Genomic DNA, 1,153,433 nt, shown 5'->3' with positions numbered 1-1,153,433 from the left:
CAATGAGATCAGATGCTTGCATAAAAAGTTGACAGCAGCAAATAAACCCTTTAATACTTGGGCATGACAGGTCCAGTGTGCCACAGCTGGGTATAAAGACCAACACGCAGCCTTAAGAGTATAAAATAACCAATACAAGGCCCTTATCCTGGATGGGCCCAACTTTAGTGGCAGAATCAGGGCCTAGCTGGAGGCCTGAGTGTTGAAAAAGGTTAGGAAAAAAGGGTTCCTCACAGCTAGAGTCCAGCAAGGACAGAGTTAGTAAAGTGAAAACACATGACTTGGACTGGGATTCTTTGGTGCCAGGCTAGGCCCAGGGCAAAAGACTTATCCCAAGTTCAAATAATTCAAAAATAGGGCTTATTTGAGCCAGTGTTAAGACAAACAAAGCCAATTGCTGGAGTCCCCAGATCACACTCCTTTTATGGTGACTTTTAGATTCAATAACAGCTTAGTTCAGTCGCACATCCTGCATGGTTCAACTATCTGGCAACCTCTGCATTCAGGACAGGCAGTCATGGCAATCTATTTACCGACTGCTAGAACAGACCTAGCTCCTTCTCTCACCCTCCAGCCACAGCTTGCACACTCTGCAGCACAGAGAGTTGAGAACAAAGACGCAAGCTGCCTCTCCACATCCCAGCATGTTCTCTTCAGAGAGGAAATATGAATACACAAAACTCTGTATGTAATTACTGTATTAGAGGTCAATCCAAAGCCCATTGAAATCACTGGGAGTCTTTCCACAGAGTTCAGTAGAGTTTATATTAGCCTCTTATAGAGGAAATGCCTGTTACGTAAGCAAGCCAGAATAAAACAACCTAAAGAGAAGCGGGTCAGAAGTGGAAATCTTCATATCTGACAAATATCAAGGGGTAGTCGTGTTATTCTGTATCCACAAAAACAACAAGGAATCCAGTGGCATCTTAAAGACTAACAGATTTATTTGGGCATAAGCTTTCGTGGGTAAAAAAAACCACGGCATCTGAAGAAGTGGGCTTTTTTACCCACAAAAGCTTATGCCCAAATAAATCTGTTAGTCTTTAAGGTGCCACCGGACTCCTTGTTGTCCTCATATCTGTGTAGCAAACAGGAATTTCTTCATGGGTACTGACAGCCTGGTCCCATTTTTAAGCACATTTATTAATATAAATGAAAACATTAGTACCTGCATTGATATATTATGTGTCACTGCTTGTAAGTGCTCAAATTTAAACACTGAAAAAAAACAAAAAATAGTTTAAAACCCAGTTTAATTTGAGAGCAGGGCAGCTATTGATCTGCTTTTCAAAGTGAGAGGAAGCAAACAACCCACCAAAAATTAACTATTTCAAAAAATCTCATTAAATGGTTTCACTGTTTGCACTGATTATTATGTAGCGGCAATAAATCTGTATGCCTATAAATCTGACTGAATTAGGTTTTCAGGCCTTTATTCCAGATAATTTCTTCTACCTATGTGGACTTTCCCAGGAAATGAGATTTAATGAGTCATAGTCCTCACTGATAATCACAGGAGAGCTCATTAGCTTTTTGTCAGATTTGTATCTACTATCTGCCCTCAATATGCCTGTGACTTATTTGAGTTAAATATGACATTACAGAGAGGGTATGTATGCACTGATGAAGCAACAGAGTGGATTTGAGACACCAGAGATACATATTTCCACTTACATTTACAGCCCATTGAGATCTGAGAGGAGAAAACCCCTCTGCTATTGATGGCATCATTGTCTGGATGACACACATCATTAGAAACAAATAAGAATAACATTTAGATTTCCTAGGCTCAGGCAGACTGCTCAGCAGAAAACGGGTCCAAAATAGTTCCTGATTCATGGCTATGGTCACTAGAATACATTCATGCTCTAGAGTAGAAAGCTACAGTTTACTAACACTTTGCAGATGCTTTGGGGGCACTGAGATCGCCTAACCACTGAGACAGGCCTACTATCCTACTCTATTGAGGATCTGACCCCACATTCATCACTGTGGCATTGAGTGCCCTCCAGTAGTGCATTATGGGCTTGGCTCTGAATTGATCTGTGTACCTGCAAAGGTGAGTAAAGAGCCCCTTAACTCCCCATCCTTCTGCAGCCACAGTGTTGCGGAGGAGCAGCTACTAATGGGCTGTCCCATGCAGGCAGGTGGGAATCAGATAGGCAGAACTTTTTTTCTGCCATCCCCACAATGCACCAGCCAGTACAGCTGAGCTGATGCATTTGGGAGAGTAAGTTGTGTCAATGCTTTTCCTGGCATACCTCACCTCTCCCAGGAAGCAAGGACTAAATTGTGACTCGAAGTTTTCACGCTGTCTCCTACATAAGAATGGCCATACTGGGTCACATCAAAGATCCATTTAGGCCTGTATCTGGTCTTGCGACAGTGGTCAATGCCAGGTACTTCAGAGGGAATGAACAGAACAGGTAATCATCAAGTGATCCACCCCAGCATGGCAAACAGAGGCTAGGGACACCATCCCTGCCCATCTGGCTAATAGTCATTGATAGATCTATCCTCCATGAATTTATCTCCCATGTCTTCTGGGGCAGCACAGTTATGTACTGCCTTTTACACTGGGAAGACTGTAAGGTGCCAGTCGAGCCCTGAATGTTGTGACTAGCATCTGCCAGGTGTCCTTTCCTTCTGTCTCTCTGTTATTCCACATCTTATCTTACCGGAAGATGAAAACTTTTACTCCGTTAACAGAATAATAAGGACCTTCACAAACTCCCATAACTTGCCAGTGTATGCCATTCATAGATTCATAGACTCTAAGACTGGAAGGGACCTCGAGAGGTCATCGAGTCCAGTCCTCTGCCCTCATGGCAGGACCAAATACTGTCTAGACCATCCCTGATAGACATTTATCTAACCGACTCTTAAATATCTCCAGAGATGGAGATTCCACAACTTCCCTAGGCAATCTATTCCAGTGTTTAACTACCCTGACAGTTAGGAACTTTTTCCTAATGTCCAACCTAAATCTCCCTTGCTGCAGTTTAAGCCCATTGCTTCTTGTTCTATCATTAGAGGCTAAGGTGAACACCTTTTCTCCTTCCTCCTGATGACACCCTTTTAGATATGTGAAAACTGCTATCATGTCCCCTCTCAGTCTTCTCTTTTCCAAACTAAATAAACCCAATTCTTTCAGCCTTCCTTCACAGGTCATGTTCTCAAGACCTTTAATCATTCTTGTTGCTCTTCTCTGGACCCTCTCCAATTTCTCCACATCTTTCCTGAAATGCGGTGCCCAGAACTGGACACTATACTCCAGTTGAGGCCTAACCAGCGCAGTGTAGAGCGGAAGAATGACTTCTCGTGTCTTGTTTAGAACACACCTGTTAATGCATCCCAGAATCACGTTTGCTTTTTTTGCAACAGTATCACACTGTTGACTCATATTGAGCTTGTGGTCCACTATGACCCCTAGATCTCTTTCTGCCATTCTCCTTCCTAGACAGTCTCTTCCCATTCTGTATGTGTGAAACTGATTGTTCCTTCCTAAGTGGAGCACTTTGCATTTATCTTTATTGAACTTCATCCTGTTTACCTCAGACCATTTCTCCAATTTGTCCAGATCATTTTGAATTTTGACCCTGTCCTCCAAAGCAGTTGCAATCCCTCCCAGTTTGGTATCATCTGCAAACTTAATAAGCGTACTTTCTATGCCAACATCTAAGTCGTTGATGAAGATATTGAACAGAGCCGGTCCCAGAACAGACCCCTGAGGAACCCCACTTGTTATACTTTTCCAGCAGGATTGGAAGCCATTAATAACTACTCTCTGAGTACAGTTATCCAGCCAGTTATACATCTGCCTTATAGTAGCCCCATCTAAATTGTATTTGCCTAGTTTATTGATAAGGATATCATGCGAGACCGTATCAAATGCCGTACTAAAGTCTAGGTATACCGCATCCACCGCTTCTCCCTTATCCACAAGACTCGTTATCCTATCAAAGAAAGCTATCAGATTGGTTTGACACGATTTGTTCTTTACAAATCCATGCTGGCTATTCACTATCACCTTACCACCTTCCAAGTGTTTGCAGATGATTTCTTTAATTACTTCCTCCATTATCTTCCCCAGCACAGAAGTTAAATTAACTGGCCTGTAGTTTCCTGGATTGTTTTTATTTCCCTTTTTATAGATGGGCACTTTATTTGCCCTTTTCCAGTCTTCTGGAATCTCTCCCGTCTCCTATGACTTTCCAAAGATAATAGCTAGAGGTTCAGATACCTCCTCTATTAACTCCTTGAGTATTCTAGGATGCATTTCATCAGGCCCTGGTGACTTGCAGGCATCTAACTTTTCTAAGTGATTTTTAACTTGCTCTTTTTTTTTTTTTTTTTTTCAATTCCTCCTCTGTTAGCCTGCAACATGGCTACCTCAATAGTAAGGTGCCAAATCCAGGAGGAAAGGAGAGGTTACTGCTATTAACTGAACATTAGCGTGTGCTGAGGCAGAAAATGTGCTGTGCTGTACATTGTGTTAGCCAGTCCCTTTTCTCGGTACTCTAGGGAAAGATCCTTCCCCCACTGCTTCTGCTTCCCTATGCATGGGGCATGATTTCACCCAATTAATGTAAATAGCTGAATATATTTCCAAAATTAAATCCAGTCATATTGTTTCCACAGTTTGTTGCTGTAAAAAGCAGTGATTCTATATTAAGCGTGAGAAGGGAAATGGCAGGATTTGTTATTTTCCCTACTAACTGCAGCTTGGATATAAATACCTTAGGGGCATTAAAAATTGCTTTCTTCGGTCTATCCTCCCAACCAGCCTGGAGACCCAAGGACTCATCCAGCGTGGTGGGTTTTTGGAGACATCTTGGAGCTGGACATTAAAAAGTTGGTATCCTGCAGCTTGTACAGCTTTACTTTATTTCTGCAGCCACCAGGGGAGTGGGGGAAGGGAAAAGGAGAAAAGATACATTATTTGGTACATTACACATGATTTTATTCTCTGCAAAAAATTATATGTGCAATTTGTTTATAAATGCAAATTAAATACCTTTCCACTTGGCAAGTGGAGAATTCTCCAGCATTTGGCAGCAAGGCAGCTTGTACTCTGCCATCTATTTCTGAAGATACTGGATGCAGATTTCTGAAAAAAGCTTTTCTGAGTATGAAGGTATTCCCAGTAGAGACAGGCCTAAGAGGTGGTGTCCAGAATATGATCAGGTTCAGGCATGAGGCCTATTAGGGGGTTCAGGCTTGAGTGGGGATTTGACAGTGCCAGAATATTGCAGGCTTCTCTTGAAAGATTTCAACCCTGCTTTGTGCAAGGTCAGCTGGTTCCAGATTTCCACTCTCTTGGGCCCAATCTTTGTGAGAAAAGCCATCTCAGCCAAATCTGAATTGAAATACAAACAAAACAGGCCTCCTCTAATTTGGGATCTGACGAGGTACCACACCCATTCATGCAGATTTGGATCCAGGAGTCTCCATTTAAACATTGCTCAATTTCAGAGTGACTCACATCCCAGCACTAGCTGCTCCTTTTAGTTTAAAATCTACATCATACCATGACATAGCAGGGAAGGAGAGGTGGCACTGATAGGTGGGGCCCATCAGCAGGCAGGAGGTGCTGGGGGGAGGGGAAGGGTCAGATAAGGGGGCTGAGGACCCACAATTTTTTACCCATGGGTGCTCCAACCCCAGAGCACCCCCAGAGTTGGCACCTATGCTCTCAAATGAGCTTATACAGGAAAACGATTCTAGACAAACACCCTATCACCCGAGGGTGAACACTTTTCACAAAGTGATCACTATATCGGTGACCTATCATCCTCAACGGAAATCTGCACAACACATTCAAAAGACAAGCCCAGGAGCTTAAATCATAACTTCGCTAGACACTAAAAATCATGGACTGAAGAGACACTGGATTTATGGTTTATTACAACAATCTATAACCCACTAACACACACACACCCCTCCAGCTACTTCCCGCCACCCTCCTTTCCTCCTTGTGACTGCAGGGGTGTTAACGGGCCACTTCACCTTGAATGGTCCCTTGAAATATATGTTAACGACTTATGCTAAACAATCTGTTCCATGTTGTATTTAGCTGTGACACTCTGATTAAGATTACCAGACCTGAAGAAGAGCTCTGTGTAAACTGAAAAGCTTGTCTCTCTTTCATCAATAGGAGTTGGTCCCAAACAAGATATTACCTCTCCCACTTTGTCTCTAATATCCTGGGACCAACAGGACTACAACAACATTGTGTACAACAATCTCAAGGATGCTGTGCACCTTTGGGAGCCACAGTTCTATTTACTGAGAGAGAAATTGAAGCCGGGCCTAGCAAGAATTGAGAAATATTTTTATGTTGCTTTTGCTGTTTCTAAATGCATTACATTTCTAACAGAGACAAAGCAGAATTTGACACTTTTTATAACCAAGAGCCCCTTTTGGTAAGTTATCAATAGGGCAAGCTATATATATTTTTAAAAAGTGTATAAAGCTATGCACTTAAATAATGGGCACTCCTCTCTCCTCTGCCCTCACGCCATGTTTTTTGTTGTTGTTGTTTTGGGTTTTTTCTTTTGCTTGTTTGTTTGTTTTTAGGTATAATTCAGGACAACTGATACACCAAAGACTAGCACAGTGGTGCTGTTCAAGGTCCCGATGTGTCCAGTCCCCACTAGGGTAACTTTATAGCAGGGAAATGAGTTACCATCTAATCTGTATTTTAAAGGGGAGAAAGGGTATGAGGATGGAGTAGCCTTATATCCCAGATAAACATTTATATAAAATCCAGAAGATCCTTTATATTCTGGATTTTAATTTTGCTGTGTTCTCCATATTTACAATATATAGGACAACAACCCATGAAACTTGCATTTACTGGCCTTTTAACTGCAGATATGTTCAAAAGAAAGACTCATAGACTCATAGACTCCAGGATTGGAAGGGACCTCGAGAGGTCATCGAGTCCAGTCCCCTGCCCTCATGGCAGGACCAAATATTGTCTAGACCATCCCTAATAGACATTTATCTAACCTACTCTTAAATATCTCCAGAGATGGAGATTCCTCAACTTCCCTAGGCAATCTATTCCAGTGTTTAACTACCCTGACAGTTAGGAACTTTTTCCTAATGTCCAACCTAAATCTCCCTTGCTGCAGTTTAAGCCCATTGCTTCTTGTTCTATCATTAGAGGCTAAGGTGAACACGTTTTCTCCCTCCTCCTGATGACACCCTTTTAGATACCTGAAAACTGCTATCATGTCCCCTCTCAGTCTTCTCTTTTCCAAACTAAACAAACCCAATTCCTTCAGCCTTCCTTCATAGGTCATGTTCTCAAGACCTTTAATCATTCTTGTTGCTCTTCTCTGGACCCTCTCCAATTTCTCCACATCTTTCTTGAAATGCGGTGCCCAGAACTGGACACAATACTCCAGCTGAGGCCTGACCAGCGCAGAGTAAAGCGGAAGAATGACTTCTCGTGTCTTGTTTAGAACACACCTGTTAATGCATCCCAGAATCACGTTTGCTTTTTTTGCAACAGTATCACACTGTTGACTCATATTAAGCTTGTGGTCTACTATGACCCCTAGATCTCTTTCTGCCATACTCCTTCCTAGGCAGTCTCTTCCCATTCTGTATGTGTGAAACTGATTGTTCCTTCCTAAGTGGAGCACTTTGCATTTATCTTTATTGAACTTCATCCTGTTTACCTCAGACCATTTCTCCAATTTGTCCAGATCATTTTGAATTTTGACCCTGTCCTCCAAAGCAGTTGCAATCCCTCCCAGTTTGGTATCATCCGCAAACTTAATAAGCGTACTTTCTATGCCAACATCTAAATCGTTGATGAAGATATTGAACAGAACCGGTCCCAAAACAGACCCCTGCGGAACTCCACTTGTTATACCTTTCCAGCAGGATTGGAAGCCATTAATAACTACTCTCTGAGTACGGTTATCCAGCCAGTTATGCACCCACCTTATAGTAGCCCCATCTAAATTGTACTTTCCTAGTTTATCTATAAGAATATCATGCGAGACTGTATCAAATGTCTTACTAAAGTCTAGGTATATCACATCCACCGCTTCTTCCTTATCCACAAGGCTCATTATCCTATCAAAGACACAATGCTTCATAGCACCTTTCATCTTTCAAGACTCCCAAAGGGCTTATATTAAATATTTTATATAGTTATACTACATGTATACATAAAAAAATGTATTCTACACACAAACGTACTTTACATACCCTATACACATGCATGCTGAAATGCTGCTACCCTAGGAGAAGGTGGAGTGGGCAGCAAACCAACCAGTAATATTAGTTCAGATTCAAACACTAACTGGCTTGACCTCATTCACAAGGGATTGATTTGGGTGGCAGTCGACCTACAAGGAGGCTATGTCCCTTTGGGATTTTCCATAACAATGATTATCGTTTTGTATTCCCTTTCCAGGAGCGTTAGAGTAATATCCAACGAATTACTGGGGAGAGCCTGTTATGCTCAAATTCTATGGTTATTTATAGCATTCAAAATGTGTATTGATTTGTTACATAAGTCAATCCAGTCAGAGAACAGAAACAGTATTATATACCAAACCAAACACAGAACATTGTTCAAATATCAAATATTTGAACGAGTTGTTTGCAAGAAGCTATTCAAAGAGGAAACCATTTTTAAAATAAAAAAGGCAAATTTCAAATCAATTTTAGAATTTCACTAACAGTTTATAAACAGAAAGGTGATAATATAATTAAGTCTTCAGATATATTTTACTGTGCTATCAACCCCTGTGTTTTATTATGTTGGTGTTAGTTCTTTAATTTATTGATAGATCTACTGAGACAAAGGAATGACTTCAGTGGAGTTACAGAGGGATAAGTTTGGCCCATAACATTTTAATTTATTTATTTCAGCGCCTTCCCTAATGCTCCAGACTGAAGATATACCAAACTGTTTTCCATCAGCTCAGATGAAAGCATATGGGATCCAGACTCCATTGTGTAATGTTTCAGATCTTAGCCATTTATTTCCCCAACATATTTTTGATTACCTGTTTATTCTCTAAGAAGGGTAGGCCTGCCAATACAATGCCAGATCATCAAGTAGTATCAAACACTGCAGTATCAAGAAGTACACATGGCCAGTAGGAAGAAGTAAGGAGAAGGGTAAGATACTAGAACTCGCATCTTTCTCATCTGAGGCCTGATTGTCAGATCTAGCCTTGGATTTTGCCCACTCACATTTGCCTGTGCAATTTATTGCACCTACCTACATGAGCACACACTCATTTTGTGCTCACCAAAACAAACATAACCCATATTTGAGCACTCTCAACCATCAGTTGAGCTAGCTTTGTATTAGCAAAATTGGTGCATAACAAATCACACCAGCAAAACTGGGTGAGGAATATTTGAGTATGAAAAACCAGCAGCTGCCTTAAAAGAGGATAAAATTCCCTGGTGGTCTGAAAATCTAAGGTTCTCATACAAACTCCTTTACGGTGACATCCGAGCATCTCCCAATCTTTAAGGAATTTATCTTCACAACACCCCTGTGAATAGGGAAAACCTATTACATCACTGGACAGATAGGGAATAGAGACACCAGCACTCTATCCAGTGGAACATCCTTTTTTCCTAAAAGGCTCACCTAGCCTTTGAAATGAAATTGAATATGAAAAAACATTTTCCCTACAGAACTTGCATGCATAACGATCAGGTCATTTGAGCTGAGTGCAACCCCACTCCCTTTGCCTTCATCAATACCTTAAAGACATTAATGGCTTACAGTACGACCTTGCATTCCTAGAACTACAGTGGAACCAAAGAGCTTAAAAAAATAATACTATCCAAACCCCAATATGTCTCAGACCTCATGGCTATTGGAACTGAATCTAATTTCTCTGAAGCTGGGAACCCTTTGGATCAAAATGTAAATAACGTTTAGTTAGATATACACCCATATTTGGCTTCTCCAAGGAACATGCCCAGGCAGCAGTGTGGATTGATGGTTGGAGCAACAGACAAATCAACTAGATTCTGCCATGCATTCATTGTGTAGCCTTGGACAAGTCACAATCTCTGTCTCCCAGTTTCCCTACCGGGGGAAATACTATCTCTGAGAGGGACTAAGATCATCAGATGAAAAGTCTACTATTATTGTTACATACTGTGAGGAGATGACAGAACTAAACTGTGTTTGGGGGGGGGGTGGGAGGCAGTCCTATAGATCCCTCCTTGTCTACCTCTTTGTGTCTCCCTTCTCCCAAAAACACCTCAGATCCCAGCGACTTTTCTTCTGACAAAGAAGTTTGCAGCCCAATAAAAGCACCTTTTACTTAGCCAGCAGAGGGTGCTAGAGGGTGACATGAGATCTTTTCTCCCCAGGCTATGAGCTCCTTGACCCACAGCCTCCAGTTATGATCTCCACATGTTGTGCTGTCACTACACTTCTAGGCAACCCACAAAATTCTTTCTAATCTTCAGCCCCATTTACACATCTTTGTGTTGCTCACCTTTCTACTGCCCTGTCACCTCCACAGTAATAGAAGTGGAAGTCAACAGACTTGTGATGCCTCTTTCAAAGTAAGTTCATAGTATTAGTTTAAGACCTGTTGAACTAAGGATACAAGAGAAGCACCAGCCTCATTCACTACCACTTCAGGGTTCCAGTGTCAGTCATTAATCACCTGAACTGCACTTTCTGGGTTTATGATTTTGACAAAACCCCTCCATCTGAATTATGGCCTTGTATGCAGCAGTAGGCCATGTATTATACTATATATAATTTTTAAATACAAAGACAAACAGCATGAAATAATTAGAATCTATGACTTAAAAGTCTAGCCGTCTTACGGCATACGCAAACATAATGCTCTTCACTTTAACCTATGGGTTCCACTTCATATGTGGTGTATTTTTCATACATCAAGCTTTTTATAAATGTGCTATATAAAGCACCAGAGCTACTTTGCCAGCAAAATATAGGGAAAACAAATATGTCAGGGTAATGATGCCAGGACTCTTCCTTATTGAAAAAAAGCAGTTTATTAATACCTTATTGCTACAAGCTAGGTCTTATTATCATCTTGGGTCATTTAGAATCTTATTAGGTATTCTAATGGTGGATGAATAATCCTGTGATAAATTCTTTGCCATGTCCTTCACAGTTGTCATAGCAGGATCATAAACAGCATTTATAACAATCTAGCCTAGAGGAAAAGGCTTACAAAGGTCTGTTTAGCATGCAGAAAATATTCAGATTGGCCATGTCTGGTTAAACTTGAAGCCCCCAGGAGAGATACCAAAGTTAAATGTAGCATGGGCTTCTCTGAAGATTAGTTTAAAGAAAGGTATTGGGTCAGGTACGTGAGGACTAATGCCAGTCATGTTGCCACAAACAGAGTCTCTTACAAATGCAGTAGCCAGTGTGGAGAAAATGTAGTTACAAGCTTGTTCCTTAGGTGAGCCAATAATTAAGCAGCACAGCTCATATTATTCACAACTGTATGGTTTGCAGTTCAATAATGTATTTCAAAAACTGTTACATGAAAGGAAATGTGCACACAAATGGTGGTGATATCCATGTAATAAATTGCAAAGCCACTTGATTACTTACATATATCATAAACTTTGGAAGCCTCACCTGCATTCTAGCTGCTTAACTCCCTCCTTCAAGTTTACTAACATTCTAACCTCATTTCTAGTTATGATGGGTCACATGGGATCAAATCTTAAACTATCTTTGATTCAGGACTGAATGCTTCTGTAATGTTAGCATTGGAGATGGATTAGTGGATAAAGTGAGGAGATCATAAGTGCATGAAAAATACAATTTCGTAACGACTTTAAAATGGCTAGTAAACATTGCATGTGATTTTCTCTATCTACATATGCATATGCACACACACACACACACACCCCTTCTAGCACCATATAATAAATTACTCATGCATGTTGTTTCTTTTGTTTTTAGAGATATTACCAGTTCTGGCACTAGTCCCTATTTCTTAAGGGCAGAGAATTTATCTGAAACCAGCAGACTCTTTCCAAACAAAAGAAGAAACTTATACTGCAAACACCTGTATAAATGCTTAAAAGGTCAAACAAAATTTATTTTATTGGAAATGCTAGGCATACATTCAGGTAGTTGTATTAAAACTACGATGGCCTACTGGAGGGGATGCTTTGGGCTGTATGTATAGATACACATTTCCTGAGGCAAGTCATTTTCTTGCATTTGCACAAGCACAGGGATTGTGAAAAGTACCAAACTAAATTTGCTTTGCTGAAATTGATTCATATTTTCTTCCCACATATGTCAGTTTCATGAAATAAACTAGTTCTGCAGGTCCATTCTCCATGAACCTCCAAGCAATTGAGTTCTGCTGACATAAATGCTCCCAGAAATTTTAAATTTGCATGCATGAGTATTCAATGCTGAAAATGCAAAGGACACTCATCCAGCCAACAAATGGAAACTATATCGTCATGAGAGTAGTCTGAATCCAAACCAACCAACGCAGTCACTGATCCTGAAGACGCTTATGCATGGGCTCAATTTTACTAGCAGGAGTAGCCCCACTGATATCAAGGAGACTACATGTGGCAGTCAAGGTAAACATGTGCATGAGGTTTGGAGGATCAATCAAGGCCATAGCCTGAATATCAAATATTCACAGTCAATTATTTGTGATCAGGTCTCAGGTTTGAGGTTGCTGGTTTTTTAAACTGCTGAATACTTGTGCACAACAAATAAATGTGGGAATGGCAGGGCCGGCTCCAGGCACCAGCGAAGGAAGCACGTGCCTGGGCCGGCACATGCTAAGGGGCGGCATAGTCCGGGTGGCTTTTTTTTTTTTTTTTTTTTGCTTGGGGCAGCAAAAATGGTAGAGCCTGCCCTGGGGAATGGCCATCTACCCTGACATACTGGATGAGCAGAAAGAGAAACTACATTAGCCTCAACCAATTAAGCTCCCTTAAATGCTGTGTTATGCCCCTTTCCTCTAACCTTTGATCAGCTGTTTGTGAATTCTTTTGGCCAGGCCTGTGCCTCCTTTTATGTTTCTACAGTGCCCAGCACATGGGTGCACTACTGGGTACAATAAATAGGAATAATTATTATAATTATGGACATTAGAAGGATCACTGACAATATTAAGCTTTGAATTATGCTATTCAGACACAAATAGGAGAAAAAAGATCATCTTTTCTAATTCAGAATGGAGAAATAAGAAAAAATGACACACAAAAGTGTTTAAAATTCAAAAGGAAATGGGGTTTCAAAAACTTTTCAAGTAGCTGAGTTAGTTTGTTTCAAATGGGTTCTTGACCTGTTTTGTGGAAAAAGAATGGTTCTCCTCTAGCAATAACACACCATAAATGCTTATTACCAGACTACAGAGACACACCTGAGCCACAATCATCGCAACAAACTGTCATATCATGCAGCAAACAGTGACTAGCATATTGGAGCACCCAACCAGCTCAACAGAAGTGTCACTGATTTTTTTTTAAATCAGATGCAGTTCTGTCCTGAGACTTCTCTAAAAAACACCTTTATCCTATATGTAGGGAGCAACAGATTTAAATAACACGCTCCTGCATTTTCCACTAGTGATCAGCCTATGATGTTGCTGTCAGCAATCTACCCATGAAAGACAAGATTTTGAAAATCACCATTTACAAGAAACAAAATATCATCCCTATTTCTGTAGCAAAACCCCGTCTGAATTTACTGAACAGCTGTAAAAAGAAGGAGTACTACATCTGAAAATGTCTCTTGTTTCAGGAGGATACTCCTCAGACCAATACTTTCAAACTGTACTGAAACAGACTGAAAAAGGAGAAATATTAGTGCTGTTAAGATCTCAAGTTATGTTCCTCCAACGCTGGCTTGCCTAATACAGTCACCTAGGTGTATTAATTTATAGAAAGCTCTCTGCTATTAATACACTTTAAATCCCAGCCTATGTGGTTCTTATTCCTGTGAGTTAGTTTTGTACTAAAAACTGGAATATAAATGCAGAAAATATCTGCTCTGCAAGTTAGAGTTTTCTTAATTCAAAAAATGAGAAAACATGTTCTTGCCTTAAATTAAGATTGCTTCAGTGCTATCAGATCACATTTAGCAAGGTACTTCAGGCTGAAGCAGAAGTCAGCATTATGAGGTCAGCCCTGTATGAGACATTATCTCAAATTAATCAGACATACAAGATGAAAACCTTCCCCCTCAACGTCAATGAGATTTTTGCCATTGACTTCAATGGGGCCAGGATTTTACACATGGGTCTCAGTCCGACCTAATGTAAATCAACCGTTTCACACCAATGTAACCCATTGGCTTCATTGGTAATTCCTGATTTACACCTGTCCGCAATCAGACACAGCCCAGTCACACCACATGTGGTTCATATAAAGCATTTTTACAATGTTTTTCAACATAGATTAGAATGAAGTGATTACTATAGATATGCCTTGAGCTAAAAACTTTATATGACTAATGTCATCATATTGTTACTGCATTGTACCCAGCACAATCCAGGGTTACTGGCCTTTAAACTCCTAATTCACACACTTTTTGGATTTGTTTTTATACCAGTTGATGAACTTTTTCTTTCAGCACTTAGAGATGTTCAGATTTGTTCTGCAAAATACTTATCTGGGGACACACTGAAGGTGCTCAACAGCTTTCAGGATCAGGCACTAATATCTCTTGATTCCAGGGTCAAAGATCATATCTGAAATCTTGTTGTAAACCTGGGAAATTACTTTTCAAACATTTCAGCTTTTACTGCCTGAGTTCCAATGAGGAGGAGCTCACCTCCTACTATTCATTCAGAATTCTCTACATTGTTTAGGAAAGGACACACATGTATCATTCATTATCACAAGAAAGGTAGGAACCAAAGTATACCTATCAAAGAAAGTAGCTAAATAATGTCTTTATACAAGTTAATACAACATTGTCCATTAGCAACAATGAATCAAATTAGTGGCTCCCCAGATGGGATGATTTAATACTAGTAAATTATGGTAGTGCCCAAGGGTAAGAGTGAGATGTGACAAACTCTATGTCTCTTACACCAATGATGTGGAGGGCTGAGTCTGCCTTCAATCATTCTGCTGAAAGCAAACCGAGTAACAAACAGTAGGGGAATCCTAACAGTCACTTTCCTCTTTGCTGTGTGTGAATATTGAGGATCTCATGGCACTGACAGAGTGTCTTTGCTCCAATGTTCTTGACCAAAATTTACACTGACTCCCCATGGTTGGGCAGCATACTGTGCAGCTTCAACCTGGATACTGAACTGGCCCCCAGATTATTTGGGGGGTGAGGTCTGCATAGGGTTTGTGAATTCTTTTTTAATTTGTTAATTATTTTTAGGATGGGAGATACTAACATACAAAATAATGAAAATCATGCACATCAATAATGCCAAAGGTAACAGTTTTACAAATGTTTCCAGCTGTGACTTTGTTCCTCCAATGTACATTAGACAAGGTCAGTGGATTTGTCTGCAGTGGATTTGTCATGCCCCAAGATTCAATTGCATAAAACATATAAGAAACATTGCAAATAGAAATAACTCCCAGTCATTCCAAAGAAGCTCACTTGAAACTCCGAATGCAATATGTCACTCATTTTCTTCAGCCATGTATTTCAAGTACTGAGTTTTTTATTTTTTTTCACAAAACATTTCAAATTAGAATATACAGTATTAAGTATTGAACACATTTTATTAATCTTCTACTGCAACCAAGATGTCCAATTGCCAGACATGCAGCTTTTACATTTTACTAGGCATTTGTAAATACACTAAAATGGGGATGGGCACACTATGGCCCGTGGGCTGGATCTGGCCCATGAACTGCTTTAAGCTGGCCTGCAAGCCACACCACGTGGCTCAGCCCTGCACCAGCCGGGGGCACTGGGCCAGGGGCCACACCACGTGGCTCCCAGAAGCCACGGCATGGCCTTGCTCCAGATTCTACATGCTCCAATGGGAGATGCAGGGGCTGTGCCTGCGAATGGAGAAGAGTGCAGAACCGCCTGGCCACACCTCCACATAGGAGCCGGAGAAGGGACATGCCGCTACTTCCGGAAGCCATTTGAAGTAAGTGCCGCTTGGAGCCTGCACCCCCTGAGCCTCTCCCCATCCCCCACCCTCCTGCCCCAGCCCTGATCCCCCTCCTGCTCTCCAAATCCCTGGATCCCAGCCTGGAACACCTTCCTGTACCCCAAACCTCTCATCCCAACCCCAGAGCCTGTACCCCCAGCCAGAACCTGTCTCTCTTCCCACACCCCTACCCCAGCCCTGATCCCCCTGGTCATAGCCCAGAGCACCCTCCTACACCCCAAACTCCTCATCCCCAGCCCACACCCCAACCCCAATTTTGTGAGCATCCATGGCCTGCCATACAATTTCTATTCCTTGATATGGCCTTCGGGCCAAAAATTTGCTCAGCCCTGCACTAAAGCAATTGTCCTTTTGTATTAATACCACTCAGCTATAAGTAAATGATCTGGTCAATGGTTTGCCCACTGGAAAGATCAATTGCTTCCACAATTCCCAATGAGTGATTGTTATATTCCCTCACTGTCTGATTTTACAGTGCTCAATTAGAGCTCAAATGTCTAATTCACAGAAGAGTTCGGCGTAAACTTGAAAGCTTGTCGCTTGCAACAACAGAAGTTGATCCAGTAAAAGATATTTCCTCACCACCTTGTCTCTGTAATTCACAAGAAATAGATAGAGCCCACCATTGTTGACTTTGGAGGACTATGACTTCACATTCCATTATCTGCCATTAACTCTACCTGTACACCACAGTTAGATCAAATGCATGTGTGACTGAGGCAGGGTGGCACATAAAATGCAAATACTGCCTGGGATGAAATTCCTCTGTTGTATCTTCATTTCTAAAAGTGTGGCCTCTACTAGAATATACAAACAACAGTAAGGACGAGTCAATTATATTTGTATCCATTTATATTTTTTGCTACAGCAATAATCTACTGATTACATTGCTGCGATGCAACTGCACCTGGAATTACTGCATTCATGCCTGGGCAGCCAAGTACCAGTAATTATTTCATCATGACAAATCTCCACACCTAGGTTCTGCAATTTACTGTGTGCGCATAGACTCCTGCACCCACAGGAAGGCCCACTAATGTTAATTGCACTTGCTTTTAACAGGTATTAACTTCACTGTAAATGATGAAACACAAGCCTTCCTGGATATTTCCCTTTATAACACCACCACACACAGTAAGCAATATTGATACTCCAGCCTCAAGAAAAGAGATGGAAGAAAGAGCTGAATAACAGGCTTTCTGACCAACAGCTACTGGATCCCATTGAGAATATGAATATTTCACCAATACAGATTACATGTTATTCAGATCAGCTTTAGCACCTTTAGCTAAACAGCTGCAAATATCTTGATCATGAAATGCAACAGCATTACTCTGCTATGCAAATCAATTTTTATTTCTTGTGTAGGATTAGACCACACAACTGCCCAAAGCTACAGAAATAAATACAGTTTGGTGCTATCTAAGGTAGAAATCTGCTGAGAAAGGTGTTTGAAACTGGCAATGGATGCATGCTCTGCAAATACTTTTTCTGCATAGATGTATGATGCACCAGAGACCAGATCTTATCATAAAAACTACAGTAGCAGATGCTACTGAGATAATATAAGTAACGACATGGACATTCTACAAAAGTCAATGAGAAAAATATCTTCTCAGGTATACATGTATGTTGTTAATCATAATTAAGGCAGATAGGACAGCTTCTTGGCAACAGATACTGAGGTCCCTTTCCTGGCACACAAATCCTGCAGGAATGTTCTCTCTTTCATTTTTATTCTTTACAGCAGTGTTTCCCAAACTTGGGATGCCGCTTGTGTAAGGAAAGCCCCTGGCAGGCCAGGCCGGTTGTTTACCTGCCACGTCCGCAGGTCTGGCTGATCGCGGCTCCCACTGGCTGCGGTTTGCTGCTCCAGGCCAATGGGGACTGCCCCAGGGCCAGGCACTCGGGCAGTCCGCTCCACGGGGGGGTGGGAGGAGGACTGCGGGGGCAGAAGCTGTGAGAAGCAGGAGAGCAGGGAGAGAGGCTCACCTGCAGCCTCGGAGGAGCAGGCAGAGGTATGGGTGGTGGCAAGTGCCACGAATGCAGGCCAGAGGATGCAGGAGGAGCACAGGGCAGCCGCAGAACCAGCCGGAGAGAAGAGGCACTTTGAAGGGGACACTGCCGCTTTTCTCGGGCTGCCGGCTGCATGGCTGCCCTCTGCTCCTTCCGAGTCCTCCAGCCTGCATTTGTGGCACTCCCTCTGCCTGGAGAGCAGTGGCTGGGCACAGCCACAGTGGGGAGGGGGCGTCCAGGGATGGGGCTGGCTGCCGGAACTGGCACAGAGCCAGGGAGGGGCAGCCAAGGGAGGCAAGCAGAGATGAGCACGCGGAGACAGCAGTGTGCTCAGGTGGCCACCGATGGAACTGTGCCCCCCACCACCACCTTCAGGTGGGTGTTCAGCCCATGTGGGTCTCTGCCCGCTTCTCCGGGCCAGCCAGTGCAGGGCCACCTCAAATTCTTTAAAATCACATGCAAAGATGGAAGCAAAATCCTTAGCAGAAAAGTTTGAAAAGTACAATATTGCTGTTTTTACTCTTTTGTGGAACTATTTACTTCAAAGAATTAATGCCGTCAGCAAATGGCTGCAAAAATTTGATACAAATTTGTTGAATGCTGCACAATTTGTTAGCCTGAGTTATAAGTTTTGTCATGGAAGTTCGAAATGACTATAGCTCGGTGGAAGCAGAGGCACTAACATTAACAATAAATATAGATTTCTCTGATATATCTGATGAGAAGCATAAAAAATGAAGTTATTTTTTGATGAAACTAGAGACAATGAAATCAATTTAAAAGGGAAAGAGAAGATAGTGGTTGAAACAGCCAGTGTTACTTGTGATACAATAATAGTACATTTGCAGAGTAGAGATGAATCTCTAAAGAAAACTGTTGATTTATTTTGTGTGGTTTTTGACAGAAGTATGGATGAAAATGCTAAAAGCCACTACAGTAAGAAATTAAGTGAATCCTACTGAGAGGACAGACATAAACCTTTTTGAAGATGAAGTGAAACATTTCATTCATTTTATCAAAAATGATGAGGTCTGTGTTTTGAGATCAACAGTTGATTTGTATAGACTTGTATGTGACAGTTTGCAGGCAACCTTTCCAAATGTAGAAATGATTCTGAAAATATTTTTAATACCACCTGTCCCAAATGCTTCTGGTGAACGTTCTTTTTCTGTACTGAAACAAGTAAAAAATTATCTGCGAAATACGATGAGCCAGGAACATTTGACAAATTCAGCAATATTGACAAATGAAAGTGCCTTTTTACAAAATATTACTTATGACGACTTAACTGATGATTTTGTAAAGAAAAAGTGTAGAAAAAAGCTATCTGAATCAATATTTGTTTTCAAAATGAATAAGTTTCTTCAGAGGAAGTTAACTTTTATTTTTCCATTCATGCATCATCTATACTTTTTATTTTTGTACATTTTTCACGTTAGCGTAATGCAAATACAAGCTTTCATCTAGACCAGAAATTCTCAAACTGTGATGCGAGAACTCCATTCAGGTGGACTGAGGAAAGGTTGTCATTTTTTTTCTATAAAGCACTCTTAGTCAAAGCACTTTACATTAGTTTGCTAATGGTAAAAACAATATTTGGAAAGATCATTAAGTGGTCCACTGAGACCCTCAACAGTTTTCAAGTGGTCTGTGGGAAAAAAAGTTAGGCTACAAAAACAATCAAGGTACCTCACTTTATTTTCATTTACTTCCTACTACTTATAATATAGGAGGAGGAGGAAATAAAAAAGAATGAAAAACGGAGAGCAGGGGAAATAAGAGAGAATGTTCTTTTTCTTGGTTTCTTGGCTGGGTCCTGGGGGGCCAGGAACAAAAATGAAGCTGAGCATAGGGCCCCACTAACTCTAAATCTGCCACTGCCTGTAAATATTTCTATAAAATACAATTAAGCAATTTAATGTATGAAAAATACCAATTAACTGTAACAGATTTTAACTTTTAAGCACATTAAAAAAATTGGGAAGCAAACTCAGATACTATGGTTATGGGGATCATGATAGATTAGACAGTTTTTTCAGTTGTTTTACACTTATTTTCTCCATAGTGGTTATGCAGAGTCAGGCATGTTGCCACAAGTGAAATGAGACTCCTTCAACACCTGTGACTTTACAGAGTCAGCGAGGAATAGGCAAAATTTTAGTAAGACGGAAGAAAGGCAAAGAAAAAATAAAAGTGGGTTTGTGAATATCTCTATGCTGTCAAGATGGGAAAAATCTCCAGGATCAAAACATCCCAGGGGTTATGTTTGCTAGGGGTAAGATGATAAAGTGTATGCACCACTAGGTGAGCATTCTTGAAAGTATATCAATGAACTAACAGCACCTTTGTCTACAAATCTCCATCTTCCATTTTTCCTGCAGAAATTTTGCCTTTTTTGTTGAAGTATTTGAAGCCAACTCTTCACAGATAACTAGCAGAAAAATAACTCAGTGCCTCATTTGGCTTCCACCATCATCCTACCAATCTCATCTGAGAACTTATATTCTTTCCCCGTCTTCCAAGCCTGTTAATTACTTTCTCTTACTATTTAACTCTATATCTGTTATTAAATTCTGAAAGGCAATTTTAAGTATATATTTAAAGATGTCATACAAAAGAAAGGTGTATTGCATTTATTCTTTTTTTCAGGTTAGTCAAGTTTTTAGCTAAAACTTAATGCATATGTGAAATGCAACAATATGTCTGGAGAAGGGTTCATGAAATTCCAATGCACTATGGCAGCAATAAATAAATAAGAAAGCCAAAGCTACTTTCAGTTAATTACTACATCAACCCTAATTACTACATTCAAATCTGAATTCACAAGACAAAAACTGCTGATCAGGGAATGACAAAATATTTGAAGAACTATGTAAATACAGATCCACATATACTGATATAGAGTTTAGCTGAGCGGTGACTAAGTTGGGGCATGTTAACAGTCTGAAAATGATGTAATGACCAAAGACAAAAAGGAAATGCAGTGTAGTATACAGGGATAGAACTGCCAGTAGAGAGACCAAGTTATAAAAGAGGAAATTAAGGTGGAACACCAGCAAAAGCTCCTGCCAATGAGATGTACCATGGGGTGGAATTGTCTCATTAGGGAGGCGTGTGGAAGCTACATCATGGGAAAATATAAAAATAGAGGGGAAAATACATTCACAGTGTGCTGCGGGGACACTTCTGCACTGGCAGAGAGATGGACTGGTCTTTTTCCGTGACCAACCACTACAGTACAAGTCTAGAAATGTGTTTTAAAGCATCCCCTCTGCTGACTTTTGATTCTGTTGTTTATTCCTGGCTGTATCTCATGTTAGTGAGATCCCATAGGGTTTAGCAATTAGCAGGAGGAAAGCAGTATGATAATCAGAAGAAATTAATGGTTTAAAAACATAATCTCACGTTTCCCCTGAGACCTGTTCCATGCAACTGGATACTTAAAAAAAAACCCGAACAGGTAATTGATTCTTATTAAGAGAATTATCTGCCACAGAATGCTATTCACATAGAAGGGACTTTAAATTAAGATGCTCTCAGGGCCAGCTAGAACCAGTCCCTGATAGTGTATCCAAGGGAGAGGGGCTTCTGAACCTCTCCTCCACTTCCCTTTCGCTCCTACACAGAGGACTGAACATAAGGGGAGTCTTTGTGAGCAAGGACCCAACCTTTGCAAAGTGGGCAGGGAGTGATAAGGAAGTGGCAATGCTATTTCTTCCTCAGTCTCTGCCTGCAATAGTCAGCAAGTTAGCCAGCTACAGACGGGAGCACACACTGCACTCTCTTGAAAATCCTCCATAACTAACACAACAGCTTGTTCAAAAATACTATCAGCAGCCTTTGTTCGTCAGGAGCTGCATTACATATAACTAAATTAAACGATAAGGGTACTTATGTTCTGGAATAGGCCTCCAGAGTTTTTAAGAACAGGTTGGACAAACACCCATCAGGGATTGTCTAGGTATACTTGGTCCTGCCTCAATGCAGGGGGCTGGACTTGACCTCTGAAGGTCCCTAGCAGCCGTAGATTTCCGTGGTTCTAAAAGTGCAGAACACACCTTTCTTTTATAATCTTTTGAAAAGACAGATGCAGATCTTTTAACGTCAGAAGGCACCATTAGAACTTCAAGTCCAACTGCCTGCATAATGCAGGCCATAGAATTCCGCCCAGTTACCCATGTACTGAACCAAATGACTTGTGTTTGTCCAAAGCATATCTTCCCAAAAAGCATCCAGTCTTTATCTGGACACATCAAGAGATGGAGAATCTACCCCTTCCTGGGCAATGTTTAGTGACTTGAAGGCAAAGCAAACTTTAAAATAAACATTAATTTCTTGGAAATCTGTTCCCATATTGACAAGTGTGGGAAAGATGGAGATTGTGAATAGATCCCTTAGGAACAAATATCTTCAAAACTTTCCCCCCTTTTTTCCAATTTAAAAAATTAGACAAATTTTTACTAGCCCTATCCAGGATATTACAAGAGGGACTGAATGGGCCAAAGACCACCCCTTGTGAAAGCAAATGCTATTTTAGGACCCCTAATCTCAAGACAGAATTTGGTCTATGTTCCTTTTTCCAGCATGTTCAGCCACCAGTATGCCTACTGGTAGCTAATATCTGGGACTTTGCAGGTCAGTTTTCCCGTGGAAGAGAATTCAGTGATGTAAAGGTATACTCTAAGTGTAATTACACACATACTCCAGTCCTGAAGCAGAAAGGGTCAAACAACCTTCAGCGTCTTTCTGTTAGAAATCTAATCCCCATCACCAGTAACCGGTTCGCACAGAACAATTCTGCCTAAAGAATTGACTAATTAGAGATCAAGGCAGACAGCAAACTCCTGCTGCTCACACATCTCCCTCTCAAAGGACAAATGCCTCTATAAAGAACCTTGCTTAACAAAATTTAACAACAACATTTCATGTCTTCTCAATATTGAATATGTTAGCACACTAGTAAAAGAACATGGAACACTATGTGTAACAGCGCCACCTAGTGCTGCTTGCCATGACTATACTATACATTTGAATGTGCAGGTCTTTCTTTTTCTTCCCTTCCCCCAACCATATAAATAAGAGGGTCGGGGAGGAAACCTCGGTTCTACAGTTGAGAATTTAAATTAAAACTCAACAAGTTCATAACAGAAGGTTCCCATCACAACATTAATGTTGCCATGCTACAGTCAAAATACTAAGGTACAACTTTGAAGAGCAGGAAGAGTATCTGAAAGTCATACAAAAGGCTGAGTTAATATTAGTCTTGGAATCTTATCTTTCTAATTTCTTGACTTCTGTGATTGAGGTTTGGAAGAAGGGTTGTGTATTTAGCCATGCAACTTCTACTAAAATGAATGGGCTAAATTCCCTCCACTGTTTTGAAAATCCCCACCTGTTTGTTTTGTTTACAATCTTATCATGAACACTGCCTTATCCCTTAGAGTACTGAAAAGCAGTATGTCCCTTTCTAGAGCTTCCTTATTTTTGCTTCTCAACCATATGGGATTCCCCTACCACTTTCCCATTCCCTCCCACTCCAAGTGCTAGAATATGGCCCCAGACTCCATCAGCCATAAGCCCTGCCTCCCTACTCAGATAGGCTTCTGGCTCCATACTCCATCTCCCTTTTTCTTTCTGGTTCCTAGACAGAGCAAGACAGTAGGATTTGGCATCGGGGTAAACAGGTCATGTCACAAGCTGTGGCCAGAAAGAGAAGGGAGTGTGCATTCTGGTATGGAGGAAGCAGGCCACCTCAGGAGGGTGGGCTAGGAGAGGTGAGGTGGATAGATAGTGAAAGCCAATTTCAACTTGCTCAGCCTAAGAGTCCCAACCTACTCTGCCTTTGAGCGGGTAGAAAACTTCCCTATTCACAGTGAAGAGGGAACCAACGGGACATCTTCCAGTGGGAGACCAGGACTGGCTAGAACTGCTTCAGGAGACCATCACAGCCATTCCATGCTTAGGGCAATGGTGGGAGAGGGCAAGAGAGTCCGAGCATAACAGGGCCAGAACTTGAACTAGGTTTCCCTGGAGAACGATTTTGCCTCACACTGTGTTTCTTCCATATATTTTCTGTGTCTTATGGAGCTGGCAGCCCTACAATCATGGAAAGTCTTCTCATTTCATCCCTGATCCTGAAAGCAACTACATACTTAACATCAGGAACACACACAGTCCCATAGGCTTCAGTAAGACTACTCCATTGCTTAGAGAGTTAGGCACATGCTTAAGTGCTTTGCAGGATCAAGCCCTCAAATAAAAATGCTTAATTTCTGCTATCAGTCAAAGAACAGGCACCTGCTCAATCACAGAAATATTGTATTAATATCAAATGAGGTCAGAGCAGTCTTTCCCCCTCATACAACGCCTTGCTGTCCTACTGTTTTTGTCATTCCTACAGTACCAATGCTATTAGGATGTATTTTGTCATACGATAAATTGCATGCTTAAAATGGCTCCTGAGGTCTCAAAGTCCACACTTAACCATTTCATATTCATAATGGTAAACATCAATATATCTACATCAAGAAAAACTACCATTGCATACAATTTAACAAGTAGCAAGCCTCTTATTAATAAGTTAGCTGTATTCTGGTAGCATACCCATGGCATTTTCTCTTTTAAACCTAACAATACTTGGTACAAAAATTATGGGTGGACGTGCAGGTTTAACATTTTTGCAGACTCTACTACACAAACCAATGTTATTAGGACCATCAGAGAAATGTACCTAATATTCACAAACGAGTTTTCATTAATAGCTCCTCTTTAACACTTCGAAACACTGACCATCCAAGACCACGTAAAGCACATATTGGTTTTACCCACAAATACTTTGGATTCGTTGATATTTTGCAACTCCTGACCTCACAACCTTACCTCCCAGTGGGAAAAGCCACTGATTCAACCATTATTTTTTCCCTCAACAAAGCTGCTCAACATGGAATTCAACATGCTTGAAAATAAACCTGCCATATTCCAAAATGCAAACTGTCAAATGTTCTGACATCTTTTGTATTCAGGTAGAAAGCCCTTTTAAAAGTTGTTCAGCACTGGATCCTTGTAATGTTGTTCACTTACATTCTGTTATTAAGAAGTTATCTATGGAACTTTAGTTATCGGATGCAAATTGTCACAGTTTGTATGATTTTGGCAGTGAACAGTATATTCAATAAAGGATAAATTACTCATATGCCAGGAAGGAAATAAATTACGGTAGATTATGGAGAACCAGTCACTTTAGGAGGATCTTGCAGGTGCTACTATTCTTGCAGAAAGCATTTAGAAACCAGAAGCATAAATGGACACAAAACTACAGTGATATTGGAAACAAAGATGACCATGTGGTCCATACATGAAGGAGATAAAGAATGGAACAGGCACAGATAGGGAAATGTGTTCAGCTGTTTGTTGTATGGAGTCCAATTTTTTAATCTTTGAATTATAAAGATCATTATGTTTTAAAATACTCCTATTTCATACAGTATGCTCTATTTGTTAGACATCCCAGACTAATGCTGTTCAAATAACACTTTGTTTAAAAAGAGTTAAAGGCTAAAAGTGCATTTCCACTGCAGCCAGCTAACACTTAAAATCAATATTACCTTTACTTTACAAAAGCAAAGTACAGATCTACACATTTTAGAAAAGGTAAGCATTGGAGAGTATTGAAGTAAATGGCTTAAGTTACATCCATTTCCTCACTTCCATATAAACTGCCATCTCTATCTCCTCACCCCCACTTCTCCTTACTAAAGGCAACACGAAAAGCTCTGGAATTAGTGGACCAAGTCATTTAGCCCTGGTCTACACTATGAGTTTAGGTCAAATTTAGCAGCATTAGATCAATTTAAACCTGCACCCATCCGCATGACAAAGTCATTTTTGTCTACTTAAAGGGTTCTTAAAATCTATTTCTGCACTCCTCCCCGATGAGAGGATTAGCACTGAAATCAACCCTGCTGGGTCAAATTTGGAGTAGTGTGCATGCAATTCGACGGTACTGGCCTACGGGAGCGATCCCAGAGTGCTCTATTGTGACTGCTCTGGACAGAACTCTCAACTCAGATGCACTGGCCTGGTGGACAGGAAAAGCCCCGTGAGCTATTGAATTTCATTTCCTGTTTAGCCAGTGTGGTGAGCTGATCAGCACAGGTGATCATGGAGTCCCAGAATCGAAAAAGAGCTCAAGCATGGACAGAACGGGAGGTACTGCATCTGATCACTGTATGGGGAGATGAATCCATGCTATCCAAACTCCATTCCAAAAGACAAAATGCTGGAATGTTTGAAAAAATCTAAGAGCATGAAGGACAGAGGTTATAACAGGGACTCGCAGCAGTACAGCATGAAGCCTACCAGAGAGGCAAACGGCTGCTCCAGGTCAGAGCCCCAGAGATGCCATTCTAGGGGGTGCCCCTACAGCTACCATACCCTGTGCTTCCCTCCTCCCTCACTCCTCCCGGGCTACATTGGCAGTTATCCCCTCATTTATGTGATGAATTCATAAAGAATGCATGAATTTGAAACAATGATTTTATTGCCTCTGCAAGCAGAGATCAAAAGGGGGAGGGGGAGGGCGGTTGGCTTACAGGAAAGTAGAGTGAATGGGTTTTCATCAAAGAGAAACAAACAGAACTTTCACACCGTAGCCTGGCCAGTCGTGAAACTGGTTTTCAAAGCTTCTGTGTTGCACAGCGTGGCCTGCTGTACTCTTCTAACCGCCCCGGTGTCTGGCTGTGCATAATCAGCAGCGAGGCGATTTGCCTCAGCCTCCCACCCCACCATAAACGTCTCCCCCTTACTCTCACAGATATTGTGCAGCACACAGCAAGCAGTAATAACGATGGGACTATTGGTTTCGCTGAGGTCTAACCAAGTCAGTAAACTGCGCCAACGGGCTTTTAAACGTCTAAAGGCATATTCTACCACCATTCTGCACTTGCTTAGCCCACAGTTGAACTGCTCCTTACTACTGTCCAGGCTTCATGAGCCATGGGAGCAAGGGGTAGGTTGGGGTAGGTGTGACTGTGTGGTGCTGCCAACTGGGAGAGCAGCCTGAGGCAGAAGCCTCCAGCTGGCATGATATTCCAGGCATGACTGAATCGCCATTAGATGAAATTAAAGAAAAGAACGACCTGGAGTCATTCCTATTTTTGTCCAGGCACCCCCAACCTACCTCACCGAGGATGGCCAGGAGCACCCATGTCTGCCCAGATGCCCCTGACCAACCTGAGGTCATCCAGAAGCACCCACAGGATGACGACGGCTAGCAGTCGTATTGTACCTCTGCCGTCTGCAAGGCAAGGCAAGGGGATGCTGCTGTGTAGCAATGCAATACCGCGTCTGCCAGCAGCACCCAGGAGACATACGGTGAAAGTGATCTGAGTGGGCTCCATGCTTGCCGTGGTACGTCAGCTGCATGGGTAACCCAGGAAAAAAGTCAAGAAATGATTTTTTGCCATTGCTTTCACAGAGGGAGGGAGGCCTGGCGACATGTACCCAGAACCATCCGCAAAAATGTTTTTGCCCCATCAGGCATTGGCTGCTCAACCCAGAATTCCAATGGGCAGTGGAGACTGCGAGAACTGTGGAATAGTACCACCGTGCAATGCTCCAAAAGTCGACGCTAGCTCTGTACTGTGGATGCACACCGCCAACTTAATACACTTAGTGGGGGGACACACAATCGACTGTATCAAATCGATTTCTAAAAAATCCACTTCTATTAAATCGACCTAATTTTGTAGTGTAGACATACCCTTAGGGCACAAGTAAAGTTAGGAAACACTTTAGAGTCAACAACCAAGACATTTTTAAAACATCATGGACAAGATTTTCAAAACTGAGTAGTGGCTTTGAGTATGGAACTTGAGATACCCTAACAGGATTTTATTTTCAAGGAGCAGGAGCTCAGTACTTCCTGAAAAATCAGGCCACTAAGTTGTCAAGTTGGGTTTGTTAAACTGTATCAACTGAAAATCCTCAGTAACTTTTAAAAATATTGGCCCATAAGTTTAAAATTCCTTCCCTGTTTCCCCCCTCCCCCCAAAACTTTAAAGAAAAATGCTATCACGAGAAGAGAGGTGACACATGGAACTTCAGAGGGACTGGAGGCTTAGCTAGGATGTATGTGTATGGAAAATTAGATTTACAATAGAGTCACCTTCAGCCATAGCTGCAGAGCACACACCATTGCTTCAAAAAGCCAATATTACTCAACCACACAGGACAGTGTTTCCCAAACTTGGGACGCTGGTTGTGTAGGATACTGGCCGCCACTTCCAGTAGCTCCCATTGGCCTGGAGCAGCGAACCGCGGCCAGTGGGAGCCGTGATCAAACGAACCTGTGGACACAGCTGGTAAGCAAATTGGCCCAGCCCACCAGGGGCTTTCCCTACACAAGCAGCATCCCAAGTTTGGGAAATATTGACATAGGATATTAGCTTTAGGCAGTTTGATATTTATTGCTAACGCTCCTATTTGGATCTTTCCAAACGGTACCAAGTGTAAGCAGCAATTTCAAGGGATTAGAGACACATCACTGAACATTGCCTTTGCCCAATGTCTTCTATATCAGATGTTATCTAGTTTGGGTTTTTAAAGTGAATATGGTATTTAATTAGCAATTTTCTAATCTGCTGCAATTGTGAAATACTGATTAATCTAAATGATCACATAATTATAACAAAATCAGATGCACTGCTGATTGAATACAGGCACAATCTGAAGACAGTGATAGACTTTTTAAAAGATGTTGCTCTTGCAATAATGATGCTGAATTGGAAAACATTCTTAATGTTAATTTTAAAACTGGCTTTAATGTATAAATATAAATATGAACACATACTTCTTTAGAAAAACATAAGAATATTTTAGACAAATGATTCTATTAGTTCTTCTTCCTCGATAGTGTCTCATGCATGAGGGAAAACCAGTTCATTGCAGGATTTTTCACTAATAAGTATTTTGTTTAGTTCACTTAGTTTTCATATAACTCAAACACTGTGGCTCTTTCACCTCCTCCTGAAATTGCTGGGTTTTTTCCGACCTTGGTAAAGGAAATTTGTTTCTTACAATGCAGTTTTGCTAACTCGCAAGCCTTCAAAAATCATAAGACAGACTCACAAAAATGAGAAGATTAGCTTTAAAATCCTGGGATTTAAAAGAAAGAAGTGTGTGTGTGTCGGGGTGGGGAGAAGTGGGTGGAATTGCCTTCTGGTTTTTGAAGCAGTAGAATTCACCTTTCTAAGCTTTTCTCCTCCAATCATGAAAGTTCGAAATTTACCTTCTTTTTTTAAAAGTTGAGATTTTTACTTGCTCACATGAATCAAGGAGCTAGGGCTTTAACAAACACACCAAATAACTCATAACACAAACATAAGAGTTGGCAGCACTGTAACGTCAATTTTCGAAGAGAAATTAATGTTTTGTATTTTAAAATCAATATTAATCCTGTAATGGGGGGTAGGGAAGAGGCTACTCTGGCACACTGGCCTGGCATCACAGGTAAGCCCCTGCCTCAGTCTCACTTGTGGTATGAGCAAGCCCAAGCAGGCCTTTCTAGTATTAAAAAAGCACTTTCGTCAGAAGGTCTGGTTTATTTAACAGAAAAGAACATAAAAACAAAAACTTCTGTCTGCTACTATACCTGAAACTCTCCAGCCCTGGGTTAATCACTCTTATATTCTGCCCTCTAACCACAACACATGCAGGCTGAACTCCCTCCCTGGAGTTTGAGCTTCTGATAGTCTTTCGCCAGACACCATTCTTCCCCTGACAACAGGTAGCTCTCTGGTGAGCAAGCCCCTAGTAGCTTCACATGAAGCCCCACACCCCCTTTGTTCCCCTGAGCTGCTCTGATCCCTGGCCTGGGAGCACTTTTATCTTGGGGACTGTTTCTCTCTCTAAACCTCTGTTCCCAAGAAGGCACCACTAGGAGTAGCTTCCTACACAGCTCCCCTGAGGAATCTCTCCCCTCAGAATCTTCCTTGAGTTTGGCTTCCTAAGTCCTCAGAAGCTTTTGTTAGGCCCATGTGTTCCTTACCTAATTAATTGCCACCCACCTTCTTAGGCAATTAACTATCCACTGCTGTCTCTGGGTTGGCTCATTCTCCTTCGCAGAGCCTGCAGCCCCTGCCTGACTTCAGCTGTGGCCAGCCCCTATGACAAGTCCACTTGGGTCTACACATTAGAAACAAGTATTTCATTAGCAAATCTTTTCTTTAAAAATTACTTTGAGATCAAGTTTAACCTCTAAAGATTAACCTGAGAAGCAGAAATGATCGAACAGACTGATCAACTAAGCAGGTGTTTTAAAAACATAGGTATGAGCTCAGAATTTTTAAAATTGAGCTAGAAAGCATATAGCACTCAAAGAAATGTCCATGGATAGTAGTGCTAGTAAAAAACAACTATGCCATGTTTTGGTTCCAAGTTACACTGAACGTTTCATTCTCCCTTCCCCAATCCCTATATTTTTACTCAGGCTGCGTGTAAGATGAGTAAATAAATTCCCGCTACCTACATTTTCATGTTGATTTAATTGGATATGGTATTCCTCTCCACTTCTATCCCTAAAATGCTGAAAGGGTTATTGGCACTATGATGATGATTGCCACATTCCAGCTACAGGTGACTGAATTGAGATGAGCAAGAGAAAGCAATGCCAGTTATAAATACATGAATAGTTGAGTTACAATGTCCATTCTAACCTCCCTTTTGAGTTGCTCATTAGTTGTAGGCCTTTGGGGCTTACATATTGCATGCTTTGTCTTAACACAGGAGTTTTTAGTTTGTTTTTTTGTTTGCTTGGGGGAGTTTTGTTTTGTTTTGTTTTCTGATTAACTTAGGTTAAAAAAAAAAGCATATCTCCCATGTTGGTATTAGCAGTTTTGTAGTTACTTAAAAAAATGACTGAAGCCATTTCAGATTTAGCTTTTTTTATAGGTCTGATTGGATCTGATTGGAAAATTTCAGCTAAGTCATTTTTACATGATGGCTGTTTAAAGTCAGCAGTTATATGCATGGTCATTAGATGTTTCCTATTCATTTTTTGAAACATAGAACAGTTTATCACACTGCCAAAACCACCACAATTATAAGAACTCAGCTAGACAAATACCACTAGTTATTGGATTTACAAGAGATGCAGGCCATATATCTCCATAGCAAGGAATTTACACAGCAAGTTAAGAATGGCTAAGAAGTTACTGAATACTAAGACCTAAAGAAAAGAGTTCTTAAGAGAGAAATATCGCTGGATTCTCTCCTCCAATAAATTGCTGGTCATAGCATTCAAAATCAAAAACTGACGTTCTAAATCACACCAGCACCTTCCTTCTTCCTGAGTCTCTGACTTCTCATTTAGAGTTCCTTGTGATCAGATATAGGATTTGAATCCTGATTTCAGTGGATTACACTGAACATTTTCTTTGATTATGTAAAATCATTGTTATCTGAATTCAAACTATTAAAATGTACTATATTAATTTTACTAATCTTTAATAGTTATTATTTGAATTAAGTCTCTAAAGAGGATGGGTGTGTGTGTAAACAGCAAAATGACAATGATTGGTCAAAAATGAAAGCAGACTGCTTAGTCTAATTAGTTCATTAGTTATCTGCATATAACACACATTTTATTTAAAATTGTTTATCTAGAAAAACAAGATTGCCACTGGAAACAAGAAATCCCTTAGCTTTCTTCTTTCCACTGGCAATCTGCTAACAGCAGCAAATTACATTCAAATTACACATCAACTAGTATTAGTATTAATTGTAAACCAACCTTAGTTCACTTAATTGTGGGCATAATGAAGTATTACAATTAGCCATAATATATTATTTAAATAAGAAATATCCATATTATTTAGAGCAGATGCCAATTATAGCCATGCTGCAAAGATGCATTTCAACTAGAAATTCTGTTTTAGCAATGCCAAAGGTCTCTGTTACTATAGTAAAATGCCTGTGGATACAAGTGAGCACAGCTCCTTTGGAGGGCCTGGGCCAAATTCTGCAACCCCACTAATTTCAAAGGGACTGTATGGGACACGGGAGAGGATTATTGTAGCCAAAATCACAGACTTCTGAAGAATAGAGTTTATAATGCAGTTTATAATACATAAATAAATTAGAGACATCATTATTGATTCAGGCCTGGCATAAACTGGCACAATGTCATTGGGTCCAAATTCAGTGCTGACTCTCATCCCATGCTCAGTGATTCACAAGCATAAGTACTTAGCTACTCAAGTCAGGGGCTTTGTTTCATATCTAGTTAACAACCATCATTTCGTTGAGCTTTACTTTCCTGAAGGATATGGTAGAATGGACAGCTTGGTTTAGCATGCAGTTGGGCAGCAAGGAATTCTAGGGTAATATCCTGGCCCCACTGGTTTCACTTGGGTTTCTATTTCCAGCTCTGCCAACAACTCAATGCCTGGTCTTGGGCAAGACACAAATGATTGATTTTTAAAGGTCAAGAACACCTAGACATTGACTTTAATGGGAGATGAAGATGCTCAGCACTTTTGAAAATCAGGCTCCTAGTGTCTCTGCACTAGTTTCCCTAGAGGCATAAGAATATTCACTGAGAAGTCTGGCTTTAAACACATGTGTAAAGGATTGTAGTTCATGCATTTGCTATAGTTCAGTTTAGTTTGTGGTAGAACAGTTGTCCCCACTGAGCTGAATCAGACAATGAAGTAACTGGCTGCTCTTATAAAGCAACATAGGCTAATCAATAAGAATTAACATTGTATTGTAGAAAACTGACCCTGGAGCTGCCAAAATCCAAGTTTTCAGACACTTCATTGCTTGACATTTCGTATATCAGTCTTTACTATTAAAAGATAAATGTAACTAATGTCAAGTGGTGAAAGGGTGTGAAAACTTTGATAGATTTTAGGGTCCCCAACTTTAAAAGCACTGAGTGTCCTCGATTCCCGTTAACCTCCTTGCTAGATATACTGAGTGCTTAGTAATTTTTCCCCCTAAAATTGTTAAAGCCGTCCAATGAATGCTTTCTAACAACAATGCTTAGCACTGCTATAGTGGTTTTTATCTTCAAAGTACTTACAAGCATTAGCCAGCTCCTAATGACACACTCTAGTAATGCAAAGTAAGGAAAAGATTTTGATTAGAGTGAGGAAAAGTTGAAGGGAAGAAACTGCAAGCTGAAATGTGCTGGGAGTGTGCTCAAGTTTCAGCCACGGGCTCACAGTGATAGAACTTTTCTTGCTGTACATTAAGATAATTTCAGCACACTACAATTATGTGCCTAATTAAAATTAAGAAATTAGAACACAGTTAAAAGGAATAATATTTTGCTCACAGCTAATTTCATTAAAGTATTAATGAACAGGACTCATTTTATGGCTAGAGGGCAACTACTTTCTGCAAAGTACTTCCATGGTAGCTAATTTATTCATGCATGAAAAACAATCCAATGAGAAATGTGCGAGCCAGGAACTGCTGGTCCTAATTAAAATATTTAAAACACCATGTCTATTCTGTTCCATCTAGCCAAATACCTAAGCTAGGAGTCAGCATGATGCCAATTAACATGGAACAAGCAAACACACAACACCCACAGATTCTGATTAAAGTGCATATTATTGTACCATACAATATATTGTTCTACACATATATGTAAATGTTTAATTAACCCATGTCTAAATCTGCAATATTCAGGAATCGATACTTTAATCCCTAAACAAGTGGCAATCTGACTGCATGGTGCATTCACTTTTATTTATCACAGTGCTTTATTAGGGAAAAAAAATTGGAGCCATCCTGCAATACACTTGTTAAAGTGTTTCTGAAGGAGGGGAACTGGGGGATGAGGGGGAAAGCAGGAAAAAGATTTTCACTTTCACTCTTCAGTCAGTGACAAGATTGCTGGGTGCCAAAGGCTTGTAAAAGGAACGCAGTGTTGGGTTAACCTCAGGTAATACAATATTTTTTATTAATAATTGGAAGGAGAACCTGGGACTAAACCCATTTGTCAGTCTTGGACAGCAGCAACAAAAACAAAATAGAAATGCTTCCTTTATCAGCCAAAGAGCTGTTTGGAGTGGAAGACCTCAAGGGATGGCTCCCAATAGAGAACAACACTGAAAAGGCTCAGAGGAAAGTTGGAGGCTTGTAAACTCAGTACAAAGCAGGATCAGGAAAAAAAAAAACCCTCTAAACTTTAGTTCACATACAGATGAGAAAAACTGGAGTTCAAGGAGACTTGAAAAAGCTGAGATTTTCCTCAGTTTGCACCAACACAGGTCTTTCTTTTGGAAAAGTTGCCTTTTTTAAATTTCATCTTCAAGCAATCCATGAAAAATCTAGTTCCCTACAGAAGTTTTTCTCCATTCTTCCCCCATAGTTTCATTACCAAGTGCAGCGGAGGAAGGAAATTGCCTGCCCCTTGGTTTTTGGCTGAGTGGGCAGGCTTTTTTCCACCCTCCTTAACTGAATACAGCTTATAATATGATGGCTGAAATGTCAAAATTTAAAGGACCTAAGACTTGCCAGAAATCCCACTGGAACAAGTTTCATGAAAATTTCCCATTAACAAACCATGGAGATCAGTTAGCACTCTGTACTCATTCAAATTAACATGTGATCAAGCCTCACGTAGTGGTCACAGAGAGGCAAGTTTGTAAGAAATGAGTGTGCTTTTTTTCTGGCTCCTTTGAATTCCCCTGTGTTCATTGCCCTGGACTCAGTCAATGCTTTTGGCACCTTCTTCACACTCATCTGATTCCAGAGAAGATACTGAAAGCTCTTATCCTCCTGAGAGCTGGGGAAGCAGAGATATATGGCCAGAAGAAACAGACATAAAGAGCTCAGAGAGACAGACTGGGGGATTTGAAAGTCAGATGAAGGAGCTGAAAACCTAGGACAGGGGAAACTTGAGTGGCTGTAAGGAGCTCCTAGGAAGAGGTATCAGCCAGGGGAAATGAAAGACACTGGCAAAGGGAGCAGAGAAACGTGTCTGGAGGGGAAGAGAACAAACGGAAGATCTGGGAGACAGCGCAGAAGAACAGAAACTTGCAGCAGAGGAAAGATAGTGCAGACACACATATGCCAGGGGAGCTGGGGGACATGTGGAGGAGCTAAGAGATACAGATGAGGCTGTCAGCAGAACTCTAAGTAGGAAAACACTGATGGTTATATTCAGAGAGATGGGGCTAGGGGAGCTGAGAGAACTAGATAATGGAAACTGAGCTGCTCAGTCAAAGAAGTTCAAAGAACGTGGTGACACCAAAATAAGTTATTATTACTAAGGATAGTGATAATTCAGGGTCAAAGTTCAGGGCAACTGTACCTGTATTTCCCTCAAGAGCATCCACTCTAGGGTCCCAGCTCCTCAGCTATCACATCTCTTGGGCAGAGGACCCATGTCACTCTCCCTCCTGACTGGGCTTTGTCAGGCTGCCTGCCTACACAGGGATATCTCCAGGACGCCAGACTGCCTCACACGCCAGCATCTGCACTTTGCTTTCTCTTCTAAGGCTATAAAGACCTGGAATTGCCACCCGGTCACCAGTTACCACACAGCTCTTTATAAACAAGCACATTTATTCTTAAGGTGAAAGCATTATAGAGAAAACATAGAAAAACAATAAAAGTACCTATGTGCACACTAAAATCTTACCAGAACTCACTCATCAGTCTTACAGGGCCTCAGTAGACCAAAGCCCTTCCAGCCCTTCCAAGGAAGGACTGGGGGTGGGCCCTGGGACAGCAGGTCCTGTCTGTTTGCTGGATAAGAAAGAAGTCCCTATCACACACAGTGCTGGTAGGGTTTGGTTCTGATGTGCAGAATTTGAATTCTAAGAATTTGAATGTTTCTCTAAACCATTCAGAACACATGTGTGTGCAAAAATGGAATAGGAAATATGAATACAGATTTTCCAGTCAGACGAAAAGGAAATGACAGAACTTTTAATGGAGGAAGCCTAATAAAGATGGAGCAGAATAATATTCAGTAAAGTATTGAGAAAAAGAATTGTCTTATGGGACTAAACAGGGACTCAGGAGATCCAAGTTCAATTTCTGGCTCCACCACAGAACAAGTCACTTAACATCTCTCTCTCTGCCTCAATTCTCCATCTATAAAGTGAGGATTATAATACTTCCTTACTTGAAACCCTTTGACTGTCTTGTCCATTGAAACTATGATCTTTTCAAAGTAGGGACTCTCTCTCTACAATTGCATGGTACCCACCCAGTTGGATCTCAATCCAGTTGATACAAATATTAACAATAATACATTTAGGGACACAATAAGAGGACATTAATTAGGGAGGTCGAAGTCGCTTGTGAAGATTTCACCGTAAATTAAGAATAGCCTTTTTCACAGCAGTTTTGCATTTTCACTTCCAAATATAGTGTCCTACCAAAATAAAAATTAATGGGCAAAATAATTAAATTTTACTGAACCATATCATATTGGGGATTTACCTATTTCTTCTATGACAATTCACCCATCATTAAGCCAGATTGGACTTCAATTTTAAATGTTCAACAGGACTTAAATATCAATATTTTGAACTGATATGAAGCATGGATTTCAACCTTCCCTCTAAACTTGAGAGGCACATGTGTTGCAAGAGGAACTTACAATTAAATCTGGGCAAAACTTTTGTCCAGTTAAAAATGCAGATTCAGATAGACCAAAACATTTCACAAATTTGTGTCAATTTTGACAAACTGTTTTGGTCGGGAAAAAAAGGAAAGAATTCCCCAAAAGTCAAAATGTTTTACTTCAATATGTTTTGGACTTCAATTAGAAATTACTTTTTGTTTTAAAACTACATTTTAATCTCATTTAAAAACATTTTTGAAAGGAAAAAAAATCTCAAAAATTTAAATGAAATGTTTTGTTTCGGGTCAACAAAACATTTCATTCAACCCAAAACAAATTTTTTTCAACATTGTGATTTGCCAAAAATGTATAAACATTTTGTTTTTGAGATGACCCAAAATAATTTTCCCCCAGTTTTTCAGAATTTCCAGCAAACTGAAATATCCATTATTTGCCAACCCTACTTACAATGCTTATAGTCAGAAAAATATGTGGGGAAGCACAAAAGGAAGACACGTACAAGCAACTGCTTCTTTCTCCCCCCAGTATATCCTGATTTATTACATGGTTTACCTCTCGCCATACTAACTAGATTAGCAACTTGTTGCAAGAAACACAATTCTGCTTAGTTAATATTTTCTGGAAGCAAAATATTTCTATATAACCTTGTAAGGTCTTCACCCCTCTGCACATGCAAACTTAAAGTTACACAAGTTAGACACTGGTCTATTCTATCAATATACTCAGTGAGCCAGATTTTGTGTTCCACTCAAACCTCTTTCCCCTGCTCCAGTTGCACAAATGGGTCATATGGTCCCAGGATGACCTTTTAATATGGAGATATACCTATCTCATAGAACTAAAAGGGATCCAGAAAGGTAATTGAGTCCAGCCCCCTGCCTTTACTAACAGGACCAACTACTGATTTGCCCTACATCCCTAAGTGGTCCCCTCAAGGATTGAACTCATAAGCCTGGGTCTAGTAGGCCAATGCTCAAACCACTGAGCTATCCCTCTCCCTAAGAAGTCAGAGACCTGAGAATTCAGAGAGATAAAAAGATGACTGAAAACCAACTTAGTTTCTCCCATATTCCCACATCCCATTCCTGCATTGACCAGAGCTTGGGAGAAATGGAGAATCTGGCCTAGTACATTTTTTAGGAACATAGTATAGACCTTTCCAGCAAATGTCATTATTATATGTTCATTTGCCAGGTGATGCTATCTTCTACCTTGGATATTTCTAGTGTTAAATTGTGGGGGAAATGAATAGGTTTCCAAGTTATTTACCCTGCTGTCTGTGAGCTCTCATTTCTCTAGTATGGCAAATTGGGGTTTAGCACAGGCTAACAGGGGGAGGAGGATTCTTTCACTGATCAGTAAAACATTTGGGATTCCTTGAAATTTAAGATACAATTATTCCTTAAATTATTCTGCTGCCTGTTTCTTTATACTTCAAGGAAACTACTTAAAAATATCTTGTGCCCACAGTGATTATTGAGGGGCACATCCTGCAAACTGCCCTGCACTGGTACAGGAGCCCACCCACCCATTCAGAGCAGCTTGCAAGATCAAGACCTAACAGGTCTTTTGCTTGTTTGTTCTTCTCTATGATCCCTTTGCTTATTGTTTTGTCCATTTATCTCTGATGAAGGATGGATAGAAGGGAAAGCATCGATGGATCAGATATAAAAACTCAGGACAATTTTTAATTCATCTTCATCAATCTCTGAAAGCCACTAACACTAATTACTATAGGACAGAGATATCTGAACTTCTCGAAGACGACTTGTACTAATCCACAGCTTGAGCATCCTTCCTGCAAGCAGCAGCTCACAAAGGGCTGTTACTCTCTGTGGAGCTCTCAATGAGCCAATGGGAGTTCTGCCCATCAGCCACGGGATAGGAAAAAGGGCAAAGACTTCTACTTTAAGACTTTGAGTGGAACTTGAGCGGCATCCTCAGGTCCTCTGCATGAGGATGAATTTCACCCAAAGAAATTATAGGATCATCAAAAAGGGAACAAACAGACAAAATCCTCTTAAGAAAATGTCTCTTCAGACTGTTGTTTTTTGTTTGATAATTTAAATGGCGTTGCAAAACAGAACCTGCATGAGAGGCCTGAATTTCTGCATTGAGGGAGGAGAGAGAGATTTAGCTCTTTTTCTAACTAAGCATCTTGGGTAAATTTCAACATTTTCATGTACCAGGAGCAAAAGAGCAGACTTCAAAGAAGAAGCCACATTTTTATGCATCTTTAGCCAGACAAACATTAGTCCTTCCCCTTAATGGAAGCAGCTATTTTAAAGAATGTTAACTGGCTGCTTTCTAAATATGCAGATATTCTGTTGTCAGACATCCACAAAGTAATGAACAGGTTCTTAATATTTAATAAACCTTGTATGCTGTCCCCAGGCAGGGAGCACAGACTGTTGATAGCCAGCTACTAAATCGCCATTAAGATACAGAATGTCTCTTTAAAATGTGCTTAACAAACAGGTTATATCACCTACCATGGAATGTGAGTTATGTGAGCTGTAAAAGTGGAATATCCCCTCCCTGAGCAAAGCTGGATACACAGCAAGAGAAGTTAGTGTGTCCAGCACTCAATCCAAAGCCTAAAATAAAACCTCTGCCCTGTGACAGATGCTTTTCCCTTGTGCTGTTAGAACTATATAATATGGTGCGTGGTAATGGGAGAGCGGTCCACAGGACTCACCGTAATCAAAGGAGGCTATAGAGAAGTCGTTTATAATATGACTTCATGGGAACCTTGTTTGTTGTCTCTTGTGTACAATGAAAGTCCTAATATATTGCAATAATGATGTTCACTAATTGGATCTAGAAGCCATTAATACAGAACAATAATATTTGTGCACTTTGGTACTGGATTTTTATCTCATAAAAGCAAAAATTAATGCTAATGCAATCAGATGAAAATCGGAAAATCTTTAATGTAATTAGGGCCAGATATTGCCTTTCCTGTGCTGGCACACCAGGAGTCTGAGAGGACATAAGAAGCCTCCATCCCTCCATGCATGCAGGAGAGCAGGCTCTCTAGCCTAGATTTCCTGGAGAAAGAAGAATTTTGGGAAGGGTGACTGGACATCACACCTGCCTATACACTTTCATGACCAAGAACTATTAGTCTGTCAACTAGGAGCCATGCCCAACCAACTAGTGTGTCTACTAGCTGCAACATCATTGACTAAACAGCAAAAGGCACAATTCTGACACACAAGCATCTTTAAAATGCACTTACTTCCAATCTGGGACCTGCTGCTCTCCAGAACTGTTATGATGTGACCTGAACAGAACTCTTCTAGGCTGGTCACTTGCGTTGATCTTATCCCTTGCATGCAGCTCACCTTGGCTGGCACAAATCTGCCACTGAAATAAAAGAGAAATGGAGCAACATAGAAGCATTAACATTCATAAACTTTCCATTTAATTTCTATGGATAAAAAAAACCTGTGCACTAGAAGTTAATATGGAGGGTCAAATTAGTTCAGCTGAACTCCAAGTAAGCTGGCAGAAGAATTTGGCCCAGTGTTTATTGGAAATGCATAGATATGAATACAACAGACAATGTGTTTTTAATAGAAAATCGAGCACTAGTCTTTGAAACTAGTCTTAGCTTGCTCTTTATAAGAACTTTATCGGTTGAAATGTGGCTTTTTTTAAGTTATACTTCTTGATGTCTAATTGGCTTAATGCCTGAAGAAAAGGAACAAATGTGATTAGAGATGAGTGAATAGTCTTTTAAAATCAGGATCCTCTCTGAAACTTAAAAACAAACTGGATCCAAAAAGCTCAGATTGGTTCTTGTGATGCGTGGGAGCCTCCATAGAGTTAACTGGGACATAGTTAATGATTTTAAAGTTACACGATCAAAAGACATACCAAGACATGTCCCTGCTGGAATGTGAATGGATACAACGGGAATGTGTAATGGCTACATATGATTTTATTCAGATATTTCTGCAGGTGAATAATCCATTTTTCTCCTTCTCTGCAGTGCCCTGTGGTCATCCTTTAACTCCATTAACCATATTAGAAATGGAGGAATGTTTTGAAAGGCCTGTACCTCCATAAGCATTTCAGAATCAAAAGAACTATCACAGGGAAAATATCTTTTAAGAAGGCTCATTATATAGAGTAACTAAAACTAGATGCAGTATTTGTCATCAAAGAGATACCTTAGTGTGGTGCTGATGAGAATTTTACATGCATGATTGTTCTACTGAAAAGCCATAGAAAGCCTGAATGGTGTTGTCTGCTCTAGAGTCTAGAATGTCCCTTGTTGCAGCAGCTACTCATAATGGAGATATAGCCAAAGGGTCAAGCTTTTATACTAGCAAGGGGTCTGACACATCGGATTTTAGCCCTGTGGTCTTCTGGGAAATGTAGTTTACCACATAGGTAGCCATTTTTTCCTGATCTGTGTGTTTCTAATTGGTTAAATTAAAGAATGTGAGTTTAAGAATTATTATTTTTTAAAGCTTAAATAGGGCTGATGAGTAAATACTGGTAAAGGGTTGTTTATTTTTGGTAAATGAAGAAGCATCTTCTAATTCTTCTAGGTGAGAGGTTATGAATGATAATCTCATTTTATAAAGTAATTTGAGCTGGATGAATCAGGACGGAGGGTCTTTGAGACACTGCTGGAAGGAACATGGAGTCATTTGCAGTGAAGTTCGTAGTGAAAGCCTTTACTTGGGTTGCAGTTGGTTATGTTTATAGTTTGCTAAATGTCTTGTTTTAATCATTTTAAAATAAAGAGCTTTTTGTCTTTCTGAGATATGTCTTCCCCTCCTAGTGTACTGCAAGTCTGCCTGCCTACAAAATGAAACTTCACAATAACAAAAAGCACATAGATTGGCTGAAGCCTTTTCTAGCATTTTCAGCTAGATATGCTATATAGAAGCTTTTTTTTCCAGCTAGGCATACCCTATGAACAGATTGATTTTTGCACAATCTCTGGAGTAATGTACCTGCTCAGATTGCTTCAGGGAGTTAAAAGAACCATTTGTGCAGTCAGGTGCCATTCAGCATGAGTAAATGTATCAGAATCTGGCCCTTAACTGCTAGGCCACCCAGCAATAAAAAAGAATAACTGACTTGGTATTTTCGGAGTAATGTACTACGCTGTTATGCAGTAAACACAGGTTTGTTTGGCAGTGTAGCATTCCCAGGGGCACAAAGCTCTTCAACATTCACATTCAGTCCTTGAGTGGGAAAAGATCATCTTCCATTGTTCAAGAGTAGCCCATCTGGCTAATTGAGTAGCACTGTCTCCAAAGGCCATCCCTTATCCCTTTTGGAAGGACATTTATATACCCTTTTCTCATATAGTAAGGCTGGTAGTAGCATGCTATGCAAAAGAATAGATTACACCTTTCAACACTGGAAAATAAACACTGAACATACATCAAAATATTTTCTTTGTAAATCAGAAACTTTGACACCTCAAATCTTGAGTTTAAAAGACTTCCAGTCTGAGCAGATAGTGTAATTAAAATAAATAAGCAAAGACTGTGTGTAGAATGAAACTTAACGCGTTGGAAGTGTAGGTAAACTAACATGATTATGACTAATTTTAAAAGATTGGATTGTACCCACATCAACTTTTTGAATCTTTCTTGATTTAATAGTGATTTTTCCAAGGTATATTCATGTGTAAATTCCAGGCACAAGTTACATCTTTGTTTTATAGTTAATTTTTGTTCTAACATATTGTAGCAAAAAAAAAAAACCTTTCACACTCAAAAAAACTGGTCCAGTTAGCTTTGAAGTTGTCTTTCCTAATGATGGAGTTCCACGCCACTATGCTTATACCCACAGCTATCTCAATACGCATGGATACAGTTAGGCAGCATCTAAGAAGAAGGGTCTTTAAGGCAAAGAAAATAAACCCTAAACACCCAGAACTGAATAATGAATGAAAAGTTTTGAAGCTCCCATGCAAACAGACTGGCTTGCTGCCTAAGGAAAAGCAGAATTTTGAATAAAGATGCCAGTGGTGCAGCATACAGGAGCTATCATTTAAAGGCCCTATATAGCACACATTACACAAGAAAACTCCTCCTGAAGTCATGTTGCTTAAGTCAATAGGTGTTTTCCTGAGTAAGGAGCACTGAATATGGCCCCAACGAGGCAGAGAGTTAGTATTCGGAAGGATCAGGGGCATGTCACGAAAAGACGGAAATGCTGTGTACTGCAGCCAGCAGCTTGTAGTGCAAATGAGAGGTGAGGTTATCAAGCAAGTTGCTTTGGTTTCACTAGTCCACATAAAATGTCCATCAAGGAAAAGCCACTAGTAGTTGAGAGAAAGTAGATGGGCTCATGTGAACGAGCTGAAAAGGGTAAGGAGAAAAATATTGTGTTCTTTGCCTGAGGCTGAGGGATAGATTTAAGCTGAGGAAAGGGAGGAAGGAAGAGAGACTGCTCTATCTACTGGCAAAGGGAACATTTTCCCTTGCGAGTCAGGGGTTAGAGAAAAATGGAATCTATTTCTAGTGGAAGTTACATGCACTCGATGTTAGAAAAGTTTGGCTTGCTTCTGGCAATCTGCTCCAGAGAGGGCATTGTCACTATTTGCAGTATCCGTAGCATGCAACTTCAGGGTGCTTGTGACAGATTAAAAGGAATTATGTCTTTTTTTAAGGCAGCCCAGAAAAAAAAAAAAAAGACTGATATGCTTCTAAGTACAGAAGAGAGGAGAGGTGTCCTCAAAATACAGGCAAATACAGACAATGTTGGACTTGGTGAGTAAAGGCTGCCAGGGAAAGGAGAGACAGGCCACTCAAAGTGGTCTGGGTAGTTGTGATTTCAGCTGGGTGAGATTTTTCAGCAGAAAGTCTTTTCAGTGAAAAATCAGATTCAGCAACATTGAAGCATTATGTGAATTCATGTGGGTTTAGTTGAACTGTTGATGTAAAGAAGTCTGAAGAGTTGAAACAAATTGTTTCAACAATTTTTTGGATTTTTTTTATTCAAATAACTTTTTGGTTCAAAATTTCTTTCAATTTTATAAATAATTTTAAAATGTTAAAAACACTCAGTTTAAATTTTGTTTGATACACAATTAATTTTTTTCAACTTTTCAATTCACCAACAATTTTTAAAAATAGAAGTTTTGGTTTGACCCCAAATCCATTTTTTCCCCACTTTTTTGGAGTTGCTAAGGGAAATAAAAAATCCATTATTCACACAGCTCTCCTTGTGACCCGCTGTCACTCAAATGGTAGGATCCGGGGCTACAGGATTCGTATCTCTACCCCTCAGATAATGCAGTTGGAAGCATCACCATCAGACTCTGGTTCTCTGCTGCATCCAGATGTCTCTGAGGTTCACCTGAAACACGTCCCCTCCTCTTTTTTGCTGCCTGAGTTTCTCTTGGAGCGTATCCCTTACTGCATAGCCTGGTAGCTTGCTAAATTCAAGATCAAGACAATCAAAAAGTAACCAGGGCTGCCTCATGGGGTCATCCCACATGATAGATTTGTAATTTAAATTCTCTTGGGCTGACAGATCTGTGCCTGGTCAGCCACTGCTACAAGAGTCCTGGGGACCTCCAAGTTCTGGACACTACCCTGGAAATTTGCTTGTAGCTCTCTAGGCCAGCCTGAGTCTGGATTCAGAGGGGCCAGGTTCTGCTCCCATTTTCTCTGCTGTTAAAACTGTTGTTGTAAAATTTACACTAGTGTAAATGGAATTGGTGTCAGACCAAGTGATTGCGCTTTGATGCATCCTCTGCATAGTGGAACACTTCCCTTGCAGCATAAGGGATTTGATGGGGATTACAATAGGATAGTTAAACTTGGATACATAGAACCTAATATCCATGTCTCACTATATACCATATAGGGAAATGAAGTGGTGAAAGAGACTCCCTGAGCTTGGTTACTGCTAGAATTTTACTTCATGACTCCCTCTTTCTAGAGAGCCACTTCCAACTCTTTTGTACTTTGGGTGGAGAGAATGAGCCATGTCTGCCACAATGAGTCAACAGAGCATCAGCAGTTTTATTTCCATGTCTGTGGATGATGCCTAGTGCCACAGAGCTCTGATTTCAGCTGGGCCTTGTATGTGCTACTGTAACACAAATAATAAAAATCATAATAACATGGGACATGCTGATCTCTTAATTCAGGTTTCTGTAGTTGAAACTAGTCTATTTACAAATTCAGGCCCTTTAAAACTTAAAACATTTCGTCATCTGCCACTCTGCTCAGGATTCAATAGCTTAAAAAGCTTTAAAGAATTTAACATCTATTTTATCCAATCTTTCAGCTTAGTGTGCATCAGCATCCAACTCTGAATGAAGCACATAACATTTCATTCTCATAAAGCTACCTAATAAGAGGGAGTCTCATTTTTCTTCCTTAATGCAATAGCTAATAAGCACTTTCACTTGCTGAACATTCAGGGTCTGATCCAAATCTCACTGAAGTCAGTGGGAGTCTTGCAATTGATTTCACTGGGCTTTACAACAGATCCTCTGAGAGGATGGTATTTTAGAACTTCAAAGAATTGCAAATGCTGATTGGCTGCTGTTGTGCCAGTCAATGATTCATTTGGTTACCTTGAGATTTCTACCCATTGCTAGGTTAGTAAGAAATTAACTAACTGCCCCCATATATAATCACTAAAAACACATAGACACGTGCTCTAAATAACCCAAAGATGTCCTGAATGTTAGTCTAAATAGTAAACACAACAGAAAAACATGTCATTAGAAGAGCCTGCTATCCTTCACCAGCCACATGTGCTGCGCTTCTTTAGTAAATTGGACTAACTTGAAAAAAAAATCAAAAACAAAACTGCTGCTAGGATTTTAAGTAGAAAACAGCTTTTTCCTTTGGATATCACAAAAACCATTATAGACAACCTTCTCCCTCTGAACAAAAAGACTTTACATATGTACTGTAACTCTTTTCCTTGTAGGTTTGAAATTACACACAGTAGTGCCAAAGGTAAGTCATTTCTAGACATTTATACATTTCTTGGGTTTGGTTTGGTTTTGTTTTTCCCTTTTCTCCCTCTTGTGGAATACGGTTGTGGCCCACAGCAATCACTTTAGATTTTTTAGACACGTCCGGCTAGAGGTAGATGACACAAGTAATCCACTTATCTTCCTTTTCCATCACCAATAAAAGTGACAGCCTGCCTAATTAAGCCTAATAAAGCAGCAGCCAAGAGAGTGGCACAGCAGTGATCTAAAGAGAAATGGCATTGACCCATAGATACAGGTGCCGCCTTGAGGCAGTACCGGTATTGCTTTATCTCCAACACATTACAGCTAGCTTATACTATATTCAAATGCAAGTAGCATGTTTTTCTCCTCAATTCTTAGATCAAGAACAAAAAAAAATCTCATCTAATCAAAAAAGGCACTGACAATTTTTCAGCCTCACATTAAAGCAAAGAGTCATTCAGAACAGTGCACTCCAAATTCTATTTTATAATATCACTTTAAGCTATTTCTTTGAATCACAGACATTTCTTTGTTAAAAAGGAAAATCAAAAATTCATCAGAAGAAGTTCTTGGGTTTCTTCTTCCTCCCTCCCCCTGCTTTTTCCCCCCAAACAGGGCTGTAGCATTGGTTTTTGAGCTGGAACCAACGATTGTAGAAGTTAGGGGTCCTTAAGCAATTATTAGCGATGAGAGTTTGACACGCTTGAGAGTTGTCAACAACTGACTTTAAACAAAGTGGAAGGAAAGGGAAATAAATGGTGCTCTCAGCAAAATTAACACACAGCCCTGCAAATTAAAGATGTAGTGTGTATTTTAAACAATTGAAAAAAATCATGAACTTTCCATGAAATGGCATTTTCAGTATATCTTTGCAAAAATTATCAGATTGTCAAAAGGCATCAAAGCAAATCAGGTCCATAGCCATGCATGATACTTCCACATTTGCAAACAAATGTGTGTGTCTTGCTTTATTCTCATTCTCTGTAGCTATTATTCACTCCTATTAGCCTAAGAGGGGTTCAAATTGTCTTAGACAGTTTTTGGAGAAATGGTCTGAGGTAAACAGGATGAAGTTCAATAAAGATAAATGCAAAGTGCTCCACTTAGGAAGGAACAATCAGTTTCACACATACAGAATGGGAAGAGACTGTCTAGGAAGGAGTATGGCAGAAAGAGATCTAGGGGTCATAGTAGACCACAAGCTTAATATGAGTCAACAGTGTGATACTGTTGCAAAAAAAAGCAAACGTGATTCTGGGATGCATTAACAGGTGTGTTCTAAACAAGACACGAGAAGTCATTCTTCCGCTTTACTCTGCGCTGGTCAGGCCTCAGTTGGAGTATTGTGTCCAGTTCTGGGCACCGCATTTCAAGAAAGATGTGGAGAAATTGGAGAAGGTCCAGAGAAGAGCAACAAGAATGATTAAAGGTCTTGAGAACATGACCTATGAAGGAAGGCTGAAGGAATTGGGTTTGTTTAGTTTGGAAAAGAGAAGACTGAGAGGGGACATGATAGCAGTTTTCAGGTATCTAAAAGGGTGTCATCAGGAGGAGGGAGAAAACTTGTTCACCTTAGCCTCCAATGATAGAACAAGAAGCAATGGGCTTAAACTGCAGCAAGGGAGATTTAGGTTGGACATTAGGAAAAAGTTTCTAACTGTCAGGGTAGTTAAACACTGGAATAGATTGCCTAGGGAAGTTGTGGAATCTCCATCTCTGGAGATATTTAAGAGTAGGTTAGATAAATGTCTATTAGGGATGGTCTAGACAATATTTGGTCCTGCCATGAGGGCAGGGGACTGGACTCGATGACCTCTCGAGGTCCCTTCCAGTCCTAGAGTCTATGAATCTATGAATCTATAAGGTTATAGTCCTTCTAGAAGGTTGTATAATACAAACAAAACGGCAAATACATATAACTACATGATTGGCAAAGTCAGATTTCCCCACCTTCTCTTACATGAAAAGACTATTTCAGTTACCTAGAATTTCTCAGCTTGATAGCGCACTATTTTCCCCTGCTTTCTGAGGACCCAAGCCTGCTTTGAAGCCCAGAATATTCAGAGTGCAAAAATGATCCTGTTACTCTCACTCTGTCCCCTCCCACTCCTGGCTACACCTCTCCACCAATAGGATGACAGTTTAGGAATATCTACATCAGCCCTGCTCCACCCATGAGCGCAAACTAAGCACATGCTTAACTTTACTACTGGGAGTAGTCCCACAGGATTGGTGCTTTAGATCTCAACCAAATAATGAGTTCTGTACACATTGATTTTGGCAGGGCTCTGGAAAGACCCAGGGATTTCCCTACAGAGAGCTCACTGCAGGACCAGGACATCGTTTTGTTTTCTGCCTAGATTACCCCTTCATCTTTTGTTTTCAGTGGTCTACTTTGTACCAGTACTTCCACCTTATTACCCATTTTATATTGCTCATTTGTGTTATTCTGTAAAACTCTGTAGCCCCTGTTTCTCTCTGCCTCCTCTCCTTTGTACTGACCCCATAGCATAAATGGTTCCTCTGAGGAGCGCAGAGAAGAGCTCCACCCTACTGCAGCCATTGATCTAGAGGCATCTGCTGGCTCAGCAGTGCTAACTCAGTATAAACTGGTAATAAACTGAAATAAAACCCTTAACTCTTAATGAAGTGAAATAATGTAATTTACTGAAAATGCTTGGCCCTTTTTATTATGATTATTTGAAAGTAACAGATGGAAGTCATCTTGGGAACATAAAAGGCAAGAACATAAAAGACATTTCTCTGCAGCACTTTGGTCAAAGCTAACACACTGTCCTGGGAAGCTACAAAAGTTTGCTTACCTGCCATAGCACCCTATTTATTTATAACACACTTTCCAGTTCATGGAAACGGAACCTTAACAGCATATGTTTTATAATTGTTTGCTGATGGGTCTTCTAAGGCATCTTTAATGAGTTTAAAGCATTGAGAATGGAAATCTTATTTATCCCTGAGACCCAAGTTTCATCAGCCAGTGGGATCTTGCAGCCATGACACCATCTCTTGAAAGTAGGGTGACCAGACAGCAAGTGTGAAAAATCAGGACAACGGGTGGGAGGTAATAAGAACCTATATAAGAAAAAGACCCCAAAATCGGGACTGTCCCTATAAAATCGGGACATCTAGTCACCCTACTTGAAAGATATCATGACTGCAAGGATACAATGCAAGAAGTCACTGCCCAGCCATGAGTCCACTATGAACATTACTAACCTAATTTTTCAATGTGCTGCACTTCCCATTCACTTTCAGTGGAATTTGGGGGTGTTCAGCTCTGTTGACAATCAGGCCACAGCTGGTGCATGAACCAGCAGCACCTCACTGTCAAAATGACATTCCCAGTGCAAATTACAAGCCACAGAGTTACCAAACTAAGCTTTAAACTTCCATTAGGGAGGCAAGTCCCACAGTACCTCTCACTCTTGGAGTACAAGCAAGGCACAGCTCATCGCTGTCACTCAGAGAGCTACATCACTCATTTTAGACTCAAACTTAGCCCCATCTCACACTAAGGTGCTATTAACTCACTATTTACTCCCATAACTCGTTCATGTAATAAATGAAAAATCTTGGAAACAAGGTCATGAAAAGATTGATACATAGAAAGAGCAAGAATTCCCCAATCAACTCACATTTCCTATTTCTTCATTTGGGGTCTAATTCAAAGCCCACAGAAGCCATCCTCCCATTGACTTCCATGGGCTTTGGATCAGATCCTGAGGCCCCAATGCAGCAAACCACTAAAGCATGTGCTTAACTTAAAGCAAGTGACTAGTCCAATTGACTTTGAAGAGACTAATCTCATGCTTAATGTAAGCACATGCTTAAACCTTTTACTGGACTGGGGGCCTGGTTTGTACACAACTATATATATATATATATATATATATATATATATATATATATATATATATAGCATACAGCAGTGGGAGGTTAAGAACTCCAGATACTAAAGTACCAAAGAATAATATCCATCTGTACTTCTGTACGGTCACCTCTCCTCTCTCTCCTTCCCTAAATCCAGGTCAATGTCAGCTATCCTCAGGTAGGTGACATTGACAAGAGATTGCCAAACACCAGTTTCAATGAGGTGTTACTTAAAAAGTATCTTAAAAATACCATGGAATAGCTGCCAAAATATGACTTACACCCAAGGAAATAAACATTTACTATACACACACAGACACACACACACACGTGCTGGAATAGTAGAGGTCACCTCCAAAAAATGTAAAGTCACATCTTTTTGAATCTATCATGTGTCAGCATTTCCCTTTCTTTGTAGAAGATCAGGAGAGTTTTCTACAGAGCCAGATCTAATGCAGACTGGCAGATGAAGGGTTAAACAATGATGGTGAGGAAGAAAAGTTAGATATCGTTGTAAACACTTCGCACACTTTTCATATGGCCTTAGCAATTAGTATATAGTTCTTCACCTCAATGAATAGTCACATGCGGGAAAAAAAAAACTCATCAGTGCTCCATAAGTAAATAGAAAATGCTAACCTTAGCATATTCAAAGGAGCATTTTAGCATGCAGCCATTAAGTTATCTCGTGGTTATTTATTTCTTCTGCTTGTTATTAGCTCTGTGAAGAATATTATTCTAATTATGTCAGCCCAATCAGCAGTATTGCATGTCCAGGCTCATTTCCATTAGTTTGAGCTTTGTCTTTCACACTGTGATACTAATTCAATGAGACATCAAACATTTAAATCGACCCAGGATGTCGAGGTCAGGCAGTTTTGCCCTTCCACTCTATTAGCACTCGAGTGTAATTGTGTTTGTCACTCCCCGCATGACTAATAGTATCAGGGTGACTATCAGAGCACAAATGAGCAATGCACTAATACATTATTTTGCTCTATAATATCAATATGTGTTTATTCAGTGGTTGTGTTAGCCAAGTTGAAATGTTCACTTTAATATAGTAACCATAAACCGTTCACTTAAACAGATGCAGTCACTCATAAAAGTACTTTACAGCAATAGAATCTTGTCCAAGTGAGACAAATGAAAAAGTTGCTTTAAAATAAGCTTTGAGAACTAAACTTCAAGCCCTAAATTTGATCCAAAGCATCTAAAAATCATAAAAGATAAATATTGTATGTATATATATAGAGAGAGAGGTAAAGCGAGATCCTTTAAACCATTTAAAAAGAGTTTGCTTCTTTAAGGCTAACTGTTTGGTAAATTTAAGCCAGCAGGACTTATGACAGCATCACTACATGCCCCAGCAAAAAAGAGAGAATATAGGTACATTCAGAGGGCCTCATTCTCTTTTCACTTACAGCAGTCAAGGACCCCAATTCAAGAATGTACTTAAGCATGTGCTTAACTTTAAGCATGTGCATAGTCCACAGGTGGAACTGCTCATGTGCTTAAAGCTAGGCAAATGCTTAAGTACTTTGCTGAATTTGGTGCTCTAATCAGGAAATGCTTAAATGGATAGCCAAAATGTCTCTCCCCAGAAATGATACAGCATCAGACTCTGAAATGCTGCATTGTTGTTCCACCACACGGATTGAGAATCATTAACCCTAAAAATGTTGCGTGCTTATAACTCTAATTTGAGAACAGCCATATTTCAATAGCCCAGTGTCAATGGAAGTGAAGCAAGCAGCACAACATCAGTTTGAAAAGCAAGATACTCAGGCAGCGTGTAACCTCGCACTGAGCACTTGTTGGCAATGCCAAATAGAGTTGTGTAGTTGTGCCTAGCCAGTGAAACTGAAGATGGCACAGAATTAATGTGGCCGAGAGCTGCTCAGTGAAAAAGGCCTAAGACTTCTACATATCCATGCCCTCAGTGTGCCTCAACTATGATTTAGAGGAACCATTTCTAGAGAGAGGAGGGCACCAGAATTGATTCTTCAGTCCTATTCACTCCATGCCCTTAGATATCCTGGTGCAGGGGAGTTTATAAGCATTTAGACAGATGAAGTTGATAGCACAGAGGTTGAATTCTTGTTCCAAGCCTCTCCTCACAAAGACAGTCCCTTCAGGTCATGGTAAATGTGTAGGTGGTGATGGGGCAGCTTTTATGATGGGGATACGTAGAAGCATCCCCTCATTTCACACAAAACACTAGTTCAGCTGGCAATGGTGTCATTCACTGCTAACCTGCTGCTACAGAAAATGTAAAAGAACATATAATTTTGAAATTTGCTGGGAGATTTTATTTCAAATTCCATTGACTTCACTGGGGCCAGGATTTCACCCACAGTATCAAACCATACCCACTCTCACATTTTTTAGTACTACAGAAATTGACTATGAGGCTGATTTTGGCAATTCTGAAGAGCCAGAGTCAGAAATTTAATTCTTAAGCAGCATTAAGTAATAAGCTCCTTCCAGTTATTTTTGCAAAAGTGTGATTCACTTCCCAACAACATGCAATTAGTCTCAAATATGCTACAAAAATTCCACAGCAAAATATTCAGCTTTTTTCCTTTGTTAAAACGATGCACTGAAAAAAAGCATTGATCAGCGTGCAGAGATACAGGGAAACATCCTCAGTAAACTTAGGCACCAGCCAAATGTGACACCACATCCATTGCACATGTGGAAACATAACATGTGTCAGCCGAGCACTTAAGCACATGCTTAATTTTACACTTATATTTAAGTCCCATTGAAGTCAAGCTTAAAGTTAAGCATGTGCTTAAAGTTGCTGATTCAGGACCCTAAATTGGTTAGATGCTGTAAAGCTAAAGATTAAATCTGAATCCCTGGCACAGAGCCAAATTATGATTCCAAGTTTCAAGGGAAACTAAAGCTCTTCAACATCTATAGACTTACCAGCTCCTGCTCTAATTTTCCTGTTTACTGGCATATTTTCCAGCTTCACGTATAAACAACATATGTACTTGCAAGTGCAGTTAAGGATGCCAAACCAAAAATGAGTCTCGTGACACTTAGGGTGATTTCTTTATTTTATTAGCAAGCGGTTTGCCTATCCCAGTAACTGACCCAAATGTTCCCCTGAAATTCAGATTGAGCAGAACTTCAACTGTTAACATTTAGATAAGCTTGACACGGTCAAAATCTTTTTCTTGTGGCATGGTTCTGCACTTCCTAATTCCCAACAAAATCGAAAAGCAAGCTCTGAGAGCTCTAATCTGATAGCTCTAGAACAGAGGTTCAGAAACAGATCCAAGCTTTGGCAGCTCAACCTGAACTTCACATCTGGAGGTTCGCACATCATTTAATGTTAGTGATCTGTGCTCTGCTTAAATTCTCAGCTTGCGATGAAACCTCAGCAGGCTGAGTTTGGCATCTCGCCCAATCTAACATATATCTGCTTCAAATCATAAACTTCCTAAACTAATGCTTGCCTATGCTCAGATATGCCTTAAGTAGGGAGGCTGCAGGGGAGGGAAGTGGAAGTAAAACTCTTCAACCTTTGCAGATATGTTCAGCAAATTCAACCAATGTGTGTTAATTGAAAATTTTATCTCTATACATTCAGATTATATTAAAGAGACACATGTAAGTAAATTTTAAAAGTTTTTATTTTGACCCTCCCTTGTGTGAACCAATTCAATTTTATTTATTGTTTCAAACGGAATCCATATGTTTGTGCAGCAGCATTGTTGAGATCAGCACACTCCTCGGATTTATTACATTTTTACTCCCGCTGTTAATTTGCATTGACAGAACACTAAATATTTTAGACCTTGTTACACTGGTGGTGGTATGTAGTATGTTTAGCTACATGCCGCAGTGAAAAGCAGCTACCTCAGCATTTCTCAAATGTGGCCACCAGAGACTTTTCTTGAGGCCACTGCCTCCTGGTCAGCCCTCCTCTCTCCCCTTCCTGATTTGGGGTGGGGAGGGGAGAGAGAGAAGTAGCAGCTCCTCCCCTAGGGAGACACATAAGCTGGAGGAACAGGCAGCCAGTAAGGTCCTCAGCTTCCTGGGGGTGGCGGGCTTCAACCCTAGGTCTTTGGGCTCCAGCCACGGGTCCTGTCCCCTGGGCATAGGGCTTTGGGCTCTATTTCCTGGCTGCAGTGTGGTAGGCTTTGGCCTTGAGCTCACCCCTGGTCCTCACTGCCTCCCCTAGGGCCCCATTACCCCTGGCCCTCACTACCTCTGTAACCTCTCCCCCTCCAGGGCTGAGTAATGGTTGTTAATATCACTTTTCACAGCAGACCCAGTGGCTAACACGTCTAAATAAAAAAAAAAGCAACCAAAAAGAAAAAAAAAAAGAACATGCAAAGCACCTTATTTGTGTTTCTATTCTGTTTACGTCCAGTAAAGAATAAAGACAACTGTACATTACTTTTATTGAGTCTGCAAAAAAAAAATCCTACATAAATAAATCATGATTTGGACATGTATATGGTGCATATTTGTCTTTCCTAAAGTTAATTATTTTAGGAAAAATTGTCAGAGTGGCTACAAGCAAGAGTTGGCAGCTGCACTCTGAGGCCACCAAAAATGTGTTGAGAGAACCCCTGAACTAGATGGAGCAGTGAAAAGATCTGGCAGTGGGGAGGCAGCAGGACACTCCACTGCTAAAAATAGCAGTGTGGACATAGAAGGCACTGCTTGGGCATGTAGAGAGCATGGAAGGGTATAAACCCTAAGATTTTAATGCGTCTTTATTCTACTCATCTAACAAGTGCCTCACCATCTACACTGCTGTTCAAACCCACACTAAGCAGGGGATGCACTGTATGTACACCACATGCTACCATAAGTGTAGACATAATTTAGATATTAAGTACAAGATGATGTAGTCCAGCGATTAGCAAGTGGAAATGGAACCCCAGAGCCCTCATGCTTTAATCTCTCCTTCGTCATTGACTTGCAGTGTGGTCTTGGGTGAGTGACATAAGAATATCTTTGTATCCCATTGAACACGATAGGAATATACATGGATGTTGAACATGATGGAACCTGTGAAGCACCAAGTATTATTAAAGAGAAGCTATTTTGTCTAAAGCATTATCTACCTATGTCAGAGGGGTGGGTTAAAATGGATCTATGCCTTCATGTTTGCAGGCAAGGATTTAAAAACCACTTGAAAAACAATTTTCTTTTTCAGAAAAACTGTCTTTGGAAATAAAATTCAGATTTTCCATCAGAAATTTGACATTTTTGGTCAGTTTTAAAGGGCGTATGTAGGTGCTTGTGTGCACAGAGTATAAGGAATTAGGGTCTGGAGCTTTTATATTTTAACTTAAAATCTTGTCAAAAATTTCTGTAAGAAAAATTATATCCGCTAGAGCTGCTCACGAATTTTCTATGAAAATGTTTATTTTTGACATGGATTGAGGGGGAAGAGAATCTGTTTTCTGCCCAGCTGTAATCTCTCTCTCTCTCTCTCACACACACACACACAGTGTAAATGTATTATTTTGCATACTTTGTTTGCCTACCTAGTTGTGGTAATTAAACCCATGTGTACTAAAGTTATTCTCATGTGATCAATCCTTTCATTTGACAGATCAAAAGATTAAGCAAATACTTGGTTTCCGCATATGCCATGCAATACAAAACTGCTGCCATGTAGTTGTAGCATCTTTGCTTTCCCTTGTAAACACGCTGCTGTTATAAATGATTTTATTTTTGCTATATGGAACAATTCTTTCCCCCAGTTTCCATTTCCAGTCACACACGCTCTGGATCAGCACCAGCTCTGGGGAGGCAGCACACTGAGGCACCTAAGGGCAGGCATGCCACCCTCCCTTCAGCAACCTTCTAGCTCATTAAGGGTGGTAGGTGCTGCAGCTGAGGGCCCAGGGGACAAGAGTGAGGTGGTTAAACTGGCAAGGCCATATAGATGAAGAGCACTGCCCATCATCTGCTTTACTCCAAGGGGAAACAAATCAAATTCTTTGCATTCACTCTGCTGATTATGTATGCAATAGAACTGTACTTAGAAAGGAATCACTGCAATTGGAAAGAATTTCTTCACTAGAGAATCCTCTGCAGATTGTATTGCACAGGCACTGGCGGCTAGAGATATCTTTCTTCAGCTGTACAGTCAGAGAGAAGGGCAGTACAGGGCAGAAGAATTGGGGGGGGAATGGAGATACGTAGTAGAGATTCAAAATAAAACTCCCCATGGGTATCCCAGGTTCAATGGCTACATCTCTATGGTTTCTGCAAACCTCACATGTTGGGGAAGCACCAGGAGGACTATACATGAAAGGAACCCTCCTTGGTTTCTTGTCACTCATCCCTACAATTTCACTGTTAAGAGTACAAGCTCACATAGAAAAAAGTAGTTTGGACATTTGAGGATGAAAGGAGCTATGGTACTGGTTAGAGAGACAAGTTGGAAGAAATATCCTTTATGGACCAACTTCTGTTGGTGAAAGAGATGCTCTTGAGGTACACAGAGCTGAAGAAGATCCCTGTGTAGCTCAAAAGCTTGTCTCTTTCACTAACAGAAGTTGGTCCAAAGAAAATACTACCTTGTCTCTATCACCCTGGGACCAACATGGCTACAACACCACCACACACATACTGTAATTGTCAGAAATTCCCTGTGTGCAGTAAATATATGCATATGTGATTATAATATTGCAATATATTCTGCAGCCAGTGTGGAATGAAGCAAAACCAAACACAAATCCACAACATTTTTAAAACTTTCAATAGAAGTGAAGCAAAAAACCCACAGCACTAGTTTGAAAGGCAAGGTACCCAGGCAGCATGTCACCTCACACTGAACACTGGGCAATGCCAAACAGAGTTTTGTAGTTGTGCCTAGCCAGTGAAACCGGAAGATGGCACAGAATTAACAGGGCAGAGAGCTGGTTAGAGAAGAAGGCTTAAGAGTTCTACATATCCATGTCCGCAGTGTGCTGCAACCATGATCTGGAGAGACCATTTCTAGAAAAGAAAGGATACCAGAACAGATTCTCCATTCCTATTGATTCCATGGCCTCAGATAGTATGTATATTACAAGTACCTAGATATGTAAAGTAGATAGACCTTTCTGATAGACAGCATAAGATTGAACTCTTGTTCCAGGCTGCTCCTCACAAAAGCAGTCTCTTCAGATCATGGTAGAGGTGTAGTGGAAGGTGGTGATGGGGCAGGGCCGGTGCACCCCATTAGGTGACCTAGGCAGTCGCCTAGGATGCTAGCATTTGTGGGGCGGCATTTTGGGTCCTTCGGAGGTGACTGCATCTTCAGCCACCCCGGTGGTCATCAGCATTTAGGCGGAGGGACCTGGAGTAGGGAGGCACGGGGAGGGCCGCCTGCAGCAAGTAAGAGGGGGGCACAGCGTGCAGGGGAAATCGCTCCCCACCCCAGCTCACCTCTGCTCCGTCCTCTCCCCTGAGCACACCGCCCTGCTCTGCTTCTCTCCCTCCCAGGCTTACAGCACCAAACGGCTGATTGGCGCCACAAGCCTGGGAGGCGGGAGAAATGGTGCTTGGCGATGGCATGCTCGAGGAGGAGGCAGAGCAGAGGTGAGCTGGGGCGGGGAGCTGCCACACGGCTCCCCGGGACGTGGGGAGCTGCCGCAGGAGGCAGCACTTCAGGGCGGAGGGGGGGGCGGGGAGCTGCCACGGAGTGGGGGGCAGAGAGCTGCCACAGGGCTCGGGGGGGGGCACAAGGAGGAAGTTTCACTTAGGGCGCAAAACATCCTTACACCCTCCCTGGATGGGAGTCGTTTTTATGACGGTGATATCTTGGAGCATCCCCTCATTTCACACTGGACACTACTAGTTCAGCTGGCAATGGTATCATTCACTGCTGACCTGCTGCATGCAGAAAGGTAGAAAGAACATCTATTTTGAAATTTGCTGGAAAATTTTATTGAACGTTTTGACAAAAGGAACAATTCTGCCCTTTTCCCCAGCGTACGGAATAGAAAAAAAATTAACCTTCCACTGCAATTTTTGCACAAATGAAAAGCCAAGCAAACAGTACAGCCATCAGCAAGTTGGAGGGAATTGACACAAACAGCATATTTTAGTCATTTATATGCATTTTAAAAATGTTTTAACTCCCAACTCTGTAGTCTGCAATAGGTCTTTAACATCTCCCAAGTATAACAGGACATTTAGTTCCCAAAAGGTTGTCAGCAGGGTTGTTTCTGTCACAGTGGTGAAGTGTCTGTTTGTCTTCTAGAAGTGATGCTTCCTGCTTGCGGTAGTGCTGCCCAAATCCCTTTCAGGGTTTCTAATGGCTTTTTGAACATGATAAACTCAAGCATAAAAGCAACTCTACACTCTCCTAGGTCTTTATTTATCCAGGTATTTCTTTAGCATTCCTTTCCCCATTTCCCCCGATCTACAGGAGGGTGTGGCAAATACACAAGAAAAAAAACATGCAACTACAAATTTAAAAAGTTACTGGTAAGAAGGAGAAATTCTATATTAAATCCTGAGGAGTAGCCCCGCTAGACCAGCTCTATTTGTTTTGTGTAATCTCTCAGTAGCAGCTATTTGTCCTAGAAGTCAAGAAATTCATACTTGTGTTCCAGAACACTTTTGAGCCAGTTGCCTTAAATCAGAGAACTAGTGCCATGGAATGAAATCATTGCCCCTTTAAGTCAAAAAGAGTTTTGTCATTGATTTGAATGGGGCCAGGATTTTACCCATTGTCTTTAAGGGAACAACTCACATGACTAAGGGCAGCAGTTTCCATTCAATTATTTTCTTGTACATAGGTTTTTATATCACCCTCTAGTATCTGCACAGCTTCCATGAGTACTTTAATCAACATGACAAACATCTGTCCCGTGTAGCTCATTCTATGTGTGGTGAGTGACCTCATTGTGTTTCTGTCCCTAAGCCCCTTTCCCATTGGTGTCTTCACTGCAAGTAAACACCCACTGCTGGCTCCCTTCAGCCGACTCACCCTCCCAAAGCTAGAGCTGTGGGGTTGACGTTCAGGCTCAGGCTGGAGCTGCAGCCCGAGCCCCAGTCAGCTGACACAAGCCAGCAGGGCGTGTTTAATTGCAGCATAGATATACCCTATGTGTGAAGGTCCCCAAAATGCCTGGAGGTTGTACTGATGTATGTCTGAATCTGTCAGTACATTTCACTCTACAGACAAATAAGCCCTGTGATTTTGGCTAGGGTATATTTTCCCCCATTCACCTACCTCTGAAGTCAACTCCAGCTTTTAGTTCTTCAGTTTCATGTCCCTGTTGGCTTTGAGTTTTCAAAGCCTAGAATACACCCCATGAAGAGTGAACTGCAACAGCCACAGTTCGCAATAAATGTTTCCACATTGTTATTAATTTCAGGTTTAACTTCCAATTACTCTGGTTAGTTGTTTCCCACAAAGGAAAAAACGAAACAAAAGTCACGAAAGAACAAGGTCAGCTCAAAATAGCATTTAACTACAAGTTCTTCTAAAATACATGTATGGGGTATGTATACATGCATACAGGGATATTTTCATAGAATATTTCTAGAAGTACCATGTTCAAGAATGATACATTTGAGAATTAAAGCTTTTCTAAGAAGCCAAGGGTGTTAGGCACCCAAATCTTACTGGATTCGAATGAGATTTGAGATCCTAATTCCTAGAAGGCTTTTCTTCACCACCATGCTAGCTCAAGATTTAAGTCACATGTTGTCCTCTGGTTCTTACACAAAAATCTCTAGCTCAAGTTAACTGATACTTTAAATTGGAGCTAGCTGGCCCCTCTAGGTATGTCTAGGACCCTGCAGGGTGGCAGGTTCCCAGAACGCAGGCTCTAGCCTTCACAGCAATGAAACAGCCCAAGCCCTACAAGCCATAGTCAGCTGGCATAGGTGTTTCTTTGCTGTGTAGCCATATCCTCAGAGGTCTGGGTTCAAGCCTGACTGCTGCTGAGCTCAAACTAATAATGCACTAGGGCCTCAGCTACTCTATGCAGCTCATTCAGTTGCTCTGTGCTGATCAAATGTTGTTTTGCAACGTGACCAGCTTCACTTGAGCTTGGTGAATTTGAGAGGAGTCAACTTGAGCTAACACAAGTTGTCAGGCTCCTTTGAGGACCCCCAACTTGCATAAATATGGGAGCAGGTACAAGTTGCGAAAACGCCCACCCTTCCAGTCAACTGCAAGATAGCCCTGTATGTGGACGCACATATAGTTTTGACATGAAGCTGGAGGACTGTTTCGCTAGCCAGGGAATGGAAATAAAGCATCAGGAATTAAAGCCCTTTCTCAAAAGAAAGAAGCAAATCAACTGAAAACACTTGGAAATGATTCCCAAAGTATTTCTCTGTTTTAAGTGGAGAAGAGAGGCCATATCATTCCCCTGCTTTTTATACTCTACCCCAGCAGCCATGTAACAGACAAGGAAGGACTTGCTAGCTAGCCATTTACTGACTGCAATGGTCTTACTGGTCATGGACATCTTCTTGTTAAATAATTTGCCTGTTCTTTATGTTTGTACTTGTCCAAAATCAAGCAACACCGCTCCCGTCCTTACACTCCTCCCCCAAGACTGAATCACAGGAAAGCTCCATAAGTTAAATATGGCAAAACGGGGTGGGTGGGAAGAGAACCAGAAGATCTCAAACTTCTAGAATTCCATCACTGTATTTTTAGAACTGCACATCTTTTGGGCTGTTCAGTGGATCATAGTTAATTAAAGATTAATAGAGAGCAGTTGTCCATGGAAAGGTCAATGTGATGCAGAATAGTTCTGGGTATTTTGCAAAATGGCTCAGTTTAAAAACCAAAACAAAGAGCACAAGGAAATAAAGAGAACATCAGCCCCAAATTATCTTTGATTAATTTTTCAAAGCTTACTCTCATAGTTCAGACACAGCCAGACTTTCCCTGATTGTTTTCTAATACAGAATGGAATTTGTCACAGAAAAAGCTATTATAATATGGTTTGCAATTCAAGGTGGCTCCCCCGCCCAAGTAACCATTTATTCTGCCTGCTTGAAGTGAGACACAGGTGCGACATCTCAAGGGAAGGACTTGCCTTTATTTAGCAGACAAAACGAAGCAGTCACGTCACATTTGCAGCCCTGGCCCTGACTTGAGTTTGTGCGAGATATGTTGTTCCTTTGTTTGCTGCTGACAAGCATAAAGAGCCACTTTCACTGCCAATAATAATGGTTAATTTATCACATAGAGCAGTGGCTGACCTTGTGCGTCCCAGACCCTCCATCACCTTCACACCTGCTCAAGCTAATTGTTAGAGCCAAGTGTAAATGAAAATCAACTGGGCTAATAATGAATGGAGTCCATTACTCGCAACACCACGTTGCTTTACAAAGGTTTATCAAGCAACGATATACCCAGTCCCTTAGTCACAGTTCCCTGTTTTATAAATCAGGAGGATCATGCAAACACTTCAAGCCAGTAAATGAAAACAAGCTAATAGGATAGAAGGCCAATATTTGGCCCTGATTTTATAGCACCCTAGCAAGCCAAATCATGCCTTAGCTTTAGGAAGTACAAATTTAAATAAACACCTTAACAAAAAGAAGTGTTTCTAGAATCCTGGGAAGGGGAAGCAAACTTCATCTTCAGCCATGTGACATGCCACTGTTCAGTCCTAAACTCAAGGGAGAAGAGGAGTTAATAGAAATACTAGCTCTTATATAATGCTTTTCATTAGCAGACCCCAAAACACTTAATGTACATGCAAACCTTTATAATATGCAAAACTAACTCAAAAGCCAGAGTTAGTTCAGACCAGAGAATTTCCCCAGAAAAAAGCCAAACAACATGCAACATTTCGTGAGCCAAATTTTCAGCTGGTGTAAGCTGGCATTGAAGTCAATGTCTCAGAGCAGAAACCCAAAATGCAGTGAGTTGGTTTGGATTTTAGGAGTATCAATGCACCTGCATCTCACATTATTTCCCAAAAGAAAGTTCCATGTAGTTCAAAAGCTCGTCTCTCTCACCAACAGACGTTGGTCCAATAAGAGATATTACCTCGTCCACCTTGTCTCCCCATTATTTCCATGCGTCACCCTGGCCCTGATTAGACAAAGCAAGATCTTGAAGGATCAGTTACTAGGCTAAGGGATTCTGTCACATAACCTAACAAGAGAATGCCGAAAGCGTAGCAAAGGATCAGAAATTGAGGACAGAGAGATTTACAGGAGACACTGTCAATCTCACAAACTCTCTTACATAAAGGAGAATCCCCAAGTTGCCAATTAAATGTCTCTGAGGGGCTGTTTTGCATTTTTGCTCCCTTTTCTGGGGAGGGGTTAACTGTAATTATGGTGCACCAGCCAGTGTATTAATACATGTATGTTTTTATCATGCAAGGAGCGCTAACAGGTTGCTTCCAGGTTCATAAAGGGTTTGCTTGCACTGATCTACAATATCAGCCCCAAAAGCACCAAACAGCAGTAGCACACAACCACAACCAAAACACTGAATGCCCACATAAGTAAATATTTGCTTGTTTTGAGGGGTGATGCCTCAAAGCAAACTGAAGCAGAATAAGAACCTGGAAATGTGGCATTTGGATACAGCACTTTCTAGATCAGCTGGAACAGTGAAGCTTCTTGAATTATATATAGGTAAGCTAGCATTTGGGGAAACATGGTGTGCTTTCTGATAAACAGTGGCTAGACTCTCCATGCTGATTTAACTGTCCTGCAGCTTGGCTGGCTGCCTGTGAACTTGGCTCTACATTATCCTGCAAGTGATGTAGCTATTCACACCAGTGCATATGCTACCATTCTGACTGGACAGAGCTTTACAGCCTCAGTGCAAATGACTACAAAAGGCCCAGGCAAACAGAGGTCAGGCCCAACATGTGCAGCCTACACCCGCCCCACCCCCACAGAATTTGGGCCAAGCTTACAGACTTTCCTGGTACTTATTCTTCACATCAAAGGGGTGCACTAACAGCCTAGCCAGTGAGAGCATTGCTCGGTTGTTCCCAACTGGAAATCACTTTTCCATACACACACCTAGGAAAAATAGGTTTGCTAGCCCAAATTGTTTAAGAACATAAGAACAGCCCTTTGGGTCAGACCAAAGCTCCATCTAGCCCAGTATCCTGTCTTCCCACAGTGGCCAATGCCAGGTGCCCCAGAGGGAATGAACAGAACAGATAATCATCAAGTGAGCCATTCCCTGTCGCGCATTCCCAGCTTCTGGCAAACAGAGGCTAGGGACACCCTCCCTGCCCATCCTGTCTAATAGCCATTGAGGGACCTATCCTCCATGAACTTATCTAGTTCTTTTCTGAACCCTGTTATAGTCTTGGCCTTCACAACATCCTCTGGCAAAGAGTTCTACAGGTTGACTGTGCGTTGTGTGAAGAAATACCTTTTTGTTTGTTTTAAACCTGCTGCCTATTCATTTCATTGGGTGACCCCTAGTTTGTGTGTTGTGAGAAGGAGTACATAACATTTCCTTATTCATTTTCTCCACACCAGCCATGATTTTATAGACCTCTATCATATCCCCCCTTAATCACCACTTTCGCAAGCTGAAAAGTGCCAGTCTTATTAATCTCTCCTCATATGGAAACCGTTCCATACCCCTAATCCTTCTTGTTGCCCTTTTCTGAACCTTTTCTAAGTCCAAAATATCTTTTTTGAGATGCGGCGACCACATGCACACGTGGTATTCAAGATGTAGGCATACCATGGATTTATATAGAGGCAGTATATTTTGTCTTATTATCTATCCCTTTCTTAATGATTCCCAACATGCTTTTTGCTTTTTTGACTGCCACTGCAAATTGAGTGGATGATTTCAGAGAACTATCCACAATGACTTCAAGATCTTTTTCTTGAGTGGTAACAGCTAATTTAGACCCCATCATTTTATATGTATAGTTGGGATTATGCTTTGCAATGTGCACTACTTTGCATTTATCAACATTGAATTTCATCTGCCATTTTGTTGCTCAGTTACCCACTTTTGAGAGATCCTTTTGTAGCTCTTCGCAGTCTGCTTAGGACTTAACTCTCGAGTAGTTTTGTATCATCTGCAAATTTTGCCACTTCAGTGTTTACTCCTTTTTCCAGATCATTTATGAATATGTTGACTAGGCCCTAGCCCAGTACAGAGCCCTGGAGACACCACTATTTACCTCTTTCCATTCTGAAAATTCCCAAAATGAAACTTAAGGCATTATGAACATTAACAACCCAAAATATCTATTCCCATAGAGTTTGTCCAAATTCTCTGCTGATGTCAATGGGTGCAATCTGAAGGTTCAGTGGAGCCAAAAGACCATGTAACACAATCTTTTTTTTAAAGCAGTGACTTGTCTTAGGTAGCTGTCAAACATTCAGTTAAACACTTGAGAAACATATGTATACAAGCCACAGCTGACCTGCAGTACAGGCCATGTGCAATGTTCATGCTCATTTGGGTTGGAAGGGAGTAGCGGGGGGCCATGTAGTCCATTCTGTGCATTTTAGGAACATTTAATTTGTCACAGCACTTGAATATTAATAAATGGATGTCTAGTCTAACAGATCTCCCGCAGGTGCTCTCCTACAACCTACATAGGTAGGGTGTTCTCCCCCTAATTTTATAACTTGTGTAAACCTACATTGAACTGACATTTTGTGTTAGACATGTAAGTCCCATTACTTCTGTTCAGTCTTCACTGACTAATGCAAATAATTTACTTAAGAAGTGGTATGGAAAAAAGATCCCTCCTATCACCAGTTGCAAGCAAACTCGGTCCTCGGAGACAGGGCACAGGGCTCCACTGACTCAGTGACTTGACCTACAGACTTTACTACAATTAGGAAAATGTGAAATCAAGAAACAAAGCAAACTCAGTATAGGCAGTTAAAAAAAAAAAAAGTCCCTTATACCATGCTTGGCATAGTGCTTAGTGTAATCACTGACTTCTTGACTGATAACCAAACTGAAAAACCTTTCAAGAAAAGCACCATACTTTCCCTGCCTCCCAAACCCAAGATGCAGGCTGATAAACAAAGAGCTGTAGGCTATGTCATCATCCCCAGTCCCTCCTCCTCAGCTCAATTAGAACAATATATGTGTTTTTTCTTTTCAGTCCTCTTCCTTTTATCTCGACTGCTCCTCATATTTTTCTGTGGTTTCTCTTTCACACTCTGGCAGGGGTACAGAAGGCTGTTGAGACTAATGCTTCGTTCATGCCCAGAAGGTCATTTATGGGGTAATTTCTTTAGATGCCATACTCCCTGCCAATTTTGTCCTGGCTACAGGATCAGTTAGAGGATGCTCCATTCTGTGCAAGGATTGGGGTACATTTACTGATACCTGGACACCTCCTGTATGTCAGCACAAGTCCATCTCTAGCATTCAGTAACCTAAAGAAAGAAAAACGCACCAGTACTATGGTATGGGAGTAAGGGACTACATTCATCATACTAACTCAGTAACAAAGACCTTTACTATAGTCTGGAAGTGGGATAGTTCTGAAGATAAAAAAAGCTACAAATATCATCTGATTTGTAATTGATAAAACAGCAGTGATATTTTATATACAGAGGCCTATATCACCCACGCTAATAAGCTATTCTAAACTTTAGAAGGACTAATCCAGCTGAAAAGGATAGATTCCCTGTCCAGCATTTTATTGCTTGGTTAGGATACCAAAATTAAGTTCAAGCTGACAAAAGAGAAAAGGACTAAAATAAAAAAAAGAATTAACTCAGAAAAATCAAGGGTCCAATTTGCAAACAAATAAGTATTAATAAAACATTGAGATGAATATTTCCAAAACAATTAAAGCAACTAAACCAACTTAGAACAAGGTGCTATGAAAGCACTACGCTTGTATGAAGGTGCTCGTTAAAAGAACAACATATAGTGAGATATAAGGGAAGTGAAATGAGCAGGTAAGTTACTGAGATGTGTTCATTAATAATTAAGGTATTTAATAAATCCAGTAAAGGGAGGCAGCAAAAAGTGGTTGATATAATCAGGATACTCTACACCTCCATTAGGAAGGCAGCATTTTAGAACATTTACAAGCACTAACATGAGCTAGTGTTCCCAGCCTTTACAATTTGTGAGATGAACTCAGCCTTTCACAGACAGAATAAATTATGCTAATAGAAGTAAAACTTTCTAAAAAAAGGCACCCAAATCTAAAAGACCTGCCAGCACTACTGTCATCGATGGAGCGATAACTAGTAAAAGAGCAGATATCAAAGGCTGTCTTTTCTTTCCCCTTCATGCTCTGTTCTGTTTGAGCCCATGGTGGTCACAGTTCCTTTAACAATATTTATAATGAAGGAACAACGTTGGAGATGTCAACCTTGATTATTCAGAAAGGCTCCTCCTGCCCAGCTCTCCCTTTAGGCTAACTGTAAAAGTACCTGATTCCCAATTCTCAAACACAAAAGTGCACAGAGCTTGAAAGCAGAGCTGACTAATAAAGTTTGCATATCCCTAAGAACAAGAGCACACAATGAAGAAGAAAAGGAATGCCAAGATTAAACAAAAACAGTAAGCTTGGATGGGAAATAATAAAAATTTTAAGAGGCAAGAACTCAGATTTAAAAAAAAAACAAAAAAACTCCTGTTCATTTACATTTCAGTGCATCCCGAGAAGCATCCATTTTATCTCCTAGCTGCTGCAACAAGGTATAATGTTCACCCAGGAAACTAATTAGTTTTTGAAGCTGGGCTGACTGGAAGAGGTCTTCAGAGCTGTGAATCCGAGCGCACTGAGCTTGAACTCACGCTGCATCTAGAACAAAGGAGAAGGCTGGCCCGGTGAAAAGGTTTCTGGTTTAGTGCTTTACTTTGGGGCCTTTTTTTTTTCAAGTGTACATAAAGTACCTTCAAACAAACAAAAAGCTGGACTAACAGGATTTGCGATGCTGTAGCTCCTCCATGCATCTCAAAGTGCTTGACAAATGCTACTTAGGGCTAGAATTGTCACAGCCATCACTCACCCAACCACAGGAGTGAAAGTGAGTTAGGCTTCGCTTCTTCCGCTGCTCAGTCCTTGGCAGGGTCTTTGGAAAATGGGCACCAGCAACCTGGACATGGGCAGTCTGACCTTGCGGGCAGCATGGAGTTCAGGAACCAGAGGTCAACGGGTAGGTCTGGAGTCAGGAGTCAGACAGGAACCACAACTCAAAGCCATGGGTCAGAACTGAGTTGGAAGCCAAAAGGAGACATAGCCTAGGGTCGGCAGTCGGTTACAACGGTTCAGGGACTGGTATGAGGCAGAGGGCAGGAGCCAGGAACAGGGTAGAGTCAAAACCAGGAGCCAGGGACGAGGCTGGGAGACAAGTGGCACATGGCAGAGTGTGTAGCAGCAGCAAGCCAGGATCCACCTTGTTGAAGACAGCTTAGTGACTCTTTCTGGTTTAAGTAGTGTACCCAGCCCAATCAGGACTCCAGAGCTCTTCCCACCAGGTCCTTGTGTGCAATACCACTAGTAGATCAAAAGATCTCAATTCTCCAGTCACTCGTAGAGCTGTCAGGAGTTGTTGTGGCTACAGCAGAGAACCTGCAGGCCCTGGCTCAGGATCTGCAGACCATCACAACCCTGTTCTCATTGTGACTCTGGCTGCAACAGAGAAAACGAGCACTGGCTGAGGAGGGGGCAAAAAGGAGCAGCAGAAGAAAGTGGGCCTCCACTGGTGAGAGTAGCTGGCTAGCCATAGAGAGGGAGTGAGGGGAAGTCACAATTTGTTCCCTATACTAGTCTGTATTTGGGGCAGATTGCAACATTCAAGTCTATCCCTTAAGCTTCCCAACACCTGTCTACATTAGAGAGTGAGTGAGTCACTTGATTCACTTCCTGGGGAGAAACCAGAGTGCTGTTTGATAGCACACAGCGAGGGCAAGAAGTGATGACGACAGTATCCAACTGAAGCTGCTAAGAGAATTTAGAGAGGCAGCATTACCTAGGTATGTTGTCACCTGTACGGGGGTTTGACCTATATACTGAAGTTAATACCCCTAAACTTGCAAACATTGCTAAGGAGCCCTTGTCTTTAAGCCTTTAAATCTCCTTATTGATGTTTTCTAGATACAATGGTCCAAAGGTTCATAAGTGTGAGGTCCCAGATGTGCAGACACTATGCATGTGCACAAGTCTGTGTTGCAGCTACAACAGGTAGCAGGCATCCTTCATGACCACAAGTGATCAGCATCTGGGTTTATATTTCAGCCGGAGAGAATGTATTCAGTCAAACTCAACTACACCACTCAAGGATCCATGGTTTATTTACAACTGTTAGTTAAAGAAGAGTTGTGTAAGGAGTGAGGAGGAATGAAATTAATTTGACTCTACCTTTCATACCAATGAACCTTGTTTTATGGCCTCTGTCACAGAATAAGATGTCACATCATGTGGCTAATTAGTGCCTCATCATTACTCTAGGAATGATACCCTTTCTAGCATTTGTAAGAATATTCTTTAGCATTTTTTCTGTTATAGAGATTAATTTAGGTAAAAAACCTCTAGAAAATCTACTATATTAGAAAGTACCCTCTCAAGAGAACTGCTAACCAACCCGTTACCAGGCCAGAGCCTTTCCCCAGATATAACTTCTTTGCAGAACTTTGATGTGGAGAAGGGCCCATAAACCAGTATGGGGAAAATCTCCAAGTGGTAGAGAGCAAGCATAGCCAGAACTTTCTGACCTCCTCTCAACATAGGAGGCTGTTGAGGCATATACAGGGGAAGCCTATGCTACAAACTTTTGCTGATACAAGTTACATCTGCATAAAGCCACCATAGTTAGTGTTTCACTGGTGCACATATGCATACTTGGTTCCTCACATACTCATCAGGAGTCAGTCTGAGGCTGTGCACCATGGGTAGCTATCCCAAGGTGCTACTCACCACCATTCACCACCACTGTCTTCTGGGAAGTTTGGCAATGCATGGCGGGGCAGAAGCTACATCCAGAGAAAGGGTCAAGCTCCCAGCAAGCACTGTTCTCCATTCCATAACATTAGCTATGTCCCATAATTTTCACACCTTTTTTTAAAAAAAATCCCACAAGCCCACACAGTCCTTCTTGCTCTCTGCCATCTCTAACAGAAGCATGGAGCCTACACAGCTCTGCACTATTGTCATGAATGTGTCCTGTGCTTGCAACATGATCCTCCAGTATTTGCAGAGCCATAAGAACCACCAAATCAGCATGGAATCTGAGGATTTCTTGGAAGACAGAGCGCTGTAGGACATAGCAAAAACCAATTCAAGGTTGTTGGTGGCCTTAACAGAGAAGCTGCAGAAGGTGGAGTGCTGATTCTGGGCCTGAGAAATGAGCACTGATGGTGGGATCCTACCATAATGCAGGCTTGGGATGACTAGCAGTGGCTGCAGAACCTTCAGATGTGCAAGACCACACTTCTGGATCTGTGTGCCAAGCTCACTCCAGACCTTCAGTGCAAGGACACCACAATGAGAGCTGCACCAACAGTGGAGAAGTGAACTGCGATTGTACTACTGAAATTTGCAGTGCTGGATTCGTAACCGTCAGTTAGATATCATTTCAGAGTTAGAAAATCCACTGTGGGGGCAACTGTCATGCAAGTATGCAGAGCCATTAACCATCTTGAGTGCAGGAGTCTGAACTAGATGACCTCTCAAGGTCCCTTCCAGTTCTATGATTCTATCTCCTACTATGCAGCACTAGGACTCAATGTACAGGGCATAGTGGATGGATTTGTGGCAAAGGAGTTCTTGAACTGCAATAGGGAAAAAGACGGCATGTATATCCCTATTTAAGCACAAGACCACCTTGCCACAGATTGCATCAGCAGAAAAGGCTACTTTTCTGTGATTATGCAAGCATTAATGGATCACCAGGGATGCTTCATCAACAATGTTGGCTGGTCAGGGAAGGTGCATGTCTTTAAGAATGCAGACTGTTCAGAAAGCTATGAACAGGGACTCTTTCCCAACTGGTTGATTACACTGGCATTGTTGAAATCCCAATAGCAATCCTATGGGACCCAGCTGTTGGCCCTGGAGCTCATGAATCTGTGCACTGGCTAGCTCAACAGCATCGAGAAAAGATTCAGCTATCAGCTCAGCCAGTGCAGAGTGACAGTTGAATGAGCTTTTGTTAGATTGAAGGGATATAGGCATTTTTTTACTCACAAGATTGGCTCTCAGTGGAAAAATCCCAATGGTTATAGCTACCGGCTGTGTCCTGCATAATATCCATGAAGCACAGAGGGAAAGTTGCCATCAGGTTGGAGGGCAGAAGCAAACCAGCTGTCTGCTGAGTTTTAACAGCCAGACACAAAGGTTACTAGGAGAACTCAACATGGCACTCTGTGGCTCTGGGAGGCTTTGAAAGAGCACTTCAACAGCAAGCCACAGGAGATGTACTGTGCTCTGCATGGCCCTGCTGTTCTGGAGCCTGTTTGGAATAGGCTGGTGCTTGGTGTACATCTATGAAGATAAAACTGCCAATGCATCAATTCATTTTATGGTTCTTGCTGTATGATGATTACACTATCACTGACCCTGTGAGTCACTGAGACACTTGTTACTGTACAGTGTGACAGGAACTGGGTGCTTTTAGAACTACTAGGCATTCTGCACCATATGTTGGGAACTAATAAATGTTATTTTCCAGATCTTGAATTTTATTCAGTAACAAAATCTGTGCAAAGAAAAATTTGTGAAGTTGAAAGGTACATTAAAACCTTTAATATTAATGAAACTGAGCTTAAGGGAAAATATTCATGCCCATTTTAGTTGCACATAAAGCAACCGTGACTCTCGATTACATGTATGTGAAGCTATGGCTGCCCTTAATGTACTCCAACGTGCCGTAGTTTGTTGCCACATGGAATATTGGGGGTGTGGGTAGGGAGATGGTATAATGGAGTTCTCCATGGACTGCAAAAAGAGGTGAGCTCATGATTTTTGAACCTGTAGGTCCACAAGAGTCTGCAGCATTTGTTTGCACTGCTGGAGAAGCAGCATTATGTCCTGCTGCATCTCCCTCTTTCCTGCTGGGACTCCTGTCTGCTCTCTCCTTCATACAGTCTGTAATATTCACCTTCCAGACCCTCTGCTCAGTCTGGTGCAGCACAACCTTGCAATATCTCTCTGAACATGTCATCCGAAGTCCTCTTCTTTCTATTCCTTTTCTGGCTTAGGTGTTCTACAAGTGTGGAGAGGGTACCTCTCCAGGCCACAATGGCAGCAGCTGCAGATGAAACAAAGGTACCCTACTCAATATAGTCACAAGAAACTGAAAGGAGTGAGGGAATTGCTAAGTTACATGAAACAGTAAGCATAGGGCAATGGGACTGAATACTGACACTGTATTCCACAAGTAGTGACCATTTTAGCAGATCTCACTCTGGAAGGTGACCAAGGCACAGAGTACAACTGCTGCTGGCATCCCAAAGTCACCCAGGCCTATATGATGCTAATCTGTTTACTGCAACGGTGCCTGCTCAAGTTATCACCAACTAGGGTGAGAAAGTGTCCTGCCTCATGGGAAGAAATGAGACAGCCCTCCCTAGAAACTTTCAGGAGAGAATTGCAGAGTACCTCTATGAAACATTCATTGACATCTTTCAGCAGGATTCAAGGAACATCCCTGGGTATGTAAACTGCTCATAATGCCCCTCCCTCTAACTCTGCAGAGGAATGAAAAGCAAATAACTACCACTTCTAGTAGAGTAATTTAATGAACAGTTGACAGTTGTGTCCTACTAAGTTGGGATAGTGCCGTCAGTACATCATTGAAATGAGAAATACAATTACACACTTACCTGTGGTTCCTTCCCCTACATTGGGCTCACAGGTGCTCAACTGCCAGAACTGACTAGACTGTGACAGAGACTCAAACCGGACCCGGCTTACAGAATAGCTGGTCACATGTCCCTCATCCTCCTCCTCTTCTCTGTTCAGGACAAAAGCCTGTGACTCTGGCTCCTTGGAAGTATCCACAGTGGTCTGCAGGATGGGTGCAGGGTCTCTGCCAAATATGGTATGCAGCTCTTTGTAAAAGCAATAGGTTTGCAGCTCAGCACTGGATTGAATTGGCCTCCTGATATGCCTGCCACAGTTCCTTCAGTTTCTTGTGGCACTGCTGCTGATCCTGGTCATACCCCTGCTCTTGCAACCCCTGTGCAATCTGCTCATAGGATGTCCACATTTCTCTGGCTAGATCATAGCTGTACGTGCACTGCCTTGTCTTCTCCACACAGGCCCAGGAGATCCAATATCTCCAGTCTACTCCAAGCCAGAGCGCATCTGGATGTGTAGCCTGTGTGGTCAGCTGGGCAGTAGCACACAATAATGGAGATCTGCTAGGCATGCTCCCCAAGCTGAACAATCAGGAAAAGGCATTTCAAAAATGTGTGGGTTTTTACATTGGGTGGGGGAAGTGGTCTGGTCTCCGAGTCCTGGGCAGTGGAGTTCACAATTGTGACTACAGCAGTCAGTGGAACGTTGTGAGACAGCTGCTGGAGGACTGTTAGAGTTCAGATAGGTAACATGCTGTCTACACCTGTGCTGCATCAACCATGGCTCACCATCACCCGGGAAAGTGGTGTTACTGTAAACAGAACTTAGTATTGGGGGTAGACAAATGTGCAGACACAAGTACAAGTAGGTTGACACAAGGTGGCTTATATAAACTTAACTTTGTAGTGTAAAGCAGGCCATAGACACAAGGGAACCATGATCCAGTGATCCTTGTTTTGTTCACTATGTTACTATGGAGCAACTGGCTACTCTATTCAATGAGAAAACTTCATTTTCACACTGCATCTTCTGTACATATAAACACATAGAACTAGTTCAGAAAAGTCCTCCAGAATATACAAATGTTCCCCAACTGCAGACCAGAAAATATTTCAAACATTGGCCACAGTTCTGTGCATTTCAGAGCATACAGGCAGCTGGATGTTTTTATAAGTGTCAGCAAAAGAGGCAGCAACCAAAAACAAGAACAAAAACAAAAAAACCCACCAAAACAAAACTCAGTTAAAGCTTAGGGGCTGTGCAGGAGAGTGAAGATGTTGGTGCAGGGGCGGCTCCAGGCCCCAGCATGCCAAGCGCATGCTTGGGGTGGCAAGCCGCAGGGGGCGCCAGGCAGGCTGCCTTCAGCGGCTTGCCTGTGGGAGGTCCGCTCGTCCCGCGGCTTCGGTGGACCTCCTGCAGGCATGGCTGCAGGAGGTCCGCCGAAGTCGTGGGACCAGCGGACCCTCCGCAGGCAAGCCGCCGATTGCAGCCTACCTGCCATGTTTGGGGCGGCAAAATGCCTAGAGCCACCCCTGTGTCAGTGCCAGGGAAGCAAGAGAGAACATTGGTACAAACAAATTCCCTTTGTTCAGGCATTGGATACTGGTCACTCTTCCTTCCTAATTAAAGGTGCTACCTCTTCCCAGGTCCATGCCTTCCACCAGGTCATGTCACAATAGAAGCGATGGGAAAGTGGGAGTGGCCAGGAGTGACATGCCATGAAGTTGGCACCTATGCTTCTGGCTGTCTTTTTTGGAGAGTACAGGATGAGTCAAACTTTACTAGTGTATCTTGGCTCAGCACAGTCAGTCTTCCTTCGCTTATTCACCATCAAGTGAACCTGGAGAAACTGAACTGGAAGGAGGAATCAACACTGTCCATAGGACACAGCAGTTCCTTTCCATGGAAATTACTGTGCTGCCACAGCTGAACTACAACTTTACTGTAGATCAGATAGGAAGAGGAGCCAGGCTCTTGGGCCAGGTGTATACTACAGACCTATATTGGTTTAACTGTCATTCAGGGGTGTGAAAAATCCACAGTCCTGAATGATGATCTACTGACCTAACCCACTGTCCCCACCCCTGCCTACCCCGTGTAGACAGCACTATGTCATTGGGACAGCTTCTTCCATCAACGCTGCTACCGCCTCACAGGGAGGTGGATAAAGTAGGCTGACGGGAGAGTAACATGAATACAAACTCAAGGAGTTTAAACACACGTAGGGATTAGACACTGTGTGCATTCAAAGACATAATATGCTCTTAGAGGCCTCCTGAAGTAGTCAAGGAGAGCCATTCTCATGCATTTATCGAGGATCTGGTCCATTTAACTGAGTTTAAGTTCCAGTATATACATCTCCACTAGCACTTCTGTCAGTGTAACTTGTGTCGGTCGGGTGGGAGGGAGGTGTAAAAAAACAACCCCCCCCCAAACCAACAAAAGTTACATTGAAAGAAGCACCAGTGTGAACAACAGTAGGTTGGTGGGAGACACTCTCCTGCCAACGTATCTACTGCAGCTTCTTAGGGGTGGTTTAATTATGCCAATGGGACAGCTCTCTCCTGTCAGCATAGAGTGGCTACATGGGAGGTCTTACAATGGCACAACTGTACCGATGCAAGTTCTCTAGCATAGACATGGCCTTGAATTCATTACTCTGCTAGACAAACCTGAATTTAAGATACTGGATTTATGGCTCATTCAAAACCCACTAGCCCTCCTTTGCCCTATGAATGTAGAGGTGTTAACTGCCCTCTTCACCTTGAATCATCTCTCTTGCATTGTGTGTTTACACCTTGGCTATTCCATCTTGTATTTAGGAGACATTCTGAGTACCTTCCCCAGACCTGAAGAAGAGCTTTGTGCAAGCTCAGAAGCTTGTCTCTTTCACTGACAAACTTAGTCGAATAAATAATATTACTTCATCAACCTTGTCTCTAATATTGTGGGACCAACATAGTTACAACACTGAACATCTATACCATGGGTTTGCTAAAGAAAACACATCAATGTTAGGGCAGTTGCTGAATTTATGGCAAGTTCTAGACTCCAGCCCAAATTCAAACATGGTGAAAGCAATATGTAATTTAACTTAATGAGTTGGACCCATTTACTTTGGGTATGAATTTGGTGATCTAGTGCAAAATTGGGAGGAGAAGAGATGCCACAACTGAGAAACATTTTTCTCTTTGCCTTCTTCCATATCCCAATCTCCCAGTAGTCCATTTCCCTGTAAGCATTCTGAAGGCAACCAGTGCCCCCCACAAAATCTCTGATCATTTGTTTCTGACTCAGCTACTGAGAAACATCACTTGCCCAGAGTGTCTTGCTGAGGCTTAGACTTCCTTGCAAGATGGCATCTTCCAACTAACATGAACTTGGATATGCCATTACCACCGGCTATGAGACCTATATCATAGCTGAAAATCTGGTGCACTTTATCAAAATCATCATAAGTGCATAAGCCAAGCATGCGACAAGCTTCAAAGTGGAAGTTTAGTGGAGAAAAGATACTTTTGATATCCTTATTAAAATCCTGATTTTCCTGACAAATCACTTTGAGATGGGGGTATCAGCTTTTTAACATCTGCAGTGATGTGTGCTCATGTATCTGACTGGAGGAGCCAGCCCTCAGTTTCTAAGCCAGGCATTCAATTTAGATTTAATAAGACAGTAATTGCACATTAAATACTCATTGATTACCTAAAATGTATTTATTGAGATATAACAGCTATGTAACAGATCTCTCTCATATGCTCTTAGATATGCACATATTGTTACAAAGCTGTTAAAAGGCAATAAATGTTTATCTAAAAAATTAGCATTCAGCTAACATAAAATACACAACCTATTAAATCTAATTAAATGCATGCTGAAGACAATTAGAGCTCCTGTATGCTTGCCTGGATTTTCTGGGGAACAGAATGTTTTACATGTTGGTATTGAGTTTGAAATGGTCAGTAACTCCATTCTGGGCAAATTCTGCAAGCCTAATGACTTCCTTTCTCCCATCATCCCCCTGCTCCCCCGCAAAAATCTGCTTTTTCCAGTCCAAACACATCCAGGCTGGAAATTTGGTTTTGATGTGAGAATTGATTTTAGATAAAAAAAAATTGAAATGTGAAACATCAAGGCATTTGCTTTTGTAAATAAAGCCTTTTCTGAGTGATGAAGGAATTTTTTTAAAAACCCACAAACACCTTACATTTGCAGACCGTTGTCTGAAATTAAACCAATTTCCTTAAATCAGCAGAATCAAAAAATCTCATTTAAAATTTCAGATTCATTTTATGTCTATTTCATAATACTGTTCCAGAGCAAGCACAATTGATAGAATGATGTGTATGTATGTGTATATGGTGCAATGGTTCTCTCTTTCTGTAATGGCAAAGGTTGAAATGTGTCATTCACTGCAGAGCTGAACTAAATCTTAACAACGTGGGAAAGTTAACGTAACGGACCTGATCCTGCAAATACTAAAGCACATGAGTAGAGTCACTCATATGGATGAGTGGTTGCAAGACCAGGCACTAAATAGATGGTCTAAAACAGGTTGTTTCATAAAAATTTGAAGACTAGAAATTACTCTGCATGTTGTCCATAGGTTGACTTCTTTAGGGGGCGGGAAGGAGGAGTGACATATGGACATGTATTGTACTTGGATAACATCTGTAGTTATGTTAAATACAGCTTGTGATGGCACAGACTGGATTCAAACAAACTAAATATTGCACTGACAAAGGAGCTACAGATGCTCAGCAATTCTGGAAAAAAAAAAAAAAAAAAAGTCACTTTATATTTAGGCACCTAAAATCAGATATAGGAGTTCCAACTTCAGGCATCCAAGCTTGGAATTGGCCCAATACAATCAAACGAAACCCAGAGCAGTCTGTCTTCTGGTTTGGATTTTAATTTTAGGGGGGAAAAATCTGAACCTAGATTTTGATTACCAGTGTCAGATACTACTACGGAATTAATTTAGACCCTAATCTCACTGCTCCCCAAACGCTGAAGCTTTTGAATTCACTCCGGGACTTGGAAATTGGGCCCATAAGGGACCTCTCACCATGCTTCTGTACAACTCCCTTCTGGTAGAGTGTCAATTAGGTAATAGAGCAGGTCAAAATGTTTCTGATAGAACAGTTTTCCCCATCAGAAAATGCTGATTGCACTAAATTTAAACATTTCACAGAAATATATCATTTCTGTTAAAAAAAATTTCACTGGAAATTTGAAACAATATTTCATCAAAACCAAAATGTTTCACTTAATCATCATTTCAATATTATATTCAAATCAAAATGAGATTTGGGATTTTTCATTAAGATTGATATTTTTAGTCCCAATTTGGAACTAAGCCACATTTCAAGTCCTTGGAATTTCCCAAGGGACAGAAATTCCAAAATTTTGACCAACTGTAGTCATAGTAGTGGCGTGAGTTGCTGAAAGTCGGACTAAGTGAACTCTGCCAGTCTTTTAATGGCTATTTATTATAAACAGCCACAGAATTAAAAATACTGTGACTGCTAGTAATAATTCTTTGCATTTTTGTAGCAATGCTCATTAAACCTTGCAAAAACTTTGAGGTAAGTAAAACATAACCATTTTATAGATGGGAGAACAGGCACAGAAAGGTTAAATAACTTGTTCAAGAATCTAGGTCAATAGGTCAAGGAAATGCTTCCTGACTCTCAGGCATTTGCTCTAGTTACTGGCTCACATGACTGCGACAGCACAGTGAAAAATAACCTTGGCTGTTATTTAACTGACTGACTATTAGAGAACATAGAACTTGTCTACACTACCCGCTGGATCGGCAGGCAGGGATCAATTTATCCCGTCTAATCTAGATGGGATAAATAGCCCCCCTCCTCTCTCCCGTTGACTCCTGTATTCCAGCACCACGAGAAGCGCAAGCAGAGTTGACAGGGGAACAGCAGCAGTTGACTCACTGCAGTGAAGACACCACAGTAAGTTTATCTAAGTACGTCAACTTCATCCCGTTATTCACATAGCCAAAGTTGTGTAATTTAGATCGATCCTCCCCTCTCCCCGTTGTAGACCAGGGCCTAGTTTTTTAAGCTAACGTTAGAGTGACCATTTCATAGCTGCATGATGCATCCCTCACAACTAGCTGGAGGGCATTACTTTCCTCACTTGCCTAGATTGGTTTGGAGTAATTTTCTGACCATTGTTCTCAATCCCAACCTTAGCAACAGCAGCAAGAACTGACACGGTGATGGAATGAAACTCCTAGGGCTTCTTCTCCTGCACATTGGCAGTCCCTCCAGCTATTGCTGAGGCACAGTAGTGTGCCAGTGTAAGAAAACCTGCACTTCTGCTGCCAATTTGGCGATTAAGCAAAGCACTGCTATCAAACAGCATCTCACATAAGAGCTAATTCACTTTTCAATATAAAGTAGATTAAAAAAGCCTATTGCTTAATAATGCACAAACCTCACTGAGAAGCAGAATATTTTTTAGTAAATGGCTGTTTATTAAGCACAAGTCCATTTGGGCTTTCAGAGTAAGGGAAGTAAAAAGAGTGAAGGTTATAAAGTAAAACAAAATGTAGCTGGAATGTAGGTGCAGCTAATCATGTAAATTCTGTTTGAAGCCTCACTTGTCTGTTCTATTATGGATTCCATAGGCAGCTACTAATTTAGTGCAGCTGTTGCACTTCTAGTACATTAAAAATTCTTTCTGCTGAACTTTTGTAGAGGCTTTTGCATGATAAGTGCCAGTCTTTTCCAATTTCACAGTCACCAAGCTACAGTATTGCCATTCATATTTGTACTCTAAACTATATCATGTAAAAAAAATAGTAGCAATTTAAAACTTTTGGTAGCACTGACTTTCATTGCTAACTACTCTTACACTGGTCTACAATTTTTGAGAAGTCGTCTGCTTCAGAGATAAAATGTGATATTTATTATGGATTTTGATGTGCTGAATTCAAATATGACAATTAAAACAACTGATTGGTTACTGTTTCTAAGATATTTAAGTTTTTACATTTTATGTCTATGTATATTGTGTAGATAGTAGAGTTTTAATCATAAATTGTAAACCTAGGTCTTTTCATGTGTTTATGGTTGCTTTACATGATAATATTTCACCTGTCCTGTTTATGTAACACTTTAAAAATCAGCAAAAGGGTTATATAAATAAAATTTACTATGAAACAAAAGGCAAAAAAACTATTATTATGTACATATTTTAGTCCTATTCAGTGTCTACTCGGCGCTTCTTGGCTTGTCTCTTGTATTCATTAAATGGAGCATCTCTTGTCACTGTCCAGCAATAGTCTGCAAGCATTGATGGGCTCCATTTGCCCTGATAGCGTTTCTCCATTGTTGCAATGTCCTGGTGAAATCGCTTACCGTGCTCGTCGCTCACTGCCCCGCAGTTCGGTGGAAAAAAATCTAGATGAGAGTGCAAAAAATGTATCTTTAGTGACACGTTGCAACCAAGGCTTTTGTGTGCCTTGAGGTGGTTTTCCACCAACAACCTGTAGTTGTCTGCCTTCTTGTTTCCAAGAAAATTTATTGCCACTAACTGGTAGGCTTTCCGTGCCGTCTTTTCCTTGCCACGCAGTGCATGGTCAAATGCATCATCTCGAAGAAGTTCACGAATCTGAGGACCAACAAAGACACCTTCCTTTATCTTAGCTTCACTTAACCTTGGAAATTTTCCACAGAGGTACTTGAAAGCTGCTTGTGTTTTGTCAATGGCCTTGACAAAGTTCTTCATCAGACCCAGCTTGATGTGTAAGGGTGGTAACAAAATCTTCCTTGATTCAACAAGTGGTGGATGCTGAACACTTTTCCTCCCAGGCTCCAATGACTGTCGGAGTGGCCAATCTTTCTTGATGTAGTGGGACTCTCTTGCACGACTATCCCATTCGCACAGAACACAGCAGTACTTTGTGTATCCAGTCTGCAGGCCAAGCAAGAGAGCAACAATCTTCAAATCACCACAAAGCTGCCACTGATGTTGGTCATAGTTTATGCATCTCAAAAGTTGTTTCATGTTGTCATAGGTTTCCTTCATATGGACTGGATGACCAACTGGAATTGATGGCAAAACATTGCCATTATGCAGCAAAACAGCTTTAAGACTCGTCTTCGATGAATCAATGAACAGTCTCCACTCATCTGGATCGTGAATGATGTTGAGGGCTGCCATCACACCATGGATGTTGTTGCAGGCTACAAGATCACCTTCCACAAAGAAGAATGGGATAAGATCCTTTTGACGGTCACGGAACATGGAAACCCTAACATCACCTGCCAGGAGATTCCACTGCTGTAGTCTGGAGCCCAACAGCTCTGCCTTACTCATGTTCCAAATCCCTGACAAGGTCATTCAGTTCACTTTGTGTTATGAGGTGTAGTTCAGAGGAGGAGGATGGGAGAAAATGTGGATCCTGTGACACTGATGGTTCAGGACCAGAAGTTTCATCCTCATCCTCTTCCTCTTCTGACTCAAGTGAGAATGATTCTGGTGCATCAGGAACTGGCAGTCCTTCTCCGTGGGGTACTGGGCGTATAGCTGATGGAATGTTTGGATAATGCACAGTCCACTTTTTCTTCTTTGACACACCTTTCCCAACTGGAGGCACCATGCAGAAGTAACAATTGCTGGTATGATCTGTTGGCTCTCTCTAAATCATTGGCACTGCAAAAGGCAGAGATTTCCTTTTCCTGTTCAACCACTAGCGAAGATTTGTTGCACAAGTGTTGCAGCATATGTGTGGGGCCCACCTCTTGTCCTGATCTCCAATTTTGCAGCCAAAATAAAGGTGATAGGCTTTCTTAACCATAGTGGTTATACTGTGCTTTTGTGATGCAAAAGTCACTTCATCACAAACATAGCAGAAGTTATCTGCACCATTCACACAAGTACGAGGCATCTCTGCTCACTTTGGCTAAACAGAAATGTGTCCCTTTGCAAAATCAAATACTGACAAATAAGAGAGCACCACACTGTATGATTTCTAGAGCTGATATAGGGCAATTTGTTCAGCAGAGTGATGTAAGCTTCGTTATGATTGCATCATCCATGACTTCTAGGAATAACATGATGCAATTCATATCATGTATGACGTAATACCAGCTTCAGACTGCATCATTCATTGTTTTGCCTAAAAAGCAAGTACTGTCCAAACCCAGTCACAGATTTATTCATAGATCCAGTCAAAGATGTATTTTAGTCATTTCTGGTTTAAATTGAGATCCCTTCCCTTTATAACTCACTTATCCTCCGCCATTCCCAAGTCAAGGGTTGTATATATTGACCCAATAGCATATCTTGAAAACTAGAGCCAATCAACAATTTTAAGCATCATTTTTGTTCTTAGTGACCCAGAATTAGTAAAGTTGGACTACATTTATTTCAGAAGCATTTTGGCTGTAGAGCAGTGTTATCAGCACAGGGTGAAATTTCCATAAGATGAGAGATGTCGAATACCTCTCAACAACCAGTTTTGAAAATTTGTTCTATATATAAGAGAGAGAGCGTGTGCACGTGCATGCTGTCCAATATTGTATGTCACACCATTGTCTTAGCCAAACAGAACTGAAGACCATAAAAAAAATGATCAAATGCTTCTTCAAAATGCTCATGTTCCATTGTTTTCAACCATATGCTTTAAGCAAATTAAGATACATACCTCAATTTCCAGCTAAGGAGAGTTTCAAAAGAATCACTGTCCTCAAAAGGATTAACCCCACTAACTGAGCATTTAAAATTTTTAATAGCAAACCAATCTTAAGTGCCTGACCAAGAACTGTACTGATTAAGCCTCTCCATTCCCAAACATTCATTTTACTTCCCCCATTTCTACCATCTATGTTGACCGTATAGCTTTAGATTCCCTTTAACATATTCAGTTTAGTAACAGGCAAATCAGTCAGGATCTGGCCCACTCAGTTTTATTTCACCTGAATAGTGACATATTACAAACAAATCCAATAATTGTGGGTAGTGGAGAGAATATATTTGGCAGATAAACTTCTTACTTTCCATTTTAATTTGACTAGGAGAAAATACTAAAAGACACGTATCAAAATAATTGCACTAAGCAATTTATTTGGGTTGAAGCATAACTTCTTTCCCCCGCCTCTCTTTCATTCTCACTTTTTGCCTAGAGCAAACTCTTTTTTGCTTTATATTGTCAACTAGGAACAGAGTTCCTGAGGAGACAAACAGGGGGTAAAGAAGACAAATCTGTCTCCTTTGTGTGAAAGCTGTAGGCCAGAGTTATCAACTCCTCAGCTATTCAAGGCAGATTTGCATATCCAAGGCCACCCGAGGCAGAAAAGGCATTTGGAGTCTGATTTTTCCACAAGAACACATCAGGGAGTGAAGCAAAATAAGGAAACGCCAAAAAGGATCCAAGTAACCACTCAAAAACTTTGAGGGGAAAAAATATTCCATTCAAGGACCTCTTTCCTGAGAGACACATTTTATACACAATGGAATTTCCAAATATCCTTATTAAAGAAACTTCACGGACAGTAGCTTGGCATGCAAGAACTTCAAGACCACAGAGTAGGAGGTTAGCATCCATTCTCTCTTTGCAGTGTCTCTCTATAGCAGGAGTCGGCAACCTTGCAGAAGTGGTGTGCCGAGTCTTCATTTATTCACTTTAATTTAAGGTTTCGCGTGCCAGTAATACATTTTAACGTTTTTAGAAGGTCTCTTTCTATACATTTAATATATAACTAAACTATTGCTGTATGTAAAGTAAATAAGGTTTTTAAAATGTTTAAGAAGCTTCATTTAAAATTAAATTAAAATGCAGAGCCCCCCGGACTGTTGGCCAGGATCCGGGCAGTGTGAGTGCCACTGAAAATCAGCTTGCATGCTGCATTTGGCATGCATGCCATAGGTTGCCTACCCCTGGTCTATATCTCAATACAACGAGCTTTTCAGAAGGCAAGGATCAGTGAAGGTTTTATAGCCATAGTGCAAAAAAAAAAAATAAATAAAATAAAATAAAATAAAAAAAAATAGTAGTTTGCTTTATTAAAGTATCTGCTCCTTGATGGTAGGGGAACTCTGTGCATATAGGCAGACATACAATATGGTGCCTACATTAGGCATTTATTACTCAGTTATTCCAGGGATTAATCACATTGCTGATATCATGCAATCAAATAATGTGATTGGAAGATTTATTTAAATCAAAATTAATCCCTGGAGTAACTGCATTGACTTCTTTGGTGCTGTACTAGCAAGGAGTCCCCCCTGCCTCCCCCTTGAGTATTCAGGCTATAATGATAATAGTAAAAATATTGGACAGGAGAAACCCAACAATATTGCCAAGAGAATTTACAGTAGCTGGCTACTCAAGCTCAGCAGATCCCCCAGCAACATAGGCAAATTTTTCCATTTGCCTTAACCCAAGTAAATAACTGTTTATAATCCAGACTTCCCTCACAACAAGGAGGGTCTTATATCATAAATTGTTCCTTGGAAGTCAAAATATTTACAAAACAACATACTATTCTAAGATGTCAGAATCTGGCTCATAATACAGAGCACCACATAGGACCATATTCTCATTCCTTTGAACAGCACCTTACTTAAAATATTCCCATTTACTTCAAAACAGGAGAACAGAGCTGGAAATTGGCCCTTAGGGTATGTCTACACAGCAATTAGACACCTGCTGCCTGCCCATGCCATGCAACCCTGCATCCGGAGGCTCTGACTGCGGGGGTGTTTCATTGCTGTGTAGACTTCTGGGCTCAGGTTGGAGCCCAGGCTCTGGGACCCTCCCATCTCGTGGGTGTCTAGTTGCTGTGCAGATGAGACTCAGGTCTAATGAATTCTATCTACAGCTATGCCCAGTCACAAAACACCACCTCAAATCTATTACTCCATGAAATAGATACTGAAGAAATGTTAGTGGCTAAGAGTAAAACTGAGCCAAAATTCATTCCTCAACAAGCAATAAGAGACCAGACACCAACAGCTTTTTAACAATTTTTTTAAAACCAGATGGTTCTAAATGATATCAATTTTCCTCAACATTTAGCAGTATCAGAAATTAAACACTTTATAGAACCGTTAGGCCTAGTCTCACGCCTGTTGCTATTCATGTTTGTTAGTGAAATCATATTCCATTAATTTACACATTTAGAGGGTGGCAGGCATTAAATTTAACAAAATTCCCCAAACTAGAAGTCGAATTCTGTTTTCCACGTGGATCTCTTAGCTATGCCTGCCTGCCTGCTGCTGCCGTCACCACTTTCTTTTAGGCTTAGAAACTTGGCAAACCAATTTCAAGTTTAAAAGTATAGTCCTTTACTCAGAGGGTTGGCTGCCTTCTGAAACCTAGAGCACGTTTCTCCTCTTGTTTAGAAGAGTGATGTGGAAGATCAGATGAGGACTGAGCATGTCTAAGAGGAGGAGAAATAGCAGCAGAATAGTGTAGAAGCTTTGACTAGCTCAGATATGTTGGTATCTATGAGGAGATACTTCTTACCATGAATGCTGCTTTATGCACTGCATGTTTGGCAACAACAGGACAGGACTCCATGTTTCTAAAAATTAAACTAGCTCTTGAGAAATATTTACAGAGGTACTGCAATTACAGCTTGCATTCCAGCCACATGCACAGAGACTGGATTCCTGCTGCTTCCTCGCACCAAGTTCCATGCAGGTGGTTACAAATGCAGCATAAAAAACCCAATTCCCATGCTTACTAGGAGTGTGGGATAGAGATTATCTCAAGTGTGTGCCATTTTGCAATCCTGTACAACAAGACTGCAAACTCTCATCATCATAATGTGAGAGAAGGTAGGTGAGGTAATATCTTTTATTGGAGGGAGAGATGAGATTTTTGAGCTATACTTATAATTAGGAAGGAAAAACAACAATTTGAAGAATAGTTAACTCAAGACTCAAAAAGTAATAGCAAAAAATAGTAAAAAAATTTAAGTATATCAGAAACAGAAAGCCTGCTAAACCACCAGTGGGGCCACTGGACAATTGAAATGCTAAAGGAGGACTCAAGGATAAGGTCATTGTGGAGAAAGTAAATGAATTCTTTGCATCAGTTTTCATGGCTGAGGATGTGAGGGAGATTCCCAAACCTAAGCCATTCTTTTTAGGTGATAAATCTGAGGAACTGTCTCAGTTTGAGGTATCAGAGGAGGCAAACTGGTTGAAATTATAGCAAAGAACACAATCAGACAGATTAACATGATTTTCTGGGGAAGAGCCAACATGGTTTTTGTAAGGGAAATCACGCCTCAGTCTACTAGAATTCTTTGAGGAGGGTGACGGCAACAAAATGGCAGACGAAATTCAATATTGATAAATGCAAAGTAATTCACAGTGGAAATGCTCAACTATACATATAAAATGGGGTCTCAATTAGCTGTTACCACACAAGAAAGCTCTTGGAATCATTGTGGGTAGTTCTCTGATTGCAGTGGCAATCAAAAAAAAAAGCTAAACATGTTGGGAATTCTTAAAAAGGGGATAGATACCAAGATAGAAATTATCATATAACCTCTCTAAAAATCCCCGATATGCCCACATCTTGAGGTCAGGGTGACTATTTATATATATATATATATATATATATAGAGAGAGAGAGAGAGAGAGAGAGAGAGAGAGAGAGAGAGAGAGAGAGAGAGAGAGAGGTTCAGGAAGGGACAACAAAAATTATTAGAGGTATGGAACAGCTGCCAGAAGCTGGGAATGGCTGACAGAGGATGGATCACTGATCTGTTCTGTTCCTTCCCTCTGGGGCACTTGGCATTGGCTACTGTCAGATGACAGGATCCTGGGCTAGATGGACCTTTGGCCGGACCCTGTAGACATACTTCATCATCCAGAAAACTCAAGACCTTATTCCCACTCTACCCCATTTGTAATATCCAGAAAGCCATAATATCTGGAAGATTCATTTATTTCAGACACTGCAGAACTCTCCCTCTTCAACAAATCAGTCAACAAAAGCAATTAAATATCACTCAGATGAACCTTGAGATCAAGCTCTTTTTGAGGGACAGTGGAAGCAAGGAGCTATATACAACAACACTTGCTCTACAGATATTTAGCATTTGTTTAGAATAAAGAATACATCACAGTGCCAGATGGTAATATACCATGGGTGGCTGGTGAACCAGTTGTTGGGGGAAGCTAGCCTCCAGCCCCAGAGTGGGTCTCTGGTCCCAGCCCTAGTGCATTCCTGAGTCCTGCTGGCACACTGGCCAACCCCCACCCAAGCCCCAGCCCCAGCCAGCCTGGGCTAGGGAAGAGCAGGAAGGGACTGCAGGAAGGGACTTGAGGCAGACTGTGGGCAGGGCCATGCCAGGCAGTTTGGGGAGGCACAGCCTCCCCTGACCTATGATACCTGCTGCTCATGGTAATATTCGAGGTCCCTCCCAATTCTATGAGGTAGATATATCTCCATATATTAAGTGCCACACGCTGTACACCTTGGAGGTACATAAGACTGTCACAAAATAGATAATATTTAGAGGCAATTTAGCTTGGTTACAAGCACCTAGTTCTTGATAAAAATTGAAACAAACTAGAATTTGCAAGTGTAATAAGATGATCTCACTTATTGTGTCACTTTCCACTCTAAAGCATTCGAAGTTCTGTCAATTATATAGCCCAGAACCACTATATAGCCCAGTACCTCAACAGCAAACCATAGTTCAGAATAGAAAATCTTGGAGCTTAAACAAACAAAAAACAAACAAACAAACAAAAATAACACTGAAAACCCTAGACTTTGGACCCCAAAAGATGACTGCTTGATCTGCTAAATATATTATTCTTGTGGCTTCTCCAAACCAAATTGAGAGAGGCATCTGTTTTTTTCTCCAAAGGGAGACACAGTTACCCACCCTTGATAGCCAGAGGCAAAATGCAATGATTAAAGCAATTAGTGGCCTAGCACTTGCAGGAAACTATACAAAACATCAAACAACCTTGTGATGTTCAACAATCCCATTCTCAAAACAAAAGTTAAGTAATATGAACTTGCAATCAGTTATGAAGTACAGGTAAGATGCTTAAATTCTGTTTTCAAAAGTCACTTTTGAAAACAGAACTTCAAGCTCCTAAATTATTTGAAATACTTTTGAAAATTTCCCCTTACGCTACACTAGTCTACCCCTCACTGCATTAGCAAGGCAATAATAAAGAAACCTATTCAACAGACAGTAACTTTCCAGCTATACAGAGCTCTTCTTCAGGTCTGGAAGAGGTACTCTGTGTCTCAGCTAAATACAAGATTTAACAAACAGTTTAGCATCACAAGTATGCCTTGTGAGGTATCATTTGAGAAGTCATGACATGTTGAACATTACTATCCTGTTGAATTATGAGAGTTACTGTTGTATCCGAAGTTATACTATGTATGTTACTGAAATAAACAGAGTCTGGGAGGGGCCCACAGATGGTCTTTCAGTGGCAAAGGAGCAACTAACACCCCCAAGACAGATTTACATTAGGACTAAGGGCCATGTTTGAGACAATATCTTTCCATGCCCATGGATTTGGGGGGGGGGGGGGGCGGGAGATGACTTAACATGGAAAAGTGATAACACAAGAACACCACATCACCTGTGTCTGAACACTTCTCAAAGCAATCACTCTGTATCTGACCTATTAATCCTCATCCTCAAAGAAAACCTGCACAACACTTTCAAAAAAAAGCCTGGGAGCTTAAATTCATAACTTTGCTAGACACTAAAAATCAGGGACTGATCAGAAACACTGGATTTATGGCTGATTACAACAATCTGTATATCACTAACCTGCCTTTTTGTCCTACGAGGAGAGGGGCATTAAGGACCACTTCACCTTGAATAGTCCCTTCGAATAAGGACCAACTACCTGTGTTAAACAACCATCTGTTGAAACTTGTGACACTCCAAGTACCTTTCCCAGACCTGAAGAGGAAATCTGTGTTGCTCCAAAACTTCTCACCAACAGAAGTTGGTTCAATAAAAATTATTACCTCACCCATCTTGTCCAACATCCTGGGACCGACATGGCTACACCACCACATACAAATTGCTTGACACAAGTGATCACTTCTCTTTTGGATGAAAAAATAAACAAACCTACCTTTCCCCCTGTGCCTTATATTAAACACTTTTCCTTAGTGAAGGCCTACATTTTCAACCAGTTGGTGTCTGAGCCATTGCAAAAAAAAAAAAAAAAATCTTTTAAATACAACACAATGGGCTCCTGAATGAATTAGTACCTTCAATAAGAAGCCAATTAATCCATTATATTATACAGTGAGGCACTGCTAGAGTTTTGTGGACAGATTCCTCAGCAGGTAAGCTGATATAGCTCCAGAGCCACACTGATTTACATCAACTGAGAATCTGACCCAATAATTAATTGCCTGGATAGCTTTTTAGTAACATTTATCATCTATACAGCAATTTACTAGAACAATACTGGAGGGAAGGGGTCTACCTCATGTGCATCTGTATTCTCAAAAATTTGAACAGTTGACAGTCATTAAATACAATTTTTAAAATTAGCTTTAAATCTTTTAGTTCCCAAGTTAATGCAAACCTGCAGCAGCATCCCCTATTCCTCCTTCACAATACAAATATTTTTCCAGTAGTTTGCCTCAACTGCAGTAGTTGAATTTGGCAAAGGTGCTGAATCAGTTTGTAGGCATGCATGAAATCAAGATCAGTCAACTGTGGAGTTACTTCAAATATTAAAGTGTGTAGCCAAAGACTGACTTTTTGTTTAATTCGTGTCTTTTCTAAGCACAAATGGATTAGCAGCAGATTTGAGGTAATTAATTATAATTATTAACTTCCAAGGGCAATAAGGCATAATAGACTCATTAACAGAAATGTTTCCATTTGGACTATGCTGGGTTCTCTGTTCTAACATATTAGAAACACATTTGTTAAAATGGCTAGGGTCAGATACGTTCCCTCACATCAAACAGTGGCTTTCTCGTCAAAGTAGCTCCATTGACTAAAGAAAATCCACCTGGACTCTTTTAGGCATTTTCAACCTGTAATGGACAAATTCCCTTCCTTCTGGGACAAACACCATGGTCTTCATTTGAGCATGAGTCAATGGGAGTTTTAATTAAGGACCACAGAAATTTGGCCTTACAAATACTTATTGCTGTTGTCTTGACTTCCAAACAAAAGACCACCACCACCTAGTCTAACACCCACCTCAACAGCGTGATACAAATTGTAATTTTGCAATAGTTTAAGAGCCACAATTATTTTTTTCAAATTATTGTCTATTTGATGTTCCTCTAAGTACAGGAATATTTTACAACCTCAATTCATTACCAAGACACAAGTTCAATAACACTCATGAACCGAATATGTGGAGAACTCAATGCAGCCATTAATATACCCAATATATTGAAAGCTCCACACTGCTTTAATAAAATTCTGCACATACCAGCACACTTTTAGTCTAACCCAGCCCAGGCACACCAAAGCTGCCTTACTGTGCATGCTAAAGAGAGAATGCCAATCACCACTTTGAAAACAACATCCTAACTATATCAACCAGTTTTTAAAAAAAATTATTTAAAGGAAGTGAAACTCAGGGTGCATTTTTTTAAAAAAGTAGCTGTGAAAATGAGGAATTAAGCTAATTTAAAAGGAATGCTTATTTATTTTATGGCCCTATGTGCACTCTGAAGGTTCAGTTTCTGACACAAGAGAAATTAAATAACTTTCCAGCTTGTCTATCTGGCTTAAGGACCATGTAAGATCACAAATAAGAGTGATAGGGATTTCTAACAATTAAGCAATTATACTCGGGGGCGGAAGGGGAGAGGTGAGGTGAAACAAACAGTTACTTTTTCACACCTTCTGGGCTGCAGTGTCTATCCACAAAAGAGGAATATTACAAACTTAGCTCAGAACTCTCATGTTTCTGATTTTAAGTCTGAACCTTTCACATGATTTCAGCAGAGTGTGTATGTCTTAATGCTCTGCTGTCAGAACGGTGCAGAGCCTCTATGTACTGAAACCCATTTTTACAATCAAGTAGGAGAGCACAGAGAGATATAATGGATTAATTAACAAGGTTTGTGGATGTTGGCTACTATTCACTCTTCGCAGTTACATGCCACCTAGCGTCCTAAGACATTACAACTCATTTATTAATAAGTGGTTAAAATACACCTTTCAGATCACTTCATTTAAATATGTATTTCTTTTTATACTATATGCACGTAGGTTGTATACAGTGTATAGACACTATCATATTGTCTGAGGTACCTCTGCTACAGTCACTTCTTTGCATAACTAAATTTCCCCTCACCAAGTAGCAGACTAAGTGCCGAATTTAGCAGATTGGCAATTCACATTGCATCATATACACACTTGGTTGCAATCCTGTTTCAGCAATCCTTCAGTTTTCACTTTTGGACAGTGATGGACAAGTTTCACTGGATCCCACTGAGAGGAAAAAAATATATGTTCTTTACAGAGCTTGTCATTCTCAAATGAGCCGGGGGTCACTTATTTGGGATATTCTGGCTCAACTTTAGTGCAATAGGATCAGGAGGCAATGTATACAGTAAATTGCATTTTTTCTTATGGAATGAAAGGTCCCAATACAGCAGCGCATCTCTTTAACGTTAAGCACATGCTTAAGTCCAACCCTCTTCTGCAAAGCATTATTACATGCTTAAATAAAAGAATTAGGTATTATATTAACTTTAAGCATGTTCGGGGCTTTGCTGAAGTGTGGCCTTAATATATGGCCAACTTATTTTTTCTTTAAACAAGTGTTTGAACCATCCAATTTAGCAAAGCAAGTAAGACTAATGGAGTAAAAACACATCTTCTGCTGCAAAACTATTTTAGGATGAATAAATCTTCTATAGTGATGATACTAATGATTAAAAGCAAAAATGTGTCCCTCCATTTCATCAGGTAAATTAAGAAAGCAGAGACAAATATGGAAGCAGCTACTCAAAACAGGACAGAAAAGGTCAGTCTGACACCTGAACACCTTCATCACAAAGTACCTTTCAAAACAAATTCATGTGAATACATTTCAAAATCAAATGGAGTTTCAAGAAGCCACATAGAAAAGTCTCCTCTTCTACCCAGTTCACATTTGTCACAGAATGACAGAAGGTAAATGTTCCAGTTACTTTCTTTTGGAGGAGGGGGGGAAAACCACCATGGAAATGTGTCCATTCGTCCCAAAATGGAATTTTCTGCAAAACATTCCATTAAAAAAAATTTTCCATTTGTTTAATTTTTTTTTTTTTTTTTAAACAGAAACTTTAAAGGAACCAATTCAGCCAGCTCCTTATGTGGAGACTTTTTTTGAATTGTTTTTGGTATTGCCCCATGGGATGTTTGATTAGTCACATGGTGGGGGCAGAAAAGAGCTGAAAGGTTCCATTTAAAATTTTTTCCAGAAATTAAAAACTGAAACAATTAAAAAATCCACAGAAAATTTTGAAAAACAACTCATAGCATCTTTTCACCCTAGTACTTTACAATTTCCCATGTAAAGTGTGCAGCTAGCATTAATAAAGCGTGTGCCTTTGTATCAGGCTTGTTGCCTGAAGAACCAGAATGACTTTAGTCAGCTGCACCTCAGAGCAGTTTTACTGAGTTTCTAGCTAAAACTAGGCTTTCCTCCAGTTAAATGACAATCATTTGTTTTACTTTGATAGATCCTACTAAATAATGGTGTCATCAATAAACATCTGGCTTCTTCCAAGCAGATTAGGAATCCAATGAGGAAAGTGTGTTTATAATTCTAATTTGAAACGCAGCACATTAATATGCTGATTCTCATAATGTTTGCCTTAACCTGTTTGGAGAAATTATGACTACAAATATCTTGTACACAACACCTCTAAACTACCAGCTTGTTTAAACAACATAAGAGCCGATGCAGCCTCATACAGATGATTAGAACCACTTCAGAGGCAATCATGATTAGCGCTTTGGCTCGAAGCCATGTTTTACACATAAACAAAGCATCTGTTTCTGAGTTCTTGTCCCAAGCTAATAGACCCACCTCCACTATTACTAATAAGCACATTCAAGAGGGCCAGATGGCCTAGCTGAAAGAGCCCTGGTTTTTCCTGAGCAAAGCATACTGGAGCGATAGAGCCAACAATGGCTCCAAATCATATTTCCTTGGGCTCTAGGTGCCAATAAGACAAGGTGTAAACTGGCTCCACAAAAGAAGAATGTAAATGCTGGGACCATCCATTATTCAGAATTGGCAGCAAGCCAGCTAGGGTTCCTCCTGACCATCCCTTCTCAGCAGGGGCGGCTCTAGCTTTTTTGCCACCCCAAGCATGGGAGTCAGGCAGCTTCGGTGGCACACCTAAGGGAGGTCCCTGGTCCCGCGGATTCGACAGTGCACCTGTGAGAGGTCCCCAGTCCCGTCGATTAGGCGTACCCACTGCCAAATTGCCACCGACTCTGCGGGACTGGGGGACCTCCCACAGGCAAGCCACCAAAGGCTGCCTGACTGCTGCCCTCGCAGGGACCGGCAGGGTGCTCCCCCCGCACGCCATGGCTTGCCGCCCCAGGCACGTGCTTGGAGCGCTGATGTCTGGAGCCACCACTGCTTCTCGTAGGTACAGTGAAAACAGATGAAGTGCAGCGTGCTCCTGCAGGAGTCAGTGTATTGCAATGTAGATTGCTTCTATGCCTTGCAGGGTTCTGCAGACTCCGCAAATCCCTGCCTGCAGCCAAGCAGTACTGTTCAGATGACTTCAATATGTTGTACATATTTGACAATCAAGTGGTTTTTACATATTTAATAAAGCACAGGGCTGTTGGAATAATCTGCATAGTGGGGGTGCTGAGAGCCATTGAACTAAACTGTACACCTGGTATATGCTGGAAACCACTTCAAACCAGGAGGTGTGGTAGCACTCCTAGTTCCAGCACCTATGAATTAAAGCATCATATTTAGCTAGTGGAACAGGCCTTGAAAATGATCTTGGGCTCCCAACAGCAACTGAAAATGAGAGCCACATACAGTAGCACTTGCATGGCTCTCCACTAACATCTCCTTCCTTCTGTGACCCACATTCAAGTTTGACCAATGGTCATTTCTAAGTAGATTAGACTGAAGAGCACCACCTGCTGAAAAGCTCAGGACTGAGTTGACCCAGGAGAACTAGTGCAGAGAAATCTCTTCACAACTCTTTTGAAAGAGACAGTCAGGTTGTAGTTAATGACAGGGAGAGTTCACCGTTTGGGTTCCTTGCACCATATAACTGGGTATTTAGAGACCTTCCTTTCCCCTCCCACCATAATGTACAGTGTGCTGTGTACCACCCAGCTGACAGAGGTGTCTGGGTTTCAGCAATGTGCATGAACAGAGGGTTGTTAATTATATAATTATAAAGGACAGTTAACTATAAATTGAGTTTCATTGTAACAAGCAATTCACTTATTCAAAGATGAGACCCTCCCACCCCCACACACACTGCTGTCATGCTTCACCTTGGGAGTAATAGCAAACTTCTTTATTCCTCTGACCATACTGCAGCTGTGGCAAGCCCACCTGCCCTGTGCCACCACCGAGCTGCAGCCAGAGATTCTTCTGTACTTCTTCTCCCTAGGGAGTGGTGACTTTGGCCTGATCTACACTACAGAGTTGGTCAACATAAGGCAGTTTACATGGACTTAACTCAGTAAGCGTCCACGCTAAAATGTAGCTCCCACTGACATAACTCACCCACTACAACAATTGAGAGCATGGCTACACTTGCAGATGTAGAGCACTGAGTTAAACCAGCCTTTGAAGAGCACAGTAGGGAAAGAGCTGCAGTCTGTCCACACTGACAGCTGCAAGCACACTGGCATGGCCACATTTGCGGCACTTGTAGCGGCATTGGGAGCGGTGCATTATGGGCAGCTATCCCACAGAGCACCTCTTCCCATTCTGGTGCTGTGGGAAGGGGGCAGGGCATTCTGGGTCCTGTCCCAATGCCCCCTAACGCATTAGTTCACATCCCAGAAATCCCTCTGCTTCTGTGCACATTTGGTGCCATCCTTCAACGTTTTTTGCGCTGCACGCTCTGTCTTCCCTTTTGGTCTGCAGGAATGGAGCCCAAAGTGCTGAGGAATATGCTGACAAGTCTCACCAGCATGTCACATTTGGCAGTTGAGTTACTCCTTAAGATCCAAACTGACAGTGAGGACTGCAACAATTATATTGACTCGAGCAACTCATATGACACAAGATTTTTTGAGACATTCATGGACATGCTCACCACCTCGGAATGCTGCTTTTAGGCTCGAGAAACAAGCACTGAGTGGTGGGATCACATCACCATGCAAGTCTGGGATGACAAGCAGTGACAGCAGAAATTTTGGATGAGAAAAGCCACTTTCATGGGACTGCGTGATCAGCTTGCCCCCACCCTGCGACGCAAGGACATGAGATTGAGAGCTGCCCTGACAGTGGAGAAGCGGGTGGCTATTGCAATCTGGAAGCTGACAATTCTAGACAGTTACCAATCAGTTGCTAACCAGTTTGGAGTGGGAAAGTCAACCGTTGGAATCGTGTTGATGCAAGTTTGCAGGGCCATTAATCGTATCCTGCTCAGAACCACCAGGACTCTGGGTAACATGGATGGCTTTGCACAAATGGATTTCCCTGACTGTGGAGGGATGATAGATCGGACACATATTCCTATTCTGGTACCAGCCCACCTAGCCTCTGAGTACATTAATCGGAAGGGGTATTTCTCTATAGTTCTCCAGGCACTTGTAGATCACGGTGGGCATTTCATTGACATTAATGCAGGCTGGCTCAGAAAGGTGCATGACGCATGCATCTTTTGGAACACTGGTTTGTTGAGGAAGCTGCAAGCCGGGACTTTTTTCCCCAGACTAGAAGATCACGGTAGGTGAAGTTGAAATGCCCATTGTGATCCTTGAAGAGCCCACCTACTCTTTAATGCTATGGCTCATGAAACCCTACACAAGGAGCCTTGACAGCAGCAAGGAGCAGTGCAACAGGCTGAGTTGGTGCAGAATGACTGTTGAGTGTGCATTTGGCTGTTTGAAGGGCCACTGGTGCTCGCTGTATGGGAAGCTGGACCTGGCCGATGACAGCAGCCCTGTGTTTATATCCACATGTTGTACCCTCCATAACATTAGTGAAGGGAAGGGTGAAAGCTTCACTCAGACATAGACCTCGGAGGTTCAACACCTGGAAGCTGAATTTGAACAACCAGAGAGCAGAGCTATTAGAGGGGCTCAGTGTGGGGCTACAAGTATTAGGGATGTCTTATGGGAGCAATCTGAGGCTGAAAGCCAACAATAATGTCTGGTGCTCTACATGGGAATGAAGTGCAGTGGTTCCACTGTTAGTAGGAATCTCTTTGCTACATTTAATTGCAGTGCCTGTTGCATTCCTGGCCTAAGGTATCTTTTACTTTATGCAATAAAAATGTTCTCAAAGTCAAAAAATCCATATATTGAAACGAAACAACAACTGCTTTGGAAACAGCAAGGGAAAGGGGGTGGGACGGGGAACAGTACAGTTACAGATTTGCTTATGTTCTGTTATACTCAGCCTTCGTGTCTGGAGTGCTGTGCAATGAGTGCTGCACTTCAGGATAGCTATACTGCATGGTGATGGGGGTTGAGTACAGTGGGTAAGGGTCATTGTTTTCAGGGCTGGGTGGTGAAGCTACAGGTGTTTAAGGCAGCCGGTAGCAATAAGAACCTGGATGTTGGGGAAAGGGGGTTGGAGATGACATGGAGGCACAAGGGAAAGAGTTTTGTAACAAGGGCTGTGGTGGGCTGTAGTACTCCGCCTGAATGGCTATGAGCGCCTGGATTGAATCCATTTGGTGCTCCATGATCTTTAGCAGCCGATCTGTGCTTTGCTGCTAGAGCTCCATGCTTTTGTGCTGGCGATGCACATTCTGTTGACAGATCCTCCTTTCACTCTCCCTCCACTCCTGTGCTTTTAGCTTCTCATTAAGTGACTGCTGCATTACTTCATGCAGCATGTCTTTGCCTCTATACTACCTCTTCCCGAGTCTTTGCAGCCTCTCAGCCAGTGATAACATGGATGGCTGAGATCAAGGTTGCATCTGTAAAGGCAAAGTCAACACTTAACAGAGGCAGTATTGTTCACACCAGACAGAGCAATGATTCCCTTGTATTTAAGGAGGGCAAGCACAGTCTACAAAACAGCCCAATTTGCCAATCCCAAAGTGAGTACGCATAACCCATGGGAGCCCCACAATGGTGAGTATGCACAAGGTCCAGGGGAATGATTGTTTCAGGGCTGTACTGTCCTCTGGGTTTCTGTGGCTTGAGGAGAGCTAACAGCTGCAGGGGGTCCCTATACTGAACACTGTCCCCACATTTTCCAAAGGAGTTCATCCTGGAAGATATCTTGCTGCTGAGGGTGACCTGGGAAGCAAGGGAAGGTCTTCTGCTACAACGTGGCTTCCACCTTGGCCCATATGCAGCTTGCCTGTGTGCAGCAATGGTCCCCACCACCCCTCACGGCATAATGGTGGGGACATGTTAGCCTGACTGGGACAAGGACCCCAGTGGCTCTCCTAAGAAACCTGCACAAGCGCATTGCCCAAGTTCTGGCTGAGACCTTTGAAGAGATCACTGAGGCTGATTACCATGATGCGAGAGCACATCAACACCCTATTCCGCATCTAGGCATGCACACAGCCCTAACTCTCCTTGCCCCAACAGACCACACTGAACAATCTTCTTCCCAAAATAAAAGCCACTGTAGTGTTCCCCCCCCCCCCAAGTACTGGCCACCGTGACTGGCTACCTTCCTCCTGGCTTGAGAGCAGCTCCTGGCTACATGCATCTAGAAATTCTGGGGTGTCTTCCTCTGCCTCAGCACCCTTGGTCCTGCTTTGCTTCTCCTCCCTCCTTGTTAAACTGGGCTCTGAAGTGTCTATGGTGGTACTCTGAGTGGAGGTGGGGCCACCGCAAGTATCCTGTCCAGCTCTTTGTAGAAACGGTCACAGGGACTGCACTAGAGTGACTGTTTGCCTCACAGGCTTTGCAGTAGGCATTCTGCAGCTCCTTCACTTTAACCCTGTACTGCAGTGCATCCTGGTCATGGCCCCTTTCCATCATGTCCCTTGATATCTGCCTCAAGTCTTATGGCTAGAGCGCAGCTGGGACTGGACAGCTTCCTCCTCCCAGACACTGAGGTCCAGCACCTCACCATTGCTCCATATTGGGGATTGCCTGGAGCATGGTCACCTGGAAAAGTTTGCTGAGAGCACTCCATGCCTGGCTGAGCAAACAGGAAGGGGATTTTCAAAATTCCCTAGAGCATTTGAAGGGTGGCTCTGATGGTCGGTCACCTGAGGGTAGGGCAGTAGAGTTCAGACTAATGACCAGAGTGTCTAGAACAGGCATTGTGGGACACTCCTGGAGGCTGATCAGAGTGCATTAACAGACCAGGGCATCCACACTGGTGCTGCAGCACTCCAGCAGGGGTGCATCAACTGTTATTCCACTCACTGAGGTGGAGTCAGAGTGCTCTACATGCTTTGCCAGTGTGGACGAGTTGTGAGTTAGAGCACACTGAGCTGCTTTAATATGCTTTAACTCGCAAGCGTAGCCATGCCCTTAGTAACTCCACCTCAGAGAGGTGTAGCAATGTAGTTAGGTCAATGCAGTGTCAGTGTAGACACTGCACTGCTTACATTGACTGTTGCTGCCTTTCAGAACCTATCCCACAATGCTACACACTAGCAGTTAAATTGGTGCAAGTATTCCTGGTGAGGACACACAAAAGCTATTTAGTTACCACAGTGGCTGTATCTTAGGTCAACTGGTGAGGAGAAACTAAGGGCAAGTATCCACTAAGTGGGAGAAGGTGATAACAGCACTTCACACCTCTCTGGGGCAAAGCACTCTCCATAAGCAGAGTGACAAATGAAGGAGAAAACCCACTGAAATGCACTGAAGCAACTCAGGACTTCACTCCCCTTCATTATAAGCAGATTTCACTGTAGCTTTAATAGTACTCCAAGATCTCATGGGATGAAAGGAAAAATATGTAAAATATTCTTACTATTTCCCTCTGCTGCCAATCCAATGATCATTAAAAGCATCACACTTGGGATATTCATTGGCTTTAAATTTAAGTCATGAAGTGCAGACACTTCACAGCATAGAACAGCAGAGATACTCCATCTGTGGGAGTGCACTGTCCACTGGAATGACTCAAACATGAAAACAAAGATCCTGTCGTAACATATTTAATCCAATGAAGGTGTTTGGAATCCAGTCTATTAACAGAGCCATGTTGTAGCAGAATGGTCTATCAGCTTTTAATCACTTGAAGGATTCTATCAGTCAAAGGTTATGGAACCAGCTGCCGCAGCACAGAAGCCAGCAAACAGAGCTGTAAACAGGGGAGTCTGAGTGGGAGTTAACAGGGGGAGTTTAGGGGAAGACTAAAAGAGGCAGGCAGAGGAACACAGGCTACTGAAGGGAGTGTGCAGTGTTCTAGCAGTGTCTTGGTGCTTGCTGGGGGTTTGTTTTCTGTGGGGGGGAGGGGTGGTTTGATTTGTGTTTCCCAGATTTACAGGATTTAGGTGGGAAGCCTATGACAGATACAGAGGCAGCAGTTGTTGTGACCCAAGCAGTGGAAGTCACAAAGAAGATGACTGGATGTGGAAGCTGCAGCATGTACGTGATCCTGGAGGGGGTACCTGAAAAGAATTTTGTCTGCATGAAATGCTGCCTGATAGAACCGATGGAAGAAAAGATCCGAGGACTGGAGATGCAGGTGGAAACTCTGGTCAAGTTTAGAAGGAGGTTCGAGCAGATGGAGCAAAGACATGAGACCAAAGAGGAAAGCTCAGACTTGCAGATGGAAGCAGGACCAAAGAATTCTGAGGGGTGACTGCTGGGTGAGGAAAGTGGACAGTGGAAGCATGTGACTAAGAGAACCAGGCAGAGGAAAAGACGGGCTAGTGAAGGAGCAACAGAGCTCAGGAACAGGTTTGCAGAGTTGGAAAATGAAGTGGCACAGCAGGTGGTCGCTGAAGGTGAGAGGGCAAGGAAAAAGAGAAGAGAAGCTAGCCCTATAAGGAAAGGGGAAGAGTCAATGGAGATGAACCAAACATGAGCCCCAGGAGGATACGAGATGGGTTGCAGAGGATTGCAAGGGTGAATAGGAAGCAAGAGGACTTGCAGCCAGAGGGAACAGGGGATAGACAGGAGAATAGCACTGTCACCAGGAAAAGGCAGTTCTATGTGATTGGGGACTCCTTACTGAGAATAGACAGGCCTGTAACCAGAGCTGTTCCAGAGAACAGAAGGGTGTGCTGTCTTTTGGGTGCTACGATACGGGATGTGGACCCCAACAGGAGCAGGAAAGAATCTGCTGATTGTCCTTCATGTGGGAACGAGTGATACGGCTAGATTCTTGCTGGAACGTATTAAAGGAGACTATGCCAGGCTGGGGAAGACACTTAAGGAAATCGAGGCTCAGGTGATCTTCAGTGGGATTCTGCCTGTTCCTAGAAGAGGGCAACAGAGGTGCGACAAGATTATGGTGATCAGATGGCTCAGGCAGTGGTGCTGTAAGGAGGGCTTTGGGATGTATGGCCACTGAGGGGCATTAGTGGACAGAGGACTGTTCTCTCAGGATGGACAGAGGACTGTTCTCTCGGGATGGACTTCACCTGAGTAGGGAGGGAAATAGACTTCTAGGATGGAAGCTGGCACAACTGATTAAGAGAGCTTTAAACTAGGAATTGGGGGGAGATGTCCAGGTAATCGCCATGCCAAATTTTAACATTGAGAGGAAAGAAAACAAAGCAAGAAAGGATACTATTGTGGGCAGGAGAATGGACATACACAGAGGAAGGGTAGTGTAGATATCATTCTAATAGATGATACTGGTGGTAGAATGTCTGGGCCTAATCAGGTAAAGAATGTGAGTGAAGCCAAACAGCAAGAATTAAGATGTTTGTACACCAATGCGAGGAGCCTAGGTAACAAAATGGAGGAACTAGAGTTACTGGGCAGGAAGCAAAACCGGATATTCTAGAGATAAACATGGTGGAATAGTAGCCATGACTGGAATACAGGTATTGAAGGTGTGGCAGAGCTCTGACCTTGCCCCTGGGGGTCCCACGCATCTAGGCGGTTTATGCTAGCCTCAGTGGCTTATGTGGCCCTCCACGTAGCCCTTCTCTCTCTCTAGGCCCATGGTTACAGTCTACTGAGCCCTTTTCATCAGAGGCCAGCAAAGAGGTTGGTGAGAGAACTCCCACAATCTCTGTTGTCCCTGGGGGCTTATTTCAGAACAGTTTATCCTCCTGTCCTGACAGGGGCCTAACTTCCCCTCCCAGGAGATGTTCCTGTAGTGGGGGGGGGGGTGGAACCCGGGCCTGCCCTCGACGCCAGGTTTCAGCCCAGGGACCCTAATGGTAGCAACTGTTGGCAGCCGACCTTTCACTGCCAGAGTTGCTATATTTCCCTGGGCCACTTCCCCACAGCTCTCATGCTTCTCCCTTCTTTACCCCTTACCTTAAGGTTCCCTTTCCGATGGTTTGAGGGTGTCATTAACCAGCCCTTCAGCCGCCCTTCCTCTCCTCTGCCTGATGGAGTGAGCCCTTAGAGTCAGGTTTTCTCATTAGCCTGGAGCAGCCCCAGCTCTGGTCAGTCAGGGAACAGAAAACTGTTAATCCAGTGGCCAGTATATCTGCTTTCTGCTGTACCCAACTGGCCTGGGTCTATCACAAAGGGTATGTGCTGTTTAGGAAAGAGAAATAAAGGCAATGGTGGTAGAGTAGCCTTGTATACCAATGATGAGCTAGACTAAAAAAATAAGAAGGGAAGGAATTGATAAGACAGTCTGGGCAAAACTCACATTGGGGAAGAAAGCTATTAGAGCCTCTCCTGAGGTACTGCTTGGAGTGTGCTATAGGTCACCAGGATCCAATCTGGATATGGACAGAAATCTCTTTAATATTTTTAATTAAGTAAATACTAATGGGAATTGTGTGATCGTGGGAGACTAACTTCCCAGATATAGACTGGAGGACAAGTGCTAGTAATATCATCGCATCTAGGAAAGTCTGAGCCCTAGCTGATGGATTCCTTCACCAAGTAGCTGCTGAACCAACAAGAGGGGATGCCATTTTAGATTTGGTTTTGGTGAGTAGTGAGGACCTCACAGAAGAAATGGTTGTAGGGGACAACCTTGGTTCAAGCGATCGTGAGCTAATTCAGTTTAAACTAACTGGAAGGATAAACAAAAACAGATCTGTGACTAGGGTTTTTTTATTTCAAAAGGGCTAACTTTTTAAAGAATTAAGGAAATTAGTTAGGGAAGTGGATTGGACTGAAGAACCTGGGGATCTAAAGGTGGAGGAAGCCTGGAATTACTACAAGTCAAAGTTGCAGAAACTATCAGAAGCCTGCATCCCCAGAAAAGAGGAAGAATTCATAAGCAGGAGTTGTAGACCAAGTATCTCAGAGAGGTGATTAAGAAAAAGCAGAAAGCCTACAAGGAGTGGAAGATGGGAGTGATCAGCAAGGAAAGCTACCTTATTGAGGTCAGAATATGTAGGGATAAAGTTAGAAAGGCCAAAAGCCATGTAGAGTTGGACCTTGCAGAGGGAATTTAGAACCTTTTACTATTGGTTTTTAGGCATATAAATAAGAGAAGAAGGAAGAAGTGGGACTGCTAAACACTGAGGATGGAGTGGAGGTTAAGGATAATCTAGGCATGGCCCAATATCTAAACAAATACTTTGCCTCTGTCTTTAATGAGGCTAGGGATAATGATCTTAGGGATAATGGTAGGATCACAAATAGGAATGAGGATATGGAGGTAGATATTACCACATCCAAGGTAGAAGCCAAACTCGAACAACTTAATGCGACAAAAATCAGGGGCCCCAATAATCTTCATCCAAGAATATTAAAGGAACTGGCACATGAAATTACAAGCCCATTAGCAAGAATTTTTAATGAATCTATAAACTTGGGGATTGTACCGTATGACTGGAGAATTGCTAACACTGTTCCTGTCTTTAAGAAAGGGGGGGGGAAAAACGTGATCCGGGCAACTACAGGCATGTCAATTTGACATCTGTAGTATGCAAGGTCTTGAAAAAAATTCTGAAGGAAAAAGTAGTCAAGGACATTGTCAATGGTAATTGGGACAAAATACAACATAGTTTTACAAAAGGTAGATCATGCCAAACCAACCTGATCTCCTTCTCAAAGAAGGAGAAAGATTTTTTAGACCAAGGAAATGCAGTGGATCTAACTTAACTCGATTTTCAGCAAGGCATTTGATATGGTTCCACATGGGGAATTATTAGGTAAATTGGAAAAGATGAGGATCAATATAAAAATTGAAAGGTGGATAAGGAACTGGTTAAAGGGGAGACTACAACAGGTCATACTGAAAGGTGAATTGTCAGGCTGGAGGGAGGTTACTAGTGGAGTTCCCCAGGGATCGGTTTTGGGACGAATCTTTTTATTATTGACCTTGGCACAAAAAGTGGGAATGTACTAATCAAGTTTAGGGATGACACAAAGCTGGGAGGTATTGCCAATACAGTCAAGGACTGGGATATCCTACAGGAAGATCTGGATGACCTTGTAAACTGGAGTAATAGTAATAGGATGAAATTTAGGGATGGGTCATGCATTTAGGGATTAACAACATAACTATTGTTATAAGCTGGGGAGGCATCAGTTGGAAGTAACAGAGGAGGAGAAGGACCTCAGAGTATTGGTTGATCACAGGATGACTATGAGCTGTCAGTGTGATATGGCCATTAAAAAAGCTAATGTGGTCTTGGGATGCATCAGGTGAGGTATTTCCAGTAGAGATAAGGAGGTGTTAGTACCATTATATAAGGCACTGGTGAGACCTCATCTGGAATACTGTGTGCAGTTCTGGTCTCCCATGTTTAAGAAGGATGACTTCAAACTGGAACAGGTGCAGAGAAGGGTTACTAGGATAATCTGAGGAATGGAAAACCTGTCATATGAAAGGAGACTCAAAGAGCTTGGCTTGTTTAGCCTAACCAAAAGAAAGCTGAAGAGAGATAGGATTGCTCCCTATAAACATATCAGAGAAATAAATACCAGAGAGAGAGAGGAATTATTTAAGCTCAGTACCAATGTGGACACAAGAATAAATGGATATAAACTGGCCATCAGGAAGTTTAGATTTGTAATTAGACAAAGGTTTCTAACCATCAGAGGAGTGAAGTTCTGGAACAGCCTTCCAAGGGGAGAAGTGGGGGCAAAAGACATATCTGGCTTCAAGACTAAGCTTGATAAGTTTATGGAGGGGATGGTATAATGGGATAGCCTGATTTTAGCAATTAATTAGTCTTTGACTAGTAGCAGTAAATATGCCCAATGGCTTGTGATGGGATGTTAGATGGGGTGGGATCTGAGTTACTACAGAGAATTCTCTTTCTGGGTGTCTGGCTGGTGCCCACAAGCTCAGGGTTTAACTGATCATCATATTTGGGGTGAGGAAGGAATTTTCCTCCAGGGCAGATTGGCAAAAGCCCTGGGTTTTTTTGCCTTCCTCTGCAGCATGGGGCACAGGTCACTTGTTGGAAGGTTCTCTGCACCTTAAAGTCTTTAAACCATGACTTGAGGACTTCAGTGGCTCAGACACAGGTTTGATACAGGAGTGGGTTGGTGAGATTCTGTGGCCTGCATCGTGCAGGAGGTCAGACTTGATGATCATAATGGTCCCTTCTTACCTTAATCTATGATTCTACAATATAGGGCTTGAAGAGTCCTCAAGAGGTCATCTAATCCAACCCCCCTCCACTAAGGCAGCACCAAGAATACCTGGACCATTCCTGGAAGGCATTTGTTTACCCTGCTCTTAAAAACCTCCAGTGACAGGGATTCCACTAGTTTCCTTAGTAACCTATTCCAGAGCTTACCTACCCTAATAGTAAGAAAGATTCTCCTAATATCTAATGTAAATTTCCCTTACTGCACTTGAAGCCATTACTTGTTATCCTACCATCAGTGGACAGAGATCAATTGATCACCATCCTCTAATAGCCCTTAACATAGTTGAAGACTTATCTGCCCCCACCCCCAGTCTTCCTCCCTCCCATAAGACTAAACATACCTAGAGGTTTTTTGTTTTAACCTAACCTATGAGGAAAAGTTAGGTTTTTGAAGCTGTTTATCATTGCTGCTGTTCTCCTCTGGTCTCTCCCCAATTTGTACACATCTTTCTTAAGGTATGGTACCCAGAACTGGACACAGTACTCCAGCTGAAGTGTCACCAGTGCTGAGTAGAATGGGATAATTACCTTCTATCACAAATGATACTCCTATTAATATACCCCAGAACAGTATTAGCCGTTTCACAACTGCACCACATGGTTGGTTCATATTCAATTTATGATCCACTATAACCCCAGATTCTAGGCAATTATTCCCCATTTTGTAGTTGCATATTTGAGTTTTCCCTCATAAGTGCAATGCTTTGCACTTATCTTTACTGAATTTCATCCTGCTGATTTCAAAATGGAAAATTATCTGAATTCTAATTCTGTCCTCCAAAGTTCTTGCAACCTCTCCCAGCTTAGTGTCAGCTGCAAGTTTTAGTGAATTTAGTTGTTAGTGAAAATGTTGACTAGTACTGGACTGAGGACCAATCCCTGCAGGACCCCAGTAGATATACCTGCCTTATTTGACAAGCAACCTTTGATAACTACTTTGTACACAGTCTTTCAACCACTTGCGTACACAACTTAGTCATTCCATCTACATCACATTCCCTTGTTTGCTTATGATAGAAAACTTGGATCACAAACTGCTTTCTGCATCCTTATTCATAAAAATGGACCATATTATATATACTTCAACAGCAACAGACATGGCTGATTTGTATCTTCTCCATTTTGTGCTTTTATGGTTAAAAATACTAATAAAGAGTGCAGGAGTGGGAGCAGACGGTGCTTAAAAATGACCTGAATCACCACCAATTTGCCCTCAACTCCACCAGTTGCATAAAAATAGTTGTGCTTTTGATGAGCAATGCAGTTTTCTTGATCTTTGTCAGCCTTATGTGTTTTTAATTATACAAACATCATCACACACTAGTAGGGCAGGGTGAATTCTGGAAAAAACGTGCCCAGGAATGCTAATTAGAATCAAATCCATGGGCAGAAGACTGGCCTCCAAACAGACTGCTGGACAGCTGGGGGTTAAACAAACATCTAACAATAAATATGCATCATTTGAAGCATTTCAGTCTCAGATTAGACAAATAGGATTACTCAGGTGCTCCAAGTTACACATATGTTTAAGTGCTTTGCTGGTAGGGACCTATCTGAACTTACTGTTTATGGAATGTACAAGATTTGACTTCCCTGACCAAGGTTGCCAACCATATTTTACCAAAGAGCCCTCAGACAGACATCAGTTCCCCTTTGAATAAATCTGAACACTGGCATGCTAAATTATTGTCACACACCGCCTGTCATAGTTCAAGATCTTTTGCCTGCATATTCCACTCCTGGTAAAATGCTAATACCCAGTTTACTTAACACTGTCCCTGTGCCTTGAATTAGCTCAAACATAGCTCTGGAATCCCTTGTGAGCAATTGTCCCATTTGCACATGTCAAGCGTCCATTCTATTCAATTCTCTCCCAACTGCTTAATTTCTGCACCAGAAGTATCCCCTATACTCTTCTTGATCTAAACAGCTGACTTGATACCCCTGAACAAAAGGGGCCTGGTGTTCTGGTGAGTTCCCATGGGCCAGACTACCACAAAGAGGGGCTTGTTCAATATACACAGGAGGAAAAAAAAGGAAGAAATAGGAGGCAGGCACTCTGATCTTCATGACCCACTGATCATTTTATCAGTTTGCAGAAGCATAAAATCTATCCCCTAACCTAACAAAGTACTATTTTATTTCCCTTTACTCCATTTTTCTCTATGGCCAATAAAAGATGAAGCATCACTAAAGGTTATGTTCTCATTAATATTTTCACTAAATGACAATAAATTTTAAGTTAACCCAATCAGTGTTTGCAGCAGAAGCGTCTGCTACCATGACATTTGTTTGACTTTCTTTCTGAAGATGTATCACCACCCTTGGTGCCACAAAACCCATCTGGAAACTTTTATACTGAATACGAAGTAGTTTAATTACCCTCTGAATGTTTTAATGGCAAATCTATACACTAGCACAATGCAGAGTGCTTCAGTATCTCCTTCAGCAATGAATGGGCCTGGGGAGCTCAAAAAAGTCTTCCTTTTCTGCTTTTTAAAGCCTGATCCAAAGCCCATTGAAATCTATGACAGTCTTTCCACAGACTTCATATTAGGGCCTTACAGAATTTAACTTTCCTGGTTTTTTTGTTCTGCGCAAGTGAAAAGAGCAATGCAACCTGGAGAACCATACACAGTACCTGCAACCTAGTTAAATGCAAGATATTACAGTTCTTACTGAAGAATGTGAGGAATAGAGCTTGGGTCATATTTTCAGATGGAGCACATAAGATGCTGGCACACATGATGCTGTAGAAACCAACTGAAAGTCTGACCTATTATGTCTATCTAAATTAAAATGACAGACAAATAACCTCATCTTTGCCTAAAAGCATCTTGTCTCCCTCAACCCTTGTTGGAGCTCACACTTCCATCTTGGTTCAATAGTATGGTGCAACCTTTCAGTGGAACTCTACGCCTATTAGGATACTTCTCCCCGACTTTGTCAAGTAATGCCCATTTTGTGTGAGTTAATACTGCTTGGTGTATGCCAGTCATGCCCGCTTCACACCTGATGTTATGAAGCAATGCAGCATAAATGATGTTTGTCTTGACAATCTTCAATGTGTGCAACATCAACATAACAGTGCAAACTTCCCCATAATGCCCTGCTCTGGAGGGGTGACCATTGGGGCAGAGTGGGAAATATAGCTTACAGGTTCATTCAATTCCTGGCCTCTCTAGTGAGACCACCACCAACAGGGTCACACTCAGTGCAATTTGTGTTGTTGCTTTTAAATACATGGTTCCAAATTCTCAAAACCATATTGAAAGCCCAGCTGTGCAAGTTAGGGAGGGGCAGACGTACATACATGCATAGTAGGCACACATTCAAGCATTTAAGTCCTTTTCACTGAGAATTGGACTGAGGCTGTAAAACTAATCACAGAAACAGTTTGAGTCAAAAGATGACTGACAGTCATTCCTGTTACTACAGACCTTGGCTGGAGCTCAACCTATGACCTGAGAATGAAAGGGTATATAGGCCATTATAATAAATTAGCACCACAACTGGAATCAGTTTGATTTGTAAAACACTTACTCTGAGATTGCTAGAAGCTTCACAAAGACAAACATTATCTCAATTTTTTGCATGGAGCAACTGAGACAGACAGGATAAGTAACTCACCCAAGTCACACAGCAAGCCCTAGAACAAAGTGGGAAATAGACTCCAAGAACCCAGATTCTCAGACACTAATAAGACCTTGCTACCTCCAAATTGATGAGTTAACATTGATTATTAGTGTCTAAAATGGTCTTAATACTAAAACATGTAGTCTTGGTTAAACTGGAAGATGTATCCTGTTAGAAAGTGTGTTAACATGTACTTTTGCCTACAGTAAAAAATGAGTACAGTTCTGCTTTACAATGTATTAGCTGATTTCCTGTAGGGCTGACCAGCTGACAGTTTAGGCACAACTTGTCCTGTTATACAATTGATGCTAAATCATGTTGAACAGCACATTAGTTAACATGCTTTCTAACATGATGCATTTCCCCTGTGTAGATATGAATGAGCGTGTTATGCCTACATGTAAGAAGGGCGGGAGAAAATCAAATGCTCAATTACAAAATGGGAAATAAATGGCAAGATGGTGGTAGTGCACTGAAAGGGATCTGGGGGTTTAGTATGATCACAAATTGAATATGAGCCAACAATGTTGGAAGAAGGCTAATATTCTGCATAATGACCCTCAAGATTCCTTACAGTCCTACATTTCTATGCCAAAGTGCACATAGGACAGTTAATATCTCAGTACATTTAGGATCAAACGCAAACTTGCAAGACCTAAAATACCCAATAAAAAGAGGAGCGCCATGAACCAACCAAAGAGAGTTGCATTCTGTTGTACAAAAGCTGATTCTTGTTCAGACAGTAAAGTTCACAAGAACTGGAGGTTAATTTGCCCATTATAGGAAAGAAATAGAGAAAGGATGCATGTGGCAGAAATATTGCCAAAATAAATACTTGGTTATACACACTTGGAAGGGATGAGAGATACAAAATAGTATTTCTCAGTGCTGGGAATGAATGTTGCTCAGATCCAGTGATTTCATCTAACTCCCTTCTGCACTGTTCATTCCACACTCTTATGCCAGAAAAAGCCAAAAGAGATATTTTAGATTACATCACATCTTTTCCAAATCACCAAACATGCAGTTATAAAACCAGAGGTAGGAGGAAAGCTTTTATTTCTGTTTAAGCATCCAGAAAAATATTAGGAACAGTTAAGGTGCTTTCTAAAATGTATGATTCATACCAGTTGTAGGAAGGGCTCTAACCTGCCAAGCATGAACTAAACCAAAAGTGACTCACTAATATAACTACTGTTTGAATGGGACAATATTGTTCAAATTAAGAGCTCTTGTTCTGTCCTCTAACTCATACTGCAGTTATAGTTTTTATTGTGTTTTTTCTGTGCATTAGCATTTGCTCTAGATCTTTGTGAGCACAAGCTCCGTTCTGTAAGTGTTTTTAAATTGCGAGTCCAATCCTGCAAACACTTGCGGGAGCTGTGCTTAGCATGAAGAGTACACCCATTAACATCAATGGGATTACAAGTAGTAGAAAATTACATTGCCAGACCCTCACTACCCAGACCCTGCCTACCCAACACACAAATTTGCACTGCTTTAGATCAACTGCTGTAAACCCCTGTGTGGTTTAACTGAAATCTGTTCCTAATTTACTTTGGTTTAACTGGATACTAGTTTGCCTCTTGCTTTGGTTGAACTAGATCAGTTTAAAAATCCCACTTTGAGTTAAACCGGTACTACTCTCTGTATTGACAAGCTGTATTTTATGCAGCACCCAAATGCTTATGGCTTAACATATAAAACAATGCCCAGGCTAAAAATATTCTTATCCACACCTTCATGGGCTTCATTTGTTTATTAAACCACACAAAAATAATCTGCTCTTTCCAATATTAGAAACTCATCTGTATTGGTGAATGTTCCATTGTTTGTGATTTTAGCTCCCTTTTAATCTGATTTCTAGCTCCGAAAGTTGAGAGAGGCATCACAGCAGGTCATTCAGCTAACTCAAGGTTGGCTTCATGGCTTTGACCTGAACTAATCCAGAATACACTAAATACAGGTTTGGACTGATTTTTATAAAAAGGCATTCAGGCTAAATCTCACAAGCTCTACTCTGTCACCTGTATGCATGAGACACAGCAAATGGGACGCTCCAATGCAGCTATAATTTGTCAGTCCATCCATTAGTTTATTGTAGTTCATTATTTTGAGCCTTTTGGCGCCTTTCCAGTTCCTGTAACATGTTTTTTTTGTTTTAAAGCAAAAACACTGCATCAGTATCACCACTACTTATAGAAAAAGCAGCTTTATCCTGAAGTGACTACTCTTCTGATTCCTCTCTGTACATCCTAGTCTTTTGAGCACAAAACAATAAAGAGACCAAATCCCACCTTATATATATATATATATATATATATAGACTGACTCTAATATATTATATATATATATATATATATATATATATATATATATATATATATATATATATATATATATATAGACTGACTCTAATATATTATATATATATATATATATATATATATATATATATATATACAGACTGACTCTAATATATTATATATATATATATATATATATATATATATATATATATATATATATATATATATATATATATATATATATATATATATACATACACACACACACAATCACTTGTCACCCAGGCAGGTCTTGAACCGATAAGCCAACACAGTCTGCTTGTTAAAATAAATTAGTCTAGGAAAGAGGAGGAACAGCTTCCCCTCTTCCCACTTAAAATCTTTTAAGATTCAAGCTTTTAGTGTAACCAGAAAATATCAACCAACTGGTGGTGTTTTTTGCTTTAAAAAAAAAAACCAACCAACCCCACAGATCTAATATTAACTTAAGCTGTTATACTGTCCCCCTGCACCTCCCCCACTCCTTTCCAGAAAGGGTATTCTTGAACGCAGAGGATATTAAACCAGCATTTCATTTTGTGATTAAGAATATATTCACAAACTATAGATTTCCAAATGTCCTGAGAGCAATCTTCTAGTAATCTGTCAATTGTAATAGACACTGTCTGGAACAACTAAGCAATTTTTTAAATTTAAAAAAAAAAAGAACCAAACTACCTCTCCCTTCCTCCCCCAAGGGAATACGCTGTGTTCCACTGGGGACAGACAGTTCAGAATTAGCTTTACAATAAAAAATCCTCTAACTCACATAGGAGCATTTATTCTTCTAGCACAGATATTTTTAAGATTATACCATTATATAGTATACTAAAACAGGTAGCTGTTGCATTACTGATTTACTTAGAGATACAGAAGTAGAGATACTTGAATTGATAAGCTTATTAGATTTATCCCAGTAAGATAAAAGTGTACTGAGTCACATTTTGTAATAACTATGAAAAGCCAATGAAAGTAATATCAAGTTTATATTTTCTGAAAATAAATATGATCTCTGCATATACACTAATATTTTACAAGCACTCTTTTTTTTCCCCCTTCAGACTACCTTAAAAAAAACAGGAGAACAATTCATTCACAGGTTAGAAGGTACCACACCAAAACAGATCGTTTGCAAAAAACAAAAGCAAACAAAAAGTAGATATTCAGGGGACAGTTTTATCTCTATATTCAAAATATTGGTTTGAAGTCTAGCCCTCTTAATACTATGTTTAAGAGCAAACTATTACCTAAAAATGCGTACGTATAAAATAGTATGTTCCTAGAACTTGGCTTTCTGGCAAGATTGAGACAGCCATTACACAGGAAACCACACAGTACACTTAACCTACCTGTACTTTTGATCAACCTTTTTGAGCTGTGAAATGTGAGTTTTCCATTAAGAAATAAGTACAATTATCTTTAAAAAGCCACAATGAAAAGTTGCAGCTCTTCATTAAGACACTAACCTATATAACCTGGGCATAAACAAGTCACTCCACCTAATTAAATGGATTCTCTCTCTCTCTACTAAAAATGTTTAAAAAGAGTTTCCTGAGTGTAAACAAGTCACTGAGTGGGCATGTTAACAGCCATGAATAATTGGAACTAGAGTGACCAGACAGCAAGTGTGAAAAATCAGGTTGGTGGTGAGGGGGTAATAGAAGCCTATAAGAAAAAACCCAAAGTCAGGGATTGTCCCTATAAAAATCGGGGGCATCTTCTTTAGCAAATTCACTTTAATAGCACATGTGCACATATATTATTCTAATTATTTTATTATCAGTAAAGACTGCAGAAGTGCAAAGGATGTTCAACTGTTAGCAATTAAACCCTCAACTGCTAATATGAATACAGCAGAAGAAGTGAAGATGTATTTAATTTCTCACTGAGAAAGCAAGAATGAGAATCCTTTAGAAAGAACCTGTTTCCATCAGCAAGCCTCAAATAATTGTTAGGACCAAAAACATTGCCTCCAAAGACTGCTTGTTGCAGGAGAAGTCCCTTTGTAGCTAGGACCATTATTAACTTGCTTTTTAAAGGGATGTTTCTAAAACCCTCTTGTTTTTGAGCAACACAAAAATGTTTAGAATGAAAGGACTTGTTTAGAATGAGCCTCCAAACCGTATAATTTACACTAGAGTTAGAAAGATCAATCATCAGTATCTGGGGTAATTATTCCCACTAAACATGGTTTTAATTTTACATTCCGGGAAAAGTATTAAGTTGAAACAGTATTTTTCTTTTTACATTAAGCTTTAGAAAAGGTTAGTCAAGAGTCTGAACATGTAAATGTTTGTGGAGACCAGAGTTCACCGTTTATTTATATTTCTTTAAGACAGAGGAAGCTTCAAGCTTTCTCTGAGCGCCCTCTTGTGAGCAACTGCTTAAAATGCATCTCTAACAACAATTTTGGATCAAGTTGTTTGCGTGTCATGCCCCTAAGGGTCTTGACAACACCAAGCTGTGGTTCCAAGAGTATTATTTGAATGCAAATATTTGTCCCTAGAGGGGAACAGGTCAGTTTTTGGGGCTCCTGTATATAAATTGGAAAAAATAGTTCCTAGCTGACATTTCTCCAGAGCAGCTCATCAGTGCCCACTACACTCAGCAAAAATCAAACCTGAAGACTTAAGGGCAAGCAGTGGAAAGCAGCTCCTGCCTACACAGTGCAGAAAAAGCCTTCTCCTTCACAGCAAGGCATAATTTAAGCCATTTGGAGACTTGATAGCAAGAAAGGTCTACTTCTGTTTAATGTAAGAAGTAGATGTTGATTTAGGTCAAATGTGCAGTGTAAGCACCAGGACGCAGAAATCCAGGTCTGCTTCTTGACTAAGCTGTGCATGTCTTGTCTTCTTACCAAGCCACTCTAGCCCTCTATGCCTCAACCCAATATTACAAATGGGAAACTATCACCTTTGCCTTACCAGGGAATTGTGATTGTGATTTACTTACTACCTGAGGCCCAGATCTTCAAAAGTATTTAGGCACCTGGCCCTTAAGCTCACAAGTACAAGAACGGGAGCTCTGTAAACACCTAGACAGACAGAGCCATGAGCCACAAAAAAGCATAATTATTGTGATGGGGCACCACTCACGATGCTCGTGCCTCCTACTGGTCATCTTGGGGATCAGTGTCACAGGCCAGCAGTGTCTCACCCACTGTCACTTCTGCTCCTGGACCCACATCACTCCAAGGATTTTGGCATCCTCTTCATGACACAGCCCTCCAGCTGTGCCACAGCCTGCTTGCCCCTCTTCCAGAGGCCAGTACTGCGGTCCAACAGGCCAGCCGCTTTCTCAGTGGCAAAGAGTGGGGGAACACCACCCAGAACCCATCCCAGGGACTCTGTAGGTGGCAGCTGTGTGCTACATCCCCTCCGACATCTCAGTACATTTCCCTAAGCCATAGCCATTCTTCCCCCTTACCTCAGAATGCCAGTCTTAGCAGCCAGCCAGGAGCTCTCTTTAACATCCCCAGTCCCTGCTAGTAGCACTGCCCTGCCCAAGGTGTTGGTGCACCGTCCTTCTTACTAGTAGCCTGATTTTCCCTCCTCAAGTTTCAGGTAGCTACTGATCCTGCTCTGTCCTGCAGCTCTTCTTATATGGATCTGCTAGGCCCTGACAGGCCCCCCTCCTATTGGCTGCTTTTCAGGCAGCCTCCCTAAGACTCTGTTAACCCTTACAGGTCAGTTTGGGGCAAATGCCCCATCACATTTATGTCAAATAGCGGTGACACACCATTGTGATTGGACACCAATAAAATAAAAACTTACAAGTATTTTAGCACTCTTAACCTAACAGCACCCTGACTAAGACTTAGAAGAAAAATAAGAGTGAAAAACACTTGCCTCAGCACTGGGTACCTCACCAGAGAAAGTGGACGTTAACAGCAGTGGGCGATTGCAGTAGAACACTGAAATCAAAGACAGAATGCCTATTGAATACAGGGACGCTAGACTAGCCCCTAAGACTGTAGAGTTACCAACTAACCCATATTTCTCATGATAATATGCGATAATCTAAGCAGCAAACCTAACATGTTGTTGTTGAATTTGTTTTTTGGGGGCGGGCTGGCTGGCATGCTCCCGCTCCCACTCTCGTGCGTGCTTGCTTGCTTGCTTGCTTGCTTGCTCGCTCGCTCGCTCGCTCTCTCTCTCACAAGTAGCCTCTAATGACTCCAGCCTGTACCTAACCCCAGCCAGCTCTTTTATATAGTTTCCCCAATTTGGCCTGAGTGCCTGATTGGGCCATCAATCTCCTGTGTTACTCCACTCTGTCCACCTGCAGGATATCTGACTTCACTGGACCTCCTCACCTGAGAAAGGTGTATTAGCCCATGTCTATACTGCCCTGTTCTCTTTCAACCATTTGCTCAAGCGGCTAATGGTTTGTCTACACTGCCCTGCAATTGGGACTACCGGGGTGGGAATAGCAGTGCACACGAAAATGCTGTGCTGTAACACCCTTAGGTGCAAACTGAAAGGGTCCTACTCCATATTTTATTAACGTAATCATGTTTGATGAGAACTATTTTAAAGCAAACAAGGACCCTTTTAGTTGATGCCTGCAATATCCACATGGGGGCGTTACAGCGCAGTGCTTTGCCACGCCCTGCTATTCACACTCCTGTAGACCAGTGTAGACAAGCATTTGGTCACCTGAGCAATGGCTTGAAAGAGTAAGGCCTGATGGCCAGATTTTCAAAGGTACTTAGGCACCTAAAGATACAGATAAATCTCATTGGGTGCCTAGCTGCATCTCCAGTTGACTAAATATCTTTGAAAATTGGCCTGACTGTTTATCTGTGAAAGAAACACAGTGAGAAAAAACTGCTATCATGGATAAATCCTGGCCCCACCGACATCAATGGGAGTTTTCCTAGGATTTCAACCAATATGCTTAAATTTTACTTATAGAGCAGTGTCTTTACCTAGATGGGACTTAAGAACAACTGCCAGTGTTAAGGAAGGGCTGTATCAGCAACGTGCAATGCTGTAGTCTGGTCCCACTTGTGCCTCTAGAGCCGTGGTTCCCAAACTGGGGTTCATGAACCCTTGGGAGTTGGCAAAAAATATCAGGGTGGTTCTTGGAAAAAATTCTGTAATGGTGGACAGAGCCATCCCTAGGGACCCCAGGAGTGGGGGGCCAGCAGCCCAAGCTCCGTGGGGGCTGGCAGCCCGAGGCCCACGACCTCCTGGCAGAACAAGTTTAAGCTTTGTTGTAGTTTTGTGTTGTTTGCCTGGACTGCTTAAGACCCAAATGCTTGTTGGAGGAACGCTTTAATTGAGTTGGCTTCTTAAATACCTTCATGCTGTTTCATGTCTGGTACTCCTTGATGAAACATGTAGGAGGCTTAATCAAAGTGATATGAGCTACAAAAGCGAGATCTTGGAAGAGATGCCATTTTCATAATATAATAAAATTAATAATGTAATGATAAATAATAAATAGTGTGTCATAAAAAAACAAATTCTTTCCAAGATGACTGCCTCTATAATTTATGCTCCGGTAAGGGAGCAAATCCCTGGAAATAGTCATTTTTTAGGCGGGGTTTCATGAGATTTGATATTTTCGTGAAAGGGGTTCTCGAGTTGTTAATGTTTGGGAGCCACTGCTTTAGAGCCATGTTGCCTGCACAGCTACATATCATCATCATTATTACTAGTAAACATGTTATAGTCGCACCCACAGGCCTGGCAGGACTTGCACACTGTTGTGCTCAGCCCTGTACCAGCACACAAGATGCCATTAGCTCTGCCCCAAGGATGTTGTAGTCAAAAAGCACTCTGTTGTGTAACAAGCTCTTGAGTACACTATATGCTGTGAGTAGGACAGCATGTGTTTACCTCAGCTTTAAGAGCAAGAGGAATAGTTTAAGACAATGGAACGGGCTACTGATGGTTGAACCTGCCTGCGAAAGCCTTTATACACTCACAGAGCTCTGCCCATGTGGCTCGCTCTCTGAGGAGCCCTACCATGTTTCAGTTTGTAACCCTGCCTATTCCATGGGACCTGTAGGTTGGTTGGTAGATTTGCTGCCCACCAATTTCATTCAGGAGCTTTGGGTCTGGCTTTGTGGACAAAGCACATAACACAAGACTCTCGAGGTGAATATGATCATTGTGACATAATGCATTGTATCATGGTCACAATACACTCGTTTTTCCTGCCCTACATTTCAAATCCATTCATCCGTCCTCTAATATGGCTGGGGAAGGGGAAGGGGCAGGATGGTTGACCTGTGGGGTTTTAGGGAAATTGGTATTTTAATTGGAGAGGAAGGCTAGTCCCCCCCCCCCCGCCCTCACCACAGTTAAGGCCCTAACCTTGGACTTAAGAAAGCCAGGTTCAGTTTTCTATTCCCTACAGACTTCCCGTGGGACCTTGGGCTTAGCCCCTCCGTGCCTCAATCCCCCTTCAATAAAATGGGGAAACTAGCACTCCCCTACCTTACAGGGGTAGCGACAGGATAAACACATTGACGACTGTGACATGCTCAGCTATCATAGTACGAGGGGCTGGTAAGGTCTGTGGCTAGCTAGAGGGGTGGATGGCCTTCAGAGAAAGGTACAGGGCAGAATGAAGAGCACTAGAGATTTCCTCAACTCCATTTAACCCACTTGCTCTTGGAGGACCTCAGTTTCCCCACTCAAACACCCCCCAGAAGATGTTACCTCATTGTGCTGCAGTTTGGGCTGTTGAACTGCAAAGAACTATTAGTTGCTAAGCTAGTGTTTTGGGTTCTCTGTGGCCTTTGTGAACCATTGGGAGGGGAACTACAGCGTGAATGCCCTGCTGACTAACTTCTGAAGGCCATGATAACCAGGCCTTGTCTATGCTTGGGATGGCACAGGATTTGCAAGGATGTATTTTAAATGTCTCTTCCAAGCAAAGTGGATGGCAAATGTTGTAGTGGCCAGTTTTAATAAAATAGGGCTCGAAACTATACTGCTTAAAAAATTGCAATTCCACTTATACATGTGTTTTAGGTACCGGACTTGAAGAGTGTGAAATTTTTAGTGTATTGCAGCATCGCCCAGCCTACAACGCTAACTCTCAAATCTCACAGAGGCCTAATCTTGTCATAAGTCCATTAGGGACAGAGACCCACTCTGCATTGCATGGATCAGATGTAGGATGAGGAACAGCTTTTGCAAATTTGTCACCAATGTTGGAGTCTCACCAAGGAACTATTGTGGAGGTATGAACAGCATGATTTAAAACAAACATTTTAGGTTTGTACTTATACCAGCACTTAAAAGGAAGCTAAAATATTTTTATATATTTAATTAAAGCTTTTTTATACTACAGTCTGATTGTGCTTGGACTTTTTTTTTTCCCTCAGTCAAACACTGAGAAAGGTGCTTTAGGAAAAGAAAACCTGCATTAAACTAAAGATGCTTGAGGCAGTTGGTTCTTGGCCTTTTTGAAATGGGCGGGGGTCTTGTTTTCATGACTGCTTTTATTTCTGCTCCATGTTCAGACAAAATGACACTGGCCTTCTAAGTCACATAGGTTTATTTAACTTTGCTTCTCATTAACCACTTAAATGGAATTTCCAGAGAGGGGAATTTTGAATATCCTCTTGCAGTGAAGCAGAACGTGTTAGCCATCAAATTCTAGTTGCTCATTCCATTGACTGGAAAAATGTCTGCCATGTGATTTCTTTTAGAGGACCACATTTGAGAAGGCAGAGTTTATAGAGCTGACTTATCTAATTATATTAAGTTAATGAATTGCTGTCTCAGCAAGTAGTTTTAATGTACAAATCTAGAAGGAAAGGTGTTTTTGTAAACAAGTGTCAATGACAATGCTCCATCAAGCACTAAATTGGAAGTGCTCCTGAAAAACTATTACATTTGTGCATGTGAATGCCGAGATTGCAGCTGAATTTTGGTAGTTGCAGTGTTTCCACACCAAATCATCAGCTCTGTGTAAAGCTAACTGTATGGCAGCAAGAAAAAAACGCTTCATGCTTTAACAGCAACGTGAACCGGGCTACTGTTTCTGGTGCATCGTCGCCTTTCAGAATGGTTGATTTAAAAAAAATAAATCTTAAATTATCTCCCGGAAGTAGAACAGCCTTTGCAATAAGGCTACAGGTCAGGTAACATCTGAGGGACACAGGAGAGCCTAAGTCCTCCCTTAGCAGCTATTACAACTATTTATGTATTACACCCCTCTCCCCGCCCCAGGCGCACACGCAAATATACACACAAGGCTTGGGGCCTCTCTGCTGAGCACTGTGTAATTGTATATAACAGCATCCAAACAGTATACAAGGTTAAGCCCTGAGCCTGCACTGAGATACATACTGGGGTTCCCCTCCCTATAGAGCTCCCTGTGGCCACAAGGGGCCCAGTGCATCATTGCAGAGTTGGAGCCCATTGCCTACACAGATTTGTATCTGTATAACAGGGTAGGTAAGAGCTGTGATTTTTTACCGATATAGTTACAGTGGTACGGCTCCCTAGCACAGATGTAGTTATCCTGGTATAAAGGACAAATGACTCCAGCTGGTAGGAAGAGAAGCATCCAAAGCAAGGAATCGAGCCCTGGAGAGGGAGGGATAAAATGAGGCCCGAAATGTGTCATGAAAACCTTAAAACAGTGCTAGAAAATAGCTTTTCTGAACCCAAAGTGTTTCTGTTTTTAAAGTCTGCTATCATAGGCCCTTCCAAGGCTGGAAGAGTGCTGCGCCTCCCACTGGGAAGATGGAAATAGACCCTTTCTAATGATAAGCGGGAGGGCAGGCCAGGGCCCCAGCTCCTTTTAGGCATTAGCTCAGGTCTGTCATATTCAAGGTGCCAGGCAGCTGTGCTTTGGCCCCCTCATGTCACAGCAGCATTCCCTGCAAACCATGCGGCTGTGCAGCAACCGCCACATACTGCACATCACAATGTGCTGCTCAGAACTTCCCTTGTGCCCCAGGACAGAGACTGTGAGTGCTACAGGGCTGGGCTGGTGACTCAGGCCCCGCCTGGCTGCTGGGCATGGAGGCAAGAGAAGGAGCTGGAGAGGCTGGAGCAGCCACTGCTGCGCCTGTGTTTGGGGGCTGAGAGCAGCTACCCCTGGCAAGGTAGCTGTGAAGCATCAGGACCCCTGTTCCCAGTCTGGAGCCAGCTGTGCCCCCAGTCTCAGTAGCAACCCTTGCTTTCCATGCAGAGCTCTATCCCTAATCCCCCACATTCCCCCCTTCCCCAGTCCTTGATACCCCCATTCTCCTGCTCCCCAAGCAGTGACCGACAGCCCCTCCAAGGCTTCCACTGACCCCTCAACTTTCCCCCTTGTCCATGTGAGCATGATGGCTGCTTTACAGAGTGGTTCCCTGTGGTGGAAATGTTTGCCCTCCCCTGCCCCCCGCCATTGGGGCAGTTGTTCTGTGGGGGGCCACATGACTGTTCATTCTGTTTCTGGGCTCAGTCCCACTTGGGGTGAGGGGATGATGCCCAGATGTCAGGAGCAGGACAGCCAGTGACCCCAATCCCAAAGGGCCCCCTCAGTGACACCACCCCTCTCCCCGAATTACAACTGTGCATCCTGCCAAATGATTTGCTTTGCATTCCTGGAGTTAGGCCCTCTCTACGCCTCTCATTTAGCTGTGACCCCAACCTCAGATCCTTACATTGATGCCCTGATTCTGACACAAGTAGTCTTTGCTCCCTGTTCAGAAAATCTGGTCCAGAATCTCCCTCAGGACTGGAAACCCATCGCACTTATTGACAATTGGGTTGCAACATTGACAGTTTAGAAAATGTTAGAACTGATATAAAGCAGAGCCTGCTGGATGGGGGAAGTGAGTTACAAACGTTTATGAAAACAGAGAGAGGAAATTTAGCTATTAATTAATTACAAGTCAGATTTGATAAAATGTAGATACTAACATGATTTGGTTTCTGATGCCTACTCATTCGGCAGTTTACACTACTAGATTTAATTTTACCACTTGAAGTGTGTCAAAGGGGACCAGAAGGAAGGCCAGAAAGAGCCTCCAGATCAAGAATACCCAGGAAATTAACCATTGACTGTAGCTCTGCCTGCAATCCAGTATGGGACAGTTTTCTTCCTAAATGAATTAAGAATAATCTGAAAAATAGGGCATGCTCCTCTTTAATATTAGACATGGACGTGTTAAAGAGAAAAAGAAAAATGCCAAGATAAGAATTACTCACTGAATGCTCCCAGCTCAAGAGGGGCATTTGAAACCGAATGAAAAACACCCTCAGTTCTCATTCCTACATGGTCTGACCCTCTGCAGATTGTTGGATCCTCCTCTGAAATATTTTCTAGAACCCCCTCGCCCGCCCCCCCCCCCCAATACTTCATGGTATAAAGTGCCTGGTTTTAGATCAACATCATCATGAGACACTGACTGCCTCTGGTCTAGCAATGAATATTGCTCATCCAGGGTAACATGGAGAAGATTCCACAGAGCAAATAAAACAGGTAAAGAACAATGGTTGTTGACATACCAACCTATGCTATGAAACAATGCACCCAAGAGAAAGACCTGTTTTCTTAAAGTAAAAATTCAGTTTTATTTGTATTTTAACAGAAACTTTATAATAAGAAGGCCGAGTCTTTCACAAACACATTTCAACTCTTTATCCTTGGAATGGTCATTTCTCTGACCTTTTGCTTATAAGAACTTTGGTAAAGCCAAGCAATGCACTGTCATCTAGAGAAGTACAAGAAAGCAAACAATACCATCAGTCTCGCAAATACAGAGGCAAATTCAAGTTAGCTAGGCAAATCGAGGATTACAAGATTTCGAGGATTACAGGAAGATGAAGAGCAGAAAAGCATATCTGTGGACATGGATTTCTTTGGTCACAGTTTTCAATCCTCTCCTCCACACAGGTTCAGCAGCGCCCTCTGGTAGTCACCCTTTGTATCTTGCTGCAAAATGAGGGATGAAAAATTAAAATGAAACTTTATGAAGCAATGAAGGTTACATGATGTCCCAGGGTGACTGCACTCTACCATGGCCTTGCAGGACAAAGTTCAAGTAGGAGTCTATGGGTACGTCTACGCTACAGGATTATTCCGATTTTACATAAACCGGTTTTATAAAACAGATTGTATAAAGTCGAGTGCACGCGTCCACACTAAGCACATTAATTCGGCGGTGTGCGTCCATGGTCCGAGGCTAGCGTCTATTTCCGGAGCGTTGCACTGTGGGTAGCTATTCCATAGCTATCCCATAGTTCCTGCAGTCTCCCCTGCCCCTTAGAATTCTGGGTTGAGAGCCCAGTGGCTGATGGGGCAAAAATCACTGTCGCGGGTGGTTCTGGGTAAATGTCGTCAGTCATTCCTTCCTCAGGGAAAGCAACAGCAGACAATCATTTCGCGTCCTTTTTCCCTGGATTGCCCTGGCAGACGCCATACCACGGCAACCATGGAGCCCGTTCAGCTTTTTTTTTTTTTTTCCCCCCCCTCTTTACAGTCACCATATGTGTACTGGATGCCGTGGACAAAGGCGATACTCCAGTGCTACACAGCAGCATTCATTTGCTTTTGCATGATAGCAGAGATGGTTACCAGTTGTTCTGTACCATCTGCTGCCAGTGTAATTTGGCAATGAGATGACAGTTATCTGTCTTTCTGTACTGTCCGCTGCTATCATGGGTGCCCCTGGCTGAGATCGGCCGGGGGCGCAAAAGCAAAACTGGGAATGACTCCCCGAGTCAATCCCTCCTTTATAGTTTCTAAAAAGAGACTCAGTCCTGCCTAGAATATGGGGCAAATGTACTAGAGAAGCAGTGTAGCAGAGAGTACAGCTGCTCTGTGTCAGATCCCGCAGAAATGATGAGCTACATGCCATTCACGGGGGGTGCCCCTGCAACAACCCCACCCGTTGCTTCCCTTCTCCCCCAACCTTCCTGGGCTACCGTGGCAGTGTCCCCCCCATTTGTGTCATGAAGTAATAAAGAATGCAGAAATAAGAAACAGTGACTTGTTAGTGAGATAAAATGAGGGGGAGGCAGCCTCCCGGTGCTATGACAGTCCAGGCAGGACATTAAGCAGGGTGGGGGAGAGGAGCCCAGCATGCCACTGCTATGATAGTCCAGGCAGTACAGAATCTTTTCTTTTCACATGAAAGGGAGGGGGCTGATTGAAGCTCAGCCCCCAGTTGCTATGATGAAGACAGTTACCAGTCGTTCTGTACCATCTACTGGGAATGACAGGGAGTCATTCCTATTTTCATCCAGGTGGCCCCGGCCAGCCTCACCTGAAGCCAGCCAGGAGCTGGTAAGTTGATAAGAAGGATGGTTACCAGTCCTACTGCACCATCTGCCACCAGGGAGGGGAGAGGAGCAGATACTTCTCTTCACTGCTGCAGCATCGTGTCTACCAGCAGCATTCAGTAGACATAGGGTGACACTGAAAGAAGTCAAGAAATGATTTCTTTCCCTTTTCTTTCACGTGGGGCGGGGGGCAGTAAATTGACGAGCTATTCCCTGAACCATGCCGGACAATGTGTTTGAACCTACAGGCATTGGGAGCTCAGCCAAGAAATGCAAATACTTTTCGGAGACTGCTGGGGACTGTGGGATAGCTGGAGTCCTCAGTACCCCCTCCCTCCCTCCCTCCCTCCCTGAGCGTCCATTTGAGTCTCTGGCTTCCCGTTACGCTTGTCACGCAGCACTGTGTAGCCTGTAGATTTTTTTTTCAAACGCTTTGGCATTTCGTCTTCTGTAACGGAGCTTTGATAGAACAGATTTGTCTCCCCATACAGCAATCAGATTCAGTATCTCCCGTACGGTCCATGCTGGAGCTCTTTTTGGATTTGGGACTGTATTGCCACCCATGCTGATTAGAGCTCCACGCTGGGCAAACAGGAAATGAAAATCAAAATTTTGCGGGGCTTTTCCTGTTTACCTGGCCACTGCATCCGAGCTGAGATTGCTGTCCAGAGTGGTCACAGTGGTGCACTGTGGGATTCTGCCCGGAGGCCAATACCGTCGATTTGCAGCCACACTAACCGTAATCCGATATGGTAATGCCGATTTTAGCGCTACTCCTCTCATCGGGGAGGAGTACAGAAACTGATTTAAAGAGCCCTTTATATCGATAGAAAGGGCCTTGTAGTGTGGACGGGTACAGCGTTAAATCTGTTTAACGCTGCTAAAATCGGTTTAAACGCGTAGCGTAGACCAGGTCTATTTGTAGGCTGAAGTTTTCTATAGTGTTTGGCATGTACTATGATAAAAGTGGGACTTGGTATAAAATTAACAACCTAAGGGCAGAGCGCAAAGGGACATGGTTCAATTCTGTCCTATGGTTACCATCTATTGGCTATTCACTAACCTCTTCTGATCACTGCCAACCTGGAGTAGATTTGAATCAGTAATCTCCTGGCAGAAAGGCTTCTTTATCAAACCCTCATCTACCCATCCACTCTCCAATTTGGTTCAATTAAGCAAAATACAAAAAACATTTCTACCATTCTAAGTCAAAGGATGTGGAATTGCACCGCTTTTCCCTTTTCCTGAACACTGGATAGAGCCCTGGTCTTATTTGGAATACAATCAATAAGAAAACAATGCAGCATTCATGAAAGGGGCCTGGTCTACACAAGAAAATTAGGTAATTTAAACTAAGTCAGTCAGAGGTGTGAAAAATCCATGGCCCCTCAGCAGCACAGTTAAGCCAACCTAATTCCCAGTGTAAACAGTGCTAGGTCCATGGAAGAATTCTTCCATCAATTTAGTTACTGTCTCTCAGTGAGGTGGAATCCATCCATCCTGTCAGAGCAGGCAGTCTCTACTCTGAAGCGCTCCAGTGGCACAGCTGAGCAACCGCAGCATTTTAAGCATAGACAATCCCATAGACTAACACACTGTAAGAGCTTTCGGACAGGAACTGATCTTTACTATGCATATGCAGAGTAAGAATCAGTTCCTGTCCTAACATTCTTACAGTCTAAATAGACCAGATGGATAGTGTTACCTCCTTTTTTCCGATCCTCTAGCTTCATGGGGAGCAGAGGCACAGAAAAAGTAAGTGACTTGCCTGAGGCAACCCAGTAAAACTATTGCAGAGCTGGTGCAGTCTAACAATATTTTGGGCCCTATTGTACAGTGACCTGCGAGTTTTAGCAGACTGTGTTCCATTGCTAGGGCATTTGGCCAGAATACACAGCCATAACAGAACGCTAGAGTTTAGTATCTAAGTGGTGGTTAGAATCCTTGTGTGAACCAGTTTAATATCCATCTAGTCCCTAATGGAATACATTGCATCTCACTCCCCAATATAACAATATGGCCTTTTCTTAGGAGATTCAGTGTAAATGAAAGATGTTTGCTCTCTCTGCCAGTAAAGAGGGACAGGGAAACTCCCCCTGTATATGAACCAAGAGCATAAGATGTAGTCAGCAACATCGCTGCTCGCTCTGTAGTGAAAACTGGATGGGCACTGAACAACAACATGTAAAGGACTATCTGGCCCCAAACTGTCTCTGGGGTGGCTCCACAGCTGGGATCACCATTGCCTACTCTGAGAGGGTACTTCCTCTTTTGGAAAAGAGCACCCACATACTTATTTCAGCTTTATGCTGCCCCCAGGACTAACTCTTTCCCAGGGCCAGAGTCTCAGAGAATGCTGTAGGAGAGTGCACTAATAGTGCAGGAGTGGGTGGTGCATGGGTGGATGGTGCGTAGCATAAGTCATCTCAGAAGGTGCCACTTCACCCAGAACGGACATCTTGTTTCAGCATTCCATTAAGGGTAAAAGAATGGGCCTGTTGGACTCAGGATTCTGATTTCAATTCACCCCATTGCCAGGCACCACTCATACAAATATTGGGTGGGGGAAGGAAGTTGAGACTCCTACATGGTGACGTGTGTGTCCATAACATGATGACAGGTGTGCGTGTCCATAATATATCTGGTGATCAGAGGCACGAGCCGCTGCTGCCAGTCAGTAACCAGGGAAACAAAGTTCCCAGTTCTCCATCTAATATTTATGAAGGGAAAGAATAGCTAGAGACTTATCTTCCCCCACTCCTCATGGGCCACAGACAGCTGTTACTCTAGCTCTAGGCCTACAGTAACTTCCACAGACAGCACAGCCTGGAATCAGGCAGGAATTTACATGATCTCTTCTTCCTTGGGCAGCTCCAGAGCAAGCCTGTCTGTGGCTTTTTTTTCCCTCTGTTTGGCTTTCTGGGAAGACCCAGCTTTACCCCAGGGATGTGGACATTTTCCCCCAGCCTGGTGCACAGTCAGCATATGCAGCCTAAAATCTGCATATAATTTTGCTGGCTAGACTATCTGAGTGTACAGCACCTAAAAACTAAGGGTGGGATTTTTCAGAAGCGCTCGGCATTGATCTAATTGCTCCCACTGAAGCCAGTGATAAAATTCCCAATGACTTCAGTGGGTGCAATTAGACCAATGCTGAGTGCTTCTGAATCCCATACAATGATTATAACAAGGAGCCTTGTGATTTACCTGGATGAAATAATAGAGCGATTTTCCATATTTCCTCTTGAATTCACTCTTAATTTTCAGCATATCAACTTCCGAGCGGGAGACCATAATCCTGATCAGGATCTTATCACGGGTTCCTTTGCCCTAAAAGCAGATTTACATTAAGAGCTGGAGTACGGTGAAGTGAAAAAACAAGAGAACCAGTGTCTTGTAAGGAGGGAGAGAATCTACTGATGAGCTGTACATTGCTGCAGGAAAAGATCACAACCAATTACCTCTTTCTGCATTCACAACACCCTCCTAAAAATCTGAGGATCAAGCTTATTTTCCAAACAATACTGTCCTCCATTTGGTCAATATATTACTGTGCATTTTCCATTACAGCAGAAGCAGTACATTTATATCTTTAGACACCAGCATTGGGACACCAGGAGCTGGTGCAGGAACTGGCACTGTAGCAGGGGACTGGCTTTGCTCTCTATTCATTCTAGTCTACAGTTTCTTACCCCACCCTCATCACCTTATCTAAGCACGTTCCAGTAATGCATTATACCATATGGCTAACATTTGTCCCATGTGGTTTCTCATTTTCTCCCCACGGGGAGAACACTGCATGCAATCTAGTGCTCTGTTTTAATAGGGTTTTATTTCTGGGGTGTGGGTGTGTGTTTAATTCCCAGTTTCTTTGTTCAGTGAAGGCTAATTAACTGTTACTCTAGAACTTGCAAAAGCACTCTCCTTCAGTGTCACCTCCCCAAAATGACGACAGTGACTGTATTTCAGTGGAGCAATTTTAAAAAATATTTAGTCTCCAAAGGGCATCCCCCCAAACATTATAACAATTTTAAGTTACAGCTGAGTCAGTCTGAATCCTAACCATTTGATGCTGTTCCATGGAACCCATTTAAAGCACATGGGTCTGCGTCCTAAGGTTAAACTATCAGTTCAAAGAGACTCATCACTAATGTCTTTTGCATCTGGAAAGTTTCACTCCTACTTGCTTAATAATTCTCTTTCTAGATCAGAGTTTTTATAGTCTTCTTATATAAAACAATCTTCCTCTTCTATCAATCAACCTTGTTTCATCCTTTGGCACCTTCTCTACAGTGCGGTGACCGAACCAGGACACAAAGGTGATCTAACATGTAACGGGGCTCTAAAACAATTTCTTGTGACTTGTGTTCACTGCCCGCATTTTAACATCCCAGAATTCTGGTAACCGCTGGGTTGTAGTCATGCACTTTCCAAAATTTCATTACACCACTCCTATGCTCACTTTCTCTTGCTATGTATTCTGTGCATGGTGTCTCTTCTGACTCCTACCTACCTATGGGCCAGATACATTTCTCATTCACTTCAGTGGGAGTTGGACGGGGCTATAGCTTGTACTTAATTTGAGTGTCAAGCTTTGTTCTGTTTGTTCATCTGCACTCCTAGCTATCTAAGTAACTCCAGCTTTTGTCACTTTTCTCTACATTAATCGCTGCTTAACCCATAAACTCCAGACTAAGTTTATTCTGGAAAAGGTGAACACTAATATTTCTTCAAGGTATACATTCCTGGCCTAAGGGAAAATATCACATGAGAGATGAGCGTGGAAAAACTAACTGATGTTCACCACTACTCTACGCTTTGATGACAACAGAAGATTTGAAATAACATTTGTTGTGGGTTCTACTTTTGCAAGCAGATGCCATTAGTCTATTATTTTTTGCATTGAATACATCTGCTGACATGAATGGACAAGATGCATTAGATTAGTTTCTCCATGCATATAATTCTTAAGGCATTCTTTTGAAGAAGGCCAGCCATGATGCCATCAGTTGGCGTTCCAGTGCCATCTAAACAATCATAGATGTAATGAAGACTAAAGATTAAAATGGAATTAGACTATGAAGAGGAGCAAAAGAATTCAGTACTAAGAAACAAGGCCTTCTTTAGTCTACCGTACCTTCATCGAGTCGTACAATCGGTCAGCAAAATACAACTGCTTGTTCTGAATACACTGGACTGCAAAGTGAAGAACATATTATTGGTTAAATATCCTGCAGACACTCAGATCTGCAAACTAAAAAGGCTTAGACTCCTCCTTTATAGATCTGATAGTTGAACTAGGAGAGGGTTTTCAGAAAGATATGGCTTCCCCCTCCCACAAAACCAAACCAACCAACAAAACCTCAGAGACAAATGATTTGTGTCTGAAACATTTGTTACCTAGAAGTTAATATGTTTAAGTCTAAGTAACTGTACCAAGGAAGGTTTGCAATGTAACCCCAGCTCCCTAAAATCAAATAAAGTATTTGCTCTCCTCAAACTGCTATCACATCTCACTATGGTGTCCCCCCAAGATTCAATCTTTGACCCACACTCTACTTGTCTAACACATTCTGGTCGCACTCTCTCTGAAAATGTTTATGCAGATGACACCCAAATAGATTTTGGCTTTTCTTCATTTCTTGTCTTAAACAAGAGCCTGGCTCTACCATAGTTTCTATCAACTCAGTGTATCTGAAACAAATATCCCACTGCCATAACTTCCTTCCACCAAAATGCCACCACCCTCAATCTCATTCCACACTCCAAACATCACATTCACCTTTACACTCTTGTTCATTTCATAGAATACAGTCCCAAATCAACCTCCATTTTCTAGTCTCCAAAATCCATGGACTGGTTTCACCACAACACACACATCCCCCCTTCCAGCCACCCACCCTCTCCAATGTTTTTCAACCCTCTAGGTTTCCAAAGAACAAACCCCAAGCAAATATTTATTGCATCAGATTGGAGCTGTAATACCCCTTTTTTACAAAGAACTGAAGGAACAATTCAGTCTCCAATGAAGATTATAAACTGGAGATGAACTAACAGCAGCTCATCCACTTTAAACAGCTGGGTTCTGCCTCATCTCAGCAAGTAGATTGTGAGAGCCTTGGAAAGGTTACACTGAAAGCCACTCTTAATAATCTTAAAGATGGTTTACTTACCAAGATTAAGGAAGGCAACTTCCAGGTCTCCCTTGACCTCCTTCTTGATGCTCTCCAACATATCATAAGGGCTATAGCTCTTGTACCTCTCAAACACTATAATAAGGAAGAAAACAATTAAAAGAACAGAAGTGTACCTGAGTTGGGGAGCAGAAAGACTGTGTGCACAAAAAACTGCACAGTGCAACTAGAGAAGGGCCAGGGGACATTAAGAAGTTTGACCACCAATATCTAGATACTATGCTACCTCCTTTTCATAACCGTGAATGAACAGATACATTTCAGGAAGTTCTCAATTAATCGATGATTTGGGAAAATGTCACCATGTATTAGCTCGGTTTTCTCACTAGGATATATGAAAATCACTGTGACAGACCGTCCATCAGATAGATATTGGTCCAATCTGCATCTACTTAGCACTGTCGAATTTAGGACCTCAGAAATAAAAGAACCTCTCAAAAGGAGTTTCCTGGATGGTGGTTACGTAAACACCAGAGGCCACTCTTGGGAGCCACTGACATAAGCTTTACACGTGTGATGTTTACATACAGCAATTGTGTGCCTAAATGTAGGCCTTTGCGCAAGACTGCAGGAGTGAATTTAGAGACCAATTTTGAAAGTGTAGCTTCTAAGATCTGCTGCTGGGTGTGTATGCATGTTCGAACAGGGACATAAAATGTATTTACTCTAGAGATACAAATGCATTTCTTTTTAAATAGTCATGGCTCAGCAGATAAACTTTTCACAAACATCTCCCTGCTTCCTGGGTTCTTAAGCTTGATTAAATCATTATTGCAACCAAGCAATGACCAACTCCTTCTAACTCCCTGCTATGGAATTCTTCTTCTTTCAACAGTACCTTTCTGGAGGTGGGGAATGCTCCTTTCAGTCATAATATTAATCCACTTAGGAACATCAGTTCCCTTCCTCTTCACACCAGCATCATAGAGGTCCTGTGATTAGAATAAAAAGTGCTATTTTAGCTACCAGGGGTAAAATGAAGGAGCCACTATCCTACTAGAGCCAAATCAGAGGGGAAGGTTAAGAGTAGACACATACTTTACTTAACCACTTAAGGGAATGCATACAGAAGGAATGGACTTACAGACCTGATTTTCAACTAATACAGGTTTTACTTTACTATAATTCCATTGACATCAGTGAAGTTACTCTTGACCTCCCATAGAACAGTCAGGTCCTGGGTATAATGGTGACAGGTGAATGGGACGTTTATATAAAACTGTCAATAAATGTAATTCATTAAAAGAAAGATTTCTCCAGATTCTCTCTCGGAATCATCTGGGCATCATCATTTTTGAATCTCAGCAGAGGACCACTGCCCTATTATGAAACTCCACTAGGAAGTCTCTTTTTGTCAACGTATCCATGGAAGCAATAAGACAGCTGTGTATGGGTGTCGGTGGGAAAGGAAGACCCTACATGGAAATGGCTGAGCTCTCACGATCATGAGTAGTGCATGCTGAAACCAATATTATGTCCATAATATACTAGGGAATACACGCACCTCTCTCTATGTGAAAAAGTAAGCAACATTTTTATATCGTTTATTCAGAGTTGTCCAAGATTTATTTTAAAGACATAGTACGCTTTGGGGAGTTACCACTCATCACTAGCACTTACCCTAGCATCTAAGTCAATCAGCTCATAATCAATCACAGAAGTGTCCTCAGACCTTTTACCCTTCAAACAAGAAGAACAAACATTTAGCAAATGTATCCAAATTGAAACAGTGCAAGCTGCTATTTACATTTTTTCGCTTGGTTCATGTCAGCCAACATTTGTCAAATGAGCATTACAACATGTCCCATCTCCATTACAAAGAGCAGTTATGTAGTTACTTTCTTGCCAAATTGCACTGTCATTCAGCATCTGCATCACATTCGTTCAAATTGTCAGTTATGCAGTGATGATGCACATGAATCCAAACTTGCTATCAGTCAGGAGCTTGGATTTCTGATACAGCTAGTCACAATCAATGTACATGACCTTTCACAACTGGTGAGTGGACTGAGAAACATGACAGAATAAGGAAAACTAGACAGAGAAAAAACACATACTGACTCAGAATATCTTACCTTTGCCAGGGAAACCATCAGCTTGCGGAAGTCACCAGAGGTGTCAGACACAATGTCCTTTTCCAGTTCTGTCTTGTACACTAGAACACAGCAAATATTCTTCTATTTACTGCTGACCCACAAACATTACTCCACACCTTATCAAGGTCAACTGGAGGGCTGATACCTGCAAGTTACTTTAGATACTGTATTAGGAAGACATATACGAATAACCGGCTAGTCTATTAAAACACAGCAAGAGGTTGTACAAAGGGTGGCATTGTGGGATCCCTGGTGCCATCCAGGCTTGTTTTGTCAGCACTTATTATTTAAATACAACCACACCACACCGAGGTTCTTGAGTAAGTGTTTTATTACAGCAGATTCAGATCATCAATCATGGATTTTTTAGACTGCTTGCAGCTAAGAGACAATTTTATGCAAAATAGTCATAGTTTAAATAAATACAAGAGTGCTGTCTGTGTTTCTGGCTGGCACTAAAGCATTTTATTTATTATTAGAGTAGCAATTTTCTGCATTTCTATAAGGCTACTACTTTCCTTCTGGAGCTCTAGAGGTATCTATGCCTGGATCCCTCTATTTTACCATATACGTGGCTTCATCCAATTCGTCACTATATTATTTTCATCTTATGCCATTAACACACAGCTGTCTTTGTTAATACTTTATTGATTCAGCCACTGCTACTTTATAGAATTGTTTGCAGCTATCAAAGAACAAATATATGACAATTTTCTCCAATTAAAACTAAATAAGACACTTGTTGCTACCCATGAACACATTGGACATCTTTGTTACTGTTTGTGATGAATGTGACTTGAAACATGAAAGGGTCATAAGAAATCTTAAGGAATACTAAGGAATGTAAGTTGGATACTAAACTTGCATTCAAATCACTTAAATCTGGTTACCCTCAACTGAGAAATGCAGCTAGGAATGAATAATATCCTTCAGCAAAGTTAGGGGGGAGAATCCATGCTTTTACCAAGTCTTATCCAGATTTCGTTGTATGCCTTTTTTTTGGCAGCTCTATCAATTAAGGTGATAAAAAGGCTTCTTCGATAGATTCCAAAATCAGCTGCTCGACATGGACCGAAACGATGACTAAGATTTTGCTCTCACTTACTCCGATTCTGCTTTCCTTACAATAAAAGTAGAAAACAGATTGCGGCTGTTTTCACATGAGAGAAATGATTGGTGGATACTTGTTCACCACAAGGCCTGCAGTTAATTCCAAGGCACCAAACCTTGAGAGACAAATTTCTTTCTCCATGGAAAATGCTTCTGGGATTCAAGTTAATTTCAAGGCAAAAAGCTTAAGTGAAAACAACATTTGGAAGCCATAATTCCAGCTAGCCATCATGGCACCTTAATTCGTGCACAGTTGGTTATTAGAAAGGGCAGGCAGTGGGTGAAATCCTGGGCTCCATTGACACCTGTGGGTCCATAAATCAGAAGGTCTTAGATGAGGTATTTATGGTAGGCAGTTTGTCCAGGTCATGTTTAATTACACTGAAAACTTCATCAGTTATGCCAGCATAAATACCTCTGCCCGTTGTATTTGACCAAAACACTAGAGATAATGAGAATCTCCAGGAAAGCCAAACTTTCCCCTCACTCATCCAAAAAGAGAAAATGGAAGGGCCCAAGTTCACTGTGTTGAAAACACTAACACATACTTACTTTCCCTGTAGACTTTGTTAATCTCACAAAGCTCCTGGTTTGTCCTGGAGCAGATGATCTCAATGAGAGTATCTTCATCAGTCCCCAAACCCTGAAACACAGGTAACTTTTCACTTGACACTAAAAATGAGCAGACTGCTAGAATGGTACAGAGGCTGGTTTTAGCAATAGGCTACATACTACAATTAGTAGCTCTTCAATTTTGTATTTGAGTTCCTTCAAATCTCTGGGGTGAATGCCATCTGGTCCTGGTGACTTCTTATCATTTAATTGAGCAATGTGTTCTAAAACCTTGTCTACTTCTCTGCAATGGCCTTGTCTTTCTAGAGTGCTCCTTTAACATCTTGGTCATCTAGTGACTTCCTGCTTCTGATGAACTTAAAATAATTCTTACCATCAATTTCTGCATCTTTAGCAAGTTGCTTCTCAAATTCTTTCTTGCCCTGCCTTATTATATTTTTTACACTGAACCTGCTGGACTTTGTGCACCTTTCTACTATCCTCATTAGGATAAGACATCCACAATTTTACAGGATGTCTTTTTGCCTCTAACAGCTTCTGTTACTTAGATGACATGCTTTTGATCCTCTTACTGCCTTTTCTGAGTCGGGGTATACCTCCAGCCTGAGCCACGCAGAAGAGTCAAAGGCTATCTATCTACAGGTCAAAACCCCAGGAAGAGACTCCTCATATTGCATTATTTTACATCTAAAATATGGAGTAAACTATGAAGAAACCCACCATTCTGTAAGCATGTCTTTAATAATAGAAAAAACAAGAAATATCTAATACCAAACAATTTACAAAAAGGCCCACACAACAGAAACAGGAAAATCTCCTCACTAGGTTTGTCCTAATAAATATCTGGAGAAGGAGTAGAGATTAACAACAAAAATACTTATTATATTTTTGTTTTGCTTTCAGATATATCGATGTTCATATAAACATTCTCTTTTTTTGGGGGTGTAGAATTGTGATAATACTGTAGTTACCACAAACTAATCCTCAACATTAGTCTTTTTCTGGAATAAAACAGGCTATACATATTAACAAGACCTTCCCCCCCATTTCAAACTCTCAAGATCTTTAGAAAAAGTACCCTTAATGCTGAAACTCCAGGAGACTGTGTGGGGCAAATCTTCAGCCAGCTTAACAAATCATCTTAATTTTTGGTTGCATCCTATTTACGGGTTAAAAAAACAAACCCAAAACCTGTATGTGCCAGCACAAATAAATGAGTTTGAGGCCCATCTGCCTGATCTGTGCATGTACATGCCTGTTTACATGGGCAAATGTGGATTTCATCCATACAAAAAAAGAGTTGCACTTGCATTTTAAGGCTAATTTAAAGCCAGAATTGAACATTTGGCCCTGTGCATGGCAATTTGTTGGTACGCCTTGTTTTTAAGATAGTGATATCCGAAGCTAAACATATCCAAAGGAGCTTATTAGACCAAGACTGCTGAAAGCCCTTCTAATGTATTGGAGTATATCTGATCCCAATGCATACAAATGTAAACACAAATTTCCGGTGCCAACCCTCTGCCTCTTCATACATTAGGTATTCTCAAAGTAGGATGAGATCAAGCTTTCCACACTGGTTTCATCACCCTACCCGTTCTGGGGTTTTGGCTATAGAAAACCAGAAGTCACTAAAGAAGCTCACATTTGTTAATGGCTTGGTGAAATCTATTTATAGAACACACCACTATCATCTGCGCTGAGACAGGCATACACAGTCATGAGCTACTCCAGACAGCACGACAGTTGCATCTGTTCCAGAGAACGAGACAGAAAAGCACATCAAAATGTGCAAAGGGTAGAAACTTTGTATGTTTAGAACGTCACCTATTTGTTCAAAGTATTAGGTCATTAATGCTTCTTCAATGTTTTTGTGGTGTTTATATTGTTACTGTTGCTATCTATTTTTATTGTCTAAACATGGGAGTCAGTTAGACTCTGACACCTGTGTAATATGTGGTTTATTTTAGAATGCATTTGATCATGGGGACACTTAGCCCCTCAACACAAGCACTGTGCAGTGTGCTGCTGAATCTAGGAGAGTTTTAACTTGTTCATAGTTCACTGGCTACAACTGTGTCCATTTTAATTGCATCCCATGTGGGGTTTTTTTCTTCCCAATTTTGACATATGAGGGGTCTCCAAGACCCCAATACAGAAATAGCTGAGTGATTTTTGGTCCAATATGAGGATTAAGACCAAAAATTGCTCTCACCCTCTCTTCTTTTGTGGTCATTTTTCTCTGTGCTAGTTATTATGGGGGATTTTATGTATTTTATTTCCCCATAAATATTTTTCAATGAACATCATAATGATTTTTTATGAATAAATTCTGTGGGGATTTCTTCTTTTCTCATCTAAGATTCTCCTTGGATTTGGCTTATTAAGCAAGCTTCAAATAAAAAAATTTAATGAGTCAAGCCAAATTAAAGCTCATACATGAATGGCAGCATTTAACAACCACCGCTGAAAACTCTAACAGCAGGCTCAGGATATCAAGTTTTGGATCAGGGGAAGAGCTGGACATATGAGTTTATGAAGAGGACACAAGTACTCAGTCACCAACTCAAAGTATAACAACTACACAATGCTACAAGCAGTGGTTCTGGTGACAGCTTCACAGCCTGATCTTCCGGCTACAAATATAGTACTGGGACAGTGACTGTCCATAATTAGAGACATATAAATAATCAGAAGATAGAATGAAAACCAAGCGTCTATATCGGGGTAAGCAACCTATGGCACGGGTGCCAAAGGCGGCACGCAAACTGATTTTCAGTGGCACTCACACTGCCTGGGTCCTGGCCACCAGTCCAGGGGGCTCTGCATTTTAATTTACTTTTAGATGAAGCTTCTTAAACGTTCTGAAACCTTATTTACTTTACATACAACAATAGTTTAGTTATATATTATAGACTTATAGAAAGAGACCTTCTAAAAAGTTTAAAATGTATTACTGGCACACAAAACCTTAAATTAAAGTGAATAAACAAAGACTCGGCACACCACTGCTGACCCCTGGTCTATATATATGATGTAGAATAAAATACAGACCCGTATCTGTTTCAGCCAGCAGAGGGCAGCATTTGATTGTCCAAAAGAACCAACTTTTGACTGATTAATTAAATGGTTTTGTTATTACCTGTATCTGACATTTTTCTCTGAGTGAGGATGTCTTAACTAGTTCAGTCTCTTGCTTCCAACTTTAATATAAATTGTTCACACAATTTTTTTTAATTAGTGAAAAAAATAAATTAAAAAACCCCCAAATTTACCTAACCAAGAATATCAAAAATTTAAGTGAGAAGGTGGGTGAGGTAATATATCTTTTGATGGAACAACTTCTGTTGGTGAGAGAGACAAGCTTTCAAGCCACACAGAGCTCTTCTTCAGGTCTAGTAAATGAACTCCCAGCAAGAGTCACTCTACCTTGAATGGTCCCTTGCAACCATAGGCACCGACTCCGTGGGTGCTCCAGCCCTGGAGCACCCACGGGGAAAAATTGGTGGGTGCAGCTCCCCGCAGTCCCCCAGTTCACCTCTGCTCCATCTTCACTTCCTCCCCTGAGTGCACCGCTGCTCCACTTCTCCCTACTCCCTCCCAGGCTTGCCGGGGAGGAGGGGAAATGCGGCGTGCCTGGGGATTTGTGGAAGGGGTTAGAATGGGGGCGGGGAAGGGGTGGAGTTGGGGCGGGGGGGGGCAACAACACCCACCCGTGCCAGGTAAAGTTGGCGCCTATTCTCTCAATAGGTTCTAACTACTTATGCTAAACAATCTGCACTACCTTGCATTTTTTGCTGTGATGCTGGCAGTTCCTTTCCTGGACCTGAAGAAGAGCTCTGTGTAGCTCGAAAGCTTGTCTCTTTCACCTACAGAAGTTGTTCAATAAAAGACATTATCTGACTCACCTTTTTTCTCTAATATCCTAGTGCCGAAACGGCTACAAGTACATTGCATACAAAAATTTAAGTTACATTTAGAAATATGAAAGCCAAAACATGAGTTTTCTTGTACGATTTTAAGAGCAAATCCTGGCACTGGTAGGTGTTCACAATTTTTTTTGCATGTGCACAAAGTTAGAGTCAGTTTTCAAAGTCGTCCTTTCAGAGGCTCCTGGAGTGCTTAAGAAATATGACTTATGTGTCCCTGTATTCAGATTCTATGGAGGGAAAGGACTACGTATGAGACACTCTCTCACTATCAGTGATGTGACCCAGTAATTGGAAATGATTTATGTTCTATCACAGGAGTTTTTGACTTTCGCTAACAACTTCTCTATTTTGTTTTAATACTGTAAACACTTTAAAAAAATGTAGAAATGCAATCAGGAAAGTAGTTTGCTTTCCAAATGTTCTTGTACAGGTGCCTATTCAAAGCAGCTGATCAGTTATGTCCTTAGCTGCATGTTCATTCTTCAAAGGTATTTTAAAAATATAAGTGACAAACATTGAGATGAAAAATCTCACCTGGCCCAAGAATTTAACTAGTGGATACCGATTCTGAGTGCCTTATATTGGACACCTGAAAACTGTAGCACTTAAAAATACGTGGCCATTTTTTAAAATCATGGCCTTAGGTGGCAATTCCAAAGGATGATGACAGACTTGGAGCAACTTTAATTTCAGCGCTCATTTACCTTCATGGCAGCTTTCAATTCAGAAGCATCATACTGAGCCGGTGTCTTCAACAGGCCCAAAATCACTGCCTCCAGATGACCTGAGAGAGCTGACTTCAGTGCTGCAGGAAGTTCCTTTACAAAAATAAAAGGAGAAAATGATTAAAGCTCATTTTTGACCTCCAGACAATTCTGCCTTCAGTGATTGTGAATCTCCAAGATTGTTACTGCTTTTCCTGGAGAATGGACAAGGAAACAGAAGACAGGGTCTTTATTCAGTGAAGTCTAGAGAAGAAAAATGGGGCAAGTGGAGTTTCCTTCACCTCCCTAAAGGAAATTATCACCAATCTGCACCAATCCTCACTGCTAGAGAGAATAATAAATAGATGTGTCCATTTCCTAGGATGTGGTGAAACTCCAGGAGCTACAGCTTAGAGTTCACATTATCTTATAGTTTTCAGGTCTTATTTTAAATTACATAGATTAATTGCACTGCCATGCAGTTAAGAAACTCCAAATCCTTATCATCAGTTTTGGACCCAAGTCAGTCAGTAACCTCCCTAATTTGGAGTTCTCAAAAGGACACAGTTGAGTTCATTGCAGCTGTTAGATGTCTCATATGAACAAGTTTTGGTAAAAAGGAAACAAAAGAAAGGCCATTATGACCTCAACCAAGTTCTGCAGAAGCTCAGCTCAGACAGCAAGAAAGAGCCTTTTTAATCCATTCCAGCAGAGTATGATCGATTCCAATTAATTGTGCGTGCTGTCTAATCTTTGCATTTCAGTGTAAAGGCTAAAAAGCATACAACCCAATGCAATGGGATTAGAAAAAACAGTTTAATTCAAAGGAGTTTAGGAGCGTTAATTTCTTTCTCCTCCTCTCAGCTTTCCAACTTTGGGCTTGTCTACATGGCACTGGCAAAGCAAACTAGAAGGGAGTGATTTATAGAATGTTCTAATTTCCCCACGTAGACACTCCTGGTGCACGCTAAAAGGCACCTAGTTTGTGTTGATGGGAATCCAGTTCCAAATAGGATTATGCTGACACAAATGAGCACTATTAGAGGACACCAGCAGGTGTTAACACAGGGCAGCTAGAAAACACCCTTCCAGTTTGCTTTGCTGCACCATATACACATGCCCTTAGTTTCCTTTAAACAAATTTCTGCTTCAGTGTTGGAAGCAACAAATCAGGCACAATTTCAGGGTAACACTGACACGTGAAGCGCACATCAACACTCCTATGGGGACCAGAGTTAAGTGCATTAATGTTTCGTTTTATAGCTCTTCTCTAAAAGAGAGAACGCATCTAAAAATCTTCCAGCCATTTTACGCAGAGCTTCAAAGCAGTGCGCCAAGTGCAATGATGCCATAACCCTGCACATGCCGTCATTACCAGAATAAGTGGTCGCAAGCACCACGGCTAGGTATATGAAGTGCTGAGGACTAAGTCTATCATAAGTGAAGCTCCCTAGCCGGATGTAGAGAGAAGTATCAGTAATGTTCTCTGATGCTTACAGTAAGTGATCCCTTAGCTCTGGGAGCTTCATTCAATGCTACTGGCATTTCCTGACCAGTTGGGCTCAGGAAAACAGAGCTTTTAGCTGACCACAAGAATCTGCTGTGAACCCAGAAAGTCTCTTTTCCAGCAAAAACTGTGTGTTATGCACACTGTAGGTGCCAGTTTAAGTGAGTTTCCAGGGTCTGTCTTTGAGAGATCTCTAGCTAGCTGTTCATCATAGATCCTTTAGGAGAATAGGACAAGCGTTCATTCACTTGAGCCAAAGATAGATTAATATAGCCCTGGTTTGGGATAAAATGCTAATGGAAGGGCTGGAAATTACCCTGCCTACATCCTTATTTCTAACTGCAGTGATGGAATTGTAGGGAGACAGTAGTAAGATCAGCTAGCAGCAGCATAATTCCCACATATCCAGCAGGGGATCCTTCCTGCCATTCTCTGCCACCGCTAGAAGTGAACCCAAAGGGAAACAGCAGGAAGCAAACACTTGCCAAGCTGCTCATTATTAAATCTCACACTTACAACCAGCAAAATTTTCCAAATTATTAGACTATGGCAGCACAATCCCAAACGACTGTTGGCGAACGGAATCCCTATACAGTTACAAGGGGCAGGGGCTGCAGAGCTCTGTGCAAAGACATACACAGACAAGGCCCTAGGCAGCTTTGGATAACTTCCAGAACACATCTGGAAAGGGAGGCTTTAGCAGCTACATGGGCAAGGGATGCTGGTCCCCAAGAGAAAGAGGGTCCAAACAGGGTTTGAGTTTTCATGAATGGGAAAGGAGGTGGGCTCATGAGACACACCCTTTAAAACAGAGATCCATACGATTAACAGAAGTTTGAGGACCTCTGCTGTAAGCAACAGGACACAGCATGCATAATGTACCAACACCACCTTAGGAGGGACTCTACTTTAGCAATATAAGTGGTCTCCAAGGAAATCCACATAAGAATATCCCGAGAGAGCACTGGGCAGGGGGAGCCCTGAATCATCAGACAGGATGCATGGATTCACATGCTGTTTCCTGCTCTCCTAACACTGACTCATTTGTTTTCACAGTTGCATTGGAAGGTCTGTTTTCTTAGTTTCCATTGTTTCCACAGGCCACTTTACCTTTGGCACCTATGCAATCCCATCTTTTAACTGGAATGTTTAACATGCTTGTGGGCTGGGAAAGGGTGAAAAATAAATGAAGGGAATCGACATCTGGATAAAAATTCTGAAGATCGTCTAAATCAGGAATGCACAAAAGTTTGTGAATTTTGAAAACGTAGCTTTGGATTTGTATTTGGTTTCAGCTGAGATTTCAGGGCTTCAATCTGGTGTCTGACAAATCTGAAAGAGATACAGCTGTCAGAACCCAATGGGAATCTATACATGTTTTTCCTTCTTTTATGTGGTCACAAAACTTCAATTAAAGTAAGATTTTAAAACTTGTTCAAGAGAACATCTCTCAGCTCCCTGCAAGCAAGGCTCATTTTACAGACAGCGATACATATTTTATAGGATCCTTTTCATCAACAGCTTGGTACACTGAATAGTCTTGTCAGGATAACAGCTGGTGATAATTTAGCCAGTGAGCTGACTTCGTTCAGTACCTGCACGATTCACTGCATAACTAATTGCAGTCGCCATTTAGACGGACTTTGTGAATGAAAGCTGGAAGAGTTTCCTTCCGCTAAGCAACGTGAACATGCATAATCTTTCCTCAGTTCCTCTCCCTTTCACTGCGTCCCAAAATGTCAGGAATCACTTGAACAAAAAGACTTTCACACACCCAAGCACATATACTGCTACACACACAATGGACACTGCTCAGAATGACATTGCAACATAGGTTCAGAGTAGCAGCCGTGTTAGTCTGTATCTGCAAAAAGAACAGGAGTACTTGTGTCACCTTAGAGACTAACAAATTTATTTCAGCATAAGCTTTCGTGGGCTACAGCTCACTTCTTCAGATACATCTGAAGAAGTGAGCTGTAGCCCACAAAAGCTTATGCTGAAATAAATTTGTTAGTCTCTAAGGTGACACAAGTACTCCTGTTCTTATTGCAACATAGGAGAACCAGTGGCGTAGCCAGGTGGAGGGAACAGGAGGAGTAATATCAAAAAAAGGTACCACTCGCTGCGGCGCTTTTACTTATTCAGCAGCACTTTTACTGATGGGGCGGCGCTCTGGATATTCAGCAGCACCTCGGTGGTGGGACCTTCACTCGCTCTGCGGGTCTTTGGCGGCATTTCGGCAGTGGGTCCTTCAGTGCCGCCGAAGACACAAGGAGCTAGTGAAGGGACCGCAGCTGAAGTGTCAGCAAAGACCAGGGTGAGAAAAAATTAAAATGGCGCCACTTGTGCTCAGTGGGAGAGTGGCCGCTGCCCCGCTCCCACCCTAGCTACGTTACTGAGGAGAACATGATTGGCTGTGTTAAAACACTGGGCTTGATGTTTTGGAGGTGCAAAGAACCCCATCTCCAGGGGATTTCAGTTACAGGTGTGCATGCATAGCAACCCTGGAAATCTGGCAGCAGAGGCAAAGCTTTTGCTTCCAACAGTGTCATAACCTGCCTGCAATTAGGTTGGCTTTAGAGCGATGGTAGCATATCCCCATCAGCAGCACTCCTGGTACTCTGGAATACCTACAGGAGTAATGCATCAACCGTCACCAGCTATTTCTCAAACTATCTTGATCCAAGTTCAGCCATGGTAAAAGCAAGTGGTTCTCCCAGTGAAATCAATTACAGTATGATCACTTCAAACCTAACTACAAATGTGAAGAATCGTACCAATCATAAACCAGTCTTGATGCTCTCGGTACCTTTTTAGTTTTTCTCTGATAGGCGAAGGCGATATCCTGTCTCTGTTCATTGCTGCGGTTTGTCAAAATGTTGATGATGGTGAGTTCATCCACACCTACAAAGATATAAGGCAAAGGATTACTGAGAAATCCCATCTTGCACTTGTCTCTTGGTTATTAAAATAGTATGATTTGCTAGAAATGTAGTGTATGCAACCCACAATGGGCTTCATTACTATCAAAAACATCCTGCACTCATAATAAATGCAGCCGATGACAGCACCAGTTTTCAAAACAAGTGCACATATAACACGTGCAAATCTATCTGTGCATGGACTTAGAAATGTGGGTGCACTCAAGACTGCACCTGTTTGAAAAACTAGACCTGGAACGCAAAACTGATGTGCTACTTCTATCTCCTGCTTGCCTGAATGTGTGTCACTCAGTCTCCTGCTAGAAAGTCATGTCAGACTATTTCCTGTAAAAGTGATGTGAAATGCAATTAATTACAGCCTGCTCATATAGTTTCAATTCAGCAATTTCAATTAGTCTTCTTAATAAACCAGTTATTTTTCCAGTTCACCCCGGGCACTTCACAAATATTCCAAACACAGTGATTAGAAAAAAGGCCACCACCTTCCCTTTTTTTCAGCAGCCCAGAGGCTCAAAAGGCTACAGCCTCTGTATGTTTACACTGCAATGTAAGCCCAGGGTCAAACTCGGGCTCAAGCCTAACTCCCCTTCCGTTTAAACACAAATCACACTAATCCAGGATTTGGACCCAGGACCCTAAAGGGGTGCAGAGTCTGAGCTCAAGTCAAGCTGGGACCCAGAGTGCAAGCCTATTGTTCTGCAGTGTAGGTGGGAAGGGCCCCAGAGCTCTGGTTCAAGACCACACCCAAAAGTCTACACTTCAATTAAACAGCACCATAGCCTGAGCCCAGCGAGCATGAGTCAGCTGACACAAGCCAGGCATGGTGTCTTAATTGCAGGGTAGACATACCCTGCAAGTCTACCAAAAGTATCCCACAATCCTATAGGCTGATTTTCTTTTGTCCTTTGGACAGTCAAGTTTTCCGACACTGCACCACAAACAGCAAGAGCAGGCACATTTTGGGAAGGTGCTAGGAAGTCTGGGATGTGGATGGTTGGACTTGGGCACGCATCATGCATTATGCTGGAGTTCCAAGTTGGGATCCAGGATTCAACAATTCCTAACCTGGGGTTACAAATGAGCATAAACACTCAAGCCCCGGGTCTGCTCAGTTCTACTACCCTGGGGTTTACACTGCAGTGTAGATTTGGATACTAATATCTAAATTGTATTCTTAAACGTATTCACCTAAATTTGGGTTATTGCTGCTATGTACTGTATGTATCATAGGACTTTTAAAAACCAACTTTGTATTTGTGGATACTCTAGAACTATACCGAAATGTACAGACACTCTTTTCTCAACACGTGTATTGTATCATTTTAACATTTGCTTTAGTAACATTTTCATACCCTTTGATAGCTACTGGATGGTGCTATATACACACATTGCTTCCTGACGCAGGCTAACTTTTTGCATTAGACTAGAGGATAGATGCTCAGTTATCCAGTCTATCTTTTGTAGCAGTTGAGCTACAAAACAGTGACGTTTTAGTAACATTTGAAATGAACGTTTCCACATCAGTGTGTGTACAATACAGAGGAGAATTTGGATTCATTAACAGCTAGGCTTCACATACAGGGCTGGATTCACTGCCTGCCAACAGAACCTACATTGGAGGCACCTGGCTTGACCAGCCAACACTCCATGGTCTGCTAGTCAACCCACAGTGTTAGCATGGAGCCTGACCTTCCCAAAGGGCTCTCACCTCTCTGCCTTGCAAAGAGACTCTCTTATACATCCCAGTCCAAAACCCAATGAAATGAATTGCCACAGTTCTCTCTGACTTCAATGGGCTTAGGATCAGGTCCATAGCCCTTCCCCTAAACATCTGAAAAAGGAGGAGGAAACTGAACTGCAGTTAACCCATTCACCATGCTTTTATGTTGCCAATCAATAGGGATTTTAATAATTGATTATTAATGTATTCAAATAGATGCATGGGGGCTTCCTTGCATTAACTCTTTGAATACTTCACTCAAACAGAAAAATCAGTATTTACATTACAGCCACTAAGCACTAACTTTGTCCCAACTAATTTTTTTGGTGGATCTCTTCATGTAAAAACGAAGGTCTTTGCATGTAGAGTGACCCAACCTCTACAGGACAAAAGAAACAATTGTTCAAAAAACATTAGCCACCAGTCATTGGGAATAGAAAGAAACACCATCACACCACCATTAACAAAAAGTACTGGAGCTTCCAGGGAACAACGGATTAATGAGATTTGCATGGAAAAAAAGAGAGTTGGTGTAGTCAAATTTTTGATGCTGAGTGGATTTGAACTGATCTGCAGAGGTTAGGTTAGTTCCAAGCATTCTGATCCGAATATGGTAAGCGGTCAGATTTTCACAAGGCCTGGGGTAAAGATATATTGTTAAGTGAAACCTTGTTTTCAATTCAGAATCTTGCATCTCTAACTTAATTTTCACACTCCACCTCCCTTTAATAAGAACATCTGATTTACAGAGGAGAAATGATACCTATTGCAACCTGGATTGGATTGTATGAAGCAGAAAATATTTACCAGTCCACCCCTAAAATGTTCAACACCCATTTAATTGTGTCCCTAATACTACAGTTCAGCTGCAAGTCAGTCCCCAGATAAACTGTCCATTTATACCAGATGTACAGTACTGATTAAGCATAGCTGCCTCTCAAAGAAAGACAGAAGTAGAATGTTACAGTCGTAGGAAATATCCAGATATCAAATTCTTCCAACCAGAACATAGCAGCATAGTATATACATGTCCACACAGCCAGAAAGGGAGTCAAAAAGGTGCTCACAGTGTTATGTTCCAACAACAAGCTAAAGTTTTCATTTGATTGAGTTCCAGTGGCTGATTATTTGATCCTAGTCATGGATGTAATGATGCCTTTTGTAGCTGTACTGTCTGATTGAGAGGCTGGGGCTTAGAAGAGGCAAATCTATATACAGAGAATCCAATTTTTAAACCTAAGTGTCTAAAATTGGGTCACAGTTCTGCATTTGGACACTCAAATCGGAACTTTGATATGTAAAATAGATATTTATTGGGAGTTGTGTGTCAATTTGTGAGCCCACATTCAGAATCGGGTTGCTCTCACTCAGATGCTAGGTTTGAAAAATAGAACCAAAGTCTTTACTATGCTCAGTTTTCCAAAACCGTATTATAAATAGCTTCCTACATAACTGTGGACATTGTGGTGCATGCAATGGTGTCTGTAATACAAACAGGAGACTATAGAACAGAACTGTAGTTACATACAGAACACACCCACTCTCAGGAAAACCTAGCTGGTAACAATCATTCTCTGAGTGTTCTGTCAGAATTATTGACCCAGTAAATACCCACTGAGGTGCAGCATCTGACACAGAGGGAAAGCCTGAGAAAATAAAATTATACAAATGCTGCTAGCTACAAAAGACAATTAAGGGGAACTTCTACAAGCCAAAACAAACAGGACACTTTCCTTACATTGGCTTTTCTCCTGCTTCCATTGTTTTACTTCTTAAAATTACACTGAAAAAAAAAAACCCACAACATTCCTTGGGAATCCTGCACACAACTTGTTTCCTCATAGCAGCGCTGTAGCTTAGTAATACTACAACATCCTCGCCTGAGAGCGGAACGCAGCGACTGTATCTTTCAGGATTCCCAAGGAGTCAGATTCTTGTGAAAAATGGGTAGCAAGAGACAGTTTCCAAACTTTACACACTACTCCATTCACTTCCAGTCTAGCTTGAAGGATGACAAAGATAAGGCCCATCACTGCTAAACTGTCGTCTCTGACTACAGTTACCCCACCACCCAACTCCCTTGGATCTCCATTCTGCGCCAGTGGGAGAAGGAAGGCTGCCTTTTCATTTCCGATTCCTGAAATCACTGAGCTCAGTGAAGTGTCCACATTGAAAGTTCACGATGTGTCAACTCTCATTAGATTAAAATTACAGGTCCAGAATGCCAAGGTGGGTGAGGTAATGGCTCAAAAGCTGGCTTCTCTCACCAGCAGCAGTTGGTCCAATAAAAGATCTTATCTCCCCAACCTTGCCTCTCTAATATCCTGGGACCGACATAGCTACAGTTACACTGCATAGTTCCAGAATTCATTTAACTGATGACCTAACAGAGGAGCTCTTTGACTGACCGAGATGCAAGCACTGCAATCTACACCACCACTTACCCTGCTTGGTGCAGTAATTCAAACTGATCAACTCTGTGTTTATTCTAAGCCTAACAAGTCCCAGTAAAAGGAGATCTGTTCACTGTTCAGCCCTGATCCTACAATGAAATCCACAAGCTGCATTCCTTACTCACATGCGAAGAAACTCTTGCCTCAACAGGGCTCTGAGAGAGAGAGTGACGATGGTTCATGGTTGCGGATCCTAGGCTGCTTTCTTCCCTTCTACTTTTAAGTACACATCCAGGGACAAAAATCCCTGGGAAGTTATCCCTTTGAGGCTTAACTTCCAAGTGAGGCAAGGCAGGGCACACTTCCAGCAGCCTGCCTTTAAGGTGAGGTTAACAACCTGGTCAGCATCAAGTCTGATATATGTAGACAGTCTTGGACAAGCTCTTTTCAGCTCCTTAGAAGAGAGACAATGTGGCCACTTCATCTTGTGCTGCAGACCTGAACACTCAGGCTCCCTCTCTCTCTCTTTTTCCTGACTCCATTTTTTCGCCAGGAAAAGAACAAAGTCTGTAACTGATCCAAGTGACAAGATACCAGGCTTGCTAAACCAGTGCAATCATTTTCAGATTCTATTATGAGCTAATAGCCCAGGCAGATAAAAATCAGCTCTTTTCCTCTTACTCACACAGGCTTTGTCTACATCGGGAAAAATGAGTTGCAGTAAAAAGTGTGCTAACGCGTTTTAACTATGGTTGTGAAGAACCTCTTGGCATGTTGTAGAGACAAATATATACTAACCGAGGGTTTGGCTACACTTGCAGGTGTGCAGCGCTGGGAGTTACAGCTGTCTTCGTACAGCTGTGCAGGGAAGGTGCTGGAGTGTGGCCACACTGACAGCTACCAGCGCTGCAGTGTGGCCCATTTGCAGCGGTGTTGGGAGTGGTGCATTATGGGCAGCTATCCCACAGAGCACCTCGTCCCATTTTGGCGCCGTGGGTTGTGGGAAGGGGACGGGTCATTCTGCTTCCTGTCCCAATGCCCCGTGATGCATTGCTTCACATCCCAGCGCTCCCTGTTTTTCCGTCCACGTTTGGCGCCATCGTGACTCTCTCAACAGTTTCTGTGCAGCACAATTTCTGTGGGAAATGGAGCCCGAACTGCAGAGGAGTATGCTGATGAGTCTCGCCAGCATATCACATTTGGCAGTTGAGCTATTCCTTAAGATCCAAAGTGATGAGGAGTCCGATGATGATAGCGAGTCGCCTGATGCGTATGACACGAAATTGCTTCTGGCATTCACGGAAATGCTCAGCACTGTGGAATGCCGCTTTTGGGCTCGGGAAACAAGCACTGAGTGGTGGGATCACATTGTCCTGGAAGTCTGGGATGACGAGAAGTGGCTGCAGAACTTTCGGATGAGAAAAGCCAATTTCATGGGACTGTGTGAGGAGCTCACCCCCACCCTGTGGCGCAAGGACACGAGATTGAGAGCTGCCCTGCCAGTGGAGAAGCGGGTGGCTATTGCAATCTGGAAGCTGGCAACTCCAGACAGCTACCCATCGGTCAGGAAACAGTTTGGAGTGGGAAAGTCGACCGTTGGAATCGTGTTGATGCAAGTTTGCAGGGCCATTAATCACATCCTGCTAAGAAGAACCGTGACTCTGGGGAACGTGCAGGACATTGTGGATGGCTTTGCACAAATGGGTTTCCCTAACTGTGGAGGGGCGATAGATGGGACGCATATTCCTATTCTGGCACCACCCCACCTAGCATCCGAGCACGTTAATCTGAAGGGGTATTTCTCTATGGTTCTCCAGGCGCTTGTAGATCACTGTGGGCGTTTCATTGACATTAACACAGGCTGCCCTGGAAAGGTGCATGATGCACGCATCTTTCGGAACACTGGCTTGTTCAGGAAGCTGCAGGCAGGGACTTTTTTCCCAGACCACAAGATCACAGTAGGGGACGTCGAAATGCCCATTGTGATCCTTGGAGATCCCGCTTACCCGTTAATGCCTTGGCTCATGAAACCATATATAGGGAAGCTTGACAGGAGCAAGGACCGGTTCAACTACAGGCTGAGCCGGTGATGAATGACTGTGGAGTGTGCTTCTGGCCGTTCTCTGTATGGGAAGCTAGACTTGGGGGAAAGCAGCAGCCGTGCGGTTATATCCGCGTGCTGTACCCTCCATAATATTTGTGAAGGGAAGGGTGAAAGATTCAGTCAGGCATGGACCTCTGAGGTTCAACGCCTGGAGGCTGAATTTGCACTGCCAGAAAGCAGGGCTACTAGAGAGGCCTAGCACAGGGTTGCAAGGATTAGGGATGCCTTGAGGGAGGAATTTGACGCTGAAAACCAACAGTAATGTTTGGTGCCTTGCACAGGAGTAAAGTGCAGTCGTAACAATGTTAGTAGGAATCTGTTTCCTAAGCTGATTTGCAGTGCCTGTTTCTTTCCTGGGCTAAGGTATCTTTGACTTTCTGCAATAATAAAGACTGTTTTCAAAGCCAAGAATTCATTTACTGAAAAGAAAATAACTTTACTGACAGACACACAACATTCTGGGAACCTAAAAGGGCAGGGGGGTGGGGTGGGGAACTGTACAGTCATAGGTTTGAATATGTCCTGTCTGGAATGCTGTGCAATGACTGCTGCACTTCAGGATGTCTATACTGCATGGTGATGGGGGTTGAGTGCAGAGGCTAAGGGTCGTAGTTCTCAGGGCTGGTTGGTGAATGTACAGGTGTTGAAGGCAGCTGGTGGTGGTAAGAACCTGGATGCTCAAGAAGGGGGTTTTGAGCTAACATTGGGGCACAAGGGAAAGAGCTTTGGGACGGGGCAAGGGGGCGGTGCGATAGTGCTCTGCCTGCATGGCTACGAGTGCCTGGATAGAGTCCACTTGGCGTGCCAGGATGCTTATCAGCTGCTTTGTGCTTTTCTTCCTGGCCGCTGTGTTTTTCTGGCGGATCCTGCTTTCCCTTACCCTCCAGCCCTGCACTTTTTGATTTTCTGTGACAGAGTGATCCATAACTGCTTGCAGCATGTCTTCTTTGCTTTTTCGCGGCTTCTTCCGGAGGTTTTGGAGTCTTTCAGCTGTTGATAACACGGATAGCTGAGATCTCAAGGTTGCTTGTGGAAAGGCAAAGAAGGCAACACTTAACAGAGGCAGTATTGTTTATATCAGACAGTTATTCCCACACAGTGACGGAGTTTACAGTCTTCACAATAGCATAATTTTCCCATACCAAAGAGAGCACACAACCCACAGGAGCCCCGAAATGGTGAATAAGGGGGACTGATTGCTTCAGGGCTGTACTGTCCTCAGGGTTTCTGTGCATTGGGGAAAGCAAACAGCTGCAGGGGGCACCTACACTGAACACTCTCCCAACATTTTCCACAGGAGTTGATCCTGGAAGATATCTCGCTGCTGCAGGTCACCTGGGAAGAGCGGGAGGGCCTTCTACGGAAATGCGGATTCCGCCCTGGCCTCCATGCAGCTTGCCTGTGTCTTGCAATGGTCTCCCCAACCCCTCGCGGCACAGTGGCAGACACGTTAGCAGACCACAGTGGCTCTCCCAATAAACTTGCACAAGCACACTGCCCATGCTCTGGCTGAAACTTTTGAAGAGACTACTGAAACCGATTACTGCGACGTGACAGACCACATCAATGGGCTATTCCACATCTAGGCATGCATGCATGCAGCCCTAACCCTCCCTCCTCTCCTGAAAAATTTCCATCCTGAAAATAAAAGCCGCTTACCGGGAACCTGCTCCTCTGTTTGTCCTCCACCAAGTACTGGCTGCTGCTGCGACTGGCTACCTTCCTCCTGGCTTGAGAAGAGCTCCTGGCTGCAAGCCTGCAAGGACTCAGGGGTGTCTCCCCCAACCCCAGTACCCTCACTCTCGGTTTCCTCCTCCCCGGCCCCACTCTGCTCTGAAGTGTCCATCGTGGTCCTCGGATTGGCGGTGGGGTCACCCCCAAGTATCGCATCCAGCTCTTTGTAAAAATAGCAGGTCGTGGGGGCAGCGCCGGAGTGGTGGTTTCCCTCACAGGCTTTGCAATAGGCACTCCTCAGCTCCTTCATTTTAACCCTGCACTGCAGCGCGTCCTGGTCATGGCCCCTTCCAGCATGGCCCTTGATATCTGCCCATAGGTATCGTAATTCCTACGGCTGGAGCGCAGCTGGGACTGCACAGCTTCCTCCCCCCAAACACTGATGAGGTCCAGCAACTCGGCATTGCTCCATGTTGGGGCTCGTTTGGCGTGTGGAGGCATGGTCACCTGGAAAAATTCACTGATTGCACTCCCCACCTGGCTGAGCAAACAGGAAGGGGATTTTTTAAATTCCCGGGGCATTTAAAGGGCAGGTCACCTGAGGCCAGAGCAGTAGAGTGCGAACTGATGAGCAGAGTGGCTGAACAGGCATTCTGGGATACCTCCGAATATCTCTGGAGGCCAACAACAGTGCTTTTGGTGGCCACACTGGCGGAGCAGCGCTGCATCACCAGCGCTGCAGTCGTTATTTCCCCAGGCCAAGGTGGAGTACAGCCAGCACTGCAGGCAGGGAGGTACAGCGCTGTATGTGCCTTGCAAGTGTGGACGGTGAGTGAGTTGCAGCACTGTAAAGCCACCACCAGCGCTGCAACTCTCCAGTGTAGCCAAGCCCTGAGTTACCCACAATGTGTTTTTAAACATGACTATTTCCTAACGCAACTCACTGCCCCAGTGCAGGAAAAGCCCCCTCTCCCCCAACCTCTGCTAGGCCAGGAGTCACTGTCACAGGGTAGCTGGTCCCTATGGACAGGTTAAGCCTAGCTCCCCTGGAACCAGAACAGAGCAGTCCAATCCAGCCAACTAAAGAGGGCTGAGCTACACCTGGGCCTATAAAGGGCTGCTAATGGACAACTGGGAGATTGCACCCTGGGGAGGGAAAGTGACACCACAGTGGAGCAAGGGACCAGGGAAGCAGCCCTGGGGCTGATGCTACAGGTAAGGAGCAGAGCTAACCAACAGGGAAGCTGCCTGGAGCAGGTATGCCAGAGACCCCCAGGCTAAGGAGTGAGTTAAAAGACTGTTGTTCTGTGTGTCTGCTAACCTCAATTAAGAAAAAAAGCTTCCTTGCAAGACTGGGCATAGCAACATATGCTTTGGAACTGGGGAGAAGCCAAGCCCAGCCCGGTTACAGTCACACACCATGTCAGCTTCTGCTCGGCCAGTGATTCACTGCAGCACTCAGCCAACCTCTAAAACTGTTTGATGAAACACAGCTTCAATCCTAGCATTTGAAACTGGAAAAATAAAGTCTGCAAACATAAGAAAAGTGACAGAACAAAAGCCACAAATATTCACGTTAAAGTTTCCTGTTCACAGGCTCTGGGGATGGAAACACAAGTCTATTCATTGCTCTGGCATTTCATGGAAAATGCATGCTTGCACTTCAGTGCAGAGAAATATGAAGCTAATAACGGCTCTGAACAGGATACTGACTCACATTTGCTAACACAGGGTGGGGCAGAAGGGCTGATCTCACTTTGCTGCTCACTAAAGCTCTGGAAGTTAAAGCTTGTTTCCTTCAATCTTCATTAAAAGCAAACTTATTTTTGCTGAGCATATTTTGCTTGTATTTTTCTACTCGTGAGTAACATGCAGAGTTGATGATGTTACTTCTGATATTGAACTTTTTTTCCTAGCGTGACAACTCCTTCCAGGCTCAGAAAACAGACATTTTCAACTTGAAAATTTTAACTTTTTATGACCAAAAAAATACTCTTTTCACCTACTGATAATTTTTCTGTCATATAAGTGGGCCTGCTGCTGCCATTGTGACTTCAGCATTGCAGCTTAATCAGCAAGAAAGGAGGAAGTAAAAACCTCAGCTGTGTAAATGAACAGATTGACTTATATTTGCCCCCCCCCCCCCCGCTTCTTTCTGGCTTTTAAAAGGGCCACTTATGAATGAGCTTGTCTTGATAAGCATCTAGGTACCAGAAAAGCCAGCAGATACTTGGGATTGTCTCTTAGCAAAAAGTTGTGGGGCACTTACAGCAGGAGGCAGCTTAAGTGCATCAATTTATTTATCATGAATCTCAGTTTTGCCTCTAATTTTCAAGGACAGCCTGGATGAAGTGGCGGGGGACTGTATCTCTGCAGTCTTTGAATACGGGACTTTGTCCAGGCTTACCAGTTTTGACAGCAATCCTTCAACTTTTCAGTACTTCAAATCAAAAAAGGGCACTGGGCTTTGTACAGCTACCCAACCCACAGCTGACTCCACGCTAGCAATAACAGTGCTGAGAAGGGATGATTTTTCAGAGAACTGTGCACCCACATAGCCATACAGGGAAAACAAATAAATAGTCTACCCCAGTCAGGGAAATTGCACTCCCAGTAACCAACTTGTTTAAACAGCCATTGCCACCATGGTTTCAGCTCTCGTTTGGGTAGGTACAAAGATCAATTTGTTAACTCTGGTTGGATCGGGGGGGCAAACAGATAGAGATGGAACTAAATAAATACAAAGGTAGCCAAATGGCTTTAAAAGCTAGCAATGCACCACAGATAGCAACAAGGTGGGGCCCAGTTTGTGTGATTTCCTAACTAACAGCTATAAAAGAATGAGAAATTTTACGTTTATAGGAGGATAAGGGGAAACAGGAATGATATTCATAATTGTTAAGGGTAATGTGAACCGAGAAAGCTAATATGTTAATGAAAGAAGCCAGGGATGCTGTTTTGGCATTAAACCTAAAATACAATTCATTCAGATTTGCAGCTAAGCTGGTGCTAACTCTGAGCCTCCAGTGTGTTACTTCATGACAATCAGATGACTCTACCATACATAGTGCATGGGAAGCATTACTATTGTGACTGTAACTTTAGGTACCTAAATATATTTTTGTAAATCTGGCTCCCAGGCTCCTTGAACTGTTTTGGGACTATCTGATTTGAATGGTGAGGTATATATATATGGCCAGGATTTCTCCTGTTGTATTTTGCTTTGTAGGGTTCTCTCTGAGGTATATTACAGCACTGCATCTCTTTGCTGCTACTATTAACACTCAGAAGTATATTTGTTCGAAGCAGTTTTGTAGATATCAGGGAGTGTCTCCCACAACACGCTAGGCTGAATTTTCATAAATCCATATCAATGGAGATTCCCTTTAAGCTTTTATTCTCACACATTAAGAATACCATTAACATGCACAGGCATGCAGAACTATCCACATACAGAATACAATCTTCTGGAAAAATCTAGGTATTAGGGGACACAGTCACTCCTGTGGTTTCTGGAAAAGATGAATGTGTGAAAGTGCTCACAGAATAAGCATTCAATACAAAGAACTGTAAGATATCTGCTCATCCAATAAAAGAACAAATATATCATGTTACTTAGGTTACAAGTCCGTCATAGTTTGAATTTTAAACATCAAAACCAACTGCCCACAAGTATGCCAAAGAACAAGAATTATTCAGCAACATTATTTTCAAAAAACAAACAGTCAGTTACTATGCTCCATTCTCAAAAGGAAAAAAGGCAAAATTTGTGTTGTGAATTTATTAATTTTTCACCCAACTCCATTACCTGTTCTGAATTGTAAGTATGCATAGATACAACACATTTTCATGAATTAAACAGGTATATGTGCATTATATATACACACACACACACGCAAATAGTAAGCATACTTTGCTAATTAAAAGGAATATGGACATTCAGTGCAAGTTATATGTTTTTCTCTAACCTGACTTTCTGAATGCACATCTAGGTTTGGATACCTGTATTATCCAATGTAACATGTGCAGCCATGCATCAGCAGACAGGGGTACTTGGCCAATTTTCTACGAAGCTCTATGCCAACACCTACATTGCACATGGTAAGGTCCCAAATTATTTCCTCAGTCCTTTCCCAAGAAAATGAATACTGTAAAAAAATTGAAGCCTGGCCTCTGTAATAAACATGTCCTATTCCCATGTGTAATAAGCCAGAGGTCATCGGTTTACTGGCATTTATTCTAACTCTGGGCTTGTGTTGCAGTTATTTACAAGCCATTTTATGTAATCTGGATTCATGCTTTTCTATTTTAGATGGTTTTTTCTTCTCTAGGTTTTTGGACTTGCATGATAAACTATTCACAGTTGTGCTGTGCACTCTGTGCATTTAATCCAAGGCCAAATCAGATATTTAGAGCAACAAACTCTTACATGCTCAGTCATATTTTTGCATGGATTTGCTCAGTTTCCAGGGGATACATGCCAGCGTTTCTACCAGAAGGTAAATCCCAGATTTACATATACTGGCCTAAAAGCCGAGTTGTTAATCAGAAAGATGAAATGCTTGTGCTATGCTATTTCTGTAATCTACAGAAGGTGCATGCATTCTATACATTAAACAACACATGCTTTTGATTTAGGTGGAAGACAGAGGTAGGATAAATTACCACCAAATTAGAGAACTATGGCCGTGTGATTCATGCTGCTTGGATTTTTAGGCAACAACTGGACTAGTTGTAGTCAGTTTTCAGATTAGTTGACAGTGGTTTACTGTTGCATTCTAATTCCTTAACAAAAGAACACTGAGAAAAAAAAAGAAAAAAAGGACTACAGTGCCAAAACCACACCCAGATGTTTCCTAACAGAATTTGTCAAGCTCTGAGGGAGGCACTCTCAATAGTATTGCTATGAAATAATTACAAGGTAAAAGGGCATCCCAAGAATTATAAAAGTATCACAACGTTCTCACAACAGTACAGTTGCCCAGACGCTGGGATCAAAAAGAAAGGTGTGGGTTTAGCTGCAACGAATCCTCTTCTGTATGCTCTCAAGCCAGAAACCATGACGGGCAATCTCCACTTTAACTTTCCAAGCTTTATTGAACTGGACAATGTGAGTGGTTACCTACATAATCCAGTTGTTTGCTTAACTATTTATAGTCTATTATGAAAGCTGCAGCTTTCTGCTCATCTTAAAACAATCCAAATAGAATATATAGACTTATTCTCTTTTAATTCCATAATCCATTTATACAGCATTTTATACATTCAAAGCACTATACAAACAATAATTACTGAGATACATAAATATCAGTGATATTTGGTGGAAACAAGTTCGTATAGGTGCCTGCAGGTTTATCAGTGTATAAATATTGATCAGTCTTTCTTATTAAAGATCTGGAAAATCCCACAAATCTTTTCCATTGTTTGTTTGCAGAAGTAATTCCTAATCTTGTCATTACACTGGTTTTTCTATTAGGTCATTTCTTGTCTGGCAGACAGACATACCATGGCAAACAAACATATGTTTAGAGAGTTGGCAAATGGAAATTCTACTGGTCTTCTACAGTAACAAAAGCCCAAGCTCCATATTCAAGGAATCAAACTACAAAGAAATGAAACTTTAATAGGGTTTTCAGAATTCTTGTGCTTTATCTCCCTTAGGCATGTTCTCTTTGGGTAGTTGTCCTTACAATGAAACAGTCAACATCAAAACCAGAGAGTCTCCATTTACAAGTCCACACATTACTACCTTGAGCGACTTCTGGATAACAGATATAAGCCCAATCCTGCACATAACTTATGTATGAGTATGTTTCCTTATTATTTATGTATCTGCAGGATCAGGCACTACTTTTGGTACAGTTAAGCAGGTGTGTTCCCCAGATCGTCAAAACAAATTCAGCAAATCGATTATTCTAGTTCAAAGAAAGTGAACAAACATTAGCCTAGCTTTTCTTGACAAGACAAGCCCTTCCATTTCCCAGGATATTTAATGGAAATGACAATAGTTAACAGCTTGATATGCTAGAGTAAATGTCTTTATCCAGAAGGCTTCATAGTACTTTTGAAATGTTAAAAATTGCCCTATAATCAGCACTGCAAAATACTGTTGATTAAAGCTACACAAAACTACACACATACACAGCAGGGCCACGTACCCTTCGTCAGCCCTCTCTTGCAAGAAGCTTTGTTTGTTTTAAAAACAAATGTGAATTTCAGATTTAAAAAAATCCACTCCTACTTTGGTAGGATGAGCTCTTAGAGAAAGGGAAATTATTATTTCTCCCTGCGTGGTGGCATCTGGTGGCAGTTTTTTTTATGATAGTTAATTACAAAATAACCCTTGTAACTTTTTTAAAAAGTTTCCCTCGCATAGAAATGTCATGCTGTGAGGAACAGGCAATGGTTTAATCCCAGGATTCGTTACGTTTCCTGGACACAGTGCGGAGGAATAAAAAGAGGACTTTGTTCAGATTCATGAAACTCAGCATTTCCTTCAGATGATAAATGGCTCAGCTTTTATTAATGCCTCTCTGTTCTGGCTTCTTGGCAAAACCTCAGCAATTCCAGCCACACCCAACCCTGTTTTCTGATCCTGAGCGGAGGAGACTCTTTAACCACACCCTTTCTTTGTTATGAAGGAGGATGAGACCAAGTTGCTACTGCCCTACATGTCCAGACTATAGGTACAATGGAATATTTTTACCACCAGTTTGGGATGACAGGGTGGAGTTGTGTCCACAAGGCAGTTCTTTCCCCACAACAAAAATACCATGCTGCCTAGCTGCATTTGTATCTGCATTCTGTGAAAACCTGGGCAACCACTCCACAGGGCCTCAGCAGGGATACAGCGCCTGCAAGACACTGAGAGGCACCAACAGCAGAGGTGGTCGGAAAAAGGGTTTTTCTCCGTGGGAAACGTTGAGTTTTTGGTGAAAAGCTGAAAAATTATTTAAGCCAAAAACTGAAATATTTCAACATTGAAATGCCACTGCAACACGAGTTGCAGTTCAGGTGCATCATGCTCCCCATTCTCCTTTGTAAACAGGGATCTCCAGTGGGACTACTTCTCCCATAATGCACCAGTCTCCCCACAGTATTCAGATGGCCACTTTACATTGTGGGAGATGAAGTGCAGCTGGGGAGCTTGGTCCATAGAGAACACTGGCACAAAGCACCCAAACTACAACTCCCATGAGACACTACAGATCAAAATATTTTGGTTTCCAGGCCTTTTCTGTTTGTTTAGACACGGATTCTAATTTTTCTGCAAAAAGTAGACACTTGTTACAACCAATATAAAAAAGAACTCCAAAAAACCCAGACCTATTGAAAATCCAATTTTCCATTAAAAACAGTTTCCATGGAAAAATTTCAACCAGCCCTAACCAGCAGCCTTGAATGCGGTCTTGCACAGAGAGCAGGGAAGATGGAAAACCTGTCAAACTGGTTACACAGGCACCGTTAGGACACAGCAAAAACCAGTAATCAATTACTGGAAGACAATCTTACTGCAGTGGGCTCTCTAATCAAGGGGATGCATGGCTACCTACCATAGTTACTAACCAAGGCCCTGATCCTGCAATCTGTTTAGTTTGTGCATACCACCGCACCCATCAGCAGCGAACTGTAAGACTGGGGTACAACTATTACCCTCGTGGCCATGGTCAGAGCTAACCAAACAAACTTGTTACTAACTTAGGTAGAAGTTGGAGGAGGAGCACAGGCAGGGCCTATGATACAGTAATATTTCAGCATCTTGCCCATTTGCTATTTACCGCTCTGATTAGGCATCAGGGCCGTCCTTAGGCATAGGCAACATAGGCAGCTGCGTAGGGCACCTGAAAATTTGGGGCACCACTGGGTCTTAGTGTCCACCCTCTTGTTTTCCTATCCCTGTTTTGACCCTTCCTGCAGGCTCCCACAGATGGCTGCTCTAGCCTGGTGAGTCTTCCTTGGGAGGGAATCTAGTAGTTAAAAGTGAAAAAACCTCCAGCCTGCCAGACCTATTAGCACAACATTGAAACTGTTAAAGAGACATTTAAGGGGTAATAAAGCCATTTAACAGGCATTTGCCAACCCCAAGGTATATACTGACAGGTTTCAGAGTGGTAGCCCTGTGAGTCTGTATCAGCAAAAACAAGGACGAGTCCTTGTGTCACCTCAAACACTAACAAATTATTTGGGCATAAGCTTTTGTGGACTAGAACCCATTTCATCAGATGTCCACGAAAGCTTATGCCCAAATAAATTTTTATGCTGTCAGTTTCTGACTTTACTGACAAAAACAGTTGTGCATTAATGTAATATTTACACAGAACATGTCAGTCTACAGGACCTTAGTTTAAAATTTGCTTTTAAAATATTTCATTAGTAAGCTGGTGAAGATTATAAAATCACATTTCTAAAAAATGCTTGCATAGAGTTTTAGATGCACAATCATCTTTAGCCTTAAATCTGTGGATCTTCACACACAGTTTTTAAAATAAATCCTTCAAAAGACCTCCCTTATCTAAAATATACATTTTAATTACTATAGTTAAAAAAAAAAAAAAAGAGTGCTTCCAAGTCTTCCTGTCCTTTCTGTCCATCCCTTCACCACATCTCCCCTCACTCCCCACTGAAGAGAGCCCTTAAAGGGACAACAGTCCTTCCCTTCCAGATAGCTGGACAAAGAGTTCCCTTTCTTTACTTCTGACTATCCGACAAACTAGTTTTAAAAGAACCCTCCAGCAAAATCAGTACCTTAGTAAGACAAAATCCTTGTTAAACTAAAATCTTTGGAAACATTTTTTTAAAGTTGGTGAAATTTCATAACCATGTCTCTTGTTATGGAGATCACACAAAGTAAATTACTGTTCCCTTTTTCTAAAAGCAATGAACATCGTTATGAACACACTAAATCTCTCTGATTAATTTAAAAGAATGTCTTTGTTTCAGTGAGTTAAATATGTAGTAATTTGGAATGCTGGCTTAAGATTTGAGTACATTTAAAATATAAATTCAACTTAGAAATACTGATGAAGAAAATGTAAAACAGAAGAGTTGCATCATGTATTCCATTATATGTAATGTTGTATTCAGCAGGACAGCTGACTCACCCTTACTATGAAGTTTTTGCAAATAAATCTCTGAGAAAACTTCAGGGCATATCAAAAAACCTGTGACTGACATTTTTTATTCCCAAATTTTAGTGCTTTTAATTAGGTACTTTCTTCATGTCCATTCTGCATGAGGGAGAGTGCATGGAAGTCTCTGCGGGGAACTGTGACTCTCCGCCACCATGAGGCAGGCTGGGCATCTCATTATCCTTTGCTGTCAAGTCCCTCTTCCCCCTCCCCCACCAGGCTGTGAGCTTGGGCTGCCATCCGGCATAGGGGCACCAGTTAATAATGCTGCCTAGGGCCCCATAAATCCTAAGGACGGCCCTGTTAGTCTAACTTTGATAAAAGGTGACCATGCCTATCTGAATGGGAAAAGTCCAGTTCAGAGATTTAATTATATGCAGGGATGTGGTAACCACATAAAAGGCCATTTTCAATGCTGTAATATTTTGTAGAGGCAGTGGACACGGCACCAGACGGAGTCACAAGAACAGGGTTCCATTCCCAGCTCTGTCAGAGATCTGCTATGTGACTCTTTAATTTCTATTGTAAATTCTTTGGGGGCAGGGGCTGTCTCCCACAGTTGTACAGCCCCTAGCATGACTGGGCCCTACAATGAGTGGGACCACCAGGTGCTAACTGAATGCAAATAATGAATCATCAAATTATGCAACAATAAAATGATGTTCTTGTTTCCATTGTGGCATATCACTTTCCAGTTGGATCCCTTTACTTTTATACCCAACATTTCAAAATATATTAGACCATTTTTCCATGGAAAAAAAATGATGAATTCCTTATCCTAGAAGGCAAAAGATTTAAAATGCACTGTTTAATTGGTTTAATCATTTTTTTCAAAGTTCAGATTAAACCTTGGGAAGGAAATGCAGATTTTTATAGACTAGCCCAAACTTCCTTTGCTAAAAACATTCAGATTTAATTACAAAACGTCATTCTCTTTCTAAGACTGTTCTGCTGGCAGTCTTAAGTCTTTCCCTGCCAAGATTTCAATAGCACAAGTCATTAAGAAGAACACCCAAAATAAATGCCCTGGATTAAGGACAGTAAGTGGTAGGTCAAGAAACCCAGCACCTATTGATATTTTATCAGTTCTATCATTTGCAAGTATAATGGCAGAGAGAGAGAGAGAGAGAGACTCATTTCCCCTACCTTTGGTCTTGATGGCTGCTTCAATGGCTGCAGCATCTCTGTCAGCATCAAAGTTGGCATATGCCTTGACAGTGGCATATGCACTCGGAGGCAGAGAATGCTGAGATAGAAAAAAAAAGCAAAATTAAAGTCTTATACTTAGCTTGTGGTTAATGTATTATTCCCAAAAGGAAAAGTATCATTGGGTCATATTTCCCCACCCCCCAAATATGCATACGAGGACATCCTATTAATATAACGAATTCAGCTAAGAGCCACTGCATTTGACCTTCTAAATGTATTACTGTTCCACGAATCCGCCCACAGCCGTGCATCTGGCATTAGAAAAAGCACACGCAAATGGGCATAACATCACTGGGGGTGGAAATCACACTGTAATTCTGAGGACAATTCACCCATTAACGTTAAAATGTTAAAACCTTAACAAATTTTGCTGGCTACAATTCAAAGAAATTCATTCCATAAAGTCAGTATGGAAAAGATTTTTAAAAAAAGTTGAATCAAAATGACAAAAACCTGGAAAATTCAAATTTACAGTTGATATGAATCAAAGGCAGACTATCACTCATAATACTATGGTGGAGGAAGGAATCAGAATTAGAAGTGAATAAGTATGTACAGTGGACCAAATTCTGTGCTCCACACAGCTGATGGATTTTACAGGATCAAAAAATCTCTCATTATTTTCCGGGTATATTGCAACTTGAAAGCACCCCAGTAATCACACAGGGAGCTCTGAAATGCCTGAGGTCTGATTTCTTCCCAAATTCACCAGCAGGGAGCTCACATAATAGACAAAGGTTTTCAACACTTAAGACACTTACTTCCTTTGTACCTTCAAACTCTTTAAGGCAGTGGCTCTCAACCTTTACAGACCACTGTACCCCTTTCAAGTGTCTGGTTTGTCTTGCGTACCCCAAGTTTCACCTCACATAAAAAACTACTTGCTTACAAAACTGGACATAAAAATATAAAAGCCGTACAGTATTACTGATAAATTGCTTACTTTCTCACGCTCTCATTTTTACCATATAATTATAAAATAAATCATCTTGATTATAAATATATGCTATATGCTGAAATGTACAATAGAGCAGTATAAACACATCATTGTATGATATTTGTACCGACTTCACTGGTGCTTTTTACACAGCCTGTTGTAAAACTAGGTAAATATCTAGATGAGTTGATGAACCCCCTGTTGAGAACCACTGCTTTAAGGTCAAATTGTTAAAGAAGGGCATGTATACAAGGCATCACTGAAGTTGTCCACAGACACGATATCTGCATAACTATCTACCCAGGATAAAAAGCCACTGGTATACACACTGTGCCCTCCTTTGAAAATCTGAGCTACATTGCAGAGACAGGGAAGCAAAAACATTATGGAAAAGAAACACCCATTTTTGTCCCTACTATTAACAGCCCTTTCAATCAAAGCAGCCAGAATTTGGCCCAGAGCCACACCACAGGATGCATGATTTCCCAGAATCTATACATTTAACTGCAAACAACAGTCAATGGAAAAACTTAATGCACTCCTGGAGAAATCTGTGCGCCTGAAAGATTTCTACCACAAAGCCCATGTTACACAATACAAATTTGAATGTTTCAGCTGATTAACTTGGCATAGTTGGACAACCTGGTACAGCTAACCTGTGAGAGTTAGATTTGAAAAAGCAAGGTGAGATGGCACTTTGGTATCTCATTCCCTCCCTATGCATTGTGTGAGTCACTGGAACTGAGTATTATGCTGACAAATGGTATCTGCAATGGAGAAAAAAATAGGGCCCATTTAAGTTTCAGGACTGTTTCTTCCTGAATTGCTCAGGCACTCAAAGTCATATGCTGCCCTTGGATATGCAAGTAGTTCCCATTGGCTTTCCATTGAGTTTAACAGGTGTCTTGCTTGCGCATCCAATGGTAGAATTTCAGCCCTACAGTGTAGGCACATGGGCAGTTTGAGTAAGACCAAAGCAGAGAATGAAATAATGCTTTTCACTTATACAGTGCCTTTCAGCTGTGGCTCCCCAAATGCTTCACAAAGGTAGTGCATTACAAAGTGGAAAATGAGGTTAAGGCCAACATTTCAGAAGCAATTAATGATACTGAGTGCCTCAGTTTTTGGGTGCCCAGGTTGAGAAATCTTCAAGGAGCCTAATTCTCAGAGGGGAAGGGTGCTCAAAAATCAGGGTCTCTTAAGATAGCTGACACTGGAAACCCAAAATCAAAAGTAACTTTTGAAAACTGTGGCCTAAACAACTTGCTCAAAGCCACATTGAGTCAGTGGCAGAGTCATGACGAGAATCCAGGTTTCTTGATTCCCAGTGCTCTCCCCAAACCACAAGACAATGCTGCCTCTGAAAACTTTGTGGTAGGACACAGACTCTACCAGCAGTCATGCACTTAACTTCAGCTCAGCTTCCTCCTTCCAGAGCATATATAGGATAAGACTGAGATACTGCAGGGCTGGAGAAAGCAGCTGAATCAAGTTCCACAGGAGAAACCAGGACCATCCTTAAGAACAGCTGCTTGAGAAATGGGCATTATTATGCCTTTGAACAAGGGGGCCTCCTCACAGAAGGCTTGTCTATGCAGGGAGTTATTCTATGATTCTAAATAGCTATTCCTGATTAACTCCATACGTGGATGCTCTTATTCCAGAATACAAGTGTCTTATTCTAAATTAGTTTTGTGGATTAAACTAATTTGGAATAAGGCACACTTAGTCTGGAGTAAGTTTCCACACAGAATTAGTCAGGAACAGTTAATTCACTTTGAAGTCACATTTCCCTTATTCTGGATTAACTTTCATGTACAAAAAAAAAAAAAAAAAAAAAACCTTTTCTCCCTACTGGTCTGAGGCAAAAGGCACAAATATCACTGTCTGGACCATGTCAGACCAATCTGTTCAGTTCCTTTTGGTGCAACTGGTGCCCTCTGCACACCCCAAGAGGCAAATATCCCTTTGGGGAAATGAGTGCAGGAAAGACTTGTTTTGGTTTGTTAGTGTGAGCTAACTGGCTGAATTGCTCTACCCGGCTGACCAGTGCAAATAATTAAAATTCAACAATTTATTCAACTGTTCTAGCCTCTTGTAGTGCTTGTGGAATATTTGAGAGCAGCATAAAGTCCTCATGAACCAAACACCTCTTGATGCCAACTGGCAGAGGGCATAGAAGTTGCACAGAGTTTTACAGGGATCCTCTGGGTCAGTTAAATACTCAATAAGTCACCAAAGGTGGCACGTGAGGTCTCAGAGACAGTAGTTCACTAGTTATCCTAATCACTGTGAAACATCTGTATGGATAACTTAAGAAGTTATGTAGCTACACAGGAAATTATGTCCTTGAAGCCTTGAAATTAGAGGTAGGTCACCAGGAGGTGACCCGCCTTCAACAGGTTCTGTTCTGGCAGCGGGCAGTAGATGTTATCTTTCGGTTTGGTTATCGTGGCTCACAATAAGTCTATTTACGTACTGAGCCAACAGATAATCAAGATTGTGAAATCGACAAGCGATTGTGAAATCTGTACAAAGGAGCACAGAGCAAGAGGGTGTCTGGCTGATGAATAAAGATCAAAGGACTGTTTTGGTATATGGGGGGTTGCAAAGAGAGACACCCAGGAGCCTTCACGTAGGAGACAAGCTGGCAGCACACAGTCTCATGAAAAAAATTGGAAGGATTTTGGGGTGACCCTTGATCTATAAGAAATGAAAATATTCATTATGTCTAGGTTCTAGAATGCAGCCAATGAATTTTACATGTTTCCATTACTTCTGCTTGAGATCATTTGAATTTTTTTTCTTTGTTAAATAAGCTGCTGCTTGTTTTCACTATAAAGTGCAGTGTGTTAAGCGGAGCAGTGATCCGAGTAAGTGATCTCAGTGAAACTGGAGTGTGCTGCTTCTTTGGGAGCAGCAAATCTGTGAATATTGTGAGTAGCCAGTGGACCAGGGGCTGGACACTCAATGGAGATGCTCAGAGGGCTTGGGGGTTGGAACATCCTATCCATAACCTGCAGACAGACAGCAGAGCCTGTGTAGGGAGGGGAGCATTGTGTTGACCAAGACCGGTGGAGTCAGGACTGACCCAGAGCAAGCACAGACAAGGCTCTCACACTAAGGGCAGATGGTAGCAAGGTGCCTCACAACCCCAAGAAGTGTCACAGTATTCATTACTTGAAATTACCTGATTTGGAGGGGCCGGGGGGGGGGGGGTCTGGTTGAGGGTTAATTTTAATGTTTGGTTTGACTTGACAATTCTTTGCTACTATTTAGGATTTCAGTTGTATTGGTTAGATGTGAATGGCCAAAGGACTTTTTTTATGAGTCAACTGAATATTTTTGCAGTATTAACCCAGTTCTACTGCTTACTTGCATTAGGAGCAAGAGCCAAAAATAGGCAAAAAAGTTTGATGTTACCCAATACAGCGCTGCAGGTACCAGCCATGAAAATGTACCCAGCCAGAAGAAGGTAGTCAGAACTGCAGAGCTGGGATTCACTTCCTCCCTGATTGCAATCACAGGCAACCACAAATTCATGGCACAATAGTCTGCTATTACATTGTGATAATATCATCATGTACCATTGCAACATCATGAAGCACACAGAGCCACCTGTGGCTTTCTGGGACTACTCCACTAATACACTAAGAAAAATGCAGACATGGGGTAAGCTAACATCCATGGCCTCATGCTAGAGCTGGCAGAATATTGTCCCAACTCTTGTACTGGGGGGCAGGGGAACTGTTTTGTTTTGTACAGAAAATGACTTTGGGGGAGAGAATGGAGATTTTTTTGGTGGGGGGAGAAATCTGGTGTTTTGACCAAAGAACCCACCAAAATTGAACATTTTTCTAATCTTCAACTTTCAGTAACCAAAAACTGAAAGTCAAATTTTTTTTTGGTTTTTCAACAAAAAGCTGAGCATTTCCATTTTCATCAAAAAATTATGCAGGAAAAAAAGCATTCCCAGACCAGCTCTAACTCACACCACTTATATACGAACTCTGGAATTGTCCCAGTCTTAGTCTTTTTCTCTTTCTTCTCCACCTCTCTTGTTGTTTGGATGGCATAAACTATTGGGGCGTTTCTCTCCCCTTCCTGCTTCTAATGCTCTCGTCCATCTGGAGAGGCAGGGAGGAGTCACATCAACTCGTATGTCTGCACAGTGTTCCCTGCGTTTAACATGTCAAGCAGCACCAGGACCACAACATCAGCTTTGCAGAAGCCTTAATTAAATCCAGGGACTCCTCAAGAGATGTGGGTGGTGCCCTATGGGTCACATATGTCTCTAGCACCAGAGATGGAGTATCACTGACCTAGCTTTTAGTCTGGGTCCGTTCAAGTATGTGGAGTCTTATAGCCACACCTTACAATCAGTACAGTTCAGTCCCAACCCTAACAAAGGCATCCTGGAAAAGAAACAAGACAGGTATTTAAGAGAAAGCTATACGAAATCTCTTTTCTAGCTCCTCAGTGATACTTACATCTCCCTCAAGGCTGAGCTTGCCTAGAATTTCATGAACCGTGGACATCTTGAAAGGAAACTGGAGAGGGGGAAAAAGAGAAAGACTTTATAAACATTTTTTTTTTAACCAACATGCTACAGCACATTAAACTAGCCCTGTTATACCATCACACTGAAGTTCGGACAATCCAGCAAGACAGGGGTGGCCAACCTGAGCCTGAGAAAAGGCCAGAATTTACCAATGTACATTGCCAAAGAGCCACACTAATAGGTCAGCAGTCCCTCATTAAACACCCCCCTCCCCATTCCCTGCACCTCCCCCTCCCTCCCAATCAGCTGTTCCCAGGCATGCAGGAGACGGGGGGAGGGGCAGGAGAGAGGGCAGGGCTCAGGGGAGGGGTGGAGTGAGGGCAGGGCCTGGGGCAGAGCCAGGGGTTGAGCAGTGAGCACTCCCTAGCACATTGGGAAGTTGGCACCTGCAGCTCCACCCTCCTATACCCTCCAGAGCCACAGGTTGGCCACCCCTGTAGCAAGAGCTGAAGTAACAAGTAAGGGAGTATCTCAAGAGTGTACAATAAATAGCACACATCACACCTGGATAGGAACAGGCCTTCGCTCTCCTATATGGCAGACTATTTTTACTCTAATCACTTTTGCTGATGTCCACTTTTAAATCCACTTTTAAATTTCAGTCATTAAGTTTCAGGAATGCAGTGATGTTGCCTAAATTCCTCCCCTCAAAAAGAATTCTCCTCCTCATGATGATTTAGGACGACCATCCCAGTCAAACACTACTACTACCCAGGCAAAAAAAACAGACTTGTCAGGTCTCCTCCAGTAAGTCAAAGAAAACTCCTACAAAAAAAAAAAACCACCACCCAAAAAAACAAAAAACCCTCAAACACATTTCAAAATCAATACCACTCATCAACTGAGGGCCATTTCCTAAAAATCAGATCTGAGTCATGACTCTAATTAATGACGGCTTTCCTAGAATACCATCACACTAAGGATATTAATGATTTTTTGAACATAGAGACACTGATCAACTTAATTTTTTTTAGTATCAACCAATTTCTTTTAGAGAAACTGTACCCTCGGCCCAGACAACTGCCAAAAAGCAATTAAACACAACTGCTTTAGGCAAATGATCTGCAACTCAGAGGCTGAATTCCTCAAATCACAAGTCTTGAAATGGCCTCTGTGAACAAAGGTATTTGTATTTTACAGAAGCAGCTGATGTAATTTGATCTGGAACACTTGAGCCAGAACACTTGCCTAACTTTGCTACTTTAGTGGCTTAACAGTTCCTAATATTGCTACTAAAAAATAAAAATTACAAGCCACGGACACAAATAGTGATGATCAGCATGAGTATCTGATCACAAATACTAAGGACCCCAACAAAATACAGACCCCAAAAGGAACAATGCAATGGAGTAGGATAATCTGCATAATTGTGGGGCATAGCTTCCGTGGCCAAAAAAAGCTTATCCATTTCACAGCATAGAAGGAAGTTGTTGCCTTGGCTGAGCAATACTTGGTGATGGAAACTAAGCATGCTGAAATTTTCCAACTTCCAAAGACTATTCGTTTTTAAGCACCTAATATGATCATACTTCTAGATGTATGAAAAATAAGCCTAATGTGCATAGATCCTATAAACTACAAAAATGAACATTTCAATTGGACAAGCTGATGCCATTATACCATTTCTCCCTGACAAGTTTAGTTTCTTTGCCTGGGCAGTAGTATTGTTTGACTGGGAGGGTCCTAAATCATCATGAGTAAGAGGAGGAGGAGGAGGAGAATATTTTTGAGGGGTGTAAACGGGAGGAGTTTGGGCAACATCACTGCATTCCTGAAATTCTGGCAGGAAGGTAGGCACTCCCAAATTCCACTAGCAAGGAGAGAAATGTAGCCATGTGTGTCACCTTCTGATGGTGCCACTGAAATAAGCATTAACTATTTCATCAGTTAAAATTGAAAGTTGCCTTCTAAGGACTCCAGCACCAAGAAATCTAGTGGAAATGTCAAACAGGGAAAAGGAACTAGCTAGATTAGACAGAGGCATTTCTGCTAATAGGCGAGAAACAGGCCCCTGCTAATATCACTAATCTTAGGCATTACGCTATGTTAAGGTGTTGGAAACTAGACATTCTCGTGTTTAGACCAATAGCATTGCCTGTACATCACCCACATGCACAAATTTACCACATATAGGATCAGAATATTTGTCCTCAGTACACCGGACCAAGAAACTGAACGAGAGTAGGTTCAACTCACTCTGAATTCCTCCCTCCCTTCCTCTTGGGTCCTCGGCAATGCTCCTCCTGCTGCCAGTTTTCCCCTTCCCATTACCTCACTCCCCTAATCCATCTCCCAGCTCCCAGACATCCTACCCTGCCCACGTCCTTTCAGTCAGTCTTCCAACTGCCAGCCCCGCACTCAGGAGTCTGATGGGGAGTCAATAGCTCAGAGGCAGTTCAGCTGAGAAGGTCCAGGGGTTCCAAACGGGAGAGATACGCGGTGGGACTCCCTCTAGAAGAATTCTCATCCATTTCCAAATTGCTGGAAACTCTCCCTCATCCTTGAGCTAGTACATCCCAACCCCTTACAATACAGTACCCAGTTTCCAAGTGTTACTCTCTTGAAAGCAGATGAGAGTTCTAAGAGTCGATACCAAACAAAGAACAACCTTCTCTGTCACGCAGGGTCATCAAAAGATGGGATGAGCAGATACAATCAGTCAGTGCTGCTAAAGAACATGATGATCTTGCCAGGAAAACATTCAAAAGAAAATAAGCATTGGTGCCTAGATATCTTTGCAGTACTGTATGTTATTGCTGAAAAAGGGGGCCCAGTGTAATAAGTTACATAAGGTAAGAAATAAGGTTTTACATTTTTTTTTAATACAAAAATAAAACCTACCTCTGCCCATATCCCCCCCAAGCGCCCTATTTTTAGCCACAGTATTATATTTGGCTAAGACGACATCATGAATGTTTATTTTTCTTCAGCCCCCCTACTTGCCAAATGCTTTTTCTTCTACCTTGCTTGAGGGGTCACATAGAATCTTAAGGTTGGAAGGGACCTCAGGAGGTCATCTAGTCCAATCCCATGCTCAAAGCAGGACCAATCCCCAGAGTTCAAGACAGATCTGAAAAGAACTGCCCCAGCTGTTCTACAGCTGTCCCGGCTAGATTTGCTTATTGTGATGGTTACAATTTTGTAACCGTAAAGAATGATTTTCCCTTCCTTCCAAACTTGTCTTATTTCCCATCAATGTCTTTGATAAAAACAATACCAAATGGAATGCTGTACAATATGTACTCCAGGTATCAGTCCTTTTTTAATTAGAAAATGTATTAATTGTTATAACAGTAAATAGTAGGAACGCTGTTGTATTGTTTCACTTAACATAGCTACTGTAATCTCATCCATATCTAACCTGTCCTAGCTTGTTTTAAGCGTCTGTAAAGCTTGTATGCTTTTAAGCACCCAGAACAGTAAGAATCCTTAAATCGTCTGGAGCAATCTAGGTGAGAAAAGAACAGAATTTTAACTCCACTCATTTGCCTATGGAATAATTAAGATATGGTATCTAAGGGAGGAAGTTTGGGATAACATCAACTGCATTGAAATAATCAGTCTTAGGACAGAAATCCAGAACAATCTAAAAAGAGGAAAGAGAGAGAAAGCCTTAAGGTCTTGCACAAGCCTTAATCATGGGAATTGTGATAAGGCAGTTACATTATGAAAGCCAAAAGTACTTGTTATTTCTTAATAAAAGTAAATGTTACAAACAAGGCAATCTTTGTACTGACAGTCAATTTTAGAGCATCTTCGAGACATGTGACTAAGAAATCCTTTGGTCTTGCATGCCACAAAAAATTAAAAAGCTTCACTGGAAGCTGAAGTGAATGCATTTGCAGTATAGTCTTCCACACAGCAACAGTTGCCAGGCAGCTTTTTGCAAGCCTGCCATTTCTAAATCAAATAAAAACCACATTGAATCAGGCTTGTTGGAACACAAAACTTGAACCAAGTCCAGTAACTGAGCTAACTCACCCTCCCTCTTGTACAGATGAAAATGGTATGTTCATGGAGTTACCAAATAATGCTATAACAACCAAAAGCCAATCAAAAGAAAACTGGTAGCATAATGGGGATTTCTGTAAATTCAAGGTTGCAGAGAAAGATCTTCAATTACAGAATAAATGTGCAGATAGTCACAAATTCCTTCATTAGAATTTTGGCCCCATGTCTGTCAAGATACTCTCGCAGTCCTCAAGTAAACTCCCTTGTTACTGGTGAAGTTCTGACTAATACGGTTTGGATTTGGATGTATTTAAAATAAAAACCACATGCACGGTCTTGCTCTTTTAACTGGAAGGAATCTGGGCCTCTATTTCCAAACCTTTAAGGCAAGACTTCATACTTGTAGACAAGCCGAAGCAATTTGTTTTTCTTCAGAAGGCTATCGTGATCCTGAATCACAATTTTCTTTATTTTAATAATACACAGAGAAGTGAGAGCTCTCAGTTATTCTTTGCTGAGAGAAGACACAGTTCAGATACTTGCAGGTCAATTGCCCACACTGTTGTTGCTCTGTGTCTGATCCCCCACCCACATAACAACCATCAGGCAATTTGGTGACAGTGCTATAGCAGCTAATGTTGATTTAGACACAGCCTAAGATCTCTTGGTTTCTGAGCACAATTCAGATGTGTCATGAAAGAAAACATGCATAGGTTCCAGGAAAAAATAAAAAAGCCAGATGTTAACTAAACAAGCAGCAATCATCATGTGAGGAGACAGCTAACCTATTGTCCTAGCCTGAAAAGGTGCACCACTTTCATGGATGACAAGGAAGGGTGTTCCCAGACTTATGGAGCAGAGAAATAGAGAATAGAAGCTCTTACAATCAAGAGCCCGTTTGGTTTAAGTCTTCCAACCAAGACAGGGTGTGGCAACAGAGGAGCTTTGCTCCAGGGGCTAGGGGAAAAGTGTGGAGGAGGAAGAAAAGTACCACAAAAAAGTAAAGGAATAGAATGTCTTTGAACTGAATAGAACAAGGACCGAAAGTCATTTATTTGAACACAACGTAACTGGAAATACAGCAAGTCAGGCTGTGTCCCCAAGCTACAGCCCAGAGTTTAGGAGGGCAAATGAAGCCCCCGTCTGGAAAAGAAAATTTTTCATATGCCACGTGAAAAACATTATTTTGATCTATTAACAACACACAATATTCTAAGACTCACTCTCTTCCAGCGGTCAATACTACATAATCCAGAGGCTATAGACGTTCCATTTCAGGAATATGCCAAGTGCCTATACCATATATGAGTACTTAACCAACAGTAAAGCTAGGACTTCTCTAGATCTATATTTAAAATAGAATATTCCTGAGATTCTGCAGGAAAACCTATTAAAAACATTCCATAAAAGAGCAACTAAAAACATACACTCACTGGGGCTGTTCAGTACCACCAAACCAAGCAACAGAAGTAACACAAATCCTGCAACATCAACCCAAGAAGGAAATCTCTGTCCTACCACAAACCTACCCTGAGAGCCCACTTAACTTAGTAAATGGACGAGCAGGCAGTGTCCACATATAGGAGTAAGTGCATCTTTCAACGGAACTCTCTCTGTGGCATAGAACATTAGCCTTGAGTAATTCTGTTACCTCATTCAGTCTTCATTTATTTCCATGTACAAAAGTGCTCTTTATTCAGAGTCCTAATGCATATGGGTTCCAATACTTTTATGAATAGTGAATCCTAAACTGTACTGTAACTGTCCAGTAATGAGCCAGATCTATATGTGGCCTCCCTGAAAGCACCCCAGTATTCCTCCAGTTATATTCCTTGCGCACCCACAGCAGGGGTAGTGCAAAACCTACCCACAAGGCCCAAAGAGCAGCACCACCTCAGCAATTTTGCTAATGGGGGGGGAATGGGGCATAAATCAGAACTGCACCCCAGCCACACTACAGTGCTCCATGGCAGACAGCACATATATCTGTGTGGTGGGGGGAAGAAGGTATAAGAGGAGAAGTGAGGCTCAGCTATGGAGAGTCGTTATCTAAAGCTACCCATATAGGAAGAGTGGAGGGGCAGAAACTGCTAGAAGCTGCAATAGCACTGCTCCACCACGCCCTGAGAAAGCAAGAGTGATTATTCCATTTTCTGTAACCCAGAGCCCCACAAGTGGGCCAATTTACTCAGGTTATGCAGCAGGGTCACACTTTATTCTGTTGTGTCTAACATTAGCTTAGTTATACCTAAATCAAACTTGCATTTAAACTGAAAGTTAAAAGCTCAGCTGACTGTCTAAAATAAACTCTGTAAAGCTTCTGGTCAAAAAGTGATGCTTGCCTATGGCAAAACCATTCATTCATTCAAAGAGCCTTAATATACTTTAACAGGGGAAGAAAAGAGAGTTAGTTCTTAAGTGACTTCTTAATAGTTTGGGACCAGCTCCTCCTAGTAAGGGTTATTAATCCAACTTCCTTTTCCTCCACCCCAGAAAAAGATAATGTTGAGATATCAATATGGTAGTTTCATACTAACAAGTTTAAAAACAGGACTTGATCTGATCATCTGAAACCACATGAGTGTGCAACAGAACACTGAGAAGCACCTTAAAAAAGGGGGGGAGGGAAAAGAACAGTGCAGCAAAAATTTTAAAAAGAAAAAAGGAGCAAAGCAGAGAGGAGGAAGAGACACTCCACCCGCTGGAGGCCACACCCAACGTTGCAGTCTGGCTAATTCTCTGATTAACAGCCATGACATCTAACAGTCTAGCAGAGATTCTGGTATTTGCAGCATAAGCAATTGTGTTAATTACTTTATTACAGGTGCTAGTTACTGCCTCCTAAGGCTGTTTTATGCGGCCCCTCTCTCCCCGTCCCTGGAATTCCTTGCCAGCTACAGTTACCTTAAAGCTCCTCCTGGCTCCCTTAAAATAAGTTTCATCTTACACATCAGAAGCAGAGGCGGGATGTGTCCCTAGCAGAGGAAACGGCTGTACTTTTCCTAGCCCTACACTGCCCAGCTCCCCTGCAGATACTAGGCAGGGAAACTTTCTTGCTCCGAGAGCTTTGCTCAGCGAGTCTGTTTCAAATACCAAACCTTTCAGGAACAACGTCTGCAAAAGGAGCCGCCTCGTTCAGCTGCAGTCCCCCGGGGAGTTTTTCTTAACTACCCCCCCCCGCACCTAGTGAATGCCCAGGCGGTGCACCCCCCGCAGGGACTAGCATTGGCAGCCAAGCTGGGGGAAGGGAGCACTTACCTGGGGCAAAGCACAGGCTGCGCCGGGCTCCTCAGGACTCAGAGAGGGAGGACGGTGGCAGCTTGGGTGGGGATTTTGTAGAGCCACATCTACAGTCTGGCCTAGTCCCACCCCCTGGCACTCCCCAGCCTCTCCCCCGCCCCTCACCCAGCCTGCGGCAGCCTGACGAGAGGCGCCCCACCCACCCCCGGCTGCCTCTGACTCATCTGCCTTTTGACTCACGCTGGCTGGGCACAGCAGGGTTTAGCAACCTCCAGCGGGGAGGGGGAGGGGGAGGGGGAGAGCTGCCCGCAGACAGGGTGGGCATTGCACAGCACCAGCATCGAGCCCTCGCCTCCGCTCCTACTGCCCCAGCCCGCTGGTTGGTTTGGGCTGCAGAGGAGTTACGGGCAATCGGCGCGCTTTGTTCCTGAGCTGAATATCGCTAGTGTGCTGGTTGCACAGCCGCCCATCTCTCCAAGCGCACTGCAGCCTCTCCCAGGAAGGCGCGTCTCCAACGCAAGTCAGGGCACGCGGGCAGTGTCACCCCTAGATCTCAACCACCGCCCAGTACCCTCAGCTGGTGCCTGCTGTGTGAAGCACTGAGGGGGAAATGGTCCCCCTCCACCCTCAAGGAGTTCACAGGGTGACCAGGCTATTCTTTATAATACCCAGCTCTTAGAGAGTGCTTTCCACCCATAGCTTACAAAGTACTTTATAAAGAATGTCAGACTAGGTATACCCATTTTACATATGAGGAAACTGAGGCACAAATTGGCGCTGACTTGCCCAAGATCACCAGCTCAGCTGGGACTAGAACCCAGGTCCCAATAGTCCCACTCAAGTGCTCTAGACCATGAAGTTGCTAACAGATAATTTAGCTATAGGAGTAACACTTAGTGTGCATTGTTACTAGCTTTGCCTGTTACTTTGGGGTAGGCTCATTTATTAGGGTTACTCTTAGCGGGGTCGGGTTCTGTACTTCTATCAATGTGCTGCTTGTGGTTCACTCATACGAGCTCTCCTTCTCCCTGCTGCGGGTTCCCTCCCCATGGAGCTATCCTGTGGGACCTAAGTTCCACAGGGCTGGGTTCTTCCAGCCCCACAATCAGACAAACACACAATAACGGCACATCTGAGAGGACCGGGTGGGTACTGCACCCTGGTTCCCCAAGAACACAGAGCTGCTAGGTAACAGCATGATGAGGCCCATTATGCAAGTGATTAAGTTCTATTCTCAAAGTCTTTTAGGCCATGTCTACACTAGCACTTGTGGATAAAACTTCTGTAGGTGACAGGTGTGAAAAAAAACCCACACCCCTGACGGACAAAAGTTTCTTCAACAAAAGCGCCAATGTGGGCAGCACTATGTTGGCAGGAGAGCATCTCCCAATCAAATCGCTACAGCCACTCATTGGACTGGTTTAATTATACTGTTAGGAGAGCTCTTTTCCACCAGCACAGAGCAACACCACAGCAGACCTTACAGCAGTGCTGCTGTAAGGTCCGTAGTGTAGACATAGGCTTACAATCATCCAGTTAAAGTTTGGTGCATTCACACCAAAATACAGTTCTGCAAAGTCTTTTTAAAGAGGCATTGAGAGAGACAGAGGTCATTTGGCAGACAAGGAAGGAAAGGAGTGTGAAATGGCATAGGATTTTGTTACTAATGTTATATAAATTTTATAATAAATGTATGACTCTAATGAAAGTTCATTAGCTTAAGCTTCAGCAAGGCAGTTGTCAGAGGAATGATGTTGAATCACTGAGCATTATTAGAATTATGCTTTGTTACCTGTTCCGGAACTGGCATTCTTCGAGATTTGTTGCTCATGTCGAGGTTGGGGCCAGTGCCGACTCCATGAGAAGGGCCCAAAGTCTAATGTCTCTTTCCTTTTTAGTTCTAGGTTTAAAGGACCTGCAGATCTTACAGTGGTCACTAATGCGGGATTCACCCAAGCAGCGGAGACAGTTGGCATGCGGGTCACTTCTGGGCATTGAATGCCTGCAAGAGTCATATGATTTAAACCCTGGGGCACAGGGCATGCCCTGGCCCCAACGCTAACTAACTGAACTGAAACTTGTTGAACTAACGAATACACGTACCACTAACAATGAACAACGAGTTCTGGGACGAGCTGCAGCAAAGTGAAGCTGGAGCAAGTAGTTCCGATGCACCCTCACTGGTGGCAAGAAGGAACTGAGAGTGGGGGGAGTGAGCGGCTCCCCTTATAGCGCACTATAGAGGCGCCACTCCAGGGGTTGCAGCAGCGCTCCACCAGTACGGGTACTGCTAAAGGAAAAACTTCCAGCACTGGTGCACATGGCGAGCACGCACACCTACTGTGGAATACACATGAGCAAGCACTCGAAGAAGAACTTTTCTGTGCCAGTTTTATTATCACCCAGTACTGAATATTTAGCTATACAGGTAACTTCCCCAGGTGCTTAGACCTTGTCTATACTATGCAATGAAGTCGACCTATGCTAGGTTGACATACCACTGCAGTAGTTACTGCATTTTTTCATGTCCACACTATCCTCCTCCTGCCCATGGTGCGTGTCCTCATCAGGAGCGCTTGCACCCACTTAAGTGGGGCAGTGTGGGAAGCTGACAGCCTGGACTAGCAGCATCTGGCAGAGGGGCTCACAAGTGTGAGATCTGCATGGAGCTGACAGACGATGTTAGTAATCCTAACCACATTGACCTAAGCACTACACCTCTCGTGGAAGTGGAGTTATTAGTTAAGTGTAGTGAGGGACTTACATCGGTGGGAACAATGCTGTAGTGTAGACACTTAGAGTTAGGTCAACATCAGTTGCCTTACATTGACCAAACTCTGTAGTGTAAATCTGACCTTAGAAAACTCACTGACAGTTTGGTAAAATAATTTATAGATCAAACATACACCACAAGTCCTTAGAATAATAGCAATTTTATATTGCAATACATATTAGGAGGTTTAACAGGGTTAAGCATCTATGCAAAAGCTAGCCAACCTGCCTATAAATGGATTCAGGCGCCCTCAAGATAATCTCTCTCCCTTATCTATTTTCAATCACTCCCAAAGATACCAGAAGAGGGAGAGAGATTATCCTGAGGGAGCCTGAATCCATTTATAGGCAGGTTGGCTAGCTTCTGCATAGATGCTTAACCCTGTTAAACCTCATACATACTGTATGTGTTGCATGTGGGTTTCACAAATGTAATAGATTACCAGGACACACACTATGCATACCATATTCCTGTGTTTGCTGAGCCATCAGTGAAGTTATTGGCCAGGAGGGCCAAATTTATTCCTGTAACTGAAGGACCACTTATCTTCATCTTTTATTGCAGGTTGTTGCCAGTTACATTATTAACCCTACTCTCTAGAATCCTGTCCCCTTTTCAATGGCTCAGTACTCTTAAAAATCTCAAATAAGGCAAGTGCAGAGTGTCTTATTACCCATTGCAAGTATTAGGATCTCTATATGAGCCAGTTTCCAAAAGAAACCTTCTTCTGAAGAAGTGAATTGTTATCTAGGACATCCAGATTAACTACAACATAAAAACATTTTGAAGAGATCCTTTGCTAATTCCCTTTCCAGAATGTAAATCAGCATGTGATTGTTTTTACATTAGTTACATATCCATGATTTGATCTCAGAAACAATCACATTACTTCAGTAAAAGAGCTTCTGTAGTCTTCAGTTTAAGACAGTCTTTAAGATTCCATGGCCTCTATAAGACCAAAGTAAATGAAACTCAGGGAATGCTGGAGAGAGCCCAAATGTGAGATGCAGCAAAGAAAGCAGAAGAAAGCAGCTATGTAATTAGAATAATACAGAATTGAATATTATATTAAATGTATTGCCAGACCTGCAGCTGGTGTAAATTGGTGTAGGTTCACCAAAAAATTGATATCAAAGGGTCCTGAACACTGATGCTGCAGAGACAGTTAGCTTAAAACATGCACTGGCTCAAGTGAGGTGATCCAAGTGCAGAAGGAATAGCCAACAAGTGGGATCAAGACAGACTACCACAAGCAGCCAAACGAATGGAGTAATGTTTGTTCAACGAGAGTTAGGCTCAGGGGCGGCTCCAGGCCCCAGCATGCCAAGCGCGTGCTTGGGGCGGCATGCCGTGGGGGTCACTCTGCCGGTCGCCGGCATGCCTGCAGAAGTTCCGCTGGTCCCGCGGCTCCGGTGGACCTCCCGCAGGCGTGCCTGCAGAGGGTCTGCTGGTCCCGCATCTTTGGTGGAGCCGCGGGACCAGCGGACCCACCACAGGCACGCCTGCAGGAGGTCCACCAGAGCCGCGGGACCGGCGACTGGCAGAGCGCCCCCCGCGACATGCCACCCTGCTTGGGATGATGAAATGTCTAGAGCCGCCCCTGGTTAGGCTAAGTGCCTATGTGACTTCTGAAAATAGGATTTAGGAGCTTAACGCTCTTATGGTGCTTTTGAACGTTTTACCCAAAGCCTAGAAGTTGGTACTGTGGCAGTGATTCCCAGGAACTTAGGCAGGCTGCGTAGCAACTCCCCAGGACAGATTGCCTCCTGGAGCTTTGCTGGATCAGAGAAGCTGTGCACCTTCCCCGATGCCAGGCATAGTCTACAAGGACCAGGAGAGGAGGTGTTTTTAGTTTTCATGTTGTTTAGTTTCATGATCTCTTTAATAAAAGGCAACACTTAGGTCAAATTTTGAGTCCCATTTCACCACAACCACCATGCCTGCAAACAATGATCTCTCCACTTGTGCAGTTCAGCTTCCTGGATGCCAATACAGAAATCAAACAGAGAGCACTTTCTGCTCTCGGGCTCTCCAGAGCCCTGAAGATGGAAAAACAGCTGTATTTTGTGCTAGTTTCTGATTCTCTCTCTTCTTTCGGTTGCCCTGAGTTCAGCTCTTCTTGCACTGTACAGTGGGTGTCCTTATTGTCTGTTTACCCTGTCACCACAGACCTCACTCAGTCCTCTCTTCACTTCCAACCTTCCCAACTCACCTATTGTTTTAATTTGCTTGATATTACTATTTGACTTCTGCTTTGATCCACTGCCAGCTCTCACAGAAATACCTTTAGTGTTTCCTTTTTCTATTTCTTCACCTGTTCTTGATCACATTATCAGAAGCCCCTATCTTTTTAAACTTAACCTATTAACCTTTACTTCTTGGCACTTTTCTCCTCTGTCCCAACTGTCTTTGTCTCCCTTGCAACATATGTTTTTTTTCTAATCTTCATCACCCCGTTTGTATATTCCAGATATTTATCCTCCTCTCTCCCTCTCCTCAAACACAAACTTATTTACACACACACACATGGATTAGGGCCTTTATCACAGCTCTAGTTTAGCTGTGGCCAATGCTGTATGTAATAAGTCACCCCACCCCACCCGCTGTGGTTAAGTTGGCCTCTGCTTTTTTCCACCCTGGGTGTTTCTGTTCAGTTTGCAGAACTAAGAAGACACAAATTGAGCCTATCATATTCACATCTTTAAGAGAAAGTGAAGCTGTCCCCTTCGAATGATGTTTAAGGGAAATCTGCTCAGCAAACGAACAGAGTTCAAGCCAAACTGATGTATAACCCAGGGGGAAGACCAGCCTTTAGACCCAGAGAAAAATACAAATTTGCCACTCTCTTAAATTGACCATAGGCAACACATGAAGTTAAATATAAATAGCAACTCAGGTGCTCAGGACAGTAAACATACATACACAACCACTGTGAAAGAACAGACCTTCTCTGAAGGATCCTGCTTCAGTAGATATTAATCATTCTCTGTGAACATGCAAAGTGTTAACCTCTTCTGTCAGAATGTAGGAGTTTCAGTAGTAAGGTCTGCAATGATTTACACACTAGAAGTCTTATAGAATTGTAACCCTGCTGCATGTTTGGATAGTACATTGTACATCAAAGCCATCTTTTATCTAACTCAAAACAGCAGAGCCAGACATCATGTTAGGTGCTCCACCGAACAAGCTAGTCAATGGGAGGACTTCTTTTCTGTGCAATGTAATTCCTGTGCATAAGTCATGCTCTGCTCAGAATTCAATTTACTTAAAATGCTCTCTTTTAAAGGGCTTTAATTATCCCTGGGAAAGATCTTGTCTGTAAGATAGATCTCACATACTCTCATATTTTAAGGAATTCATCATTATAGTAAGAAATACATTGCAAGTGGAGTTAGGTTTGTATCATAGAAATAGAACTCCGGTTATATCTGAGCACATGGGAGGCAGTGTCCTCTAGTGGACAGGACACTGGACTGGGAGTTAGGAGACTTTGGGGCTGTTTCTGGCTCTGCTACTGATTTGCTGTGTGACCTTAGGCAAGTCACTTCATCTCTCAGTGCCTCTCTCCCTTTCCCACTTTTTGTCTGTCTTTTCTATTTAGACCATAAATTCTTCAGAGACTGCCTATTACTATATGTTTGTACAGCACAACAGGGCCTGAATATCAGTTGGGGCTTCACGATCCAATGGCTGAAGTTGAAACTCAAAAAATTCAGATGGGAAATAAGACATCATTTGTCAAAGTGAGAGCAATTAACCACAGGAACAAGAATCATGAAGGATTCTCCATCAGAAGCAATTTTTAAATTAAGATTGGAATTTAAAAAAATCCTCTAATTCAAAAGGAATTATTTTTGGGAAATTGTATGGTCTGTGTTATAAATCAGACTACATGATCACAATGGTCACTTTTGGCCTCGAAATCTATGAAATGATAAATAATAACAGCTGAATCCCTCAAGCTCCTGCAACTTGAGTGTGTGTAGAGGCTGCCTTTTGGGATTGTCTAATGTAACTTTAACCAAACAAAATCACATTGTAGCAGAACTTCATTGTTCTGAAATTTGACTCTAGCTGTTATTTGAATTCAGCGTTGTGGTTTTACTTTGTTTTCCTAACTGGTTGAGGTTAAAGATAATCCAGTACATCAGAAACACTTCTAACACTACTACATTTTATATTTCCACAACACCTATGTAAACTATGCTAGACACTTACTTACACCACAGCTACCGTTGAAGGGGATGCATGCTGTATAAAATTAAAGCACTGCACAGTTCCATGGGCACTGGCCAGCTTTGCACTGCCATCTGCCCACCTCTGGCTGATGAACCTAATGAGAGAAATGAAATAGTCAGCTGGTGGCTGGGAAGTCCGCTAAAAAGTAGAGAAGCACAAGAAAAGAGCCATTTGCCAGAGATCTTGGCTGATCAGCACTCTACCCCTTTCATCCATACCATGGCTCTTGGCCTGCTGTGCTGCCTTTGATCTTTAAGGCAGCACTACAGATCCACCTGATATTGCTCAGTGGTAGGATGTGCATTTGCCTTTTGTTGCAAAGTATGTTAACTCATGGAGCCTGAGAGTTCTCCAGAAGTGAAGGTGATCAAAGGCATAAATTATTCCATCAAGGCAGTGGAATAAATTACACCCAACAAATTGCTTCAAGATTCACCTGTTTTGTATGATACATTAGGACCAATTTTCCTTAGTTAAGTCCACCCACTTTGGCCAGATGTTGTCTGAGATACAGCTTCTCAAACATTGATGAGATACAGAACTCAAATTCTGTATGTATTTAGTGCCTCTCACTGGAGGATCTCAAAGTGCTTTACAAACACTTCTTTGGATCTTGGGCGCCAACATTTTTGGTAGTTAGTAAAAGACCTCTTCCTCTTCCCTCCGACTCTCTGCTGGTGTGTTCTTAGCTTTCTCCTTATCTCCCAGTGCACCCTTATCCCTGGGCATGTCTTCTGCTACCTCCTCTATGGTGACTACTTGCAGTTATACTTCTCTGTTCTGTTCATTGTCATCTTTCTGATTGTATCTTGTGACAGATTTTCCTGGATATCCCACCAAGTGGAACTCAGCTGAACTTCATCTTTCTTCCCAAAGCCTTTCTACTCCCTCTCTTGTCTATCATCACTGGAAATTCCCCCATGATCCCCATCCTTTGAGTTCACAATCCATGTGTATGTTTGGCTCTTTTCCCCCCAGAAAGGTCCTTCCAGATACAGAGTAATGTCTAGGGGGGTGGAATCTGATTTAAGGGAAGGGAATGGTCTGCCCACTTCCTAGGAACACCTGCCAACGGTGCCAAAGAAGCATGCATGGTAGGACTATAATTACAGGTGCAGTTTCAATGAGGAAAAAACTCTATTAAATATAGACACCGGCTAATAAAGTAAAGCTGTTTCAAGGCAACTTTGTTCACCCTGCATTGCTAAATTTGCCATTCCTGGTCAGGCTTCACTCATTATGGCTAAATCCTACTGGGCTGATTGTCCAGTGCTAACAGACACAGTGTGGGATTAGCATTTTTACACACGCAGTGTAGGATATACACTATGAATGAACCCCAACCAAACAGGGCAGGTACCGCACTACAATTTGCTACCTATGTTACTGCCCTTCATTTATTACAAATATTTAAAGACAAGCTTTCGAGTTTTCTGAGCACACTGAACTGAGTTCAGTTGATTTCTAAATTGAAACACCAATGCCCAGCTATTTGGTCTTTCATTATGTAACACAGACCTACTAGTCTAGTGCTACAGAGATTAGAGGCTGCCTACATACACATGCAGACAGAAATAAAAACACACTTGATAAATACCAAGAACTAATAGTGTGAATGAACTAACTGTCTACACAGAATGAATGAAACAGTCACAGGATACACAAACAAGCAGTCCTATTGTGTGTAACCATGTTTCAATTAACTTCCTGAATACAGGAGGATTTCCTGACACTGTCTTCTAAAGCAAAATATCTGGCTGCCTTCAGGGGGCTGGTCCAGTCCGTTACACCACTTTAAGTATAAAAAGAAAATCAGACACTGAAAGGGGGAAAATCTACTAAGCAGCTTCAGCATGTCATTGGAATGCAGAGACTAGTTATTCTGCCTGAATCTGAATATTTTTACTGACTTGTGTCCCAAAGACAAAAAGGACATTTTTTCAAAGATCTTCCACCATTGCTGAGACTGATTCAGCTCTGGTATTATCACTGCTAGGCATTCACTGTGCTGCCACACAGTAAAAGTTCCCTAACTGCACTTGAAACTACTCCAGTTTCAAAATGGGACAGATCAAAGCCAACTAGGGAACTTTTTCTGTGCAGCTGCAGGGCCCACACAGACACTTAGTGTGTCTAGTGCAGGTTAGTGCAAGGTAGATTTACACCCCAGCTTGTCGCAAACGAAGTGTTCATATACACAAGCCCTTAGTGTAGATGGACTACTGCTTCTTCCTGTGTTTTAAGCACCATCACAATTAGGTTGTGAGCAGGATTAAATGACAGAGTACTTAAAATGTTGGCAGCAGCCAGCTGGCTGGCTCCACTAGCGTTCCCCTGGGTTGCTGACACCAGTGTTAGCAACAGTGGGAAATTAGGAAAAAAATGTTCCCAGTGCAAACCAGGCCTTTGGCAGCAGCAGCAATTGTGGTGCAAACAGCACGTATAGCTACTCCACAACTTGCTGTTCCTGGGGAATGGCTTAGGAGCAACACTAGAAGATAGAAGCTTCAGAAAACTTTTAAGAGATTTTCTCCTTAAAAAGTTGTCTTAGAAAATCAGCTCTGTTTTTGTACTACTGCTTACGTGCAAGTAGGGTGGCCAGATAGCAAGTGTGAAAAATCGGGACGGGGGGTGGAGAGTAATAGGTGCCTATATAAGAAAAAGCCCCCAAAATCGGGACTGTCCCTATAAAATTGGGACATCTGGTCACCCTACCTGCAACCTACTCTTCCATTTTAGCGATTCACAATATAGCCAATTTTATAGTTTGGATAAACAGCGGGTTCCTGCCAAAGGGTGGGAAGGTTGTAACACCTACTGATTTGGAGCAATGGTCCTGTCATGGCCAAGGAATGTAGTTAAGTATTAGGTTCAAACTCATTTTAAACAATACATAGACAAGACATTCTTTCCCAGTGAAATGCATGAAACAACTATATATCAGTACCTATATACTATAGCAACTGTCCTGTATCAGTACTTAAGATTGACAGATCTACCTCTAACATGCCCCTTCAAAAAACAAAACCAAACAAAACATGCACACACACACACACACATACATATAGCACAGAGATTAAAAGATCAACACCGCCAAGCAACACTATAGTATTACAAGAAGGAAACCTCTTTGGTTTAACATTTTTTCACTTTGCTTTTCAGACAAAGAGATAGGTTTCTTTTTGGTTTCAAGATCTAGAGGATATCACTCAAGAAAAGTAATTGCAAATCAAGCATTGTTGAGGCAATGCAGTGATAACCAGAGCCTAAACTGATGTTGATGAAATACATTCTGTTGAAGCTCTTCAGATACAAAGATTGTTGAACCTTTTCTGTGATCTCTCTCACATACACAAACAGGCACGTGCACACTCTGCCAAAAAAACTAAATTACAGAAGGACTTTGTTGCTTTTACTTTCCCAATATATTACTGAAGAGGTTGAAACAAATATAATCAACTTGTCCCACTTTTTTCCCAAACATTTTTGTATACACAAGGAAATCCATATATTTTCAAAGGTATAAGCGCCACATTAGACAAAACATATGCATCTCGCCACCTATACCATGTATACCCTTTTCCTGTTCTGTGGTCCACCAAAACTGAATAAAAGTGATGCTCAGGTTTTTTATTTATATTGTGGTCATGCCTAGGAGTCCAAATTGTGGACCACATGGAACAGAAAGATGGTCCTTGTCCCAAAGAGCTTAAAATTAACAATTGGACAAATAAATATTCCTTTAGCAAATACTGTCACCAAAGGAGTAACTACTTAAACAAGTGTATTCAAATCAGATTTTAATTTAACGAATTCAAAGAGTACATTATCCCACTAAGTGTCTTCTGTGCCCTTTATCAAAAAAGGTCATTACACTCTCACGTCTCATATTTTCTATACTTTTTCCTCCCTCAATAGAAATTTTAGAAGTTCTTTTCCCTTGGCATCTTCCAAAATCAGGTTCCATATGGATTCAAACCCCTCCACTTCATTGCTGGTTTTGTATATTGCTACTTTAAAAGTTGTTTTATCCAACTATTATGGTTATAAAGCAAGCTGAAACTTGGCCCCTTTCAGTCCTTTTTTGGGTAGTGAGAAATGCCATGTTAACCAATATTCCCTGATAGTAGAGTAGCTGAATAACTGATGTCAGTATAACTGCTTCACTCAGGGATGTAGAAAATCCATATCCCCTCAGCGACGCAATACCAACTTAGGACAGTCTGCACCAGCGGTTATGTCAACAGGAGGGCTTCTCCCATCAACTTAGCTACCATCTCTTGAGAAGGTGGAGTATCTATGGCGATGGGAGAAGCTCTCTCATTGGCATAGGTAGTTTCTTCACTAAGTGCTACAGTGGTGCCACTGCAGCCCTGCAAGTGTAGACAGGCCCTTAGATGGCAGAGTAGACATTAGATATTTATAATGTCTTTCCAAAGGAGCCTAACAGAGTTTGGTGCCCAACTCTCACCAAAACACAATGGGAGTTGAGAGTGTAACTGCCTTAGGCCCTTTTGAAACTATAACCCCTCAGTTTCATCCTCAATAGGTGACAAAGTAACTAATAAATATATCACTAAACCAGACTACATACAATCAGACAGGCCTAAAACACTTGCCACAAATCTTCGTTTCCTATTTACTATCTCTGATGCCTAGGTCAGGGATTCTCAACCTCTCTTTCTGACCCCCCGACCCCCATGCTATAAAAACTCCAAAGCCCACCTGTACCACAAAGTTTTTCTGCATATAAAAGGCAGGGCCAGCATTGGGAGGTAGCAAGCAAGATCAAAGCTGAAGCAAGGTATAGCTAATTTGGTGTCTAAGAAGATAGGACATTCAGTGAAGGAGGGTGTCAAACCACTGTAGTAGTCATTAGCAACGTTTCTGTCAAACAGAGTGAGCCTGCACTCTTGGAGCAGAGGTGCAGTTTTGAGCTCTAGCCCAAGAGATTTCTGCCAGATAGTGGGCCAGATAAATATACAAATCGTCTGTAACCTAAGTGCAGGGTTGGCATGAATGACTGCATGGTTATATAGCCTGTGTATAATATTTAACATACACTGCTAGCTTGCTATAACGCCACTCAGTATAACACGACTTTGGATATAATGCGGTAAAGCAATGCTCGGGTGAGATGGGGCAGGGCTGCGCACTCTGGCGAATCAAAGCAAGTTCAATATAACACGGTTTCACCTATAACGCGGTAAGAGGTAGAGGTGTATTTCATTAGTGTCTTCTCTTTTATAAACCTCTAAGACATGCTTTTATCTGAGCTGGAATGTTTTTGACTGTTGTATCTGGGGGACTGGCTGGTGTTCCTAAAAGGAACTGATTTCTGACCTCTTAAGGGAGGCAGGGAAAGGTGCAAGTGATACCAGATCTACAGTGTGGACATGGAGTGACAGCTGTCATCTTTCCTCTGAAGCTGTCCCAAAGGAAGACTTGAGGATACTTTTGTGGGCAAACAGGGTTAAGGGACCAGCAGTTCCAAGGCATGGCTGCAGAGATAGAAGCTATCAAACCAATAGGGATGTGATTACATACTTAAAAGTCAAAGTCTTTATCTTGTCAGGCTGTGGAGTTGGCATGGAGGGGAATCTTTCATGTTTACATCTGTTCTTTGGATTCACAGATGATATGAGACATGACATGGGGTTTATATCTTAATTGGTGAAGAGAGACAGACCAACTTTGTTTTTACACACAGACACACACTTAGTACTTGTGAAACATGCCAAAGTGACAGTTCTCATCAATGACTGGCTTCTTTCTTTCTCCTGACTCCCTCCTTCCCTTTCTCTCTGGTCTGCATGGCTCTGGGACTATCCCTGCAAAGCTGTTGGCTGAGAAATACAGAGACACAGGGGCATAGTGACTGCTTATTAAAAATCTTTGTTATAGCTTCCTCTAAATGCTTTACTGTAGTTCATCGAGATTTCAATACAATCACTGACTTTCAGCAATGTGTTGCTTGGGATCATGTCAAGAGCGGAAGGAAGGCTGGTTTCAGGCATGTATCACTGGAGCAGGAGGAGAGAGTATTTCTAGGAAGTGGGAGTAGAGAGAATCACTGCAAAAATTTACCAACCTTGGATTCTGGTTCCTGCAGTGGTTCTAGGTCTGTCAGGTAGAAGTGCAAAATCAGATGCACCTCTTTCTCCAGCATGTACATACCAACACCACTCAGACATGCTAGCTTACCTATTGTGTGCTCTCCTTCAGGAACATGCTTTATATTTGGTCAACAGGGGGGTTATGGCACAATGCACATGTAACCATGTACAATGGCAAGTGTAGACAGCCTCAGATTTACACTAAGGTAATTCATGTTCCTTTTGTGTAGCTACCAGAATAGACCTGTATACGATGCACACCCATGGTACTGGGTACATTATATATAAAAGAATCTGAATTAAATAGGTGTTTGTATGGTCCAGTGATTCTCAATGGGGATATTCTGCATTCTTTGTGCATAAGGAGATATGGTGGAGGTTATTTTCGGTGCTCTTTTTAATGTTTGAATTCAAACTGCTATCTAAACTACATTCCAGTAAAAGCTCATCAGGCGCCATCTGAGAACACACATTATGGACAGAGCTAGTTGAAAAACCACTTGACTCTGTGGGAAACATTTTCACAATTCATTCCTATATTTTGTCCTTGAAAGAACAACTCTACTTGCTCAGAAGTTTGGTAGGTGGAGCTCTGCAGGTACTGACATGTTCACTGGTTAGGAAGACGTTTATGTAGTTCACAGAGACATGAGATAAACAAACCTTCAAGTCTACAAAGGAGCCATGAATTCATAAATATATAAAATAGAAAGTGATTTATTCTGCTGCTAGAACAATTATTCTAAAACTAATTTTCAGCCATTAAATTTATTTCTGAAGTGTTTATTTATCATCTTATCCTGTTGATGGTTTTAAATGGGTTCTGGTAAATTGCATTAGGAATATTGATCATAGAGGAAATTTGGCAGCAATCCTCATTAGCAGCTGCACTTAAGTATTTGCATTAAATTCAAAAGGCCGTGTTCTCTACCTTCCATGTAAATATATGCCAAAGGGGAGAATTTACTAGGGAAAATCCAGGATAGCAGAGGGGGACTAGTTATGCTGCATGATCCCACTAAAAACACAGGATGGGGATATTGTAGAAGGCCAGGGAGGCATGCACAGCTGACGTGCCTCTTCACTTTGTGGCCTTCTCACCAACATCAGCAGCACATCAGAGTCAAACTGCCATGCTGTCACTGGTTTCTAACTAGTGCTTGTAGTCCTGAGAGTCCTCAATGAGTTGCATTAGCTGTGTAAGGAACAATTAATGACAGCTTACTTGGCCGAACTTCCATGATCTGTGATACTGCTTTTTCAGAGGAATATTCCACCATTCCTCCCACACCTGCTACTTTTAGTTATACACACTCCATTGACTGCATGAGCCTCGTCATGCACACTGGTTGGTGCAGAGGGATTGATTACATCATCATGGAGGTGTGCAGCATTGTCAGCTCCCACAATTTTATGAAGAGTCTCATGATATTTGGTGTATTTCTAAAAGCCACACGCCTGGAATCCTATGATTATGTGAGAATCTCAGCTTTCATTTTTAAAGAAGATTCTAGTCCTCATAGTTGTAGAGAAAAGCCTGAAAACATGACCCTAAATGCTCAGAACTCAAAAGGTGAAAAAGAACCTAGACTCCTCCCTCTTTCCCTCCCCCACTCTGATGATTTTTCAACATTTTAGATCAGTATAATACTGGGTATGGGATATTACCACAGCCTTCCTAAGCCCCTTTCTGCACAACTACTACTACTATGGCAGCACCTAAGGGAATGCAGAAATAAAAGGTGCACACTTCAATTTGGAGACCTAGACAGGTTGTATCATGCTTCTAGCTAATTACACCATCTCATTACAGAAAAATCTCACCTGTATGTGGGAGACTATATAGGCTGATGCTCTGGCACAAGTTTTATTAAAACTGAGATTTAATCATACGGTTCCTGGAATAAACAGCCTTTTTGAATATATCTATAGAGCTGCAGCTGGACCCATGCCATCATCCAAGGGAGTGGGGCTGGTTGATTTGGACATATTCCTGGGAAAGAAAATTAGCGTACTGATTCTTTTTACTTCCACGAAGAAGAGTATTACTCAACTGAAGATTAAGGAGCCTCCCTCCATTATGTTCTGACAATATTAAGTACTGAGAGGTACATCTCTAGAACAGGCTATTTGTCAAAAAGGTGTTGTGAGGAGAGTTGGCTGAATAATGGCTTTTTTTGGTTTGCTAGCAATTCTAAAAAATTGGAAAAAAGTTTCACTTCAGGTCAACCAGAATTCTCCCTCCCTCCCCCCACAAATTTTTTGGCAAATCGAGAAGGCATAAAATATTTCGAGTCAGATTGAACAACACATTTCATGAATGACTGACTATGAATGGGCAATGATTGGCAATGAATAGTCATTGGGCTAGGGAAAAGAGTGAGAGTAACTCTGTAGCCTGGTGATTAGGGTACTCACCAAGCATGTAGAACATCCAGTTGAAGTCCCGACTATAATTACTATTTAATTATATACACCAAGTGGAACAGCTTCTACAAGAGAGATTAAGAAAGCCCCATTCCAGAATATCCCATAGCCCAGTGACAGGGCAACCTCCTGCAACATGGGAGACTCAAATCCAAGCCCTTCTCCACGTGAATTGAAGCTGTCTCCCCCACATCCAAGAAGAGTACCCTAACTATTGGCTAAAAGTTACAAAGAAGGCACCACCACCACTGGTTCATTTCAACACCAACATTTTGATTTTTTGGTTCAGTAGAAACTATTCAGTGTACTGGACACCAATCTGCAAACAGTTTTGGGTCAAATGAAATTGCATTTTTCAACAGAAACTATTTGCCGAGCAAATTCCACCCTGCTCTAATTGTGAGCTAATTTACTATATATGAGGAACCTGGGACAAGTTGTTAGATTCTTTAATGAAAAATGTGCCCTTCCCCTTTTCCTCTGGTGATGCTATTTCACAGGCTTTACTACCAATCTACATTTTAAAAACACCCTGTATTTTTTAATAAAAAACAAATCAATCAATGCTCACACATAAATATGAACAGTTCTTGAGTTACGGTTGTCATATACTTTTATTTTTAATTATCTCTAGTATTATACTTCATACAAAACTCCCACTTTGTCTTCAAGGCACTTTTTCCTACACTAATATACTGACCAGCTCCTTAAAGAGGAAAATGATTAGAAGTGAGTAGCTCCATGGGCTTAGCCAGGACCAATCCCATTTAATTATTTTTAAATGGTGTGGAAGACAGAGTTCGAGTTTGCTGATGACATGAAATTGTTTCCATTAGTTTAAACAAAACAAAACAAAAACCACAAGAGGGCTCAGTCCAGGAGTCAAGATGAGCTCTGCTTGGCACAGGATCTATGAAGGTAGTGAGGGAAAGGCAAAGGTAGCTGCAAGCTACCTTTAGGCCCTGCCTGTTCTGGGGCCAACTAGGGGCTGGTTTGCAACTTAGGGTATGTCTACATACAGGATTATTCCGATATTAAATAAACCGGTTTTGGAAAACAGATTGTATAAAGTCGAGTGCACGTGGCCACACAAAGCACAATAATTCGGTGGTGTGCGTCCATGTACCAAGGCTAGTGTTTATTTCTGGAGCATTGCACTGTGGGTAGCTATCCCATAGCTATCCCATATTTCCCACAGTCGCCCCCGCCCATTGGAATTCTGGGTTGAGATTCCAATGCATGATAGTGCAAAAACAGTGTCGCGGGTGATTCTGGGTAAATGTCGTCACTCATTCCTTCCTCCGTGAAAGCAACGGCAGACAATCATTTCGCGCCCTTTTTCCCTGGGTTGCCTTGGCAGACACCATAGCATGACAACCATGGAGCCTGTTTTGCCTTTTGTCACTGTCAACGTATGTGTACTGGATGCCGCTGACAGAGACGGTACTGCAGCGCTACACAGCAGCATTCGCCTTTGCAAGGTAGCAGAGACGGTTACCAGTTGTTCTGTACTGTCTGCTGTGCCATTGTAAATTGGCGATGAGATGACAGTTATCAGTTGTTCTGTACCATCTGCTGCTGTCATGGGTGCTCCTGGCTGACCTTTGCTGAGATCAGCCAGGGGCGCAAAGACAAAAATGGGAATGACTCCCCGGGTCATTCTCTCCTTCATGTTGTATCTAAAAATAGAGTCAGTCCTGCCTAGAATATGGGGCAAGTGTGCTAGAAAAGCAGTGTATCAGAGAACCAGAGAGCACAGCCACTCCATGTCACGTCCCACAGAAATGATGAGCTGCATGCCATTCTAGGAGGTGTTCCTGCAACAACCCCACCCGTTACTTCCCTCCTCCCCCAACCCTTCTGGACTACCATTGCAGGGTCCCCCCATCTGTGTGATGAAGTAATAAAGAATGCAGGAATAAGAAACACTGACTTTTTAGTGAGAGAAAATGAGGGGGAGGCAGCCTCCAGCTGCTATGATAGTCCAGGCAGAACATTAAACTGTGGAGGGAAGAGGAGCGCAGCATCCCGCTGCTGTGATAGTCCAGGCAGTACAGAACCTTTTCTTTAGACATGGGCGGGGGGGCTGATGGAGTTCAGCCCCCAGTTGCTATGATGAGGATGCTTACCAGCCATTCTGTACCATCTTCCGGGAATAAGCGGGAGTCATTCCTATTTTTACCCAGGCGCCCCCGGCTGACCTCACTTGAGGCCAGCCAGGAGCACTCTCAGGCTGATGACAAGGACGGCTACCAGTCCTACTGCGCTGTACCGTCTGCCACCGGGGAAGGGAGGGGAGAGGATGCTGCTGTTCATTGCCCCAGCACCATGTCTACCAGCAGCATGCAGTAGACATACGGTGACCTTGAAAAAAGTCAAGAAATGATTTTTTTCCCTTTTCTTTCACGGGGGCAGGAGAGGGAGTAAATTGACGAGATATACCCTAAACCACCCCGGACAATGTGTTTGACTCTACAGGCATTGGGAGCTCAGCCAAGAATGCAAATGCTTTTCGGGGACTGTGGGATAGCTGGAGTCCTCAGTCCCCCCTCCCTTCCTCTATGAGCGTCCATTTGATTCTTTGACTTTCCGTTACACTTGTCACACAGCACTGTGCTGTGAACTCTCTACCATAACCTGGAGATTTTTTTCAAATGCTTTGGCACTTCGTCTTCTGCAACGGAGCTCTGATAGAACAGATTTGTCTCCCCATACAGCGATCAGATCCAGTATCTCCTGTACGATCCATGCTGGAGCTCTTTTTGGATTTGGGACTGCATCGTCACCCGTGCTGATCAGAGCTCCACGCTGGGCAAACAGGAAATGCAATTCAAAAGTTCACAGGGCTTTTCCTGTCTACCTGGCCAGTGCATCCGAGTTCAGATTGCTTTCCAGAGCGGTCACAGTGGTGCACTGTGGGATACCGCCCAGAGGCCAATACCGTCAATTTGCGACCACACTAACCCTAATCCGATATGGTAATATCGATTTCAGCGCTACTCCTCTCGTCGGGGAGGAGTACAGAAACCAGTTTAAAGAGCCCTTTATATCGATATAAAGGGCCTCGTTGTGAGGACGAGCGCAGCGTTAAATCGGTTTAACGCTGCTAAAATCGGTATAAACGTGTAGTGTAGACCAGGCCTTAGAAACAGTCTCATGGCTTCTCTAAACTATGCCTATCTGCAATGGTCCTCCCAAGGGTCAATCTGACAATTGGGAATTGCTGGAATACTGAGGCACTCCTGCAACCGTTTCCTCCATGGACCCCCTCTACGCTGGGCGCTACAAGTAGTAGAAGATCTGTCGTACAAGGGTAATACATCCTTAGTTGACCATTTATGCTGGCTTTAAGTCTGTTTTGTGCCTTCACATTTGAAATGTAACTTGGCTAAGTATATAGTAATCCACATTTGCAAAAATAATCTAGCAATTCTGGTACAGGTTAGTGGCTCTGAATTTTCATGGGGAAAAAAATTGAGGCTCATTGTGGACAGGCGGAAAAATACATTTTAGCAACAGTTTAAAAACAGTACCAAACACTATGCTAGTGGGCATTAAGCAAGAAGAAATACGAGGACATATCTAGCAATAGCATGTTCTTATGAGATATACTGTGTTCAATATCGCTTAGAAAAGATATAGGTCATTTAGCAACTCCTCAAAGGGACATTTTAGAGCAGGGGTGGGCAAACTTTTTGGCCAGAGGGCCACATCTGGGTATGGAAATTGTATAACGGACCATGAATGCTCACAAAATTGGGGGTTGGGGTGCGGGAGGGGGTGAGGGCTCTGGGGTGGGGCCAGAAATGAGGAGTTCAGGGTGTGGGACAGGGCTCCGGGCTGGGGCAGTCGATTGGGTTCAGGGGCCGGGGGGAGTGAAGGCTCTGGCTGGGGGTGTGGGCGAGGGGTTAGGGGTGCAGGAGGGTGCTCTGGGCCAGGACCAAGGAGTTCAGAGGGTGGGAAGGGGATCAGGGCTGGGGTAGGGGCGTGGGCTCAGGGGTGCAGGCTCCAGGGGGCACTTACCTCAAGCACCTCCTGGAAGCAGCAGCATGTCCCCCCTTCAGCTCCTATGTGGAGGCGCGGCCAGGTGGCTCTGAATGCTGCCCCGTCCGCAGATGCCACCCCTGCAGCTCCCATTGACCATAGTTTCTGGCCAATGGGAGCTGTGGGGCAGCACTTGAGATGGGGCAGCACGTGGAGCCCCCTGGCTGCCCCTACGCATAGGAGCCGGAGCAGGGACATACCACTACTTCCAGGAGCCATGCAGAGCCACGGCATGTGTGGAACATGGCAAGCCCCCGCTACTCAGCTGGAGTGCCAGAGTGGGACAAGCCCCAGACCCTGCTCCCTAACAGCAGCGGCGCAAGGGCCAGATTAAAATGTCTGATGGGCCAGATGCAGCCCCTGGGCTGTAGTTTGCCCACTCCTGCTTTAGAGGGATATTACAGATATAGTGAGACTTCCAGAGGATGAGAGACTGTAAAAGATACATTCATTTAGATAGGAGAAAAGCTAGAGGAGACTAAAGTTGAGAATAGTATTAAATATGCTGAAGGATTGCGTCTGAACTGATGGTTTTCTTCTTTTGATAACAAAGGGTTACTTCAACTGGATGGCAAATAAATTGAGAACAAAAGGAAATACCTCTTCAAACAGTGCATCATTAACTAGTGGCCTTTACTGTGTGGGAGATTCCCAAACTGTGACCTCTGGGGAGCTTTCTGGTCATATGGTGCTGGCTCTCCTCCTTGCTTCCAGCTGCTAAACTGCATTAAAAGACAGTGGAAAAATATTTAAATACTTTCCTAATTTTTTTTTGCACATAAACAATTTCTGTCATTGCCATGGAGATATTTTGCAATTGCCAAGAGGAAGGGAGGAGTCCCAGACAATCATCATATATAGGAAAGAAGGAGGTCCATAAATCTCTCCACCAATATGTGGTACATGCTGCGATAATGTTTGAGATTGCTTGCTACTGCAGGAGTTGAAGAGGGGTAATTGCATTTTATGAACAATAGCCATTAGGGTTATGCATGCTAAGAAAGGGGACTAATAAAATCGTACGCTTCCAGATGTAAACTGATAGCCCATCCCTCACCAAGCAATGCACAACTGGCCAGCTATGTTACAGGGCATTTTCATCTTGTTCGGCAGCACCAAGTAATAGCCATTAGTGAAGGGAAACTACTAGATTTGAAAGCCCAGTGGTCTGATCCAGCATGGCAAAACCTATGTGCTTACACAATGTGAAAACTTAACCTCATAAATTGGAGGAGGAGGAGTTGGAGGAGAAAAAAATCTTTTATTGTAAAAAGAAACTGAAGAGGACGATCTTACCTATTCATATGACCTTTCCCACACTAATCAATGGCCAAATAGCTCACCACGTCTGTTTAAAAGATAGAAAACTTCTTTTCTCCAGCTGACCTTGACCTATAACAGGGGTCGGCAACCTTTTGGACGTGGTGTGCTGAATCTTCATTTATTCACTCTAATTTAAGGTTTCGTGTGCCAAATTTTAACGTTTTTAGAAGGTCTCTTTCTATAAGTCTAATATATATAACTGAACTCTTGTTGTATGTAAAAGTAAATAAGGTTTTTAAAATGTTTAACAAGCTTCATTTAAAATTAAATTAAAATGCAGAGGCCCCCAGACTGGTGGCCAGGACCTGGGCAGTGTGAGTGCCACTGAAAATCAGCTCGCGTGCTGAAGGTGGCACTGGTGCCATAGGTCTACTACCTTATAGGTCAGGGGTAAGCAAAGTCCTGAGGTGGCCAAGGCAAAATGATACCTTGATGATTTATTGTTTCCATCTGCCCTAGTGAGGGGCTGGTTAAAAGTCTACCACCCATGAACTAAACAGGTGCCAGATCACTGAAAAATCAACTGAAGTTATCCAAAGCCCATTGAGAGAGAGCCAAACTGATGGAGATACCCAGGTGATGAATTCTGTTCTAAGAATTTACATTGACAGGGAGCAGTAACCAATTGAAAATCCACAAGTTGGAGTAATCTGAATTTTCTCTCACATATCCATAATCTATTCTGGGCACAAAGTGGCAGGTGTGTAAGACCCTTTCAAAATTTGGCCCTAAAGGTTGTGACTAATGTTCATAAAGCAAGTCAGTAGTAAAAACCAAGACTTAGGCCACAGGAGTACTTACTTTCCTTCACCACTAGCAAATCCTCTCTCTAACCAGTAAACTGCTTCTCACAACATTCTATTCTGGATTAGGATTTGGAACATGTTTAAGAGTTGGTACTATCTTCATAGAATCAACAAAAACTCTTCTCTTCATTCAACTTGCCTCCCTATCATGGTTTGGTTACTACCATGAAATCAGCTCACAGCCCACAGCAGTAGCTGAGTACACAGTTCCATAACCAGTGCGGTTTTGGGTTGATTTAAATCTTTTTTACAAACACTTACTTTCCTTAAGAAAGTCTGCTAAACACTTTCTCTAAAACGTTAAATTGAAATCAGAAACTAGAGCTGAAGCCAGAAACTCACTTAGGCTTTCAGTTCCTGTTATGTTTGCACTTTGATTAATCTAGCCTTATCTTGAGTTATTTTTGTATAAAATTTCCTGTAATTAGAGAAATAATTACATTATTTCTGAGCAATCTATTGTGTAGTCCTCATCAACAAGGAATTTTGTGCACATAGGATAAAGTGTTGTTCCAATGGACAGAACTTCACTGATGCAATAGTGGAGGAAATGGAGCTGAATCTTTACCACAGCCATGACAGAGAATTTTAAAATACCTTTTTGTTAAAGAAATGAATCCATTCTAGATTTTCACTGTCCTCCTTTCTTGTTACATCTTTCTCTGGTCAATGATAAACCACAGAAATCTTTACTGTGGATTCTTGAGGGCCAGACCATTTATGGTTGTGGACAGTAGACTGTATTAATGCCCTTAAACAGTGGCTTTCAACCTGCGGTCTGCAGATGCCTGGGGGTCTGCAGACTGTGTCTAAGGTGTCTGCGAAAGGTCGTCATTACCATAGAACAGTAGTTTTCAACCTATGTCTAAGATACCCAAAGAGGTCTGCATCTGCATTTGAAGTTTTTTTTAGAGGTCTGCAAATAACAAAAGCTTGAAAACCACTGCCCTACCAGGCTGCCAATGCTGCTATCCAAAGAAAGGATGATTTTGCTCCCCGAACAGTTTTCGAATATTATTTGCCTCACAATAATTCCTAGATAATCCAGTTGGGGTTGGGATTCCAAAAGGATCCAATGGACTCCTAGGGAAAATTACAAAACAGGGTTTTTGCAGCCCTGACCTGAACGAGGTCACTATAGGTGATCAAGGTGGCATTCACATTGCTTTCTGTGTCAGTGCAGATCAAGATAGATTGAAAAGTGAATCTACCTGCATTGTAGCCCAAGACTACAAGTGCATTACCCAAGGCTGTCTCCAGAGTCAACTGTCCTGCGCCAATGCACCAAATCTCTCTTCTGCCTATATGCTGAAGTCCCCCAAGATTATTAGTTTTGGCAACTCCAGGATCAAACATGACAGCAGCTTTCCTCCCTGGTGGGAAGCTTGTCGTGCCATTAGTTGAAGCATTGATACACTAGTTTAATCCCAAATTTCACCTACTACATTGGCCACTCAAAGATCTGTATCTCGGGGAAGAGGCATTCCACACATTTAATGCAACTTGCTAAAAGCCTGTGTGTTCCTTGGTTCTGTTCACACCAACACCTAATTCATCCTAATCAGAGAGGGCAAACTAAACAGATCCAGTTGATCAGGAAGTCTGTAGAGTCCAAGTTTTATCTGAATCTGAAATTTTAAATGCAACAGTACATACAAATGATATAATGGGTATTCATTTAACCTTTAGATTCCTGTCCATTTTAATTGCACAATAACTGGGATTGCACATAATATATTATGAGACTTAAAAGGTTAAGCCTTTCAGACACCCAGATATTAGGGAAAACTCAGCATGAAGTTAACAAGCCTGTGTCCAAAGTTCAAATTCCTTGGTTGTTATAGTAAAATTTTTACTTTTATGCTGAAAACTAATGCTTTGGATCCCCACCCTCAGTTATCTGGCACATGACTCATAAGCAAAACACTTCTCCATGAGAGGTCACAAAATGGATTTATGATTTTGAATCAGAATCTAATATTCATTATTTAGGAAACCACTGAATCAAATATGTTTCTCCTTGTTAACATATTGCATCTAAAAGCAACAACTAAAGCAATGTCTGGGGAATTAACAGAAGGCAAATAAATATATAAATAAAATATAACAATATTGGTAAATTACAAAATATTTGACGTATCAGAGGGGTAGCCATGTTAGTCTGGATCTGTAAAAAGGGACAAAGAGTCCCGTGGCACCTTATAGGCTAACAGAAGTATTGGAGCATAAGCATTTGTGGGTGAATACCCACTTCAGGAGCATAAGCTTTCATGGGTATAGTGGGTATTCACCCATGGAAGCTTATGCTCTAATACTTCTGTTAGTCTATAAAGCAGCCACAGGACTCTCTCTCGCTTTTTTACAATCAGCACCCCTTTAAAACCTGTTTTTTTAACATGTCACTAAGATCTAAAAATAAAATATATAACTCACTAAAACTAAAGATTTTATTCATCTTTACAGGATATTAAAATATATTTGTATACATTTGAGTAGAAGAACTTTGAACATAAAGGTGCAGTTAACTTACATAACATACAGACAAAACATTTTGAACAAACTCATTGCTAAGGCCTTGATCCTGCATGTGAGTACTTTGTGTACATGACCAGCTTCAACGAACACAATCAAAGCCTATAAAAGAGCTCAGTCATTTAAATAAAAAAAAAAAGTGTACATTCCTTACCCTGAGTATTCAGGAGTAGCTGAACGCCTTTCAGGATGAAACTCATACTAATTAGTTATAGGCAGCAATCGAAAAACCCTTCACACATTGAAAATTATGATTGCTAAATAATATGCTGTTTTGAACTGTGGCCTGCAATTTGCCTATTTCATAAAAGTTTGAGGGCACTATGATATATAGTAGTCAGAGTGTATAAAACTTTCCTTTGACAATAATGAACGTTTATAAATTATTTAAATAAACTATGTATATTGACAATCAATTTGTGGTGCATTGGAATTAGTAACCTAATTTTTTAGCATTTTACAAAACAGCAATTTTACTGAAATTCACTGAAACAGAAAACATGTAGTCACACCTATAAACACTAGACAAGAATTTTTCTTGCTGAATCTTTGTCTGAACTCACTCCCTTCAGCTTGGTTCCCAAATTACAAGTGAACAGCTGAGCCACAGCAAATGTCTGGCTTGTCTCTGTAATAATAACTAAAGCCCTCACCTGCAACTTGTTGTATATGAGCAAAACTTTCTGTGCTTACATGGAGCCCTACTGACTTCGACAAGGGTCTGCCTGCGAAAAGACACAGGACTGAGGCTGCAGTCATTCAGTACTACATTAACAACATACTGGCTCTTAAGGATTTGAAGTTTTGGAAATAATTTAATGCCAAAAACAAATCTTGAGAAAACACGGAAGTCAATTTTAACTTTCTTATACTGTGGTGTACCGTAATGCTCACTAGGACACTATGCCAACAGGTATATCAATAATGGAATTCGAAAGACACAAAACTTCTGCAAACATAACAAATGTTGCTCATCAAAAGCCGTTAACTACACAACCCTAGAAGGAGCATGCCTTACTCTCAGGGGTAATATTTCCTTTTCAAACTGGGCACAACACACCCTGCTTTTTTAATAACATTAACTAATTAAATTGAAACTGCTGATGCTGTGTCTTACATTTAAAACCAGTTCACAATTCAAACAATATTAACAATAGACATCTGCAACAAACTGGAAAAAGAATCAAGACAGTTGGAAAAAGAATACTTTTTTCATCTTTATGTAATATTGAGTATTGGTGTTAATGTTTCTTTTCTCAAATTATAGTTTTATTATAAAAACAAAACTCATTATGATAGCTACTTCTGTCCAGAGGTCTTAATTATAGACACTTGACTTTTCTTCTCATGTGCTAACTTAAAATAAGATGTTCACATCTGAGTTGCATTCAGTGAGTTAAGAAAGGGTTACGGGATCGTAGCATTTCACAATGTTCCTCAACATGGCTGTGCAGCTCTCCTCTGCCAGGGCATTCTGGCTTCTCTGAAGAATTAAGAAAAATAAGCTCTTTGTTTGGCTTTTGCTTTTTCCAATCCACGTTTTCTCACTGTGGCTAAGCTATTCCTGCTTTGCTTGAGTTTGCTTTTATTTCATTTCTTTTTCCACTTTTTCATCTTATTTGCTTGTTTGGCATTATTTTTCTTCAGTTTCTTTGCAGCCACACCTTCATTTCTAACAGGCTTAGCTGGCAAGGGATTGCTTTTTGTTTCCATGGATACTGGCTTTTCATTGTTGGGTGTGTCTGTGTGTGCTTTTGCCCAATTCATCTAGAAGCATTGAGGAGAAAAAAAAAAAAAAAGTATTAGCTTCTTCAATCTGCATTAAACTTTAAACCTAAGTATCTAGAAGCTTATATTCAGAAAATTGCCAGCTACATCTAGCCCACAGAGCAGTCCTTAAAATTATGTTACATTTATATAATAGATTAATATAAGGAACCCCTTGAAAAAAATACAGGTGCAAACTAAGCTACCAGAAATACTGTTTGGATATTCTTTGCTTGTTAAAATGTCACAGCATTTGTACAAAATATTAGCATGAACAGTTTGGCTTTGTTAGTGGAAATTCTCAGTTTGCGAAATGCATCGTTTACTCACTGCAGTATAGGTTGGGACTCTGACAAATTCCATCAGAGGCTTCTCCAGACCTAGATAATCAGTTTAATATAAGTTTAACACTGTGTTACACTAAATCAGTTTACTTGTGATTTAATTTTAGAAGACATGGTCATTTTCCCAGTCTGATAAATTCTTTGGTAAAATTCATTTCTAACAAACTTATTACAATGTATATCTTCATGCTAACTTAGTCTGTGAAGTAACGGAAAACACACACTGTGTGAAGTTGTTCATTTTTACTAAAAAGAAATAAGCCACTCAAATACAATTATGTTTATGTCTGAGACACCATAATCATATTTTCTTAAATAAAAGGTAAATCATATGCCTTCAGACAAGGAGTGACATATGGCTCTTATTTTAAAAATAGCCTTGTATAAAAATAAAGGTAGCTATTTCCATGATTATTTCACTGTTTAAGAGGACATAGCATAGGAATGAGAATTTGATTAACGTCCTTTACCTCAGACTCATCTAAAAAAGCCACCTAAATTGTGATTAGAATTTCTTCAAAGTCAATGGAGTTATGTGGGACCGGAAGCAGGCAACAAGCTATTATATCTGCAATACGTTGATGAGAATTTGGCTCTCTTGATCTTACACACTTCGGGCACTAGGTTGGGGGATTTTTTTTCTTTGTGGAACAGGGATACTGTTGTTTCTGCAAATGCTCTTTAAAAACAAAAAACAGAGTATATATCCAGAGGCTCTCCCTTCCCAAACGAAGCAAATCAGGGTATCAGTGAAATCAAGATGGGAAGAGGAGCAGTTACATAAACTTTTGTTTTAAAAACAAATCCCTCCTGCGACAGTTTGAGGAAAAAAATGCGACCAAAAAGGACAGCACAAAAATCCACCTCCAGTGCCAAAATTAGGAGGGAGTCTTTGCTGCAAACATGTTAGTCTCTATTTAGTTGTGCTTGCAGAATGTTGCTACGCCAGCTACAGATGCTCCTAGTGAAGAACCTGGCTCACCCCTTACACTGTCAGAAAGTATTGTTAGTGCACACAAGTTCAGAGAGCAAAGCTTCACTTCAGAACTTTACCACCAAACTGTGAAAGAGCCATGTTTTAAAAATCCATGTCAATCGTGATGGCGTACCTGGAAGAACAGCTAACTCTAGTTACTCATTAAATAAACAGGGCTAGTTCCAGGTAAGTGAATTTGTTATTCCTGCAGTGTATTCTGTGCTCTTGAGGGCTGTTGTAAGAATTTTTTAACTAAGTATTTCAAGCCCACAGATGACAGACTAGTAAGCTATCTGTAACCTATGGAGCAAATTTGCTTATTTCAAATCAGCCAACACATTTATTTGCATTTAGTGTGGTTACTTACCTTCTGTTTTCTCATAGTTTCTTGGGGTCTAGGTGGAAAAGTGCATGGGACTCTTCCGTGATTAATGTGATAGGGTAAAGGAAGGTTGGGATCTAATGGTACCCATGGAACAGAGAGGGTAGAAGGTATATTAGGCAGACTGCAGTGAGCTTTATGTAAATTATATGATGCTCTGGTCACTTTCCCAAGACAGCTCTGGTAGATTGCAACTGATGAATCTCCTGAAGTATGAGTCAATAAGTAAGAGCCCTCCTGCAGACTAAAGCACAGTCACATCACAAATCAAAATTCAAGACTTACTAAAAGGTAGAGTAAATAAAACAAAAAGTATTTTTGCTTCTTAGTCCAACCATTGAATCTATTCATAATCAGAGATGATAAAAACAGTAAATGGCTTCTGCTGGATAAAGACTTGTTAAAAAAGAAAGGAGAACATAGCTGACACAGTGGGGCATCAAAATATCTAATATTTACATTAAATATATTAACACATCTAAATAACATATGATCTGCAACCTGTTTATAAACTAAGGAATTAAAAAATGTAAAGATGAAAATGCTAATTTATCTTCCATTTGTGTACTATTATCATTAATTATTTAGGCCCTGATTCAGCTAGGCACTTAAAACACATGCTAAAATCCATCCCTATTCAGCAAAGCACATAAATCATTAGAAAGCACAATGATGAAAGTATAATCATGAATACATACACTGGAACCTTTTTTAATCCACGTAGGATTATGTAAATTTATAGAAAGTAAAGGCTCTACCAATTCCCCATGTCATGTCATAAAACTGGACCCAAAAACCATGAAGCTCAAAATTTAGAATGTAAAGATGCTTCACATTCATAAAGCCAGTTTCTCGCCATGCATGTAACAAATTTCATATGTCCGAAGTAGCTAACAGCCTGAGAAAATTTTAGCAGTTAAACAGAGCAAAATAAAGTAGAGAACAAAACTGCAGAGAACCTGTGAAGACATATGGAGAAAAACTGTACAACTATAAGTAAGGACAAGTGAAGCCCTGGAGGGGGATAAAAAACAACTATCAGTTCCAGCACAAGGAAAAGGTTACCAAAGCAAAGCGTAAATGTTGCTCTTGAAGCACCAATAATGTTAAAACCCAATCCTGCAAACCTCAGTGAAGTGAGAAGTGCCAGTGAGACTTACTATCTGAGGAAGGTCTACTCTGAGTAAGGGGGCTTGTAGGATCCAACTCTTATTTTGGACCCTATCTTTTGTACATAAAAAGTAACCCTAAATGCTTTACAGTTTATTTATAACTGTATTATCGAAGTTAAAATAGAAAGTACAGCAGAAGGGTAGACAATCACATTACAAAAGAAAAAAATGATCTTTGGAGCCTCTGGGTGCTACTGCAACATAAATATTTAACAACAGTAAAAATTACTTACTCAATCACTTTCTTCAAGATATGTCGAAGTATATTTAATGGATTTGCAGGCCTGTGGATAGAAAATTCACAGAAGGTAAATTTATAAAGCCAAGATTTTCAAAAGTGACAAGTGATTTTGGGAACCCAATTTGAGACACCCTGAAGGGATCTGATTTTCAGTAAGCAATGTTTTGATAATCAGGTCCTTTTAAGATGACTCAAGTTGCTCATCCAATAAACAGAGGCACCCAAAGTCATTAGTTGTGACTGGAAATCTTGGCCATCATACTAAACAAAGTATTTGAGAGTCCTAGTCTAAATTTTAAACTAAAGCAAAAGGATGAAATCATGGTTCCACTTACACTCAGTGGGAGCTTTGCCACTTACAGATTAAGAACTATCAAAAGAAATGACTTGGAAAAGTCAATTTTGTTAATTCTGAAGCTGTTTCATCTTGGTTTTTTTTAAATTATGACAATGAACTTTACTTACTTAAATAATCCAAATTTTTCTCTTAACCGTTTTGGAGAAATCTCTTCAAGCATAATGAGCTTTGACGTAAAGGCATCAATATGTCCTGAAAAAATATATTAATTGAATCTCTTCAGTAAAGAAATAGCACGAGAGAACAAATCTGGTAAGAAAAGACTTTATTAAATGTGCGTGCAGAAGCCAACTCCAATTTAAAAGAGAATGTTACAAATTTTGCTTATCTGAAAGTCAATTGAGTAAAAAGCATTTCTAATCATTAATGCACTCTGTATAAGTATTTGAAAATGAAACACTATATTTCTGTAATTTTTCTCTGAATATAGATATCCATGCTCAGATCTGTGCTTCCAAACTATGCTGGACAGAAAACAAAATCTAAAAATCTGGACCAGTTAAACAATCTCAGAAGCAGGTGGGCTGCACTTATTAACCAGCCATATCCCATATCCTGCCTCTAAAATCCTGATGGCATTCTCACTGACTGTGACCATGCTCATTTTTGTGATGGTGTTTTGGGTATTCTAAAATTATTATTTTTATTATCATAGTGGCTAGGAGCCCCAGTCATGGACCAGGACCTCATTGTACCAGGGGCCGTATAATTAAACAAAAAGACAGTTCCAGTCCCACTTACCATCTAAGCATAAGACAGATAGAAACAGACAGACCAACAAGGGAGTACAAGACAATATTGGTCAGTACAATAAGCAATAATTACAGGGAAACGGCAGCCTAACCCTTGTCAAGTTTTTTGTAGACCTCACAACAAAGTAGAGTTTTAAGGAAGGATTTGAGAGAGGATACTAAGTTATTTTTGCAGATGTTTACAGAGAGTTTCTCCCACGCACCATGGCTTGACTTGTCTGTTTTAAACGAAAACTGTTTTGTGATGAGAATGATTATGTTTCAGCACTTTACATACTATATGGGCTTTTCTTTTTGGGTTATATCTATGTTTGCTTTTATTCTGAATTCCTCATTGTGTTATCCAAAAACCTGGGTTCCTGCTTCCCTTTTCTATCTGGATTTTTCTTATCTGAAAAATTGAAATTTGCAAATCTGAGTGTGCCATTTGTGACAACAATCTTGCTAAAAGACCATTTTGACACAGACATAAACAAGCGATTCAAACTTCCCAGCTTGTCAAATTTTAAACAAGAGCAGGTCAGGAGAATGGTGAGGGTTGGTTAGGTGAATCAGATCCACTGTCCCAAGACATATTGAGAGCGCTCCCTCTTGGAAAACGCCCCCTCATTCTAGCTTCCATGGGGGAAATCAGAATTTCATTGTTGGAAAATACAAAAAAGTTTATTGCAAACAGAAAAAACATGAATAGCAAGAGAAAATATTATATATTTTGTGGACTTCACAAGCTCTTTACAAATCTGCACTTGTAGAACCCAGGAATTTTAAAACAACCATTATATTCAAATTGCTCATCCCAGTTATTTTACATTCAATGCCAACCATTAGGTAATCCATTATTTGGAGTTGTGGAAGATTAAATAGACGTCATTATTTTTAATGGATTAGAAACTGTAAAAGGACAACTGGCACAGAGCTGCTCTCATTTGACTCCGGAAAATACTAGCCTAGTCTTTTTTATTAGCTTTTATCTAGGTACTTATGAAGGCCTGAAAATACCTAATACACATAAAGGAATGACAAGAAGGGAGACAACTCAATTTTTTTTTACCTGTTTAATCGGATGAGAAACAACAGCTCCCATTTTAAACCAAGGGAGCTGATCTCAACTTTAGTTACTGTGCTCACAGCAAGCATGAGTGTCTCTCTTTGTAAACACATGATACAGAGATAGTTTCCTTTGTGGCAGACCTGGAGCAACTGCACAGCAGTGTGTGTCTATGCAGCCACTGCAGTGTACCCCTGGAACAGACTGCACAGATTCAACTGACCTCACTCTGGCCTCACTCAAGGTTCCCCTTCACGCAGAGAGGTGAGTTGAAATCCCTCATTCTATGCCATTGATCCATCAATCCCACTCCCCAAAGTACAGAGTCCTGGGGGGGAGGGGTGGGGTCAAGGAACACAGAAGGCTTTGCATAGGCCTTCAACCTAAGCCAAAGCAAATTTGCAAGTGACGTAAATATTTAAAGGTAAACAAAGTAATCAGCCTACATCATATCAGAATCTCAATAGCACCTTACTCATTTTAAGTGCTTATTAACGTTTACATAACTATAAAGCAATAATGTTAACGTTGCCAAGGCATTATGGTTTAGATTTGCATTGAACATAAAGTGCAGATACACTCATCTTTTTCAAGCTGAAACTTAAATTATTTCTCAGCCAACATTATGAAACTGGGCACATTTCATTATGGGAAGAGGCTATGAACACGTATACAGTAGGTTCCAAGGGAATCAGTACTCCACATATCAATATATTATACGTACACACAAAGCTCTAGCTTAAAGTCATCAAAGCCAGCAGATAAACCTATACATTTAGGCTGGACACACAAGCTGCAACAATCAGTCTTTATTATTCCATTTTGTTTGTTTAAAAAAGTTATGTTAACCGCATTGTGGTTGTCCTGGGATACCACTGCACAAAGAGGAAAACTATTGTATCATTTGCGCTGCTTCTCCTCCACAGGTTAGAGAAGGTGAGAATCAACAGCCAACATGCTGGCTTCACTGCCCTCTCAGACCCCACAAAGCTAGAATCCTGCCCAACTTCCATGGAAGAGCTTCTGTGTAGAAAGACAGAAGAGGGAAGCATGCTACAGAAAGGGAACTCCCTTATTTCATGGAAGTAGGCATACTGATATCTTTTATTTTCTGGTATCACTCCCAGGAAGAGGATGGTTGCCAGTACCATGCTAGCAGTTTATCATATATTTTAAATTACAAAGTATCTTAAGGAGGGTATTAGTATCATTATGACTGGCAGTTATGTTTCAGAGCAAAAACTATTTTTACCTCAATGCTACTAGAAATGTAATCCGATAGACAGAATTTTACTAACGGTCTTCCAATACACTTTTAGTCACAGCAAAAACAATCCAAAAGTGCAAAACTCTAGGTTTATTTCCCACAGTGAAGCAGATGAATATAGAAAGTGATTAATGTTCTTTTGCAGGAAGGTTAAATGGATTCTGTCAATTTATGTCTCTGTGTGTCTACCTACTATTACAACTGCCATCTAGAATTACTATAGATGAAAGATTAGCGAGAGAATATTTTCTTTCCTTTTGTTTACTTGATGAATATGACAACACTCTATGTACAATCAGTTTAACTGTTTCCCCTGCCTAGGCACTGATCCTTTAAATCCTTAGGATGGTTTTAAAAAGGTCTATGGAAGTGAAGGGTCCAACATTCCAACTGACTTTCAATGGGAGTTTAGCACCTAACTCTCTTAGGCCTCTTTGAAAATACCCAAGCCTATATGCATAAATTTACTCAGAAGCATAGTCCACAGAAACTACTTGTGTGAGTAGAATCATGCCCATAAGTCATTTATTTTCCCATTTGTGGGGTTTCTTCACACAGCAATAGAGAGAGAGGAAAAAACAAATTAAAATAGGAAAATGTGGTAGTAAAACCCATTAAAATCGAATAGAAATTCAGAAGTAAAGGTTACTTTTTAAAAAATGACTAGATTTCACTCTATACTTTTAAGATTAGGATAAAAAGGGAAGTTTGTATGTAAAGGTTAGGATAAAAATAACTCAGCAGCTCTAAGAGACAAATACAAAATCTTTTGCTATGAAGCTGTTATGTGTGTGGGGAGGGGAAGTGGGGGAGGAGAGAACCACCTAAAAGGGATAAACTCGGAGAACAACTGGAACCACAGGCCACAAAAGTTGCTATAGAAACTAACAAAATAAGACAAGTTTTTTCTACAACAGGAAAATGAAGTAGTCCTAACTGCAGAACATTCATTCTCTGTACAAACAGGATTTCTCTGACCACAAGCTGAGTGCCAAACTCATTAAAAAATACATTTTTGAACAGAGTAGACATCACATCTGCTGTAAATTACCCTATTTATTAGCTAGCAGCAAGTTACCAATATAAAGATGACCCATAAATCTTAGTTAGGGATTCTAGTTATGTTAATGTGAGCCACACTACATATATGTAAGACCTGGTTATTACAGATTTGACAAAAGTTTTGTTAAAACACAGGCAAGCTTCTCCCTGCAACTCTGGGGAAGGAAGAGGCACAGCTCTACTTCCCTGCCTCTCTATAGCTCTGGAGGTCAGAGATGCCCAGGGCCGGGGGGGTCTGCCTCCCTACACCCAGAGTGTTTGGCTCAGAGGAAGAGGACCCAGGGTACCAGGGCCTCTGTCTCTCCAGCAGCCAGATTGGAATGGCTCTTGTCAATTTCACCCTGTGGGTGGCTGGGAAAGCAAAAAATTCCATTTTGGTTCTCCTGAAACAGAGGTTTTCTTTAAAACACTTTCCATGGAAAATGTGAAGTTTTTGATGCTTTTGAGAAAGTTTCTTGCTAAAGTGGGACAAAACATTAAAATATTTGCAGAAAGGGATTTTTTTTCAGCCAGCTCTACATATATGTAGTATTTCCTGTTAGTTTTTGTTAAGTGTTTGGTTCAATATGTTTCTATTCACAGGATATGCCCCATGGCCATGTTAACCTTGTTGTAGGAAGTTTAAGTTTTGCATTTCTGATTTCAGAATTTTAATTGTACAATCATGAACAAAGCATTAGACATTTTTTCCTCTGTAAGAAGTATGTTTGTGGTTCCTGAAGAGACAAGAGTTTTGAGAAAGCCACACCTCTATAAAATTAAGTCCTAGGTATTCCCAGGCTGTCACCCTGGCTTTAGCCTCCTCCTATTTTCTAAGTTCCAAACTACATCTACTATATCTCCCATTGTGGAAAAATACAAATCTTCAAGCTCTCTTTTTACTGATGCATTCCTCCCATTCCATTCCATTCCATGCCATTTCAATCAGAAGTGGCTCCTCCTCTTCTTTTTCACATGTTAGAGGACAGAGAATATTGAGGCCCCTTCTAGTCAGGCTTGTTTCTAATCACAAGGCATATTGGGAAATAAGACCACAGGCATCAGAAAGACATGGGTGGGGACTAGCACACTCTTAGTTGAACATTTTTTCATCTGAAGTAGAAGCAATCGCTTGGCGGAAAATGCTTTGTTATTCTAGGTAAGGTAATTCAATGTTCAAGTCCGCTGGGGAAAATTACAGATAAAACTAGAAGTTTTTGTCTACTATATGATTTGATACTCTCTCCTTCATGTTAGGAGCTTTTGCTTAAAGATAACTAGACAAGTGAAATCCTAATATTCTACATTCAGTGCAATCTCTTAAAAATGTTTAGTGTTTCACAATTTTAAAACAGAAATAGTAGAGAAAGGTTACATAATGTTTGTACAGAATGCAGCAAAACCACAAACCAGAAAATTATTCTCAGTTCCTTATATTTTTGAAACTGTACAGTATTGTCAATTTTTGTAATTACCTGTATGAAAACGTTTGCACATGAAGTGTTAAAAGTGGAACAAGCAGTTTCAGAAAAAAGCAAGAATTGCTCATGCAAGTTTTTTTAAACTTTGACATATTAAAATTAAATATGTGAGTCACAATGTCTGGGATAGAGCGAGGTCAAAGGGGAAATTCTGTCTACTATGACACAGTCTCACTCACAAAGGCTAAAGCTTAGAAGAGGAAGACGGATTCAATGACACAACTTATTCAAAATTCCCTTGCCTTATATTTCATTCTTTTATTCATCATCAAGGGGTTGAACACACAGGAAGTACTGCTCATCTCACTTTAAAAAGAAATTAAAATTGTGGCACTTTACCTTTTCCCTCACTATAACATCAAACCAAATGACTTAATATTGTCTTAGCCAGACATCTAATCTCTCATTGCAATATGTAAATACTGTTTTGTTAACAAGTATCTTTAACGTTATTGTTGACATTGCAACACGTAATAGCAAAGTAATAAACTAAGAGGCCATAAGTGAATAAATCAGTAACCAAATGAAGAAAAACATCATTCTTGTGATTAAAATCACAGGTACAATTACATTTGTATGTTTGAGTACTGGACAAGAATATATACAAACTTACCAATATAAAATGAGCATTTAGAATGCAACAAGCTCTCTGTCCACAACCGACATATTTCACTTTCTGTAAGAGCTTCTACTCCATAATAGGCTTGATATTCTACTTTTGGCAATATGTAAACTGGAGTATGCTGTAAGTAAAAATAATATCAGCCAAAAGGCCATTAATTATCTACAAGTTATTACAGCCCCTTAATTACTTTTTAGTATTTGACAACCATCACAGTTCACTCACTCAAGAAACAACAGAAATAATTACACAGGATTTTTGGTACAATAGAACATTTTACATGAAACACTCTAAATTTAAACAAATCTTATATTAAAGAAATGTGAAAAATATAAGAAACAGAAAAATGAATCTAAGCAAGCATTTATGTATAAGCAAACTACAATCTAATAATTAGATACAGTTATTACGTCTCTACGATCTGCTGCCACCTCCAGGAAATCAAGAAAAAGTAGACAGTTGTTCTATTTCTGAATTAATCTATTAGAGGGAAAGGAAAATGCCATCCATATTGAATACCAAAACCACATTTAAAATCCAAAAATATAATTTCCATTTTAACACTAATATTTTGTGTTTAAAATACATGGAATATCAGTTTTCCTTTTATCTATAATGAATGGAAATAAAGCTTTCCCCCCACCCTAAAATTCTTTCAGAAGTTTAGAGTTTGTACACACAGCTTTAAATTTCAGCAAATGGAAGTACAACTATTAATAAATAACAAAGCTCATACTTATGACTGTGAATGAAAGCAGAAGCCCTGAAGAGCTGACAAAATGAGGTGTTAGAAGTCTTTAATTTACATGTTGGCCTTTCCACGGAAGACTCCTCCACTATTCAAAGTAATTATGAATTTTTAAGATTTGAAATTCAGTGCCAATACTAAAATCCAGTAAATCCCCAAATCAACACTTACACTTCAAAAATTACCTTTTTTGGGGGAAATGCGTTAAAACCTCTGTTAACATAAATCTCCCCCGAACACTATTGTCCCTCAAAGTTTGAGCGAAAATGTGCAATACCCTAGCTACAAACAAAAAATTGTCATCATCAGGATTTAAGCAACGTACTAGGTAGTTACTTACAAGCATTTACAAGAAATGAGTTAGTATCTAAACAGCAATAACTCCTCCAAATAACGTACTGATCAGTGAACTTTGGGGAACAATCAAATCATAATGGAGACTGAATTCTGCATTAACAGAGAGAGGCAACGTGCTCACATATTCCAAGAGTCTCACAAGTTGTATGTGTTTTCAGGCATGAGGTAACATGCCAAGTTCATTAAATGAAAGACTAGATCTACTCAAAGCACAGGAATCCCCTGATAATTTCAGAGTAAGTTTTTGATTCCCAGCTAGGCAAAGTCTGCACTGGAATATTAGGAATTCCCATGCTACTGAGACAGACTTTTGTTTCTCAAGTGCAACAATCTGCTGTGAAACATTTCATAGCAGCTTTTTTAACAGAATGAAGTGGGTCTATGGGCCTTCTGGAAACAGAGATAGGATCTTCTGGCCCACCTGCAAACCAGAATCCTCCTACCATCCCTCTTTGTGTTCTGGGAAACTCTATAGCCTCCTCCAGTCTTTCTAGCAGTTTGGGACCATTGCTCCCAAACCATCATGACTACCTTTACCTTTGATTAGCAAAGTATAGGAAAAAAAAAGATGCGATAAAGCATTGTAGGAGTGACATGAGAAAATTCCACTTAAAAGTTTTCTCCCTACTTCATTTCATTCAATATCACCTATTACAGGGGTCCCCAACACGGTGCCCGTGGGCGCCATGGTGCCTGCTGGGGCATCCATGTGCGCCTGCCTACTGGCCGCCAGACAAGCAGCCACCGAAATGCCACCGAGAAGTGGCAACGTCAAGAAGCGCTACTGCCGAAATCCCGCCGAATTTCAGCGGTATTTCGGTGGTGACGCCTCTTGATGACACTCCTTCGTGGCGGCATTTCGGCAGTTGCTTGTCCAGCGGCCACAGTCCTCGGAGGGTAGTCGTCTTGCAAGGTAATTATTTCCATTTTACAAGTGTGGCAACTGAGCGTCCAGTTGAGATTAACTGACTTGTTCAAGGTCACACAAAGTGTGAGACAATGAGCAATAGAGCGGTGATCTCCTAACTTCTGATCCTATGCTTAAGTTACAAACTTGCCTTTTACGTACCATTCCCTCCTCAAAGCCTCCTTGCTCCAGCCAGTACAGTGCTTGTACTTAGGGTTGACAGGCATCCTATTTTCGACTGGAACGCCCAGTCAAAAAGCAACCCTGGCGGCTCCAGTCAGCACTTCCGACTGGGCTGTTAAAAGTCTGGTCAGTGGCACAGCAGGCACCCAGGGCTAAGGTAGGCTCCCTCCCTACCCTGGCTCCGTGCGGCTCCCAGAAGCAGCTGTCAAGTCCCTGTGACCCCTAGGCACATGGTCGGCCAGCGAGGCTCTACGCGCACAGCCCTGTGAGCCGGCTCTGCAACTCCCACTGGCCGGGAACTGAGACCAATGGGAACTACCGGGGCAGCGCCTGTGAGCACGGGGGCAGCCGTGCAGAGTCTCCCTGGCTGCCCATGCACTATGGGGCTGCAGGGATCTAGTGGCCACTTTCAGGAGCAGTGATAAGCCCTGAGCCTGCTCCTGCACCCCAACTTCCTCATCCCGAGCCCCACCCCAGAGCCCACAGCCCCCAGAGCTGGAGCCCTTAACCCCCCCTGCACCTCAACCCCGTGCCCAGCCCAGAGCCCTCTTCCACAACCTGAACCCCTCATTTCTGGCCACACCCAGAGCCAGCATCCATAGCCCAGAGCCTATACCCCATCCCCTGCATCCCAATCCCCTGACCCACCCCAAACCCCTCATACCTGGCCCCACCCCAGAGCCCACACCCCCAGCCGGAGCCCTCACCCCCCTGCCCCAGCCTAGTGAAAGTGAGGCAGGGAGGGGGGATGGCGTGAGCAGGGGCAGGGCCTCAGGGAAGGGGTGTTCAGTTTTGTGCACTAGAAAGTTGGCAATTCTACTCTTACTCCATATTTGGGAGTATGAGGTCGATAAATTTGCAATCACACCAACAAAACAACAACATTCAAAAGTCAAACATGCAGTTAGCCTAACATCAATAAAAACTGAAAAGACTCTAGGTTCATAAATCTCAAGAAACCACTGTGTCCTAAATATGAACATCTGAAAGATCAGAAATGGACAGATAACACGAAGAGCAAAATAAAGTACTTATGGTCATGAAGAACCTCAGAATTACAGGCCTGATCCTGCAAATACTTAAGCACATACATAGTTTTATTCAAGTGAATAGCCAATTGCCTTTAACTTCACAGGAGTCATTGTTTGTAGGATGGGGACTCTCTTTTCCAACAGGCCATTACCTTGCGTGCTGTAATGAGACCAAATTCCCATTGTGGGAGTGTCACCACAGTTAAGTAGTGAAGGATCAGACCCAAAAATACTTAACTGCATGAACTAAATGGGGCTACACAAGTCAAAAGTAATCCTTGCCTCTCTCCCTAAAGAAAATAATTGCTCAATGGATAGAAATTGGACAGTTACAGAAATGAACAAAATATGAAAGGATGTATTAGTAATGACTGGATGAGATATGTTAAAGGAATAAGTGTGTGTAAACAATACTGCAGTGCTTGAGGCAATGCCTTTATCTCCTTAGTGAACTTTAAATAGAAGTTTTATTAATGGAACAAGTTTCAGTCAAGCACATATGTAAAGGTGCCAAAAGCAGGATATTTACCTTTCTGATTTGTCTTTTATTACAGGATCGTCGCTCTGTCCTTACTTTTTGTACACTGCAACGCACGAGTAACAGCAGGTCATCCAAACTGAACAATTTATATACAAGATTGCCATCCTGAGGAGCTGTGTATTCTGACCGGTCTTCAACAAGCATCTTAAGTTCAGTTGGGAGCAATCCTTTTGAAAATAAATAGAACAGAAAACAACAGTCTTTACAAGGAAGTAATTAGATTTTTCCCCCCCTCAGAGTAGAATAAAACATTTATTGTATTTTATCTTTTAGTAAGAGATTTGCAAAACTGTCTTATCAAATCAGAGGGGTCACTTGCTATATATTACTAGATAAACCAACCCTAGAAAATTTCATGCACAAATCCTGTGTAACTACTACAAGTATACTAAACATTTGCATATATTTTACCCTAGTTACAGCTATTCTTATGCAGACCGAACATTAGGCTGCTGTTTTTATACAAATGTAGGATCAGAATCTGACCTCTGTTGCACCAGTGGACACCTGGAATAACTCCACTGAAGAAAAAAGTATTTACTCTGAATCTACACTGCAGTAACATGGCAGATTCTGTCCCAAATACTATCGTCTGTGGAATCAGAAGAGGTTAGTGAATGTGAATTTAATTCTGTGATTTACTAGGATTTAGAGAGAAAAGATTTAGAATACTGTACACAGCTACAATCATAGTAGGTAGGAGACCAAACCCATGGCTGAGGACAAGGGCTACAGGCTTAAAAAGACTAAAAGACCTAAAAAAAGTGCTAGGGTTGCATGGGTACAGGAACTCTTATTGTCAGAAGCTCATTGTCAGTGTGGTTTAAAATGCATCTACTTGAATTCTAAAATGCTGAATTGCAATTAATAAAACTGGATGTCTTTCTTGGACCTATACAGATTTAGAATAATACATAATTTTTGATGGGTTCAAAACGGAGCAACTATGGTGTTTGGGCAGCTGCCATCTCTCAATGTAGGTCTTCTAGATTAACTGCTTTCTTTTCCATCAGTGCATATGACCTGTAGTCCTTTGCGTCTATTTCTTTTTAGGTTTCATATCCAGAATAAAGACATTTTTGGGCTTCTGAAACCAGCAGCCACTAAACTAGTGTATAATTTTGTGAAACATCAAGTACGTGGCAAGATGTTTTTGGATTTGATTTTTAACCTATTTATGCTTCAAACTAAGGAAACTGACTTTCAAATGTCTCCCTCGCCAACAGAAGTCGGTCCAATAAAAGCTATTACTTCACCCACTGTGACATTCTGTACCTTGGGGGAAAACATCCAGCACCCCCATGTTCATCCTTGTAAAATGACTGTGTGGTATCCAATGCAAAGTTTGGGTGTCTTCAGAAGGCTCATGATGCACTGAGCATTGCTGTTATAGTAATATTATGGGTTGTAATTTCATGTATATAGTTATGATGCTGAAAATGTGTCCTCATGGCTTAAGGCAAGCCCAGGCAAAAACTCCCCAAGAGCAGAGGGCCAGTTCATAGGAACAAAGGATACTGGCCTAGGCAATAACAAAGGATCTGTTGGACTCTCTTCCTTTGGTCAGTTTGGGACTGTGATGAGGTAATGCTAATCTGACCCTGAAGGGAGGTGGGGGGGGGCCAAAGCCAAGAGGGAAGAAAGAACATGATAAAAGGAAGAGATGTTTGCCGTGCTCTTCCTCTCTCTTTCACCTCTATCTACAGACATCACCACCAAGTGACTGAAGTGCTGATCAAAGGGGAGAGCCTGGCTGAAAGGCAACCAGCCAGCCTGTGGTGAGAAGCATCAAAGTTTGTAAGGGCACTGAAAGTGCTGAGATCAGCTTACAATGCGTTTTGGTTTTATTACATTTGACCAAATCCGACTTGTTATGTTTTGACTTATAATTACTTAAAATCTATCTTTATAGTTAATAAATCTGCTTGTTTATACGACCTGAAGCAGTGCCTTTGGTTTGAAGCGTGTCAGAGACTTCCCTTGGGATAACAAGCCTAGAATATATCAATTTCTTTGCTAAATTGACAAACTCATATAAGCTTGCAGTATCCAGCAGGAGTAACTCGACACTGCAAGGTGGAGGTTCCTAGGGTTGTGTCTGGGACCGGAGATATTGGCTAGTGTCATTTGATTACACAAGTCAAGGAGCAGCTTACATGTCAGAGGATGTGTGTGAACAGCCCAGGAGCGGGGCTTCTCACAGCAGAGCATGGTAAGGCTGGCTCTCAGAGTCAAGGATTGGAGTGACCTAGCAGATCACCACGTCCAGATAACACAAGGGGAACGTCACACCCACCTTTTCTAGTACTCACACGGCTACAACTACACTGCATATTTCAAATGCTGACATCTTGCATACATCCAGGCCAGATAGTCAGCCCATCCACTGGTGGCACAAAAGGGCCCCAAAAAAAAAAAAAAAAAAAATCCATGTATGATGCCTCCTAAGAATTACCTCCATGTAGTAGCGCTAGATGCTTAACTGACCCCAAAACTGAGGAGCTGTGAGATAGTATACAAACTTTTATCTCTGGGCCAAGTGTAGCCTGCATGAACTATCACATCCAGTACTTCGAAATTAAGTTTAAACCTATACCTGTACATTTTAAAGAGCTTTTAAAAGAACCTTTGTTAAAGGGCCCATGAGCCTGTTCAGGACCCAAAACTTAAATTTTAGGTAGTTAAGTAAAACTTCATTCAGCATCTTTTTAATGATGCCTTTAATAGAATTTAAAAAACAAAAAAAAGAAATATAAACATTTCTGGGGTTAATCATCAATCATCTATCTGAAGGAGGAGTAACAAATAGGAAAGATGGAAATATGTGCCAATCTTAGAATAAAGCAAAAACTGATATAATACTGTAAAAAAAATTAAGCCTATATCAACATTAAAGTTATATATACACAGTATATACATCCAAAGATAGATATTTCAAAATCACTTATTCCTAGTACATGATCTGTCCTGTAACTGAAAAGAATCATAAATTAAACAATAATCTGCGCGCCTGCTCCAGGCCTGCTGCCAAAAAGGATACAGAAATGTACTGAGGTTTGTCAGAATTACCGTATAATTGTGAATCACCTCAAATGGTTTACTGAACACTTTATGACTGCCATTCTTTCATTTGACAGCACAAGCACGCTAACTTCTCCAGCAGCATTGGTTTGCTGGCGTAGCTAGAGAAATCAAAGTTCTAAGTGCCAAACACCTGAATTCGATATTTTTACTGTGTGAAAGCCAAGATAGCAAGAGAACAAATTTGTACACCTCTGTTTGAGGGCAGGTGTGAACAAGTGAAGATGTAATTCCCAGGTTGAGAAGATATACCATCCACTCTGATTGAGATGGCGTGCTAAAATCAGAAGAGTAGCTGTAGTGGCATGAGGGCTAGCTGCCCTCAGTTTGTACCCAGCATCTCTGATGTTGCAGCTACACTTCTATTTTTTAATACCCTAGGCTGATCAGAGGTAGCATGGGTATGGCTCCTTGATCTGGGAATTACATCCTGAGCTGGAAGGGTAAATATATCCTTAGAGAGATGAAGAAAATTTGGATTAAAAAAAAAAATGGTCTCAATGAAACTATCTTTTAAACCCTCGTTCCAGTTTAACTGAAAGTTTCCCCAGGTTTCCTTCCTTTTACTATTTTCAGCACCACTCAGAGAACTAACTTTCAACCACTGACTCCCTCTATCCCTTGCTTCTTAGTTATGGGGTTTCCCCTTTCATTCAGTATTACTCAGCTGATCCTGGCTTGCTGGCACAATGGCCAGGAGCATTAACACCACAAGTAAAAAGAGAAAAACTATGTCCTATTGTCTACAAGTTGTACAATACCCATCTCGTTCTTTGATCACAAATACCCAAACTTCACCCTCCATTGATTTTCACCACAAAAGGATTAGACAACTTCTTTGGGATTCAAAAGCAAAAGGATTAGACAACTTCTTTGGGACTCAAAAGCAGCACTTGATACTGTAAAGCGAACCTCCTTCCACCATTTGGCATTATGGAGCATAAAAGAGGAAACACCACTCTGGAAGTACCTGTGATCTGCTGATGGTTGTTAAGCCAGGCCACAGAAGAGGTGCCCTACCTGAAGAAACGGGGTGCAGGGACTGAGAGCTGAGACCAGAGGACGGACAGACAAATAGTTGCCAAAGAAGGCAGAGAACTAAGCCCTACTGGGAGAAAGACTCTTTTGGTTTATACTGGGACTTTGGACTCTGCTACCCTAAAAGGGGTTTGAACTTTTGGAGTGAGCTGGCCAGAAGGCTGAGTCACATAAACCACCGAACTGGACTCTAAACTCTGTCAGGAAAACTGAGACAGAGAGGCTACAGCACTGTGTTCTGCCACAAAAATGCACATGGGGCAGTGATGCAATGACAGGGAGTAATTCTCATTTGCACAAATGGTAATCGGGTCCTAGATTTTTAGTGAAGATATAAATGAGATAGAGAATAAATGTATTTCAATAAATTTGACAAATAATATGGCCATTTTAATGAACCATGTGTGACAATACACAATATTTGAAGTCCCCCCCTAGTGCTTGAAAAGCTGTTGGCCTGAAAGCTTAGATATGTAACTTTTTTTTTACTGGCTCAATAGTAAAATAAATCAAATAAAATTTTACCGTCTTTATAGATTTTCCATCAAGGATCAATACAGCTACAAAGATTTTCTGCACATTTTCTGCATTTAAGCAGAGCATCCAAGATTTTCGTTCCCTCTCACACACAACACAGTGCTATTCCAAGCTTCATCACCGCTCCTCCACCCTCAAAAATTAGCATATTTGCTACCATTAGTGCTTTCAACAGGACTGAATTAAGGCTTCAGTGGCTGCCTTATCAAATTCTCCTTCTAATTTTGAATACACTAAAAGCAACACTTACCCTTTGGAGCTCCCTGAAAATGTGAAGTCCATGTAAATTTAGGTAAGCTGCTTGTGTTTGCAGCAGGTTCCATGCTGGAAGCTACAGTGGGTTTTGAAGGTGGTGGCACAAGGTTTGGTGTAGGATTAGAACTTTTATCACAATTCACCAGTGGCTGCTCAGGAGCTTTTGGGAAAGGTGGCTTAAGGAGTTCAGTTTGCATTTTCAAAATTTGTCCAAGAGGGTCAAATTCTTTAGACAGCCTTTTAAAAGGTTTTTTGGAAGCAGTTTTTTCCTGGTCTGGGCTCTCTGAAGAGATAGCCAAGCTACTTGATGAAGTGTGTATCGGGGAGGGTGATTTAGGTACATCTGCTACAAGATCTGGATTAGAACTAAACACAGCTGCTTTGCAATGTTCGCCATTTTTACATTCTGCGTCAATGATTAAACGTTCTTCATCAGTATCACTATTGGAAAAAGAAATGGGAGTCTCATTTACTTCTGTAACTTCAGATTCTCTCCTGAAACTATCAGTTTTAGCCAAAGTATTTAACTTTGTACAATTGTCCAATACTTTGTTTGTGGTCGTACCATGTTGCTCATCATTTAACTCAACTTCATCTGAATTAAGGCCTTTAAATGAGGAATTTTCTTCAGAATCAGTCCACACAACATCACCATTTGATGATGGCAGCTGTGTCTTGTTCACATTCTGCACATTTCTACATGCTGAAAATCCCTGTTCATTAACTTTGCTTGTTCCCTCTTCAGCACCACCGCTTACAGTAGATACCAACTGTTTCTCTATTTTTAGCTTGTCTGATAGAGTTTTACATACATTAGCAGGAGTATTTTCCATTTTGGACGTCTTTAAGGGCTTAGATGTTGCTCCAAAGGTCTCCAATTCTGTGACATCATTGTCAAAGTCTAGATCCATGTGGTCCAGACTCAGAGTTCTCCTTAACTGACAAGCATCAGGAGGCATCTTCATATAAACAAAGAAAAATTAATCAACAATCAAGTGCATCACACCAAAGTAAAACAAATTGCTAAATCCAATGCAACAGAGATGCACAAAATGTTGTACCCACTAGACATTGTTTTGAAGACGGAAAGAATAATATTTTAGTAATTTATGTATAAAACACCTCTAAACCTAAGAGTCACAAGAGCCTTTCAAAATATGCGTAAAGGGAACAAACAATATGAAAACTGCCACCTGTGGAAGCCATACAAACAAATATATTTAAAGAGGGCACACATCAGTAATCAGACTAAACTAGATAGAAGCATTTAAGAAGAGAGAGAGACATTAAAAAAACCTCCATAATTCAGTGATGATAATGGCGAGAACCTTGTTTTCCCCCAATATCACTGTAGAACACAAAGATCAAGGAAATAAGATAGCATATTTTTGAAAAGACAGACAGCTACATACGTTCCACTGAAATATATTTTCCTCAAATGGATTGTCCATCAACACAGCAGAGACTGGAACAATAGATTTTTTGGACATCACAGAGTCCAGCGGGGTTTCATGAAAAATTTGGTTTCTCTCTCTCACTGTCATCTCTTTTTTTGGGAGTGGCGAGTCAATATAAATCACTTTGACTGGTTTGGCACCTTTTAAGAGGAGGAAAGGGTTTATGTTTCCCATACTCTAAAGAAAAATCATTAAGTAATTTAAATATTAAACTTCGTCCCTCTGACTTGTATTGAAAAGCATTTTACATTCCTTTCTATTAATTATTCATTGGGGAACACATACATCTAAGAAAAGTGAAATTTATCAGGATTCCATGGCAGCAATATGAAATATGTTGACAGTTTACTTCAGTTTCACATATTATTTAAAGTGCAGCTCTATCCTGAAAAGTTAATTTGTAAAATTAGCATTTTGGAGTTTCACATTCATTATATCTCACAATTCCCATATCAAATATATTCAGTTTGCAAATAAAAAATAAAAAAAAAAAAAGTGTTTTCTCCAACTGCCAGCCCCACAAACTGATCTAGGGCTCTGAGTGTCAAGCCTGTTTTTTTCCATTTCACGTCTCATTAGCAGCAAGGAATGTTCAGCAACCTAACACACATATATATACATATACATATACATGTGGAGATATACCTATCACATAGAACTGGAAGATAACCTGAAAGGTCACTGAGTCCAGCCCCCTGCCTTCACTAGCAGGACCAAGTACTGACTTTGCCCCACCAATGTCAAACCACTGAGCTATCCCTCCCCTAGTAATGCCGTCCTGTTTTTAGACTTTGCCTTAAGTGCAACATTCATATCATAGACTCCAATCTCTTCAGATTATGTTGATACTTTTGAAAACGTAGTTAATTTTACAAGGAAAAAAATAAGTGAAATTAATCTTTACAAAATCATTTGAAGGTAGGACACACACTTTAAACAAAAAAAGTATACTGAAGAGTTTGGTTATTTCAGAGAATAAGACCACCCTTTTAATAACATCACACATGATCGGGAGCCTTTTATGTGATAAAGTGTTAATTTAGCATTCTGCAGATTTAAGTGAAAACCATCAAATAGGTATGCATTGAGTCAAACAGTTACAGACAAGACAATTATGCTTCACAAACAAATACATGAAATTTGCAAACATTTGTATTCACTCCTTCCAATCCCCTCTTGCCAGCTCCTTCCCTGGTATGGAATTCCCACTATCATGGCTTGTTTATATGAACACTTATTACATAGCAAGTTGAGATGTGAATCTACCCTGCACCAGCTCACTGCACACTAAAGCTATGTACACGCTGCAGCTTAAATCAGTATACGTTATTTACATCCCTGAGAAACATAAACCACCTCTCTGAGCAACGTAAGTTATACTGACCTAAGTGCCAGGAGAAAGTTTCTCCCACTGACACAGCTACTTCCCCTCGTGGGGGCTGGAGTAATTTAAATTCATAGCAGAGCTCTCTCCCATCGGCTTAGAGTGTCTGCACTAGCAGCGCAGCTACATCAGTGCAGCCATGTCACTGTAGGCGCTGTAGTGAAGCCATAGTCTAAGTATCCACAGGGTGTTGCGAACAAAACCTTCTGTAGCGCACTTTGATCTATCCCACTTTGATCTGGGAGTAGATTAAAGCACACCAAGGAACCTTTTTTAGTGCACAGCACCTGGGTCCACATGAACACAATGCACAGTAGACTGCTGTGGGATAGGTTGACACCCAGCTTGCTGCAAGCTAAGTAAAAGCCCTTGGTTAGCAACTGTAATGGGAGGTGGGACAAAGTATTGCCTTGCTCACCTGACTCTCAATTATTCGCCTTGGGTATTCAATAAATACTGAAGAAAACACATTTTTTTTTATTCATACCAAATTTTGAGATTCCATATCACCATCAATTCACAATCCACTGACTTATTAAGATAACATTTTAACTTCTTTAACAAACTGGAGGAAACAAAGTGAAAAAATGGTCAGAAGGTAGTAGACGTAGAAAAATGGGGAAGTCTATATTTAAACTCCTGCCAGATGCATCTGGCAACAAAAATATTTGAATTTGCATGACTTAATTGATTTAGACAAGGACTGTCAATTAATTGCAGTTAACTCATGATTAACAACAAAATTAATCGCGATTAATCGCAGTTTTGAAATTTATTAAATATTTTGGATGTTCTTCTACATTTTCATTTATATTGTATTCTGTGTTGTAACTGAAATCAAAGTGTATAATATTTTTATTATAAATATTTGCACTGTAAAAATGATAAAAAATAGTATTTTTCAACTCACCTTATACAAATACTGTAGTGCAATCTCTGTCCTGAAAGTGCAACTTACAAATGTAAATTTTTTTTTATTACATAACTGCACTCAAAAACAAAACAATGTAACACTTCAGAGCCTATGGAAAACAAAAGCCTACAGAAACAGAAGCCTATTCAAAAACAAAACAATGTAAAACTTCAGGAAGTCTATTCAGCCCCGCTTCTTGTTCAGCCCTCTTCTTATTTACGATGTTACCAGAAAGTGAGAACCGGCATTTGCATTGCACTTCTGTAGCCGGCACTGCAAGGTATTTACATGCCAGGTATGCTAAACATTTGTATGCGCCTTCATGCTTTGACCACCATTCCAAAAGACATGCTTCCATGCAGATGATGCTCATTTAAAAAAAAAAAAATGCATTAACTAAACTTGTGACTGAACTCCTTGGGGGGACAATTGTATATCCCCTGCTATGCTTTCCTCGCATTCTGCCATATATTTCATGTTATGGCAGTCTCGGATGGTGACCCAGCACGTTGTTCATTTTAAGAACCCTTTCACTGCAAAGTTGACAAAATGCAAAGCAGATACCAATGTGAAATTTCTAAAGATAGCTACAGCACTCAACCCTGCGTTTAAGAATCTGAAGTGCCTTCCAAAACCTGAGAGGGACGAGGTGTGGTGCATGCTTTCAGAAGTTTTAAAAGAGCAACACTCTTGATGCAGAAACTACAGAACCTGAACCACCAAAAAAGAAAATCAACCTTCTGCTGCGGGCATCTGAATCAGATAAAGAAAATGAACATGTGTCTGTCCGCACTGCTTTGGACTGTTATCGAGCAGAACCCATGGACGCATGTGCTCTGGAATGGTGATTGGAGCATGAAGGGACATATGAATTTTTAGCACATTGAGCACATAAATATCTTGCGACGCCAGCTACAACAGAGATATGAGAATGCCTGTTCTCGCTTTCAGGTGACACTGTAAACAAGCAGTGGGCAGCATTATCTCCTGCAAATGCAAACAAACTTGTTTGTCTGAGCGACTGGCTGAACTAGAAGTAGGACTGAATGGACTTCAGGCTCTAAAATTTTAAATTGTTTTAGTTTTGAATGCAGTTTTTTTTTTGGTTCATAATTCCACATTTGTAAGTTTTAAACACTGAGATTGGTCATGACAATAGGATCAATTGACTTGGGCTACCTCTAACAGAGTGAGTATAATTGATTTAGGCCCAAACTTTTAAAAGTATTTAGGCATTTAGTGCACACAGCATTGCAACACTTAACTGATTCAAGCCTAAGGTATGTCTACATTACAAAATTAAGTGAACCTAAGTCACCGCAGTAATTAAATTGCTTTTGCATGTCCATACTACACTCCTTGTGTCAGTGATGCACATGCTCACCAGCAGCACTTGCACCAATTTAACTGTCAGCATGGAGCATTGCAGGAAGGATTCTGAAAGGCAAAAACAGTCAACGTAAGCAACGCAGTGTCTACACTGACACTGCATCGACCTTACTACATTGACCTAAGCGCTACACCTCTCCTGGGGGTAGAGTTATTAAGCCACTGTAGTGGGCGAATTACACAGGGGCTACATTTTACTGTGGATGCTTACAGAGCTAGGTCGATGTAAGCTGCCTTATGTCAACCTAACTCTGTAGTATCGACCAGGGCTCGATCTCATTTACAAAAAGGTTTTAAACACTTGGAAGTCAAAAAGAGCTTAAATCCCCTTTGAAAATGAGATTCAGGCTCCTAAATCAGTTAGAAAAGCTACTAGAAACCTCCGTTGTGAACAGCCTAGTAATTTTCTATGGGCTGATCAAGTCTAGGACCTAAGTTCATCCCTCTCTCTGCTTTTGTTGATTTTATTTTGTATTCATTTTTTCCTTTGCTTTTCTTTATTTTCTGATCCTAGTCATGAATGCTATACCAATTGACTTGAGGCCAAGGAATTTCTCAGATTTTACCAATGAACCTTAGGTCATAGACTTAGTTTTGCCTTAACATTCTGATGGCAGTGCCGCTGGTTCCTGTCACCAAGAAAAAGGGGAAACTACACCTAGCTATGAGATTGTGCCTCTAATCCACCCTTTCCAATCCGAGTTTACATGGACTAGACTCTGTATGCCTAAGGAAAGAGCCACAGCCCCATCATGAAACTGTCTAAAATGAATACTCCCATCTACCACCAGACCAGAAAGAGAGCACTATTTTCTTATTTTTACATTCTCTGGTCTTCTTTTTGCTGGTCGGTATGTGTTTACGCAAACTGATTTGACAAAACTTAAAAAGCCTGAATGCTCTCTATAAAACATAATTACCATTTCCTCATTGAGAAACAAAGCTGTTTTTTTAACTTGTAAATTTTTCCTGCACACTTAGATTAATTAAGTAGTATGATTACTGAGAAGTTAGATCTGAGACATTAAAAAGAATCATAAGCTATAAAGATAGTGGTGGGCTGCAAAAGAAACACCTAAGTAATTTTATAACAACGACAACAGAAAGCACATATTATTTGACTAATAATTCATAGAGTTACAGGGAATCAATGTATAAGCATAAGTATGCATAAATAGGGAAAGACTATTTGGACAATTAGGATTTTCAAATTCTCTTATCTGTGTACCTCTGGAAAAGAACTATAAAAAACACAAACCCTGTGAACAAAAACATACTGTACCTTCAGCAGTGATCATTTTAACAGAAACTGGTATTTCCCACTGTTCCTTATAGTTTAGTCCATGATTATTCAACAAAGTAAATAATGACTGACTATTTAAAACTATTTGTGGACAATATTTTAAAGCAAGTTTTTCAGCATTTGGATCCAAACTAATGTCCTGAAACAAATTAATAAAAAAAGAAATTAACAGTGACATTTTAAACATTAACAAGCAAAAAAAATTAATTTCAATATCCAGGGTTTTTTTAAATTACTGAATAAAAAAATATTTGAAAACAAATATTCAAATACAACATCAATGTTCAAGTTCAGAATCAAAGAAACTTTAAGGCAAGACCCTAAAAGTGTTCTCTGAATTCTATACACACATCTTGTAGCACAAAAAATTACCAGGAAAAAAGGAAACAAAGAAAATCAACAAACAGCTGCATGATGCTTAAAAAAATAAAAATAAAAAACCCAAACAAAAAACAAACATAAAAACCCCACACAGATTTCTCTCTCTCATACAAACACACAATTAGTACTTTGAGTCAGATAAATCAAAAAAAAAAAAAAAAAAGCATATAACACAACACATTGAAGAGTCAATTTCAACTAACGGAGCATCACTACTTCTTGTTCATTAGACTATCATAGGATGCTTTTGTATCCTCAACATTTAGAAAAATATCAACACCTCATGGGCCCAGAAATAGCATTAACAGTTCCCACACAAAAAAAAAAAGCATGGTGAAGTTAAATATGCAGGCACACACCAGTGATCTGAGTAAATATTACCTTTCACGAATGTTAAACACATAATCCAAATATGATAAACGCAAGAAATATAGAATTAAGATTATGACACTTGCCAGGAATTATGCTTATGGATCTACACTAGCATGAGGAACTTGGAAGCATGGGGTGATGAGATGATGAGAGCTGGAAAGATCAGAAATGGCAATTTGGGGAACGCAAGAGCAGTTCAGGACAGTACAAGAACGTGGGGGAGAAGGAGGAACCACTAGCTATTTCTTCCTTTCTTTCAAGGTTCTTGCCAGTGAACTATATGTAGTTCACAGTAGCCAGACTACCCTTTGATGAACCACGGGACATGTTAATGGTTTCTTCCTGACTTCTCCTCTTGCACCTCTGAGACATTTTCAAGCCCTAACCCTCCAAAATCTCTGGGTCTCTTGAATGGCCAATGCACAACCTGTGAACATAGCTCCTATATTAGTGTACAACAAGTTATGTAGAATAATTTATTTTTTTTAAAAGAGCCACATCACACGGCATCTGTGATAGGAGACAACTGCTTCTTATCACTTTGTTTATGTAAGGCTACTAGCAATAATTTAAGATATCTTGTCAGGAAATAATCTAGCATATAGCCTAATAAACTATTTAACTCAAAGTCTGAGTTCATATTTTGTGACAAATAAATTCTCATGAGAAAAAAAATCCTTTGTAAACTCATTTTTTTTGTATAATCAAACTCTTTTTATGACATACATATTGATATTTTAATACAAAAAAGATAATTTTTAATTAATACAAAAACAGATCTTTAACCAGAGTACTGCAAACAATAGCTCTATCTAAATTCATTAGAGGTTATAGATAGCCAACATGTCGGCTATCTAAGGGCCTCATCCAATGTCTCTGAAACGAATGGAATTTACTGCAGTGAGCATCGGATTAGGCTGTTAGTGCTATTTCAAACTTTAAAAATAGTAGGATGATTGTTGTAACAGAAACGCCACATTGATCGTGCACCACTAAAAACAATGATATGAATACATTATTACATACATTATAACAATAGCTACTCACATTGTGCAGAGCAGAAGCTTTCTGTTCTGGAGTTGCAACAGATGCTGCAGTTTTATAATCTACAGATAGCTGTAGTTGCGTATGCATGGCAGGTGACAATACTTTAACAAATCTTGCCTTTCCCTTGAATACAATAAAGCAGTATCAGACATTTATTGGCATCAGTGTTGGGATTTTATATTAGATTTTTTTAGAATGAAAATATTGTTTAGATAAATTCCCTCTAAAAATTTATGATTCTCATATTTTAGAAATATTCATATAGAACAGTTACCTTCCAGTCTCCAAGATAATGTACTTATTACCTAAGCCAGAGGTGGGCAAACTACGGCCTGCGGGGCCAGCCTGCCCAGCCCCAGCCCCTGCCCTGCTGTCTCCCTTCCCCCGCAGCCTCAGCTCCGTGCCGGCAGTGTGGCTGGCTCCGGCTGGGCGGCGTGGCTCAGGGGCAGATTTGCCAATGAACACAGGGTGCCCTGGCACGGGCCCCCCAACAACAGGGGGACCAGGGCTGGGCACTTGGGCAGCTCAGCACCGGCACAAACTCCATGGAGGGGAGGGACTGCACTGTGGGGGCAGGGGAGCAGGCGGGAGGCGAGGGTGGCGGAAGCGCAGGGAACGCGGATGGAGGACTCAGGAGGAGCACCGGGAGGCCGCGCAGCTGGCTGGAGAGAAGCTGCACTTTGAAGGGGAAACCGCCGCTTCTGTCCAGCTGTGTGGCTGCCCCTGCTCCTCCTGAATCCTCTGCCCATGTTCGCAGGGCCACATTATAGAAGGGGCTGGGGGTGGAGGGGGGGAGTGGAGTCCCAGGGGGGCAGTTAGGGGCAGTCAGGAGACAGGGAGAAGGGGTTGGATAGGGGGTGGGGGTCCTAGGAGGGGGCGGTCAGAGGACAAGGAGCAGGAGGGTTGGATGAGTTGGAGGTTCTGAGGGGGGCAGTCAGGGGGTGAGAAGTGGGAGGAGGCAAATAGGTGTCGGGGGGCAGGCTGTTTGAGGAGGTACAGCCTTCCCTACTGGGCCCTCCATACCGTTTCACAACCCCAATGTGGCCCCTGGGCCAAAAAGTTTGCCCATCCCTGACCTAAGCAATGTGTCTTGCAAGTTGTAACCTATAGTCCAAGCATGGAAGAATGATCTCAATCAACGTAGCATTACATAATGTAATGCATGTTTAATTCAAGTTATCAGAAAATTTTATGAGAGAGAGAGAGAGAGGTGTTACCAATGCAAGCAGATTTTTCTCCAGCTTCAAGGTCAACTCTGTGCTAAATTTGCCTCCCATGATACCGGTGATTTCATGGAGACTGTAAAATTCAGGGTACTTCTTCACATGTCCAATACAAGCACTCAGAAATTGCTAAAGAAAAAAAAAAAAAAAGAAAAAAGGATGTTACATAGCCTATGTATCAACACCATAACAGTTTCAAAAAAATTAGAATGCTGCTGCAAAAGTTACATCTGCCTGTATTTTCAGCTATGAGAAAGAACATTTATTTCATCCATTTCTGCGAAGGGATTTGTTAAAAATATTTCTTTATTCTTCTTTAGAATTCAGTTTAACAGATTGTGACAAAAGGAAAAAGTAAAAAATGAGGTTGGTAGGAGGCTACTTGTTGTTTTTCTTAAAGCACTGCCACAGAAAGGAGATGGATAGGTGCTCAAATAATAATGTGATGGAGGAAAGAACAGATAACAGAGAGAGAGAGAGGGAATATCTTGTGGTTAAGAGACAGGAATGGAAGTTGCAAGATGTAGATTTATTCTTGGATCTGGCACTGAGTCACTGTGTGATCCTTGGCAAATCACTGGGTCCAGATTTTTAAAAATTAGTCTTCAAAAATATCCACAAATTGTGGGCACAAATGCAATTAAGGTCACCTGGAAGTCTAAGTATTTGATTATGCCCACAAATCAGGAACTGAAACTACTAAATCACCTTAACTGCACTTACCCATTTGCAGCTACAAAAACAGGAGGAGTTTGTATAAGGACCACATTTTCAAGCTGGTCTTAGATTTCACAGGCCTCAGTTTCTTCAACTGTAAAATGCGCGAGACTACATTATACCATCATACCATTCTTTATAAAGGTAGCAGAAAATAAGCTGCTACCAGATAATGGGACATGATTTTCTGCACGGGGCATGTGTGTGAAAGAAAGCTTTGCGACTGCTGAAAGTAGATAAGTAAGCCATTATAATGGTAAAACATGGAAACATGCCAAACTTGGAAGAATTACATTCCAAAATTCGGAAGGAACTAGTAAGGGAATATGAAAGCCTTTGGCTAAGTTATATGCTGGTTTTAAGACTAGAGGCAGTATTAAAAGAACTAATTTAGTTTTCCATATTTAGTGAGGGATCAAGGGAGGATAGAGAAAAATTAAACATCTGCAGGCCTAGTTCCCTAGAGGAAAGGCACTGGAAACATCTATAAGTGTGAAAATTATTAAAGGCAGAGAACAGTATGGGTTTATTTAAGAAAGGATTGTTCAGAATACTGATCTAGACAATCTAAATTAATCAATTGGCAGAATCGAGTAGAAGAAAGTATATTCCGTAATTTATCATAAAAGCCTTTGGTACCTTACTACATTATAGATTACTCTGATCCAGAAAGCTCAGAAGTATTGTAGAACCAAAGACTACTGGTACAGATGAAATGTTTTAGGGAAATGAAACAGGTCTTGATAATAAAAATGGGATGGAGAAACTTATTCAGTTATTATTTGTATTGTGGTAGCACCTACATGCCCCAGTCATGTACCAGGGCCTCAGAATGCTAGGCACTGTACAAACACAAAACAAAAAAGTATAGAATACAAGTGTGCTTAATTGTTTTGGGTTTTTTTTGTGGATGTTGTTTTTCCACTGTATAAAATACCATGAGTTTATAATTTCAAAAGTGGCTAAAAGTTCCTATGATCTTATTTTGGAGGTTCTGCAGAGGATGAGGCAGGAACAAACAACAGCAGGGAAACAGATTAAGGTGCTCCTCCTATCTCCCATATCTTCCCCAATTTTAAAATCCTTTAAAAATAAATCTAATGTGGTTTTTTTCTTCTTTAACAAGCCAGCTAAGTCACCTGTAGGTATTTGAGATCCACAGGTAACATTTGTTGCTCTGTTATACTGGAATTAGCACAGAGAAGGAAAAGCTCTTAGAAAACTTTTGGAGTTTTGGATAGAATGCAAATAAATATTTATTTCTACTAATACAAGAAGTCTATGGAGCTGTAATAATCACTGTTGATACAGTATATCTGACAGCATAAGGGGTATTTAAAAGTATCATTTTTATTCAGATACCAATCTGTAAATACATGTTTAGGTCTATCAGTTTGCACTGAACTAGTTAAGGCTTTCTCTCAGCAAATAAGCAACTTTCTTTGTAGGCTCAGCCTTCTAGCTGGACTCTTGAAACACCGTTAATCATTCTTTTTTCATGGTATCTATTTTATGTAGGCTTCAGGTGAAAGATGCAAGGGTAAAGAGTAGGGGAATGTCCCCTGTGGAAACACATTCATTTGCACATGAACCCTGAATGCGGAGACAAATTACACTAGTTTCACATCATGTACTCAGGGACCTAAGTAATTCATTACTTGCACCTACTAAAAATTATTCCATTCTCTGTCCACAATGGCTGCTTCAAAGATGACTGGAGGCAAGTAATTTTGTTAAATATAAATCACAGAATAAAAGACATGAAGGAACGAAGCTACATTTTGTGACCAGGTGTAGGGTCCACTGTTTAAAAAAAAAAAGGACATAAACTGCTACAATAGACAATATGTAACAAGGTATATACCAAATGAAGGCTAATCTCAATTTTAAACAAATCCATGTTTTATTCCTTATTGTTTCTTTTGTGAAACAAAGCTATAATGTAGAACGGGATTCTAATCATTGTGTCTACCCAAACTATTTCTCAACTACACAACAAATCTGTCTTGTGTACTAGAAACTGCAAAACAAGAAAATGTTAAGGTGAAATAAGATCAGCCTCATTACTAAATTTAGTTGAAGTAACTACTCACTAACAAATATTATAATTATTATGTATGGACCGACAGTGCTCTGTGCTATAAGACAGAAAGTAAAACATTTTCCATCCGGAAAAGTTTACCAATCTAACACAATAATAGGCTATTTCATGTCAAGGTAAGTCACTACCAGAAATATACACCATTATCAAAATATTTTATTCTATAGTACTTTCTCCACTTCATCTCTAATAAACAACAACTTTTAATTAAAATTTATATTTGCCAATTTCATATTCACCCCCCTCCCCATTCTGCTCCCACTGCAAATTAGTGCAGGAATAAGGCAGAAATTCAGCTCTTGTCCTTCACATTCTTACGATGCTCTTATTTTTGCCATTCACTATTTAACAGTTCTAAAGGAATACATACCACTGTAACAGAAAATACCTGGGAACTAACAGAGGACTGCCTTCACCCTAGTTCACTATGACATATGACATCAGACAGATAACACTGCCTTTACTTTTCTATGATAGTGATTTTGAGTGAGTCCAAGAAGGTATAGCAAGGTCTTATCTCATACTCTGAGGGAATTCTGTGGCAAAAAACTAAAATTTTGTGCACAATATTTTGAAGTTCTGCAAATTTTATTTGTCAATAAATAAATGTGGCTCCAGCATGGCAGTAGGGAGCACAGGCCACTGGCTGCATTGAGGTGGGAAGATCACCCTGAAGCTCCCACCTCCTCCTGTACAGGGACTCAGCAGTGAAGCTGCACTTGACCCTGACAAAGTGCAAGGGCTGGGCCTGCCCCAGAAACACCTTGGGGCCCTGAGAAGCTGTGCCAGACACACCAGGTGTGGCTGGGCAGGCTCAGCCCAACAGGATCCAAGTGTGGAAGGGCTTAGTGTGGGGGGATCCAGGTGTGGAGCAAGAGGTTTCTGTGTGGGGCAATCTGGATACGGGACACTCAGTGGGAGATCTGGATGCACAGGGGCTGGTTAGAGGGGAGTGTGGTTCCGGGTGCAGAGGTAATGGAGCTCTTCAGGGGATGCACATGATGGCGATTGGGGCTCAGGATGGGGGTCTATGTGAGGGGAGATGGGGCTTGGCAGGTGTGTGTGTGTGGGGATCCGGGTGCAGGTGGCTGGGGCTCAGTGGGGTGGGGGTCTGGGTGTGGGGGGCTTATCAGAGAGGGGTCCAGGTTTAACGAGATAGGGCTTGTTAGGGTGAGAGTTTGATGGGCCTGCTTAACGGGGGAGCCCCAGCTGCTGCCAAAGGGACACTGCATGCTTCATTGATGGCAAACTACACTTTATTTATATTCAATTACCTCAGTTTACTGAATTTATACTGTGCATGTCTGATCATCCCTGGCTAGTATGTTATCTCCTCCCCACCAATATTTTCATCTATTTATTCAATGAATGAACGGATACACAAACATTTCTGTTACCTCAGTATAAAGCAGTGCATCCTCAGAGATGGTATCATAATCCTGAATACAACTCTTGGCTGCGTTTTGTGCAAATTTCAAAAATTCTGCAATTTCACTGTTCAGAAATTCTTTCATTTGCTGTAACAAGGAGACAAAAAAAAAAGTCCCATTTTGAAGATAGCAAGAAAAAAACAAAAAATAACCCCCCCCCCCCCCAACTGAACTGGAACTGTAAACGTAAATGTAAACCATTATTATAAAGGATGGATTTACACATCTCACTGCATATTTACAAAGCATCCAGTAGGTTATTTACATCACACAAGAAGTGACATGTCTAGAAAGGCAATGCAGGTATCTTGGTGAAGAACTGAAGACATTATAGCCCAGATCTCACTAGATATTCTACACTGGTAGATCCTTGTACACCTCCACTGAAGTCACACAAAAGAAGCTTACAGGATTGGAGCCGATTTCCTTAAGAAAAGAAGCTTCCTCTCTGCAACAAATATTAGTTTAACCAAGGAGAGAGAAGCATGGACGCTGTCAGAGCAAGTTAACATGAGCCCTGTCTACATTAGCACCTACACTGCTACTAACAATAGCACACTAGGCCTGTTGCTGGAAAAAATGGGTACTCATTTTTCTAATGTAGATATATCCACTGTCACAACATAAGAGAATGGAATTGCCATAAACAAGGAATCGCAGGACCATCTATGTAACAGAGCAATAGCCACAGCCAATGAATCAGTTAATGCCACTTATAGGACTCAAACCTAACGATGCATCCATCCAGCATGAAAAGGAAATACAGTAGCTCATTGTCTAAAACATTTTTGCTAAGAACTAAAAGACTGAATATTTGTGCATTTCTACTCCAGTGAGAAGACTACTTGCTATGTCAAGTAATGAAGGTCAACATGAAGGTCTCCAATGGTGTTAATGAGTGAATCTTGTATTATGGGATGCAGCCTAAAATATAATCAGCATACAGAATCATAGAAATGTGGGGTTGGAAAGAGCCTCGAGAGGCACGACCAAGAACATCTAGACCACTGCGGTGGGGTGTGTCTTACCTGAAAAACCTTCAATGATGGGCATTCCAATGATGGGGATTCCACCTCCCTTAGAAGCGCTTAACTATCTTTATGGTTAGAATGTTTTTCCTAGTCTCTAATCTAAATCCCCCTTGCTACAGACAAAACCCATCATTTCTTGTCCTACCTTCAGTGGACATGGAGAACAATTGATCACCATCCTCTTTATAACAGTCCTTAACATATTTGAAGACTTATGAGGCCTGGAGCCAGGCTGGAACTCCTTTGTGTCCTCCCCCCAGCCCTCTGCTAGCATTGCTTTGCCTGAGGTCCTGTAGCTCCCTCAGCCAGACGCACCATCCACGCTCCTCCAGCTCTAGCAAGGAATTGATCTTGCTCTGGCCCTGCAGCTCTCCTTATACTAGATTTCTGGGCCCTGATTGGCTGCTTCTCACACAGCTGCTCTAAGCAGCTTGAGGGACTTCTTTACTGTCCTTTTCTGGGGCGGGATGTGGCGGGGCCACCGGACCTAATCAACTCGTCACAGAAGGACACAGCCATCATGATGTTTCTAACTTCTAATACAGTTAAAACATTTGTCCATGACATTATGAAACTCTACATGTGTCCTCCGCTTAGTACTTATTTTACGGTCAATTCATCACTTTAATTCTTCTATAACTACCAGCATAGCAACTGACTCAGGAAAGCAGGAGGCATCAAGGCAACTATTCAACTATATTTTTAGAATAACATGACATCAACTATCCTAAAAAAGCCTCAGTAAAACAACAATGTACATGTTTAGTTACCTTTAAAAAAAATCAAATGTCATTGTTGTGGAGATAAAACATGTCGGAATTGGAAATGTTTAAGGACTTATAATTATTACAATTAAATTTTTATCTACAAATGATTTTTAGAAAATTTTCCTTGGATTATTACAGCAAGGAATATTAGGAGAAAAGACAATTTTAACACTTACCAAATACTGGGAATATTCTCTTTGATGTGTTGCAATTAACTGGTAGGATAAAGGGTTTTTTGAAAACTTAGTCATTAGATATAAATATGTTTTCTGCTCCTTCTCAGTTAGACTAGAGACATAAGGATAGGGGATTCTGGGCTCTGGAAAAGGATTATCAGCAGCTGCAGGCTTAACTTCCTCCTCAACTGCAGGCTTAACTTCCTCCTCAGCTGGAGCTGCAACCTGTGTGTTAAATGTTTTCGCATCTTCTACAGAGTTTACTGATGCCTCTACATTTTCTTCTTTATGTCTGAAAGAAAAGTAGTAAGTGAAAAAACTTACAATTTATACTTTTCACATGAAGACTTGTATTTTGCCCAATGACTGGAAATCTTAGCCTTCCGTGACCGTCAACATCAATTTTCTCAAATACATCATAATTAAAGCTACATTTTATTCATGGGTACTTTTAGTAAAAGTTGAGGACAGGTCATGGGCAGTAAACAAAAATTCATGGCCCCTGACCTGTCCATGACTGTTACTAAAAATACCAGTGAATAAAATTTGTGGAGGGATGGTGCCCGGGGACCCCACGGGTGCTGAGGGAGGGAGGCCTAGCTGCATGCAGGAGGAGAGGGGACGGGCAGCGGCGTACAGCCCGAGACCACCACCACTGGTGCTGGGGAGGAGAGGAGGGGGTGGGCAGCCCAGGACCCCTGCTGGTGCTGGTGGGGCCAGCAGGCTCTCTATCTGGCTCCATGCCCTCCTCCCCAGCAGCAGCAGAGTTTGGGTGTGGGAGGGGGTGAAGCGGGCTCTGGGCGGCACTTACCCAGGGGTATTCTGGGAACCATGGCAAATGGGAGCTGCAGGGGTGGTGCCTGCAGGCGGAGCTGCCGGGCCACATCTCCACTTAGTAGGTGAGTGAGGGGGATGTCACCCAGAGCCCAGCTCACCCCTTCCCGTGCCCCAACCTCCTGTCCCCTCCCACTGCTGGGATGGGGGTAGGGGCTCAGTGGCCCAAGACTGCCTCAGCAGCTATCAGCGAACCTGGCACAGATGCTGCCCCTGAGCCAGGTGAACTAGCCACTGCAGAAGACACAGAATCTGTGACTTCCATAACCTCGGTGACAAACTCACAGGCTTAATCATAATTAATAGAACAATGGTGTTATAACACCATACCCCCATCTGTATTTTATTATTCTGTGTTTTTAGACAGTCAAATCCTAGGACTGATAGGAGTTTCGCCTATGACTTCAAAAGAAGAAAAATGTGATCATTATTTGTACTGGATCAACTCCACTTTTCCAGGAAACATCACGTATAATAACTTGTTACACTGGATTTCTAGATGAGCTGTCATAACTATTAAGGGAAGGGAACAGCCCTCCTGTGTACAATACTATAAAATCCCTCATGGCCGGAGACACCAAAATCCTTTTACCTGTAAAGAGTTAAGAAGCTCAGGAAACCTGGCTGACACCTGACCCAAAGGACCAATAAGGGGACAAGATACTTTCAAATCTGGGTGGGGGAAAGTCTTTTGTTTGTGCTCTTTGTTTTGGGGGCTGTTTGCTCTTGAGACTAAGAGGGACCAGACACTAATCCATGCTCTTCAAATCTTTCTTAACCAGTCTCTCTTATTTCAAACTTGTAAGTAACAGACAGGCCAGGCGTGTTAGTCTTATTTTTGTTTTCTCAACTTGTAAATGTTCCTTTTTGCTGAGAAGATTTTACCTCTGTTTGCTGTAACTTTGAACCTAAGGCTAGAGGGGGTTCCTCTGGGCTATATGAATCTGATTACTCTGTAAAGTATTTTCCATCCTGATTTTATAGAGATGATTTTTACACTTCTTTCTTTAAATAAAAGCTTTCTTTTTAAGAACCTGATTGATTTTTCCTTGTGTTAAGATCCAAGGGGATTGGATCTGGACTCACCAGGAACTGGTGGAGGAAAGGAGGGGGGATGGTTAAATTCTCCTTGTGTTAAGATCCAAGGGGTTGGATCGGTGTTCACCAGGAACTTGGTGAAAAAGCCTCTCAAGGCTACACAGGGAGGGGAAGGTTTTGGGGGGAAAGGGGGTATATTCCAGACATTGAGGAATCTGGATGGTGGCAGCGAAACCAGATCTAAACTGGTAGTTAAGCTTAGAAGTGTTTATGCAGGTCCCCACATCTATACCCTAAAGTTCAGAGTGGAAGAGGAACCTTGACATAAACCAATCACAAAACACAGGTCCTCTTTGTTCTGGAAAGGTCTTCACTATGAATGAGGCCTCATTTCCTCATCTGCAGCCTGCTACTTATGTATACAATGTTGTTATAGCCGTGTTGGTCACAGATATTATAGACACAAGATGCGTGAGGTATTATCATTTATTGGACCACCTTCCGTTAGTCAGAGAGACAAGCTCTCTAGCTTAGGCCATGTCTATACTACAAAATTACGCTGAATTAACTTACGTCGGCATATAGCCACCACAGCTATTAAACTGCTTGTGTTTTTGTAAGCTTAACTCCTTGTGTTGGCAGTTTGCATTCTTGCCAAGAGCATTTGTATCAATTGTACTGTCATTTTGGGGCATTGTGAGACAGCTCCTGAAGGCCCATAACAGTCGATGTAAGCAACTCAGCGTCTACACTGACACTGCATCAACCTAATTATATCGACTGAGACTCTATGGGTTTATCTAAACTGACACATTTTGTTGCTAAAAACTGCCTTTTGGAGACTAAACAGCAATAGTTTACACACTGCAATGGGCCTTTTATTGAAAAAAATGCCCTATTTTGGCGACAAAAACCTTCACCCTTACAATAGACTTTTGTCTTTCCCCCTCCCTTTATTGTTGACAAACAGCTAGTGTAGACACCACACCTTTTTTTTCAAATTTTACTGGCTTCCAGAAAGTGTCCCACAACTCCCATGCTGCCGCTCTGGTCATTGGTTTTAACTCTGCTGCCCTGCAGGCTACCCACCCCTCCCCCTTGCAAGCCCTGGGAATTTTAAAACTCATTTCCTGCTTGCTGGCTTCCCAAGTGAGCTTTTCAGATAAGCATAGCTGACCATCGCACCAAACGCGCTCCTGCTTGGACCAGCACTGAGATCTTGGATCTGATCAGTATATGGGAAGAAGAGTCTGTTCAGTCGCAGCTGCGACTGACCCGTAGGAATCGGGACACATATGGGCAAATTTCTTGAGGTTTGTGCAAAAAGAGCTATGATTGGGTCACGCAGAGCGAAGATAAAGGAGCTGAGGCAGGCGTATCATAAGGCACAGGAGGCAAACCGTTGCTCCGGTGGTGCACCTAAGACCTGCCGCTTCTATAAGGAGCTGAATTGCCCATAGCTAGGGTGACCAGACAGCAAGAGTGAAAAACTGGGACAGGGTGGGGGATAATAGGAGTCTATGTAAGAAAAAGACCCAAAAATAGGGATTGTCTCTATAAAATTGGGACACCTGGTCATCCTACCGATAGCCCCGTGGATACTTCGGAGGCAGCAGAAAGAGGGGGTAACCTGGAGGCTGAAATTCTGGATGAAGAAGTGAAGCTAGAAGAGGATGTGGAGCTCCCAGCAGGGTCGCCCGGTGGGGCAGGCAGCCAGGAACTTTTCTCCACTCCAGAAGTGCTCTATGTGCAGCAGGAAGCAGATGAGATGCCGGGTAAGTTGCTGTGGCTTGTGTAGGGAATCGAAAAGTGAAAGTTAAGTAGTGTTTTATGCGATCTGGACACTGCCCTGTGTAGCTAATCTGCATGGCCAAGCAGGATATTGATGGACATTGAGACCTGCAGCACAATGACACAGACCAGGGAAGGCAAAGAGTGTTGGGAAGCCAATGCAGCATTTGTTAGGCAAGCAACAGAGCAGATGATAAAAATTATGGAGGATCAGACAGAGATGCTCAAGTCTTTGATACAGCTGCAGACTGAGCAGATCTGTGGTCGACCTAAACTGCAGCACGTGTACAATGCTTTGTACAACCTCTATGCCCATATTCCTTTTCACTTTACAGCACTCGAGTTTCCCCATCACTCCACCCTCTCTCACAACTTGCATGATGATAGTTGGAGCTACACACAGTTGTGAGATTTAACCTTTTTTAACAATAAATAAAGGCTAAGGTATTTAATGGCACAGAATTTTTATTCTGTGTTCTACAAAAGCGTACAGCAATCAATTCACTCTGGGGAACAGGCTTCTAAAGCATTTTGTTGCATGGAACTTGAGCCCCAAAATTGTAAATGGATACATCAGGGAAGCAACTCCAAAGCAGATGTGTTAGTGCCCCATTGTCAAAGCGATTCCTTGAAGCCTCTTATGAAATTAATAGCAGCCCTGTGAGCTCCTCTGACAGCCCTAGCATCTGACTGTTCAAACACTGCAGTCAAGCACTCGGCCTCAGTGCTCCACACCTGAGCAAATATTTCACCCTTAGATTCACACAGATTATGCAAAGTGCAGCATGCGGCTATGACCATAGGAATAGTATCCTCCGTAAGGTCTAGCCTGCCATTTAAACACCTTTAGCAAGCCTTCAAATGGCTAAAGGTACATTTGACTACCATGGGGCACCTGCTTAGCCTGTTGTTAAAACGCTCCTTGCTGCTGTCCAGGTGCCCTGTGTAAGGTTTCATGAGCCAGGGCTGTAAGAGGTAAGTCAGGTCTCCTAGGATTACTATGGGCATTTCCACATCCCCCACTGTGACCCTGTTGTCTGGAAAGGAAGTCTCTGCCTGCAGCTTTCTGTACAGACCAATGCTCCTGAAGATGCATGTGTCATGCACCTTTCCAGACCAGCCTGCATTTATGTCCATGAAACCCCCGTGGTGATCCACAAGCACCTGCAACACCATGGAGAAGTATCCTTCTTATGGATGTATTCAGAGGCAAGGTGGTCTGGCGGTAAAATTGGAGTGTGTATGCCATCAATCGCCCTGCTAGAGTTAGGGAAACCCATCACTGCAAAGCCATTCACTATTTCATGTACATTTCCCAGAGTCATAGTCCTCCACAGCAGGATGTAATTTACTGCTCTGGACACTTGGGAGTAATACAGCCCCAACAGTGGACTTCCCCACTCCAAATTGATTTGCAACTGACCGGTAACAGTCTGGATTCACCATCTTTCACACAGTGATTGCAACACGCTTCTCTATTGAAAGGGGAGCTCTCATTCTGGTGTTCTTGTTCTGCAGGTCAAGCGCCAGCTCAGCACATAGCTCCATGAACGTTGCTTTACGCATCCTAAAGTACTGTACCCACTGGTCATCATCCCACACCTGCATGACAATGCGATCCTACCAATCACTGTTTGTTTCCCTAACCCCAAAAGCAACAGTCTACTGTATGCAGCTGCTCTGTGAATGCCAAAAGCACTGATAAGTTGCTGCTGGCCCCATCACACTCAGGTCCCTGCGAGTCATCCTCTCTCAGTAACTTTGTGAGTAACTCTGCTGCCATGCGCAACGTCCTCACAACAGTTAACAGCGCGTAGGAGCAAAGTGCGGGATTCATCATCTCTCACTGCAGATGCTGGCACGCACTAACTGTTGGAAAAACGGTGCAAAAGAAAAGCCAGAATGACATGAAAGGAAGCCAGAAACCACTGGAGGGCTAGGACACAAACTGGTGCATGATAGGACATTCTGCACGTGCCAGGATGCGCTGCGCTCCACTTCTGCCTTCCCACAACACCTAGTGACAGATGGTGTCAACAGGCACTATGGGATACATACCCACAGTGCATTGTTCATGCTGTCAACAATGATGCCCCGAATGCGGACACAATCTGTTGACAGAGGGAGCAAATGTAGACTCACTTTAGCGACTTTGTTTTTATCAATTTTTTCGTATTGGCATTAGTTTCATCGACAAAACTTGTCAGTGTAGATAAGCCCTACATTGCTCCGGGAGGTGGTGTTATTAAGTCGACGTAGAGTGGCACTTATGCTAGTGGGACCCAAATTTAAGTGAAGACACTTCCACAGCTAGGTTGATGCACGGCATAAGTAATTAACACCTATTTCAAAAGGCCATTCAAAGTGAAATGGCTCATTAAAACCTCTCTAGCCACAGGAGAAAAAAAAAGCTGCGGGGAGGGGGGATTAGTAGGTTATAGATTGTTATAAGCCATAAATCCAGTGTGTCTATTCACTCCATGATTATTAGTGTCTAGAAACATTATGAATGTAAGCCCCCAGGTTTGTCTTTTAAGGTGTTGTGCAGGCTAACTCTGAGGATGCAAACTGACAGATCATATATAGAGTGATCACTTTGTGAAAAGCATTCACCCACAGGTGATACGATGTTTTTGTCTTTTATCCTTTTTCTGTGCGAGTTCATTCAAGCGCATGGTGATTGTCTTGTTTCACGCATATAACTGTTATTGGGACATTTAGTGCACTGAATGAGGTACACCACATATTATAGGCATATGTAGGACCCATAGATCTTGAAAGGTATGTTGTGAGAGGTGCTGATTATCTACAGTAGTGATACTCAGACCGAGGCTCAGGAGCTGCAAGTGGCTCTTTAATGTGTCTCCTGTGGCTCTTTGCAGCAGATATTAAAATATTGATTTAATTATTAACCTATCTAAGTTATTAACCAATTGTAGAATACTTTGTCAGCCATTTTACTGTGAGAATTATAGATATAACAGTGAATAAAACAATGAATTCACACTACTGTGGCTCTTTTGGGTAATACAGACTGCTAATTTGGCTCCTGAACCACAGAGATCTGAGTATCATTGGTCTGCATGTTTTGCATCTGTTGTTCTGGCAGGGTCCGATGCCACTTTGAGTCTGTTACTTATGTCTGTTAAACTGCGTGTGTCATAAACACATAAGAAAAGTTAATAGCACAGAAGTACTTTATATCTCTTTGACTGTGAAGGTTAACAAGTTCAGTAAGCCTGGCTGTCACCTGACCAGAGGACCAATCAGAGGACAGGATACTTTCAAATCTTGAGGGAGGGAAGTTTTTGTGCTGTGCTGTTAGTTTTGGTTGTTGTTCACTCTGGGGGCTCCGACGGAACAGATGTGCAACACGGTTTCTCTCCAATCTCTCCAATACAGGCTCTTATAAGTTCAGACTAGTGAGTACTAGTTAAATAAAGCGAGTCAGGCTTATGGTTGTTTTCTTTATCTGCAAATGTGTATTTGGTTGGAAGGAGTTCAAATTGGTATTTTGCTGAAAAGATTTTAACTTGTACTTGTATATTTAGGCTGGGAGAGTATTCCCAGTGTCTATAGCTGAAAGACCCTGTACCTATTCCATTTTTTTAAATTTACAAAGATAATTTTTACTGTTTTTTTTCTTTCTTTAATTAAAAGCTTTTCTTGTTTAAGAACCTGATTGTTTTTTTATTCTGGTGAGACCCCAGGGGACTGGGTCTGGATTCACCAGGGAGTTGGTGGAGAGAAAGGAGGGAAGAGGGAGAGAGAGGCTGATTTCTCTCTGTGTCAGGATTACTTTCTCTCAGGAAGAATCTGGGAGGGGGAAAGAGAAGGAGGGAGGAAGGTGAATTGTCCTCTCTGTTTTGTGATTCAAGGAGTTTGAATCACACAGTGATCTTCCAGGGTAACCCAGGGAGGGGAAGCCTGGGAGAGGCAACAGTGAGGGAAAGGGTTTACTTTCCTTGTGTTAAGATCCAGAGGGACTGGGTCTTGGGGGTCCCCGGGCAAGGTTTTGGGGGGACCAGAGTGTACCAGGCACTGGAATTCCTGGTTGGTGGCAGCACTACAGGTTCTAAGCTGGGATTGAGCTTAGAGGAATTCATGCTGGTACCCCATCTTTTGGACGCTAAGGTTCAGAGTGGGGAATTGTACCATGACAGCGTGTCAACAACTTATAATCAGCTAGGCCTCACTTACTCTTGAACCAACGTTATGATAGTAAAATAGAAGTACTCGACACTGAAGCCTCTTTTAAAATGGAAGACATATGATTTTAACAGCAGGGAAAGTCCAGATTGCAGAGAAGATTTTTCCCAAGAATGAAGCACACTACTGAGGGCTCTATTTATAATATTAAACAGTACTGGAATCAGTTACTAAAGCAAGATAACACTGGCTGGACACAAGAAGGAGAGGCATAGAGGAGGAAATGGTCCTAGCAACAGGAAGCAAGGTATGTAATAAGATTGGTTTTTAAAACAATTTCAGTATAAGAAGGCTTACTTAACCCTTATGTATTTACAATACCTATGCTTAAAAATGAGCATATTTTAGGTTAACAAAATGAACAGTAACTGCTGATCTTGGAAAAACATATTTTAGTGATTTGATTTCAGCACTAGAAAACGTCAAGAGCTATTCATACCTAACCGTACCACGTCTGCAACTCTTAATAATACTTCACAGCTGTCTCACTGAATATAAGAATATGTCCATCCTTGTGGCACAAACTGGCAAATTTAATTAAGCTGCAGCAGCGACAAGATGCTGACTCAGATTTGCCAATGTAGGAATGTCAAAAAATTCTAGCAGTTTAAATTGGCTACATTCAGCACAGAATTAAATGGCAGCACTTCAAGATTATTTCACTGTGCAGTGCTGTCAAAATCTTCATTAGGGTGCATACCAACATAATCCAACAGGGCCTTTCCATTCATATTTGCAGTTATACTTCATTTGAGCTGATGGTTTAAAATTTCCCCCTTCATTTTATGCAATCCACCCTCTTCTCAGCTACAGCTTCCATGGGGAGAGAATAGAAGAGTGGCATCTCAGTTAAATATTATCAGGGGTCCCTATATAGAAATTCACAAATTTCTGGAGTATCTGGAAAAGAACAGAATATTTCCCATTTGGAATGCGTTATTTCTCCAAAGTTCAAACTCCCCTGATCATAGCAATTCTATAAGTCTCATCTCTGTCTCTTCCTCTAATACTTCTCCACACACTCCTTCCTCCACCCCACACCACCGAATTTGTCTTGGTAGTCATTTTAATAAAATTAAAAATTGGATTTAGGCAAAAAAGAAATTAGGGAACCACCTGGCTCAAAAGACTGCTTACTGCATACAGAGTACCCTATATACTCGTTCATTAGCCCGTTAGTTTATAAGCCGACCCCACAAGATGGATAGGTAAAAATGGCAAAAACTGTATGTCCCTTTCATAAGCCGACCCTATATTCCAGGCAAATTTTGGCTGCCGGCCTGTCAGGGTAAACCGCTAATGGGCCTGGACATTTTGTTTACTTGGAGCGTTTGCAGGCATGGAGCCCCTCAGCTACAGTGGCCCCAGTTCTCCGTTCCCAGCCAATGGGAGCTGCGGGAAGTATCGGCCAGCATGTCCCTCGGACTGCTCTGCTTCCTGCAGCTCCCATTGGCTGGGAACTGCAAACTGCAGCCACTGGGAGCTCAAGGGCTCCGTGCCTGCAGACACTCCAGGTAAACAAAACATCCTGACCTGCCAATGGCTTACCCTGACAGGCCGGGAGCCAGTTTACCGACCCCTGCTATATTTTAAAAACTGGCGTCACAAGAAACACTCAAAAGTTTTCCTAGAATTATTTTAATGTAGTCTAACGAAAAACCTATTATACTAATAACTGAACAAATGTGTATTCACCCTCAAAATTACAGTCAATGTTTTAAATATCCATTTACTGATTTTAAAGTCTCATATTGTTCTAAGGTACTTATTTAAAAAGGCTTAAAATCCTTCAAAGTCCGAATAAGTCTCTGATTCATTAAATTCTGCTTCAGTCGCAGCTGCACTTCTCTGTCATTAGAGTTGGCAGTGTCATCTTCAGACTCAGATTCCTTCTCATCATCAGCCTCTGTTGTGTCATCATTAAATATGGCATCGTCTTCCGACCCATCGAGTGCATTGCTGATACAGCATTTCTGAAATGATTTTTCTATGCTTTCTGAGGGAATGGACTCCCACGTGTCCTTGATGCACTGGGCGACCAGACTGATTTCAGGCTTCATAAGATTCCCACCTTTTGTCAACTAACCATGCCTGAGCACATCCATTAAGACCACATTTTGAATAGCCTGTCTTTAAAGAATTTGTTCAGGTAGACATCAAGCAGTTGTAGAACAGAAGTTAAGCCTCCTGGTATTACAGCTGAAGTTGTTTTCATTTTTTTGGCCACATTTTTCACCTCATCCGTCTTGTGTGCCCTGAACATGTCCCAAACAGCATAGCAGGTTTCTTGAAAAGTGCTCCTGGTCTCTTATTCTACACTTTTTCCAGCCATTCAATAGTTCCACTTTCACCCATCCATCCCTTTTCGTGTGCACATACAATGACAACAGCAGGAAATTTCATGTTTTTAGGCAAGGTTTTTCTTTTAAAAAAAACAACAGGAGGGAGCTTTGATCCATTGGCCAAACATGATAAAACCATCATAAAATGGATTTTTTCATGGCCAGTGGTTTAATTAAAACTGTTTTTTCACTAACACCAGTTTCTGTTCTGTTGCTTCAGAGATAGAATGTCATTGGTGTTTCGTCCATACTTCCTATTTGTGACAGCTCAAATGCATATTCCTTTCGATGTTTTATAATAAGCCTTTGGAAAGATTCAATTTTTTCTTCCACATCTCTCGGCAGCTTTTGCGCTGTCTTTGTTTGCTGATGAAGACAGAGACCATGACATTTCATGAAGCAAGTACACCAACCTGCTGATGCAACAAACACTGACAGCTTTCCTGAGTTGTATTTGTCATCTTTCGACACTTGCAGAGCATGCAGATGAATTCCAGTTCTAATGACAACGTACCCATTCTGTAGACATTCATGGAGCCCCTCAGCTACAGTGGCCCCAGTTCTCCGTTCCCAGCCAATGGGAGCTGCGGAAAGTATCGGCCAGCATGTCCCTCGGACTGCTCTGCTTCCTGCAGCTCCCATTGGCTGGGAACTGCAAACTGCAATCACTGAGATCTTTTTCCAGCTCAAGAAACGAAGCGCACCTTGTTGGACATTTTTTCTTGCTTCTTGGCATGTCTTTTAGTGTTGTTTTATTTTTTCGCCATTCTCTTACTTGCTTCTCATTGATACAGAAGTCATGAGCAATGGCACAATTATTCTTTGCTTCTGCATATTCAACGAGTTTGAACGCTGCGTGATAAGCATACCATTTTCTTCTGATTTCACCATTCATTTTAAATACTAGTATGAAAATCTTAAAAAATAATAATTTAGTTATAGATTTTATAGGACTTTATATAGGAATGTCATCTGCTTTATCACTGACAAATTACTATTGTTCTTTGTTTATTTCAAAGCAGCCCTGTAGATGTGGCGATAACAGGCTATTTAAATTTTATTATTGATTCCACCCAAACTGCGCATTATATTTTTAGATTGGCTTGAGACTTACGAGGTCCAATGGTAGAAATGCCTGAAGAGATCAAATTACACAGTAACGGACTGACACCAGTGCCATAATACTATCGTTCATTGTATTTTTCTGACTGACTTGTAGAGTGCAGCATTTTGTGAAATGCATGGGTCAAAAGTCATGCTGATCTGTAGCACTGCTCTTTTAGCACTCATTTCAAGCCAATCTAGTCCACTTAACAAAGCTTTTGCAACTTTAAAAGGCTGCAGTATTGACATCAATAAATTATTTTACAATCAATATAAGTACGCGCTATAAAAATAATTATAATATAGTCCTCTAGTAGAACAATACTAGGAAAATTGAACTTTAGGGAAGCAAGTGTTTTTAAGTGCTTTGTTTACATGGACATGAACTAAGAAAATTGTATAATCGATATCCATACGTTTTATTTATATTAAAACTTACTTTATCTCAATTATAACATAATACACAAGTAAAAAAAAAAAAAAGATTTTAGCACATTTTAAAGAAGCGAATCCAGAATTTACCTTCCATCATCAGCGATCTCCAAAGGGCTTGGCAAATTTTGGCTCCTGGCCCATCAGGGTAAGCCGCTGGTGGGTTGGAATGTTTTGTTTACCTGGAGCATTCACAGGCATGGAGTCCCTCAGCTCCTGGTGGCCACAGTTTGCCGTTCCCAGACAATGGGAACTGTAGAAAGTGGTGCAGGCTGAGGGACGTGCTGGCTGCCACTTCCTGCGGTTCCCATTGGCTGGGAACGGTGAACGGCGGCCACTGGGAGCTGAGGGGTTCCGTGCCTGCGAATGCTCCAGGTAAACAAAACAACAGTGTATTAGATATTCAATACAATAACTCAGTAGTGCTTAAAATTGTCAAATTTTGGTGTAGAACCATTGCTAAGCCAACCCCCGCTCTTTGATGCTTCACTTCTTTACCAAAAACTTCAGCTTATGAACGAGTATATATGGTATTTCACTGGCACTCAGTGCTGAATTTCATCAAGGTCTTGGGAAACGCAAGTTACTTCCTACAGGACGGTTCTATCTGCCTATGTGACAGGCAGCATCAGTCCAAGTCCTACTGGGCAGAGCCACAGCACAATGTAGCGTCAGGTCAAGGATTGACTAGGACAACTATACTCCACAAAAGTCACTACAGGAAGGGAAACCTGATCTCAGGTCTTGACATATACATGTAAACGAAGGAACTGATTTACAAATGGTTGGTTTACTATCTATTGAGCTGAAATATATTTAAACTATACATATTCCTGTAATTATTTGGTTTCTGAAACACATTCAGTTGGTTTAAAAAATACATTACTTATTCTATAAAAAATATAAAAAAGTGTCAGAAGAGAGAGAAATGGAATAAAAGGAAGTGTGTATACTCAGTTTATTGAAAAGAGGGTAGATTGTCACATTGCCTTAACATACTAAACACCTCTCAAAACACTGATCTCAAATCTGTGTTCTCTTAATTTGGAATCCAGTGCTCTGATATATAGCCTGAAAACTCCCTTAAGCCTTACAAATGCTAGTCCTACTTTCAACAAGTATTAGCAAAATAACAAGAAGAAACAGAAGTGGAATTAATAGCATGTGTGCCAATATCATTGCTGCTTTTTATTGCAACCCATTTTTCTGCTAAATGTAGTTTGTTTAGCCTAGCTGCTCTTTAAGATAGTGACCTTGCCTATAAAGCACCTAGCATATTGCTGGATCTTATGTAAATAGGCATAAGAATGGCCATACTGGGTCAGACCTACGGTCCATTTTGCCCAGTATCCTGTCTTCCGACAGTGCCCAATGCCAGCTGCCTCAGAGGAAATGAACAGAACAGGTAATCATCAAGTGATCCATCTCCTGTTGTCCACTCCCAGCTTCTGGCAAACAGAGGCTAGGGACACCATCCCTGCCCATCCTGGTTAATAGTCACTGATGGACCTATCCTCCATGCATTTATCTAGTTCTTTTCTGAACCCTGTTATAGTCTTGGCCTTCACAACGTCCTCTGGCAAAATACTTCCTTTTGTTTATTTTAAACCTGCTGCCTATTAATTTCATTTGGTGACCCCCCGTTCTCGTGTTGTGAGGAGTAAGTAACACTTCCTTATTTACTTTCTCCACACCAGTCATGATTTTATAGACCTCTCTCATATCCCACCTCTTAGTCATCTCTTTTGCAAGCTGAAAAGTCCCAGTTTTATTTATATCTCCTCATACAGCAGCCGTTCCATACCCCTAATCATTTTTGTTGCCCTTTTCTGAACCTTTTCGAAGTCCAAAATATCTTTTTTTTTAAGATGGGGCAACCACATCGGCACGCAGTGTTCAAGATGTGGGTGTACCATGGATTTATATAGAGGCAATAGGATATTTTCTTATTAATGATTCCCAACATTCTGTTCGCTTTTTTTGATTTCCACTGCACACTGAGTGCGTGTCTCAGAGAACTATCCACAATAAATCCAAGATCTCTTTCTTAAGCAGTAACAGCTAATTTAGACCCCCATCATTTTATATGTATAGTTGGGATTATGTTTCCCAATGTTCACTACTCTGCATTTAGCAACATCTCTGCATTTAGCAACATTTCATCTGCCATTTTGTTGCCCAGTCACCCAGTTTTGAGAGGTTTTTTCGTAGCTCTTCGCAGTCTACTTGGGACTTAACTATTTTGAGTAGTTTTATATCATCTGCAAATTTTGCCACCACACTGTTTACCCCTTTTTCCAGATCATTTATGGATATGTTGAATAGGACCAGTACAGATCGCTGGGGAACACCACTATTTACTTCTCCCCATTCTGAAAAATGACCATTTATTCCTACCCTTTGTTTCCTATCTTTTAACCAGTTACCAGTCCATGAGAGGACGTTCCCTCTTAGGTCATGACAGTTTACTTTGCCGAAGAGCCTTTGATGAGGGACCTAGTCAAAGGTTTTCTGAAAATCTAACTACACTAAATCCACTGAATCCCCCTCCCTTACCCACATGCTTGTTGAACCCCTCAAAGAATTATTTGAGACATGAATAGACAGAAGACATAGAAATGGATTTAAAAGACATGAACACATGGGATTTTAACTCAGACAACATCACCAGTGTTCTCCAAATGAGATAAAGATGGAGAGTCAGGGATTGGGACACAGCCAGCCTCACCAAATATATCATGCTAGAGGAAGCAGGATCTTTGGAAGTTGCCAGGGAAAGGAGTTTTGCTTAAGTTTTTCTTCTTTGGTATCAGTGAGGAAGCAGAGTATCAGACCACTACCCAAGGCCCCAGGAGGTCTCCTGCTTTATGAGGTCCCAAGAAAGAGGACAGAGACCAGTGCATACCTGTCAAACCAATGTTGGGTAACAAAGTTTTTTTTTCCTTGCTGTTTTGTTTTTCAATTGAAATAAGAGGAAAAAAAGCATGTTTTGAAAGGAAGCAGGGAGAATACTCACAACAGCTGAAAGAAAATACATACTTGTTTGACAAAATCCACAGTTCAGAGAGGGTTGGAGACAAGGAATATTTTTCATAAATGTCTCGTGAGAAAAATACTTCCACGCCATTTTTTGGTGAAACATTCCTGTTTTTTTAAAAAAAAGAGACAACATGTACTTGCAATTCAATCACACAAAACACAACACTGACTATATGGTTACTGACACCAACTTGCGGACAATATCTGAGTGACAAAACTCAGAATTTGAAAAATGATTCTCTGACTCAGTAAGAAATAAGGTATATAATTCTATGTGAAAAGGGGGAGAATGTTATTTATAATGTTCACACTCTCCTCCTCCTCAGACAGATATAGCTAACCCAATGCTTCATTTCAACATTAAAATGAATGTGCTCCTCACTATTCAAAAGAAAGTTTACAGATAGGATGGGGTAAATTTCTAGAGCTGGTAAGAGAAAATTTATGGAGCCATATTTTGTTGGAATATTGTGATTCAAATCGAAATACTTCACTATGTTGGGTCAATTTTGCTGGAAAATAATACAGAAATTTTTTTTTGACAATGCTGAATCTTCCTGCACTGTTAAATAGCCACTGCAAGCAGCATCTCAGAGGAACCCAGTCCCCACAGCATACCCACTGGTGACAGTCATTGCTGTGTGTCCCCACACTGTACATTTATAAAGTACTTTAGGATTCTTCTGAATAAAAGTAATGCAAATAATTATAATTTCTTCCTCTCTCCTCAACTACCTGCTAAATAACCATACTGAACCAAGGGTAATTACAATCCACCTACTTAACATATGCCTGGTAATCTCAACCAGATAGGCAATTTTTTTCAATTTTTGTCCTAAACTTCTTGTCCTACTGTGTAGTGTTGGTCAGACACATTAAACACATCCTATTTTTCATCTCAGTGGTGGATGTATTTCATTAGTGGGTGACTTCTTCATGAAACATAAAATTTGTCTTCTCTAAAATAAGCATTTGTAGGTATGGGCCTTGGTCTTACAAAAGCTTATGAATATGCTCACAGTTAAGCACTTGCACAAGTCTTTGCAGTATCACGGCTGTAAAATGTTAGCTCGTTAGGGAAAGAATCTCATTTTATTTATCTGCAAATAAACCTGGCACAGCTATATGTTGTATTAATAAATGACAATTTAAAACGTTATATTAAATTACTATAGAGGCATTAGTATTGCAGCATTAGTTCAATTAACTGCTGACCAAACCCCTTCCCTATGTGAAAGATGAGGGTGGAATGAAGGACAGAAAGACGAAGATATTATTTTTAATGTGACCCCGGATGTGTCCAGCACTATCACAGATCAGGGATGATGTAGGTATTGCTTGAAGCAGAGCCTCTGAACTGACTAGGTCCCAGTCCCATCCCTTGCTAGATTGCACTGCTGTGTCCAGACTCCCCCGCCCCAGGTTTCCCACCGCTGCCTCCGAGGGAGAGTGATCGTACAGACAGGGTGCTGGCGCTTTGATTACCGCATTGCCTGCTCCGCACTGGCGCTTTTCAGTTGTTCATAGTTTCATTTTTATCTGTTGGCGATTGCTGGGACAACAACGAGGCAGGGCACCAGACCTTACTTCGTTCTTAGCCAGCGGGGCCGGGGGTCAGAGCACGCGGTGGTTCCAGCCATCGTCTCTGCCCCGTTCACACCAGCGGGCCAAGTGCGGGGGGGGGGGGGGGCGGCGAGCCCCCGGGCCAATAGGGAAGGCGATGGGGAGGCAGCGAGTGGGGAATCTCCCAGGCTACAGCGACGGCGCGTTGGTTACACGAGCGCAGCAGCAAGAGGCTGGGAGACACCGGGTGGCTCGCGGAGGCTCTGAGCTACGGTGCGGCGGCCTGTCAGAGGGGCCCGCCCCCCAACGCGCGCGCACGCTGGGGACAGTGCACACAGCACCGCGCCGGGGGAGACCTGACCTCAGCAGGGCCTGAGCCCCGCAGCCACATACTCACCAGGTGAGCCGCCTCCCGCCGGCCTCCATCTTGGCCGCGCTACTCCCCTCCTCCCGGCAACGGCAAACTTCCCATTCCACGGCCCCAGCCACCCCCTCCCGGCCTCCCTCAGTGCGCTACCCAATCAGCACCTCGGAACGCGCACAGCCCTGGCTCACGTGGGTGAGGCACCCAACCAGAGGAGCAACTGCGGCTTCCTAAGCGGCCATCTTTGGTGTGGGCAGAGCGGGTGGTGCCTACATTGTGGGCCCGGGCAGAACGTCCCACCCGCTTCCCTAAGGGGACGCCGCGGGGCGGGGATTCGCGGGAGGGAGTTCCCGCCCCAGGAGACAGAGCAGGGGCGGATCTCAGGTGGACTCCGGCCCAAACTTGCTTAGTAGCAGCGTGGTCAGGTCTGGGCTTCTTATTTATTTAAAAGGCGCTTTGATCGCCAGAGAGTTGCAGGCTTCGGGCTTGTTTTGTTTGGAGGTTGCTTATTTGGGCTTTTTTGTACGGGGTGATTTCAAAGCACAGTTAAGTTTAAAACGGGTGTAAGCTGTAGGCGTGGGTTTGGGTCCCTGCATAGGCATTTACGCGCCCCCCCCCCGCAATTAGGAAAACACCCCCAACTTAGTTAACTTTTCGGCCCGCCCACTTAACACAACCACAATTTTTTGTCCCACACTTGGGATGCGCTTCTACCATTCAACACAGAACGGTACCATGTGGCGGCAAGAGACCCTGGCGGATGGAGAGAGGGCGGATGACCTTTTCTAATAACATGAGTACACCCGCATTAATTATTTTAATATTTGTAATGCATAACTTAATGTATGCAACAAAATTAGAACTACTAAAATGGAATTTGTATAACATCCCCACCACCTTCCCTCTGAAATGTGTCGGGCTTGTTTTTAAAGATAGTGCCACTTTTTGTTCTCATGAGATTTGGCAACCTCTTGTCGTATATCGTCTGTCTCCCCCCCCCCCCCCCAGCCGCTGAGGGGAGACCTACCTCCACCCCATCCCCCTTCAAGGAGGGGCTGGGCTGGGCTGTGTGCTTTAGCTGTCCTGGGTGGCCACCTGGATCTCAGGGCAAAGGGCGCCTCTGGGCATCCGGCGCAGCCTGGAGGAGGGGGAGTGCAAGCAGGGGAGAGGATGTACATGGCAGGCCCACCAACAGCAATTCTGGGCCCCACGGCTGAACAGTCAATGGGCCCCCTTGCACGCAGTCTGCCTGACATTTGGGCAGTGGTGCGTCTGTGCTGGCTGGTGCCCAGCGAGCTGCCGCCTGCGCTGCTGGGTGCGTTCTTCTAGCAAGGTCAGGGCTTCCATATGCCCACCCAGTAAGGTTGCCAACTGTCTAAATGAGTGACCCCAAAGACCATTGCCCTACCCCTGCTTGCCCCTTCCCTGAGACTATGCCCCTGTCCCACCCCTCCTCTGAGTCCCTGCCCCCTGCTCACTCTATCCCCCCTCCCTCTGTCACTGTCCCCCACCCTCACTCACTTTCACCAGGTTGGGGCAGAGGATTGAGTGCAGGAGGGGGTGAAGGGTCGGGCTCCAGGAGGACGTTTGGGTGCAGGGGCAGGCTCTGGAAGGGAGTTTGGGTGCGGGAGGGTTTGAGGGGTTGGGTCTAGGAGGCAGTTTGGGTGCGGGCTCTAGGCTGGGGCAGGGAGTTGGGGTACAGGAGAAGGTTAGGAGGGTAGCACTTTACTTGGGCAGTTCCCAAAAATGACTGGCACACCCCTATGGCAGTGTCTCCTAGGTGGGGAGCCCAGGGGATATCTGGGCGCTGCTGCCCGCAGGCACTGCCCCTGCAGCTCCCATTGATTGCAGTTCCCAGCCAATGGGAGCTGCGGAGTTGGCGCTCGGAGTGGGGCCAGTGCACAGATACCACCCCCCCCAGGGGCTGCAGAGACATGCTGACTGGGTCCGTGAGCGGCAGGCAGAGCAAGGACGGGCAGGCTTCCTGCCTTAGCCTCACTGCCAGCGGCAGCTGGGGGTCTCTTTAAATTGCCCAGGCCTCTGGTTGGTTGCTTCCTGCGCCGTCCCCCCTACCCCCCATTGGCAGGCCTGAAAGGAGGGATGCGGCAAGCAGGGTGGGCTGAGGGAGAAGGGGGAATGGAGTGGAGGAGAGGAGGGACTCACCAGGCAAAGGTGAGAGGGGGCAGACCAGGGATTGGAAGAGGCGGAGTGCAGGCTTAGCCTCCCCTGGCATATTGTACCCACTGCATATGATCCTCTTTCTTCCCTTGACTTCCTTTCAGAGATGGCGGAAGCTTCCTAACAGTAGGGGGCAACTGGCAACCAAACTGTGGCCCCACCCCTCCTTGCTGCCCCTTTCCCCAAGGCCCCACTCCTGCACCGTCTCTTCCTCCCAAGAAACTCCCTCCTACCCTCTGGTTGTTCCTTATGGCCAGTAAAAAGTGGGAGGCCCATGACCCTCTGACCTCCACTGTTCTGGCACCCTTGCTCCCTTTCCTACAAGCACTCCCTGATGCCACAACCTTTTAATTTTCTTCAGAGCCAGCTCAGCAGCCCCACCAGTAAGAAATCAGCAAGGAATCACTCACTATGCATAGAGAAGAGTGCATCTCTATCCTAATATTGCAGCTCTTAGGCTTTGAATACAGAAAGAATTTTCTGAAAACTTAGAGGTACATTCATTATAGGTAGGTGTTTAAATTAATTTTAAAATAGGTCCTTTAAGAAATTTACCATTCTGTGTCTGCCTATTTCTTTGTTAATAATAGAATAATGCAACTTTCAACTTCCTATGTAGTTAAAACTCTGCAATCTTGTGCATAAGCTAAATTTCAACTTCTTAAAGTTGTCATTTTTTTCTATTATCCTTCATATCTTAAAGTTTCCTCTTCAGTACAAGCTGAGCAATAACATTCTTCTATACTTGCAGGGGTTCTAAACTACTTTCTTTCAGAGGTTCCCCCCCACCCCCACCCATCTGGAGGGAGAATCAGCGTTCTGGTGGGTGCGGTGGCCCTCAGGCATAGGCATAGTTTGACTTCTATTTTGTTGGGGCAGGGCTGGGCAGGGCTTAGGCCAGCTCCGCATGGTGGGGTCCAGTGAGGGAGCACCACCTAAATCTCACTGACTCACCTCAGCAGGCCACCCAGCCTGTGTGGGTTCAGGGGAGAGGTGCAATCAAAAATTATAACTCAAAGGAGAGGGCTCAGCTCAAAAAGTCTGAAAACTGCTCAGGGTGCAGGCAGGTGGTAGTTCGGAGCTGGGTGCAGGCAGGGGTGGAGCTCAGGGTGCAAGGAGAAGGTAGCTTCAGGCTGTGTGCAGGCCGGCAGGGTTTCTCAAATGCCAGGAGGTTTCCCTGCAGTCACGACAGCTTCCTGAGCCGTGATGCAGGAGGCTGCAAAGCATCTGCCCCTCCCTCCCTGATCCTCCTGGTTATGCAGCCCTGCACAGCCCCTGGAGACAGGTGAGGCACAATGCTACAGGAGCACAGTGAGTTCTCTTGTGGGTGTGGGGCTGGAAGGTGGTGGCAATAAGGCTTGGGCTTCAGTCCTGGGGTGGTTGGGAGGTGCGCTCCAGCGGGGGGACTTAAGGAATCTGGCTGCACGGACCAGGGCTCCAGCCATGGAGCTTCAGGCACCAACACCTGGCTCCGGCTGCAGGGTTTAAGGAGCTAACCCCTGGCCATGTGGCGGCAGGCTCCCATCCCCATGGCATAGGCCTCAGGCCCCAACCCTGGCAGCAGCTGCTGGTCCTGGGCACCGACCACCAACCCGGCAGCAGCCACCAGCCCTGGGCACCAATCCCCAGTCCTAGCCGACAACCCTAGGTGCTGATTTGTACTCCCAGCAGTGTGGCAGGTGCTGACACCGCGTGTGCAGCAGCAGGCACCGATCGCTGGGCACACAGCAGCAGGTGCTGGTTTCAGCCTCGTGGCAGTGGGCACTGACCCCACAGCTACACAGCAGCAGGTACCAATTCCCAGTTCCAGCCGTACAGCTGTGGGGCTCACCAGCCACCCTCCTCTCTCTTGGCCCCGCATCCATACACCCCTCCCCATCACCCTGGACCTCACTACCTCCCCAGCCAAAATCCATCCCACCATGTCCCTTACTGCCTCCACCTACGATTGCTTCCCCTCCCATCCGGGGCTTAATTTGTCCTGGGACTTGCTGAGAAAAGTGATATTAGACATGCAAATATCACTTTTAACAGCCTTCCAAATTGCTATTAAGTGTCCTGTGAAAAGTGATTGATATTAACAAATATACAAATGTCACTTTTCACAGTAATATTTTTATTGAGTCTGCAAAAAATCCCCTACATGAATAAATTAGTGATATGGCTGTGTATATGTACCATTTATTTGTTTTTCTTAAAGTTAGTCAAGTATTTTAAGAAAAAGTGTAAGTGCCGCCACCAGCAAGAGTTGGTGGTGGTCGCATTCTGAGGCCACCAAAAAATTTGTTGTGAGAACCCCTGAACTAGGGGCTCTCTGCAGCAGGGGTGTAGCTCAGGGTGCAGGGAGAGGGGTTGCGTGTGGGAAGGGGCATAGCTCAGGGTGCTGGGAGAGGGGTAGCCAGGGGCTGTGTGTGGGGCAGGGGTAGCACAGGGTCCAGGCAGGGGTGTAGCTCGGGGTGTAGGGAGGGTGGTCAGGAAGCCCCCCTCCCTCGTGGTTGCTACTCCCCAAGGGCTCTGCCAGCCCCGGAGTCGAGTCTATCCGCCCAGGTGGCTCTTATTGGGTGTGAGCAGTCAAAGGGGGCTGGGAGCTGAGGAGCAGCTCCAGCCCTGGGCACCAGGAGACTGGGAGTGCCACAGCTGCCTGCTCCATGGAACCAACCAGAGCAGCAGCCACCCTGACCTGACCTGGCCAGAGGCATGTGGCCTCAGGGGAGAGGGCAGGAGGGGTACGTGTGTGGAGCTGCCCTGGGACTGCCATGCTCTGCTTAAGGCACTGAAGGCCCCTCCATGCCCCACCCAACTCTGCCCATGGGCTTGCAACTTCTGCTCTGCAGGGCACTGGGGCTCAGGGATCACGGCCCCCCTGAAATCAGCTGTGGGCCCCCAGGGGGCTGCAGATCCCCAGTTGAGAACTGCTGTTTTATAGTGAATTCCATGAAGAATTGCCCTTTTTAAGAATGGCTACCATCTTTCCATTATTAACAGATGTGCAATTACAGGCTGCCCTTTGCAAAAATGTTCTTTTCAAAATGACCACCACTTCCCATCGTCCCCAGTGGGAATGAGTGCCCCCATAAAACACTGAGATCCTCTGACAGCACCGTGTAACCATCAGCACTTGTCTGTACATACAGAACAAGATCACGCAGAAGACTGGGATACCACCAGACTAATGCAGAGGTCAGGGGTACAACTCAGAGGAAAGGAAAAGTATGTGATTCCAGATAAAGTCTGCCCCTGCTCTTACTAATAGCACTAGCTAGAGTAAGTAAACGTCTCAACTGCCAAAGCTTCCCCTACAAAGCTCTGTTAATATACATATTCTACTGGAACCAGCCTGTTATTTCAGTCTTGAGCCTGGTTGGAGGAAAGATAACCAGCTACTCCATGTTTCAACTCTGTGCAACTTTATCTTGACCTTCTTGGCCCAGATCTTCAAAAGTGTTTGAACTCCAAGCTTCCATCCATTTCAGTAGAAGTTAGAAGCCTCAGTGCTGTGAGGATATAGGCCTTGGTAGTATTCATTAGCACAGTCTATAATTCCAGGATCACATACTATTTTTTCTATAGGACCCGTCTCATTCAGTGCACAGAATGGACCTGCTCTGTGGATGAACCAGGGTTATGTAGTGAAGCAGGTTGTTGTCTGAGAGACTCATGCATCATTTGTTGCAGAAATGAAGGTTTGTAATAAATGAGGATTGCACACACAAAAAATGGTTAAAGTGATTAAATGCTGCTCTGGAAAGTTATTTTATCGTTGCCTCTGCCACAGAGTTCCTTGGTGATGCTGGGCAAGCCACTTAAACCAAATTTTTCACAGGTGGTCACAAATGCCTCAATTTTTTGGTGCCTGGTGTGATATCCTGGGTTCTGATTTGCAGAAGTGCTGAGCACTCACAGCTGCAACTGAAGTCTTGGGAGCTGAACTCTGAACATATGAAGTGTGATATGCTAAGTACTTTGAAAAATCAGGTTCTAAATATCTCAGATTAGGCACTCAAAGTTAGTAGATATTTCTGACCTTGATCTCTCTGTGCCTCAGTCAGTTCCACATGTGTAAAAGGGGGATATAATACCCTCTCATCTCACAGAAGTGTTGTGAAATAAATACACACACACACATTTTTGAAGCACTCAGATACTATAGAAAAGCCTATGAGGAAATTAATAATTCTGTCTTCAGAGCAGGGTTTGGATAGTGTGCAGTAAAAAAAGGCATGGGCCACACATTAAACAAGGAGAAAACTAAATATTGAATAGCATCCATCCTCTGTACTGAATGCGGTTGGGATCCTATGGGAAAAAATAGCATGAGATCATGTAATTAGAGACAGTATCATAATGGATACACACAAGAGGGCTGAATGAAACTTGCAGAGGCAACAGTAATCCTGGCATTTCCAACAATTCAGTGCTTAAATTTAATAATGTTCTTTTAAGGTAGTTTTTTGTATGCAGTGACTTCTCCACAATGCAATATCTATATACCTGAACTGGACAGACTACCTCTTCTTTACATGCCAGTACTGTTCTAGGATAGCTTGGATTCCAATCCTCACAAGTGTTTACTCTCACGCTAACATCTTTGATGTTGTTATTGTTGAGTCTATATGTATCAAATAATTTACAGGGTAAAGACGTGCACCTGGATTCTTTACTATGCCTGTCAGTGTCAAAGGGCTGAATACTAACACATTTTATAGAGGTTTGCTTGTTCAACGAAATCCACCATGACACATCTAGAGCTTGGTCAACTTTGTACCTCTGTACAGCCACCAAGGAATAAATTTAACACGTAACACAATGCAGAAAATGAATATGATCCTAATGTCAAAAAATAATAAGACAAGTGTTTGCATTAGAAGCTGAAACTTTTATTACAGGCTAACAGTACATAAAGCACATCTGAAATTGATGTGTTCAATGCACTTAATAAAGGTAATGTAATATTAAAGGTACAAGTTTCTAAGTACAATATAACAACATTCATATCAGAATGAAAATTGGAGTATTTAAAAGACAACATTAAATCTCTTATTTTTACAGTCGTATTTACAGAATGAATCAAAATACTTTTTTTCAGGACTCCGAGTAAAATAAACTGTTGAATATAAGCAGACTATTGTAAGAGTGAGTTTAAAAGTAGATTCCAGAAAGTGAAAAGTTAGGTGATAATGGGTAAAGATCATTAGCAAAGTTTTAGTACAATACCATTTTAACATGTCTCTTGATGGCTTATACTTTTATTGTGTCTAGAAAAGGAATTTTTACATACTGTACACATTTACATGTACAGTATAATTTCATTTAAACTTGCATGTATTTACAGAAAACTGAGTGTATTACTCAATGAGGTTTGTGAAGTCCATGTGCTTAATCATCAAACCAACACACATTTGTAATCAGCACTTATTGTGGTCTCTTTACTTTAAACATTTAGTTACCGGAGAAAATATAACCAGAGGGTTTTGCATAATTTATATAACAAGTAAACCTAAACAATCAGGGAGAACGTTTTCCTAGCATAAAGTTTATGATGTATATGTTAGTAGATAAAAAATTAAGAGATCCTCCATTGATTGCTGTTTGGAAGTATCAAAAGGTGATGTGAATCAACAAGGGATTTAGAAATAAAATCATCATGGCTTGTATTTAAATAAGACTAACTCGGAAGAGGTTTTAAAAGTAATTATCCTGATAGTGTTTGCAATTAAACTTTCTACTTATGAAAATATACCCATGATGCAGTAACGTTTGTATTTATTTTCATGACAATAGTATGTAACTGTAAAAAAAGAAAAAATACTTTCCTTGGATTGAGGGTACAAAAGCAGTGCATGGAAGCCAAGAATCATGGCTTTAAAATTCACTACCTTCCGTTATCAAAAAGTGTAGTAAACAGAAACATTATCTTTAATAAATTGCTCAAAATCTTTGCTAAAGATCTTATAAATTCAGTAATATTACAGAAAAATTCTAATAAATATTTAAAAAGGTTAATTACCTCAGATATTTGATATCCATCAATTTTTAAGAATTTAAATGACAGTATTCGTGGGAGGAGAGAGCTGAAGCGAAGAGTAGATTTCTAGATAAATAAAGGTATGTATAAAAATTAAGAAAATATCAAGTTCTATGAGTGACTGCATTCCACAAACTCCATTTCTGTATTAACTTTAGGTGTCAAAGTCCATCCCTGAACATGCATGTGTGGTTTTAATGAGAATCACATATGCATATATAAGGTCAGAATTTGGACATCGATGTTTCATGAAAGATTTACAGAACATTCCCATAATTGACAATAACTGGAATTAGGCATGATCATGTTACTTCTGGAATGGTGAGTGCCCTCAAATCCTGTTAGATTTAGGGGGTAAAAGGCATCCAGCACATAGCAGATTTAGGTCTATATATCTCACATGGACTAACTGGAAAAGAGATCCCTCAACAAGCCAAATAACTACCTACTTCAACCCTAAAACTAGACAGCATTTTATGCCGGGGAACTGGCTACATATTTTTCATATGCTGTGATATACAGTGAAAGCATTTTAGCAACACAATGGATAATAAACAGGACATAGCACATTTATCATAATATGAACATAGAAAAATATTTGATATCAAATATCATTGTTGAAGTAATTTTATCCTCATTAAATATACTACAGAATAATTTATATGATACTATGTATTTAAAGAGAAAAAACATGTCCCAAATCTAGTACTCTGATACAGGTACTCGTTGGGCATATGTAGATTTTATATATATATATATATATATATATATATATATATATATATATATATATACACATACATACACACACACACATACACACGCATATATATATATATATGTTATACTCAGTGAAATTAACAAGACCCAAGGTGGTATTGTCTAGGAATAAAAGGGGTTTGTTTTTTGTTCACAAAAGTAACTTATCTAGCACCACACATCAGAAAAAAACACAAAAATAGCACACTCTAGTTCTAAACAGCTATGTCTAAAATAGATTATATAGTAAAACAGATATTATACAGCATAATGTGGTATTTGATAAACAGATAAATATTTGCACTGTGTAGGCTGTTTATAGCATAAACTTTATCTATACAGAATGAAAGCAAAAAAGTTAACTGTATAGAGGTGAGCAGAACAACATTAAATATTATGACTCAAAAGCAGAGACAAAGATAAAGTTGAAAGAACAGAGCAAGAGAAAATGTTTACAGGCCATTACAAGTCCTTAAATTAGTAGTAAAATAAGGAATCAGTTGCTCAAGTTTAAGAAAGCAGTAAACAAGAATTGCATTTACATGCAGATGTCAAAAATTTGTATTTCTTTTTAAATCTATGCACAAAAAGTCATTTGTTTTTATTGCTTGACATTCAATTATGGCTAGAGTATTTTTAACCTTTTTTTTGTACTTTGGAAACAAGAATATTGTTAAAGGTGCCATAAAAATGGACAACATTTAAATCAGTTAGCAAATAAACCTCCTAACACTGCAGTTCTTTATACATTTTAAAAAGCCTTGTCTGGGGTTTGTCATATGTTAAATATATTTAAACTGGGAAAATACACTGTAGCTTGAAGCCTCCCATTGGCCCAAACATCCAATACAAAAACACATCTCCATAAAAGGAGCAGGCAGACAATACAGTTACATATAAAGAAGCAGCCAGCTAATGTCCTAATAGTCAAAATATTTACCACTGTTCTATAAATTGTTTCAAAATTAAACACAAAAAATTAGGAAAAATTTGGATTTAGAAAGATATTTACAGTACATATGCCTTTCATGAAATAAAATTCACTGTATTGCTTATGAATTCTCTACATTTAGGTATATAATTAAAGAGATTGCAAGTGCTTGTAAAATTTATGCATTTATATTAAGATAGTTTAGGGGAAAATCAGTATATTAAGCAGATACAAACACGGAAAGCATGCGGATATTGCCTAAAAATAAAGTCTGATGTCATATATGTTATGCCAAACAACTTTCTTGTGAAGCGCAGCTCCAAAAGATAATGAGATTATGAGGAAATATATCGAAGTGAATATTGTGGCCGCAAAATCTAAATGTAAAGAATGTATACTGATTGCCTGCATAGTCAGAATATTTCATACATTTTTATTTTCACAATGTAAAGGGGCTAAACATTTAATGTGCATCATGTTTTATTTCATATGTGGATAGAGGATACTTATTGCTCCAGAAGGTTATTGCTATATTCTACCTCTAATAAAGGCAAAAAAAACCCTCTGTCACTGGCAATTCCACATATGGAATATAAAGGTAGAATACAGCTTTTATTGTGTTGTTAAAATTCCTTTAAATACCTGAATAAAGTTCAAAGAATGGAGTAGATACTAGTAAGTATCCTTTTATTAAACATTACATATTTGTCTTAACAGCATTATATTGGGCTGCTATGGTACACAGTAATGGGAGCTGAGCAAATACTACAACCATTTTTCTCTAAATGGTTATTTCAATTTTTAAAATTAGTTTTTTCTATTGCATTTGGCTTCCTTGTATGTTTGCTTTCCCCGAATATTCCACCAAATCATTTAAGTGGCAGGAATATTCAAGCAAATGTCACAATTCTAAGGGGTGCACTCTTCCAATTAGGGAAAATAAGTATACTGTGTGTCCCAGGTGTCACAATCAAAACCAGCCAGCACAGCTAAAATTTCAAATATTGATTATTCAAAGAAAACTCTCTATCACTAATTATTTTAGATTATACAGTAATTTTTTCCTACAACTAATATTGATAAAATCCATTATCTGCCTGTGGGAGACTCAAATACAGAGCGAAACTCTAGAATAAATGATTCATTACAAACAATGTGCCCAGTTTTACTAGTAACCTGGTTTCTATATCATTTTAAGGTCCCTAACGCTGAAGGCTAGGGAAGGTCTAGGCCAATCATTAGTAGAGCTGGACAAATTTTTTTTGACCCAAACTTTTTTCTGGAGAAATATGCGGACTTGTTTTGTGAACGCATGTTGATTTGGTTGCATTGTTTGCTTTGGATATATATATATATTTAAATCCAATATATATATATATATATATATATATATATATATTTAAATCCAAATGTTTTGACATTTCTGAAAAAAAAAAGTCTCAGTTGAAAATCACTTTTGAAATTTGTTTTAATTTTATTTTAAAATATTCAAACATTTTAAAACATTGAAATTGTAACAATTTTTAAAACCTTTTGATTTGCCAAAAATGTCAAAATTGCTAATGAATCAAAAAATCCATTGTTTACCCTGTTATCATCAGAGGTCCAGGAACATACATGCACCAATGTCTGGAGCACCGAAATAGAGAGAAAATTTATCTTGTAAACGGTACACATTGAACAGAATGTTGTGAATGATTTGCAAATATGAACAGAAGGATGTCAACCATTTCAATAAATATTTTTAGACTTCTATCTTACTCTTTACATGTTTAGGATCAGCAGTAGAAATTCTCTTCTAACAAAAATAAGAGAGAATGAGAACTGATCAAGAGACCAACCTTATTAGGCAATTTCCTGTCTTAAAACTAAACTTGCATACATTAGAAAATCAACTGCATAAGCTTGTAGAGTGGTTATTAAGTCAGATTTCACTAGATTTATTTCTTTACATAAATGTAGAATTGGGATTCGTGTTATATTAGCAAAGGAAAAATGAAAACTCCCAAGAAAATGGAGAAATTATGCTTTTTAAAAGAACAATTTAAATCACATAGGTAAGATTTTAAGAAATCACTCTTCTTGCCATGGTTAAAGAGTCTCAAAATCTTGCCCATTGTATTTATAATTGCTTACCTTAATGATCTTCTACTTCCTTTTATTTTAGGTATAAAAGAAAGCAAAGCAAAACAAAGCAACTTCATCAATACTGCAGGGCTTCCAGAACCCAATATAGACATATTTGAAAAATCTTACACTAAATCCATAGTTTTGGCACTGACAGATTAGACTTTTCTGTTTCTGGCTACTACTGCAATTACTGTAAGACTCAGATGTGGAAATGCAAAGATGTAGGTAGCTACAATGCTTCATTAAATGACATATTTTTGGTTTACAGTGAAGCACATAGAGCAACAGCAGGGAAGGTCTAATAACTTGTTCTCCTGGTATGCTTCTGGTTTTAATGGTATTCTGTGCTATGTGACTCAGTGTAAAGATTGAATAATCATAGCATTTCCATTTATAGTGCATATGAAAACCGAGTTCTCTTTGATAATTATAACTTAAACATCCAAGATTCATTTTTTGTTACAAAACACTGAAGTTCAACGTGACATAAACACTCCCATGATTAAAAAATGGTAACCAGTGGGTCCTGAAATGAAATGTGAATAATGATTTGTTTTCCAAGAATGTTTGAAAATCATACCGAATTTTGTAAAGTTCTATTCCTTCCTTTCTTTAATTGTTCATTAAATAAGACTGATGAGCAATGGGCTGGAAACTCAAATGAGGCACACATGGAGAGTTTAGACATATAAGAGTTCTACACAGTTCACTTGTGCCTTGGAGGGATGATGATATATTTTTCAAAAAGCAATTTGTCCCAGTAGTACTGGCCACCCTGTTGAAGAGTTTTAATTGATCCCTGAGCACATTAGTTTCTGACTCTTAAACCCAACTCTGAAATAATAGGGCTTCTATTGTTGATAACAAGATGGATTGTCATTCACAGTTAAGTCAATCATAAGGTGCTTATTTATTTACCCTTTTCATCACCAATCAGCACAAAGAACTGTCAGAAAATAACTTATTTCTCTTTTTAAATAAAAGAAGGGCACAAAATGATTGAACAATTAATTTTTATGACAGTGGCTTTAGGATTATTATCTGGCTGCCCCTTGACAACAAACAAGTGATTCAATCGACATTCCTTAGGAAAAAAAAAGTAAAAAAAATCCTGTACAAATATGTATTTTTCCCTGAGGGATAAAGGTTACACCCGGAAGTGCTCTATGTACATATTGCACTATAGAGGAGTGAAGAACATGTGCAAAAAAGCAACAATGATCAAAGCTTACTAATCAATCCTTGTAATCATGATTCTGCCATGTCGTCTCGCATTTTGGAATGTCGTAACACAAATAGCTATATTCCTTTCATTAAAAACTTTAAAAAAAAGAGGAGGAAAAAAAACAAACCCCCCACACCTCTACTATGGCACATTCAATGAAATAAAAAGTTTTCCAAAGACAAATAGACAAATTCCATCAACAAAGTAATACAAAGTTCGTTCATTTGTTTTTTGTTTTTGTTTTTTAGAAAAATTACATTACTTTCTTTCATTGTTTCACATTACAAAATCTTTTTTTTTTAATCTTTACACAAATCACATTTTATTGCAGGAATATTTCAAGTGCCATCAAATATTTATAGAAGGGTTAAAAAAATAGAAGTCTCTCTAAAGTGGTCCAGACAAGGCTTTGTATAGAATAAATCTTTTTTCCACCTTCTATTTTTGAGTTAAGTATTTTGAATACATTTTTTTATTCCACTGACACTGAACAGCCTAGAAGCAGACGCACACACATTCATGCATGCGTGCACACACGCACACACACACACACACTCAGACCTTGGTATCCATACTATGATACATAAGCTTTATAAAGAAAAACCAAACTTAAAAACAGCATCTCACATCACCTCATCCAATAGTTATTAAAAAGATGAACAGCATCAGTCACAAAAGTACACCAGAGTGGTCCAACTGATGCTGTACAGTAGTACCTCTTCTATAAGAAAGCTTGAGAATGTTTCTGTGCCTTAGAACAGAAAACTGGATAGATGCCAACAACCTAAGACAATTTCTTTACAAATTATAAGGAACAGCTCACTTAAGAGGAATAATTATTCCAATATCTTCAGCTATTCTCTGTAATTTCACATTTTTTTTTTGTGGTAGTGAGTTGGGAAGACTCTGAAAGTTTCATACATCTGACATTCATTCACGGAGCATGAATGTGTATTTCAGCTTGATATACTTCTGAACTTCTGGTCTTGGGCCCTACTCTCAGATGTTGTTAACAGACATAAGTCATCTGCCAATGTCCTGTTCCTATACTGTCGATTCATTATGACTAGCTATATTTTTAGAATCATTCAACATCCCCTCACAAAAAGGCTCTTTGACAGCCGTAGTCTTTGTAAGTACATCTACCGCCCTGTTATCCTCAGAAAAAAAATCTGCCCTCACTAAAGGCCTGATTTTACAAGGTGTTGAGCACTCAGCAGCTCCCATTAAAGACAGTGAGAGCTATGAAAATCAGACCACAAGTTATGCGGCTTTCAGTTTGGCCTCTACTTGGCTTCTGGTATAAACATAATTGCTCCTGCAATTTTGTGTTCCCAATGAGTTGCATTGAATAGCCAGATGTCAAACATACCATCTGTTTGCACTCACAGACCAGGTAAAGTACTGTTTACCAGAAAAAAAAGAAAAAGGTAATGACTGAGAAAAAGGCCCAAAATATTTAGCATGGTTACCTCACTTACTGTCAAAAACAGGGTTTGTCTCACTCTCTGGAAAAGGTCAAGTCTTACATAGCAATCCATTAACTGACACTGGAATTAAGTTTAGTTGATCTTTAAGAGGCGAGCACCTGAGGCTGGTCACATTCAGAAATCTTTTGTTAGTAAAACGTCTGCTTTAAAACTAAATCCACAAATACAAAGAGAAGAATGGAAATGCCACATCAGACTGGTTATTCCAATAAAGTAAACAATGATTCCAGAAAACACAAACTAATAAGAACTGAGAAAGATATTTGACTGTTTTTAGCAGGGAGATTTTTCTGGGTCATTTTAAAGATTAGGGGCTCAATCCAAAGCTCCTTGCATTGACTGTAAGGGGCTCTGGATCGAATCCTGGATGGTGAATGACCCTTGTGGGGGGCATGCAGGAGGGAATGAAGGGTGTACTCCTCCATGCTCTTTCACAATGCCCACTCATAATTCCAGCCTTTGCATTAATGAAAGTACAGGGACTTCTCCCTAAGTCTCCATGGGCACATCACTGTCAAGCAGGTGTAGAGGAGGTGACGCATTGGCCCATCTCTGTCAGCTAGCAGAGCAGGGCAGGGACACTAGGGAGCAGACTGTGCCATCAGAGGCACAATCCATTAGAGTAGTGTTTCCCAAACTTGGGACACTGCTTGTGCAGGGAAGCCCCTGGTGGGCCGGGCTGGTTTGTTTACCTGCTGCGTCCACAGGTCTGGCTGATCACAGCTCTGGGCCAGTGGGAGCTGCTGGGCCAGTGGGAGCCACGATCGGCCAGACTGCGGATGTGGCAGGTAAACAAACCGGTTTGGCCGATGTACATAGCAGAGTGGCATTGCTGGCATACGATGGTGTATATTACATTGGTGGACGTGAAGGTGAATGAACCGGTGATGGTGTGGATGATCTGGACAGTCTCTATGGAAAAGGATAAATGGATACAAATCAGATATTAGGAATGGCAATATACAAAAACCTGTAGAACACTTCAATTTCCCTGAACACACAATAGCAGATTTAAAGGTAGCCATCCTGCAGCAAAAAAACTTCAGGACCAGACTTCAAAGAGAAACTGCTGAGCTTCAGTTCATCTGCAAATTTGACACCATCAGCTCAGGATTAAACAAAGACTGCGAATGGCTCGCCAACTACAAAAGCAGTTTCTCCTCCCTTGGTGTTCATAACTCAACTGCTAGAAGAGGGCCTCATCCTCCCTGATTGAACTAACCTCATTATCCCTAGCCTGATTCTTGCTTGCATATTTATACTTGCCTCTGGAAATTTCCACTACATGCATCTGACGAAGTGGGTATTCACCCACGAAAGCTCATGCTCCAACACGTCTGTTAGTCTATAAGGTGTCACAGGACTCTTTGCTGCTATTATAGATCCAGACTAAGATGGCTACCCCTCTGATACTTTGCTGAAAAGGCCCTCATTAACCTCAATGAACAGAGAAGCATAAAACCTTATGGATTTTAATAAAACAACAACAGGCAATGCTATTTTAAAATGCACTCTATAAAAATGAATTTGAAAGACAAAAAACTTAATTTGATTAACATTCAAGTTGGCAGTGTCCCTTTAAAACAATGTGTTGAAATGACTGCCATTAATTGTTAAAGCGCAGAGGCTCCAATTTGTCCAGCTAAATATACCATTACTGCCATTTTGGTTTTAAAGAAAAAAAAAGGATTAAGTAGGTTTACCTGGGAAGTTATTTAGGTATTTTATATAAATATCTCTATACATGCATACTTTACCACACAGATTAGTCACACACCAAAATCTTTTATTTAAATCAGTCTCCCTATCTCCTGCCTACACTAAAAAGAAAAAAAAGTGATCATAGGAAAAGGAGCAGGGGCTGGATGGATAGTGTAAAACAATTACAACGTGATCTTATACTCACACCAACCTTAGAAAATAAAGTTAATCATATTTTGGAGCACCTCGTAAGGTCTTTGGGGCATAAGCTGCCCTTTATTATATCTTTGTACAGTGCCTAGCAGAATATGTGATAACATATTGGAGTAGCACCTCAGGGCTAACAATAACTTTAAGAAACTGTCTGTAAGGGAAAATGCAAAGTTTCACTTTATTCCCAGGTAGCCCCAATTCCACAACCTCGTTGCTTCCAATTCAAAGGGGGTGGTTCCAGCTTTGCAGTGACTGTTAAATTCCATTTCAGGCAAGCCACAGCTGCATAACACTTCTAACATGGGCGTAGACAACCGGGGACTAAACATTTAGGGATTGCATTAATAAAGAAAGAAAACTGAATTTTGAACAGATTGTACATTTCGCTTTATAATAATTGTATAAATTTAGTCCAAAATGACTCATTAAAGTGATATTCAATGGGTATATTATGATATTTTACCTCTGGCTTCCCATATAAAACAGAAATGGTCTACACTACTGTCAAGCTTCATCTAATCTCAGAAGTACCATGGGAATGACACTGAGGCAGAAATGGGCTTTCCACTGGCTAACTGAGGGCAGAGTTAGCCAAAGGAGAATTCCTGGATTAACATTCTGGTTCAATTGAGCTGGAAGATCAGGTTGCAATCCTAAAACTACTCTTCCAAATAAATATGGGGAGGGCTCCCTTCTCGTTCAAGCTAGATAACTTATCCTTAATGTTTAATATGGCTCTCTCATTCAGAATTAGTTTACTATTTAAAATCTGACTTTTCTCCTCCTTTGGGACAAAATTCTGCCATCCGTATTCAGGCAAAACTCCTTGTAAAAGGAATGGTAATTTGCATAAGTAAAGACTGCAAACTTTGGCCCCTTATTAGTATAATGCATGGATCATAATAATTTTTGGAATTACACAACATAGGTTTATCATCTTACTGCTCATTCTATAGTCCACTCTCATGATTTCCAGGCTTTATGTAGAATATAAAATGCCTGCTTTCTATCAAAAGTATTGTGCCTTTATTTGATAAGCCTTAGAGAGTGCTTCTTTCCAAATAAACCTAGCTGTTTCTAGAGCCATACATATGTGCTCTAAAAGCAAAGGACTTCTCTGTTGTGCTGTGCTGGATAAAACTGGATCTTGGAAAACAGCCTGCTGAAGTCAGTAACAAAATTCTCAGTGATGTCAATGGGACTAGGCTTTTGCTTTAAGTGCATTGTTTACCATGTGGAGTTTAGAAGTATGTAACAGTGTATATAACACACACAAATTGTTTTGTGTGTACATTACACTCTGGTCAACATGGGTTGTTCAAACATGGGTTCATAGAGTTGGGCATCCATACCCATTTATACATCACAATTAATGGCCCGATTTTCAAGGGTGCTTCACACTTGCAGCTGTGATTGACCTACAGATGCTCAGCAAATATTTGGCTGTGGGTGCTTGGCACTTTTGAAAATCAGGGTTTTTAATTTCAGAGTCTAAATATGGATTGAGATGTGCAATTTTAAACACCCAGATTTGAAACTTTTGGGCTGTATATAAAAATAAAAGCACCCTTTAAAAAGCAGCTGAAAAGCTAATTTGATTTTAGAAAATTTTCATCATTTTCAGACTCTAAAAATCAATGTAATCTTTTCAGGATGTGACCAGCCTCTCTTGAAAAGTAATGTTGAAAACAGCAGCATAAATACCTTCCAATGTATCAGTACCTTCCAAACCTTTTCAGTTAAACTTGAATTTCTGGTGCACATGCAACACGACAATGAACACGCTAGCATTTAATTTAAAGAAAAAGGTGCAAAATGAAAGTGCCTTATCAATTCAACAAGAAAAGCTATACCAATAACTACTTTTTATATTAATTAAAACAATATATAAACAATATCTCTTTTGCTATATATAGTCTTCATGCCCATTTACCCTGTAATATATTATAATGCTATTGTTGCTATTGCTATGGACCCTTTTCGTGCCATTCTGCCTACTGGCAATCAATGGTAGATAAAAAATTCGTCCTTCATGAAACAATGAGCAAGTTGTGCAAACTGATGCTGAAACCTCTGCAGTACACACCAGTCGCTGGACTCTGCTGTGATCAACAAATTGATTGTTCTGTTGAAAGTCTGTGGGCAGTGAACTACAAGGAAAAAGAAACCTTCTGAGTTTAGTACCCTCATTCTGTGTAAACAGAGGTCAAAGATTGAGAAGTCGAGACAGAAAAAGGGTCCATATTTGTAGGCATAATGGAAATCATATGCATGAGAAAAACAAGTTCAACTTTGTTTCATTGTTTCCCATTCTTTGCCTGACCTCGACCGCCAAAAGATGTGCAGTGTGTTGGCTCCCTAGGTCTGTGCAGGGCCATATAAAGTGTCTTGGTTTTCTTTTTTTTTTCTTTATTTTTAATGTTTGTACTTCAGACATTCTAGAAGTGCTTAGGTGATATATTTACCCATCAATTTGCATTGCTGGCTCAAATTCTGAAGTGAATAACTCCTTGTACAATGGAGGAAAATGAAGTCGTACAATGTCTGGGTATATTGCTTTAAATGCCATAAGTTTTTCTGTATGTCGTCCACACAGTGCTCTTAAAGTAGACACTTTGCATATTAACTGGAAAAAAAACACACAAGAAAAATACAGTCATACACAAAACAGGATCAACAACTTCTAGTTTACCTTGACTGTTTTCCTTAAAGATGAATTTTAGCAGCTTAAAGATGCACTTACTTGTTTGATTCAAAGAGAGGAAAGAACTAAACAGCAGGGATTTGGGGGGACCTAACTCCATTTCTGTAGTAGGGCTGAAATAGTAACCTGTGTGGCAGAAACATTCACTGGAGTAGTTGGGGGAATAGAGAGGGAAGGTATAAAGAGAGGAGACACTTGACGGCTTTTCATGAAGCTCAAAGTTAAAATTACATTTCTCTAACCCCTCTAGTTCTTTCTGCCCTCTACCTCAACCTGTTCTTTCCCCCTCTGGGTTCTGTTAGGAAGTGGTTGAAACTAGGCAGGCTGGATTTTGAACAAGCAAGTCTAGAAAAGGAGAGGGATGCAAAGGACCAATGAGAGCTGTTAGTCAGACAGTAATTATGCTGCTGCTACCAGTGTAGAATGCTTTCATGTTCAGAGGATAAGGCACAGTTTTTGGTGCTCACCTTTGTTAGAATTCCATCTTCTCGGTGATTCTTCTGCAGGACGTGCTGAAGTGCTAGCTGAATCTTCTGTTGGAGTTTTTCGATTTTTACCTTTTCCTGAAGCCATGAACGATCTAAGTGTAAAGGAAGTGAATATTTCTAGTATTGCACGCTGGCATCACAATATGCAAAGAAATGTTTTTAGAGCCTATGCCACATTCACCTTTCCTGTTGCCAACCTCCCTTCCATTCCAATGGAGTTTTATACAGGAAGTATAAGAGGATCTCAGCAAGCTTGAACCATATTCGTTAATGTGTCACATGCTAATAAGACTGTATTACGTAATAAACAAAATTAAGCTAGCAATATTTTCATCCGGGAGACGACGAGATTATGTAATGAATGACTAACCAAAGGATCTTTCTTTTTGACGCATAGAAAACAATAGAAACAAATAGTTTTAAGAAAAACATATTTAAAAGAAATCATTCCTGTGCACTTCTTGGCAAACAAGGAGCATTACAGACATTACCAAGGTGGCAGAACCAAACAATTCTGTGGTTCTTGCACTAAGAAAACACAACACTAAACACTCTTGAGCTGCCAAATGGCATGATAATGTAGCTACCATTCTGCAAATCAGGGGACACCTGCCACCCTTATTCACATGGTAATACCCTGCTCCTCGAGGAGATCCATTAGTTTCAATGGGATTACTCACAGAGACATGTACTACTCAACACAGACTAAGGGCAACAAAATATGGGCATATATTAGGATGAATCGTTTGAGCAAAATTACCCTAGCACCCACCTTTAAATATATTTGTTAAAGTAAAATCCAGAGTAGGAAATGATTAGGGAAGGGGCATACAAGAAAGTGATGACATTACAGACCCTACCAGATTATCATTCAGGCATACTCCATAATAAAAGAATCACTAGATTCCATCAAACAAATGTAGAGTGATATTTTACATCTTACCTGCAGACATTAAAACAAATGCAGAAAACAAAGCAATCTCATCTTCTGTCAGGTGCATAGAACATAAGCTCTTTCCAAATTCAAACACAAAACTAATGAAGTCTTCACAACCTGCCAAATGGAAGGTACGTATCATTCAGGATTTCTGATGAGACTGCCTCAAGTGATGGGACAGTTATTTTATTCTGAGGGAGGAGGCTAATGGATGTGAAATACCTACAAGACCAAGGCTCATCTCTTTAAAGAAGTATGGATTGGTGACAGTTGTATCATAAAGTTGAAGCTAGTAGCCTATTATGGGCCATTTTTATACACCTCCAACTTCCCCCAATCTTCCTGAAGTTTTGTATCTTTTTCTGGTGAACTACCACTACACTTTCCAAATATCTAAAAATTTTGGGGCTGACTTGATCTCCAAATGACTTCGCCTAAAAATTTAAAATTGGTTTTGTTTCATTGATGAAGGAAGTGCCTTTGGTATTTTTGGGAGGGGGTGCAGGAAAATGCATAAGGAGCTGTTTTAAAGTGTATCAAGAGCAACTGTACTATATATGTTCATAAAAATAAAATGACCTCCATCTGACTCCAGCTACTGGGTAGTGCCAGAGGGTGAGGCAGAAAAAGGAGGAAGGAAGAGAGAGGAGACCTGGGGGGAAATAGGGTGGGACAGCAGTATGGAAAATGCATGGATATAATGGGTTGGGGACCTAGCGGACATGAACCTGATTTAGAGTTTTTTGACACTCATGGAGAGCAAATTTAAAAGGTTAAGGTTGAAAGTATATTTCAGTGGAGTCCAGCTAGAAGCCCACATACAATATTACTATCTGAACTGCTCATGTCCATACTTTGTACCTTTGGGTGTTTTAAACAGGTGCAGAATATCTGTAAAATGATACTGCCAGTTCTTCACTGCCATATTATCCTTCACCACTCTATGTTATCTTAGCCAATTTACATCGCATATACAAACTTAATAGTATCTTCCAGATAAAATTGGCAAAAATATACACAAAAGGTCAAAATGGCAAATGACTGGGAAATTGAAAAAAATGCACTTTTTATTCAAGTGATCTACTGTCAATAATCTCCCAGCAATGTTATTTTCATCTTTGTGTATATATGTTCTTGAAAGATTAAAAAGAAGACCGGCAGCTTTGGAAGGATAACATTGTGGTGTCCAAATTCACCCAAGAACTTTCTTTTCTGTATAGTTAGAATGTAGCAAATACTACTCGTTATCAAATCTGGGTGCCTGAACTGGACGCATATTCAAATTAGTAGTGACCTGTTTAAAACAGGTATCTGGGTGCCTGATCTGAACACCAAGGGCCCAATTCTGCATTCTGTTACATGATTTCAATTTTCATTGAACTAAACTGGTCCCAAATTTAGTCAGCCAACTTTAAGAAGTGGACCCATACATAGTACCTTACATAATAAGCAATCCAAGACTATCTCGATTTTGAGTTACCTTTAAACTTTTCCCTTTGTATACCTAACACAGTGTTTAAATCCCAGTCTATTTTTTGTATATGGTCCGCTTTCAGTTTCTAACCTCTTTTCTGCTTGTTTTTAAACAGAGTATTTGAGATTTTCTTACCTAGTGACTTGAAAACATCTGGGCTAGCGTACTTGCCGTCAAAGTATACTGTGTTGTTTTGGGAGTCAAAGGCACGGCACATTCTGATAAACACAACCTCTAAAGATCCTAGATGCAAACAATACACAGATTTGATTATTTTAATAGGGATTTCAGTTACAAAGAGCAAAATGGAAGAACCTTTAAAAAAAGGATTTTAAAATGTAATATAGACTGCATTCAATATAGGTCCAGTACTGTGGTGGTTCTGCAGTTATAACTGAGAATGGTTTGATTTACCATGAGCATTAAAGGAAAACTCTAAATCAGAATAAATCCAGTGTACCTCCACTGAAGTCCAGGCAATTAAATTGGATTTACACTGGTGAACATATAAGAACTTCTCCATTTATTTGTAAACCACATCATTTATATAATATTTTCCCTATAACAAAGTCTGAACTTTTACCTGGAAAAGAGCTATTCACTGTTATCAAAACAAATCAGAAATCTATGTGCTCGTCCCAGTCATTTGTACCCACTCAATACTTCCACTGTTTCTAACGGAAGCTCCACACAGATACATACACACACTTCCATCGAGAACATCTAAGATGAACACATGAATCCAAGGAAAGAGCTATAAACCTTGTTACGTTGTACTGAAAGAAACACAAGGAAATATCTGAAGTCAAAACTGGCTTCAATCATTTTACTTACATAGCATTTCCCTAGGTTAAAGGCTAGTTAGAAGCAGGCCTCAGAATTCACCAACATACCTGCTTTTAAAAGCACGATTTGATCATTTTGACACAGTTCCATAAAGCCATCAATGCGTTTGGCAAACTCCACGACATACTGTATAGCTTCTGTTATTTTGACTGCACATAACTGCCACATTACCTCCCTCTGCTGTTGAAGAGAAAGGGATAAATCACTATTCAAGCTTGTGTAAGCTCTTTTTCATAAAGGAAAATGAAATTGAAAAGCAAAGCAGGGCCCCCAAACCTCACCAGCGTTCATGAGTATAATTTAGGAGGTGGAGAGAGTAAACGAGCCTCTTAGAGGCATATGTATACGTGCAGCACTCATTTACTGTTGGCCGTGAGATCTAGGCTGGGACTTCTTGTCTCAAGCGACAAATTCTCTCCTCAGATGCCTGGGTACTGCTTCCAGTGATTTACACTGGATTTGTATGCATGCAACAGAAGGCAGAACTGGACCCAACAGACGTAACTAAGCTCTCAAAAACAATTCCATGCTTCTTACCAAGTACTTTGTTTCCTATTGAATTTAAATCAAATAACAAGGGGATCTTAGAAAATATATAATCACATATTATTTATGGTATTGGTAACCAGTCATTTGCACCACATGCATCTCAATAATTTAGAATGAAACTACGTATGTAGTGTAAAAATTGGGACTTTTTCATACAATAAATATTCTGCAGAGAACACAAGAAATATTTATCTAAACATAAGTGGGTTTAATAGTACTTCCCAAGAACTGTTTCACTAGTAAGTGCTTTGTGACAGATGGAAGGTGCTATGGAAACACAAACACTAATTACACATCACAAAACCCCTTGGAGGAGGACAGCATTGTGCTACCCACTGTACAGGTACACCAAGGCACTGTGAAATTAAGTGACTTGCCCACAGTTGCAGAGTGACTCAAAGGCAAAACTGTAAACAGAAACCAGGAATCCTTACACCCAGTTCTAGGATTTTAATCTCCAAATTGAAATGCACTCTCTTAAATAACAATTAACCCTCTGCATTACATATTAAGCAGCCAGTGCAATTTAGGGACCAGATTACAGCATGGCCCTATATTGTCATGCAGGAATGAAAACAGGAATAAGACATTTGCACATTCCATTCCCTGGTGCAGCTTCCTTGCACTGTGGCTGGAAGTGCAGAGCATTGGGTAATCCTTCCCTTCCCACACCCATCCAACGGTGGGCAGAGCCTCTGCGGTACTTCCCAAAACTCTGGCCAGTGCAGCTGAGCTGGCAGAAGGGCTGAGTCCTTTACCAAGAGTAAAAGTTTCTTTAGCCATATAAATAAAAAGAAAACAAGGGGGAAAAAGTGGGACCACTAAGCACTGAGGATGGGGTAGAGATTAAAGAATTTAGATTTGGCCCAACACCTAAATTAATGCTTTACCTTAGTTTTTAATATGGGTAATGGAGTAGCTCGGGGCAGTGGCAGGGTGGCTAATGGGAACAAGGATTTGGAAGTAGAATCTACCACATGTGAGATGGCGGGCAAACTCAAACAGCTTAATGGGACCATATTGAGTAGCTCAGATAATCTCCATCTAAGATTATTAAAGGAACTGGCACATGAAATTGCAAGCCGAATAACAAGGAATTTTAATCAGTTTGTAAACTTGGGAGCAATACCCTATGACTGGAGAATTGCAAATACAGTACCTATATTTGAGAGAGGAAAAAAAAAAGTGATCTGGGAAACTGTGGGCCAGTTAGTTTGACCTCAATTATATGCAAGGTCTTGGAACAAATTTTGAAAGAGAGAGTAGTTAAGGACATACAGGTAAATAGTAATTAGGATAAAATACAACATGGGTTTACAAAAGGTAGATTGTGCCAGACCAATCTGATCTCTTTCTTTGAGAAGATAACTGATTTACGATACTAAGGAAATGCAACAGATCGAATCTACCTGGATTTCAGTAAAGCATTTGATACAGTTCCACATGGAAATTATTAAACGGGAGAAGATGGAGATTAATAAAAGAATCAAAAGGTGGATAAGGAACTGATTAAAGGGGAGACTACAATGGGTCATGCTGAAAGATGAACTGTCAGGCTAGAAAGAGGTTACTAGTGGAGTTCCTCAGGGATTGGTCTTGGGACTGATAGTATTTAACATTTTCATAAATGATCTTGGCAAAAAAAAGCAGAAATGAGCTAATAAAATTTGCAGATGACACAAAGTTGGGAGGTATTGCCAATATGGAGGAGGATCAGAATATCATACAAGATGATTTGGGTGACCTAGAAAACAGAAGTAATAGAAATGGGATGAAATTTAATAGTGTGAAGTGCAAGGTCATTTACTCAGGGACTAACAACAACAATTTTTGCTGTAAGCTAAGGATGCATCAGCTGGAAGCGACAGAGGAGGAAAACGACCAATACAGCAAGTCTATCACAGTATGATTATCAGATGTGATTATGAAAAAGGCTAATGCGATCCTAGGATGCATCAGGCAAGGTATTTCCAGTAGAGATAGGGAACTGTTATTACCATTATACAAGGCACTAGTGAGACCTCATCTAGAATACTAAGTCCAGTTGTGGTCTCCCATGTTTAAAAAAGATGAATTCAAACTGGAACAGATGCAGAGAAGGACTACAGGATGCTCAGAAGAATGAAGAATCAAACTTATGGGAGGAGATTTCAGGAGCTTGCAGGAGGTCAGACTAGGTGATCATGATGGTGCCTTCTGGCTGCACAGTCTATGAGTATTATACTACTGGTTAGGCCTAGAAGTAGAATGATTGTCCCCAAGCTCATGGGAGCGCAGGTACTGCTCCCTCCCTGCATCCATGGGAGCTCCTATCCCTCTCAAAGGGGCAGGGGGTTGGCCATGACTCCCTCTCCACATGGAGCTGTACAGGGTTTGTGCAGTCTGTGCACCCACCATGCAGGCAGAGACGGGGTTTGTCCCCAAGTGCAAGGAGCAGGAATGGAAGTATGACTCAGAAAGCCAGTGTCAGGAATGAGGACCTGCAGCAGAGCTAATCTTGAGCCCCCTCATCAGTACAGCTGGCCTGCAGCAGGCTGCTTGATTAGCCACGCAACCTGATTGACTGTTGAGGCTGGCTTCTAAGCCAGCAGCAGCAGCTCCTCACTGGCTTCGCAATTCTCATGCCCACAACTGTGCCTGCTCCTGTGTTACGTGGTTCCTGCTGCTCCTGTCTTGCACCTAGTCTTGCCTGAGACTCCAGTGATTTGACCCTTGGCTCTGGCTTCTGACTACTGGCTCCAGCTTGACCCTGGCTACTGACTACAGTTCTGACCCCAAACACTAGGCCTGCCACCTTCTCTAACAACTAGACTAGACTGTCCTCATTCCAGTTGGCTGATAGCCAGTTTCTTCCCAAGGTTTCTACCAGGGCAGCACAACTGTACATCTCCCCTTACACAAGGCAGGGACCAAATGCACAAACAAAAAATACATTTAAAAAAATACACATAAAATGCACAAATACTCCAAAACACATACACTAAAAGAGAATCCGGGAAAGCAGCAATGTTGAAATGGACCCAAGGGTAATATCAAATTGCACATCAGTTTGCATGCAGGCTATTGATTGAGCCTGACCAGCTAACCTTTTATCCGAACCTCAGCTTTATTAACAGTATTGCCAACTTTCAAGATTTTAACAGTAGTCTCATGATACTTGATACATTTCTTAAAGAACTAGCTCCTGGAGTCAGGCCATTCTAAGAGAATCTCAGATCTCATTTAAAAAAAAGAAAAAGTTTCCACCCCTCCAAGTTGTGGAGAAAAGCTTGAAAACATGAACATGAAACATTCAAAAACCAGAAGAAAAATACCAAGACCCAAATCTTATGATTTTTAAATTAAATTCATGATTTTTTTGGGACCTGATTCCTGATGTTTGAGCTCTTGAGATTTGAAATACAGCATTAAGATACTAGGCCATTTATTGATACAGCTTGATGTCAACATAAGAAAGACAACACAGCCCACCTGTCCTCATACACATGTTCAGCAGTATGACATGGGTGACAAGAACCTGGGGTTTCTGAGTCTGGCCCTTCTAGTTTCTATTTAATCTTAAGGATTTTTGGTGCCTGAGTACACCACCAATTAAGCAACAGAAATGTAAACAGGACCTAGCTGTAGGGAGCACTCATTTCACTAATCCAGAGACTCATTTTACCATTTAGGAGTGGCACTCACCGGCTCTGTCTTCCTAACCCTTGTTCTTTAAGCACAGGTAACCAGGAGTATGTGCCACACCTGTAAAAACTCCACATGCGAGATCCAGAAAAATCACTACCCACTTGTGACTTGTCATTCCAGTTTATTATTAGTGACAAGTTAAAGGTGCAGGGTACATACTTCTCTCCTGCATACAAACCAACCAAAATTTCCTACTGGAAATAAAAAAAAAAACTGAAAAAGCTGAATTTAGCAGTTACCAGAATGTTATAAGATTAACAGCTTTAAAAAACATGAGAAGGCCTAAATATGTTATTTTATTTTGGCATTTTATTATACCTTGTTCTGGTAGTTCTCAATTTCTTCCTGCAGAAAAGTCTGCCATGTTATCTGCTGCAGCTCTTCTCTCAAGTACTGGCAAGTTTCCATGTGTGACTTTGAAATATTCTGTGCAAGATGTTCTAAAAGGGAGAGCAAGAAGTGGCATGCATTAAAAGAGCAAAGCTATCCCTGTGTGATTTCTGTACAGCAGAAGAGTGAACTGCAGAAATTACAATTAGAAACTTTAGTTATTATGAAAAGAACCTTAATCTATTTTCTGATATTTCCAATAGCTCCTTGGATTGTCCTTTTGAAAAATACTTTAAGACGTTTACAAAAAGATACAATTAAAGAAAAAAAAATCCTGGTCCCTAAGGGTATGTCTATACTGGAGCTGGGAGCAGTGTGGATGTTGTGGCAGGGAAGCAGCTCAAGCTAGCCACTGGAGCTTGGACCCAGGGCGTTGGGCAGACTTGGGACACAGGTGACCACCCTAAGCCCCAGCCCTTGCTGCACCATCCACACTTCTATTTTTAGTGCACTAGCTCAAGCATAGCTAGTGCGAGTCTGTTTACCTGGGCTGGGAGGCATGCTCCCTGCTGCAGCATAGACATACTGTAAGGGGCTAGTTATACTACATCTGGAGGTGTGACTGCAGCACATGTAGATATACCCAAGCTAGCTTTAATCTAGTTAGTCCAGACACCAATAACAGTTGAACCATAGCAGCATGGACTTTAGTGTGGGCTAGCCACCTGAGTAAGTTGCTGCTGTGCCTTAACTGCTATTGGTATCCAAACTAGCTAGATTAAATCACCCCTGAATTAAATTTAATTAAAATACTCCTGCAGTGTATACATACCTAATAGCTCTAAGAGTGTTCCCCTAGGGGTTGGAGACCATCCAGTAGAGGGCAGTGTACGCCCATTTACGCATGTTACTGGTTCACAAGTGCAGCTATAGGAAATTTTCAATAATGAACAAAAACTGGTAGATTTGCTCTGTTATTAGTTCATCACCAACTTAAAGCTTAGTTAAGATGTCTGGGTGAACCTGGGCTGAAGTAGGCATATTGAGATTTGAGAGAAGCAGCTCCTCTTTCCAGGAGCAATGACTGCCAAATAGGTTTTAAGGGAGGAAAACCCATCTGAAACTATGTAAAGGTAAAGCTCTGTGGAAACTTGTGAAAGCCTTGTGATCAGCAAATTCACAGTTTCACCTTGCTCTCGATGTAATGTACTGTACTAGCTGGTGGTCTTGATGTTTTTACTGAGACGGAAACCTGCCAGGGAACTGGGCAAAAACCTAAACTCCTTACTAGGAGCCACAGAAGAGTCAATGGGCCCATCAGTTTAGGGTGGAGGCACTTTAGTGGAGGTGGGGTGATGACAGCCCTGCTGGTGCTGTAAGCTGCTTCATGAATAAACAGCATTTCTCACCAGGGCTGTCAAACCAGCATCTTTCTCCAGAACTAAATCCATGAACATCTGAAATAAGAGAAATGTTTCCTCTAAAAAGGAATGTAAGGTATAGAGGACCCATCCTGTGAGATATCAGCTGGGACACTGTAACATAGAGGCTGCCGCCTTGGCAACTTTCTTTTGCTAGGCATGATTTTTTAAAAAGAAATCTTGGTAGAGTATACACTTTTTAGGGAACCAAGATAAAAAATTATACAAATGACATCTCAAATTTTCCTTAGTTTTAAAGTAGTAGTGTAGCCATTTCAACGTGAAGGAGGTTTACATACAGTATATTCATTCTAGAGGCCATCCTTCTTTTGCCAATATGCTTTGTTAAAACACATCTGAATGGTTTATCAATAACTGATTTGTACAGATTTGGGAGGAGGTTTTTCAAAGGCAGATGCCTAAAAAAATTGCTCTTAGACTTGCAACCTATCTCCCTGCCCACTCCTATTTAAGCACATAGAAACAGATCTATCAGAGAGCAAAATCCTGGTCCCCCTACTTGCACAGTTCTGCAATCAGTGCTTAATCTGGCTAAACCACCATGAACCTCTGGCCCTAAAATGATCTGAATGGTCATCCGGAACTCCCCTTTTAAGGCCCCTTGAGTCAGCTTTTCTGTGAAAGATGTGTTTCTTTGTTTGAAAAATTCTTTAATAAACTCACACCACAAAACAGGTTGTTTCACATCATGCTAAATGGACTAACTGAAGCCCTTTCTCAAGAGCAAGAAAATTCAATAAAGGTTTAAATTACAACCTTCAGTAAAAGCTGATCATATGCAACATCTAAATTATACAACATAGGGTATAAAGTAGTTGCCACCACAGCTTTCATATGCTCCAGCAACAATTTCATACATATATACTCTTAAAAACAACATTTGAACCTAGTCACAACATCTGACAGCTCGGGGAGGGGGATGTATTTGCAAGATACACTGGGCTAGATTTGATAGAGGGACTAAGCACAAATCTAGGCCTCAGTTCAGGAAAGTATTTAATCACGTGCTTACATACTTTCCTGAACAAGGACCCTAGATTGGAAAATACTTAAATATGGTTATTACAGTGTTTCCCCCTGTCCATGTTGGCCAGCCAAACCATATTACAAACCAGTTTAAAAGATAAGTAACGTATTAAATCACCACTTTAAGCCAGGCTCCAAACTCAGCATCTCACACAGGATGAGCTAGCCTTCAATCCCCTTGCCTTTGTCAGATTATCCTTTAATAATCACCCATGAAAACATACACACAAAACCATTCGACTGAGACAAAGCTGCTGGCATAGTCTTTATTTTCAGATTTCTTCTTCCCGTTTTTACTTATCTAATTCTCAAATTATTTGAATTGAAACAGGGACATAATCCTCTGGTTGTAATGTCACAACAAACTGCACTGCAGAGAACTGGATTCCACAAGCAGAGGAGGAGGACTTCAAACAGGAGTAACAAAAAACCTGTTTTCATGCAAGATGTCCCTATTAAGAAAAATAGGGAGGGGGAAATCAAACTTGTGTTATGCTGATTTGTCAAAGAATATGATATTTTCCAAATAGATTGTTTTACTTTTAGTGATGTTGTAAATGAGTATTTAGCATGAATGTTACAGAAATAAACAAAACAGGTATTTTAAAACCTCTGGTTGTTCAATTAAGCACACTGGGATTTAAAAACCACAATGCTGGCAAACCACCTTACAGAGCCCTTCCTAACACAAGTCACTAAAGTACTTTTATGGAGTTCAGTACTCAAGAAGACATTCAGGGAGAAAAATGTAGGGCAGAACATGCTAAGTAAAGCTGTCACTATAAGGGCTCTAGGGAAATTAACAGAACTTCCTAGTATTCATTCCCTAATGAATTTGGGACCAGATTCTCCTCTACTTCATACTGGAGTCACCTGAGTAAACTGGGTCTAAAAAGCCATCAAATTAGAATAGCATTCTGGACCCATATGTCACAGGTGCAAATGACTCCAAAATAGTAGAGAATCAGGCCTATTCATTTTATGCTGGAAAACAGAGTAGAGATGGGGAAAATATTAGTCTGATAATTTAGAAAAATGATGCTGTTCTTCATCAAATAAATGACTCAAGGAATATTATTTGCACAGTTCTAAATATAATTTTAACTAACTGCCAGCATTCATGGTTCACCCTACCTCCAACAGGATTCTAAACCAGGGGATACCACCCAAATCCCATAAGCAAGAAGCCAGTGGGATTTGCTGGTCTGATTCTGTATGGTGCTGAGTGCCATCAACTGCCAGCTGAAGTTCAAGGTGCTGAGCGCTTCATGGAACACTTCTTACAGCTTTCCCAAAACAGCAAGGCTGTGTGTAATTTTAGAGCAGCATTCACAGAAGGCTAATGTGTTACTCTGAATCCAAAGGGTATTATTAAAGCAATTACAATGGAAACTTTTCTCTCTTATTACCTAATTCTGCCATGGACACAGTTGGCGAGGTCTCCCCATTTGTAAAAGAACAATAAGGGAAGAAGCCCGATGCTGGTGTGTAGTCACATATTGGTTCTGGTTTGATTCCATTAATATCAAGACCCGACTGATCTGGAGAAGGTTGTATGTCTAAGTAGAAGCTGCTAACTGCAGAGTCTGCTTTGCTACCTTCAGGGGTATGCCCATCAATGTAATTACTGAGGTCATCATGTAGCTCTGTTAGCCCGTTGGTGGTGATACTGTATGTTGGTGTCAGTGGTTCTGCCTCTCCAGGTTGCTGTTGGTGATCTCGCTGTTGCTGCTGCATTCGATGTTTCTGCACCTCTGCGTACAAGCTGTCCCTCTGTTTTTTTGACATTCGACCGAACTTTACAGCTGAAATATATACACAAAACACACTTTATTTCAATACATCACCACTGCACCATAACCATCCTAAGCACTTAGATCCCAGTTATGAACACATTACGAAAACCTAGATCTGTGCAAATATCTCCAGGTACCTACAGGAAACTCACAACTTAGCTACCACACTTCCTGCTACACCTTATATTCTTTAAATGGCAATTTTAATAAAACATTTAATTTAACCATTTGCTTTTATTGTTATTTTGGTAATTCATTAGCTCTCCAACTGTATAGATAATAGATCATATTCATTCCAGGTTCACCTCCACAGATGTCAGAGTTACAACATCAAGGCAATCAAATCTCATCACTGTTGGATGACAATTAAAAATGAAATTTGGTGGTATGAAACCAATAGCACAATTCCTATTGCATGTACACATATAAGTGTAGCCAACATATAATTAGGTATACGCTGGTGGGCTCTGTCCAGAAGAGGCTCAAATAATGAGTTTTTTAGAAATCAGGACTGAGGCACATGGAAAAACTATAGAGCCAGCTTGACAACAGACATTTATTAGTGTTCCAAGTTTGTCAGTGTGATAAACAAAGACATTTACTCAATGATTTATAGTAAATAAATCCACAAGATAAGTATGCTTCATGAAAAGATTTATTCATGACTTGTGAACTTGCCATTAAAATCAGAAGCAAAAGACTTGTGTTGGCTTGGCATCGGTAGTTTTGCATATGACAGCAATTCCTAAGAACATGCTACACATTTTCTGGGACCTATATCCCAGTTATAAAGGTTTCATGTTTTTGGGAAGAAGACTATCAGCACGTGTGTTTCTGCAGCCGGCCAAACAACTCCAAGAAACCTAGCCACTTATGAGATGAACCATTCGAGATTTTAAATAACAGTCAGGCATTTAATTCCACATGAAAAGTAAGTCAAAGGGAGTAGGGTGCCATTTATTATGTGCACAGAGCAGCGCATTGTTTTCAGAAATTTGGGATTATGGATGTGGGACACTGCTGATAATATTAACTGAGAAAAGACTGAGCTAGATCCTCAGCTGGTCAATGTGGCTGCAGCTCCAATGAAATCAATGGAGATGCACGCATTTACATCAGTTGCGAATCTAGTCTTGTATTCTGTAATGTCCTTAAAATGCGTTACGTGAAATATTGCCTGTCCACTTTATTGCATATATGTTGTTATAGATGGTGGGTTTAGTATGGAGAGCACTTAACATTTTGTCTTAGGAAGACATTGACAGTCATGTTTAAAGGAAGTTATAAGGTTTCTCTGTCTCTTTGTTAAGAAAAAATATTTTAAGTATTTTCATTCTACAACTTTACTCTTCCATTTTCACAGATTGTACATATGCAAATATTTGACTCATTCGTGAATTGTAAATAATTCAGGTCTACATTGATCTAATGATTAGGATCTTACTTGGAACAGTAAGAATCTGGGTGTAATAAACACACAGAGCAAATGTTAGGACAGTTAGACTAAAAATGGCATCTTCATGGGGTGACCAGGAAAAAGCAACTATAGCAAATGAGGATAAAAAAAAAATCAAGTAACTGTTTAGCTCTCTGATAGCACTGACAGATTTTCATTATAGAATACAGTATATAAAAGGCACTGGGTATTCTCAGGCATAAATATAGCATTCAGTAATTTTAAAGTTCTATATTAGGATTTGTTTGAGCAGGCATCGTACTAAATATTATTTTACACATGCCAACCCTGGACTAGCAGCGCTTACCATCTCGAGACATCCCCACAGCAAGGCATTTTTGCAATCGACAGTGTTGGCAACGGTTTCTACTTGTTCGGTCAATCAAACAGTTCTTCTGACGAGGACAGGAGTATGTGGCATTGCTTTGCTGACTCCTCCTGAAAAAGCCCTGCGATAGAATTGCAAAATAGAAGTCACTGGATTCATAGGACACCATAGGCAAGATTCTGAATGGTATTCACACTTAATAGAAAATTGCATTTAGGAGAAACCCATTCATTAAATTAAAGAGCTAACTTTTTTCCCCTGAGAAAAAAAATTCTTTTCTAAACAAAAACCTTTAAATAAAAAAATAATCTGAGGCAAGAAGCATTTACACATTTCTTCTTTATTTTCAAAGATACTCTAATATATTTTTGTAACACAAATGTAACAATCCTTTTTGATTAAGAGAAAGCATTTCAAGATCAGATTTCCTGGCCAGCCAGTGTCCTAGCAGAGGTGTTTTTCACTGCCATGGAAAAATCTAGGTGCCATTCTCTGTTTTTCCTGGCTCAGCAGGGACAGCACATTCAAACCACCGGCACAAGGAGTGCAATGCAGCATCCTACAGCTACCTCCCTGGCAGATTAAGCCCTTGTTCTGACATCCCATTCTGTCCTTTTTGGATGGGAGGATGACAGACCTTGATGGGTATCATAGGGGTGTGTGTGTGTGTGTGTGGCCGAGTGCGTATGTATGCATGGGCAAGTGTGTGTGTCTAATGCAGGGGAAAAAATGGAAGTAGATGGTCAGAGCTTCCCTCAGTCAGGAATGTTATCAACTCATTATGGGGAGGGGGAAGAGGTGGATTTTCTAGTTTGTTGCTAAAGTAAGTTCTTTCACTCAGTGAGGTGTTTCCTGTTCTCTTGAACTCTCTGTAATGGACGGTCACCAGGGTCACATCCGCAAGAAAATGTTAAAAACAGTGAGAGGCTGGGAAGTGGTTACAACATAGTCCTGGTTATCAGGGCTTTTTGGTTCAATTCCCCACTCTGTCATTGGATCACCTTGAGATCCTGGCCAGTTCACTTCATCTCTCTGTCTCAGACTCCCCACTCATAAATGTGCATGCATGGGAGTGTGTAATACCTACTTCACAAGGGTTCTGAGGTGGTGCCGTCATCATAAAGAGGCACTTCAGATATGCTAACTCAGTATTTTAGTTTCATGTTACCACATAATGGACTAATGAACAGTGTTGCAGAGAAAATAATCCCTCAGAAAGGCTAGGCATCCTTTAATTATTGTTGGATCTTGACCAATGTTTTATTTATTTGAAGCCCAAATCTTAAAGTGCCTTGGCACATGCATCTGATGTTTAAGCAAGTGAGACAAACAGAATGGAGCAATTCTGCACGACAAGGAAGCAACTTCCCAGCCCGTCTCTTGCAGACAAGAACATGACCCTAAGTAAATGCACAATGCAAAATCACATGAACCAAACCTATGGAGAGGTGAGGACAGAGTCCTACATCAGCTATTCCCCTTATATCTAAGAGTAGCTGACTACAGATGCCCTCATACTGAAAAAAAAGTGGGAACGGAAGGTTCCTTCCCTCAGCCCTGTAGTATTGTAGTACTGTTTCTAATCAGTCATGCCTCTCTTTAGTCTGACCTTTGTTGTTTCTTCAAGACTGAGCTTTAAGTGAATGTCGTGTTTGTGAACAGTAGAGATGGATGACATTTTCCAGCCAAAACTTTTTTTTGTTGTTTTTTTTTCTGGGCAGATTTAGCTGGCCAAAACATTTTACAAATTTGTGTCAATTTTGGTGAATTGTTTCAGCCAAAAAAAATTGTTTTTTGGGGTGTGGGGAATGTTATAACAGTTCATTTTAACATTTCCAAAATGAAGTGTTTTGATTTTTCGGATTAAATGTACAATGGGATTTATATAACATAATTAAACATTTATTGGAGCAGGGACTGGAACCGAGGTGTCCCTCTCCCAGGTGCCTTAATCACTAGGCTATGGAGTCATTTTCACTCTCTGTCTCTAGGCCCAAATAACATTTAAGTATTTTTACAAAGTGGAACTGCTTCAATAGGAGAGAATGAAAGAGAGATTCACCTCAGAACAGCCCATTGGTGAGGCACTCATGTGGGAATGGGGTTGGGCAGAGACCAGTCCCTTCCCTTCATTTCTGTTCCTTTTATCTATATATATGGTTTAAAAATGCCTGGAAACTAAACAGAAGTTTGACCAGAAGAATTTGTTTTTGACCGGAAGACATTTTTTTTTCTAATTTCCAATTCACAGAAAATTCGGAACAATTTTGGTTTTTGGTTGACCCAAAGTTGGTTTTTTTTGTGAATTTTCAGAACTGACAGGAAACCAAAAAATCAGTTATTCATACAGTTGTAATGAATAGTGCTGGACCGATGTTACTGGAAACTGCTCTGAAGCCCTTCCATTATCTGAAGGATAGTTGAAGCCCAGGGCCCTGACAGTGCAAGTTTCCAAATACCATCCTGACAACATGACTGAACTCTCACTGGAGTGATAAAGAAGATAGCTCAGTTTCCATGCTCACTGGTATTGTTAGTAACACTTCTAGTAAGGGTGCAGGTAGATATCCACTAGAAAACGGGACCAGGACTCCCTGGGCTGGATATCAACTTTACGGGTGACAGAGATGAAAGGTTCCCCATCTCCCACTATCAGATCCCTAAACCAGCCAGTTCCCCGTACTGCCCATTCTCATAAGTCCATTAATGTTTGTCCTGGTACATGAACTGTGCTATGTCTTCATCTCCTACTGCCAGCCACTGGGATCCTGCAAGGCAACTTGATCAATAACTCAACAAGAGTGGCCATTCAACCATGGCCGAATTAACATACGAACAAACTAGGCACATGCCTGGGGCCCAAATTAGTAGGGAGCAGGGTCCAAACTGAGAGGTGCAGTGACCCCATCAGCCAGGTCGAAATACCACTCACTCAAATTTGGCCCGGCTACTCCTCCGTCATGGCAAATGGGTGGCCAGAGCAAACATGAGTTGGAAGTGGGGCAGCCAGCATTGCTCCTCCTTGTCACTTTGTGGGGGGCCAGCTCCTGCACCAGGGCTCCTCGCTTAGGAAGAACTGTAGAGGGGCAGCAGAGAGTCCGGGGTTGGATGGGGCAGACCCAAAGGAGTTAAATAGGGGAGTGTCTGTGCAGCAGAAGCCAGTCACAAATTGATCTGGATAGGAGAGAGTTAACTACGCAACATCCCTGCTGCAGGAGCCCCATATACTTGTGTTAACGGATCACTAGTGCAGCTGTGCTGGTCAGGATAGGGTTAATACAAATGCATACCTACTGCTGGACCATCTAGTTTAGCTGTCCACTAGAGAGACCCACAACTGTGTTTTCCTAGGGCCCAGTGATGGGTTAATCTGGCCCTGCATGCAACTGGAAGAACGATAGCTTTCTTTCGGGTAAGTCCTTAATTTGGGCAAGCGGACAATTTGTTGTGGGTGGCTACACTGCCAGTTAGCCTTTTTATATAGAGAAGGTCTGTAGATGGCTACTGAGGATCGGTTTCAAGCAGAGGGTTATTTTTTAGTATTGTAACTGAGAAACTACTAGGCTTTTTGCTCTTTCTAGATTTGTTCTAGAGACATATCTGCCCAGTACATTTTTGTGTACAATTTATCAACTAAGTTACAGCTTGCAACTAGATTTCAACAGTGCAGCACTGTCTAAAGAACCATGCCATCTACAACTGGGACCTTTAAAAGCATTTCCTGTTTACACCTGATGAATGCAGTGTAATGCTTTTAAAGATCAACTGTGCTACACTATGTGTGTCTGCTGAAAACAACAACAGCATTCAAAGTACAGCAAAGTCCAAGTTACAGCTTTCAGAAATAGATCCGAACTTCCCCAGAGCTCAGGAATGTTCCGATCAGGGGTTTTGGTTGTAATTAATGATGGACAAACAAACAAACAAAAAGAGCCAAATTTGACCTGAGTGGGGTTTTGATTTTTGTTTAAAGATGACCAAAGTCTAGTTATATATTTTTGCCAATTATCTTAGAACTCTTTAACCCTTTGGACTCACATTATTAGAAATGTATGTGTCAAACCCTAACATCAAAGAGCTATTACAAGCAATTATAGTTCTTTGGAATTTTCTTTGAAAACACAACACAATGATATACATTGCTCATGTACAATCTGCACTGTCTTGTCAAAGGCGCTGCGCTAGTCATGATTTTCCTGCAGGGAAAGCAGAGGTATGGGGGAAAAATAGAATATACAGTTGCAATTCTGATGGAGGCCAGTTAGAAGCCATATGCTCTCAGAATTACTGTTACTATCATTTATGTGGTGGCGCCTAAACGCCATAGCCAAGTTAGGTCCTGTGATGGAGAGTATAATCTCCATCCTGTCACAGCCACTGAAGGGTCAAGAGACAGAGTGGAACCTCACTGGTGGATTATCAACAGTTGGGATAAGAGCCTGCAGACCAGGCAGAAGAAGGCTGGCAGTGAGCCTGAGGGGTCTGTATCTGTTACAAACTGGCAGGAAATGGTGCAAGGAGCCAGAACCAGGGGAAGAGCAGTGAGTCTGAGGAAGCAGACCTTAGCTGCTTACTACAGGGTCCCTGGGCTGGAACCCAGAGGAGAGGAGAAAGAGGGCCTGGGTTCCCATACCTGCCTGCAGGTAAAGGGATGTAAAAGCCCTCTTGATTCAAGGGAGAAAGGACTACTGAGCCCAGAGTGAGGCTGAAGACCCAGTCTCAGGCCATTAGACTCTGTTTGCTGGACTCTCCACTTCACTAGAAAGGGTGTGAACTATAAGTGACCTGGCTGGAGGGCTGAGTTGTGAGAAGGGTCAAACAACCACAGTCTTGGAAGGGGCTGTCAACAAGGGGCTCCAAGGTCAAAGTGGCTGCTGCACCATGCTTGGTCATGAGGGGGTGCACCTAGCTGGTGACTGACCCCTCTACACGCCCCATTGTGCAAGGCATTGCACAAAGATACAAAATAAGTGACAAATCCTGATCCTAAAAGCTCACAGTGGTGTCACTGAGACCACAATTTGGTTCAAGGTTTGCTGGTACTACATTGTTTGCACCAACAGTGAAATGATGGCCTTGCTGAAGTCAATATAAAACTCCCATCAACTTCAAATGATGCCAGGATCTCATCCTAAAGTCTCTTTTTGCATACATAGATTAAAATAGTTCTAGCAGAACAGAGAGGAGCAGAATTGAACGTTAGTTTCATCTCTGCCTTTCAAATTCCTGTTTATACACAGCACACTGTATGTTTTTTCATAGAGTGCCAAAAAATCAAGTTTGGGGGAAAAAAAAGGATAGGGGAACTTTTCATCTGCTTGTCAGCTTGGATACAAGCTTGTTAAAAAAGGAACTTTGAAATGTAAATAGCAGTTTTCACCAAACCTATTAATAGTTTCAATAACTTTACTATTTAATGGCTGGGTATTATAGACATGTTGGTTTAGATTCCTTCTTTTTGTGCTTCCCTGATGTCACAAATCTCACTTTACAGGTTCCCTTTCCAACTAGGCACAGGCTGAAATGCTGATCTCATGTTTTGGTCTTTTGACAATTTTCATTTAATGAATTGATTCCTACAGTTCATTAGCTTACCCTCTTCCACTTCTGTATACACATATGTCTTAATTAGCTGCTCATTGGCTGTTTAATTACAAGAAAACAGCTGACAGCTGCCTTGCTGCATACTAATGACAGACATTTTGGAATGATTATACACAATTCTGTGACAACTAAGACTTCTTCATAATCCCATGATTTATGGCTAATACTTAGAGACATCCATGTATCATTAAGTTTGCAATATTCTCAGCAATTAACAATTTGGGGGAAAAATCCTTTCTGATTTTAAATCAAACTCTCTTCAAATTTCTTTTAAAAACATAACACAAGAGATAATTGTTACATGAAAAGGATGAAAATATTCCAACTGTACTTGTAACCATTTTATGACACCTAAATTATTTTTTAGTTTTCAAGGGGAAAGATTTTTGTGTAAGTATTTGTTAATACAGATTAAGGGTTTAACAGCTCTGGAAAAAAACCAAAACTGGTAATAATTACATTCAAGACAGGTTTTCCTATAGTGTCTTTATCAGTTTATACAAAGCTCCTGATAAACCCAGTTTGTAATATGATTAGTTCCATCCATAACAGCTCACCAGCTTTCATTGGAAACTGGTTTAGGCAGAACAGTATTTAAAAAAAAAAAAAAACAACAAACAGGATTTAAAGGCAAATATAGCCAAAGTCAATGTGACCCTCAGAGTTAAGTAAAAAACAAACAAAAAAAGATTTTATAATTGGGGAACTTAGAACTAGTTGGATTCATACATAAATTGAAGTCCATGTGAAAAGAAAAACTAAAGTATTCTCCTTCAAAAGCAACAATAGGAATACTCCAGTTGTATTTTTTAACGGAACAAGACTCTCTCACAGCTTTGAAGAGTGCCAAGAAAGTGATGGCTGAGTGCCTTAAAACTTCTGAAAGTACAAGAAATGCCCTCAAGTGCCCTGTGTGAAAGGTGTTATGAAACTGAATGTATGCATTCAACTAAGGAGAGTGGCCACACCTATATTAACTGGCAAATCAGGCATGAGCTTGTCACCACTGAGAGAAGAACCTGAAACTAATTGTATCCACAGTTCTAAAGGCATAATTCAGAACTAGGCATGGCAGATCTCAATTTTTATTTTTTCATAATTTCAGTGGATATCAAACTTTATTTCTAAGCATTTTTCAATTTACATTTTCACAGCTGTGAGAAATAATGTGTGTGTTTGTCTGTCAGACAAATATTTAATGACAGATGTTAAATTAAAAAGTTTAAAGCTTTATAACTGTTAAAACACAAATTGTCAACATCTCATATCAAAATATACAAAGTATTTATCCTTATATCAAACTCTAAATTCTCAGGCATCTTTTTAATCTTATTTTGCCTATGTGTAAATTTGGATTATTATCTATGTAAATATTTTTTCAATTTATACATCCAATGAAATTGACGTTTACTGATATTTACCGATGATAATCTAATCTTTCTAATCGTATTCATATTCAAATTTTTTTCCCCCAAATATCAAAATATTTCACTATAAAGTCCCTACAAACTATTTAGGAATTAAATTTAGAATATTAAGTAGTACCTGAAAATAGTTTCTCTGTTTAGAGACAAAGCTGGAGATGATGCACTCCATCACTCTTCCTCTTCTAAAGATGATACCCAACAGATTTTCAAGGATTGTATTTATTAATCACAAATGAAAATTCAGTTCTGTCTATCTAATACTGCTCAACAAATCAAACAAACAATGACAATTGAAAGTATTACAGAGAGGGGTACCTTCTTCTCTTCATCCTCAAACATGTTTTGTATATTAACTCTCACAAAGGACATTAGCAATAAACAGATGAGGAAATTCATTTTTTGGTAGTTTAAAAAAAAAAAAAAAAAAAAAAAAGGAGGGTGTTTTTTTTCAAAGAGGCATTTAAGCCCAAGTAAGAGGCAAGAGGCTTGCAAATGTTCAGTGAGGTTTTTATTTCTTTGTAAAACACAAATAAATATTAAATTTAAATCACTAGATTAAGGTAGAACAGCTAAAATCACAAGAAGTTAGGAAATGAAAGAATTCTGAGCAGTATTAACTTGGCTTCATTAAAAATGCCAAAGGATATAATAAAAAGAAGTGAAACCTGAACAGAAAAAACTACTAAGTATTATGAAATGCACTGCATAGGGGAATTAGGCCAAGTTAACATTGCTATTGGAATCTTAACTTTTGCTCTTCCTAGCTTTTTTGTGGTTTCAAATGTGAAATCTTAATGCTTCCTTAGTGTAGATGTTTGCGTTTAATTTCCTTTTATTTTTTAAGTTAGAAAATAAAATAAATTTCCTGTGTTTAATAATGTTAGCATTTAAGCAATCCCATTTTGGCTTTGAAGTTCCTACCACACTGGGGTGAAAAGAGTGAGAGAGAAGAAACCATCTAATTTTGCTGCTGCTGTTGGAGATCATTTTCCACAAGACTGGCTTGAGAGGGTAGCAGCCCTTCTGTTCACTTAATTATCATTTAGGGCCTTGATTCTGCAATCTGATGCACATGGATGGATTTTTGCACCCATGCGGAACCTCACTGACTTCACTGGGATTTTGAACTAGTACAAGAGTCTACCCGAGAATCACACCGCAGGACTGGGACCACTACCTTAATAGCTGCACCATCAAAAGCAGTGTGTGAAACAACTCAAACTTAGGGTATTTTTTAAAATCAAAGGTTAGATTATGTGAAGAGTAGTATAAGAACATATAAAATTGCAGTGATTACAGCCACAAAAAAGCTGGAATACACACTGTGGGGTAATAGCACCTAACTGTTTTACACTGAGAGAAGCCAATATACACCAAGTTGTCCCCCACCCAAAATAGCTCTCTTCAGTGAGACTTTGTTGCTTCTACTGTGGAAGGGTGTAACACAAACATAATCCTTCTTTACCTTTACATCTGCCACAGCACAGGATTTTAAACACTTTTAAAGCCATGATCATTTACACTCTGAACACAGTCATCCCCACCAAGGTTAGGAAGATTTGAACTCCATGGGTGCCATTCTTTTTTAAGAAGAGAAATATATGAACACACACAGAGTGTCAGATATCCAGCAGACACAATATTTCCTTTTAACCCCAAAACCACGAATGAGTGAAGGACATGAATGAGGTAAGCAGGATATTATTCACCTGCTTTAAGTGTGTGTAGGCTTAGTTGTCCTGGCTGTACATACTTATCATCCTATGGTCCTGACGCTCCAAGAACAGGATAACATCCCTCATTTGGGGGAGGGCTTTTGTTTTCCACGCCATTATTTTAGCTGACCTGGCTGGATTCTCAAAGGCAGATTACGTTTTGCATTCTTCACTGCATAGGAGACCAGGGGAAACCATATGTCTGACTCATATGGGACTCCATTGACACGCCTTACTGTCAGGCTGGCATCTGTCACTATTCTGATTGTTGGAGGTTCAGACAGGCACCTCCTTGTCCTTTGATAAGTGAGGGATTTACATTAGTGAAGGAAGAGCCATTCTGATAGAGGGATTCTCAATGGATGAACTTATGTCTGCTCAGGTGAGTTCCAATGATTGATCAGGGGATCTTGCAAAGGAGGAGAAGCAGAATTGCCCAGAGTACTGTTTCATGTAGATGGCCATGTACCTACTAGCTGAAAGCACTGGTAAAGTGACAACTGCCAGCTTTGCCAAAAGCTCCTCTTGTGGAGGTTTGCCCAAGAACTCCTAGGTGAACGAACTTCCCAGACTCGACTGAGGAGCAATTCTGGTCATTGACAATATTGTGAGTCTTGAAGATCCGGACAGTTCTGTTTTATATTTCTTCTCAGACCGTCTTCTTCACCAAAGTATCTGAGGACCTTCTCACAGGGCATTAGGCAATGTGCCTACTATATTATGTGTGGCTTGTTTGCTTTCATCCTCTTCCCAATGGGATATTGGATTGTGTGTGCAGTGTGGTGCTTTTTTCATACATACACCCTGCTACATGTTTATGTTAGAGAAAGCAGGTCAAAGAAATTTGCACCTTGTACTTGGAAGGTGGTGAGGTTTGTGATCATCCTTAATTCCTGTGGGAATTTGTTCCCAAGTCTGCAACCAGCCCCCAAGGAAACTGTCTCCTGAACGCTAGCTTTATCCTTACAGCAGAAAGTTCCATTGAGCCAGAGGAGTGGAGTGGCTGACCATAATTTTTATCCTGGAGCTTTAGGTGACCTTTTAGATATCCTGTGCCCAGACCATTGACAGCCTTGAAAATAAGGACAGAGACTTTGTGCTTGACTTGATATTCTATGGAAAGCCAAGGTAGAGTGTCAAAGGGCTGCCACTTTACATGAATAAGACTTTGATAAGAAGCCATAGATGTAGTGGTAAAATGAGATGCCCTGTGTCTCAAAGTGAATGTCTGGATAACCACGCACTCTGGGACAACTTGAGATGTACAATTACTCTAATTGGTTGTGGCTTTCTTGACTTCGTCTCTCAGGTAGCATTGGGGACATAGGTACACCAGAGCACAGAGACAGACCTTCATAAGGTTGATCAATCACATGAAGGGGTTTTCTCTTGCATTAGAATAGCTAGTGTCTTCATTCAGGGAAAAAAACCTTAACTATTGCTGTACTCCATCTGGACAGGACAAATACTGAGCTAAGCTAACTGTTGTTTGTTTTTAGTCTCCCTCCCTCCAAAAAAAAATAAAAAATAAAAAAAATAACCTTGCTTTTTCATTGAAAATGGAATAATGGACTCTTGGGTGATGACATGTTCCATGGAACTGTCCAGCACTACTTGCCAATTACTGCTGTCCCGAGGAGGGAGAAAAGACAAGAGGGTGTGAGAGGGAGCATTTTGGGATTCTATGCCTAGTCTCTGCTCTCTTAGAAAGCCCATTTGTCTGAAGCACTACCAACTCGGGAGAAGAAAACATTCGCCAGTCTTCCAAGGGGGTAGTGATTATGAGCCAATAGAACTTCACAGTATGGAGGGGAAGCCATCTCAAGGATAATACGTCAGTCTGCTGATATTCCTGTGATGACACAGATTTTGTATTATCTAAAGAAATGAAGCAGACATTGAGGTCCAAGGACAGTTTGAAAGATTTGTCCAGCTGAACTTAGTATGGTTCCTCTACAGCCCTGTTGATGGGATCTTTTCTTCTATGTCCTGGAATCCACTGGTATCCAGAATCTCCAACAGAGAGTCAGGCATTAGGCAAATGGCTTTCCCCTTCTTCCTATGCTCAAGTATAGAGGGTCTTGGGCTAGAGGGAGCTGAGGGTCAGGGTCTATGGTTGTTAGGGTGTAGTCAATAAAATTCATGAGCCTCAACTCTTCGTACAGGAAATGGAGACCAGATAAAAGGATGAACTTAGAAATGGACCCTCTTCAGCTGATGACCTGGATGAATGCTTGGAGTGATTAACAGATCTCCCAAGAGATTAAACTCATTGTGGCTCTTTCTAGTGTTTCTTCCCTTTTTGGGTATGGTATTTTGGAGGTGGGAGGAATCTCTTATCCTCTCCCTGCCCGCATCTCAAGATGGAACTGCAGAGCTGCGATATCTGGCTGAGAACCTAGGAATACTGCAGATTGTCCATACTAATGTGAAGTACATTGACTTTCTTTTAGAATTTCTCTTTGAACTCCTGCAAGACCTTAGATTTTGAGAGATGTGGCTGGAGACTGGGTGGCAAGCTGAATGCAAGCTGTGTAAAGACATTAGAATGAACTGAGCTAATTGATGCTCTAAATTTCTAGGCCTGGATGATGGGATGGGGAGGGTCTTGCACTAACATGAAGATATGAAACACAAAGTCACTTTCGCAGGGCTGCTGGTGTGCATGGCTGTCCCTATCAAAAATAAAGACTCTGATTTGAATAGAGTAGAGAAATCACCTGGGTTTTCACACTGCACATCAGAGTTGCCCTTTGGATGAAAATGACTGGCTGATTCCTAAGGTAAGTGATGAAGAGAGGCAATGATAACTGTGACACAGTGAGGCAGTATTCAGGCATCATGGCTTTGGCCTTCCCCAATATCGTATATCCAGGACAAAGTGCGCCTGTCAAAGCAGCAGTCTTGGGCAAGGTATGCGACCCTTCCTTTCTCTCTTATGAAGCTGGCCCTTGAATCCTGAAGCTGCTCAGTGCTGGACAGAAGCTTCATCAGGATAAAATGGATGAAGATATTTAGCAGAGCTCATCACTGAGGAATGCCGAGCTTCCATTATGATCCCCTTCCAGGAATCTCTCCTTACCAGCGCTGCTGCTAGACGGAAGGCTGAGTCAGAGCAAAAAAGCTAAAATCCTGTCTGGAAGAGCACAGGATGAATCTCTGTCTAGCACAAAAACAGGAGCCTAATCTCTAAAGGTAGTTGCAGTTACATGTGCCCAGCAAGGGAAGCAGGCAAGCAGCTTGGGAATGAAATGGCAAGAGTAATCTCTTATCCTCTGAAATGTGGGTTAAAAGTGGAAAACCCATTAGTACTCGAGTCACAGCAGAAGGTACTCGCATGAGACAACGATGCCTGCAGCAGGGATGTACGCAATGTGTCAGGACCAGGTCATGCGCGTGCACGTGTGTGTGTATAGTTGCAGTATAGCCAGACAGGTGTCAACATTAATGCTGAATGAATTTAATCTTCATTGAAAGAAACAGACACCGAATAGAGGGTTAACACTGCTACTGAAATCTTATTTTAGTGGAGTTATTGAAGATTCAACTTCAGGAGAAAAAAAAAATCCAAGCCTAAACCTCACATGGCAATGACTTGCACCACAGTGAAAATTTTTTTTTGCCAGCAGGAAGGTTTTTATATCTTTAATATAAAAAATACACCCCATACAATTTTTTCATCTCATGCTGTTTTCGATGCAGGATAAAATATACGTATAAGTCAGTGCCATAAATTACAAACACACATTTACAAAGGAAAACTTAAAAGCCTGAGATCTCAACTAGCACCCTTTGACTAGGTTTCTTTGCAACTTTCCAAAAAAAATCAAGAAAACCATAAATTCTGTCTAAGTGAATCCATAAAACAGATTCATTGTGGCCTGCTGGAAAGGACTCTTCTTTCTACTCCTATTCATTCAGTGTCAGTTTGATAATGAAGGAATCTGTCGCATCCGTAGCACAACAGGAAGTCCTGGGATTTTGGAAGCTCTCCCAAGGGCTTGGAAAAAATTCACCTAGGAGCCAAAGCTTATGCTTAAATTGTATTTTAAAACTTGTTCCCCAGTTTTTTATTAGTTTTATCAATCAAACATAATCAACTTCACAGCAAAACAAAATGTGATATTTATAAAATGAAAGAATCAAACTCAAATGGATAAACACAGATGTTTTAAGACTTAATTTTTTTCCCAAAGCTTACCTTGCAGCCTTCACATGTAATGACACCATAATGGATTCCTGATGATTTGTCTCCACAGATCTTGCATGGAATAATTTCAATTTGAGCTGCAACAGAAGCACACAACCAGTTAATTACATTTTCTTTTAAACACCTTATAAAAGCGTTCCCTGATCAGCATTTGTACAGTGAAAACTAATAACCTACTAAACATTATACTGCATTAACTATTCATTGCTGAACTGTGAGGGTCCCCCTAGAGTCTTGGACTAAATTATGGTTGCTCGTTATATAATAGCTTTCAGGTTATTAAAATGGGTCATTTGAGAAGGTGTTTAAGAACCCACAAGGCTAGGATCAGCATTTCAAAACCAAAAAGAACTGGGGAGTTCACATTTTGGCTGAAGAACTAAATACTAAAAGGTTTCCTCCAATGTCATTTCCTCGGAACTGTTACAAAAGGTATAAAGTTTGTCCTGGCTGAAAATCCATGATACGAATGTAATACTTTACACACAAGTGTTACGGTTACTAGTCTACGCTACTGACCAGTTTTATACACAGATAAATATGGGAAATACTGGTAGCATTTTAAATGAAGAATCTCAAATTCACAAAAAAAATTAGATTGAATGTTTATTATTAATAATTAACACCCTGAGACTGAGGAAGGGAGGAAAATATGGCAGTACTCTAGGTGCACTGGAGTATATCTTCTCTTCTGTCTTTGTATTTCTCTCCCTTTCTTGAGAAAGGACCACAGATGAACTCTATGAAAGCACTGCTTCTTTACTGAACTAACAGCAATTAGAATTAAGTTTCTCATGCTATGAAGCTCTTTCAGGGATGGAATTTAACTCCACATTTGTAAAGTGCTATGTAAATTTACAGTTCTTTACAAGTTTTACGTTTTATTATTTGTGCTATCCTGCAGAGAGGCCTAAACCAAGACCAGAGCCTAATTATGCTAGACACTGCAAGAGACAGCCCTTGCCCCAAATTCTGACAGTTTAAGACCAGACAGACAAAGGAAGCATTATTCTCTTTTATGAATGGGAAACTAAGTAACAAATTAAGGCTCTGATTCAGCAAAACACCTAAGTATGTTATCAATAGAACCGGTAGAAAGTTTTTTTCTGTGGAAAAATGTGGATTTGTTAAAAACAAAATTTTTCTGCAAGAAATTTCATTTGACAAATTCCAAAAGTTCCAAAAGTTTTTCAGAACAAAAAATTTAGGGAAACAAATTCCAAATTTTTTCAGAAGTTTTCTTTTCAAAATTGTAGGGGCTCCTACACACGTTTTGACTGTTTTCCAACTGGCAAAAGTGAGACAAGTTAAAGTGTTGATCGCAGAGAGAAGGAAAAGTGAAAGGGTCACTTTTAAAAGTGGTTTCTTTCTCCCCACACACTTACTATTTCTCAACTGTATAGTGACTTGAAAGAGTTGTAAACAAAAATGTAGGAAAACGTTCTCACCTCCAACTCCTTTGCAGGGGTTTAGAATTTCCTGCGGAAAAACAGAATCTCTGGATGGGAAATTTTTTATGTGGGTGGGTGGGGGGAACCAGTTTTCCTGGCAGTGGCAGTGATTAGTTTTGTGCATATACTCCTGCGGCATTGATTCCTGCTTTGCTGAGTAGATACGGATTTAAGCACATGCTTAATTGTTTTGTTGAATTGGAGCCTATGTGCTCAATCTTGCAAAGCACTAAGCACTTTGGCTCTAATTCTGCAAAGTTCTTATGCATGTGCTTTACTTCAAGCACATAAATAGTCCCATTTACATCATTGGGACTACTCGCATGGTCAAAGTTGCTAGATTGACACTTCTGTGACTTGTTCAAGGCTGCACAAGGTGACAAGTTCCCAGCAGAATCAGGAACTGACCCCAGAACTCCAGAGTCCCAGTCCAGTGCCTTAGCCAAAAAAAGCTTCTTCCTCTCTACATAATAAATATTTAACAATAATGAAAAATCCTTCCCTGTATCTGAGTTAGATGTTTTCTACTTTGCAGACTGTGCAGGATTTCCTTTCCCCACATATTCAAATAGGGTGTTAAGCTATGTTAAGTATATAAACTGAACTAACCTGCTTCTGAAGGCTGCGATTTGTGCTACACATGATTGCTAATGCTGTTTTATAAGTATATTGATTAAATTAGGAGTCATACATATTCATTGACACAAACAAGGAAGGTTCATGTAATGTGCTGTTTAAGGAAACAAAATCTGAGCACAAACTGAATTAACAAGGAACAATTTTACTATAATAATATTCTAATCCCCCTGCATTTTTAGCTTCATTACCTAAATAATTTGCTCTGTCATGCACCCTGAGTAATTCAACTCAGCTGCTAATTTCTCTCCTCCAAACATCTGCAGTTTCAATAAACCAAAAGCTAGTGGCAGCACAGCTCCACAAATTTCGTCAATATGTTACATTTAGTTAAGCAACCATCTGACTGTTCAGATACATTAAGCTATTTAAAACCTCATTCATTCTAGGGCTATGTAAATGGCTATAGCAGCTTTGTTAGAACACATGCTATTTGTTTTGACAGAAACTTACTGGGCCAAATTCTACTTAGGTACAGAGGTACAACTCCACTGAAGTCAATGGGTGTGGTTAATGGGTGGAATTAAGAGAATCAAAGCATTAATTAAAAACAAAATATGAGGAAGAAAGGCTCCAGTGCCCAGCTTAAACTCCTTGTGCCTGAACATTGCTGGGACACTGTCAGAAGGCCACTAAGAGTATGAAAGTATGCAGATGGATAAACAGTATACGGGTAAAATTTTTAGAAGGATGGAGTCCTGGCCTCCTCTTCTTTCTGGCACAATTTGGGCCCACAAAATTAACTGCTGGTGAAAATTTAAGTCCTTCTGCCTCTAATAGCCTGATTTGAGTGTGCCACAGGGCAACTATGCTCTTTCATTCAGGTTCTTGTACCATGCCCATCATCTTGTGGTGTATTGATCTATATTACACCACAAGATGCAACATACAGATTTAAGTAGCTCAAGCTTTGTTATTGAATTAAGAAACTTGATAGAGTAACTGCAAGCTATATGAAAAATATTCTGATTCCATAAGGTGCATAATTACTGCTTTTTAAATAAGTTTTTGTTGTTGTGGTGGTGGTGGTCTTTTAACTGATCTGTTCAGTTGACTAATTGCTGGAAAATTTTAAGTTGCCAGAGCATCTGCTAAACATTACAAATGGCTGGACCAATTTTTCTTCTACAAATAATACTTTCAATAATTAAAAAAAACTGTGTAAAAGCAGATTCTCTTATAAGATAAAATAGTACAACCTTCTAGAACAGTCACAAACACACAGGGAAAACAAGCAGTTATCTTAATTCAAAATTAAGTGGAAAGCATTTGGTAGAGGGGGTACAAAGTTCGTCCCTTTCCTCATCCTTATAGTCCATAACTGAGCCAAAAATGGGTTGACTTGATCTTCAGACACATGGAATTGTGCGGGCAACAAAAAGCAGTTAATAACTACTGAACAAGGTGTTGTGGGAGAACTCATTTGCATAGAATTTGCTACCTCTCAATAAGCTGTTTAACTGTAAATGATCTTCATTTTGCTCCTACCTCTCCTCATTTTCTTGGGTTTACCTAGACTTGAGCTAATATCTTCCCTCTTGCACCAATGCTACTTTGGTATGTCAAGCTTATAATATCAAACATCTGACATCATGCATACACGTGAAAGACACCTTGACTTTTATCCTTATGTTCAGACACACTTCCATTGGACTTCAAGTCATTTATTGATTTTATGAATGCAACTGCTGCCACTGAGAAAGGATAAAAACATTATATCTTTTAAAGCCCCTGTACAGGTGCCTGTTCGCTTTGAAGGCACAGTTAGTTACACACACTTAACTGGACACCGTGGCTGAATATAAGGACTTCTGTATTATGCAGCAGACACCTGTTATAAACTAAACAGCAGCGCCTCTGCCATCCACAGTTGGCTGCTGCCATAAAGAGAAAAAAGTGCAATCTAATTTGCATCTGAAAACTAGATGTTCTTCCCAAATGCTTGCTGAGGGCATGACAGGTAGAGCTGGCTCTTGCATTGAACAGTAGTCACATTATGAAGCCACCACATTGCAGGCTGGAATACAACAGCAATCAACTAAGTGACAAGTCTATACCTAATGAAGGATTAGGACTGTCACATCCAGAGAATGTGTATGACACTGCTGGGCACATTAGCAGAGATGTGCAAGAAGAGCCAACAATGAAAATGCTTAAAGACACACAGGCAAACAGCTTAAAGCATTAACCAGGCATGTTTTAAAAGTCTCCCCCAACTAGCTGCTTATGATGAAGTTTTAGGCAATGTTTTTCTATTGGAAAGTCACAAAGATGGTTATTGCTCAAGAGTATTTGAAGTCAATAACAATTTCTTGAAGTGCATTCAAACATTTGTTTTGGAAAGACCAAGAATGGCATGAATTAAACAGATAAGAAAAGATGGTTCACATTTTGGTTTTCCCAACAGCAGCATGCAAGCAGAAAACACAGCTATTTATAAAGATGCAATGGACAAGATCCTCAGTTGATGTAAATCAACCTAGCGCCATTTTAGTTAATGGAATCATGACAGTGTACACCAGCTGGAGATCTGGCCTGTTATCAAAGCATCTAGTCTTGAATCAAGCCTTCATTGCTGGACTGTTTACTTTAACTTCACTGTCTTGCTGGACACAAAATACAGTACATTTGTTTTTTTCTACTTTCCATTCATCATGATCTTGTGAAGGACTGCAGGAGGGGGGTATATATACATGCAGGGGCAGCTCTATGTATTTTGCCGCCCCAAGCACGGCAGTCAGGTGGCTTTAGGTGGCATGCCTGCGGGAGGTCCGCCAATCCCGCGCCTTTGGCGTACCCGCCAAATTGCAGCCGAAGCCGCGGGACCGGTGGACCTCCTACAGGCATGCCGCCAAAAGCCACCTGACTACCACCCTCACAGTGACTGGCAGGCCACCCCCCATGGCTTGCCGCCCCAGGCACGCACTTGGTGTGCTGGTTCCTGGAGCCGCGCGCGTGCGTGTAAAAGTGTTCCATCGGTTATTTGAAAGCAATTTCCTTGGAAAAATCTCTTCACTAGTTGTAAAGCGTGCTTAAAAAAAAAAATCACAGCTTTGTGAAATGCATGAAATTATAGAAGACTGGACATTTAAGAACAATTAATTCTTTAGATTAATCTTTTAGTGTATATTTTAATAACATAGCATGATAGTATTTAAGGATAGTCATCTTGTAACATTTTTTGAGGATAAGACAACATACCAGGCATAACAAAAAACTCAATTACTAGCTGTGATCACAGATTCTGGCCCTCTCCCCGACGGAGAAGATGATGCAGTCACCAACCACAGCATGCAGCATAATCATTACTTCACTGCAGTTACAAAATAGATGAACTAAAATTACTGCAAATGGGAGAGGGGGAAAAGAGCAGAGAAAGGAGAAGGGAAGAGGCCCTCCCATGCAAGGCCTGGTGCGTGCCAAAGCCAAGGTATTTTAAGACTGGTTTGACTATTTCAACAAGGTAAGAAAAGGCTTCCAAGTTTAATAAAATGGCAGGATCATCCTGTAACCAGTTGCCTTCTCACACAAAACTGAGCTGGGAGACTTTCTCCAGTGCCTGAATAGCACACATTTGTGAATCAAACATGTTCAACAATTCTGTCCCTTTCTTTTACTTTTAAATTAACTGTATGGGCCATTCAAGGCATGAATGGGAGTGGACAGAAACGGGATTCTATTCTAAATACCATTTCAGTAAAACAGGTCTTCATAATCAGAAAAAATACACTGTACAGCCTCATTTAAGAAATGGCAACAATGTGCTTATCCTAAATCAGAGTTAACATTGGCTAGGACAGCGGTTCAGGAGATGGGCATTCTATTTCTGATTTCAGCTTTGTCCTGCTGTGTTAATTTGGACATCAGTCTGTGCCTCCATTTCCCTTCCTGTATAATAGAAATGATAATTCTCTACCCCAAACAAATATCTTGAGCTTTAGTCTTTACAGTTAAATTCTATACATGGTTGTCATGGGGGTGTGACTGCCCTGTGGTGCCTGCTACATGTGGCACTGCAGGTACTCCCTCCCTCAAGTTTCCTCCTCCTGCCCCAGGGTTTTCTCTCTCTCCCAGGGTTCGCATTGCTCAGCCATCGAGCAGCGTCACTGAGTTCTATCCCCCTTTCAGGATAATAATCCAAACAAAAATCCCAAACAGAAGGCTTTTCTGAGCTTTGCAGTTTCTCTGGCGCCTACCCTCTTCCCAGTCCCTTTTGGGTTACCTTTCATTCTCTCTAGCCCTGCTTAAATAGGACACCCCAGCTCCCCTCATCAGAGCTGGGTTGTAAGTTAGCCAGCTTCTTTCTCAGCTGGCCCCTTTCCCCAATTAGTACTCAGAGTACACAGGACAGCCTTTTTCTGCTAGAGTCTGCCCTGCCATGAGGGAGGAAGCAGCATTTATGTTCATCCTTCCCCTTCTCCCAGCTCATCCCCATTGTTTGGGTGAATGGACAGTTTCCCCTGCTCGCTCTGCAAGGCTCTGGATCTCGAGCCCTTAAAGTCACAGTGATGGGATTTCCTCCAAAGAACCACTTACTTCCCAGACCACTTCCTCTCTATCAATACCTCCTAGGTATACATGTCAGACCTTTCAGAATGTTAAAGGGCAACATCTCACCACAAAGATGGGCTGACCACTAGGCACCACTACCCTTAAGGGGGCAGGCTATCCCATCACACTGGTGCATAGCCAGATAAACTGAGAGGTGCACTAGGGAGCTTTATTGGGCTCCAGTAGGGAATGAATTCTCGCCCCAGGCTATTTGCCCATTTCATGCTTCTAAGGTGCTTTGAGATGATCGGATCAAACATACCATGGACAGCACAACACTGCTGCAAGATGTCTGAATGCTAGAATTTCAGCTACCGTGTTAGCTATTTTTTTTTACATTTAATAAACAAGATTTGGGAACATAATTATATAGCCATAAAATACTGCCATTGACACAGCAATATCAAATATTTAGATACATAAATGCCCCAATTTACATGTAATGAAAAATGTTTGTTTTTTTTAAAAAGTAAACCCAAGTTCAGCTTATTGTAACAGCACTTGAGAATGGTGAACAGCAGCTTCTCTGAACAAAGTTTCTGTTCTGAGTTGCTACTGCCTTTATTCACTAAACAGCCAGCAAATGAAGTTGACCCAGGCTGGATGATGTTACAGGATTCTAGGGTTCACAGAATTGTTGTCATACTTAATTTCTTTTTGGAGATAACCACTAACTTTGGTCACTTGTGAAGATGAGCACATATAGCAGGGATACTTGTATGGTCCTATTGTCATATACTGTACACTATGGTGTTTTACTGCTAAAAGAGGCCAATCCATATTTTCTGTCAAAAAAAATAATCTGGTAGGCCTATGCTCCTGTGCTCTGAGGATTGGTACCCTGAAGACTTCTTATCTTGAGGCAGTGTGTGTCTCCTTATGTCTTTTATCTAGCTGGAGGATTGTGAAGTTTTCATACTTTATTTTTCTCATGCATTCAAAGAAGTAATGTGTACTGAATGGGGTCTCTTTTGCTAGTAACAATGGAAAGGGATAGGAAAGCCAGATTTGGCACCCACAGTGTAAATCTGGAATAATGCCATTTGACCAGCTCTTTGGACAATGGTAAGTATTTATTTCAATTAAAACCAGAAAATATAGAAATTTCTTTCTTCATTTTGAAGAAAGGCTCTCCCTCCACATCCAAAAAATAAACAAAAAAAATGTCCATACTTTCATAGATTAACCCAGAGCAGAATTTATCTCATGTTTTAGGCTGTATTTTCTACCATTAGCTGGTGAAATTCTCATTTCATTATATCCATATCACTTTCCCCAACCTTCTTATTTCAACAAACACATTTATTTACGGGAACATTTTTAAATTCTATGTTTTCCCACCACCTAAAAGAGAAAGCAGAATTTACCTAGTACTTTTAAAAATTTAAGCAAACATTTAACAACTCTGCCAGAAATATCACATCTCACTAAACTGATCTTTATTTTAATGATTTTTTTTTACATGTGGCAAGCATGCTTCTAAATCATTATATAACTATACTTAAGAAGCAACTGTTGTAGCCTCCATCCAAAAGGTGTACAATCGTGCATATGCAGGATTATGAAGTTAAATGGAGTTGACAGTTGAATTATGCTAGGTTTGCATCATAGGGTGTCTTACACCAGCATTTCATAGTGTGGTGGGAAGGGTACTTAAGAGACAAATATTAGACATTTTTAACTATACAAAACATTAAATGTGGCTACTTTTTCTTCAAAAGAGCTACGTACATTTGTGTTATCTGTTTGCAAAATTAAACCTCAGTTCAATAGCCTTATTACTATCCGCACTAGCAAAAATCAAATTACACCTACTGTTACTAGAAAAAAGCAGGTCGGAAAGCTAATCAGCTTGCAATATTGTGTCAACATTATTAACAAGTTCAGCTAAATTAATTAATGCTAACAAGGTGACAGTTAGGCTCCTGAATTGTTAAAAAGGACACTTGTCAGTATTAATGAGGCTAAAATATGATCCTCATTGTCGGTAGTTCCACCTTTTGCATCCTTTGTACATGCATACTTTTATAGTTAATAACACTGCAGAATACTGTTTAAAAAGCTGAGTGTGTTTAACAAACTGTTGCATTCCTATTCCTCTATCATAACATGTATGCATTAATTTGTTTACACGTACCATTAGGCTAAATTATATACCAGTTTAGTGGTAATTTCCAGAATCCAAAAGGTAAAATTAAAGGTCAAGGTAGTGTCCCTTTAAATAGAACACTTTATCATGACTTGGCTTTCTCCAGTGTCTTTGTGAGGGCATAGAGACTTCGTTGGGGGTTTTGCCTCAGAGAGAATGGCAGGATGTGTTCCTTGGAGCACTGAGAAGTGCTACTTTGAGTGATTATGTTACAAGCTTGTCAACCACAGATGGCATATAAGCCACTTCCCCACAAGAGAATAGAGCTTTGATGAAAAACCACTCTAAAATCTGAATTTACCTTTTATAAGTAAAGTGAGCAGAGAAACCATTTCACCAAGACAAGGAGTTCTTCCAAACTGAAGTGACTACATCTGCATTTAAAAAATATTTTTCCTTTATTTTGGCTGCATGGGAACGATGTCATTAAGAAGATTTCCTTTGATGTTGCATGCCAAGCGGCAAAATTAGTTTCTCATACGAAGATATTCTCTGTCTAGTTTAAATTTTCATATTAAAGTGATTCATCTAATAGATGTACAGTAACAACCAAACATAGGCTCAAAGTCTCAAGAATAGTCAAAAAGTTTCCACTCACTATCACTCAACTTCTCTCCCTCTAAACAGATCTTCCTGAGTCCATTTGTGGTAAAAAGTTCTGGGCATTTATTCTGTACACTGGGCTTCCTGTAATACTTGGCTATTAAGAGCACATAAATGTTAAAAATAATCAACAAATTAGGATCATCAGAGCTGTCTATTCACCCAAGTCTACGCACCATCTCCTTATATTAATCCCTTTATCAGACCCAGTGAATTATTTTAACTACTAATAAATATTAAAAAGTGTGTTTTTCATTAGCAACATCTCTAGTGCATCTATGCTGCTTTGCCTTTTCATAGGAAACGTAGTCAAGTCTCTTAATTAAATAACGAGACAACTATTTCAGAGGATGCCAAATCCATAGCTATTGCAATCAATTACCTACTTAGTTTCTAGTGGCAAGCACCAAAAATGTGGATTATAATAGATGTTTTCTCCATCTGAAGGGAAAGAAAAATGTATCTATAAAATTCTGTTGACATCTATAAGCAACAGGATAATTTGCAGCTCTTGTGCATTTCTTAACCTGTAGATGTCACTGCAGTCAATGCATATTGGACAGTGGGAAGAAAAGCTTAAACCTCATGCCAAACCTGCAGAAAAAAACGTAGAAATTGGGCTTGTTTTTGGCTTAATTGGCTTGTGAGTTACTTGCTGGCTAGTTTATGGCTTGTAGTTTGTTGCTCCTTTTTTTTTTTTTTTTTTTTTTTAAATCGGCTCCTGGCAAACAGGGGCTGGGGGGGAGGAAAGAGAGTCATGGGTGCACAGCGGGCCCACCACAGTCCCAGACTGCACACCAGGGGGATCTAGTCACATACAGTGTTGAGGGTCTTAGGGATTGGCTTGTTATGAAATGGGATTAGCTTGATTTCTGGCTTATTGTGAAAGTTGGGGTGCTTATTTACCGCGTGAAAGTTGGTAACTGCGGTGACCAGGGCCGGCTCTAGGTTTTTTGCCACCCCAAGCAAAAAATTTTTTGGCTGCCCCCCACCCCAGCACGGGGCTCTCATCCCCCCACAACAGTGCCCTCCCCCCCCAGCTCTGGACTCCCCCCCACCAGTGCTGACTCTGCCTGCTCCCCCCTCGCCTCCAGCTGGTCTGGCACTGGCAGGGTCGGGGTAAGCAGCACGACTTCTGGACTGCGTCTCAGCCCAGGGCCTTCCAGCCAGGGCTCCCCCCTCCAGGTCCAGCCGGGACCCAGGAGGGCAGAGCCGCGGGACCACCTTGGCAGGGTGCTGAGGAGGAGGGGCAGGTAGCCCCAGAGGGAGTGGAGCCCCGGAGAGCAGGACTGCTGGCCGCAAGTCCTGGGCGACGTGGGCCGCTTTGCCCAGCCCCAGTTGCAGCACTAGGGGGAGGAGGGGAGACAGCCACCCTGCGGCATCTGCAGGTGGCTCCGTGTGCCCCGCGAGGCAGCCCCCAGCCTGAGTGTCCCCTACTCGGAGCTTGCTCGGCCCAGCCACAAGGAGCAGGTGCTGCTCCCCTGTGGCATGAACTGTAGTGGCCCCAGGGCACCCCCCATGCACAACGCGCTGCTGCTGCCAGGGCCGACTCTAAGCTTTCACGGCCGGAAACAAAAAAAAAAAAAAAAAAAAATGGCCGAGATGCCACCCTTGAAAATGTGCCACCCCAAGCACGTGCTTGATTTGCTGGTGCCTAGAGCCGGCCCTGGTGGTCCTTTTCTGAGAGACATTTGGTTATGGACTATCTCTAGTTTCATTCAGTAATGGGAACTCAAATCCAACTCCTCCTGTTAGGTCCAACACCTTTCAAAATGAATATTACTTTTAACCCCATAGAGGGCTGCTTTCTTCCTTCACAGGATGAGCTCTTTGATTGTTCGAGCAATATCGCCCCCAGAGACTGAAATATTGATGTGATGGATAATGTCCTCATCATCTTCCCTAGTGGTCATACTCTGCCTCTGAATAGCTTCTGTGCAGCTCCCTGACTATTCACCCTTCACTGCCCCCATACAGTATGACTCCTGCAGGAGCTCTGCTCCGAGGGTGATGCTGATGCAAAGCCTAGGTTAAATACTGTAGATATTTGTGCCCAGTAAAAGAAGAATGCTTGGGAGCAGCAACTCCTCAGCCCCCCAGCCTCAGCCCTGCTGAGCCTACTTCCATGGGGAACATTCACACGGGGGTTTAAGAGAGACTGGAATGGTGGAAAGAACAATCTAGGACTTGGCTAGAGCACGTGACCCAAGATCATTCTATTAAAGATAATATGTATGACTGTAAATTCCATCTACCATGTATGGTATTTCAATTTCACATTTGAAAACATTTCACATATTCTTAACTCTTGCAGCACTTTCTCCTTTCTATATTCTAGGATGACCATTACAAGACATTTTCTTCTATAGTCTGAACTAAATGCAGTTCCCCCTGCACCCACACACACACCCTGGCTGCCCCCCAAGCCTTCCCTATAGTATGTTTACACAATGCTAAGTTAGATCATTAAAATCAAAACGTCAGGAAACGCAAAATGTCATATTCCAGCAGCAATGTTAACTCTGCAACATTGTACATCTTAAATATTTCAGCAAATACGTTTTGTGATGCATAAAGAATGGGATGGAGAATAATTCAAAAAATACAACACCATTATATAAAGCAAGTGTACACCCACCCCTAGAATAATATGACCAGATCTGGTCACCCCATTTCAGAAAGAAAATTGCAGAATTTATGGGGGTTCAGCTTTGGTGACAAGAATGACTAAGAAAGGAATGGAAAAGCTCATATGACAAGAGACTGAAAAGCCTGAGGACTGTTTACTTTGTAGAGGAGGTGAATAAGGGACATGACAGACATATCCAAAACAATGAATGAGACCAAGGTGGTTTATTAGGAACTTCTATTCACCCCGTCTCACTGCACAAGAGCAAGGGCACAGTCAATGAAACTGAAAGGTGGTAAATTCAAAAGTGATAACAACAAAATACTTCTGTTAGCAGTACCTTCAAGGCCTCATTGCAAACACATAGTAAGAAACAATCCCTCCTCAAGAGCTAACAATCCAAATAGACAATACACAGAAAGAGGAAAGAGAGGCATAGATAGGTGAAATGACTAGCCCAATGTCACATTGCAGGTCAGCACAGCTGGGAATAGAACCCTGCTCCACTGACACTAAGATCAGTGCCAAAGCATAATTAAATCAGTGGACTTCATTGTCACGAGAGGCCATTGCGGGTTTAGCAGAATTTCAAAAGAGATCAGACATTTAGATGAGTAATAAGAATGTCTAGAATTATTATAGTAAAATATTAAAAACAAACAAGAGTTTTGGAAGATATAAAACCTCAATGCTTCAAGACACAAGCCAGGCTCTACTTATTGGGTAAGTTGTCCCATAACTAGCTATTGTAGGTTTCTTGCATCTTTCTCTGATGTATCCACTACTGGCACTACCAGTAACGAGATACTAGCCTAGATGGACTTTCATATAGTCTGCCAATTCCTAATAGATAAATATTAATCTATATACCCAAAACATGCTTATGAAAAGTATAAGAAAATAGTTTCTCTCTTCTTAATAATGGTAGCATTTAAGTAGCTCCACCTGGACTTTGAAGTTTATACTCCACCTTGCTGAACAGGATAGCAGAGGGGACAGTTTCTTTGCTACTGATCCTCTCGGTTGGCCATATAGCAAAGCAATCACAAAGAAAACTGACGGCAAAGATACAAAAAGTAAGGTCTGGTTCTCCATTGTGTTACTCCAGTTTCATTCTGGTGTGACTCCATTAATATAAATGGAGTTACATTAGTATAAAACTGCAGTGACACAATGGGCAATTGGGTCATTCATCTTTATAAATAAGAGCTTAAAATTTGCAAAATGTTGTAAAATGTATAAAAAGGAGCTGAACCACCTGAAGCAGTGGATTCCATTATTTTAATTCATACTCGCAGTTCTCTCTCCTTTTGGATATTAATACAATGGATTTTTGTTCACTGAATATTTCAGTGAGACATTTCAATTTGCCACATTTAAATTTTCCCAGCAATACCCTGAAAGCAGCAGTTCATGGATCTAGGAAATTAGCAGGCAGAAGGTGCAAAGTGATGTCCAAGTGGATGGGAGTTCCGTAGGCTGTGTTTAAAAAAACCGCTCAGATATCCACTGGGCATGCTCAGATGTGAGTTTTCCATCACTTGTAGGTTACAGCTCATTTCAGAATGCTTTCTTAAAACCATGCACTTGCACAGCTGCCCATTAGAATAATGTCCATGCCAAGTTGCAAAATTCAGATGTTTCTGCTGTGGTTCTCCTCCCCCTACTCTACCATATCTTCAAAATGGCTATGTTCAAAGCTGAGAAATCATCTTCTGTGAGAGACCAAGCATGGAAAATTCCATCTCCTCCCCCTCCTAAAAAACAGAATGGTTTAGAAAATTATAAGCCTGTGAAAAAGAGGAGATTCTAATGGAAACTGTTCTGCAACCATAATTAGAGTAGGTGCTACAATCTACCAGTATCCATCATAAGTTCTTGTTTTGCACACCCACTTTACAACATTTAATTTCCTGTCTGTGAATGATAAAACCACCTCAGAGTGTGGATAAAACAGATCTGGTAGCTATTCAATATTAGTTATACTGATTATTTGAATTTGAAAAAAAAAAGCTATACATTTCCAAGGTATTTTCACATATGAATATTTTATGTTGCATCAAAATGTATCTAAGGTCAAATTCTACAGCAGCAGCAGCATGCTAATATACCACAAACTTATGAGATCCTCACTATCACAGATCCTTAGTCACAGGACATCTGTATTACGGATATAGATAAACTAAAGTTAAGTTTAACATATTTAACACTAACAAAAAATCTTCAAAATGACAGTGATGTTATAATCTGCTTTAGATACAGAGGTGACAAGATTAATGATTACATAAGTGTATCTCAGAGCCCAGGAACAATAATCAGCTCTACTGGTTTTATTTGTGTACACAGGCTATTAGAGTCAGCTGACGCTCCAAAATCCAATTTAAAGTTGATAAAACCCTTTTATGTATTTATTTGAGGTTGGAAGAAAATGGACGTACTAATTCCATTCCCTTACCCATTTTGCCTTAAGCCAAATCTTACTTTAACAAACATGAAAAATTAAGCCTTGAAATAATGGTTGTAGCAATCAACATTGTTGAAAGAACAATACCAATAAAAACTGAATGTTTTAAAAGGGAAATTTTAGAATGAGTGTAAAACAAAATTAGTGTCTTTCCCAGAGAGACAACTGTATTGAGTCTGAGGTTTTTAAAGATATCAGTCTCCAAATGACTGGTCACTTTCAGCTATGAACCTGCAAGATAATAAATAATGGGGCTCTGTCTCCAACACAATTATTCACACAACCAGCCCTCCTTATTCAGATAAGTAGTACTACGTGCATTACCAGACACTGCTCTCTATGTCTCAACAGCTTCTGGTACAGGAAATAGGAGTTTTCATTACAATTAATAGTCCACAATTGCAAATAGTCTTATGTCCACAAAAGTTCTACAAAATTCAAAATATTCACTTTTAATTCTAACCAATATAGGATTGAAAACTAAGATTAGAAAAGTGGCTATGAGGAGTGTATACCCTCCCCTTCTGCTGGGCAACATGACAAGAAGAATGGGGGATATGGGCCTAGGTTTTTGTCTGGTTTTAAGCAGACAGTCCTGTTTTTAAATGGTTTGTCCCCTGCCTGGTCCTGAGACAAAACCAGATGTGGTTTTGGTGGTATCACAGATGGGGCATGCGATTTTGAAGATGTGCTACTCTACCCCCATGTGGCATGACTTCTGGTGGGGGCAGGGTCACCCCATTTTCAGAAGCACTGGAATGTCCAATATTCTGGGGATGCATGAATGGCCACCTTATATGTGCCTGCCCTCCCAATCCTACCACACAGGCCCATCTAGCCCCTCTGATGCCAATAGTAAAAGCTGGACACCGAGCAGCTCTGACGGGTATAGCCAGCCAGCCACGTGCACAGTTGGTAAATGGGCACTCTTCACATCATGTTTCCCTCTCAGGGGAGCAGTTGAGCACAAAATTCCCTCTGGAAGGCAACAAGGCAGCCACAGATTCCTAAGGTATTTGGGGAGCAAATGACAGGGTTTACAGGTGAGGGAATCTGCAGGATATGATCCTGTTTGCATGGATCTGGGACTTCTGCTGGAACTGGTAGCTACATGTTTTGGGCATCCCACCAGCCCACTCTGCCTCTACTATTAGGGAGAGCCTGCAGTGTCCCAAGGATCAAGGATCTCTAGAAACAATGGGCCCTATTCAGCACTATGGCATTCCAGGTTCACTCCAGTTTAGCTCCCTTGATGTGAATGGAATTCTGAGAGAACAGCAGTGAATCAAGCCAAAGGTGTTCATTTGTGAGAATTCTTATATAAGGTAATACCTCATTTAACGTTGTAGTTATGATCCTGAAAAATACGACTTTATGCAAAACTATGTTAAGCGAATCCAATCTCCCCATACAATTAATGTAAATAGTGGGGGTTAGGTTCCAGGGACATTTTTTTCACCAGAAAAAAAAGACATTATATAACATATATAGTATAAGTTTTAAACAATTTTAAACAAACAGTTTAATACTGTACACAGCAATGAATGATTGTAAAGCTTGGTTGAGGTCCTAGAGTAAGAGTGTGGAATAGTCCCCAGGGAATGCCTTCCTGCTAAATAATGTACTAGCACTCGGATGAGCACTCAAGGGTTAATACGCTGTTGTTAATATAGCCTCGCACTCTACAAGGCAGCATGAACTGAGGCAGAAGTGAGGAAACACAATAGATGCACGGCAGTCACTGAGAACACTTCCCTGCAAAAACTGACCATGATGATGAGCCCACGCTATTCATCTGGAGCGTACCACTCCCTCCCCCTGACAGCACATGCAAGGCTGCACAGGTGCTGACTTTCTGAAGTGCTGGGGGGTGCTTGCATGAGTGAAAGAGAGATGTGCATTGCTCTTTTAAATACACTGACCCCACTTCAAGTACGTTGCCCTTTCAAGCAGATCAGCCAGTTCAGACAGGAAGCAACAGCTTCGAGCAAGCTCCCCCGCCCTACGTTCTGTCCCTGCACCCAGTCCCCTCCTCTGCTTTGTGGAGAGGGGGTTTGGATCGGGGGGGGGGGGGGAGGCAGGAGCAGGGGGATATCCTGATACAGCACCCCTCTCTCCCCCTCCCCCAGCAAGCAGGAAGCTCCTGGGAGCAGCTCCAAGGCAGAGGCCAGGTCAGGAGCAGCACAGCAATGAGGGGAAGGACAGCTGAACTGATGCTTGGCAGCTGCTGAGCCACATCCCTTACAAGGAATTTATGGGTGCTGATGAGGGGGGCTGCTGCCCCCCCACCCCAGTTCTAATCCCCACAAGGAGGGGCTGCTCTTCCAGAGGATCCTGCAAGCAATGGACAAAGCAGGCAGCTGCCAAACAACATTATAAGGGAGCATTGCACAACTTTAAACGAGCATGTTCTCTAATTGATCAGCAATGTAATAACGTTAACCGGGACGACTTTAAGTGAGGAATTACTGTAGAAAGGGCCCATATATTGATGCAACAAGATGCTAATTCTGGTGTTCTTGTTTGTGCCGCAGCAGATCTGTAGTATGCTCTCCTCTTCTCTGTTGTAACTCCATTAGTATAAGAGCCTCAGAATATAGGACTGCTATGGACTAAGTGCAAAAGTTTTTCCTTTATGGTTGTGAAGAGATTTTCTAGTGTTCCCTAAGGTAAAGTCAATTAAGTGATAACTCCATCTGTGCTGAGAGTATTCAAAGCACTAATATCTCCTCACTGATAAGTCTACAACTTTGCCTGCCTATTTATCACCAGCATTTAGAAATTATTGCTGTGAATGGTCCAGTGCCTTCACTCATTATCTTTGCGATCCTACCTCTTTCTAACAAAAAGGCAGGAAGCACAATGCATAATAGCGCTACCAGTATGACCTCAGCATGGATTAAAATGACAGCAAGCAATTAAATATCAGCTGATCTATTGCCTAGTTGATGCTAATATGTTTTGATGCTTTCAAAATTACTTCAGTTTTTCATCCCACCTGTAGCTTGAGGGGGACTAGTATGTCACTGAGGACTTGTCTACACTGGGAAATGACACCGTGCTGCAAAGTGTGTACCCCTGCTTGGAGTTTGCAGTTCCTGAACTCTGGACTTAGCCTCTGTGGCTCCTTCCCTATAGACTACAACTACTCAAGCCACTGGTGCCATTTCCCAACATCTCTGGAGCCAGGGGTGGGATAGAATGGACAAGAAACTCCTGTTGAAGCCTACAGGGAGGCTTATGCATGGGATTCTATGAACAAATAGTATGCTGGATCAATGATGAGTCAAGGTGCTCAGCCCCCTCAGTGGGAGGGGACAGCCTGACTCAGAGGCAGGATCTGGATTCATTTTCAATTATGAGCTTTGAGTGGGGGGGGACTGGAGTGGAAAGAGAAGCAGAGCCCAGGGAGTCTGATTAACTCTCCTTCCCCACAAAGGGAGTCTGAACTGCTGCATGGCTCAGGCAGTTCTAGCCCTGCAGAGACCAGCATCCAGAGTGTCAGAGATCTGACCCAGAGTCAGTCTAACCCTCACCCCCACCCAAAGAACTCTGGACCAGGGAGCCAGGAAAGGACCCTGCCCAACCCAGGGACAAAGACATTGTAGAAGTGCCCCATTTTTGTTTTTGTTTAAGCTGGCCAACATTCACCGTGCTACAGCAGTTGTCCCCAGACTCATCCTCAGTTCACAATCTGCCTGGGAAGGTGCTAGGAAGGAAGCTGGGGGTTGGGAAAAGTTGTGAGTGTTGTGAAGTGGGGAACTGGTTGATTTATTAATGTTTAGTACTTATTAGTTAACGCTAACTCTTTCCTTTCCCAGCTCCTATTTTCCTGCTCCAAATAAAGCCCCCCTTTGCTGTATTGTTACTTTGGGGAGTGTCATTTCTTTGCTGGGGTTTGTGTTGATGTACTGTATTGTGTTGTGCACTGAGTTTTATACTCCTTGCCAGCAGTGGTACCTTTATCCATTTCCCCCAAGGACAGCACCCCTGTTGTCTCAGGCACAGTGAGGAATCACCTTAGGTAGAAGCATCAGGCATCAGAAAAGAACCCAGGTCTCATCCTGCATGAGGAGAGAGGAGAAGCCACTCCATGTAGCAAGCGTCAGGGAGGAGGCTTGAGCCTCACTTTCAGGTAGGGGTTACATGTGTTAACTAACATGATTTAGCACTCCGGATAGACAAGGGTTATCATGCCAGCTGGTTGTTGCACTTTAGGATTATAATGTGTTATTTTGCCAATGACAACAAGCACTGATTGCTCTTCTCAGATGGAGGACTCCATTCAAAAAGCTCATCTCAATATTGGAGATTTACTTTGCGTGACTCCCACTGGCCACATACATTAAATGTGCCACACCCTAAAACATTAACGCAGCAAAGTGGAAAACACTGGAAGTGAGGCAGAAAGTGAAACACTGAAACTTGAGAATGTGCTACTTTTCTTAAAGCATCACAAATTGGAAGTGTTAATAATTGATTGTTCATATTTTCAGTAGACCATACGATGATTTCCTAAAAGGAATTCTGAACCTTAAACACTAAGAAGACCCAACTACTTTATGTTTTAAAACAAAGCAAATTCCAGTGCAAGGAGAGGCGTATCTAGTGGGAACAATGAAGAAAACAACCAGCCTTCTAACTCACAAAACTCAATAAATTGTATCTATTCAAAAACCTTGTGAGTTCCTAAGATAATTTTTTTTTCAAGTAAATTATTGTTTACCAGCCAGATGTCACTAAGCCCATTCTGTAGGTAAATGCTTTAGGAATTGAGTTCAGCTATTGCTTCATGTGATCAAAACCAAATTAAAAAAAACAACCTGATACAAATCCATTTGGGTAGAAGTGGATGTTTACTACCTGCATTTGGTTTGTGTTTGCTATAACAAATGACAACTGATAAAAAGGCAGTAGAGACAAATACAAAACAGTGGTGCACTACTATAATCCTCCTTTCCATTCAAATACATCAAAGCACTTTACAGTCATTAATTAGCTAAACCTCACTTGGCCAAGGAGGTAAATAATATTATTGTCATTTTACAGATGGGGAAGCTGAGTCACAAAGTAGTTAAGTGACTTGAAGAAGGTCACACAGTGAGTCAGTCAGAGCCAGAATAAGATCGAGATCTCCTGATTTCCCCATCCTGTTCTTTACCAATGAGACTATATCTTTGTAGGTAAATGTATTCACTATTCTCTTGCTACTTGTTGATGCTTATTTTCCAGCTTGTATTCTACCTTTGCCAGAAGATGAGAGGAGAATAAACATCAATAAACAATTCAAAATTGTTTGTTTAGAAATGACTTAAACACAGTTGCTACATTATTCTTGATAAAGGACCAAAACGTTTAACTAGTACTCCCACATGCTTAGTCTCAAAAATATTTACAGTGCAACTCTGATTACCCTGAGCTATCAGGGGACAAGTGAAACCTACAGATAATTGGGGGGGAGGGATGCCAGCAGGCTTTCAAGCATAGTGCAGAAACAAACCTAACAGATGGATTATTGGCGAAGTTCAGGCCCAAAGATTCCTATATTCCTCAATGCAGCATCCAGAAGAAAAGTAGACTTGTAGTAACCAGGCATGCCAAATCCTAGACTAGTAAAAAACACTTTGAGAAGTTGAGAGTTATTGTCTTGCTCAATTTGCCAGTTGATTCTCCAAAGAGACAGAGTGCTGTCGCATGTTAATAACCAAATAGTTTATTTGAAATAACATGCATGATAATGACCCATTGAAAGCTTCAATGGTTAAGTGAATCAATCTCTTTCAAATCATGATTTCCCTGAATGATATAGGGAAAATATAGAAAAACAGATACACCTCTACCCCAATATAATGCGACCCGATATAAAATGAACTTGGATATAATGTGGTAAGGCAGTGCTCCGGGGGGTGGGGCTGCGCACTCCGGCGGATCAAAGCAAGTTCAATATAACGCGGTTTCACCTATAACACGGTGAGATTTTTTGGCTCCTGAGGTCAGCATTATATTGGGGTAGAAGTGTACTTCACAAACCTTGGTGTATGTGGAAAATCCATCAAGGAAGGAGAAAAAATGTTTTAGAGGTTGTTAGTAACTACAGAAAAGTTATAGCAGTGTAAATTTGGACTAGCTCCAGTGAAGATAGTGGAATTACTCTGAATTTACACTGCTCAAATAGATACAAATCTGGTCCGAGACACTGGCATATTGAATAGAAACAAATATGAATCTGTGCTCGCTTACTTAGAGAGGAATAGACAAGTACAGAGGTGCTAAGAAAATAAAACCACACCAAGACGACCCTATTTGCATGATTTCCTCACCAATGGTAGCAAAGCACAGTGGGAATTGAAACCCTCAGCTAAAAGAAACAGCTGTACTGATTTTTTTCCCCTTTATTTGCCTGGCTATATATTAATGGATGTAATTATCTTTGACAATGCCATGAGTTTAATTTTCAGAACAGAACTATTACCATTGCCTCTTTTCTTTAATAATGCCTATACTACAACCAGATAGCTGCTTCACATCCTTAGCTGGTGTAGATCAACATAGCTACATTGAATTTAATGGAGGTATAATGATCTACACCAGTGGAGGCTTTAGCCCCTAGTGTCCAATTAAATTTCAATTATATACCAATTTAAATAAAAGTACCATAGAACATTTGCTGTATAATAAAAGAAAAGGGTACATTCTGCTGTCCAGACTCCAGAAAGCCAAACATTTGCAGTGGCATGGTGAGAGTTATGTATTCCTGCTTCAAAGAGCAAAATGAAATTTCGGTATAAATTTCTGCTCACAATAACACTTAAAAACCTGTAATTATTTAAACTGTACTACTTTAGGAAGCCTGTAATTATTCTGTAAGATCTTGCCAATGTCTAATCTATTTCATAATTGCCAACACTGGCTTCAAAGAAATTAGTGACTATGTTAAAATCGGTTTCATATTAAGTTACTATTGAAGCAAAGTAATTGCAGCTACGCTACATGGCTATAGTCTGCATCTACGGGGTAGAAGGGAAAAAAATCAAAATGACTAATGTCCAAATCTTAACCCTCAAGGCAAAAAAAACAGGGGTTGCTAGCAAGACCTATGAGATGATTGAACTTGGGTACCTCTGAAGCTAGGCTGGGTCCCAGAAGCTGTGCAGTATGGGTGGCAGTAGCATTGGAAATAGGCCACTCACTGCTCCCTTTCCCAACATGGACTATGTAGCTACATAGTACATCTGTCCATGTTCTTGAACTTCCCAAAGAGGCCTTGTGTGTTTCTTCCACAACTGTGGAGCTCTATCACAAAGACCAGAAGAGTCTCAGGGTCTCTGCTGCTTTTGTCCCACCCCAAATCTTTACAGCTTTTAAACTATTTTTGGCCATGTCACGTGGAAGTTACTTGAGGTGGAAGGAATACTCCCACTGCTTGAAAAATTCTACCTGCCAGAGACTGAAAAACATGTTTCCTTTTCTCTTAAAGTGGTTTCTTAAATCAGGAAAACATTTTGCTTATCTTGTAGAGGAAGATATTTGCATTTCCCCTTTCATCCTTCTTCCTGCCTTATTCATAAGAAGCAGAGTTGTTAACAAGTCCGGAATCCCTGCTTACATTTCTTGGTTTATAATTTAATCAGTCTGAGGCCCACATTCTACACTTTGTCTTTAAGTCCTACTCACCTGAAACTGCCATTCAAGTCAAGGAGCAGGGTTCAATATGGCCCTCTGTTTGGTGCTAAAATAGAGATCAGTGTAACAATCAGGAAACTGCCTGTTTTAAACACTACCTTTTAAAGAAAGCTATCAGAAGAACAAAGGGTTTCTCCCGCTGCCCAAGACATTTTTATATAAAAGCCACAGCAAGTTAATATTTGTCATCATGTCCTACTGCAGGTAGGTACCCTAGGGACATGGGGGAAAATCACTCCTAAACCTCAGCCCAGTAAACACTTTCACATGCTTATCTTTAGCCATGGGAGCATTCTCCTTGATATCAGTGAGACTACCCAAACGCAGAAGTTAGGTGCATGTGTAAGAGCTTGTCAACATGAGAAGTTATACCGGTATCAGATGTTATTTTAAAATAATGGTACCCTTCCCATGTTGATACTCTAAGGCCTGGTCTGCACTTAAAAAGTTAGGTCAACATAGGTTCGGTGTTCAAGGATGTAAAAAATTCACAACCCTGAATGCTGTAGTTAAATTGACCTAAACCCTACTGTAAATGCAGCCAGGTCAACAAACTCTCCGTCAATCTAGCTACTACCATGTTGGGAGGTGGATTATATAGACAGACAGAAAACCTTATTCTAGTAGTATATTTGGGCCTTTTTCTGATTTAGCTTATGTCACTTTGGAAGTGGTATAAAATAAACTGAAGAAAGAAACTCTTATTCTGGAATGAGAATGTCCACACAGGGAGTTACAGCAGCTTAACAATACTGGGGTAATTATACTGGTAAAACTGTCCATGCAGACAAGCTGTAAGTGTTTGCCGGATCAGGGCTGTAGTGTTCCCACAGTTTCCTTGAGCTCCGCAGGTCTTAGCTGCCCATCACAGTGCTTGGCCATTCCTTGTGCAGATTTTTTGAATATAGCTAAGAATTCAATCTGTGCAATCCAGACTCCAAACAGTGAGAGACCCAGAAGCAGGGCAGGGTTACTGTAAGGTTTAATCTTGACTTTTTTTACATTCCTGAGAAGGGCGTTGGGAGGGAATGTACAACTCGTATTCCGATAAATTAAACAGTGTGGGGGAGATGGGGAAAAAGATAAGTGATTCAAATGGTAAATGTGGCTTTTTGTTTGGGATAACAAGAACTGAAGAGAAGGAGGAGGATGGAAGGATGTCTAGTGGCTAAGCTACTGGTTAAGATGAGGCCTAAGTAAGTAATGGGTAATAGGGAGGGGCAGAAGAGTCAACATGTTGTTTTTGCTGGATTACTTTCTTACATAATGAACCAGAGTAAGTGCTAGTTACTTGACAGTAAGGGACAAAGAGTCCACTGTTAATTTATTTTGTGGGTGGACATCCATGTAATGAAATAGCTATGGCCCAATTTCCAGTCACAAACCTCCTGTCATGAGGAATTGCAACTAGGTGCCCTGTGTGTGTGCAAAAGTAACTGCATTGCGGAAAGGTATTTGAACAAATAATTAATTTCGCTTTATAACACTTAACGAACAGATTGTCCCCCTCTGTATCTCTAACCTGAAAGGTAGAGCCTTGCAAATCCCCGGGTATCTGCTTTATATCCGTGAACCATTTCTGTGGATAGCAACGTGGATGCGGATGCAAATTTTGTATCCACGCAGGGTTCTGATGGTAAGAGCCGAGCGGGCAGCTATGAGGAACCATGGCACAGATCATCCGCCTGCCCTGGGCGAGGGGCTTGGGGGGGGAAGGGATACTGGGCTGGGGGCTCCAAGTCCCCGTCCCCCCACCAGCTAGAGCTGGGTCCAGGAGAACTGCATTGGCAGCCGTGGGGAGACTGGGCCTCTCCACCTGCCCTGGCCAAGGGGCTGGGACACTGTGTGGGAGGCCTGAGCAGCCCCCGGGCAGCTCCACTTGTCTCCCTCCTTCTCCCAGCCAGGCCAGCATGGAGCCCAGCCGGGGAGTCGTGGTGGATCTTGCACCTACAGGCAATGTGGGCGGCAGGGGGATGGGACTGAGAGCAGTCCCCAACTGTGTCCCCGTCCCCCCAGGCTCCCTACCCAGCTGAGGGGAGGTGGAGGATCCACGACTCTTTGCGGGCTCCCCACAGCTGCCTGCGGCTCTCCCCGACCAGGCTCTATCAGGGGAGATGCCTTGGAGCCTCAGCCCAGCCCCCAGTGTAGTGCCCTGCAAATCCGCGGATGCAGATATCATCAGATAATTTTTGCAGATGGCGGATCGGATGCAGATACTCATTTGTGTATACGTGCAGGGTTCTACTGATAGGACACTTGTGCACAGGGACCTGCTGCTGGCTACATGACAGAAAATACTACACCCCTTTCCATAATCAGAGTGAAGGAAACTCCACAAACATCTGAGGAGTGGGCGAGGGCCAGATGAGACATGCCTCACCCCTAACAATTAGTGTGATGATTTTAGTGTGAGGAAGTTTATAGATTCATAGATTTGAGGCCAGGATGGACCATTAAACTAGTCTGTTGCTTTAACCACGTCATCCCTCTCTTTGAATCCCTCCACTGGCTCCCTGGTCTCTATCACATGAAACTTAGTTGCCTGTATTCAGTTTCAAGGTCGTGCACAGTCACTCCCCACCCTACGTAACTGCTCTCATTTGCTCTCGAACTGCCAGTGCTGCCTTCTGATCGGCCCATGATGTCAGCCCCCTCTGCCTATTTGTTAAATTTTCAAACAAAGCACTTCGGTGCTTTCTCCCATGCTGCCCCATATATTTGTCCCATAAATTTTCACACAAACCCATGTCATTCCTTCAAATCACTACTCAAAACTCTCTTTTGCCATGAGGCGTGCAAAAACCTTAACAGTTAGGCTACTGGTGTGCTTACATCGCTGCCTATCATGCCAACCAATATTGTCCAACTGTTTCCTTGTAGTTCCCAATCTGTCTATACCCATCTGTTGTCTCTTGTTCTACACTTGGGCCTTATCCACACTAAATGGAAAAGTTGATCTAAGTTACGCAATTTGAGTTACGTGACTAGCTTAACTCATATCGACGTAGCTTAGATCTACTTATCGCGGGGTCCACACTATGCGATATTGACTGGAGATACTCTCCCATTGACTCCCTTTACTCTTCTTGATCAGATGGAGTACAGGAGTCGATGGGAGAGCGATCGGCGGTCGATTTAGCGGGTCTTCACTAGACCAACTAAATTGACTGCTGATGCATCAATCACTGCAGTGTTGATCCTCCGGTAAGTGTAGTCAATCCCTTACATTGTCAGTTCTTTGGGGCAGTGTCTTTTTGTTCTGTGTTGTACATCACCTATCACAATGGGGTTCTGATCTATGACTAAGGCTTGAAAGTTAATAGCATGTTATTAAAACATTTGTGCTTGGTTGCAGCATTCTATGCTTTGTTTCTGTTAAGGAAATGTACAAATAATATAAACTGCATAAACAGAACATATTGGAATCTTCTTTTCTTTCCTCTGCAGATGGGGAAGTAAATATTATTCTGTATATTGCACTGATGGCTAAAAGTTAATAGAAAATTAAAAACTATAAGCCCATAGGGATTTGCACTTGAGATCACTGAAATACAAGGCAGGCAAGAACTTCATACAGCTATGCAGTCTTTGGTTAAATCAGTGGGACTATATAGGTACTAATGGGCTTCTAAAGCAGATCCTTATAGTTCCTACAGACAGAAGGGCAAGTACAGTTTACAAGCTATTTCAAGACTCAATTTTTTTGTGCTGCCTCTGTTTTTGGTTTGGCTTTTATTTTTAATTAAAATAAAAGAAGGACAGTCTTGTGGTTAAGGCAGTGAAATAGGACTCTCAGTTCTAGCTTGGATCACTGGCTTTGCCACAGGCTTCCTGGGTGGCCGTGGCCACGTTACTTATTCTGACCCTCCATCCCCTATCTCTCAAATAAAGGTAATACTCTCAGTGGTGTTGTGCAGACACATGAATGCATGTAAGTGAATTGCTTATATAATCCAGTAACAATTGGCACATGTGCGCACACACCAACATCACCACGACTGGATCAAGCACAGAGTAGGGAGCCAAGAGATCCTGAGTTCTAGTCTTACCTCTGCCATTCACTGTCTTTAATATACTTTGCAATTCTATAGCACTTAGAAAACCAGGCTTGCCACTGGCCTGCTTGGGCAAGACACTTCCTCCCTGTGTCTCAGTTTCCTCATCTTTACAATGGGAATACGATACTGACCTCCTTTGTAAATCACTTTGAAATCTAAAGATGAAAAGAGCTTTACAGGATAGGTATTACATTATTAATTATTATTATTATATAATAGTTATATAACTATCCTCATTTTTCAGATGGGAAATTGAGGTTCAGTAGTTAAGTGACTTGCCTAAGGTCACACAATATGTCAGTTAAAAAAAAGTGTCTCAACTCTTACACCTAATTCATAAGGCATTCAAACCATTCCTGAGCCTCAAATCCATAAAACAGAAATCACTAGCATTCTTTTGCATCTCCTTTAAAATCAATATGGAGCCAGCCTAAAATGCTTGGGGAATATAGGTCAAATTTACATTTTGCAGAAGTAAGCTTTTACAAGACCAACAAAAATAGTTCCTTGAAATATTTTTTTTAAAAATTAAATACTCTATTTAAAATAATCACCACATTCTCCTACAAAGCTAATGATAGCATGGCATAAACACCAATCTGGAAAGTTTTGTTGAAATATTATGCTGGTGTGTGAAAATCAGAAAGTGACTGTAAACAGAAACAAAAATATGTTTCAAAAAAAAAAAAAAAAGTGCCTATACTAACTGACTTGGTAAAGACAAATAAAAACCCCCACCCTCTCCACCCCAACAACTGAATAGTGAAAAAACAAACTAAATAATTGGGAGAATTGCTTTTTAAAATTTATATTATAAGCAAGAACAAAAGTTTAAATACATGATTTAACTTAAAAGAACACTGTCCTTTTAAGTGTCAACTAATATTCAAACAAAAATCAAAGGGTATAAACAAATAAAGGATAATTACTAAGTCTGTGGCCACAATATTCAAAGTGACTATATAACTTGAAAGTTAATAGCATGTTATTAAAACATTTGTGCTTGGTTGCAGCACTCTATGCTTTGTTTCTGTTAAGGAAATGTACAAATATTTCCAAGTAAAGACTAGTTCTACAAAACATACTAGCTTAATTGTTATGGAAACAAAATATTCATTTCCATCTTTAATTGTAAAAGACACAAACTGAGACTGACAAATGGTTACAGCAAAGCAGGTCTGCACAACTCGTAAAATGGCGAGGGCCATATTACTCCAAAGAAAAAACAGTTGAGGGCAGAAACCCCCACGGCCTCGCCGAAACACTCTCACCCCGAAGCGCCACCCAGCCCCACCGAACCCCTCCCCACATATTACTGCACACAGTAGTATCAAGAATTAAAATACTGAAAATGGATGCCCCCCTCCAGCCACTGACTCGTGGCTTGCATCCTGCCCCCTTTACCCCCAAGTATAAAGGCTCGCTGCAACTGCTCGCCCGCCCGGCTCATCATCCCCCCATGAAATAAGGGGAGGGAAAAGGGGGGCAGTGTGAAGGGATTGGATGTGACTGTCCAACACATAAACACAGGGGCCGCAGGGAGGGGCAGTGTGATAGGAACCGGGGAGGGGGAAGGTCCCTGGACCAGGGAAAGGGGCAGCAGTCGGAGAAGGGCAGGCGCAACACACACACACACACACACCTCTCCCCCAGTGATTTCCGGGCTGCCCAGACAGTTCAACCCCCTCCACCGCCCAATCACTATAGAGGCCACCCTGGGACCAACCAGTGCAGTAGCTGTCCTGCTCCCAACCGAAGAGGGGGTTTGAGAGGGGTCTCGACCCAGCCTCCCTCCTTCCCCCCGAGCTGCGGTTTGAGCCCAGGCTGGGTGCCCCTCCCCTTCCTCAGCACTTACCGTCTCTGCCTTGTGCCCAGCATTTCCCACCTCAGTGGGCCCTGGAAGTGAAGCACCCGCTGTACGCCAGGCGGAGGGAGTGGGACACGGAGACATGCGCTTCTGGCTTTTATGGCGGTTCGAGCACGGCACGTGCGGGGCTGTGAGGCGTCCCCCGCCCCCAGGCAGGGGGCATACCAGCAGCCCCAACCTGCCGCTTGCCTGTGGTCTGCACAGTGAGCCCACGTGGGCCACATGTTGTGCAGGCCTGCAGTAAAGCAACAAACTCACTTTCCCCATTTCATATATTGTACTATAAACATTATCATTTCATTGTCCTGCAAATTGCTGAACAATAAGGACGTGTCCTTAGAGGAGATGTGGAACTGCACATTTTTATACTTCTCAATCAAAGCTCAGGAGACTATGCCCTCTTTTTCTTTTGTGTTTGCACAGAGAGGATAGTAAATCAGCCTACAATAAGTAGTGAAAAGATGATGGAGAAGCTTCTCCTGAAAATGTTAATGAAACCCTGAAAAGAAACATCTACAGAATTTTTATACTTCCAAGTTTGTTTAAAAACCAATAGATTTCTTGTGTATATAATCAAAGGCACTTTTGCTTATTTCAGGGAAATAGCACCCTATTACATTTCTACAAACGTGTATTCACCTGCACTCTGAGATGATGTCAGATGAGGGATGGAGGATCCCTCACACCAATAATTTGAATTCCCTTTTCCATATGCAAGAACCTCAGCTCCAATAATTAAAAATTATGAAACAACAGCATGAGTGGAAGTCTGGTAAAGTACAGGAAAATACTTGGGGAAAGTACAGTCTGATGTAAAGGGACTCAGTGGCACTAAATTTCAATGGCGCTCTAGCCTGATTACCTCCAGAACGAAGTTGGTCCGTCCAATTTAATATTTTATCTTTAAATGTGAAAGACATAAATAATTATAAACCAGAAAGAGAGATGTTAGATTTCTCTTACATGTCAGGGGTAATATTCCTCGATGAAAGACACTGGATAAAAGCCACTTCTAAAGTAAACATTACAAATTTGTGGTACCCATCTCAAAAGCACCCACTCTTTTTTTCTTGCAGTGGTCTAACCCTGAATTTCTAAAGGTGGCAGGTGCATCACATATCTCAGGCTCTAGTAGGTCCCCTTTCAAAGGGCAACTCTCAAATCATTCAGATTATTTTAAGAACATAACGGCCATACTGGGTGAGACCAAAGGTCCATCTAGCTCAGTATCCTGTCTTCCGACAGTGGCCAATGCCAGGTTCCCCAGAGGGAATTAACAGAACAAGTAACCACCAAGTGATCCATCCCGTCACCCATTCCCAGCTTCTGGAAAACAGAGGCTAGGGACGCCATCCCTGCCCATCCATGAACTTATCTAGTTCTTTTTTGCTCTGGAATCACTGAGATTAGGGGTGTGGAAATTCCCGACTATCCAAACTTGCATAACTTATGTGGAGGAAGCACAGAGGATTCAAATAAGCCATATGAAGGGAGGAGGCCTTTCTCCATGTAGCCATGTGTTCAATCAGATAGAAGTACTCTGTTACTGGACCTCCTTCTAGAAAGGGAGGGATTTTCACACTTCTAGTATGAGGTGTCCTTTTGCTCTCCCATGACTTTATCTTAAAGATATGGCAAGTTTCTAATTCTTGGACAAATGTGGCAATATTTTCCAAACTATAAATAACCTTATTTGACTATTTAGTATGCAAAGAGTTCTGACTGAGAGCCTGTTAAGTCAGTGTAAAGGCTCCCATTGATTTCAAAGGGATTTGACTCAAGCTTTAGCCGCAAACAGTATATCTTAACTTTTTCCCAGTGGTGCATGTATAAACATGATTTGAAAATATCATGGCTTCTTGATATTAGTATTAAAAATAAAACTGTGTAAAAACTAAATCTCGCTAAGCTTGTAGCCATTATTCCTACTACAACTACCATTTATGTTCTCTTGTCCCACTTTTCTTCAAAGTATTGCCAGCACATAGGAATTCAAAAATCACGCGTAATGCACCAAAAGTCATGAGACTGGCTTAAAAAATCATGAGTTTTTAAAAATAAGTTAGAGGGATGTAACTTATTTCCTGTTTTATGAGCTTCTTCAGTTACATTGTCAAATTTTTCTCTGCTACCACAAGGGCTAGGAACGTTATTTAAACAAAAGCTGAGGTTCTGACACATTTCATATGATCCCAGAAGTTGGGGCTTGAAGGAAGAAGGTTCAAGCTTTCCACAGAGTGCTTAGTACAACAGCAAGAAAGAAGACATGTTTCTGCCAGCAGAGATTATCCTCCCCATGGTTAAGTGGCATATGAAGTTAGATATGACTTCTTTGTGATAAAATTATGAGAGTTGGCAGAACAGTACTGTTGTCAGGAGTTACCAATTCAATTTTCTGTGACATCTGAGATAAGTCTATCTAACTGGCCAATTTCATGGTAATACTCAGCAGATTTTGGTAGGATATACTTTAACCCCCCCCCCCCCACAAAACTTAGAAAATTGTTTTGCCGATTTATATAGTAATGTCAAATCAGAGCAAGATCCTCCATGCATCAGAACCACAGCCATAAGTGCTCCATGCTTGTACCCCACTAACTATTCTATCTGCGTAGCATTTAGGGAAGAGTGAGTTGGTGAAAGCAGGAATGCACCAAACTACACAATCCAAAGATTCAGAATGGCATATCACTTTCTTAAATTTGTGTCTGCCCATGTTTCCCATACCCTCACCCATATTAGTATACAATGAAGCAGATAACACAATAAAAGGTTATCAGATCATGACCACAATATAAAGGAAGCCAATCTTATACCAAAATGAAAACTTCTCCTTATTACGAATGTTCCAGCCTCGGAAGCACTGAGTGATATCAAGCTGTCCAGTTGATTTAAGCACAGGGAGGATAATCTATGTTGGGAGATACATTTCTTTTTGATTTCTGCACTATACAGAGCATTTCATGGAATATTTCAACTTTTTCCAAAAGAGGAACTGGGATAGATCTGTGAACTCTCAAATTCTCCAAACTGGCTGGCCCTTTAAGGGGAGTTGGGCCCAGTCTCACTTGTAACTAATCTGCTACCCACCAGGTGAGAAGGATCAGATGATTATAAAAAGCTAACGAGTGGTTCAGTTGGGGTGGAGAGTGATAGCAAGTAGGTTGGCTTTCAGGAAAGTGGGAACCTGTAGAGAAACGATAGGCCCTGGTTCAGGGGGTAAAAAGCTGGGTTTAATCTCTGGAGCTTGTGTTGAACTATTTTATTGTAAAGAAATAAAGCTGAAGCCCTGAGAAAGAGTACCTGGACCAGACTTTGGGGTCCGTGTCAGTCCCACCTGGACTAGGGAGCCAGGCCAACAGCCTTCAGCTTTGCTTTGAGAACTGCAGAATTGTTTCCCAAGGGTTATTTTGTTATCATATTCAACCTTTCTTGGCTACTGAATTAAAACAATAGCCAACATTATTAGCACCACCCTCATCCCAGACTACAGAATATTTTAAGGATTACATTAACGTTTTTGTATGATTTCTTGGGCAACGGGGAAGAGGAAACAGTAGGTAGGTCCTACTCACATATATCCTTAGTTTTGCTATTATTATCATGGTAGTACCTAGGAGCCCTAGGCCCTACCGTGATAGGTGCTGTACAAAACAAAGCAAAAAGGAAATCCTTCACCCAAGGAGCTATAATGGAAATTATATCTTCTTGTGTATTTTTGGCTGTTCCCTGTCATTTTGTGGTTTGTCCAATCTCAATATATAATGTGTGACTTCATTGTAATTTTGTTTTTTTTAATACTGCAAGGCATTAGGGGAACTGTAGCTGTGATTTGTAAAGCAATTTGTTAGTGTGTGTGTGTGTGTAGCAGACTTTCACCTCATGCTAGTTGGCATATGACATAGGTCAGTGGTTTGAGCATTGGCCTGCTAAACCCAAGATTGTGAGTTCAATCCTTGAGGGGGCCACTAAAGGATCTGGGTCAAAATCAGTACTTGGTTCTGCTAGTGAAGGCAGGGGGCTGGACTTGATGATCTTTTGGGGTACCTTCCAGTTCTATGAGACAGGTATATCTCCATATATTATTATTTATTTAGTTAATTTTGATAATTCTTCATTTAAGTGATCTGTGAGCAAAGCAGATTTCTGATTGACCCTGTGCTTAAATCTATGTTGCTTCATTTTTAAAAGCAGTTTTTGATTCAGTCGTCAAACTGAGTATCTAAATTTTGATCAGATTATTTTGTAGGTACCTAGGGATCTCATCTTTAAAAAATAATGAGGATATTGCAGCAGCTGTGCTCTTTCATGGTAGAATATTTTCACATCTCTTTTCTTCAGCATCCAGAAGCTGAGAGCAACAATCTTTCTGCAAATTAACGGTTTATGCAGGAACAAATTTAAGAGCTTATTGAGTGTGCCAATGAATGTTGATGGTGTCCCCTGCAAAAAGTGCCAAAAGGTAGTAATAAAAAAGAAAAGTTTTAAAAAACCATGTGGCTCTATGGACCAAATGTGAATTTTGGTACACTGGAAAAGACAATTAAAGCCCATCTGGAGATATGGTTTCTTCCAGCTGTCATAACCTTCTGTAGAGCTTACAGTTATTATATAACACTATTAAAGTAACAAAGACCTCTATAAGAACTGAGTTAGAATGGTGATGTCTAGATAGATGTCCTATACAGCTATCTTTCATTCTCTTTGTTAAATATGGTAGCAGGATGAAGATGAAAAACATAGCTGGCTATGAAGGGTACATGATGATCAGGATCTAACAAAGAACATGAGATGTATAGATTGGGTTGTTACTCCTACTGACGCTAAAAATGGAATTAAGCAGTGGGACTGGCAGTGTGCTTTGAACAGAGGCTGACTGTAAGAAGAGCACAAAAAGGTGAATTACAACTGAAGAATGTTAATATGAATGGGGAGGAAGCAAAAGTGATTGAAAAAGAAGCCCTGTGAATCTACACACCAAAGGAAAGGGAACTGCACAACATTTAGGAAAAATTACAATTACATATATCACAAACATATGCCAGAAAACACATTAATCTCAATATGAAATGGGATTATATCGATCCTAGTTGAAAAACAACAACAATTGGCCCTGTCTTCATGCCCTTGGCTAAGCAACGAGCATTGTTTTAACATCTTGTAAGTCCTGAAAATATACAAAGGAATCACGTTAACAGTAGTGCAGTAAAGGGCTCAGTACTACTACAAATCACTTGCTCATGTGAGTAGCCTTTTGTAAGAAGCCATCAGTGATATCAATCAGCCAACTGAAAAAGTGATTTTCAGAGGAGCTGAGCACCTGCATCTCCTACAGCCTGCAATTGGTTTGGAGAGTGCTCAGCATGCTTAAAAAGCAGGACCTCAATCTATTTTGTTCCCAATATCATCTAAAACAGATGTTTCAAACTGTGGTACAGTGGCAGTCTACACAGAACTGTCAAATCATAGGGTGATGGGGCCCCTTCCCTCAAGCTACAAACTGCATTACCAGCCAGCTAAAAAGAAGATTATTTTCCTGTTACCATATAAACAACTGCTGTAATTTGCGCACATATCATATGCAGTAGCAGGAGGAAGGGGACATGGCCCACTGTTTCAAGGAGAAGATCTGAGACACTCTCTCAAAATTTAGTTTCACACTTTTCTGTAGTGCAGAGACCGTGATACATAATTTAATTGGTATCTCTTTCAACTGGAGTTTTTGTTACATCCAACTTTTAGTTGTTGATCATTAGTGCATTAATACTTTATGTTTAGCTTCTTAGAATTTATGTATTAATAGATTTTTGGGAGCAGGTGTCAAAGCATTTGTTTCTCTTTCTTGCACTGAGCTGCTTGGATGGAGCGCACCACTTATCCCCATTAAAAACACATCTGAAAAAGTTTACCTTGATGTTTACCAATCTGACAAGAATTAGTGGATTGGTTATAAAATGTTCTTGTTTTTGTGTACTCTGTAGTATGATTACTGCATCATCAGAGATTCTATTGCAAAACCAAAACATTGATATAATAAAGGCAAAAAAGCACTAAGTGTGTTAATCCTTTTTTAAAAAGTTGGTTGTCTTTGCAGTGTATCAATGCATAATCAAGTTTCCATTAATACCACTGATAGAAAACCACTCACTGTTCATAGCTCAAGAGATACAAAAACCTCCCCACAAAAGTTCTGTTGTCATTTTTATTCAAAGTCATTTGATGTCTCTTTTGTTTAATTGTGTACAGCTAATCTTAAAAAAAGATTACGAAATGGAATTAGCTCAACACTGTCTGGCCATCAGTATTTATATCTATCCAGTTATAAATCATAACGCAGATGCATATTGTGAAGTTTCTGTACAGAAAATTCAAATGGTGGACTTCTCTATAACCTGTACTAAAACTGTGCCATTAGTACAGTCAACATTAATTCTTATTTTAACAGGCTTGGATAAACACATGAATTCTAACTCAGCTATTTTGTCTCAACCATCATCACTTTGAAAAGGACTACAAGCTTTGAATTTTAAAGCACAGGGTAACACCAATCGGAATAGACAGACAAGTATCAAAGAGGAGAGATTCTTGCCTCCTTTCAAGGTATACTTTTTGTAAGATCATCAACTGATTTGCAGCCCTTGGAAAACAAAAATCCGCTCTCTCCTAGATAAAAGTCAATACAGCTTCTTAACCCATCATATTGTCACAGCGTCATAATAAACTCACTGTATCAATTTATAACAAGAAGGGAAAACTCAAGACTGCAAAACCATTATAGAATATCTGTCAATCTACCATCCCTAACAGATCCCTACACAGGCAAATTCTTTTAAAATAAAACCGAAGATATTTTTAAAAGCCTTCATTACATCAAGATGTTTTTGTCAGAAAAAGATAGGCAAGCAAGAACATACATATATTTGCCTATAGCTAATGATGTTTTATGTAGGAATGCAACCCCACAGAGAGAGTCTAGGCTGCATACTATATCTAGAATTAATTTTAGGTGGGTTCAGGAACCTAGTGAAAAGAATAAATATTTATATTCACAACCACACATACACAGAGCCTATGCGCACAGCAAAGTAATACAGCTTTGTTTTGTTCCTGAATTCTGACTGGGCTGTGCTTCTTATAACAATGAATAAACTCAGGTTCTATAAGGTTTTATTGAAAGTTGATTACTTTACTCCTTTGAGCTCCACTTTTCGTGGCAAAGGGAAGCAAAAATCACTTTTGTAAATCACTTCACTGTGGTGAAGAGATGATGTCCCTCAACAGTGGACATCAAATGAAGTTGCACCCTTTCATTGTTTATACTGAGTCGATTTACATAAAGATGAAATTCACTTAGCAGCACAGCGTCTGAAGAAGGCCCACAACTCAGTCAGACCAATGTGTTTCTGCTAGTGAAAAGTGGACAGTTGATCAGGAAGTTAAAGATGAGGGATTCTACATTCCCTTCCCTCAGTAGATCTGGACCCTCTGTTAGCTCAGTATAGGCCAACTTGGAGGGGGACTGGATGTGGGTGAGAGGATGGGGATGGGCAGGACTATTAGAAGCTGCTCAGGGGTCAGAGCTCCTGTACTTGTTCAGAGTCTAGCACAAGTCAGACAGAAATGGTGCAGACTTGTCCTGTACCCATGGGTTAGGGTGGATTTCTGTCCCCTCATGGTTTCCTGCACAAAGCTTGTTTATGCTAGCTTTGTGTCGGGGGTGGTATGGACTTTCATCAATAAATGAACACAGCACAGATGGATAGCACACTCCCACTCTAGATGGTGGCAGAACAGCTATTCAAAGCCTCACAGTGGAGACATATCGTACAAACAGGAGGTCTCTCTCTCTCATCTAAGACTATTTATGCAACAAACTGTGTTTTACAACATTACCATTCATGTCACCTAACAGCTAACAATATCTAGGTCTAGAGGTTGCTGATAAATTTCATAACCATTGTAATTCACCACCTTTGTCATTAAAAATGCAATGATTTCCAGTCAACAATGCTTCAAAATGCTTTAAAATATTTCAAGCTAGTTATTTAACTTGACTGTCACAATTATTTACAAGTATGTGGACTTTATTTAGTACTTGAGCTAACACATATTAGTCATTTCCTTTGTGCAGCAGATATTTTTCCATTTAACATGAAGCCCTTTTAATTTCTAAAGTATATTTATAATATATTGCACTGGATGTTTCCTGAAAATAAATGAAAACCTTGAAGCTAGTTTTCTTGATGGGAGATGCCTTTAAATCCAGCAGTTTATGATAAACTGTCTTCGATTATGTAAAAGCAGCAAAGAGTCCTGTGGCACCTTATAGACTAACAGACATTTTGGAGCATGAGCTTTCATGGGTGAATACCCACTTCGATGCATCCGACAAAGTGGGTATTCACCCACGAAAGCTCATGCTCCAAAATGTCTGTTAGTCTATAAGGTGCCACAGGACTCTTTGCTGCTTTTACAGATCCAGACTAACATGGCTACCCCTCTGATACTTGTCTTTGATTATGTTGTTCTTATTCCTGTTTTCAGCATAAAAGGACATAGCCTAAAATGGTGTAAACATGTATAGCTCTACAGATGGCCCTAAATTCTTTACTAGCTTCTGTCCAAAAAGGGAACAATCAGTTTATTATATTATCAGAGTTGTGGCACATATTACATACCATCCTTTTATGAAGAAGAACCATCTTTGGTTCCATGATTAAGGATATATCTACACTTCAACCTATGCTCAAAGCCTTGTCTACCTGCAACTTTACAGCGCTGCAACTTTCTCTCTCAAGGGTGTGAAAAATCAACCCCCGAGCGCTGCAAGTTTCAGAGCTGTAAAGTGGCAGTGTACACAGTGCACCACACTCCCAGCACCGGTAGCTACTCCTCTTGTGAAGGTAGGTTTTTTACAGTGCTGGAGGAACTAAAGTTTCTCATGTAGGAAGTGAATCTAGATATTATAGGGATAACAGAAACATAGTGGAACAGTAGTCATGACTGGAGTACAGGTATTGAAGGGTATGTGCTGTTTAGGAAAGACAAAAATAAAGGCTAAGGTGGTAGAGTAGCCTTGTATATCAATGATGAGGTAGACTATGAAGAAATAAGAAGTGATGGAATGGATAAGACAGTCTGTCTGGACAAAAATCACATTGGGGAAGAAAGCTACTAGAGCCGACCCTGAGATAGTGCTTGGGGTGTGCTATAGGCCACCAGGATATGATTTGGATATGGACAGAGTCCTCTTTAATGTTTTTAATGAAGTAACTACTAATGGGAATTGTGTGATCACGGGAGACTTTAACTTCCCAGATATAGACTGGAGGACAAGTGCTAGTAATAATAATAGGGCTCAGATTTTCCTAGATGTGATAGCTGATGGATTCCTTCACCAAGTAGTTGCTGAACCAATAAGAGGGGATGCCATTTTAGATTTGGTTTTGGTGAGTAGCGAGGACCTCATAGAAGAAATGGTTGTAGGGAACAACCTTGGTTTGAGTGATCATGAGCTAATTCAGTCCAAACTAAATGGAAGGATAAACAAAAATAGATCTGTGACTAGGGTTTTTGATTTCAAAAGGACTAACTTAAAAAAATTAAGGAAATTAGTTAGGGAAGTGGATTGGACTGAAGAACTTGTGGATCTAAAGGCAGAGGAGGCCTGGAATTATTTCAAGTCAAAGTTGCAGAAACTATCAAAAGACTGCATCCCAAGAAAGGGAAAAAATTCATAGGCTTGAGTTGAAGACCAAGCTGGATGAGCAAGCATCTCGGAGAGGTGATTAAGAAAAAGCAGAAAGCCTACAAGGAGTGGAAGATGGGAGGGATCAGCAAGGAAAGCTACCTTATTGAAGTCAGGATATGTAGGGATAAAGTGAGAAAGGCCAGAAGCCATGTAGAGTTGGACCTTGCAAAGGGAATTAAAATCAATAGTAAAAGGTTCTATTGCCATATAAATAAGAAGAAAACAAAGAAAGAAGAAGTGGGACAGTTAATCCCTGAGGATGGAGTGGAGGTTAAGGATAATCTAGGCATAGTTCAATAGCTAAACAAATACTCTGCCTCAGTCTTTAATGAGGCTAATGAGGAGTTTAGGGATAATGGCAGGATGAAAATGGAAATGAGGATATGAAGGTAGATATTACCACATCCGAGGTAGAAGCCAAACTCGAACAGTTTAATGGGACTAAATTGGGGGCCCCAGATAATCTTCATCCAAGATTATTAAAGGAACTGGCACATGAAATTGCAAGCCCATTAGCAAGAATTTTTAATTAATCTATAAACTCTGGGGTTGTACCATATGACTGAAGAACTGCTAACATAGTTCCTATTTTTAAGAAAGGAAAAAAAAAAAAGTGCTCCAGGTAACTACAGGCCTGTCAGTTTGACATCTGTAGTATGCAAGGTCTTGAAAAAAAATTTGAAGGAAAAAGTAGTTAAGGACATTGAGGTCAATGGTAATTGGGACAAAATACAAAATGCTTTTACAAAAGGTAGATCGTGCCAAATCAACCTGATCTCCTCCTTTGAGAAGGTAACAGATTTTTTAGACAAAGGAAACACAGTGGATCTAATTTACCTCAATTTCAGTAAGGCATTTGATACGGTTCCACATGGGGAATTATTAGCTAAATTGGAAAAGATGTGGATTAGTATGAAAATTGAAAGGTGGATAAGGAACTGGTTAAAGGGGAGACTACAGTGGGTCATACTGAAAGTTGAACTGTCAGGCTGGAGGGAGGTTACTAGTGGAGTTCCTCAAAGATTGGTTCTGGGACCAATCTTCTTTATTACTGACCTTGGCAAAATATGGGAATGTGCTAATAAAGTCTGCAGATGACACAAACCTGGGAGGTATTGCTAAGATGGAGAAGGACCGGGATATCACACAGGAAGATCTGGATGACTTTGTAAACTGGAGTAATAGTAATAGGATGAAATTTAATAGTGAATAGTGTAAGGTCACCCATTTAGGGATTAACAACAAGAATTTTTGTTATAAGCTGGGAACGCTTCAGTTGGAAATAACAGAGGAGGAGAAGGACCTCGGAGTATTGGTTGATCATAGGATGACTACGAGCAACCAATGTGATATGGCTGTGAAAAAAGCTAATGCGGTCTTGGGATGCATCAGGTGAGGTATTTCCACTAGAGATAAGGAGATGTTAGTACCATTATAAAAGGCACTGGTGAGACCTAATCCGGAATACTGTGTGCAGTTCTGGTCACCCATGTTTAAGAAGGATGAATTCAAACTGGAACAGGTACAGAGACGGGCTACTAGGATGATCCGAGGAATGGAAAACCTGTCATATGAAAGGAGACTCAAAGAGCTTGGCTTGTTTAGCCTAACCAAAAGAAGACTGAAGGGAGATATGATTGCTCTCTATAAATATATCAGAGGGATAAATACCAGGGAGGGAGAGGAACTATTTAAGCTCAGTTCCAATGTGGACATAAGGACAAATGGATATAAACTGGCCATCAGGAAGTTTAGACTTGAAATTAGACAAAGGTTTCTAACCATCAGAGGAGGGAAGTTCTGGAACAGCCTTCCAAGGGGAGCAGTGGGGGAAAAAGACATATCTGGCTTCAAGACTAAGCTTGATAAGTTTATGGGGGGGACGGTATTATGGAATAGCCTAATTTTGGCAATTAATTGATCTTTGACTATTTGCAGTAAATATGCCCAATGGCCTGTGATGGGATGTTAAATGATGTAGGATCTGAGTTACTACAGAGAATTCTTTCCTAGATGTCTGGCTGGTGAATCTTACCCACATGCTCAGGGTTTAGCTGATCGCCATATTTGGGGTAGGGAAGGAATTTTCCTCCAGGGCAGATTGGCAGAGGCCCTTTTCTCCTTCCTCTGCTGCGTGGGGCACAGGTCACTTGCTGGAGGATTCTCTTCACTTTGAAGTCTTTAAACCACGATTTGAGGACTCCAGTAGCTCAGACATAGGTTAGGGGTTTGATACAGGAATGGGTGGGTGAGATTCTGTGGCCTGCGTTTTGCAGGAGGTCAGACTAAATGATCTTAATGGTCCCTTCTGACCCTAGGATTCTATGAAAGTCCTAAGAGATACCATAAACAGTAAAGCTAAGCTTGCCTGCAATTGTTTCATTGTTCACAATATTGTTCCTAAACTCCAGTCTGAATCTTGATGTTTCCCCTGGCATCAGTTCTCTTATAGAGAATTTTATGTCCTTTCACCAGATGCAAATGCTGGTTCCCCCTGAGATGCCTTACTGTTGTTATTTCCAAGCCTTGATGTCTTCACACAATTCCCAACAGTTCTCAGGCTTTTACATGTTTACTGATGCACTTTTATTACTGCACTAGCATATCATTTAATTTCATGGTAGTATTTTTACTCAGGTTTCCCTAGGGTTTTTAAGCAAACTCTTTGTACTTCTTAATGACTGCATGAAATCTGTTAAGTATGTTTAGCTCTAGAAGAAAAACATTAGATCCAAGAACACCTAAACTTGGGATTTCAGATTTGGATCCAGACCTAAATTTTAGGGTTCAGACTTATCTCTGTAGTCCAACCAAAACTCTTAATTGACAAGGGGAAAAAAAAGAAACGAGAACCATTTCAGGTGCAGTGATGTAGTTTTTAGGAGGTCCCACTGAAGCTGATGGCAAAGCTTCCATTGACTATAATATGAAAACAAAACCAGATATTTAAAACGGTTCACACTAGTCAAGCAATGGAGTTTTCATGCAAAAAAACTCCTCTTTGTTCTGAAATTGGACATGTGTTTTTCTATGCATAATATTAGGTCTCCTAAAGCTAGAAAGTCAGGCACTTCTTTATTAATATAAAGTCTGAACTTCTTTTAAAATATGATAGATACCAGAAGTCTGAGTCAGCAAAAATTACATCCAGCTTCCATGCTGCAGAACCTCAGAAAAAGAAAAAGTCGGCTTGTGTGGGCTTTTGCGGTGTGGAAACTGGACATATTTTTGGCTGAATTGTGCCTAATATTAGCTGGAATTATAACTAAGAATGCATATAGAAAGCTACTTTTAAATAAAAGCTGCTATTATTTTATATGAAGGAGACATTTTGCAGTAACTTTCGTTCATGTACTTTATGTACTTTTTTTGCCTAATTTTCCCCCATTTATTGCCAATGTCATAATTTAGGTCCCAATCCTGGAGAAATATATGCTTGAGTAAACTTGCTCATGTGAGTTGTAACATTGAAATCCTGTGAGTTAATTTACTCATACCCATATAAGCTGACAGGACTGGACTCTTTGGTTGAGTTCTTCATTCTTACTTTATTCATCTTTATTTTTTTCATAATTCAGAAATAAAGATGTATCAGGGATATTTTCATGTTATAAAAGGAGCTCTCTGTACTTTCCCATGGGGACCTGGGTGTAAAGCTATCTGTATCTCTATACAGTTTCTTTTGTCCTGTATTTGCTCTTTGATGTGAAAGTCTGCCACAAAGTAAGCAGTGATCTCTCTGATGTTGAACTTTTAGACTTTATTGTAACTACATGTTTACAAGAAGAGCTGACAGTCATTTTCACTTCTCAGTATTCACATTTCACTATGGCACCTACTTTACAAGCCAGAGTTTTAGGGAAAGTATTATATTACCACGGTGCACTTCAGAGCTGCCGTTGTGCTGTCTGTGTCAGGGTTTTCACTTTAAAGCACATTTTAAAGGGTTTTACCTCAACCATTACAAAAATAATTCTTTGGAGACATTCACAAGGTCTGTACATTAGAATGGCCTTTACATTCGTTTGTTTTAACTTTAACAAAGCTAAATACTGTCATTTGAGGGGGGAAATAGAAGTAAAAAAAAATTTTGAAAAGCCAAACTAACCAGTTTTAAAGTGATATTTGTTAAGTGATTAATCCAATTTTATGGCTTAATCATTCAGGTTGTGGAGGAGGGATAGGAAAGTAAGATGAAATAAGTTACGTTAGAGATATCACTATGGATATCTCCAGCAGCGAGACTTCCACAGCACAAAAACATTCGCCAGTTTAGTAATAAAAACTACTAGTCACGGCCTTGACCATCTCATGCACCAGAGAAACCAACAAGAGAGTGGAAGTGGGTTAGGTAACTCCTCACTGGTGATGTCATGGAGTTTCAAAAAAACATCCTTTTAGGTGGAAGCTGTAGGAGGCAAGGGGGTGTGTGTGTGTGTGTGTGTGTGTGTGTGTGTGTGTGTGTGTGTGTGTGTGTGTGTGTGTGTGTGTGTGTGTGTGTGTGTGTGTGTGTGTGTGTGTGTGTGTGGTTATTTTCTGCCCATGGAATTTGGGGGCCAGCGGAGAAGGGCACAATGGAGGATTGGCCCCCTTCACATAGCTCTTCTCCCATTTCTCACTGCTGTGAGCCACCACAATGCAACACCATGACATCTGTTGCCACTGGACCATAGAAAACTGCCCTCTACAACCCCAAGCTCCCTGCAGTGCATCTGGAAATTCTCAGGAAGGAAGATGTTGTGCCAGACATGTCAATCTCCACTTCTATTGCCCCTGGGGGAAAGCCTCCCAGTCAGAGGCTGCTCAGCTCTTTGATAACAGAGGGCCCATATTTCCGTCTCATTTATTAGATCACGATCCCCAAATGGAAGATTTATAGCTGTTTATATAACTTGTTTTTTAATAACCTGTTGATGCAATAATCTACCCAGCAATTATAAATGTGCATCGTATTCTCATGTTTTAGCCAAATGTATCTGTTAACACAGCAATGCACTCGCAGTACAAGAAAAACTATCCAGAGTCTGGTACAGTGCATCTTATGTAAGTATAAATTATTGGGACTGTTCCTTTGAACAAAAACCAAAGATAAATGTAATCCCAGCTACTCCAGAGCTTCTCCCACAATTTTGTCCTCTTTGTGCAGGAGAGCCATTATAGTGCGGTTTGGAAGACATTTTCTCCAGATTCCTCAGTACTTCAGGCTGCTGTTTTAAACTCAGTATCAAAGTATAGCTTCTATTTCATTCACATTCTCCAACATTCACTATTAATATAACATTTAACATATAAATGTTTCCAAAGTAAATATGAAGGGCCCAATTCAATGAGAGGAAAAAATGTATTTCTAGGCAAAGGATGCCAAGAAGAAAAGGTTTAATGGAGTGCAGAAGCTTGGTGTATTAATTGCTGAACGATCACAACACATCAGCTAGAAATTTTGTTTTACACAATAACTTCTCTGTGGCAAATCAAATACAGACAAGTGTAGATTCATTTAACTGAGGGGAAAACGCATCTGTTAATAAGCAACACTAACATTTAAAGGTAACATAGAATGCCAACAGGTCACAGTGCTTCTTTTAACCCAGTAAAGCAATTCACACTGCTCTAATGAAAGTCAGAATAAAAGCACATGAATCTCTCTGCACTAATTAATTCTTGTGATGATGACAAACAACACACCTTTGTCTGGCCATCCATTCCCTATCTGGAGTTTGTACTTCAGGCAAAGTGCAGACTGGAGCATCATGTGCTTAGAGAGGACTCATCCTCCATTGGGAATAGTGGGGACTGAATGCAGTTCACATCACCTCCTCTGGTAGGTTCGAGGGTTGAGGGGTGGGAAGAGGTTAAGGACGAGAACCAAATCAAATGTCGCCTCATGTCTACAAGTTCCAGGGCTATCTGAGCATTAAGCGTATAGTATAAACTCTTTAAGGCAAGGATTGCCTTCTAGTTGTGTCTGCATATGCTGCCTAGCACAAGGGGACCTTGATCCCCAATTGGATGCCTCTATATTCTAATGCAATACGAACAACAACAACAAATGATATTTGGATTAGGGAAAAATAATTGATATGTCAAACTCTGATTTCAGGGATTTGGTGGGAGGGGTAGGAATTTTGATGCCTCAACCCCATGCCTGTGTGCATGTGCGTGCGTGTGCACACACACCTCCTTCATATCCTTCCCATGCTCACCATCTCTTAACACTTTGTGGAAGCAAAGAGGGGAGGTGGGATGCCTACAGTCCAGCTGATTTAACTTAACTCTGTGAACACTCTTATTTTAGTTTAAGAATGTCTTATTTTGATTTAGCTTAAAACGAGTTTAACAGACATTAGCTAAACCAAAATAAGCCTGGTTTTAAACTGCAGAAAGCAAACCCATCTAGCCTTTGGCACCAGTTTAACAAAATCCATCCATCTCTGTGTAGAGGAACCCTAATTCCCTGAGGCCTACCGCTTAGTCTCCAGGGTAGAAGAGGAGACAGAGGTGACACTGCAGAATTTAACACCCTGTACCATGGCCTCTATAGGTAGGGCCCTACCAAATTCACAGTCCAATGTGGTCAATTCACAAGATTTTAAAAATCGTAAATTTCATGATTTCAGCTATTTAAATCTGAAATTTCATGGTGGTGTTATCATAGAATATCAGGGTTGGAAGGGACCTCAGGAGGTCCTGACCAAAAAAGGAGTTGTGGGGGGATCACAAAGGTTATTGTGAGTGGGTAGGTGGGGGTTATTGCTACCCTTACTTCTGTGCTGCTGCTGGCGGTGGTGCTGAGAAGCTGGAGAGTGGCAGTTGCTGGCCAGGAGCCCACCTCTGAAGACAGAGTTCCCACCACCATCAGCACAGAAGTACGGACAACATGGTATGGTATTGCCACCCTTACTTCTGTGCTGCTGCCTGCAGAGCTGGGCCCTCAGTTAGCAGCCGCTACTCTCCGGCTGCCTAGCTCTGGAGGAAGCAGTGCAGAAGTAAGGATGGCATGTTATGGTATGGTACTGCCACCCTTACTTCTCCACTATTGCTGGCGGGGCGCCACCTTCAGAGCTGAGTGCCTGGCCAATAGCCGCTGCTCTCTGGCCACTCAGCTCTGAAGGCAGCGCAGAAGGGTGACAATACCACAGCCCCGCTAAAATAACTTTGTGACCCCTCTGCAACTCTCTTTTGGGTCAGAACCCCCAATTTGAGAGACTCTGGTCTCCCCCATGAAATCCATATAGTATAGGGTAAAAGTACCCAAAAGACCAGATTTCACAGTCTGTGACACATTTTTCATGGCTATGAATTTGGTAGGGCCCTATCTGTAGGGATAAGAAGCAGCAGCCATGGCAATAGCCTGGCACTCAGCTGCTTCGTTCCCAGGATTTGTTTGATTTGTTTTAAGTTAAATGGGCTTTTTTATTATTATTGTTTTACAAATTACATAAATACGCTGAAGGAAAAGGACACCAAACAAGAAGCACATTACATAAGAATATACGTTTATAAGGCATTCAGATAACCCAAGGACCTTTCCCTTATTTTTAGTCATGGTTCAGCAGCTATTTTCCAGATACTGTACTATGCATGAATGAAAGACTCCATGAGATCTTGTTTCATAGATACAGCTCCATTATGGTGTCACTTAAATTTGAGAGGATTCATTCTACTGATCAATGTGCAACACTGGGGCAGTTGTAATCAGCGAATCTCTGTGACAAGCACCAATTTGAATATATGTCAAGATTAAACGAAGATTGATTTGTTTTTGTATTTGAGAATGATCCGTTTCTTCCAAAATTTAAATATAAAGGCTAATTGGAGCAGTTTTATGAAGACCTTCGTTCCATGTTTCAATGGCAATAAACTGCACTGTATTTCTGAGAACACAAACATTACACAATAATTACATGGCAGACACCATATATTATAACCATGCTGGATATATTACTTGCATTGTTCAATAGTGAAGAGGTTGGACGTATTTACATTTAAGCAGTTTTAATTAAGTTAGAAATCAACATTCTTGAAATGAGGGCTGGATTATTATACCTCTCTTGGCACTGATTTTAGACTAGCTGGCTATGTACATAGCATGACAAAAAGCACAAAGGCTATAGTCACACAACCAGAAGGACTAGTAGTTCCTGTGCTACTATTATGCAACACAGAAGAGAGCCGAAGTCATGGTGTGAAATCCTGACTCCCTTGAAGTCAATGGCAAAAGGACCATTGACTTTAACAGGGCCAGGATTTTACCCCTGCTGTACACTAATGGGAATCAGCAATGGGTGCAGCTGACCATTGTATATACAAACCATGACAAACTGTGTCCACCAACAACTGTTGTCAGCAACGAGAAATTTTGTTAGGTTTGACCAGAATGCAGGTAGAACACTGGCCTGGCTTACCAAAGGGTGATGGAAGCATGCTGCAGAGCCCCTACATACTAATACCATGTGGTGGATGCTCAAGCAGTTTTTGGAGAGAGCTGAAAGTTCTGAAACTGGGATGCAGCTCCACTATGCCTAGTGACCCAGTGGACATGCATGTGTAGATGTTAATATTTTTTCCTCAGAGCACAGACTTCAACTTTATGCCTTCATCTCCCATATAATGGGTTTAGAGTGCAAATGTAGCATGGTGATCTGTTTGGAAGGGCTAACTTACAATCCAGAAATGTCCTGAGATTTGGGGATGTGGACCTTGAGTTTACTGTGTATCCATTAGTTCCACATGGTACGGAGACAGTTTTCCATGGCACCATTAAGGAAAGGCATGAAAAGCTCCATTAGTTTCACTGGGTTTTTGAAGAGTGAGGGCAAATAGCCCTGTTTTTAAAAATGGAAACAGAGGTCCAGACACCTGGCCCGATGTGTGCATACAGGCCCAGATCCTCAAAGGTATTAATTTCCCTGGGGGTCAAGTGCCTAAATACCTTTGAGGATCTGGGCCACAATCCCTGTCCTTGAGTTCAGCGAGTGCAAGGACTGCTCAAGGCTAATGCCACTAGTTACACTAGTCTCCCTGAAAGAAAGTGGAGAGGGGTGGGGCTATGGCTCCATAACTCATTGCACTACCCAATGGAGTTGGTCCAAACTGATTGCTGTACTCTGTAGAGAGGCACAGCAAGAATTGCTCACACCCTTGGTCCCCAACAGCCCTTGTGACTTGCATCTGCCTCACATCCAATGCCTGAAGAAGCTCCTGATGAGGGTGCGCCTTAAAAGGCACCATCTAGCCCTAGTATCTAAATCCAAGGCTTAGATTTTAGGGACAACAGCAGTAACTATACAGAGCACCTCAAACTAATTTTTGCTGATCTTTCTGTAGCACAAAATAGATAGTCCCCAGCAGGAAGAAAACAAAACAGACTATAGCATTTATTAACATCAGTTAAGGACCCCTTTCAAACACGGCATAGTAGAAGAGAACACCAGCCCCCTTGCTAGATATCCTAAGAAGATGTTTTACTTATCTTTTTAGTCCTGTGTTTAAGCAGAGGCTGGCATGCAATACATTCACCTTTTAGTCTGATAACATGACTCTTCATGGTGAATTGTACCTAAGGAAGTCTGCCCCAACATGAGGGCCATGTAACATCTCACTTGACACTATTTGGAGCCCAAATATATCCAAATGGACAGTTTCTAATTGTTTTAAAATTAAAAAATTAAAACCAGAACTTAAAAAGGCAACAGTTCAGCACCATCAGTATGTGCAGGTCCCTTAGTCCTTAGATATCAGACCTCAAAGAAAAGCCAAATCATGAAAGGAGAAAATTAGGCACTTGCTTGATCTCTGGAATTATCAGCTGTAACTGCAAATTACAACTAGAAGATAAATAGGAGAAAGGTGAATATTTAAGTTCTGCTCTCCCTGCAAATGAACATGAGCGAAAGAAATTTTTTTTTAAATGCAACTAGACTGACTGCTCTTGTAATAATTTAACTAATTCTTTCCAGGAGCTTGCCTGGCACATGGGATTATTTCGCAGCCTACAAAAGCTTCTGTTGTGAGAATGCAAAGGAAAAACATACTGCATCCCAAGTGTCTCTAACACTAGATAGGTAATTTACAAAGTCACAGAAGAACAGAGCTGCATTTACCTACTGGAGAAAGAGACAAAGAGTAGCCACATTCTTCTTAATGCAGTTTGATTTCTTTTTTATTTTATGAAAAAAATCCAATTTTTTAAACAAACACATCCATATGGAAAACGAAAAATAAGAATTCTCGCTGTTAGTAACAATGAAACACTTGACATTACATTAACACACTTGTTATATATTCAATTAACATACAACAATGAACATTTCCAATACTATATTGCTGGTAATATACCCCACACTCCCAGAGAGAGGATTTAAAACTTCAAAGGTGAATTTTTCAAATAATACATAAAGCCTGAGAAATATGATTCTATATGGAAGTCTTGCATGGGGGGAGGAGGGGAGAATGAGAAAAGAAAACTGATATTGTAAATGTATTTAGGCTACTACTGCAATACAAATAAAATAATAATACAAACAGATATTTACCTATCTACCCGAAGGCCACGCAACAAAGCTAAACTGCAGTCTCTTTGTGACCAGTTCCCTGCACTACATGCTGCAGTAGCAGTTCCTCATCAACTCCATACCAGGCCACTGGATTTACTACATGAGCTTGCCTCCAAGTTGTCCTCTGTGCTGGCATACTGAGCTGGCATGTAGACCACCTCCAAGATGCTTTAGTGCATGGCCCCTGCATTCCCACCTCCCTGCCCATGTTGAATGACATCATTCATTGATGTTTGTGCAGCATGGAGGTTCTTGCACAGATTCCCCATAAATAGGCTAAATTTCATTCTGAACGTTCAGAATAATCCCCAAATCATTATTTTTAAAATGGCGTATTGTCAGCCAGTTTAAACAGGCTAATGTTTTTATCATTCAATATCATTCAAGAGACTGACCCTGCAAGAAAATCAGCGCCTGCAATTGCCGTTGACTTCAACAGGAGCCTAGGATGCTCTGCACCTTGTGGGATCAGTTCTCAAGTGAGATTTGTACGGTGCAAGATGCCTTCTATGAATTTTATACAAAATCAGGACAATACAGATTTCACCATCACTAGCTTTTATTGGAAAACTCCTATAGTCTTTCAGAGAGCCCGAAAATGAAATGTAAAGGCCAAACCTCAAGATCAGTCTGGCATTGCCAACATAATATAACAAGTATGTTGACTGAGGTAAATGAAGATCCATCAGAACAGCTATATTCATTAATATTCCAAGAAAATATAGATAAAACTCTCAGCTGCCAATTCCATGGGCCTGATCCTGCCACCACTCCACATGTGGCACTCCTGCTGATGTCAACAGGAGTTCTGTATTAGAGTGCTCGCTAGAGCAGGCTTTGACTTTGCATCAGCAGTAAAGTTGCATAGCAAGTTAAAACAGGCGTAAAAATCTAAAATTAACTCGCACATAGTAGTTTATTAGCAAAGAACCCATCCTCCTTCAAGAAAGGTCTCATAGTCAGTAGGTTAATATCAACAAATGTGATCGAGAGCTTCTCAAGAGGTCAGACTCGATAGCTTCAGCAAAGCTCAACCACAATGATCAGTTCAGCTAGCCTGTTGGGTCCAATCTTGTGAAACAAAGGGTATTGTAGTCAGCAGAAGCAAAGGAAGATCAGGGAACACTAAGATCCTGTCAACAAATATACACAGATTGTTTTGCTGTCAAAGCACAAAAACAAAACAAAACAAAAACATCGGCACTAATAAGGAAACCCACGGGTCTTCAATAAATGTATTTATTTAAATGGATAATACTTTAAAATCACTTACAGTACACGCACTCAAAGATATATCCTATATATAAAGACACCAAAAATCAGAGCCATATCTTTCCATGGTTAAACCATAAACTCTTAACACTTATTTGATTTCTAACAATATTACAACCGACTTAACCCAGGAGTTTTTGCTTGTTTGTTTTAAATTCTGCTTTGTATTTTTTCTGCCTGAACAGTAAAAGTCTGTACCAATAATTTATATGAAGTGCTTCAGTGTTTTGTTACTAATAAATACATGTCCAATACAAGGAAGTTGGAAAAATTATACACCTGACGTCCCACATAACTTTAGGATCTTCTATTTGTGAATCTCCAACCCAAACCTAGTAAAATACTTCTAGGGTCATTTTTACTGAAGCTATACTAATCTGTCCAGCATGCAGAACCCTACTATGTAGGGGCCTGATGCTACTACCAGCTAAGCACTTTCACTGGCGTACTAGCACTCTAAACTCCCATTAACACTGGGCCTGATTCACCACCGCCCTGCACCGTAGATAGTCATTTTCATTTGTACAAAGTTATCCCAAAGTGGCTGTAAAAGCCAAATTCAGCACAGGTGGCTAGGACTCATTCCTAATTATGACATTTTGTCAATGAGAGTTTTTAATCTGGTGCAGCGTATTTGCTCCTGGTAAAGTCAACGGCAAAATGCTAATGTGCATAGGATCAGGAACAACAAATATTCAGATTCACCCAAGGATTAATCTACTTAGGAAAAGCATGTCTTATTTCTTTTTTTAAACAGAGGTATAAGACAAACACTTAAAACTGCACTCTTTCCTTAAATAAAAAAATATAGTCTGAATATATTCATACAACACAAGATTTGCTTAATTAACTTTTACAAGTTTGTGGAGATGCATAAACAAGTAAAAAAAAAAATCAGTCAATCCACAAAATATTTCCTCTAACATCATGGACAGAAATGTTTCACAACTATTTATTTCCAAAAATAGAAAGCTTTCCCCTCAAGCTGAAACCAGAAAGTTACATTTCATATAGGGCAACCTATCTTAATGACATAATCCATCCCCTTTTCATTGGCTGTGCCTTGGCTTACCACTTCTTTGAATGTACCAGTGCAGCGATCAACATGCTGACAGTTAACCATATTCTTTAATTCTTTCAAATCCCTATACACACACACACACACACACACACACACACACACACACACACACTAGAAATCTCTGTATATTTCAGAATGAAATAAATTATGTTTGACAGAGCATTTGTTTTGCATGAAAAATACAATCACATACAATTCTTCTCATATGAAGTCAATTTGAGTAATTGAAATTGAAGAACAGAGGGAAGAATTTAATATGTTTCTGCGTTACTTTTAAAAAAATCTGGTATGGAAATTTGTAACATTTCACATTCTCCCACAAACCATCATTTTCTTCACCTTAACTTCACAGCAACTATAAATGATCACATACCTCCAAAGTGCTATTACAGCATCAGGAATAAATAAAATATTCTAATCACCTAGACTTATTCTGTTTCTCCCGTGTGCATTTGAGCTCATACAAAAACTGTATTCCCAGTGCTTCTGGTCTACTTCTCTTAAAGCACAATACTGTGGATCTATTATTTCATGGCAGCCAGAGGTCACCCAAGACAAATGTGTAGGCAAGAGCTATGGGCTTTGGAAGGAAAAAAAATGATGATTTTGATGAATCTATTTGTCACTGTTAATGTGGAACACTACTTTGGTAATAGCAACACAGAAGCAAAATACCTCTGTACTCTGAAACCTTCAATACCAAAAGAAAGTAATATTAAAATACACTTCCTATTACTGAAGCTTAGCCAACAAACCATACAAAAGTCACCAGTGGAAAAACTGTTAAAGTAATGAATACACTTATTGACAGATAAAAGATTAGTGTGAACTTTCAGTTAAGCTTACCAGAGAAATAATATGTCTCACATTACAGAAAGAGCAAACATCAACCCAAATAGTTATGAACTAAAACCATTTTATAACCATATTCTGTAAGCACAAAAGCTAAGCTTTAACAGTTTTGCATATATATGGAAAACGGCTTAATGAAGCCCAAAAACCAGGGAAGTAGATAACTTTGGAGTTCAGATGCTGAGTTTTTCAAAATCATCTTACTGTCATCTTGCAATGTTCCATTATGTTTCTTCCAAAAGCATTCTTAAGTGATTTATATCCTAAAGATATATTCCTCAGCATACATTCAGTTTTTCCTATTTGGTTACATGTTTGCAGAGGGATACGTAAAAACAGTATTTTGTCAGTACAACTTGTAGAGTTTTGAAGAGTTGTTATAATTCCCTATAAATCACTCTCAAATTATGCTGTTTTTGTCACAGAAACAAATATTTTGGATCAACCTGGTTACAGTCTATTGTCAACCTAATTTAGAGATGCTAATGATTAATGGATAGTACTATCTTTCTATTCATCTAGTCTTCTCTGTTAAAAAGAGAGTCAGAAGCTTAGCAGCTGTAAATTATCATGCTTCCATTGCACACTAGTGTCTTTCACTTAGTGCATTTGCAAAGTAAAAGACACAACCAAACATACATTTCAGTCTCTAGCAGGATCATCATTAAATATTCAATTTCAAATAGTTCATTTTAAAATGAGATCTGTATACAAAAAAAGGCTTAGTATTTTTAATTGTGAAACTCAATTAATAAATTACAAAGACTGGATTACAAAGAAACAAGGTCCTAGTTAAATAGAACTGTTACAATGTTTAGATATGTGCTTTTTTATTGTTTTCTTGATTTAAAAATATGCTGCAGTACACAGTTTATCTGTGGATCCCATTATATTAGAAAACACCACAAATTATTTTAAAACATACCTTTAAACTTTTGATTTCTCATCAAAAAACTTCCTCTGACTCTCCCCAATCCTTCATTGTCCCTCAGGAAGGACTGGGATTTGAAAGCAGAGAAAGTGTCAGATTTTCAAGCATCATTTCATAATGCTCACTTTTCCTTTCAAACCAAAACCTCATTAAAAATGTACATTTTTTTGAGCCTGTCATTTTTAGCCACACAAACTGTCCACAGGACACCACACTCTCTCTTCCTTTCTATCAGAAGTATGTTTTACTGTAAATTTTAGAGGCAGATTTTATTAGGATTATGCAGCACGTCTCTGCTTTATGCAATCCCAACCATGTTAATCATAACCTCTCCCTCTGCAAATCATGTGGACAGATAAAAGTTGGAGGATAAGAGAGAGTTTATGTAAAAGAATAAAGTACAGTTCTCTAAGCACACAGCTGGTCTGGGCAAAACCAAAAAGGGAACCTTTCCGCACGTGCCTGGTCACTTTCACTACTTGATTAGCTCTAACTCAAACCAAAAGCAAACACCAAAAGAAGCGGTAGATGACACACTCCAGTGTGAGCTACTTCAGCTCTAAGGATTAATAAGAAATAGCCGCCGCTCTGCAATAGCTGGCCCAGATGGGTCCCCCTCGCCAAGAAAAGTAACTGCCGAGCCAGCCCAGAAGCAGGGCAGGCGCTCGGGGATAGATCCGCCGCTGCAGCCCGGAATCTGCAGACTGCCCTGGGGAGGGGGGGTTCCGCAGCGATCGCAAGCGCGTTCCGCCAAGCTGAACCTCTCAGCAAGGTCTGGTGCGCGGTCCTGGGGGGTCAGAGGGGCACGGCGAAGCAGCACCAGCTCCCCAGGACAGTCACCCCTGAGGAGCCAGCCACGGGACCGCCGCGCCGAGCCGAGCAGCGCTCTCCGAGCACGGGACTAGCCCCACCAACTCCCCCGCAGCCGGGAAGGGGACCAAGTCACAAGCAACTCGAGCACCTGAGAGCTGCCCGTGGCACTCCCCGCCCCGATCCCTCAGCACGCCCGCTGGCCGGCCAGCCCCGTGCGCCCAGCTCCCCGGCGGGGCGAGCGCCCATCCCCGCGCGGCGCGGCGCGGCGCCTACCTTTCATCGCGGCGATCACAAAACACATCATTTGTCAGGGCGACGCGGCGGGGAGCAGAGCACCGAGGATGGGCTGGGTGCGCGCTGGCCGGGCCCCTCTCCTTGTACCACCGCCTCAGCAGCATCTGCCGCCTGCCAGCTGACAGCCCGCCACCGCCACCGCCACCGCCACCGCCTCCTTCCCCGGGCCCATAGGAGTCTCCATGTGACCCGCTGACATCGAGCCACCCTCCCTCTCTCCTTGTTTACACCGCTCGCCTCCGCCCCGCCCCGCCGGGACTGAGCGGCAGCGCCGCCGGCCAGTCACAAGCAGAGAGGCGGCAGCACCGCCTCCTCGGGACGGGGCCCGCTGGGCAGCCGCGGCGGCTCGCTCCATCTCCAACGGGCGCCGCGCGCCCAGCCCCCTCCCCCTGCCCGAAAACACCCGGAGCACGAGCGCTCCGGGCTCTCCCACTTCAGCAGCCGGCGGGCAGCGAGCGAGTCGCGCGCCTGCACAGCCCGCTCGCCCCGTGCACGCCAGCAGCAGGGAGCCCTGCCCTGGGCTAAAAGAAGCCGCTCGCGCCAACCCACCACTGACCGGCCACGGGGCAGAGCTGGACTCTGCGTCTGCCACCAATGGGATTGGGGCTGCTTTGCGGGAGGCGCCTAGGAGAAGGGCTGTGGCGAGCGCCCTTTCAGGCCAGGTTACATTGCACTGAATGCGCTAAAACAGCGAGCGGGCCAGTGGTACCTTAAAAATTAACAGGTTTATTTTTAAGTTCTTCAGCTGCAGGGCACCTGCATCTGTAACTTTCACTCCATGCAGCTGAAGAATGGTTTATTTTTACTCATGAAAGCTTATGCCCAAATAAGTTTGTTAGTCTTTAAGGTGGCACCCCCCCCCCGCCTCCTTGTTTTTCTGGATACAGACTACCAAGGCTACGCCTCTGATACTTGAATATGCTAGTGTCTCCTGCAAATAGCTTCCAAACGAACCACTTTGGCATTATCCTGAATGCAGATCATCAACGCAGGGCCAGTGCAGAGGATTTTCAGACCTCTAACCCTCTCTCCCCTTTGTGAAACTTAAGTGCTGTAGTGTTAAAGCAAGACACTGCTGGAGGGAAAATGGCCTCTCTTTCCCGGACCTGGCCTTATTGGAAATTAAAAGCAGCAATTATTAGATTGTGATTCAATGAAGGGTAGATGTTCTCAAATATAGGGGCTGTGTTTTCAGTTGTGGCCAGCACATACATAATTAAAAAACATCACATCTGAGTACCTGGTAGTGTACTTCCAAGCAAAATGCAGCTTGCACTGCTTTTCCCTTGATCTCTGTTCCTGTTTACACTTTTCCAAAGGATTGTATTTTGAACTGAAAAATAACATCTTATATTAAGAATAGGTCACAGCGTGACAAAACTAAATATTTATTAGTTATTGATTTAGAAGTTGATCTAACTGAACTTTTCCATTTTAAGTATATTCTATGATGGGTTCAATATTCCCTCAGAATTTACTGTAAAATGGATGAAGCATAATTCTATCATTGGATGTTTTCAATATTCTGGATAGCAATAGCTGTCACCATACTGTCTATCTGTTCGCATTAAATTTAAATTTTGCAGCTTTGATATGTACACTCTAGACACACACAAATTCAACTTACTCAAGTACACTCTGAGGAAAATTGTATTAGTAAGAACGTTGATTTTGCCTAATCTTGCCCTAGTAATGGGAGCAGAGAAATTCTCAAAATAAGAGTAAAGCAGTGCATAGATACACTATAACAGGGGTAGGCAAACTACAGCCCACGGGCCTAAGCCGACCCGTGAACTCCCTCTGGGGAATGGGGTCTATGGCTTGCCCCGCTTTGGTGCTCCAGCTGAGGTGCTGCGTCAGGGGCTGCACTGTGCGGCTTAGCCTCACTCCGGCTGGAGAGTCGGAGTGCTGAGTTGAGGGCCGCTCTGGCGCTCCAGCCAGGGCACAGGGTCGGGAGCCACTCCACACGGCTTCCAGAAGTCAAGGCATGGACCTGCTCTGGCTCCTACATGCTCCAATAGCTCCCCGCAGCACTCCAATGAGAGCTGCAGGGGCGGTGCGTGTGCATAGGGCAGCGTGCTGAGCCACCTGGCTGCGCCTCCGTGTAGGAGCTGGAGAAGGGACATGGCACGGCATCCAGGAGCCACTTGAGGTAAGCGCTGCTTAGAGCCTGCACCCCTGAGCCTCTCCTCAAGCCCCAATCCCCTGCACCAGCTCTGATCCCCCTCCCACTCTCCAAATCCCTCGATCCCAGCCTGGAGCACCCTCCTGCACCCCAAACCTCTCATCCCCAGCCTCACCTCAGAGCCCGCACTCCCAGCCGGAACCTGCATCCCTTCCTGCACCCCTGATGCAACCCTGATCCCCTTGCCGCCCTCCAAACCCCTCAGTCACAGCCCAGAGCACTCTCCTACACTCCAAACCCCTCAGACACAGCCCAGAGCACCCTCTGATGCTCCAAACTCCTCAGCTCCACCCCCACCCCAGAGCCTACACCCCCAACCAGAGTCCTCACCCCCTCCCACACCCCAACCCCAATTTTGTGAGCATTCATACAATTTCATTCATACAATGCATACAATTTCTATTCCCAGATGTGGCCTTCAGGCCAAAAAGTTTTCCCACCCCTGCACTATAATGTATATAACAGAAGAACAATGACAATAATGAAGCTATCTGCAGTGGTGTTGTAGCTGTGTGGGTCCCAGGATATTAGAGAGACAAGGTGGATGAGGTAATATCTTTTATTGGACCACATTCTGTTGGTGAGAGAGACAAGCTTTCCTGCTACATAGAGTGCTTGTCTCTCTCATCAACAGAAGTTGGTCCAGTAAAAGGTATTACTTCACTCACCTTGTCTCTTTAATAATGAAGCTAGCACATAAGCTTAAAAAATTACATAAAGACCGATGAGGGGCAAAGGGAACATCTAAATGTTTGAAATAAAGACCTACATTTGAGAGAACATTTAAGAGATGAAGGTATACGCATCATACTTTAGTAAATGTCCCATAATGGATTATTATATATTTTTTTAAAAGGCACAATACATTATGGTATTCTTTACATGTGATTATAAGCCACTCAGGTATACCTAGCCATTTATCAATTTGGCCATTCAAGACACATTAATGCAGTGTTTTGAGTTTTTATATCTTCGTTGTTTAAAAAAATCATAACTAGAAGAACTAGACTGATACAGTGATGCTAGAATTAGGTTTCCTATCTTTGGCATACATCATTTGATCCATTTTGACATCCTTACTTTCATTAAGTAGAGCCTTACTTTTCAACAAGCAGAATAAGGTACTACTCAATGAGCAAGGATGGAAGAATAGCACCCCAAATTATGTTGTTCTTCATAGTACTTCACCTATAAAACACATGTTTAATTCATAATACACAGAACAGAAATCATACAAGACATGTTGGACTGGATCAAGTTCTGTTACTATGTTTATAATTTTTCAGATGCTGGAAAATGTTTCTTTTACATTTGGGTCAGTTGTTTGACGCACCCACACTTTGAAATTTTGATGTACTAGGATAACTTTAAGTGTAGAAAGAAAGAATGATGTCTTAATGTATTGTAATGTAGAGTTAGACAAACATTTCATTCTGACACAACAAGTAATGTCAGACCTAGGCTTGAAAAATGTCTAGTCCATTAGTACCAGTCTGGTTGTCAAATATTTAATCTTAAGGTATATAACCTTACATTATTACTGATCTGTATTTATTTCCAGTCCAACTGAAATGAAACTGATAATCTGCAATGACATCTGATGTACTAAATGGCTCCAGTAATAAATAGTCAACACAAATTTTGATTCCTACATTTTACGATATTTGCTTCATATATTTACAGAAGGTTAGCCATTAGTCATTTTAAATGATGAATATAATACCTGTCTTTATATCTTAAAGCTTTAGAATGTCAGTACCACACACCTGAGGGAAAAATACTTTTTTCCCCCTGCATTCTATACTTCCATATGAAATTCCCATCTAAAACCATCTTCAAAATTCTGTTTTTCTAGCCTACATAGTCAGTGTTTAACCTACACACATATCCAATTACCTTTGTGTCTTCCAGATGCCTCATTCTGATCATCCAATCCAAAACTGACTTCTGTTTTTTAACCAAGAGTATTACAGTAATTGTACAGAGCATTACATGAATTTAGTCAATATATGAATAGCAAGAGAAATACCTTAGTTGCTGTCATTTTTCATATCCTGTTCTCACAGTGACAGTCTTATAACAGTTAACTCAGCATTACAGTTTACTTGACCAGAATGTATTCTCACTTTTTCATATAAGCAATTTCTCAAACCTGAATCAATTAAGTAATATGAAGAACACTTTTCAGGTATTAGAAACTTACGTTACGCTTGGATTATGTATTACTTGATGAATCTTAATAAATATTAAGATTAAAATATTATAAATATCCATACATTTGTCAGACAGGAGAAATGACACATATGATTAGATGTAATTCATTTGTTTATGGATCCAATGACCACATGAAGGTATTGAGACCACATTAATGATCCTGTATATGGTTTACACAAAAGACTGGGAGGAGAGGATGGAGGAGATAAGGAGGGTGACTGTGGATCAGGACTCGTGGGCTCTATTCTCATCCCTCCCACTTACGGTGTACACGTGTACAGGTCACTTGGAACTCAGCTGTTGTTCTTTGGGTGGCGTGTAGCTTTATTAATTAGGTCAAGCACAGGAGTGACTCTTCCTCAACCACTGCTGGTACCCTAAAGATGTATATATTCATCAGCACATGCCTTCAAGAGAAGTAACATGACCCCCTTCTTTGAAGCTAACCACTTTTGGGGTGGTGTGTGCTGTAAAGGGAGCAAGGAAGGAGGATAACTGAGTCTGGACCTTCCACAGTAGATACCCATTTACAAACTGACCTTCTCTTGTGCACCTGAGCAGTGGCCAGCCACAACCTGGCCTTTAACTTTCCTGTGCCTCACTTTATCCATATGTGAGCTAGGTATAATATCTACCACACAGGAGTGTCAAGAAGTTAATATTTGTAAACCATTGGGAGACCATTTACTAAATTCTATAGCATAGCTATCTATATTACAGTATGTAAATCCTCTTGTAATCAAATTACTGCATGCTGCCTCTGTTACATTTAGATGAGAACCTTGTTTATTCCAGAATGTAGTATAAACAGCATTAAATAAAATGGCCCCAGATCTATGTATTTTTGGATGTCAGCAGAGAAAAAATGTATGGACTGTGTTTAACACTCACCTAGAGCTGACTTTTTCTTATGAAAAGTTTTTTATTGAAAAAATAGCCTGAAGCTTTCATCACAAATTGGTGACCTGAATTTTATTTTTTCTTTTTCTTTGATGTTTTCATGTATTTTTATTAATGATTAACAAAATTATTAGTTTATTGAAAACCCAGTTTTTAGTAAGAAAAAGAGGTCTTCAGTAAATTAAAAACTTCAGTGATTTCAAAACAGATTGATAAAAATAATTAAAAAAATTTTTCATAAAAGTATCCAAAAATTGGGCAAAAATGAGCTTCTTTCTACTAGTGAATTGGAAACAATTTGAAATTGCAAACTTTTACAAACCTGGTTTCCCCATTTTTAAGCAGTTCTAAACCTAACCACTTTTGGCCAAAATTCTGGGGAAGGGCTATAAGCAGTTTCTGGAGATAAACACTGGCAGAATACTGGTAGATTAAGAGTTTAGTACAGAGAATTCTGGCAACCACTATAATGTATAACTAATCTCAAACACCGGAAATCCACATTCTTATGTTTTTTACTCCTCACACAGCAATGATTATATGGAAAACAAACAAACCACAGTCCCACTGGAGTCCAAATAAACATGTTTATTACATATACACACATAGAATACCTTGCTACATAGCTGGTCTCAGTTGTTAGCCCCCTAGTGGTGCTCACTATTTAAAGGGATGCTATCCAATTCCTATACACCAGCAGTTCTCAACCAGGCGTCCGAGGTCCCCTGGTGGGCTGCGAGCAGGTTCCAGGGGGTCCGCCAAGCAGGGCTGGCATTAGACTCACTGGGGCCCAGGGCAGAAAACAAAAAGCCCCCCCCCCCTCCCTGAGCCCCACCACCCAGGGCCTGAAGCCAAAGCCTGAGCAGCTTAGTTATGTGGGCCCCCCTGTGGCTTGGTACTCTGGGCAATTGCTACCCCCTAATGCCAACTCTGTGTTTTTTATATGCAGAGAAACAATTGTTGTGGCACTGGTGGGCTGTGGAGTTTTTACAGCTTGTTGGGGGGGTAGGGGGGGTTCAGAAAGAAAAAGGTTGAGAACCCCTGCTATACACTATATACATGGAGGGAGAATGACAGTCCCTATATCTCAAGATTAATTTCTCTGCAGCTTTTGCTAACATTTTAACTCAACTGATTTATTTGCAGCACTACAAGCAGTTAATCAGTGAAGCTGAATATAGCACTGGTCATCCCAGTTCAGGTACCTCTTTTGCTGTTATTTATAATGGACACTAGTACTCCTAAACTGCCATACTACCTTACTTCCGACACAGCATGTCCCAGAGTTCTTATTGGTGCAGTGTGCTTTCATACCACTCCCAGTGTGAAACTGGCTATATGTCACAATCAAGCCATTTTGTGAACTCCCCCACTATTTTTATTGAGGTACATTGTTATTCACTTCCTTTCTTGAATTATTTCATTGTCGCTGTGCTCTGTTAAACAGCTGCTATAGTTCTGCAGTTGGTGAAATAAAATAAAGACATACACAGAGTTTGCAAATGCGTTGGAATGCTTCTAGATGAAATGTAAGTCTACAAAGTCATTATCATTATAATCAGTTAGATATGATGTTGGCAGTGAAAGGTTTGAAAGATCTAGTCAAATTTATCGTCACCCAAACTCCTCCAACCTTGAAAACCACTGAAAGGACATCACACGTTTGCTGTGTCTCCAAATGTAAGATGTCTTCCTAATCACTTTAATTCCAAAGTATAGTTTGAGGTTAAGATTATGACTGATCAGTGGTCACTGAATGCATATCAGACCATGAAATTAGAGAGAGATTACCAACAAATGTATCAAGCTGCATTTGATAAGATATATTAAAGCCCTAAGCTGGGGTTAAGATGCAACTAGTATTGGTCACTCTGCTGCACTGCAGAGTCCTTGCTTGAGCTCACAGTGTTTCTCTGCTATGGTTCTGAAGTCAACCACATTTTAAATATTATCTTGTAGATTGCTCACCCTTACCAGCAACTGAATCACCTCCTTTCACTCACAATTACACACCATCTCAACAATCACATGACCTGTGCTGCTTGTGGAGAATAGGAGAGGTGTAAGGCTACTGTTGGAGTTGATTGTTGATTTCTCCATAAGAAATGGCAAGGTCCTGGCTTCCCTCAAAGAAACAACTGTTAGGCCCTTTTTCCTGGAGTCACCTGTTGATCCAGACTGTCTCTCGAAAAAAGCACTCTGCCTCAAAGATCACTCTTTGAAGGAAAATTGAGTAGATTGTAGTGAAGCAATTCCAGAACTTCCTGGAATTTTCAAGTCCTTTTTACTCTAGTTACCTTGGTTTGAGGCATGGCTATAGTATGGAAACAACTCTGATAATGTTGGTTGATTACCTATCAACCATCTTCCCGATGATGGATGAAAATAAGTATCCATACTGAAAAGACATCAGCATGTCTATAATGTATCTGGACTCCTAGCACGAGTTTCTGGAGTTGTTTGAATGCCTCTGTTCCCTTCTTTCTGAGAGATCCCAGAGTAGTACTGGAGAACTGTACTCTCTAGCATAGGGTACAGCACAGGGTTCTGTGTGGTTATCCCTTTTTCTCAACACATGTATTGGAATGAAGAGGGTGAGAGAGGAAGTGACATCTGGTTACAGTGTCTTCAGAACACCAGTGGCATTCAGGTCTATATTTACAGACCTGCCTGTGCTACGTGTAACAGAGAATGAGATCTGGATGAGCATTCATTAGACAAGACTGAGATAACGTACATAGAGCGGGGAAGCATTGGTAGAAATTATACCAGTAGTCTCACTTGATGGAGCCTGCCTGCCATTTTATTCCATGGGTCACAGACAATGGCGTTACTGGTCCCTAGCTGTTTCCGTAGAAGCAGTTGCTCAGCATGCTTTTTATCATCTGTCCTTGGCAAAGAGATTACATCTTATGGTTGAATGTGCTCCTCAGTATAGCTTGGCACTTCATGGTTAGGTTACATAGTGGTACATCTTCAGACATCTAGTTTGAAATCCAGAAGCCCAATGATTAAGAAGCATTTCTCTCCAAGAGCACATCATTGCAGTGCTCTATCATCTGCACTGGCTAGCGACTGAAGTTTAAGGAGTTGGTTTTGACCTGCAAAGCCAAGAAGGTTCAAGTCTTGGCAGCTTGAGAGACCACTTCTTTCCTCATATGGTAATACAGGAGTTGCAATTACCTGAGATGCTGGATGTAACATTTCGTTTCAGTGGGAGAGGGCTAATAGCAAAACATATCCTTACCTTTAGTTATGGTACCAGCCACATGTTTTTCCATAGATGAAAGGGAATGCTGCGGGTGCTGGGAAGTGGGACGGAGCAGAGGGCATCTGCTTTGAAACTGGGATTTTTTAATATATCTGTCTTCAACATTGTTTGATATATTTCAAAATTGTATCTTCAGTTCAATGGGCCTAGAGAATTACATAGGTGCAGCTGGAAAGAACTCTGAATAAAAACAAGGAAGGACCTGACTGTGCAGTTTTTCTTTGCCCACAATGAGTAGCACTTACTCTCATCTGTCTCACTGAGACTACTCAGGTGAGTAAAGGCTACAGAATCTACCCCTAAATACACAATATTTGCCCTCTCACTTCTTTCCAGTTTGGGCAAATTTAATCTAAACTCTATGCCACTGTTTTGATTTCCTCAAGTCATGCCTTATCCATCCAGCCATTATATGTGACAAAAACTCTCCTCATTTTCGAGGCTTCATTTGGACAAATCAGCTTTCTCTGCTGTTAGTGCTCTGAGAACAAATATGGAAATTATTTTGCTTTCATTGGAAAATAGCTGTTTCTGTCCAGTCAAGCAAACTAATCAATTATTCTGCGTTATGAAATACTCTTTTTATAACTATTGACATTTCAGTCAGTTGTGCCACATGTCAATAGTGGTTTTACTGCTCACATTTAAACTACAGCTTATCGGACAGGATTCATCTAAGTTGACATTGTCTGATGAGCAGCATATTCTTGCTCCCATGAGCATATACATTATTTATACAGCATTGCATTGAAGAATATTTGTGCTAAGATGAAAACAATTAAGGCATATTTTCATGTTCTGATACAAAACATACGTTTAATACCAAATGTGCTCTCTAAAATAATTGAAGTTCAATTTAATGCTGCTCTCCAGCATTATTTTTCAAACCACTTAACATGAGGTTCTAAGCTTCTCTGACTCCCATTCTTCAAGCACAATACTTACAACTGGACACATCTTAGGCACTGCGTAACTCATTCCCTTCAGTTCCTCCCACAGATTAATTCTGATCTCTAAAATGTTAATGAATGTTGGTAAAGGCTAGAAGTGCCTTAATGACATACAGTTATATCACCGTTCATATCTTCCATCCTTTACCTCTGTTGGTAACAAGCAAACTGTTTTTCATGGATCAAATACTACCGCTGTAATAACACGTCATGCCCAGCCCTGGAGTCTTCATTCAAGATGCCCTCCTATACCAGACCAGATTTTGTAATTTACAGAAGAAAGCTTATTACTGTACATTGCTCTTAGTGAAAAATAAAAAATAAATGATAAGCAGATGAAGGTCTTGTATGAAACACTTTCCAAGTGACAGCTAATTATAACTTTTAAAGCATCAAGGATATAATAAACTTTAATGATTTTATTTTTTAAAAAGCCCCCAAATATTGAATGAAACAAACAAAAGGCTATCTGGCTACATACAATGACAAATAAGCTGCACAAACAATGATACTGTTACTGGGCATGAAATTTATACAGATCATTCCCTTCAATAATTATGATTATCAGACATGATAAAGTGACATCGTTGAAGGATATTAGTCTTTAGTGGATGCAAAATAACAAGATGATTCACTGACAAAGGAAGCTAATTATTAGAGAATACTGTTTACCAAGTTCTGAAGAGAATACCTGCATAGTATAACCTTTTTCAGAAAGAAAGAAAGAAAGAAAGAAAGAAAGAAAGAAAAAGAAAGAAAGAAAGAAAGAAAGATGCTAAGTTGATGCATTTGATTAGAAAGTGGCGCATATAAGGCAGACCACCTACAGTGAATGATACATTGCTTCATATAAAACCCAACCAAAATTTATATTAAGTTAGCTAGAGACAGCAATTTTTATTTTATATATTTAGAAAAAAGCCATGAAACTACTCATAAATGTCTCATTTCTTATCTTAATAATTTGGAATGAACTACTGTTGCTTGCTTGATAAGAATCATTCCTAACTCAGGATTTAAAACTCATTAGCATACCTTTATCTGACAGAGTGGAAGTCGCCAAGTATTTTTCACATAGGCACATCATTTCTGATTATTTCAATTCAATTTTAAATGATCTTTGACAGGGATACTGAAAGGCTTGTCAGAGAATAGAGAAACCTTATGACATTCCTTCCCCATATCCCTTTCCAGAACATGAAAGAGGAGGGGCAGTTAATAGAATCAAGGCTAATTTAAGACACAGTTAATCTTCACTTTAAAGCTGTTATAACTTGTGGGGCTGAGAGGAGATTACCTCTAACACAGCAGCAGCAGTACTGTGGCTCACAACTGTATTCAGATTGTAACACACACCCCAGTATTAAACACAAATACCTTGGTTTCAAAGCAAATGTACTGCAAGGATGTACTTTGCAGACTACTGCTTGTGGATGCGCTTGGATTTCAAGACATTTTTAAAATGTCCAAATATTATTTAAAATTATACTCAGTCTTTTAAATCATTCTGTTAATTATTCATAGATAGATTCTAGGGTCAGAAGGGACCAATGTGATCATCTAGTCCGATCCCCTGCACAAAGCAGGCCACAGAACCCTACCCATCCACTTCTATAACAAACCCCTAACCTATGCCTGAGTTATTGAAGTCTTCAAATTGTGGTTTGAAGACCTCAAGCTGCAGAGAATCCACCAGCAAGTGACCCATGCCCCACGCTGTAGGGGAAGGCGAAAAACCTCCAGGGCCTCTGCCAATCTGCCCTGGAGGAAAATTCCTTCCCGACCCCAAATATGGCGATCAGCTAAACCCTGAGCATGTGGGCAAGACTCACCAGCCAGCACTCAGAAAAAAATTCTCTGCAGTAACTCACATCCCATCCCATCCAACATCCCATCACCAACCACTGGGCATACTTATCTGGCGATAATCAAAGATCAATTGCCAAAATTAGGCTCTCCCATCATACCATCCCTTCCATAAACTTATGAAGCTTAATCTTAAAGCCAGATATGTCTTTTGCCCCCACTACTCCCCTTGGAAGGCTGTTCCAGAACTTCACTCCTCTAATGGTTAGAAACCTTCGTCTAATTTCAAGTCTAAACTTCCTAGTGTCCAGTTTATACCCATTCGTTCTTGTATCTACATTGGTACTAAGCTTAAATAATTCCTCTCCCTCCCTAATATTAATCCCTCTGATATATTTATAAAGAGTAAGCATATCCCCCCTCAGCCTTCTTTTGGCTAGACTAAACAAGCCAAGCTCTTTGAGTCTCCTTTCATATGACAGGTTTTCCATTCCTTGGATCATCCTAGTAGCCCGTCTCTGAACCTGTTCCAGTTTGAATTCATCCTTCTTAAACATGGGAGACCAGAACTGCACACAGTATTCCAGGTGGGGTCTCACCAGCGCCTTATATAACGGTACTAACACCTCCTTATCTTTGCTGGAAATACCTTGCCTGATGCATCCTAAAACCGCATTAGCTTTTTTAACGGCCATATCATATTGGCGGCTCATAGTCATTAATTGAAGAGTATTGAATGATTTTCATATTATAATAAAAATAGTAATCAAGGTAGCATTTTTTACTGCATTTAGTTAAAGAACTTATTTGTCTGACCCCTAGCATGTGCAATTCTACCTGATAAATGAACAATGTATGCTTGATTTTCAGTTAAGTGCATCAGAGGACACTGCACACAGTTACCTGATTTGGACATGTTAACCACATGACACCATCACGCTTGTCTCTCCCTCGGGGTCTGATCCAAAGCCCCTGGAAGTCAAAAGAAGCACTCCCATTGAATTCTATGGAATTTGGATCAGGCCCTGGGTGTGGTGTTGAATAAAGGTTTGATTAACATCAACTGCATGGCTGCTTACTCAGAAGAGGCAAATCCATGAGTAAGTTATGCAGATCATCCAAGCGAGTGCCCATAAAAAGTTTATATCGCTGCATACATATATTGTTTTATACTGCATATTTTTCAGAAAAAAATGTTTTGTGAATATTTTAGAGGTTTGTTGTTGTTTTTTTTAAACTGGTACTATGTTTTATATCTCTTAGCCTGTAAAGCTAAGTTGCTTTATTAACATGATTCCAACTGTATGGGTCTGAAGAGGAAGAGAAAAAAAAAGGACAAATATTGAAAATCTCTAAAATTCAGAAAAAATATATACATAACATTGTTGTAATTATAAGAGTCTATGTTTTACAATCTACCAGGTGACCAAAGGAGTTATCCTATTATAAAGGCAGGATTTCCCATTCCACAGTGTCATAAAGCATGTATTTGTAGCCTTTATGGTTCCATTCATTACTGGATGTTAAACCACGCATGGGAATGGTACATACATGATGGTACAATCTATGCGATAAATTGTGGAATCATGGTATAAACTGCATTTTTCATGCACTTTTAACAGTTCTACTTTCTCTTTGGCCAACAATTGAACTCTTACTAACATTAAAATCTCTGAACAGTTTTTGAATGACCACCAGTTTGGTAAAATCCACCAGATTAAAAAACACTTCCTCACAAAGTCACATTATTTTTAGGTATAGAATGAGCAACATTCAGTCCTGGACCAGAGACAGCACACACAGTTTCCACTTACAATGTTAAATACATGTTCACCTAACTTGTTCCTTTTTTCTTTCATACTTGCTTTCCATCACTTATACATCAACACTATTTTTAATCCCTGCCACTCCTCCTATGTACGTGACATATTTCAGCCTCAAAGGTGAAAGTTTCAGAAAGCTGACTGAGTGAAAACAAAAGGTTTCGATTACAACTGATTTGTAGCCTTAGCTATCACATGCCATCACAGATGCTATAAAAGTGTGCTTGTATATATCCTGTATTAAACACAAAATGGTTAAACATAAAACTAATCATTGAAATCAATAACACTACTCCCATGTTTAAGGCAAACAGGATTTGGTTCAGTATGTTGGCTCACCTGCACTCCTGAGGATTACATATAAAAGAACTGAGTGTTTTGAAATATGTCAGAAAGCTGAATAATTCTCAGGAGAAACAGTAAGTAGTGCATATAAAACAATGAAAAACAAGATTATATGACAAAATGCTTGAGAAAACCACTACCAAACAAGACAGAAGACATGCCAATAAAAAGTGAATTAGCAGAAAAGGCTTCCGAAGATAAAGATATGTTAAATTTCCTTGTTAAATGATGACAGCAAGAAGAACCTCAACAATTCACTGATCAAAGACAAAGTGGTAGACTATCCGCCGTTGAGGAAGAGCTAGAGAAGGGATGGAAATGAACTCTTCTGCAGATGACTGAATGGCTAGAATGTGTTGAATGAATAGATAACACCATTTCTGAACAAATACCTGAGATGAAAGTGGAAGCTGGATCACTTACAATTGAAGAACTGAAAAAAGCCATCGAAGGAGGTGGAGAATAACTAAAGTCCAGAGGTAGTGATGAGATCAACACCAAAATGCTAAACTGTTCTAAGGACAAAGCTTTTGAAGCACTACTGAAGATATGCAGTACAATCGGAAAAGAACAGGAATTGCAATCAAATAGGACCAGAAACGGCACTGTGAAACTGCAAAAGAAGGGCAACCTAGCTCAATGTGGAAACTGGAGAGGACTCACCCTATTGCACCCAGCAAAGTCTTTTTTCAACATTTTTCTTAATCATGCTAAAGATCACATAGAGGAGACACATGGAGAAAAACCAAAGGGGATTCTGACAGAAGCAATTGGTTAGAGATCGCATCATCCCACAGAATGTTACTGAACAATGCAAAGTGCTAAAAGCCTTTCTCAGTCTCAGCTTTGTGTGTAAGGAGAGAATATTTGATAAAAACTATCAAGACATCTTGGGTCTTCTGAACATCTCTGTTAGATTTGCTAAACTGTACTATGACAAACTGTACAGTGAAAACAGGCATAAAATAAATGGGTGTCATCAAAATCATGGCACTTTATACTTAAGACCAAGCAACACTACAGAAGCACAGAAAAGAGCATTTGGCAGCTGAGTCAGCCATTTGCTAAAACTAGGCAAATATCCGCAGTTCCCTTCACTATAAGGGTATTTGTCAATAGATCTGTAGTCAAGTCACTCCTCTGAGAACTCTGGTTCTGCCTGATTTACAGTGAAATCTGGATTGTGAGTAAACACCATTGCAGTTCATCTCCATACACAAGCATATTCAGTCAAAAGGCCAACATGGATTAAGAAGACTATGTGTTTTTATGATGATTGAAGGGAATATAGTGAGAATATGGCTAGTTATCCTGCAGAGTCATTGTATGTTACATTCTAGAATGATGACTGAATTAATCATGGTCTAAATCCTCCCTTTCATCTGTGCAGACAAGGGAACTGGCAGATCTTAGCCTGGGGGCTGAGGCATGTACTGCATCTCCTGTACTGCATTTACTGCTCCTAGTCTCCATGGTAAGTTCTCCATGATGCTGTTGATCTATACAAGGGAACTGGTGCCTTAAGCCAGGGCCTCCTTAAAAACTGATGCTCTTGGTACCAGGGCCACCCAGAGGATTCAGGGGGCCTGAGGTCTTCGGTGGCAATTTGGCGGCGGGGGGTCCCTCCGCTCCGGGACCCGCCGCCGAAGTGCCCCAAAGACCCGCAGCGGGGGTCCCTCACTGCCGAATTACTGCTGAAGCAGGACCCGCCGCCGAAGTGCTGGGTCTTTGGCGGTAATTCGGAAGTGGGAGGTCCTTTCGCCCCGGAGCCCCTGCCGCTGAATTGCCGATGATGACCTGGAGCGGAAGAAGCTCCAGGGGCTGGGCCCTGCGAGAGTTTTCTGGGGTCCCCGGAGTGAGTGAAGGACCCCGCTCCAGAGGCCCCAAAAAACTCTCGTGGGGGCCTGGGGCAAATTGCCCCACTTCCCCGCCCCCCCGCCGGGCGGCCCTGCTTGGTATTACCTCATTGGAGGTGGAGAGGGAAGAACTTAACCTATGGGTGTGTGTCTCGGCAGTGAGGCTCCAGAGGGACCAGGTGGAAGTATAAAAGCTCAGGCCCTTTTTATGGATGGCGCAGGCCTCCTGTGGCTTCTCTGAGATTTCTTAAAGATCTTTGCAGAGGGTGGAGGGGAAAGGAGAGAAACAATGCGACTTGGGCATGGATCCCCTGGTTGTTCCACAAGGGTACAAACAACCACACAATGAAGGAATAATCTGGTTTAAACTCTGAGGAGAACCTCGAGACATTTCCAGTGCCCTGTGTGGGGTTTTCCCCAAATATTGATCTAGACCAGGGATAGCAACAGCAACCAAAGGATCTGTGCAAAACCTTCTGGTACCTTTGGGAGGGAACCTTGCAGTGATGATGCATCCCCACCATAGCAGTGCCCCTTAGAACAGGGTTTCCCACACTGTGGGCTGCGGCAAATAAATACCATTGCCAAATACAATGGGGTTTCTGGCAATCCCTTATGGATCACATACGCTTTCTACACATTTTCAAGATGCAGTAGGGGAAAAATCAAATCTTAAAATTACAAATTTGAAAGGAAAAATTCATTTTCCTGAAGAAAGCATTATGGCCCCAGTCCTGCACTAAGCGCAGAGCAGAAGGAGCTAGCCTGCAGGGAGCTACTTGCAGAATCTGGGCCTTCGACCTCCTCTACATTCAGATTGCAGCCAATGTGTCACTGTCTGAAACTAACTAAAACTGAGATGGTGTCTGCACTAGGTGTTTCCACTATGTGGCTGTACCTGGACAGCTGTACAGGAACCTAAAACCTCATTGTAGACTAGGCCTCGGTTTGCATATGCTGCAATAGTGGTATTTTTTTAAAGGTAAGTCTGAGTGTCTCCTTGGTTTGGGCATAAAATCTTGCCCCATCACAACTGAACTCTCAATGGATCTAGAAGAATCCACAGATAATGCAATTCTGCCCACTGAAGTACATGGAGATGCACACATGTGACAAAGACAACATTTGGAGGAATGTGTTTGTAGAGTTCTCATCTCAAGTGAAAACACTCAGATAGTTTGTTTCACCCCCACCCTGAAAAGAATCAAATGTTTCTTTTTGGTTAGCCAGAGAGTCAGACTGTTTCACACCCAGCCACTTAGGTCCTTTAATTTCCATCTTCTCAAGAATGAACTGAAGAGCAAGTTAGAGAAGCCTGTGCTTGGCATTAGCTGGTCCTCACCATAATAATAATAATTGGAGATATACCAATCTCCTAGAACTGGAAGGGACCTTGAAAGGTCATCAAGTCCAGCCCCCTGCCTTCACTAGCAGGGCTGAGTACTGATTTTGCCCCAGATCCCCAAGTGGCCCCCTCAAGGATTGAACTCACAACTCTGGGTTTAGCAGGCCAATGCTCAAACCACTGAGCTCTCATATAAAAATTCTCTTTCATGTAACACAATACTGGATAAGCAGCAATCCTCTGCCCTGTCATGTTACAGCTGCTCACTGCTAGTGTATCCGACAGATTCTTGACATGATCCAAAATACAGCAAAGATATACAAACAAAGTTAAAGGACAAAAGTAACATGAGCAGCTGAATGCTCTCTGCTCTGCATGATGAAAAATCTCACCAGAAATAGAACTAAATTGTTCCTCAAGATGATGGAAATGAAGAAACAAACAGGAAAGTACCAGCAAGGACAGCAAGCACCCCAGCTACTAACTAGTGACGTGCAAGGTGCATGCAAATGCCAGAATGAGGGGAATCGTATCCCTCTATACCCCTACAGTACCAGATTAGGTATCAACAAAACACTAAACTGAGCAAGGATATTTAAGAGAGTCACAGTCTCTTTTGCATCTTAAAAGAGGTTATTTAGTAGATTCCAGATTATTTTTCTCTATCACAAGGAATTATGTAGTATTTATGTTTCTATTCATTTATGCTGCAATACACCCTCTTCAGTTTCATACATGTACTTTTTTTTTAAACTCTTAAGTTGTAAAATAAAGATGGAGGCAGGAGAGTTTAAGAGTAGAGGGCTGAACCATATCTAAATCTCATCTAAATGAAATGGTTAATCAAGTTCACCTGATGGGTGTCCTCTAATGTCACTGTCAAAATAAGTGTGTGACGTTGCATCATTAACATCACCTGATTTCTTCAAATGAATTAATATCTCCTACACTGATCAACCACCACTGATATTTTCAAAGTGGGATGACTGGTGCTTGGCATTTGTTTTTCCCCATATCCAAAGACTAAGCATATACTATGCGTCTGGATGACTTGTGTTTAGATTAGGAACACAGTGTGTGTGTTTGTCCCTTCTGTACAGGCTGCAGCAACACTGATGATAAAAATGGGTGGCGTCTCTTTAACCAGGCAGATTTTAGAAATTTAAAGGTGTGGTGCACAGAAAACAAGGACATTAGTTGCCTAATTACAGACAAAAAGCTTTGGAAAAGTGCAAAGAGCTGTGAAAATTTATTATGGAAAAAATTACCCATTTTTGACCAGCTCCTAGTCAATATGGATGGGAAAGTGCCTTGAGAAATATGGACAGCCATTTGCTGTTCGAGGCAGAATGTTTGGTTTGAATACGAGCAGGATATATAGTAGAGGAAGTAACACTTGAGATCAGAAAATCAATAGTGGAAGCCTGCAGAGTGTTCAGAAGGTAACAAGTGGTCTGCAATGAGATATTGTGGTTCTGAGTAGAATTCAGATAGGCCTGAGGTTGCAAGTTATTCAACAGTGAGTTAATAGGAAAGCTCCTTTATAAAACAAAGGACTACAGAGAATTTAATTGAACTACATCATCTTTGAAAGGCACTTGTTGTGGAAACCAAGTTTTGTGAAAAGACACAGGAAAGACGGGAAACTACAGATACACTATGTCTGAGCCAACTGTCTACCTGAGGAAATCAGTTTTAAATGCTGGTGATGGGAGGTAGATAATCTTTGTTCAACAGAGGCATTATTTGGTGTCCTCTCCAGAGGACAATAGTTTTATGGTTATAAAGAACAAGCTGTTAAACTCCTCCTCTATACTGCACTCCACCAGCTTAAGAATATTTCATCGGAGATGATTTTTAAAAGGGTTTGCTAGTTTTAAAGGAATTTTCAGCCATGAACAGGAATAGTAAACTCTGCTTGCTGATCATTTGCTTAACTGATCTATCCATATAGAGCAGGGTTGGAAGCTACATCCTAGATAGGAAAGTTACATCCCTCGGAGAAAGTCTGGGTCAGCCAATGGTCAAGGTAAGCAGAAACTCTGTTGACAAGGGGTACAAGGAACCTGCAGTGAGACCAGGCAAAAGTACTGAGGCAAAAGGTCTCTGATTGATCTTTGGGGACCCAGAGGCCTATGGCTGAAATCCCCAGCATCTTCTGCAGAAAGGAGGCCCTCCCTTCCAAAATAAGAGGGTGGCATCTCCATTGACCCATCAAAATAAACTATAGAAGGGCAAACGGGGCCTTAATTACTGGGCATCCCAAACTCCAGCTCCTAACGCTGAAATTTTGCAGATGCGTTTTTCCGTCTAAGATATAGTTGGATGTGCCAGTCAGGTAGGTGTGCAATCATTTTAAGCAGCTTATACAAAAAGGCAACTTGCATAAGAATATTTGAGCTTACAGTGCTGAAGGTGCACTTTTAAAAAATGTGTCTAGTCCATTCAACATGTACTGGTTTAAAATTCACTTTTATATACAACTAATCCACAAGTAATTTTACATTTGGTTTTAAGTACACAGTATCTCTTTGTTAGATCAAACTTTTTGCTTACAAAAAAAATCCAGTCCTTCATTAGGATTGTACATTTTGAAAACATTCTCCTCAATCCTCTGTTTCTGCCAGGCTTGCGCTGCACTAATGATCCAAAAGCAGAAGAAAATCCATGGAAAAGTTTTGTTGCTTCACAAAATCTTGTCAACAGTTTCAAGTTTGCCGAGCTATAGATTTCCATATTACATGTCCACACCCAAATGGTGCACAGTTTGAAAGGGAGTGGATTGAAGAGAACTAGATGTTCCTACTTCAAACTACACCTATTATCTAACAAACTAGTACAAACATTTCCCATAACATCATCATGCAGGAGCCTCAAAAGCTGCTTGTTTGGCATCCTTATTGCACTTCATTAAAATAATAACTGGCATGTACCTGACTTGTTTATATGAATGATTTGGGAAAGGAAACAGAGCGATCTTTCTTCCTAATTGTGTAGCCAGAAACGACTCAGGCCATGTCTACATCTAAAGTTTTGCAGCGCTGGTTGTTACAGCTGTATTAGTACAGCTGTATAGGGCCAGCGCTGCAGAGTGGCCACACTTACAGCAACCAGCGCTGCAAGTGGTGTTAGATGTGGCCACACTGCAGCGCTGTTGGGCGGCTTCAAGGGGGGTTCCGGGAACGCGAGAGCAAACCGGGAAAGGAGACCAGCTTCGCCGCGGTTTGCTCTCTCGTTCCCGGAGCCACCCAGCAAACCGCAGGGAAGGAGACCTGCTTGCTCTGGGCTCTGGGAACGAGAGAGCAAACCGGGACAGGAGACCCGCTTCGCCGCGGTTTGCTCTCTCGTTCCCGGAGCCCCGAGCAAGCAGGTCTCCTTCCCTGCGGTTTGCTGGGTGGCTCCGGGAACGAGAGAGCAAACCGCGGCGAAGCGGGTCTCCTTTCCCGGTTTGCTCTCTCGTTCCCGGAGCCCAGAGCAAGCAGGACTCCTTCCCTGCGGTTTGCTGGGTGGCTCCGGGAACGAGAGAGCAAACCGCGGCGAAGCGGGTCTCCTTTCCCGGTTTGCTCTCGCGTTCCCGGAGCCACCCAGCAAACCGCAGGGAAGGAGACCTGCTTGCTCTGGGCTCTGGGAACGAGAGAGCAAACCGGGAAAGGAGACCCGCTTCGCCGCGGTTTGCTCTCTCGTTCCCGGAGCCACCCAGCAAACCGCAGGGAAGGAGACCTGCTTGCTCTGGGCTCCGGGAACGCGAGAGCAAACCGGGAAAGGAGACCCGCTTCGCCGCGGTTTGCTCTCGCGTTCCCGGAGCCACCCAGCAAACCGCAGGGAAGGAGACCTGCTTGCTCGGGGCTCCGGGAACGAGAGAGCAAACCGGGAAAGGAGACCCGCTTCGCCGCGGTTTGCTCTCGCGTTCCCGGAGCCACCCAGCAAACCGCAGGGAAGGAGTCCTGCTTGCTCTGGGCTCCGGGAACGAGAGAGCAAACCGGGAAAGGAGACCCGCTTCGCCGCGGTTTGCTCTCTCGTTCCCGGAGCCACCCAGCAAACCGCAGGGAAGGAGACCTGCTTGCTCGGGGCTCCGGGAACGAGAGAGCAAACCGGGAAAGGAGACCCGCTTCGCCGCGGTTTGCTCTCTCGTTCCCGGAGCCACCCAGCAAACCGCAGGGAAGGAGACCTGCTTGCTCTGGGCTCCGGGAACGAGAGAGCAAACCGGGAAAGGAGACCAGCTTGATTACCAGAGGCTTCCTCCTTCCACGGAGGTCAAGAAAAGCGCTGGTAAGTGTCTACATTGGATTACCAGCGCTGGATCACCAGCGCTGGATCCTCTACACCCGAGACAAAACGGGAGTACGGCCAGCGCTGCAAACAGGGAGTTGCAGCGCTGGTGGTGCCCTGCAGATGTGTACACCTTCAAAGTTGCAGCGCTGTAACTCCCTCACCAGCGCTGCAACTTTCTGATGTAGACAAGCCCTCAGAGTGCAACTGGTTGAATAATCTTCTCTGCCCCTGTGTATTTTAGAACCACACAGTCTGTTTACTTGAATGCCACGAACTAGAGAGTCTGTCCTGCTAACCCTGTACAATCAATATAGCCGGATTGTCATCTACATCAAACAGAACTGCCAGCTAAATTCAGATTCTGAAATCTGTTACTGGCGAAGTTTGCTGTTTGCAGTTAGAAAAATCATTGCTTGGCTTTTAACGTGAGCAAATGTGATGTGGAAATTAGGAAGAAGAAATGCTGTGTTTTGAGTTCCTCCTCAGTTTTACAGCGAATAGTGGCACTTTCAGTAAATTTAATATTTCTTTGCCATTTTAATATGAGAAGAGAAAGTAAAAGTAATTTTGTGAAAGTTACCTTTTGCGCTACCATTTTGAACCTGGTATTATTGCAAGCCAAGCATGCAAAACTGTTCCAGTGCTCAGAAGCCACTTCCTTTATCATATACACTGCGCTGTACTCTGCACTGAGAAGCAGTCATTTCAATTTGCATCCGAGTCAAGCTACCTTGCAGGACCATATCTGCATACTCAACTCTTCAGCTGAGCTCCCAACTACCTGGTTTGAACACAAACAATTATGTGCCAGTTTTGGTACTCAAAGGTCAGAATCAGCCAGAGCATTTGGAGGTGGGGGTAGGAGGTACCTTTCGAACAAAGCCACCAAAAAGAGCAAAAAACTTTCAAAAGGATTTTATAAGCTACACAGTGTGACACACATGCAAAGAACATTGTTAAAATTACTCCATTTCATTTGCTGTCCCAGAAGGGAGTGAAATGAAACAGGAAAATATTTCAATGCACGAAAAGGCTAGTAGGGGCACCTTCTTATTTTGACTCTTGTGGCATTTCCTTGAGTCAGAGGTGACCACTGCAGGCAATAATATAGCACATCCATGATTACTCAGTTCTTTTTAAATTTCCCATATACCGAGCGACTATTGCAGAAGGCTTACCGTAGATTCAGTATTTCTCCTTTTATAAATAACGCACAGCTTGCTGAATTGCTTCCACAAAATGGTAGTGCAGTAATCTGTGGTAACGTGGTAAAACAGGTAAATATGCATTATGTTTTGGCTGGCTTATAGCTACATTTCGATGGCTACATTTAGTGCAGCTGGCACGATTCAATCTATGCGTGTTTATTGGGTATAACATTACTACATTTATATAAACTAATGTATCCAAATATATTTTGGGGAGGGTAAGAAGTTAAGGGTGTGGTGACTAAGTCAGGATCCCAAATATTAGGTTTCCATTTGGTATTGGTTTCCCAAGATATCTAATTTCACTTGCAGCGCTGTATGTCTGGGGTTTCTAAGTGTCTAACTGATGGAAAATATTATGTCTGTGTTTAAATCCAATTCCTGAAAGCCATTCACTTTATATGGTTATAAGCATTTTAGGTGGGTATGCCAGATGACACATTTTGGTATTGCCATACCAAAAAAATTATGCTAGATTTTCCATAAAGGGAGTAAATTCCTGTGGTTACTTGATCTTGGCTTTTTAAATATCAGCAATATGTCCAACAATACATCCTTTGAGTACTAATCACAAAACTGAGACTCCAAATATGTGACTAATTCCTTACAGGTCTATAAGGATAATAATTAACCCTTGGGAAAAAGATTTAGTGTTAAAATATAAGCCTTGCAGGAATTGGGAGAAAGAAACATATAAATAACAGGAAGTAGCTACAAGTTCAGACTTTGGAAGGAAGATGGATCACTTTGTAGGAAGACAGATCACTTGTTAAACAATGAATCAAAGCGCTAGGAGGAAAGAGTCATTTAGCCAGGAGGAGAAATGGATGAAGATACCATTCTTCCTTCAATCATAATGGGCCAGATTCACTCCTGATCTAATTCTACTGTAATCAGTTGATTTGCAGCAGGAATAAATTTGGCTCTATGGTTCTAATCCAGCAGTTCCCAAATTGTGATCCCACAGATTACTGGTTGGTAGTCCAAGGACAGCTGACTGCTCACATGGTTCTGGCTCTCCTCATTTCCAGCAGAGACTAGCAGGACAGATGTGAGGGGATATAAGATGATAAGCGAAACTAGACAGGGGTATCCATCCCTCTCCCAAGAAGTACAAGTCTCTTAATAGTTTAAATACACAAATGCTTTCTCAGTGTTACTCTTCCATTATTCGAGCTGTCATAGGGATGTTGCCTGATGGCAAATGGTCCACGAGACAATTTTTCTACTAAAAATATAGTCCACATTATGGGATTTCCTGTTCTAATCCATAAGAGGCATAGAGGGGAGAAATTATAGTGAATATGGAAGTAAACAACCACCAGATGTAGTAGATACATTTGGGAAGTAATACTGATGAAAGACGTTAAAGCAGACAAAGAAACAGAAGAGTTGATGCTGCATGTTCAGATGTGGATACAAAATTCCCCCTTTGGGTGCATTTGGCCCAAAGTAGTGGTCTAGCCCATTACATGGTTGGGGGCTAGTTGTAAGTTCAGATCCTGGCTACCCAGAGGTTGGGGTGTTCAAACCAGAGGTTTTGGTCCAGGCCCATCCCTACTAAAAACCAGGTGAAAGAACAAAACTTCAGCCAAAGAGTTCCAGTTGCTATTCAGTTCGCTTAGTGGCAACAAGAATACCACAAATCCAAACGCAAACACACCTATTGCTAAGTGGGAAAAAATTACCTGCGGTTTTCCCCACAAAGAATCTCTTAAAATAACATTCCTGATTCTGGTTCAATATTCACAATGCTCAAGAGATCCACTTTTTACTCTGAGATTGTAATAAGGTGATCTTTCATGTTCAAATAGCTATCCTGTATATACATTATATTAATGATACAGATATGAGTATCTATATATTATAACTGGTATTACTGATTTGAAACCTTGAGGGTAAGATTCCCCAGTGTGACTTATTCCTGTTAATATTAGTGGAGTTTACACTTCAGTGGGAGAATAGAATCTCTAGTGTTTAACCAGCTTTGGTACTTATATTGAAAGATCATGAGAATTAGTACCTTAGGGAATTCAAGACTCATTAACAAAGTGTTTGACTGAGAGTTCAAGAATGCTTATTCTAGTAAATGATAACTACATGAAAGGGTAATCTTCCACGTACAGCATGGGATGGACAGAATTAAATTAAACCTATGTAAATAAAGCTCCTATGCTCATAAGTACAAAAAGGACGATTCATGGCCACAAAAAGATTAACTCTCCCAGGGAGAGATTAAATCAATACATTTAAACTTTATATTCCACAGGACTATCACTGCCAAATCACCTTATTTTGGCAAGGATACTTGTGTAAACAACCATCAATTAAATTACAAATCTGGACAATAAATCTAGTTGAATTCCTTCTGGGAATGACACTTGTAGATGTAAATCAAATAGCAGGACAGGGAAAGACCTTAACGGTGATCCCTATAAATTCAAGGTTTATCACCGTTCCTGCACATCCATAAGCCTTGGAAAATTAACTCCATATGGACCAATAGTGTGTTACATTCAAAATGAGAGCATTTAAGGGACATGCCAAAGAGTTTAAGACCAACTGTGTGGGGCAGAGGGTGAAATTTTGCTTTGTTATATTTGTAGTTCAATATCCAACTCACCAAAACTTTCTTTGGCCTTGAAGTAGTTGATTCCTATTTTAATTCTAGGGGGAATTCTGCGCCACTGCTTGTGCACAGAATTCATGTTCCCCACAGATTTCTTTAAAAAAAAGAACAGGAGTACTTATGGCACCCTAGAGACTAACAAATTTATTTGAGCATAAGCTTTCATGGGCTCAAATAAATTTGTTAGTCTCTAAGGTGCCACAAGTACTCCTATTTTTTTTGCAGATACAGACTAACACGGCTACTACTCTGAAACAGATTTCTTTGTTTCCCTGCAGAAAAATGACTTTCTGACAGTGAAGCAAAGGGGAAACTGCAAAAGCAGTCACACACCACTCCCTAGCTGCACAGGTACATTGTCTCAGACACCTGGAACAGCTGGCAGAGAGGTAAATCACCTCAGGGCTGGGGACACCCCAGCCAGTGGCTCCTACCCTGACCCAGGATCAGCTACTAGTCCCGGCTGGGCTAGAGGCAGGAGAGGACAGGACTTCCTCTTCCCCTGAAAGGAGTGGCTGGGGCTGTGTCAGACTCACCCCCAGAAACCTCCCTCAGCTGCAGGAAGCTCAGCATCCTCCTCTGCTTCCTGCCCCCATCATTCCTCAGCGGCGGGGGAAGAGTTCACTGTACGGGGAGCTGCTCTTCAATCTGCCCAATTCGTGTGCATCTGGACCTCTCATACCAGACACCTCCCCCCATACACCCAGAACCCCCTTAACACTCCATACCCAAACCCCATCCCACTGAACTTCAATCCCTGCATCTGGAGCCCCCTGGCACCCAGACCCCCTGCCTCTGGACCCCTAGTCCTGCACCCAGACCACCCCCACTGAGCTTCCTGCACTCATCCCCCCACCTGATAAACCCCACACCCCTGCACCACCCTGAGCCCCCACATCTAGACCCCCATGCCACTGACCCCCAACTAGCTGCACCCAGCGCCCCACCCCACCAAGTCCCACTCCCCCAGCACCCAGACCTCCCTGCTGAGACTCCCACATCCAGACTCCTCTGCTGACCCCCAACCACTTTCACCTAAAAGCCCCTGAAGAGTCCCATTGCCCCTGCACCTGGAACTCCCCCAACGAGCCCCGTCCACACTTGGATCCTACCTGATTGAGCCTGCCTGACCCACACCTGGTGCAGAAAGGCTGAGCCCCAGAGTGTTTATGGGGCAGGCTCAGGCCTTGCGCTGTGTCAGGGTTGGGTGCAGCCTCACCACTGAGTCCGTGTCACAGGGATGGGAGGCTGTAGGGTGATTTCCCATCTTCATATAGACAGTGGCCTGTGCTCCCCACTGCCATGCTGGAGCCTCTGCATTTACTGACAAATAAAACTTGCAGAATTTTAAAATACTGTGCACAGAATTTTTAGTTTTTTGGCACAGAATGTCCTCAGGAGAATTTTATATAGCATTTGAAGTGTGCTAGGCCGTTTAAAAACACATCCCTGCCCTGAAGATCTTCCAGCGTAAGTTTAGCTACGACACAGTAAGAGAGGTAACAAGCAATGGAGTAGGGAGAATAAGACGTTCATAAGCTTGCTTGTGCTTGTAGTTGAATGGTCCTACACGTAAATGCTTTCTACAGTACATTTATGGGCTATGATGTTCTGCAGAAACCAAGAGTATCCTCTTCCCTCTTATTTCTGCTGCCAGTCCTGTGACCTACAGTGACAAAGCTGGCAGAGAGGACATTTGGGGGCCATTGTATCAAGAGTGGAGATAAAAAGATTAGAGCATTCTACCAAACTATTAATGGGTCACTCTGATGAACTGCCCGTTTCCTCTAGGCTACCTGGCAGTTTGTTGGTTCTTTCCACCAGCCTCCAAGAATGGATCATCAAGACTGGTCCTCTGCCCTTTTGCACTATCTGTGCCCCACCTTCAAAGTGCTTAAGTCAATGGTTGGTCCATGGTAGAAGAGTGATATCCAACTCTTAGCTCTTGATTGCAACAGCAGCCTTAGGAGTGTGCCCAGCTGAAAGTGTGGAGCCTACATCCCACTCAGGATAATTCTAATTGGGGAAAAGAACTGTACAGTAGTACTTTTGTAGAATTCCTAGTCATTCACGCCTGTGGTTTCCAAGTGCCTCATCTCTACTATGTCTTGTTTACTTTGTGCACGCTTCAGGCCAGAACAGGATGTTTCTTGTGTCTGATGCAGCACCAGACTCATTGTCAGCACATAAAGGAAGAGTTCTCATCGTACATGGTACGTTTAACTTCACAATGCGATTATAAATCCTTTAATTCTTATTCTGGGGGTGATATCTCTGAGTTGGGACATAGGGCCCAATGCTTGTCTTCGCCTAGGTAAAAAGAGTGACAGTGGGAAGAGATGGGATGCGAACTCAAGAGAAGGAGCAGCCTCTGTGCTACAAGCTCTTCTGTTCCCTAAACCATATCTTGCACTGGATTTCCCATAAGCCCCTCTTCACAGGGTCAAGGCTCAGCAGCTCATGTAGGGGGATGGCAATAGGTGGAGCTTTGTGGATGCAACATTAACTCCCATTTCATGCCTGTCTTTCACTCAAGGAGAGAGGGTAACGTGTAGCCACAGCAGAATGGGTCATAAAGAGTCAATGCTTCCAAAAGATGTGGGAGAGCATGGCCCATTAGTACAGTGGATATGAGGCCCTTTTGTGGGTTTATTTTTACATATTTGGAGTTTGGACCTGACAGAATCTCTTCACAGTCTTCGGCAACTACATTTAACTATTACTCATATGGAATTATAGTTTGTGATTTTTTTTCTTTTTTCCCCAAATATCCCAGTAGGTGGGATTCACAAAACATGTCCTCCCACTGGCCAACTGTGGACATGGGCACATGGCATCAGTCCATTTTTTCATGCAAAATACCAACTTGTATATGAAAACACAGGGTGTGTTCAGAATGAGGAGGAGTGCATTCAATCTTCAGACCTTACCGATCAAACAATCTTTGACAACTTGCCCTTTAGTTCCTCACACAGGGGCAGCTGCTTTTATACCTCCATTTCATAGTTGGTGAACATAAGACAAATGGAAACAGATATTCCTTTGCCAAAGTTGGAGAAAGGGCTATGGTCAAACGTGCTCTCATCAGCTTTTTGGCAGGGATTCTGGAGCTATTCCTTGCCTGTACTTGCTAGTGTACATTATGTTCCTATCACATCTCTGGCTGGAAGCTCTTCAGGTTGTGACATCTGCCATTTCAAGTGTTAAATACACTTTTAAAAGATTAAGGTGGAGTTTTTCATAGAAGTCAAAGAGAAATATGCACCCAAATCCCACTGGAATTCAGTGAGAGTGGGACACTATAGATTCCCTTGATAATTCCAGCTTACATCATTTTGGCTGAGATTCAAGAAAGTCACTACATGAAGTCAAATCTTGTTCTGAGTCCCTGATAATGATCTCTCACTAACTCACTCTTTGCCATATCTATGTGATTAATGCTTTGGTTAGCAAGCGCAGAACCCTTCAGACACCATTTCCTTCCTATGTGTCAAGCAGGTTAACGAAACACACAACGTATTTCATGGCCCTCAGCTTGCTTTTTAATAGTTCCTGTCACCTAGTCATTTGTCTCTCCCGCTATGACTTTGCAGAACACTGATCGCTTGATGACTTAGTGCCTGCTTCAGTAATGCAGCTGCACGGTCACCCCAAAATTGCAATTTCAGAGCTGTTGCTAGGCAAGGGAGATATTTTATTTGTATGTTTCTCTTGAAAATCCCAACTTGGACAATAATGTGACATATTAACTTATTTTTAGTATCAGGGCCATTAAACTTGATGGTGACAGGTGCACATTTCTGATGCTTATCCTGAGACTTGTTTAGAATAGTTGTTCAATGCAGGAGGGGATAGTGGAGATGGAAGACATAAGACAATTTCCTTGGTTCTCAGAGTTCTTTAGGCTGCTGTTAAGGACAACGCCTGTCCTGATCCCCAATGGTATGGTGCGGTGTGACCCCTGGCACCGGACCTGGTGCAGTTCTGTTGAGGAAGGAGGGAACGAGGCACAGGGAAAAAGGAGGAGTCAGAGGATGCAGAGGAGCAGTGACTACTCTCTCCACAGAATCCTCTTCCAACGGGAAGCTGCACAACAGCACACAGAGAAGGCAAAGATGCTTAGAGCTGGGCTGTGGGTGCGGATCCTCCAGCTTTCCTCCTCAAAGCAGTCTAAGAAAAGGGATGTCTATTACACCAATACATAATAATAATACAAGCCTAATTTCTCAAAGTGGTTACTGGTCTTGATCACCAAAGTCTTTAATACACAAAGGTCTCTTTTCAAGCAGGTGAGTCACTCCAAGCCCCTGCCCGTGTATGTTCACAAGTCTTCCCTCATCCACAGTCCTTTAGAGCAGTGGTTCTCAACCACAGGTCCAGGGCCCAGCGGAGGGGCCACGAGCAGGTTTCAGGGGGTCTGCCAAGCAGGGCAGACATTAGACTTGCTGGGGCCCAGGGCAGAAAGCCAAAGCCCCACCTCCTGGGGCTGAAGGTCGGGGCTCCAAGCCCTGCCACCCAGGGCTGAAGCCGAAGCCTAAGCAACTTAGATTCTCAGGGCCCCGTGTGGCATAAGGCCCCGGGCAATTGCCCTGCTTGCTACCCCGTAAAGTTGGCCTGCTTTTATATGCCAAAAAACAGTTGTTGTGGCACAGATGGGCCGTGGAATTTTTATAGCAGGTTGGGGAGGCCTCAGAAAGAAAAAAGTTGAGAACTCCGGCTTCAGACAGCATGTTCTCCTCTCTGGCAATATCCTCTGAAAAATAAGAAGCACACAAGCCTGTAGTAGAAGGGATTTGAGACTTCTCAACATGCTGGCTTCTTTACCCCCCACTTTTAGTAAAGTAGGATTGCACCAAGAGCCCATATTCCTGGTAAGGTGATGGATCCTATGGAATGATGGACTCCTGTTTGGACAGCCACACAATCAGTTTCAGTGATTTTGTTTCAGGTAACAATGGGTTAATTGGGTCAACAATTATAATCTTACTGTAGAATGAACCTTCTTAGCCCCTCCATTTGTGTTTATCCCTTTTCTTTGTCTCTTTTCATTGTCAGCACTCCAGGTGATGCTTCTTAATGACCCTTTAACGAGTTAATGGGGAGACGGAAGTAGGGGGTTGGGAAAATCTATTGCAACACTAAACAGGACCTATATGATCCTACTACAAATGAGTACTAAACTAAGACCAACCCTTTCTGTAATGGGCTTTTAGTAGCTAAACAGAGGATGTCAAATCAATTTGTGGGATGATCTGGAACTATCAGAGGAAAATGTCAGAATACTGTGTAAATTAAGTCCTGGCAACTATTTTCACTATTACTAGTGCCCTGATACTCTCTGTAAATTTTGGATTAACTTCCCATTTGCCTGTAGCTGGACTTTTTAAACATTTTATTCAGAAATTCCATTGACTTTTTAAGATTTTGAGGAAAGCCTTTTGAAAGATATTCATTTTCACATGCCTCCAGTGCTAGCCTTCTAAAGCGATCTTAAGCATAACAGAAGCTTTTAGAGTACTTATATCTTGTCTACACAAACAATAAGATTACAGCAAACTAAGGTGTGAATCTACCTTTCACTAGCCTGCCACATTCCTACCATCCATATGTACCCTGCTGATGCATGTTAACAAGCCCTTAGGTTCATGGAAAACATCCTTTGTAAGTTTCTACAAGCTCATTTTCTCCCTCAAAAATTGTGCACCTGAGTTGACTTTGGAGAAATCCTTGCACACAAAAAGACTAGTTTCCTTAAGAGGTGAGGTCTTAGGTACGGACCATTGGGAGTACACATAGAAACTACCATGTACAGTAGTGTGCATAACGTGCTTTAGCCTTATCTACCTTAAAATACATTTAAAAAAGATTCCTATTGTTGCAGCTACACTAGAGTTAGCCAGGTTGGGAGCCATTCCCATGGCCGCAGCAGCAGAACATGTCTATCGGATTTGCTCTGACTAGGTTTCATTGACAAGATGCTCAAAACAGCTGTGAAGCCTTGTACTAGGGTCGCAACATGGATAACACCTGCACAGTTATAATGGGTTTAGTTTCAGAATATTTGCCTAGCCTACATAAGGTCAGATCTTGTGGCCACTTCATGCATAAAGTTTCCACAGAAAAAAAGCATTTTCGTAAACTAAACCACAGCTATAAAGTCATGTATTTCCTATGCATGGACACCCGGATAGCATCTACTACAGAGATAGTGTCATGCAGTGCACAGATACTCAAGTAGGAGTCAGACCAAGCTTTTTTCCCACATCAGCCACTGACGTGCTGTGTGATCTTAAGTGAGTAATCTAGCCTTGCAGTGCCTCAACTTCCCCTCTGTACAATGGGGATACAATTTCACTGCCTCCATATAACACTCTCAGAGACCTAGAGATGAACAAGGGTACAAAAATGAAAACAGCATTAACTACAGCACGTTAGTGTGTCTTCTTGAAGTGTAGAAAGTGTAGCTAGGCCCTGGTTTTTATAGCAGAGTTCTCAGAGAAAAAATCGTATCACATTCTTTGAAGAAATCATGCTAGAAACCTATTAGTAGCAACTATGGATGGCTTTCCTGGCCTGGTTTAAATTATAACACGGACAGGGTCTTCAAGATTAACTGAACAGAGAGGTCAACTTGTGGGATAGTGGTTTAGAACAAGCAAACTGGCTTATGATTTTAACTTTGGGCTTCTTTGAAAACATAAACCTGTTCCATGAAGCACACAGGGACTTATTTTGGAGCCACTAATATTCAAATAACTGAGGCACATTCTAAAACACCTTTAGAAATGGCTCAGTGCACCTGGTAATACGGCAGACAAAACTCTGGTTCAGGAGAGATCTTAAGTTCCCTGGTGCATTTGAGCCAGAGAAGGATGAGACTCTGCTAATCACCTCTCTTGCCATATGAAAGAAATGTTCAAAGAACCAAGTCCAGAATAGTGAGTCAGTGGCTAGTTTCAGAAGTGGATGGTCTAAGTCTGAGGCTATGTCTACACTACCATTTATGTCAGTACTAACTTACGTCACTCAGGGGTTTGAATAAGCCACGTCTTGAGCGACATAAGTTACACTACCTAAGCACTGGTGTGAACAGCGCTGTGTCAGCAGGAGAGCTTCTCCAGCCAACATAGCTGCAGCTGCTTGTTGGGGGTAGATTAATTAAGTTGAAAGGAGAGCTCTCTGCCGTTGGCTTAGAGTGGCTACACTAGCCTGAGATACCACTTGCAAACAATTAAAGCAAGCACTCATTTACAATGTGGTCCATAGCTTGTGACTGGCATCCATCATACTGGGTGTTGTCTCTCATCTTCCAGTGATGTAAAAGATGATGGCCTCTGCCACATGATGTTCTGAAATGATTCAATATGGACCATTGTTTCCAGGGCAGGTTGAAGCTTGAAAGTTCTTTTTGCGGGGTTGATAATCAGGCGTTTGGGTTGGGACATTAGCATTAGCCCAGAATTTTTTCCAGTGTGCCTCCGGACTGAATGAAGATGCTTTAAGAGTTTAGCCTGATCTCAGAAAAAGGCTTGGAAGATTTCAGGCCTGCGTTTGGAAGGTCTGAGAGTTCTCATGAACTGCTAAATTCAAGCGGGCCACAGTTTGATTGTACTCACCAGCTGTATGTCTCTGGAGTTTGGATGTGGGATATGTGTGTCAGAGTGGGCAACCACTGAGGGGACTCTGGGGTCAGTGGTTTTAGAAGGCAAGCAGCAGGCAGATGTATTGCCCTTAGAGACTACTCATAATTCACTGAGTATCATCAGCACAAGTTAATGTTGTCTGATTAATCATCTTTCAGATTCTGCAACTTTGCGACTAATTGTTCTGCTGTGCCTGATGATCTACAGAACAATGTGCTCCCACAAATTAGAGTGTTGGGGGGAAAGAAAAGCAAAATGAGCACATGCTGTTTGCTCTCCTGTATGCAGACATCAGCTGGGTGGAGAGAGACTTCATGAAGCAGAATCAGTGTACACAGGAGATAGTATGCACAGATACCTGCGCAATGGAAACACAACACAACACACTCAGAGATGGATAAATCTCCAAGTACAACAACTTAGGTATGAAACAATAGGTTCAGTGTAGATAGGCAATGGTTACAATGAAGCTGGAAGGAAAGTAGGATCTCATGGGAAAGTTAACTCACACTAAAGAGGTAGCAAGTATCAGAGAGGTAGCCATGTTAGTCTGGACCTGTAAAAAGCAACAAAGATAGGATTCTTTGTTGCTTTTTACTTAAGAGGTAATTGATTTAGCCAGTAGGTCACAAGAAGTTGACTGCTGGAGTGTGAAATAAAACTGGTACTTTCATTATACATGGAAACACTGTGTTGATTGTCAGGAAAATATTGTCGTCGCTTTGCTGAGAGGTTCTACTGGTTATATCACTGCAACACAATGTAAAATGAGAGGCTCATTGGCATTGTGCACCAGCTGTTGATGTAGGGGACGGAGAGAGAAGGATCCTGGATTCTAAAGTCATCTTTGCCATCCATGTGACCTTGGACCATCAAATTCTCTGATTTTATGTGAAGTAAAATTACTCTTCCTACTTTTTTAACATTTAACATCTTCACTTTTGGATTAAATTAATGTACTGTTAAGGAAAGGAAACATGAAAGTCAAACATAGAGCAGATATCTTCAAGTAAGCATGTAAAACCCAGATGAAAAGACAGCTATATTCCATGTAGCTAGAACTCTGAGAAACATCATATTTCTGTACTTGAGTTTCCCCCTCACTTGACCCTTGAGTAACTAGACAAAAACTCTTGTGCAGGTCACAATATTCAATAGCTAACAAAATTGCTTATGAGGTTTACTCAAAGCTCTTGAAGGACTGATTGAAAGCTTCTCCAAGACACATTTTTAAAATGTACTTTGTTTTGTACTTTCAGTGTCAGATTGTTATGAATCTGGGTTTTGCTAAGGTAGTTGCAGTAAATTTGGGGTATCAAAGACACATGGTATTTATGAATTCAAGGGCAGTTGACAATCAAATTAGAGAAGTCAGATCTTAGCTCCTGAAATCACAGAAGATAAGAGGAATCAAAATTCCCTGAGATGTCTCTAGGCTCCTGGCTCACAACTGGTAGACAGTCTTAATTAAAGACTAACAGAAACCAACACAGTCTCATAAAGTGAACCTTTGCAACAAGTATATAGTGTGGTGAAGGAATATAATGCTTAGGACTGAAATGTGTACGTGAGAAAATCATGTAATGTCCCAAAATTTCAATGGCCATCCTATATCCTGAAGGAGAATGCTTTTTCTATGATACACCAACAACATTAAAATATTCTTGTTTCACAAGTATGCCAATATCCAACTTACGGTAAAATTAATCGGCCTTGTGGAAATATCTATTTCTGCTATATTTTGGAGCAAGTTTGGTGTTCCTGAACCTGATATCATATACAACAGAAATACAAAGAAAACATAGCAAAGGAGAAAGGATGAAATAACTTGAAATAACAAATCTTGTTCTGGTAAAGTGGTATGCAAAGTGCGTCCTATATGTACCTCTTACCAAGAGTCTTTAATGACAGGTTAATTCTGAATGAGGCAATATCAATATGATTATGCAGTTACTCCTCAGAGACTAATGCCCAGCATAGCACACTAAAGGATTGTTGGACATCTATATAAACTATGTCCTTGTTGGCTCCTTTTGTGCAGATGTCATGACATCCCCCAGGCTGTTCCATATTTTCACACTGAAAATATGATCAGTTTACTGTGTGGGGGAGGAGAGGGAAGGGAGAGACCAGTTTGCTTCTTGCAGGACTATCACTTATTCTGGGCATCAGCTACTATTGACACATAAACTGAGTGGTGGTCTTGTGAGCTAGCTCTATGTGGTCAGATCATATGTAGGTGTTGGAAAAAGCAAGGAGACTCGAGGGAGAAAAAGACAGATGGTGTACAACCATTATTCCCCTATTCAGAGAACTCCACCATCTGGACTTCAGGGCGTTTCCGTCTGGTACCTTTTAGGTTTATCCATCGCTGATACTAAAGAGTACATTTGAAATGTGCCGTAAGGAGTTAGTGGCACAGCTCCCATCAATGTTAAATGAGAAACACGTTGCTAGATCCCCACAATACTTACTCCCAGCCCTTTAGCCAAGAGTAAGAATCTAGGTTTTCACTCTATTATTCTGTTAGACCAAGAGAATCAGCAGCTTTCAGGGGGAAAGAAGTATTTCACTATTATGTCACCAGTTCAGTTCAGTTCAGTTCAGGTGAGCTTGCCATCCTGGTTCATTATCAAATAATGTATCAGCAGCAAAGAGTCCTGTAGCACCTTATAGACTAACAGAAGTATTGGAGCATGAGCTTTCGTGGGTGAATATTCACTTCGTTGGATGCATGATGTATTGTTAGTCATGCCTTAAAATTTAGTGATGTTCAATACTGACACATGACTCATTCCCTTCCCAAGTTAAACCCAAACACCAATGCTTAAGATCCCAAATACAAACAATTGCAAGAAAGCGCCACCGGTGGAGCCTGTTGCATGGTATCCATGGGTATATCTACAGTATATAGTAGTACCATGAAATGAAAAATGGCTGCTAGGCAATGTCTACAAACATTCACTACCCCATCAGACTTTCAAACACCAATTTCAGTCACCTAAATCTGAAACTGACAAATTTACTATCTGCTTTGTGTTTATGTGTGTAACGATAAATAACCAGCATGTGCCCTGAGGGCTAGGATTTCATGGAACATTAAGCTTGTCAGCAAGGTGGATGTCTATCATTAACTACGGTTTGAGCTGCCGGGAGATGAATACAAAGACAGAAGTTAAACTTCCAGGAAGTTGTGTTTAAACATGGTGCTCATGGAAGGAAGTGTAAGGCTCAGATCCTGCAGCTTGTTCCATGTGGGTGGAGCTCTGGGCTCACACAGAGCCCCACTGGAGTCGTTAGGGGGTCCTGAGGAAACCAGGGTCCACTTGCATGTAGCCACATGGGCTTCAGATCAGACTCCACTTGGAACTAGTTGCCCAAATGAGGCCCATCAGCCCTGACCAGGTGCTGAGCAAGTTCTTCATACAAAGCACCCAGTGCACATGAGCTGTGATCTATGTGATTGCAATCCTATGCTTTCCCCCCCCCCCAGCTATGCTAAATTCTCATTGGTTTTGTGAGTAGGACAAACATAAAGACAGGAAGGTACCACAGACTCTTCATCTGAAGACTTAAAGATTCTATTTAAGCCCAGCTCACCAGGGATGAAAAAAAACCTATTGATTTGAGCCATTGTATTATGGAGAGAAGTGGTGCATAAAATGTCTTAGATAAGAAATATATCAGGGTTGTTTGTACGCTCTCTAAGTGAAAATATAGCTCAGTCAATCTAACCATGTGCATACATAATTCCACACACAAACAGTAAATGCTTGTACAGGCTAATAGCTAGAGCTTTAATTTATAATGCCATGTTCAAGTGGCCATGACTGCATATGCAATCACAATATATATATATGTGCAATTTATGCATAAACATTTCTGCATGCATTTTAAATACATCCTGTGACCATGTAATCACACTAGTAACATCAGCACTATTAAACACAGCAATTTAAAAAAAGAGAAGCCAATTTTAGTTTCTTATTTTCAAAGTAAATATTCTCTTTCTTTGCCTTCTCTGGCACCAAAAAAGTCAGTATTGTGGTAAAATGTTATCTCTGAACTTGTAAAAAGCAATACATTGGATAATGAACAATATTAATGCAAAACATATGACTTTGCTTTATTTTTGTTTGGTACAAATATTTCCCTTTTTATAGCAGTGAAGATGAAATTCTCTTTGTTATTTCTCTTGCATGGTCTTTGTTGTATATGAATCTTTTACTTTTATTACTCTCTAATAGTCTGATACTCAAAATACCCGCTGGTGAACTTATGGCAAGCTTTGATATTATCGTCATTTCCCCATAACAAGGCCCAGTTATTGATAACCACAGTTCATTCAGCATGCTCTACCCTACTGACACAGCACTTTGTTGCTAAGCATGTTACCCAGTAGGCTTTCTATTCTAGCAGACACAAACCACTTTGAAAGTAATTTTTCAGCTTGTTACAATCTGATCCAAGAACCTGCAGTTACAATTCCCCAATGGTTAGGCAATGCCAAAACCCTTGCTACAATCCTTAAGATCAGTCAGCTCCAGTAGCCTACAGTGTGTTGAGTCATGTAGAGCCATTTTCTCCTCAGTTTCCTTTTTTTTTTTAAAGCGATTTTTGTAATGCATGAGCTGAGTGATGAAGTCAAATGTGCACAGACAGCTCAAGCTCCACCAGGAAGCACTGATATTTATAGCCAGCCCTTAGTAAGCACAAATGAATTCTTTGTCTTGACACTGAAGCCATTTCCTTATTGTCTTTTAATGTTTGAGGATATTCAGATTAAGAGCTCCTGTTATCTTAATAGAAACCTCGTAAACAAACACTCTTAAATTTCTCACAGTCTGCTGATTGACAAAAGCCTTATTTCTCTTCGTTTGAGTGTGGGACTTCAGACCTTTTCCTATCTGAATACACATGATATGGTAGTTTAAGATTACTTCATGAAATGCTCCAATCAGTTCATTTGCCAATTTCAAGATGACTGTCATGAAAACATAAAATGTTTGCCAATTAATAAGCTTGTGTTTTTATAGAAATACAATGTGTTGTACATGTTTGTTTCCATGACACACATGACTGGAATTAAACAGCTTCTCTGTATAACAAGCATACTCGCCAGCAAAATACATAGTAGGAGTGGAGAAATTCTGCCTTTTACATTTGTGGTGAATCTACTGAGGGTATAAACAGGACTATCTTTACTTTAAAGAAAATTGGGATAAGGATACTTTTGGAAAGTACTTTTATTTAAAAGCATTTAAAGACAGAAGGGTTGTATGTTATAATGGAAAATATTTAGAGAAAATGCACTATAGAGTGGTGCAATATAAAAGTTGGATCAACACACATTTAGAAGTCTATTTATATTATATACAAATGGCAAACAATCCCTACTGCACGAGGTTTTGTTTTTTCCCCTATTCACGAGAATTCCTGTAATAAATGGTTAAAAAAAAAAGTTAATCAGTGACTGAAGCAGAGTATGCTAACATGTTCAGGGGTAATTTGTGCTGCCAGATGAGAAGTTAAGGGTAGTAGCTTGCTACGGTGCATGATCCTGCTCTCACTGAAGTTCTGGCGATGACTCCACTGGGCTCAAGACTGGGCCTATAGTCTTCCTCTTCTCCATGTGCCAATCAACATGTCTTTGTCCAGCACTTACAAGTATCTTCTTTCTCTAGTTGTAAAATTCTTGCGAGGAAGAACAAAAGTGGATTTCTTGGCACAACTATGGAAATGGGATAGGGGAAAAGTTATATAAAAATTATATAAAAATCAGAGTATTAGGATTATGAAAAGTATCTGATATAAATCTACTGTAGCTACTGTTCTAGGAAGATTCCTTCAACAGTGTTCTTACGGTGCTATTCCGTAAGATGCTGAGTGCTTTGGCCCTGATCCAGCAAAGCACTTAAGCACATGCTTAACTTTAAGCATGCAAGTTAAGCATGGTCTACGTTGTACTTGAAGTTAAGCATGAGCTTAAGTGCTTTGCTGGATCAGGGCCAGAGCACTCAACACCTTGTAGGATGGAGCCTTTACTCTGCTACCTCTCCATTTTTGTTGCGATTTCTTGGGGCATGCAATGATCCCCAGCTGAACCTATTGCTTCTCTCTCTACCTACTGTATGATCAGTGCAAATACAAAGGATCTGCACAAAATATCTATGCAGATAAATTGTAAATAAGCTGCAATTCTTCCTTTTTTGGACGATTTTTTCCCTTTGTCTTTATCACCCTATAGCTCTAAGTTAGGGTAACAAAAGTTGCCAGGAAAAATAAATAAATTATGAAGACTGATATGAACAAAAGATATGGCAAGCATATTTCTTGATAAAAATCAACCAAAGAGGTTGCCCATTTAATTGCTTTAAATCTAAATGACAACAGAAGCTAAAAGTATGGAAGACTAGCTTGTGCTAGAACTATTAAAATAGTCAATTAAAAATGTCTTCTGGATTAATCACACAGCTACGAAACAACTATTATTAAGTGTTATTTTTGAGTACGCTACTTAAAATTCGTATTTTGGATTAAGCTGGTTTTTTGCTTTGGACAAACTAATTTTGCACCCTGAAAATGTATTGACCCTATAATAGATGTGTATTTAATGACAGTTGCTGAAGAAGAAGCTGGAGGGATGGGAGTCCAGACCAAAAAAGAAAAAAAGTTTTTTAGTGCGTGTTGAAACTTTACATCTATTTGCCAATGTCAAATTAATACTCAGTAATTCAGCGTATAACTGCTGTTTGCTAAACCCAAAGCCAAATCGTGCAAATAACTAAACCAATCCATTTCTCCTAATTCTAATGTACAAACATCACCTATATTGTACTGTAGGGACAGCAGGATGGACTAGATGAACTAGTAGATTAGCTCTTTACTAACCTAATATGATATCTAACATTCTGAGAAAGAAATCTTAATCCTGACACTTTCTCAGGCTGTCTAATGATGGGTTCAGATGACTAATTTTAGAAACCTAAGTTTGAAATTTTTAGCTCAAATCTGTAGCATGATTTATTTGCTGTAAGACTTTTCACACTGCCGGATTTTAGCTTTGGATGCACACTGCAAATGGCAGATTCCGTATTCAGGCAAATCTTGCTATGCAGAAAATTTAGGGGAAGCACAAAGCAAAGGCTGCTTAACAGTAAGCACAATACTTCTAACTCCTATTATTATTAACTCTAAAACATGACTTCTATGGAGGCTTAATCCAAAATCCATTTAAGTCAAATCTATCCACAGATTTCAATAGTCTTTGGATCAGGCCCTAAGTGAAGGAGGAATTGAAGAATCATGCAAACTATATATAGTTTCTCTATTACTATTTTGCAAATAAGTAAATTAAACAGGTGGCTTCTTCTCCTTAAAGGAAAATGCCTCGATCAACCTGTTTCATCCCTGACACAAATTTTACATTAGGCAACCTGGAACCCAGAAAATGTACTAGACAAGTGGATTCCATAATGGCCTTTAATTCAAGGTCAGCAACGTAGATTATGTTTCCTGTTCAGTCTGAGGGTATGTCTACACTGCAGAAAGAGGGGTCTTCCTAACTCAGGTTAGCTAACTCAGGTTAAAATAACAGTGAAGTCTTTTAACTCAGGTTAGCAGCTTTAGTTCAACTCCAGGCTCCACTATAGGCATTAACATAAGCTGCTAATGAGAGCTAATAGCAGAGTTATTGCTATTTTCAACTGTTCGCTAACTCAGTTTAAGAACACACCTTTTATTTGAAGACATACCCTGAGAAATCTCTCATTTCTGGTACATATGCAGGCATGTTGCAAACTACTTTGGTTATTCATGTTTTCTACTGTGCATCAAATTGAAAAAAATGAAGCTAGAGTTATGCATTTGGAGCACAAAGGGAAGCACTGCACCAGTGACATCAATGGGACTTGATTATGGTCTTCAACAGGCACTGGATCAGACTCTTTTCTCTAGTGTTTAATATTATACAGATGGGAGAAGCAATACGTAACTGAGAGAACAGGCAAGTAGTCCAATAGCCTTTCCCTCTTCATCACGGTGGGACAGTGGAGGTGCTGTGCCTGTTATATATGCCCACAGGATAAGGAACCATGTTAATTTCCTTGAGAGGCATTTAGAAGCATGTGTTTTCCTAGACAGCTGCTTACTGGCAGTAATGCATAGCAAAGTTACATTATGGACATTCATATGACTTTCACACTGAAATCATGGGTACAATAACGGAAATGTTTTTTCTATGAAAAATTAAGAAGCAGATTCATTTTGCTTGCTGAGACTGCTGCATTAAAAAGGAACTGTATTACTTCACCATCCACCTGGATTAAAGTAGTGGATGAATCAAGCTACAGCTAGTGGTATAGATGCTCATATAAACTGGCAGTGCTTCACTGAAATTAAAGTATCTGGCCCAGTGAATTTTAAAAAATTAAGAGCCATATTCAGTTTAGACACCAATGTCCCAAATGACATTCCGTTCATCAGAGCTTGTTATATCTGATATGGCCTACCACTGATTCTGCTGTTTGCTATTCTCTTTTAAACACTTCCATAGCACCTCCCATCTGATAATCTCAAAACACTTTAAATATTTCAGTCTTGTAACTTGTGGTAGATAATTATCCCCATTTATACTTGGGGAAACTGAGGAAGAGAGGTTAAGTGGCTTGCCCAACGTCGTTATGCAAGTTTATGCCTTACTGGGAATAGAATCCAGATTTCCTGACCAACACTCATAGAAATCAGAGATGAGAAAAGATAGTTTTATTTGTGGGTACGTGGACTGGATGAACTGTACTTTAATGATCACCCTGGATTCCTTATTATGCTAATAGAGGCAAAATTCTATTAGTCTTTTGTGCAGGGCCAAATTAGATTTCTTGTATAAACCTCCATCTAAACAGATGCAAATCTTAACAATGTGTATTGAAGAGAATTAAGGGAGTGAGTCCTTAACAAAAGAGTAAAGCCAGACTGTAGCCCCTGAAGGAGGCATATAATTCACAATGCTCTAACAAACTCCTGAAGGGTGAGCTTCCAAAGGTTTAGAAGACTCTTTATGATTCAACATGCACTCAAAAATCTGACCATATCACGCCTGTAGAATTTGGCTGCAAACCTCCTGAGTACTAGAAAACTTGCAAGAGTTTGTGCTTTTGCTTCTGGTACTGACTGGAACAAGAGTGCAGAGACACAAAACTGAAAAATAATTAAAAACAAAAACCAAGCTAACTGAAAAATGTGCATTGAGGATAAAGGGGGGAGAGTTAAACCTCAAAAGCTGAGCATTATTTTGAGCTGGTTAGCCCATTTCTAATAAAAAGGGGCAGTTCGGATTTAGTTTGGCTATATATTACATACATTGTGGCTTTTGTAGGCCAAACTCTTTGCACACACCAGGGGCTCCTTGAATCCCTCCATTTGAGTAAGAAAAGCAGCTGATCTGTAAAACACAAGCTGAACTCCCAATTTAAATTACCTTGTACAATCTGCTATCCTGTCAAGGGACAACAGCAGATTAACATGGGATGAGGAGAATGTTTGCTGACAGATGATGTTGTCCGGTGTAAGCTGCTAAATTTGTTTCCCTAATATTCTTTTAGTTAATATACTATGTTTCTCATCAGGGCATTCAAGCCCACCCTTGTCTTTTAACGGCAATTAGGATTATATCTTCCCCGGTGCCCGTTTTCATTCAATTTAAATGGAAGCAAAGCTGGAGTAAGTATGGTAGGCTACATGAATTTCCATCTGTAAGCTGGCAAAAGAGGGAGGGCAATGGAAAAGGGGGCCAGAGGAAGAGATATGTTAAGAGTTGGAACAGGAAGCTTCTCTTATCTGTGAGAGTTGTTTCAACAGTCAGCTAATATCATACCTTCATATCTGTAAAGTAGCAATAACAAAGATAAGGAATCAGCTTCTTCAGATAAACACTTGGCGAGAAGGTTGGTCACTCACTATATCTAGAAGGAAATCTCTGAATGGCTTCAGTCAACATTCTGGTTCTCTGAAACCTGAGAACCCCAGAGTGTTCCCCTGCCTTCAGTGAGCACAGTGCATGCAGAGATTAAAGGAGGTCTGATTTGAATTTCCAGAAAACTGCTAGATTAGCACCATTGTTGTGTGTAGCCTTTTGAAGTCAGTGGTAAACACCTTTCAGAGAGGGGAGGAAGTGTGCTTTGAGGGTGTGTCCATTCCGCTGTTCAGTTGGATAAATTGTTACAAGTATCTGCAAAAACTTGCTGCAGCTGATTGTAGATGTTTCCTTCCCAACATGAAACTAGCACTCTAGATGCCTGCCAGAGAGCAAAAAAGTCTCAATATCTATTTTTTATCCCAGCTGCAACAATTATTCTTTTTTTGTATGGTTCAGTGTAGTTAATGGAAAAATGTGCAAAACTTCCAGTCTCCCCCATCTGAAAAAATATAGAAGTTAATATATGATTTACACATTGCACATCTTTATTCCATTGCTTATGCATTCTGGAGTTACTCATTCAGGGTAACAGGTGACAGTCTGTATCTTTATGTCCACCCTTATTTAAGGACCATAAATAAGTTTTGTACAAACTTTGCCTTGCGAGGTATCATCTGAAAACTCAGGATTTACTGATTTTTATTGTTCTGGTAAAATATGTGTAGCAATATTGTATGTAAAGTTATAAGATTCTACTATCTGATGTTACTAAGACATACCCAGTATTTCAAATCTGGGAAAGCAGCCACAAACCAGTCCCTCAGAGACAAAAGGCCTCAGCCAAGTGTCAACCAAATCAAGCGGAATATCACATCTTTAAGCAGCCATTCTTTGGCAGAAAAAAGGGTGTGAGCAAGAAATTTACACCTGGGCAAAGAAAGAGCTGGAGATTCCCACCCCCACATATTTTCTGTCTCCTGAACCCCAGCTGGAGATGATTCTCAAAGAAAAGGAAAAGGTATAAGAATGGGGAACAAATGCCCCAGGATCTCTCTTCCTTCATCTCTACTGATGGATCAAGAACACTTGAAGGACAAAGGAAGCATCACTGGGCTGGAGAGAGATCCTGGCAGAAAGGAATTCAGCCTGTAAGAATGTTAAAAAATGAGTTGGGAGAGACTTTTGCTTTGAATTCACCTAGCTTGGTAAATTAGAAGTTAATTGTGTTGAATCTTTTATTTCTTTGTAACCGATTCCCATTTATGCCTCATTACTTATAACCACTTAAAATTTATCTTTCTATAGTTAATAAATTTGCTTTATTGTTTTATTGAGACCAGTGCATTTGGACAGAATTATGGGAAACTCAATTTGAGACAATAAGATTTGTGCATATCATTTTCTAATAACACTGCTCTACAGCCAAAATGCTTCTGAAATAAATGTAGTCCAACTTTACTAATTCTGGGTCACTGAGAACAAAAATGATGCTTAAAATTGTTGATTGGCTCTAGTTTTCAAGATATGCTATTGGGTCAGTATATACGACCCTTGACTTGGGAATGGCGGAGGATAAGTGAGTTATGAAGGGAAGGGATTTCAATTTAAACCAGAAATGACTAAAATACATCTTTGACTGGATCTATGAATAAATCTATGATTGGGTTTGGACAGTACTTGCTTTTTAGACAAAACAATGAATGATGCAATCTGAAGCTGGTATTATGTCATACATGATATGAATTGCATCATGTTATTCCTAGAAGTCATGGATGATGCAATCATAACGAAGCTTACATCACTCTGCTGAACAAATTGCCCTACATCAGCTCTAGAAATCATATAGTGTCGTGCTCTCTTATTTGTCAGTGTTTGATTTTGCAAAGGGACACATTTCTGTTTAGCCAAAGTGAGCAGAGATGCCTCGTACTTGTGTGAACAGTGCAAATAACTTCTACTATGTTTGTGGTGAAGTGACTTTTGCATCACAAAAGCGCAGTCTAACCACTATGGTTAAGAAAGCCTATCACCTTTATTTTGGCTGCAAAATTGGAGATCAGGGCAAGAGGTGGGCCCCACACATATGCTGCAACACTTGTGCAACAAATCTTCGCTAGTGGTTGAACAGGAAAAGGAAATCTCTGCCTTTTGCAGTGCCAATGATTTGGAGAGAGCCAACAGATCATACCAGCAATTGTTACTTCTGCATGGTGCCTCCGCTTGGGAAAGGTGTGTCAAAGAAGAAAAAGTGGACTGTGCATTATCCAAACATTCCATCAGCTATACGCCCAGTACCCCACGGAGAAGGACTGCCGGTTCCTGATGCACTAGAATCATTCTCACTTGAGTCAGACGAGGAAGAGGAAGAGGATGAAACTTCTGGTCCTGAACCATCAATGTCACAGGACCCACATTTTCTCCCATCCTCCTCCTCTGAACCACACCTCATAACACAAGGTGAACTGAATGACCTTGTCAGGGATTTGGAACTACCCAAGAGTAAGGCAGAGCTGTTGGGCTCCAGACTACAGCAGTGGAATCTCCTGGCAGGCTATCAGGGCAAATAGAGCCCATCAATGCTTGCAGACTATTGCTGGACAGTGACAAGAGATGCTCCATTTAATGAATACAAGAGACAAGCCAGGAAGCGCTGAGTAGACGCTGAATAGGACTAAACGATGTACATAATAGTTTTTTGCCTTTTGTTTCATAATAAATTTTATTTATATAACCCTTTTGCTGATTTTTAAAGTGTTACATAAACAGGACAGGTGAAATATTATCATGTAAAGCAACCATAAACACATGAAAAGACCTAGGTTTACAATTTATGATTAAAACTCTACTATCTACACAATATACATAGACATAAAATGTAAAAACTTAAATATCTTAGGAACAGTAGCCAATCAGTTGTTTTAATTGTCATATTTGAATTCAGCACATCAAAATACATAATAAATATCACATTTTATCTCTGAAGCAGACGACTTCTCAAAAATTGTAGACCAGTGTATTAAATGATGGACTTTATACAAGCTTGTGTTGTCCAGGAGAGGGCTGGGCAGTACTAGATGCATATTTCTGGGAGAAAGCCTGGGACTAGGAATTTGCTGGTGCTGCTTTGCAGTGTAATTCAAGAATGGCGGGCCATAGCTGAGAGTAATTTACATGCAGGAGACTGTGTCTGAGCAGACCAGGAGTGATTGATCTCACAGCAAAGCAGTGTAAAAGAGAATTGAGGGAACACAGACTGTACCCTTGGTAATGTCACAGGATCCTATCTTACTCCTACTGAAAGTCAAGAGTTTTACCATTGACTTCAATGGGAGCCAGAGGCTCATGATATGCAGTGTTCCAAAATCCCCGATACAACCCCTTTACCCTCACACATCTGGTTTTGGTAGGAAGGGGAGCATATTGCTCTTAAAGGTTAAACCAAAAGTCCAGAACCAGACACCAATGCACTTCATGAAGATGAGGTGACCATCTGGGTTCCAGGCCAAATTGGACCTATGGTTTAGGTTCAGGAAAATAAAAAAATCTTGTGAGCTGCTTTTGTGAGGTTTTTTACTTATAATAGGAAGAAATTAGGTGTTGAGGGGTCTTCTGACATTTGTGACCAGAAAATAAGACTCACTCCTGTTCTGGATTCAACCTGGAACAAAAGCTTCAAGGGTTGGTGTTTTACTATGGATTTGAATGTAATGAAATTCAATCATGTTTGTATCAGAAAATCCAATTTTGTAAAATACCCATGTTAATTATACACAGTATATAATACAATGGAATTTCTTATAGATTCGTACAAACAGTGAGATAATTCATGTAGTCTTCAGATATTGTCTTACATCTCACCAAGGCTTAAAACCAATGCAATTTTGTTTATTTGCAATACAGGAACAGCTGATGCATAGTGCAGGAATGGATGTTTTAATACTTAAAAAATGAAGAGAAAATAGCTAAAAAATAAAGTTATAACAAAATCATACCGCACGCACATAGAGATCAGCTGATCTTCAGAAGGAATCTTATTTCACTATTGTGACTCTATTCTAGAAATCAGATGAATATGTTATTGATCACCTGCAAAACAACTATATTTTAACTGTGTTTTGCAATTGACCCAAATGGATTTATTATAGCACTGCAGAAAAATGAGACTTTATTTTGTGTGTTTAGCACTTAGTTGTCATATCATGAGAACGGCTGTTTTTGTTCTCCCTCTGCTTTAATGTTAAAACACTGCTATTAACGTGTCACAGGAAATTAAAGCAATCATCTATAATAAAGTAGCACTGATGGCCATACTTTCTAATAGCAACCAGTATACCTGTGCCCAGAATTTTGCATGCAGTTAGCACATATGAGCATGCAGTTTGGATGAGTAGGTGCCCATCTTCCCAAGTTACATGTTAAATCACTGATGCAAATATAGAAGCCTGTTAGAGGCCCTGTTAGACTTAGCCCAAAGCATCTGTCACTAATTTTTGATCTATTATTCCTGTCACTTGCCATTGAGAGGCATTCATTGCACCCTTACTGACTGCAGTCTGTAACGGGGCAACACTTTTAAGGGGCTTGCCAAGTTGCCTCAACCAAGAACTCCAGGATATGTACCATTTTCTCCCCAAATGCCTCTCACAAGAGATGAGAAGAACGTACCACAGAGACAGTTTACCTCAAAACCAAAACACTAAAATGGTCTAAAAGCAATAGAGAAAATCAGATTAACACAAAGAAAGTCTGTAAAACACATGGCTTAGACTCAGCAGGAGCTCTGCAGGCACATCTTGAATCAGTTGTATGGAATAACAGCCTTAGGTTTTCAGAGACTATTTTCTCCTGTCTTCCTCCTGACTCTTTTAGATGTTCAGCGTACCAAAGACTTGATTCTTTCATAGTTTCCATATCTGACTCTCATTCCTGTTATTACTTTGCTGGATTTTTTGTGCTGGGTTTATCATTATACACTCCTTTTTATCACCACCCTCCATTGTGTTTCTGGGGGTCTGTCCCCAGATTCCATCAGGATTGTATAGAGTTTGGTGGCTAAACTGTTTCAGTCCCTGTTTTCCTGTTCCTCCTTTGCATTTTCCTACCCAAATACACCCGCCTTGGTCTCCAGGGTTGCCTTCCTTTTGTGCTGGCATTAATAACCTTGCATTTGACATGCTAATTGTCTTAGTGGGTGATGTAATCATGACCAGCAAAGATTGCTTTTAAAGACAAGGATTTCACATGATTATATCATTTGCTCTCAATGTTAATTCTAGTCTATGTTTGATAGGAATCATAAAACAGTTTAACCGATCTGTCAAAGTGATGCCCTCTAGATTAGCTTAACAGAGAACGTGTGCCCTGGTTAGAACAAAGTTTTATGCGATTTCAGGTTAATATTTCCAGAGAATGGCTGCAACAGCTTCCAATAGGAGGGTTAGACATCAACATACATTGAAAAAACAACCTGTCAGGTTCAATAGCTGCCTCAGAGAGGGGAGGGCGCAAGTGTGATGAGTCATCCCTGAACCGCCCTGAACCTGATGAATCATCCATGAGCCAGAAAGTGTGTTGAGTTTTCAGAGGTAACTGCCTGCAGGTCTTGTGATCGGCCCCTCTCTATTCAATCAGGGTTCAGCCAATTCATGGTGAGGATCCACCCAGGTAAACCCAAGGCAGGTATGTAGAGGGCTAAGTGCAGCAGTCTCTCCAGTCTGCTGAACATCACTGTCATTGCTTAGTAGTTGTGATAGACTGCTCATGTTCCAGCTGGTCTTTGCTCCTGCTCTTGCACCAGCCCATGCCTGTTTCCATGCTAGCCAGCCCCAGCTCCAGCTTGGACACGCTCCTGCCTCAGCCAACCTCTCAGCAATTCTGACAGTAAGTCTAACGACATACCACTATATGAACACAGCCATTGGTTTCAGAATCCAGATAATAAAATGCACTCTCTTTTGTTCAGAGACCAATCTGGGAGCAGTCTCTCTGACCCACCTTGTTTGAGAGTCATTATAGTTGAACTTTCATAATCATCCCTGCTCCATCAGTGCATAAGGCAGAAATCAAGTGGCTCTTCTCATCCCTATCCTGTGCTAGTTTTTCCAGAAGTTTTGTACGATTAACTTTACTGCAGCAAAATAACCCTCCGCAAACAACATAAAGGCAAGTGTTGGAAAAGCCTTTCCTCCCCATTGGGAGTAAATGTGCAGCTGTCTTACAAAGAGCGGCTCTGTGCAGGAACATAAAATTAGAGACAGGCTGTTCTCATCCCTTCCACAGAGGGAACCAGCAACTCCCACTAACTCCAGTGGCTGCAGCTCATATTCTGTAGGAGAAGAATCAGCCTAAGGGTCTTTGAACAAGTAGATTTCTGGATCCAAACTTTTTGTCTGGCCCATAATTTTATAATGGGACCAAATCCCTTGTGCACTTGGCTGTGAGGCGCACATAACAGCTCAGACTCATCCCTACACAAATGTGAAAAAGGAGGCCATGGGAATGCTTTGGGCGACTCCAGTCAGTTTTACATCTGCACTTGAATTCTGTTCCTGCAGCAGTGAAGTCAATGGGAGTTTTGCCATTTACTTGAATGGGACTGGACCATGCTCAAGGAGAACACGAGCATTTTGAGACCATACTGATATGGCTGCGTTCAGTGTTGTGGCATTTCTCTGCCTGTGAAGTTAAAGCTATCCAGTGTACTTGGGACTATTCAGAACCACGGCATGCCATGTTGTACTCTGCTCAACCTCTCTCAGCTAGTTACGAAGGCAGCAAGCCACAAACACTAACGCTTCCTATTAGTTTTTGCAGTAGTCACCTTGCAAAGTAACAAGGATGCCAAAAACAGATTTGGAGAACTTCACGCTGTCTGTTTACTAGCAAACCCTTCAAGCTGGAGATGGTATTTCAACCCCCGTGACTGCCTGCCACTTGTAAACTCAGGTGTTTTCAGAGCTTGATTAGAATTTTAAAGCATATAGAATAGCATCTATGCTGAACTCTGAATTCAACCCTCCCTTCCTCCCAATGCAAGCACTTTTTTTCTCTAACCACAATGCTGCAATTGTGTGCGACTGCTACTAGTACCAAGTTGGAGACATTCATTTCTAACAACAGCATGAAGTCTAAAGCTAGGAGACACTCTCTCTTTTTTTTTTTTTTTTTAAAGTTACCTCCTTGCTGGTGTTTTGGGGGCTGATCCAAGCCTGTTCACATCAATGGGAGTTTTTCCAGTGGCTTCAATGGAATTTGGATCAGGCCTGCAGTTTCTTTGCAGAGTGCAGAGCACAGGATATAAGTGATGTCCAGGCTCTACTTCAATGTGTTTCACATAAAGCAGTCTTCCCTAGGAATTACTGAAACAAAAGGAATAAGGGGCCAACAGTGTCACTGCGGTATTCTGAGAGATTACTCTGGCAGAGAGATACTACACAGCCACAGTATTGTGCAATGAATGAATGGCCCCTAACTTCTTACAATAGAAACAGTGCTGCTTTTTGGGCAATTGACTGTAGAATGGAAGGGATTCCTAAAGCATTTACTACCAAAGGCTGAAGACAGTGTAAAATTAATTCTGTTACTTGTCTTCTGAACATCTTCCTGAACAATGGCTTCCAACAGCTTAGGCGTTCATAGCCAGAAGTCACCAGCTATTTTCTATTGGTCTTTAAAACAGCAGCACCAAATCCATCCTTTCAATAATAAGACAATATTGAAGAAAGGTCTACACCCATATCATACATTTCACACAACAGTACAGTGAAATAAATGAAGTGTGAAACAGAAATGGATCTTATTAATTTATAATCTCCATTAGCGTATATTAGAGTTGAGGAGTGGGTCAGAATTTACCTATGGATAAAATGCTGCACAATTTAGGAGTTTCATTTCACCTACTTTTCTTGCCTGAATTTCCATATGTAGCCAAACTGTACCTCTAAGGGACATACTAATACTAATAATTCCTCTGCTAGAAGCTGATTAGAGTCCTGACTTGCCAAATTTCATCTGCATCCCAGTTTGTTAGTAGCTACTCAGCTTACTCTAGTGCAGGGGTAGGCAACCTATGGCACGCGTGCCGAAGGCGGCACTTGAGCTGATTTTCAGTGGCACTAACACTGCCCAGGTCCTGGCCTCCGGTCTGGGGGACTCTGCATTTTAACTTAATTTTAAATGAAGCTTCTTAAACATTTTTAAAACCTTATTTACTTTACATACAACAATAATTTAGTTATAAATTATAGGCTATTATAGAAAGAGACCTTCTAAAAACGTTAAAATGTATTATCGGCACCCGAAACCTTAAATTAGAGTGAATAAATGAAGACTCGGCACACCACTTCTGAAAGGTTGCCGATCCCTGCTCTAGTCTATCTGGTGCTCTGCAAACAAGACAAACAAGATCCCTGTTACAGAATCCACCAGAGATCCCTGTTATCAGAAAGCACAGTAAGAGGGGGTAGCAAACCAATGTTCAGAGCCAGAAGTCACACGTGGCTAGATGCTGCTCTATATACCAGCAGAACTGCTGGAGAAGTAAGAAGCGGTTGCACTTTAGCTGGAGTCCCAGGTAGGAATTATAGCAGACTCAGCCAGAATCTCTTAAGCCATGCATACGGCTTGCCTGATGCACCACTCTTGCAGAAACTACAAAGTACTTTTAATGTCTGAGCTCAGCCAACTTTGCCTGGTGGTGAGGTGGAGTCTAACCAGGAGCCTACTCTCATTCAAACACATAGCAGATGTGTAGAGAATAGAAGATACCAGGGTCCCAACACACATCTGAACCTCTTGCTATCCTTGATGAAAGCCACACATCCAAGCCCAGTTGCTGTCATTGTGCTCCCAGCCTCATGCTCACCAAAAAACTTAATCAATCATTTAAATATCCTCATATTCCACGTCCTTAGCTGGCGGGAGGAATCCTCTGTTAATCAAACGGCTCAGTTCATGCATGAAGGAGTGTGCTTCACTATTTCTGCCCCAGTATTCAGTGCTTTACCCATCTATGGAGACAAGAAGGCTTAGCTTTTACACACACACTCTCTTTCGCAACAAACCAACCCCTGACAGGCTACTGTATCTGGGAGAGAATAAAACTGATTGATTACGAGTCAGTGCACTAAAACCAAACATTGCCCTATGACAGCTTCAAAAACAAATTAAACTTACATAACCAGCTGGTGAAGAACAGGTGTCCCCTGGCTCCCACAAGAAATCAATGTCTAGAAAAAAGTTTTTAACCAGGAGAAAAGCCCTAGATAGTTGTCTCTAGGATTCTTCAGCAGGGCAAACAGTGCTTCAAGGACAAACTGGAAAGTAGCTGCTATTTGAGGCAACTTCATTATAAAACCATTTTTAATAAGCATTCTTAACAAAGAGAGGGAGCTTGCTGGCAGAAAAGCCTCCAAGGGCTCTTAAGGCTGCCCAGTTAAGTTATTAGGAAGTTACACACAGGGGACCAAACAGCTTTTTTATTGGCCCCAGGGGACAGGGTTTAGTTTGTCACCTGTTCTCCAGAGGCATAGTCACTAATAGCAGATACTGTTAACCATCAATTTTCTGCCTGTTCCCACTTTGTGAGGGAAAGTGTATTTTTACTTACTCTGGTTGGCACACAAAAGCACAGTGTAAAGTAAGCAAAAGTATTATTTATGTACTAGGTATTCATAAGTCTGAGCAGTAAAGATCAATCCTTTGTTCTCTTTTCCCCTTTAGCACAATTACATAATTACTACATTTAAAGAAACAATCATAAGCCAGGGAAGTCCACCAATGTTGTGAGCAGAATGAGGACAGTATGCTAACATGTATAGCATAAGAGAGACACATGGAAGAAGAAAGAGGACTAGTGTAGATAAATTACCTGAAATTTTTGAATTAAACAGAACTGGAAACCTCAGTCTGCTTGCAAAAGTTTGGTGACTATGATTTAAGATTATTCGAACATCTAGATAGCTGATGAGCCTACTGCAAAGCTGTCCTCCCTCACTCTCTGACAAGCGATGCCTTCTTTTTAACATCCTCTGAGGCCTGAAGATATTAAGGACCCAATTCAGGAAAGCATCCCTTAAACACATGCTTGAAGTTAACTATGTGCTTAAATCCTACTGAAGTCAATGCTTAAGTGCTTTTCTGAGTCAGAGCCTAATGTAAAACTGGTGTAGGAGTAATGCCAGAACTTATTGTGGGGACGGTACAGGTAAAGCACAGAGAGGTGGCGTCTATGGGGCTAGGAAGGAGCTGGATGGGGAACTCCATTAACCAAACCTGCAGGGGTTGATTCACTTCCATCTTTGTTAACCAAACTCCTTGTTTGGTTTGTGAATGCCTTTGTTAACCAAATCCTGTGAGACTCACATTGTCTTCACCTGATTTAGCTATTGAACAGGAGCTCATGCTCTTTCAAATTGGTACTCAGTGTTTTGAAAATATTCCACAACTGCCACTGGAAAACTAAGTGCTTGTCTACATTTGGAAACCGTTATTCCAGAATAACTATTTCCTAACAAGACCCCATGTGGATACTCCTGTATCCACATGAGGTCTTATATTGAAATAGTTATTCTAGAATTATTCTGCAACAGATATTCCAGTACATTGCCAAGTGTGGACAAGCTCTGTCTGAACCAATACAAGACAAGCTATTTCACTGAGTAAGCATCACCAACCATGAAAAATTATGTGGTAGTATGGAGACATCTCAGCAAGTATGTGCACTGTGACCACTTAAGTAATTTTCACTGAATATGGTAAGAACTACATTCAAGTTGCTAGAGGTGAAACACTACCATATTCACTTATTACACTTACATGGCTCGACTTGAGTCAAAAGGTAGCATTACAAAATGCGGTACACAGGCCTCTTTTTCTCCAAATTTTCAAGTTTTATTTTTTAAAAGGGGTCTTTAGCTATTATAGTTGTAAGGAAAGTTTTGAAAATGAAATCTCAGTGTAACGGATGCAGTGATGATTGTTTGAGTTTCCAAAGAGCCTGAAACTATAGTTCTGGGAAATGTGAACTGCCCAGTTCATCTCAGTGGGTGTTAGCTATTATTATTGTCATCTAAGTGAATGTGGGCATTTAGAGTGTTTCTTTACTCATAGCATAGAAGAGGGGTGGGCAAACATTTTGGCCCGAGGGCCACATCTGGGTATAGAAATTATATGGTGGGCCATGAATGCTCGCGAAATTGGGGTTGGGGTGAGGGAGAGGGTGAGGGGTCTGGCTGGGGTGCAGGCTCTGGGGTGCAGGCTGAGGATGAGGGGTTTGAGGTGTAGGAGGATGCACCAGGCTGGAGCACCGGAGCGGGGCAAGCCCCAGACTCCGCTCCCCAGCAGGCACTCAAGGGCCGGATTAAAACGGCTAGTGGGCCAGATGTGGCCCGCGGGTTGTAGTTTGCCCACCCCTGGCACAGAATAAGGGAGAGGAGGAGCATTTTATGAAGAATAGCACAATCTACTCTATGGGACCTGCCACTTTGGTGGCAATGGGATTGGGAATGGGGGAGGTTTCAGCAAATACCATCATCTTTTTCCCTAACCAAGAAAAATTAAAGTCCAGGGAGCCTAGCAGAGGCCAGCAGGGCATACAAGCCCCAAGGAAGAGGAGCCAAACCCAAGAGGCTGAGACAGTATGGATCATCCTGTTTTGAACATCTACTCAATCTCCTGAAAGCAATTCCTCAGTTTCTTGTGTGGACATAGCTTATTCTGTGGGCAAAGCTTGGAAGAAACCACTCTCTTGTAGGGTTTCAAGTATCGTAACTCACAAATTCCCAAAGGATATAATATAAAGATGACATTACAGAAGCTGCCAGAGAGAAACAGTGCATTTTTACTTGGTGAGATATAACCACAGACCATTAGTGACAGGTTGTACTAGCAAGAGTTAAATCTCTCAGGTTTTATTCAGCTAGTTAAATAGATGGGAGACATAAGGCTCTTCAACAGTATTTACTCCAACCCAACACAATGGATGATATCCAAACAGAGCTAATCTTCTGTTCAACATGGCTATGTTCCATATAACCAGCCAAAACTTTCTGGCATGTTTACTAGAATAAGTGACATTACAACACACGACTAACTGGGTCAGAAGGTCATTAGAACTCTTCTTCTAAAATCAGTGCCGGGCTTTTAGCCAATCAGCACACACAAATACCTTTGAACTTGGAGGAACTTAGTTTGATAGAACTGTGAACTTTTGCTGGATTGCTAAATAGTATCACATACAGCACCCATGTCATGTGCTGCTTGTAAGAATGCTTTTGGATTTTCCTGAGAGAAATCCTAATCTATTTAACTTGTCTTATTTTTGTTAAATTTATGCTCATGGTGATGAGCATGCTGTGGATAAATAGATTAAATATACAAACACAATAATTTGGCGTAAGTCAATACACAAAATGCTTGTCACAGAAGATTGTCATTTCATTTGCATATTACTAGGCTCCATAACAGCTCAGATTTGCTTTGTGATTCTTATATCTGGGTACCCACGTGAAACTACACTTGTCTGACACTATTCCACAATTGGACATTTTAATCTCTAAGCTGCTTTCTGTGCAATGATAGGAAAAAAGACAAATTTACTGTGCATTATGACAAACTGTTAACGATGCATAGTCTGAATCAATTCCTGATTTAAGAGAATTAGTCACAGTAACATTTAGTTCTCAAGGAGCTTCAATCAAAGTTGAAGGAATCTGCAAATGGTGACTACACTACAACTATTGTATATTACTCATTTTATTCCAATCCTTGCCTAATGGATAAGCTCATCTTTCCATTGCTCAGACACCTTGCTTGTTATGCGTCAGAAAAGTGCATAGAAACATCTGCTAGGTACCAATATGCAAAGTAAGAACCACACTTTGCCAATTCTCTTTAAATTACAGACAAGTAGATCTTTCTTCGTGTGTATGATGCCAAAGAATAGGGCCTCTAATATCTGCTTGAGCTTGTTCATAGGGCATGTGTGTGATTGGTAACAGCATATACATAATAGAACACAAACAAAGCTTTGCTTTTCTGCAAGCTATGAATCAGAATATCTTTCACTGTTACTGATAGAAAACAACACTTTGCCATCATCAGTCAGCACTGTCAACAGTGACTTAGCATAAATCCTCCAGTACAACAAATTAGGTTTCCAAAACCAGACTGTTTTCCATAATAGGCCTCAGATGCACAATCCATTAAAGCATAAGCGAGGACAAATCCTTATTAGTCTGACATGGAACAAGAAAGTCTTTCCTACAATCTTCAGGTCTCTGGCTAATGTATAATTTTGTGTATATATGGCACTACAGAGTGAAAATGGAGAAGTGGCGTTCCTGACAGCAGGTCAGTCAAAGGCACTACTGTATATAAAATATATAGTCTGGTGGTTTCAGCTTATTTCCAGGTGGACTGGGAGTCCATGTCACAAGCCACCACGTACAGTAAGCACAATCACTAGCCTCTGCACAAGAGAGGCCCAGGACTGAGCTAGCATAAATTCTGAATTACTTACCACCTCTAGAGAGGGTGGTCCCTCCAGGCCAGGGTTGAGCTCATGGGCAAGGCTGTGCAAGGAAGCTGTCTGTACAATGCCTGGCCTGCGGATATACAGAGGACTTCAGTCTCCTGTACTGTCAATCTCAGTCAGCGTGAGCTCAAATATTCACCAAAAGCTAAGGGCCAAATTTTTCCCTCAGATGCCCATGTGTAGTTCCCATTTGTATCAATGGGAACCACATATTCATACATCCAATGGGAGAATCTGACCCTAAAAATGAGTCTTTAGTACTAAACCCGCCTATGCAGAGGATCATCATTGTGCTCTAAATAAGTTTGCGACATTTAACATTTCAAGCAATGTGACATCAGAATGTCTTGTATTAACAAACCGTAGACTATAAATCTATTCTTAAATTTGATAAGATTGTTTAGCGGTACATGATTTTAAAGTGTGTTTTTTCTTAGCATGGATATTTTAAAATGATGAATGAAGTAGGAGTGAAATTAATGTAAGATATTTTATGAAACTGGTTTCGCCCTATGAAGCTGTGGTAAACACACCTCTAAGTCTTGTCTTTGTTAAAATACATCCTAACAAGTCTTGCATTGCAGCGTGTATGATACTTATACGAGGCATTCATCAAATTCTATCTCCATTAATTTTTCCTCCTTCTATGGATACGTGAAATGGTGGGCAAGTGCAATCACTTCACTCTACCTGACTTCCATGACCTAATGATTTCGGAACGTTGCAGTGTATAATATCACTCCCCAGTAACAAATAGTAACATTTCCTCAGCTCTGAGTTTTTGGCTCACTGTGGAGTAAGAATGTGATCTGATCCCAAAAGTAGCTGTCTGTGACGAGGCGGACTCGGAGTAAATATGTATTCAGTCAGTGCACACGTCCACATCAGTTCCCACAATGCCATTTACTATGGCTGTGTATTTGGATGGCTAACAGAAAAATGTCTCCTTTCCAACCAGAATTCTCCTTAAGCACAAGCACATCATCTCACTTATAGACTAGTGGACGGAAAGGGGGAGGAGATTTAAAATAAAAATAGGTTTTCATTTGAAGCATATCTCATATGTAACAGGCACACAAATGAAGGGAGATCAGAAGGTAACTGTCCACTCCCTTGGCTTCAGGATAAACTACTTACCAGCTGACTAGAAAGGCACATACATCAGAACCCAGAGCTTTGCCTTGCCTCTTCAAACCCCTTCCCTTCCCTCCCTTTGCCCCACAACACACACACACGGCATACTCATTTTGATGAAATTTCATCCCTGGGCTGAACCACTCTGTCTTGGGAAGCACACTAGAGTTTGTAAAGTGGAACTTCCCCAGATCAGACAACCAGTTAATAGTCTGAGAGGCACATCAGTCAGACTACCATAAATTCCATTTGTAAGAGAAGACCAAATCAAAAGATATTACTTACATGTATGGGTCTTCTTTGTTACGGAAATACCTGGAGGGAAGAAATGATACCATTGTTAGGAAAGTCACCATTGTGTAAACTCTTTTGATACATATTTCATTGTTAAACTCTTTTATCACAGACATATGGCTGCCTCTATAGAAGAGGGTTGAATGTCACATTGATTTCAACATTAGATTCAGGAGTATCTCCCTTCTTTGTGTGCATGTTTTAAAGTTATTTTGTATCCTCATCCTCCTCCTCATAAATGAAGGCTCAGCTACGTATCCACTGAGATTTTGTTGACCAAAAGCCTATTCAAGTTAAAACTGTCTTGAGACATGTGGCTGTTCTAAAAGGCACAATACTACATTCAGAGGGCCCCCACCATCTATTTCCCATGGTAAAGAATTTTCCCACACTCAGACCAACCGACGCACATCAGCCTACCTGGACAGAAAAGATCTGAACAAGACAGCAATTCATTTGCTATGGTCATTAAGTTCAAGTTGTCTTTTCACTGCACGCTGAAGATCATGCTCATTAAAACCAAATAAACAGCATTATGAATATGGGCATTATTGGTTGCTATTCTAAGCTGGAAGCAAAATAGATAAAACCTGTTAAATATATTGTTGAAGTAATAAAGATGTTTTTATGCCAAAGAGGCTTGTGTTGATAGTCAGCAGGGATAGTCCGACTCCAGTGAAATTTGAGACATTTTAAAAAATGCAACAAAACAAATGGAACTAGGCAAGATACATAATACCAAATAAAGATAACATTAACTCTGTTAAATGTCATCGGAATTCATGCTTGAATATAAACAATGTTGTCTCCACTTTAGTAGATAACTGGTGCTATACTCTGAGCTCTCATTATTTAAGCTTCACTCTCCTTTGAGGGCATTCTGTGAGAGGGGAAAGAGGCTACTGGAAGTAATACAAGTATTTGAAATATTTAGTTCATGATTAAGACCTGTAATGAAATCTTGGATTGGCTTTGCTTGCAATGTATGAAAGTAAGGCAGTTCTCTATCTCCTTGACCCTCAAAACAAATTTATACAGAAGAAGTAAGCTTTTATTTTAGCCCTCTTACTTTGTTATGGAACTTCTCAGCGGGACAAAATGGATTCTAAAAATCTACAAAAAAACAGATGATGATGTATGTAAATTTATACTTGACTTCTAAAGATGACATTTTCAAATTGTCTCTATTTTGACACACAATTAAATCAATATTGCCAACCCTAAGCATTCAAGAATCATGAGGCACAGGCCTCCTAAGGTGACCAGAAGCAAGTGTGAAAAATCCGGATGGGGGTGAGGGAAATAGGAGTCTATATAAGAAAGAGACCCAAAAATCAGGACTGTCTCTATAAAATTGGGACATCTGGTCACCCTAAGGCCTCCTAAAAAAAAATAATCACAAGATTGACTTAAAATCACAAGCATTTAAAAAAAAAGTTTTAAATTACCTGCTGGTTATTCAGCCTTTAGGTTTCACATTTTCAAGATTTTCTCCATAACCACAATGTGTCGAAACTAATTTAAGGGAAAGCTGAGATTTTCACAATACCACGACTCCAGACTTTAACTACAAATATCACAGAAGTTGGCAAAACTGATGACGAGACCTAACTCAGAAGTGCTGAACACTGCAGCCAATGGGAATTCTCAGTGATCAGCATCTATTCAGGTGCCTAAACTTGATTATTTATTTCTAGTGTGGCAACACACAAATATCCCTCTCAGGACAAAGCCCTGAACATCCTAGCTACTGGACAAAACTCATAAGAAGCATGGTCCTTGCCCCCAAAGACCTTGTAATATAATCTGAGCAACAAGCATGGCAAACAACAGACTTGAAGTAGAGAAGAAAGGCAAGCGTAACAATAATAAGGTCATGTGATTACTTAGGTAGCTATTGCACAGCTATAGACAGACTTGAAAGGATTAGATTTTTATTGGTAAATGTAGATTACACCGTACACACAGAAACATTTCCCTCGATGATTACTGAAAGTTACAGATGGGCCAAATAAGAAAAATGCAGTTTGAGAACTTATTAGAGTTTGATTTAAGGATATTTACTTTATATATTTTGACATTTGATAGTCACAATTTCAGAGTAGTTGCACTAGAATGCTCCCAGCTATGGTCTATTGCAGGAGTTCCCAGTCAGGTCTCAGGTCCTCAGCCATCTCCTGTCGCTGAGCCCTGTTTTTAGTTCCTGGAAGAGCTGTGGCCCAGAGTGATACACAAATGTAATACAGCATGTTCCCTCAAATATACTGCACGCAGTTATATTATCTGTCACAGGGATGTTGACATTTGTTTTAGCATCTATCAAGCTTTAACTTTTTGAATCTTAACGTCTACTGTCATTGCATAATTATTGTTGGCCCCCCTCCCATAATTTCCCACAACTGTGAAAATTTAAAGAAATACAAATCGAGGGAAAATAACCATCAAAATCATCTGTCAAAATTATAAAAAAAAATTGAATTCTGCCAAACCAACTTATAAGGTTCAAAGTAATCCTACAGCTTTATATTTAATAAATAAAAGTCAAATTTCCTTAACTGTGTCACAACTTCACCATCATTGGCATGACTGATAACATGCATGCAGTGCACCAAAAGTGGGTGTGAAGGAGGAGAGAGTAAAGATGGGGGGTGCTTCATATATAAGGGACAGAATGGAAAAAGTGCTGAGGGATCCACCACTGATTTTCATAATTGAGGAGGGGGAAGTGGAAGCAATACATTGAGATAAGCAGAGAAGTAGAGAGGAGCACAGCTGGGAAGGTTCTTGAAGGTGGAGTGAAGAAGCTTGAACATAATTCATTTGATAAAAGTGGAAGGATTCAAAGAATGGGATGACACAGTCAGAGTGAACCAAAATATTATTAACAGGTACATCTTAAAATGATCAGTGTGGGCAACATTTTTCAGAAAGGCCAGAGAGAAGGAGGTTGCAGAAGTCAGGACATCTTGGAGAAGATACCAGACAGGGATTGGAAGGACGGAGATCAGTCAGGAAAGGAAAGGTACACTGATGTGTCATCAGCATAGAGATGCTACTTGAGGCTATGAGTGTGTATGAGAAAAGAGGAGGGGGCCAAGGCACCCAATGTGATTGTGGCCTAACCATCTAAATCACATTACATAAATCTGTAGATACTTTGCAGCACCCACTTCTATATCTGGATCTTTTTAAAGGCCTTATTTACTTGAATTTGAAATTGCAGCCCTCATCAAGAACACATTTTTCCCCCAAGAGAGAAAGTCTTTGTTATTTTCCATTTTCTTGCTTGATCTACAGAATAGCACACACGGCTCCTTGCAGAAGTCATCACTATGAACTTTCCTAACATTTCCTCAGTAGAAACCCTCATCTCTGCCATAGCCTATTTGACTAGGCCCTACAGTCTTAGGGGTATTCTACTGCATCACAAACGCAGAGGAAAAAAAGAGACTTCAATTTGAACACGATTTGCAACTCTCTCTCAGAACTCTAGTGCTAATAAATTGATACATCAGTGCTCTTTCAGCATTATGAGAGCTATATGTGTACTCTTTTCAGAAAATAATGCTTTCGGTAAAATCACTTTGAACAGAAAGTGCTTATGCTGTCACTTCTGATTACTCACAGCCTCATCACAATAGGGTTTGCCACAGCACAAAACAGACTTATCCTTATTTGCTGACCAAGGGACTACTTTCTCCTAATGCATGAAGCACTGATGGAAATATCAATGTTTATATCTTTCTATTTAAATTTTTTAAACAGGTGTGGCATATTTATCTAATCAAATGTATCTGTAATAATTAACGATTAGCAGCCAGTAAGGCTTAAGATCATTTACACACACATTTTTAGATCTGTTTAAAAACATACATCATCTTGATTGCTGTCAATGATAGTGTCTTCTGCAGCATTACACTGGCATGAGCTGTGTATAAACCAAAGGTATTACTTTTAATTGAGGCTTTACTGAAACCAATTTTGGTCCAAATGAAATCAGTGTGAGTTTTGCCATTGATTTCAACAAGACTAGATTAAAATTAACTAGGAATCTTAATTATATTTTTAAATAAATATTTTTTAAATTTGTAAATGTAAAGATTCCTCCCACATAAATAATTACACATGAAGAAATGTTGAACAGCAAAGGTACTGGGTCATCCAACCAGTTAATCTGATAGGATACATTATAACCAGTGCTTTAACAACAAATATGCTGTGCATTTCTAGGTCATTGTAGCATATCTTGTCTAGTATTACAAAAGGAAAACAAAGGCATAATGATTCTAACCACCTAAGTATAATAATCTCCTAGAAATAGACAATTAAAAGTGTGTTATGAAGGGAAATGTACAAATAACTGAAGAATCTGTCGATATGAGGCATAAACTAGGCACGGTCATGAATTTTACATCGTTCACCGCTAATGCTAACTCTATTAATGTCGAGATTTCTATTTCTATTCTATTGGCCATATCTCACTAGTTTTACAGAAGTAGTTAATTCCACTGAAATCAATGGGATCAGGGTCAAGGTCAGGGTTAGGGTTAGGGTTAGGGGTAAGGGTTGGGGTTGGGGTTAGTGTTAGGGTTAGTGTTAGCGTTAAGGGTTAGGGGTTAGCGGTTAGGGTTAGGGTTTAGGGTTAGGGTTAGGGGTAGGGTTTAGGGTTTAGCGGTTAGGGTTAGGGTTTAGCGTTTAGGGTTTAGAGTTGGGGTTAGGGTTAGGGTTAGGGTTAGGGGTTAGGTTTAGGATTAGGGTTAGGGTTAGGGTTTTGGGTTCGGGTTAGGGTTAGGGTTAGGTTTGGGGTTGGGGTTAGGGGTTAGGGTTAGGGTGGGGGATCTAACTCTGCAAAGTCTAATGCATATAATCAACTTTACTCACTGATTAGTCCCATTCAGTTTAATGGGATTACTTGTGTGCCTAAATAGTTGCAGGATTGGACCCTAAATTTGTACAATGGAATGGAAAATGGAATACAATGGAAAAATGCATATGGTAAAATGGAAATGGCATGGATGATCCACAACTCAGCACAGGACCAAACTCCAAGATATGTCTAAAATAAAGCACTAGGTGTTATTTTTGTAAACAACTGGGGATATACACAATCCTTTGACCCCAGTTAAAAATGTTATTTAAGAAAAACTCAAATTTTAAAATCAGATTATTGCCAATTTTTCATTCAAATTTTAAAATAAAAAACAAACAGCTTCAGTATTGCTAATACAGAAAAATTTTCTGGTTTCAACCGCCCAAGCTTCAAAGTAAAGCAAAGGAAATGCCACGAAAATACCACAGTATATCATTGACATGGTTATCAGTGAGTGAAAGTTTCAATATTACCTTATCACAGTGTTTATCACTTCAGCAGTGTGTCTGGACATTCCCAATCAATGCCAAATCCTAGCCAAGTTGCTATGCAATTCTCTACGTGGCAACAAGCAATTTCATTTTGTTTTAAGTGAAAACAATTTATATGAGACTCGTTTTCCCACTCCCACTATTTATACACATCACTTGCCATTATGGGTGATATTTACAAAAACAGGTCTCTGTATGGAATGAACTTGTGGAAGAATACCTAGCAACAAGGATAGGATATCATTTTGCAAGCAGTTAGCCATATGACCTTCACTAGCCAACTTCATATAGAGATAAAAATTTCTTTTGAGAATAAAAAAAATAAAAAATAAAAAAATAAAATAAAAATAAAATAAAATAAAAAAAACATTTTATACATCATAAAACCATTTTATACATTATAAAACCAAAACATTTTATACATCATAAACTATTTCTTAGAGTTGCCCACCCAAATAATGTCTAAAGAAGCATAATGAAACATTGCTTAGTCTGTGAACTCGGATCATTACTGCTATTGTACAATTGTCAACTTTCCATATTTCAAGGGGAAAATTCTGTACTTTGATCTACAGAATGATAAGTAAAATGTCCCATCTGGCAGAATTCATTATTCTCTAAAACATCCAAGGGAATATTTGCTTGAGTGCAGTAGTTACATATAGTTTTCTTAACCCTCTGAGAAAACTGTTCTAAAAAATTTGTCTTTAGAAAGGCCTGCATCAATGGCAGACCATGTAACTGAGCTTCGGAATGCTTCAATCAGGATAATGTTTCATTTTCTTTATTTAATATTACTTTCAACTGACTTTATAATACTAGCTCATCTCTTTGAGCCAACGTTAGTTGTTTATCAATGGCACGATTACAAAAAATCAGGAAGTCAGCATTGTAACTTTGGGAAATTCTGGAACTTAATGTTTTTATGGCACATTATAAACCTGTCATTATGGAATTAAAAACATTAAAACTTTTTAACTCTAGGCTTCCCGCCTGATGTACTGTGTAAAATCAAAAAGAAAATGTATTACAATCTTCCGGATCCTACTGTGTTTCTATCCATCACTCCACTTCTCTTTTACTTTATCATTGTTAGAAGCTAGCAATTAAGGTGGTAGATTATACATAACACTTGAGTGCTTGCAGAGAACCTAGCAAAGCAGAATAATAGACTGGAATGTACTCAGACAGGAATACATTCCTTTAGAATGTTTAACAATGGTTTATATAAAGTACATAGGGCTCTCTGGCTCAAAGAAGTCACACAATCTTTCTTGGCACTGTTTTTATGATGGTCAAGGTAAAAGTAAAATGCACATATGTATTGTAAATGCAGGCTGAGTGAGTCTGACCAAACAAAATGATGTTACAAAACAATGTCCTTGTCCAGGACAAAAGAGCTGTTAATGATAATCAGTGCATATTACTGAAAGTGCTCCAAGTACTTTTGTTTCAAAAATTTTTAATGGACACTAATGCTTACAGTTCACTCAAAAGAGAAATAAATTATGTGCTAGGGTTGCAAGGACAACATACACTAGACATCAAACCATCAGGAATATAAGAACAATCAAGCATTCTATAATTACATAAAAGCTTTTTTAAAAAAAATCAGTTTAGAAATTATGGATTAAACAAAGACTGTGAATGGCTTGCCAACTACAAAACCAGTTTCTCCTCCCTTGGTTTTCATACCTCAACTGCTAGAACAGGGCCTCATCCTCCCTGATTGAACTAACCTCATTATCTCTAGCTTGCCTGCATATATATACCTGCCCCTGGACATTTCTACTACATGCATCTGACGATGTGGGTATTCACCCATGAAAGCTCATGCTCTAAAACGTCTGTTAGTCTATCAGGTGCCACAGGATTCTTTGCTGCTTTTACAGATCCAGACTAACACGGCTACCCCTCTGATACTAGACTCGTAAGTGTTTAATTCACTTTTGACTTTATTTATTTTAAAGCAAGTTTCTAACCCTCAGAGTTAGAGAGAACTGCTTGCAAATGTGAACCAAGTGTAATCGTTGCAGTGATGTCAGCAGACAACCTGGAACAATTCCCACCCAAGCAGAGAGAGCCTAGCAGTTGAGGTAAGGACCGGGATCCCCCATCCTGCTGCCCCTGCCTCTCCGGAAGAGGAGAAGGGACTCCTGCTGCCAATCCTGGTGGAGAAAGAAGGGAGTTCCATGCTACTGCCATGCCTCCCTTGCAACAGAGGAAAACACCCTGTCACAATTACCCTAGGGTGTGGTCAACGTCACAATATAAAGGCAGGGCCAGAGGCATGAAGGGAGCCATTTATCTAGGACCCCCGCTTGCTTTACTCCAGTCCTGATTCTCCCATGTCTATAGTCAGTTCTGTCAACTATCTTGTTTCTATCAATGGAGCTCTGTTGTGGTTATTAAAATTCCAACTATATTTGGAATACAGATCACCTGTGTGCCCAGACAAGATTCACCAGACACATTGCTTAAACTCTGTTCCTCAGCTTCCCCATATGTAAAATGAGGATAGTATGAGACCTACAGATGGGAAAACACTGAGTATTTAAAAAGTAGGTTGAGTATCATCCCCATTTTATGGTGAGGTTAATGAGGTTAATGGCCTGATTTAAGCAAGTGTTAAGCACCTGGCAATACCATCTGACTTCCAGTCAAGTCACTCCTGGTTCTGATACTGACGTGCTATGTGATCTAGGCACATCATTTAATAACTTCATTTTTCATAAAGGCTGAGCACCTACAACCTCAAAGTGACTTCACCTCTGAAAAAGGTAATAAAACTATTATTGTTCCTCCAAAAACCCAAAATATGCATCAAAAAAGAACAAACGTCGTCGTTACAAAGGCTATTCTCTCACTTTGTAGAAACCCTAACCCTGCTAGAATGTTTGCTGATACTTGCTCTCAACATTCCCATCTCATAAATTCTTACTGTCCCACCTCAGATGCCAAAATTCCACAGGGCAAAAGTCTGACTCTAGAGATAAATATCACTATCCACCCTTAAATGTTTGGTACTAGGATAATGCGATTATTACACACACGCACTTAGGGATAACCAAAACAGTTTACAGCTGACGCCCAGAAGAGTTGGCACACAACGTTTTCCCCAGTATATAACACTGGACAACTGGCCAGCTACATTTTTTTAAAAACTCTTCCCATAAAGCATCAGCTATCAGCCACTGCCAGTGGCCACTGGCCAGATCCTATGCAGAAAATCTTCTGCTTGTATTGATCATGAAAGCAACATTTCATACTTTTTCATTGCAGTGGAACCCTGATTTTTGAAAAAAGCAATTTTTGCTAGATCTTAACTGAGTTAACTCCTAGTTAACTGAAGGTCAGTTATATCCCCTTGAGTTACGGAGTCAAGCTTTACTCCCGCAGAGCTCCTCTGGAGTGGATTAAACTCTTTGGTTCCCCTTTTATGAGATAAGCCCCAATTTTAAGGAAGTTTCTGGTCAGGCACTTGTTTTCTTGGACTTGCCTTATCTCAAGGAGGGTCTTTCAGACCTTTAAGTGTTTTCTTTTTCTTCCATAAATAAGTAATGAAATAGATAAGAAAAAACAAGACAGACAAAATATATTAAAAAAATCTCTACATTTTTGTATGGCAACCATCAGCGTAGTATATATTTCTATACAGCTGACCTAAACTTATTTTCCCTATTTTTACCTAGTGTATTAAAAGTAAAATACAATTTAGAACTGTATCTAAAAAAAGAACATAGATCCAGCAGGAAGCTTCATAGGAAAACTTTGAATTAGTTTTGTTTTAATGACTAGTAATTACACAATTGACTGACTGAGCAAACCATGAAGTGAGGATTTAAAAATAGTCCTACAGTGCAACACAATTATGGGGAGCGAACTCAGTTTAATGTACAGCATTCTATAAATCCACACCCCCTCCCTCCACTATTGTTCTTAAGATAAGCTACAAACCATAAAGAAATCGTACAGCTCTTAAAAACTGACAGAGGCCTTCTTATTATATATTTTATCCTAACTGTGAGTCTTAGTATAAGCCATCATTTTATATAGTTTTAATTATCACAGTAAAATATTGCCACAAGCGACAGACACTCTCTCTATAAGCCCTGTACCTTTTCCTTGCAGTGACATTCAAAGCACAGAGTCTCCTTCATTTAAAGGAGCTGTCCTATCACCTCACTAATGGGAACAATTCATTTAACCTGCACTAGATATACAGCCAAGGAGCTCTGTAATGTGTGCAGCTTCCTGAGGGGAATCATTCCTTATGGTTGGCCCTTCCTGATTCATTTGACTTGAGTTCCACTTTCTTTCCACTACGTCTGATTTTAGACAAAAAGGACATTCCAGAAAATGTGAATTGTTTAACTATTAGCAAAATTTTAGCAAGCTCACTGTTTGATATCACTACAAGCAGCTTGATACTATGAAGCAATGGGAGCTTCTTGATTTCAGGCATATTTGTTGTATTTTGGACATCCTCTAGCCTGTATTACTCCTCTAATGACACCGTGGGAGTTGTTTCTTTTTGTATCTTGGATCATAAAAGGTTAACTTTTCCTGATCGTTCCCCTGATCTTCTGCATAAAACAAAAATGCCAGCATATATTTATTAAAAGTTACATTTAGAAGCAATACCTTATTTAATCATGCAGTCTAAAGCAGCCTTCCATCTCTGCACTGCCTTGTTAATGTACACAGCAGTGCCAACCCCAAGCATTCAAAAGTTATGAGACAGGTTGTGATGGGGTGTATAAACCCCACACAGATGAGGAAGGTGCCACAGAGGCCGTGGTGGTAGGGCTGGCCCTGCCCTTCTGATCCTGTCAATCTCGTGTGATAGGGAGAAGGCATTTAAAAGGGAGGAAGCTGCAATCAGTGGGAAAGAAAGAGGGAGGCACAGGATGCCCTAAGCAGCAGACCGCAGGAGTACCTCCTGAAGCCATGGAGAGTACGGTGGACTTCCAGGGTAAAACAGACATGTTGGTGCTGGATCACTGGCATATCAGTTTGACTTCAAGTATCTGGGATCCTTCCTAATGAAAGGCACTAAATATGTATCATGTTGATGTAAAATATCATTTCTCTAGAGCAGTGTTTCCCAGACTTGCGACGCTGCTTATGTAGGGAAAGCCTCTGGCGGGCTGAGATGGTTTGTTTACCTGCCGTGTCCACAGGTCCAGCCGATCGTGGCTCCCACTGGTCGCGGTTCGCTGCTCCAGGCCAATGAGAGCTGCTGGAAGCAGCGTGGGCTGAGGGATGTACTGGCCACCACTTCCAGCAGCTCCCATTGGCCTGGAGCAGCGAACCGCGGCCAGTGGGAGCCGCAATCGCCCCGCCCTCCGGACTGGCTCGGTCCACCAGAGGCTTTCCCTACACAAGCGGCGTCCAAAGGTTTGGGAAACACTGCTCTAGATTCATAAAAACATGCAACATTAATTTATTTAGTCCAATGCATTATGTACATTACAAAAAATACTTTAACCAATCAGAAGAACTGAAGTTTGCTTTAATGCTAGAGAAAGTCCCAAATCAAAACCACAGAACACTTCAGGACTGTGGGGAAGTTCAGCTCCGGATCTATGCAATTAACCTCAGTCTTTATAAGAGGCTGAATCAAAAATTGGATCAAAAAACATGGTCAACTTTTCGTGTTGAATCAAACTCTGCAGCTGGGCTCATTTGTATTAAAAAACTAAGCACTCTCTCTGGATTTAGTTGAATATGCCCATATCCTTGGATTTCTTTAAATTTAATTCTAGGGGTCATGGAGATCGTAATGGTATTGAGTAAAGGACACACCTTTCATTATCCTACAAAAATAACAGCATTACAGTTGTTTCCCAAAACAGTCAGAATGCTGAACAGACAGAGGATTTCTCTCAGTTCAAATAAGGAAATTTGCTCATTTAAAAGAAAAACATTGGTAGGTTGTCTGAAACAGCTTATGTATGGGAAGTCTAATTTGTACACTGACCATTAAATTGGATTATCAAATATAATTTACTAATGAATTAAAGGGAGACTAATTCTCTTGCATGACATAATACAAATGCTACCTATTCCGTCCTTTGATGCCAGTGGTTTCAAATACTGAACCACTGCTGGCAAAAGGGAGTCCTCCTGGAAATCCAGCATTAAGGCATTAGTATGTTTTTTAAAGGAATCCCCATCAAAATGGTATTTCAGCTTCTGTAGCATTCAAACTACTGGGCAAAATTGGGATAACGGGCAAACATTATAAAATGTTTGAATGAATCCAGTATTCCTTTACTGGCCACAAAGTTCTGTATAAAAATGGAAAATAGCACTGAGCATTTTGATTCAAAAGTAGGAGAGGAAGCATTGACTATAAACATGAAATTGGATTTGGCATAGAGTTCAGAATAATGATTAAAACATTCTTTGAACTAACCTCTGAATTATCTACTAGTTTGGAAATACAGCAAATTGGTAGATGCTGTGAGATAACCTGTATCTGTGGAATACCATACTATGTCTCTGTACATTTGTTGTACTGTATGTTGCTAACCTTCTGTTTACTAATAATGAATGGCAAGGTGCTTCAGGATCACAGTTAAGATGGTAATGGACAAGATCCACTTTTATGATCAATGTTTGAACTGAAAATAAGGGTTATTTCTATGTAGCCTTTATTTGAGTTTCTTGTGGTACTGTTGATTTAATCCTGGAGTGCTGTGTTTTTACTGCGTGGAGGTATGGAGATGATTGTTATCCTTTGTATAGCTTTGGAAACACTGCTGAATCACCAGGGTTTTCCTATACTATGGTGCAAAAGGGTGGCTTGCCTGTGCGTTGGAGAGCCTGGGGCTAAAACAATCCTAATTACAAGACAAGTCACACTTGGGTTGAACCAGGTGGTCCCAGGGTAAAAAGCTGCAGGGATGGGGCTCTTGCAATGAGCAGTCTGCAGAGTGAAGCTGCAGTGGGGATATGCAGCGGTTCCTGAGGAAGGCACAGATCCTCAGGAAGCAGGGGTGGTGCTCAGCTAAAGCCAAGGTAGAAGATTGTCTTTGTGTTTGTTTGAGAACATCGTTAATTAAATTTTTAAAAAAAGACCCTAAGAAGGGCTGTGACTAGGGCCTGGTCTACACTACGCGTTTAAACCGAATTTAGCAGCATTAAACTGATTTAACCCTGCACCCGTCCACACGAGGCCCTTTATATCGATATAAAGGGCTCTTTAAACCGATTTCTGTACTCCTCCCCGACGAGAGGAGTAGCGCTGAAATCAGTATTGCCATGTCGGATTAGGGTTAGTGTGGCAGCAAATCGATGGTATTGGCCTCCGGGCGGTATCCCACAGTGCACCATTGTAACCGCTCTGGAAAGCAATCTGAACTTGGATGCACTGGCCAGGTAGACAGGAAAAGCCCCGTGAACTTTTGAATTTCATTTCCTGTTTGCCCAGCATGGAGCTCTGATCTGCACTCCCCCTTTCATGTCTAAAGAAAAGATTCTGTACTGCCTGGACTATCATAGCAGCGGGAGGCTGGGCTCCTCTCCCCCGCCACCCTTTAATGTCCTGCCAGGACTATCATAGCAGCTGGAGGCTTCCTCCCCCTCATTTTATCTCACTAAAAACTCAGTGTTTCTTATTCCTGCATTCTATATTACTTCATCACACAAATGGGGGGACACTGCCACAGTAGCCCAGGAGGGTTGGGGGAGGAGGGAAGCAACAGGTGGGGTTGTTGCAGGGGCATCCCCTAGAATGGCATGCAGCTCATCATTTCTGCGGGATCTCTGGGGCTCTGACCCGGAGCAGCTGTGCTCTCTGGTTCTCTAGTACACTTGCCCCATATTCTAGGCAGGACTGACTCTATTTTTAGACAAAACATAAAGAAGGGAATGACCCGGGGAGTCATTCCCATTTTTGTCCATGCGCCCTCAGCCGACCTCAGCGAGGCTAGCCAGGAGCACCCATGACAGCAGCAGACGGTATGGAACGACTCATAACCGTCATCTCATTGCCAATTTACAATGGCATGGCAGATGGTGCAATAGGGATGGTAACCGTCTCTGTTACCTTGCAAAGGCAAATGAATGCTGCTTTGTAGCACTGCAGTACCGCGTCTGTCAGCAGCATCTAGTACACATACGGTGACAGTGACAAAAGGCAAAATGGGCTCCATGCTTGCCATGCTATGGCGTCTGCCAGGGCAATCCAGGGAAAAAGGGCGTGAAATGATTGTCTGCCGTTGCTTTCACGGAGGAAGAATTGAATGACGACATTTACCCAGAATCACCTGCGACACTGTTTTTGCACTGGGATCTCAACCCAGAATTCCAATGGGCAGGGGAGACTGCGGAAACTATGGGATAGCTACAGGATAGCTAACCACAGTGCAACGCTCCGGAAATCGACGCTAGCCTCGGTACATGGACACACATCGCCGGATTAATGTGCTTAGTGTGGCCGCGTGCACTCGACTTTATACAATCTGTTTTACAAAACAGGTTTATGTAAAATCAGAATAATCCCGTAGTGTAGACATACCCTGAAAGAGAGACTGTGGAGTTTGTTGCAAGATGCCTGGTGAAGGGGAAAATAAGCCAGACACAGCAGAGGCACCCTGGCCACGAGGGGGTGCTCAGGTGGTGGCTGGCCCTATTCATTGAGCCCGAACCAACACACACACTGCATTGTGGTACAGGGCAGGGTTCCAACTTCAAATCTCAGAGCTGTCCAATCCCTAGAATAAACTAACCAAAGCCCCTCAGCTCAAAACTCTTGAACTTTCAGGGGGTTTAGAATTCACTCTGAAATTTTGCAGCCAGAGCCTGGCCCATGTTTAGTATTTCTTGACCTATGTCCATAAAAACTGCTACTTATTGAGATGAAGATACTTCCCAAGTTTGACATGCTATTTTCATCTAAGGTTTAATAGAAAGAAATTAGGTTTGTAACATGAGAAACTCTCAGATTTCTGTCACATACGTATCGTTTAGTTAGTGACATATTAACATAGCTAAGAATAGATAAATTAGAAAACAACAGATTTTAAAGAACCAAACTGTTCTCCCATTTGACTTCTATTGACAAGATAAATCTTACCAGGTATTTAATTTTGTTCTCATTAAGTTGTGAGGTTAAGGACTTTACGGTTCAGTCCATGAAAGCAATGTCAGGTATTCACCTTGAGAAATTATCTTGGCAGAATTACATTCAGGCATTAAGCCCATTGTAAAATACAGTACTAGGATGTGTTGTAGAGTTGCATATCAAAGAGACAATTGCATTGCTAGCTGAATTCCAGTTTGGCTTCAGTGAATATTGTCTTCAATTAACCCTGGTGCACACGATTTGCACACAGGCACAGAAGGATTCCCCATTCTCTGCAAGACCGTTCATAAGGGAAGACTTCACATAGATGGAAAACTTCACATAAGTTTTGCACAGAAAATCTTTCATCTGCACAGTAGCTAAAGGGCAGAAGAAAACATATTTTTACAGCTGAGAGAATGGGATAACTGTCTTCATAATTTAATCATGGTAATGCCTTGGAGAACTGCAACTTTCTCCCAAATTCTGGTTGTTGCTGCCCTCCAAAACCAATATTCAAGCCGTTTCTAAGCTTATAATACATACCTTGTTTTCTTCATTGCATGCTTCTCCTTGTCAATATAGATAAATAAGCATTCTGACATCACTGAAAAAGGGGGTAAGCTATTAAAAATAAACACTTGTTTCATCAACAGACATCTTGGATTTGAACCCTGGGCCTATGTCCAGGAGATAACTCTTGTTGTAATTTTCTAACATCAGGCGTCTCAATTTGGGACATTCCCAGAAAATACAAAGAATGACTCCCAATATCACCAGCATTCCCTCCTCCACCATTTTGCTTTGCATTTTGCATAATTTGTTTTGTAAAATGATGATGGGAAAATATCCTGATTTACTGGATTTAAAAAAAAAAAGTTGAACCATTATGACCGCCACTAGTCCATATTTAATCAATATGGGTACAAAATAATATCAGTGGCCACTGTGAAAGCATGCTCAATAAGAATAAAATTTAAGAAATTACCTATGGAAATTAGTCTAAAATTTTAGGATTTTATTCTTTATTAAAATCTTTCTATAATTTTTTTAAACCATCCAATAGTATTTAATAGATAATTACAGCCCACTGACTTCAGTATGGTTATAGCATCAATGAGTTTGGCCCAGAATGTTTCAAATGGAAACAGCACTGGACATCAACTTCTTATTACAACTGGGGGACTATTTTAAGCATAATAAAAAGATAATCAATATTCTTTAGCAAGGAATATTTTCTCTTTGCCCAATGGTTCTATTATAGATTCTGAAGAATGGTCTTTTTTCAAGAAGTATTTATGATCTGGAAAGTCAATTTCTTGTGTGTTGTTTGATTTATCCCAGCCCCATACTTTATCAGCAATGTGCTTGTAAATTTGACTTTCTTTATTCTTCTGAGATTGACTGTCTCAAAAATGGCACCTTTTTAGTAGGCTCTCTCCATGGTAACTTTTTGACTTTTATTGACTAGTTCCCTTTTATTTCAAAATATACTGAGGTTGAATTTCAACTTCTCATTGCTTTGCTCTCCTGGGGAAGAGAAGCAGATTCTATTATGTCTTGATCAGCTGCGGATGAATGGGGGGAAATAAGGAGGGGGAAGGAACTATGCTGAGGATTTATGCAAAAACTGAGAGTTGAATATAGCACAAACAGCACTTCAACACTTCAGACTCCTCTAGTGCAGAGCTCCCTGGAGAGTTCAGTTTAAATCACTAAACTTATTTCAGGAAAGGGGAAAACACCCTAGAGAAAACTCTGTCAACTCCAGCAAAATTAATATACTGGTTACCACCGATGTGAACTACATTTCATGACAGGAGTTTGACAAATCTGTAATTCCCACTAAGCCATCTTGTGAGCACTGCACTTGTTGCTATTGTTTCTGAACAACCGTTTAACGCAACTTTTTTTGAACACAACAGGGGTGATACAAATTGGGAAGTGCAATGCCATTTCTAATCTATAAAGCAAGGCTGCTATGACCAATCTGAGAGCCTGTCATCCAAAAAGAGTATTCTTTTTTCATTGTAAAATGTTTATATACTAGGAAAAAATCACGTTTATTGCTTAATGGATCATCCGAGCGTCTTTCAACACAAATGCATGACATAATGGAAACTGATCTTAAGCACAACCCTAGAGAGAATTACAGTTGAATTTTATAGTACGTTAGGTCCAACTTTGCAGGTCTGACCCAGGCAAAACTCCTGCTAAAATCAATCTGATGTGTCTCCAGCTGTGAACTGGAATTCTCTTACAGGCAACATACACCGACAATATGGGTTAAATTCATCTTTGAGCTAACTCTGCTCAAGCCAAGGAGTTACACAAGGGGTGACTTTGGCACAAAATGTTAATACACGTCTCCTCTCCATACTAGTTTTTTATATTTTGCATTTCTCCTTATGGTGAAATGTCAGGGCAGATCTTTTACTTTCATGTGCCTTTGTATGCCAGTTACATTGCAGTGTTAAGTCTGCTACATTGTTATCGTGGCTGGGAATTCATGGTACAGTCAAAAAGTCTTCAGATCCCTGTGCACAATGAAACTAGTCAAAAAGACTAACTCCTTTGCTCAGATGATTATCTTCTAGTGCTTAAATCCAGCATGTAAAAAATTACAGTGGGCTGAAAAATACTGCAAGGTGATAATGAAATGCTGTAGTCCTTAAGTACCTTTTTGACCTTTTATAATAAAAAGGTTTCCGAAATATCTGAACTACAGTAAATAATGAAATCAAATGTGAACTTAAGAGTGAGTGGTTTTCCTTTTTACGCCAGCTATAGAAAGGGACATTTGCTGTCTCAGAAAAATCGATATCTACAAACAGAATAAGCAGCAAAGAATCCTGTGGCACCTTAAAGACTAACAGACGTTTTGGAGCATGAGCTTTCGTGGGTGAATACCCACTTCGTCAGATGCATGTAGTGGAAATTTCCAGGGGCAGGTATATATATGCAAGCAAGCTAGAGATAACGAGGTTAGTTCAATTAGGGAGGATGAAGCCCTGTTCTAGCAGTTGAGGTGTGAAAACCAAGGGAGGAGAAACTGGTTTTATAGTTGGCAAGCCATTCACAGTCTTTGTTTAATCCTGAGCTGATGGTGTCAAATTTGCAGATGAACTTAAGCTCAGCAGCTTCTCTTTGAAGTCTGGTCCTGAAGTTTTTTTGCTGCAGGATGGCCACCTTAAGGTCTGCTATAGTGTGGCCAGGGAGGTTGAAATTTTCTCCTACAGGTTTTTGCATATTGCCATTCCTAATATCTGATTTGTGTCCATTTATCCTTTTCTGTAGAGACTGTCCAGTTTGGCCGATGTACATAGCAGAGGGGCATATGCCAGCAATGCCCCTCTGCATATTTGACACCATCAGCTCAGGATTAAACAAAGGCTGTGAATGGCTTGCCAACTACAAAGCCAGTTTCTCCTCCCTTGGTTTTCACACCTCAACTACTAGAACAGGGCCTCATCCTTCCTGACTGAACTAACCTCATTATCTCTAGCTTGCCTGCATATATGTACCAGCCCCTGAAAATTTCCACTACATGCATCTGACGAAGTGGGTATTCACCCACGAAAGCTCATGCTCCAAAACGTCTGTTAGTCTATAAGATGCCACAGGATTCTTTGCTGCTTTTACAGATCCAGACTAACACGGCTACCCCTCTGATACAGACAGAATGAATCAATATCCAAAAAGGTTAATATTTATATTTTCAAAATATAGAGCCTTTTGTATTACTCTGAGTTCTTCGTTGGTGGGGTGAGGAGGTTTGTTTGTTTTCATTATTTAGACTGAATTTGCCACCATCATACATATGTCCTTTTCTCTTAGACTGCAGTATAGCTCCAGTGATCCTGCAACCTCAATCCCAGGTAAAAATACCATTAACAATCCTGAGTATACAGGCTCAGACACAGTTGCACTGACCCATTGGCACTTTACCAATAAGAATCCATTAGGAAGATCAAAAAGTCTGTCATAAAAGCTCTATTTTTAGTAGTGAAATATCTGCATGGGGGATGGGAGAAGTGTTATTTTAAATCAAGTGAAAGTTTGCTGTCCTAAAAATACTACACGTAAAAGGTGGGAACAGAAAGGGCTGCAATGCACACCTGAAGAGTGGAGCTATGGGCTTGTGCATCTGTCACTCCAGTCCACCAGTAGATTTATAAACCTATTAATGGCAATTGGGTGGTTATTACTGACGATAATACATGGTAATACATTTGTGTAACAAATAAAATATGTCTTATCCTCTGCTGTTGGTATGCGCACAAGTTTCACGATGAAATCAATTGGCTCATGGTATGTGCTTCTGAAGCCAGACTATGGCCCAGGGGCTTTGAATTAAATTGCTGAGTTAGTCTTTCAATAGAGCCCACTTATGCTTTTAGCTTTTTAACTTTTTTAAACTTGAAGACTTTCAGCAGAATCTTTTAAATAAATATTTACTTTAAATATGGGGAATATGCAGAGCAGCTTGGCACAGAAATAGGCTACTTTTGGTACTAACATGAAGGAAATAGCCAAAATCCAACACTCTTTTCCAGCTGACTCTGCCGTCTTTTCCTTCTGTCTACTGAACCCTTGGGAGCTTAGCTGTGTTATATATCTTTTTTCTTACACACTGGACTATCGGAAGAGATCAGTGCACCACAACCTCACCAGGCAGATATGGTCTACACAGCATGGTTGAACCTGCCAGATTTAAGTTTTGTGGTTTAAATGTCAATGGTGTATAATTCAAGAATAAGAACTCAGGAGATCTAAGTTCAATTCCTTGTTCAGCCAGAGATTTCCTGGATGACCTTTGGCAAGTCATTTAATCTTTTTTGCCTCAACTTCCTATCTGTAAAATGGGAATAATATACTCTGCTCCTCTGATCCTGTATCTTGTCTATTTAGACTGTAAGCTATTTAGAACAGGGACTGTCTCTCACTAAGTGTTTGTACCGATTTCAGTTGCAGCCCATAGGTACTACTGCTATATTGCTATTAATACCCTATTTGGGCCAACTTTAGTATCTCAGAGTCATCACTAAGGCAAACAACCAATTATATAGCATCTGAGAAATGTGGTTAAAGGAGATTTTCCAATTCATGGCTGCACTTTATACGACCTTCCCTTGCCCCCAGAAGAAGCCGGGATCAAGCTCCAATCACCTTTCACTGGCAAAGTGGCTAAGGGAACATTTACTTCTTTCCTTGAACTTTCTGATCCCTGTAGACAGCATTCCCCTAAGGAACTCAGAGAGAGCTTTTGCATATGCTTGGGAGCAATAAGAAGGCAATGTAGCTGTGAAGAGACATGAATATCTCCAAATAATCCCACACTAGTTATTTTCAGGGCTCCAGGGAAATTAAACAAGAGGTGGGAGGAAGAAATAACCTGGCTCCTTCACATACATATCTCAAATTTACAACACTAGTGATTGGAGCCCAAGAGCAGAATTTTGAGCATTACTCTGTAAATTCATTTTAACGGCATCATATCCAGGACTATCCATCTGACTTGGCGGTGGAGGGGAGGTGATTTGAGTGTGGGAGGACAAGGCCAGAGATGGGGGAGGAGAGATTTGATGTTTGAGGCATTTCGATTTAAGGGTGCTCTTCACTGACAAGGTATCTTATCTGAGAAAGGGCTTTGCTCAGCTGCTGTAAAAACCCTCCATATTTACTCAAACTCAGCACATTCCCAGCAGAATCAATTGGCTCAACAAACTCTAAACTTCTCTGTACTATCTTACAAAAAGGTATTTCCATATAAAAACTTACTCCAGGCAAACACAGAGTGTAGGATGACTTGTTCTGGGGCCAATTTTAAAAAAAGCAAAACAAAAACTTTTTAATATGTAAATTTAGTGCTGGCAAAAGTTGCTGGATTGACAAGGGTTCTCTTTAATACACCAAGCCTCAGCAGTGCAAGCTTCCTTGCATTGTTCATTAGTTTCATCTCATAGTATGACAGACCCCCTCAAATAGAGAGACAGAAGGAGTTCAGTCTTCAGGCCCATTCATTCAAGGGATTTAAGCAAATACTTCAACTGAAGTATGTGCTTATGGTGATAAAATGTTCTCAACTTGAGCCTCAATACTTGACTTCTACTGAAGCTGCCAACATAGGTGCCAGTTAGTGCCAAGGAAAACTGGTGAAAAGGTAAACAAAGCTGTTGGGAGATGCTGGAACTACAGGTGAAAGAATTGGTAGGACAATGATGCTGATTTCAGAAGCTTTTTTTTTTTTTGTGCTCAGGTAACTCAAAAATTGTGCTTTAAAAAACTTGGCAGGCTAATAATCAATATTTGAAGTATTTGGTGGAAAACAAATACGACCAAGATATTAGTTTAGAAAATGATTTTACAAGAATTTTATAAGGATTTGTAGTCATTATTTTTTGCACAGCAGATGGAGATTTAGAAGTCCCTAGGCAGCAGCATTGGCTCCCTTGGAATTATTTTTAAAAAGACAGAGAACCCAAAGAAGCCCTGTGTTAAAAAAAAAAATTGTGTTTCAGTTTCAATCCACTAATGCCTCAATCCTGCCTAGTGATCCGTAGAGGTGGAGAGCTGCTCCCAGGCAGATTGCAATGCAGGATTAAGGTCTAGGTCAGGAAATTCAATGGGTAGGATAAAACTCCATTCTTAACATGACATGATTCTCTCCTAAGGCAGGAGATGTAGAATAGTGGAGAATCTTACAAGGATCTTGGCTATTACAACCAACTTTTAGAATTATTTCTTCTCCCTAACTTGGTTTTAATCTGATTTGGCACTGAGTGATGAGAGTTTTTTCTGAATTGCTCCCAAGGAGGGTAAAATAGCGGAGGAGTTCCAAATGGCTGCAGGGCCTACTCCTAAACTCCTTATGCAAGCAAAGTCCCATTAAATTCAACAGGACCACATAAGAGTTGCAGTATTGTCCCCTGAGCTGTTTGGTACTAATGACATAGTTTGGAATATGCTTTGAACAATCAACTCACATGGTTTATAGAGCTAAGTTTTAAGCATGGTAGAACCTGGCTATAGCAGACATTTCTAAGCAAATAGTTTAAGTTCTTACTAATTAAAACATGTAGTAATCTGTTTAAGAGAGATAAGGTAGGTGAGATAATATCTTTTATTGGAATAACATCTGTCCAACTACAACCTATACTCGATGGGGACATCATGCTGAAAGAAATATTTCCTGAACCCCCATTTCTGGCCTTCAAACAACCCCCCAACCTGTTACATTTAGCTGTGACACTCCAAGTACCTTTCCCAGACCTGATGAAGAGCTCTGTGTGGTTCAAAAGCTTCTCTCTCTCAACAATAAAAGATATTACCACATCTACCTTGTCTCTCTAATATCCTGGGACCGACACAGCTGCAACCCACTATGTACAACAGTGTTGTGTACACTGGCAATTTACAGCACTGTAACTTTCTCACTCAGCGGTGTGAAACCCCACCCCCACCCCGAGGGCAGCAAGTTTAAGCGCTGTAAAGCGCCAGTTTAGACAGTGCACTAGCACTGGTAGCTACGCCCCTCATGGAGGTGGTTTTTTAGAGCACTGGGAGAGCTCTCTCCCAATGCTCTGTCGTGACCACACAAGCCACGTTAAAGTGCTGCCCTTAAGAGATAGTGAGGCTAATGTGTTCCCCCCTCCCGCCATACACACTATGCCTAAGCAATGGCTTTACCAATGCTCATTTACAGTTAGGTTATGGGGAAGCCATTTGTATACAAAAACAAAAAGAAGAAAATTCTTGGAGACTGTAGCCTCCCACATAACATGAAACACATCCTGAAACTGCCTTTCCGAGAGACCTTGCTTTAAATGTGAACTCAACACAATGGAGAAAAGTCCACTGTGTTACATCAGTGCAACCCAGTGACTTATTGTGTGGTATCCGGTCATGATCCACGTACTCATTCTTTGTCGGTAGACAATATATCTGGTTTTCCGTGGCAGGCTCAGAGTTGGAGAAAGTTAATGAAAGTCATCATAAAAATGTTTTGTTGTCTTTCTGCTCCTCACTTCTGCTGTAAATAAGAAGGCTTGAGAAGCTGCAGCTCAGGTTTTAAACACTGTGGAAAACTGTCTCTTCAGTGATGCTGCATGGATGCTACTGCCAGCAGTGCTTGACTCAAAAGGTAAGGAAAGGTTGCACAAAGGAAAGCTGAAGAGGAAAAAAGTAACGTTTGGGTATTTTCCACATTCAGAATAAATCAGATGTTTAAGTAAAGGCACTAGAGAAATTTTCTAAACAGCTCCTCAGTTGTTCCCATAAAGAAACCCTATGCACTGGACCCAGCATGGTTCCTAGCCCACCGCGTTTATATGTACAAACAGGGAATTTTCATGCACGATAGCGTGTGTGAATTTTTGATTGCAGATTTTCCCAAGTGAGTGGGCAATTTTGAAGGCACACTCAAGGCCGAAATTTTGAAAATGTGACCCTTTTTGCTCATCACTGAGGAAGGATGGTATTTTTGCTAAGACAGTGAACTGGGATTTGGGAGATCTGGCTCTACCATAGACTTCTTGTGTGTCCTTGGGGCAAGTCACTCTGTTCCCCATCTGTAAAAGAGGGATCATGGTGCTCTGCCTCACAAGGATTCTCAGGATAAATGCCCTTATGTTTATGAGATGCTCTACGACAGGGATCGAGTTTATGTGAGTATCCTGATAGATTCCTAACCCGCATCCATCACAGTTTAGCACTTAGTTACCTGTCATATATGAATGACAGCCTTGCCAGTCAGCATATTAAAGTTTAAATCAATAATTGTTATTCAACTTTTCTTCCATTTTCGAATCAAGCAGACAGCAATCTGTAAATATAATGAAGAAATGGCAATTCAGCCAAGTGGAATTCAGAGACACTTTAATTCACAAAGCTCTGTGAGGATCCCTTTGATTTAAATTCACCTGAGCCTCTATGCCCCACCTCCTTCTTACCTCAACTGCTGCATTTGGCAGGGGTCACAAAAGGGGCCTGTTTTAGACAAGTGGAAAATGAGCACCATTCATTAACTAACATCATAAAGGAATTGTATAAATATTTACTAGGCAGAAGGAATACAAGGCTTAAGAGCTGGCCAGTGCTTTTCACAAATCAATGAAAGGGAGTCTCTAATTAATGAAACCAAAGCTGTAGGATTTACTAGGCACTTAAGACCAGTTCTGGAAGCTGAACGAAAATATCTTACTTCAGAGACTGCCCACTGGACTCTTGATCTGAGCTGACTGCTTGCAAAGTGAGAAAAGGATTAAGGTGAATGGATCACTGCCAAGTTAAATAATTCCACAGGGGGAATAAAGTCCCATAAGTTACTGTTGTTGAATATGTTCCTACAGATTCCTTAGTCACTAGAAAGATATATAAAGTGTTACTTTTTTTTCCAGGAGGAAAAGGATGCCCTTCTGTACTGACTACAGCAGGATTATAACCACATGCACTTACTGAATACAAGTAATAACTAAATAAAAAGCAATAATTAATGACCAAGGCAATGTACATTCCATTAAGTGGAAGCAGCTGTCATAAACATTTTAATTTAAAGAGCTGCTGGTTGGGGAATTATACCACTGTAAAAAGCTTCTTCCTTCTGCTGCTCCACAGAACTGGTACATATCAAGCCTTTAAATTTTTAAACATGGCTTTCATGTTCTTTAGAGCACAAAAACCTTTGAAAAGTTAGCTTGTTAGGAGATTCACCTTACAGAATCCTACCTTTAGGTCTAGCTGGGGTGCTTCAGTGCTTTGAATAGAGATCTTTCTGGTGAATCAGGGGTTTTAATGTTCTTATTGTTTAAGCAGTACAATAGCTTTCTCTATCTGATTTAGTGGGACATTCTCCCTCATTATATATAGAATATATACAAATCTTGCTGTTAAAATGTCATATTACCTGCCAAAACCATACAGAATCCAAGATCATACTAGCTTTCTCTTCCCACAAAAAAGGGTATGTCACCATAGTTACTGCCCCCCAAAAACCCAGAAATCTTAGCGCCAGGCCATCCTTTGCATTCAGGCTTGGCAAGAAAAATGCCAGGAGAGAGTAAAAACAGCATATTATTAGGCTATATCAGGATATTATCTAAGGAACTAAACAAGCCTTATACATGTCCAAACTCCCATAAAAAAGACAGCCCTCTGTTTTCTGTCCCCATCATGGGGGATAGCTCAGTGGCTTGATCCTTGACCTGCTAAACCTAAGGTTGTGAGCTCAATCCTGGAGGGAGCCATTTAAGGATCTGGGGCAAAAATCTGACTGGGGATTAGTCCTGCTTTGAGCAAGGGGTTGGACAAGATGACTTCCTGAGGTCCTTTCCAACCCTGATATTCTATGAACTATCTCAAGAAGAACAGATCCTTGCACTATTATCCTGTCTAGTAAGCCAAATCACTTTACTTGCTGCACTATATTGAACATGTGTGGTTTTTTATTGTCTCCTCTTGCCAGTAAATACTGACTAATAGCTGTCATTTTGTAATTTCCCAGCTTAGCTGGTTACTATTTTAAACAACCTTCCTTATCTTTACAAAGTATCGTTTTGGGGAAAACTGTCTTTTATATTATATTTTCTCCGTTTCATGTCTGGTTAACATCTCCTCAGGCCCTAACCATGTCATGGTCTGACAGTGGGCTAGGAACCATGTTGAAAACTGCTGCAGATTTTTATAACACTCTGATAATATGGCTATAAGAAAAATTATCTGTCCACATTGCCAAGCAAAACATGACAACATTTTACTACCTGACTCCCAAATTCCTGACTGAACCATGACAGGAAGCACTGGCTATAGCATGCCTATCACAGAAAAGCCTCCCCCTCCCCCAGTGGCAAACACCCTACAAAGTCCTTGCCAGCGAGAACACAAAGAATTTCAGGAGAGGTTTGTTCTCTAAGTGGACACATGGCTTCGATGGCTATTTTCAATCCCTGCATGTATGCGCTTGTTCCTTTGGGACACAGAGCAATATTTACAGTTGCCAACTTTCTATTTTCAGAAAACCGAACACCCTTACCCTACCCCTACTGAGGCCCGGCCCAGTGGAGAGCTGGAGCCGGTTCGCACAAACCGGTTGTTAAATTTAGAAGCCGTTTTAGAACCGGTTGTTAAAGGGGTGGGCAATTGGGAGAGGGAGGTTCTTCTGTCATTACACTGAGCTCCCAGCGGGGGAGGCTCCCCCAGCCCCTCCCCTGCCTTCCCCCTTCTCGCAGAGCCTCAGCATGCCGCATTGCCAGTGCCAGCGCTCGGGACTGCTCCTGGGCAGCTCTTCAGCTCCTGCCGCTTTGAGCAGCATGGTAAGGGGGTGGGGCTGCGAGCTCCAGTGGGCTGTGCAGCATCCAAACATGCTGCCCTGAGCAGCATGGTAAGGGGGCCAGGCCGAGGCTGGGAGGAGGGGTTGGATAAGGGGCAGGGAGTGGTCGGGGGGGGAGGTTTGGGGGGGCAGTCAGGGGACAGGGAATGGAGGGGTTGGGTAGGCGTGGGAGTTTGGGGGTCTGCTGGGGTGGTGGTGGATGGGGTCAGGGCAGCCAGGGGACAGGGAGTGGGACGAGTTGGGGTAAGGGCTGGGGTCCTGGGGGGCAGTTAGGGTGGGGGGTCTTGGGAGGGGGTGGTCAGGGGACAAGGAGCAGGGGTGGTTGATGGGTTGCAGGTTCTGAGGGGGGCAGTCAGGGGCAGGATGTGTGGGGGGGAACAGGCTGTTTTGGGAGGCACATGGGGATTGTACTCACCGGCAGGGCCGGCTTTAGGCCTATTCCACCAATTCCCCCGAATCGGGCCCCGCGCCTAAGAGGGCCTCGCGCCCAGTGAGAATCTCTTCCCTGGCTAGAGGCACCTTTTTTATTTTTACTCACCTGGCGGCACTCCGGGTCTTCGGCGGCACTTTGGCGGTGGGTCCTTCAGTGCTGCCAAAGACCTGAAGCGAGTGAAGGACCCGCTGCCGAAGTGCCGCCGAAGACCTGGAGTGAGTGAAGGACCCGTCGCTGAAGTGCCGCTGAAGAACTGATAGGGAATCGGTTCTTAAGATTTTGGCAGCTCATCACTGGCCCCGCTGCTGACCTGTTCCTTCTCCCAGACCCCGACTCCGCTCACTCCATCCCCCCCTCCCTCCGTCGCTCACTCTCCCCCACCCTTGCTCGCTCACTCACTCATTTTCACCGGGCTAGGGCAGGGTGAGGGCTCCAGCTGGGGGTTGGGGCTCTGGGTGGGGCTGGAGATGACAGCTTTGGGATGCAGGAGGGGGATCTGGGCTGGGGATTGGGGCTGAGGGGTTTGGAGTGTGGGAGGGGGCTCCAGGCTGGGGCAGGGGGTTGGGGTGTGGGAAGGGTATGAGCTCTAGGCTGGAGGTGCAGTCTCTGGAGTGGGGCCAGAAATGAGGGATTCAGGGTGTGGGACGGGGCTCTGGTCTGGGACAGGGAGTTGGGCTGCAGGAGGGGGTGAGGGCTCCAGCTGGGGGTTTGGGCTGTGGGGTGGGGTCGGAAATGATGGGTTTGGGTTGCAGGAGGGGGCTCTGAGCTGGGGGCAAAGGGTTCAGAGTGCAGGAGGGGGCTCAGAGCTGGGGGTGTGGGAGGGGATTCAGGATCTGGGGCGGGGCTGGAGATGAGGGGTTTGGGCTGCAGGAGGGGGCTCCAGGCTGGGGGTTGGGGCCAAGGAGTTCGGCATATGGGAAGGGGCTCCAGGCTGGGGCAGAGGTGTGGGAGAGGGTACGAGCTCTGTGCTGGGGGTGCAGGTTCCGGAATGTGGCCGGGGATAGGGGTTCAGGGTGCAGGAAGGGGCTCTGGGCTGAGACAGGGGGTTGGGCTGTGAGAGAAGCTCTGCAGTGGGGCCAGGGATGAGGGGTTTGGAGTGTAGGAGGAGGCTCTGGGATGGAGCAGGGGGGTGGGATGCAGGAGGGGGTTTGGGGTGTGCGCTTTGGGTGGCGCTTACCTCAGGCAGCTCCCAGGAAGCTGCCAGCATTTCCCTCTGTCTCCTAGGCAGAGGTGCAGCCATGAGGGCTCTGCATGCTGCCCCTGCCTCCAGGTGCTGCCCCCGCAGCTCCTATTGGCTGGGGTTTCCAGCCAATGGGCGCTGCATAGCCAGCAGTGAGGGGTGGAGCAGTGCACGGAGCCCGCGTGGCCACCCCTAAGATTAGCAGCCAGAGGGAGATGCTGGCAGCTTTCTGGGAGCCACACAGAGCCGGGCAGGCACCTTGTCTGCCCTGCTGTGGGCGGCCCACCAGACTTTTAACGGCCTGGTCAGCGGTGATGACCGGAGTTGCCGGGGTCCCTTTTCAACCAGACATTCTGGTCAGAAACCAGACATCTACACAACCCTAGTGATATTAAACATGTGCTCTGAAATTCACCCAGCTGCATAAGAACCTTAGAAGGCCCCTCTGTCCCTACCCCACACCACAATGCAGCTGAACTGCTGCAGTAACAGCAAATAAGTGGCTATAGCATAAGCACACATGGAGACTTTGCATCCACCTCTGCAGATCTCATGCACACTGGGCAGTGTCTTTGTCTTCAGGATTTTGCTTAATTTTTGGCTATAAACCTCCTCATAGCAGGGCAGAGAAGTGTTGGACCATATGAGTAGCTGTGAATCTGCTCCATTCAACTGCTTCCCAAACCTTGCATTGTTCCACTCCATATAGTTTGTTTACAAACCTTCAAGCTCTCCAACTACAATACAGGAGACATATCTGAGGCCAAAGACAATACATTAGTTTCCCTATTTAAAGGGAAGAATCAGTACAGACCTCTAGATAGGGTTGCCAAGTTTGGTTGGACATATTCCTGGAGGTTTCATCACATGACATAATCTTTAATTAAAGATTAATCTTTACTTCCTGGAGACTCCGCCACAACCCTGGAGGGTTGGCAACCCTAAGTTATCAGTAACTAAACAACATTGTATAATCACTTGCCTTTCCTGTTAAGCCATCATTATACTCATTTTTACCTTTATAGATGTTTAAATGGTATAAAGACAGCTGTAAATGGTTTATTTGTGTTCTTCCAATATGTCTTTTAAAAAGAACATCTAGAGCCCAATTACTTCTTGGGGCTGACTTTGACAGAATGGTAGAACCTCATTTGTGAATATCAGGTCTTAGAACCCTCTGTGGAGGTGCAGAGCTATTATGTGGATCCATGCTGACAAGCAAGCCAGGTGGATCTCAGTTCCAGCTCAGCAGCATAAAAGCCTTAAGATTCTTAGGCACCTGGAGGTAGAAACAGGAAACCTCCCACCCTAGCAGTTCACGCTAAAGTGTTACTGCATAAGGATTCTATTATTTAAGTTTAAAGGTAAGTAGACAAGGTTTCACACAGTAACCATATTGTATGTATTGGGAAACATGAAGACCCTATCTGTCCACCGACAACTTAGGAAATTTGCTTCATGTTTTAGTTGGCAGAGTTTAACAGGAACAAAGACCTGAAAATAATGGAAAGATTGTCTCTTTCCTTGTTGGTGCTAATAAAAATGCAGAATCTAAGAAGTGCTTTTGTTTCCACATTTCTTTTTCTGCTTTTTTTGCTGCAGGTGTTTTTTTGTAAGTAGGAAAAATGGCAATCATTCATTTTAGAAGCAAGAGAGAATACGAATAAGTGACTAGGGAGTTCTAGTCCCAAGAAACACAAGTCTGCAAGCTCAGCACATGCAGCTGGTGCCAGCGTATTCCAGTGACAACATGCAATTTTTCCTTCTTCCTTTCAGTTTTAAAAAAAATTAATACAAAGGGACCAAAATGTGTTATGACATTCTGAGGCACAAGACTGAGGTGGTGGGGGAGGCTGAGGTGGAGAGGAAGACAAGAGTGGCCGGAGCCTGGACTCTGGCTAAATTCAGATCCAGAATTTCACAGCTCAGACCCAGTTTTAGCTGTGAAATGTTAACAAAGGCAGCACCGTATGCCCTTCCTTCCTTTGCCAAACTAATCGTTTCCAGCACTCCCCAGATCTCTGCTCTGATGTGTCGAGTCCTGGATAACTTTTTCCAGCAATCAGAAATGTTTCTTTGCCCCTCTCCCCCTAACTTATCCATCTAGGTTTTGAGAACCTGTGAAAGTCATAGCTCTCCCCTCCCCACATGCAATATTTTTCGTCTAAAATACTCAGAGGCAAATATTTTAAGGATATTTTCAGTGAGGCAGCCAATAACATGCTGTGCATTAGTGACACCACTCACAGTAGTGAGTCAAGATACCCTGTCAGACATAAAAGGGGTGAGATGAAGAGCAGAAATGAAGCAATTTTATTCCCCCAAAATAGTGTTTATTATACCAGCAAACTGATCTCTAAATGAGTTTCCAAAATACAACCAAGTGTGCTTTTTTTCCACACAGGATAGCCCTTCCCACAATCCACCTGTATGTTCTTCCTCGAGTTTCCCTTTCCTTGTAACCCTTGCTCAACAACTCCGTCCTTAACAATATTCTTCGAAGAACTAACTGTACAGTAGAAGGGCCTGCATTACAAAGGACACAAGACACTCCCCTTCCCAGCATGCTTTGTTAAAAGGAGATTGACAGGCAAGCTGCCTTTTCCCCACTTTCTGCGTGGAGCATGCTTGCTATGCACCATGCTCTGAGTCTCTTCCCCAGGAAAAGGCTCATACATTAGGATCCGTTTCTGGGGTCTCTTTCCCTGCTGAAATAAGTATGCTAACACAGGGGTAAAAAGAGAGTACTAATCTATTCTTGTCTCTGAGTCCTGTCTCTGGGAGAGAACAGAGAGAATAAGACCAGTTTGTTAAAAATCATGGCCTATTTTTTGTCCATACCTCTTCCCTAATTTCCAGTGACATGGCTTGTCACCAATATCTACCTGTTGTTTTTTTCTCTACTTAACAATATTATTACTCTTGCAAATTTCACTATCACTGAGGGGCCAATAGAGCGCTTCACAACATACAAGAAAGACCAAGTAAGTAGTGTCCATGCGTCTTACCTGTTTCTAGAACAAAGAATAATTTATAACCTTTGTCAGACAGGATAATTCCAGTAAACAAGTACGTACAGATGCTCCATTCCATGCTAACATTCATTCACTTCTAGGGGCAGAAGGAGGCAAACATTCTCTATTCTATTCAGGTTCTTAAACCTCCAATATTTGCTTCCTATCACTATTAATTAGATTTTTATTATAACTAACTTATTGTATATCACATTTTAAGGGGACACTATTTAATCAGCTAGCCCTCAAATTAGACCTACTTTTGATATGGTATAACGCAAACAAGAAAGTCCTTTTACTCCTAAACACTTAAACTATTTCATTTTAATTCCTCTACTTTGTCAACTAGTATTTTTAAAAGCCACCATTTTAGCATCATCAAACTAAAATGCAATCTGTGCCCTATCAGTTTGATTTTGGCCTGCTGGTCATTAATGCCAACCACCTAAGTGGTTCTGCTGGTCCACGTACATCCGCACTGATGTACGGAAGCTGACTATGCACACAGACTGGATCAAAATGCTTCAGCAGAAGAATGCTTAATTATTTCATCTGAGTTTGGAATGCACTGAGGACTGACATAATTCAGTTCACTTGCATTACTGACAACGCAAGAAACCACTGACCTTTCTATTAAATATTCAAATGCTAATTAACCTGAGGGAAAAAATTAATGATATTAAGTGTCATCTGCAATCTTTAGCCCTTCAAAGAGAATTAAGTGAAAAAATGTGCATGTTTCTTTTGTCTAGTGGCCTGAATGAAGGAAGGGGACATTGTCTGATAAATGTAGCCTTGTCTATTCTTCAGACTAGCCCCAATTCAGTAAACTTACTGCAAACCCCAAGTATAGATAAGCAAAGTTGTGATTAGCACCTCTCCAGCTTTCCTGGATTCAAGCAGGGGTAAGCTTAATCAGACCATATTGTACCTTCCTGGTGTTTACACTTAAGGTGTTGTTTCACCAGTTGCTAGCCTCCAATGGCCGAACCAAAGTGCAGACAAAGCCCTACTTTACTTGCAAATCTGAAGCTGAAAGTGAATTATGCTAAGCTTGGAAAAACCAGATAACGTGAAAGTAACTCAAAGATCCTGTCTGAAATGGATATAAGTTAATAAACAGTGATGAATCAATGTCCTCTTCATTTTAATGAAATGAATCATCAGGCAAGGTTGAATTAATAGCAGCATGTAGCACAAATTAAGGAAAAGGGATGTACAGCGTTTGAGATGTCATCACAAGATAGCTGTATGCAAAACAGACAGAATTAACAGAATACACCTCCAATACACCTCCATAACTCAGGTTTCCCAGGGATGAGCGTATTCGTTGACTACAACAGTAAGTTCAAGGTTGTATTGTGTCATGAGCGGAATACAGAAAATAGATACGTTGGGCTTTTAGGCGCCAGAGAGACAGACAAACACAATGCTGGATACATTTGAGAGAAGAACAAAAATGGTAGGGAAATAAACTTTATGTCTAGAATTTTCAAACAAGATTTATGGAGTTTGGTTACCCAGTCCCCCTATGGGAGTACATAGGAGTGAAGTGATTAAGACTCTTGGAAAAAATCACAGCCTATATTCCTAAGGGACACTACATAATAAAAGGAATATTCTTTAAGCTTATAAAGAAATGTAATTGATAATGGACATTTAAACTCACATTTCTCATTTTACCACCTAATGATCGTAGCAAGGACCTTCAGAATGCCTGGAATATATTGAGTTCTAAGGCGCAATAGATCTCATCTTGCCAAGTAAAAATACATTTGATGTTCTCTGTTCTCTCTCAGCTCATTCTTATGCAGACTAATGCCTGACAGATGCTTAGAGATTGCTTCAGGGATAGGCAAAAAGATCCACTGTACGAAAATGCTGGGATATTAAAGATGGTTTCTGCTGTCAGTGGAGCCGCAAAAGCCATAACTCCCTTCTGTTTATTCAGAAAAAAGTAGTCAGTCTCTCATCCTTTGGTAAGCAAGAGGTTAACAGTCTGTTTTCTAAAAAAAACCAACCCTCTAACGCTAAAATGTTATTTCTATTGCATTACATTTAGGAGCCCTCAGGGTCACAGGGTAGATAATCAAAAAGGACAAGGAGAAAATTAAAAAAGAGAGCAAGGCAATCAAAAAGAGCATTGAGGAGGACCATAATCCTCCATAGGAAGAATACTAATTATACTACTGCATCATCTTATAATTAACCCTGATCTAGAGTTCTTTTTTAGCAGTAATAACTTTCACACGTACAATCATTTTGATTGCTAATTGTTCCCAGCATTTCTTGAACAGCTATTTTAGTTTGTGTCACTTCTTTTTACACAGCTAACTCTCATTTATAAGAAATAGGACAAAATATTTAGTGTCTTGGATAATTCTTTTACACAGTTAACTCTCATTTATAAGAAATAAGACAAAATATTTAGTGTCTTGGATAATTCTGTCATCAGACATTCCAATAAGTGTGCTGGCTTCGTTTTATGTTTGAGCTGTGGGTAGAACACATTCTCCTCCTTTCTCAAATAGTCCTCTCTCTCTAGTGGTGAAATTAATCGCTGGTGTATATCTCAGGTAGCACCCTCTCAGACCAGCAGCTGAAATTGGCCATAGGTCTTTTTAACAACTTCCATCTGCACTTTCATATTTACTTTAATAAATGTGGAATATTATTATAGCAAGCACACTGAATTCCACACATACTTTCCTTCCATAACAGATCCCTACTTGGGCTCATATTGTTCCTGGACAACTGGGCACATGTTGGTATGCTATTTCTAAAGAGTTACAAACAAAACCAAGTTTCTGCCAGATTACATAATACGGGTGGGGTCCAAAGAAAAGGCCTTGGTGACGGCTGCTCCATCATGAACGAAATCAATATTCCCCACAAACTAATTTGAGATATAGTGAGACTATGGAAATGCACAGATGATTTTACACCAGATACGTGGAGTGAGACATACAGGGAGCAGAAATATATTATCACTCTGGATTAATGGAGAGGATAGAAAGAGGGCTAGAACAAGCAATTTCAATTCCTTATGAAATTTGCCTTCAGAGCGAGGTATTTACAGCATTCACATTACTTTCAGTGCTTGTTTTCATTCAGCATTGGCTGCATTCTGTTCCTGTAAATTCACTCCAATTACAAAAGACTGTCTGTTCCCCATCTGTATTTGGATTCTTGATTAAGTAAACCATGGCAAACATTATCTCCCGCTGAATTTTTTGTTCAGAAGAGACACCAGAGTAATCCCTCTCTTCCCCTTGCTCCCCTCAAATACCCCTAAACTATTTTGTTCTTTGGCTCTAAATGTTCAATTAATTCCCAGACAATTAATGTAAGGAGGACTTCATTCCAACTAGGCTGAGTCACACTAGGAAAAAAGGTGTGTTGAATAATACATTAAGTAGTGAAGACAAGGCCAGAGAGTTTTGAGCTATATGTTAAAGGCACATCAGCTTCTCAGAAATCTAGTGAGTATGCTTCTGTCAGCAGCAACTGCTAGCCCAGAGGTGGGTAAATTACAGCCCACGGGCCACATCCAGCCTGTGGAACCTTCCCGCCTGGCCTTTGAGCTCCTGGCCAGGGAGGCTAGTCCCTGGCCCCTACCCTGCTGTCCCCCCTTCCCCACAGCCTCAGCTCACCGGGCCGCCAGCGCTCTGGGCGGCTGGGCTGCGAGCTCCTTCCGGGTAGCACGGCTGTGAGAGCCACCACCCTGCCCCAGTGCTCTAGGCTGTGCGGTGGCGCAGCTGGCTCTGCGTGGCACAGCTGCCAGTCCTGGTGCTCTGAAAGGTATGGTAAGGGGGCGGGAGTGGGGGGGGGGTTGGCTAAGGGGCAGGGGGTCCCGGGGGCAGTCAGGGGACAGAGAGCAGGGGGCAGTTAGATGAGGCAGAGTTTCTGAGGGGGTGGTGGTCAGGGGATGGGGAAAAGGAGGCGGTTGGATAGGCATGGGAGTCCCGCGGGGCCTGTTGGGGGGGCGGGGGTGTGGATAGGGGTCAGGGGACAGGGAGCAGGGAAGGTTGGATAGGGCGTGAGGTCCCGGGGGGTGGTTGGGGGTGGGGGGTCCTGGGAGGGGGCAGTCTGGGGACAAGGAGAGCGGGGGGAGCTTGGATGGGTAAGGGTTCTGAGGGGGCCAGTCAGGGGGTGGGAAATGGGAGGGGGCGCATGGGAGCGGGGGGCAGGCTGTTTGGGGAGGCACAGCCTTCCCTACCTGGCCCTCCATACAGTTTTGGAATCCCGATGTGGCCCTCAGGCCAAAAAGTTTGCCTATTCCTGTGCTAGCCGGACAAACACATTGCTTTAGTAAAGCAGCACTGTAGGCCACACATGCTCCTAGTGATACTTTCCTCCTGTCCCTGGCCAGGTTTACTCATCAAAATGTTATCCCCAGAACTGACGGTTTAAGCCTGTTTAGATGGCACATTACTGAATACTCTTTTATCCTGCTCTAAATTCACTGCTAAAACAGACTTCAGCATTATGTCGATTAACATGATTTCTGGCAACTGTGTAAAGGCACAGCAACATTTTTCAGTATAGACCTCGCCTCTGGAAAGGTCTCTCAGATATGAGGGAAATCCTGCCCTTATCAGCCAAAATATTTGGGTAAGAGTGTAAGCTTGAACTGAGCTTTACAAAGGGGCTCTGGGAGTTAGGTACTCATCTTCCATTTCAAACCGAAGGCAGTAAACTACCTAACTGCTTTAGGCCCATTTGAAAATCTCAGCCCCAGTTTTCATTGTACAATGGAAACCTTAATCTGACTGCACATCCTTAATATAAACATATATTACTGTAATGTATACAGTATTATCGTCGCTTCACAGCTAAAAGGCATGTAATTGTGAATATAATCATTGGATCATTTGATTTCATGGTGGCAGAGCTTAACTTAGATCTCTTAAGCTCAATAATAATTAAACTTCTACACAAGTTACACCATCAGGCAGCTAAAGTTGGGGATATTCTTGCAGTAATTACTATTAAAGGTATCACTTCCCCACATCTTATTCCAACCACTTACTGCTTCAGAAGTGATTTCATCGTGGGAAACTGCCACACCTGTCAGGTTTTTCTCTTTGCCTGTTATTTTAAGAGGCAGGCAGCAGTGAAGTGAAAGGAGCTCAGTGGCTTTGTTAAGGACCTGTCATTCCTAATATTTGCCCACCCTCTCATCATTATTGAATAAACAATAGTAAGCAGCTAATAATCAGAAACAAAATCAAAAGCACAAAAATTGCCAACTCCAAATGACCTTTGGTCAGCTTTGAACTTTGAACTACACATGTCCCCAACCCCATACCCAACCAAGCTGTGCCTTCACAGCATGCAGCTAATGAGGTTGAAAGTTTTCCTTATTAAAAGCTGAACAGTTACATTGTCACTTTGCATGGTGTTCTTGCCCTGGATCCTCAAGGTGGAGCTTGGTTAAGCAGCTGAATGCTTTGAGTTCAGAATATAAACAACAGAGAGCTTTCTGCAACTATGGCTTTTTATTATCCATCACCAAGAGCCTGCCATGGGAGTCTTGTGCTACAATTGGTACAACACAGTGTCACCCTGACAAAAATGAGAGGATTTCAGTTGCCTTGAAACATTACATTGATCAAGGTAACACAAATAGCAGGAAACAGCAGTAGCCGTCACCAAACGTTTGCTATTTATTTTTCCCCTTCAGACCCACCAAAAAGGAACTCCACTATAAAGGGCAGTTATCAATTCCACTTAGAAAATTTGTAAAACCAAAAGGCAAACTATATTTGGGAAGCGGCTAGTAGTTGACAATGTTAAAACATTGACATGTATAAAGTGGAGAAACAAAAGTGAAGAGTAATATAGTGCAACACTTTTATGTGTACGTATGTATTACTGCTGACTAGATTAAGCTTTCCCTTTCAGAAAAGAACCGAGGGATCCTAAATTGTGTGTGCTTGCCCTTGCAACCTAAATAACTTTATTTTAACAGAGGTCTGCTGGGTGAGGTATTATCTTTTACTGGGCCAACTTCTGTTGATTAAAACATTGACTCATAAGTGGAGGAACAAGAGTGAAGGGTGATACAGTGCAACATTTTTATGTATATGCATTTATTACTGCTTGCTATATTCAGTTAGATTCCAGCATATACCACAGTAGCCTCATTTTTCTAGAAGTGACTTACTCCAGGAGCCAGCAAAGGGACATTTTTAAAGGGTTTACTCCTGCTGAAGAAGCTGCTCATAACTTAATACCTTATTCCTGAGGGACTCAAAGGTGCAGAGACTTGATTATGCCTTTCCCTTCTTTATTAGAGATATACTAAGCCAATCAGGGAACAGAAACAATTCCTCGTGGCTAAGGTAACCTGTCACAACAGCAATATTGAATAAATGCTGAAAACTTAATCTGCAAAATTTTTTCCATGAGACAATCAAATACTTTCAAATAATAAGTGAATTCATGAAAGTCAAAGTCTGTTCATGGCCAGGAAAACAGGTGAATTCTGTCAAATCACATGGGAATTTTGTTTAAAAACAAAACAAAACACCAGAATATCCCTCCAAATATGAATTTTTCTTGCAAAAACTTCCATTTTCAAAAAATGGCTTTTTTCTTTTCATGAAAGAATTTGTTCGAAAAATTTAACCAGCTTGAATTTTCTGCTCCAAAGTTTCCATCTTGCACTGTTTTGAGGGGCTGGGGGAATGAAACAGGCTGAGATCTTTCTAGTTCTCCAAATTCAGGAATTCATTCCCTCAAATTCATTGAGGGAACGGTGGTACAGATAATGCTGCCAGGAATCTAAGATGCCATGAAGAGGCCACTTAGGAGACAGAATGAGAGAGGAGGCAAAAGATTTTCAGCCCTCTCCCCTACCCCCCAAACTCCAGCTTAAACACACCAGGCAGGGCCGGCCCACAACATTTTGGCACCTGAGGCGGGGAGCTCAAATGATGCCCTCGTGCCCCCTCCCTTGGGCCAAAACTTTGAAATGTCTCAATTCTGCCTTCTTCCTGTTCTACTCCTCTCATGGTACTGCTCTGCTACCTACCCCAATAAAGGAGAACTAACAACTTAAAATGCTTTGTTCAAAAATTTTAAACAACACTTAACTTTCAAACTCCTGAACAGCAAATGTAACTTTTCTTATCTGCACAGTAAACACTGGCATTTTTATCTGTTTGAAAAATCAAAGTGGTGCTTTCCATGCCTTCTTGGTTGCAAAGATTTGAACTGCTTTCTGTTGAAGGTCCGCAGTCTGGGCCAGCTCATGCTCTACTGAGATGGTTGCAAGGCTGACCAGTCTCTCCTGTGTCATTGTGGAGTGTAGATGTGTTTTTGCCAGTGGAGAATGCAGCTTGGAGAAGCTGCATTCTCCACTGGAAACTGTTACAGGAAGTGTTAGACGTTTGCACAGAGCAACAAAAGTATTTGGAAAGAGGGTGGTTATCTTATTTGTGCACATATATTCCAAAACAGCCTTTGGAGTTGATCCTGCTGAACTGTATCTTGAAAGGGCTTTCAGTTCATCACCTAAATCACTCGCATTAATATCGCGCATGTCATCATATGTCAACACTGTCTCTAGTGCCCTGCATTGCTGATTTAGGTCTTCTTCAGGTATAGCGAGGAGTTTTGGAATATCATACAACATCCCAAATATACTGCTGTGTTCCTTGAGCTGCATGGAACTTTCTTCAACTGATTGCATTGCACAATCTGGCAACTGGTTAAAGAATTCAACTTTGAATTGTTGTTTCGGGTCTCTTATGGGATTATCTCGAGCCTCATAATCAAAATGTCTTCTTCTTTGGTGATTCTTGTATTCTTGAATGGGTGGGAAAATAGCTTCAGTGTAAAGTTCCTCTGCCAACTTCTGTGCACTCTTCAGAATATTTTGAAATCCCCCATCTGACCAGTAAGACTGTAGGTATGACTTTGCTTTGTCCAGTTGTTCCATTGCTCCAGATATATCAAGGTCAACACCTTGGAGTTTCTTGCTTACAACATTTATTCAAACAGTATATCATGCCACAACACTAAGCCACAAAGAAATTTGAAGTTATGTATGTTTCTGGTGATTCCATTTCCCTCTGCCACTGTTCTCCCACGAACAGTTCCTGCCATACCATTATCCTCCATCAACTATGGCATCATCTATCTTCCCAATTTGGTGTTTGATAGATTTTATCACCTTCACTCGACTTTCCCATCATGCAGCACTCAGTGGTTTCAGTGTCAGAGAGGATGTTCCCAGATGCTGCTTCAAAATTTGCCATCAATGAGTTGATGCAGAGAAAAATACATAGATGCTTTGAATTACATTTAAAAATTCAGCAGCCTCACTAGAAGTTGACGCTGCATCGCTGATCACCAAGTTCAATGAATGAGAACTGCATGGGACAAAAAAAGCTCGAGGGTTTAACTCTTGGACCTGTGTCTGCACTCCTCTGTTCTTTCCTCTCATGTTGGCACCATTATCGTAGTCCTGACCTCTCATGTCAGCTATCGCAATTCCCGTATCTTCCAGCTTTTTAAAAAAGCAGACTTGTCATACCAGCTCCTGTAGTATCATCAATGTCAATAAATTCTAGAAAATGCTCTCTGACAGTTACCATTGCAGGGACATTTTCACTAGGTTCTGTTGTTGTTACAAAATGCACCATTAAAGTCATTTGTTCCGTATGGCTGATGTCAGGTGTGCAGTCCAGACTAACAGAGTAATATCTTGCTGACTTCAGATCTGCCGCAATCTTCTGTTCAACTTTTGTTGCCAGTAACTGTATGATCTCATTTGGAATTGTTTTACCAAGGTAGTGGTATGTGTACATTTCTTGGATGGTGACTCTTCTTAGATGCTCCTGGAGTACAGCATCAAACTCAGCCATCAGCCCCACAATTTTGAGGAAGTTTCCATTGTTTGGCACATATAGCTGATCTGAAGTTTAGGTTTTGGGTAGCAAGCATTCTCACAATGGCAATGAGCCTTTTCAGAACATTTTGCCAGTAAAGAGACTCTGATGCAATCTTCTCTCGATGCTGTCAAGTATCAGAAGGGTAGCCATGTTAGTCTGGATCTGTAAAAAGAACAAAGAGTCTTGTGGCACCTTAAAGACTAACAGATGTATTGGAGCATAAGCTTTCTTGGGTAAATACCCACTTCGTCAGACGCATGCTTTGATGCTGATCATCTATGGTGGCCTTTAACCTTAGTCTCATCTCAAGCTTTTTCCACCTACGGAATGCTTTCTGGTGATTTGCTGCCTTCTCCTGGCATGACAGATTTCTAACCAGATTTTTCCAGTCCTTTGTTCCTGTAGAACCCAATGTGGCTGGAACATTAGACTTGAAGAGTTTGCAACAAAAATAGTATGCAGCATTCTGGGTTTTTTGAGTACATAAGCCATGGCCTCTCCACTTTGTCACCATTGGGGATTTCACGCCAGTAATGTGTTGGATGGAAACTTCTGTTTTCATTGTCTTTGGGGAACATGAAGTTTTTCACTTGCTGTGGCCTATACAGTACAAGGAAGTCCCTCAGGCTACAGCTCAAGTGGGTCCACAGATCATCTGGACTTAAGGAACTAAACTCAGCAGCAGCTGTTCCTTGCGCCTCCACCACACTCTTCTCTGATCTATACTTTTCTTCAGGAATGTGCATGGTTACATCCATTTGAGTTGGAGATACGGATGCTGCAGTAGTTGCCAGGTCACCTGCACTGACTAATTGGAACATCAGGTATCTTCTCACTAGTCACATCTTCACTGGGGCCAGAATGCTCACCGTGAACATTTGTGTCTATGTATCTCAGGAGAGCTCCTTCCTGCTTAGACAGAAAAGCTTCCTTTGCTTTCTTTCTTTTTCTGAATGATGCCCCAGAGGGGCATTTTCTTCTTTCACTCATGACTGCTGTTCTGTGCCAGCTATAGTTGCTCTCAACACTTGGTTGAAGGGGTCAAATAAGCATGCTGGTAGCAGGGCCTGAGTGAGGGAAAATATCGGCATCTCAAGGGCCTAACTGGCTCCTACTACTTCAGTTGACTGCCTGTTCTCCTCAAGTGGGTTCACGGAAGCAGCAGGAAATAGGAAGCTCCCTGAGAAGCTGGTATTAATCAGTCCAGGCTCCTGGGGGTGCTAGAGAGGTACATAAGAGGCTCCTTCTCCTATCTCTCCCTGCAGCTCCTGCTGCTTTCTGTTATTCCCTCTCACCTTCTCTCCTGCCTGCCTGTCATGTCTCTTATGCCCTCCTTCCTCCAGCACAGCACTCCACCATTTCTGTGTATCTAGAGCAGAGAGAATACATATGCAGCAGCAGACACAATTTTCTACACTCTGGATCCTAGTGGTGCCCCCCACAGTCTGGCACCTGAGGTGGCCACCTCAGTTTGCCTCATGGTAAGGCCAGCCCTGACACCAGGGCAAGCTATGGCCAACTTCTCTCAAACAGGCTTTAGTTAACAGATAGCATCACAAACATCTCCGCTGGGCTCATACAGATCGACTTGGAATTGCACATGGTTGACGAGTCAATGTTTCCTATGTCAGAGTTCCCCACTTGAACATTTTCAGTCATCTCATTGGTTACCTAATCTGATGAGCAGATGACGGCATTACCTATTCTACTGAAAGGAACCAAGAGATAGGATCATTGCAGATACAATCTGCAGACAGTTTCTTGCCATGTAATTCTTTGCTTAAAGTTGCTCATTTCAAGAATATTTCCTCAAATGGCTATATTCCCAACCCAAAGGTATGTTCTTCTGTTCCCCTTTATGATACCTTTGCATTTCAACTCTTTCCAGTGTTTGGGTGAAAAGTAACGATCACCTCCAATTTCACCACAAAATGCTTATGTGATTGCCCTCTCTTTCCAGTGATTCTTTTCTTCTGTGCTGAGATTAGCTAGGTTTTTCTGCAGGTAGGTACAAGTTATACCCAGCTGTTAATTGATCATTCAGCCAAAACATAGACCTGAAAGTGAAACTCTGCCTGAGGAGAAAGGTTACGATAGAAAATAAAATGAATCAACTACTGTATCCCACAGACCTTTTTCAGTAGGGGAATATTTGGGACTATGTAAGTGCTCCCTTGTTTAGAATCTATTTTTAAACTGCCATCAAACATTCAAACAAGGGTCACTAAACTCTCTCTCTTTGTGTAACGTTAAATTCTTAGATTCCCAGAGGAGACGGCAAACCACAACAACATGCAGACTATCAATTCAAAAGAAAAATCACCTTACACAAAAGTAGACTAATAAAGCAAAATTGCTCCAGGGGCATGTAAAGTGAAAACTGATATAGTACATGAACTTTGAGTGTCCATTTAAAATGCAAAAACTCCAGCACACTCAAGGCTCGAAGTATTGTCTGGAAAAGCCATTCATAGCCTTGATGTGAACCGGAGCCTGAGAAATCATTAAAGGCACCAGTAACAATACTGTGAAAGCTTTGTCAAAAGCAGTGTAGCCTCTGTGAAATGGCTCTCTGGAGTGAACTGGAGTAAATAACAGTAATTGCTTTGTTAGACTGCACGCCAGGAATAAAGGTCTTTACATTTATGCAATGTAAGAATCAAAATCATGGTGGGAAGACTCTTTTTCAGCATACAGTTTGTAATGAAATAATTCTGGTAGTTCTGCTGGCCAGAAGCTTCCCCAGGCCTTTGATATGGTAATGTCCTACAATGTACAGTAGAAACCTGGTAAATGAAGGCTCTTGTTGCACAAAAAAATTATATTCTTTGAACAGATCCATTTATTTTCCCTAACTGCTTTGCTCTCAAGTGAGCTCCATGGTCTCATCTTTGCTTGGTGCTGCCTCAAGCTGTACAGTACCTCTGTCAGAAGAAGGCTACGACTGATGTAAGGCTCCTGCCATTGTAATGGGTTGTTACAAGAGTAGAATCTGATTAACTTGCCTCTTACCAAGGCTTCCTAGTCCCAGATGGACTCACAAGACACTTCAGTTTCATTCACAAGCAAGCTGTTTTGTTTTTCTAGTTCATATAACGCACAACATCCGCCCTCTCTGTTCTCTGCTATCCTCTACAATGGGGGCTAATTACAATATGATGGGGGCTAATTTAGCTACAACGAGTCAGGAAGAAGATCTTGGAGTCATCGTGAATAGTTCTCTGAAGATGTCCACGCAGTGTGCAGAGGCGGTCAAAAAAGCAAACAGGATGTTAGGAATCATTAAAAAGGGGATAGAGAATAAGACTGAGAATATATTATTGCCCTTCTATAAATCCATGGTACGCCCACATCTCGAATACTGCATACAGATGTGGTCTCCTCACCTCAAAAAAGATATACTGGCACTGGAAAAGGTTCAGAAAAGTGCTACTAAAATGATTAGGAGTTTGGAGAGGGTCCCATATGAGGAGAGATTAAAGAGGCTAGGACTCTTCAGCTTGGAAAAGAGGAGACTAAGGGGGCATATGATAGAGGTATATAAAATCATGAGTGGTGTGGAGACAGTGGATAAGGAAAAGTTATTTACTTATTCCCATAATACAAGAACTAGGGGTCATCAAATGTAATTAATAGGCAGCAGGTTTAAAACAAATAAAAGGAAGTTCTTCTTCACGCAGCGCACAGTCAACTTGTGGAACTCCTTACCTGAGGAGGTTGTGAAGGCTAGGACTATAACAGCGTTTAAAAGAGAACTGGATAAATTCATGGTGGTTACGTCCATTAATGGCTATTAGCCACGATGGGTAAGGAATGGTGTCCCTAGCCTCTCTTTGTCAGAGGATGGAGATGCATGGCAGGAGAGTGATCACTTGATCATTGCCTGTTAAGTTCACTCCCTCTGGGGCACCTGGCATTGGCCACTGTCGGTGGACAGATACTGGGCTAGATGGACCTTTGGTCTGATCCGGTACGGCCGTTCTTACGTTCTTATGTTCTCCACCAACCACTCCTGCCTTCATCTTCTGATCACTGGGCTCCCATGCCCTGGGAGCCCAGTGATCAGAAGATGTCTTGCACTGTCCAGCACGTTACTGAACGACCCAAGCTCATATGAAGTCTGTCATTTCATCAGCGGAAAATGACATGCACCAGCTTGTTATCCCAAACAGAGTTTCCAACACACTTCAATCCACACATACTGGTTAGATGAACAATAAACCAAGATTGTTAACTACCAAAAACTAAAACTAGGCCCAGTCCATGAAAGGGGCACTCCCAGGAGAGACTGTATAAAGGCTGGAACATGAAACACCTTTGTAAACCTGAGACAGCTGCCTTGGGGACAATGACAGGGAGAATCCCCCAAAGTGACTCCTTTGTTTCTGCTCTTCTCTGGCCTCCGATTGGGAGGCCAGGGTTCTTCACTCTAACTGCAGCAGGAAAAACGACCACAATCTTCACTCTGCTGTGCTCGGCTTCTTGCAAAAATGTCCTTACACACAAGGCTGCAATGCAGGTGTTTTGCAGGTCAGCTCACTCTTAAAGTTCCCAGTATGGATTTGCTTTTTGTTGCCAATTCATTTCATTATGGGAACTAAGCAACCATCAGACAATAATGATTTTTTGGTCACTACTGACCTAGGCCAGATCAAAGGCAAGTACATTGATAATCCTTCAGTCATGCTACTTGGGGGTATTACATCGCCCAGTTTATCCACTAAAGAAGCAAACAAGCTCATCACTGTAATATACAGTTGGCTCCTGAAAACTCATGCAGAGAGGAAGCACTCAACTCTTATTATATGTGCTTCCATTTTTCTTTTGCTCAGTTTGGTCCACCTCCAATCCCAACAAGGAAAACTAGAATAACCTGAAACAGAGAGCTGGCAAGCAAGATCACTGGAATTTTTATTTTTCAGAACCAGCCAGTATGACTTAAAAATTGCTTTAATAGTCTATGCCCAGACTTTGCCTTCAATTACCTGGGCAACTCCACTGACTTTAATGATGCTTGCATTTGGCCGTTGGTACATGAAGACAATACGTTGTTCCCAGACAGTCTCGGGATTTTACCTAGCCTCTGGGGAATTTGCTTTTCTGAGGCCTGCTCCTTCTGTCAGTACCACATGGAGAACTCCCATTTAACTCAACCCACAGGATGATCAGACATGAAAATTCCAGCATAGTCATAGTCCTGATAGGAAAGTGCTTCCCACTGGGCTTACCTACCACACACACCCATGTTTGAAAACTTTTGTGGAGCACTGATCAAAAATAGTTCCCACCTAAACCTATTGGGAGTAAAGTTGTTTGCAGATGTGGCCAGGTGCAAAGTGTGTTCAAAATCACCTTGGGAAATCATGAGCAAGTCTCTGCCCCTACTGTGGCCTGCTCAGCTCTCTTCAATCACACTGGAAATATATGTTGCTTCCAATTGTTTCCTCTCTCCTGCTGTGTTAATGACTGAAACTGAAAACCTGCCCTAGCTCCCTGATGCATCAGGCAGAGGGAAGGTTTCTGCTTTCATGGTCCTCAGCGCAGGAAAAGCTGAGAATAGCTGGTGGTGGCAAAAAAGGGTTTTCATGTTTCTTAACAGTACCTCAGTCTCTAAGTGAGTGGAGATCTCATTACAAGACATAACCAAATAAATGCTAGCTATTGTTAATAACTGTCCATTGAGATTCTATAACTGTTCTCCGTCTAATGGCTATGCAAGTATTAATTTTTCAGCCAATTTTCCCCAATATTGTAGCAACAACTGTGTCTGCTTTCTGCGAAGTGCATTAGTTGTTCTGAATAAATCACAGTTAACCTGCTGCACTTTTTCCACTTGCAAGAGTTGCCTGATGTTGATTTAGAAGTGTTCTGCCACATTTAAACAACTCCATGGTTTGGCATCTCCTCTTCTGAGCAGTTTAAAGCCACTCATTTCCTGTGTACCATCGATATTCAGCCAGGAAGAATGAATAGTATGAGAAAAATGTGTAACTTCAGTTTAAAGTCTCTTCCTGAAAATATCTCAAACTTCAAAAAATAATTCTAATGTATCCCCTATGTATGACATAGGTTGTCTTTTTTTTAAATCACACTTAAAAATATATTCCATATCTCTTTGCTGATTTTTCATGCACATCCCCCTAAAACCAACTTTGAATAATTGCCATAAATAAAACTCAGTCATCACAGCACAGCTGGTAAACTGCAGGCTGCCAGCAAATATGGCAATGATGAATGATATGCACTAATGCAGGGTTTTTTTATTTCTCTTATAAGTACTTTAAGTGACTGTAATTCTGGTGGGAGGTGTCCAACTGGCAGACCCAGACACTGAAGTCTTTGATCCCATGTGCCTTGATCCTCATCTGGTGGCATCACCTCTAGGTCTGAGAGGACAGTTCTGTATTCCTGGCTCATATAGGGCCTGATCTTGCTCCTGATGAAATCCGTGATTAAAATCTCAATTTACTTCCATGGAAGCAGGATTGGGCCCACAATTCATGGGCAAACTGTAAAGACTGAACAAAGACATTAATTAGTGGCAATTGTGTTGGGGGACGATTTGATGATGCAGAGAGGGATAATGGAGCACAAGGTTGAGTTAACGAGCGGCAAGCATGGTGAACAAGGCTGGAAAAGCTGGGAAGCATTTCCTTCTACAGCTACAAGCGGCAGACGTAGAAATAAAATATGAACATAAGAATATTAGCTGTACACGGATAAATTAGCCTTTTTACGTTACCTATCAGCTGATCCATAATAGCCTCTTGCAGGTGTAAGTCACTGGTGAGCATGTGTTACAAGCCCCTTTGTGCTACGCTACAGAGGATATGAATTGTTACAGCTCCCAGCTACCAGTGTTGAGCTCAAGCTGTAGGAACTCATGCTTTTAGCTCTAGAGGTCCCCAGTTCAATAGCCAGTGTGTTGGTCAAGAGGGCAGCTATCGCAACAGCATATCCTGAGGGGCATTTTATACAACACAGCATTTCTCAAAAGATGCTTGCTTCCTAGGAGGCTGGAACACAGCAAGAGCACCCTAACCTGCCATAGTAAGGGTCACATGGCCAATCGTCAGCATGGTGCATCTGCTTCCATGCGCCTGGCCTCTGCGGGTTGTTACATAGAAAGGGCCATGGCCCACCTCCTCCTCAGACCCTCTGGGGAATGTGGTTCCTTGGATGCACTGAGGGAGCAATCCCTGCACTTCCCAGATAGAGGGAGGCCATTACGAAAGGCCCTTACATGGGGAGCAGAAGTGGTTCCTTAAACCCACTCCCCAGGCACCCATAGAAGGACCAGACACAATCGGACCCTATATGCCCAGTACAATAACAGTAACTACCATGCATTCAAATTCATCATATGAAAACTTATGTTTAATGGCTTTAGTTCCACAATGCTTCATCTCCTTAGAGGCACAGCCATTTACATCGTAAGTGGTATTTTGCTCATTGTAAATCTATGGTGAGGATATTCATTCTAAAATTACTCCTCATTCTAAAGTACAGTAAATGTATTGCTGGTAGCAGGATACCAGCAAAGGGACATTGTGCTAAGCAGCAGCAGCTACCTATTTCTTTCAGCAACAGAATACTAATGTAAGAGGCATCCCTTTCATTCTTTTTCTTTTTTAAACACATCTAGGTAGCCAGGCCTCAGCAGTCACTTTCTGGAGCAACAACAGAAACAGGCTTTTGTTCTAGTGCTTTTCCTTTCATTTTATAATTGATATATATTTCCCAGAAAAGTCATAAATGATTTAATCATCATCCATATTACATCGAGCCCTTGTTAAAATTTAAAACATTTCAAATAGGCAACACTCTAGTCTTCGTTTGCAAGAATCTCACCATGGAAGCAGCATGCCTAGTGCTCGGAGAGCAGGGTTGGGGGTAGCATCTCCTAGGTTCTGTTCTTGTCTCTGACCCTGACTCCCCAGGGATACATATTAGTAATAAAAATATTCCCACCTCCAAGGTACCACATAGGGTGGTGCTGATCATGCGGAGCGATTCCAGGGGAGACCACAGCAGCCCGCTCTATTCTTCAGGAGCTGCAAAGATTCTGGTGTATCTCGGGGGGAGGGGGGTCATTTCTGGTGGACTACTCCTCCATTCCAGCTAGATGGGACTCTAATGGAATGCTCCTGCTGGACACTGTTCCCGTGGCAGTGCTATGTAGGAGACATGTTCGATCTCCCAGCTCCTGCAACACTTGGATCTCTTCTCACAGACTAGAAGGATTTATAAAGCACCTACCACTGCATTCTTTACACAATGCTTAAAAATACAGCAAGAGTTACCCACAAGTAGTTAGTTCAATGATGTGTTCAGCTCTAGGCATAATGCAGCTCTCTGGCTGGATCTCAGTGGCTTCCTCTTTCAATCCCCAGTTGTAGACCAGCCTCTTTTCATCATCCAGGTAACTAACCACCTCATTTTAACTCAGACACAATCAATGCCATCGGTATAGAGAGTCATGCTGCAATTTCAGTTCCAGTATTCACAGTGCTGAGTGGTATTAGCTGCTGCTCCATTCTTTTTAAAAACGTAACTATGTTGCACTGAGTTTTGGACCGTCAACATTTTTTCAGAGGCAATAGAAGAACATCAACTGAGGAAGCATCCTGGAGGCCAGTCACAATGAATATATAGCTCTGCTGAGGCCATAACAAAGGCTCTGTTGTGCTGCACACACAGTTCAGTTTGCAAGCTTAACTGTAATGAGTTGCTCTGTACATGGAAAAGTGTTGGCACAGAGGAAATTGATAACAACATTACAGGGCCTTGGGAATGGCAATTGCTGTTCAGCACATACATGCATTTCCATCCGCGAGGTGCCAAGTTGTCCTGATTTGACATAGTTTCTCTCTCCCCTGAATATCACTGAATCCTCCCCTTGTCCTGTTTGTGAAATTCCCAGGTATTTATTTGTCACTTTTTCCACCTTGGAACTTTTAAGATAGCTAAGCTGGTAATATAAAGGTCAATAGCAGCAACACATTGATGCTGCGGGGGACATTTTCTCAGAAGTAAGCCAGGTCTCTCTCACAAGCTCATAGAGTCTGATGCCATGTGACATTTTCTTTGTTTTGCTAACACTCTTGTTTTTGTGTCTTGATTCTGTGACAACTTTTGTGGAATATGTTTTATTTCTTAACTCTGTACTTTCTGCTTATCTGCAATATCTCACCACTTCCTCCATTGCAAATTCTTGTGGAGGATTATTTAGCTGGATTTCAACCATTTCCTGCGTTCTCCAGCAACATTCATCCTGTACTATGGGGCCTTGCTGAGTGAGGCACCAGAAAGTCCCTTTTTAGTTTTACTTTCACAAATTAGGCTGCATGCTTACAAGTAGTCGCGAGCTCTGAGGAACTGTGGTGCTATTGTGGGGATATGACTGAATGGGGCAAGAGCAGGTAGAATAGCAACAGCAATTTGCTCTTTGGAAGGATCCTTTGAGGAACAAATCTACTGTGTCGCAGAAGGTTCCGGTGAAATACTGGTCTTGTTATGTCTCTCACCTGCACTCAGATGGCCCATGCAGTGCATTGCTTTTCACTGTAGGGCATTTTTTAGGATGAGGTGTAATAATGTTGAGCAAAAAGAGGAAGAACACGTGTATGCTGCTGTGCAGATCTACGCTGGGAATGAGGAAAAAGAGGTTCAGTGTGTCAGCACTGACAGTACAGAACGTTTCCAATCAAACCTTCAGATTAACTGTTTTCTCTGTTTAGTTTGCCAGGCAGGTTATGCTAAAGGAGCAGCTGCTTTCCAATATCTCTGCCAGGCCATGTCCCCAAATTCCTGTGCATCTCCAATTTTGCTACAAATTTTCAGAAGCATGAGGTAGGGCTGGGACTAAAGAGAGGGACCATCGCTGCATTTTTTTGTGCACCAAAAACTCTCCTATTTTGAGGATGTACAAAAAATGCTGGTCCAGCCTTGAGTAGTGCTGTTCCCCTCGGTGCAGCCTGACCATCTCTACATCACATGCTTCTGCTAGAGACCGCATGGGGAGGGCACCAATTTGGGGTGAGGAGCATTGGAGAAAGAGAAATCTGCCAATGAGGGGTAGCATTTCTTACATCATACTCATGAGCAGGAAAAAAATGCTGATTGTGCCCAGTGATCTTTCTTCCTGGATCTGATACTTGAGGATTAATTTCAATACTATTGCCAAGGTACTAGATAAAGAGGGTAGTAAGGGTGGGGAAAGAACTACAGAGAAATCTCTTAATGAGTCCCTGGCAACAGCACAAATCCAAAAGGAATTGGAGTAGTTAACAACAAAGGCCCCTTTGTGTATTTTCTCCCTCTTACACATTTGTTTATTTGCTGCCCAGAGACTGCACAACCAGAGACACGGTGGAGTTGGAGAGTTAGCTTTGCGTCTTGCACTGGATTTTCACAGATGCAGATAAACACATAAAGGGCAGGATTCTGCAATGTACTGGGCCCCCAGGATCCCACTGATTTTAGTCGGGACATGAGTGTTCCGTATCTTGCAGGATCTGGCCCAAAATGCAGATTGATGGAGAAGGAAATAACATGGATAGAACTGTTCATTCCCAGTAAGCTCAAGCTTGCGAACTATTACTCAAATTGCCACATTGGCTGTGAGTAAGGACTATCTGCAGGAGCAAGTGTCAGCAGGATTGGGCCCCAGAAGTGCTTCAGCCGAGTTCCTAACTGAACAATCTATTTTAGTGGCCACCTTTTGCTCTCCAGAATGTTCCTTTCTGTTATTTCTGTCGGCTCCCAACCCTGTGATGTGATTAGAGTGGATGATTACGCTTACATAACAGCATTAAATTAATTTGCAGCACAGCACAACAGCAGAGGAAATTGTTTGAGTTCTCAAATCTCACCCTCCCCAGTTTATTTTAGTGACATCAAGGGATTACGGCAAAGTGGGTCAGTAGAGCACTGCTGGGAAAACAACCAAAACATCAGACCTGACCTTGTAAACTAAAGTGAGAGACAGCAAATAAAGAAAAGAGTTTGTACCAGGTTCTATTAAAAGCTACCAGGATGAATCAGCCTCCGAAACACACATTTCCATCTGAAACTGCCGAGGTGATGGCAGGGCGAAACAAATGGTACAAAGTCTTTCAGTGGAACAGAGTTCCTTTTTCCTGCTGTGCTGAGTGAGGCAAGGACTTGGAGCACAGACATCATCTGAGGTTTTAGTTTTATTTTTAAGTACAGGAGGCCTCAAATTTTCCTCTCAGCAGCGCTGCCATAAAGACTCACGTAATGGTTTTCACTCTTTTTAACAAAGATGAGATGGGCACCCTTCAAACACTGGTGTAAAGAACATCTTGTGTAGGGCTGGGTGCATGTGTGGTATATTTTAATTCCCAATCAGTATGTTAAATAACTTCAGATTTTTGATTTTTTGTACATATGCTTGTAAACTCAACTTCACACATGAGGATTCTCAGAAGGGATAACCTCACAGGAGAACAGTCAAATAACTTCTTGAGAACTCAGGACACCATTTGGTATGTATCAAAACATGAAACCTATAATCATCTTGTTTATATTGGTATTTTTGTCATTTAACAGATTGTGAAAGCAACAAATTGTCCCTATGTATTAAGCTGATCAGCTGGCTGCAGTGAGCTGGTCATTGCTGAATGTTTGTATACCAAAGGAAGTGACTAAATATTGACTATTTGGTTGGAAAACAGAGAGATGCTTCTTAAAAGGAAACTTGCAGGCACTGTTTGGATAGTGTTAAATTTGGGCCAACTCATTTTGAAATTTGTAATTACTCCTTTCATTACCCATTGGTCCTTCTCTACCTGCAAACAATGGTTCCTCCTCCCTCCCCCCAAGTTTTTGAATGGATCTGGAATTTATATAACACTATTAATTTAACAACTTCAGCTTTATAGCACCTCGACATGCCAAAACAGCATTCTTTGTGCCCTGTCAGCTTCATCAGCTGAGGTCAGCACAATGCTGGGAGTAGTGTGTGTTTGGATGCTACTGCTGTGGATTGCACAGAAAGAATGATACTGTGTGTGTTTGGGAGGACTCTGAAACACGTGTCATTCAAAAAAGAAATCTAGGTATTTAGGATTTGGTAGACGCAAATTATAACATGACAGGTCATATACTTTTTCCCCCTATGTAACATGCCCTATAAACAATTTGGATGCATTTTCATACATTACATTAGCTTTCACTCTTTGGAGTCAAATTCAGCCCTGGCTTAAGTGGTGCAACCTCCAGTGAATTCAACTCCCATTATACAAAGGAGTTTGGAAGTCAACTGGTATTGCACCTGATTAATGTAGGACTGTATTTGGTCCATTGTGTTGAGTCAACGCATGTCAATGGATCCAACACCCATCAATGGACCTAACACCTACTTCCCCCGCCCCCCACCCACAGACACACAAAAAGCAAATCAAAATGCCTGATAGCAACTCTCTATACAAGAATCTTGTCAGAGGATCGTGAAGATCATCCAAAACGTATACTGTTCTGATGTTTTCCCCCCTGAAGTATTATAAAAGAACCCAACCATAATGTACTGAACTCAGGCTAAAAGTATAGGCTACAAACCTACTTTTCCTGTTCTACTGGTTTGTTTTTCTTCTGCATAACCGTCACAATCCTGTGATGAAATGCATGTGTATTCACATCAGATAAATTGTAATTTGTTGTGTGTGTTGCCTTTTACCACACTTGTAATTTCTACACAACTAAGACAATTTGGTGGTATGAATCAGACTTTACAAATAAGAAGAAACATGTTACTCTGCTGATGTCATCCTACAATCATAAAATGTGTTTGTCTTTCATGACACTGGACTACAATAGTCTAATCTGTGGCCACCTTTATCATAGGTATTGTGGATACATACACAAAGAGATATTGCAAAAATGCTATGTGCAGGATGAAATATCAAGCACTGAAAATCCTGGACACGAATGTTAAGGTTATTCCTACAATGTTGCACATACCACATACTTCATTCTATACATTAATAACAAACAACAGTAGATTAAGTTTTATATTTAGGAAGAAAAATAATAGGTTACATGATTTACATTAATATTGTGACATTATCATTGGAGATTTCCTCAATTTTGAATGCTTGATATTTTAACTTTTAATATTTTATTAATACTAGTTTTTCCCTATAATTTTCTTTTGGTGGGTGTGGAGGTTTGGGGCTTGGGAGGAGGGTTTAGCGATAGAGTAAATTAAAATATTTGGTTTGGGGATCTTAGACTGTTAATTGCCCTAGCATAATTTAACATTCCTTTATTCTGGTTCTGTGCTAAGGTCTCCACTGCAACTTATAAATTCCATAGGCTCCTGGTTCTAGCAGCTGTCAGTGTTCACATCTTTCATACCAAGGCGCTACATAGAATGGCCTATGGCCAAGATTTTCAAAAGTGACTAGTGATTCTTTCAGTGCTTAAATTTCTGGGTTCCCAACTAGAGCCAACGTAAAGTGGTCTGATTTTCATAAGGGAAGGTGCTCACCAGTTAGGGTGACCAGATAGTAAGTATGAAAAATAGGATGGGGTGGGGGGCTAATAGGCACCTATATAAGACAAAGCCCCAAATATTGGGACTGTCCCTATAAAATCGGGACATCTGGTCACCCTATCACCAGTCTGTAAATCAGTCCTCTTCAAGGTGTCATTGCTTAGACATCGCATCACTGAGACATCCCAAATTACTAAATCTTTTAGAAAATCTTGGCCTAGACTTTACAGATTCCTTCATATACAACTGTTTGGCCTGCCAATCTTCCAGGATCCTCTAACTTTGCCTGCAAAGTGTGTAAGATTCTTGCCACATGTCTGTGCTAGTCTTACAGACTGCAGTATTTTATTACTTAAACTTGAAGAAGAGATTATAGTGCAGTCTTTTCATCTTCAGGCTCATTAACATTATCACTAGAGCCCCCTTGAGTTAAAGTGAGTCAAAGGTCAATGCTGGAGCTACCACTGTACCAATTAATACAGTACTAAACGGAAACAAAAACAAAACCCGGAATCAATAGCGGCTGCTATTCCCACAAGTATTTAATGAGCAAGCTCTGTTTTTAGGAGCATTAAATATTGGTCTTTCAGACTGGAGATTGCATTTAGTATGCACCTTTAGGTCCGAAGCAAAAAAAGCCTCATTATGCTTAATCAGACCATTCCACGGACTGTCCCTGCTCTCAATTAAACCACTTTAGCGTATCCCTAGAAAAGTGACATCCATATGGTACTATGGATGGCAAGTTGTCTGTCTGCAACTCAATTTATTTAGTGTGCTGCCCCTTTAAAGAATGGGGCACTTGGGATGTATGCATGGGGACGTGGCATGTAACTGACCAGGAGACTTTAACTGTACTAGAGTGAAAGCTCCAGGACATCTTTAAAAGATGAAAACTAGGAAATGTAGAGGTCAAAACACCAAATGGCAAATAAAAAGACCCATTTTTTTCTTTTACACTCTCACAATTTTTTTTTTTTAGGTGGGAGGGAGCCTGGCATTCATGATTTTTTAAACCTTGGGTTTGGCAATACTGGGTAGCAGACTACAGCTGCCTATACTGTGATCACCTTTATTCACTGGTGCCCCTTCAATCTTAAAGAGCTTTTTTGATTTATTTTTGTGTGTCTGTGTGATGCAAATGCCTGCAAGACAATCTGTTGGTAAATAGCCTTAGAAACACAAACAACAGGAAACAAGACAAAGAGACCATTTTTGCCTGGTTAGCTGTTTTGCTAGCCTATGGATTGAAGAACATTGGCATAATCCCTATGGGGATGAATTAGGGATAGGTAAAGATCTTCTGGCCCAATCTACTATCATTTCTCCCACCCCTTATCAACATTCCCACTGTTTTGCATAATTGAGGATTAGCCAAAATTGTGCTTCCATCCTTTAAGGGGAAAAATAGATTATCTTGGGAAATGCTTGCAGCATTGTATGCATGGATGGGCAGAATTGAAATGCCACAGTTTTCCACAAGGTATCTTGGCACAGCATTTTCATTAGGGTTGCACACATAGCTTTAACTCCTTCCATACTCCTTTGATTTGCATTTAACCTTCAAAGCAGGGGTTGGCAACCTTGCAGAAGTGGTGTGCCAAATCTTCATTTATTCACTCTAATTTAAGGTTTCGCGTGCCAGTAATACATTTTAATGTTTTTAGAAGGTCTCGTTCTATAAGTCTATAATATATAACTAAACTATTGTTGTATGTACAGTAAATAAGGTTTTTAAAATGTTTAAGAAGCTTCATTTAAAATTAAATTAAAATGCAGAGCCCCCCGGACCAGTGGCCAGGACCCAGGCAGTGTGAGTGCCACTGAAAATCAGCTCACATGCCATCTTTGGCACACGTGCCATAGGTTGCCTTCCCCTGCTTCAAAGGCTTAGTAGCAACTATTGCAAACATGTCCACAATGCATTTCTTTCCTTTCTGAATAAGATGAAGGAGTCAGAACTGTTGAGTTCTGTCCCTACTTCTGTCTTGAATTGCTGTGACAAAGTCACTTGTATTTGGGCCTCAGATTCCCTACCTGTATAAGAGTGGTGATAATACTTTTCATGCCGCAGCTGAAGATGCTGTGACGCACGGTCCAATTTATGTGTGTAAAGTACTCTGAGATCCTCAGAGAAGGTGTTGCACAAATGTCTTGTCAGCATTTGAAGGTATTTCATGGAGCACAGTAGCATGACAGTGATATCATACTGCAGATCCCAGCTCACACAAAAACGAGCATTGTTACAGCACAGGACTAAAAGAGGCAGAGATTTTACAAACCTGAAATCAGGAACTCAGTTCTGAATTCTGTATACTCCCACTGATTACAACTGGAATGACGAATTGGGGACTAAAGCAAAAAAATGATCCCAAAACCATTCAGAAAGACAGTCCTACAATATTTTACTGCATCCTAATCTGCATAGTGATATTTTGTAATAATACTTTAAAAAGAGAAAGCAAGAGAGTGTCATTTTAAACTAGTTTTAAAGTAATTGCTCAACAACTTGCTGGGTCACAGGGCTTGATACTGTACATGCACCTCAGACCAGTCTCCCAGCGCCTTCAATGGGTGTTTGCTTGCATAGTGCAGCAGTGGTCCCTTAATGTGCATACACATATTGCCACTGCAAGGTTCAGTTTATTTATTTATTTCCTCAGACAGTGGGAGCCAAATGAACCTAATGAATGATATTTCATCTGAAGCTTTTGCTGTTTATAATAATACACCTTGCTTTATTCTGTAGTCTCTGCAATTTCTCTAACAGCTGACCCAAGATTATGTCTCCAAGAGGGACAATATTGGTGTGTTGTAAACTGCTGCTGTTTCTTCTCTCACCATTAATGAGTTTAGAAAAGGACATTCAAGATGCAGTTTTGCCAATTAGAGCTGCTGCCACCTGATTCTTGAAGGACAGAGCTATGCCTAATTGTATGCTCAGATACTTTAAGTAGTTGTTCTCTGCTTCTTGTGCTGCAAGTCTCTTAACCTTCAGAGGCAGAGTCATACAATTGGTAACAGCAACAAACAACAGAAAATCTACATCCGCAATGGCTAAAGCAGCTAGTTCCAGACTGCAAAGGATTTTGACCATCGAATTTCCTGTCCCAAGTCTTTGAACAATAGTGCAAAAAATCTACATACCTCATCAAACCCTCTACCCAATAAACACCATAGCAGTCTTCCAAGTAATTGCACATGGGGCAGTGAAAGTGGGAGGCAGAAGGATTTCAAGATCAGGGTTTGAAGATTAAAGAAAATGTTATGTATGGGACAGGGAGAAACAAAAATAAGATGTTTTTCTATGGTGCTGCCTAGATTTGTAAATGAAATCAAGTTGTGTTTTCCTTTCAAAATGTAACTCCCCTAAGCAAATACTAGCAGACTGATTCTAACTTTTCCCGTGTAGAGGGTGGGAGCTCTGGATAGGCAGCCATGAGACCAACATTTGGGACATTCTGCTAGTGGATGCCAGCAGCATGTTTCAATAAAGACCATTCAAATATGCACTGAGAGTATGCTACTACCCCTCTCCCAGTATCTTGCCCTCTATGTTTGTTCCCTAACTGGTGGGACACTAGGCATACCCCTAACCCACTGACCAAACTCCCTTGGGACTTAGTATACCTGTCTAGTTAATAACCAGATAAAATATTTACATCACTTACTGTGAAGAGATGCCACTCTGCTGCTTGCATAGGGTGGGAAGGGAGAAGTGGAGGAATAAGCTGCCTACACTGGACCCTGCCTTAGATGTATCAGTTTAAGCATACAGTGTCAGGCAAATGATAACCTCCTGGAGGTGGGGTGTCAAGGAACCCAGAACCATTCCAGTTTCATTAAATATGTGAGAACAACAAGGAGCACATAAATAAGAACATATAAGAACGTAAAAACGGCCATACTGGATCAGACCAAAGGTCCATCTAGCTCAGTATCCTGTCTTCCGATAGTGGCCAATGCCAGGTGCACCAGAGGGAATGAATAGAACAGGTAATCATCAAGTGAGCCATTCCCTGTCACCCATTCCCAGCTTCTGGCAAATAGAGGCTAGGGATTCCCTCCCTGCCCATTCTGGCTAATAAACATTGATGGACCTATCCTCCATGAATTTCTTTAGTTCTTTTTTGACCCCTGTTATAGTCTTGGCCTTCACAAGGCCAAGGAGTTCCACAGGTTGACTGCACGTTGTGTGAAAAAATACTTCTTTTTGTTTGTTATAAACCTGCTGCCCATTAATTTCATTTGGTGGCCCCTAGTACTTGTGTTATGAGGAGTAAATAACACTTCCTTATTTACTTTTTCCACACCAGTCATGATTTTATAGACCTCTATCACATCCTCCTTTAGTCGTCTCTTTTCCAAGCTGAAAAGTCCCACCCTTAGTAATGGGCTATGAACAGGCTATTGAAGTGAAACAGCACCTGGAACAACTAGCCCATGCCCCGAATGCTGGCACTGACCACTCCTTCATTAGTTAGCATTGGACCTTCCTTTTCAACCAGAGTCCCAGTCTCTCTTTCTCATCTAGTCGAATGGCTTCACATCCTTTCACCTCAGAATCCCAATTTCCTACCTGTGTTTTCCCAGCTCTTGAGCTTTTTAATTTTCTGCTGCCTACCTACTGGCAGTGGTGCTGCTATACAACCAGCAGGCTTTGTCTGCTAGTCCCAGCGTGACAGGCATGTTATTAATAAGGGGTAGCTGGTGTCTCTCATTACACTTCCAATAAGTGAAAGCACTTCAGAACTCATTTAGCTTTTTCTCGCTGGGGAAGGCATGCTACACCACCAAGAAGTTCACTTTTCTACTGCCTTTAGCAATAAATAAAGGAATTCTCTTTTTTTGCTTTAACATTAATAAGGTGAGAGAATAGAGAATTTCCCAAAGAAATTAAGGAATGCATAAGATAGATGCAAGTACAGAGGATCCCTGTGAGCAAGTATGGAATCCACCTCAGAGAGAGTGTATACGCCAAAAGAACCCCAACCAGATATGCAGGGCCAGAAAGAACTCCACAGGCAAACTAGCAATAAAAAAGCCTGTGCCTAGTGCAGAGGGTTAAGCAGGTCTCTGGACCATTTAAACTTTCTTCCTTGTTTATGAAAGTTATGTGGCAACAAATGTAACATTTCTCTGGAACTAAAGAGCCTGGAAATAATCTTGCTCCCCAGGCTGAAAGGGTCAGCTAGACTCAGAAATGTACAGCAAGAATAGAAATCTAATTAGAGACCATACTTCACAGGCTAAAAGGAATCAAACTCACAAAGCTTTTATTTGAAAAATATTTTTACAAGACTTCCCTTGAATTACTAAAATTTATTTACTGATACTGCACTCACTCTACAAAGCTCTGATATCGCTTTTTACCTGCCATAAACTACTGCATCTCAACTTCCATCCCCATTACATTTGCTAGCATTAACTTTTGTTACAACCCCTTCTTTTTATTTTATGCTTAATTGACAGCAATGCTATTAAAACAAGGGTGACCCATTTTATTTTGTGTCCAATGACATAGCACCTTCCACAAAGATTTAAAAAAGCCAAAAGACTAAGATAGTGTGTCATGCCCAGGGCCAGATTACACCTTATGCACCCCTAGGCACAGCATCTTCAGCATTCCTCCCTCCCCCCGCTCCTCCCCACTACAGCTGACCTTTCTCTTGCATACAGTTTTAGAGAGGCAAGGAGCCCCTAGAATGCCATGAGCATACTGTGCCTAATTGGAAATCCAGCCCTGGTCATGCCCTGGATGTTAGTGGGCAATATGCACATGCACAAAGAGAAGGTGATAGACCACAGGATCAAAGTCCCCAGGAATGAAGATCAAGGGAGACACCTATTACCACATGCATCTAGAGGTTTTCCAGCAATGTACTAGAATTGTCACCTAATCACATTACTTGCACAGACTAGGATCAATACCAATTCTCATTTAAGGGCCAAAACATGTTTTCCTTATTTATGAGAGGAGACTCATTTAAATTCATGGGTGTTCTGTTTTCTTTTTACATTATATCTGAGTAAATTTCACACTCAGAAAAGATAGGGACTAAAAGCATAAAGGACTACTAGCATACAAGCAATAAGCATCACAGACTAGCCTGGGCAGCCGTTATGCAAGTTCTCAATGCAGTTATGCCAATGCACCTCAAAGATGGGCAGTCATTGCGTGTGTGGGCACAAAATGGAATTAGGAGATCAGCAAACACATTTACACACCTGACTTCATCCAGTATTTGAACTACTGCTAGATATAACTTTGCTACAAGCCCAACTATTTTCCGACTGATATTTTGCTTAACGTTTATTTTAGCTTATGCGGCTGGGACAGCTTTTTCCATTTCTCATATTGTGCACTAAGCACCGAACACAAAATTAAACCCAGTGGTAATTCAGGTCAGAATTTCTCCCATGAGTGGTAGAAGCCAGCTTAAGTTTCCATAGTTTAACACCTCTCCCATCCCCCGCCCACCTCACCCTCCAAAAAAAACCCAAAACACTTTAGCAGAACAATCATCAACAAAGCCCCCTTGAAAGATTGTGAAATAATCTGGGTAGCAAATATACAGGCCAAATGAGTGTATACAATGGATACAGCTAGTTATTGTTATCTGTGAAGAAATCACTTCCTATGGCTCCCTAGTACATAACTGTTGCTAGGGAGAATTATTAGCATATGGACTGCAGTGGGGATCTTAGCTACATTGTTTACTCATCTGTGACATTTAACTTAATAAATTGTTCCAGAATTAGCTATCTTTGGCTTGATCAGCGCAGTTTATAAAGCAAAACAAAACAAAACAAAAAAAAAACCCTGGATACTAAAACTTTGAGTGCAAGCTACACTATAATGTCTCTCTATCATTTCAAAGGGCTTCCTACTGTCATACTGAAATGCCCAGATATGTAGACTGCTGTGAAATATGTAGGCGCTGCCTGCTGACTGATTTTCAGATGACGAGGAAGCATTTGAAAGCATCAAAGTTTCCTGTGTGGATATGTGTACATTAATCCCCTGCCTTTGTGATATCTAGACTTTTTATTGCAACTCATTGTTTAATGCATTGCAAGACTCTGCTCTTCACACATGGAACCCTAGTTCAGAATGTCCCCGTTCCCATCAGGTGTCTTACTGATTCTAACTTTCAGACTCTTAACACAATGGCTGCTGAGAGAAAACAGCATCTGAAGGCAAAATTTACACCTCTCTTTCAATTTGTCATCTTCCCTATCATTCCTTCCCTGTGTTGTACAAGAACTGAAGTGCTAGAGGTTCCCCTGCTATCAATTCTATTTAGTGGGAGGAAAGGATGGAAAAGGAAGGGGAGGTCTTTGGATACAATGCCTGTTCTTTGACACTCCTCACTGGTTAGTCCATCCTTAGTTCTGATTAATGAAGGAGACAAATAAAGTTCCTGGGTCTATTATTTTTAAATAAAACCACACTGCTCTTAATGAGGACAGAGAGGCAGGAAAATCTGGGCTTAGTTTGATGATGATTACAGGTGCTCAGGTGATGAAGGTCACTGAAGTACCTAGACATAAGTTTTATGTCTTAGACCATGTAAAAAGCAACAGAGAGTCCTGTGGCACCTTATAGACTAACAGATGTATTGGAGCATAAGTTTAAGCTGGCATTATTCCATTTAACATCTTCGGCTTCATCCTTCAGGCCCCAGTAAAGTAAGTATTTTGACACATGCCTAACTAGAAGCATGAGTACAGTTCCATTGGTTTCAGCTGGATTACTCATGTGCATTTAGTTAAGTATGTGCTTAAGAACCTTGCTGACCTGAGTCCTCAGGGGACAGAGGGGAGGCACTGGTGTGCGGAGAAGGTGCACAGGTACCAACCACAGAGTGTTTAACGATGTGCTGTACCCATTCCCGCTGCAGCACCAACAGGTGCGTCTGCAGCAGTATGCTACACCCTCATCAAGCATCCAGAAAGGGAAGCTTGCCTTGGACAACGAATACTTATAGAGAGCAGGAGCACATCAGTCCTGCGCTGCTTCACCACTAACCCCTGTCAACAGTGAGCAGATCCATGCTGAAGTGAGCATCCCTCATATATTAAACAAGCTCAAAAAAAAAAAAGAAGTTAAATAAAAATTCTGCATTTGCTAGTGTAAATAATGGGCTAAGACTGAGAACACTATTTCATAAGTAACAAAACGTGAGCTTGATTTCATGAGACCTTGCAGTTCTAATTTTGCTCCAAGAGCACTGACAGTAGGAATGGGCACTTGCTTACATTGCATTGGGTTCAATCATAACAAATATACTTAGCAATCTGATTTTGCTGTTCATTTGGTATCCTCTTCAGGCCTTTCAGTTTGAGCATTTTACAAAATCAATCACGGCCTTGTTTATTCTAGGACTGTTCCCAACTCTTCTTTAGCTCTCTTCTGGTCCTTCCATACAGTAAGTACATTAATTTACCACAAACACTACTCGTCAAATTTCCCCCATTCTCATTTCCATTTTCCTGCATTTTTCTTGCTCCTTTCATTTTTTTCCCTGTGTGTGCTGATTCCCTAGTTCTCCTACTAAATTATGCTCTATTATTTCCATAGCCTGAAGAATTCACAGCTGAAGCATTATTTCTAACCTTTGTTTGTATTCCTAGCATGTGCTATAATCTGTTTTGAGTTTTATTTGCAGACAAGATGCTGACATAGCACCAATTTTCTTTTCCTATTTTGATTGGATAGAAGCGTAGTTTACTACTGGCATTGGGGTAAGAACACTCTTAGCTATCTCTCTCACACACACACTTTCAGATGAACTTATTTTTTACCACATTGTTTGTTATTAATTCTGTAAGTCTTTGGGTATGTCTACACCGCAGATAGCAGCAAGCCTCTCAGCCTAGGGAGACAGACTCGCGCTAGCCTGAGCCCTGCTAAAATTAGCAGTGTGGACATTGCAGCTTAGGCTGCAGGTTCAGGCTCTCAAGCCCACCAAAACCCTTATGCTTAAGAGCCTGAGCAGGAACGTTCACACTGCTAATTTTAGCATGCCAGTTTGAAACCCCCCTTGCACGAATCTGTCTACCTTGGATGGGAATCTTTGCTAGCTGCTTTATTGACATACCCCATGCTACCAGCGACTTGGGGTGGAGGCATCAATATATTCATGTCAAATATTCTTTTTTCCTATTTTAACTTGGCCACTCATTCCTGAGACCCCATACACAGCTGACCTACATCAGAAGGTTCTGTAAATTCAGGGCACCAGACTGCAAAAGTCTTTCAAAAGCTGTATTTATCCCTTGAGGTGCCTAGGTGCTACAGTAATAACAATAAATAAAAATAGAGACCGTTGTGTGCCTCCCTCCCACCTGTACTATTAATTTCTACATTGCCATATAATACTAGATTGCTTGGTTGGGTTCCTTTCTCTCTCAAGCAACCACCATCTTCTATAGGGTAAGTTACACAGTTAGCTACTACAGTGATGAGCATCCTTCTAGAAACCTCACCAGGAGACAATTCTGCACCAAGGGTTTCAGATCTATGTATTAGAAACAACCAAAATCTAAACCCCTAGATCCAAATTCCTCTGAATTTTAGGGGAAGTCCACAATTCAAACCTGACCTCATTTTTGCAACAGGCCCTTAATGGCTGAACGAACCCTGGAGATCAGGGTACTCACATTTTTTCCCAGATCTTAACTTTCTGGGTTGGACTTTTCCAAATCTCCAATTTTTATGACAACTTTGTGCTTAATTTTGCCCCAAATGAGAACACACAATAGCAAGCTTGACTAGAGAACATACTTTTTATTTTTTTATTGTATGTACATAGATTGCAAAAAATTAAAATCCGAGGCAAAAACGTTAATTCAGTATCTTAGAAAAATAGCACATAAGGCATTGTTACTATTAACTGTAAATTGCTTCATGCAAATTGAGCATTAAAGAAACAACCATTTTAAAGTTAAGTAACAATTAACAACAGAAAAACCTGAGTAGCTATAGGGTTTAACCCACAGCAAGAATAGAAAGTGATATAAAATGTATCATTTTCAGAACTAACCTAGGTATACAGGTAAGCCAATCTTACCTTCTCAAGCTAAGGAGATATAGTCAAGGGAGCTGCCTGCCATCCTTCCTCAAAAGACAAAAGGATGTGTTACAAAGCAGGAGACCGTATTACTTTAAAAGAGGAAACAGGCTGGGTTTTCTGGCTCCCAGATTCTTTTCAGCAGAGCCTGAGAGGTTTCTCGATGACAAATCAGGGTTGCAGGTGCCCTTAAAGTGAGTCAGCATCTCCATAACAAATATGTTCCAAACTTTAAGGGATAAATCACTTAGCGAGACTGGTCTGGGGATTACCAGTTAGCTGTTACTGCCTGTCTGGTTGCTATTAGTTGGGTGAGGTTCAAGAAATTCAACAGTCTTGCTCTACAGATTGAACCCTGAGCAGTTATTTGCACCTGCCATAGTGATGGAAAGCTTATTAGTTCAATATATCACTAAGTGTCCTTCCAACAGGGGTAAATCCTGGGCCATGTCCGCAACATGTTGAAGGAGTACATCTTTTTAAATACACAGGCACTGAATCTTGTGACATGAAGCTTGTTACCTCTCATAGGATCTGCTAGAAAGTTCTCAAGGAGTAGAGAACAGATAAGGCTCCATCATTCAAAGAACAGTAACTCACTAACTAAAGCCTCATGTAAGGCTTTAAACAGGTATTGGCTAGGGTTTACCTTAGAATTCACTTTCTTATTGACGTGACATAACACTCCTTCAGTTTGGAGGTGCCTGATTCTCACCTTTATACACAATCTGCAAAAGCAAATCCTCAAAAGAAAGACCTCCAGTTCTTGGATCTGGCAGGACTTGAACTGGGGAAGTTATGCTGCTATTACACCTCTTTTTCCACTTCCCATCACAGGTTGCCCTCTGATGCAAGTTAGAGGATCCATATGTGTGCTTTAACTTAGGACTGGTAACAGTCACCATGAAGGCCACACAAGCTGGGGATTGCCAGAGAATAGCTAGCAATGGGTATGCTCCCTACAACGGGGGCCTGTGCTGGCTCTATGCCACCAAGAATTCCCCCATACTGGGAGAATCCTCAGTTGTCCAGCTGTAGCAGTGGTATTGCCCCTCTACGCTGTCTGAGTGGTGTAAAGGGTATGTGTCAGGGCAAACGGTCCAGTGCAAAGCGTCTTGAAACCTTTAACACAATTTGTAGAATCTTAATTTATTTTCTTTACCGACTCATAAAAATATGTATTCCTGATATACCGCATTACCAATCTTCCACCTGCTCATGGACATGTATAGATTGAGCAGAAGAATTTGTATCACAAGGTATGCATGGCAGTGGCTCCAATTAGACATTACTTAACATGTACTGTGATTGTGTGTTAACTACAGTTTACACTAGCACATTAAGAAGTGTAGTTGGTTACTGTGTATATAATAGTTGCCTTTGTAAGTCTTTGGATCTCAGCTATATTAACTAATTATATATAACTAATTATATAACTAATGTGATAGACCCAGGCCAGTTGGGTATAGCAGAATAGCAGAAGGCAGATATATTGGCCGCTGGGTTAACAGTTTTCTGTTCCCTGACTGACCAGAGCAGGGGCTGCTCCAGGCTGATGAGAACACCTGACTCTAATTAACCTGCAAAGAGTCAGGTGAGGCCATTCAGTTAATGTGACTACCTGACTCTAATTAAGGCCCTGTTGATACTATAAAAAGGGCTCACTTCAGTCAGACAGTGAGGAGCCAGGGAGCCAGAGGTGAGGAAATGCGGCTGAAGGACTGATTACACTGCTCTACAGCCAAAATGCTTCTGAAATAAATGTAGTCCAACTTTACTAATTCTGGGTCACTGAGAACGAAAATGATGCTTAAAATTGTTGATTGGCTCTAGTTTTCAAGATATGCTATTGGGTCACTGTATATGACCCTTGACTTGGGTATGGCGGAGGATACGTGAGTTATAAAGGGAAGGGATCTCAATTTAAACCAGAAATGACTAAAATACATCTTTGACTGGATCTATGAATAAATCTATGATTGGGTTTGGACAGTACTTGCTTTTTACGCAAAACAATGAATGATGCAATCTAAAGCTGGTATTACGTCATACATGATATGAATTGCATCATGTTATTCCTAGAAGTCATAGATGATGCAATCACAATGAAGCTTACATCACTCTGATGAACAAATTGCCCTATATCAGCTCTAGAAATCATACAGTGTCGTGTTCTCTTATTTGTCAGTGTTTGATTTTGCAAAGGGACACATTTCTGTTTAGCCAAAGTGAGCAGAGATGCCTCATACTTGTGTGAACAGTGCAGATAACTTCTGCTGTTTGTGGTGAAGTGACTTTTGCATCACAAAAGCGCAGTCTAACCACTATGGTTAAGAAAGCCTATCACCTTTATTTTGGCTGCAAAATTGGAGATCAGGACAAGAGGTGGGCCCCACACATATGCTGCAACACTTGTGCAACAAATCTTCGCTAGTGGTTGAACAGGAAAAGGAAATCTTCTGCCTTTTGCAGTGCTAATGATTTAGAGGTGTGTCAAAGAAGAAAAAGTGGACTGTGCATTATCCAAACATTCCATCAGCTATACGCCCAGTACCCCACAGAGAAGGACTGCCGGTTCCTGATGCACTAGAATCATTCTCACTTGAGTCAGACGAGGAAGAGGAAGAGGATGAAACTTCTGGTCCTGAACCATCAATGTCACAGGACCCACATTTTCTCCCATCCTCCTCCTCTGAACCACACCTCATAACATAAGGTGAACTGAATGACCCGTCAGGGATTTGGAACTACTCAAGAGTAAGGCAGAGCTGTTGGGCTCCAGACTACAGCAGTGGAATCTCCTGGCAGGCTATCAGGGCAAATGGAGCCCATCAATGCTTGCAGACTATTGCTGGACAGTGACAAGAGATGCTCCATTTAATGAATACAAGAGACAAGCCAGGAAGCGCTGAATAGACGCTTAATAGGATTAAACGATTTACATAATAGTTTTTTGCCTTTTGTTTCATAATAAATTTTATTTATATAACCCTTTTGCTGATTTTTAAAGTGTTACATAAACAGGACAGGTGAAATATCATGTAAAGCAACCATAAACACATGAAAAGACCTAGGTTTACAATTTATGATTAAAACTCTACTATCTACACAATATACATAGACATAAAATGTAAAAACTTAAATATCTTAGGAACAGTAGCCAATCAGTTGTTTTAATTGTCATATTTGAATTCAGCACATCAAAATACATAATAAATATCACATTTTATCTCTGAAGCAGATGACTTCTCAAAAATTGTAGACCAGCGTTACTGAAGATGCCCTCAGACCATCGTTAAAGGAGCTTTAAGGTAAGAGTGAAGAAGGGAGAAGCAGGAGAGCTGTGGGGAAGTGGCCCAGGGAAATTCAGCAACTCTGGCAGTGAAAGGTTGGCTGCCAACAACTGCTACCATTAGGGTCCCTGGGCCAGAACCCGGACTAGAGGGCGGGCCCGGGTTCCCCCCAACCCACCACTACAAGAACATCTCCTTGGAGGGGAAGTCAGGCCCCTGTCAGGACAGGAGGCTGAACAGAGACTGTGAGAGTTCTCTCACCAACCTCCTTGCAAGCCTATGATGAAAAGGGCTCAGTAGACTGTTACCCTGGCCCTAGAGAGAGAAGGGCTACGTGGAGGGTCACAGTGAGCCACTGAGGCTAGCATAAACCGCCTAGAAGTGCAGGACCCACGGGAGCAAGGTCAGAGCTCTGCCACACTAATTATATCTAATTATATATAATTAGATATAAATAGTATCGCCAACTCTTACAATTTTGTTGCAAATCTCATAGTTGATTTTTTTTAATGGTCCTCATGAATTTAAATTCTACCTTCAGCTTACAAGGTTTTGCTCTTATCCAAAATGGCCACTGTCTCACACTGCTTTTAATAGGACTAAAACCACAGGCTCTCTTCAGAAAAACTGATAGCATGTCCCTTTAAAATTCATAGATGAAAGTGAGGATCCAGTGGCGCTGAAGCCAGGTTGCCCTGAAGGAAGTTGGTGGCCATTTAACAGCCAGGCAGGGGAAAGGATAATGTTGAAGTGACAAGAATGAAATGGGGGGGAGGGGCCAGGTATAATGTTGGGAAACAGGGCAAGAAGCTAAGTTAGAGTAATGTGGGGAGCAGGGGGCATACTGAGGAGGCTGCAGAGGAATGGGGCAGCGGGAAGCTGACTGTGGTGAGGCTGTCAAACCTTAGTCCCAGATTTGGACCTTAGCGTCCAAAATATGGGGGTTAGCATGAAAACCTCCAAGCTTAGTTACCAGCTTGGACCTGGTACTTGCTGCCACCACCCAAAAAATTAGAGTGTTTTGGGGCACTCTGGTCCCCCTGTAAAACCTTCCCTGGGGACCCCAAGACCCAAATCCCTTGAGTCTCACAACAAAAGGAAATAATCCTTTTTCCCTTCCCCCCTCCAGGTGCTCCTGGAGAGATACACAGACACAAGCTCTGTGAATCCAAACAGAGTGACTCCCCCTCTCCGTTCCCAGTCCTGGAAACAAAAGCACTTTCCTCTTCACCCAGAGGGAATGCAAAATCAGGCTAGCAAATCCAACACACACAGATCTCCCCCTGACTTCTTCCTCCCACCAATTCCCTGGTGAGTACAGACTCAATTTCCCTGAAATTTCCCAGAAAAGAAAACTCCAACAGGTCTTAAAAGAAAGCTTTATATAAAAAAGAAAGAAAAAATACATACAAATGGTCTCTCTGTATTAAGGTGACAAAATACAGGGTCAATTGCTTAAAAGAATATTGAATAAACAGCCTTATTAAAAAAAAAATACAAATCAAAGCACTCCAGCACTTATATTCATGCAAATACCAAAGAAAAGAAACCATATAACTTACTATCTGATCTCTTTGTCCTTACACTTAGAAACAGAAGATTAGAAAACAGAAACTACTTCTCCAAAGCTCAGAGAAAGCAGGCAGACAGACAAAGACTCAGACACAAACTTCCCTCCACCCAGAGTTGAAAAAATCTGGTTTCCTGATTGGTCCTCTGGTCAGGTGCTTCAGGTGAAAGAGACATTAACCCTTAGCTATCTGTTTATGACAGAGGCAGAGATGGAGAATGTGATGGATTGGAGGACAAGGAAAAGGTGAGAAACATGGGGGACAAGTGAATGTAAGGGGCCAGACTATGAGAAAGTAAGCAGGGACAATGGGAGTGGGGTAGCTGCCTATCTGCCTAACTAGGGAGGAGAATACAGAGGGCTAGAATGATAGATTCTTATATCCCTGGGATAAGAGAGTGTGAGTGGAAAGAATACTCTTCAGTGGTTGACCCGGAGGGCTTCCATTTGTTTGTGTATATTTAAGGCTGAATTGAATGGTATTACCATATCACTAAGAAGCCCCAGTCATGGACCAGGCCCCTCTGTGCTAGGTGCCATGCAAACACAGAATACAATGCTGGAAAAGTTGAGGGGATGTGTGACTCCCCCCTAAAAGGTGAAAAAAGCCCAGAAAACTAGTGAAAATCAATGTGAATGAATTTTAGGGATTCTAGCTCAGGGGTTGGCAACCTTTCAGAAGTGGTATGCCGAGTCTTCATTTATTCACTCTAATTTAAGGTTTCACGTGCCAGTAATACATTTTAACGTTTTTAAAAGGTCTCTCTCTCTAAGTCTATAATATATAACTAAACTATTGTTGTAGATAAAGTAAACAAAGATTTAAAAAAACATTTAAGAAGCTTCATTTAAAACTAAATTAAAATGCAGACCTGGTGGTGGCCAGGACCTGGGACGTGTGAGTGCCACTGAAAATCAGCTTGCGTGCTGCCTTCGGCACGCGTGCCATAGGTTGTCTACCCCTGTTCTAACTATTAGCTTTTGAATGTTTGGGGTCGGCAGTACTGTTGGAGGTTCAGCTTGGATTCGGAGCATCCCAAAATGTCAATGCTTCTTTGAACTGCTTTCACCAGTAGATTCTTTTTTGGATTTCTGGGTCTTAAACTATCTCTGTACTTTCAGTTCTGCTCCAGATAAAAATCATGAAGTGCAATGGCAGCAAAAATTAAACCAACTTAATCATGCCTCAAAAAAGTTTTGAGTTAGTTCAGTTTGAGTTTTTGGTAGCAGCTCAAGTGAAATCAGATCAACAGGTTTATGCATTTTCTTGTTTATGAGTACTAGAGCCTATCCTATACTTGGACTCTTCTTAATGCACACTTCAGTTTAAATGGATATTTCTTTACTTGAGTGCACTGATGTCTTTTGATATATGTCACATTAAGACTCAAAATTCTCATGCTACTAGTCACCATTTTTTTCTAATTTTTTCCACTCTTTATAGATTTTCTAATTCCATTGTAACAGAAACATTTACTCATGTTGATGGGCTTTCAGTGTTTTTCCAGTTTACTTGAACACCCAGGAGCTCCCCCAGTACTAACCACAGTCAGGAAGTCCTGTTTAATCTGATTAAACTAAGTCAGCTATCACCTGACTTCTCTTCTCTCTTTTTATGTGGCTTAGTTTTCTACTCGTTGGCTCCTCCTTCCTTTCTGACTCACTCCTGGCTCTTCTTCTCATTACAATCCCACTGATGCTTATTCTCAGCAACTTCAATTTCTACATCCAATCAATTAGCGGCTCACATCCTTCTTGGAGCTTGAACATTGAATCAATGCTTCCACACAACAAAATAGTCACTCACTGGACATCACCTTCAGTATACATTGATCACTTTTTGAGCACTCAGTTTCCACATTCTCCATCTCACATGTTCAGTATGGACCAGCTGCAGTTGACACTTCCATGACCTAAAACAATTGATGTCCATGACCCCTCTAAGAACATAAGAATGGACACACTGGGTCAGACCAATGGTCCATCTAGCCTGGTACCTTGTCTTCCAAAGTGGCTGGTGCTAGATGCTTCAGAAAAGAGCTATTTATCACCACTCGTCCAGTCCCAGCTTCTGGCATTCAGAGGTTTAGGGACACCCAGAGCATGGGGTTGTCCCCCTTACCATTTTGTCTAATAGACATTGATGGACCTATCCTCCATGAATTTATCTAATTCTTTTCTGAACCAAGTTATACTTTTGGACTTCACAACATCCTCTGGCAATGAGTTCCACAGGTTGGCTGTGTGCTGTGTGAAGAAGTCCTCCATTATGTTAATTTTAAACCTGGTGCCTATTAATTCCATTAGGTGACCACTGGTTCCTGTGTTATATAAAGGAGTAAATAACGCATCCTTATTCCCACTTATCCCATGACTGCTTACTTTGCTTAAGAGCCTTCAGTGAGGGACCTTATCAAAGGCTTTCTGAAAATCCAAGTATACTATATCCACTGGATCACTCTTTTCCACATGCTTGTTGACACCCTCAAAGAATTCTAATATATTAGTGAGGCATGAATTCCCTTTACAAAAGCAATTTTGACTCTCCCCCATGTTCATGTTTTTGTCTGATAATTCTGTTCTTTATTATAGTTTCAACCAATTTTCCTGGTTGAAACTATAGCCTCTGTCCCGCTGAGGCCACTTCACTCCCCTCTGCTTACTCATTTCTTGACTCTCTCCCACCATAAGTCTGCCCCTCCAACTCCAATCCTTACTCTACCCCAAAATCTACTTCCTATGCTTTTTCTCCCTGGCCTCTGAATACCTCTGGAGAATGTTGGGCAATAATGTTGACATCCTCTACTACAAATATGTTCTCTCCTCCTTCACCTCTGCCATTTTCCTTGCCAAATAAGTTTCCTCAGTCTCATGTCCACTATCATTTCTCATTGTCTGTTTGAAGCTAGTCACATAAACATCAGAGTGCTTCCTCCTTTCCTCCTTTATCCAATACCCTCCATGAACTGATTCCAAAGGCCATTACCTTACCCTCAAGATGCACCTCAGCCATGATGCTTGTAAAAATCAGCCAGCTTGAGGAGCACATGCAGATAGTTTGCACTCATTGAAATATTTATTACTGTCAGAGGAAGAAAATTGCATATTATGAAAAAAATTAATTTGACTGTATTCTCTCTCTCTGTCTGACATTTAGTTTCTCAGAGCGTATAATCTTTGAGGCATGGCTCTTATCTTCATATGTCTTTGTACATAGCCTAGCACAATGAGGCGCTGATTCTGATAGGGAGACTTTGGCTGCTACTGCAAAATAAACAAGTAATTATGATGATGATGGTTATCATCATCATCTCAGCTGTGAGAGAAAATTGCTCATTGATAACAGGAAACTCTCCAACCTCTCCATGTCCAATAAGATATTCCAAATTGTAGTGGAAGAACTTGAGACCAGATTAGTTTTTTTTCCAGACCATGTCATTACACGTTGATTATTATTTTATTTAGCTCTACAAATATATAAAACTTGTTCGGGTGTGACATTAGGAAGAATTGGAAAAATATAACCAACGTAAAATCATTCTCCGCTGATCTTCCAATTTGTAGAGGAAAAAACAAACCCCCCTAACACTTATGTCAACATAGGAATGGACCAATGGATCAGAGTGAAAATATTCCCAAGAGGAAAGCAATTAATGAACAGTATGCTGTTTCAAACTCATGTAGGCTTTGATTTAATAAACACAAATAGATGAATGTGCTCATGGGATGTCATCTCTTTTAGGCTTGAAACTACTGACACAGAAGAATTGTCATACTTCAATGCATTCAGTGGTACTCCCTAGACTTTCAAAGCTTGCTTATTATGGCAACAATTAAATATAAAAAGCCCAAATTTGATTTTGTGACTAAGTCTTGCTCCCTTGATTCTGTGAGATTCTTTTGCCTCAGAAAGTGGATTGGGGAAGTTACTGTATCCTGGATATATATGTGCTCGATATGAAGTAAGCCAGTTTGGCTAAAAAGAAGATTGAACCTGACCAGGAACCTTTTGGAAGGTTCAAAATAATAAGGTTAAGTTTGGTTCCCATCCTGCAACTGACTTCAGGCAGATGGACCCATGCTGAGCCCACTGAAGTAAACTCCTGCATGGAGCTCACTTCAAGGTCAGGGTTTTGGTCTGTTCATTTATTTTATTGAATTTATTACATTTTCATGCAACTTGAACATACAAGAGAGCTATTCTTGCAGTATTTCCAATCCAGGCAGCAACAGAATTCGCATCCATTCTCATGAGCAGAAAATAGAGGGTTAGAAATTTCAGATTTTTTTAAAATCCATATCTGAGCCAAAAGAAATCCAACATACAGAGGTTTGTTTATTGCTAATCTGTGGCCTTGCTAGCCTGTCTCCTAGGGTATAACAACCTTGGTGTGCACACTTTTCTTTTAAACATCTTCAGCCTGCAGAGTAGACAAGGGAAAGGGAGAGTAGTGAAACTAGCTAGCTGCATCAAAATCCAGAGACTTACCTCTACCAGTGGCTTCTCTAAAGCATTTTGGAGTAGCAGGAATCAAATTGCAATCTCATGTGCACAACAGGACATATAAATATACCAATAATCTCTACCAGCAATGCACATATTTTATTAGAATGGCTTAAAAAGTATCACAACAGTACAAATGGATTAATGCAGCCAAACAAAAGCACACCTGGAGTGTTGCATTACTCTCATACATCCTTGAATATGGAGCCCAGAAAAATAAATTGACTTGAGTTTAATCCAATAGTCAATACAAGATTCTGTTGTGTAGAGTATTGACTTAAAACTCAAGTATAGCCTCAAGCAAGAGAAGTCCAACACAAACATACCATGCGGCAAAGCTGTATTGATGGACATCACCAGCATTTGTTCCTTCAATAAGAAACAATTATCAAGAATTGAATGTTGTGGGAACAAGGGTAATCCAGAGATCAATACAGTTAATAAGAGCAGACCTATATTTTTCAAGGATTTTTGATCTGTTTTATAGCTTAGCTAACACAAGTTTGTTAATTTCGGTGTGTGATGAAGTTTCTGTAACAAAGAGGATTATGCTATTCTACATGGAACTTTTCCCAAGGAAGTGTTGTTTTCCAAATTCACACAGAAAACCTACACTGCCCTAACCACACAGAAGTGTCTCTTCATCGACTCTTCTTTTATCACTCACTATGGGCTCGATCTTGCAGCCTTTATTCAGGTAAAATTTCCTTTGGACTTTGCTGGCAACACTGCCTGAGCAAGAAATGTAGGACAGGTCTCTGATTTAGCAGAGTTGAATCTGACTTTGTAATGCAGTTTATGCAGATACCTGGTGGCAGACAAAGGCCTGCATTTTTCCATTGTACTATGAGTGACATCAGGATAAATTAGCAGAGATGGAAATTAAAATCATATTAAGTGTAATGCTTTAGACACAAACTTCTGCCCCACAAAATTCACAGCAGACTAGCAGAACCATCTCCATGTTTTGTCTCCCCTGGGATTTTGTGGAGGCAGAATCATGTGGAAGAGGGTAGGACTTTCCAAAGCTACACAGTATTGCTTTCCCCTGATGGAGTGTAGGGGTGCATCTTTGCGCCATGCCTTGGAGTCTGTAGTCTACACCTTTGCAAACTTGGATGTCATCTTCTCCATTGCACTGCAACAGACTACTGATTTTACCTTGGCCCTGTCAGAGCATTCAACATATGTAATATCGTAGGACATTAGCAGTTTCACAGCTTGCAGTGCATTCGTTTAAAAGAAGAAATGGCAAAGGGGATCAGAAGCTCACCTGATGGGACACAGATGCTAAAACCTATCAGACACATTTCTTGTCTCAAGAGGATCTGGCGTGTTACACTAGCTTAGCTCTGCTGAGACAGGAGTGGTAAATCTCCTTGCTTACCACAAGCTGCTGCAATCAGCCACAGAAGGCAAGAGGAGTCGATAGTGGGCACCAGTAAGTGCAATTTAGAGAAGAAGAGAAAGATTAAAAGGTCAACAAATTAGGTAACCTTTCAGCATAAAACCTCTTGGCTGATACCACTAATCCACAAGCTGCTTAGAAGGATGAAGCTGGTAGTCACTTTGGGTAAAGCTGCACAAGATTTCTTACAAAAACATCTTAAGAAATAGAGGCCTCGCTGCCCTTCAAATGACAGCATGCTTTCCTAAAGAACATGGTGCCACTCATCACTGCCCTAAAGAAGAGAATGCCTATTCTGTTCCTGTGCATTGAATTAACCTCACTTCTGCACATGTTATGGGTCCCATCCTCCACTTGGGCACGTGGCACAGGACTGGACTCAATGGTAGACATCTTTCCTTCCACTTCAGAGATCAGAGCAGGGGAGTCTGGACAAGGTAGTCTATTTCCTGGATAAGGAAATCCTTCTACTCTCAAATTCCTAGTGTTTAATGCTATATGACAGAGGTTGCCAAACTGTGGCTTGCGAGTCACATGTGGCTCTTTTACTGTTAACGTGCAGCTCGCAGAGCCCACCCCCATTCTCCACCTACCAAAGTGGGAGTCGGGGGGGAGGGGAGGGCAGGACCTCTGCCTTGCAGTGGGGTGGTGGAGTCGAGACTTCTGCCCAGTGGAAAGGGATGTCTCGGGGTTTCTGCCCAGCAGGGTGGGAGCCCGGGGGTTCAGCAGGAGCGGGGCTGCAACCCTGAGCCACGTCAGGTGCCTCCCGTGGGGCTGAAGCCCTGAGCTCCCGCATGTTTGCTCCATCTTTCAAACTTCTGAAGCCTGTTGTATGCAGCTCGGAGGGTCAGTAAATTTGGCCACCCCTGCTATATGATATACACATCCTCATCATGCTTCTAGACACGTGCATGGTCCCCTGGGTGCAACAGTGTATACCTAAGAGTGCCCAAGCAAACACCCTCCGATGGTAAAAAGGTTGCATATTCACAGTCACTAAAAATTTTAACCAACCCTGAGAAGTACCTTTATTTGAGGGTAAAAAAAAATTATGTTGTTGAAAATGCATCATTTTTGCCTGAATCCAGGTGGGAAGTAAGAAGCACAACAGAACCTCACCAAGCGGATCTTTGTTCCACAACACTTCTAGTATGACCAGAAGCAGGAGGCACTGAAAATTTTCTGAAAAAGCCTATTCTTGTGAGATTTACAGCTCAGCTTTGCAGGTTCAAATCCTCTGGGTCAATATCCAAATATTTGGAGCTTTTTCCAGATTGAATCATATATCCTAAGTTTGTACCTTACCCTTAACGCCCTACCAAATTCACGGCCATGAAAAAAATGTCACGGACCGTGAAATCTGGTCTCCCCCCGTGAAATCTGGTCTTGTGTGCTTTTGCCCTACGCTGTACAGATTTCCTGGGGAGACCAGTGTTTCTCAAATTGAGGTCCTGACCCCAAAAGGAGTTGCAGGGGGCACAAGGTTATTTGAGGGGGCTGCGGTATTGCCACCTTATTTCTGTGCTGCCTTCAGAGCTGGGTGGCTGGAGAGTGGCGACTGTTGACCAGGCACCAGTTCTGAAGGCAGCGCCCCGCCAGCAACAGCACACAGGTAAGGGTGGCAGTACCATGCCACCCTTATTTCTGATTGCTGCTGGGGGTGGCTCTGCCTTCAGATAGGGTGACATCCTGATATTTGGGTGGTTGTCCCACGTCCCGACCGATCTTTGGTTGGGACGCAATTTGTCCTGATATTTTCTTCATCTCATCTGGTCACCCTCCCTTCAGAGCTGGGCTCCTGGCCAGCTGCAGCCGCTCTCCAGCTGCCCAGCCCTGAAGGCAGCCATCGCCAGCAGCAATGCAGAAGTAAGGATAGCAGTACTGCAATCCCCCCTACAATAGCTCTCTGTCTCCCGACTTATTTTTGGGTTATGACCTCTAGAATTACAACACTATAAAATTTCAGATTTAAATAGCTAAAATCATTACATTCATTATTTTTAAAATTCTATGACCGTGAAATTGACCAAAATGGACTGTGAATTTGGTAGGGCCCTACTTATCCTGCAAGGTCTGAGTGTGTCCCGGGTGTTCCTAAACCCACAGGGAAATTTTTAGGAGTTGAAGATGCTCAGCTGTTCACAGGATCAGGTCCCTTCAGACCACCCAGCACTTGTTAGGATTAGAACTCACACCCAAAGAATCTCAGCCACTTTCAAATACAAAACTCACATGGTCTGATTTTTCCACTGCTTGGCACCATATATAGTAATTTCTACCTGAGTAAAATGAATAGTAAATGCTATCAGGTGGCTAGCATTACACATTCACTTTGTGCTGGGATAAAGAATTATCATAAGGTGCAAGACAGCAGAGATGCAGGACACATTCAAGATGACCAGATTTCATCTCTGAATTTTCCTGATATTTAACTCACTTTACAGAAAATTGTGAACATAAAACAGACAAAAAAGGCAGTAACATAATAGTGGTATTTCTATATGTAATTGTTATATGCTTGAGTGAATCCCATCTCTTACACAGAAGTAAAACTGTCACATATTAATTTTGGTATTGCTGTGAGTCTGAGTCATGACTCCAACTTCTGTGGCTGGATTACCGAATATCTGAACTTCTTTTTCTTTAAAATGAGCAAAGTCTTTCATTTGGACTCTATTAGATGTTTGTTATTTTCTTTCTGGGTTTGATTTCATCTGTTACAGTTGCCTAGTACCATGCTATAACTTGGCTTTTAAGCCCATATGAATTAATTCAAGTCCCTGAGCGTAAGCTTCCTACTGGAAAAAAAAGAACTTTCCAACATGGCACATGGGACATACTCATCCATTTATCCTTCACCTATATGCATTAAAACATCTTGTTTTTCCTGTTAACTGAAACATTTTCTATTTAGACTGGCATCATCCTGTAGTTTAGGCCTAATATTTAAGTTATGTATATTAAAATGGTGGTGTTTTAAGAAACCTCACGTGACTAGAAATGTGAAACAGGAAAATATAATTGTGCCATAATGTTACACATAGACAAAGCAAGGTACAGAGAAGTTAAGTGCCCCACCCAAGAACATCTGTGAGCGAAACAGGACTAGAACCAGATCTCCAGGCTTGTAAGTCCTCTGCTTCAGAAGGATACTTGCCACTGCCTCCAAGAAGATGTCACAAGTAAGATGAGGAAAATACTGCTATCTTCAGGATAAATTTTCCTTTAAGTAGAATTGTTAACATCTTTATTTGCTGGATCTCAGATTTTTCTTAAAGAAAAAAATGCATCTATGTCTTAGTTACAACCACCATGTTTCTTTTAGAAACGATATAAAGATTAATCGTGTTAGTTAATATCAAATACCATATTAGCCAATAAAAGTGCATGGTTATTAAAATGCCATTTAAATCCAGACTGTTCATCTCTGTGCCACAGTCCTGCCTGCTCAACTCCATTTTCTGCTCAAAACAATGAGGTTGAATGAGGCTGAACTGAACAACTTTGGAGTTTAAGGTTTAGGGCTTTGAAAAAAACCCACACTGCAATTTAGTCACTATGTGGCCACATACTGTTGACTATTTATTGTTAGAAGAGAGTCTGCTGCTTCCATGAGATGAATACTGAGTACAGTAACCCCAAGTTATAGTGGCAAGGGCTAAATGCAGTCTGGCAAAGCAGGGCCATTCATTTTACTGATCAGATGCTGTACTCTGCTCAGCATGTTTACCAATACTCCAAACGGCATGAAGTCAGTAACCGACAGCTTAGAGCATTAAATGTAGCTGCTCTGTAACACTAAGCCATCTATTTATCCTCTAGCTGTGCTTCTTCAAGCAGTTAGCACCACTGCAAGTATCCTGAGGAGAATTCACACTTTGCTACAGTTCAATAAGCTGAACTCTGATGCTACCGGTAAGTTGGCTGCAGTGTCAAGTCACAGCTATATAACCAACTGAGCTGAATGCCTCCCCATACGGGGAGGGAGAGCACACAAAGGAAAAACGAAGGCGCAGGAACCTATGTTTCAAAGGCATTATTAACGTAATGCTAAAAAAGAAGGTTTCTCATAAATTGTGATTTTGTAAAGGTTTGTTTCTCATTTTCAATCCTGCAGAGCAACCCTTTTTGAATCTGTTAGAAACCTTGTGAAACAAGTTCTCAGCTACTTGCCTACAGTAGGCCATACTCTACAAATGTACAATAGAGCACAATTCTCTGCAGTCACTCAACTGAACGTGATGATTAGGAGTGCACAAACTGAAATATTGTCTTGCCCAGCCCAAATCAGACACCTAACTTACTGAAGAAAGCCCTGAACGTAGGGTTGCCAGGTGTCCAGTTGTCGATCGGAACGCATGGTCAAAAAGAGACCCTGGCAGCTCCCGTCTGCACCGCTGACCGGGCCATTAAAAATCCGGTCAGCAGTGCTGCGGTGCTAAGGTAGGCTAGTCCCTACCTGTCCTGGCACTGCGCTGCACCCCGGAAACGGCCAGCAGGTCCGGCTCCAAGGTGGGGGAACCACGGGGCTCCGCGCACTGCCACCACTCCAAGCACTGGCTCTGTACTCCCCTTGGCCGGTTCCCAGCTAATGGGAGCTGGGGGAGGGGGGAGTCGGTGCCTGCGGGGGAGAGCAGCACACGGAGCTTCCTGGTCTCCCCACTTAGGCACTGGACCTGCTGACCGCTTCTGGAGCACAATAAAGTGCAGTGCAAGGACAGGCAGGGAGCCTGCCTTAACCCTGCTACACCACTGACCAGGAACCACCAGAGGTAAGCCGCACCCTAACTCTGAGCCCAACCCCCTGCCCCAGCCCTGAGCACCCCCCAAACCAGGAGCCCCCTCCTGTATCCCTAACCTCTCCTCTCCAGCCCCACCCCAGAGCCCACACCCCCAGCGCAGAGTCCATATCCCCTCCTGCACCCCAACCCTCTGCCTCAACCTACAGCCCCCTCCTGCACTCGGAACTCCTCAACCCCAGCCTGGAGCCCTATCTTGCACCCTAAACCCTTCATCCTCAATACCATCCCAGAGCGCCCCCCCGGCCACAGCCGTCACCCGATCCCGCACTCCAGCTCCCTGACTCAGCCTGGAGCTCCCTCCTGCACGCCGAACCCCTCGTTTCTGGCCCCACCCCATAGCCCACACCCCCAGTTAGAGCCCTCACCCCCCGCACCTCAACCCCATGCCCCAGCCCAGTGAAAGTGAGTGAGGGTTGGGGACAGCGAGCCACTGAGGGAGGGAGAATGTAGTGAGTGGGGGTAGGGCCTCAGGGCAGAGGTGGAGCCTCAGGGAAGGGGCAGGGCTAGGGTGTTCAGTTTTGTATGCGATTAGAAAGTTGGCAACCCTACCAGAATAGTATAGAGCAATTGTCATTCGGAGTCTGTGACACAGGGGAGTGAAATAAATTGAACGAAGGCTCTGAAGATTTGTGTTACACTAGTAGCTTCACCAGTGATTTCAAGAGGGGTAAGAAATAAAACATCACTGACATCTCTCTTGTGAAGATTCAGACCAAGCAAGCTTTGCCCTGAGATACCCACTAATGTAGACTTTATAATCCTGAGCTAGTGTAAATGAGCCTAACTCCACTGACTTCAGCATAAATGAGACTGAATCCACTGTGCCCTATGGATCCTTTAGCCCACAACCATTTTTTGTAGTTTAATCTCTGACCTCTCTGCTAAGGGCTTGTCTCCACAGAGACACTCAGGAAAGTTAATTCAAATTAATGTATAAAATGAATTAGTTCAGCGGTTCTCAAACTGTGGGTCAGGACCCCAAAGTGGGTTGTGACTCCCTTTTAATGGTGTTGCCAGGGCTGGCATTAGACTTGCTGGGACCTGGGGCTGAAGCCCAAGCAACACTGCCTGAGGGCTATAGCCCTGGGCGGCAGGGCTCACGTTACAGGCCTTCTGCCAGGGGCTGAAACCCTTGGGGTTCACTTTTGGCCCACCTGCACAGGGTGATGGGGCTTGGGCTTTGTCATCCCCTCTCCCCCGCACCTGAGCCTGTGGGTCATGTAAAATGGGGTCACAGTGCAATGAAGTTTGAGAACCCCTGCATTGGTTAAACCACATTAAGAGTGTCCAAACAGGATTTTATTTAAAATTTAAGTTGCTGTAATTCAGTTTCCAAAGTGAACTAAACTAAACCAAATTAAGGTCACTTTAATCTTTAATCTGAATAACAGCATCCACAAAGGAGTTTAATATGGGTTAACTAATCCACTTTAAAATTTACACATTTAGTTATTTTGGGTGAGTTTTCCTGAGTGCCATGTGTAGACAAGCCCTGGAACTGCCATAAGTGGTGGAGTTTTGGATCACAGTCACCCAAGAATGAGTGTCCTGTCTCCCAAGAATGGGACTAAAACAAGCAGTTTATTATTTCACACCATTGAACAACAGTTACACTGTAACAAATTTCTGTCACTACTCATCTGGGATGCAGTGTGATTCATTTTGACATCTGTAAAAGTCTGGCTGCCCATTAACAGCTTTGTACACTGCATTTCGTAGAAAAGCAAAGCAAAGAAAAGGAAAAAGAAAAGAAAAAGAGTATTAGCAGTTCTATTCCACCACTGAACAGCTCTGTTTCTTGCACCCATAACTGATTGAATACTTATTTCTTCCTTTTGGAACACTTGCACATTTCATGGAACTTGGTCGGGGACAAGATTTGAGGTTCTTCTCTCAGAAAGGTATCTGAGCAGCAACCAGATGGCCCTGTTTGGATAATCAGGATGGTGAAGTCTAGTATGTTGTAGAGAACAGCGTCAGGGTAATGGGCTCTGCAGAACACTGCCGGAAGTCAACAGACATTCGTTTCTGTAGTTTTGGACACTGCAAGGATGTATACGGTTTAGAATAAAGGCAAAGTCCTCCATCCACCAATGACTTGGAACACAGTGAGATGATCAAGTAAGATAAACAGTAACTTTAATATTAAGTAGTTTAATTGAAGGAGAATCGGTTCTTCCTGCTAATTAGGAGGTAGTCAAAGCCTTCAGTGTCATGATTCTATTTTATTTCAGAGTGATCTAATCTACAAATCCATGAAAATTTTCATAGGGACAAGATTAACCATTTAAAATAAAATTAAAGCCAGTCCAAATTTTTAATCCAAGTCAGTAATTAAATCTCAACTCTGAGGTTAAAAAAAAATCTGGTAATTTATTTTCCCCAGATTTGCAAGTGTTTGCGTTGTCTGGTCAAAACCGGAAACAGAAGCATTTAAAATACCATGCAAAGGCTATTTTCATGTTACATTAAGGATCATCTGTATTTTCAGGCGCCTATTCAAACTGAACTTCCGGACAGTTTGAGGCCCTAATAACCCATCACTCATTTCAGTTGCAAAACAAGCAAATCATGAAAAGGAATAAATACGCAAGAAACAATGGATCTGGCAATAGGCAGTGTTGGAAAGGAGAAAATACAGCTTGCTACAGTTGATGGGGGCTGATATTTAGTCCCCAATAAGGAAAGTTTCAAAATAGAAGATGGAGTCAAGGGATCCAGGTTTGATTTCTCATTAGTTTAGAATCTAGAGACAAATATAAGCAATCCTGACCTCCTTCCAATACGCACAAATTCTAACTTACCCTGCATAGAAGGTGCAGCACACATGGGAATTAACTATAAAGAATACAATATAATGTACCTTATAAAGAATGTGATCCCACAAAGTGCTTGAGCATCTTCAATTTCCATTGGGGTGAATGGGAACTGAGGGCACTCAGCACATTACAGGATGAAGCCCATATAACAAAGCACATATGTTACAGAATCAGCATTCAGATTCCATTCATTCTGTAGGGTAACTTTATGCATGGCTAGTGCATTAGTTAACATCACCTTTGTCCCCTTTGTACATCTATTTGTGTGGTGGATTTTTTTTTTTTTTTTTGTCTGCATGGACCCAAGAATTTTCAGTAAACAGTTTGCCTTTAGCTGCATGCACATGAGAAATAAACATCAATGTGCATCTCTCTAAAGGATCTATATAGTTGCTGTGACACAAATTATGACACATTCAGGGAAAAGAGCGTAGGTTTTGAAACCAATACAATCTTTCTGCTTCCTTTATCAAGCCTCTGTTGAAAACAGGGTGGGGAATTTCAGGGAAATGTACTAAATATTTTAAATCAATGAATAAGTAAATGTAGTAGGGATTTGGATTTTATCTGCAAACTGCTGAAGCACGAAGAGGTCAAAGCAATGGATGCAAGTGTTGAGACAATCCTCCCCTCCCTCTTATGCACATACACACAGTTTAGAATGAAAGGAACAGCAAAACAGTACTGTATGGAGAACACTATATGATCTTACATCATGTGGATGTTGCTTGGTAATACATAGAGTCCCTGGACCACTTACGCAGACAGCCTGAGTCGAGAAACTTAAGTTCTCTGAATTGTGCCTGCAAGTTGCAGTGAGTGTATCGCCCATGGATAGAGCAATTAATGGCAGATGTCAAATCAGCAGCATGCTGAGCTTTGTAGCTTAAGTAATTACCATCTTCAGGGGTTCTGCCACCCTATTTCACAGTTACCCACACCATCAGTGGCTGAATGTTTTGGTATCCCAAATATTTCGTCTCCCTAAGTGACTTTCTGTTCTGCCTGTAGCAAGTTCAGCCAGTCTTTCAAACATGATTTATGGGACATCCATGGGGACACCTGAAGCTTTCAGGGTTGGGCCTGCAGGGTGTGAAGTAATCTACCTGAAGAGTAAAAGTCTGAGTACAGACATCAAAGTCTACAGTCTTCAATTATGCATTAATTCTAGGTAATTATTCATAGTTTATGAAAAAAGCCCTGGACTTTACTGCATAAAGCCTGCCGGGCCTGCTGTGTCTTGTTTGGGCATTAGACTTCAGAAAGCTGGATGAAAGTCTTCTAACTCTCACTTATCCACAACACCCAAATAGAGTTAGTGAGTGATTCTGTTTCAGATAGGCCTTCTTCACATGAACAACATTCTGCTATATCCCTTTTCATCTGTACATATATTTATCCATATGTGAAAAGGGTACGAGCACTTACTTCAGAGCAGAACTGAGGGTGAATGTTTATGGAGCAAGCATATTGAGTTCCTACTGTCAAAGCAAATTATTGTTATTATAGAATAAAATACAGGATACTACACGATTGCTACAAGACAGGCCAGCCAGGAAGACTAAATAAATGTCTTAAACAACTTTCACTAGAATAACTGTTCTGAACAAAATGTTTTGCGGCTTTATTTTACTTGGCTTACTGATCATTTAACTGCTTCCAAATACTGAACTTTAGACGTGGTGATGTTTAATGACAATAAGACACTGCAGACCTTGTGTTAATTCTGACTAATGCACTTCCCAAGCACGCTGGAAGCACTTGGCTTGCCTTGTACCTTACACTATACACCCAAAGCATGCATTCATCAGCACTACTGCTCAGTCTGTCATGTCTTATTGCTTAACTAGTGCACCATTCTCAGTGTGTTTGCTCTGAGCCTGCCTCAGTCCATTTACATTACACCACCCACCCAAACCCTCAGTTTTGAGGTTCACCCAGCTCTTGATGATTAGGACCCTGTATGTTTAATAACATTTCACTCTGCCAGTCTAATTAACTCCCTCACTGTATCTGCAGTTAGATAAAATGCTCATTTCACACCACATTAATTTTTATCAGTTGAACATTAAGTAACACAAAGCTATCTCTGCTTGGTTTAATTTACATACTGACAGAGCTACAAAGCATTACTGCTGTGACTGCAAAGCAAATAAGTAGAACTGTCATCAAACATGGTTCCTTCAAAAAGAAATATTGATTTGCAAGAGTGGCAGTCCAAAGAAAATTTAAAAAAAAGAAAAGAAAAGAAAGGAAAGGGCGGGAGGGGGAAAGGAAAGAGACAATGAGAAATTATTTCTCCCATCTCAGCCCCAGAATAGTCTTGCGTGTTGTAACCAATAGCCCCTTACATGCCATAGCTGGAAAGGAATGCTAAGATTAAAGCTGGAGCTTTGATTGGCTAAAGGGAGTCAGGGGCTATGGTAATATTTCTCATCACTGAGTTTAAAAGAAAAAAGAAAAAGAAAAAGAATGACAGCGTGTCAGAGAGTACATCAGAAAAGTTCTCCCCCCTCACTGCTTTGCAGCAGGGAGACCTATCTGGTTGAATTTAATTCAGCAGCAATGCTGAGAGTGTTCTCTCTTTGCGGATTGGTGGTCAGAAAGCAAATCTGAAGAGCAGGGTGGTGTGCGAGATACTGGGATTCCAGTATCTGAATAAATACACTGGAGGAAAATTCAGTGGACTCAATCAGAGCGTGGTGAAAATCTGAAGTCTTCCAGCTCTATTAAGTTGTGTTTTATGACCCCACAGTTCCCAGAGCATCAGCTGTCCCACTCCTATCAATCTAAATAAGTATAGCCATCAAAATCAGGTGTTCCCAGCTTTTTAAAGTAATTGTACCAGTTTAATCAGATAAAGACTTTGGCTGCAAAAGCACTAACCCCTGCCTTCCAGTCAACTGTCCAGGACCAACCCAATGCTAAAACCAGTTGGACTGCACACAAATTCAGTGCACCAGCATAAATCAGTCCAAATTTGCTCAAGAGGTTCGTGAATGGTGGCCAACCCTGGTGCGAACTTGAAGTGTCCATCTAAACCAAAAACGAAGCGAGTTTAATATGATTGTGTTGCAACATTTTCTACATCCCCATAATCCAGGAGTACCACAGGTAAACTGATGCTTTCCCTCCTCAAAGTCACCCCTACATTAGAATGTAGTAACTACATTAGAAACAGACTAGAACACCCCGTGTGTTCAATATAGTATTTTTAATTCTCTATTTCAGTTTCCTTGTGTCTGAATGGTTTTTTAAAAAACAAATTGATGTTTTTTTCAAGTTCCTCAGACATTCTAAACTTTTAACAATTGCTTTACTGAGCGATATAGGATTTCGTTCCCAGAAGTGCATGAGGTCACGGGCACAAGCAACTCCCTGTGTAAGTAAGCTGAGAGGCCCTGGAGGATGACTACATTGTTAATATTCAATGTTTCTTTCCTTTTTTTCCCCTGGAGGTGCTTTAGTAAGACTTGAAAGGTTTTCCAGTGATTTGCTAAAGAGATAGGATTTAGGCCCAGTTAAATTGCGTGGCTTGCCTGCTTCTCTGTCCGGAAAAATTGCTACTGGTGCTTTTATAGTTAAAATGCTCTGTGACATTTGAAATGTCCCCCTTCCTGCACCACTGCCTTCTGCGCTTCCCTGCCCACTAGATCCAAGTGTGCAAAAGAGGGAATCTACACTTTACTGGTCAGTCATGGAATTGCTCCCTGAGGAATCTGGCAGTTGCTGTGAAGTATCGGTTGCTGTGGAGGACTCCCCTTTCTGAGGAGAGTCCTCAGCCATAGTTGTTAACCCAATAACACCAACGTTCACCTTGAAAGACAAGTGAAAAATCATTTCAAACCAGGACACAGCATTTAAGCTGTTCCTCTTTTCTGTAATGCAATTCATTATTGTATTTAAGCAGTCATTGAGCATAACTACATTTGGAAACAAGTCAATTTAAAATGTCACATTAATTATTTACAAATACTGAAATGAAGATTTGACTGAAATATAACTTAGTTCAGTGCCTAACATTGCCTTCCTAATGAACATAACAGGGAAATGCTGAATAGTTTTCTGCTTACTCTACCACAATCTTCCCTTCTCTTCCTTTCACCGCTACACATACAAACCAAAACCTCCGATCTAAACATCCCTAAATATTGGAGGTATTGTAAATCACAATTAAAACTGGATCCAAACCCTGCCTCTTACCAGTCCTACTGAATTGCCTGATTTATCTTTACCGAAGTCCTTCAGCATATGTTACAGTGAGTGTTTCAAGGCTGATTGACTTTATTTTGGGCTCCCCTTTGAAATACAAGAAGGAAAATAACCCTAAAAACAATCCTAACTAAAATCAGTGAGTGTTCTGTAGTAACTATCATACATAGACTATTAACTTTTGATGACATCCTCATCAGGCAGCTATCAGAGAGTATTCTAAGCTATTAAGCCATCAGGCGTTCAAAGGATAACATGACTTCTAACTCAAGGTAACTGAATGGAAAAAACGGCTGGTACTAATTAGAGCTATATGGTGAACTAATTTGCATCCCTATTCTCACTGGTTTTGCAAAAAAAGGATGGATAACTGGCTCTTGCCTCACATCTTTTGATTCTTTCCCACACAAAATGGGCGGTTTTGCCAGGTGAAAAAGCCATTTTGCTGCACACACAAAAGGCATCACGTCCTACTGGGACAACTTTGGTCTGTGGCAAAGGAAAATTGCTCTTTTTTAGCAAACATTTTGGTGGTAGCAAGCATGGAAATCTGTCCCTTGATTGAATCTGAGAGTTCTTGTGTACACACAAACATGCCAGTGTTGCTCTTATAGAGTCTCATAGATGCATCTCAGTCATTTCACACACATCCCATACAGTAAAAGTGCAAGGGAGAAGTTTGTTCATTGTGGAGAGGGACAGATCAAGCCCTTCACGCCACTTTAACCCCACCTTGGGGCCGTGTGGAGCACCAATTAGTGGTGTGGTTGTGCAGAATTGTGTCCACACCCCTCACATGCTGTGAAAAGAATATCCATATCCTACACTGCAGGGACAATGACAGAGGCCAGGAAGCAGAATGACCAAAGAATCCTCATTTGCCTGGTTCTGCTGCTCCAATATACAGTGGAAGTTGTGTGGAGTGGTTGTGGCCTGCCATCTCCCGTTTAACTCAGGGTGGCTATGCTGTGGCCTCAAGCTCTGACTCTGTGTTGGGGTGTATTTTACCTCCCAGTTCTCTCACATTTCAGCTGCATGGACACCAATTATTCTAGCTTTTTGCAAGTGAAGCTTCACTAGCAATGCCGCATAAATATCAAGAAACCCTCCAAGACAAGACTCAAATTCCTTTGAAGGTTCAGTACCTTTCCTCCCCTCAGCACCAAACACAGAACTGGTTCAACTACATTAGAAACAGACTAGAAGGGACTCCCATCCTTTGAATCAGATCTAGCCTTATGGCTCGAAAACGCTCTCTAATGTGAATGCTAATTTTCATCTGTCCCTTGACTTTGTCTCAGGAGTAGGTATAAGCCCATGCCATGGCGCTCAGATCTGGATTTAGATTCTACTCCAACCATCCCCAAAGTTTGGGGAAGGGGTGATTCAGATTCAGTACCCACTTCAGGATCACCTCTACATAGCACTGTAAGTGGCAAGCTAAATTAAACCTGTTCTCATGTGACTTCCCAGTTTTATTGACTTAAGGGAATCTGACTTTTTCAGATGGAGTTTGGAAAGAATCTGAATTTTTGGGTGTTTCTTTGAATAAATCCTCCAAGGAGGTTCACCCATTTCAGAACGTCATTCACTAGTCCCTTCCTTCCCCTGATGGGTGATTTCTCTTCAGCCAGTTGAAACCTGTGAGAACCTCACTTATCTGTCATTGAATTTCTCAGCTACCGATTGGCACAGTCCCCCCAACCCCCTTTTCCCCCTCTGAGCTCTGGTTTTGCTAGCCCTTCATCTGGCGTCTGTCTTTTTATGACTGAAATAGGTAGTTTATTGCTATGCAGGCTTCAAGAGTGAAACGTCACTGGCTGAGAGGGAGCAAGTATTGATCTTGACAGTTAGGATGCTGCTTCTTTTCTCTAAAATGACTTTTTTGACAGCACCAGAAAGCTTTGCCTGCTTTCAAGCTCTGAGATGTGACAGGGGCTCAGTGTGCAGGATGAGACAGACTATGCCAGGTCCGTGTTTTTGTCTACACGAGCTTATGGTCTCTTTGAATTTATAAACTAGCTGAGTAAAAGATGCTGTGGGGAAAATAAAGTATCTCAGCCTCTTGCCACAGTTAAGCTTTCCCTGGCCAGCCCCTGATCTAGTTGGGGAAAATATATAAACTGTATGCATTTGTTAAGCCTTATGTTCTGTGCTTAATTGAGAAATGATTCTTGGTAAGTCCTGCAGAGCTCTTGCACATGAATGGGAAAAAATCATATCTCACAGCAACTAATTACGTATTCTTTTCTTTTAAAACCAGGAAGAGTGAAAGAGAAACACTCATGAGATGAGACTGAATGAGTTATGTAAGGTTTTCACACATTCCACATAAAGCATTAACCCTTCGTGCTCAGAAGCCAGACTGCTTAGATTTGGAAATACTTACGTTGTATATAAAAGAAACATGTCTTTTTAATTTCTCTCTCACACAGTGTATAAACATTTCCATATCTGTGTTTAGCAAAGAGGAGCCTCCTCTTTCCTCCCTCATTCTTTCAATACTCAAACAACTGCCATGCAACACATGCTCGTCTCAAGTAAAGCAGTTTACAGTGTTTATAAACTGGCTCAGCTGAAGGTGTCATTGCTGACAAGCAAATTGACCCTTCTGTGTGGTACACTGAAAGCTTTACAACACACATTAGACATTTTAAATCATTAACATTTGCCATGTCATGACTAGAAATGTCATTGCTTCTGAAATCTACCCCAACAGAATGATCTGTTTCATGGATTTGGTTTGGACTTCCATGAGGAGTCCACATCCTTCGAAAGGTTTTGTCCAATGTAACTAGCAGCAAGTTTCTAGCCTCTCTGAAAAGAGATTACACTTTGGGAGATTGTGTATTGCATGTTGGTCTCACCACATATGTTTATATAACTTTTTGTGGGTGTTTACCTACAGAATCAGCAATAGCTACATAACAACACAAATACCACATAGCTAATCCCAATCATAATTGATACTCTCACTCCAAGTACAGTGTAACCTTCCTTTTTACTTGCAGTGGGGTGGGAGGAGCATTCTGGGTTCTCAGTCCCCTATGACCTTCCTGCCATAGGTCTCTTCTTTACAGTGTCCCTTAAGTAGTACCTACCATCCTTAAGGACAAAAATGACGGGACAGAGCTCGCATATGAGTATTTAATCTTAACATTTATAATCTTCTAAACAAGTCAGTGTTCTGTGATGTGAGACACTGCTTCCATCGAAGAGGAGTAAACTGCACATTGACCTACTACCAGGCTCGTCCCTTAGTCCTGACACTTCTTTTCTTTTAGAAAATAAGTGGCACGTTGAGGCACCCAAAATTATGAGGAACTTCTGAAAACTTAAGCCAAAGCCAATATATGCCCAGAATGACATCCTGAAGTGGCCTGATTTTTCAGGCAGTACCAAACACCCAACCTCTAAAAATCAGGGCCCCTTAAAGCAACTCAAGCAAAGTCCCAAAATCACTATTTTCTGAAAAAGTAGTTTGCAACATGACAGCGTGCCCCTTTCCCTTCCTGACTGTGGAAGCGTACAGCTAGGACGATGTTTTCTATATCACAAATCTGGTCAAAGATAAACATACGAAGAGTAGTGCTGGAAAGCCTGTAATTGTCACAGACGTTGATGTTACAGATCACACAGTAGCAGGATAACTAATGATGGATAAAGGATTAAAAGCCAGAGACACCCAGAAGTTTGGATATTAACCTTAACTATTTCAGCCACAAGGAACTGCAAAATTGAATTCAGAAATCAGAAACCAGCTTCTTGATGACAGGGGTTTTTGTTTTTGTTTTTTTAAAGAATTCCAGAAAAACTAGAAAGGAAGAAAATATGCTACAAGCTACCAGGTTTCGAGGTTCAGAGAGGAACAGCTTCCCCTCCTGTGAAGAATTAATGTGACTGGGTGTCAGGACACAGGAGGGTGCATATTTGCAAGCTCAGCCTTCTTGAAGAACAGAAATTGCAGGTACCCTAACAATTGCCTAGGGGCATAAAATTCACCCGGAACTTCCAGTGAAAGCTCTGGTTTGCTAAATTTATTAAATTTCTCTGCAGCATGTTGAAAAGCTTATGTGTAAAAACCTTATCAGTTTCCAGACATTCATCAGTGCAGTCATACTGAATGAGATACATTCTGACAACTCCAGAGAAACATGAGTGTTCTTCAGAAACTGAGTTGCTTTAATTTATTACATTCTGGCACTCAGCTACTATGATAAATATGGTATAAACACATAGAACGGACACCAATACATTGAATAGGTAGATAGAGCAGATTAGTTAGATGTAAAGGAAAAAACCTCTTTATTCTATAAGGTCTAGAAGAATATATTACCTCTTCCCCTTGAGTAACTCATTTCAATCTCCTCCTTCCAAATGCAAAATATTTCTTCTAGTTCTTAAATTTCAGTCATTCCAGGCGGCAAGAAAACTGCCTCATCCGTGGATTGAGGAAGATTACATAGGTTACTCATTCTATAGCTATTAAAAGCATTCTATACATGTCCTCTGCTAGCTACATTATAAGCAATAAAAAATAGAGACATCACTCTGTCCAAGGGGTTTAGCGGAAAGAATCATAGAACTGGAAAGGACCATGAGAGGTAATCTAGTCTAGTCCCCTGCACTCGTGGCAGGACTAATTATCTAGATCATTCCTGACAGGTGTTTGTCTAACTTGCTCTTAAAAATCTCCAGTGATGGAGATTTCACAACCTCCCTGGGCAATTTATTCCAGTGCTTAACCACTCTGACAGTTAGGAATTTTTTCCTCATGTCCCATGTAAACCACCCTTACTGCAATTTAAGCCCATTGCTTCTGGTCCTATTTTCAGAGGTTAAGAAAAACAATTTTTATTCCTCCTCCTTATAACAACCTTTTACATACTTGAAAACTGTGATGTTCCCTCTCAGTCTTCTCTTTTCCAGACTAAACAAACCCAATTTTTTCAATCTTTCCTCATAGGTCACGTTTTCTAGACCTTTAATCATTTTTGTTGCTCTTTTCTGGACTCTCTCCAATTTGTCCACATCCTTCCTGAAATGTGGCGCCCAGAACTGGACACAATGCTTCAGTTGAGGCCTAATCAGTGTGGAGGAGAATGTAATATCAGTTCAAAAGAGACATTCTTTTTTTCTAAAAACGAAGCAAGGCATTAAGAAAGAAAACAACTTTAGCTGCTTAAATATTTCTGAATACAAATTGAACCCCCGGGCTCTAAAATACTCTAATACAGTCTCCAAAAGTCCCCGCCCCCCAACATACTGGAAAATAGCTCAGAATATCATGCCAAATGTAAAAATGAAAAACAAAGGATATTTGGACTGTATCTGAATTACAGATGCCTTAAAAACCTAATGGCATAAAGATGTGAAACAGACTGACCTCAAATGCCCCTATTCCCAGCTTGTTTGAAGGACTCAACTTAATTTCTTTTTTCCTTTTCTAACCTGGCTGGTTGGAAAAGATAGTAAGTATGGTACGAGCACTTAAAAAAAATCATCTCAGAACCTCATATTCCTTTTGTCCACTTAACAAATGGCATGTGTTTCAAACATACACATGCTTAAAAACGCCAGGCAGCTGCCATGCATGACTACTCAGGGTTTCTAGAGAAAGTTGACCAATAACCACCCACAAATCAATATCTTCTTTGGAACACGACAAACTGATGAGACTGGTCTCTCTCTCCCCTCCCCCCCCCCGCCCCCCGGAATCGTTCAAATTCTGAGTACAGTACTATTCACCTGCAGTTGATAACACCGTATTTGTGTTTCTATAACCCTTCCAGAAAGAAGCTGCAAAGATGATTTTGTTGGATAGATATTGGCATCATTTCCAGAGAAGACAGGAAATCTGTCAAGGTTTCATTCCTTGTTTTCTTCAACAGAAACTTGCTATGTGAGAGGGCACACAGAGTGACGATAGAAAAAGATTTTCTGTGGTGTAATTCAGTTTTACTTTTACAGGAAAAAGGAGCAGCCCACAACTCTCTGGAGCTCTCAGGTGTTACATTTATCAAACACCCTTGATTTCCCCCAGCCTGTCGCTTTTAACAATGGTGTTTTTATTTTGATTAACGGCAGGGTTATCGCTGGAGTCAGTGGAGAACCAAGGCAATTGGGCCTTAATGTTTTTATCAACAAATTCAAGAGCTTATCTTTAGAACTGTATCATTTTAATCTCTCTCTGTCTCTCTGTCCATCCCACAGGAGGCCAATACATTTTCCTCATGAATACAGGAATCTGCACTGCTGGTGATTTATCATTTTTATTAGGAATTGGGCCCAAGCCACCGAGCTCTCATGCAGATCCAAATTTCCCTTAAGCCCCTCTCTAATTGCTATGTAGTACCTTAAAGGACTTGTCACTTCAACTTGGGCCTGGAAGAAGGACCCCTTTCTACCTGTAACTAAAATTATTTGAGGACAAAAGAAAAAATAAATCCCGGGAGTGAAAAATGGAAGGGAAGTCATGTGCTGCTCACACCTGCTTCCTCACTAAGCCTAGGGTGACCAGACAGCAAATGTGAAAAATAGGAACCTATATAAGAAAAAAACCCAAAAATCGGGACTGTCCCCATAAAATTGGGACATCTGGTCACCCTAACTAAGCCCTTCACTCTGGTCTCCTGTATTTCCCCAACCAGTGCTGGACTGAGGCTGGAGTTGTATAGGGAATGTACTACACAAACTGATCAAGGATAATGCAGGGCATTGTGCTTTAAAAACCAGTCTTGGTCACTTGGAATGTGTTTTGTCATATTGAGATGTCCCCTTGCTTCGTTCAGTCTTGCCAAAAGTTGCCTATGGGCTGCCTTGCACTTATTTCACATCACTAAAATTGGGCCCAAACCAATACCCAAGAGCCAAACACTTCTTGCATTCTGGGCAAGTCCAGAACTGGACTCAAATTTTGCAGCTTGCATACACCCCTTAACTAAGGAAGTTGTAAAACTGACCCAATTTCTTTCGGGATTCTGGCCTTGCTAAGCCCCTTCCTATGTGTGTATTTGGGAGAGAGGGAGAATGGGACAATTTGCAGTAAAGCAACTGTTTCTGACCAAAAAATATATATGCTGGATTTACTTAGGGGCGCAAAAATTGTCACACAGTTCAAGTTGTGACCTCTTCCAAAACTATGAATCATTACTTCAGCATAATCCTCTGCCTAATATGCAAGTGAGGCTATCCAACTCATGAGAGTCTGTTCTGCTGATTTCCCCTGACACAGTAATTAAACTCTTCCTCCGGCAGCCAAAGGAACACCCGCCTCCACATGGATTACTTCATTATACACAGTAACTTTGACAACAACCCAAATAAAGATACCTCATCTGAATGAGGAACAGTGGTTCCAGTTGAAACTGGACACCCGTTTCCCACCCCTTGCAGCATCCATGATCATGGTGTATAGAGCAAAAGCAGAAAGGTACTCTTTAAAAAAACATACACTCTCTTATGAGCAAAATATAATACAGATGATAATGAGCATCGTGATACTATTGTGATGGTAGGAGAAAACATAAACCATAATCCCCTTCAGTAATGGGAGTGAGAAGCACCACAACTCCTCTCCTTTCACTTGTGAACAGGATTCCATCCCTCCAGTACAGATTTGAATATTTAGCTCGATAGCTCATCTCCAAAGAACCCCGGCTGCAGCCAATGCATCTTTAATAAGCATTTTAGTCAGTGAACTGCTGTTTTGAACATTTCCCTTTTCTTAGAAAAGTCAAAACTGTCAGGAGCCTAAATCGCCTGTTCTTGATTTTTTCAGTAAGAAACAAAATGTAAAAAATTAAAAAAGGGGGGGGGCACAACAGAGAAGAAAACATGTATATTGCAGCTGGAACATGTATTATGATTACACAGTATTATGATTTATATTACATGCAAAACCCCAACAGCAACCCTGTACAAAGTACATTATTCAGGTTACAAATTCAAGCACTGAAAAGTTAGGCAATGCCAGAATTAAGGATGTCTGGGCAACCTTAATGCAGTCCAGCATGCACATGGGTTATGAGACAGTCTTTAAATGACATACAATTTTTCCCACAGTCCTCCCTTGTTTTAACTATGTGTGTGTGTGTGAGAGAGATATTTCCTAGGTTTAAACAAAATAAAAACTAGAACCCCCCCCCCCCCAAACCCTCAGAAATCCCATCATGTAACATCCTATTGACACCCGCATGGTTCATCAGCAGAGTTGGAACCTTTAGATCCACCACACAACCCTTTGCCTTTTGCACTAATGGAGTATTTGACAGCAGTAGAAGGTAGTCACTCTCTAAGTGGAAGCAGCACTAAAAGGGGATGGGACACTTTGCCAGTGGGTTTCACAAATATTTGCTGACAGCAGAGAAATGGTGAAAATCAAGAAACTTGGTTTCCATTCCAGGCTCTGGAGAGTAGTGTGCTCTAGTGGGTACACACACTTCTGCCCAATTCCTCAAGCCTGATAGCTAATGCCTGTCTCCTCCAACACATCACTGTCCAAGTTCTGTCTCTTTCCCACCCCAGGCTCCCCACTGCGGTCCCATTTTCTTCACCTACCCAATCCCAGTCTCCACTCGGCAGGGTTCTCATCCCAGTCTCCTTGTCCAGCAACTCCCAGTTATCCCCACCCCACTTTCCAGTTTCCCTCTTCCACCTGCCAATATCCAGTCCTAGTCCCTCCCCTGCCTTCCCAACTCCTTATCCCAATCGACTGCATCTGCCCTAACAAAAGGCTCTTGTCATCTCTGCATTTGAATCAGACAGCTTCCTCCTTCATACTGCCTGGACATCTGCATGGGAGGCCCTGATAGCACAGAGGAGACCGGAACCCTGCTTTCAGTTCTGTAACCAAGCCCCTGCCCAGAGCTGCAATTGCTGGAAAAGTCCTGCTCAGCTCCTAGTTTGAGCATGCTCAGTGCGAATGGAATATTAGGAGAATTTAGCTGCTAAAACCTAAGAAGCCTCTACTGAGGAAGTACTAATTGTGATTTTTATAACGCAGCCAAATTTGGGCAGATTTTCATAGGGATGGCAAAAGGCACCTCCCTCACACAAAGGCCTCCCTCCCCCTGCCAAATTTCTAGTCCCTGCTCCAAACATGGGTGTACTAGAGTTTTTCATAGAAATTTTTTAGTGTGGGCAAAACACCATAATTTCCCTAGCCTCATTCTCAGAAATGGCTGAACTGTTTTGGCTGAAAATTTCCAAATAATTCAGCCGGAGGCAATCCCCCAGCATTCAAGATTTCAGCCCAAACAGTTATAATTTGGTAAAGCTGTAAGCAACTGGAAACAGAGTCTTACAATGGAAAATGTTGAGCAACCTTATTAATAATGGGTGGTGCTAACAGCCCAGTCTATAATACTGATGATTAGGATAGTGACTTAAGACAGGCTACAGTAGGAGTACTGTTGTTATTGTCTAGTACCCAAAGAGGGGGGAAACTCTGGGATATTGCCCTGACAATACAAAGCATTAAAACTTCACGATTACTGTGTTTTAGAATAAATCTAATCACTGACATTACAAACAAGTCATTTTTGTACAATTTAATGAAGAAATGTAGAACTAAATATAGGGAATCCATATTGTTCTTCACTTTAATAAAAGACTGTAAATTATATCTAGTTTTCATGAAGTTTTGCATGGAGATAGCTCTGGGTATTCAACAAGAAACAAGTTTGTTTGTGAACTGGATAGCTTTCATATTAAATTTAGTTAGTTTTTTTTTAATTCTCTGCAGTGATGAGGAAAGACAATTGAGACCAGTAGCTAATGGGAAATTCTAATGGAAAAGGTCATGCATGCAACTTAGCAGATAGCTAAACTAGTCTTGACAACTGGCTTTACTTTCCCATTCTAAAGGGATCACTTTTTTAGCATGGTTTGTTTAAATAAGTACCATGTTTATAATGAGAAGCTCAGATAACCTCTTTACATATGGAGCGATGTAAAGTGCTCCTCAGCACTCTTTTGGGATGGCAGCATATACTGTGGTCACCATGACTGTGTGGCTGTGTTACACACACACGTAGATATCGGTCTAAAACAGAGAACAAGGATTTGGCTTGCATTTCTGTAATGATAAGGGGACTCTGCTCTTTTGAAGTTAGACTTCTTGCCTTGTTCCTCTACTATTCTTTTTGTTTAGTCGGTTGGTCTCTGTAGGAGTCGTCTATCTGTTACATCTAGACTGTGTAGGAGGGAAATGACTAGCAGGCTTTATGACACAATTTGCATTCCCCTTTAGCTGACTTGGGGGCAGGTCACATTTGGGGGAGGGGTAACTTTCTGCAAAGTGACTACTTGTCTTTCCAAGCAGTTTGCCTCCTGCAAAGGACAGAGGTGCCAGATTTTGGTTAGCCTGTTCATCTATCTTCCACAGCTACAGCTTCAAGTGTCTTCTTGGGATTGTATTTACTGCCATGGGTCTGATGAAAAAAAACTAATTATAGATATAAATGCATTTGAAACAAAGGATGGGGCATTCATGACAGATTAGTTAGGGACTGAGTCTTGTCTTCATTTCTCTGGTGGTGCAATGTTTTATATATTTATATGCACACACTTTCCTTATCTTTATTCAAGCCCCTCATGACATCAATTAATGGTTAGTGAACACTACAGCCCTCCCCATGGCCAAGTCCTGCAGTGCAGATCATTATCTTATGCCTAAAAATACTGGTGGTTTCACACTTCATTTTTCTACCTCTAGATTTCCCCTCCCTTGGGGGCATTCGCTTAAAAAAAATGACTCTCCAGCACAGAGCATCCCTATACTCCATCCTTGTGATTTATGCTGCTACATGAACTATGGTCCTTGAAAGAAATATCATCCCAGCTGTAATGAGGCCGAAGGTTTAGTTAACTAATAAATCCTTCAGGAATTTACTCTGGATCTTGATGAACTTTTTGTTAAATTGGGCTGTATGTGCAGAAGTTTCCTCTAATATAATGTGTTCCAAACATGTATCCTCTATGGACTTGAACAACGTACACGGCTACTACTTGACAACGAATAAGTTATACGTAAAGAGTAACAGTGTGATAGTAAAAAGTTCATGGGACTTTCTGGAGAACTACTTTCTCCTTCTCTATACAAAGTCAAAAGAAAAGCATGATAGTGATTTAATCAGAACATGCAAATGAGGTCAAGTTTCTTGAAGGGTTGTGGGATTTCCCCAGAGAAATTTATAAAATATCCTGGCACAGAGATTTTTTTTTTGAGTCACTGACTTTATTTTTGGTGGGTTTATACCATTGTGTCAGTTTGCACTCTCTGCTGAGCACAAATGCTCCCAACTGGTAGGTACAGAGTTTAATTTCATTTTGAATGCCTTAGAGTATATTAAACTTTAGGAAATAATGTAGTTACTGTTTCTTATGTTTAGACATTATTATTATTGTACTAGGTGCTGTATCCAGAGAAATATTTTTCACACAAACAATGAAGTCAAATGATAGTGATGACAAATCTTAAAATCATGGTCAAAACAGCTGCTTTTTCCATTATTAGTTAAACTCTGCTTTCTTTCCTTTATTTCCATCCAAGTGAAAACTGACTTTGCCTCTAGATTGAGGGTGGGGTAAGAACTGTTGCTATTTACAGACTCTCGCAGAGAAGAGAAACCAGAGTTTCAGTACTATAACCTGGACTAAGCTCCCTTTGTGTGCATTTGTACCTCAGATCCACCTAGAAGTTACTGTTCTTTTTACTTTAAAATTGATTTTTAAAAACAGCAATGTTAAAATGTCTGTGAATTAAATTGTGATATTTTCACATATTTTAACAATTACTAGCAATATTCAGTGTAACTGAACTGCAGAATTTTAAGTGCAAAACATTACTCCAAAAATATTATCAGAAAATTAAAAAAACAAACCGTCTGTTTCATTACAAACATCAACATTTTGTCCAGAAGCCTTTGGCAAGGTTTTGGTGAAAGACTGCTGAAAAAATACATTCACTAATGTGAATGTATCTTCTTGGATGACTAAAGATATTTAAACATGGCAGACATGGTGGATCAAATTGATCTGAAGTCAGTGAAGTACATCTATGAATGACTTTGGCCCCATGTTTCTTCCTTGCATGTGGGCAGCAATAGAGTTTCATTATATTATTGAGACAAAGTGGGTGAGGTGATATCTTTTATTGGTCCAACTTCTATTGGGGAGAGAGACAAGCTGTTGAGTTTACACAGAGCTCTTCTTTAGGTCTGGGAAATCTACTCCGAGTATCACAGGTAAATACAAAGTGGAACAGATTGTTTAGCATAAATAGTTAACACATATTTCAAGGAACCATTCAAGGTGAAGCAGCCTGTAAACACTACTCCAGTCATAGGGGGAAAATGGGGAGGGGGAAAAAAAGGGCCCTCTGACTGGTGGGATGTTAACAGGCCATATCACCTTGAGTGGTCCCTTGAAATATGTTAACTACTTACGCTAAACAATCTGTTCCACTTGATATTTAGCTGTGATACTCTCAGTATGTTTCCCAAATTAGAAGAACTCCGTGTAAGCTTGAAAGTTTGTCTCTCTCAAAAACATAAATTAGTCCAATAAAAGATATTACCACATCCACCTTGTCTATAAACCTGTTATCAACACGGCTACAACAACACTGCATACATTATATTACTGAGTAATTCTGCAGCCTTAAAAATACTGGTGAACTTTGCAAAATTTGGACTCCTGATCATACCTATTATGTAAGGACCCAACAGTTATGTGCTGTTAATCTTCCATTTGGGCCAGACTTCTAAAAAGTAAAGGTTCATTTATACACATTTTTGTGAATGTGTCTTTGCACGCTCCTTTACTGCCAAGGGATGCTTCTTTGCTCATGCTGAGTAAATCAGGGGAATTCCATATACGTCAGTGGAGCAACACCAGTGTACACGAGTAGAGACTGAAACCTTTAATGCTGGCATGCTGTTGCCGTCATGATGTACGTAAAAGAAATACACACAAAACATACAGCGATCATGATTGTCTTTTTTTAAATATGTCCCTTAAAGTCATATCAGATCTAAGTGAGACATGACACATTTCTGTAAAAATCTATTATGGGGGTTAAAACGTTACTTATTAAATTTCTAGCATTTTTTTTCCAATTTTTAACAGCACAGACCAGATGAAATTATTTTGCTAACTAGGTAAAATCACAAACGATAATTTTGAAAATGTTCAAGGCTTCTGTTCTTACTTAATAAATAGCAAAACTAGTTGTTAACTAATTTCTTCCATGCTGTTCATATAGTATATCTTCATATGTATTTCACACTACTTTGTGGAATATACCTATCTTGCAGAGTGCATCTGTGAGAATTATATATAATAATGTTTCATGGTAATCAGCATAACAAAACCCTTAAATTCCACCCTCCACTACAAATCTAAAGAAATGGAATTTATCTTGCTCCGTCAGCCAGTCTCCAACCCTGCTAATGCACAAACACTTATGAACCAGAAATGTAGGGTTCAAAATTGTGCTACTCAAATAATGTCTGACAGGCAGAAATAACTGCAGAACACTGATCATGACACGACATCTACCTGGAGATTTGTTTAATTTTTTGCCCTAACCTCTCAAGGAGGAACCCTAGGAAAGGAATTCCCTCTAGAGTAGACTCATCTTATATTGTGAGGCTAACAAGTGCAAACTCTCAATTTCAGTGGTTTGATTTACATCCCAGCTTTACCAGGGACACTGGCATGTTAGCTCCTGCTATTCAGATTCTAGGTCTGATGATACCTGCACCAGCTTGATGTGCTAAACGACACTTCTTGTACGCATTATATTTAAATGAAGAAAGAAATTGGCTTATATTTTTAGCAGCTCCTGCACTAAAACTCATTTGACAAAAGCGCCAAAGGGACAGTTAACAGGGAGTATGACTCTTCCCCCCCACCGCCACCCCCATTGGAGGAAGACAAGGGTATAATTTATCTGAAACTGACTGGAACTTTCCTGGCTTGGGGACCTAATTTTACTTGATACCTTTTAAAGGGACACTATCATCTTTTTCTTCCCATTATATTTCAACAATAGATATTACTCTTCTTCCTCTAAATATAAGTTATTTGAACTCATATAACACTATTGATCAAAAAGATCTGAAAGGCGTCTCTACATATTAATTAAAACTTGCAGCACTTTTCAGCTACCCTAAATGAGCCTAACTATAACTATTATGTTCATTTTACAGATGGACAAACTGAGGCACCAAGATTAACTTGCACAGTATCACATAGCAGGCCAGTGACTGAGCAAAAAGCACAGTCCATGAGTTCTGCTCCCAGTCCTCTTCTCTAGTCACAATGTCATGCTAATAAAACAACAGGTCAGAGCCTTGCTGCACTTCCATAAATACTGAATAACTACACTGACTTCATTGAGTCACTCCAGACTTACACAGGAATACATGTGATCAGCATCTGGCACCAAATGTTTAATCAGACGGTGGATGTCAGTTTTCAGCTCAGTGTGATTTCTTACAGCTGAATCATTAATCCAGTTTAAAACAGTAGTGCTGAGTGACTAGTAACGGTACATATCTGCAGGGGGATGATTTGGTTCTCATACAGTGGGCCTGCTTCTGCTCTTACATTTGAATCACTCCTGATTTAAACCAGGATAAGAGAGAACAGGATCAGTCCTAGGCTATAAAACATTTAGGGCTTATTTCTGCATGGGACTGGCCTTGATCCAGCCAAAAAAGTGAAGAATGTGAGTAGTCCCATTGACTTCAATGGAACTACTCACATGCTTAGAATTAAGCAAGTGCTTAAGTGCATTGTGGGACCGGGGTCCTTACGCTGTACGTGCAAATATTTACTGTAAAGACAAAGTTCTGTGACTGCTAGAAAGAATTACTATCAGTGTTAGTGCAGTGACGCTTGTGACTGTAGGTGAACTGTATTCTATGGAAGGTCTCATCATAAGCTTCAGTCTATATATAATAATGAGAATAAGTAGAGGAAGTTGCATAAAGGATAAAACCATAATGCTATTTCTGCCCTAAATCTACAAGTATAGATTAACAAAAAACAGTCATCTGAAATGAACGGCCACTAAAGCAAAATACTTCCAACACTGAAAATATTGAATTATGAAATTCAATTATGATAAAAAACCTTTAGATTAAATTAATTATCCCACTGGAACAATATTTTTTCTGGGCATCAAACTACATTAAGATTAAAGAATAATGGATGAAACAGCCATTAAAATAACAAAGCTGCTAAAACTGTATAGATCAAATTTTATTCTCAGCTATAGCATCGCAAATCTGAAATCATACCCTAGACTTCGGTGGAGAGGCTCTAGATATATATTAGTGCAGCTGAGAATCCAGCCCAGGCTATAAGACACACAGAGCTCAGTCCTGGAAGTTATTGAGTATTCGGTCTATATGTGTTATGAAGATTTAAAGCCACATTGCACAAGTGCATAACTGAGAATGGAAGGAGAGCACAAGTAGCCCTTCTCATCCCTTGTACCATGAATTGGATATGGCAACAATATGGTTGGAGAGTCCAGAGCCTGTGCACGGTGATCTCAGTGGACATTCCAGTAGACTCCTTCAGAATCCTTGAAATGGTCTCTGCTGAGTTTATTGGGAGGGACGCCCAGTAGCCCCAGGAGCCAATAAACCAAAAGATCCCTTGCTCTTTTCCAAAACCTTATTGGTCCACTGGAACCAGTTTAACTTTTTTCATATGGAATTTCCAATAGGACATCTGTGGCTGTACTGGCTTTCTTAAAAGGTACAAGGAGACATGGGACAGGCATGGAATTCTAGCTCAACCCCCATTCTCTGCACCAACTGGGGACAGACAGGGAGGACGTGCTATATACTCTTCCAAGATGGAGGAGCTGCCACTGCAGCATGTGGTCCCTGGTAGTAACCAAGAACAACTCTGGCTGAGTCAACTAGAACCCTTCCTGGGGACTCCCTCTGCAGAACAACCCCTCCAAGTCCCTTTCCTGCACAGTCCCGATCAAGGCAGCCTAGAGCCTCAAATGAGAATGGGATTTACACCATGTTCAAGTTGAAAACAGAGATGTTTCCTGACTTTCTACTTTTCAGCTGTCTTCTTAATCAACCATGCGATGTACTGATCCATAGTTTAATCTATATGTTGTTTTTTACTGTGATTATTGTACAAAACAATAAAGTACAATCCCTGTCTCAAAGAGCGTACAATCTAAGAAGAGATCTCTGAGATTTGAGAAGAAAATGCTGAACTGCAGCAGCATAATTAACTTCACCTCCTTAGCAGGATTTTGCTATCATTTTAACATTAGAGAATGCTGCTAACCCATGGGCAGCACACTGATTCTAAGAATGAAGATAATGATCTTTGCTCTGTCACACCACACGAGAGAAAAGAACCCACCCACCTGCCTGTGTAACACCACCAAAAGTTCAAAGAAAATCAAAGACAGTTTAACACCAAAAATAATAGGGGGGAGAGGAGGGGAAAAAAATGTAGAGACTTACCAAAGGTGACGTGGTTCATTATGATCTTTGTCTCTGCAAACAATAAGGGGAAAATTTATTTCCCAACTTGTTACCCACTGCAACATTGCAGCCGAAATAAGGTTTGAAAGAATTTATTCATTCTGCCACCCCACGCAGGTGGCTGAGCCCTCCTCTAGCTGCCGTGTAACTGAGGTGTGGCCACTTGTCATTAAAGAAAATAATCAGCACATTGTTGCTGTTTTTATGTTTTAGAGGTGTCTGGGATTATAAACCAACAGCTACAAACAGGAAAAAGAGAAGAAAAACAAGAAAAAAAAAACCCCAAAAAGCCCAAAACAAAACACCCACAGGCACACTAGGAAATAGGCAAACACCTTCTTAGTTAGCTAGTAACATTGCTAGCTGCTGCCCTGGGCAGAGCATAGCACCTGTTTGTGGCAGACTTTGGGTTGTAGAACACCAGGGGCAGGTGGACGCATTCATAAATCAGTTAGAATGATCTTTCTGGAGGTAATACCTGGGAATCTGGAGAGAAAAACAAGGATTTCCTTGATGCCTCCAGATATTTGCTCCCAAAATGAAGGGTGGAGTAGTTTCCACTACTTGAAATGGAAGTGGGCTAGAGCTGCTATTGTCCTTGAAGTTTACATCTTGTCAGCAAAGTTGGGACAAAGTTTTAACCCCTTCTGGGTTGCTGAGCTCCCTTTCTTCCATTCCACTCATTTTGCTCCTCTGCCTGCCATGACTGATCCAGTAAAATCTTTTGCCCATCGTCATCCTCTGTGGCAGTGGTTCCCAAACTTGTTCCGCCGCTTGTGCAGGGAAAGCCCGTGGCGGGCCGGACCGGTTTGTTTACCTGCCCCGCCTGCAGGTTCGGACAATTGTGGCTCCCACTGGCCACAGTTCGCTGCTCCAGGCCAATGGGAGCTGCTAGAAGTGGCAGCCAGTACGTCCCTCAGCCTGTGCTGTTTTCAGCAGCTCTCATTGGCCTAGAACAGCGAACCGCGACCAGTGGGAGCCGCGATCGGCTGAACCTGCAGGCGGGGCAGGTAAACAAACCGGCCCGGCCCTCCAGGGGCTTTCCCTGCAAAAGCGGCGGAACAAGTTTGGGAACCACTGCCCTATGGTGTTGCCAACTTTCACAGTTTATTTGTGAGTCTCCCATTACTTCTTGTTTTTCTTAAAGCCCAACTTCTGGAATTATATTGTGTCTGTCTGGGCTTTTATTTAAAAAACAGTAAGTTTCTAGCCCTTGTGGTGGCAAAGAGACACTTTCAAATGTAAACCCCAAAGGCTCAATACCCAGAAGGCCAAATAAAAAAGACCAAACATTCATTATTACTTAAAAATCTCATGATTTTCGGGCTCTGACACATGATTTTTGAATACTTGGGTGGGCAACAATCTTTCCTCACTCAATTTTTATTTTGTCTTGTTGCGCTGTATCAGGTTCTTAGATTGGAAGTAGTAGCAGTCTCTTCCAACTTTTTACACTGTCCAACTACTAAAGGGTGACATTCAAGGCCAAGCAATTGACATACTGTAGCTCCAGCTGGCTACTGACAGATGGTATATAGACATTGCCACTAGAGGGCTCACAAATGATTTAAAGGAATACTACTAAATTCCTATACACTCATTCCCCACCTAGTTAGCTGGGTTGGGATTATGTATTAGTACACAGTATAGCTCTTTGGAAACAATTATCCTGTAAGAAAATGGCAACCACTGTAATGGCTACTTTGTATATAGACCAGAGACTGAGGTACCTGCACTTGAAGGCAATGGGACAAAGGATTCAACACTTATCAGTTGCAACGAGACTTGGCACTCATGAGGAGCACTGTATTGTACAACTGAGTGCTACCTCTACCAACACAGAATCCTTCAAGAATGCACTGAAATTATGTTACCATACAATAAAAAGCTTGAGAGCATTCAACTCCAATACATCTGAGTCTGATCTGAAACAAAGCACTCCGCTACCTCAAAGCACATTCAAAACTGGGGACAATAATTCAGCAATTGTGGATTGCCAACATGAGAATCCTGCATAAAAAAAAATGTCGCTGTATAAATGTGACTGAAGTGAATATGTTTACTTAGTTATTTTGGTATGGCTAATCTATGTTAATGTTAAGGTCTAGAGTTGAGTCTTGGGGTATAATTAAATAAGGCAGATGCAACAAATTTTGGCTCAGATATCTGTCTGATTGTTGCCTTTTCTTGGGTTGCAAGGTGCTGCTCTCTCCCTGCAACCTGCTAAGGCGTGGCACTCACCAGACACAGGGTAACACTCACGATTTCTTTAACGACATTTTAATGTTCACAAATTAACCACAAACATTCATGTTCATGTCTCAAAACGGGAATGGAAACTTACACTGACTTTTGGGTTATTTTCGTAACAGAGTTTGCATACTTTGATATGAACAATGTGATGTGACTGACACAGGAAGATTTTTTTTCTACGCGCAGATATCTACAATCATTTGGATAACACATTGTATCCTTTTTAAAAAACGGAATCAGCATTAAAATGTCATAGGTAGTGGGGAAACCTATGACTCAGGAGATGGGAATTGGGGTATGGTGCCTTTCAACTCTGGTTTACCGGGTCAAATACATGGCTATCAAATTGACAGGATCTGACAAGTGGTAGGTGGCACATGAGTAAGATGGTCTCAGTCCACTTCCCAATGGAAAACCATCACAGATGCCATCACAGCTGCATTAATTCCCTTGTGGAAATGTTCAATGCAATTTTACAGGGATGAAATCAAAACGGTGCTTCATATGTTACTCTGAAAACTTTAGAATTTAATTAAATATCCTTTCTACAATTTTTTAAAATAAATCATTCTACAGAATTCTGTAAGGATACAGAGATTGTGTATTAAATTAATTGGGGGGGTTCAGAAAACAAAGAAAAATTATCATTTTTTTATTAAATTCCATGGGGTTTTGCCTTAAGGGTTGACAGCACGGTTGGTAGACTCATAAGAGAAGTCACCTATTGAATGGGCCTGGAGAATGAATCCCCATCTGACCTGTGAGTGGTCCCTTCAGGTGAAGGTGAGTCACACTAAGGAAGCATGAAGAATCCTGCCCTGCCAGTGTCCACACTGTACTTTTTCTGTAGATAAAGAGAGGTTTCTAGAGCTGTCAGTCCATGAATACAAAACACACACACACAAGTGAAGGTGTAGGTAGAAAAGCAGCTACAGTGCTCACAAACTTCTGCAAAATTTTATTTGCTTCTATGTAATTAAAGTCCCTGTATGCTTCAGAAGAGGTCTTGTGTTTCTTCTCTCTTTCTCTAACAGCATTAAGGGAAAAGGTTAGTTTGTGAGTCGGGCACTGGACAGGGAGACCTAGCACTTTAGAGACCTTGGTTCAATTCCCAGACTACTTGTTTGACCTTGGCAAAGTCAGTTAATCAATTTGTGCCTCACTTTCCCATCTGTTAAATAGAGATAACAATATGTCCCTTTGCCTGTTTAGTGCAGTGGTTCCCAAACTTGTTCCACTGCTTGTGCAGGGAAAGCCCCGGCAGGCTGGGCTGGTTTACGTGCCCCGTCCGCAGGTTCACTGCACCCACCGGCTGCGGTTTGCGGCTCCAGGCCAATGGGAGCTGCTGGAAGCCAGTATGTCCCTCAGCCCACACCGCTTCCAGCAGCTCTCATTGGCTGGAGCAGCAAACCGTGGCCAGTGGGAGCAGCGATCGGCCGAACCTGCGGACGGGGCACATAAACCGGCCCGGCCTGCCGGGGGCTTTCCCTGCACAAGCAGCAGAATAAGTTTGAGAACCACAGGTTTAGTGTATTTTAATTGTGAGCTCTTTGAGGCAGAGCCTAACTCTGTGTTTGTGAAAAGCCTAACACTACAGGGCCTCTAGGCACTACTGTAGTACAAACGAATGAGACAAGAAATACATCAGATGGAATTTACAATGATTTTACCATTCAGAGCCAAACTGCTTCAGAGATTGTGGTTAATTTTTGAGCTGCCACTTGTGCCTATGGGCTTGACTCCCACTGACTTTCGTTACTGCCAATGAGAACTTCACTGCTGACGCTGCACTGAGAATGGAAAAGTTAGAAAGGACAGGAGCACGCATCTTACCGTTTCTTTAGGAGAGGTGGCAGGGTATAGAAAATTGAGCACAGGTGGGGTGTTTGGAACTCCTGAGGGCTTCATCATGGCTTTGCCATTGTCTCCTTGTGTGGCCCATGTCACGTTGTTAATGGATTCTGAGCTTCATTTTCCCCATACGTAAAACATATGTATGTAACAGTTACCCTGCAGTCCCTCTCAGAGGTGGTGTGAGGATTAATTAACGGTTGCACAGCGCTTTTGCTGTTAGTTACATTGATCCATCCACACTGACTCCAGTGGGGCTGGATGGGTGTGACAGAGCTAGTTTTGGCCCATAATGTGATATAAAAATGGTAGTACTTGTTATAATGACAGACGTGCATAATGTTGAAGAGTTGCTAGAAAGAGGCCTTAGCATCCTCAGATCCCAGACAAGGCTTTGGAATTTTCCAAGACTGCCATGCATTTTAACCACCAACCTGCCTCCTTTAACTTCTGAGCTACTGGTGATTACAAAGACAATTCCTGCCTCTGAATGACATATGAGATGCACAGTGTGAGGGTTAGGTCTGACTGTCTAGATTATTAAATAGAAGAGGTGGCGGTAACATGGTCTGAAAGAAACTTGCACAGTCAGAGAACAAAAATAATCCAGCACCAGCTTGTCAGATCGTTGATTTAAATCAAAGGAACATTTTAAAGTAATTATTATATGTATATGAAAATATATTACATATTTAAAGAAAAATCTATTTTTCCCCCCCTGTACAGGGCCACCCGGGGGGGGCAAGAGGGGCAATTTGCCCCAGGCCCTGGCCCTGGCCCCCGCAGGAGCCCTCACGAGAGTTTTTCGGGGCCTCTGGAGCGGGGTCCTTCACTCGCTCTGGGGGCCCTGGAAAACTCTCGCGGGGCCCGGGCCCCCGGAGCTTCTTTCGCTCCAGGTTGTCGGCGTTAATTCGGCGGTGGGGGGGTCCTTCCACTCCAAGACCCGCCACCGAAATGCCCCAAAGACTCGCAGCGGGGGGTCCTTCCGGCACTTTGGCGGCGGGTCCCGGGGCGGGTCTTCAGCAGCAATTTGGCGGTGGGGGTCCTGAATTCTCTGGGTGGCCCTACCCCTGTAAAGAAGATACCAAAAACTTTGACCTCTAGACTTTCTTTTTATCAGTGCAGAAATTTCAGAGTGTAGCAGCAGATTTTTTTAGCTGCTGGATTCAAATCCAAAAGCAAAATATAAAGCCCTCTTTCAAGTGTAATTTAGAACCTAGTTCACCCCTGCTATGAAACCCTCCCACTACTAACCAAATGTCATTAGTCATAATGACACTAATCAAAAAATGGCTGTCCAAAGTGTTATTTGATTAGTCTTTATGAAAGATTGCTCATGATCCTCAATCAACCCTCCAGCATAATCATATTGGCATTACCTGCTTCCATTTAATGGAGGACTAAAAATACTACTTTAAGAGTAGCAAAGGAGAAAAAACGCAACATTTCGGAGAGGTTGAAAGCTGTTCTGCAGGACTCAGCAAGACATACAAGATCAGCATGCTGCACCACTATCACGTGATGATGTGGGTAAACCCATGCACAAATTACAGCCTGACAATGCTCAGTTAAAATCTAACCACATTTATATTTGTTTGAAAGAGATGAGATAATAAAATAAAGATTGCTGGAATCCTATTATTGTTACAAGTCAAGATACAGCTTTTACGCAGGGATGATTCTCTCTGATAAGCTCAAATATCTGGCTAACCTTTATCGAACCGTTTGTGGCTGAGAGTCTAACCAGATAGTGTCTAAGTGCAGCTGCAGGACCCATGCAGGCTGAGGAAATAATACTGCGACACCTACAACCATAATCACTTGTGGGCAGCAGAGAGCAACTCACCTCAGCCAAAATTTTTCAAATTAAAAAAAAAAGAAAATTGTGGCTCAAGACTACACTGCTCTCAGAACTGTCGCTTTAGATCAGCATCAAGAAGAAGATCATGTTTGTTGCCTGAACTGATTTTCGAATTACATGTTTCTTCCCCCCCAAGAGGGTCAGATTTTCCAAAGAGCTCAGCTCCCATTTCAGCACCAAAACAAGTAGCCAGATTTCCAGAAGCACTCAGCCTGGTGGGCACTCAGCTCTTCGGAAAATCTGACTGTAAGGATCACAACAGCAACTGCTGGGCACTTTTCCAAATCTAGCCCCGATGATGGGTGCCGAGGACTTGAAAATCAAAACATAACATTTTTGAAAAACCTGGCCCATGCTGTAGCTCTCTCTTCTTCTTCCAACTCCTCTTACGTGTAAAATCAAGGTTTCCTGTGGTAAACTCTTTACAGTGGTTGTTACGAAAAACACCATCAGCAGCAATTCTGAACTTCAGTACAAGCACTAGCATTAGCAACACCTCACTATAACATCTAAAGGGTCCAACTGGAGCAGGATTATAGTTGTGGGTTGTGTGAGGTCTTAAATAGATGACACCCAAAATATGTAGTTGATTAGGATGGCATAAAGGGAATTGGGCTGCATATCATTTCCTTTGAGTGTGGAAGGAGAAGGTAAGATATATTTATAATTAAAAAGATGTAAAATGGGCTTATGTAGATGGGCTGAGGAAACCACATTTAGATTCAGATTAGGTTTAGGCTAGAATTTGGTCTGAGGACAAAGAGCTAGATTTAGATTTGACCATAGCTCAACTGTGCTTATGCTGTCAAACTATCACAAGCTGTTATTGTTAAACTTAGGCCCAAATTGGTGGAAATAACTTCTGTTATTCAACTTGGGTTGAAACCTTTGAGAGTGACTATTCTACTGAGATTTCAATTAATCCCTACCAGACTCAGGCTAAAGCTACACTAGAAACTTTTGTTGGCACAGATATACCAGCAAGACTTTTCTAGTGTAGAGCTAGCCTCAAAATAGCTGTGTCCCATAGACACTTCTAGGATGTCTATGCCAAGATTGTAAGTGAGTGCACAGATCCAGGGATTTGCCTGATTACAGGACCACTACTAATTTTAACCATGTTGCAGATGGATCAAGGAATAACAGTATTTTAACTGGAATGCCTAATTCAGTTATAGTGTAAACTAGGCCTAAAAGTGTATATCCCGGGGTATTTTTTTCCTGGCTAGATCTCTCCTTTCATACTTTCATATGAAGCCCAAGGATAACACCATTATGTAAACACAAAAACAACAAAGATAAAAAAGACCGCTTCCTCTGAAGCAGCAAAAAGCGGCCTTTTTTTCTTTTTTGCCACAAAGCATCCAAGCACATTTCATTCACTCTGTTCCTGAATTAGTGGGTGTGAAGATGTGGTACAAACAATGGAAGTAGCAGAGTGCTATTGTCACACTTGTTGTTAAGCCAGGGGTACTTATATTATGTGGATGGAGCTTCCCTGCAAGCTTCGCTACTTGAATCCTCAGGAACAAAAGCGAATAATCCATGACATGGTTCCATGGCAAATAAGAAGAATTTGGACTTGTGAAGTAAATTGAAATAAAAGTACATTTCCTCCCTAATGGAAAGGCAGCCCTTCTCCTGGGCCAAAGTTTGTCTGGGATGCTGCAGTAGAGGGCTCATTATAGTTAAACTTTTTATTGTCAAATTGTCACTATAAAAGGAAGTTACAACAGAGTGCTTTCTTACATTGTCAACAGAAAGTCCCCCATATAGACAGGCAAGAGCTAGCAATTAACATCAAAGGGGAACTTTTTGAAAGGGCACACTCCAGAAGGACAATAATAATTGACACCAAATTCTGTACAAACTTACATTAAAACTTTTCTAACTTCATACTAGGTCACACTCAAAAGGCCTGGAGTGTCAGATCAGTTTGGACTAACAGGTGAAAATTGTAGATGCTCAGAATCTTTTGAGCCTGGGTTGGGTATCTGAGAACAGTCTTGAAAGGACTGGACGTGCTCCTTACTTCTGCCTGGGAAACACAGTCAGAGGAACCTTTATCACATTCCTTTAAACACTTCCACTTTCAGTCTCAGCCACAACCAGGAAATACAAAGATAGCCAAGACAAAAGATGTTTTAAAAAAGTAAAATTAATCAGACTCTTTGCGTTTTCCAAAAAGGTGTGGGTCTGTCTGAATTTTTTGAGAATTCTCAGACCCAATCCTATTTCAACAACAAGCAGGCAGAGCGGGCCTTATGCTCTAGTAGGCAGATTGGTGGAATTCTCTGCTCCATCACTGGTCGGCTGTGTAATGCTGGGCAAACGACTTCACCTCTATGCCTCTCTTTCCCCTTCCACCCTTTGTCCATCTTCTATTTAGATTGTAAACTCTTAATGGAAGGGACTGTCTTTCACTATGTATTTGTACAATATGTGGCACAATGAGGCTCCAAGCTGGCCCCAGTTGGGGCCTCTAGGATCTACTGTAATTACTTCTGGGAGAATTCTGTGCCAAAAAATTAAAAATTCCACACACAATATTTTAAAATTCTGCAAAATTGCATATTCTATTTGTCAAAATAACACAATATAATCACACCAGATTCAATTATTTTGGTAATTTATAACAAAATACCTGTCAGCTACTATGTCTGTAACAATATAGACAACAAAAAACATTCCCCCAGGAACAGAGAGTAAAAGGAACTTCTACACAACCCAATTCCTGTTGTCTGTTATGCTTTTGTTGGACGCTTCAGTCTGGATATGTCAGATGTGCCAGCTGGGCATATCTTGGAGGAAAACTCTGCCCCTCTGGTCTCAGATACTCACACCAACTCCTCCCCAGAGTCCAGCCATGGGGCACCCCCAGCCCAGACTCCCACACTCCCTACCCAGCAGAGCCCAGCTGCAGGATGCCCCCCAGCCCAGATACCCACACTTCCTCCCCCTTCTTTCAGGACGTGCTAGGAACTGCAGCTGCCTGGAACCCTCCTGCTGTCCCTCCCACTCAGCAGTGTCCTGTATTTGCAAGAAGGAGAGCTGGGCTCCGCAGGGTCCAGTGGCCCCTAGTGGTAGCCAACAGCACTGCAGCACCAATTCTGCAGGGAAAAATGAAATTCTGTGCAGAACATTAATTCTGAGCAAATAATAATAAATATATAGTATTGATAAAAGCTGGATTAAAGTGCTCAGACTCAACCACAATGACCACAGAACACCTAAATAGACACAGTAGGTCAATAACACTCCGCTAGACAGATTTGCTTGATGGGTGGAACATCGTGCAGAAGTAAATCCTGTGACTCACACACACACACACACACACACACACAAGTATGGGGATAATCTTCCTTTATTAGCCGATCAGCAGCAGTCTGCTCCACACTTTTACAGCTCTTGCACTAACCTAATTTCCAGAATAGCTGTGGTTCACAAGTTACAGTACAGGTTAACCTTAGGGGAGACGCCTTTAGAAGAGGAGTTTTCTCCACTCATTCCCAATAAAGTCCTGCAATGAGCTCACTGTAGGCAAAATCCTGCATTTGGACAGAGCCCCACTGGCCTTGACAGACCTATGCATGGGCCATTGCAGCATCAGGGCCTAACATAATAGTGTTCCATCTTGCTGGCAATCTCCGACACTTCATTCAAGAAAGGAGTGGCATAGAAGAGACATTTCTAAATTCTGCTGAAAATCTTCTGGTCACTAATTGTCAGAAGTACCATATCACCAGTTGGGGGAGATTTGTTTAGTCACAAGGGAGTCCGAAACACCAGTAGGCTGATCCAGAAAACAGGTTACAGCAGAAATACAGTGGGGACATTAATAGTCGCATTGAAAATAGACTCCGGGAGGCCAACAGAGGTGGTCAGGAAAACAGCACCATCTAAAAGCCTTTCCTGGCCTAACAGCATTGCACAGGGCCCAAAACAGAGTGCAATTTGACATCTTTTTGGGAATGGGAATAAAAGATCTTCTTCTAGCTAGGGTGCCATGAAGAATCTTCAGAAAAGTAGATTTAATTTTAAGAACATTAGGTTTGCCACCCTGGAACAAGCCAACAACTGGGGCTGCTGTGTACTATGATAATACAAATTAATAAATAAATAATAATAAATAATAACATTAACTATGGTATTAGGTATCTGACAGTGGCATGCACCAGATGCCTCAGAGGAACATCACTCCCTCCCCACAGCCATAAACGCATGGTCAGTTGCACTACTCTATCACAGATGCACTTGGTATTCTTACTGATCCCAGATGGCAATCACACGAGAAGGCATGAAGCATGATAAAAATCAAAAAAATCAATAAAAGCCTGTTCATTTTTTTTTAATCAATGATGTTTACCCAAACCCCAACTCCGGATCTGAACACCTCTGGAGTTTTTTGCGGGATGGGAGGAGGGTGAGGGTGTTGCCTCTCAGTAATCTATGATTTTAAAAATTCAAAGAACCACCAAATTTAGATAACACAAGACAGAAAAGGATTAGATCCTCCAAAGCAGAGCTCCTTGATGGAAGACTTATTAGATCTTAAACTCACCTCACATTTCATCTGAGCCGTCATCTCTGTAAAACTCTAAGAAACTTGCATAATGAGTTGGGCCATTCAAGAATGGCCCATTTGTTAAAGCCAGTATTCACGATTAAACTAAGCCTTAATTCTTTATATCTACAGCAAGGGCAATTAGTGCAGATATGCAGCATGGTCTTGTGAGCGAGCTCATTTATAACTGCGGTGCCACCAGACATTTGCACATTACTAACAGCCACCAGAATTCAGGGGTGAAGCTGATTCACACCGTACATACTTTCAATTAAAAAAAAAAGTGGCTAAGAATAAAAAGCCAAAATCATGTCACAGAAAATGAACTATCACCCGCCCACTTTGGACTGAAAGGTCACCATGCCACAACCTTGGCCATTATCTCCAGTTTTAAAGGTCAGAATGATTGCTTAGCTTTATGTACAGGGTTTGTAGCTTTTAGCCGACCTCTTAAATGACTGAAGCGGTGACACCTAAAGTAGTTAGGGAGCTCTCAGTAGAACAACAAAAATGTTAAAACACAGAGTGACCCTGACCTTTTCACTTGATCTCCTTCGTTTCCATAAAGCAAAGTCACAAGATATAAAACAAGAAGTTTTCACATTCTACAACAGACTACATGGTTGCTGACTTAATTGGGCAAGTTACAACCTACACCATCTTCCAGCAAAAAACTAAGCCAGGAGCTGAGTGAGAAAGTAATGAAGAAGAGCTCATATCTAGGATGAAAAAACCAGCTCATGACAAGAGAAACTGGTAAGACAATTAAGGGCACTAACCATTCATGTCCTCGCCTGGTAATGTCGCTCGGGAGTATTTGTGCCAGCGGGCAGGGATCTGCAGTTGCCTCTGCAGTGTGTTCTGTTCCAGGAAATGACTCTGTTTTAATGTGAACCCATTCGTTGCATTACAGAGCTCTCCCCCTCTATGAAGGTTCTACTGGGAATCAAGCACACACAGAAATGGATGCAATGAACTTAAATGGAGCTGGGAGTGGAGCTGAGAAAGATTTGTACAACAAGATCTGAAAGTAGGCTAGATTTCTTGCTTTCATGCTTCATCACAAACCTGAAACAAAGGCAAGGTTCACCAAGGTGCACCAACCTGAATGAAGCAGAGTTGAGCTCTTAATGACCTTGGGTCAATCTACGGAAATTGTACAAAGCTAAGTGGGGGTCTGCATACATGAAGCCATCCAAAATCAACAGCTTGGGATATGTTTGAGTTTTTAAGGTCATTTGAATCCCAAATCAAAAATTCACATAAAGAAAAGCTGAGAAATGATTTCCAGGCAGCCCTGAAAATCAAAATCTTTGCACAGTGTTTGCCAACAGTAATCTGAAAGCAGATAGATCTCTAGCTCTCATACTCGCAACCCCACCAACATACATTTCAAATTCACTTGCACAGTATCCATACACAATACACAACATGTAAGTAACATCACTGATAATCTGTGGAGCTGCAGTAGGTTGTCCTTGTAAATTAGATACACAGCTTTGCTGTGCTCTTAATCTCCAAACACTCACTCTCCTAAAAGCAATCCATAGCATCAACAATAATACGCATAACTGGGAATTACAAATATGTGGGGAGGCCATAGACCATCTATTGGAATCCCATGCTAGACAGACTTCTGGAGAGAAGTTGAGCACTGATACAGTCACCTTAATAACCAAAGCAAAATTGTATTTCACTTTGGCAGACACGAACAGGATTTAATATAGAATCTAGCTGTGGCGTGAACTACTTCTTGCTTGCTCATGTGTGCTTGGTTCTTCCGTTACATGTGGCAGTGAATTCTTCAGTGGAGTGCTACTGGGTACTGCTATTTTATAGCATCATCGCTTTGGACATAGTACAGTTTGTGGCATAGGCCACAGTTCATCAGAGCATTTATGCACTTAAAATGTTCCCATGTGCGTTGCTGAATAGTGATAGGCTGTTGAATCGGGGCCACAGAAAGGGTAAGACAGCTGCATGTTCCTCCTTTCGCATCTTGGCACACATTCACTTTAAGCCAAAATTCACTATAACCAGAACTGGAGCCCATGAGGACTTGCACTCTCAGCTTCACTATGGTGAAATGCACTAGAATCAGATTCTCTGGTGTATGGTGTATGATGGGTTATATCCACAGAGTTCTGCGTACCTAAGTTTATTTCTACACACTCATTGGCTATCATAATATTTATGCCTGAAATGATGATATTTTTGTGAAGTAATGTTTATGCATTCCATAGTTGTAATATAAATAAAATAAATACAAGGCTTTATTTCTCTTCTGCGGTGTTTTGGATTGGAGAACTGCAGTCCTAGGAGTGCAGATGAGGAAGGAATGAGGTTCTTCAATTCAAAACACAGATGAAATGCTGCATTCTGCTAATGACCTGAAAATTAAAACCAACATTTATACAAAGCTAGAAGAATTTTCCCTGCAACATCTTTCCCATCTATGGTATTTCTCAACATATTCTATATTGAACAGTTTTCACTGCATATTTCTTTGTATACACTCAACTTGCCACATGGCACGCCTAGAACTTGTGTGATTAAGGAAACTTTATTCTCCTAGGTTTATATTTGCAGCCACCCTCAAGCAACCCTTCTCTATTTTGAAACAAGACCAATTATGGCTGTCCAAACTAGCCTATCCTCTCAACCCCCTTTCCGTGGTTCACCGAAAAAATCTGCATTAGGACCCTGATTTTGGACAGAGTAGCTGAGCACCCAACTGCCACAATACTGTGGGCACTATGGTTGTTTTGCACAGAGTGAATTATATGCACAAAAGTGGGGGTGTAAAATTCATCCAGGGCTGGAATATTTAAACTTGTCAACACAAGAGGGTAAACAAAAACACCCCAACCCAACCCCAACCAACCAAAAACACATGAGTGTATAGTGTCAAGTTTGGGCTCTATTTGTACAGTTGTCTTCCTATGTGTAATGGTCTTTCTGAGGTAGATCACTGCTGCAAATAGTTACGCTTTAAGATGTCTGGAACTGGTACAACAGGATATACTGAGAATGGTGAAATCTGTGAGACACCTGTTTTCACATTCCTTCCTGCTCCCTGGAGCAAGATGTATCAAAGGAAAACAACAGTGCTTTATGAGCTCCTGCCTTCCCTTTCATGTTGTATGAGAAGATAAAGAAGAGCTCCCCACAGCCAATTATTATTGCACAGGCTCAGCGACTATATTAACACATGTACATATATTTTATTAGAGATATGCTGCAAATGAAAAGTCCAAGAATTTGAGAGATTAGGAGATGACTAACAGAAACCCGTGCAACAATGTTACGAAATCCAACCACATTTTATTTGTTCACTTCTGTGTGTTTGTTTCCAATAAACAAGTTAATTAGGAATCTTGTTTGCATGTGCACTATTACGATATATGCATTTTAACATGTGACATCATTCTAATCAATCAACTCTAATGATTTGAATACTAAAGTGTACTATATACGCTTATACATGTCATATTTTTGTACATCACTATCACTTTCATAAGATGACACAAGTCAACTCTTAGTGGTGTCTCAACTAGAAGATACCTGTAACTTGATGTCTCATACGTATTAGTACTGTTAACATAGCTTCTGGGAAACAGTAAAATGTTACCGAACACATCACATGTGCCTATGCATGGTTTTTCATGGAATGAGTAACAATCAGGTGTGAAACATGAATGACACCTAAGATCCATGGCCAAGTGTGAGGCTAAGCCATTTTCAAGCTTGAGATAAATATTCATTCATTTACCCATTCATTCATTCGATTCATCTATAGCATGGAATGTTTTACAGCATATTTATACTATAATAAATTTAAGAGGGTGCATAAGCATGTCTACGTTATTTAATGACTTGCTTATTTGGTGTGGAAGAAATGTCTTTTTTAAACATACCATAGACAGACACAAAGCCATCAGCCAGAGCAACGTCTGCTACGCCCTTTAAAAGGCTGAAGCGTGTGTTCCCCCACTGCACCAGCCCAACTTGACCAGCTAATGTGTAGTGGGTGGGTTATAGCCCTGCATTCTCTCCTCTCTCCCCACTTTGTAGGAGCTTAGCTCCACCATCAGCACTGGACACAATCAATCATTGTACTCCTTGTGGGGCAACGAGTCTGGTCATGGTTTCTTGTCCTCTCTCCTGACCCAGTGCAAGCTTAATCACAATCAAGCCCATAGTGTTCAGAAAAGTTAATTTTTAATGATATTTTTCTTTTGCTTTAAAAAATAATAAATCAGGATCTCATGCAGTTAAGCACATTCTGGGGATCTTATTAGTCTTATCAGAAGGTGATATTGGTGCTTCAACCTTAGTCATGTATTGCAGGTTTCCTGGCATTTCAGCACGAGTTGTAGCAGTTTTAAAGAGACCTCAACTGCAGACCCCACCACACTCAGTCACTCAGTCTGAAGAATTTTCAAAGCTTCTGTAAGTGATTTATTTTACTCTGTAATACCCTGATTCCCGGACAGTTTATCCACTCAGTAACTGCATTTTATGGCCTTGTAAACCAGGCATGCCTTCTATTATCCCTTAGTTTGAGTCCTTTTGGAATTGTTTCATCACACACACACAGACACACACACTTTGACCAAAACAGTGATAACATTATATTCAGTTTGTTTATAGCATAACAAGAAATGCACAGCCTGCTTTAACATTTGTCCAGACACGTCTGACTGTGCAAAATCCACAACTACTTCTTTACCTCCAGTTCTTGCCCTGCCTTTTACCCACTGAAAAGGGATCCTGTACTGAGAAGTTCCTCCATAATGCTAAATTTGAGAATGACAGTTTTATAACAGAGAAGACAAAAGCAAATTTGATGGCTGTTCCAACTGAGCTAATAACCATTAAGCCAAGGCCAAATAGCTTCTGAACTGGCAATGTCTATAGCCCCGGTTTCTTCATCTAAAAAAAGCTGAGAGGACACTCCCCATGCAGTACATGCTTAATCTACAATTGGTGTGAATAAAGACTAGCATTTCTTCAAAATCCTGCACTCCGATATAACTTAATGTGATACCGAAATCATGTCTAAATGGCAAGGATGGCTGCCAAAAACATTTTAATTCTGAGCACTACCAAAAATCATGTTCCTATATGACTGGCTGTAATCCACATCACCTTGAACCACTCTTAGAATCTTTTCAAGGACAGGGAAATAAACAAGGACTATCCATTCTGCAAAAAGGTTTACTATATGTCTCGGTGCTGACTTCTTGTAGGATCTGTTTCCAATAGAAACATCGGTATTATGTTGGCATGAAAACATACTGCAGTGCAGCCAAATACCAAACAGACTTGGCCTCTGAATATAGGTTCTGAAATTGAAAACAGGTGATACTGTCCAACGAACAATTTATTCAATACAAGACACTGAAATGTGATGACAACCAGAGTAAAATGCATTTGCACTTAAGACCCGAAAACACAAATGTATAGCAAGCACTGTACAGATAGAAGCTGGTAGTAAAGTGATTTTGAAGGGAATTGCTCTCAAGTGCATTAGAACAGATTTGATCCTGCATAACATAACATAAAACAAAGCACTAGCAGTAACTATCCAAGGAGATTGTGACATTTTGGGGTTCAAACCAAACAAGAAAGAGGCTGTCTCACCACCTGCCCTGCAACTCTGGGTGTCTTAAAGGCTACATTGCAGTGGTTCGCATCCCTGACACCAACAGCCAGTAGACAAGCATGCAGGTCACATCCTGGCCTCTCCCGGCCTCTTTGCAGGGTGACTTCAACACTCTCCCAGTCTCTAATTTCCCCCAAACCACCTAGTCTGTAGCGCCCAGTCCTCCTGACTGTAGCACTCAAGGAACCTTATTAAGTTTGTTGCTCCTTTAAAGAGTAATACACTGCAGCTCATTAATTTAACTGGGATTTGACAAACACTCTTATTTCAATCACAGCATTGAACTGGTTTATAGTACAAGTAAAACAAGTTATTTACTCAAAAAAGAGAGAGGTTTTTAAGTGAGTTCAAGTATAAGGGATAAAGGTAGAAACGGTAAAAAACAAACAAAAGTAAAAATATTCTTCTTAGAGTAACATTTAATTTTAGCAAGTTACAATCTTTGCCTAAGCAGGTTTCTCACCTACTTTCAGTTCCCAGAGACTTCAATCCCCTTGGCTGAAGGACCCAACAGTCTGTGATTTCAAGAGCTCTTTGGACACAACCCATATATCTATCACATAAGATTTTAGTTTTCCAATGATATAGTACGTGCCACCTTTTGGTATATATCATGACAACTGTGTGTATGTGTCAGGTCTGACATGAGCTGCTGACTCAAAGTAGTAAACCACCAAATGGGTCTGTGTGTCACAGAAATCTCACCTTTTCCCTTCTTTCACAAAACACACCAGGAAACCCCATTTCTATATATACCACGTTGTTACTCTGATCCCTCTTTGAGTCATATCCTGGTGACCTGGTTCAGTGACATTTTCCCCCCAAATAATGGTCAACGTAATTTGTCAAACTGCAACCTCCCATATTTGCATAGGGTTGTGTGAAAGAATCAGGTGAGGCTCTGTGTGTGATGATATCCAATGTAATCCTATGTCAATAATGGGACATCAGAAGCCAAAACAAGAAGAAGAAAAGCCTGTGTATTATGGCTCGTCTATTGCACGCTCATCTGAAGGTTTTTGGGCTATGCTCAGAGACTCAGAGGGAAGAGAAAAGATAATAACTAGTGCAATAAACATGAACAAAGCAGGATGCTCTAATGTTACTGCCATTTGATGGCTACGCCTACATGTGAATTAATGTCATCCACACTTGTAACACCAAGAGCCCGTTTCTCCACTGCCTTCGCTCTGTGTAGTCATTTACACATGCAGGAAGAGGGTGTGAAATTTTACCCATCAGATTCTCTATTCACTAACACTGGTGGTAGTATTTCACACCTGCTTTACACAGCTGTAAATGATTACAGCGGGTCAAGGTGGTGGGGAATGAGGAACTGTAAGCAGCATGCACTGTAATTATGGTTTATGAATCACATATGGGTGATAAAATATGACATGAGCCTCAGTGACTCTGGCACAAATATCCTGGGTAAGTTAAAATCCTTACTAGGCAATAATGGCATGATCCTCCAGCAGAGAAATTATCCTCTGTACCAGCTACACAGGAACCTCACAATGCTCTACCATTACCCTGGGCTGACACACAAGAATGGGAAAGCAATCATCCCCAGATAGGGTGACCAGACAGCAAGTGTGAAAAATCGGGACGGGGGTGGGGGGCAATAGGAGCCTATATAAGAGAAAGACCCCAAAATCGGGACATCTGGTCACTCTATGTCCAGATCACCTAGGAGCCTGACAATCTAGGCGGAGGACTCATTGGGAAGACAACGTGGCTCCTGTCAGAGAAGGAAAGAGTTGCAGCCAGCAAGCCTGGCTGTTTGCTAAGAAGAAGGGTACAATGGGCGCCCTCTTCCAGCAATGGGACAGCCAACCCAATTGTTCTCCCACTAGGAAGTTCCAGGATCCCATTCCCCACCCCCATCGGGGAGTGCAGAACATGATGAGTGCACGGTTTGGCTCTAGAACGGACATTTTGGGTGGGTGCAGAAAAAGGGTAGAGTGCGAAAGAGGAAGCAATGTCAAAGCTGTACAGAAACGGGAAGCTTATTTTGAGGTTGCACTTAGGAGAGCTATACTATCTTGTCACACCACTGCTTAATGTAGGAGAACTGCAGAACACTGGGCAGCCCTAAGCTCTTTGGGCTGGTGAAATGGCACAGAGTCATAATCACTACATAGTCTATGCTCTTCTGATTTTGGGCTTGTACATACTACGACTTTTATCGTTATAACATATGTCACTCAGGGGTGTGAACAAGACACCCCCTCCTCCAGCGATGTAAGTTATACTGACCTAAGCACCAGTGTGGACAGCACTACGTCGGCAGTGCCAACATAGCCTCTGCCTCTCCTGGAGGTGGAGTTATTATGCCGATGGGAGAACTCTCTCCCCTTGGCATAGAATTTTTTCACCATATGTGTGTCAGCGGCATCAGGGCAGCTGAACCGATGTAGTGGTTCTAGTGTAGACTAGCCCTAAGCATCTGATTTCACAGGTGAGCAGAAGAACATGGCCGATAAGATTCACCCTGCACACTACAATGTAAGATAAAATCACTACACCAATGCAAATTGTGAGTGGAGCAGGGGTTGGGGAGAATGAGCCTCCAGGATATGTAATACAGTTTGAGAGCTGGGCATAATTTATATTCCCGCTAGTTTAGGTAATCCCAACTGTGTAACTAGTCTGCTGGGTGACCTTAGGCAAGTCACTGCACCTCTGTGCCTTGGTTTCCCCACGTGTGAACAGGAATAATGATACTGACATTCTTTGTAAAGCACTTGGTAAAGCAATTACCATCTACTGAAGAAAAGCGCTAGATAAGGGCTAGATATTATTCTTGTTCTATCACTTTGTCCTCCCCTTAGCACAGTGGTCACTAACTGGTCAATTGCGATCGACTGGTTGATCTTGGGGAGACTCTCAGTCGATTGCCATCTCTGGTGGTGCAGCGAGGCTGCTGGTAAGGTGGCCTCTCTGCCTGCCCCAGCCCCACACTGCTCCCGGAAGCGGCCGGCACAGCCCTGCGGCCCTGGAGGAAGAGAGAGCTACTCCTGCCTGCAAGCACCACCCCCGCAGGTCCTATTGGCTGGGAAAGGGGAACTGTAGCCAATGGAAACTGCGGGGGCAATGCCTGCAGAGAGGGGTAGCATGCAGAGCCGCGTTGGTCCCTTCCGGGAGCGGCATGGGGCAAGGGCTGCCTGAGGTAAGTGCTGCCCCATTCAACGGGCAGGTTCTGAATGGCTCTGCAGCATTAAGACCAGCCCGGCTATGCTGGACCAGCATTTCTCTTCCACCACCCAACCTCCAGCCTCCCAGAGCCAGCCTCCCATACCCACTCCTGCACCCCAATCCCCTGCCACAGCTCTGAGCCCCCTCCCAGAGCCAGCCCCCCAATACTGCCTCCTGCACCCCAAGCCCCTGCCCCAGCCCTGAGCCCCCTCCCAGAGCCAGCACCTCATACCCACTCGTGCACCCCAACCCCCTGTGTGAGCCCTGACCCCCTCCTGCACCCAAACTTCCTCCAAGAGCTTGCACTCTCACCCACTCATGCACCCCAACCCCCTGCCCCAGGCTCAGACTGGAGCCCCCTCCCACACTGCGAACCCCTCAGACCCTGCCCAGAGCTGGCTCCCACTCCAGAACCCAAAACCCCTGCCCCAGCCCAGTGAAAGTGAGTGAAGGTGGGACAGAGCGAGCGACTGGGGGATGGGGGGGGATGGAGTGAGCGGAGTGGGGCTTCAGGGAAGGGATGGAGCCTTGTGGAAAGAGAGGGGTAGATCTCGTGGTGCCCTTAAATTCAAAAAGTGATTTTGGGCGTAAAAAGGTTGGAGATCACTGCCTTAGCAGATCTGCCTCAGCCTTACACCTGAAGGAGGCAGAATTTCTAGCAGCTGTATTAGTTAGGGACAGTGTCAGGAGGGAGAAGTCCCAAGAAACATGGAAGAGAAGAAAGAGCTTGTTACATGAGCTATAGCATATTTGAACGGCGAAATATTTTAACAGAAGAATGAATCTAGATGGGAATGTGATGACGTGAAATGAAATATTTCATACTGTGTTTTCTAAAAAAGCTTGTACTGTCTGTATCAATACAGTCAAATAATCAAATACATCTTTAGATTCACTGCATAAATAACTTCAGGAAAGAACTTCTTCCCTGCAGGGTGCAGTTCAGAGAGCTACAACCAACAACATGTGCACTTCAATGCATTCAGACCACTAGTTTTAGACACCTGCCTCCAAGAAGATTATAATGCAGGCCTCTTGGGGGCAGCCACAAGAAAATTGCTTTTGCCAATATGTAATCCAATCCCCATCCGCACAGACAGCAAATGCAGTGCTATAATGAAGGCAATACATTACAGAGGAACTCTAACGCAAAAAGGCTCTATACAGCAGAGAACTTGGAAAATATGACTCCTTGACTGAATTTGTTCAGAAGCTATAGCATTCTCTTTGGTCTATGATTGAATTACTGCACAGAGCAGTTAATCCAACATTTCTAAATGTACATCTGGTATAAAACATCCAGCTCTTTTCTTTAGAATTTCTCTGTCTCAAAAGGACCAACAAATAAGTTCTGCGCAAAATGACGCTGCTGCATTATTAGTCCATTTAAGGATTGAAAGACATATTTAAATGTTGTCCCAGGGGCTGAGAAAGCAAAGGGTGAGCCTATTTCAGTCTAGAATAAAGTATTTTAATTTATTTGTAGTATTTTATTTTTAAAATTTTCAAAATGAAATTGTCTGGCCTTCTGCCCTGGGCGCGCCCCCCCCCCCCCCCGCCAGTAACAAATCTCACAAATAAATCTGAAACAGATTATCCTGTTCTATTCATGGTCTTATTCCATGCCCATCTCCGTGGCTCTGAGTGCATGCTCTTCCCCCTGCCGCCAGCCCCCATGCTCTTCTTGAAAGCCTGCAGGAACAGAGAGAGCTTGCAATTCCATGGTACTCAGCAGAGTGACTCTGTCAGACCCAGAGAGGAAGGAGCTCCAGAGAGAAGGGCTCTCCTCTGAAAAATTCCTGCCATCAGTCACCCTTCAGGAAGCTGCACTTGAGTGCCTCAGCTGATCTCAACTTTGGTGGTACCATATGAGAAGAGAAGCCATTGCGTAGGTAGCCAGAAATCATCCAATTCAGGTAATTACAGATTAAAACCAAATACCCTGAACAGAATCCAGAACTAAAACTATCTTGCATGGTTAGAACAACAGATATGGACCTTAGTAATAAACTATTGAACTGTTAGCTACATAGATAAAGATTTCAGGGATGAAAGGAGGGAAATGGGACAAGGCCCCTAGACCCCTGACAACACATAGTCTTGGATGCGCCTAGAATTCCATAAATGCTTTTTCTGCACAGGAATCCGACAACTACTTTTCCATTACCTAGTTTACATGCTGCAGAGAAATCATTCTGATGCTGTGTTCCCACTCTGTTGGAAAAACACAGCTGTACACTGTAATGCTCAGTCACCATTCACAGTTACATTCCTGCTTTATTATATTAAGCTTTTCTCTATTCATGCCCCTTATTTGTGCTGCCACTGCCTCCCACCAGGTGAGAGGGAGAGTTGCTGTGAAAGGTCACTGTTACCATGTAGTGGCTATAATGACTATATCCCATAAAAGTAAAGCAATTGACCTATGCACTCAGTAATACATTAGTGGACCCTGTGTAATAGATTCTGTCCAGTTAACCCAGACTCCTTCATACAAACTCTCTTTGATATGCAGTACACCACTCTATTACCATTCTCATAAAGACCTAAACCCCACAGTAACCATTTTCATAGCACATAGACTTTTTTCTCTACAATAATTTCTAAATATTTCTAGTATGCAGGCCTGGCACACTTGTGTAAAGCTATGATGATCTATTCTGTTAATAACCCCCAGGGTAAACAGCACTCAAGTATCCTTGACATGATGGACGGTAATACTGTCAAAGGAGTCATTAGTGTCTCTCCAAAAATCCATTCTAGAATAAAGTCTTTAGTTGCTGATCTGCACACAAGACTACAAATGTGTAACAACAAAGAGACGTAGATGTAAATGACTGGCAATCTATCCAGTGGAGTCCATTAGGAAAATCATAACACATACTTGGAAAAAATGCTCCCTAGCTGTTCATTTAGAAGACTGTCAAAATATTTATACAATAGACCATAACAGAGGTCTCCTCTCCATGTGGGTGTGTGAATCCCTTTCATGTTAATGATGCTCTTAGAGCACATGGACAGGGGATATACACTCATAGCTCATAAATAGGTGTTTTCAAATTCTGTGGCTTTCATATACACACAGATTTTCTTTTCCTTATCAATGCTAAGCAAAACCAAGGAAATTCATACAAAATCCACATTAATATTGTGCTAAAGGTCCATGAAATTAGGATTCAAAGTTGAAGTCTGTCCTTAATCAAGGTTGGTACGCCAAAGTGATTTAGCTGTTGTGGTCTTCTACCAGCTACATTCAAACAGTGAGTGATCCCCAATACCCTACTGATGACACACTTAGGCACATCAGGATGAATTAAGGTTTGCATGTCTATCTGCCTTAACACTGACTTTCCATGACTTTTGGTAGTTAAGTCAAACACTTAACTTTTTTCTTATTTTTTTTCATTATGGGAAAATACCTTTAAGATGATAAAGGAGCAGAGAAAATTACTGTCTGAGCTACTGAAAGTGACCATTAAAGCAAAACAATTATTCTATTATAAATTAATAATGCATTTCATTTGTAATCTATTATTGAGTCTTGAAGAATAGTTTGTGCTCAAATGGACTAAAATTCTCTCTAGAACCCATTTATTGTATAAGATAAATTTAAGGGTAGTGTCACATTTTGAAAAATGTTATTTTATTGGCTGCAATTTTTCATGGTACCTGTGGGGACTGGATGACAGCTCAACACTGCAATTGTCCTTCATGTTGATATCCTTTTTTATTTGAAACTGTCCTGGGAATATACTAAATGTGATTTATTTTTCCCTGAACCGGTAAAGGGTTTCAGACACGTGAAAATGGATTCATGGCTAGTAGGGGAGAAATGGGGGACGAGTCCAGCAACTGACTTATTTAGTGGAAACTAATACCCAGTGGAGAACATATAATCTCTCCACATTACAACCACATAAGACTTTTGATGGAATCTTCCCCTCTGTGTTCCTAGTCAAAAAACCAACCACCTACAATTAGCAGCAATCAGCATCTGCTTTGCAGTGTTCTCAGGAGCCAATTGGTACTCTGTATGTCATTGTGAAGCTAATTTTTCAAATGAAATAACCCTGCCATGCTTAATTTTACTAATGGGCACTAGTCAGCGTTCTCAACTAATGGCCTATGAAACTTCAGTTTCAACAAATGAGGCTAGTTTTAATTTGTGTTTGTTACCACTCATAGTCAAATTCTGCTTAGCTACACCAAGGTGACTCTGGATTTATCCTACCAACTTTATCAGGTTACTCTGGATTTAACTAGTACAATCAAGATCAGAAAATAGCTCCTCAGCCACAGTAGGCAGGTAGGAAAGAAAACATGTCACATTTGAGCTTGGAAACAATTACATTATTTTTATACACTCCTGAAACCAGGGCATTAGTGAAAAAATGTAGATAGATCCTTAATTTACATAGGCTAAGCATTAGCCCCATTTGATGATATTCCTTCCTTTGACTTGGTTAATTGCTCACATCACAGTATGGAGAGTTTCCTTATGCTTTTGGAATGCACAGCATACACGTCAAAAAACTATTGCTTGTATGCACGACAGTACAGTGCCCATGAGCAAGGTTGTGTATTCTCTTTTGCACTCTGACTCCGCAATTTGTTTCACAAGGGCAGACTGCTGTGCTCTGGATGGATGCAGCAGTCCGCCTTCCCGCAACCAACTGCAGGATCAGGGCCTCCATCAACAAAGGGCAACTTTTGAGAAGTCTCCTTAGGTTTGTTTGTTTGCAGTTAATGCACTAAATTTATATGAGCAAAATCTTCCTTTCGAAGTATGAAAAGTAAAATGGGTTTCAAGATAATTTTCTTATTTTGAGGGTGATCTTTAATATTGCACCAACAGTAGATGGAGATTGAATTTACTAGGCAGGCAAGGTATAAAATCTACTTTATACCTTTCAGTCAGCCACAGTTACTATTAACTGGATTATTCTTAAGCCAGTGAAGCATCCCCAGCCACACTTCCTTTTTACATTTATTTTAAATTCTTGTTCTGTAAATTGACCCTGGTGATACAGAGGTTTGAAATACTGCTCTCAGATAAGTATTTCCCATAATATGATGTGTATGATGTAAAATGAAGCAGATTTATTGAGCAGCAGATAGGCTTCAGTTTGAAATAGTAAAATCCCACACTCACCCATGCAAGTTTCAGTTGTCATGAGCAGTTAAAGATCTATGCATTCCACCTCAGAGGTTGCTGCACTTTAGTAGTAGGTGAAACCATCCCTACGATATTCATACATATGAAGCTTCAGAGCAGTTGGGAGACTTAACTTGTTAATGTTTGTTAAACAATTTGGGTGAAATCCTGGCCCAGCTGGGTTCCTTGGCTGAGAGGCACTATGGAAGTGCAAAGAATGAATAAATTACTAGTCAGAGAGTTCCCCAAATTTGAGAACGCATCATAGTCGTTGTGATCCATAGAAGTGTAAAACTAGAAAGGACCCCGAGAGATCAATCTAGTCCAGTGCCCTGCACTCAAGGCAGGGCTGCGTAATAACTAGACCATTCCTAGCAGGTGTATGTCTAACTTATTCTTAAAAACCTCCAACAATGGAGAGTCTCTAGGCAATTTATTCCAATGCTTTACTGCCCTGACTGTTAGGATGTTTTTCCTAATATCCAATCTAAACCTCCCTTGCTGCTATTTAAGCTCATTGTCTCGTCCTATCCTCGGAGGTTAAAGAGAACAATTTGTCTCCCTCCTCTTTGTAACAACCTCTTATGTACTTGAAAATGGTTATGTCATCTTGTCCTGCCCCTGCCTTCTCTCCTCTAGATTAATCAAGCCTATTTTTGTCAATCTTTCTTCGTAGGTCATGTTTTCTAGACCTTTAATCATTTTTGCTGCTCTTCCCTGGACTTTCTTCAATTTGTCCACATCTTTCTTGAAATGTGGTGTCCAGAACTGGACACAATATTCCAGCTGAGACCATGTCAGCGCAAAGTAGATGGGAAGAACTACTTCTAGTGTCTTACTTACAACACTCCTGCTAATACATCCTGCAATGAGGTTTGCTTTTTTTGCAACAGTGTTACACTGTTGACTCATATTTACCTTGTGATCCATTATAACCAGCAGTACTCCTTCCGAGACAGTCATTTCCCATTTTGGATGTGTGCAACTGATCCTTCCTAAGGGGAGTACGTTGCATTTGTCCTTATTGAATTTCATTCTGTTTACGTCAGACCATTTCTCCAGTCTGTCCAGATCATTTTGAATTTTAATCCAAAGCACTCGCAATCCCTCCCATCTTGGTATCATCCACAGACTTTATAAATGTATTCCCTATGCCATTATCTAAATTATTGATGAAGATATTGAACAAAACCAGACCCAGAACCCTTCAGGGCCCCACTTGATATGCCTTTCAGCTTGACTGAACCACTGATTACTCTCTGGGAAAGATTTTCCAACCAGTTATGCACTTACATTATAGTAGATCCATCTAGGTTGTATTTTTCTAGTTTGTTTATGAGATCATGTGAGACAGTATCAAAAAGCCTTATTACAGTCAAGAATATCACACACCACTTGCCCCCATCCATTAGGGTTGTTACCCTGTCAAAGAAATCTATGAGGTTGGTGCGACATGATTTGTTCTTGACAAAGCCATGCTGACTGTTACTTATCACCTTATTATCTTCTAGGCGCTTGCAAACTGATTGCTTGATTAATTGTTCCATTATTTTTCCAGGTACTGAAGTTAAGCTGATTGGTGTGTAATTCCCTCTGTTGTCCTTGTTCCCCTTTGTATAGATTAGCACTATATTTGCCCTCTTCCAGTCCTCTGAAATCTCTCCCCCTCTTCTATCAGTTTTTGAAGATAATCACTAATGACTCAGATATCTCCTAGTCAGCTCCTTGAGTATCCTAGGATGTATTTCATCAGGACCTGCCAATTAAAAGACCTCTAACTCGTCGAAGTCATTTTTAACTTGTTCCTTCCTTATTTTAGCCTCAGATCCTACCTCATTTTCACTGGCATTCACTACGTTAGATGTCCAATCACTATTAACCTTTTTCGTGAAAACAAACAAAAGGTTATTTAGTACTTCTGCCATTTCCACATTTTCTTTTATTGTCTTTCCCCTTCATTAACAGGCCTACCCTGTCCTTGGTCTTCCTCTTGCATGAATAATTTCACTAGATTTCTATTAGCATAACACACTGTGAGCATTTTCTGTTAAGTTCATGTGTGGCCTGTTATGAACAGATTATTTGCATTTATTTGTGCAGCATCAAATCTGAAAAATACTATACCATGCACAGTGAGAAAAGGAGGAAGAAACGTACAACGACAAGGATAGACTATTTGTTGGTTATCTAGCTTTGGGATAACTTTCGTGAACTAATAGCCTGCTTGTAGCATACTCTGACAGTTGTTTGTTCAACTTTGTTACTTTGGTTCATCTCCGTAATACAACATTCTCCACACCTAGATGCCATTCTGAAAATACAATTCAGATGCTGAAAGCTCATGTTCAGTGGCTGTCAACTTCATGCTAAATTGTTCAATTATGCTTCGTAACATTTTAAAAGTATTTTGATTATGTTGTCTTTCGAAAAGAGTGTCTCATTTGTGAAGGGGAAAACATATTTTGATTGTAACTATCAAGAAATTATTTTCCCTTGGCAACACACTTAGGATATGCCTACAGTGCAATTAGGGGGATGACTGTGGCTCTCTATTCTATATAGGTTTTTATACTGTGCTCATCAACACTGTACCTGAGTGCTTTCAAGTAGTGCATTAAGCACCATGACTACATATATATCACATGCTGTTTGGTCTCTTATCTTCTCCTCGGAGGGAGCAGCATGTAGAGTGGGGGGTTTTAAATATACCCCTAGCTATGGGTTTATATTAGGAAAGGCAAGGTCAAAGAAAGGCACCTCGCCCTTAGAGCAGAAAGCGGTGAGGATTGTGCTATCAGTAGTTCCTGGAAGAGTTCATTTCACAATCTTGGACCACTCCCAGAAAAAGCTTGTCTCCCACCCCGTAAAGCTTTACTCTCATTGTTGGGCATTCCATTAGAATCTGGTTGCTTCAGAGGGAATGACAGAGGATGGATCACTTGATAATTGCCCTGCCCTGAACAGAACAGGGCAATTATCAAGTGATCCATCCTCTGTCATTCAGTCCCAATTTCATTGTGCCAGAGGATCCAAGCTATCAGTCATGGTCTTCCTCACAGAGGTTCAAATGGTCTTTTAGGTATCCTGGGCTTCATGTAGGCATACCTGCACTAGCTTTAGTATAGCTAGCATGGCTAAAATAGCAGTGAAGACATAGTGGCACAGAACCCGGCATGTACTAGAAATGTGAGTACATGCCAATGGTTACAGGAGGCTTTGTACAGCCTGTGCTGAAGCCCACATCCTAGCAGCTTCACTGCTATTTTTTAGCGTGCTATCTAGAATTAAAACAAGCGAGAGTATGCACACCTGAGCCGCAGCCACACCTCTGATTGCAGTGTAGACATACAGTTAGGTGCCGACTTCAGCCACTGAAATGATGTAATACATTGGAAAAATTTCCTAAGACACAAAGAACAAATTTATTTTTTTACTTTTTTAAAAAGTTTGTTACTGTTGTTGTTCTTTAATCTAAATCCCTAATACAGCGAACCCAAACTATTTGATAAAATAGCAGAACCCGGTGGATATTTAACTCAGTCTTGCAAAGTTCTACTCATCCACAGTTATGTGGCCAAATCCAAGAAGCTGTGCACTTCAGTTACATTCTGAAGTACTGACAGTCTGCACCTAAAGTGTGGGCAAGTAGGTTTTTTGCACCTGGGATTGTGAATCTTCACAAGATTCAGATCATCCCCTGACGTTATACAGGCTACATATACTAGGACAGAGCCATAAGCAAACAATATTTATTTTGTTAATCAAAATATTCAGAAGAACTGTCCTCAAATATAGCAGTATGTACACAGAAATGTCCTGCTCTGCTTGGCCACCTTCAAAATTAGACTAAGGTCATTAAGTGATTAGACAAGGGAAATGATAACCATGCAACCACTCCTTGCACCTTGACTCTGTAATAAAATACAAAACTAGCCATTTCTTCTCAAATTAACTCCACAGAAGCAGTCACTTGCTGCACTTCCAGCAACCCAAAGTATTTTGAACAAAACAGCAACAGAAGAACTAGGAAGCTTTGGTACAAAAATGATACTTTAAAAATAACAAAGAGATAAGGAACTGCAGGGGTATTTCCAAGTCCCAAAGTGGCAAGGGTCTCATGTATAAGATAGGTAATAATTTACCTATGCAACTAACTACTCCCGAGTGGTTATATTACAGTGCTAAGGACATTCCCAGAAACTCAGATTCGACAGCTGAGCAGTGGAAATGCTGACTGAGTCGCTTGGTTATGATGCTCCCACAAGCTGCGATTTCTAAAGGCAAAAAAAAACAGGGAAGGTGTAACATGGCACTCTGCTTAATACCTTTAAATGTTGGTTCTGTCCAGTTTTCTGAAGCACGGGGCTATTGTAGGAAATAAAGTTTTAAGAATTGAAGAGATCAGAGTTTGAAACAACATTGTTCAAGGCCACTGAAGTGGATTTCAGGGAGTTTGCTGCTAAGCTTTTGAGTTCCGCTCTCAAGAGCAATGTGCTCTAAATACATGACCTGCATTGAACCACTGCCCTAGCAAGCTGTAGCTATTATTCACTTCACAATGCAAAGTCTATAGTACCAGAAGGCTTGTTCTACATGATATATTAACTGCTTTATGAACACTGCTTGCTTTAAGAGACTATGGCCACATAAGCTATGAACAATACCATTTATCAAGTAAACCTCACAAAGGGGTTTTTCAAGTCCTCTACCTCTATTTCACCCAGATACATTCCTTAAACAGAAAGGGAAGGAAAAAAAGGTCTGGTCTGAGACACAACCCTAGGGTGTTCTTTGCATAAGAGAACTTCTTCTCTTGACTCCCACTCCATCCCCACCAGTGCCTAATTAAAGCCCCAGCCCAATGTTGTCAGCCTCCATACATCCTGCGTAATCAAGAGCTTATGGACTAACTCGATGCACGGGCAGGTAATTTGTGGTAAAGCGAGAAACGAATCTCTTAACAAATGTAATGTTACAGCTGTTCTCAAATGCCTTTGCCTTGATCCCAAGCAACCTTACAGCTGCAGTATGAACTAATTGTCTGCTCCATTAGAGATTAAGGATAGATTTTGTGGTTTCTTAAGAAAAGCTATGAGTGACATACAATATAATTAGCTACATCATTTTTTTCCACACTTTTTTTTTTTTTTTTACACTCATGAGACACTAATGGTCCATCCATTTTCCATCTGATGACTGGGCATAGGAGGCCATCTTCTAATGGAAGGGTATTAAACATTAATCGTCTAACAACTACAAAAGAAAAGGTGCAGTTTTGACACATTGGTTTTCTGTACAGTCAGTCTTATGACAGACTACGCAGCTGAGCTACACTCCAGCAATGAGATGACAGAGCTCTATTAAGACAGTATCAGATAGGAGGAAACATATAAAAAGCTGACCACCACCACTACATGGGGGGAATCAACTTAAAAAGAGGGTGAAAATTATAAAAAGTGCATTAGCTGAGGTTGGAGGCATCCATACATGTGCACTTGGAGAACAGATTATTACTTTCACCTCATATAGGAGAAAATACACTTGAGCTCAAAATCTATTAAAGTGATAGTAAATAAAAGAGAAAGAATCTGAATCTAAACAGCTGATAACTTGTTCTGAATTAAAGGAACACCGTGATCTGTTCCAGTCAGGTTAAGACAATTTCTGTAACACATAGGACTATATTAGGTTAAAATAAAGAGTGACAAATGACATAATACCAAGATTGAATTTGGTCACTTGTTATAAATGAACCTATAGATGGTGGAGTTTGAAAGCATCTTCTGGATTATTTACTCCAAGCACCTAGCATTCTTACTGTTATTTTTTTCTACCACAAATTAAAATGATATATTTTCTGTCCAAAATGACTTCAGTAAAACAACCAGAAAGGACAAAAGAAAATCTCCATAAATATAGCACAGAGTTACATCAGCATAAGAAGCCACAGAAATTTCCAGAACAAAATGGCTGCTGATATGCGACTGTTGCCAACTCTTACAATTTTATCACAAGTCTCAAAATATTTGGTGTTTTACTTCAAGCACCAGCTTCTGGAGTTAGGTAATTAAGTGAGAATCTCAGCTTTCATTTAAAAAAATTAAGATTCTAGCCTGCATGATTGTGGAGAAAAGCTTGAATATGTGACATAAGTGCACTCTCAAATCTCAAAACCCAGAAAGCAAATAAAATTCATATTTTATATAAAATCTCTTTTTGGGGGGAGGGGCTGACTCATGATTTTTGAACTCTTGAGATTGGTGAGACTGGAATTTTTAGAAGCAGAAAGGTTCATTACACTAAAAGCCAAAGCCTAACTTTAGGCAACATACATCACTTACTAGCTAGAATTCCAGCACACAAAGAATAAGTGCTATTTATTTTCACACTCCAGTTATAAAAGAAAAATTTTAAATACTAATATTATAAAACAATAACATGGGGAATCTGATAAACTTCTAAATAGCAAGGAAAGTTAGAGTCACAGTATGTGACACCATCATCCTTTACTCATTGTAACTTGATGTGGCAGAGCCCAGGATATGTAAGATAAGGGGGTTAATATATTTAGAGATTCACAGGATGCATTACAGCTAAAACTTCCATTATTTCAAACACTTGAAACAGTATTTCAGTTATGTCAACACATTGACATCATCATTCAGGTATGTAGGAGATGTATTTCCTCATTAATAATAATTTTTAATGGCCAAATATTACAATGTAATGACTGTGGTGTGTTAACAATGTATACATATTTAATTAGAAGACCATCAGTATCAATATACATATCCATGGATATAAATGTTTTCACACAACCGAAGTTGAGATGTTCAAAGAAGAGAAGTCCTAGATATAGCCTAGAGTCCTGTATGTTTTGTGACCGGTATATTAATTATGCAGAGGGGTGTGGTGGGGCGGCTGCCTCACCCCCATGTGAGAGGGGGCTAGAGTGTGCCAGAGTGACTGTGCAGGCCAGCAGCCAATCAGGAAAGGGCTTACTGAGAGCCAATCAGGGCCAAGATTGGAGACAGCCAATCAGGGCTTAACGTGGCCCTATATAGGGGCTTCCCAGGCGAGCAGCAGGCAATCTGTCCCAGACTATCCAGAGCAGGAGACCAGCACCTCGGACAGAGCAGTGCTGGGCAGGCTCAGGGGGAGCATAGTAGGGCTCCGGCCCAATACTTACCAGACTGCAGGCCCTGATAGAAAGGGCCTAGAGGGTGTGAGGGGCCAGAGGGGAAGTGGCCCAGGAACAGTTGGACAAGAGGAGAGAAGGAGGGCAGGGAGGTTGCCAATAAAGGGTCCCTGGGTTGGGACCCAGAGTAATGGGTGGGCCTGGGTCCCCTCTTCCCCTTTGTACTGCACCTGGCCATGCAGTAGGGTGGCTAAAACAAACTGCAACCGGCCCTTAGGACAAGGGGCTAGACTTTGGTGGTTGTGGTTGGCCACTGAGGCCAGTGCAAGGACTGTTGCTAACCCCCTCCCGCCCCCTGAAGGGGGTGAGGATGGACTAGGGGGCACTGCCAGGGGGCAGTGGTCTGAAGAGGATGCCACTGAGCGGGGAGCAACATGGGTCCAGACACCAGCGAGGAACAGAGATGATGGACGGGACACCACCAGCAGATGGCACTCCCCATGAACTGAGCTAATTCCCGCAGGTAACCAGCAGGAGGTGTTGCAGTGGTGAGTCCCAACCCCATCACAAGGGGGAGGAAATGTAACTATGAAACCTGTTGTAGGCTCCTATTATTAAAGCACAGATATGAAGTTAAATATTATACTTTAAGACTCTTTCAGACGAGGATCTTCAAAAGGTTTGGAGTTCAGTCTTGCTTCAGATAAGCACGCAAAATTTGGATGCTTATGGCTCATCTCATATTTGAGCTTGCAAAACTGGTTTGGAATTTCTCCAAGAGCACGGCTCTCTCCTGAGATTTCCCATACTTCCAGTCCTGTTTCTGGTTGTTCATACCATGAGCAGAGTATTACTTGTGATATTTCAACACTTCTGGAAATGGAAGAAACTCTTATCTGAACTAGTGAGAACCTCCAGAAATTTTTGTATTAAGTTTTATCCTTAAAAAGCAGGAAAAGTTTTGGCTCTACATAGGAATGGATATTCAAAACAACAGCAATTAAAAAAACCCAAACACACGATCTTACCCAGTGCCAACACCATTCCTTATTTCTAGAGTCAAATGCAGCCAGAGGTTTGAACTTTTTTGATTTCCTTACCTACTTTTCCTGCTATTTTTCTTCCTGGAACCTGCAGCATTTCTGCCTTGTGACAGAGAATGAATGCACAAAATGTGAAGACCCATGACTAATGGTCTGACTGCAAGCAGGGACAGCTGGAAATCTGCTGGGAAACAATATTCTCATCAGATTTGCAGTCAGATCTTGTAGACTGAAGTAGACTGGGATAACTACCCAAAATGAATCTGGAAGCATTTTCTGGTTTATCCCTCACTAGAGGCTTCTTGTCAGTCAGGCACTAAAATGCAAGAGACTCTTCCCTTCCTTAGAGTATGTTGCTGAAGGCTACAGTAGCCCAAACAAGTTTCTGAGACTGCAACTATGTCATCTCAAATCTCTATTTTCCCTAATAACCTCTGATGGCTCTTTTTTCTGGACAAGGGCATCTTTTCATACAGGTTGGCTGTATTCCAGAAAGAGGAATCAGTTTCTCAATATGAGGGGACAATAAGGCACGGAAGACAAAGTTTATCAAAGAAATGTTATATTTCTACCTCAGTAATCCATAAACTAGGGATATATCAGCATTTCACTTTCTAGATTATGAGTAATATCCTCAAGTTTTGCAGGTAAGCCATATTTACAAGGTCAGACTTATGTTAGCAAGTACTGTGCACTGAAGAATTAATTCATCAAAAAAATACTTGGGTCTGAGTTCAGTCTACAAGTCATTATGTTTGCAGGTTTATTCTGGAATGTACAATATAATAGCCAAAGAACAAAAGTGAATGCACAAAAGTTCTGTGGTCTCTACTTTTTAAAGTAAATCAGAAGTACTGTGCAAGAACAAATGAAAATAATGCATCTCTTGAGCAAGAGGTAAGTTTACTTGGGTGTATCATGCCAACCTACAGTCTTCCACATAGTACATAAGGAAAGAGTACTAAGCACTCTTTCCGATATTCAAGATAGACAAGTTCATTCTCTATTTGCAGATAAGTCTCACATGCCAGGAACCTAATATACATATAGTATCTTTCAACTTAAACATCAATCTTTCTGAGCCAAATGTCAGGTCTCTCTCAAAAAAATTTCATGTTTACCTTTTATGTATCACATGCTGACCCGCCAAGTGCACTTTCAACAATATTTAGAGTCTCATTTTGGACAATATAGAGTAAAGTACACTTCTTTCCCTTAAGTTTTCACATTCCACATTGTTTTTCTTTATGTTTCGATCTGTGGCAGCCAGGAGAGGAAGGTATAAAAATAAATCAGTTGCAATATGATGTACACCATATGCACAGCCTTCCCAAATTCTAGTCTTCCCCCAATATACAGTGACAGTACATGGCACCTGTTGCCAAAGGGCCTTTGGCAATGGTAAAAGAGGTGAAAAGATCTGTCCCAAAGCAAGATTTAAACGGGACCACAGCTTTTAAGTACAGCAAACCCTTTGACAGGTTATACTTCTCAATGTCTCTCTTCTGTTCTTATTTGTTTAACTTATGGCTCTCTCTAAAAAGCAGGATACTTTAGTTTCTATAGTGCTGGCAAGAAACAGTGATTCTGAAGGAGTCAGTGATTCCTTTTAATGACATTATGCGCTTCCAAAGTCCCATATTTCTCTACTTCTTACGGCTAATCATTAAGCATCATAACACTTGTTCCCTCAAGATGATGCTCTCCCAATGATTCATCAAATGGATGTGATTCTTATTTACACTAAGGTTCCTTTACACTGCTCCAGTAGTGTAAAGAGCCCTTAAAATCAATGTGAAGTACAGTTATAACCACTTTCAAGCCTCTTCACACTCCCAGAGGTGCATAAATAGGCCACTGGGTAAATGAGAAATCAGGTCCAAATGTGTTTGGGCTAGAAATACTGGACCTGATTCTTATTTACATAAAAGCCCTATATGCCGATCTGGCATTATAAAGGGGCCTTAAAGTGAGTGCAGGCTGCCAAGCACCCAAAGGAGTGTTAGTGCAAATGAGACTAAAGCCCTCTCATGCTAAATGAGTGAATCAGTCTGTGCGGAATGTTGGACATGACATTCATATACCCCCAAATGAGATGTCCCGCATTACATTTTGATTCAGGGAAACTGGACAAGTTTTGTGGAAACCCTGAGAAAGTTCGTAGATTTTTGCTTGAAAATAGGATTGGGAGATGGCCCAGAAGTAAAGAATATATTGGTGATACGATCTTGCTATTTTCATGTGGCTCAACTAGTGAAAAGGGTAATAGCTAGAATACCAGTGAGTTTTCCTATTCAAAAGAATTCTTCAAAGAGGACCCAGTTCCCTGGTCTTCCAGTAGAGAGAGAATGTCAGCTAAGAATTCCATTGATTTAGAAGAGTTTTGCAGCAGCTGAACTCCAGTTTTTTTTCCTGGGATAATCAAACCTTTTGGGGATTAAACCCTCCAAACCTTGTAGTTTGCATGGTTTTGATCTGAGTGGAGAGTAACAGATTACTCTCACTGCAGTCAAAGTTACAGTGTATGTAAAAAAAAAAAATCTGCATAAAGTTTTACGCAAAGGCCCTTACTCCTGAGTTAAAACACAAATCTTTATTCTTACATTTAGATTAAAAAAAATGATTCTGCAATAATACTACTTCATGCTTTTTAGTAACGTTGTCCAGTGCTGCCTCTACAGGGGGACCGCAGTAAAAAGATTATATTGTCTTTCATACAAAGAACCTCCAAAAAAGTTTTTGAGTAAAAAGATACAGTTAAATGTTACAAAATAATAGCAGGTGAAGAGAGAAATTGATATTTGAAGGGAAGTGAGAAGAGAGGCATTTGTAGGTGAGGTATATGAGACTAGATGGTGTGTTAATATGCAGAGGGAGCCTGAAGTCAGCTGTTTCAGATGGCAGGAGCTGTGGAGTGGAAGTCTCCCTTCAATAGTGCTGAGAGTGTTTAAAGGGACAAGAGAGCCAGACAGTGCTAGGTGAATGGAATAGAAGGAACAAAAAAGGGATTTAAAACAAGGAGAGTTTAAGTTGCTGAAAGTCTCGACTGTGTAACACCTGTTCTGTGGCCACTTCTCCCTTCACTTCATTACAATTGATCTCCCATCTCACAGAAAAACAGTATTCCATCTGAAGAAGGTGTTCTCAAGTGCCCACTTACACACAGACTGGGTGGGAAGTCCAAGCACACAGGTGATCATGCAAATCTGGGGTGTGCTTCACTGGAGGCCCACTGGAAATTTACTCAAATGCTCTGATCCTGCAAACATACGTGAGGAACTTTACAATTTGAGCAGCCCCATTGAACACGCACACGTAGATGGTTGCATGTTCACGCTTCATTTAGCCACTCAAACATTGCAGGATCAAGAGCTTTACTGATTTTGCATTCTGCTTAGGAAACGGTATGGATGTAGGACCATGAGACAGAGAGAAAAATTCTGTCTAATATATGCATTAAAATATTTCTTTATTCTTTTCTCTGATCCTATATCCACAGTCTCTACCAAGCAGAATGGGGGAATCAATAAAATTCATGTTGAAATATATATGGCACCCACTTGCCCTAGTTTAGCTTGGATAGCATGACAGTGTTCTTTTGTTCCTCACCAGAAAAACATTGATATAGTTCAACCAAATATGTTTAATCCACAAACATGAAAGAACAGAGGCCATGAGAAATGATTTTTTTCCCAGAGTTTGGAGAGACTTCAAAGAAATTAAAAAGTAATTAGAATGCTATAAATGGTTCATACATCTTCTCACCTTAGAGAAATTTGTCCTTCCTGGTTTTGATTCTTTATTCCTCCACTGGAAAGACAGTTTATATGTTATTCATTCCTCTTTAGTTGTCATATAATCAGTCTTTATTGATTTGCTAGGTTAAAAAAAAACCTCTTAAATTTATTTAGATGCTTACATACCGCAATGATCGACACACTTAAAATGCAGACAGATGTGGTTTTACTTAAATGTAATCAAAGGGATTAGATACATATTTAAGAGGCAGTAACACATTAAGAACTAGTATGCAAAATCTGTCTTTTCTCCCTCTTTTTTTTTCACTTGAAAAATGCTGCCAAAATAAATTAAAAAACAGCTATATTGTGTTGGGGGGGAAGTGTAAAATAATATCAAGAAATTGCTGGACTTTGCAAACTGAGATGAAAAATAAGACTGGAAAGGTAACCTTTACTCATCTTGTGGTATTTTAGGTAAAGAAGTTAAACTAATGAAATCAAGAACTACTGGTGAAGAATAGCACATCATGTAACAGATGACCACAAGGGTGCTTCAGACAAATTAATTACAGTATTAGAAATGTCACCAAACTCCTCAGAATCTCATTTTGTCACCATCATGCTGTGAACACCTGTGACTTGCTGACAGCACATTTATTTGCGGTGTGGGATATTTGCAAGTTTAAAACTAACTTCTCAACACAGTTTTCCCAACCATATGTATACCTATAAATAAGACAAGGAAGAGCAAGCCCCATATCAACTGCACTTGTATGATAAATAAAGGGGGGGATAGCTCCCTTTGATGGACACCCAGCCTGCCAGTTAATCCCTCTTGATAGCTGTTCTCTGCTTGCTTTACCTGGAAAGGGTTAAGAAGCCCACAGGTAAAAGAAAAGGAGTGGGCACCTGACCAAGAGAGCCAATGGGAAGGTAGAACTTTTTAAAACTGGGCAAAAAACTTTCCCTTTGTCTGTTGTTCTCTGGGCTGCAGGAACACAGAGCAGCAATGCTATACTGTGTAAGGTTTGAACCAGGAATGAAAATTCATTGTCCATACCTAAAAGAAATTATTTGGATAGGTAATGTTTAGTTAAACACAATCAGGTTTATTTTTTATTTTGGCTTGTGGATCTCCTCTGTGCTAACTACTGATGCTTTTGTTTGCTTGTAACCTTTAAGCTGAACCCCCAAGAAAGCTAGTTTGGATGCTTAATTTTTGGAATTGCGCTTTTAAAATCTAGCAAATGTCTATGTTCCAGATGTATTTTCTTTCTTTTTGTTTTAATAAAAATTTACTTTTTTTAAGAACAGGATTGGATTTTTGGTGACCTAAGAGGTTTGTGCATGTTGTTTGATTAGCTGATAGAAAATGAAGGAGAGTAGCTGTGGCTTTCTCAGCTCTTCCCGGGGGGGGGGGGGGGGAGGCGCAAAGGGGGGGTGAGGGACAGCGGGGATGAAAGAGCTTGAGGGTACCCCACAGGGAGGAATTCCCAAGTGCTCCTTCATAGGTCCAAAGGTGTGTGTGTTTGTTGTGTGTTTTTTTGTTTTGTTTTGTTTTTGTTTGAATCTGGATGGTGGCAGCATTTACCAAGCCACGGTCAGAGACAAGCTGTAACCTTGGGAGTTTAATGCAAGCCTGAAGTGGCAAGTATTAGTTTTTAAAATCTTTGCGGGCCCCTACTTCCTGACTTTGAGGTGCTAGAGGGGGAATTCAGCCTTGACAACTTGTTAATGGACTTATAAACACCAGAGGCATCAAAGGCAAAAGTCACTAGGGAAGAAGATGATTTCAGAGGCATGATTCTGGACTGCACATGGAAAAAGGAACTCTCTCGAATGTATGCTCAAATTCAAATAGAACTTCTTTCAAATAGGGGCCAACCCCCTTAGCCTCCCAAGATTATCTCTTCTGATCCAGCTCCTTTATGCTGTCCAGGAGCCAGATTCTGGCAGTAACTAGGCATCTGAGAATGTCACCACAAGCCTGGAAAGAGGCGGGGGCCTGGGGAAAAGAGATCTGTGAGCTGGTGGCTTCTGTGTCAACAGTCCCCTCCATCCTGGCATGAAGGAGGGAACTGAGGCAGAGTTCTGCTCCTGATTGTAGCTGGCACATGGTCCGGGACTGCTTTGTCTTACCTCAGGGTTGGAGGTGGTGCAGTCCAACCTACAGAATCAGCCACAAGTGACCCTCTCACCCCACATCTTAGGCTGAGTGGATCTTCACCACAAGAGAGAATCAAGCCCAAAGTGACTTCAGGAATGAGATATAAAAGAGAAAAGCTGACGAGTTACATTTTTCAAAAGGGCCTAACTGGCTTAGAAGCCTAAGTTCCATTTTCAAAAAAGCTGCTTCAGCATTTAGGATCCTAAGAGTAAAATTTTCAAAAGTATTTTTCAATAAGCCTTGAACTCCTAAGTGCTCAAATCACTTCTGAAAATGGGTCTTTGATACAATTTTCCTCATGGTCAATATGTGCTACCACCCGACAATTTATTCTTTCATATGCCATATTGCTTTTCCTGGCCCTATGCTTCCTTGAGACTCATGCAACACCCCAAATTCACACTATTTCCTGCCACACAACATGTACTTAAAGATGAAATGTGCTAACATTCAAATCTAAAGCTCAGTTCGACCTCTGATGCCTGTTGGTGACTTCTGCAGAAGCCAATGAGACACATCTCAGGACAGAATGCTACTGCATGTTTCCATTTATCATTACTTTTCTTTTTACAGATAATTCCATGGGAAGGCCACCAGTTTGAATGTTGTGTCTAAGTTTAGTTTGCATTTCAGATAACTCTTCTGTTCCATTAGCTCACACAATATTTGCCACTTTGATCTTGATTACAGGGTGAAAAACAACAAGCAATTTTTGTTGCATAAACAATTACCTGTGATGGTGAAAGAATTATTTAGAAAACAAATCTTTAGTAGTTACATAAACAGCAATGTCACAATCTGTAGCAACAGTAAGACTTCCTTAAGGTCCCTCTATCCATTTGGCATGTTTACTAAGTGCTATGGCACACATATTGGAAGGAAAATAAATTAAAAATACAAAGCTTTCTGATCTGTCATTGGAAATGGTATACTCTCAGACACTATATCTAAACATGAAAGCAAACATAAAACTGAAATACCCACCCCTGCTGTTCCTCCTGATTGGTTGGACTATTGAAAAACTGTGTTAACATTTAAGAAAAGCAGTGAGTGCAGTGATAAACGTTTGCTCTGAATTGGCTTTCAGAACATGCAAAATACAATGAGGATGACGAAGAAAGTGCAATTCTATTACCCTTACAATAAGATAGCATCCTTTGCAGCAGTACCCAGAGAGGGAATTAGAAAGATGGACTTAAAGAACCATTTTTGCTAGCAAGGCTTTAGGAAATAGCTATACAATACTAAGAGCTCTGAACTCTAAGGATTCAAGATAGATATCAGCTTAGTCTCAGAAGACAGACGATCGCCATCAAGGACTAACATATGATTTAGACTTTGTATATGGACCAGTGCCTTATGATGGAGCTGCACAATGAGTTCATGTTCCACAGATGCAGAGTCAAGGAGCCAGGAGCCAAGTATCAAGGATGTATAACTTCAAGGCTCTGCTGTGACAAATAATAATCCTCAGTATAGTTTTTCTGATTACATGGAAAAATATATCCCACAGTTCAGAAGTGTAGGTTTTGGGAGCAGTATTAGTGATTGTTAATTACAGTTTTCTTTCTCTAAATTCTATTTCTCTATTTCCTTTTAGGCCATCTTTGGCTGTGTAAGGTTCATAAACATGCTCTGATCCTGCAAGTAGCTCTGTGGGGCTCTGCATAGGCATAGGGATCTACCTGCATGGAGCTCCTTGTAGGGGCACAATTAACATCATTTTTTTCTGGTCATTTCCCACTAGGTTCCCCTGCCCCCCATACATAATTGCATGTTTCACTCAAACCCCCAGAAGAGAGAGTGTTTATTCTCCTCACCTGGCCACAGTCATTAGAACTACCTTTTCCCTAGCAGATTAAACAACTACATGCAGTTTCCTCTTAAAATTAAAGTTAACAAGTCTAGACTAGCTAGCACCACACACAGGCACCAAGGCTAAATAGGAACCTACTATGTTCTTCACATCCACAACTTATTTCAGTGCAACTGCTGCTAACTCATCTCTTCTTTCTATATTTCACTCTAGCTCTTGTCAAAACAGCTGAAAGGATGATATATGCACTGCCAAAGTGGTGCTCTGTGGCACTCATCATTAAAAATGAACATCTTCAAGCCAGGAGGTGGGGCATATTTCCATTATCATTATCACCTCCTAGGCTGTGAGATAATATAAATCAATAAATAGCAAAGCAGGTTCTTATTGTCTCTTTTCAGACCTTTCTATCAGAGGTGAAAAATAAATCCTTAAACTGCTGTATGAAAACTAATCCTTGTTCTAACAGCTTAGGCAGTTCCCTTCAGTCACAAAGTATATTACTCGTTGACTCCTGCAGCTATGCTGCTGTAGTGCTATAATCTAGACATTTACTACAGTGATGGAAGGGGTGTGTCCGTCATTACAGTAAATTAATCCCCTCAAGAGTCTGTAGCTAGGTAGATGGAAGAATTCTTCCATCGACAGAGGGGATTAGATCGACTTAATTGCATCACACAGGTGTGACATTTTTCACAGGCCTAAGTGATGTAGCTAGGTTGGTCTAAGTTTTACGTTCAGACAAGGCCTGTATGTAATGTTCCTTCTGGTGTTACAGTTTTATCCTCCACCTAAGGATCGCTCCATCCCACAGAGTAAGATTTTATATATAAACATCTAAAGGGTCTGGATTCTCATCAGTTTGAGAGAGACCTTTTAGATGCTTAATTGAACTGAACTTGAGCTCTGAATCTTTTGAGGTTCACCCATCCTAATTTAAAGAAACAACTTTGGAGCAACAAAAACACCCACGGCATCAAGATCGCAGAAAAGCTCTATTACCCAGAACTTTTGTGAGAGATCTTCCTTAAGAGCACTGAGTAAGAATCATTTGTCAGGATGAGAAAGATGAACACCTTACCCATTGAGTTCCCTGCAAGTTCAGGGACAGGAATGGAGGGAACCTGTTGCATCATCTTCTGCAGTTCTAGTTAAGAAGATCAGCATTTATTGACTGAGGGGAATAATCGCTTCCCTTGATCTGCTGGCAATGCTCCTACTAATGCAACCCTGTCATAAACAGATAGCTAAGGGTTAATGTCTCTTTCACCTGAAGCACCTGACCAGAGGACCAATCAGGAAACCGGATTTTTTCAACTTTGGGTGGAGGGACTTGAGTGTCTGAGTCTTTGTGTCAGTCTTCCTGCTTTCTCTGAGCTTTGGAGAAGTAATTTCTACTTTCTAGTCTTCTGTTTCTAAGTGTAAGGACAAAGAGATCAGATAGTAAGTTCTATGGTTTCTTTTCTTTGGTATTTGCATGAATATAAGTGCTGGAGGGCTTTGATTTGTATTCTTTTTGAATAAGGCGGTTTATTCAATATTCTTTTAAGCAATTGACCCTGTGTTGTATCATCTTAATACAGAGAGAACATTTATATGTATTTTTCTTTCTTTTTATATAAAGCTTTCTTTTAAGACCTGTTGGAGTTTTTCTTTACTTCAGGGAAATTGAGTCTGTACTCACCAGGGAATTGGTGGGAGGAAGAAATCAAGGGGAGATCTGTGTGTTGGATTGCTAGCCTGATTTTGCATTCCCTCTGGGGGAATAGGAAAGTACTTTTTGTTTCCAGGATTGGGAACAGAGAGGGGGAGTCTCTCTGTGTAGTTTCACAGAGCTTGTGTCTGTGTATCTCTCCAGGAGCACCTGGAGGGGGGAAGGGAAAAAGGATTATTTCCCTTTGTTGTGAGACTCAAGGGAATTGGGTCTTGGGGTCCCAGGGAAGGTTTTTCAGGGGGACCAGAGTGCCCCAAAACACTCTAATTTTTTGGGTGGTGGCAGCAGGTACCAGGTCCAAGCTGGTAACTAAGCTTGGAGGTTTTCATGCTAACCCCCATATTTTGGACGCTAAGGTCCAAATCTGGGACTAAGGTTATGACATGAGTAGCAGCGGTGGGATATAGACAGAATCCAGAAGCCAGTAGGAATATTATATTTTTCTTTTCTCTGCTAAGGGCTTTTTAGCAGAGAGAGAAGCAGTTGGTTTTAAAAGGGAACCAGAGAGAATTTTTTTTTCTGCTCTCTCTGGCAGTTTGTGGCTTGCATGTTAAGCGAGAAGCCATTAAGAGACTGTTGAGGGTCTTTTGTCATGCAATAGCCCTCCCATTAGGAGGCAAGTACCAGCACTTATATGCATGCAAATAAAGTGGTTTTTCTGGTTTCCCTTCATTGAACATTAGCTAGAGAGAGAAAGGGAAAAAAAGCACTGTTGCTAGGCAGACTCCAGGAGGCAACAGAACCTGCAGTTCAGAAGATAAACACCGGAGGGCACCCCAACACAAGAAAACAGGAACCATGACTTCTAAGGCAAAAATTGAGGCCGAAGAACAAATCAAAGAAGCTGAACACAGGCGAGAGATGGAGATGAAAGAAAAGGAAGAAAGCATGAAACTGGCAGCCTTCCAAAGAGAACAGGCAGCCCAAGAGGCAGCACACAAAAGAAAACTAGAAGAAGAAGAGGTAGCCTACCGAAGGAAACAAGCAGAAGAAGAGTTGGCCCACAGAAGGAAGCAAGAAGAAGAGGAGGCGGCCCACCACCGAGAAATAGAAAAACAACAAAAAGAAATGGAAAAACAACAAAAAGAGAATGAAGAGAAGGAAAAACAGAGAAAACATGAACTGGAGTTGGCAAAAGCTGGGCTGCATGTGCCAGCCAACCCTAACAACCCGGCGCCAATTATTGCTCCACAGCACAGGAAATTTCCCACCTACAAGGCAGGTGATGACACCGAGGCCTTCTTGGAAAATTTTGAAAGAGCCTGTCTTGGGTACAACATCCCCGAAGACCAGTACATGGTAGAATTGAGGTCACAGCTCAGTGGACCTTTAGCAGAGGTGGCAGCTGAAATGCTTAAGCTGCAAATGAATGACTATAAACTTTTTCAAACCAAGGCCAGATACCGAATGGGGATAACCCCAGATCATGCCCGTCGGCGCTTCAGAACCCAAAAGTGGAAACCAGAGGTGTCATTTCCCAAACACGCCTACTACATTGCAAAAAACTATGAGGCCTGGATAACAGGAAACAACATTCAAACCTTGGAAGAACTGAACCTCCTCATACAAATGGAGCAGTTCTTGGATGGTGTTCCTGAAGACATCACACGGTACATACAAGATGGAAATCCCAAAGATATCGCTGAGGCGGGGGAGATTGGAGCCAAATGGATGGAACTGGCAGAAAGCAAGAAAGCTACTGTCAAGGGGAACGATTACCCCAGGGGGCACACAGACCATAAACCCTACAACCGAGGACAGCCAAAGACCCCACATACCACCCAAGTAAAGCCACAGATACCCTACCCTTCAACCTCACCAGTCTCCAGTAACTCACCTCGGCCCAGTGACCCATCAGATGGAAGATGCTTTAAGTGTAATGAACTGGGACATATCAAGGCCAACTGTCCCAAGAACACCATGCGAGTGCAATTCATTACACCACCATCACACCAAAGATCCCCAGGCCCGGATGCCTCTCAAATACCCTTGGAGCGAAGGGAAAATTTGAGAGTGGGCGGAAAGAAGGTTACTGCGTGGACAGACACGGGGGCACAAGTGTCAGCTATCCACCAATCCTTCGTTGACCCCAAATTCATCAACCCAAAGGCCAAAGTTACAATTTACCCCTTCATGTCACAAGCTGTAGACTTGCCTACAGCTGAACTGCCAAGGACTTTTATACAAGGAAATTCTTTCTGGTGGACACCGGGAAGAATGGCAGCCGCAAAAACAGTTGGTGGTTCCAACTAAGTACCAGGGGAAGCTCTTAAGCTTAGCCCATGATCATCCCAGTGGGCATGCTGGGGTGAGCAGAACCAAGGACCGGTTGGGGAAGTCCTTCCACTGGGAGGGGATGGGCAAGGATGTTGCCAAGTATGTCCGGTCTTGTGAGGTATGCCAAAGAGTGGGAAAGCCTCAAAACCAGGTCAAGGCCCCTCTCCAGCCACTCCCCATAATTGAGGTCCCATTTCAGCGAGTAGCTGTGAATATTCTGGGCCCTTTCCCAAAAAAGACGCCCAGAGGAAAGCAGTACGTACTGACTTTAGTGGACTTTGCTACCCGATGGCCAGAAGCAGTCGCTCTAGGCAACACCAGGGCTAACACTGTGTGCCTGGCCCTAACAGACATCTTTGCCAGGGTAGGTTGGCCCTCTGACATCCTTACAGATTCAGGGTCTAATTTCCTGGCAGGGACCATGGAAAAACTGTGGGAAACTCATGGGGTGAATCACTTGGTTGCCACCCCGTACCACCATCAAACCAATGGCCTGGTGGAAAGGTTCAATGGAACTTTGGAGGCCATGATACGTAAATTCATCAACGAATTCTCCAATAATTGGGACCTAGTGTTGCAGCAGTTGCTGTTTGCCTACAGGGCTGTACCACATCCCAGTTTAGGGTTTTCACCATTTGAACTTGTGTATGGTCACGAGGTTAAGGGGCCATTACAGTTGGTGAAGCAGCAATGGGAGGGGTTTACGCCTTCTCCAGGAACTAACATTCTGGACTTTGTAAGCAACCTACAAAGCACCCTCCGACACTCTTTAGCCCTTGCTAGAGAGAACCTAAAGAATGCTCAGGAAGAGCAAAAGGCCTGGTATGACAGACATGCCAGAGAACGTTCCTTCAAGGTAGGAGACCAGGTTATGGTCTTGAAGGCGCAACAGGCCCATAAGATGGAAGCATCATGGGAAGGGCCATTCACGGTCCAAGAGCGCCTGGGAGCTGTAAACTACCTCATAGCATTTCCCAATTCCTCACTAAAGCCTAAAGTGTACCATGTTAATTCTCTCAAGCCTTTCTATTCCAGAGACTTACAGGTTTGTCAGTTTACAGTCCAGGGAGATGATGCTGAGTGGCCTGACGGTGTCTACTACGACGGGAAAAAAGACGGTGGCGTGGAAGAGGTGAACCTCTCAACCACCCTGGAACGTCTGCAGCGGCGACAAATCAAGGAGCTGTGCACTAGCTTCGCCCCATTGTTCTCAGCCACCCCAGGACGGACTGAACGGGCATACCACTCCATTGATACAGGTAATGCTCACCCAATCAGAACCCCACCCTACCGAGTGTCTCCTCATGCCCAAGCTGCTATAGAACGGGAGATCCAGAACATGCTACACATGGGTATAATCCGCTCATCTACCAGTGCATGGGCATCTCCAGTGGTTCTGGTACCCAAACCAGATGGGGAAATACGCTTTTGCGTGGACTACCGTAAGCTAAATGCTGTAACTCGTCCGGACAACTATCCAATGCCACGTACCGATGAGCTATTGGAAAAGTTGGGACGTGCCCAGTTCATCTCTACAATAGACTTAACCAAGGGGTACTGGCAAGTACCGCTAGATGAACCTGCCAAGGAGAGGTCAGCATTCGTCACCCATGCAGGGGTGTATGAATTCAATGTCCTTCCTTTCGGCCTTCGAAATGCACCCGCCACCTTCCAGAGGCTGGTAGATGGTCTACTAGCTGGACTGGGACAATTTGCAGTTGCCTACCTCGATGATGTGGCCATTTTTTCAGACTCCTGGCCCGAACACCTACTACACCTGGAAAAGGTCTTTGAGCGCATCAGGCAGGCAGGACTCACTGTTAAGGCCAAAAAGTGTCAAATAGGCCAAAACAGAGTGACTTACCTGGGGCACCAGGTGGGTCGAGGAACCATAAACCCCCTACAGGCCAAGGTGGATGCTATCCAAAAGTGGCCTGTCCCACGGTCCAAGAAGCAGGTCCAATCCTTCTTAGGCTTGGCCGGATACTACAGGCGATTTGTACCCCACTACAGCCAAATCGCTGCCCCACTGACCGACCTGACCAAAAAGACCCAGCCAAATGCAGTTAAGTGGACTGATGAGTGTCAAAAGGCCTTTACCCAACTTAAGGCAACGCTCATGTCTGACCCTGTGCTCAGGGCCCCAGATTTTGACAAGCCATTCCTAGTAACCACAGATGCATCTGAGCGTGGTATAGGAGCAGTGCTCATGCAGGAAGCAACAGATCACAACTTCCATCCTGTCGTGTTTCTCAGCAAGAAACTGTCTGAGAGGGAAAGTCACTGGTCAGTCAGTGAAAAGGAATGCTATGCCATTGTGTACGCCCTGGAAAAGCTACGCCCATATGTTTGGGGACGGCGGTTCCAACTACAAACTGACCATGCTGCACTAAAGTGGCTTCATACTGCCAAGGGGAACAACAAAAAACTTCTTCGTTGGAGTTTAGCTCTCCAAGATTTTGATTTTGAAATTCAACACATCACAGGAGCTTCTAATAAAGTTGCTGATGCACTCTCCCGTGAGAGTTTCCCAGAATTCAGTAGTTAAAAAGTGTTCTTAAAATTTAGAAGTCTGTTAGTTATATACTTAGGAGTATATGTAAAGGTGTATGTGTTGTATTAATCTGTTTATTTTCAAGTTCTAGAAGGAAATCGCCGCCAGTGAGCTTCCCCACTGTCTGCAATTTGGGGGGCATGTCATAAACAGATAGCTAAGGGTTAATGTCTCTTTCACCTGAAGCACCTGACCAGAGGACCAATCAGGAAACCGGATTTTTTCAACTTTGGGTGGAGGGACTTGAGTGTCTGAGTCTTTGTGTCAGTCTTCCTGCTTTCTCTGAGCTTTGGAGAAGTAATTTCTACTTTCTAGTCTTCTGTTTCTAAGTGTAAGGACAAAGAGATCAGATAGTAAGTTCTATGGTTTCTTTTCTTTGGTATTTGCATGAATATAAGTGCTGGAGGGCTTTGATTTGTATTCTTTTTGAATAAGGCGGTTTATTCAATATTCTTTTAAGCAATTGACCCTGTGTTGTATCATCTTAATACAGAGAGAACATTTGTATGTATTTTTCTTTCTTTTTATATAAAGCTTTCTTTTAAGACCTGTTGGAGTTTTTCTTTACTTCAGGGAAATTGAGTCTGTACTCACCAGGGAATTGGTGGGAGGAAGAAATCAAGGGGAGATCTGTGTGTTGGATTGCTAGCCTGATTTTGCATTCCCTCTGGGGGAATAGGAAAGTACTTTTTGTTTCCAGGATTGGGAACAGAGAGGGGGAGTCTCTCTGTGTAGTTTCACAGAGCTTGTGTCTGTGTATCTCTCCAGGAGCACCTGGAGGGGGGAAGGGAAAAAGGATTATTTCCCTTTGTTGTGAGACTCAAGGGAATTGGGTCTTGGGGTCCCAGGGAAGGTTTTTTAGGGGGACCAGAGTGCCCCAAAACACTCTAATTTTTTGGGTGGTGGCAGCAGGTACCAGGTCCAAGCTGGTAACTAAGCTTGGAGGTTTTCATGCTAACCCCCATATTTTGGACGCTAAGGTCCAAATTTGGGACTAAGGTTATGACAAACCCAATATGCCTTTAGCCTTCTTGGCAACAAGGGCACACTACTGACTCATGTCCAGGTTGGTGAGGCAAGACTTGCCCTTGGTGAATTCATGTTGACTGTTCCTGATCACTTTCCTCTCCTCTCCTCCAAGTACTTCAAAATTATTTCCTTGATTATTCTCTTCTATTCAGAACTGGTGAGGCCATATCTGGAGTATTGTGTCCATTTTGGGGCCCCCCACTACAAAAATGATGTGGACAAATTGGAGAGAGTCCAGCGGAGGACAACAAAAATTATCAGGGGGCTGGGGCACAAGATTTACAAGGAGAGGCTGAGGGAACTGGGCTTGTGTAGTCTGCAGAAGAGTGAAGGGAGATTTGATAGCAGACTTCAACTGCCTGAAGGAGGGTTCCAAAGAGGATGGAGCTAGGCTGTTCTCAGTGGTGGCAGATGACAGAACAAGGAGCAATGGTCTCAAGTTGCAGTGGGGGAGGTATAGTGTTTCCTAATATCCAACCTAGTTCACTAGGAGGGTGGTGAGGCCCTGGAATGAATTACCTCGGGAGGTGATGGAATCTCCATCCTTAGAGGTTTTTAAGGCCTGGCTTGACAAATCCCTGGTTGGGATGATTTAGTTGGTGTTGGTCCTGCTTTGAGCAGGGGATAGGACTAGATGACCTCCTGAGGTCTCTTCCAACCCTAATCGTCTATGATTCTATGACTGTGCCCCTGTTTAGCAGCAAGGAAGTAGCATCCCTTGGAAAAGAAGAGTAAACCCCATGTAACTCCTCAAGTGCTTTCCATGGACGTGACGTAACTCTTTGGAAGTAAACGTGCTGTGTTTGGGTTTCCAGGTAAAAAAATATTGGCTTTTGTACCACTAGATTTTTCTGTACAGACTTATATACTTTTTGGTTGCTGCACAGTCTAGAATTCCCTCACTCTCAGTGTTCATTTTATAAGCTGATCACACGTGCAGTCCAAACACAGACCCTCTTGAACGGAGCTGGGCTACTCTCAGCAGAGACACCCCAACCAGCCTCACACAGGCATCTGCTGTGGATCCTGGTCACCATCATCTACATTTATCCTTTATTTCACCTCCACTATGTTTATTACTACATTTGAGATTTTGAAAAGAGAAGTCACATTGTTCAATTTTCAAATCGTTCTTTTGCAGAAAGGAAGAAAAAATCAACCCAGGGACATTTCCGAAACATTGGCATGGTACCTTTAATGTCAATATCCACGCTGAAATTAGGGCCTTTCAGCCACCGGTGCAAAAGGGAAGGTAGAGAAAATAGCGTGATGCCGATAAAGCAGGCATGTATCACAAGGTTCATCCCAGAACATAAAAAAATGTCTGTCTGTTTGCACTGCACTTTCTAAACATAAAGTAGGCTTAGTTTCCACAGTCTGCTAAGGCGGCCACATGACACACTAAATGAAATCCAGACTCCCAGTACCCTGAGGGCAAGAAAGAGAACTGAAGATCCAGGAAAATCCGAATGTTCCTGCATTTTCACAGTAAACAATTCTGATTGGATTCTCCTATTTCTGTGCATACATGAACTTCATTAATAAACGTGCATTAAAAAGGCGCTGGAGGACAAATCAGTAATTGCTCTTTTATAGCAAATCAGAAGTTACTGAGAAAATCTTCTATAAAGGCTCTGTCAAAACAAGTCACTTAAGGATTAGTGGGAGCTAAATCCTCTGGCAGAGAGATTTTTCTCAACAGCAGTAAATGGGTTTTAGTATCTGAAAAATCTTAGAATATATACTATTCTCCCACTCCGAAGGGCCATCTCAATAACACTGCACCCTTTAGAAGCACAGATTCTTTTTCTCCCCCTTTTTGTTTTTTGTATAAGCTCTGCTATTTGTGGCAAATGAAGCAGCTGGCAACTCTTTCAAATGACTGATTATTTTTTTAAACTGTTGTTTCTATACTGCAGGACAGCATCTTTTGGTACCACAGCCTAGCATGAATTGAAGACAATTAACAAGATTTGAGCTAGTCTAAGGGCATGTCTACACTACAAAATTAGGTGGATTTTATAGAAGTCGATCTTTAGCAACCAATTTTATAAGGTCGACCGTGAATGTCCCCACTAAGAGCATTAGGTCAGCAGAGTGCATCCTCAATACCATGGCTAGCATCGACTCACGGAATGGTGCACGTGGGTAGCTATCCCACAGTCCCTGCTGCCCACTGGAATAATGGGTTAAGCTCCCGATGCCTGATGGGACAAAAACATTGTAGCTGGTGGTTTTGGGCACGTCGTCAGTCTCTCCTCCCTCCCTCCTTGAAAGCAACGACAAACAATCATTTCGCGCCTTTTTCTTGGGTGATCCATGCAGATGTCATACCACGGCAAGCCTGGAGCCCGCTCAGCTGCACACTGCTGTTGTGAGCATTGCAAATACCTCGCGCATTATCCTGCAGTATCTGCAGAGCCTAGCTAGTAGCCACCAGCACAAGGAAGATTGTGAAAAGAACATGAACACACATGTTCCTGAAAGCACGGAATATGGTAATTGGAATATCATGGCAGCATTGGGGCATGTTGATACAGTGGAATGCAGATTCTGGGCCTTGCAAACAAGCACAGAATGGTGAGACTGCACAGTGTTGCAGGTATGGAATGATTCCCAGTGGCTGTGAAACTTTCGCATGCATAAGGCCACTTACATGGAACTGTGTGAGTTGCTTTCCCCTGTCCTGAAGCACAGGAATACCAAGATGAGACCTGCCCTGACAGTTGAGAAGTGAGTGGTGGCAGCCTTGTGGAAACTTGCAATGCCTGACTTCTACCGGTCAGTAGGGAATCAATTCAGAGTGGGCAAATCTACCCTGGGGGCAGCTGTGATCCAAATCTGCTAAGAAGGGTAGTGACTATGGGAAATGTGCAGGTCAGAGTGGATGGCTTTGCTGCAATGGGGTTCTCTAACTGTGCTGCGGTGATAGACAGAACGCATATCCCTATCTTGGCACTGGACACCTTGCCAAAGAGTACACAAACTGCAAGGGTGTTGCAAGCACCAGTGGATCACAAGGGCTGTTTCACTGACATCAACATGGAATGGTCGGGAAAGGTGCATGACGCTCGCATCTTTCGGAACCCCAGGCTGTTCGGAAAGCTGCAGTAAGGGACTTTCTTCCCAGGCCAGAAAATTACTGTTGGGGATGTTGAAATGCCAATAGTTATCCTTGGGGACCCAGCCTATCCCTTGTTCCCATGACTCATGAAGCCATACACAGGCAGCCCGGACAGCAGTAAGGAGCAATTCAACTGTAGGCTGAGCAAGTGCGTAATGGTGGTAGAATGTGCCTTTGGATGTTTAAAAGGGCACTGGTGCAGTTTGCTGAATAGGTTAGACCTCAGTGAAACCAATATTCCCATTGTTATTGCTGCTTGCTGTGTGCTCCATAATATCTGAGAGAGTAAGGGGGAGACAGTTATGGTGGGGTGGAAGGTAGAGGCAGATCGTCTGGTGGCCAATTTTGAACAGCCAGACACCACGGCAATTAGAAGTGCACACCAAGGTGTGCTGCGCATCAGAAAGGCTTTGAAAAACAGTTTCATGACTGATCAGGCTACGGTGTGACAAATGTGTGTGTTTGTCCTTGATGCAAAGCCACCCCCTTTGGCGAACGTACTTCCCTGTAAGCCAATCCCCTCCCTCCCCTTCAACCACAGCTGGCAGAGGAAATAAAGTCCCCATTCTTCTGAATCCATGTATTCTTTATTTATTAAAAAAAGCTTGATCACTGACAATGCTGACTAGTAAAAGGGAAGCCCAGGTGTACAAAGGGTTTGATAACGGGGTGGGGTGGGGGAGGAGGGAAGGACAAGGCCACATTGCTTATTGTAGCTAAATTACAAGTCAAAGCTGTTTGAATGACAGACTTCTGTTGCTTGGGCCATCCCCTGGAGTTGAGTGGCAGGGTGCCCAGAGCCTCCTCGCCCACGTTCTTGGGCGTCTGGGTGAGGAGGATGTGGAACTTGGTGAGGAGGGCAGGCGGTTACATAATAGATGCAGTGCAGGTCTGTAATCTAGTTGCCTTTCCTGCAGCTCCACTAGTCACCTCATCATGTCCGTTTGCTTCCCCATTAGCCTCAGCATCTCCTCCTGCGTGTTCCGATCACACACACTGAATGCTTTCCTGGCCTCTGCCATCGAATGCCTTCTTGCATTCAACTGTGCCCTATCAGTGCGGGAGGACTACATGGGCTCTGAAAACATGTAATCACTAGTGCGTTTTTTCCGTCTTCTAATCTGCGATAACCTCAGGGATGGAGTTGTTGTGGGGGGAAAAAAGAGAGGGTAGACTTCAAAGAAGATATATGTCTGAGAACAAAAGGGAGACTCTTTCACAGTGAATCAAGCACTTCACAGCAGAAAGCACGTGTTTTAGGTACAAGGTCACATTTTACCTTTTATATTGAGCACCTGCTGGTATGGTGACACATCACACATGGCTGGGCAACAGAATTCAGTTTGCAGGCCGCCATGGTAAGCCAAAGGGTATGTGGGGTTGGCTTCTTCCGCCTTCATATCGTGTGGGAATGTTTTCTAACTGCAATGCCCTTCTTTCCCATAGCAACCAATGCCGGCTGGGTTTGCTGTTTAAAAGGAGGGGCTGCAGATGCCATTTAAAAGGAGGGGCTGCAGTTTTGGGGAGGATGTGCAGCAGACCTTCCCCCCCAGCATGGCTATTCTCCAGGATGATCCCTTTTAGCCAAGCGCAAACACTCCAGCATGCCCGGGGTCACCAAACAGAAGGGATTACTGTTCCATTACAAACCTTGCCCTACTTCAGCCAGGTGACCATGAATGATATCACTCTCCTGAGGCTGACACAGAAAGATAAAGACCGAATGTTACATGAATGTGACCAAAACCCAGGACCATTCACTGCTGTGCTTTGTGCTGCAATGATTCCAGACCACTTGCTATGGCTTGGCGTGCTAAAGTGTCCTACCGTGGAGGACAAAATAAGGCAGCCCTCCCCAGAAACCTTCTGCAAAGGCTTTCAGAGTACCTCCAGGAGAGCTTCATGGAGATGTCCCTGGAAGATTCCTGCTACATCCCCAGACACGTAAACAGACTTTTCCATGTATGCCAATTGTTCAGGGCAAATCAAACATTAAACACAATTGCTTTTAACCCCTGCAGTTTCATTACAAATGTGCACTCACCAGAGGTGCCTTCTCTGCCTTCAGGGTACGGGAACAATAGGCGCTGGGAGGGTGTTGGCTCCAGGGTGAGGAAAAGGTCCTGGCTGCCGGGGAGAACGGATTATCTGCTTGCTTGTTGCGCATTCTCCTCCTCCTCCTCCTCCTCCTCCTCCTCTTCCACAAGATCCTCATCTGTGTTGCATAAGGCTGCCACCTTGCAGGTGTCCACGGAGAGTGTTGGGGTACTGGTAGGGTCCCCTCCTAGAATGGCATGCAGCTGATCATAGAAGCGTCATGTCTGGGGCTCTGATCCGTTTGCCTCCTTTGTCTTTTGGTAGGCTTTTCTGAGCTCCTTAATTTTCATGCGGCACTGCTGTGCATCCCTCTCCACCATTCCCTGTGCGATTTTGGCATATATATCAGCATTTCTTCTGCTGGATTGGAGTTCTGCCAGCACAGATTCTTCTCCTCATACAGCAATCAGATCCAGTGTCTCCCATTTGCTCCATGCTGGAGCTCGTTTGCGATTCTCGGACTGTATGGTCACCTGTTCTGCTGAGCTCACCAAGCTGACCAAACAGGAAATTAAATTCAAAAGTTCCAGGTGCTTTTCCTGTGTACCTGGATAGTGCATCAGAGTTGTAAGTTCTTTCTATAGCAGTTACATTGGATCACTCTGGGATAGCTCCCAGAGGCCAATGCTATAGAATTGCACAGCACTGAGTCTATACTACCCCAAATTCGACCCAGGAAGGTCGATTTTAGCGCTACTCCCCTCATCAGGGAGGTGTACAGCAGTCAATTTTAAGAGCCTTTTAGGTCGGTTGTGTAGACGCATTCATTATAAAATTGACCTAACGCAGCTAAATTCAACCTAACCTTGTAGCATAGACCAGGCCTAATATAATAGTCTCAATACGATAGCACACCCTGTGCCTGGAAAAACACAATTCAAGTTAAATGTCAGTGTTCTCTTTAGGGATACAGCCTATAGAGTCCTATTTGCTTGACATACAAGTCAATGCTTTTGCTTTCAGTCTCTAGGAAATTTTGTAGGCGATTGGTTTTAAATAGTCAGAATCCTGACACATGTCAAAGCCTTTAAAACTCAGAGTTTTAAGAATTAATATTTAACATGCTGTCAATGAGGAGCCATCACATTTATTGTCTTAAAATCATTTGGACAAGTCTTTCATTTTGACTTGTCACTTGAATTTATATCACTAGCAGAATGCAGTGTCTGTCTCTGCACACTGAGCTACTGTGAAGGAAATAACTTTGCAGTCAATAAGCATTTAGAAACAATTCAGTATTTTCTCCACACACAGAGGATGGCCCAGTGAGATGTGCCAGCATGATCACATTCACAGCTATTTCTTGGATTGTAACAATATGCTTGCATTTCCCAAACATTCTCCCTACTGGAGTTTGCAAACTGTTGTATATTGGACACTTTGCACTAATCAACAGCAAGATAAACTTACATGTTTAGTTTATGAATGGATGCCCCCTTATTTGCCAATGTTTATGTTTTTCAACCATCTGAACAATTTCCAGCGCCCACTTTTCTTTTCATCACAACGATTCCTTTCTAAAGCTGGATATATGAAATCTTTTGGGTCTGCACATTATGCAAAACCACAACCATTAATCAACAACGGTTTGGTTTATATGTCAGAAGCACAGCCATTAAAAACAGACACATTTACTGAACCACAGCATTTTTATTTATGAAAATATTTGTGACATTCCCTATATGCAGATGGAAAATACATCTGATGTAAATTTAACCACTGAGCATTATAAGTATCCATTTGTTATTGGCATCCAGTGTACACTAGAGCATTACAATGCTGTATCAGTTGCCTGTACAGCACATCGCTATATAAAGAAACTGTGTAGCTACCTGTCCTATTAATTCATTTTTGCACTAATCTTTAAATTTACCTGTAAACAGATTTATACCCTTGTTCAGCAAATCACACAAGCACGAGTAGTGCCACTGATTTTACTGGGATTACTCATGTGCTTAAAGTGAAGCACTTGAGGAGCTATTTTGCCCTAAAATTCTAACACGAAAATAAAGTTATTTAAAAAAAATGAAAGGCCACTTCCTTTCATTAATGACTCAGAATTCTAAAAGGTCCCAAATCCCAACTCTTATTCAATGGCTCTCCAAAGTAGAGCTCAGCGAGTAAATCATTTATCTAACAAATTTAGCTTTTTGTTGTTCATGGAAGATTGTGAGTGCCTGAAATTTATAATCCTAGTTATTCAAATTTTCCTTTTTGCAATTTTAAAAAACCCAACCAACCAACAATGGACAGATCGCAAACAGCTCACTGAGTTAAGTACTCGTAATTAAAGCTGTGCTGCTTAGCTGTACTAGACTGGTAAGTCACATGGTATTATTTCCATTCTTTGATCCAATGAACAAAGATGCAAGCACTTCTGCAGCAAATGCTCATGGGAGCAATTCTAAAATTTGGTTACCCTGAATGAGTGAATTCAAAGCTTTATATGTTGTATTGTGCTTTGGCAGCTCACAAATGCGGCTTCTGACTCTTAGTACTGTAGCAACAGTGAGCAAACTCAAGGCAAATGCTGTCTCCTGAGAATGTCTTGTTCCTGGAGTTACAGTCACAATAGCTCACAGCAAGAGCACTTCCATTCATCTCAGTGAAAAGCAGAATGAGGGATTCTTTCAGATCCACAGTATCTAGAGCAGGGGTGGGCAAACTTTTTGGTGAGTGCCACATCTGGGTATAGAAATTGTATGGCAGGCCATGAATGCTCATAAAATTGGGGATGGGGTGTGGGAGGGAGTGAGGACTCTGAGGTGGGGCGGGGGATGAGGGGTTTGGGGTGTAGGAGGGTGCTCCAGGCTGGAACTGAGGGGTTCAGAGGGCAGGACGGGGGTCAAAGCTGGGGCATGGGGGGGTGAGAGCTCTGGCTGTGGGTGCAGGCTCTGGGGTGGGGCTGGGGATGAGGGGTTTGCAGTACAGGAGGGGAATCAGGGCTGGGGCAGGGACTTGGGGCATGTGGGGCGGGGGGGGGGTGGCTCAGAGGTGCAGGCTCCGGGTGGCGCTTACCTCAAGCAGCTGCCAGAAGCAGTGACATGTCCTCCCTCCGGGAGCTCCTACACGGAGGAGCAGCCAGACAGCTCTGCTGGCACTGCCTCTGCCACTCCCATTGGCCACAGGGGGGACATGCTGCTGCTTCTGGGAGCCACAAGGAGCGGCCCCCCGACCCAGCTCCCCAGCTGGAGCATCGGAGCAGGGCAAGCCCCAGACTCCGCTCCCCAGGAGGAACTTGAGGGCTGGATTAAAATGGCTGGCAGGCCGGATCAGGCCCATGGGCAGTTGTTTGCCCACCTCTGTTCTAGAGGATCAGTCTTGCTGACTATTAAATATGCATTACAGAATCACTCAAACATTACGCTGGTGTCCTCCATCATATCACAGTAATGTGAAAATTATTTCTGTTGTCTGCCAGATTGTGTTAACTTCAACAATCTGGATATTATTTACATTCTAATAATTCTACAGCATTTGCAACCCTTTTTGTAGAGTCGTTAAAATGGAGATAGCCACTTCCCCTGAAACCTCAATTGTCTCCCGAAATCATGCACTTAACACCCGTTGAACCTGCAGCACCAGAATTGTGGAGAGTTTATGCAAATGATGCTATGTTCTATTTTGCATGTTTACAAATGGACATTCTCTTACATACAAAATGTCCCAAATACCAAAACTCACACCGGAGTTGTGATGTGGAACAATCTCCAGAACCAAGCGACAGCAGGCTAGAGCACTGCCCAGCGTTACTCAGCTAGTCATAGCTCCAAGTCTATGGCCTTGGGTGAGTTGGAGCACTCTAATCATAAAGATCCTGTGTAGTTTTAGGCTAGGAGCTGTTTGGGGCTGCTAAAAACAGGGACGTGCTAGCCCAATCAGGAAAGGTAACAGGTTGGAATTTACCACAAGGTGGCAAAGCCTTTGCTCATTAGAACAGCTTTATACAGAGAAAGCACTGGGTACGTTTGTGAATGACAGCTGCTCTGCACCCATTCCCACAGGCACTTCTGATATCCCTGTACTCTTTCACATATCCCATAATGCACTTGTGCAGATGAAAGCAGGTCTGAGGCATGGTTAGGTGGTCACAAACACATTTGGAAAGCTTGCAACCACCCTTCTTTTCTTTACGGGAGGGAATAACTGCAACATTTGTTTGTTGTAACTTGGCTTCACAAGATGAAAAAGGTCAAGAGCCAAAGGTCTGGGGCAAAGGATGGAGCAACTCTGTTATTTTAATAAATACACAACTGCAAGAATGAGACAGATGATAGGCCTATTAGTTTATCTAGAACTCCTACACATGACTTGTTCTGTCAGCAAAATTAAGCATGTTGGTTGGCATTTTCACAGCTTTAACAAATCTGCTCAAATTCAGCAGTGTAGATTAGAACTGGTTATTTTTATTTATAGACATATTTTTCTGTATCCAGGCACTGCACTTCTACAGGATTGTAGGAAGTAAACATACAAATTATCGCTCAGATGGAATTCCCTTGTTGGCGCTGCATTGGCAAAAAATGATAATTATTTATATCTCACATCTATTTTTTGGGTATATAAAATGCTTTCATACAAATGTCAGTGAAACACTGATAAATATTTTAGAAGCATGCCATAAATATGGAAGCAAATCTACAAGTGATTCATTTCTTCTAAAAAGTTCTTTTTGCCATAGTCTAATCCTTTTACTATGATATCATCAAAACAGGCTGTAAAGATTTTGCAGTTGGCTCTCTTGTTTGGTATCTTTCCTATATGAAAAATTCTACCATTCCTCTACTTAAAATTTATTTTCACACTTGCAACATTATGCAGTTATTGAGAGAGGGAAGCTCTACTTTTAAAATAAATAATAATCAATACATACTGGGCTAGCTAATTCCTGTCAGTAGCTGAAATCATACTGCTGTGATCCCTAGACTTTGAAAATTTTCCCATAGATGCTACAAAATGAACCAGTAAATTCTGAGCTGATGAATTATAAGAATCCTTCTATTCAAATGTAATCAACAGAAACCCAAAACTGTCAACTGCAACATTACAGTTTCATTGTAGCTGTAGTGCTGAATGCCAAACCTCAAATGGGGCCCAACTGAAGAAGTTCCCCAGCTGTCTTTTATTTGCATAATACATTTGAAGTGTCATATTCTGCTCCATCCTAAGAAATTCCTCTCTTCAGGCTTCTGTAAACTAAAGGAGATCAACTTAAAGAACAGAACAGGTTAAAGAGCTTTATTGCATATATTGTTAACCAGTTAAAAGTTCTATCCTTCAGACTTTTCCTTGGAAAACCTGTTAATAAAGACCTTAATCCAGTGGGCAAATGAGTCCCCAAGCTCAACGTTCAGGATTCACAGAAGCCCTCCAGACTTTGTGATGTCTCAGGATCTTTCCACTACTCCGATTCCCAGCATGGCAAAGCAGACAAGTTTATAACCCCAAGGTGAGCATTAATTTACCCACAATGTCCAGAAGGTTTGAATGATAGGATGCTGCAGACAGTGGCCATCTCAGCTGCTTCACATCCCCAGCCGGCCCCCTCCCTTACTGCAGAAGCCAGTCCATACAGTGGGGGAAGGATATTGCACAGTGCTGCAGCTCTACTAGGTTTTGTCCGTTCTGTCTATATACACTGAGATGGAACTGAGGATATGGCCTGGAAATACAGCAGTTATTTGCTATTATCTGTACACTGCAGTCTCTCAGACATGTGTGCAGTAATTTAGTGACTGCCGACATCTTCACCACGGCTGCCAACATGTAAGTGTGTGCTATAAAATATACTGGATTGGGAGAGAAATCCTCCAGAATTAGCGTGGAATTACATTTGTGAGTTTTAAGAAAGATCAATTTATGGTCTTGAGCAGGTTAGCTAAATCCATTCAATAATCAAACGGCTAACATCACAGGAAAAGTATAGTGCATTATTACTTTGAGCTACTTCATCCCTCCTCAGCCAGGGTGCACCACTGTACCTCAGTGTCATAAACAGATAGCTACGGGTTAATGTCTCTTTCACCTGAAAAAAAAAGTAACCTGAAGCACCTGACCAGAGGACCAATCAGGAAACAGGATTTTTTTCAACTCTGGGTGGAGGGAAGTTTGTGTCTGAGTTCTTTGTCTTCTGCCTGAATCTCTCTCAGCTAGAGAAGGATTTTTCTATTTCCTGCTTTTCTAATCTTCTGTTTCCCAGTTGTAAGTACAAAGAGATCAAATAGTGAGTTATATGGTTTTTTTTCTTTTGTATTTACATGTCTATAGTTGCTGGAGTGCTTTAAATTGTATTCTTTTGAATAAGGCTGTTTATTCATATTTCTTTTAAGCAATTGACCCTGTATTTGTCACCTTAATACAGAGAGACCATTTGTATGTATTTTTCTTTCTTTTTTATATAAAGCTTTCTTTTAAGACCTGTTGGAGTTTTTCTTTAGTGAGGAACTCCAGGGAATTGGGTCTGCAGCTCACCAGGGAATTGGTGGGAGGAAGAAGTCAGGGGAAAACCTGTGTGTGTTAGATGTACTAGCCTGACTTTGCATTCACTCTGGGTGAGGGGGGAAGAGAGATTAACTCTCGGTAATTCTGTTCTCCAGGCTGGGAATGGGGAGGGTGGAATCCCTCTGTTTAGATTCACGAAGGTTGCTTCTGTGTATCTCTCCAGGAACACCTGGAGGAGCGGGGGAGGGAAAAGGTTTATTTCCCTTTGTTGTGAGACTCAAGGGATTTGGGTCTTGGGGTCCCCAGGGAAGGTTTTTGGGGGGACCAGAGTGCCCCAAAACACTCTAATTTTTTGGGTGGTGGCAGCAGTACCAGGTCCAAGCTGGTAACTAAGCTTGGAGGTTTTCATGCTAACCCCCATATTTTGGACGCTAAGGTCCAAATCTGGGACTAGGTTACTGACATGAGTGGCAGCGTTGGGATAGACAGAATCCAGAAGCCAGTAGGAATATTATATTTTTCTTTTCTCTGCTAGGGGCTTTTTAGCAGAGAGAAACAGTTTGGTTTTAAAAGGGAACCAGAGAGAATTTTTTTTCTCTGCTCTCTCTGGCAGTTGTGGCTTGCATATTAAGCAAGGAACCATTAAGCTGTGACAAACAGGTCTTGTGTGAGACAATAGCACTCCCATTGAGAGTCATTACCAGCACTATATACATGCAAATAAAGTGGTTTTTCTGGTTTACTTTACATTGAGAAAAATTAGCTAGGAAGAAAGGGAAAAAGGCACTGTTGCTAGGCAGACCCCAGGAGGCAACAGAGCCTGCAGTTCAGAAAATAAACACCGGAGGGCACCCCAACACAAGAAAACAGGAACCATGCCTAACAAGACAAAAATGGGGGCCGAAAAACAAATCAAAGAAGCTGAACACAGGCGACAACTGGAAAAAAAAATACAGGAACTAGAAATAAAACAAAAAGAGATGGAGCTAAGGGAAAGAGAAAAAGAGGCTACCCACAGGAGAGAGTTGGAACTCCTGAGAGAAACCCACCGACAGGCCATGGAATTAGAAAAGGCTAAGCAAAACACAGCCAACCCTAGCAACCCTGCGCCAATGATTGTTCCATATCACAGGAAATTTCCCACCTACAAGGCAGGTGATGACACCGAGGCCTTCTTGGAAAATTTTGAAAGAGCCTGTCTTGGGTATAGCATTCCTGAAGACCAGTACATGGTAGAACTGAGGCCACAGCTCAGTGGACCTTTAGCAGAGGTGGCAGCTGAAATGCCTAAGCAGCAAATGAACGACTATAAACTTTTTCAAACCAAGGCCAGATACAGAATGGGGATAACCCCGGATCATGCCCGTCGGCGTTTCAGAACCCAAAAGTGGAAACCAGATGTGTCATTTCCCAAACACGCCTACTACGTTGGGAAAAATTATGAGGCCTGGATATCAGGACACAATGTTAAAACCTTGGAAGAACTGCACCTCCTCATACAAATGGAGCAGTTCTTGGATGGTGTTCCTGAGGACACCACACGGTACATACAAGATGGAAAACCCAAAAATCTCGCTGAGGCGGGGGAGATTGGAGCCAGATGGATGGAAGTGGCAGAAAGCAAGAAAGCTACGGTCAAGGGGAACGAATACCCCAGGGGGCACGAATACCCCAGGGGGCACACTGACCATAAACCCTACAACCGAGGGCAGCCAAAAACCCCACCTACAACCCAAGTAAAGCCACAGACACAGTATTCTTCCACCTCACCAGTCTCCAGTAACTCACCTCGGCCCAGTGACCCATCAGATGGAAGATGCTTTAAGTGTAATGAACTGGGACATATCAAGGCCAACTGTCCAAAGAACGCCATCCGAGTGCAATTCATTACACCACCATCACCCAAAAGATCCCCAGGCCCGGATGCCTCTCAAATACCCTTGGAGCGAAGGGAAAATTTGAGAGTGGGCGGAAAGAAGGTTACTGCGTGGAGACACGGGGGCACAAGTGTCAGCTATCCACCAATCCTTCGTAGACCCCAAATTCATCAACCCAAAGGCCAAAGTGACAATTTACCCCTTCATGTCACAAGCTGTAGACTTGCCTACAGCTCAACTGCCTGTCCAGTACAAAGGCTGGTCAGGAATGTGGACTTTTGCAGTCTACGACAATTATCCTATCCCCATGCTACTGGGGGAAGACTTGGCCAACCAGGTGAAGCGGGCCAAGCGAGTGGGAATGGTTACACGTAGCCAAATCAGGCAAGCTTCCAGACCCATTCCTGTTCCTGAGCCGTCCACAGAGGCCCCGTCTGTGTTACCAGAGACCCAGACAGAGGTAGTGGACCCGGATTCCATGCCAACCACTGAAACAGCCACAGCACCTCCAGTCCCAGGCCCGGAACTGGAACAGCAACCAGCACCAGCAATTGCAACCACATCTTCAAACTCAACGCCAGAGGGCGCCAGCGAGCCAAAACTGGCAGAAGCAATACCCAAAAGGCTCAGCCAGAGCCTGAAATACCCTCAGGTGCACCAGCGGAGAGCGGTTCACCAGCAACGGAAACCACCCCATCACCTACATCGCTTCCAGAGGGACCAAGCCCAAGTCCACAGTCTGAGGAAGAACTGGTGACCCCAGCCTCAAGGGAACAGTTCCAGACTGAGCAGGAAGCAGATGAGAGCCTTCAGAAAGCTTGGGCGGCGGCATGGAGCACCCCACCGCCTCTCAGCTCTTCTAATCAATCCTGGTTTGTTATAGACCAAGGACTTTTATACAAGGAGATTCTTTCTGGTGGACACCGGGAAGAATGGCAGCCACAAAAACAGTTGGTGGTTCCAACTAAGTACCGGGGAAGCTCTTAAGCTTAGCCCGTGATCATCCCAGTGGCCATGCTGAGGTGAACAGAACCAAGGACCGGTTGGGGAAGTCCTTCCACTGGGAGGGGATGGGCAAGGACGTTGCCAAGTATGTTCGGTCTTGTGAGGTATGCCAAAGAGTGGGAAAACCCCAAGACCAGGTCAAGGCCCCTCTCCAGCCACTCCCCATAATTGAGGTCCCATTTCAGCGAGTAGCTGTGGATATTCTGGGTCCTTTCCCAAAAAAGACACCCAGAGGAAAGCAGTACGTACTGACTTTAGTGGACTTTGCTACCCGATGGCCGGAAGCAGTAGCTCTAGGCAACACCAGGGCTAACACTGTGTGCCTGGCCCTAACAGACATCTTTGCCAGGGTAGGTTGGCCCTCCGACATCCTTACAGATTCAGGATCCAATTTCCTGGCAGGGACCATGGAAAAACTGTGGGAAACTCATGGGGTGAATCACTTGGTTGCCACCCCGTACCACCATCAAACCAATGGCCTGGTGGAAAGGTTTAATGGAACTTTGGGGGCCATGATACGAAAATTCGTCAACGAATTCTCCAATAATTGGGACCTAGTGTTGCAGCAGTTGCTGTTTGCCTACAGGGCTGTACCACATCCCAGTTTAGGGTTTTCACCGTTTGAACTTGTGTAGGGTCACGAGGTTAAGGGGCCATTACAGTTGGTGAATCAGCAATGGGAGGGGTTTACGCCTTCTCCAGGAATTAACATTCTGGACTTTGTAAGCAACCTACAAAGCACCCTCCGACACTCCTTAGCCCTTGCTAAAGAGAACCTAAAGGATGCTCAGGAAGAGCAGAAGGCCTGGTATGACAGACATGCCAGAGAACGTTCCTTCAAGGTAGGAGACCAGGTTATGGTCTTGAAGGCGCAACAGGCCCATAAGATGGAAGCATCATGGGAAGGGCCATTCACGGTCCAAGAGCGCCTGGGAACTGTAAACTACCTCATAGCATTTCCCAATTCCTCACTAAAGCCCAGAGTGTACCATGTTAATTCTCTCAAGCCTTTCTATTCCAGAGACTTACAGGTTTGTCAGTTTACAGTCCAGGGAGATGATGCTGAGTGGCCTGACGGTGTCTACTACGACGGGAAAAAAAGACGGTGGCGTGGAAGAGGTGAACCTCTCAACCACCCTGGAACGTCTGCAGCGGCGACAAATCAAGGAGCTGTGCACTAGCTTCGCCCCATTGTTCTCAGACACCCCAGGACGGACTGAACGGGCATACCACTCCATTGCTCACCCAATCAGAACCCCACCCTACCGGGTGTCTCCTCATGCCCAAGCTGCTATAGAACGGGAGATCCAGAACATACTACAGATGGGTATAATCCGCTCATCTACCAGTGCATGGGCATCTCCAGTGGTTCTGGTACCCAAACCAGATGGGGAAATACGCTTTTGCCTGGACTACCGTAAGCTAAATGCGGTAACTCGTCCGGACAACTATCCAATGCCACGCACCGATGAGCTATTGAAGAAGTTGGGACGTGCTCAATTCATCTCTACAATAGACTTAACCAAGGGGTACTGGCAAGTAGCACTAGATGAACCTGCCAAGGAGAGGTCAGCATTCCTCACCCATGCGGGGGTGTATGAATTCAATGTCCTTTCTTTCAGCCTTCGAAATGCACCCGCCACCTTCCAGAGGCTGGTAGATGGTCTACTAGCAGGACTGGGAAAATTTGCAGTTGCCTACCTCGATGATGTCGCCATTTTTTCAGACTCCTGGCCCAAACACCTATTACACCTGGAAAAGGTCTTTGAGCGCATCAGGCAGGCAGGACTAACTGTTAAGGCCAAAAAGTGTCAAATAGGCCAAAACAGAGTGACTTACCTGGGGCACCAGGTGGGTCGAGGAACCATAAACCCCCTACAGGCCAAGGTGGATGCTATCCAAAAGTGGCCTGTCCCAAGGTCAAAGAAACAGGTCCAATCCTTCTTAGGCTTGGCCGGATACTACAGGCGATTTGTACCACACTACAGCCAAATCGCTGCCTCACTGACCGACCTGACCAAAAAGACCCAGCCAAATGCAGTTAACTGGACTGATGAGTGTCAAAAGGCCTTTACCCAGCTTAAGGCGACGCTCATGTCTGACCCTGTGCTCAGGGCCCCGGACTTTGACAAGCCATTCCTAGTAACCACGGATGCATCTGAGCGTGGTATAGGAGCAGTGCTCATGCAGGAAGCAACAGATCACAACTTCCATCCTGTCGTGTTTCTCAGCAAAAAACTGTCTGAGAGGGAAAGTCACTGGTCAGTCAGCAAAAAAAAATGCTATGCCATTGTGTACGCCCTGAAAAAGCTACGCCCATATGTTTGGGGACGGCGGTTCCAGCTACAAACTGACCATGCTGCGCTAAAGTGGCTTCATACTGCCAAGGGGAACAACAAGAAACTTCTTCGTTGCAGTTTAGCTCTCCAAGATTTTGATTTTTAAATTCAGCACATCTCAGGAGCTTCTAACAAAGTAGCTGATGCACTCTCCCGTGAGAGTTTCCCAGAATCTAGTAGTTAAAAACTGTTCTTAAAATGTAGAAGTCTGTTAGTTATATACTTAGTGGTATATGTAAAGGTGCATGTGTTGTAGTAATCTGTTTATTTTAAAGTTCTAGAAGGAAATCGCCGCCAGTGAGCTTCCCCACTGTCTGCAATTTGGGGGGCGTGTCATAAACAGATAGATTTTCATGCTAACCCCCATATTTTGGACGCTAAGGTCCAAATCTGGGACTAGGTTACTGACACTCAGTTACCCCTCCTTCTTAGCCACGGTAATACTCATACACTACGCAATATATGATTCAATTAACAGTCCCCCTTATGGGGTCTAATTTATTAAGCCATGAAAGAGAACAAACAGTTGGCTTGACCTACCCAAAGAACAGCCAGTTCCTTCCCTGGTTAGCAGGACTTCGCAGATGAGTCCACATACCCTCGCAGTGCTCATCAGCCCTTCCAACCCCTCAGAGTCTCACGGTTCTTTCTACTCACCTCCTTCTGCTCCAATGCCTTCCAGCAACTGACTTCCTACAGAGAGTGGGAGGGAGCCCTCCCCTTCCTTTCAGCTGTATCCACCCCCTCCTGAGTGCCTCTGCAATCAATGCAGATGGCCCTTCCTGGAAAAAATGGGTTAACAATTTCCCTGCTAGCCCAGAGACAGAGTCTACATGCTCTGTCACACATCTCCATCACAAAAAAAGACAAAGTAATATGAGGATCTCAATTCTGTGATTTAAACCACTTATACATAAGCTGTTATGCTGAGCCAGAATGCTGATAAAAGAGATTCCTAATGTAATACAAAGCTAGGTTTCTTCCTTTCTTGTTAGCGCACAAGCAATATGACATTATGCAAAAGTTTAACAACAAACATCAGTGGGGTAGCCGTGTTAGTCTGGATCTGTAAAAAGCAACAGAGAGTCCTGTGGCCCCTTAAAGACTAACAGATGTATTGGAGCATAAGCTTTTGTGGGTGAATACGTCTGATGAAGTGGGTATTCACCCACGAAAGCTTATGCTCCAATACATCTGTTAGTCCTTAAGGTGCCAAAGGACTCTTTGTGCTTTTAACAACAAATTGATTGATATTTAGCAAACTATATTTAGTGCTTGAAAATGCCTTGGTTATTATCAAGCCACAGAGAATATTGGCCAAGAAGTCAGGCAGCTGTGGTAGAGATATACCTTCCAAGACCTATCTGAACTATGAACGCCCCTCATTAATATTTTCTGAGCTACTAGTAATTCCTTCGATATTCAAAAAATACTCTAAAGGTGATATACTGTGATACTGAAACCAATGAGGCCATATGTTGATACTGATAAACTCTCCAGAATAAATCAGAGACTGTAGATATATTTCTAAATCATCACTAAACCAACAGACATTTCAGAACATTTGGTAACAGGTGATGAACACACACCAAAAATCTTTGATGTATTCAGTGGAACAAGCTTTTAGAAGAATGTCCCCTCTGACTCAGCTTGGAAATGCAGCACACAGTGAAAAGTCAGTGAATTAACTAACCACTTTCTAGCTGTAGCTTTGCCCAACTCAGCTGTCATTAGCACACACGAGCCTTGCACTTAACAGCTGTTTCACAAACCTTTCAACCTCTCTTGGAAGGTATGTCTTTACTGCAGAGTGAGCCCACGAGATTGGCACCTGGACCTGAGAATCTGGGTTAGCCTATCCGAGCTATAAGTCCTATCTGATTTACTTTATCATTGTTACAAATACTTCTGGGGGCAGATCCCATAGCTACAGTAAGCTGAGCCACTCCCCTTTGTGAATCTGTGTGGGAGAATTTGTCTGTCCTTCTGGCACATGGGGTAAACTGAGAAAGCACTGAAGGACAATCAGCACTGGCATGATTTAGCTTGCACCCTCCCTGCAGTGGGTGAGTGAAAATGAAAGTGGAACCCATGCTCCAGCCTATACCCCAAGCAGGGCCAGCTAGCTTGGGTGACCAGATGTCCTGATTTTATAGGGACAGGCCGATATTTGGGGCTTTTTTTTTTTTTATATATAGGCTCCTCTTACCCCTCACCTTCTATCCTGATTTTTCACACTTGCTATCTGGTCACTCTACAGCTAGCCCAGGTTGAAAGCACCACTGAACTCAGATGAGAGCATTTTGTGTGTGGACAGGACAGGGATTGGGGCAACACCTAAGTAATAGCTGGGCTAACTCTACAGCGAAGACATACCCTGAGATACCAGATGTTATAAGTGGAAATTCATCATGAACAATCTCACTCGAAAAAAATGTATGTGTTAGAGCTGGGGTTTGCCATCTATTGCACCAAGCAATCTCTTATTAACAAAAATAAGATCATTAAACACCTCCATCCTGTGTCCAGAGATCATTAGCCAATTCTGAAACATGAAGGTTATATGCCATATTTACCTGGTCTAACTGAACAATAATGCCGCACCTTGCTTGGGTACACATTGTGTAGTGTGTTTATAAAGCTTTTCTCAATGGAAGAATCTAGAACATTACCAGGGTCTGTGAACCTAATTATGCTGGTCCCCACCTCAACACATTCAGGATTCTTTCGGTTAAATAAACATAATTGGCTCTTCCATCTGTTTTTAAAACACAAAGGACTATTAGAAGTATAGCACCATAGAGACACCTCTGTCAATCTTTAACTATTAGGAAAACACTATGATTGCTGGTCAAAAAACACTCTCTCATAAAACACCGTAAATTAGTGCAAAAAAGTCTCATACAGAAGTATAGCACATACATTGTCACAATGCCACACTCAGATAACAGTTGTTTCCTATAAAGGTGATATACAAATCTACTTGTCTCGCTCATCAACAGAAGTTGGTCCAATAACAGAGATGACCTCACCTGCTCTATCGATTCAAATCTATTTGACATTTTTTCAAAGCTCACATCTGAACAGCTGTATTCCTGTGTGGCCTTCAGATGCAGAACTGATTTGCAAAGGGAAAAAATAAAGTCAGTTTCTTAACTGCTTGCAGTCATATCACCCAGAATACTAATAAAAGTTCAATATTCATGGCAAAGTATTATATATATTATATGTACGTCTGTGGAGCAATATGGATTTTTTTTTGCAGACATAATCTGTTATACTCCAATGGACAGCGTCTGTCATTTGAGCTATGGAGACTAATTGGAAGAGTACTGAAGTGTCACTGCTTATATTTCTGACCTGATTTACCAGGATCCTTGCATTAAGATTTATCCTAAGATTTGAATATTTCATCTTACCAACTTTCTTCAAATTGCCTAGGTATTTCTCTGCCTTTTGTGATATTTAGGTTCAATGTTATAGTGAAATTTAGGAAAATAATGAGAAACTTGTCCCCTCATTAGTGCCACTGGAAGTTGATGGTGTAACTTAGTGTTGCAAATATGAAAAGAATCGATAGTCTGTCTTGGTAACTGTTGGAATGAGAGAGGGTTTCAATTTGTTTTCCAAAGAATACAATAGCAGTATCAGATTGTGGATGTCCTATGCAGCTGTTTGCATAAAATCATGATACAGCTAATACACTGTCTATTAAATCTGTATAGGTAAAATGTTGGGAAACCAGTCAGATGAGACATATCCCTGGGCACAGAAAATAATAGTACCTCAGAGAGTAACACAGACTGAGCAGTGAAATCAAAAGCTTTATTTTCAGATAGCTACATGGAACTAAATAATCTCTAGAACATATAGGCTTCGAAATAGTTCTCTGAATGCTTCTGAAAAAGCAGAAATTGATTCTAACAGTGAGACCTTAGAAATGGAGCAGTTTAACTAGGAACCCATGTAGGCAGAACTTGAAAATTTGTAATCAGTGATCACAGACATGTTTAGGCAGGAGTACCGTAATTTAATCTGTTTGGATTAGATACTCCAAACTGGTATATGGTCTGGTACTCAACTGATTTCAAAGCTGGAACCTGGGGGAAAAAAATTTAAACTACCATCAATGGCAGCAACAGTCTGGTCTGGTTTAAGATAGTTGGCATTCAAGATGCTAGCAACTTTTAAAGCAACCCTCTCAAATGAGGACTCTGGCATGTGAACAGAGCCACCCTGACATTATATGCAGTTAATAAATATAGCTGGTAATAAAATTTAAATTTTTTTTATGGATAACAGACATTTTTCAGAATAATTTTCCTTTTTTTTTTTTTTAGTAACTTTAACAGAAACTAAGTATGGTTTTGATGGTCAATAAAGTTTTCTGTAGTAGCAGACAACAGAATCTGCAATAGCACTGACTAACAACAAAGTGCTGCTTGACAATCAACCCAAAGAATTATGCCAGGTTTTTCAGTAAATTGCATATGCCCGATTCAATCCTAGACCACGCTGAGATTAAAAAAGCACCTGGCCAGACTCAACATCTGTCTGATTGCTAGACTATATACATTCATTATAATAACAATGGTCAAGAACCCTCAGAAAAATGTTCTGAAATATTTCAGTTGTCTAAAGGACACTTGTTTAAAAATATTTCCAACTTCATCTCCTGCAAATTCCTTACTGCTTTTGGAAAATGTCCATCATTTTGTTATAAAACATAAAAATATGGTAGGAACCAAGAGAAGTCCTACAGTGTGGATAAATCTAAAACAAAGAGGAAAACAGGAGTCAGGAAATAAACAGCAGGAAAACTATTAATTCTTCTGTGATTGTTTCATTTTCAGCATTGGAATTTCCGGTATTCTGTCTTTTACTACAAATACAAGTTTTTATGATCCACTCAAGACACATCAACTTGAAATGGAGGCTAAGGCACACAAATAACAATCAGAGGGGTAGCCGTGTTAGTCTGGATCTGTAAAAGCAGCAAAGAATCCTGTGGTACCTTATAGACTAACATGCTCCAAAAAGTCTGTTAGTCTATAAGGTGCCACAGGATTCTTTGCTGCTTTTACAAATAACAATGAACTTATATGGTGCTGCTTTTACAAATAACAATGAACTTGTATGGTGAGATGGGCAGTTCTTTAAGTATGGTCTATGGACCAACAACGACCTATGGAAAGTTGGAATCCTGTGGCACCTTATAGACTAACATGCTCCAAAACGTCTGTTAGTCTTTAAGGTGCCACAGGATTCTTTGCTGCTTTTACAAATAACCATAAACTTATATGGTGAGATGGGAAGTTCTTTAAGTATGGTCTATGGACCAACAATGACCTATGGAAAGTTGGCAGGTCATTTGTTGTGCTGGCACTCATTTCCAGCTGCTAACGAATGTTGAATGAAGTTATACATCCATTATGATGAAGGTTATAAATGCACAGAGCCCCAGCATGCACCTAACTGATAATGAAGGGACTATTGTGAATGCTAGGAAACCAGAAGAACTTCAGCTGGAACCAACTGCTATTCCTATAATGGTTTTCCTTTCAAAGGGTCTCTCCTGGAGACACAAGGGGAAGAACCTCTGACTAGAATTTGCACCTGAGTTTGTACACCTGTTTGGAAATCCTTCATCTTGCCTAGGGTCCACCTAGCTCATGTTGGGATAGACCTGAGAGACTGGCTAATGTAGGCTGGCCCAAAACTTGATAATTACTTTAACTTGGAGTTGAGCAAGCCCATTTGTAAGAGGTGCAGCTGGTCGAGTAGGGTAATTGAAAAATGGCTCTTAAAGGGATAGTACCCATGAGGTATACAGCCACAACTGTGTACTTTCTTAACGTTACTTTTACAAGTAAGTAGCTGCTGCACTTTCCACATGGATGTTATTCAACTACCATTGGGAAATGAGGTGGGTTCATGAGAAAATTTTCTTATTGACATGTGGTCCACAAAATAAAAAAGCGTGAGGACCTCTGGGCTAGAAAAATCATATATGGGATTAGGTAATTAAGGTACTTAGATATTATTAAAAAATAAAATATAGCAGAGAATCATGCATGAAACAAGCATCCCAAACATACTGACTAAGTCTGCTACCACTGTGGTTTTAAAAACAGGTTCAGTTGCACAATAAAATCAGTATTCAACATATTCTCATCACAGCAAGCCACTGGTTTCAGAGCAGAATCCAAAGAATTTTAAACAAAATACAAGAAGCTCCTGCAAACTAGCCAATAAAGCAATACAACAACTTTTTTTTATTTTGCTACCTGCTGGGACTTAGTGACACTACCTTCCACATTTTGCAAAAAATAAAGAGTGTACAGCCAAGGAAAAATGTAATGCATTTTCCTTCCAATTTACCACCCTGGCTAACCCCTCATACCTGGTTAACGTAATGATTGCTTTCATACGGCAAAGCCATTTTCTGTAATAGCTTTGTTTGTAGGTATGGTTACAAGAAGTTTAACAACATTTTTGGAATATAAGTCTATCATGTTTCAGTAGTTCTTTATCCACTGAGGGCTGATCCCCCCACTCATCACACAGTAAGATTAATAGCAACATTACATTTCTGGCTGATGTAAAGTGTGCTCCCACTTTTGCAGTTTGATTACATTCTGGAGTGCTTCAGTCCCAGTCTAGACACGCTATCAAAATTACTTACTAGTGCTAGTGCACCATTATCTAGCCTTCAGGTTCATCTTTCTTCTGCTGTTTGTCATATTGACAGATAAAAGACCAAATGAGAAAGATTAATGTTTCTCTCATTTTGTCAATCAGAAAATAATTACATCAGGGGCGTCCTGTGAAAGGCACTGTTAAATCTTTGAGGGCAGGTTTTCTTTTGTTTGTGACATGCACCTCCTGTATCCCTGATTTCCCTTCCCTCCTTTCCTCTATTCTCCCCTCTCCCAGCAACAAAAATCAGACGTAAAAGGAAAAGCTTACACCTGTACTTAGGGAGTAGAAAAATGGTATCTCCAATTATTTTTTCCCACTAACCCTTTTTACCCCTGAACGATCATATTGGTCCTCAGCAAAACTGCAAAACAATGGGGCCTTTCTTTAATACCTTTGATTAAAAATCAGTGATAAAAAAAACACCTCAGGCGCTATTCCACAATTGCAATGCCATACACACAAGCACAGTTGCTGGCAATGGTAAAGCACATGATTCAATACAATACTGAATGGACAGGTTTAAAACAACAAGTGAGTAACTCTTCCAGAAGCAAGTATAAGAAAAGAAATAAATGTACCATTAGAAAGTCTAAACGAGGCATCTGAAAGAGACACACTTTCTCTCACATAACTAGCTAGCTTGGCTGGCCACTTGAAAATCTCATATTACTACTAAGTAACCAACCATGTAATTCTAATTTGTTATCACAGAGCAGGTACTGTACATGCTTATTTAGGGCATCCGCATGACAGGGTAATTTGTAGTTATGTAATTTCATGGTAATTATAGTTGGAATTACCATGTACAAACTGGGCATTTCTGATGTAATTACCAACAAATGGCTACTACAGACTCGAATGCTATTGACACAATTAGAGGTACCCTTACAAAACAAAGTATCATATAAGGCTGTCTTTTTTTCCTTGCTCTCACTTTCCCTCCTTTTCAGTCAGGGAGTGGAAAATCTCAGGAAGCTGGAGGTTTAGGACAAAATTTTCCGATGTAGGTGGCTGACACTGAACGCCTAAATCTATACTTAGGCACCTAAATTAAGTGACTTCATTAGAGATGCTGACCTCCCCCCAGCAGCCACTGCTATTGATGAGAACACAAGTTTGGAAAGGCTGGCCCTATGGGAGGATTTTGTTTAGTTTTGTTTTTACTTTAATTGATAGATTCCAGCAAAAGTTAAATGAGGAAGCTAGAGTACCATCTTAGATTTTCCATTTAAATTACACACACATTTACTTGGATGATTAGGAACACCCTTAGAATCAAGCCCCATATTTAGTACAAATTAAAGAGATGCCAAAAGCAAAAGGCAGAGCACTTGACTGTTAGTTTCTATTGTTGAGGAAGATCATGATCACTATTTGAGAAGACCTAACTACTGAGATAACTTGCAACAGCCTGAGCACACCCCAGTCACACTGTTACATATGAAGTTGCAGCAAAATAAAGACACAGGTGAAAGAAATATATAATTTTTATTTCTTTATTTGTTTTATTTTATTTTATTTATTGCTTATTCAGGAAACCAGAGTACAGCCGGAGCTGGAGCAGAAATGTAAAGAGTTTACAATACTGAAGTTAATTGATATTTCTATTAGAAATAAAAAATATCTTTAGAAAGGTTTAAAATAACTATTTAAATGAACTACCACATTTTCCTGATAAAATTTAGATACTCTGGGAAGTAGAATAAAGAACAATAAGGTCTAAACATATTTGCAATAGGCTTTTGGTTATAAGTGATTACTTTTACTTTATACAGAGCAAATTTTGCTAGAAGTTTACTGAGAGCAATGCCATAAAACCAGAATATTTCCGCAGTCTCCAAGCTGAGAGTTCTACTCTCTATTTACTCTTTTATTATCAGTTCATAGTGTCTGTTACAGCTGTCCCCCTGCTGCATTCCTTTTTCCCCTCTCCTTTCTGTTTATCCTGTGTGGCCGCCCCTCCCGGCCATTGTGCTAACTAAAGTCACAGCCCTATTCATAGGAATGGCTTGTACAGACTAACTGGAGCCATTGCTCTGCCTAGGGAGGGGGCTTCTTGCTTCTTTGTTTGTCTCCTTTGTTCAGACCCGGGCCTGGTGTGGGGGGCGCTGCCCAGAAATGCAAGACCTGAAGTGGCCAACTAATTAAGCATATGAGTCATACCTGTGGCTCAGAACACGCCCAGGCATGCCTATGCTTACCTGCAGCCTTTCCCTGCCTTCTCTCTTCCCCTGCATCAAGAGGAGCCAATCAAAAGTACTGGTGGGAAACTGCTTGAGTTTGCCTTTAAAGCATTTTCTGATCAGACCTCGGAGAAGGTCCTTGCTTTGCCACCTGGTCTGATCAGCTAGGGGTCTTTGGGGGGCCCTCTCCCCGCTCTCATTTGGTTTTGAGCGTACCCCCGTTTTTAAACTCCCCTCCCACGAACAACGAATTTGTGCCTGGAGATCTCCTGATTATTGTAAGCGAATCAAGTCCTCTCTCCATCCTCCGATGCTACTGCTGCTCCTGCCTCTGTGCTTGCTGCTGTCCTGGGGATTGGTAAGAACTCCCTCTTGCAGACTCCCCCTGTCCTAGCTGCTGGCCTTGTTTCCCCAGCAGACAGACCGAAGCTAACTCCTTGGTCTGTATCTGTAATCTGTTTCTTGCTCCACAACGACTTTGCTGCTAAAAATAAGCCTGTGCCGCTGCTAAGCTGTGCCTTCCTGGATGGTATCCTGGGCTGCCGGCTTGCAGCCACCCCACTGCTGCAGCCACCCCCTCGTCCCCCCCCCGGGGCTGTACCCTAGGCACACACCACTATGCCCTCTGGAACTGCTCCCCCTCCCAATCAAAGAACCAGCATAGTGTAAGGTGCACCTATTAGAATCAGGTTCTTAGTCTAGATAAATTGTAATTTCATTTTGCATAGCTGTGGTTAAGTTAGGTTTAAAAAAGAATTGTTGCATTGTGTTCTGTTACTTGCTAATTTGTGTAGTCTTGGTTAAGTTAGATCATAAATAAGATTTTGCTGTGTTCTGTATAATTGTGGTTAAGTCTGTCTTCCCGCTGCCCTAAGCCCGCCCCCAAGCTTGCCCATGTCTCCCCCCAAGCTCCCCAATCACTCGTTGCAGTCTCTCTGCTGTTTAAACTTGCAGCCTGTCTGCTCTCTGTGTCTCCCTGAGTTTAAATCTCCCTCCGCAGCGCCTCTGCCTTTGGTCTCTGCTCCACCACGTGCTCCTCTTCCCCCATCCCCAACCTGATTCCTTTACCACTGCCTTTCTCTCTCTCTCTTTTAATCCCTTCCCCAACGTGTTCACCCCGCTCCTACTGCTGCCAAACCTCAATTGTATTATTGAAGTCTAGCATAAAACCCCATTGGTTACCCTTTTTCTCTCTGACACATCTCACATTTTACATTTACACCACTGACACATTTTTACCTAGAGTTATTGGTTATTTAACACATTTTACCCATAACTGTTAGTTGGTTATATGCTGCTGTGACACACCCTTTACATAGAAATTGTTAGCTACCTGTTACATTTATACTTCAGTGTTAATTGGTTACCAACTGTATTGTACCCCACTATTGAAACCCCCTATACTATTTACTAAAAGAAACCCCTCCCCAACTATCTTAACAAACCCCGTACCCCTCACTATTGAATTTTCCCTGTTTTTGCATTTTCTTAATAAAGTTTATTTTGCACCCCACCAGTGCAGTAGTTGTCCCCCAAGATCCCCTACCTGCTGGCAGGGTCACATAGAAAATAAATGAGAGGGGAAAAAAAGAAAGGGGTCTAATTCTCCTTCAAATGTGGAGTCTGTCTCTCTCGTTCATGTTACCAGGAGTTACAAAAATCCTCTGAGAGAAGTATACACTCTACAGTGACTGTAAAGTCTAACTGTAACTGGGGACAAGATGATACAGGGCACCGATAATGGAATACAAACCCTTTCACCTCTGAGTGACTCTATAAAGATTCAGGTGTGCTTGACTCCATAGTCACATCATGCCACGGTTCAATCATGGCTCTGTACCCTGTGTGATTTTATGGCACCTAAAGATTACAGTAAATTGTTTCAAGCAACAGCGGTAATTGTACAATATTCACAGCTCCCCAAATAGCATCCCTTAAGACTAGTAAAAGAGACATGGTAACATTTGCTGATCATAGTATAGGGTCATGAAACCCTCAATCCAATGCAATGGCATCCAAGGGACAGCACACCCACTACCTGGAGTGAAACTAAAGACCAGGTCTTACATAGGCTGGCAGAGAGGTGAGTGGGGAGTATAACAAGGATGTGAACTGCAGGCTCCTCCACTGGGGATGTGCACATCCTGCATCTGCTATTGCAGCCCTAGGACTGGAACAGCTCCAAAATGGGCACTGCCACAGGACTGGATTTTCTTTCCATAGCCCTGCACAAAAGTGACTTGCTCAGGCTTTGATTAAGGGGAAGACAGACTTTATTATCCCTACTAAAGAACAACAAACCAAAGCATCAAGAAGTCAAATGACTTGACAAAGAACACTGAACAAGTTACCAGCGAAGTCAGGAATAGAACTCAGGTCTCCTGACTCCCAGCCCCGTTCCTCCATACCATGCTGCTAACTAGACATTTCATTCTAATGTGATTTAAGAAACTACTGAATCCACAACTGCAATAAGTGAAAAGAAACCCAGACAGCATGTTTATGAAGAGTACTGCAGGTGTGGGGCTCTGATCATATAGTGTGAGAAATTCTCATCCAGAGACTCTCGGATACCACCCCATCAACAGACTGACACAAATGATCACAGCATCATAGGAAGAACTTACATCCTCCCAGACTGCTACCTCAGCATGCCTTTCTTGGATCCCCCATAATTGCACAGAATCCTATGAGTCAACTAACATCCTTTCTTGGCGCATGCTTTGTTATAACATCACTGTTCAATGTCAGCTCAGCACCAAATCTGTAATGGGCTCTATAATTCCTTCCCAGAGTCAGGACCTGCTGCCTGGCCTTTCCTAAAGCCTCTCCCCTGTTATGGTTTCTATTTCTGCTTCCTGCAAGTACCTTCTGCATGGCTGGTGCAGAGATAAACTCAACAGATTTTTCCCTTATCTTGCGTTTCTCTTCTTGGTTTAGACTGGCTCCTTCTTAGAAGTGCCACCTCTGCCTTGCTGTCACATGATTCTTGGTCACCAGACCCAGCTGGCCACAGAACTCTGAATGGGGCTCTGGGACACACTCTTACACTCAGCATCTCTGAATTATGTATGTATATCCAGTGAGAGAATAGCCTTGTCTGTCTGTGAGGAAATGTCCAATTTCTTTTGCTCTGATGTCACAACTATAACTCTTCACCCATTCTGATGTCAAAATCCCATCTCCTGGCAACAAGGGTGTTGCTGGAGCAGCAGAAAGAGCAAAGGAGAAGGAAGAAAGATGAGAGGGAGATGAGCGCTAGCTATATCCATCTGGGAGACAGGCCACACCTTTATTGACATTCCAATTTCACTGCTCAGTAACAAACAGGGCAATTCATAGGCACATGAGGAGCTCAAGTGGGAGAGGTGAGAAACATACACACTCATGGAACACTTCAGAAGTACACAGGAGAATCCATGGGAGCCCTGGACTTGCTTGCCCCAGCTCTGGACTTTTGCTGCTGTGACACCCCTTTCATTTCTCTCTCTCTAACAGTTTCCAGAGTAGACACAAACACGCATTTTCCTTCTCCTTCCCTCCCTCCCCCTTTTTTGTTCTTTGCTTTGAGCACCAACCCACTGGAAAAAGCATTGTACAGTGCCCCTGCTGCGCCTACAAGTCTCCTTTTCGGTTCAATTAATGAGCCATAAATAACCCGATGAAGGTGTCAACAAAGAGTGTAATTTATCATTACTTGTCAGAGGGGTGATTCTTGTGAGGAGAATGCTCATTCACAGCCTGGTGGAACATGTTAAGATTTATTCCTTGCTTGGTACCGCCTCTCTCCCCCCTGCTCGCCAAAATTTATCTTGTGCTGGAACCCGCACAGGTGTGCTGCTTTGACAAATATGCTGTGAAGTCTTGTATTCATCACAAGCAGGTCTTTGTTGGGAAGGAGGCAGCAAGAAATAAATTTGTTTTAGAAAGAAGGTACTTGTGATTCAGTGTGCTCAGGGGTATAGGGAAAGGCAGACAGGCTCATTATTTTTAACCTCCCTGTGTCTGCAAGAGGAGAAAATGAAGTAATGCAGTTGATGTGATATTACAGTCCCTGACTTCATTACTTACTGCATGGTTAAACAACCATCTCGATAATTATTACTGATACACTCTTACTTAGCCCCCATTTTATGCACCTATTCTCACAGTTACATCCAAAGGGTTGTGCCAAATGAAGGCTACTACTGATTTTTATAGGAGGGATTCTTCTCTTGGACAAATCTCTTAATATAAATTAAATTCCAGCTGCTTTACAGAACAAACAAAATCTTAGTTTTTCATGACAAGGGCTTGTCTCCCTCTGTTCTGTCTGAAGTAGCTCAAGTTGTGGGCTGAGACACTGTCATTTGTGTCACCGCTTTGCAAATGATTCACATTTGTATGAGATAAGTGTCATGATAAAAGATTCTAAATGTTGGTGTCACAAAAACCTCAGTCATATTTTTACTGTTGATATCACAACAGCCTTTAAATTGGAAGAGTAACATAGAAGAAGACAAAAGAATACCATCTTCATCCCACAGATTGCCAGAAATTGGCTTCAAAGAAAAACTCAGGGTTCACAGCCATTCATCAAGTTGACACTTTGTCACCGTGGCTGATATCCTGTGTTCCAGAATATAAGCACTCTTATTTTAATAATAGTCTCTAGCCTTTATGGTTGCCGAGATAGTTTTCACTGAGTATACATTTTTGAAAGTTAACACGATAATGTCAGTCTGAGTCTGCAAAGAGCCTTAAACAATAGCACCAGTCATCTTAATGGAGAGCAGACAAAGTGTAAATACAATCTTGTTCTCTGCAGCCCAAAGCACACAAGGAGAGTGATATCACAGTGATCTGCACAGTCTTCTGTGATTGATGTCTCAAGTGGCCAGGGCTTGGGAGACTTCCATTGCTTCCCCCATCCAAACTCAACCTCTTCCAAGACTAATGTAAATAGAAAGGAGCATAAACACTGCAAAATTAAGAGTAAAAATGTAGTAAGAAAAGCCAAAAAGGAGTTTGAAGAATGGCTAACCAAAAACTCAAAAGGTAATAACAAAATGTTTTTTAAGTACATCAGAAGCAGGAAGCCTGCTAAACAACCAGGCTGGATGATTGAGATACAAAAGGAGTGCTTAAAGATGATAAGGTCATTGCGGAGAAACTAAATGGATTCTTTGCTTCAGTCTTCACAGCTGAGGATGTTAGGAAGATTCCCAAACCTGAGCCGGCTTTTGTAGGTGACAAATCTGAGGAACTGTCACAGATTGAAGTGTCACTAGAGGAGGTTTTGGAATTAATTGATAACATTAACAAGTCACCTGGACCAAATGGCATTCACCCAAAAGTTCTGAAAGAACTCAAATGTGAAGTTGCGGAATTATTAACTATGGTTTGTAACCTGTCCTTTAAATTGGCTTCTGTACCCAATGACTGGAAGATAGCTAATGTAACACCAATATTTAAAAAGGGCTCTAGAGATGATCCTGGCAATTACAGACCGGTAAATCTAACATCAGTACTGAGCAAAATTAGTTGAAACAATAGTAAAGGATAAAATTCTCAGACACATAAAAGAACATAAATTGTTGGGCAAAAGTCAACATGGTTTCTGTAAAGGGAATTCGTGTCTTACTAATCGATTAGAGTTCTTTGAAGGGGTCAACAAACATGTGGACAAGGGGTATCCAGTGGATATAGTGTACTCAGATTTCCAGAAAGCCTTTGACAAGGTCCCTCACCAAAGGCTCTTACGTAAATTAAGTTGTCATGGGATAAAAAGGAAGGTCCTTTCATGGATTGAGAACTGGTTAAAAGACAGGGAACAAAGGGTAGGAATAAATGGTAAATTCTCAGAATGGAGAGGGGTAACTAGTGGTGTTCCCCAAGGGTCAGTCCTAGGACCAATCCTATTCAACTTATTCATAAATGATCTGGAAAAAGGGGTAAAAAGTGAGATGGCAAAGTTTGCAGATGATACTAAACTGCTCAAGATAGTTAAGACCAAAGCAGACTGTGAAGAACTTCAAAGAGATCTCATGAAACTAAGTGATTGGGCAACAAAATGGCAAATGAAATTTAATGTGGATAAATGTAAAGTAATGCACATTGGAAAAAATAACTTCAACTATACATACAATATGATGGGGGCTAATTTAGCTACAATAAATCAGGAAAAAGATCTTGGAGTCATCGTGGATAGTTCTCTGAAGACGTCCATGCAGTGTGCAGAGGCTGTCAAAAAAGCAAACAGGATGTTAGGAATCATTAAAAAGGAGATAGAGGATAAGACGGAGAATATATTATTGCCCTTATATAAATTGATGGTACGTCCACATCTTGAATACTGCATACAGATGTGGTCTCCTCATCTCAAAAAAGATATACTGGCACTAGAAAAGTTTCAGAGAAAGGCAACTAAAATAATTAGGGGTTTGGAACGGGTCCCATATGAGGAGAGATTAAAGAGGCTAGGACTTTTCAGCTTGGAAAAGGGGAGACTAAGGGGGGGGATATGATAGAGGTATATAAAACCATGAGTGACATGGAGAAAGTTGATAAGACAAAGTTATTTACTTATTCTCATAATACAAGAACTAGGGGCCACCAAATGAAATTAATGGTCAGCAGGTTTAAAACAGAAAAAAGGAAGTTCTTCTTCACATAGCGCACAGTCAACTTGTGGAATTCCTTGCCTGAGGAGGCTGTGAAGGCTAGGACTATAATAGCACTTAAAAGGGAACTGGATAAATTCATGGAGGTTAGGTCCATTAATGGCTATTAGTCAGGATGGGTAAGGAATGGTGTCCCTAGCCTCTGTTTGTCAGAGGGTGGAGATGGATGGCAGGAGAGAGATCACTTGATCATTACCTGTTAGGTTCACTCCCTCTGGGGCACCTGGTATTGGTAGGTAGATGGACCTTTGGTCTGACCCAGTATGGCTGTTCTTATGTTCTTATAATTCATATTAGGCCACTGCAATTATCTTTGGACTCTTAAGGTAACACCACTAAACAATTAATTGAATAAAAATTAGTTTTCATAAGCTAAACCATGCAAACCATAAAACCTAGTTAGGGGGTCAAATTCTGCTTTTAGTTACACTAGTGCAAAAATGCAAAATGATTCCATTGCCAATAGTAGAATGACTCCAGAATTTCACCAGTGCAGTTGAGATTAAACCATGGTCCATTATCAATTCATATTTCCCCAAATAATAGTAAAGTTATAACAGTATTTTAGAGAAAGGCCTGAACCAAAACCACACATCCAAACACCTGCAGATCTTTGTGCCAGTAAAAGGGAGGGAAAGCCCACCCTTGACTTGGATTTGAATTTTGCGACTGGGTCTTCTGGCTATAAAGGACTGAACCAATAGCGAAGATTCAATACTTCCAAACACTATGAGGTTTGAAATTCAGATCTGGATCCACATTTTAAGGCTTGGGCCAAGTTCTATTCATATAGGGACTCGCACAACTCTGCTGGTTTTAAAGTAAGTCGGAGACCAATTACTAGCAAATGGGCCACTCAAGTTCAGCTGAAATGCACTGATAGTTTCATGCGTATGACGCAAAAACCAAAGTAAAACTCTGATTCCTAGAACATTACAACAAAGGACTTGACTCTGACATGAAAGGATCATATGGTAGAAAAGGACAAAGATTTTTCTACCTGTTCATTGCTTCAAAGATCTATTTTGAGCCACATGAGTTTTTGCTAAGGAAAGAGAAATCTATTAAGACATGCTCAACAGTATTCACATTCCATGATGTTCTCCTATCAACATAGCTAAATATTTGATCTCTAGGGACTACATTGTTAAGGATGGAACAAAGAGGGTTAAATTCAGTTTTACTGAATAAATTACATTACTAGTTGTTAAAACGGAAAGGTAAGTAAATTAAAAATTACAGAGTTTCTATGTGCACAGAATGCTGTCACTTCACAACTGGTGAACTGGGTGATTATTCTGCTAGGAATGTCTTACAGCAGTAAGACATAAGAAAGCTCTGACAAGATCAGCACAGCTCCTACTAACATGGACAGAAGTAAGCGGTTTTGGTTCTCCTGGTATAGCAACTGCCTCTGCATAGGGGGGAACCCTCATGCAAGTCTCCAGCGTGCATGGTGACTAAATGCTCCATGAGTTGGCAGACACAGAAATAGATGATGTTGAGCAGTATTTCTCAAGGTTTTCAGGTTGGTGACCTTTTCTTTGAAGTCAAAAATTTTCACGACCCCCTTAAGTTCCTTTAAACTCAATGTAAGTTCATCTCTCAAGGGTCAGTGTAATAATGGTGAGAATCTGAGATTTTTAACTGTAACTTGAAGCTTTTGAAAGGGGAGTCAGAGTGAAACCTGTAGACTGAAATCCTCTATCCAAAGAACAGGTATAGTTTCAGTAACGAACATCTGCTCTCTCAAGTTATGAGAATACATCAGTTTCCATGGACATTGGTCTCTTCTGAAACTACCAGTGCAGGGTTCCTATTGTAGTGGGGTTTTGTCATGTGGGTATATCACTAGTGAGTCTTGCTCACATCCTCAGGGTTTAGCTGATCGCCATATTTGGGGTTGGGAAGGAATTTTCCTCCAGAGCAGATTGGCAGAAGCCCTAGGGGGGTTTCGCTTTCCTCCGCAGCATGAGGCATGGGTCACTTGCTGGAAGGTTCTCTGCACCTTGAAGTCTTTAATCCATGATTTGAGGACTTCAATGGCTCAGACACAGGTTTGATACAGGAGTGGGTGGGTGAGATTCTGTGGCCTGCATTGTGCAGGAGTCAGACTAGATGACCATAATGGTCCCTTCTGACCTTGGAGTCTGTGATTCTATGATTTGCTAAAAAAAAAGACTAAAAAATTGAGACGTAACAAAGATAAGTATAAGAAGGGTATGAAATTCATTTGCATGTGTTTCAAAAAGTTGACAGAATGGAATGGAATGAATGGAAAAAGGTGTGTGGGAGTGGGCAAGTGAGATTTTCTTCGCTTTGGATTGTAACAGTTTCAAAGCCTCACAAATCCCTGATTTGCCTGTTGTGACCCCTGTGAGGGCTGCAACCCACTCACTGAGAAACACTGAAACAGAGGATGCAAAAGTTAGACCTGTTACTGGGCAGAAATAGTATTTGCAGTCTAATCTTTAGAAAGACAGTCTACTTTTGTGAGTCGTTAGCTAGTATCCCTTTACAGCCATCTATTTCTTTGGTATACATTTTATAAAAACCCAGTTTACACCTATATGAATGGTGCTCTCCTAAGAAAAGCAGGGACTATTTATCCAATAGCATGCAGACAGGAAGAGGGGCTCTGGGCGTATATAAAACAATGAGTTCTAAGGCTCAGCTCTCAAAAATATCTATATGCTGCATATCTAAGAACTCATCCATCCCTGGAATACAGGGACATCAGATGCACACCTCTTCTTACACACCAAATCAAAGTCAGCAGATCTATCAACCTTGAAAATGTCCCTATAAGAAGATATAAGGTTAGGACTAGGACTAGATTAACCCGGTCATAACTACAGGCTCTAAAATGAGCTCTTGCACTCTCTACCCCTCATAATTCTTTATTGTCCTCTTTATTTATTTTTCTAGTTTACAAAAACACACACGAAGAACCTCTCCTCATCAAAATTGTCACTTTGCCCTAGACACCACAGACCTAATATTTAATACAGTCCGAATAAGAACTTGTGTCTTTCAAGTGGTTTAAGCTGAGCTGATGCCAGTGCAATGGTTTTCAGATAAAGGTAGAACAAGCACGCTCTGCATGCTTCGTGCAGACTATAAAAACACATACACAAAGTCACAGACAGCTTATGGTTTTACACTTTCAGGCAATGTTCATGTCACTTTTCTTCTGAAGTTAAGGAAGGCACATTTGAAACTTGCAACTGACAGCCTCCCTGCTAAAGAAATACCTAATTAGCATAACAGCAACACACTAAACACATTAGCTGCTGTAGGTCATAATGGCCTCTCGTTGGCACAGATCCAATCAAAGATTTTTGCTTTGCTTTGTTCTAAAAGGCTGCATTGATCTGTTATAACAAGTCTCCGCTTGTTAACTAGCATCCTACAGGCAGCTACTGCAAAAGCTGCTCCATGCTGAAAATACCTTTCCTAACAGACATCTACAATGTTTGGATGCAGCCTGTGAAACTTACATAATGGTGCCATTTAAGGATCAGCTAGTGGAGAAAGTTTCTAGAGAGAGATTGATCTGCTGTTACAAAGCCAAGAGCTTGCCCTCTTCCAGTGGTTCGGTGAAGAAAAAGAACTCAGTGAGAGGGGAAAAATGAGTGGACATAGACAGAGAATCTATGTAGTTAGCAGCAGTTTGTTATAACTGAAATGAGGAATACTAGTATCTTGAATGATACAGAAAAAAATCATTTTATTTCTATATGGTAGTACAGCAAGTGAGAAAGGTAAGCAGATCATTCCCTGGATGTACAGAAATCCCATTAATATTAATGGCAACTACATACACATACACACCCTGCCACAACAAAGAGGAGTAAATAACCCCAGTGAATAACCCCACAAGAATTTCATTTTTCACAAATATTCCACTACAGGAACCTGATCCACTACAATAGAAGCAATTAATCATAAGTATTCATTTATATCATCAACATAAGAATAAATCTTATTGAACATACATAGTTCATGTTAAAGGGATTATGTAAGATCTATTAGTATAAGAGTGATATTTACCATAGCTAATATCACTGTGGTGTCCATCTAGTAATAAGGTTAATGATAAAGTCAACATACTCACTATATTTTAATATAACTTTAGTTGCAGTAATTATTTGATGGTCCATTATTATTGTTCATATAGTTTCTAAATATATCATGCACAGTCCCTTCCATTGCATGTGAAATTCTGGCTAAACTGCTTCTTCTTCAACGCTTGGCCAAACAGTCAGCCATAGCGATCATTCACCATTTGGTCCAGTCCTGTGTGGCTGCAATGGCTTAATGGCCCAACTTCGGAACAAGCTTGATGAATCCATGTAATAGGGGGTCTGCCTCTGGGCCACCTACACCTCTCGGTTGGTGGAATTTTATCCCAGATGTTACAAGCTACTTGTAGAAAAATGTTCACTGGAATGCCTTGTGGCATTTTCACGACATGTCTGAAAAGCATGACGCCATCTGCAGACAATAGCCCAGTAGTCTGTAGACGGGAGTGACCATAAATATCTGGATTATAATTAAGTCATTCCACTTTATGCCCAATATACGATGCTGGCATTTTGTGTGGAAAGCCTCCAGCTTTGCCAGTCTGAGTGACATAATGTCCACGTTTCACAACTGTACAACAGTACAGAGAGGATACAGCTCGAATAGATCCTGAAATTGGTTATCATGCTGAGATTATGTTAATTCCATAGTCGCTGTAAACAACCCATGGCAGATGCTGCAATATCAATCTGATGGAGACCCTGCATGTGAGAGCTGGAGAAACTGGTGAGTATAGAACCCATATAGCAAAAGCTGAAAACTGCTTCGACAGTTTCATTATTCAAAGAGACTGGAGTCACAGGTGGACTTGGTGCTAGGTTTTGCAGCTTTGTCTTTGACCATGAAACATGGAGGCCAATCTTAGCCAACTTCTCCATTTGCTGGAGTGCCTCATGAAACTTGTTGGGGCTCAATACTAGAAGAACAACGTCATCAGCATAATCAAGGTCTGTGAGTGAGAGATAACTGATCTTAATGCCAACGGACCTGACGGAATGCTCCATTATGAAATCCATTGCCTGACAAAAGAGTGCAGGGGCCAAGACACAGCCCCGGTCTGACACTAAATACAGATTTAAAAGGTGCTGACATCCAAGTGTTATTGAAATCCAAGTCCCCAGATGTACATGGACAGTGGTTCCATTATGCAGCTTGCTAATCCAGTCCACCTGAGTGACTGGAAAACTTATGCCCTTTAAGTTCCATAGCGCAACTCAAACAACTGAATCAAATGCAGCCTTAAGATCAACATACACCATGTGCAGGGGCATCTTGAACTCATGGTGTATCTCCGACAACAAACGGAGGGCCAAAATGACATCTAATGTGGACCTGTAAAGCCTGACTGTTGGGGGCAACATTTCTAATGTAGAAGGGGCTCCAAATGTGCTAGACACAGAACATGCACAAACACTTTCCCTGGCATGGACAACAAGCTCTTACGTTCACTGTGCAGTCCCTTATAAAGTGAGATCACAATATCGTCCTTCTAGGAAACTGGCAAGGTTCCAGTTCTCCATACCAGACAAAAGATGGCCAGAAGTGATACCACTACAGGGTCAATAGCACATTTTAGCAGCTCTGGGGGGATGCCATCAGTGCTGACTGTGCATTCATTTTTCAGTTTGCACTTCATCCAACATTGGTGCATCAGTACAATGAGTTTGAAACCACAGTGGCTGCCAAATCATCTAGCTATGAAGAAGCAGCAGCTGAAGAGTGGATCTAGCCAGAGTGAGAGGATGTTGTCATTCAGTTTACATGGACAGCCTTGGCCGTCATTCAGGATGCCATTCGTAGTGACTATCTCTTGCCTGCTGAAACTGTGGATCACGTAGAATGCTGGTTTTAAGTCTCCCCGGCTAAGCCAAATTCAATATCATCCACCACTTGGTTATAATATGCCTCAGGATTGCAGAGTGCTGAACTTTTGCTTCAGCTGATTATGAGAGCACTTATCACCTTGCTGGCAGGTTGTGGCCTTCAATTTAATGGTCTGGAAGGCCTCCTCTGCTAGCCATGGTTGGCTTGCTGGGTGCCAATAGCCGATCATCTGCTCAGCAGATTGGTGGAGGATGGAGGTGAAGACAGACTAAGCTACCTCATCATCATCTGGCAGGTCAGCTAGAGCCAAGAATCTATTGCTGACGTTGATATAAAACCTGCTGGATAAACTCGGCACACAGAGAAGTGCATCAGTGTCAAACTTCTTCATCATCGCAGACGGCGTACTTATTCATCAGAGTGTCAATGCCACCCCTAGGTGGTGATCTTTGTTCGTGGCACATTGTGCACCACAGTTTATAGGAGATGAAGAAACACCTGTCACATGTGGTGATATGGTCCAACTCCTTTGGAGTGACACCGTCATGAGAGATCCATGACATCCGGTGTATGCGTTACCGCTTGAACCATGACCTGGGAATGGAAAGATTCTGAGAGGGGCAGAATGTGAGCAACCGACAAGAATTTTCGTTGGATATACCTGAATGTAACGGCCAATAAGCTGGTCAAGCCCAATTCACATGGAGCCAGTAACTACATTTAGGTCATCCAGGAGCACGAGATTATCATATGGAGGGACGATGCTTACTAGAGATTCCAATTGATCGTAGAAATGATCTTTGACTGCATCAACAAATTCCTCTGCTGGCACATAGGCTACTATGACAGTGAAGTGACCACGCCGATGTTTAAGACATGCAATAAGTAATCAAGAAGACACAGGCATTCAGATTGTCAAGGAGGACTTGGCCTCACCTCACAGTAACACTACCCTTTGTAAGTTGTTTGGGCCACCGGAATACAGAAGTAATGAATCTTCCACCTTGTGGCATCAGTGATCTTCCATCTCATGGAGTCAGTCCTGTAATTAATATACCAAGATAGTCCATGTCGCATGAGACAGCAACCTGATGACCATACCTGTGAAGAGTTGGAACGTTCCAAGTTGCAATGTTGATGGATTGGTGGAGATCCCAGCTACGACTGTATACACTGTCATGGTTTACTGCAGATATGCCTGCTGACATTAGAGGACACATGGTGCCAGGGGGGCTTTTGCACAAGCCAATCACATTTGTGCCAAGGGAAGACGGCAACAGCAGGGCATCTACAGCTAAGAGCAGAGCAGGAGATTTAATCCTGGTGCTGAGTACTAAATTGTTCGTGTTGATCAAAAGCAAGAGCAAACGATTGTCCCAAAGAATACCTCCGCCCACTGGGATGAGATGGAAACAGAGTAACACAAACCTTTTCCTGGCCCGCCCCATTGTGTCTTTCTCAGCTACTTCCTTCACCTCAGGTAGCTAGGTGCAGCTGCTGCCCTGCATCTTTGCCTCCTGTGTTAGCCATCATTTACAGAGTTCTCTTTGGACTTGTCCACCTTGCATAATGCCCAAGACGATATTTCAGACCAGCCTTCATGCTGATGGCATAGCTCCAATAAACAATCCCCTTTTCAGATTTTACACCCCTCCACCACGATGAGGTACAGGTCAGGGGGGCTAATCTTCTGCACACATTAAATATTATGAGTCAGGCTCTTTTGTGCCAGAGCTCTGGTTGGCACAGAGTAGTGTACATCAGAGAGCTGGTTCCATCCACCTGACTCTGGGTTGAGCCTAGCCCTGGCAATACTTATAGATAGCTCCATGCTGTGGAAGATGTAGGGCAGATGGCACAGGGCTTGGCAATTACAGTTACTGGAACAGAGAGTTCCACTCCAATAAAGGAGCTAAAGCACTTTGTTTGCTTCACATGAGCAGCACAAAGGGGCTATCACTCAACGGGGGATCTGTCTCTCTTTCTCTACACACACACCCCATATGCATGTATTTATAGCATCACACGTATACAGTGCATACACTTCATATCTCATCAGTGTTCTAAGGGGTAAAATCTTGTACAGCTAGGACCTTTTCCCCCAAAACATGGTATCTCTCGTCTCAACAAGAGATAATGGGAGAGCATGCTTAACAGACCCAGGGCTCAGTTATCAAAGTGCTTTGCCCAGCTGTGGAACTGGGAGGTAAAAGTAGTTCTAAAACACTTCTTCTACCTCTCCTGTTCCTGGATCTGGCTGGAGACCAAATTAACCCTGGATAGAAGTCAGAGCCGCCAAAGGACTGCTCTAACATAAGTCTCCATGGAGGACTGCTGAAGTACAGTGTACTCCCTATCCTGTACTCCCAGAATCATAGAAAGGCAGGGCTGGAAGGGGCCTCAAGAGGACATCTATGCCATCTCCCCAAACTTGAGACAGGAGCAAGCAAACCTAGGTCATCCCTGACAGGTGTCTGTCTAATCTGTTCTTAAAAACCTCCACTGATGGGGATTTCACCACCACCGCCCTCCCCCCTAATCTAATCTAAATCTCTGTTACTGCAGATTAAGCTGATTATTTCTTGTTCTTATTTCAGTAGATATGGAGTAAAATTGATCATTGTCCTCTTTATAACAGCCCTTAACATATTTTAAGACTTACTGAGTTCTGCCTGCAGTCTTCTTTTCCCTCATGACTAAACATACCCAATTTCTGTAACCTTTCCTCAAAGGTCAGGTTGTCTAAACCTTTTATCATTTCTGTTGCTCTCTTCTGGATTCTCTCCAACTTTTCCACATCTTTCCTTAAGTGTGGTGCCCAGAACTGGACACAATACTCCAGCTGAGGCCTCACCAGTGCTAAGTAGAGCAGAACATTTACCTTCTGTGTTTTAGATACAACATTCCTGTTAATACACTCCAGAATTCTAATTAGTCTTTTTGGACTTCTGCATAACATTGTTGGCTCATATTCAATTTGTGATCCACTATAGCTCAAAATTCTTTTCTGCAGTTAACCTAGCCAGTTATTCCCAGTTTCATACTTATGCATTTGAGTTTTCCTTCCTAAATGTGGTACTTTGTAGTTGTCTTTATTGAATTTAATCTTGTTGATTTCAGACCAATTCTGCAATTTGTCAAGGTCATTTTGAATTTTAATGCTGTTCTCCAAAGCACTTGTGATCCCTGCCAGTTTGGTGTCATCTGCAAATTTCCACTCCATTGTCCAAGTCATTAACGATTATGCTGAATAGCACTGGACTCAAAAGAGACCTGTGGGGGTTCTCACTAGGTATGTCCTTCCAGTTTGACCCATTGATAAATGTTCTTTGTGTATGGTCTTTCAACCAGTTATGCAACCCCTGTATAATAATTTCATCTAGACCACATATCCCAAATTTGCTTCTGAGAATATCACATAGGACTGTGTCAATAGCATACTAATATCAAGCTATATCACATCACTACCTTCCCTCTATCCACTAAACCAGTAACACTCCCAAACCCTGCCTCCCCTAAGTCCAACCCTCCTTTACATGGTGGAATGGTGGAAATGGGACAAGTAGGGGACTGCCCTGTAGAGGGTTAAGTATGGTGGCAAGTTTTGCTCTCCAGGCTCCTACGGTAGCCATGAAGATCTAGAGAGATTCAATCCAAAACACTCTGGCTAATGAGGCTCTGACTGTGTGCATCAGGCTTGTTAGCCTGGGTAATTGGGCAACTGGTCTAAAAGATGGTTACTCTCAAAATAAATCAGCTGACAGCAAGTCCTTCAGTTGTCTCGATTCACTTTGCCACTGGAAATGGTCTTGTTGACCAAGAGAGCGTGTGAGCTGATGTACAACTGCTCATCCACTTTAAACAAAATTCTCACACAGCTTTCAACATTCTAACAAGTCCTGAAGTGATGGGGGGACAGCAAAAGTGACAGGCGATGGACTATGCTGGAACTCTCAGTTGTGAACCTGCATGCTGGCAGGTCAAGATTTTGGTTGCTCTGCTTTGACCTGAGGTGCACTGTAGTCCAGCAGCATCTTAGTCAATGGACTCACACAAAGTCCCACTTGCACAAATAATGATTGTCAAAGTTGTCCTCAAAATCGAGGCAACCAGCAATATCACAATCCTGTCAAAGAAGGCAATTAGTGCTCCCACCCCAACCTGCCATGACTCCTGTACACGTAGGAGGCTGGTGCAGAGCTAGCTAAGTCAGTTTTATGCTAGCAGAGAACTTCTGCATTCCCATTTCAGGTGATACAAAGGCACCTTTGCTGGGCCAAGGATCTGTCCCTCAGGCTCCACAAATTCAGATTCTGGTTCTCAGTGGACTCCTCTAACATCTGTACATTGTCTATCTGTATTAGAAAATACTATTTAGCCTTTCTATCAGCTGCCTTTTTGTCGACCACAGGCTGTCTCTTAGAACACATTTGCTTGACAAAATTTATTAATCTAGAATTACTTTAAATGCAGGAAAGATATGCTAAGCACCTGCTGTCACAGACGAACATACACTAAGTTTCTGAAAGGAACTTCACAACAAATTTGGTTAGCATAAGCAGATTTGGATCAGTTTTGTAAACGTTTGCCTCAGACAAGAAAATTTCTGTTAGCAAGAGTTTGGAACAAGCAATCACATTTGGAAGAAAATGTGTGTATAGCTAATTGTGCAAAGGCTAAGACTACCTCCTACACACATCACCATCATCTTCATTTTGAACTCACTGCATTTGAACTGATCTGCTGACACTAACACAGCAGGGACAAATGCATTTACTTGTAAAACAAAGCAGGGCCTGTTCGGAGGTGGATACAACAATCAATCCAGTTCCCACAGAGGCAGTAAGTGTTCATTTACCATTAGGTGACCTGTAGCAATAATATATTATGTCTTTTGCCAGCAGGAGCCTAGCCAGCTGCAGTACACCGTGATTTTGTCAGCAATCAGTCACAAACGTCCTTTACAACCTTTTGTTCGCTGCTCATTAAGGTGAATTATAACAGTGGGATAGAAGATTTTTCCAGTGAGCATCCTTTAGCTCTAAGAGTTAACACACTCCATGTTGCTCCAAGTCAGCTGTTTCTGTTTAACTCAGAGACTGCCCCATGTATTTCACTTCCTGTACTTCCAGTCCCAATACAACTTAGTGCACACTTTTTCTGAGCAGGAAGGAAACCCTCTCAGCTCTGTTTAAAATAAACATTAGTGCCTGCATTGTGTATAGCCCTGTCATCATGTCCACAAAGGCCTCCAGAGAATAATAGTACACTGAGTGGGCCTGCACATTAGCTTTGTGAAAGCACTTTGTACTTGTGTATTCTAGTTGCACTGAGAATAGGGGTCATTCTGGAAGTCACTAAACTGACACTGAGAGATGAGGTATTTTCAGCAAACTCACAGGGCTGGTCTACACTGGGAGGGGGAAGAATCAATCTAAGATACGCAACTTCAGCTATGTGAATCGCATAGCTGAAGTCGAAGTATCTTAGATCGAGTTACCTATCGTCCACACGGCGCGGGATCGACGTCCGCAGCTTCCCATGTCAACTCCACTACCGCCGCTCGCGTTGGTGGAGTTCCGGAGTTGACAGGAGCATGTTCGGGGATTGATATATCGTGTCTAGATGAGACGCAATATATCGATCCCTGAGAAATCGATTGCTACCCGCCGATACGGACGGTAGTGAAGATGTACCCACATTCTTCTTTACAACTTTTGTGAGCCCAATTTCCTGTGCACTATGTTGACAGCACCACCTGATATTATTTATACATATTTATAATAAATAATCTAACAACTTCATCTCCATTTGGTTACCAACAGAATTACTATATTGGAATGTGCTACATGCTCTTATAGTCACGTTCACTTTTCACTGTAACAATAACCCTATCAATATCTGGCAACATGGAACTCTAAATAAATACATGCACAAAGCAGGCAGGAAACAATGGTTTGTTTTATATCTCCTGACAACTCCTTCTAGAGAATTAAGCATGGGAATGAATGCAGTCTTCTAGTTTCTACCTATTATAAATTACAGCTATATACTTGGACAGAGCTATTGCTCCCTGCAACACAAACACTGTTCCTCCATGACAACCAAGATCCAGAAAACATCAGGACAGCTGGAGCTTACACAAAGTTGATGTAACTAAGGGTATGTCTACACTGGCAAGTTTCTGTGCCACAAGTTATACCACGTTTATTAAAACGCTAGACTTAAACCACTGTTGTGTGTCCACATAGTGCTCCTTGTAATGCTGGAGCGCATCCACATTAGTAGCTCTTGCAATGGCAAAAACAGCAGTGTGTTGTGGTAGCTATCCCACTGCGCAGCTGGCCGCAGGGTGCTTTGGGAAGGGTTTGCAATGCCTCATGGGGCAGGCACAGCATTACATGATGCAGGTTTCCCAGTTCCATTGTTCCATGGGCATCCTACTACACTGCCACCTGCTTTTCAACTGAAGTGGGGAAGTGGGGGAGAGAGACAGTTTGTTTTGAGGGACAGAGTGTGCGTCAGCACACTGTCTTGTAAGTTCAGACAGCGGCAGGAAACAACCAGTCCTGAGGTACGGGGAAACCGCGACATCAGCCCCAGTCTTCCTCCCTGGGTGCTCTCTCTCTCTCTCTCTCTCTCTCTCTCACACACACACACACACACACACACACACAGGGCCAGTGCAACCATTTAGGCGACCTAGATGGTCGCCTAGAATGCTAGGATTTGGGGGGGGGGCACCATTTTCTTCGGCAGCGACTGTGGCAGCCAGATCTTCGGCTGCCCCGGTCGCCACCAGCATTTAGGTGGAGGGAGCTGGGGCAGGGGAGCGCGGGGAGGGCCACCTGCAGCAAGTAATGGGGGGCATGGCACGCAGGGGAACTCCCCGCCCCAGCTCACCGCTGCCCCGAGCACACCGTGGCTGCTTCACTTCTCCCGCCTCCCAGGCTTGTGGCGCCTAAGCTGATTGGCGCCGCAAGCCTGGGAGGCAGGAGAAGTGAAGCGGCCATGGCGTGCTCAAGTAGGAGGCGGGGCAGAGGTGAGCTGCTTCACTTCTCCTGCCTCCCAGGCTTGCAGCGCCAAACAGCTTAGGCGGCGCAAGCCTGGGAGGCAGGAGAAGTGAAGCAGAGACAGTGTGCTCGGGGTGGAGATGGAGCAGGGGTGAGCTGGGGTGGGGGGGGCAGTGCCTCAGGGCGGGGGCGCGGGGGGGGGAGGGCGCAAGGTGGAAGTTTCACCTAGGGCGCAAAACATCCTTGAACTGGCCCTGCTCTCTCTCTCTCACACACGCACGCACGCACGCACACATGCCTCTGTGTTCAACAGCACGAGCATTCCACATTAATGGTTTGCTTTGTGTCTCAGGGCAGATCAGCACAGCACGTTAAGGGCTGTCAGAAACTGCTTTGAAAGTGGAAGGGCACATGCCTCCCGGCAGCTGAGTTCAAAACAATGAGCAGAGTGGTCACTTGAGGCATTATGGGACTGCTCCAGAGGCCACTTACAGCGCAGAAAGCAATAGAGCGCTGAACCCTCTGTGCAAATAGCCTTTTGACTCTCGTCAAGGTGGTTTTTTTTTGCAGTGCTGTAGCTGAGGAGTTTCTGTGCACAAAGTGGCTTGGCAGTGTGTACACATCTCCACTTCGAGCGCAAAAACCTGCTATACTGTGCAGAAACTTGCCAGTGTAGACAAGCCCTAAGATACCTAGAAAGCAATGACAAGCAGGCTCTATAAAAACAAAATGATGATTATTCTAACAGAGCTCTGACAAAGTACTAAAATGGTGATGTCGAACAAAAATTAGATTAAGCAATTTATAGCCAATTCTCACCATCACCCCATCTTTCACTGAATATCAAAATAAATTAATAAAGATTTCACTCTTTGAAACTGATTTTAACATTTAAACTGATTTCCTTAAAAGCCCTGTCTACATAAGCAAATGTTACCCTGCTATCTCACCCACACACTTTTGAAATGGATTAGACTGAATTCAACAGTGTCCCTTTAAGAACCATATACCGTTACAGCACAATTTTACTATTACTATAGTGGAGACACCTTTAGAAATCTATAATTGAAATCTTTACAAATTACTGCTTTTTCAGATCAGACGTCTGAGTACATAAGTTACTTTAGTCCAAAGCAATCTTTACCCCAATGCCCTCATATTTCAATTTAAAAAAAAAAAAACAACAATAATAAGAGGACCAAAAATGTCACTATGACTAACAAGCAGAGTAAAACAGGCTGTGAGAGGCAAAAAGGCACCCTTTAAAAACTGGAAGTGAAATCTACTGAGGAAATAGAGAAGAGCATAAACTCTGGCCAGTCACACGTAAAAGTATAATAAGGCAGGCCAAGAAAGAATTTGAAGAGCAACTAGCTAAGGACAGAAAAACTGACAGCAATTTTTTGCAGGTACATCAGAAGCAGGAAACCTGCCAAAGAAGTCAGTGGTGGTGCTGGATGATCTAGGTGCTAAAGGAGCGCTCAAGGAAGACCAGATCAATGCGGAGAAACTAAGTGAATTCTTTGCATTGTTTTTCACTGCAGAGAATACGGGGAAGTTCCCCAGACCCAAGCCATTCTTTTCAGGTGATAAATCTGAGGAATTGTCCCAGATTGAGGTGTCAACAGAGGTGGTTTTGGAATTAACAGTAATATGTCACCAGGACCCAGATGGTATTCACTGTCTGATGGCATCTGAGTTCTGAAAGAGGTATAATCCCTTATTTAAGAGGAAACGTACATGAGTTACAAGCCAATCCTGCAAATACTTTCACAAGTGCTTAACTTTACATGTTGGAATAGTCTCCAGTGGGACTACTCATGTATGTGAAGCTAAGCTTGTAGAATCAGGGCTACAGTTCCTAGCTAGTAGAGTCTGCATGGATTGTACAGACAACGTGTCTCCAAGAAAGGAGAAAGAGATGTTAGCATCATATGCAGTGGTGGTTTTCTATTGGCTTTGGCTCAAGAAACACTCACTCACCTTACAGTACCTCACATTAAAGTAAACAATGTATTGTGGTTGCCGCAGAAGACATTAGGAACAGGCTGGTTGTCCTCCTTCTAAGTCACTGCAGCCAGAGGCAATACTTAGTAGGAAAGAAACAGGCTTGGTAACTATTTCAGGTATCAAAACAAACAAACCTGTCAACCACAGACAATCCAAACTAAAACAAAGAGAGCTGCTGCTGTATTTTGGAAACAAATTAGTAATTAACATTATGGTCTTCCAACCACATTCAAGGCCAATTGTTAGCTAACTATATTTTCTCATCTTATTATAGGAAATATCTCAAGCGTTATCTGCTATAAAGCTTATTCGTTAGCTGCTTCTTCCTTTCTCTATCTTGCAGTGTTGGTAGCTCTGCAAATTTCAACTCCAGTGGATCTCACCACAAAGACTAGCTTCTCACTAAAATAATTGTTAAAAGTAACAACAGTGAAAAAGTAATTTCCATACTTCTGCAAAACATGTAAATATACAGCAGACAGGACATCTCTCTAGGAGATATGAAATTTATTTTTCAGCTGAGAAGTGTTAACACCACAAGTGAGTCATACAATTCACTTCTCTCAAGCAAGTTAAATTCCATAGCCCATACTCCAGCTCATCATTTATTCTGTTATGATCATGGGCAAGTGAGGGTGGGGTAGGAAATGTATTTTTACTGCTTCAGTTTGAGGTCAGCTCCATTTAATAGCTGAATGCAGCATACTACTTTGCCGATGTCACAAAGCTCTCAGAAAGCTGATGTGCTATATGTTGAGAACCGCCATGAGAAAGCGTCCCAGGATTTCATGACTATAAAGTAGCCTGTAATGATTGTTGTTTATACGCAGAATTCTACTCTGCTCCATCTGTGGTAAAAATAAACCAGAATTCAGCTAATTCTTAAAAGCATGGAAAACGGAAATGCAATACTGAACACTGCTTTTATTATCTCCTCCCTCCACCAAATTCATTTATATTATGCATATAAGAATAGAATATACTATGATTATGAGGGGGCTCTGAGTTCGGTGCCCTTTGACTTCATGAAGTTTTAAGTTACCATCCCATGCCTCATAATGACACAGAAAAAGATTGTAAATTAGGCGGTGGATTTGTTACAATGTTTCCCTACTTCACAAGGGTCTTGCAAAGACTAAGGGTATGTCTACACTACTGCGGTAAGTCAACCTACACTACGCAACTCCACCTACATGAACAACATAGCTGGAGTTGATGTACCTTAGGTTGAGTCACCGCAGGGTCTACACCACGGTGAATCGACAGGAGAGTTTCTCCTGTCACCTTACTATTCTTGTCTGGGGCAGAGTACAGGGGTCGACTGGAGAGCGATCTGCAGTCGATTTGGTGGGTCTTCACTAGACTCGCTAAATTGACCGCTGGTGGATCAATCTCAGAGTGTCGATCCCAGCTGTAGTGTAGACATAGCCTAAGTATGGCGCATGTGAGGTGATTTACAGATGGAAAGTACAATAGCAGGTAACATTTTCAAAGGCTTGTCACATTAAAGCTCCTAAATTGCTCAGGAGCATAAGGCCTGGTCTACAAACATAGATCAACCTAGCTACATTGCTTAGGACTGTGAAAAAATGTTGTGCCCTGTGCAATTTAGTTATGTTGACCTAATCCCCAATGTAGATAAAACTAGGTAGACAGAAGAATGCTGTCAGCCTAGCTACTGCCTTTCAGAGAAATGGATTATCTAAATCAACAGCAACGCCTCAGCTGTGCTGCTGTACCCACTGTAGTGTAGACATATCCTAAGTCCCAGTGAAAAGCAGTGAAACTGAGGGCATATCTACACAAAGTGAACTTAAACAAAAGTTGGATAGGAGGATGCTGCCATCTTGAATAAATTATCATTAAAACAATAAACAGGTTTTAATTTATTATGACTTTAAAAACTAATCAAAATGATTGCACTAAAAAAAGCATTGACTATAACAGGTGGAAAGAGAGATCTGGGTGAAACTATTAAGCTGCTGTTAGATCTCCAAGATATTTCCAAGGATTCTTCAGCTTGGTCTAGTCCTTTTTATTTATTCCAGCAAAAAATAAGCTTTCAGACATTCTGTCCCAAATGTACAAAGATTCAGATTAAAACAGAAAGAGATCAGAACAAAGGTTGACAAAGCTTTTAAGGAAAGCAGCTGAATTTTGAAAACAGAGATTTAATCAAAAAGAACATGGAAATTACTGGCACTGCACGACAGTTTAGAAGCAAGATTTTTTTTTTGCCCCCATCTGACTTTTTCCTCCCCTTCTTAAAAGAAAATGATTTCACCCGCTGTAAGTGGGAAATAAAAGTAAACGACACATTTCACTCGCTGTTTATTTCCAGAATTAAAACATTCTCAAATGTAATTATTCCTACTATGCTGTGACAAACTGTGGCCCAGAGATCCACATACAAAGGGAGGGTTTCAGCCATCTTCATAGCAACATCTCCCCCCGTGCTAAGAGTTCCATAGGGCTCTCTGTGGGGCTGGCAGACAAAGGAAGGGAGGGCCACATGGGTTGTGGGGGAAACTGTCCCCACAGCAAGTGACTGGATACACACTGTGTCCCTCCTCGCGTGCTGTGGAAACTCTCTGGTAAGATAATACAGGGTGGCATTATCTTTTCCTGAGAGCCCCCTCGGTGATGGCAATTGTTAGCCAAGGGGATCCTGCTAGTGAGGCTCCATTAGAGTAAAGGAGAGGGAAGGCAACTCCACAAAGTCTGCCCATTCTCAATTTTTTTCTTTCCTAGTTGTTATATGCCGCCAGCAAAATCTCTCTTTTGCTTTCAGTACATTTATAAAACAGTTAAGTTTCTAAACACTGTTGTTTAAAAAAAAAAAAAAAAGAGTTTCCAAATGAAAAGTTTCAGCCCTGAAACAAAATGTTCATGAGTCAATTATACACTCCCTTTATAAATGAAGCACTGGCTATATCAGCAAGAATAGCACCACAAATAGGAAAGAGAATATTAATGAAGTAGACTATGTTATTTAAGGTCTGATTCAGTGCAGGATGGGAATGGTGAGAAATGATACTTTTACTAGTGGGAAATATCCTTGAAAATGTGACATCTGCATAGGCTGAAGGAAAGTGGAAAGAAAAAGTATAACTCAAATATTTTAATCCTTCAGTATACTCTGTCTACGTGGCAAGGAGAGCTGTGCAGCTCGGCAATCACTAATTTGATGGCATAACAAAATATGAATTACATAAACAGCAGGAAAACTCAAGACACCTTTTATGCTTTTTGTCCTGAACATAAAATTATTAATTGATACTTTTTCCATTCATACACATACCTATAGGTCTGTTTATAAAGACAATCAATTATGTTCAGATATAAGCTGCTGCAGTTTTTACCACAACTGTGCTTGAAATCTGTTATTTACAGGTTTTTTGTATTTATTTATTTTGTAATAAAATCTGCAACCGTCACTGTTCAAGTGATTAAAATCCCAGTACACCCACCACAAACGCAAAAATCTGGCACTTCCTTCATTGGCTGGAGAAAGAGCTGGCAAAGCTAAAGCTTAAGCCAACCTTTTAAGATTTTTCTGATTCCACCTGCTCATTTCTCTCTCTCTCTCTCTCTCTCTCTCAATCTTGGAGTAAAAGAAGATTAGTGCAGATGAATGAAAATATTCTTCCACTTCAGCATTTGCTGTCACTACAGAGCACTAAGCAGGTTCTCATATGGTTTCACTGGAAAGATGGAAAGTCCCGCACTTCTCTTAAATATAATCACCTTGCCACAAAGGGAGGGGAAAAAAAACACCTCTGGCTGCTTATTTTGGCCTAGGTTCCTTATGATTTATCCAGCATGAGGAACTGTAAACACAGTAACCTCTCAAATTGATGCTTTGCCTTATATTAAAGTTCAGCTGGCTTCTGCTGCAGCACACTACACCAATCAGTTTCTGGCTCCTCATACCTAGCAAGTAAATTGACCTAGACTGAGGAAAGCCAAAAATATGCAGACAAAGTAATCCGCCTAGCTGAGCACTCAGGCACACAGCTGGATTAATGGCCGGGAGTGGGTGACACTAGCAGCAGGGAAGCCAGGTATCAGTTTGTCCTCTTAGCTCTATCAGCAGATGTCACAATCTGTAAGAGTGGAACAATACTAGATGGGAAACAGAGAGGAGACAAAATAAAAAACAGAGTTAGCCATCTCTTTAAGGCCAGCTTTAGGATCTGATTCATTATTTTGTTACTCCAGTTTTATGCCTATGTAACTCCAGAGAGTTATGGCAATATAGAACTGGAGTAATTCCATAGTGAATCAGGCCCTTTCAAACCCAGTTCTGCACAAATGTAACTCTCTGAAGTTAAACAGGACTTCATATATATCAGCCCTGAATTTAGTCCATACAGTCCCAGTTTTGGAAGTGGGTGCCTAAACTGAGCAAGGCATTGCGGTCTAATGGCTAGAGCACTGGACTAGGATTCAAGAGCCTGAATTCAATTCCTGGCTCTGCCACTAGATTGCAGGGTGGCCGCATCACCTCTCTGTGCCTCAGCTTTTCCATTTGGAAAACGGGATAACAATACTGACCTCCTTTGCAAAGCACTTGGAGATCTGCTAATGAAAATTATTATTAAACATTACACACAAGTCCTATATTTAGGCACTCAAATTAGCATTTACATGGGTAAATGCCTATTTAACATGGTTAAATGCAAGTTGTGCAGGTCCTGTGCAGAGCAGAATTTAGTCCAGCACTTTTTCCATTACTGCAAAACAGCACAAGAGCAAATACATATGAAATGGGAGCTCATGCAAACATCACATTGAGCCTCACAGGGTTGACTTCAGAGAAGACTCTATTGCAAGCTGCTTGTCAATGTGTTCGCTTTTCTAATAAATAGTCAAATTACAACAGGGCCCATCCATAAGCGATCATGTATCATTATACAATATAATAAACAGAGAAGAACATGCATCTTAAGAACTGGATGTATCTCAGTTAAATGCCATAAAATCACCCTGCTTGCTTCCTGAAGGAAAAATAAAAATAACTAGCCAGGTTTTCATAGAGCACCATTCACTAGAGACTTTAGCAGCTGATCAGTCAAGCATGACAAGCTGTATCCAGGCTATTTCCACTTTAAGGAGACTTCCTTTGAAAAATAACCATTTAGATTAAGAAATGTTTTCCTAATTTTTTAATAAGTTTTATATGTGCCATGTTTCATATCCCTCCACGTGGAAAGCAAAGATTTCCTTAATTCTCATGAGCCTAGCTGATTACAAAGCAGAATGACAGGGAGAGAGAAATTGTAACAAACTCATTGTAGAAACCTCTAACTCTGATCTAAAATAGCTTTCCCATTCATAATCATGTCATTTTATTTCTAATATTCCAATATGCCCACCAATGTGACATTGTGCTGGACCCTTTGCCCTTTGGAGGCATTCAGCACACTGCAGAATTAGGCCCTTAACATGATAACAAAATAACCTGTAGAATCTCATGACTTTTCTTTATTGGCAACAGAGCTAGTTAAACCTGTGGCTTTTTCTGGCATCTCTCTCCTCCCCTAGCGTCATGTCATGACATGAGTCAGGTTTAGTTTTAGTTTAGACTACACGCATCTAACGAAGTGGGTATTCACCCACAAAAGCTTATGCTCCAATACGTCTGTTAGTCTATAAGGTGCCACAGGACTCTGTCACTTTTTACAGGTTGAGTTTTGTTAAACTGTATGGCTTTTACATATAGAACAAGAACCAAAACTTGTTCCAGGTTCCCCTGCCCTTTCTATTCACACGACAAAGCTGCATTAGTAAAGTCATCCTGGAGAGCAATCTGAAATAATATTAAACTGAAATGAACTTGAGGTTCTCAATTCAGCAAGAAACTGTGGTCAGACACCTCAAAAATCACCCTCAAGCTACAGAATGTCAGGAGATTCATCCGTTACTGTATAATACTATCTGTACTGACACGTCAGGGCTGAAGTTCACCATCACTCCAAACTTTAGAGAAGATTCACATACCGCTATGAATAACACTATTCCTGGGGAAATTCTGCACCACTGCAGCAGAAAAATGCCTCCCTCCCTCCACCTCCCTGCAGATTTTCTTTGCTTTCTTGCAGAAAATGGTTTCTGCAGGGAAGCAAAGAGAAGTTGCACCAGTGCTCACTCACTCCTCCCCAGCAGCTAGACCAGGAGTGGCCAACCTGAGCCTGAGAAGGAGTCAGAATTTACCAATGTGCATTGCCAAAGAGCCATAGTAACACATCAGCAGCCCCCTGTCTGCTCCTCACCACCCTCAGTGTTTCCCACCCACCAGCATCATCACCAATCAGCACCTAACCCTCCATCCCTGTGCCACACGCCTGCTGTGATCAGCTGTTTTGTGGTGTGCAGGAGGCTCGGAGAGGGGCAAGGGTGCAGCAGACTCAGGGAAAGGGGTGGGGGCTTTGGGGGAAGGAGTGGAGTGGGGCCAGGGCCTGAGGCAGAGCCAGGGGTTGAGCAGTGAGCACCCGGCAGCACATTGGAAAGTTGGCACCTATACAAGGAGCTGCATATTAACCTCTGAAGAGCTGCATGTGGCTCCAGAGCCACAGCTTGGCCACCCCTGAGGCAGACACATCTGTTCGGGCATCCCGGGAGAGGTAAATCACTGGGGGAAGGGGAGTCTGGGGGTGCCTGGGCCACCCAAGGACAGTGCAAGGAGGAGGAGGAGAATGGAGACGGAGTTCCCTCTTCTCCCCTGCACAGAGCAGCCAGGGCTGGGTCAGATCAACCTCCAGAAACTTGCCTTGACTGCAGGAAGCTCTGCACCGAGGGGGGAGGAACTTGGCTGGGGGTGGGGTGGGGGGGTTCTGGGTGCAGAGGGTTCTGGATGCACAGGGGTTGGGCTGATGAGGGGAGCAACTGCCTGTGCAGTGACCCCTCCCCCCACCTGTGCACCCAGCACTGCCACCCACTGAGCCTCCCCATCAGGAACCTCCTGCACCAAGAATCCACCGAACTCCCCGAACCTTCATAGCGCCAAGCCTCACCCCCTGCATCAGCAGCTCCCCTACACCCAGAAAACCCCACTGAGCCCCCCACACACCGAACCTCCGTCCCCCAAGCCTAGCCCCCTGTATCAGGAGCCCCCCAAACCCACACCCTGCTGAGCCTCACCGCTGTATCGAGAGCCCCCCACAGCCAGACCACCATCCCACTGAGCTTCAACCAGCTGTACCCTGAACCCCCACCCCACCAAGGTCCACTCCTCCATGGAGCCTTAATCACCTTCACCTGGACTCCTCTGCAGAGTTCCATTCCCCCTGCATCCAGATTCCCCACAGAGTTGCCCACACCCAGACTGAACCACACAGAATCCTGGTACTCTTAAGGGAATTCTGCACCAAAAAATTAAAAAATGTAAAATTTTGCAAAATTCTTCATATGTTGCCCAAATAACACAGAAACACAATAACAATATAATCATACCATTTTCAATTATTTTGGTAATTTATTTCAAAATATTTGTCAACAAATAATTTCCTCATGAGTAATAACACTGACGGGGAAAGTTTCAAAGCAGTGCTCGGGAAGTTGTGCAAAGATCCCTTTAACAAATAGCAGGAATTATCTATATAGCTTCCACAGTTCTCTTAGAAAAGGTGCTGATTCTCTCAGCCTTCAGCCCTGAGGACTAGGCTCCATTGATACTTATCTCTCACCTTCTGCTAAAACTGTTCACTTAAAAACTTGTTTAAAAAATAAAGAATGAACTCTAACAGACTGGGAGGCATGGCCTCACTTTAACATTATTCTACTTACAATTGAGGCTCTTCCTGTAATCCCTGAAGCCAGAATAAGGAGGGAGTATATGCATATGGAATGGAATTTTATAAGAGTAGACTCTCTTCATTAACAGAAGGAAGGTATCCTTAATAGTTTGGATTCTGATATAAACTGCAAGCTCAGCTGTATTTGTTGGGATTGTTTGGATTTCTCCACATTCTATGTAGACAATATCCACTAATTTTATCAATTAGGATCCAGCTATGGCAAATTAGCTCTTCAATCACCAAATTACATATGCCAACAATCTCTCCCAGAACTGCTAACTCTAAAATAAACGTTTCTATGTGTTTCACAGCAGAGTCACTGGATCATTTTTGTTATAACTGTTAAGCTCCCAATGTCCATTTTTCTAATCCCTAACTTCAAAAATCGAGTAGTAGATTCAAAGAAGCCAACTGCTCAACAAATCTACTCCAGTTAGTTACATTCAAGTTTGAAAACGGACAGAGCATTTACCATTAGATGAGAGAGATTAATCCACAAAGTGATAACATCTGTGTCAATTTTAGGAGGTCCTGTTGGATATATGTTAATCTCCAAGCACTTTATACAGAACTCCAAATTATATCATGTGTCAAAAATTTTCCAGGCAATGATGAGAGATTCAAAAAAATCCCAAATTTTGTATTCAGAAGTCCCACAAAAACCTTTTGGTGCTGGCATTTATTCAGTTAGCAGATTGACTGCTGAATCATAAAAGCAACATGGCTGAGACATATTGTACTTAAAGGGATTAATCAATCAGCATTCTGCCTTGTTTTTGTTACACCTCTGATTTTGGTCATTTGGACATGCCCCATCTGACCTAGGTGGACTGTGAAGCCTAACTAGATTCAGTGAGCTGTGAAGGTTGTAGTTTGTGCTATAGCCGAGTCCTGTTGAAGCTCAGTTATAATCTCTCATGAGGATGTCATATCTTTCAACTATGATTTTCAGAAGCTTTTGAGAGACAAACTCCAGTATTTGGCATTTTTAAGGTCAGCATGGGTCATTCCAAAAGGAGAGACTATATAATATTTCCTATGTTCATAAAGCAAAAAAGGTGCCAGTTTCTGGTATGAGACTGTAACTTATGAAATATATTTAGTAAATAGCCTGATTAAGCATTACAAAAATCTAGCTAAATGAGAGACCAGAAATGTCAATATTGACACTTGAGATTTTACCTATTTTGCAAAACTTTCCAAATATGCAATATGCTAAACCAAAATTTCCAAAACTGATACTCTTATTATTTTTCGTTTAAATAAAAGATACTCTTAGACCAACATATTAAGATAGATTAATTACAATGCAATTTCTATGGCCGCATATCATATTCACCTTGAAAACACATGATGAATATCATTACAGTTACTAAGGACTTTTATACACTAATTAGACATTACAGCGCTAACATTATATATATATATATATATATATATATATATATATATATATATATATACACACACACACACAAGCACTGTGCACATATGTATACATTATAGAAAAAAGAGAGTCCTAGATTATTAGCAGCAGGAAGTTTTACTTTTTGATGACTGCTTGCTTAGGTTTTGGAAAAATAACACTGGCTGCACTAAGTTTATTAACTTAGTATTTTTCTAAATTCCCAAGAAATCCTAAACCATTGTTGCTGTCAGTTGAACAACTGCCATATTCTACCCAGATGTATTCTGCCACAGTGTAAGTGGTAGGTTAAGTGAGATTTGTTTTGTTCTTAAGAAATACAGATGAGCCCAACTTACAAATTTTGGATCCAGATTTCAAACCTCTTAATTTCCAATGAATTGCACCTCTGGGGTTTTTAGAATGAAATTAGATGATAGAAATGGAAAGTTCTTCTTTGTTTGAAGTTTTAAACATTTTTAGTGCATGGTGTCTCAGTTGACCAAAGAGTTTAAATCCTTTTTATTTATCTGTCTAAATGTGTACATTTAAGTTAAGGCTAGACTTTTTTGGTTGGAAATTTCAAATATATTGTTTCCAAAAAGTTGTTATTTTTATGAAAGTTTGTCACTTACTGTATTATAAAATATTTCTCTGTCTGCAATCTGCTTCTATTTTTGGAAGTAAAATCCACCTCTTTAAACCTGAAAGGTTGTCAGCTACATATCCGAACATTTCAAAAGATGTTTTTGGTTTGAAAGTGCCCAATAAGCCTTCACTGCTTCCTAGGGTTAAAATAAACAGTTGGTAAATCAGTCACAGAAATGTAGGTGGAGAGCAGAGCAGGGAAAATTCAAACACTCTTTCGCAAAGACTTTCTGGCGAGCGCAGCTAAGCCATTAAAAGTTCCCTTCTCAGCTATTATTCCTTGAGATTCTGACCACAGAAAGGCAGGATTATATAGTCTGTCGTTGCATATTATTTGGCAGCACCTATTTCTGGAAATGACGGGAAAGACAGAAATATGCACTACTCTCACCCAATATCAGAAATATTTATTTCCCACATATTTCAGGAAGACAATCCATGAGCTAGAATGTTGACTTGAACCACTGAACTACAGTATGGCTCTACTCTGCAGATCCATTTTCAAAGTCAGCTGAAAGAAAGTTACCTGATAAATGTGATAGCCTCCAAGAGACTTCAAGGTCACCCATCTAATGCTACATTTACTGGCACATGGTTTCATACTGTTTTATGTATTCATACTTTTATTCAATAATACTAATTCATAAACACATACTATTCATACTATTTAATAAAGATACTATAATAACAATACTATTAATCAATTTTAGTATTTATAGGACTTGACATCTTCAGTGGCTCTGCAAATATAAATGAATCCTAACAAACACCCTCTGAGGTAAGTAAGGAGTTCTTATACATTCAACCATTTATTCATTCTATGAGGTAAACTTTATGTTTCCCATTGTTTATAATATACAGCAGCTTCCTTAGTTACCTTGGTATTGCAGAAGTCCCTATATTTTCATTGAGCAGTTGCTTTAAAACCATACAGCGTTCATCCTGTGTTATGACTGGCTAGTAAGTCAATCTTTAATAGCCAATAAATGAGCAATTTTCCACTCCTGCAGTGTGCTAGCAACAAGTTAGGAAAACAAAACGGAAAATGCAACATAAACTAGACTGTCAAATATGTTTTTAAGAGCTAGAATCATTTCTTCAACACTGGATCACTACTGGGTAACAAATGGTGATTTAGAAAACTAACAGTGTTCAGTTACACCTTGGTTATTAACCAGAAACATGGCTTATTTACAAATATTATTATCCAGAGAAATTAACTGCTTCACTGCAAGAGGTCTGAATATTTTTTTTAAACTTCTGTGTTTCCATCACTGATCTCCTGTATGTTTGCAGTCAGTTCAAATTTTAGGTTTAAAAAAAAATGCAGCAGGAACACCTCATTAACTGCTTAACCACTTGAAACCAAAATCATAAAAATTTCCCATTACTCAATAGCAAAACTTAATGGAAAATTGTTGACTAGCCACCGATGCTTCCAACAATACTGAGCTGTACTTCACAGCTCATAATTCTCTTGGGCTGAGACATTAATTTTCCCAGCATTCTTTTTTTTCCCCTCCACTAACAATTTTACATCTGTAAGTCCCTTAAAAAAAAAAGTGAAATATTCTGTTAAAATAACTGTCAAAGAAAATATTATGTGAATTGTGATTCCTCAGTAATCTACTGGCACAACATATTTTTAATAGTTTTTCATACCTATTAACACTGATGGCACATGTTTTATTTGTGCTTCATAAAAGAAATCTGTGCCACGTGTCTATTGCTTATTGGTAAAATATCCAGAAAAAGCTCTATTTGCAGATACAATTGCTGTGACTAACTAAATAAAATAGCCATTAGGAGCCTAAATGAAAGGTGTGGCGGGGGGGCTTGCACCATACCCTATCCTGCTCATGCAGAAATAGCTAAGATATGAATTGCAGTGATGGAGAGAATAAACAAAAAACAGAACTCTCTACAATTGCTCTTGTTTATAGCTTGATCCCCTTACATTATCAATAAACCTCCAAGTTGTTGGTACCAATATTTACAGTGCTTTCCACAGGAGGGAACTCTTATTATCAACTCTTCTCATTGTAACACTATTTTCTAAAGATCATTCAGTGTGATGTTAAAATGAGGGCTTGATTGTAGATGAGAGTGACACTTGAGCTACATTACCAGCAACAAATAATATGTGCATGATAAAACCTACTTTGCAAACACTCACAGGCCTATGAACTACCTTTCTTCTACAAATGATTAGTTGTCCTAGCAATTTTTACAATTGAAGAGTTGTTTATCTAGACAAACATGGTCGGCACTGCCGTTTTGTCTGTTGTACCACTAGATAACTGGTTAACAGTGGGTCAGGGGTTTCAGTGCTTTAAAGAAAAGAGTTTCTTTTCAAAAGATTACCACATTAATCTGAGCACATGTTTAGAAAGTAGGTGGGATCCTACAGAGCCCTCTCCTTTACCCTCTAAGCCAAAAGGTGTACTTCTCCTTTCTGGAGTGGTTGATACAAGTTTGGAAAAACTTTAATAGCTTCTTTTCATATTATCACAATTTGAACAGAACCTGTGTGGGTTTGGAATTTTCTTCCCTAGATACAAATATGTGAGTCACTGAATTTGTTCCTTGCAACGTCCATTAACTTTCCCGTCTTTTCATAAGAATGGCCATACTGGATCAGACCAAAGATCCATCTAGCTCAGTATCCTGTCTTCCGAGAGTGACCAATGCCAGGTGCCCCAGAGGGAATGAACGGAACAGATAATCATCAAGTGATCCATTCCCTGTCACTCATTCCCACCTTCTGGCAGACAGAGGCTAGAGACACCTTCCCTGCCCATCCTGGCTAATAGCCATTGGGGGACCTATCCTCCATGAATTAATCTAGTTCTTTTTTGAACCATGTTATAGTCTTGGCCTTCACAACATCCTCTGGCAAAGAGTTCCACAGGTTGACTGTGCGTTGTGTGAATACTTCCTTTTGTTTGTTTTAAACCTGCTGCCTATTAATTTCATTTGGTGACCCCGAGTTCTCGTGTTAGGAAGTTCTTGGAAGAACACTTCCTTATTTACTTTCTCCACACCAGTCATGATTTTATAGACCTCTATCATATCCCCCCTTAGTCCTCTCTTTTCAAAGCTGCAAAGTCCCAGTCTTATTAATCTCTCCTCAGACAGAAAGTTCCATATACCCCTAATAATTTTTATTGCCCTTTTCTGAACCTTTTCCAATTCCAATATATCTTTTTTGATATGGGGCAACCACATCTGCATGAAGTATTCAAGATGTGGGCGTCCCATGGATTTATATAGAGGCAATATGATATTTTCTGTCTTATTATCTATTCCTTTCTTAATGACTCCCGACGTCCTGTTCACTTTTTTGACTGCGGCTGCACTGAGTAGATGTTTTTAGAGAACTATCCACAATGACGCCAAGATCTCTTTCTTGAGTGGTAACAGCTAATTTAGACCCTATTGTTTTACATGTATAGTTGGGATTATGTTTTCCAATGCATTACTTTGCATTTATCAGCACTGAACTTTATCTGCCATTTTGTTGCCCAGTCACCCAGTTTTGAGAGATCCTTTTGTAGCTCTTCACAGTCTGCCTGGGATTTAACTATCTTGAGTAGTTTTGTATCATCTGCAAATTTTGACACCTCACTGTTCACTCCTTTTTCCGGGTCATTTATGAATATGTTAAATAGAACTGGTCCCAGTACAGACCCCTGGGGAACACCACTATTTACCTCGCTCCATTCTGAAAACTGACCATTTAAGGTGGTACAGCTGATATATATACAAAGGTATATATACAAAGGTTTTGTGAGATACATTTATTGATACTACAAATTCAGATACACTCAAGAAGGCAGATTTTATTTTTATGATCTGCACTACCTTGCTTCAGAATTTGTGTGCTGAAGAAAAAAAAAATCTGCTCCTATGCTTAAAATATCCAAAACAGCATCAATGAAACCAACTTAAAACGTCAATGGATATTTCAACGCCATCTGAGATTTGACCTTGTACTCATGGGTGAAAGCATTCAACAATCCAAGCAGAGGTGGGTTAGGTCACTATATCAGATAAATAAGCAATTAAGAATAACTCCTCTCCTAATTGTAGGAAGAGTGTAACATTTACATCTTCAAATCACTGTATATGCAAACAAACTAATTAATCCTTATATTAACCAGAAAAATTGTTGCACTCCTCTGGCCAGCTGTAGATGAAAATAACTCTTCCTGGTTACTGCTGCTGTTAACACCAGCTGGAGAACCAAAAAATACCTGAGCATGTCAACTCTGAATTTGCAGGCACACACCTTTCAAAGGGGTAGATAAAATTCTCACCATATCTTCTCATTGCTTCCCTCAGTGTGTCAGCATAATCCCCATTTTAGCCACAGGTTTTTTTAGCCATCTAACCAATAGCTCTCATTTGTGCCCCACTAGAAAAGGCATTAAGCAGCAGTAGATGGGTTGGATAAAAGAGAGATATACAGCTGGGTGGTATCAATGTACTGAAAGCATTGTGACCTGTAATGTCTCACCACTAGCAATCCCAACAGCCCACATTTACATTGGACGGGAGGGAAAACAAGACAGAGTTGTGTGGCACCACACACCACTTGAAGACAAGCAGAGGCCGAGTGGCCTAGTAGATAGAGCACTGGACTGGGACTTAGGAGACCTGAATTCTATTCCTAGGTCTGCCACGGGCCTGCTGAGTAACCCAGGCAACTCACTTCCCCTCTATGTCTTCCCATCTATAAAAAGGAGGATAGTAATGCTGGCCTCCTCTGTCCAGTGCTTTGAGATCTACTGATGAAAAGTCATAGCTAGATATTTTATTAATTATTATTATTGCTCCAAACAATTTTCCAAGAAAGAATGTCAACCACTCAAGAGCATCGCCATGCACTCACACTTAAGCCCATGCATAAGTCAACTGCACCTCCCAACTACTAGCAATGTATAGATAAAAACACACCGTAGCTAGCAGCTGGTGCAGCTTCAGTATTCTTTGACTCACCACAAATTATCTCATTCCCACTTGGCTGTAATTCCAGGTGATCCCAGCACTTGCTTCTCAGCTTTTCTGTTGCTGCAGTATTGTTATTCCTGGAACAACTTCTTCTGGTAGTGGCCTTTACAGGAGTGATTTCAGGAGAAGGAGGAAGAATGGCACTCCAGAAAACTTTAGGTAATACAGACTTCAAAAAGTTCCCAACAGGCAGCAATGCACCAGCTATCTTGGGGTCTTTTCTGCCATATATGGGTATGGTATTGAAATCATGCAGCAGCTTATAACACCATTGTGCTGGGTGTTTATCCCACAAAAGGCCTGAGTGGGTAAAAAGAGATCATCAGTGCTGTGACAGGTTGCACCTGGAAGGGAGTCAGAGCTGAAAAGCTGATTGATGATGAAACCCAGCGGGGCAGGGGCAGACTAAGGTGGCATACAACCAGGAAGTGGACCTCAGGAAGGAACTGTGCAGTGACTCCCTAAAGAAGAGAAGAATTTGCAAGAGACAAGGAGGTCGTCAAGGGAGACAGTAAGCAGAGGAGGCTGCACTGGTAATACAGAGGGGGGCCAGATATAGGGAAGGGATATGATAAGCAAGCCAGGGAAACAGCAATGGCGTCTGGGATTGCGTAGTCCGCTGTTGCTAGATATAAGGTCCCTGAGGTGGATGGAAGCCGAAGCAATGGCCGGGCCCAGGATCCCCTACCAGTCACTGAGGACGTGGCACAGTTTGGGCAGTAGATCAGAAGACTGCCTGAGAAAGTGAGTCCAAAGAGATACTGACACCCTAGAAGGGGAAAACTATAGTGACCTGACCAAAAGGCCAAGCCGTGAAGAGGGAACACCCTGAGTTATGCTGAGGGAGTAACCTGATTCCACAGAGAAGGAGCAAGACCACGGGTAACTGACCGAAGTAGGGGTGTCAGACTGGTCAAGAATTAATCCTCCAATGTGGCCACGGGTCGATGAGTAGTAAACCCTATGACAATCACCTTGGGGAGGATGAAGCCTTTTCAGTGCTGTAAAGGCATCATGTTATCAAGGTTGTGTTATCTGAGAGCAAAGGGCCAATGATTTATCTTCACCAAGGGCTACAGTAAGAGACATACAATCAGGTTGGACTATCTGTCTGCAAGGAAATATACTGAAAACATTCCCAGAGTTCCAAATAACAAAGGACAAGTTGATATAAACAGAGTTTTAAAAAAAAATCAAGAGGAGACTGGTGCAGAGAGGAGAAATGAATAAGAATGACGACTTGTAAAACTTCTGGTTCTGTACTTCCCTCTTTGTAGAGGCACAGCTGAGCCAATGCAGCTGGCTCCTTGACAAATGTGAAAAAATAAGCCAGTTTGAGCTAGTTGTTAGCAGTCAGAGCACAGTGTCTCAGATAAATGAGTGTCTGCCTCAGGTATGGCAGCAGGTCTTCCTGAACCATTCCTGAGAGAGTTGCCAGCACTGCAGCAACCCTCAGCCATCAAAAGCAGTATGAGAGCTCTCTTCGATCTCCCATCCCTAACTTTGGTAAAAGGTGACCTTGAAAGAGGCTTTTCTTTCCAAGATCCTCCCCTCTTCCTCCTATTCCATCCTTTCCCCTACCTGATAGCTACATGTTTTCTAGTAACAATCAGATATTCCCTTCAGCACATTGCTCAAGGTGATCTACGCGGGATATCACCCATTTAACTATGTCAGCCTATCTATACCTCTGAGCAGTATTTTGACACTGCTATGTACTCCTGCCAAGAGTCCCACTTTGGTTTTCAGGATCTCCATCTACTGGCCTGTCCTCAGCTGCTGCCTCTTTGCCATGGGAAGAAGAGACTGAGCAGCATTTTCATGGCCGTTCTCCTACCCAGATGTATTTTTAATGCTCCACCTGCTGAGGTTGCTCCATTCCTTATGTTGTTTCCCATATGTGACAGAAAGAGATATCTGGAGACAGAAAGTGGCAACCATCAGAAACCTTACTCACTAGCCATAAACAGCTTCTTGAGGCTCTCATGGGTAAAGCAGGAGAGGAGGAGCATGGGGTGACCCTACTCAAGGGTAGAGGGAGACCTCATAAGGCGAAGGGAAAAGGGGTCCTAGGTTTAGAGGGGAATAAAAGTGGAAAGCTTAGTAAACAGATGGGTCAAAGAAGAGAAAAAATGATATGACCCACAAAGGCTATAGGGAATGTGCAGACCTGCCACTTCCTCTCTAAAAGATACAGGAGAGAGATGTGGGTTTGCCAGTGACTTCTGTCATACCAGATGGGGGTATGTGGGAGGGTCACGGGGGCTGACAGGTGATCTCTACATATCAGTAAGCATCCATGCTTTAAGATCCTTCTTGAAACTGCTTCCCAGCACCAAACATTTAAAGGTTCTCCTGTGGCTTTATATAGAGGACTTTGAGAATGTCTCATCATTGTAACAAATATCACATTTCGATGCAACATCACAGTATGCTTTATATGGCAAAAATGGAGGATTTGGGGGGGTTGTTGGCTGGTTTGAGGCTAGTGAAAAAGTAGAACTTTCAAGGCAACTTGAAAACCACATTAATTTTGAGTCCATAATTAAGATATTTATATAAACAATAACTTAAAATTCACCAGCCTCTCTCTCTATATATAGCCTGCCAATGGCCCCCATACTGATTGCTTATTAAGAGAATTGTCCTAAGAAAAGAGTTTCATTGATGTTAAGACCGACAGGCCCAATCTGTGCTGGGCTCTACCTAGATGAACATATAGGAAGAGTTCATCCAAGAGTCAAAAACTTGAACCAGTTCAACTGAAACTGTTTTAAAAACTGACTTAGTTGAACCAGTGCAAATGCCTGGGTGGACAGCTCTTATATCAGTTTAAAACTGGTTATATTGGTTTAGCATGTGAATTTATTAATGCAAGTGCAACCAATATTAACCAAGTACAAGTCACTACAGGCTTCAGCTCTCTAGAGACAGCCAAAGGTTTGAAAAGACCCCCCGTTTAAAATGAGATTTCTGAAGAGGTTTTTCTTTTCTAAATATACAGTTGCTGCTTTTCCATTTGCTGGTTGCTTCCAAGACGACTTCTGCAAATCTCCTGCTTCTGGGGCAGGATTTGGCTTGTGGCCATGGATTTCACACTTGGCTTCATGAGCAAAATCTAAACAGGTCTAGAATGCTAAGAAAGTTTGGTGCAGCTGTGTGCAGATGGACTTTTTTCTTTTTCGTAAGAAATAATAAAAAAAAAATCCTAACATTTTGAACCACTTAGAGGCTGGAAAAGCAACTTCCTGCAAAATGTTTAATGTTTCAAGCAGTTTACCAGCTGGAATAGCAACCTTTCTGGTGTTAACGATTAACAGTTTGAGCCACTCAACAGATGGAAAATTACAGAATATATTTAACATGTTGAGGTTCTTCACTGGGTAGAAAAATAACTTATAAAATACATTAGTCATCTGGAACCATTCACAGGTGGAAGGAAGTTTGTTTTTTTTAATAAGACCTAAAAAAATGGTATTGATATTATGAAACTAAAGTGTAGCTAATGTTAAATAAATTCTCATCTAACAGACTAAGGGGAATATTAGAAGTTAGCTAGTCACTGAGCAGTTTCATTTCACAGGGGTTTGTGCCAGCATCTTTGGTTTTGATCCACATGGGGACATGCCCTGCAAGTTTCCCTTTGTCAAGCCCATATCTCAAAGTTAATTGTAGACTAAACCACAAGAGTTTTCAACCGGTCAAAGGGAGAAATTTAATGAGTTAGTTGGTGGTGAGACACAATCAAAGCCCCAGAAATAAATACTCACAAACTTCAGGGAACTCTACATCCACAAATGGCCTCTATCATTTTGAATTCACAACAAAATGCAAAACACAGTGAATTTCAATTAGAACTCAAAGCCATACTTCCCCCAGTTCTGCACAAGACTAAAGGCTAAGAATCTCCGAAAGACATAAACATGAATGCCATCATGTGACGGAACACACCCCTGGCACGTCTGGAGCGGAGGGGCAGGGCCCCAGAGTGTTTCTGGGCTGGGTTGCCAACTTTCTACTCGCACAAAACCGAACACCCTTGCCCTGCCCTTCCTCTGAAGTCCTGTCCTCTGCTTACTCCATCCCCCACCCTCTGTCCCTCGCTCTCCCCACCCTCACTCACTCACACATTTTCACCGAGCTGGAGCAGGGGGTTGGGGTGCAGGAGAGGGTGAAGGCTCGGGCTGGGGGTGCAGCCTCTGGGGTCAGGCCAGAAATGAGAAGTGCAGGTGTGGGAGGGGGCTCTGGGCTGAGGCTGGGTTGGGATGCAGGTGGTGGTGAGGGCTCCAACTGGGGGTGTGGGCTTTGGGGTGGGGCCAGGGATGAGGGGTTTGGGGTGCAGGAGGGCTCCGGGAGGTAGGGTGGAGCTGAGGGATTTGGAATATGGATTGGGGTTCTGGGCTGAGGCAGGGTTTGGAGTGTGGGAGGGGGTACGTGCTCTGAACTGGGGATGTGGGTTCCAGGGTGGGACCAGAAATTAGGAGTTCAGGCTGCAGGAGGGGGTTCTGGGCTGGGGGCGAGGGGTTCAGAGTGTAGGAGGGGGCTCCAAGCTGGGGTAGGGGTTGAGGGCTCCGGTGGGGGGTGTTGGCTCTGGTGTGGGGCTGGGGATGAGGGATTTGGGGTAAAAAAGAGGGCTCCAGGCTGGGACAGGGGGTTGGGGTGCAGAGGGCTGAGGGCTCCAACTGGAGGTTCAGACTCTGGGGTTGCACCAGGGATGAGGGGCTTGGGGACGCTCGCAGAAGTAGCGGCATATTCCTCTTCTGGCTCCCATACAGAGGCATGGTCAGGCAGCTCTGCACGCTGCTCCATCCTCAAGTGCCACCCCTGCAGCTCCCATTGGCCATGGTTCCCGGCCAATGGGAGCTGTGGGGGAAGCATCTCTGGATGGGGCAGTGAACAGAGCCCCCTGTCTGTCCTTAGGTGATCTCCCACCTCTGTGCAGCCAGTGACCTGTACTCCCCACTGCCATGCTGAAGCCTCCACATTTATTTACTGACAAATAAAACTTGCAGAATTTTAAAATATTGTATGCAGAATTTTTAACTTTTGGTGCAGAATTCCCTCAGGTGTATAAAATATGTGTTGCAACGTTGTATGTGAAATTATAAGATTCCCCTGTATGTAACACATGTTCCAAACCCCACAGCAACTGTCCAGGCAAAGTCAGGTGTGACCCAAACAAAGGAAGGAATATGTGCTTGCCTTAATTTGCATTTAAGCAGTACACAGAGTCATCAAGCAGGGAGGGAAAACAAAAGAAGTTCAAACAGGTGGAAAAACCCAGCAGGGAATATCCTTCCATACAGACTCTGTCTCCTGCATCTCAACTGGAAATGTTTTTCAAGAGAGAGACTGAAACTATAAAAAGGAGGGATAAATATCCCAAAGCACCCCCTCTCACCCTGCTGCCCATCACATTCACTGCAGCTGAAGATACAAAGGAAGCAGCCACTGGACTCTGTGGCAGGGGTCCAGACCTAAGGAGTTTGGTCAGTAAGGCTGCTGAAAGTATGTGGTGAGAACACTTTGCTTTGAATCTAACATAGTTTAAGTTAGGCCCTAGGAAGCATTTTATCTTTATTTTTCTTGTAACTAGTTCTGACTTTTATGCCTCATTACTAAGGCTAAGATTTTGTCAAGGATATTTTTAGTAAAAGTCAGAGACGGGTCATGGGCAATAAAGAAAAATTCACGGAAGTCCGTGACCTGTCCCTGACTTTTACTAAAAATATCCATGATAAAAGGAAGAGCCTGGACAGCTGCGAGTGGACTGGTAGCTCCAGGGTCCCCCTCCACTGGCAGCTCCGAACTCCAAGGGTTCCTCCTGCCTCCATGGAGACCGGGAGCTCCAGGGGTCCCTGGGCTGCCCAGGGTGGTGGGGAGCGGCAGGTGTCCCCCCTGCTGCCCACGGTGGCTGTGGGCTGCAGGAGGGGAGAACTTGCAGCTCCCAGCCAGGGCTGGCTGAAGTCATGGAGGTCTTTGGAAGTCACAAAATACGTGACCTCCATGAGTGAATTGCAGCCTTACTTATTACATGTACTCACTTAAAATCTCTCTCTTTGTAGTTAATAAACTTTTTTAATTGTTTTGTCTAATTCAGAATGTTCAAGTTAAAGTGTCTGGGTAACAAGCTGTATGCATATTATTCCCTTAAAGGAATAACACTCAATATATTTGTGCTGTCCAGCAGAGGACTGGACAGTACAGAATATATGTTTGTGGGGTGGGGGGGAGATTGGGACTGGAAGGATGTTGGGGTCACCCTGTGGTAGTCTTAAAGGCTAGTAAGAGCCAAGCTGCGGCTGGCTGGCTGCAGTGCACACACAGACAAAGTTGGAAGTGGCTTTTACATGCTGGTGGCTGTTTGTGAGCAGTCCAGGTTGGAACCTACAGCAGCAAGGCATGATAAAGGGCATTCTGTAGGGGTGACACAGCTACTCATTGGTCTGGACTGTACCCTGGTATGTTACCCATGAAAATGCTCCAGAACATAATGGGCTAAAATACAGGACGGCATGAACTGAAGCCAAGAAAGAGTCCAACATAACACATCTGTAGCGACATACATCTGATGCAAACAACATGGTCATCAATAGAGATTGATCCTACGATGATCAACACCAAAAACTCAGGGCTCTATCACTTTAACTCAAGGAAAATTCCTTTAATGTGAGAAAGTAGCAAGTTCCTTTCTAAGGAGACATGATCATACAAACTAGCCCACTGTCTTATCCGGGCAGTAAGGGAGGTTATGGATAATGAATGGGTGTTAAGGAGTCATAGAAGTAACACAAGGTGCAACTAGAAAAACATTCCAGAAAGCTTATGCCTCAATACATCTGTTAGTCTATAAGGTGACACAGAACTCTGTCGCTTTTTACAGATCCAGACTAACACGGCTACCCCTCTGATTTTTAAAAAAGTTAGACAAGAATTTTTGGGAGTACGAAGGGAACTGGCAAAGGGGAGATGGGTAGTTTACAGGACACATATGTTGAACAGATAGGTGTGGACATTGCTAGATAGGACCATGGCCTAATCCCATCCCAAAACATTACTGTGTTTCCATGAACATTTTGACATTGCTAAATACGGCACATAGCCTAATCTCTTCCCAAAGCAGTTCTGTGTTAACATGAACAAATGGCAAATGAGTTCAATATGCAGACGACCTGAGCCACAACCACTTAGTCACCACACTCTTTGCAAAGCAGCAAGAGAGAAATCAATACATGTTACGCAAGCTACCGAATGCCTTTAGGATTTGCATGTGCGCGTATGCACAAAGCAAGAAATCCATATGGGAAGTAATTTCTTACTGATAAAACTGTTGGCTTTTGAGTCACAGCCACCTCACTTTATAACCATTTCTGTCTCCAAATGAAAATACTATGAAGCAAGTTACATATGTTAGACAGACGCATAGTCTGAACCATTAAAGCCACAAACCAACAGTTAGGAGACAAGTTATAAGGGGAAATAATGCAATCTCAGTGGTATTGCAGCCACGTGGCAAGCTTTATTTTGTTTAATTCAACAATCAACTCATTATATTATTAACTCAATTCAATAGAAACAGCAGGGGGAATCCTGCTAATTTACTCTTGAGCATTGTAGGGGTCTCTGAATGTGCGAAAACAATGAAATACAGGAGGAATTAGAGGGTTGGTATCATAAGAGGGAGGAAAGTTTTCATTTCCATATAATGCTTACCCTGAATTAACAATTGGTAAGCCTGCTGCTTATGTGAAATATGGCTAAGTCCTATACAGAAGTTGCCATTAGAAAGTCAACATTTGAAAACACTTATCACACGTATAAGTATCTCTAACACCCTGGGTTCTCCTGTTCTAAGGGTAGGAAGTAACTGCAGTCTTACATATCATTGTATAGTCAATAACAGCTCATAAATGCTGACTGTCCAACGGTGAGCACTGTATACTCCTTATTAGGTGGTAGAGGTTTTTATTAATGACGAAGTCTTCTGACTTCAACCCAGGAAGCTGATATGGTACCAGTAAGTCCTGTAGATACGCCAGCATCTATGACTTCCCTAACTTTCAGACTGGAAGAGCACAATAGGCTGTTGGCTCTATTATTGAATACAGACATCTTCAACACAGGCAAAAAAATGTGACTGTGAATGGTTAAAACACCACAGAGAACATCTGTATACTTTCAGTGCTAATTTGAGCATTCAAATATCAGATGTTTATGTTTCACTTAGATAACAAATTTGATAACTGAACTTTGTTTTGCTTTCTAATGCTCATACTCTAGCTACATTTTGCATAAGAACATAGAAAAATCAAAGTGCATAAGAGAAAAACGTTCCCAACATTTATAGGAGTTTTATTTATAATTCTAATAATAATTGAAAAAAACAGCTGGACAAAGATGACATAGATCCCCAAAGCAAGATCACGAAGATGCTTTTCAACTCTGAAAACTGCATTAAATCTGGAGTGCCTGGGAGAAACTCTGATAACTGCCATGCCTGCAACAAAATGGTCTGTCTCTCAAAATGAGAATGAACACAAAGTCAGTTGACTAAACTCAAAGTGTCAGATTTCAAAATAAAAAAAATCAAGCAACAGTTGACATCAGTACACTGATCCACTCTAAGTTGCAGCTTTGTGAATGGTCTCAATTGTTTAACAGAGGAGAAAATTCAAGTTAGCTGTGGTAATAGCCATTAGCAAAGTGAAGAGACACGAAGAGCTCTAATTGTTGCATCTTGAGTTTTCCATTAATCTTTTTATCAGTGTCATAACTGCACTAGACATTTGTATGCATAGCTGTGCATGTTCATCCTACACCATTAGACTGTGCTTCTCCACAGGCCTGTGGGGTTGGGAAAGAAGCTCAGCAAAAGCAAACACTGACCATTCTCAGAAGAGATTAGTTTCCTTCTGTGCATCACTGTGCATAATCATTCCAATTAACTTCAAACAATATAAAATGGCAAACTTACATAGCAACCTTTATTCTTGTTGATCTTAAAGGCCATGCAAACATCACCTAATTAAGCTTCAACACTAGCACAGGGAGAGACAGGTATTACTCACACATTTTTACAAATGCAGAAACTGCAAGGTATCAAATGCAGAGAGAGGTTCAGGACTTTTTCATGGTCACACAGCAAACCTGTGACACAGCTGTTATTAAAAACCAGGAATCCTGACTCTAACTGCTAGATAGCACTCCCTTGGCAGCAAACAATGCCTATCTTGTCTTCTATTTGCTGGAAAAGACATTTCTTAAATAAATGCCTCCAAGGCAACAGTACAGAACTAAGGATATTTCTCAACATTAAGAAGACAGCCCTCATCTTCACAGGCAGCTGATGTATGAAGTCATTCCCTCAGACTGGCTTTACAAGAAGTGCTCCCATTGCTGGGCTTATGCCATGAAAGCCAGGGAAAACATCAACCACTCTTTTGAAGAACCTGGCCCTAGCTCCCAGGGTTGACTGAAAATTGCAGCAGCACAGAATGGCGTCCAGCAGCCAGTCAGAGGTCTCTCCTTTTTTCCTGGTAGTGGTGCTGTCTCTTCCTGATTATCGAAGGCTGCTCCTCAAACCCTAGCCTCCATAGTTTCTGCAGGCTGCTCCTTAGGCCTGGGCCCCAGTCTCCACCTCGGGAGAAGTGATTAGAGTGAAGTGGCGTTGCTACTTAGGTCTGGTCTACACTGGGGGGATCAATCTAAGTTATGCAACTTCAGCTACGTAAATACATAGCTGAAGTCAACGTACTCAGATCTACTCACAGCAGTGTCTTCATTGTGGTGAATCTACTGCTGACGCACCCCCGTCGACTCCACCTGTGCCTCTCACTCTGGTGGAGTACCAGAGTCGACAGGAGAACGTTCAGCGGTCGATTTTTTGCATCTTCACTAGACGCGATAAATCGACCCCTGTTGGATCGATCGCTGCGCGTCGATCCTAAGGGTAATGTAGACAAGCCCTCAGTGTGTGCACATGAGGTAGAGTGAGTGCATGTGTGCATAAGGGTGGCATGAAGCGTTCAGGTGAGAAGTGAAAGCAGACAGGTAGGGGTAAGTGCTGGGGAGAGGGGAGGAATGGACAGACAAGATGATCCAATGGTTGGGGCACAAGCCTAGGACTTGAGAGAACTGGCTTCAATTTCCTGCTGAACCACAGACTTCCAGTGTGACCCTGGACAAATCACTTTGCCTCTCTGTGTCTTCTGTTCCCCATCTGTAAAATGGGATAGTAGCTCTTCTCTATCTCACAGTGGTGTTGTGATGATAGCTACATGAAAGACTGAGGCACTCCGATATTATGGTGAGGGGGAGTCCTACAAGCCCCTTTGCTATTTAGAAGAGTGGATTCAGAAAGGGCAGAGAAAAGGGGAAAAGGATAAGAAAGAAGGAATAAGCAAAGGGAAAATGATAACATAAAAACCATAAAGAAGGAGGCGACAAGGGTGTTCATAGGAAGAAACAAGGTAGCACCTGGAAACAACAAGGAGTAAACATTGATGTGTTTTTGCACATTTTTTTAATAGTGATAAAAACAGAACATGAGAAATATTATTTCCCTGTAAATTAATGGTATTCCCACACCTTGAACAGTGAGTTCAGTCCAGGCCTAAAAATACAGTCGAAAGAAAACAGATTCTAGGCAGGCATCTAACATGGTTATAGCCACAGGAATCTTTCCATATGATTGCAAAGACTGGGATTCTTTTGTTTATAGAGGAGATGAACAAGAGGGTATAAAACAGAGGTATACGAAACAATGAATGGTAAATCATGTGGTCCTGTTTTCCTCTCTCACAAAGGGAAAGAAAAAGGAACATTCAATGGAACAGAAAGAGAACAGATTTAAAACCGGCGGAAGGAAATATATTTTTACATAACACATAATTAACATGTGGAACTCATTGCCATAAGGTATCATTGAGGGCTAGAGCGTTAAGAGGACTCAAAAATAGGAGATATTGACATGGATAATAAGAACATCCACTCTTACTCGAGACAGAATACAATGGATAAGGGGCATGTATAACCCTTCATGCTTAAGGGCATAAACCAGTCACTAAATGCCAGAGTTTGGCAAGTAACTTCCTATGGTCAATTATTCCATAATTATCAACTACATGGTTTTGGGGTTTGTTTTGTTTTGTTTTGTTTGCATCTTTCTCTAAAGCATTTGCTATTGGCTGCCCCAGAGACTGATCACTGGACTAGATGGACTACTGGCCCAGTTTGGTGTGGTAATTTCTATGTTCCAATAATATAAAGAAGGGCGCAATTGTTGGTTAATAAGAAAGATAGACGCATTTTCCTGCTTTTGACAAGAATGGTTTTACTGTGCGCCTTCTGGATGTTTATGTTTCTGCAACTTCTACTCCCACCCAATATTTTCACCAGATACCCTTGCTTTATTGAGCTGTACTCCTGTTTGGTTAAAGGTTAGTAGGACGTCCTTTCTAAGAGAACTTAAAAGATATAAGATACAAAATATGAGATATCATATCTTCCTATGTTACAGAACTCCAGTAAAATCCTTATCTTGCAGGACCTCTGCTCACAGGTATCACAAAGCATGGCGGAAGAGAGTTTTCTACTTTAAAAACCTTCTCAGCCAGGGACTTTGCAGCACAGAAGAATTCCATTTTTTCTATTTTTGACATTTTCTTCCATGATTTAAATTACTTGTTATGCTCCTGCTCTCTTATTGACAGTGCTTCTTGACAGGGGAAAGATTAATTTACCTTTAAAATATGGAAGATATAAAAACACCCACTAACAATGAGAAATAATGTATCAAGAAGAATTTCCACTCTTTTGGGGCATACATGATTTTTTTATTTTGTTTTTTAGAGTAAACCTGTGACCTTTTCTCCTCCTCAAGGGCATTTATGCTTCAACCAGGTCTGGGGTCCCAACAAATGTGTCAATGACCATGACAGCTGGTAGTGAAAGGTGCAACATGCAAGTGAAAGGTGCAAGGATTCACCAGAGGCCTTAAAAGCCAACTCCCAAATATGCTCTTCTATCAGCTATTGTTTAACAATCCTGATGCCCCAAAAGCCCCCGCAAAAACAAAGTAAATTAGCTGCCTTGCCATAAACTCTGTGCCACTGAGCTTGGACAACATCACACAAAAATCCCTCACCTTCTAGAAAATGAGAAAAAGTAGATTAGATCCAGGATAATGGCTCTCATGGTTTAGTGAGGTTGAGGTTTTAACCTAATCTCAGTGAGACTAACAGAATGCAAAACTCATGAGCAGAAATAGATATTTAAAATAACTCTGTCGTCTGTACACACCTTTGGCTTAGCTGCACTGATTTCTCTGGCCTTCTACCAGGGCCAAATTTGGCCCCTAACCATCCTCATTACATAGAAGAAATCCCATTGAAGAGAATCATTGTTCACTGTTTACCTATTAATAATCAAGAAAAGCAAAATTCCTTTATAGCCATGTCCTTTACCCCATGGTTTTCAGGTAGGGTGACCGAACGCCCTGATTTTAAAGGGACAGTCCCCATTTTTTAGTCTTTTTCTTATATAGGCTCCTATTGCCCCCCACCCCCTGTCCTGATTTTTCACATTTGTTGACTGGTCACCCTATTTTCAGGCAGACTATCAAAAGACAGCCAATAACCCTGTTGCCAGTTTGGGTTTCAGGTTTGCTTTGCTACCCATGCTTAAAAACCTGGACAGCAAAGGCTACATCAGGCTGTGACGAAGAGTCCACGTTTCCTAGTTGATACTTTGCATCTCCTGGAGAAAGTAACAGAAATAAAGCCATGCAGATTAACAAACTGATTCACTGCAGGAAACTGCTAATTCGTGTCCAAATGAAATTTAACAGTTATCTCCATTTTAACTAACTAAAGTGTACAGCAAAATGCAAGGTATTTTGAGATGCTTCCTCAAAGATCAATAAATGTAATAAACCTACAGATCTATCTCATTTCCTAAATTCAGCTTTAGAAGTCATTTCCTCTTGCGGTTAAATTTTAGAACAATTAACTTTTCAAATTTAATTAAAAAAAACCCCTAAGGACATCACAATTCAGAGCACTAAGTGGCTAAAAAAACCTCAGTAAAACACATTTAATTGTCTTATAAAATACACTGCTTAACTTACAATGTACAGGCTGGAAAGTCAGGGGCAGCTCCAGGGTTTTTGCCGTCCGAAGCAGCAAAAAAAAAAAAAAATACTGTGGATACTGGTCCACAACTGAGGACTTGTCTACACTTACTAGGGGATCGATGAGCAGTTATCGATGCATCGGCGGTCGATTTAGCGGATCTAGTGAAGACACGCTACATTGACTGCAGATTGCTCTCCCGTCAACTCCTATACTCCACTGGATCGAGACGAGTAAGGGGAATCGACGGGAGAACATCTTCCGTTGACATCATGTAGTGTGGACCCCACAGTAAGTAGATCTAAGCTAAGTCAATTTGAGTTGCACTATTCACGTAACTCAAATTGCATAGTTTGGATCAAATTTCCCCTGTAGTGTGGACAAGACCTAAGCTCCTAGGCACTACTGCAGTATAAACAGTAAATAATAATAATAAGGAATTACAGGCCCATTATTGTCGCATTTGGGGACAGATGGAGAAGAGCTCTCCCCTTTCTCTCTTCCCCCCTAACTGTCATAAGCAGCCGCACAATCCCTACTGCCGATCTGTTCCTTTTAAAGGGCTGTTTCTTCTGCCTGTGCCACAGCACTGAGGAATCAATTTCTTTGGCCTTCCAGGTCATACATGGTCAAGAAGGCTGCTGCAATTTTGAGCTGAAAGAGCTCCTAGTGAAAGACAGTGTGTGCATGAGTATGTGTTTTATGTTATTTACAGAACAGGAGATGTAATTAGTCACCAAGGCCGTGATTCAGCAAAGCACCCATCCACATGCTTAACTTCACCCCTATTCAATCAAGTACTTAAATATGTTCTTAAAGTTAAGCTTGTGCTGAAGTACTTTCCTGAATCAGGACCCCAAAAGTAAACAGTGTGAGATTAAGAAAAGGTCACCAAGAACATATTTAATAAAGCATCAACATCAAAACAAATTCTAATCATCAATTACAAACAGAGCATTCTGAAGGCTGGTCTACACTTGAGGGTGGTGGGGGATCGATCTAGGATACGCAACTTCAGCTACGTCAATAGCGTAGCTGAAGTTGAAGTATCTCAGATCCATTTACCTCTCGTCCTCATGGTGCGGGATCGATGTCTGCGGCTCCCACGTTGACTCCGCTACCGCCATTTGCGCTGGTGAAGTTCCGGAGTCAACGGGAGCGCGTTCGGGGATCGATATATCGTGTCTAGATGAGAAGCGATATATCAATCCCGGAGAAATCGATCGCTACCCGCCAATACGGCAGGTAGTCTAGACGTATCCTGAGATGGATTCATAGCTTTCTGTTGTTTTCCAATCACATCTATTTATTATAAGAGTTTTATTAATCTGAAAGATTCTCGTTAGTAAAAATAATTTTATGCTCCATTTTCTGCATTATTCTCATGCTTTAGTTTTTTGGTACTTAAGACAAGTGCAGAATCCAGACGCTACCATCCAGCTTGTTAAACCCCACATAATAGGATATAAGCAGCACAGTTATTACATCATCAAGAGAACTAGTGCATCTATCTGTAAATATTAACGCAGAAGTTTTACCTGGTCAAAGAACTCTCCAAATTGGAGACACTTAAGAGTTCATGAATTTCAAAACTGAGCTTATACTTTAGCAAGTACAGAAATACAGAATTCATTTCAGGCATTTTTAAACAATTCACACAACTTAAAAATGCACTTGAACAGAAAGACAAAGTGGGTGAAGTAATATGTTATCTTGAAAGTGTGTCTCTCTCACCAACAGAAGCTAGACCAATAAAGTATTTTACCTCACCCACCTTTCCTGTCTTAAACGGAAAAGCTGCTACGGTATAAAATGACTTCTGTCTAGCAAAAGACTCCTGGCTTCAATGTCAACCTCTGTCGCATACTACTTAGACATGTGCACTCCTGACAACAGTCACTTAACTGCTGCGTTACGCAGTTTACGTAACTGCACAATGCATATAATAGCAATAGTCACCTACCACTGAGGGATCTTTGACAAAATTAATGTTTTGGAAAAAGCTCCTTGATATTCTTGGATGAAAAGTGGCTATACAAGAATATGTTTACTATTATGAACCAGGAAGCCAACTGCTTACCCACAATGAAGTGATTTTTACAACAGCAAAATCAAAGCTCTTTTCAATCAAACTGATCCCTTGGCAGAAAGGAAATATTCTGTATTGAAACAAACTCAGAACCTGAGTTCAACTGCACGGCTGTGTACTAGTTTAGCCTTCACAGGCTACAATGTCAGTTGTAGAGTTCATGTAATTGTTCTATGATCTTCAGAGAGGCAGAGTGGTCTAGAGGAAAGAGCTTTAGAGTAGGAGTCAAGGCCCTGCGTTCTAATCTTCCCCCTACCATTGACTTGCCCTGAGCAACTCTCTAGGTCTCTGCATCTCTTCTCTATCTGTAAAGTGGGGATAATCTTTATTTACCTTCATATTTTTCATAGGACATTTAACATTAGTATTTCAATAACACTGACAATCCAATGTACTTTGAAAATATAAAGGTTATTATTATTAATTATTATTATTATTGAAGTCGCACCATTCTGTGCATATAAATCAGCCAAAGTCTTGTCTGCACTAGAAAGTTTTGCCACTTTCACTACAGAGAGGCAAACCCCATGCCCTACTATGGTGATCACTGTTATAAAAATGCTTATAACAGTGTAGTTTACTCCAATTCAGGACATGTAATACACGGTACTGGTATAAGGCACCTTTATAGCAGTGTAACTACAGCCACATTAAGGCTTATACCAGTATAACTATACCAGCAAAAAAAATTACAACCTCCAACTCTTAGTTTTACCTGTATCACTTTCAAGTATAGACCAGGCCTAAATGTGCTAATGGAACTATATTTGGCAGGTATGTTCTCCCACTACTGGAACTGTGTCCTCGTTGGAACTGTCTCCCACTAATGGATCGGGAACAGATGGCTGCTTTAGGCTTCAGTCCAACAAAGCACTTTAACATGTGCCTAACTTTAAATATATGAGTGGTCTTAATGATGTCATGGCACAGGCCTTAAATTATTAGGCATTTCAGGCTACCTTGTCACCCAGCTGGAACAAGGTGGGATTATCTGTTACCATCCTGAAGATGCATCTTCAAGAGCACCCTGCCTTATACGACTTGAACCTGCTCCCATTTAAGTGAATGGAATCAGTTCGATTAACTTTAACGGCACAGGATGAAGTCCATACGCATCACACTGCAAACCTCCAAGTAAACCTCAGACCCTGTCTGTTTGTGACAGCTGTATATGGAACAAATATATAGAAAAAAAGGAAATATCAAAGCAGGAAAATGGAGAACGGCCCTATTATCCATCAGCAGATCAGTGGGAAATTGTATACGTTTTATTCATTAGTCTTAATTTTTCCTATTACTTAACAGCAGAGACATAAATTAATATTTTACTCTACTGGTCTATGTAACTCATCTGGAGTACGGAAGTCACTTTCTAGTTCCAGTCAGTGATAGAATTAGATCTGAAGTCTGTCTAAAAAGAATCTGCCTGTGTGAGATCTTTACTAGCCTAATCACTAGCTGAGTTCAAGCTATTTTCATGCCTTTTTTATGAGTCTGAGGAAGTTGACATCATCCTAATCATAAAATAAAAAATGTTGATCCCTTAAGCAAAAAAGCAGACATGGTTTTGCAGGGTAAAATACGGGCACTTCTGCCCCAGTGCTCTTTAAATAGACTATTCAAGATGTAAATCTGCATCTCTTGGATTGCATGGCTTTGCATAAACCCAGAAATACAATGATTATTTGTCCTGTTAGGTAATTTGTTCTGTTTCTTTTTCTGACTTCTTGATATTTATACAATTTTCTCTTGATTTGAGGTAAATAAAAAAAAAGTACAACCAAAGAAATATTCTGTACTTAAATTTTCCCATTTCTGTCAATTAGCAGCTCCATATTATGGAAAAAAGTACTGTAACAAAACTATGGTTTTTTTGTATGTATAAAGAAAAACAAAATCACACCCACAAAGAGCAAACACCACGCAAAACCCTCACACAGGCATGTTTCTTGTAGAAGTTTAGATCTTACAACCAAACCAAAATGCTGAACCAAAGCCCCAACAAAGAATTCCTTTGGAGTTTAAATCCAGATAGAATTTTGTGACCGACACCTATACCTGGAGCAGAATGAACACCTTCACATTTGGGGAAAGTTTTGATCTGGCTCCAAACCTTTTGGCTTGTGCCCATCTCCACTCAGTTTGGTGTGGAAGTATAAGCCTTTAAGCTGTTCTTACTGCTTTGTTAGATTAACAATGATTGTCATGAAATATCCTAACGAATTTACAGCACTAAAACCCTCCAAATGTCTGAAGACAGAACACCACATGCATTGTGAGTGACATATATTTTCTATGCTTATTCACAATATTGGCCATCAAGGGTACTCATTTAAAATGATTATTGCATACAGCATGGCTAACTTTTTAATGTAAATTGCATGCAAATATATGCTATTCTATCTTTAATGCAGATGTAGCAGAAAGTATTAAGATGTAGAGGGCCTAATTAGATCCTACAACAAAAACTATACATAAAACTTGACTCCAAAGTCTCAGCAAAACAAATTTAAGCTAGAAATCCCAGTATACATTTTTAAGAAGAAAAAATCTAATTCTTTCCCCTCTGATTTCTGCCAAACTGAGGAATGCATAGTACTAAAAATGAATATCTTGTTTAATTATTTTTCCTGCAAAACATAGTACCTTCCTTTATATTAAGACCAGAATATGAATAACTGCAAAGCTGTTTTATTCTCTTCAGTCCCTTTAGGTTTTAAATGATGAGAGATTGCCACATCATAATACGTGGCAATACCTGAAAGCTGGAAACAGGGACAGATCATTTAACTTCAGTGAAATGTGCTGGACCAGGTGAGGTTTGGACTGGGTGGAAAAGTAGAGCAAGAAATATAAGGCTTGGCCTTTCTCAGTAAGGGCCTGGTGAGGTCACTGCAAGTTTGGCCACTGAGTTCATAAAGCAGGGCTGGATTGTAAAAGAGATGGCGATCCTCACTTGTGAGGTGCTAAGCACCTCCTCCAAGGTGCTGAGTGCCGTCAATTCTCACTAATCTCAATGAGAAGTAAGGATGCTCAGCAGTTTGGGCGGGGGTGGGGGGGAGGAGAGGATAAGCACTTATCACAGCTGGGTTCTTTGTATGTGCTAAGTATACTTCAGTGGGAGCTTTACCAGAATCCATGCTGATTAGTAACAGGTTGTAATAACCAGACAGAGGCTGTTTACACATTAGTAGCATTAGTATATGTGTTTGCATCCCTGATCATATCCACAGTTCTTGTTCTCCTTCCTTCTCTTTTATTCAGAGGGTTCACAATTAGTGATCACAATTAATTTGCTTGAAAGCTTTATATTCATGGTAATTGGTGAGCCAAAGATTATGCAAATATCGAAGTGGAATGAAGAGAAACATCCACTCACTCCCTCTTCTCTCGAGGAAAGAGGATTGAAGCTCCCAGTCTCCAGTGCTTTAGAGTCTGCAGGAGGAAAAATGAAGGCCCTACCAGTTATGCTCAAGGGAGGGACATGAATCCACCCCATCTGCACTCGTGCTCTTTGCCATCCCAGTGATGTCTGGATGATGCTGAGCCTCGGGCACTTCTAACTAAATGCTCCTCTGTCATAAACAGATAGCTAAGGGTTAATGTCTCTTTCACCTGAAGCACCTGACCAGAGGACCAATCAGGAAACCGGATTTTTTCAACTTTGGGTGGAGGGAATAGAGTGTCTGAGTCTTTGTCTGTCTGCCTGCTTTCTCTGAGCTTTGGAGAAGCAGTTTCTACTTTCTAATCTTCTGTTTCTAAGTGTAAGGACAAAGAGATCAGATAGTAAGTTATATGGTTTCTTTTCTTTGGTATTTGTATGAATATAAGTGCTGGAGTGCTTTGATTTGTATTCTTTTTGAATAAGGCTGTTTATTCAATATTCTTTTAAGCAATTGACCCTGTATTGTATCATCTTAATACAGAGAGACCATTTGTATGTATTTTTCTTTCTTTTTATATAAAGCTTTCTTTTATGACCTGTTGGAGTTTTTCTTTACTTCAGGGAAATTGAGTCTGTACTCACCAGGGAATTGGTGGGAGGAAGAAATCGGGGAGATCTGTGTGTTGGATTTGCTAGCCTGATTTTGCATTCCCTCTGGGGGAATAGGAAAGTACTATTTGTTTCCAGGATTGGGAACAGAGAGGGGGAGTCACTCTGTGTAGTTTCACAGAGCTTGTGTCTGTGTATCTCTCCAGGAGCACCTGGAGGGGGAAAGGGAAAAAGGATTATTTCCCTTTGTTGTGAGACTCAAGGGATTTGGGTCTTGGGGTCCCAGGGAAGGTTTTTCAGGGGGACCAGAGTGCCCCAAAACACTCTAATTTTTTGGGTGGTGGCAGCAGGTACCAGGTCCAAGCTGGTAACTAAGCTTGGAGGTTTTCATGCTAACCCCCATATTTTGGACGCTAAGGTCCAAATCTGGGACTAAGGTTATGACATGGTGAAAGCGGTGGGATATAGACAGAATCCAGAAGCCAGTAGGAATATTATATTTTTCTTTTCTCTGCTAAGGGCTTTTTAGCAGAGAGAAACAGTTTGGTTTTAAAAGGGAACCAGAGAGAATTTTTTTTTTCTGCTCTCTCTGGCAGTTTGTGGCTTGCATGTTAAGCGAGAAGCCATTAAGAGACTGTTAAGGGTCTTTTGTCACACAATAGCCCTCACATTAGGAGGCAAGTACCAGCACTATATGCATGCAAATAAAGTGGGTTTTCTGGTTTCCTTTCATTGAACATTAGCTAGAGAGAGAAAGGGAAAAAAAGCATTGTTGCTAGGCAGACTTCAGGAGGCAACAGAGAGCCTGCAGTTCAGAAGATAAACACCGGAGGGCACCCCAACACAAGAAAACAGGAATCATGACTTCTAAGGCAAAAATTGAGGCCGAAGAACAAATCAAAGAAGCTGAACACAGGCGAGAGATGGAGATGAAAGAAAAGGAAGAAAGCATCAAACTGGCAGCCTTCCAAAGAGAACAGGCAGCCCAAGAGGCAGCACACAAAAGAAAACTAGAAGAAGAAGAGGTGGCCTACCGAAGGAAACAAGCAGAAGAAGAGTTGGCCCACCGCCGAGAAATGGAAAAGCACCAAAAAGAAATGGAAAAGCACCAAAAAGAAATGGAAAAAACAACAAAAAGAGAATGAAGAGAAGGAAAAACAGAGAAAACATGAACTGGAGTTGGCAAAAGCTGGGCTGCATGTGCCAGCCAACCCTAACAACCCGGCGCCAATTATTGCTCCACAGCACAGGAAATTTCCCACCTACAAGGCAGGTGATGACACCGAGGCCTTCTTGGAAAATTTTGAAAGAGCCTGTCTTGGGTACAACATCCCCGAAGACCAGTACATGGTAGAATTGAGGTCACAGCTCAGTGGACCTTTAGCAGAGGTGGCAGCTGAAATGCCTAAGCAGCAAATGAATGACTATAAACTTTTTCAAACCAAGGCCAGATACAGAATGGGGATAACCCCAGATCATGCCCGTCGGCGCTTCAGAACCCAAAAGTGGAAACCAGAGGTGTCATTTCCCAAACACGCCTACTACATTGCAAAAAACTATGAGGCCTGGATAACAGGAAACAACATTCAAACCTTGGAAGAACTGCACCTCCTCATACAAATGGAGCAGTTCTTGGATGGTGTTCCTGAAGACATCACACGGTACATACAAGATGGAAATCCCAAAGATATCGCTGAGGCGGGGGAGATTGGAGCCAAATGGATGGAACTGGCAGAAAGCAAGAAAGCTACTGTCAAGGGGAACGATTACCCCAGGGGGCACACAGACCATAAACCCTACAACCGAGGACAGCCAAAGACCCCACATACCACCCAAGTAAAGCCTCAGACACTCTACCCTTCCACCTCACCAGTCTCCAGTAACTCACCTCGGCCCAGTGACCCATCAGATGGAAGATGCTTTAAGTGTAATGAACTGGGACATATCAAGGCCAACTGTCCCAAGAACACCATGCGAGTGCAATTCATTACACCACCATCACACCAAAGATCCCCAGGCCCGGATGCCTCTCAAATACCCTTGGAGCGAAGGGAAAATTTGAGAGTGGGCGGAAAGAAGGTTACTGCGTGGAGAGACACGGGGGCACAAGTGTCAGCTATCCACCAATCCTTCGTTGACCCCAAATTCATCAACCCAAAAGCCAAAGTTACAATTTACCCCTTCATGTCACAAGCTGTAGACTTGCCTACAGCTCAACTGCCTGTCCAGTACAAAGGCTGGTCAGGAATGTGGACTTTTGCAGTCTATGACAATTATCCTATCCCCATGCTACTGGGGGAAGACTTGGCCAACCAGGTGAGGCGGGCCAAGAGAGTGGGAATGGTTACACGTAGCCAAACCAGGCAAGCTTCCAGACCCATTCCTGTTCCTGAACCGTCCACAGACACCCCGTCTGGGTTACCAGAGACCCAGACAGAGGTAGTGGACCCAAATTCCACGCCAACCACTGAAACAGCCACAGCACCTCCAGTCCCAGACCCGGAACTGGAACAGCAACCAGCACCAGCAAGTGCAACCACATCTTCAAACTCAACGCCAGAGGGCGCCAGCGAGCCAGAACTGGCAGAAGCCAAAGACAGCCATACCCAAAAGGCTCAGCCAGAGCCTGAAATACCCTCAGGTGCACCAGCGGAGAGCGGTTCACCAGCAACGAAAACAAACCCATCACCTACATCGCTTCCAGAGGGACCAAGTCCACAGTCTGAGGAAGAACTGATGACCCCAGCCTCAAGGGAACAGTTCCAGACTGAGCAGGAAGCAGATGACAGCCTTCAGAAAGCTTGGGCGGCGGCACGGAGCACCCCACCGCCTCTCAGCTCTTCTAATCGATCCCGGTTTGTTATAGACCAAGGACTTTTATACAAGGAAATTCTTTCTGGTGGACACCGGGAAGAATGGCAGCCGCAAAAACAGTTGGTGGTTCCAACTAAGTACCGGGGGAAGCTCTTAAGCTTAGCTCATGATCATCCCAGTGGCCATGCTGGGGTGAACAGAACCAAGGACCGGTTGGGGAAGTCCTTCCACTGGAGGGGATGGGCAAGGACGTTGCCAAGTATGTCCGGTCTTGTGAGGTATGCCAAACAGTGGGAAAGCCTCAAGACCGGGTCAAGGCCCCTCTCCAGCCACTCCCCATAATTGAGGTCCCATTTCAGCAAGTAGCTGTGGATATTCTGGGCCCTTTCCCAAAAAAGACGCCCAGAGGAAAGCAGTACGTACTGACTTTAGTGGACTTTGCTACCCAATGGCCAGAAGCAGTAGCTCTAGGCAACACCAGGGCTAACACTGTGTGCCTGGCCCTAACAGACATCTTTGCCAGGGTAGGTTGGCCCTCCGACATCCTTACAGATTCAGGGTCTAATTTCCTGGCAGGGACCATGGAAAAACTGTGGGAAACTCATGGGGTGAATCACTTGGTTGCCACCCCGTACCACCATCAAACCAATGGCCTGGTGGAAAGGTTCAATGGAACTTTGGGGGCCATGATACGAAAATTCATCAACGAATTCTCCAATAATTGGGACCTAGTGTTGCAGCAGTTGCTGTTTGCCTACAGGGCTGTACCACATCCCAGTTTAGGGTTTTCACCATTTGAACTTGTGTATGGTCACGAGGTTAAGGGGCCATTACAGTTGGTGAAGCAGCAATGGGAGGGGTTTACGCCTTCTCCAGGAACTAACATTCTGGACTTTGTAAGCAACCTACAAAGCACCCTCCGACACTCTTTAGCCCTTGCTAGAGAGAACCTAAAGGATGCTCAAGAAGAGCAAAAGGCCTGGTATGACAGACATGCCAGAGAACGGTCCTTCAAGGTAGGAGACCAGGTTATGGTCTTGAAGGCGCAACAGGCCCATAAGATGAAAGCATCATGGGAAGGGCCATTCACGGTCCAAGAGCGCCTGGGAGCTGTAAACTACCTCATAGCATTTCCCAATTCCTCACTAAAGCCTAAAGTGTACCATGTTAATTCTCTCAAGCCTTTCTATTCCAGAGACTTACAGGTTTGTCAGTTTACAGTCCAGGGAGATGATGCTGAGTGGCCTGACGGTGTCTACTACGACGGGAAAAAAGACGGTGGCGTGGAAGAGGTGAACCTCTCAACCACCCTAGAACGTCTGCAGCGGCAACAAATCAAGGAGCTGTGCACTAGCTTCGCCCCATTGTTCTCAGCCACCCCAGGACGGACTGAACGGGCATACCACTCCATTGATACAGGTAATGCTCACCCAATCAGAACCCCACCCTACCGGGTGTCTCCTCATGCCCAAGTTGCTATAGAACGGGAGATCCAGAACATGCTACAAATGGGTATAATCCGCCCATCTACCAGTGCATGGGCATCTCCAGTGGTTCTGGTACCCAAACCAGATGGGGAAATACGCTTTTGCGTGGACTACCGTAAGCTAAATGCTGTAACTCGTCCGGACAACTATCCAATGCCACGTACCGATGAGCTATTGGAAAAGTTGGGACGTGCCCAGTTCATCTCTACAATAGACTTAACCAAGGGGTACTGGCAAGTACTGCTAGATGAACCTGCCAAGGAGAGGTCAGCATTCGTCACCCATGCGGGGGTGTATGAATTCAATGTCCTTCCTTTCGGCCTTCGAAATGCACCCGCCACCTTCCAGAGGCTGGTAGATGGTCTACTAGCTGGACTGGGAGAATTTGCAGTTGCCTACCTCGATGATGTGGCCATTTTTTCAGACTCCTGGCCCGAACACCTACTACACCTGGAAAAGGTCTTTGAGCGCATCAGGCAGGCAGGACTAACTGTTAAGGCCAAAAAGTGTCAAATAGGCCAAAACAGAGTGACTTACCTGGGGCACCAGGTGGGTCGAGGAACCATAAACCCCCTACAGGCCAAGGTGGATGCTATCCAAAAGTGGCCTGTCCCACGGTCCAAAAAGCAGGTCCAATCCTTCTTAGGCTTGGCCGGATACTACAGGCGATTTGTACCACACTACAGCCAAATCGCTGCCCCACTGACCGACCTGACCAAAAAGACCCAGCCAAATGCCGTTAAGTGGACTGATGAGTGTCAAAAGGCCTTTACCCAGCTTAAGGCGATGCTCATGTCTGACCCTGTGCTCAGGGCCCCGGATTTTGACAAACCATTCCTAGTAACCACAGATGCATCTGAGCGTGGTATAGGAGCAGTGCTCATGCAGAAAGCAACAGATCACAACTTCCATCCTGTCGTGTTTCTCAGCAAGAAACTGTCTGAGAGGGAAAGTCACTGGTCAGTCAGTGAAAAGGAATGCTATGCCATTGTGTACGCCCTGGAAAAGCTACGCCCATATGTTTGGGGACGGCGGTTCCAACTACAAACTGACCATGCTGCACTAAAGTGGCTTCATACTGCCAAGGGGAACAACAAGAAACTTCTTCGTTGGAGTTTAGCTCTCCAAGATTTTAATTTTGAAATTCAACACATCACAGGAGCTTCTAATAAAGTTGCTGATGCACTCTCCCGTGAGAGTTTCCCAGAATTCAGTAGTTAAAAAGTGTTCTTAAAATGTAGAAGTCTGTTAGTTATATACTTAGTAGTATATGTAAAGGTGCATGTGTTGTATTAATCTGTTTATTTTAAAGTTCTAGAAGGAAATCGCCGCCAGTGAGCTTCCCCACTGTCTGCAATTTGGGGGGCGTGTCATAAACAGATAGCTAAGGGTTAATGTCTCTTTCACCTGAAGCACCTGACCAGAGGACCAATCAGGAAACCGGATTTTTTCAACTTTGGGTGGAGGGAATAGAGTGTCTGAGTCTTTGTCTGTCTGCCTGCTTTCTCTGAGCTTTGGAGAAGCAGTTTCTACTTTCTAATCTTCTGTTTCTAAGTGTAAGGACAAAGAGATCAGATAGTAAGTTATATGGTTTCTTTTCTTTGGTATTTGTATGAATATAAGTGCTGGAGTGCTTTGATTTGTATTCTTTTTGAATAAGGCTGTTTATTCAATATTCTTTTAAGCAATTGACCCTGTATTGTATCATCTTAATACAGAGAGACCATTTGTATGTATTTTTCTTTCTTTTTATATAAAGCTTTCTTTTATGACCTGTTGGAGTTTTTCTTTACTTCAGGGAAATTGAGTCTGTACTCACCAGGGAATTGGTGGGAGGAAGAAATCGGGGAGATCTGTGTGTTGGATTTGCTAGCCTGATTTTGCATTCCCTCTGGGGGAATAGGAAAGTACTATTTGTTTCCAGGATTGGGAACAGAGAGGGGGAGTCACTCTGTGTAGTTTCACAGAGCTTGTGTCTGTGTATCTCTCCAGGAGCACCTGGAGGGGGAAAGGGAAAAAGGATTATTTCCCTTTGTTGTGAGACTCAAGGGATTTGGGTCTTGGGGTCCCAGGGAAGGTTTTTCAGGGGGACCAGAGTGCCCCAAAACACTCTAATTTTTTGGGTGGTGGCAGCAGGTACCAGGTCCAAGCTGGTAACTAAGCTTGGAGGTTTTCATGCTAACCCCCATATTTTGGACGCTAAGGTCCAAATCTGGGACTAAGGTTATGACATCCTCCCCATTCCCCATCTCCACACACGTATCTGAAGCTGTCTTCTAGATGGGCTGGCCTGGAGGCCTTTTCCTTTCCTGACCAGCAGCTGACTTCAAATACCACCTTTCCTACATTATGGCACACATCTGGGATAATCTGGGTATTCAACTGATATTTGTGCTCTTCTGAAAATTAACACTCTGGCTACGTCTTTACTACCCGCCGTATCGGCGGGTAGCAATCAATTTCTCGGGGATCGATATATCGCGTCTCATCTAGACATGATATATCGATCCCCAAACGCACTCCTGTTGACTCCGGAACACCACCAACGCGAACGGTGGTAGCGGAGTCGACAGGGGGAGCCGCGGACGTCAATCCTGCGCCGTGAGGACAAGAGGTAATTTGATCTAAGATACTTCGACTTCAGCTACGTTATTCACACAACTGAAGTTGCATATCTTAGATCGATCCCCTCCCCTAGTGCAGACCAGCCCTCAGGTCCCATTGTCTTTGGTGACTGCCCAATTTCTCTGATCACACTGTACAATTTACAAATTATTTTAAATTTCTTGTTCCCTCTTCATCTTAGCCTATAGTTCCCATATATCTATTTTGCTGCTACTATGAGAAAAAAAATGGAGTCACCATATAAGCCCAGACCAAGCCAGTTCTAACATCCTGCATACCCTGTGCAGGATATTTTAAAAAATGCCTTTCATTTCTCTGGCTGATTAGCAGCTCCACAGAGGCGAACACAGAGTTTACATCTCCAAGAAATGGTGGAAGAGACTTGTTCAGCATGTGTGAACATCCATCTTTCAAAAACAGAGTGCATGAAAAAAATTATTGACCACATTTCAGATTTTATCTTTAAAAACCTTAGAAATATATCATAGACAACGTGTTTCACTAGCTATCAGGTCAAAGGCGGCACATTCATCCATCATGTGTACCACTGCTCTGGACAAAAGAATGCCTGTGAAGTGGACCACTACAATGCCAAGGGACAGCTAGAGATGAAATTATAAAGCACAGATTACTTCCGTTTATTAGGCTGGAGAATTAATATAGGAAATACATGAGTTCAGTAGAGGCAGAAAAGAGATCTTCAGAAAACCAGCACCTTTCACTAAACACATCATAGAAACACTGGTTCTCAGTTGCCTTTGTGCACATCATTTGCCATTCCTGCATTCTTTAAGGCACCAAAGCAATGTTCATAGCCTTGTATTTGAATTAACCAGGCCCAGAGGATAAAACTTTCAAATTAAACACATTCCTACATGATTTTGGGCTCATTGTGTATGCACCAAGGAAACATAACATCCTAAAAATAATACATGTACAGAAAGAATCAAATTTTCTAGACACATTAAAGTGGAATATGAATTATGACAGAACTCATAGGAATAGACATCTGATTACATGCAAAATGGAGCTTTTGTAAATAACATCATTCTTTGTAAGCTACCACAATTATTATCAGCCATTTAATTTTTCTCCCTAGCAACACATCCATCATTGTTAAAATTGTCCAGTTTTGCTTCTCCCTCCTGAATCATGAGGCTCCAGATTTTATAAAGTTAAAGGAAGCGGCTACATAGATTACGAATCCAACAGCTAGAGTTCAAAAGCTTTTAAGTCTCCAAATATATGCAGCCTTCTAGGTTCGCTGTATCCTACTAGAAAACTGCAATAATTAGAATTTCAATAATATTATATACTGTATTTTTTTAGACTTTATGCAAGATTTAATTGATGTCAACACTGAATGCTTGTATGTGAGGATCTGAAGAATGAAGAAATTAACCATCCCAAAAGATTCAATCTTCCTATCCTTACACAAAAAATTATATGGTATTATTCAGGAATAACTCAGAAAACTTCAGTAACTCTAGCATAAGTTCTAATATTTAGGAATATTAATGTAAAATCTCAAGTATTTTTTTGGGGGGGTTGCCTTTTAGATACAGCTGTATAAGGTCCCTAAGCTTCAAATAGCTAACTATAACAGAATATTTAAGGGCTTTGTACATTAAGCCCAACCATAAATTCAAAATCCTTGACTGGCATTAGCTATTTAGCCCTAAGCTAATTAGATATGTTTTTTCAGTAAAACCACAGTCTTTCAGTTGGCCTTCAGCTTAATTTTACTGATAAAAAAATGAACAGAAGTCATTCTGCTTTGCTACCTTTCCATTCCTACAAGCTAGCTGAACTGCTGAAGAAAAACTATGATTTGAACCAAATGAACTGTGCAGTTCAGAAAGGGCCATTCCCTCCTCCCCCCACACCCAACACCTTTATTTATTATTTTAGCTTATCACTGAACTTCTGGGCTTGGGCCTGGAAAGGAGGTGGAATTTGGGATGATCTTGTGGTATACATACTGGACTCAAGGAGACAGGAATTCTGTTCCTGCTCTGCTACAGATTCCTCTTTGAATTAGGGCAAGTCACTTATGCCAACATTTTTTTTTAAATTTGGGTGTTTTAAAGTAAGTTTTAAGTGACAGAACAAGGAATAATGGTCTTAAGTTGCAGTGAGGGAGGTCTAGTTGGATATTAGGAAAAACGTTTTCACTAGGAGGGTTGTGAAGCACTGGAATGAGTTACCTAGGGAGGTGTGGAATCTCCTTCCTTAGAGGTTTTTAAGGTCAGGCTTGACCAAGCCCTGACTGGGATGATTTAGTTGGGGATTGGTCCTGTTTTGAGCAGGGGGTTGGACTAGATGACCTCCTGTGGTCTCTTCCAACCCTGATATTCTATGATTCTAAGTTAGGCACCTAAATAAATGGTTTGATTTTCTGAGGGGTTGAGCATGCACACTTTATGTGAACACACAGTGAAATCATCATGAGCGCTGGGTGCCCACACCACTGAAAATCAAGCCACCTAACTTGGCACCTAAATTTGAAAATATATCATCAGTCTCCTTCTTAGTTTCCAACTAAAAGAATGGGAACAAATTATAATTTCCCACTTTAAAGGCATGTTAAGAATATTCGATTCATGTATACGAAATGGTCATATACTAAAGTCAGATTATAAATAATGTCACAAAATACTGTGAGAAAGCCTGTTCAAATCAAATTTAGCTACTATTTTGCAGACCAAAGTGTTCCAGACAATTGTCAAGGTTTGGGAGGCTGTGTCCAAACCAAATTCAAGCTCAACATTTTTCATTAAAAAGGAAGGTTAGAAACAGAGTGAGAAAGGCCAAGATTATCAATCTCAAGAGCTGGTGCTTTGAACAAGGTCCTCATAACAGACCATGCTTACTGCATCGGAGACTCAGCTAAAACCATGTTCTATCAAGGCTGAAGTTGGTGTAATTGGGCCCAATCTTGCTCAAAATGTAATTATCAAGAGTTTTGCCAATGACTTCAATCCATGCCGCATCAAGCTCAGACTCTCATCCCATTGCTGACGTTAGGAGCATAAATGCCATTCTGCATTTCAATGTTATTAATTAGTTCACTGATGATCAAAAGCTCAAAGGAAAGAAGAGGGCATTATGAAGAGTTTATGAAAGTACTTTTTTTTTTTTTTTACCCAAATGAATCCATGGGGATGGACCCCATAATCAAGAACACATGAAGACAGTTAAAAGAAATACCAGAATTTATGCTAAATCCTGCATAGTCTATGCCTATCATAACCTCTGTTTATGACAATGCCCACTATAGTTTTTCATGCGTGACAAAAGTCTCTAATTTCAATTAATGACCAGCATTTTTGTATTTCTCCCAAGCACTATTCTTTCCAGCTGTTTTCAACTTTGGTATCAGATCTGATTTAGCTATTGTAGAAAGAAGCATTTCTCCACAGAGAGTTGCAGAAGGAAAATGATTTTCTAGCTGATCACATGGAAAGCCTTTACCTTAAGCAATGTCCTTTTTGTGCCGTGGGAAAAGGACATCACTTCAGGTAAGATACATGCTGTCAGGCTTAGCACACTCCATATCCAGGAAGAACAGTTTAGTTAATAGGGAAGTTAACAAAACAATCATTTGTAACTGTACAAAATTCAGAAGAGAATCCATACAGTGCCTTGCACATCACCTATAACCAATTGTGCCAACCCTTTACAGATAATTACACAAACTAGCCAAAAATGTCATAAAAAATCTAAAGCAAAGACTGTGGCATCAGATACAACACCCAAAGCTCCAAATATACAGAGGGAAGTTTCTAGCTTGGCAATTCTGACTGTGCAGAACAGGCTAATAAGAGTATTTAATATGCCTTGCATCTTGCAAACCTTGGAATAACAATAAATATTGCATTCCCCAAAAGGACCCCATGCCCTTGAAGTCAAGACCATACACCATTTATAAAATCACTACCTAGTACAGCATTGTCTACAACAGGCACTCAGCCATGCCCTCTTGAACAAACTGAAGGAACGCAAACCTCTGTTACAGCAGTTGCCTAACATATTAAATCCTGTTCTACACACAGCTGCATTTGGGTGATTGCTATATAAACAGTCTTCCCATTTCCTTGACACCAGGATTTAGAAATAGGTTTTAATGAAAGAAAACAGTGGTAGGAGTCTCCTCGAGTCTTGTAGTAAACAACTAAATAATCTAAGAATAATACCTAGCTCTTATCTAGCTCTTTTCATTAGCAGATCTCAAAGTGCTTCAAAGAGGAGGTAAGTGAATCATCTCCATTTTATAATTGGGGAAACTGAGGCATAGAGAAGCAAAACGACTTGCCCAGCAGGGGGCAGAAAAAAGTTATCCTGAGCCCCATTCCATGGGGCTATCCACTAGAACACATTGCCTATTTCCCCATGAAAAAAAATCATTACTCAAACAAATATCCAAGTACAGTATTCATGAAGACTTCAGCACATTAACCGAGCCTTGCACTAAAGCCATTGAGACCTGAACTTACTTAAAGCCTGAAATACAAGGCAGTGAACTCCTCCAATCCCTATTAAGGTCCTTAATCTGGAGATACTCAGTGTTTTGCAGAACTGGGCCTTTAAATAGCTAGTCACACAGTACAGCAAACTGATTGACTGATACGCTCCAGAAGATGGGTGGAGCTGCCCACACTAGTACAAAGCCAGAAATAATTGTTAACTGATTTTTAAACCAGTTTTAATCTGGATTGTTATGTACAGATCATAATGTGTCTTTTCTATAGGAAAACCTTCTATAATACAGTATATTGCAATACTGTACAAGTAGCATACACCAAGTGCTATATATTTCATTTCCCCTTTAAATGCATTGCTTTGACTTTTTATGGGATCATGCATGGTTTTAAACACCATGTAGCATTTCATCAGCAAAACCAGCATTAATAGCTTATACTTTTAGTCAAAAAGATTTAACAGAATATATATTCACTGTCTTCCTGGCTTTTAGTGAAAAACAATACTAGAAAGAGATGTGAAATGTGCACTCTAATAAGTAATATTGTTAATGGTCACTTTTTAAACCAGAGGGGCAACAGTTATCACACTCCAGTCAATACACTGACGAAGTGGGTATTCACCCATGAAAGCTCATGCTCCAAAACATCTGTTAGTCTATAAGGTGCACAGGATTCTTTGCTGCTTTTACAGATCCAGACTAACACGGCTAACCCTCTGATACCAGTCAATACCTGTGATCTACTTACATGTACGTACTATAGATAGATAGGATAGAGATTGCATGTGTACCAGAGTGTGTATTTATACACATGCATATACACATAACTCACAGCGAAGGAAATGTTGAGTACATTCAATTTTTCTTAGTAAAACAGATTTTTAAAATTTCTCATGCCTTGGCTGAGTAACCGGATCATCAACAAAGTGGAGCAGTTCAAAGCCCAACTTCAGATTACTGCAATGTAATTTAGGACAGAATTTAGCCCCATGTATACAGAAGTCTGCATATCCGCCCCGTAATCAGAATATAGGGTGGTTAATAAAGATGTGCCAAAGAAACATAGTTCAGATCTAAATGCAAAATTCCCTAACCCCACAAGAGTGCTCAGATCTAGGGTTTGGTTTAGGGCGATCTCTGTTTTTTTAATCACATGGATTTGCAAATATTCTGTAATGAAGTCAACTGTTGATAAGAACTTCAGATGGCAGAGTGCCCTGTAAAGAATGGTGCTGAACAACAAGTTAGTCAGGAAAAAATAAAGTAGTTAAGCCAACGCTTATAAATTTGTTTCTGGAGATTTCACTTCCAGGCAAAGTATAAAAGATAAACCCAGAAAGTAATATCCAGATCTGAAGTCAGCTTGGGACAGTTGAAAATATTGTTTTCACAACAGCTAATTTTTCCCCACTTCCATCTGTCATAGAGAATGTGCATGCATACTTTACTGCATTTATTTCTCATTTAATGACCATTGTTCTGGTCTGTCAGAGTAGCTACAAGCTTCCAAATCTGTAGGCAAATATTCTGACAATGTCATATGTCTCTTTTTTTGAGAGAGAGAAAGAATAAAAAGGATTTTCACTTTTCGAATAACTTCACTGGAGTTCTTAATTAAAATGCTACAAAGAACCAAATGGCAGATTGAATGTAATTTTCCTGGCAAAATATAGCACGTTTCAGATAGCTTGCTAGCTGTTAATCCACTGCCATCACAGGTACTTACAGACATTATAAAGAATACAACATGCATATCACATAGAAGACAGAGATATTGCTATATCAAGGAGCAGAGTGATACAAGCAAAATGTTGAGATGAGCTGTTAAATTTTTTTTAATAGATTAGCTAGGCCCAAGCAACAAAATTAATTCTGTAGTTAAAACCTCTAACAACTGGTGGTGTTTGGAGCTGGGATTTTAGTTTGGCCCAGCAAGACAAGGAACTCCTATAAAATCTGAATCTGGGTTAAGATACTAAACCCCAGCTCTAACTCCAAATGTCCAAGCATTGAACCCACTGTTTTGGATTGGGACCATCTCTATAGAAGTAGAACTAAACAACCTCCAAATCCAGTCTTCAGCTCCAGTAAATGCATGCAGCACCACTGACACCAACTGGGCTACACTGACTTCCGCCACATAAGGAACTAGACTCCAGAAAGTCAATACAAAAAGCCAAGAGCACTAATTTAGTTGGGAAAGGAAGTTTCTGGATTCTCCCACTTAACATCTTATTTTATCTTTTAGTGACGGAAATGTGAATCATCAACTGAAATTTATGTGGCCTTCGATGATAGAAATTATGGCCAAAAATGTTACAAGAACTTGATGACTCAGCAAGTTTTCATGGCTCACGTGCTCTGTTTCAACTGCTCTGTTGCTCCTTCACCAATTCACAACTTAATACCTGCCTGTGTATATCCCTTACACTTGGGACTAACCTTCCAATAAATGTATCCTAACTCCTCTTTGAATACACTCCTGAAGTCACACCTGTAGCATTCCAGCTGCAAGATCCTACCTTGCACACACTATTGCTTTATTCTGTACAGCACCTACTCGCACCTTTAGATTGTATGCTTCCAAGGCAGAGGCTATGTTTTTGCAACTTAATGCCATGGCCATCCATAGAGAACTGATATATTATGATATATATGGAAGATAGTGATAATTGTCAGTACTTGCTGCAATAAATTCATTGCAATTAAAAGCATTTAGCATTTCTGACCTCCTACAAAGCAGGAAAGCACACAGGTGAACTGTCGGACTGGAAGGAGGTCACCAGTGGAGTCCCTCAAGGATCGGTTTTGGGACCGATCTTATTTAACCTTTTTATTACTGACCTTGGCACAAAGAGCGGGAATGTGCTAATAAAGTTCGCGGATGACACGAAGCTGGGGGGTATTGCTAACACGGAGAAGGACAGGGATACTATTCAGGAAGATCTGAACCACCTTGTAAACTGGAGTAATAGAAATAGGATGAAATACAATAGTGAAAAGTGCAAGGTCATGCATTTAGGAATTAATAATAAGAATTTTGGATATACGTTGGGGGCGCATCAGTTGGAAGCGACGGAGGAAGAGAAGGACCTTGGGGTACTGGTTGATAGCAGGATGACTATGAGTCGCCAATGTGATACGGCTGTTAAAAAAGCAAATGCGATTTTGGGATGCATCAGGCGGGGTATTTCCTGCAAGGATAAGGAGGTGTTAGTACCATTGTATACGGCGTTGGTGAGACCCCATCTGGAATACTGTGTGCAGTTCTGGTGTCCCATGTTCAAGAAGGATGAATTCAAACTGGAACAGGTTCAGAGACGGGCTACGAGGATGATCCGAGGAATGGAAAAACTGCCTTATGAAAGGAGACTCAAAGAGCTTGGCTTGTTTAGCCTGGCCAAAAGAAGGCTGAGGGGGGATATGCTCGCCCTATATAAATATATCAAGGGGGTTAACGTTAGGGAGGGAGAGGAATTATTTAAGTTTAGTACTAATGTAGCCACGAGGACGAATGGGTATAAACTGGATATTAGGAAGTTTAGACTTGAAATTAGACGAAGGTTTCTGACCATTAGGGGAGTGAAGTTCTGGAATAGCCTTCCGAGGGAAGTAGTAGGGGCAAAAGACTTTCCTGGCTTTAAGACAAAGCTTGATAAGTATATGGAGGGGATGTTATGATAGGATCGTTAATTTGGGCAATTGATCTTGAATTACCACCAGACAGGTCTGCTCAATGGTCTGCGGGGAGATGTTGCATGCGATGGGTACTGAGTTGCTGCGGAGAACTCCTTCTTGGGTGCTGGCTGGTGACTCTTGCCCACATGCTCAGGGTTTAGCTGATCGCCATATTTGGGGTCGGGAAGGAATTTTCCTCCAGGGCGGATTGGCAGGTGCCCTGGAGGTTTTTCGCCTTCCCCTGCAGCGTGGGGCACGGGTCGCTTGCTGGTGGTGTCTCTGCAGCTTGAGGTCTTCAAACCATTTTTGAGGATTTCAATAACTCGGTCCTGGGATAGGGGTTGTATAAAATTGGATGGGTGGGGTTCTGTGGCCTGCCTTGTGCAGGAGGTCAGACTAGATGATCAGATTGGTCCCTTCTGACCTATGAGTCTATGAGTCTATGAGTCTATGAGTTTTTAAACAGAAAAGTTAGCCTTGCATTTTGATATTCAAATATAGCTTGGATCACATTCTGGACAAAGAACCGGGTCAGATCTTTCTTTATATAGACTATTTGTCTATCTGTCATCAACGTACAGATCGTTTTACAACTTGTACTCCCACAACCTCTTTTATAACTGTCATAGGGTACAGTAATGCCTACTTAAAGGAAAGAAATATGTTAACACACTATCAGTTATACGGCTGCGAGCTTAGAGCAAGCCAGATGCCTTTACAGCAAGACTAACTTTTTAAACAAAAAATTTAAAGAAAAAACACTGAGATAATGTGATGTCTTCTGTCAAAAAGATGACCAGCTTCAGGAATGGATTTTAATTCCTTGGTCTCTGAGGCTGAACTTATTGATATAACACCGTAAGTCTGCAAGGACCACGGACGAGGTACTGGCGATTTAATAAAAAGCTATTTTTTTTTATTCATATGACAGCTGCTCAGAGGAAACATGCTCATCCTTTTTTATTTTAGGTGAGCAGAGTTAACTTGTGGGGAACAGGCACTCAAAGATCTTTACTGTATTGAAATTATATATTAAAATCTCTATTGGCTTGTAAATTCACTTACTGCTTTATTCCTTTTTCAGAGGAAAATGGCAGTTATTAATTGAAGGGAAGATTGCCCAGATACTAGAATACTGCATTTGCAGTGTGGGAGTCTCCTTATAAAAATGCACTCAAGAACTTTGGGCCTCATTTTACTCTTCTGTGAGATGGGTATAATGATCTTCTGTACCTTACAGGAACGGTTGTGAGGCATAATCAACTAATAATTGTCAAGCACTTTGAAATCGTTGGTAGAAAGTTAAATAGATAAAAGTTCAAATATATTACTGTAACTTGACAAATTAGACACATTGACTTCTAGCAGGTCACTTACACTCATGGAAAAGTCCAAGAGAATTAATTAAACAATAATTAATAATAATATATGGAAATATACCTATTTCATAGAACTGAAAGGGACCCTGAAAGGACATCAAGTCCAGTCCCCTGCCTTCATTAGCAGGACCAAGTACTGACTTTGCCCCAGATCCCTAAGTGGCCCTCTCAAGGACTGAACTCACAACCCTGGGTTTAGTAGGCCAATGCTCAAAACCACTGAGCTATCCCTCCCCCCACTGATTAAACTGATTAAAAATGATAATCTATATTGTTTTAAACGTTCTATTGAATTTAACATATGACAGAACCATAGAAGATTAAAAACATATAGAAGACGACATCCTTTGTATTAAACTCTATTTGCTTTTTGACTAAATATTAAGTTAGCTTATTAAATTTCCATATGCCCTCTTCATTTCAACACTATTAAATTCTACTCAAACTTTTTAGTCACGAATCAGACTTTGTGAAACTCTACATTTTAAATTAAATGCTTGGCACTAAAGAATAAAGCAGAATGAACTTAAAAATAATAAGTATCTTTTTTCTCACCTAACCAATTTTTAATAACATCTCCAGACCAGCACAGGAAGTAGGTATCGATCACAGTGCACAATCCAGCTACAGTTACCTGCTACAGCAGGTTGCCATCTCCATGGTAACGCTATGATAGAACCAATCTGAATTCAATTTCAAGAGTAACGAGAACAGATAATTTTGCACTCAATCAATCACTGTCAGCAGCTGTTATCAGCCAATCAGTCATTATGTCAGTCAGTTACATTTTCAACAAACTTCTTCCATGGAATGGTCAGGTCAGAAGAGAACATTTTGACATCTAGAAACAAGATTTACTCAACTTCTCTTGCAGGTCTAAGATTTAAAGGTGCAGCATTCACACTGTCGGCAGTACAAAAGAGTGAAGATAAAGAATCTGGATGAGGAGCCACAACAGCAGTTACTAACCCCTCAGAAAGAAAAGCACTCATAGTTCCTGACACTGCAGCTTATTACAATCTAAAGACTTCAGAAACTATGCAAATGCAGAAATATAACATATAATATCATAGCTTTTAAGGTTCAGGAAACCTTGCTAAATTCCACTAGCCCACTCTGAGGTAGAGTCATTTTTGGCCAGTGAGCAAAGAATTTTTGGGTTTTCTTTCCTCCATATCCCCATTATAAAAGGGACAGGTGAATTGACTGTGGCAGCACAGATGACTTCTTGTCTGCTCTCAGCCTTCTCATCCCAGTTCCTTCTTACTTTCTTCCACTGATATGGTTGTTGCCAATCTCCTCCACATTTGACACTTTTGCCCCTCGTTCCCCTCGCAAGGTCCACCCTGCCAACCCTCTGCTCTGGCTTACCCCTGAAATCTGTTTCCTCCACTCATGCTCTCCCACCGTGGAACATCTTCAGCAGAAATCCCATGACCAGGCTGACTTCCTCCACTATAAATTCATGTTCTCTTCTTTCAGGTCTGCCATCTTCCTAGCTAGAGAACTCTACTTCTCTAATTTAACTGAATCCTGTGCCCATAATCCCTCCACCTTTTTGCCAGCCTTGATTCACTCAAACCCTCCCCTCCTCCACTTCTCTCTCTGCACAGAAATGTGTTTATTTCTTCCAAGAGAAAATTGACAAAATATGACATGACCTTCCCCTTGCCTTACCTTCTCTTCTCCCCCATCACAGACTACAGTCGTTTAGTCTTTGTTCTTCTAACCGCTTAATTTGCCCCAGTGACTCCATCCCATTCCATCTTCTTTGTGCCGAATCTCATTCTTTCCCTTACTCTTCTCCTTACCACCCCATTCTCTCTTCTTGGCTCTTTCACCTCACTATACAAGCATGCTTTAGTCCTTCCCATTTTAAAAAACAATCTCTGCCTCTCAAACTACCACCCACTTTCCCTTCTCCCTGTCATTTCTATGGTCATTCAACACTGTTTAAACTCATACTCTGGAGTTCCTCTCTTCCAATTTCCTCCTAGACCTCATCCACCCCTTGCACTCCACTGAAATCACTCTCACCAATGTCTCTAGTAACCTCTTCCTGGCCAAAAACTCAGAACCAGTATTCCATCCTCATCCCCATTGGCCAGTCAGCTGCCTACGACTCTGTCGACCATGTTCCTCCACTTGACATTTTGTCTTCCTCTGGCTTCCATGCCTCATCCACAAATACAAGTGCAACTACCATCTCTACGCTGATGACTCATATATCTACCTGTGTACTCCAAACCCGTCTCCTTGTGATCAAGGTAAAATTCCAGCTTCTGTCTCTGACATCTCCCAGTGGATGTCTAGCTGCCAGTTCCAGCTCAACATGGTTTTTCATCTTAGTCCCTCTCTGCTACTTTCTTTCTTGACCACTATGACCACAACTACCATCCCTGCTTGCCACTGAGACCTGTAACCAGGGTCTCATCTTCAACTCAGACCTCCCTCCAGGTCCTCACATGTAGCCTATGTTTAAATCTTGCAGATTTTTTCTGCATATCTTTTCTTAAGATATGGTCTTTCCTATCCATCTACACTGCTTGGCCTCTCTGGACTCAATATCAGAAGTTTAAAGTACATAACCTCAAATTGTATTTTCTAGGAAGCTGTTATCCTTAAATACCTTCTTATTCTTCCTCACTTGGCATGATACCCTTATTTTAACCTAAATTATCCTAATTCTATATTAATACATTTTTTCTGAGCTCAACCAGGAACCCAGATTCAAATACCCCCAAACACTGGGAATGTTTAGATCTGGATCCAAATTCTGCAGCAGGGGCTCATCTCTAAACAACAATGCTGATGAGCTGGCAGAGGTTTATAAAGTATGTGGAGTCACTTACTTTTTATGGTGAGTTTTTCTGGCTATGTTTCACTCTCAGTGCTTGCAAGAAACTTACCTAAAAGCACAAACTTGAACGCTGTCTATCCAAAGGCATTGGTTAGTGTGAGCAGAGATTTAGCCATCAACAGAACGACTGAAGAAGTTCTTTAGTGTTAGAAAGCGCAATTTTCAAATATGCAAGATGTGAATGTTAGCTGTAGATTTGCCAACCCAAAACTGCACAAGTGCACAGGTCGGCAGGATGTCTGTGAGCAAGGACTGGCCTGACACCCAAGGCCTGTGAAAGTGTGGGATCATTGTCCAGGATTGGTTGAAGATCCCTGATGATGCGCTGGAGGGGTTTTAGCTGGGGACTGTATGTGATGACCAGTGGAGTCCTGTTGGTTTCTTTCTTGAGTTTGTCTTGCAGTAGGAGGCTTCTGGGTACACGTCTGGCTCTGTTGATCTGTTTCCTTATTTTCGCGTGCGGGTATTGCAGTTTTGAGAATGCTTGGTGGAGATTTTGTAGGTGTTGGTCTCTGTCTGAGGGGTTAGAGCAGATGTAGTTGTACCTCAGTGCTTGGCTGTAGACAATGGATCGTATGGTGTACCCGGGATGGAAGCTGGAGGCATGAAGGTAGGCATAGCGGTCGGTAGGTTTTTGGTATAGGGTGGTGTTAATGTGACCATCACTTATTTGCACCATGGTGTCTAGGAAGTGGACCTCCAGTGTAGATTGGTCCAGGTTGAGGTTGATGGTGAAGCTGTTGAAATTGTGGTGGAATTTTTCCAGAGTCTCCTTCCTATGGGTCCAGATGATGAAGATGTCATCAACGTTGCATAGGCAGAGAAGGGGCGTGAGTGGACGAGAGCTGAGAAAGTGTTGTTCCAGGTCAGCCACAAAAATGTTGGCATATTGTGGTCCCACACTTTCACAGGCCTTGGGGGGCAGGCCAGTCCTTGCCCACAGACAACCTGCCAACCTGAAGCATATTCTCACCAGCAACTGCACACTGCACCATAGTAACTCTAACTCAGGAACCAATCCATGCAACAAACCTCGATGCCAACTCTGCCCACATATCTACATCAGCGACACCATCACAGGACCTAACCAGATCAGCCACACCATCACCGGTTCATTCACCTGCAGGTCCACCAATGTAATATACGCCATCATATGCCAGCAATGCCCCTCTGCTATGTATGTTGACCAAAATGGACAGTCTCTACGGAAAAGGATAAATGGACACAAATCAGATATTAGGAATGGCAATATACAAAAACCTGTAGGAGAACACTTCAACCTCCCTGGCCACACTATAGCAGATCTTAAGGTGGCCATCCTGCAGCAAAAAAACTTCAGGACCAGCCTTCAAAGAGAAACTGCTGAGCTTCAGTTCATCTGCAAATTTGACACCATCAGCTCAGAATTAAACAAAGACTGTGAATGGCTTGCCAACTACAAAACCAGTTTCTCCTCCCTTGGTTTTCACACCTCAGCTGCTAGAAGAGGGCCTCATCCTCCCTGATTGAGCTAACCTCGTTATCTCTAGCCTGCTTCTTGCTTGCATGCCCCTGGAAATTTCCACTACATGCATCTGACGAAGTGGGTATTCACCCACAAAAGCTCATGCTCCAAAATGTCTGTCAGTCTATAAGATGCCACAGGACCCTTTGCTGCTTTTATAGATCCAGACTAACATGGCTACCCCTCTGATACTTGACACCAATATTAGAGCATCCCTATCATTGTTTTCCAATAATGAAGCCAGACAATCTGTGTTTCAACTGAAAATTTTAAAGATGCTTTTGAGAGGTTCTTTATTTTTAGGCTTCGGGGTAAGGCTGGTCATTTTCAGATGGATTCTGATCAAATCAACTGAGATACAGAAGCCAACAGCTAGCAAGCTTTGCTGCAGCGAGAGACGGGAAAGGAAGTGCTGCAAGCAGTCTTAAATAATTTATTTCTCAAAACTTGTTTTGTACAGAAGTATGTGTGTAATTGGTCATCCACAGGAAATTAATTTCTATCTCTCTCACTGTCTGGCAAGAGATGGTGATAGCTCAGTAATTGGGGACAGAGGCATATAACAGAGCCATTACTGTTTTTCTTCCCTTCTATTCTCCTGTCTCACGTAACCTTTTTCTGACCTGTTTATCGAATTAGTTGTTAAACATTTTCTCTCCCCCCGCATTGCGTTGATAGATTTTTAAAGGAATTCTGAATGAAGGGTTTCAAAGATATCTCACAGAAAGATTTCACTTAGTGAAGATTACACATGCTCAAAATATTATACTCTGAAGGTTTGATGGCTAGAAGACATTTTTCATAATTCTTGTTAACAAACTATGAGGGAAATAAAGTGAGCTCACTAGTGTAAACCTTCTAGGTGCCTCTCAGAGCTCACACACCAAAGTGATAGGCAACTGTTGTGAGCTAGAAAAGAAAAAATGGTGACATACCTTTTTTGTAACTGTTGTTCTTTGAGATGTGTTACTCATGTCCATTCCATTCCAGATGTTTGCGTGCCCAGGTGCACAATTGTTGAGATTTTTGCCTTAGCGGTATCCATAGGGTCGACTGTGGCGCACCCTTGAGTGCCGCGTTCATGCATCACTTTATCAGGTGCCACCAACCCTACGCCCTTTCAGCTCCCTCTTGCCGGCAACTCCGACAGAGGGGCAGGAGGGGGGGGGGATAATGGAATGAACATGAGCAACACATCTCGAAAAACAACAGTTATGAAAAAGGTAGGTCACCATTTTTTCTTCTTCGAGTCCTTGCTCATGTTGATTCCAATCTAGGTGACTAGCAAGCAGAGTCCTCAGAGGTGGGCTTGGAATTCACAGTCTTGCAGCTTGTAACACTGCTCTACCGAAGCCAGCATCATCCCTGGCCTGCTGGAAAAGCACATAATGGGACATGAACATGTGGACAGATGACCAGCTGGCTACCCTACAGATGCTCTGGATCGGCACATGAGCTAGGAAAGCTGTCGAAGAGGCTTGCACCCTGGTTGAATGGGAGGTTATGATCGCCCAGAGTGGCATCTTTGCCTGACCATACCAGAGAATGCAGACAACGATTCAAGAAGAAATTCTTTGAGCAGACACTGGATGACCTTTCATCCTGTCAGCCAGTGCAATGAACAATTGCATCGATTTGCGGAATGGCTTTGTCCTTTCAATGCTGAAGCCTAGTGCCCTTCTGACACCTAGGGAATGCACCAACGCGCTTCCTCCAACTTATGCAGCTTTGGAAGAAAGACAGGTAAATAAATGTCTCGGCCCGTATGAAACTGTAAAACCACCTTGGGCAGGAAGGCCGGGTGTGGCCACAGCAGGGCCTTGTCCTTGTAAAAGACTGTTCCAAGGTAAGTGCCCTAATCTCAGAGACCCTACGGGCTGAAACTATTGAGACCAAAAATGCAACCTTCCAGGAAAGGAGGAGGAGAGAGCAGGAAGCCAGAGGCTTGAAGGCTGGGTGGAGGTGGAGGTGTCCTGTGAGTCGGGACAACACAAGATTCAAGTCCCATGGAGGGACAGGGTCCATGACATGCGGGTAGAGGCGCTTGAGGCCCTTGATGAACCTGGCCGTCATGTCTTGGGTGAAAACTGACCTGCCCTCAGGCAGCAGATGGAAAGCCAAAACAGCAGCCAAATGGACTTTAATAGATGAAAGGGACAGGTCTTGGAGATTGAGATGCAGAAGGAAGTCCAGGATCAACTGCAACAAGGCCTGCTCGGGCCGAATACCTTTATCCAAGGACCAACCTGTGAATCCCTTCCCAGGCCATCTAGAGATTGCCTCTCGCTACTGCTCTGCCTTCCTCCACTAACATGCTCCTGTGGAAGGGCCTCCTTTAACTTGCTAATGGCGTCCCACAGGTTGAAGATGTACCTGCCTAGACACCCGAAATTACAAGCTAGCTGTCAAATTTTTTTTTCATATCAAACAAATCTCGCCTCTTGGCATCTTTATTTTTTGGTGTGCCACCCGGATTGCCCTGCCTACCCTTCTCGTTGACAGCAGATATGACCAAGGACCCTGCTGGAGGGTGAGTATGTAGGTATTCAAATCCCTTTGCAGGGACATAGTACTTCTTTTCCACCTTCTTGGAGCTAGGCAGAATGGAAGAAGGGGTCTGTCATACTGGCTGAGCAATTTTAAGAACCCCTAGGTGGAAGGGCTGCAGTGGTGGAGGATATAACATTAAAGAGGTCGTCAGACTCCTTTGCTAGCTCCTCGACCTCCAACCTCAGATTGGCAGCCACCTTTTTGAGGAGGGCCTGGTGCTCCTTGAAGTTCTTGGGGGGGGAGGGGGGTTACTCATTTGGGATGGACATGCCACCACTTTGTCCGGAGATGACAACGATGACTGCACTGCAGGGGGAGGAACAGCTTCCCCTCCTTATGTGGGGATGACTCCTTGGGTGTCAGAGCCTGCTGTGTTGCCCTCCTGTCAGATTCAGCACTGTGCTCCAATTCCAACGCTGGCAGTGGCTTGTCCAATGCGGCCAGGGAAGAATGGTGGGAACACGGGACCAGCATAAGAGGTATGCCCCATGGGTTCCAGTACTGACACGAAGCAGGCAACTGTCTCTGATGCCATACCGCCACTGCAGAAGCCACACCTTTCCTTAGTGAGGGGTTGAACTCCCTCTCCAACGCAGACCATGGCCCTTCCGGTGACCAGGGTAGAGCTGTAGAGGCCTGAGTCTGCCGACTGACCCTCGTTGGCAACTGGTAAGGAGAAGGCGAGCATCAGGGCCTGCCCGAAGAGCAGTACCAGGGAGTTGGAGTCCCGTGCCATGACCAGGAATGATCCTGCACCCAAGTGGATCAATGCCAGGGAGACTGCCTAGGCAAAGGTGACCTGCACCGTGGCAATCTCTAGAGGGAGACCCAATGGTACTATGAGTACGGGGATCGGCACCTTAATGCAGGTGTCCCGTGCCTCGGAGGTGGGGATTGTGGCATTAGAAACATTACAAAAATAAAAACATCTAGTCTTCCCAAACCGCTCTGAGTTGCATGACATCTAGGAGTAACTTTCAGGGTTAAGAAAGAAAACTTTGGTGAATGACAGAATGTGAATGGATGCATGAAGAGATGGTGGTTGTGGACAGCTAATTGGCACCTGTAGTGGAGTGGACCCCCACTCCTGCCCTGAAGGGTTAAAAACAGCCCTGGGAAGGGGCTGTGGCTGGAGAAAGCAGCTTTTAGGCTGGGCTGATTGGGGGAAGTGGCTGCAGCTGGGGCCACGCCCAAAACAGACTCAGCTGGCCCTATAAAGGCAGAGAAGCCAGGGGCAGACAGAGAGTCTCTCTCTAGCTGTAGAGGGAGATGGGCCTGGCTGCAGGGAGCTGGACACAGGGTACTTGAGTGAAACAGGGCTGGGGAAAGGCAGAGGGGCCAGGGAGCTCCAGCCTGGAAAGCCCCAGGCTGCGGCCTACCATAAGGCCAACAGGTACTGGGGGTTGCAGAGGGTAACCCAGGGGTAGGACAAGACAGCAGGTCCAAACCCCTTTGCCTATGATGAGTGGCTGATACTGCAGTCTGCGCCACTGAACGGGGGCTAGATGGAGACTGGGCAGTAGCCAAAACTGAGGATAGTGGGTTGGGGGTTCCCCAGGGAGGGGAGACCCAGATTGGTTGGGTACTGCCAGGGGGCAGCACCCCAAGTAAAAAGGGCACTGGGGTCCAGGGAGGGACATGGGGGCCAGAGGACAGGCGGATCACCGGAGCTGGAATGAGCTAATTCCTGTAAGTAACCAGCAGGAGGCACTGCAGAGGGGAGTCGGCTCCTCTACAGCACCCTTTCCTCTGAGTCACATTTAGCTGAACTTTAGCAAATCTCACAAGTTCATTATAAGTCAAAGCAAAACCAATTGGGCTCAGGACATGTGCTAATGCTGAATTTTTGTACTTGCTTGTGTGTAATTCTGCCTCTTAAATGAGAATCATCAGGGGGAACACAGAACTGCTTTTGTACATTTTCACTCCAAGGATTCCTCCAGCTGGGTTTTGCAATGTGCTACATGGCATGGCCCACTAATTTTTAATGTAAGAAGTGGAAGCAGATGGCTCACCTAAACCTGACCACTTCAGTTCAGAGAGGAAAGAAGAAAGGCTGCTTCATCTGGAATAACCTCCCTTTTTCCCTCACCCACTCAGGGATGCTGTAACAAAACGCAGGGGATGATTAGTTGCACTTGGAGTTGTCCTTTTTCGAACTGCACTCTGGCAAGACTGAACTGACAATCCAAGTGTCTCTCTTGTCCAGCAGGATCATTTTTAAAGAATGTTTAACACTTGGATTGTCTGGTGAGCACTGCAAAATTAATTCCTCTGTCTGTTTCTTAATTTTCCATGAGAGCAGGAGAGACAAGGTGGGTGAGGTGATGTCTTTTCCTGGACCAACTTCTGTTGGTGAGAGAGACAACCTTTCGTGCCAAAACAGAGCTCTTCCTCAGGCCACTGTAATTTTTCATTCTGATTGTGGAAGGTACTAAGCTTCAATGTGGGAATCATGCTGCCAGAATTGCACCTCCTTAGAGACGACAACAAGACCTGTGGTTAGTACTGGAAACTGAAATTAGAAGTCCTGGTCTATATTTCTGAGCTCCCACTGACTTGGTACATGGCCTTGGCAAGCTACTTTGCATGATCAGATAGGGAAAACTGGACAGAACACTGGTAAGACAGAGGCAGCTTTCAAGACATGTTAAAAGGGACCACTACGTGGTCAATATACCACCAGTGGAAGCACCAACACAAAAAAAATCTATTATTCTAGACATATGCTTGAACATTCAACTACAGAGAGAGCAGGAAGACACCCAACAAAGTAAGAGGTTCTCCATACTGCATGGGGAAGAGCTGGTCTGAAGACCATTTTCCCTACGGATGTCTTTATTTCCACATATCGATTTCAGCAAACCTCTGCCTGCACAAACCTCCTGTGCATCACAGCCAAGGAACCCAACCTGTTTCTAATTAGCAGCAAAGAATCCTGTGGCACCTTATAGACTAACAGACGTTTTGGACCATGAGCTTTCGTGGGTGAATACCCACTTCCTCAGATGCATGTTTCTAATTAGAGTGCCTGACAGGCAGGGCCAGTGCAAACATTTAGGTGACCTAGGCGCTCGCCTAGGGCACTAAGATTTGGGGAGTGGTATTTTCTTCGGCAGCAACCGCGGGGGCCGGATCTTCGGCTGCCCTGGTCGCCACTGGCACTTAGGCGGAGAGAGCTGGGGCAGGGGAGCAGTGGGAGGGCCGCTTTCAGCAAGTAAGCGGGGGGGCGGCACAGAGGGGAACTCCCTACCCCAGCTCACCCCTGCCCCGCCTCCTCCCCCACCACGCCGTGGCTGCTTCACTTCTCCCGCCTCCCAGGCTTGCGGCACCTAAGCTGATTGGCGTCGCAAGCCTAGGAGGTGGAAGCAGTGAAGCAGCGATGGTGTGCTCGGGGTGGAGGTGGAGCAGGGGTGAGCTGGGCCGGGGGGGAGGGTGCCTCAGGACGGAGGGTGGGGGATGGGGAGCTGCCACAGGGGGGGCGCCTCAGGGCGGAGGGTGGGAGCTGCCATGGGGGGGTGTGCCTCAAGGTGGAGGGGGGGTGTTGCCATGGGGGGGGCGCCTCAGGGCGGAAGGTGGGAGCTGCCATGGGGGGGTGTGCCTCAGGGTGGAGGGGGGATGTTGCCATGGGGGGGCGCCTCAGGGCGGAGGGTGGGAGCTGCCACGGGGGGGTGTGCCTCAGGGTGGAGGGGGATGTTGCCATGGGGGGGCGCCTCAGGGCAGGGGCTCGGGGATGGGGGAGGGCGCAAGGTGAAAGTTTCACCGAAGGTACGAAACATCCTTGCATTGGCCCTGCTGACAGGAGGGAACTGCTGGCATGCGCAGCGCTCAGCATTTCATCAGTTCTGTACTATGGGTGGCTGTAATGTCAGTCCCAGCATGAGCCATAAAAATCCCCTTCAACAACTAAACCTCTTCTACATGGGAAGCCCACAGAAGCCCTAGAACCTATGATTAGTGTGAGGTCTGGTCTTCATATTCATGACTTAGTTAGAGATGGGCCAGAACCTCACAATCTGATTCGGAGCCAATGCTCACTGAATTCAGAAGTGCTCAGATTTGGAGTTTCCACTCGGACAGTCTCTAGTTTAGTTAAGAAACAGCTCTCTGGACACAGAATATTAACGATTAGCTAGGAAGACCAGATGGCCTGAAACTTTGTTATAACTTTGTTATAGTTGCCACTCTCCCAGTATAATTAATGCCATTTTAATTATTTTATAAAATTCATAAGTAATACATGTATGTGTAGAAAGTGTGCAGTTACATGAATTAAACTTCCAGTCCATTACTAGTTGTGGATAGAAAGATCTCCAGTGTCAGAGCCATCAGTATGAGACCTTTCATGGTCATTAGATTCACACATTTCCATTTATTTCTTAAGTGATTTACAAAATCTACATAAAATATACTTCTGTGCCAATATGCCAGTATAAAACTGTATTCCTATGGACGTAAATCTCACAAAGAAATAGAAAAATATTGTACACAATGTAACACAGAAATATTAATTGTAAGCTCAAATATTGATCTCAGATCATTTTAAATTTCTCTGACGGACCTCCAAGTTGATTAGTAATACATTCTAAGAACATTAATATATTCAGATCCCTAACCTATTCTGACATCAAAGGTACACATTCTGTTGTCCAGCATCTCATTACAAATGTTCTCGCTACTGACAATGTTATTCCCATCCGTTTGCTTTTATGTCTCTTTAATGTAAGAACTTTGAAACTATTTTAAAAAGCAGATATCTGGATTAAAGAGACCAAAACCATCCAGAAAACCTCTCATATGCTCTATATTTTGACAAAAACGTAAATATATTTCTTCATTCCCAATGACAGGCAAAGAACCTTTATTGGATGCTTAGCACCCAGTTCTGAAGAAGAATTAGATAATAAAAGCCAATGAAGTTAACTAAATTTCATTTAGTTAGTTAGTTAGTTAGTTAACTTCACTGGCTTTTATTTCAAAAAGTTTGTTGTAACATTCATATTCCTTGTCAGCACGAGGCTGCCATCACCCATCTTGGGTTCAATCACCCTTATTAAGTATTGTTATTAATCATAACTATTACAATAGTGCAGAGGGTTTGACCAAGATCAAGCCCGCACTGTGCCCCGACCTTTGGACAAAATGTGCCAGTGGATTATAAAAAAAGTAAAGCAGTGACTGGTGCAGCTCAAACTAATGATGGCTCCCAGAGCAGAGTACACTTGCCAAGACAGCTAGACTATGAATACGCAGGTGTTAGCCACTCACACATGGAAAGCGCAGGCTCTCTTCTTTCCAAAGGCTGTAAAAAGTCTCAGCAAATTAATGCCCCAATCCTGAAAACACACATATGTTTAACTTTACACACTAGTAATCCCATTAACTTGCATAAAGATAAGCACAAACAAATATTTCTATGATCAGGGCCTAAGTCTCAGCACAAGACTAGAATGCACAGTTCTTAATTCCATAGCCCATGTCTAGCTCATTAGGGTGCAATGCGTCCTTACTAAGTCCCTGAACTTCCCTGAGTGTTGGTTACATCACTCAGAAGAAAAAAAAAAGACTACTAATAATGACCTGCACATATCTACTGCTTTCTCATCTGTAGATCTGAAAGCACTAAACAAAGAACAGTGAGAATTAGGATATTACAATTGTGAATTCAACCAACTTTCACGTGCTGTATTGGCTAAGCTATGTATCTACTACATTGTATAGCAGGACTGTGTGTCCAGCTGTCAGATGATTCCTATGTAAGCTCTGGCAAGTTTTCAGCTCTGTTCCTCTGTTACCCATCTAGAGAATGCCAAGCCAAAGGAGCACTTTGATGAAGCATGCTGAAAGGAAGAGTCATTGTATCTCATCCTGAAATTTTCTTTCACTTTTGAAAGGTAGTTGAGATTGGCTCTGAATTCCATAATGAAAATATTCTCCCTCATCAATTTTCCCCCTTTGTTATTATAGTTGACTGCGAATCATGTCTAGTTTTCAAATAGTGGCACTCTCTTAAATATCTTACTATCACAATCCTTGAAAACTGCCTCTTGCATCATCCAGTGTTGAAAGCTACCCATGGCCTCTACCCACTCCAGCAAAGCACTTATGTACATGCTTAAATTTAAGTATGTGACTGAAGTTCTATTTCCTCATGTGAATTGATTTTGTTCGACTGATTGAGGAATACAAAGAAATGTTAGACACTGCAAATATTTCAAAAAGGAGATCAAGAAGAATTTGCTCAAATTTAATGGAGACTTTCAGAAAATGTTCCAGTTGTAAGTGAGCCTCGAACACTATGTATTTGAAAGCATGAGGATTTCTTTCCCCTCTTTTCAGAGTTATAAGGGGGAATCAGTTCAGCCTTATAATGAGACTGTGGCTGCAACTTTAAATATGAAGAAGAGGTTATTCTCTCTCCATCATGTACCTTCACACATGGGTCGAACTGAGCTTGGAATCCCACCCCTTCACCTCCAACAATATGGGCTCTACCACTTCCTCATAATTAGCCAGTCAGATCCTGGAAACAGCTTTATAAGTATTTCCCTTGATGGAAGGCATTGTGCACATAAAACCAGTTCATCAGCTCAAAGGGATACTTTCAATTGGATGTAGGTCCTTAGCTTAGTTTCTTTCTTTCTTTCTTTAATATCAACAAAAGAGTTGCAAGTTTGTTTGTTATAGTATCGAAGAAAGGGATATAAACATTCTCTACAGTGTTGTAACTCAAACTCACAAGCATTGTAAGGCGCACAGAACCAAAATGTGAAAGTGATTGAAATGAAGCTGACCCACTCTATTGTTCCTCTCAAGGTGAAAAAAAGTCAACTTCAAAAGGTGAAAAGTAAGTTTTTAAAATTCTTTCAGTTTCTATAATGTCAGGTATTGAAAGGCTGATTTGTTTAAAATATTTCAGTTTTATCTTTAATGTGCCCCTTTAACAAACAGATGTGTTAAATGCATGACTTGTGCAAGATTTCATTTTTGTCACTACTCACTTGAAAGTTTGTCACTCACTTGTGAACAAATACTGCAAAACCTTTATCATAAACTCAAGGCCAAAACTGTGTTCTTATTCACGAATATGGGAGATGAGTGCACATATCTGAAAAGTGAACTTGTTTGCACTCTTTCAGACAACTAACTTCTTGCTATGGTGCAAAAATACTTGCAATATGGATCATGTTTCAGAGAAAATATTTAAACAGTAGAAATACCTCATTTTATTCAAGTCTATATTTCTAAGTAAAGTACTGTTTTAGGATTAAAATATTACATTTAAATAAAAATCAAGTAAATGTAATCTAGATCCATACACATTTCACATACCATATATTATATACTGTATTTTTACCACTCTCCAGGTTTCAGAAAAGTGGATTTCCTGCCACAATCAATCTTCACATGAAGAAATTTTTCAATACTATTTTCATTATAAGTAAATTATCACTAAGGCCCCAATCTAAGAAAACAATTCATAGCCAGCTCGAAATGTACAAGACTTCCCCTAATACTTCTAAAGAAAGAATAAACCTAACTTTTGGTAGAAAGACCTTTTCAAGAAATCGTTGGAGAATGCTTTTTCAAGTGTGCAAGAAAAGGAAAGAAAAATATTTATTCCTCAGCACTTTCTCTGCATTAGCTTGTGAGGTATTAACAGAAATATGTTGAGGTCAAAAAGCTAGAACTTTCGTATGACTGCATACACTACAATGGAAAAAAGCAAGTAGGCTAGAGTCAGTCCAGTGATTCTCTGTTAAGAGAGTTTTATAAAGGACCAGAATATACTATCTTTTGATCAGAAATTATTTCAGACTACAATCAAAGACAAACAATTGTTACAAGTGCTGTTTAACACGGGTGGTACACCAGGGTGGTTATGCCACCTAGTGATATTTGTTATGTACTGTTCTCATCCCAAAATGAAAACTCATAAGACTGCAGTGCTGAACCTGATGTTTAGCATACCTGACGAACATTTAGAATTTAGAAGTTCTTAGCCCTTGAGCAGTGGCAGTATTTACTATTAACAGCAGGAATCATCCATGCTGATCCTATGGGGAAATTATCTTATGGAAGAAAAGTTTTTAGGAGACACTGGGAAATAAGCTTTTGGAAAAAAGAAAGATTGAAGCTCAAGAAAGGTGTCAGCAAAAGACAATTCTCAAAAGATTTTCTTTACATATTGTACAGCCACATGCATAATCTACTAAACAAACAGCACCAAGAATCTGCTACAACTCCCCAACGGGGGGAATCTTCGCAACAGTCGGAATAGCCTTTGAGCTTCAAATAAATCAAAAGCAGATATGGAGGGCAAATCACAGTCACGCAAACAAACAAGAAGGCAGGATCAAGCTAACACCACTAGGGCAGTTGCTCTGCTTATTTCACAAAGGGGGATGTTTCTCCATAAATAAGTCACCTATTTATGACTTGGTTTATTCTCTTTACACTCTGCAGAGATTCTGTCTCTAACACAACACACTAGGTAGTCATTTTTTTCTCCGTGTGTATCAAAAATAGCCTCATTACAAAGGATCCTAATGAGCTTTACAAGGAGCTACAGAGTAAAAACTATACTAGAGATGTATCCAAAATAAATATGCAGGATTTTAGATATGGGTCTGAATTTTCAGGGCTGGGCTCTAAGTAACCAAATGAACCAAAATCCCACATATAAATACCCTGAACTATACAAAATCTGGATTCTAACTTTGTAACTGAGGCACATGTCTAAATCATTTCTGAAGAGGAATTACTTCAAACGGCACTGAGGTGGTACACAATAGCTGTTTAACAGGGCACAGAGCCATGACTTGACAGTGTGAAGACAGGAAGGGAAGACTGACTTTTCCCACACTTGGACCTTAATGTGAGGTTTTCAGGCAAGCAGAAGGACACTACACAACTTAGAATACCAGTATCAACAATCCAAACACTTGTGAGAAGTGCTATAGTTTTCGAGGGGTAAGTGGGAGGAGGTGAGGGTTAGTAGCCAGAACTGGTTAGGGCTTTGTTTTTAATTATTTAAAAGAAACCCATCCAGCACTACTGTGCCTCCAAGCAACATATTGGAGCATTCATTAATGATTCACAAGACGAGAATGCCACTTGTTGATTCATTAGCATTACACTTCCTGCAGAAACTTGGTATTCCCTGGAGGACCTGCATCAAAATACTGACCCATCTGATGAGAGCTCAGTATAAATGGTGGTATGATGGCAAGGAAAAGGCAAAAAAAAAGTTGGCAGTACAGAACCTTTTCATGGGTGGTCTAAATAGAAGGTTTGTTGCTTTTCCAAATGCTCAGAATCTCTCCTACTCACTCTCTAAACACTCGTGAGCCTCTTGCAGGACGGGCACAGGACCAATAGGACTTAATTTTCTCCTCAGCAGAAATTACAATAGCATTAGGCTACTGCTCTGCCAAGAGCTTCACTGAGCAATCTATCAGAGGGGTAGCCGTGTTAGTCTGGATCTGTAAAAGCAGCAAAGAATCCTGTGGCACCTTATAGACTAACAGACGTTTTGGAGCATGAGCTTTTGTGGGTGAATACCCACTTCGTCAGCATCTGATGAAGTGGGTATTCACCCACGAAAGCTCATGCTCCAAAACGTCTGTTAGTCTAAAAGGTGCCACAGGATTCTTTGCTGCTTTTACTGAGCAATCTGCAAATAATTCAAAAGCAAGATGGCTAGTTAGGCATGATGTTGTCAGTCCTAAATTACAGAAGAGTACATGCAATAATATTACTGTTTGTACTGCTATCAACGAAGTTTATATCAGTGCAATTAACACTGTTCGTACTATGAGACTGAAAAGATCAGCCATTACTACATATGTCATAATAAATGTGACAGACTGGACCATTAATTTTCAGAATTAGAACTTGCAGGTATTTTATTAACTGTAAGACGAAGAGTAAAATAGCAAAGATATGCTACTGTACATATTTTTATATCTTCCCACAAAACCTACATAAGTTTTATTAGACAGAAGTGGTAAAAATGATTTTTAAATTGATGAGTTTCATCATCTATTGTGCACAACAACTGCTATCATTTGCACAATAAAATTTGCTCTTTTGCACAATAAAATTTGCTCTTTTGCTGATTTATTTCAAATCCTTTTTTAGACTGGTTATTTTAAAATAGCATTAGAGAGTATTCACAGTGCACCTACCTCCTGGGATGCCATTATATTTTCCAGATACATCTAGGCAAAACTCCCCATTTCAGCAGCTGAATGGACCAAACAGAATAGACCCCTTTCTTCAACTGATTTCAGTGGAATGTAGTAGGCTAAGTTGGGAATGTAGGTGACCAACAGTGGAGGAGATCACACAGTGTACCAGATTAAGCCACAGGAAAACCCAGGAGCCAAATTTTCAAAAAGGTGTGTGACTTAGGCAGTTAGGGTATGTCTACACTGTAGTGTAAACCCAGGGTTTGAACTCAGGCTCAAGCCTAACCCTCATTCCATTTACACACAAGTTGTACTAACCCAGGGCTCAGACCCAGGATCTCAGGACCCCATGAGAGTGGAGGGTCCAAGCATCAGTCAAGCTGGAATCCAGAGTTCAAGCCCTACTGCTTCGCAGCATAGATGCACCCCACTGGATTTGTGCATTGGAATCTGCCAAAAATATTCCATAATCCTACAGACCGACTTTCATTGTCTTCTGGACAGTCAAGTTTTCACACAATGAATGATGAATAAAGGACGAAAACAGCCACATTTCGGGAGGGTGCTAAGAAGTCTGGGATTTTGTTGGCTAGATTTGGGTTTGTGTATTTCACTGTGGACTTTGGAGCCCTGGGTTTGAGACTAGGTTAGAAAATTCTTAACCTATGGTTGACAATCAGTGCAGACACTCAAGCCCTGGGTTCTCTAACCCAGAGTCCTCTGATTCAAGTTCCACTAACCCTACACTTACATTGTGGTATAGACATACCCTTAGAAGCCTAAATCCAAATGACTTGCAATGGAATTTAGGCTCTTAGGTTGCTTTTGAAAATGGGACTTATGCTACTAAGTCACTTATACATCTGGGAATTTTGGCACAAAGCTTTTCTAATTCATCCCAGTAAAAATCTGTTTTTTTCCTCTTGTTCTGCCTGAAATGCAGCCTGATTTCAAGCTGACCAAAACCACCCAGTTGTTCATTCTGTCCTCCAGCTTCATACCCCAATTAAATTACAAGTTGTCTCAACTATGTACCTTCTGTTTTCATATGCTTAAGGTTCACATGGGAAAACACAACAGCCTGGTGATTGAGACACTCAATATATTAAAGATAAAGGAAATATGGTGGATTCACAAAAACACAGCTTGATGAATCAGGTAACCCTTGCCCCTGATGTGATATAACTGTGATGGCACCCATCGGAATCACTTGATTCTTTGCTGCTCTGTTACAGAATGGTTTTGTACAGAAAAGTGCAAGAGACCAAGAGATCAAGTTCACAAAGTATATACCCAGATTTGGGGTTTTTTCTGTTTTGGGGGGCGGGGGACAGGAAGGACCCTATCCATTTGTAAGTGCCTTAAACTGCACTTTTTATTTTAATATAGGAAAATATATAAATACATTTACCCTTTTAGAAAGAGTTAAAATAAAACATGATGCAACTTCAAAGCATTACCTGCATCTTGCACGGGATATGCACATTATGCTTTACACATTCATTCAGAGCGCTCCTTTAAGTATACTATTATACTGTCTGATTGACAGAAAATGTATTTTTGCAACAAAAAGTGCTTTAAAATTAAATTTGCTTTTGTAATTTATGATGTTTTGCATTTCCAGTGCATATATTTTTTGAAAAGACATTGTTCCTCAGCAAAATGTATTGTATTCCACTTGCCCATGAAAACTATAGAGTGGTTTGTGTATGAAGATGTAGCATTTCTTCACAACAAGTCTACTCAGATTCAGTTTAATGGGAAGGAAACTGGAATAGCAGAAATGTTAACGTTATTCCCCATATTTGTAATAACTTTGTACAAGTCAACACTTAAAAGCAGGATAGATTTTTAAAACTGTCTGTCTTTTTTAAGATCTAGCCCACATTCTCCTCTCCTTTTAAATCTATCCTGCCTTTCTTTCACACTGGTGGATTTGTCTTTTTTTTTTTTTTTTTCTGATGACCACGATGGTCTGTGCACCAGTGTCTTCATTATGAGTTTCTTAGTACACCAATTCTCCAATCTAAACATTCCAAAGGTCACTCCTTTTAAAAATAATCATCTAATGGAGAAAGTTTTTCTCCTACTCCCTCATAACCTGGCTGGTTCTCAAAGTGCTTCATGAAGAGCCATTAATGGTCCATAAACTATATAAAAAAAAAAAGGGTGGTGTTAATTTGTGCAATATCCTCTGGCTTTCACAGCAGAAAACAATACTTTTTTGTCCTGGTCCTATATGATGGTTAAAAAAGAAAACAAACTAAGTGCTGAACAGTGCAGTAGGGATTTATAATACGTTCGTTTGTAATCCAGACATCATATTCAGTCAGTGAGTGAAGCAGACAGGGGGGTTGTGGGAAAATCGAGGCCAAGCCAAACTCTGTAGCAAAAGGAGAGACCAAGCTGAAGAAGCAAAAGATGTACCAGGACACTTTACTGTAAGTGATTGTTTCAGTCCTACTGTAACAAAGTTCTGTTCAGCCTCATAAATGAGTGTTCCTGCAAATGCCCTCTGAGCCTCCCCTCAGTATAGAATGCAAGATAGGGGGGCGGAGGGGGGGGTGGCATGAGGCAGTGGTGACAAGGGTACGCGGTTCCATGCACTTAAGAGTGCAGGTGTGCAGCAGTGACAAGCGAGTGTGATGGTGGGTGGCGTGCTCCTGAGTTCGGCTGTGGGAGTTGTGATGTCGCTATGTGCATTCCTCGGGCAGGTGACACTGGTGGGGGTAGTATAGGACCGTCACCATGTTGATGAGGTAATGGCAGTGGTAGTGAGTGTTCACGTGTTGATGGGGAGTGTGTGGCAATAGGGTAGCATGCGCCATTGGTCAGTCATGCATGCTGGCCATACTGGTGGGGGTGATGTAGGGTAGTGTTTGTGAGTGCCTCTATTGGGTAGGACAGAAGATGCAGGTGTTGGTGGCCTGGACTTTTGAGAGTATTGTGTGCATGCCTCGGGATTGTCATGTGTGTCTGTGTATACGCAGTGGAAACTTACAACTAACCCCTCCTCTCTTTCTTCCAATAATTTTCTGGGTGCATCCTTGAATAGGCATCAAATTTAATGGAATAAAACTCAACAGGAGTTGAAATTAACCTTTTAGTGAATCTTTCACATTTAATGTGAAATAACAGAGCAGGTTGTTATATGACATTTTTGGAGGTAAAAACATCAAAGGCAGCCCTGACACAGTCTGATCTATCTTTGAACACCCAAGGGTCCCTGAAACTGCCAAGTCTCTGTAGACTACAGAGAGAGAGAAAAAAGAAAAAGAATGAGATCTGAGATATTCCACTATTTAAAGCAAAGTCATTTTAACTAGGATTTAATTCAATCTTTTACACTTCGTTACTGCTGGGGGGCGGGGGAGGGTTAGTACACAAGTGAAAAGGGAAATTCTGGATAAAAGGCAAAAGAATATTATTTCTCACTGTCAGGCCATAATACATTAAAATGTAACTGGTACCATTTAGTCTCTCTCTTCAGCTTCAAAGCCTTAGACATACCTTTAGTTAGAGTTATGCAATAAACAAAAAATAAAAGTAAAAAATAAAGATACCCTCCTCTGAAGAGGAGGAGACTACAGTGCAATAATGTGATTCAAAAGTCTCTCCTTGGCAGCCTAACAACGTGGAATATTCTCGATCCATTCTCAGAAATGACCATTTCTGTACCTTTATTTTGTTTCCTTAACTGTCACTGGCTTAAGATGGAAGGTGCATTAATGCAAGAAAGCTTCAGATAAAGATACGAGTCTGGATACAAATCCAGCTTCCACAAAGTTCAGGGCAGATCCATTTTGATGTTCTGATTTAGGTTCATCTCTACTTTGGTTGCAAACATTTTGCATAGTTGCAGTTATGATGCTTGCACCATGCAAATCAGACACAGGACATCACTATCTCACTTGTAGTAAAAATTTCCAAACACAGTTAGGTAATTTTCATCTATGTATAATTTTTGTAAGTCAGTGGTCTCTTTACTGCACTGGATTGTCAATTACTAATTAATATTTTCCCCTAGATACCACATTTAATGCTAAATAGTACAATACAGTTGTAAAATCAAGAACAGATGTTAGTTTTCTGTTCCCTTTTTCCCCCCACTGTCCCTTTGCTTTCCTGTTATTCAGTTTATCTTCCTGATTTTTATTTCTTTAACTACATGACCTTTTTCAAAGGATGCCCTGCTTTGTAAGACCAGAATGGACCGAAGACAGATTTCCAGACAGATGGGAGTTTTCAAGCTAACCAATTGTTCTGCCTTTTACCAAATCAGAAACATCAAATCAAACTGGAGACTGACTGCATGCAATTTCATAAAGGCATTTAAAAAGCTATGTTTTCTGTATGTGATGATTTAATGTTATCAAACTTGGTAACTTCACAAGGACAATGTTGTCATTAAATATTATCGTGACAAAACACTGCCATGCAACATACAACAGAATCTGGCCAAACACAAGTAAAACAAACCTACTTCAACTACATGTGCACAAGATCACTGCAGAAGGTCAAGCAAAATGGTTCAGACAGGTTTAATTACAGGGATCACTATAAATATTTCAATATTTCCTTCCCCTCAATACTCTCAATGTCATCTTCTGAAATAATTACTACCCTCTGTACTGAAATCTCCACTGAAAGTTAGTAAACTCAGTTTCCAGTAGCAGCTTGACACTTAGTATAATAAATATGTCTGAGAAAATGAGAGAGGTCAGTCCAGGGTCATCAACTCTGATTGTCTCTCAACAATCAAGTAACAAGCCCCCACCCTAGCAATGAATTCTCTGCACAGGAACTGGAATTCCCCAGCTAGAGCACATGCCTGGAGATCTGCAAGTTTTCCTGCTGGTTACCTGACCAAAGTGGTAAGAGACAATAAATAAGGAAGGCATGAGCAGCACATGAACCACTGCCTGCGGAAGGCTAGCTCCCAGCCCCGCCCCTTCCTCCCAAGCCCTGCCCCTTCTGTGCCCCCCACGGAAGCCCAGAGGGCCCCGGCTACTGGCCCCAGCCCCGGAGCACCCCCAGCCTTCCCCACTCAGCCCCAGAGTGTCAGGAGGGCAGGTGGCGCAGCCCCAGCTCCCCAGCCCCGGAGCGCCAGGAGGGTGGGTGGCACAGGCATGGCCTGAGCTGGGGCCACAGAGACTAATGGAGCCATGCCAAGCAGGAAGCGAGGTGGGGCTGGGGTGGAGCGTGGGCAGGGCCATGCCTGGCTGTTTGGGGAGGCAGAGTTTCCCCTAGCCTATGATACCTGCTGCCCATAAAGGAAAGGGGTTCTCTGTGGAAATGGGACAAATTACCACCATCATGCCAGAAGACTAGGCCCCCATGGAGGAAAGGAATGAAGGACTAACTATGGACACTGATCAAACCCAGGACTCTCAGGTGCGGTGAGATTAGACTCACAAGGGTGCATTCAGGACTGTTTGTTGTTTTCCAAACACTCCATAGCTGTTTAAAAGTAAAATGTCTGTGGGTAAGAAATTTCTTTGCTAAGCCGCTAATTCTTTGCTTGCCAGCCTGCCACATAGTCCCTGAAGGGGTTAATTGAGATGCTCTGTGTGCCCACAGAAATGTGGGACTCTCAGGGAATGTATGTAAGCAACTGAGGGCTCAGGAGGACTGAGGCATGTGTTCTGGGTTTTCCAGTGGCCAGACTGCAGAGCCCCACATTCCCAGAAAGAGGGGCAGACATGGGATCAGGATCAGGGTGCATGCCTTTGAGACCCAGATTGTTAAGAACAGTTACCTGGCTCTGCCCTGACCCAGTTGGCTTAGGAGCAGGTGGGATCAGTGATTCGGTCTGCCCACAACAGACTGTTGTCCTTCCAGAGGGGAACGGGGCCCAGCCGTGACACTAGGGTTTTACTACTGCTTTGTTTTCCCTGGCCAAATATACCAATATAGCTTTCCTCAAGAGACACTGTGTTTGTAACATATACAGATTAGTAATATTTACGATCTGCTACTAAATACATGGGGGGGAGGTGGAAAACATGCTAGGGGAGGGGACACGTTACATTTGCTGCTACCTTCAAGTTATGCATAGCTTCCTTCACACAGAATAATCCAGGTTCTACCACATCTGAACTTCCTTCATGAAATAAAATCTTAAATAGCCTGCCAGGAATCTCCACAGGGGGCAACTTCTCACCTTCTCAAATCCAGAGCATGAGAAATTAAATGAAACTTTTGAAAAAGGAAATAATTTTTAACTGGTCTCTCTTCTGAATCCACTCAAATCTATTTGAACTTGGCTTAGAAAAAGATCCATGAGCTCTCACATTATCAGGAAAAATTATATATTTCTCAAGTTTCTTTTGCAGCCACTAACAATAGACACAGAGGACGCAAGAGGGGGGCTCAGAAGCTAGCCAGAGATGCAAGTGCTTAAAGGAAGTAGCTAATTCTTACCCCCCTTCCTCCCACCAATAATGATTCCCCTACCTTGAGCTTCATTTATCTGGATCAAAAAGCACCAACTTGTGTCGGCAGTTATGGGGTGTGGTTTCATCTACCATATAAAAAGATTTAAACCACTCTGCATAGGAAGAACATGATTGTTTGTACATTGAAAACCTCTGCATCAAACAGAACATCTCCTCCCAATTTTTGTTTTTCAGGGTTATAAGACAAGAGGAGGAAGGAAAATGTTAAACTCCATGGTGAGATCGTTAAAACGCAGACACAAAAAAGATAAATGTTCTCCATCTTGTCATGTTAAAATCTTAGGCCATGTCTACACTACGGGGACTATACCAGCATAACTTGTCTCTGTAGCTATGCCGGCATAACCCCATAATGCACATGCCACCTGTACCAATAAAATTACACTAGCTACATTGACCAAAGCATTCTTCTGTCAATACAGTTGTGTTCTACACTGGGGATTGGCTCGGCATAGGTGTGTTGGTCACGGCTGTGGATTTTTCACATCCCTGACCAACACAGATGTGTCAACCTAACTTTTAAGTGTAAATCAAGCCTTTGGATATGTCTACACTAGAAACGCTACAGTGGCAGATCCATGGCACTGCTGCTGCGCTACTGCAGTATGTAGTATAGACACTTACTACAGCAACAGAAAGCATTCTTTCAGCACTATCCATATTTGTCACAGCCCTGAGCAATGTAGTAAGTCTGTATCTAACTCAGTAGTGTAGACAAGCCCTTAGTTTCCACATCAGCAGGAGAACCACCCCCTTTTGGAAAAAAGCAAGTGCTAATGGCTTGTACATTACAGACCATTGATCTATAAGCACTGAGGGTGAAACTCACAACTCTCAACAGAAAGAGCTAAAGATGCCATGCCGTAACCGTACACAGAGTCATTAAGGGGTGTTGTGTGGTGACTTAGGGTCCTTGCTGAACTTCCTTTGCATGGAAAAGCAGCTGCACAAAAGGAGGGTAGGTTCACCTTCCAGGGCATGTGGCCTCTGTGAGCAGCCTTGGACTAGGAGTTTTCCAGGTGAAATGTGAAAGGGCTGAGGGAGGAAGATGTCACAGAGTTCATTAAGCAGTCAGATTTATGTGAAGCCCGAGGGGGAGACAAAACAGCTGCTTCTGAAGACAGAGCAGTGGTGCCTGATCCTTCAAATCATGTACAGTTTATTACCACTGTGGTTCAAGGGAACAAGTCTTGTGTACATTTTGTAAATAAAAAAACTACACTTAAAAAAAACATGTGACATCTCCAGTTTCTGTTCCAAATTGGATACTGACAGGCAAGGCCCTGCATTCCGCTATTGCTCAGAAAAAGTAACAGCCACCCCTGCTCACTCCATTGCTTACTCTCCCCCACCCTCACTCACTTTCACTGGGCTGTGGGTTGGGGTACTGGAGGGGGTGAGAGCTCTGCCTGGGACTGTGGGCTCTGGGGTGGGGCTGGGGATGAGGGGTTTGGGGTGCAAGAGGTGTCTCAGGGCTGGGGCAGGGGGTTGGGATGCAGGAGGGGGTGCAGGCTCCGGGAGAGAGTTTGGTTGTGGGAGCGGCTCACGGCTGGGGCAGTGTGGGTGAGGGTGAGGGTGCAGGCTCTGGGAGGGAGTTAGGACATGGGAGGGGGTTGGGGTGCGAGTTCTGCCCAGGTGGTGCTTACCTCAGGTGGCTTCCGAAGCGGCCGGCATGTCCAGCTCTTAGGTGAAGGGGCCAGGAGGCCCTGTGTGCTGCCCATGCCTGCAGGCACTGCCTCTGCAGCTCTCACTGGCTGTGACGTGGAGCCAGACATGCCGGGCACTTCCAGGAGCCGCACAGAGGCAGGGCAGGAAGGGAGCCTGCCTTAGTCCCACTGCACCGCCAACCAAACTTTTAGCAGCTCGGTCAGCAGTGCTGACCGGAGCTGCCAGGGTCCCTTTTCGACTGGCCCTTCTAGTTGAAAACCAGATGCCAGGCAATCCCACTTCCAATGTTGCTGAGGGTATTTAGAACTCTGCAAGATTAGGCTCTTCCTCTGACTATTTTAAGGTTTGCGAGTTCTTACTGCTGGTTTTGATTTCAAGTCACTTCACCCTCGCCTGGCTTCACTTAGGTGAGCATGCCACATCCCCTTGGACTATAGGAGAAAAGGGACTTGCAGCAGGAGAAAATCTTGTAAAGCCAAAGAAGATATCCACTACTGAGGATGCAGTAGAGGAAGGACTATGTTGTCAGTCTCTGCTCCCATGGGCACCTGCATCACCTGTGGGAAACATCTGCCTCAAAACACATGGCTGCCTATGCCTCCTGTAAAGTAACCAGGGCAACTAGCTGTTCAGTGTCCCATATATGACCCTCCAGTGCAGACCATGTTGAGCAAGAGCAACACCAAAGGGTTGTGAGACTGCTGATTTCGGTCCCCACCTGCTTCCACTCATAGGGAAGGTCCAGCACCTGCTGTCTTCCTTTGGCAAACTCTGGGCTCGAACACCAGGGGAATTCAGTTCCACGTCTCGCCTGAAAGCTGCACTAACTAGGCAGAGCCCGAGAGCACAGAATGCACCAGGTCAGCACAGAGCCCAAATAATGCTGGGAAACGGGAGCAGAAGACTTTGTGGCCTAGTAGTGAGAGCACTGCCAACTCCCAGAATAACAGTTTGCTAAAGATAAATGCAGTGTTAGCGGCATAAGCAATAACAGCATCATTAGGAACGCTTTCCTCTCTAAAACACCACTATTTCATGGTGTGCAGTTTAGTTGTACCTGTGTTGGTCCCCAATACTAGAGACATAAGGGGGGTGAGGTAATATCTTTTAGGTTGGTCCAATGAAAGATATTACCTCACCCGCCTTGTTTCTCTAATAATTCATCATGCACACAAGGGGAGCTAATGACTTTTCTGATATTAGGGATCAAAAATTCCTGAGATTCCTAATAACGGTTTCTGGTATTTTTTTCTGGTTTTTTTTTTTTTTTTTTAAACACTAATGCAGGGGGTGGAGGGGAAGACATGAAAAAGCCTTTCCTTACATATTAAAAGGTGCCACAATATTTAGTCTAAACATTGTAAATGAACGGATACTTATAACTCTTTCACACAGTACTTTTAAATCCACTTTAAAAAAATGCACTAATTTTTAAAAAGGTCAACTAATATCAAGCTGCTGCATTCACTAAGTTCTTTAATACGTGAGGTGAATAATGAAATGCCTCTTTACAAAAGAATTAGGATTGCTTCCTTCTAATGCTCTTTTTTTTTTTTTTTTTTTAACCATTACTGTTTTTAGATCGCTTTACAAACTGTATAGCCCCAGGCTAAGTTGCATTAGGTAACCCAAGATGGCTAAACCTCTTTATTTATGCAATGGGTAAGACGCTTGAACACATAACTTGGTATCATTTTCTTTGCAGTTAAAAGACTGTCATTTCATCACCTTCTAATTATTGAAATTATACCTCTACCACTTTCAAATGCAAGAGTCCTTAAAAGGCACACGTATGATATTTGTGTAGGGTGGTGTGGTAACACAACCTCAATAATCATGAGCCTGGTTATTGATAACACACAAGTCAGTACAGGAACATTTCCCCTCACAACTAAACAGATGCAGATGTCATGCAAAAACTGTACGTGAATTTATGTATCTACATGCAAATCTTATGCAAATCCATGCCATCTACAAAGATACAGGTAGTATATGTTAGCCGTGACAGCTCATTGTAAACTATAGGGACATGCTGCTTTACAAGAAGTGATATAAATGATTGAAGTGAGGTGCATGACAACACAAAACATCTTTCTTAATATGCAAAAGGTTCCATCTAGATTATTTTGAAATGCTAATATATTGTGATTAAAAATGCCTTCAAAATAAATAAATAAAAGTAAATCTATCTCCAGTTTACTATCTCCAAATACCATTCCAGATGCCTCCATACACTCTTACGTTTAAAATACCAAGAATTTTCACTAATCTGTATACAGCCATTATAGCCATTATAGCTGTTCTCAGCCTATAATTCATAAAAATCTATTTAAAGTAAAAGATCAATTTTATTCTATTTAAACTAAACACAATTTTTTAAGAATGAAACCTATTTAAAATTAAATTTAAAATTAAATTTGAAACTGGCAACCTATGTTATGGCCTAAACTTACTATACTCTATCAAAATAATTTAAATTTGATAAAAAACTAATATTAAGCAGTGCATGTGTGCTGCCAAGTTCTAAATACAGTCAAACCTGGTAGAAGTCACTGATTAAAGCATATGTAACCAGAGTTGTTGAAGTGCTAAACTAGCTTTTCACAGCAGTAGCCTCTTCTCAAGGTGCAAAGAGACTATTTTCTTCATTTCAGTTCATCCAGATAGTTCAGTTAAATGACTAGCTCACTCAAAAGTTAAGAAACCAATTGGGAGTTGAAAAAGCAGGAAAGATTGTTCTACTCTTCCAATCTGTGAATAAAAACTAGATGTGCGAGGATAAGATCTACTGGTTCAAAAAGCTTCATGACCAGAAACAAACCAGAAGCAAAACAATTCACTAACTACAGATAATATGTCCTTTGTTTACAAAATCAGTTAGTTTTAAACACAACATGTTTTGAGAAACTTTTTTTCTTTTGTATCCAGAACATTTAAGTTAGTTTTATTTAATAAAAAAAATTAAAATGCTGGTTTGTACACTTTAATTGAATTTTCATCCTAATAGAGCCTGACAAAAATTACAAGTAAAAAATTAACTAATTAACATTTAATAGTAAAATGAGAAATGCACCATGCACCATTTTCAAACATAATAAAAATGTAACCTGCAAATCAACATGTTTTAATGGTCACCAATCAACAAAAATCAACCTCTCTTTAGGAACGTAACCAAAGCACAAATGCAAAACACAATTTAAATTCATGGTTGACATCAAGTTTTCCTTCTTGCTGATTCAAATCATGATTAAAACCAGTGATTTAAATCACTTGGATTTAAATAACTCCACTCTGTCTCTGCCCATCTCCTCCTATTATTATTAGCACTGTGACGGTGCCCAAAGGCCCTTACTCAGAATCAAATTGCCATTATATTAGATGATATAAAAATACATAGTAAGATGCAGTTGCAGCCCCAAAGAGTATACACTGCAAGGTTCTGGTCCGGCGGATGATGTGAATGGAAAGCTTTCTGGCTTTCATTTTCTTTAATGATTTTGGTTTCGACACTTTTGACCGTCGAACTTGAGACACTTTGAATAGAGCCTAATTGTCAGAAAGCTCTGAGGACCTGCCTTCTGAAAATCAAATCCCTTTGAGGATGTCTCATGTTGGACAACCCAAACCACTAGCCTCTATTGAAAATTTGGCCTACTATGCCTGCAAGGAGCCCCATTCACTCCTATGAGGCTCCATCAGAGCAGGAGGGTCCTCTGACTTTGAGACTAGTGTCTAAAGACGGAAGACTGACCAAGAGGTCAGGAATATAACATACAAACAAAGGCATCACATTTGTGGTTGGCAAATGTCTTGAGAGCTGGTTTTGGTTGTATTTGTTTGCTTGATCTATCAGACTTCTCAAAGCTTCAACGGCAGAGAGTTGTGGAGATGCCTAAGGTTATAGTTGCAGAAAATACTACAGAATGCTGTGCATTATCATAAATAATTTAAACTACGTATGTTAAAATAAATTAACCCAAGTATATGGTGATGCATTATTCTTGCCTTTGAATTATTGTTCATTGACTTAATTCTTAATTTGCCAGGTAACAGTAATTCACAATGGGTCGAATGCTCCAGGTGTAACTGATGGCTATATGTGGTGTCAGGAAGGAATTTTCCCCCAGGTCAGACTGGCAGTGACCTTTGGGGTTTTCAGCTTCCCTTGCAGCGTGTGGGTACAGATTGCTTGACAGGATTATTGGGATATATTTCAATCAATTCTTTGCCATTGCGGTGCACCTCAGTCCCTTGCCATGGCACACAGACATAGTCTAGACTCCTTTGTGCTGTAATATTTTGGTGTAATTTCAGTTGCTGGCATTAGTGTGTGGGTCTTGGTGGTGGCCTGTGATATGCAGGAGGTCAGCCTAGACCATCTGGTGGTCCCTTCCCGCCTTAAACTCTATGCCTCTGATTCATTGAGAAAAAACAAGGATCTGCTGTGTGAAGAGAATGAGAGCATATATTTCTTCATCTATTCAAAGGACTGAGTACTTTCAGCAGGTACTTTTGCTGGGACTACTTTTTACTCAGCATGCCAGAGAATGCAATATGAGACCAAGTGTATGATAAACTTTACTTTCAGCTGTATTTAACTAGTAATATCAATATGGTCAAGCTAGACACTTGACAACATTGTATTATAGACCACTCTAAGATTCTGCTTTTTGGGGTTGGGGACTAGGGGGGGAGTTAACCACGAAAATAGCCAGTAATGAAATTCATTGGGCTACAAAAGAAAAACAGTAGGACATTTGTTAAAATACTATAAACAAAGATTATAAACCACTTAGCAAAGTGAGAAGATATTCATTTGGCCACATAATAGAGTAGAATGGAATCTCCTGCCACTTAATGTTTGCCTGCATTCTATTTCTGCATGTCCAGAACTCCAATTCTATGGATGACTTGGTATGAAAGAGCGGTATACATAAGGCACAACAGAAGGGGGATATGTTAAGAAACTACAGGAACCATTTATGTATCATCTCAATGAGGATGAAAAAGTATGAAGAGCATGATGTATGTTCTTGTTACATTTAGTTTTGTTTAATCATAAGAAGTGCTAACAACTTTCCTTCCAGTTTAGCATAGGATTAATCTTCAACTCATCTTCCCTCCCAACTTTCTGCTTTTGGGGAAGTGCAATGATGATACTGAATTGAATCCTGGTATGGCTAAGGGGTAGGAAGAGAAAGTGTATGTACAGGATTTGTCAAAATATTTTGGAATATAGTTTGTGTAAAATCTATAAGTCCACAGGCTGAGTTGCTAGTACAGTTATGTATTAAGTTATGTGCACAAATACTTGATGTGCATTTATGTCTTCAACGGTTGTCTATACCTAGGTACAAAAAAACTCATTCTAAATATTAAAAACAAAAAAAGAAAGGATAAATTTATAGGACTTTCACTGTAGCCTGTTGCAGACGTTTGATTGTGATGTTAGCAAACCACCCTGTCATGCATTTTCAATATACTACAATATTAATAGTCATTTCACTTCCTGCTTAGTCAGCAAAGACTTTTAAAAACTGTTAGTAAGAGACTGAGATCCTTGGGGCAGGAACTATTGATACAGTCCAGGCAGACAAAAGAGGAAGAGAAGGCAGGCATTATCAACCCATTTCACAGATGGGGAACTGAGGCAAAGAGAGGTGAACTGACTTGCTCAAAATCACCCAAGAAGCCCATGGTTGGACCAGGAATTGAACCCAAGCCTCCTGAGTCCCAGTGTCTAATCCAAAGACCATCCTTCCTCCTCAGCACTGGTGTTTTTTAGAGAGAGACATTCTTACAGAATGTTCTTAAAGAATGCAGGTGAAAATGAAAATGACATAAGTCAATGTACAATTATGTACATTTCTTGGTCTGTGGTCCACAGATTTGCATATTTCTGTATACACTGTAAAAAAAATACTAATGTGGTATTATTCTTATCACACGCATCATTCTGAGACCCTAAAAATACCATTTATGTAGACCAATGGTACTTAAGTTTTCCTCCTGGGATGCACAATAGATTGTACGTTCCCATAAATTAATATTTATACATATATACACACACAGACATTTATACAAACTCAGTTTTCCTACTGTAAGTTTTAAATATTGTTTATTTTCCACAGAAGGCTGTTTTTAGTAGCTGGCTAAAGGTTCCTATTCTCAGGGAGAGTTTCATAAGGTTGGAGTAATGGTGCAGAATCTACGTAGGGATGCTAATTTATCAGTCATTACATTATTTACTGAGAAATGCTGTACTATACTCAGCTTACCAAGTTTCAGTATTATATATGGAGGTGCTCTTTGCTACTTTAATAATGTAGCTGTGCTAAATCCTGTCAGAAGAAAATAGGTTTTGGAAATTTTTAATTTAAGTTTTATATTAGAACGATCTGCTATTGGAGGCGGTACATAAATACATAGAGAGGACACACGTCCTTTCTCTAGAGGTTTCTGACTTTGTCTCGGTGAAATAATGAAAGAAATCACCATCACTGCAGCCATTAATGAAATCATGAGCATATTAGAATAGTTATAGCTCCCGCCTCACCCTACCACCCAAATCCCAGTTCTCCAGACTCCAACATACAAAGAAAGCTGCTGCCAGCCTTACTGCATGTACAAAGCTGCAAAGCCATATCTATCCATCCTCAAAGACCACTAAATCCCCATTCATTTCAGGAACTAGTTAAAAAACTGCTAGAATTCCTTGTTTTAAAAATGTCTAGAGGCTTGTATTAACCTACCTCACACACCTTGCTTCCCTCAATTTGCTCCCCTCTGCTTTCTCACACAGCTTTCTGGCGCCACACAGGATATGGCCTCTGTTGGTGCAAGTGCCTTCACTCCTGCAGTTCTTGCAACATGACATAGCTTTCGTTTACTGCTCTGCTTCATCAACTCTCTAACTCACTTCACATCTTAACTAAAGACTGGCTTGCTCCCTTGGAAAACCCAGGACTGGAAGAATGGGTTGGATTGCACATCTGGGGTTAATATCACCTATGTGTGGCGTGGAGCAAGAAAGAGGGGTTAAAAATAAAGAGTCCTAAAAATGAAAACAGCTGAAGTGATTAAAGACTTTCACCCTCAAAAGTGTATCAACCCCTAATACCCTAGAACACATGGTCTGTTCTTTCTACTAGTCACACAACTCTCAAGCAACAAGACTGACACCTGACAGAATCATGTCTGCTTCTGCTTCAGAGAATCAGACATTAGACTGGTTGGTAAAGAGGTAACAGCAAAGCCTTGAATGAAGCAATAAAATACCCTATACAGTACGTTTCCTTCCATTTCTTTCATTATCCACCTTTAATTAAAAAAAAATTAGAAAAAGGTTACTTAGCCACTTTTGAAATACAAAAATACCTGCCTCCAACACTCAGAGATCTAATTGTATTCCTTCCAACAAAGCAACCAGTTAACTGCAGTAAAACAAAACAAAGATTAAAATGATAAAGGTGGATGTCAGAAAACATTCCCAGAATCATATATTTTTAAAGGCATGCTGGGAAGAGAGAAGGGAAACCAAAGCAGAGAAAAATGCCAGAAAAGAAAATAAATTTATTTAGCAAAGTCACAATGAAAAAGGGGAGATGAGAGAGAGGAAAAAGGATGTAGCGTCCAGGGAGGGAAGAAGGGGCGAGTGGAAACAGCTGGAATTGTTCAGCTGTGTCAACATTCGGCTGTTTCACAGATTGACTAGCAAAGTGTCATCTGAAACCAATTACATTCCCAAAACCCTATGGACCCAGTTCATAACATTGATTAATCCACATTGTGAAAATGTCCCCAAGCAAAACTAGAACAGCTGTCAGACCTTGGAGCTCAGAAACCGCATTTGACTTAAAAAGCAACTTTTATACCAATTTTTGTAATGTACAGGAGAAGACCTTCTTAAGTGTTAAAAAAAAAAACAACCCAACAACAAAAACTGAATTGGTAGGAAAAATCTGTTCAACATTAGACCCAGGACAACACATATCGCCAAGGATTGAACACCTGCTTGAGAACCAATAATACCTTAAAGATTACCTTTCTTCCCCTAGGGACTGCTATTTTGTTTGTGAAGAAAATAAAACTTTTTTGTCCCCATTTCAGGTGCACGGAATACCCCCTTCAGGCACACCAATGGTGTTATTCAGAAATGATCAATTGTTCTTACAAGGCAAAATAATTTACCTAATTGTAGTAACTTATTCATTTATGAGCAAAGTGTCAGGTCAGGATGATGCACATACCAGCAGAACCATCACCCTCAACTCCATCCCTTGAATGCTGAGCTGTGCACCATTCCCAAAGCACTTTGCAGAACATCCAACAAAAGCCTGCCTGTTCCCTTGCACAGCAGAAGCACACCATCTCTGCCGCTTAGGGCTCCTTCTCAGCCCCAAAGGCAACATAAAAATTTGCACTTTATATTTTGAGAGAGAGAGATCAAAGTGGGCACATTCTGATTAAATCTTTCTGGACTACAGAAACAAACTAGAACAAACAGGAATGCAATGTGGTGCCTGGGTGTAATTAAGGTGAGGATAACCAAAGAGAAAGTGGGAGGGACAATTGTTTTTGTCTTTTATAACTCTGCAAAGTACAAGACAGGTAAAGAAAAAGGAAAATCTATTTCATTACTGTATTAATCAAAGCACAAATTATAATTTAGTTTTTATGTGGAGATATAGTCTATTGTTCACTCACAAATAAAAGCTGTTCTAAAATAGTTTTAATGAATATGAAGGCTCTTTCAGCTACTCCAGGGAAGGCTCTTTCAGCTACTCCTGGCTGTGGTTCGCCACTCCAGGCCAATGGGGACTGTGGGAAGCAGTGCTGGATGAGGGATGTGCTGGCCGCGATCGGCCAAACCTGCAGAAGCAGCAAGTAAACAAACCAGTCCGGCTCACCGGGGTGCTTACCCTGGCGGGCCACGTGCCAAAGATTGCTGATACCTGAGCTACTCTCAGAGACCTTGGACTTCAGCTGCAATAGTCCTCCTGCAGTTCCATCACCAGAAATTACTGTCAGTATGTAACACCAGAAGAAATTTTGTGCCTTGCTTTTATTTTTGTTACTAAATGTTGGAACTAGAATTAGTAAGAGTGACATATGAGCAATGGAACATAAGTCAACACAAGCAGCATAGTTCAATCACATTGCCATACTCTGTACTGTTCCAAGATACTGTTGAAGTGACAATTCACTATTCCCAATGAAACATCTTGTATTGATGTAACTCACTTACTATGCATCTTTTGGACAACAAGACAGCTCATAGATTTAACAAGGGATGCACAAGAAGATCTTTGCTTTGCCGCACAGCTCTCTACTAGAACTTAAAGGAATACACTCAACATAACTTATCAGATTCCTTACCATAAAGAGACAGTTACCTATACAGCGTGGAAGGGTTTGAGGGGTGGAAATCAAACATACTAGAATTCAAATCTTATTTACCTTTCATTTGGTCCCCTCCCTCACTCCCCGTTTCTTTCCTTTTTGCTACTGGAGATGTTAATTATCATAATTTATTATTTTAAACATTGGCTCCCTGACCCATTTTGAACATTAATATTTTATTGAATTTTCACAAATAGACCAAAAAATCCCTCCCCGCAAAAGAGGAGGTTACTCACCCTGTGCAATAACTGACATTCTTCGAGATGAGTGTCCCTCTGGGTGCTCCACTCCAGGTGCTGGTGCGTACCTGCGCCTTCGCTTGGAGATTTTTACAGCAGTACTTGTACCGGTTGTGCACGTGCAGAGCCTGACCCCCCACTCTGAGTGTACCTTAATAGTACACGTGAGTGAACAGTCTCCTCAGTTCCTTCTCTACAACGGAGGCCACCCGAACTCTGAAGTAGAGGGGAGGAGGGTGCTGAGTGAGCACCCACAGGGACACTCATCTCAAAGAATGACAGTTACTGCACAGGCTGAGTAACAACTTCTTCTTCTTCTAGAGAGAGAGAGATGTCCCTGTGGGTGCTCAGCTCCAGGTGACTGAAAAGCAGTGTATCTCAAGGAGGTAGGGACTTCGGATTTGGTAGGAATGCAGTAGATAATACAGCTCTGCCTAATCGTGTATCAGAGAGAAGGCCTTGAGTAAGTGCACAGTGCTTAACAAATGTGTGTTCAGAAGTTCAAGTGGCTGCTTTACAGAATCAGCCAGAGGAACTTTGCATAGAAAAGCCATGGGGGTAGCCACAGATCTAGTGGAGTGAGTTCTGATGCCTGCTGGAAGCGTAACTTTCTTTATTTGAAAACACACTCAGAAATCCAGTTTGAAAGTCTCTGGGTAGAAATAAGTGTCCCTTTGGAGCCCTCTGCAATGGAGACAAAGATCTAGAAGAGTTCCTAAGGGCTTGGTTCTATCCAAATAGAAGGACAACGCCCTGCGTACTTCTAACGTATGCATTGTGGATTCAAAAGAGTTTGTACGTGGTTTAGGAAAGAGGGTTGGTAGGTGTATCGGCTTATTGATGTGGAATGATGAATGCACCTTTGGAAGAAATTTGGGGTGTAGTTGGAGGATAACCTTGTCCTTTAAAAATAGTGTATAAGGTGGGTCTGCCATGAGAGCTGCTATTTCTCCTGCACATCTGGCAGAGGTGATTGCCACTAAGAATGCTGTTTTCATATAGAGGTTTAAGAGGGAGCAAGTGGCTAGGGGCTCGAATGGTTGTTGAGTTAAGCAGGATAATACTAAGTGAAGGTCCCACGGAGGAGTAGGAGGTTTAATGTCTGGGTATAGGGATTGGAGTCTGAGAAAACGTTTGGTGATTGGAGCAAAGACAGAGGTATCATTGATCTTGTCAGGAAAAGTTGTAATACCAGCTAAGTGGACTTTGATGGAGCTGAAAGAAAGGCCTAATAAGTAGTCAAGTATGGGCAGAAGAGGTGCAGAAGTAGGAGGAAGATGTTTAGTTGAACACCATGTGTGAATCACTTACAGTTCTGGAGACATGTGGTGCGAGTAGATTGTGTTCTGTTATATAGGAGCACTCTTTGAACTTGTTCAGAGCATGCTAGTTCATTTTGGGAGAACTGTGTAGGAACCAAGCTTTGAGGTGAAGCACAGGCAGGTTGGGGTTAAGAAATCGGCTGTGTTGCTGCGATGGGAGGTTCAGAGTGAGGGGCAACAAAATCGGTGGGCGAATTGACAGTCTGGTGAGGGATGGAAACCATGGTTGTCTAGGACATGACGGGGCAATCAGAATTACTGTGGCATGATCTGTTCGTATCTTTGTCAGAACTCTGTGGAGAACTGGAGAGGGACGAGGAGGGTGGTAAGCAAGGGAGAGGAAAGAGATGGAATAGCCAACTGTGACGACCTCTAAAGCCCACTTGTCGGTGGTAATATTTCGCCATTGATGGGAGAATGGGAATAGGCGATGACCAAAAATAAGGGCAGGTGGTGTAAGCGCTGAAGTGGGAATATTGTTTTCTATACCTTCGACCAAGGCTTCAGATTTGCTTATTGGTCAGAGGGGGTTGAGACGCTGCCGAGGAGTTGGGACAGCAGCATTGGTATCTGGGGCCTGGTCTACACTACGGGGTTAGGTCGAATATAGCTGTGTTAGGTCGATTTTAAAATGAATGCGTCCACACAACCAACCTCGACTTCTGTACTCCTCCCCTGATGAGGGGATTAGTGCTAAAATCGACCTTGCTGGGTCAATTTTGGGGTAGCGTGGACACAAATCGATAGTACTGGCCTCTGGAGCTATCCCAGAGTGCTCCAATGTGACCGCTCTGGATAGCACTTTGAACTCCGATGCACTAGTCAGGTATACAGGAAAAGCTCCTGGAACTTTTGAATTTAATTTCCTGTTTGGTCAGCATGGTGAACTCAGCAGCACTCAGCAGCACAGGTGACCATGCAGTCCCTCCAGAATCATAGAGCGTAGAATGTTTCTACACTCCCCCTATCATCTCCTTCCCTGAGGTTATCGCAGATTAGAAGGCAAAAAAAACGCACTTGTGATGACATATTTTCTGAGCTCATGCAGTCCTCCCGCACTGATAGGGCACAGCTTAATGCATGGAAGCATTCAGTGGCAGAGGCTAGGAAAGAATTATGCGAGAGCAAAGAGCGGAGGCAGAACGCGATGCTGAGGAAAGCCAGTAAGAGCACAGACCGCTGCTGCATTCACTGTATAACCGCCTACCCTCCTCCCCATGTTCCATAGCCTCCTCACCTAGACGCCCAAGAACACAGTGGAGTGGCTCCGGGCACCCAGCCACTCCACTCCAGAGGATGGCCTAAGCAACAGAAGGCTGTCATTCAAACAGTTTGATTTTTAGTGTGGCTACAATAAGCAATGTGGCCATGTCCTTCCCTCCTCCCCCACCTCACCTGGGCTACCTGGTCCGTTATCTCATTTTTTTTAATTAATAAAGAAAGAATGCATGGTTTCAAAAGAATAGTTACTTTATTTCGAAGGGAGGAGGGTGGTTGGCTTACAGGGAATTACAATCAACAAAGGGGGTGAGTTTGCATCAAGGAGAAACACACACAACTGTCACACCATAGCCTGGCCAGTCATGAAACTGGTTTTCAAAGCCTCTCTGATGCACAGCGTGCCTTGCTGTGCTCTTCTAATCGCCCTGGTGTCTGGCTGCTCAAAACTGGACGCCAGGCAATTTGTCTCAACCTCCCCCGCCCCCACCCACCATACACGTCTCCCCTTACTCTCCCAGAATTCCAATGGGCGGCGAAGACTGCGGGAACTGTAAGAGAGCTACCCACAGTGCGCCACTCTGTAAGCTGATGCTAGCCACGGACATACACAATCGACTGTATATAATCAATTTCTAAAAATCGACTTCTATAAAATCCAGTTAATTTCGTAGTGTAGACATACCCTGGGTCTCTGACGTTGCTCTTGTTGCTGTTGCTCGTGAGATCTATGGAATTATAGACTCATAGACTCATAGGTCAGAAGGGACCAATCTGATCATCTAGTCTGACCTCCTGCACAAGGCAGGCCACAGAACCCCACCCATTCAATTTTATAACAACCCCTATCCCAGGACTGAGTTATTGAAATCCTCAAAAATGGTTTGAAGACCTCAAGCTGCAGAGAAACCACCAGCAAGCAACCCGTGCCCCACGCTGCAGGGGAAGGCGAAAAACCTCCAGGGCACCTGCCAATCCGCCCTGGAGGAAAATTCATTCCCGACCCCAAATATGGCGATCAGCTAAACCCTGAGCATGTGGGCAAGAGTCACCAGCCAGCACCCAAGAAGGAATTCTCTGCAGCAACTCAGTACCCATCCCATCCAACATCTCCCCGCAGACCACTGAGCAAACCTGTCTGGTGGTAATTCAAGATCAATTGCCCAAATTAACGATCCTATCATAACATCCCCTCCATATACTTATCAAGCTTTGTCTTAAAGCCAGGAAAGTCTTTTGCCCCCACTACTTCCCTCGGAAGGCTGTTCCAGAACTTCACTCCCCTAATGGTCAGAAACCTTCGTCTAATTTCAAGTCTAAACTTCCTAATATCCAGTTTATACCCATTCGTCCTCGTGCCTACATTAGTACTAAACTTAAATAATTCCTCTCCCTCCCTAACATTAACCCCCTTGATATATTTATATAGAGCGAGCATATCCCCCCTCAGCCTTCTTTTGGCCAGGCTAAACAAGCCAAGCTCTTTGAGTCTCCTTTCATAAGGCAGTTTTTCCATTCCTCGGATCATCCTCGTAGCCCGCCTCTGAACCTGTTCCAGTTTGAATTCATCCTTCTTGAACATGGGACACCAGAACTGCACACAGTTTTCCAGATGGGGTCTCACCAACGCCTTATATAACGGTACTAACACATCCTTATCCTTGCAGGAAATACCCCGCCTGATGCATCCCAAAATCGCATTTGCTTTTTTAACAGCCGTATCACATTGGCGACTCATAGTCATCCTGCTATCAACCAGTACCCCAAGGTCCTTCTCCTCCTCCGTCGCTTCCAACTGATGCTCCCCCAACGTATATCCAAAATTCTTATTATTAATTCCTAAATGCATGACCTTGCACTTTTCACTATTGTATTTCATCCTATTTCTATTACTCCAGTTTACAAGGTGGTTCAGATCTTCCTGAATAATATCCCTGTCCTTCTCTGTGTTAGCAATACCCCCCCAGCTTCGTGTCATCCGCAAACTTTATTAGCACATTCCCGCTCTTTGTGCCAAGGTCAGTAATAAAAAGGTTAAATAAGATCGGTCCCAAAACCGATCCTTGAGGGACTCCACTAGTGACCTCCTTCCAGCCTGACAGTTCACCTTTCAATACGACTCTCTGGAGTCTCCCCTTTAACCAGTTCCTTATCCACCTTACAACTTTCATATTCATTCCCATCTTTTCCAATTTAACTAACAGCTCCCCGTGCGGAACCGTGTCGAACGCCTTACTGAAATCTAGGTAAATTATATCTACCGCATTTCCTTTATCTAAGTAATCCGTCACCTTCTCAAAGAAGGAGATCAGATTGGTTTGACACGATCTACCTTTAGTAAATCCGTGTTGCAATTCGTCCCAATTACCATTGACCTCTATGTCCTTAACTACTTTCTCCCTTAAAATTTTTTCCAAGACCTTACATACTACAGACGTCAAGCTAACAGGCCTATAATTACCCGGATCACTCTTATTCCCTTTCTTAAAAATAGGAACTACATTAGCAATCCTCCAGTCATATGGCACAACCCCCGAGTTCGTCGATTGCTTAAAAATTCTCGCTAACGGGCTCGCAATTTCACGCGCCAGTTCCTTTAATATCCTCGGATGGAGATTGTCCAGGCCCTCCGACTTTGTCCCATCGAGCTGTTCAAGTACAGCCTCTACCTCGGTTGCGGTAATATCCACTTCCATATCCACATTCCCGTTTATCATCCCTCCATCATCGCAAGGTTCCTCACCAGTCTTATTAAAAACTGAGGCAAAGTACTTGTTTAGATGTTGGGCCATGCCTAGGTTATCCTTAACCTCCATTCCATCCTCAGTGTATAGCGGCCCCACTTCTTCTTTCTTTGTTTTCTTCTTATTTATGTGGCTGTAGAACCTTTTACTATTGGTTTTGATTCCCTTTGCAAGTTCCAGTTCAATGCAGCTTTTAGCCTTCCTCACTTTATCCCTACATGTTCTGACCTCACCAAGGTAGCTTTCCTTACTGATCCTGCCTTTCTTCCACTCCCTGTAAGCTTTCTGCTTTTGTCTAATCCCGTCTCTGAGTTGCTTGCTCATCCAGTTTGGCCTACAACTCCTGCCCATGGTTTTTTTCCCCTTTCTCGGGATGCAGGCTTCCGACAGTCTCTGCAGCTGTGACTTAAAGTAATTCCAGGCCTCCTCCGCATTTAAATCCACTAATTCCTCTGTCCAATCCACTTCCCTAACTAATTTCCTTAACTCTTTAAAATTAGCCCTCGAGAAGTCAAAAACCGTAATCCCAGATCTACATTTGTTTATCCTTCCATCTAGTTTGAACTGAATCAGCTCATGATCACTCGAACCAAGGTTGTCCCCTACCACCATTTCTTCTATGAGGTCCTCAGTGCTCACCAACACCAAATCTAAAATGGCATCCCCTCTCGTAGGTGCTTCAACTACTTGATGAAGACATCCAGAAAAATCTGACCCCTATTATTCTTGCAAGAACTCATCCTCCAGTCTATATCCGGGAAGTTGAAGTCCCCCATAATCACACATTTCCCCTTTGTGTTTACTTCATTAAAGACATTAAAGAGGTCTCTATCCATATCCCAATCAGATCCCGGCGGTCTGTAGCACACCCCAAGCACTATCTCAGGGGAAGCTCTAGTTGCTTTTTTACCCAGTGTGATTTTTGCCCAGACAGACTCTGTCTTATCCATTCCATCGCTTCTTATTTCGCTACAGCTAATTTCATCATTGATGTACAAGGCTACTCTACCACCTTTGCCTTTCTTCCTGTCTTTTCTAAACAGCACATAGCCTTCAATACCCGTGCTCCAGTCATGAGTACTATTCCACCAGGTTTCGGTAATCCCTATAATATCCGGTTTCACTTCCTGCACTAGTAACTCCAGTTCCTCCATCTTGTTACCTGGGAATTGCTGGGTGTATGTGGGGCATGGTCGCTGGTAAGGCTGATCTCTATATTGTCGCCTTCTGGTCTTATGGGTTTGAATTCCTAGAGACCAGAGAGTTGCCCTGGAGTCCTTAATGGAGTGGAGAACGTCATTTGTGGTGGAGGCAAACAATTTGTCACTGATGAAGGGGAGATCCTCAATGGTGCTCTGGACCTCCCGGGGAAAGGAAGAGTATAAGAGCCATGACCCTCAGTGCATCACGACTGCTGTGGCAGTGGACCGTGCTGCAGTATTGGCCACATCAAGGGCAGCTTGAAGAGCAGTGTGGGAGATGATTTGTCCATTGGAAACTACGGCTGTAAATTGTTGTTTCTTTCTTCTGGAATATGATCAATAAAGTCCGTGAATTTATTGTAATTTTTGTGGGCGTACTTTTCTAGAACAGCTGTATAATTAGCAATGATAAACTGCAACGTGGAAGAAGAGTATACCTTATATCTGAGCAGCTCTAATTAGCAATGCAAAACTGCAACATGGAAGAAGTGTATATGTTACGTCTGAGCAGATCTAATTGCTTACAGTCCTTGTTAGAAGGGGTGGAGAGGGGAAACTGGTGTTTGTTCTTTTGGTTAACTGCATCTACTACCAGAGAGTTTGGCGCTGGGTGAGTAAACAGGAATTCTGAGCCCTTGGAAGGTATAAAGTACTTTTGGACCCCTCTCTAGCCCACAACCAGGTCCTTCCCACTCCACCAGTGAAGTGAGCCTCCACCTACCTAGCTCCCAGACCTTTCATCAGGGCCAGCTGGCCCCTAACTGGGTGTGACCACACTTGTGGCTGCCTATCGAAAGCTACTGTATGAAGCAACAGTTCTGTAGATGGCCCCAGTGACAATGAACTGTCAGACAAGGGTGATCTTATTCAGAAAAAAATAATGCTTAGATCCGTTATATAAAGGGAAAGACGTGTTTGGGTACAATGAAAGACTGTGGCATACGTAGTAGGAAGAGGTCCTGAAACATAAGCCCTTGTATTAGAGGCCTGGTATGAGGCATGAGGCCTGGGCTCTAATAGCGGTCAAAGGTTTGCTAATATAAAGCAAAGTCAGGCTGTGAGCTAGGCAGGGCCTGCTCATAGAAACTGGCAAGAATAGGGCTGATATTGCAGAAACACATGTTCCTAAGAAGTGCTAGGTACAGGCCATGCATGCATACATATTCCAGAAGGATGGTACCAGAACATCTTGATACCAACACATTCTCCAAAGATAACAGGAACACGCTGATGGATAGAGATGTTTTGATTGAACCAACAGATATGAGGTAAATGGGCAGTGATTAGCTATGTCTGAAGGGGCAGTAACTAACCACATCAGGGAGTGGCACCTAACTACGTCAGAGGGGCAGTACATAACTTGTTTGTTTTGGAGTATAAAGAGGCATCTCAGAAGGAGTGTCTTTGTCTGGCCTTGGGTGGTGGAGGAACAGACAGTCCCACCATTCACTGTGCTGGTCCACTGTAACAGGCATACATGTAGTAGTGATCCTGTAGAGTTTGTGGGATAATAGGACCGTGCCTCATCAACAATAAACCTGGACAGGCGCCTTTGTACCTTAATAGATCTTGTGGTCATTGCGCAGTTTGCTTGAGGTCTGCCATACCAGCTGCCTGCGCAGAGCTGGGACAGAAAGCTGAAAGAACACACACATGCAGCCAAACATCTAACAGCATATACTGAAACTTCCCAAGTCACTCAGTTTATAAGGTTTATCTTTTTCCATCTAAAAAATCTCTCTTGATTTCTTTTTATTACATGCAGAGCTGTACAAGTATTACTTTCTCATTACATTTCAAATAGCCATGGCATATAGATCTTTTATTCTAAATCATCCTTTGAAGACAAAACAAAGGCAGCAGGGGGCAACTGCCACAAGCCTTACACCAGGGAAACGACATGAGTAATTCGAAACAGTTGTCTCCAAACTGCTGGCCTCTGTCCACTTCTACCACACTTCAGCCACTAGCCTTCATCAAGCTCCAGGAATTTTCATACACGCCAAATTGCAAAGAAACAGCCAGCTTCAAACAGGCCTCATTAAATGATTGCATTTATTTTATTTTATGCCCTCCCTTCCCCTACAGAGCAACAGAGAAGGAGTAAGCTTGAACGCAGGAAGCAACTGTTGGCCAAGCTTCTGCCCTATTCCCCAAATCCATTTTAATTGATACCAAAAGTGGCACTAGAGTTCCCTAACAAAATTTGAAATGGCTCACAGCCAGCATACAGACTAGACCAATGTTTTTTAGACAGTAAGAAATGAACAGGCTGGCAATGGTCAAACAGAGGTGAGAGCTAAAGAGGAGGCATTAACACCATCGATTTGTTTTTTATTCTATTTGCTGTTTAGGAATAATTCCATACCTTACTACAAGGACTCAGATGCAGAAATTACTCATTAAGGATTTAGCAGAGTGAAAATTTTGCTCATGTTAAATTTTTTTTAATAGCAAAGCTACCTTTGTACTGAAGCAGGGAATGTGCTATCTCCAGCCTCAACATATATAAGTTCTACAGTTACCTTTCAGAGCAGTGCCTGTGAATTTAGCCTTGCAATATCATTGAAGGTCAGTGAGAGCCACACTTCTGTGCAAGGCTCAGTAACCATATGACTGATTTGGGGTTGGAGCTTTGGGGAAAGAACTCTCAGACCCAACATGCACCTTGGTGCAAATTGCACATTGCCATGTCACACTTCTTCCAAGGACCACTGCTGGAAACTTTTTAGGCGCTGCTCATCCATCTTTAAATAGGATATTGCAGCCACCTTCCACCACGGCAACCACTGCCTTGCAGCCTTTCTGTTACTGAATGTCCTTTACCATGGTTTATGTGCTTCTATCACAGCTTTTTATTTACCTAGTGCCTGAAAGATAATACTGATTGATTGATGAAACGTTGTGGATGGAGGAGCAAAGGGGGGAAACACACTGATCACTGTGTGTGCAGAATTTAAACTAAAACCATGATAGATATACACTCTAGGGCTTCTGGAATTCTGTAAGCTTTGCTACACTGGAGGCTACATATCATCATTAGCCCCACAGCTCTGGAATCCTGTGTAATCAGTAAAATTTTCTGCAGCATCTTTTTGTCAATATGAAAGAAAATAGTCTGAACACTTCCCAGAACCTTGGGAGACAGGCACCAAGGAAGATAGTAAAAGACGTAAGCTATTTCATGCAATTCCTTTATTCATTCAGCACCAAGCTATACTATGCATATATTTCGCCACTCTGGCCTCTCTCTTGGTCTTAGTGGGATGGAACAAGCCATTTCACATGAAGACGTAAGGAATTGTAGAAATCCTCAAGCAACCCTGAAGTGCCAACATGAAACCACACTCCTAAGTAGAGCAAGATCTATTTGTTTGTTGAGCTTTCAAACCAGGCTGGCTTCCTAGTTTACATTTCAACACAAGCCAACTTTGATACATATATAGGTTTTCTAGAGCAAGTGTTATTAAACACAGAACTCACATGAGGACTCCAGATTTTGCAATGGTTGGAAAAATCTGTTCATCTCATTTTAGATTTAATAGCACCAGAAAACAGCAATGCCATTCACCCACCCAATTTCTCTTCACCTTGGGCTCATACAGATAGCTGTCATTTGTTAACCCATTAGTACCAGGACTTGGGATTTCTCAGTGTCAAAAGTTAATTTCCAAACATCCTTAACACAGAGAAATGCCAAACTTAAGGGCTCATTTGGACTCATGTAACACTGAAATAGACAGTCACATTTAACTACAGTTTTTGCCCCTTATGCTAAGCTGCTTTCAAGGGGGGAAATTTTCAGGGAAATGAGGGGAAAAAATGATCCTTGAAGAAGTTTCTAAAAGCTCTGAAGGTTAAAAAAAATACCCTAGTCATATTGTTTGCTATAAAGTCAACACATAAATGCTGTTATTTTCAGCACTGATGGAAAAATGTACTTCTGGCAACACTTCTAACGACTACACTTGTAATACAAAGATACTGCCCATAGTACACAGACCTTTTATTTTAATCTAATAAACTCTTGAATAAGTCCTGCAAGAGGAAGGAATCTATTAATGTCTACAAGCCCATGTGAAATGCCTTCAAAATAGCAGAATTCACTTTGCACCCACTATCACTCTGCTGTAAAATATTCTCTTACTATTTTTCTTTTTTTTTTTAATGCTCATCCTTTCGCATCTCTTTCGAATCTCTCTCATCCTCATCTGACTGATTTGGGTCTTTTTTTTAAACCAAGTTTTAGTTATATAATATACATATTTGAAGTGAAATCCTGGCTCCATCCATGTCAAGGCTACAGCCTCATTGACTCCAGTTGAGCCAAAATTTCATTCTTGATATCTAATAAATCAATCAGCTTTGTGCCTTACTCTGTCACTGGGGTAGACACCTGAGATCATTGTACAACTTGCACATTATTGATATATTCTCATGCCATATATATACCCATACACTATAACAGACCATGCCAGCACCCGATTTTACACTATCGCACCACACCTTGCTATGCAGCCACTGCCAGCTGTTTCAGAGCACAAATCTCCCCCACTACACCACTATATCTGTGACTGCTTCCAAGCATGTTATTGCATGGAATGGGTTGATAAGAATGATGAGTCATTGCACACAAAAGCAATGTATACGGTATGCTTTTCTGGGGAAAGAGATTGAGACATTCGCCAATATTTGTTCACTAATCCCACATTATGTCACCAAGGCAGAGCAAATTTGAACTATGCCTTTCATTCTTGCTTAAATGGAGATAGCATTATACTGCCAACTTATCATACAACTAAAGGAAGGCTGACTGTATATATTACGTGCTGTAAACATTTTGTTCACCAGTGTGAGGAATGGAACTACTAGAAGAAGTGTGGACTGTTCTTGGGGACAGATGTTCATAGCAGAACAGTTATATTTCAATGAGTTTACAGCTTTGTGAAATATATTTTAGCATCTGACCTTTCTGAAATGTACACTACCTATTCAGTGGCTGGCAGCCTTGGGGTGTGATTCTTGCTTGTGCTGGTAAGTACGAGTTCTGGGTTCAAATTCCAGGGAAGCCCTCCAGGTGGAAATAAAAATCTACAGGGTTGATGCGGGAATTACTGAGTGAAATTTTATGGCTGGCGTTATGCATGAAGTCAGACTAGATAATCATAATGTTCCCTTCTGGCCTTAAAACCTAAAGTATATTAATCTATTCAGAGATTAAAGCACTTTCTCATCCACAGACAACGTTCCTTTTTTGCATTGTCTGTCTTCTGCCAGTAGTTTTAACAATGTGTTTATGGGATTTTTTTCTTCTTCCTGGCTGGCTGAATTATCCCCAAGCCTCTCTAAATCCTCAGCAGCAATTCCCAGCGATTGCACTGACATGATGATAATGGTGGAACAGCGGCTCCCCAGCTGCTAAATTCAGACAGAGATCCTCTGGGGCACTACCTTTTTAAAAATGTATTTATTATTGAAGCCATTCCGCTATACAGGGAGGCCAGTCGGATTTTACAGCAGGCAAGGAAGGATTTTAAAAGACAGAGGTAGTAGGCAAAACGTTCCTTTCTCCCATTCTGCTTTGCCATCCCACCAGCACTTAATTTGTAACAAAAGAGGTGCTGGGACTCATGCAATTCTTTTACATTTATAACGGATGCAGCAAGCCCAGAGGTGCCAGGGCTATGAACTATTAAGCCTAGAGATGCCAGGGCTCAGCCCTGGCAAGCCTTGGCACAAATTAAGCTCTGTATCCCACATACTTAATAGAAATCTGTTTCAGCAGCCCTGTGCACTGATGCCACCAATCACATCACTGAACAATCAGTGCCAGAAGCAAGAATTTCTTGTTCATTCCTCAACAGGTACTGGTTCTGGGAAGTGCCAGTACAGCATTGGCTGGGACGAGCAAAGTAACTTTTAGTGTCACTTTTTTATTGTCATACATTATGCTAGATTTCCTTTTTTCAAAATTAAAGAATTTTACCTTATTATTTTTAATCTATGATCTTGATTCTCAACTCTTCTACATTGGATTTACATAGATAAACTGTGACATCTAGTCGAGATACTTGCATACAAACTTGACAAAGCTGTGAAAAGCCAAATGATATAAATCAACAAATAAGCAACTGTTTAGAGATGCACAAGAGATCTCTTCTTTTGGCAGCAATCATTCCACAGGTGGCAAAGTTCTCAAGGTAATTCAGGTCCATGTAATGTAAAAAGGAAGAAAATATTGCAGCATATGAATATTGCAGAAAGCACTGGTACATTAGCAATAATCCTAACTGAAGTACAAAAATATTTCCTGCACCCCTTTCACGGAACAATTGAAAAAAGTCGCAAATTTTTCATGTGCGTTTTTTTCACAAGATATGTCTGCTGTTTTGCAATCCCTTTACAGAGCTGGTAAACAAAATTTAAAATGTAAATATAGTCAGAAAAAGTTATTCAAATTTTAAAAACTAAGCCCGGTTCTAATAGTAACGTTATACCTACTTCGATGATGCAGGGTGAGATTTTTCAAAGGTGGCTAAATGATTCACAATCACAAATCTCACTGACGTTCAATGGGACTTGAGTTCCCAACATCATTATCTTTGAAAATGCTACTTGTAAATAGGTGGGGGTTTTAACTGAAAGTCTAACATAATATAGGAAAAAATCCTGAATCTTGTGACATTAACAAATAGAAGAGCATGTAGGTCACAAAGAGATGTTACATATTGTAGCTAACTAATTTATTGAATATATTTTTCAGATTCAGTGTGAATGGGGTTGCAGAGCTCTTGCCCATAGCTGAGATTTAATTTATTTATATCACTGTTCAGTCGTATCCCCGTATTTAAGTCTGAAAAAGTGAACTCACTTTTTGGCACTGAAGAAATGCAAAAACAAAAACAAAAAACAGCCAACCAGAAACGTCAGAACATTTTTTTAACATCCTATAAAATATCCAAATTCACATAAGCTTTTTAACCAGGAACAAAACTAACAGCAACAGTAGGCTGGTGTTACTATAATACAACAGTTCAAACCATTCACTTTGTGATCACTCCTAAATACAACATATAGTAGAAGAGCAAAATATTATTCAACATAGACAGAAGAGCTTGTTCACCAGGTTTTACTCCTGGGGGAATTCTGCACCAAAATATTAAAAATTCTGCACCAAAAAATTAAAAAAAGTCTGTGCACAATATTTAAAAATTCTGCATATTTTATTTGTCAAAATAAGGCAATGTAATTACACTGGTTTCAGTTATTTTGATAATTTATTTAAACTACAACACAATGGATGGAGAATGGGAGTGGGGAGCATTGGAGGAAATCCCCAACCCCCCCTTTGTCTGATAAAGGTTTGACCGTTTACTTCTAGTTATTATTCAACAAATTTATGCAGCCATATGCTCAGTGTTACATCATAGGCAACTGAAGAGCAAGTGAGGGCTGGGAAATCAAATTCACAATTTATTTTGGCTACTGGCCATCTCCAGAAAGGTAACATACAGTTCATGGAGCACATTTTGATAAGAATTTTTTTCAGTCCAAAACTTTAGACCAGTTCTAATCACTAAAGCACCATAAGCATTTATAAGGCCATACTGTCCTTTACACCACTCTGGCCATGTAAAGGAGCCTATTTACACCTGTTTTATATCCTGGGGGAATTCACAAAGACAATGGGAACAATTCACTAAGCAGGAAGGCTGCTACATTCTGCTCTGCTTGAGGGGACAGAGCCTGCCCCAAACCTACCTCCTCAGAAATACCTCAAAGCCCTGCCCCTCCACACCAAATGTGCCATAATAGCAAGCAAGAGGGACACAGTATCTCTCTCTCTCTCTCTCTCTCTCTCTCTCTCTCTCTCTCTCTCTCTCTCTCTCTCTCACACACACACACACACACAAATGCCCAGCCCCTCCCTGCGGTGATTTATGTTTCTACTGGCTGCTTCAAGCACCTGAACTGACGGGGAGGAGCACATGACTGCTTTTGTGGCTTCCCTTTGCTTCCCCATCAAAAGTCATTTTTCTGCAGGGAAGCAAAGAAATCTGCGGGGAACATGAATTCTGCACATGCAGAGTGATGTAGAATTCCCCCAGGAGTAAACAGGTTTATAAATCAGCTGCCTGCTTGAAAACTAGGGGCCTGAATCTTACTGCAGAATTAGCTTGGGTAATCAGCACCAGCCTAGCTCTGAGCACCAGCCTAGCTCAGATGTGAGCAGTCACACTGCAAAACCATAGTCAAGTTAGTGTGTTTTTATTGGTATTGCACTCCTCCGTGTGTGTCACTAGGACTTCAGAGGGCCTATCCCATGATTCTTTGTGCTGTCATAAGTTGCAATATTATGAATTCTTTCCAAGTGAATTGTGGGAGAACTTTTTTCTGGGGGAATTGTGGGAGGACACTGGAGGACTATCAGCACTCGAGAGATTTAGTCTGTATCTTCACTGGAAAGAGGGAGGGTCACCAGCCTAAATGAAAACAGAACCAGAGCTCTAACCCGAAACCCTAAGTAGCCTGGGTTGAAAGCACCACCCATTTCAGGTAGGATGTTTGTGTGTGTGGACAGGAGAGGGGTTAGAAGGAATACCCAGGTAAGAGCCCACACTTTCTCTGAAGTCAAGAAAGACCATCACACATAAGGCAACTGTATATTGCTCTAGCCATGTGAAGGGACTTGAAATTAACTTTAATGTACTCCCATTTTAAGGCTCATTTACACTGCTGCAGCAGTATAAAGGGACCTGAGTGTGAGAGTAGGGCCCAGACATTTATGTCAAAACACCTGTTTTGCTCATCAATGCTTTTCTGGTAACCTGGTAGCTATTTCACTTATTAGCTCTTTAACAATGCTTTTGGTAAACAAATCATGCCAAATACTCTCACCTTAGAATGATCACAGTTGCTTGTCACATGTGCTGTATGCTACTTGGCAAGGGGAAAAATATGTTTCTCCAAGAGAACTGCTGTATGTCTGATTGCTACCACGGGGACAGGACAAAATAAAAGAACTTCAGTGTGATTAGAGAATATATCTGGGCAGCCTCAGGCTGTGCTTCTGTCACTTCCTTACAGGAGGGACTACCCAAACAACAAAATATTAGATTCAGAAAAAAACTATGTTATCTGTCTGGACACACACACAGAGGCATAAACAGACATGTAAATGCACAATTGTCACCTGATGGGGGCGTAACTTACATAATGATAAAATTAGGACAAAAGAATAATTGTCACAAGTAGGTCCAAGTAATGCAGTTTTTTGTTTATCTTGATCTATTTAAATAATGAGCATCTAAACAAAATTTACTCATATCCAGCAGTGCCAGTTGGGAGATGCCCACTTCACCAGTCAAGATGTGCATCAAACAAGTTGCCTGAGAACCACTACTGTACCTGGAAAAAAAATCATTTTGAAATATTTTTTTGTTTTTTTTTTTAGAGAAGTGTCTAATGGTTAAATGACATAATGCCCTAATGCTCTTAGAGACTTGGACTTCAAGAGCCAACCCAATCACAAAGCAGGTTCTGCTCAAATGAATACTGACACACTATGGTACACTACTGAGATTTTCTGCGGGACGCTTCTTCAATATGAGAGAGGGAAAGAATGCTTTTCTGCTATGGGAGTTCCCATTTAATATTTCAATATTCTGTCACTAAGAGGAAGGCCATTCTATTGGTAAGCTCACGTAATTTCTCTGGGTCGTGTAGCCACCATCCTTTATTCTTCAGGGAGTTTCTCTCTGTGTCTGTACAACTGAACATAAAATATCATTTTGTCTCAGACAAATGCATTTGTGTTTGGAGCCTTATTTGGGGCTGTACGTGGCTGGCACTCCAGAGTGAGCAAAGTAGCCTTGCCTCTAAAGGAACGCAGTGAATGGAGTGCATACTAGGTCACAGACAAGAAGGCAGCTGCTGCCTTCTTCCCCAAACACTGCTACAGGAAGGCTTGCAAGGACCACTATGGTCATTGTGAACACCAAGACTCCAGCCCTGTGCACACTTAGGCACATGAGTAACATTACGCATGCAAGAAGTTCCATTGAGCTCAATGGAGCTATTCCCATGCAGGCTTGCAGGCTGGCAAACGGCCATGACACTATTGTAGTAATAATTATATGGCATTAGTAGCTGAGTGGTGGCTATGGAAACAGATAGCACAAGCTTTAAGCTGGAAGAGATAGCTACATAGGAAAGAAAGCAGGACAGAGGGCTGGAGATCAATAAAATGAAACAGCCGAGCTGGGCCAAAAGGTCTCTCTCTGTTCCTGAAGTGTCTTATGTTCTATTAATACTATCTCTTTGACACTGTTTCTCTTCCTTTGGTCCTTTATTCCTAATTGCTATGTTAGAGTCACTGGATTTGTGTTGCAGTTGTAAGTGATAACCAACCGACTGCTACAAGTTTATTTATTAATGACCTAATAACAGCAACAACTAATGACTCCCCCTTCCTGTCAAAAGGTAGCTATAAACATATCCCCATTGTTCTGTACTTAAAAAAAAATATTCTCTGGGGAGCTGAAAGAAATAAATTCTCTGGAGAGCTCAGACCAACAGAAATGCATTGTCTGGAATGCGAAAAAAATGCAGCTTAATAAATCATCATCTGAAGTTGCCATGGCAATGGTAAATGTATAGTCACCTATATTGTTTAGCTCTATACATCCATTCCTGCAGGACTAGGATAATGCTGACTCTCAACACTATTAAACCAAACCTGAAATTCCTATTTAACATGAGGGCTAACAACTCTACCCAAGTGTTAGGACAGAGTGTGCAGCTCATCATAATCAGACTCAGAACCTGCAGGGCTATTTGAGGTGAAGGAACATTTTCTTCATGCAAGTCAGCTATACGACATCCTCTCTGTGTGCTTTTTGCAGAATTTGCTTTCTGCTTCAGACACCTCTTTAAAGCAAATGGACAGAGAGCTGTGCTTGCTTTATAAAAGTGCAAACTGGACAGTGGTCAAGTGAAGATTCCAATCCCGCCTGTAATGCCATATAGTAAATTATTATAGCTATAGGTAAATATGCATACACACACACTACAAAGATATAACTACATGTATCGATACAGATTTCTTTTTGAGTCAGAGAAGAGAGAGAATATGAAGCAAAAGAAAGGATGGTGCTTGGTTCCATTATCCAACTGGTTTAGTAGATCTCCCACAATCTTCCTTGAGCAAGTTGCTTAATACTGCTGTATCTCAGTTTCCCCACCTGCAAAATGGGGATAACGCTTCCCTTGCTCACCAGAAAAAAATTATTCCTTAGTGGCGGGGGGGGGGGGGAGATTTGAGCTCCTAAGGCTGAGGGCACTATAAAAGAGAAGAATGTATTAGCTTTAAAAACTCGCTAGTCCCAAGAGGAGTTTGAGAGCATAGAGTTAATGGCAATCCTCAGCGCTAAAGAACACAATCAGTGTTTATAAAACAAAGACAAAGCATTTCCACTTTTCACAAGGAAAGAAATTGCCTAGTCATACTTCAAGTGCCATAATAAGACAGATGTGTAAACCGACAGCCAAGAGATAAACAAAACTGACAGCAGCACAAACTGCAGTTACTTACTAGATATGAACAGCTGAAATGCCAGGGGAATAGGAAAGGCCATTGGCTTTCCAGTGAAGGGGAAGAGCAGCAAAGCTGAAGGGGGATTTCAATTTTCTGAAAATGAATCGCGTTTTCCAGACAGTGGCTAGAAATGTTAATTGTTCCAACTCCAAAACGATACCTGTCACTTATGCACACAGTGGGAAAATATGGCTTTTCCCAGGCATGATGTACCTTAAACCTGTCTGATTCCCTAATGGGGTAACATTTCTAAATGGGCTAGTTCTTCCAAAGGGAATTTTTAATCAATAATGATCAATGATATTTCTGCATTTGCCAAATACCCACACAACGGAATATTATGCACCATTATTTCTAAATATTTTCTATTTTAACTTCCTATTTCATTTTTAAAAACGCACAGTGCTCAGGAAAGGTGCCACAATGACAATGCTAAACGGTGAAGCCCACTTCTTATTCACTCAGGACATATAGCATGAGTAATGGCAGTTCCCTTTTACCTTTCCAATAACATGCTTCAACTCTGATTTAGAGGAACCACAATTAGGAATGGAAAGGGCAGTCCATTCTACATACCTTTGGATCATCTGCTAGGACAACCAACTAGGGTACTGAGTATTCCCCAGTTATGGCACTTGTAATGCCAACACCTGTCCACTAAGAACTGAACAAAAATAAGGAGCTCATTTCACACAGGGTCTGAACAGCTATTCATGAATTATGAATTTTCATGCATAACATAACTGGGAAAGATTCAACATTGCACCTTAGAGAGAGCAGACAATGCATCAAACTACCAAGTATCTGACCCATTCAGTTCCCCTATCGCTTATCTTTTTATAATGAAAATTTGCAGGTAACTAGCCCATAATGGAAATACTTGCTTTCAGTATTTTTAAATGCCTAGTCAAAACCATCCCAAATGGGTGACTGATTTGCATACACTGACTATGCAACCATAATTCCAAAGGTAAAGCAAAATCCCTGTGGAACATAATATGAAAACATACTGTACATATTTTTTGTTAATTTTTGTGCAACAGCTCCAAAATGAGCATTAAGCATGATGCATACAATTCAGTTAGCCCTTCTGGTCTTTACTGCAGTCCCTCAAGGGTCTGCTACTCTAAATGCTGTAAATGTATATTAAAACAATAAGATATAAAATTAGTCTTAACCTATTTTTTTCCTTTGTAGCTCTTATATGAAATACCTAGTATCGCACTTAAGAGTTCAGTAAGTATGAAGAGTTTTCAGCAGTAGATATTCGGCCCGCAGTATTTTGTTCTTATCATTGCTTACAAAAGGGGTTGCCACTAAAATCTTCAGTTTTGTCTTTGCACATGGACAGCATTACCATGCTACTCTGGATCTACTTGACAGTAATATTACTGTCTCGTAAAAGCAATTGGGATGATTTTAATAGTGGCGTACACAAATTAACTTTTAAATGTACAGGGAAAGCGTTGGTAGATGGAGGGTTCACTGGTATTACGACACACTGGCATGTGGGGAGCCCATCTTACAATACTGAACAATGTTTCTCACTCTCATGTTGGAAAGGTCATTTACCTGAAGTTTATAAACAGCACCCATACCTTGGCAGGCGCCTCGGTGGAGACTGCAACTCTAGCAGGTCATTTCCCATTGCTACTGTGCCAATCCCCGCATCTCACCGAAGTGATAGGATGCAGAATTCTAGAGAAAGCCTAATTCCTGCTGTCAACCAGATTGTAACATCCCAGGAACCTTTTCTCTCTGTACAGCTAGATCTGTACTCTGTTAGAAGAGAGCAATCCTGGATAGAGAGTAAGAGCAGAGGGGGAGGAATGAAATATGGCATTTCACAAAGCCACAGGTAAAAAGTTCAAGCCACAGGGTGCTGAAACAATTTGTACAGTGGGGGTGCTGAGAGCCACTGAATCAAACTATAAACCCTGTAGATGCTGGAAACTACTTCAAGCCGGGGATGCGGCAGCATCCTTAGTTCCAGCACCTATGCCTAAAGCTCCCATTGGTCAGGAACTGGACTGTGTTTCCTAACAGGCTTTCCTCCTGCTTGAGTGGTAAAACCACAGGAGGAAGCCAGATGGCAATTGTGCAGCCAGAGGAGATTTGGGTGTGAGCCTCTAAGATCAGGAATTTGCACAAGGTAATCAGAGACTAAACAAAATGTTAGATTTTCATTATTAACCTTTCAACTCTGGTTTCCCTCCTTTATGGCATATAATTCATATGCCTGAGGTATGCACCAGAGTTCAAAGCTCAACAGTAAACATTTAAAGCTTTGAACAACTACTTGCTGGGGACAGGTGGATATTAAACAGCATCAGGTAAGTCTTATGATTCAGTGGCCCATCAATTTATTTGATCAGATAACTAAAGGATTGTTGATGCTTGATGGAACCGACACTGAATACAGCCTTGGCAGCCTAACATTGCAAGTCTGAGCTCCAGATGGAAATATAAATTCATAATAGGTTTAGGGCAGACATCCAAAGTGCTGTCACACCAAGGTTGCATCACAGTGGAAGCAATTTGCAACCTCACTGGAAATATGGTGTAAGGAATCAAAGTGATCCTTTGAGGACAAAAGCAAGACCAATATTTTGTCATGTCTACACAAAGCAGTCCACAGCATAATATTAAATATGCAAAAACGTTAAATTCAGGACAGTTGCCTGTGAAACCTCGTAATGCTATCACTTCCTGACCCCTTTTCTTTCTCTCTATAGAAACCAACATACCAAAAGCCATTTAAATCTCCTTCCTGTGCACACATCGTTTTCCTTTAGAGTCAGTTTCTCAGCAAACTCCTAAATGTACAGGTCAAAAAAGAGCCTCTTGAATAAAGAATAAAATAAAACATTAAGACTTCTCTTTGCCAATGAGTGAAATGTTGCAAAACATGGCCTTCTAAAAGTAGATTCCTAACTCTCTGCAAAGCAAACAGGTATGGACACAAAATAAGCACACTGAAATGCTGAGTTAAAACCAACTGAAAATTTAACCTTGAGTGTGTTTCTAGAATAGAGATTGTTCAGGAAAGCAGGACTCACATATGTTAGTCACTGGAGCTTTCTAGATAATGGCAAAAAGAAACAGGTCACCAAAAGTAACAGAGTTAAAGGATTATATTCTGAGAGGAAATTTTCTGTATTCCTGAACAAGAGTCTTTCCAAGATCTTTGAAGTAACATACAATAAATGTTTTAAATTATAGTTCTATATATCTCAAACTAGATATATCCAAGTCTTAACACTCTGTGGAACAGATTATATTCCCCAATGTGGACTTTTTTTTTTTGTTAGGTACAGGAGCATTTCCTTGTCAACAAGGTGGCTCTGATACGGAGTACTGTATCTTCAGGAAGTAGTTACACTTTCCTATTATTCTTAGTCCCTTTCTTCACCAACCTACACTCAGATTCTCATGACCCTTTTGTATGTTCTCCACTATGTTGTGTTGCACAGATGCAGAACATTACAACTCAAAGGGCAGATACACAGTCATAACCATGACTTGCCGACTGCAAGGATTATTACAAGACAGAGTAAATTAAAAGGATAGAAAAGGATTTTCTTAATTTTGAAGCATGTGTGTTTGGAAGGGAATCCCACACCATGTGCAAGACAGGGCCCTATACCATGTGAAATTACTATGTCCTCCCCAACCAGGAAGCATTCAAATCTCACATGATAGCTCATAAGTAAGAAATCCTAACTCGAGTGAGTAGTTTTTCCTGGTGAAATGTCTTCCTAACCCACCAGTAATGTTATATTGGTGAAAAATAAAAACAAAAACCAACACCCTTCTGCACAGTTTTCTTTTTTTTAATTTAGAAAAATATATAAAAAACAAAACTTTAAAGGTGTATTTATGACATGCCCCTGGCGTACTGAGACTGTCCTCTCAGTCATAGTACGCCTTTCAGATATTTCCATCCATTAGGCTGTTCTCTTACCACAAGGAGTGCCAGCCCCCACATAATATATTAAACTATTTTATGTTGCTTAATTTACATCGTGTACTGGAAACAGTGCACCTCCTATGCTGCCCCATTCACCAGAGATATCACCTACTGTAGCCTCATCTTTTCAAAGGGCAACAAGCCACATTCTGCTATTGTACAGAAACTGCAGCAGAGGTCAGCAGAGAAAGGATTAATTAATATAACAGAGCAATTTGAAGTAACACAGGTACTAGCAGCGCTCAGTCTTGCAGTGTTATCAGACAGTGTGGTGAAATGTGTGTGATTTATTCCATTCTCTTCCTTTTCATCTCAGAAAACTGTCAGCATTGTTGTACCAACAACATACTGTTACAGTGGCATTGTGAATAGCTCTTGGATAGCAAACAAGAAATATTAAGTGAGCTTTGCCAATTACTTACCGTATGTTTTGCTCACATGCTGACTTTTTCCCTTTGAATGCTATTGTTGGAATGTCTACCCTTTTAAAAATAATAAGCTCCACTTAAGAGCAATTGTTATTTTAATTGCGAATTGGGATCGTAAATCTTTTGTTTAAAAGGCAATTGTATGTTCTGCTGAACTCTTTTGAATGTGCTGGGCTTTAATTCCCTTGCAGGCAACTTCGGTTATAATGAAATTTTTCACTTGCAAATTAGATTTGCTTGTAGCAGGAAACAAAAAGCCATCATCAGAGAAACAGTAAAAAGGGGCTTATCCTTACCTAGAATGAACAATTAGTTGCAGTGGCTGCCATTAGGAAAGCCTGTTTTTTTGGCTGGATATGTTGCTTTATGATCTCAGGGCAGGTCTACATTACCACTTAAGTCGATCTAACTTCTGTCACTCAGAGGTGTGAAAACACACACACACACACCCCAGGCGACGCAAGTTACAGTGCTATCCACACTGGCACTATGTCAGCTGGAGATTACGTGGGTGGTAGATCATCTCCGCCTCTCGCAGAGGTGGAGGAATTATGCTGTTGGGAGTGTGCTCTCCTATTGGCATAGAGCATCTTCACCAGACGCGCTATATCAACGCAGCTGCATCGGTGTTTCTAGCGTAGACCTGCCCTCAGCCTGAATTGAGAAACATGGACTGGCTATGCCTAAACATTATCTACTTGGACATAGTGATTTAAAACAAAAATAAATCTAGAAATTGACATAACTGACCTTCTAAAAAGAAACCACTCCAAGGTTCCCCCTCCAGTCCTTTGCTAAATAAGCTAGTACAATACGTACATTATTGCATCAGTGAACTAACAAAGTCATTGCCTCAGAGAACGCCGTTCTCCATCCTGAAATCAGTTAGGAAATATGGCATTAAAGTGTAAAACAGCCATCTCCTCCCCAAAAAACACACCAAAGCCTCTTGCATACCTGCTCCTCTGATCTCCTCTTCTAGCTGAGCGGGATGCTCTTTTGAGATAACTTGATAAAATAACCACCACTAGCACAGTGCATGTCTTACAATGAGGTCGAGAAAAAGAAATCACAAGCAAATATAATTGGGGGGTAATTTGTTCTTTAACCAATGAGTGCTTAGTTTCTATTTATACAGGGGAAGGGCCCCAGCTGATGTAAATCAGTGTAATTCCATTAGGTTCTGTGGAGCTAGGCTGATTTACTCTAGCAGAGGAGCTAGCTCACAGTGCCTTATATCACTTGACTTCACCTGAAAGTGCAGGACACAGGTTACTACTGGATATAACTTGTCACACAGCAGTGGGGATGGGAAATGTGGACCAAAGACATGTGAGTAAACTCCTGCTCCTTGGCACTCCAACTCAGCAACTGCTTAAGCACACGCCCAACTCTTTGTGAGTAAAGATCCTTTTGCAACCAATGAAACTATTCACCTGGCTGCAGTGGGGCATGTACATAAGCAGCTTGCTAAATGGGGTGTTGAAGAGTTCCATAGGATCTGTAACGAAGGGAGCAAACCGGATTTGCTCCTTCAATATCTCATTGGAACAAAATTCAAACTCTTTCTTCCTTCCCTCTCTCCCTCCTGCCCTCCAATCCCCCATCTCCTTCAGTTCCACATCCTTTCCTCTGTCTCTTTCCATGTAAATCATGGCTACTGTCAGCAATACATCCAATATCTCATTTACATGAGCAACTCAAGACCAATCAATTTATCTTCACCACTCGCCCACAAGTTAGCAAAGAATTTTCATTCTCATGTTACTTTAAAAAAATGCCAGGGAACTGAGACACAGACAGATTAAACAACTTGCCCAAGGTCACAAAATAAGTCTGTTGCAGAGCCAGGACCTCCTAAGTCCCAGCCCAATGCTTTCATCACCAGACCATCCTTCCGTCTATGTTACACACACATATTTCTTTACTGAGAATCTTGGATCTAATTTAAACTTGAAGTTATGTTTTCTCTGACCTGGCATCTTGTATAAAGTTCCTAGACTTCGTATTTTCTTGAGGCCATAATAATTCTGGCATTGTACAATCAAGTTGTTATTTCAATAACCAAAGCACATGTGAGAGGGAAGTACTGTATTTTTAGGCTTGCTGAAGGAGGCATTGTTCATTTTTATCCTTTCACTGGGTGATCTTTATCTCTGGCTGCCTTTGGGATTTCTTCTTTTCTTATTCTTTTCCCCCCGTTAGAAGAACACCAAAGGCATTTTTATAAAGCTCACCCTAACAAATCCCTATCTCTAGGAACAAGCCACAACTAATTTGGGAAAGTCAGCAGATGGGAGCAGACATGCAGAGGATAATGAACAGACATGAGGAGAACGATCCCCACATTCAAGCAGAAATAGATAAGTAACTGAAAACAGATTCATTTAATGACACTGGCATTAGGCTCAGCCGAAGCTTGAGCCTTTGGATCTTGACACACTGTACAAAGAGGAAGTTCTTCCTCTGGAAAAGAAGAAAATGTCATTTAGGCTTTTTTAGGGGACATAGTTTGACGGCACCTGCTCAGAGCTCATTTCTTTTGACAATGGCAGCAAAGAGGAATATAGGGCTTTGCTCCACTCCAGCTACCCTCTTAAAATCTTACACTGTGGTTTCGTTGTTTTTAATCAGCTCCAAAAGCAATATCTAGACGTTTGACCACAAATGGGGGCGGGGGAAGGAAGGGTACAGAAGGGCCTTCAACCCTTTGATCTGGCAGAGGCTAGTTCTGGTTTGTGAGCTGCAAGATTTTTGGAATTGTCCTCCTGGAGCTGTGACCCAAAACTATGGGCAAAATGCAGATGAAGACGTTGGACTACGACTCTGAACCAGCATGTTTTTCAAGCTTAAAAAGAAGTTTAAAATATCTTGTTTCGTTTCTGTCTGCCTTCTGTGGCATAATATAGTTAGGATTATATCCTGACAAATGGGCAGCCAATTGGAGTGGAGTGTAGGAACTTAGAATTTGCTAGTCTGTATCAGACCATTGATTTATAAGTTCTGTATTCTGCCTTCAGCAGTGTACCACGCTAGAGTCAGAGGAAAATCACCTACACTCCATGATCCACTTTACCAAGTGTGCAGTGCTGTCTCTGTGTGAATGTGTTGGGGCAGTGACGGAGTCGAATAATCTCCCCTCCACCCCCCTTGTTCTGGTGAGCAATTTAAACCTTTGGGGTTTAGCCAAATCCTCAGTAGTGGTTCATTTAATCCTCTAATACTATTGCCAGTTTAGGACTTTTACCTCACAGAGCACTTGCTAAAGGAGCACTGATTACAATATTCAAACACTGTTTTTCACTGTTATTTTTTGTCAAATACCCCAAATGGTAAAAGGTGTCTAGAGAAGAGAAGCAAGTATTCCTACTGGAATTCAGACTGGAATAAAGTAGGGTCTTCCCACAGGACACAGAGTTTGCAAGTCAAGGCTACCTGTCTACAAACTCTTTGATGAAGCTGACTGATAATGTTTATCAGTTGTGGGAGCTGCAGACTGATCTTTCAGTTCCAAACAGCTCTCTGGACATTATGCTTGTGCCTTTTTTCACACACCACCCCTGAATTACATTTAGTTTGCAAAATAAAAAAAATAAAGAAAGATTGGCTTAAACTGAAAGGCTCTGTTCCAAATAGACTCTAACTGGGGATCTTTGTATCCAAGCTCCTAGGGCTCTACGGTAATATAAATAAATAAATAAAATATTTATAGTGGATTGAACAAATCTGCTGGATCCACAACATCACCCTGAACTTGAGGGAAGTTGGGATGTGAATCTAAAATTTGTGCCCATCTCTGTAAAAATCCAGCCACTCCTGAAACCTGGCAAAGTAAATTTTAACTAGTTTTTTTGCCAGGGAGTTGCTGGATAAGACATAGGAGTGTGCCTTACAATTAAGTTTCTTTCCCACAGGTAAAAAGGAGGCTCTGGGACAACTCGACAAGATGAACCTTGGCAACAGTAATGCTGGAGCTAGCCAATGTAAATCCTTCCAAATGGCACAAAAACGGTGAGATGTAATCTTTCATTCCTTTCCCCACTGAGCATGTAACTATCCTCCTCAAAAAGAAAATCAAAGCCCTACCTCAAGCTGTGCCCTGCATCATCTGCTGTTCAGTAACATTGGGCCCATTACAGGGGAACCTTGGCTCACTTGCTTTGAGCTCCTTACTCAGCCTATCTCCCTTAACGCCATTTACCCTTTAATTTCAAGGCTACCTTCCCTGCATGGTGAAGTCTGACAGCTTCAGTATATGCCAAAAATCATTGCGTTCCATTAGTTTCTTTCTTATTACAGGGATTTTCAGTTTATCACATGGATTTCATGTCTCTATGTGGCAATACACACACACGGGATTGTTGTGGAGACTAGTGTGAAAGATAAAAAGAGTGACCAGTCTCTCCTGTGCTCTTAGCACCCAGAAAAAGGTCAATTTGATACAAAGATTGAGAACAGAAGATAGTAGCAGAACTGCCAAGAGAAGCAGTGGTAGACTAGGGTAGGAATGTTAGGTGGTGCAGACATCATCTATAGTTAAAGCTCTCTGAAAGCAAAAGAAAAGAGATCTTAAAACTTTGTCAAACATAACATTTTTCCCAGATCTGGATCTTAGCGTCCAAAATATGGGTGTTAGCAGGAAAACCTCCAAGCTTAGTTACCAGCTTGGACCTGGTAAAGCTGCCACCAGCCAGGGATCTATACAGTGCCTGGCGCACTGTGGTCTCTCCAAAACCTTCCCTGGGGGACCCCCAGACTCAGATTCCTTGAGTCTTACAACAAAGGGGAATAAACCATTTCCCTTCCTCCCCTCCAGGTGTTCCCTCCCTGGGTTCCTGGAGAGATATACAGAAGCAAGCTCCGTGAATCTAAACAGAGGGACTCCACCCTCCCTGTTTCCAGTCCTGGAAAACACAAGTACTTCCCCACTCGCCCAAAGGGTATGCAAAGTCAGGCTTAGTAAATCTAACACAAAGAGATTTTCCCCCTGACTTCTTCCTCCCACCAATTCCCTGGTGAGCTGCAGACTCAATTCCCTGGAGTCCCCACTAAAGAAAAACTCCAACAGCTCTTAAAAAGAAAGCTTTATATAAAAAGAAAGAAAAATACATAAAAATGGTCTCTCTGTATTAAGGTGACAAATACAGGGTCATTTGCTTAAAAGAAAAAAAATGAATAAACAGCCTTATCCAAAATGAATACAATTTAACACATTCCAGCAACTACACACATGTAAATACAAAAGAAAAACAATATAAACCTTATGGTCTTACTATCTTGTACTTACAACTTGGAAACAGAAGATTAGGAAGCCAGGAGATAGAAAAATCACTCTCATAGCCGAGAGGGTCAGACACAAGACAAAGGACAAAGAACGCACACCCAAAACTTCCCTCCACCCAGATTTGAAAAAGTCTTGTTTCCTGATTGGTCCTTTGGTCAGGTGTTTCAGGTTACTCCTTTCCAGGTGAAAGAACATTAACCCTTAGCTATCTGTTTATGACACTGCTAAGAGAAGCAGTGGTAGACTAGGGTAGGAATGTTAGGTGGTGCAGACATCATCTATAGTTAAAGCTCCCTAAAAACAAAAGAAAAGAGATCTTAAAACTTTGTCAAACAACCATTCAGACTGACATTTTTCACACTGGATGTCTGCCTCAGGCTGATTTCTGTTTTGATTAGGTTAGATTTTTTTTTTTTTTTGGAGCGGGGCGCACAGAAGCGAGAAGGGAAGAGTTTCAGCTAAATTGGTTCTGCCGTTTCAGAAACAAAAACTGCAGTTCACACATGTGGAATGGAGGTTTGTTAGAGTCTGGCAAAAAGTACTGATAAAACTGTTAAACCTCACCATCATGTATCAGATACACACGGACACACACACAAAATGATCCCACTCCACTAGTAATTTTCTTGGCAGCACTCAAATCATCTTTTGTTTTCTTTCCTTACATCATGTTGACTTTTTCCCAGTCCTTTCTTTATTTTGTTTTTTTAAAATCCTTCATAGCAATTAGTATCCCCAACAATTCCTTGTTGTTGGTATGAAACATCTTTACATCTATCCCTGGAGGGCCACCCCTCCTGCATCTGTAACAGATTTCTTGAAATCCAAAGGTTCCATAATTAAAGTGAGAAATACTTTATGTATAGGGTGCATGACATATAGAGTTATAGTGACAGAGCTCTTGGATATGTTTTGTTTTAGTTTTAATCTTTAATATTGAACAATACTTCCATCTAGGAAGAAGAATGTGATGAGACTGCTAAATGCACTGCTAATTTCCTCCAATTTAGAGACTTGTCGACACTTTAAACATTCTGCATATGTTTGCTGAAAACTATCCTGAATGACTCTCTAGAAGTACAATACTAGGTGCAGTGCATCATGTAGTGCATCATATTTCAATTTCCTTCACATTTATAAAATACTGGCTCCAGACACCTCGAAAACCTGAGCCCAGAAATCACTGGGACACAAACAAAGGACTCTGCGAACATTGCAACTCCAAATCATTTGCATGCAAGAGGAGATTAAATTCCTTTCATTTAAACTTGCTGAATTTGCCTTGCAACCTCCCTGAAACACCACTTTGCAAGTACAGTGTGTTTTATGAATCTAAAAAAGGGACATCAAACTCTCTTAGATCTTAACAAATTTGATGGAAAAGGTGATTTTTTTCTCTGTTTTTTCTGTTGAATACTATGCTAATTTGCTTCAATTTCTTTTTTAAACTAAGCCCAATTATATTCAACCATGCTCTCCTTTTTTTTTTTTTAAAGCTTATTTCTGCCTAGGAGTAACAAGGAAATATGTACATTTCAAATCACTGCTTTGAAGATTTAGCAGCAGGCAATGAATCCCAGACATTCTACCTTCTTTTCTGTTTACCTGTCAACTTTCTATGCCTCCTCATTTCAAAACCTACACTCCCTTGTCACGGTCAGCAATGCAAAAAATATCCTTCTGTTCTCTGAGTCAGACTGAAGAACTTCATGCTATGCAGACAGATCACCAAGGGAACCAAGAAAATTAACAAACCCACTTAGGTGATTTCTTCTATGATTAGCCCCACAGCCTGTAAGCACCGTCAGTTTGCATCCAATATCAACTCTGACAAGCATAGAGAAAACTTCTAACATCTCCAATTTACTTAAATAAATTACCCTTATAATGAGCAAAAATAGTTTTGCCTAAGCCAAAACAGTCTACCTGCAGTTGTGAGGTGAAGGGGTAACAACTGATCTGCTGGGTTAGCTAGAGACAGAATGACCTTTCTTTTATTCTTCATATTTATTTATTTATTTATTGAAAGAAAAGGATGTTTGTCGCTCTGACTCTCAAAAAGGAGCAAAGCTTCCATTCAAAGTCCATTTTCCATGCAGCTGGGTCTAGCCAGCCTGTTATTAAACCATGGCCAGGTCCAAGAAAGAATTCCAGTACTTCTCTTGATGCAAGGTCAGGTTAAATGGAAATAGCCCATATTTATAATCCATTACTTCTGGCAAGACAAACCCAACATGAGATCCAAACCTGAGGTGAAATCCTGGCCCCACTGAAATCAATGGGCGTTCTGCCATCAACTTCAATGGAGTGCTCTATATAGGGAAAAAAGGTGTGTTCTTACCTCAAGGTAACTAACACCTGATAAATTTCTAATGAAGGCAGATCACAGCTTTCACCCATTATTAGGTTGACCTGCTAATATGTGTGAAAGCTATAAACTGCCTTGTCTACCACATGTTAGTTAATGTAAGGTAAGAACAGGCCTTTTTTCCTAGTGACGACATGACGAAATGGGCCAAGATTTCTACCCCAGTTTTTTTATGAAAACGAAACCTTGATTTATATTACAATGGACCTAGAGTCCCCATCTAAGATCAGACTCTCATTGTGCTAGCTTCTACACAAACAGTCCCTGCCATGACAAGTTTATAATCTAATAACAATGCAAAAGGTGGGAAGGGAAACAAAGGCGCAGAGATGTGAAGTGACTGGCCTAAGGTCATACAGCAGGTCACCAGCTGAACCCAGGTGTGCTGACTCACAGACATGCTTCCAGAATGCAATTATGAAATTCAGATTAAACTATTTATCCTTCATCCTGTCTTAGTACCAAAAAAGACAAAGTATCTGTCTAACAACTGCTTCGTTTTATTTACTATTATACACACAAACAAATCAAAACACATTGAAAGAATGTTAAGGTTCAAAGTCAAGGATTCAGATGTTAGGAAATGCCAAAATTATGGGAGGAAGGAAGAGATACTTCACTTGAAAACCTTCACACCTGTTTTTTTCCCCAGTTATTTTTGGTGATCAAGCTCAAAGAGCAAAAACCTAAGAGGGGCTGAGCATCTGCAGCTCTAGTAGAAGTCAGTGGGAGCTGAGAGTGCATAGCTCCTTTGAAATCCAGAATTTCTGTTCTCTCGTTGCTCATTTTGACTACTGCTTCTATTTATAAGTTCTAGCACTTTTGATAAGTTCATTTGCGGGAACACAAACATTGGGCTTTAACTAATAACTCTGATTCCATCAACATAATAATAAATGCATGAAACCTTTATGAGAATTTCCACCCAATTCAGCACACCACCACACAGCCATCTTTAATGGAAGACACTAGTAAGTGGATGCATTCTATCTCAAAGTTTCAAGATTTAACTTAGGTTTCAAGGTGTTTGCAAACAGTCTAGCCTGTTTTCCCAAAAGAAAAATGCAATATATGTTTACATACTGAGGGATCTAACAAGGGCTTGAGGGCATTCAAGGAAAATTTACCTGTTACCTGTTAAAGCATTCCATTGCAAAGAAAAAATGGCACTTTACAACAAGGCAATAGAGTATCTTATGACCAGGCTAATCTACATCCATCATACATAGGCACATTTCTGGGTTGTTCTAAGACTATGGGCAATCATAAAAAGATTCAAAACACTTCATGAAACTCTATCGAATTTTAAACAATGGTTAGAGGTTTGTGTGCATTACCTGCCATCTGGTTTGTGCTTTGCCTGCCTTCATAATCAATGTAGGTCAGTCGCTGGAAATGGCAAAAGATGTGATCATCCCATGCCTTCTTTTTTATGTAAACAGACTACTTAAAACATATATTTAATATAATAAGGTTCCGTAAGGGCTTGCCTACACTTGGAAACTGACTGGAATACCTATTCTGGAATGAGTGTCCACAGAAGAGTTATTTCAGAACAGCTGTTACCCTTTAAATTCATACCCTAATTTGCCCTAATTGTGCATGTCAAACCACGTGGTTTGCTATAGGAGAAAGTTATTCTGAACTAATATTCAGGAGACCACGTTTACTGGCAATAGACTCATTACCACTAAGCCACAGGGTTGCTAACCTTCCCAGTTTTGCCGGGAGTCTCCCAGAATCAGGCTCTGTCTCCTGGAGGCTACTGAAGCCAAACTGGGAGATTTTAGATGCTAAAAGTCCAACGGCACAGCGGAGCTAAGGCAAACTCCCTGCCTGCCCTGGCTCCACGCTGATCCTGGAAGTGACCAACACGTCCCTGTTTCCCCGGGGGGGAGGGAGGGCAGGGGGTTTCTGCGCACTGCCCCCGCCCTGAGTGCTGACTCCACAGCTTCCATTGGCCAGGAACTGTGCTCAAAGGCAGGGCATGGAGACCCCCTGCCCTCCCCTCCCCGCCAAGAAGCTGCTACCAAAGGGTTGGGCCAGTTGCTTTTGGGAGCCACCCAAGGTAAGCGCCACCCAGCTGGAGCCCACACCCCTCAACACTCACACACTCCAACACCCTGCCCCAGCCCAGAGCCCTCACCCCACAAACAAACTCCCTCCCAAAGCCCACACTCCTCACCCCCTCCTGCACCCAAACTCCCTCCCAAAGCCTGCACCCAGCCCTGTACTCCAACCGTCTGCCCCAGATTGATGAAAGTGAGTGAGGGTGGGAGAGAGCAAGAGATGGAGGGAGGAGTGATGGAGTGAGTTGGGGCAGGACCTCAGAGAAGGTGCAGGGCAACGGTGTTTGGGTTTGTGCAACTAGACAGTTGGCAGCCCTTCAAACTTCTTTCTTGTTTCACCACTGGCATTCTCAGAGGCCTGATCTACACTACCATGTTAGGTTAATGAAAGTGCCCTGTGTCGACCTAGTTACACATGCTTCTACACAGTTTTTTTTCCCATCGATGTATGTGCCCCGTTACAGCGACACAGTAACCCCAAGTTCCCGAATGGCACTGAACCATGGTCAATGTGCTGCAGTCGATGCAGTGCAAATGTAGAGGCTCCATTATTTATATCAACCCTCACAGTCCTCCAGCAGCCGTCCCACAATGACCGCTCTGGTCATAATTGTAAATACCACTGCCCAGGGGTCATAGAGGCCAAAAAATCTGCCCTCCCCACCCCACTTTAAAACCCTGCACATATTTCAAATGCTTTTCCTGATTGACCAGCTTGGCAAGCACCTAGCAGCTCTCCGCTGTTGAACTTTGAACTACCATGCCAGCTCTGTGCTCCAGATGCGCTCTGGCCTGGAGTAAACAGAAGATATCTCCTGGGCCTGTTGACGAGAGACAGTGCAGGCACAGCTATGGACTAGCCATAGAAATGTGCACACCTATGAGCTGATTGCTTGGGGGATATAGGAGAAGGGGTACGTCAGGGATCAGCAGCAGGGCTGTGTGAAGGTGAAAGTACTGCAGCAGGCATATTAGGAGGACAGGGAGGCCAACCGTCAATCCAGGGCTGAGCCACAGACCTGCTGCTTTTATAAAGAGATTCACGACATGCTCGGTGGACCACTGTGGATACAGCGAGGACAAGGAGGAGGAAAAGGAGGAGAATGAGGAGCACGTGACTGGCAAGTCCAACTATGCCACCAGCTAGGACCTGTTTGAGACTCCACTGCAGACCAGTCAATCCCAGCAGTCAAGTACTGCCAAGCCCAATGCAGGGGAAAGAACTGCAGGTAAATGTGTCAATGTACTTCCCATTACAATGATGGCATCTCCACTTTTGCGGGACAGCACTGTTAACTTTTCATTTACTTGTATTAGAATAGGTAGCAGTACAAAGAGAGGTGGAGTTGTTATCTGCTGTTCATTTCCCTATAGGTTGAGGAGCAGTGAAACTTTCATGGAAGTACTCTGCAATCCTCTCCTAAACGTTTCTCACATTCGCAGCCCTATTTCTTCCTCCATGGGAGGACGTTTTCCCATGCCAGTCTGTGAGAACTTTAGCAGGCACCATTGCAGTACACAGACTAGTGGCATACAGGCTTGGGCAGCTTCAGGACACCAGCAGCAGCTGTGCTCTCTGTGCCTTTGCTACCTTCAGGAGCGAGATATCAGCTAAAATCACCACCGCCTGTGGAAAATAGTGCCAGTCAGGCAAGCCAGTGCTGCATCAGACCATAAGCAATGGGTCCAGAGGGTGAACATTGCAGACAGCCTTGAGAAGGAAAGAGTGGAGAGGAGAAAGAAGAAGGAAAAGGACAGGGAAATGCACCAGGACATAATGGGGCTTCTACAGCAGCAAAAACAGACGCTGCAGACTCCTGTGCACCTATGGGTTCAACAATCCCGGTGTGATGGGTTCTCGGCCAGAGTGCCACTTGGAACTGGGGTACACTGAGCCCACCTGACCCACCAGCCTGGTTCCCCTTTACACTGTGCTGCTATGACAAGTTGCCATGCTCTCCAAGCTTGCTTTTTCACCAGCATACACACAGGCAGGGACACATCCAGCTGCAGCTATACACACAGATGCTGAGATCAGCTCTGCATGGGAAGACTCAGGTAAGGAATTGCCCAGTACTCAAGTGCACACCCCTCTAAAGAGTAAATCCAAAATTGTACCCTCTTGCACTGCACAGAGAACTATACAGGGTTAGCTCATGAAATTCACCCCTCCCTCAGTGTGAAGAGGGATATGCACAGCTTTCTGCCCCAAAGTTATAATTGCCACACACACTGGTTTTAGACAAAACAAAATAAGTTTATTAACTACAAAGATAGATTTTAAGTGATTATAAGGGACAACAAACAGATCAAAGCAGATTAGCCAGAAAATAAAACAAATACGCAATCTAAGCTTTAAGATACTAAAGAAACTGGTTACAAGTAGTAATATCTCATCCTAAATGTTTTAGGCAGATTGCAGAGATTCTTGAAGGCCAGCTGCACTTGGCTGCAGCTTAAAACTTCAGATATTCCATTCACACGCTAGACAACTTTCCAGTCTGGGCTCAGTTCTTCTCTACTCCTTCAGTCTTTTTCTTAGATGTTTACAGCAGTCATCTTGGGCGAGGATTCAGTGAAGAACCAACCCTGATTATGTCACTCCCGTACCTTAAACAGGTTTTATATATGGCAGGAAACTTTTGTCTTTCAGTGTGATTCTCACCCCCGGTCAGTGGAAAAGTACTAATATTATCACAGAGTTCAGTACCAGCTGACTTGATCACATGACCATGCAACCATAATGCAAAGCCTGTTTGCACTGTCCCCAAGAAGGCTTGCCTAGGAAGGCTTTCCCAGTAAAAGATTAGCATCTTCTAAGACCTATTCTTCTTCCAACTGGCCCTTTCCAGCCAGCAATCTAGACTGATTGCATTCTGTGTAGTGTTTGTTCCCCAGGTGTAAAGCCTTCGTAATAGGTGCATAGACAATACTCCTAACTTCAGATACAAAAATGATACATACCTACAAATAAGATAATCATATTCAGTGAATCATAACCTTTCCAATGATATCTCACATGCCTTATCTTGCACAAAATACATCATAATTATGCCATACACATATCATAATATTACTATGAACAATACAGGGTGTAACACAACATCCCTTTGCAGCCCACGGAGAACTCCATTTCAGCACTTCCCTGCACCTCTCTTCAACATGTGACATCAGGGGCCGGATCCCTACACCTACCACTCAACAGTGGGGAACAGTAAGGACAACCACAGCTTCACATACACTCATCTGGGAGAGCCACAGTTGCTGTATGCATAACCAAAATGGACATGAATGTTCACTCCCCTTGTTACGCTCTGTTGTATTAATTTATTAAGTTTTTAAATGTATCTGCTTTTAAAATTGCATAGATTTGTTTTGCACTGGTTGTGTTACTCAACAAAATTATATTTTTTGGAAAGTAATTCATCTTCATTAGTTCACAACATATGCTGCAGAATGACTAGCAATATTGGAAGCACCCACTTACTTGTTATTGTACAGTGTGACAAAACTCACACACACAGTCACACAGTGTAACTAACATAAATATACAACATCCAACACATAGTTCCTAACAGGCTGCCAAATTCCAGAGCAAGGCAGAGCACAGTCCACCCACAACACATTATCATGAATCATAGTTAAAATGCTCTTTCAAAGCCTCAAAACTCGTGCTGAACTCTTCTAATAGCCATTGTTTCTGGCTGTTCACTCAAACTCTGCAGGCAGCTGCTCCTCCTCCGACCTCCAACCCAGCTGTGACTCTTCCCCCATTGCTTCACAGAGATTATGCAGGACAAAGCAATAACTATCACCACTGGGATTTTTTTTTGCTGAGATCCAATCTTGTGAGTAAACCCATGCCAGTGTCCCTTCAACCTACCAAATGTGCATTCAGCTGTCATTCTGCACCTGCTGAGCCAGCAGTTGAATCTTTCCTGGGTGCTGTCAAGGTGGCTGGTGTTCAGCTTCATAGCCAAAGGAGCAAGAGTAGGTGGGTCCCCCAGGATCACAAGTGGCATTTCAACCTCATCAGTATTAAGTCACCGGTCGAGTAAGAAAGTAAGTATCTGCTTTCACCTTCTGAATAGTCCTGTTTTCTTAAAGATATGAGCATCATGCACCTTCTCTCCCCATCCAACATTGATGTCCGTGAAGCACCTCCAGTGATCTACCACATTTGTATAACCATTGAAAAGTAGCCCTTTCCATTGGCATACTCTGGATCAAGGTGGACTGGTGCCAAAATAGGAATGTGTGCACCATCTATTGATCCCCCACAATTCAGGAACCCCTTTGCTGCAAATCCTTCCACTATGTTCTGCATATGACCGAGAGTCACAGTACTGCGTAGCAGGAGATGATTAATGGTCCTGAACACTTGCATGACGACTCCCACAGCACTTTGTCCAACTCTAAAAAATTATTTCCCACTGACCGACAGCAATCCAGCATTGCAAGTTTAGACAGTATGATTACCACTAGCTTCTCCACTGACAGCACTGATCTCATTCTGGTGTCCCTGCACTGGAGGGATGGGGCAAGCTCAGTGCACAGATCCAGGAATGTGGCTTACATATCTGTAAGTTCTACAGACACTGCTCGTCATCACAAACCTGAATTATGATGTGATCCCACCAGTCAGTGCTCATTTCTAAGGCCCAGAAGAAGCACTCTGTGAATGCCAACAACAACTTGGAACTGGTTTTCACTATTTCCCACAGAAATCTGGATTCCAAGAAATTATCATATTCCCCACTGATCCACTTCTCTTTGTGGATCTGCAAATACCGTGGGATCATACATCTTGTGCTTGCAACAGTCATGACAATAGTGCAGAACTGTACAAGGTTCAATGCTTCTGCCAGAGATGACAGACAGCGAGGAGGGCCATGCGAGTGGGGTTTTTTTTAAAGGCCATGAGAATTATGGGACATAGATGACATTATGGGATGGAGAAAGTTGCATGATGTGAACTTGACCCTCTGTTCCCAGTCCCCATTGCATGACTCGTTTCTGCCCCACAATGCATTGCCAAAACTTCCAAAAAGACAGTGTGCTGGACGGTAGTGAGTTGCACACTAGAATACTTATCCATGGTGTACCACACTGTGCATCAACACGAGTACTCCAGGTGAGCACATGGCTCCTTGCATTGGTGCTACAAGAATGCATGCACAAGAGCAATATACTAACTGTGGTAGCTTTATGCCTACATAACTTGCATTGGCCAAAGTTTGTAGTTTAGACATGGCCTTACCCAATGCTAGAGACAGCAACTCACTCAGGACTGTGTAAACTCTCCTAGGGAGATGAGAGAATTAGGACAAGTGTCAACATCACTATACAGGCACAGCCTTTAAGCATAGTGAGTATGGAGGCCCCAACTGAACATAATTTTTTTTAATAAAACAAACACACAAACCAATCAGAAAGCTACTTCATAGAAAGGTGGTAAATTATTTATCAACAAATACTTATGGTTTTTTAAATTCATTTAGCAAGTGAATACCTGACTAATTTACTAAAATGAATATTTCTTTCACCTTGTGTACTAGGGTCCCAATTCAGCAGAGCACTTAACTGTACGTTTGACTAAGCATTTTCTCAAGTCAGTGGACATATGTACATGCTTAAAGTGCTTTGCTGAATCAGGTCATTAGGGCCTAATCCAAAGCCAAATGAAGTCAATATAAGGCATCCATTAGCTTCAATGGGCATTGGATCTAGTCCCAGAACATCTCCTCATCATCAGAAAACATACTGGTACCAATTTCAATATATGTCAAAATTTAAAAAGACAATGCTTATCGCCACTTCATTTATGCACACTAACATGTTAAATCAACAAACTTATTGGAGAGAAACTGACATACCAAAAAGCTACTAGTGGTATCATTAGAGTTTTGTCTTTTTCATTTTTCCTCTCAAAATTTTAACTTTGGGTATTTGACAATGGACAGCATGAAAATGATTTCCCTAGCTTATGATCCATAACTTATGCAGGTTATCATAATGTGAATAATTAAATGATGCTTTGCATAGTTTTATTCCTATGGGCTATAAACGAAAAAAGCATTGGCAGTGTCCTGTCATTGCAAATGGTCCCGGGGTTTCTGACGTCTCACTTTGATTCATGTTAATGAGGAAAAGAACACTCAGACAAAATCTGCTCTTGGCACAGCATACAGGAAAAAAGTTCACAGAATCCCAAAGAGACAAAAAGAGAGAAAGGGGAAAACAGCAGGCAAATCTCTAATGAATAAAGTAATAGCATTTCAAAGATCTCTACAAGCAGTTAAGTAGGGGTGGGTGAAGAGACAAAATAAAAGACTATGTAAATGGCCTCATAACATTTGAAAAGGACCCAAACCTTTACTAAAATCCCCCCCCCCCACCTTTATTTTTGTGTTTCTATCCTCTTTCTGTTTCAGCTTCAGGCAGAATCGATAACACAGAGAAAAGGTTAAAAAAGCTGTTCTCAGTCCAGCTGCAATCTTTAGAGACATTTGACAGTATCTTTGGATAAGAAAAGTTAAGATATTAATCTCCGTGTTATGGCTTGGAATCCACTGAACTTTAGGCAGAGAAAATGGCAAACCTTTTCAGGCTCAGCCATCACTACTACTAAGTAATGTAATGAATCAGATTGATTAATTGGATTCCCGGTAGACTTTCTAAACATTTGTCTCCGATTCCTAGATAAATACACATATATGCCACAAGCTTGTTAGGTGGATGATAAATGGACAGGAAAAAAAACAGTGTACATATAGCTTTTCTTAGTTGGAATTAGTTGATAAAGCATTTCAAAGAGCTTTGGAATTCTTCTGTCATAATCATGTTATTTTTGCCCTAAACGTTTTCTCCAGAATATGTTGAGTTCCTTGATGAAAACATTGAACTTGGAAACTGCTCAACTTAATCCTATATAGTTCATCAGCAAACTTATCAAGGGTCTAGCAGTCACTCACTAATTTTACAGATATCTTACTCTGAAAAGGTAAATAAATTTTACTAGTTAATCTAAAAAACATTAAAGGGGCAGGCAGGGGATGGAGGGGAATTAGACACACCCAGTCAAGATGGGATCCCTGCAAGCATCTCTATAAAAATATTACCATGCTCTTCCCTTTTCTTGATGTTTTCTCCTTTCTGCTTCCATGCACTGTCAAAAACGTCCACCTCTATCAGGCAAATTCTGCTTACTGTGCATGGTAGTGACTAAAAACCATAGCCCCAGTGTGGATAAATGCACCAGACAGGAGAACCTCTGTGCCCACTTGTAGCTGTCTGCAGGATTGGAGCCCATCCCTATATCTGTTAAAGAACTCTGGGATGCTGGGGATCAAAGGCACAATTATAAATGCAAGTTATGAATATAATGGCAGCCTTGACCAAAATCTAGGGACAGTTTAACGATGCCAGAGTCATAGATACTGTATGTTAGAACCAAAAAGAACATCTGTAGCGTGTCCGTCTGGAATAGGATTTGATCATTAGCTTCCACTGTGGCATTCATTACGCATGAGGACATCATCTCTGTTTCAGGGAGATCTATTTCATTACCATCAGTGCAGCTATGGTATATTTTCTATAAATACATACATTAAACGCCACTCCCAGGAACATATGCAGTGTTGTAGCTTCGTCGGTCCCAGGGCATTAGAGAGGCAATATTAGAGAAGTGGGTGAGGAAATATCTTTTATTGGACCAACTTCTGTTGGTGAGAGAGACGAGTTTTTGAGCTTATACAGAGCTTTCTCACCAAGAGAAGTTGGTTCAATAAAAGATATTACCTCACCCGCCTTGTCATTCCCAGGAAAGCACATTTTTACCTCTAAAAGCAAGAGATTTAACGCCAACAATATCAAATATGGTTGGTTCACTGTCAGGGGAGTTCTGATAATTAGAACAAGATAGGGAAGAGATTTAATTGCCTTTCCCATTCTGTATCTTCTCTCACTTTGTGACACTCCCTTTCCCTTGTCCCAGCTTCATACACAATTTACAGGTGAAAAATAATGGCAAAGGTTTTAAATGATAACTCTAACCCAATTACATATTAATTACATTTCCGTTACAAATTTAAACTCCCCCCCTTTAACAGAGACAGAAAAAAAGGCAGATGGTAACCGACAATTCAGTAGGGAAAAAAGGCTAGATTTTCACATTAGCGTTGTTTCCATTACTGAAAAAGTATAAATTAATATGGAATTTAACAGAAAACTCCACAGCAATCAATATTTGGTGTCATGCAAATTGTGTGTGCATGCTATATTTACAATTAGCAGAGTATTTATTGCTTTCAGATTAAAAAAATAAGAATCAACATTGACCCCAGTGAGTTGCTAGAAACAAGTTATTTGCATTAGTGTCTCAGGAGCTATTTTTCTGCTGACATGCATTCTTAGACAGCATATGAGGTCCTAGTAAGGTATGCCTACAGCCCAGCATGCTGTCACAGAGCCCTGGAGGGCTATACACAGGCTCTCTCATTATGACTACAGCGGTCCTAATGAAAAGTCAGATTTGTCAAGAGACACCAGGGTTAATAACTATTTCATATACTAGGGGAAATCTTTGATCTAACATACCAGGGTTTGGCAAAAGCTGGGAAAAAAATGTGACCCCTGTATTTTACACCAAAGGAAGGAAGGACTTCTACTAAGCGACAATATATTTGGTTCATAATCACAGAAACAGATGACAAAAACCACATGAGCCTGTTAACATGTTAACATCAGTGGGAAACAGGGGATGAGGCGGCTGTTGCTGCAACCCAGAGATTCATCAGTAGGACCATGTGGTTCCACCCAGAGAGAGGAGCAGGTAGCAAAACATGGGTGCACTCAAGAAGGATTACAAATAGGGTCTAAAGTTTAGCTCGCCCTGTAACAGGTATTATTCCTTTATGAACATGTAATCAAAAGATAATCCTTTTTCTTTCATATTCTACGTGAACTAAATCTTACACTACATTTTACTCATTTGTGTGTGGCACTTAATAGCTAAGTGCTGAGCAATGATTACAAAGGCAGCCACAACAAACTCAACAAGTACCAGCAATCATTTACAAACAAATCAGAAAACAGACAAATTATCAACTAATGAGAAACGGCTTACAAAGAATAGTCCTAAAGCAGGTGCAACAGTGGGCCACCAATATTACACTGAAGACCCTGTCAGCCTAAAGCACACAGGGGATTTCACCCAAATAACCATGGCAACCCACAAAATGCTGATTTGGCCAAGACATCATTTTGAGTGTTGGTGTGCAAAAAGTCTTTCTGAAGTGGGAATACTTCAAAAAAAAATCATTTGTGTTCTCTGACAGAAATTAAGTATTCATAGAATATCAGGGCTGTAAGGGACCTCAGGAGATCATCTAGTCCAACCCCCTGCTCAAAGCAGGACTAATCCCCAGACAGATTTTTACCCCAGTTCCCTAAATAGCACCCTCAAGGATTGAACCCGCAACCCTGGGTTTAGCAGGCCAATGCTCAAACCACTGAGCTATCCCTCCTCCATTCTGAGCATCAAAACTTGGTGATGTTTATTTTTCTTCTCTGAAACTCTAGCCTTTCCAAACATGGTCCATTTTCCCCTGATCAGTGCTAGCCTCCAACTGCCTGCTCACCACATCAACATAGCAAGTGTCTCTTTTAATGAAAGCAGCTACACACTTTTAGATGCCTCAGACTTGTTGTGTATAAAGTGCTGCTCAATTGAAATTAATTGCATATTAAATGAATAACAGTTTGCATATTTTCCCTCTGATTTTTTTCTGCCCTTTGATGGAAGCACTACTGGGAAGGGGGTGGGTACTGAATTCTGACCTACAAGATAATGAGACACACAGTACGGAGTGGTTGGAATGCCCATTGATTAATCATCTAACTCTTCATTTAAGGGTGTGACTTTTCCCAAGCAGTAACATTACCCTTGGAAATCACAGTAATTCATCTCCTAGTGCAATGCCAAAATATTTCAGCTTCAAAGACTAAAAACACTCCTTGGACTCTCATTTGAAGAAAGACATTGTACTGTAAAATGTGTTAAAATAGCGGGAACTCTGTATCTCACAATGAAATGTTACGGACACAGCATTCTAGTACAGCAGGAATAATTTTCAGAAAAGCAGCCAGGCTTCAGGACAGAAACCTCATGCTACAGTACAAATTTAGGGTAAAATCATAGCATCATAGGACTAGAAGGGACCACAAGAGGTCATCTCGTCCAGTCCCCTGCACTCATGGCAGCACTAAGTATTATTTAGACTATTCCAGACAGGTGTTTGTCTAACCTGCTCTTAAAAATCTCCAGTGATGGAGATTCCATAACCTGCCTAGGCAATTTATTCCAGAGCTTAACTACCCTGACAGTTAGGAAGTTTTTCCTAATGTCCAACCTAAACCTCCCTTGCTGCAATTTAAGCCCATTGCTTCTTGTCCTACCCTCAGAGGTTAAGAAGAACAATTCTTCTCTCTCCTCCTTGTAACAACCTTTTATTTACTTGGAAACTGTTATGTCCCCTCTCAGTCTTCTCTTTTCCAAACTAAACAAACCCAATTTTTTCAATCTTCTCTTATAGGGAAGGTTTTCTAGACCTTTAATTATTTATGTTGCTTTTTTTCTTGACTTTCTCCAATTTTTCCACATCTTTCCTGAAATGTGGCACCCAGAACTGGACACAATACTCCAGCTGAGGCCTAATCAGCACAGAGCAGAAAGGAAACATTACTTCTCATGTCTTGCTTCCAACACTCCTGCTAATACAATCCTGCAATCCTCACTGAAGCTGAGGAGAGATTTGACTGACCAAGGTCCAAGTACTGTAGGAATTGGCCCATGGGATAAGTTAATGAGGATGTTGCTTGAATAAGGAATGCAGAGTTTAAGAAATGGAATTTTATCCTGTGCTGGTGTCATGTTCTGTCCTGCTGATATTACGCTGACTGGGGCCCAAAAGGACACACATTCAGGTGGTGCTGGGGGAGAAATATACCTTTAAATCAATTAAATGTTATTACCCAAGTTGGGGGTGTCTAGGTCTTCCTTAGACACACCTTCATGGTCTCTTAAATTTTCTGTATGTCAAGCCTGGTTGCGCTTTTTCTTGTTTGCATGAACAAAGAAAGTGATGAATGTCACTCTTATGAAACAGATTCTCATTCGAACAGACAGCAGTATTGATGATGTGGTCATAACCACCAAGAATTTCAAGAGATCTTCTCTCTCCTTAACCTCATCCAATTGTATTCTATGCATATGTATTCTACATAAATAATATTTTACTTGGAGTCTGAGACATCTCAACACTGTGCAATTACTCCTTCAGTACCGGTGAGTTGGAACACTAAGGCCCTTACACTAGCTAGCTAACAGAGTACTGCATGACCCAAGAAATGGAATTCTTGCCTCTTATGAAATAGAACAGCATTTAACAGACACAGAGTTCTCTTCTAGTTCCAAATTACCCAGTAGAAATGAGAGGAAAGGACACGAGAAGGGAGGAAAAAAACCTGTATCCATTATTTTGTGCTCCTTTTATATTCCCTCTTTATAGTCAATTCCTTTCTGACCAGAGATTGCCTACATTGAAATGAGAAATTACCATGGTTCTTGTCCAATATTAGAGCCTCTAAACCAGGAGTTTTCAGCCTTTTTCATAACACTATCCTTTTTTTTATCCCAGAACCCTCATCCCATTTAGCTGTGACTTCTCTCCTATTCAGGAACATGGAAAGGTCAGGATGGTCATGACCCAACTTCTATTTATGAAATCCCCATGATTAGTCAACTGAGTCTCTACTTTTGACTGTCTCTCATTACAATCCAGGAGTACGTCCATCAATATATTTAACATCTCAGCAGAGGGATTATACCATTTTGTAACCCAAAAAGAGACACCTATATTTTGTTTTCTCCTACTTGAGTTTGAATAGACATGGCAAACCCTGCTGCATAGACACTGCCACTCAGTCCATATGCTGAAGAGACAACATCCACTCTGAACTGTGACCAAGAGTAAATTTCTCTCATTTTCTTGATAGCAACTTCTGACGGGATCAATTCCCGTGGTTTCTTCTGCAGACAAGACACTGTGAAATACCTCTTCTCTTTTCCTCAAAGTTCTCTTTCAAGTTAAAACCAGGAGGGTTGAAAGAATGTCTGGTGTCAAGAAAAGGCAGGGAAAGAGTGTATTTGATTTGGGACACACATCCTTACTATCCACCATTTGTTCAGCTTCTTCCTCCTTAGTAATCTACTGTTCATGAAACAATTGTCTACAACCCTGCTATTTCAGTTCCAGTTTATGATTTTCACCAGGGCCTTGGCCTCCATTTACCCTGACTACTGGCCTGTTGACTCCTGAAGAATGGTGAGGGTTTCACAAGTTTGGCCAGTCACTCTGTACTTCACCAGTTTCATCTCATTCATGAAATCTGACAAATGATGAAATTTTAACTGATCTGTTTCCTTTTTGTTAGTCACTTCATAGGAGTCCAAGACTACTTGGAAAAATCTTTCCACCATTTGTAAGGAGAGACGAAAGCCAGATAACTACTCATAGACTCATAGGTCAGAAGGGACCAATCTGATCATCTAGTCTGACCTCCTGCACAAGGCAGGCCACAGAACCCCACCCATCCAATTTTATAACCACCCCTATCCCAGGACCGAGTTATTGAAATCCTCAAAAATGGTTTGAAGACCTCAAGCTGCAGAGAAACCACCAGCAAGCGACTCGTGCCCCACGCTGCAGGGGAAGGCGAAAAACCTCCAGGGCACCTGCCAATCCGCCCTGGAGGAAAATTCCTTCCCGACCCCAAATATGGCGATCAGCTAAACCCTGAGCATGTGGGCAAGAGTCATCAGCTAGCACCCAAGAAGGAATTCTCTGCAGCAACTCAGTACCCATCGCATCCAACATCTCCCCGCAGACCATTGAGCAGACCTGTCTGGTGGTAATTCAAGATCAATTGCCCAAATTAACGATCCTATCATAACATCCCCTCCATATACTTATCAAGCTTTGTCTTAAAGCCAGGAAAGTCTTTTGCCCCTACTACTTCCCTTGGAAGGCTATTCCAGAACTTCACTCCCCTAATGGTCAGAAACCTTCGTCTAATTTCAAGTCTAAACTTCCTAATATCCAGTTTATACCCATTCGTCCTCGTGTCTACATTAGTACTAAACTTAAATAATTCCTCTCCCTCCCTAATGTTAACCCCCTTGATATATTTATATAGAGCGAGCATATCCCCCCTCAGCCTTCTTTTGTCCAGGCTAAACAAGCCAAGCTCTTTGAGTCTCCTTTCATAAGGCAGTTTTTCCATTCCTCGGATCATCCTTGTAGCCCGTCTCTGAACCTGTTCCAGTTTGAATTCATCCTTCTTGAACATGGGACACCAGAACTGCACACAGTATTCCAGATGGGGTCTCACCAACGCCTTATATAACGGTACTAACACATCCTTATCCTTGCAGGAAATACCCCGCCTGATGCATCCCAAAATCGCATTTGCTTTTTTAACAGCCGTATCACACTGGCGACTCATAGTCATCCTGCTATCAACCAGTACCCCAAGGTCCTTCTCCTCCTCCGTTGCTTCCAACTGATGCGCCCCCAACGTATATCCAAAATTCTTATTATTAATTCCTAAATGCATGACCCTGCACTTTTCACTATTGTATTTCATCCTATTTCTATTACTCCAGTTTACAAGGTGGTTCAGATCTTCCTGAATAGTATCCCTGTCCTTCTTCGTGTTAGCAATACCCCCCAGCTTGGTGTCATCCGCAAACTTTATTAGCACATTCCCGCTCTTTGTGCCAAGGTCAGTAATAAAAAGGTTAAATACGATCGGTCCGAAAACCGATCCTTGAGGGACTCCACTGGTGACCTCCTTCCAGCCCGACAGTTCGCCTTTCAATACGACCCTCTGGAGTCTCCCCTTTAACCAGTTCCTTATCCAGCTTACAACTTTCATATTCACTCCCATCTTTTCCAATTTAACTAACAGCTCCCTGTGCGGAACCGTGTCGAACGCCTTACTGAAATCTAGGTAAATTATATCTACCGCATTCCCTTTATCTAAGTAATCCGTCACCTTCTCAAAGAAGGAGATCAGATTGGTTTGGCACGATCTACCTTTAGTAAATCCGTGTTGCAATTCGTCACAATTACCATTGACTTCTATGTCCTTAACTACTTTCTCCCTTAAAATTTTTTCCAAGCCTTACATACTACAGATGTCAAGCTAACAGGCCTATAATTACCCGGATCACTCTTATTCCCTTTCTTAAAAATAGGAACTACATTAGCAATCCTCCAGTCATATGGCACAACCCCCGAGTTTATCGATTGCTTACTCTCACCAACATTCTCCTGCCGCGCGCACACACACTTTTCTTTTGAAATATAGTATCACTGAAATCAGATATTGAAAAAAAGTCAGTAGACAATGGACAAGGAAAGTTTAAATTAAAGTTTGTGGTCATTGTAAGAAACAGAAAACAAGATGTACAGGATGTTATTCACACTGTGTGAGAAATATAGAACTCTTCTTACTGAAGAAAGTGTATTATTACAAAAAATAATAGCAACTGCTAACCAGCTTACAATGGTGCTTCCATTGGCTTTTTAGGCTAACATGATGTTCCTCCATCGCTGTAAGCATTTACTTTTTCCTAGCCTTACCATATAGTGATACTTTAATCACAGTGAATTCTATTTACATTCCCAGAAACTACTCATATTCAGGATTTCCTCAACATGCTTTGATGCAGCTTTATAATATATTCCATATTATCTTGTATTAAGTTTTTTTTAATTATTTTTTTAACTATTTTAAAAAAAAACTAATAAAAAACCAAGGCATCAGATAGATTTAAGCACTCAAAATTCTCTGCACACTGTAAAACCCAACAATGACAATTTGGATGCTTCTATATAGCCTTTAACATGAGCAGGGAAAGTAAACAGTCCAGACTAACAAAAGCAAGAGAGTCCAAACAAGATGAATACTAAAATACCTGACATAGATAAATGCAGATCATTAACATACTGTATACAGAACTGTATGTTCTCCAGAGTAACCAATTAATAGAAAAAAATAGATCTGGCTTTGCAACCTTCACATTTTTAAAAGCAATTTTACTTGACTTTGCTTATTTGGGAGAAAACCAGAGGACAGAGTTACTACTTTTAGCTGGTCAGACAGTGTCTGGCAAACAGTGTGCATCAGTATACTGTGAAGGATGAGCAGAAAGACCATGCCTCAGAGTGGGGTATCTACTACTGCATTAACTTAGACCTTCAGATGTTCATTCTGATGTGCCCTGCCATAAAAGTAAGCAATAAGTCCTGAAGCCAAGACTCCAAAGAAAATGTATGAAAGTTACATAGTTACAACCCCTGAGGAAGTTTGGCATTTTTCTTTATTTAACCTTTTCATTTTAATATACAGGTATAAGAATATCCAGGGGTGGGAGAAATATGAACTCAATTTTTTTTAAAAAAGTCGCAATGTGTGCATTTGAGGATGGTATTATGCAAATCCTCTAACTACTACGGAATGTCAATGCTCAATGGGAGACTGCCGCCTTCAGTAAGTGGCCAAAAAAGTGTATCAATTTTATTACCTTGGAACATATACACATGATGAAACATCAAAGTAATGCTGAAGTAACATTTTTAATTTTTAAAAAGTCCTTGACAAAAGATTAAGGCAGCATTTTCAAACAGCAAGGTTCAATCAAATCTGCTTTTAAAACACTTGTACAACAGAAACTGGCCACAAGAACTAAAGTGTTTCATTTGGCACTTCTCTGGATAACAGTCTCAACCTTATTGGAAGTGTGAGCATTGGCTAATATCTACCTTGATTCATCATTTGCTTTTTCATAGCCAAATTCCAAGATCTTTATTTTTAAGCCCTCAATTCCCCAGTTGGGCTGGAAATATATAACACATACGTATGTCACATAAAGTCAGTGGCTCAGTGTAGACTTCAGAATACTTTGGAAACCAGAACTCAGTGTAGCTACAAGTGTATGGAACCATGCTACTCAGAATCAAATCCTTTCGTGAAATACCAAGTTGTCTAATTTTTACTATGAACTTTCTCATTGTGTTGAAAAACCTGAGATCTACAGTGACATATCCTGAGGAATTACACGAAGGGCCCAGTCATTTCCCCAGGGACTTCAAATGGGAAAATGGTCATGCCCTAAAATGAACTACTGTATATTTTTCCATCGCTCCTGCGAAACTGCATTTGCTTCCAAATATCAGATTGTCTGTCTATACATACATGTAAGAAAAAGAAATGTGATTTAATGTTGTCTGTGGAATGTACAAACACAGGGTAGCAAACAGTCCCTGCCCCAAAAATCTCACTATCTAAACAGAAAAGACAGACACGGGGCAGAGGAAAGCGATAACACATACACCAGTGAGGCCATAGCACAGCAAAATTCAAAAGGTATTAGATTTTCGCAGTTCTGTTACACAAGATTACACAAACCTGGAAGGGAGACAAAACCTCATGCTTCAGGGCATGTGCCAACCTTTAAGTGAGGGAAAAAAATTTCACCTCTGGTCAAGCGATTCCATTACTGACCCATGTTGGGTTTTCTTGCTCTTCCTTCTGAAAAAGCTGCTACTGGTTATGGTCAGGATAAAATGGGACTGAATGGACCACTGGTCTGCTCCAATATTGTAATTCCCATGTTCCTATGGGACAGTTCATGAAAATATAGCTGAAGGGGTATCCATCCCTTGCATGGTGAGCATTACAAAAGTATGAATAAAACTGATTCATTCTAAGGCACCTCTGCTCATGTTTCATGCTGAATCAGCAGAATCTTTCTGTTCTTTTAAAGGTGCTATATATTCCAGTATGTCTTCAATTTATCTTGCTTCTTTTTTCCAGGCTCTTGCATTGCAGCAAGAGCACAGAACAATGAAGTCACACTGCTGACCTACCCTTTAAAGTGACCTTAGCTTTTCCACTCCTCTGTATTCAGCCAAGCTGAAGAGATGAATAGCTTATTTAATTTCTGTCATCTTTAACTCTGAAAACCAGAGTCTATTTTGGTTCCATTTCACATTTTTCTCCCCTTGCCTTGCTTTCTCTCTTCCTGCTTTTTCATCTCTTCCTGCTATTCCCTTCACCTTCACCTCTCTTATATTTAAAAAAAAATCCGCTCTTTCCCCTAATTTGCACCTTAACCCACATCCCTTACGTAACATCTAGCCCAGCCCAATTCTTTAACAGTTTCTTCAATACTTCTTCTCCCAGCTTGGTTAAATAAGGGACAGTTTGAGACCACTGCGAAAGTTACACTTTTCCTGCAATGCTATCCATCATTGGCACTAGAGGCATGTTTAAACACAGTTACTGCTAGCACTGTTTCAACCCTAGCATGAACAGTGCTTTTATCATGACAATGATGGCTGAGTATCTCAGGAGAGGGTAATGGGGGAAACTGACTATCTTTTCCCTCTTACTTGAGTGTTCACCAAGTTCCCCAGTCTCAGTTACCAAAGAGCATGAAAGCCTCACTTCTGACAGAAGCAAAATGCTTCTCGTGCTCTGTCGAAGCTGGATTAGCCATAAGAGTGACAATTTTCAAAAACTGGTGCCTAATGTTAGGCTCCTAATCCATATTTAGGCTCCAGAATGCGTGGCCTGATTTTCATAAGTGATAAGCACCCGGAATCTTTAATAAAGACGAGTATTAATTAGAGATGGGCCAAAGCACCTAAATTTAGATCCATACCTGAACTCTACCCAAATTTGGGGTGTGTGGATCCAGAGTTTTGATCCTTAACAATGATGGAGATAACCTTCAATAAGTCTGATATGTTTACTCAGAAGGATCTAAATGAAAACAATAATAAATTAATTAACCAGACTACAGAGTTCTGGATAAAGCAATATATTAACACACAACAGACCAAAATCCTGCATCCACCCAAGGTAACCCAGCTGGATGCTGAGAAACTCCTCATGAGGGAAGCAGGGGAAAAGATCTCTCCTCACGGAGGCATGCTCTGCAGCAAGTAACTCCATCCAGCCTAATGGCAGGAGCTGCCTCCATAAAGGGCAAAGAGAGAATAGAGGAGTCCCAGCATCATGGATCCTCTAGTTCCCCTCACCGAAGCTCAACCTCAAACCTCAATAGCATATTGACACACAGACCCCCACAAGGTTAGAATCAATTGGGCGGGGGGGGAGGGGAGAGCGGAGAGAGCACACAGCGCCTCATGCAGCAGGACACATCAGTTCCACAGCAAGACTGCCCCTGCACAAGCAGAGACAGGTTGTATCCCTTGGCTCACTGTCTCAGTGTACTTTCCTGTGTTCTGTATAAATTACTCAGCAAGACGTAGAATTTCATTTACATCACTGCCCCTGTGGCACTAGCAAACAAAAAAAAATCAGATGACCACTAAAATCCAATTATAAAAATATTACAGCTTTAGACACCTACCCAGGAAAAGTATGGCAAGGGGCATTCTCCATACAGCAATAACATCAGAGTCTCAGACCTGGTTTCACAGGTATTCTGACTGTGCCCTCCAACCTCAAATCTGCACTCAGCAAGGCCTCCCAGGGTGGCTCTAGGTACCAGATCTGGTCCTCATGACTAAGTAGATTTAGTATGACTTTTACCAGCCAATTTACTTCAGAAAATGACAAGTGAAGAATATTAAATCTTCGTCATTCAGATGATTAAACAAATGAAACACTGAGTGTGTCACTGATGAAACAGGGATCTACTAAGGATTACAGGCATAGGGTTTTGTCTGATGTGTAGAATATCTCTATAAATGAAAAGAGATACTCCATGTTGTACATTGTACAAGACAGTATGTTCTGGAGTGATAACTGCTAAGGGGATTATCAGGACAGTACTGTATACAAAATCTTCCAAATTCAAACAACCAGCTTCATTTTAATAATTCAAAAATCTTTACAGACGTTAGGAGAAAAACAAGTATATATGATTAAGTTTCTGGAAATAATCAATAGGGAAGTAAATTTTATTTTATTTTAATCTGATTTAACATTGCAGGCCTTTGACATTTTACAAATTATTTCATTATTTGTTCATTAAGCTCTGTTGTCTTCTTTAATACCACTACCGCCGCTTTGTGCCTACATAGTACTTTCTATCATAGGATCTCAAAGCACGTTACAAACATTAATTAACTGATAAAACAGGGATAGAGGAATTAAGTGATTTCTCCATGGTAACACAGTATATCTGTAACTGACGTGGATACGGAACCCTAATTTCCTACCTCCCACACCTATACATTAACCACTAAACTCCATGCTTCCGCTTGTGTATCAATGTAATTAGGTTGCCAGGTCCAATCCCCAAGATCTATCTAGAATAAGAGTTTTTTTTAATTATTTTTTGAAATTGGGAAAATCTTCACAGATCCATTTATTGAATCCTAATTTTATTTTTAAACATTCGAGCATAAGATACCATCCCACTCTCCAAAGGAAGAATCATTCCTACAAAACCAGGATGTTGATTAAATGATCAACAACAACGGGGAAAATTCAAGTGATGATGCTACAAGAAACGCACTGACCTTCAGAGTACCTTGCCATAAGGCAAGTAGCTTTAAAATTAGTTTTGGCTTCATGATTAGTACATATACCAATAGACAGTAAAGGATATAAGCATGAAGAATATTTGGAGCACAGAGCAACTCATTTGTGATGCTAACGAATGGGGGAGAAAAGCTAACGAGGCTATCAGGCACAATTCACATTCACAGGATTTTTTTAAATCACTTAGCATTATGAATTAAAATGAGTTAAAAGGATACAATGAATAATCTGAGAATTCATACGTCTCTAACACTAAATGGCTTTCCAGCTGGGCATAAAATCAGAACATACATTTGGCACTTTTACAAACCTTCATGGAAATAATGCGAGTCTATTTTTTCCTCCGGCTCTCAGACAATCCCCCCACCTGAAGAAACTCCTTCAGAAGGATGAAGTGACAATTTATCTCCTTGGTGAAGAAATGGGAGAGATAGGGATAAAAGAACTCATAAGGAACACGTTAAAGTGAACAAAACTCTTTTTCATGGGAGTAACCAATTTGAAAATAAAAACAAACAACAATGAATCTACAAAGCACTGAACAAATATTAATTACTCCTAAAATTTCCATTAGGGACCTAAGTATTTCTACACCCATTTTTATTCTATTGACTCTATGCAAGGTGTCTGATCCTATAAAATCCATATTTCCAAATGAAAACAGTAGTTCACTGAACATACATCCATTTTCACTCCAGATAATTTCTCCAAGGATAAAATTCATTCTAGTACAGAAGAACTGTACAAGGGCCTCAGTCCCTATGTTAAAGACTGAATTGATGAGGAAGGCCTTACATAAAACTTCTGTACTGGATGCAGGAATGAATTTCAACACAAAATATTATAGTATGTTGTATTTACACCTACAAATCACAGGGGTTTCTTGTTAATGTTTTGTATCAGACCCAAATGAAAGAAATCCATTGTTTTTACAATATTTCCACCATCCTGATTTTAAGTCATGGAGGAATAGTTCTCAAAGGATTCTGAGTTCTTCAAATTTAAAAAATTTAAAAAATAGGCCCATTCCATTTTTGGATCTAAGCTAGGTCCACAACTGCACAAGATGCTCAGATAAGGCGATCAGGGTTGCAGGACCCTTTCTGGCATTGTAAGTACACCTGGTTTATAACATGCGCACATATATGAGGTGGAGGGGAAAACTTAGCTACACCACCCTACCGGGATTTGTTCTGAGCACTTCTGAAAGTTAGGTAGGCACCTACACATGGATTTTAGGGTAAAATTTTCAAAAGCCTTCAAGTCACTTGGGAGACAAAGCAATATATTGTCCTTGTATCTGCTGTCTATGCTGGCCCAGGGTCATCAAAAGTATAATGGGCAGATGTAGGTCTTGAAAGTAACAGCTCCCAAAACCAAAGGGTAGACCTTGAAAATAATGCAAAATGCTCTTGTACTGCAAATGATGGAGACCGAATAGACAATCTTCAAGAAAGGAATAACTGACCTGCTTTTTCCTCCGGTGGATGACATAATGCAACCTCTATCATGGCTCTGCTCTATACACTGCAGTTTATAAAAATAAATACTAACTATTCATGCTTGTCCGTGGTCTATGCACTATTGATAGCTCTCATGATGGTGATACTCTGTATTTAAAATTGGTTATTGATCTTACTTTGTAAGGAAAAAATCCTCTCACCTTTTGAGAAAACACAGCATCAGTAATTATATCACAAAAAAAAAGAAGAGAAATAAAATAAAATAAAATAAAATAAAATAAAATAAAAACCTCAAAACTATCTGTGATTTACAAGCTGCATTTAATGCTAATGATTCTTACCCGATAAGCACATAGAATTTACTGTCAATAATTTAGGTACTTTTGCCCTCATTGATGATTTGATTCTGTTAGAACATCTGTGATTCCAGTTTAACCACCAAAATAGATTTCATACACTTGCCCATATTAGACAAAATACTTGTTTGTGTTTTTCTCCTGTAAGATATTGCTTCAAAGAGCTTTCAAAATGGACCTTTAAATCCTCAGGATTTTGCTAATTTCAGGACAATGGGATCGGCTATACTTTGCAACCTCCTGTTATAGATGCAATTTGCCGGTCAACATGAGCAGAGACAGCAACATCCAATTAGGGAGTATCAAAGCTAATAGTTAGATTTGCAGAGAATTTTCAAAGATCCCTATCTTTGAACAAAATTTATTAGGGCTCCATCAGCCATTTGAGCAGTTTTAATGAAGCTGAGGCTCAACTAAGTCTGCAGTTATTTTACTCTGACTTACTTTGAAGAATATTAATTTTTGAAGCTTTAACATCCTGTAATTAAAAAGAATTCTTAACACATATTTCAATATAAAATAGGCTGTAATTTAAATTATTATAAGTTTTACTTCCCAAGTTCGTCTTGATATTTGGCCAAATGCTGTTAACCAATAGGCACTCTTTCATCTATTGCTACTCGCTTCTTTAAGAGGGTTAAAGATTGTTTCAGCTTCCTATTCAAAACTACAGCAATACAGTTGAAAAATGCCTGGTTTTGGCAGACAGTCTCTCTGCCTGCAGTGCCTGCTGCATGCTAACATTTACCTACAGCAGTGCACGTCTATTCAAATGCTAAAGTGCAAGCCCATTCCAAACATGCAAGTTATATGAAGAGAGTAAACACTTATTCTCATTGAGCCTCAAAGCAAAATGACACTCCATTTGAGCATTTAAATATTTTCTTAAATCCATACTCCTGCTCACACGAACAATTTACATTCTATTAAGTCAGCATAGCAATAGTCTTATATAAAAATACCCATGATGTGAATTGATGACGATTAAGCAATAGGTAGCGATACATGACTTCTAATGTAAATGTAAGATCATTAAATCCTCTGAACAGTAAACAAGAATCTTAATAACTGAAGTTATTGTGCCAATACCATCTAAGAACAGGATAAAAATGATCACATACTTAATGGACATCAGTTGATATGAAATAATGGATTTTGAATATGTTTCACAACAAACTGGTGAATTCTTAGCCTGGCTAAATTTCACATATTTTGTTCATACTAAGCTACTCTAAATACCTCAGGTCACACATGCTCATTCAAGGAACATACTTCTTACCATGTAACCTTGCATCATTTCAGCATGCAAAAGCCTCAGAAGGCAACATTCCAATGAAATCAGTGACACAGAAGTATATAATTTATGTTTTTAAATGGAATAACTTGTGGTTTTTATTTCACTTTAAAAAGTCATCTAGGTTCATGATGCAATCTTCATTAATCTCAAAAGGGGTGGACAGAATCAGAGGACTGATATAGGTTGCCTCATAAATGGCAAATTGTCTACGGTCAAGAAAACAAAAAGAGCTTCATAACATCACCACAAAGTATCTGCAAATTTCTGTTTTTAAGGTCTTTGTTGTGGTGTTGTACTCTGCAGATCCAGGGCATTACTACTATTAATTTGTACTGCAGCAACACTTAGATGCTTCAGTCGGGATTGAAGCAAATCATGCCAGATACTGTACAAATATACTAGAGAAAGTAGAGAGTTACATTTTGCACACCTGTATACACAAAATACTGGTCTTCCATCATAACATTTACTAGAGATTTTTTAAAAAGCCCCTTTAGCAAAACCTGCAAAGAGGGACTCCTTCCTGAAAGAGACGCTCTGAAACAATTCTTGGTGAGAATGACTTTCATGTATTGCTACAGTCTATAAAAGCATTACAATCAACTAAAGAGTTAATTTCAGGAGCCATCTTAATCTATTACATTTTGCTCTACCTGCAAATCACTGCCACCACTGTATCTTGGTTTATATCTGTGATAACCCAAAAATCATTCAGGCTGCCTTAATAGAGGCAGTCTAAAAAGATCATCCCACATGTTTTTTTTTTCCCAAGTTCCTACATGTCCTTTCCCTTTTCTTTTCTAACGGCAAACCAATAAAACTACACTAGGGTTTGGCTGGTTTCATGGCAGCAGCAGCTGTGCGCAACTTACTGGGAAACATGTAACCATCCTGGACATCATCTCACAACGACCCAGTACTTGAATCTCAAGCACACTGAGGCTCTGATATGTCCACCCGACAGAAAAAGCCAAGAGCCTCACCCTTCCTCGTCACCCATTTCTTACCAGCCTAGGACCTGCAGGGGTATTGGCTCAGGGTGGGCAGCAGCACAACTCTGCTTTCCTGATTACTGAATTCTTTTGTAGGGCAGGATGGGAAATAAATGAGGGAAAGGACTGGTGGACAGAAAGAAACTTAAGATAAAACAACACAAAAACATTTCAGGGAAGATGTTTGCTGCTTCCCTGTTATTATTATTTTCAGCTCTCCTAACCCGTGGGGAAATGTTTTGGGCAAAATGAGATAGCTATACATGAAATGCAAGCTTCTGATGTAGACAAGAAATCTTTTATTCCCCCCAGAATATTTGGCTTGACACTTCAAAGGCTTATTTCTCACATTACAGTGATTCGTCTATAAATATATCTATCTACATGCACACAGAGACTGCAACAAATCTGTGGCCGCACAGGACTTCACAGTCATTATTTATACCAAACATCATGGCCTATAGACCCCACAATCAACAACAGGGAAAAAACTCTAGACCGTCCTCTCCAAAAAACACAGGCCCACTCAAATGAGCTAATGGAGAATGTTAGATGTAGTCACGTGAGGTATTATTACATGGGCCAGACATTATTAGACAATATGGTTAAAGGGACTTGGGCAGGTCTGACATTCCATTTTCCACATAGGGATGCCAACTGCATAATCGCACAAACCTAAACACCCTTGCCACATCCCGTTCCCCGAGGCCACTCTCCTCCCTCACCCCTCCTCTGAGGCCCCATCCCCTGCTCACTCCATCCCCCTCCCTCCGTCACTCGCTCTCCCCACCCTCACTCACTTTCACCAGGCTGAGTGAGGGCTTAGGGTTGGGTGCGGTAGGAGGGTGAGGAGTGCACGCTCCAGCTGGGCGCTACCTGAGGCGGCTCCCAGAAGCAACCGGCATGTCTGTCTCTGAGGCTCAGGAGCGGCCAGGCAGCAATGCGTGCTGCCCCTGCCTGCAGGCACCGCCCTCACAGCTCCCATTGGCCATGGTTCCCAGCCAATGGGAGCTGTGGAGTCAGCGCTCGGGACAGGGGGCAGCGTCCAGAGACCCCCGGCCGCCCCTATGCCTAGGACCCAGAGGGATGTGCTGGTCGCTTCCCAAAGCTGTGCGGAGCCAGGGCAGGTAGGGAGTTTGCCTTAGCCCCACTGCACCACCAGACTTTTAGCAGCCTATTAAAATCTCCCAGACTGGTTGCAGTAGCCTCCAGGAGATCAAGGCTGACTCCAGGAGACTGCAGGCCAATCCAGGAGAGCTGGCAACCTATGTCTCCAGAGGACAGTGGTACAAAATACATTAGGCAGTATGCTGCATACACACAAACTGTCCTTCACATATGTCTGATCCAACAACAAGGGTAAATACAACAGACAGGCAGGCAGGCAAACTAAGAAGGTATAAAACAGAGATAATTTTGATATTTTCTAAAGAATATATTTCCAGCATTTCCCATCACACCCTCGATATTTTCATTGGTTTCTTATTTTCTCAGGGGTTATGGCTTATTAGCGTCTGCTGCCAGTTTATGCCTGAATTACACTATTTAATCTCCTATAATGAATAATAAATGAAAGGAGGCACTACTGAAAATTGTGACAACCTGCTTGTCAATAAAAGCTGTTTTTCACAGAGAGAAACCTTCTGCTCAGAACACGAAGCTGTACCTACCTTCATACACAATATATTCTATTTACTGCACATCTATCTGTTTTTAATCACATCAGAGAAATGTAAATTCTATGAGTAAATCCTTTCATCTTGAAAGCCAAGAGATGTATCAAAAAGTTATAACCAGTTTCCAAATATTATAGCCACATTTTCAGCTTCCTCGCAAAGATGTATTTATAGCATAAAGGAGGGGGAGTAGTGCAGACTTTCTGAACCAACATTTACAAAAACACCATACCTACAGTACCACCATCTGAAGTATATACATTTGCATGATTATGTTAAAATCTTTGATTATTTTGAAAAGGGCCTTTTAATAGCCTGGGCTCAAATTTCAGGTTTTGGTAAGAAAACTATTGTGTGGGGGGTGGGGAGCTGTTTTATCATACTCACTAAGAGTATAAATATTTTCAATATTATTTTTAACAACTGAATGAAAAACTATTTTAGGTACTGGAAATGCAAATTCAGTGGTATTGTGCTAGTGCACAGAAACCACCATTTACAAACAGAAATGAAATGAACCCATCTACTTTAACTTCCCAGGCAGAAGGTGATAAAAACATTGAATAAAGTTTTAAAATATGCCAGTATAATAATTTAAAACACATTGAAAAGGATATTTTAATATGATTATTATAAGTTGTCAATAAATTAGGCTCTAATCCTGCAGTGAGTTTTGCATCTACCTAAGGTACTCATATGGCCAGCATTAGCATAGTATCTGAGCGCTTCACAGTCTTCAACGCATTTGTGCTCAGAACACCCCGTAAGATAGAGACATGAGATCACTCCATTTTAAGCACAACCACAAGTAAGATCACAATTACAGATGTACACAAATTTACTATTTTCAGTTGCATTGTGTCTTTGTCGATTTTAAAACAAAACATGAACAAAAACAAAGCCCTGACTGTTAATGGCACTCCCCCCCTACTACAATCCTTACTATGTCATCTCATTTACTTCTCATTTCCAAGTTGGCCTTTTCTCCAAGTACAAAATAGATTCCTCCATTGTTATACGACAATCTTCAGCCTGTTCATTTTACATACTCTTTCATTTTTCTAAATATGAACAAGGCTTAATATTGCGTCCCTGAGGCAATCACTGAGCATCTGGGGATGTGTTTTACAGACTGCCCCCCCAGTCTTTCCCTGCACACGTCCAGCCACATTTATCATCTCTTCTGGCAGCTCTTTGCTCCTGAGTGATATCTGTTAGCTCTTCCATCTTCATCTTTCAACTCAACCAGACATGTCTGTTAGCTCTATTATGATTGATTAAATCTTGACAATTAATAAAACATGACACACGTAATGTTCTGTTACTTAAGCACTGGGAATTCCAGGAAAGGGACTGTTTTTAAATGAGATTTTGTAAGTAAAATTTCAGCAGACGCCAAAGGACCTTACATTCAGCCACATTAAGATCTTTACTCACTCCAGCTAAGCCAGTAAGATTCCCTGGCACCACAGGGATAGCACTCCATAAATTCTTCCAACAGACAGTAACCATTTTAGACCTACAACCCTCTGCATATCGCCACAGAGGCAAAACTCAATAGGCACAGTTGTAGGGAGTACCAGAAGGATAACAGCAAAATACTAGGTTGCCAGGAGGAGACAGGTCTCCTTCACCTCCCTGCAATGGTGACCTCCAAGAATGTATGGGAGCAACAGCCTCTACTCCAGCCCAGGGACAGCTGTGGAAGAACGGCAGAGCTGTCATGAACCTGTCTGCCTTTTAAGCTTTTGCTATGTCCCCATCGCTGTAGTCTCTGAGTGCCTCTCTCCACACACACACACACACTTTTGCAGTAAGGATGCGCCATTCTTCCCATTAAGTGAAGTTAAGTGATTTGCCCCAGTTCACACAGGCATCCTGCAGAAAAGCAAGACGACTCCAATCGTTGGAGTCCCAAAAAGACCAGCCTCGTAGTCAAAAAGGCCATCCTCTCATCTCTGGAGATGGAGTGGATATGGGTGGGAGTAGGATAGAGTAGGATAGAGATGGAGTGGATATGGGTGGGAGTAGGATAGTTGTACTTCTCCAACTCCACACAGCCATTTACTTGGGCTTTAAATGAAGGAGGTGAATTTTCTGGGTGCATAGTGATCAAAAAAGCTTTTGGTTTTGATCTGAGGACAGGTGGATTTGCAGGGGGCATTTTTTATCGTAAGTGACCCAAAAGAGAACATACTGCTAACAAGGCTAAAGTCACAGATTTTCCCAGGGTCCAGATGAGAGACTAAATTGCTGGAGTTTCACTGTCGGTTTATCACGTCATCCAGACCCCTCAGATGAAATTACTTTTGTTCTTCACTCCAGACCATCTGTTAGCCCTCTGTAGAAAGGATGTATGCACACTGATGTTCGTTAGTGTACAACAGAAATGCCCTCTTCCTGCACAATATCACCAATTAATTGCTGTTACTTTAAACTCTAAGGGAGTAACGTGGAGACTATCACCACAAAGGCACACACACATGCAGAAAACACTTGCATCTATAATTTAGGAAAATGGATGCAGTTCAGCAACAGTTAAAGATTCATCTCTTATGCTTTTTGTGCATTTACATAATTGATTCATCAGATAATGCACTCTGCTTCCTTATTTAATAAACATGTTAATGATTTCAGACAATTACTCAGAACTGCCTACAAGTGTCTGTCTACGACATCCAACAAAAATAATTAAAATGAAAATACACACCAAAAGGCACATCCTTCATCTTACATTACACAAGATATGAAGTCAATATGTCACACTGTCACCAGTCACTTGCTACCTGCTGTTATACATTTCTTCAAACTCTAATGTATTAGCTGGGGCACTGGCTAGACACCCATGTGGGTTAAACAGGGAGCTAGAGAATAAAACTGGTGTTCTGTCAAAGGAGAGAGGCTGTGAAACAGAAGGAAAGGAGGAGGGGAAGCAGAGAACACAGACTAGATATAAAAGATTAGAGAAGACATCTCTGTCATGAAGTCTTCTGGGGGCTATAGGGAAAAAAATATGGAAAAACCAATCCTGTTCTATTTTTTCCTCCACAGCTTGGAGAAGGCCCAGTAGACAAACATATCACTTTGAATCTACACCAACACCAACACACATTTCAGCCACTCTTTTGTTTGTTTTGAAAGCTGTAGAGAGCCTTCTGATCACAGGGCTGGGATTCACAGTCACACATTCCAAATGTCCAGATGATTTCAGCCATGGTGAATTGTGAGTTGTCACCAGGAGGGGTGGAAGAGATCTTGGTGTTGCACCTGCACAGAGCAAATGCCACAGGGAAGGCATTTTCAGTCATCCAGGTTAAGTGCTCTTCTTTCCTACCCTTCCATTTCAAGTCGCAGTGAGTATGTATAAAGAGCCCTTTGGAAGCAGTCTAGGATGACTAGAAGCAGCATGGGGGAGAGACAGGGCTGGCCTTACCATGAGGCAAACTGAGGCAGCTGCCTCAGGTGCCAGACTTGGGGGGGGGGGGTGCCACTAGAACCCAGAGTGTAGAAAATTGTGTCTGCTGCTGGTGCATATGTATTCTCTCTGCTCTAGATGCACAGAGATGGTGGAGTGCTGTGCTGGAGGAAGTAGGGCACAAGAGACATAACAGGCAGGCAGGAGAAAAGGTGAGAGGGAATGACACAGAGCAGCAGGAGCTGCAGGGAGAGAGAGGAGGAGCCTCTTATGTACCTCTCTAGAATCCCCAGGAGCCTGGGCTGATTAACACAAGCTTCTCAGGGAGCTTCCTGATTCCTGGTGCTTCCTTGAACCCCTGGAGGAGAACAGGCAGTCAACTGAAGCAGTAGAAGCCAGTTAGGCCCTTAAGACGCTGATATCTTCCCTCACTCAGGCCCTGCTACCAGCCTGCTTATTTGACCCCTTCAAATGAGTGTTGAGAGCGACTACAGCTGGCACAGAACAGCAGTCATGAGTGAAAGAAGAAAACGCCCCTCTGGGGCAGCATTCGGAAAAAGCAAGAAAGAAAAGGAAGCTTTTCTATCTAAGCAGGAAGGAGCTCTCCTGAGATACATAGACAAATGTTCACAGTGAGCCTTCCGGTCCCAGTGAGGATGTGAGCGGTGAGGAGATGCCTGATCTTCCAGTTAGTCAGAGTGCAGGTGACCTGGCAGCTACAGCAGCATCCATATCTCCATCTCAAATGGATGTAGCCATGCACATTCTTGAAGAAAAGTGTAGATCAGAGAAGCGTGTGGTGGAGGCGCAAGAAACAGCTCCTGCTGAGTTTAGTTCCTTAAGTCTAGATGATCCAGGACTGTAGACCCACTTGAGCAGTAGCCTGAGGGACTTCCTTGTACCGCATGGGCCACAGCAAGTGAAAAACTTCATGTTCCCCACAGACAATGAAAATAGAAGTTTGCACCCAACACACTACTGGCGTGAAATCCCCAGTGGTGACAAAGTGGAGAGGCCATGGTTTATGTACTCAAAAACCCAGAATGCTGCATACTGTTTTTGTTGCAAACTCTTCCAGCCTAACGTTCCAGCCACATTGGGTTCTACAGGAACAAAAGACTGGAAAAATCTGGCATGCCATGAGAAGGCAGCAAATCATCAGAGAGAATTCCATAGGTAGAAAGAGCTTGAGATGAGACTAAGGTTAAAGGCCACCATAGATGATCAGCATCAAGAGAAGATTGTATCAGAGTCTCTTTACTGGCAAAACGTTCTGAAAAGGCTCATTGCCATTGTGAAAGCTTGCTACCCACAACTTAGCACTGCGTGGCACTTCAGATCAGCTGTATGTACCAAACAATGGAAACGTCCTTACAATTGTGGAGCTGAGTTTGAAGTTGTACTCCAGGAGCATCTAAGAAGAGTCACCACCCAAGAAATGCACACACACCACTACCTTGGAAAAACAATTCCAAATGAGATCATACAGTTACTGGCAACAAAAGTCAAACAGAAGATTGTGGCAGATCTGAAGTCAGCAAGATATTACTCTGTTAGTCTGGACTGCACACCTGACATCAGCCATACAGAACAAATTACTTTAATGGTGCGTTTTGTAACAACAACAGAACCTAGTGTAAATGTCCCTGCAATGGTGACTGTCAGAGAGCATTTTCTAGAATTTATTGACATTGATGATACTACAAGAGCTGGTATGACAAATGTGCTTTTTAAAAAGCTGGAAGATACGGGAATTGTGATAGCTCAAATGAGAGGTCAGGACTACAATAATGGTGTCAACATGAGAGGAAAGAACAGAGGAGTGCAGATACAGATCCGAGAGTTAAACCCTCGAGCTTTTTTTGTTCCATGCAGCAGGGCTGCCCAGAGGATTCAGTGGGCCTGGGGCAAAGCAATTTCGGGGGCCCCTTCCATTAAAAAAAGGTGCAGAACTATAGCATACTATATTCTCGTGGGGGACACTGAAGGGCCTGGGGCAAATTGCCCCAACTTGCCCCCTCCTCCCCCGGGGCCCTGCCATGCAGTTCTCATTCATTCAGCTTGGTGGTCAGTGATGCAGCATCAGCTGCTAGTGAGGCTGCTGAATTTTTTAATGTAATTCAAAGCATCTATGTATTTTTCTCTCCATCAACTCATCGATGGCAAATTTTGAAGCAACATCTGGGAACGTCCTCTCTGACACTGAAACAACTGAGAGCCACACAATGGGAAAGTTGAGTGGAGGCGATAAAGCCTATCAGACACCAAATTGGGAAGACAGATGATGCCATAGTTGCCCTTATGGAGGATAATGCTATGACAGGAAATGTTTGTGGGAGAACAGTGGCAGAGGGAAGTGGAATTACCAGAAACATACATAACTTCAAATTTCTGTGTGGCTTAGTGTTGTGGCATGACATACTGTTTGAAATAAACATTGTAAGCATGAGACTCCAAGGTGCTGACCTTGATGTATCTGGAGCAATGGAATAACTGTACAAAGCAAAGTCATACCTACAGTCTAACTGGTCAGATGAGGGATTTCAAAATGTTCTGAAGAGTGCACAGAAGTTGGCAGAGGAACTTCACACTGAAGTTATTTTCCCACCCATTCAAGAATACAAGAGTCACCAAAGAAGAAGACATTTTGATTATGAGGCACGGGATAATCCCATAAGAGACCTCAAACAACAATTCAAAGTTGAATTATTTAACCAGATGCTAGATTGTTCAATGCAGTCAGCTGAAGAATGTTTCATGCAGCTCAAGCTCACACCAGTATATTTGGGATGTTGTATGATATTCCAAAACTCCTCGCTATACCTGAAGAAGACCTACACAAGCAATGCAGGGCACTAGAGACAGTGCTGATATGCATATTGATGCGAGTGATTTAGGTGATGAACTGAAGGCCCTTTCAAGATACATTTCAGCAGGATCAATTCCAAAGGCTTGTCTGGAATATATGTGCACAAATAAGATGACCACTCTCTTTCCAAATATTTTTGTTGGTCTGCTCATACTTCTAACACTTCCTGTAACAGTTGCCAGTGGAAAACGCACTTTCTCCAAGCTGAAGTTAATTAAAAAAACATCTACGCTCTACAATGACACAGGAGAGGCTGGTCGGCCTTGCAACCATCTCAACAGAGCATGAGCTGGCCCAGACTGCGGACCTTCAGCAGAAAGCAGTTCAAATCTTTGCAACCAAGAAGGCACGGAAAGCACCACTTTAATTATTCAAACAGATAAAAATGCCATTGTTTACTATGCAGACAAGAAAAGTTACATTTGCTGTTCAGGCGTTTGAAAATTAAGTGCTTTGAACAAAGCATTTTAAGTTGTTAGTTTTCCTTTATTGATGTAGGTAGCAGAGCAGTACCATGAGAGAAGAAGAACAGGAAGAAGGCAGAATTGAGACATTTCAAAGTTTTGGCCCAAGCGAGGGGACCTGGGGGCCTCATTTGAGCTCCCTGCCTCAGGTGCCAAAATGTTGTGGGCCAGCCCTGGGGAGAGAAGCCACCAACTAGTTTAATAGCTGGTATCACAATTACAACATAAAATCTAATACACTGCGCTCAGAGTAAATTCCAGCAAAAGGGGCTGTGGGTTTGATCTGCTACTTGGCTAAAATGTGTGATACAGCAAACGTCAATTAGATTTTGGAAAACTGGTTAACACCATGTGCTGCATAAGGACAGCAATGAAGCTGGCCTGTTGGCTTAACTGCAATTTTTCTGCTGAAAAGAGACCCAAAACGTTGCTACTTGCCACCCTTCCCAGAAGGAGGTTAAACGGCTGCAGTAATAGTTTACATCCAAAAGGGGAAAATAAAGGGGAAATTGTCAGCACCCTTTATCTGTAGTTTTTAATCCTAACAGGTATTTTAAAATAGCTATTCACCCCATGTGTTGATGTGGCAATTTGGGGAGAGGAAGGGGGGAATCAATAGCAAAATATTATATGCCACCACCATTAGCTCAAGCCAGGCAAGGTTAATGGAAGAGCGTCAGCAAGATGTTTCACTGAGTCTAAAGTAAAGAACTAGAATATACACATTACTGTGAACTAAACTAGAAACAGCACATTATGAAGAGAATGTAAAAAGCCTGAGAGAAATGGATTGGTTTCATTCTGCCATTATAAAAACTTTGCAGCTGTAGTTTGCAAGTCATCGGCATCACCATGGTATTCCTTACCCAATCTATATCAAGAACAGGGAGTACCATAGCAAAATTAATCAGACAAAAGCCATAATTGTAAACATTGTCCTATGTGTAAATATATAATACATATGTACATGTATGATACATTATATTATCTCTATGCTATAAAATATTATAATATCATGGACATTATACCAACCTTACCACGTTGTCAGAGTATACTAGCCAAACAAAACATATGCTCATCCATTCTTCATCATGACAACTGATCATGAAAACTCCAATATTTTATTTCTCTGACTAAATTCCTTGCTCTGGGCAAACAGGCAAGTAGAGTTTTGCAGTACTGACCCAGACATACATTGTATTGTATGGATGATGTGTCAGCAGTGCAAAATTCTACAAACTCCTGAAGAATAATTTTTGACAGATGAGTTCTGGATTACACACACACACACTTATACATTTCTTTCAGTTTTAAGGTTTTGACCAGTTCTGTTGGGATTTGGCATTTGACACAGAAGAAATCTCTTTCAAACTAGTAAAATCTTTCAAATTGGTGGAAGCACTGTGCAACCAGTACGGATGGAATCTGGTTGGGCAAGCAAAATATCAGTGTCTTCAGTATCTGTCGTTATGGCAAACTAAACAGATAATTTTGTGAGGCTAGTAAAACATTCACGACATTTGTATGTTTTAAAGGTGTTCTGTTAAACTAAAAAGATCTTCAATTTAAACAAACTCTCTACTTTTGGATTTTTATTTGCATTCTATTTCCAAATTATTTAGTAATTGACAGTATTGCTGTTTATAGCCTCTCATACTTACTACATGCAGCAACAGTGCACATTAAAGGTTCAAGGTCATTTCTTCACTCTCCTCCTCCTCTGAAAAGCAGCATTCAGCCCCCACCTCAACTGCTTATCATTAGCTATTAAGAACATTCATTCTAACTGCTTTGATTGCAATTCCCAACCACATCTCTGTAGCTCACCCCAGTCTAAGAAAGATACATACAAGACATGCGCTGAAATACAAATTAAATGTTTCTATCAGGCTATAAACTTGTACTCTGTAGGATACCTGAAAAATAACAGAGGGAGAAAAGCCATAATTAAGATAATTAATTCAGGCCAGAACAGCAGTGAATAATTAACACTTCACACTAAGATCTGTTTGTAAATCTTCTCCAAAATTGTGTTAATCTAAAACCAAACTGTAACTGAATCACAAGCTTTGGCATATGATTGGCCAAATCCAAGACATATGATCTGGGATTTTCTCCGCATGCACAAAACTTTCTCCCCTACCAATTCATGTATACATTTTTTTTTGAAAAGAAGAGTAAACTGTGAAGACACTAGATTAAAAAGAAGTCTCATTTCATTTTACTACAGATCACCCACAAGCCCATTTAGTGCAATTCTGTTGTACCTATCATTCAGCAACCAAAGCAATATTCTGCAAGAAACCACTGGGCCACTCATACTACTTAGATGTCCTTGGATATTGTTTACTATTTTCTTCTTAGTATCCTGTGATGCAGCATTTCAGGATCCTATCAACTCTAATGGGAACAATGAAGTCAAACCTGAAATTTACTCACCTGGTACTGCATTCATGTAATGTTAAAACCACTTCACATATAATATTGCTACTCAGTTTTCTTTATGTGGAATCTAACATATGGCTTTCTTTTCAATAGCCTGTCCCTGGAAACAATAACTAACACACTCCAAAATAAAAAAAATACTAAAACCAGTTTAATATCCCAAATCGGGGAAAAATAGGTATAGTTTTAAAAGGCAAGAGTCTGTCACTGCAAACTTTCACTCATATTATAGGCCCACAGATGTTAAGTCTTCTATCTCCCCCTTCACAGTCCAAGAAGTCCTAAGTTTATGTGAGAAACCATTGAATACTCATATTAATAAGGACGTGCAGGCCCAGGTTCCTAAGTGGTTCACTGGGTGTACAAAGGATGCCAAATAGGGCCTTCATTTTGTAATCTTTTTTAAAAACATACATAATTGAAAGTTTTCTTTAGCCCTCTTCCCTGCACACAACGAAAAGAGGAAAACCCACACAAAACTCCAAACCTGAACATTACAATTACTGCCAGCTTTATACTTCATACATGGCCTAATTTTGTTTAGCTTCCTCATGCAGAACTTCTGTTGACTTCAATGGGAATTTAGTGTGATCAGAATGCACAGCACTTGGCCTACATAGGTACATGAAATTCCTCTGGTACTTAGTTATTTTACACACTTCCTGCTGCCATGGACCTTGTGAATTCTCCACAACTTCAATTAAAAAAAAAAATAAAGTCATTTTAAAGAGGAGTTACTCCTTCAGCAAGCTGACATGACCCAAGTTCAATTTTCTTCTGTGTTTCTTCCACCATTTGGTGATATCACTGTTATCTAAAGCAGTGTAAGGACCATAGCCAATGGAAGGGATAGCATCAGCCATTATAGGGAAATACTGAAACCAGAACTCAGGTCTTAGAAGCAATAGCTAAACCAAAAAGTCAAAGCAAGGACCATTGACAGACAGCACATGAACAGTTCCAAACTGCAATGAACAAGTGTTTCATCCAAACCACAGAATAACACAAAATGACCCAATGATTTTTTTCTATTTGGAAAAAAAAAAGAAAAAGAAAAAAAAAGCACTGGAGACCAGCAAACAGGTAGGAAGCAAACTTTTGCAGAACAGCAAGACAGACTGTGGGTTGATCAACAGCAATTACCATGAATTATCCCTTCATGTTGTTCCAGGCTCTGTTTTCTTCTATAAGGGCATCTTAAATAAAGACTTGTGTCTATTTTTGCATTGTCTGTTTTACTAGCAGTTCTGCTGCAGACACCCTTATGTCAGAAAGGAGTGGAGAGGGAAGGATGAAGCAATAATAGGGCTCAGATTTTCCTTGATGCACTAGCTGATGGATTCCTTCACCAAATAGTTGCTGAACCAACAAGAGGAGATGCCATTTTAGATTTGGTTTTGGTGAGTAGTGAGGCCCTCATAGAAATGGTTGTAGGGGACAACCTTCGTTCAAGCGATCATGAGCTAATTCAGTTCAAACTAAATCGAAGGATAAATAAAAATAGATCGGTGACTAGGGTTTTTGATTTCAAGAGAGCTAACTTTAAAAAATTAAGGAAATTAGTTAGGACTGAAGAACTTGTAGATCTAAAGGCTGAGGAGGCCTGGAATTACTTCAAGTCAAAGTTGCAGAAACTATAAGAAGCCTGCATCCCAAGAAAGGGGGAAAAAATCATAGGCAGAAGTTGTAGACCAAGCTGGATAAGCAAGCATCTCAGAGAGGTGATTAAGAAAAAGCAGAAAGCTTACAAGGAGTGGGAGATGGGAGTGATCAGCAAGGAAAGCTAACTTATTGAGGTCAGAACATTGCAAAGGGAATTAAAACCAATAGTAAAAGGTTCTATAACCAGATAAATGAGAAGAAAACAAAGAAAGAAGAAGTGGGACAGCTAAACACTGAGGATGGAGTTAAGGATAATCTAGGCATGGCCCAATATCTAAACAAATACTTTGCCTCAGTTTTTAATGAGGCTAATGAGGACCTTAGGTATAATGGTAGGATGACAAATGGGAATGAGGATATGGAGGCAGATCGGGATTCTCAAACTGGGGGTCAGGACCCCTCAGGGGGTGGCGAGGCTATTACATGGGGGGTCGCGAGCTGACAGCTTCCACCTCAAACCCTGCTTTGCCTCCAGCATTTATAATGATGTTAAATACATTAATAAGTGTTTTTAATTGATGGGGGGGGAGTCGCCTTCAGAGGCTTGCTGTGTGAAAGGAGTCACCAGTACAAAAGTTTGAGAAACCACATCCGAGGTAGAAGCCAAACTCAAAAAGCTTAATGAGACTAAACCTGGGGGCCCAGATATTTTCATCCAAGACCATTAGAGAAACTGGCACATGAAATTACAAGCCCAGTAGCAAGAATTTTTAATGAATCGGGAAACTCAGGGATTGTACTGTATGACTGGAGAATTGCTAACATAGTTCCTATTTTTAAGATAGGAAAAAAAAGTGATCCAGGTAACTACAGGCCTGTTAGTTTGACATCTGTAGTATGCAAGCTCTTGGAAAAAATTTTGAAGGGGAAAGCAGTTAAGGACATAGAGATCATGGTAACTGAGACAAAATACAGCATGGTTTTACAAAAGGTAAATCGTGCCAAAACAACCTGATCTCCTCCTTTGAGAAGGTAAAAGATCTTTTAGACAAAGGAAATGCAGTGGATCTAATTTACCTCGATTTCAGTAAGGCATTTGATACGGTTCCACATGGGGAATTATTAGCTAAATTGGAAAAGATGGAGATCAATATGAAAACTGAAAGATGGCTAAGGAACTGGTTAAAGGGGAGACTGCAACAGGTCATACTGAAAGGTGAACTGTCAGGCTGGAGAGAGGTTGCTAGTGGAGTGCCTCAGGGATCGGTTTTGCAACCAATCTTTTTATTGTTGACTTTGGCACAAAAAGTGGGAATGTGCTAATAAAGTTTGCGGATGACACAAAGCTGGGAGGTATTGCCAATACAGAGAAGGACTGGGATATCATACAGGAAGATCTGGATGACCTTGTAAACTGGAGTAATAGTAATAGGATGAAATTTAATAGTGAAAAGTGCAAGGTCATGCATTTAGGGATTAATAACAAGAATTTTTTTTATAAACTGGGGATGCATCAGTTGGAAGTAAGAGAGGAGGAGAAGGACCTTGGAGTATTGGTTGATCACAGGATGACTATGAGCTGCCAATGTGATATGACCGTGAAAAAAGCTAATGTGGTCTTGGGATGCATCAGGCGAGGTATTTTCACTAGAGATAAGGAAGTGATAGTACCGTTATACAAGACACTGGTGAGACCTCATCTGGAATACTGTGTGCAGTTCTGATCTCCCATGTTTAAAGAGGATGAATTCAAACTAGAACAGGTGCAGAGAAGGGCTACTAGGATGATCCGAGGAATGGAAAACCTGTCTTATGAAAGGAAACTCAAAGAGCTTGGCTTGTTTAACCTAACCAAAAGAAGGCTGAGGGGAGATATGATTGCTTTCTACAAATACATCAGAGGAATAAATACCATGGAGGGAGAGGAATTATTTAAGCTCAGTACCAATGTGGACACAAGAACAAATGGATATAAACTGGCCATCGGGAATTTTAGACTTGAAATTAGATGAAGGTTTCTAACCATCAGAGGAGGGAAGTTCTGGAACAGCCTTCCAATAGGAGCAGTGGGGGAAAAGACATATCTGGCGTCAAGACTAAGCTTGTTAAGTTTATGGAGGGGATGGTATGATGGGATAGCCTAATTTTAGCAATTAATTGATTTTTGACTATTAGTGGTAAATATGCCGAATGGCCTGTGATGGGATCTGAGTTACTACAGGGAATTCTTTCCTGGGTGTCTGGCTGGTGAGTCTTGCTCACATGCTCAGGGTTTAGCTGACTGCCATATTTGGGGTCGGGAAGGAATTTTCCTTCAGACAGATTGGCAGAGGCCCGGGGGGGAGGGGGGGGTTTGCCTTCCTCTGCAGTGTGGGGCAAGAGTCACTTGCTGAAGGATTCTCTGCACCATGAAATCTTTAAACCATGATTTGAGGACATCAATAGCTCAGACATAGGTTAGGAGTGGGTGGGTAAGATTCTGTGGCCTGTGTTGTGCATGAGGTCAGACTAGACGATCATAATGGTTCCTTCTGACCTTAAAGTCTGAGTCTAACTGTCTGAAATGGGCCACTCTCATTACCACTTCAAAAGTTATTTTTCCTCTCTTGGTATCCTGCTGTCAATGAATTGTCCCAATAGACTGACCTCACATTTGGTAAGGCAACTCACATCTTTTCATGTATTTATACCTGTGCCTGTATTTTTCACTCTATGCATCTGATGAAGTGGGTTCTAGCTCACGAAAGCTTATGCTCAAATAAATTTGTTAGTCTCTAAGGTGCCATAAAGACTCCTTGTTGTTTTTACTAAGGTTTTACTGTTAGTGTATTAGAATAAGAGGAGCAATGTACATGAAGACTGAAAGCTCAATGTTGAGCAAAGGGCTTAAGTTTTTAAGATGTGTTCCTCTCCCTCACACCCTCAGAGGCCACTCCTCCTTGCTCCTTACTGGGCCAAAACCTCAGCTGGAATAAAGTGGGGTAGCTCCATCAAAGTCAACAGAGCTAAACTTAATTACACCAGCTGATCATCTGGTCCAAAGTCTCCTCAAGCATTATTTCTATGCCACTCATAGTACCTAGAACAGCTTTCCTTCCCCAGGTACACTAAAAATATCTTGCCACGCCTCTCAATTAGCTCACTGATCTCTGCTCTGGGCCTATCTGCTCCTAAGAGTAAAAATAGTGACCTTGCTAAAAACGAAAATTCAAAACAAAAAAGTGAACATTGGATCTGCTCTCATGAGAGCTGCATTGTATCCTCCTCCTCCCTTCCCCTCTCCTCAGTATAGTTTTCAACTGTTCCCCTTGAGTTGTCTTCCTGGTTATCTATTTCATTTAAACTATAAGCTCTTTGAAGCAGGAGCCTGAATTCTGGTGGGTTGGAAAAACACCACTATACACTTAGGGGACACTATTAAAACAGCTATTAATAACTGGCTCAGTTTGCAGGACAAAAGTGAGGGCTCACTTGTGATGGAGGTATCAGTTCACAAGGCACATTGGTCCTGTCAGCTACCATTGGAGTGACATGTAGGTCAGGTAACCATTGCCTTTGGGTTTCAGTAGCATTTGCGAGTGATTGGAAGAGGTTTATTTTGTTTAAGAAACTGAACTTCTGCAGCGGAAAGTAATCTGCCTTTGTAAGCTGAAGTGTTCCACTTGTGCAATTCAAATGTTAGGCTTATTTCACATGTTAAATTATACAGAGCCTAATGTTAAATTATATATGTAGGAAGAGTTCACGTAAGTGAGGTAAAGCCTTCTCTGGTCTTTCCACTTTTCTCTTGCCTAAAAGAAAAGCCACCACTTGCAGTCAGCAGAATGGAAGGAGTGTTAAAGGTAAACATTGGGTTAAATTCTGCTCTTGGGGCTCCAACAAATGCTTAATTCTTCTGGGCCTATCTAAACTGAAGGTGAACTCTGGATTATCTGGCCTCCATCCCTTCACCAGTAAGGTTATCTCCAACAAACGTGAAGCGTACTCTCTCCCACACATTCCAAAGACTCAAGCATCACTTCTGAGGCTGACAGGATGCTGCTGTTTTCCTTGCTTCAGAGGATCAATACAGTGGGTGTTTACCTTGTAGTACAGTAACTCCTCACTTAAAGTCATCCCGGTTAACATTGTTACGTTGCTGATCAATTAGGGAACATGCTCGTTTAAAGTTGTGCAATGCTCCCTTCTAACGTCGTTTGGCAGCTGCCTGCTTTGTCCACTGCTTGAAGGAAGAGCAGCTAGCTGGTGGGTGCTTGGAACCAGGGTGGACAAACAGCCCCCCCCCCCATCAGCTCCCCCTATCAGCTCCTCGCTCCCCTGTGTCTGTCTCTGTCTGCTATGCTGTCTTCCCTCCCTCCTGTTCGTGCTGCCTTGATAACAGGCTACATTAACAACAAGGTGTTAACCCTTGAGGGTTCAGCCGAGATTTAGTTCATCATTTAGCAGATAGGCATTCCCTGGGAAATAACCCTCCCTCTTCCACCCTCTAACTTCACCACCTCAAACAAGCTTCACAATCATCATAGCTGTGAACAGGATTGAATTGTTTGTTTAAAACGCATACTGTGTGTATATCTATATAATATATAGTTCTTGGTCTAGTAAAAAAAAATTCCCTGGAACCTAACACCCTCTATTTACATTCATTCTTATGGGGATCTTGGATTTGCTTAACATCGTTTCGCTTAAAGTTGCATTTTTCAGGAACATAACTACAACGTTATGCAAGGAGTTACTGTACTGGTGTAGAGGGGCGGCTCCCCCACTCCAGTGGAGAAAGGGTTAAAGTCGGCCGCGGGAGAAGGTTGCAGCTGAGAGCTGCTGAGCTGGACTCACTGGGGAAGCAGCCACAGCTGGGCCATGCACCAATCAGGCCACAGCTGGCCTGTATAAAAAGGCTGTGAGCCAGAGGCCCAAGAGGAGTCTCTCTCTAGGCTGGGAGAGAGCAGGGCCTGGCTGCCTGCAGAAAGGGTACTGAAAGTGAAGCAGGGCTGGGGAGAGCCAGAGGAACAGGGGAGCTCCAGGCTGGCAACTCCCCAGGCTGCAGGGCCTGGTCCTAGGCCCATATAGGTACTGGGAGGCAGAGCAAGACAGCAGGTCTGAACCCCCTTGCCTGTGATGAGTGGCTTTTACACTGTAGTCTACCTAAGGGAGCAGGGGCTTGGTGATGACTGGCAGTAGCCCAGACTGAGGCAAGATGGGGATTAGAGGGTTGGGGTTCCCAGAGAGGGGAGACCCATAGAGACTGGTGGGGGTATTGCCAGGGGGAAGCCTCAGAGTAAAGGGGCACCGGGGTCCAGGAGGGACACAGGGTCAGCAACAAGTGGGACACCGGCCTGCAAAGGGCACCCAAGCTGGAAGAAAGCTAATTCCCTGCGAAGACCAGCAGGAGGCACCGCAGGGGTGAGTCCCGCACCTTTACAACTGGTTTTTGACACAACAAATGTGCCAAAGTTAGAAGATACCAAGGGGGCGGAGGGGAAGTCAGACAGGATAGATGAAGAGTGTTGCAAAGGATGTCTTCTAACTCACTGCAACCTATCATAGCTACTGCTCCTAATATTAGCTAATGCATTTAATCCAGGCATCATTTATCCCCTCTCTGTCACTGTCACCCAAGATGGGAAGGAAATCTTCCATATGGGAAAGGTATAACATGAGGACACAACATAATAATTCATTACCAAGCTGGCAGAATGCCAAAAATGTGGTAATTAACAGATCTGGAAGCAATTTATTATGGGTACACACAGTATTACTCTCAACTACTCATTACAGTTACTATACAGAAATCATTAGCAAGTACTATAGTGACGAACAATTTAACTGCCCACTCTTTCTCCCTTCCTGTAGAAGAGCCATTATCTTTCTTGGATTTTTTATGGGTGCAGTGGTGATCCAAAGCAGGGTGCCAGAAGAAACAACCGATCCAAGAGATACAACTGACAATAGTGTCTGGCAATTTTTCCACTGAGGTTTAGAAGCAAACCATTATTTCTTTTCTGATCTGTACCTGATGTAATTCTTTTTCAGTACAATACATCTCAAGAGAACACTCATCTAGTGCCCATACGCTGAAAAGCCCTTAAAACTGTATTAGCTATAAATACAGCTTACCATATGTGTGCACATATGCTTGGGTGTGAACTGTGGCCATAAGATGGGCACTGAATCATTTTCATTGGTTTTATGTAATTTCCCTAACTTTTCAGTTGTGGCTCATAAATGTGTGTGGAAGTGTTTGTATGTATGTCAGTTTTGTAAATGCAAATGGCTCTTTGCATACATATACTGGAAAGCTAGCATCCAATCACATGATCTGAAGACAGCATTGCACATGCATGCAATGCTGTGAATGCAAAATTAGAGGCTTGTTTTAGGCCAGCTGAAAAAAAAAAAAAAGATCCAAAAGGTGTGAAATTTAGATAAAATGTAAATACATTCATATTTGATTTTATTTAGGAAGCTCTAATGTAACTATCAGTTGATGTAATTTTGTTGGTGCTCAGAATCTAAAGCAACAAACAGTTTCAAAGGGCTTTGTTTTCCTCCTTTCTCTACTCCTTATACAGCAATAAAGTTGCATAGCTTGTTTGAGTTTCAAAGGTTTCATTAACTCATCTTCAGGCCACTCCTTACAGTTGCTATGGTAGGAAGGCGTTTGCAGAGAGGCAGGTCTCACACTAAATTCAGAAGGTGGCAAGATGTTATGTTGACCTGTGTGATGGAAGACAATTTCATAGTTGAGCCTCAGCAGCCGAGAAAGCCCTCTTCCTTTGCCCCTGTGAGCTTCATCCTGGGCACAAACAGCTCCAGCACCCTAATAAAGCACAGCGGTTGTGGTAGGTTGTGCAGAAAGAATCACCAAAATAAATGGGGCCCAGCATATTGAGTATAATTATCAGGATCTTGATTACAATCTGGTATCCAAAAGGGCGGGTCATGTCACACAAATAACTATTCAGTGACGTGTTTTTATAACCCTGGGTAATGTAGCCACTGGGCTGCTAAAGGGTGAACGACCTGGAACTTTCTCATCACCTCCCTTTCCATCCCTAGATGAAGTTCAAAGAAGCAGCTGAGCCTGGTTATGATGAACAGATGGATCGACATGGCCACGTTCACAGCTGAAAGGCACAGGCACTGCTTCCTGGACAGCTGAAGAGGATGAAAAGGCATTACTATGCACCATCACTGTAGAGGTAGGCAGGAGCAGAGTGGGATCCTGTAAAACTCAGGCTGTATACCACCATCCAGGCCATGAGAAAGGAGACACCTTCCAGGGAGAGAGGAGTTATAGCTTTGGGTAGTTCTTCAAAGTGCTTCTCCTGTCCCACCAACATGAACTCTGTCTTGCTAGGATTAGATTTTCCATCCAGGGGTTAACCTCACCCTAGCACTGCGATAGCGGGATGATGGTGCTGTCTGCATTGTTAGCTAACAACATCTGGGTTGCTTCTTCAGCTGGAAAGAAACAAAATTCAGAATCTTTTCTTCAACAACAATAATGATCAGGAATTAGCAATAATACCGTAACGGCTGAAGATGTGTTTTGAAACCAAGTCAGGGCTCCAAACAAAGATGCCAGAACCACAAGAGATGGCAAGAGTCCTCATTCAGAAGACAGATTTACAACATGGACAGCAGCTCCCCCATCCCATTCCCATGCGCTTAACTTGATGGGTAAGTCTTCCAGAGAACAGTCCCTTAGTAACCTGATCAAGCTGGGTATCCTCTTCTCTCCCCTTCTCCAAGGATTCTTCCTTCTCTCAGCTATTGATGATCTCCATTTCCATCTACCTGGGGTTTGGGCATCCCAGGGCACTGACCTTTTCTGTTCCTTCCAGCTAGGGAGGTGGAGTCTGCTTCTCCATCTCCTTTTGCCCCTGCACAAGGGTTAGGGATACAGACAGAAGGGCTAAGAGTAGTTCTATAATCTCTAGGAGGGCACTATTATTTTCATGTCATAGCCTCAAAGCAAATCATTCTTCTCACTATTCTGAATCCCCCCTTGTCCTTTTTCCAAAGTTTGATTTTCCCTCCTCCTTGTAGCAGCCACATACAATGGAACTGAAAATCTAAACCCCAGAAAACTGCTTTCATGTTTTAAACGTTACTTTAAACTCTGACTGGTTTTTCCATCAGAAAACCCTCTCAGAAATGCTCTTTGTCACATGCTAATTTCATTGCAAATACCTGATCTGAATGCTGAGTAATTAGCAAATTAGGTGACCTGTGAGAAGCTGGTCTTTCTTAATATGCATATAAAAGCTTGTCACAGAGGGTATCTTCAACTCAAGAAACTCTACAGTCTGAAACTCTAATGTAGTGTTCAGTAATACTAGATAATATCACCCTTTTTCTTTTTGAAGGGAATAATGATCACATTAATTAAATCTCTTCTCTCTCTACTGGCTATGGGAAAAGCAGAAGATAGTCATTCTCAGATTTTATATTATATATATAAATAGATCTTAGATTATATATATATAGCATCGACCATGTACATTTTCACACATTTATATGAAGTTTATCCTTCTTAGTTTTCTTTTAAAATATTAATAGAATATAAACATGGAGCTGCCATAGTTAAGTTTGATTCTTTTTTATGCTGAGACATTGTAATAATGAAACAGCTCCTTGTTCAATGCTCTCATCATTGATGCTTAAGTTATATGCAATGAAAGGGAAGGTCTCTAGAATTGCAAAGAGTGTCCATTTGACCGATAAAGGCATTTTGCACGCATTCCCTCAGTTAAATAAATTATAAGCCTTAACTTAGCAAATTTTTATTTTCTTTGCCCCACACCACCCAATAAAAAAAAATGCAGTTACATTTGTATGTACTAAATACAAAGCATCTCGAGTTTATTGCATAACCATGAAATTTATTCAGTTGTGTCAAATGCACCGTTTTAAAAGTTACATATCTACTATATTGCCTAGAATATAGGCAAAAAGCAGACATGTTTTGAAACAGCATTAAAAGATCAGGGTTTTGTTTTTTTTTTGAATGTATGCATTTAATGTGCATGAAAGATACTTAACAAGTAGGAGCCTATAAGTGCTTAAATCTTTACCTAACCCAGGGATTCATGATTCCATGGGGCAAGAACACTTTCCAGGCAACAGGTCAGATATTTAACATGGGATACATTTAAAAAAGCTAATATTTTAAAACCACTGAACCTATGAAATAGTTGTTTGGTATGCCCAGAAATGTGTCTCCTTGAAACAGCAAGTCCTCTCTGCACTATATTATATTGAACATTACATTACTAGTTAAACCAAGGCTCATATCAAATAAAGCTCTTTGGAAGGTGTTCCATGGTAACTACAGACACTCCCCGACTTACGCAAGCGTTCCATTCTGGAACGCCTTGCATAACTCAAATTTGCATACGTTGGAAACATATACCCAACCATTATGCAAAAAACAAAAACAAAAATACCCAACTATTTCTAGCTTATAGAACTTTTTCCGTAAGTGCGGATTTGCGTAATTCGGGTTTGCGTAACCCGGGAGGTGGCTGTATTATGCACTGGCTTAAGCTGTGCTCATTTGAATTGCTGTTCTTTATTTCTTTTTTTAAAAAAAGGGGAATTGTTCCTAAAGGGATAGATCATGTCAGGTGTGCAGAGCCCAGAGACAGAGTGCAACACGAGGCCGCAGCATCCCAGAGGAAGCATGTAGAATCAGTCTGTAGAGCACCTCCTTGAACTTCCCAGCACACAAAGGGAGTATGAATTCTACTACATACCTTCATGGGGTACAGTCTGCTCCCACATGCAAGCTGGTGCCAGGGGAGTAGGAACTGAACAGTCCCTGATTTCCCCTAAGCACAGGGACTGCATTTCTGCTTGGCTTTTACAAGGGCTAACATGCACAAGGTAAAAGGGAAATTCCTCAAGCTCAGCGGTCCCCAACGTGGCGCCCGCGGGGGCATCTAAATGCGCCCACATCCTGGCCAGCGGTCAAGCATCTGCCGAAATGCCGACAAGCGACATCATCAAGAGGCGTCGCCACCGAAATTCAGCGGCATTTGGGTGGATGCTCAACGGCCGCCACGGTCCTTCGTCTGGCGCCCGCCAGACAAAAAGGTTGGGGACTGCTGCTCAAGCTCTTCCTGGCCACATCGCACACTTGCATAAGAGCCAAACAGACTCTGACTCAGTGCAACCTATCCACATTGCATTGTGTAATATGAGAAAAGCACAGAATCCACAGTGCAGGCATGGACTTCACCCTCAAAGTTCCAAGTGTAGAAGTGGGAATCCTCCCATCTTCTCCCCTTGGCATTGAGAGTGGTCGCTCCAGCATCAACTACAGAAAGAGTAATATGCAGCACAGAAGTCCCAGGTACACTTTATTTCCCCCACCTGCACACATGCACACAGAGTCCCACTGTAGACTAAAGAGGAAAGGATGCTTTTTATCATAATGTTTAAAGAAGAGAAGTGGCTCATTGGGTTTGAAGACTATGGTGTGGAGACAGTGGCAGACGCCACAGAAGGAGCAATATAGAAGACAGACCAAATTATGGGGATTAGTAAGTGGCTAAAACTACAGCAGCAGAATGACCAGGTGGGGAAAGTGGATACAAGCTCTGCTCCAGCTGGGAAGTATTGCTCATGTAAACATTCCAGGTGAACACGGTCCAAGAAGCTGAAGTCTGAATTTCCACTGAACTAAAGCCTGCATCTACCCAGTGAGACACAACCCATCTCTTGCCAAACAGACACAAGTACTGCGGGAATGGTGCGACTCTGAGCATTTACAGCCCACTATTCAAAGGCAATAAAACTGTTCCTATTTTTTGCCTCTTCTAATGCTTCAGCAAGAGGAGCATCTATGTATCTTACGTAGTTCTATGCTTGCTATTGCCATAGTCTGCAAGCACATCAGAATCTTCAACATGTTTATCCTTACAATACCCTTGGGAGGGAGGGCAGTGGTATTACTCACATTTACAGATGGGGATGTACTGAATAACTTTTCCCGTAACAGAACAGCAGCCTGGGAGATGAGCACTGAAGTCTCTCTTTCTCATCATCTTCCTCTTCTCATTTATGAGACTCAGGTTTTGAGCTGTAAAATACTGTTTCAGTAATGATGCAGTGGCAACAGCACCCTAGACACAATTAGAGTTACTCCTTTAATTTCATCCCCAATGAGAAACTGGAGAGAGTTTAGCAAAAAATGGCAGCAAAGGAAAATGTTGCCGCAATGTGTCCTAATGGAAGGAGAAAGTGTGATGTCCAAATATCCCTAGTGTTAGACAAAGGACAATGGGATTTGTACACTCTCAGTGGTTTCACGAGTTACAATTCTGAGGACCGCCAGTGTGTAAATGGGTGTGAAAGACATGCACAAAGTTACTGCACAGGCAGCGCCTTAGAACATTTTCAGTCCCTTTATACACAAGTTAAGAGCTCAGCAAACAATGAGTAAAGAGGGATGGGGTGTTGGAAGATGTTTCAGTCTTACAAATTTGTTTGCTTTTATACCTGGGTTCAAGGCAGAATCTTAATGCCACTTACATGGATAAACTATATTGTAGGAGACATATACAGACATGATCTTTACCTAAAGATCTAGCAGCAGATCAAGATTAAATGTTTTATCACACATCAACATCGAGTGCTGAACTTAAAAAATTGCTTCTCCCCTCTGCAAATGTTACGTTTAAGTGGATTGCTCAAACAAAGCACATAAAAGTCCCAAGTAATTCCTGGTTAAAAATAAAACAAATCAGTAAGCCAATAATCACAGACCTCAAAATGACCAGACACAGACAAATATTCTAAAATAGGAAGTCGGAAAGATACATTGGCTTCATATTGAATCAGTAAGCCAAGAAAATTACTTTATAATCAATATGCGACTTCCACAGAGAAAGTTTCAGATCTGGAGTGCCGAGATCAGATTCTAGCATCCCCTTAAATGATAGCACAAGGGCTTGTCTACACTGGCACTTTATAGCGCTGCAACTTTCTTGCTTAGGGGTGTGAAAAAACACACCCCAGCGCTAGTAGCTATTCCCCTCGTGGAGGTGGTAGCTCTCTCCCAGAACTATGCCGCACTTTAACGTTGCTAGTGAAAACGTGCCCTTAGGGAACTCCTACTCTGAGAGTTGAATAGTCAACTCTTGACATGACAAAATAAGAACAAGAACAGTTATGAGCACATGGCATTTTTATCAAATCATCACTATCTCTTTAAAACTTTTACTGCATCAAAAATCTCTCCCTGGTAACACTTAAATAACTCTACAGTACCTCCTCTGGGGAGAGGAAAGGAATGCATTCAAGGAACGCCAACAAAGCCCTTTCCATTCAGACATGGCAGCTGCCATCAACCAATTGTAAAAGAGTTCCTAGAACACCACTCTGGATCACATCAACAGGACTACACCATTGCAGTGGGGGTATTTAGAGATAACCCTGCCTGACTGAAACATGAACATATTAGCATATCTTGGTTGGCTGCAGATGAGGATTTTAAGCTTTGCGCAGGGGAATATTTACAGTCTGTAGCATCTTATGAGAACAATGCAGACTAAAGGATGAAGGATAGGAATGAAAAGATGTGACAGGAACCACAGTAACTTAGTCCAAATTTCTGACAAGGAAACTGAATATTCAGCGTTTGGGGCTTATCTTAAAAAGATACATTATTTTTATACTCTGCGTGTTCTGTACAATACTATGCCATATACAAGATGACAAAAACAATATCTACGTATTCCATTACCCCTTTGCGGCAGGTGTGTAAGGATCCGCTGTTACCAAGTATCAGGAAAACAAATGACCAATTATAAAAACTGCATTTAAAGTGGCTTTATGAAAGCAACTCGCTTCCTGGAATCTTAAGACACCATTTGTGCACTTTTGTGCAAACTTAAACTGCAAACAGAAAAGTGTCATTCATAAAGGCTCTAAATGAGGCTTTACAATCTAGTTAAAAGGACGCTACATTAAATTAAGTCAGCACATGTTGTCACTGACTTTTCTGAGAGTGGGTAAGGCCCATTGCTTAGAGAATATAAACCATTACTTCAAAATGACCCTGATGCATCCTCACAAGGTCCAATCTGCTCACACCTGCTATTTTTAAACTTAATCTCTGCCTCAACATATTGCAGTGGGAAAAAATGTAAACATGCAAGCCAATTTGTCAGTGTATAAATACATTTTATTGTCACTTGTTAGTTCAATGTTCCACCCTTGTTGAGAACTTGTGTCTCAGATTCACTCTGATGTGAACAAACACTAACTCAAGGCAGGTCTACACTTAAAACACTGCTATTACGTTGATGGAAGAAGCCATCCCATTGACACAGCACTGTCTACACCAGGGGTTAGGTCGACATAACCGCTTCACTCAGGGGTATGCATTTTTCACACCCTGAGGAATGTATTCACACCGCCGGGTGTTTGTAGTGTAGACCAGGCCTCAGTGGGTGAAGTCTTGACTCTGCTGAAGTCAGTGGCAAAACTCCTGCTGACTTTAGTAGGTTCAGTATTTCACCCAATGAGATTGGTTATATTTTTCAACTGGAATTCACTATCCTCTGTTTATTCCTGCCTGAGGTTATGGCTGGCACAGTGATAGGGATCTTTATAGTTTATCTATTGGACAGAGCCTGTACACTCATTTAAGTGACATCCAGATGCTCAGGTGTTTCACTTCCATGCAGGACTATGGAAAGTCCTGTATTCAGGAATGATTACTTAACATGGCTGCATGTTTCTAAATATTCCTCATGACCACACTTTAACTCAAATTGAGGAAGGAGTAAGTAAAATTGCAGTTTCTATTTCTGTTTGAAACAAGAATTCATATTAGTTGGCTCTGAAACCATTCCCATCATCTAATAGATCAGAGTGATCAACGTGTCTTACAAAAATTCTGCCAAAATGTCCAGTCTTCCTATTTGACACTATTATTAAATTGACCTCAGCCTACTCTATCCTAACTGGCTTGCCAGACTATTTCCACCTGTCTTGGTCTTTGATAAGATGCCTCCATTCAGTGTGATCCTGTTTTTATGTTCCCAGCCGCTTCGTTAGCTAAATGGATAAATTGAAGGGCTTGAGGGTTTTTGTTGGTTTGACTATCTGAACACCCTATTTTAAGAGCTTTTTATCCTCAGACCTGCTCTGTGGATCTCAAACAGCACTGCAGAATAACACATCACTAGATAACAGAGTTATCCTTACTGTTCAGGGTTTGCAGCCAAAGGCCATAATTCTGCAGTAATGTTAATGTATGCTTAAAGTTAACAACAGGGAATGGGGTCCTTAGATAAACAAAGCTAAGGCAAAACAAAGAAAAACAGTTCAGAAATGGGAGGATGCAGAGAGGTTATCGTGGAAAAGGAAATTATATGAAGTATTCCTGAAAGAATCAGGTTGTAGGATAAAATAGAGTTATTTTCCATACATGTACTGATATAGTTTATACAGAAAACTAAACATATGATCAAACCTCGCATTTTTGGTTAATGTAGATGAATACTTGCTTTTAGACCTGATTTGTATTTGTTAAACATGCATATTGTTATGAATATTAGATAAGAGATCAAATGCCAATCAATCATCATACAGATTCGTTATGTTTTGTACTGCCCTAATGAACCAAGAGCCAAAACACAAAGCATACTGAAAACACCATACAGCTGGTATTAAAGTTAGCATTTGCGAGTGACCACACAGTAGTATCTGAGATGAGTAGAGTTTCCCCATTCTGAGAATACAAGAGCTCCATGTAACTGTAATACGGGTTGGCATATGCTGACTTTACCGGCTATTGTCCCTATAATTAACAAGCTAGCATTGATCCTGAAAGGTCTTGAAAATTATTTTAACCTAATAAAAATCCAGAGTTACACTAACGTGCTGGAACAATTCCACTGTTGACATTGCTGTTGATCAGTAAGACATACATGTTGAACCCTAGTCTAGAGGACAATTGCATTATACCCAATATACCGCTAGAGCCAATGCTGAAGAACTAGAAGTATTGCATGCAAACCATGTGCTAATGGGGATAAAGGTCATCAGATGAAGTGTAAAACAAAAAAGATCCCAGCCTTATGTTTCCAATCTGATTGTTAAAAATCCTTTTTTGACAATTAAGAGGAAGTATAATCCAGTGTCCTCAAGCTCACATATACATCCCCTGTGTCCTGGTCCATACCTCGTCTATCACAATATATTCACAGACTTGCTGTGTCTTGCTCTGATATTTACAGAAACATACTGCATGAGAGGTTACTGTCAGCAGTCAGAAATCATGTGTGCAGATTAGTCCATACTACATTCATATGATGCACTTCTGAGAATAACATTATAAATATCACTCTGTCCTAGGGTGATTGGCCCCTGTAAATGAGGTAAATCCAGCTCCCCTGGGCCAGAGCGGGTGCTCCCCTTTTTGATCAAATTAGGAAAAGTAGCTGCTGGGGTCTGTAAAGTTTCAGAGATCCAGTGGGTTGATGTCCCTGAAGGAAGCCAGAAGGAGGAGTCCCAATGAGTCAGAACAGACAAGAGTTGCCAGAAACCCGGGGCCTAGAGGTGGTCCTGGAAAGAAGCAGATGGTGGTCCCTGGGGAAAGGCTGATGGCTGGACAGCAGCAAGAGGGGTTTTCTGGCTGGCATCCCCAAGCCACATAGCCAGGGTCAGAAGGCTGTAGTAGGGTAGTAGCAGAGGAGCTTACCCATTGACATGGCCAGCACCAGAGAGCCGGACCCTGGGGAGCCATGAGAGGGCCAGAGGGAATGAGGGATGCTCTTCTGGCTAAAATGCTCCCAGCAGAGAGGCTCGGGGCAGGGGTATGGTTTCCTGCTGGGAACAGAGGGGCTGCTCTCCAGCTGGAACGGCTGGTCTGATTGTCCTTGTGCAGGACAGGAGAGGTCCATGCTGCGGAGCTGGGGCAGGGTGAGGGAGACTGGGGCTGCATGCTGTACATATTGTTTGAGGGAAATCTCAACTAGAGTTGTGGGACTTTTGTAATAAATGAACCTCACAAGGGCTATATTTATACGTGGAGAAAATCTGGGAACTATTCTGGGGACTCTAGAGCAAGGAAAATGCAGCAGACATCCTTGTAAAGCTGAGAGCTACTGCCGGAGGGCACCCCAGGTAGGGCAGCCTTATCACTCTCTCTCACACACATACACTCTAAAATCTTGATTCAATTAATTTTGTGTAAGGGTAGCACGAACAAGCTTGCCCGTAATAACAGTTTAGAACCATTCAGTTCTGCTTAAGCAATTTCAAGACCAATAAATCCAACCATACAGCAATACTGCAACTACTAAGATGACTGAGTTTCAAAGGAACCCTTTTCATATCTATATGTACGACTCCAGACTATAACAACAAGGCCATAAATATGCAGAAACAGTCACGCTGTATGACTTCAAAAAAAAAAAAAAAAAGGAACAAGAAATTTTCAATTCTAGCTGTTTTCAACAAGAAAAATTAGCAAATACCAGAGAAAATACAGTAATTATTTGACAAATATAAAAAGAAAGCCCAAATTCCCACTAGCCCTAGGTCCACGTGAGATCTATGACCTTATTGCAAACTTCAGAAAAATTACATTTCCAGTGGCATATGGCATGACTTTCAACTTCTAATAATATAGACTACTCAAACATTCAGAATTAGCAATTTATATTATATCTTTTTATAATCCACATTTACCTTTCAAATGGTTTATTTTGGGACAAAACCAAAGCTAGAGATATGATCCTGTGCAGTTTTTATTTGCTATGGAGTCTGTAGATATGTACCTACTTGATTTATAATCCTGTTACTCAATATTTTTTCTTGCACAATTTATTTAGACAATATAGATGCACCATATATTTTAATCGTCATCTAATGTAACAGGAGCAAGAAGTGTTTTATCTTTGACGAATGAATCCTACTACGTACCGTAGGCAGAAAGAGATTCTTACAGATAAAATGTACGTGTAGAAATCAAAGTCCACACTGCTCCTTCATCAACCATTGAGTGAACTGCAAAAAATATGAGTTGGATTTTGATTTTTTCCTCTCTCAATGCTATTATTCAATGTAAGTTTAAATTGCAAATGAGTCTCAATACTGAATAATACTTTTAAGCCTCAAAAAAGGCCAAAAGAAAGTCACTGTAAATCTGCAAGAACTGATACTGTTTCACCAAGAAGTATCAAACTTTAACAGGCATATCTCAAGAAGAAAGCTCTGTTTTAATTACTTATTTTCTTTTAATTTTCAAATTAAAATTACAATAAAAATAAAACTAGCATGGTGTTTTTGAACTATACTCCAGTTACGTGTACAGAACGCGTGACATGCTGGACACACACACTAGTGTATCAATTTAATTTTCTATTCTATTTCACCTTTTGGCTCAGTGGAACAGCTGTCTTTAAAATGAGTACCTGATAAGGAAACAAATATGAAAGGATTCACTGCACTACTGTATAGAAAACAATTTTTGTTTGTCTTCTTCACCTGAATAGCCCCAGTGGGACTATTAGAAATAAAGCAAGCAGGATCTGGCCCTATACTTTTTCCTCTGGTGCACAAAAGCAATTTTTCCAAATTCTGTATCTTTTGACAGCCTCGTGAGGACGGCACCATAAAACGTTATCATTTCTAACTACTAATCATGTACAAGTTTATATGCTTTACACCACCATTCTCAAGTAACAGGATTTTAAGAATTTAACTGTATCAAAATTCCCACTCAAAATTCTGGTTAGAGACATGCATGATATCTGTCTCCCGGGATCCTAATAAGACATGGCATTAGAGTGCTATGCCCACAAAGACATCGTCATTCAGCTGTACTGTTAAACTCAGGCTTTTCTACTTTATGAGATACACACTAAGAGGAGTGCACACCCTGTATGTCAAGATGCATCTAGGACAGTTTTACTACAAAAAGTGCCACTCCATATTCACCGAGTTAAATGGTTAAGAAAAGAACAAACTCCCAAGCCAGAAAATACTCCACCTCGCCGATTCTGATATAATACAGAAGGCTTATAATGGCTTTGAAAATTTGATTTAAAAAAAAATGAAAAACCACACCACACCACTCCACCCAGTACATTCAGATTTGTATCTTTTCAGAGCAATTTATGAAACAATGTCATTAAAAATACAGTATAGCAAGCAGAGACTGGCCACAGCCACGACATTCAGACCCAAATATTAACTACCAAAGGTTTGGATCCAGTGTGCCCAGCTCTATTACTAAGGTGAACAAAGCATCCTGAACTCAGCACGGAACCAGAGAAAAGGGCCAAGTAGTTAAGAATCAGAGGCAGTGAGAAATAAATGTCCAAAACCAGCAGTTGAGCAGTGTGAGGATGCAAGTTAGAAAGGCAATGAAGAAAGGAATTAGATAGGTCTGAGAAATCATTGCCAAGTCTAAGAGTGCTGCAAATGTGCCCCATAGCCAATCAGACTTTGTCACCTAGTTTTAAATGACATGTTCATGGCTGCTAAAAAATGCATTTTCATTAGCTAAGCAGAGGAAAAATTGGTATGTTACGGATAAATGCTGGCAGAGAAGCGGATTAAGTAGGTCACTAAGTGCCAAGTCCAAAGAACGCTGTTAGAACCATAAAAACAGACCAGGGCCATTCAAATTCAGTAAATTAAGAGATAGCATATTAATAGTTATACCTTTGAAAATACAGTACTCTCGTAATTGTGATGAGTGTACTCATTTAGGTTTAAATGAGTATTAATTAATATTAGCAGCGTCTCCTCCTCCTTACCACTCTTGAGGCTATCATCCTCTACGCTGTTGTGCTCTCACTCTTCCATCACAAACCACCCAAAAAGTCACTTTCCTCCATTGACTGAGTACGCTAGTCCTGAATCATCCTGTACTAGAAACACCACAGAAAAAATGATCTGCATTATTTGACATCATATGTTAAAGATTGAAACTATTATTTAAATATTAAGAGCCACTGTACTTAAGACCTAGGGCTTGTCTATATGGCGCCGCAGTCCAGACTCTGGGGGTGTGTGAATTGTAGAGCGCTCTGCGGTGTTGCACTGTAAGTACCCAGTGCAGACCCAGCTAGTGCAAACTAAGAGGTGTCTAGTTTGCACTAACATATTCCCATTCCAAACAGGACTACGTTAGCACAAACTAGGTATGCTTTACTTCACATCAGCTGGGCCTATACAGGGTAATTACTGGGCAACACTTCAAAAGACACTCTACAGTTCACACCCCCACAGTTTGGACTGCAGAGCCGTGTAGACAAGCCCTTAAATTCTACTGCAACACGGTACAATGTAATACAGAATTAAAGCATTTGCTTTGCCAGCTTGATCTAGCTGAGGATTTTAGTGGAAGTTATTACCAATCCTCTAAAGAGAAGCCCAAAATGAAGCTAGTGATGTCAATACTGTAATCATACTGAGTAATTCATCTGTATGCTGATGATTTTGCACAGAGAGGGGTAATGTGCATTTCTTATAAATATTTGTCTCTCACACACACATAAATGTTAACCTCCAACTCTTTTTGAAATAGGGTCTTTAAATGGCTGGCATTGTACTGATACATTTTTTTAAATACATTTATAATTTTGGAATTAAGCACTTTGACAGAAAGAGAGAGACTCAGATAATCCAGTGGCACCTTATAGACTAACAGACGTTTTGGAGCATGAGCTTTCGTGGGTGAATACCCACTTCGTCAGATGAATCACCCACGAAAGCTCATGCTCCAAAACGTCTGTTAGTCTATAAGGTGCCACAGGATTCTTTGCTGCTTTTACAGATCCAGACTAACGCGGCTACCCCTCTGATATCAGATAATCCAACACATTATAAAATTAATCCAATTTCAATATGGGCAAAATCAAGCCTCACTGCAAAAGCCCTAAGTTCAACTGATGCTCTGGTTCCCAGAGCTCCTTTGGCTTCATGAGTCCAGTTCTGGTTCCTGTAATCCAGTCTACTGAATTTCCCTGGATGTTCCTTAAATGACTGGTTCACTTTGCCACCTGTAGTTCCTTCACGGCTGTCCTTCCAGTCCCTACAGCACAATTAATTCCCTGTTATCAATCTTCCCAGAACTGATCTCAGACAACCAGTTTCTCCATTTGTTTGCTGGATGACTTGTGACACTAGTGGTAATTCACCAGTCACACAGCTGTGTCTTTCATTTATTTAAACACTATATTGCTATTGGATACAATACCTTTAAAGTATTTTTTTAACTAATGGACTGTTTGATCACTACCTGGAAAAACCTGAACTAGCCCAGATCATAAAGGCTCCCTGGTGGAAAAGGCAGCCCAGTTTAACTATTCCTATGGAAAAAATGACTACTTGTTTAATTTAGAAATGAAAAAAAAAAGTCCATGTAGAACTGGAATCCCCAAGAGGAAAAACAGAAGACATAAGAATAAATCTGAAGCAAAATATTGATCACACACACTGAAAATATAGGGTGAAATACTGTTTTTCCTACACTTGTGACAATCAGGGTCCAAATGCTACAAGGGAAAAACAGGGAGCTTGCATTCCAAAGAATAAGCAATTGTATATAATGTTATTGTGCAAAGAAATATGTCAAGTAAGGTCTTATATTAAATTGAGAACATTACAGGCTTTCAGAATCATTATTAGATATATATAGAGGCTCTGGGTATGTGGGTGTGTATGCACATAGGTACACACATCATCTCCACCTCACAACATGACAGGGAGTGATCAGACATGATAATGCAGCTCCCAAGATAGGTCTGTACAGAAAAGCCAGACTCAAGTAATGATCAGTTGTACAACGCAGGAAAAGGAAATGATGGACCGAAAAAGTTAATGGAAAGACATTGAAACAACTGGGGATTTCCCCACTTCGAATATCTGTAGTGACTGAAGGGGAAAAAAAACAGCAAACCCCTTAAAATGGAAAGTGTTTGAAGCCAAAGGCAACCTGAAACCGAGAGACAGTCTCTAGGAGAGAAGCTGTCCATGAAACAGTGGATCCCCCGTTTAGCTAGGGTGTACTCTGCAAAACTGTTCAAAAGTAATAAGTAACTTGTTTTAGAAAATGGATTTTATCTAATATGACAGTGTAAAGCCTGAGGTTGAACCTTTATATTTATTTACTGCATAGCCTGTATGTTTGCTCTCCCTTACTATTTCATCTGTGAGTTTTCTATTAAATAAACTATTTGTTTATTTTTACCACAAGCAGGTCTCTACTGTATAAACTATGTGGGGAGCATGCGTGCCACAGTGAACTGATAACTGAGGGGCTAGCTTCAAGCCTCCGGGGCTGACGGACCAGAGAGGAATGGTACTTAAGAACTAGGAAGGACAGATTTGAGGAGACTTGGGACTTGCAAGGGCCATTGGTGTCACCCTGAAAGGAGTAACTAGACTGGTGGAAGCCAGGGTGAGACTCTGTGTTGCTGGCAGGCTACTAGTGTCAGGCATCTGAGCCACAGTAGCACAGCATTAAGGCATCCCAAGGTTACAAGGCAGGCAGTGACAGATCCCCTTAGTGGTCTGGGTAATGCCCAAAGCATCCCACTTGTGCATTCTCTCTCACTTCAGAGACCAATGCGAGATATGTTACCCTGTTAGAGAGAAAGAAACTTTTCCTCTTCGATGTCCTTATTCCTGACTAAACTGAGGGAGATGGCAATACATGAAAGCTTCTTGAGTAAGAAGGGAGCTGAAGTATCAGTTATTAGTCCAGCCACTCTCTTATTTATGCTGGGAAAAGCTATATTTTCTGGGACCATGAGGCTGCCAACTGGCTGCTCCGCTGAAAAAGATTAAGGCACAAAGTCAAGGAGGAGTACTGGAGGAGTGAGACTAGGGAAGAAATATAGCTGGGATTTAGGGACTCATTTTCTTTTGACAGCATGATATAGAACTTAACACAGCAGTTACTTTTCCAGGACCATTAGAATGTCTGTGTGGATCGCTGCTGTCCTTTCACTCATTTAGTATTTGAGCCTTACAAGTTTATTAGGCAACAAAACCAGGAGGCAAATTTTGCTTACAGTTACACTGGTAAAAATCCAAAATAACATTACTAGAGTCAATGTAATTACTCCTGATCTGCGTTGGTATAAAAGATTAGAATTTGATTGTAACTGCCTCACATCTGTTACCATGCCAATGACAATAAGGACAGAGAAAGCTTTATAGAATGATTGCTTTTTTCCATTTATATGCCAATGTTTTCCCTCCTGATGACAGAGCCGTTACTGTTAAACTAAAGCACTCCTTGCCTTTATGTTCTAGAACCTGAACCATGTTAGTTACACCCTCTGCAGCTGTATCATTGGGAATGATGAGAGACGTGAGGCAAAGTGAACACGTCTTAGATAATATATTCCTGTATATTAATCGTAGGCCTCCCCAAATTTACCAAAACTTCACACGTGCACATTACCCACTTAAGTTATCAAATGTTCTCACTGTTGTCATCCTTTTCCACCCCCCATCTCAGCATCTGTCACCTCTTCCAGTTTTCTTTGCTTAACTTACACAGAAATTTCCTGCTGATAGACAATCCATCTTTGTCGGTGAAGCACCATGCACATTTATGTCACATACGTAACATAAGAATGGCCGTACTGGGTCAGACCAAAGGTCCATCTAGCCCAGTATCCTGTCTACCGACAGTGGCCAATGCCAGGTGCCCCAGAGGGAGTGAACCCAACAAGCAATGATCAAATGATCTCTCTCCTGCCATCCATCTCCACCCTCTGACAAACAGAGGCTAGGGACACCATTCCTTACCCATCCTGGCTAATATCCATTAACGGACTTAACCTCCATGAATTTATCCAGTTCTCTTTTAAACGCTGTTATAATCCTAGCCTTCACAATCTCCTCAGGGAAGGAGTTCCACAAGTTGACTCTGCACTGTGTGAAGAAGAAATTTCTTTTATTTGTTTTAAACCTGCTGCCCGTTAATTTCATTTGGTGACCCCTAGTTCTTGGATTATGGGAACAAGTAAATAACTACTTTTCCTTATTTACTTTCTCTACATCACTCATGATTTTATATACCTCTATCCCATATCCCCCCTTAGTCTCCTTTTTTCCAAGCTGAAAAGCCCTAGCCTCTTTAATCTCTCCTCATATGGGATCCATTCCAAACCCCTAATCATTTTAATTGCCCTTCTCTGAACCTTTTCCAATGCCAGTATATCTTCTTTTGAGATGAGGAGACCACATCTGTAAGCAGTATTCAAGACGTGGGCGTACATTTGATTTATACAAGGGCAATAAGTTACTCTCCGTCTTATTTTCTATCCTCTTTTTAATGACTCCTAACATCTGTTTGCTTTTTTGACTGCCTCTGCACACTGCGTGGACGTCTTCAGAAAACTATCCACAATGACTCCAAGATCTTTTTCCTGATTCGTTGTAGCTAAATTAGCCCCCATCATATTGTATGTATAGTTGGAGTTATTTCTTCCAATGCGCATTACTTTACATTTATCCATATTAAATTTCATTTGCCATTTTGTTGCCCATTTACTTAGTTTTGTGAGATCTTTTTGAAGTTCTTCACAGTCTGCTTCGGTCTTAACTATCTTGAGCAGTTTAGTATCATCTGCAAATTTTGCCACGTCACTTTTTACCCCTTTCTCCAGATCATTTATGAATAAGTTGAATAGGACTGGTCCTAGGACTGACCCTTGGGGGACACCACTAGTTACCCCTCTCCATTCCGAGAATTTACCGTTTATTCCTACCCTTTGTTCCCTGTCTTTTAACCAGTTCTCAGTCCATGAAAGGACCTTCCTTTTTATCCCATGACAATTTAATTTACATAAGAGCCTTTGGTGAGGGACCCTGTGTCACAGAGTCCCCAGGCGATGCTCTGGAACTGCTCCCCGCAAAGCCAGTCAGGACTTTGGGGAGCCTCCTGTCCCTTGGAGCAGACTGTCTTCAGGGAAAGGTGGTCACATGGCTTCACCTTCCTGGGTCTGACCTTGGAGCATTCAGCATATGCCCCTCCGTGAGCTTCCCACAGCAAGTCTGCCCAGGTGGGGTCCTGGGGAAGCGAGAGAGTCCTGTATACACCCCCACTTCACAGTCAGACGTGACTCTTAGCCAGGCAGTAAAACAGAGGTTTATTAGATGACAGGAACATGGTCTAAAACAGAGCTTGTAGGTACAGAGATCAGGACCCCTCAGCCAGGTCCATTCTGGGGCCCAGCAAGCCAGACAACCCCATCTACACTCACGTCCCGGCCCCAGCCAGCTCCCAATGGAAACCCCCTCCAGCCCCTCCTTCTCTGCTGAGTTCCTCTCCCAGGCCAGGAGGTCACTTGACCTCTTTGTTCTCCCACACCTTTAGCATCCCCCTGCTGGGGGGAAGGGCCCGGGCCATTAGTTGCCAGGAGACAGAGTGTCAGCCAGAAACTGAGGCACTCACACAGTATTCAGAAGAAACATTAAGAACAGTCCCACTTAGTCACACCTTGTCAAAGGCTTTCTGGATATCTAAGTACACTACATCTACTGGATCCCCCTTCTCCACGTTTGTTGACCCCTTCAAAGAACTCTAATAGATTAGTGAAACATGATTTCCCTTTACAGAAACCATGTTGACTTTTGCCCAGCAATTTATGTTCTTCTATCTGTCTGACAATTTTATTCTTTACTATTGTTTCAACTAATTTGCCCGGTACTGACGTTAGACTTACTGGTCTGTAATTGCTGGGATCACCTCTAGAGCCTTTTTAAATACAACACATTATTAATAATGAAATTCAACAAAGACAAATGTAAAGTGCTACACTTAGGGAAGAAAAACCAAATGCACAAATACAGAATGGAGGATAAGTGGCTTGGCAGCAGTACTGCTGAGAAGCATCTGGGAGTTACGGTGGATCACATCATCAAAATGAGTCAACAGTGCGATGCTGTTACAAAAAAAAAAAAGGCAAATGCAATTTTAGATTGCGTTAACAGAGGCATAGTATGCAAATCATGGAACATGACAGTACCGCTGGCTAGGCTTCAGCTGGAGTATTCTGTGCAGTTTTGGTCACCAATGTATAGAAGGATGTAGAAAAACTGGAAAGGATCCAGAGGTGAGCGACAAAGATGATCAAAGGAATGGAATGCAAGCCATATGAGCAAAGACTGAAGGAACTGGGTATGTTTAGTTTGGAAAAGAGATTAAGGGGGGACATGATAGCAGTCTTCAAATACTTGAAAGGCTGCCATAAAAAAGATGGAGGAAAGTTGTTCTCTTGCCACAGAGGGCAAATCAAGAGTCAATGGGTTCAAAAGACAGCATAGCAGATTTAGATTAAATCTCAGGAAAAACTTCCTAACCATAAGAACAGTGGGACAATGGAATAGACTACCTAGGGAGGTCATGAAAGCTCCTTCACTGGAGGTTTTCAAAAGAAGGCTGGATAGCCATCTATCTTGGAACGTTTAGACACAACAAATCCTGCATCTTGTCAGGGGGTTAGATTCGATGACCCTTGCGGTTCCTTCTAGCCCTATGGTTCTTTGATTCTATGATAAATGAGAAGTCTCTTATGTTGACAGTAAACTGGTGGGAAAGAAAACCAAGGAGCTCATGTATTCTGTATGTGAAGGGATATTAACATCAGTACAGTATGACCCCTACTATGGATTCTCTTCAGTACTTCCAACATGCCTGTAACCTTTCCCCTCTGTAACCTTCCCCTTAAAAATAAATTCATTTTAAAAATCATCACCCACCACAATTGCTAAATTCAGCAGAAAGACCAAGGACTGAACAGACAAGGAAGCTTGAGGCCTGCATACACATAGAAGCTTTAGGGCCAGAATAGCTCAGAAAATTCAAAGTGGTTGTTTTGTGCGCACGCACACACACACACACACATCCCCCACACACAGAGAAAGCGCTATGTTTTTCATCAAAATTTCTTTGACAGAAATTCTCTGGCCAGCTCCATTTAAAACTGTATTCCCTCTAGCACTGGTCCTTCAAGATTAAGCACACTGGTGGGAGCGATGTCAGGAAAACATCACAGCTGCCAATGCTGGACCTGATAGAGGCCTTGAGCCTTCGGAGCTGTCAGCCAGTACCACATACACGTTTTTAAAAAAGATCAGCATGGATACAAACATATCTGCAATGACATCCCAGATTGCCAATGCCACTATGGTCTGCCTTTCTGCCATAAGAAAAAGGACAGCAGAGAAGAGGGATCTGAAGATGAAAAGAATGGTTAGGATAAACAGGTATGTTTTGTGAGTCATATTCAGCTTTTATCCCATCCTGATGCTATTATGGTGGGGAAATGAGAAAAGAAACCATAGTTCCTCCCATCTCACACACATTTCCTATCTCAGGGCTATGGAGAGGTGATCCTATCTGGTGTGCCTATAGACGACTTATCTGCTATCTTTGAAATGGCAGGGAATTTGAAAGGCACGTTGTCCAATTAGAAGTGTGGAGAAATATTCATCCCGTCCCTGACTAAGATGAAGCACTTCTTTCAAAAGCTGTAGTGGCACAGTGCCAGCTTTAGGGAGTCCAACCATTCTGTGCAGAGCCAACAGTTATTAATTAGTTTTATTAGTGGCAGGTCCTTAATGTGAAGTGACAGGGAAAGAGAGACTATCCTGTCAATACCAAAATATAAATTGTCCAGATTTTGGTTGTTCTGTTTCACAACACGTACAGGCGGCCAGTCAGGAAAGAGCGAGGAAAAGTGAACACAGCCAAATGTCTGTCTACAGTGTTCCTGTATATTAATGGCATGCTGAAAAGACTAAGTTACCTCAGGTGGCTCTCTGGGGAACTGCTCAAGAATTTTAATTATGAGGGAGGGAGCATCATGAAAAATAATGCTCCCTACATGCTAGCATTTAACATAGTCTGAGCTACAGCAGTCACGTCCCATGAGAACAAAAATAGACATGATTGGGGGACAAAGCCTGTTCACATTTCTCACTTTAATGGGGTTGCTTGCATGAATGAAGTGAGCAGGATTTGGCCTCAAAGCTGGAATCAACATCAAGTGACCACCTTAAAATAATGTTCTGAGAAAGAACCATATTTATTTTTGTGCACAATAATAATGGTGAAAGCAAGGGAATTAAATTGCATCCTTCAGGAAACAGAAGTTATCATGACTGTTATTCTCACATACAGTCTTGTTCAGTTGATCAGAATCTTAGCATCAAATATTGTCTATTGCCAGCAAATCCTATTTTCCTCTGAACTATAGCTTTTAAAAGGAAGGAGAGAGAGAATAAAGGTGAGTTGTGCCCATTATTCAAGGTATGCATGCAATGCCCCATATTCTATGGTATGTCTTAAGTAGGATAAAAATGACCACATTTTATAACCCTAGCACAGACAGGGCAAGATGTATTTTAACAGGTTAGATGGTTGAAAGGTTCACTTCAACCAGCTAAAATATGGTAGAATACAACTTGCCCTGTCTAAAAGAAGGTTTTCTAATGATTTAGTTAAAACATGTTAGCTAACATGTTTAATAAACCCCTTTTTGTCTTTGTTTAGGCACACTAAGAGATCAAAGAGTAACGTACATACTCATGCTGAAAGAATTAATTCCTGTTGAAGTAATGTATCAGTATAATCAGAAGATATGCAATACTATTATCATCATTATTTATTATTTGTATCCGAATAGTGCAGAGACGTCCCAACCACATCCAGAGATTGCGCTAGCCATAGTAAGTGACAGTCCCTGTCCTAAAGAGCGTACAGGCTAAACAAAAGAAGATAGACAAAGGATGAGAAGGGAAACCAGTGCATGGATGTGAAGTGCCTCACACAAAGTGCCATAATAATTTAGTGGCAGAGCTAGGAACAGAACTTAGATCTCCTAACTGCAAGTCTGGTGTCCTACTCACTAGGCCACACTGCATGCTCTCCCACACTAGAATACCACAAAGTTCTATGACTCCATTACAGCATTCTGCCCTGCCCCCTCAACTCAAAACACAATACAAAAAATACTGCATGCTACATACACCTCAAGCAGTTCTGGTATCAATGCCCTTGTTTGAAACTGGCAGGTAAGATGGAAGAGGATAACTGCTTCATTCCCCCCCCCCCACCCAAAAAGAAGGGAAAAATTATGTCAGTAGACAAAGACCTTGCACGGTTCCTACAATCATGCCATTGGGGAATTGTTAAAAGGAGAATGAGAGAGATCTACAGAGACTGGGTCCATACCTAAACTCCTAAAATACACAGTTATGTCTCCTTTGCAATACAACTGTCCAGTCAGAACAACATTCTACAGTCCATCCTGTATAATTCAGTTATCACGTGGTTATCTCAGAGTAACAGTGCACCTGCAATAAAGGACCTGGAAAAATATTAATCTGGTAGAAAGCTTTAAAGCAGCAATGTTAAAAAGACAGCCAAGGCTATCCTCTCAAGTTCTGAAGTAAATAATTTCCCAGTGGAGAAGGACCCCTATGGATGTAACTCAAAAAGAACCGTATGATCCAATGGTAATATTTTTAATTAAGTCAGCTTTATCAGATCAGCAGGCATGAGGAGATACCCTAAAGAAAACTAACCTTAAAATGGGGAAAAGTGAGAAAGAGAAAGGACTATATTTGTTTTCAGACATCCACAAAATTCAAGGAAACTTCAATACACAAATCAAAGAGCCTGTACCATTATTTCAGCTATAACAACATGAGAGTTATACAGGTAACTTCACATTCTGATAACTCATAAGGATAACATAAGGATAGTCACCTTGTCAAAAAATAAAAAACACAACAACAACAACAACAACAACAACAACAAACAACCCAAAACAACCCTCCCAATGCTAGCTCTACTTGCTCAGCTAGAAGACAGTGAAGAAAAACTGCATCAACCCCCGGCACCACATTTTAGAACTCGAACATTTGGCTACACACAATTCCATTCTCAGTAACAAAAAATAAATGCATTTATTTAGGAGGAAGTGGTTTCACAAGCATAAATAGAAGTTTGTTGTCAATGGAAGTTGTGTGTCTTTTTGTGCCTCAGAAAAATCTCCCTTAAGTGCCTCCATGGCGCTGTGTTACACAGGACACAAAGAGAATCATGGTCTTGGGAAGTTTATAATCTAAACCCCAACACATACATGACTCCCTGGAACAATCAAAAGTGGTGTTATCTTTGAGAATCACATCTCTCTCATACCCTCAAAGAGGGAGCAAGCCCATGACTTATTTCCCCCTTTTGTTTTCCTGCCCTCTTTTAGGAGCAAAATCATGTGATCAATTGATTCTGCTCTTGATGCATTTTGGACTTGAATCTATATTGTTCTACTATTTGAGATGTTTCATTTTAAAGTCCAAATTGCTCATTACAAATTTGCTCCTGCAGCACTGGATCTGTACATTTATTAGGTAGAGTTGAATGAAGTTGGACAGACATGAATGAACAAAAACCTCACTCCAAAGTTAAACAAAACTTTTTATTAGATTCATATCGTTTGGATTGCTTTTTTCCTTTCCACTACATTCTCCCGAGTCCAAGTTCTGGCTATGACTGGAACTAGTAATAATGAAATGTCACTAAAAGGACTGCTTACATCGAATTTCATGCTGGAGCACAAGTAATGGTATGAAGCAATGGAAATCTCAGTAAAATAAAAAAATCAAAGACAGAATCTAAAGAGTCTGTTAATCCCTTAATTGCTGTATGTGTGCAATGTCTATTAATATGAATGAGAGGGTAAACGTGTGCTCACTGAGAACAGACAATAAAAGGGAAGCTTACTTATTCTAAGTAGAGTTCTTGGAAATGTGCAGTCCCTATGTGTATTCCATGGTGGGTACATATGCACCCCAGACCCCTTGGGACTGGAGGATTCTTGCAAGCAGTGTCTGTTGGTCCATGCCTGTGACCCTGCTCTCCTCATGCTCTGCCCTGAGGATATGAGGGGCAGAGTGGACCAACCTTCCCTTTGGTTCTTTCTCTACTGCAAATTGAGACCATAATCCAAGCAGAGGGGAATGAGGGCGGCTAGCAAAACAGAGATGGCCCACACATCTTGAAGAACTCCAGTTGCAATAAGGAAAGTAACGCCCCTTTCGTCTTTGAGTGCTGCTCATGGGATTCCCATGGTGGGTGACTGACTAGCAGTACTCAGAACGGAGGAGGGTGTAAGGATACAGGAAGTATATCTACTTGTAAAACTGCTGTCCCAAATGATGGGTTAATGGAGGAGTCTGGGACGAAAGCCTAATGTCTCAAGAATGTGAGAATGGAACTCCAAGTAGATACCCTGCAAATATGAAGCAGGAATACCTCTTGAAAGGCCCCTTGCGCCCTTGTAAATGCAGTCCTTTCCTAGTGTGGGGGAGGAAACTGTGTCAATGGATAGACGAGGATACAGCCAGAAGTCCATTTCGAGGTACTCAGATGAAATAACTTGACCTTGGACTAGTTCTGCTATAGTAACAAACAGTCTACGTGATTTTCTAATTAGTTTAGTTCTTTGCAAGTAAAATGCCAATGTTCACTGCACGCCGAGTGAATGAAGTCTCCTCAGCTTGCAAGAAACATTAGGCTTCAGAATAAATATAGGTAAGTGAACTGACAGTTTTACATGAAAATCTGAAACTAGCTTAGGAGTGAGTTGTGGGTGTAGACATGGCGAGACTTCATTTTTTATGGGAATATTGCTAATGGCGGATTAGCCATGAGGAACCTGAGTTCACCTATCCTTCCAGCCAAGGTGACGTCCACAGGTAAGTACAAGGGCTGTGAACCATGTGTTTTTTTTCCAGGGATGATACTATCAAAGCCAACGTAACCATATGGAATTTTAGTTTGCAAATAAAAACATAAGAACATAAGAATGACCGTACCGGGTCAGACCAAAGGTCCATCTAGCCCAGTATCTGTCTACCGACGGTGGCCATTGCCAGGTGCCCCAGAGGGAGTGAAGCTAACAGGCAATGATCAAGTGATCTCTCTCCTGCCATCCATCTCCATCCTCTGACAAACAGAGGCTAGGGACACCATTCTTTACCCTTCCTGGCTAATAGCCATTTATGGACTTAGCCATCATGAATTTATCCAATTCCTTTTTAAACATTGTTATAGTCCCAGCCTTCACAGAGTCATCGCAGGTCAAGAATGCGTCTCCATCTTCCCTTCTTGGGAATCAGGAAATATTTTCAATAGAACCCTTTTCCTTCATGTTGGAGAGGCACCCGCTCTATTATTCCCCATTGGAGGAGAGATTCTGTCTCCTGGAGAAGGATCGCCTCATGAAAATAGTCCTGGAAGAGGGACTGGGAAGAGCTTTGAAGGAAGTAGGAAGAGAAACTTGATGGCATAACCTGAATAGATGATATTCAGCACCCACTTGTCCATTGTTATTGTACTCCAGTTGCGGGAAAAAGAGTACTAGACAGTCAACAAAGGACACACGAGGATTGGATGGTACCAACAGCAGTTCACAACTCCCGAACATTGCCTTTAAAGAGAAAGCAAAGAGCAGACACTGACCTGTTTAAGCAGTCTAGCTTGCTGGGAGTATCGCAGTGTAGGCAGCGAACTGTGCAGCAGTAAAGATTCCCCAGTCAGTAGAGAGCGAGATGCAGGACTCTGCCCATCAGAAGTCATGGCTAAGGATGCAGAAGTCTAGAGTGGATGCCTTCGGTGGACCACAAGGACAGAATACAGGTTCAGTGCCCTGAACTGTGACAGTTTCATATTAGTGTTCCCATAAATACAAGTAAAACCAAGACAACAAAAGTCCTGGATGAACACATTTCTCAAACAGTTACAAGTATATCTTCATTGCATTCACCCAAAAAGTGGTGCATATATTTTCTGCATTCACTGATCCCTAAATAAAAAGCCTATATGTAAAGGAGAGATGTATAATGGCTATTAGCTCATAAGTCAGCATGTAACATGTTCAGGGTAATTATGTCAATGTATGCTATCCAAGACCAATGCATGTCTATTTAACTCAATATTACTTTGTAAGTCTTGTGCACATGATTAGTTACCAAATCAATGTTAATAATGCCTGAACATTTGACTTTCAGTCATTAATTCCTGTTATTTATGCTTATCAACACAGGTAAATTGCATTTAAACAAAACAGTGAGACAAAGTTCTGGACATTTCAAGGAAGTTTTTCTGAGGTGTCAATTTGCCTGAAGTGCTCTCATTGCTTTATTCACAGCACCCAACATTGCTTTTGTATTCAAAGACATGCATAAATCTGAGTAGCCAATGACCATTTCTTAAATATTAGCATGCTCTTATTCCTCCCATGTCTGTGTTATGCTATCAGGCTTATGGAAAACTCCAATAACCTTACAACTTGGCTTTAAGTTCCCTCTCCTCATCCTCCTGAGATTTCCTCTCATGTCACTCAAGACCTATCCCCTAGTGATCGTAGCATGGGACATCTTGCCTAAGACAGTCTGCCTGCAATTTTGCACTGGGCCCGACACAGTTGTGCTCAGCGCTCTCTCACGCTCTGTGGCTTTCCTTACGAAGTTAGCCTAACAGTACACCGTGCACTAGAGCATGAGAGATTCTAATGGAGCACTGCCAGGCCCCACTGCAGACCACGGGCACATTGCCAGAGACTAGAGACATCATTCACAGGGGATCATCTAAGGTACAGTCCTTCAGCCTGCAAGCTCCTAATAGAATGGACAGTCTTTATTTTTGTTTCTTGTACAAGTGCCAAGCACAATGTTGGGACAAAACAAATAAAACCACCACCACCAAAGAAGAGTTCAAGGCATCACTGGGGTGAGAAGGGCAACTATGGATGCAGGAATGGAGAAGGGGAAGCCTTAGGGAAGAGAAGACAAACCAACCTCAAGCTGCATGAATCCAAAACCCAACTCAGTACAGCCCTAGAACATTTCATCAACACCAGGAGTGCAAGGGAGGGTTTGTCATCTGATTAAACTAACAAAAATTTGGAGCAAACACTCCCACATGGAATTGAAAAGTGTGCGCTCACAAACAGAACTGACCAGTGCATAATCTCAGTAGGGTTCAAAAATTTGAGCCATAACCTATTAATAATAGGATACTCGATAGATTATATGACCACCAGGACTTCTGAGCACCCAGATGTAACTTCTCGAAGCTGTAGTCCAGGTGTGGTCTTCCCAGTGCTATTTAGAAACTTCTCCACATGAACAGTGTTAAGAGTAGTCCCACAACAGTATACAAAAGCTGAAGTGCATTTTTTAACTCTTGCAGCACCATAAAGGATCAGGTAATGGTATTAAGGGTGTATGGGGGAAGAGACATTTTTTCACCTGACAGAATAAATTAACAAAATTATGTATCACTGATCTGCTAATTTAACAATTAAAATCTTAAATAAGTCACTGGACAGCACAAAATGCAAGATAATGGGCATAATTTTGACAATGTAAAAGGAAAATTAAAAGGCACATTATCCTATCACCTATGTAAATACCTTGAAAACAGACAGCTTTTTCATGGGCCGTTTTAACAGTGTATTTGGATTAGTGCAACGTGAAACACAGCAACTGCTGTTATGTAACTAAACCCTGAGTATACAGTTGTCATTCTGGGTAAATTTAACTTTGCAGGTTTAGGACTGAGATCTGTTGCTAGAGAAGGCCACGTGAAATAATAGAAATTTAAAGACATATCACCCTGTTTGTGTTGGGGGATGGCAGAGGTTCCACGGAAAGAATCAGATAGGTCACTCAGACATCGTGTTCTGTAAGGCAACATTCTGCTTGTCACAGAAACATGGTCGCATTAGCCATTCTAATAGCAAGTTTGAGAACAATGAATCCTGACAAGAGCACGGTTGTTCATTTATGAAGCTGGCCACGTTTCCCTCCACCTGCATTCAAACAGCAGGCGTTGGCAATATAGATACTTATGGGGTTTAATACAGTTATGAGCCAAAGTGTAAGCACTTGTATAGAGAATATGTCATAACAGGGAGCTTTATAATGAGAACAGAGTATATTATTAGCATTGTTATGAAACTGCTTTAGCACTTGCAACTAGCACATCCCAATGACAGAGTTATGGCTAATCTCTGTGAATCTGTTTTCTTTATTTTACCTATTACCAGACAAAATACTAGGTTACCTTTATCTGAAGTTGGCTAGTTAGCACTCACGTGCACACATGTAGCCCAAACAGTAACATTACGTTAAAAAAATAAAAGTCAAAAATGTGTAAGTATGAGGATGAACCTTAAAGGAAAGGAAAGTACATATACAAAAATCCACAGCTGAAATAGTCTTAAACATACATGCACCTGATTCTCGCATCATTTTAAGGCCTTTTTATGCTGCTCTAGCAGGGTAATAGGGCCTTAGTGTAAGTGCAGAAACACGTGATTACAATTCTATCTTAGATGACCAGCTAAGGTGTCCCACAGACATACCTGAGGGCACTTTTCCATCCTTCTCTTTTATCCGGCATTCCAGATCACCAGGTGTGAAGAACTGGGAATGTTCTTAATGTTTTCTCTGAATACTGTGTTGGTGCCTCAGTGTCCCCATGGCAGTTCTTAAGTATCTGGCAGAGCAAGGGCCAGTGCACCTAAATGCCTGGCACTCTGTCTCCTAGCAACCGATGGCCTAGGCCCCTCCCCTGCAAAGGTGCCAACTGAAGGTGTTGGAGACAAAAGGATCAGGTGACCTCCTTGCCCGGGAAAGGAGCTGAGCAGAGAGGAGGGGCTGGAGGGGTTGTTAGTTTGGAGTTGGCTGGGGACGAGGAGTGAAGTGCAGACGTGGGGGGTCTGGCTCACTGCCCCCCAGAATGGACCCAGCCGAGGGGTCCGGATCGCTGTACCTACAAGCTCTGTGTTAGACCCTGTTCCTGTCATCGAATAAATCTCTGTGTTACTGGCTGGCTGAGAGTCACATCTGACTGCGAAGTGGGGGTGCAGGACCCTGTGGCTTCCCCAGAACCCCGCCTGGGTGGGCTTGCTGTGGGAAGCGCACGGAGGGGCAGAGGATGCTGAATGCTCCAAGGAGAGACCCAGGAGGTGAAGACGTGTGAGCTTCTTGCCCTGAACAAGTCCGCTCCAAGGGAGAGGAGGCTCCCCAAAGTACTGACTGGCTTGGTGGGGAGCAGTTCCAGAGCATCGCTCGGAGACTCCGTGACACCAGGGTCCCTTGGACACTTCAGTCTATGAAACACTGCAGTGTTCCACTAACACATGGCATTCCCTTTTTCAAGAGCAGTAATGAGTCTTATCTTTAATACAATGTTCTCATATGTGCAGTTTAGAATAGAAAATACCATGGTATCTTTACATTAATCTGTTCCAAAGGAAAAGTATTTCAAAGTAACTGTGCTTAAAAAAAAAAAAAAATCAACCTAAAGCCTCCTGATCAAGGCATTATGAAAGGATGTACCAAGTATCCATCTACGTATGATTTAGTATATTTTAAAGACAGCCATCTGTGGATGTCCCTTTGCCTATCAGAACGATGTTGCACTCTTGAGGCAGGTACGACAGCTTTTCTGGGAGTTGCCACTGGCATTGTGATTTTATACAACCCGAAAGAAATATCACTATTTTTCTTCCAGAAAATAAAATGGAAAAAATCCGAACTTTTACCAAATGAAATGCAAAATACATGCTATGTGATGCAAATATATTTATTACTCAAACAGGTGTATATATATTGCCCAAAATGAATAACCTGCAATTCCATAAATAAAACATAAGTAGACAATAATCAAGTCCTGAAGCTAATAATTAGATAGATTTATTAGAGTGTACTAGGATCTAAAGACAGAGACATGAGCGGTAAGCCTAGATGCTCTTTTCAGCAATTAACCTATAATGAAGTTTCAGTCAAACCAATCCCAATGTGTTAAAAACATGTTTGTTTCATGGAGAGCTAGCTGGACAATAATGCAGGTTTTCTAAAATTTTTATTAATTAAAAGTATTTCTTCCTTGTTTTCATTTCTAACATTTTACTACAGGGGTAGGCAACTTATGACACGGGTGCCGAAGGCAGCACACGAGCTGATTTTCAGTGGCACTCAGACTGCCTGAGTCCTGGCCACCGGTCTGGGGGTTCTGCATTTTAATTTAATTTTAAATCAAGCTTCTCAAACATTTTAAAAGCCTTATTTACTTTACATACAACAGTAGTTTAGTTATATATTGTAGACTTATAGAAAGAGACCTTCTAAAAATGTTAACGTATTACCGGCACGCGAAACCTTAAATTAGAGTGAATAAATGAAGATTCAGCACATCACTTCTGAAAGGTTGCCGATCCCTGTTTTACTACAATGAATTGTGATTCAGTCTCCTCTGGAAAATTTGGGAAAGAAATATGGACCTCTAATGCAAATACTAGAAAAAAAGAAAGGAACTCAGGATTATGTTCAAATCGGGCACATTTAACTTCTTCAGCCTGTGCTGGGCTCAAATGATTTTCTGCTTTTTATTTTTAAAATGACCACAAATCCTGACCACTTAACTCACGTCAGTTCTTATATTTTAAAGAGTAGCATTACCCTTTTTTTCCATTTTGTCACTCCATATCTACCCCTCTTCCAATTTTAGGCATGTTGAATCAGACATTTATATACTGATGATCCATAAGCTAGGCATCCCTTGCCCCAGTTACCCAGGATTTCATATTCTTCTCTTTCCCTCTCAGCTTTTCTGATGTTCTCATCACTTCTTCTTAACCTTTCAGAGTAGTTAACATTTTCATTTACTGACTGATAGTAAATCTTAATGGCTCTAGTATAAAAATTATGTTCATATAAATGTATCTACTGACAAGTTCAAAAACTGTAAAAAACTGACAGAATTTACGGACTGGGCTTTATTCTGGGAGGAGTCTTTTTCCCCTGAACCCTGATTTGAGACCACTCTCCACCACTCAGGATGAGGCCTGCAAGTCACTTGGCATTCACTGGTCTTGATGGAGTCCATCTTAGCCAGGGAGACTGAAGTTTTAAATATATTCCTCCTAACTATTAGAGACATTAAATTTCCTTTATACAATCTACTGTATCTATTGTACAATTCTATTTTTTTCTGGGTCTATTGTAGAGAGAGCATGAGAGAAACAGGAAAATGTAATTCCATGAGACAAGAATTCTCAAAGCTGTTACACAGTAAATCAGGGAGCTGGCATCAGGCTGACAAGTAGGATGTATCCAAAGAGGAACACTCAAGGTCTCATTCCTTGGTTCATACATAAGTAATAACACATAAGCTGTACAGTTATATACTGGAGAGCTGCATGCCTGTGGTACGTTGTGAGGCATGAGCTGGAAACAAGTGCTCTGACCTCCCATGTTGGGCAGGTATTTTATTGAAGAATGTTACTGCATTTATAAAATCTTTCCTGGTACATTTATATAAACATGTATTAAAGGATCCTCTGATTTGCATGGCTACACTGGATTCTCTCAGTCAAATCCTATACCAGCCAGACAAACTCCTCCATTTATAAAAATATGTAGTCCTGCAAGCAAATCTGTTTATTGGCCACCATTCTAGATCATCGCTAAAGCCTATGGAGAGTTAATAGTCATAAATGTGGCATGAGCAGCATTCCCAGGGCATACAAAATGTGTATTAGAGGATCTTCCCCATCTGATATCAGCAGCATGAACCCATCCCCTTTTCCCTTGAAGAAATGACATAGCCTTTAAAAAATAAAGTGGCTTTTGCCTTTTCTCAACTGAAGTTTCCAGGCAGAGCTGTGGGAGCAAGAGCTTGCTTTTTTATTACACTAACTCAGCTGCTGTCCATGCTCAGTCAGTGTACAACACTAATGGGGAAACTATGGTTTGAATAAGCATCCACTAGTATAAATGCTTATTCAACCTTATAAGAGTAATTCCAGGCACACCCCACTTCAACATCCAGTGACAGTGGATTCCACGCACAAGCCAAGACCCCCGCACCCCATTTTGAGACTTCTCTCCTGCAGCCTTTAGTTCTCTCACTTCCCCTAATTTCCCACTCAGCAAGATGACCTTGGCCTTTCCTATGACAACCTGGAGACAACAGGATCTTCAGAGGACAGCAGCTCATCTTCAGTTCAAAGCCAAACAGCTAGCTTTCCCCCTTGCTCAACAGCAGCACTTGGCCTACCACTTTATCTGCTAAGTTTCCACTGTTATTTCTCCTGGAGCAAAATCTGGTGCAGAGAACTCAAGACATGAACAGAAACAGATCCCAGCAGTAAGGCTGATCTGATCTGAGAGGGAGGATGTAGGGACTGGACAGTAAAAACCACAAACTCTGGGGGCTGACTTACTGTTAAGAATCATCACCTGGAAAACAAAATTCAGGGTAGGGGAAGACCTGGATTTTAGCTGCATACATCATAGTTTTTGGCTATAAGTGCTAGGGAATAAAATTAATTAATTTGGAATCAAGTGAAAATTCACAGACAAAGGACTTAGGTTAAGGACTGTCTGACATAACAGCAATAAAATGATATTATTATTATTGTTATCATCATTAATAGCTCATCTTTATGAACTTGCACCCCCAGGCATTTGTGCACCCTAACAAAAAATAAACTCCACAAGATAATTAAATTAATCCTGATGTAACTTACTTTAAAGGGCTCAAGAGCAAGTGCAAAAAAATACAACAGACCACCAGCATTCCATACTAGTATGTAACAAATGAAACCAAGAAAGAAAGGTAACACAAACCCAGGCTTGTTTTATTTTTAGGTGCCTCCTAACATTTTCTTTTCGCATACCAGTGTGCCTTTTTGGCTGGCTGAACTAGTTACTGAAAGCACCTGACAGTTTCAGCTGACTCAAGGAACACAGTTAAGCTTTATCAGTGCTGCATAGTTATTTGCATCAACTCAGAGTCTGTTCTTTTGACAGTTGTCTCATTTAATTGAGTAAAAAAAGCTGTCAGTCTAAAGCAACTGAGCCCAAGGTAAACTCACTTTGAACTAACCATCTGCCAGAGCATCTCCCAGGACAGTCAACACTTAAGGATAAGTTGAATCCAGTTATCTGGATCCCTAATTAAATCATTCCTGAATTAAATCTTCAATGGCCCTACAATTCAACACGTACATTGAAACTACACAGCACAATCTCATTCCTCTGAAATTGGGGAGGCGGAAAGAGACAGATAAATTTCTCACTTTGATAGCAATGAAATAAAAACATTTTCATGGTAAATTAAATCCATACTGCAAGCCTCAAAACTAGAATACATTTTGAAGTGATTCTTCTGCTTTAGATACAGTTTTTCACTGAGAGTGTTATATTGTGGCATAACAGAAGAATGCAGTGCAAATACTCTACAACAGGAGAAAGCAGATAATGCTGCCCTGGTTGAAGCTTTAGTTTCAGTTCTCAGCACCACTGCAGATTTAGTCAGGTAATTTACCAATTAGAGTGGAGGTGTAGGATGCCATGTGATTGCTGGAAAATTCACAGACTTGTATTCTATCTATAGCGGTGAAAATGAAAGAATTAAAGCTACTTTGCAGAACTAAACTGGTAGATAGATGTACGTGTAACTCTGTAGCCAACCCCTCAGTTACAGACGCAGCATCACACTCAGCAATGACTGTCATCACTGGTGCTATGAAAGGGGGCAGGGAAATATAAATAATCCTTAGATCCAAAGGTGGGAAGAAAAAAATTCTTAAGATTTCCATATTAATAAGAATATGCAACCAGCTCAGAATGAATTTTGTATCCACATTACACCCCATCAACCTCATCATCTTAAATCAAAGGCAGGTGAAACAACTCAAGACTTTGGGGTTTTCTTAAATGTACCATGAAGTTACATGTATCTAGTTATCTTTAAGCTTCTCTAAAAGTCAGGTGTGACCATTTATGGGGCTGCAGCTAAGCTTAGGCAAATTAAAGATTAATTTAGCCCAGCAAGACAGACAAATTAGCTCTTTTCATCTTTAATCCAGGTTACAAGAATTACATGGTTACATGGAAAACAAAAGCTGAAATTCAGGTTAGGAAAAGGTAGTAGAAAAACAAACTGATAAGGAGGTTGCTTAAGAGTCTTCATTTGCAGAAGGAAGTGGAAGGCAAGGGAAATAAACTTGTAACATAATATAGGGCTCTCTTCTCCATCTTTTTGTTCCCTCTCCCCTTCATCCTTAGCATCCACATTTACCTAAGTAAACTCTTTGGCAGCTAGCTCAAGTCGTAAATCATAGAAAATTAATTCCACAATTGCAGTTTCTTCAGTATGTTCTCAAGTCCTTGAAATACACATGGAACTAATCCACATAAAGCAGTCTCTCTTTCAAAGCTACCACTTTTTCCTTGTTTTAAAACAAAGGTGCCAAGTAAATTTAGCAGTCTCAGCTTTACAATTTGCCGGGGCACCTGGTCATGATCTACCAATCTTTAAAGTCGATCGACCCTTGAGCATTTCCAGTGCAAAACTATTCATTCTTAGGAGGAACAGAAATAGGGAGAGACAAAAGTGGAAAGGTTTTGGTGCTTTAAAGGAAAAAATGGAAATTTAAAACAGAATAATTATTCTAATTACACAGAAATCACAAACTGTTAAAATATAGTAAATACACCTCTACCTCGATATAACGCAACCCGATAGAACACGAATTCTGGTGGATCAAAGCAAGTTCGATATAACACGGTTTCACCTATAATGCAGTAAGATTTTTTGGCTCCCGAGAACAGAGTTATATCGAAGTAGAAGTGTATAAATATTAATCCCTATGATTTGTTTTTACATTATATGATGATTTGGAGTCCTCGGTACCACTTCTGAATTGCGGAAGATTCCATGAAATTGTACCATTAAATTAGTGTGTCATGGGAAGACTACATGTACGTGGACCCACCCTCAATTAGCAGGATTGTGTCATGTCTCTGCCAGGCCGGAGACAATGGTGAGCAGTCAACTCACAGTGATCCTCTACTCAAAGTAAAATACCTTGGTCAGTGACTTTGCTCTAGTTCGGAGAGCAAAAGAAGCAGATAACCCCAGCAGGAGTCTATAAATGAGAGAACTGGAGGAGAGAGCTGTTTTGCGCCAGATTAGGATGAGGGAAGCTGCTGCAGTGGCAGGGTAGGCAAGGCGACAGAGGACCCTGCAGGCCTCACGGAACACAGATGATCCCCCAAGGACTGCCAAGGGAGGGGTGAACTAATGACAGATGCTGTAGTTAGGATGTTTTGCTGTTTTCTCTGATCTGTACTCTCCTGTATATTATATGAATAAGGATAAAAGAGCGTAAAGTTGTTATACTGTACCAAGTACGTGTGTGTTAACTCCTTCACAATTGCTGTATGCTCCTGAGATGTTAAACTGTAAACCAGAAGCTTCATGCGTCTTAGCTGGAGTTCTGGAAGAGGGGTATGTTTAAGTACTGAGGAGTCTAAAGGGTCAATGCTGCTCCCCAGGGGGCTTAGGTGGTAGGACACTAGGTTCAAACACACAGAGGGTCTGCACCCTGAGAGTGTGCCTAGGGACCCCAAGATTGGGGCAGTGGCTGGACTCGGTTCAGGCTCCAGGAATTTAACACACCTCAGGGGATCCAAAACACAGGGCTTGGATTCCCCAAGCAGCAGTCCTAGCGGGTGACAGGAAGGGCGCTCACTAGCATCTGTGACACAACATATGGGAATAAAGGGCCAGATTTTGTCCTCAGATGTGCATGCATGGACTCCAATGGCAGCTGTACAAGTGTACCTTAATTATGGGTCCTGAAAACCACCATTAGGAATTTAAGTTCTCTCTCTCTCTCTCTCACACACACACAACTGGAAACATCCTTCCATTTTGTTAAATCCAAAATATTTCCCAATATAGAGACATTCTTTGAATGAATTGTGGCACAGGAAGGGGGCTGGTGTCTCAGTTTATATCCGTAATTTCTTTTATGATCTAAACCAGTTTTTAACCTAAGGCTCCTGAGAAAAGTGTGCCCAGTGCACCCTCCCAGACTCTGATGCCATGATTTAATAGTGGATAATTGTGAGATTGATGTAACTGCGAGTACTGTATCAAACCTGTAAGGAATGTCTGCCACTTATGAGAAAGGAAGGACTCTGTCTGCATTACCAAGAACTTGGTCTTGTGTCACTAAGAGCAAATCAGGAGCACCTAACTTGACTGGAGCGTTGACAATGCCTAGCACTTTTGGAAATTCTACCATTTATTTGGGGACACATACAAGGATCTGGGAGCCTACCTTACAATGCTAATTTTTATAGCAACACAGGTATACGCAGATGGCGCTATGCAAAACAAAGACAGATTCCCTGCTCAGACGAGTGTACAACTCAAAATAAGATAAAAACTAAAGAATGAGACAACATATGATAGGAATAGTAAAGTAACAACACAATTTTTTTTACTAGTATTAGTATCATCATTAACACAAAAGATGGATCAGTTTCAAGATACAGTGTTCAGAGAGAGTGCAGGTTCAGTTTGCACAAGCATTGGCAAATACCAGCACATACACAAAATGTATCTGAATTATCCAAACACCTTATATCTGCAAAACCTGGGCTGGAAATAACTTGACAACTCACTTTCTTGATATATGGCACTTACACTTCCTGTCTTCTGAATCCGAAAAATGCAAAAGATGTGAGAAGAGAGTGAAAAAATAAATTTTTTTTTGTAAATCTGAGGCCTGGTCTACACTACGCGTTTAAACCGATTTTAGCAGCGTTAAACCGATTTAACGCTGTACCCATCCACACTACGAGGCCCTTTATATCGATATAAAGGGCTCTTTAAATCGGTTTCTGTACTCCTCCCCAACGAGAGGAGTAGCGCTAAAATCGGTATTATCATATTGGATTAGGGTTAGTGTGGCCGCAAATTGACGGTATGGGCCTCCGGGCGGTATCCCACAGTGCACCACTGTGACCGCTCTGGAAAGCAAGCACTCTGAACTCGGATGCAGTGGCCAGGTAAACAAGAAAAGCCCCGCGAACTTTCGAATTTCATTTCCTGTTTGCCCAGCGTGAAGCTGTGATCAGCACAAGTGGCAGTCCCAAATCCAAAAAGAGCTCCAGCATGGACCGTACAGGAGATCCTGGATCTGATCGCTGTCTGGGGAGAGAAATCTGTTCTATCAGAGCTCCGTTACAGAAGATGAAATGCCAAAGCATTTGAAAAAAATCTCCAGGCTACACCGTGCTGCGTGACAAGCATAACGGAAAGCCAAAGAATCAAATGGACGCTCATGGAGGGAGGGAAGGGGTACTGAGAACTCCAGCTATCCCATAGTCCACAGCAGTCTCCGAAAAATATTTACATTCTTGGCTGAGCTCCCAATGCCTGTAGGTTCAAACACATTGTCCGGCGTGGTTCAGAGTATAGCTCGACAATTTACTCTCTCCCCCCGCACATGAAAGAAAAGGGAAATAAATCATTTCTTGACTTCTTTCAATGTCACCCTATGTCTACTGAATGCTGCTGGTAGACGCGATGCTGCAGCAGTGAAGAGCAGTATCCACTCCTCTCCCCTCCCCGGTGGCAGATGGTGCAGTAGGACTGCTAGCCGTCCTTGTCATCAGCCCGTGAGTGCTCCTGGCTGGCCTCAGGTGAGGCTGGCCGGGGGCGCCTGGGTAAAAATAGGAGTGATTCCCGGTCATTCCCAGTAGATGGTACAGAATGGCTGGTAACTGTCCTCATCATAGCGACTGAGCTCCATCAGCCCCCTCCCTTTCCTGTGTAAAGAAAAGATTCTGTACTGCCTGCACTATCATAGCAGCAGGATGCTGGGCTCCTCTCCCTCGTACCGCTTAATGTCCTGCCTGGACTGTCATAGCAGCGGGATGCTGCCTCCCCCTCATTTTATCTCACTAACAAGTCACTATTTCTTATTCCCGCATTTTTTATAACTTCATGACACAAATGGGGGGGGACACTGCCACAGTAGCCCAGGAAGGTTGGAGGAGGAGGGAAGCAAGGGGTGGGGTTGTTGCAGGGGCACCCCCAGTCAATGGCATGCAGCTCATCATTTCTGCGGGATCTGACACGGAGTAGCTGTGCTCTCTGATACACTGGTTCTCTAGTACACTTGCCCCATATTCTAGGCAGGACTGACTCTATTTTTAGAAACTATAAAGGAGGGATTGACTAGGGGAGTCATTCCCAGTTTTGCCTTTGCGCCCCCAGCCGACCTCAGCCGGGGCACCCATGATAGCAGCAGACAGTACAGAACGACAGATAACCGTCATCTTACTGCCAATTTACAATGGCAGCAGACAGTACAGAACGACTGATAACCGTCTCTGCTATCATGCAAAAGCAAACGAATGCTGCTGTGTAGCGCTGCAGTAACGCCTCTGTTAGCGGCATCCAGTACACATACGGTGACAGTAAAAAAAAAGCTGAACGGGCTCCATGGTTGCTGTGCTATGGCGTCTGCCAAGGCAATCCGGGGAAAAAGGGCGCGAAATGATTGTCTGCCGTTGTTTTCCAGGAGGAAGGAATGCGTGACGACATTTACCCAGAACCACCCGCGACAATGATTTTTGCCCCATCAGGCACTGGGATCTCAACCCAGAATTCCAAGGGGCGAGGGAGACTGCGGGAACTATTGGATAGCTACAGAATAGCTACCCACAGTGCAACGCTCCGGAAATCAACGCTAGCCTCGGTACATGGACGCACACCGCCAAATTAATGTGCTTAGTGTGGCCGCGTTCACTCGACTTTATACAATCTGTTTTACAAAACCGGTTTATGTAAAATCGGAATAATCCCATAGTGTAGGCGTACCCTTAGTACAAGTTTGATTTGGTTTCAATTTAACTTACAGTGAAGGTTTGTGAGTTGGGGAGAGGAGCCGCCCAGATGAGTTCACCCATCCTGAATGTTCAACTATGAACTGACATCACTGTTAGGTGATCTAAATTGTATTCTATAATCTGGATGGGAGAGCATCAAGCATGCATATCTGAAAAATAGTCTCATTACAGCACCCTATGAAAGTTATACTGTGGAAAGTGAAGCACTACAGGGCATAGTTTATTAGCTTCTAGTACTCTTTCCCATGGATACCCTTAGAAAGAGAATCCTGATGAAAGTGGCTAATACAATAATAGTTTCCTTACAAGCCAACAGGTAAATGATTACGACTTCAAGACTGCTATGGAAGAGATAGGGATCAGTGCTACTGTAAACCCAGACTTTCTGAGCAGATTAGGTGACAGAATAAACCATCTTCAAGGAGGCTGGATTTATTTTATTGTGCTTGTGACTCTTAATAAAATATTGCAGTCCAGAATCATGGACATATGGCTCATAGTATCTACAGTCAAAATTAAACACTTGAGCAATCTCAAAACCTGTAGAGTACATAAAACTCACTCATCTGATTTCCATGCATCAGAAGTCTCCCAGGACAGGTCCTCCCATCTCCGACTCTTTCTCAGCCCATTTTTTGAGTCCCTTTAATTAGCTCCTTAATTGGCTGTCACACAAACACCGCTCTCAGACTGCCATCCCTCAGACTAGAGGGGAACACTTACTGACTCTACAGGATTTCTCCTTCATCTACCTAAGATTCGGAAAGACTCTTTCTACTTTCTTGCCAGTAGTATTGACTTCATAGACTTTATACTTCTCAATATAATTTACAAGGATGATGGGGCAATTATCTGGTGTAAAAAACAAAGTATCTGCCCCAGGATGGTTTCCATATTGAGTTCTAAAGGACTTGTATGTCCATATCAGATTACATCTTCAGCAACTAACTCTGGTTATTAACATTCCTTTTCTAACAGTGCTGAGTGGTCTTCAATTCAGTCCTGATAACTAAGATGCTAAGAAGAGAGTCTATATTCAGTGACCTTTTGTTACTTTAATAACAAATATTCTGACATCTAAAATAAAATAGAGTCAGATGCCACATGCACAGCAAGTGTGCTAGAAATAAGATTTCTTTAAAGTAACCTGGCAATACATTACAGGGTCAAGATTTATGATCCTGTAATGTGCTAAGGATTGTAGAGAAGCACAGCTTTTGCTATTAAGGAGCTCATTTGAAAGCAATTGTTGATTTTGCACTTTAGGAATCAAGAGGTCTGTCTGTGTTACGTTCTATTATTTGTATTTCATGTCTATTTTATAATGTAATACATCTTGTATATCCAGTGCCACCATTTAAAGAAAGGATCTGGTACCACTTTTACTTTTTACGATTGTCAAAATAAAATGACAAACAAGCGCAAAATCATGAAATATTCATGGAGCTTCTCAGACTCATTGCCGTGTTCATTATCATGACTCCCAAGTACAGGATGTTCAAGCCAGACTTCATATGCACCGGGCTAAATTCCACTCTCAGTTTCACCTATGAAATGCCATTGGGCCATAAAATTTAATCCAAAATTGCCTTTTAGAATTATTCTGCATCCAGTACTTACTTTTATGGGGTGTAAAATACAATCTAAGGGATTCTACTACAAAAAACAGCCCTCTTTCCCCTCATATTGTGAGTCTGGAAAATAGAAAAAAAGCCAATAGGTCAGATCCCTAGCAAAAAAACCCTAATTGTATGGCCAAGGCATCTTCAAGAATAATTCCAGTAATAACTCCTGTTATTCAAGTATAGATTGGAGCTGAGGTTGTTTTTCCAAGGAACAGCAGATAATACCTCTATACTATTCAGAATTGGTATTGCATACAGCCATTCTATAATCATAGCCTGCTTTTAACAATCAGCCAAAGTTACTTGTCAAATGCATGTGCCACAAGCACACAGTTGGAGCCTAATTTTGTCTACCCAGAAGGAAGCTAGTTAGGACAGCAGGGAGCAAAGCTAAATTTTGTTATACTATCAAGAAGTTTACTCGTGCTGAAAAACATCCTTCCCTGTAAATTGGGGAACAAGATGTTTAAGGAACAAATAAATGAGAAGCACCTGAAGGTGAGAAAACTGAAATATGAACAGCTAGGAAGAGACAAAACAGGGAAGAGAAACACTATTCCAACACAAGATGCAGATGAACCCTATAGTCTTTGTTAGTGCACAGTGAAAGGAAATGCTTCGTCTATTACACTTTCAAATGTATTAAACAGAACATGCAACAAATTAGTAAAATAAAGATCCACTAGACTAATATTTGGCTTAGTGGCATCACCAGCACTTATCCTGCTAGTGCAAAAAAAAAAACACTTACCAAAAAACCTGCACAGCTGTTTGTCTTTCAGAAGCAGCACTACAGTACATCAATTTAACAATTTGTCAATGTACTTGCATCTGCTCTAGTTGTTTGCCACATCAATTTTCTGAAGCAAAACCTGTTTCCATTAATTGGTCATTACAACATGTTGAACCCAATGGTCCATCATTTGTTATAATTTTATCAATTAAAAAAAACAGCCTGGGAGATGATCTTTGCTAATAGGATACCACATCCCTTGCATTTGTTATTTTCTAAAGCTTTCCTTACTGTTATTAAATTATTTAATAAAAAGACTCTTGTTATATGCCTGAGTCCTGCATTGAATGGAATCTCTATACATGGGCTGTTTATTGGCTAATAAATGAAGCATAGTTCTATAATTTGATACCTCTATCTTCCTTTCCAAAACCCAGCCCTTTACATTTTGAAAATAAACTTGGGTACAGATTTTCAAGAGTACTCAGCATCTAGCAGCGCTCATTCAGAACAATGATAGTACCAGTGTGCATACCAGTCAAGAAGATCTTTACTTTCCTAATACTTCCTTGCCCCCTCTTCCAGAAATAGAAATATTTCGCTTAAAACTTTACTTTGAAAACAATGGGAATTGCTGAGCTCTTGGAAAAATCTAGCTGAGAATGTTCTGTTACTAGTTTGCAACAAAATATTTTATATCTTTTATTTAGATGTTAAGAAAATTATTTCACGCACTTTCTAAATGCTTATTTACTATTATTTTAGGACTGATAAGGGTTAAGATTCTGATCTCCTCCCCTTTATCCCACGCTCATCATTCCAAAAAAAGAAAAAGAGAAATCAATGGTTTCACTGAAGATTTAACACATACTACCTGACAATAGTTTGCATTAGCAAGACCCAGACAGAAAAGCAGCAGAAGCATTTTAAGTCTTTTGGGAAGCAATGCATGTCCTTTTGACTCTAGTTCAAAAGACCAAGGTGTTTTACAATACACACAAAGTGAGAAAATAAGTTTCAAGAAACTTTTCTTTTCCAAAAGAAGGGAATTTTAATTCAGAGAGTAGTCGGAATGAGAGAGAAGCTAGAGAAAATATACAGTCAAAAGGATATGTGTTGGTTCTCATGAGACCTTTGAGAACTCTTTAATCTATCAGCCAAATCCGTTGGCTAGAAGTGCACATCAACAAAATTCAAACTGGAAATAAAATGCAAATTTTAATAGTGAGGTATTAATCATTGGACCAGTTTACCCAGGCATGTGGTCAATTCTCCATCACTTGGAGTCTTTAAATTAAGATTGAATGTCTTTCTGCAAGAAAGGATTTATTCAAACTCATGTTGTTTGGCATGATGGAATAATTACTGGGTAAAATACAGGTGGTAACATTTGATCATATTAATGTCCTTATTTGGCTTCAAAATCTTTAAAATACTTAGGTACAAGATGCAGTTCCTATTTCTCCCACTTCCTCAATGCAAACAAACCTCCTGTCCATCCAAATATCATACCAAAATGTGATCTCAGCCATAATTTGTTAATAATAAATTAAGCTCAGAAGCAGGGTAGGAAAAAGAAAGTGTAGAATTCTAATGTCCCCATTCCCAGACTCATCTATTCACAAGCATGATTCACTGCCTGGGTTCTACCAGCAGAACCTAGGCTGTGGATCTTAGTGGCAGAAAGTTGACTTGGAAGAGCTGGTCCAAGTAAATCTGACCCACCTACCCCAACGCCCCCAGAAAACCAACCCATTCATTGGGGTCCAAAGATTCATTATCTGATCCAAGCTCTTATGCCATGAGAGGCCAAGTCTGACAATGGGTTGAAGAAAACACTATAGGCAATATGTTTGTAGTTTGTAGAGGGAGGGGGATGGTTTGGGAAGAGTGGAGGAGTTTTCAGGAGGGAAACTTGTGACATGCCTGAACCAGGGCCTGTAGCAGACATCCTGATTCAACAGTGTGTTCGCATTGAACAGAGCTCCCAGTAATCATGAAGCCACACACACTGCGTAGGACAGAACACTGTAAGAAAGAGTGATGTTCATTGCTCTACCATTGATGGGGCTCAGTGTCCCTAGCATTCTTCTAAAGCGGCAGCAGTTTGATCAGACTGTCTGAGTCTACCAAGTGGGGACTTGTAACCCTGCAAATGAGGGTTCAGATAAAGTAGGACCATGGCACCTGCAGCTTCCTACAAGAAATGTACCTACAGACAAATAAAATGCTGTAAGTGAGTAGGCTCAATCCCATCACCTGCCATTAGCAATTTAATTCATTGCTGCTGAGCAACCTTGATAGTGCTGCTATGAATTTTTCTAAATGCTTCTCCTGCCCCTTCGTATACATTAACTCTGTGGAAGCCCACTATCCAGAGGACTGAATATGTTGTTCCAGCAAGTGCTCTGCACTCTCTACAGTACCTACAATCACAGTTTCTTCACAGCGAAGTTTAAACAAATTCTAAGGAACATGCACTTTGTCATTTGGAATATTCATGAGCCAGGTCCACTAACGACGCATAACCTGAATTTATGATCATGTCTATATCCTTCTAAGGGCTCTCTTTATTCCTCCGTGTGATCACGATTTCTTTACGTAGGTAAAACACTAAGATGCCATTTGTTAAGGCAGTACCTTAAATACAGTGTGTGTTCCACAACATGTTTTTATGAACTAACTATTGTGAGCAGAGACATTTATGCTTAAAACAAAACATTGAAAAATGAAAGCCTTGTAAAAAACAAACACCAGTCAAAAGTTTTAAGAGATAAGTTTAGGCCTTTCTAAGGCCAACAAAAGTTGGAAAACTACTCAGAAGACCCCACATGGTGATGTTATAAACACACATATAATACACACACACACAAATATATATTGTTTTTATTTCCCACATCCGGGGGGAGGAGGGAAAGGAGGAGAGCAGAAGATGAGTGACAACAAAGGGTATGTCTACACTACGGGATTATTCCGATTTTACAGAAACCAGTTTTTTAAAACAGATTGTATAAAGTCGAGTGCATGCGGCCACACTAAGCACATTAATTCGGCGGTGTGCCTCCACGTACCGAGGATAGCGTTGATTTCCAGAGCGTTGCACTGTGGATAGCTATCCCGTAGCTATTCCATAGTTCCCGCAGTCTCCACCGCCCATTGAAATTCTGGGTTGAGATCCCAATGCATGATGGGGCAAAAACAGTGTCATGGGTGATTCTGGGTAAATGTCATCACTCAATCCTTCTTCCGTGAAAACAATGGCAGACAATCATTTCGCGCCCTTTTTCCCTGGATTGCCCTGGCAGATGCCATAGCATGGCAACCATAGAGCCTGTTTTGCCTTATGTCACTGTTACCGTATGTGTATTGGATGCTACTGACAGATGCGATACTGCAGTGCTACACAGCAGCATTCATTTGCCTTTGCCAGGTAGCAGAGATGTTTACCATCCCTATTGTACCGTCCACCATTGTAAATTGGCGATGAGATGATGGTTATCAGTCATTTTGCACCATTTGCAATTGGAAATTGGCGATGACGGTTATCAATCATTTTGTACCATCTGCTGCTGTCATGGGTGCTCCTGGATGGCCTCGCTGAGGTCGGCCGGGGGTGAATGGACAAAAACGTGAATGACTCTCTGGGTCATTCTCTTCTTTATGTTTTGTCTAAAAATAGAGTCAGTCCTGCCTAGAATATGAGGCAAGTGTACTAGAGTACCAGAGAGCACAGCTGCTCCGGGTCAGAGCCCCAGAGATCCTGCAGAAATGATGAGCTGCATGTCATTCTAGGAGGTGCCCCTGCAACAACCCCACCCGATGCTTCCCTCCTCCCCCAACCCTCCTGGGCTACCGTGGCAGTGTCCCCCCATTTGTGTGATGAAGTAATATAGAATGCAAGAATAAGAACACTGACTTTTTAGTGAGATAAAATGACGAGGAGGCAGCCTCCAGCTGCTATGATACTCCAGGCAGGACGTTAAAGGGTGGGGGGGAAAGGGGCGCAGCCTTCAGCTGCTATGATAGTCCAGGGAGTACAGAATCTTCTCTAGACATGAAAGGGGGGGGCTGATGGAGCTCAGCCTCCAGCTGCTATGATGAGGACGGTTACCAAGCCTTCTGTACCGTCTGCCGGGAATGACCAGGAGTCATTCCCATTTTTACCCAGGTGCCCCCAGCCGACCTCACCGAGGCCAGCCAGGAGCACTCACGGACTGATGATGATAATGGATACCAGTCATTTTGCACTGTCTGCCATCAGGAAGGGGATGCTGGTGTTCAGCGCTGCAGCACCCCGTCTACCAGCAGCATGCAGTAGACATAGGGTGACATTGAAAAAAGGCAAGAAACGATTTTTTCCCTTTTCTTTCGGGGGGGAGGGAAGGGTGTAAAATTGACGACATACACCCTGAAACACCCGGGAAACTGTTTTTGACCTTTCAGGCATTGAGAGCTCAGCCAAGAATGCAAATGCTTTTTGGAGACTGCGGGGACTGTGGGATAGCTGGAGTCCTCAGTACCCCCTTCCTCCCTCTGTGAGTGTCTATTTGATTCTTTGGCTTTCCGTTACGCTTGTCACGCAGCACTGTGCTGAGTCCCTGCTGTGGACTCTGTCTATCATAGCCTGGAGATTTTTTTAAATGTTTTGGCATTTCGTCTTCTGTAACGGAGAAAACAGATTTGTCTCCCCAGACAGCGATCAGATCCAGAATCTCCCGTACGGTCCATGCTGTAGCTCTTTTTGGATTTGGGACTGCATCGCCACCCGTGCTGATCAGAGCTCCAGGCTGGGCAAACAGGAAATGAAATTCAAAAGTTCGTGGGGCTTTTCCTGTCTACCTGGCCACTGCATCCAAGTTCTGATTGCTTTCCAGAGCAGTCACAATGGTGCACTGTGGGATACCGCCTGGAGGCCAAAACCGTCGAATTGCAGCCACACTAACCCTAATCCGACATGGCAATACCGATTTCAGTGCTACTCCTCTCGGCAGGGATGAGTAAAGAAATCGGTTTAAAGAACCCTTTATATTGAGAAAGGGCTTCGTTGTGTGGACGGGTGCAGGGTTAATTCGGTTTAACGCTGCTAAATTCGGTTTAAACGCGTAGTGTAGACCAGGCCAAAGTTATCCCCTAGTTAAGAACTGAGGTTAGGAAATGTGCAACCTTAACTCTAACATGCTATCATTACTCTGTCCCCTACTGTGCGTAATACAATAGTATTGGTCTCATAATTAAAACTATTGCTCTAAGGCAATACAAAATTCATAGTATCTTAAATACCTGCATAGTGACTTCATTTCCTGCTCTCCCTCTCAGTACCTGCAGAAATTTCATTATAGCTTTAGACCATTTTTGTACCGAATACTGTACACAGAGAGTAGCAGCTAAAATATAAATGTCTAAGACACTAAAGATCCTTTGAAACACTAACAATAAGATTAGACTACGTAGATTAATATAAAATATCACTGAAAGTAAGATTCTATTCTACCCACACCCATAAGAAAAGGGGTAGCTCATGGGGCAGATCTATTAAAGTAACAGACTAGTTGGAGTAACATAAATACACCCCTACCTCGATATAATGCTGTCCTCAGGAACCAAAAAATCTTACCACATTATAGGTGAAACTGCGTTATATCGAACTTGATTTGATCTGCCAGAGCGCGCAGCTCCGCCCTCCCCCCCCGGAGCGCTGCTTTACTGCGTTATATCCAAATTTGTGTTATATCGGGTGGCGTTCTAATGGGGTAGAGGTGTATTGGATTCAGTCTATAGTTCAGCAGAACCATCTCTTTTAAAATGGTTTCTGTTCAGAGCTCTCTTAAAAACAACAACAAAACATAGCTAGTACTAGTCTCCACTGTACCACTGACCACCTTTCCGGGAGGAGGGCAAAATGAGTATGGCCTAATGGAAGAGGATGGATCTGGCCTTAACTTACTGAGAAGGTTCTGAAGAGCTACCTGAACTGCTGCCAAAAAAAGCAAAATCTGAAAAAAACAAAAAAAAGTTATCCAACAAATATCACCCAATCCTAAACCTCTCTCTTTGCTTTAAAAAGCACCAGAGAATGAAATAAAAACCTCTTTGAAGGAACTTTGGGGACTTATCTCAGTTTTTAGGTTACAAAAAGCATTTGCTCATAAAGCCGCCTTACAGCACCCTACCGTTAGATCACAAAAAAATATTTTCCTAATATTTGCATTGCTCCTGGACCATAAAAACAGTCTTTCATTTTAAACTACTTAACACGCTGTGGGAAAGGGCCTCTAATTTCCCAGCACTGTGATAGGACAAATAATTCATATAACACGTTAGCACAATATCTACAGTGAAAGCATTTAGTCAGAGCTCATTGGAAACAATGGGGTGCTGGAGCAAAGCTGTAAAAGCAAGTATTTGAGACCTCTTCATGCATTAAAGCACATTCTATTACACTTCAGAGAAAAGACAAGGTCATCATTTACAAAAAGAGAATTGTGCAAAGGCAATGGATCAATTGAATTTTTTTTAAATAGATGCCTCAGCTTCTCCAATCCCCTCTTCTTCCCCAGTCAATCCAGTGCCATCTCCATTCCTCAGTTCTCAAACTTTTTATTTCTGAGCCCTGCCCCGCCTTGCTATGAAAACTCCATGGCCCAGCTGTGCCACAACAACTATTTTTTCCTGCATATAAAAGCCAGGGCCGGTGTTAGGGGGTAAGTAAGAAGGGCAATTGTCCAGGGCCCCACGCTGCATAGGGGGTGCAGTGAAGCTAACTTGCTCAGGCTTTGGCTTCAGCCCAGGTAGTGGGGCTCGGGGGCTTGGGCTGCAGTCCCCCAATGTCTGATTTGTGTCCATTTATTCTTATACGTAGAGACTGTCTGGTTTGGCCAATGTACATGGCAGAGGGGCATTGCTGGCACATGATGGAATATATCACATTAGTAGATGTGCAGGTGAATGGGTCCTCTCATGGTATCGCTAGAGTAGATATGGGGACAGAGTAGGCAACGGGGTTTGTTACAGAGATTGGTTCCTGCATTAGTGTTTCTGTGGTGTGTGTAGTTGCTGGTGAGTATTTGCTTCAGGTTGAGGGGCTGTCTATAAGCGAGCACTGGCCTGCCTCAGACATCAGGAATGGTAACATACAAAAGTCAGTAGGAGAACACTTCAATCTCCCTGGACATTCTGTAACAGATTTAAAAGTAGCCATACTTCAATAACAACAAAAAACATTAAAAAACAGACTTCAAAGAGAAACCACAGAGCTACAATTCATTTGCAAATTTTACACCATTAATTTGGGCTTGAATAGGGACTGGGAGCAGCTGGCTCACTACAGAAGCAATTTTTCCTCTCTTGGTATTGACACCTTCTCATCAATTATTGGGAATGGACCATATCCACCCTGATTGAATTGGCCTGTCAACGTTGGTTCTCCACTTGTAAGGTAACTCCCTTCTCTTCGTGTGTCAGTAGACAATGCCTGCATCTGTAAGTTTCATTCCATGCATCTGAAGAAGTGGGTTTTTAACCCACGAAAGCTTATGCCCAAATAAATCTGTTAGTCTTTAAAGTGCCACTGGACTCCTCGTTGTTCTTCCAGTCTGAATAGTTGGTTGTCAAGGGCCCAATAGAGTAATGGGCCATTAGGGAAAACAATAGGCCTTAGGAAAAGCTTTTCACTTGCCTGGTGAGCCTTCCTGTGGACAGTTTGGCCAGCTTGTAAACAAAGGCTGCTATGACTCTCCAAGGGCACATGACCAGCCCACATGACTCTGGACTCCATTTTGAGGGTATGTGTTTTTCCACAAGCTGGTCTGGGAACTGAGTTTGGAACAAAGGGTTCCCGCCATGTGCTAATGCTATATTAGGCAGGGAGTGACATCACTGATTGTGCTTCACTCCCTCCATAACTGAGCACCTAGGAGAAGCTCCAAAAGAAAAGGACTTGGAACAGGGATGGGAATACTGCAAAGCAAGTGCATCTTGTACCTTGAGAATCTGCAAGCCTGTCTGTATCATGAGCAGGGCTGTCCATTAATCGCAGTTAACTCACATTCATTTTTTTTTAAAAAGCCATTTTTTTCAGTTAATCGCCATTAACCACACTGTTAAACAATAGAATACCAATTGAAATTTATTAAATAGTTTAATGTTTTTCTACATTTTCATATATATTGTATTCTGTTTTGTAATTGAAATCAAAGTGTATAATTTTTATTACAAATATTTGCCACTGTAAAAATGATAAACAAAAGAAATAGTATTTTTCAATTCACCGCATACAAGTATTGTAGTGCACTTTCACAATAAAGAGATTGCAACTTACAAATGTAGATTTTTTGTTACATAACTGCACTCAAAAACAAAACAATGCAAAACTTTAGAGCCTACAAGTCCACTCAATCCTACTTCTCGTTCAGCCAATTGCTAAGACAAACAAGTTTCTTTACATTTATGGGAGATAATGCTGCCCACTTCTTATTTACGTCACTAGAAAGTGAAAAGAGGCATTCGCATGGGACTTCTGTAGTCGGCATTGCAAGGTATTTACATGCCACATATGGTAGAACATTCGTATGCCCCTTCATGCTTCGGTCAACAGTCCAGAAGACATGCCTCCATGCTGATGACACTTGTTAAAAAAATAATGCGTTAATTAAATTTGTGACTGAACTCCTTGGGGCAGAATTGTATCTCTACGGCTTTATTTTACCCACATTCTGCCATATATTTCATGTTATAGCAGTCTCGGATGATGACCCATCACATGTTGCTCATTTTAAGAACACTTTCACTTCAGATTTGACAAAACGCAAAGAAGGTATCAATGTGAGATTACTAATGATAACTGCAGCACTCAACCCAAGGTTTAAGAATCTGAAGTACCTTCCAAAATCCGAGAGGGATGAGGTGTGGTGCATACTTTCAGAAGTCTTGAAAGAGTAACACTCCTACGTGGAAACTACAGAACCTGAACCATAAAAAAGAAAATTAACCTTCTGCTGGTGGTATCTGACTCCATAATGAAAATGAACCTGTGTTGGTCCGCACTGCTTTGGATTGTTATTGAGCAGAACCAGTCATCAGCATGGACACATGTCCCCTGGAATGGTGGTTGAAGTATGAAGAGACATATGAATCTTTAGAGCATCTGACATGTAAATATCTTGTTATAATACTGCCTCCCTAATAGTACTGTGCCTCTGGTGCTGGAGATAGAAGACATCCCCTCCTTTAGGAGTACTGTTATACAATAAATAAGGATTGTGTTATGGTACACGATGTAGCACCTGAATTGTGCTTGTGTAACACTATTTATGGTATTTACCTATTGGCCAGGGGATGCCTTCTGTCTCCAGCACCAGACGCACAGTACTATTAAGGAGGCAATATTATGGCATGATAACAGTAGGTCCTGCAAAGTAATTACAAACCCATGAAATAAAATACAAGTCACTTGTTTTCCAAACACTTGTTCATGTTACTAAGAAGCTTGATATTTCCCCAAAATTACTTTACAGTGTGATTCTTAACTAGTAGCAGACCTCAGCCTCTATTCTGCAAACATCAATGGACATGCTTAACTTTACACGTTGTGAGTGGTGCCACTGACTTCAGTGGGGCAGCTCACCATGCATGAAGTTAAGCATGTGCTTAAGCATTTTCAGGATTGGAGCCCTAGTTAGGAATGTAAAACACTCCCAATCTAGAAGCCAAGATTTGTCTTCATGTTGGTACTGCATGACCAATTACTGACCAGAAGTCAGATCTCCTGCATGCTGATTTTCCATGGAATTATGGTTAATACAAATAAGGAAAAATACTCCGATTTCAATATGAAATAAAATGCCCCCACAGACACAGTAATAAAAATCAAGAGGACGTTTAACAGGACATTTTCAAATATTTTTTAAAATTATCCACTGCTTATAAACAGGCTCTTAGAAGTATTGAAATAACATCTCTTTTGCTGTTTGTTTTGTACTTTCCTAATGGTCAGCCTATTACTTGGAAAAAGAGAGAGAGAGAGAGAGAGAGAATATGTATTTAACAGAATTTGAAATTACTGTGCGTTTTTTTCATTTACAATTTTTCTGTATATCGGCACCAGAGAACAGCCATGGAAATAGTTGCTACATCTGTTTTTAGCGAGATCCAACATAAATTATATTTATTGTCTCAGCACATTGTGGTTCAACATCAGATGTTAAAAATCTAGAGTACATTCATTACTGGATTAGAAATTTTAAAAAGATCACTTTTTGGTCCTACATTACTTTCAAGACCAACTATCTGCAACTTCCACACTGCAAGTGACTAACAAAACTCTTTATCTAAAATTATGCACATAAAATATTATGCATGGAGAGAAGACTTTCTGGTACACCCCATTTTCTTTGGGATTTGTTTCATTTTATTTTTTAATATACACAGGATTTAGAGTATTTTTGTGCTGACAGATTTATGACTTCAAGAAAAGTATTAACAGAAGTTGTATATTAGCTTGTCTTAGCAAATTCCAAGTCTTCTTTCAAAAGTATAGTTAAAACCATTTTTACTATCAGTAGTACTTGGCAATCACTGGTGCACAACAGACAGACTATTTTGCCAAGTAAAGTCTACACTAGTCTGTTATTTCGGAATTAGCTGAGTTAATTTAAAAAAAAAAATGATTCCTTCCACATGACCAAATTGGCCTTTTCGATTTAAAGGGCTCTTTAAATCGATTTCTGTACTCCACCTCAGCAAGTGGAATAGCGCTTATATTGAGATTGTAATCCCAGGTTAAAGGTATTGTGGACGCAATTCAACATATTGGCCTCCAGGAACTACCCCAGAATGCTCCCTTGTGACCGCTCTGGATGACACACTCAACTCCGATGCACTAGCCAAGTGGGCAGAAAAAGCCCTGGGAACTTCTGAATTTCATTTCCTGTTTGGTCACCATTAGCACAGGTGACCGTCAGCACAGTCCACCATCACAGGCAACCATACAGAGTCCACCATCACAAGAGATCACACAGTCCCAGATTCACAAACGAGCTCCAGCATGGTTTGAATGGGAGGTACTGGATCTCATCGCACGTTGGGGAGACGAGTCTGTTATGGCAGAACTACATTCCAAAAAAAGGAACGCAAATACGTATGCTAAAGTCTCCAGGGCCATGATGGAAAGAGGCTACTCCAGGGACACAGAACTGTCATACAAAAATCAGGTAAGCATACCAAAAAGCCAGGGAGGCAAATGGGCGCTCTGGGTCACAGCCCCATACATTCCGCTTCAACCGTGAGCTCCACGCAATTAGGAGGGGTGACGCCACCACTACCCCACCACTGTCTGTGGACACCTGCAAGGGGGGAGTTGCACGGAGCGAGGAGGAAGAGTCATTGGAGGATGAAGAGGAGGAGGAGGAGGAGGAGAGTGCACAGGCGGCAAGTGGAGAATCCGTTTCCCCTACTAGCTAGGAACTATGCTTAATGCTGGAGCCAATAGCCTCTCCCCACTCCCAATGCAGGCTCCTGGACCGTGACCCCGGAAAAGGTACTTCTGGTGAGTGAGAGCCTGATCAGAGCCACGTGGTAGGGAGCGGGGGGGAAACCTAGCCGTGCTGGGCTGTTCACATATAGTTTAAAGGGCTCATCCCTGCTCAGAGCCTCATCGGAGCCACGCAGTAGGTGTGGGGGGGTTGGGTGTTGTGTGAAGTGATCATCCCAGAGAGCCCACAGGCCCTCCTTTGTGGCAAACCCACCAACCATTGCTTGCTATGGGAAAGGGATTCCAGCAGTTTGAAAACATTGAAATGAATGTAGAGGAAGCAGAACCCCGCATGCCCCTAGGCTGCTTGCAAGCTGAATTCTGTTGCCCGGCTGTGTGTGATGGTTTACTCACACCAAAGTGTCCCCTTTGTTCTCTGAAATGTATATTTTAAAATACTACCCTCCCTTTTTCTCCTCCCGTAGGTGCAAATGTTTCAACGCAGCCCCTATCTACCCCTTTCCAGAGGCTGGTCCAGATTAGAAGGCGGAAAAAAAAAAACTTGGGAAGACACGTTCGCCGAGCTCATGCAGTCCTCCCGCACTGATAGGGCCAAGCTGAATGCATGGAGGCAAACAATTGCGGAGTCCTGTAAAGCATTACAGGAACACAAACAGAGGAGGTACACGAGCAGTAAGAGCAGGCAGGACGCTATGGTCAAGCTCATGGGGGACTAACTGACATGCTCCACTGTATGGTGGATCTAATGTGGGAAAGGCAGCAAGACCACAGACTGCCGCTGCAGCCCTGTATAATCAAACTCCCTCTTCCTCAAGTTCCATAGCCTCCTCACCCAGACGCCCAAAACACAACGGGGGAGGCTACGGGGACCCACACACTGAACCCCAGAGGATCGCCCAAGCACCAGAAAGCTGGCATATGCTATCTTTTGATTTGATTTCTCAACTTGTCCTTCCCTCCTCCTTCACCCCCCTAACCCAACCACCCCTCACCCCAGTCTGTCTTCAGATTTCTCTCAATGTGTTGTGCAACAAATAATAAAGAACATTTTTTAAACAATTTAGACTCTATTTCCTTTCATATATATAGGAGGCAGGTAACTTCAAGAGAAACAAACATAACTGTCACACCGTACCCTCGTCAGTCATGAAACTGGCTTTCAAAGCTTCTCTGATGCGCAGCGCGCCCTGCTGCGTTCTTCTAATTGCCCTGTTGTCTGGCTGTGCAAAACTGGCCGCCAGGCGAGTTGCCTCAACCTCCCACCCTGCCATAAACGTCTCCCCCTTACTCTCACAGAGATTGTGGAGCACACAACAAGCAGCAATTACAATTGGAATACTGGTTGTGCTGAGATCTAACCGAGTCAGTAAACTGTGCCAGAGCACTTTCAAAAGTCCAAAAGCACATTCTACCACCATTCTGCACTTGCTCAGCCTGTAGTTGAACTGCTCATTACTACTGTCCAGGGTGCCTGTGTACGGCTTCATGAGCCATGGCATTAAGGGGTAGGCTGGGACCTCGAGAATAACTATAGCCATTTCAACATCCCCAATGGTAATTTTCTGGTCTGGGAAGTCCCTTCCTGCAGCTGTTCAAACAGACCAGGGTTCCTGAAGATGCGAGCATCATGCACCTTTCCCAGCCATCCCAAGTCGATGTCGGTGAAACGTCCCTTGTGATCCACCAGTGATTGCAGCACCAAGGAAAAGTACCTCTTGTGGTTTATGTACTGGCCACCCCGGTGTGCCAGGGCCAAGGTAGGGTTATGCGTTCCGTCTAATGCCCCGCCACAATTAGGGAACCGCAGCACACAAAAGCCATCCACAATTGTCTGCACTTTTCCCAGAGTCACTACCCTTGATAGCAACTGGTCAATGATTGCTTTGGCAGTAAATGGTTGTCTTCTGTAGCTTTCACAGAGTTGGGAAGCTCGTTAGAGCTGCAAGAGCGGGAGAGCAGAGTTTGCGGTGGAAACATGAGCAGAGTTTGCAGCGGAAGCCGTGCAGCTCTGTTCACGATGGCCGAAAAATGACGGGGACTTGTTGCCTTCTGTAGCTTCCACGGGAGCCCAGGATAGACAACATGGAAAAAGCGGTGGAAGCTGTGCGGCTCTGTTCATGGTAGCCGAAAAAAGGCGGGAAATGGTTAGATGAAAGAGTAGATAGAAAGATGAGAGGACATGCGAGGTGGATTCATAGTACCAGGAGACAGGCAGTGCACCGTGCTGCACAGTCTGCTGGTAGTATGGTGTCTGCTGTAGCTTTCACGGAGGGAGGAGCGAATGACGGCACATACCCAGAAACACCCACGAGAATGTTTTTGCCCCATCATGCACTGGGAGCTTAACCCACAATTCCAGTAGGTGGCAGAGACTGCGGGAACTGTGGGATAGCTACCACAGTGCACTGCTCCAACATTCGATGCTAGCCTCAGTACTGTGGACGCACTCCGCCGAATTCACTTTAGTGGGGACACACAACACTGAACGTATAAAATCGCTTCAGAAAATTTGAATAAAATAAGTTCAAATTAATTGTGTACTGTAGACGTACTCTCAGTTTGTAAGTTCCATACGAATAGCCACTATTTTCCATTCATAGATGGTTAAAAAGTAAAAAATCTCAATTTAAAATACTCTCACACTCATATGACGGGGGGAGAGGGGCAAAAATCCTACAACTTGTGTTTCACAAGCCTTGGCCTTGATTTTATTCTTGACTGTATATCACAGACCTTGTACCAGTGTCAAAGCAGTCAAGTAAAACTCTATTAATATATAATTTCATTTTCCCCCATCATGTCTACAATTGTATGTGTGTTTCAGCAGCCTGTTTATACCTTACTGCACAGGTACACAGACAAACTGCCCTCTAAATGCTGCCAAATCTTAATTTCCAGTGGGTAGGTAGGTGACAGCTCAGATTCCAAAAGTTGTACTCAAGCATATCCCGTATACCCCACTGCATATCAAGGTTTACTTTTTTCCCATTGGTTTCACACACACTTTTTTTTTTTCCAGGCAAATTTTTTTTTTATGGCAACTGGTAAGTTGTAATGTATTTCATTAAGCATTTAATGCATAGTGAGATCTAAAATATCTAAAAGCATGCATCTATTAGCGATTCCCACTGTGTGCAATGATGTCTACTCTGGGAAGCTATGACGCTAGGGGCAACAGATCAGACAGTGTGCATGTACTACCTTCAAAAGCTAGCTCCACATGATCAGATATACATACATTATTCTTTACACAGACACTCTCTTCCAATGAGAATACTGCTGTATACTACAAATTCTGGCTCTCTCTGGGAAAAACAAATTAGAGAAAATGGGTGCTTGCTGCTCAAACCCATTTTAGTATAACATTATGTTTAACTTACAGTTTAACTATATTTCCCTTATTGCTACATATTAGTTGCCTCCAACATATTTGAGTAGGCATGGAATTAAAGTGCATAAACATACAGTCAATTAAACTATCCTACACATGTACAAAATAAAACATTTTAAAAACAGCAGCACTGTAGTTTTTCACTCCTGGATCACATCATCTGCCTCATTAATCTCATATACCTGTGTGCGGTAAATGCATGGTACAACTACAAACTAAGATCAATAAAACCTTTAACAAGATTTAATTTGATTCTACAAGGGAGGTTATCATAATCCAACTCTGCTTTCTCACCTTCTGCTAGCAATTTCTCTCAGCTCCGGTTCAGCCACTAACTTTGTTCTCCATTGCACCATCTATTCATGCTGCTATAATACCAGCTCAAACACTGTTTGTAATAGCACAGCAATTTCTCAGAAGTTGCCAGTTTCATAGTGTGCTGCTTTAGAAGTATATGGAAATTGTTAGATTAAATTACAAATGAAAAACTCTGCAGTGGGGCACCATTACTGGATCATTTATGCACATTTGGTTGAGCGTGAATTTTAATTGTTGTCCCTTAACTGCAGAAGCTTCTGTTTATGTGATTATTTGGGGGGAAGGGGACTTATGTGAGAAGAGGAAATTAAGTAGGTTGGGTAACAGCCACAGAGTTTCCCCATACCCCAAAAAGAAAAAAAATCACATTGCTTTATCATCAACACATGCTTCATGACAAGCTTCTTAAAGCCTCTGGTAATATCAGGGCATTTGGTACCATGCTTTGTAACACATTATTAAAGAAAGTAACTTTGTATAGACATCTGTTTAATAAAATCAATGAAAGCAAGACCTGCAGACATACCACTTCCAGCTTCAGTTTTGTCAGATCTCAAAACCCAGTGAGGTTGGAGTTGCTCAGTGAATGAATGCAGACACATCCAAAGAAGCTTATAGAACTAGTAGTCATGATTTAGTAGACAGCACTCTTCCATCTGAGACAGCACGATTACTGACGTTAGAGTGTACTGTGCTGCTGGAAGTTCTGTCTCTCTGGAGAGATAGAACAACATACACAGTCACAGAAGATTGCTAAGACTTCTTCCACAGGAATACAGCTGTTCATCCCAGTGTCTTGACTGGGTAACTATATTCTATCTATCTACACTCCTTCAGTGTTCCAGCCAGAGATGGTAGTCTTCACTTCCTGTCCTATCTGTGCTATTGTACAGCTGTCAAATTCCACACAAGAAGCGACTGGATTTCAACAACAATTGTTGAGGTTGTTCCTGATAGCAGCACAGTGTTTAAAGTACCTGAGGATCCTTCCAAAGGAAAGATGCTATTAGGGCAGGAATAACTAGGAGATTTAAACTGGCACACACAAACAGCAATTTCATATAGAACACGTAATTTACATATGTAACTCCTATTGACATGCACCACTACCTACTGTTATGCTTTTATCAGCACAGACCAATAACAGGTATGCTGAAGTGCTCAACTGAAGTTTGTAGACAGAGAGAGCAGTGCTCCATGTGGAAGTTCAGATCTCACAAAAGTTCATGCCAACCTCCTCTTCACTTTCAGTTAGGGAGAGTGGACAACCAGTATTAAAACAAACCCAAAAAATAAAAATGTGAAATTTGATCAGAATTTGCAAGTTTCACCCATTTCACCGATCAAAACTTTGTGAAACTGAACTTGCCATTGGCCGATTTTCACTCAAAATTGGTCCCATGCTAACTTGAAAAATTCATTAACTTTCTGAAGACGTAGGGCTAAGTTTTGAATTTATGCAGTTTTGGGGAAAATGAAGGTTTCACAGAGCTTGGTTAGGGAAACTGTTCCATTCCGACATAACTCACAAAGCCCTCTTCTAATGACTTTTTTTCTTGTCCATGGATCAAGTAATTCTGCCATGACACTGCATCAGATATTGCAATACAACACCATCATGAGTAGAGACACCTGCGTCACTGCAAGCTAGGTTTCTAGAACAGAATTCAGCCATATCTGGCAGTCCTGTCATGCATCCTTGCAATCCAGCTGGATCCTCATATATCCACTGGACTGAAGGGATGGCCTGCAATTGCTCCTCACTGCCAGCAGCAGCAGTTCCCCTAGATCCAAATAGAGGAAGAGGAGGAGACAGCAGCAAAAGGTGGCAATGGCAGCAGCTGGCAAGGACAGAAGGCAAAGGAAGGACAGAATAGTGGCCCAAGATTCTTCCACCCAGATACTCTCTTCAGATAGACAGACACCTGCAACTACCCACATCCCTTGTGGGTGTGGGACACTGGATCCAAAGCTGTCACCTGCACACGCCCATCCCAGATACATCAGCAACCTTATCACCTTTCAGGCACCCTAGCAACCCTAGCTCCCCACCTATCACACACTCCCACTGCCATGTTCATGCACTAATGCCACGACTTCCCCCCATCCCATGCACCCTGCCCCAGTCAGTGACTTCTGTTACTCATGAGAAATGTCACAAATGGAGCTACACACGACTTGGCAGCTATCAGGTTGACAGGCGTGGTTTCTCTCCTGAGTTTGAATTTCTTGTAGGTGACAAAAGGAAATCTCACTTATTTATTGTCCAATTGGAAGGAGTTGGGGGGGGGAAAGAGGGAGAGGGTTAGAGTTAGATGGACTGATGCCTGAGTAAATATTTTTAAAAGACATAAATGATGATTAAGGAAGAGGAATGGAATATCATGCAGTGAGAAAAATTGAGGTTCAAATGTAAAATATGAGGACAAATGGGATGAAAGATATGCTAAACAAAGTATCAGGAAAACATGACACAGTGTTGAAGAGTTTCCCAAGGTAAGTGGTGAAAGCCCCATCATTTGAGAAATTTAAAACTCAACCTCTAAAACACGACTGCACCACAGTGAACAGCAGAAATGTAACATATTAAAGTATTTTCAACACATCCAAAATTTACTCAATCTCATTCTATGCTACTCAAAAAAATTGAAGCCGAAGAATGTTCACACCCCAAACAGGTAGCAAAAATTACACACAATGTTTTCTAACTAAGGAATATTATGAATTATCTAAATTTACCCCCTTTTTTTTGGTGAAATATACAGTAAATCTGTCTGAACTTGCCAAAATAAATCACTTAAAAATATAAAGTGATTTTAAGAATTTTGTTTCAAAAAGAGAGAGTGTTTCCCTTTTTTTTCCCATTTCAATTATATTTCAAAATGCAATACACCTATGGTTTTTAAACCCAGTCCTTCATACAGTCAGCACCAAGCCTAAAGTAAAGAAAAATGTATTTAAAAAAAAACCAAGAAGTACTTTAGAACAATTATTTCATAATTATTTTCAACAAATACTTTTATTCTATTATATAGGCTATGCTTAAGGCAGTTACCCAAATTTGTTGAGAACAGTCAAAATTAACAAACAATATTAAAGCTGAAACTTTTAAATTAATTATGCATACTGAACTTGGTGGTGCCAGTCTCTTTCTCAAACATCTTAAATTTATCCTTTATCAACATATTTTAATGAATTTTAATATTTTTTCCCCAGAGTACTTTCACTTCCTAGTTTTTTGGACCCATTATCTTACAAACTTAAATAACTCAAGATACTCAGTCTTAAGTATTGATAATGAAATCATTTTAAGGTTAATTTTAGACATTATAAAACCTTAGGGCTAGACTCTTCTCTTCACTGCAGTTGGGTAAATCTGGAATAAATCCATTAACCTCAATGGAGCTACTCCATATTTCACCAAGGCCAAATTTCCTTACAGTAGGAAACAAACAGTAGAAGAAAATCAGACAACTTTCAACAGCCAAAACTGTCCTACCATTGAAACATAGTTCTATAACCTGAGCTATAAAAGTTATATTGCCAATTAATCTCCATTACCAAATGTGTTCTTTACTGGTTTATAAGCCACTGAGATTCTTTTCAAGTCAATAAAATAAAAGACTAAGTTATGGTTTTATTGCAACAATGGAATGGGACTGTTCCTGAGAAAACAATGCAAAATTGGTATTATTGTTCGTCTGCTACAAAGGTTTAAAACTAAATGATTGCGGTTTTCTTTCAGATGCTTCATAGTACATCTCACTTACCCAACAGGCAAATCTATAGTCCTAAATCAGAAGTAGTCCTAAATCAGAACAACACTCGCTGTGAGAAAAGTGTTCTGCAAATTAAAAGAGAGTACCCAAAACTTGAAAATGCAAAGATCACACACTAAACTGACAAATTTTGTTACATCACAAATATTCTGTTTAGAACATCTGAAACATTTGCGAAGTGTGCAACTGCCGATGGAGCTGCAGAATAAAGGGCTGACACCCACTATTCACTGATGTTATAATCAACTTACAGCACAGTGCAAAAAATTAAATAAAATAAAAATCAGGATATCATTAGTCTCAAGTGGTGACAAAGACCCAAGTCCCAACAAGGGATTGGGAAATGCAAACAGACACTCAATATTCATCAGTAAGGGTTCAGGAAACTGCCTCCTATGTGCGTATAGCTTTCTGTTCACAGAAGTACAGCAATCATCACCATCAAACATTTAATACAATGTCCTCCAACAACATGAATGCTGCCTTTCAAATGTTCAACTTTCCTAACAAGATACCTGAAAAACGCATTGGGGGACATGAATAGGAAATTGAACTAAATTATTTCTGTCAACAGAGGGGAAACTTCTTTTTCCCCCACTTATTGACAGTGCAAAAAAACCAGAGTAACAGCCCAGAAAAGAAAAAATAAATATTTTGCTTTCTAGTCCTAGGTCTCATAGACAGACAGGGGAGAAACTGCAAGACAGCATAACACAAGTCCCTCAGCAGCCCTTGGAAAACTACAGCAGTTGATTGACATGCTATAGATGACAAAAGGTGAGAAAAAAGCCTAGAGAACAAGACCTTGGCTCCTGAAATTAGGACAACTGATATTTCAGATTTAAAAATGGAAATGCAACATTTAAGCTTTGATGGGATAACAGAAAGCTCAGTCCAACATTCGTTATTTTTTCATATATGTTCATTTTTAGAAGGAGGTAATAACACTGAGAATCTTAGACTGTAGTGTGTGGAGTGCTTCCTGATGATCCACAAACAGCAGGCTGATCACATGATTCTGGCTTCTCATTTCCAGATGCTCAATAATTTATATATTATATATATCTAAAAATACTCTCCTAATATTACTTTATACGTAAGCAACGGCTGTAGTTGCCTTAGGAATATTCTATGACTGCAGATGAAAGCGGAAGTGGTATATGCAATTGTGACTAGGGTGTGCAAAGTAGTCAATGAAGTCAGTGCATGCTATGAAGACATCTGAGAACACCTGTACAAACACATATGGATTAGGGTTTAACCTAATGGAAAACTGGAAATCTACTGCCATTAGGTTAAAATAAACAAACAACTAGAGTAGGTGACAACAATATCTTTATTTGGAAATATCCGGCTTTTTATCTGACTGTTGGTCACTTTTTTCAATCTAATGTGTCATTATTCTTTCAAACTACTCAATAACATTACTCAATACCACCAGTCCACAGGTGATCTCTCTCTCTCTCAGTCTCACACACACTTATATAATACTGCTTGTTATAATAAACACCAACCCATTAGAACAAAAGTAAAAATACCAACCCATTAGCAAAAGTAAAAATAAAATAAAGCTATTTAGGGATCTGTCAAGCCAGATATGTAAGTGGTATCAACAGATACCATATTTCAAACGTTACAGTAATTAAAGCTGCAGTTAAGAATTTAACCTCTCGCCATCTTTTTTTTCCTGAGTTTCATCGACTACCCTTTTCTTCAAGTCTTTATTTTCTTGAATTCACTGTTAAGAACAGCTAGTTTAGCTGCACAGCCCTGAGTACAGGTTTGCAACAGTAGCAGCTACTAAAATAGATGATTCAGAAGAAATATTTCCAGTGTCTTAACGTTATTGATTTAAAAATCAAGGAATGCTTTTCTGGGTACCAATTCTGCAAACTGACCTGCATATGTCTCTGGATCTGCCTTCATGGAGCACATTGTGAGATAACAACAATCAGTTGATGTGCTCAACATGTACACGAACACATGATTTGGAATTTACCTGTGTTACAGGGCTATTTTTTTACCTGAACTCATATATGTGCTATTCATGCATTGCGAGGTCACCCCAATGTCAAGATTTCCACATAATATATTTTACCTTTATCTGAAAAAAGCATAAAATCAACCTCAGGCATCTTTAACTAACTAAATAAATAAATCACAAGTCAGGTGGCTCAATTTCACCCAATGTCTCCATCTAGGTCCTGCTTTTAAACAGGCTAAAAATGTTAATTACAATTATCTGGTATTTTCTTGCAAAGTCACAGACCTTCACCTTTTAAATATCAGAAAGGCATAATCACCTAGCGGATAGGTCACCTTATTTTCAATACTGTAATTTATGCAACATTAATCCTGAATGCCAGCTTCAATTTTCTTACTGTCTGCAATCTAGGAGCAGATTTGTATTTCCTACCAACTCCATTACATCATCCCTAAACTCAAAACAGTTTCCTTCTTTAAATCAGTCCAATCCATACGCCCACCCCTACAAGGCACAAACAATTACTGTCCCTAAAAAGCATACCCTCTCAGATATTAAAGACTCTAAAGACAATTTCCAGGGGCTTTTGGTATTGCACTGCTGCATGGATGCCTCCATCACTGACCTTCGTTTTTTCATTCAGATTGTTACATAACCTAGTGCTTGCGTGCAGTGTGTGTGTTTAACCCCCACTCCCTTACTGAATGCTACACAAGGGGGAGGAGGGACATATGGGTCAGCAGGTTAGCGGTAGCAAAGCCTAAACGATTCAGAATCACGAGCGGATCACCCTCATCGTCAGAAATACTGCCGTCTCCCCTTTTGATACATACATACCTTACTAGTAGTCCATTACATAATTTAAGGTCTAAAAGTTACAACATCGCAAAACTAATCTGAAGGTTGCCATCCCCCTCTCCCCACCCCTTCCCCCCAAAAGTCATCCTGTGCCAGCAATGACAATTAAAGCAGATTGAAGCATACAGACTGGAAGCAACTGGGGAGGGGAAGGTTGTGTAACAACCACAAACTACGGCCGCTTTGAAAACATTCCGAAAACTCCTTAGCATTATGAAGGAAATTTTCTCTAGTGGTTCTGATTAACCTTGTTACATAACCGGCTTGCATTCCAAATCCACTGTCTCAAGCTCTAAATATATTCTTTGCAGCCAAAAGCTTTCTGCACACAATAACCTTCCCCATCTTCCCGTCTGCTCCAAAGCCAGCTCTTCCTCGCCACCTCCCCTCTCCCGTGTATTTGCATAACTGCGCGGTCATTATTCGGAAATTGCCTCTAATTAAATGTTTCAGCGTGTGTCATCTTGCTGGCTTGTACTGTACTCGGATTCCCTGAGTGGGAAGCTGCCTGGAAAAGGGGGCGTGGCCAAAATGGGGAAAATACTGTAAAACACAAGCCAACACATGATCAGCCATATTCCAAACAACAACAAAAATCACACACTCCGGGAGGAATCGGTTTTCCCCCCGCACCACCTGAAAATGTTCCCAGACTCCCTGCAATCAGCCGGCAGCTGGCATAGGACCGCGGAGCCATGCAAGGACTGTGTGCGCCAGGCTGGCTGTCATTTCTTGAACAGATCAGTATATGTATTTTTATTGAGTTTCCACCCATCACCCAACGATCCTACCGAGTCAGTTCCCCGTGGATGACAGCGGCGATTTATAAGTTATTGACAGCGGGAATTAAAGCAGCATTTTGTCCCTCTCGCTCTTTTTTTTCTTCTTCACAAACCCTAAATATATTTAAAACCCATCGACTTTAATTAACCGCTCCTGTGCAATGGGGAAAGGGGGGCAGCGGGTCTCTCCCTCCCTCTACAGTAGCGAACAGTTAGCATACAATGCTGTCGAAAGACAGTTACTTTCAGTAAAAGTGGACAGGTAATGCTATATACAATGCCGAACTTAAACTGGCCAGCACACGTTTCTCGCTGCCCGTCCTATTAAACATGCGGTTTGTATCAGGAGAATGCTTAGGTCATCATTAAACCAGCAATTAAAGGCTCTTTAAAATTTGTTTGCAATATCCCGTGACTGGGGGTGGAGGGGAGGAAAATCCATAAGATCAGGAAGATCCTTCTCTGCAAAGTTGTGCACCTTCAAGAAACGCGAGGAGACCATCAACTTTTGGGAGGGATTTTTTTTTAAACACACCGAAGAAGCAAATTAAAAAGAATACAGCATGCAAAAGAGTGGAGCAGTAAATCGCAGATCGGCAACCTCCTAATTAATCAGTGAGATCACATAAAACTCCCCCATTCCAACAACAAACCTCAGCACATCAGAGAAGAAACTGTCAAAAGGAGAGAGAGAAGGAAAGGTTGGGGGAGAAGGACACTGCAGCTTTAAAAGTTTGTTTCCTTGAATTCTAATGATCCTGCAGGGGGGTTGTTTTGTGTTTTAATTATGTAATTTCAGGGCCATAGTTCCCATTTGAGTTTTGCAGGCGATAAACGGGGAAACGGGAAAGCACCGAGCAGCTCTCGCTCTCTCTCTTTCAATATTTTTCCTCCAGTCTGTCCCTCCTCCCGCAGCAATTAAAAGGAGCTGTAAAAGTTTGCCAGATTGCATGGAGAGGGGAGTTGCTTTTCTGTGCCCGGCTCCCAATAAATCCCCTGGTTTATGCCCGGTGGTTTAATTGCTACATTTCCCCTTCTCTCCTACCCCCTCTCTCTATTCCCACCCTCCCTATCCCAGCGCTCCCCCCTTCCCCAAGTCTCCCTACCTCTGCTGCCGCTGCTGCTGGAGTAGCTCTGCCTGCGGACTGGAGCCGGCGCTTCGCTTTTCCGGGCAGGCTCCAGGTTGACCGGGGTGTCCCTGGCGCCGGCGGCCGGCTCGGAGACGCTGCTGCCCGGCTCGGTGGTGACTGGATCGGGGGCTGCCGGAGCGGACTCCATGTTTTTCCCGCTGTGGATGGCTTGGAGATGGCGAGCTCCTGCACTCCCTCTATCTTCTGTTTGCAGCGCGACTCTATGGTCGGCGGCGGCGGCAGCGGGGAGAGCGCGAGTCGGAGCCGGATGGGAGGCGAGCGCGCCGGGCTGTGACCACAGGCAGCGCTAGCGAGAGCCCCGCGTCCCCCCGCCTTCGCCGCCACGCGCGGCGCGGGCTGCCCAGCGCCGACACCGGGGCGGGGGGCCCTCGCTGCACCGCCCGCGGGGACACGCCCAGGCCACGGCACCCGGCCTGTGGGTCAGGGAGCGGGCTGCTCCGCTTGGTACCACGCGTGTCCCGCCCCCACGGGGCTCGGCCAGCAATGGCCCACAGCAAAGGCTCCCCTCCCCCCAGGGGTTCTGGCAATGCCCCCCTCCCGGGGCAGGGGCCAGGGTGAAGTGGGACAGGGGAGGGGAAACGCAGTGCTGGGCACCGCGCCTGCCAGCCCCCGGCAGCTTCCCTCCCCAGGGCCTGAGCAGGAATAGCCTCCCCTGAGATTTAGGTCCCCAACTCCCTGCCAGCATGGCATGAGGCTGAGGCTGTGGCTGCTGCAGCAGATGCCGGGGGGGAGAGGGAATGAAGTCTCATCACTACCTCCCCCTATACCAGGTTTCCCCCAAAAAACACCTTCCAGGGCTCCTGAACAGGGTAACCCACGCTGTTGTGCTCTCCTTTTCAGCCAGGGCCCTTGGAAGAGGAAAAGCCACCACAGCAGAGACTTCCTGGGATAGGTGCTGAAGCAGCAACAGGGCATGGCAGGTGTTGCACCACTCATGTGAGACTCTGGCACACATCTGCACAACAGGCAAAATCTTACACAGTCCCCATCCCCTTCTCTCACATACACCAAATTAAGACACTTTCTAGTGAAATACCCTTTAGCCTAGAGGAAGGTGCCAACAGTTGGGAGCTAGAAGACCATGAGTTGCAGTCTCATTGCTTCTAAAATCTATTTGTGCTGCTTTTCACAACCTTTATTACTGACCAAGGCCTCATACAGTGGAGTCGCATCATACACGCATTTAACTTACATTAATTCAACTATATGCACTCGGCAAAAAAAAAAAAATAATAACAACAATTTAAATATAGTAGTGCGGGCAATTCTACCCGCCATTCCACTCAATGAGTGTATGCCCCAGAGTGAGCATGAGATGGGAGATGTGAATCTGCTGTTCCCTCAGTTGGTCTCAGTTGGCACATGCCTCTCATTGCGTGAGCATCTCACCACACTGAGTGTGATTCTGTTGTTTAAAGATACGTATTTTTTGTACAACATGGCCCCTAAATGCAAGCCAACTACTTCATCTGGTGCTCAACCGAAGAAATAGTGATCTGTTCCAAAGCTGGAGGAAAAACTGGCTGTGTTGGACTTATGGAGAGACGGTCTGTCAGTCTCCAATGTGGCTCGTAAATATGGCCACAACAAATCTAGCATCCGTGCCATCAAGATTCAAGAGAGAGAAATACGTCAAGCCATGGCATTAAGTGCTCCTACAACTGCAAAGGTGACAAGCCAGGTGCGTGATAAGACTTTAGTGAAGACTTAAAAGGCATTAAACTTATGGCCGGAAGACACGAACCATAAACGTGCCTATCGATGGCAACACGTTGCGAGAAAAGGCTCTTAACCTCTAAACACTGTTCAAACCTCCCACCGAAGAGGGACAGCCTTCTGATGAGAAGGAATGCAAAGACAGCCAAGGTTGGCTTAACAGTTTTAGGAACCACTTCAACCTCAAAAACGTGCAGACTACTAGTGAAGCTGCATCTGCCAATGAAGAGGCAGCAAGAGCCTACCCCGAACAATTAAAGAAAATCATAGAAGAAAAGGGCTATATTCTGGAACAAGTTTTTAATGCTGACGAGACCAGGCTCTTCTGGAAAAAAATGCCCAACCACACTTACACTTTGAAATCAGAAAGACAAGCCCCAGGCTTCAAAGCAGTTAAAGACCGTGTGATTGTGTTGTTGTGTGGCAATGTGGCTGGGCATTTAATAAAGCCGGGCTTGCTCTACAGGGCTGCAAATCCCCGTGCCCTAAAAGGCAAATTTGCTGAAGTGTTCCAAGCAGCAAAACACTTGAATGATTTAATTTCTGAATACAATCCCTCTATGGAACAACGCCTCAAAATCACACGCAGTATTACGGACTATTTGAGATCATATCAAGAAATGTTTGAGCAGCTCAAGAGACAACAGTGACAGTTGCCGATCACCATGTTTTTCAAGACAAAACAACCAGCAGCAGATGAGCCTACGCAATCAATTTCTCAAGCTGAACCAGAGCCAACCACTTCATCTACAATTCGCTCTCCATCACCTCCGTCTCCTGGATCAACATCAAGCCCTGATGACTCCTCAGTAATGTTGTCAGGAGACGATTAAGACTAATCATCGAAGTGTGTACAGTACCCATCTTCATCGTCTCATCTTTCATCATACGGGCGCTGTACTAATCATTGTCATCATTCATCGTCATCACATCACCATTGTCATAGCCATTGTATCACCATTATCATCATCGTCGTAGACTAGCAAGAATATCCAGGATGAGTAGAGTGGTTTGGTTTACTGTTTTCCCTTTTTATTCTTTCATTCTCTCTCTCTTTTATGTAATTAAAAATACTGTAAAATTATATTTTGCATATGTACTCTATTGTATACAGTAATGTACAGCATATATTTATACATCCAATATTACTGTACAGGGTTGTATACACAAAACACAGTATACTCTATACAGTATACAATAACTCCTCACTTAAAGTCATCTCGGTTAAAGTTGTTTCTACTGTTACATTGCTGATCAATTAGGGAACATGCTCGTTTAAAGTTGTGTAATGCTCCCTTCTAACATCGTTTGGCAGCCGCTTGCTTTGTCCACTGCTTGCAGGAAGAGCAGCCCGTTACAGCTAGCTGGTGGGGCCTTGGAACCGGGTGGACCGGCAGCCCCCTTATCTGCTCCCCGCTCCCCTAAGTTCCCTGTGCAGCAGCTGCCAAGCACGCTAGCAGTTGCAGCTATCCCTCCTCCCACTGCCATGTGCTGCTCCTGCCTTCTGCCTTGGAGCTGCTCTCCAAGCCTCCTGCTTGCTGTGCGCAGGGGCGGCTCCAGGCCCCAGCACACCAAGCGCGTGCTTGGGGCGGCATGCCGCAGGGGGCGCTGTGCCGGTCACCAGAAGGGCAGCAGGCAGGGTGCCTTTGGCAGCATGCCTGTAGAGGGACCGGCGACCGGCAGAGCGCCCCCCGCGGCATGACACCATGCTTGGGGCGGCGAAATGTCGAGAGCCGCCCCTGGCTGTGCGTGAGGGGGGACTAATGTCAAAGTGTCCTCCTCCCCCCTGCTTCTACACGCCGCTTACCCCTTCTTCTCCATATGGAGCAGGATGGGGACATGGATGGAAAGAGATACAGAGAGTCTGGGTCAGCAGCTGCTCTCTCAACTTCCTGATCCACTTAAAAATACAATGCCCTTAAGAGTGGGTCAGCTTACTTAAAGGAGCAATGTGTATTTCTCTCTCTCTCTCTCACACACACAAGGTATATGTCTGTCTCTGTCTGCTATGCTGTCTCCTCTCCCTTCCATTCCTGCTGCCTTGTGAAGTGAGAGGCTACATTAACAACATGTTAATCCTTGAAGGATCAGCCTAGTCCTAGTTCATCATTTAGAACAGGGGTTCTCAAACTGGGGGTCAGGATCCCTCAGGGGGTCATGAGGTTATTACATAGGGGGGTTGCGAACTGTCAGCCTTCACCCCAAACCCTGCTTTGCCTCCAGCATTTATAATGGTGTTAAATATATAAAAAAGTATTTGTAATTTATATGGGGGGAGGGTTCGCACTCAGAGGCTTGCTACGTGAAAGGGGTCAGCAGTACAAAAGTATGAGAACCACTGATTTAGCAGCAAGGCATTCCTTGGGAAATATCCCACCCTCTTCCACCCTCTAACTTCACCACCTCAACCAAGCTTCACAATCATCATAGCTGTGAACAGTATTAAATTGTTTGTTTAAAAGTGTACTCTGTGTGTGTGTGTATACTGTATAGACTGTTTGTAAGCACTACTCCAACCACTACACCATGCCCCGCATCAGAGCCAGGAAAAGAACCCATGAATCCCAACAGCCAACATTCACAACTGTCTTTCATGTTGTTGTATGACATGCTGTTTGACATGTACAGCTGTAGGGCTCTGTTCAGAAATTGGACAACATCCTACTCTACTCCCAGTTGTTCTTTTAGCTCACGTGTAAAATATCTTGGCTGTGGATCTGAAGGTCCTGGGTTTAAACCCACTGACCACCTGTGCAGGGGGGAAAAATAACCATATCCCAATGCAAACGTACAATGGAGCTGAACTGAGATTGTAGTGTATGTTAGGAAGAGACAGAGAGCAGCATAAGAATGATTTTGCCTTTGTCTCCAGAGAATGCATAAACTCCAGAAGGTCAGAACTTTATTTAATAACCTCACCATTCATTGCCCCCAAAGGCTACAAAGCTTTTTCATTTGCATCACCATTCTGAGACCAGTTTCAGAGGGGTAGCCGTGTTAGTCTGGATCTGTAAAAGCAGCAAAGAATCAGACTAACAGATGTTTTGGAGCATGAGCTTTCGTGGGTTAATACCCACTTCATCAGATGCATGTAGTGGAAATTTCCAGGGGCAAGTATATATATGCAAGCAAGCTAGAGATAACGAGGTTAGTTCAATTGGGGAGGATGAGGCCCTGTTCTAGCAGTTGAGGTGTGAAAACCAAGGGAGGAGAAACTGGTTTTGTAGTTGGCAAGCCATTCACAGTCTTTGTTTAATCCTGAGCCAATGGTGTCAAATTTGCAGATGAACTGAAGCTGAGCAGTTTCTCTTTGAAGTCTGGTCCTGAAGTTTTTTTGCGGCAGGATGGCCACCTTAAGATCTGCTATAGTGTGGCCAGGGAGGTTGAAGTGTTCTCTGACAGGTTTTTGTATATTGCCATTCCTAATATCTGATTTGTGTCCATTTATCCTTTTCCGTAGAGACTGTCCAGTTTGGACGATGTACATAGCAGGGGGCATTGCTGACCAGCTCAGCTTAGTAGGGATCAGAAGTTGTTCCCATCTAATGGATGTTTGGTGGCCTCTCGATGGTGAGAGTTTAGTGGGTTTGAGTTACAACTTCCTACATCATGACCAGGGCCGGCTTTAGGAACTGCGGGGCACAATTTGAATACCCGGCAGTGGTCCAGGTCTTTGGCAGCACTTTGGCGGCGGGGGTCCTTCACTCACTCCAGACCCCCCACCGCAAAATGCCGCCAAAGACCCGGAGCGAGTGAAGGAACCCCCGCCGCTGAAGACCCGGACCACCACTGGGTATGTAAAAAAAATATTAAAAATTAAAAAGGTGCGTAAGGCATGGGGCCCTCTGAGGCATGGGGCTCAATTCCAGGGAATCGGGGGAATTGGCCTAAAGCTGGCCCCGATCATGACTCTCTTTTTACTAACTGGCAGACTCAGAAAAGAAACCAAGAATTGCATATGCCACAGAAACTGTTACCCCTAAAGAAAGTTTCTCCCACCTCCCGGATCCAGGTTGAAGCCTGCTGACAAGGCAATGTATGTTGGGAAGCTTGCCTTATTCATTAAAAGAGGACTTCAGTCCTCAAGACTGTCAAACCAATGCCTTTCACCAGCACTGGAAACAGTGGGCCTACATGTGAGGGTAAGGATTACGCACAGGAGTTTTTGAAGGCACGATGCTTTTAGAATACCATATACTTTCAATAATCAGGGATCTTTGTTTGTTGTTTATATATATATATATATATATATACACACACACATACTCACACGCAAACAGAGATTGAATACACTCATCCTATTTATGGATAAATATTTTTCATGTAGCCTTCGTTTTTTCTGCTTGCAAAACTAAATAAATCAAAAAGTTATTGTGTTCCTTTTAAGGGAGAAAAAAGAAGAGAGTGCAGCATTGACAGCTGTGGTAGGACAACATAGAGTAGGGTTTGGTTGTTGGAAAATGAGGTTTCTTCAAAAACTAAAAATAAGGGAAAACAGACCAGAGGAGAAAGTGCTAGTGTTTGTAACAGGGATTTGAATCAATGCACAAGATAGATTCTCTCTCAACACCACCCCGCCTCTATAACTCAGGAGGAGCAAGAATCAGCTAAGGCAGGGCTAGAGCCTAAAGTAACAGCTCAAAAGGCAATATCTCTTTACTGGAGTGTTTCAATAACATCCACACAAGAAATGGACAAAGCGGCCCTGTTGCTCAGTAAAAACAGAAGACAAAGCCTCTGGAGAACCTAATTTCAGTGTCAGAGAAACAATAGCAGCAGGAGCTTTCTCACATTTTATATAATTGGGGAGAAACAACCATTTCTGCAGTCAGACTATGGGGCATTATGTCAGGGGCACTGAAACAGATTATTGCTCATATTAGCTCCCTAACTAGGCTGCTATCAAGCAGCCCTTGTCGATCTTGCAAGCTCAAGCATGGAACAAACAAGCAAGCAGCTGAGCCCACTTCACTACCGCATACACAAGGTCAGTGGGAGGCCACAGATACAAACACCTCTCCTCTTCCCCAGGAACCCTTAAACACCATTTCCATGCTTCTCTGACCAATTTTGTGACTACCCAAGTGAAGTTGGCTGCCTGCAACTTCATCATTCTCTAGGGAAAGCTTGAGCTACAGCCAAATATCCTTGAACAAAGCAAAGGCAGGAAGGAAGGAGGGCTACATTTTGAGCTGATATTGCACCGGCAGGACCAGTATTATTTCCTCAAGATTAGTGAAAATAATTAGGAACAATAAAAAAGCCTATTTTTGGATCCCACATAATTCCCTCTACCAGTAGTGCCAGCAGCACTGGATTTCAGTGACTGAAAGGAAAGGAGTATTAGGAAAGAAGCAAAGGTGGCAATGGGGAAAGAAAAGAAATGGATTTGAAGAGGGAGAAGAGCAGAGGTACATTATTCTAATAAACACTGGCACTGCAACATTCCCTCACACTGTCAATCCCTAAGGTCAAGTGTCCAGCTGAATTTATATATAGTGATATAAAGAGAGTTGGTCAGAAATTTCCTGAGAAAACAATGTTTTCTTTCCAAAAGTGCCGATTTGCTGAAACAAACTGTTGGCCAAATCTATTACAAATTTGATGAAACGTTAGTAAAAACACAAGCAAATTTCCATTGCCAGTCCCTGATTCCCAGCTGTCCCCAAAGATTTCCTTTTGAGAATACCATGTTTCACTGTTTCCAAAACAAAATTTTCAAGGGTCTTCAGTTCACAAGAAATTTCAAGTCAATTGGCTTTTGTCCTAATTCAGAACAAAAGCAAATTGCAAAATACCAACATTTTTTATGAACCAAAATTCCTGTTTCAGCCAGCTCTAGGTACATTGAGTATCACTAGGCCCACAGCCAGCCTTAGACCGATGTGACTTATAGATAAGGTGACCATACATACAATTTTGGCCAGGACAGTCCCTTTTTAAAACTGTGTCTTGGATGTCCTAACTTTTTTGGCAAACGTGGGCATTTGTCCCATTTGGTCTCTCCAGTTGCAAGTTGCTCTGATCAGTTGACAAACAAGTGGAACAAATGCTCACTTTTGCCCACGCTGTTCCCCCTTGGGGGGCATGGAGGAACATTTTGGGAGGCCAGCGGCAACATGAGGCACTGGGTGGCAAGGCTCGGGCAGGCAGCCCAGGGCAATGCAAGGCTCAGGCAATCAGCCCCAGTCCCGGGTGGCATGGAGCTTGGGCAAGCAGCAACACTAGGTGGCTCGGAACAGCCCTGTGTAGGATGTGGGGTGGGGGTGGGTGCGGATTAGGCAAGCAGTGATGCCAGGCAGCTCAGGTCAGCCCTGAGGAGTGTCCCAATTTTACTTTGGTAAATATGGTCACAGTACTTATAGAGCCCCAAGTAGTCCTCGTCACCACTCAACACACCATGTGCTAAGCCCCAAGCCATCCCCAGTTCTCTATCTGTAGGCCTTTCAGATACTTGTGGAAATGAGCCATGGGAGAAAAATCAAGTCCTTGAATGACCTGTCTCATGCTCTGTACTGAAAGTTAAATTCCTCTTCCATTTGTGGTTGTCAGGACCATGTAGGAAGCCAGGATCCTTCTCTATGATCCATGGAACTTCTTTAAACAGGTGAGATGGTGTTGCTGGCACAGACAGGTATGCAGAGGAAGGTGGGGATAAATGTTTGGTTGGAGAAGGTGCTACATAAGTTCCTGCAGATGTTATTTCCCTGTGGCCCCATTAAACCCAGGACCACCCTTGACAACTTTCTGTAATGGCATATTTCTCATAGCAAGATATATAAAAAATAAAATTGCATGCATTTTGCTGCTGATTCTGTAGATGCTATGTCAGAGAAGTTGGTACCTTTGCATAAACTATCATTCATTCTGGGGAAAATTGTGTAATTCAAGTATCACTGCATATATTAATTATAGGAACAATGTCTGCAGAACACAGAAATGAACCCACAGATGTTGGAGCAATGCACATCCACAGCGTGACGTAATGTAGGTGCACTGTCAAGGTGGTGACATAATAGCATAACTGACTGAGAAGGAATAATGCATGTAGCCATCAAACACAACAGGTAGCATGTATCAGCAGCAGCTATAGGGTGAGACAGGCCAAAGTGTGGCAACCAGTCACTTCCTAAGGACTAAAATCATCATTTGAACAATAACTAGACAGCATCACTCTGGCCTACTGTTTATGGCCCATCAATTTGCAGGACACACATTCTGAATTTGAGCCACATAACGCTACATGACTAATGCAGCCATTTAGATGCTTTAACTTTAAGGAATGTCACACTACTGTATACCCACACACCAGCTACTGCACTGTCCCACAACCTCCTTCTGTGTTCCCACTGGACTCCAATGAGATCAAGCCATAGCACAGGATGGGCTCTAGCCAGCCTCATCCTTTCCCTGCATAGGGAGCTGCTCATTGGTTGCATCCTACTAGCTTCCCAGTGCGTATCAGGAGGTGGGTTTCTACAGGATCCAAGCCAAACAGATGGACAGAAGAGGTCTCAATGAGATGATGAAGATTACAGGAAAGGAGTTAGATGTTGGAGATGGTGGGGGAGAGTAGCTGATAGTCAGGAGAAGCTAATTTCAGTCACTGATGGAGAGAGACCTGTGATGGGTCTTCAAATGTGTCAGTTCATATGGAGATAACTATATGAATTTATCTTGGCAATAGAAAGGATATACTCACCTTTACATAATTCCCTCTTAAAATAAGCACTTGCACGGTGTGCAGCCATTTATGCTGCCATATCCTTAGGTGTGTATTTTAATGATTTATATAACTTAATTGAAATTGCTTTGCTGGTTAAAGTTGCCATTGCAATTACAATAGCAGACATGGCTTCCACATGAAATATCTGCTACCTGTCTGTACCTGAAAACAACTTTCTGTAATTTACCCAACCCATTAATCTCTAGCAAAAAATGCTGGTTACATGTCTGGAACCCAAACATTTGGCAGTAATTAAATAAGACATTACTTTAGCAGAATTTTAAACATCTGCTCTAGGATAAGGGAGAAAAGTTGGAAAATAAAAGGAGAGTAATGTGAAGGGGTAGGGAGAAGCATTGTGACTAAATTATTAAAGCCTCTTCATTCATATTTGTAACTGTACATGAACACCTACAAATGTAACTAAATATCATTTATATAATGATGAGTGCTCTTTCCTCAGCCCCTAAATGAAGCAGAAGTGTGGGCTGCTGACCTTAGATACAGCTCAGCAGAAGTCACTGGTTAGATTCTTTTTTGCAGTTGTCTCCTCTATGACCTGCAAACTCACAGTATAACCCACTAGTCTTCCTTCCACAAGTTCATTGCTTGATAAGCCACTACTTTCACTTCCTCTCCTGCAGTTTGGATTTGGATCCTTACTGGATTCCTCATTTATTTTTGAAAATGCCTGAAACAGAGAATATGTAAATCAAATTCATTCTTTAGCACGCATCAATATACTAGTGACCATATTCACATTCAGTATCTCCTGATGTAACGCATGAATAGTAACAGCACTAACATATTTCTAAGAGACCAATAGCCTTTCTCATTGAAGTAAGGCAAATGGCACAGTCATCTCTGTCTCCCACTGTTGGCTTGCTCAGTACCTTTTCTTTCATTGCTGTATTCCTGCAATTTGTTCTTAAATTACTGAATATCATCCTGTAGGAAACTGAGCAGCTTTATGAGGTTCCATACAAATGGTGTCAAGCCTCTTAGCACAAAAAGTGGGAGTGTGCTAATAAAGTTTGTGAATAACAAAGCTGGGAGGTATTGCCAATACAGAGAAGGACTGGGATATCATACAGGAAGATCTGGATGACCTTGTAAACTGGAGTAACAGTAATAGGATGAAATTTAATAGTGAAAAGTGCAAGGTCATGCATTTAGGGATTAATAACAAGAACTTTTGTTATAAACTGGGGATGCATCAGTTGGAAGTAACAGAGGAGGAGAAGGACCTTGGAGTATTGGTTGACCACAGGATGACTGTGAGCCGCCAATGTAATATGGCCATTAAAAAAGCTAATGTGGTCTTGGGATGCATCAGGCAAGGTATTTTCACTAGAGATAAGGTGTTAGTACCGTTATATAAGGCACTGGTGAGACCTCATTTGGAATACTGTGTGCAGTTCTGGTCTCCCATGTTTAAGAAGGCTGAATTCAAACTGGAACAGGTACAGAGAAGGGCTACTAGGATGATCCGAGGAACGGAAAACCTGTCTTATGATAGGAGACTCAAAGAACTTGGCTTGTTTAGCCTAACCAAAAGAAGGCTGAGGGGAGATATGATTGCTCTCTATAACTGTATCAGAGGGATAAATACAAGAGAGGGAGAGGAATTATTTAAGCTCAGTACCAATGTGGACACAAGTACAAATGGATATAAACCGGCCATCAGGAAGTTTAGATTTGAAATTAGACAAAGGTTTCTAACCATCAGAGGAGTGAAATTCTGGAACAGCCTTCCAAGGGGAGAAGTGGAGGCAATAGACATATCTGGTTTCAAGACTAAAATTGGTAAGTTTATGGAGGAGAAGGTATGATGGGATAGCCTAATTTGGGCAATTAATTGATCTTTGACTATCAGTGGTAAATATGCCCAATGGCCTATGATGGGATGTTAGATGGGGAGGGATCTGAGTTACTACAGAGAATTCTTTCCTGGGTGTCTGGCTGGTGAGTCTTGCCCACATGCTCAGGGTTTAGCTGATCCATATTTGGGGTTGGGAAGGAATTTTCCTCCAGACAGATTGGCAGAGGCCCTGGTGGGGTTTTGCTTTCCTCTGCAGTGTGGGGCAAGAGTCACTTGCTGGAGGATTCTCTGCACCTTTAAGTTTTTAAACCATGATTTGAGGACTTCAACAGCTCAGACATAGGTTAGGGGTTTATTACAGGAGTGGGTGGGTGAGATTCTGTGGCCTGCATTGGACAGGAGATCAGACTAGAGTAGATGATCATAATGGTCCCTTCTGACCTTAAAGTCTATGACTCTATGACTCTTCCTCCCACAAAGTTGAGCTAATTGGATTGTGAAGAGCAATACAGCTTTTGTCAAATCCAAACTATCTGGTGAACCAAGTGAGGCATGGATAAGAAAATCTTAAAGGATGAGTTTTTTCTCCTTAGAAGAGGGAAAAATTAGGTATTTTAATGAAGACCAGAAAAAGAGAGGCCATTTCGAAAAGATTTCAGAGATCAAACTATTAAAGTTTTGTTACTGTTTGTTTGCAATTAAATCCCTTTCATATATCTTAATTTTAACACAGTTTTCCTTGACTAGCCATTTCCCCAAATGCAGTGTTCTTATGTAATTCAAATAGTTGGCTTATTAATTAAGTCTGAATGATAATTAGCACCTTTTATACAAAGGTTTATGCAAAATATAGTTGGCCTAGCAAACTTTTGAAGGGATTTAGAGCTGGGATATAGGAAAAGTAGCTGCATTGTAATAAAATAGAGTTCTTAGCACTACCTATGCATATATTGCTCAAATTGTACTGAGTGCCTATCATGCTCCCATTGAGCTTTGCCAGTGACACTCCTCCTAAATATCTTATCATAGAGTCAATATGTTCCAAGTTACTTTTTCTTTGGGGGATATCTTGAAAACTCAAATAGTTCAAACTCACTTGGAAAGTTCAGTTGTATTCAAAATAAGAAAAACTCTACACTGATAAACCAAGAGTATGTAAAAGCAGAAAGATCAGCGTATATTTTCATCAGTATTCCTAGTCCTGCATGTAAGGCTGTAAAAATGGTACTTTACATTGTATTGTTCAAAAAACAGCATAAATATGTAATTGAGGCAATAATTTCATAGGCCATGTTGTAATGCATCCACCCAAAGAGGCAGAGTGAAGACTAAATGCTTAGTAGTAGCTTTGGTATTTCCTGAATCTAGCGCTTAACTGCACAACCGCAATATTCTCCACAGAATGTATCTGGAATTTCTTAGGTGTATGAAAAGAAAGACTATTAAAAAGAAACCACTGCAATTTTCAACCTACCTGAAGTCACAACCCTGTAGAGCTCTGGCAGAGGGGCTTTCATGGATTCCTATTGGGGATGGGGATGATTGATGTTGAGGATGCAAGTCTGTTCCTTATCCCACCCCCTGTCCGTCGAGTCCTCTCCATTAACAGTATTTTATCTTTCAGCTGGCCTAAAACTTTAAAAATTGCACCCCTAATGTCTGAACCAAAAAATTACACTCCCCACCAGTCTCTTCAGCAGAAGGACAAAACTGAGATGTTGGGGTATAGATTAGCATTAAAATTGAATTATGTCACTAAGACAGAGTTGAAAGCTACAATTTTAATTTCAATTAATTATTCAGCTTTTACATAATAGGGGGCTTAATTTAATTTATTTAACATGGTAGCTAGTAAAATATTTTTATTTGAAAATAAAAGAAGGAAGCTATCTACTGTGAGCAAAGGTCATCTAGTATGGCAAAAGTTATTGAAAATATATGTCCTCCGTTCTATGCAACTTGTAGAAAACTTAACATCCTCAAAACCAGAGTTCGGACACAAAGTTAGATCCAGGGAAAGAGCACATAGGAAGACTGCATCTGAAACATAAAATGGAAAATCCACTCAGTCATTACATTTGCACTGAAAATAAACATATATATTCTTACTTAGTGAGATGCCAAAGTCAAGCAACAGGGCTTCATTATTTGAGTGATCATCTAATTATTTTTGCTCTAGTTTCACACAGCTGACATGATCTACAGTATGCAATCAGGTCTTATTACCAGGTTTTCAGGTAGTTAGAAAACTTTTGCGGGGGTGGGGGTTGGGAGGAGGATCTGAACAGAAAGTTCTTCATGTACTGACAACCTAAAGGATCTGCAGGCAGTGCATTACCTGTATAAGATACTATTAATGTCAGAGTTCCTTGTGTTTGTTACTTTTAGATGATAAATACAATACATTCATGTTCTGAGTCCGAAGCATCAGGCAGTGCACGCATGTGCACACTCACACCCACAAATCTGTACTTGCAAGGAAAAAGACTCACTCACAATAGATATAATAATTCCAGTGTGTTGAAGGTTTACAAGGCAGGAAAAGGAGGTTATTTTCTCCAATGTATAGAGATGAGTGAGGGGAGAGGAAAGTAGCTACTGACCATACATAATGACAGTTATAATAGTAAGAAAACAGGTAGGATTCCTGTGATTTGTTTTCACCATGATGTTTTCTACATGCCTAGTTTGTAATGGAATATTTAATGGCTGCTTGATAGCCTACGTACAAAGAGTCCGTGACTTCGGTCCAATTCCCAGTAGACATATGTTCACATCATGAAAACCAGACCCCTTATTAATATTCTCAGCATAGGCTCCAAGTCTTTCTTAGAAATCAGGATGCAACTACTCTCTCATCCCTGGAGTTGGTCTTTCAAAACTTCAAATTCAGAATGTGTGCTCTGTGAGTTGATGGGCCATAAACAGTAGGCCAGAGTGATGCTGTATAGTTATGGTTCAGATGATGATTTTGGTCCTTAGGAGGTGTGTTATGGCTCACATCTTTGGGGCAGATCCTCCAGTCTGGCCAAGATATGCAAAAGTAGCTTTAAGCCACGTTTGTGACCCCAGAGCAAATCTGGATTGGCCAAGGACTCTGCTGTAAATTAGAACAGCTCCCCAAGAGGAAATTCCAGGGCCAGGCATCCGTGGAACATAGAGAAGTTCTGGTCACATATCTTATTGACCGAATGCATCTCCTGTACCCAGGGCCAGTGCAAGGATGTTTTGCGCCCTAGGCAAAACTTCCACCTTGCGCCCTCCCTCGCCCTCAGGTGCCCCTGCGGCAGCTCCCCCTCTCCACCCTGAGGCACCCCCCCTGCAGCAGCTCACGCCCTTTGCCCTCCACCTTGAGGTACCCCCCGCCCTAGCTCACCCCTGCTCTGCGCACGAGCACAAGCACCCCAAGCACGCCATCCCTGCTTCACTTCTCCCACCTCCCAGGCTTGCGGCACCTAAGCTGATTGGCGTCACAAGCCTGGGAGACGGGAGAAGTGAAGCAGCCACGGCGTGCTCGGGGAGGAGGCGGGGCAGGGGTGAGCTGGGATGGGGAGTTCCCCTGCGTGCCGCGCCCCCGCTTACTTGCTGCAAGCGGCCCTCCCCATGCTCCCCTGCCCCAGCTCCCTCTGCCTAAATGCCGGCGGCGACCAGGGCAGCCGAAGAACCTGCCGCCGCAGTTGCTGCTGAAGAAAATGGCGCCCCCCAAATCCCAGCGCCCTAGGCGACTGCCTAGGTCGCCTAAATGGTTGCACCGGTCTTGCCTGTACCAGGGGCTGTCCAAGGACACCCTTAGGCATGTGGAATCATCTACTGGGCCATCTGAGCCAGCTTTAGGGATAGAGTGGGGCAAAGGACCTAGCCATACCGTTGAATAAATGACCAAGTTGTATGTCTAGGGCCCTGAAGCCAACACCTATCACAACAAATGAATAAATAACCAAATAAAGAATCTATTTCAGAATAATTATCTAAATGACAATAAACCGTAGCAATCGAAGACAAAGACAAAGACAGAAAACAGATGGCAGCATATCTGGTACCTTCTTTCCCCCACAGCAGTCGAAGGAGAAGCTCTAACAGAAGCCTCAGGTTTAGTTTTAAATATTTTCTAGGGTTTTTTTAATTGGTGGTTTTTTTTGTTTTTTGGGGGGTAATCGTATATCAACTTTAATTTCAAGTAGCTGGAAAAGTTGGTAACAAAATAACTATCTTGAGCTACTCATCTGACGGGACTCTTGTTACATCTTGAATTATGCAAATTAAATGTAAAAATAACTCACTGTTTCTTGAAGTCTTCATTAGTCTGATTCAAAGAACACAGAAAGAGTTCTCTTCAAAATTGTAAGTGTGGGTTTACCATCCTCCACTAAAGAGATCCCAGTTATATGCAGTAGAAAAACCTTTCCAAGAACACAATGTCAATGCAGTTAAATAGGAAAGTTAGGTTTCTTCTTTATTTTTTCTCTCTAGAGGGAATCATCACTTTTCTTACAGCTAAAGTCATTACTTAAAAGTAAAAACAAACTATGCAGAAAACTCCCACTAACATAGCTCAGACATTCTCATTTAAAAAAATAGTTGGCTTTCAGCTTTTATATGCAGAATTTAAAAACCCTTCCCTACACAAGTTTGTTTTAGCTTATGTTTGAATACTGTGATGGAGATATTTTAGGGTTACCCATACAGTTGAACTGAACTTGTAAAGGAAAAGAAAGAACCACAAGATACTTTTCCATTTGAGTTCTTCACGTGTACCAGATTATATGCTATGCTTTTGCTATCCTATCTTCTGTACTGCATGAGAGTCTTTCTGAGTGGGCCTTCTATGCTTACACGCTTCTGCAATGAAGAAGTTTCCCATATTCTATTTGTTTATATTGTAGAAATGTAGCTATCAATCAAAGGTACTGCAAAGCAGCAGCTCAGGAAAAACCCTTAAAGATAAAAATGCCAAAAATTCTACTAAGGTGATAACTAAATGGGTAAATTAAAGTCAACTCATTACCTATTTAAAGATAGACTGTCATCATAAAGTTATAGCCATTAATAAGAATAAGTTAGCCCAGGATTACATTCATAATAAAACAGCCATAGACTCTCCCCCCCGACCCCCAACATCTTTTTGCCACTGCTCACATAAATTCATCAATACAGACTTCCCATTACTCACTCAGAGAAGTCAAACTTTAATTGACATTATACTATTGTTCTCACCTTAGCATGGATTCCAGTATTTGCCCTCACCTTCAGATATCCAATACTCTAAACAAATAGTTAAGAAAGTTCAACAGTTGTTAAGCCTTTCACTTTACAATGACATCATTTTGCCTTGCCTCATATTGTATATCATCTGTAGACTTGCATTGACATTTTCCAAGTACTTACACCATTGAGGCTTCTGTTCAGCCTTTCCTGAGCCCTGATTTATAGCTTCATGAGACCTACATGTTGATATTAAACATTCAAGTGAAGGATGAATTATAGCATTGTCACAAAACTGTACTAAGATGCATTTTGTATGTGTTTACTGGATAATTTTCAAAGGAAAAAAAATGTTCATTCACTTTAAGGACTAATTCCATGCAAGGCTTTGTTGCTTTCAATTAAATTGAGGCGTAATCAATATGTACTTGCAACAACAACGGAAAACACAGATCTACTAAGAGGTTTTCAATAGGTGCATGTTAGAAGATTAAGCTAAATCACAAATATGTTTTAAATTCTTTTATTCATTTCCCAGAGGTTGTGGTGAAGCTCTCCAGAGATGGAAGTGTTTGAAACTGTGATCTGTGAATATGTGACTCAGAAAAATGTTGCTGTCAGTGATTTTGCGACCCTCAACAATTGTGTTCCTTTGGAATCCGATATTTTCATTTTGAAACTATGTGAAACTTTACATTTCCAACAGGAAAAGTAGCTTCAAAATCTTGCCTTATGAAATGTGTCCATTTTGTCTGTCAGTTTTAAAAGGTTTCCATTTTCAATTCCCTACCTCCAAAATAAGACAAAATGTAGTGAAGTTTTGGCAAAATAATCCCATTTTCAACATGCCAAAACACTCAGAATAAGTAATATGCCTTTTGTTGTGATTTTTTTTATTCCTCTAATAAAAATGGAAAAGAGAGAGGGCTAAAAAGTATGACGCTCTCCTGAAATTAATAGTATTAGCTAATAAATCATTCCAACTAAATAAACAAGGCAAAGGGGAGTCGTTTTGTATCTGCCACCAAATTACTGTTAATATTTTTCTACTTGAAAGTGTTCTAGTGATATTCTGGAACCTTGTCTTCCTCTATGTGACACAATGGAGCCTCCCAGTCCTGAATGTGGCTTTTGGGCTCTACCACAACATAAATTAAAATTAGGCTCTACCACAATATAAATTTAAAAAAACCCACAAAATGGACTCTTGCTATGCCCTGGTGCTCAAAGTGTCAGCTTTGTGTAATACAAAGTTTATATTCCTTCTGATCTGATCTCATAGCCCTCCCTTCTCCTTGGGGAATAAATAGACTTGGCCTGGGATGTTGGAATTAAAAATTCCTTATTAATTAATTTTCAGTTTACACAAACCACATCTTTTTTAAGTTCAGTAAGAACTGCAAGTCTGTTCTCCTTGTTTAACCACTTATAATTAAAGATAAATAAATAGCTCAGCTCTGTTTTGGACCCAAATGAATCTGTTGATTACTGCAGCAGGTTTTCCCACAGAACTATGGAATTTGGATGAGAATATCTTTTTTGAAGACTCCAATTCCACAAAACCTTATTCCCACGAGGAAAGGTATGTTGGAAGGGTCCTAAATTGGTCATTAAATCTGTAGGAAAAATCTATTTTTGGAAAGTACATACAGAATGATTAGTGAAAAATCCTTAATTTTTTAAAGAATGGTTGAAAACTAGGCATTTTTAATACATGTGCTCTTTTAACATTTCCTCATACTTCACATTATGTTTACAAATGAATGTCCTTCTCTCTCAATCTGGGCTCTACATTGCCAAGCCCAAAACTAAGTGAACCTAGGTTTTGCACACCACAAACTTGATTTGTTCATGAAAAGGTATTTCCTCTCCCAAATCAGGCAAACAGATGCCTGCACGCCCCATTTGGCCATAAACAATCAATATTTGTGTGCACACACATCTGATTTGGAGGGCATGCAAATCATGTAGGTACCAAAACATTTGAGGTTAATGGAGTTATGGTGATTTACAGCAGCAGAGGAATAAGACTTGGGCATGTCATGTTGAATGCATGCATTGAGAACCTGCTAAGCAACATATCCAAAAGATTTGCATTAGTTTGTACTTTAAAGGGGTTCAATCTTGCCCTCCTTACTTAGGCAAGACTCTCCATTGATTGGAGGGAGAAAGAGTTTTGTCTAAATAAGGAGTGAAATTCTGGGCTCAGTTTGGCTTAAGAGTTTAATTTTAGGGAAACATTTTGACCAATCTTGAGAAGATTCAGTCTTTATAAACGAAATGGAATGGAATGGAACATTTTACCAATCATTTTAGAATACTATAGCAATGTACTTGCCTCCTTCTGTTGATAACTGAAGTACAAAATCATGGAAAATATTTAAGTCCTTATTTAGCAAGGTTCTAAACATGTATTATGCTTACTGGATGCATATTTGGTTTAGTTTAATAGCAGTGCTATTAGGAAACAAGCAGGAAGGTAACCTAGATAAGCAACTTCCTGGCAAAGACCTAGAGGGTTAGTAAAGGATAATTCCTGAGCTATCAGCTGTGAAGACACTATTTCCATGCGCCAGCCACATTACAAGATTCAGTTAGTCAATGCTGGGACCAAACAGCCCAAATGGTCCACAAACACTTAAAACAGTTTTCTCAATCTCTTTTGAATCATGCCTCAGCTTAGTATTTTATTAAAATTACTTGGAGCCTCCCTTTTCCTCCCCAAGTCATGACAGAGGGCAAGGCTGCCATTTTAGATTTCACTGGGGGAGGGCAACTTTCAGAGGGAGTCCAGCAGCCACTTGGGCCCTGGCAGGTCTTTGATATTTACATCTTAACCTTAAAAATCAATCTATTTTAGAAGCATGTGTTGTTGTTATATCCCACACTACCCAGCACTGCTCCCCATTCTCCATGCTCCCCCCTCCAATTCACCTGACAGTGCCCTCACTTCCTAAACTCCCCCCCCGCCTCTGCCTCCATACTGCCCCAACCCCACCTGGCAGTGCCCCAGCTGCAAATGACCTGGCTCTGCCCCCATCAGATAGCTCCCTTTACCCTCAATCATCTGTCCATGGCCCCTGCCTCTAGGGACAGTGGAGCAGTCAGACAGAGGATGAGGAAGGGGAGGGCACATGGAGCAAATTCTCCGGGGAGGGGTGAGGTTTCCTGTTCTACCAGCTGACCCCTAGTCCAGAAGTCCTTTTCCCCACTCACCTGGGTCAGAACTCCCTGTCACGGGCTCATGGGGAGCTCCCTCCGACCCAGAGCTATGGTGATTGACAAAACCCCAGGCTAATCATGGCTTTCCTGTGAGGGTGGGGCTCTGTGAAACAGCCCTGGGATTCATTCAGAGCACAAACTGCAGCCTGTCCTCCATCCTCAGGCCAGCAGGCAATTTGGCCCGGCTTGCCATGCCACCCTAGAAAGTTTGATGCACCAGTCTCTTTCTGGCCAGACATTGGAGAGCTGTCTGTGGGGAACAAACTGACTGATAGACAGACATACCCACCTGGATTTCTGAAGAAGTTAAGTCTTCCTAACTTTCCTGGGGGGTGGTAAACGCTTGTTTCTCTTATGTTTTGCTCTGTTCTTAATGTTACGATTCAGCCATACTTTAGTATTAGGGAGGGTATTCACCAGGCTCTACTTTCTTAAAGCACTTTCTCCACAAATAGAGAAGTTCAGTTATTAGCTTTCAAGCTATTCTTCGTTAAACTTCTGAAGTAGATAAGTAATGAATAAGAGCCAGTTATTCACTAGAATGCAACACCTTAAAACTATCTGTTATCCCTTTTTGATGAATCTGACCCAAGGTTTACACTCTCACTGGAAGAGACTGAAATTGAATCTGACAGAATAATGTGCTTTAGCTGTAAGGAAATTTACAGAACAAAATGAGTTTACAATCTGAATACGAATTAAGCTACCTAACAATATCTGTCAAAATTCTAGACAAACTTCCCTTAAAGATGTCTTTTGTAGCATGCCAGTGTTGACCCTTTGAAACTAAAGATGCCTAAACAGTATGCAGGCCTTCAGGATTTGGAATACGCCTTTTTGACTTGTTCAGCAGAAACTTGGCTGCCTGACTAATTACTAAGTCAGTTCCATATGGACCCTGAATGGAGATACAAAAAGCAGTGGGGCTCCAGTTGGAACCTCTCTGCTTACCATTACAGGACATTAATCCTGATTCATCAGTGCCAGGGATGCTTTGTGGTTGCAGAGGATTTCTTTTTCTTTATTCTTTTATTTTCTTCTTTATTTTATTTGCAATCTCAACTGGAACAGTGATGTGATAGCCCATTATTTAAAGAGGTGGGGTTGACTATTGTGTCAACATTTCTGAACGTAAAGTATCACATTTAACATTTCCATTTTAGCTACGCTAATTATGTAGAAACTGGGAAATTTTACACTGTTTGGTCACTGACTGTGTCACTGCTGCAGCTGGTTCTTTGCTTGTCAGAAATCACAATCATGTTTTAGCATGATCTTAACACAGGTAGTTCACAAGGTGGTGTACCTGTTTCCATAAGGCATGAGCATCAAGCATTTGTACGTCCATACTATTATGTGTATAACCACACTAGCACCGGTTGACAAAGGTGGTAAAAATTCAAATATCTGATTACGGAAAGGAAAGGATTCTAGAGCTCAAAGTATCTGGGGCTACAAAAAGGTAAGTGCATATTGTAGTTAGAAGAAACCTACAAAAATATTAAGACACATAAAAAGCACTGAAGAGATGAAGCTAGTGAACAAAATTCTTCAATGGCTCAAGTAGTCATGCAAATTACTAGCTGTTTGCAAAGTACAGGCAGAATCATTCAGAGCTGTGCGGTTCAGTTTACCACGGCATTTGTCATAATGCCAAGCTTCTTGTTCTGTTATAAAAGATCGGGAGAAAAATTGCAGTTGGCCATGCAAACTTTTCACTGGTCCCTTCCTGCTCTATCCCAGAAACTGCAATTTTAGAATGTGTGCACACTCACAGAAGTGCCTTAACAAGGTAGCTGCTGCTCCCTCTGCCAGTCTCCACTAGTGACCTTAGACAGACTGTGGGAAGCTGCATGCACCAGAAGAATGTTGTTATTTCCTTAGATTCACAGAAAATGCTAAAGAGGTCACCTATCTGCGACATTACTTAATAACACATAAAAACTTGATACCCAAGAAGTACAGCAGCAAAATGCAATATAACCTCTAACTAGCAAACCAGGCAATTTCACAGCTTCCATTGCTCCCTTCCACTTCAACAGTTTTCCACCCTTGCAATTCAGAGACTATTTCCAAATACTTGGGGGCAGGTAGGCTAGCAGGGTGAAGGAGTTTTGCAGCGCACCCTGAAAGTCCCCAGTTTGGGAATATTACAAACCAAGGTCTGTGCAGAGAGGGGAATTCCAAAGCTGGAATGCCCTCCCAGAGAATGCACAGAGAGTAGCTCTTGTCACATATCCAGTGGGGCTTCAGCTCGCACATAGAGTGATGCTGAATGTGGTGGAATGACACAGTGAGAGAAAGAAATCTCAGGTTAGTAGGGCCTAAGCCATACACCATCTAGGTTTCTATCTGTGGCGTTTTGGGCATGACCCAAACCACTAAGGAGCTGTGTCACCACTTGCCATGTAACTTTGGGTGCCTTAATGCTATGCTGCTATGACTCAGAGCCCTGACACCATTAGCCAGTCCACAACCATCAGGTCCCACCCTGGCTCTCACTAGCCCATTTACTCCTTACAGGGGAACCCCAACAACCCTTCCAGTCCTATGTGCCCCCAAAATCCGTCTACCCCAAGTTCTTTACTACCAGATACTTGCACTTCCCCCCTATGGTTTGCTACCCTCAGAGATGTGCAAACAGCCCATGGTTATCAGTTCCCTTGTGCAGGGGCACTCCACACAGTTTGCCACCTGCTTGGGGTAAAAATAAACAAAAGGTTTAACAATCTAGCATGCTTTGCACCTTCCTCCTTGATCTGTTTTCACCCTGCTTGGCTGCTTCATCACCATTCTGTGAGGTGGAGCTGAATGTTGCAGCACAGCTCTAAACATGCACAAATACATACAGTCATGATGACAGTCATACATCTATCTCATAATGACCAAGTACAGAACATTACAACCTTTCATAAAAGACCTGATGACATATTTTTATAAACTATATCAATGTATGCAACCAGTTGATTCAATTGCTTACTCTTTCGTGTTCAGTCCCTGTTCTCCCTTGTGTGTGTCTGGACCATGATTGTCACACTAATGTTAGAAAAAAATATGTACAGTAACTATGGTCAGCCTAATATTACAGTGGCCTAAGCATTGAATTAAGGAAGTGATGTCTTATTTTTGGTACTGTCCAGCCAGGATAATTTTTAAGCTACATATTGATTTATCAAGCTGAAGATGCTGAGGAGCAAGAACTGGTGAATCTGCTGCCTGCCCAATTGATGTTTCATTGGGGACTTGTGCTAATGAGATTGGCTGTGTTTGAGTTGCTGTTTGACAAGTTTTCTGCTACTGAAGCGCTCAGAGGGGCAAAGTGGAACTGCTGAGCTGGGGTGTTACCCAATTGATCTGCTGCAACCCTCTTTTATGTTTCTGCTTAGAAGGATATTCCAGCTGAGGACTTTCAAGGGTAATTTTGAATCACTCTTGGTCTTTAAGAAGTTCTAAGAAAGTATAGGGCTATAGGGATATAGGCTGATGGATGCTTTAGTGATTAGCATATTGCTTTCTATTTTATTTCACTCTACATATATGCTTTTAAGAAGCACTGAATTTAATTACACTTCATGAGCTCAAAGGTAGCTCTTTTTCCATACTTTAATTAGAGTGGGTGTTTTGGATGCTTTCCGCTACTTTTTGTTAAGATGTCTCTAAAACGATGCCCTAAAAATAAAAAAAGCTGAAGTAATGGAGAATTTTTATCTGTTGAATATTCACAGGAGGCAAAATCTGCTCAGAAGGCCCACACAAATTCTATGCACCATTGAGGTCCCTGGAAGCGGCAGGTGGGATTGCAAGCTGACGAGGGATCTTAAAAACTTGGAGGGAAAATGGTGGATTTTGGTGCTCAGAAAGGAAAAGCTGTTATAATCAAAACAGAGAAAATGGAAAATAGTTTTGAGAGATCATCAAGCATTATATTTCCCTAGGAGGAGTAATGGAGATGTTCTCTGTAAAACCTTCACTCCTTTGCTACAGTCTCCTTTACTGAGGAAGAATTATGTGTCTTTGCTGATATCAAATATATTTATGCTTCCTTTTAACTCTGCATCTTTCTCAACAGAACCATGCTGTAACTCCATAGTAATTCTGTTCTCAGTTCCACTTGTGTAAATCAGGAATAAATACAGTCCAATCAATGGACGTATGCCAGTTTGGTGTAAATGACAATTGGGTAAGGCACAGTGTGTCAACTAACTCATATATTGCTGTTTATTTTGGTCAGAATGTAGATCACTTTATGAGTAAATTTTGGATGTATCAGGGAAATAGTTTGAATCAAGAGGAGAAAATACTTATTTTCCTAGATATTACTCAAGCTACCTAGGCCCAAAGAAAAAGTTGCTTAAAATTCTCATTTCTTTGGGGATTGATACTAATATTTTATTTCCTACCAAATTTTGACTTTTTAAATCAGAAGAGGTTTCTCTTTTCTCCCATCTTGATAATTCTAGACTGCATTGGGACACTCTCAGGCACTAGAAGACCAGGATAAAGAATGTTAATGTAATTCATATAAAGGTATATTATTTGTGTCACTCTTGTTAGGAATAAAAACTATAAATTCATTTTTGGGTGGTGATGGTGATTCTGGTTGTTTGCAAGCCATGGAGCAACATTTCCAGAAGTGTCCAACTCCCATTTCAAAAAAGGCTTCGAAGTCGCTTTTGAAAATGGGACTGAGAGACACAATTAAATACAGAATAAAATTTTCAAAAGCACCCAAGTCATTTAGACTCTATCTATGAGTTAAACTGTTATGGTAGAAGATTGTATGTAAAATAGTTTCACTTTTTTGCTTATTCAAATTTTGTTTTCTGTTAATTTAATAGAAGTTTTATTTAGTAATTCTTTCAGTTCTAATTTGCTTTGGTGCAAATATGCATTCATTTTTATTGTGTGTGTAATATTTTGTACTAAATATACTGGTTGAGGAAGAGGCTATGTGCTTTAAAATATTGTTGCAGAGCAAAGGAAGGAGAGTCAGTCACAGTATGCTGAAAAGGAAAGAGGAAGAGTCATGCTGCGGTTCTGGAGGTACAATAGACCTTCTCCAATTAAGGCCAAGTACAAGCAAACCATCCATGACCCTCTCTCAATTCAGATTGAACAGAGTACCATCCACAGTCATATAGGCTAATAATCTATCAGTAGAGACCAGGTCTTAGCTACACATGCAAAATCAGAGAGAGCTTCTCCATAATAAAAATCAATCAATAATAGACTTCATTAGGCACTGACCTTGCTTAAACGGCATGAATTGCAATGCAGGGTCATGATCAGATGACATTCTACACCCTTGAGAGAAGATACTGGACACAGTAGCTGGTAAATTTATGGAATGGCTAATATAGGGCAGTCGCCTAAGGGTCAGTTTTGGCAAGGAAACGTGGGATCTGGGGAAAGAAACCAGAAGAAACAGCAGAGATGTCAGCACCTACAACTGATATGAGCAGGGTACTACTGCTTACTTGGCTTCACAACTAGGGGATCTTTCTGGATTCTAGAAGCTCTGGATGTCCAAATAGCAACAGCTGCAAAGAATATTTTTAATCACTCCTGATTTGCAACAAGATTGCAACCTTATCTTTTGGATGTGGACCTTGACACAATTATTCAATATCTTTGTCATTTGGAAGACTAGATTACTGCAGTGTCATGTGCATAGGGCTACATCTTAAAAGCACTAGGAAATTGCTGCTACTGCAAACAACAGTGGGAAAAGCTGTATTTAATAAAACAGTAGCTCACAAAGCAAAAAAAATTGACACAAAAACTCTTGCCTGGATTGTGCTTAGAAAGGTAGAGGTGACAGGGTGATTGCCACTCTGTATGGAGTCTTTATAGCAGTCAGTCACCACGATACTAAGTTCTACAGAGTAGAGTGGAGCCTTCAAGTTTTAAACATAAATTCTGCTCTTTTTTCACTCATGTGACCACATTGACTTTACTGGGGCTCCAAACATGCAAACCAGGCAGAATTTGGCCCCTAACATTCCTGTGACAAGGTGCTGAGTGAGAAGCACTTAATCAGCCCCTGTCACTCCAGCCCCAATCAAAGGAAATGGATTGGGGCTGGTTGGATAGCTTTGTGTCTTCCTGGTAACGGGCAGCACCTGCCAGCCTTATTAGCCAGGGTTATAAAGGCTGGGAGGAAGCCAGAGGGAATGGAAGAAAAAGGGAACAGAAAGGCCAGTCATGGAGGGAGGTGGGAGCCAGGAGCCTTCTGGTCTGTTGCTAGCAAGGCCTGCACTTGGCAAAGTTGGCTGCAAAACCTGTACATAGGTGGAAAGAGGTGGCAGGAAAACAACTGTAAATAGTAAACAGTTTGAAAGATGAGCCAAAAGCACAGAGGGGGGAAGTGTGTAGGAAGGACATTTATACTGCACTCCTTGTGGAATCCAAACATGTCTACTCAAGCATTTCAGTTTCAGCGTCCTAATTAAACTCTGATGGGGTAAATGATTCACTTACTCAATATTCTCCTTCAGGGGAAAGCATTGTTCGGTGTCCAGAAGTATTATATATTATTGGTATACACTGATCAAAGAGTACTGCCAACTTCCATCCCTGGGGCTGCTGCATTTCAGTGATGGGTGAAGTAACTGCTCTATATCAGTGGCTCTCAACATTTCCAGACTACTGTAAAAAAAAACAACCCAAAAACAACAGCTGTAAGAGTGGCAAGAATAGTCAAGGGTAAATCTCCAATCTAGAAACCAACTGACTGAGTTCACCACTCTACCTTCTACAGTAGGGTGACCAGACAGCAAATGTGAAAAATCGGTACAAGGAGTGGGGGGTAATAGGAGCCTATATAAGAAAAAGACCCAAAAATCAGGACTGTCCCTATAAAATTGGGACATCTGGTCACCCTTATTCTACAGTTTTCTGTTCCCTTTTTCATTGTCCTACCAATGTCTCGTGCTGACCACATTTATTGAAAATAGCTTCCAGGGAAACTTGAAATCAGGTGCTGTTTTCATCCATCTAACAGCAACGTATGTTACGGTATGGCACACTGGCCTGCTTGTGAAGGTATCACAGGTCCTGCTACCTTGGGTCACAGGTATCATTCAACTGTTCTGCCACTATAGACAGTACAGAGTTCATATGGGGGAAAACACGAGTGCTTGGAAATGACAGAGCAATGAGTTACCCCAGGGCTCTGTGCTTTCTCCAGCCCTGTTCAACCTTTACATCAATGACCTGCCAACAACAGAGTCACAAAAGTTCATTTATGCAGATGACATCTGTTGCAGTACCCAGGCCTGGATGTTTCACGAGCTTGATGCCACCTTAAGCCGGGACATGGTAAAGTTAGATGACTACTGTGAGACTTGGTGCCTCCAGCCAAGCTTCATAAAAACAGTCTCCAGTTTGTTCCATCTTTATCACACCAGCACAACCTGAGAACTGAGTGTTTATCTGAATGGTCAGAAGGTGAAGCATGAAGTAGAACCGGTCTGTCTAGGTGTGACCTTAGATTGCACACTGAGTTACCATGCCCACCTGAAGAAGACAGCAGCTAAAGTTAAGACGTGTAACAATCGTCTTAGTAAACTGGCAGGTTCATCATGGGGTGCCCGTGCTCCAAATGGGCATCAGCTCTTGCCACCTCATCTTTGGTGGGGGAGTACTGTGCACCAGTTTGGAGTCAATCGTTACACACCGAAGTGATGGATACGCAGTTACATGCGTCATTTTGCATCTGAATCCACTCCCATGGCTTCCAGTTCTGAGCAATATTGCTCCTTCTCATACCAGATGAGAGGTTGCCACTGGCAAGTTACTGGAGAAAGTATGCACCAACCCAAGCCTGCCTCTGCACAATGACCTTTTTAAACTATCAGCTGCATGTTTGCCATCATGTTGCCCATTATGGTCTCATCTGCCATGCCAGGATGGTAGGCGGAAACACTCTGGCGACAGGAATTGATATCTGTTATAATCCCCAACCAGTCCCTCGTTGCCAACCCCACAATCTGTCCACTTGGTTTTGACCTGCCCTGTCATCAGTGGTCCCTGTTGAACAGGTTCAAGACCGGGCAAGGTCTCTGTTCAGCCAACCAGTATCGCTGGGGCTTTCGTGACAGCCCTTTGCGCAGCTGCGGTGCAATAGAGACAATGACGCACATTGTCGATGAATACCTGCTGGCTAAGTTCAGCGGTGGCCTAGAAGAACTGCATCACGCCACTGAAGATGACATCGCTCGGCTAGATGACTATGCACACGCTAAATTAATTGTTTTATTTTCCTTCATTATTAGTACATATAAACTTTTATTATTCATGTTGCAGTAGCCACATAAGGCTGCATTGTGCTAGCCATTATATATACATGTAACCGAGATACAATCCCTACCCAAAATAATTTTTAAAAGAGTCTTGCTCATTGCAGTTGGGTTGGGTTGTTGTTGAGTCTTTTCACCAGCTGACATCTCTTCATTTACTCCACAGCTACTAAATGGTTACTAACTATTATGTTAGTTACAGCTGAACCTCTGAGCATATGTAATATGGTCCAGCAACCCTAACTGTAATGATAATGGATCTTGTAGAGTTTAGGCACAGAGTTATGGGGCAGTCTCACCTTAGAATGTCCTTGCTTGTTTCTGGTTTACATTATACCCTAGCCTTATTTTTTTGTACTGATAAATGTTTCTCCCTATAATAAACTCGTTGAGAATGTATAAAAAGTGTTAAGTGCTTAATTTAAAAAAATCTCAATATTTGTCATTTATAACAAGCTGCGAAGTATAAAGTTAGCAATTTTATTAACATTTTTAAGAAGTCAAGGCTAGCTCCACTATTTTTAATAACATAAAATAGGTTATGCAAGTACATACTTGATTTAAGTTACCCAGTTAATTTGACTGGCATTCACAGGATTCTTCACACCTCAATTTTTACATATATACACAAGAAATAATTTATGCGCTTCTGCTGCTTAAGACTGCTTTGAGGCTGAGAGGCTATGTATAATAGAGAAAGCAACAATGACAAACCTATTCAGAGAGTAGAAGAGAAAAATTAATAATGCAGTTTCTCTCAATTCACCTTATAAATAAAGCGGGGTGTAAGTTGTAAATCAAAACCAGAAGGAAGCACCACAGTGTATGTTCTGTTATTGACTATGGTTGCCCTTCATGACTGAAGATATTGCAGATGATGTTATTAGCCCTTGCGAGTACGACTGTGCCTAAAAAAAGCTAATGCAGGAGTGGTAGCCCTTTCTGGATTGAATGCATATGTAGCTCAGTGTTGAGGAAGGGATAAGTGACTGTGCCCACTGAATCTGCCATTGTTTATGACTCAGCCTCTGTGCCTCAAGAGCCATCCAGTGATTAATCTCAAACTGAATAACCCCATTGTTGACTGCTGCTCGCCAGCCTGATCTATCTCTTGCTGACAACTTCCAGCTGTCGATGTCAATGTTGCACTGCTTCACGTTATGCTTCAATGTGTCCTTGAAGCATTTCTTCTGGCTCCTTCACGTGTGGGTACCCACTTTCGGTTTACCATACAGCAACTGCTTTGGCATTCTGCTGTCATCCATCCTCAACCCATGATCAGCCCAGAGTAGCTGTGATGCAATGAGCATGTCTTAAATCTCTTGGAGTGGCTATTTTCCAAGCTCTCATTATTGGTAACTTTATGCTACTATTTGAGGCATGCAGATGTCATAAATGAACCTTATCTAGAAGCTTGATATGATGCCTGTACCAAGTCTCGATCTCACACCCATACAACAAATTGGATAGCACTGTATCTTTAAATACAGGAAGTCTGCAGGCCTGTCAGCTAAGTAGCCGATGAAAGGGAGAGGTGCTAAAGAGAGAGATTCTACATGTTTCCCCTTTGGTTTGTTCTTCTTCCTCATTGTGAATTATAACTCATCCAGAGTCAAGAGGGCTTAATTTCTGAGGTCCTGAACACTCACTTCCCCCTCATAGGGCTGTCCCACAACATTTTGGCACTGAAGCGGGGAGTTCAAATGATGCCCCCATGCCCGTTCCCTTGGGCCAAAACTTTGAAATGTCTCAGTTCTGCCTTCTTCCTGTTCTACTCCTCTCATGGTACTGCTCTGCTACTGTCATAAACAGACAGTTAAGGGTTAATGTCTCTTTTACCTGTAAAGAGTTAACAAACAGGGAACCAAACACATGACCAGGGGACCAATCAGGAGGCAAGATACTTTCAAATCTCGGTGGAGGGAAGCCTTTGTTTGTGTTTTTGGGTTTTGCTTTGTTCTCTCTGGGCTCTGAGAGTGACCACATGTACCTACAGGCTCTCTAACCTTCTATTCCAATTTTGTGAGTACAAAAGTAGAAAGGCAGTATAGTCTTTTTATTTGTTTTTCTTTATTTGCAAATGTGTAGTTTGCTGGAAGTATTTTAAATTGTATTTTGCTGGGGGGGAGGCTTCTTTCTAGTTTCTATAAGCTGACAGACCCTGTAACTTTTTACCATCTAAATTGCAGAGATAAACTTTTACTTTTTTTTTCTTTCTTTTTATTAAAAGTTTTGCTTTTTAGAACTGTCTGATTTTTCCCCCTTGTTGAGGCTCAAGGGAATTGAGTCTGTACTTAACAGGGAAGGAGAAGGGAGGGGAAGGGTGGAATCCCTTTGTTTTAGATTCACAGAGCATGAATCTGTCTATCTCTCTAGGAGACCTAATTTCTCTGTGTTGTGATTCAAGGAGTTTGAATCACAGTAATCTTCCAGGGTAACCCAGGGAGGGGACGGCTGGGAAAGGCAGCAGTGAGGAAAGGGGTTTACTTTCCTTGTGTTAAGATCCAGGGGGTCTGGGTCTTGGGGGTCCCCAGGGAAGGTTTTGGGGGGACCAGAGTGTATCAGGCACTGGAATTCCTGATTGGTGGCAGCTTATCAGATCTAAGCTGGTAATTAAGCTTAGAAGAATTCATGCTGGTACCCCAATTTTTGGACTCTAAGGTTCAGAAAGATACCATGACAGCTACCTACCCCAATAAAGGAGAATTAACAACTTAAAATGCCTTGTTCAAAAATTCTAACACTTAACTTTCAAACGCCTGAACAGCAAATGTAACTTTTCTTGTCTGCATAGTAAACACTGACATTTTCATCTGTTTGAATAATTAAAGTGATGCTTTCTGTGCCTTCTTGGTTGCAAAGATTTGAACTGGTTCCTGCTGAAGGTCTGCAGTCTGGGCCAGCTCATGCTCTATTGAGATGGTTGCACGGCTGACCAGCCTCTCCTGTGTCATTGTGGAGTGTAGATGTGTTTTTACTAACATCAGCTTGGAGAAGCTGCGTTCTCCACTGGCAACTGTTACAGGAAGTGTAAATAGTATGCACAGAGCAATAAAAGCATTTGGAAAGAGGGTGCTCATCTTATTTGTGCACATATATTTCAGAACAGCCTGTGGAATTCATCCTTCAGAAGTGTATCTTGAAAGGGCTTTCAGTTCATCACCTAAATCACTCGCATCAATATCATGCATGTCATTATGTGTCAGCACTGTCTCCAGTGCCCTGCATTGCTGGTGTAGGTCTTCTTCAGGTATAGTGAGGAGTTTTGGAATATCATACAACATCCCAAATACACTGCTGTGTTCCTTGAGCTGCATGAAACTTTCTTCAACTGACTGTATTGCACAGTCCAACACCTTGTTAAAGAATTCAACTTTGAATTATTGTTTCGGGTCTCTTATGGGATTATCCCATGCCTCGTAATCAAAATGTCGTCTTCTTCGGTGTCTCTTGTATTCTTGAATAGGTGGGAAAATAGCTTCAGTGTGACGTTCCTCTGCCAACATCTGTGCACTCTTCAGAATGTTTTGAAATCCCTCATCTGACCAGTAAGACTGTAGATATGACTTTGCTTTGTCCAGTTGTACCATTGCTCCAGGTATATCAAGGTCAACACCTTGGAGTCTCTTGCTTACAACAGTATGTCATGCCACAACAGTAAGCCAACAGAAATTTGAAGTTATGTATGTTTCAGGTGATTCCATTTCCCTCTGCCACTGTTCTCCCACAAACAGTTTCTGTCATAGCATTATCCTCCATAATGGCAACTATGGCATCATCTATCTTCCCAATTTGGTGTTTGATAGCCTTTATCACCTTCACTCAACTTTTCCATCGTGTTGCACTCAGTGGTTTCAGTGTCAGAGAGGACATTCCCAGATGTTGTTTCAAAATTTGCCATCAATGAGTTGATGGAGAGAAAAATACACAGATACTTTGAATTACATTAAAAAATTCAGCAGCCTCACTAGAAGTTGATGCTGCATCACTCATTACCAAGTTCAATGAATGAGAACTGCATGGGACAAAAAAAGCTCGAGGGTTTAACTCTCGGATGCATGTCTGCACTCCTCTGTTCTTTCCTCTCATGTTGGCACCATTATCGTAGTCTTGATCTTTCATGTCAGCTATTGCAATTCCCGTATCTTCCAGCTTTTTAAAAAGCACATTTATCATACCAGTTCCTGTAGTATCATCAATGTCAATAAATTCTAGAAAATGCTCTCTGACAGTCACCATTGCAGGAACATTTTCACTAGGTTCTGTTGTTGTTACAAAACGCACCATTAAAGTAATTTGTTCCATATGGCTGATGTCAGGTGTGCAGTCCAGACTAACAGAGTAATATCTTGCTGACTTCAGATCTGCCACAATCTTCTGTTTGACTTTGTTGCCAGTAACTGTATGATCTCATTTGGAATTGTTTTTCCAAGGTAGCGGTGTGTGTGCATTTCTTGGGTGGTGACTCTTCTTAGATGCTTCTGGAGTACAACTTCAAACTCAGCTCCACAATTTTAAGGAAGTTTCCATTGTTTGGCAATACAGCTGATCGGAAGTGCCATGCAGTGTTAGCTTTTGGGTTGCAAGCAAGCATTCTCAGAATGGCAATGAGCCTTTTCAGAACATTTTGCCAGTAAAAAGACTCTGATACAATCTTCTCTTGATGCTGATCATCTATGGTGGCCTTTAACCTTAGTCTCATCTCAAGCTCTTTCCACCTATGGAATGCTCTCTAGTGATTTGCTGCCTTCTCATGGCATGTCAGATTTCTAGCCAGATTTTTCCAGTCCTTTGTTCCTGTAGAACTCAATGTGGCTGGAACATTAGGCTGGAATAGTTTGCGACAAAAACAGTATGCAGCATTCTGGGTTTTTGAGTACATAAACCATGGCCTCTCCACTTTGTCACTACTGGGGATTTCATGCCAATAATGTTTTGGATGGAAACTTCTATTTTCATTGTCTTCGGGGAACATGAAAGTTTTCACTTGCTGTGGCCCATGCAGTACAAGGAAGTCCCTCACGCTACTGCTCAAGTGGGTCCACAGTCCTGGATCAGCTAGACTTAAGGAACTAAACTCAGCAGGAGCTGTTTCTTGTGGCTACACCACATGCTTCTCTGATCTATAATTTTCTTCAGGAATGTGCATGATTACATCCATTTGAGATGGAGATATGGATGCTGCAGTAGCTGCCAGGTCACCTGCATTCTGACTAACTGGAACATCAGGCATCTCCTCACCACTCACCTCCTCACTGGGGCCGGAAGGGTCAGCATGAACATTGGTGTCTATGTATCTCAGGAGAGCTCCTTCTTGCTTAGATAGAAAAGCTTCTTTTGCTTGCTTTCTTTTTCTGAATGATGCCCCAGAGGGGCATTTTCTTCTTTCACTCATGACTGCTGTTCTATGCCAGCTATAGTGGCTCTCAACACTCAGCTGAAGAGGACAAATAAGCAGGCTGGTAAGCAGGGCCTGAGTGAGGGAAGATATCAGCATATTAAGGGCCTAACTGGCTCTTACTACTTCAATTTACTGCCTGTTCTCCTCAAGTGGGTTCAGGGACGCAACACGAAGCAGGAAGTTCCCTGAGAAGCTCGTGTTAATCAGTCCAGGCTCCTGGGGGTGCTAGAGAGGTACATAAGAGGCTCCTCCTCTTCTCTCTCCCTGCAGCTCCTGCTACTTTCTGCAGGGCTGCCCATAGGGGGGGCAAGTGGGGCAATTTGCCCCAGGTCCCGGGCCCCGCAGGTTCCCTGCGAGCCCTGGCCCGGCAGCAGTCTGGGTCTTTGGCGGCATTTCGGTGGCGGGGGGCCCTTCAGTGCTGCCGAAGACTCAGAGCGACTGAAGGGCCCCCCCGCCGAAATGCCGCTGAAGACCCGGACCGCCGCCGGGTGAGTACAAGCGCCGCATCTCCCCTGCTTTGCCCCAGGCCCCCTGAATCCTCTGAGCAGCCCTGGCTTTCTGTTATTCGGTCTCACCTTTTCTCCTGCCTGCCTGTTATGTCTCTTGTGCCCTCCTTCCTCCAGCAGAGCACTCCTCCATCTCTGTGCATCTAGAGCAGAGAGAATACATATGCACCAGGAGCAGACAATTTTCTATACTCTGGGTCCTAGTGGCATTACCTGCCCCTTCCCACCCCTAGTCTGGCACCTGAGGGGAGAGAAAGCTCAGTGGTTTGAGCATTGACTTATTAAAGCTAGTGTTGTGAATTCAATCCATGAGGGGACCATTTAGGGCTCTGGGGCAAAAATTTGCTTGGGGATTGGGCCTGCTTTGAGCAAGGGGTTGGACTAGATGACCTCTTGAGGTCTCTTTCAACCCTGATATTCTATGTCATTCATTTTATTCTCCAAGTTATCCATGTACCACCAAAATGTGTCATTCCCCCACTGTTGAAAATTATATCTATAAAACAATAATAAAACTGACATTATATGAGGTTATTTACATTAAGGGAAGGAATTATGACATTTTAAATTTTCTGTATGACTATTTTTTTTAATTTTGCTTCTTGTACTTTGAGTCTGAATCTCACATTTGAGTCTTAGCAGATAGACATGTATGGCTTTAAGTTGTGCCAAACATTTATAAGGCCCTCTTGGATTCCTCCCACCCCCACCTATGAACCTAAAGCTAGCTGATTTTCAGGTGGTTTTTGGGTATCACTGCAAAAGAATCATATAGCTCTAGTTATGAATATGGGAGTGTTAGGACAGTCAATTTATTTTTTTCAAGTTGTTCATGAGCAGATTTCAATTTCCTCAAATGACTTTATTATTCTAAAATATTCACTCTACAATTCGAACAAATAATTATTGGTCTAAACGAATTGTTTATGCATAAGAGAATATTTGATATCTGAGCTGTGTTGGCTGTAGAAGCTTTCTGATATAAAATCTCATGTTTATGCATTCAGAGTTTGAGTTTCATAAATAGTCTCCAGTATTCATGTATTTTTATGTATATTCCTGCCAGAAAAAATCATCCATAGAAAAATGTATAAAATGAACAATATGAAATTTAAAAATGTAAACAGTTTTAGAGTCCTTATTTTGCACAGAATTCAGCCATGTTTAACATTAGATTTTGCTAATACATTTTAAAGATTTTTAATTTAATTTGTTGCTAAAATTAATATGATCACTTTTTGTATATTGCTTATAAAACTGGATTCTCCTTCTTAGGAAGCATCTTTTGTGGGCCTGATCTAGGTTTCTCTGAATTCTATAGGAGCTCTGCAATTAACTTTAGTGGGAATACAACTAGACCCAAAAATTAATTAAGTAAATGCATTTTCCTTCTGGTATCTTACCCATTTGCTACTAGCCCTATATGAGAAAGAATTCTTATATAGGGAGGAATGATCCTAAAATGTTTCCAGCTGGAAACTACAAAGAATGCAACATACATATTATATATATAGTTAATGTTCTGCAAGATCCTAACACTTTACAGTGGAAACATTTCATGAGAAACTTAACTTTGTCTCTTGAAATTGGTCTTGACCTTGCTGCTTTTCTTCCTTATGCTGATGCTGCCTGCTGTATTTTTTCTTAATTCATTCCTGCCTGATACCGTTTCCTTGGAGAGAACTACTTCTGGGAGTGCTTAATACATTAATATGCAACATTTTTTCAAGGAGTCGCAGTCAAAGTGCAAATGGATAAGGAATTGTTCAAATATATCCTACATCACTGTACATGGCTTAAGTTACCTCATTGACATTCAATCCAATCTTAGAAATAGAGATTGGGGTCAATCCTACAGATGAACACCTTCAGCTCCTACTGAATTAATGGGAGTTGAGGGCTCAGAACCTTACATAATTAGAAACCACTTTTTTTAAATAGCACAAATCTCAAACCCATGAAGCATCAAAAAACAGCACAACATACAACACATAATACAAAACACACTAAACTGCCCAGTCCCAACCCATACTTCAACATGATCCAAGTTAAATTCCTTGTTCTTTCTAAACCTAAGATAACAAATACCCAGACTAGTTCAGATAGTTTATTCCTATCCCTAATGGGATGAAGCAAAAGCTTTGAACACTCCCACTCCCAAACTTTTTGGATCTGAATTTTCCCTAACTTTTTGATTCAAGTCTACCTACTTAAAACAAACACACCACGCCAATCAATCCATTTTCCATTCCTTTTAAAAAGTCCAAGATTATGAACATTGTAAAATCTTGTCTAAAATACTCTTCAAAGAACTGTAGAAAAACCAGCACTTCTTGCATTCATGTCTCAGGGCATTGTGGTTTTGTTTCTTTTTCCTTGTGTAGGTTATTAGTCAACTTTGTATTCCCAAGAATGGTAAAATGTATTATCCTTTCCATAGAATTTTGATTTGGTAAGGCAAGCACTACTTTGCACATTTCTGTTTTAGAGCACCTCATACACCTGCAGGTCGCTGGGATGTTCTATAATGCATAACATTCTCATCACAGCCTTATCTCACCTTATTTAGTGTTACAAAAGCAGGTTGCTCTGTGACATTTGCAGTTCTTTACACGGATAACAAACCAGGAAGAACTTTATGAAGTATACTACAAGGTGCTTCTGTTTTCAGACAAATAGAAATATCAAAAGTAAAAGCTCACTTACATCTCAAGCTGAAGCACTCAGTCAGCTAATATAACTCATAGAGTAACATTAATTCTGGTGATTAGTTGTCTTGCACTACCAGATAATTATCTACTAGATAATATTTCTGAAGAAAGCTTCTTGATCTACCAGGTTTAATAAAAGTTTGAATACACTGAGGCTTTAAACCTCATGAACGTGTTCAAAAATGGTCAAGGATCTTGCAAGAGGAAGGATGGTAATAGATCTTCTGAAATCAGACAAGAACTGAAACTTTTTAAAGGCATTAAAAACACTGAATATTAATTAAGTTATTTTTAACCACATACCTACACTTCTGAGTTCCACCCAGAAGCACTGAATTACTGTAAGAAAGGTTCTTTTCTCTGTATTATCAACCCAGCCAAAAGCAAGAAGTACCAGAAGTTCCACGGCGCTTTGTTTTGTTAGTCGTAATGAATTCAAATACTCAGTATAAAAAACAGTGGCATAAATCCTTGCTCAGAGGCAGTAGTCCTGTTAAGAACCACTCACATGAATGAGGGTTTACAGGGTCGGCCCCACCTAATGTAAATTAAGGGCTCCAATCCTGCACTGGGTGGACCTCAGCACCTGCTCCACCAAGCATGGAAGATTTTTAAACATCAACTTTGCTTTTCGCTATTTATTCATCTTGGACATTTAGGCCTGGTCTACACAGTTCTTAGACCACTATCATGTCAGATAGAGGTGTAATTTTTTTTTACCATACTGTAAAAAGCTACGTAAACCACTATAATTGCATTCACTCTAGGCGGTCTGTACCTCTTTAGCAGACAAGTACAGGTAAAGTATTAGAACTTTTGTGTTTAGTTAGGCCCTTAGTCAAAGTTTCAAGTATGGTTATTGTTCATTTTCAAAGTTCTTAGTCCTGTCATGTCTGGGTTGCAAACACTGTAGAAAACTTTTAAAACCAGGCTTTCAATAGGAATTTTGAAAGGAATCATGCATTTTAGGTTTTATAAAAGCTTGTTTTAGCAAAAACCATAATTTGGGGGCAACTTTTAATTTACATAGTGTTCCTCTACACTACCACCTTTTTGCAACTGTTCAGATTTTTAGTCCAAAATTAAGGTGATATTAAACAAACAACCACCCAAACCCAAACTGAAACGGTTCAAAGAGTGTAAGGTTGGAAAGTCAAGCACTCAAAAGTAGGGAAATGCCACTTAATTCAGCCCCCCTTGTTTGTGTGACTTTAGCTACACGTGACTTCTTTCCACTGGACCTCTGAGTGATTTAATATTTCTTTTTATCCTTATTATTCAATGTGTGCCATCAGACCTTATTTGCTGTATGCAATTTAAACCCGGCACTGAATGCAGAATTATTAATTTCCTTATGGATTTTTGTATAGTGCTCATTAATGAATGCATCTTCACAACACCCCTGAAAAGGAATATGGTATTATTACCCCATTTTACAGATGGGACCTGAGGCAGAAAGAGATTAATGACAAAATTGTCAACTGTTAGTTTACTTTGGGTTCCCATTTTGAGATACCTCCAATGTGATTTTTCAGAGTACTTGGCACATATTACATTCGAAATGCAGTTCCCTTTGATTTCAATTGCACTTTTTAGTGTTTAGCACCACAGGGATGAGGTGTCTCAAAAAGTTGGGCACCTAGAAAATGAGGAACATGCAACAAGTGACCACCTGTAATGAGTTTGGTTTAAGTGACTTGTCTAGCATCATACAGGAGTTTTGTAGCACTGGCCAGGATAGAATCCAATTTCCAGGGCAGTGTTCAATTGTCTTAACCATGAGACCGTACTTTCTCTTCCTCCAGTGCTCTACCTTATTCACTACACACCTTCCAGCTTCTGGAACAGATGACACAGGGTCTTACAGGCAACAGGCTCCTTCACTACATGACCCAGAGCAGGTCTATATTGTGCACAGTATGAGGCCGGGGTCTTGTGATCATGGAATTAAAGACTGTCTCATAATGTACTTGCACAAGGGGTGAGGGGAATGAATAAAGATTGTATGGGTAACCTTATGTTCTTTTAACAGATGTTTGTATGTGATTTCTGAATTTTGTATAAATTGAATCCAACTCCCCACAAAATTCTATCATGGGGAATCATATTGCCCCTCAGCGTGGGTCATAAGCAGGGTTGTAGCCTTTAGATCCACAGCGTAGACCTCTTGTCTGCTTGACTTAATGGAGTAATTGGCAGCAGAAGCAAGTTTCTCTCTATTTGGACCACCCACTAGAGGTTGGTTTCAAAGATACTTGCAGACTGCAAAGGAATTTGAGACTCAGGAATCCTGGGTTCATTTCCAGGCTCTGGAGGAGAGTTTTCTCTAGTGGTTGCAGATCTTTCTGCCCCATCTCTTCCAACATATTCCTCTTCTCTCTCATCCACTGCCTATTCTCCCTCTTAACTGTCTCTGTTTCCCACCTCTCTGCTTTCCAATGAGGTTGTCCTTTCTTCTTTATGCTACCTGCTCATCAGCTGTGAGATCATTAAGAACACAGCAGAAGCAGCGTCTTTGATTTCAATTCCTGCGTCCAGCAGCACCTGGCATCTAGGAGAATCAACTGCAGGGAAAGTCCTGCTCCCTGCAGCATATTCACTGAGTTCTCAGAGACTGGAGCACACTCAACACAGAAAGAATCTTAGGGGGAATTTTGCTGACCAACTCTAACAAGCCCCTACCAAACACGTGCAAATAGCAATTTTCTAAGACTTATAAGATGGCCAGATTTGAGTGGATTTTTATGGGAACAACAAATGACCTCTGACCCCAGGAAGGCCCTCTCATCAAGTTTGAAGTTCCTGCTCCTAAGAATGGAGTGATAGAAATTCCGAGCAAAACCCTAAGAATACACCTGAGCAAATAAATATATTTGTCGCCTATATCATTCTTAGAAATGACAATCATTTTGCTGAAAGTTTGCCAAAAAGAATCTGAGGCAGAGAGGAGCATGGAAAATTTCAAGCTTAATAGTTAATATTTGGTGAATAATAGAAAGTGTTAGTCAATCTTAACTTGAGCATTACTGCCAGCTCTGTCTAGAATCACACACAGAGGATATACATAAGCAACCAAACAGGTTGTATGTGGGGTAGACAGCAGGTTAGGTCAGGTCCAGCAAAATTACCATTTATTCATGGATTCAAAAAGAGGTTTTCTATAAGATAACATCTCACAGTTAAGATGAAAGTTTTTTTCTCAGCTGTCATTCTTTTCTCTCTTCTCATCCTCATTTCTTCTTATCTTGATAGATCTTTCATCTTTCCATGCCCTTTATTTCCTACAGACTAAGGGTTAGCCCATACAATATGTGCTACATCGGTGCAGCTGCACCCTATGCCAATGGGAGAGAGCTCTCCCGTTGGCATAATAAATCTACCTCCACGAGAGGCGGTACCTATGTTGGTAGGAGAAGCTCTCAAAGGAAGACATGCTGCCAGGATTTATGCTGTCCCAAGAAAGATAGCATTGGAAATAAAGATTTAAATTTTAACTTCAGGCTGAAATAATGCCTTGTCATGAGGTCCACTCACTGATGATGGCACCTCATCCTGGTTGCTTTGGGGATTAGCTCCAGCCAGGCGCTGTGCCCTCCTCTGGCAGTGACTCTCCCATTGTCCTCTCATCCTCACGCTCCAGGAACTGCAGCCTCCTTTTCATGACTCAGCCCTTCGGCTGGGTATCTACATAGTTCCTCCTTCGGGGGGCTGGGAGAGGGTTAACAAAGTCTTTCCAGAACAAATTATCCCAGGAAGTCCACTGTCCTCTGCCTGGTCTGTGCCACATCTCCAGTGGCTGGTCGGGGAACCCAGGCTCACTCTCTACTCTGGGTTCCAGTTCCAGTGTCCTCTAATCAGCAGCCAACGTCTGCACTCCTTTTTCTAGCTGCTTTTCCTCTGAGTTTTATCCTACCTTCTTGGCTTCCCCCATCTTTGGGTTTGCCAGCCTCCCAGCTCCCTCCTCACTGGGAGTAACTGTGGACTGCCCTCTGTAGTCCAACACACCTTCCTTCATACACTTCAGTTGCCAGCTACTTGGATTTATACACAGGGGCGGCTCTAGGTATTTTGTCGCCCCAAGCACGGCAGGCAGGCTGCCTTCAGCGGCTTGCCTGCGGGAGGTCCCTGGTCCCGTGGATTCGGTGGCTTGCCTGTGGGAGGTCCCTGGTCCTGCGGATTCGGCGGCATGCCTACGGGAGGTCCCTGGTCCCACGGATTTGGTGGCGCGCCTGTGGGAGGTCCGCCGAAGCCGCAGGACCAACGGACCCTCCGCAGGCAAGCCGCTGAAGGCAACCTGCCTGCCACCCTCACGGCGACTGGCATAGTGCCCTCTGTGGCTTGCCGCCCCAGGCCCGCGCTTGGCGTGCTGGTGCCTGGAGCCGCCCCTGTTTATACAGTCCCCTCCTGTTCCTGTCCAGCTGAGACTCATGTCTGATTAATCAAACCCTGTTCCCTGGCTCCTCCTCCATGTGGCATCAATAGGTTAATTGGGCTTAATTAATTTTCTCAGGACCAGTGAGTGGAGTACACCCGATCACATGCCTACTTACTTCCAGAATGTTGGAATGCATGGTAAAATTAAAAAGCAAGCAGAATTGTAAGTAATTTACGTATTATGTAAAATGGATTCCTTGACATATTGCTATGTAGTTGCCAATCTAACATCCATCCTCCATAGTTATTAACTTCCCAAGTAATTATGCATTATTTCAGCTACTGACCCATCTTTAGCTCTTCAAGATCTCACAGGATCAATTTACTTGAACACTACAATTTTTTTAAAATCAATTTTTGGGTGCAACACTTTGGCAAACCTGAGCATACCATCATCAGACATGCTCAGGCCCAGTTCTCCTCCCCCCAACCCTGTCTGCGCACACACCTGTCTTCAAAGTTTCAGCTTTGCTGAATGTTACTTGGAACACCTCTTTTCCTAAGCCTGAGGAAAAACATGCAGAGAAGCTCCCCAAAGTAGTGCATGAGAATAATGCAAATTGACAAGCCAGTGAAAGAGCCATAATCTTAGGAGCTGCATGTAACAATTCCAGTTACAAAATGGTTCCAATGGAAATTTGATTTACAAGCTGACTGTTCTTTTTAAGTCTGAAAGACTCTACATTTACACAAATACCCTTAAAATTACATAGAAACACAAAGCAGTTGTTTGAGTCAAGGCTAGTCCTCAGAAAATGTTTATTCATCATTTTCAGACAATTAATTACTTGGAGTGAATAACTTCAGTGGAGTTACACTAGGATCAGTTTGCCCCTTATTCAGCATAGAATAACTCCCTTGCCAATTCCAGATTGATTTTCTTGAAATAGTTTCTACATTATATATCAGTTACTACAAATTTTATTGAGTAATATCCACATCATTAGAGAGATGTTTCAGAGAGTACTTAATCTTCAGTGAGGTTTTTTAGTGACTTCTGGATGTTTGCCTTGTTGGTTATACTAAATAATTATTTAGTGTTGCTGCCTATTCCTCACACCCTCAGACCAAAACGTGTAAAATTCTAATAATAAATCTCCAAACAGTGGCCAGGGGGACCTGATCGTTGCATTAGATGGAATGTCCAACTCTTAAACACTCTGAATGAGGATGAAAAATCACATTACAAACAACAAAATATTAAAAGAAAAATTTTCAACACGGGGGTTTTTATCTGTGTCATCCAGATAACAAGGATAACAAATTGCCCAAATGCTCAGCCCAAAAGCCTGCACAGAATGGAGGCCACGAGACCTGATATTTTTTTCTTAGCTCTGTAGTTGCTGATACCCAAGTGAATCCCGAGAGGAACTTCCTTTCTCAGCCCAAAGAAGTTGTTCAGTGATGAATGCTTTACTCTAGAGAGAGAGGAAATCCATGTCAGATTCCAGCAGGGAGGAGGGTGAGTCACTAAGCAGGAAGTGCACAGAATTTGCCTGTCTCTGATACTTGTGTATAATTCTCATAGACATACATGCCATGTAACACGAGTGCTAGCATCATACTTGGTGGATGTCCAGTCCATCTGGACAAGACAGATATGCTGCTTCTCAGCTGTGAAATTCATAGAAGCTTTTTTCTTCACCAAACCATTCTTCAGTTTGCAATCAAGTTATTTTCTCAGTCATCAGAAATGTTTGAGATTCATGCTAGACCTCTGAGAAGTATTTCATCTCCACAGCGAGATCATCTTGCTACCATTTGAAAAGGCCATTGCCAAGCGGTTGTCATTTCCATCTCAGGAAACTTTGAAAAGGTAATTTACATTTTCGTCTCTTCCTTCAGGATTAGTTTACTGTAATACTTTATTGCCTGGTTTGCACAACAGGGCTCTGCAAAGTCTCCAGCTGGTACAGGCTGCTGCTCTATTTCTGTTGAGAAAGCAATGATTTGAACATATTTTGCTGATTGCAAAGTCTTTCCATCAGTTACAACAAAGTCAATGAATAGATTAAAAAATTGTTCTGTTTACTTGTAGCACAAATCAGGGATTACACAGTTATGGTCTGGCACATTTTACCAATATTTTAAGTATTCCTGTCCCTAGTTGTATTCTATACTATGTAGGATTGCATCTTCTCCTTGTCCCAGAGTTTGCCTGAAAGATGCATGAAGCTAAAACCTTTAGCTGCCATATTTTAAGTATTAAATGCCTCTATCACCAAGGCACCATGTGCTACTAAACTGCATCTTTTTAAAATTAAGATTGAAATCTCTCTCTTCTTGGCAGTTCATGTTGTTAAAATTGATTTTATGATCGAAAAATCAGTACTGAAGTAAAGTAACCTATCTTGTTTTATAGCTGTATTTTTGAAAGCTTGCTTTATTAGTTTTAGCTCTCCAGACTTCAATTATTTACTGTTCTTTCTATTGTTAACAAGGATAAAACAGTCAATTGCCTTTAACATACAGGTTTCTTCATCCAGCCTCCTGTAAATTTGAACTATCACCTCTTGGGCCTTACATACTTTAGCAATCCCTCTAAAGGGGTCAGCAACCTTTCAGAAGTGCTGTGCCGAGTCTTCATTTATTCACTCTAATTTAAGGTTTCACACGCTGGTAATACATTTTAACGTTTTTAGAAGGTCTCTTTCTATAAGTCTATAATATATAACTAAACTATTGTATGTGAAGTAAATAAGGTTTTTTAAAATGTTTAAGAAGCCTCATTTAAAATTAATTAAAATGCAGAGCCCCTCGGACTGGTGGCTGGGACCCAGGCAGAGTGAGTGCTACTGAAAAGCAGCTCGCGTGCCGCCTTCAACATGCATGCCATAAGTTGCCTACTTCTGCTGTAATGCTTCATTTACTGCTATGAGTCACTGAACTAAGTTAGCTCAATGTATGGTATGGAGCAATTTGTTCTCCTACCTAATATTAAATTGCTGCTGGCCAACATTATTGTCCCCAAACAGATGTTTTAAATCTTCTGGTTAACAAATTGAGTGATCTTTATTATTGTTTATTCTGTTACGTGTAATAAGGCTCTCCAGGATTATACGTGACTAATGAAAAACTACATCTACTGGACACACATGAGTTTAAGTATGGAATAACATCGATGATTTACAGGTTTATACTGGTATTGGACTAACAGAAGAGAATCAAACCCATTCTCTTAAACACAGTCCTAGCCATGTGCTCGTTCATCAGATTCTCTGACTAGGCTCTTCATAGGATGTTACTATCCCTTTATCCAGCACTGGTCCCTATTCCTGCAATAGCTACCTTGCCCTCTCCTGTCTGCCAGGCTGCTTAGTGGCCTCCTTAAGTTGCATCTAGAATAATTTATTTTGGCTTTCTTTCCTCTCTGGCACTAACAGTCTTCTCCTACTCTCTTGCTGTCAATACCAGTTATAAATATGGATTATAAAATATTATTGAAGATACACTGGAGGTACAACACATAACAAACAATTCAGGCATGTCCCATACCTGAAACATGCCTTCCCTCACCCCTCAGTCTGTTATTTTGTCTCATTAAGATTTTAAGTAGGGTCCTTGTCTTAGTGATATAAGTGAAGACTCAAGCATCCATGGAAATGGAGAAACATAATTGCACTTTGAATTGTTTCTTGAGACATTTATAGTGGGGCTTCTCTGCAATGTAATATTCTCAGTGTCATTTACTTTTACTGGTCCTATACCCCGAGTACCATCGTAGTGTTACTTTAATGTCTATTGAGTTGATTAGTCCCAGATTACCTCGTTGGAGCTGCCCTGTTAGTACAATCGTATTTGTTCTCAGCCACACCTAGAGTTTTGGATTGTAATAAACAGCATATATTAGAGGGAACTGAAAACTTTCTTTAGAACACATTCCAAGATAGTTTGAAATGAACCCAGACATTAATATCTACATGGTGTTTTTCCTCTCCAATTTTTATTTGTGCATTCCTGTCCCTACTTGCTTTTTGCTGCCTTTTTTGTGGCACCTTTTGTTAATGCTTTGTTTAATTCTCCTTTGAAATACAGTGATGTTACTATACTTTGTTTCAGAAGCCTTCCTTGAAACAAAATGTGACTGAGGATCAACACTATATTTGACTTTCTGTCCTTTCTGTGAAGCATACCAAAATCCCTACTATACAGTAACAGCATCATTAAGTTTATATATCCTTAAACCAGAAGAATACCCCAAACACCAAGGAGAATAGAGAGATGCTCTTACTCTCTACCTCTAAAGAGGCGGAGAATACCATTTTGATTCTGTATCAGCAGCTTTACACAATGAGGCAAGTGAAGAATACATTCTCCTAACAAAATTTAAAAAAGAATTTTTCTGTAGACAGAATGTTACTCATTGCCCATGACAGATTTTGATTATGCTGGAAGTGTGCAAAAAATTAATGAGGAAAAAATGTGAAACTAGCCAGAATGGAAGATTTTTTCCTTGTGCAAAATTTGACTCACTTCTGCAGAAATTACATCTAACAGATCCATTTTCTGAATGAAGATGGTTTTCGCGTAACTTGCATGAAATTTGTTCATGGTTTTGACATGCAAGTAACATCTCAAAATTGCAAATAAAGCAGAAGTTAGAGTTGCAAGAGTTATATGAAAAGAAAGCATTGAATACTGCAAAAAAAAAAAACCCTACCAAACCAAAATTTCAAAATTTCCATTATTCTAATCCTGTATTTGGGTTTAAAAGTAACCCACTGGACAGAAACCACTTTGTGAAGTGCAACACAAGATTCAGAGGTTAGTATTTAGATCACAAAAAAGTAGCAGAAATGTTATAAATAGTTAAGATACAAAGTACTTACCCCAAGCTTCATGACTGTATTGCAGTACTTTCTGGATATCCCTTTTCGGCAGAGAAAGGGGAATTTTCTACAAGCCTAATTTTAAAAAGAGAGAAGATTAATGGAGAACTTTAAACAGAAGAACACTTCATTTGAAGGTGAAGTAGAAACTGGGTTGGTGTCCAAATGTTCAACAAAATCAACTAATACTACTGGAGCTCTGGAGATTGTGAGAGTCTTTCAAATGAAAAAGTAAATTGGGGAAACCTACCTAGGACATTTGATAAAGATGATTAGCTATTTAGAAAATTAAATAGAAAAAATGTATTTAAAGAATGTTAGGTGTGTGACAGGTTGGGTCACAGAGACCCCCTTGAGACTGCCACCTGATGTGCTGAGATTATCTCTGAGCCCGTTTTCCCCGCCAGCTTGGGACTTCAGTACCCTGTCTTGTTGAGCCAGACATGCTAGCCTGCTGCAAACACAGACCCAAGTCTGAACCACATCCCCCAAAAGCTGCAGACTTAACTGAAAACAGCTTAAGAAGCACCTAGACACCCAGTTCCCAATGGGAACCAAACTCCAAATAAATCTGTTTTACTCTGTGTAAAGCTTATACAGGCTAAACTGATAAATTATCTGTCCTCTATAACAACGATAGAGAGATATGCACAGTTGTTTGCTCTCCCAGGAATTACTTACTCGGGGTTAATTTATAAGCAAAAGTGATTTTATTAAATATAAAAAGTAGGATTTAAGTGGTTTCAAGTAATAACAGACAGAACAAAATAAATTACTAAGAAAAATAAAACAAAAACATGCAGATCTAAGCCTAATACAGTAAGAAACACATTACAGATGAAACTTCACCCTCAGAGATGTTCCAATAAGCTTCTTTCACAGACTAGACTTCTTTCTAGTCTGGGCCCAAAGCTTTTCACTGGTATAGTCCTTGTTCCCACTCAGGTGGTAGCTATGGCATTTCTCAGGATTGCAGCCTCCTTTGTTCTGTTCCACCCTGTGGACGAGGGGGTGCCGGGGCTCAACCCTCCCTGGGGAGGAGGGGAGCCACACCGGCCTTGTCTCGTCATCCGAGGGCCTCTATCTTTGGGACCCCTGTCCTCTCTGGCGGTTCGGGCCCTGTGCGCCGGGTCGAACAGCGACACAGTTCAATAACAGGGGGGTCAGCCCTTGGGTCGGGCAGGCCCCGACAAACCTAGTAGTAGTTCAGCTATGGCCCTTTGGGGCAAGGCAGAGCAGTGGCAAAGTCAAAGGGGGCCCAGCCCTTGGTTCAGGCAGGGCGCTAAACACAGTTATCAGCTCTGGCCCTTTGGAGCAGGGCAGAGCAGTGGCAACGGGGGGGGTGGGGAGTCTGCCACCCGGTTACGGGTGGCAGGGGGAACGCAGGCCCACCCACTCCTCTGCGTTCCAGCCCGGGGCCCTAATAGCGGCTGACACCGCTAGTGGCGGTCAGTGGAGAAGCGGGTCCTGACCGAAACACACTGACACAGGCACAGGGCGATAGTCAGCTGCCCCCGGGCTACTTCCAGCCTCCCCCCTGGTTCCCACCTGGTCCGTTGGGGTGTCCAGTACCATGGGCTCCTCCCAGTCCGGGCAGGGCGGTAGGTCTGGGAATACCTCCTGGACGGCAGACCAGGTCTGGTCTGGTGGCTCCTTGGGGCTGTAGTGGGGATGGGGCAGCTCCAGCAGCTCCTCGTCGTAGCGACTGCGGGGCAGCTCCGGCAGCTCCTCGTCGTAGCGGTGGCGGGGCTCTGTGGCTTCCCGGTGAGGAGAGTCAGCGGGCATGTCTGCTCCTGCCGGTGACCGAGACCTGACTGAGGGCTGAGGCCCGGCTTTTATGCTTCCGGGTCGCCGCCTGACCCTTTGAGGGGCGGGACTTCCTCCCAGCGGTTCTGCCCTGGGGGGTGATTGACGGGGCTCAACCCTCCCTGGGGAGGACGGGAGCCACACCGCCTCGCTACACACCCCCCTATATACCTTTGGCATAAGGTGGAAATCTTTTGTCTCTCTGGGTCTTGACACCTCCTTCTAACTGAAAACACAACAGGTTTAAGATGGATTCCAGTACCAGATGACATGGTCACATGTCCTAGGAGATCCCAAGCCTTCATTCTTCCTGGCTTGACTCACAGGAAGGCTTGCAAGTAAACAGAACCATCTACAGTCAGTCGTCCTAATTGATGGGAGCCATCAAGATTCTAAACCACCATTAATGGCCCACACTTTGCATAATTACAATAGCACTTGAGACTTATATTTTATATTCCTAGTTTCAGATACAAGAATGATACATTCATACAAATAGGATGAACACACTCAGTAGATTATAAGATTTGTAATGATACCTTACAAGAGACCTTTTGCATGAAGCATATTCCAGTTACATTATAGTCACACTCATTAGCATATTTTCATAAAATCATATGGAGTGCAACATCACAAGGTGCTTAGGAAATAATTACCCTGTTGTATCTCTAAGACTCAAGAAGACTATTAGAATATTAAAAGAGATGATGGGGCAAATTCTTTCCTGCATCAGAACTCCACTCAATGTGTAGGCAAATAGGAGAAAGACGGGGGAACCAATAGCTCATTACATCTCCCTGTGTCTGAAACTCATCTGCATTGGCCCAATATGGAGTTAGAGCAGGCGTATAAGATCCCAAAGGAACCATATGGAGCTGAACTCCATCCACTCATGCCTCTTCCTTCTCCTGACTAACCCTTTAAGCTGAGGAAATACTTAGCTGTGCTTATGCTGAGGCAATGCTTAGCTCCTTTGCAGGTCTGCCAATGGGGAGGGGGGACAAAGGGGGCTATCGCCCAGGGGCCCATGTAATTTAAAAGGTCCCGGGGGCCTCCAGCTGCCACCGCTGCAGCACAGACAGGACTTAAAAAAAAAGGGGTGGGGAGCAGAAGAAGCCCCACCTGCCTGTCCCCTCCCCCCCTGCCCACTGCTTGCTCCTCTCGGCCCGCCTGCTGGCTGGCTGAGGGGTGGGAGGGCTTCTCTCCACCCCCGGGAGATCAACAAAGTAGGTGCTGGCATGGGGCTGTGGGTGCTGCGAGGGACTAGGAGCCATGCAGATTAACGCACGGGCCAGTGGGTCCCATGCCCAGGGTACCCCTGGCTAATTTGGAGCCCTCAAAAAACTGGGCACCCCAGCAGACAGACAGCTGAAGCCACGGAGTTGAAGAAGCCCTGAACTCACCTGGGTGCCCCAGCAGAAGCTGTGCTGGACAAGTGCATAGGTGGGCGGGGGAAAGCCCCAGCCCAGGCAGACACCACAGGGCGGGGTGGAGGGAAGCCCTGAGCACCTGTAGATGCCATGCCGGGCTGGGATGCCCCGGAGCCCTGGCAGAAGCTGTGGTGTGGGCAGGGGAAAACAGGTTCCAGGACAAACAACTCCCATTGATTTCAAAGGAGATTTGGCCCTGAGTAAAGAATGCAGGCATGAGGGAAACAGGTTCGTTCTAGCCTCGCTACCTTTTCTTTGGGTGGGGAACAAGGTGCTGAATACGAAACTAGAAGAAAGGTGATGAGGAAGAGATGGCATTTGTCAGTCTTCTGCTGTTTCTGCTTTCTAGCAACTGTACTAAGAAGAATAAATGTTAATATAATTGGCTCCAAGGCTGTACCTGAATTCAGCAAAGGATACTTTGGGAGTGTAGAAGTTCCACTTCTTTATGTGGGCAGCCCTTTTCCAAGATGTGGGCTGCCTGCAATGTGCCCACAGTGAGAAGTAAGAGATCAGAAAGGCTTCACTTTACAATACTGCACATGGAGAAAGAGGAAGGGGAGTCCAGGGCAGAGAACATGTTCGGGGGAAGTACGTTGTGTCAGAAAAAGAGCTGGTGTAGTTTATTTCCCCCAGTGGAGCAAGAGGGAGGGGAGAAAAAGATGAAATAGTGATTGAGTCACAATTCAGTACCCGATATGAACACCAGGAAGCAAAACTATGTGCTGTCTCTCACTCAGGGTGGCTTATAAGGTGTTGTTATTAACTAAGTGACATTATTAATGTCACTGAGGTGCAAATGTATGAAACCAGGACCTGCAGATCTTCCTCTGGAAAATATAAATAGTGCAAGGACCTACCGGGAAGCAGCTGTTTTACATTCAAGTGAACAGGAAGAAGCAATTCTGTGTGTGGTTAGTTACATAGAGACTCACATCTCTATGCTGTGGGGAGTTGTGTTTCCATCTTGGTGACCCATGTAGCTGGTCAGGGTAGGTGCTCCTTGTGGTGTTACCTTGTGGTGTTAAGCACAGAGGTTGTGGGGCGGGGGCTGGAACAAAATCTGAAACTGAAGCTTCCAAATCTGCCACCACTGAGAACAGCCTAGTTCCATCCTCTTTGGAACGTCCCTTCAGGTAGTTGAAGGCTGCTATTAAATTCCCCTTCACTCTTCTCTTCTCCAGACTAAATAACCCCAGTTCTCTCAGCTGTTCCTCCAATAAGTTTCTTATGAATTTAACTTTTTTACTGTTCTCAAACTGATACTGCTTACTTAAAAATGTCAGTTATTCCTAACTATTTACCAAAGATTTTGAACATATTACGGCTTTACAGGTTATTCTTGGAGCATTCACGGAGACTGTTTGTGCTGCACGTTTGACAGCTGGGTCATAAAGCATTTTTTCTCCTCTCTGACTGGATCACTGAAATGATTTAAATATGAGAATAAAAAACGAACAATAAACGGCAAAAACACTCTCTCTCTCCCTCACCTCTCTCGTGCACAGTATTGTTTATGTACACATACAGCCATTCATACAAAGTATCGTCATTTCCCACATAGTCAGATAAACACAAACCTGTTCTCACAAGTGTATATAAACAAAGAGTCACATAGTCTAAGCAGCTAACAGTGGTTCAGAATACAAACAGATACTTGCAAACTCTATTTGTGCAGTAATGGACATGTTCCTTCAAGAGTTTCAAGCATAATACATCTTCAGAGTGGCTTCTTTTAAACACCCATCAGTAGCAAGGTGACATTCATTAATGGACACCTCAAATCAATTTGCAGTATAAAGAAATTCACCATCTTAATCCTGAACACCACAGAAAAAGCTAATGAATGCCGCCATATTTTATGACTTCTTTAGAGTCATTATGGAGTTTTGCTCCAGTCCTCATTATGAATTAATTACAGTGCTGATACATAGTCTGGAATTCATATAAACAATGCAAAAAGTTGTTACTGCACCTGGATTCCATTTAAAGTTATGTAATTCAGTTTACATTTTTAATATAGAATTCAATTACTGTATGTTGTGCAGAATGTCATTAAACATTGACATCCAAACTCTAATCTTGATAACTCCAACCCAGAGATTATTGCAGAATGTTTTGGAGCATTAAGCATTTAGAAAGGCATCTTGTCTTGCATTCAGAGTGATTCTAGCTGCATACAAGTAGAGAGAAAGGATAGTCCTTTGGCTAAGTTACTGGGCTGGCACTGAAGATTTAAGTCCAGTTCTCAGTTCTGACACAGAGCTCTTGTGTGTCTCCATTTGCCATCTGAGAAAACAGAGATACCCTTTGTATTTGTTTATTTAGACTTTAAGCCCTGTCTCTTGCCGTGTGTTTGTACATTGCCTCACACACTGGGGCCCCCAATATCTAGATGATACTGTAATAAAATAATAATAAAGTGCCTTAATTAGAACTCCTACTTATTCTAAAAGACTAAGTCTAAAAGTCATCATTTACTAAGTATGGGGAAGCCTTGGAGTATGCACCGTGAATAAGCACCCAGACATCTTGACAAGTCTTTGGATATTTGAGAAGGATATCTGAGCCCTTCTTTCTCCACGCACGCACGCACACGCACACACTCTTTGCAGTAGTGGAGTCTTCCTCTATGTCATCCCAGGGAGTAACACTCTGGAGAAGAGAGGCTAAGCACTGCCATTTGCTTAAGGCTTTAAAGGTAGGTTCTATGTCCTCCACCCACTATTAAAGTCTTTCATCATGAGTTTTGGCCATTTGGGTTGATTAGACTATCTCTCTGCAATCCTTTCAGCAGGAGTCTGAGGATGACTCTGTTCTCTCTTCCATTCTGTCAGCAGATACAGTGCTGAGTCCACTATTGTTGGCTATTCTGAATTTGGTAGTTCTGGGACATGACCCAGCACATGCAGCATGCCTGGAAATCCCCCTAGTATGTAGTTTGGAGCTTAACAAGCACGCTGCACTCTAAGGTACCTCTAGCAGGTACAGGATGTACTTACCAACAGGTAAGAACCCACGAGGCAAAAGACACGTGATGTAATAGAGAGAAGTTAATCAACAGCCATCAGATCTTCACTACACCTCTTGAAAGGGGCTGATTGAATTTTCTGTGGTGGATTAACCAAGCTAGAAAATTAGAATGTTTATCTTTGTGGCTAGTAGAAAAATCCTTCCTGGTTTTGCTTAGTCACTTCCTGTTACTGTACTGAGTATATACTGAAGTACGTGCCACTGTAGTGGATTATTACAATGGATTGCATTCTTCACCACTTTTAGCTTGTCTAGTCAATTGGGGTTGGTGATCTTGCTCTTCATGTCCAAGCATTCTTGTCAAGTGTGTCTTCCAAGCTGACATCAATCTTCTTCATATTCTCTTTCAGGGTGTGGAACCACCTTTTTCTAGGACTTCCTTGTTGTCTTTGTCCTGTGACTATTAGGTCTTGTACTTTATGGCCAACATATCCCAATCTCATAATCTAATATGACCCAGCCTTCTCAGTTGCCAATACTCCTTCAACTTTTCCATGATAGGGGTAGGGCCGGCTCCAGGCACCAGCATTCCAAGCAGGTGCTTTGGGCACCAATCTGTAAGGGAAAGCAGTCCATGAGTTTTTGCCCTCAAGCAGCACGCTGAATTGTCGCCATGGATGGCGGGGCAGTCCATGTGCCATTAGGGAGGCATGCACGTTTCCGCTGAGGTGGCAATTTGGCGGCAGCTTCTATATTTAGCTGTCCACGGCAGCACAGCTTCTGTCTTCTTGCTGAAAACAGAAGCTGCCGCTGAATTGCCGCCACGGATATGCGTGTGGCTTCTATGTTCAGCTCTCCGCTGCGGCGCAGCTTCTGTCTTCTGAGTGAAGACAGAAGCTGCCGCCAAATTGCCACTGCCGCGGAAACGTGCCTGCCACCCTAAGGGCACATGTACTGCCCCCGCCATCAGCGGCGGCAATTCGGCGCGCTGCTTGGGGCGGCGAAAACAGTAGAGCCAGCCCTGGATAGGAGCTACCTGCATCATGGCTCATACCATTTCACTGTGTAGCCTTGCCTTACTCAGCATTCACCTGAGCATTCTCATTTTGGCAGCATGAAGTAGTTGTTTTTACCTCCTCCTCATTGGCCAGCATTCTGACCTGTACATCATGGCTAATGTAATTATGATCTTATATACTTTGATCTTTAGTTTAGTTGGCATATTCTTATCACAGAGAATTCCAGTCAGCTCCCTCCATTTACATCAAGCACTCTTCATTTGACTCCTAACATCCATATCCTCATTCCTATCATGGCTCAATGCTGAACTGAGGTATTTAAACTGTGGCACAGACCTTAACTCTATACTAGCTAGTTTTACTGGCTTCTTATTGACCCGCTCCATGAAGCATCACATGTATTCCATCTTTTGTCAGCTGATTCTTAACCATAGATTGTATTCTAAAACTACAAATATAAAAGTAGGAAACAGGACTATAGAGATGCAAACCACACCACACTGGGGAGCTCCTTTGCCCCACAATGTGCAATACACAGAGTAACAAATAGGCAAGGTATGTCTATACTGCAACCTCAGGTTGTGATTGCAGCTCATGTCAGCATCCCTGAGATAGCATTAATCTAACAGGCTTGAGTACTGGCAGCAGTGAAGACACACCAGAATGGGCTGTATAAGCCTACTTGGAACCCTGGGTAAGTACTCAGGTGGCTAGCCCAGGCTGAAGTCTGTGGGTTCATTGTTACCCAATACCCAAGCTAGCTCGATTAAAGCAAGCATGAATAGGTCTACATGAGCTGCAATCACATCCTGCTACTGCAGTATAGACATACTTTCAGAGAACCTTAACCACAGTGGACCAAATTCAGCTCAGTTACACTGCTAGCTGATAATGGCAAAGCAGCCGGCCAAATGAAGGGAGTACATGGCCTGTCTATGCAAAACAAGATGTTTTTACTATTAACCTCCTATTGCAGTTATATCTTGTCTTCAGCCAAGATTGGAGTAAGGATCTTCTTAACTGCACATCTGTCCAGTGCTCAGCACACGGGGTTCCAAATCCTTGATTAGCACTTCTAGACACTATAGTAATAAAAATAGCATAAACAACAGCAACAGCAACGTTCATGAAACCCCACTGACATAAATGCAGTGCCCCCAATTTATACCTATGCAATCCAAAAGGGATTGAACATGGCTTAGTAGGCTTGCGCAGACTGGTACTACTTTCATGTCACTTAGCAAAAACGATGAGCCAGTTTGTATTTTTGTATTTTACATTGGACGGGTACTGTGAGATTTAACAAGGATGCATCATATTTTCCAGCTTTAAATCCTTCTCATGGAATGTTAGTTGTATTTTGGATTGTCCCAAATCTGACTGGTAAATAATAAAATAAGACAGTTGAAGGATTGTTGTTGTTATTGTTTAGGGAAATCATGTAATATAAAACTTGAGATTTAGTGGAGAAGTTCAGATTTTTATCAAAAAGCCTCTTTTCTGCTACTTGAATCTTATCAAAGCTAAAATCATTCTAGTATGCCTGTGTGTAGCTGGCCTGCTGCCCTGGGGTCTAAGCCTCACTTAAGGTGCAAGAGACTTTAGGTTAAAATCCCAGTGAAATCTCAGGCCTGGTCTACACTACGCATTTATACCGATTTTAGCAGTGTTAAACCGATTTAACGCTGCACCTGTCCACACAACGAGGCCCTTTATATATAAAGGGTTCTTTATATAAAGGGTTCTTTAAACCGGTTTCTGTACTCCTCTCCGACAAGAGGAGTAGCGCTGAAATCGGTATTACCATATCGGATTAGGATTAATGTGGGGGCAAATCGACAGTATTGGCCTCTGGGTGGTATGCCACAGTGCAGCACTGTGACCGCTCTGGAAAGCAATCTGAACTCGGATGCACTGGCCAGGTATACAGGAAAAGCCCCGCGAACTTTTGAATTGCATTTCCTGTTTGCCCAGCGTGGAGCTCTGATCAGCACGAGTGGCGATGCAGTCCCAAATCCAAAAAGAGCTCCAGCATGGATCATACGGGAGATACTGGATCTGATCGCTGTATGGGGAGACAAATCTGTTCTATCAGAGCTCCGTTACAGAAGACGAAATGCCAAAGCATTTGAAAAAAATCTCCAGGCTATGATACAGAGTCCACAGCACAGTGCTGTGTGACAAGCGTAACGGAAAGCCAAAGAATAAAATGGACGCTCATGGAGGAAGGGAGAGGGGACTAAGGACTCCAGCTATCCCACAGTCCCCGCAGTCTCCGAAAAGTATTTGCATTCTTGACTGAGCTCCCAATGCCTGTAGGGTCAAACACATTGTCTGGGGTGGTTCAGGGTATATCTCTTCAATTTACTCTCCCCTACCCCCCGCCCCCCGTGAAAGAAAAGGGAAAAAAATCGTTTCTTGACTTTTTTCAATGTCACGGTATGTCTACTGCATGCTGCTGGTAGACACGGTGCTGGGGCAATGAACAGCAGCATCCTCTCCCCTCCCTTCCCCGGTGGCAGACAGTACAGTGCAGTAGGACTGGTAGCCGTCCTCGTCATCAGCCCGTGAGTGCTCCTGGCTGGCCTCAGGTGAGGTCAGCCGGGGGTGCCTGGGTAAAAATAGGAATGACTCCCAGTTATTCCCGTCAGATGGTACAGAACGCTGGTAACCGTTCTCATCATAGCAACTTGGGGCTGAATTCCATCAGCCCCTCCCCTTCATATCTAAAGAAAAGATTCTGTACTGCCTGGACTATCATAGCAGCTGGAGGCTGCCTCCCCCTCATTTTATCTCACTAAAAAGTCAGTGTTTCTTATTCCTGCATTCTTTATTACTTCATCACACAAATGGGGGGACTCTGCAACGGTAGCCCAGAAGGGTTGGGGGAGGAGGGAAGCTATGGGTAGGGTTGTTGCAGGGACACCCCATAGAATGGCATGCAGCTCATCATTTCTGTGGGATCTGACACGGAACGACTGTGCTCTCTGGTTCTCTGATACACTGGTTCTCTAGTACACTTGCCCCATATTCTAGGCAGGACTGACTCTATTTTTAGATACAACATAAAGGAGAGAATGACCCAGAGGGTCATTCCCATTTTTGCCTTTGCGCCCCTGGCCGACCTCAGCGAAGGTCAGCCAGGAGCACTCATGACAGCAGCAGACGGTACAGAATGACTGATAACCGTCATTTCATCGCCAATTTACAATGGCACAGCAGACGGTACAGAACGACTGGTAACCGTCTCTGCTATCTTGCAAAGGCAAATGAATGCTGCTGTGTAGCGCTGCAGTACCGCATCTGTCAGCGGCATCCAGTACACATATGTTGACAGTGACAAAAGGCAAAACAGGCTCCATGGTTGTCATGCTATGGTGTCTGCCAGTGCAATCCAGGGAAAAAGGGAGCGAAATGATTGTCTGCTGTTGCTTTCACGGAGGAAGAAATGAGTGACGACATTTACCCAGAATCACCCGTGACACTGTTTTTGCACCATCATGCATTGGGATCTCAACCCAGAATTCCAATGGGCGGGGGCAACTGCGGGAACTATGGGATAGCTACGGGATAGCTACCCACAGTGCAACTCTCCAGAAACCGACGCTAGCCTCGGGGGCGACTGCGGGAACTATGGGATAGCTACCCACAGTGCAACTCTCCAGAAATCGACGCTAGCCTCGGTCCATGGACGCACACCACCGAACTATTGTGCTTTGTGTGGCCGTGTGCACTCGACTTTATACAATTTGTTTTATAAAACCGGTTTATGTAAAATTGGAATAATCCTGTCGTGTAGACGTACCCTCAGAGAGATCAGTATATCTAATATCATTTTGGGCTCAGATGGTGCACACCTCCTGATAGGTGTGGAGTGCTGGCTGCTAGATTGTGAACTCCTTGTCTTTTTTATATGACCATAAAGTGAAAAAAACACATCTGAAGGATAAATACATTCAATTTCAGGTAAAATAGCACTTAAAATGATTGAGATTAAGGATCACTGAAGATTTGTAATTTATGGTAGAAGTGCTATTCCCTATTCTGCAGCTTCTTCCTCAATGGATGTTTGGCCAAGGACTCCCATTCTGTTCCCTGAGCAGAGACTGTGAAATGCAGACAGAATTCAATCTGCGGAGAAGTAAAAAGGGCTTTAGTTTTTGTAATTTAGCTTCTCAGGAAAACTGTACTCAGGATTAAGCATATCCATTGAGTTCAACTGTCATTTACAATCTGTTCAGGAGCCCGTGTCCTTGAAAATAGGAGTTTTTACACTGCACTTACATTGCACTGAACTAGTTGAATTGATAAAAAAATACCTCAGGCCATTTAGAATGGGCATCTACTGCAATCAAATACATTTGCCCCATAAGTAGTCCAGCATAGTATCTAAGTGGATGTGCTGCTATAAGGTAGCTGGCCACTCTTCTGTACACCCTTTTATTATTTAATCAAGCACATCTAGTACCAAATGCAGCTGCAATTTTGAGTGGCACCAAAGACGTCTAAGTACAGTTCTACCTTGATGAACTACTGGATGCCAGTCAGATTGATGGAGCTTTTCTTCCCTTACATTTGGAATTTTGGTCTAAGCTACAGTCTCTTATTTTCTGGCCACTCCTTTGCTCTTATGCCTTAAATGAGGCCATCCAATATTGGCGTGTTTTTCTGACCAGTATCTAAACACAAGTCTTGGGCCACCATTTAGCATAATCTTTCTGCAGTTCCCGGCACAGAAACGTTCCTCTGTTCTTTAAACTTAAGCAGAGGACATTCATTTTCCTTTCTGCTTTCAGTAATTAGCTTGACACCCTGGGAAATATATACACCTCTACTCCGATATAACCTGACCCGATATAACATGGGTTCGCATATATCACGGTAACCCCGGGGCTCCGGCAGCAGAGCTCAGGCAGCACTTTAAAGGTCCCGGGGCTCCGTCTGCTGCTGGAAGCCCCAGGCCTTTTAAATCACCACTGGAGCCCTGCCGCCGCTACCCCAGGGCTCTGGCAGCGGGGCTTGGGTGGTGATTTAAAGAGCCCAGGGCTCCCCGTGGCCAGAGCCCTGGGCTCTTTAAATCACTACTGGAGCCCTGCCACTGCTACCCCAATATAACGGGGTTTCACCTATAACGCAGTAGGGATTTTTGGCCCCCGAGGACCACATTATATTGGGGTAGAGATGTAGTATTAAATTATTATACCTCTTGAAACATCAGACTTATTATTAAAGTTTGGTAGATTGAGGAGCAAGGTCAAGTGGTTTGTCCAAAGTCACAGTCAGAAACTGAGCCCAAATTATTCTTCCTACTTTTCTGGAACCAAATTTGTCCCATAAATAGCCAGTGAAGTTGCTTATGACTTTCTGCCAAACATTTGTATTCCCAGGACAAAATTTCTAAAAGGACTGACCATAAACTTTGTCCACTGCAGAAATCTTGAGGAAGACAGATATAAGGGAAAACAAATACCTTAAGGATGATTTCGGGGGAAGGACCAGAAGACTGAAGACAAAACAGTGATGACATTTTCTCATTGCCCTCCAGGTCTCACTGAATGTTTTCTCTCTGACTTGTGTGGAAAGTCATGAAAAACCTGGCGGACTTGCAGACTTCATTTACACAGAGTCAATTAAGCCACTTTAAAAGGTTAATTGATATGTGTGAGTTACTGTATGCTCCTCATCTTCAAGGTTATTGACTGTTTACCAGAACCCTGCCAAATTCCAGTCATCTGAAGGGAATCAGAAATCATTTCTGTTGATGACAGAGCTCTGAGCAGATGGTAAGTAAATCACAGTCTTGATGTGAAATGTTAAAGCTTTTATGCATGAAGACACTGTTAAAGTATTATCCAAGTTAAATCAGATACTGTATAATCCTGGTTTACTAGTAGTCAGGCATGAAGACTTTCAGTGAGGAAGTCTGCAAGCTTTACAGTCACTGTGATTGAGTATGGAACCACACATAAGTTTAAAAAAAGTCGTTCTTTGTTAGTAGATGCAGCTATGCTAACAAAGCTACACCCATATCTTCCCTCATGGAGGTTAAGTAACATGACTGAGGATGGTTACTCATTTAAAATATAATTACTATTCTTGTAGTTGAGTTAGGATCATCCCATATCACTCACATGGAAATATTTCTTGGATAAACCTCTTTAAAGAAAACAAAACAACTAGCGAGGCAACATAAGAACAGGAATTTCCTCAAGGCTACCAGTTGGATATGCCAAGGTGAGCTTTATAGTTTAAAGAGATTTTATTGAGAAGATAGTCTTGAAATGTGAATAATCATTTTAAGATTTCCAGAGTATAAGACAGTTGGAAAGGACTGAGTACACTGTAAGTCATGGGTAAATAGCACCTTGTCTTTTGAGGTGGCGGTATAGATGGCCATCTTCTCAAAGCGAGCACTGGACTTGCATGGGAAGATTGGGAGAAGGCGAACAAGTAGTTTTGTAATGCTAAGAGTGAGGCTTAGAACCAAATTCATTAAACAGAATAAGAAAAGGTCATAATCCTTCTCCAGCTGACAATGCTTCTAACATGCTGACAGCTAAAATTACATATAGAAGCGTTTGGCACAGTATCACAGCATCTACACTTTAGACAACAACATTCAGAGGTCTGTAGATTTGGTAACATTGTATAATTTTTGGTGAAGCTGTATAATTTTTAAAATATTTTCTCTAAAATCAAAACAGAATATAAGTAATATAAAAGCAGTTCATGACTGAAAAACATGCAAGAGATATTAGAAGACCATATTCTGGCATATGACCTAAATTATATATCTAATTCTTTTGTAGTCTGCAATGATTAGTTAATATTTTCTACAACATTAACATTCTTCATGTCATCAATATTTCAGAAGAATGATTTCTCAGGGGGCAGTACTAACTGTAAAATGTTCTGGGGCTACAGAGTAATTTAATTTGTTATAGGAAAACTTGTTGATTTTTCTTCTTGAATTTTTCAGTAATTTTCCAGGGACAAAGAGAAGATTTGGATTTTAATTAGTTATGTAAAAAAACTGAATGCAATATTCAACACACACAATCTTCATGTTGTTCCATTAGGAGACCGGTTTCAGCATAGCAGCTAACTCTGTCTGGGATCCCTGATGTTTTTTCACATTTGCCCTACTTGCCAGAGGAGATGCAAGTGTCACATCACACTGTCATGGTGGTGAGTGAGATCATTCAGTTCATACTCTACAACCATAAATATATTGACCATGGATTCAAAGATCCAAGCCCTCTTGGGGTCTGCCATTGAAACTATAAATTAAGATCAGGCAAAGGGTCCATAAATATGGTCTGAACTCTGCCAAAATATATACTGTATTAACATTTCAATAGATGAACCCCTTCTCTCTTCAGTGGATAGTGAAAGAAAAAGGAGTCACCAACATTAATGACCTCTGAGTGGGTGGGAGCGGCTGGTCAGGAGAGTGCAATACCATTCCTTTCCTTCCCTTACATAATAGGAGGTGGAAAGACCAGAGGAATGAGCTACCCATTCTAGAGGGCTAGGTGGAAGGTGTGGTGAAAGAGTTTAATAGAGCAGATGGCCTTAACACCTTTGGGTGAAGGGAAAGCCACTGAAAGGAAGCTTAAGGGAATGCAAAGACAGGGAGATGGATTGCAGATCTAGCTTCTTCTATGTCCTAGAGAAAAAGAGGGGGGCCAAGAAGCACCTCATCTGTCTCCTGGCAGGTGACAGGATCCCCTGTCAGATCCTATGGAGATGCAGGGCAGGGCCAGGGCATTCTAAGCCAGCCTTCTCTCCCTGGCTCTGACCAATGCCGATGCCTGCGGGGTGCTCTGGGACGGATTCCCAACAGTCAGCGCAGGCAACCAGTACTTGCTGAAGCTGCCTCTCACTCTGGCTGAGTACTCAGAAACCCTCTGTCTGATGCCCACCAGTAAATCCCCAGGCTTCGACGGACTGACTGTGGAGATCTACCACGTCGTCTTGGACATCCTTGGCTGGGACGTTGCCATCGTCTGGACTGAGTCTTTGGGGAGCGGGGTGCTTCTCCTGTCATACAGGTGAGCCGTGCTTGCCCTGCTGCCCAAGATGGGGGACCTCTGTGACCTTTGAAATTGGTGTCCTATCTTGCTCCTCCTCAGAGACTATAAGGTTGTAGCAAAGGTCATCTTGCTGCAGGTGGGGTCCGTGCTGGCAGACGTAGTTCATCCCAACCAGACCTACACTGTCTCGGGTCGTACCATCTTTGATAATCTTTATTAGGTCAGGGATCTCCTACACTCAGGTATAGAGATGGTCTGTCATTCACCCTCCTGTCCCTGGACCAGGAGAAGGCATTCAACAGGGTGGACCATGGATATCTCCTGGGCACTCTGCTGGCATTCAGCTTTGGGCTCTGGTTTGTGAACTTTCTTCAGGTGCTGCACACTTTCACATAGTGTCTGGGCAAGCTCAACTGCACCTTGACTGAACCTGTCAGCTTCAGGCCAGGGGTGCATCAAGGCTGTCTGCTGTCAGGCCATCTGTATACTCTGGCTATCAAGCCCTTCCTCTGTCACCTCCACAGGAGGTTGATGGGGTTGATGCTCCATGAGCCACAGTCATGGGTATTCTGGTCAGCGTATGCCAATGACATGCTCCTCATGGTCCGGGACCTGGCGCATACTCCAGGAGGTGAGGGCAGCCTTACCGCCTGCCTCTCGCATCTTCCTTGAAGGGGTCCTGCAGGAAGGTGCTCCCTGCCTGCCTCTTACCCCTGGCCCTCTGGAACTTGTCATCAGGCTCCTGCCTCCTGATTCCAAGTGGCGGGACCTCCTACCACCTGTGGACGGTGAGGACCCCTGGTGGACCAGTCTGTATTCCACCCTGCTCCCATGGCCAGCTAGGGATATTAGTTGATGGTTCCTTCCTGGAGCTGTGAGCACAGACATGTACCTGGTGCTATTTACCCCCCTTCTTGATGCCTGCCCCTTCTGAGGCATAAGGGAGACCTTGGCACACATCTAACTGGAGTGTGCCAGATTGTAGCCCCTTTTCTGGCTCCTCCAGAACCTTCTCTTTAGGTTCTGCCTGCACTTTTCCCTGCACTTTCAGATTTACGCAAATCCCATCCATGACCCTATGAAGTTGCGAGAATCTTCTTGTCAACCTCCTCCTGGTTCTGGCAAGGTGGCCATCCATCATACTGTCTGTTACAGCTATCTGCTATTCCATTTTGTTTCTTACAGCTGTCCCCAGACTCCATTTTGTTTTCTGTTCTCCTGTGGCCGCCCTTCCCTGGCTGTTAAGTTGTTTACCAGGGCCACTGCCCTTCTCAAAGGGAGGGCCCCTTAAATTGTTTAACAAGAGCCATTGCCCTTCTCAAAGGGATGGCCACTTGTGCTGCGTGCTAAGTGGGACTACTGTCCTGTTCAAAGGGTTAGTCCTGTTATCACTTCGTTGAGTCTGGGCTTGGTGTAGGGTAGGCAATGTCCAGAGCTGCAAGTCCTAATGTGTTTTTAAGATCCTGGGCATGAGTCATAGGCCTCATGTGCTCTTGAGTCACCTATTGCACAGGACTATGTCCAGGCATGTCTCTGGGCTTACCTTCAGTTTTTTCCCTGTGCCCCCTCCCCTGTGACAGAGGGAGCCTATCAGGATTACTGGCGGGAAACTGCCCAAGTTTGCCTTTAAAACCAGACATTTTTGAAACACACCTCAGAAAGGTTCCTGCATTGCTGCCTGGTCTGATCAGCTAGGGGCTCTGGGGGGTCCTTTCTCCGCTCTCGTTTTATTTTTGAGCATACCCCCGTTTTTTGAACGCCCCCCCCATGAAGAACGAATTGCTACCTGAGAGATCTCCTGATTATTGAGACTGTACCGAGCCCTCCTTGCTTCTGATGTTGCTGCTGCTTCTGCCTTTGCTGCTGCCTTGGGGACTGGTAAGAATCCCTCTGTAAAACTTTCTATACTTTTATTTTATTATTTTAGCTGCTGGCTCTGTTTCCCCAGCACACAGACTCAAGCTAAACCTTGGTCTGAGTCTTAAAACCTCTCTTAAACTCCAGGGCTCTTTGCCGCTAAAAGTAAGTTTGTGCCGCTGCTAAGCTCTGCTCCTGTGGGCTTTGCCTTGGGGCTTTCTGCTTTCAGCTGTATCCACCGCTGTAGCCACCATCCCTTGGCTTCCTTGGGAGCTGGGTCCTGGACACATACCACTCTGCCCTCTGTAACCTCCCCATAGCATAAGGTGCACCATAGGTCTTGTTTTTTTTTAGTTTAATAAGTCATAGTTTGTTAAGATTGTAGAGCTTGTAAGTTTCAACTGCCTTGTTATAGTTTACTGTTTTGTTGCTCCGTATAGTTGCTTGTTATAGCTTTGCTTAAAATTGTGATATTTGTTGTTTTGCCTAGTCGTTGGTTAAGATAGATAAGGTTTTTTGCTGCTTAAATTCGCCTTCCTGCTGTCCCGATCTCTCCTTGAACTTTCCCGTGTCTGTTTTTTCCCCCGCTCCAATCTCCCGCTCTGTGTGCTCCTCCGTGTCTCCCTGTTATAACCCTTTGCTGCTTTTCCCCCGCATCTGCACTCCTTCTGAACTTCCCAACTCCTTGCTGCTTCCCCCCCTGCGTCTGCATCACCCTCCGAACTTCCAAACCCCTTGCTGCTTCTCCCCCTGTGAAACGTCCCAAACCCTTTGCTGTTTTTTTTTAACCTTTGTTTTTGGTGTCCGCTTGTTGCTTAAACCACTCTCTAGCCCTTCTTTACACTTCTCCGCTGCCCTTCCCCTACCGAAGATCACCATCACACTGCTCCATTGTCCTTACCCTGCAGGGCTTCAGAGTCTCTCGCTGCTTCCAGCCGCTCATCTGCATACCACTAATCACTCACTCCCCCCCCTCCTGTTTCTTGACCCAGCCTTTATATTGATATTGTATTGTTGTACTGTAACTCATATTTTACTTGTAATTATAACACCCCATTGGTTGCCTCCACTTTTCTGATATACTTTGTATTTACATTGATGCCACTGTATTACATTGTGTATCTAGCTATTAACTCATATAGAAGCTACCATTTTATTTTGCATTTCTTTTGGGTACGCTTTGCATTTCCACACTTTATCTAGAGTTGCTTATTGACTGTACTGTATCCCATTGTGCTGAACCCCACTTGCTGTAGCCCACTATTAGAACTCCCTACACTGTTCAATAAGAAGAACCCCCCCCATCGTTGTCTATTGTAAACACCTTATACACCCCATCCCATCGTATTTCATTATTAAATTCCCACCACTTCCTTTTTTTTCCTTTAATAAAGAACTTAATTGGAACACCAGCTGTGTGGTAATTGCTCCCCAAGATCCCATATACCTGCAGGCAGGGACACATACCAGTAGGACAGTGTTTCCCAAACTTGGGACGCCGCTTGTGTAAGGAAAGCCCCTGGCTGGCTGGGCTGGTTTGTTTACCTGCACCATCCACAGGTCTGGCCAATCGCGGCTCCCACTGGCTGTGGTTTACTGCTCCAGGCCAATGGGAGCTGCAGTAGAAGGATGCTGGACAAGGAGGTGCTCTGTGACTGTGGGGCCTATTTTCACTCCTCCCTTGGCTCATGTATCCAGGCAGAATTCATCTGGGTTGCATCGCTTGCTCCCTGAATACCTCTGAGGAGCAGTGAGTGCTGTCCGGGGTTCTCTGCTTGGTGTCCACTTCTGGATCCCTGATTTTGAACCTGTGACCCTCACTCCCATCTCTATTTTTCATTGGTTGTCCCCCAATTCCAGATAAGAACTGGGTTCAGAAGCTCCTCCCCTTAGGCTGGAGGAGGGGACTTTAGATGAGGGCAGGCTTGCACTCACCTTTCCCCTGCTTCTCAATAGGTACTCGCTCCTTACCCTCTGTCACAGGGGCCTTTCAGTAACTTCCCTGTATCACTGTCAGTCTGGAAATGACCTACCCTTACTAGGACATTTAGGGAAGCTCTGAGCAAGTTCATTTCCAGAAGAAGGGGGAAGCACTGAAAGGTACATGGGAGGAGGCAACGACCTAGGCTATATATGGTGTTTGTTGCTCAGTATTTTGAAGGGTCTTTCCTTTTCAACTTTTTCTGTGAAGCCCAGGAGACCACGACCTACTGCATGTGTGTAATAAATCGTCAACTAAAGCAGCTTCTACTGTTTTTCTACTGTAGCACCTTGTATAGATGGGATAGGAAGCTAAACTGTGAAGCTGGGATTTTCCAAGGAGCCTTGGGGAGGTAGGCATCCATATCCCATTGAACTCCTAGGCTCCTTGAAAAGCTCAGCCTCTGAAATTAAACTGTGTGCTTTCAATGAGGAACGTGCCCATGAATTTTGCACACCGAAGATTCAGTGGGATCAAGGCTTATTAACATTCATTCTTGTCTAATAGCCCTGGTTCATGGCTATTCCATGAAGCTACACAAAGTCATGTGAGAGATCACAGCTGTGAATGCTTAGAGAGCTGCACCGTACAGTTCAACAACAGAAAAGTAGTAGTGTATGCATCAAAAGATGGCTGGCCCCTATAAATGAAGTAGGTCCAGGGCCCCTGTGCCAGAACAGGTGCTCCCACTTGGCCAGTTAAGAGGGCAGGGCAGCACCGGGGGCTATACAATGATATGGGAGAATCAGAGAAGCGAGGGTGGGGCACAGCAAGTGATCAGAGCTGCCTGCCTGAGAATCAGGAAGGGCAGAGGAGAGCTGCCGGCAGAGCCAGATTAACCTTTTGTGGGCCAGGCACCCAACATATTTGTGGCCTGGGCGCAATGGAGCATGGTGCATGGGGGTCAGTCTCTAAGAGAGTGGCTGACCAGGGGCATGGCATGGCAGGGGCGGCCCTGCTCCCCCCAGCCCAGTGTGAGGGCACTATTTACAAACCGGCAGTTGCCAGACGCACAGTGGCCCGTCCAGCCCTGTGCAGCCAGCATGCCCCTTCCCCTCAGGGGTGGGCTCATGCCATGCCACACAGCCTCGCCCCCGCCCAAACACTGGAACAGACCTCCAATTCCCTATGGCCAAAGCCCTCCTGGACTCACTATATCCAGCACCCCCACCCCAGACCCTGTCACAAATGCACAGCATCCTGCACAACACCACCCCTGCCCAGCATCCCCCTGCCCACAGCCCCACCACAACTCCCCAGCACCCCACACAAAACCCCCACTCCCTAGTGCCCCAGCACACACAGGTCTTCCCCATCCCCTCACAGCCCAGGACCCCCACCCCCCCAAAGTTCTCCAGACCGCTCACTCCCCCACGCCCTGCCTCCCGGCCGCTCTCCCCGGCCATGCTGGGGGGCAACTGTCTGCCAAGCTGAGCTGCCAGTACAGCCAGGGCTGGTCCCTGGGGGAATTGCTGCAGCCCCTCGGGAGTGGTGTGATCAGCCAGGCTAGGGCCAGGCTCCCTCAGGACCCACTTGCCTAGAGGGGCCCAGTCAAGCCCCCCACACTGTCCCACCCATAACTGGCTGAGACTAGCCAGGCTTCTCCACCAGTCCCAGGTGGCTCAGTTCCACGGAGACAGGTGGAGCCCCACAGGTGGTGGGAAGCAGAGACTACCCAGAGACAGAGGTGCACTGAGGTCTGGCCACTGGCTGCTGGAGACGTAAGGTGCTTACTGGGGGAATGCTGAAGGCAAGGAGAGCAGGAAGAGGGGTTTGCTGGCTGACATCCCCACGGCAGAGACCCAGGGCTGGAGGCAGGAGCATCAGCAGAGGGAAATGCCCACCTACCAGTTCTAAGCCAGAGAGCTGAAGCTGAGGGCCGCAGAGGTCTGAAGGCAGGGGAGCAGTGGAGGGAGTTATCTACTGACTTCTCCATGCCACAGAGAAGGACCCAAGAGAACAATGAGGGATGTTCCAAGCAGAAGCAGCGCAAGAGTTTCTGGTGCCATAGGCAGATTCAGGGGTCAGCATTTTGTGTGCTCCCCATGGGGCACGTGGGAGCTTCTGGTTCCACTCCCGTTGCACCACCGAAGAAGGACCCTCCGCCGAAATGCCGCAGGTGACAGAGGCAGTCATTGAGCTGCTCAATTGCCTGCCGCTGTTTTCCACAGCACATCGGCAGAAAGTCCTTCTTCGGCAGCGCAACGGGAGCGGAACTGGAAGCTCCCGCGAACCCCGTGGGGAACGCGCACAAAATGTTGCCCCCTGAATCCTGGCGCCCTAGGCAACCGCCTAGGGTTGCCTAATGGAAGCGTTGGCCCTGGTTCCGAGGATGAGCTCCCAGCAGAAAGGCTGTGAAGCTTCCTGCAGGGAAAAAGGGGTTTCATCTCAGCTGGAAGAACTGGGGTGGCTGTCGTGGCAGAAGGAGAGAAGAGGACCAACAAAGAACTAAGGTATGGCAGAAGACACTGGACTGTGGCATGGAAGGATTCCCAATGGAGGGTCTGGTTGGGATACCCACTGGGAAGAATGGGGTTTTGAGGACTGTTTCCACTAGGTGTGGGAAATAGACTATGTCTGGGTCTTTTGTTGATAATTCAATGAGCTGTTTGGTAATAAACCAGCCTCATAGAGGGACATTATTTAAGCAAGAGACCCTGAAGTAGATTTACAAGGGGAAATCCTTCAAAGGGAAAACTGAGGCAGGCATGCCTGTCATGATATGACCTGCAGCAGGAGGGCACTCCAGTTGGGGTCATTATGTGTATGTGGAAAGACTTATATTCAGAAGTATCCAGAATCCTTCCCCACCTCTTCGACACACTGAACTAGATCAATTTCAGTCACAAGCCTTCAGTCAAAATTGTTTAACAAAAAGTCCAGGCCCTGATATTCAGAAAAATATCCAAAGTAAAACAAAGAGGTAGAGAAATCATTATTCCCTTGTCTTTACTTTTCCCATGTAACTTCAATATATGTTGAAACCTCCTTTCAGCAACACTAAGATTTATTTAAAGCACTCTCAGGCCTGATAACAATAATCAGTAGCTAAATAAGAAGGAGAAAAATTTTACTCAGTGTTTTGGGAAGGTCTCTAATAATGATGGTCACCTGTACAAACTGCACTGTGTTTTCAGCTAATGCAAGGTGAAGAATCATTTCTTTCGTAAGAAAAAATATAACGTGGAAATTAAGTAATAAAAATCCCAAACTACGAACAACTCTACATTTACTATTCATTCACCTCTCATCAGTTTTCTTTACTTGCATCCCTACCAAGTTTGTTAGAAATTGGCCCAAATCCTGCATCCAAACACTCCTGAACTCTATAGAAGCACCCAGTTCCCTAAATGATTTATCCAAACCCTTAAGCCATTGTTATAGAAAATTCAGAGTCATCTTTGAATTCATGAATTCACCGCAAACAGGGAAGTTTGAGAGGGGAAAAAGGAGATCCCCCTGCTGAATGAACAAGGTGTGAGTACTAAATTTGGGGTGAGTGAGTCTGTTTGGCTGTTTGTGTTTCTTTCTCTTTCAGGTTATTTCAGTTATTTCAGCTACTGGATCAGTTGAGATTGTGTGTCTGGGGACTGTTGGAGCCTTTCTTCCCTGGATCATCACTGATCATCTTTGATCAGCCTCAATCAACCTTCTGATCACCCTCCCACTCAGTGATTACTAAGGAGATAGGGCTGACCTAGGAGAGAAGGCCTTAAAAGCCAGAGGCTCAGTGACCAAGGGGAGCTAGCGAACAGGGGACTGCAAACAGGAGAGTTTGAAGGAGGGAGTTGTAATATAGTCGCTATGATTAGGAAGGGCTGCATCGCCAGTGCCAATGCGCTCCTGTCTTCTCCATCAGCACCTGTATCCAGACAGACAACCTAATCATGGATGCCTCTACCCCAATCCTGGTGTGGATTTGCAGAGACTGTGGCTTACATTCCCCTCTCTCAGAAGGCCGGCTGGGGAGACCATCCAGTGCAAAAGGTGCCTGCTGGTGGAATCTCTCAGGAAGCAGGTGGGAGAGCTACAGAGGGAGGTGGCTAGGCTGAGGAGCATCCATGCCCATAAGGAATTCCTTCGGAGTATTCACATGGAGACATCCAAGGCTGAGGATGCTATCCAGCTAGAGAGGACTGCTGTCACGCCAGCGGGGGAGGAGGATAAGGTTCTGTCACAGGAAGGGCAATGGCAGCTGGATACTTCTGGCAGCAGGCAGTGCTCCACCCCTACTCCCAACCCCACCCACCATGGTGATGGAAAACTGATATGCTGCCTTGGCAACGAACGATGAGGAATCACCCCCAAAGGAGGAGGAGAAGCCATGTACCCCCAAGGCTGGGAGGACTGCAGCCACCACTCCGAGGAGGAAACGCAGGGTAGTGGTGGTTGGTGATTCTCTTCTGAGGAAGATGGAGGCACCCATCTGTCGCCGTGACATGGCATCCCGGGAGGTATTTCTACCTGCCAGGGGCCCTATAAGCCGGTCGTGTCGGGGCTCGTCCCTCTCAGGCGCGGCGGGGAGCCAGGGCGCCTCCTTACGCACTGCAGTCCAGGTAGGCTTAGCCCCTGGGCAGGTGTTGAGCGGGGTACAAGGTCTGTAAACAAGGTAGAGCCCCGGCCTTCTAGCTGGGGTTGGGGCTCTCAAAGTAGATAAGCCCCAGCCCTTGGACAGGGCGGGCAGTAATAGTTCAGGCTCATGCCTCTAGCAGGGGCTGAGCAAACACAGTATCAGCCCGGGCCCTTGGCAGGGCGGGGCAGTAGAAGTTCAAGCTCAGACCTCTAGCGGGGGCTGAGCAAACACAGTATCAGCCCAGGCCCTTGGACAGGGCAGGCAGTAATAGTTCAGGCTCAGGCCTCTAGCAGGGGCTGAGCAAACACAGTATCAGCCCGGGCCCTTGGCTCGGGCGGGGCACCAAACACAAGTCTAATTGGCTCTGGCCCTTTGGGTCAGGGCAGAGCAGTGGCAAAGTCAAAGGGGCCCAGCCCTTGGTTCGGGCGGGGCACCAAACACAAGTCTAATTAGCTCTGGCCCTTTGGAGCAGGGCAGAGCAGTGGCAATAGGCGGGAAGAGGGGGAGTCTGCCACCCGGTTACGGGTGGCAGGGGGAACGCAGGCCCTCCCATTCCACTGCGTTCCAGCCCGGGGCCCTAGCAGCGGTCAAGACCCGCTGCGGTCAGTGGGGATCCTGGCCGCAACACACTGACATGGGTTCGGGCTCTTCAGGAGCCAAACCAGGGTCGGCTATCCCCGGGCTACTTCCAACCTCCCCCTCTCTGGGTACCTGGTCCTTGCCAGCGTCGTCTGGGGGGTCCCAGACCATGGGTTCCTCCGGGTACCGGTCGTGGGGAAGCTCAGGCCACTCCTCGGGGTATCGGGCACATGGCAGGTCAGGCCGACGTTCCTCCGGGTACCGGGTCTGAGGCAAGTCCAGCCAGTGCTCCTCTGGGTAGTGGGCACGGGGCAGGTCCGGCCAGCATTCCTCTGGATAGTGGGCGCGAGGCAGGTCTGGGCAGCGCTCCTCCGGGTAATGGGCGCGGGGCAGGTCAGGCCAGAGCTCCTCTGGGTAGTGGGCGCGGGGCAGATTCGGCCCGGCGGGAGCCCGGGCACCAGCGTCTGTCCTCTCTGGCAGCCTGCGCCCAACTGAGTGCTGGGGCCGGGCTTTTATACTTCCTGTCCCGCCCCTTGACTTCCGGGGGGAGGGGACAGGCCGTGCTGACTCCGCCCACTGAGGCACCTGCTCTGGCTCGTCCCTCTCAGGTGCGGCGGGGAGCCAGGGTGCCTCCTTACAGGCCCGTATCCGAGATGTTATGGAGGGATTATTGAGGATCATCTGGCTCTCTGACTACTACTACCACATGCTACTCATACATGTGGGCACTAATGATACTGCAAGATATGACTCTCAGTAGATCAGAAGTAACTACAGGGCTCTGGGAGTATGGGTGAAGGAGTTTGGAGCGCAGGTGGTGATCTCTTCAATACTTCCAGTCAAGGGTAAGGGCTCAGGCACAGACAGATGCATCCTGGAGGTGAATGCCTGACTGTGAAGATGGCGTCATCAGGAGGGCTTCGGCTTCCTTGACCATGGGTTGTTGTTCCAAGAAGAAGGATTGCTAAGCAGAGATGGGGTTCACTATCAAGGAAGGGGAAGAGCATATTTGAATACAGACTGGCTAACCTAGTGAGGAGGGCTTTAAACTAGCTTAGAAGGGGACAGGTGACCAAAGCCCACAGGTAAGTCAAGAACATGGAGACCCAGGAGTAGATTTGGAATTTGGGGGGAGCATGGGCTGTTATAGCAGGGATAAAGGAGAGACAAGACAGAACTGGAGGGGGAAGTCAAATCAGTATCTTAGATGTCTGTATACTAAGGTGAGAAATATGGGGAACAAAGAGGAAGAACTCAAAATGCTCCTAAATAAACAACTATGACACAGTTGGCATCACAGAGACCTGGGGGAACAATATACTTGATTGGAATATTGGTACAGAAGGGCACAGCTTGCTCAGGAAGGACAGGCAGGCTGAAAAATAGGAAGTGTTGCCTTATATATTAAAAATGTATACACTCAGACTGAGGTTGAGATGGAAATAGGAGACAGACTTGTTGAAAGTCTCTGGGTAAGGATAAAAGGGGTAAAAAACAAGGATGATGTCATGGTAGGGGTCTACTATAGACCACCTAACCAGAAAGAAGAGGTGGATGAGGCTTTTTTTAAACAACTAACAAAATTATCCAAAAACAGGACTTGGTGGCGATGGGGGACTTCAACTACCCAGGCACCTGTTGGAAAAATAACAGCAGGGCACAGATTATCCAATAAATTCTTGGAATGTATTGGAGACAATTTTTTATTTCAGAAGGTGGAGACATCTTCTAGGGGAGAGGCTGTTCTAGATTCCTTTTGAAAATAAGGAGAAACTGGTTAAGAATTTGAAAGTGGAAGGCAGCTTGGGTGAAAGTGATCATGAAATGATAGAGTTCATGATTCTAATGAATGGTAGGAAGGAGAACAGCAAAGTTAAGACAACGGATTTCAAGGAGTTGGTAGGTAAGAGCCCACGGGAAGAAAGTCTAAGGGGAAAAACAATAGAAGACAGTTGGCAGTTTTTCAAAGAGACATTATTAAGAGCACAAGAGCAAACTATCCCACTGTGCAGCAAAGATAGGAAATATGGCAAGAGACCACCCTGACTTAACTAGGAGATCTTCAATGATCTAAAAATCAAAAATAGTCCTACAAAAAGTGGAAACTAGATCAAATTACAAAGGCTGAATATAAACAAATAACACAAGTACGTAGGGACAAAATTAGAAAGGCCAAGGCACAAAATGAGATCAAACTAGCTAGAGACATAAAGGGTAACAAGAATACTTTCTACAAATACATTAGAAGCAAGAGCAAGACTAAGGACAGGGTAGGCCTATTACTCAATGAGGGGGAAAAAATAACAACAGAAAATGTGAAAATGGCAGAGGTACTTAATGACTTCTTTGTTTCGGTTTTCACCAAGAAGGTTGGTGGTGATTGGATGTCTAACACAGTGAATGCCAATGAAAATGAGGTAAGATCAAAAGAGCTAAAATAGGGAAAGAACAAGTTAAAAATTGCTTAGACAAATAAGATGTCTTCCAGTCATCAGGGCCTGATGAAAAGCATCCTACAATACTCAAGGAGCTGACAGAGGAGATATTTGAGCCATTAGCGATTATCTTTGAAAAGTCATGGAAGATGGGACAGATTCCAGAAGAGTGGAAAAGGGCAAATATAGTGCCAATCTATAAAAAGGGAAATATGGACAACCCAGGGAATTACAGACCAGTCAGCTTAACTTCTGTACCCAGAAAGATAAAGGAGCAAATAATTAAGCAATCAATTTGCAAACATCAAGAAGATAATAAAGTGATAAGTAACAGTCAGCATGAATTTGTCAAAAACAAATCGTGTCAAACCAACCTGATAGCGTTTTTGACAGGGTAACAGGCCTTATGGATGGAGGGAGTGGGGAAGCGGTAGACATGGTATATCTTGACTTCAGTAAAGCTTTTGATACTGTCTTACATGACCTTCTCATAAACAAACTAGGGGAATGCAACCTAGATGGAGCTATTATAAGATGTGTGCAAAACTGGTTGGAAAACCATTCCCAGAGAGTAGTTATCAGTGGTTCACAGTCTTGCTGGAAGGCCATAACAAGTGGGGTCCTGCAGGGATCAGTTATGGGTCTGGTTCTGTTCAATATCTCCATCAATGATTTAGATAATGGTATGCAGAGTACACTTATAAAGTGTGCACACGATACCAAGCTGGGAGGGGTTTCAAGTGCTTTGGCAGATAGGATTCAAATGAACTGGACAAACTGGAGAAATGGTCTGAAGTAAACAGGATGAAATTCAATAAGGACTAATGCAAAGTACTCCATTTAGGAAGGAACAATCAGTTGCACACATACAAAATGGGGAAATGACTGCCTAGGAGGGAGTACCGTGGAAAGGGATCTGGGTCATAGTGGACCACAAACTAAATATGAGTCAACAGTGTAACACTGTTGCAAAAAAAAGCAAACATCATTCTGGGATATATTAGCAGGAGTGCTGCAAGCAAGACACGAGAAGTAATTCTTCCGCTCTACTCCGCTCTGATTAGGCCTCAGCTGGAGTATTGTGTCCAGTTCTGGGTGCCACATTTCTGGAAGGATGTGGACAAATGAGAGAGTCCAGAGTAGAGCAACAAAAATGATTAAAGGTCTAGAAAACATGACCTATGAGATTGAAAAAGTTGGGTTTGTTTAGTCTGGAAAAGAGAATACTGACTGGAGACATGATAACAGTTTTCAAGTATGTAAAAGGTTGTTACAAGGAAGAGGAAGAAAAATGGTTTTTCTTAACCTCTGAAGATAGACAAGAAGCAATGGATTGGACATTAGGAAAAGCAATGGAATAAATTGCCCAGGGAGATTGTGGAATCTCCATCATTGGAGATTTTTAAGAGCAGATTAGACAAACACCTGTCAGGAATGGTCTAGATAATACTTAGCCCTGCCACGAGTGCAGGGGACTGGACTAGATGATCTCTCGAGGTCCCTTCCAGTTGTACGATTCTATGATTAGTGGTGAAACTGGATTCTAATTTGTTTTCTTTTAGACAGGCAAAGAATGCACATATGATGTGACATACATGTCCAGTCAAAACCTGCCCATATAGTTTCAGGGGTGGCAATGACTTTCAATGGGATCTTCTGCTTCCAATTACTATGGTGCTTTTGAAAATATCACCCCATATTGCTAACTTTGGGCTCTCACAATGAAGTGCTCACAAGCCATATGCAATCTAAGAATTATTCACAGAAAGTATTCAGATCATTTTGATTAATTAATAAATTCAAGAAAATCATAAACTGCTGGAAGGCAGTTTTCGAACCATAATAAGCAAAATTAGTGGAATATGTTATTTGCTATGAATTCTATCTAGGCATTTATGCTGCGATCTATTATTTGCCCCACTCTAGAAACTAACTAGTGTACCCCCTTATTAGCACAGAAAGCTCTGTCACTGAATTATACTGTTGTTGGCTCATTATCCAGTAGGAAGCACTAGTTCAGTGGTGCATTTAAACCTCCATACCCTGCTGCCAGAAGCAGGCCCCCTCCCCCACCGTGAATATGAAGATCCATAATCCCTGTGCTAATGCTTTCATTGTCCTGTATCCAAAGAGGGGTAGGGGTGGGGGTGGGGGGAAGAGTACAATTTGAAAAAGACCCTAAATGATGAATACAGCTTTAAGGGAAAGAGATTTGCCCCCTAACCCTTTAGTCTTTTCATTCACTTTCCAAATGCATTGAGATTAATAATGCCCCTAGGCCACTGTATGCAAACCTCCACTGTGCTCGCACAGAAAAGATTATAATTGAATACCCTATTACGATGGGGAAAAAAACAGACAGACAAGGCTCAAAGGCTGAATTGGCCTGGTTTGGCGTTGAGCCCACAGCACCTACAATTATTCTGCAATGATTTTTATTTATCTATTTAGCGTTCCCACTAGGCAGGGAAAGAATCTAGTCATAATTTAGTGCTCATGGTTAGGCAGAGAGCTCTAAATTGAAAAACTGATTCAGATGGATAATGAAATGTGGCTGGACCCCTAATGTCCCACTCAGAATGAAAATAGCAGAAATCATAGGCCTTTACAAATGGTTTACGGTGTATTAGTGATGAGTTTCCAGGAGGATTTTGCTAGGTTATATTTTACAAAACACATCAGAAGGAGCAGTACTAGACCTTTCGACTTAAATGGGTGATCAATAGCTAAAGTTGCTGAGCATTCCTTCAGCTGATATCAAAAGTAGAGGAAAAAACAGACAGCCTTGAATGAGTAAATTACCCTGCAACCACAGTGAAATCTATTGAAGGAAACAGTACGGAGCCTCCAGGGATATTTCTTTATGACACCTGCACCAGAACTACTGTTAATAGCAAAACTTACATATCTATATATGATTTTATTTTATGTGTTTCATATTACCTGGTGCCCATAAGGAAAACATCAGAGTAATACAGGGGCAACAGCCTTGTTGTTACATGTTGTAAGTCAAAATCACAAAGAATCTGCCCTTCCCAGCATGCAAAAACGTAAACTGAATAATGTGCTTGTTCAGCATATATAACGGGAGTTCCATGCAGAAGAATTGGGGACATTGGACCAAATTCTAATCTCTGTTACACCATCAAAAATCCAGAGTATTCCCATCAAAAATCCAAGTCTGGCCCAGTATATGGCCCTTAATTTGAATTAAGACTGGTTTCCTGAGTCATTTAAAGCCAAGATATTATGATTTGTATCTCAGTAAGTTAAATTAGTGCTATTGATAATTTTTTAGAAAATAGGCAATGTTGTTGTCTTCATTTTAATTATTTTATAAAGCTTCCCAGAAAAAAAAACATATAAAAAATGTATATGAACGCAGCATGAACAAATTCAAAGTGACAATAGCGTGGAGTCTATGACAGAAAATGTTTTAAATATTAAAGCAAACCTTCTTAATATTAACAATTAAATGCACAGGGGAGAGGGTTGTTGCTCAGTGGAAGTACAATTTGAAGTCTAAAATAAATTCAACAAATCTAAGAATTAAGCTTAGCTTACATGCAGGGCTAACACTATATTCCAGAACATAATCAATTTATTATCTTATCTACATAATCACAGCCTTTTCAGAATGAGACTAACTCCCGCCATTGCTTAGCACAGTACAATTTATATCTCAGACTCTGGAAAGCAAACAACACAAAAATATGGATTAAAATGATAAAATAATTCCAGACATGATTAGATTCACTATGCTGTGTAGCCTGCACAGCAGGTGGGGAATCCTCGAGGAAGAATTAGGGAAAGGTTTAGGGAAAGCAGATTAATGGGGAAAAGATTAAATGTGTTTCAAAAGCAGGACAAAACATATTTTTAAAATGACAATCCTTCTAAGAGCAATGTTAAGGGATACTCCTGAATGCAAAACACACATGCTTCATAGAAATACAAATGCTTCCTGCCAATACAATGATTGAGTGCACTATAGTCCTTTAAATCATATGATGGAGAAGCATTTGACAGTGGTGCTAGTGACCAGACTTCTTAGTTGCAGAATAGTCACTTGTTTTTCAGGCAAATTAGATAAGTGTCTGTTCTCTCCTTCATATACACATGCAATACTACATAATAATTTAACTTCTGTTGCAAGACCCTCACTTTGAGAGAAGTATCAACCCTCTCTGTATTTTAAAATCCAGTAGCATGTTACAGTAGAAAACTAAAATGTAGCACTCAAACTCCTAGAAAAAATTATCAGCACATACTGATAATGGTACTGAAGGCTTAAGTAGTTTACAGAGCCTTTAAAGGCAGCTCTGTATTTAACCTAGCATAGAATCAAACCACGGTAGTAAGGGACTGATTCTATAACCCAGGGAACTCAGTGAGCACTCTTCAGGTACAGAATGAAGCCGTATTGATATTGAAAGGCACCTGAAACATATGTTGGTGCCAAAGGTACAACATACTGCAAAGATCCAAGGAGCAAAGCAAACGTGTATCCATTTTCATCCAATCCAAATGGGTGCCCCTGTATGTGACAATCCAGCAACAATCCAAAAGGAGTATTGCCAGCCTCAAGCATTAAAAAATCATGAGATTAAAAAAATACATATATATTTTAGATTCTTTTTATTTACCTTCTGTTTTGTGACTATTTGTGATACCCTTGGGTAGGATTTTCTTAGCTTTTCTCTGGAACCTTGAAGGCTAAAATTTATTTAAAAAAAATGCAAACTGAGACTGTCACCTAATCACGACTCCTTAAAAACTGAAGGAATACACCAATATCATAAGGGTCATGATGAAATCACAGAGCTGGAAACATTGCAAAAGGATTCTGCTCGCAAAAGAGGGATTACAGATGCTTCCACAGACCATGTGTATAACTGATCTCATCATCAGCCAATTTATTTCTTCTATGCTAGATATCTCAGAGTAATCTGGAAAAGGAACATCATTTAAAGAGTAATTTTCCAGCTCCAAGGCTCAGGAAATCTGAGTATACCAAGGATAGGTCTGAACTAGAGGGGAGCCAAGGACAAGATTCCATTTAGGAGCCTCTCCTTCCCTATTTAATGGGCAGCAGCTACTGCCAAGGTCAGCATGCGGGGGTGAACTTTGGGGAAGCCATGAATCCTCAGAGCTCTTTCACTAAAACAGCCAGCACTAGCTACAAAGTTACATGGGAGAAATCAGGGAATTCCAGTTCTACCCAGACTCAGAGTGACTTTCAGAACCTCCAGATATGATATTCACCCAACTTTAAACCTAGGACTCTGGACCTTTTTTTCTCATTTGCTCTACTGCCATTGATAGACGATCTTCCTTCATCCCACAACTTTTCTATCACTGTGGCCCCTCAGCTGTCCAACTTCACTACATCCTGATCTATTCTGTTTCTCACCCATCTCCTAATTCTCTCTTTTTAATTTTGCAAAGGCCACGGCAGCTAAAAACCATTCTCTTGGCAAACAAAATTCAGAACTTGAGTACTGACATGTGTACACCACTCTCAAAACAACCAAGCGATGTTGTAATCATGTGCTCCTTTCACTCAACCCACCCCCTTTGTTCTCTTGCATCCATTTCTTTTGTAATGTATTTATTTAGGTTATGATCTCTTCAGGGCAAGCATGTCTCAGGTATGTTTTGTCATAAACAGATAGCTAAGGGTTAATGTCTCTTTCACCTGAAGCACCTGACCAGAGGACCAATCAGAAAACCGGATTTTTTCAACTTTGGGTGGAGGGAATTTTGTGTCTGAGGTCTTTGTCTTTTGTCTGCCTGCCTGCCTGCTTTCTCTGAGCTTTGGAGAAGTAGCTCTACTTTCTTATTTTCTGTTTCTAAGTCTAAGGACAAAGAGATCAGATAGTAAGTTCTATGGTTTCTTTTCTTTGGTATTTGCATGAATATAAGTGCTGGAGTGCTTTGATTTGTATTCTTTTTGAATAAGGCTGTTTATTCAATATTCTTTTAAGCAATTGACCCTGTGTTGTATCATCTTAATACAGAGAGAACATTTGTACTTATTTTTCTTTCTTTTTATATAAAGCTTTCTTTTAAGACCTGTTGGAGTTTTTCTTTACTTCAGGGAAATTGAGTCTGTACTCACCAGGGAATTGGTGGGAGGAAGGAATCGGGGAGATCTGTGTGTTGGATTGCTAGCCTGATGTTGCATTCCCTCTGGGGGAATAGGAAAGTACTTTTTGTTTCCAGGATTGGGAACAGAGAGGGAGATTCACTCTGTTTGGATTCACAGAGCTTGTGTCTGTGTATCTCTCCAGGAGCACCTGGAGGGGGGAAGGGAAAAAGGATTATTTCCCTTTGTTGTGAGACTCAAGGGATTTGGGTCTTGGGGTCCCCAGGGAAGGTTTTTCAGAGGGACCAGAGTGCCCCAAAACACTCTAATTTTTTGGGTGGTGGCAGCAGGTACCAGGTCCAAGCTGGTAACTAAGCTTGGAGGTTTTCATGCTAACCCCCATATTTTGGACGCTAAGGTCCAAATCTGGGACTAAGGTTATTACATGAGTGGCAGCTGGTGGGAGATAGACAGAATCCAGAAGCCAGTAGAAATATTATATTTTTCTTTTCTCTGCTAAGGGCTTTTTAGCAGAGAGAAACAGTTGGTTTTAAAAGGGAACCAGAGAGAATTTTTTTTCTGCTCTCTCTCGCAGTTTGTGGCTTGCATGTTAAGGGTCTTTTGTCATGCAATAGCCCTCCCATTAGGAGGCAAGTACCAGCACTTATAGGCATGCAAATAAAGTGGTTTTTCTGGTTTCCCTTCATTGAACATTAGCTAGAGAGAGAAAAGGAAAATTAGCTAAAGGCACTGTTGCTAGGCAGACTTCAGGAGGCAACAGAGAACCTGCAGTTCAGAAGATAAACACCGGAGGGCACCCCAACACAAGAAAACAGGAACCATGACTTCTAAGGCAAAAATTGACGCCGAAGAACAAATCAAAGACGCTGAACACAGGCGACAACTGGAAATAAAACAAAAAGAGATGGAGATGAAAGAAAGAGGAGAACAGGCAGCCAAAGAGGCAGCCTACGAGGCAGCACACAAAAGAAAACTAGAAGAAGAAGAGATGGCCTACCGAAGGAAACAAGCAGAAGATGAGTTGGCCCACAGAAGGAAGCAAGAAGAAGAGGAGGCGGCCCACCGCCGAGACATGGAAAAACACCAAAAAGAAATGGAAAAACAACAAAAAGAAATGGAAAAACAACAAAAAGAGAATGAAGAGAAGGAAAAACAGAGAAAACATGAACTGGAGATGGCAAAAGCTGGGCTGCCTGTGCCAGCCAACCCTAAGAACCCGGCGCCAAATATTGCTCCACAGCACAGGAAATTTCCCACCTACAAGGCAGGTGATGACACCGAGGCCTTCTTGGAAAACTTTGAAAGAGCCTGTCTTGGGTACAGCATCCCCGAAGACCAGTACATGGTAGAATTAAGGCCACACCTCAGTGGACCTTTAGCAGAGGTGGCAGCTGAAATGCCTAAGCAGCAAATGAATGACTATAAACTTTTTCAAACCAAGGCCAGATACAGGATGGGGATAACCCCAGATCATGCCCGTCGGCGCTTCAGAACCCAAAAGTGGAAACCAGAGGTGTCATTTCCCAAACACGCCTACTACATTGCAAAAAACTATGAGGCCTGGCTAACAGGAAACAACATTCAAACCTTGGAAGAACTGAACCTCCTCATACAAATGGAGCAGTTCTTGGATGGTGTTCCTGAAGACATCACACGGTACATACAAGATGGAAACCCCAAGAATATCGCTGAGGCGGGGGAGATTGGAGCCAAATGGATGGAACTGGCAGAAAGCAAGAAAGCTACTGTCAAGGGGAACGATTACCCCAGGGGGCACACAGACCATAAACCCTACAACCGAGGACAGCCAAAAACCCCACATACCACCCAAGTAAAGCCACAGATACCCTACCCTTCAACCTCACCAATCTCCAGTAACTCACCTCGGCCCAGTGATCCATCAGATGTAAGATGCTTTAAGTGTAATGAACCGGGACATATCAAGGCCAAGTGTCCCAAGAACACCATGCGAGTGCAATTCATTACACCACCATCACACCAAAGATCCCCAGGCCCGGATGCCTCTCAAATACCCTTGGAGCGAAGGGAAAATTTGAGAGTGGGCGGAAAGAAGGTTACTGCGTGGAGAGACACGGGGGCACAAGTGTCAGCTATCCACCAATCCTTCGTTGACCCCAAATTCATCAACCCAAAGGCCAAAGTTACAATTTACCCCTTCATGTCACAAGCTGTAGACTTGCCTACAGCTCAACTGCCAGTCCAGTACAAAGGCTGGTCAGGAATGTGGACTTTTGCAGTCTATGACAATTATCCTATCCCCATGCTACTGGGGGAAGACTTGGCCAACCAGGTGAGGCGGGCCAAGAGAGTGGGAATGGTTACACGTAGCCAAACCAGGCAAGCTTCCAGACCCATTCCTGTTCCTGAGCCGTCCACAGAGGCCCCATCTGTGTTACCAGAGACCCAGACAGAGGTAGTGGACCCGGATTCCATGCCTACCACTGAAACAGCCACAGCATCTCCAGTCCCAGGCCCGGAACTGGAACAGCAACCAGCACCAGCAAGTGCAACTACATCTTCAAACTCAACGCCAGAGGGCGCCAGCGAGCCAGAACTGGCAGAAGCAAAAGACAGCCATACCCAAAAGGCTCAGCCAGAGCCTGAAATACCCTCAGGTGCACCAGCGGAGAGCGGTTCACCAGCAACGGAAACAACCCCATCACCTACATTGCTTCCAGAGGGACCAAGCCCAAGTCCACAGTCTGAGGAAGAACTGGTGACCCCAGCCTCAAGGGAACAGTTCCAGACTGAGCAGGAAGCAGATGACAGTCTTCAGAAAGCTTGGGCGGCGGCACGGAGCACCCCACCGCCTCTCAGCTCTTCTAATCGATCCCGGTTTGTTATAGACCAAGGACTTTTATACAAGGAAATTCTTTCTGGTGGACACCGGGAAGAATGGCAGCCGCAAAAACAGTTGGTGGTTCCAACCAAGTACCGGGGGAAGCTCTTAAGCTTAGCCCATGATCACCCCAGTGGCCATGCTGGGGTGAACAGAACCAAGGACCGGTTGGGGAAGTCCTTCCACTGGGAGGGGATGGGCAAGGATGTTGCCAAGTATGTCCGGTCTTGTGAGGTATGCCAAAGAGTGGGAAAGCCTCAAGACCAGGTCAAGGCCCCTCTCCAGCCACTCCCCATAATTGAGGTCCCATTTCAGCGAGTAGCTGTGGATATTCTGGGCCCTTTCCCAAAAAAGACGCCCAGAGGAAAGCAGTACGTACTGACTTTAGTGGACTTTGCTACCCGATGGCCAGAAGCAGTCGCTCTAGGCAACACCAGGGCTAACACTGTGTGCCTGGCCTTAACAGACATCTTTGCCAGGGTAGGTTGGCCCTCCGACATCCTTACAGATTCAGGGTCTAATTTCCTGGCAGGGACCATGGAAAAACTGTGGGAATCTCATGGGGTGAATCACTTGGTTGCCACCCCGTACCACCATCAAACCAATGGCCTGGTGGAAAGGTTCAATGGAACATTGGGGGCCATGATACGAAAATTTATCAACGAATTCTCCAATAATTGGGACCTAGTGTTGCAGCAGTTACTGTTTGCCTACAGGGCTGTACCACATCCCAGTTTAGGGTTTTCACCGTTTGAACTTGTGTATGGTCACGAGGTTAAGGGGCCATTACAGTTGGTGAAGCAGCAATGGGAGGGTTTTACGCCTTCTCCAGGAACTAACATTCTGGACTTTGTAAGCAACCTACAAAGCACCCTCCGACACTCTTTAGCCCTTGCTAAAGAGAACCTAAAGGATGCTCAAGAAGAGCAAAAGGCCTGGTATGACAGACATGCCAGAGATCGGTCCTTCAAGGTAGGAGACCAGGTTATGGTCTTGAAGGCGCAACAGGCCCAGAAGATGGAAGCATCATGGGAAGGGCCATTCACGGTCCAAGAGCGCCTGGGAGCTGTAAACTACCTCATAGCATTTCCCAATTCCTCACTAAAGCCTAAAGTGTACCATGTTAATTCTCTCAAGCCTTTCTATTCCAGAGATTTACAGGTTTGTCAGTTTACAGTCCAGGGAGATGATGCTGAGTGGCCTGACGGGGTCTACTACGACGGGAAAAAAGACGGTGGCGTGGAAGAGGTGAACCTCTCAACCACCCTGGAACGTCTGCAGCGGCAACAAATCAAGGAGCTGTGCACTAGCTTCGCCCCATTGTTCTCAGCCACCCCAGGACGGACTGAACGGGCATACCACTCCATTGATACAGGTAATGCTCACCCAATCAGAACCCCACCCTACCGAGTGTCTCCTCATGCCCAAGCTGCTATAGAACGGGAGATCCAGAACATGCTACAGATGGGTATAATCCGTTCATCTACCAGTGCATGGGCATCTCCAGTGGTTCTGGTACCCAAACCAGATGGGGAAATACGCTTTTGCGTGGACTACCGTAAGCTAAATGCTGTAACTCGTCCGGACAACTATCCAATGCCACGTACCGATGAGCTATTGGAAAAGTTGGGACGTGCCCAGTTCATCTCTACAATAGACTTAACCAAGGGGTACTGGCAAGTACCGCTAGATGAACCTGCCAAGGAGAGGTCAGCATTCGTCACCCATGCGGGGGTGTATGAATTCAATGTCCTTCCTTTCGGCCTTCGAAATGCACCCGCCACCTTCCAGAGGCTGGTAGATGGTCTACTAGCTGGACTGGCAGAATTTGCAGTTGCCTACCTCGATGATATGGCCATTTTTTCAGACTCCTGGCCCGAACACCTACTACACCTGGAAAAGGTCTTTGAGCGCATCAGGCAGGCAGGACTAACTGTTAAGGCCAAAAAGTGTCAAATAGGCCAAAACAGAGTGACTTACCTGGGGCACCAGGTGGGTCGAGGAACCATAAACCCCCTACAGGCCAAGGTGGATGCTATCCAAAAGTGGCCTGTCCCAAAGTCAAAGAAGCAGGTCCAATCCTTCTTAGGCTTGGCCGGATACTACAGGCGATTTGTACCACACTACAGCCAAATCGCTGCCCCATTGACCGACCTGACCAAAAAGACCCAGCCAAATGCTGTTAAGTGGACTGATGAGTGTCAAAAGGCCTTTACCCAGCTTAAGGCGATGCTCATGTCTGACCCTGTGCTCAGGGCCCCGGACTTTGACAAGCCATTCCTAGTAACCACAGATGCATCTGAGCGTGGTATAGGAGCAGTGCTCATGCAGGAAGCAACAGATCACAACTTCCATCCTGTCGTGTTTCTCAGCAAGAAACTGTCTGAGAGGGAAAGTCACTGGTCAGTCAGTGAAAAGGAATGCTATGCCATTGTGTACGCCCTGGAAAAGCTACGCCCATATGTTTGGGGACGGCGGTTCCAACTACAAACTGACCATGCTGCACTAAAGTGGCTTCATACTGCCAAGGGGAACAACAAGAAACTTCTTCGTTGGAGTTTAGCTCTCCAAGATTTTGATTTTGAAATTCAACACATCACAGGAGCTTCTAATAAAGTTGCTGATGCACTCTCCCGTGAGAGTTTCCCAGAATTCAGTAGTTAAAAAGTGTTCTTAAAATGTAGAAGTCTGTTAGTTATATACTTAGGAGTATATGTAAAGGTGTATGTGTTGTATTAATCTGTTTATTTTCAAGTTCTAGAAGGAAATCGCCGCCAGTGAGCTTCCCCACTGTCTGCAATTTGGGGGGCGTGTCATAAACAGATAGCTAAGGGTTAATGTCTCTTTCACCTGAAGCACCTGACCAGAGGACCAATCAGAAAACCGGATTTTTTCAACTTTGGGTGGAGGGAATTTTGTGTCTGAGGTCTTTGTCTTTTGTCTGCCTGCCTGCCTGCTTTCTCTGAGCTTTGGAGAAGTAGCTCTACTTTCTTATTTTCTGTTTCTAAGTCTAAGGACAAAGAGATCAGATAGTAAGTTCTATGGTTTCTTTTCTTTGGTATTTGCATGAATATAAGTGCTGGAGTGCTTTGATTTGTATTCTTTTTGAATAAGGCTGTTTATTCAATATTCTTTTAAGCAATTGACCCTGTGTTGTATCATCTTAATACAGAGAGAACATTTGTACTTATTTTTCTTTCTTTTTATATAAAGCTTTCTTTTAAGACCTGTTGGAGTTTTTCTTTACTTCAGGGAAATTGAGTCTGTACTCACCAGGGAATTGGTGGGAGGAAGGAATCGGGGAGATCTGTGTGTTGGATTGCTAGCCTGATGTTGCATTCCCTCTGGGGGAATAGGAAAGTACTTTTTGTTTCCAGGATTGGGAACAGAGAGGGAGATTCACTCTGTTTGGATTCACAGAGCTTGTGTCTGTGTATCTCTCCAGGAGCACCTGGAGGGGGGAAGGGAAAAAGGATTATTTCCCTTTGTTGTGAGACTCAAGGGATTTGGGTCTTGGGGTCCCCAGGGAAGGTTTTTCAGAGGGACCAGAGTGCCCCAAAACACTCTAATTTTTTGGGTGGTGGCAGCAGGTACCAGGTCCAAGCTGGTAACTAAGCTTGGAGGTTTTCATGCTAACCCCCATATTTTGGACGCTAAGGTCCAAATCTGGGACTAAGGTTATTACAGAAATGCCTTTCCATACTGTATAGCAGCAACAATCAGACCTCTCAGTTTCCCCATTTGTAAACTATCTACCTCACAGAGGAGCTGGCAGGCTAAATTTGTTAATGATTGTCAAGCTTGAGAAGGTGCTCTTATAGAGAGCACTACAGAAGTGCAAAGCATTGTTACAGGTCAAAAAAATCACTATGGAGAAACAAGTGTCTCTCCATAATTAAAGAGGGGCTCAACTGTACAGTAAAAGCATTATTTATACTTTTAGCATGTTAACTTGAAAGTACCAAAGGGAGGCAATTACATGTAGAGAGATGAACAAAAATAATATTTCCTTCTCCTTTGTTTTATTTTATTTAAAAGTGCAGCCTGAAAAAGGGGCCTGTGAGGATGTCAAGTAAGCAGCAGCCACTGAAAAACAGGTTTCCAATTTAATGTTCATAATAAGAAAGCTAGTATTTTCCACCTCTTTTTTCCCTAAAAAACTGCCAACAAACTGCATAGTACTTTAGGCATGTAGAAAGGAATGTTGTCATATTGTAAGAGATTTTTCAGGTAGCTTTCCCCTGATTTTATTGGAGGTTTTTTATAATACATTTGAAAGTGCTCAACATGGTATTTCCTTAAATTTTTCATAAGAATGTTGGAACTGTTAGGAGTATATTTAAACTCATTACATCAAAGTCTCTCAGTAGTAACTATTCAATCACATTTATGGTAAGTTCAGGCTCCTATATTTCTCTTTCCAGTTCTGATTTTGTTATTTGCAAATATCATAACTTTATAGGAAAGAAGTAAATCAATCCAATGTCATCATTATTTCTATTACTTCAAACTTTAATTGGCAAAGAGGTTGCTAAGAAGGAGAATGCTGTTTTCAAGTAGCCTACAGTATACACACATAAAATATTCATTCTGGGTTGGAGAGGTCATGAGGTTTCAGAGGATTCTTTATACTTATAAAGGGGAATATCAGTAAATTCAGTAATATCTCTGGAGCTTTTTAAGCATTCTCACTGGAAAATTCATTTTAGACTCATAGACTCACAGACTTTAAGGTCAGAAGGGACCATTATGATCATCTAGTCTGACCTCCTGCACAATGCAGGCCATACAAACTCACCCATCTACTTCTATAACAAACCCCTAACCTACGTCTGAGTTACTGAAGTCCTCAAATTGTGGTTTGAAGACCTCAAGCTGCGGAGAATCCTCCAGTAAGTGACCCATGCCCCATGCTGCAGAGGAAGGCGAAAAACCTCCAGGGACTCTGCCAATCTGCCCTGGAGGAAAATTCCTTCCCGACCCCAAATACAGTGATCAGTTAAACCCTGAGCATGTGGGCAACACTCACCAGCCAGCACTCAGGAAAGAATTCTCTGTAGTAACTCAGATCCCATCCCATCTAACATCCCATCCCAGACCACTGGGCATACTTACCTGCTGATAATTGGGCAATTTTCTTTGATTAATTGCCAAAATTAGGCTATCCCATCATACTATCCCCTCCATAAATTTATTAAGCTTAGTCTTAAAGCCAGATATGTCTTTTGCCCCCATTACACCACTTGGAAGGCTGTTCCAGAATTTCACTCCTCTAATGGTTAGAAACCTTCATCTAATTTCAAGTCTAAACTTCCTAGTGTCCAGTTTATATCCATTTGTTCTTGTGTCCACATTGGTACTAAGCTTAAATAATTCCTCTCCCTCCCCAATATTAATCCCTCTGATATATTTATAAAGAGCCATCATATCCCCCTTCAACCTTCTTTTGGTTAGGCTAAACAAACCGAGCTCTTTGAGTCCCCTTTCATAAGACAGGTTTTCCATTCCTCGGATCATCCTAGTAGCTTGTCTTTGAACCTGTTCCAGTTTGAATTCATCCTTCTTAAACATGGGAGACCAGAACTGCACACAGTATTCCAGATGAGGTCTCACCAGTGCCTTATATAACGGTACCAACACCTCCTTATCTTTACTGGAAATACTTTGCCTGATGCATCCTAAACCTGCATTAGCTTTTTAAATGGCCATATCACATTGGCGGCTCATAGTCATGCTGTGATCAACCAACACTCCGAGTTCCTTCTCCTCCTCTGCTACTTCCCACTCATGTGTCCCCAATTTATAACTAAAATTCTTGTTATTAATCCCGAAATCTATGACCTTGCACTTTTCACTATTAAATTTCATCCTATTACTATTACTCCAGTTTACAAAGTCATCCAGATCTTCCTGTATGATATCCTGGTCCTTCTACATGTTAGCAATACCTCCCAGGTTTGTGTCATCCGCAAACTTTATTAGCACATTCCCACTTTTTGTGCCAAGGTCAGTAATAAAAAGGTTAAATAAGATTAGCCCCAAAACTGATCCCTGAGGAACTCCACTAGTAACCTCCTTCCAGCCTGACAGTTCACCTTTCAGTATGACCCATTGTAGTCTCCCCTTTAACCAGTTCCTTATCCACCTTTCAATTTTCATATTGATCCCCATCTTTTCCAATTTAACTAATAATTCCCCATGTGGAACCATGTCAAATGCCTTACTGAAATCGAGGTAAATTAGATCCATTGCATTTCCTTTGTCTAGAAAATCTGTTACCTTCTCAAAGGAGGAGATCAGGTTGGTTTGGCACGATCTACCTTTTGTAAAACCATGTTGTATTTTGTCCCAATTGCCATTGACCTCAATGTCCTTAATTACCTTCTCCTTCAAAATTTTTTCCAAGACCTTACATACTACAGATGTCAAACTAACAGGCCTATAGTTACTCGGATTACTTTTTTCCCCTTTCTTAAAAATAGGAACTATGTTAGCAATTCTCCAGTCGTACGGTACAACCCCTGAGTTTACTGATTCATTAAAAATTCTTGCTAACGGGCTTGCAATTTCATGTGCCAGTTCCTTTAATATTCTTGGATGAAGATTATCTGGGCCATCCGATTTTGTCCCATTAAGCTGTTCGAGTTTGGCTTCTACCGCGGATGTGGTAATACCTACCTCCATATCCTCATTCCCATTTGTCATCCTACCATTATCCCTAAGCTCCTCATTAGCCTTATTAAAGACTGAGGCAAAGTATTTAATTAGATATTGGGCCATGCCTAGATTACCCTTAACCTCCTTTCCATCCTCAGTATTTAGCAGCCCCACTTCTTTCTTTGTTTTCTTCTTATTTATATGGCTATAGAACCTTTTACTATTGGTTTTAATTCCCTTTGTAAGGTCCAACTCTACATGGCTTTTAGCCTTTCTCACTTCATCTCTACATGTTCTGATTTCAATAAAGTAGCTTTCCTTGCTAATCCCACCCATGTTCCACTCCTTGTAGGCTTTCTGCTTTTTCTTAATCACTTCTCTGAGATGCTTGCTCATCCAGCTTGGTCTACAACTCCTCCCTATGATTTTTTCCCCTTTCTTGGGATACAGGTTTCTGAAAGTTTCTGCAGCTTTAACTTGAAGTAATTCCAGGCCTCCTCTGCCTTTAGATCCACGAGTTCTTCAGTTCAATCCACTTCCCTAACTAATTTCCTTAATTCTTTAAAGTTAGTCCTTTTGAAATAAAAAACCCTAGTCCCACATCTATTTTTGTTTATCCTTCCATCTAGTTTGAACTGAATTAGCTCATAATCACTGGAACCAAGGTTGTCCCCAATAACCATTTCTTCTGTGAGGTCCTCACTACTCACCAAAATGAAATCTAAAATGGCACCCCTCTTGTTGGTTCTTCAACTACTTGGTGAAGAAATCCATCAGCTATCACATCCAGAAAAATCTGAGCCCTATTATTGTTACTAGCACTTATCCTCCAGTCTATATCTGAGAAGTTAAAGTCTCCCATGATCACACAATTCCCATTAGTGTTTACTTCATTAAAAACATTAAAGAGGTCTCTATCCATATCCAAATCTGATCCTGGCAGTCTGTAGCACACCCCAAGCACTATCTAAGGAGAGGTTCTAGTAGCTTTCTTCCCCAATGTGATTTTTGCCCAGATAGACTCTGTCTTACCCATTTCATAGCTTCTTATTTCTTTACAGTTAACCTGATCATTGACATACAATGCTACTCATCAACTTTGCCTTTATTTCTGTCTTTCCTAAACAGCACGTAGCCTTCAATATCTGTACTCCAGTTATGACTACTATTCCACCACGTTTCTGTTATCCCTATAATATCTGGTTTCACTTCCTGCACCAGTAGCTCTAGTTCCTCCATTTTGTTACCTAGGCTCCTTGCATTAGTATACAGACATCTTAATTTTTGCCGTTTGGCTTCACTGACATTCTTTGCCCGGTTAGGCACAGACATTCTACCACCAGTATCATCCATTAGACTGGTATCTACACTACCCTTCCTCCTTATATCCATTCGTCTGCCCACTGCTGTATCCTCTCTTTCTTTGTTTTCTTCCCTCTCAATGTTGAATTCCAGCGTGGAGATTACCTGGACATCTCCCAACCATCTCCCCCAAATTCCTAGTTTAAAGCTCTCTTAATCAGCTTGGCGAGCCTCCATCCTAGAAGCCTATTTCCCTCCTTACTTAGGTGAAGTCCATCCCAAGAGAACAGTCCTCTGTCCATGAATGCTTCCCAGTGGCCATACATACCAAAGCCCTCCTTATAGCATCACTGCCTGAGCCATCTATTGATCACCATAATCTTGTCACTCCTTTGTTGTCCTTCTCTAGGAACAGGCAAAATCCCACTAAAGATCACCTGAGCCTCGATTTCCTTAAGCATCTTCCCCAGTCTGGCATAGTCTTCCTTGATATGTTCCAGTGAGAATCTAGCCGTATCATTCGTTCTCACATGAAGGACAATCAATGGATTCTTTTCCACTCCCCTTAGGATCCTTTTCAGCCTCAGGTCCACATCCTGTATCTTTCTCACTCTGTAAAATACAGTATTATTTCTGTTGTCTGATACCTTAGGGAAATGTCTGTTTTTAAATATGATATACAGAGCTCAAGCTGGGGCACGAGATCAGAGCTTTCCATTACCTCTTAATATAGTACCATACCAATGCAATAAAGCTGTAGCACAACCTGTACATCAAGATTCACAGAACAGTAACACATGCTTAGGGCTGACACCTGTTCTCTGCTACACTGGCATGCAAGGAGTAAAGGAGTTATTCCCCCTCTCCCCGATCCAGAGGCAGTTAGGTAGAATTCCTCTATGGTAACACACACCTTTGTGCACTGGGAACCACACCTGGCTAATTCACCAAGGAACAGACTACAACCCCAAAGGGAAAGTGATACATTAGAGGAAGGATGTGTACTCCTGTCCACTTGCCAAACTTTGTTCCATCAAACTACAGGACAAACACATGATATTTTATGGGATTATTTCCATCATCTACAATACCTAGAACCATATATCCAGCTCATAAGAAAAACTCATAAGATGCACACATTAAAAAGTTCTATATGATGTAACCCTCATCGTTTCCATACTCCACAGATTGCTTGCCCTGCTTTGCTGTTTTATGTCCTGCCTATGTAGGCTGTGAGCAGAGGTGAAAGTAAGCTGGTACGGCCGGTACGGAGTACCCATAAAAAAAGGTGCAGCGGTGTATCGGCAAATAAGAGAAGCATTCAGTACTGGCTTACTTTCACCTCTTTTGGCTGCATAACAAAAAGTTCAAACTCAAAGCTAATAAAAGCTTGGAAAGGAAAAACTCACTGTCACATTTGTTTGTTGTTTCTCTCCCTCTCCTCCTTCAGCCAGGCTGCTGGATGAGGCTAAGCTCTGCATTCCCCCAACCCTCCCACTCAGCAGAGGCTGCTCTCCAGCTTGTAGCAGGGAGCAGGGGGATTGGTTGAGGAAGAAGCCTCCCCAGGTAGCCTGCTGCCTGCATAAGAACAGTTTAAATTTATCTGTTCACCCCGCGGTCTGAACCGCGGGTTTTGGGGCTATTTCTGGCATCCTTGTTAATTTCACTCAGGGTTGTGGAGATGGGACAGTGAGACCAAGGCAGGGGCAGAATACAATAGCCATTTGGCTGCAGAGCTTAAATCCAGAGCTAATAAAAGCCAGTGGAAGGGGAAAACTCACTGTCACATCTGTTTCTCTCCTCCCTCCTCCTCCAGCCAGGCTGCCGATGTGGCTAGGCTCCCCATTCCCCCAACCCCCCCACTCAGCAGGGGCTCCCCTCTAGCTTGTAGCAGGGAGCAGGGGGACTGGCTGAGATTTGAACTTGGAAAAGATTCCTGATTTTTATTGTATTTTTTGTGTATTATATTATTGAAGATTGCCTCATCCAGGGGGCAGAAAAGAACTGCCTTGGATTTGGTCACCCCCGACCCCAACAACCATGAGTGAAATTAACAAGGATGCCAGACATAGCCCCAAATCCCACAGTCTGGGGAGCCTCTGCAGCCCCTGCTGAGTGCGGGGCTCAGGGGAACGTGAAGCCTAGCCTCATCTGGCAGCCTGGCTGGAGGAGGAGGAGGAGGGAGGACAAGGAGAAAAATGTGACAGTGAGTTTTTAATTTTTTAGGCTTATTCCAATAGTAAAGTTTTTTTACAGACAGTACTGGTAGTAGTAATAGTAGCTTTATTTTCTATATCTAAGACATGCAATGGGAGGGATCCATGAAGTATGTAGGAGAGGTGGGTTGCTTGTGTTTGGATGGTACAGGTAAGAAATGTAACTTACTTCCACCCTGGCCCCGCCCCTTCCATCTGAGCCCCCTGCCCCTTCAGGGGTGGGGGAAGAGTGCAGAGTGGGACCTGTACTGGTAAGAGCTGTATTTTACTTTCACCCCTGGCTGTGAGATCCTTGGGAAAAACACCATCACCTGGCTGTCTGTGGGAACTTTGCTCCTACTTAGAGAACAAGCGAACCATGCATCACAGAGCATCGCACACTGGTTCACTGTGAGGATTCCTGCTTGAAGAGAATGCATCATTCACCATTTAGCCAGGGGGTGGGGTAGGGTATGACAAACAAGTTTGCTGTAAGTAAATAGTTACTATTAATCCAAATAGCTTTATAAAAGTTGCATTGCTTAGAACTCAACCTAAGATGAGCTACTCAACGTCTGTCACTGATTTTGACAAGCCAGGTGACAGTCAGTGTCTCTAACACTTGTGTGTGCATCTCTCCATTTGTCCTCATTTGAATTTGTCACTTCCTGGGACAACTGTCATCAAGCTGAACAGAGTCTTCTTGAAATGTCAGTGAAGAGCCACATGGAATAATATGAAAAGCCACTTGATTCTTAGCATTCTATAGCATCTTAGGTTTCTGACATGCCTTACATGCTAATTAGCATGGCTCCCTGGTAAACATTTTTTCCTGTTTCACTCAGGATGGTTTCACGCTCCCAAAATGGAACTTTGTCGTGAACTTTCAGATAGAGGCTCTATCTCTGTCTCTCTCACTTGCGAAGAAAAAGGAGACAGTTTTTCCTTGAAATATGCTCATAGATATTGGAGCAGCTGTGCATTCTCTAGCTTTGAAAGACAGGAATCATTATATACACAATTACATTTGGCTGGCCTGGCACAAAGCAGGCTACCCACTGTCATGCACCGTACCCAGCCCAGTGTCTGAGGCCTCTCAGGGAGGAGATCTGGGCACCTACTCACATTGCCTCAGACTGTGTAAAAGATTGTCATACAGTATGTGGTATCCTCAAGTTGCATATGCACAGCCTGGCACCCTGCCCTGGAGTACTAACCCTCCTCCTCTTCTCTCCCTCAGAGTTTCCTCCTTCAAAGATAACCCACCAGATGTTCACACGTTAGAGACAATAATTCAACAAATTTGTCCACCTGCTTGTTGTGATCATCAAGAGAGATATAACATTCTCCACATGTCTGCACCACAGTGAAAGCTACCAGAAGTTTTACAAAATTTTCCAAAAGTATTGTTCTTTTTTGGTTGAATAACTTTTGAAAATCAGCCAACTCTACTGCTCCTTCTTGCCATTGCTAACTGCTCTGTAACAGTGTGCTTATGTAACAGGATTTCCAGACATAGTGTCAACAGCAGCTACCTCATCTTCCCAGCAACAACATGGATCACAGCCTCTTGTTCAGGCAAGTAAATTTGCTGACTGACTAATCATCCTGGTTAACTTTGGTCAATTAGTTTTGGATTCTTGAGTGGCACCTCTTTGAGACCTGCAAACAGAACTGTGTGCTTGGAAGTGGACAGCATGATGCGATACCTTGATAATGGTGACTCTTGGGGAGAAAGAGTTGTGCAAGACAAAGTGTGAGACTATAAAGCTATTGCTGTGCTAATCACCCTCTTCATTTTGTGAGGAGTCTCTCTCCTGCCTCAGTTTAAGAGAAGAGAACTCTGGTATTTCTCAGGGGGCTGGGTTCAAATGCCATTGTGGTAATAAGCAGCAGCATATTTAGTTTTAGAATCTAAAAAGAATCTAGAAAGGAAACTCAATAAGTAGAGGAAGCCACAATCAGTTCCTATCTGAAAATCAAGAGGATTAAACCAAGGCAATAAACTTCATTCAATTAGTTCCCTCAACTCAAGGGGGAATTAAGCATGACGGTGACCAGTCAGGCCTCAATTATGTACTGTTACAGACACAAGGACCAGATTCACTCTGCCTGGCATAGGTGCCAATCGAAGCTGTGAACCAAAAAGGGCTTTCACACTGAAGGAGGGATTCAGTTCTTCAGGGTTTGTGCTACAAGTCAGTAAGAGCCTCATCATTCTTGAACCCTCTCTTCTGGCCTTTGAATAACTCCCCCTACCCCCAATCTCTCCAAGCTCGTCATCAGAAGAAGCTCCCTACAGACCAGGACACACCAACAGAACGCAGCACCAGACCCTCCCAGAACAACAGATGGAAAACCTGCAGACATATCTCCACTGCCACAATGATGAACGCCCTGCACAATACACCTTTCAAGATCCATGGATCCTGCACAAACCTATCACAACATGTGGTGTACCTCATCCAGTGCATTAAATGCCCCAATAACAACTATATGGGTGAAACCAGACAATCACTACACTCTTGAATGAATTCACACAGGAAAATGAAGAAAGACAAAAACACCCTATCACCTGTGGATGAAGACTTTTCATAAAAAGCCATCAGTCTGTTTCTGACCTATCGTCCTGCACAATGCTTTCAGAAGACAACCATGGGAGTTTAAATTCATAACTTTGCTAGATGCTAAAAAGAATGGTCTTAATAAAGACACTGGATTTATGGCTTATTACAACAATTTGTAACCCACTAACTCTCATTTTTGTCCTATGACTGCATTAGTGTTAATGGGTCACACCTTGAATGGTCCTGTAGAATGTGTGTAAACTACTTATGCTAAACTATCTGTTTGATCTTGTATTTAGCTGTGACACTCTTATTACCTTTCCCAGACCTGAAGAAGAGCTCTGTGTAGCTTGAAAGCTTGTCTCTCTCACCAACATAAGTTGATCCAATAGAAGGTATTACTTCACCCGCCGTGTCTCTCCAAGGAGACTGAGTCAGTCAGCGCATTGCTCCCCTGGCTATGTCACTTGCCAGAAAAGAAATTGCTGCAATTTTGTACTGAAACAGTCTCCCTGGGGAGGATTTCCTACTTTGGTGGCCCAGCATCTGGATTTGCAGTGATCTGGTGGGCAAATCTGGCCCCAAAGCCTATGTGAGTAGTACAGGCAGAATAGCTCAGTCATCCCTGTTAACACCCCTTACTATAAGTGGGTGAACTAATAATAGAGAAAATACTTTTTAAACACTGTGGCTAGGATTTCCAAGGAGATAGGGAGTTGCCCAATTGCCAGTGGAAGTCAGTGGGAGTTGGGTGCTTGTGAAAATACAGGGTGGGATTTTGGAGAGTTTGGAAAGAGAGGAATATTTAACGTGTGTTCAGTTTTGTTGCAAACATTTCACTCTACTCTGCAAGTAGAAGCATTCACTACCCATAGCTTCTTTCTTGCCTTCTTTAATGTAAATTCCAATTAAGCACTGCCTTTTTTTCTGCAACAACTCAGACATTTTGGTCTCTCACTTTTTTTGACCGATGTGCTACAAAAAACCAAGGACAAAGACTGAGAATCAGAAATAAGCATGTTTCTCCTTTTATTCCTCACATTGTAACTCATTCTGCTAGAAGATCTGCATTAATACTGCTGCCTTCTATTTGCCACTCAGGTACCTAAGCACTCCTTTTGTATCTGATTCAATAGTTTTCCAATATTCTTCTTTTCCTTCCAATTATGTGTCTACAAACCGTCTCTTCAGTCGTTTATAAAAAAGAGTTGATATTCAGATATTTAATATAGGTCTCATTAGTATATAATACTTTTATAGTGTGGAAAAGTGCCATTCCTCAAGCTGTGCTTCCCCTAACAAGCCCCTTCAGATATTATAAATATGTCAAGATATCCCTGAGGACATATTTGAAATCTGCTCTAAACTTTTAGGACAAGTTTGCAGAAACTTCATTAATGTATTGGTAATCACAATGGTCCCTCCGGGCCTTGGAATCGAGGAATCTACAAAGATGTTGTTGGCATATCTCCATGGCATAGCAGCCACAGCTATGCAGCACAGAGAAGGGCTAGTCCTCCCTGGATCCTAAGTCAGACCCCTGAACTAATTCTTGCGGCCTGTTATGTCTCATACTTCTGCTACAGGTACAGCATTATGTTACTAATGCCTATACCCTTTAAGATTTCTAAATCTCATTGTATTCAAATCCTACGTAAACAGGGTCATGTTCTGGTTATTTAAACAAATATGTTTAAAAATGAAATATTAGCTACTTATGACACACATTACTCAGGCAAAATAGAGCTGCAAAAACAATTTTTTGCCTATTTGAGGATTCCCCATAGCTTATCAACCAAACCAGCACCCCTGATAATATCCATCTGTTGTAACAGTTCATAATCCCATCCCTATGATCTTCATGTAGGTTCAGATTTCTTGTAGAGACTAGTATCCTGAATTTGAGTTGCTAACATATTAGAGCTATACCCAAATACAGTCACAGGACTTTATATACACTTTTCTTTTCTTCTTGTAGCAGGTGCACTAGATGCTCACTGCTCAAAAGCCAAACTCTAAACCCTTAGAGAGGACCTATAAACTAACTGTGACATGACACAGCCTCCTGGCAGGCCACAGCCTCAAAATTCAGGCATGTAACATAACTGTTATTTGATTGGCACAAGCCACAAAATGTCATCACCCTCCTTTTCAGTTTGGATACACTATTTCCACTCTGTTCTCTTTTCTCAAGTGAGATGCTCCAAAAACAGGTCAAAAAGTCAACTTCATTCTAATTTGCATTTCCCAGAAAACTGCAGTTTCCAAGTTCATGCAAAATTCTTTGCTGCCCTGTATACTTCAGTTGACACATACTCAAATGGTTCTCTTGTGAAATTTTAGTACTTGCTTGAAAATGACTGTACACTAATTTCAATTTCAGAAGTATGAAACATATGGGAGTGGGATTATTTCTGTCATTCACTGCCAAAATAATATTTCCCTTACGGAATTAAAATTTCAGGGGTTTTCCCAAATCCACATAATGTTTTTGAGTGGTTAGAAAGGCATTAGGTCATTTACATTAGCACATATATGTATTAAAGACACATCTTGGCAGCCAACTCCTATTGGTTACTCATCCACAGCTGCTCCAGAGTATTATTCCACCTAAAGCCAGGATTAATGTATGCTCGTGAAACAGACTTCAGTTACAGGAAGAGGTTTTCTTCAGCTAAGTGACTTTTCCCATCTACTCTTAGCATCAGGACTGCAAACATGTCTCCAATGTCCACCTGGCCACAATTACCTATGCATTCCTGCTTCTTCCTTCCCTGCACCCCCCCCACGCCCACTTACAGATTTGCTTCACTATGCTCTACATCCACCATCCCATAAAACCTTGAAACTTCAGCTGGTGCCGAATGACCACCTTCTTAATGGAGTGGGCCACAGGTAGGACCTTGTGTATTTTGTAATGAAAGAATCAATCCTTTGCCACAGACTGCACCAATCAAAGCTCAATAAAGGTCACATTTGCCTTTGCTACCTTATGTTTTATCAACCATATACTTCTCCTGCATTTTTTTTTGTTCCTGATCATTCATATTTGATGTGAGGGATACTTGACCTTTTAACTCATATTAATCCTTTATTCTGCATCACAAACACATTCTCCAACATCCTTCTTTCTAAAGACTCATTAATAGCTGAATTGATTGAACTTTGTCATCTATTAATAAGGCTTTAAAGAGGCTTCCGACTAGTACATGTACTCTGCTGTGTTGTTTCATAAATTATTCAGTGCTACTGCTCTTCCATCATCCATCTCTGGTTGGCTCTATTCCTCCCTTTCTGATGAGTTCTTGACTTATGAATTGAATTGCCATATATTTTGTCTTGCATGCCACACTCTAAATTAATTAATTAATTAATTGTGTGGATTTTTGTCCAATATGCTTTGTTATGCTGTAATGTTCAAGGTTTTCTTCCAAACTTTCATATAGTAATCATAATCTTCTGTAAGCACTGGGAGGTTATTAAATACTAGATATTTTACCAGCTGATAACCTTACAGGGTATATCTACCCAAGCAAATTGTATGTACCAGCAACCATGCATCCAAGTGCACACCCCAACCCTGATACCTAGCCATAATTTTCTAAGGCTGATGCATTTAAACATATAGCAGAATGTTACTAATAATTTGTGTGAAGAACCAAATAACCTGTTAAAACCTTGACAGAAATGTTGACTTATGACATTAAAATTATATTAGCTGCTTAGATATAATAAGTAGACTTTGACAAATACTGTTTGCAGGAATGTTTCATGAGCACACTCATACTCACACACTTTCACAACCAATACCGTGAGAGCGTGCATCTTTGATCCCACAAATGGCTGGCACACTAATGAACTGCTATGGCTCAAGTGGTAGACACATACGCCTTTAGCACTATGGGTCTCAGGTTCAAAATCCACCATGAACACAAGTGGGGTTGGGTATACAAAGCAGCAGTAGACATGCTCTTTTAATGAATAGGATTAAAAGGGAGAAGAGAAGTCATTCTACATCAGTGTTTCTCAAACTGGGACAGCCGCTTGTGTAGGGAAAGGCCCTGGTGGGCCAGGCCGGTTTGTTTACCCACCGTGTCTGCAGGTCCGGCCAAGGGCGGCTCCCACTGGATGTGGTTCGCTGCTCCAGGCCAATGGGGGCTGCTGGAAGCGGCGCGGGCCAAGGGATGTACTGGCTGCTGCTTCCTGCAGCTCCGATTGGCCTGTAGAAGCAAATTGCGGCCAGTGGGAGCTACGATCAGCCAGACCTGTGGACAGGGCAGGTAAACAAACTGGCCCGGCCCGCCAGGGGCTTTCCCTACACAAGCAGTGGCCCCAGTTTGAGAAACATTGTTCTACATGCTGATATCAGTATGTGCACAAACATTGACCTCAGCAGAGAGTAGAGAGACAAGGTGGGAGAGATAATATCTTTTATTGGACCAACTTCTGTTGGTGAGAGAGACAAGCTTTTGAGCTTACAGAGAGTTCAAGTTGTATAAGCTCCAAAGCATGTCTTTCTTCCAACAGAAGAGTCCATTTCCAAAGCAGAAGTGTCAATAATTGTGTCTTGTGTAAAACTTTAGAGGAGCAAGGGAAGGGCATTTTGAACCTTAATTTTTGTTTCCCAATGCAACAAGACTGACAATGTTATCTCTGTGTGTTTTATCTGAAGCTGCTGCCATTGCGGTCTTCAGGAGCACCCCCTCCACATCCTTGGAATGCCTGAACCAGATAAGGAGGAGAAAACAGAGGACTTAAGATGATATTCAATGGGATCCTGCAAGCCAGTGCTGTATGACACTGTGATTAAAGGGCCTAGAAGGTAAACATTGCAGTTTATATGGAGAAAGAAAGAGCAGACAGGAGAAAGTCCCAGGGGTCCCAGCAGGAAAAGAAGAGAGAGATGCACCAAGACATAATGGGGCTTATCCAGCAGCAAACACAGATGCTGCAGACTCGTCTGGTCCTACAGGTTCAACAACCACAGACTCACATCCCTTTGCAGTCCAGAGACAACTCCATTACAGCACCTCCCTTCAACTCCACCCTCTCAACATTCCATGTGGCATCAGGAGCCACTTTCCTCTCCCAACCACTCCACACTAGGGAATGGTAAGGGCAACCACAGCTTCACTTAAAGGGACCTATGAAACACATGGTTGCTGTATGTGTAGCTAAAATGGACATGAATTTTCTTTCCCTTTCTTAAATTCTGTTCCATTAATATATAAGGTTGTAATGTACTTGCTTTCAAATTGAACAGATTTTTGCATTGGTTTTGTTACTGAATAAAATTCTTTTTGGAAAATATTTCATCTTTATAATTCCCAACACATGCTGTAGAGTGCCTAGAGGTTCTCAAAGAACCCACTTACTTGTTACTTTACAGTGTGACTCAACTTGTAGGATCAGTGACGAATAGTGTAATAATAATAAATGTACAGCACGCACCGCAAAATTAATCGGTGCATCGACAGTGTTATATTCATAGATGTGCATCAAGTACCACACAATTCCTAACAGAGCCCAGAACAGCAAGGCCAGGTAGAGCACAGTACATCACAATGCATTACTGTGGCTCAGTGTTAAAGTGCTCTTTCAAAGTGTTCCGGAGCTGTATTGGTCCGTACTGAGCTCTGATAACGGCCCATTGTTCAAACCATTGTTCAAACTCAGCAGACAGCCACTCCACCTCTGCCCTCTACCTATCAGCAACTTTCCCCTCTGTGCTTCTTGAATGTTGTGCAGGATACAGCAGGCAGCTACAACAATTGGGATGCCACCCCCCCCCCCGAGATCTAATCTTGTGAGTAAACAGTGCCGGTGTCCCTTCAATCTACCAGAAGCTCATTCAGCTGTCATTCTGCACCTGCTGAATGTTTGTAGTTGAATCTTTCCTTGGTGCTGTCAAGGTGGCTGCTGTACAACTTCATAGGAGGGGAGTAGGTTGGACAGCAAGGAGGTCTGTGTGGATTCATGGGATTTTTTAAAGAGGCACAAAAGTTATGGGATCTAGATGACATAGGATGTAAACAGTTACACTCTGGCAAGCTGAGCCCTTGCTCCTAGTCACCCATGTGCAACTCATTTCTGCCTCATCAAGCATTCCCAAAACAGTGCGCTGAATGATGGTGGGCTTCAGACTGGGGTACTACCCATATTGCACTGTGCTGTGCATTAATACAAGCACTCCTGGTAAGTACGTGAAGTACTGAAGCAAGGAGCCAAGTATGCATGCACATGAGCAATGTACTAACTGCAGCAGCTTTATGCTGATGTCACTTGTGTCAGCCAAAGTTTGTAGTTCAAACAGGGCCTTGATTTGATGATTATTCGGATTATTCAGATGATTACATTCAAGATGGCCGACACAAACTTTGCCCCAAATATTTATGTGACTAAGTAATTTCAAAATTCTCTTTCCAGAAGTATTATTGCAAACAAAAACTCTCTCATATAATTGCTTGTGTGAAGTGAATAGAAGATGCTGTGAATATCATCAAAGAAAATGCACAATTTATTTGAACAAATGGTCATGAATGCTTTTTCCAGTATTAACTAACTCGCCATTAATAATAGTTTCGCTATGCATTTTGAAATCCTCTTGATTCTAATGTGCTTCTTCAGAGCACAGGACAAAATGAAACATGTTCCTTTAGACTCACACTGACTAGGCAGTTTTATTTCCACCATAAAATAACGTACGACTGTGACTTGAGAGGATCCTTATGAAAATTTGAAATAAATTTTAAAACAGCTGTTTAATACATGAAAACTTCTATAGCAGATTTGCCGCAAAGCCCTTTAATAGCACTTTCACTCCAATGACATATTACCTCTAAGACACCAGAAGTCAGGATTCCCTCATTGAAGCTGATGAATGACTACAACTATGAGCCTGAAAAATTGGTCTCCATTGGAGATGTTACAGTTCAAGTAGCCCTCAATACTTTCTCCAAGGGCATAATCAGGAAGGTCAGGATAATAAGAGATTACCCCTCGTAAGGGAAAAAATTTCATTCTTTTTCTAAAAATGAGTTTTAGTGTTTTCTATAATGCCAAACTCCAAAAATAAACTGCCCCCCCACCCTCTAACAACAACCCACTAGCCTTTGAAATGTGAGAAAGTGAAAAAAATGGAAAAGAGAAGAGGCAGCCAGGCATGTGGCAGAGAATTCAAGATAAAAGTAATTAATTAAGTAAAACAGTTAAAATTTCTTAGCATGTTTGAAACCACAACATTTTCAGACTTCTTTGCCTGGCTATTAGATTTATCAATCCCCAAATGTGATGATTAATGCTGTTATTTCAGAGAGGTTTTGTTGTTATTTCAAGGGACCCTCTCAGACAGCTTCTCCAACTTTTCTCTGTTTGTTTGTTGTGGAATCAAGTACAAAAGAAGGTACACTGATCTGTATTATGGTAACCATAAGGGGCCCCAGTCTGCTAGGAGCTGTAAGAGATAGTTGCTACTTTGAAAAGTTTAGAGTCTAACTAGAGAAGTGGCAGGAGGGGAACCAGAGGTACACAGAGGCAAGGATAGAAGCCTGCTGTCCCAAGTCCTTATCCATAGATGCACACTTCCTCCCCAACTAGAAATCTATTACAAACATATGAACTTTCTAATAGAATAGAAAAGCAAGGAAGTTTGAAATTTTTCAGCTTTTGATTGGCTAAAGCACACAGTGGCTTTAAATCAACTTTGTAAAGTTGTCATGAGAATTCAACATCTCAGACACTTTATTCAGACTCCTTTTGCCATGTTGATGATAAAAACATATAATGGTATTTTACTTGCTCATCAAAAAATTACTCACGCAGGTGAATGATTGATTAAAATTTTGCAAAGCAGATTTAAATATGTGTCCTCTTTTATCCCAACACATTCAATCATTTACAGCCTGTTCCAAAGACAACGGAAAGCTTTCCATATTCTTCAATTGTTTTTTACCACTGTACTTTTTAAAACAATACCCTCAACCCACAAACAAACATGCTAATATACCCATTACATTGATCTATTTACACCTTATTGTAGGTCTCGCTGCCTTCAAGTGACAAGGCATCTGCTCATTTTCCACCGAATATTGTGAAGTGGCCATGAATGGGTTAATTTTGAAGGCAACTTTTCCAGAAGCTTCTAGGACAGATATTCCTTTAATTCTTGCCCAGATTCTTAGGGTCAGATTCTCAAGGCTTGACATGGACCCTTTGGACTATGCATATGGCATCTCAAAATGGCCAGCAGAAATTGCCCGTCTGAGGTAACACTCTACTAGTAAATACATACTGCAGCTGGACCCTGCAACTCTCCTGCTTTCTGGTATAGGAAGTGTGCTGAGAATATAGCAGGGCAGGGAGAATCTCCCTTTGCACTAAGCAAATCCTGCATTGTCATGGAGTAAATTACAGTTCCTGGAGCCAATGACAGAATTAGAAACTCCAGGTGGTGTTGGGGCCAGATCTGGACCTGAGAATCAGGAAGCTGGGAGTGGATTCCTGATACCCCAATGAGTGCCTTAGCACAGGAGATAACTTGTCTTATTATTTCCTGACTCAGCATTTTCAGTTCTCCAAAACAAAACACCACTGTTCCACTGCCACACCCTCCCGCCTCCAGATGACCACAGTTCATCTATTGAATGTGCACAACTAGATGCTGAGCCCCTTCTAAGCCTGTCAATGGGACTTTGAGTCTAAGCAGGAAAACTGCACTGGAAAAAACAATCCCTCCTGCAACTTCCCTCCATTGATAGAGCTCACACTCTAACATTTTTACTCTGGGTTGTGCATCCACTATGCCAGCCTATGCAAAAAATAAACTAATGCTGTACATGCAAGTTTCAACATAAATCAAAATGCTTAATTTGGGTGGGGGGGAATTCTCATGTTTCAACGACTTTCCTGATATAGAGAAAAAATATGGAAACAAAAAAAAACAACTCAAAGAACAGCAAAAGAAAGTGTTTACAAGGGGGAAGATGGCACAAAATCTGATCTGACACATTTATCCCCTTCCTGTACTGATGGGTAGGAGTCAGATGACCTTCCCTTGACAGCATTTGCCAGGCAATAAAGAAAGGAGAAACTGTCAGATTTTTTCATGACTCTTTGCCAGACAGTTATGATAGTGAAACTGATCATGAGCCTTCCCCAGTCTGTGTTTACAAATCTTAGTCAGGAGTTAAGATAACACTGACATCGAGTCTTCCATTGTGTAATAGTGATAGTCTTACTCTGCGAACACTAGAAACTGGAACTAGGCTTCCAAGAGATATAGGTGATGATTGGCAAGGCATATTTTTGGGAAAGAGGGGTATCTCATTCCAGACAAGTCCCACTTGCCCACTATAGTCTGTTGCTCTTTTACTGTGCTTTAGTCTAATTAGAAAAAGCTAGTCCCTCAGAGCAGGGATCCTATCTTCGTACTTGTTTGTAAAGCATCATGTGCACTTATGTGGCTAACCAAATAATAAGGCAGTTGTGTTGTCAAAGGGTGTTTGGGATATTTGTGGCTTATATTCCACGTTTGTCACAGCTCACTATTTTAATGTAGATGCAAAAAATGTAGTATTGCTCTATTTATACTGGCAATTGTTTTTAATTACAGAATTCAGTATGTATAGTACAGTGCTTAGCTTATAGGAGCTGACTACTGCCTTACATTCCAGAACAGTACCATTTAAAACAGACATTAATACATTAAACCTTTCACCTACATTTACAGTGAATCTAAAATATGATCACAATTTAATACCCCTTTCACAAGCTCAGGCCATCCTGATTCCATTGGGGATAGCACAAATTTCAAGTTATGACAGATAACTTTCTTGCAGTCATACAGACTATTTCTTTTCATTCTACTTTCAAAAGTTTATTCTTTACCTCATTACCCCTTCTTGAGTAGTTTGGAGTTTAAGCTGTGATACCTTGGCACCTCTTATTCACCACTGCCATATAATTAGGATATGCTCCCCAGGAGAATTTCACCCGCCACCCATGGCCTTAAGAATCTGCCAGCCTGTTTATCACTCAGAGTGAGAATTTGCTAATTCAGCTAGTATATTCATATCAGTTTGTGTTTTTGTTTATTTACTAGGTAATCTGCTTTGATCTGTTTGCTATCACTTATAATCACTTAAAATCTATCTTTTGTAGTTAATACACTTATTTTACGTTTTAATCCAAACCAGTGTGTGTTTGACTACGTCTGGGGAAAATCTCAGCTTGCTTACCACAAGTGTGCATGGTCCTCTTCATACTGAGGGAGAGGCGGACCAGGTATTAAACCATAACTGGCCAGATTTGACCAGGGCAGGATGGTACTGCTCCGGGGTCCTAGCGTGGGAGGCTGGTGGTTACAGTGCCTGCATGTAACTGCAGCTGGGTGTGTCCCTACCTGTGTGTATGCTGGTGAAAAAGCAAGCTTGGAGGGCTTTGCAGCTTGTCACAGCAGCACATTGTGAGCGAGAGGGATCCCAGGCTGCTGGGTCAGACAGCTCAGTGATACCCCAATTCCAGGTGGCACCCTGGGGGCAACTCTTCACATACACCTCCACCATTCTTGCTTCTGGGTTTCTGACTTTGAACGACTGCTCTGAGGAGCCAGCCCTTGGCCCCTGGGCTGGGGAAAAGAAGGATCATGTCATAAAAGTTGGGAGAAGTGTCGGCCCGATGCTCACTCTATGGTTTCCCTGCCATGCTGTTCAACTAGCAGCAGAAAAGTAACAAGTAACCAACAGCTTGCTGTCCAAACCGTCACCACAGAAACCTCAGAGATAGTAAGTACAGTGAATTACTTCCATATTGCCTCTGCTAACCATGCACATGGTAAAATAGAGAACAGTTGGGAAACAATGCAGAAATGGGGGGAGCAGGGTGAGAAAAAGAGCTCAAATATCTAGGAGTTAGGGCCATTACCAGACTTCCAGTCATCCCTGGATTTATTTTCTATTACACCAATACCCTGATATACACTCACTATGCAGTAATGAGAGCTTAGCACTTCAGTGCCAAGGTATGACCCTTGTCCTCATGAGCTCCTTTCCTCTCCATATACAGGCTATACACCTTGTGATACAACTCTTCTTTCCATTCTTCATTAGCCTGTTAGTTTTTCTCTCTGGGTTTTATGGTTATGGTCTGCCACGTCTTCATTTTTTGCATGAGATCATCCATATGGCCCCCATCTCCATATAACTGATTTTTAAGAGGGGAGGGGGGAAGGAGAAGAAAATCCACCCCTCCAGCACATCAGTGAGGTTTTGTGACTGTCATAAACAGATAGCTAAGGGTTAATGTCTCTTTCACCTGAAAAAAAAAAGTAACCTGAAGCACCTGACCAGAGGACCAATCAGGAAACAGGATTTTTTCAACTCTGGGTGGAGGGAAGTTTGTGTCTGAGTTCTTTGTCTTCTGCCTGTATGCTCTCTTGGATGAGAAGTGATTTCTATTTCCTGCTTTCTAATCTTCTGTTTCCAAGTTGTGAGTATAAAGTTGGTTTTTTTGTTTTGTATTTACATGTCTATAGTTGCTGGAGCGCTTTAAATTGTATTCTTTTTGAATAAGGCTGTTTATTCAATAGTCTTTTAAGCAATTGACCCTGTATTTGTCACCTTAATACAGAGAGACCATTTGTATGTATTTTTCTTTCTTTTTTTATATAAAGCTTTCTTTTAAGACCTGTTGGAGTTTTTCTTTAGTGAGGAACTCCAGGGAATTGAGTCTGCAGCTCACCAGGGAACTGGTGGGAGGAAGAAGTCAGGGGGAGATCTGTGTGTGTTAGATTTACTAGCCTGACTTGGCATTCCCTCTGGGTGAAGAGGGAAGTGCTTTTGTTCCCAGGACTGGAATTAGAGAGGGTGGACTCCCTCTGTTTAGATTCATGGAGCTTGTGTCTGTGTATCTCTCCAGGAACACCTGGAGGGGGGGAAGGGAAAAGGTTTATTTCCCTTTGTTGTGAGACTCAAGGGATTTGGGTCTTGGGGTCCTCAGGGAAGGTTTTTGTGGGGACCAGAGTGCCCCAAAACACTCTTAATTTTTTGGGTGGTGGCAGCAGTACCAGGTCCAAGCTGGTAACTAAGCTTGGAGGTTTTCATGCTAACCCCCATATTTTGGACGATAAGGTCCAAATCTGGGACTAAGTTATGACAGTGACTGTTTTTGCTGCAGCAAAATTTCTTCTCTGATAGATGCATCTTGGTTGAAAACGACATCCTTTTTCTCTAGTAGTTTTCTTAAGAATTTATGTGAGCCATTCCAGAGAGGTCAATTTATATTTCTGAATGCCGACATGCAGCAGGAATATGCTACTGAATTTCAAGTGTGATTACAAATGTACGTTTGATGAGCTATACATGCCATTTGTTCTACAGATAAACACCCTCGGTAGTTGCAAAAGCAATAGAGTTATTTCATATGTGCCATGATGTCTACAAAATTGCTTACACTGGGATGAAAAAAACAATGCAAACATTTCTAAATTTATTTAATTTCAAAATAATATATACCACCAAGATTTCAGGGTGGAATTAAATTGTATTTATCAGTAGAAAGATGTTAGCTATATTTGTGAATTGTTTACAGTGTAGTGGGTACTTTAGAAATAAAAATACCTGCTCAGGGTCTCTGTCCTAAAGAGTTTACAGTTGAAATGGACACACACAAAAATGCAGGAAATGGGGTGGAAACGGATTAAGAGAACCTTCTCCTCCCCCAGTTTGTCTCATGTGATCAGCCAAGTTACATAAGAGCTGCAGGATCTGATCCATGAACTTCACCAATGCAATATCTTAGAGAAAAATTCTATTCCATCACAATGCACAAAGTATCCATGTTCACAATACATATTGCTTTACTAGCACTTTGATGATTGAACCTTGAAGACAATGCTCTTGACTCAAGTATCAGAGGGGTAGCAGTGCTAGTCTGGATCTGTAAAAGCAGCAAAGAATCCTGTGGCACCTTATAGGCTATGCTCCAAAACATCTGTTAGTCTATAAGGTGCCACAGGATTCTTTGCTGCTTTTCTTGACTCAAAGATTCTACAGATACATCTTGCAGAGTTTAGATAATAGTTTAGATAATAGCATGAAATTTAGTAATCCTAAATATTATTAATCCCAGTGATTTCAAGTGTTATTTGAATCTTTATGAAGAAAGTTGAATGAATTAAGTATGTGTATATTATCAGCATTTTATAAACAAATCAAAAAGTTCTCTTCGCTCAGGAATTTAAGCTACAAAATTTATTTCAGTTTAAAAATCTAATCCATTGCAATGAATTATAACCCAGAAATGATTTATTAGAGAGAAATTGGCAGTCACCAGATTCTAAACTTTACTCAGAAGAATTATTTTATACAGTATATACAATATATACAATATATATCATGTATATTGAATATATTCCTGACCTATAGCAGAATTTTGTATTGCAAAATCTAGAATCATTACTTGAATTATATATATGCCAAGCTAAACTAGCATCTTGTTATGAGTAGCTGCAAATGAAATGGAACAAACAGTGGCTAGAGGCATGCTGTGCTCTGCATAATACTCTTCTTTCTATTGTTTTGCTTACATACAGATTCATCTTGAATCTAGTTAGCTAATAATTAAAACTCTGCAACATTCACAATTTTTTTCACAGATGAGCTGCAATACCTACCAATTTATGTCACATGCTTTCACTTTACCGAAATTATGCTTTTTTTCCTATTATTATAAAATGGATAGTTCATAATGTATTTTTGCATTTCAAGTATTCAGACATGTTTGTTTATTATTATATATATTTGGTGCAAAAGACATTTATTCTTGAAAAAATGGGTCCATTTTTACCTTTAGAGTTGGTCAATTTATGAAATATTAGTTAGTTTCATTGTTCTGAGAATTTGCACATCAGCACTATTGCAAAATTTTCCCAGTTGAATCATTTGTGAATTAACATGAAAAACCTTTGAATTCTGAGTAGCATTTTGTTATGAATAATTCACAACACTCCTCTGAACTTACTATTAGACTGACATTTCTTTAATTCCTTTTATTATACTCTCAGTTATACTAAACATAAACCAAAAATGTTATGGTGTCTTTCCAAAGGGTTATCTTATTAATGATATTGCATTGATTTTATATTTGTAATTCCAAATATGGACTTTCATTATATTTTAATGGTAAAAAAAGTCCCTCCATCTTTTAAAAGTCAACATTTAAAATGAAATAAAAATCAACTGGAACTTATTTCTAAGTGCAAACTAAATGTTCTTGTTATGTACAATTCAACAACAGAAAATTAAGATTGACACCTTTATCTCATATAAAGTCAGACGGTAAAAAAAGAGGAGGGCGGTGGTTTTCAAAGATCAGCTGAAATACAGTTGTGTTAAGTATGGATGGAAAGTGAAAATGAAGAGCTAAGTTTCACAAAAAGGCAAAACCTGGCTGAGTTTTTCAGCCTTAAAGCAGCACGCACAGTTGCTTAATGCTGTGAGGCTGGGAGCTAAATGTCAAAGGACAAGTTCTGCTTGTGTGATATACTTTTTGTTTGCAGCCAGGATTGGAACGAGAAAGTGCCAAAAAGGAGAAAAAGGTTTTTCTAAGAACAACAGGAAGCACTGAAAATAACTCAGAAAGCCAGTTTTATACCCCAGTTTTACAGGCTTAAATGTGTTGTATACTTTAATTAGATAGTGTATTGAACCCTATGAATGCTCAAACCAAACCTATCTCCCAACCTTTGGAAGTTCCCTCTCCCTAGTGATCAGCAAAATCTTGGAAAGAGTTTCAAGCTAAATTTGTTTCTATGGTTCATTCTCTTCCTCATCTTTGGTGAAGTTTCATTTCAGATTTTTATTTGGTGAAATATCAGGAATTTTTCCAGTTTATGCATAGTTTTCATTAATAAAACAAAACACAAAGATTTCACCCTGCCAGCTCATGAGCACCTTCCTGTTCCACTCCAAATTTAAAATGTCAGCCAATCACAGGCTAAAGCATTATCTCTGAAGTCTGGGTTCAGAACCACAGCTGGGCTTCAGGGCCACCTGCCAAATTTTTAAGTGGCATTATGTAAGCAGAATTTTCACAGTGAATTAACACTTGCAAATTCATTGTGTGCGAAGCCATGGAAAGTAAAACTCATATTATTCCATGTAGGGATGGGCTACACAATTCAGATAAAGAACCCCACATTTTCTCCAAGTATCCAAACTGAGCCTTTTAAAAGGTGATACATTTATATTTTGCAGTTTTTTTAACTCGTTTCTGCACTTCTGAGTTCCGTCAGTACAAGCGTGAGAAAGACTTCACATAGTAAGAGGACCAAAAAAGCGCCACCATGGCTAAACAAATTAAAAGAAATTGTTAGAGGGGAAAAAAAGGCATCCTTTAAAAATTGGAAATGAAATCCTAGTGAGGAAAATTAAAAGGAGCATAAACTCTGGCAAGTCACATGTAAAAGTATAATGAGGCAGGCCAAAAAAGAATTTGAAGAGTAGCTAACCAAAGATTAAAAAACTAACAGCAATTTTTTTGTTAAATACATCAGAAACAGGAAGACTGACAAACCACCAGTGGGGCCACTGGATGATCAAGGTGCTAAAGGAGCACTCCAGGAAGATAAGGCCATTGTGGAGAAGCTAAATGAATGATTTGCATCAGTTTTCACTGCAGAGGATGTGAGGGAGATTCCCATACATGAGCCATTCCTTTCAGGTGACAAATCTGAGGAACTGTCCCAGACTGAAGCATCAGTAGAGGAGATTTTGGAACAAATTTATAAATTAAACAGTAATAAATCACCAAGACCTCATGGTATTCACTCAAGAATTCTGAATGAACTGAAATATGAAATTACAGAACTACTAACTATGGTATATAACCTATCATTTAAATCAGCTTCTGTAGCAGATGACTGGAGGACAGTTAATGTGATGCCAATTGTTTTTAAAAAGGCTTCAGAGACAATACAAGATACAAAATTACTCAAGACAGTTAAATCCAAAGCAGACTGCGAAGAATTAAAAAGGGATCTCACAAAACTGAGTGACTGGGCAACAAAATGGCTGATGAAATTCAGTGTTGATAGATGCAACATTGGAAAACAATCTCAACTATACATAGAAAATAATGGGATCTAACTTAACTGTTACTACTCAAGAAAGAGGTCTTGGAGACTCTGTGGATAATTCTCTGAAAATATCCACTCAATGTGCAGCAGCAGTCAAAAAAGCTAGCAATGTTAGGAACCATTAGGAAAGGGATAGATAATAAGAAATGATCATAATGTCACTATATAAATCCATGGTATGCCTGCACCTGGAATGCGGCATGCAGATTTGGTCACCCAAAAAGATACATTAGAAATGGAATAGGTATAGAGAAGGGCAACAAAAATGATTAAGGATAATGTACAGCTTCTGTATGAGGAGAGATTAAAAAGACTGGGTCCTTCCAGCTTGGAAGGAAGAAGACTAAGAAGGGATATGATAGAGGTCTATAAAATCATGAGTGGTGTGGAGGAAGTAAATAAGGAAGTGTTATTTATCCCTTTATATAATGCTAGAACCAAGGGTCACTCAATTAATTTAATACACTACAGGTTTTTAAAAAAAAGTAATTATTCACACAACACACAGTCAACCTGTGGAACTCATTACCAGGGGATGTTGTGAAGGCCAAAACTATTATGGGATTCAAAAAAGGAACTAGATAAATTCACGGAGGATAGGTCCATCAATGGCTGTTAGCCCAGGTGGTCAGGCATGCACCCCAATGGTCTGGGTGTCCCTAGCCTCTGATTGCCGAAGCTGAGAATGGACAACAGGGAATGGATCACTTGATGACTGCCTGGTACCTAAAATCTGCAGAATTTGACACATACATGGTTCTCCAGACTCTTGTTGATGTAAATAGTTCTTGAGATGATATATTCCATAAACATCTACTTTGCCTGAGGTATTCATCAACTCTGAGCATCACCGGCAGAGATTGTAAATGGAATAGATGATACTACAACTTTTGCATCTGCATTTCCAAACTTTCAGTCTGCTCTTTGAATTAAAAAATGATAAGGTGCAAGGGTTTTAGACGGAGGAAGAGAAGGCCAGATTTTCAGAAGATCTCAGGACCCAACAGCTTCTGTTGTTCCCAGAATGAGCTGCTGAGCACATCTGTAAATCTGGCCACTTGATTTAATTGCTTAAATGAGCACCTTTAATTGCTTAAGAGGGAGCTCAGCTCCTTTGAAAATCTATCCATTGACTTCATAATTCTATATTACATTGGTTCCCACAATAAGTCAGCATTAACCAGCTGTTACCCACTAAATACTAAAGTATTCCCTATTATTAATATTGGGACATACTGTAATATCAGACATACTATTGAGATATAATGTCCAGCAAAGGTTGACTTTTTTATGTTTACCACTGAAGTGTATATTCCTGTTTATGTAACATTCACACAATTACATCTCTACTCTGATATAACGTGACCCGATATAATACGAATTCGGATATAATGTGGTAAAGCAGTGCTCTGCGGGGGCGGGGCTGCGCACTCCGGTGGATCAAAGTATGTTTGACATAATGCAGTTTCACCTATAACGCAGTAAGATTTTTTGGCTCCTGGGGACAGTGTTATATTGGAGTAGAGGTGTATTAATACTATTCTTAGTGGTTCTACTGCAATGTAGTACTTTTCTTTTGCAAAGTAAAGTTTTGAAGTTCCATACTTGTCATGAAGAAGCCAGCCAACTTAACAAGATATTCTTAGTGTGAACTACACTTCTCAGGTACTGCGATTATCACTGTAGCCAATAAGTTTCAATTAAAACCATATTGCCAACTTAGAGAACGTCAGGAAAAGCTTGGGAAGATAATAAGAACAATGGGATTGTACTAACATTAAATTCAAACTGTTACATTCAGTTACTGTATTTCAGAAGGAGAATATTGTAAATAGCTGGTGCTGTCTGAGTCCCACAAAATGTTAATGCTTACAGTATATTTGTAATTTGTAAAGCAACAAACAATTGCTGCTGTAACATTTCTCTCAGCAGAGATAATGAAGCAAAGCAAGAGTTACTTATTGTCTGTAAGTAGAGCTCTCGAAAGGTTCTGTTACCTATTATCATGACACTCAGGGGATCAAGTTCATAGTAGTGATAGGTGAACCTCAAAAGTAGAGCTGGATCTGGTTTTCCAGTTCAGGTGCGAATCCTTAAGATCTAAGAAAGCTCGAGTCTGAATTCAAACATTTTGGCTCAGGCCCATCTCTGCTAGGGAAACCCTAACAAGAATGACAATTTACAACTCCACTGAACTTTGTATAAATTGAGAGTTAGAGCCAAACTCCTCTGATTCGGGACAGTTTCCTGAGTTGACCTCAGCATTTCTGGGTGAGTGGCCTAATTTTTTTTTTCCAGGCAGCACTTTTCCTCTCCCCTTCTCCTAAAGCCACCTAGAACACCAACATGTAACATGATCAGCACCTAGCCAATAATCTAGCTGCTTTTCTGAAACCCTTGACTCTTTTTTCTCCAAAATTGACCTAAAAGTCTAATTAGGGTGGAAACAAACCAACCAACCAACATTCCCTAATGAAATTCTTTGTACCTTCCCTAATACCTGCTTTCTTGATATTTTGACATTTCGAGGTGCACAAAAAAAACAAAATAACCAGAACAAACACAATTTTGAACCTTAAAAACTGTGGTTTGAATCTGGATGACATTTCAGGAGGTTTCTTATTTTATATGAACTGTTTCCCTTATTCCTAATTCATATCTAAAAGCATTTGGCTTTTGAAATATCTATGTTCACATACTTCTCATCTACCTAGGTTCTTAGGTCACCTGTCACCATGGAAATCCAAGCAGACTATTATACACAAACATTTGGAGTATGTACACATTCACACTGACCATATCCAGTACCATAGTTAGAATTTTGCTGTAGGCTCTAAGCTAAGCCGAAGAATGAACAAGCTGCCAAAGAGGAAATTGGGTTGCAAATGAAAGTGTGACAGATACCATCACAGGGGATGAGGAGAAAGATTGCATGGCACAAAAGGAAACACAGATAAATGAAAAGAAAGAAATGTGAATAATTGGAATGATTTAATTTGCTAATGTTGCATAAGTAAAGTGTAATTAGTGCAGTAACAGGGAAGGAGACAGAAGGATCATCACTGGTAATCATAAAGTTACGTGTCAGTTACATAGTCTTTCTTGTTACTTACAGCCAATGAATGGTCAGCCTTTAGTAAGGCAGTAGCCAAACTACAAAGCCCTCATTTCCCTGTTTTATGCCCCTTTCCTTTCTATACCAGTGAAGCTTGTCCCCTTCTCTATCTCTTGAATATGTCTGGTCAAAAACATGTAGTATGTCCAAATTCAAGAGTGAAATCATCAGGATAGACAGACATCTAATATCTTTCCAAAGCTCCCTTTCTGTAGCCAAAATTTCTGCCTTGTCCACGCTGTCAGTGCCATCTGCCAGCAGCCTCCTCAGCTCACAATACCATCTGCCAGCCACTGACCTATAGTTTCGTCTGCTCTTAATGCCATGCTTGCCTAAGCTTTTGCATTTCCAGATCTCTCTCAGTACTCCTGCCCCTCATATACACCAACCCCCAGAGTTACAGATTCAGACAAATATTACTAAGCCAACAAGAATGGAAGGCATTGAATACTGATAGTCTCTCCCCTGTTAAAAAATAAAATAAAAATTTCACCCTTTTTTCCAGTCATTCCTAGGAAGAATAGATTTGAGTCTATGGACTATGAACTTTCAATTGTTCTCCAATAAGAAATGACAACACTATTAGAATAATTGACTATTTCACATAATCATAAATGAGGTGATTTCAATACACTCTACCTATTGACAAACAAAATAAAATTAAGAAAATGGAAGGCTTTCTATTGCATTATTACACATTGTACTTCTTGTAAAGTTACCTATATATCTGACAAACCTTCACTTGGTGGAAGTCCAATCTCTTTAGAGTCAGAATCAATGAAAATAAATGCTATTTTATCTTAATATATTGCCTTTCATTTTGAATGATCACAAAGCACTAGAGAAAGTGCTGTCTCTGTCTATACAGAAGTACTGATAGAGAGCCATCGCTGGGTTAGAATTCAACCCAAATGGACTGAAGTGAAATTCTGTCCAATGAAAAGTGGACAAATCTAGATGCATATTAAAAGAGCTATGGAAATCTCCCATGTCCATGCAGAGCAGACAGGGTCTCATGATTTAAACTCTCAACTGTGTGACTTCCCACCCATACGACAAAATCTCTGGGATTCAATACATTTGTCTTGAAAGGGCAAAGGGCAGAGATTTCATATTGCAGAAAAATATCTCTAATGTTAATACATTTTACTTATGCCCTCCCCATTACCGTCTAATTTCTGGCAGCCCCACTGCGTACCCTTGCCACATCGAGACATCCACATCCCAGGTGTGTCTGACCCGCCCTGCACTTTGGCATCCTATTTAAGATAAGATAAGAGGGCTAACTCAGTGGTTTGAGCATTGGCCTGCTAAACCCACGGTAGTGAGTTCAATCCTTGAGGGGTCCACTTTGAGATCTGGGGCAAAAATCAGTATTTGGTCCTGCTAGTGAAGGCAGGGCGCTGGACTCAATGACCTTGCAAGGTCCCTTCCAGTTCTAGGAGATTGGTATATCTCCAATTATTATTATTTTTTTAAATTTATTTCCTGCCCCTACAGCAGTAGGAGCTCCTGCAGAGCTACTTGAACCAGTGCCTCCAGTATCAATGCAGCTCTGCCGGGATGTTCTGCAGAACATGCTTATCCCAAGGGTTGTCATCCTCACTTTATTTTTAAATAAAATGCAGATGAATTGGTATCATTGGATCTTTACATTAACCTTTTTGGCACTTAAATGTGCTAGGCACATATTTCCCAGAATTTGTTTGCTTCTTTAAAAAACATTGGTGCAAGTTCCTCCCCCTCCCCCAACTATGAAATAGTTCATTTTTTAATTGTTTCCCCATGTTTTTTCTTGGGAAGTATCAGCGTGTGATTCTGCTAAGCTTTATGTCCCTTTGTTTGAAATGCTGCTCTATTTTCTTCTGTAGAGACCTCTTGTTTTTCTCCCTCTCTCAGATGTAGGGCAGACAAGAATCTAGGTACAGCAACAGTAAAACCCACACAGAGAATTGCCTGGGAGAACGATGTAAGTTGAGCAGTACGAACAAAAACTTCATTCACAATGCAGAGAACAAACAGAAACCTCACGCTCACTGAGTAGTCAGATCTCCAGTACAGCTGGTTTGCATACAATTACTACCAAGCATAAGGAAGAATAGAGTCGAGACTCACTGTTCAACAAGTTTATAATCGCCACCCTCACCAAACATGTTGAACAGCAAAAGTCTGGGCAGCTTTCATAGAAACATGGAATCCTCCTGTGCAGAGTTTGTGACTCTTATTTCTCTATGGATCAGAACTACAGCCCTTACGTTGCTTTTGGCCCTGGTGCAGGAAGTGCCTCGGGCACTTGATCCACAGTCAACTCAGATAATGAAGCTCAGATGCTAAAAAGGCATGAAAATCTCCAATTACACAAATACACCGCAATGAACAAATCACAGTTCCAGTTAGCATAGCTCCACTGACGGTTACAGTTCTCATCTGTGTATGGGGAGGGGGAATGGATTTCATGAGAAGAGGCTTCCATTATCAATATTTTTTATATTAAAATGGAAGAAATGCTGCCTAGTAGCTAGAGCAATGAATTGGAACTTAGGAGGCCTCAAGTCTATTCCTATCTCCGCTACTGGCCTGCTGAGTGACCTTGGGCAAGTCTGTACCTCAGTTTCTCCATCTGTAAAATAGGGGTAAAGATACAGACCTCCTTTGCAATGTGCTTTGATAGCTACTGATGAAAAGTGCTATGTAGAAGTTAGAAATGATACATGAGATACTTTCCATGAGATAGTTTAGAGTCCCTGGATAATAAGTAATTCCATAGATGATTAATACTTTCCTTTCCCTGATTGTTTTAAATCATTATTACTAGGTGTGAATGGTAGTGATATTTCATACTCTTATTTTGGCTTTTCTTTTTTTAAGATAATTTATTTTTGGCTCCATGAAGTTTTTTTTCCCAAAGACCACTAGAAAGGCTCTTATGCTCTTCTTTTAAAATATATACACAGAAAAGTTTTCCTGCAGTACGTCCCATAGGTGTTTTTTTTGTTTGTTTTTGTTATCATAAATCCTAAAGGAGACAATTGTTAAAGTAAACCTGGGAATCCTTGTCTAACTGCTTAATGCAGGAACTCTACCCCACCCCCTGGGATCCTCTTAGCAACACAGAGATCCTTTTGTGGGACCCATCTCTCCTCTGAACACACCAGTCTGCCAGTGTCAGTTTGGTTCACCAAATGTATCATTATGTGGACCATTATGCATGGCTCCACAAAGCACTGGTGCTCTAAGGGTACATCTACACGGCAATTCAAAACCTGCTGCTGGCCTGTACCAGCTGACTCAGGCTTTAGGGGCTTGTGCTAACAGGCTATTTAATTGCTGTGTAGACATTCAGATTTAGGCTGGAACCTGGGCTCTAGGACCCTGTGAGGTGGGAGGGTCCCAGAGCCCAGGCTACAGCCTGAGCCCAAATGTCTACATCACAGTTAAACAGCACCTTAGCTCAAGTCCTTCGAGCCCCAGTCAGCTGGCACAGGCCAGTCACAGGTGTCTAACTGCAGTGTAGACATACTCTAAGCCCTGGTCTACACTAGAGGGCTAGGTTGAATTTAGCAGCGTTAGGTCCATTTTATAATCAATGCGTCTACACAAGCAACCCCATTCCATCGACCTAAAGGGCTCTTAAAATCGATTGCTGTACTACTCCTTGGCGAGGGGAGTAGCGCTAAAATTGACCCTGCTGGGTCAAACTTGGGGAGTGCGGACGCAAATCAATGTTATTGGCCTCTGGGAGCTATCCCAGAGTGCTCCATTGTGACCACTTCGGACAGCACTTTCAACTCCGATGCACTAGCACACAGGAAAAGCCCCAGGAACTTTTGAATTGCATTTCCTGTTTGGTCAGCGTGGCGAGCTAATCAGCACAGGTGACCATGGAGTCCCCCCAGAATCGCAAACGAGCTCCAGCATGGAGTGAACGGGAGACACTGGATCTGACTGCTGCATGGGGAGAAGAATCTGTGCAGGCAGAACTTTCCTACTCAGATCTGAACCTTAGAGTTCAGAACATGAGAAGCTAGCATGAAACCTCCAAACTTAATTAGCAGCTTGGATCTGATATCGCTGCCACCAGCCAGAAGATTCCAGTGTCTGGCTCACTGTGGTCTCCCCAAAACCTTCCCTGGGGGACCTCAAGACTCAGATTCCTTGAGTCTCACAACAAAGGGGAATAAACCATTTCCCTTCCCCCTCCTCCCCTCCAGGTGTTCCCTCCCTGGGTTCCTGGAGAGATATACAGATTCAAGCTCCGTGAATCTAAACAAAGGGATTCCACCCTCTTTACCTCCTCCCAGATTTCCCTCCTCCCCTCCAGGTGTTCCCTCCCTGGGTTCCTGGAGAGATATACAGATTCAAGCTCCGTGAATCTAAACAAAGGGATTCCACCCTCTTTACCTCCTCCCAGATTTCCCCACCCTGGGTACTCTAGGAGATTCCCTGCTTCAAGTCCTTGAAACACCACACCGAGAAATCAAATATTTCTCTCCCCTCACCCAGAGGTTATGCAAATTCAGGCTTAGTAAATCTAACACAAAGAGATTCTCTCTTCCCCCCGTCTTCTTCCTCTCACCAATTCCCTGGTGAGCTGCAGACTCAGTCCCCTTGAGCCCCCACTAAAAAAAAAATCCACAGGTCTTAAAGGGAAAGCTTTATATAAAGAGAAAGAAAAAGACATAAAATGGTCTCTGTATCAAGGTGGCAATATACAGGGTCAATTTCTTAAAAGAAAAAAATGAATAAACAGCCTTATCCAAAAAGAATACAATTTAAAACATTCCAGCAACTACACACATGTAAATACAAAAAAACAATATAAACCTATTGTCTTACTATCCTTGTACTTACAACTTGGAAACAGAAGATTAGAAAGCTTGGCGATAAAGAGATCACTCTCAGAGCCGAGAGAGAGAACAGACCAAGAACAAAGGACTCACACCCAAAACTTCCCTCCACCCAGATTTGAAAAAGTCTTGTTTCCTGATTGGTCCTCTGGTCAGGTGTTTCAGGTCACTGTTTGTTAACCCTTTTATAGATGAAAGAGACATTAAACCTTAGCTATCTGTTTATGACAACTCTGGACAGCACTTTCAACTCCGATGCACTAGCACACAGGAAAAGCCCCAGGAACTTTTGAATTTCATTTTCTGTTTGGTCAGTGTGGTGAGCTAATCAGCACAGGTGACCATGGAATCCCCCCAGAATCGCAAACGAGCTCCAGCATGGAGTGAACGGGAGACACTGGATCTGATTGCTGCATGGGGAGAAGAATCTGTGCAGGCAGAACTCCAAACAAAAAAGAAGAAATGCTGATATATATGTCAAAATCGCACAGGGCATGGTGGACAGGGTACAACAAGGACACACAGCAGTGCCGCATGAAAGCCAAGGAGCTCAGGCAAGCCTACCAAAAGACAAAGAAAGCAAACGGTCACTCTGGGTCAGAGCCCCATACATGCCGTGTCTATGATCAGCTGCATGGCATTCTAGGGGGGGACCCTACCACTACCCCACCATTGTCCGTGGACACCTGCAAGGCAGGAGTCTCACGCAACACAGAGGAGGATTTTGTGGATGATGATGAGGAGGAGTATGCGCAGCTGGCAAGCAGTGAATCCATTCTCCCCAGCAGCCAGGACCTTTTCATCACACTGGAGCTATTACCCTCCCAAGCTTCCACAGGGTTATCACCACTCGCTTCTCAACTGTCAGGGCGGCTCTCATCTTGGTATTCCTGCACTTCAGGGTGGGGGAAAGCAACTCACAGAATTCCAGGGAAGTGGCCTTACACATGCGAAAGTTTCGCAGCCACTGGGAATCATCCCATACCTGCAACGCTACGCGGTCCCACCTGTCTGTGCTTGTTTACCGGGCCTAGAATCGGCGTTCCATTGTATCCACCAGCCCCATGGCCGCCATGATTTCCCAATTGCCACATCCCATGCTTTCAGGAATGTCTGTGTCCCTGTCGTCCACACAATCGTCCTCGCGCTGCCTTCTCTTAGCCAGGTTCTGCACATACTGCAGTATAATGCGCGAGGTGTTTACAATGCTCGCAACAGCAGCAGTGAACTGAGTGGGCTCCATACTTGCTATGCTATGGCATCTGAATGGGTAACGCAGGAAAAAAGGTGCAAAATGATTGTCTGCAGTTGCTTTCACAGTGGGAGGAAGGGAGGGAGGGAGGGGAGACTGACGACATGCACCCCAAACCACCTGTGACAATGTTTTTTCCCCATCAGGCATTGGGAGCTTAACCCAGAATTCCAATGAGCAGCGTAGGCTGCAGGTACTGTGGGATAGCTTCCGTGGATTGATGCTAGCCACGGTAGTGAGGACGCACTTCACCGACTTAATGTGCTTAGTGGGGACATACACAATCGACTGTATAAAATTGATTTCTAAAAATCGACTTCTATAAAATTGACCGAATATCGTAGTGTAGACATACCCTTAGAATCATAGCTGGAGAATCTGTCTCATTGGTTTTCTTTGTCCCATATCATTTGGTATTTGTTGCTCAGTACAATTTTGAGGGTTCAGTGTGTACCGTACTTACAAGGCAGCATTTTTGTGTTGGAATTTAGAAGTATTTTAACATGCTATTAAAGCCTGCAACTCAGGAGATTGGCTTCCATGTATTGTATTGTCTATGTACTGTACTCCAGCCTTGCAAAACTACTAGTAACAAACATTTATTAGGTGATTGAGACATTCATTTTATCAAACATCATCAAGAGGTAGGACAGAATATCGTGTGTCTGGGCTTGTACATTTTCCAAGACAATTTTGCATAGATGTCACAGGAGCTTTGCACAAAAGAAATATGGGCTAGTAAACAGAAAGTTTCCAAAATCCATGAAACAAAGCTCAAAAAGTCAAACTTCAGAGTAGAAGAGAATTAAAGTAAGATGAGGATACAGCATCATCTAAGCTGATAACAATTGCATTTTGAATAGAGAGTTAACTTTAATGACTCTATGAATGTCTCCTGCCAAATATTTTTAAAAACAACTCTGTTCAGTGAATTTTATTTAGTATTTTCTTTTGATTTTTCTTTCAAGGCCTACGTGACCTTTCTTGCCACATTTCTCTGGCAGTGACACTGAGCTCTGGTAACCAACGTCACTGCATAGCAAATTGAATTCCATCTTTAACCTGCACCTCTATCACTGATGCACTTTCTGCTATGAAAGTAAAAAAAAACCAAAAAAAAAAACCCATCATCACCACCACCACCATCAACAATGAAAGTATTTGTCTGAGGCAAAGTTGACCCAAGTGATAGGTGAATTCTTCTGCTTTGAAATGAAAATGACAAAAAGGCAAATTGCACCTATTTCACTGTATATATTTAACTATTCCTTTCTTGAAATGTCTTCTAATTTACATGACACAAACTTTCACATAAGAGCTGTATAATAAAATTAACTAGAACTGAGGGATAACAGAAGAAATGTGGCCTCTCTTTGCAAAAATAACCACAAGCAGACCACAATTTCCTTGATTTTTTTTTCATTATTGAAAATGATTCAATTATTTGTAGACTATTTTTCTCAAATCTGGATTATTCAAGTGTTAGTATTACATGTTCACTAATCAAGCTGTGTTGATTAGTTGCTATTCAGCAGTCAAGTCCCAGAATTTTGGTTTGTGACCTGATTCGATGAGTGTGCAAACTCTTACACATGTGGATGTAATATGCTTGTCAACATGAAGTTAAAATTCTCCCCTGTAAAAACTGTCATGTCAAGTAGGGTGAATGTAAGGAATGTAGAAGTATTGGTGAATTCATCTCAATTTCTGACTGGATAGCTACGAAGAAGATGAATTGTGACTTGGGCAAAAACAGCTCATGTCCAAATTGGCTACAATTAGAATGATCCAAGGGCATAATGGCTTTATTTCTTAGAGGCATCGGAAACCCAACCAAAGCCCATTAGCCTCCAAATACCACTAGAATATCAGCAGAGATGCTTTGGTTCAGTGGCAGCTATGCATGGAAGGGTACAGTTACCACCTACTGAGGTGATGATTTCTCCCCTCTGACCATTGGTAGAGGCACCTCACTTTAAAGGGGCTATGACACTGATACAGTAAGAAACAACATTTTAAGGAAGATTTGTAAAATTAATTCCATAATAAGGCAGCTAAAATTTAACTTTTTTTAATTTTGAAAGTGCCACAGTGAAATTTCCTAAAAGGTGGAAACCGTAAAAGTATTCCCAGTCCCATCTAGCACAGGACATTGGAATATGATTAAGTCCACATGCTGTAAGATATTCTCCAGCACCACAAGAGCACATACAAAGGGCACAAAGTGGCATCTTGAGCTCTCAGGAATTGTGTATTCTAAAACAAGATGGCTCCCAGAGACCAACAATCAGAGAAACCACATGAAGCTAGCTCATCTACAAAGCACAATGTAGGAAGGCTTTGGAGAATAATGTTCTCTTAAATATGAGGATACAGTAGTTGATGTTGGAAAGACGTCTGGTGCATCTACTGCCTGTTTCTATGCCCATCATATGATCCTAGATCTGTAAAACAATAAAAAAAACCTACGGTCTCAAAGAGCTGACTACTATAGTTGGCAAAGGAAAAAAATCGATATGAGCAGATGGCGAAAACTGTAGGTTCCCTAGGAAAGACAGATTACCAGGTCTTTACGATATGGTAATTCAGTTTCTCTGAATCATAGCAATAAATTTACATTTTTAGATTGAATGCTCATTCTATATCTTATGCTCAAAATACGTGAGGTTGGAACACTCAATACATATAAATTAAAAGCCATAACCAGACAAAACTGATTTAAGAACTTGAGGGCCAAAACTGTGCTGTAAAAACAAAACAAAAATTCTCTCTTTTCAGATATGGAGTTTAGATCTATATTTAAGTATTGTCATTTAGCATCAGCCTTGCTTGAAAACAGCCGTAACAAACAACTGAAGTAATATCTAACTGGATTTAATAGAAAAAACAGAACATTAAAGAAGTGACATGAAAATTTGAGTAAAATAATGACTCCAGATCATAGACTTCTCTACCCCAACATCCACATGTCTAGAACACAGAGGGGTGTGGCCTAATGGATAGAGTACTGGAATGGGACTCAGGAAACATGGGTTTTATTCCTGGCTCCACCACTGGCTGGCTAGATGACCTTGTGCAAGTAATTTCCCTATTCTGTGCCTCAGTTTCCATATCTATAGAAGCAGGGCCGGCTCTAGCCATTTCGCTGCCCCAAGCATGGCGGCATGCCGCGGGGGGCACTCTGCCGCTCACCAGTCCCGCGGCTCTGGTGGATCTCCCGCAGCCGTGGCTGCGGAGGGTCCGCTGGTCCCACGGCTCCGGTGGACTTCCTGCAGGTGTGCCTGCGGATGGTCCACCGAAGCCGCGGGACCAGCGGATCCTCCACAGGAACGCCCCCGGGAGGTCCACCGGAGCCGCCTGCCGCCCTCCCAGCAATCGGCAGAGAGCCCCTGTGGCATGCCGCCCCAAGCACGCACTTGCCTTGCTGGGGCCTGGATCCGGCCCTGTATAGAAGCACTTTGAGATCTGCTCATGAAAAATGCTATACAAGAGCTGGGTATTATGCCTTTACAACAAAAAGGTACACAGATACAGTATGCACAGCATGTGGGAGTGAAGGGATGGATAGTTAAGACAGAAATTATCTTTTTCTGGATCAGAGTATTGGTCCATCTGCTCTAGTATCCTGTTTTGACAGTGGTCACTGACTAGGGCAAACTCTTCTACAATCACCCCAGCCAGTTATGCAGTGCTTTACAGAAGGAGCAGGGTTCTTATATAAACTATGAAAGTCATCATCTGATGCCCTGCAGCATTAGAGCTCTTAATATACTACCGTCTTCATAGTCTTAGCTTGCATAGCAATAAAACATTCCTATCACTAGGCTCCCGCATCTGTGAATTCTGCAACTGAAAACATTCTGGAAATGTAAATTCACTTTAGTAACTAAAAGGAATTTAGGCACTATGTAATGTCAATCTTTCTGGCAGTTAGTCTCTGACTTACAGCATGCAGTTAGTGGTACCACATAGAACCTAGATGTATGGTGAGCTTATTTGAAAGAATATGCTTTCTTGGCTTCCAGTAAAACAGTTGGAAAATTTGCTACCCACACTGTCCAGCTGCTGCAATGCAATTACAGCAGAATTTTGTTCCTATTTAAGTCAATGGCAAAACTCCCATTGACTTCAATGGGATCAGGATCTGCCCCTTAGAGATTTACGTTTTTTCCTTCTCATTAGTGCATTACTGGAGGAAACATTCACATTTGGTCAAAGAATCTAATACAGATACATCCAAACCAGATGCTTTTAAAATTCCATTCACCCAAGAATTTAGTGCTGCTTTTTAAAGATTCAACATTGTTTTCTGAGCTGAGCAAGTAATTCACAGAAAGTAACTTATTCATTGAATTCAGTCTCTTCCACTTCATAGACTACCAATGAAAAGATCATTATTTCCTCAAATATAGTCCTTATTCAAATGTAATGAATATCTTATCACATATTTCTGTGGATCCTGAATAATCAAACTCTGAGCTGTGTTACTTAGCTGTGATTTGTCAGATATGTCAAATGGTATTTACTGTTTGATCAGGTGAGCATGCAATGCACTTTCAAATACAACTGAAAGCTTTAAAATGTGTGTGCTAACAGTGCCACTACAATTTGTGACATTCAAACTGATAACTCAAATGTTGGAGGAAAATGACACTAAAAAGGTACCAACTCCAAAGTGAATCAATTTCAAAACTGAAATAGTCAATAAAGATTTTGCCAATTACTTGCCTGGCTGTAAAAGTTATAAGCAATATTTGATCATTGTTTCTTGGTTTTGTGATTCTTGGTTTTGTGATCTTGGTTTTGTCTAAATAGGTTCTGAAAAACCATGCTCCAATGAGACAATACTGATTCAGAATTTGGAGGACATTTTTCAAAGGCACAACGGGTTAAGTACCTAACTGTGCCTTTGAAAACTTCCACTTTAATAATGCTGAATTTGTGTCAACGTTTGATACCCTTTACGAATTAGTCATAATTAGTCTGATCTAATACGGTAACTCCTCACTTAACGTTGTAGTTTTGTTAGTTATGTTCCTGAAAAATGCGACTTTAAGTGAAAAGATGTTAAGCGAATCCAATTTCCCCATAAGAATTAATGTAAATGACGGGGTTAGGTTCCAGGGAAATTTTTTTCACCAGACAAAAGACTAGCTGAGGTGGAGGAGTCAGAGGGTGGGATATTTCCCAGGGAATGGCTTGCTGCTAAATGATGAACTAGCAATTGGCTGAGCCCTCAAGGGTTAACTCTCACACTCTACAAGGCAGCAGGAATGGAAGGAGGAGAAACAGCATCACAGACAGAGACAGACCCACACATGGTGTGTGTAAGAGAGAGATGCGCATTTCCCCTTTAAGTACGCTGAAGTTACTCTTAAGTACACTGCCTTGTTAATTAGATCAGCTTGCTGAGACCGCAGCTGCTGCCAGCAAGCTTCCTCCGTCCTGAGCTCTGTTGTGTGTCCCCCCCTGCTCTATGGAAGACAGGGTAAGCAGGGTGCAGAAGCAGGGGGGAGGGGGACACCCTGACAGCCCCCCCTATTCTCCTCCACCCCCACACAGCAATCAGGAGTCTCGGGGAACAGCTCCAAGGCAGAGGGCAGGAGCAGCACACGGCAGTGGGGGAAGGGACAGCTGAACTGCCAGCAATTGATAGCCTGCCTGGCAGCTGCTGCAGGGAACTTAGGGGAGTGGGGAGCTGAGACGGGAGGCTGCCGGTCCACTCTGGTTACAAGACCCCCTTATCCAACAGGCTGCTCTTCCTGCGAGCAGTGGACAAAGCAGGCAGCTGCCAAATGATGTTAGAAGGGAGCATTGCACAACTTTAAATGAGCATGTTCCCTAATTGATCAGCAACATAACAATGAAATGATGTTAACCGGGATGATTCTAAGTGAGGAGTTACTGTATATTTAGATTCAGATACTCTAGAAACCCAGGCCAGAGCCCATAAAATAGTTATGTTTTGTGAATAATTTAGTAGAGAACTTTTCTTATAGATTTTAAAGGAATATAATAATACCAGCCTCCCAAACTGTAAATCACTACCCAAAACTAGCTGTAGTCATAAATACTGCCCTTACTATTATATATTTGAAATCTTTAATCAAAAGAAAGAACAGATGCCAAAACACAGTCACACATTTTAATTATAGCTGTATATGAGTATGATTTTATTTTCTCCAACAGAAAATCTGTAACTTGAGTGGGAAGTTACTGAGTGGAATCCTCAATTCCATACCTCTGGCTAAAGAAATAAATTCCCCATAGAATGTGTCAAAGTCTGAGTTGAGAGATTGAGACATTTTGATAATAATTCAATACTTGTCTCAAAACATCCTGTTGCTTTTAAGTAATTGGTGGTAGGAGATAAGCTATTAATGTTGAATTTATTTGAAAGGAGTTGTATCTTATTCATAAGAACTCTCTCCTGCCTCCCGATATCTCTCCGAATATTGTTGGCAAGACACTGTACATTTAAATCAATGACTGGAGCCAAGACTTGTGTACAAAACTATTAAAATAATTCAGTGTGCCTCTTTAGTAGATCAGAGATGAACCTGCACATGTTTCCGGGACTTTCAGCATTGGCTATGAAGGTGTTAATTACCCTCTTGTTTGTGAAGGTCCTTTCTCCAAGGAAGGAGAGAGTTCATTGTCAGGGCAATGTCAGCTTGCACTGTATTTACTCATGATATACACGGTATGAGGACAAACTGCCAGGCCTATTTCCCATCATTCCTTCAGTCTCATATTGGGTAGAGTTCCTTCGGGTGGCATCCACCAATTCCCTAGATTATCTCTCAGAGCAGTGTGCGTTGTCTGAGCTTCTCTGCTTTGTATCCCCTTCGTGTCCTCTGATTTTGAATTTATGACCTGTATTTCAGTCCTTGTTTGTGCATTCTCTCTCCCCCTGTAATTATTTTATCTTGTTCTTTTATAGACCTCCAATTTTTTAGTTTTGTTGAGACATGAGGCTCCACCCATTCCTAGAGAGATCGAATAGACTGGCTTCTTTGAACAATGTTAGTTACATGAGAAAATAATCCTAAAATAATCCTAAAATCAGAGATGGAAAAAATCATTTAACAAATACTGTCAGAAGATTAAGACTGAATGAAACTCATTTCTAAAACATCAAAAAAGGATCTTTGCAGTAAGAATAAACTACTGGGAGAAGAATAGGACAGAGGAAGCACTGAAATCATATGAAGGAAGTTTAGCATCCCCTATGATTTCTGATTCCTTTCTCCCATTTGCTGCTGATAAAAAATGTGCTTTGCTGAAATCTAACAACATCCATATTGTTAAGGAACAAAAGAACAATCCAACATGGAGAGAGGAAGATTTTTTCCTACTGATTTACTGCAAGATATCTCCCATAATAGTGATGTTCAAACTATGGGTACGTCTTCACTACCTGCTGTATCGGCGGGTAGCAAGCGATTGCTCGGGGATCGATATATCGCGTCTCATCTAGATGTGATATATCGATCCCCGAACACGCTTATATCGATTCCGTAACTCCACCAACCCGAACGGAGTTGTGGAATCGACAGGGGGAGCCGCAGACATCGATCCCGCGACATGAGGACGGTGAGTAATTCGATCTTAGATACTTCGACTTCAGCTACGTTATTCACGTAGCTGAAGTTGCGTACCTAAGATCGATTTTCCCCCATAGTGTGGACCAGCCCTATGTTACCTACATCTGATCATAACCCCATCCATCTGATCAGAGCTATTTGGACAGCATAATTAATGCCAGGCTGGAAATCAGAATTGTTCCCACGATGCAATTCAAATAATTATGAAATATCCAGGAGGTTATAGCTTATGGAAAGCATAAATTTATGGCGTAATATGTAAGAAACTCAAGTGGTGGCAGTAGCCACTGTAAGATGAATTGTTTATTTAAAGTAAGAAATGATATTTTCTGCTTTTGCTGTTGATCATTCTTAAACTGTTCAAATTAATGTAATGACTAGAGGGTCTCTCACCTGGAAGAACAAGGGAAATTTCATGTCAACATGAGTGATTGCCTAAGCATACAGACAATATAGGGAGATACGCACACATAATTGGAGCTAGAAATCAGCCTTTATAAGCTTTGCAAAAGCGACAGACACAATCAAAGGTTACTAAAATGGGAAAACAGTACCAGAAAAGCATGGTGGAGCAACTATTTGTTATTATGGAGTGCTCAGCAGGGAACTCTGTCTTCAGGTGATTTCAGAATATTGATGGTAATTTTTCTAATAGAACTTGTCAACAAATTTGAGCCAGATTTAAAAAATGAGCAGAAGATGACAAAAGGCCTCAATGAAGTTTTAGCTTATGGGCTAAGAATAAGATTACAGGATAAAAGAGAGCATGGTTGGGACTTCTCATGTAGTAGTAGGGCTGGGGCCATCAACTCTCTAAAACTATAATCTGACTGGTCAAGTTGAGCCTTTTTGAAATCATTGTGACGCACTACCTCCTAATGGGACCTTACCATTAAAACACTTTCAGAAAATGCCAGCAGCTATTTCTGAGGGAAAATATTGACCGTTACTGATTGTTAGTGTGACCAAAACAAAGCAGCTAAATACACACTAGGTGTCAGTGTATCCTACATTACTGAGAATCATTCTGTTAAAAAACTTATTGCGTTCTTCTGTTTGTTTGCTGTTGCAAAAGCTGAAATTTTAATTGCTGCAGACCAGGACATCACCATATTATGTGCACATGCTGTTTAAGCTTGAGAGTGTGCTTCAGCTGGTGGGAAGCAGCAAAGTTCCTCTAGAAACTTCATGACCAGCTTTTCCCCAGTGTTCGAATAAGTCAGCCAGAATCCCTTTTGAGGCTCTGAGGAAGCACTCAACTCTTAATTTTGCCACCCCATGAAAACGTGCTCTCTCCTACTATGAGTTCAGTTCTAATGGTCAAGAACAGGGGAGGAGGAAGAGCTGGGCTCTGACTGCATCCTCACTGTACTTCCTTTGGGTGTATTGGGAGCTATCAGAACCACTCAGGAAACACAAGGGTTGTGATTGTGCAGTACAAGGTGTGAGGTGGGGAAAAGATCCTTGTGCCTTCTCCTCCCCTCGTGCTATAGCACAGGGACAAGTCACTGATTAGTGAGTCCCAATACATGTACTTGCACTCTGTCAGGCAGTGCAGTTTACCAACTGGTCTGTCAAGTATGTAGCAGGGGTAACCCATACCCACTCAGTGTGGTGCTCTGTCTCACTCTAGTGTTGTTGGGCCACAGACAGAGGTTGATGAGGTTGCTACAGTCTTGGCTAGTTTACACAGCCAGCTTGTGGACAAACAAGAAAATATTTGCTCAAGTAGTATCTATCTCGCAAACTATTATAAATCAGATGAGGAAAGTTACAGAAGGCCAAAGACAAAAAGCCCAAGGGATAGCAAAGATCTCAGTTCACCAGACCTCAAATTCTGCACTGACAGCTGCTAGCGTCCCAGCTACAGACACTTTTAGCCGTTTGCTGGGTGTGAAAAACTCTCGTTCAAGTAACACTTCATACTGCTGTCTGTCTTGACAGAGACTAAGCAAGCAGGATGCCAGCAAGCTTAACAATTACATTGTCTCAGTGAGAGACACCTGTGCAATTCCTTTGTCACTATCTGACTGTGATGTGAAAAGGAAAATGGGTATTATTTAAAAAACTGAGTTTTATGAAAACAAAACAAAACAAAAAAAGCTGTAAAATTTATTTCTACAAACACAAAATGAAAATCTGCAATAGGTTTTTCTGTTTTTGGATCTGAAAGTAAATAGTACAGGGAGACAGCTGATGCAAATGGAACCATAGCAGTCTTTTAAAGGACAAAGCAATGTCATGTTCTATCACTGGGTAACTCTGAGAACAAGCCAGAAACTGGAAATCCCTTGCCATGAAAAATCTCACATTTCTGAAAAAAAAAAAGTTGTCCCAAACCAGGCTAAAAAAAGTCAAAACCACAAAATGTTTCACAGGAAGGGATTTCAAGAGAAGGATCCATCTTGGGAGTTCCGAAAATGGATTTTGGTTTCCCAGCTACCTGCCTGGTCAACTCCTGTCAATTTCACTTTGGCTGCTGGAGAAGCAGAGAGCTGAGGTGCTCAGCCTCTTCTGCCCCAGATCTGGAGACAGGGAAAGAGGGAGGAGAAGCACCCCATCTGTCTCTCTAGCCCCTGAGAACTAGACAGGCAAAGAGTCAGGAGATTAAGTCTTGGCAGCCCTCCTGAAGACTTCTGTCCATCTCACTTTCTGACTGTGAGCTGGAAGTGAAGATGACAAGACCTTTCTCCATCTGGGCAGCTGAGGAACCCATCATTTTGATTTTCCTGAAAACTGAAATATTTTGATACCGAAAATTCAGATTTTGCAAAAAGGGCATTTTCTATCAGAAAAACCATTCCAATGAAAATTTCCTGACCAGTTCTAGAAGGTAAGTTTAGATAGTCATGGTGCACATTACTAATTACTAGGATGCCTTGATGCAGACACAAAACCTGGGGCTACCTGACAATTAAATCAAGACAGTAACAAAAAAGGCAATAATTATTTGTCAACACCAAAGAGGGAGAGAAGTTGTTGAAGAAAGTAACTTGTCCAAGATCATACAACAGATCAGTGGCAGAGCCAGTGACAGAACCTAGAACTTATGAATTCTGATCCAGCACCCTATCCACAAGAAAATGCTCACAAGGAGGCAAAGCTCCCGCTGGCTTCAATATGAGTAAAGCAAACCCTGCGTCTTCTAATACTGCCTTTCCTAGCTCATTAGAGTCAAAGAGGCTGTTTCAAGTATTTCCTTTTGCACTCCCTTCCCCTTAAAGCTAAGGATCATACTTTAACTTTGTTTTGGATTTTGTTACTTTATAAAAGAGTTTAGGTATCTATTTTCTTTACCCTTCAAAACAGGCATCTGCAGAAGCATTAAAGTGTAGGTGAGACATTCAGAGATATATACCTGATCACCAACAGGTAAAGCTTGAAGTGATCTGGTTCAGTTTAGATAAGCATCCAACAGGTCAGATGCTTACTCCAACTATACAAGCTTTTGAGATTAAGAAATTGGGCTGTAAATCTTAGGAGAGCAGGCTCCTTCTTTACAGACAGAAACTGGAAGGAAAACAATATTCCCTCCAAACTTGTCTAAACTTTTTAAACAGTTGACTGAAGTTTGGTTTTAGAAATAGGTGGTGGTTCAGAATCTGATCAGTGCACATGGAGATAGTGGAGGGGGTTAGGGCAGTGAGGTAGAATAGGTGAAGACAGTGTGTATTTGTATTTGAAGAACTATTCAGGCATGAACACTATGGCAGGTGGAAAATTTTCCATCAGATTTTTTTGGACTAAACAACACGTTTCACAAAAAGAATCCCCTTCCTGCAGAAAATGAACTTTTCATCAAAAAGCTAACACCTCTCTCCCAAACTGAAAAGTGTTTGTTTTTCATCTGAAACGCAGTAACTTTTGGCCCCAAACCAAAAATTTATCTTCAGAAATGACCCTAGCATTGGCAGAAATGCCTAAATAGAATTTTCTTGAAGTGTCGCTGTGGTGCCTTTTGGGAGTTGAAGTTTGGGCAATATATATCCCTGTTCTCCTCCATGAGTGGGCTTACTAACTGAACTGCAAGATAAGAAGCATTCCATATCCGCCCATCAGAAAGTCGATAGGTGTAAGGTCCCTTCCTCTCTATGAATTTATGGTCCCTTTTGTGTAAAATTCCAGGTTTTCGTATTCTAACGAAGGAATCACACTCAAACTTTGGTTCCTTAGCACCTCGCCGCTTGTCTGTGAAAGCCTTATACTTTGCTTGGTTCTGTTCAACTGTTTTTCTCACATCATCCTCGGTTGGGGCCTCAGGTCGTGCCTTTAACAATCCAGAAATGTTCAGTTTAGTGTTCCTCTGCTTCCCATGCAGTAACTCTGCGGATGATCTTTGCATTTTGGCATGTCGTGTAGCCTGGTATGCTTGCAAGAAATCAGTAGTGAAGGGTATCCACAATCACCCTTCCAGTTTAGCCATTTGCAAACTCACTTTCAAACTTCTGTTAAACTGTTTGATTTCCCCATTGACTTGAGGGTAATATAGGGATGACCTTCTGCGTAAAATGTTCCTCTCTGCTAGAAAAGTTTCAAACTCCAGGGAAGTAAATTGACGACCATTATCTGAAACCAGTTGTTTGGGGTTACCTTCCCTGCTAAAAACTAAAGAGAGGAACTTAATTACTGTAGCAGAAGAGATTTGTGATGTAAACACTACCTCAGGCCATTTACTGAAATAGCCTGTTAAAGTGATGGCATAACGACAGTCAATTGGAGCAGTATCAAAGAGTGCTACAATGTCAATCGTCACTTTTTCCCATGTAGATTCAGGAAAAGGAACAGGCTGTAATGGAGGGGTACATGTCACTGCTGTCTTATCATGCATTTGGCAAGTGACACAGGATTTTATGAGTGCTTCAGTTTGAGAGTCCATCCCTGGCCACCAATACAGATCCCATAGTCATTGTTTGGTTCTGACAATTTCTTGATGAGTATTGTGTGCCAGGTGTATGAGTTCTGACTGTAATTCTTCTGGCACAAGTAGCCAGTGTGTACCTCATAGCACACAGCCATCAAGCAAAGAAAGTTCATCCCGAACTCTAAAATAAGATAGCAAAACTGGGTCAAGGTTTTTACGGTTACTGGGCCATCTCTTTGTCAGAAATTCCCATAGTTTTTGTTGAATTGGACACGCTGAACAAGCAACTTGAAATTGTTCTCTTGTAACTGCAGTAAGAGTGCTTGTAATAAACGCAACTACTACATCCTCATCCTCCGGTGGACCATCTGGTGAAGGCAAAGGCAGATGAGAAAGGCAATCAGCTACCACATTTTTGTTTCCAGGCTTATATTCCAGTTCATAATTGAAAGAGAGTAGTCTTGCAGACCATCTAGCAATAAGATACCCTGTTCTTCCCAGTCCTTTTGTGATGAGCAACTTCGTCAAAGGGCTGTGGTCTATGCACAACTTGAATGTGCAGCCTCACAGGTAAGTTCTCCATTTTTCAGTAGCCCAGACACAGGCAAGAGCTTCTTTTTCAGCTGTAGAATATTTTCTCTCAGCATTACTCAGTGTCCTTGAAGCAAACGCAACAGTCCTCTCTGTGTTGTCCTCATGAAGTTGTGTGAGGACAGCTCCAAGTCCATAATCAGAAGCATCAGTAGTTACAGTTGTGGGCAATGCAGGACTGAACAGTGCAAGTACTGGACTATGTACAATCAAGTCTTTCACCATTTCAAAACTAGCTTGTGCATCCGTTGTCCACACTAAGCTTGAACTTCTCTGTAGTAATTCCTGTAACAGTTCAATGACAGAAGCATAATTGGAAATGAATTTTGCATACCAGGAGGTAAGACCCAAGAAGGAATGTAAGGTTTGCAAATCTGTTGGAGGAGGAGCATTTGAAATTGCCAGGATATGATCTGGATCAGGTTTTAGTCCAGCCTGTGAAATTGTATGCCCTAGAAAGGAGAGTTCAGTTTGTCTAAATTTGCATTTGGACCTATTGAGCTTGAGGCCTACTTTGCTGATGCAATTTAGTACAGACTGCAGGTTATTGTCATGTTCCTCAATAGTATTTCCAAACATGATAATATCATCCAAATAGCACTGAACTCCATGTTGATTCTTCAGAATCAATGACATCATTTTTTGGAAGGCACTTGGGACTGATGCGAGACAGTATGGAACACGTTTAAAACAAAATAGTCCCTCATGTGTAATAAATGCTATCTTCATGCAACATAACCTGGTGATATGCGCTCTGCAAATCAAGAGTAGAAACATCTTTGCTTCACAGAGTTCTGAAAATACTTCTTCTATGTGATGAAGAGGATGACTTTTCATTAGTTTTCCTCCTGCAATTGTTTGTCTGCAGCGATAGTGAACTTTTCTGCAAAGGAGTCACAGCCTGGACTGTGCCTCCTGTATCCCTGCTCATTATTTTGGCTTCAGCTGTAGCTGACTCAATCTGAGTAGCAATGGTTTTTGCTTTTTCTAGTGTAAGTTGTGGTTCTAGAAGTAAGCGTTCTCTTACACGAAACATGGTTGTTTTCTCAATGAGCTGGTCTCTAATCATCTCTTCTGCCATATTCCCAAAGCCACAAGTCACAATCAGACTCCTCAGGGAAGCAATATACTGCATTATAGTCTTCCCTGGTTTCTACTCACGCTGGCGAAATTTGTAGCGATTAGCTACTACATTCACTTTTGGCATAAAAAAGTTCTTTAATTCAGTGAGTGCAGTCTCATATTTATCATCTGCAAGGGGAAAAGTGTGAAATATACTCTACCCTTCTGCTCCAAGGCAGTGGATTAGCAGAGCATGCTTTCTTACTTCAGAAATCTCTGTAGCACTGATTGCAAGGAGATAAGTCTCAAACATATGGATCCAGGCAGTAAAAGCAATTGGAGGCTCACCTGGGCTTTGCAGAAAGGGTGCAGGTAGATTCAGAGGCAGAAGATCCATCCTTGTCGCCAAAATGTTGTATCAACCAGGCAAGCTACTAATAAACTTCAACAGGACTTTATTTTTAAAGTGGAAACCTCTTTACCAAGCTGCTGCTGCACCCTCTGTAACCTCCACTCTGCCTCCTCAACTCCCCCCCTTCTTGTTTCCTGTTCTTTCAGACTCCCAAAAGCCAGTGCTCCCAGTTCTAATAATTGCAAGCAACATCTCAACACCATACAATGCATCATGAAAGCTCAGCCCATAGAGGAAAATGGGGAATCAGACCTCAAACTACAACTCCCATGAGGCACCACAACAACATTTCCAAAAAAAAAATCCACGTTGTTCTTGTTTTCATTTGTCAGTTTTTTATTTTTTGTCAAGAAGTCACATTTTTCACAGAAAATTTTGAATAAGACTTTTTTTCATTTTTGTCAACATTTTCAGCAGAAAAAAATAACAATAATCTATACAAAACATTTAGAGATTGCTCTAATATTATTTTTTTTTTTAATTTCTCTCTGCTATATACTTTCTCCCCATCTTTCCAACTACTGTATGTTAAAAAAGATGTGTGTGTGGGGGAGGGACTCGCCCCTCCCCAATGGCAGCATGGAACTCTCATCAGCAATCCCTGAACCTTGCAATGGGCTATTTAAATGTAACACTAACGCAGTGGTGCCAACTCTCATGATTTTATTGTAAGCCTTGCAATATTTGTGTTCCTGGAGTGATGAGAAAATGCTCGGATTTCAGCTTTCATTTTAAAAAATGCTCAAGTTTCTAGCCATTATTATTGTGGAGAAAAGCTTGAAAATGCCATCCCAATGCACAACAAATACCAGAAGGTATATAAAGGAAATCAAAAATGTATTTCTTTTTAAATTTCAAGATTTTAAAACCAATTTCATGATTTTTGGGGCCTGGCTCATGATATTGAAACACTCTGGATTGTCAGTATTGACGATGACTAGCCAGGGCTCTAAGTGCCCGTATTGTTGTTAATACAACACCACACAAAAGGTCATTACAAAACCAAGACAGTAGCTCTTTTCTCCCCTTCCCATAACCGCCACCACTCAGTATGTTTCCTAGATGTCTGTGTGTGTTAAGTACTTTCCTCTGTGCCAAAACCATATAGTATGATGCTGACAATAACTTATCTTACAGTCAGATCTTTTTACATTATTATGCCCATAACCTTTCTTCTACCTCTCTCAGCTTCCTTATTGTTAGCACATGAGTGAATTGAGCAATGTCTGGAATTTTATTGTAAGGACTCTGAAGCTGGGAATCCATGTCTTCCCATATGTTAGCACAATGGGGCCTTTTGCCATTAACAAAATCCAAATAAATAACATTATCAGTCAAATTTCCCTTACAAGCATCATTTGCATTGCAAAGACACCAATTTAACCCTGATGGATAACTTACTTGGATAACCTACATTAACCTTCAAGATAATCCTGATTGTTATCTAAATACGTTCCTTACGTCTCCTTCTGTTCAGATCAACAGAGCTTTACTGTCTTTTTTCCATGCATTTCAGGAGAGTCCTGTTACACCAATTGCTTGGGTTAGTTTGGCAAATTCAGCCTTACGGAGTGCCAAATTCTATGCACAGATGTATATGCCTGGCTGTCACTGAAACAGAAATCAGAGGCTTTGACTTCCTTCTTTTCTATTTCCCCTCTGGTATGGAGGACAGTCCATCAATCATAACCAAACTGAAAATGATTTATACACACTCCCCACCCCATGGCTTTATATACAAAAGAAAACTGGGCCATTTGCATTTAGAAGTGCTTTTATGATGTGGGCATTTAGTAACTGCATTTACAGCTGGTGTTTGGGAGATGTTTTCAGGAACGGTATCTGTAGGACTGAATATAACACTGGCAACAAAACAAAAGGCTTGCAGCAGCAAGTGCCTCATTCTGCATATGGGTGGTATTAGCTTTTGGGCCAATTCACCACACCATGGGGACTGGACACTGCTGTTTCCTCCCCTCCCCCATTATAGTTTCAATTTTGGCTTCTTTAACATGCTCAAGGGGTTCTGTGTGGCATGGCACAGAAAAGGAGAAAGAGAAAAGCAGCACCAGACAAGGAACACAGAAAAAAAAAGTAATGCTCTTCTTTCCTCCCTCCCCACAGCTGAGCTGGAGAGAGGGGCTTTTAAGCATTTAGTTACGGGCTTTAGCCAAGCTTCATTCTTGGCTGCCTTCTCAGCCTTTTTTTACCCATCTGACACTCACAATTTGGCCAACATCAATGTACCTTACAACATCTGCAATCAGGAGGATGGAACACCCCCCATTATTTCACAAACTCAGTCCTTCTCAAAGGATCAGAAGAAAAGCAGAAGCGGCATGCTATATGCCAGGAAGGGTTATCTTTACCATACACCTAGTATCCACTACAAGAATGAGTGTGTTATGGTCGCTCCTGGCCACATGGCAACCTAGAGAACAGCTACTGCAACACACCTTCTCAGGCAGAACATTTTTTCCCCCATGCCTTGAAACAGGAAATTAGCCTTTAAGACATAGGATCACTAGGCTTAAAAAGCCTTTGCTAAATACATCTGTTAGACATTTATATTTTAAATTTACAATGCCACCACACTGCATTGGTGGAATATTTTTTATTGAGTGTCATTTTGGAAGCTGATCCTGCAATTCCACGTTCACTAGCTCTCATAGAAGTTTTGGGAAAGCAAGAAAAATGAAAGACTGAGCATGCAGCAGTGGGCTCTTGATACAAAATATTTACTAAATATTACTTTTTCTTCATAAAGATTAGTGTAGAATTATGGTTTTATTGTGTGTAGTTGGGGAAGGAAGATACACAGGTATGCTTTGTTGCATAAATTATTTGATTAAGTACATTTTTAAAATTGGCCATTTTATATCTGATCATCTAAAATCATCCTTAGAACTCTGGCCAGGATATATTTTTTGAATCATTATTATGTGATGAGGGGGCACAAAAGGATCTAAATATGGTTTTCATTATTTTAATTTCATGTGTATTAAAAAGATTAATATTTTATGGTCTTCACTTTGATCCAAAATAATTTTGTGCATGGCATTTCGGCATTCTCATAGATTATTTACAGTTTACTGCTCTTTAAACAAAGAAATAACGTTGTTGTTGTTGTTGAAGATATTACACAATACCACAATGATATGAACACATCTTTCAGATCTCCTATATTCATTTCAAGGACATTCTTGATAGAGGCTCAACATTCTCTTTCCCTTTTCACTATGCTGGTCTTTAATGAAGCACTCACATTTTTCTTGCTCCAGAAATGCCAAATATAGTTGACAGTATTCCTTGATATCATGTTTTTGCTAAAAACTACTTATATTAATAGATTCCTGACAGTTGCTTCATTTTGATACAGTCTCTCCCCATTTAGTATGAGGTTTCTATTTTTTTAAAAAAGCCTTATTTTTGGTTTCAGATTCAGAAAAACAAGAGCTCTAATCAAGAAAAGAAATATAACTACATAAAATACTTATTCTGTGTACACATGGCCATGAATCTTTTTTAAAAGGAGAACAAAATATATAATAGATTAAGCTGTAAAATTCAACCTAGTCCAGTTTCATACTTTGCTGCTTGAAGCAGTGTGAATCAGCTTATTATCTCTGAGTATGAAATGGGAAGAAAGATTTGCTGTTTGTGTACAGCCGATACTGAACATTTCTTTAAGATTAAGGATATGTTTCTTGAAGACTGGAAGTATATAACGAAAGAGAAAATGAGTCTGAGCTTCAGAAAGACCAAGAAACGTATTTACTCCTCCCCTCCTCATGATCATTATTGCTTTATAGTAAGTGCATTGGAAATTAAAAATAGTGAAAAAGTGATATAAACTAAAGCAGTGAATGAAGCTGGTGGTGAAAACAAAGCAAATTACAACATAGCCCAAAAGTTGAAGACATAAAATCTGCAGTTTACAGTATATTTGCTTTAATCTGTTTTAGTGATCTGTAAAATAATGCATAAAGATTCAGGATTAAGCATGTTTAAATGTCACTTGAATTGGAATTAGAATAATTGTTAATGTTATGATAATACATCTGTATGCAGAACTACATACCACAGTATTCTGTTAAATATTTTTGAGCTTCCATAAGAATATTCATTAGGGCCAATGCTACACAGTTTTAGGGACTTAAAAATATCTTATTGCAGCAGCCTATAGTGTTTCCAGAAATAGTAAATGTCGAAAAATACTACTAATACTTGTTTTAGCTGCTAAATTTATTTTGGGCTAATTCTCTGCTTTGAAAGGTATACAAAAAAGGAGTACATTGCTGGTGTTTATCTTTCCCACTCATTTACATAGTTAAAAAATGGTAATATTTAGCCTATTCCCTGAAGCTTGCTTTATCTTTCTTGTATGCTGGGATCCTACATAACATAGGGCCAGTAGGGATTAGCATTTTAATATTGGTGTAAATACCATCTGGATTATATCCTTGGGGTAACTGTGCAATGTGTTGCGTTCTAATGGCCAGTCCACATAGAGCATGAAGGCCCACTACTGTTAACAACTACTGGAATTACTAATTTATTCCCAGTGAGAGAGTCCCGCACCTTAAAAGGCCCTGGATTCTATTCCTGCTAAAGTGTACACAATACATTGTTTTCTTCCCATTCAGCTAATGGTAGTGATGGCCAAAAAGGTAGCTATGCAAAACTGATGCCATCTCACACACCCTATCTGTTGATGTTACTGAGTCAATAGTTTCTTGCGTTATAAATGACACTTACCTCCTTTGCAAAGGATTGTGACATGTATTGATGAAAACGGCTATAAAAGAGCTAGGCATCATCATTATTATTGCAGAACCAAGTCAGCTTGCTAAGAGCCTGCCGGATTTTATTGGGCAATGCACATCAGTAACCTAACTGTCCACTGAATTCTGAAGGAAAGACCAGTAATACTAGGGAGGATGTTGTGAGGCAGAAAAGGCATGGATTGATGGTCAATCCTCGGTCCAGTTTGCTGAGCTTATGTGTGAGCTCCCCATTGTTTGCACAGACACCCTTAATTCAGATTAAAATGTTTAAATTCTAGTTCTGCTGTTATTATTTTCTGTATTACAGTAGCACATAGGGCCCAGGCAGGTCAGATTGTGCTACATGCTGTACGTACGTAGTAAGAAACTGTTCCTGTGCCAAAGAGCTTAGAATCCAAACAGCTAAGACTTACACTAGGAGATTAAGTGACTTGCCCAAGGTCACACAAGGAGACTGTGTCGAGTGAGGAACTGCACTCAAATCTCCCAACTCTAAGTGCAGTGCCATAACCACAAGACTATGCTTCCTATCATTTTCTCTCTTCCCCTTTCTTATTAAAGATATAAGCCTGGCTCTTCTACAGTTCCAGGTGAATGGGGCCTGGATCAGGGTAAGAATTTTAGCTAAGGTATCTAGCAAGTGATTGCTGAATTACATTTGAAATTAGTAAGAGAAACAAAGAGCTTCCCAAGTCCACACAGCTAATTTTGTCACATGCCATGGACGCACACATACATATAGATACTCTGGAGTCACCAGTGGGGATCAAACCCAGGAACTTCAGCAGCAAGAACATAGGCTTCTAATATGTGAGTTATTTAACTCCTTTATCTATGAGATACAGTAGCACTAAACTATTCAGTCACTGGAGTCAGCCAGTAAGGAGAAAAAAGTTATTATGTGATTTGTAAAGTGAACAGAACTGACAACGTCATTAAGTGAAAATAAGTGTGGAACCCCACTATGCTTTATTTTAAGTCACTTTTCAGAGGATAACTCTACTTCAATTGGTTTTCCAGCCTTTGTAATACCCTTTGCTGCTGCCACCATGCTCAGCAAACTGATTAGGTTGAAATATTAGCTGGGCCAGGTGGGACACTCATATTGTAAAACATGACTGTGAAGGGACTCCAGCAGAGTCAAATCAAAATCTCAGAAAAAAACAAGCTAATGCGGGAGTTCACAATGGAAAGTTCTTGCACCAATCACAACCCAAGTCCAACAAAAGAGGAAAGAAAAGAGAATATTAGCTTCTAAAATAAAATGAAAAGGAGAACTGAAGAGGCGATAGAGAGTTCATTGGTTTAGTCAGAGAACAGATGGAAGGAATGCATAGAGAATGATGAAATAAGACAAGTATGAGACTAGGATGGAGAACAAACAGGGCTCATGAGTTACCTGGACCATATCCACTCAATTCCCAGGTCTTTCTAAGTCAAGGACTGACAGCTAGGGTAAACATTAGCTCTTAGTCCTGAGTTCTGTTGTATAACCATTGTAGCCCATAGGACTAGCTTGCCTTTATTATATTCACTGCCTTGCCTTAAACTGTTATTCTGCCTTTATTATATTCAGCAGCGATGCAAGGAACTTACGAGCCTATATCTTATGCTGTCCATAATGATATTAGCCAACCATAGAAACACATGCTAACACCAGCTTTTGGAAACTTTTGGAAAGAGTATCCAACTGCAACAGTGCCATGGCAACTAATTGATGTATATGATAATAAGTTAATATATTAACCTATAGAAGGACGAAACCTCAACATTATAGGATGAGGAAACACGAATAAGGAAGAGGGGAGAAACCCTTACTGAATATGCATTAGCCATAGTGGTGTCAGTGTAACATATTATAAAGTTGCATCCAAGCCTGTAGGTGGCAGAAGAAAGAAATGTAGCCCTTGGCAGGTGCCAGAATGATGGCCGCTAATGATGATGAGGAAGGTGATGGTGAAGAGGAAGATAATGGCTAACATTTCAGTTTGTTCTGCAAGGGATGGTGAAATATGGAGGTTTAGCTGTACATTCTGTATTATTTCTATTTACCTTATTGAGTTGGAGTGTTTGTGACTTTGCTACATGTATTAATACATTATTGTAAATATAGAAGAGTTCCTGTAGTATGAGTTTTGCAACCTTGCACATCGGGGTTCCCAACTATATAGTCATTTTCATAATACTGGATCTGATCTTGGGACAAGAACCTCTCAACCCTCAAAGTGATAACTGGGAATTCTTAAGTAATCAATATAATCAATACCTAATCTATAAGTCAGGCTACACCATTAAATATAAATAGCCCCATATGATGCAGTATTACTGTAAATTATGCTCTTTTAGACAACTACTGCAGAACACAGTCATGCGTATACACACAGAGACGCACATAAACACACAGATATGTATATACAGACACACTATTATTCATCCAGGATAAAGAATCACTTCTGAAGTCTTCAGCTCCTCAAGCTGAAGGGAGATGGATTTTGGGGCTTCAGGAATACAGTATTATGAACCAACAAGTAAGGCAGAGTGAGATGTGGACAATTATGTGTGCATACTTTCAACATTCGGTAAAGTTCAAAGAAAAAGATATAACTTGCAGCATAAAATTCACATAGTAGCTACCAAGCAAGATAGGATACCCACAAGCGAGTCTACACTGTCCAATGGTTAGAGCAAAAGACTGGAAACAAGGCCAGTTTGGGATTGTAACTGCATCTGATTTCTATCTTGCTGTGTGATCTTAAAGGTGTCATAACTTCCTGCATGGCAGCCAACTCACTTGAGAAAGAGAGCAAAAGGCAGCAGCTCCCAGAAAATTCAAACATTGGATCTGTCAAAGAGCTTTGTGTGATTGTTTTGATTCTTTCCTCAAGGGTTCTGAAGCCTGGAGATGAACTTCTCGGACTATATAAAAAATTACAGTTCAGAGTATTAATCCTTTTAAGTGAGATTTCAAATGATAATGGATGCAGTGAATCAAATAAGTAAGATAGAATAGAACAGCTACAGGTATTAACAAATGTGCAGATACTGAAATAAATCACAGTATAGATAGCAGATTAACTGATCTATAGCCACATTATAAGGTAGAATACTTTACAATGACATATTTTTGCAATTAAAAATATGAAAGCTATTCCAAAGACTTTTCAGCAAAATCAAATTGTTACAGGTTTGCATGATGAAATGAGAGTTATGTCCTAATATGGAAATACATGCTCATTTCTGGGTGATGCCAGTATGTTACTAAATACTACAGTGATAGAGGCCATATAAGAACCTATACAGGCAGGATTTATGCCTATATTTCACCACAGCTGAATGCTATTTTCTTCCCCATGACGTAAAATCATTCCTAGAGGCACCACATTCTAGAAAAATAGGTGATGTAGAATGCTTCAGCTCAGAAGTCAGCAAATGTGTGAAAGAAACAGGAACTGAATTCTGAGTCAAGAATTGGTCCACATAACCAGACTTTCTGCAGAACAGAAGTCAATACCTACTTGCAGACAAAAGAAATGTGTTCCCCATATTACTTATAGAACGCCTCATGTAAGACATACAGACATTAAAATATGTGCTTTCCTTAATTCTTTTTATTAGTAGTTACTCTTGTCCCTAGCAGTCGTCATATTTATGGAACGTAAAATTCATCCTATTCAGATAATTTAAAACTGTTATAGGATGACCAATTTTAAACCTTCTCCAGAATAATTTGAAAATATGTTCTTCCTGTTCTCTATAAAGATTGGCCAAACTCTGCATATGCCCATGTAGTCCCATTGAAGCCAACCGTTCTCTTGTTGTAATAAAGACCTGATCCTGTTAAGTGCTGCATACCTATAACTCTCATTCCTCAGTTAGAGCTGCAAGTACTCACCAACTCTCTGGATCAGGCCTTACATCCTCTATTACCTGCTATTTCTCAGGAATTCTGACTAGATGACTTTGGGGATTTTACAATTGCCCTGTGTGTGACATATGACTATTTTATACAGCAAGCAAGTTAGTTTCAATGGCAGATATTTCACTGCGCAGTTACCATGATGTGTATGATGAGAACTAAAAAAAAAAAAAGAAAAAGAAAAAAAACCCTAAAACAAAACAAGACAAAAAAATCCAGCTATGTAACAATAAAATGTCAAAGGGAAAGGCAGAGAACAAATGGACTAAAAAGTGAGGCTACTCTGAACAGTCCAGAAAATCCCATCATTCCCTTCTAAAAAATCACTGTGACCTTTTCATGGATCATGTGCTTTTTGTACTGGCCAACACAAATGAATACTGTATTTAATAACTCACTGAAAGATTTACATCTATTACATTGACACAGAATACAAAGGAGATATTTTAAGTAGCATCTTCTGACTATGTTATAAAACAAATTGCCACATCTGTTTGAATTCCTGTTGTACCATATTCATCCTTCAATCCCTCCCCCTCTTCTCCTCTTTGAGACTTCCTCCTCCTTACCCTACACAATTACTAGCTGGAAGCTTGTGTATGTTTTTCCACCTTAATTCAGAAGGATATAAACCTGGTAGTTTTGTAACTTGCCATCTATTCTATTAAATTGAGATATTGTTCCTGTGACATGGCAGAATAGCACAGTGGCAGTCTTCTCAGATAATGTCAGTTTAATCAATCATTTTTAAATACCGGCCAGTGTGAAGCGTAAAAGTGCTCAGATCTGGTGTATAAAAAATGCTTCAAATGCTTGAGATATAATTCATCACGCACCTTAATCACAGTACCAGCAGTATTAATTTTGCCCTCGCACTTCAAGTAATATTAGTATATCATATTATATGCATACATTGACAATACTTTTTGTAGCATTCAGGTTGCAGAACACTTACCCCCTGAATCCTCCCCACAAAAAAAAGGGGGGGAGGCAATTTTATTTCTTTACAATCAAACAGCAAAGGCAAAGAAGCTTTACATTCTTCATTTAATATTTTATTTCCTAACATGATGTACTTCATTAAAAAGAAATTAATCAAGCACCTAATAGCCATCAGTTATTTCAAAAGCATGGCACAAGAAGTACTGAGCCTATATACCCTGTTCTTTCAATGTTGTACCAAAGTCTGTAGACAACTACTGATCATACAATGATGTGATCTGTCCTTTAATGTGTGGTAAGCTGCCTTTTTGTTAATATCAAGTGGAAAAGAACGTTCAGCTTTTCAATAGTATATTTATTGAATATTATAGTGTAACAGAGTGCCCAGTAAAGGAACACACTGTATAATTCACCCAGAAGTCCCATGATCCTATCACGGTTAGTTGTCAACCTATTATTGTGCATCAGAGGCTAAAAATGGCATTGTTACAAGAGGCTGACCTTTTGAACTTGATCACCTGATGCCAAGAGCAACCCTCCACTGGATGGATGTTATGAGCATCAGTTTCTTAACAGTTCCTATTTTCTTTACCAAGCGCTCATGTCAGACTCAGTGCAACTGAATGGAAAACAGACAGCTTGAATGTCAGAGTAGCACAGCACAAGAGACAGACAACTGTCAGCCTGCCGTTTCTTTTGGCCATGATGAACTGAAGCCTAGGACAGTAAAACCCCATGCATTCAGAAAACCCATATAATCTATGAACTCAAGGTTTTCCTGAAGACCTCCCTCCAGAGCAAGACAGAATCTCAATTTTCACGTAAAAGAACAAGTTACAGCTGTTCTCACTGAGAAGATGGCAAACATTTATTTTTGCATTTGCAACAGAACAAATACTCTAAAACTGTATTATACAGAGAAGTGCCTTGGCCTCCCATTCTTTGCTTTAGCATGTCAGCATTGAAGCCTATATATAAACCACTTCAAGGCCAAAATTGTTAACTGCTTCACAGCTAGCCACCATCATCAAGCTAATCTAGGGCAGTGGCTCTCAACCTTTCTAGACTACCGTACTCCTTTCAGGAGTTTGATTTGTCTTCTGTACCTCCCCAAGTTTCATCTCACCTAAAAACTAATTGCTAATAAAATCAGACATAAAAATACAAGTGTCCCAGTACATTAGTACTGAAAAATTGCTTACTTTCTCATTTTACCATATAATTATAAGATAAATCAATTGGATATAAATATTGTACTTATATTTCAGTGTATAGTATATAAAGGAGTAGAAACAAATCAATGTCTGTATGAAATTTTAGTTTGTACTGACTTCGCTTGTACTTTTATATAGCCTGTTGTAAAACTAGGCAAATATCTAGATGAGTTGATGTACCTCCTAGAAGACCTCTGCGTATCTGCAGAGATAGGCATACCGCGGTTGAGAACCACTGCTATAAGGCAGCTGAGTGAACCTGTTATTTCATTCATTAGAAAGGACATTGCATAGGAAATGTATCTTTGTCCTTGCCTTGGAATTGCTACTTGATGTCTGCCTGTTTCTTTGCTCTTGTCCATTTCCATTCTTCACCTAGCCCCTTTGCTCCATCCAAGCGGTATGATAACTCTTCTTCCTAATCATTACAATATATTTCCACAAAGTTTATTAACTCCACTTACCATGGTGAGGAAGACTCTACAACACATTACATTTTTAAATAAGTAAAAAAAATACTTTCCAATCTCCACATCTGGATCAGCTTGCTTTTGTTGCATCCCACACAACATCCCATTACCAAAACTTTTCTGTCAAAATTGTTTTGGCAAATAACTGTTTTTGACCAAATTTGTTCAATAGAAGTATCTTGTTTCCAAGGAAAGTTTCAATTTGTGGTGAAAAAACTGAATGCCCAACAACAGATATTTTGATTTGGAAACGCCACAGCAGTACCTCATGGGAGTTGTAATTTGCTTTTCCTCATGTCCCCATTCTCTTCTATGAGTCAGATCCCCCAGTTGGACTGGTTATCCCATGATACAGTGCTTCCTCTCACCAAGATGAGAAACCATAGTGCACCTTGGGAGATGCAGACTGACCAGGAATTCCAGCATGTAGAAGACCAAGGGGAATATGAAGTGCCTCAACTACAGTTCACAGGAGACACTGCGGCAGCATTTCCAGATTGAACTATTTTGGCTCTCAGCTGAAATATTACAGTTTACAGCCAAAATACTTCAATTTTTTGCCAAAAAGTTGAAATTTTCTGCAAGACAAAAAATCCTATCAGTTCTCAACCCATGTTTTTTGTCAGTTTAGCTTGTAAACTCCTTACAACAGTGACCTTGCTTCTTTATTTGCTTGTATGGTGTTCTTAGCACACTGGGCAATAAATAAATAACAAACAAACCAAAGCTACAGCTTTAGAATATGCAAACACACAAGCAGTCTTTTAATTTGGACACTGAGCCTTTCCTGCTAACTGCCATCTTATGGATGAGAAGAAAATTAAGATCCTTAGTCTTTTTAAAACAACTTTAAAAAAAGTATGAAATCCTAATTTGAATATTTACATGGAAGTTAAGTGGTGCATAGGCCCTGAGTGTGCCACTTCTTCTCAGAGATGAATTTCACCCTACCTGTGTATTTGGTATTACTATTTTAATGACCTTCAAGTTTTTGGTGGTTTTGTTCACTTTCGGATGCCAACACTGCAATTAAACACCCATAAGTGGCCAGTGTCAGCTGACTTGGACTTGCGGGGTTTGGGCTATGGGGATGTTTAATTGCAGTGTAGACATTTGGGCTTGGGCTGGAACTCAGGGTCTAGAACCCCACATCAGGGAAGGTCTCAGAGCTTGAACGTCTACACAGCAATATTTAGACCAACAGTCCGAGCCCCATGATCCCAAATCAGCTGACCCAGGCCGGGGCAGCCATGCTGCAGGTCTCTCATTCCAGTGTAGCTGTACCATCAGTGCATCTGCTTTCTTCCTGTCCAAGCACACTCCTAACAGCAGCAAAGAGAATACCACTGGTTTTCTGTACAGTGCTTCTCTTTTATATTAATCAGGTAAAACTAATTATATATATAGCTGGATTGTGTCATGTTGCCCTTTCAGGGCTGGCAGATCTATTTTGAAGACATACTGGAATATTTATAAAAGTAGATTTAGCTTTATTAAAATCAAAAACTTACTTGGTAACTTTGTGAGCAGTTTATTTTAATGTTACATACATATATGCTACCCTCAAAAGTATTATTTGAAGTGGTTTACCAACTCTCTCAGTTTTTATTGTGAGTTGTGTAATATTTGGAGCCTCTTCAAGACCAGCTACTGGAGTCCTATAATTATGAGAGAATCTCAGCTTTCATCTAAAAGAAAAGTTTCTAGGCCTTCTGTCATGGAGAAAGCTTGACAATTTGAATCCTAAACTTGAAATAACGGAGGAAAATAAACAAACCCATTTCTTTTTAAATCACATGATTTAAGCCAATCATGATTTTGTGCAGCTTAACTCATTATTTTTGAACATTTTGAACTGGTTGATTATTTTTTTCATTCCATGTTATAGTTTATGGATCTAGGGTCTACAGTCTACAAGTGAGGCACATTTCAGGCAAACTCAGACACCCATGTTTGCTGCTGAGGCTAGGCTATCAGATATTCAAGGTTTGATTATGATTGAGTACTAAAAGGTAATTTAACTTCATTACTTTCAAATTCAAGCAACTCCCACTTGTTTTTGATTATAAAAATACCCACTACTCTCGAGAAAAGTTGGGTGAAAGATATTTAAATCACAAGCTTGCTTGTTTGTTTTTATTACTTTGGAGACAATTTTATAATTTCAATCCAGGTTCAAATGTTTAATGGCATTCAGATTTTAAAAGAAGGAAAGCGAGAAAGACATTTGTACCATTCCTTAATATAATTAAAGCACCGAAATACACCTGTATTAAACCACATTGTTTGATGGCAGCATATTCAAATAATTCAGTACAACCAGATACCAAACATTCTGTCTCATAGTAGGGTATCATTAAGGTATATGCACCATGAAGACAAAAATTGAAAGGCTCTTCCTATCTGCTTTCTGTGTATGATTTTTCAAGCTAATAATATATCTGCATGTTTCTGAAAGTCACACATTTATTGGGTTAAAACATTCACAATTTAATGTGAAGAATATCAGTGAAGAACTATAACTGATATCTTTGGAGTTTGTGCTCTTTTAGGTCCTTTCCCCATTAGTTTTTGTGCTTTTGAGTTCCTTTTCTCAGTAATAATTGCACACGTCATTTGTAATTAATTAACTATGTTAACCATACTTGCAACTAACAGCATTCCTAGGAAGGTTTACCATTTGCTGTTCCATTTTTAAAGCAATGAACATACGGGCCCTGATTCAGGATTGCATTCTGAGCTCTTTATGCCACTCCTCTTGGAAGGCAGGAACCAAGAACTTTCCTAGTGCAGGTGCATTTTCCTCGTGTAGGGCTATGGTAATAATCCCATGCTGGTCACCACCAAAGCCCAGTTTTCCTGAGGAGAGAAGGGTATGTGACTGGAGTGCTCTGCATTTCAATTATCCTGGACTGCTGGATGATCCACTGGGGACTGTTGCAGTTTGGGGGCAAGGTGTACAGCACTATAACCTCCGCAGCTCAAGAGGTGCATAGCTCAGATTAAGCCATTTTGGCCCTGCCCTTCTGAGTTGTACAACAGAGTTAAGACCATAGACTACTAGCACTTTTCCCCATAAAACCACAGTTTAGTACCTACTGAGCCAAAACCTGTTAAATCTGGCTGAGTAAAATTAAGCCTGCTTTGTTTAGTGGAAAAAAACCACAAAAGCTGTATTTGGATTGCCTATAAAAGCTTAAACATGAATATTTAATTCAGAATGTTGTCTACATTCACTTTCAAAACCATCGTCACTGATGCATTGAGCAATTTTATCTCAAAGAGAATAAGACTACAACTCTCCTTCTACTCATTCTGATCAATTGCACCAAAATCAATTTTTTAAAATATATAAAACATGCAAATATAACAATTATAATGGGTTGAAGGTTTTTTTCAGTTGTAAAGATGTAAATGAAAAGTAGAAGAGAACTCCCACAAATGATGCTTTCTGACGGATTAAATAAATTAATGCATTTTTCTCATAGTACTTTTAGAATTAATACCCAATACTATCTAACCACTCTAATGAATGGTATAGTAAGATACTATCAAATGAGGGATAGGAGCTATTCACCCTCAAGCTTTTTTGTAGATTATTTTACTAAAGGTAGCATCGAGATACAAGTACCATGCGTATCAGAGCCATATGAAACTGAACAGGACAATAATGGAGAAAAAAGCATGCTAAAGTTACAAGCATCTTCCCTTCCTGTTGTCAGTGTTCAAGACATTACCAAAGTTCCAACTTAGCTGCACTGTGCAGCTATAAAACAAGTAAAATTCCCACGAGACTCGGTACTGCCATTTGTAACTAATTTCTGGAGTGAAGCTTTAAATAATAAGCTACATATGTATAAATGAATTACTGGGCTAAGATTCCATTGAGTGACATGGGTGTTGCAGTCTTCTCCCCTTTGTCTTATCCAATCCTTCTCCTTGTATCTCCAAACACAAAGTCTGGATGATTTAACAGAATACGCTTACCTGTGGCACCCTTAGACCAGTGCAGCTGTATAGGCCCCACACTCTAACACTCCTGTCTCTGCAGGGTGCTGTCTACTCCTAAACTCTCCACTTCAGGTTTTGAAAGCTCCATTCCCTGGCTTCCTCATTCATGCAGAGGAATCACCAGAGACCCAAAAGCCACGCAGATAGGTACACTGCAGCAAATTCCCCCTGTGCATTAGGGTGGTCACAGGTAGGGAAGAGAAGGCTAGAGGAAATTAAGGATGTATAGAGATAGAGGAAAACTAGTGATATTCAGCTAGAGCACATACTGGGTTTCTACACATATGTGCTTATGCTTCTCCTAGGATCAAAACCCCTAAGGCCATTCCCAATATTAACCTAACCTGCTTTCTAGCACTTTTCTCTGGGCACAACACAGCTATCCGAAATCCCTTAAAAACCTGACAAAATCCTACTAGCAATCTCCTCCTATCAATTCATGATGCTTCATAACTATGTGCACAGAGGTAAAGCCCTAAAACCCTTTGCCTGAAGCTAGATTTGCATATTGGGCAAGATAAGTGTAAGTTACACTAGCACCATCTGTTGGCAGCTCAGAATGCTTGTACTGCATACATGTATAGAAAATACATTACAAGTATATTAACCTAAAAGTTTCATACTGTGTCAGTTTGATGCATGCTCTGAGCATGAAATACTTCGTAGCCGGGTAAAAATCATCCATAGACAGAGTTCAACATTTCGAAGTGCTTCAGTTTGGTTCAAATGACAGAATTAAAATTATTTCTGAATTGGTTTATACTTGTAAAAGGCCTCCTACAAGAGAGCCATGTCAGTTCAGAAGCTTTCAGATACCATGGTGCTGAATCAAGTATAGCTGAAATGAGATGTATAGCTGATAACTGTGATGCTGTGACATGCAGTATTATCTTGTAAACAGGCGCTCACAAAAATTGCTCTTCTTAGTTTGTGATAACCATGTAGAAGGGGTGTGTATGAATGCTCACCGAAAAGGAGTACAAGACTGAGTATTCAATTCATTTGCTTTAAAATTTAATGAAAAAAATAGTTTAGCTTGGCCCATTCACAACTCCAGCTCTGAAGAGCTTCACAATTTGAGGTTTTCAGAATCTGAGTCTGGATTCAAATTTGGTGGCATTTGAGGCTAATCAAAACCGTAACCATTTGCTGGAAGTGTTTGGCTACTTAGTTCCCAAAAAGTAAACTGGAGATTTTTAATGAAGTAGAACAATATGAGGGAGAAAGCAAGACCTGGAAGTTTTGGGGAAATGTTTTTAAAATACCTGATTCTTGGTCAAACCTGGTGCATTCCAACAACCAAAAATTATACTTACAAGTATTGGAAGAAATCCAGAACTAAGTTTACTTTGGCAGGGGTGATTTAAGAATCTCTAGACAGGACAATCCCATCAGAGGCCAGGAAATCATCCACAAACTTCCTTAAATTACATGGCAAAGTTTTAATAACAAGCAATAAAACAACACTTCAGAATGCTTAATCTAAACAACCTAAGTATTCCAATTACTAAAGCTAATAAGCTAAGTTTTTTCCATTACAACCCCAACATTTCTTTCAAATTGTAGGTCAGAGATTTTCCTCTGTTCAAGTTGTATCTCTTATGAGTCTGAGTGCAGCTGATCACGTCAGTAAGAGCCAGCTATTTTTTAAAAAAAGGCATTATACTTCTGCTGCTTCTCACTATACTCTTACTTTGGAGTCATTTTGTTAAGCAGGATGGCTATTTAAGTGTGTGTGCTGTGTTTCATTACTGTGAAACTTGAAACTGCTCTGTATTTTTAAAAAAAGTTAGGAAGCAGTTTGCCTCTGTTTCTTCTGCTTGACACATGTGAGCTCAAATTTAAAAAGCCTAGCCTCCTTTCTGAAGCCTGCACTGTGCATAAGTAAATAGTTGTGGGTGCAGTTCATATACCTTTCAGATATCTATCTGAGCCTGATAGCTAGCTCAATAAATGCTAATTTGTGCCTGCAAAATAACAGTCATCAAAAGGGAGGCTGGGATTCCAACCAGGCTGGAAATCAAATACAAAATGTTTTACATGGCTCTGAAGGTATTTTGTGCTGTTGTAACATTAAGGAGAGTACGAGTTCAACATGACCAGCAAGGTTGTTTTTTTTTTTTTTAAAAGGTAACTAAACATATGGACAAATTTCATGTGCTCCTTTATTCCAAACATCAGGGGGTCAAAGAGCATTCCACACCTAAGTGATGTCAAACTCTCTCTCTCTCCCCCCTCACGTTCCCCGCTGCATTTCTTGGACATCACAGATGGCTGGTTTATGCTTGTCCATTGTGTCCCAGAATTCTGTTGTGTGGTGTGTATGTATTCATACTACAAGCATGATGCTGATCTACATAGTAGGGAGGGACAGATCAACAGATTTTCTTTTATTTTGCTTTTCAGATATATGTCACAGATTTGCATATACCTTATATCATTTCATAACCTACCCCCAAGAGGTGTCACAGCAGAAGTGGAGTAAACTATCTGAGTATCTGGGGAACCAAAATTCAAATCTTGCTGCTTCTTGCTCCATAACATTTGTAAAATTGTCCTTTTCATTCTGCTAGGACACCAAAATTCCCATCCCAGCCCTTGAAGTTTCCAGTCTTGCATTATTGTAACTCTCCCGTCCACTGCCTTCTCTTCCTTCAAAAAAACAAGAAACAGAAATTGTGCACGTTTGTATAAATACTAAGTTTGATTGTACCTTGGACAGCCTTTATATAACACTTGTTTTTTTTGGCCCAGTCTTGCCATGAACGTATGGTCCATTTATACGACCAAACAGGACCACAGTTAAGTCATTAACTTGTACAGAACACATTGCAGAACAGGGGCTTTAGATTTTTAAGTTTTTCTTAACAGGTATTTTATCATTGTATCTCTTTGTGCTGCCAGATGAGAACCTTGCTATACTCACATATAACAACCTTAATTATATACTGTACTCTACCAGCAATATCAGCATGATATTGTGGTACCCATCATAGATTTTAAAATATCAGCAATGTTTTGAATTTGACAGTTTTTTGAGGCAATGTTTCCAGATTCCCTTGTAATTTTGTTTTACTTCTCTGAAAAACCAAAGAGATAGGTCGCTCCCCTTGTAGCAACTTGTCTACAAGTATAGATCCTCGTATTGTCCCTTCATAGAGAGACGTAGAGGGCAGGATGCCAGAGGCTTGAAAAGTGACTTAGTCAGGGTTGCTAAAACAAGGTTCAAGTCCCTGGCTGGTACAGACTTTGTCACCAGAAGGAAGACTCGAATCATACCTTCAGGAAGTGGGTACTGACAGGGTAGGAAAATATAGAGTAGATGTCTACTGGTAGATGAAACACACGGATGGCTGCCAGGTGCAGCCTGAGGGAACTACTAGGCAGATCCCCAGGATTTTAAGAGAAAGAGGTAATCTAGTAGTACATCTGGAATTTTTGCCCATAAAAGGAGAAATTCCTCATTGGTTGCACCAAAACAAATCTTTTGCACTTTTTTTCGTAACATTTCTTACTCTTCTCAGGATAACCTGGACATCAGCTGAACAGACCTTTTCTATCTCTGACATCCATCCAAATACCATGTCCTCAGGTGAAGTGTGGCTTGGTTCAGGTGGCAAGTCCATCATTGGTTCTGGGTTAATAGTTGATGTATCAAAGGAAGGCGGAGGGGAGGATGGTTGCAGAAGCACAGTGTACCAGAATTGTGAGGCCCCAGCCTGGTGCTATAAGGATCATTTGCACTTTGTCTTATTTTCCTCAACAGTTGAAATAATAAGGTAATTTGGGGAAATGGGTGTTGCAAAGCTCCTGACAGTTGCATGAGAAACACATCACCCAGACAGCCTGGGCTACAGCCCGGACCAAAACTCCTTGCACATGTTCACATGGGACATGATGAGATCTGTGAATGGGAGATACCACACCTGAAACACCTCCTGGAGAGCTGGATTGTACACTGCTCACTTGTGTGCTGTGGAGAAATGTCTGCTCAATTAATCTGCCAGGGTGTTGTACACCCTTAGTAGGAGTCAGGGTAACCTAGATGGGAATGTATCAGTTCCAAAGTGTGACAGCCTCCATGCAGAGCTGTGAAGAGTGTGCTCTTCTGTACTTGTTGATATAATAGATGCCATGATAGCATCTGATAGCACCTGGATTGACTGGCTGCAGATGCAAGAGGGAATTGTTTACAGACCAATCGGACTGCTCTTAGCTCCTACACATTGATGTGAAGCATAGACTTCTGAGGAGACCACTTTCTTTGGGCAACTTGTCCCTCCATGCATGCTTCTCACCCTAAGAGGGATGCATCTGTGGTTATAGTCTTTGTTGGAACTGGGAAGTTGAACAGTGCCCCCACATATACCTTTTCTCTGTCCTCCCACCAAGTAAGGGAGGCTAAGACCCTTTGGGGAATTAGAAACTTGTAAGTCAAGACTATGTTTGCTAGAGTGTAGATAATCCACAACTAGGATTGTAGGCATCTCAGGTGAAGCTTCACAAACAGTGTCACATAAGTACTTGGGGCTATATAACCCCGAAGTGCAATGCAGGTCAGCACAGAAACTACAGCTTGTCTGGATTCACTTTATAAGACCAATGATGGAAAGGAAGCAGTTGTCTGGTAAGCATGCCCTGGCCGTTACAGTATCCAGCCTTCCCCCAATACATTCTATTCACTGTGAGGGTTCCAGGTTGGAATTCTCTAGGTTCACTCTGAGACCCAATATCTCAAAGAGATCTAGAAGTATGGTGGTTGCTTCTCTTGTTTCTTGGTCTGATTGTCTCTTCAGGAGCCAATCAGCTAAATAAAGCTATTGTCCCTTGTCAATGAAAGTGAGTTGCCACCACTAACAGCACATTGGTAAATGCTTTTAGCACCACTCAGAGTCCAAAGGGGCCCACCACAAATGTTAGAAATCTTCTGTGCGCTGGATGAATGTCCACATGAAAGTATCAACTATCAGAGGGATAGCAGTGTTAGTCTAGATCTGTAAAAAGCAATAAAGAGTTCTGTGGCATCTTATAGACCAACAGATGTATTGGAGCATAAGCTTTCGTGGGTGTGCGTCTGATGAAGTGGGTATTCACCCACAAAAGCTTATGCTCCAATACATCTGTCACATGAAAGTAGGCATCTTTGAGACAGACAGCTGTGAACAAATTGTCTGGCTCTATGGATGGATGAACGTTAAGCAGTGGATGAAATTGTTCAGTTCCCTGAGGTCCAGAATGGGTCTCTATCTCCCTCTATCTGTCCTCTTGGAGATGAGGAAGTACTTCAAGTATAAACTCATTTTTGTTGCTGCGGGAGATTCTAGTTCTATTGCTTCCAGTTCAAGGAGAAACTCTAACTCCTGCACAATAATCCTCTTGTGAAATGGGTCCCTGAAGGAGGAAGGGGGGTGGGGACTGGGGATGGAAGAGAACTGGATGGTATACTCTATCTGTTCAACATGGTTTGCATCCAGGCAAATAGGTAAAGTTGGAAATTCAGCCTTCAGTCAGAGGGGAAAGACCATAGGGGTTGTACAGATCCAGAGGGACAAATGGTGTGTGGTTCTCAAAGGTCCAGTGAAAATGCAGGTTTTGAGAGTGGTAGTGGTTGGGAAGTGAAAGATTGTTGACCTCGTGCACCCTTTCTGTTTGTCCTTTGATGTTAACATGGTGAGTCATACTGTTGCTGAAGATAAAAAGTATGTAAGGGCTCATCATCTAAATTGTGGCTTACTGGATTTCCTCTTGAGTGACGGTGTGTAAATACCCAGCGATTGCAATGTGGCTTGGAAGTCTTTTCATGAGTGGAGACTCTCATCCACCTTGCAGTGAACAGGCATCACATTCAAATGGAAGGTCCTCTGCCAGCTTGAACCTTCTTAGAGATTCCCAAGAAGGAGTGTCACAATGAAAGTCTCATCATCCCAGCAGTCAGCATGGACCTTGCCACCATGTCTGCTCTTTTCAAGCCAGTATGAAGTGTTGATTTCATTGCCAGATTTTTTTCATCAGTCAGGGCCTGGAACTAGTCTCTAACATACTGGGGCACCTGATTGGCAAAGCCAGCCAATCTGTCAGATGATAAGATGGCCATAAGAGCTTAGCAGTTTGAGACTTGAAACTGCAGGGAGGCTGAGAAAAATGCCTTTCTCCCAAAGAGGTTGAGCATCTTTCTTATGTGGCATGGCCTTGAGTTGTTTCCGTTTGCTAAGCTCAGTGGCCACTGACACTACCTATGCTTTGGGAGGTGGGTGAGCGAATAGTACTCCAACCTTTTTGCTGGTACAAGATACGTCTTTTCAGCCCAGATGGATACGTGGGATCGTGGCAGGTGTCTGCCAGCGGGGCCTGGCAGGTTTGAGGATAGCCACATTACTAGGAAGTGCCACTATACTCAGAGCCAAGCTATGCAAGATATCCAGCAGTGTGCATGGTGCCTCCTGAACCTCTTCCATGGGGATCTGAAGTGACTCTGAAGGCTTTAGGATCATCAAGGCATGGTGGGGAAGCTGGAACCACAACCTCATCTGGGGAAAAAGAGAAGAGGTCACAAGCATAGATTCTTCTTGTTCCTGTTGTTCGTCTGCTAATGCTGCTAAAGTTGGGCCTCTTTAGGAGGCTGAAGAAGTCTCTCCCCTACTCTTGGAGCCCTAGATCTGCTTGAGTCCCTTGTGTTACAAGGTGGGCATATTGGGCAGTAGTCTTGAGGATCTTCAAGGTCCATCACTGCCACTGTGGAATCTCATATCCCCCTCACTGCAGGACCCCAGGGTGATGGGTACCAGTGGCTACAGAGGGGGATATTCTCTTGAATAAGAGTAGTGAGATACCCTGGAGACTCCTGATGTCTCGTCTGGGCTCAATCCCCTCCAAGTCCCTGGGGGATAGATTGAGAGTGGGTGTCTGTTACAGACCTTTTCCAACTTCGACTATTCAGAGCCCAGATCTAGTAGAGAAGCCGCTGGTATCCGAGGAGGTGGTGAAGAGTTGTCTCTACTCATTGATAGTACCAATGACAGTCTGACTTGACCCTTACTTGTACACAGGAGCAGAGTGGAGTACTGTAGTGATACCAGTACTGGTGAAGTCCCGGGACCAGACACTGAAGTCTTGAAAGGAAAGGTGAGTCTAGTTCCAGGAGTAATAGAAAGTGTTCTGGAGCCAGAAAGCAAGTCAATGTTCAGTCATTTCCATAGCTTGTAGAGCGTGCTGGATCTGGTGGTACCAGTGAAGGTTTTGGATCTGCAGAAACAGTCCATGGTACTGGAGGGTGGTTTTGCCCTTCAAAGAAGTCCCACTCTGGCTCTTCCTGGTAGCAAATGGTCCCGCCTTGGAGCATGACTTCACAGGAGGTGAGTATTTCTGCTCCTTTTAGAGGGTTTGGAAGGGGAGCCTTCCCTCTTGTCCTTATGGGAATAGTATATTTGCTCTGTCTCTGTTCTCCAGAGTCTCTCAGAGCCAACAGTGGGAGTGTAGGAACTGAGCTATCCAGCACCGAAAAAGGGCCACTCCTACTTTTTCCAGGCCAACATACAGAGGTGTCTCCCCAGTCAGAGGTTGTTCTTGCCTTCATGTCATTCTCCATGAGGAAATTTTAGAGCCCAAACTCCCTGGACTGCTTAGTCCTACTCAGGAAAAAACTGCAGCTACTGAACTTAGAAAGGATGTGAGTTTTCCCCAGGCAAGACAAGCAGGTTTCATGGAAATCCATGACTGTGAAGGGCTTGGGTCACTTCATGCAATTTTTGAAGTTGAAGATCCTTCATATGCTCTCCTGCAATCATAGGAAGGTTGGGGAAGGGAGTTAGCAGCAACAGCTCCCTGGCCTGGAAAGAGGGTTTCCAAAAGTAGGGAATCGAATCCCTAAAACTATCTCCTAACTCACTCTACCAAAAAAATAGCTTCCTATGAACTTTAAAAAAGACTTTTAAAAATGATTTACAGAGAAAGGCAGAAGTCAACACTCCATCCTAGACTACAAGCAATAAGAAAGAACTAAGCTGGTGGTGGTCCGGCAGCTCCCTTTATTCCCTTAGTGCAGAGCATGAGGCAAGCAGGTGTGCATGTGCAGACCAGACAGACACCTCAAGGGAAAATCTCTGGCCTTGGTGCATGGAGCACATGCACAGCCTGAAGTGCACTACATATAGGGACAATGACTCAAAGCAGAACTAAAAGTTTGTTCTATTTTGGTTTTTGTTTTTTTAAGTATATTACAGTGCACAGTCCTTCAAGTTTTCCTGTATTATTTCATTCTGGAGCAGGATTGGACCCAAATTTTTGATCAGCGGAGCCCACAACTACAATTTTGGCCATGTACATTGGCTGGTATCATGGTTCTACATTCTTCCTTTTCAAAAGGAGTGAAGTCCAGAAATGGTTGCTTTGGTAAATGGGAGGTTTATTTGACTTATTGGAAAGCTAACAAGTATGTCCAACTGTTCACAACAGAGCTGCAGAAATAATTTGGTAAGTATTTCTGTGCTGAGCTAAGAAATTATTATTTCCCCATATTGTACTAGTGGGGAAATATTAAAGTTTGGTCCCCTATAACAGTCAGCCACTACTGGGATTCACTGAGTACTGCTTTCAGTATCTTATTTAGGACCTAATTCTTCCCCACTGAATTGACTGAAAACTTGCATCATCTTCAATAACAGCAGGGCTCCTTTGTCAATTCCCTTAAGAAATAATATTTCTCATCTTTCCCAGAAAGCACAACTTTTCCATTTTAATTCTGTAGCAAACTGTATCTCTGAAAACAACTCTTCTCATGTATTTGTTGCATGCATTCTGACTTTGTATGCTACCTCTGCATTATCTTTCTGAGAGTAAAATGAAAAGCTTTACTTTTGCAGTTAAACAGGATTCACGACTAGATACTAGAAACAAGTGAGTTCCATTTGAACATCAAATGCAAAAGTAAGATACATGTATAACACATGCACAGTATTTTGTGTTTTGATGAATATTCATATTTGGCCTAAATTGTCAAACTGACTAGTGATTTTGTGTGCACAAGCTGAGACACCTTAAAGGGCTCTGATTTTCAGAGGTCAAGTGGTTCAGCATTTTTGGAAAAGAAAGTCCCTTTAAGGTGTTTCAGCTTGAACACCCAAAATCACTAGTCACTTTGAGAGTCTGGGCCATGTGTTCTTAATTGTGTATTTGTCCCCTTACAGAATAATGGCAAGCACTTGCCGTTAGAAAGTGGGCAAATACCACACAGTAGCCAGATTGTGGTTGGCAGCTGGATGGCTATAAAAGGTAAGCAGAGAAAGCATGAAGTGTCCTCGAGTCATAAATCACAGACCTTGCACCCTTCTAATCATAGGAACCATCCTTTGCTAATGCCCTGGGGTAAAAGACTCCAGGAAAATGAGGTATGAAGAAGGCACAATCCCTCTGTAGAGCTCCTGCTGACATACACAGGTCCACCCTGGTCCCCAGCCAGAGCCATGGTTAAGAGTCACAGTACGATCCTATAACAGCAAGGCACTTTGACCATGGTGTAGTCAATGATTACTTTGTATTAACATCCACTATTTATCAACTGTATGATGGAGATGACTAGATTATTATACACTAGCTGGGCCAGTTTGCCATATTTTTAAGAATCCTATATTTACAACATGATGAAACATTTACTAACAATTAGTTGAATGATTTTTTTAAAAAAATAGAGGGCTTGTCTACATGGAAAAGTTTCACCAGTTATAATAATATTGGTAAGAGTACCGGTGTGGACATTCTTATTCTAGAATATGAATGGCTTTTGGCAGCATAGTTTAAATTGCTTCCAAAAGTGACATAAGCTAAACTGGAAAAAAGAAAAGTCACTCATGCCAGAGTAAGAGTATCTACAGCAGGGGTTAAACTGCTTTAACTATGGGAGTTTAAAATTCACACTTTACCTTATAATGAGATAACTTTCTCATGTATAAAAGCCCTGATTCACAATATAAACCCCCCCTCCAAAACAGACAAGTAACCACCTGCATTACTTGTATCATGGCATTCATTATATTTATGCCAGGAAAATTTAGGTTACTACACAGAAGCTCTATTGTTTATCCAAAAACTGGGATCACATCTGTGCCGAATGGCAGCTAGGCACAGCCATCTATCATTTTGGGGTATCCTAATGGGATTTGGCACAGAAAAATGAGGTTCTGTAACCAGGTAGGGATCAAGGGATGCTGATAACAGCCTCAAGGCTTCAATTCCCTACAACTTCACATTGTGCTGCCTTGTAAATCTGTTACTGAGAACCATGTTAAGTGCAATTCTCTGATGCTGATGTTTCATAGTTGCAGTTTTTGGAATAGAATACTATGTGAAAGTGGAAGCCTTAGTCCTATCACTGGGAAAGGGGTAAAAAAAATGAATTTAATTGTTTGATATTCATGAATTTGGCCCAGTGTCATCATAATTTAGTTACCGTCAACAAGTCCTTTATTCCCAGGTACTAATCTGTATTTATAGCTTTTATATTGTTCATTTTGTCCTCCATGTGCGTGTTTTTACATTTTGTGTCTCTTCTTGTCATCCCAACGTATTGTTCTAATCTAATGAAAATGGCCTTGTGGACCCTGCTTCAGCACACTAGAAGTTCAGCTGTGTGGTTTGATGTACTTCTATAGGAACTTCCAGTGCGCAGGTTCCACATGTCCCGTGAGGGTGCAGCAAGTTAGTGCACTGTAGAGTCACACCCTGGCTTGCCATGCACTAACTTGCTGTGTAGACAAGCCCTAAGTCTCTTATTGTAAGTTGTTTTCTCCAGACACACAGTTTTTGTGCCTCTTCTTTGCACTCGCTCCAATTTTTCAATCCTTTTTAAAAGTGTGGTCACCAGTACTGGATGCAGTATTCTAATATTGTCTCACTAATTTTACAGAGGTAAAAATCACCTGTCTACTTCCCTGTTTATATGTCCAATAATTGCATTAGTTCTTTTTGCCACAGCATCACACTGGAGCTCACGTTCAGTTGTTTGTCCAATATAACCCCTAAGGCCTTTTCAGAGCTGCAGCTATCCATGATACAGTCCCCCTTTCTGTAGGAAGGTCTGCCGAAAGCAAGTCTGGGCCCTGGTGAAAAAAATTTTTCGGGTCCCCCAGCAAGGGTGGACCGGCTAAACAGGGCCAACAAAGTCAGGGAAGCCGGATCCCGGGCCCCCTTCCGGACCACCCGGCCCTGGTAATTTGTACCGGCTTCCCCTCCCGTCTCATCGGCCCTGTAGGTTTGGCTGCATTCCTTGTTCCCAGATGTTTAAATGTCAAACCAAATGTGTTTTAATACAATCAAATGTAAATAGGCCCAATTTACTGAGAGATGCAGTTCATCCTCTGTACTCTTCATTATTAACCATTTAACCAATGTCATCTGCACCTTTTATCTGCAGTGATTTTATATTTAACTTCCAGATCATTGATAAAAATGCTCAATAGCATCAGACCTCTTACTGATCCCTCAGAACCCCACTAGAAACATCCCCATTCAGTGATGATTCCCTATTGACAACTACCTTTAAAGATTTATCACTCCGGTACTTAATCCATTTAATGTGTGCACTATTAATATTCTATGATGCTAATATTTTAATCAGAATGTCAAACACCTTACAAAAATCTATGTATATTACATCTACACAATTACCTTTATCAACCAAACACAATCTCATCAAAGAATGAAATCAGGTTTGACAAGATCTGTTTTCCATAAAACCATGTTGATTGACATCAGTTGAATCCTTTATGTTTTTTTCCATTATTTTGCCCAGGACTGATGTCAGGTTAACCAGGGTCATCCTGCTTGTCCTTTCAGAATATTGGCACAACATTAGCACTCTTTTAGTCTTCTGGAATTTCCCAGATATTCCAAGTTGATTACAAATTAACATCAGCAGGCCAGAGATCTTCTGAGAGAACTCTTTCGTGCAAGCTTTCTGGGCCTGCTGATTTAAAAATGTTAGCCGTATTATATGTGGTCTAACATCCTTTCCAGTTACTAATGGGCTGCAAAGTACTTCATCATCCTCATATAATTCCAGTACATCATCCTGTTTCCTTCCAAATACTGAACAGAAATATTGATGGAACACTGCTGCCTTTTCTACATCATTAACAACAGTTTTATCATCTCCATCTAGCAATGGATCTATACCATTGCTAGGATTTCTTTTGTTCCTAATATAGTTTAAAAACTCCCTATTGTCCCTTGCCTTGTCAGTCAGAGATTTTTCCCTGATGTCCTTAACTTCCGTTCTAAATTTGAAGTTAAGAAGTGCAGAAAATTGATATCAATTGCTATCTTCCCCTCCCCCTTTTTATTCTATTTGTTATATTGCTGTTTGTTAGAATGCTCACTACCTCTCTTTGGTTAAATAGCAGCACATTACGTAATGGAAAGAAATAATAGGCTCCAGGACATTGGGGCTGGAGATATTTGGTGAGCCTGTGATTTTTAATCTCTAATATCAATTTTGTATAACCTTAAGAGAACTTAAAAAGACAGGACAGGATAAAGAAAAAATAAAAACATCTGATTAGCTATTCTCCTTTGCACTCAGCGTGGTGGGCAACTCAAAATGATAGACATGGCGCTATTTTTTTTTAATACATCCTTACTTGAACAACAGTCCCTGCACATAGAAGCAACAGAACTGCTTCGTGCTTTTAAGCTCCTTTTTAGAGCTGCAGTATCTGAAACTGTTGTCTAACAGCATAGCATGTCTTCTGGCCTATAACATTATGACTAGAACAATGCAACAACGACAGATAGCCAGACTAAAAAAATAAAGGGGGAGAATGTTTCAAATTTGATGCCGGGGTTCAATTTAGCTTATTTGTGTAACTCAGCCTGCACTGACAGTCTATATAAGTTACCCAAGTAAGATAGCAAAGTATCAGAAAATAAAATTTTTCTTCCTTTGAACCTGATAGAAAATGTGATGGACTCAATGTCGTAGCAAAGAGGAGCACACATCACCAGCTGAGCTTTTCTTTGGGATTTAAATATTCTTTTTTCCAACCATAAAAAAGCTGCATTGTTCATCAAATTTAATGCTATAACTTGTCCAGTTTCAGGAGGCAAATCCTAAAAGGCTCAATGTGGCATTTTTAAAGAACTGCCACCACAAATCTCTGGAATTTTGTGTCTAACCTTTCTTTTAAGTGCTTGCATGACTAATAAAGTGTGACATTGCTGAGATTTGCTAGCCTTCTTTTCTGAAACATAGTTTCTAGCTAACAAAAATATGGCTAAATTTAGGTACCTGCATCAAATAAGAACCTTCAAAACAAAAAGTGGCTTAAAGATTAAAATCAGCTGTGACATGTTTGTGCTCCAACGTAGGTAAGATCATATAACCCCTTGTCTGCTGCCCCATTCACAAAGTCATGGGTTGGCTGTGAAAAATAGTTTGCTGAATTCTAGACAAACAGTGTTACTTATTCTGATGTGCCATTGCTGTTCCGCTGAGTTTCATCACTCTGGCAGATGGGGCTCAGTGGGTCTTTCATCTAAAAATAAAATGCCATTTCACTAAAAAAACTGACAGAAAAATATTCACAAATGATAGAAGAGATTCTCAGAAATACAGTGAAAATACTGTAAGGCAGAGTCTCCATACTATAAATACATTCCATTAACATACTGTAGCTTTCTCCTTCTCAGTTTACTGCATGCCCTTTAAAATATGAGAATGCAGCTGAGTCCTTAACTGTTTCCTTATTGAAATCCTCCCAGACAGTCTTAAAAAAAAAAAGAGCCACCTCAATATTAGTAATAAATGTGAGTCATCTGATGTTTCCTATGAAAAGATGATTTACAATAGGAGTAAAGCAAGGAAAAATGAAATAAAATAGGAAAGTGGATGTTTAAATCTTCTGGCTTAGTCTCAAGTCTCCAGATCTCAATTTTGTTTGGTTTGGGGTTTTGTTTTTTTTGTTTTTTTTGCATCAAATGGACAGCATAAAAACTGCATAAAGATGATTTAATACCCACAAGCGTGTTGGCCTTATAGTACTCTCACTGGTAGATTTAGTCCCATTATTTAAAAGTAAGTTCATCTTTAAGTATTTGCAAAAAGAATTAAAAAAAAATAAAAAATAAAAAATGAAGTGCCATTGAATATTGAATTTTCAAGCCATTAACTTTACCTGACTAATCCAGCTAGCATATTGAATGGTTGCTAGATGTTCTTATAACGATATCACTTTCTCTAGTTCAGACATGTTATTGCACTTACAACAGACAAAATTTAAATATATATAAACCCCAAATAATACACTTACAGTAAGAGAAAGTTTAATTTTTTTCTTCAATATTCTTCACAGGGAGTGGTGAATTTATGTCATCCAGAAGATAACTGTAATGTGGAATGACCACTATCAGAACCCCAAAGAGCAGTAAGATTGATATGGTTTTTTTACAAATTTGTATATATTCAGTGTAGAGAATACTCACTAATTCAAATATATTTCTGAATCCTCTTACCAGTGCAGAAAGACCGGTTGAAGAGACACTTACGAATGAATCTAGCAACAATTTTAGGTCCTGGTCCTACTATGAACAGAATGTGTAGCTCCATGTGGAATTCATTGCAGGTTTAAGGGCCATACTTTGCAGTTAGATTGCCCACATAAAGTCACTGGACCAAATTCATACCTGATGTAAATTCACTGAAGTCAGGGGAGTTACTCTAGGGATAACTTTGGTCGTCAAAGCTCAGCATTAACAGTAATCAACTGACAGTATTTTCTAACAGAGAAATTATCTTTTGATGACATGCAGAAGGTTCAAACATATAATTTTCACAACGAAAAGGATTAAAAAAACATATACTTGTGATATCAAACCATCTTTATGCAATGTTGTTGACCCAACTGGCTTTAAATAAGACAAAACTAACTCTGAATATTTGGGAGTCAGAAGGTTTACTCCATTCTTTCATATTTAATTCACTATGAATTATTTTTCCATATGTGATAACTCAGCATCGTTAGCCTGGGCTATTATTTTAGGATAAACAACCCAGAAACATGCTTTAACCAACAGCCAGCTTCCCTATCAAACATGCCTTAATTGGCAAAATAAGAAAAAATATAGCTTTTACTGTTAGTGGATTGGGACAATACAAGATAACATTGGAATGATCACAAGACTTCAGACACTCTAGCACTAGAAAATGCAAGAGCTCTTCATATTTGGTGATGGAAAATACCTTATAACAGGACATAATCCTGGTCACATTTTTCTTTTTGAAGATGTATTATTCGGTGACTGAATTTTTCAATATTGTCTATGTATGTTTGATAGTTCTTAAAATCAATAACATTTTCTCAGCGAAGGATGAATAGAGGGTGGGGTTGGCAGAGAACACTCCGCTTATTCTGCAGTGGTATCAAAATCAGGGTTCATGTGATTCTGGTTTTAATCTGTCTCTTCTTTATGAATTCCACCACAGCACCCAATTAGCTCGAGTGTTTCAGGTATGACCTCCAATCCCTTTATCAGGATGACTGCAATATTAACAGTACTGCCATTTTAACTGTCTTTAGCTATCAACCTCTAACAGAGGTGAAGGGTCAGTCCACTCTTTTACTCTACACTGGGGCCACGTGCAGCCAACCCAAAAGGGATTAGCAGAGGCAACAACACTAGAGATGCCAAGTGGGAGCCTGGCCTTAGGCAATGTATGCTGCTATGACTCTGTCTGTTCTCATGGCCCTAGAGCTGACATTAACTCTTTCCCCATTCACCTCTCCCTTAGTAGCTAGAAAACACAGAGCATAAAGACACAAAGCATGACAACCACTGCATAATCAAGCCTCTCAAAAGAACTCAGAGTTCTTTGTAGCTCCTGTGATCCCCAGTGTCATAAGAGACTTCTGGCAGTATGGTGCCTGAAGCTTGAAGACCAGTAAAACTCATTTTAGTGCTTTAAGGAAAAGTGCTAAGAGTGGAAAACAGGAGAGTCACAGAGAAAGGTACTTTGTCCTATAATGCAACCTCACCTGGGAAGAACAGAGAGACATAAAAGGAGAAGTAGTGCTAAAAATATCAAGAGGAGGTTAGAGGTGCCACACAAAGAGCAGAGATACCAATGCCACAATATTATACTTTCAGCTAATTTTAACAAGAGTTCATTGAAACACATTACATATATTTTGTGGTAATACTGTCCCTCCCCAAGTTTTCCATTCATATTTTCTGGTTTGGGTGATTTTCCTCCTTCTCCTCTTCATTCTCCACACCTTTTTTTGGTGTTCTGTTTTGCCACTAGAAAAGGAGTGTGTGTGTGTGTATGTGTTGGTGCGGGGGTGGGGAGGTGGGGATTGGGTGCGCATTGAAAGAAAGGGGGGAGGATCCCTTTTAAAAAACCCACAACCTTTTCATTACAAAAGAGAAATTTTTTAAATAAATTGAAATGTTGATTTAAAATTCATGGGGGGGGGGAGGGATAAGCAATTTTTCATCAAAACATCTGGGGATGAAAAAATTCAGCCACCTGTAATTAAAAAAAAAAACAGGAGTACTTGTGGCACCTTAGAGGCTAACAAATTTATTTGAGCATAAGCTTTCGTGGGCTACAGCCCACTTCATCGGATGCATAGAATGGAACATACAGTAGGAAGATATATATATACACACAGGTACACACTAACACGGCTGCTACTCTGAAACCTGTAATTTTAATCAACTTTTAGATAAAAGATTGTAAAGCCATTGATCTGATATATTATATATTATTCTGTTTTAAGTCTTGAATTTATCAGTACCAAGACAGAATACAACCAGCAAAAAGAGCTTTGTACCATGAAACGTCATCCTGTGCAACCACAAGGAACAAGTACCCCACAACAGATCAGGAAACCTAACTCAGCTCCTTGATGAAATAGAGGAACAAGAAAGCTATTTAAAGTGCAATCTTCTGCTGCAGGAATTGGGAACAAACCACAAAGCTTCAGACTGTGATTCAGACACTGAAGTCAGCCAGGCTAAAATTGGGTTTTAGAGGAAACAGCAGTAAAGTGCAAGGTAACAAGAAGCAAACCTTCAAATTAACAAAGATTAAAAAATCCACCTATCAAATATTGTACTGCTTCGGATGGCGGGGGTAGGGGGACGACAACTTCTACAGAGGTACATTCAAACTCTCAAAGTTTGGATATTCAGCCTGACAACCAGCAAAGAGAGAGACAAGGAGGGTGAAGTAATATCTTTTATTTGACCAGACTGTAAAACACAAGGATCTGTTCCACCTTGTATTTAGCAGTGATACTCTGAGTACCTTTCCCAGACCCAAAGAAGAGCTCTGTGGAGCTCGAAAGCTTGTCTCTGAGTTTTTCACCAACAGAAGGTGATCCAATAAAAGATATTACCTCACCCACCTTTTTTCTCACATATCTTAGGACCAACTTGGCTACAAGAGCAATGCTAACAACCAGAAAGCGTCTAACTTGATCCAATTCATGGATGGGGGATGTTTTAAATCTCAAAAATACTAGATCCTTTACTAAGAAATGTAGCTATACATTTGAGAAAGACATTCTTTGGACTCTCCATATCACCTGCAGCCATGGAAAAAAGCATCCTGGTTTATTTTATTTTTTAAATTTGGGTCTCAGGACTTTTTAGAACTTACAGCATTGAGATGTGTTAGATAGGGTTGTATTTGCTTTAAGGGAAACTGTTTCCATACCTTAAATTGGGATTAATACCAGGCCAGGGTGATTTTTGGTGCTGTGGTATGTTTTAAATGTTGCCCAGTTTATGGTGGTTGTCTGAAAACCACCAACAACCATTTTACTTGTCTTCCTAGAACATAGGATTGTGGAGTAGGGCATGGAAAGCAGGCCACACCCTTTGGCTGTCAATCAACGGCACTGTTCCTCAAAGACAGTAGCATCTTAATCTTAATCTTGCAACAGCACCAGGATTGGCTGACTGGGTGGTAAAGCAGTATCCATCAATATCCTTGTGCGTTCCTGCTTGACGTTAAATGGATTCTTCTGTTCTTATTACTGGATCTTAACACTATTATACCATTATATTTTATATTATGTTATATTATATATTATGAAACTGACACTTCTTTTAAGCAGAGTATAGTGGTATATCTGGCTAAACGATGCATATTCACAAAAATAAGTAATACCAGCTCAGAGAATGTTTCTCCGGTACTTTAGAATGGGAAATGCCAAACAACGCAGTAAGTTTAAACTACTACATGTCCACTTTTCTGAATTCAGGGCACAGCTCTAATCAATGGAAGTCTTTTAGGCCTTTTGTAAATAACTAAATATTATACACTCTTTTTTGGCAAGCTCAATTGAGGTATTAGATGATCATTGCCCTATTGGATCATTATTACATCATACACCTAAACCCAACCAGACTTCATAGAATGAATAGTGCTTTATGGACTGTTAAAACCAATGGGTGAGACGAGCACTCTTGGAGGCTTTCAAGGTAAAAATTGTATGTAGCTGCAAACAAAGATGGTGACTGCCCAAGATAATAGCAAACTAGAGCAAAACCTAGAAATATTAACAGGGGTTTCCCTTGTTGAAATTCAGGGGCTAAAATATCAGTTGCAGACTGTGGCTAGATCTACACTTAAAACTTATTGCTTTGCTATGTTGGTCAAGGGTGTGAAAAACACACCACTGATCGACACATGCCAACAAACCCCCCAGTGTAGATACAGCTGCTCTGACAGAAGAGTGCTTTTGTCAGCATAGCTAACGTCATTCAGGGAGGTGGTGTTCCTACACTGCACAGAATGTCTTCTATCGCTGTGTCTTCACTAGGGGGTTATGCTGGCATAGGCGCCATAGGTTAACCCTTTCAGAACTTGCCCTTCTCTTCCTTCAGCCATCCCTCCCCTACTGGTCCACAAGTCCCAGGGCCTAGCGGTGTTCAGAGTGCTGGCCAAGAAATACACAGACACAGTGGTTCATGGGACTTCAATTAAATAACTGCTTTACAGCCTTGTCTTGCTCGGGGACCATGTGGTGTGGTGGGGACCCAGCTTGAGCCATATATTATTGGAATAAGAGGGAATATTTCCAGGGAGTGTGTGGGACTATTGTAACTTAATGGCTTTGGAATCTGTTTCTTGCTGTGGCTCAATGTCATTTTCAGGCTCCTTAGGGAGTTGTTCTCAACCACGCCCACCAGGTAGAAGTACAGAATAATGTACTCCTCTTCTTCCGGGTTTCCCAGGGCTTCCTCTGGGACTTCCTCCAAGGTGCTGGCTGCCTCCTCACCCTCCCGCTCATTGGTGTTCTGCCATATGAGGAAGCCAGCAAGTTTGAGGAGGAAGTCACGAGTCATTTCAGACTTGGTACTCACAGTCTGTGAGAGCACTCAGTCTAGCTAGATCTCCTGCTGGAGTGATTGATAGAGTTACTCACCCTTCAGCCCAGCATCCTGAGGTGGGATGGAGTCTGGTGAGTGCTTGCCTCCTTCACCTTCCATGCAATCTCCTGGTACAGAGGTATGTTCCTGCTGGTATGGGCGAAATCATGGAGGACAGTGCACTTGGCCACATACTGATCAGCACCCAGGTGTTCTCCACAGACCATGAGGCAGCTTTTGGAACATGATCCATGATTGCTGGTGCTCATCAATACAGTTCAAGTAAGAACTGATTTTCAATGCTCAGTTCAGGTCTCTACTACCACTGGCAATGATGTGTGTGTGTGTGAGGGGGGAATCTTTATAACTTTGGGTAAGGGTCAGGCAGCAAAGGGTTCAGTGCATTATGGGGATGGCACTGGAGGACTATTGATACATGTAACCCAATATACACTCCTTGTTCCTGTCCACATTGCACTATGAAATAGGTACAGGGTCATGTACATACTCACGCCCCTCATGCATGCTAGCTTTCCCATACTGTACTGTCCTTCAGGGCTACAGATGTGGACAATAGGAGGGTTATGGCACAAAAGTACACATACAATCTGTGATGGGGCAAGGCCAGATGGCTACAGTAAAGTACTGAGGAACAGGTATGTCAGCCCCAGGCTAAACAAATCCCTAGTACCATGGTAACCAAATGGCAATTGCTCCAGGTTAATCAAGGCACTTGGGGCCAAATAAGATTTTTCTAGAAGGCAGTAGAGATAGCTACATTGATTAGAACACCTGCAGCCAATCAAGGCAGGCTAATCAGGGCACCTGGGTTTAAAAAGGAGCTCACTCCTCTCAGGTGGGGAGGAGCCAGAGGAGAGGAAGCATGTGTGAGGAGCTGGGAGCAAGAGGCACAAGGAGCTGAGACTGAGAGGGTGTGCTACTGGAGGATTGAGGAATTATCAGACAATCAAACATTATCAGACACCAGGAGGAAAGTCCTGTGGTGAGGATAAAGGTGTCTGGAGGAGGCCATGGGGAAGTAGCCCAGGGAGTTGTAGCTGTCATGCAGCTGTTACAGGAGGCACTATACACAGCTGCGATCCACAGGGCCCTGGGCTGGAACCCGGAGTAGAGGGCGGGCCTGGGTTCCTCCCAAACCTCACAACTCCTGATCAGACACAGGAGGAGTTGACCCAGACTGTGGGTTCCACCAGAAGGGAAGATCACTGAGGTAAGCAAATCCGCCAATAAGCGCAGGACCCACCAAGGTAAAGGAGGAACTTTGTCACAAATCATATACACTCACAAATATGTAGATGTAGCCTGAGTGTGTTAGAGGCAGACAGCCATGATGGGTAGTGACCCTGAGATGAAGCAGAGACACAGAACTTCTGTAAAAGCAGCAAAGAGTCCTGTGGCACCTTATAGACTAACAGACATTTTGGAGCATGAGCTTTTGTGGGTGAATACCCACTTCATCAGATGCATGTAGTGGAAACTTCCAGGGGCAGGTATATATATGCAGGCAAGCTAGAGATAATGAGGTAGTTCAATCAGGGAGGATGAGGCCCTGTTCTAGCAGTTGAGGTGTGAAAACCAAGGGAGGAGAAACTGGTTCTGTAATTGGCAAGCCATTCACAGTCTTTGTTTAATCCTGAGCTGATGGTGTCAAATTTGCAGATGAACTGAAGCTCAGCAGTTTCTCTTTGAAGTCTGGTCCTGAAGTTTTTTTGCTGCAGGATGGCCACCTTAAGGTCTGCTATAGTGTGGCCAGGGAGGTTGAAGTGTTCTACAGGTTTTTGTATATTGCCATTCCTAATATCTGATTTGTGTCCGTTTATCCTTTTCCGTAGCGACTGTCCAGTTTGGCCGATGTACTTAGCAGAGGAGCATTGCTGGCATATGATGGCGTATATTACATTGGTGGACGTGCAGGTGGCATCAAAGAGGTTGATAAAGGAGGTGCTGTTGTCATCATGAACAGGTCTGACTACCAAAAGGAGGCTACCAGATAACTCTCCAACACAAAATTCTACAGGCCACTTCTCTCAGATCCCACTGAGGAATACACTAAGAAACTGCAACATCTACTCAGGACACTCGCTACACTAACACTGGAACAAATCAACATACCCTTAGGGCCCCAAACAGGGTTATTCTATCTACTACCCAAGATCCACAAACCCGGAAATCCTGGACTCCCCATCATCTCGGGCATTGGCACTCTCACTGAAGGACTGTCTGATATGTGGACTCTCTACTCAGACCCTATGCCACCAGCACTCCCAGCTATCTCCGTGACACCACTGATTTCCTGAGGAAACTACAATGCATTGGTGACCTTCCAGAAAACACCATCCTAGCCACCATGGATGTCGAGGCTCTCTACACGAACATCCCACACACAGATGGAATACAAGCTGTCACGAACAGTATCCCTGATGATGCTACAGCACAACTGGCTGCTGAGCTCTGTGCCTTTATCCTCACACACAACTGTTTCAAATTTAATGACAATATATATCTCCAGATCAGTGGCACAGCTATGGGCACCCGCATGGCCCCACAATATGCCAATATTTTTATGGCTGACCTGGAACAACACTTCCTCAGCTCTTGTCCACTCACGCCCCTTCTGTTCCTACGCTACACTGATGACATCTTCATCATCTGGACCCATGGGAAGGAGTCTCTGGAAAAATTCCACCACGATTTCAACAGCTTCCACCCCACCATCAACCTCAGTCTGGACCAATCTACACGGGAGGTCCACTTCCTAGACGCCAAGGTGCAAATAAGTGATGGTCACATTACCACCACCCTATACTGAAAACCTACTGACCGCTATGCCTACCTTCATGCCTCCAGCTTCCATCCTGGGCACATCACACGATCCAATGTCTACAGCCAAGCACTGAGGTACAACCGCATCTGCTCTAACCCCTCAGACAGAGACCAACACTTACAAAATCTCCACCAAGCATTCTCAAAACTACAATACCCGCACGAGGAAATAAGGAAACAGATCAACAGAGCCAGACGTGTACCCAGAAGCCTCCTACTGCAAGACAAACCCAAGAAAGAAACCAACAGGACTCCACTGGCCATCACATACAGTCCCCAGCTAAAACCTCTCCAAAGCATCATCAGGGACCTACAACCCATCCTGGACAATGATCCCACACTTTCACAGGCCTTGGGTGGCAGGCCAGTCCTCGCCCACAGGCAACCTGCCAACCTGAAACATATTCTCACCAGTAACTGCATACCGCACCATAGTAACTCTAGCTCAGGAACCAATCCATGCAACAAACCTCGATGCCAACTCTGCCCACATATCTACGCCAGCGACACCATCACAGGACCTAACCAGATCAGACACACCACCACCGATTCATTCACCTGCACGTCCACCAATTTAATATATGCCATCATATGCCAGCAATGCCCCTCTGCTATGTACATTGGCCAAACTGGACAGTCGCTACGGAAAAGGATAAATGGACACAAATCAGATATTAGGAATGGCAATATACAAAAACCTGTAGGAGAACACTTCAACCTCCCTGGCCACACTATAGCAGACCTTAAGGTGGCCATCCTGCAGCAAAAAAACTTCAGGACCAGACTTCAAAGAGAAACTGCTGAGCTTCAGTTCATCTGCAAATTTGACACCATCAGCTCAGGATTAAACAGACTGTGAATGGCTTGCCAATTACAGAACCAGTTTCTCCTCCCTTGGTTTTCACACCTCAACTGCTAGAACAGGGCCTCATCCTCCCTGATTGAACTACCTCATTATCTCTAGCTTGCCTGCATATATATACCTGCCCCTGGAAGTTTCCACTACATGCATCTGACGAAGTGGGTATTCACCCTTGAAAGCTCATGCTCCAAAACGTCTGTTTGTCTATAAGGTGCCACAGGACTCTTTGCTGCTTTTACAGATCCAGACTAACACGGCTACCCCTCTGATACAGAACTTCTGTAGTACAAAGCTCAGTGGAGGGGCAGATGTGCCAATTTCTGAGCAAGAACATTGCCTGCTTCTGTTTGTTTCCACTGTGTTCAGGCAAACAGGACTTTATCTACATTTTTTGTAAATAACCAAGATTATACCTAGAATAGGCCTGGCGCACATAATTGATTTTTCATCCTAATGGAAATATCCCCTCAAGGATCTAAATTCTAGATAACTGCTGCAGCCAAAATGGGCTTAGGTTTAGTCTTAAATGTGAACCAGAGGCTTAGTCTCCGAAATCTTTATTCACAGGAACAGTCCTACTGACTCCAGTGAGTAAAGATTACTCATGAGTGAATAAAGATTGCAGGCTCAGGCTCTGAGTGATGTGAAGAAACTAGAAAAAACACTCATTCTGCTGGGAACATATGATGTTTTTCATATCTTATTTGACAAAATTCATACATAGTTCAGGAGACCACTTGCCAGCTTATTCTTAGCTTAGACATACTGCTTCTAATTTATAAATTATGTCTTCTTGGGGAAAAAAACAAACCTCAGTTCTGACAGTCATATTTTTTCTTTGCTTTTTAACTACCACCATCAAAGAGAAAAGGCTTTAATGTCAAGCGAAATGTGCACAATTCTTTTACCACAAAGAAATTCGTCAATGTACAGCACAATAACATGTAATTAATAGTTTTACTTAAGAAGTCAAGCTAAGCTCATAGTAGTTGTTTGCCAATACATATACATTGGTTCTGCTATACACAATATATTTTACCTATTGTTTTTTTTAGTCACTCAGCTGGATAAATCTGCAAATAAAGACCAATGTAAAAAGGTGGTGTGGCATGACCAGAAACAATAGGACACTCTAGACTGTTTCCATTATGAATGTTCACTTAATAGGAGAGTTACATGGGATAGACTAACAAAAAAAACCATCTAGAGTGCTCAACTTTTATTGCATAACTTCCAGGCTCATTTTCTCTTAATTTAGAACATAACGAATTTTTGTTCAGGGCTCATGCTTGTTTCTCAAGTGCCGATCACAGCTCTGAGCCCTTATTTTCAAATTGCTTTTCACTGTTAGCCTCTTATTTTAAAACACTCTGAGTTGAAATTTTCAAACTGAAGTTCCTAAAGTATAGTACCTTATTAACAAAAGTTTTTAAGCACTGACAACTCACTCTAACTTTAAGAGGAAGTTGCAGGTGCTCAGTTCCAGTGGAAATCAGGCCCCATATTTAGGTGTCTAAGTATGGATGTGTGTCTGATTTTAAGAATCCATCGCTGAAAATGTTGATCTTTAATTATTATAGGAATAGCCTTAGATGTGCACAGCTTTACTGGATTTCTGATATAAGAAACCAGTTAGTGACTGTCCTGCTTTAATATAAACTTATGATGACAATGAGCAGAACCATACTGGAAGCTGAGCTGTAGTATCCAAGTGCCTGTAAATAGCATAGAAGACTAACAAACAGCTGAATAAAATGATAGTGCAGCTGAGAACCAGGAGTGGCACCAGGGTTTTTGGCGCCCTAGGCACAGGGCCGGCTCGCTGGTCCTGTGGCTCCAGTGGACCTCCTGCAGGCATCCCTGCGGACGTTCCGCTGGTCCCGCAGCTCCAGTGGACCTGCTGCAGGCGTGCCTGCGGATGCTTCACCGGAGCCGCGGGACCAGCGGACCCTCCACAGGCACGCCTGCGGGATGTCCACCGGAGCAGTCTGCCGCCCTCCCAAATCCTGGTGCCCTAGGTGACTGCCTAGGTCGCCTAAATGGAAGCGCCGGCCCTGCTGAGAACTGGAAGCAGCAGGCTAGCTATATATTTCAAGCTGTGACAAAATCCAAGATAAGTATTTAGACACTATATTTACATGTGTATCATTATCTGCATTCACTTCTTTCATTACTCTGCAAAGATGAAGTGAAGGTTCAGATCAGAGATTCTCCAAGGCCTCTGAGATCACAAATCTTGGGCATCATGTATAATCAACTTACCTAATGATCCTGCCAGGAGGAACTATTGTAGATAAATATAAGCATGTAACAGGCTGGCAGTGTTTGCCTGAAATACCCGTGCCTGTTAGTTGTTGTTGATCCTGCAGGGAAAGTGTTAAGTAGGTTCTGCTGACACGCTAGCATAGCTGGTGTGCTATCACACGTGGATATAAATGAGGTGGGAGCATCCTTCATAGAGATGAAAAAAACTAGGGTTTAGAACAAGCTTACTTTGTAAGCTTTTTGGGGCAGGGACACTCTTTTTGTCCTGTATTTGTACAGCTCCTAGCACAATGGAGACCTGGATTTCTTAGGTGCTACTGCAATATAAATAATAGTGAAACCCCGACACACAGACATAATGCTAGGGACAATAACCAGTGGTTTCTCTTATAGCCAGAGAAGACAAGTGATCACTTCCACTTTCAGGAGGATGAGGCCTTTACTCAGAGTCCTCCCCTGCAAGATGCTGGGCTATTGCTATTGGTCTTCAGAGAAGAAGAGGGTGGAGTCACCTTGGAGGATTGGCCAGCTAACTTATTTTGGGAAGTGTGTCCAGTTGTGTGACTCATTGAATTGAAACAGACATATTGAGATTGAACAAATTTTATGGTGAGAAGTCAAGACAGCGATTTTGATTTAAGCTGCTAGCCTCTCATTTTAGAAAGCATGAACCCAACAACTCTAGGAAGGGAACAAATAGCTATATAAACAAGGGAAGGAGAATACAAGATGGGGTTGCAAACGCAGTTCCATTCACCTCAGTCTTTTCTGCTCTGTTTTAAAGGTACTACACAGATCATAGTGACAGTACTATTACTAACTTAAAGCCCCATTTCTCCCTGCCAGTTCAGCCTTCATAAGGGAGAACACGTGGATATAGTGAAAGGGTGGCAGAGAATACAGGAACAGTAACTTCATGACTCAGCCCTTCCTTCCTGGATCCCATGAAAGTCTCCCACGCCCATCGTGCACTGTAAGATTGAGACCTTAAACATCCAAAGGGAACATGGTGAGGATGGGAGGGTGCCCATGCTGTCTCTTTTCCATACAACAGGCTAGCTATGCCCTAGGAGGCCTGCAGCCATGAGGGAGGGTGGTGGATGCACTTTGAAAGCCTAGGTCCCTTCCTATTTTATCTTCGGGCAATAATCACGTCTAATGGTATCTGTAAGATACTTCAGTGGATTGGCTGCATCTCAGTTTGTGCTCAGATGCTGGAGTGATCAATCTGCTGTATATACCACAGAGTGGGAAGAGAGATCCTTCTAGCTTCCATGAATGATGAGATGTAGACACAGGAAATGTTTCCAAATCATATTGCAATCTCTATGGCATTTGACAGTGTGATTAAGGGTACAGCAGAGATGTCTAAAGACCTTCCTTAAGCACTAGTCACAGCAGGAAAAGGAGGCTAAATGTGACAAACTTTGTTTTCTCTCCTCTTAGTAACACAAGGGCACTGTTAGACTTAGGGCACATCTTCACTTTAAATGCTGCATCAGGGCTGCTGTAGTGCTTAAGTGAAGACATTCCTATGCCAATGGGACAGAGCTCTCCCATCAGTGTAGTTAATCTGCCTACGTGAGAGATAGTAGTCAATACAGTGCTGTCTACATGGAGGGTTAGGTTGGTATAACTACGTCGCACATGGGTGTGGATTATACTGATATAAATGTGTAGTGTAGACGTGACATTTGGCTCATCTATCTGGAACATTTCCTAGTGGGAGAGCAGTCCTATCCCATCCCACCAACTGCACAAGTCACCAAGTTCTGAAGAGACACAGCAAAGAGACTTGTTCAGCAATAATGAAGACACAATAATCCCAGCCTGCTCGAAATACCTATTGCATCTCATCCTTAGCCTTTCCTTCTTATGGATCAATAGGGGTTGAGAATACCTTTTATAGCCTATGAGACTCACACAATTAGACTTTGACCTTGGAAAATCTACCCCCCCGCCACTCATTTGTGGATTTAAAAAAAACCTATCTTAATAAAGCATTTGTTTATTAGAGGAAGTTGTACTATAATACATTTATTAGAAGTCTCTTGTCACGCTTCATGCTGATTGTTTGTTATTTACATTTCACTCTGTTTCAAACACCAAAATAGATAAGTGAGTTTGGATCTTGTGCACCATGCTGGTTGGCATGCAGGGAAAAGTTTAAATGCCAACAAATATTACTTCAACTTTTTTTTTGCAGTTATGCAAACTCTTTAAATATAAAACCTGGGTACATTCTGCTCTCCCAAACTTGCACCTAGGTAACTGGCCAGAGTTCAGCCTTCTCACTTTGAGTCAAAACTAACTGACAGTTTCCATTAACTGTATGGAAGTCTATATAAAAAAGTATGTGGTCAAGCAAGTATGTTTGTTGGCAGGTGTCAGTGTGACAAAGAATTCAGAGAGCTCTGTAGAGATGAACGTACTGTGTCCAAAGTCCATATATAGAAACCACAGTTGCCAAGTTTCACACAGTAAATAAGCACCCGACTTGCACAATAAGCCAAAATTCAAGCTAATCCCATTTGAAAACAAGGCCAAAACAAGTAAATCCCTAAGAACCCCAATACTCTATGTGACTAGATCCCCCTGGCACGCAGTCTGGGACTGTAGAGGGCCCGCTGTGTACCCCTGACTCTCACCCCTGCTTGCCCCTTGCCCCTGCTTACCAAGAGCCAATCAAAAAGAAGAAGCAACAAGCAACAACGTACAAGTCAAACAAGCAACAAGCTACAAATCAAAAACTAGCCAACAAGCAACTCCCAAGCCAATTAAGCCAAAAACCAGCCGAATTTCTGTGTTTTTTCCACGGGTTTGGCATGTCTGATAGAAACTGGTATCTTGTGTGTAGGGCTGATCTAAAATTATATATGCACCTTCACTCAGAAATACCAGGGGTGTTGTGATTCTCTCAGGCTACCCAATACAGCGACCCTAGAGGATTGGGCCTCTGTTTCACCCATCTTAGCTGCCCTATTCACCCCTTTCTTAATGGAAGAGGGGTAAATCTGTATACAGGAAGCTCCCTCAATGCCCAAATCTGGAGGTTACAATTGTCCCATAACACATCTGTCATTAAACATGTTCTGCTTAGGAAAAGAAGGTCTGTGTCAATTTGTCTAATGAAGATTGTAAATTCACAGATAGGGGACGCTGCCTGAAATAAGTCAATTCTTGAAAGGTGGTAGATCTAGTCAAAGCAGAACAGTGAGTGAAACACTTGTGAGTATGTGGGCATGTGCACATACACATATGCGTCCGTACATTATGATGCATGTGTGTAACTAATAGTATTATTTATTTACAATTTGGTTTTATATGAACTCCACAACTGAAGGGAGCACTCTGGGCACTCTTGATATATACTCAGAAACACAAGAGCATAGGAAATTGTAGTGAGGCAGAGTGGCCTCCCATGGATCCGGAGGTGGGGGAACCCCTCACTGAGCTCTGTTGGGCAGAGCCAGGCCATGCTCACCCCTCCCGCTGGAAGTCAGTGGGCAGGGCAAGAAGTATAAAAGACGGGTCTGAAAGCTCAGCTGGGCTGCAGCTGCTGGAGGAGCCAGACACCTTGTGCTTGCTCCCAAGTTGGGAGACTGCTGCTGGCCCCTGGGGACCTGAGGACTGGCCAGAGCCGTATGCTGACCCGACTGCAAAGGAGCTGCCAGCGCGACCACAGGCCATCTACTCGGATGATCTGGACAACCCTCTACAGACACAGGTACAACCTGAGGGGGAGTTAGGAAGTGGCCATGGGACAGCTCACCCTTGTCTGGCTGCAGCACCGCCTGAGCATAGGTCAGCGTGTTGTGGTCAGGATCCCAGTTGACCCAGTGACAAATCCCACTGCCACTGTTAGGTCCCTGGGCCGAGGTGTAGTGGAGTGTGTGGGCCTGCGCCCCCACCACCACCCCAACCCTGGGGTGCCAGTCTCTCCCTCTCTAGGCCTAGGAGCCAGTGTTTGTCAGCCATCCGCCGGAGCTAGGATGCCCGAACCCCTTGATGCTCGGCCCTGACCACAGGCCCGAGACCTAGATCTTTGTGGCCCTAACTGTGCTTGCTGCTCAGCCCTGAAGCAGGCCTGAGTTATAGACTCACTGCCCCACCCAGCCTGAGGGCTTGGGCTAACTGTGTTTGTTGCTCAGCCCCTGACTACAGGCCCAAGCTAGAGACTCTTGCTGTGCTGCTAATTCCCCATGATAGGTGACATCCAGTGACGTAGTGAGAAGGACTGGCTTCCCCTGGACCCGGAGTGGGAGGAACCCTGCCACTTGAACCACGATGGAAATGCATCATTTTCCTGCTAGGGATGTGACCAACACAGTTTCAATTCCCCTGTTGTACTTTCCCACTAGACTAAAATCCTACGTTCGCTACTGTGATAAACAGATAGCTAAGGGTTAATGTTCTTTTACCTGGAAAGGAGTAACCTGAAACACCTGACCAGAGTACCAATCAGGAAACAAGACTTTTTCAAATCTGGGTGGAGGGAAGTTTGTGTGTGAGTTCTTTGTTCTTGTCTTCTGCCTGTACTCTCTCGGCTATGAGAGGATTTTTCTGCCTCCTGCTTTTCTAATCTTCTGTTTCCAAGTTGTAAGTACAAAGATAGGAAGACCATAGGTTTGGTTTTTTTGTATTTACATGTGTGTAGTTGCTGGAATGTGTTAAATTGTATTCTTTGTGGATAAGGCTGTTTATTCATATTTCTTTTAAGCAATTGACCCTGTATTTGTCACCTTAATACAGAGAGACCATTTTTATGTATTTTTTCTTTCTTTTTACATAAAGCTTTCTTTTTAAGACCTGTTGGAGTTTTTCTTTAGTGGGGAACTCCAGGGAAGTGAGTCTGTAGCTCACCAGGGAATTGGTGGGAGGAAGAAGTCAGGGGGAAATCTGTGGGTGTTAGATTTACTGGCCTGATTTTGCATTCCCTCTGGGTGAAGGAGGAGCTTGGCTCTCTCTCTCGGTACCTATTTCCAGGACTGGAAATAGGGAGGGTGGAATCCCTCTGTTTAGATTCACGGAGCTTGCTTCTGTATATCTCTCCAGGAACGCAGGGAGGGAACACCTGGAGGGGGGAAGGAAAATGGTTTATTCCCCTTTGTTGTGAGACTCAAGGAATTTGGGTCTTGGGGTCCCCAGGGAAGGTTTTTTGGGGGGACCAGTGTGCCCCAAAACACTCTAATTTTTTGGGTGATGGCAGCTTTACCAGGTCCAAGCTGGTAACTAAGCTTGGAGGTTTTCATGCTAACACCCATATTTTAGATGCTTAGGTCCAAATCTGGGAATATGTTATGACAGCTACTATTGCTAATGCCTGCCCAGTTAGATCTATAACAACTCTATAGTACACAGGTTAACATATACAATCAGCCACAGCAAACGTATTTCTGTTGGGTTGTTTTTCTTTTATGGAGCTAGCCAAGGAGGTTGATACTGAATAGAATCTTTTCTCTCTGGTGTCTGTTACTTGCTTTGATCCAAAGTCAATGGGAAATAAGGGAATTCAGGACCTCTCAGGACCAGGCCATATGTGTCACTGATTTGTAAAGCATGATGTCAGACATTTACACCTATAGGTAAGTTATTGTATTGCTAGCTTGCAAAATTCCTTTTTTTACATTAAAATAACTAAGTATGCAAATGTCCAAATAAGGCTTAAACTTTATCCATCCATAAGGGGCCTGATCCACAGCACATTGTTATCTGCCAGATATGAAAAGGTGGAGCTCCCATCCAGCAGACGGGTCTTGGAAGCTGTGTAGGACCAAAATCAGAATTACAGAGCCACATTGCAGCTCCCAGAGGGTCTGCAGGGTATGCAGCTGTCGAGACAACGAGAGCTTTAATTTGGTAATTTCCAACTTCCTAGATTATGAACAGGCTTATTACATGACAAGGATGGGCCTGAACCCAAAACTCCAGACTGGAACAAGTCTGAGTTTTGGGTCTAAAATTACAGGTCAAATCAATGATATTCTATAAAGGGCCAGACTTTGTCACTGACTTTGAATATTCCACAATATTTGCAAAGGTTAGTTTGACGTCTAGAATTCAAACTACCAAATAGTGGAGTGTCCAGAGCCAATGTTCTGCCTGGTATATAGGTCTGAGGTTAAAAAAATGGAGTCAGCATTTATTTCTTGGGTTTTAATTTGGTCTCACTCTACACTATGCTGCTTTAATTAAACTATTCATATTCTAAGACATGCATCAGATGTGAAACACTTGCATTCATACATCCAACCATGCAGCTAAGGTGTATGGGCCAGGTTTTCAAAAGAACCCCCTTAACTGCACTGGCAACATATGCAAGAACAACCCCTCATATTAATATTCACAAATAAAGTGAGTACTGGTCTACATATTTGCATGTAAAATTACCTGATTTGCATATCTAAGGCAGCCCTTTGAAAATGTGGCTTTATGTAGCAGCACTTAGCCTAGCATAAAAAACAGATTTGTATCCACTCCCATCTCTGAGGGTAACTGTCCCCAAAAGAAATCCCTTAGGTGAAACAGAGTGCAAATGAAAGATTATGGAGTTTTTAAAGAGTTCTAATGCCTATCACTTAGTAAAATGATCTACAAATGCAAAGCATGTTGTACTGCTAGTGGGAATTGCATGAGGAGAGCGAACATTTTCTAAGACATCTGGAGGGAATATTTTACAAATTGAAGTACGTTTTTCCTTAGGGGACTATTTCATCATTTCATTTGATTATCCATAATGTTTTAAAGGTTTTTCATAAACGTGAAATTCTGAATCAAGCGGCTACGAAATCCCAAAGGGGGAAATGTTTTACTTAGGTAGCCAACCGTGAGATACAGGAATTAAAATGGAAGTGGGGAAGATAAATCAGTCTATGTAAAGATTAAACAGACTGAAAAAAGGTAAGGAAAAATAATACTAGCAAATAAATCAGTAATTTGGGGTTATTTTGTTTCACTGAGAAGCATTTAGAGTAACAAATTAAGCAAAAAAAACCCCAAACAACAACAATAATAATGTCAAGAAACATTGAAAAATTCTACACATACTCCAAGTCTGATTGTGCTCTCTGATACAGCAATGTCAATCCAGTGTAATTGGTCTGAGGTAATCGGAAATGTCTGCTGTTCATTTTTTTTTGTGGTTATCACTATAGCTGGGCAAAATTATTTTGGCTAATGGTAAATTCGCCAAAATATGCATTTTTGGGGCACCAGAACCATTTGAGAATTTGGGTCAAATCTGGTAAATAATTTTGCTCAAAACAAAACAAAAAACAATCCTCACCCAAAACACCCCTAAAACAATTTTAGAAAATGTCAAACCAGTCCATATAGAACATGTCAATTCAAACTGACATTCAAAATGTTTTGTTTGACTCAAACAAGCTTTTTTTCTTCTTCCCAATTTTTTGTTTTGTAAACTTAAACATTCAGTTTTCATTTGAAAAACTGCTGAACTGAAAAAGTAAATTATTTGCTCAGGTCTGGTAATCAACTACCATTTGGGGTGGTATAATAAATCCAACAGTTTTGTTCCAATTACTTACACTTACATCAGAAGTAATTCATAGTATGTGGAGCTACAATGGTCTAAAACTAATTTAAAGGAGGTCAGAATGCGACAATGTAGTCTTGCCTGTGGTATAAAATTTCTCCCTCTTGCTAGCCGCCATTACTGGTCATAGCAACAGCAGTAGTACCAGCATAGAGAGGGCTCCAGACAGCTGCTAGAATTTTAATCCCTATACTGTGTAAACTTGCTGTGATGAGAGTTAGACAACACAGTGCTCTGATTGCCTAGAACCCAGTCTACTCTAGCATTCCCAATTTTACCAGAAGAGTTGAAAGATTGGTAGCCTTGCTTGGATATAGTAGCACAAGAACGTTAGGGTAGACCCAGCCACTGTGTTTATAGTTTATTATGGGTGGATTATTCTTGCATTTTGCTTACAGTTTATATAGCTGTACAACTGGAGACACAATCATAGAAATGTAGAGTTGGAAGGAACCTCAAGAGATAATACTAAACAAATGGTCATCCATATTGCTATTCAGTGCGCATCTGAAATCTATAATAAAGGATCCCCAAGCCAGTGAAACTAGCATGATAGCATTGGTTTTATAAAACTAGTGGTTGCAATATGTTGAAATATTTACAATGTAATTGAGAAGAGCTGTTCCAAACATCTGGATTTGGTTTCACTACTGAGTGAGGACCAATCCAGGAAAAGGCTGAGAGAAACCAACTCCCACTGGAATTAATACCAGTGGAGGGTGTTCAGCATCTCAACTCCTCCCCCTAACTACAAGGCCGTCTAGAATGCTCTGCTATGCTTCCACTGTGCAAGGGAAATGGGCAGAATTTGGGCAGGAGAGGACTGCAGAAGCCCTCGATTGGTCCTGAGTTTACCAAGCTTCTCCCACGTCTCTCAAGACCATGTGATGAGCCCTGAAATATGCAGTTATGGCTATATCCGCTGCAACTTGCCTAAAGCAAACAGAAACCATGACTAAATTATGCTACATTTGATTTCCATATTAACTACAGATGAAAGCACCTTCATACAGTGACAGATGACCCACACTTCACATTATGCTATCATTCAAAAACCTGCTCTGGAAGAAGTAGATACAAGGAGCAAAACAAATATCCAGCAAATAAAAACTAAAATGGACAAAGTTGCAGAAAACTGGGATATACATTTGTACAGCAAAGAAAGTGTACAAACTTTCCTGGAAAACTCATGGAATTCCAGATACTTTTACATTCCAAGCAACAGTAACTGAGAGGCTGAAAACACAAAGTGAAATGAAACCTTCTTGCCACTATGCCTGTATATAATAGCTCATTTGAGGTCATTTAACTCGTAAAGTAATATTTCCACACTAGAATACATGTGGGATAATACTGAAGGATTTATTAGCCCCTAATCATCACTGATGTCTGAGATACTGAAGGAGAAATGTAGCCAAACAATTCAATTTGTGATTTTTATACTGTGTTTTTAATTCAGTTTGGTTTTGGCTGGATAACTCAAAATTCATTTGTAAGATTGCAGACATGAGTGACCAACCTAAGCAATTTTTTATTCCCTACATGAAAAAAAAAATGGTTAGATGTGACATAAGGATGCCGGATGCTTTTTTTGGTTAAACTTACACATTTTAAATTTCTTACTCCCCAGCTTCCCAAACAGTAAGAACAGCCTAGCTTTAATGATAGCTTAACTTTTCTGCTTTTAGTTCAAAGCTATATTTAGGTGGAAGATGAGTAGCCATTCTACTAGAACTCATTTAACTTTGAGATCTATTCATTCAGGCCACAATTCAGGAAAGCATCCCTGTTCGGAAAAGCACTTCAGAACACACTTTAAGTTCTTCTGAAGTTAAAGGGCTCCAGTACATTGTTCAAGTTAAGCATGTGCTTCAGTCCTTTGCTGAAATGGGGGCTTGAAGCTGGATAATCCCTTCCATGTAGAAACCTGCTGCAATTCTTATGGCCCTGATTTGGGAAAGCATTTCAGCAGAGAGGCCAGGAAACTGCTGGCCGGTGTCAGAGTGTCCTGGCAATTGTCCAGGAAGTGGGAGAGGTTTCAGGTTGTTGAATGAGGAATGGGCATAACCTATCACACCTGTGGATCTGCAATGAACCCTTTCACCTGCTGCTTGAGAAGCTATTGTGCGGTCACTGGTGGAGTCCCTTGCAGCTGCACAGTAGCAGCCATCTTCCAGCCTCCCCTCACTGCAAGCATCATGGCTCTTGCTGTTCTATCTCCTGTCTCCTCTTTGAGAGAGCTCTCAAGGCCCATAGAGGGAAGCAGTTTATCAATGGCATGCTGCTCCTAATAGTAACCTACCCAATCCAGGTCAGCGGAAACAGCATTGTATCCAAACAGTCAAGGTCGGGAAAAGTTGGCTATTGATTCTTGCCCTTGCTGCTGTCCTCAGTCTGGACAAAGTTTCCTCTGACTGGCTCCCACTCTATCCTTTTATGGCCAACAGCATGGGAACAAACAAGGGAATCAGAAGGCACAACAGCGGGCAGAGCAACTCAAGAGTAGAAGGCCACATTTTCGTTTTGACTGGTGCAACCTGACAAGGGGAAATAATGTGGCTATTTTCACAGCTGCATACTTGCTATACAAAGGGCCATGGTCCTAATAAATCATAGTTAAATGTGACAAATGGGTAGTACATAATAGCATTTATTTTCTTTTTACTCATAAAAATTGAAACTTTCTCCATTTCATGTAGGCAAACCCCTTTCTATTTAACTAGAAGTTGGGTTTTTACTGCACCTAGTACTTACCAGCCAATATTGACAATACTGATTGTGCCACTTAAAACTCAACAAGCATGTTAAAATCAGTATAAAGCAGAGGTCTCCAGTGAAATCTCAAGTCTGAGGCTGACTCAGGTTTCTAGGACTCTGAACTGTCTTGTGGGAGATTCTGGTTCAGGCCTGAACTTTGTTTTCCCACTTTCTAGGCTGAGAGAGTCCCTGAGGAGAGGGAATGCCCATGCACTGTCAGATTCCAGTCCTTTCTGCCTTTGGGAGATGCAGACCACAATCTGATCACTTTTTTTGGTATAGGAGGGTTAAAAGATGGGAATATGGGAAGAAACCCTCTTGGTTTCACTGAGGGCATGTAGGAAAAATAGAGTACAAATCCAATTGCATCAGATAACTTGATATTAGTTATAAATTGACGTGAATTTGAATCAGACGTAACCACTGATGTTTGAAAATCTTCAAATGCAGTTTCAGATTTAAATGCTATGGTTAGGACTGCCTATGTGATGGGCCTAACCCAGAACCTTGATTCCAAACACACCCATGTTTAGGTTCTCATCATCATGGCTCAAGTCCATGAAGAGTTAGAGCAGAGTCTCTTGAAACATACGGTAGGTTTTGTTGATTCTTCCCAAGGACAGTGAGACCTTCTTCTCGTACACAGCAAAGGAGATGAATAATTATTCTTAAAATTTATAGCAGGGATGTGATTGAAACAGTATAATTTTTGAAATTTATGATAAGATACATTATATTACATGACTTGATTTGCCATTATTTTCCCCAGAAAAGTGTTGTAATTCAACAAATTCATTTTTTTAAAACTTGGAAACAGAATAGTAGGAGTTGCAATTTTTAAAACTACTTCACAAGTGTAAAAGATCTTTTGGCAGCTTATCTGAAGGCTATAATATTTATGGAGTTAAAGCTGCTCCTGATTTTAGGCGCTCTACCCATGTTCCTCCTTTTTCATAAGAGTAACTAGTAAACAGACTCTCTCATAAGGGGGGCAAGGCTGGGGTGAGACGGTATTTGAACCCAAGACCTCACAGAAAACGCAAGATGCTGTAGGAAGCACTGGGGAGGTAGATTGCAACCGTCATGTTGAGTCATTACTGAATCAGCACCCCAGCAGAATAGCAAATCCAGTGTCCACTACCTTTTGGATCAACTGCAACTTAAATGCCTTTCACAATGATACCAATGATAATTTTATTTTTCTACAAACAGAGATGGTAACATCCATTTCCTAGCCCACTTCCAAATCAAGTTTCAGATGGATACAGTATCTCTATTTCATGTGCTAAACTTATGTAGTGTTGCTGTGCACTCTGAGACAGACACTGCATTCTACCCCAGAGGGGATTCCATTCTAGTGGTGCGGTGCAAAGTGATCCTACTTCAGAATATATTAATTATCATCATTATAAATCCAAGGCTTTTCTTAGGTAGTAATAACACATTATAGCTACGCTTCTAGAGTAAAAGTCTCTGTAAGATTACAATTTTGCTGAAGCTGGAGTTGAGTTTATGTATTTAAATGCTATTTTGATCAGTTGGATATGAGCACTACGGTGGATCTATGGTGGCAGGGATTGGGAGTTTGCTATGGAGCTGAAGTGTTTTGAGGTGGGGTGGCAGTAATAAGAGTTGAGGCTGGTCAGGATAGTGGTCCTGGATTTTTAGTGATTGCATGGGAAGGAAATTAACTTAAGTGACCTTGACACTAAGGTATGCTTGTGTGTGTTTTGTTTTTTTAACATGGGATAAATCTAGCACCGTAGCAGGTTTCATTTGTTGGAATGGAGCATGAAGAGAGATGCTGTTTCTGGGATAACCAGGACCTAAACCATATAGGGTTATGCATTCACACAGTATGCAGTGCACATATAGAACACCACTATATCTGCATAATAAATCCAGGACCAAATTCTGGATATTGTAATATGATGCATGCTGTGGGAATGGAGGTGAGGAGCGGGTGCAGGGGGGTGAAGATGGTTCAAAGGAAGGGAAATATCTTGGGCACCATATCTCATGCTCTTCATTCACAGCTGCCAAGTTCTGTGTTTTATGCAAAATATTTGCTAATATGCAAACTAATTAAAATTTTTCCAACATGCAAATATAAACAGACTATAAAACTCCAGCCTAAGGACAATACACTTTGCCTCAAGCAATGGTGGGAGTCGGTTATGGAGCTGCCCAGAATATGGCAGCTGTGTGGAAGCTGACAGGTATAGGGACTGTTGTGGGGAGAAAGTCAGGGCAGTTTAATTTGCAAGGGTGTATGGTTGGAAGATGGGAGCACTGGGGGAGCGAGTGGGTGGTAGGGGAAAGAGGGTGGCAGCTAAGGGAAGCAGGGTTTCTGGAGGTAGCTAAGGATAGAAGTTGAGTAAAGGGAGCAGCTGAGTGGGTGTTCTTGGGGAAAAGTAGGTTTGTTGGTGTGTTCAGGAGGACAGTTGGGAAGGGGCTGTTTGGTAGCTGGAGCTGGTGGCTGAGGAGAGAGGGGGACAGATAGTTGAGGAGGCTGGGAGTGTCCGGATAGGGAACTTATTGGTTGCTGGTTAGGAAAGCCTGGAGCATGTACTCAGTCCCCACAACCTATCCCTGCTGTCTCCATTTGCCTGCTCCTCTCAGCAACTCCTTGCATCCAGCAGGGGCAGTTTGGATACCTGCTCAGCAGCAATTGTAGGCCATTCCTGTAGCCCAGCGGAACGTGTGGCACTCAGTCTGGGCTGCAGGATTGTGATGGGGCTGCCTAGCTGCATGACACTTGCCAGGTATCTCATAACCAGGCTCCTGCATTAATACGTGTCAGAGGAATGAAGAGGCTCTCTGAAGTCTTACCCTTCCCCACCCCAATATGTCCAGGGCATGTAAGAGAGCCAGGATTTTATATTTACTATGGGCTATGTATTACACCTCCATCTACTTACTGCGTGTACACAGCAACTCCTACTAAAACCTCACTATCCTGGAGACTATTGAGAATTTAGATTTCTAAACCATGCATTTCATATGTGGAAAGGGTGCCAGAATCTAACCTCATTGGATGGTGTGTTTTGTCATATTACACTGCTGTATCATTTGTTGTTTTCTTCTAACTTTTATTGAAAATAAAAAGATTTTTGTTTTTGTTTTAGTTAGAAGGAGGAAAATGGTTCTAGGTTCTGTTTTACACAGAAACAGCAGCACTCATGATTTTTACAGTCTGTAAAACACAAACAAAGTATGTGCTCCTGGGCTGAGGCCCTGTATATCCATTTAGCCTGGAACATATTTTTTCCCCAGACAAAATGACTGCTGTCTCAAACTTGTTTCAGCTTAACACTGAACTGCTAGCTCTTTTTTTTGTTCATGTTTTCCAGTAATGTTCCCCCACCCCTCAGCATATTTCATTTCACTGGAAGAAAATTAAATTATTAGCTTGTGTATAAGACACTGAGCTTAAATAAGATCCAGCCTGTCAAAAATGTGTCTTAATGAGTTAGACAATAGACTTTTTCTAGAATTGGCCTGTCAGACAAACTCCTTTTTGCTAGGATATTTTAAGTGAATTCAGTTGTGGGATTTTAATAAGTCTACATCCTGCTTCCTGCATAGAGAAAGATGGGGGGAATGTAATTTTTTGGCATTTCTTCACCTTCTTGGAGGCCCATTTGAAATAATGGACCTGATTTTGCTATCATATCTGTATAAACGAGCAACTTCACTGAGAAAAAAACACAAAGTAAGACAGGTTGGGAAGGGAGAATCAAACCGAAAGCTTCAACTACACAAAGAAAAATCTTCTTGTTATACTATATCCTGGGAAGAAATATAAGTGCAGTCTGAATGCATTAAGGGGCACCCACGTAGTCCACAGGCTAGGGGCACTAGACTGCATTGGTGCCATGAAACCTTTGGTTCTAATCCTGGCTCAGCCACTGAGCTGCTGTGTGTCATTGGCCAAGTCATTTCACCTCTCTTCCTATGCTTTTTGGGGCAGGGACTGTCTTATATGTTTGTACAGCTCCTAGCACACTGGGCCTCTTATTTCTTGGTGCCCTTAGATTCTACTGTAACATTAATAATTATGGAGGAATCAAGTGAAGATCCATGATTAAGGATAAATTGAGTTTAGCACTGAAAGCAGGGATTTAACCTCTTTACGTAAGAATGCGACAGTACATCTACTCCTAAATTACAGTACTTAATCTTTCAGCATTGAGGTTCCAAATAAATCTCTTATTTAGTTTGGAGTTCAATTAAAAATAGCTCCTTGAAGAAATTTAGCATCCCATGTCAGACTTCCCCCGCCACCAAAATGATTTTAACAATAGGAGGTAGGTTCTTCAAACTTCCCAGATAGATTAAGCTCACTGAAATCTTACGCATGAGCTACATTTTGTGTTTTGTGTTTGTTTGTTTGTTTTAGGATTAATGGTAATTTTCTCCATTATTCTTCAAAAATGAAAGTTTCTTCTTCAACAGAGGCTGAAGAGCAATGGTCTTCTACAGAGAATTCCACAAGAACTGCCCTCTTTCAAAATGACTGCTGTGGTTTTCAGACTGCTCTCAGGTGGGCTTTTGAGAAAGACATCTTGTTCTCAATGGGATTGAGTGTCCTAACACAATAAGTACCCACCATCTTTGCTGGGTTCACTGTCTTTGGGACCAATGGGAGACTGTGGCCATATTTAAAGGGGACAATTCTTTGATTTTCTCTTCTGGGGAAGATTTTATGCACTAGCCTCTGCTGACAAACTTTTAGCTATGTGTGTGTGGGGGGGAATTACCATTAATCTTAAATACTTCTTCTCAAAAGCTATCTGTGGCACCAAACCTATCAGCAACCAAATCTATGTGTGCGGCCAGCCTAGGGGAATGTGGAGTGCAGGAGGGAGGGAGAAATCAGGGTGTATGGGCTATCTGCTTTTCATTGCTATTTGGTGAAACAAAGTAGCTGTAAACTCACCTTAATTGGCCAGTATACTCTGGCTGCTCAGCACTGCTCCAGAGAAGCTTAAGGCAGCTAGAGAATACCAGTATATTCAGCCATCAGCAGCCCAGGAGAAGGGGTTCTCACAGTAGAGCAGGGTAAGGTTGGCTTCCAGAGTCAAGGATTGGAGTGACCTAGCAGATCTCTGGTCCAGATAATACCAGGGGAACATCACACTGGGTCAGACCAAAGGTCCATCTAAGCCAATCTAGGCCAATATTCTGTCTTCCGACAGCGGCCAATGCCAGGTGCCCCAGCCAGGAAGAACAGGTAATCATCAAGTGATCCATTCCCTTTCGCTCATTCCCAGCTTCTGGCAACAGAGGCTAGGGACACCATCCCTGCCCATCCTGGCTAATAGCCATTGATGGACCTATCCTCCAGGAATTTATCTAGTTCTTTTTTGAACCCTAAAGAAAAGATACAAAGAAAAAAAAAGGTGAAGAAGTACCAATGTTGACATCATATCTTAGTGGCTCATATCACAATTGTGTAAGTACTCAGATAGGCAATTAAAAAAAATGACTGGATCTTGCAACTGTTAAGTAAATTTACTGTGTATGAAGAGTGCCAGACTCATAGTCCTGTAGACCCAAGGCTTCTATTAATAGTAATAATTTGCACTTTAAAATAGCACTTAGCATCTTTTATCAGATTATCTCAACTCACTTTACAACTATTACACAATTAAGAGTTGCAGCAGTTAGGAACATACAGCCAGTGGTGAGCTGGAGCCGGTTCCCACAGGTTCCCAAGAACCGGTTGCTAAAATTAGACTTCTGTGAAGAACTGGTTGTTAAAGGGCCAGGGAGTGGGCAAAGAACTCCGGTCCATGGGCCAGATCATCCAGTTGCTCCGAGGATTCCCAGCTGGGGAGACTGAGGCTCCCCCGGCCCTTCCCCCACTTCCCCCCAGCTGCAGCATGGCCAGCCACTGGCATCAGCTAGGCTCCTCAGCTGAGCTCCAGAGTTGTCCTGCTGCCGCTCTTTGAGAGGCCCGGCAAGGTGTGGGGCTGGCCAGAGGAAAGGGGAGGGGGCAAGTGGGGCAATTGGCCCGGGCTCTGTAGGGGCCCCTGGTCCCATGAGGATGTCTCCCCCGGGCCCTCTCTCGCTTCCCCCACCCCAAAGAGCTGCAGCATGGCCAGCAGCTGGGCAGCTCAGCTGAGCTCTGGGCTGCCGGCCAGGTAAGGGGCCTGCAAGCTCTGGGGCTGCAGGGCGGGGGCAAATGGGGCAATTTTCCCCAGGCCCCTGGCCCCACGAGGATGTCTCCCCCCAGCTCCCCACCACAGAGCTGCAGCATGGCCAGCAGCTGGACAGCTCAGCTGAACTCCTGAGTCGCCCTGCTGCTTTGAGCTGCCCGCAAGGTAAGGGGGGAGGGGGCTGCAAGCTCTAGGACTGCTGGGGGGAGGGCAAGTGGGGCAATTTGCCCCTGGCCCTGCAGGGGCCCCCGGCCCCACGGGTATCCCTGCCCTGGCCCCTCCCCCGCTCCCCCCATTTAAATCAGAACTTTTTATAGGCAACCGGTTGATAAGATTTTGGCAGCTCATCACGCATACAGCACTGGGGAAAAAACCCAGCTCTTGTAATCACACTATGAAGAGGTACAGTGAGTTCACTCAAGTCTTGCGCACCCTACCCTATGGCTATGATGGGTCCCTTCAGAATCTTTGAACATTAAGCCCCTATGTTTTCAAGGAATTGTGATTCAGGCTCCTCTCAGCTTTCATGGAAATTGCGTGGCTAATCCAGCAACGCAAATACTTGAAAGTATGGAGGTTAGATTTTGATATTCTAAAGTGCAGATGAATTACTGCATCTGAGGAAGTGGGTATTCACCCATGAAAGCTTATGCTCCAATACATCTGTTAGTCTTTAAGGTGCCACAGGACTCTTTGTTGCTTTTTACAGATCCAGACTAACATGGCTACCCCTCTAATACTTGATGAAGTACATGGATGTCACACATTACAAAAAACCCACATAGGCCCAGATCTTCAAATGTGTTTAGGCACCTAACTCCCATTGAAACTGATGAAATTTAGCTGCCGAAATATATTTGAGGAATTGAGCCATAAGAACTAATCTTTCAGCCCTCACTGAGGCAGAAGTTCCATTGATTTTATAGCTTTACAGTGGTCTTAGCAGCAGGCCCACAGCTGGTCAATTTGGGTCGGAGCAGACACATAGCACAAATACTGCTCAATAGCCAAAATCAGTGTCTAAAGACTGAATATTGGATGTGGGGGCTTATGAATCGGTATAATGCAGCAGCAGCCACAGAAAGCCTACATGAGTACTCCTCCGTTCGCTTGCTCCAAGTTGAGGATCCGGTTCCCCTTTGCCCAGCTGTGGGCAGGGACCAACATTTGATCCTCAGTGGAATACAGAACAGATATTCACCTGTCTGTCCTCAAATCCCTTCCAATACTAAATTGCCTTGATTTTATTTCTTTAACCTAACTCTGAATAAGAGTTCACGATTCTAGTGCCTTCATTTTCAACCAGTCCATAAAACTAATGTGCACCTGGGAATGATGCTGCTTAGCCACTAATGCTACATCTTTGGATGATATGCCCTATATACATACAATGATTAGTATAGGGTCCACATATCACAGCATCCTGGTGCACTGTCCTAGTAATTCCTTTCAGTGCCCACAGTATGACTGTTGCTATTTATTGATGCAAGTTTAAGTTTTCCTTTTTTCTCTAGTAGTTATCCTCTGATGCCACTGGCTTGAAAACAAAGGGTTTTTTAAAAAAAAATGTTGAAGCAACCACAATACAGAGTTACTATAACTGTGATGGCAACAAATCACTAACTTCAAATATTCACTTCAGAAAATATTCTGGTGTACTCTGGAAGGGGGTGGGAATCAAGAAAGTATTGTCTTTAATAAATATATCTGGACAGTTTACAAAGTCCTCAGAGGCTGAACAGTTAGCTGGCATAAGTTCGACACCTCGCTTTTTTCTTCAGGGTAACGTGCTTCATTCAGAGTTTTAATGTTTAAATAAACTGCTGCCCAAATCAATAATCTACAAAATCATTCACTCTGGGAAAGTTCTTCAATCTTTCCTCCCTTTTTAAAGTCAATTTATATGCTACACTACAGCTAACTCAGAATACATTTTACCACTTTCCCATTCAGTTTTCTAGCAGCTGCTCTGTAGTGTTGGCTATTATATTTTCAGCCAGGAAGCCCACAATATTTCATTTTTCACCATCGCATCTAGTACCGTTGAGAAGGGATTCTGTCTTGTCTAAGGGTTTTAGATCATGTCTGTATTTTAACAGATAGTAAAGTGGTGAGGCCCAACAGCTGGGACACATCTCCTGTTCTTTGCTCATTGACAGTGACTGAAGAGATACCATGGCTGTTGGCTTTGTTGTATCTTAAATAAGGTGCGGGGAAGAATTTAGGTTTTATTGATCCCAAACTATTTATTTCCTTTTCATCACCAAATGAATAGACAACATCCCTCTTATTCTTCAGTTTTTAAAATACACCACTACCTCCATATAACACCACTTTATATAACACGAATTTGGATATAACGTGGTAAAGCAGTGCTCTGGGGAGGCGGGGCTGTGCACTCCGGTGGATCAAAGCAAGTTCAATATAACATGGTTTCACCTATAATGCGGTAAGATTTTTTGGCTCCCAAGGACAGTGTTATATCGAGGTAGAGGTGTACTTAAAATATGCATTGACAGTTTAGAAGGTGCTTTCACATGGATCTATAAAAATAATCATTTAACTCCTCAGAAGCCCACTTAGCTCAGTAGGAAATGGGCCCAGTTTAGCAAAGAACTTAAGTATTTGGCTTGAGCTAAGCATATGAGTAATTTATGTTAACAGAGATGGGATTACTCATGTACCACTGATGTTCAAAAGATGCATTAAAGTTAAGAAGGTACATAAGTATTTTGCTGAATGGGGGTCTCATGTACAACACAACATGAGGATGTTGTCACTGGTTTCAAATACTATTTTCAATCCTTTCCATGCTTGGGCAGCATATAATGATATCTAGCACTCTTCATCTAGAGATTGCAAAGAACTTCAAAGGAGATGGCAAGTATCATGACATGAGGAAACTGAGGCAGACAGGTTAAGTGACTTGCTCTTAGCCACAAAGCAATTCAGTAGCTGAGCAAGAAAGAGACTTCAGGTCTAACATCCTCCAATTTTCCATACCTCATCCACTGGACCATGTCGCAATCTCTCAGATAGTTGATACCCTTTGCTTTCATGTCACATTCAATTTCACAATGAAGTGAGAATTAACATATTAATTTACTGAGTCATTACTCTGAACAGTTCTCCTCACAAAGAGAGAGACTAACTAATTGGCCAACTTCCTAGAACCACATACTAGTTTCTTTAAAAAAAAAAGTGAGAAGAAAAACATTCATCTGAAAGGGTCTTCCTTAATGTTCTTCACTGTCTCAAGCCCTTATTGATTCAGCTGTAAGCCTAAATTGGTTGATATGAGCATTCAGAGGTAAGCAAGATCAATACTGTGCCTTCATTCAAACATCCCTTATACTCTAAGAAGACACATAGCCATGAAAAATTAAACTGTTGAGGAAGCCTGTTGGAGAAAACAGGCCCCTCCAAAAAAAACTCACAAAAAAAACCAAAACCCCCAGACTGTTTCAAAACAAGATAGAGGAAATTAAGGGAAGTTACTTGAATATTTTAATATAGCATGTCCCAGTAGCAAATATTTGAAGTGACACTATCACTCCAAAGTTTGAATGTATTTCCTGTGGAGAGGAGATCTTATTCCTTTCTTGTCAGGAAACTACAGTAATTTAAAAATGCCTAAAAAAATTAATTTAGGAAATCTATCTCCATTTTTATGCCTCTTAATGTCAGGACTTCATTTCCCTCTTCTTACACCACAATTTTCAAAACTATTTATTTAGAGACTCTTAAATAAGTGGCCTTATTTACCAAACTGCTGAGCATCCAAGCAGTTCCCACTGATTTTCGTTGCGTCCCAAGTTCAGACAGGAACATCAGGCCATTTATTAAAGAGCATAAATGTAGATTTAGGAACTTAACGTTAGGCACTGATTTATAATTTTTTTTTGCCACAACAGCTTTATATTTTAGGGCCTATAGGGTACTACCATCAGTGGATAGCTGACCTTGCTGGAAACAGAGAGAGAGCAAACAATATTCAGCATGAGAAAGTGGGAACATCTAAATCCATAACAGCAACACACACTCTGACAAGTATATTATCCTGCCCCTCACAATACAATTGCTGTTGAATTGAAAAATCTATAAATTTGTTGGCTGCAATATGGGTGAGTTGTGAGTAGGTTTTTCCCATAATTCTGAGGGCAGAGGGGCAGGATGTATAGACGCGATAAAATCGATCCCCGATTGCTTTGCTGTCGACTCTGGAACTCCACTGCAGCAAGAGGTGGAAGCGGAGTCAATGGGGGAGCAGCAGTGGTTGACTCGCCGCTGTCCTCACAGCCAGGTAAATTGACCTAAGATACGCCGACTTCAGCTACGCTATTCATGTAGCTGAACTTGCACATTTTAGGTTGACACCCCTGCCCCCAGTGTAGAACTAGCCTCAGACTGGACCTTCATCCCCATGGGATCCTGAGACCATGGGTTATTGCAATTTTTGTGTAAATGAAAGCGGGGTTAGGCTTGAGCCAGAATTCAAACCCTGGGCTTCAACTGCAATGTAGACAGATGGTGAGAGTGTATGTGTTTGTATGTGTATGTGTTTGTAGTTAATTACACAAGCTCAGGAGCTGAATCCATGTCTGGAAATGCAACAACTTTGTGAAAAAACAAAATTGAGAAAATGATTAAACAGCATAGGAAGTTCAGAAAAACAGCTCAGCTGTTGCTGCACATTACTCTGAGACCACAAACAGGGAGAGATGGGAAGAGCGGGGGAGAGAGAAATATGTACTACAGGACAATGTTGCCCCAAGAAATCCTTCACTGCTCACGTACGGTAACACTCATTGAGTGGAGGAGGAATTAGAGAGACAAGAACATCAGAGAATGTGAGAGCATGTCTGAAAGTAGGAAGAGAAAACGCACATGCACCTGTGGCCTGAATTCTCTAACAGATTTTCTGCTAAGTATAATTAATCATTTTCACATGCATTTATCAGGCAAAACATTTCTTTATGTGTTTTATAGCTTTGTTGGCAGGTAAAAACTATTTTTCACATTAAAAAACCCAGAGCATCACAGAGGAGGGTATTTGAAAATAAAACATACAAAAAACAAAGCCAAATGATCTATATATTTTGACATTTCAAAGACAGAATTGCCTCATGTGGGTTTTTACTAATAGGGTAGTCTCTGAAATACTGTCTCACAGAACTATGGGAGCTTTTGGGTGACAAAAGTGCTCTTATTCCTTTTTATAGGTGCACAAGTAGGACTTCAGGCTGGTCTACACTACAGTTAGGTCTACATAAGGCAGCTTATGTCGACCTAATTATATAAGTGTCTACACTACAGCCTTCCTCCCGCTGATGTAAGGCCATGTCTACACTACTGGCTAAATCAGCACCGCTGAGATCTCTGCAGAGGGGATGATTTAGTGGGTCTGGTGAAGAAACACTAAGACGATGGGAAAGCGCTCTCCCATCTATATCAGTACTCCACGGGAGAGGATTTCCCATCGACATAGTGCAGTGTAGACACTGCTGTAAGTTTACCTAAGTTATGTCAACTTCAGTTATGCAAGTTACATAATTGAACTAGTGTAACTTAGATCAACTTACAGCATTAGTGTAGACCAGCCCTAAGTGCCCTACTACACAGGCATAACTCCACCTCCATGAGAGGCATAAGGCTTATGTCACTGTAGTTAAGGTGACTCAGTGTCTCAGTAGACAATGTGTCCCTTACATAAGCTCTTGGCTGTCCTGTCAAGTTCATGGCAGGAGTGGGGTGGGGAGGAGAGAGAGACCCCGCTCTGGAAGCCCTCCCAGAGCCCAGAAGCCTGTGGGGCAGCTGGGCTCTCAGCAGGATGCTGCCAGTGGGGCTGAGAGACCAGGATCTCTGCTCCCCATACTATCCCTCTTAAGTCAGTGGAAGAGCTCCAGGTGAGGACGTTCACCACCAACCCAAGGAGGGTACTGTGGACATGCACCACTGCGCCAATATAGGTCGATGTACAATTCTACTGTAGACATAACTTTAGTAGCTAAATACAGAACAACATTTTATACTAGGAATAGATCTAGTTGGCTTTTGAACTTCCTCTACCATTTCCTTTTTACTCTTAGTATCTAGGAATAGGGCAATATACCTTTATTTAAAGAGTTTGTGAGCTCTCTAGTGGGCCTCACTGTGTTCTAGGTTTTAGAAGCTGCCATAAACCAGTCAGAGCAATAGTATGCATGCTGCTAGGCCTTGCATATTTGAGTATAGTTAGTGAACAGTTATTTGGGGCCTAACTGCGTCCATGTAGTTTCTTTGAATCATAGTTGTAAAGAGCATTAGACAAAACTCTGCTAGTAGAACCAGCATGGAGAGAATGTGTTTGGTGACCAGTCTTATGTACAACTTGATATTATAATAGTACTACTGCCCTAGTCTAGTTAAGGTTGAGACTCGCTTACTGTTGAACTGCTGATTTATTGCTAAGTCCTCTGAATTCCACACACTTACTTGGATTGTCTTGAAAATTGCTGTGCTTTGTGTTGCTGGAGGATAGATGGGGCCAATGGTGAAAATGAGATTAATTTTGTTAGCTGCTATGTGGTAAGACACCCCCTTTTTTTTTTGTAGACAAAACAAGACCAACGAGGGCAGAGTTAAGGCTGCAGGGTAGGGCTCACGAGTACCTGAACACTGTTTTCTGAGGTTTACATATTTATACACACACATTTGCTATTCTGGAAGAGTCACCGCCAGTCAAATTTAACTACATTTTTGGGCAACCAGTACTGTCTAACATTACAGACAACTGTGCTATTGTTTAGATCAGTGGTACTCATGGTTTAACAGCTGGAATGACACATCATAATCCCCTCTAACCTTGCATCATGATTTAAGTGTTATCACAAAGTTGCACAAATACAATCATGCAGTATCGCTTGACAGCTGGGATTCTCTGTCCTCAAATAGTTCTGGATGCGTGGAGAGAGGAGTTCTCCCTCCTTTCTCATTTTTATCTCCAATAGGTCTTTTTCCAGCTCAAGCTCTTATGAGACTATGGAAAAACTATTGTAGGGAAGGACTCTACATCTGCAAGGACCTGGACTGGATGGTCTAAATGGTCTCTGCCATCTCCAGTGCCTGTGATCTGTTGTTGATGGGAAAGAGGAGACTCTACCCTCTTTTCTTTAGCCTCCTGGCTGAGGGAGAAGGATAGAGACAAAGGAATCTTTCCTGCTCCTCCTCTCATCCATCTTGTTATCAGATAGGAGAGGGATTGCACTCTTACCTATAGAAGGACCCCAGCAATTCCTTTCTATCATCCCCTAAAGGGTAGAAGGAAATTCCACCACTCCCATTTGATTAGTTAGTTTGTCCCCTATTCCCTGATACAGCAAGTGGAACACTAAACAGTTACACACCCAGCAAGAGCTACATGCTGCTCTTGAGCAAGGGATCCTCACTAGTTTAGAGACTATATTATATACCATACAGATAGTTACTGCTGCAGAATCGTTATGGCCTCATTTCGCTGCTAAAAAAAGGTGCATTTTTTTCACCTCTGTGTAACTGCCATGTGTGAGCTATCCCCAGGTGAAAAACACAGTGAAGACAATGCACCTAGACTAGATGAGGTCACCACAGAATGGGAGATATCATGCTGACCATGTGTCATTTTACCACCAGTTCAAGGTAAAGCACCTTGTCTTCTTTATGGTGTTTTTTAACCTGGAGATAGCTCATGCTATACTGGTTACCCACAAGTAAAAAATGCACCTTTTTTAGCAATGATGGTAAGGATAATATGTATGTCTCTGACACCTTTGTGATCATTTCAGGCACATCAACAACACATGGTGGGTTAAAAACAACAACAATGAAAAAGACTGAGGAGGCAAGGTGAGAAAGGATAGCCGATCAGCCACACATCCATCACCCCAGTGTGTGGTCCGCCCTTAGGCAATGGGAGGTATAATGAGAATTGCTGAGGAGGGGTTGTTTTGCTAACTTGTTCACCTAGTTTGATAACTTCAATTACAGCTGCTCACCGTTATAATAATACTAATACAGATAAAAAGGTTGGCAGCGCCCATGTGGGACTCAGGTTGCAACATTTTAAAAGGATCGGTTGGTGAGTGAGGTGGTGGTTGTTGATGAGAGAGTTTCACACAGGAGGGAGCAGGGAGAAACTCTGTCCTTCCTGTAATAAGCTGGTTTTGTTGTGGAATCAGTTGGTATCACTGAGAGGACAAAGGCAAGTCTCCTGAAAGGATGTTATGCCTCTCCCCTTACAGCCCATTCCCATTAGTGGAATTAGTGGCACCCTATCTCCTCTTGTACTTTCACTTGTCCTCTTTGTACCAAAAAAATGGGCATAGGGCTTTTTTCCTGTAGTGCAACAGCCTCAGAAAGAAGGTTGGCTTTGCTTAGGGTGATGGCCAGACACACGGAATTAGTGTCTGCCCCCAAAGCGTTTAGAGAAGACAGAACGGGATGGTATACAGAGGCAAAGACGGGTTCTCAAAGTCACACAGCAGTGGCAGAGCTGGGAATGGGACCTGCTCTCCTGCCTCCCAGCCTCCTGCCCTATTCTTGTTCCCCCGTCCATCTGCTTTCCCTCAGCCAAACGAAAAACAAATGACAGGCAGCATCATACGACCAGCATCATACGACCACGTACCGCACTTCCTGAACCTCCACATTATTGCGAGGTAAGAGAAATGTATCTGAAACCTGTTTAAAGGAACAACTCTGTAAAGAGCCTGGAAGAGAGAGTTCAGGATGGGAAAACCACTCTGCAATAGTCTTTCAGTATCACATTTTGAAATGTCATTTGTTGAGACTGAAGAGAATTGCCAGGATTTTATAGTTATTTCTCAGTGCTCTCTAATTCACCATGCTCCTTAATATGTCTTGAGGTTTAAGTACAACTGGAAGAGTTAAGGACAGAAGAATGACATTATTTTAGTCTGCAGCTCATCTGTCTTGTTTCCTACTAAAATTTACAAGGAAAGGAAATTCAGAATGAAGATTAAAAATCTAGGATGTGCTCATATTACTCAAACTAATGCAAAAACACCAACTTTGGCACTAACTTTGCCATGGAATTTATTCCTAAGAAACAACAGGCCCAGAGTTTTTTTATTTATATTCAAGCCATATTTGTATTATGACCACAAGAAGGCTCAATTCCCATTAATTTTTTTCAGCACTCAGATCACTTGCAGATTAGGAAACGAAGGGCTAAGTCGTGCTCTCCGATACATGCATGCAACTTGCATTGACCTCAGTGGAAGGGACTGGGTACTCGTGTATCTGAGGGCATAATTTATAACTGTATTATGTATATTTTTAACAAACACATCACTGCAATATATAGGTATTCTTTACATATTACAATTGATGAATGTCTCTCAAAATCTGGAACAATACCCTCCTCTTCACTTTTTCTGAAACAATTTATCAGGAAACCCAGCCCTGATTGTGCCAGGGTGGCCAGCCAGGACATAGGAGTCAGAAAAGAAAGACCATACAGCGATGCAGTCCCAAACAGAAACTGCTGAGACTTGGCTACAATGGATGTTCATCCAGACAATACATTCCATGGTGGAGGACCCTTTTAGAGAATGCCTAGCCCCTTGCCCCTACCAATTCAGCCTTGATGTCCATAATCCAAAGTAACTTCAAGTCACAATAGTTATGCCAGATACCCATGAGACAATCTACTACTACTGGTACTAAATTGGCAGTGGGGGAAAGGTGCAGAATACTAGTGTAATCTGCTGTTATTGGTCCACAGCATTCTGTATGTAGCTTCTGGATGTCCCTCAGGGGAAGGCCAAAAAGAATGTATTGAGGTAGTCTATTCTGGAGGTGACAGACATGGATGATGATAGCTAGGGATAGATTCTGGAGGAAAATATATTTTCCTGGCTTGGCAAATATGAAAAAAATCATTTCCAGCCACAGCTATTAGGGATATAATGATTAGAAAGGGATCTCATAGGACCCCAAGGTTGTATGCCACTTGGTGGATAAACTTTTAACAAAGTTTGGGGTCCCTGTCCATCAGCTCCTCAAAATACCTGCCTGTTATTGTTATTACTATTGCTACTGTTTATTTTCAACATGCCAACCGCCTTTTAGGTGCTTTCATATCCATCCAGGTACTCATATGGCTCACCTCACCATGACCTCTGAGTATCTCCCAAGCATTTACAGATAGAAATGGCTTTTGTTAAATGAGCATCATCTCTATCTTACCTGGCTTGAGTCTTAACCAGCAAGTTATCATCATCAGGTCCCTGCCACAGCCAGACAGTGAGAAAGCAAGAAGGCTTTCCTCATCCAAGCTTGTCAAAAAAGAGACATAGCCCTGGATTCCACGAGCATACCAAAGACATCTCAGCCCTTAATGTCTGACATTTCCGCCCTCTTTCCCATCCCAGGGCCTCAGAGACATTGTGCAAGGGGAGTAATTAACTACACACATCTCATGGAATCTCTCAGAGCAATGAATTAAGCCTTCTAAAAATGACTCCACTGAAGATTACTTGTTAATGTAGGTGAATGAGCAGCACCTTATAATCAACAGTGCCAAAGGCTGATATTAGATCTAATATTATCAACAGGGATATCTGAGGCAAATTTTCAAAAGCATGTGCGTCTACATGCATATGTAATTTTATGTGAGCAAGATTAAGGCACAAAAATTTCCCAACTCAAGTTGGGGTTAAGAGTATTCAAATAGTCTTGAGCACCCAGAATTCTGCCCCAATCTTGTATGAGTATCATGACGCCTATGCTTAACGTGTATGTTCACATACACTATGCAAGGACACACTTGAAAAACATTGGTTTTGATCTCTGTTTATTGTCATGAGCACAGGGCCAGTTGGTTCCTAAGTTTCTGGAAAGTAGTTAAATCATCAGTGCCAATAGCATAATCAATTTCTTGAAAATAACCTCTCTCTTTTCCTTACCAATTTAAATGCCACCATTACTTCTATTTCTACGCTGCTTGCATTTGACTATACTCAATGAACGTAGACTGCTCATTTTAACTTTGGTGTATGTCCTTTTTCACTTTGCAGTTCACAGAAATTAGACAAGATCTCTAAGATCTACTTCATCCCTTCCGGTGATTTGAGATTGCTCCATTAAGTTCACATCCTCTAGTGCTTCATCCTGTCTTTGTTGGGAGGAAAGAGGGTGCTCTTTCCTTCTGATGCACAATTCTGGTCTTTTTAGATTTCCTACCCTGCAGGGGACTGTTTAACTGCTTAAATCCCTCAAATCTCTGTGCTCATTTAAATTTAAAACAATTAATAAAAACACTGCTGTTCATATTAAGTTTAGTACCATTTGATAGAGCCCTTTTAAAACCAAATTCCCCTCACACATTGAGCAATCTTCTACATAAAAATGCCTTCCTAGAATAATTTTGATGGTCTCACCGTAACCCCAATAAATACTGCTTCAAAATGAAAGTGCTGACACAACATTAACTACAGTAGGTACTTCTGTAATAACACCTTTTGATAACTCCTAAAATGATTGGGTTTAAACGATGGTGTTATAATGAGAGTGCAGGGTATTTAGAGCTGCAGGTGGCATTGTTTCCAATCTAAGAGCACAACTGGGCGCAAAAAATGGTGTGTGCTCTGCCTTCCAAATAGTAAATGCTACAATGATATATCTTGCCCTGTACGGTTATGAACAAAGGATGAGGTGGGGAGCAGAGGCTGCATTATGATGAAGATAGAGTGGAGAGAGATTGACTTCATAATAGAACCATGCAGGTTTTCAAATGTTGCTGTTTTAGAGAAAATGTATAACATTAAATGAGATCTGCATTGCAATCTCTCAATAGTATACACCAAATGAGATTAGTGTATGTCATGATGAAGACGTCTCAAGCAGAGAGATATGTGGACTAAATAGCTTTGGCCAAATTCTATCTTTTACATATATATGCAGACCTTCCCTAAGTAGGGCAGGTTTGGGCAAAATGAATATTAGAATACTGCAGACAACTGGAAACTGGCTACCAAGTCTGCATAATAGTAAATGAAGTCAAAAGATTTTGCTCACAGAGAGAGAAACCTGTCCCCCTGCGATGCATGAGAATACATATGCTTGCTTACCCTCCAAGCACCTGCTGCTGCCTGGAAAAAGGAGAGAGAGAGATGCTCCCTGTAATTCCTGTTCCCTTTCTCCATGGGCAAGAGGCAGGAAGTGGATGGAACCACAGATGACAATGATTGCAAAAGGAGAAACACACACAGGGAGTAGAGAAAGGGCTATGAGATCCTTGGATGGAAAGTGCTAGATCAATGAACAGAAGAGGGACAAGCTATTTATGTTTGCAATGATATTTCTCTGTTTAAAGGAAACAAGGAGAGGTTTTTGTTTTGTTTGTAAATACATAGTAGCATAAGCAGACTAGATATCAACATGAAAGGACCTACGCTTTCCACTCAGACCTTGTTGTGTGGTAACAGTAGCCTGTTTGGAACCTACCTGGCTATTCACAAGTGACATGCCTGGGATCCCCAATTAATAAAAAGCAGTATTGTCAAATCCAGGAATTTATTACTAAAAGATTAAATAAAATAAAAAATAGGAGGAACTCCTGATTCACAGGGCACACAGCCCTATGCCCCACATGTGTATTACAACAATGTAATAACAAAGTTATTTTATCATTCCCTACAGGCCATTTATGGCCCTTTGAAATTTGGACTGGCTCCACAAAAGAGTTTAGATGGATCCACCTTAATCAAGATCAAGAGAGGCATCTCCGAAATATGGGTGGAGCACTTTACTGTCAACTCGCAGGAGCTCGAGGAACTAACTCTGCACCCTATACATGATAAAAGTACCTACTATTGAGGAAGTGCAAAAAGCTCTCAAACAAATGAAGTCAGGTAAATCACCAGGCAAAGATAGCATACCAGCTGAACTCTTTAATCTTGAAGGCCCCCAAACTGTCAACTATCTATATGACATTATTAAGGATATCTGGGAACCTGAGCACATTTCCAACGATTTCAAAGATGCAATCATAGTGACACTATACAAAAATAAAAGCAACAAATCTCACAGTGTCAGCTACCAACTTACCTCTCTGCTCTCTGTAGGTAATAAAAACTGCACTCTTATTTTACTCAATTTACTTGTCAAAAGAGTACTAGAGAAGCTTCTACCAAAGACTCAGGGTGGATTTAGATCAGGTTGGATCACCACAGTTGAAATTTTCATTCTGAGACAGCTTCAAGAAAAATGAACTGAAGAAAGTATGGAACTGCATGCTGTCTTTGATGATCTAAAAAGAGCATTTGACACTATGAGCAGAAAAAGCCTCTGGAAAATCCTAAAAAAATTTGGGTGCCCCACCAAATTCCTGAACATCATGTCAATTTCACAAAGACATGACTGGCCAGCTGTTCTCAGAGGGTGACCTCTCTTAATCATTCCCTAAATCCAGGGGGATGAAACAAGTCTGTGTGCTTGCACCAGTCCTTTTTGGTCTCTTCTTAGGGCAGGACTTCACTACACGCTGGATCACCGAGTAGTGATCGATCTATCGGGGATCGATTTAATGCATCTCATCTAGACGCGGATAAATCGATCCCCGAACTCGCTCCCTGTCGACTCTGAGAGGTAGAAGCGGAGTCGACAGGGGTGCGGCAGCAGTCGACTCGCCGCCATCCTCACGGCCAGGTAAGTCGACCTAAGATATGCCAACTTCAGCTATGCTATTCGCGTAGCTGAAGTCAGCATATCTTAGGTCGACCTGTGCAGTGTAGACCAGGACTAAGCAGCCATTGTGAATTATGCAACTAAAACACCTTCAAAAGGGCATCTACATAAGGTACAGAACTGATGGGAAACTCTTCAGTCTCCAGAAGATTACTGCAAAGACAAAAGTCCTTGAGGAACTCCCATGCAAAGCCCTTTTTGCAAATGATTGTGCTTTAGTCATAATGAAAGTGACCTATAGCTTATCCTTGACTGGTTCTCAGAGGCACCTATTGAACACTGGGGATGGTTGGGCTTCCCCCCCCCCACACATTTAGAGGCCCCTCCCCCTTCATAATGGGAGAAGCCACTGGACCCAGGCATCAAATGATTATGAGGAACAACAAAAGAAAAACAGGGATGTAAGGGAGGGTCACAGGTATAAAATCAGGGAGCCAGAAGGGGACCCCGAGCAGAGAACCCTGGATAGCACCCACTACTCCTTGAAGGCATCTGGGGAGCCAGGGGACAAGGCCCAGAGGAACTCTGCTCGGAGATGTGATTTGAGGGAGGATTGAATGTATGCCCCACTGTCTCAGTGCACCCCTGGTCCAGCTTCCTCCTCGTGGTATGGTGGATGGCCAATGCCAGGAGGAGGTTGATGAGGAGGTCTTGCGACTTTGTGGGGCCACGAGTGAGGTGCAAGCAAAGCAGGAAGTGTGGGGAGAAGTGCAGCCAGAACCAGAGAAGGAAGATCTGGAGGAGCCGGAAAAGGGGCTGCTACCTGGTGCATTTGATAGAAATGTGTGCTAGGGTCTCCCTCTCACCTCAGAAGGAGCAGGTGTTGGGGGAGGTAATGAACCAGGCCAGGTACACACCCATGCTCATGGCTTCATGAAGGACCACCAACTAATATCCCTGGTGTGCCTTGGGACCGGATTGAAATATGGACTAGCTCACTGAGATTCCTCCAGATCAGAGGTTCTGCCAATTGGTGTCAGGGTGTGATACAAGGGGTAGGAAGTGAAAGGTGCAGATCATGAAAAAGGACAGTTGTTTCTTGGGCGTGGTTTGGAGATGGACTGGCTGCATGTCTCACAGCTTAGATGATGCATGGGGGTGGCTGGTGAAGCTTGTGGGGAGAGGCCTGATGGTATGGTCTATAGGGCCAGGGTGAGGAGACGGCAGAGAGGACACTTCTGCAGGACCCACTCAAGGAAAATGCGAGATGCATGTGATAAGGCCACCCTCATCTCTTGGAGTACATAACAGGGCACATGCGGGGAGGAGAGCCCTATGTGCCAAATAAGAACCACAGGGTCCACCCAGTCCCTCTGATCATAGTCCAGGATGTCTCTGATCCTGGTGGTGCTAGCCAGAACCAGTCTCTGGCATACCAAGGGGAACTCCGCCACCTGCACACTGAGCTGGGGGCTGTGTAGCAGCAGCTCTGTGAGGAGGTCCTCGCCCTCGGGGACTGCCACTGACCAGGTCACTCAGATTAGCTTTCAGGTCCTGAGGAGGTTCAGGTAAAAGATTGGAAGCTTGGAAAGGTCTTACGGGTGACCCCTTAGGTGGAGACAGAAGAGCTGCCAGTCGTATTGGAACCATCGGAGATAGTGGAGGAAGGCATGCACCAACAGGCTCCTTGCCGGACTACCTGCACCATGAAGGAGTCTCTGCAGTGCCTGGAGACAGAAGACTTGGACCTGACTGCAGAGTCAGAGCAGGCCCTGTCTGCCATCCTTTTCTGTAGAGACCCATTGCAGCCCTGTCCAGAAAAAAATCCAAAGTCGTCTTCTGGAGATTGGCCAGAGTGCCTGGCAGGAGGCAGTCAGAACCAGCTGAATAGTTCAGACTCTCCATCAGCCTAGAAAAAACTTAAGACCTCTTCCAACCAGCCCCATCAACCATTAGCACTTAGCCAAAAATTACTGTCAATGGTACAAACCTACAGAATGTCAGCCACTTTACATTCCTGGACAGCATCATCTCAAGTGACAGTTTCCTGGATCAAGAACTGCCAAACAGAAAACGGAAGGCAAGCCAGGCTTTTGCAAGACTTCGCCATAGGACAGCTTAACACTATGCTAGTTAAAGTAACAACATAATGTTTACAGTGATCTCTCACACCTTAACTGAAAGAACAGAGTGATGTATCTATAACAAAGATGTCTTCCAACCCCCTACCCACAAATGTCTAACATTGACATGAAACTGTTTAAAACATTCTAATAACTAAATTAATTAAATAAATTACTGGTAAATAAAAATCTGCTCCTCCTCAGTTGGCTACTTTTCAAGTCTCTTCTCTCTTATATTGCTGTTATGCTAACTAGTCACCACAGAAACATTGGGATCTGAATTTCTAATAAAATGGGGGACAGGGAGAAGTGAACACCCTTCAAGCCTTTTTCATACATCAGAAAGTAGCAAAAATGGGACAAGCCCAACTTTTCCTATCGAGTAACCTGAGGCCCTTCTCAGTATAAGGAAGCAGTATCCTCAACTCACTAGTAAGGCAACTGCAGCCCAGAAAGGTTACGTTACTTGTCCACGGTCACATGGGAAATCTGTGTATATAGGTTTTATACACATGCCCATTGCCATATTATCCAAGTCCTTGGTCAGTGTTAATGCTAAGAAATCATAGGACTGACAGTAAGGCAATCTGGGTTCTGATGACTAGACCATGCTGTTTGTGAAATCACACTCAACTAAACTAACTGAACATGTGCAAATCCTAATCTCAAAACTGAAGGCACCATTGGCTTTGAACTATAGCTGGTCTTTCAAATTTGGGAAAGACTCTTTATTTGGGAAGCTATTCAATGAATTTCAGGCCCACTTATAGCTACTCCAAGAGTTAAATAGATTTATTGCATATGATTTTCTATTACAACTTCATTCTCCTCTGAATTTTCAAGAAATCACAAAACAAAACTAGCCAATAAGACCAGTTCAATTAGACCAAGTTTCCTGTGTAATGTTGCACTTATCACCTGCTTCACTATGCAAAAAACCAAAGCTGCACTTGAATATATGCAAAATACATTCATGCTCCACTGGATAGTCAAAAAGCAAACCTTGTTTTTATACCATAAGGACTTGTTTTGGTTAAGGTTCTGTTAGCTAAGTTCTAGCAATTCATTAGCCTTGTTTCTCCCCTGCAATGCAGTAAAAAACAAACTGAAAACTAGAAGTAGCATATGAGAATATGCAACATATTTAATTGTATTTTATGACTGGGGCCTCCAAAATAAACAGTGGCATTAATTCGTTCACGCACCATGGAACAAAGCTGTTTCTAGATTAAGATGTATTTTAAGGCAGGAGGCTGGGTCTTGTACCATCAGTTACGATATACTATCACATAACCATTATACAACATGCATAGATGTGTATGGACTACTTGGTTGTATCTTTTTCCCCCGTCCCATTTATATTTCATAGATTTAAACATAAGTATGTTTTACATCTATCTACAGATTTCTTCTAAACAAACTCTCACCTGGAAAAGACCTTGAATAAAATAACAATCACACTGTAGGATTTATATAGAGCTTTGCCACCTTCGCACAATTGTACAAACATTCAGTATTCAAGCCCCAATCCTGCAAGACCCATGCTTCTGTGGAACCCCACTGAATTCAGTGAGGCTCCAGCCAGTGTCTGGCATCTGCCTGCACAGAGATCAGTGCTTGTTCTTCTCATCTCTGATAAGTGGATAAGCATTATCATCCCCATGTTATGAATGGGGAAACTGAGGCAGAAAGTCTGTGACTTGTGACAAGGAGTTAGTGACAAAACCCGGATTAAAACTGAAGACTTCCTGTTTCCCACCTGTGAGCAGATTCCTCTACAGTGCTCTAACTGTATCTACTTACAAGGTGAACTAGAGAGTACCTTTTGGTTCAATGCTTCATCTTAGAAGAAATATCTAAAACATATTTAACATCATGGAATTGATAGGGCATAGAACGTCCCTCTTTCCATTTAAATGAGGAGGACTGAAGTAAGAAGATTCCTCAATATCAGAAGCATTTTGTCAATTATTTAAAATTTTGTCTGTAGGTTTTTCTAAAGCATCACAGAAAGTTATATTTGCAGCAAATATATAAATGATCCCTGAGATATACACCTAACTCGTAAGTCCATTTTATTTTCTCTTTTGGGAAAAAAAGGCAGAAGACCATTGAAGAGGAAAAGAAAAATATCATGCTGCTGAATAAGAACATTTCTTCACAAATTGGACAAATTAAATATATCATCATCATTTAAAATACGCACTTGCTGTAGCAGCAATCACATCATTACCTAACGCAAATGAATGCTCTACCCAGCGTCAGGAGAGGCTCTTAACCCAGCAAAGACAAAACACTAGTCACTGAGAAAGGTGACTTCTTTTGGACAAACAAGGAAACTTAATGAATTCCCCACTCCACAGACGGCTGTGGTGTACATTAGCGCACCTGCTGCAACTCACTTCATATCACATTGCGGTTATGAAAAATAGTTTGCTATTTTGGAACCCTCTGGCAGCCAGAGTGAATCACTGAGGGCCCAAAGCTCATTTATCTTGTGTCAGAACTGAAGCCAAATGAACACCATCTTGTCCAGCAGCTGAAGAACGGGGGGGAAAAACTCTTTGCAAGTAAAAATAACCAAAGGAGCAAACAAGTGCTGCAGACACAAGCTTCTCCTAGTAAGTAATATAAAGCTTTTCACAACTCACTCAAGCTTTTTACAACATATGTCTTCTCTGCCAAGGAAACTTTTTTGGGGGGGAGAAGAGGGAAAAGAAGAGAAAGTTTATTCTGTAATCATACACATCTGTGTAGCTGTAGGTGAAACATCTGGTTAATGCTTATTAGAAAGATTTTTTAAACCAAAATCTTAAGTAGCAAGCAGTGGGCTGGCACTGAAACGTTCAGATTAGATTTGAGTGCACCAGTAATGCTCTGCGTAGGTTGAGTGCACCATCTAGCCCAAGAGAGTTCCCACCTCTTCAGAAATGACACTGTAGTGGCTAGAGACACAAGACGAAGGAGGTAATTTCTTTATAGGACCAACTTCTGTTGGTGAAAGAGACATGCTTGCAAGCTATGCTGAGCTCTTCCTCAGATCTGGGAAAGATACTCAGAGTGTCACAGCTAAATACAAGGTGGAACAGATAGTTTCACCATCACCAAATCCTACCCTCAGGCCAGGGGTCGATCAAGGCAGTGGGTACATGCAATGCCTCTCCAGCTATGTGGGGAATGATCAAGCCACTGATGATTTTTGAAAAAGTCTTGTCCCCCCTTCAAGAGCACTCATCAAAAAAAAAATCCCAAAGTGAGCTGTCTAGCAGCAATGGTGTCAAGCCTAAACTCTCAGGTATTTGTTTCAAAGTAAGCTACAAATAACTAAGAAGAATGTGCTGTCACCTGTGACAGCAAAAAAACCCAGCAAATTAATGGAAAATATTTAAGAGAAAGGGAGAACTTGGCACATAATCTCCTAACCTAAATTTGCCGAGGACTAAATGGCTGATACCAGAACTAGTTATATCAAAGACCAAAAATTAGGCACTCTCTCTTCTCTCTCTCCCTCTCTCTGTCACAAACACACACATTAAGGAATTTTATGAGATTCAAGACATTAACAAAAGCAAAGTTTTTCTTAATAAATGGGAAGCAGCACTAGTAAAAGAATGGCATTTCCATGGCTTAAGTGGCAGCACTGTATGCATCTCCTGGACACTCACCCTTCTAAGTAACTTCTGGGAAGCTAAGTGAAGTCTCAGAGTGACTTGCTTAATGAAATTTTTACTGTAGAGCACCTGTAAGGCCTTCTCATAATGAATGACTTCAAATCCAGTGATTAAACACCATTCTATCCTTATACTATTAATGTTTATTTGTGCAAATGGGGCACTCTGAGATATTGATGGGAAATCAATACCTGTCACTGAACAAGCAGCAGTCAGAAGTTTCTCAATAACTAAAGTCCTAGTATTTCCCACAACACTAGAAATCCTGTTTGGCAGCAAACTACAAACAAAGAAATCTAGACTCTAGCTGTTTAAGTAGGTAGAGCCAAATTTTGATATTCTAATGGATATGAAGGGGTAGCTTAGTCCATATGTAGTCTATTGACTTTAATGGGACAATTCATAGAATAAATTCAGTGTGCGCAGAGGTATCACACTCTGTCCCACAGTATTTTTTAAATTACAATTGACTAGTGAAAATATCACCTCATGTCACTCCAAGGTGATACATGTTGGTAATCCATGTTAATACTTAGGTTCCATCTGCAGTTTCATTTGAAACCGACCCTTTCATCCCATGAGTATTAGCTCCTTGATAGACTTTATATACTCCAGTATTTACTGTAAACATTGTGCAGTACAAGATGATAGGCCTGTTGTGTGTTGTACTATGGCCAACAATTTTAGATCACTCTTTATGTATTTAATTCTAAACATTTTTACTGTAAGGCCCGATTCTGTAGTCTATAGGCAAAATTCCCACTGAGTACCACATATAGGTGTGATTTTAAAATCTGAAGTAATAAATGATAAACATTCCAGAACATGATGTTTGACATATCTCCATGGGGTAACCTCCGCTTAGCAAGCTGTAAAATTCTGTAATGTGTGTACATATTGAGAATAACCTATGTAAACATCTTATGATCATTTAGGAGGGAGGTTTATAGATATAGAGGTACTTGCTTTTCGTCTACTTGCCTTTTTATGATTGGCAACATATTCACCCTCTGTGACCAGGAATTTATTCTGGATTTCAACTCATGAGATGGCCAAATATATGTGCATCAAGACAACGGGAGTATTTTCAACCACTGTACAGTGAAGAGTAAGACTCTTCTGGTGAGAAAGTAGTAGAGGCAGAAACGGATCTAAACTTAGGGTCTGGCTACACTCGAGGGAAACTTCAAAGCGCTGCTGCGGCAGCGCTTTGAAATGTGAGTGTGGTCGCAGCGCCAGCGCTGGGAGAGAGCTCTCCCAGCGCTGCACGAACTCCACCTCCTCATGGGGATTAGCTTGCAGTGCTGAGAGCCGCGCTCCCAGCGCTGCGGCACTGTTTACACTGGCGCTTTACAGTGCTGTATCTTGCAGCGCTCGGGGAGGTGTTTTTTTCACACCCCTGAGTGAAAAAGTTGCAGCGCTGTAAAGCGCCAGTGTAGCCAAGGCCTTAGTCTGAATTATGCTGAAGTGTTACTCAGTTTCTAGTTGCTCTGCAAGTGCACACACGTAGGGTTGTTCAGTGGACACCAGTTGTACATTGAAACACAAACATTTTTTACTGCAATTTAAGTTTTCCTTTCTTTTAACAAACTGAAAGGTTTTTTTTTTCTGGGAACATGTTTATATTTAGTAAGCTGCCTTCTAAGCATGTCAAGTGTCTATTTTGATGGTTTATAATCCTTCCTCTAGTTGTAATTAAACCTGAACTGCTGAACAACCTAACGGTCATTTTTTGTTAGCTACTTTAACAGACTTTCCTCATACTATTTTTTAATATTATAATGCAATATTTTAATAATTAACAGACTCTTGTAGCTCTAATACGCAGATTTACTGTCCGATCCTTCTAGGGTAGTTACACCTATAAAGCACTTTTAGTAAAACTTGAGCATAGCTGTGATTTTTTTTTTCTGCCACCTGTCAGCAAAAGGATTCTCCATACAATCTCTAGAAGCAGCTGGATTAAAATAAATCAGTGCCTGTTGCTTTAAGTACATTTAAGGGATCCAACTGTATAAATTCATCTTTAGTAGGCATAATTCAGGATGCTTCCCATAGTAATGGTCATGAACTGAGTACAAGAAAAGAGAAAATCTGAAGCTTGTGCCATGAAGTGGTTACTCAGACAAAAAAGTAATTCTTTTAAATCCATTGTGACTAGAGTTTGAATCAAGGTATTGCTGGGATATTATTTTAACTGGATTCTTCATTTAGCTTACAAAGAAGTATTGATCTTCAGTCAATACCTTTATGGCCTCTCCAACTCCCACTGAAATGGATAGAAACACTGCCAGTGCCTTCATTGGGAGTCAGGTCAAGTCTTTTATTAGCTTTAATTATTCATCATTCCTGGTTTTACACTGCCAACCTTAACCATTTGTCATACCAAACTTTGTAGTGATAGTAGCTAGTAAGTTCAAAGGTCTTTGTCAATTCCAGTTCCATTATCTATACAATCTTTATTGCACTACTAGGAGGTCCACAAGCTTGAAGAAATGTTCTCAAAAGTAACAATGCAATATCAATAGAACAAGTGCTGTAGTGTCATAAATCATTGTTTATAAACAAAAAATAAGGAAAACTGAATTATAATGTCCTGATAAGCACAACAGTAAATCCTAGCATGATAATTCAGAGGATTGCTTTGATAAAGTCTTCATTCATTGAATTGCTTTTGTGCAGTTGTCCTCCATGAAATCAAGGTGAGTGCAGCATATTTATATTTATGGCTGATGAACACAAAGACAAACTGTCTCAGGGCTCTCAACTCCATTAGTTAGAAAATAGGAGAAAAGCCATTCGGACAACACTGGTATCAAAGAAGTTGTGTGTCTAGTGGTAGAAGGGCTATATGCTGAACCTGAGCAAAGGGAATTGAAACAAAGCAGGTATAGTACTGAATGGTCATAGGGACCCTTCTTCTACACAGTGGTCAAAATGGACGGGGAGAGGAACTGAGGATATGCTCCTATAGACGGGCGGACTCATCCCTGCGGCGCTTCCTGCTGGTGATTTCTGGGAATTAGCTTGATTCAGCTCTGGAGCCCCCTCTTCAGGCTGGTGATCCGCCTGTTCTCTGGACCCCGTGCCCCCCCGGACCCCGTGCCCTTTTACTTGGGGTGCTGCCCCCTGGCAGTAACCTTTCTCTCAGGGTCTCCCCTCCACCGGGGGAACCCCACCCTCTATTCTCACCTTGCCTCAGTATAAGGCTATGCTAGTCATTGTCTAGCCCAATGCCCTGGGGCAGACTGCAGTATCAGCCTACTCATCACTGGCAAGGAGGGTTTGGACCTGCTTCCTTGGCCTACCCCTGGCTGCTCACTGCAACCCCCAGTACCTGTTACCCCAATGTTAGGCCGCAGCCTGGGGCTTTCCAGGCTAGAGCTCCCCAGCTCCTCTGCCTTTCCCCAGCCCTGCTTCACTCAGGTACCCTGTATCCATCTCCCTGCAGCCAGGCCCATCTCCCTCCATAGTTAGAGAGAGACTCCTGAGCTCCTAGCTCCAAATGTCTTTATACAGGCCAGCTGTGGCCTGATTGGGGCCTGGCCCAGCTGCTGCCACTTCCCAATCAGCCCATCTTAGTAGCGCCCAGCCACAGCTTTCCCCCAGGGCTGTTTTAAGCCCTTCAGGGCAGGAGCAGGGTAAGCACCCTGCTACACTCACCTACCCACTTCTTAGCCATACAGATATCACTACAAGTTCCCAAACCTGAGCCAACATCAGCCTGATAACTATTCCCCAACCTGAGTTTTTATCTGCTCAGATAGTCTCACTCTGCCCAGTCTACCCATCTCTGATCTGGAAAATGGAATAAGCAGTGATATGGGAAATATGCAGATGACAAATTATTTAGGTTAGTCAAGACTAGAGAAGAGCATGATGAACTTTAGAGAGACCTATCCAAGCTAGGTGAATGGTCAACATGTTGGCAAATGAAATTCAGTGTTGGCAAATGCATAATAATACATATTACAGGGAGTAATTTGAATTACTCAGGCACCTTACTGGGCTCTAAATTAACTGTAGATGCTCCAGAAAAGACCTGGGCATAACTATGGACAGCTCAGTGAAGACCTCTGCGCAGCTTGCAGCAATGGTCTAAAAGGTAAACAAATTTAATATACATAAGGAAGATGGCAGAAAATATCTTGGAAAATATTCTATTTCCATCATATAAATCAAGGGGATGCCCTCACCTGGAATATTGTGTTCAGTTCTCAAGGATTTACCTATTGTATCTTCTCTATTTCAGCTAACAGTGAGAATGATCACAAAGATTCACAAAGGTCTGTAATTTTCACTCCACACATCTGAAGAAGTGGGTTTTACCCACAAAAGCTTATGCCCAAATAAATCTGTTAGTCTTTAAGGTGCCACCAGATGCCTTGTTGTTTTTGTGGGTACAGACTAACACGGCTACCACCGATACTTGTCACAAAGATTATAAAACTAAAAATAAAAATTGATTGGAAAGAGATGATGTGAGGGGATGTAATAAAAGTATACAAAATAATGAGCAACATAGAGAAAACAGGTTAGGAACTTTTATTATACGAGAATGAATAGAAGAATGAGGAAATATTCAGTGAAAATGAATGCTGATAAACTCTGAACACATAAAAAGAAATACTTTCCTATATGACCCACAATTAGTCTATGAAACTGACTGCTACAAAGACAGGTTAAATTTAGCAAAATTCATGAAAGGCTATAAAGAATATCCATATTGAAAATCTTCAAGACTTTTGTCTCTGACATAAATCTTCATGCTTCAAGGCATACACCAACATAAGAACATAAGAACAGCCATACTGGGTCAGACCAAAGGTCCATCTAGCCCAGTATGCTGTCTACCGACAGTGGACAATACCAGGTGCCCCAGAGGGAGTGACACCATTCCTTACCCATCCTGGCTAAAAGCCATGAATGGACTTAACCTCCATGAATTTATCTAGTTCTCTTTTAAATGCTGTTATAGTCCTAGCCTTCACAACCTCCTCAGGTGAGGAGTTCCACAGGTTGACTGTGCGCTGTGTGAAGAACTTCCTTTTATTTGTTTTAAACCTGCTGCCCATTAATTTCATTTGGTGGCCGCTAGTTCTTATATTATAGGAACAAGTAAATAACTTTTCCTTATTCACTTTCTCCACACCACTCATGATTTTATATACCTCTATCATATCCCCCCTTAGTCTCCTCTTTTCCAAGCTGAAAAGTCCTAGCCTCTTTAATCGCTCCTCATATGGGACCCGTTCCAAACCCCTAATCATTTTAATTGCCCTTTTCTGAACCTTTTCTAATGCCAGTATATATATTTTTTCAGATGAGGACACCACATCTGTACACAGTATTCGAGATGTGGGTGTAACATGGATTTATATAAGGACAATAAGATATTCTCCGTCTTATTCTCTATCCCTTTTTTAATGATTCCTAACATCCTGTTCGCTTTTTTGACTGCTGCTGCACACTGTGTGGACGTCTTCAGAGAACTATCCACGATCTCTTTCCTGATTAGTGGTAGCTAAATTAGTCCCCATCATATTGTATGTATAGTTGGGGTTATTTTTTCCAATGTGCATTACTTTACATTTATCCACATTAAATTTCATTTGCCATTTTGTTGCCCAACTACTTAGTTTTGTGCGATCTTTTTGAAGTTCTTAATAGTCTGCTTTGGTCTTAACTATCTTGAGCAGTTTAGTATCATCTGCAAACTTTGCCACCTCGCTGTTTATCCTTTCTCCAGATCGTTTATAAATTGAATAGGATTGGGCCTAGGACTGACCCTTGGGGAACACCACTAGTTACCCCTATCCATTCTGAAAATTTACCATTTATTCCTACCCTTTGTTCTTTGTCTTTTAACCAGATCTCAGTCCATGAAAGGATCTTCCCTTTTATCCCATGACAACTTAATTTACATAAGAGCCTTTGGTGAGGGACTTTGTGAAAGGCTTTCTGGAAATCTAAGTATACTATGTCCACTGGATCCCCCTTGTCCACATGTTTTTGACCCCTTCAAAGAACTCTAATAGATTAGTAAGACATGATTTCCCTTTACAGAAACCATGTTGACTTTTGCCCAACAAGTTATGTTATTTTATGTGTCTGACAATTTTATTCTTTACTATTGTTTCAACTAATTTGCCAGTACTGGCGTTAGACTTACGGCAAGGAAGTAACTTTTCTGTTGAGCAAGGTATTCATAACTGTCAGAACAGTTTATTCCACTATTCTGTGAAGCACCTGGGCCATTGTGAGAGACAAGATATTGGTCTGATCCAAAAAGTGACAAACTCTATGTGATAGGAGTTTTATTACTGGCTCTGCCAGAAATTTCCTCTATTACTTGATTCTCTTTGAGACTCTAGTTTTCCTTTCTGTAAAATAAGGATAGTAATAGCATGTTTCTACCTCACAGGGATGTACTAATAATTATTTAAGCCATGTTTGTAAGATGCATATCAGCATAGTACCACAGAGAAGCTTATAAATAAAATACAAAAGATCGGGCGCACCATGTAGGCAGTTACAGGTACTTAGGGCAGGTAAGGGCAACGTGTCTGGACAGCAAGAAGTACCAGTGTGGCATGAAAGTGTCTACAGTCCTGTAGCCTTAAATGGTGCACTTGCCATGCTGAAGGGGGTTTATTTATTTAGGCAGAGTCTCAATGTTATTCAATGAGTTTTTTTCCCCTTCAATAAATCCCCTGCAGAACAAGAGGAACATTCAGGAACCAAGACTAGACCTAATAACTGTCTGTAGACATTCAATAGTGTTCTACATGGAGACTGAGCTCTGCTTTAGATTTAATTCTCTCCCCCATAGGCTGTCCTCAAGCCAAACGTTCAAAAATATCTCTGCATGTGGATCAAGTGCAGAGTATGTCACTCTGAGGTCAACATCTCTCTAATGCCAATGATTAATTATCCAGCAGCTGAAGATTAAGTTGAAGTACCATAGTTACGTTCCAACAGTACAGTGAAACAGAAAGTGATTCTACCAAGTAATTTTAAAATAATTTGCAATCCTCGCTTAACCTATCACTTGTAATAATCTTGCAAACATTTTTCTTGTACTAATTTGGTCCTTTTCCATTTGGCTACTCCAATTTACAACCTCCCATCATTTTTTAAAAAAAGGAACTTCAATTCACATAACTTCATTTTAACTACAACCTCAGCTTCAGGCTCCAGAATACGGATCACCTGTTATGCCAAAGTACCTTGTATAAGAGCATCATTGATTGATGAAAAGGATGGCTCTTGGAATCATTTCCCATTTAGCTCTGGTACCAGCAGAGTGAGCACAAAACAAGACTTAAAACTAAATCACTAATTTCTCAGCTATGAAGAGATCATTAGTTTTGAGTGACTATTTTTACATTCCAGATGGTTGTCCTGACCCAGTAATTTTGAGATAGGTAATATTTGAACTTAAAATTGTAGTGTCTTTTTAAATCTGTGATACCATGAACCAACTGCCCAGTTGCAGGCAAGGAGCATGTCACACAAACCTAGACAGGTTTGTGCACGAATGTTGCATGAAACTGTTGCTTTCTGAAACCACTGTGGGCAGGGCAAATCACAATCCAAAGGCTGCTTTAACTTACACTGTCAGGTGTCAGTATAAAAGGTCTATGCAGCAAAGGCTGGCAGCAGGAAGATAGGGTGTGGAGAAGATTTTATGTTGGCTCTATACCAGTAGAACATTTCAGTTGAGTGGGATCATCTCCCTAGAGCCAGATAAAAGTGGTGGTATGCACATCTCTTAACGGTGCAGTGTAGAGAAGTCATACTGAACCAGACCCACGTTTTCAAATGTATTTTTTCCTAGTATATTTGCATTGGAATTTTACATTCCAATCAGGGAATGCAACATTATATTCTGTGATGGTTTCACTAACTGGATTTATTAATACACAATTATCTTGAACCTACTTAAACTCTCAGCTGAAATAAACTAAGACAGGGCAATTATTACTATTATCAGCACTGCAGTGTCACCTAGAAGCCCTCATCATGGACCAGGACCCTATTGCACTAGGCACTGTACAGAAACACATAAATACAGTCCCTGACAAAGAACAGACAAGAGACAACAGATGGAGACAGACGGACAGATGTGGGAATACAAGGAAACAAGACAATATTGGCCAGAGTGTCAGACACCAGTGACCTAACAGTTGTCAAGTTTTCTGTAGACATCAGAAAATGAGAGTTTAAGGCAGGATTTGTTAGAGAATAATGAAGTCACTTTGCAGAGGTTTACAGGAGCTCCTCTCTAGCATGAGGGGAAGCAAGGGAGAAAGCACAAAGGAGCATGTTTGAAAGTTGAACAAGTGGGCAGTGGAGGCTGGCTGGCTGGATTGAAGGCAAGAGTTGGCATTTTTGATAGTGAATGAATAGGACAGGGATAGGTTGTGAAGAATCTTGATAGTGAAAAGGTGCACTTTGTGTTTGATGCTAGAGAGGAGGGGTAGCAGGGGCAAGGTTGAACTGGTCAAAGGAACAGGCTAGGACAACAACCTTTGTGGCAACATTCTGGTTATAGGCTGGGCAAGATAACATTCGTCAAGGCCTGACAAAAAGATGTTGCAGTACTCAAGATATGAGATCACAAGAGCCTGGATGAGCATTTTAGCTACACGGATGAATAGGAAAGGATGCATTTTAGAGATGTTATGCCAAGATGTTATGCCACTGAGGATGGAATGGAGGTTAAGGATAACCTAGGCATGGCCCAATATCTAAATAAGTACTTTGCCTCAGTTTTTAATAAGACTAGTGAGGAGTTTAGCGATGATGGAGGGATGATAAACGGGAATGTGGATATGGAGGTGGATATTACCGCACCTGAGGTAGAGGCCAAAGTTGAACAGCTTAATGGGACAAAATCGGAAGGCCCGGACAATCTCCATCCGAGGATATTAAAGGAACTGGCGCATGAAATTGCGAGTCCGTTAGTGAGAATTTTTAAGCAATCGATAAACTCGGGGGTTGTGCTGTACGACTGGAGGATTGCTAACGTAGTTCCTATTTTTAAGAAAGGGAATAAAAGTGATCCGGGTAATTATAGGCCTGTTAGCTTGACATCTGTAGTATGTAAAGTCTTGGAAAAAATTTTAAGGGAGAAAGTAGTTAAGGACATAGAGGTCAATGGTAATTGGGACGAATTGCAACATGGATTTACTAAAGGTAGATCGTGCCAAACCAATCTGATCTCCTTCTTTGAGAAGGTGACGGATTACTTAGATAAAGGAAATGCGGTAGATATAATTTACCTCGATTTCAGTAAGGCGTTTGACACGGTTCCACATGGGGAACTGTTAGTTAAATTGGAAAAGATGGGGATGAATATGAAAGTTGTAAGGTGGATAAGGAACTGGTTAAAGGGGAGACTCCAGCGGGTCGTATTGAAGGGTGAACTGTCAGGCTGGAAGGAGGTCACTAGTGGAGTCCCTCAAGGATCGGTTTTGGGACCGATCTTATTTAACCTTTTTATTACTGACCTTGGCACAAAGAGCGGAAATGTGCTAATAAAGTTTGCGGATGACACAAAGCTGGGGGGTATTGCTAACACGGAGAAGGACAGGGATACTATTCAGGAAGATCTGGACCACCTTGTAAACTGGAGTAATAGTAATAGGATGAAATACAATAGTGAAAAGTGCAAAGTCATGCACTTAGGGATTAATAATAAGAATTTTAGATATACGTTGGGGACGCATCAGTTGGAAGCGACAGAGGAGAAGGACCTTGGGGTATTGGTTGATAGCAGGATGACTATGAGCCGCCAATGTGATACGGCTGTTAAAAAAGCAAATGCGATTTTAGGATGCATCAGGGGAGGTATTTCCAGCAGGGATAAGGAGGTGTTAGTACCATTATATAAGGCGCTGGTGAGACCCCATCTGGAATATTGTGTGCAGTTCTGGTGTCCCATGTTCAAGAAGGATGAATTCAAACTGGAACAGGTCCAGAGACGGGCTACTAGGATGATCCGAGGAATGGAAAACCTGCCTTATGAAAGGAGACTCAAAGAGCTTGGCTTGTTTAGCCTGGCCAAAAGAAGGCTGCGGGGGGATATGCTTGCTCTATATAAATATATCAGGGGGGTTAACTTTAGGGAGGGAGAGGAATTACTTAAGTTTAGTACTAATGTAGGCACGAGGACGAATGGGTACAAACTGGATATTAGGAAGTTTAGACTTGAAATTAGACGAAGGTTTCTAACCATTAGGGGAGTGAAGTTCTGGAACAGCCTTCCGAGGGAAGGAGTGGGGGCAAAAGACTTATCTGGCTTTAAGACTAAGCTTGATAAGTATATGGAGGGGATGTTATGATAGGATAGTTTAATTTGGGCAATTGATCTTGGATTATCACCGGATAAGTCTGCTCAATGGTCTGCAGGGAGATGTTGGATGGGATGGGAACTGAGTTACTGCAGAGAATTCCTTCTTGGGTGCTGGCTGGTGAGTCGTGCCCACATGCTCAGGGTTTAGCTGATCGCCATATTTGGGGTCAGGAAGGAATTTTCCTCCAGGGCGGATTGGCAGGGGCCCTGGAGGTTTTTCGCCTTCCCCTGCAGCGTGGGGCGTGGGTCGCTTGCTGGTGGATTCTCTGCAGCTTGAGGTCTTCAAACCAATTTTGAGGATTTCAGTAACTCAGTCCTGGGTTAGGGGTTGTTATAAAAGTGGATGGGTAGGGTTCTGTGGCCTGCCTTGTGCAGGTCAGACTAGATGATCATATTGGTCCCTTCTGACCTATGAGTCTATGAGTCTATAAGAGAATCTGCAAGATTTAGGCATAGCCTGAATGTGAGGATCAAGATGGAGGTCCAAATTGAAGATGACACCCAGGTAACAGGTCTGAGGAAAAAAGAGATGAGGAGAGGATATTAAGAACTCTGAGTTAGCCATGTTGAGCTTGCTCTGACAGGGATCGACAAAAGAGATGTCAAAGATACAGGCTGAAAATTTATTTTGGACAGAAGAAGACAACATAGGAGTAGAGAGGTAGATTTGTCAGTTGTCAAAATAGAGATAGTAGATGAATTTACATTTGCATACGAGATTATGCAGAAATATGGTGCATTTAATAAGCTCCTTAAGAGTGACTTCATGACCATTTCTGATTTTGACGCTCCCCAATTTATCCACTTGAAGGTGGCCAACCAAGATGCAGATACTTTGAGAACAAACATCACTAAATTATATTTTAGGAATTTAGTGGAACTTTCAAAATTACTAGATTTTTTGGAAAAAATACTCAATACCTTCAGAAATAATCTGCCCACTTGCGTCAAAATCATACAGAGGAGAAATACCCACAAAGAATTCCCACTGTCACCATCTCTAGCATAAGGCTGATTATCAATGGCATTGTCAAGCTGTCGTTCTCTCTGGAGGTGATTACACTACAGTCATTGGTGTCCAATCTACTTCCTTGGGGAGCCATCATGTTTCCTTCATGTCATTCTTAGCTGAGCTCTGTGAAAAATAAAATGTTTTCACATGAAAATGTTTATCCTTCCCTTGTGGGCTGTTTCACAGCCCTAAAGTTAAATCTGCATGAAATACCTATGAAGCAGGAATATTTCATATTGAAACACAGGCAACATTTGTTTTGTGTTTTTATGCTAACTCATTCGCTCAGGTACAACAAAAGAGGTTCCCTAGTCTCTATTTTAGTTACTTAATATCTACTCTCTAATCCAGAAAGAAGTTTTTATTTTTAATTACTTAATATCCACAGCCCAAAATCTAATTGTGGGATAATCAGGCAAGCTTGATCTTTTCATTGTCAATGTAGATTCTCCCTATGTGTGCACTCAGAGTAGTGAAGTCATAGCACTGGAAAGTATTGAGCCACATTTAAAGAGTAATCAGAAGACATCAAGACTCAGCCTGTTAATATTGTCATTGGACATGGAGCTCAATACAAAGTAATATCATAGCTGCTTTACGTGGGTTTTTGCAGCTTGCAGCCTGCACATGTGGAGAATAGTCCAAAGATGAAAAAAACTCATTGTTACTAACATACTTAAACTCTTTCATATGCAAATATGTCAGGCAACTGTAGCCCCAAGGGAATATACAGAACCAATGAAACGAGAGTGGAATGACCTGTTCAATAGAGTCATTTCCTAATCAAGAGAGAAAACGAAACAGTTTCAACTTTTATTTATTTATGTTTTAGGGATGCATAAATTACATTGTGCTCTGGTCATCTATTTTGCTTAGTAAGAGACTCTTTGGAGAGGCAAAGGCTATGCATTGTCCACTTTTCGCTGCAGGACAGGAAATATTACTGCTGTTACAAGAATGTCCTTCAAGCAAAGACAAATCTATGTAATGATTCACAAACACTATTACTTCTCATCAGAGGATGTCAAATCACTTTATAAAAATTATGAATTAAGTTTTAATACCCTAGTAAGGTAAAACAAAATCCCATTTTATAGGTATGGAAACTGAGTCTCAAAGAGGTTATGTGACTTCCCCAAGATCACATAGGAAGTTTGTAATGGAACTAGGAGCAGAAACTCAAAATCCAAGCTCTCAATTCCACATTTCAATCAAAGAGACCCAACCATCATTTGCTGCTATATATTGGTTTATCAGTATTTGTTGGGGGCAGGGATCCTGTTGTATAGAAGTTTTCCTGCAGTTGTCTCCTTCAGAAAGGCTGCCTCTCAAACAGATTTTAATATTAAACATCTGCTGGATGTGCTTCTTCTGCCAAACAAATGTCACATCAAGGAGGTCACTTACATAGTGCTAACATCTTAATAAGTCATTCCATTTCCATTTGGCTCGATGCTTTAATACTTGGAGACAGTTTGAAGTTTTCCGCATTATTAGCAAGCAGCTTACTCAAAAACTGCAGATGTGAAGGTTACATTGAATATGTCCTTATACTTTCCAATAGAGTTCATGTACTGTATTCCAAAGCAGTCTAAGGAAGCTCAGTCCTCATTCATCTAAGTTTTTAGTCTGAAAAATCCAGCATCAAAAGGCTTTTCTCCCTTACTTATATGTCTCCACTTCTCTCTCTCCACTTTCATTTTAACTTTGTAACTGTATTACTTAACTCTCTAAAGCATTTGTGGAGGCAGATTGTGATAGGCCCTTTGGGATACAGACTTGGTAGTAAAGGAAATTATTTATATTTCAGCTCCCAACTCATTACTGGTATTTTATAATCTCCTTTATAACATGCACTTTACTTTTAACACAGTATACCAATAGAAAGAGAACAAATATATGGTTCTGTGACTGAACACACTGTCATACGCAGCTTCTGTTGAAATCTGGTCTAGGAATAGACTGTATTCTTAATGGCAGGAAAATACTTCAGATTAAATTACAACACAGTGATCCACAGTATATAAAGTGAAGAATTTGGCAGTCAACTTAGTCAAACTGGCTCTACCTAGAGAGTGAGACTTTGAAACCCAGCCCTGGTAGCTGCACTGGGTTTTATGACAGCACAGACAGGAAATTTCAACAACTTTATGTGCCAAGTAAGAGTGGGGGGTGGTAAGAATGTAAAGCAGTACAGAGCTCTATCTGATGAGCAAAGTTCATGAGCAGTGCAAAGTTCTGGTGGGTAACACCAGAGGAACTTAACTAAATACCCATGCAGAGTAGTGATGTGACAATTGCTCAGTCAGCAATTCAAGGGAGAATCTGGGTGTTTGGGCTTAACTGTATCACAGCAGTTTCATATTTCAGTGAATAGAATATTCATCGGCTTAATTCAGAAAAGCAATTGGTCCTTAAACATTCACTATGTTGGAAAATAAATGGATTAAAACAGCCTGAGAATGTATGATTATTAGCCCCAGATTTTTAAAGGTATTTAGGCATTGCTGCGCTCAGCTTCTCAATTTGTAACTGATTTAGGAGGCTAAATCTCATTTTCAAACAGGATTTAGGCACTTGAGTGTAAAGTCCAGTCAGTGGGATTTAGGCTCATCAGTGCCTGTATCCATTTTAAAAATGACATTTAGACTCCTAAATCAGTTAGGTGTTGCAACAGTGAGTGCAACAGCTTTAAAAATTTTAAACAGCTTTAGAAACCTAGTCCTTCATCGTTAAACAGGCTTTAGGACAATAGTCAGATTTTCCTAGACACCGCCCTACTGTCAGATATGTGTACACAACTCATTGACTTTGGAGTGAATTCTAGAGGTGTATGAGAGCAAAAAAAATAGTCTCTCTCCCATCTGCTTTCTGCCTTCACTACCCTATCCATCCTTACATTAAAACAAGACTATATAGTAGAGTAAATATCTTGAGTATCACTGTTGAAACCATGAAGAACAGTGCAGTTTTTTAAAAAAACAAGGACACTAAAAATACATGTCAAATATTTTATTTACTTTCTCCTTGCTGCCTTAAAATTGATGTTGAGACTCATTTTTTTCATAATCCATCTAAACAGTGAACCATTGCACTTTGTAATTCAATGCTTTGAAAGCATGCTTTCTATTTTTAATTAGCTTTTTAAGGTTAAAATGATAGAATATAAAGGCTATTAATAGGTACAGGGGAAAAAGCAAAAGGCTAATTGCTGAAGAGGAAGAAAGGGAAAGGGAGCAAAAACAAAAGTCAAAGTTTTCCAAGATGCATATGCATGGAGTTCTTTGAAAGAAAAGGATTTTAACGTCCATAAATATAATTAGAATGGAAATCAAAAATGGTGTAATATGTTTGCTATTATGTTAAGTATAATGAATGCCAAGCTGGTCTTAGACTTCTGGAAAGGCTTAATTCTTTGTTCGGGAAGAAGTGAAAAGAAAGATCAAAGACATTCTTAATTTATTTGTATTTATAATATAAGCACTTGGTTCATTTCAGTGTAATCAGCTAAGATGGATAACATGACCATTGGCACTGAGAATATGGTATTAGCTACTCTGCTGGAGTTCTGGAAGTTATGTTCAAACCTTCAATCAGACTGCTTTCAAAGACTGTCCCAAACTAATGTGCAATTTTGAACTATAAAGTACCATAAAAATTTCTCTGCAAGCATATGTGCTTGGGCTGACACACACAATCATTCCACCCAGCCTCCCAGTCATGTACCAACCCACCTGGGGCTTGTCTAGTTTAACTAATAGGGAGCCTATTATAAAACTACAGTATTATATTTGAAAGTAACATCTGCTTTAGTGCCTATAGGCGATCATTATCTAATATATGTTCATTATTTAAGTGTCTAAAGTAGGGCTGTCCATTAATTGCCGTTAACTCACACGATTAACTCAAAAAATTTATCATGATTTAAAAAATTAATCATGATTAATTGCAGTGTTAAACAATAGAAATACCAACTGAAGTTTTTTTGTTGAAGAATGGCTACTTTTAAGTCTATTACTGAGTGTCCAGGGAGAATGAAGAGCTCTCCTACTGATTTTTGAATGTCACAATTATTGACGTCTGATTTGTGTCCATTTATTCTTTTGCACAGACACTGTCCGGTTTGGCCCATATATGTGGCAGAGGGGCATTGTTGGCATATGATGGCATATATCACATTGCTGTCTCTCTCTTTATCCACATTTATTACTGGGTGATTTCAATTTCCATTCTTGTCAAGGTTAACAGGGATAGAGACTTCAGTAATTGCAAAGTTCTTGGTTCATGCTTGTAGCACTGATGAAATAAACTTCTGGCTTGATAAGCCTCTGGTTGCTTCCAAATCAATGGAAGGTCCTCAGTCCATTGGTTAGAATGCTCCCATTAGTATAAGTTTATAGTCCAGAGGCTTGAGCAGGATAGAGGCTGGAGCATGAAAGAGGAGAGATTATGCCACACACTCCCAAAGAAACTGCAGAACCACCTGATCAAGATCTTATACAGCAAACAGGAAAAGATCAAGAATGAGCTCTCATAACTGGAGATTCTCATAGAAAACCAACTTTCCACACAAACTTCCTCATGGCTGGACGTTACAAAAACTAGACAAGCCATTTACAACACACACTTTGCTGCTCTACTTAGGAGAAAGGACACTAAACTATCTAAACTCCTACATGCCACAAGGGGCCACAACAGTGGTACCCGCATCTGACGAAGTGCAGCTCATGCTCCAATATGTCTGTTAGTCTATAAGGTGCCACAGGACTCTTTGCTGCTCCAACACTATTGTTAATCTAGCCAGCTATACTCTTGGCACAGCAGAAGGATCTGTCCTATCTCGGGGCCTCTCCTTCTGCCCCACCATCCCCACAAACATGATACAATTCTGCGGTGACCTGGAATCCTACTTTCATCATCTCCAACTCAAGGAATATTTCCACCACACCAGTGAACAGCACACTAACCCACAGAAACCTTCCTACCAATGCTACAAGAAGGATTCTGCATGGACTCCTCCTTACTGTTGAAACAAGAGACTGGACTTCTACATAGAGTGCTCCTGCCGGTGTGCATGAGCTGAAATTGTGGAAAAGCAGCATCACTTGCCCCATTACCTCAGCTGTGAAGAACACAACGCCATCCACAGCTTCAGAAACAACTCTGACATTATGATCAAAAAGGTTGACAAAGGAGATGCTGTAGTCATCATGAATAGGTCGGAGTATGAACGAGAGGCTGTTAGGCAACTTTCTGACACCACATTCTATAGGCCATTACCCTCTGACCCCACTGAGGATTACCAAAAGAAACCGCATCATCTGCTCAAGAAACTCCCTGAAGAAGCACAAGAACAAATCTACACAGACACACTCTGAGAGCCCTGACCAGGGGTATTCTGTCTGCTACTCAAGATCCATAAACCTGGGAATCCTGGATGCCCCATCATCTCAGCCATTGCTACCCTGACAGCAGGATTGTCTGAATATGTGGACTCTCTCCTCAAGCCCTACACTACCAGCACTCACAGCTATCTTCAAGACACCACTGACTTCCTGAGGAAACTATAATCCATTGGCAATCTTCCAGAAAACACCATCCTAGCCACTGTAGATGTGGAAGCTCTCTACACCAACATTCCACAAGAAAATGGACTACAAGCCATCAGAAACAGTATCCCCGATTAATGTCACAGCAACCGTGGTGGCAGAGCTTTGTGACTTTGTCCTCACCCACAACTATCTCAGATTTGGAGATGATTTATACCTTCAAGTCAGCGGCACTGCAGTACCCACATGGTCCCACAGTATGCCAACATTTTTATGTCTGACTTACAACAACATTTCCTCAGCTCTCGTCACCTAGTGCCCCTACTCTTCTTGCGTTACATTGATGACCTCTTCATCATCTGGATCCATGGGAAGAAGGCCCTTGAGGAATTCCACCAAGATTTCAACAATTTCCATCCCACCATCAACCTTAGCCTGGACCAGTCCACACAAGAGATCCCAAAACAGACTTCAATGAGAAACCGCAGAACTGGAATTAATTTGCAAACTTGACACCATCAAATTAGGCCTGAATAAAGACTGGGGGTGGATGGGTCACTAAAAAACGTAATTTTCCCTCTGTTGATACTCACATCTTCTTGTCAACTGTTGGGAATGGGCCACACCACCATGATTGAATTGGCCTCGTTAGCACTGACCCCTCCCCCCACACACTTGGTAAGGCAACTCCCATCTTTTCATGTGCTGTATATTTATACCTGCCTCTCTATTTTCCACTCCATGCGTCTGATGAAGTGGGTTATAGCCCATGAAAGGTTACGTCCAAATAAATTTGTTAGTCTCTAAGGTGCCACAAGGACTCCTCATTGTTTTTACCGATACAGACTAACACAGCTACCCATCTGAAATTTGTATTCTGTGTTGTAGTTGAAATTGATATATTTGAAAATGTAGAAAAACATGCAAAATATTTAATTTCAGTTGCCAGTCTATTATTGTTTAATCACAATTAATTTGTTTAATCACTTTACAGCCCTAGTCTGAAGCACTGATGGCGCAATTTACAGTGTCATTAAGTTCAGCTCACATGGGGTCATCTCCTGCAATATCTGTTTTGTTTAGCCCTTCTGCAACTCTCACCTCTTCTACTGCCCCCAACCATAGCACTGATTTTATATCTATAACCACTTTTGTGACAAATTGTTAGGCACTTAACTACTTTTGAAATAATTGTTAGTAGTTGGGCTTCTTTTTTTAATTTTCCATTCTCAGCCTGCCATCATGTCATGCCCCAGAATTACAGAGCAGGTGTGAAAAGAAGAGTGTTGTAATAATATGTATCCATAATGATGCAACTGAGCCATAGGCTAGTCTATTCACACATGCATCAATGTGACATCTGAGTATATCCACCCTGTATGCTAAACTCCTGTTGAAGTTGGTGAGTTCTGCATATAGAACAAGGGTAGAAGACTGTACAAAAAATACAGTGGCAGCATCAAGTGAAGTTCTCTGTTTTCCTGGGTTTGTCAAGGCTTTAATGTTATTTGACAGCTTTTCATACAATATTTATTATGGCTGCGATTTTTCCCATTAACATGTTTTAAGCTGAAAAAATGTCACTTTTACTGTATTAAATATACACAGTCTATGACAATTTAAGTGAGCTTATCCTTACCTAGAGGTTTTTTTTTTTGTTCTCTTTGTTTTTTCTAACATGCTGCTCACATCCTCCCATGGTTTTCCTTTGATGTCTATATTCTCCCTATATTTGGGGCATATGTGTTGCAGTGATTCTCAGCACAATGGAAATCACAGGTAGCACTCAAGTCATAAGCCATTATTGTTCAAATTAAAAGTGAATCGAAAAAATTATTTAGTAACATCAAAGTTAGAACAAGTCATGTATCAAAGAAATGGGCCAGAGCTTACTTCTTTGGGCAGCCTAGATTCTCTTTGATGCATCAGCATTTTGAATTAGCAGGTGCACATGTGCAGTGTATACAACAAATTGGTTAATTTGCTGCTTGATAGGCTTAGATATGTTAGCATTTCAGTCACCTTGCAGTTTATCAAGTGGCTGGAGAGAACTAATCACCATATTGCTAGCAGCAAAAGGGGAAAAAAGTCATACGATTTCTTTCTGAAGTCATCAAAAGGCAATTTCCCCCAACTATTATTTCTTTCCTGTCACTTTTTTTTTAAAAATAGTCAACTCATACAAACTGAAGTTTGTATCTGCTCATCTAGAGCTCCTGCCATGCATCAAAATTGAAAACATAATTTTCATTCCTTCTACATGAACTGAATTGTTGTTATTATCCGGTTTTCCAGATGTGAAGATCTGTCATCTCTGTCAAGTTCCATGCATCTAAATTTGTATTTCAGCAACCTGGCTTACAGGTCTGAAATCACGCTGTGTATCTAAAAGGAAAAGGTAATTTCTTTCCCTCCTACAACGAATGCCCAATTGTTATGATTCTATTCTCCCTTATGAATTTGTCCCTATTATTTTTAATAATATATGTAATGTATCTAATATCCTGAGTAGCCTAGAATTTTTTATTTAAATCTTTACTCTTTGCTGAGATTAGAAATATATGTTTTATCATTTTAATCATTAATGCAACTAGGGGGATTATTCACAAGAAATTAGTTTTCCTCATAAAAACATGTTTTTTGTGAAGGTTTGTGAAATGGGAAGCAATTATAATAATATTTACAAGAAATTCTAGTAATATATCATATGGAAATTTTTATAATTAATAAAATGACCATATTGTGGTGACACTTTACGGTTGCAAAATAGTCATGCAAATGAGAAAAGTAAACTTTAAAAATAATTGGCAGCTTCTGACGCAACATATGAGCACTTTTCAGAGTGGACTTTTTTTTTTTTTGCAACTTAGTGTTCTAATGAGTTTATTGTGCACTCCTGTGCACTGTCTTTAACATTTGCTCTGAAGAAACAGCTTTGATAACGTCTACGCTCTACTCAGCTTCTCTGTTCACTCCAAACATTGTTCATCACAGTGAACACTTATTCACTGAACTGCTTTTCCCTGGTGAACAAAATACAAATTCTACTTAATGCAGCACTACATATTGAACAAACCTTGTATAGTGACAAACGGAATGATATGAAAAAAAATACACTCAAGGTGTGCCAAACAGAACTTCTTGGAATAATGTACAAAAGCAGAGTGTGCCTATGATATCGTCCTATGGTGTCTCACAGAAGAGAAAGCTTGAGACATACGAACAATTGTCCACAATCATAGTCTGGATCCTACCATACAATAAAAAGCCAAGCCACCTCCCAAATGGTTCCATCCATTACTGCTAAGAACCATAGGCTTTTCCGCAGCTTCACGCTTCTGTTGATGAGGTAGCTCTGTGTAAGCTCGAAAGCTTGTCTCTCTCTCACCAACAGAAACTGGTCCATTAAAAGATATTGCCTCACCCACCTTGTGTCTCTAATACCCTGGGACTGACACAGCTACAACAACACTGCAGACAATTATATGAGGGTGCCGTTTGGAAAACAGTGATGTAAATTTTCACACATTAATTGTCATGTCCTACTACAACAAATTTTTGTTCATGTTATGCTGTAGAAATAGCATGGCCTCATAAATTAGCAATCAACTCAGAATATTTGCTGCAGGATTGTTCTTCAACTCATAAGGCTACAAAGTATTTTTAAAGGAAGTGGAATTGCCCTTTGTTATGCAAAGAGATTGTTCTTTAGAAGACAGAACATCTCTTATATTCCTTTTTTTTTTAGAAAAAGAATAGTATGTTGCTCCTTATGAATATCTTACTCATAAAATTGAGGCTGTGCTATCTGTTGATGGGACTGGATTTAGAAGACCTGGATTCTATTCTCAGCAATCTCACTGATACCCTGTGACACTCTGGGCACATCCCTTCTCCTCTATTTCCCGTTTAACCTATCTTGACTATTTAGCCTGGAAGCTCTTTGGGGGCAAGGACTGTCTCTTCCTATGGGTTAGTGCAGCACCTAGTGCAAGCTTTGGGTACTACTGGATACAAATAATGAAGATAATATGGAAATAAATGCATGTCTTATAATCTGGAGGAACACAGTTTTACAAAATGAGAGATACACGAGACTGCTAAGGAGGTACTGGGAGGTGGAAGGATGAAGTGGTGTCCATGAGTTGGTTTTTGCAAAGCATTTGCATGTCATTATTTGATTACTTTTTTGGTTCCTATATTTCATGCTACTATGTATAATTTTGAATCATACTGTCTTTAAGGTTATCTTGCATTTGTGCATAACTCTTTTTGTTTAAGAAAAGTTGAGTGAGTGCACTTTGCTGAAAGAAAAAATATTCCAAGTGTCCTTCCCTAATGCTTCATTATTTTTGTATTTAAATAAATACAGGGTCTGATTTTTGTTAATCTGGTTTATGCTGTTTAGCCCTTCACTCCATGAGCAATTCTGATTAAGGGTTCATATCTGGCACCCTCAGGTTGATTGAAACATGCTATATAAAGCCAATGCCAGCATCCTTCCTAAGTTAAAAATGAACTACTGTATGGTGGTAGTACTCAAAGGCCAGACTTATGATCATGCCCCATTGTGGGGGGTACTATACAAGCATACTGGCTTTAAGGTTAACTGTTTGAATATCACATGCCCAGTCACTGTTTTTAAAGCGTACCACCTACTCTCATTTTATCACTCCCAAATGGCAATTACTAACCATTTTAAATCTGCCTCAAAAAGATCTAGGGGGTGCCCTAAAGAAAAGCATACACAAAAGCACCAAACAAAATTGCATGGTCTGTATTTATTGCATAATGTCATAAAGCATTATAGCAAGTCCATGAAAAAGAAATATTTCCAGTTGCCATTCTGTGTATTGGCACATTACCAGAGGATGCAAAAAAAGGCAGGCATAAAATGCAGTTTGGAATGAGTAAGTGCCATCCCTACTTTTTGAAAGCAGAGATCATATTATACATGACTGGAATATTCTTCCCTTTAAGTGGCCAGTCCTGTAAATTGCTGCACATCGTCAGGACATGTCAACTTCAGAGAGTGGTCAGGCAGATCAGCACCTCTCACAGGATGCTCAGCTTGTGGCAGGATTGGGGCCAGGTGAATAGCTGTCATGTTCAAAATCTTGGATTTGTCCAGAGTGGATTTCATATCACTTGGAGAAGTAGCTATGGAATTCATTTAACATGAATTTAAAAGAAAAAGCATTTATTTAATCGCTCCTGAGCGTGATTTAAATAAAGCAGTAGGCACAGCTAGGAAACACGAAATGGCACAATCTCATGTCTAAAGAGAAAGCAGTGTACAGAGGGAAAAACTCAAAGAATAAATGTTTGTGGCTGTTGCATGAAAGTACCGATGTGTAACCCACACTAGGAGTGTAGGGCTTTTGATCCCCTTTGAGGAGCAAGATCATGTATAAAGGTTTATTCATCTGCTACTGAGAGTGAGCTAATGGACCTGGTCCTTTAGCCCAAGCACTTGAAACTAGTGCTTTTAGATCCAGAGGTCCTGTGTTCAGTGACCCAGCCACAGAGTATTGTTACATGTACAAGCCAGGAAGCAACAAAACAAAGAACAAAAAGAAAACGGGGCAAAAACGGGATAAACTGAATTGCCCATGGGCGGCAAAGTGAAAGATAATGTGAAAAATTGTAAAAATCCAACTATAAATAGGTAGATGTAATTGGCCCCAACCCCCATTTAATCACTTGTTCCTCATTCTCTATATTAGGGGTTTTCAAACTGGGATTCGCGAGGTTATTATATGGGAGGTCACAAGCTGTCAGCCTCCACCCCAAACCCTGCTTTGCCTCCACCATTTACAATGGTGTTAAATATATTAAAAAGTGTTTTTAATTTATAAGGGGGGGGTTGCACTCACAGTCTTGCTACGTGAAAAGGGTCACCAGTAAAAAAGTATGAGAGCCACTGCTCTATATTCAGCTGAACAGAACTAGTGAGGTTATCTGTAATACCACCATCTGGTGCCTCCCTGTAATACCGCAGACTACGCATGCACAATGCAGACATTATTTGTTTTTGCTACCTTAAGGCTCACAGCATGCTAAATCCAATGCATATATAACACATAGTTCCAGGTTCCCAACAAGCTTCTTTTGTTTAGGCCAATAAAGAAATAAACAAGATTAAAACTGTATAACAGTTATGGAAGAGAATTTACAGAAACTCCCAACCTGATCCCAGCTAATGCTTTCTATTTTTTCCAGTATCAAAAATAAGGCTAGCTTAAAAGTAGGTTCAAGTATTTCGTCTCTGCACATGGACAATTTACAAATACAGATGATGTGTCTGACGTTTCCTTATCTCTGCAGCTCCATCTGGGCTCAGAGTATTAAATTGCTACACCATCCTCTAAATAACATATTTTATATACATATGCCTACGTATATGTTTGCATATTATCTTGAAACTTAAACTATCCCTAAGTAACTTGGCTCCATAATTGAACAGATCATTAATCAATATCCTCACTTACATTTCTCCCAGTTGTTCTAACTCAAATTTTCAAAGCCTGCTGCTTTTTAAATGAGAAGAGAAAACAGTTTCTCTATAGTTGCCACGGTGTGAAACTTTCTATTTTAATTATTTTTACGACCCCCTAAGCATTCCCTTTGGCTCAAATGCCCCTGTGAGTTCTCCATTCACAGGAGGATTTGAGGATGGGACTCAGGGCAATTACACATTTCAGGCTAATTTGTCAAGGTTACAAGATTTTAAAATGGGTGAAATTTAACCTCTGCAAAAACTTGTCTCCAATGTCTCCTGGCCTAGAAATTTACAGTTAATTTTATTTGCTCAGGCTCATTTAGTTCTAGTGGGTTTAATATTTGGGTTCTTCAAAAGGTTAATCTCAAGAACTCCCATCATCACATGGCTGAAGATGTCACAATTTCATCAGTGGTCTGGGGATGTTTTTGGCAAAACTTCCATCAGGAGATGCACAATGCTGAACAGTTTTCCTACTCCAAAACACAGAACCAAGTCATGATTACAGATCGGAGTGAGTGAGCAGGCCTAATTTGGCACACATGTCCAGTAAGAATACTTAGCAGAGATACCTGGGTTTCTGAATAAGTGAAGCCACAGCCTTTGGTATAGAAGGTCTATCTTCCTTCAGGAGAGGTTGCTAGGGAACTTGGACTGCTCCTTAAAACACTGTGATCAGAATTATAAGCCTGATTATCTGCAGGGCTGAAAACCCTCATACCCGTTGACCTTGTAAGGTTGGATCTTATGGCTTTACAAACTAGATCTTTAGCCCATATGGGCTAAAAGTTTGTTAACTTGGTTGCATTTTCAAGAATGCTTAGGAACTCACACTCAGATGGGTTTGGAAGGCTGTGCAAATTGTTAACCACAGCTCCAGTGTCGCTCTATTGTTCTTGCTTGTGAGTGTGTTTCTTGCTTTTTTTACTTCTAACTTCATTCGCATTTCATTTTTTCTCCCTTTCTGTAGGCTGGGACCTATTTTCAGGATGCATTTGAGTCACACACACAAAAATTCCATTCCATTCCAAAACAAACGCTTTATTCAGTGTGTTCACAAGGGATCTAGACAAGTAGTTCTCTGCCTTTCCAGACTACTGTACCACTTTCAGGAGGCTGATTTGTTTTGGATTTGCCAAATTTCACCTCACTTAAAAACTGCTTACTTACAACAGACAAAAGTGTTCCAGCACACTATTACTGAAAAATTGCTTACATTCTCATTATTACCATAATTATTAAATAAACTGGAATATAAATATTGTACATTCATTTCAGTGTATCGTATATAGAGCAGTGTAAACAAGTCATAATCTATATGAAATTTTAGTTTGTACTGACTTTGCTAATGCTTTTTCAGTAGCCTGTTGTAAAACTAAGCAAATATCTAGATGAGGTGATGTATCCCCTGGAAGACCTCTGCATACTCCCAGCAGTACATGAACGCTTGGTTGATAACCACTGGTCTAAACTAACATATTTATACAGCCAGGTCACTGGCTTCCTACAACTGACCTCAACAATGCTTCTTTTCATGTCCCTCTTACAGATCAAAATTGCAAGTTTGTCTCCTGGCCTGGAAGATCGTTTCAGTAATAAACTCCCACAACTGGGATAAAACCTGTACCTAGACTTTTTAATAAATACAGTACCCAGCTTTCACAGCAGCTCATTGGAGCTTGTCAATGATATAGGGTATTTCAGCACCTAAATCACTGGCTAGCAATGACATATTCTGGGCAACACATTACACAATGCAACAGTGGGATAGCCTCCCTCTTTCACTCAGGATATTACCTTACCTCAAAGGAGGAGTGATAGCTCAGTGGTTTGAGCACTGGCCTGCTAAACCCAGCATTATGAGTTCAATCCTTAGGGATCTGAGGCAAAATCAGTACTTGATCCTGCTAGTGAAGGCAGGGGGCTGGACTCAATGACCTTTCAGGGTCCCTTCCAGTTCTATGAGATAGATAGGTAAAACCTACTCCAATGCAAACATGTGGTAAACAGCCCCACTCTTAGAAACTTTACAATTATATTTTAAGATATACATAAGCTCACACGAAGCCTGGACCATAAGCTACATGTACATAGATCTATAAATATCACTTGTTATTTTCTTACACCATGCAATTGTCAGCACATAATAAAAGAACAAACCTACCAATAAACCTGCCTGACAGGAAGTAGTCAAGATGAGAAATCATTGCCACTGTATGTTGTTCCCATTGCAGAACTTCACCTGAAGTTTAGTACAGGTCTAAGCTTCAGGCTTTAAATATCTGGAACTGCAAACTGATATTTCAAGCAGAACTGAGGGCTTTTCATTTTCTCAAGGTAGATACAACAAGTTACAGAATTTACTGTGTGGGGATGTTTCAGATGAGACTTTAAAATTCTGTGAATGGACAGCTGGACTCTGCAGTACTACCCACCCAAAACATTTTAGTTTTAAATAATATGTTCAATTTTCTGTTGAGAATCAAGTAAGAATAAGTTTATTCTTCATGCATCTTTTTCTATTCCCCTCTACGCATAAAGAATTCTCATGGTGTTGCGACGGAGGCTGGGGCGGTCAGCCCTAGTGGCCAGAGTCAGGAGCTGAGCCAAGGGTCAGAGCCAGAGTAGGGAGGCGAGCAAGAGAGAGTTGAGCCTAGAGTCAAAGCTCGAGTTGGAGGCCCCCCTAGATCAGGAACAAGGCAGGAACGAGGAACAAGACAAAAAGTCAGGGTTCCATGTAGCAGCCAGCCAGGAATTGACCCTGTTGTCCAGACTTCCTGTGCCTTCTTCTGGCTTAAACTGCGCCGCTGAACCATCAGTGGGGCCGGGCACTCCTCCAATCATGAAACCGATGGGTGGTGCCCCTGGTGGGGCCAGTTTTCCATTAGCTACTCAGCCTTCTAATTACTAGCAATTTGCCAGATGGCAGGTGGGATGCAATGATTGCCTGAGGACCCGTGGGCCCAGATTCCAGACCAGTGGATCTGGGTTTGAGACTCATGGATCCTCACACATAGCCTCAAGACCACAGTTAATAATGCTAATTCTCAGGGCCAAGCATCTTCTCGAAAAAGTCCAATATCCATGAGGCCTGCAAATAAATGCAACTCCTTAAGAAGTTTGAAATTTCAAGATGACAACTTGGCTGCTGCTAGAAGGAATCTTAGATCATAGCAGGTAGCCTGTGGTTATCCCGTCTGCAAGAAGGAGTGGGGGAAAAGACTACAAAATCCAATTTAAAAATCAGAGTTCTTAAGTCTTTGGTTGCTGATCACCTGAAGCATGTATACAGCTATTTTGATTAATAATTGTGTTTTAAATATTTATGATGGATGATGTGCCTCAAAATGACAGGGTATACTGCTGCTTGTCATATGCTTCTCACCAAGGCACAACTGAAAACAAGACTATAATATCGCAACAGGTTATATTTCCTGGCAAAAATATTGCAAGAAGTTAAGGAAAGGAAAAAGTACTGTCTGGGTCTCTTTTTCACAAATAGTTAAAAGCGAATTCAACAATGTTTTCTACAAACTAAAGTTTAGTTTGCTATGACTCACAAGGGCATATCAGTTATTCACAAGTATTCTGACCACTGCTGAGTATTCATGAAAATGTTCTCATATCTGAAATTTCAATTAATTTTAGTGTTCCTCAGAAAGTTGGCCTGGAAATTCACAATTTATTACTCTCCTGAACACTTCGGTGGGCAGTTACACTATATGCAAAAATGAATTTCAAATAGTAGCAAGTGAGTTGTTTGAGATTGCCCATAGGTAGGCTTGGCAGAATTCAATCTGTTTTTTAAACATTTAGACAGATAATGTCAGTGTTTATTTTTAATTGTTTTTTAGATTATCAATTTAAATTTCCACACTTGAAGGAGATTATGGGGTGCAATCAGACAATTATTTAGTGACAGCAGACACTGAGATTCAAAAAGTTAAAGCTTTATACCCACTAAAACAAGTTGTCAACATCACAAGTCAAAAATATAAAAAGTAATTATCTCTAAATCAAATTCTAACAAGTTTTCAAGCAGCACTTTTCTTACTTCCCCCATCTGTAAATTGAGAGTATTGATTGAAGGATTTTTTTCATTGGGGTGTGTATGAGGAAATTAATGTTTACCAACATTGACCAAAAAAAGTCTAATCTTTCCAAGCCTACCATTATTTATTCAAACTGCTTAGCAGATGCTTAGAAACAATCCTCACCTCGCTAGCCAGGATGTGTCCTTGATGGGTCCAGAAGCAATGGGGACATCCCACTTCTCGTACTCTCTGGGTAGTGGAGAGGTGGATGGAGAACAGGACTGGATGGGGCTAAAAGCATGCAGACATGGAAACAGAGACATGTACATCCCTCCCTGCAGCATGAGTATAATGTGGAAGGAGGGAGGATGCTGCTTCTTTCTCGTTCTCTCTTCCCCTTACTCCTAGTGCAGTGGGGAGGCCTATTCCACATGGTTACAGATAAAAAAGCCTGTCATGCCCACTCCTGCTGGCCCTAGAATGGCTCTCTCCTGCTGGAGTAGAAGTAGCTTCTGTTTGTGAGTAGCCGTTTTGGACTCTGCTCTTGCTCCTGGGGATTAGCCATTTTGGGTTCTGTTCCAGCCCCATCCCTTTCTAGTGAGATGGGCCTCTTAAGATGTCAGGGGTTAGCCTGGTTGTAAGTGTTGTTTGGAGACTGGAGGAGATTTCTCCCATTTGGCAAAATAGGTAAATTGCTGTGTGGGTTTTTTCACTTTCTATCCAACACCTTAGACACTTGGTTTTGAGAGTTTAAATTGCACTCTCAAAAGTTGGGCAGATTCCAGCAGGGCCGTAACCAGGGTGGTGCGAGTGAGGCAGCAGCCCATGGGGTGAAAAAATGGGCAGAAACAGAGGAGATACATAAAGCCCCATGCAGCAGGGCTCAGGGAGGGAGCATCACCTCCACTCCAACTCACCTTAGCAGGCCCCTCAGCCTGGCTGGACCTGGTGGGTCACAACCAAAAAAATCTGGGGGGAGCATTCGACCCACATGCACCCCCCATGCGTCACCTCTTGGTGGAAAAAGTGATGAATAAAACGGTAGGGGGCCCCAGTATGCTTGCTCGCCTTGGGCACTAAAATGCCTCGTTACGGCTCTGGATTCCAGTGCAGCTGAGGGATTAAAAAAGGACCGGATGTGAGATCCCTGAAACCCAGTGGGCTATTTGGGCCTGGGCCCAGAGCATGACATTGCATAGCAAGGGGGTATGTTTGCATGCCACAAACAGCCTGGGACTCCCCATATCTCATCTCTCCTACCTCCCTGCACGCAGGAGGGGGAAAGGGTACTTTGGCTTTCCGCAGCCAGGATACCTGGGCAGGCCTGAGCGTCTTCATATTTAATCATACCTCAGCATACACATCTGTTCCCATGTCCACATCCTAAAAATCAGAATTGGTTGGTGAATCATTTACTAAGGGAAATTAATTTCTTACAAATAATACTCTTACTGTATGTTTTGGCCACCTTTGGTAATAAACTGCCGATTAGACTGTAAACCCGTTAGGGCAGGGACCGTGGTTTTGTCCTGTGTTTGTACAGCACATAGCACAATGGGTCCTGGTCCATAACTAAGGCTCCAAGGTGCTACCACAAGGCAAATAATAATAGACTTCTTTAACAGGAAAGGTTTTGAATCACAAATATTTCAATGGTTATCTAATCATAGCATCAGAACCAATCCATACTAAGATAGAAAGTATGCATGTTGGGTTCCCATTTTCACTGCTGTCCTCTATTTCAGAAGACCTGAAGAGTTAGATGCTAAGTTATGAGAATGACAAATAAAGATGATCCCTAAGGCTCTAACAGAACACTGCTATTAGTTTATTAGCCTTTATTTCTAGTATATATTTTAACAAATCTTAATTGGCGCCAACACTCTTACCCAGTTTCTCTGTCACTTTGATAAGTACCTAACTTCTTTACAGTTTTTTTAAGCTTCTTGCAGTAATATTTTTCTTTCATACGGTAACTGAAGTTCTTAGAAATGTGTAGTTCCTATCTGTATTCCACTGTGCGCTAGCATGTGTCTATGCACCTCAGACTGAAAGGTTCTTGCTAGCAGTGTCCACTGGTCTGTGCCCATGCCCTCTCCTTCTTGTGCTCCAAATTGAGGGAATAAAGGGGCAGTGAGGACCAATCGCTTCTTCATTACCTTTCCACCATGAATGTCCTAGGATAAGGCTTCACAGCAGAGGGGAAGTAGAGTGGATAATGGAATAATGGACCACACATCTCAAAAGAATGTCAGTAACTGCACAAGATAAGAAACGTTTTTTTTCTTCTAAGAGCGGTGGTCCCTATGTGCACTCTACTATGTGGGTGACTCACAAACAGTGTTCATTGGAGGGGAGAGTGCGAGGACCCCTGCTGTACCACTGATTGCATACTTCAGCAGAATAGTCCTCTATCAGTTGAAGAAGCCTGCACCAGGTCATAATGTTTCATAAAGGTATGAACAGAGCCATATATTGCCACTCTGCAGATTTCCAGAAGAGGGGTGGATCTTGCTCTTCCTTGAGTGCTGATGTAAGACACAGCTGTCATGTTGTGTGACATGAATTGGACATGCAAGGTCTGAACAAATTGTATGAATAGTTTGCAGGTCTCACACTGCCCATATCTCCAGGGGGTTATGTGTAATGGGTATTCTTGGAGGGTCCATGTGCTTTGCATTACCCCTTTGTTCAGGTAGACTCCCCGCCCTAGTAGGAGTTCTCAGTGATTATTTTTTTGTGGGAGGGAGAGACATGAAAGAGATACCCTGCCACTCACCCATACTACATCTTTGTAATCCCACCAGGAGACAGAAGTACATACCGATGGGGGACAGAGTCTAGTTTGTCCAGGTTTTGTTTGTGGAGCAGCTGGCAGCGCAAGTTGGCTGCTCACACTGCCGTTGGTTGCTTGCTCTGCTATTGGCCACTCTGCTTCCCACTCATTCTGCCAGCTGCTCTGTCAGCCACTTGCTCTGCCGTCAGCTGCTCGTTCCACTACAGGGATTCCACCAGCACAGAGGGCAGTGTCCTCAGGGGCGGTGTATCTATCCCATGACACAAAGGAGCAGGACAGACTCCTTTCTTTCAGTGGCACTGGCAGTGTCGATTTTGTCCTGGTCTTCGATACAGGCAACTCCTTTACATGGTGGATCAGTGCCGTCAGTGTAGGAGGTTTCCACTGTTTTTCCCTCTCGGGTCCCTGGGACAGTCCCACACTGTAGATAGCATCCATTTCAGGGCACTTTTGTCCTTTGCAGCTAGAAGAACAGCATTGTGATCCTCGTGAGCAACTAATGCTCCTATACCAGGGCACAGCATCTCACCCAGCTTGGAGGGTGTAGGAGAAGATGTCCCGTTCTTGACTGACGATGTGTAGGAGGATCTCTCTCATTTTTGTGAGTGTTTCCTACCTCCTCACACTCCTGCTTGAAGGTGTCCTTTGCTCTACTCCTATCAGCCCTGGAGCCCTTCTCAGTGCCTCTGCCCGATGTATGGGGGAGGAGGGAGCTGATGGGCCAGGGCCTGACTGGGGCCCCATAGCACAATCCATTAGGAATATTCACAGCCTATATTCATGGGCTTGATGAGTTTGGCAAGGAAAGTATCGGCAAATGCTGCACTTTGTGGGTATGTGAGCTTCCCTGAGTCAGTAAGAGGTTCTTGAGATGGTCATTTTTGACCAGGAAGGCCCAAGGGCAGGATACACAGTTGTTGAATCATGGGATTTGGGGCATATTAGTCATCCCATTCATGGGAAGGTGTTCAGGTAAGCGGAGCCCCCAAACTCTGACCACTAAAAACTATACTTATCTAAAACTATGATTTAAAAACTATATACACATAACAGTTAGACTGAAGAAGCTACCTAATGCTGCAGACAGGGAAAAGCTTCAATCTCAGACCATGGGCAGCTGAAAGGAACTGGAGAGGTGATTGGTCCACACCACTCCTTATGACCTTGGTTCAGAGTACGAGGAGGAGAGAGGTGCAGGCATGGACCAAAGGACACTGCTAGCAAGAATCTTTGGGTCTCAAATGCATGGAGCACATGTGTACCCACAGTAAAACACAGGACTCATCACTTGAAGAAACATTCTCTGTCTTCAGCATCACACGGAAACTATATATTCCCCTAGCTTTACTAGTGGAAGAATATGTTACCAGCTATGCTAATATGTACTATTGGTCCATAGCAAAAAGCTCTTCACTTGAAATGAAATTAAAAAAAAATCTGGTTAAATTATTTTAAAGAAAATCAGCAAATTAATATTTTCACCGGGGCTGAAATAGTTTATGGTATAGTTCATCTTAGGGCACAGTTTTAAAGCCAGGTTAGAATCTATTAAAATACTAATTCATAAAACAGGTTCTGACACAACCTGAAATACTGTACTATTATAATCAGGACATTTTCTCTGTTCATAATCATCACTGCGAATGTTCTCCGGGTATTCAAATGATTTATTCGGGTCCTGACACTTCAACAAGACAAAAGTACCACCAGCAAGTTTCAAAAATTGCTTCATGTACTTCGCAATATTCAAAACTTATCTTAATCTACATACAATAACAAATATTTAAGATTAATATATTCTCCCAGTGTTATCTATTGCAACTGTTCCTTTCTGTATAGTATTATGACTGAGAAATGTATATATATATATATAGGTTTCACCCAAGAGAAAGATTCTTGTATAATTCAGTGCTACAATTAGCAGAAAACCTTAAGGCCACAATATGTAGTTAATATTCAGAATTAAGTCAGTTTATTATGCACCAACTGGTAGGTCAGATTCAGCTTTGTGTGCTATAATTTATAATACAGCTTTATGCCCAAAGCAACATAGAGGCCCTGAAGCAACACTCTGAATTACTACAACTAAATCTCAACACTACCTGCCAAAATATACACCATTGCTTATATTTCTACTGCATGCAGACTATAAACATGATTTCAGATCTCTCTCTCTATGCTGCAAGGACATCTAAATAAAATATCAGTTTCACGACCACAGTCAGCATTTAACAGATTACTTCCTGTTGTTTTAGCAAGCCCAGCTGCTTCAACTAGTTAAGTAACTGTAATTTAGGGGTCTTTATAACTTTGCAACAATTAACATATCTCTCTCCCTTAATGGAATTGCAAATAAAATTGTATGGCAGTTTTGATAAGTATTAAAATTCTGCTTAGACTGGGATTTTAAATGTAACTTTAAGTTAGAACAATCTGGGGAAAAAATGCTATTGTGAGTTATCACTAGATAGTTGAACTAGTTTGCTGTGTGCTTCACTATAATGCTTAGTTATACTTCAGCCTCCTGGTGCCTCAAAACCATCTCACGCTACAACAGCTAACCATAACAGCACAGTCGCCACTATGTATTTAGTCCAAACTTACTCTGGATTTTCTTTGCTGCTACTTCAGATAACACAAATCTTTAACTCTTAGCCTTAATTTCCTCTATAATCTTAGACTTTCTCTGCAGAAACCTGTGTCTTGAACCCAATACCTTCCACTCATTGAAACAGCTGGTGACAGGGCATACTCACCTCTCGTCAGTGCTTCTTGCAGGCTGGGTGTGATGCTGCAACCTTTTTTTCAGTTCTGGCACCCCTGTAGGTTGTTGCCCTTGATGGGCGGGTCTTCCATGGCTCAACCCTTTGGCCAAGTCACACAGTCAATAACCGATCAAGCCCTTTTGGGGTAATAAAGTTCAGCAAATGGTTAGTCCTCACCAGGATCCTCAGCCCCATCTCTGGGCCTGGTCAGCCCTCACCAGGGTCTTCACTGGCTGGTGGGGGGAACCCAGGACTGCCCACTATTCCAGGTCCGAACACAGGGATCCTCTGAACAGCTGTCACATACTGCTCCTTTCAACTTCTTCAATTAACTGCTATTGTTTTCCCTGGGCTTCTTCTCTTATGTCTCAGTTATTACTTTATGATTATAGTTCTCAAGTCTGCTCTCTCCTTGCAAAGAGCAAAATGCAGTCAGAACTCAACTTTTGCTTATCTCTCAAGCTCCTGTGGCCAGGGCAGAGTACCCTTCCTTGCCACACAGGTCCCAGTCAGGAACTGACCTGCTCACTCCCTGTAGCTCCTTTTGTCGGAGCCTGCCGTGCTCTGATTGGCTGCTTCCTTACACCCTTTCTAGGCAGGCCTGAAGGACCCATCTTCACTGCTCCTCTTCTGGGGTGGGGTGTGGTAGGACCATGAGACCTCCAGCAGGGGACCTCAAAGAGCTTCACACACCCCTACCCTCTCATATGTGGGGTGGAGTTAAAATGCAGCTCCTGTTCAGGGCCGGCTCCAGGGGTTTTGCTGCCCCAAGCAGCCAAAAAAAGTGGCAATTCAGTGGGAGGTCCTTCGCTCCGAGCAGGAGTGGGGGACCCTCCACCGAATTGCGGCCGAATCCCTGAAAGTGCCGCCCCACTCCCGAGTTGCCGCCCCAAGCACCTGCTTGATAAGCTGGTGCCTGGAACCAACACTGCTCCTGTTGCAATGGATCAGTAGAATCAACTAGCATTTCTCTGCAGGGTTCCAACTAGGGTGGGTCAGTGGAGGACTCAGTCATCCTGGTACATGCACATATAAATAAACAAGTCTTTGCACCCTTTTTTTGTTCCACCTCAAAACCTCTTGATGCCTGTAAAAACCTCTCTACTTTAATGGCTTCTATGTAAAACAATTCTGGCTGGGCATCCTGTAATGTGAACTTAATTAGAAGGGGTGTGTGTTGTGGTTTCGTTGATGATAGAACACTGTGTGCTTTGTAGAACGGGTTTCATAACAGAATGTTTCATAACAGAAGTCACCTCACTAGACCCTCTTTCCCTCCCATCGGTCCAACTCTCCACTGTTTCATCATGTGAAACCCCAAGAAGGGCACCACAGACCACTAGTGTTCAACAGACCATGGAATCACAACAGTTGTTGTATAATAAAGATTATGAAATAATTTTCTCAACAAACTTAGCCTCTTTCTACTGCTTATGAAATATTTGAATCTGATTTCCTCTAAATCATCCAAAGTTATTTAACACCTTTTTGTGAAGCTGTTTTTCTGTGGGTTCATTATAAACAATTGTCCGTATACATTTGATATACAAATTTCAAGATATATTTGTTAGTTGTGATTGGTTCCAGGGTATTTGTTTAGCTGTCAGACATCAGGAGAAAGTGAAGAGAACCGTGCAACACTGAGACTCTTGGAGGTATATCTGATAAAATAGACTAACAATTTCTAATATACCCTATATAACAACATTCTCTTCACACCTAGAAAATACATGCAGTTGTTAGATCTCTGAGCCGAATGCGTTTACATCTGAAATCTCCGACTGAATGTACTATGCTGTTATGATGTAAAAATTTGACAGCATTAATCATTCAGGCATGTTTAACTGCATGTGTGTCTAGCTCTAACAGGGGGGTTGGGGAACCTTATCTTTTTAGGGTAAGCAGAGTTCCATGTAATAAAATATACCACATTGCATTGCAATTTTCTGTTATAACTACAATTGTTGACACACAGTTATGGAACGAACAGGAATAGTCTTAGCTGTGAAGGGTCTAATTGTCTTTGTGCTTGGGCTTTGCAAGTTGATTTGGGAGCCCTTTTCCTCTTGTTGTGTTCCATCCCATATAAAATATAATGTTATCAATTACAATGTTTTAGTGTGTAATCTTAAAATTCGCTTCTAATGAATAGCTGTGCAAGTACAATTTTCTCTTGAATATTCAACTCAAATACAAAATGGTGCTGTGGAAGGAAAGTCATGAATTGTTGTGATCATCCAATTGCAAGTGTGTATATATATATAATAGGAAACTCATTCAAAATCTATAAGACATCTGCAGCCTAAATTTTCTATCTTTCTTTGTATACTGTACATTACATATCTAAAATACTTTCAATCATATTTAATAGGTATTGGGGGTCCTTTTTGCTGGAATTTTTCATTTTCTAGATCACAGGATTTGTGTGCTGTAAATATACACACAGCAAGTCGATCCACTAGCAGCAATATATCACCCTTCATTCTGACCAGTCTTAACTGTTCCCACAGGCTGAATACTAAACTTACTGCTGGCTCTCAGAAGTCGCTCCGGATGAACAATGCTGTCCATACTGTTGCTCTTGCAGTTTTGTCTCTGTAAATAGATTTGAAACTTTAAAATATTAATAAAAACAACGAGGAGTCCAGTGGCACTTTAAAGACTAACAGATTTATTTGGGTTATTTATTTTTTCATGTGTAAAAAACCCACTTCTTCAAATGTATGCCCAAATAAATCTGTTAGTTTTTAAGGTGCCACTGGACTCCTTGTTGATTTTGTGGATACAGATTAACACGGCTACCCCTACGATACTAAAAGATTTATGTCTTCAGATATCATGGAGCATGTTCTGCTGCCAGAAATCATATTCCAGCCAGATATCTTCTTTACGGTGCACTTGAAGAAAAATTATCCTTGCTTTCTGCTATTTTTCATAAAATTCAGAATAGTGGTTCAACTCCTCAATGCTGTGGAATCTAACACTGAAAAGAAAAACACTTGTTGGATTCAGTGTAATTAATTAATAAGCACAATATTTACAATAATCAATAAGCACTGAACTTTGGCTGTGCTAGTGAAAATGAATACAGTACGTATAGGCCAAATTCTAAGAGCACCTGCAACTCCCGTGGACTGCAGTTTGGTGAACAGCATGTTTAACAACATCTATTTTGCTGAAAACTGGCAAGGGAGCATGGTGCTGTCATGAGTGAAGACTAGCTGGCATCCATAACCATCTTGGAAATCTAAATGAGACAAGTGCAATGTTACAGCGGTGATTCGTCTTCCCCAGACATATTCTTCACAGAAGCCCTGCCTCAGTCTGACAAACCTTTATATTTTATCAAAAACTCCATTGTAACTGCCATCTGCCCTTAGGTGTTTGCCCTTTTTTCATCTGACTACCACAGTATCCCTGTACAAACATAACCTGCCTACTTGCTGATGAGCCCTAGAGCCTGGTTCATTTAGTAAAATTACCAAGAGTTACATTTTTGTGACATCATAACTCTTTGTCTCAGCCTGAACAGCAGTGATGTAAACAGTAGATTACAACATCCCAAAATGAATCCAATGAGAAGAGGAGCAGGCTAAATATAAGGGAGATATGTAGTTAATAGACAGGGCCCATTTGTGTATGCAATTTTACATGCACAAAACTGAAGCATTGTCTCAAATTTTGGCTCACTGTGGTGATCAGAATTGACACCTGCTAATGAGAGTAGAAGAATATAGAGAAGACAATTTTTAAGACCCTTCATTTTACAATATAGTATCTCTATGTCCACTCTGACACAGCTTCAGAGGAGAAGTTGCCAAATTTCAAACCCACAATTCATTTTAGTTAAGCTCTTCTGAGGTTTGCAAGTTTCTAAAGGTTTTTGTTGTCACTGTTGAAGAGGAGCTTATTTGCCATGCTGGTCTGTTCAAACTCCTATGCCTTGATTTAAAATACATAGTGATTTACCTGCGCTTCATAGTTCTACACCCTGAATTGGGGTAACTGAAAGAGCAATCAGAATGAACTCTTCAGTTTATTTTCCTATTCCACATGCATCTGGTTTTATGTGTCCACCCCACATAAGGCAGAGAAGGTTAAATTAGATTAATTGACCTTATATACTGCACCTGGACTGCCATGGCTCAATAAAGCCTAATGGACGATGAAGTTCATCTGAGAAGGGGCAGGTTGGACCTGTATGATGATATGAAGTGGAGACCAGAAGGGGGCTGCAGGGTCAGTAGTCTGCAGTCACTCCCTGGGAGGTTTGTTTGAGGCTGTGGTATCTGGAAAGAGAGGAGGAGGAGTCTACAGATAGTCTTTGGAAGAAGGGTGTTTGGACCGGTAAACCCAGAGGTGGGGGCCTATAAATTAGAGAAGGGAACTAGGAAGAAGTCCGTGGGAATAGCAACAGATCCTGGGCATGAGTAGACTCTTGTTGATGGACATAGGGTCACTGGACTGGAATAAGGGGTGCCTGGGTTCCCCTACCAGATGCTGGGGAAATGGCACAGGACCTAGCCTTTGATCAGCAGACTGTTTGAAAAGGCATGTGGACAGTGGATCCAGTGTGACTTGGATAACCTAGAAGGGGAGGACTATCCAGTGATCTGACAGGAGGGCTCCCTCTCAAAAAGGAAGCACTGTGTCTTGGAGATGAAGAGAGGTGGGCTGGTGTAAGCAACCAGGGGCATCTGACCTGGAAAAGAGCTAATTCCCAGATGCAACCAAAAGGAGGCCCCTGAGTGGTGAGTGAACTTCATTGCAGAACTCTACTGCATTCTCAGGTTTGATGTTATTGAGACCGGATCCTCATTTAGTGTAAATTTGAGTAGTTCCACTGGCTTCACCAGATTTACACTGGCTGAGACTTTGTTCTGTTAGCTCCATGGTATCCAAGCAGGAAATCATATGTGAGTGTTCTTTATGTGTGTAGCATGGACAATTTCTATAGTAGCTGAGCCTAGATCATTGTGTGTTTTTGTAAAAGTTTGTGTTGTGTTTGTCATAACATTTCTTCCCAGCTCTGGACCTTAGCGTCCAAAATATGGGTATTAGCATGAAAACCTCCAAGCTTAGTTACCAGCTTGGACCTGGTAATTGCTGCCACAAGCCAGGAATTATACAGTGCCTAGCTCACTGTGGTCTCCCCAAAACCTTCCCAGGAGACCCCAAGACCCAGATTCCTTGAGTCTCACCACAAAGGGAAATAACCCACTTCCCTTCTCCCTCTTCCCCTCCAGGTGTTCCCTCCCTGGGTTCCTGGAGAGATATACAGAAGCAAGCTCCGTGAATCTAAACAAAGGGATTCCACCCTCCCTGCTTCAAGTCCTTGAAACACAAGCACAGAGAGATCTAACCTCTCTCCCCCCTCACCCAGAGGGTATGCAAAGTCAGGCTTAGTAAATCTAACACAAAGAGATTTTCCCCCTGACTTCTTCCTCCTTCCAATCCCCTGGTGAGCTGCAGACTCAATTCCCTGGAGTCCCCACTAAAGAAAAACTCCAACAGGTCTTAAAAAGAAAGCTTTATATAAAAAGAATGAAAAAGGACATAAAATGGTCTCTGTATTAAGGTGACAATATACAGGGTCAATTGCTTAAAGAAAAAAAATGAATAAACAGCCTTATCCAAAAAGAATACAATTTAACACATTCCAGCAACTACACACATGTAAACACAAAAAAAAATATAAACCTATTGTCTTACTATCCTTGTACTTACAACTTGGAAACAGAAGCTTAGAAAGCCTGGAAATAGAAAAATCACTCTCAGAGCCTAGAGGGTCACCGAACCAAGACAAAGAACTCACACTCAAAACTTCCCTCCACCCAGATTTGAAAAAGTCTTGTTTCCTGATTGGTCCTCTGGTCAGGTGTTTGGTTCCCTGTGTTAACCCTTTACAGGTAAAAGAACATTAACCCTTAGCTATCTGTTTATGACAGTGTTAGCCACTCCTTGTCACATCAGCCACACAACAATTTTCAGTGGCTGATTTTTTGAGTGATTTTGCATCCACAGAGGTGACGATTGGATCAAATCTTCATGTGTAGCCGTGGCAGCTCAAGCTGCAATATCATAAGATGTCAGATGATGATCACTGCCTCTGGTAACATACTCAGTGCATGGATGAGAGACCTACAAGGAAACACCAGAGTGCTGAAGGAATTGGACTGGTGATTCAGGGGGAGGATGAATTTATTCCTGTATGTACATATTAATCACACAGGAAACTATTTGAGAAGTACTACATAAGTGTTCGCAAAAACTTGTATTTAAATGTCATTAAACATCTCTTCCCTTTATGTATATCCCATATTCATGGTATACTTTTCCTAATGTAAGATTCCAAATCTTCGTTGTGACTTTACTGTTGTTCAATCTGGTCAAATGAATCCTTTTATTGAAAGTGAGAATGAGGAGTCAAAAGAATGGCCTTCAGCTTCTAGAATCATTAATACAGTCAGTCTAACAAATGGGAGGCAAGGAAACAAGGAACAGTGACCAACTGGTCACATGGCAGGGGATCTGCCCTGGAGCATGATACACACACACACAGTGTTCGAGCCCCTAGCTGGATGAGCATCAATGCCATAATACTTTCTTAGCATGTCCCTGGCTGTGGCCTCTTATGCCAACCTACTGAGCAAGCTTGGCCAAGCTTCTTCAGATTCACAGATAAGATTTATTCCTGAAGCCTGACCTACATGAACATGTATCTAAATGTGTGAAAGCTGTTATTTGATGGCAAGCAATGAAAGGTCATAGGAAAAGCAGGCAAAGCATTTAAATCAAAATGATGAAGCTGGGTAATTTCATTAGTAACAGTTGTATTTACCGGAAGTCACAGATGGTGCAGTTTAGCTTACGGCCAATTTGTTAAGACAAAATAAGTATAAAGAAATAAATACTCCAAGTGAGAGGTGGTTAAAAATTAAATAGGCACCAGATGGCTCAAGATTGTCCTTCATACAAATTTGGTAAAAGAAGAAGACATAAACAATTGAAAAGCATTTCTGAACAGTACCCTTACAGGTTGGGTACGCCTTTATCAATGGTAGGCTTAAAAAAGAGAGGAATTAAGCTTCCTTTACTTTGCAGAAAGACATGTCTCAGCAAAGTGCCCTGCTTAATTTTGGATTAATTTCTATTGTGTGTGTGGTTTTGATTAAAAATAAAAGGTTAATGAGAAGTTTGTGAATGTCAATGGTGACTTTTTCAATTACCATTAAAGAAAGTGAGTATTTGGATCAGGAAAAAGCCCTTGCCATGAAAACTATAATGGGTATGGATGTTGTATATAATCCCATTGAGTGTGTGTGGGTGTGTACACACAGTGGTAAAGGAACCAGCCTACTATCAATGCTACTTTGTATACTGTTTTAAGGAATTTTAACAATTGTGTATAAATCAGTAATTATAGTTAACAATGAAATTGTTTGAGGCCAAAGAGGAACAGTAGTCTCTTGGTTAAGGTCCTGGACTGGATCTCTGAGATCTGGATTAACTTTTTGTCTCTGCTACAGACGCTGTGCAACTTTGGGGCAAATCACTTCCACGTCTGCTTTATTTTTCCATCTATTAACTAGGAATAATACTTCCTTATTTTGACTCTTTGCCAGTCAATGAGACTGACCTCCTTTGTAAAGTGCTCTGAGATTTACTGATGAGCTGGATAAGAGCTGAGATGATGATGACCGTGAGCTTTTTTGGGCATGGACTGTCTCTTACTATCTGTTTGTGTAGTGCCTAGCACAACTGGCCTGATGACAATTGGGGTCTGCAAGCATGAGTGTAATACAAATCAATAGAAGGTTTGTTTTTTTGGTTGTTTTTAAAAGGGGTCAACCACATTGTTGTATAACAATTGTCTCATGGACCATTTCCTTTGATATTCATACGTATAACGGCCATCCTTCTTCCTTCTCATACTCATAACATCCCTATGGAAACAGCAGTTTCTTGTGCAGATAAATGATATTAGGGAATTCATGTATCTTTTCATCTATACCTTATAGATTCATAGACTCTAGGACTGGAAGAGACCTCAAGAGGTCATCGAGTCCAGTCCCCTGCCCTCATGGCAGGACCAAATACTGTCTAGACCATCCCTGATAGACATTTATCTAACCTACTCTTAAATATCTCCAGAGATGGAGATTCCACAACTTCCCTAGGCAATCTATTCCAGTGTTTAACTACCCTGACAGTTAGGAACCTTTTCCTAATGTCCAACCTAAATCTCCCTTGCTGCAGTTTAAGCCCATTGCTTCTTGTTCTATCATTGGAGGCTAAGGTGAACAAGTTTTCTCCCTCTTCCTGATGACACCCTTTTAGATACCTGAAAACTGCTATCATGTCCCCTCTCAGTCTTCTCTTTTCCAAACTAAATAAACCCAATTCTTTCAGCCTTCCTTCATAGGTCATGTTCTCAAGACCTTTAATCATTCTTGTTGCTCTTCTCTGGACCCTCTCCAATTTCTCCACATCTTTCTTGAAATGCGGTGCCCAGAACTAGACACAATACTCCAGTTGAGGCCTAACCAGCGCAGAGTAAAGCGGAAGAATGACTTCTTGTGTCTTGTTTACAACACACCTGTTAATGCATCCCAGAATCATGTTTGCTTTTTTTGCAACAGCATCACACTATTGACTCATATTTAGCTTGTGGTCCACTATGACCCCTAGATCTCTTTCTGCCATACTCCTTCCTAGACAGTCTCTTCCCATTCTGTATGTGTGAAACTGATTGTTCCTTCCTAAGTGGAGCACTTTGCATTTGTCTTTATTGAACTTCATCCGGTTTACCTCAGACCATTTCTCCAATTTGTCCAGATCATTTTGAATTTTGACCCTGTCCTCCAAAGCAATTGCAATCCCTCCCAGTTTGGTATCGTCTGCAAACTTAATAAGCATACTTTCTATGCCAACATCTAAGTCATTGATGAAGATATTGAACAGAGCCGGTCCCAAAACAGACCCCTGCGGAACCCCACTTATTATACCTTTCCAGCAGGATTGGGAGCCATTAATAACTACTCTCTAAGTACGGTTATTCAGCCAGTTATGCACCCACCTTATAGTAGCCCCATCTAAATTGTATTTGCCTAGTTTATCGATAAGGATATCATGCGAGACCGTATCAAATGCCTTACTAAAGTCTAGGTATACCACATCCACCGCTTCTCCCTTATCCACAAGGCTTGTTATCCTATCAAAGAAAGCTATCAGATTGGTTTGACACGATTTGTTCTTTACAAATCCATGCTGGCTATTCCCTATCATCTTACCACCTTCCAAGTGTTTGCAGATGATTTCTTTAATTATTTGCTCCATTATCTTCCCCGGCACAGAAGTTAAACTAACTGGTCTATAGTTTCCTGGGTTGTTCTTATTTCCCTTTTTATAGGTGGGCACTATATTTGCCCTTTTCCAGTCTTCTGGAATCTCTCCCGTCTCCCATGACTTTCCAAAGGTAATAGCTAGAGGTTCAGATACCTCCTCTATTAATTCCTTAGTGCAATTTTGAGCAGAAACAAAGGAGCCGTCAGCACCATGTGACCAGGAAGTTCTCCAAAGCTTTCCATGGAGCACCTTTAGCATAGGAGGCATTGATCACAGGCATTGAATACTGAGAGGTACAAGTAAAATACTCCAGAGACAAAATCCTTTTTAATGCAAGCTGGGTGCATGGTGCAAGTTTCCCTTTGCAAAAAAATCCTAAAACAGCCAGTTAATAGCCTTGGATGAGGAAGACAGCTGGGAACTTGACTAATTAATGAGCAACACACATGGGTTTTCACACCTTCTGCATTTTCATTACACAAGTCCTATTGCATCTTATATTCTATGGGGAATGAACATATATAGATTAAAGGTGGTGTGTGCTTTGCAATGAAAAAAGTGTGTGTGTGCACGCTCGCTTGTGTGCATATTTTGATGGCTGCAGTCATGTAGAGGAAGTGAAACCATCCACCAGTATTCTAGAAAACAGTGGGTGAGCCCAGATGTGAAAACATCTTTAAGTATTCTATGACTAAACCTCTATCTATGAGTCAAATGGGAAGGATCCAGTAACACAATCTTCCTAGTGCTAAGGTAACAGTATGGCACAGGCAGCAGACAAAAGTAGCCCTTGCTGCCAAGCTTGCTCCCATGAGAAAACAGATTTACACTCTGGCTTTGTGTGGGAAGAGACCACCTAAGGGGGTGTACTTAGGGAAACAAATTTAAAAAAAACAATCCCCCCAAACCTAAGTGGCCTAGATTGGAAACTGAACAGAAATTTTGTGGTATTTATCCTTTTGGGAGTTTTTGGAGGGGAAGAGGGGGACTTCCACTTTTATCTGAAAACTGCTGCACCCAATAGCTGATCTGGGGATATTCCACAATAATTTTGCTGCCCTTGGCACACTAGTGAAATCTCACAGCCCAGGCACTTCATATTTTGTTACTTCTAAAAAAAATTTTTCTGCCTTAAGGGGACCATTTCTGCCTGTAAGTTTAAGACACTCTGACTTTACTACAAGTCTGATCATTTGTAGGTCTGCACAGTTGTTGGTAGTTGCATAGCTCATTATAAGGTTGAGGAGGAATATTATATCAAACTGTTGTTTTCTACAAGAGTGCCTTGAAATTGTCTTGTATGGGGGTCCATGTCACTTTATTGTCAAGGAAACAAATCTGTTGTTGAAATAGTTTGATTGACTTAATCAGAGTGCTTACAAGCAGTGTGCTGGGAGCTAGTTAAGAGCTCACTGTTGTGGCAAGAGGAAAACTCAGAAATGTGACTCAGGGGCTCATTGTGTGTAAATTATCTGAGATACTTTCATTATTGAGTTGCTAGTTTATTTGTGTAACTCGGAAACAATAGGTGCTTGGCACGAGTCTGCTTTAGCTGTTGTTCTATAGGAATTCTCCTGTTTAAGGAAGTTTTCTTGGGTATGGTCTGTTCTAGCATGTAACTGTCCTTAAAATTTTTCAAATATTTTTTCCTTGCTAAAGATTTGATTATTTTTGGAATCTGGAGTTTGCCAATACTGGGAAAAGGGTGGGTTTTTTGTTGGTTTTTTTTTTAAAAAGCTTTAGATGCCAGCATTTTCTTCCTATGAAAAGTTATTTACCACAAGATTTTCTTTTGCTCATTTGTCAGTTTTCAATAAACTAAAAGATTTTAGAGAAGGGAATTTGGGGTAAAGTGCTACCTTTAATAAACATTTCTGCCATGTTGGCATGTCTTAAGTGTGCTCAGCAATATCACCATGTAATATTATTGCTATGGTCTACTGCTTTAAGACTTTGGACTGGTGCAGAGTAGTCTATAAAGCTTGAAAAGTTGTTCCAAACCTAAATCTGATTTATTTTGTACTAAGTGATCTTGGGTTTTCACCAGCTGTATGTACCTAGTCCATGTTGTTAAATCACATCTATCGTGACTTTAAAAAAAAAAGGCCTATGTGCTCTCTTACATAAGTTTTAAACTGTAATTTAAAAACTCTTCCTTAATTATGGAAAGAAGAGAGAGAATCTGACCACCTCCAGGTCTGGCCCAATGCTTTCATTTTCTGTCCTTAATTCACTAATAATCATACTGCTTAAAAGTTTAGCATCATAGATGAGGGCACACATATTTAGGTTGAAAACTCATCATAGGAATGACTTATATTAATGAAAACCATTGAACCAGAGCCAGCTCTTTAAGATTAGAAATTAACACTGCTTAACAGTTTAGTGCAAGAAGTGAATACCTGATCCCTGTAGAACTAGGGCAAGAATTTTAGATAGGCAGAACATAAACATCTCTCATCTGCATGAGAGTTAATGTGCCAAACACCCTAAACTCCCTTTCTGTGCTATCTATCCATCTTTGAAGGGGTGAGGGTTTGGGAGGAAAGAGCCAATGAAGGAGGGAAATGTCAGACTATTGGAGAGGGCCCTGTTCCTGATATGGCTAGAGAGTGAGTGAAATCTTTGCATCTTGTGATTTCACAGGGGTACCCCTGCAGGACACTCATCTGTTCTGGGCTGTATGCGAGGGAACTCTCCCTTACAGCTCTAGGTGTGAGATGCAGATACTTCCCCATAAATACTTCCCTTTTCCTCTCTGAACTCTTCTATGAGATGGGATGATCTTATCCATAATCAGTGGCTATACAGACAGAAGGGATCATAAAGAAAATGTAGGTGGCAGAGACTACAGTGTGCATTCAGTAATTAAGAGCAATAGAAACACTTAGTTGACAAATAGTACTTATACAGCAATTTACATTTTCAAAGCACTGAACTATATAAACACTAATCTCTGACTTTTAGATATTAGCCAATTAATCCCTAATTCATTTTACATCAATAAGTAATCTAGATGAGGTCTAACCCTGTGGGTGTTTGGTTCTGATCTCTCGATGGTGTAACTCTAGAACAACTACAATGAAGTCAGTATAGCTATGTCAGTGTAAAATTGCTGTAAGGAATATAAGAATAAGGTCCCTGAGAAATGCCCCGGTAAAGCATGAAAATACTGGGAATTAATCAATCAACGCTGATATTATTTGAGCAAGTGCTTGTCTTGTTGTTCTTGGTATATGTGTTAGTCTGTTACACTTTACTTTGAGGGTTCTAGCAGGAAAACTAGAAGATCCCCCAAAATGGAAGCTGCAAACTTATTTACATCTCATAACCATGCAACAGTTGATGCAGTCAGGGTAAACTTTAATTTGTGAGTGATAGAGAAGGAACTAAGTTTCCAGGTAATGAGTCCCAATAGAGGACTCTTAGAAAGTATCCCCTAAATGGTGTATTTTTGTCACAAATATTTGGCCCAAGAATTTCAGGACTAAAGCTCAAAAATATTGGTTATGATTTATAGGTATAAGCATATCCAGTCTCTGGGCAGGTGGGCAGTATTTATAGCATAAAACCTTCTATTGGCTGGTTCCAAAACTTGGCCTCAGAACATAGTCTGAATGGCTAGCTTTGGACTTAGTAACATCCCCTTGGGAAGCATGCAGAAGGGAAGGAATTCTCTTCTATTTGGATATGGAGTGCCAGCAGAACTGGCTGCTTCGTGATTCCTGCAGTAGCTTCAGCGAGCTGGTTGTCCCCACGGCCACTGTGCTGCTCCTCCATGAAGCCATAGATCCTTCATCTCATTCCTAGGTCTTCCCCCCCACCACTAACTATCAGTGCAAAGGAGGTGGGGGAGGGGCTTTGGCCATAGACATATGTAGATACTGAGAGTAAGAACTCTATCTACTTTAAATTCTAATCCGTTGTGCAAAGCCAAGTGAAAGGGCTTCCGTCATATTGGTGTTATATTTTATTTCTAGTCTTTGTCTAAAAATTTTATTCCAGTTTAATGACATTACATCTACATGGGGTAATGCACCATTTCCAGTAGCGTGTTTGTTCCATGTTATTCAGGTTACCATCACTGAGTTCAAATAGCAGTTCAGCTAGTACATGCCCCTTTTAACTTTTGCTCCCTGTTAACAGAACTAAATTAAGGCAATGGAAAGCTTCCTAAGATACGTTTTCAATGGTTAATGGGTGCTAGAAATGGTACGACAGTGGTTGAGCTGGCATTTAGACTTGGAAATGCATTATTACATTAGCATCAATTATTTTTAATAACTAAGATTTTGTTAAAAATTCTTATCTTTCTAAAGTTAGGTTTCCTGATTTTATAACCCTCTGTCCCATTCCCCTTAATATTCATTAAAAGTAGTTCAAAGTATCAAACTTCAACAAAATACTTAGTTTAAGATTTTCTTATTCACATCCTGCATTAATGTTTTCATTATTAGTTTTTACTGCATGGTTTCATATTTGTGTTTTATTATTCTATAGCGACAAGAAAAATAGTTTAAAATAACAAACTACTAAAGCAAGCCACTGAAAGCAATCAATTTCTATTGAAATGGCAGGCTGACATTCTGTTTTTAACCTTTCCCTCCACCCTCACTTTGTTTGCTGGTTTTTCCACTGTGACTTCTACAATAAAATCATGAAGTTTGTCACTGCATAGTCACATAACTTCATGATGTGATTGCATGTTGACCTTTAAATACTTTGGGATGCTGCTAGTGTCCAATAATAGGTTTGTGGGATAATAGACAACTCCATGAAAGTCAGGGCGGTTGCAGTTTTAATTTCAACAGTCCTAGCTGCCACGAGAGAGGCATTTCAAAGGAGACTTCCGTATGTTTTTCTCTAGTGCAATGTCAATCTCCAATCTGAATTTTTCATTTTACTATATAAGTGAAGTTATATAAATGTGAATCTTGGTTTAGGCTGCCCTGCTGTGTTTACAAAAGATGACTGATAAAACTTTTTGTAACAAAGATAAGAATCATTAGCAAGTATTTTTATTGGAGGTACAATTATATTTGATAAGCAATCCAGATCAATGGATGAAGAAAAAGTTATGTATATTGAATTTATATTAAATTCCAGTGTCCTTGTTAATAGTGTATGTAGATCAGATCTTCTGGAGAGGGTGAATATTACTGAGATGATGCTGGTTGGGAACAGGGATGAGTTTCAAGCTAGTTCTCCCTTTTCTTGCTCTCACAAGGTCTCATGTATCCTTATGCCACATGAAGGCATGACACAGTGCAAGGGGCCCATAACATTTATCTTCCTTAATAATGTTTGCGATGAGATTTCCTAGTGTTACACCTCACTGCAAAGAGGTGTTGGCCAACCTGCAGAATCCAAGGGGTTAAAAAGATATTAAAAATAAGACCATGTGTTGTAGTATAGCTATAAAAGAATATCAGAACAATAAAGAGAATACAAGTAAAAATCAATAGCATTTTTAGACCTATACCAAGAACCCACTACCTCCACTGGTATCAGAAGGATGGATAAATTCAAGGCCAGAAAGCTGAATATAAAGAGCCATTTATTAACATGAGAGAGAGAGAGAGTGTGATCAACCAGTTTAACTTCAGTATCCAGAAAGATAATGGAGCAATCAATTTGTAAGCACCTAGAAATAATAAAGTGATAATTAACAATCAGCATGGATTTGCCAAGAACAAATCATGTCTAATCATCCTCTCCTCATTCACTGATAGGGTAACAATCCTTGTGGAGAGTGAGGAAGCACTAGATGCGATATATCTTGACTTTAATAAGGCTTTTGATACTGTCTCACATGGCCTTTTCATGAGCAAAAACTAGGGAAATACTGCCTTGACGAACATACCAGAAGCTAGGTGTACAACTGGTTGGAAAACCATACTCAGAGCAGTTATCAATGGTTCATAGTCAGGCTGGAAGGGCATGTAGAGTGGGATCATACAGGGATCTGTCTGGGTCTGGCTCTATTCAACATCTTCGTAAATAGTTTTGATAAAGGCACAGGGAGTACACTTATACAGTTTGACGATACCAAGCTTGAAGAGTTAGCAAGCACTTTGGAGGACGTGATTTGGAATTCAAAATTATCTTGAGAAACTGTTGAAATGGTCTGAAATAAAAAAGATGAAATTCAATAAGGACAAATGCAAAGTACTACAGTTAGGAAGGAACAATCAGTTGCACACATACATACAAAATGAAAAATGACTGCCTAGGAAAGAGTACTGCAGGAAAAGATCTTGGTGCTATAGCGGAACAGAAACTAAATATGAGTCAACAATGGAATACTGTTGCAAAACAAACAAACAAAAAACGTACATCATTCTGGGATGTATTAGCATGATGTTGAAAGCAAGACACACAAGTAGTAATTCTACCATTCTACTCAGCACCAATAAGCGTCAACTGGAGTACTGTGTCCAATTCAAGGTACCACACTTTGTTCAATTTTCCACTTCTTTCTCAAAATCCAGAGAAGAGAAACAAAAATGATTACTTATCTAGAAAACAACCGCTGAGGGGAAAAAAATGGAAAAAATGGGTTTTAGGCTGGAGAAGAGAAGACTAAGGAGGGATATAAGTCTTCAAGTATATAAAATGTTGTTACAAAGAAGAGGGTGACAAATTGTTCTCCTTACTCAATGAGGACAGGATAAGTAGTAATGAGCTTAATTTGCTGCAAGGGAAATTTAGATTAGACTTTAGGAAAAACTTCTAACAGTAAGAATAGTTAAGCACTGGAACACATTGCCTAGGGAGGTTGTGAAATCTCAGTCATTGGAGGTTTTTAAGAATAGATTAGACAAAGACCTGTCAGGGATTGTATAGATAATATTTAGTCCTGCCTCAGTGCAGGAGACTGGACTAGATGACCAATTGAAGATGAACTACATTTCTATTATTTAAAATCAAGCAGTGAGGGCAGTCTAACAATCACTTCAGAGTTTTCTGCTAGACCTAGAGAAGGAATAACAATTGGAGAGGCTTCACACAAGAGTCAGAGGAGGAAGCTACTGTTCAAGGACTCCTCACAATTACCACTTTAACTGGAACCCTGTGTAGTGACTGAAAGGGCACCCAGTAATCTTTCATCAGACCATATTCTCTCTCTCTCTCAAGAGAGGAAATTTTTCTCAGTTAACACACTCCTCTCAGGATGTAACACTCACTCCCATCTCTACCGGGAGCTGAAATTCAATTCATCTTTCTGCAGCCATTTGGAGAATGTCTACCTACAACTTAGGAACTCTGTTTGGTATCATCAACTGTGTGTTTAAGCCCTTAAATGAATTTCCTACTCCCAACATTTCAAGTGGCTCAAGTGGGAGCCAGCACTACTCAGGTTTGGCCCATCCGCCTCTCCAGCTATGGAGTTTCATCACTCGGTTTGAGGGTCTTCTCAAATGGGGGCCAAAGGGCAAACTGCTTTCTCTCTCTCTCTCACTCTCACAAACACACACACACACACACACACACACACACACACACACACACACACTTTTGGATCGCCCTCAATACAGGTGGTGTTCACTTCAACTGAGACAGAGGGTTTGGGGGTCAAAGTGGATAGGGCAGTGAAACCCAGTTATTTGTACTATAGTGTTATCTTATACTCCTGGTGCTTAGGGAAGGGAAGTGGTGCCTGAACGGCTTTCTCTGAATTAGATATTCATTAAGGGCTATCACCAACGGGTTAATAGGCTGTGCCTGAATAGAACAATGGGATGGCTGAAGCCCAGGGAAACCAGATGTCTAAAGGGGAAAGACTGGAATTTCAAAAGAAAGGGAACAGAGACTGAGGTGTTGACATCCTTTACAACCAAAAAGTCTGAAAAGTTGTGAATGGGACTCAAAGGAACAAAGGGGCAGGTACCTGGAATGAGGGGAAACCTTTTTGACTGCCAAAGGAGCTGAAGAATATCGACTGCATAGGCCAAGAAGAACTACTCCATATCCTGGAAGAGAAGACATGTGACAGTGAAAAAGAGGAGAGGAAAGATTCTCAACTCCTTAGAAGATGCTGACCAGGTCCCCAAGAATGCTGAAAAGTGGAGAGGAAACGGAGACAGATAATAGTGTACAGGTGTTTATTGTTTTGCCTAGATCTGTGTATCACTTGCGCTATGTAGTGTTGTTGTAGCCATGTTGATCCCAGGCTATCAGATCTTGTGCTGTTTAAAGTAAAGAGAGTGATTGTTTTAAGAAATCCTTCTGCAAATCTATGTCTATTTACTTCAACTATCACGTGTCCCCGAAGATGTAAGCTCTAAACCAGAGTGTCTGCAAGGCTGGGAACCTAGGAAAGAGTGTGCTTAGCTACTAGGGTGTCTTGGGAGTGTTTAGCACTGATCCTGAGGACAGCTGAACTATGAGGTCCCACTTCCAGAAGAGGTAACAGACACTATGTCTGTGCTTAGGAAGTAGACCATAGAAAGAGATGGTACTGGAGATTACTCAGACCAAGGGAAGCTTAAAAGCACCTGAGTCCCATACTGGGATCCAAACACTGCAGTCTGATGAGTATCCAAGCAGGGGGAGCATGACTAGGGCTGTGAAATCTTCCAGTTAGGCTCCTCACAAAAAGGAACAGAACAAAGAGATCATAGCTGGCCAGTCAGACAGAACAAAGAGAAAATAAGGAAACTTCCACCCAGTGTCGAGGATTCTCCCCACCACAACCACTCACCAGCCACAGCAAGTAAAATGGAGGGGATAGGAGGAGGGAGAACAGAAGCTGTACATAGTGTGAATCCTATCACTATCCACCACCACTTCCCTTGCTCTGGAAGAGAAAAGGAGAAGCTCCAAGCTAACACAATGTCCACATGTTTTCAGTTAAACCTGTGACTGGGTCAGGAAAAACAAAAGACAAGAGAATTTCAGTTAATGACAATCACAAGGATTTTAACAATCCATATACTTGAAAAGCAGATGCAATGGAGTCTTTTGTTTTTAAATTAGGCATTGAGGCCATCACTAAAAATCACCTGTTACAACCCAGGTGTCTCAGACATATACCGACTCTACAAAAGGATTGCTAAATGCCCAAACACGTTCAGTTGATGAATAAGTAAATAGATCTCCAGTCTGCTTTCTGACTTCATCTACTTTGTATTTCACTGAACTGTGTCTTATCTGAGCACTACAGTGTGTATCAAAGAAAGAAAACACATTGTCTGCTTTGTTTCCTGCGTCGGACATTCCAATAAGCTCTGTAAGGTCCTGACACTGAAGGATGGTTGGATGGAAGATGTGCAGAGCTATTTTCTGTTTTTTTTTTTTTCCTTAAGTAAAATGCATAAAAGGCAAACAGTATCGTATCTCCCTCTCACAATTCCAAATTTCCATGAACAAGTTAGAGAAATTCTTCTCAGAGGTAGTCTGCTTATTTTGCAACTCTTTTGACAGAGACCACTGATGAGTGTTTGCTATGAAGAATATTTTTACCTTGTGCCATGATAGCACATCATACCACAAAACAGTAATGGCTGTGTGACAAACGATAGTCTCTAGGGAGAGAACTTGTCTCACAAAGCTACAGTACTTACAATCAAGAGTGAAGAGAATGGTGGTGAATATTTGAAAATTTAAGTGCCCCCCAAAGGGTGCACACATACATACATGCATCTTTCCTACATCTTTCACTTGAAAAACACTAGATATCACAGGACCCATGAGAAATATCTAGGATATGTTGTGATTAGTTTACTAAATGAAACAGAATTAACTAGATCGGCTCCTGAAATTGTATGTCAGGAAACTCTCAGAGTCAGCTTCTTTAAAATGAGGATTGTCACTAAAAATGAGGGGGCACCATGGGGCTGAGGGAAGTATGAAGCCAAGTGCAGTACCAAACCAAAAAGCAAGAAAATTGGTACCATTCTAGATCATCATATATGAAGGGACAACATGCCCTATACATTGTCATAATATTTTAGCTTCCAGATGTAATTTTTTGGGTGCACTGAAGATAAGTTTTGATTTGTGGCTTTAAAACCAAAAACAAGGCATGAGATATATCAAGTTTAGTGTGTTTTTTCCTTCTCCTGGCTGATGCAAGTTTGAAATGCAATGCTATTAAGAAAAGTGACTCAAATCAACCTTCAGTAGTGAGCTTTCATACTTCTCCCCCTGCCCTCTTTCAATGATTTCCATATCAACTTAACTCATTTTTAAAGTCCAAATATATTCCCCCCCCATGCCCAACATGTCAGAACAGCAAACTCAGCATGGATGCTCAAAATCAGGCTGCTTTCTCTGCCTCCTGTGTTTATCAGCAGCAAAAGATTCTGCACTTGGAACACAGCTCCTCATGCATTATCAGCAGAATTGTCAAACTGGAACCTAGGTTCTGTCCTAGCTGTATTTGCTCTACAGGGCTAACAGCAGCAGAAATGAGATTTTGTCAGAAGAGTTAATAGCTATGACAAAAGCAGGGCTGGCTCCAGGCACCAGCATTCCAAGGGCCTGGCGGCAGGCGCTTTTCCGTGGTGGCTTCAGCTAAACATAGAAGCTGCCACCAAATTGCCGCCGCTGTGGAAATGTGCCTGCCGCCCTAAGGGCACACGGACTGCCCCCGCCGCGGCAATTCGGCACGCTGCTTGGGGCGGCAAAAACTGTAGAGTTGGCCCGGACAAAAAGTACAGTGAGCATAGAGCAGGGGTGGGCGGGCAAACTTTTTGGCCCAAGGGCCACATCTGGGTGGGGAAATTGCATGCAGGGCCATGAATGAAGGGCTGGCGCAGGGGGTTGGGGTGCGGAAGAGGAGTGCAGGATGTGGGAGAGGGTACAGTGTGCAGGAAGGGGCTTAGGGCAAGGGGTTGGGGCAAAGGAGGGGTGCAGAGTGCACGAGGGGGCTCAGGGAAGGGGGTTGGGGTGCAGGAAGGGGTGCACAGTGTGGGAGGGGGCTCAGGACAGTAATGCAGGAGGGGTGCGAGGTGCAGCAGGGTCTCAGGGCTGGGGGTTGAGGTGCGGGCTCTGACACAGCACCACTTGCCTGGAGTGGCTGGGGTGGCAATGGCGTGCACTGGGGCCAGGGCAGGCTCCCTGCCCGCCTGCCCTGGCCCTAGCCCTGCACTGCTCTGGGAAGTGGCCAGCACCATGTCCCTGCAGCCCCTGGGGGAGGGAGGGCAGAGGACTTTGCATGCTGGGTACCTCCCCCGAAGCTTCCATTGGCTGCAGTTCCCGGCCAATGGGAGCTTCGGGTGAGGTACGCACAGGCAAGAGCAGTGCACGGAGCCCTCTGCCTCCCCTCCCTTAGGGGCTCAGGGACATGGTACCGGCCACTTCCTGAACTGGGGTGGCAATCCCGCGGGCTGGATCTAAAGCCCTGAGGGGCCATATCCGGCCCATGGGCTGTTGTTTGCCCACCCCGGCATAGAGGTTACATAACAGGGCACCATTCCAGTCACTGTTGTGTTCTCAGTTCCATGATGTCATGGGGCGCTCTACTCACAGCTGGAGCGCCTCCTTCGGGCTGTGTGTGGGGACTAACTCTGCTGGGACAATGACCCTTCCTATGGTGGCTCTGTCACTTTCCAAGTCTTGCGCTCTCTAGACTTGACTGCTCCATCTTCATGGCTTGGATCCAGCCAGGTCACTGTGGTTTTCCCCTTCCATGGAAATTGCATGCATCAAATTTTCTCAGGACTCACTGTCCCTAGCAGTCTTCTCTTTCACTGCCCTTTAATGGTGTCACTTCCTCAGTGGCTGATAGGGGAACCCAGGCCTGCCCTCTACAGTGGGTTCCAGCCAAAGGTTGCCATAACAAGCAGCCCTGGTCTTGTCCAGCTGAGCTTCCTCTTTATTTAGCCCTCGTTGCTCCCTGGCCCCTCCTCCAGGTGCAGCCTAAACACTTAATTGGCCCAGCTAGCCATCTTAACCCCCTCAGGCCTTGTGAGGGGTCTACATCCCATCATGTGTCTTACCACCAAGCCTGAAATTTGACTACACAGTAGCAGCACTCGAGAGGAATCCTTACAGTCATCTAATGCAGGAAAATCTAATAGGAAGGGAAAACTGAGAGCTAGGAAACTATTCACTTTCCAGCAAAGAGACTGACTTGCCCAAGATCATACAGCAAGTCAGCAGCAGAGCTTATAATGAAACCCTTCTCTCTGGACTCCCAGTCTTGGATTTAAACCAGTATCCCTGGGTGAGTAAGGACTGCAGGATATGATCCCTAGCCAGCCAACTCTCTAGCTAATCTTCTTTTAGAAAACTATTTGTTTCTCATTCTGAGTTCTCTCTTGGACAATTGAAAGCAATTTGTGAAATTTTTCTATAAGTCTAGTAAAATCTCAGTCTCCTGTGAGTCACTCAGAAGTTATTGTTCCAGGTGGGAGGTTGCATTTCAGATTCTCAGCCTGGACAATAGGCTTTAGAACTGCAGTGGGAATATTTTGAGTTATTTCACCTTTCCCTTATAATGATAGGCACAGTTCAAAATTTCAAGATCTACCAATTTAAAACATGCTTGGGCATCGTTTATGGCCTTCTTACACTATTAGAGTCACAGAACACAGTGGAGTTTCCCCTTTAACAAGGTAGCACGGGGGAAAAAAGTACAAAGACCAAAAGAAATAAACCTAAGTAAGTTATTTCCACAGGTCTAAATTATGCTTGCCATCAGCATATACATCTTCTCTACGGGTTGATGGGAGATTTGTATATGTAGGGTATACAGGACATGGCCCATATTGTTACTCACCTAACCTCTATTCTGCGACATTTGGGTGTTCCTCCATACCAGTCCAGTTATAAGAAACTCAGTCCTCCTGCTCAACCCTGAACAGTCCACCCCTTTCAGGGTTGTCAACTAACACAAAAAGAAATCAACGCACATGAATTGTCCCAAGGGTATGGGAAGGGTCTCTTTCTTCAGAGGGCTTCTGTGAAGCTGTTGCCCCAACTAGGCTCATAGGCTAATATGGAAGAAGAGTCCCATCAAAAGTAGATCAACATTAGGCCCTCCCTTTCTTCAGGGTAGAGCCATCAGGCAGCAGTAGTTCAAGGAGCTCTTACCTTCAGCTAGTCCTTGCTCCAGGAGTTGAGGACTGGAGGCCTACACTTGTCTCTGGTCTACCACTGCCAATTGTGCAGTGCGTCCCTTTTTAAACTCCCTCCAAGTCTGACATCTCTCACAGGTGTAGTGGGCCCACAATAACTCATTAGCCCTGTATTGCTCAGTGTTGGGTTTGTATATTCCATCAGTCACAGAAATTTAAATCCAGGTCATTCCTTGAAGAATACTGGAAATCATTTTCTTTCTATTCATGTGGCTTCAGAGAGAAGAGACTGAGTTACCTGACCAGCTGACATTACACTTAAAAACCATAACACGTGCTGGATGCTTCATCTGTGGGGACTGTGCAGGGTTACTGACCCTGTTCTGCAAACAGATTTCACTTTCACAATGTATGTCCATGCCTCTCCAAAAGTCAACTTATTAATCAACATGAACTTGTTTCTTTCAACTTTCTTGTTCATATTATATATAATTAATTTTCTGTCTTTATCAGTTTGTCTTCCAAAAAGAGTTATACACAGCACGAGACTGCTGAGTTTGTCCATTGGTGCCTGAGGCACAAATTTTATATTTTTTTACCTCTCAATTTACTATACAAATGCTCAGTAACGCTTTTAAGTCCCTTAGTTAAATCATCTATGAAAACTTGTGTGTTTCTCTCCACTACATTATATTTCAAACATAACGTTTCACAGTCAGGGCTACCTCCCTCTTTCATACTCACGTCTCTAAATGTAAGAGAAACAGAGATGCGGATAGAATTTTTAATATATGTAGCCTCCCACACAAACACACAAAATATATATATATATATATTAGATTATGCAGACTGCTCCTCCGAGACCTTTCTGGAAAGCTTTCTAGCCCTTATTTCCCATACTGTCTTTTAGGTCTCAAAGTTGTCAGTTATTCTGAATTTCATGAGGTTTTATGTGCACACATACTTTTACCTGAGGTACAAAATTAGGGTCAGTAAAGTGGCATATGTCTGGTGATATCCAAGTCACCATAGATGCTGAGACAAGACCGGGATCAAAATCAGAAGCTGGTCTTTTGGGGGGTTTTATTAGCATGGTTGCTAATTATTTTTCCTTATTATTTATGTAGCACAAGTGGGGCAGTGCAGCCTGATATTTAATGTGGGATTCTGCTAAACTCTCAGAAGAAATGATTATAACACTTCATCAGGCCCTTTTTTAGGATTAGTTTGGATCAAATATATCTTTATTTGCTGTTCAAGTTACATAAAAGCAATTGCTGCCAGAGTTTGCAAGTGGATAAAGGTTCTAAAGCAAAACATTTAATGTGGATCCCTCTTCCCCCCAAAAAACCCACACAGATAGTAAGAGTTCACAACAAAAAATAACCCTGAAGATCGATGTAATGTTGGATAGCAGTTATATCACAACATGAGTATCTGAGGATCCATTGAGACCAGTGAATAATGGCCTGGTACTTTTAGGTAATTGCTCTTCTGCCCCAAAGGCTCGCTCAGGTGGAGTATCTCAGAAGTTTGTATCTTGGTCACCCATTCTATTCAACATATACATGAAAATGTCAGAAGAATTCTGCAAAGTCTCAAGAAAGTGACTGTAAGAAGTTAATGAAACAGGCATTATTATAGGCTGCTCAGGTAATATTGCCTTTAGTTAAGGTTGCCAAACACTTCCGTTAGAAGACCCAGTTTTCAGTTGTTTCTACCTTTTGCTAGACAAACCATGCAGGTTGAAATATCCCATGCTGGTTGTTAGCATCTGGCTGGATTTTATTATAAACTTCAGCAAAACAGCTAAGCAGGGAACAAGGTAATGGAAAAAAATGTTTTGTGCATATTAAATTTAATACAACTGTTTTGCTGACAAGCTTTAGTGGTTTCATGCTCTGGAGCAGGGACTTGGAATTTGGCAAGGAGTTTGCCTTGGTGTTAGGGATCTCTCTCCTTCTGTCCTTGTGAAAATCCACACAAATTCTTCAAGTTATAAGCCTCCAATCAAAAGCAGTTTGCACAAGCTCAGTAGAGTGTTTAGCATCCCATGGAGAGACTGAGCATGCTTCAGCCAAGGCTGCAGGGGCCAAACCGGACTTTCCCTGTCAAGTGCTGCTGTGGTGCCAGGCACAGAAACAGAGCAGGAAAGTCTCTCCTGCATTCTGAGTTCTCCCCCTGTTGGTGCCCACACAGTGAGGAGGAAGAGAAGCAGAAGTAAGTTGATTGGCAGGTAGGTGGGCGAAGAGCAGTTCCTCAAAGGTGGGATCCTGAGACAAGGAATGGTAGGCAGAAGAGAGACTGGTGCTGGGCCAAGGTAAGGCTGAGATTAGGTGAAGGGTAGGCTGGAAGCACCAGGTCAGAAGTCAAGCTAAGCTGGAGGTGCTAGAGGAAGGCTCTGGAAGATTAGAGTACACCTCTCAGAATCATGAATAGAATCCAAAGACTTCTGAATCTCAGCATCCTCTTCTGGCACCAAACAGCAAAAGCCACTGTCAAAATGTATGCCTCATCTCCCTTTACTGGCTGGCCCACTTAGATGACAACCTACTACTTCTAATCGGTTAGCTCAAGACCTAAAATTTATATCACTGATGAATCATAGGTGAATCAGCAAGTTTGACATGATCACATGTTTTTAATTTGTATTTATAAAAGCAGATAATTACATATTAAAAACTATGTCAAAGGAACATTAAGGATGCCAGGTCAAGCACTCAAAAATTAGGAAATGTTCATGCATCCTTAATTCAGCCCCCTATGAATATGCTTTTGAAGACAGTCTTTAATTACATGATCATGTATTTTTTCCACAGGACCCATGCCACATTCAATATAGAGAATGGGCAGTACCCAGAGAATCAACTAGGGTCGTATAGTGAAGGAGGCTGTTGTCTGTAGGATCCTTGCCTTATTTGTTGCAGAAGTTTGATTGTGTGTAGTGAAAGAGGCAGGGGATTGCAGGAAGAAAAACAAGGGCCTCATAGCTGAAGCATTTGAATGTGTCCCTGGAGAACTGGATTCTATCCTTGTCTCTGCTACTAGGTTCCTATGTGATGCTGGGCAAGTCACTTGAAATTTCCACAGTTGGTCACTAATTGTGTTCCTCATTTTATGGGTGCCTGACTTGACCCCTGGGGTCTGATTTGTAGAGGTGCTGAGCACTTGCAGCGGCAACAGGTGCTGTGCTTTGAACATTGTAAAACACTATATATAATGTTTTGGAAAATCAGCTCCTAAGTGTCTCAAATTGGGTACCCAAGATTAATGCATGCTTTTGATATTAGGGTCTGTGTCTCAGTTTCTCATCTGCAAAATATGAATAATACCACCACCTTCTCTCACACAAGTGTTATGAAAATAGATTAATATCTGTGGAGGATGCCGATGCTATAATTGATAAGCACCATAAAAGAGCCCATGAGGAAATAAGTCTGTATTCAAAGCAGGGTTTGACTAGTGTGTAGTAAATGAGGTATGGACCATGCATTTGATAATGATAAAACACAACATTGAAGGGCTGCTTATTCAGTGAGCACTATCCATCGTGCACACTGAATGAGGCAGGGGCCCTGTGAAAAAATGGTATTTAATCATGTAATTATATGTATAATACTAACACACCAGAGGCCAATTTAATCATGCACAAGCAGTCTTAATCCTGGCATTTCCTATCTTGAGTGCAGCTCCATTCTAGTCAGTTAACAACTAAGGATCTGAAATTGTGAAACTATATTAAAATTGAAAACCATAAACTGGACACAATTAATGCACCAATTCAGCATTATTGGAAAAAAGTGTGGTTTAAAAAGAGGTAGCTTGTAAAGGCAAGCAAAGCTGGCAAAAGTTATATATTGCTCAAGGCATGCACAGGTGGATGGAACTGCAGGGCCAGGTCAAAAAGAAAAAAAAAAGATTTATGTAATGTGCAAAGGAAAGGGCAGAAGAAAAATAGCCCATCCGGCTGGGTTGCACTGATGAATGAAACAGCTGTTCATACAGGGAAGGAATGGTCAAGTAAGACAGGTTGGAAATAATAATCATAGGACCATCTGCTGACCTGGGATTGTATACCCTCAAGGTATGAAACAAAATTTTGTCCTCTAGGAGCTCAAGCTGTGGAGCAGTTTTTAGCCTGTCAAGTAAACAATGCCTGAAGAAGGCATTAAAGTTCCATGAGTTTCATGCAAAAGTTGCTTCACTAGTTGCATTCAAAATATTAACTCAAGTGAAAGCAATCCCCTTGTATTTATTCTGTCCAGTCCAACCAGGACACTCCCAAATGCAAAGTTGGTGCAAACAGTTCATCACGTTGCCACCATTTCCAACCTTTGCTTTACACATCTAGTCTGCGAAGATAAGCAGCCAGCTGCTTTGTCGTCTCTTGAAACGGATGATCTCAAACTACAGAAAAACACATATTCTTGGCCAAAGCTTTTTGTAAAGATTGAGGCAAAGTATCTATGGCAATATCTGGAGTCCTCAATCCCAATATCATCTCTTTGACCTCAGTCAGTTTGATTTCAGGCTTGCGTGTGCCTGCAGCTGTGCTCGTTGGAATGATCAATGATTTCCTCATGCAGATGAAGAACATGGGTGACATCCTGGCTCCATTCAAATCAAAGAAGTTTCGCCATTGAATTTAGTGGGATCCAGGTTTTCACCTCACATTTTCATGCAGATTCTTCTAGGTGTGTCAGCGGCTTTTAATACCACTGATCATGTCCACATTGATGGCAAGCCTCTAATCCATTGCAGGGGAAACAGAGTTGAGGTGTATTGCAGGAGCATGTTGTGGTCACCTCTTCTGTTGCACGCACATACAAGGAAGTCAGGAGAGTAACAAATTGTGAGCTCTATTGTTGGTGGCACTCAGCTCTGCCTGCATCTCACCTGGCCAAACTGGAATAGTTGAGGGTCTCACTCAATATCTGGCTGAAATGGACAATTGAAAAAGCGAATTGGCTGAGGCTTTCCCCTCGTCAGACTGAGGTAAAGCTTGTAGGATGGAGAAAGCAACTTGTGATGTTGATATCAGTCCCTTTGATTAGGGAAATGCACCCTGCCATTGATCACAAAGGTGAAATAATGTTCAATGCCTCAGCTGCTACTGGAGGCCAGCTGCTGAGGCCAACACTGCTTTTTGACCTCTGCTTATCGAGAAGGGTGCAGACTTTTCTTTCAGATGCAGACTTCACTGCAGTTATCCACACTGCTGTCACATTGAGATTACTCTGCTTCCATGTGTTACACCTCAAGACCATTTGGAAAATTGAACTAATGTACAGTGCAGCAGTTTGCTCTCTCAGTGGAGCTTGACCTGTGGCTTAAGGTCTGCCTCTACACTGCTTACTTATTAGCTTACGTGCTGTTAAACCCAGGAAGCCCTGAATGACATGGATCAGTGCTGTCCCAGTGACTGCCTCCGTGCCTATGTGACACTGCCAGAGTTATGTGCAGAGGATGTGCTTGAGCTACATGCCCTGTCTTGGAAGCAAGGGTTGGCTGGTGGCATGGCATTTTCAGCCAAGAGACTGTTTAATTTGGAACTCAGTCTCCTTACCTGGGTCCAATGGAACACAACTTTGATCGCCTTCAGGCCACTCTGCAAAGCGCATTCATTTCCTAGGGCTTTACTGGGAAAGGTGGGATGTTATGCTTTGGCTCATATGTCTTAGGTAGATAGGCTTCTGTTTAAATAGAAACTGTACTAGATTGGGACTAGGGGTGTGCTGGTAGCTATTACTTAGGAGACAGGATTCTTTAATTTTATAACACCACAGCACATCAAGGAAAAGGGGGAGAACTCCCCCTCCCCCCGATGACCTACTGGGGGAGGCATTGCCATAGGGAGAAATGAGAGAAGGAAGTGGAGATGACCTTGCATTAATGAAGAGCACACGCCGCTGGAACAGTAGCCAGCATTAGTATGGCTTTGCTCTAAGGAAGCCTGCAGCAGCTAAGTCTTACCAATACTAATGAGTTTCATTATGGCCACTTGTAAAAATGAGCCAAATTTTACACAAAGAATAAAGAAGATTGGGGTTTGGGGAGAGATTTACGATGTAATCATAAAATACAAAAATTAAGACAAAACGTCACTTCGGAAGCTTACTCAGCAACTGCTGATGCACCAGGGTCTGAAACAAGGAGTTCAAGCAAAGAACTCCTCAGTTATGACTAACAGAAGCATGTCAGAAGTGTGCTGTAACTCACATGACAGAGTGTAATCCAGCACAACAGCCCAGGTTAGGACATTAGAAAGATTTCAATGCCTTTTTCATCTTTTCTTTCATCTTTCTAAGTGGTGAATGCTTGAAACATAACATTTTTCATAGGTATCTTAGGAAGACGTAAGTCAAAGAAAGGAGGGAAATAAACAATTAGGCCACACGCTCCATTCCTCCTTTTCTACTGTCTGGCCCCTTCCCTCTTTACAAGTAACCAAGGTTCCTGTCCCCAGAACTGATATGTGCATGTTTTACAACAGGATTTGAAAATCCTAATAAGTGACAATTATTCTAGAGATGTGGGGGAGGCTGGGATGGAAAGAGGAATGGGAAGAAAAAGCAAAGTGTGTTTGGGAGGGGTTTTTTAACCTGGGGTTAGAGGCCATTTTCTTTGCTTTTTGGGTCCCATCCTCCCTCCCTTCTCTCTAAGATGATGTAGTGTTTAGGCTTCAACTGAGAGGAATCAGCTCTGAAAATCTGAGTACAGGACCAATCGCAGCAGAAGGATTACGCTAGCCAGAATCAAAAGATCTGTAGACTCCCAAGTTATGGTTATTCAGAAGTGACAGTGCAGCGATGAAAATCATCCCTCTGCATTCTGATTGGCATTCATGCTTGCTAAATTACACTGATTCACATACTACATATTAATTCAGAAATAATCATATAACAATTATGCAACTGAAACACACCAATCAGACTGTATGGAATTGGCAAACAGGAAAAAAACTGTACAGCTCTCTATCAGTAACTCAACAGCAACTCCTCACTCTGATTGGCTGGAGATTCCACTTCAGTACAATTAGGTAAATTCACTGTTTGGGTTTCTCCTAAGAAAGTTAGGTAACTTATTTTATCCAATATACTCAAATTGGTTGTATATGCATTTTGGAGCATTAATGTTCTAAAAGCCTTGGAAATGTGCACTCATTGGGTATCAACAGTTGGACAGTCACAAAGCTGGAGGCAAAGCCAAAGGCAGTTAAATCTGCTGTAGGCATTATTTAATGGAAGTTTGCACCTTATCAGATTTTTTTTTTAAACAGTGCAGCGGATGTTTAATTTATTGCATTTGAAAATTCAGAATACAGTAATGCCTATGTTAACCCCAAAACTGAGGAACAATGATTACAGAATAATGATCTGAAAGTCACCAAAGTATTTTGACCTCAGATTTTTAATTAGAAAATATATAGCTATGGGTAAATCTATTGCCTCCTGTTCCAAGTTACTTTACCATACAGTCACACCATATGGGAAAGGCTCCTGGATATTCTGCATAAAACCATAACTGGTAAGATCACATATTGAGTAAAATTGCATGTTTTAAAGTTCCTCTTACATGCATAATATTGCATTTGTTAAAAAACTTTTTCAGGGGATAAGCCAACCAGAACTTCTTGCTCAGAGGAGTATGGTGTCACCAGAGGTGAAGCTGAAAACCAGATGCAGTCTAGCTTAATTAGATCAGATTTTACTCCCGAGTATCTACTTTGCTATTTATTATTGTCCATAATTCAGACTCTATTGTTGCACGCTTTCCCCCTATATTTTAGAAAAGCATAAGAGAAAACCTTTGCTGGTAAAGGAAAGAGCTAGAACAACAAAATCAATGTGTTATGGCTTAAAAGCCAGACCTGCAACCACACCTATACAGATAGATCCCTATTGGAACCATGGTACCTCAGAATAGACCCAATTATTTTAGGGACAGTGATAAGAAATGCCTCCTATCTGCATCTTCCCATTTCCCTACTGTTAAATGCAGTACTTACCTAATTTTGCATTTCACTATTACCTAGCATCACACTTATTCGATGGACTGGTTATGTTGAGAAACATACACTGAATAGAAACACCTCCATGATCAGGCCCTTAGTGAGCATTTGTATAAAAACAAGACATTTCCAGATTACTTCATCTTTATTTATGGTTTCAAAAAGGACTCATGTACTTCTCCCAACCAGCTGTGTGTTTTGCTCACTCCATTGTTAGTAATCTGCTTCTAGAAGCTGGATGGAAAATGGTTTTTCAGCTCCACAAAAGTTTGAGATTTTTGAAATATTTTCCCCATAACAAATTGGGTCAAAGTTGAAATTTCCAAAACTTTTATGAATGAATCTGAAAATAATTTTGGATCAGCTTAAGATCAAAATGAAACTTTTCTATTAATTATCATTTCAAAACAGGTTGCTTCATATTGAAAAACAAAGAACTTGGTTTCAAAAATTCCATTTCTTAAATTCTCAAACTTTTTTTGTATCAGGAGATTCATCAAAACTGACTCTTTCCTGCCAACAGTTTAGGTTTTGCATTTTCCAACTAAAATGTTCATTGGAAAAGTCCCAACTACTCTAGAAACCAGGAAATATAGTTTCTCCCTCTACCAATTTTTGTCCTTTCCCATCTGAAAAAGAAAAAGGATTGTTTTTCTTGCTTTAGAAGAACACGAACTAGCATGATATTCTTGATCCATATTTCTTATATATCCGCACTGCTAGTGTCAGCGTCTCTGTTGTATTAGGGTTTCTACTTTCCCTGCTGGCTCAAAACATGATAGGTCCTTTCCATTATTATTAAAGATGGGCCTGAGCCACAAAACTCAGATCTGGAATAAAATTGGAATCCAAGCCAAAGTTCAAGGGTGTTTGGACTGTAGCGTCTCTTCTGGGCCTATTATAAAAGATAGTTTTTGTTTTATCCTAGTCTTATTTACTTAAAAAAAATTGCTTGTGGTATGGAGTGGTTGATTTAATAAAATATAAATCCTTAAAACCCAGATAATACATGGCTTAATGATAACAGTTTTAATGTACCAGGAGGTTAAATCTTAAGCTAAATCAAGCAGTCCTGTCACAAGCAAAACTCCCATTAGTTTTAATGAGAATTTTGCCTGTGAAAGGAGTCCCAGGGTCAGTCCCAAAATACCTTTATAAAAATAAAACCCAAGGAGATAGGATAATAGAATTAAACACATGATTAACTTAAAAAAATTAGTCTACTCATGCCAATATTTCAAATATAATAAACAGTCTCGAAAAATAAATTCCACTTGTTGTGCATTGCAGAGTGATATCAAGTTCCTATTCAACAGCCATCTTCCCCTTCCTATGTGAATTTGAGAGTTTTCAGGACCTTTCTGTAATTATTTCTAGGCTAATACTTCTCCACATGCATTACTCTTACAGCAATGATCAAGAGTTACACTAACACATGAGCTACGAGTATTCATAACCTCATATTTGGACACAATCCAATTGCTTAATTCTCCAGGATTCTCATTCAGAACAGATTCAGTGCTGCAGAAGTCAGAGAAAAATCAAAATATGTACTCTGAGCCCATGCAGAAACAGTACAAATACAGAATGGTGGTTCATGTCTTCTGACATTAATCTCCTCATTCATCCATGTTGATCAACCTCAATTATGAGATCAGATACCAGGTATTTTTTTCATATACTCCACACGAGAGATCCTAACTACCTTGCTAGCGGCTATACTAGTATTTTCTTTTGATGAGGTCATAACTTGAATGTCTCTCTTCACTTGGGAGCAGAAACAAATTTACAAGTTACAGTATCTGAACCAAGTGCTGAAACTTGTGTATGAAGACAAAACACTAAGCTTTTTTCCTCCATTTTCACTCTGTCCCTACTCTCTAAACCAGTCGTTCCCAAACTTTTCAGTATTTTGTCCCCCCTTACCCAACTGCACCCAGGGCTGTGGCTCTGGGGTCAGGGGACCCAGACAGGGGTAAGGGGGTAGGGGCTAGGACTGCAGGTGGAGCTGGGACCGGGTCTGGCGGGTAGAGCTGGGAGCCAGGAACGGGGCTATGGGTGGAGCTGAGTCAGATGGTGCTTCCTCCCCCTAACCCCATGGGAGTCTATCCCGGACCCCGCTGTGCCCCCTCCCCGAAGTTCATCTGTTCCCCGTAGGGGGATGTGGCCCACAGTTTAGTTTCTGCTCTAAACTCAATCAAATACTTCTCAATTCCACAAACACCATCTTTACCCATCCTCTGAAATCCCACAACTCTGATCCTTTTCTTTCCAATTCCTCTTCAGCACCATAGCCACAAACATTCAAACCAATCTCTGATGCCTCAGTTCCTGGGAACAGGTGACATGTTAAACTTCCCCAACTCTTCCTTCTCTCCTCCACCAAGCCAAAAGTCTACTAACCGTTTTTAGTGTGTCAAGCACATTCCTTCACTGCTGGACCAAATGCTGGCATCATTCAAACCATTTCTTCTTTAAGACACATACTCCGGTAGCTAAAAGAGAACATGTAGTCCTCCAGCGCTATGGCTTCCCTCCTCTTCCCCACCATACACCAAACACCTAGGAGAAAAATAGAAACAACGGGAAAAACATGATCACTAATATATGTAATAACAATAAAGATCAGGTAAAACACCAAAAACCCATGATACCTTTTCAAAATGTATTTGAATTTTAACCACTTTAGCTTCATCAGTGCTATTCCTCACTCTAAATGTTTGACCATTTTATTAATATCCAGATATAGGGAATGGACTGTGTCTGCCTTGCTTGTAACTACAAGGTCCTGGAAGGATATTAGCTCTTGTAGGAGGAGTTAGCTCTTCTGCAAGTTCATGTGGCGTTGTTCTGAGCTTGAGGAAACATCACTGGAAATAGTGATGAGCAACTTGCAGCAATTTTTTAATATAAGGATTAGTAATGGATAAAACAAACCCTTGGGGTCTCAGTGGCAAAGGTTGAGTACCTTTTATTCCTGGCACGCAATTACCAAGCATAGGTTAATACCATTATGTTAGGAAAAAGCAACCAGCTAACCTCTTTTTGGTTTTGCATTTTTTTATTATATTACAAATACATACATGTGTGAAATTTAAGGATCCAGAGGTGAGCAACAAAGATGATCAAAGGGATGGAATGCAAGCCATATGAGCAAAGGCTGAAGGAACTGGGTATGTTTAGTCTGGAAAAGAGGAGATTAAGGAGACACATGATAGTGGTCTTCAAATACTTGAAAGGCTGCCATAAAAAACATGGAGGAAAGTTGTTCTCTCTTGCCACAGAGAGCAGGACAAGAGGCAATGGGCTCAAACTACAGCATGACAGATTTAGATTAAGTCTCAGGAGGACAATGGAACAGACTACCTAGGGAAGTTGTAGATTTTCAAAGAGGAGGCTAGATAGCCATCTGTCTTGGATGGTTTAGACACAATAAATGCTGCATCTTGGCATGAGGTTAGACTAAATGAATCTTGCTGTCCCTTCTAACTCTTATTTTACCTGGGACTGCAGGGACAGCTCCATTTGTCAAGGCAGGAATAGCTACTTTATCTCAGAAATACTTATCTAGCCTGTGCAGTAGCTCAAGGTCATTACCTGCCTTTAGATCATCACAGCTTTGAGAAAAGTTGGACTATAGGGATATAGCTCTCTCTTTCAGGAACTGTCTCTCTTTCCCATTGTTGTGCACTAATAAAATGCAAGATCCCTCCTACCAAGGCAGTTCTCCCAAATATCTCCTTTTTGATTCAGAGTATGATACCAATATTGGTTTCAGATGTTAGCCGGCTGCACACAGGCACTTAATGAGGAAAGAATATTTTGGGGAAAAGGCACTATCGTTCTTATCTATTAAAGTTAGTGTGTGTGTGTGTAAAGACACTTGAAAGTGCTTAAATTTGAAAATCTAAATTACAATTTTTGTCTCCCAGAGCTAAAATGGGCAGTTGTGGAATGGAATCATGATTAACAAGGTTAGGTTGCAGGAGAATTAAGCAGCTGGGTGGGCTGCTGTGTACTTGTAGAACTGGACTGTACATAAATCTGTATAGAGTATTTCTCACTTCTGGAGAAAAAAATCTTGGCAACCACTTTTCCTGATAACTTTCTCCTTCATAGAACATATGGTTCAAGCAACGGACACTAGCTCCTTGAGATAATGGCTTATGCTCGATTTTCAGTGTTTATTAAATATCAACTTGTTTTTACAGCTTGCTAATTGTACAGCTTGGTCATGCTCATGAATCACCTTGCTGTCCAGCATGTACAGATAGCATCCAAGACTTTGGCCAAATGGAGGTTCTTTTTGTTTTGTTTTTGTGTGTGTTGTGTATTTTTTTGAAACCACTTAAAGCAGATGGAAGCAAGTAGGGGCGGCTCTAGACATTTTGCCGCCCCAAGCACGGCAGCATGCCACAGGGGGTGCTCTGTCGGCCGCCAGGAGAGCGGCAAGTGGCTCCGGTGGACCTCCTGCAGGCGTGCCTGAGGAGGGTCCGCTGGTGGACCTGCCACGGCGCCGCCCCCGCAAGCATGACAACTGATGAATATAAAAAGATGCAAGTGACCAAAGTGCTGTGTTCGCTAGAGATTAATATTGTAGAATTGGGTTGTAAAAACTCCTTAATTCATTATATGAGAGGTAGCAGAGAGAGAAGCAGTTCTCTCTCTCTTTCTCTCTCTCATACACATTGAAACAAAAGAAAAATAATTTCTCTTTCACACAGATGAGCTTTTATGCATCTTTTACAGCCAGTTGTAGAGAAGAGTAAGGAAAAGCCAGGCATGCCTGAGGTCCACATAAAAAGATGATTTCCTCACATCATGTGTTGACACTTACTTTGCAGAAGAAACAAACATTTTGTACAACAGCACGAAATGCTGACACACTGACATTTGTATCCTTCTAATTGACCTTTACACAGTAGGAAGCTGGGAGGGATAGCTCAGTGGTTTGAGCACTGGCCTACTAAACTGAGGGTTGTGAGCTCAAACCTTGAGGGGGCTATTTAGGGATCTGGGGCAAAAATCTGTCTGAGGATTTGCCCTGCTCTCAGCAGGGGGTGGACTAGATGACCTCCTGAGGTCCCTTCCAACCCTGATAGTCTAAGACTGGGCTCCTTCTTGTAATCAAAGTCTACTATTTTCACACACATGCTCATGGAAATTTAAACCAAAAGAAAGTTTCAAGTCTAGTTTAAAAGGTTGTCCTGCAGCTAATGTCTAAAACATCTGGCCACCACAATTGTGGGTTTACATTTCTTCTTCATGAGTGCACAAGACTTCTATTAACATTAAGGGAGAATGCACCCAGAAAGAAGACTAAATCAATTTGTGCCCATTTAAAATGTAAATTTGGTGGTTGCTTAGTTAGTAGATAAGATGTAATTATTTATTTACAGAATAATCATAAATTGCTTGCCTGTTCTGTGTCACAGTAATATATTTCCTCTCCCATCTTTTTACATTCTCCTTTATTACAAGGTTATTCTCCTAACTATCTTCTGCAAGGAATCTTGCACAAACTCATCAGTTTCACCCTATAATTTATGGGCTAACTCAGATCACTTTAAATTAGGGCTGTCAAGTGATTAAAAGAATTAATCGTTTTTAATTGCACTGAAACAATAATAGAATAGCATTTATTTAGAAAATTTTGGATTTTTTTCTACATTTTCAAATATATTGATTTCAGTCACAACACAGAATACAAAGTATGCAGTGCTCACTTTATATTTATTTTTATAACAAATATTTGTGCTGTAAAAAACAGAAGAAAGTGTTTTTCAATTTACCTTATACAAGTACTGTAATGCAATCTCTATCATGAAAGTTGAAGTTACAAATATAGAATTATGTGCAAAAATAATTGCATTCAAAAATAAAACAATGTAGAACTTTAGAGCCTACAAGTCCACTCAGTCCTACTATTTGTTCAGCCAGTCACTCAGACAAACAAGTTTGTCTACATTTGCAGGAGATAATGCTGACCGCTTTTTGTTTACATCACCTGAAAGTGAGAACAGGCATTCACATGGCACTGTCATAGCCAGCGTTGCATGATAATTATGTGCCAGATGTGCTAAAGATTCATATGTCCCATCATCTTCAACCACCATTCCAGAGGACAAGTGTCCAGGCTGATGATGTGTTCTGCTCAATAAAGATCCAAAGCAGTGCAGATCCACACATGTTCACTTTCATCATCTAGAGTCAGATGCCACCAGCAGAAGGTTGATTTTCTTTTTTTGGTGGTTCGGGTTCTGTAGTTTCTGCATCAGAGTGTTGCTTTTTGAGGCCTGGTCTACACTACGCTTTAAAACCGATTTTAGCAGCGTTAAACAGATTTAACGCTGCACCCGATATAAAGGGCTCTTTAAACTGGTTTCTGTACTCCTCCCCGACGAGAGGAGTAGCTCTGAAATCGGTATTACCCCATCGGATTAGAGTTAGTGTGGCCGCAAATCGACGGTATTGGCCTCCGGGCGGTATCCCACAGTACACCATTGTGACCGCTCTGGACAGCAATCTGAACTCGGATGCAGTGGCCAGGTAGACAAGAAAAGCCCCACAAACTTTTGACTTTAATTTCCTGTTTGCCCAGCATGGAGCTCTGATCAGCACGGGTGGCGATGCAGTCCCAAATCCAAAAGAAGAGCTCCAGCATGGACCGTGCGGGAAAGACTGGATCTGACCACTGTATGGGGAGACAAATCTGTTCTATCAGAGCTTCGTTACAGAAGACGAAATGCCAAAGCATTTGAAAAAAATCTCCAGGCTATGATACAGAGTCCACAGCACAGTGCTGTGTGACAAGCGTAATGGAAAGCCAAAGAATCAAATGGAAGCTCATGGAGGGAGGGAGGGAGGGGGTACTGAGGACTCCAGCTATCCCACAGTCCCCAGCAGTCTCCAAAAAATATTTGCATTCTTGGCTGAGTTCCCAATGCCTATAGGGTCAAACACATTGTCCGGGGTGGTTCAGGGTATAGCTTGTTAATTTACTCCCCTACCCCCATGAAAGAAAAGGGAAAAAAATCTTTTCTTGACTTTTTTCAATGTCACCATATGTCTACTGCATGCTGCTGGTAGACGTGATGCTGCGGTAGTGAACAGAAGTATCCTCTCCTCTCCCCTGCCCAGTGGCAGATGGTACAATATGACTGCTATCCGTCGTCATCATCAGCCCATGAGTGATCTTGGCTGGCCTCAGGTGAGGTCGGCCGGGGACACCTGGGTAAAAGTAGGAATGATTCCTGGTCATTCCCAGTAGATGGGACAGAACGGCTGGTAACCATCCTCATCATAGCAACTGGGGGCTGAGCTCCATCAGTCCCCTCCCTTTCATGTGTAAAGAAAAGATTCTGTACTGCCTGGACTATCATAGCAGCGGGATGCTGGGCTCCTCTCCCCTGCACAGTTTAATGTCCTGCCTGGACTACCATAGCAGCTGGAGGCTGCCTCCCCTCATTTTATCTCACTAACAAGTCAGTGTTTCTTATTCCTGCGTTCTTTATTACTTCATCACACAAATGGGGGGACACTGCAATGGTAGCCCAGGAGGGTTGGGGGAGCAGGGAAGCAACAGGTGGGGTTGTTGCAGGGGCACCCTTAGAATGGCATGCAGCTCATCATTTCTGTGGGATCTGACAAGGAGCAGCTGTAATCTCTGGTTCTCTGATACACTGGTTCTCTAGTACACTTGCACCATACTCTAGGCAGGACTGACTCTATTTTTAGATACCATAAAGGAGGGATTGACTCGGGGAGTCATTCCCATTTTTGTCTTTGCGCCCCTGGCCGACCTCAGCCAGGGGCATCCATGACAGCAGCAGCCGGTACAGAATGACTAATAACCGTCTCTGCTATCTTGCAAAGGCAAATGAATACTGCTGTGTAGCGCTGCAGTACCACGTCTGTTAGCAACATCCAATAGACATACGGTGACAGTAAAAAAAAGCTGAACGGGCTCCATGGTTGCCATGCTATGGCGTCTGCCAAGGCAATCCTGGAAAAAAGGGCGCAAAATGATTGTCAGCCGTTGCTTTCACGGAGGAAGGAATGAGTGACGACATTTACCCAGAATCACCCGTGACACTGTTTTTGCACCATCATGCATTGGGATCTCAACCCAGAATTCCAATAGGCGGGGGAGACTGCGGGAACTATGGGATAGCTATGGGATAGCTACCCACAGTGCAACGCTCCAGAAATCGACGCTAGCCTCGGACCATGGACGCACACCACCGAATTAATGTGCTTAGTGTGGCCGTGTGCACTCGACTTTATACAATCTGTTTTACAAAACCGGTTTATGTAAAATTGGAATAATCCCATAGTGTAGACATACCCTAAGACTTCTGAAAGCATGCTCCACACCTAGTCCCTCTCAGATTTTGGAAGGCGCTTCAGATTCTTAAACCTTGGGTCAAGTGCTGTAGCTATTTTTAGAAATATCACATTGGTATCTTCTTTGCTTTTTGTCAAATCTGCGATGAAAGTGTTCTTAAAAAGAACAACGTGTGCTGGGTCATCATCCAAGACTGCTATAATATGAAATACATGGCAGAATATGGGTAAAACAGAGCAAGAGACATACTATTCTCCCTCAAGGATTTCTGTCAAAATGTAATTTTTTAACAAGCATTATTAGCATGAAGCATGTCCTCTGGAATGGTGGCCAAAGCATAAAGGGGCATACGAATGTTTAGCATATCTGGCACGTAAATACCTTGCAATGCTGGTTACAACAGTGCCATGCAAACACCTGTTCTCACTTTCAGGTAACATTGTAAATAAGAAGCTGGCAGTAGTATCTCCCATGAATGTAAACAAACTTGTTTGTGTGACAGGCTGAATAAGAAATAAGACTGAGTGGACTTGTAGGCTCCACAGTTTTACATTGTTTTGGTTTTGAGTGCAGTTATGTAACAAAAAATTAAATTTGTAAGTTGCACTTTCACGATAAAGAGACTGCACTACAGTACTTGTATGAGGAGAATTGAAAAATACTATTTTTACAGTGCAAATATTTGTAATAAAAATACTATAAAGTGAACACTGTACACTTTGCATTCTGTGTTGTAATTTAAATCAATATATTTGAAAATGTAGAAAAACATCAAAAAATATTTACTAAATTTCAATTGGTTTTCTGTTTAACAGTGCAATTAAAACTGTGATTAATTACTATTAATTTTTTTAATCATGATCAATTTTTTTGAGTTAATCACATGAGTTAACTGCAAATTGATTGACAGCCCTACTTTAAATGTCTGTGGGCATAGGACTGAAGGTTCACTGTTGGCTGTTATTTGTAAATAGCACTTGGGGCCTGGGAAGATCTGATCTCCCCCGCCCACTCCCCAACATCAAAACTTATGAATTCTGTACAGACACATTTAGAATTTTGTTAAATATAATATGCTGTTCTGGGAGCTGGGTGAAAGCAGGTGAAATCCTATAGGAAGAAAAGTCCAAGCAATCAATTTTGTACTTTGGATGCCAATTTGATAAGTCACTCATAATTAAGTTATGCACAGATATTCTCTTAGTCTTTCTTTGAGCCAGATATCCAAACCAAAATTGTGACATAGTTATGGAGGTGGGGGTGTTATGTAGCTGCAAGCCTGCAGAATTTGAGCCCATTATTAAAGGTACATTTTGTATTAAGACTTAGAGGTCTCACTTCCATTTTGTGCACACACACCATTCAGCTTCGCCATAAACAAACTGATGTGTGTGTGCAGGTACCAGGCTCGGCTTGCACAAGTGTGAAACCCACTGAAACAGATATTTGCTAAAACATTTTGTATATTGTTGACACAAATAAAATATAGGGCAGAGGGTAAATCCAGCCAGTTTCCAGCTTCCATCTCACCTCACTAAATTGATAACACAGCAATTCATTTAAAATCGTTTTTGTCTTGTTGATTTGATGTATGAGTTGTCGCCTGTCAGTTCCCAGCTGTCACAGGTGTCTGTAGTTTAGTGTATACTATAATAATCTTCAGATCTCTCCTTAAAAGTCATTTCTGCCACTATTCCTCCAAAACACGGGATGGTGGCAAGGCTTTTAGTATGCTGTGACCATTGTATATTACACTTACTGTGTGTTCCTCCATCTGTTTCTTGTATCCACCTTTTGTCTCTCATTTTGCACATTGATTTTAAGTTCCTTAGGGCAGAGTCTTCTTTTAATGTATGTGCACAGTGTCTACCACAATGGGGCCCTAATCCCTGACTGGGACCTCTAGGAGCTAACTACCATAATGCAAACAGTAATCAATAATGTTTTTCATATAAAAAAGTCAATCTGCTTGTTAAAAGTGGCCAATAGGCCAACACCACCCTTGTTCATTACCTCTAGCTTGAAGACTTGTAAGAGTGGTACTTTTGATCCAAATTATTCTTGTGAGGAAGCCTGTATGAGCCATGGAAATTGTCCATCAATGATAACGACTACCTACACATTAAAGAATGTGAGTTATAGGTACAGGAATCTTCTAGGGTATACTGCAGAATTTCTGAACCAAGCAAATTCAAGCTCTTTTTGCAAGAGGCCTGGCTATTGTTTAGATGTCAGGACTGACCCAAAGACAGAAATGGCATTTTTCTTAGAAATTTTGTAGCTAATTATTCAAATGTCAACCAAAGTGACTTCAGTAACTGGAAATGGCTCCACTCCTCAAAACTTGAGCTTTGCTTAATGCTATATTAAATCTCTGTGTGTATTATTTAATCTCAGAACGAAAAAGGAACCGCACAGACAGGTTTAGTCTCATCTAAAGAGCAACTACCGCCGTTGAGCCTTTTAAAGCATTGGCTCCCAGCCTCTGGCTAATACAATAATTGATACCTAAACTGAATTCCTCAAGTATCAGGATCGAAGTCAAGGCCTCTTGGTTCTGAAGCAACTATCAATTGTACATTTGAATTGTCAAGTGACATGTCACTTTGTGCACTCATCAAGTAAGCCTTGATGCACACTGTTCTGTTACATAGGAATTAATTCTACCTTAGTTTACTCAGGTATTTTCCTTCTTTAAACCCAGTAGCAGAGACCTTAACATACATTGCCGTTACTGTTGGATATTAAAAGGATACTTTTCCCCACTTGCATAAAAATCCTACAATCTGCATTGCTTGGGATAAATTCTTCACATCATACTCTTATTTAGATTGAACCGCTTTTTCGCTCAGATCTTCTCCATTGTCTTATATGGGAGTGGATCAATTTTACACTTCCTTTTGATTTAGTGGCCTATTCAAATTGCAAACGACTTATTAATTTGCCATTTGAGGTCTCTTGTGAAAGAACAGAGTCTGTATGATCAGCTAAAATCCCTCCAACGCATCATCAGGGATCTACAACCCATCCTGGACAATGATCCCACACTTTCACAGGCCTTGAGCGGCAGGCCAGTCCTCGCCCACAGACAACCTGCCAACCTGAAATATATTCTCACCAGTAACTGCACACCGCACCATAGTAATTCTAGCTCAGGAACCAATCCATGCAACAAACCTCGATGCCAACTCTGCCCACATATCTACACTAATGACACCATCACAGGACCTAACCAGATCAGCCACACCATCACCGGTTCATTCACCTGCACGTCCACCAATGTAATATATGCCATCATATGCCAGCAATGCCCCTCTGCTATGTACATCGGCCAAACTGGACAGTCTCTACGGAAAAGGATAAATGGACACAAATCAGATATTAGGAATGGCAATATACAAAAACCTGTAGGAGAACACTTCAACCTCCCTGGCCACACTATAGCAGATCTTAAGGTGGCCATTCTGCAGCAAAAAACTTCAGGACCAGACTTCAAAGAGAAACTGCTGAGCTTCAGTTCATCTGCAAATTTGACACCATCAGCTCAGGATTAAACAAAGACTGTGAATGGCTTGCCAACTACAAAACCAGTTTCTCCTCCCTTGGTTTTCACACCTCAGCTGCTAGAACAGGGCCTCATCCTCCCCGATTGAACTAACCTCATTATCTCTAGCTTGCTTGCATATATATACCTGCCCCTGGAAATTTCCACTATATGCATCTGACAAAGTGGGTATTCACCCACGAAAGCTCGTGCTACAAAACGTCTGTTGGTCTATAAGGTGCCACAGGATTCTTTGCTGCTTTTACAGATCCAGACTAACATGGCTACCCCTCTGATACTTGATGTATGATCTTTAGGGCTGTTCAGCTAACAGGCAAAGCTATTCTTCATACTATCAAAGTTAAGTAGTAAGGTGATGGGACTGGAAATTTCTTGCAAACATGGGCCAGCTATACAGGTGACATTTGTTATGGTTTTAATCAGGCTGCAACTTTATTATTAGATATCTGGGTCTACCCAGCAGATAAAAGTGTACAGGGCAGGTAACTCCTTGTTCATTTAATAAATACCTGGGAGGGCTTCCACCAGCCCCTCCTTTTTTCATTCAGGTCCCCCAGCCAACCCATTGCTATAAGAAAGGGGGTTGGCTCCCTGCCATACCAATCATAGGAGCCCGGAACCCTCCCTGGTTCTACTTTTTTAACCAACACTTTGTTTTTTAAGTCCTTTACCAAACCATTTATCCAGTCACTGCGTATCTTCACAGTGTGTGTACCTGCACTGGACATCTGCCCCATGCTTGCATAATGAGCTGTGACATCATAGTCTAACGCCCTTCCCTACTCACCATAACAAAGCCCTCCCTGGACCCATTGTAGGGAAGGTGGAAAATACCCCAACCCACCAAGGCCAATCTGGTAGGGAGGGAAAAAATCCTCCCCAGCTCCCCTAAAAAGGAGCTGCTAGCGCAATGCCCACAGCAGGTCCTGACCAAACCTGATATTTTTTGCCATCTCAAGGGGAGGGAGGGCAGGTGCTGCTCCACCTGGTCTGGGTAGGGTGACCAGATAGCAACTGTGAAAAAAACGAGACACGGGGTGGGGAGTAAAAGGTGCCTGTATGAGAAAAAGTCCCCCAAAATGGGACTGTCCCTTTAAAAATGGGACATCTGGTCACCTTAGGTCTGGAAAAAAGGGGCTTCTCCCTCAGGGCTTGTTTTTTGTGAACTCCCCAATCCTTCCGGTCCCTAGGGATGAATCAGCATCACCACACTGACCCACTCCCCTTTTTGCACCAGCTTCTGAGCCTCATCACCACCACCACCACCCTCCCACCTCCCATAAAGCGCTATTCTCTCTCCCCTGGCAAGCTGGACAACACCCCTCCCACTCTCTTTCCCCCACTTAGAGGTGCAGTGCAGTCATTCATGTTGTAAAATGTGCACAGAATGTGGTTTGGATGGTCTAGTGTTCACATTTCTGCTAAAACGCTTAGAAACAGCCATAGAGATGACTTAAGACAGAAAAGGGTTATGCAGTCCAACCAAGTCTATTTCCCAATATGTCTCTTTAGTTGTTGGAGCTCACTTGTCTTTCCAAATACTTGTCTAGAACATTGAACATTTTCAAACTTGTATCATTGCATTTGATTGGTTGTTCCATAGATAAGGTTACCAGATAGCAATGTGAAAACACGGGCAAGGGTGGGGAGGTAATAGGCACTTATATAAGAAAAAGTCCCAAAAAACACAACTGTCCCTTTAAAAAAACAGGACATCTGGTCACCCTATCCATAGATCAACTATGGAGAAATCTTCCACGTAGATTCCTTCAGCTTTTAACTCATTCGCTTGTTATTATACTTTACACTTATTAAGAACCTTCCATCTTGAGGATCTCAAAATACTTTATGAATATTAATTATGCTTCAGTACTCCAGTGAAATGACAAATACCACATGCCTATTTTAGTATGTTAATTTTTTACTCTTATAAACTGAAGCAAAGAAACAATAAGTGACCTGTCTATATTCACACAGCAAGTCAATGGCAGAGCTAGGAACAGAACTGTTGCTGCACACTTCAAGCCAAAGCCACGGTTTCCTCCCTTAGACAACTGCTTCCTACATTTTGACATTGGTTCAACAATCTTATTGAGCCTATGCCCTCCATTTTTCAGGCTTCAGGGAGAGTTCCCCTCAACCTTCTCTTCTAAAAGGAATGCAGTCCTACTTGGACAGCCTGAATCCCTGTATCTTTCTGATTGTTATTCCTTTTGACCCAAGCTGTTAGACCAGGGGTAGGCACCCTGTGGCACGTAAGCTGATTTTCAGTGGCACTCACACTGTCCAGGTCCTGGCCATTGGTCTGGGGAGCTCTGCATTTTAATTTAATTTTAAATGAAGTTTCTTAAACATTTTAAAAACCTTATTTACTTTACATACAACAATAGTTTAGTTACATATTATAGACTTATAGAAAGAGACCTTCTAAAAATGTTAAAATGTATTACTGGAACTTGAAACCTTAAATCAGAGTGAATAAATGAAGACTCGGCACACCACTTCTGAAAGGTTGCTGACCCCTATGTTAGACAGTATTCAGGATCTTGCAAGTCACTTCCATTACCTTAAATCAGAGTGAATAAATGAAGACTCGGCACACCACTTCTGAAAGGTTGCTGACCCCTGTGTTAGACAGTATTCAAGATCTTGCAAGTCACTTCCATTAGGAGGAGAAAATGATGGAATCAGGCATTTTTGATACAATCCTGTTTATTTATTAAGCATGTACATAAAGTCCTCTTTTGCTGAACATGTAGAAATCTTTTTTCCCAGTTCCAAGCCCTTTTACAGCCAGTGTGCTTTCAGCTTTTTCTCATGGTCAAGCTACAAGAGCTTCTCTGGGGCTTCCTTACTGCCTTCTTTGTATGCTTCTGTGGTGTTTGCTGCTGCTTCTCTCTCACACAGCCCCCTCCAGCAATACCCAGTGTCCTACCTTTGCATTCGGCCCCTAGTCAAACCTGCCCACACAGCTCAATTTCCTCACTAGCCTTGCCATGGCCTGTGTTTCTAGTGGTGACACCTATTGTTTCAGCTGTCTGTTCAATAAAGGAACTTTATTTCTTATTACATTTACTTGAATGAAAGACAGTTGTTACATTTACTATCTTCAGTGAGGTTATACCCAATCCCCCAAACAACATGCTCATGGATGAGCTCAGCTGTATTTTCCCCAGCTGTTCTTTTTCTCCCTAGCAAATTTTAATGCTTATAAAAGGTCTTAGTTTATCCATGATGAAGGCAAAGGCAACTCAAGTTTCCTTATGATCTCTTGCCACCTGCCCCTGCGTATGTCACCTCTGGGAATTAAAGTGTAGACCAGTTTCATTCTGGAAAGCACATGGCAGTGAAGGGAGCTTGCCAGCTGCTGCTTGAACACCTCTGGCTGGGCTTCAGCATACACAGAGGTGACGCGCAATTATTGGAACCCTGGTAGATTGGTTCAGTTACAGATCCCGTGTTCACAAAACTGTCCATTATACCCCAAGGGCAAGGGATGAGTTAATGATGTGGACATATGAGAAACTAAGCTAACACTTCAGCACTCATTTTCACTTGAGTCCAAAACCAGGATTTCATTTCAACAGATAGCTAAGGGTTAATGTTCTTTTACCTGTAAAGGGTTAACACAGGGAACCAAACACCTGACCAGAGGACCAATCAGGAAATAAGACTTTTTCAAATCTAGGTGGAGGGAAGTTTGGGTGTGAGTTCTTTGTTCTTTGTCTTGGGTCTCTGCCCTCTCGGCTCTGAGAGTGATTTTTCTATCTCCAGGCTTTCTAAGCTTCTGTTTCCAGGTTGTAAGTACAAGGATAGTAAGACAATAGGTTTATATTGTTTTCTTTTGTATTTACATGTGTGTAGTAGCTGGAATGTTTAAATTGTATTCTTTTTGGATAAAGCTGTTCATTCATTTTTTTCCTTTAAGCAATTGACCCTGTATATTGTCACCTTAATACAGAGATCATTTTATGTCCTTATTCATTCTTTTTATATAAAGCTTTCTTTTTAAGACCTGTTGGAGTTTTTCTTTAGTGGGGACTCCAGGGAATTGAGTCTGCAGCTCACCAGGGGATTGGAAGGAGGAAGAAGTCAGGGGGAAAAATCTCTTTGTGTTAGATTTACTAAGCCTGACTTTGCATACCCTCTGGGTGAGGGGGGAGAGAGGTTAGATCTCTCGGTGCTTGTGTTTCGAGGACTTGAAACAGGGAGGGTGGAATCCCTTTGTTTAGATTCACGGAGCTTGCTTCTGTATATCTCTCCAGGAACCCAGGGAGGGACACCTGGAGGGGAGGAGGGAGAAGGGAAATGGTTTATTCCCCTTTGTTGTGAGACTCAAGGAATCTGAGTCTTGGGTTCCCCCAGGGAAGGTTTTGGGGAGACCACAGTGAGCTAGGCACTGTATAATTCCTGGCTGGTGGCAGCAATTACCAAGTCCAAGCTGGTAACTAAGCTTGGAGGTTTTCATGCTAACACCCATATTTTGGGCGCTAAGGTCCAGATCTGGGAAGAAATGTTATGACACCCTGGTAGATTGGTTCAGTTACAGATCCCGTGTTCACAAAACTGTCCATTATACCCCAAGGGCAAGGGATGAGTTAATGATGTGGACATATGAGAAACTAAGCTAACACTTCAGCACTCATTTTCACTTGAGTCCAAAACCAGGATTTCATTTCAGGAGTCAAGAGGTGAATAGTTAGTGCACTGGTCCCATGTCTCAGTTATTGGTAGCCACCCCTTCTTTTGTCCCCAGTACTAGCAGTTCAGAGCCACTCAGTGAAATTTAGTAAGTTACAGGGAGAAAAATTCCTAGAGAAAAATCACAAACTTCCCATCCTGTGAACACTTTTAAGCATCAGCTAACAATCTGATTAAGGGTTCAGAGTGGTAGCTGCATTAGTCTGTATCAGCAAAAACAACAAGGAGTCATTGTGATGCCTTAGAAACTAACAAATTTATTTGGGCATAAGCTTTCGTGGGCTAAAACCCACTTCATCAGATGCATGGAATGAAAAATACAGGAAGCAATATATATATTACAGCACATGAAAAGATGGGAGTTGCCTTGCCAAGTTGGGGGTCAGTGCTAATGAGGCCGATTAAATCAAGGTGGAAGTAGCCTATTATCAACAGTTGACAAGAAGGCATGAATATCAACAGAGGGAAAATTACTGCTTAAAAATCTAACTAAAGGCACTGGTGTTGTCAAGTACCATGTTTGTTTTCAGATTTAGTTCAACAGCTCATCCATGATTTTAATTCCACCTGTAGTATGAGACAGTGATGATTGTATATTAATATATTTTGGCTATTGCTTCTGTATTGCAGCCCTCTAAGGATTGGAACATTTAGTGAAAACATAGATAATTCCTACCCTGCTCCCAACAGTATGTCTCATTTCTTCTAGTCAATCTTCTAATGCTACTAATGGTATACTGGCAGTCAGAAACAGGGCAGTTATAGAAGGTTAGAAATTATATGGAGAAGTCACTGAACTCACTCGTATTTAATTAATGAAATCTGCATTCCACTGTACAGGATCAGGACATGGTGAGGGATGAGTATGGCACAGCATGTATAAACTTTAATTTGCTTGCACTTCAAAGAGATTTATATTAACAGAATCTTAAAAGCAGCCATGCCTTTAGACACTGTCAACTCAAGGCAACCTTTCACCCACGCTAAGCCACAAACTGTCACTTCCCTAATTCCTTACTGTGGGTAGGAGACCCTCAGAAATATGCTGAGAGAGTGAGATGTGTGAGTGGGTGAGAACTGATGACAGTTTTCTTTGGGCCGTAAGTCATGTCCACGAAGGTGGCAAGGCCTCTGTAGACTTGGAGCCAGCTGCATCCATTAACTCTTAACTCCAAAGGAGAAGGTTGAAGTGGTTTCTTTGGAATTATCTCCTATTGATCCCAGGGGTTTGATATTTTTGGAGTAATCTTGAGGTCTGAGAAGGGTATTGTAAAAGAACTGCCAGTTGAAAAGGAGAGCTATCCAAATTAATCAAAGATCAGTCGTCAAGCCAGCTCACTGCTGCTCAGAGTTAAAGCACGCTGTTGGTGTGCAAGACTTTTGATGCCTCGAATTGCATAGAGGACCACTGGGAAGGTGTCATTGGGTGTAACGAGCTAGAATTGCAACCTTAAAAATCAAGGTAAACGCAGAAAATGTCATCTTCCCCTCTGGCCCCCAGAAGACCAAAAAAGGCTCATGTCCCTATTTTTCCCAGGGCTGGTCGTAAGTAAAGAGGAGACCAAAATGGCCACAGTTCCTGTCAGAGACAACACCTCACACTGGCCAACTAGCTTCCTCAGAGCAACTAGCTGGATAGGCTGACGCATTCTGTGGTCATCTTAATCTCCTCTTTATTTAGGACTAGCCCAGGAAAAGTAGGGGCAATCAATCTTTTTTCAGTCTTCTGGGGGCCAGAGGGGAAGACGACATCTTGCACATTCACCTTGACTTTTAACATCAAGATCCCCTGAACCACAGATCCTGCCTCTGAAGTTCCATAGATGCAGTGAGCAGGAGATGAGATTACTTTTCTTGTGTTTCCTTATGTTGATAGTTTTGGGGATGCTCACAACTATTATTATTGATTTTTCTAACACTTTTAAAGGTGTGAATGTGTATGTCTGTTTAACTAACTGTATGTGCATAAAAACTGGTGTTAGGAAAACACCATTAATTATTTAGTAGCTCAGATTCTGAGCAGGTTGACCACACTGCGTACCTCTGGGTTATTAAAAGCATCACCATCAGACCACTCTGCTTGTAAAGGGAATCACGAGCTGTGATCACTCCTATATTAAAAGCAGAGGAATTCACTGTGAGGGAAGACAGCCAAGTACATCACTGAGTGATACTTTAAAAGGGGTCTGGGTAATACTTTGAGAGCTGAGAAAGAAACCATGCCTCCTTAAGCTTCCAGGGTTAATATATGCATGGACTGACCACATATTCCATTGACCTCATGATCTGATTATTTCCTGCATTCATTTGATCATTTGACTTGATCAATTGGAGGTGATCCCACTCAATGCCACTGTGAACTTATTGACTTAAGTCCAGTTGTCACCTTGATTAGATTATTGTATTTTACTTTAATAAATGTAGTGAAGTTACAGTAATTTAGTATGACATGCCTGTTTAGTTTTATATTTGCTTACTTATTTTTCGAATCAAGTCCTCAAAAAGCACACAGCTATTTCTCTCTCAAAATGGCAACAAGAGACCATCAGCCCCCATAGGCAAATGTACCTCAGTTAAGACTTTGATGAGCCACTTGACTCTGCCCCTAAATTAGTACCTATATCCTGAGTCCACCAGCCCTACTACTTTCTGACCCTCTACCCACACCATGACCAAGAATAACTCAGTGGTTCACTCATGGAATAAGGAAGTTTTCACTGCCAGGTGACCACAAATTCAAGCCCAGCTGAGGTCAGTTGTCTATGAAAAGTTGCTTCCATCTTTCCCTGATCCTGCTTTCACTGAACTCAATGCAGAATTAGTTATTGACTTCATTGAGAGCAGGTTCAAGTCCCTAATGAATATTAATTGGCCTATATGAAATGAACATGCATTCACAATACAAAACCATCACCACACTAGCACATTTGCTGATGGCACAGTAGAAAGACTTGAGAGAGAACAGGCATGGAAGTTACTTCCTATAAATAGATCCCTCCATGACAGGCCGAATCACAGTGCCTGCAAAGGGCAGCTTGTGCTGTTACTATCCTTAATGGCCATGTCCTGTGGATAGTTACTGTATCGGTTGCATTTGTTCAGCACTTTTCATCAAGAATTTTTCAAACTACTTGCACACTGCTTCATTCAAACACAGTCAAGGTAGTAAACAATGGGGGAATTGCACACAACACAATATAAAAGGGAAAGGAAAATGTTGGACAAGGGCACCACAGCAACTCCTGCAATACAAACCACTAATCTTAAAAGTGCACAAAAAGCAGATAGCAACTGAAGACCCTCACCAAGTGAACAGTATGAAATTTTATTTTTCTGCCTTGGTAGGATGAAAGGCTCAATTGCCCATGTCAGGGTTTGAACTGTAGATTCAGGGGGGTAGGTGTTTCAGATGAGAGGCTGTGTCTATTAAGCTATTCTCTCTGGATAAACAGGGCTGGCTGCTCTAGAACTGCCAAGCCATCATATTTCTCACGGAATAAATTTGCTAACGGAAAATTTAAAAATAAATACATACAAAACAGTATCTTCTACAAAGGAGCTTAATTGTGTTACTCAAATTGAAAGCTTACACTGGGCATCCCTCTCCCTGACAGTAATACAGGACATCAAACTGCAGAGATTATTTACTGTGCTAGTTGAGAGCAACAAAATGGGTCTCAAAAAGTCAAGTGAAGAGTGACATTTCAATGTGCTCTATTTTTCTGTTTGCAAAGAAGTAAAAAGCAGGCTCGGCACCTGAAAGCAAATTGAATACTTTACAAATACAATCATGCTAAGCTGTTTCAAGAAACTGTTACCCTGGGGTTACAATGAAAATGTTTCGTATGTCTCTTTTCCAAGAAGGGCTACAGACAAGTCACTACTGGAAAGAAATTTTGAGAAGAGTGATAGCAACAAAGCATCAAAGACACGTCTCAACACAAAGTTATTCACCTGCCAGATGTGACCGGGGATATGGCAATAAGCTTTGTAAGTTACCTAAATGTCCTTCACCTGAATTCTTCATCTCCAGGTCATTATAGAAAGAAGAGATCTCTTTTATTTCAATATGGACATGTATTATGATTCATAGATTCCAAGGCCAGAAGGGACCATTGCCATCAGCTAATCTGAACTCGCATATCACTCAGGCCAGAGAACTTCCGCAAAATAATTCTGAGAGCAGATCTTTTAGAAAAACATCCAATCTAGATTTTAAAATGGTCAGTGATGGAGAATTCACCATGGCCTTTGTTAAGTTGTTCCAATGGTCAATTACCCTCACTGTTAGAAAAATTACATATTTCCAGTCTGAATTTGTCTAGCTTCAACTTCCAGCTACTGCAGTGATGACTCGTGCCTGCTGGTAGTGGGGAGGTACAAGGTAAAGAGGTGGAGGAGGCTGTGCCACCTCTGGGAGGAAGCTTCCATCTCCCTGGGCCAGGGCAGCCAATTCCACTGGCTCCTGGGGCCACAGGAGCAGGGAGCACGTGCTCTGGTCCGGGCTGGGGCAATTCTCAGTACTAGTGTCTCCCTGGAGCTCCCATGCCCTTGGGAAACCTCAGCAGGGACTATGCCCCTACCTCTGGCTGAACAGAGGGACCCTGCTCCTGGCACCTTCCCCAGCAACCCCCCATCCTGTGTCCAGTGTGGGGCTGCCACACTCTTCCCCAACAGAGTTGCCTGAAGGGGGGTCTCTGTCCTCCAGCTGCTCCTCCCTCTGGCACGTTTCTGGCTTGCTCAGACCCTGTCCCTGGCAGCCACACTGGGTGAGGAGTGAAAGGTGTGGGCTGCTGCTGCCTGCCCAGCTGGGCTCTCTTGCAGGCAGCTACCACGCTGCACAGAGACAGGGAGCCAGAGCCAAGTCAGCTGGCATGAGAAGCGGCTCCACAGCACCCCCTCTGCTCCCTGCCCAGGCTTAGCTGCTGGAAGAAGGGGCTGAGTGAGCCGGAAATGAGCTGAGGGGGGGACACAGAGCCCTCCTTCCCCACCAGCAGGCTGAGCAGAGCAAGCGCAGTTCAGCACTGGCAGAAATCTGGGGGTTGCCTCTGAGCCACTGGACTGTGTTATACCAGCTAGATATCAGCTGGATTGAAGAGTCCTTTGTCAAACATTTGTTTCCCATGTGGGTACTTAATAAACTGTGATTAAGTCACCCTTAACCGTCTTTGTTTCGTTAAGCAGATTGAGCTCTTTCAGTCTATCCCTATAAGGCACGTTTTCTAATCCTTCAATCATTCTCGTGGCTCTTCTCCGAACCCTCTCCAATTTATTGGCATCCTTCTTCAACTATGGACACCAGAACCAGACACAGTATTCCAGCAGCACCATTGTCATACAAAGGCAAAAGAAGCTCTCTACTCCTACTCAAGATTCCCTTGTCCATGCATCCAAGGACTGTATTAGGCTTTTGGGCTACAGCATCAGAGGGTGCTCAGGTTCAGCTGATTATCCACCACAACTTCTATTGCTTTTTAGAGTCACTGCTTCCCAGACTCTAGCCCCCATCCATTAGTATAGCTGACCTTTTTTGCTACTAGATATTTACATTAAGCTATTCTAAAACACATTGTCTGCTTGTACACAGCTTACATTATTTTATAGCTGCCTTGACTTCCCCTCTAAACCAGGCCAGTTTTTAAACCAATATGGCCACCTTCAATTGTGGTTTTTGGTCAGCCAGTAAAGTGTTCTTAAATAATACCCAATTACCATTCACATTTTTCTGATTCAATTTTTCTAGCTCAAAATTGCTCATAGCTGTTTGCAGCTTTATGAAACTGATTCCTGTAAAGCACCTAGAATATATATAAGTGATCTGGACTTTATTCTGTTTGCACATTACCTTCCTGTCTTCAAAGATACTGAATTATTATAATATCTCACAGAATGCTCATCTACTTTACCTTGAGACATGCCATACCTATCACAACTCTTGATGGGGATTTTCCCAGACATGAATTTTCCCATTTATTGAATGGGAAGCGTGTGAGTATCAATGCTGGAGATTTCACACAATCACAAACTTACAGATACTACTACTAGTACGGTATCCTTACAATAGGCATGTTGAGGTTGGTCGACCTAGCTTTGGATACAGTATTACTGTGGATTGCAAATGCATATTACAACATCCATTCACCCCTTTAATGGATGCTTCGTTCTTGTGAGTAGTAAGAAAGTATTAAACAATTTGGTATGCATTTATTACCACCAGCTTTACCTGCCTATGACTGCATACCATGTTAAAACAACTGGCAGTGCGGATGTCATCTATTTGGGGAAAGGAGGAACTTCAGCTTGCCTAGTAATCATTTGACTAGCACTCAGCAAGTTACCAAGATGGTAACCATCCAGCCAACTTCTTCGTATTTGCTTCCTCCTTTGCTGTTTCTACATACTGAAATTCTTTGGCAAAAGAATTTATGGAAATCCTTATATTTTAGTTGGGAGGATGGAGAATCCTGCAGGGAATGAAGGGTTGTAGAAACAGCACAGGATTTCAGTCAGAGCCAAGCAGATACACACATATTACGACAGCAGCATTTAGCCCTTACATAGCTCACGTATAGCAGGAATTTCTATTTCTTCCTTTACCAGAAGAGCTGGAAGCAGACAAAATGTGCATCTAGTAGCAACAAATATAGGAGATTAGCTGAAATAAAAAGTAAGAATCTAAAATGGGGCCATTGGAACTAGTATTAAAGAACTGTCGCATCTTACCAAAACAGTTTACAAGTGTTGTGTTTCCAAAAGACAGAATGCTATCTAAATATAAAACCTTTCCATGCCCCTTTCTTCTCTGGGTAGGCAGGTACTGTAAGTGATGGAAGGCAGTAGTGACATACACACAGTTACGCTTTGAAATCTAGAATATGTTCCCCTCCAACTTTATGGTAGTTCATCTTCGTAGGACTATAAGGGCTTCTTCTATGAGACTAGTTTCTGATGCCAAATAGTGCTGCAGGCCACTTCGGTGTGAACATAATGCAGTTAAATGAGAGTTTCTCTGGCATGGATGTCATCTTTTTTTGGTCTCCTTTAGCCTTCTCATTTACGTTAAGCTGCTTAAAATTATGCCCTCAGCTGCATCCCTGCATTTCTGAGAATTAACAATTGAGAACTGCGTTTCTCAGTGATACTTCTGCAGTGCACTCTAGCTTTTGCTGTACAAGTCAGCATATGCCACATGCCCAATTCGTGTGAGCAAGCACACAGCAAATTCTCTCTCAGCTTATATGTCATAAGGATTTATAGGACGTTATTTGATCCTCATTGACCTACACTCAAATATCTCCAATGTTTTAAGATCCTAAAAGTAGTTTAGATAACGGTATTCGGCAATGCTGTGCTCATGAATACTAAAGTAACATGGCTTTTTAACTCAATGAGGTTATCTGGTGCTGTAACGGAGTCCCTGGTGGTTCCTTCCTCAAGGAAAGCAGGGAGAACCTGACCACTTAGCTACACTGGGTGGTCACAACCTGGGCCCTATTTGCCCTTTGTGAGTCTCCTTAATTCTCTCTGATTGGGGGATCAAAATGAAAGTCACGAGCCTCCTCGCCTCCAAGGACACTCTTTCCCTGAGGTCCCAGAAAGGGGGGTGGAGGGCGGGAGCAGCGAATCTGCAGTGCTGGCAATAATTCAGCCCCAGTACAATGGATTTGGGGAAATCACTCTGGCTGGGATAGGATCAGCCTGTCTGCCTCACCCTGGAAGTGCCTTGCCACTGCATGCTCCTCAGCATCAGGGTGAAGGCTACTTCCTAGGCGTTCCCTCCACAGCTTCAGGAGTAAGTCACTCCTGCAGTTTGCTGCTTAGAGCAATCCCACTCCCCCACACTGCTGACTGATCAACAGGGCCAGAGGAATGGGGTTAGCCATGCTGCCAGGCCCTCTCTGGCCCTTTCCTCGTCTGTGTGAGGCCTCTAAACCCTATCACAAGTGCAAATACTTTTAAATATTTTTAAACAATATCTTGCTTCAGTTGTACTTTCTTTGGGAGTTTCATAACCAGCACATTTTAATACAGTAATAACACAACTCTTACTTTTATAATTGGATGGAACTTTGCTCATCACCTACTTTAGACTTTTAGTATGAGCAGAAAAATACCGTCTCTTAAACATTAAGAGAATTGTACACATACATCTGGAAGGTAGCAGTCAGTTCCATGGGATAAAATGGGAAATGTGTTTTTTAACCATCTTGTGCTGATGCTTTGGACACCAACAAGTGATATCAGTATACATGCAACATAAAGCACTGGCAGCCGTGACCACTATCAGACTATTATGAGACAAAAGGAAAAAATAGATTCTTCACATAGCGAGAAATTCAAGTGACATTCTGCAAGGCTGAGATTTTCACAAATACAAGCCTTTGTTTATGTTCCTAAACCCATAGGTGCTAATTTTCCTAAAGGCCAAGCAGCAAGTCTCTCTCACTGACAATGGAAGCTTTTGGGCTCTCTGAACTTTTGAAATTCAGGCTACTTATCTGGAAGCCTATTTGTGGGCTTTCCCCTCCAAAAAAAATCTGGACTAAAAAAGTGTTGAAAAATCTTTGTATAAATGTTCATCATGCTTTACACAGTAATTTACAACTTTTCCATGCCCTGAGGAGCTTATATTCTTGACTGGCACCGTTACTGCAGATCACTACTCTACCACAATTACTAACCAGCTCCTCTATGACACTGAAGCTTTAAATGGGATACTACAAAAGATCTTGTGCTCTCTGCTTAGGGTTTGGTTAAGAGGATAGAGGAGAACTGAAACATAAAACCAACCATCTGTATTGCCAAGAGCAGATTTACTTGTTCAAGAACTAGAACAGAATACTAGTGTCTTACACATGTGAATTTATAAGAACACTCATATTTAACACCAATACATGAAAACTCCTTTTAAAATCAGTGCTTAATTTGTGCTGGGGCTGAGCCCTGGCACCTAGGCTTGGCAGTTCCTAGCCCCAGCACCTCTGGGGTCCTGGCCTGCAGCCACCACTCTCCGGCCGCCCAGCTCTCAAGGCAGTGCTACCACCAGCAGCAGCACAGAAATAATGATAGCAATACACCGCATCATGCCACCCTTACTTCTGCGCTGCTGCTGACGGTGACGATGCTGTCTTCAGAACTGGGTACCTGGCCAGGAGCCGCCACTCTCTGGCTGCCTAGCTTGAGCCTCGGCACCTTTTTCATTACAATTTTGTTTTTTTCATCAAGTCCCAGTTCTTGGAGTCGTTATGTGAGAATCTCACCTTTCTGTTAAAGAAAAAAGTAAGCCTCCAGTCTTCATGGTTACAGGGAAAAGCAAAACCAAAAGGCTCAAGAGACCAGAAGGCAAATAGAACTGCCAAAATACTATTATTTTGTTCTCATTACTTTTAAGTGAGTCTCAATTATTTTGGGGGGTCTGACTCATGGTTTCTGAATGCTTGGCTTGGCAAGACTGCTAATGACAAATTTGATTAAAAATACAGCCAGTTTGTTCTGTTTTAAACAAATTCACTGAATTAAAAGTTTGGTTTCGCTCTTGCATCCCATCTTTTCTGGAACTATCAGTGCCAAACTCTCAAACTCCAAAGTCTCATCTCTGTTAAATAAATATGAAAAATAAAAATATACACTGTGTACAGTATAAGCAAAAGCAGAACTTAACCCAGCCACTCATTGTTCAAGCTTTGCTGCTCCTCACATGCACTTTCAGAGGAAGGAACAAAGGCAACTGCCAGCTGCCATTGATCGCTTGTTTTATGTTTAGAATGAATCTTTAATCACTGTCTCTCTGTAAAGAATGAGAAAATGGAAATGGATACTGAAGTGTCAAAGGCAGAGAGCTTTATAATTGAGGATCTTCCGTTAAGTTCAAAAATTTTAAATGGCTGTTTGAACTACTGAGATTTCAGCCACCTTGATGACTCAGCACTCACATGCTTCAGTGCTTGTATATTCCCTTTCATCAGACAAATGCTAGGACTTATTTCCTAGCTACAACTGATAGCTTTGTGTGTTCTGGGGATAATCAGAGCCCTAGCCACTTCTTTGACAGCATACATGAGATAATTGCTTAGGACCACACTCAAATTTGAAAACTTTTGGGATCAGGCTCATATCTACTATGGCTTTAAGCAACATGTTGGATCTCTGATGCAGTTTGTTGGCAGGCAACACTCATGTTGGTGCATTGCTATGACAGTAGTTACAGTGGATAGTATTTCTAAGCACAAGCATGATCAGTGCATTTCTACTTTTTAATGTTTAAAGCAATTTTTCAACTTTTTATGGAATTTACTTCCAGCTTAGTTCTGGCCTTTCTGGCTCACCCCACACAGGCTTTCAGAACACATATTCAAAATAAATAAATTATGCCTTTTGAACTTAGCAAATGCTCAACCTCTCAAAATAGTCAATGATTATATTTACAATCCTTTTAAATGTCTTAAGCAAATTTCTAAGATAAGCAATTCAGGGTGACTAGCCATTTGACTTTATAGATTAGACCCCTAGTTTAATTCCTTAACAGTTACAGAAATATTTCCTAAAGAAGAAAATAAAGTTTGCATATTTTACAGTCCCTACAGATTTCCAACTCAAAATGCATTGACACTCACTTGACATAGGACATAACTCCAACGTTTCTGGAATACAGATAAATTGAGGACAATTATCAGTATTATCTTGTTGTGATAGACCCAGGCCAGCTAGGACCAGCAGAGTAATAGAAGGGAGATAGACTGGCCACTGGATAAGCAGATGTCTGTTCCCTGAATGACCAGAGCAGGGGCTATGCCAGACTAATGAGAACACCTGACTCCAATTAACCTGCTAAGAGTCAGGTGAGGCTGTTAAGCACCTGACTCTAATTAAGACCCCTCTGATGCTATAAAAGGGCTCACTCCCATCCCCATCCTTCTCCCCCTGGAAGTGGGTGGGGGTAAAACTGGGAGCAAGAGATATGTATGAAGCTGAGTGTGAGCAGGCATACTGCTGGAGGACTGAGAAGTACAAGCATTATCAGACATCAGGAAGAAGGTCTGGTGGTGAGGCCAAAGAAGGTGTTGGGAGGAGGCCATGGGGAAGTAGCCTAGGGAGTTGTAGCTGTTGTGCAACTGTACTAGGAGGCACTCTAGGTAGCTGTAGTCCACAGGGCCCTGGGCTGGAACCTGGAGTAGAGGGTGGGCCCAGGTTCCTCCCAACTCCTGATCAAACACAGGAGGAATTGACCTGGACTGTGGCTTCTACCAGAGGGGAAGGTCTCTGGGCTGTTTCCTGACCCATAGGGTGAATCTGTGAGGTGAGCAAATCTGCCAGTAAGTGCAGGACCCACCAAGGTATAGGAGGAACTTTGTCACTTGTGTTCTCCATATTATAGTGTTATTAACAGCCAGATGGATTTATTCAGTACCTTCTATGTAAAGGTTGAATCTCTGAATACTTTACAAATTAGAAAAAAGGCATCCTATGCAAACGGTTAACATTTAGATTAAACATGGAGATTGGGTCTCTGGTGTAATGCTGGGATCCAATCAAGGGAAGGTGTTGATGGCATCATAAATTATAAAACAATACTGAAACTAAACTTCCACTTGGTTTCAGTGCCAAAGGACATTGGATTATTTACTATGCAAAACTGTTTAACTTCTTTGTGAAAACACAAAGAATTAAAGCTAGGTAGATTGCAGTAATTCGATTTCAAGATTTGGTTTCATTCTAATGTGGGAAGAAAGCCAAAATTTTCATCTGAATGTTTCTAAGGATTCCCAAGCTGCCCACAATGGTGATAACCTGCCAGATCGGCGTTCAGGCAACCTGGAGAATCTAGGTGGACTAGCAAGAAACCAGGCAGGTTTCTGGTGGAATTTAATTCAAACAATTCAACCCTCCCAGAACATTTCAATTTCTATTTAACAGCAGATTCTGCAGGAAAAAAAAGTTTGCTCAAAGTTTTCTTGAGCATCTCTCTCACAATTAATAAATAATTGAAAGTCAAGGTGCATAGAGTGGTGGACAAGGTTTATTGAGTATGTATCTAATCTAGACATCAGCCAAAATGGACATGTAGGTTAAGGGCTGAGTATAGTATTTAAACTTGTATAGCTCCTTTCATCTCAAAGGACCACTGAATGTGTCTTACACCAAAACACTAACTAGATACAAGGAATCACAAACTGAGACTATCTACTTATTTTAAGTATTGATAATGGGACCCTCTCATTAGCCTATTATGTGAGAACATCACAATTTTAATATTTATCCTCCACACAAGAGTTAGAGAGGGAAGTGCTATCAGCTGCATCTTACAGATGGAGAACTGAGGCACAGAAAGCCTAATGTGAAATTTTCAAAAACACCTAGCCCAGGGTGTCACACAGTCTGTGGTAGAGTAGGAAATGGAACTAGGCTGATGTTCTGACCACGAGGCTATCCTAACTTTCAATGAGTTGCAAATGCCTCCAAAGTGAAATGGAGCAACTGCGACAATGCAGAGAACAACTTCAAAGTTTTTTGGATAGCAAGTGAAGAGCTTAATCCAACTAAAACAGCAGTGTGAATTTAAGGATACAGTTACCCACATTAGTATTTGGTCAGGACAATGTGGTTATACCATTTCTCCAGTATAGTTACTGTTTCAATGACAATAATAGCCAGACAATTTTTCCTCTCCTGTAGAAGCCTATTTCCCTCTTTCACCACTTTGGGGGAGTACTTTCTTTAAGTTACAGGTATTATCTATGAATTTAAAATGCTGACACCTGCAGCATTTTCGCTGTTTCATGGAGGCTTTATGTGTGAATACTGACTCAGCCCTATGCTGCTGAGCTGGCGCGAACACAAGAGGCATGAAAATATTTAAGTTTTGAGGTTTCTCTCTCATCACTGCTTCTCAGCTGTCTTTTGAATTTTCCAGCGGGGCCAACATAGAATCATAGGATCACAGAACTGGAAGGGACCTTGAGAGGTCATCTAGTCCAGTCCCCTGCACTCAAGGTAGGACTAAATATTATCTAGACCATCCCTGACAAGTGTTTGCCCAACCTGTTCTTAAAAATCCCCAATGATGGAGATTCCACAACCTCCCTGGGCAATTTAATCCAGTGCTTAACCACTCTGACAGTTAGGAAGTTTTTCCTAATGTCCAACCTAAACCTCCCTTGCTTCAATTTAAGCCCATTGCTTCATGTCCTATCCTCAGAGGTTAAGAACAACAAGTTTTCTCCCTTCTCCTTGCAACAACCTTTTATGTACTTGAAAACTGTTATGTCCCTCTCAGTCTTCTCTTCTCCAGACTAAATAAACCCAATTTTTTCAATCTTCCCTCAGAGGTCATGTTTTCTAGACCTTTCATCATTTTTGTTGCTCTTCTCTGGACTTTCTCCAATTTGTCCACATCTTTCCTGAAATGTGGTGCCCAGAACTGGACACAATACGCCAGCTGGGGCCTAATCAGTGCAGAGTAGAGTGGAAGAATTACTTCTCATGTCTTGCTTACAATACTCTTGCTAATACATCCCAGAATGATGATTGCTTTTTTTGCAATAGCTCTACTGTTGACTCATATTTAGCTTGTGATCCACTATGACCCCCAGATCCCTTTCCACAGTACTCTTCCTAGGCAGTCATTTCCCATTTTGTATGTGTGCAACTGATTGTTCCTTCCTAAGTGGAGTACTTTGCATTTATCCTTAATGGATTTCATCTGATTTACTTCAGACCATTTCTCTAGTTTTTCCACATCATTTTGAATGTTAATCCTATCCTCCAAAGCACTTGCAACTCCTCCCAGCTTGGTATTGTCCGTAAGCTTTGAGTGTACTCTCTATGCCATTATCTAAATCATTGATGAAGATATTGAATAGAACAGGACCCAGAACCCATCCCTATGGGACCTTACTCGTTATGCTATTCCAGCATGACTATGAACCCCTGATAACTACTCTTTGGGAATGTTTTTCCAACCAGTTATGCACCCACCTTATAGTAGCTCCATCTAGGTTGTATTTCTCTAGTTTGTTTATGAGAAGGTCATGCAAGACTGTATCAAAAGCTTTACTAAAGTCAAGATATACCACATCTACCTCTTCCCCCCTATTAAGGCTTGTTACCCTGTCAAAGAAAGCTATAAAGTTGGCTTGACACTATTTGTTCTTGACAAATCCATGCTGACTTATCACCTTATTATCTTCTAAGTGTTTTCAAATTGACTGCTTAATTATTTGCTCCATTATCTTTCCAGGTACAGAAGTTAAGCTGACTGGTCTGTAATTCCCCAGGTTGTCCTTATTTCCCTTTTTATAGATGGGCACTATATTTTCCCCTTTCCAGACTTCTGGAATGGCCCCTGTCTTCCATGACTTTTCAAAGATAATTGCTAATGGCTCAGATATCTCCTCAGTCATCTCCTTGAGTATTCTAGGATGGATTTCATAAGGCGCCAGTGATTTGAAGACATCTAACGTGTGTAATTTTGAACTTGTTCTTTCCCTATTTTAGACTCTGATCCTACCTCATTTTCACTGGCATTCACTATATTAGTCGTCCAATTGCCTCCAAACTTCTTGGTGAAAACTGAAATAGTCATTAAGCACCTTTGCCATTTCCACATTTTCTGTTGTTGTCTCCCCCACCACCACATTGAGTAACAGGCCTACACTGTCTTTGGTCTTCCTCTTGCTTCTAATGTATTTGTACAAGGTTTTCTTGTTACCCTTTATATCTCTAGCTAGTTTGATCTCGTTTTGTGTCCTGGCCTTTCTAATTTTGTCCCTACATACTTGTTGTTTGTTTATATTCATCCTTTGTAATTTGACCAAGTTTCCACTTTTTTGTAGGACTCTTTCTTGAGTTTTAGATCATTGAAGATCGCCTAGTTTAGCCAGGGTGGTCTTTTGCCATACTTCCTATCATTCCTATGCAGTGGGATAGTTTGCTGTGTGCCCTTAATGATGTCTGAAAAACTGCCAGCTGTCTTCAATGTTTTTTCTCCTTAGACTTGCTTCCCATAGAATTTTACCTACCAACTCCCTGAGTTTGCTAAAGTCGGCGTTCTTGAAATCCATTGTCTTTATTGTGCTGCTCTCCCTCCTGCCATTCCTTAGAATCATGAACTCTACCATTTCATGATCACTTTCACCCAAGTTGCCTTCCATTTCCAAATTATCAACCAGTTCCTCTCTATTTGTCAAAATCAAATCTAGAACAGTCTCCCCCTACTATCTTTCTCCACCTTCTGAAATAAAAAATTGTCTCCAGTACATTCCAAGAACTTGTTTGATAATCTGTACCCTGCTGTGTTGTTTTCCCAACAGATGTCTGGGTAGTTGAAGTCCCCCATCACCACCAAGTCCCGTGCTTTGGATGATTTTGTTCGTTGTTTTTAAAAAAGCCTCATCCACCTCTTCTTCCTGGTTTGGTGGTCTGTAGTAGTCCGCTACCATGACATTGCCCTTGTTTTTTAACCCTTTATCCTTGCCCAGAGACCTTAACAAGTCTGTCTCTTATTTCTATCTCAACCTCAGTCCAAGTGTATACATTTTTAATATATAAGGCAACACCTCCTCCCTTTTTTCTCTGCCCGTCCTTCCTGAGCAAGCTGTATCCTTCTGTACCAACATTCCAGTCATGCATATTATCCCTCCAGGTCTCTGTGATGCCAACTATGTCATACAAGCATTTCAAGTTCTTCCTGCTTATCCCCCATACTACTCACATTAGTATAGACATCTAACATACTGATTTTATTCTCCCCGCCCCAGTTCTGTCTTCTCTCCCTTATTTCTGCTATAATAGCCCATGCTCCCCCCAGATTCCAACCCTTCTCCCAGGTCTCCATGTTTTTTACTTATCTGTGGGCTTTGGTCACCTGCCCCCACTGACCCTAGTTTAAAGCCCTCCTCACTAGGTTAGCCAGCCTGTAGCCAAACATGCTCTTCCCTCTCTTCTATAGGTGGACCCCATCACTGCTTAGCAGTCCTCCTTCCTGGGATAGCATCCTGTAGTCAAGGAAGCCGAAGCCCTCCTGGTGATACCATCCTCGCACCCAGGCATTCACCTCCAGGATGTATCTGACTTTGCTGAGGCGCCAACTTGGGCAGCATGTACACAGTAGCAGATATTTAGCATCTTCGTCCCTCATGTTCCTGATCAAACTTCTCAAAAAGTTACTGTATATGCGTAAATGTTCATGATTCAGCCTTACCACAAACATCTAATTTGGCATTACTCTGGTTTAACTTCAGAATGCCTACACTGGAGTTTTCTTTTTAAATCTGAAAGAACAGGTTGCTTCTAGACAGTTGTTAAGCCAAGTTTAGTTCTAGAGTGAGTTTTAAAACAGAGGTTTGCAATGGAAATGCTGATACCATCTTAATTATAAAGCAGTTACTCTCAAATGGAAATGCATTGACCCGGAAGACTCCATTTCCAAGCCCCTCTCACCTGTAATAGAATATGCCTAGTGGAATAGTGTGTGTAATACATTATGCATCTACTTATCCTGTGATCTCCACCTGGGTGCTTAGAAAAGGCTCTTTTTAATAAGAAAAATGGGTATTGGAAACACTTAACTGCATTACAGACCAGTGCAATCATTTTATTCTATATTGCTTTGCATTTCATATTAACTGAAATCTATTTCAGGTTCTGCTGAAAATGCAAGGAATGTCTCCTGACTGGAGTACTAGGAATTTGACTGGCCTCAGTTCAGAGACAGGCTGTGGTCTCACATCATCTTTCCTGCATATTTATAATTTAAATGTTAAGAGGTCTTCATACAAAACGTTCCTCGGAAAGCATTAACTCTCAGTGACAGGGCCGGCTCTAGCCATTTTGCTGCCCCAAGCATGGCAGCATGCTGCAGGGGACGCTCTGCCGCTCGCCGGTCCTGTGGACCTCCCACAGGCGTGCCTGCAGAGGGTCTGCTGGTCCCGCAGCTCTGGTGGAGCATCTGTAGGCGTGCCTGCGAGAGGTCCACCAGAGCCACGGGACCAACGGACCCTCCGCAGGCACACCTGCGGGAGGTCCACCGGACCTGCCTGCCGCCCTCCTGGCAACTGGCAGAGCCTCTCCTGTGGCATGACGCCCCAAGCATGCGCTTGGCATGCTGGGGCCTGGAGCGGGCCCTGCTCAGTGATTAGGTAACAACTGTCATTCCTAACATCTAGATGTGCTTGTGATATAGTCAGAATTCATCTTTAAATCTTTTACTTCCTTTTGTTTTTGTCAGCTGTCATTATATTTGGGTCTTGAATCATGTTTAGTTTATCACACACTGGCAGGTAAGTGGATTTGACAGGGTTGCCCTACTCCCTGCTGGATAGCACAGCCTCCTAGCAGTTCAGTGGATTAGCTCCATCAGGCAGACACCCCTTCCAGCCATTACACCCCATCAGTTTCTCCTCTGCAGCGCTTCTCTTGTTCCAGTAATCGCAGCATCCTCTTCCTGACTCAGCCCTACGGCCAGGTCACTATGGTGGAGTGGGAGAATGTCTCAAGCAGTCTTCTGCTTCACTGCCTCATGGCACCACTCCCACAGTGACTGGCAGGGGCATCCATGCTCACCCTCTATTCTGAGTTCCTGCTTAGGGACTCCCTACACCAGTGGTATTCAAACTTTTTTTCTGGGGACCCAGTTGAAGAAAATTGTTGATGCTCATGACACAACAGAGTTGGGGATGAGGGCCTTGGGGTTGGGTAGGGGCTAAGGGTTGGGGGTGAGGGCTACAGGGTGGAGCCAGGAATGAGGGGAGTCAGAATGTGGGAGGGGGTGCTGGGCTGGGTTTGGGGTGCAGAAGAGGCTCTGGGTTTGGGGGGCTCAGGACTGGGCCAGGGGGTTGAGGTGAGGGCTCTGTGGTGCAGGAGGGGATCCAGGTTTGGGGGGTTCAGGGCTGGTGCAAGGGATTAGGGCACAGACTTACCACCAGCAGCTCCCAGTCAACGGTGCAACCCGGATATATTGCAGCCCATACTGCAGACAGCAGCAGGTCTGGCTCCTATGCACAGGAACGCAAGCAGCTCTGCACAACTCTTGCCAGCAGGCACTGCTGCCCAGTTCCCATTCTCCGGTTGCCAGTCAATGGGAGTGTGGAGCTGGTGCTCTGGGCAGGGGCAGTGCACAGAGCCCCATGGCTCCCCTGCCTACAAGCTGGACCCTCTGCTGGCCACTTCCAGGTACAGCGTGGTGGTGGAAAAGGTAGGCACTAGCCTGCCTTAGTTGGGTAGCACTGCCACCGGGGCTTTAAACATCCCCACCAGCAGTGCTGACCAGAGTAAGGTGACCCAGTACCTTACATGCTGCGCTCCAGTAGTAGGTCACAACTCATAGTTTGAAAAACACTGCTATACGCTGCAGCCAAAGTCCATTCCCTGCCCCTTGCTGCCTTTCTCTGAGGCACTTCCATACCTTCTGACCCTCCTCATTCCTCTGGGTTTGCCAGTCCCTTCACTCCCTCCTCCCAGGGACTAACTTCAGGCACCTCAGCTCTATTGTTCCCCTGGAGTGACTAGAGCTTCCTTCCCTGGAGCCCGCTGTGGAAGCTTCCAATTTCCTGTCTTTTGTAGAACCACCAACTGTCCCTCACAGGTGAGCTTCTCCCTAATTAGTTGCCTCCAGCCTAAAGCTCCCCCATGTGCAACTGATGGGCCCACCTGGCCTAACTCGGCTCTTTCAGGGCCAGTGTAGAAAGCACACCCATCACACTGAACTGAAACAAAGTACATCTTGGTGCTGAAGAAATTTTTTTTTCCAACATAGAATAGGCTGAGCTGCCACCTTGTTGCCTGCCTTACTCACTTGCCCCAAGCCTTTGTAAAAAAGTCACATGCTCGCTTATCTGGTGGTGGATTGATGGATTGCCTGCATACCTGCCAACAGCCTTTCTACTAAAATTGTACACTCCATGTGCTCCACTCCTTTCATCTTAAGGCTGGGAGTGCTTCATTGGATTGCACATCTGTCCCAGAGTCTGCAAGGGTACTGGCATGACAACCCTAAAGTTGGCACAAGTGCACCTGAAGATGAATTTGCCCTTCCTTAAGCTAGGACTATTATACAGACACACATCACTTGCTTTAGTCCAAGTTCTCTTATGAAAATTTAGCTCTACCATTCCTGTTCCCCAAGGATATATGCGTCACACACCTTTCCACTTCATAGTTTAGGATCTATTATAAAATTGAGTGTTTCCTCATCTTCAGTTTTAGTGTTTGCTTTTTTTTTTTTTAAAGTTTATTCATTAAAATTTCAAATCAATAAAACCTCAATTATCCAAATCACTAACATCATCCAATATTCTAAATATCTTCCAAATGCCAGGGAATTTTAGCCAAATCCAGTGTATATCTAGTGTTATGGTTCTGGGTTATCTATACCTTTGTCCTCTCTATCTTCCCATGGCCACCTTTTCCAAACAAGAGACCCAGCACCTGCACTCCTCTCAGAGAGGACTCCCATGATTCACTCCACTTTTTGACTAAGTCTTGAGGCTACAGCACCCCAGTTTACTGGGTATGTTTCCTCAGCAGCCCCAGCTGGGTTGGGTGTCTTCAAGAACTGTGGCCATTAGAAAAATGTAGTGACTCAGAACAGCTGCTTCAAAGCAAAGTAGTATTTATTTATCCAAAGGCATACAACAAGGGTGACCAAACCACAGCCTGCATGCCATATGCAGCTCTTTTACAATTAAAGTGCAGCTTGCAGGCCCTCTCCATGTTCCTCCTATTCTCTGCTTACCAGACTGGGGGGAGTTAGGGGACTTTTGCCCCACAGGGGGATGGAGGGTTGCGGGGCGTGCCTGCCAGGGCTCAGGGCTGCAGCAGGAGTGGGGCTGAAGCCCCAGCAGGCGTATTCCACATGGTTGGAGCCCCAAGTCCCGGCAGATGTGCCTCATCTCGAACTTCTGAAAATTGTCGTCTCGGAGGGTCAGTAAGTTCAGCCACCCCTGACATACAGAAATCAGAAATAAAAGGGTTAAACAGCAGGAAACCTATATGCTTATTTTCTTACCTAAAGCTGTGTCTTATTTTCTTCAAGTTTTAGGTGGACTTAAACTTATCCCAAGTACCCCAATAGCATCTGGGAATAAAATCCAGTTTGCTCCCCTACAGACACTCACTGTGCTTCAGGGCTAAGGATTTTAGCAATTTGCATTTTTAAGGTTTCCCACCTGAAGGGCCCTATTAGCTCTCTGAACTCTGTCTAGTCTATAAAACATAAAATACTATTTAGCTGCATATGGTACAGTACTATTATGCCAAAGGTATCCATGGGTAACAATTACAGACTCCCTCGGTGGACTACATCTCTCATGATGTACCATGGTCTCTCCTTGTTGGTGAGGGGAGGAGGTACACCATGGAAGGTGAAGACTGGCTGGGAAGCCTGGCCATTGAAGATTGGGAGCATGAGGCAATGCAAACTACAACTCCCATGCAGTGGAATTTCAGAATTGAATTGAAAGGTTTTTGGCATTCTGCTGCCAACCTATAATTTTTTTGGTTCCCAGTATTGTTGGGGAAAAAAATCCATGCAAAGCAGACACTCTGTGAAAGGTTAGTTTAGCAAAATAAATAAATAATTTCTCCAACATCTCTTTTAGTAAACAGTTTTGATAGAAAATTTTCAACCAGCCCTAGACAACACAACACTGATTACCAGCTCAAACCATGCTGTGGGATTTGAACCACCAGTCAGTGGGAGGACAAGTATGCTAGCAAAGAACCACTGTGTTGTTATATTAATTCTTCTTTCATGCTTCCTGTGGTTCCCCTCATGTCATTTTCCCTCCAAAAATATTTCAAGGATGTCTGATGACCTTACAGAAAACACCCATTGAGCTCTCCACAGTGAAATGAACTCTCCTCATTTCACTCTGCTGCTATAGACATGTGGTCATCAAATAGAAAAAACTGACAAGCTTGAAGAAAACTTGATCATCTGAATAGAGATGTACTTCTGTAGTGAAGTTTAAATATGAATTAGGGTAATAAATCTCTCTCTCAGACTGCTGGAATTTTGGAATACTGCATTAACACAGGATAAGCCATCATGGGTAATTTAGTAGATTATGTTTCCATGTTTGTATCATAGCACTTGATTATGAGGATGATAAAAATGTTGAAAAATGATGTTTATTTCTCATCTTATTTTTCATGAGTTTTGAACCCAAAGTTATTAAGATAATCAGTGACATGATAGTTCTTCCCAAAGTTAAAGTAATGCCACTCAGTTTGGATTTATGGCCACTTTCTATTTGAACTATAAAAATAGAGCTAACAGAACCTGAAGAATGGCAAAAGTAGAAGTTGCTGTCCTCTTATTCATCAAATGTATGCTGTAGACAATGGCAGTAAAGCATGTTTACGAATGTAGGACTCTTGGAAGATGATAGGATGGTCAGCTTTGGAGATGAAGTTCTATGTTTCTCCACAGCATAGGCACAATATTCATAGCTGCAGTGTGAGCATCCCCCAATGCACTATTCCACAGAGTTTATTTTTATATTCAGTAGTTTTGCGATAAATTATGGGGTAAAGAGTTAGTATTTCTGCCCTATTATGAAAGGAATAAGCTAGTTCATTTCTATTACTGTATTTAATCCTGAAATCACCACATTAAGAACGGACTGCACACACACACACACACACACACACCCAATTTGCCCACACAAACTAAGTTCCACTTAAAAAAAAGAATTCCTGAATGCATTGATTTCCATTACAGAAACTAGAGTGGTTTCATTAACCCAAGAGAGTTTCTTTAAGTAATTCTTAGGCTACAAGTGTTAGCATTAATGATAAATTGGTTCTAGTAGAATTTTAAAAGCATGGCTAAGAAAGGAATACCTAATGCAGAGAGAATACAGTGTCACACGAACCATCCCCTTTTCTTGGAATTGGGGGTGGAGTTGGGTTTCCTTTTTTCTCCATACCATTTAATGTTCCCTTTTCCTCATCCACTCTACATAATCCTCCTTCAAGCAAGTCTGGAAAGTGCCGCAGAGCTGACTAGAAGGAAAGTGGAGAAGCTCTTGATAAAGGCCTGCCATGACACCTTTCTTACCCACTGTTATTGCCTCATGAACAGGGGAGCCTTTAAAGCCAAGGTTTCCAGAGAAAGGCAGCTATGAGGGGAGATAAAAGGTACAGGGTCTAGGGGCTTCCCACAGAGAAGAACCAGTTGGTAAACTCTGAGGAAGAAATGCAGATCTTACCTTCTGACTCCCCAGACAAGCCACACTGTATGGAAGGGGTGAGTGGTCAATTGTTTTAACCCTCTCTTCTCATTTGGGCTGGCTGCAGGAAGCCGGGACTGGATTATATTTTGAGAGGGATAGCAGTGCAATCTTGTTGCAAACATTATTGTTGAGCAAGCATCCTCTGCTTCCCATGACACTTCCCAGACTTCTAGAGTGGCTCAGAGGCAACAGACTCACTGCCCTACAGGCATGGGAAGGAAGGAGCTCATGCATGTAACTGGAGAAGTTCCTGTGGGCCCTTAGAGGGAGCAGGAGGCCAGGGGTGAGAAAAGTCAGGGCAGGACTGTCCTGAGAGTCAGAAACTAATGGGACAAGAAGCAGGAGTTAATGCAACCCTATAGCAGTCCTTCTTCCAGGTTTATTCCAGTGATCTCCAGGCTACCTGTTGCCCAGCAACCCCACTCCCCCTTAGGCTGTCTCCCTTACCTTTAACTCCCCACATCCTTCCCCTGCCTGTCTGAGTGCAGGAAAAGGACAGATGATAGAAATGGTTGGAATTTTTTTTTATGAGACGTTTCTAAAAAAACCAGTTTAAACAAACATTTTTGTGGGGAAAAAAATTCATTTTCAATGAAAAAAGTCTGTCCCCCAAAAGAATTCTCATTTCACAATTGTAAAATTCCCTTCGCTCTCTTCTCTTTTTCCTTGCAAGAAAAAAAATAGAGAAAGTGAAAGGGGAAACCCCCAAAATGCAAAAATGATTTTTTAAAAATGGTCCCATTTTGAATTCTGCAAAAACATAGCTTGTAAATTGAAATTTTTTTTGCAATTTTTTTTTTGCATTTTATGGTCTGTTCTAATACACATTGGATGAGATTATCACCTCTCTTCTGACCCCATTATGTTGGGTAAAAGGGCTGTATTGGCGTAAAAGGAGTCTTTGTCATAAACAGATAGCTAAGGGTTAATGTTCTTTTACCTGTAAAGGGTTAACAAAAAGTGACCTGAAACACCTGACCAGAGGACCAATCAGGAAACAAGACTTTTTCAAATCTGGGCGGAGGGAAGTTTGGGGTGCGAGTTCTTTGTCTTGGTTCGGTGACCCTCTCGGCTCTGAGAGTGATCTTTCTATCTCCAGGCTTTCTAATCTTCTGTTTCCATGTTGTAAGTACAAGGATAGTAAGACAATAGGTTTATATTGGTTTTTTGTATTTATATGTGTGTAGTTGCTGGAATGTGTTAAATTGTATTCTTTTTGGCTAAGGCTCTTTATTCATTTTTTCTTTTAAGCAATTGACCCTGTATATTGTCACCTTGATACAGAGACCATTTTATGTTTTTTTTCTTTCTTTTTAAGACCTGTTTAAGTGTTTTTCACTGGTTAAGGCTAAGAAATGAAGGGAAGGGGAAAATCTCTTTGTGTTAGATTTACTAAGCCTGACTTTGCAATCCCTCTGGGTGAGGGGGGAGAGAGATTTGATCTCTCGGTACTTGTGTTTCAAGGACTTGAAGCAGGGAATCTCCTAGAGTACCCAGGGCGGGGAAATCTGAGAGGAGGTAAAGAGGGTGGAATCCCTTTGTTTAGATTCACGGAGCTTGAATCTGTATATCTCTCCAGGAACCCAGGGAGGGAACACCTGGAGGGGAAGAGGGAGAAGGGAAATGGTTTATTCCCCTTCGTTGTGAGACTCAAGGAATCTGAGTCTTGGGGTCCCCAGGGAAGGTTTTGGGGAGACCAGAGTGATCCAGACACTGGAATTCTGGCTGGTGGCAGCGATATCAGATCCAAGCTGGTAATTAAGTTTGGAGGTTTCATGCTAGCTTCTCATGTTCTGAACTCTAAGTTTCAGATCTGAGTAGGAGAGTTATGACAGTCTTAAGCTCTGGATCCAGCCAGTACAGAATTCTCCTGGTGTAAGAACTGAGGAAGACAGCAACTAGCTGACTTCAGAGGACCCTGTCACAAGCTCTGGGCATAGGGTGCATAGTGGAGGTGTGGTTAAGAATGGGAAGGCCATGCCAAAAATGAGATTACATAACAGCACTGTAGAGATTCTGGGCAGCCCAATCACCCAGAAGCAGCAGGGCCAGGGCCGGAGCAAAGGAGTTTTGCGCCCTAGGCGAAACTTTCACCTTGCACCCCCATCCCCCTACACAGCTAACCCGCCCCCCTCAAGGCAGCTAACTCAGCCCCCCACCCAGGGAGGAGCCCCCCTGCAGCAGCTACCCACCACCAGCACGACAGGTAACCCCTCTCCCCCTCATCGCCCCACGGCAACTAACCCTGCTTGGAGAGACTTCTCCCCAACCACCACGGCAGCTAAGACTGCCTGGGTAGCCTGCCCCAGCTCACCTCGGCTCTGCCTCCTCCACTGAGCACGCCGACATCACTCTAATTCTCCTCCCTGCCCAGGCTTGCGGCGCTGTTTGGAGGAAACTTAGAGTGGGGGCTGCGTGGCCAGCAGAGGAGGCAGAGTGGAGGTGAGCTGGGGCAGAGAGTTGTTCCCCTGTGCACCTCCCCCTCCCCATTACTGCGGGCAGCCCTCCCCGTGTGCAGCCCTCCCCATGCGCTCCCCCACCCTGCTCACCTCCACTCCACCTCCTTGCCCGAAGGGACTTTTAGGCGCCCCCAACTACTGGGCACCCTAGGCGGCCACCTAGTTTGCCCAAATGGTTGCACCAGCCCTGAGCAGGGCACAGGCTGTTGTAACTCAGACAGCTCCTTGTGTCTGCCTAAATTAGGCCAGGGGCCACTCCAGTGTTAACAATAATGCAGAGTCACAAGGATGTAAGGACGGCTTAAAAAAAACCTTAGCACCATTAAACCTCATGTTACCCTAGATTGCAATGGCAGTGCTGTGTCCCGGAGCAGTGCAGTACAGACCTTCACTCAGTACATTTTTTTTTAAAATCATGTTGCTTCTAAGGTGTTTTATTGCATAATACACAACTGCATGTACATGTGTGTGTGCCTATTGTTTCTATGTAGTTATACACACACACACACACACACACACACACACCCCTACCTTCCCACATCTAGATCACTATAAAACCCCTGAAGTGACTGGCGTGTTTATACATAACCAAGAAACAAAGTTCAGTGCCATGAGGGAGCGCTTGTGCAGTTAAAACACTTTTTCCAAGAAGATTCCTAAAGCTCACATGTATGAAGAGGATGAAGATGAGTTCATAATGAAGGAATGCGTCTTTTAAAGTATATTTTCCTCAGTGTCCTGACAGAGAGAAAGTAGCAGCCATGACCCATGTTCAGAACCTCTTAGAGCTTTTGGTTTTTTTTAAATCGGCACATCTCATCTAGTTTTTATAACTATAAAATATAGAAATTGTCCAACATGAGCCAACCCAGAACAGTAACAGTTCAAAAATTTTGAACTTGTGGATTTTTCTAAAGCATTTTCGCCAGTGGTCTCATGTGTCAGACATTTCATTCTGTTACATGATGCTTAGACAATTCCATTCCTACAAAAAAATAATCACCTCTTTTTTCCCAAAAATTAAAAATTAGAATTTCAGCTGAATAGTGTGAGGAAAAAGAAAAAATAATCCCATGAAGAGTTTTGGGAAGGCCTAAACAGAGAAGGACCTGGGAAGGATCTCAAGTATTCTCAGATCCCTGTGCCTGTTATTCTATACAAGCAAAAAATAGTACAAACTTGACATAATCTGTCGTATACAAAGATCTATACACAAACTTCTGCATTTCAATACAGCAGAGAGATGAGTATGTTGAGTGAATTATACACAAAGGTTTTACTTAAACCTCAAAACTAATATCCCTTCAGGTATGTTGTGCATTTGCAAATTGGGCAGCAATTCATATTTCACAGTGGCCACAGCAAGAATTATTGCAAGTGTGTCCTGTATGCTGTATTTTTCAGTAGTCCTCCATAAATCATTGGCTTTTGTTCACAGCTGGCAAACCTTATAACATCCTCTGATATACAGCTTATGTCCTGCTTTAAAGATTTTAATTCCTTTCACCAATGTCGGTACATGGAAAAAATGTTAAAAGGCAGCAGCAAAACATAAATGTGAAGTCATTCCTCCATCTTGTGGGCAACAACTGAAACAACAATTTACAGCATCATTTCACAATATAGTATAATGCAACGATACGTATTGATACAATAACCAACAGACATCTTGGTTTATGTAGCAAACTTCATATGTTATAGTTAATGTTAAGCGTTAAACTTTAAAAATTCTAGCAGTAAAACCAGAAAATTGACGTAGTATTTTCTATTTTTTGCAAAGACCTATAAAATTAAGGACGTATCTGTTTTATGCACAGTAAAGGATACCACGTCCAGAGAGCTTAGAAGAGTGAAAGGATTTAAATACTGAGGATCATTGTTCAATGACGGTGCCCTCCTGATTGATGCGTGACAGTGTACTAAAACTGCTTGATGGAAATGGTGGGAGTGACCCCAGTTCTCTTTGAAGTTAAAAGGCAGAATGTACTTTGACCCATCTTAATGTACAGACCAGAAACCTGGCCAGTCTTTAAAAGAGAAAATCAGTATGCTCTCCATGGAAATGAAGATGTTCAGATGGTCGAATGGTTGGGCACTCCATGACAGGAAATGAAATGAGATTGTAAGGGACCTAATGCTGGTTGCTCCAACTGAAGACAAGTTGAGGGAAGCTAAGCTACAATGTGGGCATATGCAGCAGAGACTGGAGAGTTACATTGGCAGGATAACTGCAGTGATTCTGGATGGAAGATGACCAAGTAGGAGACTGAAGACTTGGTACATGGACCAAATATCAGTGGAACTCAAGAGATCCAATCTCCTCGACAGTCTGGCATATGATCATAAGTTTTAAAGGAAGGCTGTAAAAGGCGCTGACCCCAAACAGGAAAGTGGCAAGAAAGCAGGAGGAGATACTGATTCTCTTGACATTTATTTCTAGCAGCAGCCTGTTTCTTAAGCTTTCTTCTTAATGGGTTACATCAAGATGGTTTCATAATACTGGCACAAGCTACCATTAAGGAAAAGTTAAACACTTTGTGGCCCATTCTAGAAGAATCTTATGTATAAAAAAAAGATAATGAACCACTCCCCAAACAATCTTCATCACATTGATATATCATTCCAATTTACAACAGAAAAATGGTCTCGCACAAAAATTGCACAACACTCACATTAGATTGTAATTAAACGAAGGTATTAACCATTGTATCTGATTGTTTTCTGATTATAAGCTATAAGAAAGTTGCAACAGCTCAGGTAACTTAAGTGTGGAGTCACTGACAACAGACAACTCCCCACCTGTCCTTTATAGCGAATTAGCATGCAACAATTCTATTGGTAATGAGTCTGTGGCACAAGCCAGAGTGGGCACATATATCAAAAGTTCTCACAGGTACATTTAGCCCAGACTCATTGCTCTTTAAAGATAATACTTGAGCTGGGTATTAGAGCTTGAAAGGCTCCTTCTGGCAATGCTGCCTCATCTCCACTGGGTACAGAGGCAGCAGTGCCAGGAGAACTGAGATATGAACATATGGGGAACTTAAAACCATAGATGTATTGGAACTCAAGATGTGGGCTTATTACCCTACCCCTCTTTTCACAGTCTCTCGCCTATCCTGTAACACAGCCCTGTAAATTAATTGCAGACTAAGGGTGAGAATCACCAGTACACTGTCCGCTTTGCACTGGCTCTGGAGTATCACAGAACCACCAACAGCCAATGGTTCGGAGGGAGGTCTGGTAAGAGTGGAATTTTTACTAATGCTGTCCTGAATAAGGTGACATTGACATTCATTAGGCTAATTCGGCTCCCTGAGGACATCTGAATAAAGTGGTGACCCAAGTAAGTGGCAGTGACATCTGCTGGTATACAATCTGGACTGATGGACAGCTATGCTCCCTTAATTCACCAGCCTGGAATTCCTCTTACACTGTTTCACTGAGAGAGCAACCACTCCTGGTCTGCTCTCTCATAGCCTCCAGCATGCAGATCACTCACAGCTATACTGTATGAATGCTATAGCCAGCCATTCATGAATAATATTGCCAGAAAACTCCTAGTCCCAGACTTTCCCCCAGAAATGTGTCTTATATTGCCCAGAATCCTCCTGGACAATACAAACGCATATAAAGTCTATCATTTCATTAATAGAAACCCTTGTTATTTCAAAAGGAGTTTCCCAAACATTTCAATCCAAGCACACACTGATTTAAGATATGACAATAAAACAAGTTTATTAGCTACGGAAAGAGAGATTTTAAGTGATTACAAGTAGGCATAAAAATCAGAATTGCTTATAAAGAAAAAAAAGGTAAAATGCAAACTAACACCTAACTTCACTTGGACTTCACTTAGCTTGTTGACATCTCTCTAACCGCATGTTCTAGTGTAATTCGTGAGTGGCTGATTATAGCACTCACATAATATAGGTGGGAGTGATTTACATACTGGAGGCTGCTGTACATCAGTACCTTGAAGACTCTTACAGTGGCACATACTATACTAACAAGAGTGAAAACTGCTCATTATGATATACGAACTCCAAACATGAAAGACGAAAATGTAACCAAAATACCCAGTTCCTTCCTAATGTTGAGCATCAGGCAAACAACTAAGTGAACGCTACCTTCTCAGCGACAGTGAGAGTCTGATACCAACCAAGGTAAGGCATTACTATTGTCAAATTCCACAACCAGACAATCTGTAGAGAGCAGGGACTTCATATTTGTCATGCCTTCTTTGGGTAACTAACTTGACATTAAAAAACAAACATACAAAAATTAACTTAGTAAAGAAGTTTGATAAATAAAAGCAGATGATGTAGGAGAGACATTACATCAAAATCAGAAAAAATATTATAATAGATGTAACTACATGGCTAAGAGACTAAGACCAATAAACAGTAATCACACTGTAACACAATCCAGGATTCTCCTAAAGTGCAAAGATTGAGCTCTGATTCCTCGGAAAGAAATTTTGTTTATTTCTACTTAGGATAAGAGAGGAAGGAGTAATACTCTTATAATGATTGATGGATTATACTAAGAGGCAGTTTGACATCTGATTAAGAAAAAAAAGAAAATTGACAATGTCAAACTATTCGGCCTCATACAGACTTATGATGCAGAGGCAACAAATCTGGCACATACTCATCTCCTTCCATCCTGTCATCAGCACAGAAGTTGACACATCTGCTTAGTGTCAGGCCAAGGCAGGATGGCATCCAACTCCTGATGCTGCTAGGAGCTTTGACCTGGCAACAGGGCTGCCACCAGTATAGGGGCACAATGCAGGAATAAGAGGAAAAGCCTTAAAATAACCAAAAGTCTCGGGATGATGGATACCTAAGAGCAGCAACTTTAAAGCAAATGGAGATGGATGTCCAAGAATCTGCCTTATTGCAGGGAACTACCTCAGGATGTCACTCCACACTTCCATGCTCCTCCTGGAGCCCATCCTTCTTCCAGAGCCCTCTCAACAGGATGCAGCTCTCTATGCAGACTTGCTTGTCTGTGAACAGTCCATACATGGGCACCCATATGACCTTCTTTGTGTTTGCCCCAATCTCCGATTATGCTCTTCTCAGATGATGCAGTTGAAAGAGGTGATGCCTCCCCACCTACAGGAGATCATGAAGTTTGAGTTTGCCAGCACACTCAGGTGTAGAAGAATGGGACTGAAAATATGGAAACACTCTTTAGGAAATTTATCACTGCAGAGGCAGAAATAATGGGTGGCCATAGGTGCATCTGAGATTCAGTTGCAACTCTCCAAGAGAGCTTTACCACCTAGACCTGATAAACTATGAACCAGCTGAACAGCAAAGCGAGATTGAAATTCAATATTCTCAAGGGAATAATGAATATAGACTAGTAGGTTCCTTCCAAACCCTCTCCTTGGTCCCCACTGGGTGCAGATTGCTGCACCTTTTGTCCCACACCATCACTCCAAGACTGTAAATTCAGGGAACATAAAGCACTCCTGTGTACATAGCTTAACCCCATACATCAGCCCAGAGAACAATCAACCTCCCCCTCAATAGCTTTCTTCCTCAAGCACACCTGCAGCCAAGCTGCTGACCAATCCCTCTCTCTTCCCCAGACTTGTACTCCTTTCACTGACTTACAAACTCCACACTAAGATCAAAAACTCATCATATGGCCTGGGGTTTTTGCAGAAATGAAAGCAAGAAAAAGAGCAAATTTCTGACAGAGGCAACATTTTACACGTCTCTTCCCCTTGACCCCCTGCCCCAGTCAACAATTCTTGGGCTTACTCTCCTTCTGCTGTGCAGCTGGTCTCCATAGCTGGATGAGGTATTTTCAGTTTGTTGATGTAATAGAAATTGACACATGCAAAACTTTAGACCATCTTTGTAGGAACTTTTTAAATATAAAAAAGTTTACCTTTTAGAGCTGTCATTTGCTCCTCTATGCCCATCATCCCACTTTCTCCTTCCTCCCATCCTCAACCCACTGAACACATCAAGGCCTTTTTTCTCCACTGAAACCCATCTATTGTTTGGAGGCTTCGGAAGGGGGTGTTGGACACTCCTGCTGTGTGTCATTTAAGCACAAACAGACAATAGTTTTTCTGGAATAAAAATCTCTGCTGAACTGTAGAAACAATGAAAGGAGAGAATGGAAGGAAATGAATCCAAAATTTTAACTTCAAAAGTTCGTTTTAACAGGTCAATTTCCTTTTGATATATTTTCCACTTTCACGTACATTTCACAGCTTTTCTGCTTCAGCTAGATCAAGTGAATAGATGGAACTACCATCCTAGTTGCTGACAAACAGCTTGAGAAGTCCACAAGCAGGAGCAAATCAGAGTGGAGAGATTATGGTAGCCAGAGTTGGGAGATTTGCATATTCACAGCATTTTTACTGAGACATAACAATACAGTGATTATGCAAATAAAATATCCACAGTTTAAGGAAGAGAACTGCACAACTGGAAGGACATAAGCATTCATAACTGAACATAATTCCTGCACTTTGACTAAGAATATATATTTTATATTAGATGCATCACAAAAATGCTTGATTTTGTCCTTCCTATGGTGATATATATAGCGTACTGTCATCATCAGTTGAAGGTATAATAAAAACAGAGCCCAAATCTGTGTAAGATAACTTGCACATCAGCCAGATGGCATCAGGTGCTTTCTTCTTACAGTCTTACTGTTACTCCCCTTTGAAGTTGGTAGTCCACTAGCATCCACCTTGAGAGTTACCCATTGTTCATAGACAAGCTTTGATACATGACGATACGTATTTGTAAACTGTTGACATAACTGATTCAGACTGTATAAATTTATACCAGCATTACCAAAAGATTTACAAGTTATTTTCACATTTTAACTTAAACTTTTTTGTGCTCTTTCATATTTTATGTTTTTTCATAACTTGAGATGTCCTGGGGGAGAAGTTCTTTGAAGCCAATTGAAGATATATATCTTGTTATATTAATTCAATTATATTTTCTCAGATAAGTTTAAGTTTTTTGAATACTACAAGCTATTAGCCAAAGAATCCATTGAAAACATTCATTCATACTCCTGCTATGATAGCTTCAGTTTGAAAAGCACTGTGTAAGGCAAAATAGAATGGTGTTTGGAGAGGAGTAAGAAAGGGAAAGGAACAGATGGAGTTTGCAGGAGTCAGAGGGAGGAAAATGTAGAAGAATGGGGCTAGACAGCAGCAGAGGGAGTTGGGGCATATACAGGTGAAGAAGAGAGGGACAGGAGCCAGGGATTAGATAAGAGGAGTGTAGAATAGAGGCAGGAGCTAGGGTAGGGAAGATAAATGAAAAGCAGGCAGGGCAGAAGGGTTTAACTAGTGGACCACATTCCCATACATAGTCTGGAATTGAACCAAGAGCATGGAGTATCTATGTTCCTCTTCTGTTAGCAAACAGCTGTGATACCCACTGGGAAAGCGTACATCTAGGATCCCCGCTAGCGGTTGGCCCATATAGTTGGTAACAGCCTGACACTACCACTAATTACTGTGTTGGTTCAAGTAGTGGAGATTTGCAATGTGAATCCAAAAGTCCAAAGCCCTTGCTAAATGACCCAAGTTAGAACATAAGAACGGCCGTATCGGATCAGACCAAAGGTCCATCTAGCCCAGTATCTGTCTACTGACAGTGGGCAATGCCAGGTGCCCAGAGGGAGTGAAGCTAACAGGCAATGATCAAGTGATCACTCTCCTGCCATCCATCTCCATCCTCTGACAAACAGAGGCTAGGGACACCATTCCTTACCCATCCTGGCTAATAGCCATTTATGGACTTAACCACCATGAATTTGTCCAGTTCTCTTTTAAACGCTGTTATAGTCCTAGCTGTCACAACCTCCTCAGGCAAGGAGTTCCACAAGTTGTGTGTGCTGTGTGAAGAACTTCCTTTCATTTGTTTTAAACCTGCTGCCTATTAATTTCATTTGGTGACCCCCTAGTTCTTGTATTATGGGAATAAGTAAATAACTTTTCCTTATCCACTTTATCCACATCATTCATGATTTTATATACCTCTATCATATCCCCCCTTAGTCTCCTCTTTTCCAAGCTCAAGAGTCCTAGCCTCTAAACTTTCCTCATATGGGACCCTCTCCAAACCCCAAATCATTTTAGTTTCCCTTCTCTGAACATTTTCTAGTGTCAGTATATCTTTTTTTGAGGTGAGGAGACCACATCTGTACACAGTATTCGAGATGTGGACGTACCATGGATTTATATAAGAGCAATAATATATTCTCAGTCTTATTCTCTATCCCCTTTTTAATGATTCCTAACATCCTGTTTGCTTTTTTGACTGCCTCTGCACACTGCATGGACATCTTCAGAGAACTGTCCACGATGACTCCAAGATCTTTTTCCTGACTTGTTGTTGCTGAATTAGCCCCCATCATATTGTATGTACAGTTGGGGTTATTTTTTCCAATGTGCATTACTTTACATTTATCCACATTAAATTTCATTTGCCATTTTGTTGCCCAATCACTTAGTTTTGTGAGATCTTTTTGAAGTGCTTCAAAATCTACTTTGGTCTTAACTATCTTGAGCAGTTTAATATCTGCAAACTTTGCCACCTCACTGTTTACCCCTTTCTCCAGATCATTTATGAATAAATTGAATAGGACTGGTCCTAGGACTGACCCTTGGGGAACACCACTAGTTACCCCTCTCCATTCTGAGAATTTACCATTAATTCCTACCCTTTGTTCCCTGTCTTTTAACCAGTTCTCAATCCATGAAAGGATCTTCCCTTTTATCCCGTAACAGCCTTTGGTGAGGGACCTTGTCAAAAGGCTTTCTGGAAATCTAAATATACTATGTCCACCGGATCCCCCTCGTCCACTTGTTTGTTGACCCCTTCAAAGAACTCTAACAGATTAGTAAGACACGATTTCCCTTTACAGAAAGCATGCTGACTATTGCTCAACAGTTTATGTTTTTCTATGTGTCTGACAATTTTATTCTTAACTATTGTTTCAACTAATTTGCCCGGTACCGACGTTAGACTTACCGGTCTGTAATTGCTGGCATCACCTCTAGAGCCCTTTTTAAATATTAGCATTACATTGGCTAACTTCCAGTCACTGGGTACCGAAGTCGATTTAAAGGACAGGTTACAAACCTCAGTTAATAATTCCGCAACTTCACATTTGAGTTCTTTCAGAACTCTTGGGTGAATGCCATCTGGTCCCAGTGACTTGTTAATGTTGAGTTTATCAATTAATTCCAAAACCTCCTCTAGTGACACTTCAATCTGTGACAGTTCCATAGATTTGTCATCTAAAAAAGCCAGCTCAGGTTTGTGAATCTCCCTAATATCCTCAGCCGTGAAGACTGAAGCAAAGAATCCATTTAGTTTCTCCACAATGACTTTATCATCTTTAAGCGCTCCTTTTGTATCTCGATCATCAAGGGGCCCCGCTGTTTGTTTAGCAGGCTTCCTGCTTCTGATGTACTTAAACATTTTGTTATTACCTTTAGAGTTTTTGGCTAGCCGTTCTTTCAACTCCTCTTTGGCTTTTCTTATTATACTCTTGCACTTAATTTGGCAGTGTTCATGCTCCTTTCTATTTGCCTCACTGGGATCTGACTTCCACTTTTTAAAGGAAGTCTTCTTATCTCTCACTGCTTCTTTTACATGGTTCTTAAGTCACGGAGACTCTTTTTTAGTTTTTTTACTGTGTTTCTTAATTTGGAGTATACATTGAAGTTGGGCCTCTATTATGGTGTCTTTAAAAAGTGCCCATGCAGCTTGCAGGGATTTCACTTTAGTCACTGCATCTTTTAACTTCTGTTTAACTACCCCTCATTTTTGCATAATTGTAAAAATGTTAGTATAAAATAATCACTTTTTTCCCATTTTTCCATCTGTATTTAATCTGTATGTAAAACTATTTTCTGTTTTTTTAAATGATTAAGTATTATCTACAACATTTTCAGACAAGACTAAACTACTATTACAGATATAACAGCAACTGTGAAGAGAGTCACATGAGTCAAGATGGCAGAAAACTGAGAGCAGAAATTTG

The 1,153,433-nt window shown here is 41.7% G+C and overlaps 3 protein-coding genes across 5 annotated transcripts; all 3 read right to left on the bottom strand.

Annotated features, from left to right (window-relative positions):
* Positions 1-119,618: 119,618 nt before the first annotated feature.
* On the bottom strand, positions 119,619-171,453 carry ANXA2 (annexin A2). 2 transcript variants are annotated; one of them, XM_050967111.1, is made up of 13 exons: positions 171,349-171,453; positions 164,069-164,128; positions 158,579-158,678; positions 140,281-140,375; positions 135,965-136,078; positions 131,308-131,398; positions 129,625-129,704; positions 129,170-129,229; positions 128,388-128,481; positions 127,529-127,624; positions 126,493-126,551; positions 124,563-124,685; positions 119,619-120,006 (listed from the first exon to the last, which is right to left on the bottom strand). In XM_050967111.1, exons 2-13 carry the CDS (start codon positions 164,114-164,116, stop codon positions 119,947-119,949), a joined length of 1,020 nt encoding a protein of 339 aa, XP_050823068.1. In that variant the 5' UTR covers positions 164,117-164,128; positions 171,349-171,453; the 3' UTR covers positions 119,619-119,946. The 2 variants fall into 2 exon arrangements, with proteins under 2 accessions (XP_050823068.1, XP_050823067.1); XM_050967110.1 differs by lacking the exon at positions 119,619-120,006 and having other exon boundaries at positions 124,470-124,685.
* Positions 171,454-194,658: 23,205 nt separating this feature from the next.
* Positions 194,659-248,253, bottom strand: ICE2 (interactor of little elongation complex ELL subunit 2). 2 transcript variants are annotated; one of them, XM_050966978.1, is made up of 15 exons: positions 248,160-248,253; positions 246,200-246,304; positions 231,411-231,702; positions 229,404-229,523; positions 225,183-225,317; positions 223,966-224,088; positions 222,145-222,304; positions 217,132-217,316; positions 215,715-216,678; positions 210,797-210,975; positions 207,033-207,162; positions 200,938-201,022; positions 200,465-200,515; positions 199,045-199,303; positions 194,659-197,357 (listed from the first exon to the last, which is right to left on the bottom strand). In XM_050966978.1, the coding sequence occupies exons 1-15, from the start codon at positions 248,186-248,188 to the stop codon at positions 197,181-197,183; spliced, it is 2,994 nt and encodes a 997-aa protein (XP_050822935.1). In that variant the 5' UTR covers positions 248,189-248,253; the 3' UTR covers positions 194,659-197,180. The 2 variants fall into 2 exon arrangements, with proteins under 2 accessions (XP_050822935.1, XP_050822936.1); XM_050966979.1 differs by lacking the exons at positions 231,411-231,702; positions 248,160-248,253 and having other exon boundaries at positions 246,200-246,287.
* An 18,424-nt stretch (positions 248,254-266,677) lies between these two features.
* Positions 266,678-828,108, bottom strand: RORA (RAR related orphan receptor A). Its single transcript, XM_050967007.1, is given in 13 exon segments — positions 266,678-266,795; positions 266,798-266,928; positions 267,244-267,404; positions 267,950-268,062; positions 268,914-269,024; positions 270,517-270,624; positions 271,275-271,407; positions 275,782-275,903; positions 279,671-280,066; positions 281,821-281,962; positions 294,789-294,874; positions 405,755-405,784; positions 827,885-828,108. Coding segments are annotated over 13 exon segments (1,728 nt in total). The 5' UTR covers positions 828,057-828,108; the 3' UTR covers positions 266,678-266,772.
* Positions 828,109-1,153,433: the final 325,325 nt, after the last annotated feature.

Source organism: Gopherus flavomarginatus, chromosome 9 (genome assembly GCF_025201925.1).
Source record: "Gopherus flavomarginatus isolate rGopFla2 chromosome 9, rGopFla2.mat.asm, whole genome shotgun sequence".
Taxonomy (NCBI): domain Eukaryota; kingdom Metazoa; phylum Chordata; order Testudines; family Testudinidae; genus Gopherus; species Gopherus flavomarginatus.
This window is presented reverse-complemented; position numbering and strand designations above follow the sequence as displayed.

What these genes read in the sequence shown, in the direction of transcription:
- ANXA2 (XM_050967110.1), bottom strand. Translation starts at nt 164,116, where the DNA reads ATGTCCACGGTTCATGAAATTCTAGGCAAGCTCAGCCTTGAGGGAGAT. An exon ending in AATTGAAAGCTGCCATGAAG is followed by an intron (nt 131,399 to 135,964) that starts GTAAATGAGCGC and finishes CCTGTGTTTCAG; the next exon opens with GGTTTGGGGACTGATGAAGA. An exon ending in CATTCCCCACCTCCAGAAAG is followed by an intron (nt 127,625 to 128,387) that starts GTACTGTTGAAA and finishes TCCTTATTATAG; the next exon opens with TGTTTGAGAGGTACAAGAGC.
- ICE2 (XM_050966978.1), bottom strand. Translation starts at nt 248,188, where the DNA reads ATGGAGGCCGGCGGGAGGCGGCTCACCTG. An exon ending in GAGAATATTCCCAGTATTTG is followed by an intron (nt 229,524 to 231,410) that starts GTAAGTGTTAAA and finishes TCCTTGTTACAG; the next exon opens with CAAATGAAAGAATTTCTGAA. An exon ending in ATAAAAGACAAATCAGAAAG is followed by an intron (nt 207,163 to 210,796) that starts GTAAATATCCTG and finishes TTTTACTTACAG; the next exon opens with CATACTCCAGTTTACATATT.